Genomic DNA, 1,123,162 nt, shown 5'->3' on the forward strand with positions numbered 1-1,123,162 from the left:
AATGGATAAACATTGTATATATAGACAGTGGGATATTATCAACTATAAAACAGAAGGAAATTCTAATGTATGCTGTAACAAAGATGAACCTTGACATTATGCTAAGTGAAATAAGCCAGGCTCACACAAGGACAAATACTGTGTGATGCCATTTCTATGAGGTACTTAGAGCAGCCAAACTAAAGCAAGAATAGAATGATGGGTGCCAAGGATTGAAGAGAGTGAGAAATGGAGAGCTATCATCTAACAGAGTTTCAGTTCTGCAGGATGGAGAGAGTTCTGTGGCTGGATGGTGGCGACAGCAGCAAAACAGTGTAAATAGACTGAATACCACTGCACTGTATATGTAAAAATGGTTATGATGGTAAAATCTGTTATGTGTTTTACCACAATTTTTTAAGTTAAATGTGACCTTAATATATACTCGCCACATAAATGTATACTAATGAAGTTATTAACTTACCTCTGGTGAACATTCCAGAATTTTAACACCTCTACTCTGAGTTACTCTAAACCCTACATTTTAAACCCCATTGAACACAAGTAAAAAAAGCCAACAACCAACTCTCCCCAAGCAGCAAAGGTAGGTAAGATGCCAAAGACTGCTTTCCCTCACACAGCATCTTTACACAAAACAAAATGCTTCGACCTTCTTCTTTCCACTTACATTCACAAGTCTCTTTCTAAGGAGGCAGGTCAGTCAGTCAGTTTCCCCAGCTTTGTAGTGGGGGTAACAAACCTAAGAAAAAAATAAAATTGCAGCCCTTCCACCCTACCAAGTTTAAATTTTCTGGTACCAAATTTAAGATGGAGGGCATCCTCCTTAGAACCTTAAAGTTCATTAGTAGACTTTAAATGCAAAATTGACTTACAAATTAGTTTTGTGCTTCTGTTTCCATAAGAAAATGCCTTATAATATGTAGATTTTTTTTATGTTGAACAAAATTCACTTTGACTTGAAAACATTTTATTTAATTTATACAAATAACTACTAAATACAAAAAGTAGATTAAAACAAAATAGTTATTTTTTTCTGGCAGAGTTTAAATGCACATAATGGATAATTCCGAAGAAAATGCATTTTCCCCACAGCGTTCAGGACTAAAATTCTACTGAAATCTTTGCTTCTAAATCAGTAATATATTCGGTGGTGTCACGTGGGTAATGGCTAAATACGTTCTGCATATGAACTGAAAAAAAGTTACAGTCTACACACATATAAATGTGAAGCACTTAAAATGTGAATTTAACAGATAATAAAAGAAAATGTCCATTTCAGAGTATAGTGTTAAAAACATTTTGGTAATAAAATCATAAGACCACATAAAAATAAGCTTTAACATATGCATGCAGCAGTTTTGTAAAAACTGCTACCTGCACAAGTAATAAATAATTTGCAAAGTTGTGTATAAACAATTCCTAATGTTCAGCATCATTGTAAACATCAGCACGTGTAAAATGCAGCAAAGTCTGACATTACATTTTGTTTTGCCAAATTGAATTCCTATTATCCAAAGACAGACCAGTGGAGTACACAGCCAACATTTTGGCAAGTTGGGTCTTTAAAATTAAGAGTAACAGTGCAAGTAAGGAATGCAAAGAATTCCTAGTGCAATAAAGAAGAGAAGCACAGGCAATATTGCTGATTAAAAATTCACCACCTCCTTGAGTTTCCCGTGGGGAGTGTCTAGGAGACCTGTGAAGATATGCAAAGCCACTGTCTTAATGCCCAGATCTCTTTTAGGATTTCTCTGTGTTCCTCCAGTTCCCTACCTTTGCAACATTGTCTGTCCAACGTTAAGTCTCTGCAGTGTGAACAGTTTGTGAAATGCCCAGGTCACAGTCATTGAGCGAGGTTAGGGTGGTTTTGGTGTCTTCCCCAGCACACAGCCGAGTAAGATGTCTGCCTTGTCAAAGCAGCCATTCGGGGAGGGAGACAGATGGATTCTGTTCTGATAACCAGTCAGGCCAGCAATAGGTCCCAGCTGGACAACAATAATGTCAGATCTTCCTTCTTGACACCATGAAAATGTCAACAGTCAGTTTTCAATTTGTCTAGGGAATTATCAATTTTGGTCAAAGTCTTTTTGATACGCAGGGCTGTGAGTCTGGCAGATGGATTTTGATACCAGCATTCTTTCATCAGCTTGGCCAGGGAGGTTAATGTCTGAGGAGAGAAAGAACCAACACCACAGTGAATAAGAAACTGGACAGATGTTATGCCAACCATTTTGCAGGGCTCTGCAGGTCTTGTGATATTATTACTATCTTCCTTACACAATAATCAAAGCCTTGGCCACTGGTAAAGAAGCCACTCTTGAGTGTCTTAATGCTACCATCTGACTTTATCAAGTCAATTACATACACCAGTCTGGACCCCTTGATGGTTTTATGAGTATTAAAAGCCATAGTACTAACTAAGAGTTAATACTGAAATATGCAAATAGGGTCATTTCTCAATGTCTTAAGATTTGTTATTACTACTTAACAACAGCAATTAAGGATTGGCAGCATTAAACAGCCTATGTTTGGAATTTCAGATATGCAGAGACAGAAAAGAATTTAAAAGCATTAATTCAAGTCTCTTGGTGAGACTTTTACAGGTGAAACTGCAGCCCTAGGGCTAGTGGCATAGTAATGACTCTCCCAATTCCTGGAGCTGGTCAAGGGTAGAAAATCTTGTGAATATTGTCATTTGTTATCAAGATTTATCGATGTGGCTCTTTCAAGAATGAGACCACTTTGTGAACCTGTTCTACTAGGTCTAAAGCCCTTTTACATAAAATAGGGAGAGAAAGCAACAGAACAAATCACTCTACCAGCTGAAACTCTGGTATGTATAGAGTTGTATACAAGTGTACGGACAGTATAGCTCTGAAATGAAGCAAGCATAGTACTCTTACCGGGTCTGAGAACCATCTGTTGGGTATGTTAGGCCTCTGTTGATCCACACAGACTACCTTCCTCATATCTTCAAAACTTGGGTCATTGGGAACCACATCATAGAATGGTGGCTTGTAATCCTCCACAATACCTTCATACATGGACAAGAATTGTGTTGGTTAGCAAAAGAATAGAGGTTTCCAGGGTATTATTGATGGGCATCACAGGATACAATGCAGAAAAAAAAGAAAAAGTACTGATCACCTTTCTCAAACTTCAAGATGATCCTAAAAGCTACAGGTAGGTCTTAAAAAAATACGTGGAAAACAAAGCAAAGGAAGGAAGCCCTGCAGAGGACTTAAGGGCAAAAACTGTTTAGAAGAAAATGTGACTGCTACTCAAAGAGAATCTCTGATTAAATAGGGTCAAGATACCTAAAGAAGGTACATGACTCTAGTAACTTCAAACCATAACTGAAATGAAATGCAGTTCATGAACTAGAGCTAGAGGTAAATAATCCAAAACCATCAGCAAAATACCCCTTTCTGTTATTAGGGAAAAAGTCACTGCTGTGAAATAATCCATCCCCTTCGGAGGATGCAAATATGTAATATGAAATGCAATTTCCTCATTCATCCAGTATGTTCTAAGTACCCTCTGTCATTCACAGCTGTCTGTCTGATGGCTCTATTATTTCCTCTTAGATCAAAGGCACAAAATAAAATGCGGAGGACAGTCATTGGAAAGGAGAAGAATGGCTAAAAAGAATGAACTCTTCCTCACTCCCAGGCAATTATGAAAGTGGCTAATTTCTGCTCCGGCATGGTTTTCAATGCCTTGGAAATCTTTTTCCTTAGCAAAATTACATCAGTTCCTTACTCTTTGCAAAGAAAAGTAGTTCCACAAACAGAAAAATTTAAAGAAATGATTTGGAATGAGAAAATGGATTCTTTATAGAAATAAAACCCAGGAAATCCATTACTTTTCTTCCATCATCAAAGGCCTCAACAATGCGGCTAGTAGATTCCCTGGTTTACTGCCTCTCCCTCCATGTAACTTCTCTTCCTAAATACCTACGAGATCGGTTATTGGCACAGACGGGAAGATAACTGTTTTGCAATCTCCTTTTCATTTGTCAAAGAAATTAACACTGTGAAGCTGTTCTAAAAGATCCCATATAAATACAAACCATTTATGGAAAACATTAGTCATGATAAGGAACATCTGTTAAATACTACAGTTTTGTTAAACTTCATAGATTTATTTTAAAAATGGAATGTAGTCTAAATTAGATTTAAAAATTATAATTGATATTTTTAAATCTAACTTACCCACATTGCTTGACTGTGTTTGTAACGTGTACTAGTCAGTGGATTAACACCTTTCCTGGCAAATCATAAACAGTTCAGACTGGGCATAAATCCCTGCTTTCAAAAGACGACTTAAGATACTTCATCTCAGAGGCCTTACCTACTACTGCTCTAGTCAGGTCCCTAGGAAGCATTCAAAAAATATTTTAATTCTTTTCAATACACATATTACTAGGAGACATCACATAAAATAGAGCTGAACACAGACCTGCAAGATAATTTATACCTTTATAAGGGCCACATTAATTTATAAGAAACAGTAGGATTGTGCCTACTTTAGCATTCTTTAAAAATCTAGCATGATAGCCATTTGGGAGTAATTTGCCTAGCCAGCTTGGGAAGGGTTATACAACTATGAAGTTGAATTTTTATGTAAATGCAAAAGTACAGTTAACGATTTTTAAAACAGAATTTGGGAATACTCAACAGTAAATTTCACTATACAAAGATTAAGTTTTCTTTTGGGTTTATAGTTCTCCATATTTTAATTTTAACTGCCATTTTTAACAAAAGGAATCAAGTTTAAAGAGACTTTAATTCATTATGTCTGGGAGTTAGTCACATCTCTTGTCAACCATTGGACAAATGGTTGACTCTCTCCCTCTAATGTTGATCATGCTTCCGCAGAATAAAATCAGTCTGGGATTAAACTCCACCATCATCTGGAACTCCCTCTGGTCAAGGAAAGCAATTATTTCAAAGTATATTACATACCAACCATGTGTGGAACATCATACTAAACACCGAGGATGATAAAAGTATAAGACATGCTCTCAGTTTTCAAGGAACTCTAGTGGAAGATAAGACAAGCCCCTCTCGTTTTTTGCTTAGGTAATGGGAATCTTGTTTAAAAAAAAAATTGTATTTTACCCCTTTATATATCTTGAAAGGCAAGGATAGACGTTCTAAGTTTTACTTGCTAGTTTCCAAATTGGCTTAAAAACCACTTTAATCCCTTAAACTGTGTGATCCAGAGGCTGTCCTTTGCACTTCAGTTCAGTTGCTCAGTCGTGTCCAACTCTTTGCAACCCCATGAATCACAGCACGCCAGGCGTCCCTGTCCATCATCAACTCCCAGAGTTCACTCAAACTCATGTCCACCGAGTCGGTGATGCCATCCAGCCATCTCATCCTCTGTCGTCCCCTTCTCCTCCTGCCCCCAATCCCTCCCAGCATCAGAGTCTTCTCCAGTGAGTCAACTCTTCGCATCAGGTGGCCAAAGTACTGGAGTTTCAGCTTCAGCATCAGTCCTTCCAATGAACACCCAGGACTGATCTCCTTTAGGGTGGACTGGTTGGACTGACTAAGGATATACAAATAAAGATGTGATGTTGGTGATGAAAATAATAGAATACGGAAAAAAATATAAACTAGGAGTAGGGAGAAGAGGTGGGGGATGTGGTGCTCAGGGCATTTTAGAGAATTAAACCACGCCACCTGTGTGGTTTAAGCACCAGACATAAAGCTGGTGCCATGGAAGCATAAGAAACTTTCTGGGAGCCAGGACTTGAGGGAACCGAGAGATGAGTTGTCGAGAAAGACTACGGGACAAGAACACACCAAGGAGAGGGGGCACTCCAGGCGGGGGGAGCATAGGAGGGGATATGGGACAAAGACAAGGGGTTTACAATGATCCTTCCATGTTGGAGAGGGGCAGGGACGTTCTCTTGGCTGATATGGGTGCACATGTGGTGGGCAGGGTGAGAGGTCAAGGTTAGGCTGTGAAGTGACTCGTTGTCGAGGCAGGAAGTTACTTACAACTATTCCTCTTCTGCCAGAAAACAAGTGGATTTTCAGTCCTTTTACAGTAGCACCCAATAAGCAACTGCCAAATCGTGAGCCAGCGAAGAGAACAGCGTGCACTCAGCAAAAGGGACTAAAAATACAAAGTACTTCAAGTGCCAAAGGAGTGGTACAGCAACAAAGGATCCCGGAGCACAGCAGGAGAGGAGCTCTCCAAGAGTGGTCAAGGAGGGCAAAGCCTGCCAGGCCTTGCTTTTTCACATTGGGGGGTGAAACGTCAAGAGCCATGGGAAGAGTCAGAGAAATTATCCATAACCTCTTCCCCTACAACTTTGGACATGTGTATCTGATTTATACAATTAGTTTTATTCCTGGACATATATCTAAGTGACATTTTTCTCTGGAGCAGATATACCTTTACCAACAATATCCCTGGCATTAATTCACTGCATGGTTCTAAGTAAAAGCCTTAATTGCCAGGCCTTAGTTCTAACACCTGTGCAGGACACATCACGATCTCAGGAATGCCCTGGACAGGGCTTCAAACCACATGAAACACCAGAGGGGTCTTTCTGAAAATGCAAGCATCCAGAAACAAGGCCTGCCTTGTGATCCTCCATACCCGAACCATTTGGCTTTCAAAGTTTGGGGGATTTTTTTCAATTGCAGATAAGGGTTTGTAGAGTGAGCTATAATTTGAACAATCTGAAGGTGAGGCAAAGATACAAGCATGGAGCTGCTGCATAGCACAGGGAGCTCAGGTCGGTGTTCTGTGATGACCTAGAGAGGTGGGTGGAGAGTGGGACAGAGGGCATATATGTATGCACATGGCTGATTCACTTCATGGTATACCAGAAACTAACACTGCGCTGTATAATATTGGATTATACTCTAATATCCAATAATTAATTAAAAGAAAAAAATAATACATCCATGCGATGTTAGAGTCAGGCAGATCACAGCCTTCTTTTCCTTCAGAAGAAGAAACTGAGGCCCACTCAGGGAAAATGTACTTGTCTAAGCACACTGCTAATTAATGACAAACTAGAATCCATTTCCCTGTTAGTATTCTAGATCTCTTCCCAACAAGCCCCGGATGGGACAGTGCGTACATCTCATCACAACAGTGGGCTCACTCTCTCCACTGCCCCACAACTTGCGTGGACACGTCCAAGTGACAGGTGAGGGAAGCAGAATCCTCAGCACCGACATACAGACAGAGTGCTACCATTAACAGTTAATGCCTACAGGGATTATAAAACCCTTCAGAAACTAGAACATTACAACTAAAGCCATTTTACATTGAATCAGAGTGCTTTATGGTTGGCTTCTGAAAAATCTCTAAGTTAATATGGTGTTTCCTTCAGGGATGACCTGTGAGAAAACAGTTCACAGACAAAACTTTTTCATCTTAATTAAATAACTGTATATGTATTTTTAACATTATCTTCCATTTAATGTCATGGGATACTGGCTTTCCCACTTCTGGTAGTGACATTCATCTCCTTTTAAAAAGAAATGTTTGAAAAATTTCCAACGATTAAGAAAATAATGGTACAAGTGGCACTCGGATAGGAAAAAGATCATTAAGGCATTACATGTATGAAAGAATCTTGGGAAGCAGTGTTTTCAGAGACGCATTTTTTCATGGTAGGAACAAGATTCAAAAACATGTATCTATTGAGACTTGCCTGGTGATCCGGTGGCCAAGATGCTGTGCTCCCAATGCAAGGGGCTGGGTTCAATCCCTGGTCAGAAACTAGATCTCACATGCCACAGCTAAGATGCAGCACAGCCAAATAAATATATTTTTAAAAATATATGAAAAACGTTACTTGTCTTAAAAAAAAAAATCTACTTGTGTTACTTTGCTTAACACTCCTCACAGGAGGGTTTCAGACCCCCCGTTTTCACGCCATGGCCCACATAAAAAACGACTGACAGACAAATGGATGGCACTCTCACAGCTAAAGTGATGACAGCCAAGGGGTTCCAGTCCCAGTTCCCCTTGACCCTGCCTCACTGCCAGAGATTTCAGAGAGTCACACCTGTAAACCAACAGGGCGCACTTGCTGGGAAGCCCTTTTTCTCCCCAAGGGAGGTGCACCTTTCTGAAACAGGAACACAGTTGGAAGGACAGCTCTGTTCTCTGCTGAGCAAAGTACACGTGTGGCAGCGATGACCTCATCCCGCCACCCCCACTCCAGTTCATGGGCCTGTGGAACCACGTACATCAAAGTCAAGACTAAATGCATCCTCTGAAATCCGTTAAAAAGTCATGTCCACTACTGGGATTCCCAGCAAAGAAACAGTGCCACAGCAAATGATTCAGAGACTGCTGCCCCGTCATGCCCTACTAAAAATACTGATTGACGTTACAGTTGTCAGAGGAGACGTCAAAGGGCCTACGAGAGATGTGCAGCCATGTTCTGAGTTAAGCTATGACCAGACACCTTACATCTCACATACCTCAACCTAGAGGGAGATGCTCCACTAGAGATCCAAGCATTTGCTGGCTGTGGAGCCCTTACAAGAAGAAGAATGCATCATTCACTTTATGCCGGGGCTGTTAGAAGGTTGACATCACAGAGGCTTGCCTTGGTGGAGGGCTGCTCTGAAAGGTGTGTCAAGGAGAGAGACCAGTAAGCAGCAAACATCACCCAGTAAAGTTCTGCTGGCCTCTCGTTATTCTGTCGTGAGGTCAATTAACTGCCCTCCTCTGGTCTAGACCTTTAACTCAAGGCCATAAAATTCCAGGAATCATGAAAAAAATCCTTCCTTCCTACTCCACCTCCATATTCCTGCCCCAAACCCACACTTAAAGCCTCAGACAAACCTGAAAGAAATCACTTGAATACTTAAAAATTTCTCTAATATGTTTCTCCCCTTTGTTCAAACCTTAATAGACACTGAAGTAGTGAATAAATTCATGAAACACACTGGGAAGTTGCTGAAGAAACGCGAGCCGTGGTTTCTGTACACAAGCCCATTGTGCTTAGGAACGACAGGCACACATGGCTCCTTGGCAAGTCCAAGGACTCACAGAAGAGGTTTTCCAAAGCATGTGTGCCAAACATAAGCTTCTTCTAACAAGCATTTCCTAGTCCACACCCCATTAAGAGACGTAGCTTGGCCAGCAGGGTTTTTTCAGTAAGATACAAATGCTTTTTGACACACTGGATTCCATCACTAAATAAAGCCAGTCACAGGGCAACAAAAATGTGTCTGCAGAACCCTCCTGTGGGCAGGGAAGAGGAGACACGTGAGGGGTATAACAGAGGCTCATGCTGCTTGGATGATGCTACAATCAAAGGTGTGCCAAAGGAGGGACAATGAAGATCATTTCAGTTTTTAAAGCCAAAAGCAGATGACCACAGTATTAGAGCAACACAGCTCTGCTGTTTCTACATACAGGGTTCTAAACACTGAAAGCTGAGGCTTCAGAGAAGGGACTTCTGATCCCAAGAAGGAACGGCTGCAGGATGCTTGGCTGGGGCTACTAGAGGTATTTTGATCAGACCCAAAGCTAAGCGGCACAAGTGAAGAGCTGTGAGGCACCCACATACCTATGGTGTCCACATGTCAAGTTCTGTCTCCATGCCACACTGAATCCAGGTGACCAGAAAGTAGTGTGTCTGCAGAACTGGATATTAAAGGAAGAAAGGAAGAATGCTGCTGGAGAAGTAGCCAAACTCCAGAAAGAAAGGCCACGCCCTAGCTACAAGACTGAAAGGAGAAAGGGACCCTGCTTTGGCTTGGAAGAGAGCAAGTTTCGCGTATCAGAACACAAACCAAGAAATCCTGCGTACACAGGCTCTATCAGCATCCTAGGGACAGTCTTTATTTCCTGGCCTGATTGAGACTGATAGAATATGTTCCATTTTTACCTGAGATCTCCAGAGTACAGTCGCTGACTACAGCACAGCATCACCTGGGGCCCTGTTAGAAAACAAAATCCTGGGTCCAGCCCCAGACCTATTAATCGGAGACTTGGTGGGGGCGGTTCAGTAGTCTGTGTTTCTAGGTGATCCTACTGCACACTTTGCAGCTTAAGCACTAGTGATCCAAGCAAAACCCTGCCTTAGATCCACATAGAAAGTTCACCCGGAAAAGGTGAGAAAATGGTTTTCCTTCTGACCAATTCCAAATTCAGTATCAAACTAAACACAAACAGTAAATTCCAAAAGACACTACTGAGATAATTTCAGATGCGAAAATGGACTGAACTTTCATTTCCTGTACAGACACAGCATGAAGTTTATTATTAGTAGCAAAGAAATGTAAAGTTCCCATGAAAATATAAAATGCGACATATTTTTATACTCATGGTTCACTTGAGGATCACATTGCTCCAGGAGAACTATCTGGTCATCAATTTTTACAATGGACTCAGGAACTCAAAGGACACATAATTATAATGACCTTCCTAAGATAAGATATTCATATATTTAAATGAGGTACATTTAATATGCAATAATTTCAAAAATATATATCCTTTTAATGTCAGTTCTTAAAGCTAGTAAGAAAGTGAAATAGGTACATCACACCCTGGGGTGAATGGGATATTGTAAATTAGAACAACTCTTATGGAAAGCAATTTGGCAATATGCGTCAAGCCATAAAAACATCCACATTCTTTGACCTAATAGGTCTACTTTGTCTCAGATTAAGAATAATTCCCTAAATGAAAAAGTTATATGAAGAAAGACATCTACTATCGGCCCCATATGGAGGAGACAGGATATCTAACAATATGGAAACAGTTAAATTCATGAACTGACCATTAATATGACCGCCAAAAATGAAAACAGATTAACATTAAAAAACCACAAATGAAGAAGATACAAACTATATCTAAGAATTACAGAATTACAACTAAGTAAAATATATAATATATATGTGCTTGCATAAAGAAGAAGGCGAAAGAAGCGTGAACGTTGCAAGGCAAAGGCAAATCCTACTCATTTTTCTGTTTGGGGATAATAATAATACTAAATATTAATAGATCTATCTGCAAGCAGCCTTGAACACTCGCAAGTTTGAGTTTGGATAAACTAATTTCTGTCTTTGTGTATGTACATATTCATGGGAGAAGGGAAACTCGAGAAAGAGGGAAATACCAAATTAGTCATTGTCAAGGGACAGTGGCTGATTTAAAATGAGACTTAACCACCCCCTAAAAATCAAACCACAGAACAGTAGCTCAACCCACAAAAGTTTAGGCAACAGAGAACAATCTAAACCATGATGTAAGTAGGAGATCAGGAAATCAGAAAACATCCAAAATAGTCTCTCTCCCTCTACCCTTCACGATTTTCAGAAATAATGTTAGAAGATAGACTGAGAAAACTATGATTTGTTGAGCTACATTTTAAACCAATGACTCTAATTTCCAACTGACTCCTATTAATCACAGCTGATCTTCAAAAGCCATTTGGGTTTAAGCCTGTGACACAGGGAACGAATTTGCAACACGAGTTCTTACAAAGCCCAAGTCCCAAGTTTCTGCCAAGTTCAGCTTTCATCACACAGGCTGGCCTGGCACAGCTCCAGCACCCACAGCTGGATTGCTACCATCCTGGCCTTGGAACATTAACTTCCTCTTCATCTGGGGCAAGTTTCCCATCACATGGTTTATTATGACACCAATCCATTTCTAACCTGTTTAAGATAAACTAATTAGAATTTGATTTTCAGTTCTAAGCCTCTCAAGAATTATTAGGGAGGGACATGGGGGAAATGAAGTTGCTGTGCAATTTCAGGCAAAGTTCAGACAGAACTTTATAAATCAGCAAAACAATCACTCTGTTGCAAACAATTCTCAAGGCGCTTGAATGGCACAAAACGCAAGTCAGTAGCTCCCAACAATTGAGAAACAATTACCAAGAAAATGTTCATGACTCCATCCAAAAAAAAAAAAAAAAAAATCTTTAAAAGAACTGTCAGGTTACAATGTTTGCGTGCTTATGTTTAATCTGAAACAAGGACTTTGATACCCTTAGAGAGTTTGTTAAACTCTGCTTGGGGGTAGGGGGGGAGGCGGTGCAGAGGAGGGAACGCTACCCCAAAGGCTTGCCAATCTAAATTATTACACACTAAAACTATGTTACCCCAATTCCACTTCCCTCACAGAACCTCCTATTCTCTGGCTGTGTTATTCTCAAAAATTATGGTTGCTCCAAGAATTTCAATCATTACAAGAAAGCATCAGTGGAAGGTGAGATGGAGCCTGTGTTTGCGACTCCATGCATTCTCTAATACTTTAAATCTAGGATCCCAGTGGGTCCCAGGAAGGCAGAGCATCTCCTGAAAATGAGTATCAGTTTAAACATATAGCATTTTCATCTGCTTTCCGAGAATAATTTCCAGATGTGTCCTCTGTGAAGTAAGACTTCCAGTTGTGAAGGTGTGAAGAGGTCGATTTAGTGGATTTGAGAGATGCTGCTCCGATACCCACTTTGTGGGTAGATGAGACACATGTTGTACTTGAATGAGAATACGTATTGCCTCCAGAATGCAGTAAACTTAAAGTTCAACAGTGCATTTTTGGTATTTTTGGCTGATAAGAAAGACGGAGGTGAAAAGTTATGGTAGGGAATATAGGTTAAGAGTTATCGACAAATATGTGCTTCCCTAGTGGCTAAGGCAACACCACCATTTCATGAAACTTTGTTATACGAGGACCAGGATGAGCCTCCTATTCAGAGCTTCCTGGATGTAAACTTCACTTACTCAGCAAGTACAGCCTGCTTCTTACAAAGGAGTGAATTCCTAGTGTGCAACTTGAGTCTCTTCTCAATAATCCAAACTTGAGAAGTAAACTTATCTACAATAGCAAGATTCACCCTTAGATTTACTTGAGCATTCTCCTCATGATAAACACCAGTTGGGAAAAGAGCAGAGGAGGAGGAAGAATAGGAGAAAGACAGAATCATGAGGATGGAGGAAAGAAGAAAAATATGGACTGAAGGAAAAATACCAAGAATCAAGGAATATGTAGTCTCTTGCAGAAATACTTTTTCTATCACCATCTCCTTTTATGCAGTTGAAACAGACTGCCCTTAGGCACCTTCCACCGACCAGCCATAAATCAAATATAAATGCCGACAGCTTCACAAATATGATTCATGGAACAATGTGGACTTAAATATTCCCTTTGCCCTTTTAAAGGTAGCAGGATCAAGAGGACTCAGACAAGGACAACGTTATATGAGATCAGTTACCTACCATTGCTCACCATCCGCCTGGCCACCTCCCACAAGACAAGTCCAAAGGCCCAAATATCGACTCTCTTGTAAGAATCAAAACAATCCACCTGGATAGTTTCATCAAGAACTTCGGGGGCCATGTAGCGTTTGGTGCCCACACGGGGGTTGTTCCCCACATCGAGCTGATTGGTGCTCTGGGAATGCATGACTGCCAGGCCTAAAAGGAAGAAGACAACAGTGTCAACCCACTCCCTTTCTCACAGAGGGCTGCTGAAGGTTTTCAACCCAACCCAGTCAACTGCGCCCTCTTGTGGCACTCAAGGTGACTGCCATATTCCCCCCAACACCCCCGTCCCCCGCCCAGTCATCCCTGGAGTGCTGTTGTGATGACTTAGGTGAGAGCAGGAAACAGGGCTGATGCCAGAAACATCCTGGGTGTATTAAGTTAATATAGGAACCTCAGAGACAAAAAGATTTTGAGTGAATAATACACCAAATCAATATGAAGCTGGTGTTCAGAATCCACAAGGAAACAGACTCACTTGTTAAATGGGAGCCTCAAAAGAAGCTCTCAGCTCCAGTACAGCTCCCACTGGTCTCCAAACAAATTTCAAACCGTTTGAAGAAGGGACTTTGAGGTAATTTATCATGACACAAAGAGGCGACTGCTCCAGGCCCTGCTCTATCCCTGAAAAAGGACCACTCACCTGAACAGTTGTTATTGTTAAGTCGCTCATTCATGTCGACTCTTTATGACCCCCTGGACTGTAGCTCGCCAGGCTCCTCTGCCCATGGGATTCTCCAGGCAAGAATACTGGAGTGGGTTGCCGTTTCCTTCTCCAGGGGATCTTCCCAACCCAGGGATCGAACCCACGTCTCCTGAATTGACAGGTGGGTTCTTTACTACTGAGCCACCTGGAAAGCTCCATCTGAACAGTAACCTGGGCCAAACCCACAGGCTTTTTTCTCAACAGCCACATGTACAGAGAACAATAAGCTGACCCCAGATTCAAAGCACAGCTCTCATGTTAAATGGTTCTGAAGCACTTTCTTAAGCCATGACTCATTTCGGAATTCCTCAGCCAACTAAAGAGACCCACATTCCTCACAAACCAAGGGACAGATACACGCATGGTTTGTTTGAGAATGGAATTTTTGATGCATAGGCAGACCAACTGAAAATGATTTCTCTGACACTGAGAATAATGAAAATTGCCAGAGTGGAGTTAGCAGGCTGTGTAAACCTTTGTATCTCAGTGGGGATCCCTCAAGTCATCTGTGGAGGATGCTTCTCCTCCCAGTCCATGGCTCTGAATGGGTGGGATGACGACTCCATATACAGCCGGGAGATAGCATGCATGTCATCCCAGCCTTAATAATTACCAGAGACACTGGCAACTGCATCTGACTCAGACTGATTCCTCTTTCCCTTAATTTTATAATCAATCCTAAGATTCCATAGCTACTATGAACATTTCCCAAATCATATATGCCCCTCCACCATTTCCAGAACCAAAGAGTCAAGATAACAGAATACAAAACAAGTCCAATTTAAATAGGCATAGAGATGCTAGCTGTGGTGGTTTTAAAATATACCCATGAGTGTTTTGAAACTTCTCCCTTAAAGAGGGGAAACTCACTTCCCCATGCCTTGAGCATGGGCTGGACCATCAAAGACAACAAGGCAGAAAAGTGTGTGTTATTTTCAAGATTAGGACATAGAAGGCACATGTTTCCCTGTTTGCTCTCTGGGGTCATTCACAGTGTCGGAGGTAACTCCAGTAGCCCAGTGAACAGGACCATATGATAAGGAGCCGAGCATGGCATGTGAGTGAGCAGCCATGAGAGTGAGCCATCCTGGAGGTTCCTCCAGCCCCAAGCAAGCCTTCAGATGCCTGCAGCCCTGACTGACGGCATGACTGTTACCCTCTAAGATCCTGAGCCAGAACCATAGACTTGAGTTGAGCTTGACTGTTACCCTTCTAAGATCATGAGTCAGAACCATAGACCCAAGTTGTTCTGAGACTGCTGACTTGACTGTGTGAGATAATAAATTTGTGTTCTTATAAGCTGCTAAGTTTTAGAGGTAATTCGTTTCCCAATAATCAGTAATTACACTAACTAAAGAGACAAACCAACCAAATGAAATGTACCTCAATTCCTATTTCAAAAAAACTGGAAAAACTTGAAAATGGATAGTAAATGATACTAAAGAATAATCAGTAACTTTTAGGCGTGATAAAGTATGATTATGCAAGAGAAGTATTTCTAGGGGGTTCATTTTGGAGCATTTAGGAGTAAAGAATTGTGACGTCTACAATTTATTTTCTAATGAATTTGCAAATATATATACTCAAGTCACATATAGATAAAGGAAATTTGGCAAAATTTTAGTAACTGTTGAATCTAGGTGTTGTGGATATGAATGATCATCAAACTATTTTTTCAGTCTTCATGTTTGAGTTTTTTTATAATCAAAAGTTAGGAAAATACAATACTGGTATTTTTGCTAAAATACTGGTAGTTTTGCAATATTAATAACAACGTAATTGTGACTCTTAATTTCTAGGTATAAAGTAAAAAGCTAATATAAATTGTGGTCGCATAGGAACAATCTCCTGTACTACTGATCTACTTCCCTGAATACCCCTTAAAACATAAAGCTGTATTTGAAACCATGAATCCAATTGGAGGGCTGTAGGCCAAAATACATGTAATTAAATAATTAATCAGTTGGGTTTGCTGCAAATTTCTCCCAAGTCCCATAAACCAAAACCAACAGCTGCCTCAGTCTGCCCATCTTCCCTTGGCCTCTGAACTATAACAGTATCTACCATTTAAATGATTATTTGCAAAGCATTTATAAAATTTCTGAATCTTACACAAGAATCGTGTGAGGCATAATTGACTTTCAGTAACATGAATTAATACATGAACACACTATTATAAAAGTTTCAAACACCAGAGAAGTACAAGGCACAGTATCAAACACTGAAGTCCTCCTTGCTAAGCTCCCCGACTCCTGCACTGAGTATAAGCAGGTCAGCAATTCGGGCAGGTAAACAGATGGAAGGACCTGCACAAGAACACTGGGTCAGTAACTGGGAAACACACACCACCTTAGCTTCACGACTCCTGGCATAGTCTAACAGCCTTCTACACCACAACTTGCCACAACAAAAGTGTTAGTGTCATGCCTTCTCACACTTGGAAACACTGTAAAATAATTTCTCAATGTGAACACAAGGACTTGAAAGGGATTCAAAAGAAAGAAAGTTTTCTGATATGTCAAATATTGTGTTTAATAACAATTTTATCATTTATGTAATTAGAGCTCATACTGCCTAAACCTTTATTAGCGTACCTACAATGATATGAAAATAAGATAAACATTTTTTATCCAAGTAGAGTGGGCATCCCCAATATTTCACTGTAATGAAGACCCCATATTACAATTTAGTTCTCATTAGCCTATCATTCAGCCAATATTCTAGGGGTCTAGGGTAAGTAGGTTTTATATAGAATGCCACTGTAAATGAAAAGTCTTATTTATAATACAATTAAAGCTACATTAAGAATCACTCTACCACCTAAGAATGAGATATCTCAGCAGAGCAAATGGTAAATTGGTTTGGGGATTTTTCCCCTCCTCTTTGATTTAAATAACTTTGCGTTGGTTACAGAAGAACAACTTTAGATACCATTTTAAAGATAAACTCATTCCATAGGTTATCTAACTGTGTACCTACTTTCTGTAAAGGCTTGTGAAATCAGAAAGCACCAGGAGTGGTTGCCTCTCAGGGTGGGTTGGGGCAGGAACAAACTGAACCAGTCCAAAATGACTTTCTAGGGTAACAGGAAGGTTTCTGTCTTGACAGGGATTTGGACTTTACAGCATCTGTCAAAACTCTGAGAGTTAAGATCTGTGCAATTAATGTGACATGTAAATTTTACCTGAAAAGAAAAAAGTAAAAACTTGCAGTGAATGATACAGTGGTGTGTATGCTGAAGCCACTGGAAGGAAGGGCTCTTTTGTCTGTAGTTTACTTTGAAATGTACAAAGACTGAGGTGTACTGATAAATAGGAGGCTGGATATGTGATAACAGTAAAATGTTCATGGGAGAATCTAGGTGGTAAATACACAGGTGTTCACCACGAAGCCATTTCAATTTGCATTCCTGAAATTTTTCGTAACAGTGTTAGGAGAGAAAAAGATGCAACCCAGCTAAACGGGAACATGACAAAAGTTAAAAAAATAGTAAATTAAAAAATTTACCCAAATCTGCTATGCAACACTGTCCATTCTTCTTAACCAGGATGTTTTTGCTTTTTAGATCTCGGTGAGCAATGGCCGGTTTCCCTTGGGTCCCAAAGATCTCTATGTGCAAATGTGCGAGACCGCTCGCTATGGACAGCACTATTCTCAGGCAGCTCACTGTATCCAGAGTAGTAAGCTGAAGGTAGTCGTACAGCGATCCCATTTCATGATAATGTGTGATCAACCACAACTGTGTACTGGAGTGTCTTGATGTCATGTCTGAAGCAATGAAACCTGGAGAGCGCAATGACAAAAATTAACAGACAAGTGAGAATTCCACATTACAGCTCGAGTACACAGAAACAGTGACCCATATAGTAGAGATCACCCATGACAAAAATAATTAAACTCATCAACTACCATGAAAGAAGGTTTACAGAGGCATCAGCAGAGAAATAGAATGTACTTATTAATGCATTCAAAAGGCACTGCTAATGAACAGGAAATTTTCATATTCATTTCCATTAAAATATTTTACATTGCATTAAGATTCAGATAGGAATAATGTCTTTGTGCTTACCCACAATGATAGTGTCAAACCCTTCATCGTGCTGGCATTCCAAGCACAGATCATTCATCGTCCACCCAGAGAGAACATAAAACCTAGAACCTAGACACCTGTGTTCCAGTCTCGATCTGCCTGTGATCTGCTGTGTAATATTGGACAACTCGTTTGTGCTCTTTGGATTGTCTCTGTTGTAAAATCAAGGGGTGAGTTTATATTAAATAGCTGACTGATTCATTAAATGTAAAAAGGAATCTATCAAATATAACAAGCATCCTCTTCGTCAGTCACACAGGACAATCAAGATGATGGTATTTGTAGGCTAGACAACCCAGATTTGAAAAGGAAATATTACAGTATAATGTGAAAACAGCCTTATTGTATACTAATATGTGCAAAGGACAACAGGAGCCCAGAGCAGGGAATCATAACTCAGACTAGATGTTACAGCAGGCTTCCATCAAGAAGTGACTACTGAAGTGCTCTTGAAAAGAAGTGACATACTCGTCCTGTGATAAACCATAAAAGAAAAGAATATGAAAATTTATATATATATGTATAACTGAGTCACTGTGCTGTGAAGCAGAAATTAATGTGACACTTTATGTCAACTATATTTCAATAACATTTTTTTTTAAGTGAGATGTTGAAAGATGTAGATACAGAGGAAGGAAGAAACTTTTCTAGACATTCTGAGGGAACTTTTCAGCACATTGAAGGAACTTGAAGTCAGAGGCACTTCTTAACCTGTGAAATAGTGTACCAGTCTTTTCTGCTACAGAGATGCTTTCCTAGCACTATAGATCTATGCCTTATGAACACACTTGATGGAGAGTGAAATTTAGAACTTAGAAATAAATATAAGGGGATTTTTTTTAAAAAAAGAGAGATAAGACTTGAAGAATTAAATGACTTGTGAAAGTATGAAAGAAAAGGAAAACACTTAAAATGCTTTATATAAAGTACTTTATATAAAATTTGTAACACTTTCAGAAATTTTGATTTTTATAACATTTTCACAAATTGGGATTTTTCTCAATAGACCAGTAGGATAAATATCATTATACTCATTTTACAAATAATTGAGTTGCTGCTGGGAGGTGCCAAGGATCACACAGCTATTAAGTTGCTACTAACTCCAAGTTTGATGCTAGCTGCCCTGATGCACCATACCTTACATAAGAAAGTGCTGGGAACAGAGAGGAGTACCTAATTTGATCATCAGCAACAGAAGCCATTACTAATTAGTGAGAACTAGCAGTGTGCCAGACAGGTTTAAATACCCCATGTGCAATCCTCCAACAACCACATGAACAGGAAGGCTTACATCACTAACATTAAAGTCACTGACACTAAGGCCAGTAAGCTTACTGACATTAAGGCCAATAACGTTAAGGTCATTGACATCAACATCAGTAAGCCAGCCAGCAGTCTGGCTCTAGAACCCATTCTCTTCCCTACCAATTCATCCTGCCTTCAGACAAGCTGGCTTCTACTCAGAGAAAGACAATCCTGACATCTGTACCCATGGGACATCTGTAAAGTGAAATGAATAACACTTCGACACCTTGACGTGGTCCCTCAGCCAGCCTAAGTCTCTCACTGTTCTCCAGCCTGTCTTTGTGTCCCCATAGCTGATGCTCTTGAACCCTTAGCTGACCATAACATAATTCAAACTGTGCACTTAGATGTCAGTTATTCTTGCGAAAGAAAATATTTCTGCTACAACAAGGTACTATTCGATAGCTGTGCTGGTGCTTAGTCGCTCAGTTGTGTCTGAGTCTTTGTGACCCCATGGACTGTAGCCTACCAGGCTCCTCTGTCCATGGGATTCGCCAGGCAAGAATACTGGAGTGGGTTGCCATTTCCTCCTCCAGGGGATCTTCCTGACTCAGGGATCTAACCCACGTCTACTACTGTGTCTCTTGCATTGCTGGCAGATTCTTTACCCACTGAGCCATCAGGGAATACCCTATTGTATAGCACAGGGAACTATATTCAATATCCTGAGATTAAACCATAACAGAAAAGAACACATAAAAGAATGTGTGTGTGTGTGTGTGTGTGTATATATATATATGGATCACTTTGCTGTATAGCAGAAATTAATGCAACATTGTAAATCAACTGTACTTCAATTTTTAAACATTTCTGCTTAATCATTTTATACCACATAATATCCATCTTTAATGACTTTCTCAAAAATGGGTATCCCAAACTATAGAAGCACCACTCAAAAGAAATTAAATCACTGCAATAAATTTGTGTAGCCTTTATTGATTCCTCTGGCCAAGGGAGAGCAGCATCTGATTGATTGAGTGATTAATTAAATAAATAAGTAAATAAGATTCATTCTCTCACCTTCTCTAAGTCCCCAAGTTCTTAGAGAGGGATTTTTTCTGGCCCTTAATTATGATTTAGACCTTCAAGAAAAATGACTTTCAAATAAGTTAGTTAATTAGTTCAGTCGCTCAGTCGTGTCCAACTCTGTGCGACCCCATGAATTGCAGCACGCCAGGCCTCCCTGTCCATCACCAACTCCCGGAGTTCACTCAGACTCACGTCCATCGAGTCAGTGATGCCATCCAACCATCTCATCCTCTGTCGTCCCCTTCTCCTCCTGCCCCCAATCCCTCCCAGCATCAGAGTCTTTTCCATGAGTCAACTCTTGGATTTTTAAAAGCTGTTTACCACTCAAGTGTGAATTTGTAACTACATTTGCTGCAACACACTAGAGCATTTTTATGGGACGTTTGCAGTTTGAGTCAAAGCCGTCTACTGTTAGTGGAGACTGAACAGGTGCCCGTAAGCTGGAAGTCTGGCCCAACCACTGGATGTGTTCATAACACAGAGAGAAAGTGATTAGGGCAAAAGCCTCTTTCAGAACAGCCAAAGTCATCTTCCCAGGCTCCTCAAGAACTAAAATAAAACCCAAATCTTAAGTGAGGTAAGCAGTACCCTTGTGAGCCTCTTGAGTGGCAGCTCTTGTGGGAACCAGGCGCCAGGCAGCTCTGACCGTGGCGGAGTGAGATCAGCATGCCGTGGCATAGGGTTTGAGAGTGTTAGGCTCCAGAGCAGCACTACTAGGCATTCACATGGCTCACCATCCTGAGCTGGGTGAGCCCATCTCTGACACATAAAATCACCATCTTGGGGGCTGGGAGAGAGGCTCAACAGGGATGGGACATACGTATACTTATGGCTGATTGACACTGTTGTACAGCAGAGACCAATACAACATCGTAAAGCAATTATTCTCCAATTAAACATTTAAAAGAAAAATTTTTTAAAGATTATATAAAATATAAAGAAAATCACCGCCTTGGTTTCCTCGTTTCTAAGTTATGAATAGCACCGTCCTATACGTCAAAGCGGAGAAGGCAATGGCACCCCACTCCAGTACTCTTGCCTGGAAAATCCCATGGATGGAGGAGCCTGGAAGGCTGCAGTTCATGGGGTCACTGAGGGTCGGACATGACTGAGCGACTTCACTTTCACTTTTCACTTTCATGCATTGGAGAAGGAAATGGCAACCCACTCCAGTGTTCTTGCCTGGAGAATCCCAGAACGGGGGAGCCTGGTGAGCTGCTGCCTATGGAGTCACACAGAGTCGGACACGACTGAAGTGACTTAGCAATAGCAATACGTCAGAGGGTTCCTGTGAGAATAAAAGAATCAGTACAGGTAAAATGCTTTGTAAGATGCCTCCCACACAGTAGGTGTTCAAGTGCAGCTGTTTACTCATAGCTCAAAATAGCTCAGGGTTCCATTACAACCCCAAAATTTGTAATTTAGTATTTTTTAGGTAGTTTCCTTCCAGTTGGTCTAACAACATTCTGACATTAAATGGTGAATCAGTACCTTTTAAGAGTATGAGACACTTCTACAGATGGAGAGTATAATGGCTGCACAGTATGAATGTACTTAAATCTCACTTACATGATTAAAATGGTCAACTTAATGGATACTGTGCCATAATTTAAGTGCTATAATCTCTTTTAAAAATTTTCTTGAAGGATAGTTGATGTACAGTGTCGTGTTAATTTCTGCTGTACGGCACAGTGATTCAGTTATACATATATATACACTCTTTTTCATATTCTTCTCCATTACTGTTTATCACAGGATGTTGAATATAGTTCCCTATGCTATAGACTAGGACCTTGATGTTTACCCAGTCTATATTTAAGTTTGCATCTGCTAGTCCCAAACTCCCAATACTTCCCTCCACCATCCTCCACCCCCCGCTGCCACAAGTCTGTTCTCTACATCTGTGAGTCTGTTTGTGTTTTAGAGATAAATTCATGTCATATTTTAGATTTAACATGTAAGTGATGTCATGTGTACCATAATTTAAAAAAAAAAAAAAAGAGTGTAAGATGACAGGAATTCCCTGGTGATCCAGTGGTTTATTGGGACACAGTGTTTTCACTACCAGACAGGGGCAATCCCTGGACGGTGAACATCCCAAAAGCTGTGCAGCTTGGCCAAAAAAAAAAAGGTTTTTGGACTGAAAATCTCACATTAACTCAATCTCCCTGGCTTTAGTGATGAGGAAAAGGGTGCTCAGAAACATACAGCTCTGGCCCAGAGTCACACTGTGGGCCTCTAATTATGTGAGAGTAGAATCCAGCTTCCCAAGCTCCCAGACACTGTTCGAACACCATAATACATAATACAGCCTCCCATCATTCACTTACCTGCTGACTTCTACATGAGACAAAGCAGAAGAAAGAGTTAATTGTTTTAGGGAGATAAACAGTGAGGGCCCAGAACTCTGTGTGTGTGTGTGTGTGTGTGTGTGTGTGTGTGTGTACACAATTATGTATTTCTTGGGGGCTAGAGTTGGCAGTACTCAGGGGTTGGGGGAAATCATGATCTCATATTCAAAACAATATGCTCTTTTGATAGAAAAGAAAATGATCACAGAAAACCTCCAAGCCTCTACATTCAAAAAGCTGCTAAAGAAGAAGTTAAAACTGAAAAAGGTAATACATTTTCTCTGCACCTTCTCATCTAAAGGGACTGACTACACAGTAAAATTAATCCATATAGCTGTAATTATGATGAGGGTACCAGATCTCATGAATTCAGAATTTCTGAGGATCATTAGGTAAGAAGAAGTGGGCAATGTTTTGCCTTCTATGCTCACACTGAGGGAACCTAACTTCTCTCCCATGAATTGTACTGCAAAGGTGCCTTTCAAATTTCCAGAGTGATTAAATCCAATTTAATTAATATTTACTGAGCACCTACCATGTGCAGGGAACTGTCCCCGGGACGGGGTGTGAAAACAAAAACCTTATCAGTTACAACCAGGAAAACAGGAGTATCTACCCTTCTACAGTCATGGAAAAGATTAATGAGAAAACGGACATGACATGCAGCAGTGCTTACTGCATGGTAACTAAGCATGACTGCTGTTACACACACACAAACTACAGCATAAGGCAGTGTATGGTAAGAGTTATCTAGTGGAGGTACAAAGTACAGGCGGGCAGAAGAGTACAGGTAGACCCCTTGGGAGAGTCTGGAAGGGAACTGAGAAGTTTTGATGCAAGAAGGGGTGGCTTGAGCAGAGGTGTGGGGAGAGTGGGTGAGCAGGAGCCACACGACAAAGGCATGGACGATACCAAGGAATAAAAATATCGCAAGCGGCTGCGTGTGGGCATGTGTATAGAGGAAGCAGCAGACATTCCTTGAGACCTCAAAACAGAGCACCTGGGATGCCGGGCTCAGACGTCACAAATGTTGCGAGCGGTGTGAGAGTCAAAGACATTTTGAGCAGGAGCATCTCAGCTCCCCAGTGCAAGGCAACTTAGTACCACAAGATGGACTGGAAAGGCAAGACCAACAGCAGTGGCAAGTGAGAACTAGGTAAGGCCTGGGGCCCAGCGGGGAGGGGAAGGGAGAAAAGGACACCAGAAACAGACGGTTCTGAGACGAAACATACCATCAAGCTGTTAGAGTCGAGCATTGAACAACTTTCATACCATGATTTGCAGACAACTTGACTCAGGCTTCAGTAATACACTGGCAAATACTACACTGGCAGTACTGGAATAGAAATGAATTCTCGCAATGGCCTTCCTGTAAGCCACACCCAATCCAGTAGCCATGAAGTAGCCAACACTATCCTATAATAGTCAAATTCTATAGAAACTTTACATCCACTCTTAAAGAAGCACTCCAGGCAGCACTCCTCGCACAGGTATTAGTATAAACACATTTAGAGAAACTTTTCAGAGAAGTCAACGGACTAAAGAAATATTCTAACTCTTTATACTTCCATAGCAGTATTTCAATCAGCTCTTCACATATTTCACAAATGTTTCCAAGCTTTAGTTTCCAAATTAAAATGTATGCTAAATCCCTCTCTAAATCTGGGCTTTAAAAAGCAATGCCTTGTTTGAAGGAATGTGCATTTAATTATGATGTCCCTGGGAGCTATGAATCTCTAGGAAATCGTCCAAAGATCTTTCTTAGCTTGATTCAAGTAATAAATATTCAAAAAGGGTGGGGTAAGCAGAACTACGGAGGAAGCCTTGAAGTGAACAATATGGGGCAAATTTTTGTTATTTAAATAACAACCTGCAGAGGAAGACTTAGCAATAACAATTTCCTTTTCATCATCCAGAGAATCTTCAAACTTAGCTTCTCTGCAGATTTAAACAAGAGATTGGTGTGAAAAGAAAATTCAACAGTGTATATAAATGCTGACGGTCCCTATGTCACCATTCAGGAGAGACTTGCACATTCACACACACCCAATCAGAGAGGGCAAAGGCAGGCAGTTATTTCTTTCTAGAAAAAAACTGATGTGGGGATTGTGTACTTACCTAAGATATTTTCATGCCTCAGCATCACAGTGTTGTACAATTCTGTTTCCCTAAACCACGACTTCTCATCCCGGGAGGAAAAGATCTTCACAGCGACGTTCTCCCCTTGCCAGCTGCCCCTCCACACCTCGCCATATCTGCCCTTCCCTGTGGAAAGCAGCACAGAGGTGACACTGGGCAGGAGGACAGGACAGGTCACCAATTAACACTGTGCCCGCCACTTTCAACCCTCCCTTGGAAAAATGCCACTAGGGAATATACTAGGTTGGCCAGAAAGTCCATTTGGGCTTTTCTGTAAGATGTTACGACCAACCTGATAAATAGCACTACCTCTTGCTTGTAAAGACATCCAAAAGCAAGGTGGAAACTGCCCCTCCCAGCCTATTGTGATATCACATTAAACACTCTCAGAACCTGCATTCGTACAACGAGCTGCTAGCTACAGAGTTTACATTTATTTACATTCCCTCTCTGAAAACGTATGAAATGCATATGGTTTGTAAAAGCACATGAAAGTTAGTAAGACTCAGAAAATGGTATAGATTATTAGACTTCAGTGTTGATGAAAACCAAGAAACATGTATGTGGCTAAATTGAATAGCTTATGTGATTACTCCCCTTCATAATGGATCAACACAGACATTTTCTAAGAGTCCAAATTGGTGAATTTACATAGGCCTTTCTATTTTTCACAAAGGAGACTATGAAGTTTGAGATGTGTGCTCTGAAGGATTAACACACACGCACACACAAACAGAACAATACTGGTGTAGGAAATAGACGGGCAGCCACTGCCATCCGTAAAGGGTTTCTTGGCAGAGGATGTATTTCCAAAGAGGATCTGCAAAGTCTTACACATGTAATCCCAGAACAGTCCTGATTTCTGACAGTGGTTATGGGTGTTCCCTTGTGAGACAGTCCCTGTGAGGCCACAAGTGGGCAACCCCGAAAAGGCCACTTGGAGAAGACATTTTCAAAGCACGGTGACTAGCTGTGATCTGATCCATGGAGGACAGTCCTGGCGCAACTGGCGGCTTGTCAACAACATGCTCCTGCTTCCACTCTTCTCCTTAATTACAGGTAGATGATCAGGGAGGTTAAGTGGAGGCGGGAATTACCATGAGACGGTGGGGATCATCACGGGGTATAATCAAAGGTGAAGATGGACGCGGAACCTAGAGCACTACAGCAGGAGATCCAAACTGCAGAGCAGTGGGGCCTTCCGCCAAGGCAAGTGGCTGATGATAATCTCAGCTGGTAATGACTGTACACAGGAATATATGCATATACAGGAATACAGCTCTTTGCTGCAAAACTAAGCCACCACGAACCCAAACATGGAGAAGGAAAGCATGTCTGTCCAGAAGATTATGTCCTGAAGCATAATCAAACCTGCTCAATCTAGATTCCCTTATGATAAGCAGTGTCTCCCTACTAAATACCAATGACTAATGCAAAGGACTAATCCAAAGACCCTGAACCCAGTAAGGGTCTCTGTGGACCACTGTCAAGTCACAAAAATCGCATTGGGTGCAGGATTAACTTGAATAAAGTCATGGCAATTGTCCAGCATTTGCAGTTTAAGATGAAGACCAGTGCTAAGATCTATAGCATGGACTGCTACAAAATGGAACACTAATCTTCTCCTGCCCTTGGTTCCATTCTGTATCTTTATTAGCCCTTTGTTCTCATATTCCCATTAGGAAGGAAAGAAAAATACCCCAGAGCATTGTGGACATTACTATGTAGGTGCCTCAAATCCTTTTTATAAAGGAAACAGAGACAGATGTCAGCGTAAGTAGACAGAACTGAAACAGAAACCTACTTCAGTGCTTTTCAAAGGCTTTTAAGTTGTCAAATGCTTTTTGCAAATGCAACCTTATGCATAAGTTCCTGAAAACAGAAGCAGAGCTGCCTCAAAGTCCTGGCCATGGAGACCCAAAAAAGGATGCTTTAACACCTGAAATTTAGAGGTTCACTGATCACCACCTGTAACAACTGACCTAGTCCAATTCCCTATATTTTTTAACCAAAAATTGTAAGATACTATCCAAACAGTTCATGACGTATATTTTTATCCAAGGCTGTACTACATGAACACTAGCAGCTACTGAAATGCATGGCTCTTTAGCATTAAGGCAGTAAAATGATGAATCTGAACCATTTTAAAAAATGCTGAAGAATATCATTACAACCACAAACAGTATGCATTTTTAAAGATGCAGTATCATTTTGTCCTCTGGACTCTGGGGTCCACCTCTTAGGGCTGCTGTTGCGTGAATGGTGAGTACCATGGGACAGCAGCATTGGGATCACTGCCTTCTGATCCCAATCCAGTCACCCTTGTTCATAATCAAATAGGGTGTTAGCTGGTATAAGACAACCACCTTGGTTGTAAGCAGTGAGTATGTTGGGAGCTTTTCCACTTTTGTTAATATTTTCCCTACTCACAGTCCACCGTGGAGCAGAAGCATGAAGTGGGAGTTCAGAAACAATCACAGTAGCTAAAGCAGACCTAGAGAAAGGCCACAGGCTCCTGCCAGCAGCCTGAGTTCCTGCAGGTGGCGGTCGCTATTTGGACTACCTCTGCCACCTGCCTTCCACTGCTGTATTTGGGGATGTCCTGGCTCCCATGAAACCAGGAAAAGTTGGAGGGTAGCAGCCAAGGGTGAAGCCACCTAGGATGGGCCAGTCACCTCCCAAAAGCCAAAAATGAAATGGCAGGAGCTGCAAAGCCAGCTCACGCCTCTCAAACTGGGAGAACCAGGAGGAGTGTGTGGAGATGGTTCTAATCCATTACTGCTACTGTGGCCATCCCTGCACACCATCTAAAGGAGAAATTAATGAAAACTGTCATGTGAATGGCAAATATCCAAAAATCAGGACTTAAAAAAAAAAAAAAAAAGCATGCTGCACCATCTTCCAAGAGGACAATTCAGCAATATATAAGACAAGGCATAAAAAGTTAAAAATTTGACCCAGGAGCCCCAATTCCTGGAAGTTTATTCTGCTCACTCAAAAGAAGCAGTATGTGCCAATTTTTTTTTCAAGTATTGTTAAAGTTATTACACAACCACTCAGATACCTGTGATGTGTACAAATACATGAAAATGTGTATGAGCTTAAAACAAAAAACAGGGACACATTACATACACACTATGATTACATCTCTACACAAATATAGTCTGATACAGAAAACAAAAATATGAGAGGCCATAGAGAAATGTACATAGCTCCTTTAAATAAAGGACTTATAAGGGTAGCTTTGGCGAATTTATTTCATTTTTTTTTTAAAGGGGAAGAATGAGAAAGTAAAAAATTGCCACAATCAAGATTATTGTCCAAAAACCAACTTACCTCAGACTCACCAATGCCTATCTTTGGTCAGTAGCAGCCATATTAGTTCATTTTCAAGCAGTCCCAATATCATAAAGGGTTTACTTAAAACTGAAAGCCTTTGACTAGGTATTTTCTATACTAACTAGTGGCAGGCTCCTTTGAAAAGAACTTTACCAAGTTCAAATGCTCCAACATAAGTCCCAGAGCAGAAGCACAGCCACTCCACAGGGCTATCTCACACCTCCGTACATTTAACAAGCAGGAGACAAGCAGCAGCAGATCTTCCAAGGTCATATACTTCTAGAACCACAGCAAACACCACACAGAACCCACAAAGAAAGGGAAAAGAGAATTACCAACACACTCCAGCAGTGTGATCTGACGGGCCACTGTTCTCTGTACCAGAAAAGGAAGGCCAGAGCCGCTTCCCGATGTACATGAATGATCCAATAAATCCTGCAGTTCAAAACAAGGAGAAAGAGAAAGGATTGAGGAACCGCTTCCAGGTCAGAGCGTGCATCTGGGTGTAACTTGCACGGAGGCTGCAGTCCTGGAAATGTGGCCCGTCCGTGTGCATGGAAAGCCCCAATGAATGAAGGACCGGTCTTACTCCTTAGGAAAACCTGAAGCTAGCCCCTTCCCTAATATGGGATCGGTTTTCCTGAGGGATCTTCCTGAATAGTCCTTTCTTATACCCAGAGTTTTAGAATAAAATAGCTGAAGAAAGAAAATGAGTGGACCAAGTCAAAGATGTAAATTAAAAAGCCCAAAATACAGGGCTGAGCCCAAAGGAAAGCAGTAGACAGAAAGTGGAGCAAAAATAAAAGGTTTTCAAGTCCAAAGGCTGAGCACAGTTGGCCCTACTCTGCCCTGCTTATGATATCTATCAAGGGATGTACGGTAATTGACATGCCAGCTAAGGAACTCTAATAAGGAACAAACAAATTGGGAATGAGGAACAAACAGCTCTCATGCAGTGGCCGTGTGCATCCTCAAAGTGGTACACGCAAGCAGAGAGAGTGACCAGGATGCAGGTTACCTTTAAGGTAGGCAAGGGACAAGAGTCACGAAAGTAATACCTCTGTGTCATTTCCTTTTTTAAAAAAGTTGTCTACTCTTAAATTTTTTTTTAATTGATGAAAGATTCTTTAAATTCTATAGTGCTTTACAATTTTCAAAAGTTTCTCACACATGATTTCATATACTGTATGTCATTCTTGATGTCAATTGCCCACAAAGCAGAGAGACAAAGAAATATAACTTCCATTTAAAACATAAAACCATACCCCAAATCTGCTTCTGGGCTTCCCTTGTGGCTCATCTGGTAAAGAATCTGCCCGCAATATGGGAGGCCCTGGGTTCAATCCCTGGGTTGGGAAGATTCCCTGGAGAAGGGAAAGGCTACCCAGTCCAGTATTCTGGCCTGGAGAATTCCATGGGCTATATAGTCCATGGAGTCGCAAAGAGTCGGACACGACTGAGCGACTTTCACTTCACTTCACTTCAAATCTACTTTTAAAAATGAACACACTGCAAAAAAGATTCCCAATTAGTTCATTCATAAATTTTCCATTCTTACTGTCAGTGCAAGCCAAGAAGCAGACGCCTTTTTGAATCAGGAATGGATTTTCTATAATAAACAATACTGCGCCTATGGTGATTGTGGTAATGTTACAGCAATGTTGAGCTAACACTCCCCAAAGCTCCTCCTCTCCCAAACATTGTAGCTGGCCTGCTGAAGGAATACATTTCTTTGTTCAAATTTCGTCTTTTACTTAATCTGAGCACCACTCTGAAATACTGTTGATCAGCAAAATTACCAAAATCCGAACATCCAAAGAAAGAAATTTAGAATTCTTAAAAGCCACAAAATAGATAATCAGCAAGCAATTGAATGTAGATGAAGTAGTTTCACATCTCCCTAACTTTCTCTTTTGCTGTTCCCTTTTCTCTTTATTCGTCCCTTTTTTTCAGAGAATAATTTTGAAAATTAAACTGTGTGTTTTTTTAATAATGTGCAGTCCTGGTTCTAAACCTAGTTCATAGACTTCAGGAGATGGGGCAAAAAGAAATATCAACCGAAGACTAACAAACATTACTTCAACTCTTGGATGCCAAGGCTTCTTTTTCAGTGCAGGGGAGCTGTTTAGTAAGGTACACATTGCTGAGTCATGTAAATGAGACTATCACTTAAATAATCAAGTCTGTAAACCAATAATGATGACTTGTTTCAAACAGTGTTGTTTACTACGTCATATCGTGATATACTGTCCTTTAACATGGCTGAGTGGAGAAGACTATCTTAGCATATGCTACCATTCTGCGTTCAGAATTATAGAAGCCATTTAGATAGTAATTTAGACTAGAGGTTCCCAGCAGTGCCCAATGTGATTGTTACATTAGCAAATCTAAGAAACAAAATTCTGACTACTTGATCTCATGCTTTTGCTAAAGTTTTATCAGGATTCAACCTTGTATCTTCCTTGCTACTAACTCAAAGAAAACTCATTTAGTCTGCCTTAAAATGCAAAATAAACTTCTAAGTACACTTCTAAAGAAAAACTGGTTTTCTACTTTCTGAATGAAATGTCCTTATCCCCTCTCTTCCCAGTTTGATGTAGCAGAATTTAAACAGGTAGGGGAAAGAAAGCTAAACAAGGTTCCTTCCCCCCTTTTTTCATACAAAACTTGACTGTGGTCCAGCGATGGAGAAGGCAGTTGGATAGGCTAGTTCCCAGCCTGTATCAGCCGTCAGGACGGGCTAGTTCCCAGCCTGTATCAGCTACCATCAAATGTCTGCACAGCTGGCTAAGGGCAGTCATCCAGGTGTAGCACCTGAGCTCCCAAAACTAGTGAGAGCAAGTCTTCTCCAGCAAAAACACTTAACTGCAGAACCCCCAGTCACTTTTAGCTTTGTTATCTAGCAGAACAAGACTTAATTCAAGACAGTTTTAGGCAATGCACAGTCATGGCATTAAATAACACCGAATCACATTAAAAGCTGCCACCCTGACCATCTTTCAATTCATGAGTCAATGACAAGGAGAGCATCGATTTGGTATCAGCATGACTTTTAACATCTTTCTAGTATTCACAGATCTTTGCCTTTTTAAAAGGGACCATCTGACTCAGCACAGTAACCCTGTAGAATGTTATTACTTTTCCCTTCAGCACTTGACGTAACCTATTCACAGCATGTGGTTCTCTTTCTCACTTAAAGCTTAAAGGTGCTTTAAAATTAACACTTGACAAACAATTTCAAAAAGTGAAAAAAGACAGTCGCTTCTTAATGTGATTTCATCATTTTAAACTGTGCAAAAAGAGTAACTTTAAAACATACAATACAATGGTTTCTAACTCTGTGCAAGCCGCAGGCTAACAGTGAGCCAGAGAAATGCAGCTGATCTGAATGGTGTGTGCTGTACGTGTCAAATACACAACAGATTTTGAAAGTTTATTTTAAAAAAAAGGATGCAAAGTATCTCATTAATAATTCTTTATGATTATATACTGAAATGATTATTATGTTTACTAAGTCATGTTAAATATATTCTTAAAATTAATACCATCTGTGGGTTGTTTTTGTTTTTTTAACTTTTTTAAAGACAGCAAAGAGATCAAACCAGTCCATCCTAAAGGAAATCAACCCTGAATATTCATTGGAAGGACCGATGCTGAAGCTCCAATACTCTGGCCACCTGAGGTCAAGAGCCGATTCACTGGAAAAGACCCTCATGCTGGAAGAGACTGAGGGCAGGAGGAGAAGGGGGCAACAGAGGATGAGATGGTTGGATGGCATCACCAACTCAATGGACAGGAGTTTGAGCAAACTCTGGGAGATGGTGAAGGACAGGGCAGCCTGACATGCGACAGTCCATGGGGTTGCAACGAGTCAGACACAACTTAGTAACTGAACAGCAACAACAACTACAAAATTTTAAATTACACGTGCCCCACATATTTCCATTGGACAGCACTGGCGTAACCAAGTGAGTGCCCTCCACAAGGGGGCAGCACAGGAGCACAAAAAAGGTAATAGCTGCTTTTTTGGATGTCAGGTTTTAAAGTCTTAAATTACAGGGTGTTAAAATAATCTAGACAGGAAAGTGATTTTTAATATTAGGCAAAGGGTGCCTTTTTTTCTATAAGCCCTATTATGGCTAAAAATAGAGTAACTGAGTACCATAAACTCTAACCCTGCTCTCCCACCATCAAAATTATAGGTGACCATTGTCTGTCCCTGTCCCTTTACTCCCCAAAGAAAAATAACTACCAAGATTCAACTAAAATAAATCCACTCACTCATTTAATGTAAATGTCTGTCTAAAATAAATGTTCTCACATAGAGGAGACTAAACTCACGTAAGCGTGCCAGCATATACTTGCTTAGAACATAAGATTCCAGTAGTACGTGTACACATGGTCCAATCACCAGTAACTTGCTTAGCATTTCATACTTGACATAACAAAGCATCTTCAGCCATCTCTGTCACATTAGGGGTCCCCTGGAGCCCAAACTCACTGCTAAAGTGCTGTCTCCAACGTTGGTGGTGATGAGTCCTTCAATGGTGCCATATTCCACATCTCTGGGGTTGAGGCGTTCTTGATTGCGCCTTTTAAATTTTCGGAGAGCAACTCCCAATAGGCAGGCTAGAAGGCATACTGCGAACACTACAGACAAAATGATGAGGCCAACCTCCAAGTGGAAATTCTGTGTTCCAGGAAAAGATTTCCCTGGAGATGGGGGAGAGAAGAGTAATTGGCTATAGGATCATTGTTTTTAATGTTTAGCATAACCAATACCTAACAAGTAGCTCCCGATTCCGACCACATAGTTTTATAAGTCGCAAAGTGCTAAAACTAAAATACTTTATAACACCTGGCCAACAGCCCAGTCATTTAACCATTATTCATTTAGATACAATAGGATTTTGAAAAAATTCCACTGAGAACCAACTTAATGCATCTGTGTGAAAAGTGTTTGTAAAATATAAAGTATTATATAAGTCTGATACTATCCTTATTAAATTAAGATTTGATCTGTAAGGATGTTTTATCATCAAGCCCTTACAGACAGATATTATGCTGCAATATTTCTATGAGAAAGTGCTATCTGAGTTAAGACCAAATTATCCAATCTGTGGGCCTTCTCTTCAGTGTTACCTTGGATATCTATTGCTGTATTCTCATTGCTATTTTTACACCATGATTTATGCCTAGGAACCTATTCATTCAATTTTCTTTAACTCACTTATTCAACATTAATTCACTCACTTAAAACATTCACTCTTTGATTCACTCACTCACCTAATCACACACTGACTCTCTGGCTCAGACATTATCACATCACCCATTTAAACATTTATGCGTTCATTCACCTAAACACTCACGTGTCACAGAGGCTTTCATCTTGTCTAGTGAGTTAAGTCAAAGTTTCTTACTTGGATAGTGAAGGTCATAGTTAAAAGATCCCAAAGCAATTATCACCTCTGAATTTCAGACCCCCTCCTAAGACATTATACAACCAAGCCCTGTTCTTCCCCACGAAGGTCTTACTCTTTCAATGTTCCTGGCCTCTTCAGTCATCCAATCTCAAGCTGAATTTCCTTTACAAATTTCTCTAAACTTTCCAAATCCAAATTAATCAACAACTTGGCACATAATACTCCAAGGTACATGTCATTTGTAAGATAAAGTATAAAACTAATTATGTACAACATTAAATTATAAATATCATGCCTCCCTAATTAAATTAGAAATTCCTTAAGTAAATACATTTTGTACTACAACTCTAATCTGGCAGGGTCTTCTGCAGACGAGAAACTTTTCATACTGTAGACATGATTTTTATGTGAATGCAGACATTTTTCATGGTCCATCCACTCTATTAATCACAGTTTAACTCACAAAGTTTATTCCATCAAGTACCCTTTTTAGTTTTAACCATTTAATACAAAATCTCTATTATTCAATCCTATTTGCTTATCAGACTTTAACCTTTCTATAGACCTTAAGGTCCTCACCATAACTTTAAAAATTATGAATTATGCAACATGATCTTATATCAGTTTTTTGTTTGTTTGTTTTCATTTTTCTGTCTCTCTCTCTCTTGCTAGTTAGCATTTCTGGCCTTGGATGCTCCTCATAATCTCTCCTATAGTTTGTTTCTTTTTTGTGTGAGTGTAAGATTGATTAAGGACACCTATTAAAAATGTGCTATATATTAAGACAGTAAATTTGGCTTGAGCTGAATCTACAGACTAAGGTACATTAATATTTGTAGGGACTTTGAGATGCAGTTCAGGGCTCATTTTATGGGGAAACAGTTTCAGAAGAGGACTGAAGTCCATATTGACTATAATATGGAGAAGATTCCACATAACCTGTAAGGTTGAGATGAAATCTCACCCAGCTTCAATTTGCAGTGACAGATCACTGGGCATCTGATACAGGAGAATGGCTTTGTCTCCTTCCTCTTAAGAAGGAAGGCATTCTTCTCAGATACCAGAGCCTTATGTTCCATTTTCTTCCCTACATACTCAACATAGAGACAAGTACCTAATAAGCACAACTGTTTTAGAAATTATGACATCATAGCTCCTTTCAGAAAAAGGTATCAGGAGCTACTCACCTCCTCATGACACCAAGAGACATCTGGTCTGCCAAATCGTCCCCATAGTAGATATCACTCTGCTCACTTTCCCTAATACGCCCATCCTCGTTATAGATTCCAAAAGGCCATGCCTTTCTCTCCCTCACTGGACCTAACTTGCTTGTCACCCATTGTTCAAAGAGTAGGAGGAAAGCCTTGTGGCTACTCACATTTTTAACCCACAAAGAACCAGGATAAGACTGACTAAAACCCTTGACCTAGAAATAGGAAAGTCCGTGGGAACCTTTAGCAGGCAGCTGGGCCGTGATGTTCCTGTTACACCAGTCCCCTTGGCAGCACTCCACAGCCTGGCCAGGTGACGGCGGGGTCTTACAGGTCATCTTCCCCTGCTCGTAGACCTGGAAGCAGCCTTTCTGGTAGACGTGGAAGCCATCATTTATGCTCAGCGAGGAGAAGCACTGCTGGCCTTCACAGTGGGCCTCATCCCCACAGGAGAGGCCTTCACACACACACATGTAAAGCTTGGGGTTTACCTTGGGCTTCTCATCTGCAGAGTGGGGACAGAAAGGAAGACAAACAAACAAAAATCACTGTGTGGGTTGTAACCCCATTGGGGGAATCACGCAGTCTCTCCAAGACCAATACAAACACATTAGCCGAACAGAAGAAAGTCAGGTGAAGCATCACCACTGGTCATGATCTCTCATCTGACCAACCACCAAATAATAATCACCTCTCAAGATATGAATGTGTTTCTCTAAGCTGGGTGTGCTTTTAGATCCTACTAGGCTGAAGAACGGTTATCATCTGTTACAGGCTTCGGAAAATGGACTTCTCCCATTGTGGCTTTCACGGTATCTTTGGTCTGGTGGGCTCTCATACCCCAGTTCTTGAATCAGAATGTTTTTACCAGAACATAATGCTCTTACTTTTATTTTTTGTAGAAGAGGTTCCTAGATACATGGCATCTGCTAACACCAGCTCCCGCTAGCTGCATACGAAACCCCGTAACTACTCACACAAGGGCAGCTGATGTTCCTGCCATCACCTGTCTGCCTCAGAAACACAGCAGTACAGTAAGAGTTCACAAAGGTGCACGGTCTATAATTACATATCCATATTATCAATAGTTTCGCTTAGATGTCTAGATTACTTTTTCCGTAGGAGAACACTTAAGTTTTTACATTAATTACTATGGGAATTCATCACCGCTAAAACATTTTCAACTGGCAGAAAAAAAAAAATTGGCACTAATTATTGAGGATGGAAGCACAAAAGGACAAAGGGAACAGAACAGTGTTTGAACAGTAAAGTAACAAGTGGGACTAAAGGAAAAGCCTACACAGGTTGGACCAAGGCACAAGACAGATCATCAGTGAAGCACGCCTCACCAGACCTCCTAATTGCCTCTTTCTGAAAACACTCATTTTCAGTTTGATCTTTCAAATCACTCTTTTCTTTCCTGTGTTAGAATAATTAGTTCAGACTAGCTGGTACCAACAGTCTCCACTAGTGGAGAAGGAAAGTGAAGACAGCGTATAAACAGCCAATTCCTGGAGGCCCTGGTTACTCTGCTGAGGCCCCTTTGACCAAAGCACTGTTCATATAGAGGGGTGGCGCCTTTCAAAGCCCCCTGAAGGTCTGCAGCACACACAGACTGCCTTCCACTCCCTGAACCCTCTGTGGCAGCAGGTCAGCGAGAGAACGGCTTCCTTCTTAAAATAACAGGTCGGACGGCTGTGCTTTCAAGAGGAGACCTTAAGGTAAGGTCTTTGAAAATGTCAAGTTCATTTACACAGATTTGTGTGGGTATGTGTGGAGGTGTGGGTTATCTCAAAAAGAGAAAAGCGTTCTTCATCTTTCTTCTCCCCTCTTCAAAGCAGTGAAAAATAGTTCACTGCCCACTGTAATGTGGGTGCCTCGTCCCACAGAGTAAGCGCATACAGACACACAGACACAAGCTTTCTATTTATAATTGCCTTGCTAGGTCTTTTGAAAACCACAAGGGGCTCATCCAAGAGCAGAGACATGCCCGAAAGCAGAAAATCCAAAATAGCCGCTGACAGTGTATGTATGTCACCAGTCTCACCCCCAAGGAGCAAGAGCCCTCAGACATTTTTAATGAGCAATAACGCTAATGAGCCGAGGGGTAGTCTTTTATTTTTCCTTGCCTAGAGAAATCCAAGAGAAATTCCAGCACCAATCTATTTCTATGAGGATGAGAAACATATATATCTGTTGACATAATCCAGCAAAAAGTTTACTCTTGCCAAAAGCAAGTTGAAAGATAATATTTCTAGGGAGTCTAGACACGCTTGCCACTCTCGGATGGCACAAAGCTGTGCTAAGAGTTGCCAACTATGCTGCCCAGCAGGTGATGGCTCTCTGGAGGGAAATGGATAGGAGGGGTGAGGGGCAGAGTTAGTGGTGTCATACTGACTTGCGATCAGAGCTGAGAATTTAAAAGTATATGTTGAAAAGCTGTTGAGTAATGTAATTTATGTAAATGTGAAACACAAATGTGTATTTTAAGACCCTAAATAATTTTTAAAGGTCATGGATATCCAAAAATACATAACTGAACACACTAAAGAGGTTGTATCTGTTGATGCTTGGTTGGGGAAGAGGGCTTGAAGGGGTAAAACGAAAATAACACAGGAGAGAAGCTGGCCACAGACTGATAATGAATAGAGGAGGATGAATCATTTACTTGCTACACGTACGGTCTGCCAGGAACAACAACAACAACCCCAGGCCATAGAGGGCTCACTCATCACTGATTCTATGGAAACAGATGGTTCAGGGTACCAAAGAATTAATCGCACTTGGTGGTTCTAATAAAATAAAAAAAAAGTCAATTAAAAGAAATAACGTAATGACAATAATAATTTCTCTAATGTGCCTTCAGAGTGAACTCGGTTCTTAAAGTCAGAGCCCAAACTCTAGGAGCACAGGCACAAGATGTCTCCTGCCTTGCCAAGGTCTCTGGCTTTTGAAAGGACATGGGGATGGTCTGACAGATGTTTAAATTGTGACCTAGAGAATATTGCCAGAAGTGAGCAGCCTCAAGTACATACCATCTTTAGTAAGATTCAGCCCACTAGACCCACCCCTGCAGTGCATCCAGGCATAACTGGGTACAGATCTTAATCAGATTTTATCCTCTGGGGTCATACTCTAAGTTAAAAACCAAGGTTTTCAGATCTTCCCTGCCACAATCAGAAAAAAGGAAAAAAGAAGGAAGACAACTCTTAACTCTATGTAATAATTAACTCAGTCTCTGATATGGGACCATGAGTTCAGTTCAGCAGTTAGCAAATGGGAAAGTATAAAAACTCCACCAACTCTGCTTCCTATTTTGCTTTTCACCAACATTTACTTTTCTTAATTTGTGAATTCCCATATAACTGATTAGCAGAGCCCTTAGTGAATCAGTTTTTTTTTATACAGCCAAATATAAAGACCTTAAATTCACAAGAATGTAAGAATGACCCCATGCACCCACACACACATCTACACCAGACCCAAACATTAGTTAAACGCCACTTTGGCAATCTTATCCAACAGAGTAGATCAACCTAAGAGATCCCAAGAGGATTTTCTGAGCCAGGATCACTAATTCAACAAAGCAGGTTACAAGCAAGGTAGTAGCATTTTCAGACCTTAATATTCACAATTCTAAGATGCACAGCAGGCCCCCAAATGCCTGTGCCTCACTGTTTTCATCTTGTTAAAATTTAGGAATAACCGTAACATGTGTGGGCCTGGGATATCTTATTTGGGGTAGGCTGGTGGGGTGGGGAAGTGTGAGAATTATCACAAAGCCCTTTTTAGGGCCACAAACAAGGGTCTGTGGACCTCTAATCTCTCAGACTGAGATATAAATACACTACACATCAGGGAACACCGAGGAAGGATAATCACCTTCTGTGACTGATTTTCAACAGTCCAGCCAGGAAGCACCACATCTGATATGAAGCATTTTACACTTGCCTGTGCAAATAACTACGAAGTGCCCTGGCAGAAGGCAGTCAGTCTACTCTACCTAATTGACGCTCATTTAAATAATTCAGTAATTGAAACGTCAAGCCAGAGGTATTCCCTCTGTGCAGAGCTCACCCACACTGTTTGTTCTAAAGGCACCTCCCAGCATTACTCAGTGTTATGGCTGGCACCCTGTGCCCTCTGGAGCCCCAGAACCAGGCCTGTGTGAACACACTGGCAGCCCACGTCTGGCTGGGAGCAGCAGGGAGTCCTAGGCGCCACCTGGAAGGATCCGGGGCTGGCTCTGCAACCACAGGCTCAGGCTGGGGATCCCAGGGGTTCACCAAGGCCGAATCTTTTAAGATTCTCCTTGTTCTGGGCGATACCCAGCTCACCATCTGGACACACCTACTCTCACAGCCTAATCCTGGACTGGCAGAGGAAGAGGCAGAGCAAAGAGCATGGCGGATTTTCTAAGACTGTCCACAGTTTGGGATGATCTTGTGCCTCAGAGTAAGAGGACCCACATTCATGTCTTAAGTGGGACTTGTGCAACCTATGCACATGATGAAGGGATTTCCACATTCTCCTGCCCACCTGCCCAGTCATGCACTACAGAATGCTCTAAGGCATTTCAGTTGATGATCATTCTTAATGGTGCACAAAACCCCAGTTTCCCACTGAAGTCTTTGACACAGAAGACAAATGAGAAAATGCTCCAAGTCAACCAGCCTGTAGCTGTGATCCCAGAAATCAGCAAAAGGAACAGCTGAATTTCTCACAAGCTCACCTCAGAGTGGCACAAACAACACTGTAATGATTAGACTACTGTCTCTTAGACTATTGTCCAATATCTCAGAACTTTATAGGCTAAAAAAGGAACCCCAAACATCCGTGGACTTCTTCCAACAGTATAAACAGTTCATTCATTTGAAATGACAGCTTCTATTAGGCTCATAGATACGGGAGGCCTTCCATCAGCTCCTAATCCGAGAGTGCAGTATGGCACCTTTCCAGAATCTTCAGCATTTGAGATCTCTGGCATTAAACAAAGGCTTACGGAAGGATTTTGCAATGCCAGGTATCACTGCCAGCAAGCCTGCTCCTGAGACAGAAACACAAAGGTCTGTCCAGACTGCCTAGTGAAGGGCATTTGATGGTCTGGCAAGAAAGCAGGCTATATGCTTGGAAATAAAAGACACCCAGGTGCCTAAATGCTCTCATTATAAAACATCCACTTAGGGATCCCAAATCATTTTTTTTTTTAAACCTGAACAGAGAAATTGATATTTGGTAAAGTTTTACAAGCCAAAAAGAAAATAGGAATAGGGGCAATTGAATAGGATCAAATATAAATTAGAATAACGACAATAAAAAACAATAGTAGGGTTTCCACAATTTTAAACTCACGATGCCTCCACTCTGAATGCGCCCTTTCTCCAGGGTTTCCTCACGGAGCTAATGGTGCCCCCATTTCAGATCTACAAGCCTGACTCCATGACCCTCAAAATGGAGATACACAGGGAATCCCCAGCAGTTAGGACTCGGTGCTTCCACTGCTGGGGCCCAGGTTCAATCCTTGGTCAGGGAACTAACATCCCACAAGCTGCGACCCTGTCTCCCTCAAAAACGGGGGGAGACACAGTGGTCACCCTGCCCTGGCTGACCTGCTCTCCACCTTTCCAGCCTCACCTCTGATCCCCTTGGTTCTGGGAGGGGTTCCTCCTGCTTCGGGAGCCCAGGTCTGCTAGGTATGGAATTCCCCACCATGGGATGCTGGGCTTCCTTCCTGAGGACACCCCCCAACCCAGTCTGTGCCCGTCTTCCCTTCAGATCTCACCTCATTCTCCTCAGAGCCTTTGTTCACACCCCCAAGTGTAAAGCAGGAGCCCCTATCTACACTCACACACACATGTCTGCACGGCTGTTCCACATCCAAGTCTCCCCTCCAGACTGTGCACCCCATGAGGGGAGGAGCTGAGCCCACTCAGCTGGCCGTTAGGCTCCCCACAACTGCCTCAGCCCCTGGCGGGAGGACACGCCTGATGAACGTTTAGCTCCAGAATGAATTTTCTCTTCACAGACAGGATTTAGAGGTGGGAAGAGACATGATGCTGGTTTTCAGAGCAGACTGAGCCTATAAAGTCTTTAAATGTCAGCAGAGATCTTCAGGCAAGGCTTAGTCACCGAGCCAGCATGTCTGTGCAAACCCCTTCTCCCTGCAGGAGCTCGCCACAGCGTCACAGCTGCTCACCTACTCGGGCTTTCAAGTGTGGAAAATTGGTACTTTTTGTGGTATGGTAGGTTTTCTGTTTGCTTGTTTGTATGTGTTGGAAGAAAGAAGTAAAATGCAAGAGTTCTGAAAACAAGGAATTATTTAACATATCAATAGAAGAGCAGGGCTTTTATGGGAGGTCCTTCCAGCCTCTATGATGCTATGGTGATCAGAATGATCAAAACAGAGTGCCCTGGCTCCAGCCAGTTTAGAGAGGTCTTGCAGGACTTGCCTGCTCAGCAGGGAAAGGATGCGCCTGGTCTCTGCTCCCATTTTTCTCCTATCAGTGAAAATAATGGCATTTTCAGCAGGGAGTGAGGAAGAGTGAATTACATCATTTTCCCCTTCTTGCTCTGCTGAAGGTGATAAGGATTCCTAAGTCACCCTGCATTTGAACTGCTGAAGCTGGGGGGTGGGGGAGAGTTCCATCTGTTTATTTTGTGTCTGGGCTGACTCCTTGTCTCTGAAATAATCCCTGTAAATGAAGTCTACTGCAGCAGCCACACCTTTTATTTCAAAGCCAAAAACTCAGTCTGTGTTTAAATGACTAACAAGTTAAAGAGCATTGTGGGGTATTGACCTAAGACAATACTGGTCTGTCTCTTCCGTGATTTTTATGATTCTATGAACACAGCAAAGACTTAGCTTTAACACGTGTGCCATGTCTGTGAAGCAACTCCTTCATAGGGGAGAAATATGGGGGTCGTTATTTAATCTTTCTTCACTTTGTCTCCAAACTTCTTGAATTGGTGCTTCATATAAACAAATGATTACCAGGCCTAATGGAAAGTACCTACTGAGGAATTTTTTCCAAGACAATATACCCCTACTCCGCCCCATGTATTACTGACGATTCTTTCATCTAAGTGAAGCTCCAGTTGTTGGGAGAGTAACAGAGAGGACCACAGGCTGGAGGAGGGGGAAAGTGCACTGGGGAATTATAAACACTTCAGAGAAGTCATCTCTTGTTTAGATTCAGGAGATCCGGTGACGCGGTATCATCTATAGCACGTCTTAGGCTTGAAGCTCTGCTCACAACGTGGGAAGAGATGTTCCTGACTCATTTGGGTTGTCTCCACCACCCCTTAGGATATCTGGGGAGTGCATGGCTGCTCCAGCGAGGGTTTCCTACACAGGCTCTATACTGAAAATATACTGCATGGGACCAGACAGCAAAGAAGGGCCAACAGAGCTCCTGCTTCTGTTCCCCTCCAGAGCCCATGACCTTCTTCTCTGGGAATCAGGGACAGAGCCTCCAAGGTCGCCAATCTCTGCTTACCATCAGCCAGCCGCCACCGCATCCCCACTCCCTTTCCGGAAGCTTTCAAACCACAGAGATAAACCCTTCAAAAGATGGGCAGTGCTCCAGTTTGTTAACAACAGTCTTAGACTGCCAGCCTCTAGGTATCGTGACACCCAGAGCTCAAGGCAAAAACATCTAGAAGTAGTTAAATCCAGCTAAATTCCTCCTCTCAAGCTCCCTACCCTAACCCATCCCAGAGAAAAGCAGAGATGAGATATTTTCTAGACTCTCTCTTTCCAGCCCAAATGAAGCCAAAGAGATCAAAATACTCAAGGGGGAAAAAGCTGGGGCATAGCCCAAACCTCTGACATTGCTGCTTTCCTGTCCCCCAATTTTCCAATCACGTCCCAAGGTCCTGTAGGTTCACAACTCCATGGAAGGTCAAAGAAAGAAGGAATCCCATGACTACAAGCTTTGTGCATCTGTATTATAATGTGATCTTTGCTTTGCCTATCTTTATTATCCCGTCTAAAATTGAATACAGTCCACAAGAATTCATGAACTCCTAAATTCAACACACTTAGGACTGGCTTCCTCATCATAGACTGAAGATCCTACAAGTCACCATGAAAAAAGCTGAGTGTGGGTCATTTTCAGTTTACTGTTTCTTACTGCCAAGCCCACAGAAAGGCTCCTCCAGGTGCCTACACTCTAGGTGGAAACAGAAAGCCTTTCTTCAGAGTGCTGTGAACCAGAACTGGCTTTTCAAACACACATTCCACACCCCTCACCGCCCCTCTCCCCAGCTCTGTGGCACAGCACGCCATTCCCAACTTCCATGATAATCTTGGACCTTGGCAGGAGAAAGGCAGCTAAATCCGAGATGTGTCACGAGGCCACTGGCTGGGGAGCAAGAATATCTAAACACAAACCAAGAGCAACAGGCCAGGGTTTCTGAAGAGTCCCTTTGGCTCCCATGGCTGCAGAGCACCAACAGCCTAAAGATAACCCACGTCTCTAAGAAGGGGCACTTTTAAATAGTAGCTTTAGTACTACCAGTCACTTTAGAAGTTTTTCCTTTCAGAGCCTGCTTCCATCCACACCGGCGTGCCAAGCCTGCCCAACGATGGCAAGCCCGCAGCAGAGATGAAAGCCCAGAAGGAAATGGAAAGAGTCCCAAAGGGAAACAGACAGCTCCTAACATGCTGGGATGGTATTCTGTGCCCACACTTGGACTGCTGAGAAAGAATAATCTAGCAAAGAGACACCTTGTATAAGTGATCCATTGACAGTCACGGGGGATTAATGAGCAGGTAAAAAATAAAGCAAAATAGTTTAACTCAATGTCTCCCGCTTTCTCAAACTGTGGCAGAGCACACCATGATGGCTGCTGTCCAGGGTTTTTTTTAGGAAAGCCTTTCCCTCCAAGAGGAAACACAGACCTCTCCATTTGTCAGACCCCGTTTGGCTGAGCAAGCAGAAGTGTGTGGCGTCTTCAGCACATACCGTCCACACGCAGTCACGGTGGCCACTCACTAACCACAACAGTGCCCAGTGGAACCGCTCGGAAGAGCCTGCTCCTTTTTTGTTTCCTTTGAAGCCAGGGCCAAAGTTCCCAAGATCTTCCTAAGAACCACTGAGATCCACTCAGCCCTTCACCTTAGCCAGCAGCGGAGCCCACGCTGTCCTAAATGGCAGTCGGCCCTGGGCTGGTGTACGAGGGACAGGTGCGTAGTGGGCTATTTTCAGCTGCTATCAGCTCAATCACGAGCCGCACATGCTCAGTAGGCAGGCAAGTTTTGGTTGCCTTTCCAACCCTGGGCAGCCAAGACATACACCTTTCATAGCTGCCAGGGCAACCAGCAGCCTGGTCCTCCTCCCAAGACGGGAGCAATGAAAACAGTGTAACCTGGCCAGCCACCATGCCAGCCAGCCAGCCAGCAAGCAAGCTGCACCTCTCATGTCCCTGCCCGGGTTATTCTGAGCTGGGCTTACTGACACTCCATGGCAACACAGGAACAAAGGGCCAGCTAGAGAGGGATTTAAATATCTCACAAAAGTTACTAGAAAAGTCAGCAGCTCAGCCTTCTGTTTCCATAATAAAAGTAGCGGTGGAATTATTGTTAGATTATTGTCGTTTGCTGCTGCTGTTAGAATTTGTGCACTGCCTACCACAAAGGTCTTCTCTCGGAACTAAGGGTTTTGTTTTTGTTTTGTTTTTGTTTTGTTGGCCACTATCGAGTTGCTATAGTTGGGATGCCTTTGAAAAGGCAGCACATGGGCCCTGTCTGCCCAAACCCTGCAGGAGGACTAGTTGTTCCCTGTCCCTTCACCTCTCATCTTGCTGTATGTAGCCTGTGATCCACTTCTATCACACAACTCCTTCAAAACACACAAACTGTGCCTAATTAATCTTTCAGTGGGCTTCCCAGGTGGCTCAGTAGCAAAGAATACACCTGCCAATGCAGGAGACACAGGTTCAATCTCTGGGTCGGGGAGATCCCCTGGAGAAGGAAATGGCTGTCCACTCCAGTATTCTTGCCTGGAAAATCCCATGGACAGAGGAGCCTGCTGGGCTATATAGTTCAGTAGGGCTATATAGCTCAAAACAGTCAGACACGGCGTAGTAACTAAACAACAATCCTTCAATAGCTCTCTGTGTCCTCAAGATCCAAAACAAACACCTCATGCACAAGGCCCTGCCAGGCTACTTAGGCCCTCAACTCCCAACCCAAATGCCTTCTTCAAGCTGCTCTGCCCTGCTGGACCCCCTAGGCAGAGTCTCCCACCCACCCACTTCTCTGGACTTGGCCCTTCCCCTGTTTAAAAGTCCTCCTCAGTTCTTCCTTTGCTGGTCTAATGCCTGTCCATCCTTCCAAACCCAGCCTCCCTGGACCGCTGTCCCCAGTCCCAGCCCCATGTGCCATGTAGACTCTTCCTGCTGACACCCCAGTATGGTGCTGTAACCTGTGTCTCCTCCATCTAGACTTTGACTCTTTGACAGCAGGAACCCCTTTCCAGGTATGCTGACATCACCAGTACGGATCCTTGGCCTCATGCTGATCAATCAGCTAAAAGAAAGTTAAGACTGGTTCTCTTTTCCCAAACTTGGAATAAATTCTTTGAAAGGATATGCTTTCCTGTCCTGTCCCCAATCCAGATCAGTTTCTTGGTCGCTTATAATATTCTTTTTTATATTATGATAATTATGCATTTTGTCAAATACTCATTGAGCACCAACTATGTGCTGGGCACTGTCTCAGACACTAAAGAGAAAACAAAGACCACGCCAAGTCCCGACCTCTCTCACCCTAGGGCTCACTTTGCACGGATGGCGCCTCACCACCACCCTGTTACTGTCCCACATGGCACTGCAGATAATGGCTCTTAACAGGTAAGATAACCCACATTCAGAAACACAGTAAAAAGGAAGAAGATGGCTCATGACAGTGTTTGATGCTCTTCTGAGAAAGGCCTGATTCCTATGCAGGCCAAGAGTCTTCCTTTCAGAAGGCACTCTGACTAGGAATACCGTTTAATTACCAAAAATTACCCGGCTGCTGCTGCTAAGTCAGTTCAGTCGTGTCCTACTCTGTGCAACCCCATAGATGGCAGCCCACCAGGCTCCCCCGTCCCTGGGATTCTCCAGGCAAGAACACTGGAGTGGGTTGCCATTTCCTTCTCCAATGCAGGAAAGTAAAAAGTGAAAGTGAAGTCGCTCAGTCGTGTCCGACTCTTAGCGACCCCATGGACTGCAGCCTACCAGGGTCCTCCGTCCATGGGATTTTCCAGGCAAGAGTACTGGAGTGGGTTGCCATCACCTTCTCCGAAAATTACCCTAAACCTTAGCAAAACTGACTGTTTGAAGCTCATGAAATAAGAAATGATGTGAAAGATAAACAGAAGCCATGAGTGTTTAACTCTACATGGCATTCTGCAGCATTATATATTTCACAGGAGTCAAAGTTTGAACTGGACTATTTGTTTTGCTTTCTCTATTTTTTACAATTTTCCTAAATGGGTCTGATTTATTATTATTATTTGGAGGGGAGGATTTTGTATTGGCTTGGTGTAAATATCAGAATTCAGAAAATAAACAAATTCAGCAAATAATAATAAATAAAAGAGGCTACTCCCTGCTCCAAGTCACCATTTGAATAAAAAAATATAGGTAGGGGTTTTTGTTTTTGCTTTAAGGTGTACTTCACCACCCCCTTCCAAGAGGAACTTCTCATTCTCCCTCCTGTTCCTTCTTTCCTTCCCACATCCCGCAAAAATACATATCCTCAGAAAGTCCATGCTCCACTCTAACCCATAACAAAGAATTAGATGCAGCATTGTGGAGGATCTAGGAAACACCCAGCTCTGCAGAGCTCAGATTCAGCTGATTAGAATCAGGGAGCAGCTGTTCCAGTGTTACCACCACGGCTGAGAAGGCACAAATGCAAACTTCCCTCTTCCTGTCAAATCACTGGCTTGCAGAGAGCGAATGGCAGGCTACATACAGTTGTAAAATAATAATAATAACAAAAGGTCTGGAGCAACTCTGTTGGAGACTGTCTGGGTTAGCTGTCAGAGTTCTCACCTGAGGGCAGCAAGGACTTCCGAGCAATATGAGCTCTTGGGAGCAGAGGGGAGCTGTCTTTCTTAAACTGTGGGTTATGACCCATTCTGGGTAGGCAAATCGATTTAGGAGTTCAAGAGAACGTTTCTTTCTGTCTAAATGAAATAAAACTAAATAGAATAAAAAAGAGAAGAAACAGGAGTACATTAAAATAGAGTGATAGATCTTTCATGAAATTTTCTTTTCAGATGTGTGTGAGTCCTACTCCATGATGTTTCTAAATGCAGGTGCACTGGGTCCAACTCTAAGTGTTTCTTACTGTGAGTCAGAGAAGATCTTGAAGGTTGCCCCGCCCTGCGTCTTACACTATCTTGGAATGGACATGAGTGCTGAGTAATTACGACTATTGCGTATAACCATTATCAGGGGAAGCTGCCTGAGGTCATGCTAGATGGCAGAGGGAGGTTCTCAGCAGTATTTGGAGAGTTACAAATTAATTTTTTTTTTAATTTTTAATTTTTTACCGAAGTGTGGTTTCTGGTATCCAGCAAAGTGATTCAGTTATACATACATGTATATGCTTTCTCATATTCTTTTCCACTATGGGTTGTTACAGGACACTGAATATAATAATTCCCTGTGCTAGACAGTAGGACCTTGTTTATCTAGTTTTATATATAGTAGTTTGTATCTGCTAATCCCAAACTCCTAATTTATCTCTCTCCTATGCCCTTTCCCCTTACAAATTAATTTTTTAACGTGTTTTGTTTTCCTTGGTGTTTACTTTTCAAAAGCAAAAAATAGCACACATTCCTACCAATCTCCTGCTTCCCCAGTTTTTCCATAGGGAGGAGATGGCATCCATGTTCTTCCCCCTTGAGACCGATCTCTGTAAGAGAGAAGGGTGGAAACTGTTGCACTGCCCACTCACTGCTGACCACAGGAAACCATTTAATGAGCTAGGGCCTTGGATTTGCTTTCCCATCTGTTCAATATTTGACTCTGATTGAATTTTCAAGTCCGTTCCACACCCTACCACTAACTTCTTTCATATAAATGCATTGAATATGAGCATTTTATAATGTTCACTAGGAAAAAAAAAAATTGGATGTGGCTTTAGTTTAACTACATACAGCTGAAACAAACATTCCCCAGGAAGGAAAAGCTGAAAGGAAGCTTTGTCACAGCTCACCTTGCATCAATAATACACTCACTCTGGTAGGTGAGAAAATGTGACAGTAAAGAATCGGTACCTTGAGCGTGCACAGCTTCATCTGGTATTTACATTTTAGGTCCTCATGACTAACAGCTCAGTGCATCTCATCTCTTCCCAACAAATCACTCATACGATGGTGTGTTAAAAAAAAGAAAAAGATTTTATTCTGAACAAAAGGAATAAATTATAGTAATGAGAAATGAGAGCAACAAATTTAATACGGAGACATTTCTCTTACATTCATTCACCCCTTCACGAACTTCCTGCACTCTTAATAATGAGAAATTCAAAGAAAGGCTTATTCTATTCTTCACCCCCAGTGGCAAAGAGGGGCACCTTTGTCGACCCTAACAAAAAGTCTATTGAAATGATCTCCTTCCTTCCCTTATTGGGTAATTGGGCTGGAAAGTCTGAGTAGTGATGGCTTTGGAAATACTAAAATCAAGTCAATCCAGAAAATAATTTAGTACTTAGCAATCTTCTCCAGGACAGGCCAGAATCTCTCACGGCAACAAAAGTTGCTGTAATAAAATCTAACTACGGCTTGCAAATATAATAAAATGTGGGTCATCTTAGCTTTGAAATATTTTTGAAGAAGCAGTATGGTATTCCACTCTAAGTTATTTGTGTCACGCTCATCCCTGCAGAAGCTCATGGGGACAAAGGTAAAACCAAACAAGGAGTTTCTGGGGCAAAAAATGGACTTCTCCCGGGTGGCATGATAGCAGTATTAGAGCATGATTAGTCTTATTAATGGGAAGGAAAAGGAAGGATATACGGGTAATTAGGACTCAAGTGCTCTTCTCTGTGAGAGCAAATAAAACTCTTCCTGCAGCTGGAGTTGTATATATAATGAATGTGAAAAATGCATACTAGTGTGAGAGAGAAATAAAAAACACAGACCCAGGTAAAAGGAACTCATCATTCACTATTATGAGCTCTCAAGTCAGCCTGTCATATAGGCTGGATTGAGCTGGTTCCAGTATGTGCCAGATACAATGTCAGTGGATGTAGCTAATTTAGGGTACCAAAAAATGCAAAATTCTGAAGAAGACTGATAATGACAAACTCTTGAACACTATTCCTCAAAGTATGCGTGAGTGCTAAGCAGCTTTTGTTGTGTCCGGCTCTTTGTGACCCCATGGACTGTAGCCCACCAAGCCCCTCTGTCCATGGGATTCTCCAGGCAAGAATACTAGAGTGGGTTACCATGCCTTCCTCCAGAGGATTTTTCTGACCCAGGGATCGAACTTAGGTCTCCCCCGCATTGCCGCCACCAGGGAAGCCCTGTTCAAGCTGTATAATCTTAAGCAATAGTCTAGATTAATTCAAAAGCACATTCCCACTAACCTATTTCATTAGGGTAATGGTAAGGATTATGGGAAAATAATATATATAAAACAGCCTAACATCTGACACATACTAACCACTCAATAAATAGTACCTATAAATCATTTAAAAAGTGTGGTTATAGTACGTATTTTCCAGACTCATGAGGTCTTTTTGGCCCCAGAGTATTTAGGATTCCATAGAAATTGTAAATGTTCTAAAGCAGGGGTCCCCAACCTCCGGGATCTAATGTCTGAAGATCTGAAGTGGAGCTGATGAAATAACAACTGAAATAAAGCGCACAACAGATGTGACGTGCCTGAATCGTCCTGACACCGTCCTCACCCACCTCAGCACTGTCTGTGGGAAAACTGTCCTCCACGAAAGCGGTCCCTGGTGCCAAAAAGGCTGGGGACCAAGTCAAACTTGGCCAAAATCACTGTTTGGGACCTGTTATTTAAAATGTTATCACTGTATCTCATCAGTGTTTAACAGACATTTGGGAGTATTTTGGTAGACTAAAGGAAAGAACCTTTGTTTCTTCTATTTGTTTTTAATAGACTAAAAGGAGTACAATACCCAACAACATATATTAGAATTCTATTTTATGCACCAAGAATGCCACCTAGCTCCACTGAAGCCCAATTAATATGGTGCCACAGCTACTCTAATACAAACATCAAACATGGGTCCATTTCCTTGGTCATCTAAAACCCTGCAAGAGACAATCTATGAGGCTCATATAAAGCTTTTAGTTATCTTCCCTATTATTTACCTCTTTCAGTTAAGTATTTTGTACTTAACATTTACTTTATGACTAATGTTGAGTATATTAGAGTGTATTACAATTAAGGGTTCTCAGTGGTGTTTTAAAAACTTTTTCTAGTAAACATGCAAAAACAAAGAATCTTTTCATAGAATATGCTGTTGATAGTTAACAAGGAGTTGAGTCATAGAAGGAAGACAAGACTAATATGATTACAGCACTCTAGGTTACAGCTGGATATTGTTTTTTTTAAAAAAAGCTATTGTAACTAAAGGATGATGTGTTTTTTCCATACTTATAAACATGCTAGTGGTGGTGTTATATTCAATAGCAAAACCTTAGTGGCATCCATTTCCATTTCAGCCAGACTAACGCATTTCATTACAGATCTTCGCTGTGGCATTAAGAGGTCATTTGCTTGATTCTTTGGGCGGCTTAAGAGCTTAAAGCAGGAAAAAACAACCAATGGCTGAATTGCTAATACTTTTTCATAACAGCCCTTTTCACTTCCTCTTCCCCCATTCGTTCTCCACTTCTTCTCTGTTCATACTACATTTCTACCTCAATTTCTTTTCCACTCTCTTTTTTTTCTATTGTGCCTACATCATGAGTCCAACCAGGACAGCGCGTGAAACTTGAAGGACTGCCCTACCATACTGTTTATCTAAAGAAGCACATGGAATTTGGAGGGATTTCATTTCACAATGGTCTTTACATTTTTGTTTTATTATGATCATATTGTATAGCCACAAAAAAGGGAAAATCTGAGCAACTTGCCTTTTGTCTCTAGCCATTATCAAGTGTCCTCTGGGGGATAAAATAAACTCCTCAGCTGAGAACTATGGTTAACCCATCAAATGTTCCCAGTCCATTTCTTCTTATTCCTCATTCCTTCAACCTAAGACCATTCAACCTATCTTCTAGTTAATATACCTTCTACTCCTTTAAACTTCCATGCAGGATCCTTATTTCATATCTTTTTGGTGCTAATTTAAATGACTGCAATATTATTGGACTCTGTCAAACAACACTGCTTAGAGTGGGATACAGACTTTTGATACCTAAATTGGTTGACAATAGTGCTTTCCAACGGAGAAGGCAATGGCACCCCACTCCAGTACTCTTGCCTGGAAAATTCCATGGATGGAGGAGCCTGGTGGGCTGCAGTCCATGGGGTCACCGAGGGTCGGACATGACTGAGCGACTTCACTTTCCCTTTTCACTTTCATGCATTGGAGAAGGAAATGGCAACCCGCTCCAGTGTTCTTGCCTGGAGAATCCCAGGGACGGGGAAGCCTGGTGGGTTGCTGTCTATGGGGTCACACAGAGTCAGACACGACTGAAGCGACTTAGCAGCAGCAGCAGCAGTGCTTTCCAATAGAAACATAGTAGGAACTACTTTATGTAACTGTAAATTTTCATAGTTGTAAAAAGGAACAGATAAAATTCACATTTTTACTGTCTTCAAAACCCAGTGTGTCTTTATACTTATCAGCACATCTCAATTTGTATTAGCTGCAATGAGAGTGCTCAGTAGCTACATATGGCTAGCTCCCAGACAGGACAATGCAAATCTATAATATATGTCAATGAATATGGGAAGGAAGCAGGAACAGATCAAATATGATGCTTTTGAACTGTGGTGTTGGAGAAGACTCTTGAGAGTCCCTTGGACTGCAAGGAGATCCAACCAGTCCATTCTGAAGGAGATCAGCCCTGGGATTTCTTTGGAAGGAATGATGCTGAAGCTGAAACTCCAGTACTTTGGCCACCTCATACGAAGAGTTGACTCATTGGAAAAGACTCTGATGCTAGGAGGGATTGGGGGCAGGAGGAGAAGGGGACAACAGAGGATGAGATGGCTGGATGGCATCACTGACTCGATGGACATAAGTCTGAGTGAACTCTGGGAGTTGGTAATGGACAGGGAGGCCTGGTGTGTTGTGATTCATAGGGTCACAAAGAGTCGGACACGACTGAGCGACTGAACTGAACTGAATTGAACATATAACAAAATAGACTTCTAGTATATCAAGTACTGTTTTTCCAGTGTTGGCTATACTAACTTGTCATATTATATGCCTCCTTGGAAACTTATCCAATGTATAAAGCCGATCACTATACCCCCAAGAGCCTGTAACAGACACATAAGTCTTACTGGCCGATCTGATCACAAGGCTGAGATTCACACCATAAGCACCACTTTTCATGGAGCAACCTTTTTAAAATAAAGTTCAAACTGCTTAATGCACAATAAAATATAGTTCATTTATATATCTAGAAAGATTTATACCAACATGCTAAAAGCAATTACATGTAAGTGCAGGGAATTATAGGCAGCTTTTATTTTCTTTTTCTCTTGATTATCTCTTTTGTGGACTCTGCATGGGCAGTATCATCCTTAAGTAGCCTTTTACAAATGGGGAGAAGAGAAGATAGAATGAGTAAAGCCCACAGATGCCAAAGCATTTTGCCCATGTGATCTCACACAACTAAGTTACCTGTGCCCCTTTAGGGTCTCACTGTTCCACTAAGCATTTATTCACATGAAAACTCTTTGTATAATTAATTGAACTTAATACCTAACACTTTTATACATAAAAATAGAAAGTATGTCTTACACTGTCTTAATGTATATGAAATTTACTCAAAATATAGCCACTGTGTCAATCAAGGGACAAATAGTCCCTGTTTTGATTCTACCAAAATTTGTTCACCAATTCAGAAAATTCAATCACTGCAGGCAACATCACTTGTGCTAATTAAATCACCAATATAATAAATTCACTAGTACCAATAAGAATACAAACATTTATATACACACACATATATATTAATCTTTGATGTCTTAGAAAACAGAAAAGATACCAATACATTTTCTGTTTTCTAAGACATCAAAGATTAATATATATATGTGTACATAAATGTTTGTATTCTTATACAAACATCTGTTACTTCATTATATCTTATAGTGTACTCATGTCCAACTATACTATATTACATTTGCCTATAAATACCATTTTAATTATATGGCATAGTTAATTACATATTATTTTAAGAGAATTTTCTATTTCAGATAAGGAATTACACTGAATTTTTAAAACTTACATTTATAAGAAAGGTATGGTATGTATAAGAATTACATTTTAAGAAAATCAAGGGGCATTATCAAATATATATTATAAAAAGGGGGTGTTCATATGCCCCAAAAAATCTAGACACAGAACTTATACCCCCCTCATAAAAATTATTCAATTAATATTAATAGATCACAGACCTAACTGTAACATACAAACACTATAAACTCCTATTAATAATGCAGAAAATCTAGATGACCTCATTGAGTAAAGCAATAACGTTTTAGAAGTATGATCCATGAAAGAAACAATTAATAAGCTGGACTCCATTAAAATTAAAAACTTCTGCCCTGTGAAAGATAATGTCAAAAGAACAACAAGACAAACCACAGACTGGGAGAAAACATATACCAAAGACATATTTGATAAAGGACTGTTATCCAAAACATGCAAAGAACTCTAAAAATTAAATAATAAGAAAACAAACAACCCAATTAGAAAATGGGCCAAAAACCTTAAAAACACTTAAATAAAGATATACAGATGGCAAATAAGCACATGAAAAGATGTGCTTTTTTGCATACTTCATACATCATCAGGGAAACACAAATTAAAAGAATGAGACACTACCACATACCTGTAAGAACGGCCAAAATCTAGAACACAGTTACTACCACAGGCTGGTAAGAATGTGGAACAGTAGGAACTCTCAGACATTGCTAGCGGGAATGCAAAATGCAACAGCCACTTTGGAAAACAGCTTAGCAGTTTCTAACAAAACTAGACATATTCTAACATACAACCCAGCAATCACAATCCTTGTTGTTTGAGGAGTTGAAAACTTACACCCACACAAAATCCAGTACACAGATGTTTACAGAAGCTTTATTCATAACTGCCAAAACTTGGAAGCAATCAAGATGACCTTCAGTAGTTGAAGGGATTAATAAACTATGGTACATTCAGACAATGAAACAGAACTATTAAGCCATGAACAGACATGGAGGAAACACAGAAGTGTAATACTAGGTGAAAGAAGCCAATATGAAAAGGCTATACAGTGTATGAATCCAATTACATGACACTCTAGAAAAGACAAACTATGGAGGCAATAGAAGCATCAGCAGTGGGCAGATGTTGCAGAGGTGGAGCAGGACGAATAGGTGGAGCTTAGCGGATTTTTAGGGGAGTAAAATACTCTGATACTTTAACAACAGATATAAGTTATTTTACATTTGACCAAACCCATAAAATGTACACCACCAAGAGTGCACCCTAATATACACAAACTATAAACTGGGATGATTATGATGTGTCAATGTAGGTTCATCAATTATAACAAATGGATCACTTTGGTTGGGGAAATGTTGATAATGGAGAAGGCCATACATGTGTGCGGGAAGTAGATGACAAATCCCTTTGCCTTCCTTTCAACAGCTCTAAAAAATAGTCTTAAAAATGGGGGAAGAGGAGGATTAAGTCTGACAGGATTAAGAACAAGCTAGTTGACAGTAAAGTGAACATTACACAGTATGCTTATCCTACCCAACTGTGAGCCACTTACCTTCCATACTAGGGGAAGGGAAAGCAATCATCACGAGCACAGGAAGAATCATCACTCCATCCACCATTGTAAAACTGTGGAGGGAAAAAATAAGAGAGTTCAGTAAACCAAAAAAAAATGTAACTGCAGGAGGACAAATGAAGCATACCATCTTCGTACTTGTCATTCAAGGCCTTTCTTACAAATCCCTCTTACATATGTTGCCTTACTTCTTAGTAATTTAAATATGTACCCTTTACATGGATCTAAATAAATCATCTTAAAGGGTTAATCAGATTTCTCTCCTACTGGTGGCCAATCCAAGACAACATTCTCTGAGTCTACCCTCTTATAAAGAGCTCAAAAGGGAAATGAAAAATTCTCAGTTATAAGGCTAAGTATTCCTAAAGGACTTATAAGGATGGGTATTCGTAAAGGACTTAAGTTTGAATTTTATCTTATTCCACTGAACTCAGAATTGGCAACAAGAATTCTGAGACGCATGAATAGACTGTTCTAACATGATTCTCCAAGCCAGGCTTCAGCAATATGTGAACTGTGAACTTCCAGATGTTCAAGGTGGTTTTAGAAAAGGCAGAGGAACCAGAGATCAAATTGCCAACATCCACTGTATCATCAAAAAAGTAAGAGAGTTCCAGAAAAACATCTATTTCTGCTTTATTGACTATGCCAAAGCCTTTGACTGTGTGGATCACAATAAACTGTGGAAAATTCTGAAAGAGATGGGAATACCAGACCACCTGACCTGCCTCTTGAGAAACCTGTATGCAGGTCAGGAAGCAACAGTTGGAACTGGACATGGAACAACAGACTGGTTCCAAATAGGGAAAGGAGTACGTCAAGGCTGTATATTGTCACCCTGCTTATTTAATTTCTATGCAGAGTACATTATGAGAAACGCTGGGCTGGAAGAAGCACAAGCTGGAATCAAGATTGCCAGGAGAAATATCAATAACCTCAGATATGCAGATGACACCACCCTTATGGCAGAAAGTGAAGAGGAACTAAAAAGCCTCTTGATGAAAGTAAAAGAGGAGAGTGAAAAAGTTGGCTTAAAGCTCAACATTCAGAAAACAAAGATCATGGCATCTGGTCCCATCACTTCATGGGAAATAGATGGGGAAACAGTGGAAACAGTGTCAGACTTTATTTTGGGGGGCTCCAAAATCACTGCAGATGGTGACTGCAGCTATGAAATTAAAAGACACTTACTCCTTGGAAGGAAAGTTATGACCAACCTAGATAGCATATTCAAAAGCAGAGACATTACTTTGCCAACAAAGGTCTGTCTAGTCAAGGCTATGGTTTTTCCAGTGGTCATGTATGGATGTGAGAGTGGGACTGTGAAGAAAGCTGAGCGCTGAGGAATTGATGCTTTTGAACTGTGGTGTTGGAGAAGACTCTTGAGAGTCCCTTGGACTGCAAGGAGATCCAACCAGTCCATTCTGAAGGCCATCAGCCCTGGGATTTCTTTGGAAGGAATGATGCTAAAGCTGAAACTCCAGTACTTTGGCCACCTCATGTGAAGAGCTGACTCACTGGAAAAGACTCTGATGCTGGAAGGGATTGAGGGCAAGAGGAGAAGGGGACGACAGAGGATGAGATGGCTGGATGGCATCACTGACTCGATGGACATGAGTCTGAGTGAACTCTGGGTGTTGGTGATGGACAGGGAGGCCTGGCGTGCTGCGATTCATGGAATCGCAAAGAGTCAGACACGACTGAGCGACTGAACTGAACTGAACATGATGCTAAAGATTAAGTGACTGAATAATCCAAGCCAAATTACTATGTTTGAGCTTTACTTTTCCTCAAAAGGATTAGAGGGGAAGCAATTTACAATCATCATACAGCGCTAAAAAAGAAAAAAAAAAAAAACACACACACACAAAACTATAGCTTACACTTCATCTAGGACAAAGCAATGTATTCTTACATTACTTTAAATTTACCAAAGCATAGACACAATCAAGACAGGAAGAAATCAAATGAAACTTTAACCTATGAAACTATATTGGAGAGAAAATAAGATATATAAACTTTAAGTTGATACTGCCCTAAAACTACATGGGCAGAAGCTCAATGTTCTGAGTTAAAGGACAGCAACAGAGAACTTTTCCATTCGAGTAATTCCTGAAAAATTTTGGAAATTATGATGAGAGTTTGGTTATACTAATTCTTTATTACAAAAATAATTTTAAAAAATTAAACCCTGAACTAGTTGCAATCTTCTGGATGGCAAAAATAAAGAGAAAATGGGTAAAGTTCTTTAATGAAAAGGCTCATGTGCTATGTTACTCTTATAGCTTTAAAGCAAAGAATAAGAACCCATTGCTATCTAAGCTGTTTGGAATGGACACCTTCTGACTCATCATCTTAAAATCAAAATTTTTTGTTAGTGATTGTTCATGCCCCACACCTCTATTCTGTCTTACCACCCCAATTTGTCTACAATTGCATTTCAGACTCTCTCTTCTCTAACAGCAAGGTGAGAGAAAGGGTTAAAGGAGAGTTTAATGGACTTCCTTTTTTTACTTTTAAAAGCACATGAAACTTGAGAGACCCTTTTTTCTGTTTCCGTTGTTGTTATTATTATTTCCATGTTCACCACAGATCTTTTCTAGAGCAAGCCCTTATTTAATATACAAATGCCTCACCTCCCCCTGGGATCCTTACAAAGATCTGTGCCTTTGAACAGAAGCACTCTGTTGGTTCCCTCCACTCCAGGTGACCTGAGCCTCCCCTCTACCTCTCTCCTACCCAACTCCCTCCTCCTGCCATTCATGATCCAGTTCAAAAAGCAAATGCCTGGTGCAATAGCTCTCCATCAGCAGCGATTTCACCCCTCTCAGCACTGGTCTAACACGGCTCAGAATTAATCATTTGTCTATGTCAATCTCCAGCACTGGCCTACTTGCCCCCAAAGGGGTACATACTTCCACAGGCCATAGAAAATAATGCATTAAATTATGGAATGAATATACTAAAACTTGCATCCTATTTAAAAAATGATTTAATCTAATAGAGTGGTAACTTCATCTTTTATGACAGTCTACTACAAGAGGTATCTTGCCGAAGTGGGAGTTACCTAATGTGAAAGAGTGGACATGGTTTGCTTCTAGAATAGTCAGGCTTGAAGGTTTATTTAAGTAGAATCACAGGTTGTAAAGAATCCACGTGCAATGAGGGAGACTTTGGTTTGATCCCTGGGTTGGGAAGATCCCCTGGAGAAGGGAAAGGCTACCCACTCCAGTATTCTGGCCTGAAGAATTCCATGGACTGTATAGTCCATGGAGTCGCAAAAAGTCAGAAAAGACTGAGCGACTTTCACTTTAACAGGTTGTTATGGCTAGATACAATGAAATGAGCCCTCTCCAAATTGCAAGTATTCAAATCCATTAAGGAAACTACAGATTAAATATGTTATTAATGAGTACCAGAGAATAGTAAGAAAATGGTGGAGCTGATATAACTATTCCTAGTGGTTAGTCAGTTTACTAGAGAAAAGCAATTAACATTTAGTTCAATGTGACATGAAGCAGGCTCACCAACTTCAAAATTAAAAAATACATTAAAAACTGATTTCCATCCAGTATCACAAACAATAAACATTATCCTGAGTGACTTGAGATTTTCGTCAATAATACAATGTCATTACCATTAGCAATACCATAAATATTTCACCTTAAGTCTTTTTAAAAATTCTACTTTATGTATGTTTTATAGTAGTAGATTTATTTTATATAACACTTATAAGCAACATACACACTGAGGGTATACACTGAAAAAGCTTTTTAACTGATGAGATATAATCATCAAAAGCCTTTGAAAACCACTGAACTATTACAGTCTTATCTTTGAATTTCCAGCCCATCTTTTCTCCTTCCTTCCACAACTATTGGAAGCCTGCTATCAACAAAACAACTTGAAATTTTTCCGGAGGGTGGAGCAGCTTCCCTGGGGAGATTATATCTAAACAGGAACTAGAAAGATGAGTAGGAGGTACTACAAAAAGGGCGAGAGTATGTGAGTTCTCGTTTGTGTGTGTGCATGCGCATGTGTTTGTGTTGGAGCGGTGAACATTCTGGTGGAGACAGGCGGGCATTTAAGGAAAAAGGCAGTTTCTTGGCTTCAACACAGACCCTGTGGCCAGGGGAAGCATGGTGCATTCTGAGGACTTAAGACATATTTCACATGAAAAAAAAAAACACCAGGCTAGGATACAGAGAGCTTATAGAGAAGAGTGATAAGGAGAGAAAACCCAAGAAGGCCGGGGAAGTAGCCCCCAACCAGAACCTGGGTAAAACATGGTAAGCCCTAGTAAGTAATCCCCCTACTCACCTCCCTACATTCAAAGCCTTCTCCACTCCACTGTCCTTAGCACACCAACTGGCCAGCTTCCTGCCTGTCTCTGGACCTCTCTATATACGTTGCTGCTACTCCCAGTGATTGGGCCCATCTTTCAGGACCCAATCTGGCAAATTCCTACTCATCTTTCAAGTCTCTAATGTCACTACCTTCTAGAAGCTTTCCTATATCCTCATATTCCCTCATTATACTCTCACATACCATTTTGTTGATTTCATTCATAGCACTTATCATAATTAATAATTACATATTCATACTCATGTGTGTGCTTTGGAACATCTGCCTCCCTCACTAGACTATAAACATTATAGTAAAACTATAGTCTATTTTGTTCATCGCTACCAAGCCAAGTAGGTGCACATTTAATACTTGCTGAATTCAAATTTCCCCTGAACTAATCAGTTCGATTTAACTTTAAATTCCAAAGAATTAGCAATGCCCCCTCCACACTCCTAACACACAAGTACCTGCAAAGGAATAGCAAGATTAAGGCATTTATCAACTGTTAACTTTATTATCTAGAATTTAGTGCAGGTAGTAATAGTCAGCAGGTAACAAGTCCAAAGGTTTAAAATCAAGAATTCTTTCACAATTTAAAAAATAATTCTAAAGACAATCACCACTGGCAATTTTTCCTGTCACAAAACCAACAAAAGTTCATGCCCCTAAACACCTTTTAACTGATTATTATTGTGCAAGCAAAATTGAAACAATAATTTAGGCTCCTAAATGGAAAACAGGGGAGGGAAAAAAAGGAGTTAAAAATTCAGGCTTCCAAACAAAATCTGCTGTTTAGAGATAGATAGCTCAAAACCTGCCAAAAATCTTTGGGGAAAAAATGTCAGCATCACTTCTTGGTCACCACTTTTTCAGTGTCTGGACTGCCTTTGCTGACCAGTTAACTCAGCTATTAAAAAAGGGTACTTTCAAAAGTAAAAAGGTAAACAAAATGCAGAAAGGAGAATATTCTGGAATAAATTTTCTGATCATATTTTACTTATGAAAAACATCAATATGATAATGTTCCAACTTGAAGCCCCAGGGATCTATAAGTTTAAAATATGCTAAGAAGAAAACACTGTTTTTAAAAGTAATTTTAAAAGTACTCCTCTGTACTCAAGTATTTTTAGCTAAGGAGTTTCAAATGTGGGCTGGCCCCAAAGAGAAACCGATAATGGGAGAAGAGATTGGCGATAATCAATAGTTCAGGGATGTTTTAATTCAGTGATTTAAAAAATTTTTGATCTCAGAATCTCTTTATACTCTTGAAAATTATTGAGAACTCTAAGGAACTTGTCTATGTGGGCTATTTCTATCAACAGTTATTCTATTAGAAATTTTTAAATTTTTTAATGGAGAATGTTTTAATTACTATTTGTTTTTAAATAACAACATATTATCCCATTTTTTCTCAATTAAAAAAAAAAAAAAACTAAATGGAAACACAAATGTAGAGAAAAAATGTATGGATACCAAAGGGGGAAAGGTTTGGGCGGCGGGGGGTGGGGGGGGGCAGGAAAATGGGAGATTGGGATTGATGTACCTACACTATTGATACTACGTATAAAATAGGTAACTAGTGAGAACCTACCGCACAGCTCAGGGAACTCTACTCAGTGCTCTAATAGTGACCTAAATGGAAAGGAAATTCAAAAACACAGGGGATCTATGTATATGTATAGCTGATTTACTCTACTGTACAGCAAAAACGAATACAACATTGTAAAGCAACTATACTCCAATAAAAATTTTAAAATTTTTTTTAATTTTTAAGAAGTATATTCCCCCCCTCAAAAAAAATTGTAGTGAGAAAAATGGTATTATTATGCATTTTGACAAATCTCTATGTTTGGCTTAGTAGAAAGCAACTGGATTCTCATATATGACTCTGCATTCAATCTGTTATGACATGTGGCATCAGCTGAAACATAGAGAATCCAGCTTCACACATGAATATGTCTGTGTGACTGAAAGAAGAAGACACTGTGGAACACCCCTGAGATAGTCCTAGAAACTCCAGAGAATCCTGGACCATGCTTTGAGAATGGGTGCCTCACTCCTAAAAGATCGATTCTTCTACCATACCAGGTAATCAGATGGTACTAAATATTTTAAGCTGAGCATTTGCTCAATACCTGACAAAAATGTTACTGTTTCACAGGTTAAGAAATATCTTTAAACTCCCTCACATCAAAGAAGTACATAAGTCCAGTGGTCAAGGGAAGCCATTATACACATCTATTTCATGTTGGAATAGCATTTTATGGATGCAATAGTGTTTAAATGAGACATGAAACTGATCAGAAGGGATCCAGTATCCATCTGCAATCCAACTGAATCCTTTTGCAATATTCTAAGCCCTAAATCCATAACTGAAAACACCCATAGGCTACTGGGGGTTATAGAATATTACCTGAAGGAGTCAGAGTACAAAATTTTGCCTCCAGTACATACCAAATCCTTGCTGTTCTTGAATAGTGCTCTCTATCCCTGGTAACTGATCTTAATATTTCAGACACAAGGCAAAGAGAGCTACTCAGAAAAAGGATAGGGACCTCCTGTCTTAACTCACATCCCTTCTTTAAATCAGTATCATCTCTTACAATGTCTCAGGACTGCTCCCATGGGAGACAGGACAGTCCCACGATATTCTACTAAAAACAGACAAACCATCAGGGCAAAATAGGACTGCTTCCCAAATCCCATGGTACTTTTCAAACTCCATTTATAGATCAGACTGATATTCAGTTAAGGAGCTAGTCTTTAGCTCAATCTTTAACATGTGTGGGCTTGAGACCAGGTTTGGCACTTCTTTTTCTCATCACAGTTTTACAGCTGGATAAAGCCACTGATACACTGCAACACATTCCCTCAAAAATCACAAAGCATTTTGATGTCAGTCACAGAATAACCACAAGTATAGTACACTTCTATATTCAACCTTTAGGGCTCATATTAAGTAATCTAGTTGATTATTATTGATACTATAAAAGATAATTATTGATACAGTAAAAGATACTTCTAACACCTAGACTTATGAACAGCATACAATTTGTCATCCGTATGTAGAGGATGAAAGAGAAGCTGCAAGAGGAACCCTGAGATTCTTTCGCATCAGAAAATCCTACAAAATGTCCATTTGTCTGGCCTGGTGGCCTAGATTTATTAGCTTTGTCCATTTGTTCAGTGAATAATTCACTGGGCACCTACTCGTTCAATAGGGACTTGTTTGATATTCTTCTCAATTCAACTTCTAACAATCTCCAAGTTAGAATCTTGAAAGATAGGTTGTACATTCATCCATTCCTATTTTGAATGACTTTTCCACCATTCACGTAAAGATGCTCACTCACTGTTGGTGAGGACTATCATGACTGTCCTGTTATGTATCTTTTATATGGCCTATCCTATGCCTACCACAAGGGAAAAAAAAATTTCCCTTTAATATAATATAAATTAGAGTGATTCCGCTTTCCCTCAGTTATTTGTCAACACCACATCGTTAGTACAGTAACAGTAGTGATACTTAGGTAACCAAGCACTGTGCTTAGGGACCCTATGTATTATCTTGTTTAACCTCTCCCCAAAACACTCTATAACAGGGGTCCCCAACTTCAGGGTTTCAAGCCTGATGATCTGAGGTAGGGCTAATGTAATAATGATAGAAATATAGTGCATGATATATGTAATGTGCTGGATTCATCCTGAAACCGTCCCCCTCTCCCCCATGATGGAAACACTGTCTTCCACGAAACCAGTCCCTGGAGCCAAAAAGGCTGGGGACCACTGCTCTAAAATAAATATTCATATTAATTCCATTTTACCAACAAGAAAAATCAGTAGGTAGGTAGAAGTAACTCACTCAAGGACACAAAGTCAAACTCAAAGCCCACCTAACCAGAGTTCAGGTCCTAATCAACCAACATACTCAACCCTCACTAAACCAGCCATTGTTTAGCAATCTGTTTTTGTCATCCTTAACATTTTATCCAAGCTTCAACACACTGTGCACTTTATCTTGATTTTCCTCTTGGAAAACAATCTTTACTCATGGTTATTTGGGTCACCTTTCAAGCATGCCCTCTTTCCACTTCTCTAATCTCAGAATTAATTTCATATACTCTAATTATCTCCCCTACCCCGAAAAAAAAAAAAAAAGAACTTGATGTGAAAGGAAAAATAAGCCATGTTGCTGGTATACAAGTAGTTTCTACCTCCCACCTACCATCCTCATTCTTCAATTCTCTTGCAACTCACACGGTAAAATAAAAACTGGAATTAGTGTAAGTCAGGCACATTTGGGGGCAAAGTTAGACTCAGTAAGATAAATTCCAGACACAAAACTTTGAGGGAAGGTATACTTACAACCACCACCTCCAAGTGAGACAAAACTCAGCCATTATGTGACAATAGTGATGTCCCTTCTCTGCTCAGCAAGCAGAGAGAGAACCCAAGGGCAGCTTGCTCCACACTACCTGGGCCTTTGGAAAGGGTGGGGAGAGAGGGGCTGTCAGTTATAGATGCAAAGAAAGGCTAAACCAAAGCCATCATACCATATAAGTTAAGTCAGGGTCTTTTCTCCAGTTCACAAATGACCTGGTAAATATTTTTAACACCACACTCTGTCTGAACTGGCAATGCGCAAGTTGCCAGTACTTGGTTTTATATAGACTTCACTGCTGCGGGAGGGTTTCTGGTGGGGTGTTACTTTCAGAATATTAGCATGTAATTTGATCTTTCAAGATAGATGAATACAAATAGCTTCTTGGACAAGTACTACAGAACTGAAACCCAGCCCCTGGATCAGTTCATCTTGTGGTCAGAGGAAATAATTACAGATGATTTCAGGAAAGAAAGCACTTTGACTGAAAGAGTTACACTCCAAACATTCCAGCTGTGACAGATGGACCCAAGACATGGTTTGGAATGGACAGGAAAAGACTAATATTAAAAAAAAAAAAAAAGGGGGTGAGGGGTGGGGAAATGAGGCTTAATTGAATGAAAATAAATGAGCAGTTTAAGTTAAGCTACCATGTAGAACTGAAGAATCCCCAGTAGGTTTATTTTAATTGTATACAGGACGGAACTGACTTTGTTACACCCCTACCAGATACACAGATAATAACTAAGCTAAGCTTCCGATACCAATGTTTTGATCACCCACCACATACCTTCCTGGTATCTCAAGACCTGGTTTTATTTCAATGCGCCTGACTACATGGAAACTCTCCTTCATTTTCTACTTCATTCCCTCTGTATCAAATAGCCACGGCTCTCCTGCTTTGTTTCAACTGAAAGCACCCATCATCTCCCAGCTGTTTTGTTTTATTCTCTTAGGCAGCTCAGGGCTTCTCTCTCTCCAGTTTACAAACTGGGAGTTTTTTGGTTTTGTTTTTTTAACCTACTGGTAGACAGGAACCTGTTATTCGCCCCCTCCCACCCACACCCCTCCTCTTAGATGAGGCACTGTGACGTCCAGCTAACATCTTATCTCCTCCCCAAGCCCTCAGTTAGATGCCCTCTCAGCACCTGCCACATTTCTAACTGCCTGCAGTCTCCCCTTTAGCCTTAAAGTCAGATCTTCCTATCCCTCCAGGCATCTGACAAATGGTGGCTTGGGCACTGCCATCTGACACAATTGTCCCAGTTCTAAGGCCAATAGGACTAACCTGTAATAATTTGAAGGGTGGGGAGAAATTAAGATGTCAGCACCAGGGAGGTATATCTCTTTTTGTTTTTCAAATGGGAAGCACTAGAGCATACTTCTGTGGAGATCCAGCCTGACCAGAGCTCTTCTCATCCACACTCCCCTACACACTCCAGTCCATTCCTCCTTCACACCTCCCCACCCTCACCCCCTTTGGTGTGCTGCCAGCTTCTTCACGGCATTTAGCGCTGTGTGCAATTTGTCATTTATGTACTAGATTATTAGTTTTTATTATGACTCTCCCTCTCCCACTCCTTATTCCACACACCAAAATGCAAGCAGCGTGAGAGTAAGAACTCTATCTGGTGCATGGCTATACATCCCTGTGCCTGGCACATACCAGGCACGCAATATGAATTAAAGCACATTAATTTTAACTTCTTAGTCAATGCTACACTTTGGGTTGGTTGAGGAAAGTGAGGTTTACGGGGTTTTTTTTTTTTTTTTTTTTTTTACAGCCTGGCAAGGAAGTGACTGGGGGAGGAGGCTGCCCCTCATCCTCTTTGGAATATAGCTCCAACCAGGTATTGGAGATAAATTAAAAGATATCATTTGTAACCTGGATTTCAGTTTTCAAGGGTGTCATCCAAGAGCAGCAGCCAAAGAAAAAGATGGCTGGCAGACTCCGGGTATACCAGACGACTCCCTGGTGGACACTAGCCCATTTGGCCAGGACTGCCTGGCTCTCTGGTTGCAGACACCAGCTGATCTGCCCAGAGCCATCCCAAGTGACCTCGGAGACAGCTTCTGGAGCTTGAAAATACATCTCCTACAAGTCAGAAATTGACATATTTCACCCACCCCCACCTCCCCACCCCACCCCACCCCCGTCTTCTAACAGTTATTGACACTATTTGGAAAGCCATGCTTCCATGCCTATTAATAACCTTCAGAAAGAACCCTTAGGAAGTGTCAAGAGAAAAATAGATCTGGCTGATGGAAGCCAAAGACTCAATCAGAGGTTACAATTAGCAATTAATACATTTAAAGAAAAAGAAAGTTGTAACATCTTCTGTATCATATGTTATCTGTTCAGGAGGCTTGAAACAAAATACTGAGCCAATGAATTCAACAAATGCTGAGTCAAGAACACCAGTCTTTACAGAAAGAAACTCTTTTAAAGGCCCCTTATCTGTTTAAATAGAGCAGCTACTAACTTTATCCTCGCATCAACAATTCCAGAGAATTTAGCCTGACTGATATCATTAAACCTTTATAGTTATTTATATCTTTATAAAGTTTCTTCAGGTGACACTTTAAATAGTAACCAAATCAATCTATTCTAAAATAATGGAACAACTAATTAACATTAATCTTTAAAAAGACTTTCCTTAGTGGTCTATTCTCTTCTCCCCTCCCCCAGCGAGAATGTGATTAATGGAATTCTCTCACAACTTAGCTTGAAATATGCTTTTGCCAGTCGAGCAGCTAAAGCAGAATCAGATAATTGTGGTATGACTCAACAAATGCACAGCTGTTCATTTAAATATATCCATCAAAAGTATAAATATGATCATGAGAAAGAAAATGAGCCGTGTACACAGGGTCAGTGTACAAGATGAACAAGTTAGCAGCGAAGTAACCATAACAGAAAACAAGGAGGAGGAGAAACGAGACAGGGAGAGGCTCTGGGGCCACGTGGAAAGAGACTAGGAAACCAGCATAACCAAAAGCCACCCACACAACCCCAAACACTCAATGGACCTAAATCAGAAATTAATGGCAAGTAAAAATAAACGCACTCAACTAAGTGAGAAGAAATAAAATCCAGGAAATAGAGGATGCCCCCAAGTACACAGAGGTAGGAAGTTTATAGGGTAAAAATGATGAATCGAACCTATTATGAAAAACAAAGACCCTGAGGCAGAGAAAAGCAGGAAGAACAGGGTACTCACCTCAGTCCTCTCCCCACAACTTTCAAAGACACACATTAGGAAATCCAGAAAATGGAGGAATCCCTCCAACAGTCAGTCCCAAAGCAAACAACTGAAGACCACCACCCCGTGGCAGGCAACCCCTCTGGGATGTTCTACACATGAGTGTTACCTGAATACGAGGAAAAGGAAAACAAGAAAGAGAGAGCATGTGAAGAGGAGCGGGAGGAGCACTGATCAAGAGCAAAGGGCCAAAGACAGCCATAAAAGCCCCGCTCCTTCCTTCTTCCTCAGGGATGGACAGAAAGGCCCAGTGAGAACTTGAGAAGCAGAAAGACCTCTCAAGTACTCTTGGTTATCTCTCCTCTTTCAGTGTGTCATTCAAAATATTAACACATAGAACATCTAATCCATGATGACCATTTCCAAGCTCCCCGAACCATCAAAACTCTAGATCTTGCCAAAATGTAACCCCCCCTGGTGCTGGTGGGCCCTGACCGCATGCCTGGCCTCGCCGTTCAGTCACCCTCGTGCATGAAGAACCACTCACATCTCCACTGTGACAAGCAAACCTCCCTTACATTGTTATAAGCCAAACTATTTTAGCAACCACCACCTCCCTCAGTCCCAAGTCCTCTTACAAATCTACCCCCTTCTCCCCTTGTAGAAAACTTCCTACAAAGAGCACTCTACAGAGCTCCCAGCACCTCCTCGCTGTCTCCACTCAGTCCATTACCAAACGCCTCCGGGTAAGGTTCTAACTCTGTACACTTCACCTTATCCTTCAGATTAACAAGGCAGCTTCCCAGCTTCCTCGAAACTCAGACTTGGAAACCTCACTCCGCAAGATTTTTCTTTGATTGACCTGAGATGAGGCCAAGGAATCCCCCAGACCCACAGCAGTTCGGGTGATGCTGAGAATGCTGAGGGTGGCATCTCTGGTCCACCGGGCAGCATGGCAGGGCTGATGACCTCCTTCTCCCCCTGGGTTCTTCCCTAGTTGGGATTAGGAGGCTCCATCTCTCTGCTATCTTTACGTTTCTGGTTTGGACCTGCTCAGTTTCCTTGGATGTTAGCTTCTTCTTCTGCCTCTCTCCTCTTAGATGCCGGCTTCCCTTGAGGCATCACATCTCTTGGGCTTCCCTTCTCCTCATTCAAGATGCTACCCAGCTTCACCACCACTGAGCCAGCCCAAACCACCAGCTGAGGATGCTTTCTTTACTCATATTTCCCTTCCCTGACTATTCCTTCCTTATCACCTTCTTTTTCTATCATATGTCCTCGTCTTTTCACTGTATTTAAAATTAAAGAAAAAATTTTTTATAACAGGCATTTCAAGTTACATAAAGAAAAAGGATAATAAACCCTATTTTGACCTCCCAGTTCCAAAAACAAACAATCTCATTTTCCGTGTTCTGCCCATTTTATTCCTGATGTATTTTAACAAGAATCCCAGAAGTCACATCATTTCACCCACAAATTCTCTAACAGATAAGGACTTTCTCTAAACATGACTATAAAACCAACATTTCACCCAACAGGATTAAGTCTTTCTCCTCCAAACATCATCTAAAAGCTAATCAGTGTTTAAATTTGCCCAATTTTCAACAATTATAAACATCCCCTATTCCTCCCCCTGAAAACTGGGAAGAGAATGGGGATAGCACATCAAAAAGGAACTGTTTCTATCGCCTTTCAGTTCTCATCACTAGTGATACAGTGTTAGGATTGGGGCAGTGTTGACAATATGTGTGCATCCTGTGGAAGGCAGCAAATGTGTAACTATAGCCAATTCAAATGCTATTGTTCCAGGCTGTTCCGGACAACCTAAATTTTCTGGGTGGAACAAAGGAGTTAGAGATATAATACTGAAAAGGTTAAATAAGAACCATATAAACTGAATTTGAATTGGAAGCATCAGCATGAACTCATTGACTATTTTATTTATATAGATATATATATAATAAATATACACAGTATATAATAAATATACATGGTTATCCTCTGCCCATTAAACCAACCTACCCAGCATCAGTGAGCATTCTGGATGCCCAGACTGTGGACCTAAATTACCGTTTTCTACCAAAAGAAAAAGAACAAGTTGAATTCAACAAACACAATGCCATCACCCAGCCAGTGGGAAATTAGAGGTCAAATGGCTGGGTTCTCAACATATAAGCTATAAGGAAAGCAAAGGGCTGGAGGGGTAACCTAAGGTTTAGAAAGAAAGTGAAGTCACTCAGTTGTGTCCGACTCTTTGCGACCCCGTGGACAGTAGCCTGCACCAGGATCCTCGGTCCATGGGATTTTCTAGGCAAGAGTACTGGAGTGGGTTGCCATTTAGGAAACTTCAAAAACATAAAAAGAAATGCAAGGCTAAACTGCAGTAGCTAGATATGCACAGGCAGGTGATGAAACCACACAGAAAGGCAATGAAGCAATTACTATAGAAGTCAGGAAGCTGGTTGCCTCTGGAGAGAGAGAGTGACACGTGGGGGACACGCCAAGGAGCTCTAGGGGGCTGCTAATATTCTGTCTCTTGATCTGCATGGTGGTCACAAAACATATTCACCTTACAAAAATTAACTAAGCTATGTATACTTTGTGTGATATCTGTATCTGTGTTTTACTTCATATAATAAAAAGATAAATAGGAGAAACAAAAGAGGAATGTGTATTATTTAAACAAAGGTGCAGACTAACACACACCCACTCTCAGAGGCAGTAACAACACTGAGTATCAAATATATATATATGCAAAAATTTGCCCAGGTTTGTGTTACAAACAAGTTTATACAATAATCTTCTGAAATGTCAACTACTTTCTATCTTCAGTGGGAATATTGTTTTTTCACATTCCAAGTTTATTAATTTTTAATAGAGAAATAGGCTTCACTTACCAAGTCATAATTAGAAATCAAGTATTAAAATAAAAGTAACAACATCTTATAAGTTGGTCCTTCCTCTCTCCTACTTCAATTTTACATATGTTTCATGGGTCAAGGATATACAATGATTATAGAATCCAAATCAGTATTTTCCAAACACTGTGCAACATTAATCACCAAATAAGAAAAATTAACACCATAAAGCTATGGACCTTCTCTCACAAAACTTATTTAGCACAATCCCAATAATCATATTAACAGGTTTTCTTCTTAGGGTGGAGAGAGTGGTGACTAGATATGATTAAAGTCCTTATTTTTTCAAAACCACACACATAGATAAATAGAAAAATTCTATAAAATTAAAATTCTATAGAAGGAAATTTAAAATAAATATGAAAATTCAGTAAAATGGAACTACTTCTACAAAAGAGGGAAAAGAAACATATTAAGCTCCAAGAGTTTAAGAAAAACAGTATGATCCTGCTACATGCATAGGTAGAGAGATCAGTGAAACTAAACAGATATCCCAGAAATAAACCACAATGTATATGGGAATTTATAAGACAAAAGAAATCAAAAGAGAAAATTTGGGACTATTCAGTAAAATTGCAATGACCAGTCAATGTGACAGAGACTGCTTATTTTCCACTAAAATTCCTTCTTCGCTTCTTGGGCACATGCTGACCAGCACAGATTGCATTCCCCACCCTCCCTCACAACTAGATGTGATCACAGGACTAAGTTCTCACCAATGGAATTAGAAGTGACATGTGATCATTTGCCCCGGACTTTCTCCTTCGTCCTTCACTCGGAAGGAACCCAGCTATGGTAGCAACCCAGCTATGACCATACAGATAACTACAGAGCCACAAGACAGACAGAACCTGCCTCCCAGTGACCAGTGGATATGGGTGGTTCTGCAGACTTCCTTTGCTCACACTGGAACTGTTAAGTGAGGACAAAAATCAACTTCTCTGTTCTTTGACCCATGGCATAGTTCAGTTCCTTGGTTACAGCAACTCAGCCTTATCCTAATTAATAGAGCACCTAGAGAAAAACTGAGTTAGATTCATACCTAACATTCCAGGTGGATCAAAGATTTAAGTCTAAAAAAAAGAACATGATACTGCAAGGAACCATGAAATGTCTTTAGCTCTAAGAATGGAAACAGTCTTTTAATTGTGATACAAAATCCTGAAGCCAAAAAAAGGCTGATTATATATTTATCTCTATAAATATTGGGGGCGGGGTGGGGGTGGCTGTGCCACATGACTTGCGGGATCTTAGTTCCCTGACCAGGGATCAAAGCTGGCCCTGGCAGTGTCCAGTCCTAACCACTGGACCACTAATGAATCCCCTCTATAAATATTTTTAAACATCTTTTATTGACTATCTCTTCCACTATAATGTAAGCTCCGTGTAGCAAGAATTGGGATCTATTTTCTTTACTATTGTATAACCTAATGCCTGGAACAAGTGCTTAATGCATAAGAGGGATTCAATAAATACCTGCTAAATAAATTGATTAAGTATATAAAATCTGGTGGCTCAATGGTAAAGAATCCACCTGCCAATCAGGAGACACAGGTTCAATCCCTGGTTGGGAAAAATCCCCTGGAGAAAGAAATGACAACCCACTCCAGTATTCTTGTGTCTCCTGCATTGGCAGCTGGATTCTTTACCACTGCACCACCTGGGAAGCCCCACTCCAATATTCTTGTCTGGGAAATCCCACGGACAGAGGAGCCTGGCAGGCTAAAGTCCACGGGGTCACAAAAAGTCAGACATAGCGAATAAAAAACAACAACAACAACAACAACAAAACACAGCAAAATAATTATTTTTATACAAATGACCAAATATAAATATCACAAGGATGGGGTGCTAATTTGTTCATGTATAGGAGCTCCTGTGAACTGATAATAAAATAGGAGCTCCTGTGAATTGATAATAAAAAGATCAATAACCCAATAGAAAACAGACAAAGGAATTAACACAGAGGGAACAGAACAGGAAATACAAAGGGTCTTTAAACTTATGAAAATATGCTTGGTGTCAATCAAAATAAGAAAAAATGCAAATTAAAGCTCCATTAAAATGTCATTTTTCACCTATTGATTTGGTGAAGAAGAAAACCTATCAGTTTGACAATTGTACTGTGATTGGCATGGGTATGAGGAAGCAGGGTTCTCATCCACTGCTGGTGGAATCTAAAACTTTGCAAGCTCTATGAACTTGCAATTTGGCAATAAATTTCAACCCAAATTAAAATGCACATAATTCTTTGACCCAGCAATTCCACTGTTAGAAATGGATCCTACAGATACGTTCACAAACATGTTTAACATTATATATGTACAAGATTATTCCCTACAGCCTGGTTTATGATAATAAAATAGGAAATGATCTATATAGTCATCAATAAGGTACTGGTTAAGTAAATTACAGCCCACCTCTAAATGGGATGTTAGGCTTCCATTAGGAAAGAATGCAGCATTAATATTAAGAACTTCCAAGAGACGGTATTTCAATGAAAAAAGAATAAAACGGTGTATGTTGTTATCACTTGGGTTAAAAAAAAAGAAAGAAACTGCAATAATCTTTAAATTATATGTTGATATATATACCTGAAATCTCTGAAAGAATACATAAGAATTTGGTAACAACGCTTGTCTCTAGGAAGAATACTGAGACAGAGGGAAGTGAGGACTTATTTTTCACTCTTTTGTACCTTTTAAATCTTATAAACATTGATTATTATATTCCTAAAACTAAGTATTTTATAAAATAATCACAATACAATTATTCATTCCTGGCCCCTGATATCTAAAACCTTTTCTGGTGGTTCTCGCTGTCAACTACACTAGGAAGTTATTGAGCTGAGTAATTTTAACCCTGTCTCATGATTAAGAATCACAGGGCTAGCAATTAACTAACACCATCATTTCCTCCTCCTCCCTCAAATAAATATATATGCAAAATAAAGTCAAGTCTCTTAATTCCATCCCTATTCTTCATTACCTCCTCTTAAAACTCATTCAACCACATGCCACCTTAAATGGGCATGAAAACATCTCAAAATGCTCCAAGGACAGTAGCCAGAACTAACAACTATGCTAACATATTAACACAGCCTAGTGCCAAAGTTCCTTCCAGGCATCCAGGAGATGAAAACTTGACATAACTGACACCTCGGCAACAGCCCCAAGCTGCGCCTCATCTGCCTGGAAGATAAAAACTCACATCCTCAATGACTAAATGTCCAATGTCAACAGTCAAGGCTTTTGTTCCTGCCCTAATGTGAAAGATCCCCCTGCACGACCCACATCCCCCTTTAAATTTATAGGCTAACCCCTCACTTGACGACTGGTTGTTATTATGTTACAGCCATACACAGAACCCTAAGAAGTCATTACTTACATTGAGAGTCTTCCTAAAAGGGAAAATCCTGCTTAAAAGGAAAAATGTCTACAGCATATCAAGTAGAAGGAAAAAGCAAGCTGTAAAACCAAATTGTAGCCACTTCCATCCATTTTTAATTAATATACACAATCTGTGTGCCTATGAAAAGTTTGTATATGAAAAATTGTGTGTTCCAGATTATTAGCTATAGGTAAAAGAAAAAAGAGGGAGGAAATTTTATCTTTATATTGTTTTATACTTTTTGAAATTAAATAAAAATACACTTTCACGTAAAAAAAATACAGTTCCTGAAAATAATATATTAGAATGTTCCTCAAAAAAGAAAACACTTGACAGCTACTAGAGATCTTGCCCCAAAATTCCGAACCTAAGGAGGCTGCAGAAACCTCACGCTTCTGTCTCTGTGTACAAGATGTAAACCATATCCAGGCAAACACAACTTTTAGTTCAGAAGCACACCCACCAACATTGAGCACTTCAGGCCTCTGCTCACAGAAACATCTTACAGACCCTATGTAAGCTGTTTTTTGAGTTACCACCATAGCTTAACAGAGCCTTAACAGCACTTCATCTTGAGAGTGAGACTTCTTTACATGGATTTCAAAGTACTCCAAGAAAGCAAATTATGAAAATATAGCTCTGGGAAAAAGAGGAGTATGGAGACAATTAAAAAAATCAGTGGTGGCCAGGGAGTGGGTGGGTGGAGGGATTAATAAGCAGAGCACAGAGGATTTTTAGGGCAGTAAAACTTTTCTGTAGGAAAATTCTACTTAAAAGGAAAAATGTCTATAATAGGGGAATCTATATTATTATACATTTGTCCAAATCCATAGAATGTACAACAACAACTATGGGCTCTGGGTAATAATATGTGTCCACGCAGGATCCCCTACTGTAATGAACGGACCACTCTCTGGGGGAGACTGAGAGTCTGGGAGAGGTAGGGGTGTATGGAAACGGGAATGTCTATGAGAACTCAATTTTCCCATGAATCTAAAACTGCTCAAAGACATAGTCTACTTAGAAGGAAAGGGGGGGGAAAAGTAGTAGTCCTGTAAGGTGAAAAGAATGGCAGAAGCATTTTATATGTAGGGAAATGGTAGTATCTGAACAACTTGGCAAAGTTGAAAGATAACCAAGCAGCGCCACCAAAAAAAAGAAAAAATGCCTAGCTTCAAGGTAATGCAAGGATAAAGAGCCACTGGGTTTGGTCCTAACTTTCTTATGTTGGGTTCATACAAACTAACAACTGATCATTATGGCTAAGAATTTCCCGTGTCATAAAAGAGAGGAATTGTTAGAACAGCTCTACAGCCGGCCCTGATGAGGCCACTGAGAGCTCCTGGTAAAAGCTTGGCTACCTTAGAGCTGGCTCCCAGGCATCTCCTCCCACGGTCCTTCCAGCAGTGGGCTCTTCCCCAAGGCTCCGTTCACTCACTCCTAGCGGTGGGAGAGGCACTCCTGGAGTCTCCAGGAATAAAGAGAACTCTCCAGTAGCTCTTGCGCTGGCAGCGTGATGCTCACAAGCGGCCCAGTGCTGCAGAGGGAAAGAAAAATTAAGCTATTCAGAAGAGCAGTCTGCAGTTGTGAACGTGCAGGCTAAAGAAATGCACACTGGACAAGCGTTTCAAATGGGACCACCAGCCACAGCTGATTTACCATTGCAGCAAGGATGGAGAAGAGTCCGACACAGACACGTAGTAGGCTGAGGTCATGAGTCCACATGAATCTTAAATATTTTTCTAAATGACACAAAAGCCAGTAGGATCTGAGTTGGTAAACTTCAAAATCAAGTTCCTTTAAAGTCCATACACCACGAACTCTAGCCATTACAAAAACAAACCAACCAACAAAAACAATGGTTTTGCATATATTAATTATTTTATGTACCTGGGAAAAACAAGGTTCAAGCTGTCTACAAGTACAGAATGAAAGTCTCTCTCCAGACCCCTGGCTGCTGTGAGAGATGCCCCATGTACCAGAGTAATCAGTTTCTCTTGCTTCCACCCAGAATAACCTGATTTGGGTCCATTTTCAACCTCCATTTTCGGTGGTAGAGAGATCTAGTTCAAAGACTCCTAAAACAAAGGTGGGGTTGGAAGCACACAGAGGAAGGGAAAGGGGCTCCAGATAACTATCAAAAAAAAAACCAAAAAGCCACCCAAGCTCCCTTTTCCTTTAGGAAGACTTCAAAAACATCAATATTTGCCAAAGGAAGAGGAAATTTTTATTAGAAGCAAACTTTCCCATTCAAAGAACAGTGAAAAACTTATGCCTTTCAGAAAACAGCATTTTTTTTTTTTTTTAATCTCAAGGACCATTTTGCCAAGAACACTTTCAGGTAAATAAATTTAAGCAGAAAACAAATCCAAAATACAGCATTCCTCAATAATTATTTGAAAGTAAAATCACATCAACCTTGGAATTGAAGGGAAATGTTTTACAAATAACTTAAAAAACTTGCCTCACTTCAGTTTAAATTCACAATCCAATTGAAGAGAGAATTGAGAATATAAAAATAAGACGGACAAAAAAATAAGATACTAAAAATAAGACACAAAAAAATATCCCCCCATAGAAAGGTCAACCAGAAACTTGACATTTTCAGCAATCATTTAGTGACGTTAAAGAGTAAAAATCCATTTCTAGAGTGGACATCTTTAAAAACAAACTCCAGTTAAGCAGTATCCACAAACCTTGAGTTTCAGAACAAACTGTTGAAACCTTGGTATTTTCCAAGATCCCAGGCCAAGGAAATTTGGCAGATTCACACCAAGAAGTTACATTCACGTCTGCTGAAGACTAACTGCATTTTAGAAGGTGGCCAGTTCAAATGAGCCAGCTTGTCTCTAGGGCCGGCCATGTCTTCAAGTTATAGGTACTTTTGGGGGAGGAGCTTTAGATAAGCAAAAAAATGTAATAAATACTGGTGCATATTTTTCTGATTCTTTTTAAAACAGTGCTTTTTTAAAATTACAGATGTACTTCTAATTTCCCTGCCAACCTTGCCCTATCACCTTTCCTGAAGGGAATTCCTTCAAGACCCTGTTGAGGCTCTCCTGCCTTGCTTAAGCCTTCCCTAATGATTGACATATTTTCCAGATCTTTCCATTCTAATTCCTCTGTATTTATATTCTACAAGACTCACTCTATATGACCTGGCACTTAATCCTCTGCCTTGAACTGCGTTCATCTCAAAAAATAAATAAATAAATAAATAAAACTAGGCAAGGATCACATATTATTCATTTGAGCTTTCCTTTCCTCATGGTACCTAGCATACAGTTGGTGCTCAAGAGTTACTAGATAAAAATCAAGTCTTCAAATTAAGCATAGTTTAATATTTGCTTTAAAATTATTAGGCTCTCAAATAACCCATAGGTTGAAGTCAAAATTGTGGTGTACTATGTAGAAGAACAAGTCAGTAAAATGAGAGCAACGGTGGAAAGCAAATTCCAAATCCTTAACTCTTCAAATGTTCTCCTCAGGACCCATCTCTGCACCAATACCTTCCATGCCAATAGCAACCGTGACAGATCTTGACAGGTCTTGTTCAAAACCCCAAGAGCGTTTTAAAAAATAAACACAAACAAAAAAGAGGCGTGTGCGCCAATTACAATCAGTGCTATAAAATAAATAGCTATATAGATCTCTTTTGACTTCCGTGATGACATCCTAATAAACCCATTGTTGAAATGCCCTAAGCTGAAAATGCATGCAGCCACCAGACATGGTAGATGAGCCCGGCCTATCTCAAACCTGCTCAGAACCCTTACATCAGCTTACAGTCAGGCAAAGTCACTTCCCACAAAGCTATTTTAGAATGAAATGCTGAATCTCTCATGTACTTTATTGAATACCGTAGGGAAAGTGACAACCAGCATGCCTGTGTGTTGGCTGTTTACCCTGGTGATCACGTGGCTGACTGGAAGCTACCGCTGCCCAGCCTCAGGAGACAGCACTGCATGTCTCACGTCGTTCGTTAGGCCAGGAAAAGATCAAAATTCACAATTCAAAGTACACTTTCCACTGAATGCGTATTACTTTCGCACCATCTTAACACTGCAAAATCGTGAAGTCGAACCATCGTTAAGTCAGACACCATGTGCATATAGCAAAGTGCTACAACCTGTCACAAAACTTTCACTGAATTTTTTCCAAAACCTTGGCCAATTTACTTGTTTAGCTATGGACGTTTAATTATTGGCAACTAATCATGCCTTGTGAAAATCCAACCCACAAAGGTTAGAGGCACACTCCTGTGAAGTGGAGGGTGAGCGCGAGGAAGGGGAAAAGGAGAAATCCAAAAAAACGTTCTAACTCCAACTGCAGGCTTAACATAGTAGTACATTTTTCTTTAATCCAATTTACGAGAACATGCATAGTTTCTTAAAAGTTGTTGTAATATGATGGGACTGAGTAACAAGCAAGCATAAAAGGTACTTAAAATCAGACATGTTCTTGGCAGTCAATACAGCAGCTAAGCAACAGGAGAAAAAAATCAGGGCAAGTTTTCTCAACTTTTTAATTATAACTATATTCTTGGCTTCTAGAAGCTGTGACTTTCAAATACTACAGATCCTTGCCCTTTCAAGACATCATCTCTTGTATAGTGATAGATGTTACTTATTGTGGTGATCATTTTGCAATATACACAAATATTGAATCACTGTAATGTACACCTGAAACAAATATGTCAATTGTATTTCAATTTAAAAAAAGACAAAAGACATCATCCCATACTTTCCCTGTCTATCCACCCAGCCTCACAACCCAAATAAACCATGGTGTATCTTGCTACAGAATTACTGTTAACTGAAATGAAGCAGCATATGACAGCAAGAACATAGACTTAGGAAAGAGTCAAACCCAATTTTCCAACCTACTAAATGTGATCGTACATAAACCACTTAACCCCTGTTTGTTGCAATTTCCTTTGCCATGAAACAAGGTTAATATCTCCTATCTTTAAGAACTGGTGGCACTTCTCTGGTGATCCAGTGGCAATGCAGGGGGCTACGGCTCCATCTTTGCTCAGGGAACCAAGTTCCCATATGTTGTGGGCAATAAGCCCACACACTGCAACTAGAGAGCCCTCGCATCTTAATTACTGAGCCCAAATGCTCTAGAGCTCGTGTTCTGCAATAAGAGATGCCCCAGTGCTGCAACTACAGAAAAGCCCCCACATGCCGCAACTAGAGAAAAGCCTGCATGCTGAAATGAAGACCAAGCAGAGCCCTCAAAAAAAGCTTTAAAAACATTAGTAAAAATGCCAGCTATCATTTAGTTCTAGAGCTGTGCTAACTACACACTTTCATTATCTGATTTAATCCTAAGAACACAAAAATGGAGAGGACGGTCAAAATCTGTGTTAATTACCAGTAAGTTAAAACTGTATCCTGACTATTCCTAAGAATTGAAATGAGTTCTTGTAGTAGTCTTAGCTCCCTTCCCTGTTTACTACTTCTTAAAATAATAGAAGTTCTAAAGGAGCATGGTAGAAAAGCATAAAGTATACCAATCCAAAACAATACACAAATCATCCACGATACTACAAGTGTCCTCTTGTGTGGCTCTAAAATAACATCGCTATAACCAATCATATAATGTCAAGGATGCTTGAAGAATAATCTACTCCAGATACTTGAATATGTGGGCAAGGCATTGAAAAGCAGCAAGAGATGTCAACCAGTTCCCAAGATTCCCAGTCTCCAGTGGGACAAAAAGCAGGTCACACGTCCTACACGTCTGACGCGCTTGGGGACACCACAGAGCCCACGGAACCAGGACAATCACGGAAGCTGAGGAAAGATAAAGGCTGACTGAATCAAGACGTACAGAGGAGCACGAGGGCACAGCAAATCTCCTTCTCCAGGGACTTCCAAAGTCTCTATAGCCATTAAGCTTTGGGGTTCAGGAAGGAGAAACTGAAATTTTCAGAAAGTTCCCCAGAATTCCCCAAATTATGAGCTATTAGGAAAAAAAAAACCTTCCAAACACCCTTTTCCCATTATTATAGATACCTAAAAGAAACGTTAAAGAAATAAGAAACAAACTCAATAGTATTTACAAAGAACTATATAGCCTGTAACACATGTTCAAATGCTGGCAAATGTCAGTGAGCATTATTGGGGAGCATTCCAATAGCAAGCCAAATCCAGCCCACAGTCTGCTTTGGTAAACAAAAGTTTTATTGGAACACAGCCCCACTTGTTCATTTTACGTATAGTCTGCGGCTGCTTGCACACGGAACGGCAGAGTTGATAGTTGTGACACAGTCCATATGGCTTGCAAAGCCTAAAATATTTACTATCTGGCCCTTCAGAGGAAAGGTTTGTTGATCCCCGAAATAACCTGCATTTGGATCTATGAAGAAGGTTAACAGCACTACACAGAATCACGTGTTGAAACTGCCATCTTAAAGGCCTATTATGCTTTGGAAACATATTTCTTGGAATACCACTCACAGGATTCGTATACCACACGCAATGCATACAAATTTGTATTTAGTTTATTTGTAAGTGTGATTCACCAGTAGCAGCAGACAGGCCCAAGAGCACACATTTATAACACAGCAACAGCTACAAGCAATCATGACCAATTCTCTCCTCTGCACTCCTATCATGACCTGGCTCTGGAAAACGTCAATCTTATCCTTCACTTCCACAGGTTAGCTTGCAACTTGACGTCAGTGGATTCCTTTGATGTATTAATGTCTCTATGTTGATTGTTTTAATTGTCACAGGAGAACTGCAACACATTTCCCATTTACCTGTTTTAACTGATTTTTTTCTGGTAATTTGGAAAAATACAAATTTCTCAAGATATCCTGGGAAGGAATTCTACCCTGAAAGCACTATTCTCTTCAGGTATACATTTAGATTCAGAATAGGACTCCAACTCACTAGCAAAAGACTTGGGGAGAGGAGGCAGGCATGAGAATGAACCAAGTCTCCAGGATGTTTTAAGGAAACGATTGAAAAAGATTAATGTCTGTCTCTCGCAACGTTGGACACGACTTAACGACTGAACAACAACAAAGCCTAGGTAGAAGACCAGCCAAAGTGGGGACAGGAAGAAGTGAGATTTCCCTGGGATGGATTTAAGGTCCAAATATCAGAGCACTTTCTCTTCCAGAATTTTAATTATAATTTGGCTTAGAAGAGAGGCGTCTACTGTGAACCATGACAGGAGGGAGTACAGTTAAGTACCAGACTATATTTCTGAATATAACCTGCTGATAACTTATAAACTCAAATACCATCATCCAAAGTGGTTTGATGGCCCATCAAAATTCCATTTTTCTGTCCAATCAAAGGCTCATTTATTTGTGCCAGAAATATAAGCACAAGGATCATGATAAAACTCAAGGAAACAAACGCACTGGAATACAGTAGCAACGAGAGGGTTCCAGACTTGAACCAACGAGTTCTGGGTTGAGTCCTGCCCTGCCAGTCACTGTACAGGAAGCCAACTGTCTGAGCCACAGTCTCTCCCTTGTAAAGGGACAAAATGGACATCAGGACTCCCTTGCAGAGGTGCCACATGTGAAGTACAGGACATCCAGCAGGTGGTAACAGATGATAGCTATTATTAAAAATTTAAAATTTAAGGAGCAGGTGTAAGAAGAGGAAATATTGAGGAAGACTGAGAATCACAAGGGTTGAATTAATAGGTTGAATCATATGAAATTGCCAAAATTTGACCACTATGACTCATAAAACTAGTAATTTAAAAATAAATACTATTAAAAAAAAACCTGAAAGGAGAAAACATGGACAACTAATACCCCATACTCATTCCCCCACCAGTGGCAGCCTAGAAGAAATCCAGACACCAGATGGGAAGGCTACAGACTAAAATAGAAAACACCTTCGTCAACTCCTCAGCAGATAGGAGGTGCGACTTCAGGGAAAGGAAGATTCGACAGAGACAGAAAGAAAGACAGAGAAACACACACACCCCCTCACTCACATGCAGCCCATGTAACTCACTTGCTCGCTCTCTCTTCCTGCTCTCTCCTCTTCTTTCCTCATTTCTTTCCCCACGCAAGACCAAAAGGTGACTTGTTAACCATTTTGGGAAGAAAATGCAGCATTTCTGGTCAGCTGATGTTACCAGCTACATAACAAGCCTTTCTGCAGGCTTGTAGAGCAGCTGGCAGCTAGATAAAGAAATTCAACAGATCCATCACATTTACCCCCTTATTTTTCTATCTCCTTTTCATACCATAGGTATTAGTTTCTTCAAATCTTGTTAGTCTTCACCCAATTAATAGGTCTGCAGTTATTTCATGGTCATGTCAATTCCTGGATGAGATCTGAGTTTTGAGAAATCCAACGAGCCCAATCCAAGGTAGCTCTATCCCAGCTATATTTAAGTCTCTCAGAAGTTCTGAGGAAAGAATCAGAGCATCTTGAGTAGAGAAGAATTAACAACAGGCAAAGGTAAGAAAGAAGGAACTTGTCATTTCTTCCATTGCCTCAATGCACTACTCTCTAAACAGAACCAATTTCACCAGAGTCAGATCACCTCTCTGTTGGGTCCCAGTTTCACCTACGTAAATCCCACCCTTGAAGAACTTTCGAGCTCCCCATTTCCAGGAGGCATGCGTATTTTATCTGCTGTCTGGCAGGGATGTGGTAATCCTTGATGATTACCCTCACATGTAACACCATGCAGGCTTTCATCAGTGGATGATCTCAAAGCACTTTTTACAAGAGTTTGCAGGATTACCACCCACATGGGCCGGAACCAGATTTTCTAGTTTGCTAATGGGATGTTTGTTTCTCCAAAGCTTCACTCTGGGATTCCTGGGTCTATATACATTACTAGACAGGCATTAGCAAAGCTTCAACAGTGAGTTTCTTGAAAGTAGGCACTCTGTATATCCAACGTCCTGCTGTATCTCCAATGCCTAGTTCAGCATCCCACTAGCCTTATGTAAATATTTGTGGAATGAACGAAGCTTAAAGTTACAGAGAAACAATAAGTATTAAGCATTTCAAGCTCATAAACTTGATAAAGAAAACGTCTCAATCACTAAATGCTAAGTTTCTGTGCTGTGCTTAGTCACTCAGTCGTGTCCAACTCTTTGAGACCCTACGGACTGTGGCCCGCCAGGCTCCTCTGTCCATGGGGATTATCCAGGCAAGAATACTGGAGTGGGCTACCATGCCCTTCTCCAGGGGATCTTCCCAACCCAGGGATCGAACCCAGGTGTCCCACGTTGCAGGTGGACTCTTTACCATCTGAGCCATCAAGGAAGCTAGACTTAAATTCAAAGCAGCATAAAATGTACCACACTCTTATTTGGCGGGAACAGGTTAACACAAGAAACACATAAAGAATTCTAGAAAAATTACTATTTCGTAGAAGTAGTCTTCATTTTAGAATGGCAGTAAGTTTTCCTAGTACATTTATTCATAAGACAACTACTCCATGGTTAAGTTCTTCAGAACTGTATCTAAAGAAATTTGCAGAAACACTGAAGGGGGCTATTACAAAAGAGTAGTACAAAAATAAATGAACAGAGAATTAATGCTTTTAAAAATCATTCTTCCAGGACTTTCCTGGTGGACCAGTAGCTAAGACTATCTTCCCTATGATGAAGGGCCAGGTTTGATCCCTGATCAGGGAACTAGATCCCACAAGACACACCAAGAGCTCACATGCAGCAACTAAGGATCCTGCATGCTGCCAAGGAAGACTGAAGATCCTATGCACCACACTAAGACCCGGTGCAGCCAAATAAATAAAAGGTTTTTAAATAAAAACCATTCTTCCAATGCCCTCTTGCAACTATTTATGTTACCAACCCAAACAAAATTTCCACCAGATCATTCTTCCTAATTAAAGTTCAACAAGGATAAACTGAATAAAGGCAATCAACATTCTTTTTCTAATTGTTTGGTTTTAATTTTTATTTGCCTATAGGTACACAGGCATTTCCAAGGCTAGGTGGGAAACTGCTTGCCCCTGTGCAGACAAGGTAACAGACCAAAAAAGCCCAAGTAAAGTTTTAAAAAAGTAACAGTGAACAAGATTGTGTATGGCTGTGTTTTCTTGTTGTTGGGTGCTCTGTATGTGTACTACATGTCCATAATTAAGTCTGGTAAGCTAAGCATTTTATAAGTAGTTGCCAGACCCATTATAAGTTATCTGAATAACTAACAGGCAAGCTTCTTGAAGAGAAAAATAGCTTATTTATTGTTCAGCTTTACAATAACTGGGTACCATACCATCCCTTCCATACCAGATAGTCAACAAATACTTGCTGACTGATGAACAATGAGATTAATTTGAAATAAGTTTAAAATCAAGAATCCAGTGGACTTGGGGTCTACCACTGACGGAGCAGCCCTGAACATTAGACTTCTTCAAGCCCTGCTCTATTATCTCAACAGGATTATTTGCAGGGGGTCAGGGGGCAAATGGGAGGAAACACTGCATGTATGAGCTAGGTGCACCCCTGGACCAGAGCTGCACGCCACTGGGAAGTCACCTGTGCTCTCTGGCTTCCATTTTTCCTACCCAGAAGCTGAGATTGGTGATGTAAGTTGCAAAGTTCCCTCCCACCTCAAACATTCTCTGTTTAGGTATTTCATTTACAATTAGTATCAGGATTCCTCAAGAATTAACAGAAAAGACTACCTTTTTAATTAAAGTCGGTCTTCTACTCCTGTACTGAAATGCCAAACCAATCCACTCATTAAAAAATAATAACAATTTTCATTTAATTTAGCCATTTAGTTCTAAGCTCACAGAGGTTTGACTTTAATTTCTTTTGGGGTTTCCCTGATAGTTCAGTTGGTAAAGAATCCCCCTGCAATACAGGAGATCCCGGTTCTATCCCTGGGTCAGGCAGATCCGCTGGAGAACGGACAGGCTACCCACACCAGTATTCTTGGGCTTCCCTGGTGGCTCAGCTGGTAAAGAATCCGCCTGCACTGCAGGAGACCTAGGTTTGATCCCTAGGTTGGGAAGATCCTCTGGAGAAGGGAAAGGCTACCCACTCCTGTATTCTGGCCTGGAGAATTCCAGGGGGTGGCAAAGAGTCAGACACGACTGAACGACTTGCGCTTTCACCAATAATTTGTTTCCCCACTGAAGGACAAGGGGGTAAGAAAACTCACAAAAGGGAGTAGAAAATCAGTGGGGCGGGAGGGTCTATCAAGACCAGTCCCTCAAGGAGCATGAGAATACATCCAGTTTCCAGGTCAAGGAATCTGGATTAACAAAACTAAAGTCAGCGTGTCCATCTCACCCACCACTCCAAACCTGCTCATCTTTGTTCTGTCTCATGCAATGGAACCACCAATGAACACTGATGACCAAACTGAGGAGTTCTGCTTACCAACCCACTGCTGCCTTCGCCCTAGTCCTGACTATCTCCACCAGCAGCACTCTCGCTCTTCCCCCGCGATCTCCTCTATGTCCTCACCAACAGCGCCGACAATGGCTCCCTGAGCATGTGCAGATTCCTGGCCCAAGACCTCTCCAATATCTTTCAGGCATCACCCCACAGGTACTTAGACAGGACCTCACAGTTCCCCGAGGATATCTTAATCGTGTTCGCCTTCTGCCTTTGCACTTGTCTACCTGAAAGGTGTTTTTTTTTTTTTTTCATCTGTCAATTTCTATGCTTCAAGATCAGCTCAAGTATCACCTCCTGAAGGAAGTCTTCCCTGAAGCCCCCATGCCCACCCTGTCTAAGATATATGCACTCTCATCTGTTGTTTCCAAACTTAGTTATCACGGCACCTAAAAAACACACTTCAATTTTTTTTTTAATTTCACTGCATAGTGAGTCTGTGAATTCCTTGAAGATAAGTAGCATTTCTTCATTTCTGAAACATCAGGGATAGTCTTATAAACAAGGGGTCCTTAATAAATGTTGATAGATGAATGGGTGAACGCTAATAATGGATTCAAAGCAGAATAGGAACTCTCTAAGGGAAATATGAACAGTAAAAATTGAGAAATAACTATGCTAATAGAAAAAAGGAGGTAGGCTTACCAGAATACACGTTTTGTGTTGTCATGACCTTTCAGTCAAAGCATTAAAACTTCCCCAGAACCTAAGTTAAAGAGACTAAGAGAGAACTAAAAAAGACAATATGTAAACTAAACTTACACATGAAACCAGTTTCCTACTGACTTACATATGAAAACAAGGAAGTATTCCCTACTCCAACAGTTTAGACCATAATCTTTTTCTAAATCACACATATTCAGAAAAGTATCAATAGCTTGAGAATAACACTCAAATATGCTAACACTGTAATATTACTGGAAATTAAAATGTCAATAGAATTTAAGAGGGGAAATGATTCATCTTATAAGAATAATGTTAATTTTCTTTCGGAGAAAATTATTCCTGAGGTGGTACATGAAGCCAGGCCTCCACACAATTCCCTAGGTGAGGCTCTCACTTGGATTGCAAGATCAAACCAGTTAATCCTAAAGGAAATCAACTCTGAATATTCACTGGAAGGACTAAAGCTGAAGCTCCAATACTCTGGCCACCTGATGAAAAGAGTCGACTCATTGGAAAAGACCCCGATACTGTGAAAGATTAAGGGCAGGAGGAAAAGAGGGGCGGCAGAGGATGAGATGGTTGGATGGCATCACCAACTCAATGGACATGAATTTGAGCAAACTCTGGGAGTTAGTGAAGGACAGGGAAGCCTGGTGTGCTGCAGTTCATGGGGTCACAAAGAGTCAGACAAGACTTAGCAACAGAACACCAGGCTCTCACTCACTGGTCTCCTCCCAAATGTCTTCAGTCAAGGTGCTGGGGGCCAGATGGGAAAAGGATGAGTTCTTCTCACCATGACAATGCTACCTTCTTAATGGTTCTCCCCATCAGATCCATTTTTTCAACCTCAACCTTTTTACACCACATAGTGGGAAGAAAAGAATACATACCTAAATAACTATACAGTTTAACTGAACTTAATAAACACAAAGATCGTAAAAGAAAGGAGCCCACAGCCAAAGTTGCATGTTAAGAAAAAGAAAGGAAGATCCAAGGAATAAGCTTGCTGGCTATTAGCACTGACTGCCTGGTATCACTTTGCATTTATACACAAAGCTGCTTAATGCATGAGTCATTTTGAATCATGACTGTATTGATTCATTTAATATATTCAAAAAACCCTGCAAGAAGGCAACCTAGAAGTCTTGAGATACAGATGATTCTCCATCAAAATAAGGGAAATAGAAGACATATTTTGAAAACTCAAAACCATAGATAAATGCTCAGAAAATCTGTACATAAAAAAGAATGAAGTAATGCCATTTACACCAACAAGGATGCAACTAGAGATTATCATACTAAGTGATGTAAGTCAGAAAGACAAATACCATGTGATATCACTTATATGTGGAATCTAAAATATGGCAAAATAAACCTATATATAAAAGAGAAACAGACTTTACGGACACAGAATAGACTTGTGGTTGCCAAAGGGGAGGGGTGAACTGGGAGTCTGGGGTTGGTAGATGCAAACTATCACATTTAGAATGGATAAACAAGATCCTAGGGTACAGCACAGGGAACTACATTCAATATCCTGTGAAAAACCATAATGGAATAGAATATAAAAAAGAACACATGTATGTGTATAACTGAGTCACTCTGCTGTACACTGGAGATTGGCACAACACTGCAAAGCAACTGCACTTCAATTAAAAACTTGAATTAAAGAAGAAAATTTTTTAAAATGCTATTGCTTTCTCCTTATAAGTGGGCAGAAGAATGTGAGATTTCTTAGTCTATCAAAATTGAACCTAAGTTTAACAAATGAAAGATTCAGAATTTACTGTTCTAGAGGATTCTGTCAATGAAAACTGGTGTCCACTGAAGGAGTGGTCCAGGAATTTGGCTTCTGCTTTCACTTAGTTTAGAAGATAATATGGAGCCCAACTTCTACTTCAATGATCTTAGCTTCAAAATCAGTCTTGTATGCTAATGGTTTCTTTTGGGGATGATGAATATGTTCTAATATTAGAGAGTGGTGACAGTTGAACAACTCTGTGGATTTACTAAAAACCAGTGAATTGTATACTACAAAAGAGTGAATGTTCCGGTGTAAGAACAAGTCAATAAAAACTGTTATTTAAAAAATCAGGCTTAAGCTCTTATGCTTTTTTCTATATAACTTAGACCTTGAGCGTATGCTGTAATGTGCCTGCTGACTGTATGAGCATATTTTGTCTCCTGATTCACTTTGTGGAAAGAGCCAAAACTCTAGGATCACACAGTTTGGGAACTGAACCCAAGTCTGTCACTTCCCAGGCTCAGGGATCTTGAGCACATTACTGTCTGAGCCCCAGTCCCCAGCTATAAAACAGACAGACATTACTTATCAGATGAGAGACTGAGCATCTGCAAATCATCACCAAGCTCAGACTGAGAGTGTGTATGTGTGCTTAATCCGACTATTTGAGACCCCATGGACTATAGCCCGCAAGGCTCCTCTGTCCATTAGGGATTCACCAGGCAAGAATACTGCAGTGGGTTGCCATGCCCTCCTCCAGGGGACCGTCCCAACTCAGGAATTGAACCCAGGCCTCCCGCGTTGCAGGCATATTCTTTACTGTCTGAGCCACCAGGGAAGCCCTAGACTGATAGTAACTGGCAGAAAATTAAAATGGTCTGGGCTCTAAGAATGACATATTAGGAGTAAGGAGAAATAAAAGACTAGACGCAAACGCAGGAAGGACGTGGCAAATGCAGAGTCAGGACCAAAGCCAGACTGCCTAGAATCAGAGCATACTCCTCGGGAACCCCTTTTTGGTTCTAATGATGCTTTGGGGTGGTGGTGAGGTGAACTGGGATGATGGGGATCGGGCTAATCCCAGAGCAAGTGCTATTACCAAATTTTCTACGTACACTTCAATCTCTGGAGTCTTCAAGTAATTTGATAAGTAACCACAAAGCAGAGACATTTTCCATACTTCTATATCCTCTCGAGTGTCATTAAGCATTCAGTTCACTAATGGAATTACAGCCTCTTGACTTGGTTTGCTATTAATCAGAACACGTAGTTTGGCACCAGGATTCATGTTATATAGATTAATTCTATATAATAAAACATGCCTGAAGTTTCTTATATTAGCAGCCTTTGCATCACAAGCCTCAAGACTCCACACCTGTGATTAATTTATATCAGCACAAGTTGAAACTTCGGCTTTTCCATTATTTGCAATACTGCAACCCTTAAGAAACAATTTACCTGACAATTAATACACCTAATCTATATTTACCATCAATAAGCCAAAAGCCCAACTGGGCCAGAATTTCTACAGTGATTATAGTGGTTTTAATGACATCATTCCTCATGGAAAATGTGCACCATTTGCCAAGCAACAATTAAAAGAAAGAAAAACATTTTATATAAAGTGTGTATATATGCACACGTGTTATGTACACACATATACACATATATATATTTAAAAACCATGTTCACTTTATGCCACACATGTTTCTACCCTCAAAAAACAATTCCAGAAGAGTTAAAAAGATGAGTAAGTTGTCCTGTCCTCCCCCCAGGTAACAGTTACACCACAGCCAACTGAATTCTCTCACTCCAAGTTGCTTAGGAGACCAACAGGTTAACAAACTATAGTCTTCTGAGTCGGACACAACTGAGCGACTTCACTTTCACTTTTCACTTTCATGCTTTGGAGAAGGAAATGGCAACCCACTCCAGTGTTCTTGCCTGGAGAATCCCAGGGACGGGGGAGCCTGGTGGGCTGCCGTCTATGGGGTCGCACAGAGTCGGACACGACTGAAGGGAGTTAGCAGCAGCAGCAACAGTCTTCTGCAGCAGCACTTTAAAGTGATAGGAGATTAGTAGGAAAAAATAATAGCAATTGTTGCTATTCACCATCCACACTGTCAACAATTCTGAGAAACATTCCACTGAGCTTCAGGTCACTAAACCCTTGTCTATTTTATAAGTATTTGTCTCCTGATTTTGCTTTTATACTTTTTAAATCCCAGAGGGAAATGATAATGTTCTGTAAGTGTTAGAATGGCTTAGTTTTCTAAAATTGGCAGGAAGGAAAAGGCTAGCTTCTATTAGTTCTAATTTTGAAAGCATTAAGTATTGGGGGAGGGACCTCTGAGATAACCTTTTATTTATTTATTTTAGCTGCCTCAGGTGCATTTTTGCTGGTTCTATCAGCATTGCTGCGCAATCAGGTTTATTTTAAGACCACATTCAACTGAGTTTCTTAGACTTGTAGCCAAATTTAGACTGACTTAACCAGAAGGTGTCCTTCCATAGTTTTCATGTGGGATTTATGAAGAGTGGCTTAGAAACATGTCAAGAAGCTATTTTATTTTAAACATAACTTTGTATGGTAAACTTTCCTACACACACAGTCACATAAAACGCTTTAACTTCTACGTCAGAGTTGCAGTCAACTCCTAATGCCTTTGGTAAAGACAAGATCCAATATGTGAGGTAATTTAGGAGGGGAAAGGCAAATAAATATAAACATTACATGGAAATAGGGGACTGTTAGGTTGGGAAAAGCTTCCATAAAAACTTCCATATGTGAATATATTCTCTCTAAAGAGAGGTAAGTGATTCCCAACTCTGACGTTTATTGTACATCAAATATCAACAATGGTAAGGAAACTAAGTATCTCATACGGATTTACTGTCATTTCTCAAATAACTATGAATTCATGTATATGTATATATCTCCACATGTAATACATATTACATGAATATATGGGTTACATATTAAAAAAATGCAACTACAACCTTTAGTGAAGGCTCTAATTATTATTACCATCATTTCAGGAAATGACTGCACTCCAGGCCCTACCCAACCCCCAGGGGTCCCCCATCATTAACTCTCTTCTCCTGCAGTGTGGTTAAAACCCAGAGCACAGGCTGATCTGTCCTGCCTAAGTTAGAACTCAGGCCCTGCCATTTGCAACTTTTAGTGCCTTAGGCATATAAATTAATGTGCCTCATTTCCTTCATCTGCAAAATTAAGATAAAAAGAATTGGACCTGCTTCACAGAGTAGACTCATAAGGGCCGAATGAATGAATACATGCAAGGCACTCGGAGCAGAAGCTGATATATGAGCACCATGAAAGGGTAAGCCATTACTATTATTGATGTTGTTGTTATTATTAGAACCAGAATCTTGAGTTTTGTGATACTCACTTCCTTTCTTAATAGTTCTTACCTTTTAATGGACTAAAAAATAGTTACTTTTTGTCTTTGAATTCCTTTCTCCTCTCATTATGGAAGAGGTGATAGAGTGCATCAGAGAGGGTGGTGCTGAACAAGCTCTAATGGGCATCAGAACTTCTCGACCTAACTAATAAATAAGAAATGACTTGTAAAACTCACAAGGAACTGCAATCTAGTTCTGCCCAAAGGTAGGACTGAAAACCAAAGGCCAGTCCAAGGATCCCTCAACCAGTAGAGTCTATCCACAGACTAAAGGGAAACTTTCACATTGATGACAAGTACACAGATTCCAGGGCTTCCCAGGTGGCGCTAGTGGTGAAGAACCCGCCTGCCAAAGCAGGAGACATAAGAGACTCGGGTTCAATTCCTGGGTTGGGAAGATCCCCTGGAGGAGTGCGTGGCAACCCACTCCAGTATTCTTGCCTGGAGAATCCCGTGGACAGAGGAGCCTGGCGGGCTACAATCTATGGGATCGCACAGAGTTGGAAACAACTAAAGTGACTTAACACGTAAGCACATAGATTCCACACCCCCAGGGCTAGCTACCCACTGAGAGCAAGTCACCAATAATCAACTAGCCAACTAACATCTTGAATTGAATACACATACTGTTCTTTATCAGTAGGGATACATATGTGAACATCTATCAAGAACACTACAGAGTCATTTATACAGTAAAATCTAAAAATGAAAAGCAAAGTGTCCCATCTGGAACTCAATCAAGTCCTTCAAAATGTAAAATTAACACAGTGATGCCCTGACATTCAGAAAAAGATAAGCTGAAGAGTAGTGCAAGTGTGACGTGTTAAATAAAGGCCATTCAGTATCAATGAGGAATCACAGAATGGGTTCCTCAGAATGGGCTCTCTAGTTGCCAGTCAAATAAAAACTATACTAAGAAAGACCACATACTTTTTTTTTTTTAAATGCCTAACATGAAGGCTTCACCTGAAAGAGCATAGTCTGCTGTGGGTCTTACTCCACTATCTTTAGTCACAAGAGAAAAAAGCAACTTGAGATACTACGGCCACTGCCCCTTCGTGTGGCCTGGGAGGGAGAATCTGCCACCAGGAACCTCGAGATCGCTCACAATCCACATGGAGTTTCTGAAAGGGGAACACAGACGGCACCTACAATCACCACTTATTGCTCTCCCTTATACATTTTAGCCAGCATCTTCGTTCTGTGCTGAAAGCCTCCCATCGCAGGAGGGCAATGGGGCAAGTCTCACTCCCAGCCAAGCCACCATCGGGTATTTTTGTCAAGATTCCCTTCCCCCCAGGGTGCTTGGACACACATGTCCTGCCCTGGCTTTGCCCACCAGGAAATGACGGCCACCCTCTCTCTGCCAGCAGGACTTGGTTTTCCTCAGCTCTGAGTCCCCAAGCCTTGGCATGGTGCCTGAAACATGGCATGCACTCAAGGAAGTGTGCTAAAAAAATAACCGACTGTGTCTGTCTCTCCTCCTCCACGGAGCTCTCCTGGATTTAAAAGCAGTGTACACCCTGACCCTCGCTCATTCTGACAGGTCTAGATAAAGAACACCCCAGGTCCTCTTCTGGATGCCCACTGCAATGTACAATGAATCACTGGTTCTTTACAATTTGTTTCATTCAAACTGCACCCAAGAACAGCAGCAGCCTTAAGGAAGCTAATTCCTCAAGCTTTATATTTCTTTCACCTGTAAAATGAGGCTACAGATACCAACTTCCTAATATATGTAAAGTCTGTGGCATAAGACTTGGCACAAAAGTCAATATCCAAATTATCTGTTCCCTCGCCATCACATATCACACATTAAAAAGTCAAAGCAAGGACTTCCCTGGTGGCCCTGTGGCTAAGTCTCCGTGTTCCCAGTGCAGAGGGCCTGGATTCAATCCCTGGTTGGGGAACTAGATCTCACACGCTGCAACTAAGAGTTCACATGCCACAACTAAAAAAAAAAAATCCAAATGCTGCAAAATAAACTTTTTTTTTTAAAGTCAAAGCAACTTACATTTCAAACTCAAAGGAAACGGAGACAGGACTAGGGTACTGGAACCTCTTAGGAGCTGCTTTCTACAACACTCCAATAGCACTTCTTTCCGTCCCTCCTCTGGAGACCCCAGGGCTTACAGGTCTGTGGGACAGTAAGTGCCCAAAGTCAGGTCTCGGCTCACAGCCTGGCTGGCCCAGGATCCGAGCAGAGGGCTTGACTCAGAGAATGGGCTCAGAAAGCACAGAGAGAATGAACAGAACTGAACCAAGCCTTTGTCACTCTTCAGAATTGAGATTTTTTTTTTTTTTTTACTAAGTTTGAGCATGGAAATTCAAAGATACTTGGAGGGTGGCAGAGGAACTAGAGCAAGACATCTGTGTCCAGTGACTTCTCTTGGTTCTTCCGTAGAACTCTCACCCTTAAAGAATCCTAACACTTAGATACATTTTTATAGAAATTAACAAGTTCCTATTGTCACAAACCCAAATTAGCACAAATAGGCCTAGAAACTACCAGCCAATTTCATTCTGTGAGTAACCATTAGGTTTTAATCAGATGTGGTTCAATTTCTGGAACAGTGAGCATTAAGAAGGGTTCCTCAAGGAAAGTGGGCAAAAGGGGAGAAAGGAGGCGGAGGAGGGGGAGGAGGAACGGAACAAAAGAACCGCCCCCAAGCCAGCCCTGTAACACAGACTCTTGACTCTGCCCCTCTCTGCAGCTGTTGTCTCCGGCAGTTGGCACGGAGCGCTGCCAGTCTGGGCCCGGCTTCCAGTGAGGGCAGCATGGTTTTATTGGCTACTGAGGCAGTGCACACACCATTAATGGAGTTTTTATCTCTCCATTTTCCTGTCAGGACGGAACCAGCCAGTCTGACTCTGTTATTATCATTAAGAAAGCTTTTTTTTTTCCCTTCCCCACACACACTCTTTAATCCAAACAACATCTGGGAACTTCAGCCTCTATCATATAAAAGGGAAACAGATTTAGAAGGAAATGGGGGCAGGGGGGGAATACAGTTCCAGACACACTGAACAATAACCAAATTCTAACAGCCAAACTTATCTGGAGCCACTTAGTATCAGTGAAACACCGCTCACTTCAAAATGCAAGGTACTTTCCACCACCCTGCTTTAAACCTCCTCTAGACCTTGACTGTTGGAGAAGGAAATGGCAACCCACTCTAGTGTTCTTGCCTGGAGAATCCAAGGGACGGCAGAGCCTGGTGGGCTGCCGTCTATCGGGTTGCACAGAGTCAGACACGACTGAAGCGACTTGGCAGCAGCAGCAGACCTTGACTATATAGAAAAAAATCCCATTTTGACATGTAGCCTTTTTTAATTTTTTTTTTTTTCTTTTGGCCATACAGCTTGTGGGATCTTAGTTTCCCAGCCAGGAATGGAACCTAGGTCATGGCAGTGAAGGTGCCAAGTCCTAACCACTGGACTGTCAGGGAATTCCCAGCATGTAGCTTTAAAAAAAAAAAGAAGAAGAAAATTGCTGCTTTCCTAGAGAAGTTCACTTGAAAACTTCTAAAGAATAATATTTAGAAGATAATTTTTTAAAGAATGACTTTTTAAAAAATGGAATAAAAAATAAAAACCCTTTACAAGACATCTTGTAAGTTAGGACATCTTGTAGTTAGGACATCTCTAGTGTACAAACTAATAGGGAAAAACTGGCGCCATTAAACCCAGAAAACATGTCCTCCTGTAACAGACAGCTGTCTCCTCTGTCCTTTAAGTGTGCTTTTTGCTTAGATCATGCTCCGTGAGTCATGGAATCAATACAGGAAAATGCACAGAGCAAGCTACACTGCAGATTCACTCAGCAGAGCGGGTTCAAGCCCCACAGCTCCTCCATCCTCTTCCTGTCTCTGCACGTGCATCTGGGGTCCCCAGTGTCCTCGAATATGCCCCATGGGCTCCCCAATATCAGTCCTTGCAGCATCGATTCTACATGAGCAGAACCTAAAAGCTACAGACCTAAACATGCAGATGTACAGCAACCCATCACACACCTCCACCCCTGCTCTTAAGTTTTCTAGAATGTACCAAGAACAACTATACTTAGATTAGTAGGGATTAACTTCCCCAGAAGTGCTAATCACCAAGGGGAAGACACAATCGGAACTGAACATTTCAGGAAAGCCAAAATACAAGCGTCAGCAAAGGTTAATAGTTTATTTTTAATTTATCTTTTTGTCCCATTCAGCAGAAAGAGGAGGAAATCACTGTCTGTCTGAGCCACAGGCTCCCGCTCGCGGGAAGCTCTGCCTTAGAGCCCCTTGCAGTCTGCTGTTAATGACAGTCTCAGTAACCTGATCCTCACACAGTGGGAGACGCAAGTAAGCACTGGCCTCTCTCTGGTCTCGCCTTTCTATTGTCCCACCCTGCAGGGCCAGCTGTTTCTGACAGCCAAATTGCTGCGTGCTAAGCAGTGAATGCTGTCAGAGAAGGAATTTTCATTTCTATAATGCATAGGCCTCTGTGGACAAATTATCCAGCTTATGGTGCTGGCTGCAGGATGCTGCTCCAGGCTTGAAGCACTGCCAGAATGCGGCCTCTCCTCCTCCCTTCTGCCCAGCCCAGAGCTGACAAGACCGTCACCCAAAATGAATCTGAGCGGCCAGAGAGAAACAGGACATGTGCTTTCAGGGACAAACAAAACATATGTCAAGACTGGCTGTCCGGCTACAGTCTTTGATGTAATGGCACACAGTGAAAGCTAACTGTGCTAATGTCACACCACAGAGCTACCTAGTGTGGGATCCATTAAGACCTATTGTCATTTGATAACCTGCAGGGAGTATTTCTGGGGCATCAGCAAAATCATTGGCCCTGTGCTTCAAAGGGATGTCAGACTTACCCAGAAAACACACCCAGAACTTAGAAGGTGGCAACCACTAAGCAACAATCCACGAGGTGGAAAAACAATACTCTTCCATGATGACAAAGTCCCCAACAGGTGATTTATGGAATCATTTTGTAGGAACCGTCTGCCTCCCCAGTTTCTGTCCACACCACCTTGCGCCTTCCAGCCATAACCTCTGACTCTGGGCTGGGGCTATAGCTCCTCCTATTTTGAGAGGATGGCAGGGTAGGGGAAGTAGACCAATCAGCACACTGCATTCTCCAGAGGTGTGGGATGTGGCTTACTCTGGTCCAATCAGAGTGACCCTTGGGATTTTACAGGAACTGCTAGAAAACAAAGTTTGATTTTTCCATTATACTTGAACCTCAGAGAATATACCATGGTCATTTTGCTATCAGGAAGGGAGCACCTCACTGAGAATGGAGCTGACAAAGAAAGAAGAGTTAGAGGGGAGACAACAGGGTCCAGGGGTCACTGCTAGAGTCCTGGGTCAACCCAGATCTAAAACTTGCCCTACTCTAGACTCCTCAGTATGACCAACATTAGATTCTCATTTTACTAAGGCTAACCCACGTTGTGTTTTCTGCCACTTGCAAATGCAAACTAACAAAGGAACCATCATTCCACCCTAAAAACACCCAGGCTGCTGTTGCTGTTGCTCAGTCGTGTCCAGCTCTTTATGACCCCATGGACCCACCAGGCTCCTCTGTCCATGGGATTTCCCACGCAAGAATACTGGAGTGGGTTGCCATTTCCTCCTCCAGGGGATCTTTCTGACCCAGGGATCGAACAATGTCTCCTGTGTCTCCTGCATTGGCAGGAGAATTCTTTTACTGCTGAGCCACCAGGGAAGCCCTGGAATTCTCCAGGCAAGAATACTGGAGTGAGTAACCATTCCTTTCTCTAGGGGATCCTCCTGACCCAGAGATGAAACCCAGGTCTCCTGCATTGCAGGCACATTCTTTACCACCTGAGCCACCAGAGAGGGCCCCAAGAACACCCACTGATGAACACAAAACTCATGCTATAACCTCACCATGTAAACAAGAAAAACATTTTGCATTTGGGATACTTCCTATGAGAACTTTGACTTTTCCCTCTAGTACTCACACCCCAAAGCGAGTGAATACATGCAAAGTGTCACCAGACTGTGGCCTCTTCTGCAAGGCAAGTCTAAATATCTGACCTGAATTCAAGGAGATGAGGAAGCTAAAATCATGATCCGCATTTTCTTTTGGTGTCATAAATCTCCACAAGATGTGGTCCATGCAGCACAGAGAAAGGGGATCCCAGTTAGTGAGTGGTTGCATCAATGAAGCCAACTCAGAGAAAGGCTGAGAAACCATTGAGGCCCTCCCTGACCAGAAGTGGGAGAGGGATCCCTGCTCTGCCACTCGGGGTTCAGGTCAGCCACAGCAGCACCTGCAGGCTGAGAGCTACCCAGGCCATCATGAGCACCACATCGTGCAGCCATCTGTTTTATCATTAACCACTGTCTGGCCAACAAGGGCAGGGTTCAGTTCAAGAACACCAGGAACTCTAAGGCGGGAGGCATATCCAGAACCATGATGGGCCCACAGCCACTGGCTATGACTATAAATATCCTCCTGGCTGCCCGCCTGACAGCAACCACACTTCCTGCTCCCTTGTTGGTAACAGAACGGCAGGCCTTTCCCCCAAGAAGTTCAGCACCACCTACCAGGTACGGCAAAATGATGAAACGTGCGTGTGAACTTACAGACACCCTGGTGAACCCTGTTTCTCACCCTACTTATTCTTGTCCATACTTGGTTTGGATCCCCAAAGATCAAAAAAGAGGAGACTTTAAAGTTGAAAATCATGTAAGATCTCAGTGCTTAGAAAAACTGTAGAACACGCAGGCTCAAAATTGTGATAGAGGGAGGGAGGGAAGAAGGGAATTAGAAGACCAGCTCACTCTCAACCCCTTCTCATCGTGACAGTCACAAAGGAACTCCAAACCCTTATAATTCATTCTTTTACCTGAGGGGGCAGGAAGCAGGTGAGGGCTGAACTTAAATCCTCACCTGGGGTTGGGGCTGGAGAGAGCAGCAAAAAGAAGCAAAAGAAGGCTATTAAGAAAGAGAAATCATGTAAGTAAGTCAATGTCCACATGTATCCATCAGCTTCTCAGGGACAATAAAAGGGATCAAAATTCTCAGGACTGACTTAGGCTTAATGGTTAGAAGACTCCTCTAGTCCCTCGAACCTGGAGATCACCCCGGTACTTTAGGAGGAGTCATTCTAGGGAACTATCCTTTGTCACATCCGTTGAAAAACAGAAACTGTAATAAGCCATATGCTGAAGACGACCCTGGCTGAAGTCTCTGGTGGTATTTCCTCCCAGTTCCTGGCATGTCTGGCACATAGTTGATGTCCCAACACATAACGGCCCCCAGAATGGAGGGATCGCTCCTCTAAACAACTGCCTGACCCCTAGGAAAGGCTGATTCAGAAATGACAGCATGGAGTCCAGGGGGCATTCTGAACCCCACCAATTCACTTCCTTTCCTTCCCAAAGCCGTTTGTGGACTTGACTAACGCGTACTGAGCTGGGGCGGGGTTGGGGGGGGGGGCGGGCCGCAGGTCTTAGGCACTGGAGGTATGATAGCAAATATGACCAAGTTCTTACCCTCGGGCAGTGTACGTTCAGGTGGAAAACTCCACATGGAAGTTCTCTCATTCATCTAATTGTGAAAGAGCTGCTCTAAGGCCCTAAACCCAAGAAGACTCCCTCAACTGTATGAAAATTATATGAACATATGCTCCTACGTAAGGAATACTTTAACTCATGAGCCAATTAACTCTGGCCAAAGTCTTCAACATCCAGAACCTAGAGATTATTATACAGAATGAAATAAGTCAGAAAGAGAAAAATACTGTATACTAACACATATATATATGGAATCTAGAAAGAAGGGGCTGATGAACCCATCTGTAGGGCAGCAATGGAAACACAGACATAGAGAACAGACTTTGGGACTAGGGTGGGGAAGAAGAGCGGGAGAGGGAGATGAATGGAGATAGTAGCATGGAAGCATATACACTAACATATGTACAGTAGACAGCCAGTGGGAATTTGCTGTATGATGCAGGGAGCTCAAATCAAAATCTGGTGCTCGGTGACAACCTAGAGGGGTGGGATTGTGTGGGAGATGGGAAGGAGGTTGAAGAGGGAGGGGATACTTATATACCTATGGCTGATTCATGTTGAAATACAGCAGAAACCAACACAATATTGTAAAGCAAATATCCTCCTTAAAAATGAATAAATTAAAAAAAAAAAAGTCTTCAACCTCCAGTAACAAAACCAACATTCAAAGTCAGATACGGCCCAATGCACTCAATTTCTAGCACTCCGTGCCCAATCCTCCCTCTAGCCCGAAATTATCTGATACACTGAAGGGCTTGTTGACGTTCAGCTGCTGAGTCATGTACGACTCTTTGTGACCCCATGGACTGCAGCATGCCAGGCTTCCCTGTCCTTCACTATCTCCCTGAGTTTGGTCAAACTCAAGTCCATTGAGTCAGTGCTTAGAGAAAGGAATTTTAATCCAAAATATTGCCTCTGGGCAGGAAACCGTTCTGAGGCTCATTCTACTATGATCTCTTTTCTTCAGTCTGTAAACCAGCAAAGCAGCAGATGAATTCAAGGTTTCCTAGTACAAAGAACAATGTATTTAATCACATCTCTGTGATAAAAAAAAACAAGCAATACAGATTAAACCTCTCAGACCTTAACAGTCACAAAATTATGGCTAAAAACACAAATTTAATACTAACTAAGCCATACTCTAACCTCTATCCTCCCAGTTTGCAGGTAGGAACTTTGAAGTGTAGCTTTACAGAGCGAGCATAATAAAAAGCATCACATCAGCTCAGGAATACAGTCACTAAGTGTGTTTTTATTCCTATCATTTTTCAAATAAATACCATACAAGTAGCGAGGACTGACGTACTCTACACCAGACTACTCCACACACATTGGACTGTTTACTAAACCCTGTTAGAATCTGACTGTGGGGAACATGGAAACATTCAACACCACTAGTGTCCCAGTTTTCCTTGCAAAGTAAATAATAACAGGAGCCACAATTTTTTGAACACAGATCAGGCACCAGATACTGCTATGCTACAGACCTGCATGCATATTACCATATTTAATCCTCCCAGCATGCCTAACAACACAATAGGAATTATGTCCATTTTGCAGACCATTTGGGCTTCCCTGGTGGCTCAGACGGTAAAGCATCTGCCTGCAATGCGGGAGACCCAGGTTTGATCCCTGGGTTGGGAAGATCCCCTGGGGAAGGAAATGGCAACCCACTCCAGTATTCTGGAAAATCCCATGGATAGAGCCTGGTAGGCTACAGTCCATGGGGTCGCAAAGATTCGGATACGACTGAGCGACTTCACTTCACTTCAAGACAGAAGCTCAGAGAGGTTAATTAACTTCTCCAATGTTACATAGCTGGAAACGTGGCAGGATGAAATTGAAATCCATACTTGCCTGACACCATCAACCATCCTTACCCATTATGTTAAAAGTCTCTGCATTCATTTCCAGCCAGGATATCATGGGAGAAGATTAACATGCGCCTTACGGAGCAATCCTGCTATAGAAAGCTGTCACTGTAAGTAATGGTTACATTTCACAGACTCAAGCAGTTGTATTAGGATTCACGGTATAATAAACTACAAATGAAGGTACCACCAGCTTAAAAATCACCAAAAGGCTAAAAATCATCCCTTCAAATGTTTAAAAGGAAAAACATAGGAGTGCTACTTAGACTGTAATAGGGTTAGACTGCCAGCATCCATTCAAAGTAAGACTGAGACTAAAGAAAAAGAAAAAAGAAGATATTATCAGGTAACCTTGAAATTAAGCCAAATGAAGAAAATAGTTGGGAAAATAGCCTAAGACCTGTGCTCCCCACTAAGCTGAAAAGCAGCTGTGCTTACAGAGCAAGGCCAAGGAGAAATAAGCCTGCTGGGCAGATGATCCTATGAAGTCACGTCCTCGGGGAAAGAAAGGTTGGGGACTGCCCTTGTCATGATCCTCCACTGTGCTGAAGGAGATCAAATCCAGATGCCCACAAGAACTGTCTTCTACGTTTATAAAATCCACTGGAAAGGACTCCAGGGGAGATCCACACTTCCAGGAGACCAGGCAGACCCAACCAACAGAGACAGATCTGCCAATCAACCTCAAAGCTTTCCCTGGCCGATCTCCAAACCCACTGTCCCCAGTAGGTTTGCTCTTGCATTTCTCTGTTCTGTTTCAGCTCCGCAATTTCACTATCAGCTCTGCTCTCTCCTAGCTACTCACTTAAGATTCCTGAGAAATAAACCCCTACCCCCCCGACACACACATACAAAATAGAATACCAGAAATAAAGAAAAAACTTGCAGGGAGAAAGATCACTTTCAAAACAGCATCCTGATAATCATTATGGTAGGATTTTTACATGCCACTTATTTTCATTAAAAAAAAAAAATCTTTTATCAGTTTCTTAAGCACTCTGCCAGGAGTTAAGGGTTACAGAGCAAAAGAGCCTTCCTGTCCCCAAGTGCTTATAGTCTGGCCATGCAAAATAACAGGACAGGGATGAGGGGTTCCAAAGCACGCAGTTATGCCAGTGATGTCAAGAGGTTAAAGAAGCAAACCATGATTGCTGGCTGAGGTGTTGCAGTGGGTTAAAAGGGGCTCCCCCTCCCCACTCCCAAAAGATATATCCTGGAACCAGTAAATGTGACTTTATCTGGAAAAAGGGTCTTTGCAGGCATCATCAAATGAAAGATCTCAAGATAAGACTGTCCTAGATTAGCTGGGTGGCCTCTAAATACAATGAAAAGTGTCCTTATAAGAGACACACGAAGCAGTCAGAGAGAACAGGCAAAGACCATGTGAAGACGGAGTCAGAGATTGGAGTAATGCAGGTGCAACTCAAGTAATACCCTCACCCAGAAGAAGGTGGAAGAGGTCAGGAAGCCAGGGTCCCCACCATAGTCTGGCCAGGCTCAACATTTTGATTTCAGACTCTCATCCTCCCAGCCATGAAAGAATACATTTCCGTTGGTTTAAGCCACCAAGTCTGCGGTAATTTGTTATGGAAGCCCTACGAATCTAATACGGATGATGAGGAGAATGCTGCTCAGAGGGCCTTACAGCACGAGGGGCAAGGGACTACAGGCAGGTAGGCAGGGGGAGGAAACCACACAAGGAAACAGTCAAGCTGGAATGAACAATGAGGAAATGCACGCTGCCACATTAGAGATGAGAGAGAGAAAGAGGCAGGGAGGCAGGGAGGGGTGAGGTGAGTGGGGTGGGAGAGAGAGGGAGGGAGAGACAGAGAGAGGAGCCTGAAATGTATTTGGGTGAACAAGCAACTTGAATGTCTATCTAGGTCATATTAATTTTATTAGCTAAGAGGGGAGTCACCAAAGACATCTGAGCAAGGGAATAAATTGTACAATGTGGTGTTTTAGGAAAATTAATCTAATAGTAAAAAGGAGACTGAACTAGAAACAAATATCCAGCAGACTTTGCTTTTGTGAAGAAAGATTCCTGAAGAACAGAAACCAAGTATCCACATTCTAATCCCCAGAATCTATGAATATTACCTTATATGACAAAAGAACTTTCATAGATGTGATTAAATTAATGATCTTGAGATGAGGAGAGCACCCGTATTACCCAGGCAGGCTCTAAATGTTATCACAAAGGTCCTTTAAGGAGAAGGCAAAGGGAGGTTTAACAGCAAAGAGAAGACGTGACAAGGGAAACTTACTGAAGGGATGTGCTTGGAATTTGTGGAAGAAGGAGCTGCAAGCCAAAGGAAATGGACTGTCCTCTCAGAGCCTCCACAACTGTAAGAGGACAAATTTATGTTTTTCAAGATATTAAAAGTGTGTCATGACTTGTCACAGAATATCTCCTCCTCTGAAATTCAGATAAACCTTTCTTCCCCCGAACTCTTCCCAAAATTATTCACTCTTGCTTCTCCCCTTGGCTCACTCAAGCTGGTCCCCTTTTATTCTTCCAAAGTCCATACTCAGCATCCTCTGTTTTAACACTTCTAGAGTTGCTTTAGGCTTTCGTGTACTTCAAAACTCAACATTGTATATGCCCTATAATGGGGCTGGAGAGAATCTAGAAATTTACTCACCCACCCATCTTGTTCGAGAAAGAATTTAGGAATAAGTTCTTTCCTTCTGGGGTGATGAAAATGTTTTCTATCTTTATCAGTGTGATACTGATATGGATGAATACAGATGAAAAAATGCATTGAGTTGTATGTTTAGGATTTGTGTATTTTACTGTATGTGTGCTATACCTAAATAAAAATGTAAAAGAGAAAAAAGAAAAAGCTGATTCCACCTCTTCTCTTGAGAACAGGAAAGTAACCATAAAGTCTTCAAATAAGAGGGAAAGCAACATTTGTCACACAGAGCCACTGAAGTTTATCTTTAAAATAGGCTGGGTGGGTGAAGAAAAGGTTGAGCATAAAAGAATGTGTATATATGGTCCCCAGAAGGGATCTTCAGATCAGCTCTTAGAAAGGACATCAAAAGGAATAACTAAAAATATAGAAACAAGAGAAATGTGCTAGAAATACCAAACGTTTACGAAGAATTTACATAGGAGTATCTTCCAAAATTTTTTGACCCCCAACTGTAAAAAAAGATATGCTACATTTCAACTCATTGTATGCAAGCATACATAAAACTGAAAAAGAATTTCATGAAGTACTTATCTGTGCAACATATGAGTTTTTATTTATAACTTTTAGTTGTAATGTTGAGTCTGACTCATTAAATTGATCCAGTAATAGATGGCAACCCAGTTTGTAAAAGCAATAAGGCCCAGGTAGCAGGGGTTGAGCTGGACAGCAAGAAAATGATAATATCAAAAGGCAACTAATTTTATGGCTACAGGGAAGAAAAGTTTTAAAGTTTTACTTTACAAAACAGAGCAAATTAAAAATACACACACACACAAAGAAAAAGCTTTGAAACAATTTGTATTAAAAGGGGAAAAATAAAAAATAAAAAAATCTGGGAATTCCCATATGGGCCGTGGCTCAAGCCCTGGTAGGGCAATTGAGATCTTAACAAGCTGCAGGAGCAGCCAAAAATACATACATAAATAGGGTTGATTCAGGTAAAGAAACAGGTCTGTTTTTAAAAAAAGAAAGAATCTGTATTAAACAGAAAGTTTTCTTAATATTCTCATTAAAATTTTCTTCTTAATCACTGCCAAGTCCCAGCCCATCAGGATCCCAATTTTGAGACTCAATTCAATACTGAATCTTCAACTTAAGGAACCTATATGTTCTGAGATATGAAAAGGTAAACAAGATATAATCCTCACCTTCCAAGAGTTTATAATCTACCGATAAAGAAAAAAACTGAAAAATACAATAACAAACAGTAATGTGGGAACACAAAGGAAGGAGAAACTGCTTTTAGCCAGATGAGATATGACAAAGACCATATGGAGAAAGAAATGGTATTTGAACTGGGGACGGGTTCAAATTGTTTATGTACAGAGGCAGTTAGACGCAAAAGTATACACAGGAAGCTGGCAAATAAATAGTTGGCCGTGGCAGATTCAAAACATGGCTCCCAAATTCTTTGGCTCTCTTGCCATTAAGAGATGGGATGTACGCTAATCCTAAGAGAAATGCAAATCATAACTGCCTTGAGGTAACAACTCCCATTGGTGAGAATGGCCATCACCAAAAAGTCTATCAACAATAAATGCTAGAGGGGATGTAGAGAAAAGAAAGCCCTCCTACACGGTCAGCGGAACAGGAAATTGGTAGAGCCACGAGGGAGGACAGTATGGAGGTTCCTTAAAAAGTTAAAAATAGTTACCAAATGATCCAGCAATCCTACTCTTGGGCGTAAATTCAGAAAAGAAGTAAACTCTAATTTGAAAAGATAACTGCATCCTGATGTTCAAAGCAGCATTATTTACAATAGCCAAGACTAGAAGCAACCTATGTGTCCATTGACAGGTGAATGGATAAAGATGTAGCATATAAACATACACACTTGTGCACATGCGCGCACACACACACGTGTGCACTCACACATGCAACAGACTATTACTCAGCCCTAAAAAAGAAAGAAATAATGCCATTTGCAGCAACAAGCGTGGACCTAGAATTATCATACTAAGTGCAGTAAGTGAGTAAAAGACAAATACCATGATATCACTTATGTGTGATATCTAAAAAAATGAGGCAAATCAACAGAAACAGACTCACAGTCCTAGAAAACAGACTTACCGTTACCAAACGGGAAAGCGCGGGTAGGATAAATTGAAGTTTGGGGTTAACAGATACACACTACTATATATAAAATAAATAAACAACAAAGACCTACTGTATAGTGTGCGCGTGCTCAGTCACGTTCAACTCTTTGCAACCCTACGGACTGTAGCCCACCAAGCTCCTCTGTCCACAGGATTCTCCAGGCAAGAATACTGGAGTGGGTTACCATTTCCTTCTCCAGGGGATCTTCCCAACCCAGGTACTGAATCCAAGTCTCCTGCATCTCCTGCTTGGCAGGCAGATTCTTTACCACTGAGCTACCTGGGAAGCCCACTGTATAATACAGGGAACTATATTCAATATCTTGCAATAACCTATAATGGAAAAGAATCTGAATAGGAATATATATATATATATATATATATATATATATACTGAATCACTTTGCTATAGACCTGAAACTGACACAGTATAGTTGTAAATCAACTATACTTCAACAACAACAACAAAAAAAAGATGTGTGATCTGTCTCCCTCTTCCCCTGCCCTTGAATCTGGGCTCTGTGATGGCTTGACCAACAGACTACAGTAAAAGTTTCCAGGACCAAGTCTTAAGAAACTAGCAGCTTCCATTTTCTGTCTCCTGCAACACTTGCTCTTGGAACCCAGCCGCCATGCTCTAAGGAAGCTCAAAATAGCCCATATAGAGAGACCACATGTAGGTGTTCCAGCTGACAGCCAGCATTACAAGCCAGACATGTGATGGAATGAGCCTCCAGACGATTCCAGCCCCCAACCTTCAAGCATTCCCAGCTGAGTTCCCAGACACTGTGAAACAGAGATAAGGTATCCTTGCTGCGCACTTTCCAAATCCCTGCTTTGCTAAAATGTGAGTAGAGTAAAATGGCTTGTTTTATGCCACTACATTTGAGATGGTTTACCATGCAGCAACAGATTGACTGGAACAGTACAGTCAAGAGTATAAGAGGATGTGGTTGAAGATAACCATGGAAAAGAATCTTAAGATGCCACACATCTTAAAGTCAATCTAAACAGTTTAGAATTTCTTCTATATGCCATGGTAAGCAGCTGACAGGCTGAAGGTCAAGGGAATTACATGACTGGATTAGGAAGCTATATTAGCAGCAGCACACAGACAGGAGCTCTAGCAAGTTCAGAGAAACACTTGACATAGATACAACAATCTTAAGTGTAGATCTCGTAATTGTCCCCATTTTACAAATGAAATTCTTGAGAGACGAAGATCACCTAGAATAATCTGACATCTAATTCAGAAGCAAAATCCATTGGCTCTATCTTCAAAATATATCCCGATTCCAACCAACTTCTCATAACTCCAACCCTGGTTCAAACCTTCACTATTTCTCACCTAGACCAGTGATCATCCAACTAAATTTATCATCCATAATCAATGAATAATTCTACAAAACACCCTGTCCAGTGAGTTGGGTCCATAGATCACATGTTAAATTACAGCAATGTCAAAGTGCCCTAACAGTTTCCAAACACATAAGCTCAATTTCTGCACCTATCATATAATAAATACAAATACTTCTTGGGATAAGCACTATGGCCTATTGTTTCCAAATCCCCTACAGACATCAATCTTTGGGATGTAGGAATGAAAAAAACAATTACTGAGAATTCTTGAAATCACAAATCATTTAAAAAAATACTGCCAACATTCCGGGACTTCTGTGGCAGTCCAGTGCTTAAGACTTTACCTCCCAGTGCAAAGGGTGCAGGTTTAATCCCTCGTCGGGTGTTGAAGATCCCACAAGCCTCAGGGTCAAAAAATCAAAACACAAAACAGAAATCATACCGTTAACAAATTCAAGAAAAACTTTTAAAATGGTCTACATTAAAAAAAAAAAAATCTTTAAAAATTTTATTACCAACATTCTTCACATTTACTACTGACATCTTTTAAAACTTGTTTAATAATTAAGAATGTTTAGTAGTTATTCACAACAACTGAAGTGTATAGAAAACATTCAGACACTTGACTAATGGCAGGAAACATTACACTATCTGAATAACCTAGCAAGGTTAGCAGCACTATGCAGAATCACATGTCAAAACAGCCAATTTAAGGACTTATTTTGCTTCCAAAATTTATTATCTCTTGGCACACTACACACAGGGCTTTATTTTTAAAATACTCTACACATAAGTTTATTAATGTTTATTTGCAAAATGACTCATTGTACCAGTTGGGCCATGAACATACTATACACATATAACCTGGCAATAGCAACATACAAGTCCAACTGGTTATATGGTGATACTTCTTTCCAGCGTGCTCTTCTCAATTCCCAGAATAGTCAACCTTAACCTTCTATTCCATGTGTCAGCATTTCCTGCTCTGGCTTTCCACTTGAAGTCAGTAGTTTCCTTAGAGTCAATAAAATCTCTGCTTCAACTGTGGCTAGTGACTGCCTCCTGGACAATGCAAGGATCCATCACCTTAAAGGATGGAAACTGAAAAAAGAGAAACAAGCTATCTCAGAAAATTCCAAAACTGGGGGGGTGGGGGGTGGGGGATGGGGTGGAGGAAGTCAGCAAAAACCAAGTCAGAAAGGATTAAGTGATCAGCAGATGCTCTGGAAAAATTAAAATGAGGGGAAAATGTCAAAGTCAACATACACAGACCAAAGTTCCAGGCAAATTTGTCAGTGGATTTCAAACACTTAGCAAGAGATAATCCCTGGAGATCTCAATACTAAGAGCAAGTTATGCAAGATGAACCTAACTTCGTTTTTCAATATGACTCCAAAACAAGAAGCACAAGGAAACATATTTTAGAAGAACATCTGACAAAGTCTCATATGAAATATCTGTGGTCAAGATGAACAAAAAGAGGGCTTCCCTGGTAGTCTAGTGGTTAAAAATCTATCTGCCAATTCAGGGGACATGGGTTTCATCTCTGGTCCAGGACACACAAAAGAGCAACTAAGCCTGCGCTCCACAACTATTAAGCCTGTGCTGTAAAGCCTGAAAGCCACAACTACAGAGCCCATGTGCCACAATTACTGAAGCCCAGACGCCCTAGAGCCTGTGCTCCACAAGAGAAGCCACCACAGTGAGAAACCCGCGTACTACAAGTAAGAGCAGTCCCTGCTCGCTGCCACTCGAGAAAGCCCCCACACAGCAATCAAGCACAACCAAAACTAAATCTTTAAAATAATAATTTAAAAAAGACAATGGACAAAAAGATAAGCAGATATATCTGTGAGTTACTGCATTCAAAGAGTGCAGTAGAACTCATCTCTTCCCAAAGTGAGAGAAACGGAATCCCACAGATTCAACAGGTTAGTGCTATGGAATGAGACCTGACAAACGGGAAATTAATCAAGGTAAATTTAAGGTCCTACATGTAGCAAAGGAAATAAAAGGCAAAGACATAGGTAGACAAGAAGTGCAAGGAAAACAGGCCATGGCAGCAGAAATTGAGATTTCCATGGGTAGTCAACTCAGTAAGTACAACAATGTGGATCTCTGAAATACAGCAGTTTCCATATGTACAAGTGTGGCAGTCAGAAAAATGAAAGGAGAGAAAAATCCACTCAAGAATATTGCAATCAGTTCTAAATACCAATTTTCAAAGACTTTCAAACAGAAGCATGAGCAATAAGGTGGGTGGGATGGCAGTGACCACTGGGAAGCCCTGGAGAGATTCTTAAAAAATATCAGGATGAATGAGATAGGTCTGATCATGTAAATATGATATTGTACTCTATTCCTTATAGCTGAAAAAAGAACAGCTCTTACCAAGGACAAACAGACACTGCACATACTGTAGACCAAAAAAACCAACCTTCTGACAGTCAGGGCTGTCCAAAGGTAGAGAGAGCTCATGGTAGAAACTGTGTCCCACAATTTTGCAGAACTTCAGTGAAGCCTGGGGATTCACTCAGAGGGTACAATTCAGAGCATCGCTGACTCTGGATGGTCAGACTAAAGAACTCCTCATAAGCTTGTGATTCTACCACTAAAGAACAGGCCACTGAGGAAGTAATGAATACACATCACTTCAGAAATATGTGACCAATGGCAGCAACTTCCGAAGAACAGAGGCAAAGATAGCATTATGTTTCAGAGAAGATGACCAAAGGCTGAAGAAGGAGCGGCAGCAATGAAATGAGTAGAATGAGTAGACTCATTTTTTGAAATGCTTCCTCAGGAAATGGCTTATGAAAGTCATAGGGTTCAAAACATTTTGTTTAATGACAGGAAAGATGTAAGCCCATTTCTAAGCTCAGGGGAAAAAGCCAACAAAAGAGGATAAATTGGAGGAGTTTGAGGAGAAAGAGCAGAAAAAAAAATAAAGAGCAAGACCTTGGGAAAGGAAACTAAACTCAACCTGAAAATATCTGGCACAGGATTAAGTGCTGGATAACATTGTTAAGACTCATCTTCACGTGTACAAACAAAAGTATTTAAAATTATGCTCTTTTAAACAGTTATGCAAACATACCCAAGATAGGTACCAATTTTATAACAAATATTATAGTCTGCCATAGTTCCATGATCTAAACGATATTAAATCCCAATAAATTTATCACTTGCTAGTAATTCCTAAAACCATACAAACATCAAGATTCCTTTAAAAGAGTCTAAACATCATAGTATCAAAATCTGATGAAGCAGAGGAAGACTGTCCAACGTACTTAACCCTCAGGCAGTAAGTACTGATACCTGACTCAATGAACATGAATCTGAGCAAACTCTGGGAGACAGTGGAGGATAGAGGTGCCTGGGTGTTGCAGTCGATGGGGTCACAAGGTGTCAGACACAACTTTGTGACTGACCACCAACAACAAATTGGGGTGTACCGATATGCAAAACAAAAGACAAAATTTTAAAAATTAAAACAAAATTTAAAAATTCAAGGCATGAGTGGATTGCTATAATAAAAGGTAGTATGTTGAGATGTTTAAGAAAGTTCTCCCAGAAGACTTATCACAGAAGTGATGTTTTAAACAATAACGTCTCAAAACTAGATTTAAGTCAACATGAATAGTTTCCACACTGAAACATTTTTCAAAACAGACTAAGCCAAATGAATGCTACTTGAATTATCATATCCTTCCTGTTTCTAGTTTCACACTCAAATACATAAAATAGATTGTATTAGTCTGCTCAGAATATCAAAATAAAATAGCATATGTTGGGTGGTTTACACAACAGTAATTTATTTTCTCTCAATTCTGGAGGCTGGGAAGTCCAAGATCAAGGTGCCAGATCAAGGTGCTGGCCAATTCAGTTCCTGAGGAGGACTCTCTTTCTTGCTTATAGATAGCTTCCTTCTTGCTGTGTCCTCTTATGGCAAAGAGACAGCAAGTTCTCTGATGTGGCTTCTTACAAGGGCACTAATTCCATCAGGAAGGCCCCACCCTCATAATCGTATTTAACCCTAATTATCATCCAGCAGTCATGTATGGATTTGAGAATTGGATTATACAAAAGGTTATGCTGTGCTGTGCTCAGTCATGTCCAAATCTTTGCAAACCCATGGACTGCAGCCCAGTTCAGTTCAGTTCAGTTGCTCAGTCGTGTCTGACTCTTTGTGACCCCATGAATCATAGCACGCCAGGCCTCCCTGTCCATCACCAACTCTAGGAGTTCACTCAAACTCATGTCCATCGAGTCTGTGATGCCATCCAACCATCTCATCCTCTGTCATCCCCTTCTCCTCCTGCCCCCAATCCCTCCCAGCAACAGGATCTTTTCCAATGAGTCAACTCTTCGCATGAGGTGGCCAAAGTATTGGAGTTTCAGCTTCAGCATCAGTCCTTCCAATGAACACCCAGGACTGATCTCATTTAGGATGGACTGGTTGGATCTCCTTGCAGTCCAAGGGACTCTCAAGAGTCTTCTCCAACACCACAGTTCAAAAGCATCAATTCTTCAGTGCTCAGCCTTCTTCACAGTCCAACTCTCACATCCATACATGACCACTGGAAAAACCATAGCCTTGACTAAATGGACCTTTGTTGGCAGAGTGATGTCTCTGCTTTTGAAAACATGCTATCTAGGTTGGTCATATTTTTCCTTCCAAGGAGTAAGTGTCTTTTAATTTCATGGCTGCAGTCACCATCTGCAGTGATTTTGGAGCCCCAAAAAATAGTCTGACACTGTTTCCACTGTTTCCCCATCTATTTCACATGAAGTGATGGGACCGGATGCCATGATCTTCATTTTCTGAATGTTGAGCTTTAAGCCAACTTTTTCACTCTCCTCTTTCACTTTCATCAAGAGGCTTTTTAGTTCCTCTTCACTTTCTGTCATAAAGGTGGTGTCATCTGCATATCTGAGGTTACTGATATTTCTCCCAGTAATCTTGATTCCAGCTTGGGTTTCTTCCAGCCCAGCATTTCTCATGATGTACTCTTCATAGAAGTTAAATAAGCAGGGTGACAATATACAGCCTTGATGTACTCCTTTTCCTATTTGGAACCAGTCTGTTGTTCCATGTCCAGTTCTAACTGTTGCTTCCTGACCTGCATATAGGTTTCTCAAGAGGCAGGTCAGGTGGTCTGATATTTCCATCTCTTTCAGAATTTTCCACGGTTTATTGTGATCCACACAGTCAAAGGCTTTGGCATAGTCAATAAAGCAGAAATAGATGTTTTTCTGGAACTCTTTTGCTTTTCTGATGATCCAGTGGATGTGGGCAATTTGATCTCTGGTTCCTCTGCCTTTTCTAAAACCAGCTTGAACATCTGGAAGTTCACGGTTCACATATTGCTGAAGCCTGGCTTGGAGAACTTTGAGCATTACTTTACTAGCGTGTGAGATGAGTGCAATTGTGCAGTAGTTTGAGCATTCTTTGGCATTGCCTTTCTTTGGGATTGGAAAGAAAACTGACTTTTTACAGTCCTGTGGCCACTGCTGAGTTTTCCAAATTTGCTGGCATATTGAGTGCAGCACTTTCACAGCATCATCTTTCAGGATTTGGAATAGCTCAACTGGAATTCCATCACCTCCACTAGCTTTGTTCATAGTGATGCTTTCTAAGGCCCACTTGACTTCACATTCCAGGATGTCTGGCTCTAGGTGAGTGATCACACCATGGTGATTATCTGGGTCATGAAGCTCTTTTTTGTACAGTTCTTCTGTGTATTCTTGCCACCTCTTCTTAATATCTTCTGCTTCTGTTAGGTCCATACCATTTCTGTCCTTTATCGAGCCCATCTTTGCATGAAATGTTCCCGTGGTATCTCTAATTTTCTTGAGCAGATCCCTAGTCTTTCCCATTCTGTTGTTTTCCTCTATTTCTTTGCATTGATTGCTGAGGAAGGCTTTATCTCCCCTTGCTATTCTTTGGAACTCTGCATTCAGATGCTTATATCTTTCCTTTTCTCCTTTTTCCCTTCTCTTCTTTTCACAGCTATTTGTAAGGATCCTCAGACAGCCATTTTGCCTTTTTGCATTTCTTTTCCATGGGGATGGTCTTGATCCCTGTCTCCTGTACAAGGTCATGAACCTCTGTCCATCGTTCATCAGGCACTCTATCAGATCTAGTCTCTCAAATCTATTTCTCACTTCCACTGTATAATCATAAGGGATTTGATTTAGGTCATACCTGAATGGTCTAGTGGTTTTCCCCACTTTCTTCAATTTAAGTCTGAATTTGACAATAAGGAGTTCATGATCTGAGCCACAGTGCCAAAGAATTAATACTTTTGAATTGTGGTGCTGGAGAAGACTCTTGAGAGTCCCTTGGACAGCAAGGAGATCAAACCAATCAATCTTAAGGGAAATCAACCCTGAATACTCATTGGAAGGACTGATGCGGCAGCTGGAGCTCCAATAGTTAGGCCACCTGATGCGAAGAACTGACTCATTGGAAGAGACCCTGATGATGGAAAACACTGAAAGCAAAAGGAGAAGAGGGTAGCAGAGGATGAGATGGTTTGATGACATAACTGATTCAATGGATATGAACTTGGGCAAACTCCAGGAGATAGTAGGGAACAGGGAGGCCTGATGTGCAGTCCATGGGTCACAAAGAGTTGGAACACAACTTAGCGACTGAACAACATCATCCCCCAAAGACCCCATCTTCATATGCCATCACATATGAGAGTTAGAGCATCAACATATGAATCTGGGGGAAATACACACAATTGACTCCATAGCATAGACAGATAATATTTTTAAAAGTCATCCTCAGAACTGCTACCAGTGATTGTTCCAAAATCCAAATCTGATCAGATCCTTTCCTGTCTAAAATTCCCTAATAGCATAGTTTGGAAGGAGGATCTGAATTGTCCAGCAGAGAAGAAGGAATCCTTACAATGTAGGTTTCAACCACCTCTCCAACTTTATGTCATATCAACTCCCACATGTACCCTAAGCTACAGTTAAAAACTCAATTACCTGCCATGCCCGGCATGTACCACACTCTCCTTACGCCTTCTACCTTTAGACTACATGTTCCCTACGCTAGAATATTTCTGCCCCTACATAGTTAGGCTTAGTTCCACTTATTCTTTTCTTTTTTTTTTTAATGCTTTGGTAATTAGTCTTTTTTTAAAATTGTTTTCTCATTTATTGTGGCTGTGCTGGGTCTTCATTGCTATGCAGGCTTTTCTCTAGTTATGGTGGGCATGCTCTTACTGTGATGGCTTCTCTTATTCTGGAGCACAGGTTCTGGGGTACGTGGGCTTCAGTAGTTGTGGTTCCTGGGCTCTAGAGAAAAGGCTCCATAGTTGTGGCCCATGGGCTTAGTGGCTCCATGGCATGTGGGATCTTCCCGAATCAGGGACCAAAGCTGTGTCTCCTGCATTGGCGGGTGGATTCTTTACCACTGAGCCACCAAGGAAGCCCCTCTACTTAAAGTGTGTACTTAATAACCTCCTTTAAGTTGGAACCTTCTCTGCATTCCTCCTCCCAAAGCTGGTTAGGTGTTCCCCCTCTGGACTCGCTCCATCTTCTGCCCGCCCCTGTGACAGACAGCACCTGCCAGCCTGTACTAGAACCGCTAACTTATGTGTCTCCCTTACTAAGCTGGGGAATCCTCCTGAGGCCAGGAATAGCACCTTTGCTTCCTGTGTTACCAACACACATCAGTACAAGGCGTATCACACAGTTGGTATCCGCTCCCCCCCAAAAAATACACAGATAAAAGCATGAGTCAAATAGACGATAAAAGAGTTTAAGAAAAAGACAATGGAAGCATTTTTTACTTCCGACATTTCACATCCATTTCCCATGGACATATGTCTAGTTAATTAGACATTTGCACAAAGCTTTGGTGATTATCTCAGTCACCAGCAAAAGGAACACAACATAGAAATCACTCCAGGGTCAAGAGCGAAGAGAGAGGAAAAGAACGAATAGAATTGGCAAACACAGAACACACAGCAGAGTGTTTATCTGTGAAAGCAACTTCACACTGCCCAATGTCACGGGTTCATTTACTACCTTTTAATATTTTTCATAAATGCCAATGAACAACTGGTGGACCCCTCACCAAATAAAACATCTCATTCAGACTTGCAGATGGCAATTCAGGTTATCAACTGATTAAAGCATCCTCCCTAGAAAAACAACTCACTCGAGCCTCCCTCAGCAGAAATGCCAACTTTTAATACAGGAATCAGAGCAGAACTGTGGGTGGTCTTGGGGGAAAGGCTTTATAAACTGTAAAATCCACCGGTGGTCATTACTGTCTGAATTATCCTTGTGAGGTGATGGTCCTTCAGCAGGACAGTGGCTGAATTAAGTGAGAGAAATGACTTGGTGCTCCATGTGACTCATATTTTTTCTCCTCTCAAGAGAAACAAGCTCTAATGATACATTTTCTGATGACCAAACATTAACTCATCCACTGAAATCTCCTCAATGACTAAAAAGTTCCTTGCTTCATAATAAACCAGTAGCCTGAAATGTTAATGTAAATACACACAAGGGAGTCAAATTTTTATATTTTTTTCCTCAAGCCATGACACCCTAAAAAAAAGTCATCTTAAGAGCAGATTTTTTAGACATGACTCTAGAAAAGGGGTTATCCACTACTTGCCCTTCGTAGAGGCAGGGGAAAAAAAGTGCTCTAATATGCTTCTGTCCTGTGGCTGTAATTAAGGTTGAAAAAGGCCTTCAGTTTTCCCCTTGAAGACGTCATCAGATTCGAATGACTCCTGTCTCATCCTCATCTCCCCTCAATGTGCTCTTTTAAAACAGCTTCCATGTCTTTCCACTTCCCCTGGGCAACTAACTCCCTGCTTTCAACTTTTCACCGCTTATTCAAAACGTCTCCTCTCTTGTCTTAAAAATTGCTGATTCCATTTCTTTACTCTCTTTCATCATCATTCCCCTTCCCCAAATCCTAACACTAGATCTTTAATGACTCATGGGAAAGATAATTTAAAAAAAAATTGGCAGTGGTCCATTGTGATAAAATAGAGAATGCGTAACACAAAATAACATCTCCCTTGATTCAAAATAACAAGTATTTATTGAGTGCCCACTGTGTGACCTGTAGGAGCTACAAAACAAGATCAGCTTTCAGTGAAGCTGCAAGCTTTGTGCCGGGGGCTGATTCATCTCCACATCCCTCCACTCAGCTCATCCAAGTATCTCATACACAGAGGAGGGCCCCTCTGAAGTCCAGAGAGGTTTGGGCCTCTTCCACTGTGATGCCTTCTGGTATTATATAAAGAAATGCCAAAACTCAGTGACAAAAACTGTGTATGTTTTAAATATTTACAAAACATGCCAGGCAATATTATTGGGCTGGTCTCAAGATAATTACATGGTCCAGTAATGAGACAAAAGTTCAAAGTTGTATGATCCAGGACGCCTTCTTTCAATCCTGTTGGTGTACTTCTGGGCTCTGTCATTCAGAAGTAGTATTAAGACCAATGTGAAGGCCTTGAAAGTGGGCTGCTTGGGCCAAAGAGAACTTCTGTTCACCACCACCACCACCTCCCAAGGGCCCAAATAGCGGCGAGTGGAGGAGTCGTGGAAGAGTCGGGAAACAACTTCAACAGTGAACACAAGGTCTCTATCCTCAGGGAAGTTACAAACTAATTTTTTTTTTAAAAAGGACACACTTTCCACCCCCATCCCTCTCCAAATATAAGGGAAGAAATGTTGCACCAGAAGACCAGGACTCCATCCTGGATCCATCTTTAATCATGGACAAGTCTTCAACACATTTAAACTTCAGGATTTTTTCTTTCCCCTGTAAAACAGAATATATTAATTTTGGCCATGCCTTCTATACAAAGGTTATCTAAAGGCTCATGTAAGATGTGGTGGTATTTTAGTAAACTGCAAAGCACTCCACAAATGAAAGCTACATGGGCCCAATTAATCACATGCTGCCTTATCACTGCCATTAAAAAAAAAAAAGACAGTTATAAACACACAAATTCAGAATCCGGCATTGTTATGTCCGGCAAACAGTAAGAAAAGGGGAGAAAAGGTGTGTGGTTATGACTTGAAAGTAAAGCAGTCTTATGGGGCCCCAGAGAGCTCTGGCAATTTTTCTGTGAAAATCTGAATACTCCTTGTAATTGTTACTCCTTGTTGAAATAACTTCCATGAGTAACCACAGAGATGACTACTCCTCAAACAAACCCAGATTTACTCCCTAACACCCCATACTATGCCAGGCTTCTTCTGCAGTTAGAACTTCTAGAGTCATTTGTTCGAGCAAGTCTCCTCCCTCTCAACCCCTCTAATCTCATTTCCTGGCTCATGCTAAGCTTACATAAACAGGACTAGCCTAAATTACCAAAACAAACTGCCCTGGAGAACCCTTATCTGTTTGGGTCACAGGACTACCCTTCCCTTCCCTTCCCCCAAGTGGGTGAAAAAGACACTCCCCTGGGCATCCCACCCACTCCTCCGCTTTCCAGACTCAGGGTCCCTCTCTCGGCACACATCCCATGGACCTGTGGCGGATCACTCTCTCAGCCCTTCTCTCCAGGCAGGTTGCTTCCCCACCTTGAACTTCATGCCTGGACCTACACAGGCTCTCACTGGAATCCAGCTCAGCCTTTTCTCCTGAGCTATGAAGGCTCTTCTGACAGCTCCCCCTGGATGTCCCAGAGAAGCTCAGGCAGGACTAGCGGAGTTGAGCCTGGCCCCATCCAGCACTCCCCGCACCCCCCATTCTGCTCTGCTTTCACCGTCTATCCACTCCTGCCATGACCTGAGACTCTCCTCCTCCTACCTCACCGGGATCAGATCAGTGACTCGCCCACCTCAGCAGCCCTGAAATCACCACCATCCTCTCCAGCCACATCTGTCGCCAGTTCTTAACCAGACTGCTGTTCCCTCTGGCTCCACGTAAGTGTTCTGCAAAGTGAGACATGTTTGACTGGTGGTCCCCCCAACATAATGCTCCATGGGTCTTCATTTTGTCACTTTTCAATAGTTAATGTTTCTCCTATTACATAGCAAAACCTTAAGGTGCACATCGAGACTGCATTTCCACAAGTATAGTTGTTTTGAACAAACGATCATGCTCCTTAGAATAATGTGGGGAACCTTTAAAAATTCTGGGTACATCCCAGACCAATTAAATCACAACCTTGGCGGGGGGTGGGGGTGGGGGTTGGAGCATCAGGTTTGGAAATTCCAATGTGCAGATGAATTTGGGAACGACTCTTTTAGAATGAGCCTGAGAGACAAGTATTTCAGGGAAAAGGCTTGAGACCATTTTTAAAAAATGCGTTAGTCAAAGGTATGGTAAACAGATAGGAAGGGTGCTCAACTCTCCTGGTTTGTCCAGGGCTCTAGCACTGAAGATCCTGGCATAGCTCTTCATCACAGGCAAATCAGGACAGTGGGTGACCCTACTCATCAGATGAGGCAGTGTCTGAAATTTGGGAATGAGTGCTAGTCTTTCCCAAAATGTGTTCAGCAAAATACTATCCCCTCTCCCTGGGGTGTGAACAGCTGTGCAGCCATAAAGGGTTCCACTGTGGAATAAACTGGAAAGACTCCAGGGATATCCCAGGATAGATGATTAAGTTTATGGTTTTCCTCATTGCCAGCTTCCCAAAACTTCCAACATACTCTAGTCACTTACACTGTCTGACAGAAGGACATAGCCTGCATTTCTCAAGCTCATATGAGAGCCTTTGTTGGGGAGCACTGTATGAGGATTCAAGAAACTTTTTGTTAAATGTTGCCTCACTTGTACTTCCAGGAAATTCTGGGAAAAAGTAAATCTCATGATGTCACTTCTTTCATGATCAACCTCCTGTTTAGGGGGGAAAAAAAAAAAAGCCCAAGGGACTTCCTTGATGGTCCAGTGATCGAGGCTCTCCATTTACACTGTAGGAGGCACAGGTTCGATCCCTGGTTGGGAAACTAAGATCTCACATGCTGCAAGGTTCGGTCAAAACGTTAAAAAAAAAAAAGTCTGTCTCCTTTTCTAGCTCTCCCATCTTTTATCCCTTTCTGTGTTCTATTGTTTTACAAATTTTTAGAAGCATTCAAATCACCTGGAGATAGTGCTGCAAGGCTGATTCTGATTCAGTAGTACTGGGGTGGGCCTGAGACTGCAATTTTAGTGATGCTAACTCCCAAATGATGCCACTACTACTAATCTGACTCGTTGGATGGCATCACCAACTCGATGGATATGAGCTTGAGCAAGCTCCGGGAGTTGGTGATGGACAGGGAAGTCTGGCGTGCTGTAGTTCATGGGGTCACAAAGAGTCAGAAACGACTGAACTAAACTGAACTGCTAATCCAAGGACCACACTTAAGCAGTAGGGCTCTGGTCACTCTCAGCTCTAAAGGATGTTGTCTTTCCTACAAGCCTCTGTGCCTCAAAAGCCCTTTTCCCACCTGATGCCTTCCCACCCATCTTTTAAGATGCTTGAGAACATCACTGTCCTGAGAAGATGACTGTGCTGCCCTTTCAAACAGAACCACACATCCCAACTTTATGCTTATAGCTCCATTCTGGTGCTACACTGTTATGGCTTGACCATTTTTCTGTCTCTCCCAAGCTAAGCTCTCTAACAGCCTGTCTGTCTCTACATGCTCAGCGCCTGGCACAAAGTAGCTAGTCAACAAATCTATGTAGAAGGAAGGAGTGGCTATACAATAAAAGAGATGCATGATCTTGGTCCAGGGAAGACTTTTTAAAAATAAGGTTGTTAGCAGAATCAAATTTTAGGCTTCAAGTTTTGTGGTTGAGGATCTTCAGCAGGAGAAACAAGCAGAATTTATGCTATCATTGCAGAGTCAAATCACAATGGATTATCATCACCTATTTGTTATAGGAAACAAAACAATAAAATTCCCAATTTTCTTGAAACGAAATCCAGAAAATCTTCTGATTAACTTTTAACAGACTAAAATCACTAGGCATCATGGGAAATGAAACAGCACTGACTTCTACATGTGCATTCATCCACTTTATGGAGAATCCTTTCGACAATTCTAAGTTTAAACAAACCTTTGTAAAAAGATTACTCCAGCAGGTTTAATGCAGTCACAGCTGTCAAAATCATGGGCAATGTATCACACTTAAGAGAGCATTTGAAAATGTGTCAATAATTATAATTAGACACTTGTACCAGATCTAATATACTTTCAATACCTTTTTACTTTAACTGATATGAAATTAAAACCAGTTACTTAAAACTGCAACTCTCAGATCATAATTTAATTCTAAAGTAGATATAAAACCTGTCACACTACCGAGATGGAGTACATTTTACTCAAGAGGAGAAAAGGCCACAGTATTGTAATATATCATTTTAGGTAAGGTGACCACCTTTAACACGCAAAGGGTAAAATATATTATCGAGGTGCAAAATCTCCCATTATTTACTTTACCCGTCTGCATCTAAAAATTTCCTCTTCAAAATTATGCACGACCCACACAGCCCAGAGATAATAATTCTTAACATTCCGGTTTATTTCCTACTAGCCTTTTTTTTCCTATGTCCCTCTAGCATACAACTACAAACCTGAATTGTACTATGCTTTATGTTTATGGAATTGTACATAATTTGTGTGTATGGAATTACACTGTTTTATAGTGTCCTGCTTCTTCTACTCAATGTTGTTTTGTATAACCTCCATGGCCAATCTATTTATTCCAAAATTTTCTTCATGCCTACAATGCATAAGGCAATACACTGTACTAGGGACAGGATACATGAACACAGGGATTATCAGACAGACACAGTTCCTGCTCTTGGTATTTAACCACAGATATACTGATTATGTATACACGATATATATGCTGTGCATTACATATGCATACATACATATGTATATGTATACATACATATATTATATATATAGTAGTACATGCAAGATACAGAAAAGAGAGCACTAACTACATGGAATAGCCAAGAAAAGTCTCTGAGAGGGTAGCTTTTAAGGTGAGATCTGTCCCTGGAAATTCACCTAATATTTTGTGATTATACATAATTTCCATGTTATTCATAATGTGTGTGTATGCATACACACATATATAGTTTTTGTGCATATATACCTAACCTTTATAGGTTACTGTAGAACATTTAGATTCTTTTTTTTTTTTTTTTTTACTATTTTACAGAGACTTGAATAAATTTGTATACTCAAAGAGCTTTAGTAAGAGTTGTTTTTTTTTTGATGAGTAACCAGGGGCTCAAAATCTTTTCCAGAATAATTACATTTATATTAGCAGCCCAAAATTTCCAAGTCTTTCAAGTGAAATAATCCAAGCATGTTGCTTAATTTTAGGGAAGCCAATTCCAAAAAACTACTGAAGTACAGGGAATAAACATGAATTTTATATTACATTTTATTTATTTGGTTTTGAATTTTTAAGTACATCTAATTTGGTAACCACCAAGAAATCCAATCATCTTATTAAACTATACCAGCTAAATATCTCAAAATTTTAAACAATCCCCTCTTTTACTTTCTTCATACTATAAAATACTTTGAAAGAGTTAAAGCAGTCCGCTCTGGCCTGTTCCATAAAATTTTTCTGTTTCTTAAAGATTGTCTATCATAGACCCATTGCTTTTTTAAAAATGCTATTACAAAAATAAAACATTTTTCCCTAAGTCTAAAAATCCATTGGCTCTATTCTTGATCAATAATAAAAAGCTGACTATATGAGTTTCTTTGTCACTAAAGGCCTACTTATCACTCACCGTATTTGAGAGAGAAAGAGAGAGAGAGAACCAACCACGTAAGCTCTGCTTTTAACATAAAGCGCAAACCAGACACAGTGCTTTAAAACAATCAAAGTAAAGCTGTGGTTAGTAAGGCTCCCAAAGCCCAGGATTCTTTACAGACTCAAAATTATATAGGGGGAAAAAGTCATCAGGCTCCATTTACTGGAACAGCCAAAACAGAAGACAACTGGAAGAGAATCAGCAAATTATTAAACTCCAGAAATAGCTGAGTCTGTGCCCTTCCTGACAGATGAGGAGAGAAAAATGCCACAAAGAAAAAGGTTGATACAGTGACTTTTGGGAACCACATCACTGGTTTACACCAGAGAACAGACTAGTGCTCGAGTCTTATGGGTTACTTTCTCATTTCCACCATGCCATTGTGCTTCAACCTAAACTGTAAATTCAAATGTAAATATCCTTTAATTGAGCAACTCCAATTCTAGATACTGACCCCCAGATATACAGGAGATAGGGCTTCCCAGGGGGCTCTAGAGGTAAAGAACCCACCTGTCAAAGCAGGAGACATACACGACATGGGTTCGATCCCTGGGTGGGGAAGATCCCCTGGAGGAGGGCATGGCAATCCACTGCAGAATGCTTGCCTGGAGAATGCCACGGATAGAGGAGCCTGGTGGAGTACAGTCCATAGGGACACAAAGAATCGGACACGACTGACGCCACTTAGCACAACACACACAGAGCACATCCAAGAGATAGACAGATGGATCTGAGTTACATGGTTTCAGATCTACATATCCATCTATATATAAATCAATATGTAGATATAGTAGTAAATGTAAAGATAGTCACTGCAACATTGTAACACATAATGTTACCTAAAATAACAAGTGAAAGACTGGCTGAATGCATTATGATACAGCCACACAATGAAGTACCTTTCAAAAGAATGAGGAGACTGGATGGTACCGATAGCAGAACATTGCCAAGGTAAGTTAAAGGAAAAAAGTCAGGTATAGAATTGAAATGTGCACAATATGAAACACTTATGATATAGGAAAAACACATCAGTTTGTAAATGTAGAGACTATCACTGGAAGGATACACAGTTAGTTTTAATCATGGTTTTTCTCCAGAAAGGGAAAGCAGAAGGCTGAAGAACAAGGTACCTTCCACTGTATGTCCTTCCCATACTTCAAGTCTTGCCATGAGCACATGTACCATAACACAAAATTGGTTTCTAAAACATGAAATACTATAATGAATAAAAATGATTTGGGGGGTGGCCAGGACCCAGGATTGAACCTGTGTCCCTTGCAGTGGAAGCACAGAGTCTTAACCACTGGACTGGCAGGGAAGAAAAATTTATTTTTGAGGTTCTGGTGGGACACCAGAAAAAAAAACTGTAAGAACGCATATTAACATGTACATGTAATGAAATAAATCTATGTGTGTATTAGAAATAAAACTCCAATTTGAGAAAAAATAAATAAAGAGTAAGATGGCCCAAAATGGAGACTGAAATATCCAAGACAAAAATCTTTCTGAGAATAAAAGAAAGGCTCTCCTGGAAGATTTCCATGTTCAATACCCACACCTGAAAAAGATCACTCAACCTACGCTTAGAATGTCCTAGAACAATGGAACTTTTAAGGATTAAAAGGGAACCAGGGGAGAAGGAGAGTAGCTGAGGTGGATGTATCTGATTAAGTAACAATGAGTTGGAGGGAATCCTAAACAAACAAGCCAAGATAAGGTGAAAAAACTCCTCTGAATTTGAAAAGGACATTCCATTCTAAACTGGATAAAGGCAAGAATAAATCCCAAACTGAACCATTCTCTTTTGACTTTTTCCCCCAATCTCAGGTCATAGGTGATACAATTAAAAAAAATAAAAAAAATCATTGCTTGAATTCTTTTCAGCTAAATAAGGCTTAGTAAAATAGGCATAAACGTAAGTTAAAGGTGTCACTAATCAAAAAGTATATCTGCCTTTGATTCTATGAGCAGATGTTCATCAGTTCCCATGTCCAAAAGCTGAAGACTGTTATTGTAGTCCCTTGTTCAGATAAACATTTGGTTTATTTGCAAGACAGGGTGCACTTGACCCAAAAAAAAAGTCAATAAGAGACTTTGAACTGTTTGTAGCTTCTTCATTTATCATTCAGATCTTAGCCCATGTTTTCCCATTTCCAAAAGGCACTTCCATCGTTTCCCACAGCTTCAAGTCCTTATTTCCAAGGTTCCAGTATAGTATTTCCAACTCCTCACTAGACTCAAACAAGCCCTCTTCTGTATCCATGTCCCACCAGAACCTCAATGCCAATACCACACCCCATCTCAAATCAGGTCCTTACTAACCTTCTGCTTTAAGATCAACACCATTCTCCTAGTCACTGGTGTTCCAAAAGTTAGATATACTTGCCCACTACCCATCCCTCCCTCTCTTCACAAAAATGATTTAATTAATCTATGGCTTCTCCAGCCCAAAGTCAAAACCATAATTCTACTTTCATTTCTTCTTAGATTCTGGCCATCTACCCTCATCACTAGACTGATCACCAACAGAAGGCTATATGACAGGGGTCTCACACTCATGCCTACAGGGACAATGCAGTTAGCATATAGCAGTAAGGCTGGTTAGGAGTCTGAAGAAATAAACAATAAATAGCAACTGAGGCTGGGCCTCAGTACCTGGGGGAAAAACAGGATGAGCCAGGACTCTGGCGAACATAGCACATCCCCTCAGACAGACACGATCACAGGTTTCCTGCAGGAATAGAGGCCTGCTGCTGCCAGAGCTCGCAATTCCGCAGGAGTAGGTGGAAATTTGGACTTTTTTGTGCGAAATTTCCCCCTATTTAAATGTTGGCAACCATTTGAAAAAAATGTTTTGAATGCAATATCAAGCAGGACAAAACTGCAAGGTGGATTCAGCCCAGAAACCCTCAGTTTTCAAGCTATGCTCTACAGCATGACGACATGGGGATGCATAGCCTGGATTAAAGCTCAGACGTGGGAACTCAGACTTCTTCCGTCACCCCTCCAAGTCTCAGTTTCTCTTTCTGTAGAATGAGGATAATAAGATGAACTAACCGCATGGAGTTGTGTGATCCTTGAATGAGAGAATGCAAATAAAGAGCCTGATCAGGGCCTCCTTCACAGCTACTATTATGTTATTGATGCTCTCTAAAAATTAAGTCTAAAACCTTCAGCCTGGCATTCAAAGTAAACCATAATTTGACTCTCAGTCTAAATTTTCTTCTAAAGTGCTGACCTTCAGGTACTCCAGTCACATTGCAAACAGCTTTTTAACTTTATTAATTTCCATATTTGCTTAGCCAAAAAAAAAAAAAAAGTGGGAGAGGGGCAGGGTATGCAATATAATCATTTAAATAACACTGGCCATTCTACTCAGGACACTTTGGCCCTGAAATTAGTGCAAACTGGAAGAAAAGAGTCTGCTGTTCCTTTGCAATGTCTCAGGTCTTAATGCCTCTCCAAGAAGCTATACCTCAAGGCACTGAGTCTGATTCCAGTGATTAAAAATATGTACACTTCTGTGTTTTCCAACTAGGCTCTTAAACAAAAGCCAGCTACCTCATATTTACTTACCCCATTCCCTGCTTTGGGAATGTTGCCTGTTCCATAACCTACACGTATACATAAGAGATACCTCTCCAAATGACAGCATCAAAATGGTACCTCTTTCCAAGGCTACTTCCTCAAAGGAGTTGGTCTATCCTTATCCCTCTGTATCTTGTGACCAAAATACTTGGGAGTTCTGCCCTTTATAGTTACATGTGCAATTCTTCAAACCTTTACTCATGTGCCCCTTGAGATCAACTTGGCTTTTTACTGAACCTGATAAATGTTTAATAAATGAAGAACAAAGAAGGGGGAAAAGACGAAGTGGCAGCAGCAGCAAGGTAAGGAAATGTTAACGATAAGGACAATGACAACAACGATGGTTGCTACCATGGGATTTATGCTCTTACTTACATCTTTTAATGCAAAGAGCTGTCCCCTATTAATCCCGTGTTGCATTCTGAACAATAAATGTACAGGGTCACCTTCCCCACCTCTCTCTCATCCTTTTGGGGCATGTTACCTGCTGTCCCCTTATTACTGAAAAGTCACCTTTTCATTCAAATATAATCTAAATAAACAGGGAGCTAAATGGCTCCTGCCACCAGTTTAAATCAATTAGCCCCACCTTCGATGTTGGTTGGGATCAAGATAATGATGCACTCTTGAAGTTGGTCCAAAATCCATAGTAGTCACTTTAACCTGATCTGGAAAAACAATCAAAGACCCCTACACAGAGAAAAGAACAACAGGGTCGGGGTCGGGGGGGGAAGGTGGGGGAGCAAAGGGGTGTGGGTCATCTGTAGAATGACTAAGGCTCATACAAGAAGAAAAACAAAATTCTCACCCAGATTAGCAAATATTCAATAAACGAATTACGGCTGATTTTCACAATACCTAGAACAGGTTTTTTCAAGCTGCTGGTTAGAACCCATTAGCAAGTTGTGAAATCAGTTTACTAGATAGAGATCAGAATATTTTGTAACAAAAATTGAATTAGAAATTAGAAGGCACTGCAACATTGTTCTGTAAAATGTGTAATTCAGCATTATCTTTAATATGCACGTGTATGCGCGTGTATGTACTTGGTCAGGATGTAAAACGAAATACCAAGAGTCAAAAATGTTTTTCAAACATTGAAATAGAACGTGCGTGTTTATATAATCTCTGGGGACTAAGATTTTCCATTTTTTACTAGGCCATACTCATAAAATAAGAGAATGTCTGTTCTTGAAACCTGTTGTGCACAACAGTTCAGTTCTTCAGGTTCAAAAAAGCATATTAAAAATTATCATTTGGCATATTTTTCCCTTACAATTTCCTATTCCCAGAAAGGAAGGTAAAGGTCACTTTAGAAAACCACCTTCACTTTTTCTTCCCTCCATATATTTCTTTTTTGTTGTTGTTGTTAGGCTGGTTGTTTAATTTATTCAGTAGTCTGTATTTTTTAAGACTGATGCAAATTATCAACACATTTATTGAGCAACTATATGCATACAAAGCATTCTGTTAGGAAATGTGTGAGAAAGATGACATGACAGTATTTATTTTTTTATATTAATTTATTTTAATTGGAGGCTAATTACTTTACAATATTGTAGTGGTCCCTCCATATATTTCTATCTTGTTTAAGTTCCTGACATCAATTACAAGCTCAAAAGCTCTAGCTCTCTTAGTGATATTTGCCTATAAGCATTAAACTATCACTTAAAGAGAGTGAGCAAGCACAGTCAATTTTCACCCAGAGTGTAACATCACTCATCAGTCTTCAGTAGTGAAGATTCAGAATTTGGTTTAAGATACCTCCTCAGCCTAGCTCCTCTAGACCAGAAATAGTTTTGCTCAACTTCTTCTTACGTTTTCCTCAGTCCCTGCTCTCCAAACTCCAAGTATCACCCTACATCTAACATTTAGCTTTGTCCAAGATCACCCCTATCTTCCTTTATCCCCTCTGCACATTTCTCATCAAACTCAAGGTTACTTTTTAGTTCAGTCAATAACTCTTCCATAACTACCTAAAAAAAAAAAAAAGAAACAAAAACTACAGCAGTCTTATTTTCAATGGTCTCAATACTGCATGGTGACCACTAAGGCCTATCTGGCTTTCACAAATGAGCAAGGCACCCTGCCATCAAGCATTTAAGTGGAAAAGGTCTACATGGGATACCCACTCAAAGCAGCCCTTAAAAACCTACTGAAAGAGGAGTTTACTTTGGATTCCATCCATTTACCCAAGAGGTCATCCACCATCCACCTCTCACACGAGTACTGCCTGCCACACTATTTTCACTGTCCACTGTTTGAGTACAAATGCAACAGGAGAAAGTCAGTGTCAAGGAGTCAATTCACCAATGTTGAGCACCAGCCCCACGCCCCACTGCCCCACACATACACAGTACTTCAGGAGTCCTAGCTCTGCAGGGTAGGAAAAATAAGTTGAGATATTCTTCCCCTCAAAAGAAGTGTCATCCTGAAACTCAAAAACAATCCCAAAAGGAAACATATATTGAAAAGAATAGATGTCTTTTGAGATCACTAAGTACAAGTTATAATACCATACATAATAAAGGGATATAAACAATAGTTCCTTCTACTTAAGAGTGTCTTTTGTCCCCAGCTCCCAAACTCACATTTAAGGACCTGTGTCTGGCATCATCATCTCTTGAGACCACCTCCCTGATTGCCCAGAGTACTGGGTTATTTTGCCCTTCATAAATGAACCATCCATTCATTCTCTTAGCAATTAAAAAATGATTTACTGACTGTGTGGTCTGGGCCAGGTATTATATAAGGTGCAAGAGATACACAAAAGATGAATAAGACACATGGAGCCCATTAAGAGGATTTGAAAAGTTTTCAGTGACAGAAACTGAATTCTTTAGAATTTTAAAAATAGAGAAATGAATAACCTCAAGTCCTTGCTCCCAAAGAGATCAGTCAAATGCCAGCATGAGTACTGAAGATGGCCAAACACTAGAAGAATGTCAGAAGGTAAAATCCAGGAAGCACATGCTTGCAATGAAAGCACTCTGAGCCCTAAAGGATTTGGTTCTCCCCAAAAGTGTGAAAAGGACAAAACAGCCAAGACTTAGCCTTATGATCAGAGAGCTGAACTCCTACAAACCCATCAGGACATCTGTGCTAAATAGGTCCCTCTGACCTAGTCCATCCTCCAAAACACAAACTTCAACTGCTGCATGAACTTCCACAAAATCTGGAAAGGCTAAAATTTAAAGTCACTTTCCCAGTCACAGAAATAAAGGTCAAATACCCAGAGCAAACAGTGAAGCAACTCCAATCGGCAAATTGGAATGTTGGTCAGAGACTCAAACCCAAAAATCAAACAACTGAGTAGTGGTGGCTCTGGAAAACAAAGCTCTCATGATCACAGAAGAGTCTTTAGACACATAAACAAGCCCAGATTTCCAGAGACACACAGAAGAGCACAAGAACATTGATCAGTCGTGCAGCTGGTTTGAGTATTGGGGTAGAGGGAAATACATTCATTTCAACTTCAAAAAGGAAGCTGCTGGGCCTCTTAATAATTTTGTGAGCATAAGTTCAAGTAAAACTGCCTTCTATCTGAACCAAACGCTGTGATGTGCCAGTCACGCCCACGTGAGGAAGCTCTTCCATAAGTGGTCTTCCCAATAGACAAATCCCGGTTTAGAACTTCTGATTCTTCAACTAGCATGGCAAGCTAGGGCACTCTATGGCTAAGGACTAAAAGAGAAGAGGTCAATCTTCCATTTGGTTCTTCTAAGAGCTGGAGTTGGCTGCAGAAAGAAACAGCAAGTTTTCACTCCAAGAGATCAAAGAAGGCATTTTGTACCAGGAAACCCAATTCAATCCTCATTTCCAGGAATAAAGCCACAGTGCCCAATATTTGCTTGGGAAAATAAAACAGGAGACTATGTGGCCTCCAATTAAAATCTCTTGACAGCTTTATTTCCCAGCCTCACCAGTTTAAGGCTGTGAACATTTTAGCCAGGCACTGATTTAACTTAAATACCAACTCCCCAGTCTGAATGGTCACACTTACCACTGGGTTAAAAAAATGAAAGCGTTTTAACACTTCATGACAGTATTCTTTGCCCCGTCCTGAGCACGAGATGTATAAGACAAGGTGATACTGAGAAGTGCCAGCCTCAGCCCAGCCCATCTCTCCCATGACCGCAGTCAGGAGAAACCGCTCAGCAGCCTGTGCTCTTCTTTTAGTCACGATACTGGAAATGAGTGGAAGCAGGAGAAAATGGGCGGGGGGTGGGCAGAGGGGCTCACCTCCATCTTACTTGGGTATGACAACAATCTTATTTGGGTATACTTTAAAATTATCACTTGAGTTCTCGTCAATCAGCCAACAGTTCTTGTGTGCCTACTTCACAGGCACCAAGCTAAGTCTATATAGTGCAGGGAAATATTCCCCAAGTAATCATTATGTTAATAGTTATGTGTTTAATCTTCTTAATCTTTTTACAAAAAAGTATATATCCTGTATGTAGGTTATAAAGTCTAAAAATAAAATCAGCACCCATGAACCCATCACTCAATCAAAAACCAGAATATCAACCAACACTGTATCTCATCTACCTACCTCCTCCACCCCACCCATATCCCCAGGTGCCTGCAGCGCGCGCGCACGCGCGCGCGCACACACACACACACACACACACCCCCCACACGCGCGTGTGCACACACACCCCACACACCCAGGAATTCATTATCCAGAACATGAGTTTCAATCTAAGTGTCAATGCATCTTTAGGATTATCTCCTAATCATTATAAGTGAGTTGGCTTTCCAAATACAGCAGTGATATACTGTTTCTTCTTAAAAAGCGGTGTCTTTAAGGCTTTTTTTTTTTTTAGGTAAACTGCTGCTTTAAAGAGAAATACTAACAGACTAAGCGAGACAGACTTAATTATGGTAAACTCATGACGACAGTGTACAAATGAATTAAATTTGGCAAACACTGGCAAAAACAGCCGAGAACATGGGTTCCAGCATCCCACAAACTCCTGGTTCAAATCCTTACTCCACCCTTGATGAGCTCTACAGCTTAGGGCAACTCAGTTTTGCCAAGCCACAATTCTTTATTGTAACGGAATGGAATAATAATAATAAAACATATGGTTGTTGTGAAAATATAATGAAAAAGTGTGTGTAAAGATCTGAGCACACTGCCTGGCACACATCCAGTCCCCTCCTCCCCAAATCATCATATCTGTCATTAAATTCACTCAAAACATATCAAAGGATTTTGCCACCACCAATAGTTTATATTTCCCTAATTTCTAACATGTAAAAATAAATCAAGAGGCAGGGATCCAACAGCCGAACAGTCACAGAGGACAATTCCTAGCCCCAGCTCGTTTGCCTAAAATTATAGTATACCCTCATTGATTCCATCTCCACCTTGTGACCTTGAATAGCAGGATCATTTTTCAAATCCACTTCTGCCCCAGCCCTTCCTCCCAGAGAAGGCTGGACTACTCAATCCAATCTTACCTAGAAGCCTATTACAATCATCACAGGACTAGTTCTGTGTAATCTAGAGTAAACTAGGCATAGTCTCTCTTTACCGATTCAGTCACTGTTTTCCATTCCACGGACAGGTGCACAAATTTGGCAAATCACTACTTAGAAAAACAATCAGTACTATTAACAGAATTAAATTCCTCACATCTGAAGTTAATTCGTCATATTCTGGAACACGGCATACTCCTCCATCTTTACCCTCCATCATCCTTAGTATCCTTTTAAGTTACTCAGAGGTAACAAGAAACTTATTCGTATTCAAATGATCACTCTGTTCCAGGGTACAAAAGCTGTAAAACTACTACCTATATCAAGTTTTATCTAAAACTACTCTCTCCACTTCAAGTAAATCTCACCCATACTGAAGAGAATGAACCCATCCTGGCCTTTGTTTTTTCATCTGTCCAGAATTTATTTCAACATCATTAACCACCTTTGAGTATCTTCATAAGGGCTGATGGTAGAAATGTGATTATCCAACACACAATTCCATCAACCTAAGGACTACGCATCTCAGCCTCAAAAGACTTCTGTTTTTTAATTCCAGTATAGAAAAGAAAAACAACTGAATCACGAAAAAAAAGTGGTTTGGTCTCAGAAGCCAGGTGATCCAAATCCTATCTAGGCCTAAGATAACTCCCGAACGACCCCTGTGTCCCCATCAGTAAAATGGGGAAGATCCATGTTTCACACTCAAGCATACTGTAAAACTGGAGGGCGAGGCCAGTGTCTAAGGTCAGCACAAGTCTAGCGTCTGCTGGCTGCCAGAGCCCGGGCCCCCAGCCAGCCACCCACCTCCAGAGACAAGTGCCAGGACATACTATAGTGTTTCCATTTAAGGCCCGCCACTTGGATCAGCCCATCTCTTGAAATTTCTTACCACCACCTTTCCAGGAAGAATTTTTTGGGGGGAAAGGGGAGGTGGTGTCTATTTTTTGCCACCGACTTTCCTTGGGCTGTCAGAGCAGTCTGCATCTCTGGAACAGGATTCTTTAAAACCACTGGGCTAGTCTGTGTTTAAATGCCAGGCCTCTTTTCAAAAATATACAAAATGCGGATGAGATCAGTCCCTTCTCTCAGGATCTAACTTCCATCACACACACTTCAAAAAAGAAAGAAAGCCCAATGAAATTAACAAATCCATTGAATTACTTTCCTACCTCTCTGCCAAAGCCACAATAAGCTCAACTTTTTAACCAAGACTTTTCTTCTTCTACTAAGTGGAATGTTTTCTTCCCTAAGGAGCTTCTTCTACAGCTTCTCTCCCATGCAAGGAGCGTTCAAAACTCCAGAGGGAAAAAAGGCGGGGGGCGGGGGGGGGGGTCGGGGAAGATTGGGAAACCTATCTAGCACAAACTGGACAGAGCTGAAACAGTCTAGAACCCGACGGAAGTGAGTGCTTCCAGCACGGCAGAGGCCCACCTCTCTCCCCAGAGCACCCACGGCTCCGGCCTCACTGTTTTGGTTACAGTGTTGAAGGAAGGGCTTTAAACTTGGCAAAGTACCGTGCAACATCTGTAACCACATTTGCCTTCTGGGGATCGGAAGATGAATCCCACATTCCTGGCTTTGAAGCTTTTTGAAACTGCAGCTAGGAAGAACGGAGGGAGGGAGGGAGGGCGTTGAGCAGAGTTTATTGGCTGTCTCTCCAGCAGAAAATTCCTCTTGGAAGAGACGGATATTTTGAGGGTGGGGGTGATTTGCCCATCCCTTGACTCTCTACCAAGCTCAGCTGGGAAGGTGAGCCCCGTGGTCAGGCGGCCAGATCGATTTACAAGTCAGAGGCGCACACCCTGAAGGAGTTCACTACAGGCACACACACTGCAAACCCGAGACCACCCCACTCCATGCCTCTGCCCTCTCCCACATCCCACCAGCAGTTCAGGCCCACAGCAAGACAGTTTTGTTCCGCGGCTGCTTCCCCCACCGAGAGTGAATCGGCTTGGGGGGAGAAAGGAATGAAAGCGAGGGGGAGGCACCGCAGACGCCCACCCTCCCACCCCCAATTCCTGCCCCTTTTCCCGGTAGGTTCTCCCCTCCCTCGGTCCCCCGGGCTCCGGCTGGCGCGGCGGGCGACCTGCCCTCACCTCTTGTCCGGCGGCTGCGGGGGGCTGAGCCGGGGGGAGGCGGAGTGCTAGCCAGCCGGGCGCTGCAGGTCGGCGCGGGGCGGGGCGGGGCGGTGCAGCCGGCGAGGGAGCCCGGAACTCCGCGGGGCTGAGGGCCGGCGGCCGTCCCCGAGCGGCGGCGGCGGCAGCGGCGGGCGGGTGCCGGGGGGCCGGGTGCTTTCCAGCCCTGGGGCCGGTGCGGCTGGCCGAAGAGCAGCCTGGCAGCGGCGGCGGCGGCGGCGGCAGCGGCAGCCACCCCGGGGAAAGAGCCGGGGGAGGGAGGGGAGGCGGGGTGAAGAGGAGGCGGAGGAGAAGGAAAGGGAGGAGGGCGGGCGGAATAAACTTCCCGAGGCGCCGCGGCACGGGCTGGGAGGACGGCCGCGGGCGGGGCGGGCCGGATGGGGGCTGGCCCGGGGGGCAGTCGCGGGGGGACGGTCACTGAGAGTAGAAAAGTTCCCCCAGCGCCGAGGGGCAGGCTGCGGCGGCGGCGGCTGCAAAGAGCCGGAGCCGGAGCGGGAGGAGCGGGAGGAGGAGGAGAAGGAAGTGGCTGCGGAGCGCTCGGCCAATGAGTGTCTGGAGCTGTGATTAACCAGGCAGCAACACATCATTTCCTCCCGGCGCGGATCCAGGGAGCCGGGAGGGAGAGGGAAGACGGCGGGGCGGGGCCGTCCCCGCGCCCCCTGCAGGCGCCCGGCCGGGGGCGAGCCCGCCGAGCCCCGCCGAGCCTGGCCGAGCCGCCCTTGGCGCGCCCCTGGCTGTCTGGCCGGCCCGGAGGAGGCTGCGAGCGCGCCGCCTGCGGGGCTCTTCGGAGGCGGGGAGGCGGCGGGGCAGGCCCAAGACGGGCTCCTGCGGCCGGGGTGGGAGGCGGAGAGGCCGCGCGGCGGGGTGAGTGCCCAGGTAGGCGCGGGCGGAGCCGTCTGGACAGCTCCCGGGGGGAGAGCGGGGCGGGCGGGCCGACTGCCTCCCAGCCCGGGACTGCGGGCGGCGCGCGGCTGGACTCCGACTTAGGCTGGATGTACAGGGAAAAACCTTGGCATTCTCACCCAGGCCATTTCTGACCTGCCTTCAAATCCCCTTCCACTTTGCTCATTTTCTCGCAAGGTCTGGGGTTATGCAAGAGCTTGCCATTTTCGCAGACCGCCTCCTTAGGAATAAAAATATGCATTTGGGGCGGGGAGCGGGGGGAGGGCGTCGGGGGCGGGGGGCGCTGGTGTTCTGCGGTAATCTAGCCCTGTCCTAGGCGCCATGGGAGCTTACAGTGGAAAGGAAGGAACATTCCCCGACACAGAGAGGTTGACAACCCCGGTCCTTAGATACACAAAACACTCCAGTGTGCTAATATTATCCAGAGCATCAAAAAGGCATGTGAGGATCAAATTTTGCACGGTGCCTGATGAGTATAAGGAAAGCACTAAGCCATTTTCTCTGCCCTCCAGAAGTTTACAATGTAGTCCTATTACAAAGCCAAATAAAAGCAAGAAAGCAATAAATGGTAATACCATAAAGTATTTTTATCTCTACAGGTTCATTCATGCAGCAGGCATTACTGGGTGACTGCGGTACTGCAGAAGGTTGCAAAGAAAATGGATGATCTGGTCCCTGCGGGTCAGGGGTTTACAATCTAATTAGAAACACAAGGCAAATATACATGAAACCCCTAGAAAAGAATCCCCAGGTATAATATAAGCAAGAAGATGCAGAAGGAAAAGGGCTTTGTACCTGTATAATTGGTGGGAATTTGGAGAGGAAACTCCAGGTCAATCAAGCATGTGTGCCTGTATGTACCCACCTCCCTCTGTAGAACAGTGTGGCAGGGACCTCAGTGTCTTTGGCTGAAGCATCATCCCTGCCACTTAAGACCTTTGTGACCTTGGGCACATTTTTACCCTCTTTAAGAAGGGAGTACAACCTGTCTCAGGAGGTTTGTTGCACGATTCAAATGACATTACACACATGTGGGAGCTTCTGAAGCTTCTGTGTAAATATTTCTCAGTCGGGTCCGTTTAGGGAGTCCTCATGTTACTAACCTCTTCAGGTAACCTTCTTTATAGTATGCGGTAGGCTGTAAGGGGCTTCCCTGGTGGCTCGGTCCATAAGGGCAGGGACCAGGCTTGGTTGTGCCCACAGTGTATCATCATGCCTATCAGACTGGCATATGTGAGTACTCAATAAAGGTTTGCTGAATAAGTCAATAAATGAACTAATGAATCCTATTATGATCTTAACTCTTCCTTTTATCTCTTCCTTCATACTGGTGTTTTTGTATGGCTGGCTCAACGCAGAACCTTCTACCTTAACCCTCATGTAAACTAAGTTGTATTCCAGGAGACTCTCTGGGAGGATCCTGGGTAGTTATTTGTGGCCTTGTAACATAGATAGGTTGATTGAGAGTGTGTGTGTGTGTATAAGAAGAGGATACACAAGGATACAGCCCTTCAAACAAGCCCCACTAACACAAGGATACAGTCCAGATACAGTCGTTTGGCTTGGATATCTTAATCCAGGGTTTCTCAGTGTTGGTGCTGTAGACATCTTTGGCTTTGGCTGGATAATTATTGTGGGGTGCTGTCCTGTGCAGGGTAAGAGGTTTTACAGCACCGTTGACCTCTATCCATTAGAGGTAAATAGGACTCCCTCCACAGCCATGACAACCAAAAATGTCTATTGTGCTCTGTGTGGGCTCAGACACTCAGTCGTCTCTGACTCTTTAAGACCCCAGGTACTGTAGCCCGCAGGCTCCTTCTTCCATGGGATTTTCCAGGCAAGAATACTGGAATGGGTTGCCATTTCCTAATGTCCTGGGAGGGTACAGGGAGGTGAAATCACTGTCCATTGAGAACCATAGCTTACTCCAACATCTAATCCACTGATTTAACTGGTGGAAAATCACACCAGTAAAGTAACTTGGAGGAAATACATCTTCTGTTGGTCTAAGATTTCCAGATCTCCTCCATCATATGTTTCAAGGAGCACGACTCTTGTTAATTAATTGCCTGCTGCATTGTGAATTGGCAACTCTTCTGTTTTCTGCATATCCTCCTCCTTTACGCCCAGATCAACATGTTCATTTCTAAAAGTCAACAGCTTTCAAAAACTATTAGGAAACAGTCTTGAGCAACCTAAGAGTCGTGTACAATATTTTCCTTTAAAATTGGGGGAATTTATTACACAAAATTCTGCAGAGTGTAAGTAATATAGACTATAAATTGTAAATTTTTAGAAATGATTTCATTTAAAATAACTATGTAATTCCATTGAGTGATTTTTCTCTCATCTTGAAGCCATTACTTTTTGGCTCCAAGTGAGTTTTCCTTTCATAATGGTATGAAGGAACATGTCTTATTAAAACCTATAAAGCAAAAATCAGCTTAGTTATTTATATCAACTTTCAGAAGCAAATTCTTTAGAAGTATATTGGTGGGATGTTTGAGCTGGTGTTAATGAGAATCATGATGGATTGATGTGCTGAAGTTCAATTTCTAGAAGTTTCTGAAAGAAAAAGATTAATGGTTGAAGGAATGAATAAACAAATTCTAATAAGTCTGTTCATTTGGTTTGGACATGTAGAGCCTGCCCCCCCACACCCTAAAAAATCCCTGCTTCCAGCAGGCAATAGTACTGGGTTTACAATGTGAGTGGACATTTTTGTTCAGCAAGACAATATCATCTGTCTCATTAAATAAAGTTATTTCAAGCATTGGTTTTACAGTTTTGTTCATACTTAGTTTGGATTTTACAGCTGTGTAACAGTTACAAGCATATGGAGATTAGTTTACATCTAGTTTGGTGGTTGTTTACATTTAAGTTGAGCATTGAAAGCTAGGTAGGCATAATAGCTTAGAAAAAAGGCAACGTTTGAGGACTGGATGTGGTTTATGGCATAGCGATTCTCCAATTTTGTTTTGGTAAACTGGAACTGGGACACATATTCTTAGCGGATCTCCAAGTTGTCTATGAACTTTGTTCTTTTGCTTCAGTTATAATTTTTTTTTAATTGATGTCATATTAAAGTAATTAATATGCATATTCTGGATCTTATGTCTGTCATGCAACCATGATTCCACTACCATTTTTCGCTATGTACCTTTCATGTAGTTTATTTAAATGAAATTTTATAAAACTTATTTAAGATCTGTGAAGGTCTGTGGAACTGTTTTCCTCTTAAATGTGTCCATACATTACTCAAGTGTGAGAAATGCTGACCAAACTGCATCTTTACTATTCCTAGAGAATGATAAATTCAAAGACCCTGAGATCTGGAATTTAGTCCTAATCCTGAGGCCCATAAGAAACCAGTTAACCAGTATTATGTTCCAAAGATTGAAATGACTGGATCAGAATAGTAAGGGGTGGAAAGGAAATCTTAACCTGAAAGGGTCACTAAAAATCCTGTCATTACTGGCACCCTTTTCCTCAAATGGTAAACATTTAACCCATCAGGACAGATACTTGTTTATCTTCCAATTAAACTTTGACAGGTGTATGAATGACTCATTAACTGTACATTTCTTACAAGACTTTATTGACCATCCACCATATTCAAAGAGCTGTGGGAGCTATAGCCACTTCCCATTTAGGAAAGTTCATCCAGTCACTCCGGGCACAGCAGGATACAAGCAACCAGTGCTCAGCTATGAGCCAACCATATGATAAAAGAGGCACTACCAAACCGTTGCAGAAAGAAAGATTATTCATTAAACGGTGTCGAGGCACTTGGACAAAATCCTGTTATTGCGTCCTCTCACACTATTCCTGAAAATATTTCCAGAAGAAATAAAAAAGCTTACTTTTAAAATTATAAATTAACTCAGAGCAAATATAGATAGATACCTTTGGATGGAGATAGGACTGTTTTTTTTTGGCCGCAGCATAGGCCTTGCAGGATCCCGGCCCAGGGATCCAACCCAGGCCCATGGCAGTGAAAGCACCAAATCTTAACTGCTAGACCACTAGGAAATTCCCGGAAAGGACTTTCTAAATAAAAGCTATGGAAGAAATTTAAAAGATTGGTTGAAAAATAATAATAATAAATAAATAAAAATAAGAAAGATTGGTTGGCTTGACTATGTAAAATTTTTCCCCTAAAATGTTTTAGGGAATAACCAAACAAAATAAAACCATGGGGGAGCCAAGCAGTTAAGCTACCTACAACATACACTCAAAAGGATTAAAATGTGTTTTTTGGTGTGTTCTGGCTGCTCTGAGTCTTGGCTGTTGCTTGCAGGCTTTCCCTCGTTGTGGCGAGTGGGGCCTACTCTCTAGTTGCTGTACACGGGCTTCTCATTGTGGTGGCTTCTGTTGCAGAGCACAGGCCACAGTAGCTGTGGCCCACGAACTTAGTTGTCCTGGGGCACTGGCAGCTGAATTCTTAACCACTGGACCATCAAGGAAGTCTAAACTCTTTAATATATTAAAAAAATTTTAATAAATATATTTTAAAAATTAAATTTAAAATTTAAATTTAAAAATTAATATATTTAAAAATTAAAAATATCTAAATTCTTTAATATATTAAAAAAACTTGAAAATTAACAAAATGTACCTTTTAATAGAAAGTTGAGTAAATGTCATACTAGATAAGGAAAAATAAAATTTTACATATGAATATTAGGAAAAAAGTTCACTCTAAAAATTGAGATGGGAGAAGGCAATGGCACCCCACTCCAGTACTCTTGCCTGGAAAATCCCATGAACGGAGGAGCCTGGTGGGCTGCCATCCATGGGGTCACTAAGAGTCGGACACAACTGAGCGACTTCACTTTCACTTTTCACTTTCATGCATTGGAGAAGGAAATGGCAACCCACGCCAGTGTTCTTACCTGAAGAATCCCAGGGACAGGGGAGCCTGGTGGGCTGCCGTCTATGGGGTCGCACGGAGTCGGACATGACTGAAGCGACTTAGCAGCAGCAGCAATTCAAATAAAACTAAGATAAAATGTTTTATACAATTTGTTAGCAATTGAGCATATTCTCTAGTGGTAAGATTGACTTTATAAAGGACATTTAGTTGCTATGGAGAGTGTAAACTGGAAAACAGTTTCTTGAAGATAATTGATGTGTATCAAACACCTTAAAAATATTTATACCCAGATACTTTAATTCCGTTTCAGGAATTTATTCTATGAAAATAATCATCAATCACACAAAGATTTATATAAAAGAATGATCATCATCTATTAATTTTGGAAATGCAAAAAATAAAGCATAAGTTGAAAAAATAGGATACAAAGATAGTATTCCAATCCCATGATATTATAAACACATGAATCCCTCACACTCACGTATACACTAAGATGAAAGACCAGAAGACAATTTTTTCAGATGTGTAATAATAGCTTTGAATCATGGATAGGGTCAACTTATTATCTTTTTTACACATGTCTGTGTATTCTAACTTTTCTATATTTCATAAGCAGAAATAATCATTATAAAAATAGAAATGCCTATATTTTTAAAGGGTCTGACAGTCATGGGACAAACCTAACTGGTGAGGAGTATATGTGGACTTGTATGTGTGAAGTGGGAGTTAGGAATTAGAGAATAGAATTCAAATTAGGCATTTTTGTGCTCTGCTAGTAGGTCCATTTCTTTCCGAAGAGAATTTCTCAGAGATCTCAGAGCATTATCTCATTCTTTGCTTGCATCTCAGTCTCCTTGTGACTCATTTCCTTACAACCTTGAGGGCCATCAAGGGCTATCAGCCATCAGCCCTGTTCTTGGTCTTGCTCACATTCTGAAGCTGCTTGAGTTTCTAGTTCCCTTCAGCCAGTTCAGTCGCTCAGTCGTGTCCGACTCTTTGAGACCCCATGGACTGCAGCACGCCAGGCTTCCCTGTCCATCACCAACTCCCGGAGTTTGCTCAAACTCATGTCCATCAGGTCGGTGATGCCATCCAGCCATCTCATCCTCTGTCGTCCCCTTCTCCTCCTGCCTTCAGTCTTTCCTAGCATCAGGGTCTTTTCCAAGGAGTCAGTTCTTCTCATCACGTGGCCAAAGTATTGGAGCTTCAGCTTCAGCATCAGTCCTTCTGATGAACATTCAAGACTGATTTCCTTTAGGATATCTAATTCCCTTAACTACAGTTAATTTAGCTACATTGTGGAGATTTGGATTTTTAAAAACTACTTCCGTGGATAAATGCCCTCAGGACAACCAAATTAATTTCTTCCTCCAATTAAATGGTATATTTTGAACATAACTGTGTAGCTCTTGGTAGAATTCAGCATTACAGTGGCTTTTCATTTTTAAGGAACATCCCTTTGCCTGACTGGTCCCTCTGAACATTGGCATCATGAAGACATTGTCATGAATAAGAAATCAAATTAATTTTCCAAGTCCTAGTATAGCCCCACTCTACCAATATCTAAAATCCAAAGGCTTCCTTTTTATTAACCTACTTTTGTTTAATGAAACTCCAGAGATCAGCTGCTAAGGTTAATTACATATAGCGGAGGACTAGCTGTGTGACCTTAGGCAGGTAACTTCTAGATTTCAGAATCTAGCTTCTCCTCCAGAGTAAACGTGAGGGGTGAGTTGCATTTCAGAGGTTTCTCGGTTTCAAAATTCCACAACTCAAGTCAGAATTACTAAGAAGCTTAATATGTGAAGTTGCTGATGCTGTGTTTGACATTTTGAGAATGAAGCGCTTAAGATTCTCTAGGAACTGTCCAAAGGCCAGTGGGACTGGAATGAAAGGAGAATATCCTGAAGTGACCATAGAGGACTGGCCCATTCTTGCAGGTATCCCAAAATCAAGCCAGGGAAGTAATGAAGTGATTAAAGGGTTTTTGTTTTTTTTTTTTAAATATTTTTATTTATTTGACTGCACCAGGTCTATCTGCGGCATGTGGGGTCTACTTCCCTGACCAGGGATTGAACCTAGGTCCCCCTGCTTTGGGAGCACAGAGTCGTAGCCACTGGACCACCAGGGAAGTCCCTGATTAAAGGGGTTTAAGCAAAGGAGTGAGTGACAAGTTTGCTTAAGGTCATTAATCATTCCACCCAAGACATCTATGATCCTTTGTTGACAAGATTTTTCCCCTAATAATTATTTTGTTTTTTAAAAAAAAGATACAAAGTATGCAAGTACAAAAGGATATATTGTATAAGGAAATGCAAATTTCAGAATCACCAGTTTCCCAGTCACCCACCCTCTTAATACAGAAACTCTGTAAACATAGCAAAACTACACGTGCTCTCTTTTGCTTTAACACAGATCATAGCATGCTATACACTCTTCTGTCCTTTGTTTTATCACCAAACCAATAATACCAGTTCCCACTGATAAATAGTCTTTGCTATTACAAAGAAGTCGTTTCAACCAGTTTTAGTACTGTTTTTGTTCTCCTCTTCAAGTAAGCAAAGACTCACAGAAGTCTAAAATTGGAAGGGACCGAAAATCTCATCTAGTCTCAGCTCTGCCTTTTATAAGGAAAAAGTTTGTTACCAAAAAGTCATGTGATTCCTCAAGGTCTCAGCTCCTTAAAGTAAGGCTGGATTCAGAACTTGGTTGTCCTAATCATCTTTAGGTCCCTTTATACTTCTTGATTATAAAGTAATACTTGTTGCAGTTAAAAGTGCTTTTTAAGTGATACGCATGGTAAGATCTGATTTAATCTTTAAGCAGATATGTACGAGCACAGAAATGAGTTTGGAAGGCCATGCTTTAATAAGATGCTGTCAGTGGTAATCTTGGCAATGCAGGCAGCAAGTTTATGAGGTATAAATCACATACCATACAATTAACCCATTTAACCCATGTGAGTGTACAATTCAATGGTTTTTAGTATATTCGCAGATTTTTACACCTATCACTACAATCAATTTTAAAACATTTTCATTATCTCCAAAAGATACCCTGAGCACATTAGCTGTCCTTATTTACATTTTTTATTCTTATGTTGTATTTCCTAAAAATTTTGAAGTAACTGGTACTGTTATAATAAAAATACATCTATTTGAAACCAAAATAAAACAATGCAATATTCACTGTGAAAATATACAGAGGAAATAGAAAGAAAAAAAATTTTCAAATAAGAAATCACTTAATTGTACTATTTCTAATATAAAATAGATATAATATTTCGGATAATGTTCTCTTGGTCTTTTCTGTGCATATTTATCTATTACAAGGAAATAACATGGTTTACTCTTACTCAGTTATATCCGAGCATTTTCTCAGGTCAGTAGATACTCTCTGAGAGTGGTTTTTGAGTGATTTAAGACCATGAGTCCATCTTACCACACCTTTTGGTGTCTTTGTCACCATACCCTCTATTATCCTTGCCAATTTGGGAATTTAAAAACTTCTAGGTTTTAATTTGCATTCTTTTAATTGCTAATGAGGTTGTACCTTGCTCATAAATATATCAACTGTATTTTTTCAATTTTCTTTTTATTTAATGCCCTTTACCTATTTTTCCATTGGAATGTTAGTGTTATTTTTATTGATGAGAATATAAAGAGCTTTCTATTTTCCTTTCCTATTGAGCACTGACCAGGTAGAAATTCCAACCTATAAACAAGTTTTAAAGATTAACTTGGTTTCCACTTATTATTTCCCAGATTTTTTCAGTGGGACTGGCTGCTTTTCTTCAAAGGGACTCTTCCTTTCTATTTTACTAAAGAAATAACTAAGAATGAGGGGCAGTCTGTGAAGTTCCTTGCAGTTTGATGAAACAGTTCACCAATTTCATTCTAAAGCTCCACAAATAATACCTTATTTACTACTAGTAATATAAAAACTATTTTAATAAGCTAAGATTTTTCTAAGTAGCCAGGTAAGTTACGTTGAGTCAAGTTCACCCACCCTTATAAAAGGTAACATCAACACTTTGCCAAGTATACTAGGGTATGTGGAATGCACTTAAGGCTCACTCCATTTTTCTTTTTGACAACCATGAGTTTTTAAGCCAGCGAACAGTCTGAATTTTTTGTGTTTGATATTAACTTTTCCTATTGACTTATCGTTGATTCACAGTGTTGTGTTAATTAACAGTCTGAAGTTTTAACTATGACTCAATTCCCCCAAGTGCTTCACCACAGAGTACAAAAGGTTACCAAATCCTCCAGTTTCTAACCTAGAGATCCAATGTGGAATGAAAAAAGTAAACCTATCACTCTTCAGCAGCTAAAGACGTTATACTCATCAGTATAACTTGGAAAGGAAAAGAAACACATAAGCAGCAAGGAAAAGATATTGATGACAACGATTATTCCTGGATAGAAAATGGTCACATAACCCATTTGGTAAAGAGAGAGGAAAAAGGCAATTTATTGATCTGAATGAACACGCAGCAAAGGCTATTCCATACAACCTCTCAAAGAGCTGAGATGAGCTTTCAATTTAGAAAAGCTTACTCTATTGCTGGTAAAGGTTGGGTTCCCTGTTGGCAAATCAAACAAAGATTTGTTGACAAATCAAATGTTCATCAGAAGGTCTTCTACTGTGAACTGTCTGCTTCTACTTAATTTTCAGTTTTATGTATTAGGCACCAGTAAATTTAATACTCAGAACACAGCCCTAGTTATTAATAGGTACTATTTGTTTTTTAATATCAAAACAAAACCACTTTATTATTTTTACAGTGATCATTGATTAGCCTTTGAAACAGAATGATGGAGTCTTCTATTTTGAAAAGAGTTTAGAAAAATGTAGTACAGCCTCCACTTATCTTTTCTTGTTGTTTTTCAATTTTTTTTTTTTTTTTTTTAGGATTTCATGATGCTATAGTTTCTTTTTAAAGAAAACTTTCAAACATAAAAGAAAAAAATAGAATAACAAACCCCATAAACCTATTGCCTGGTTAAGCAACCATCAAGATGAGGCCAGACTTGATTCATTTATTTCCCATGCCCCCTTACACACCCTTTTTTTGGTGGGCAAGGGAAAGAAGTATTATTCAGAAGTAAACTTCAGCTGTCATATCATTCTATTCCTACTTTTTCAGCAAGTATCTCTAATACATAGGGACATTTTTTTACCCAACCATAAGGCAACTATCACACCTAACAAAATTAATGACTACTTGGTATATCTCCCTTTCAGATTCTGATTGCCTAGATTTTCTCAGAAAAGTCTTTCATCAAATCATGATCCAGACAATGCCTGCTTATATCATTTAGTTATTTGGCCTATTATTAAGTCTTTTAATTTTGAGATCATTTAATCCTCCCTCCATACCCCACTCTGATATATGGATGTGAGAGTTGGACTATAAAGAAAGCTGAGCACTGAAGAATCGATGCTTTTAAACTATGGTGTTGGAGAAGACTCTTGAAAGTCCCTTGGACTGTAAGGAGATACAATCAGTCCATCCTGAAGGAGATCAGTCCTGAGTGTTCATTGGAAGGACCGATGTTGAAGCTGAAACTCGAATACTTTGGCCGCCTGATTTGAAGACCTGACTCATTTGAAAAGACCCTGATGCTGGGAAAGATTGAGGGCAGGAGGAGAAGGGGACCACAGAGGATGAGATGGTTGGATGGCATCACCGACTCAATGGAAATGGGTTTGGGCGGACTCCGGGAGTTGGTAATGGACAGGGAGGCCTGGTGTGCTGCAGTACATGGGGTCCCAAAGAGTCAGACATGACTGAGTGACTGAATATGATATGCAGATGACACCACCCTTATGGCAGAAAGTGAAGAGGAACTAAAAAGCCTCTTGATGAAAATGGAAGTGGAGAGTGAAAAAGTTGGCTTAAAGCTCAACATTCAGAAAATGAAGATCATGGCATCCGATCCCATCACTTCATGGGAAATAAATGGGGAAACAGTGGAAACAGTGTCTGACTTTATTTTGGGGGGGCTCCAAAATCACTGCAGATGGTGACTGCAGCCATGAAATTAAAAGACACTTACTCCTTGGAAGGAAAGTTATGACCAACCTAGATAGCATATTCAAAAGCAGAGACATTACTTTGCCAACAAAGGTCCGTCTAGTCAAGGCTATGGTTTTTCCTGTGGTCATGTATGGATGTGAGAGTTGGACTGTGAAGAAGGCTGAGCACCGAAGAATTGATGCTTTTGAACTGTGTGTGTTGGGGAAGACTCTTGAGAGTCCCTTGGACTGCAAGGAGATCCAACCAGTCCATTCTGAAGGCGATCAGCCCTGGGATTTCTTTGGAACGAATGATTCCAAAGCTGAAACTCCAATACTTTGGCCACCTCATGCGAAGAGTTGACTCATTGCAAAAGACTCTGGTGCTGGGAGGGATTGGGGGCAGGAGGAGAAGGGGATGACAGAGGATGAGTTGGCTGGATGGCATCACCAACTCAATGGACGTGAGTTTGAGTGAACTCCGGGAGCTGGTGATGGACAGGGAGGCCTGGCGTGCTGCAATTCATGGGGTGGCAAAGAGTCGGACACGACTGAGCGACTGAACTGAACTGAACTGAGCGACTGAAGTGAACTGAACTGAACCATACCCCACCCTCACCCAGGTTTGTTATTGTTGGTCATGGTGGTAAGTGAAGTTGATGCCACTGATTTGTTGATGAAACCAGGTGACTAGGTTCCACTTCCATTTTACTTTTTAACTGGAGGAGAAATAGAGGCTTAAAGAATTTGAGTGAGTCTCCCGCAAAGAGGTAGTTAATCAATATAGAGCAGAATTCAGAGCTCCTAACCCCATCCTATCATGCCCTTTTCCCATACATAATGTTGTTATGCTGTTTTACAATATCTATGACTTTCATGTTCTAGTGATTCAGAACATACTAAGAACATTTTAAGCTTTATTTCTTTTGGGATTATTTACATTTAAAATTCCTACTATTTCCCAAAAGTTAGTCAGGATTTAGAATTTGCAGCTTGTGTTTCCCCAATGCCTGGTCCATTGTAGTTACTCTATAAATGTTACTTTCTGAAAATATACCAAAACTCACTGAAAGACTTAAGTTTTCAAAAATTCCAAATAAAATAGAAACTCATAGCAGACTAATAAAAAGTATAAGTGCTTTGAATCTGAAACAAAGTTATTCAAACAATAATAAAATGCACCAAAAATTAAGATCAGGCATTAAAACTTAGAAAATGTCAAAAACAAATTGATTTATGGAAACTTATTTTAGTTAAGCAGGACTTAGATTTTTCTACTGGTGATACAATCAGTACATGAAGTAAAACATGATCATTGGTAGTTTATATATTCTCAGGAAGCATGAAGGTAGAGAGGGCACAGGGAAATGAAGGCCAAAAACACATCTTCTTTCATCCCTTTCTTAGAGTCTCCAGAGAAGATGGAGAGAAGAAACAAAACTTAAATCCATTTTAATGGCTCCAGCTTTGTCCTTTTTAACAAGTCAACCAACAAATCATTTTTTTTAACCAGTTTTAGCTAATAAAGACTTTTATTTGCATATGCTGTTTGCAGTCTTCCTGCGTTCAAGAACTCTGATTAGGAATTGTTACTTTCAAACACCACAACTTCCTCACATAAAAATGAAGAATTCTTGGCCACATTTTCCCCTCCATCTTCATAAGGCTGTTAAACAGGGGTCATCTACCACTCTCTGGAGTTTATTTCAGTTCTTAAGTATATCTGAAGTGATTTAAAAATATTTGTTACAGTAGAATATTCATGGTTGCTGCTGAATATGTTTTTCTTTCTTTCTTTTTTTCTGAGAAGGAAGGAGAAAAACACATTGTTTGAAAAACATGTTTTTAAAATAATTTTATAGATTGCAGATTTTGTAAATGATCATGTTAATTGTTGGGAAGGGGTTCCCAACCTTGTTAATGTCCCCTTCGCATTAGGCTTTTGTTCCCCAGCTTTGAATATGTCATTTTCTCCCACAGACTGCATTTCTAGGGGTATAATTGCTGTCTCCATGTAAAAGACAACTCATGTGCATAAATTTCCACTCACTGAAACAAGACTGCCTCCCCTAATTTTAATGCAGATGTGATCCAGGGGGTAGGGTTACACTTACTCCCCCAAGCAAAATGAAACAGATTATACATTAAATATTGTCTTTGGAACCAGGTGCACAGAAACAGCCAATTACCTAGACAGCTCATCACGTCCTGATATGTTTACCACATTGTTTTTTGTTTTCTCTTTAAACATTTGGCGAATTATTCTCAGGCTTTCATTTCTTTATAATGAAGAGAATATGCTTATTAATAAAGGCCACTTTTGTGTGATTCACGAACAGTTGACTCACAAAAAGCCTTTAAAACCACGTTTGAAAGTTTCTGAACTGAACTTGAGTTCCTGTGAAGACAAAGCCTTATTACTATGAAGAGGAGCAGTTCTGGCTCTTCTGCTCCTGCTGCTTCTTCTTTTCTACATAACTAATATCTAAAAACAATTTAAAAGAAGAGAAAGGATGTGAATTTGTGAAGAAGAGAGATGGAGGGACGGTGCTTCTGTTTATCCTTGAGATATTTTATATGGCTCATACTTAAACGTTACAGTATCCATATTAATTTATCATGTTTTGGTCACTGCTCACTCTACCATCTTGAATTTTTATGCATATTATTACTTCTTTGGGGTTTTGAATTCATTGAAAATGCTGATGAATTCAAGAGCTCTTTCAAGGCTGGTTTCTATTATTCCAAGAGAATTTACCACTTCCTAAAAAGGGACTATATTAGATTTCCAGCCATTAACCTTCCAAAGAAATGTGAAGAAGAAATAGAGTGGCAGCAAAGATGGAATTGGTGCAAACCAAGAGAAAGGTTAAAGTCAGGGGGCTTTGCCATGGGCATGCCTGACAGTGGACTGAGGGGAGGGGTGGTTAAGGATAGGGAGGAAGAAGATGCTACTGGAAATTCTAGGGAAAGGCTTAGGGGCAAATGGCCTAGAGATCAACCATCTGCTGGTTGAGTGGTTCCACAGGTACTAATTTGCTGAGAGTCAGTCCTTAAACTGTATACTCTGAACTTCTTTCGGAAGTTAGTTCAATTCAGTCGCTCAGTTGTGCCCGACTCTTTGCGACCTCATGAATCGCAGCACGCCAGCCCTCCCTGTCCATCACCAACTCCTGGAGTTCACTCAGACTCACGTCCATCTAGTCAGTGATGCCATCCAGCCATCTCATCCTCTGTTGTCCCCTTCTCCTCCTGCCCCCAATCCCTCCCAGCATCAGAGTCTTTTCCAATGAGTCAACTCTTCGCATGAGGTGGCCAAAGTACTGGAGTTTCAGCTTTGGCATCATTCCTTCCAAAGAAATCCCAGGGCTGATCGCCTTCAGAATGGACTGGTTGGATCTCCTTGCAATCAGTCCAAGCGACTCTCAAGAGTCTTCTCCAACACCACAGTTCAAAAGCATCAATTCTTCGGTGCTCAGCCTTCTTCACAGTCCAACTCTCACATCCATACATGACCACAGGAAAAACCATAGCCTTGACTAGACAGACTTTTGTTGGCAAAGTAATGTCTCTGCTTTTGAATATGCTATCTAGGTTGGTCATAACTTTCCTTCCAAGGAGTAAGCGTCTTTTAATTTCATGGCTGCAGTCACCATCTGCAGGGGGAGCTCTAAGCAAAGTAGGTGAAAACAGGAGAAATTCTCTATATGTAAACAGTGAAATTGAGTGTAAGCCTTATGTTATTCTTTTTGCTAAACATTTTAGAGAAGATAAAATACATATGTGGGAGTAGAAAAAGAACTTGAAATCATCAAAAATAATAATAATAAGGAAATTCTTCATGTATTGCTATGAACTGAGCTCTTCAACATAGTGATAATTGGGAGGAAAAAAAGGCAATTGGATCATATGCTACCATTTGAGTTTAAAAAGAAGGAGAGATAATACATCTGTATTGGCTAGTATAATTGGACAAAAATTACTGGAGATAGCAGGATGGAGGAAAAAGGAAACAACAGAAAGACAGGGACAGGGTAATATGTTTCATTTCTTTGAAAAGGAAAAAGTTCAGCGTTTAGAGGACAAAAATTGCTAGGTCTGGTGTGAGGTGGTCCTGGTTCTGATTACTGGTTCTAGCACTTTCTGACTCTATAACCTCAGTTTCCTTATCTGCACAATGAGAAGATAATACTACCTGCCTCATGAGGGAGCTGAAGATATGAAGTCAAGGAACATATAGCCTGCAGTGGAGGAGGTACAGTGCCTGGGATACATTCATTCAGTGCAGGTGGTCACCATTATTCTTAGTGATACTACCACTGGCTTTCTCACAAATGACTGGGTATTTGGGGAAGAGGGTGGAAATGGGTTATGAGAATAATTTACTGAAACAGAGCATCTTCAGCTTTGAAGGAGTTTGCTGAAGGGTTCAATACCATCAAAAGCACTTATAGATTACCTCTCTGCACCTGGCACTCTTCTCTGCAGAATTAACAAATAAGGACCCTTTCCTGAGCTTCATATCATGCACCTCTCTTTTCAAGTTCTGATGGAAAATAGGACACTAATTGGTCTGACTTGGGACAAGCAACAGAAGTGTCAGCCACGGAACTTTTTTGCACTTTTTATTATTTTTAAAAAGTGGGGAGAGAGGGAAGAGAGAGGATAGTTTCCTTACTATCTACATGATTGTAGGCAGCAGGCTGGGTGGCTTTGCCCTGGGCAGGCAGTGAAGGAAATGGTGTTCCTTGCAGATATTTAGAAGGTGTAGCTTAAAGGCTCAACTGACCTGTGAATTTAAGGAAGCAGAGAATGAGTAAGTGGACACAACCTTGAATTTATGTTCCCCCAATCTGCAAGATTCCACAGATAGACCCTGAGTGGTTCTGAAAACCCAGAAATTATATGCAGAAGTATGTTTGTATATGGTAATATGCATTTTAAGGGGAAATACATAACTTTAATCAGATTCTCAAAGAAGGCTGATCTCAAAAGGATTAGAAGGCCCTGCTAGACTGATGATGATTTTGTGATTCATCCAACATTGGGAACGTGAGGCCTACACAATAAAGATTTTCCTAAGATAAAGAATTAAAAGACCACTGCTCTGCTATGGTTGCTTCCTAAGCTGCTAAACTTGCATGTTTTGCTGTATTCATTTTTATTATTACTTGCTGAATATTCTTCTTTAAATTTGTTCACTTTTTAAACTTAAACGCCTAGTTTAGACTCATCCTGTGCAAAAATATCTGTGAAATCATGGGTATATTGTGCCATTTGCAGTTCTTTTCCTAGTGTATGTTAGACGAAATTTATTACTTTTAAAATTTAAAGATGTTTGTATCATTGCCAAAATCATTTATTGCATGCTCAGAGGTGGGCTTAGGGCATTTTAGAAAACTGTCTCTAAGTATTCTAAAATTCACATCGAGCATTCCATTTTATAGGGGAGCATGAGGCAATTAACGCAACTTATTAGAGATTCTAAGCAAATGGGGGAAAACTTTAAGTCAGGTACCAGGCGATGCTGTATCTGCTAATGACTCGGCCATGCTGTCTATCTCATTGCTATGCAGACAGCTTAAAGAGATTTTCAAATGCTCCCATATTTCCCCACTACCACATAAAGAGAATCAACTAGAGGAAAACCTTGATCAATTTAATACTCTGGTAATGATCCCAGTAACTGAGGAGGGGGAGGGAGGAGCCAGTGAGTTTCTTTCTACTCAAATTCCATCTCATTTTTATTTTCTCTTAATGTTTTTTTGAATCCCAAGTTCCAAAACCTGTCCCCTATTATGCAGTGCAAACGAGAACAGATGGGGAAAAGTTATGTTGGAAAGGGCTTTGGAGGGCCACAGAGAAGAGAAATATGACTACTCAATGTGTCACACACCAACTTGCAGCTGCCACCAGCCCTTCCACACAACACGCTGCGTATGGAACCAGCCCATGGTGCTTGGAGGAGCAGGCTGACTGCAGGAAGGGAGTGCAATGAAAGAACAGTCGCTTTACTTGTGTTTCCTTGAAAATACGAATAAAGAGCAGAGCAGCAGCACAGCCAACAAAGGAGAAATAAATCCAGAGGCCAGGCGGGAAAACAGTGAGCTGTACCCCCAAGTTTCCAAATGTTAACTGAGAATCAGCTTTATCCTGCCTTTTTATATCAAGCGATGCCTCAGCATTTTTCAAAGTCACATTCAGGGCTTCACTCTGTCTAGGAATGCTTCCTCCAGAAAGACATGCTAGTTCACATGCATGGTGTGGCCTTCCAACAAGTATTTGTCAGCGCTTACATGGCGCTTATGCGTTCACTAAATATTTCAAGGGCAAGGCAGCTGATCTGGTTTCAAATGGCAGGTCTGTCAGGTACTAGCTGTGACACCTCAGGAAGTTACCTTCTCTGAGCCTGGGGTCCATCATCTATAAAACAGCTAACATGACTTACTGCTGAGGGTGTTTGTATTCAAGGTAATATATATAAATGTCTGGCACAGGACCCATGCTCAATAATGGCAACTATTATTACTGTGATTATCAAAAAGCATGGAACATGTTCTCTCTCTTTTCTTTGAATTCAGTATAAAGATAATAAGAATGTGTGTGTATGTGTGTGTGTGTATACACACACATATACATGACTAAGAATCCCTGAGAATCTACGTTGAAAATAATTATAAAGTTAACATGGTTCAAATGATTTGAATCAAATGGTGATTCAGGTAAAACAGACATTATCTACAAGCAAATCTTCATGTTGTAAATACCTGCGTTATTAAGTCCTGCAGGGACTTCCTCTGCCACTAGGCCCACCTTAGTAGAGTAAGTGTGTGAAGTCTTCATACCATAGAATACAGTTTTACTTCCCAGGGTAGTTCATAAATTACCTAGATCAAAAGCCCTATGAGCAGGGAGGGATATTAAAATGCAGTTTCCTGGGCCCACCTCAGACTATAGTTTCAACATCTCTAAGTTATTTTAAATAAAAATGCTGGTGATTCTTAAGCACACTGAAGTTCCAGAACTACTTCCTAAAAAACAGGGCCAACGATAATTCTAAATCTGAGTGATTAATTTCTAGCTACTTTCCCTCTCTCAGCACACAGAGCCAGGTGCACAAATGCAGCAATGGCTTCTGAGACAGCTTTAGGTTTGGCTGGTCCAGCGTCTCTTCCCCCCACCTCTGTTCTCTTGCTTTGCATGGTGTTTAGTTAAGGCCAGACCATCAATACTCTTTGTCCATAGGAGACACTCGCTTGGTTACAGGTTGTCATGAGAGGGTGGCCATACATCCCAGTTTACCTCTGGCAGCTCCAGGTTGCCCAGCATAGTTATTAAAGCACTTCTTTTCATTTTTAAAAGTGTCCCAGTTTGAATGATTAATTACATTATTACCTTAGGTCTAGAGGAACTCTGACTTCACATGTAGGACATGAAAAAGGACTGGCAAAATATCTACGATGTGTTATTCACCAGTATAACAGGTGATGTCTAAACACCATCAAAACATATAAAGATATGTCTAAACACCATCAGCAACAAGGAGGTGCTTTGGGCTGAAGTGACACAGGAGAGATCAAATAAAATTGTTTTATTTCAATTTATTCTATAAATTAGTATCAAGAAAAGAAAGGTACAGAAAAGCTAGGATTCTAGACTGGTTAATATCTCCCCTCTCACCAAAGCAGATGAACAAAAAACCACAGATCTTGGCACCGAATAGAGTTAGATATTATCTGTCTTTCTGCTTACTGGCTGTGACTCTGGGCAAGTTACTCAATGTCTCCAAACCCCACTTTAATCATGTGTATAAAGGTAATGAACTACTTCAGTTATGAGGATTTCATGATATGTGTATAAAGCAGCTGGTGCCATGATTAGCTAGCTGCTCAATGGTGGCAGTTCTGCCATTAATTCTGTCCATCATGGCCACTCTGCACTGTAGTTCCACCAAGAGATGTGACTTTTAAAGTAATGAGTTCTTGCGAGAGGAGTCATGAGGGCGCTGTGGAAATGGGACTAGATTCCTAGATTCCAGTATATGAAAACTTCTTCCTTCTTCTATCTTTCTTTCTTCCTTTTCTGATAAACTTAAAGCCACAAACCTTTTTTTTTTTCCTTTGGATAGAAAGAAACTAAAGGGATGAGTAGTAACAGAAGACTGATCAAGAAAGGTATATTTATAATCATGGGTGGGGTGAAAACAAAAGAAGAGAAAAGGAAGGAAAGAAAGAAAGGGAGGAAGAAAGGAAAGAAGGGAAGGTGAAAGAGAGGGAGGAGAGAAAGAAAGAGAAAAGGCGGTGATGAGATATAATCACTGGTCAGCGAAAACCTGACTAGAATTTGGGCTGAGAACTTCTGTAAGGGGTGCGGCTAGATTTGGGGGGTGGCATAGGCGGGGTGGGACATAGTCCATCCTATGGAAATGATGCTACTGTTCATCTAACTGTCGCCTCTCAGCCATCCAGGCTGCTGTTTGGGTGGGCGGGATGGAGAAATACTATTCCGTTAAAACGAAGAGCTTTGAAGTGGAGACCAACACAATCTGGTAGTATTACAGAGCATTATTCACCCTGATGACTCACTCTCTTTGGCTCCTACACAGCAGAGACAAGAAGTAAAATCAGTGACCTTGAAGATGTCAGCCAAGTATAGATCTAGCTCTAAGGCCTGATTTTTCAAATGAACACCTCTGTGTGTGTGTGTGTGTGTGTGTGTGTGTGTGTGTGTAGATGGAGAGAGAGGGAGTAAAAGTGAAAAGTGAAAGTTGCTCAGTCATGTCCAACTCTTTGAAACCCCATGGACTATATAGTCTGTGGGATTCTCCAGGCCAGAATACTGGAGTGGGTCGCCATTCCCTTCTCCAAGGGATCTTCCCAACCCAGGGATGGAACCCAGATCTCCCACATTGCATGTGGATTCTTTTACCAACTGAACCACCAGGGAAGCACAAGAATATTGGAGTGGGTTGCCTATCCCTTCTCCAGCAGATCTCCCCGACCTAGGAATCAAACCAGGGTCTCCTGCATTGCAGGTGGATTCTTTACCAGCTGAGCTACCAGGGGAGCCTAAAAGAAGGAGAAGGGGAATACATGCTAAAGAGTGTATCCATGAACAATTCTAAAAAGCCAATACAAAAAACTCTTAATATTTAAATAGCTAAGTCAACTAAATAACAAGTACTTACAAAGGAAATAACCATTGTGTAAGTAGTCTCAGCTCAAAGCATTTGAAATGGTAGTTCATTGTGGGAACACTTAAAATAATCTTTCTTAGCTAGGAGTTGAATATGGCATCCAGTCCCAGTCATGGATTCAAATCTCTCTCATCATTTCCATTCATCATGACTCCAAGAATCCAGCTTGCTGAAGACAATGTTTTCTGTTTTACATAGTGTTTGACACACTACTTGATGCTTGGAGCCCTACAGACAAAACTCAAACAGATGCAGTCCCCAGGCCTTTGACAACATGCAATGGAGAGCAGAAAATAATAAAAGGATGCATCAGAACATACAGATGTGCAGGCAGCTGCACAAATGGCAAACAGTCATGGCCTTAAACCAGATGGTCCCTGCGGTCTAGTGAAAAATTATCAACATGGAGCCCAGCAATAGTTTAAGGTTAATAGACATAGTTAATCTTGGAATGGTGCATTGAATCCTCAAAGAAAAATAAAAGGAAAACCATGAAGCTATTTGAAGCTAATCCAAAAAAAGGGGAGGGGGAACTACAGGAGTTAAGTACTGAACACCTAGAATAGAAAGGATTCCTACTTACAGAGTATGACACAAGGAATAACCAGGACATGGTAGGAGAGCACAGCATTGTAAATAAAGCTTGAAGAATCTCAGACTGGTCCCTATGTCTGTATGGACAAAGACAGAGAGTTGGTATGAGAGGGTCGTAAAAGATGGCTTAAAGGTGAACTTGAGACAACTAGCCTCTTATAGTTTGTGATTGGTGTAAGTTTCCCAAAGTTTACAGCAGTGTTTCAGGAGTATGTTTGTCCTTCGGTATTTCTACTTTGGGTTTCCCTGGTGGCTCAGTGGTAAAGAACCCACCTGCCAGTACAGGAAACATAGGTTTGATCCTTAGGTCAGGAAGATCCCCTGGAGAAGGAAATGGCAACCCACTCCAGCATTCTTGCCTGGGAATCCCACGGACATAGGAGTCTGGCAGGCTCCAGTTCATAGGGTCACAAAAGAGTTCGACACGACTTAGTGACTTAACAACAATAATTTATACTTTATATAAAATTTTTACTTTTCTTGGGTACATATAAGTTATAGGAAGTAAGGTGCTGTTTGCTCAGCATTCATAGCTATAATTAAACAAAACCCTCTTAGGGTCTCTTCTCTGCAATAAACAGAACCCAGCTCAAAACTCAAGGCTGTATATTGTCACTCTGCTTATTTAACTTATATGCAGAGTACATCATGTGAAATGCCAGGCTGGATGAAGCACAAGCTGGAATCAAGATTGCAAAGAAAAACATCAATAACCTCAGATATGCAGATGACACCACCCTTATGGCAGAAAGCAAAGAAGAACTAAATGGTCTCTTGATGAAAGTGAAAGAGGAGAGTGAAAAAGCTAGCTTAAAGCTCAGCATTCAGAAAACTAAGGTCATGGCATTCAGTCCCACCACTTCATGGCAAATAGATGGGGAAACAGTGGAAACAGTAACAACTTTATTTTCTTGGGCTCCAAAATCACTGCAGATGGTGACTGCAGCCACGAAATTAAAAGATGCTTGCTCCTTGGAAGAAAAGCTATGACCAACCTAGACAGAACATTAAAAAGCAGAGACATTACTTTACCCACAAAGGTCCATCTAGTCAAAGTCAAGGTTTTTTCAGTAGTCATATATGGTTGTGTGAGTTCGACCATAAAGAAAGCTGAGTACTCAAGAACTGATGCTTTTGAACTGTGGTGTTGGAGAAGACTTTTGAGAGCCTCTTGGATAGCAAGGAGATCCAACCAGTTGATCCTAAAGGAAATTAGTCCTGAATATTCATTCAAAGGACTGATGCTGAGGTGAAACTCCAATACTTCGGCCACCTGATGCAAAGAACTGACTCACTGGAAAAGACCCTGATGCTGGGAAAGATTGAAGGTGGGAGGAGAAGGGAACAACAGAGAATGAGATGGTTGGATGGCACCACCAATTCAATGGACATGAATTTTAGCAAGCTATGGGAGTTGGTGATAGACAGGGAAGCCTGGCTTGCTGCAGTCCCTGGAGTTGCAAAGAGTCAGACACAACTGAGCAACTGAACTGAACTCAAAACAGACCAAGGAAAAGGGAGATTTTATTGAGAAAATTCATATTTTCCCCAGATCCCAAGAACTGAGATACAGGTGGGTCTCAGAAACAATTGGAACCACACATACACCATGAGCATTCTCTATCTTCTGTCTTTGTTTCTCCATCAATCTGCTTCACGCCACCCTTTTGCTAACTGCTAATCTTTTGGTGGTGCTCACAAGTACACACAGGAAATACAATTGCCAACAATCTACGAGTTTGCCTTTCTTTCATTTCAAAAAGCAGCAAGAGTGAGTTAAATCTCTCTAGTTTAATTCTAGACTCCTTGGGAAGGACTATGCTGCTGCTGCTGCTGCTGTGTCACTTCAGTCATGTCCGACTCTGTGCAACCCCATAGACGGCAGCCCACCAGGCCTCCCGTCCCTGGGATTCTCCAGGCAAGAACACTGGAGTGGGTTGCCATTTCCTTCTCCAATGCATGAAAGTGAAAAGTGAAAGTGAAGTCGCTCAGTCATGTCCGACTCTAGCAACCCCATGGACTGCAGCCTACCAGGCTCCTCTGTCCATGGGATTTTCGAAGGCAAAAGTACTGGAGTGGGGTGCCATTGCCTTCTCCATGGGAAGGACTATGATTGGCCCGTTTTGGGTTAAGTACCCAACCCTGAATGAATCAACTGTGTGAAAGGAGTCACACTGTAATTAACTTAGCTCTCTTCATAACCATGTTCATTTAGATGGGAGGAACAGTCATAGAAAAGAATGATATTTTCTAGACCAGGGGTCCCCAATCTCTGGGATCTAATGCCTGATTATCTAAGGTGGAGCTGATATAATTATAAATAAATGTAATGCATTTGACTCATCATGAAACTATCCCCCATCCCCATCTGTGGAAAAATTGTCTTCCACTAAATGGTTCCCTAGTGCCAAAAAGGTTGGGGACCGCTGGTCTACACAAACCATATCAGTGTATCAAGATGCTTTCAATTAGAAGTAAGAGGTTATTCATTATCTCACATAATAAAACAACTTGTCAGAAATTTGGTGAGTCTGAGATTCAAGTCAATTCAATTCAACCAATATATATTGAGCATCTGCTATATGCCAGTATTGCTTTATGTGTTGGAGATGGTTGAGTGAATACAGCAGACAAAAATTCCTATGGTTGGTTAATTCGGGAACTCAACAACATCAACAAGTTACTAGGGTTTATGTTTTCTGTTTTTGTTATCTTTTTTTTTTTTGAACTCTGCCAAGGCCAGCAAGTCAGCTGTAATAATCTCTGACAAGAGGCCTAGAACTGAGAACACAAATTTTAGTGACTCACCTGCTGCTGCTGCTAAGTCACTTCAGTCGTGTCCGACTCTGTGTGACCCCATAGACAGCAGCCCACCAGGCTCCCCTGTCCCTGGGATTCTCTAGGCAAGAACACTGGAGTGGGTTGCCATTTCCTTCTCCAATTCATGAAAAGCGAAAAGTGAAAGTGAAGTCGCTCAGTCATGTCCAACTCTTAGCGACCCCATGGACTGCAGCCTACCAGGCCCCTCCGTCCATGGGATTTTCCAGGCAAGAGTACTGGAGTGGGGTGCCATTGCTAATAGAGGAATCGTGAGCCTCGATTCTTAGCTGCTGTGTAATGCTGTTTCTTCCCTTGGCCTGGAGGGTCCAGCCTCCCTGATGCTTATGGTTGCCTGATACCTGAACAGAATCGGGGATCTATGAGCTAGAAATAAGTGAGAAATGCTTCTAAAGAGGGAACTACTGTGACTTTTACAGCCTGTTGCATTGGGATTTCTTGGGGCAAATGTATCTCCAGGTCTTAAAATTGACCCCTTTATTTATTGGTTAGATGCTGTCCCAGAGGTCATGGTTAGGAGATCAGGAGAGAGCCTGGGTAGCACGCGCAGAATCGAGGCACCTGTAAGTCAATGTTTCTATTTGCAAAGGCACTGACCACTACAGAAGGGGTGGTGCTTATGGCCATGCCACCGGGCAGTTTTCCTAAATAGAGAAGATTGATATGGCAAAAGCATACAAAGGCTGGAATATAGAGACTCTGGGATAAGTCCCTGTGATGGAACAGTCACAAAGTTCTTCAGGTATGTTGGGGCAACATTTTGGCAGACGTTGAGGAAAATTATCTTAATTTGGTTCTAACCAAGAAAGGTGCTTTTGAATCTCAAGTTCCCAACCTTGATTTAGGTGACCCTCTTCAGTGATGGAACTTAGGAACTTCTAGGGGGAAAAGCATAAATTTAAACAGAATTTAGATAAACTTAAATAATATAGGAGGAAGAGGAGGAGGAATCATATAGATAATTATTTCTATGAAATGCAAAGTAGAGGCATAATTTCCTATAAAAAGAACAATAAAGCTTCATATTAAGAGACAAGGAAGTCATCACAACAGCTGATAAATACACAGAAAAACTGAAAGTCGCTTAGTCGTGTTCGACTCTTTGCAACTCTATGAACTATATAGCCTGCCAGGCTCCTTTGTCCATGGATTTCCCAGGCAAGAATACTGGAGCAGGAAGCCATTCCCTTTTCCAGGAGAACTTCCCAACCCAGGGATTGAACCTGGGTCTCCCACATTGCAGGCAGATTCTTTACCATTGGAGCCACAAGAGAAGCCCAAAATACACAGAGAAAACTGAATCATATTTGCAATGAGTAGTGGCTACATGAGTATATGTTATATTATTCCCTATGCCTTCTTTTAATTTTTTCTGAAATATTTCATTAACAAATTTGGTATCATTTTGCTTGTTTGGAATCTGTCATTTGTAATTTGATGAGTGGTCATTAGCAGAGAGGTAGAGAAGAGAATCTGAGTTCTGGTGTCTCCCTCCTGCCAGAAGGAAGGGTCAGATCTGGGGTCCCTGATCTTAGATCATCAGCGATGTTCCTCACATCTTTGCAGTCACAGTGCTGCCTTACTCTCCCCTGTCCCCTGCTCCTTTGCCATTTCTTTCCCTTTATATTTGGGAATTCAGTTGCACCCTACAATTTGCCACTGTCCCAGTTGCACCAAGGAGTGGGTGTAGCAGAAATTCAATATCCACTGGTATGTGTCATTGTTCCTGAGTCAACTTTGCTTTTCAAAAACACAATATGTTATTAAACAAAATCTTTCTTCAGTTCTGAACAACAGACTAGTGGTTGGGTTTTTTAATACAGATTTAAGAAAATAGTACACATGCCTAGTCCACTTAAAGGCTAATCACCTGCCAGGGTTTATTGAGAGTTGCTAGGGTGGGTTTCCTTTTTACCCCCCATACCAGTTTTTCAGTCACATAATGGCAACATTTTGCTATAAAAATGCTAACTTCTCTTCTGTTGTGCTTCTGCTGTTATTCAAAAACAGCCAAATGGATGTTATTGAAATCCGGTCCCAAAAAAGGTTGAAATTGCTCCCCAGCTGGGCCTGAGACCCTGTGTGCCAAATTTCAGCCTAAAGAGAATTCTTATATTTGAGTCACTGTGAGCAGCTGAAAATATGAGGTTTGGGGTGGAAATGCTAACAGACTCTTAACTATCATTTTGCAAACCATGTGATTATAACACAATGCAAACCTCCTCTGGAGCAACTCTCTGGCAAAAGCAACAGAAACAAGATGTCTGGGGCCCCAAGTTCTGCCTTTATAAGCTTCTGCCGGGCTAGCAGCAGGCAGGGAAGGCCTGACAGTGACAGGGACAACCTTTCTGTTTTTGCTGAGGTCAAAAGATGGGCCCCTCTGGTGAACTCCTGTTAAATAACAGAAGTGTGTACAGCTCATTCCTTTACAGGGCTCCTTGGAACACAGGTTTGTGGTCACCCTTGCTTGTTCTGAAGTGCTATCGCCAACATGGTGCTTGGTTCCAACCAGACACGAATTGTTTGCCACCTCTAGTCCCATTGGCTTAGTCACACTTGCTCCCATTCCAACTTGGCAAAAATGCCTGCACGGCTTGGCCACTTGCTTCTGTCATCTGGCATTTAAACGTGGGCTGAATCTTTCCTCAGTAACGTCCGGGGCCACAAAGATGCTTCAGTTCCAGGCTTTGAACACATGTTCCAGGAGGCAAATGCCCAACCATAGATGGAGTTTCCATAGGCTGATCCATTCATGGATGGAGAGGCGATCAAAGCTTCTCAAGATCAGCCCCCAGGAGTGCTCTTTCCAGAAGAGTCCCTTACCATACCTCCTATAACACTCAGCCCTCTCCAGGGGTTGTGATAGAAATCTTTCCTCCCAAAGCTCAGTTAGCTAATCTGTTTCTGCCACTTAAAAAGCCAGGTCTACTTTGGGCAAGACATTTAACCACACTGAGCCCCTGTTTCTTCATTTATAAAGTGGGGATGGTACCTGCCTTCTATCCGGTTGTAAGGATCAAAAAATGTGAGAGTGGTTCCTAAATTGCAATGCACTATATGCATTTTTGGTAATGTTATTATCTCCAGAATCTCATTAAAATGTCAAAGTTCTGAGTTAAAACTATGGTTGAAATCAATAGGAATAGAAAAGATCTCCCATTTGAAATAGCAGGCCACAGGTTCTAAGAATCAATATTTATCAGATGCCTCATATTAATATAAGCTCAGTTCTCTGCCAGGGGCTACAGAGGATACACAGAAAGCAGAGATATAATCGCTAACTTTGAATATAATTTAGCAGGAAACATAAGATATTTGACAATTGGTGATAGGTGCTCTAAATACAGTATCAGGTCAGAAGTGAAGAGTGAGGAAGGCTAGAGAAATAGAGTTGGCTATTTCTATAGCCACGGGAGATTCTATCATTTATCAAGATCCCTTCTTGAGTGGATATGATCTTCCAGCCTCCGAGTAGTGTTAGCAGGTTTGCCAGTCACAATATCACTGTGTGATTATAACATAATGCAAACCTCCCCTGGACCAACTCTCTGATTACAGATGAGGGCATAGGCCCCAGGCTTGTCTACCATGGCAGCCCATCCTTCTAGCTGGAATTACTGAACATGGGAATGGCAGGTGATCCAAATCAGGCCAATGAAAAATCTCTCCCACAATATTATAGTCTTTAGCAGAAGATGGTAACTAAGGGGAGGGCTTCAGCCATTTTGGTGTGTTACTCAGTTTTCCTGGGTCTCTCCCATGTATAATATGCTATTAAACTTTTGTGTGATTTCTATTTTAAAAAATCAAGTTACCAGAGGACCCAGAGCATGATAACAAATCAGTGAGATGCTGGAACTGGCTCACATACAGTACGCTCATCTCTCCCCAGATCCTCGTGTGCTCACATCATGTGGTAGCTTGAAATTGGCCATCATGGGAATGTTTACACCATAGAAATTGGCAGATGCCTTAAGTCAGGTCTTTTTTTTCTTCCTCCTTGGAGAACCTCCCTAGTAAATGCTATTAAATATTTACCAGGATACCACCGGGTAACATTTTTAGAAATATTTAAAACAGTATATCACAGTAACCTTATAAAGGCAAGTATTTGGTGTGATGAACACATTCAGGAAATGAATACTTCTTGAGAGGTAGGAAAGGAATGTGATTCGGGAGGGATACAAATGGCTTCAACTGATCTTGAAATGTTTATTTCTTAAGCTGAGAAACAGGTATGTGAGTGTTCATTATTTTATGCTCTATACTTTGTGTTTTTCTAAAATATTTAGTAAATGTTGAGATATAGAAGCCAGTGTTCTCATACAGTACAGTTATTTGGGTAAGTCAGGGGAGGCACCACACTTAGTCTCTATCCTTGAGCCATCCTACCAGCTTGGCAGTGATGGCGAGATCTGTGGTTCTCAGGTTTGGGGACTGAATAGACCAGATGAATCTGCAGGATCTCTGGGGCTGCACCCAGATTCCATATTTAATTCTGAGGTTTCAGAAGAAAAAAGGAGTAAACAGCACAGCAAAGAGGTGAGCTGATCTGAGGGGAATCTTCCAGGTGCTTGTCATGATCATTTATGGATGACCCTTTGTGCTGTGCTGTGCTTAGTCGCTCAGTCATGTCTGACTGTTTTTGACTCTGTGGACTGTAGCCTGTCAGGCTTCTCTGTCCATGGGGATTCTCAAGGCAAGAATACTGGAGTGGATTGCCATGCTCTCCTTCAGGGGACTTTCCCAACCCAGGGATCAAACCCAAGTCTCCCGCATTGCTGGCAGATTCTTTACCATCTGAGCCACAAGGGAAGCCCAAGAATATTGGAGTGGGTAGACTTATCCCTTCTCCAGGGGATCTTCCTGACTCAGGGATCGAACTGGGGTCTCCTGCATTGCAGGTGGATTCTTTACCAGCTGAGCTACTAGATGACCCTTTAGCTCTACCTAACTGACCACTGGGCTTCCCAGGTGGCTCAGTGGGCAAAGAATCCACCTGCAATGCAGGAGATGCAGGAGAGTTCGGTTCAATTCCTGGGTCAGGAAGATCCCTTGGAGTAGAGCACGGCAAGCCACTTGAATATTCTTGCCTGGAGAATCCCATGGACAGTGAAGCCTGGTGGGCTACTGTCCATAGGATTGCAAAGTCAGACACGACTGAAGTGACTGAGCACACAGGCACAACTGACCGGTGCAGGCCACCCAGCGGGCTGGGGGTATATTTTTTTACAGGCAGCAAACAGACCTTACATTGTTTAAGTGCTTGTTTCTAGTCAACCTGGGTCATAAGAAAGCTCAGGTTCTTCTAGCGAGGGGCATGTGTAGGAAATGTTAAGGGTAGATTTACAGCAAGCATAGGTCAGGGGATTCTAGAAGGGGAAGAATGTCACTGGGGGGAAATGCCTTAGCATTTCTATTTTGATTTTTGGCTTGTTATCATTCCTAGGTGAGGTGGACCGAAGTGCCTATTTTATTGCCATTCCCCCTTGCTCTTGAAAGCAAGTTAATAAAGCATTTATAGGCTGATCTGGATTTTGTACCTTACCTGACCTCCTTCCTCCTCTCCCCATTTAGTGACACTTACAGTTTGCTAAACACACCATGCTGTTTCTGCACATGCTGTTCTCTCTGCCTGGAATCTACTACCCCACCCACAGTCCTTCTCTTTCTTTAAGCTCCTCCTGTGTGAAAACTTTCCTCCCACCCCTCCACATGAGCAGAGTTTCTCTCTTTCTCCTCGGGCCCTGCTCTTCCTGGGACACACCATGGCAAGGTAGTGACTGCTCATTGGTCCAGCTCCCCTGCTGTGGTGCTGAGCTGCTTTGTGACAAGGATCCTGTGTTATTTAATTTTCTATCTCCAGGGCCTAACACCCTCTCTTTTACTCTATCTTTTCTCTTCAAAACTGTCTGCTAACACCCATGCAGAATTTAGCTGAAGGCAAGGAAGCAAGGCAAAGGGGGGTGGATATGCCAAAGACAAGGAAATGGACACTAGTTGGCACAAAATTCTAATCCCATTCATTTGTAGGACTTCACTTGACCTAGTGCAGTCTGTGGAAAATAAACCACCCAAGACACAAAGGCTGGAGGTATGCAGAAGGCAGGGGTGTGGGGATGATAGCAAAGCTCCTCATCTCTCTCTTTCCCTTTCCTCTGTGAACTTCTGCTTTTCTCTGTCTCCTGACCTGGTCTGAAATCTCCTGAATTGTTGTCAATAGCTAGCTCTTTCAAGTGTGTGGTGCCCTGAATTCTGTTCTGAATACAACACTAGTAGGTTCCACTAATTAATTAAATTGTACTTCATAGACTTGGAGTCAGGTCGCTTGAATACAAGATGCAAATTTATGCAACATATGCAAATCACTCATGTTCTCAAATTCCATGAACAAAATCTGGTAGCCTTGAGATAAAAAAGCCCCTGCCAAGCATCATCTCTTCTAATTATTGCTTAATTCCACCCCCCATCCCCCTTTAACATTGAACTAACACTTTCAGGCTTGGCAGGAACTGGTAGACATACAATGAGAATCAGTTATAAACAGGAAGTTCCTTAAGGGCAAAGACCCTGTAATCTATTTATTTTATGTCCTCCAGTGGCTCCTAATATATATATACTATCAAGTATACATAGTCTTGCATGGTGCACTCTACCATCAGTCCTGACTACTAAATTAGGGATGATGCAGATAAAAGTCAGGAGCTCTGTTAGCTCTGCAAAGCATGGCAGCAGAATCTAGGAACAAGGAGATGGTGACGTGCCCTGTTGAATGTGGCTATAGAAATTCAAGTTAGTTAAACTTAAAGTATTCAAGTTCAAGGCTTCTCCGGTGGTCCAGTGGTTAAGAATCTGCCTTGCAATGCAGGGACACTAGTTGGACCCCTGGTCTGGGAAGATCCCATATGTTATGGAGGAAGTAAGTCCACAGGCCACAACTACTGAAGCCCACAAGTCTAGAGTCTGCTATGCAACAAGAGAAGCCACTGCAATGAGAAACCAGCACACCGCAGCGAAGAGTAGCTCTTATTCGCTGCAACTAGAGAAAGCCCACACAGCAACGAAGACCCAGCGCTGCCAAAAACAAAGTAATTAAAAATGAATAAATATTTTTTTAAAAATATTCAAGTTCAGTTCTCAGAATAGCCACATTTTGAGGGTCTAGTAGTTATGGAGGGCTGGTGACTTTCTTATTGGGCAGTACAGATATAGGTCATCTCCATCATTACAGAAAGTTCTGTTAGATAAACCTGCTCAAGATCTTTGTCCCTCAGATGTGGTCCGCTGACCAGCAATATAGTATCACCTGGGTGCTTATTGGAAATGTAGGATCTCAGGCCCTACCTCAGTTCACAGCAACAGAATCTGCATTTTAACAAAGTCCCCAATTCATTCACGTGTGTATTCGAGTGCAAGGCATCAGTCTACATCTAGAATAGAAATCAGGGATTCTCACATTTTAGTCTGCAGCAGAATCATCTGGAGGGCTGATTAAACACAGATTGCTGGGCAGCAAGGTTAGAGTTTCTGATTTAGTTGGTGTATTAGTTTCCTAGGGCAGTTATAACAAATGACTACAAATCAAATGGTTTAAAACTAGAGAAATATATTCTTTTTCCCAATTCTAGAGGCTAGAAGCCTGAAATCAGTGTTGGCAAGGCTATGCTCCCTCTGAAACTTTCCTTGGGTAGGAAAGAATCCTTCCTTGCCTCTTCCTAGCTTCCAGAGGTTTGCTGGCCATCTTTGGTTGGCTTGAAGGTGCATAACTTCACTTCCCACCTCCATCATCACATGGCATTCTCCTCTTGTGTATCTATGCCTTGTGTCTGTCTCTTCTTCTAATGACACCAGTCATATTGCATTAAGTTCCCATCCTACTCCAGTATGACCTCGACTTAGCTAATTACATCTTCAGTGACCTTATTTTACATTATTATGTACTAGGGGGTTAAGACTTCAACATTTCTTTTTGGCGGAGGGATATAATTCAATCCGTAACAGGCATCTAGGGTGAAATCTGATAATATGTACTTTTAACAACCTCTGAGGTGATGCTATTGTTGCTCCAGGGACCACACTTTGAAAACCATAGGTTTAAAATATCTACAAAGCAGAAATACATAGAACTAAAAGTTGGATCATGTTATAGAAACAACTGTGTTCAACTTCCCAAATGTGCAGAATTCCATTTTAAAGCACACTTGAAAGATTGCCATCCAGCCTGTGCATGAATACTTCCAATGACAGGGTTCTCCTTACTAGCAGAACAGCCTTCTCCACAGCTATGCCTGTGAAAATTCACACCCTTTGAACTTCCTGAATATCTGATATATCTAGATATATCTAGATATTTGATGGCAACTGAATGTTTCAACATTGAACTCTACATTTCCTCTGTGTGACAGAGTTCCCAGAGTCCTCTAGATTCTGGCTTGCTCCAGACAGCAAGTTTTTAGGGGTGATAATCATGCCTCCCACTGGTTATGAATTAATTAGAAATAGACACAGGAATCCAACTGATGATGATCAAATAGCCAGGTTTATTTCCAGTACATATACAGTGGCAAGTAGAGCCTGGACCTTGACCATAATTAGCCTTCCTACGAAGCGCTACCTAATTGACTTCATATGACACAGTCAGATACAGAGAAGTAGGACGACTGAAGCAGGGCTTACCCTTAAAGCCCTACATTTCGTGCAGGGTAAGTGTTATAGCTATTACCACAAAAAGAAAGGTACCACCATCAGGAGAGGGCCAGTTTCCCTCAAAGAGAAAGGAAAGCTACCTAGCTTCTCTTCCCCCTAAACTCACCCACCCAGTAAGACCTTCTTTCCCCTCTGACTAGATTTAGCATCTATATGGCATTCATCTCTACTATTCTCCTCCTTTCAAAAAGAGCCCTGATGTTGTTCACAAAAGCCCCTCTCTTTCATGTTGCCTAAATGTCTCAGGAAACTGATTCTATTCTCTACTCAAGCCAGTCAGAGTAATTCTAATCCCCTTGCAAGTGATTGGTTCAGAATGTAAGCTTAAGCCAATCAGTTCATGGTATTATCCTAGAGCCTGCTGTTGGGATGGGTGCAGGATACATATTAGCTTAATTAGACTGAAGGTGAGAACTTTTATTCACTGGTTAGAAGAGAGATTTTCTAATGAGGAAGCATTTTGTCCCAGGACAGATGGTAGCCATCTTCTAACCACAAGAGAGGGTTTGAAGAAAAAGCTTCTACCTAGAGGCCGATGCTGCTGCTGCTGCTGCTAAGTCGCTTCAGCCGTGTCCGACTCTGTGCGACCACATAGACGGCAGCCCACCAGGCTAGAAGAGTTCAAAGTGAGCAAAGATATAGCTCCCTCACTCCAGTTATGACATGTTTGCACTGTCTTTGAATTTATTATCACTGTTATGAACGACACTAAATTTCCTCATTGTTTAAGCTAGTTACATCAGTGTTGTTGTCATTTCCAGGTAAAATATTTAACAATAAAATACTCAAATATTATTCCCATAGGTTAGAAGTTGCCTCATGGAAACCTAAAGAAACAGAATTAAGTCTCCACCTACCAATGCTCCACTTTAATTAATTAATTCTGCTCTTAAAGTACGTGCCTTTCACTGGACAGATTATTCCAGACACAGTACTACCATCAGCTCCCAGGATCCAGCATTGTACCTACCATGGAATACACTCTTAAGCAATCATTTATTGAACATATGCAGCTGGAGACTGCATTAACATTTTTATCAGACACATAATAGTTGTCATATTAAGTTCCCATGAAATAAAACCCCTGGAACATTTTTATAAAAATTTATGTCAAGGCTGTCTGTCTCAACCCTGTATCTGAGCAGTTGCATTGTGTATGGAGTTTCTTTTTTTTTTTTGAAAAAAATCTAACTTAAATAAAAGTCTTGATATTTATTGCTGTTCAAGTGTTTCTAGGAGAGTCCAGCCTGTGTTGCACTCAGTTGAGACAATTTTTAATTGGGTCCCATCGTTTGTCAAGTCAGCTATTCTTCCTATTTTGGAAACAACTTCAAAAGAGATACACATTCCTTCTACATCTTCATAGGAATCCAATAGCAAAATGTGGACTAAAACAGCAACAAGAAGAGAAGACCAACTCCAGGTTCATCCGTTTTTGCCGGAAGTAACCACTCTATTTCTCTCCTTGCGATCCTAACTTGGCTGGTAAAATAAGAATTTCTGCCCTTCCAGAAATGTCAGGATTATAATGTCTGCCACTTTTAGCCCACTCCATCTACTTCTAACCATGCTTGGTGAATTTGGGGGAAGGCACTGCAAATGCTGCCTGAATCCTTTCTGAGTTCTTTGAAGTTTCACTCAGTCTGTCTGCTCAGGACACATTAAATCTCTTCCACCAAGCCCTGAGCTGCCTCCTAGGGGGAAACCTGCAATGCTCCAGTTAAGCCCATGACTGGACAGAGTGTTGGAATATTAGGAATGATTAGGGGTTAGATTGTGGGCACATTACCAACCATAGTCTCCCATCAGTTTTGGCAAAAACAAAGCTGAGAGGTTTTTTCTCTTTTGGGTTGACATTTGCATTTACTTTTCTGTTGCTTCAGAATTTATACAGGTAAGAGCAACTTATTATTAATAGACAATTAGCAAAGCTCAAATCTTAGCACTCTACATTTAATTGTCTGATGACTTCAAATCCTTCAAGGTATATAGCTATTGAGGCCTTCAAACGAATCAAAATTAAACCAGGTCTATGGAGAAGGCAATGGCATCCCACTCCAGTACTCTTGCCTAGAAAATCCCATAGATGGAGGAGCCTGGTAGGCTACAGTCCATGAGGTCGCTAGAGTCAGACATGACTGAGCGACTTCACTTTCACTTTTCACTTTCATGCATTGGAGAAGGAAATGGCAACCCACTCCAGTGTTCTTGCCTGGAGAATCCCAGGGATGGGGGAGCCTGGTGGGCTGCCGTCTATGGGGTCGCATAGAGTTGGACACGACTGAAGCGACTTAGCAGCAGCAGCAGCATCATAGTCCCCTACTCTGACAATATAATACTCCAACTCAAAAGGGAAAATAAGTGAATTTGGTATGACTTATTTTGAGCAAACATCATAATTTGAAATGATTACTTTCTTAGTTTGGACTTGTTATAACAGACTACCATAGACAAGGTAGCTTAAACAACAGAAATTTATTCCTCACAGTTCTATTTCACCTTTCCTTATTTCATACAGACCCACTCTATTGCTCTGCCCCCACCCTCCCATCTTACCAGAGCTAAGTGACTAAATCTGGCTGATGGAATGTGAGCTTAAGTAACATACACCACTTTTAGGCCTGGCCCTTATGATCTCTCCATTGCCACCTCCAACGTCTTTCTGGTCTGGGTAGCAGAAAGCAAAGGACTGCAAAGTCTAGACAATGATTAGAAGAGCCGATGATGGAAGGAGCCCGGATCCCTGAGTTACCACCTAAGGAGAGCTGCCAAAAACAGCTCTCTGGCCAAAGAACACCTGGCCACCTTAGACTGGGTAAGAAGCAAACTTATCTTAAGACACTGTAATTTGACGTCTTTTGTCTAATGACTAGTTTTAATTACACTGCCTGATTCAGATGTCTCACCCTTCTTTCTCATGCAACACATATGCCTCCCAGATGCTTATAACTGAAGTAGGGGAGGAGATACAAATAATGGCTGAGATTGAATTTCTCACTGGCTCAATGGGATCCTGAAAATTGCATTTCATTTGACTTAAAGAAAATGCATTACTTGGAAACAAGATTTGACAACATAGACTAAGTTTTACCTCATTTCTCTACCCGAATTCCTTTTTCTTTCAGGAAAAGACATAATTGAGGAATCTGACCTCTCTGAGTGACAAGATTCCCCATCATACACCTAAAAGCAATTCTTTCCACCAAAGTAGGTGTCAGCTTCCTGAAGCCCCACACCCATCCTTTTATTTTCAGCCCCTCTCGGTCCTTCAAGGGTATGGACATGACCTTAGAAGTAGCTTATGGGTAGCGAAGAGTTAAACCTTTCTTTCAGGTCTTTAGCTTCTTCTGTCAACTAATTAGATTGAAATTTGAACTTCAGGCTGCTCAGCTGGTCTCTAGTAGTGCTGCCACTCGAAACACTGCCCACCACACATGTGCTTTTGACAGCAAGAGCCGCTCAAAAGCCTCTCCACGCCTTTATTTCAGGAATAATCCAAGGAAAGGGCTGATACCTGTGAAAACTGAGTGCTGAGGTCCTCTCTGTCCACCGCTTCAAACGAATAACTACCCTCAGCCTGCATTTATTTTGTGCTATAGCTCTTCTTTTTCAATGAAAAGTCCCTGTTCTCTATTCATTATAAGAATAAAGAGCTTTTCAAGTGTGAGTTGCTAAACCCAGAAGGGAACAGAGCTATTTTTAAGAGGGTTTCAACTCTGAGCTGCTGCACCAGGCCAGCCTGCCAGCCGCGGAGGTCTTCCAGGGAGGCTGAAGGCAATCACAGCCTCTCTTTAGGAGAGGACATTCAGGAAGGAAGTTCCTGGGGCAGAAGCATCCCAGCTCTCTGGCCCACAGACAGCCCTGGTGCCTTCATACCTGGCTCCTCCAGGCAAAACCACGCAAGGGGGTCGGGGGAGTAGTTTTTATTCTCACTCATCTGAGGTTTGCCTGCTGCCTTAGGTTTCTCACATGCACTTCCTCCAAATAGGAAACAATCTGCTTGATTCTCATCCGGGAGCACAGGGAGGAGGGGGGCGCCTTTATGTCCTCTCCTATCTTCGTCAAGCCATATGCAACTGGCAGCCACCACGCTTCTCTCTGTGGGAAGAGGATAATCAGAGCCGGATTCCGAATGAAAGGGGAAACATGCAGAGTCGCCTGCCTCCCATCCAACAGCAGTGGAATCCTTGTGGCCCAGGCCAGGCCAGAGCTCTTCTGAAGTCAGTGTACTTGAGGGGCAGAGTCGGGCTCACAGATTTAGAGCTAGAGGACCTGGGTTCAAGTCTCACGTCTGTTCCCTCAGGGTAAAAGGACAATGTTACCATTCTTTCAGAGGTGTTGCAATTGAGGATTATCCATCCTCTTCTTGGGTACAGAAGGGTTTGTAAACTCTGCCATTTCACATGTGTATTAATCATTGATCCAAAGGCTTAGATATGCACTCTAATTTATTTCAAGAACAGAAAACGGTGCTGCTGGCTGACAGAGGAGATATTGTCAGTTTGATAGAAACTATTAATGCTTAGGGCTTCCCAGGTGTGCTAGTGGTAAAGAACCTGCTTTTCAATGCAGGAAACATAAAAGACATGGGTTCAAAGGGCATGAACCCACTCTAATATTCTTGCTTGGAGAATCCCATGGACAGAGGAGCCTGGTGGGTTATGGTCCAGAGTTGCAGAGTCGGACACACCTGAAGCGACTTAGCACAGCAGATGTTAATGATTCAGTAGGACTGAGATTATGTTTTCTATCTCCCCATCACATTAAGTTTTCCACCATAGAAAAGGGGTAGGGAATTAAAACTATTTCATTATTCTGGTAGCTGCTGCTGCTGCTGGTGCTAAGTCGCTTCAGTCGTGTTTGACTCTGTGTGACCCCATAGACGGCAGCCCACCAGGCTCCCCTGTCCCTGGGATTCTCCAGGCAAGAACACTGGAGTGGGTTGCCATTTCCTTCTCCAATGCATGAAAGTGAAAAGTGAAAGTGAAGTCACTCAGTCATGCCCGACTCTTAGCGACCCCATGGACTGCAGCCTACCAGGCTCCTCCGTCCATGGGATTTTCCAGGCAAGAGTACTGGAGTGGGGTGCCATTGCCTTCTCTGATTCTGGTAGCTACTGGGAGTAAAAGATTGAATATATGCTAAAAGGTGATACGGAACAAAAATGCTTAACTAATTTCATGCAAAGAATGGCTAAAGAAAATAGAGAAACATATTTGATTATGATGCACCTAGAACCATAGAGATATAGAGCTTACAGAGATATAGAGCTTACAGAGATATGTTTCTGTAAAAGAAAAATTTTTAAGAAAAAAATAATAGGAAAAAATACAGGCAAAATACAATGATTAGACCTAAGGGCAGAGAGTGCATATACATGGAGGTGATAAAGTTATAAAGATGAGGCAACCAATAAGACTCTGAGCTTCCAGGAGGCCAAAGCAAAAAGGGAATATGATGTTACCAAATTTATATCCTACATGAGGAACCCCCTACTGCTACCAATGCCTTATCCTTTTTTATCATAAGACTTATAAGCATAGATATTTATCTTCAGGAAGAGAATACTTAGGGAGTTTCATTATGGTCTTCTTTGTGTATTTGATGGGCTGCCAAGTACAAAAAGGAAAGATTGCTTTGGGTAATTCCAGACCACAAAACTAGAATCAATGAGAGTAAGTTAAGGAGAACAGATTTTAGTTAAAAATAAAGAACTTTCTAACAATTAGAGTTGTCCATAAATGGAATGAACTGTCTGGCAAAGAAGTGAGCTCCCTGTTACTGGAAGTGATCAAACAGAGGCTGGCTAACCATCTGTTAAGGATAAAAAGGATTTGTGCATAACGAGAGAATTATGCAACAACATAATACAAGATTCTTCATGACAGTTTTATTTATAATCATAGGAAAGAAAATAGGATCAACCTACATGCCCAACAATAGGGGATTAGTTAGATTATTTAAGGTACTCTCACACCATTTGTTTTTTACAGATTTTACATAGCAATAAAATAATGATATTAAAAATGCTTATATCTATCACTAAGCTAAAAACAGTCTACACAAAATAACATATATATTGTGATTCCATTTTGTAAAGAAAATTTCTGTATAGAAAAATAACTCTAAAGAGTGCATACAAGAAAACATTAAAAGTAATTACTATGAGTGTTTGAATTATGGGTGATTTTCCTTTCCTGGGGTTCTCACAGTTTTCCAAGTTTTCTACTTCAAGCATTTACCACTTATGTTATTAGGGGGAAAAGTAAAACAAAAAGAACTCCCAAAGAGTCTCTTATTAACTAGTAGTTTGAAATATATAATGTCTATAATTTTTTAAATCTAATATCTTATAATTTTAATTTTAAACAGGTTAATTTTTTTCTCTTATAAAATAACTTATCTTTTAAAAAGATTTCTATCAAATATAAACACCTCCCTACGAAAAAAATTGACTTAAATTATCAGGTTTTGGCATAAAATCTAATGCATTTCTGATTGCTATGGTCATTTTCATCTGAAGTCTCTTTTGGAAATATGTGGGATATAAATTTAAAAGTTTGTACATTAAAGTAGAAACAGCTTAAGAATTGGAGTCAGACAACCCAGGGACTCAAATTTTGGCTCTGTTGCATACCAACTCAGTTTATTCAATTTTAATTTGGGATAATAATAACAGATAAGATTTGTAGAAGATTCCCTATGTGTCAGGCACTGTTTAAGTGCTTTATGTGCAATGGAATCTTCAAATCAATCCTCTGAGGTGAATTCTATTCTTCTTATTTTTCAGATGATAAAATTAAAGTGCAGAAAATTTCAATATCTTGCCCAGGCAGACAGCTAGAAAGTATGGAGTGCAATTTCAATGTCAGGCAGTTCAACCTCAGAATCCAGGGTGTTAACCATTATGCTACACTGCCTTACAGAATTGTGAAAGGACCGAGTAAATCAGTAGATGTAAAGTACCAAGCAGAAAATTGGGGCAATCATTATTAAGTTTCTCCCTAAACTTCTCCATAGCTCTTTGCTCCAGAAAGACTTTTAATTATCTTCCCCAAGACTGCATTCAATCAACACATTGAGGGAAGTGTGGCTCTGTGGTAGGTAGTCTTATGAGTGCGTTATCAACAACACTCATGTCAAACTTGGGGAGATCAGAAATCATATCCCACAGGACTCTATTCTGGGACTGATTCTTTAATACTTCATCAATGATTTACATGGATAGAACAGAAAATAAGCTCCTAGAGCTGACAGATGATACATGCTGTTAGCAGATGACACCCATCGTCAGTTAGGAAGGCGGGCATCCAGGACAGGATTAGAATTCCAAATGGCCTGGCAAGATGGAGAAGAGGTGGAGGCAGAGAGAATGAACTTCATTAGCAACTAGCACAGAGTAATATGCTTATTAAGAGGGAAAACATTATATACTCGCATAACAAGGGCATGACTTAACAACGAATGATTGTTGCTGGAAAGAGTTAACGGTTAAAGTTGCTCACAAGCTGCTGGAAATGAGACAGAAAGTTGAGTATGATTCTGGAAATGTATGAAAAAATAGGCCTAGGTGGGGGTAAATAATTTTTCCTATTACATGCCATATTTTAAAAACTCTTTTCAAGTGCTGTTGTTTTCCCCTTTTTCTTCGTCAGTGTTCTGGACATCTTGGAAAAGGTATACGGGAAGCAACAGAAATCCTTACAATTGCAAAATAAAACCTGAGGGGATAGGAACCGAGAACTTTTCAATGAAGAAGACAAGAATTGTTGACAATTCATGTAAGAATTCTTGATGAAGCAGCCTCCGTGTGTCAGTCTGTGCTGGGTGCTGAGAGACAAAGACAATCAGATCTGGTTTCTGGCCTTGAGAAACTCAGAGACAAGAGGGTAATCACTGTAAAGTTTATGAAGACTCTTATTTAGTACTCTGATATTTGTATGATTCCTGGCTAACTCCTACACCTTTCCTGTATCTCCCCTTTCTTCCCTTCTTTTCTCATTTCCTTTTCTCTATTCTTTCCCTTCGCTAGACTTTAGGTCTGTTATTGGAGCCCACCAGCATGCCAGGAGTAGCTGGGAGTATTCAGTGGAGCCCCATCTGAGACTGCCAGAACACAAAGCCTCTCTCTTCGTACATTTCAAGGTATTTCTATAAATTTATCTTTCACTCTACATGTACTCCAATAAAATTGCAAGCAATAAAGTAAGGCTGGGAGAGAGAAAAATAGGTTCCCAGATGGCAAATAGATCAGTTTGGCTAGAGAAAATGCTAGAGTAGACATATTATGAATTTTATAATATTAAGGAATTTGAACTTTCTCTTGTTGATGACAGAAAGTCAATCAAAGTTTGTGAGAAAGGGAGTGACAAGATCAATTTAGGGTTTTGGGAAGAGTAATCTTATTGTGGTAGACAGAATGGGTTGTTAGGAGACATTCTGGAGGCAAGCGTCTCATCAAAAGATGGTTATTATGCTATAAAAAATAAGGACCAGGCAGTTAGGCAATCGGAAGAGTTAGAAGAGGCAGAGACATATAGACATAAGAGACACTGTAAAGGAAAAATCAATATGATTTGGTGCCTAAATAAGTACAAGCATCAAAGGAGCAAGGAATTGAAAACAACTCATAGGTGGTAGACAAGGGGATCTGGGAAATGAAAATATCATTAACCAACATGGGGCAGTGGAAGCTGAAGGTGGCCTGTGGTAAGGGAATCAATGCTAGACAGCTTGTCTTTGTGCTGATGGAACATATAAACAAAAGTCATATATCCAGCAGGGAGCTAGGAATAGATTTCCTAGGTGATCCTCCTCACAGAGGTAATAGGGTGTTTTAGACACCTCCACCTGTATATCCCACTGACACATCACATTCTACATGCCTAAAACTGAGCTCGACTGTCATTAACAAGCACAAAGCTGAATTTACATTTCTCTTCAATGTTAGTCATGCTTTTAAACACCCAGGCTACTTAAACTCAGTCATTTCTGGTGCTTTAACCTCCCACCCTTTCTGCTCCCATGATCAACTAGTCACTCATTGCTTCTGAGAGATCAATATGCTGTGCATCAATTCCTATTGTCATAATCAAAGCTTGCGTGATTTATTCCCTTAACTATCACACAGTTTTATAATAGGTTTTCGTGCCACATAGGTCTGTATTTTTCCACTATTTACAGATTGAAATTCAGAGTCTTCCAGGAATGAACATACCTGTCCAACCTGATCCCTGAGAAGATCTATACATACCCAAGGTGAAAGCTCCACCTCCTTGCCTTTCTTTAATGATGCCAGGCATTTCTATGCCTGGGGTGCCTCTACTGATGCTGTTCCATTATTTTGGAATAACTTTTTCCACTCAAGGATAGTATCTTTCACAGTTCTGAGTCACATGCCAGTCCCATTGTGAGGGCTTCCTGACCACCCATTGCTTGTCTCTCTTCACTCTCGCTGCTTTTTGTGAACGCAAGAGCCTGAACCAGGAGGTGGGAGTAGACATGGGAAGAAGCAAAGGATGCTATAAAAATCCAAGCAAAACATTGTGGGGAAGCAGGCACAGAGAAGGGAGAAGTTCAAGATAAAATGACGGTCTTGGTCAGCCCTGGCTGACTGGGGAGAATTATAGAGAGGAAAAAAAAAAAGATTACTTGGGCTTTGAGTTTGTTCTAGAGTTGAGATACCAGCAATGAATCCAAATTGAGCTGATAATTTAGAAGTCTTACAGAAATAAAAAAGGGTGGTTGGGCTAGAGAAAAACATTTGGGGTTTATATGCAAAGAGATAGTACTAGATGCATGGGGAATCAAGGAATGGAAAAGATCTCCAGAGAAAAGTCTGTCAGATAGAAGGTTGAAGACAGAGCTACAAACATATTACCAATTTCTAAAATGAGAGGAAGATATTCAACTAGCAAGAGAGCCAAAGACTGGCTACTGAGGAAATATTACATATTTTACATTTCCTAAAAGGCAAGCTTTTTGTTTGTTTGTTTTTAACCTTTTATGGGAAACTTTTTGTTTGACCATGCTGCATGGCTTGTGGGGTCCTAGTTCCCCAGCCAGGGATTGAACCCAGGCCACAGCAGTGAAAGCACCAAATCCCATAGGAAACTTAATTTCTGAGATGTTGTGCTTCTGATTTATGGAAACTGCTGGTTCTCTGCTCAAATTGGATCCCTTTTAATTACAAATCTTGATACTCAGTGGTATGAAACTTAGTATTCCAATATTACATGAGGATATCCAAATAAAACCAACAACCACCAAATATTAGGCTGTAGAATTTAAAGCGAAGTGGGAGAGTAGGGGCTGCTTTTCACAGAATCTGATAGCATATTGGGGGTAAGGTGGAGGTCTAGAATAAGATGTGTTAAAATGGATTCGATTTGTCCAAATCACAGGTTTTGAAAGAACTTCTGTTTAGCACAGGGGATCTTTGTTGCTTTTGAGGAATTTCTCGAAATAAAAATATTATAAAAATACATGCTTGTTGTCAAAATAACTCAAGCAATCCATATAGAAGTAAATATGACAACACCCTAGTGAGATTCCCTGGGTATCTAGTGGTTAGGACTCTGTGCTTTCACTACTGAGGGCCCAGGTTCCATCCCTGGTTGGGGAACTAAAATCCCACAAGCTGCAAGGCATGGCCCAAAAAAGAGAAAAGCCCATCACAATAAACAGTGTGGCATATACCCTTTTAGGCTTTTCAGAATACACACACAATCATATATGCATGTACCTTTTCTATATGTAACATGTCCCATCCCCACCATCTAATTTCCCCTAAAAATAACATGCTATAGCAATGAACAGGTAGCGCTAGTGGTAAAAAAAAAAAACCTGCCTGCCAATGCAGGAAACCTAAGAGATGGGGGTTTCATCCCTGGGTTGGGACGATCTCCTGAAGGAGGGCATGGCAACCCACTCCAGTATTCTTGCCTGGAGAAGCCCATGGACAGAAGAGCCTGGCAGGCCACAGTCCATAGAGTCTCAAAGAGTTGGGCAGGACTGACGTGACTTAGCACACACGCATAGCAATGAACAATTACATTAATAAACATTTTATTTGTACAGCACATCCACACACATTATATTTCACATGCATTATCTCCTGGATCTTCACTCCGATGTTCGGAAGTCGGCAGGGTGGGGTTATTGGTGTCATTTTATAGACAATATCATTTATCTAAAGTCTCAAAGCTACTGTGCTGAAGAATTTACAGGTGGACTTGGGTCATCCATCCCAAACAACATGTTTATTTCCTATATCACGTGGTTTCCCACAGTGGGTTTTGCATATCCAGGTCTCCCCAGCCTCAGCCAAAGTGTTCTACAGAGTTTATCAGCTTACAGCTTGAATTAGGATACTTCTGAACATCACCACATGGCTGCCTAGTAGTTTTCTTGAGATGGGAAAATGTGGCCTTGTCAGCTTGATAGGCTAAGTATTTGGGTTACAGGTTGAAAGTGATGACAATGGAGGGTACAGTGAAAATTCTACAGAACCCTACACTGATGTCCCTATATGTAACACTGATATCGCTGTATGTAATCCAGCTAATAAATTATGCTGAAAATGGGCACATCTACTATTGAACAATGTGTTATTAAAAAAAAAAAAAAAAGACAACAGGCCCCAAACAGAGTCACTTAGGATAAGCCCCATATCACCATCAGTTCAGTTCAGTTCAGTTCGGTCGCTCAGTCATGTCCGACTCTTTGCGACCCCATGAATTGCAGCACGCCAGGGCTCCCTGTCCATCACCAACTCCCAGAATTCACTCAGACTCATGTCCATCGAGTCAGTGATGCCATCCAGCCATCTCATCCTCTGTCGTCCCCTTCTCCTCCTGCCCCCAATCCCTCCCAGCATCAGAGTCTTTTCCAATGAGTCAACTCTTCGCATGAGGTGGCCAAAGTACTGGAGTTTCAGCTTTAGCATCATTCCTTCCAAAGAAATCCCAGGGCTGATCTCCTTCAGAATGGACTGGTTGGATCTCCTTGCAGTCAGTCCAAGCGACTCTCAAGAGTCTTCTCCAACACCACAGTTCAAAAGCATCAATTCTTTGGCAATCAGCCTTCTTCACAGTCCAACTCTCACATCCATACACGACCACAGGAAAAACCATAGCCTTGACTAGACGGACCTTTGTTGGTAAAGTAATGTCTCTGCTTTTCAATATGCTATCTAGGTTGGTCATTACTTTTCTTCCAAGGAGTAAGTGTCTTTTAATTGAGAGTTAATTACTGTTTCTGCTCTCTCAGAAATGGAATCTTAAACCAGTCAGTCAGGAATCTCCTGATCATCACTAGTTAGGTAATCTGTTTGATAGATCCCCACCATGCCCTAAAGAAAATAACCTTGTAACAACCAACTCTCTCTTTTGCCTAACAAAAAAGGGCTGCTCCTTTCTGCATATAATAACAGTCTTTTTGGTATAGCTCCTTGGAGCTCCTTTCTATCTGCTCAATTGAATGTTGCCAGATCCAAACCCATTTTTTCTCAAATGAACTCCTAAAATTTTTAATACATTTCAGTTTATCTTTTAACAGCTCTAATGAGAAATTTGAGAGGAAAGATACAAGAAGTAGTGTAATGGAAAGAGCACTTCTATATTTCATTTCTGAGAAACATATTTTCCCCCACATTTTGATACCTGAAAATAGGCATTCATCTTACAAACCCACGGATCTTTGATTCGGTAAAGAGCAGTACATGGAGACTCGTTAAAACAACTAAATTCTGGTCTAGACTGCATTTCCCTATCTTGGGCAGTGTTGTGAACATGAGGTGATGTATGTCATGCACAATACAGACTATACAGGATGCTGCTAATGATAACCACCATTTATTGAGGGTTTACCCTATTCTAGTTACTCTTCTTTGCACACTGAGAGGATTTTCTCATTTAATCCTCACAGTGACCCTCTAAGAAAAGTTATAATATCTCAGTTTTATAGAAAAGCAAAGTGAGATTTTAAAAGTTCAGTTGAATATGGCTATAGGTTAAAAACTGGTAATAGCAAGGCTGGGGGTTGAACAAGGTATGAGGCCAGGGACTCCCAAGTACTATTGACCTACTTGTGACCTATGACTTCACTTAATCATCCTTTTATTTGCCTTCATCCTTTCCCATTCCTCTGCAGGTTTACTAGCTGATTTTGATTTGTGATAAACTCAGATGCCTTCAGGATTATAAACATAGACCTGGTGAGGGATGGCAGACATTAGGGATGATGAACAACATGATTCTCAGCCAGGACACCACACACACACACACACACACACACATGCATACCACACCACACACCACATACCAGACTGACTTTTGGATGACCTTTCCACAGCAGCAAAAAAATTAAACAACACATCAAATTTATCAAGTCCCCAAGGAAAACAATAGCAACAACAAATTGGACTGGCTCTTTAAAAAGTAAAACAAATTAAAGTTGTTAGAAATCCTTGAAATCTCAAAAAAAAAAATGTACTGACTTCAGCTACCTGGTTCAGGAACTTTTGCTAAGTTTCAAAGTGTTCATAATAATATATATTCCAAGTGGATTAGAATGAAACCTGAGAAAAACTTCAATAAAGCGAAAAGAGACACAAAAAGAAGAGAAGCTAGCTCATAATGAATCTATAACATCCCAGAGAGGAGGTCTTCAAAATGGCATTTTAATTAATGCCTCCTACCAAACACAAGGTATTTTCTTTTCTCTCTCGCATCTTTCTCACACATCAGTTTTGTAGATAGAGGGCCCCATTTTACAGATTACACAATTAAGGCTCTAGGGAGGGAAAAACTTGTCCAAGGGCTTCCAAGCCTCTGCTTTTCTAGTACACTTTACGGGGGCAGAGGCAAAGATACTGTAAGCAGACAGGGTAGAGGGTCCTCAGAGAAAAAGAACCAGGCAGTTTTCTTGATATTAGAGAAGCCAATTTTGGCCTAAGCCAGTCTGTGATGTAGCTAGAATATTAAAAAGCAGAGATATCACATTGACAACAAATGTCCATCTAGTCAAAACTATGATTTTTTTCAGTAGTCATGTACAGATGTGAGAGTTGACCATGAAGTAGGCTGAGTGCTGAAGAATTGATGCTTTCAAACTGTGGTGTTGGAAAAGACTCTTCAGAGTCCCTTGAAATGCAAGGAGATCCAACCAGTCAATCCTAAAAGAAATCAACCCTGAATATTCATTGGAAGGACTGATGCTGAAGCTGAAGCTTCAATACTTTGGCCACCTGATGCGAAAAGCCAACTCATTGAAAAAGACTCTGATGCTGGGAAAGGTTGAAGGCAGGAGGGAAAGGTTGAAGGCAGGAGGGAAAGGGGACGACAGAAGACAAGATGGTTGAATGGCATCAGTGACTGAATGGACATGAGTTTGAACAAGCTTTGGGAGAGAGTGAAGGACAGGAAAGCCTGGCGTGCTGCAGTCCATGGGGTTGCAAAGAGCTGGACAAGCCTGAGCAGCTGAACAACAACAACAAAAAGAGTCCCAATTCCTCCTTAAGAGATATACATCACAATCTGATACATAGTTTTGAGTTCTGCAGGAACTAAGGGTCCCACCCAAGTGGAGGACTATAACTACATGCAGAGACCACAGACTCATCAGAACCTACGATATGATGATGGTGACATTTTCTGACCCTTGAGACTTCAGTCAACTAATCCCTGTCAATCTTTTCCCCAATTCTATGCTGAATTCTCCTCTGCTCAAGCCCCTTTATCAGTATGCATACACTGCCCAAGCCCCCTTCATGGATATGCATGTACCTTTAGCCTAAAACTTCTCCAATTTTGCAATACAGGGAGACTGCAATTTTGCTGCTCTGGGAAAGGGCCCCAGTGATCGCCTTACTTCCTGCAAGTAATAAATCTTTCCTTCTCCTGATCTTTGGCTGGATACCCAGCAAGAGGCAAACTCTGTTTTTGGGTAACAGTATCATGAAGCCAATGATGACCCTCAGTTGTTCTTTTCAAAGTCTCAAATCTGACTGTATTCATGGTTTGTGTTCTCTTTCTTAAAGAGAGCCCTCCAAATTGTACAAACACTGGGCTCCCCCAGGCCCTGGGTCCACATCTGTATGGGAATCAAAAGTCTGTGATAACAGCCAACTTAGGTAAGTCAGCCTCTGACTCCAGCTCTCTCTGGAGAGAAGAGAATGCCTCGGATGCCAGGATCTGCAGCCAGATCCAGGACAGCGGGACTATAGACATCCTGCATTTCTCCTGGAGGCCTTCTCTGTCAATGTAGTGATTAACTCTCCTGTGCTGGCTCACCACACAGAGATGCTTGGAGGGCAAGGTTGACTATATTTTTACAGCTTTGGTTTCCCTATTAATTGCGAAGTTGGCCCTAGCCTACAGGAAATAAGATGCCAAAAGAAAGGGGAGTGGATCTCTTCCAGACCTCTACAAGACTCAGATTATACCAAACCAGGAGCAAAACCCCTTTTTAGCATTTGAAAGGGAAGGCAATTGTATTACTAAGCCTCACTCAACCGCCTCCAGACTTTTCTCAGCCAGAGAACAAAGGGAAAAAAGCAAACACCACTTCACACCCTTATTCACTGGAGGTTAAAAGAGACCTCCCACTAGACAAAAGTCCTTCTAAAGGTCAGCTTGGGAGTGTATTGAAGAGGAGGGCACTGGCCAGGGAACAAAATGTTTACCATCTCTCTGAGGCGGGCTGTTTCTGTTTTCCTTTCAGCACGTGCATGGGGTACATCTGTCAGAATTGGACATTTTCATCCTGATTTGCTTGCTGGTGGCCAAATTACACTTCCTTGGACCTCAGTCTTTTTCAGATTCTTGATTCCCATTGAACTAAGAAAGAAGGGGTACCCTGAGCCAGGACAGCACCCTGGGGATGATTATTCATTCATATTCATCAAGTCCACAGCTCTCATTGATGTGTACAATGTGTCAAACGCTGTGCGAGGTGCTGGAAGGATGTAACAATGCAAAAGCTGAAGCAGTGCCTGAACTCTTCAATCCAATGGGGACAGACTGCTGTTAAACAATGAAACACACACACTCCGTTGTCAAATACAACTAGTCATGTCCGACTCTTTGCGACCCCATGGACTGTAGCCCACCAGGCTCCTCTATCCATGGAGTTCTCCAGGCAAGAATACGGGAATGGGTTGCCATTACCTTCTCCAGGGGATCTTCCTGACTCAGGATTGAACCTGGGTCTCCTGCATTGCTGGCAGATTCTTTACCATCTGAGCCACAGGAACATGATAAAGGTTTGAAGGAGCACAGTGTGCAAAGTGAGCTTAGCATGAGAGTGGCTGACATCACATGGGTTGTAAGAGAGGGGAATTCTTTGAGGAAGTGAAGGAGTTCTCTATGCAGTAGGGAGGTGGACTTCCCATGCTGTTCTAACGGTAAAGAACCTACCTGCCAATGCAGGAGACATAAGAGAGGCAGGTTCGAGCCCTGGGTTGGAAAGATGCCCTGGAGTGGGGCATGGCAACCCACTCCGATGTTCTTGCTTGGAGAATCCATGGACAGAGAAGCCTTGCAGCCTATGGCCTATAGGATTGCAGACAGACACATCTGAACCGACTTAGCAGGCACTAAGTCACTTAGTCTCCTGCATTGCAGGCGGATTCTTTAGTAGCTGAGCCACAAAGGAAGCCCTAGCAGGCACACAGAAAAGCTGAAATCATGCTGTTACAGGGGAGCAGCAGGCAAAAACTCCCAGGAACTTCATTGCCTGGCACAGGAATTAGAAGAATACTAGTGGTTGGAGCCCAGTGGGCAAGCCAGATTGGGGCTGGAAACTAGGCAGGAGGGGGACTATGGTAAGGCTTTGAATTCTGTAGGCTTTTGCCTTCTATCTGCAAAGCGATGGGAAGCTAGTTAAGAATTTAATGACAGAACATGACTTACGTGGTGTGCAGTATAGAGAAAGAGCTTTAGGGGCCAAGAGATTGATATAGGAAGACTTGATATTCAGTTCAGTTCAGTTCAGACACTCAGTAGGGTCTGACTCTTTGCAACCCCATGGACTGCAGCACGCCAGTCTTCCCTGTCCATCGCCAACACCCAGAGGTTACTCATACTCATGTATAAAGTCCGTCATTGTTTCCACTGTTTTCCCATCTATTTGCCATGAAGTGATGGGACCGGATGCCATTATCTTCGTTTTCTGAATGTTGAGCTTTAAGCCAACTTTTTCACTCTCCACTTTCACTTTCATCAAGAGGCTTTTTAGTTCCTCTTCACTTTCTGCCATAAGGGTGGTGTCTTCTGCATATCCGAGGTAATTTATATTTCTCCCAGCAATCTTGATTCCAGCTTGTGCTTCACCCAGCCCAGCATTTTGCATGATGTACTCTGCATATAAGTTAAATAAGCAGGGTGACAATATACAGCCTTGACATATTCCTTTCTTGATTTGGAACCAGTCTATTGTTCCATGTCCAGTTCTAACTGTTGGTTCTTGACCTGCATACAGATTTCTCAGGAGGCAGGTCAGGTGGTCTGGTATTCCCATCTCTTGAAGAGTTTTCCACAGTTTGCTGTGATTCACATAGTCAAAGGCTTTGGCATAGTCAATAAAGCAGAAGTAGATGTTTTTTCTGCTATTCTCTTGCTTTTTCGATGATCCAACAGATGTTGGCAATTTGATCTCTGGTTCCTCTGTCTTTTCTAAATCCAGCTTGAACATCTGGAAGTTCATGGTTCACGTATGCTGAAGCCTGGCTTGGAGAATTTTGAGCATTACTTTACTAGCGTGTGAGATGAGTGCAATTGTGCGGTAGTTTGAGCATTCTTTGGCATTGCCTTTCTTTGGGATTGGAATGAAAATGGACCTTTTCCAGTCCTGTGGCCACTGCTGAGTTTTCCAAATTTGCTGGCATATTGAATGCAGCACATTCACAGCTATTATATTATAAAAGCTATTATAAAAAGCTATTCTATTTTATTATATTATAAAAAGCTATTATAAAAGATTTCAAATCTTTTAGGATTTGAAATAGCTCAACTGGAATTTCATCACCTCTAGATTTTAATCTTTGTCAAAAGCCAAGATGATAAGTTCTCAAATTTTAATGAATTCTCTGGAATTTTGACAAAAAGTAGATTCTGACTCAGGATGCTTAGGGTAGGGTTTGAGATCTGCATTTACAACACAGTTGCCGTGCTTCTGGTCCATACAATACTTAAGTGACAGAGTTTTAGATCAAGGTGTCTGCAATGGAAATGAAGAAAAGCAGACAAATTTGAGAGCTTTCCTTGTGAAAGTCTAGAAGGGCTCTGACTTGAACAACTTGGTGGAAGAGGTTGACATTCACTTAGATATGATGCACCAGAAGAAAGAGCAACTTTGGGTGAGAGATGAAAAGCTCAGTTTTGGATATACTGAGTTTGATATGTCTTAGGAATATCTAATTAGGCTACAGTACATATGGATATGAAACTCTGGAATGAGGTGGAAGCTGGAGGTACAAATTTAGGAGTTATCAATATGTAAGTAGGAATTGAAGCTACGAAAATGGATACTGTCAGCATAGGGAGACATTCACAAACTCATATTTGGCCTGCTGGCCACCTGTTGGTCTTGTAAGTATGTTGGGAAGAGAAAAGGTTTAAGACAAAGCAAATGTTTAACATCTGAGTGGTCAGGAGAAGCTGGCAAAAAAAAAAAATATCTGTGAAGAAGAGGCCAAAATGATGGAAGAAAAACCAAACTGCTATCTAACAGTCATTGCCTCTCCTTCTTGCTGACAGAACAAGTTTCAAACATGAAGATGGTTTGAAATCCACGAAAGTAAACCCTTCCTGTAAGCCACAGTGGCTGATTCATGGTTGATTTAAATTAGACACAATAATCTCATCTGTTTTGCCTGAAGATTTGGGCTCTGATCAATGAGACAAAAAAGGAAGTAGATTGGGGTGAATGGGGATTCAAGGAAGGCATTTTTCTTTCCCAGAAAAAGGGTAAGAATAAGAAAAGAGCTTCATAGTGCCATTGCTACCTCCCTTTTCCTGCTCTGAACTCAGCTGTGATGTCAGAGCAATGTCAGCTATCCTAGGGCTGAGAGGAGATAGCACAAGGGTGAAAGTTCAGCAGCTAAGGATGGTGAAATTGAAGGGTCTTCAGGTTGCTGATGATACAGCTGCTCTGGAACCACCTCCCTCTAATTTCTTTGTTAAGTGACATGATAAATGCCCCAAATTGCTTAAGCCGTTGTTATGGGGTTCTGCCACTTGCATTTTCAACTGCTATTTAAGGTATATTGTAGAGAGTAGTTCTGGGACTAGATAGACATATTTCAGGTAGATACAGTGCTTAACTCTGGACATTCTGTATATTTCTTCATCCGCAAAATGGAGATAATAATAGTATCTATTCAAAGAACTATCATATACTCTTGGTGGAAGTGTAAATTAGTAAAACTACTTTATAAAGTATAATAATTTAGCAGGGTTTAGTATAATAAAACTGAAAATACATGAAACTTAAGGTACAGCAATTCCACTTTTAGGTAAATCCTACAGAGATTCTTGCATAATGCATTGAGAGATGTCTGTAAGATTATTCAGTGAAGCACTTTGTATAATAGGAATTAGCAACAGCCTAGATACCCATCAGGGCTTCCTAGGTGGCTCGGTGGTAAAGAATCCACCTGCCAAGCAGGAGACACTGGAGGACACAAGTTCAATCCCGGGATCAGGAAGATCCCCTGGAGGAGGAAATGACAATCCATTCAAGCATTCTTGCCTGAAAAATCGCCTGGACAGAGGAGCCTGGCAGACCACAGTCCATGGGGTTGCAGAGTCCAACACAGCAGCGACTAGACACACATGCAGATATCCATCAGGAAAAATTTATACATAAGGTATAGTATATCATCATGATAGTATACGGTGGAGCAGTTTAAACAGATGAACTAGCTCTATGTATGTATACATCAACAGGCATGGAGCTCAGAAACTTAATGCTGTGTAAAAAAAGCAAATTTCAGAGTGAGATATGCAGTATGCTCCATTTATATACATTTTAAAAGCAGACACTACGCTACATATTTTTGTGAATCTGTAAGTCTATGGAAAATAGATTGGAAGCACACACATTAGATACACTCAGGGATGAGGGACAAAGGAGATAAGAAAAAAGAGGGGTCATGTCTAGACAGATGATTATATCATGCCAGTAACGGAAGAATGACTGATTGAATCAATTCAATTCTGGGCATCTGCAGCTCAACTTCAGAAACAAAATGAAACAAAACAAAATAGTATCAGTCTTCTAGGATTAAATAACCCAGTGTATAGCACACAGTAAGGATTTAACAAACAGTGGCCATCCTTATCCTATGATGCTCACCTGCTTTGCTCTGCCTTTTTTGCTTTCCATAGGTTCTTTCTAGTAATTTTAGAAAGATGGTGAGTTTGGTAGGGTATTTCTCTCTGTACCTACATTTCTGTTCTCACTTATTGGTGTAAGGGCTGTAAAAGCAAAAGGCTTGGTTTGGGCCAGGCCCTGAGTGCACACAGGCTATTCTAATGAGTTAAAAAAAGTGCTACCAGGCATACCCAGTGGTAGCCCTAACCTGCCAATCCCCCAAATAGCCACAAATAAGAACACTTTACTAGTATAAGTCTTTGCATCTTGAATAAGTAGTTTATATTAATCAGGACTAGATTGAGTATAAGGGAAAATTTTTTGGTGCTTATGAAAATTGGGAATTTCAAGAAGAAGAACTGGCTTCAACTTTCTCAACTAAATCGGGGAACTCTTACTGCCTTGCACCTACCTACTTCTGCTATTTCCACAGCTAAAAGTCTGTTCTTGCCGTGTCCACTTCCAGGTACCAATTTTGAGCCAGTTATGCAAGCAACTGAAAGAAGGTTTGACTCACCAAGTGGAAAATAGAATTTGCTGGAAGCAAATACTATAGTTCATAGAATTAAAGGAAACGCTCAGAGCCAGGGCTTGGGAAGAAAGAAAAGCAGGAAGCAACATGATCTTAGTAAGGAGTACATACTCTTTCTTTAGGTCATGCCAGGGGCTTCCCAGGTGGCTCAGTGGTAAAGAATCTTTCCTGACAAGCTGGAGTCACTCAGGAGACATGGGTTCGATCCCTGGGTTTGGAAGATCCCCTGGAGAAGGAAATGGCAACCAACTCCAGTAATCTTGCCAGTAAAATCCCATGGACTGTGGCCCCTGGTGGGCTATAGTCCATGGGGTCAGAAAATTGTTGGACATGACTTAGTGACTTAATGACCAAACAACAGCAACAAATGGGAACAATCCAACCCACCAGCCGAGATTCCCACTGTCATTCTCCCTGAGGAGTCTGACTGGCTTAGTTTGGGTCATGTGGGGTGGGCCCTGTGATTGACAGCCCTAGTAAGACTCCACAGAATTGAGAAGTTGTAGTTCCCTGATGGCACCCCACTCCAGTACTCTTGCCTGGAAAATCTCATGGACGGAGGAGCCTGGTAGGCTGCAGTCCATGGGGTCGCTAAGAGTCGGACACGACTGAGCGACTTCCTTTTCAACTTTCCACTTTCATGCATTGGAGAAGGAAATGGCAACCCACTCCAGTGTTCTTGCCTGGAGAATCCCAGGGACAGGGGAGCCTGGTGGGCTGCCGTCTATGGGGTCACACAGACTCGAACACGACTGAAGTGACTTAGCAACAGCAACAGTCCCCTGAAAGACAAGCAGCTTTCAAAACAAGGGTAGGGATGCTGGCCTAGCAAAAACGGTAGACATCTACTTCACAGCTAAAAGTGGTTTGCATCTTATTAGAGGATTCCAAAGGTCACAGACAGAAAGATGTGATATTATGTCACTATCAGCTCACGTTTGATGTTGGGAGCTTACTTCACAATTCTATCTTTTCCCTCTTCCATATCTGTAAAATGAAGTTTATGACGCATTCCTTTCTTGTATCACCAGATGTAAATCTCCATAAATTAATAATAACTCAGAGCTGGAAATGGTCTCAGATCTCTTAAGGGAGTGATTCTCAACCTTGCCTTGGCTGAACAGTTTTTTAAAAGCACACACCCAGAGATTCTGATTTAATCGGTCTGGGAGAGAGAGCTTGGGCATCAATATTTTTTTCTGAAACTTTCCCAGGAGATTCTAACACGCAGCCACGATTGAGAAGTCCTGGGAAAGGCTTTCAGGGGTAGTTTGCTCTCATGCACTCTCCTCCTGCTGAAAGTTCCTCTGTATCTCCAACAGGTGATTGTCAGCTTGTTTTAATGATTCTAGTGAGGAGAGCATTTTAGTTTGCTTCAGCTGAAATAATAAAATACCATAGGCTGAGTGGCTTAAACAACAGCAATTTATTTTCTCATAGCTGTGCAAGCTGGAAAGTCCAAGATCAAGGTTTCAGCAGGGATCAGCTCCTGGTGAGAGCTCTCTTTGCTGTGTCCTCACAGGGTGGAGCAGGAACCAGCTCTCTGGTATCTGTTCTTATAAGGACACTCATACTATGAGATGACGGTTCTACCCTTATTAGCGCATTTCACCTCAATTACCTCCATAAAGGCCATATTTGCAAATACAGGTGGGGTTATTTGGGGGTTGAGGTTTCAATACATGAATCTTTGGGGGATGTAAACATTCAGTCTATAGCAAGGAGATCAGAGCTCATTGGGCTGTAGTAGGATTCAAATTATTAGAAAACTCTTTTTCATTAAGCCCCAAACTGTCTCTTTCCAAAGCCCTTCTTAGTCTTAGCTCTTCAGAAAGGCTTAAGGGAATTTTTTGTAGTCTTGTTTAGTTGCGAAGTCATGTCTGACTCTTTTGAAACCACATGTATTTGTAGCCTGCCAGGCTCCTCTGTCCATGGGATTTCCCAGGCAAGAATGCTGGAGTGAGTTGCCATTTCCTTCTCCAGTGGATCTTCCCTGACCCAGGGATCGAAGCATCATCTCCTGCATTAGCAAGTGGATCCTTTACCACTGAGCCCCCCAACACATCAGGGAAGCCCTAGGGAAATAGGAGGCAGCTAATCCAATAAACAACCATTTTGCTAGGCATTTTACATACATTCTATCTCTCAAGCCTCAGGAGGATACAGTGAGGAAGATATTGTGCCTAATTCCCAGATCAAAAGACAGCTATCAGAGAGGATGGATGATCTACCTTAATTAATAAGGCCGATCAGTGGCAAAATGAGAATTCGCACCCAGGTCTTTCTATCTCCTAAGCCCATCTTCCTTCTATGCTTGTGCTGCAGAGTCATCACTTCTACAGAAAACCCTCAGATACATGAGGGTAAAGCTGCCCATAGGATTGAAAGGAAAGTTCTCCTGAGAACTTGCCTTATCCATCCAAATACTGCTTCTGCTACTTTGGATGTCTTAGCTTTTCTTTCTCTCCTTTTCTCCCCTTTATTTTATACTTTATTATTTATACTTCATCCTAGTTTTGATTTACTTCTCTCCCCCATGATCTTATTTTTCCTCAGTGTTCTTTCTGGACTTCCTTTCATTTCACGGACTCTAGTATAGACCAGATATTAGCATGAGTAAGAATCATAGAAATGTTCTGATTGACTTGGTGAGGGGGGGATGAAGAATCTACATTTCAAACAAGTTATCAGGTTGAATGTATTGGAATATATTCACTTTTCGGCCTTTCTAACTAGCTGATCTGTAGGAAGGGTTTCATATGCTTCTGTACTTTCTCCTCCACAGGTAAGATCAGCTTGTACTTCCAGTGCCATTATGACAGGCATAGACAGAAAAAAAGGGCTTCCCTGATGGCTCAGTGGTAAAGAATCTGCCTGGCAATGCAAGAGAGGCTGGTTCAACCCCTGGGTCAGGAAGATGACCCCCCTCCCCTGCCCCAGAAGAAGGAAATGGCAATCCACTCCAGTGTTCTTGCCTGGGGAATCCCATGGTCAGAGGAGCCTGGTGGGCTATATATAGTCCATTGGGTCACAAAAGAGTTGGATATGACTTAGCGACTAAACAACAACAAAAAGAAAGAAAAAGCTTTGAGAGGATAGAATCTCGAGGTCATGAGAGCAGCAAACCATCATTTGTACATAACATGATGTTCTTTTTCTGCCCGTCACCCATCCCCCTTTTTCCACAATGGCACTTCTCTTTTATTTGGGGGGAGAGCTTTTAGCCCACTCTGTGTGATCCTGGTGGTTCTGTCAATCATGTGGCCTCACATATTTCACTGTAGGAGTAAACACAGGAGTCAGAAGAGCAGGTCAGAATGTGTGCACCACTTCCCTGGTCACTGTGATTGGAATCTAAGTTGTTCAGCAAATGATCCACGAAGAGCCAGTCAGAATTTTTTTCAAAATGGCCATAAATGCTGGGAGAAAAGAGGTTTATTTCCTTGCTGTTGCTGGCTATTGGGATGACACAGGTCTGGTGATGCTGGTTGCTGTCTTTGCTCTCACATGGAGGGAGCCTATGGCGGAACAAAGCTAACACAGAGGGGACTAGAACCCAAAGATGGAGAGGGAGAAAGAAGCCCCAGTGGCGTTGCGTCTAGCTTGACTGTAGCCTGTTTCTCTTAGATTACCCATTCCCTTGAGTCAATAAGTACTGTTTGGATTAATCTTGTTTGAGTTGAGTTTTTGCTTTTTGCAGCCAGACTTAAGCTATAAAATGTGCCCACCTTGTTCAACAGTGCATCTCCAATGCTTAACAATCAATATGTGCTCACACAGTACTCACCAAATGAGTGAACAGAGAAAGATCTCACTGTACAAATACTTTTCTGGGTCTCAACATTCACTAAAATACCACTCTTCCAGGTAAGTTCACTTGGAACCTACTTCAGAATCTGCTTTGGTTCCTGGGCTGTAGCAGATTTGGGGATGAGAATAGTGATTAAGAAATCAAACTCTAGATTGGGCAGAACTGGGTTCAGATGACAACTTTATAACTTGTTACAAAGTTTAGTCTCTGAGACATGATTTTCTTTCCCATCCTAAAATAAAGGTAACATTATTTATGAAGCAATTATCACTTGGATCTGCTCCATTCCTCTCCTTCATTCCTTCTTCATAGCTGAACCTGCTCTTTTGGCCCAAGGTGGGCTTTGTCCCAAACAGGGGCCAATGATTGCACCTTTGTCCCAGCAAGATAAGATTAACTTGAGTTGGAATTTAAATTGCAAGTGAAAACCCACAGAAGTGGAAGGTGGTTTAGATAGTAATCTGAAGACAGCGCCATAGACTGAGGAAAGCACTAAGAGCTGCAACTGAGCTGAATTCCTCAGAGCTGTTGTTACTTCTCTTTCCTAACTCTACTTGTGCAGTTCTTCTGGTCCATGAGCCAGTCCAGAGGCCTTCCAATAAATCTGTTTTCTTAGTTTAAGTAGGATACAAACCAAGAGCCTAAGCAAAATCAATCTACCTCAAATATCGGCTTAGAGAATTAAATAAAATACATGTGAGGTAATTTGCTCAGCACTAGGAATATAATAAATGTTCAGTAAATGTTAGCTATAATACATTTTTTACTTCAACTTGACTTATTTGGATCCTACATGATAAACAAATTAATCTCTCCTAATTATCCAGAAGTCAGCTACATGGAGTTGCCTGTGTGAGAAACAGCTTGACTGTGAACAGGAGCCTATACACCAGTATCTACTCTTCTGCCTTTAGTGAGGGTGAGAATCAGATGGAGAGATTCTGATTCGATAGGTCAGGGTTAGGGAGGGGGTCTCCAGAACTCATGTTTGAAACCACTGATTATTTTCTCTATCTGTGATGTGCTAATCCCTTCTGATTGCACACTGCTTCTCAATTTGGGGCTCTAGAAGCAGACTGCTCTTCAAAAAGTCAGCTCCCCCAAAGTTGATTTCATATTCATTATGTATTTTAAATTGTCTGTAGCCGTTCCACAGATGTTAGGTCCTAATCTTTGGGACCTGTAAACATTAACGCATAAAGAAACAGGGGTTTTGCAGATGTGATTAAGTGAAGGATCTTGAGATGAGGAGATTATCCTGGGTAAGCCCCAATTATTATCATCTGGGTGGCCCCCAAATGCCACACATGTCTCAGAGAGAGATTATACCCACACACAGCAGAGAAGGCAATGCAAAGAAAGGAGGTCTTTGCAGCTACAAGCCAAGAAACATTGACAGCCACCCGAAACCAGAAGAGTCAAGGAAAGGATTTTCCCCCAGAGCCTCCAGAGGGAGCATGGCCCTGACAATGTCTTGATTTCTGCTGAGTGAACCTGACTTTCCGTGTTTGGCCTGCAGGACTGTGAGAGGATAAATTTCTGTTGTTTGAAGCCACCAATTCTGTGGTAATTTGTTACAGCAGCTGCAGGAAACGAATACACCACCCTACATACATTTGTCAAATGTATTGAAAATCTGTCTAACCAAAGCTGTAAGAAACAAACTTCATTCGATTTATATAGGTTTTTTGGGCCCTTTTCTATCCTGTTAACTTGCCCAAAAAGCTGGAAAGAGTTGTTCATGTACAGACTCAACTACTCCTGTGGTCTCTCTCACAGACCACCCCTTGCTGAATCACCCTTTGGTAACAGGCACCCAGGTTGATCTTCTTCTCACGCAATTTTGGGACCCTTGGATCTGAGTTGGCATCTGAAAACCCTTAGGCCCCTTGTGAAAAGGGAATGAAAGACTGTGGCTGCTAGCAGATAATAAGCCTTTCCCCCTCTTCTGCAGGAGCAGGCGACTGGTCCACTGCACGGTGGCCTTCACGCATCCCTTACCTCCCCTTCAGTTGGGGTCAAGTGAGATCAAACCTCAGGGCGAAATCAAGAATATTGTAAAAGTCTTCTTCCTTCTTTCAGTTCTCTCCCCTGAAGGCGAATTGGCAAACTTTTTGGCCAACCCAATACAACAAAAGTAAATAGTTCAAGTTCCTCTATCCACATCTTCCCACTTTACTCCCTTCTATATATTTAACCACCGTTAAAAGTCTGATATGTGCTTTCAGAAATTTCTTTAAAGGCTTGCAAACTCCATGGGCATTACATGCCTGTGTGTCCACTTGTACACACAAACATAGAGGTTTGGGGGGTTTTGTTTTAAATTGAAAACAATTATGGGAAATGTTTAAATGCTAAATCAAAGCAACTCTCTTATGCCAAGGTCAGAACCATGGTTAGGAAAAACAGAAACTTACCCTGGAGCTGGGGACGTGTGGGTAAATGTTATTTAAGATTTTGAGCCCCAGACTCTCTGAATCCTCCTGGCCTATAGAAGGGACCATCCCTCTCCATTAAGAACTAGCACTCTTTACTTGTTTGAAAACCATGCAGAGACTTTTCCCGCAAGGCAACACATACCTTCCTCGTGATCTGCCCTGCTTTCCCTTCCTGGCCCCTAGGCCTATAACTAGGTTAAGCTCCAAAATTACACAGCTGGGGACATGCTAGATCTGATAAGGAAGGAAAGGGACTCTACCCAAAGGAGTTGCAAAGCCCACCTAGAATGTATTTGTAGGAGCTGGAACTGGGTCCCAAGAGCGTTCTATTAAGCAGTCTGGAACAATATATTGGATAGAGAAGAGTTTATCAATTTGTGGACACTCTCTCAGAATATAAAGTTTAGCACCCTGTTAAGGATCTGAGGAGATGGTGTGAACTTGTCACTAAAATGGATCTTAGGAGCATGGAAAAAAATGATGGCTTATGCTAAACAAAGCTGAAATCCCATGGACAGAGGAGCCTGGGGGGCTATAGTTCATGGAGTCACAAGGAGTTGGACATGACTGAGCAGCTAACGCTTACTGTGGTAGACAGTGGAGAAAGGGCTTAAATGGTTCAGGGAAATGGGCATGCTGAAGTGGATATCTCTGCAAAGTTGGAAGAGACACCAGATGATATGTACCATGGGAAGGACTATCACACTCATCATTGCTAAGGCCATAGGGAATGTACTGGTGAAAGGAGTACCGGCGTCACTCAGAAGTTTATAAGACAGGGTTAACCATAGAAGAGGCCACTACAGAATTAGGCTCAATGATAATAATGGGGATGTTAGGACTCCAAAACAATAGAGAATATATAGTGGTATTTCTCAGGTGGTGCTAGTGATAAAGAGCCTGCCTGTCAATGCAGGAGACATAAGAGACATTGGTTCAATCCCTGGGTCAGTAAGATGCCCTGGAAGAGGGCACAACAACCCTCTCCAGTATTCTTGCCTGGAGAATCTCATGGAAGAGAGAAGCCTGATGAGTTACAGTCCACAGGATTGCAAAGAGTTGGGCACAACTGAAGCAACTTAGCATGCACACATGCAGTGGCACTTAACTGCCAGAAGCAACATGGATGTAATTTTCTTGATAAATCTAAGAATCACAGGGTAGACAATGGGGGCTAACTTGTAAAGAGAACTGGAGATGGTTAAGAGAACACAGTATCCCTAGGGACAAAATAGATGGGCATCCAACAAGGGTACAACTCAGCTTGTACTGTCAAAAGAAATCAAAGAAGGATGACTGCTAGATGGAGGACAATTACACGTTATGATTGCTTGCTCAGCTCCTGGACCTGAGTTACTTTTTAGGTATAAAACCCCTTAACTGAGTATTCACTTATAGTTAGGTATCCCAATCATTATGAAGACTGTTGGAAACAAAGGACTAAACTGATTTGATATTCAGAAATCTGTAAGAATGAAGGTCTCTCTGTAAGAATGAAGGTCTCTCTGTAAGAATGAAGGCTTACGGAGTGTTGACCAACATCCTGCTTACAAGCAAATCTACAGGATCTGTTGATCCACTCAGCAGTCATTTTCACGATCCCCAAATGTATATTTGGGATTGACCTATGTAGTACTTGATAGAGTTCCAACTTTGGGTTCTTGGCTTTTGGTTTTAAGGTTTCTTGTAGTGAGGAAGTCTAAGAAGAAGCCTCTGAAAATACTCCGTCATCCCTCAATCCCATCCAAGGTTCCAAACCAGTATCACAACCCCAGTGTAGGGAGACAGCAAAAATTAGTGCCATCTTTAAGGACATGAAAAAAAGGAAGGATGGTGGACTCTATCCTATCTCCATTTAATTTGCCAAGCTGGCTCCCAGAGGAAACCAGATGGATCTTGGAAAATGATAGTTTACTGTAAATTTAAACAAATTATCCCCCTAATTGCAGCCACAGTACTAAGTATGATTAATATCTTTATTAAAGTGGATTAACATGATTTCAGGTACACAATACATGACCATTGGCTTGGCAAATGCATTCTTTCACATTATGATAGAAAAGAGCATCAGAAATAGTTTACATTTATATAGAGTGGATAATGGTACATATTTACACTTTATTCCGGAGACGGCAATGGCACCCCACTCCAGTACTCTTGCCTGGAAAATCCCATGGATGGAGGAGCCTGGAAGGCTGCAGTCCATGGGGTCGCTGAGGGTCAGACACGACTGAGCGACTTCACTTTCACTTTTCACTTTCATGCATTGGAGAAGGAGATGGCAACCCACTCCAGTGTTCTTGCCTGGAGAATCCCAGTGATGGGGGAGCCTGGTGGGCTGCCGTCTATGGGGTCGCACAGAGTCAGACACGACTGAAATGGCTAATTCTCTGCTTTCTATAAGAATATAGATCAAAGAGATCTGGACCATCTGGACATACTATAGAACTTCACATTGATCCATTATATTAATGATAATATACTAAGTGGGGCTAACGAATAGGATGTGGCCAGCACAGTGGAGGACGTAGTAAGACATACATACTCCATGTGAGATAAACCCTATAAAGAATCGTATCCCTGACATATGAGTAAACATTTTTAGGCTTGTAGTCAGGGGTGTGCCAGGACATACCTTACAAAGTAAAAAACAAATCATTCTACCTTGCCACTCCCATATAAAGAAGGAAATCCTATGCTTGATAGGTGGATCTCAGTTCTAGGGAAAGCATTTTCCACACCAGAGAATAATTCTCCAGCCCACAAACCGGGTGACAAGAAACGTTGCCAGCTTTGAGTAGGTCTTAGTCAAAAAACAATTTGCAACCAATCCAAGCAGCAGTGCAAGCAGCCCTTCTGCTTGGGCCACAAACCTGAAGGACCTATCGTTTCAGAGACATCAGTGGCAGGAAAAGATGCAACATGGTGGCAGGGCTCATGGCTAGCCCCAATGGGAAACTGACAGCATAAACTCCTGAGACTCTGGTTCAAGAAGAATTAGATACTTTAAAAAAAAAAATCCAATTTATACATGCTATTGGGCATTGCTATAGATGGAATGCCTGATCATGAGACACCAAATGGCTATGCTTCCAGAACTGCCCATTAAGAGCTGGGTTGACGTTGAGCCCTGAGGTTGCAGCCAGGTTCACATGAATCTGTAACTCAAACCTGAGTGCCCTGTAGCAGTATGTTAGAAGATGAGGATGAGCCCCAAGCATGAGAAGGACTAAAGAGCAAAATCAAGCTACACAACCATGTATCCCAGGCTCCCACAGCCTTCACCATGTGCATCAGCACCTCTCCCCCAGCTCACTATGATCGTATCAGGAATCTCTTATCACCAGCTGACGGGAAAGCAAAAATGCCAAGCTTGGTTTGCAAATAGAACAGCTTAGTATGTGGGTGCTTAAAAATGGGAGCAGCTGCACTGCAGCCTCATTCTGGAGTGGTTTTGAAAGACGGTAGTGAGGGGAAATTCTCCTACTGGGCAGAGTTTAGGGTGATGCACCTGTTTACCCACTTCACATGAAAGAGGTGGCCTGAGGTTACAATATATCCAGACTCATGGGCAGGCACCCAAGAGAGGGTAAGATTGAAAGAATGGAACAAGGAGGTGGATGAACATATGGGAGTGGGAACAAAAGTGTGAAAATCTTTGTATTGTATGTTAAAGCCCACCAGAGAGCATCAACTATGGAGGAAGATCTAAATAGCTAAGTGACAAGATTATTCCACCAGTCCCTGTCATCAGCTACTTCATGGCTGGTTCAGAGGGTACACGAACATAGTGGCCATGGTAGGAGAGATGAATGCTGTACCTGGGTCTGATATCATGCATTCCAACTTAGCAAGGCTGGTTTAATTTCAGCTGCCATCAGATACCCAATGTGCCAGCGGCATACACCAACGCTGGGTCCCTGATATAATACTATTTCTCAAGAAGGCCTCTGGTGTCAAGTTAACTACATTGAGTCTCTTCTATGTTGGAAACACCAGAGGTGTGTTCTAATATTGGTTTGGTTTAGTCACTAAGTCGTGTCCGACTCTTGCGACCCCATGGACTGTAGCCCGCCAGGCTCCTCTGTCCATGAGATTCTCCAGGCAAGAATACTGGAGTGGGTTGCCATTTCCTTCTCCAGGAATATTAATAAACACTTATTCCTGGAATGGGTTTGTTTTTCCTGCCTACCAGTCTTCAGCCACTGTAACTACCCATGAACTTTAAGAATATTTTTTCTCTGGGGCAGAATCTTATATAACATTGTGTCAGAGAGGGGAGTCCACTTTTCTACAAAGGAGGTATGGGAGTGGGCCTGTAACTACCGGATCCACTGGGCATATCACATACCATAACCACTCAGAAGCTACCTGCCTAATGGAACATTGAAACAACCTGCTGAGGGCAGAGTTAAAATGCTAGCTTAAAGGTAACACTTCACAAGAAATGGCATCCACCTCCCAGAAGAGGAAATCAAAAAAATTTACATAACATTGTTTTCCCAAGTAAGATTAATACACAGGTTTAGGAATCAAGGGATGGAAACAGAAATTATCCAAATTATGATCTCTCCCAATGACCCCCTGGGGACTTCGTCCTTTCTGTCCCCACAATTCAAGACTCTACAGCGTTAGACTTTCTGGTTTCCAAAGGGGGCACACTTTTGCAGGGGAACCCAGTGAGTGTCCCATGGAAATACAGACTACAACCACCACCTAAGCACTTCAGGGTCCCTTGTGTCCAGGGACTGGCAGAAAAGGAGAGGAGTTACCAGCTTGGCAGGGACTCTGCCAGGATCCTGGACCCTGATTATCAGGAGGCAGTAGAAGTGCTTTTACAAGATGGGGGCAGCAATAAGAACGCGTGATATCCACATAGTAAATACACCTGAGTGCTTTTTTTTCTATTCCTATGGTCAATTGTGGTGATAAAGGGACATGTCAGCAACTTTGGTCTCAAGAAAACATGATGTCCAGAACCTCATACTTCTCAGGTATGAGGGCCTGGGTAACTCCATCAGATAAGTCACCACAATCAGCAGAAGTGGTGCTGAGATAGAAGTAATCCAGAATTTTTTTAGAGGAAGACAATAAGTATCAGTTATGGTCTTAAGACCAACTCTAGCGGAAGGGGCTATAATTTGTCCCACTGACTTTTTCCTTTTAAGTTTCTTTTGGGAAGAGAGGTACATCAAAATTCTGGAAGAATAGCTCTCCAAATCTATTTGTATATACTTGAAGAAATGTATCTGAGTGGCGCAAAGGATGTAATGGATATGGACATGAGCTACAATGATCCCTCTTCAAGGAAAGGCTTGCTGTCCTGTCAGCCCCTTCAGAGTTAATCCTAGCTGCAGACAATTGCCTTGCTCAAGAACACATCCTGTTCAGGATAGCCTACATCCGATGACTGGTCATGTGGAGGTATAAAGGCCTAGCCACTGGGGCACTATGATGTCTATATTCTAATATAGACAACTTTGTCTGTATTCCAGAGATCCCAGTGAGGTTGTTAAGATTTTACCAGAATTACATTGTAGTTCAACTTTCCCCTCTGTCAATCATATTTCCTTCCCTTTCTTTCCATGTCTGTTGATTTCTAATAGCTGATTCACATTAAACTCTATCTCAAGGTGTGTCTCTGGAGAACTCAACCTATAATATCTATAATACCACCCTTAACCCCCAACTCTGAAGATGTGAGGAGGGTATCCATGCAGTGTGGAATGGAGAATAAGAGCTAATCGGGGTGAAGAAACTATATATGTGGAAGAGAGAACAACAGCAGAGTTGTGAGATTTACTATACATGAAAATTAATAAACAAGTAAATATTTCAAAGATATTGGAAGTCAGTTTTTTCACTGTTGAAGAAGGTGTAAACACAGAGAAAGAGAAAATTAGAATAAACTCTTGACCTTAAGTTATTGGAGGCACTGGTGCAAACTATTGGTTTTTAATATATTTAGACAGAGATAGAAATTTAAAAAATTGATGCAACTCTGTGTACCCACTGAGGGGAACTGGGAACATTGACATGTTAATAAGTAAGGAGCACATTTAGCACTCAAATGTGGCTTTTAGAGACCATTTTCCAAAAATGAAACTAGGGCTCATTGAAGAAGTGACTGATTCTAGAATTGGGGCAAGAAAAGTACAGGATAATTATAAAATGTCTTGTTGTTTCAGAAAACATGTTTGTTTAGAATTGTGAAGGGTCAGAGAGTTGACCCTACTTGCAAACTAACAAGTTAGCCTACCGTGGTTTCAGCAATGCTCACAGAGGACATGAAACTCCTAGGTTGGGTATAAAGAACTGTTAGATATGGTGTAGCAAGCAGCAGGACCATACTCTGTCAGTGCCCCTGACCTCCCAACCCTTGTGGGGTCTGACACAGAGGTGGATGCTGCATAGGCAGTCTATGTTACAGCTGAGGAACCCTGAGCTTAGGGAACCTGAACTTTTATAATGGGCTGTAAGCAACCTGCCTGATCTTTGTCCTGAAGGGAGACATTATTTTGATAACACTAGAGGGTAAACAAGCTGGCCTTTGCTCTGGAGGAAGTTACTTTATCTACCTTCAGAGCTTTTTGCTATACAAACATTCTTGAAAAGATGATCCAGAACAAAAGCACAGTTGGACTTTCTGCTTACAAGATGTACAGAAACACCAGAGACCCATGAAAAATTATTTTCCAACTATGTTCAAAGAATGATAAAGATATGTCAAAATGAGGTTTTTCAATAAACTAAAAATGGAACTACCATATGGCCCAGCAGTTCCATTTGGGGGTATATATCTGAAAAAAACCCCACTAATTAGAAAAGATACATACACCTCGATGTTCCTAGTAGCATTATTTATAACTGCCAAGATATGGAAACAACCCAGGTGTCCATTACAGATGAGTGGATAAAGGAGATGAGTGGACAATATTAGATGTGTTACACACACACACACACACACACACACACACTCACACTCACACACTATGGAATACTACTCAGTCATAAAAAAGAATGAGCTTCAAAAAAACCTTTTACCATTTGTAGCGACATGCATGGGCTGGAGGGTATTATGCTAAATAAAATAAATCAGAGAGAGACAAATATTGTATAATATCCTTTACATGTGGAATCTAAAAAAATACAACAAAACTAGAAGCAGACTCACAGGTATGGAGAACAACCCAGTTGGGAGTGCAATACAGGGGTAGGGGAGTGGAGGCACAAACCGCTGGCTGTGAGATAGGCACAAGGATGTCCTGTACAACACAGGGAATGTAGCCAATATTTTGTAATAACTGTAAATGGAAAGCAACCTTTTAAAATTGTATAAAAAGATTTTTTTAAAATACCAAAAAAAAAGTAAAAGGACGCAGAAGCCAGTTTCAAAATGTGCTAACTGGTTAAATTAGGAAAAATCTGTGCATGAGAATAACTGAGTAAAAAGGACTCTAACCCATTGAATAAAATAGAAAACTATGACTCTACATATGTATTAATATATATAAATAGTCTCTCTTTCTCTCCTTCTATTTTTTCCTTTACTTGCCCTTCCCTCATTCCTGTTCTGTGGATTGAACTCCATAATTGTTTAGTAGCACACAAACCTTGGCTCAGAGTGTATTTTGGGGGAAACCCATGATATGATGATGTCCATTGTCCTATTTTCCCCTGAACTTGTTGTATTTTCATTTTGATTTGTAGTTGATATTTCTCTACTAGATATAGATATTAAATTCTTATGATCTTTAGATATTAATTTCTTATAATCTTTAAACTTCTTCCTTAGTCATCCATGTACTAACTTATCCAATGTATTCTTTGTTCAACAGGAAGCCTCAAATTAGATGTAATCAAATTCATTTCCTTTTTTTTTTCTTGCTTTATGATTTGTGCCTCTGAAGTTTTAAATAAGCAATCCATCCTCACACGTAGGCCACAAAGATGCTCTCTTACATTTTGCTCTATTAATTTATAGCTATATCTTTTGTACTGGTTCTTAAGTCACCTGGACTGCCATCTTTTTGTTGTGTTATATAAAGATACTGTTCATGGGGTTCTCAAGGCAAGAATGCTGAAGTGGTTTGCCTTCCCTTCTCCAGTGGACCATGGTTTATCAGAACTGTCCATCATGCCCGGGTGGCCGATCATGGCATGGCTTATAGTTTCACTGAGTTAGACCAGGCTGTGATCCATGTGATCAGTTTAGCTAGCTTTCTGTGATTGTGGTTTTCATTCTGCCTGCCCTCTGATGGATGAGGATAAGAGGCTTTGTGCAAGTTTCCTGATGGGAGGGACTGGCTATGGGAAAACAGTGTCTTGCTCTGGTGGGTGAGGCCATGCTCAGTAAATCTTTAATCCAATTGGTGGGGCTGTGTTCCCTCCCTGTAGTTTGGCCAAAGGCATGGTACTTATGCCAGCACTGCTGCGGTCAGTGCCCCTGACCCTGCAGCTGGTCACTCTCAACCGACACCTCCACTGGAGCCTCGGGGATACTCACAGGCAAGTCTGGCTCAGTCTCTTTTGGCGTCACTGCTCTTTTCTCCTGGTGTGTAAGGTTTTGTTGTGCCCTCCAAGAGTCTGTCTCCCCAGTCCTGTGGAAGTTCTGTAATCAGAACTTCCCACTGGCCTTCCAAGTCAAATTCCCTGGGGGTTCTCAGTCCCTTTGCCAGATCCCCAGCTTGGGAAAACTACCGTGGCTCCTAGGAATTTTTGCAGCAGAAGAACTTCTTTGATGTAATTGCTCTCCAGTTTGTGGGTCGTCTGCTCGGTGGCTCTACAGTGGGGCTAATGGCGACCTCCTCCGAGAGTACTTAGGCCACACGCTGCACCTCCCAGGTTTGCTGCAGCCAGAGCCCCTGGCGCTGCGTCAGGCCATTGCTGACCCATGCCTCTGCAGGAGACACTCAAAGTCAGGTCTGGCTCAGTCTCTTCTGTGGGTCACTGCTCCTTTCCCTGGGTCCTGGTGTACACAAGGGTTTTGTTTGTGCCCTCTGAGCATCTCTGGCAGGTATGAGGTTTGATTCTGAATGCGATTGCGCCCCTCCTGTCATCTTGTTGAGGCTTCTCCTTGCCCATGGGTGCAGGGTATCATTTTTTGGTGGGCTCCAACATTCTTCTGTCGGTGTTTGCTCAGCAGTTAGTTGAGATTTTGGTGTTCTCGCAGGAGAAGACGAGCACACAATTTCTACTCCACCGTTTTTTCTGTTTGATAAAGAAAATGTAAAGATACAATTTTGTGTGCCTACCACGAGTTACCCTTTAGTATCTACTAAGTTCCTGCATAAATATGTCCCTGGCACTTATTTCTTGTCTCTACATTACTATGGTGGTTTTGTACTCTGTCACATTCGCTACGCTGGAAGTACATTTCCTATAGTTCTCTTTTCTGCATAGTTCTGACTTAGTGCTGGCCACGAGAGACATTTTGTGTGATATTTCATAAGTAAAAATGAAAAAGCAGCTTTTCTTTTTCTTTCCTTTTAACGCTCTGAAGGTCAATGGTACAGTGATCCCTTGCACATACTGTCACTGATCTGCTAGCTCACCTTGCTAAATCAACCCAGATATTCAGCTCCTGCAGCACCTGTCACATCTCCAAGTTCTGCCCCAAGTGCATGGGCAACCTGGTGAAATGTGCTGCCATTTTTTCTGATCACTCATAGCATTGAGACAAGGTGTCAAGAGACAGATGTTGGTTTTCCTTTATCCTGTGGGTCTGTCTGTCTTCACTGGTTTCAGTTTGTCTGTTTCCCATCCACATCTTGCTTTCCTTTCAAATGCTAGTTGATCTGACCCATAGAGACTTCAGGCTCAACACCAGATGCAGATGCAACAGCTGCATAGTCTTCTACCAGCTCCCATAATTGCATGGACTCTAACACTATGATAGATCATTGTTTTATACCATTATCAGAGTTTCTGCATTTATTTTCCATTTCTCATTCATGTAAATATCATCCTGCTCTTTATTATTATTGTTTCAAATTATTATGTTTTAATATTATGAAGTTTTATTCTATTCTTAAAAGGCAATATAAATATCTGAGGACATTACTTTTCCATATAAGCTTTAGAGTATAAATCTTCTCACAAAATCCAACTGGAGATTTGAGGAACTACATTAAGTTGACTGATTAATTTGGGGAGGCATGGAATATTTGATTGGTTTGCCTTGGAAATGAACTGGGATCACTCTGTTATTTTTGAGATTGCACCCAAGTACTGCATTTTGGACTCTCTTGGAGACTATGAGGGCTACTCCATTTCTTCTAAGGAATTCTTGCAGTAGTAGATATAATGGTCATCTGAATTAAATTTCCCCTTTCCGGGCCATTTTAGTTCACTAGATTCCAAAATTTTAGATTCCTAAAATGTCAGTGTTCACTCTTGCCACCTCCTATTTGACCACTTCTAATTTACCTTGATTTATGGACCTAATATTCCAGGTTTATATGCAATATTGTTCTTTAGAGTATCAGATTTTACTTTCACCACCAGACACTTCCACAACTGGGAGTTATGTTCCCTCATAGTCAACAAAAGAGTTTGAAATGCAGTACTTGGGTGCAATCTCTAAAACAACAGAATGATTTCAGTTTGTTTCCAAAGTAAACAATTCAATATCACAGTAATCCAAGTCTATGCCTCAACCACTAATGCCAAAGAAGTTGAAGATGAATGGTGCCATGAAGACCTATAAGAATTTCTAGAATTAATACCAAAATAGATGTCCTTTTCATCATAGGGGACTGGAATGCAAAAGTAGGAAGTCAAGAGATACCTGGAGTAACAGGCAAGTTTTGTTTTGGGGTACAAAATGAAGCAGGGCAAAGGCTAACAGAATTTTGCCAAGAGAATGCACTGGTTATAGCAAACACCCTAATCCAAAAACACAAGAGACAACTCTACAGGTGAACATCACCAGATGGTCAATACCGAAATTAGATCGATTATATTCTTTGCAGCCAAAGATGGACACACTCTATACAGTCAGCAAAAAACAAGACCAGAGGCTGATTGTGGCTCAGATCACGAACTCCTTATTGCAAAATTCAGACTTAAATTGAAGAAGTGGAAAACCACTAGACCATTCAGGATCATACCCTTATGATTATACAGTGGAAGTGACAAATAGACTCAAGGGATTAGATCTGATAGAGTGCCTGAAGAACTATGGACAGAGGTTCATAGCATTGTACAGGAGGTGGTGATCAAAACCTTCCCCAAGAAAAAGAAATGCAAAAAGGCAAAATAATTGTCTGAGGAGGTCTTAAAATAGCTGAGAAAAGAGAAGCAAAAGGCAAAGGAGAAAAGGAAAGAGATAACTATCTGAATGCAGAATTCCAAAGAACAGCAAGGAGAGATAAGAAAGCCTTTCCAAGTGAACAATGCAAAGAAATAGAGGAAAACAATAGAATGGGAAAGACTAGAGATCTCTTCAAGAAAATTAGAGCTATCAAGGGAATATTTCACACAAAGATGGGCACAATAAAGGATGGAAATGGTATGGACCTAACAGAAGCATAAAATATTAAGAAGAGGTTGCAAGAATACACAGAAGAATTATACAAAAAAAGATCTTAATGACCCAGATGACCACAATGGTGTGATCACTCATCTAGAGCCAGACATCTGTAGTGTGAAATCAAATGGGCCTTAGGAAGCATCACTACAAACAAAGCTAGTGGAGGTGATGGAATCCCAGCTGAGCTGTTTCAGATCCTAAAAGATGATGCTGTTAAAGTGCTGCACAAAATGTGCCAGGAATTTTGGAAAATGGCAATGGCCATAGGACTGGAAAAGGTCACTTTTCATTCCAATCCCAAAGAAGGGCAATGCCAAAGAATATTCAAACTACGACACAATTGTACTCATTTCACATGATAGCAAAATAATTCTGAAAATTCTCCAAGCTAGGCTTCAACCCTACATGAACTGAGAATCCCAGATGTTCACACTGGATTTAGAAAAGTCAGAGAAACCAGATATCAAATTGCTAACATCCATTGGATCATAGAAAAAACAAGAGAATTCCAGAAAAAAAATCTACTCTGCTTTATTGACTACACTAAAGCCTTTGACTGTGCGGATCACAACAAACTGTGGAAATTTCTTAAAGAGATGAGTATACCAGACCACCTTACCTGCCTCCTGAGAAACCTCTATGCAGGTCAAGAAGCAACATTTAGAACTGGAAATGAAACAAGGGACTGGTTCCAAATTGGGAAAGGAGTACGTGAAGATTGTATATTGTCACTCTGCTTATTTAACTTATATGCAGAGTACATCATGAGAAATGCCAGGCTGGATGAAGCACAAACCAGAATCAAGATTGCTGGGAGAAATATCAATAACCTCAGATATGCAGATGACACCACCCTTATGGCAGAAAGCGAAGAACTAAAGAGCCTCTTGATGAAAGTGAAAGTGGAGAGTGAAAAAGTTGGCTTAAAGCTCAACATTCAGAAAACTAAGATCATGACGTCTGGTCCCATCAGTTCATGGCAAATAGATGGGGAAACAGTGGACACAGTGGCTGACTTTATTTTCCCGGGCTCCAAAATCACTGCAGATGGTGACTGCAGCCATATAATTAAAAGACTTGCTCCTTTGAAGGAAAGCTATGACAAACCTTTACAGCGTATTAAAAAGCAGAGACATTGCTTTGCTGGCAAAGGTCCATCTAGTCAATGCTATGTTTTTTTCAGTAGTCATGTATGGATGTGAGAGTTGGACCATAAACAAGGGTGAGTGCTGAAGAATTGATGCTTTTTAACTGTGGTGTTGAAGAAGACCCTTGAGAGACTCTTGGACAGCAAGGAGATCAAACCAGTCAATCCTAAAGGAAATAAACCCTGAATATTCATTGGAAGGACTTACGCTGAAGCTGAAGCTCCAATCCTTTGGCCACCTGATGCAAAGTACTGACTCATTGAAAAAGACCCTGATTCTGGGTAAGGTTGAAGGCAGGGGGAGAAAGGATGACACAGGATGGGATGGTTGGATTGCATCACCGACTCAGGGGACATGAGTTTGAGCAAACTCTGGAAGATGGTGAAGGACAGGGAAGCTTGGCATGCTGCAGTCCACGGGGTTGCAAAGAGTCGGACACAGCTGAACAATGAAATGATATCTTTAAATTATGAAGTTTGAGAGCTGAATTCGTTTCATGTATTAAGGTCATATCTATGCCCTTTATTAAGAGTTTAAAATTTCTTTCATGGATATGTTGTGCATTTTAAACAAAATGCCTTGATTTCTTTTTGTGCAAAAAAATGGATTTATTTTTTAAAATATTTTTATTTGGTTATTGAGAGTAAAGGGAATCAATTTTTATTACAGTCATATATTTGTCAACCTTGTTAAAGTTCCTTATTAGTTCTGATAGTTTGTTGATTCTGTGTTGTTGTGTGTGTGTTTTACGTAGATGATCACATCATCTACAAAAATGACGTATGTTTTTCTTCTTTGACATCTTAAATCTATTATCTTTTTGTTGTTCTTTATAGAGCTAGCTAGTACATATAATACAATATGAGTGAATAATGGTGACAGCCTGCCTTACATTATGTACCTTTGAGCACTGCTATTTATTTATTTATTTTTCGAGCACTGTTTTATAAGCAAGGTATTACTAGAGTTCCAGTGAAGCTAATATGACCAGTATTCAATCTACAAGGCAGGCTCTCACCATTAACTTAATCATGTGCTATGCTCGTTCAAGTCTCTCATCTTTGAACACACTGTTTTCTGTCTAGAATTTCTGTTCATTTCTCTTCATTTGACAAATATGGACCCTCCTTCAATACTAAGCTGAGATGTTATTTATTCCAGGAAGCTTGTTCTAAATCCCTTGTTTGAACTAAATGCCCATAATATCATGTACCTCTGTCTTAACACTTAGTTATTTAGGGATATGTCTTCTCTCTTAGCCTGTAAGCTATCTGATGTCAGGGGTGGTATACTAATAACCTTTGTACTCCTGTTAAGTCCAATACCTGGAACACAGTAGTTACTCATTTAACTTATTTTGAATATATTTGAATTGAACTGAACTGAATAAAAGAACCACAGTTGGTAGGAAACATGCATAAATTACCCAGAGTATCCTAGAATCATGATCAGGGGCCAGTGTTCATGAAGGGGAGGTTTAAAAAGGAAATGGCAATACAACTAAATGCCTACCAGTTGGGGAATGATTACATAAATAATGGCACATTCATACTATGAAACAGTCTGCAGTAGTTTTTTTTTTTTTTTTAAAGATGGCTCTATATGTAGTGAGACAGAAATAAAAATCTACAAAGTATAGTAAAATTTTTAAAAAGAACACTGAGATTGAAGCTAATGTATAAAATAAGTGTTACCTTTATTTGCAAGTCTGTGCATGTGCATATTTTATGTGTATATGTACGCATGGGGGTATTTATTTATGTGACAGGCTCTGATGTTTGCCTACCCACAGTCCCTTCTACCTTCTCCCTTGTAGTAATACGTCTAATTTCAGGACAAGAATTATAATTGGTTTATCTACAAATTTAATGTGATCTTTATCAAATTATCCATGACATTGTCACAAAACTAGAACAAGTAATCCTAAAATTTATAGGGGAAGACATAAAAGACCTAGAATTGCCAAAGCAACCCTGAGTAAAAAGGACAAAGGTTGAATCATAACCATTCCAGACTTCAGACAACATTATCAATACTGTGCTGTGCTGTGGTTAGTTGCTCCAGTAATGTTTGACTCTTTGTAACGCCTTGGACTGTAGCCTGCCAGGCTCTGTCCATGGGGATTCTCCAGGCAAGAATACTGGAGTGGGTTGCCATGCCCTCCTCCAGGGGATCTTCCCAACCCAGGGATCAAAACCCAGGTCTCCTGCAGTGCAGGTAGATTCTTTACCGTCTGAACCACCAGGGAAGCCCAAGAATACTGGAGTGGGTAGGCTATCCCTTCTTCAGGGAAACTTCCCCACTCAGGAATCAAACCAGGGTCTCCTGCATTGCAGGGGGATTCTTTACAGCTGAGCCACCCAGGAAGCCCATGGACTACAGTCTGCCAGTTTTCTCTGCTCATGTGATTTCCTAGGCAAGAATAATGGAGTGGGTTGCCATTTCCTTCTTCAGGGGATCTTTCCAACCCAGGGATTGAACTCGAGTCTCCTGCATCTTCTGCATTGCAGACAAATTCTATACCATTGAGCCATTGGGAAAGCCCAGTTATCAATACAAAGCTACAGTAATCAAAACATCATGGTATTGGCACAATTACGAACACATTACGGAGCCCAAAATAAACACCCATGCATCTTTGATCAATCTACAACAAAAGAGGCAAAATATGCAATGGAGAAAAGACAGTCCCTTCAACAAGTAGTGTTGGGAAAGCTTGACAACCGCATGTGGATCGATGAAGTCAGAACACTCCCTCATACCCTACACAAAAATAAACTCAACATGGCTTGAACAATTAAATATAAGACAGGATACCATAAAACTGGAAGAGAATATAGGTAAAACATTTTCTGACATAAATTGTATCAATATTTTCTTAGGTCAGTCCCCCAAGCAATAGAAATAAAAGCAAGACTTATTTTATTTCAAGCTTACTAGCTTTTGCACAGCAAAAGAGATCATAAATAAAATGAAAAGACAACTTATGGACTGAGATAAAATATTTGCAAACAAGGCAACTCATAAGCACTTAATTTCCAAAACATGCAGACAGCTCATACAACTCAATTAAAAAAAAAAAAACAACCCAATCAGCAAAGGAGATGCAGACATAAAGGATAGAATTTTGGACACAGTAGGGGAAGGAGAAGGTGGGATGATATGAGAAAGTAGCATGGAAACATATACATTACCATATGTAAAATAGATAGCCAGTGGGAATTTGTTGTATGATGCAGGGAACTCAAGGCTAGTGCTCTGTGACAACCTAGAGGGGTGGGATGGGGAGGGAGGTGGGAGGAAGGTTCAATAGGGAAGGGGCTTATGTATATACCTATGGCTGATTCATGTTGATGGATGGCAGAAACCATCACAATATTATAAAGTAATTATCTTCTAATTAAAAATAAAATTAAATTTAAAAAAAGACTTTAAACCACACACACAAAAAAATCATTAAAAAATGGGCAGAAGACATTTCTCCAAAGAAATCATATAAAAGATATGAAAAGGCATGTGAAAAGATGCTCAACTTTGCTAATTATTAGAGAAATGCAAGTCAAAACTTCAATAATGTATCACCACACACCAGACACAATGGCCATCATTAAAATGTTTACAAATACATTGTGGAAAGAGTATGACAAAAAAGTGGGATATAAATTGGTGCCACTATGAAAAACAGTGTGGAGGTTCCTCAAAAAACTAAAAAAGGAACTACCAACCATATGATCCAGCAATCCCACTCTTGGGTATATACCCAGAAAAGATGAAAACCATAATTCAAAAAGATACATGCACCCCCAATGTTCATAGCAGAGCAATTTACAATAGCCAAGACATAGAAACAACCTAAGTGTCCATTGACAGATGAATAGATAAAGACATGTTATACATGTGTATATATATATATATATAATGGAATACTAGGCAGCCATAAAAGGGAATGAAATAATGCCACTGGCCGCAATATAAATGGACCTAGAGATTATAACATTAAATGAAGTCAGAAAGAGAAAGACAAATACCATATGATATCACTTATATGTAGAATTTAAAAATATGACACGAACGAACTTACAAAACAGAAATGAACTCACAGACACAGAAAACAAACTTATAGTTACCAAAGGGGTAAGTTAGGGGGATAAATCTTGAGGTTGGGATTAGCAGATACAAACTGTGCTTAGCTGCTCAGTCATATCTGACTGTTTGTGACCCCATGGGCTGAAGTCCACCAAGCTCCTCTGTCCATCGGGATTCTCCAGTAAGAATACTGGAGTGGGTTGCCATGCCCTCCTCCAAGGGATCTTTCCAATCCAGGGATTGAACCCTGGTATCCCACAATGCAGGTGGATTCTTTACCATCTGAGCCACCAGGGAAGCCCAAGAATAGTGGAGTGGGGAGACTGTCCCTTCTGCAGGGGATCTTCCTGACCCAGGAACTAAGCCAGGGATTCCTGCATTGCAGGCAGATTTTTTTACCAGTTGAGCTTCCAGGGACGCTCACCGTACAGCACAGGGCTTCCCAAGTGGCGCTAGTGGTAAAGAAACCCCCTGCCTACACAGGAGATATAAGAGACATGGGTTTGATCTCTGGGTCAGGAAGATCCCCTGGAGGAGGGCACGGCAACCCACTCCAGTATTCTTACCTGGAAAATCCCTTGGACAGAGGAGCTGGGTGGGCTACACTCCATAGGGTCACAAAGAGTTGAACACAACTGCAGTGACTTAGCACAGCACAGCACTGTATAGCACAGAAAACCCGTATTCAATATCCCGCAGTAAACCATAATGGAAAGAATATGAAATAGAATATAAATATAAATAAATAAATATATATATATATGAGTCACTTTGCTATATACCAGAAGCTAACACGACATTATAAATCAACTATATTTCAATTAAAAAAAAAAGGATTATGATTGAATTAAACCATATGACAATCTCATTTCTCTTTGACTGTGTTTGGTCTAGGGGCATATTACCAAGTTCTGCTCTGTTGAGAACTTTAGGAAAAGACTATCCGCTCAGATAACAGGAAGGCATGAAAAGAAAAAGTCTCCTTTGCTCATTCCTACTTCCTCCCTGCTTAGGTAGTGATTGAAGCGGATGTGGGAGATTTTGTGCTTAGAGTGCCAGCAGTCACTGTATATAACCATAATGAGGGACTTGGAGGACACAGTGGAGATGGCCCAGAAGAAAGACTGGAAAAGCTGGGACCCTTGGCTACTCCATGAGCTTCCAGACCAACTGGGTATCATTTACCTCCAGAGTGCTGTCAATTGAGGAAGAATTGTCCTAATGGCTAAGTCACCATTGGTTGAGTTCTCTGTCATTTACAGCCAAAATTATCCAATTTGCTAAAGTGGCAGTACAGTTTCATAGTAATACCCCTTGAGCACTCCCTTTATAGTCTCAATTACAAAATGTATAATACATATATTCTTGGTTTTTTCCATTCTTTACCTTTCTGCCTTGTGTTTCATCCCTATACCCCCAACGAGTTTTAGCACCTTGAAAGTGAGAGTGAAGTCGAACTTCAGCTCTGGACTATTTCCACAGACAGCACAGGAAATAGCCTACAGTGTTAAAACCCTGTTGGGTTTCCAGTAGAACCAGATCCATCTTGCTTCCCTTTATCCTTCACCTAAAGTTACAGGTAGGGAATTCCCTGGTGGACCAGTGGTTAGGAACCTGCACTTTCACTGCCATGGCCAGGCTTCATTCTCTGGTTGGGGAATTAAGATCCCACAAGCTGGCTGGCACAACCAAAATATAAAAATTAAAAAAAACAATAAAAGGGACTTCTCTGGAGATCCAGTGGTTAAGAATCCATCTGCCAAAGCAGGAGGCATGTGTTAGATCCCTGGTTCTGGAACTAAGATCCCATATGCAGCAGGGCAATTAAACCTGTGTACCACAACTACTGAGCCTGTACACCTAGAACCCGTGCTTTGCAACAAGAAAAGCCACAGCAATAAGAAACTTGCACACAGCAAATAGACAGTAGCCCCTGCTTGCCACAACCAGAGGAAAGCCCACTACAGCAACAGAGAGCCTATGCACCCAGGACAACACATAAAAAACTGCAAGCAGCTTTAAGCTCTGTATTAATACCCGGGATATTAAAACCTTCTTGTGGGTATTCATAAAGCACAAATCATGACACGTATGAAGCTGTGATGAACCGGACTCTAGGGAGTCTCAGACACTCGCCCAAGACTTAAGCTATTCAAAGTGTGACTTTGTGTTTGAAATCTCTCGTTTGATTTTGATAACACTTTTAAACAAAATGTGTCTGGTAGGGCAAAATGGAAAGATCCTGGTGAAACACACACGAAAACTCCATGTACACAGTAAGAGAGATGAGGGTGAACTAGAGGTGGGTGGTAACGAAGGAAAAGGGGACTGAGTGTAACTGGCTAATGAGGACATTTTAAAGCTATAATAAGAGGTGAACATCAACTTGCTTTATTGTATTAAAAACGCCTGCCTAGAATGTCAGGGAGCTGACCTCCACCTTGTCAATTAATATTTCTGTGACCTTTGAGATTTTCCTTTTTTTCACTTTTCTCACTAAGAAAAAGAGAAGGGTCAACAGACGGTGTTCATATGGAAGTGAGAGCCACCTTTTTAAAGTTATTAAACTCGAAGAGGAGAGAGCTCTTCCTGACCACACACAGATATTCTTAACTCCTTCTCATCCCCAACATTTTTCCCAACATTTGAAACATATATTAGTGAACTAAAATTTATTTAGCCTAAGGAGTAACTCTGAGTTTGTATTCTAGCTTTCAACACTCACTAGCTTCTGCATGATCCTAGCCAAGTCACACTTCTGTCATTCTTTCTCTAAGTCAGTAGGTGCTCCTTGTGTTCTCCCTTCAAAGGAAAGATGACACACTTCAAGAGAAGTAAAGCCAAATTCTTGGAAAGGTCATTTCGCACCATCCCCAGCAGGCACCAGGAACAGGGGCAGTTGGTAGAGGGGCAGGAACATCTGTGATCTGCGTCAAACAGCCATGGGGTATAAACCCACATTCTTAAATTCTGGAAGCAGGAAATTCTTGCTGAGGGTCAAGTTTTCCAAACAAGCAGGAGTTTCCTTTTTCTTTAAACATTTTCTTGTCATCTTACTAAGAAATAGTAAATGTTATTTAACAATTCCTTAAAGATATGAAATTAGTACTAAAACCAGTAATTCTTAACTCTATTAAAGACCAGCTCTCCTTTTTATGATAGATTTTTTATAAGACCTGCTTACAATTATGAGATTAAATTACTTTGCTGCTGTTCAGCCGCTAAGTTGTGTCTGACTCTTTGCAACCCCATAGACTGCAGCACGCCAGCCTCATCTGTCCTCTATTATCTCCCAGAGTTTTCTCAAATTCAAGTCCATTGAGTTGGTGATGCTATCTAACCATCTCATCCTCTAGTTTAAATAATTAATATAACTCACATAGGAATATACTGTCACAAAAAAACCCCCACAATGCATGATTATAATATAAAGGAGTAAAGAATAAAAGCAAAGTTCTTTATAATAAAATATGTACTTCAATCTGAAAATGTCTAGGTGTGACTGGTAGATATAGTAACATCATCAGATGCCTGCATGTATATGTAGAGTCAGTATGAGAATGCTATAAAAGCAGACTGATACAAGTTTGTTATACTGGAGACTCAAAAACCATATGCAGAATTGCTACTCGTGATCTTGAATAACTTATGGTAAATTTCTAACAAAATATTCTTAGAAAGTTTGGATCTGTTAAGCATTGCAGAAAATATATGGTATTTGGTTGTAAAATGGAGTTAGATTCTGAGTTCAGATCATTAAAAACTCCATTGTTTACATAAATGTGTGTCTTGGAAGGTGTTGAAAAGTGTACAGGCTACTGGACAATTCTCACTTCATGAGACTGTCCATGCATTTGAAGAAGTATTATATTCCAAAAATCAATCCATTAAGTAGTACCAACCCCCAGTTATTGTAACACTATAAAAACCTTCCCACAAATGTGTAAAATGCTCTCAAATAATAATATAGTCTGTATTGATAAATTATGCTATAAACAGTGCCTGGCACTCAGTATGTGGTTAATATATCCCTATTGATTGAATAGATGAATGAATGTATAAGTATTGTATCTCTAAAGATGATTAACTTTTGATGGCAAGTAACAGAAAACCCAATTAACTCATTGTTAGACAAATAAGGGTTTATATCACTTTTTTTTTTCATATATAGCCTTTATTATGTTGAGGTAAGGAAACAATCCCATACACCACTGAAACAAAAAGAAGAAAATATCCAGGAATAAAGCTACCAGAGGAGATAAAATACCTGTGTGAAGAAATTTATAATGATAAGAGAAATCAAAGAAGATATAAACAGATGGAGACATATACCATGTTCCTGGATCGGAAGAATCAACATTATGAAAATGATTGTACTTACACAAAGTAATCGACAGACTCAATGCATTCCATAATCAATTAGCAATGCTGTTTTTCACAGAACTACCACAAAAAAAAAAAATTCACAATTTGTAGTCACAAAATAACAACAGTAATGGGAACAATAAGACCCTGAATAGCCATAGAAATCTTGAGAAAGAAAAATGAAGTTGGAGGAATCGAGCCCCTTGACTTCAGACTATACTAGAAAATTACAGTGACCAAGACACTATAGCTCTGGTGCAAAAACAGAAATATAAATCAGTGGAACAAGATAGAAAGCCTTGATAAAGGTAAAAGAGAAAAGTGAAAAAGCTGACTTAACCACTGCCCACAGTGGTGAAAGTACGCAGGTTTGATCCCTGGCCAGGGAGCTAAAATCCTGCAAGCTGCTCAATGTGACCAAAAGAAATTCAAAATTGTTTTAAATTAAAAATAAATAAGAGAATAGTATGAACAATTAAATGCCAACAAATTTAACAACCTAGAAGAAACTGACAACTTCCTAGAAACTCACAGCCCACCAGAACTGCACCAAGAAGAAATCTGTAAAGTGTCTAAGATGAGAAAAAGGAAAAGGAACACAGACACAAACAGAAAACAAAGGCATACACTATGTTCAGCAAACAGCCTCAGAAGAAAATCTACTTAGACGGTGAACAGGAGGAAAAACTGAAAGACAAGATTGTGTCAGGAAATGGAGGAACAGACAGCATCTCAAATGAAGAAGCTTACACGTGTCCACGGTCAGACTGCGGGGGGCAGTCTGTCAGCTTTTTAACTTAAGATGTTTAGAGTAATACGTCTACGGTTGGTGCCACAGCTCATGATGTTATTGTTTATGGTTCCTATTCTCCTTCCACTTTGCTGTTGTTGGTAAATCTGTTATTTTATCACTTCATGAATTAAAAACTACGGCAGCATCTCTGAGTCTTACATCTATATTCAAAGCAGAAGGAAGAAGAAAGGATCGCTGCCTGTAGACTTCATTTTCTATCATACTGGCCAGAACTGTATCACATGGCTAGTGCTCACCGCCAGGAAAATGGTGGTCCTCCTACTGAAAGCAATAATTCTGACATATAAAGTGTAAAAAGCAAAGAAACAAACAAACAAAAACGTTCAAATACAGTAATGAGCTGCCAAGAAAATAAAGATTCTAAAAAGACAAAAACTGGTGAAGTGAACATAGAACTCCGAGGAGGTGGGGAACACCAGGAATGGCTTTTGCCCGTAGGCATGTGTGCCAAATTCTGGTGATCGATTTCATTTTTAATGGTTTCACAGGAAGTGTGGATGGGGGACAGATGACAAAGCTTAAGGCCTGCTCAATATATGAAGTCTAATAGTAGCGCTTGAACCAAAGTTGGGAAATGAGGAAAATGTGGTCTAGTGGTTAGCAATCTACCTGCCAATGCAGGGGATGTGAGTTCAATCCCTACTCTGGAGGGATCCCAGCTGCCTCAGGGTGACTAAGCCCATGTGCCACAACTACTGAGCCTGTGCTCTCAAGCCAACATGCTACAGGAGCTACCTAGAGGCCATGCTCCACAGCAACAGAAGCCACGGCAACGAGAAGCTTGCGCACCACAACTAGAGTAACCCCTGCTTGTGGCAACTAGAGACAGCTCCCTCACAGCAATGAAGACCCAGTGCAGCCAAAAATTAGTATCAAAGTAATTAAAAATTTAAAAAAAGTTGGAAAATGAAAAGGCAAGCCACAGACTGGTAGAAATATTCATAAGGACTTATGTTCAGAATATATAAAAACTCCTACAAATCAGTATCAAAAAAGAAACAATTCAATTTTTTTCACTGTGCAGTAATGTAATAAGGTACATGTACATGAAAATTTACATACATTTTTGTTTTTCAATTTTTTTAAACAATTGATATTTATTTTAAAATTGAATCTTTTTCATTAGTCTTTAATTATAAAATTCAATTCCAACTTTAAAGAAATTTTTGTAAAAGAAAAAGGAGAGCCATGGAAAACTTAACTAAAGGGAAGGAGAAAAAGATACATGAGTGAGCTGGAGATCTTTGGTTAAAGTGAATACTTTCAAGTTTCCATGTGTTTAGAATCTTAATACAATTTTTAAAAGGACAAACATTTTGAAAAGATACTTTTAAAAAGAAGATATACTAATAGCCAATAAGGACTGAAAAGGCACTTAACATCATTAGTCATCAGTGAAATACAAATTAAAACCACAATGAGACATTATTACACATCCATTTAAAAAGTTAAAATTTAAAAGACTAACCAAACCAAAAGTTAGTAAGGATAAAGAACAATGAGAAATTTCATACCTTGCTTGTGGCAATATAAAATGTACAAACACTTTGAAAACTGTTTGGTAGTTTCTAAATACTGTTAAATATACACTTACTATATTCCAAGAAAAATTAAAAATTATGTATATACAAGACTTGTGTACATGAATGTTCACAGCAGTATTTTTCATAATAGCCAAGAAACAAACAACCCAAATGTCCATGAACTGATGAATGGATATAGAAAATCTGGTATATCCATGCAATGAAATATTATTCAACCATAAAAAAGGAATGTGCTGATACATGCTACAACGTGGACGAACCTTTAAAACATTATGCTACATGAAAGAGGTCAGATGCAAAAGTCATATAATGCGTGAAATTATTTACATGGTACATATCTAGAAGAGGCGAATTCATGCAAACAGAAAGTAGATGAGGGGTTGTCAGGGGATGGGGGAACCGGAAGTGAGAAGTGACTTCCAATGGATTTGAGGTTTCTTTTTGGAGTGAGGAAAATGTTCCGGAACTGGAGAGTGGTGATGATTTCATAAGTACCATTAAATTGTACACTTTACACAGGTGGAATGTTCAGTATGTGAGTTATATCTCAACAGTGTTGTTAAAATAACAGAAATGAATCAAACAAACAAAGCATATGTAAAGATCACCATCGTTGCCATCATCTAAGATTACCACTGCCAGCCTCTTGGTACGTAGACTTCCAAACTCATTTCTGTGCATCACATGCATTTATTTAAAGAATAAAAACTGAACTATACCATTTAAAAAGTATTTTTACTACAACACATATAACTTTGAAATTATAAAGTGATATCAGATTGGAGTGTGATTGCCTTGTAACTGATCTTAGGGGGGATACCTCTAATCTTTTGTCATTAAGTATTGTGTTAGCTGTGGGGGTTTTGTTGAGTGGTTTTGTTTTGTCTGTTTGTCATTAAAGGGTTTTGGATTTTGTCAAATATCCTTTTCTACATCTATTGACAAGATCATGTGGGTTTTTTCCCCTTTATCATATTAATTTGTATATTATATTGATTTTCATATATTGCACCAAGTATAAATCCCACTTGACAATGTTATAAAATTCTTTTATATGTTTTGCTGGATTCAGTTTTCTAGTATGTATGTGGTTGAAGAGTTTTATTTCTATATTTATAAGGATTTGGTCTGTAGTTTTCTCTTGTTATGTCTCTGTCTTGCTTTGCTATCAGGGACATTGGCCTCAAAAAAAGAATTAGGAAGTGTTCCATCTTCTTCTTTTATTTGTAAAAGTTTATGAAGAACAGGTATTAATTCTTCTTGAAATGTTTTATAGAATTCACCCATGAAGTTATATAGTCTTGTATTTTCTTTGCTGGAACTGTTTTGATTATTAACTTAAGTTGTTTACTTGTTATACATCTTTTCAGATTTTTCTATTTCTTCATTAATCAACTTTGGTAGCTTTTGTTTCTAGGAATTTATCCACATCATCAAAGTTGTCTTCTTTGTTGGCCTACACTGTAGGCTTTATATCTTAGTCATCTCAGGATGCCATAAACAATACCATAGACTGGGTAGCTTAAATAGTAGAAATATATTTTTCACAGTTCTGGAGGTTGGAAGATCCAGTACAAAGGTGCCAGCCAATCTGGTTCCTGGTGAAAAATCTCTTCCTGCCTTACAGACAACCACATTTTCACTGTGTCCTTATGTGGCCTTTCCTTGCCACATGTGAGGGGAGGGGTGGAGTAGAAGGAAGGGAAGGCAAGAGTGGGGTCGGAGAAAGAGGGAGAGAGAAAGATCTATCTCTTCTTCTAAAGTCACTAGTCTCATCATTCTCATCATGAGAGCTCCACCCTCTTTACTTAATCTTTCCCTATTACTTTTCAAAGATTCTATTTCTGAACACCTATCTCCTAACACATTGGGTGTTAGGACTTCAATATATGAATTTTGAAGGATACAAACATTCAGTCCATAACACCTTATAATCTTTTTTGTGTGTGATGTTGATAATAATATCCCCTCCTTTCTTTAGTAGGGCTTCCCTGGTGGCTCAGACTGTCAAGAATCTGCCTGCAATGTGGGAGACTTAGGTTTGATTCCTGGATTGGGAAGATCCCCTGGAGAAGGGAACGGCTACCCACTCCAGTATTCTTGCCTGGAGAATCCCATGGACAGATGAGCCTGACACGCTACAGTCCCTGGGGTCACAAAGAGTCAGACAAGACTGAGCGACTTTCATTTTTTCTTTAGTAATTTTAGTATTTTCTTTTTTGCTTGATTCAGTTAGCTAAAAGATTTGTCAATTTTGTTGATCATTTCAATGAACCAATATTCAGTTTTGTTGATTTTCTTTATTATTTTTCTATTCCCTATTTTATTTTCACTCCAACCTATATATTTCTGTCCTCCTGCTCTAGACTTAGTTTGCTTTTGTTTTTCCAGTTCCCGAAGGTGGAATATTAGATTATTGATTTGAGATCTTTCTTTTTAAATAGAGGCAAATATAGTACACTGTTTTCATTGCACCCCATAACATCTGGTATGCTGTGTTTTAATTTTCATTCATCTTAAAATATTTTCTAATTTCCTTTGTTATTTCCTTTTGACTCTCTGATTATGACTGGGTTTAATTTCCATGTATTTGTGAACTTGCCAAATTTCCTTGTTATTAATTCATAATTTCATTCCATTGTGGTTGGAGAACATATTTCATATGATTTCAATCTTTTAAAAATTATTTACACTTGTTTTATGGCCTAACATACATTTTATAGTGGTAAATGTTCCACGTGTATTTGAAAAGGATGTGTTTTTTGTAGTTGTTGAATGGAGGCTTCTCTACCTCTCTGTTAATACAATTATAATATCATTCAAGTCTTTTACTAGCTTGATGATTTTCTGTCTAGTTCTTCTACTCATTATTGAAAGTGAGGTGTGGAAATTTCCAACTGTTACTACTGAATTGATTATTTTCCCCTTCAATTCTGTTAGCTTTTGATTCACGAGTTTGGGATTGTCAGGTATATATATGCTTATGATTTTTATATCTTTTAAACGACTTTTAATTATACATTTGTTAGTTGCTCACTCAAGTCTGGTTGTTTGAGACCCCATGGACTGTAGACCGCCAGACTCCTCCGTCCATGGGATTTTCCAGGCAAGAATTCTGGAGTGGGTTGCCATTTTTCCTTCAGGGGATCTTCCTAGCCCAGGGATCAAACCTTCTTTTCCTGTGTCTCCTGCATTGCAGGCAGATTCTTTACCCACTGAGCCATCAGGGAAGCCCAGGGATTGTTATAAGGATTACAATTAATGTCTTAATTTATAAGAATCTAGTTCAGATTTATACCTAATTCATTACAATAGTATACAGAAACTTTGCTCCTGTATAACTTCATCTTCTCTTCCTGTGTGCTGTTACTGTCGTGCAAAATATACCTTTACAGATTGTGTGTCCATCAATAAAGAAAAAAAATAAATACTTTAGAAATTTGTAAGTCATTCTATCAAAGTGGTCATGCTAGTCTTCTCTTTATTGTTCCAACTTTAGTATATATGCTGCCAAACTGAGCACAGCATAAGGTTGTATTGTCATGAAAAGCTACTCTGGCTTCAGTATAGAAAATGAATTAAAGAGGAGGCCAATCTAGAATGAGAAAACTCAATAAAAGATGCTCCAATATGTCTGGTAAAAGATGATAGTGATATGAACTAGAGTTCAGGACTAGAGTACTAGAGAAGAGATGTAGGCAAATTAATTAATTTGAAAGATATTAAAGAGATAATAAACTAGCTTTGGTAAATGGATATAGAGTTGAACAAAATAAAGGAGTCAAAAATGATTAATTTTCCGTATTATGTAACTGAGGGAATTACGGTGCTATTCACAGAGAGAGAGATAACACTGAAATTGAAGCTTTGGGAGAAACTATGATGAGCTCAATTTTGGATATTCTGAATTTGTGATTCTTATAAGATACTTAGATGGAAATAGGAAATGTTCAATAAAGATGACGAAAGACTTGAGAGTGATTAATGTGTATATTGTAATGGAAGTCTTGAGAGTTTATTAGAATGTCCAATAAGATAAACAGAAAAATATAAAGTGATAATAGAAGAGGACCAAGGATGGAATACTAAGGAATAATACTATTTCGAGTTTAGAGAAGTGGATTCTTAACAAAAGGGTTAAGAAAGGTTAAGAGTGTGTTGTCTTAAGAAAACAAGGGGAGTGTGTTGTCATGGAAGTTGAAAGAATGAACTATTTCAAGAATTGAGATGCCACAGGAAATAGAAACCTTATTATTTTTACTGTAGTTAGCAATAAGGAAGACCATTAATAAAAGTGGTATATTAAAGTTGGTTGCAAATTCTTTCCTCTTCCTCCCATCAAGAAGTGAAATTTATTTCCTTCCCCTTGATTCTAGACTGCTTTGTGTTTGTGTTGACCAATAATATATGGCAGAAGTGAAACTGTTAACTTTGAGACTGCTGCTGCTGCTGCTAAGCTGCTTCAGTTGTGTCTGACTCTGTGCAATCCCATAGACGGCAGCCCACCAGGCTCCCCTGTCTCTGGGATTCTCCAAGCAAGAATACTGGAGTGGGTTGCCATTTCCTTCAACTTTGAGACTGGGCAGCTTCTATTTTCACAGACTTGAAACATTCCTCCTAAAAATCTAGCATTCATGCTGTGGGAACCCCACACATGACGGTACCATGAAGGGAAGGACTCAAGCTTCCAGCCAAGAGCCAACATCACCTCCCAGCCCTGTGAATGAACCATAGGGGATGTTCTAGTCCAGTCAAGCCTCCAGATGACCACAGCTCCAGACAACACAATGCAGGACAGAACTATCCACCTGTGCCTAGTCAATCCCCAGGATTATGAAAGACAATCAGTGGTGGCTGCTGTTCTAAATGACTAAGTTTTGGGTTTGTTTGTTACTCAGTTTTTACCCTATTTTATGACCATTCTGTAACATCTGTAAAAGACCATATCCTGTTGGAGTATAGCAGATGTAAATTGCCATAGGTTGAAGAGTGACTTGAAGGGTAGTAACTGGAGACAACTATTTTGATAAGTTGATAGTGAAAGAAAGAGGCTAGCTAGAGTGTCATATGTAAGACAGTTGATGTTTGACAAAGATGTTATGTTAGTTTTTTTTACTACTTTTAAAATGGTGTTTAAGAAGGTGCTAGTATAAGCAGAAGATATTGATGATACAGAGGAGAGATGAGTTAATTGATGGAGGGAGGTTCTGAAGAGATGGGAGAAAAATCTATTCAAGCTCTTCCAGAAAGGGTCTGATTGGTCTCATTAGATGTGATCCAGCCAAAAGGTCCTGATCAGTAGACTCTCAAATCCTGACTCAATGGCAGTTACCCTATGGATAGCTGCTTTTGGCTCAGATACTAACCATTTTTCTAATTATTTATGGCTAGAATCCTAGGTTGTATTTGTTAGGATTTGGGGAGGGAGCTACAGGTAACATAAGATTTATTTCTAAGAGACTGAAACATAAATCTGAAGTGTGAGGGTTGGTTAATTCAGCAGCTCCACAGCATCATCGAGGTCCCAGGTTCTTTCCATCATGCTACTCTGTTACCCACAGACTTTTGTCTTACTCTCTTAATTTCAGCTCAGGTCAGTTCTGTCACTCAGTTGTGTCTGACTCTTTGCGACTCCCTGGACTGCAGCACACCAGGCCTCCCTGTCCATCACCAACTCCCAGAGTTTACCCAAACTCAAGTCCATTGAGTTGATGATGCCATACAACCATCTCATCCTCTGTCGACCCCTTCTCCTCCTGCCTTTAATCTTTCTCAGCATCAGGGTCTTTTAAAATGAGTCAGTTCTTTGCATCAGGTGGCCAAAGTATTGGAGTTTCAGCTTCAGCATAAGTTCTTCCAATGAATATTCAGGACTGATTTTCTTTAGGATGGATTGGTTGGAACTTCTTGCAGTCCAAGAACTCTCAAGAGTCTTCTCCAACACCACAGTTCAAAAGCATCAATTCTTCGGCACTCAGCTTTCTTTATAGTCCAACTCTCACATCCATACGTGACTACTGGAAAAACCACAGCTTTGACTAGATGGACGTTTGTTGGCAAAATAATGTCTCTGCTTTTTAATATGCTGTCTAGGTTGGTCATAACTTTCCTTCCAAGGAGCAAGCGTCTTTTAATTTCATGGCTGCAGTGATTTTGGAGCCCAGAAAAATAAGTCTCTCAGCATTTCCACTGTTTACTCATCTATTTGCCATGAACTGATGGGACCAGATGCCATGATCTTAGTTTTCTGTATGTTGAGCTTTAAGCCAACTTTTTCACTCTCCTCTTTCACTTTCATCAAGAGGCACTGTAGTCCTTCTTCACTTTCTGCCATAAGGGTTGTGTCATCTGCATATCTGAGGTGATTGATACTTCTCCTGGCAATCTTGATTCCAGCTTTTGCTTCATCCAGCCCAGAATTTCTCATGATGTACTCTGCATATAAGTTAAATAAGCAGGGTGACAATATACAGCCTTGATGTACTTCTTTCCTGATTTGGAACCACTCTGTTGTTCCATGTCCAGTTCTAACTGTTGTATCCTGATGTGCATACAGATTTCTCAAGAGTCAGGTCAGGTGGTCTGGTATTCCCTTCTCTTTCAGAATTCCCCACAGTTTGTTGTAATCCACAGAGTCAAAGGCTTTGGCATAATCAATAAAGCAGAAGTAGAAGTTTTTTTGGAACTCTCTTGCTTTTTCGACGATTGAATGGATGTTGGCAATTTGATCTCTGGTTCCTCGGTCTTTTCTAAATCCAGCTTGAACATCTGGAAGTTAACAGTTCACTTACTGTTGAAGCCTGGCTTGGAGAATTTTGAGCATTACTTTACTAGTGTGCAAGATGAGTGCAATTGTGCAGTAGTTTGAGCATTCTTTGGCATTGCCTTTCTTTGGGATTGAAATGGAAACTTACCTTTTCCAGTCTTGTGGCCACTGCTGACTTTTTCAATTGCTGATACATTGAGTGAAGCATTTTCTCAGCGTCATCTTTTAGGACTTGAAATAGCTCAACTGGAATTCCATCACCTTTACTAGCTTTGTTCACGGTGATGGTTCCTAATTGATTTCGCATTCTGGGATGTTTGGCTCTAGGTGATTGGTCACACCATTGTGATTATCTGGGTCATGAAGGGTTTTTTTTGTATAGTTCTTCTATGTATTCTTGCCACCTCTACTTAATATCTTCTGCTTCTGTTAGGTCCATACCATTTCTGTCCTTTATTGTGCTCATCTTTGCGTGAAATATTCCCTTGGTATATTTAATTTTCTTGAAGAGATTTCTAGTCATTTTCTATTGTTTTCCTCTACTTCTTTACACTGATCACTGAGGAAGACTTTCTTATCCCTCCTTTCTAGTCTTTGGAACTCTGCATTCAAATGGGTATATCTTTCCTTTTCCCCTTTGCCTTTCATGTTTTCTTTTCTCAGCTATTTGGAAGGCCTCCTTGGACAACCATTTTGCCTTTTTGCCTTTCTTTATCTTGGAGATGGTCTTGATCACTGCCTCCTGTACAATGCGCCGAACCTCCGTCCGTAGTTCTTCAGTCGCTCTGTCTATCAGATCTAATCCCTTGAATCTATTTGTCACTTCCACTGTATAATCATAAGGGATTTGATTTAGGTCATACCTGAATGGTCTAGTGGTTTTCCATTTTCTTCAATTTAAGTCTGAATTTGACAATAAGGAATTCATGATCTGAGCCACAGTCTGTTCCCGATCTTGTTTTTGCTGACTGTATAGAGCTTCTCCATCTTTGGCTGCAAAGAGTATAATCAATCTGATTTTGGTGTTGACCATCTCGTGATGTCCACGTGCAGAGTCTTCTCTTGTGTTTTTGGAAGAGGGTATTTGCTTTGACCAGTGCATTCTCTTGGCACAACTCTGTTAACTTTGACCTGCTTTATTTTGTACTCCAAGGCCAAATTTGCCTGTTACTCCAGGTATCTCTTGACTTCCTACTTTTGCATTCCAGTCCCCTGTAATGAAAACGACATCTTTTTTGGCCTTGTCGGTTTTCATAGAACTTTTCAACTTCAGCTTCTTCAGCATTACTGGTTGGAGCATAGACTTGGATTACTGTGATATTGAATGATTTGCCTTGGAAACAAACAGAGATCATTCTGTCGTTTTTGAGATTGCATCCAGGTACTGCATTTCGGACTCTTTTGTTGACTATGAGGGCTACTCCATTTCTTCTAATAGATTCTTGCCCACAGTAGTAGATATAATGGTCATCTAAGTTAAATTCACCCATACCAGTCCATTTTATTTCTCTGATTCCTAAAATGTTGTCATTCGCTCTTGCCATCTCCTGTTTGAGCACTTCCAATTTACCTTAATACATGGACCTATCACTCTAGGTTCCTCTGCAATATTGCTCTTTATGCATTGGACTTACTTCCATCACCAGTCACATCCACTACTGGGTGTTGTTTTTGCTTTGGCTCTGTCTGTTCATTCTTTCTGGAATTATTTTTCCACTGATTTCCAGTAGCATATTGGACACCTACCGACCTGGGGAGTTCATCTTCAGTGTCCTATCTTTTTGCCTTTTCATACTGTTCGTGGGGTTCTCAAGGCAAGAATACTGAAGTGGTTTGCTATTCCCTTCTCCAGTGGACCCCGTTTTGTCAGAACTCTCTGCCATGACCCGTCTGTCTTGGGTGGCCCTACACTGCATGGCTCATAGTTTCATTGAGTTAGACAAGGCTGTGGTCCATGTGATCAGATTGGTTAGTTATCTGTGATTGTGATTTTCAGTTTGTCTGCCCTCTTAGGTTGACTCCTGTAATTATCTCAAGATAAATACTGCTGCCCATGGGTTCATAGTCAAAAAAGGTCATGTCAGGGGACAGAAACAGGAGGTTTCTCCTTGCATGTTTCTTCACCCAAAGTCCAACAGCAGACTTCTCTAACAGTTAGAATCTCATCATAAGCTCAGTCAACAATAAGGCTGATTTTAGGTAGGTGGTTTAAACTTTCTGAGCTTCATTTTCCTCAAATGTTAAATGGGTAGCAGAGTACCTACCTCAAGATTATAATAAGGAATATTCTATTAAGTGCATAGCATAGTGGTTGTCTCACAGAATCTCTTTTCATCCTCTCTATCCCTCATACTGTGTTTAGAGTTTATTTTCTAAGAGGCAAACTTGAGGTTCTTCTCCCATTCTTAAATGGGATACTGCAGCCAGCTTAAATAAATTTGGTTCATCTTCTGGTGCTGGGGTCTACTCTCCTGAAAGCACTCAGAAGAGAGAAAAAATATTTAGATATATATTATAAAGGACTACCAAGAAGAGTAGTACTAAAGAACATTCTAACCATTGGACAATTGAACTTATCTCTCATGCTAGTAAGGTCATGCTTAAAATCTTGCATGCTAGGCTTTAGCATTACACGAACCAAGAACTTTCAGATGTCCAAGCCAGATGATACCACTCTAATGGCAGAAAGCAAATAGGAACAAAGCGTCTCTTGATGAGAGTGAAGGAGGAGAGTGAAAGAGGCAGTTTAAAATTAAATATTAAAAAAATTAAGATCATGGCATCCAGCCCCGTTACTTCATAGCAAATAGAAGAGGAAAGGGTGGAAGTAGTGACAGATTTCCTCTTTTGGGGCTCTCAAATCACTGTGGATGGTGACTGCAGCCATGAAATAAGAAGATGATTGCTTCTCAGCAGGAATGTTATGAAAAACCTAGACAGTGTGTTGAAAAGCAGAGACATTACGCTGCTGACAAAAGTCCATATAGTCAAGGCTACAGTCTTTTCAGTGGTCACGTATGGTTGTGAGAGCTAGACCGTAAAGAAGGCAGAGCACCAAAGAATTGATGCTTTCGAACTGCGGTGCTGGAGAAGACTCCTGAAATTTCCTTGAACATAAAGAGATCAAACCAGTCAATCTTAAGGGAAATCAACCCTAAATTCTCATTGGAAGGACTGATGCAAGAGCTGAAGCTCCAATATTTTGGTCACCTGATGTAAACAGTTAATTCATTGGAAAAGTCCTTGATGCTGGGAGAGACTGAGGGCAGAAGAAAAGGGCATCAGAGGATAAGATGGCTGTATGCAGTCACTGATGCAATGGACATGAGTTTGACCAAACTCTAGGAGATGGTGAGGGACAGGGATGCCTGGCGAGCTGCAGTCCATGGGGTTGCAAAGAGTTGGACACCACTGGACAATTAAACAACAACGACAATAAAGGATAAAGTATGGATGGGCAAGTAACAGTATCTACAACATAGGAGCACCCACGTGTAAGAAACTGATCTGGTTGCCTTGATTCTAGGGCTGTGAGATTACTGTGTGCTGGGCAGGAACCAAGGCATCAGAGTGTTCTACCTTGGTAAGGGGGAATCCAGTGCCTAGGGTAGGAGTCCAGCCATAGATAGAGTAGAGATACTGATTTATGTGTTTGGGTGATAAAGTAGGTGAATGTTCAGAGTGATTTATTCTTATTCCAACTATATCTCTCATAGAATGGCCCTGGGCTCCACTACAGCCTTGAGTCTGAGCCAGAATAGTAAATCATAAAGTTCCTTGAGCTCCAAAGAGAGTGCTAACGTGAATACTAAATAGCATTTGTGTTATCACGTCACTCAATAAAAATATAAACCATGCATTATCGAATGCAGTATGCCTTCTCTAGAATCAATCAGATTTCCCATCTAGACTTTCCTGTTGCTGCTGTCAATAGACACACTGCCATCTACCGAAAATAAAGCACCCATAACCATGGTACCCCAAGGGATTCCCAAGAGAGCCCCCCTTTCTGTGCGCTCCCTGTCTCACTCAGTTCCCAGATGGACTGGAGGGAGTAGGCGGATCCACAGGCTGTTCTCCTGTCACAAACTGCAATACATCTGTTCCCTGGTGCTTTCTGAGAGCAGCAAGAGTAAGATGGTCCTAGAGGACCTAAGGAGCTTGGCCAGAAATTTTAAAATGTCTGTGAAAGCTCTTTTAGGCTATCCTTTTGCCTTCAACCGAATATGCACTTCAGTGGTCCTATTAATACATAGGCAAGGCACTCTTTTATAGTAAAACATGAAAGGATTATTGACATGTCTTTCTTTAAGTAATTATGATGTTTCCATGTGATAGTGTAGCAATGTATCAAATTTCTTTTATCTTTGTGAGATTTTTAGTAGGTAGAAGAGATAAGAGGTTTAATCACATAATCCTGGAACTTTAATGAAGACTGCCATGTCTTTGGGATTTGTGGATAACCTATGTTGCTAATTAAGAAGAGGAGGCAAGAATACTCAGAAGAACTGTACAAAAAAGATCCACATGACCCAGATAATCACCATGGTGTGATCATTCACCTAGAGCCAGACATCCTGGAATGTGAAGTCAAGTGGGCCTTAGGAAGCATCACTATGAACAAAGCTAGTGGAGGTGATGGAATTCCAGTTGAGCTATTCAAATCCTGAAAGATGATGCTGTGAAAGTGCTGCACTCAATATGCCAGCAAATTTGGAAAACTCAGCAGTGGCCACAGGACTGTAAAAGGTCAGTTTTCATTCAAATCCCAAAGAAAGGCAATGCCAAAGAATGCTCAAACTACTGCACAATTGCATTCATTTCACACTCTAGTAAAGTAATGCTCAAATTCTCCAAGCCAGGCTTTAGCAATACATGAACCATGAACTTCCAGACGTTCAAGCTGATTTTAGGAAAGGCAGAGGAACCAGAGATCAAATTGCCAACATCCAATGGATCATGGAAAAAGCAAGAGAGTTCCAGAAAAACATCTATTTCTGCTTTATTGACTATGCCAAAGCCTTTGACTGTGTGGATCACAATAAACCGTGGAAAATTCTTCAAGAGATGGGAATAGCAGATCACCTGACCTGCCTCTTGAGAAACCTATATGCAGGTCAGGAAGCAACAGTTAGAACTGGATATGGAACAACAGACTCGTTCCAAATAGGAAAAGGAGTAAGTCAAGGCTGTATATTGTCACCCTGCTTATTTAACTTATATGCAGAGTACATCATGAGCAATGCTGGGCTGGATGAAGCACAAGCTGGAATCAAGATTGCTGGGAGAAATATCAATAACCTCAGATATGCAGATGACACCACCCTTATGGCAGAAAGTGAGGAAGAATGAAAGAACCTCTTGATAAAAGTGAAAGAGGAGAGTGAAAAAGTTGGCTTAAAGCTCAACATACAGAAAACTAAGATCATGGCATCTGGTCCCATCACTTCATGGCAAATAGATGGGGAAACAGTGGACACAGTGGCTGACTTTATTTTTCTGGGCTTGAAAATCACTGAAGATGGTGATTGCAGCCATAAAATTAAAAGATATTTGCTCCTTGGAAGGAAAGTTATGACCAACCTAGACAGCATATTAAAAAGCAGAGACATTACTTTGCCAACAAAGGTCCGTCTAGTCAAGGCTATGGTTTTTCCAGTGGTCATGTATGGATGTGAGAGTTGGACTATAAAGAAGGCTGAGCACTGAAGAATTGATGCTTTTGAACTGTGGTGTTGGAGAAGACTCTTGAGAGTTCCTTGGACTGCAAGGAGATCCAACCAGTCCATCTTAAAGGAGATCAGTCCTGGGTGTTCATTGGAGGGACTGATGTTGAAGCTGAAACTCCAATACTTTGGCCACCTGATGGGAAGAACAGATTCATTGGAAAAGACCCTGATGCTGGGAAAGATTGAGGGCAGGAGGAGAAGGCAGCAACAGAGGATGAGAAGGTTGGATGGCATCACCGACTCGATGGACATGGGTTTGAGTGATCTCTGGGAGTTGGTGATGGACAGGGAGGCCTGGCGTGCTGCGGTTCATGGGGTTGCAAAGAGTCAGACATGACTAAGCGACTGAACTGAACTGAACTAGGTTGCTAAGGAAATTCACATATGCCAAACTGCACAGTCTAGTTAAATGTGTCTTCTTCAGGTCACAGTGTCTCTTGGTTGCATAAATGAAGAAACAAGAGAAAGATAGTTGCCAACATTTAGTCATCATGGTCAGGAATAAAATAGAAAACTGAAGCTCTTTAAAATACACAGCCTTCTACAGGGCATACTCAACTCCTGCCCTCTCCACGTCTTATTCTACCATGCCTCCTCCCAAGGAATCTTGGCTCTGACTGGTGGCTAGCCCTTTAGGGACCAATTATAATTTAAAGCTTTGGTTTGAATTGATTTTGATCTGGCTTTTGGTAGTCAGGCCTGGCTTCTCGTCCATTTGCCTCTCCAAATCTGGCCCCATTTTCTCTAGTCCACTTGCTGCTCATTCTTTTTGCTTTCTTTTTATTTGATTTTCCAAAGCAAAAATTCCCACAGTTAAGTTTGTGATCTGGTAATTTATCATGAATATTCGTGAAATTGCCTCATTAAAAGGGTCATTTGAAGCTGAAACCTAGGTATCTGTTACCACGGGAACCAACAACAACTATTTAGAGCTGCCTGCTTAAACTAGTTAAGGTAAGGGTTGCTGTTGGCAGGAGGTTGAAGGCAGGCCATCAAAGACTACTGGGTGGAGTAGACTCTGGTCTGGACTTCTCAAACTTATGTTGGATAGTCTTCTGGGTTGGTGCTATGCTCCTGAATTCTCTACATGATGCAGTTTAGAAACTGGAAGTTCCTTTCTCCATCAGATTACTGAGGAGAGTTTGAATTATAAGTTTACAACTTGAAACTTACTTGATCACACTTTATGTGTTCCTGAGCCAGTCATTTACCTATCTGTGCCTTGTTATCAATTTTAAAAATGTGCAAAATATTCCCTGTGTCACCAGGGTATATAAGCATCAGTGAGGCAATAAAAGTAAAACCTTTTTGAAAACAGGGTGCTACACTCATGCAGACTAAAATCCATGCTCGAGTCTACAGCTGTTCTCTAGAACCTGTTTTGGTTGCTATCACTCAACCTTCTTTCTCAAACAAAAGACAGTTTCTTCAATAGAGAGCAGTGTCAAACTAACCTTAGTGATTGCCTCTGCAAACCAGGATTCTCCAAGAGTTCCATTACCCACTGGGTCTGTAAAAGTGAACACTGGCAATTAGGCATGTCTTGAAATGTTGAAAAGGTGGTTATAAAGAAAAAAGTATATTTGATAAATAACCAAGGTTACAAGAAGTGCAAATTACATTCCTTCACCTTTTTTTCCTTTGCCTTTCAGTTGCAATTTTGGACAGAATATTAAAGAGATAATCAAGAGTGGCAGGCTTTGTATTAAAAAGAGAAAGAAATGTCAAGTCAGGCAATTCATATGGGAAATGCAGAAAGATCTATACACAAAAAAGTGTGTATTTACTTGGGAGTATTTTGTATGTGCCAAACTACATATCTTGTTAGTATTGTTTTCTTGGTAGGAATATAATGCATTTGAATAGGATTAGACAAAAATGACAGAAAAATACATCTTGGTGAATAAAGCAAGGAGCCAAATAGACAAAGAGGAAGATACTGCATAGTGTTGACATTCTTATGACCACAAGAGAGGGGGTGCACTGGGGTGAAGTCTTGGCAGGAATTCTTATGGAACACAATACCCAGTATCATATAGAGGAGGGGTTGAGTTATGGATATAAGTGGATACATCAAATCTGTCAGATTTCTTGGGCACGACACCCTTTTGTCACTTCTCTTATTAGCACAACTGCCATAAGCATAAATAACTGAAGCGTTAGTGCAGATCTGATGACTCATTCATGTCCTGCATGAAGGAACTGGAGTGGACAGTACTCTTTCTTCAAGTGGTCATAAACAGGTAGTCTGCTACCTCTAAAGTTCTAAATTCCTTTCTTCTCACCAACTGGGTAGGGAATCAAACCTTCTCAAAGATAGGTGGGTGTGGAGGAGTTCTCAGAATGTTGAAAATAGTCAGATGTTGGAATCAGAATGGGTTCACCATAGTCAGATGTTGGAATCAGAATGGGTTCACCATCAAAGAAATATCTTACATGTGTTTTGAGAAAGAATACACAACATAATTCCTCAAAAAATTGCTAGTTTTATGGTTGTTAATGAGAAATATTCAAAGGGAAAAAAATACCTTTTACTGTTTACATTTCAAACCTTGTAAATCATGAAATGCAGTTTCAGTTTTTGGTGTAGGACCTATAGAGTAACATGGTTATTGCTGTTAGCTGTAAATACAGTTATTATGGTTGCAGCTTGCTCTTCCTAAAATAAAATTCAGCATTTGCTGAATTTAAGTTTAGCTTGGCTTACTTTTCTGCCAAATAGAATATAAGGATACTGCATATAATACTGTGCTAGCTTTTTTTTTCAACCAGAAATTTGAATGTTCTTATCATTTATTATAAAATTTGCATGCAAAAGCAAAATGGGAAATTTTAAGAGCATAATCTTTGGCATTAGATAGACCTAGTTCAGATCTTAACTATGCCACTTTCGTGATTGGTAGGCTTCATTTATCTATAAAAACTGGCTGAGAAAAATGCTTATCTCATATGATAGTTATGAGGCTGAAAGGAGCTCATGGATGTAGATTGTATTGGGGTATTTGCATAGCTTTTGAAAAGAATATTCATTCTCTCCACCCAAGTCCTGAAACAATTAAGAAACTCAATAGCTTACTTTCAGAAGCACCTGGACAACTAATACTCATAATGGTAATTCTGCAGTCCTCATTTGAAAAAAAGTACTTGAACCAGGATGAGTTCACATGGGTGGTTTGAGGGAGATGAATGTTAAGAGTGGACATTGACTACTATACAACAAGACTCAGGACAAGGACCTGGGTCAGATGATGCTATGCTATGCTAAGTCACTCCAGTCGTGTCCAACTCTGTGCAACCCCATAGACGGCAGCCCACCAGGCTCCCCCGTCCCTGGGATTCTCCAGGCACGAACACTGGAGTGGGTTGCCATTTCCTTCTCCAATGCATGAAAGTGAAAAGTGAAAGTGAAGTCGCTCAGTCATGTCCGACCCTCAGCAACCCTATGGACTGCAGCCTACCAGGCTCCTCCATCCATGGGATTTTCCAGGCAAGTGGGTCAGATGAGGTGATGCCCAAATATAGCCTATATATATAAGCTAATATATATATATATATATATATACACACAGAAATGCCATATGAATATATACTTAGACATGGAAGGGGGCAATTGAATGTCCAGAAGATCTGATGTAACCTTAACTCACTCAGATAATATCTAAAATGGTCCATGGCCCAATAGCTTGCATTTACACGTCTCTCCTGCAGAACTGCTGAATCCTATGCTTTATCAGATGGCTGTACTATTTTCTAAGTTCTTTACATATGTACATCGGTTATGATTCACTCAGCTAATATCTGTGTTGAACATCTCCATTAATCTGAACTTCTAGGGCAGAGTTAGGCCAACTACAGCCTGTGGCCAAATCTTGCCTGCCTGTTTTCATACAGCCCGTGAGCGAGGAATGGTTTTTACATATTCCAATGGTTGTAGGGGGAAAAAAAACAAAAGGGAAAAGAAGAATATTTTCTCACACATAAAATTTATATGAAATTCAAATTTCAATGTGTAAATAGCTTTACTGGAAATGAAAAAAAAATAGCAAAAGAGTAAGGCAGACAGGAGACATGATCATCAATAACACTGACATTGGAGAGCATAGGCTTCCTGACCTGGAACACCAGAAATAGATTTACCACCTGGTCACAGTCCTAGACAATAGGTTTCCCACTGGGCAAAGGTCTTTTACAGCTTGCCTGAGATCAATTGGGAGCACATGCTCCCTGTGGGGAGATTTGCTACAGAGAGAGGCAGAGGCTGAATTATAAATAGCCAGTTTCTTCCGAGCTCACCAATGAGATGTATTACTCTCCTCCCAGGGAAGCTAAGTGAGGAGGTGGTTGAATCCAGGAGGGTTACAGCTCATGGAGTGCCCTCTCTGGGAGATAACAGTGGAAAACATAAAGACTATGAGTGTTCCTTCCAACAGAATGTTTAGCACACCACTTGGCACAAAGGAACATATATTATATATGATAGAAGATACATTGAAATATATTGAACATTTTAAGAGTTTATTTGAATAAAAATAAACTTGAATCAGGCATCATCCAATCTCACAGACTGAAAGGAGCTCTGAGCAGCTATACCAAATGAAAGACTTTCATAGGCAGAAGAGAAAGGGTCATTTTTTACTAAGCAAAAAAGTGGGCTGGTTATTGCAAGGGTATTTTCCTTTAGGGGATGACATGAGTCTTTCAGGCAGATTACCAAACTAGTGATGATCAGGAGATTCCTAACTGACTGGTTTGAGATTAACATTTCTGATAGAGCTGAAACTGCAATTACCCCTTCGTTTGGTGACCTGGTGCATAAATGACTCCATTTTGGGCTTGTTGTCTTGTTAACCTACGTCACCTATGTCTGTTATAGTTACTGACCCTTAATGACAAGTGGGCTTCTCTGATAGCTCAGTTGGTAAAGAATCCACAATGCAGGACACCCTGGTTCAATCCCTGGATTGGGATGAGTTGCTGGAGAAGGGACAGGCTACACACTTCAGTATTCTTGGGCTTCCCTCGTGGCTTAGCTAGTAAAGAATCGGCCTGCAATGCGGGAGACCTTGGTTCGATCCCTGGGTTGGGAAGATCCCCTGGAGAAGGGAAAGGCTACCCACTCCAGTATTCTGGCCTGGAGAATTCCACGGACTCTATAGTCCATGGGATCACAAAGACTGGACATGACTGAGCAACTTTCACTTTCAAGGAAAAGTGAAAATATAAATTTTATATTGGACCTTGATACATGTGTGAGAACGGTAGGTGGCAAGTCTACAAAAGTGGATGAAACCCAAACAAAAAAGGTCTTCATTGTCTATAATGTACATTTCCATTTTGTTTGGTAGAAAATGGGTAAGTAAAAATAATTTTAAGTTGAAGAGAGATCCTCAAGTTTACATGTCCTAACTCTAACTGTACTATGCAGGATTAAAAGAGTGTCCAGGAGCCAGGCACTGAGCTATGCACTTAAGATAATGTTCTCTCTTAATCACAACAATAATCTTGAGAATGATACATAATCATTATTCTGATTTTACAGATGAGAAAACTGAAGCTTTAGAAGTTTAAATAACTTAAGATACTCAGCTTGCAAATGAAAAACCTAGAATTTGATCTCTAGTTTACCTGACTCCAAGCCTCAGGACTGGCTTCATGGGCTTGTGACCTGTGCATTTACACTGGACTCTGTTCTTGGTATAATGCTTTGCTGTCACCATCTTAAAATTCTTAACAATTTTAGAACAAGAGGTCCTACATTTTTATTTTGCACTGTGTTTCAGTTCTGCCAAGACATCTTTTCTTTCCATTACCCCAGTCACCAGTTTTACAAGTCTGGAGGATTCTACACAAATAAAACTTTCCATTAATCAAAGAACTATGGAGAATTAATTATTCCACTCTAGGTGGAATAAATATGTAGACAATTATATATGAATGTTTTCACATTATACATACAAATATTCACAATTTAGAGCCAAATTTCCATCACCAGATGATCCTTCTTCAGATTCTCTTTGGTTGCTGGTACCTCCCCAGTGCTGTAAGTGGAATCAAGCCAAGAAGTGGTGAGAGCATGGTATGAGGTTTAGTGAGGGGTAAATATATTCATGTCTAAGCACATGTGTCTGGTTATATTCCAAGCCCAAGAACAAATTAATTTAGGATTATCTTTTTGATGCTTTCCATATTTCAGCTCCCATCAGTTGGCACAAATAATTAAGGGATGATGGAACACACATTGGCACAATTTTGCAAATTTTTTGAGGCTATAGGCTACTGAAAGGCAGGCAGCTATTATAGAAGATGGGGGAGGGTATTTTAGAAGACTATGCTACATAAGCAGCACTTCACTAGTTTCTAATCACTTTCTTTAACCATGAACTCACAATACTACTCTGAATCTTTTCTTAAAAAACAACAACTTTTTTTTTCATTAAAGAAAAACACACATAAACAAACACACATATGCACACACACTATTACAAAATGGAAAGTAATGGGCATACAGTTTTTAACCTTTTCTTTTTCTAATTAATATACTGCGCTGGTTCAGTCCCTGGGTCATATTAATATAGATTCCCTGGAGAAGGAAATGGCAACCTACTCCAGTCTTCTTGCCTAGGAACTTCCATGGACAGAGGAGCCTGGTAGCTATAGTCCATGGGATCACAAGAGTTGGACATGACTGAGAGAGTAACAACACAACAATTATTTTAAAGAACTTTTCCGAGTCCTAGATTTGCTTTGCTGAAAGCCATATTGATCGAGGCCCATATTAGTAAGAAGTTTAATAGGGAATTATAATGAAACCCTTTCTGGCCAGATACTGAGTAAGTAACTTTAAGGCAATATAACATGCTTTGAGTGATAAACTGTATTCTGAGAAGACTCATGAGAGTCCCTTGGACAGCAAGGAGATCAAACCAGTCAATTCTAAAGGAAATCAACACTGAATATTCATTAGAAGGACTGATGCTGAAGCTGAAGCTCCAATACTTTGGCTACCTGATGCTAAGAGCCAACTCACTGGAAAAATCCTGATGATGGGAAAGATTGAGGGCAGGAGAAGAAGGCAGCAATAGAGGATGAGAAGGTTGGATGGCACCACTGTTTTAATGGACATGAGTTTGAGCAAACTCAGGGAGATGGTGAAGGACAGCGAAGCCTGACGTGCTGCAGTCCATGGGGTTGCAAAGAGTTGGACAAGACTTAGTGACAACAACAAAAGAGACATTTATTCAGTCATATTAATAAAGTAACCATAATTCTTTTCATTAATTGATTCCATCTCGGCAAACATGTTTAGTCAACTAAAGAACCAAGAGAACAATAATATCAACTTGTCCTTTAACTTTTAATGTCAGCAGCATGTCCTCACACCACTGCAGGAGAGTACTGCAGGCTGAAGGAAAGGCTACAAGCAGACATCCTTCCCTGTTGTTTTCTCATAACATTGCTTTGGAATACTGCCCTAAATGCTAAGGGTAATTTGTCTGCCTATAGAATTGGACATGGAACAATAGACTGGTTCCAAATAGGAAAAGGAGTACGTCAAGGCTGTATATTGTCACCCTGCTTATTTAACTTATATGCAGAGTACATCATGAGCAATGCTGGGCTGGATGAAGCACAAGCTGGAATCAAGATTGCTGGGAGAAATATCAATAACCTCAGATATGCAGATGACACCACCCTTATGGCAGAAAGCGAAGAAGAACTAAAGAGCTTCTTGATGGAAGTGCAAGAGGAGAGTGAAAAAGTTGTCTTAAAACTCAGCATTCAAAAATGAAGATCATGGCATCTGGTCCCATCAGTTCATGGCAAATAGATGGGGAAACAGTGGAAACAGTGTCAGATTTTATTTTTCTGGGCTCCAAAATCACTGCAGATGGTGACTGTAGCCATGAAATTAAAAGAAGCTTACTCCTTGGAAGGAAAGTTATGACCAACCCAGACAGCATATTAAAAAGCAGAGACATTAGTTTGCCAACAAAGGTCCGTCTAGTCAAGGCTATGGTTTTTCCAGTGGTCATGTATGGATGTAAGAGTTGGACTATAAAGAAAGCTGAGTGCTGAAGAATTGATGCTTTTGAACTGTGGTGTTGGAGAAGACTTTTGAGAGTCCCTTGGACTGCGAGGAGATCCAATCAGTCCACCCTAAAGGAGATCAGTCCTGAGTGTTCATTGGAAGGACTGATGTTGAAGCTGAAACTCCAATACTTTGGCCATCTGATGCGAATAACTTAATCATTGGAAAAGACCCTGATGCTGGGAAAGATTGAAAGTGGGAGAAGAATGGGGATGACAGAGGATGAGATAGTTGGATGGCATCACTGACTCGATGGACATGAATTTGGGTAAACTCAGGGAGTTGGTGATGGACAGTGAGGCCTGGCTTGCTGCAGTCTATTGGGTCACAAGGAGTCAGACACGACTGAGCGACTGAACTGAACATCAGCAGGACTGCTTCACTGTTTGATTATTAGATCAAAGGGGATGATGAACTATGAAACTTATTTTGGAATCAATAAAACATGTTCTGGTGACTCAGCGATAAAGACTCTGCCTGCAATGCAGGAGATGCTGGTTTGATTCTTGAGTTTGGAAGATCTCCTGGAGAAGAGCATGGCACCCTACTCTAGTATTCTTGCCTGGAGAATCCCATGGACAGAAGAGCCTAGCTGGCTACAGTCCATAGGGTCGCAAAGACTTGGACACAACTGAAGCGACTTAGCATGCAAAGCATATTCAGGACACCACATAATATTTTGTTTCTGGCTCTCCTATCTTTTGTTTTGCTTCCAGGTATTCTACTGCTCATTTGGGGAATCTTTGCTCATTTATTTTATGACAAGGTAATCATTTTACAGTATATAACATTGAAGATGTATAAAGATCACCCACATTTTTAGGTAGTTAAAATTTGAGCTCAATACTTTTTAGAACACTGTTTCTTAGTAGTGTTGGAGTGAAGGCTATTAGCTATTTTCAAAGTATTAGCAAATTCTGATTTCTCTAGAGATACATTTTCAACTTCCCTTTTCAGGACAGATTATCCCTGATTGTTTACTTCTGCTCCTTAATTTTCAATTCTATGCATATTGTCTACGGGGGAGATGCCATCATGTCATGGTCTTTGAGTCAAAGTATATACAGAACTCAACCTTTTCAGGATGTTATCTCTCAATCACCACCATAACTGAGTCTTTTGTAAGTAAGCTATTCTAACTTTCAACAGCTTAACCTTTTCCAAGAAATGGTTCAGTGGTAGACCAGGTATTTCCATGAGCATTTAGTCCATTGTTATATTTCTTTTGCTGGGAAAACCCTGTGATAACTTTCTCTGGGAAAAATGCCTTGAAAGGGAATGTCCATTCTCTGTAAGACTTACCAAAAGCCTCCCGTTTTAGCACTAAACCTGTGGATTAGGTCAAATCCAGTATTTTCCAGGGAATGGATACCCATTATGATCTAAGAGAAAATAACTTACACCCCTCAAAGACTTCCAAGGCTTTGCTAATAATATTCATCAATGGAAACCTGGGGAATATCTGCAGTGGTGCATTTAAAATGCATTTGTTCAAACAACATATAACAGTAGATTGGGTTGAACTCATTGATATGGGTATAATTCCTAGAGATTTTAGATTTAATGAGTTACCTTGTGCGGCTGAAGGTGACTCTCTCTTCCTTGGTTGACTGACTAAAACTTGGACTTGGTGGTGGCCTACATTTAATGAGATGACAGGCCAGAGCTTCCTCAGCATGATATGGAGGAGGGAATCCACAGGCTTAGGGAGATAAGAATGTTAGACTAAATTTATCATGTGCAATTTACATATTGATCTCCACACCTCTGTTCCACAAGGTGGCCCAAAATTCATTCTTTTAATCCAGCCATTGAAAAATACATTAATGAACAGAATATTTGCATTTTTAAAACAATCTGTGGTTGCCCTCATTGGGAGGCTAGGTATGACCATCAGGGATGCTGCCACTGAGCTCCCTGATTTGATGATAAGATGCTGTGGTATGGGTTCTTCATGTTTCTTTCAATTAGGATTTAATGAGTCTTAGGTCTGGATGTTTACATTTTTCAACAAATTTGGACAAATTTCAGACATTATTTCTTCAAATATTTTTTTCTTCAAATAATTTTTTCCATATTCTCTCTCCTTTCCTTTGGGGACTACATTTGCATGCAGGAGGCTGCCTGGGCTGGTCCACAGCTTAGTGATGCTCTGCTGATTTCTTTTTTAGTCATTTTTCTTTCTGGGTTTCATTTTGAACAGTTTCTATTGACATGTCTTTGAATTCACTAGTGCTTTACTCTGCAGTGTCTGATCAGCACTTAATTCCATTCCATATATTTTTCATTTTAGTCATTGTACTTGTCAACTCTAGATGTTTGATTTGGGCCTTTTTCATACTATCATCTATTTTTTTCCCTAACACACTTATGGTTTCCTCTACTTTCTTGAACATGTGGTTATCATGCCCTTGACTACTTAGTTCTATTATCTGTGTAATTCTGGATCAATTTTAATTGATTTTTCTTCATATATGGGTTATATTTTTCTACTTCTTTGCATGCCTGGTAATGTTTGATTGGATGTCAGCAAGTGCAACCTTTACATTTTCAGATGCTGCATGTTCTTGTATTTCTATATGTATTCTTGAGCTTTGTTCTAGGATATAGTTAATTTACTTGGAAACAGTCTGATCTTTTAAAGGCTTACATTTTGGGTTTGTTATGCAGAGCTAACAAAGTTCAGGACTGATGTTTCCCCCACTGCTAATCATGTAATAGATTTCTGAGTATTCTGTGTGGTGTCCCATGCATCAGAAGTTTTTTCATTCTGGTTGTGGTACCACCAACTATTTCTGGATCTATGTGGGACCTGAGGATAGTCCCACCTGCTCCATTTGAGTGTCTTTCCCCAACCTTGGGGGCTTCCTTGCACACAAATCTTGATCGCTGCTCAGTTGAAGAATACCTAAGTAAGCTTCAATATATTTACAGAATATTTTTGATAATATATAACAGAAATACCACTTACATCAAGTAGAAAAGTAATTGTTGGCTCATAAGAAGAATCTAGAGATAGAAGCTACTTGAAGACAGAGAATGCAGGAGCAAATTAGGTCATCTCTCCTGGGCTTGCTCTTGGTCCATCTGTCTCTTCTCTCTGCATGATATGGTTCTCTTTTCATGATATGGTATGATTTCTTACTAGAGATAGCTTCCTCCAGGCAGAAGGAAAGGTGACCCTAAGCAGTGGCAGCTAACATCAATAAATTTCTAGCTCTTTTTCTAAGTTCATATATCAAAACTCAAGGAAAACTTAACTGGTCTGTTTGGGCTACATGTTCACTGAAGCAAATATTACACATGCGAGATGTATTGTTCTAAGGCCCGAGTTAGCCCTACCTAACATGTAGGATGTGTAACTTGTAAAAAAGTTTTCTTGCTAGAAGATGTGAACGGAGGGATGTTGCATAAACAAAATAGCAATGAGCAGTGCATCCAATTTCCTCATCTGTAAAGCTCATAAAAAAAAGTGTGACAGTGTATTGAGAGCTTAGCACAGTGCCTGGCCTATGATAAATCACAGTTCTTAAGTTGTCATCAATGAACTGAGGTTGGCACCTCCAGGTGTCAGTAGGTTTATTCACTTCTTTTCATCACTCATCTCTAGTAATGAAGTTTCTCCTTTGTCCCTCTGTGTCAAGAGTGACTTAAATTCCTACCTATAGGCCTTCATTTCCAGGTAACTGGGTTCCTGATCATCTCCCATTGCAATTTCCCAGAACACCTGCTTCTGCCTTGTCTAAGCAGACCTTGTATAAACATCAAATTAGTAGCAGGAAACAGATGGTCCACTAGAGCTGAGTAATTTGAAGAGAGTTTAATAAAGGGATTATTAACAAAGGTGTTGGCAGGTTATAAGGAAATCATGAGGGTAGTGAGGTACTCTGGGCTAGTAGAAAGGACAAACGACAGAATGGTGACTAGAAATGAAGAAAGGAGACATCTGACAGGAGCAGGGATAGTCAGCCAGTCTGTAGTGATCCCGTGGAGAGGGAGCCAGTGAATAAACACCCTGACCTCTACAGCTTCCTGATTTCCTGTGTTCCCCACTAGGTGAAACAAACAAGATGCCAAAGGGCACAGGAATCTGTCATTCCAGTCCAAGGCCAGCCTGCTGCCTGGGGCACAGGGAAAAGAGCAGCTTAGAGGAAAAATTGGTAAACATAACATGCCCAGGTCTTAGTTTGGATGGTTTTCTCTGAGTGTATGTAACCCACCCATTTTACTCTGCTGGTTGATTTTCCAGTCCCTTTGGACTCATGATTTTGTCTCTATTCTCAGAATAATCTATTCCTGGTCACGATCACAGAACTTACGTCTGTTTAGGATTTTCCTGGTCCTAAGGTAGGGACCTCTGAAAACCTATAATCTGGAATGGGATAAAAGACTGCCAGATATAGTCTGTATTTATGACGAGGAAAGCTCAGTTGCAAGTGCCTGGAAATTTGCAGTCTCATAACAGGAAGTTTTGTTCATTTGTTGTGAATCTTGTGTGCATCCTCAATCGAGCCATTTCTTCAATGGGGCAGCTTTACAGGTGGACTGGAAAGAATTTGCTGTCGAGAAAGGAGAGCTGTCACTTTATGTGGACTCAAGTGGAAGGAAAAGACTGGGTTAGCTTTAAAGATCTGCCTCTCAGCATCTTCCACAGACACAAAATTCACCTCATTCCCCAAAGTCCTTGGAGAGGAAGCCAGGGACATAGGCGTGGGTAGTAAAACACAGAAATACTAATGAAAGAGAGGGAGATGAGGTAAAAACAAGTTGTTGGAAAATACACAGATAAAAGTAAAGTCAAGGGAATGAGTGAAGTAATGACAAAATGGAAGTACCCTGGAAAGACAAACTTTCTACTCAGGAACCACAGGCAATCCCACAGTTACAGAGGAAGAGCAGGACCCAGCCCGGCTTCGGCTGTGGCCAATGAAACAGAGGCCAAGCAGCTGTCCATTAACACAGTTAGAGGAGAATGCAGGCCTGGCCCAGGTGTCTGTTCTTTATTTTGAATCCCGCATGTTGCTCTCTGCAACACCTCGGAAGCAACTCAGTCAAGGCAAGTAAGGAAAAGAGGAAGCCTGGCTGTCTGGCAGGCTTGCATCCACTAAGAGTTTTGCTGAGCCATTTGAGATTGGTGGGTGATCTCCGACTGGTACCTCAAGAGACAGTCCCTGGGGTGGTTTGAATATTTTGGATATATTACCTAATATTTAAAAAGGAATCTCATAACCTAAGTGCCCCATGGCTTAAGTGCATGTTTATTTTCTCAGCCTTTGTCTTTCAGAGATCAGCACTCTGTTGCGGTGCTGCTATTGTAAGGGTGGAATAAATAGAACCGTTTTAATGCGCTGTTTGCATTTCCCGACAGTTGAAAAGCAGCCCATTATTAGCTGCAACACTGTTGTGACATCAGTGGTGACTTTGCTGCTTGGGTTTCAGCTCATGAAATATTTTCCCTGATACAATTATCTTTCCTTTTTTTTTTTTCTTCTTTTTTCACCTTTCATATTTCATCCTCATGCAAATGACTGGCTAAATGGCCATCCATGTTTCTGGTCTTTTCAAGAATGGGCTACCAAGATGCTAACACATATTCTGCTTGACCCAGTTTCACAACTTTGGACCCCCAGGAGCCACTTTCTTACAGCGACCCCTGAATGGGCAAAGGAGCTGTTCTTGTTGTATTAAGGAGGTGTAGGGGCGTGGAGTGTTACATGGAGTAGGGAGAGCCTGGCACAAGAGAGGGAGCGTCTCTGAGCTTTGTGCTGGTAGGGGTTGCTGGAGCCTGGGTGAGAGGGAGAGATTGCTCTATGACAGGCAGGGAAAGGGGCACCTGAGGGGTCACTGTGAAGTGTGAGAGACTGGTGAAAGAGGAAGACATCTTCTTCGGGGAGGGAGACAGCAGAAGTGAGAGGAGGTGGGTTATATGCAAGGGATCAATTTAATAAGTATACTGAGGACAACTGAATTCAGGATTCGCATTATTAGAAAAGAGAAATAGGGGGTTCAGGATGGGGAACACGTGTACACCTGTGGCGGATTCATGTTGATGTATGGCAAAACCAATACAATATTGTAAAGTAAAAAAAAAAAAAAAAGAAAAGAGAAATAAACATATAAAAAGAGAGAAAACTAAAACTTGATATAAGAATTGAATTATAGATATTAGTATGACCTCATGGGTTTTTAAAACATGTAGATATAGAAGTATATACAAAATGTACCTACCTGTATGAGTTTGTGATACTTTGTATCTTGCAACCTTTTTCTAAGTTTGGGGTTATTTAAAAAAAAAAATGTTTATATGGGTATAATAGCACTATTTAAAGTAGAAGTATACTACCACCAATATGATGTTGTTAAATGAATTAAATAAGATAATTCATATGGAGGGTATAATATAGCCCCTGGCACACAGTGATCTTCCAGTAACTATTCTTATTATCTTCTGGGATAAAAACATACCATGAAAATTATTCTGTATCTTTTTTCTCACTAAAAATTATCTTGGAAAGCTTTTCATAACAATTCATACCTTGTTTTTTAAAATTAATAAATCTAGCTTGTATTCTTTATTATATTACTGTTATAATTAGAAAAACAAAAAAATAATTGTGGGAGGGGGGATAATCTGCCTCAGTATGTCATCTGCTGATGACTCATAATTTAATTAATTCTCGTTGCTAATGGAAACCTTTGGTTGAACAGGCATAGCTGTACTTTAATAGCAGCTCTTGAGTGGAGAGTATAAGAAAAAAATATCCAATACCACATCACTGGACACATAGATGTTCACACAAATTTTTCCTATATTTGTAAAGCTCAGAATGAAAAGCACTGGGTAATTAGAGAAGCTGTTAAAATTCATTCATTCAATCATTTCTTCAGTCCATTGACAAATCCCTATTTAAGGACTGCTGGGATCATTCACTGTTGAATGTGCTAGGAATGCAGCGCGAATTAAACAGGGTCCCTGCCCTCAAGGGGCTCTCTCCTTCTAGAGGAAGAAGAAAAACACCCAGTCAGTCTTACATGATACATTAGTTGGTGATAATTTAAACATGAGATCAATCCCTTCCCTTCATGAAGAAAGCTAATTTGGTAATTTTTTAAAGTTCATGCCTTACTAATCATCTATAATAACTCTTAGTAACCTTTTGATCCTGGGTTTCCAGATACCAAAAATGGAGATAATAATAAGGTTGCTGTAATCAAATACATTAAGTGCCCAGCATAAAGACAGCCCCTTAGCAGGTACTTGATAAACAGAAACCCTTATTTGCTTTTAGTTGTACAATTTTGGATTCTTATATTTGAGACTAAGAGAATAGGAGTGGCTTTGATTTACAGGGAAGCTGTTTCCTTCCCCAGGTTGGGTGTGTCACTGATGTGTCCCCAGAGCTCACTAACCTGCTCCATTAGGCACATTTTCTTTACTGAGCTGTCATACCTTCCACCCACAGGAAATGGGAAGTCCATTTTCTTTTACTGGGTTGCTTTCCAGAAGGAATCCCAAGAAGCACTAATCCCAGGAGCCTGTCATAGACTCTTGCCACCGACCTGGCAGCCCATACTTTGAACAGTCACTTGGCACTGCCCTGTAGTTGGGCCCCAGCTGACTTCTCAGAGGCCAAAGTTCACATTAACCTCTTGAAAGTGCATCCAAGTCCAAACATGGCCTTGCCAAATATGCTGAACCTTTGGGTCTTTATCCTGAAAACACCAAGGAAACAAAGTTTTTAAGGGAATGAGCCGGCTTCACTTATATTTTAAAAAATGTTCCCTGGGTTGCTCTATAAAGAATGGAGAGTAAAACTCAAGAGAAGCAGCAGGAGAGTGGGGTTGCTCCTCTGTGACCCAAAAGGGCACAGAAGAAAAGGAAACAGCACAAGTTTGAGATCTGGCCATTTTGGAGGCAGAACTGATAGTACTGTTGACGGATTTGTTGTAGGAGTGGGAAGGAGTAGGGAAGTTGCCAGCTTGAACATTTGGATGATTTTATATGGCTGTGCCACTTGTTAAAAATGGGAAAAACCAGGATGTCTAATAAAAACTCAACTAAGTGCTAAAGAAATCTCAAGTTGGGTGCTTGACATTGCAGGGACCAATAAGCAAACTTGGGGCTTACAACTGGCCCAGAACAAACCTCAGTGTCCCAGGTTAGCCCCTGGAGGCTTCTGCATGGCCAGAACCAGCTCAAATACACCAATAAATAGTCCAGGTCTCAGTGAAACTTAGACCCATGGCTAAGCCACAGTCCCCTTGGAGCAAAGCAGTCTCTCTCCTTTCCTATTCTGATGTATGTTCATTTCCATTTCAGGATGGGAAAAATCATCCTGTACATGGAGGATGGCCTCAGCTACACTGTCCAGCTAAAAGAATCAGCAAAAGACTTCAAAGTATATTTCACAAAATCTAGGCTCTCCAGTTTCAGACTACAGTAAATGGAGGATAGTCCAGGTTACAAACATTTTATGGCCAGAAAAAGTGCTCTGGAGCATAGTCTAGTTAAAAATGCCCATAATCCCCATTATAAAGCAGAACATTTTGCATCTTACAAACTGTGGTGTCTGTTTGCAGACGGAAACCTCACTGCCTTCTCCAAGAATAAGAGTGAGGTACTTGTTTCACATTTTTGCAATAGAAGGGGCCATTTACATAAAAAAAAAAAAAATAACAACTTTCAAAAAAATCAGTCGTTTGCATAAACAAAGCTAACAATCTCCAGTAGATGTCCTACCACATGTACTGGAGGATGGTGAGGAAGCCTTTCTATGGAACAAGCTTCTCATTCTCATTTAATATTTGCATTTGTCAAATAGTAAGGTCTTAATCGGGCTTCCCAGGGGAATTTCAAGATGGCAGAGTAGAAGGATGTGCTCTCATCTTCTCAAGCGAGAACTCCAAAATTATAACTCGCTGCTGAACAACCTTTGACAGGAGAATGTTGGATCCCACCAAGATAAGATACCCCACGTCCAAGGGCAAAGGAGAAGCCCCAGCAAGACAGTAGGAGGGGAGAAATCGTGTTTAGAATGAAACTCCATACCCGCCAGAGATGCTTGGAGGGCTCAAACGAAGCTTGTGCACACCAGGACCCAGAGACCCCACAGAGACTGAGCCAGACGGTGTTTGAGAGTCTCCTGCAGAGGTACAGGTCAGCAGTGGACTGCTGCAGGGGCAGGGGCTCTTGGTGCAATAGACCTGGGTATGGCATAAACCCTTTTGGAGGAAGTAGCCATTAACCCCACCATGGAGCTGCCAGAACTTACACAGGACTGGGGAAACAGACTCTGGGAGCACACAAACAAAACCTTGTGCACACCAGGACCCAGGAGAAAGGAGCAGTGACCCTACAAGAGACTGACCCAGACTCGCCCATGAGTGTTCAGGAGTCTCCAGCGGAGGCGTGGGTCAGTGGTGGCCTGCTGCAGGGTTGGGGGAACTGAGTGCAGCAGTGCCTGCATGGGACCTTTTGAAGGAGGTCAACATTATCTTCATTACCTCCACCATAGTTTGGCCTCAAGTCAAACAACAGGGAGTGAATGGAGCCCCACCCATCACAGAAAATTAGATTAAAGATTTACTGAGCATGGCCCCACCCATCAGAAAAAAACTCAGTTTCCCCCTCAGTCAGTCTCTGTCATCAGGAAGCTTCCAAAAGCCTCTTATGTTCTCCATCAGAGGACAGACAGAATGAAAACCACAATCACAGAAAACAACCAATCTGATCACATGGACCACAGCCTTGTCTAACTCAATGAAACTATGAGCCATACCATGTCGGGCCATCAAAGACAGACTGGTCATGGTGGAGAGTTCTGAAAAAATGGGGTCCACTGGAGAAGGGATGGCAGACTACTTCAGTATTCTTGCCTTGAGAACCCCATACACAGTATGAAAAGGCAAAATGATAGGACATTGAAAGATGAACTCCCCAGGTCAATAGGTGCCCTATATGCTACTGGAGATCAGTGGAGAAATAATTCCAGAAGACACAAAGCCAAAGCAAAAACACCACCCCGTGTGGATGTGACTGGTGACAGAAGTAAAGTCGGATGCATAAAGAGCAATATTACATAGGAACCTGGAATGTTAGGTCCATGAATCAAGGCAAATTAGAAATGGTCAAATAGGAGATGACAGGAGTGAACATAGACATTTTAGGAATCAGCAAACTGGACTGGATGAATTTAACTCAGATGATCATTACATCTATTACTGTGGGCAAGAATCCTGAGAAGAAATGGAGTAGCCCTCATGGTCAACAAAAGAGTCTTAAAGATCACTCACCTTGAGATTTGGGTGCATTCTCAAAAATGACAGAATGATTTCTGTTTGTTTCCAAGGCAAACCATTCAATATCACAGTAATCCAGTCTATGCCCCAACCAGTAAGGCTGAAGAAGCTGAACAGTTCTAAGAAGACCTACAAGACCTTCTAGAACTAACACCCCAAAAGGATGTCCTTTTCATTACAGAGGACTGGAATGCAAAAGTAGGAAGTCAAGAGATACCTGGAATAACAGGCAAATTTGGCCTTGGAGTACAAAACAAAGCAGGTCAAAGGTTAACAGATTTTTGCCAAGAAAATGCACTGGTCATAGGGAACACCCTCTTCCAACAACACAAGAGAAGACTCTACACATGGACATCACCAGATGGTCAATACCAAAATCAGATTGATTATATTCTTTGCAGCCAACAATGGAGAAGCTCTATACAGTCAGCAAAAACAAGACCAGGAGCTGACATTGGCTCAGATCATGAACTCCTTATTGCCAAATTCAGACTTAAATTGAAGAAAGTGGAAACCTCTAGACCACTCAGGTATGACCTAAATTAAATCCCTTATGATTATACAGTGGAAGTGACAAGTAGAATCAAGGGATTAGATCTGATAGACAGAGTGCCTGAAGAACTATGGATGGAGGTTCGTGACATTGTACAGGAGGCAGTGATCAAGATCATCTCCAAGAAAAAGAAATGCAAAAAGGCAAAATGGTTGTCCAAGGAGGCCTTCCAAATAGCTGAGAAAAGAAAACACGAAAGGCAAAGGAGAAAAGGAAAGATATACCCATTTGAATGCAGAGTTCCAAAGAATAGCAAGGAGGGATAAGAAAGTCTTCCTCAGTGATCAATGCAAAGAAATAGAGGAAAACAATAGAATGGCAATAACTAGGTCTCTTCAAGAAAATTAGAGACACCAAGGGAATATTTCATGCAAAGATGAGCACAACAAAGGACAGAAATGGTATGGACCTACAGAAGCAGAAGGTATTAAGTAGAGGTGGCAAGAATACAAAGAAGAACTATACAAAAAAAATCTTCATGACCCAGATAACCATGATGGTGTGATCACTCACCTAGAGCCAGAAATCCTGTAATACGAAGTCAAGTGGGCTTTAGGAAGCATCACTACCAACAAAGTTAGTGGAGGTGATGGAATTCCAGTTGAGCTATTTCAAGTCCTAAAAGATGATGCTGTGAAAGTGTTGCATTCAATATGCCAGCAAATTTGGAAAAGTCAACAGTGGCCACAGGACTGGAAAAGGTCAGTTTTCATTTCAATCCTAAAGAAAGGCAATGCCAAAGAATGTTCAAACTACCACACAATCGCACTCATCTCACATGCTAGTAAAGTAATGCTCAAAATTCTCCAAGCCAGGCTTCAGCAATGCGTGAACTGTGAACTTCCAGATGTTCAAGCTGGATTTTAAAAAGCCAGAGGAACCAGAGATCAAATTGCCAACATCTGTTGGATCATCAAAAAAGCAAAAGAGTTCCAGAAAAACATGTACTTCCGCATTATTGACTATGCCAAAGCCTTTGACTGTGTAGATCACAATAAACTGTGGAAAACTCTTCAAGAGATGGAAATACCAGACCACCTAAACTGCCTCCTGAGAAATCTGTATGCAGGTCAGGAAGCAACAATTAGAACTGGACATGGAACAACAGATTGGTTCCAAATAGGGAAAGGAGTTACGTCAAGACTGTATATTGTCATCCTGCTTATTTAACTCATATGCAGAGTACATCATAAGAAATGCTGGGCTGGGTGAGGCACAAGCTGGAATCAAGATTGCTGGGAGAAATATCAACAAACTCAGATATGCAGATGGCACCACCCTTATGGCAGAAAGTGAAGAAGAACTAAAGAGCCTCTTGATGAAAGTGAAAGAAGAGAGTGAAAAAGTTGGCTTCAAGCTCAACATTCAGAAAACTAAGATCATGGCATCTGGTCCCATCAGTTCATGGCAACTAGATGGGAAAACAGTGGAAACAATGACAGACTTCATTTTTTAGGGCTCCAAAATCACTGTAGATGGTGACTACAGCCATGAAATTAAGACACTTGCTCCTCGGAAGAAAAGTTATGACCAACCTAGATGGCATACTAAAAAGCAGAGACATTACTTTGCCAACAAAGGTCCGTCTAGTCAAAGCTATGGTTTTTCCAGTAGTCATGTATGGATGTGAGAATTGGACTATAATCAAAGCTGAGTGCCAAAGAATTGATGCTTTTGAACTGTGGTGTTGGAGAAGACTCTTGAGAGTCCCTTGGACTGCAAGGAGATCTAACCAGTCCATCCTAAAGGAAATCAGTCCTGAATATTCATTGGAAGGACTCATGCTGAAGCTGAAACTCCAATACTTTGGCCACCTGATGCGAAGAACTGACTCATTGGAAAAGACCTTGATGCTGGCACCACTGACCTGATGGATACGTTTGAATAAGCTCTGGAAGTTGGTGATGGACAGGGATGCCTGGCGTGCTGCAGTCCATGGGGTTGCAAAGAGTCGGACACGACTAAGCAACTGAATTGAACTGCACTGAACTGAGGTGGTGCTAATGGTAAAGAATCCGCCTTCAATGCAGGAGATGTTAAGAGACTCTAGTTGGATCCCTGGGTCAGGAAGATCCCCTGGAGGAAGGCATGTCAACCCACTGCAGTATTCTCATTTGGAGAATCCCTCGGACAGAGGAGCCTAGTGGGTTGCAAAGTGCTGGACACAACTGAAGCAGCTTAACACACACACACAGGGTGTTAATAAAAAATAACACTATAAAAATAACAACACATTATAATAACACATAATAAAAAATAACCAGAGACGATACTACCAATGAACAGCCTCAAAAGGTACCTTTAAGACCGGGTACTGGTAGGTAGACATTCTTAGAGGAAAGATTTAAATGTCCAAATAAGACATCAGCTCAACTCAGATATAGTACGAGGAGTCCTCACTCTTCTGGCCCCTTTTGCCCTGCTTTTGTCTCCTCCCTAACTTCGAGGTGCCCATTCATTTCTTTCTCTGAGGTTGGCACTCGGCTCAACATTGCCAGCTTCTCTGGCCTCAGCAGTCCTAAATAATATCACACATCTGTTAAACCTTTTCTGTACACTGGTAGGCAACGTGATAAGCACTTGACACACACACTCTGATCACCTTGTATCAATTCTGCGAAGCAGTGATACAGATCATTATATTCATTTATACACAGAAAACACCAACCATGATATGAAGCCCTTTGCCTGACGTGACAGAAGTCAGGTTTTTGTGACTTCAAAGCCCAAGCTCTTTCCTCTTTTCATTCAGCCCCTTCTTGTTCTTTTTCCTTGTTTCTCCTGGCAGGTGCTTCCAGTTAGCAGCCTCTCCATTCAGCTGATTTCCCCATAACAGATTGATCTTGCCCAGCTCTTCAATGTCCTGAGGGTTCCCTGGCAGCCACCAGGCCCTAAGGGTCTCAGCTAACTGTTCTTTGCAAGTGCTCTCTGCCGCCCCCGCCTGGCAAACCTTAACACAGATTAATCCCTTGGTCAACACATTTGCTAAGATTAAGTCCCAAGGACGGAGGAGCCTGGTGGGCTGCAGTCCATGGGGTCGCTAAGAGTCGAACACGAATGAGCGACTTCACTTTCTCTTTTCACTTTCATGAATTGGAGAAGGAAATGGCAACCCACTCCAGTGTTCTTGCCTGGAGAATCCCAGGGGCCGGGGAGCCTGGTGGACTGCCGTCTATGGGATCGCACAGAGTCGGACACGACTGAAGTGACTTAGAAGCAGCAGCAGCAGAACTTTTCCTTATATATCCCTTTCTGTGAATCAGACGCTCATGTATTACTGTTTAAATTAAGAAAAACAATGATAAATTGTCAAGACCAAGATCTAAGAATACATTTAAGGTCTCAAAAATTGGACTGAAGACAAAGTAAATTTAACCTGTATTGGATACATGGATCCTCAAGAAAAGTTAATGGGAAGTAAGAATATCGGCGTGCTGCAGTCCAAGGGGTCGCAGAGAGTCAGACGTGACTTAGCAACTGAACAACAACAAAAACAAAAGAATATTTCAAATTGAAAATCTTTGGAGACTTTTCCTAAAGATGAGAAATTATGATTTTATGATTTTTCCTAAAGATGAGAAACTTGGATTTTTAAAAAAAGACTTTATCTACCCCAATAAAAAACAAAGAAACAAAAGACTATATCTTTCACATGATTTCCTGCTTTTGCAGTAGTCCCCCTTATTTGCAGGGAAAGCGTTTCTCAGTGAATGCCTGGAAACGTTTATATCAATATACTATGTTTTTTTCCACATACATGCATATCTATGATAAAGTTCACTTTGTAAATTAGACACAGTGAGAGATTAACAACAACAATAATAAAATAGAACAATTATAACAAAAATACTGTAATAAAAGCTGAAATGAATAAAAACTGAATGTGGTCTCTCTCTCAAAATATCTTGTACAAACTTAATGCCTTTTCCAAATTAACTGAGCACTTACCAGGCACTGTGGTGATAAATTTTGCAGTTTGAGGTACAGAAAAACAAAACCAGCCGAAGTTTCTTTTTCCTTCTTCACAATTTCAAAGAGAGAGGATTCTGTCTTACCATAGGCCTCGGCATTGGATAGTTTCCCTTTCCTCAAGTTGAGTACTTTCACCTTTTCACTTCAAGGAAGGACTTTATAGCTTCCCTTTGGCATAACTTAATCGCCACAATCACTAGACATCCACTTTGGTGTCATTATTAAGCACAGTAAGGGTTACCTGAACCCAAGCTCTACAAACCACCACACCAACAGCTGATATGCAGGCAAAGGAAAGACTCAAGTCACGGGCAGGACATCGCGAGATTTCATCATGCTACTCAGAATGGCCTGCAACTTAGAACTTGCTAATTATTTATTTCTGGAATTTTCCTCATTATTTTCAGGCTGCAGTTGATAAGAGAGGATGATTGTACGTACATATGTCTGTTTATGAAACTTTGCCAAAGTGTTTCAGGAAAGCCAGTATTAAAGTGTAAATTTACTGTTTTGAGAAGATCATTACTTCTTCAGCTTAATAGAAATAAGCCAATGTGAGATTAGTAGTTATCTTTTGAAATGTTAAATTACTTGTTTGATTCTGTTGTGTGCCACGCATACAGTAGGTGTTCAGTCAATGTTTGATGAATTATAAATAGGACCTAAATAGCTTTTACAAATTCTGGAGAAGTGGATAGGAATGTTATTTGACTTGGGTTAACACTGGAATTTCAGCTAAACACACAGTTGTTTGAAAGTTCTACTCAATAAAATACTGTACTAGTACAATGATGTAGTGGGTATCTTCTTTCCCCAAAGTTAATGACTTTCTCAAGCATTTGGCTTTCTTACCACAGGATTAGTTCCATTATTTCTAGGCCAGTCAATAGGCACAATTCCAAGATTAAGAGCAATTTGGATCACTATTCTCCTTTCATCACATATTCATTATTCTCTGTTTGAATAAGACCTGTAATCAGTGTTATTTACCAATCTTTATGGTGAAACTTTAAACCACTGATTATTCCTGTCTTTGCAGGTATTAAACACCATTTCAAATATCCTTTCAATAAATTTGTAGTAGCTAATGAGGTCCATTTTTCCAGATTTTTCAGTCCACTGAAGGCACATTGAAACCCCGAGAGTCTTTAAAAAGTATGTGTTGTTTAATTGGTGGCAGCTGTTCCTTAGAATGTTACCTAAGTACATAAGTGTTTTTTACCCCCTGTTTAATAGCTTTTTAAAAAATCACAGTTTAAGTTATCCTTGATATATATATGGAACACATATAAAGGTCCCCTGAAGTTCTTTGATACTGAAAATTTCAAATATTATAAGTCTAATATATGCAAGAAATTATAGGACAGTACTCTTTTAAAAATGTATATTCTTTAGGTACTCAGGATAGATTTCTTCGAAAGAAGGTATTAATTTATTGTAGTTAATTCTAAAGCATATACATTCTGTATTATTTGAATGCAGCATTTTCCTGCTTTGTCCTTGAATTCTTTCCAAAAATCATTAAGTACTGGATATATACAATAATAGCAGAGATGCTTAAAAGTCACTATGAATCCAGTGTATACCCGCTAACATTTTATAGGAGAAATTTTGAAAAGAAACACACAGACATCTAATGTTCAAAATAACCAGAGCCAAATATAATGATTTTACAGTTGAAGGATTGCCAAGATGTACATTTTCTGAGTGTGGTTTTCCTGAGAGTCTGTATGCAGATGAAATATGGCTTTTAAGAACATAATCTTCATGGATCAGGTCTTTCTTGTCATAGCACTGGACTGACTTTCACATCAAGGTCAAAGTCCTTTCTGCAGATCTAATTTTAGGTTTTCCATTTCTCACCAGGACACTGCAGGTTTTGAGTTAGTGCGACACAGACTGCATTCATTGTGCTGTAGAAAGAGGAGGGAAGCCTCCTCTCTGCGGTTTTCCCTGCTTCTGTCCGGAGACTCCCTGCTATGATCCGGTTGGCCGCCCCCTGTGGTCACCTCGCCCCATTAAACGGGGTGGTCTCTGGGATGGCAAAGGCATACTCAGGGCTCTCCCTTCTTTTGTCTCTTTTGGATTTTCTGAGACAGTGGCGAACTTATGTTATCATTATTAATCAAAAATTGCCTAGATCTTCAAACTGTAAACCTGAAGGAAAAGTAGTGAAGTCAACGTGATTTCATTTAGATTGAGATAGAAGAGACCAGGAAACAAGGGCATGAAGATAGAAAATGTCAAATGTCATTCACTTTTAGTTTTATATACAGAGCACATAGAAGTCTGTAACAACAACAACAACAACAAATCAAAGAATTTCCATTTCATTTTATGGCCTTTCACTGAAAGAGACAGAGGAATGAAGATAGAAGGGCCAGGGGGAAAGCCAAGCAAGCAACCTTCGTGTTAGCAAAATCTTCAATAAGAAAATAGCTAATATAATAAGCATGTATTTTTTTCCTAAAAAGGAATCACTTGTTTTTTAAAAAGGAATATTTTCTATGTTTATTATAAGCAGTATTTTGATTTTATAAAAAGTTTAGAAGCATATACATCCATAAAATATTTTTGCCTTCGTTTTTAGTGAGGAAAGATTTAAATATCCACTTCTGGATGTTGGAAGATTTTTTGCATCCTCTCCAAGTGCCCCATAAAATGATATTTTCATTGCATAGCAGCCCCATCTGGTGGTTATTTGTAAACTTTCCACTAAAGATACGTTGCATTTTCTCAGTTACGGGCATAAGTGGGATCCTTGCTTTTAATTTTCTCTGTAGGTTGGATGAAGTTAAGCAGGGAAGAAGAAAGAGCATGCATCAATTCAGTTTAAAAGGCCACAGGCTGGAGAGGGGAATACATGGTAGGGATTCAGTAAATAAGTGCTGAATTAGTGTTGGGTGAAGGGCGAGCTGTGTTCAAAGCTGAGAGGGAGGGTAATATGATCCCTCAGAGAGAACACCATCATTTCCCTCCTTAACCTGCGAAGACATTTGACCCTGTACCTGTCTGCTTCGTTAGACTGGGGAGGCTTTCTTATGCATCTCTATCAGATCAGATCAGATCAGATCAGTCGCTCAGTCGTGTCCGACTCTTTGCGACCCCATGAACCACAGCATGCCAGGCCTCCCTGTCCATCACCAACTCCTGGAGTTCACCCAGACTCATGTCCATCGAGTCAGTGATGCCATCCAGCCATCTCATCCTCTGTCGTCCCCTTCTCCTCCTGCCCCCAATCCCTCCCAGCATCAGAGTCTTTTCCAATCAGTCAACTCTTCGCAAGAGGTGGCCAAAGTACTGGAGTTTCAGCTTTAGCATCATTCCCTCCAAAGAAATCCCAGGGCTGATCGCCTTCAGAATGGACTGGTTGGATCTCCTTGCAGTCCAAGGGACTCTCAAGAGTCTTCTCCAACACCACAGTTCAAAAGCATCAATTCTTCGACGCTCACCCTTCTTCACAGTCCAACTCTCACATCCATACATGACCACAGGAAAAACCATAGCCTGGACTAGATGAACCTTTGTTGGCAAAGTAATGTCACTGCTTTTGAATATGCTATCTAGGTTGGACATAACTTTCCTTCCAAGGAGTAAGCGTCTTTTAATTTCATGGCTGCAGTCACCATCTGCAGTGATTTTGGAGCCCAGAAAAATAAAGTCTGACACTGTTTCCACTGTTTCCCCATCTATTTCCCATGATCCTTGTTTTAACACAAGGCTTTGCAATGCTAGGTCCTACCCTGGCAAGGTCTCTGGTTTCACGGGGCTGAAACACAACTGAAACTAGCTTGCTAAGAACTGGAAGGTAACCAAACGGCCAGAGGGACAGAAGTGGTCAGCTCAGGGAGAGCTGAAGCAGGGATTCGAATATCAGCAGGACTCTCTCTTCCTCTGGTGTATCTGAGTATTGCCTCATTTTCTCCTCTGCTTCTTAACGGGCTCTTTGCTGCTTCTGGGTTCACAGCGCCACAGCTCTCAAACAGGTGGCAATAGGCAGTCAATAAGATTAGCTTTATTTCCTGAGAAGGGTGCTTGCCTATTAGTCTCCTAGGCACTTCTGTATCTGGACAAAAACAGCTCTTAGCAGCAGTAAAGGGAGCTGTGAAGGGCGAACAGCAAATGAGCTCACACATGGGAAGGAAAGTTTTTTGCCGCTTGTTTGTGCAGAAGCCAAGCCCAGGGGTTTTATTTTATGTTGCTTACATAGGTAAGTCACAGACAGGGGGTTCCCTAGAGACTGTCTTCTGTAGCCACTGTCTGCTCCAAATAGTTCCAGGAGCCACCTCTTACTCCCGCAGCCGGCGGGAGTGTGCTTCTGCAGGGTCCCTGATGGGGAAGAACTGAGCTATTTAGGAATGAATTGCCCACCTACTGTTAAGTAATGTTCTGTCTCTAACGCAGTCTCTCCATGGAGGAAAATGTGTTGTGCACTTGGCTGCAGTCTTTACTACGCATCTGCTTGTCAAGCCTGAACTGCAGCTCTGAGGGCCCAGCTTCCAAACAGCAAGCGATTTCTGAAGCCAATGCGGGCTTTAGGAGGCAGACCACAGCTGAGGAGGCGTCAGGGTAACAGCTAGTCTACTATGAAGGTCTGGTGGAATCAATTAGGAAAGTTAAGCAGGGGAGCCCATCAGTGGCTGATTGTGCCTCCTAGAACAACCCCATCTAGCAATCCTTCCCAGAGTTATTCCAACAGCAGCGGACCCTGGAGCGGTGGCTTAAGCTGGAAGGTAGTAAAGTTTAGTTATGGGCGTCCCACAATCCAAGCTAAAGCCACAGTTTCCTGAACAGTTTTCCAGCAGCACTCCGTCTCTTATTAAAAGTACAGTTGATCTGGACCTTTTCTCCCCCTTAATGTCAGAAAAGAAATGTGTTTCTGATAATAAATGCTTCCTTTGCTGCACAGCTATATTTCATCAGGGCTGTAGTTGGCAAATTGCTGCTGCATAGTATAAACTAAGTAATGAAACATAAGATATGTGCCTTGTATAATTTGCTACTGGTGGACACAGAAGGCAGCCCCCACCCCAAGCAGGATCAGATCAAATTCTATCACACCTTCCACCCCAACACAACAAAACAACCAAACCATTGAGTTTCCTAGGGAAATTTGGTTACCAGGAAACTGCTGGGTCACAGATTCTTTTGAAGATTATTCTTATATTCCAAAAGAATTATTGGGTTGTATGGTAATGGAGTGGGTTTCCCTAGAGGCTCAGCGGTAAAGAATCCACCTGCAGTGCAGGATCTGGAGGAGACACGGGTTCAGTCCCTGGGTCCAGAAGATCTCCTGGAGGAGGGCATGGCAACCCACTCCAGTATTCTTGCCTGGAGAATACCATGGACAGAGGAGACTGGAGGGCTACAGTCAATAGGGTCGCAAAGATTTGGACGTGACTGAAGTGACTTAGCATGCATGCATGCATGGTGATAGAGTATCTTGGAATGCTTAGCCAAGTTGATTTGCAGGAGGCAGGAAGCCCAGTCTAGCAACAGGATGGATAGTAAAATTACGCATATCCCTATCCTATAAGGACTCTTTGAGCATCATTTAATTTACCTTGATTATGGTCATTAGAAAAAAACTAACTTTTTTTTTTTTTTAAGAGATCCATTTTAAAAAATGAGAATTGAGAAAAGATTTTTTCAGGTCTTCCCATTAAGATCCTCTCTTAGTGTCCTTGGTATTTACTGAGTAACCTGTAGGTTTGTGTAGAAGTTGATAGGAGATCTATGTAAGCAAAATATATTCTTGTAAACCAGATAGTACTGTGGACTTCTACACTGTTGGTGTATTTCTGCTATTTCATTTTTCCAAATTGAGTTTGACAAACAAATGCTGTGGGTCTAGGTCTTGATTACCCAAGCCCTCTTCCTGTGGAATTTGAACTTGAGTTTAGCTCAGGCAGCTTTGCTGATTGCTGGCCTTCATCTCTAACCCTGGAGCGAGCCCAGAGATTTCTCAATAATTAAGTGAGATGGTCCCCTTCCCTCCTCACCTCACAAGCTCAGTCAGGTGGTTGATATTTCAGGCGTAAGTCCAATCCTCTTCAATTTTCCCCTCTGCACAAAAAGGAGAGCCAAGGAAGAGTGACCAGACTTTGTAACTGCTCATTATGGGGCCATTCATTATACTTTTTGTGTGCAGTATGTTAATAAGCCAAGAGACCATGGCAGAGAGTCCATAACTAATCTCCTGTTATAAATAAGAGTAATGGCAATGGTACCAGTATATTCTATGGACATAATGTGCTGCTGGCTAAGTGTGACATTTTGAATAAACTTTATTCTTGAGGTATTTAAAAAAACATAAAGGCAGTAATGAAATATGGAGCACAACATTAGTTGACACAGCAATTCCTGCCTCCCAAGACCCTGCTAAATAACCAGAGTTTAAATCTTCATCTTGAAATATACAGCTCTTCTAAGATTTTAAGTGAGTTGTAAAACTTTTATGTACTATGCCCTAACTTTATTTTTAAAATATTCTCCACTTTTATAGTAAAGGTGACCCAGAAGTACCTTATGAATAATAGAACAACATATTTAAGCTATTAAATTCACCTCTCTAGACAATACATAAGCTTTCCTGGTACTCACATCTTTCCTGGATGGAAGCAGGAATTGGAAAGTATCTTGAATTGTCCATTTACCCAAAACATACTGATTTTAACTCCAGAAATGACTGAATTGTACTTCAAATGGGAAAACTTAAAATTTCTGCCATCCAGTTGAAACAAGAATTCAAAACCTAATACCATTTATTATAGAAACTTAGAGAAAGTCAAATATTTGTATACCTGAGTGTTGAAATAGTGAAAAGTTCATACCCCCAACACCTGGTTTAGAGTTGTTGTTTTTGACATACAAAAGCTGACTTAGGCCTGGGGGATGAGTTTGTTCCCATATACAGAGAACTCATTTTAAGTCCAAAAACTAATTAAGGTACTCAAGTACTTTTTATTTATTGCCTGTCTCATCATTGAGTTATGGTTCTCTGATTATATCAAGCTCCCATACATCTTAGTGAAGGACAATTTATTTTCTACCGTTCTTTGTTTCTTCTTTTTAAGCTTACATTCTTTGACAATAGTTGTAGTCTAACACACACACACACACACACATCAAGTACATACACATACAATACGGCCTTCAGCTTAACCACAATATGTTCAACCTTGTTTGAATACGACAATAGTGTTTAAAAAATGAGAAACCAGTTCATCTATTTATTTCTTCTCGTTCGCACTGAAGTCACCGTTCGCACTGAAGTCACCTCTAATAAGTACACTGTATCCTAGTTGACAAAAGGCACTTAGTAAACAGTTTCTTTTATGCAGTGCCATATTAAGCATTATCCAAAGGACAGTAGTCTAAGTCACAGATTAACAGTTCTACTGTCTGTGACCTCTCAGAAAATATCTACTCCCACAGTTATTTAGTAAGAATGCAATTGTTTACTGAATTCAGAGGTCTTGTTACAACTAATAGTCTCTGTTTCAGTGTTTATGGAAGGCAGGGCACGTGGCGATGTGTCTTTTTTCCCCAGTAGAACTCTACCGTGTGAGCATCAGTTTCTTTTATATCTGTGTTCAGTCGCTCTTCCCTTGTCTTTTCTGTCTTAACTTCCAGCCTCAGTTCTCTTGTTAAGGGAAGAAGCCAAGTGGGGATCCAGCCAGCTGAGTTTAGTGGCCACAAGTACGGAAGATTTGGATTTGGTTGCTTCCTATGTGGCTTTGGGGGAAGCACACCGCTTAGTCTCTCAGGAGAGCAGGTGGGCACTGCAGACAAACGCCCTTTTATTTCAGGCAATGTTAAGTGAACAGGAAGTCTATAGAGGGTACAGTTTTAGCGGGAGGTAAAAAGGAAATCCTTTCTCTTTTGTCAATAGACTCTTAATTCCTGTATTACTCACTGGAGGACTGGGAGATAGAAAATCAGAGAAGAGTAGCAAAGACAAGGAAGAGGCAAGTAGGTGGGATGAGGGGGTGGAGAGAGGAGCTACTGGAGAGTTGCCAGGATCTGGTACAGGGAGGGAGCTGGGATCTGGCAGCCTCAAAGGTCCTGGCTGGTTGATGGGGACTCTGGGGGATGCTCTTGGGTCTCCTTCCTGGGGCCACTTTAGGCCTCACCCCTTGGTTCACAGGGTGGCTCTAATGTCTTCTGTCAAAATTTGAAAACAGTCAAAACATCATTTCCTTTAAAAAATTGTTGAAAACGCTCTTCAACAATGGCCTGTGCTGGATATTTTTCAACAATTTAAAATCCTCCCAAGTGGAAGGAAATCAAATCCTTTAAGACACAAACACACACACCTACATACAGAAATTCTTTCCTACAAATAAAATGCATACTTCATTTTACAAATATCCCTATCATGTAACTATTTTTAAAACTATTTCAAAGGGCAAGCATTAAGGAGCTTATTGGAGTGATGGATCTGTATTCTGAAGGTGGTTACCCAAATCTACACATATGTTAACATTCATAGAACTATATACTCAAAAAAGTCAATGTCACTGTATTATAATTTTTATTTTTTATCTGGCTATGCGATATGGCCTGTGGGATCTTAGTTTCCCAGCCAGGGACTGAACTGGGTCCCCAGCTGTGGAAGCTCAGACCTAGCCACTGGACCAACAGGGAATTCTCTATAGTTTTTAAAAGTGTAATAAAATACATTTTACTGACATAAGAAATAAAAAGCCCAGCTCCCTTATAAGTTATCTCCCCTCTGTGATTAGCATAAAGCTAAGATGGCTGTTTGGGAGAAAACAGATTCACTTGAAATGTCTAGACTCTCTGAAACATTAATGCATCCAGTTTAAACAAAACTTGTTAAACCTTTGCTGTGGAATTTCCAAAAGTCACTTTCTCCTCAAAATGTGTGTTTTGTTCTCCCCTCTGGGTATATATATAGATTCAGATTCAGGAAGTTTGTGCTCTCCTGACACTGCACCTCACTCTCTTTGAACCTCAGTGGTCCTCCTTTGCAAAGTAGGGGCTCATTCCTTTTCTCAGATGGGTTGGTATAAGGATCCCCTCAGATGAGGTCTAGGGAGAGAGCTGAGTAAAACACCTTGAGGATGACAATTGTGGGCATTATTAGGACCCGCTCTGTGTTCCCTCAAGTCCAGAGACTGGATGAGAGGCTTGAGGGGGCATCTCTGTTCCTTTGCTGAAAGGGAGAAACAGAAACTCTTCTCAGAGTTCCCTGGGAGACTGTAGTGTTGACACCCCCAAACAAGTTCTAAACAGCCTCGCACTCACACACCCTGATATCCCAGGAAGAAGGGAGGATGCAGCAGAGAGTTATGTCTGGAGATTTAGGGGAGTCCAATGGAGCAGAATGAGGACTCCAGGCGCAGGGCTGAAGTTTGGGTGGCACATGCCAGAATTGTCTGTTTGCAGGTGGCAACCTGGTGTTATACCGAGGTTCTGAGGTGTTGAATTTAACCCTTGTGGGCAGAGATCATTGAGGCAGCATAAATAAGTGGGACAGCCTAGTATAAGAATTCCATGATCGTCTTGGTTCATTTATATTTTTCCAACTTTTAAAAGAGATATGATTACAGGGAGATATTTCACCGTTCTTAGAAAAGCATCAGTACAGTGGAAAATGGAAACATATGAACAGTCTCAGAGCAAGGAAAGAATGATGAGGATGGTGACCACTTATGCAGGTAAAGGGGAGAGATGCTGCTTGGCTCGAGGCTTGGAGGTCTTAATGTTTATTGGGCCCCTTTGGCAGCCTGGTGAAGCCTCTGGATCCCATCTCAGGATGATATTTTTAATGAAGTGAAATACATGAGATTATAAAATTAATTACATGAAAATACAGGGATTCCATAGATTTAGGTTAAGAACAGTTGTTCCTGTGCGGCAATATGAGCCTTGCAGTGCTAAATATTTTTATTTTCTTAGAAAAGCCAAGTTCCAAATTTTTAAATGAAGCTTTCTGGTTTTTAAGTGTCTCTCTCTCTCTCTACATATATATACATATATATATATATATTTTTTTTTTTTTTAAACATGGAGTCAGTCTACCCAAGTGCATGTCTGCTGGTCACCACTTTGAAGTTTTCTTACTAGAGATTGTAGGAAACCCTTTGTAAACAAGGAAGGGTTAAGATCCTATATGATGTCAACAGATAAGACTGGGAACAGTGTCTTGACCCAGAGAAGGCAATGCCAACCCACTCCAGTACTCTTACCTGGAAAATCCCATGGGTGGAGGAGCCTGGTGGACCGCAGTCCACCAGGTCGGTAAGAGTCGGACAAGACTGAGCGACTTCACTTTCACTTTTCACTTTCATGCATTGGAGAAGGAAATGGCAACCCACTCCAGTGTTCTTGCCTGGAGAATCCCAGGGACGGGGAGCCTGGTGGGCTGCCGTCTATGGGGGAGCATAGAGTCAGACACGACTGAAGTGACTTAGCAGCAGCAGCAGCAACAGTGTCTTGACCAAACCAGTGAAAGCTTAAAATGGTCATACGTCTAATGGAAGAGGATAAAACACAGTGGAGAGGTTGTATGTGCCCTACATGCTTGGATTCAAGTTCACAGCAAGGTCAGTAGTTATTTTCCTTCTTTTGTGATTTTAATTTTAGCATCTCACCTTCCACTGTAATTTTCCACTGAGATATTTAGATAGTTTTTTTTTTTTTAAGTTTGGCTTTGGGATTTAAGTTTTTAGATTTTATTTTATCACTTCTTTCTACTAACTCTTAGTAGAAATAGATTTTTCTCCCTGATGGAAAAAAGGGGAGAGCTAGTGTCATGCTATTGGCATAGAAAGGTAATGCATAGGACTCCCCTGGTGGTCCAGTAGTTAAATGCAGGGGGCACTGGCTCGATACCTGCTAGGGGAAGATCTGAAATGCCGAGGAAAAAAAAAGGTAATGCATGAGTACACACCAAAAGAAAAACAGAGGGTAAGGTCTCTATTTCAGTAAAAATGTCTTACAATAATAATCTCTAGAAAGGATTTTTATCTGTTCTGAACATAATTGAAATAAGGTTAAATCAGATCATTATCATTTCTTATAATTAGAAAACATATTGATCTCCAAAGAGTCATGGGATCTGTATACATTTCCTTACAAAAGGGTCCTCACAATCCAATAAATGGAAGCCACATCATAAGATCACTAAGTTATTTTTTTCAAATGGAGTCAATGAAGTGTAAAAGGATGACCTTTCCTAAATCAGTGGCTTCTAAATCTTTTTTTTTTTTTAATGGTATTTATTCTTGTCTTTCTTTAAAAAAAAACAAAACTTTATAGTTCCTATTGGGGTATAACCAATTAACAATGTCATGATAGTTTCAAGTGGACAGCAAAGGGACTCAGCTACACATACATATGTATCCACTGTCCCCCAAATTCCCCTCCCATCCAGGCTACCACGTAACACTGAGCAAAGTTCCCTGTGCTATACAGTAGGGCCTTACTGGTTATCCATTTTAAATATAGCAGTGTCTACATGTCCATTCCAAACTCCCTAGCTATCCCTTTCTCCATTCTCCCCTGATATGGACATTTTTTAATTTTTTTTAATTTTATTTTATTTTTAAACTTTACAATATTGTATTAGTTTTGCCAAATATCGAAATGAATCTGCCACAGGTATACCCGCGTTCCCCATCCTGAACCCTCCTCCCTCCTGCCTCCCCTACCCTCCCCCTGGGTCGTCCCAGTGCACCAGCCCCAAGCATCCAGTACCGTGCATCGAACCTGGACTGGCGACTCGTTTCATACATGATATTATGAAGAGAAGTATATTTTGCATCTTTATATATATATATATTCATATTTTATATTCATATATATCATATGTATTATATATATTCATATTTATTATATGTATTATATATATATATATATTTTCATGAAGATAAAATGCAAATTCCAGAATCCATTCTGGTATGTTCTAATCCTTAGGTCTTACGGTAGGGAAACCCTAAACCTGGCTTCTAAATATCTTCCTCAAAGATGCTGATGAATGTATCCCGTTGGAGCACATTTGGAAGAACATAAGAGTAATAGCACATCGGGTTTGAGTAAAACAAAAATCTGGGCTCCCAGGAAGTTGTTTCCCCTCTTGACCAAAACACAGTTTAAGGAGTCACAAGGTTTCCTTCAACTAACCCACTGAAGCCACTTAGAACAGCTGTCTTTCCCCAAACTGTCAGGAAATCTCCTCAAGTAGACCTTCAGAAGAGAAGACTGGGATATGAACTGCATGGGAAACATAACTGCATGCATCTTATTAGAAGTCGTTTAATTTAATTAGCAGCAAGGCCCCAACCTTGGGAAAACCCAGCAGAAGTCTAAGTGGCAGATTTCACAGTGGCCACGAGGTGGCGATCTTCTGCATCTATTTGAAATGCTCTTCTGTCATCCGGTTTTAGCTTACTTTCAATATTAAACACATCATTAATTTTAAAAGTGTGTATTAATTTTAAAAGGATGCAAGTAGATATGATTTAACCGGTGAGACTTCAAACTTGCATTTCACTCAAATACTGACATGCTCTAAATGGGGAAATTTAGTGAGATTTCCACATCAGACCCCAGAAAAAAGATAAAAATCTGTTTGAGAAAAGGCTGTGGTCCTTGCAAGATGAAAAATGTCACTCAAAGAAAGTGTCTTAAAAGCCTTCTGGGAAGCTGGTTTTCTTGAGAAGTAGCAGATGCACTTTGGTCATCAGAAAAAAAAAATCATCATCTGGTAAAACTTCCTTTTCACTGGTCTGTAGTCAAGATCAGAAAATGAAAGACAGGGAGTGGGGCAAGAGAGAGAGGAAGAGAGAAAGGGAAGAAGGAAAGAAATGAAGGAAGGAAGAAAGAAGAAAAAAGCTCTGGGTGAATATACTAACATCAGAAAATAAGAGCCAAGCTGAATCAAAAAGAAGAGCCAAACTGTGGCATGGCTTGTGTGGACCTGAGCCTTGCTCCCAGCCATTCTAGTGAGTTCCCCAGGAGGAGCAGTAGCAGGTGAGGAAGCCAGTGGGCTGAAAGCAGAGGCCTTGGGATCACCACAGCTCAGCCTCAACTGTGCAGCACCGCCTTGGACCACTGGAAGGCCAAGTCACTGCCAAGGTCACTGTGAGCCTGGGATCCCAGGGACAGAGAGGCTAGCAATTGGGCTTACAGTGAGGTCAAGGCACAATTCCACAGGGACAGGCTGCAAAGACCCAAGAACCTCAGGCCAGCAGAGAGTGCAGGGGACAGTGTGGTCTTTGGGCTGTATTTGTACACATCTGTACACAATTGGCTTGATCTGTTCTAGTGAAAGTGTCAGTCTCAGTCGTGTCTGACTCTGCGACTCCATGGAAGGTAGCCCACCAGGCTCCTCTGTCCATGGAATCCTTAAGGCAAGAATACTGGAGTAGGTTGCCATTCCCTTCTCCAGGGGATCTTCCACATTTGGTGTGGGAGCAGCCGCAGGCCAGAGCCTCACACTGAGAACATACAATTCAGTGAACGAACAGTGCGTTGGAGGAGGTTAGTAGGAGGGGCTGTAGAGAGGTACAGGTCACATCCTCACTCTCTAAGGGCACAGGGGAAAGCTGGCTTCACATCCTGCCCCTGCTTCTCCCTGTTTCTTCCATTGTGCCCTTGGTCAGGATAGGAAATGGTAGGAGAAAGAAAACTCTTTCAAAGAGGAAGAGCTGAGAATGCCATTGTCTTAGAAGTTTGTAGAGTGCAGGAAAGAAAGAAAATCTTTTTCTCTTTTCTCTTTTCTCTTATTCCCCCAGGGTGGGGCCAGGGGAAAGCCGCAAGGTCCTGCTTGTTTTGAGGGACAGCCATCCTTTGGTTCAGGGGAAATCAGACAAGAGAGGATAGTGGTTGTCTGCAGAGAGGATAGCAGTTCTCTACACAGATCTAGTGTGTCTCCAGGACTGTAGCCCAGAAGAACCTTCCCTGTGCTGCTAGGCAGCTGGAGGAGATGCTCAAATGGCTGAGGAGAGGGGATATCTAAGAGACACCCCCTGCCTTGGCAAGACCCTCTTCGATCGCATTATTCATGGATCCAGGGAGATGAGCTACTCAACACTAGGCACACAGAAAGAACCTATTTGCAGAGCAGAAATAGAGATTCGGACATAAGACTTGTGGACACAGTTGGGGGGCGGAAAGGGAGGGATGAACTGAAAGAGTAACACTGGAACATATATGTTACCATATGTAAAATAGTCAGTGGGAATTTGCTGTATGATGCAGGGAGCTCAAATTAGGTACTCTGTGACAACCTAGAGGGATGGGGTGGGAAGTGGGAGGGAGGTTCAAGAAGAAGGGGGCATATGTATACCTATGTCTGATTCATGTTGTTGTATGGCAGAAACCAAACACAACATTGTAAAGCAATTATCCTCCAATTAAAAATTAAAATTGAAAAAAGTCTTTCCAACTCTTGTGAGACTTCTGGGCCATACTTAAAGTAAAATACAGTAGGTGATACAAAGGCAAGCAGTTCATTTAGTGACCTTTAAATGAAAACCTTATCCCACATGCAGTATGAGAAATGCCTTGTCTTTGGGGTACATGTCTCATTGACCTGGGTTGATTTCCTTACACTCAGGCAGTCAGCTCAGAGGCGAAATGGAGAAACATAGAGGATGTTAATTATAAGAAGCAATTTTTTGAGTCTTTGTTAGTTTTTACCTTGCATGGCAGACTTCATGTTTGAAGATGAAGTTTCTGATTTACAATATGGGGGTGGTGGTAGTGTTCAGAGTGATTTTCTGATGAGTGGGAGTGGATTTGCATGAACTTTTTCATGATGTCCTCTTTAGTCTCTGCATATCCATCAGTACTGTACAGGCAGTGTGTGTGTATGCTCAGTCATTCAGTCGTGTCTGCCTTTTTGAGGCCCCATAAACGAGAGCCCATCAGGCTCCTCTGTCTATGGAATTTCCCTGGCAAGAATACTGGAGTGGGTTGCCATTTCCTCCTCCAGGGGATCTTCCCTACCCAGGGATTGAACCCACGTCTTCTGCATCACCCCCCTGCACCACCTGGAAGCCTACAGGCAGTAGCCCAAGGAAGGCTGGCAGGCTGGCACAGGGGCCAGAATTCTGATGTGAGCCCTGTGAGCCCAGAACTTTCAGGAGCCACTCTGCCTGTTTCTACACCCCTCATCACACACTTCACACTCACATGCAAGACACTGAGGAAGACATGAACTTTCCTTAAACGAGCTGTCTTTGTAAGTATGAATGGTCAAACTGTAAAATAAGAAATAAAGACAATTTCCCTCCACCTATTTAGAAATGTTAAACTAAATATTTTGTTTAATAATAAATGAAATGCACTATTCTCAGATCAATTGAGCTATTCTCTAATTATTATTGGATTTTATTAAAAAAAAGAATTATTTCAAAGAAATGTTTCCTCTAGAAGCAGATGCTGTGTTGACTGTTGTCAGATTACCAGAATCTTAGACATTTTCATATCACTTTAGATTATTAGCTGCATTTCTTTCATTTCCAACTAGTGCGCCCTTGGTTCTGTCTGGTATCCATGCAGATGTTAGTCTCACAGGAAAGTTGCTGAATGGCCAATGTGTTGGATGTCTTGGCACAGTCACAGAATTACGGTATAGAGTAATATATACTCCTCTGGTAGCTCAGCGGTTAAAGCGTCTGCCTGCAATGCAGGAGACCTGGGTTCAATCCCTGGGTTGGGAAGATCTCCTGGAGAAGGAAATGGCAACCCACTCCAGTACTCTTGTCTGGAGAATCCCAAGGACGGAAGAGCCTGGTGGGCTACAGTCCACGGGGTCGCAAAGAGTCGGACACGACTGAGCGACTTCACTTTCACTTTCACTGTAAGTACAGTAACTATATAATTGTCCAAACTGGGACACTTTTGAGACTAAAGGAGGCACTATTAATAATTACTTCAGGAAAACAGATATAAACTTGGACCTCCTTACTTTTAGGCAAGGTATTTCACAGAAAGGAAGAAGATGCAGATATAGATATTATTCAAAGGCTCATGGAATTTTTCATATTTTAGGTTAAGTTCTGATTTACTTTAACAGTAAAATACAATTTAAAAAGTCCTGAGACAATTCAATCACTGCTAGTTTTGCATTTTTATAGAGGTCAGCTAATGGAAAGGATATCCTTTTAAAAGGAGGCATAGAATCTTGATGTACATTTAGAAATTATTCCCGAGGTAGTCACTCAAAATTTTAGTTGTTGAGTTTTGCAAGCACTTAAAAAAGAAGAAAGGTGAGTGGTTGGGCTGTCAACCCGTAGGATAAATGGAAGCTCCTATTGTTATGAAAGCTCATGGTTTGAAAGGCATTTTTCAGCGACATCATCAGACATGATTTTTCAAATTGCTGTCTTGTCAAACAATGAAGCATAAAGATGTGCTCTGGACAACTTAGTACAAGATAAAACAAAATTGGCCATTATGTTGAAGGAGATAATGAAGATGAAATATTTAGGTGGAGACTGAATATGAGCAGATGACTCATATTCAAATGACTGAATATGAAAAAATTCTAAATTAAGCATTATTTCATTTAATATATAAATACATGACTTTTAATATCAATATGTACAAATTAAATATTATGAGCAGTCACTTGAATATTTCATCTGTAGCCCTAAAAGTTGATATATTTAAATTGGCCAAAAAGTATCCTTTGACTCTTTTTATAAAAATTCATCTTGTATTTGGGGTCAGCTTATAGGGCTTCCCTTGTGGCTCAGATGGTAAAGAATCTGCTTGCAATTCAGGAGACCTGGATTTGATCCCTGGGTCAGGAAGATCCCCTGGAGAAGGGAATGCAACCCACTCCAGTATTCTTACCTGGAGAACTCCATGGACAGATGAGGCTGGCAGACAACCCCTTCTATGGGGTTGCCAAGAGTCAGACATGACGGAGTGACTGACTAACACTATTTCCAGGCATATGTTATAATCATATGGATTTCTGTTCTGTGTAGTTTTATAGCACCTGGGATTAAGGCTAGGAGAATGCAGGGTCCCCCAGCTACTTTTTGGGGCAGAAAACACATTGAAACTCCAGGTGATAGATCAAACCATTAGCCTGTGAGTTATGTCTGCTTTATCCTAAGCCCAGCTTGCAAAATACCACTATGCATGGAGTACGAGATGATGGAGATGAGCAGATCCTAAAGATGATTAGATGACTACCAGGGTTTCTGCAACCAAAACTCTCAGGTCTATACCGCATGGCCCAGGGGCACTGCCTTTCCATCAAGGGCTCTGAGCAGTCTCAGTCCTAGACCCAAGCCTTAACTCAGTTTGGGATTAAAAAGGTGGCCTGGGGTACCTTTATCAAAAGCCAGCCACTGGGTGCATCTGGAAAGAAGGATGTGTCAACCTGGTCTCTTCTGGCTTCTTGGGAGCTTAACATCTAGCTGGGGATGGATAAGGCATGCTACTATACTAACCAGCTCCTCAGCTTTAGGCAAATCCCTTAACCTTTCTGAGGGACTTAGATGTATTTCCTTCTAGAGTTGATTACTCCTTTTCTTTATGAAAATAAAAGTAAAAAGACAGAGAATGCTTTTAATAAACGGTTCAGAAAATAAACACCTCGGAAGTAAAAAGAAACAAAGATTAGTGTGACTGAAGTGATTAGGGAGATCATCTGATTTCTTTGGATTTCCCGAAAAAAGGAAATTAGGTTTCCCTCCTCCATTAGCTGTAGATTTTTAGCTTCATAGATTTTGGAGTAAACTCAAGGTTAAAGGAGGAGAATATATTTACTTAAGGCCATATAGATACACAAAAGGCCCTTAAGAACCAAAGCAGATCCATCTGGCCTCCCAAGCCCTAAAGTAAGATATGACTTAGTATGTTGAGCATCTTATGGAAATGGAAGTCATGTATTCCCAGTGACCTTACTTTTAAATGTGATGACCCTGTTCTCCTGACTTGGTACTTCAAAGGAACTGCAGAAACTGTGAGGTGCCAGGGGCAGGCTTAGGGATGGGTGTGGAGCGCAGGAATGGGGACCCAGGGGTGCTGGAGCACCTTCAGGACCACTGAAGCCAGTTAGGTGACACAGCTGTTTTCTAACAAGAATCTGAAGAGTCAGCCAGTGCCAGGTTGGGAGGCTTAGAGCTTTGACACCCTTCACCCTCCAACTTGCTCTACTTACATTTTGGTTTGGCACCTTTTATAGCTGGAGAACCAGTTACATGAACTTCTTTATAGAACTCACATGAACTGCAACTATGCCATCAGAAACCTATGAGATAAAATTGAGAAAATAGATTTCATATCTGCGGCAATCCAGGTGTTTCTAATTCCTACACTTTGGGTTTTATTTAAAACTGTAATGCCTTGGTTGGGTAAAATACTTACTTTTTCTTTTTTCGCTGCACTACACAGCATGCAGAACTTCCCTGACCAGGGATTGAATGTGCGTCCTCTGCAGGAGAAGCGCGGAGTCTTAACCACTGGAACATCAGGGAAATGCTGCCATCTTTCTTTTTAAATTAAATTTTATTTTTTAAAACTTTTAATTTATATCCGAGCCAATTAACAATATTGTGATAGTTTCAGGTGTACAGCAAAGGGACTCAGCCATACATTTATATACACGTAACCATTCTCCCCCAAATTCTCCTCCTAACCAGGCTGCCATATCCGGCTTTCTTTTTTAAAAAAGCATTTCCCTCTTGTTTCAAGCAAAGATCATTAGAATCTGATCATGATCATAATCATCACAGTTATCATCAAAACACCTCCCTCATGTGCCTCCCCCTCTGTGCTTTGTCCTCATCACCCAGCTTGCACATCATCCATAGCTGAATATTGCATTCAGTTCTGGGAAGCACACTGCATGGGTGATACTGGAAACCAAGAAGTTCCCAGAAAGAGAACTGCTGGGACGATGCAGGATCTGGAAACTACAATAAATGAAGAACAAGCAAAATTACTGCAGCTCTCTGGTATGGAGAAGAGAACCCATACTTAAAAATTGAGAGCTCGCAGCTGCTCATAATGCAGAATTGGGACCAGATATGGCTCAGTTTGGCTTTGTAAAAGGAAGAACTTAGTAGAACTTAGAGCTATTTGGTATTAGAAGTCACAAGCATCCTGACCCCAGACATGTTCACAAGGAGATGGAGATGAGCATCTTTCAGGGATGCTCTATTGGGGATTTCTCCCAGGGTAACTTGCAGTGAAAGATTCTGCATTTGAGCTGATGATACAGAGAGATTTACAACAAAGAATCTACTGCCTTCCACAAGGAAAGGCGCCTTCATAAATATGTAAGTAACAGCGTACTGATAGATGAAACAGACGAGGGAGTGGGTGGTGAAACTGAAAGTCTGACTCTCTGTGACACCCATGGACTGTGTAGTCCATGGGATTCTCCAGGCCTGAATGCAGGAGTGGATAGTCCTTCCCTTCTCCAGGGGATCTTCTCAACTCAGGGCTCAAACCCAGGTCTCCCGCATTGCAGGCAGAGTGGGTGGGGAGGAAGGCAATAGATGAGAAAGGCTTCATAAGCACGTGGGATGTGGGGTGGGAGCTGAAATGTGGCAGGGACTCAGTGGTGAAGGAGATTACAGGGGTGCATCTGGGGCTACAGGAACGACACCGCGAACAAACAATTGTACTAGAACAATGAGCCTGCCTAGGATAGAGAGGAGGATTTGTGAGATGAGGGGTCCTTGAGAAGATTAGAGACACCATAAAGACCAGATCCTGAGAATTCTTGAACCCAAGTCATTGAAATAAATCCTCTGCTGGTACTTGGATTGCTAAATAGCAATGCCTTTCATATTTGACAGACAGTGCTGGCCTCTTTGTGCTGCACCTCAGGGTGGCCAAATGCTAGGGTAGACAGTAATTTCATGGCATTTTTCTGACCTCTTTCATCACTGGAGGATCTAGCCCTAACAGGCTTTTAAGGGAAATAGTACATTCTTTTGGCATTTGCCAGTATGAGCCTATCCACCCCTAAACCCTCAAAGCCCGCTGTATAATTACCCCGAGGAGGCCAGAGGTCATTTAGAACAAGTGTAGGCAACACCCAGCTATTAGAACTCAAATTTCAGAGCTCTCCTTAAATTCTGACCTGAAGCGTTTTGGAAATGAGAGGAGGCCCCCAAGTTGGGGGGCCTTTGTGGTTGGTATTTCCTGTGTGTGGTTTGTGAGGTTGGCCTGGCAGGCTGTATGCCTGGTAGGAGGGGTGAAGCTCAAGGAGGCCCCCTTCTCAGCACTGGCTGCAGACCGGCTACAGGCCTCCCTGCCTCCTCAGAGGCACATACTCAGCTGTTCTGTCTTTCTGCATTGAACTGGGCATCTTGGGAGCGAAGCCCAGACAAGACTCTGGGCTTCTGTAACCCACTACCTCAGAGGGGAGAGGTGGTTCCAACAGGGAGTGCTGAAAGGCAGCTTTTCCCAAAGGGACCTTCCAGTGAGCCTGTGAGCAGTCAGCCAGCTAGCCAGGCAGTGTTCCTCCTATTTCCTGAGAGAAGGGGAAGAAGCTAGGGCAGGGGCAGCCCAATAGATGGTCTCCTTGTGGAGTGATCCCTTGGTCAAGATGGCAGCAATAACAGCCTTGCATGGTACCAGAGCTGCCTGCAGATGCCTGCTCTCCATGGTCTCATCTGAGGGGTCTCAGAAACCCCACATTAGCCTATGCTGAGATCTAAAATGATGCCGTCAGGATAGAGTCACTGGATTTTAGCATAAATCTCACCCTGAGGTTCTCTTTAAAAATGCAGTTTCACCAGGATGGAATAAATTAGTCTATTGGTTCATTTCTCCTTGACAGGAGGAGTGCGCTGCCCTGAAAGCATCAGAGGCTGGCAAAGGCAGCCAGTGACAATTAGATGCTCTGAATTGAAAGAGCAGAGTAACAAGGGCCACACTTACTTTCTTCATGATTTGCCCTGGCCGAACACAGACCCAGATGGTACTAGTGGTAAATAACCCGCTTGCCAGTACAGGAGACATAAGAAATGTGGGTTCAATCCCTGATTGAGAAGATCCCGTGGAGGAGGGTATGACAACTCACTCTAGTATTCTAGCCTGGAGAATCCTAATGGACAGAAGAGCCTGGCAGGCTATGGTCCATAGGGTTGCAAAGAGTCAGACACAACAGAAGCAACTTAACATGCACAAAACAGACCCAGTCAAGCATCTCCTAGCTCTGGAAACCCAGAGCCCATGATAAGAGTCTATATCCTGAAATTGATGCTTTGGAACCCAGCTTTATGTTCAGTCTCTCCAGGAGAAGGAAAAAAAAAAAAACACAGGAATGCAGAGTTTGATCATGATTACCAATTCCAGCCCTCTTAATGTGCCCTGTTCTGCCTGCTGATCTTGCATTCATTTTCACCATTCCGGCCTTTGTCTTTGAAGTTGGCTGGAGAGTCTGAAGTTTGTTCTCTGTGGGGAGAAACACAGAACTCTGCAGGGTGTGGCAAGCTCTCCATGCCTACCCCAGTCTAGAAACCAATATCTTGGGACCATCACACATAGAGCAAAGGTTTCTGCTCAGATCCTACTGACTGTCCAGCAGATGTCAGTAATTTCTAAGATGTGCTGGGAGCCTGACTTGACAATCAAGTGTCTTCTTTTCCAAACCAGCTTAGCATCCAAAGACCTCAGAGGGGATGTGACTGAGCAGAGGGCCTGTAGTAGCGGAGATCCTGAAAAGGAGAGCAAGGAGTGGAAATAGAGTCCATGTCCTTTCGGAGAAGAGCTGAGATCTGTCATGTGTCTGAGGCTTCAAGGGAGCCTGCACTATGGAGCCCAGTCTGAGAAATGTGATTGATGAGGCGGAGATTGTGAGGCTCCAGATAGGAGTTCATGCTGTCTGTTTCACTACCAAGGGGTACAATCTTGTTCTGGCATCAGCTAGGGGCAACGTGTTTAAACTAGCCCTAGATTTCTCATTCAGTTTGAATGAGGCCTTAACTGAGCTAACTGGGAAGAGCCCAGGCACATCAGTCCAGCCCACTGGACTCCATACTACATTAAAGTGACCCTTCATCCCCCCTCCAAGTGCCTGCAAATGTGCTAAGTCGCTTCAATCATGTCTGACTCATTGCGACCTTATGGACTATAACCCTCCAGGCTCTTCTGTCCATGGGATTCTCCAGGCAAAAATACTGGAGTAGGTTGCCATTCCCTTTTCCAGGGAATCTTCCTGACCCAGAGATTGAATTTGCACTTCTTAAGTCTCCTGCGTTGGCAGGTGTGTTCTTTATCACTAGTGCCATTTGGGAAGCCCAGTCCAAATGCACAAATACACAAGTGTCGAAACTCATTTCCTGCCGATTAGCAGCTATTATCCTTACAAGCTGTGTGGATAGAGGATGTCTAGGAAGTTGATTTTCACATTAAACCTAGATTAGTGAGCTCTGAAAGACAAGGATTGTGTCCACTAGTTGACTGACAGTTGAAGTTGCTGTTGCTAATGCTTGGAGTTGCTGTTGCTATGCTTGGACAGAAAAAGAAGGGTACGCTGTTGTTGGGGATGGGCTAGGGAAATGCCTGCTGAGCTTCTTAAGCCATTCTCCAAGATTCACAGTGTTACACCTTCTGTTATTAAAGTTATATTTTCTGTTTTGCACTTTTCTTTTTCATAGTTGAATCTAAAGTGTTTTCGCTTGAGCCTAAAGAGCAGGAGGAGCAAATACTCAGCCCATTCACCACTACTGATCCCTGTGCTAAGCACAGACATCACATGTTTCTCCTGGGTCCACGGGTGGTCTTACAATTGACCTCAACACTGAGCTCTGGGCCTTGGCATTCATTACTAACCCATTAGTGCTGGCCTACTGCATGCCATGTGAGATGAAAGCTCTTTTCAAGCATAAACTATAACCAGTGGTGCAGGTATATGTAAAGACCATGAGCAGGAATTTTGCTAGCTCTTATCTGTGCATATGCTGGTGTAAGGCTTAGAGAAATACACAACTTCAAAATCAATCACCTATAGATTGTGACACCGATGCTGTGAATATAGATGTTTATGGAACGGCAAATGAAGATAAGACCAGTTACTTCTAAGTACTCTATGCATCAGTTTCCTGTCCCTGCAGGCAGAAGATAAATATTCATTGAATGAATCAAAGAATAGTGATCCATTGAAAGGAGTGCAGTCAAAATTTCACATTTCCAAATGTGTTTTGCTTCTTACTGACAGCTCCCTGACAGTCAAGGAGACTCAAGGTCGTCTCTATGTTCTTAAAAAAAAAAAAGTGACGTATTGCCAGCAAAACAGTGGCTCAGTCCAACGCCTGCATTGGGCTGGAAAAGTTTTCTGTGTTCAAACTCTTTTATTTCCTGGAGTCTCAGACTCATTCTCATCTCAGAGGGCCAGTCCTTTGATGACTTGACATAGAAGATGGAAATAGAACAATCCCTATAAGGAGAATATATTTATTCCTTAGAGCTATTATAATAAAGTACCACAAATTAGTGGCTGAAAACATCAGAAATTTATTCTTTCACAGTTCTGAATGCTAGAAGTATTCTAGCATTACCCTGGTGGCTTAGGGGTAAGGAACCTGTCTGCCAACTCATTAGATGTGGGCTTGATCCTTGGGTCAGGAAGATTCCTTGGAGAAGGAAAAGAGGAGCCTGGTGGGCTACAATCCATGGGGTCACAAAGAGATGGACCCAGCAACTGAGCACATACATAATGTTGGATTAGGGGCTACCCTACTCCAGTACAACCTCATCTTAATTAGTTACATCTGCATTATCCTGTTTCCAAATAAGGTCACATTCTCAGGTACTAGGGGTTAGGTCTTTGATGTATTTTTTTTTTTTTTCCCCCTGAGGTTGAGGGTAGGGAACACAATCCAATCCATGATAGAGGATGAGAAATGATCAGACTTCATCAAATAATTAATGTTGCCAAATCATGTAAAGCAACATCTTAGGTTTAATTTGTGATTCACAGGGGCTTTAGAAATAAACTAAGACATCTAATAATGTACCCACAATGGATAGAAATGTTTCTGTTCTATTATTTTCCATCTCAACTCTGATTAGGATATTACCATCCACCTAAAAGATAAAGGGTCCATATTCCATCACCAACTTCCAGAACCATCTTATTTTTAGTTTCCCAAATTTGCAGATGTCAGGAACACAGAGTTCAGTATTTGTATCAATAGCACTAGCTTTCTCTGTCTTGTTAAGCTGACTTTTCTCCCCAGAGCATTCCACATATCAGATTTTCGATATGGCTTCAATGCACGTAGAAACAGAAAAAAAATATTCCACAGAGGTTAAAGTGATATGAGGCTGAGTTGTTAAAAGAGTTGTGTCTTTAGAATAAGTGGATACTAAAATAGTTGATTTCAAAGAACTAGATTGATCACCCCACTTGGGTTGCACCAATAATAAAGACAACCAGAGTGATGATACTTTTTGTTGTGTATTTGTTACCGTGTTTGTAATTTTTTTCACTGGGCAGATGCTGGAATGATATATTTTGTTTTATGCAGCAACTCTAGACAGACAGCTAATATTTTTTCCAGTTCAGTTATTCATAGCTCAGCATTGCTGTAGAAAGAAGTCATTTCATTCCTTTTACTGCGGAGAAAGGAAAAAATCTGTGCTACTCTTCACCATTGAGCTGGAACAGCCTGTGTCGAATGCCCATTTGCAAAACTACACTGGGGGAGAATTTTTACTCTCTCTGCTTTCTGACCTCCCCATAGACATCACTGTCGAGTGCTAGCATTAAAAACTCTATTCAGCCCTGGAGAAGGAAATGGCAACCCACTCCAATATTCTTGTCTGGAAAAGTCCATGGACAAAGAAGCCTGGTGGGCTGCAGTCCTTGGGGTTACATGACTGAGCATGCGTGCATGAGGGTGGAGGGAGATGGGTTGGTAGTAATAAACTGGTAGAACTAAAAAACCCAAAAAAACAAACAAACAAAAACCTCTATTGAGGCTTTCTACAAAGATGCTAGAGAAGAAAAGAGGGGTGTAGGTGCCCAACATTGGAGTAGACTGAACTTTATCCCTGTCGACCAGGTCACCAAGACTAACATTATGCAGAGTCTACACCATAGGCTCTACTAGGACAGTCATAATTTTCCCCAGGGAGGAAATGCCTTTCCTTAGAGCCTGGGGGCTTCTGCATACTGCACTGAGAAGATGTAATCCATTTTGGCTGGCTGCACTGGGATACTCTCTGTTCTCAATTAAATCAATTATCTGAGTAATCTTCATAATTAATGGCAGAAGACTTGAGCTGTCAGGACCGGCTGGAGCAAAAATATTTGGGCGTGTGGGTTAAGCCACAGTTGTTCTGTGGGTGTCTGAGGCTGGGGCAGGGAACGGGGCTGATTGCATGCTGCGGGCAACTTTTTCAATTAGCAATGGGCTCTAACTAGACGGCAGAGCATTTTTGCTTAGAAGTCAGGAAGATAGTGTTCCTGTTCAGTCTCTGGCACTAGTAAGCTGTGACATATTGAGCAAGACTCTTTACCTTGGAATGACTTATCTTTACTTCTGCAAAATGAGGAGTAAAGTCATATGGATTTTGTTAGCATTTACAAAGCAGATGCTGAATATCGGGCACTATAGTAAGCATTATATCATTTAATCCCCATAACCAAACTTTTATGAAAAACAAAGAACAGAGAGGATAAGTAACTTACCCAAGATCACACAGCTAGTAATTTTCAAAGATGAGTTCTAAGCTCCCTCCCTGCTGTGATTTTAATGGCCATTCCTAAGAGTCAAGTGGAAATCTCTGTGTCCCAATTAAGGCTTAAGTTAATTTAGATTCTTGCTACATAAAGTTCATAGATTAACAGCATGAGTATCACCTGTAATCCCACTGGAACTCTGCAATCTCAGATCCCACATCAAATTTATTAAACTGAACCGGCATTTTAAATTAGAAGCTTATGAAAGATCGAGAGGCACTGATCTAAGGCAGACCACAGGTCAGTCAAATTGGAACCACTGCGAGGAATTTCTGTTTTCTGTCTCCTCTGGTAAGGTCTGAAGGCCCTAGAATGAGGTGCCAGGCGAGGGATGCCCTTTTGCTTGAAGTTAGTCCTGAGCTGGAGAAGGCAATGGCACCCCACTCCAGTACTCTTGCCTGGAGAATCCCAGGGATGGGGGAGCCTGGTGGGCTGCCGTCTATGGGGTCGCACAGAGTCGGACACGACTGAAGCGACTTAGCAGCAGCAGCAGCAGTCCTGAGCCAGTTGCCCAGTGCAAGAATCTGTGTTTCATCTTCTCATTTCTTACCCAAGTTATGTGCTCCCGACTCTCTGCCCCACTTCCAAAAGGAAGCTTCCAGTAGCCAGAAGAGATCTTTGGGGGCTGACTGCAGAGGGGAGGCCATTATGAACAGATTAATGTATGTGCTAGATGAAATTCTCCAGTGTCCTTTTGCAGGCAGGAGAAATTGTTGTTCTAATGTTCCCACTGGTTCCCCTCCTTTTTATAACAATGACTCTACACAAAAGCTTTCTATGGAAAGATAATTGGATTTCTAACTCTATTTGTTCAAAACTCACTTAACATTATAATGACCCTAGTTACATTATTTGTATCAACTCATCAGTAGTAAAATACCAATTTCTGAATAAATATCTAGATTTTGTACCTACATCTAGCATTACCAAAGCAAGGAGGGGGAAAGAAGCTAGAAATAGAAATCCATTAATAAAGACAGATACCACATATGCCTTGCTGCACCAGGCTTAAATGTGTTGGGTAAATTTAGGTTTCAATCATTTCAGTGCTATTCTTTATCTTATCTATGTATGTATTTGCTTAGTGTTTAATCACTGTAGTACTTTTGGCAAATGGGTCACTGAAGAAGAAAAATATAGCCTGGTGTATTCACGACTGAAGTGCCAATGTAAAATGAATGAAACATATACTTTAACTTAACAGTGATTATCCCTCTCTAGCAATGGAGATTACAATGGATTCCTGTTTCCTGAATACTCTAGAGGTTCCCCTTTGACATTTTTAGAGCAAAATGAGGGGGAGAAAGAGAATTTCTAAGGCTATGTGTGTTTCCGTTATGTACAGCGGAGATTTATTTTTCACCTTTTCAGATATATCATATATCTATGGCTTTTTTCCACATTTTTCCTTCTCTGCTCTTTCCCCTGGACAAGAAAGAAACTAATATCTTCTTTTTATCCTGTTGTACGTTACATCCCTAGTACTTATTCATCTTACAACTAGAAGTTTGTACCTTTTGGCTTGTTGTTATTCTTTTGCTAAGTTGTGTCCGACTCTTTGCAACCCCATGGACTGCAGCACGCCAGGCTTCCCTGTCTTTCACTATCTCCCAGAGTTCACTCCAACTCATGTCCATTGAGTCAGTGATGCCATCCAACTATCTTATCCTCTGTCGCCCCCTTCTTCTCCTGCTCTCAATCTTTTCCAGGATCAAGGTCTTTTCCAATGAGTTGGCTCTTCACATCAGGTAGCCAAATATTGGAGCTTCAGTTTCAGCATCGGTCCTTCCAATGAATATTCAGGATTGATTTCCTTTAGAATTGACTGGTTTGATCTCCTTGCTGTTCAAGGGACTCTCAAAAGTTTTCTCTAGCACCACAATTCATAAGCATCAGTTGTTTGGTGCTCAGCCTTCTTTATGGTCCAGCTCTCGCATCCATACATGACTAATGGAAAAACCATGGCTTTGACTATATGGACATTTGTTGGCAAAGTGATATCTTTGCTTTTTAATACACTGTCTAGGTTTGTCACAGCTTTTGGCTACCTTCATCCGATTTCTCCCTCCCCTTACTCCTCACCTCTGGAAAACTACAAATCTGCTCTCTTTTTCTGTGAGTTTGTTTATTTTTGAAGCATAATTGGCCTATGACACTACGCTAGTTCCTGGGACACAACATAGTAATTCAATAGTTCTATGCATTGCACAATGACCCCTACAATAGATAGGGATCTAATTACCATCTGTCCATCATGGACAGTTATTACAATATTAGCAACTATATTCTCCATCCTGTAAATTTCATCCTGTAACTTATTTATTTTGTGACTGGAAACTTGCACCTCTTAATTTCCCTCACCCATTTCTTTCATTCCCTACTTCCTTCCCCTCTGGTTATCAACTATTTGTTCTCTGCATCTCTGACTCTGTTTCTGATTTGTTATATTTTTTCATTTTTTTTAGATTCCATACATAAGTGAAAATATATGATATTTGTCTTTCTCTGACTTATTTCACTTAGCCTAATACCTTCTAGGTCTATCCCTGTTGTTGCAAATGACAAGATTTCATTCCTTTTTATGGCTGAGTCGTAGTCCATTGCCTATATATGACACATCTTTATCCATTCATCTATTGATGGGCACTTAGATTGCTGCCATATATTGGTTATAATGCTGCAAGGGACATGCAGGTGCATATACCTTTTTGAATCAGTAGTTTTGTTTTGTTTTCCTAGGAAAAATTTCTCAGAAGTGGGATTGCTGGATAATAATTTTTTGAGGAATCTCCATACTATTTTCCACAGTGACTGCATTCATTTACATTCCCAGCAAAATGCATGAGGATTCCCTTTTCTCCATATTCTCACCAATACTTGCTATTTGTTTCTTTTTGATGACAGCCATTCTGACAGGTGTGAAGTGATATCATTGTTGTTTCAATTAGCATTTCACTAATGATTAGTGATGCTGAGCATCTTTTTATGTGCCTGTTTCCATCTGCATGTCTCCTTCAAAAAAATGTCTATTCAGGTTCTCTGCCCATTTTTTAATCAGGTTGTTTGGTCTTTTGATATTGAATTGTGTGAGTTCTTTGTCTATTTTGGATGTTAAACTCTTGATTGCATACATTGTTAGTAAATATTTTCTCCCTTTCAGTAGGCTGCCTTTTCATTTTAAGATAGTTTCCTTTGCTGTATAAAAGCTTCTTAGTTTGATGTAGTCCCATTTATTTAGTTTTGCTTTTGTTTCCTTTGCCTGAGGAGACAGAGACAAAAAAATATTGCCAAGACCAATGCACTTGAGCGTACTGCTTATGTTTTCTTATAGGAGATTCATGATTTCAGATCTTATATTTAAGTTGCTGATCCATTTTGAATTTACTTTTGTATTTGGTGTGAGAAAGTTGGACAAAATTTTAAGCGCCACTTTACCTCACATTTGACTTTTGCTGTACAGTTACTTAGGGCTTCCCAGGTGGCGCTAGTCATAAAGAACCTGTCTGCCAATGCATAAGACGTAACAGACACAAGTTTGATCCCTGGGTTGGGAAGATTCCCTAGAGGAGGGTATGGAAACCCACTCTAGTATTCTTGCCTGAAGGATCCCCTGGACAGAGGACCCTGGTGCGCTACAGTCCATGGGGCCACAGAGGGTCAGACACGACTGGAACGACTTAGTGTGCACACATGCACACAATTACTGAAAGAGTCAATTTTTTTTTTTTTTGCAAAATATTAAAGGACTTCACTTATTCTCCCAAGGGTCTCTTTTAATTCTCTGATATTTAAATCAGTCTCTTATAAAGCTTAAATTGTGTCCTCATCCAACTTGGATGAAAGCCTGCATCTTTTGCAGAATGGGCAATTTCACTTCGTTGCAATCAATTTGCATTTGATTTGCATTGTATTGTTGACCACATGGGAGTGTCCAACAAAGATCTTGATGCCTTGTATGAGGGTCAACACACCAGCATAATAGGAAGTTATTAAATGGGAACTAATTACAGAAGTGGTCAATTGATGGATGAATATTTTTCTGTCCTGAGAATTTTTGCTTCCCCACCTAATCTTAGGACTGCATCAGTGTAGTTAATGAGTTCCTATCCCCCCGTTAAAACTGTATATAATCCAATTCTCAAGAAGTTGATTTGGAATCAAATTTTTAAGAACCAGATTGTATTTCAAATGCCCTTGAATGGGAGACACTATATTAAGACACCCTTTGATGTTTCTCAAGTAAAACGGAAAACCTACCTAATCTCTGACTTAATCTTACTTTCATAAATCTGGATTTCCAGGAATCAGATTTTCTTAGAGCAGAGCACATCCACTTCTTTCTTACATGAGTTGGGGGCCCATGATGTCTTGCTTTTCTCTCTGAGCAGGCAAAGGACCAGGTGCAGGTGGGACAGGCATGGAAATAAGTTCTCTACTTGCAGGGAAAGAGCGAATTCTTACTAGGAGCACCTCTCCCTTTCTGAGCTGCCCTGACTAAAACAGGCCTGTGAAGTTCTCTCTTTTCCGTCCTCTGCAGGCACGACATGTTGATGCTTAAAGACATAAGCAGACCAGGAAAGAACAATGTCTCAGAGCACCTCCCAAAACCTGTAGCATCCCATGACTCATCTGGAAGGGGAAGTGTCTGATGTCTGTTGCGATCACAAAAGCAACCTTTCCCTCCACTTGAACCAGACTCCACTTTCCTATCCTGTGGGGTTGGCAGTGGATAGGGCTGAGATCAAACAGGATTTCACGGTGCTTTTGTTAGATTTCCTAAACAGGCAGCTGTGGGCAGAAATTTAAACAAACAACAGGCCTTGTAAGGGGATCCTGAAATAATCTCATCATTCTTGACCTTGTCGCTCTGTTTCCACAGTCTGACCTTAGTAAGACCAGAAGCTTGGGCTCTGAGGAATTGGGGCGCCCCTTTTGAATATGCTTTGTTCTCCTCTTCCTCCCAAGGAGGAAAGTGGGTGGGAAGGCGAAGGAGAGAGAGAGGAGGGGGAGGCTCTGAAGAGTCCACTGAGCTGGCTGGAGAGGAAGGGAGGGGCCATACTGTGGGGAGGAGGCCTTTTGAGGAAATGAGCGATTTCCACCCCGAGTCCTCTCACGACAAAATGGCCACTGCAGAACCTTCTCCGGCCAGCTCAGGTCTGCACAAGCTCCCACACCCGTCCACAAAGACCCAAACCAAAAGTTGACTATCTCAGAGCCTCACTTAGGAGAGGGAAGAGAAATCCTCTGGAGAAAATCTCTTTTGAAACGCTAAACTCTAATGTTTAAAATCTGTTAGCAAACCACACACTTCTCCACTCTCATGGGGGCAGCTGGTTTCTTTCCAAATAAATCCCAGGGCTGCTGAACATTTTAAGGAGAGACCTTTGGGGGTCTCCTTTAAACTCCGCTCGAAAAGCCTGGCCTCAAGGGAACTGACCAGAGACACCCCTCCTGCAGGCTAAGATCCTGTTTATAAAATCCTTTGGGACTGGTATGTCTGAAAGGTGGGTTTAGGAACACTGAACCACCTTGGCACTGCAGAAAGGTGTCAGGTGGTGGCCAGGGCTCTGGGTTGTCAGAAGTCACACCTGGCAGGTGGGCAGAGAGAGACAGAGGCTCCATGGGGGAATCAGATGCCGCCTATCTCGGGTGGTTGTCACCTCAGCGATGCAGTGGCTCACAGAGTGTTCATGGGAAGAAAGGGGAGAGACGCAGTGCATAACCTTACAGAGGCTGAGGAAACCTTGAAGGGAAAGGTTGTGTTGCTCTGTGTCTGAAAATGGTGATTCTATGGGAGAGGCCAGTCACGGGAAGATAAGTATAATTGAAGGGTCTATTACGTACTTGCTTAGGAGGACCCAGAGAGCACAGAAGTCGTGATCCTGCCCACACAGTTGCCTGTAATCTAGTTGGGGCCATTAGAGAAAGACACTTGAAGGTAGAAGGAGCAATTCTCTGGGGTAAAAGGCCATATGAACGGAAAGTTTAGCCTCTGACATTTGATTTCTTTGCACGAATTGTTTCTCCATCAACTACCCAATTCTATAAACTTGGGAAAGCCTCTGAATTGCCAGGAGGCCAAGGTTCCTCACCTTCAAATGTGCATATCATAGTACTCATCTCACATGGTTGGTGTGGAGAGTAAATGAGCTACGCCTGTGGAGCACTTAGTCCATAAAAGGTACTCAATAAATACTGTTGTTCTGTTGCCAAATCATGTTCGACTCTTTGTGACCCCATGGACTGCAGCACACCAGATTTCCCTGTCCTTCATTATCTCCCAGAGTTTGCTCAAACTCGTGTCCACTGAGTCAAGGATGCCAGCATTAGCTATTGATATCATGTGTTATCCAAAGATGGAATATAATTAAGCTCTAAAGTAGTGTGGCATAACCTAGTGTGCGTGCATGCATGCTTAGTGGCTCAGTCGTGCCTGACTCTTTGTGACCCCATGGACTGTAGCCCGCCAGGGTCCTCTGTCCATGAGATTCATCCAGACAAGAATACTGGAGTGGGTTGCCATTCCCTTCTCCTGGGAATCTTCCTGACCCAGGGATCAAACAACCTAGAGTAACTAACAATTCTGAAAACAGAAGATAAGTTGCATTTGAGATAGGCTTGGGAAAACAGTTGGATTTAAATTAACAGTTGAGAGAGGAAAAAATCATTTCAAAACATGCAAAAAAAGTGAGAAAGGCACAGACTGCAGTGTTTCTATTCCTGTGCCGGTTGGGACAATGGTCTGCCTAGAGTAGGGGAATGGTGATCATGGAGGGGATTTGGGGTTTGTTTATAAGAGCAGAGCCTGAAAACCGGGCTGAGGCAAATCCAAGTCACTGAGATAGGGAAGAGGGAGAGCCCATCCCTCAAGTCTCTGAACAGGTGGTAATGTGGTGAAGGTAGAGTTTCAGGAAGACTATGGGGGCAAGAATTTCAGGATTAAGGGAGCAGAGAAACTATAGTCTGGCAGCTAGCTAGGGTGACATATTGGTGATCTGGAAATGTGACAGCTGGGGTCTGGAATAAGGTGGAAGGGTAAACTAGAAAGACTTCCCTAGGAAACATGAAATAAGATTTAGTGACACTCATATGCACAGTGTACACACTGTGGGATATGAAAGCTTCAGTTCAGTTCAGTTCAATCGCTCAGTTGTGTCTGATTTTTTGCAATCCCGTGGACTGCAGCAAGCCAGGCCTCCCTGTCCATCACCAACTCTGGAGTTTACTCAAACTCATGTCCATTGAGTCAGTGATACCATCCAACCATCTCATCTTCTGTCATCCCCTTCTCCTCCTGCCTTCAATCTTTCCCAGTATCAGGGTCTTTTCAAATGAGTCAGTTCTTCGCATCAGGTGGCCAAAGTATTGGAGTTTTGGCTTCAACATCAGTTCTTCCAATAAATATTCAGGACTGATTTCCTTTAGCATGGACTGCTTGAATCTCCTTGCAGTCCAAAGGACTCTCAAAAGTCTTCTCCAACACCACAGTTCAAAAGCATCAGTTCTTTTCAGCACTCAGCTTTCTTTATAGTCCAACTCTCACATCCATACATGACTACTGCAAAAACCATAGCCTTGACTAGATGGACATTTGTTGGCAAAGTAATGTCTCTGCTTTTTAATATGCTGTCTAGGTTGGTCATAACTTTCCTTCCAAAGAGTAAGCGTCTTAATTTCATGGCTGCAATCACCATCTGCAGTGATTTTTGGGAGCCCCCCAAAACAGTCTGACACTGTTTCCACTGTTCCTCATCTATTTCCCATGAAGTGATGGGACAGGATGCCATGATCTTAGTTTTCTGAAAGTTGAATTTTAAGCCAACTTTTTCATTCTCCTCTTTCACTTTCATCAAGAGGCTCTTTAGTTTTTCTTTGCTTTCTGCCATAAGGGTGGTGTCATCTGCATATCTGAGGTTACTGATATTTCTCCCAGTAATCTTGATTCCAGTTTGTGCTTCCTCCAGCCCAGTATTTCTCATGATGTACTCTGCATATAAGTTAAATAAGCAGGGTGACAATATACAGCCTTGACATACTCTTTTTCCTATTTGGAACCAGTCTTGTTCCATGTCCAGTTCTAACTGTTGCTTCCTGACCTGCATACAGGTTTCTCAATATTTATGGAATATAATTAACCTCTCAAGAGGCAGGTCAGGTGGTCTGATATTCCCATCTCTTTCAGAATTTCCATAGTTTATTGTGATCCACACAGTCAAAGGCTTTGGCATAGTCAATAAAGCAGAAATAGATGTTTTTCTGGAACTCTCTTGCTTTTTTGATGATCCAGTGGATGTTGGCAATTTGACCTCTGGTTCCTCTGCCTTTTCTAAAACCAGCTTGAACACTTGGAAGTTCATGGTCCACGTATTGTTGAAGCCTGGCTTGGAGAATTTTGAGCATTACTTTACTAGCATGTGAGATGAGTGCAATTTTGTGGTAGTTTGAGCATTCTTTGGTATTGCCTTTCTTTAGGATTGGAATTAAAACTGACCTTTTCCAGTCCTGTGGCCACTGCTGACTTTTCCAAATTTGTTGGCAGATTGAGTGCAGCATTTTCAGAGCATTGTCTTTTAGGATTTGAACTAGCTCAACTGGAATTCCATCACCTCCACTAACTTTGTTTGTAGTGATACTTCCTCGGGCCCAATTGACTTCACATTCCAGGATGTCTGGCTCTAGGTGAGTGATCACACCACTGTGATTAATCTGGGTCATGAAGATCTTTTTGTACAGTTCTTCTGTGTATTCTTGCCAAATCTTCTTAGTATCTTCTGCTTCTGTTAAGTTTAACTGAAAGCTTTTATTCATTTAAATACACTCAAGTTAAACCAAGTAATTAAAGATTTGCACACAAGCATGGAGACTCAGGAAAGGCTCAACAAACGAACTAAAGGAGGTCTCAGGGAGACTAACTGGAGACAGTCTTCTATAACTGAAATGGCTCTATTAAGGCAATTGTGAGTTTCATTTTAGTGCTCTAGCACTAACAGACTTAATTTTGCTCTGCGTGTTACATCTCAGTTTCCTCATTTCTGACCAACTCCCCACCCTTTATAAATATGCTTTATATTCTCTATACTGCAATAGGGATACTATTTGCAAAATATTAAGCTAATATGTTTTACTTTCTTCCTGAAGTCATATTCTTTGGAACTTTCCACCTCTGAGGATCAACCATAGAATCCAGTGTCCTATGAGAAAGTAACAGATTTGAAAAGCAGACTTGAATGAAACAGATGATTTTCTAAATCCCTTTAGAATTTCACGAACTAACTTGACAGGTCATGTCATAGAAATCCTCCCAGGGAATGGAGATGACACCTTTTTTGAGCACATTCACATGCACACAAGTAATGGTGGGAGGATAATATGATGCAGGTGAAGTGATGAAAAACCCCACCTTTTATAACCTGAAGGACAGTGGGAGAACAGAGGAGGCAGAGGTAGAGGAAAGGAGACATCAGACACCTATTTTTTTCTTTCTCTTATCTCCTCCCATCATCTCAAGGTTAAACGTCAAGGGCAATGGGCAGCATTAGAAGCATCTAGGTAACTTGGGTTCTTAATGTGAGGAGTCTGCTGCACTCCACACCGGGGAGTCTGGAATGCAGTGAGTTCCCACGTGCCCTCTGCAGCTCTCCGTGACAGCCTCATCAAAGTAAACCTAGTGCGCTGTGTGGCAGGAAAGACAAGCTTTCTGATGCTTTAGTGTTTTTGGTCTGCCTTTGGTGCTCCGTGATGTGGATTCAACATAGAGAAAATTGAGAGTTTAGGGAGCTCTCTTTCTTAGCAAGAGGGTTTTGAAACTGTAGCAGATGAATGGGAGGGAGTCATAGCCCTTTAGCATCAATAAGAGCAGAGTGGGGCCACATGAGCCAGGGAGGGCCACCAACCACAGTCCACACTTCAAGAGACCAGATCACAAGTGACACCATCTGCCAATGGCTGTCGTGAGGGCTAGCAGGGCCAGTTCAAGGGTGATGACTGTGAAGACTAGAGAAGATAGGCTGCCAAATGGTTTTTAGGCCTGTTTCCATTCAGAGTCACAAGGTTACCTGAGCCCTAGTTGTCCCATAGACCCAAATACCATACTGAAATTGAGAAGGGAAAGCAATAAAATTCAAAAAAATTGAAATGCTAAAATTAATACCTCAAGCTAAGAACTAAAGTTTATTTTACTTTGTTCCTTTTGTTAGTGGATAGGGGTACATGAAGAAGATTAAAGGAGTCAGAAATCAAATAAGGAAGCTCTATTTTCTCTGCACAGTAGCTGCTGCTGCTGCTGTGTGGCTTCAGTTGTGTCCGACTCTGTGCGACCCCATAGATGGCAGCCCACCAGGCTCCTCTGTCTCTGGGATTCTCCAGGAAAGAACACTGGAGTGGGTTGCCATTTCCTTCTCCAATGCATGAAAGTGAAAAGTGAAAGTGGAGTCACTCAATCGTGTCCGACGGGTTGTAATTTAAATGAATTTATAACACCACCACAAGAGTGTCTGCCTGTTCATAGTTTCTGCTGCCTCCAAACCTCACTTGAAAATGGTCCATTGTGATTTCCCAGTCAACTCCTCAGTTGCTCTCTAAATCATTACCTACAATTTACCTTTCCACTGCTAGGAGTCTGCTTTGCACACAGTGTGTTAGTTTAGGAACTCTGCAGTTGAGAATCTTTTGGACCTAGATCACCTTTTTGAGCCAGGTTGCAAGTACTGGGACCTGACCTTTGGTTCAGGAGATAGAAGACAGAGCCCAGCACAGGGGAAGTCGCAGGAAAGTGTCTGAAGTAGATAAATTAATAGAATAGCCAATTCTTTACTCTTCCACTCATGCTGAAAGTCATGTGTGTTTAGTCGCTCAGTTGTGTCCAACTCTTTGTGACCCTATGAACTGTAGCCTGCCAGGTTCCTTTGTCCATGGGGATTCTTCAGGCAAGAATACTGGAGTGGGTTGCTGTGCCATCCTCCAGGGGACCTTCCCAACCCAGGGATCAAACCCAGGTCTCCCGCATTGCAGGCAGATTCTTTACTGTCTGAGCCACCATGCTTAAAGTCATGACCAAAGAAAAACTGGGAAAAGTGCCCTGTAAAGGTATAAAAATGTTGACTCTTGACAGCCCGTTCTTTCCTCTGCATCTTTTCAATAGACTTATGTAACTGTGACCGTTTCTCTACTATCATAAACAAACTTGATAAGTTCTGTAAATTTCCCTCCTTTTCCTCTACAGGGAATCAGGGATCCATCAATTCTTAATTATGCAGAATTTCATTTACATTTTCTAGTTACTCTGATATTATAATAGTTAATAAACTGTCAGCATTATGTTATAGTGGAATATGACTTTTTAAAAATTCAAATACATATACTGCAACAGATAAACTAAGACAACACTATACACTATCCCCATTTTAAGATTCAGAAGAGAGTTCAGTATTTTGCACTCTCTCTGGGTTGTAATTATGAAAATAAGTTATTTTCTTTATATGTGCATCTGAGAGAGTTATGATTAACAATCTAAGTCAGTTGATAATTCTCTTTCACTTTGCATTTATTCCAAGTTTCATTCCATTGAAAAGCAACTTCAAGGTGTCCTGTGGTGTATTTCCTACCTCATAAACATCTTTGTCAAGAGCTCCACATGTTCACCCAGTGGGGGTGTTGAGGTTCATTTAAGGGGAACCATGCCAGGTGATCCACACCGAAGCATGAATGCAGGGCTGCTGAGCCAATGGAAAAGTCACATGAGGACCTGGGGGCTGTTAGGAGATGGAGGTGGCTGCTGGTTTACTCACTCGCCTAACTTCAACATAAGTTTAAACTTGCCTTTCTTCCAAGTTTTAAGTCGGTGGCAAGATGAACATGCTGATATGAGCATTTGTTAGCTGACATCAGCTTTAAACTTGGGTGTTAGTGTCTATTCAGAGACATCACATAGGTTTGCCCAAGGCCAAGCCAAGAGACCAACAGAAATGGGAAAGCACAGAAAAATTTCTTTTTTCTAATTCAGTACCTCTCCTTAGGGTCCCTTGTGAAAATAACTCACTTCAATAGCAGCTGTAATTGTTGGAAAACAGAAGAGAGGTGCATATTGCAAATGAATGTATCTTCATTTTTCAGCTTTCTCTAGTGGCTCAGACAGTAAAGAATCTGCCTCCAATGCAGGAGACCTGGGATCAATCTCTGGGTTGGGAAGATCCCCTGGAGAAGAAAATGGCAACCCACTCCAGTATTCTTGCCTAGAGAATCCCATGGACAGAAGAGCCAGGTGAGCTACAATCCATGGGGTCACAAAGAGTTGGATGTGACTGAGTGACTAACACTTTTCAGTTATGTTTGCAGATAGGAGACAGCTCATCATCCTTATTCCATAACCCTGTGGCTTGTCTGTTAACACATTTGATCCCACTGGTGTTCAGCGAACTCCTACTATATGCCAGACTCTTTGAAACTGCCAGGGCACAAATCTGTTCAGCTAGCTTTTCTCCCACCTCAGCCCTGATGTATGAGGATATTTACTTGTTTTGTTGGATTTTTACTTTCAAACAGCTCAAAATCTGAAGAGAGAAGTATGTAGGGTAAAGAGTCTCAAGCAGCATTCAGTAGGGGGTGGGTGAAAGGGTGGGACCTCTGAGAATCCAGAGCATGCTGTTCAACCAGAGATGGATTAAAGTGTGGGGTTGCTGGGCCTCTCCCCTCAAGCACCTCATCAAGCACACTGGCCATTACTGAACATTAAATTAAAGACAGCACAGATTTTTGCAAGACCTCTTCTCATATTTTGTGCTTTATATCATTGAAAGGGATACTTGGACAACACAAGTGGGCAGGGGCCAGGGCAGTGTGACTGCTCACTCTGGAAGCTTTCATAGCAATGAATGTTAAGGCATATTTTTGTTTTGCTGCTCTTCCTCATGGTGGTAGCCAGGGCTGAACTGACCTGCTCAGGAAAGCAAATAAAATGGAAGGCTTGTCACATACCTTCCCTCTCAGTTCCCCTCCATGATGTAGCAAGACCTTTTCTCATATTTTGAGAGACCTCTAAGTCAAGTAAATATTTAAAGAATATTGGTTTAAAGAATTGCAAATTATTGGCTCTCCAAGACTCCTGCTTCCATGTTTAACCATACTCTTCTTGTTTCGCTTGGACCCACCATGAGTGGCTTGAAAAGGAGGAAATCAGAAAGCCACATGAGGACCTGATCAGTGTCTGGAAATAGAGGTGAAGACCTACCTGATTTCTTCCTGTGCCTCCCTTCGTGTTAAACAGAGCAGATTCTTAAAAGATGTGATGAGAATGATTGTGTCCTTGGCCATCTCTCATTCTCCACTGCAACATCTGCCTGCTTCCTGGGCTGAGCCCTGACAATTTAGGTCTCCCCAGTGTGACTCCAGATATTCTGTCTGTCCTGCCTCATCACAATTTAATTGTCAGGTGTCTGATGTCCCTAGGGTCCCACTAGATGACTTTTACTAAAGTAGCATATTCTAAAATAATGGTTAGCTGTGGAACCATGTTCTAACTCATGAAACTAAGCCATGCCCATGGGGCCACCCAAGACGGGTGGGTCATGGTGGAGAGGGCTGACAGAATGTGGTCCACTGGAGAAGGGAATGGCAAACCACTTCAGTATTCTTGCCTTGAGAACCCCATGAACAGTATGAAAAGGCAAAATGATAGGATACTGAAAAGGGAACTCCCCAGGTCAGTAGGTGTCCAATATGCTACTGGAGATCAGTGGAGAAATAACTCCAGAAAGAATGAAGGGATGGAGCCAAAGCAAAAACAATACCCAGTTTTGGATGTGACTGGTGATAGAAGCAAGGTCCGATGCTGTAAAGAGCAATATTGCATAGGAACCTGGAATGTCAGGTCACTGAATCAAGGCAAATTGGAAGTAGTCAAACAGGAGATGGCAAGAGTGAACGTCGACATTCTAGGAATCAGCGAAATAAAATGGACTAGCATGGGTGAATTTAACTCAGATGACCATTATATCTACTACTGTGGGCAGGAATCCCTTAGAAGAAATGACGTAGCCATTGTGGTCAACAAAAGAGTCCAAAATGCAGTACTTGGATGCAATCTCAAAAATGACAGAATGATCTCTATTTGTTTCCAAGGCAAACCATTCAATATCACAGTAATCCAAGTCTATGCCCCACCAGTAATGCTGAAGAAGCTGAAGTTGAACGGTTCTATGAAGACCTACAAGACCTTCTAGAACTAACACCCCAACAAGATGTCCTTAGGGGACTGGAATGCAAAAGTAGGATGTCAAGAAACACCTGGGGTAAGAGGCAAATTTGGCCTTGGAATATGGAATGAAGCAGGGCAAAGACTAATAGAGTTTTGCCAAGAGAATGCACTGGTCATAGCAAACACCCTCTTCCAACAACACAAGAAAAGACTCTACACATGGACGTCACCAGATGGTCAACGCCGAAATCAGATTGATTATATTCTTTGCAGCCAAAGATGGAGAAGCTCTAAATAGTCACAAAAACAAGACCGGGAGCTGACTGTGGCTCAGATCATGAACTCCTCATTGCAAAATTCAGACTGAAATTGAAGAAAGTAGGGAAAACCACTAGACCATTCAGGTATGACCTAAATCAAATTCCTTATGATTATAGAGTGGGACTGAGAAATAGATTTCAGGGCCTAGATCTGATAGATAGAGTGCCTGATGAACTATGGATGGAAGTTCGTGACATTGTACAGGAGACAGGGATCAAGACCATCCCCATGGAAAAGAAATGCAAAAAAGCAAAATGGCTGTCTGAGGAGGTCTTACAAATAGCTGTGAAAAGAAGAGAAGCAAAAAGCAAAGGAGAAAAGGAAAGATATAAGCATCTGAATGCAGAGTTCAAAAGAATAGCAAGGAGAGATAAGAAAGCTTTCCTCAGAGACCAATGCAAAGAAATAGAGGAAAACAACAAAATGGGAAAGACTAGAGATCCCTTCAAGAAAATGAGAGATACCAAGGGAACATTTCATGCAAACATGGGCTCGATAAAGGACAGAAATGGTATGGACCTAACAGAAGCAGAAGATATTAAGAAGTGGTGGCAAGAATACACAGAAGAACTGTACAAAAAAGATCTTCATGACCCAGATAATCACGATGGTGTGATCACTGACCTAGAGCCAGACATCCTGGAATGTGAAGTCAAGTGGGCCTTAGAAAGCATCACTATGAACAAAGCTAGTGGAGGTGATGGAATTCCAGTTGAGCTATTTCAAATCCTGAAAGATGATGCTGTGAAAGTGCTACACTAAATATGCCAGCAAATTTGGAAAACTCAGCAGTGGCCACAGGACTGGAAAAGGTCAGTTTTCATTCCGATCCCAAAGAAAGGCAATGCCAAAGAATGCTCAAACTACCACACAATTGCACTCATCTCACACGCTAGTAAACTAATGCTCAAAATTCTCCAAGCCAGGCTTCAGCAATACGTGAACTGTGAACTTCCAGATGTTCAAGCTGGTTTTAGAAAAGGCAGAGGAACCAGAGGTCAAATTGCCAGCATCCAGTGGATCCATCGAAAAGCAAGGGAGTTCCAGAAAAACATCTATTTCTGCTTTATTGACTATGCCAAAGCCTTTGACTGTGTGGATCACAATAAACTGTGGAAATTCTCAAAGAGATGGGAATACCAGACCACCTGACCTGCCTCTTGAGAAACCTATATGCAGGTCAGGAAGCAACAGTTAGAACTGGACATGGAACAACAGACTGGTTCCAAATAGGAAAATGAGTACGTCAAGGCTGTATATTGTTACCCTGCTTATTTAACTTATATGCAGAGTACATCATGAGAGATGCTGGGCTGGAGGAAGCACAAGCTAGAATCAAGATTGCCGGAAGAAATATCAATAACCTCAGAAATGCAGATGACACCACCCTTATGGCAGAAAGTGAAGAGGAACTAAAAAGCCTCTTGATGAAAGTGAAAGAGGAGAGTGGAAAAGTCGGCTGAAAGCTCAACATTCAGAAAACTAAGATCATGGCATCTGGTCCCATCACTTCACGGGAGATAGATGGGGAAACAGTGGAAACAGACTTTATTTTTTTGGGCTCCAAAATCACTGCAGATGGTGACTGCAGCCATGAAATTAAAAGACGCTTACTCCTTGGAAGGAAAGTTATGACCAACCTAGAGAGTATATTCAAAAGCAGAGACATTACTTTGCCAACAAAGGTCCATCTAATTAAGGTTATGGTTTTTCCTGTGGTCATGTATGGCTGTGAGAGTTGGACTGTGAAGAAAGCTGAGTGCTGAAGAACTGATGCTTTTGAACTGTGGTGTTGGAGAAGACTCTTGAGAGTCCTTTGGGCTGCAAGGAGATCCAACCAGTCCATTCTAAAGGAGATCAGTCCTGTGTGTTCTTTGGAAGGACTGATGCTGAAATTTAAACTCCAATACTTTGGCCACCTCATGCGAAGAGTTGACTTATTGGAAAAGACTCTGATGCTGGGAGGAATTGGGGTCCGGAGGAGAAGAGGACGACAGAGGATGAGATGGCTGGATGGCGTCACTGACTCGATGGACATGGGTTTGGGTGAACTCTGGGAGTTGGTGATGGACAGGGAGGCCTGGCGTGCTGCGATTCATGGGGTCGCAAAGAGTCGGACACGACTGAGTGACTGAACTGAACTGATGGAACCATGTCTAACTTTTCCCTATAGAAAGACAAAGATTAAAAGCAAAGCCTGAGAAATGGATAATTATTTCAAAGGCATGCAAATATTATGGTAGGCTTGGACTGAGGCTAAAGCTAAAATCCAATTGGCCACCTGATATGAAGAACTGACTCATTTGAAAAGATCCTGATGCTGGAAAAATTGAAGGCAGGAGGAGAAGGGGACGACAGAGGATGAGATGGTTGGATGGCATCACTTACTCAACGGACATGAGTTTGAGTAAACTCCGGGAGTTGGTGATGGACAGGGAGGCCTGGTGTGCTGCAGTTCATGGGGTCACGAAGAGTCAGACACGACTGAGCGGCTGATTCCCTTTCTCTGAGACAGATGGAGGGTGACTTGGGGACACCCTCAAAATCACAGCACCTGGGAGCAGCTAAAAAGCCTCCTCTTTTATGCCCCAATCTTTCTTTCTTCTTTTAGCCTCATTAGTTAAGTTCCAAATTGTTTTCAAGTGCAATGCAAACCAGAGGACATCAGGTCTGGTCATGTGTTCTTTCACACATTTTCCTTTAAAATTTCCTCATCTGTTTGTGGCCCAGCATTTCAAAGCAGAGAGTGGTTTTTCAGGCCCTTTCATTTGAGGCAGGTAATACATTAGTGAGTCTTTTTCCTACTGTGAACAACAGGTACATGGAAATCATAGTCAGGGAGAACAGGCTGCAGCCATCAGACTTCCACATACTCTGTGGGAAGTAGGAGCTCAGGCACATTAACTGCCTCTTGCATTTGGGATTTAAGACCATTTCAAAGTCTAAGTCTGCAGTAGAATAGTTGTCAGCTTACATCTGAAATTCTAAAGTGAACTGGGGAATATTACCTGCAGAGAAGAAGTTTGTAAATGTTTTCCATTAGTTTCTTATGATTTTACATTAGAATTTGAACATGTTTGTTTACACCCTGTCGATAGTTTTCACTTGGAAGAGACTTCAGCAAAATGGCTCTTAGGTGATATTATTTATTTGGACCAACAAACCCCATCACAAGTTGAAATAAAAAATCCCTTTGGTTCTGGGGTTCTTCCTTCACAGTAGTGATTTGTGTTTTCTTTCTAATAGTCAGTCTCCTTGATTTCCTCAGTTTTATTTTTCTTTTGTTTTTTCCTGAGTGGAGCAGTGGAAATAATATGAATAATAGGCAACAACAGAGAGTGGAGGGGATTATGCTGTGTTCCTAACGCAGAAATTTAGCAGAGAGGCTTAGCTAAAGAGATTCATGAGAAATAAATAAGAACCTTTACGGGCTAAGGCTTTCCATGAGTGTATTTCAGAATAGACCAGTTCCTGAGGACAGGTAACATATTATTTCCTTTATTTTGCATTTTTAAGAACCTGTGAGAGCCATTAGCTACTATCTGCTAAAGGCAAAAAAGTAGAGACTCTAAGTGAAGACTGAGAAGTAAAAGTTTGGCTCCAATTTGTTCACATGGATTAATTGCTTAATCGCTTAGTTTCTTTCTTTCTTTTTTTTTTTTTTCAGGTACTACTTTATCCTGTCCTTGTTCTCTGAACTGCATTAACCCCAACTGTAAAATTCCAATCTCTAAAGGAGACCTTAGAATAGGAAGGATCTGGCATTTATTAAGTGAACAAGGAGGACAAAAGTTCTCTAATGCAAGGAATTTTTAAAAATGAGTTTTTAGTTTCTGCAATCAAATGTGAATATGGAATTTGAAACAGGTTGACATTCAAAAGCAAATAATATAACTGGTTGTGAGCTAGTCACATTCACTCAGGGAGAAAATATTTATGGAATATCCTTCATTTTATAGCAACTGAATTTATTTTAATTTTTTCCTATGAAATTTATAAACCAGGGGTGGATTTTGTGTACTTCATGATTAAATCAACTTTAATGGATGTTTAAATTCCTCTGTCAGATGTTGAGGAAGGGAGTTCGGGGAACAAAAATCCTACAGCACTGCGCTGAGGGCATATGGAGGAATGTCTGTTTTACAGAATCCAGACTCTCAGAGGGAATAATTAAATAGAATGAACAAATTTTACTTGGATAGAAGACAACAGTTACTAGCTTTTTATCAAGCATGACACTACTCACATACAACATTTCACTCAGTCTTCACAAAACCAAGCTAGTAGGAAACTACTATTCTCATTTCATGGGGGGTGAAATATAGATATTTTGAAATGTAGGTAATTTTCCCAGCTGTCCTGGCACACACATCTTCTAACAGCAAATCATACACTCTTTTTCCTAACCCACAAGGCCTTCCAAGTAAATGCCCTGCCACTCCACAGTGGGTAATTCATCTTCCAGCTACAAAAACACAGAGATGGGGTTAAGGTTGCCAGAATTAGCAAATTAAAATGAAGGACCCTGTATAAGTCCCAAATATTGCACAGGGCATACTCATACTAAGAAATTATTCACTGCTTATCTGAAATTAAAATTCAACGGCTCTCCTGCATTTTATTGGGCAATCTTAGGTGGGGAACTAAGGGGCATTTGCTCAAAGGGAAGAACCTGAAGGAAGAAGGAGGTAAGATATTAGAACTCAACAGCGTGTCTCAGGTCTTCCCTGTTGGTCCAGTGGCTAAGTGAACATGGTCCAGTGGGTCCATGTTCCCAATGCAGGGGGCCCGGGTTTGATCCCTATCAGAGAACTAGACCCCCCATGCCACAACTAAGAGTTCACATGCTGCTACTAAAGAGCCCGTGTGCTGCAAAAAAAAGGCTATGGTCCAATAAACAGTGAGAGATATTTCTAAGGAAAAAAGATGCACTTTTACTTTCACATGAAGCTGCAGGAGAAAGCAGGGTGGTAGAGATTCTGGGATGCGCATAACCTGGGAAGAAGTACACTTACAGTAAATGTTCAGTAAACAGTGACAGCATTGAGTTACTATTATCTGGAAAGCACTTGTGTACTGTTAGATCCCTAATGACTAATGTCCTGGACACCGAGAGTAGCCACTCACTCTACAGGCCATGAGTGACTGAATTAAAAGCACACACTTTGGAGTGATATTAACTAGTAGGTATTAACTCTGTCACTTTGATCAGGTTACAAAATATCTTTGAGCTTCAATGCCTTTCTTTGTATAATAGAGTTGATATCACTCTCTTTAAGAACTATTTTACTCAATTAATGGCAGAAGTGGCTTATTTTCTTTTTTCCCCTTCTCCTCCTCCTTATAATCTAGAGTAGGAATTGGTGAATGTTCACTGTAAAGCCCCAGATAACAAATATTTTAGATTTGATGGGATATAATGGGGCTTCCCAGGTGGCTCAGACTGTAAAGAGTCTGCCTACAATGCTGGAGACCCGGGTTCAATCCCTGGATTGGGAAGATCCTCTGGAGTAGGAAATGGCAACCCATTCCAGTACTCTTGCCTGGAAAAACCCATGGACAGAGGAGCGTGGTAGGCTACAGTCCATGGGGTCGCAAAGAATTGGACACGACTGAGCGATGTGACTTTCAATGGGGCTTCCCAGGTGGCTCAGTGCTAAAGAATCTGTCAACCAATGTAGGAGATGAGGGTTTGATCCCTGGGACAGGAAGATCCCCTGGAGGAGGAAACGGCAACCCACTCAAGTATTCTGGCCTGGAGAATCCCATGGACAGAGGACCCTGGCGGGCTACAGTGCAAGGGGTTGCAAGTTGGACACAACTTAGCATCTGAGCACGCATGCAGGGGACGTGTCACAATTACTCTGTTCTGCCATTCTAGTGAGAATGCAGCCACAAACAACACAGAGAAATGGTTTTGTTCACTAAAACTTTATTAACAAAAAGGTATTGAATTGGATTTGCCCTGAGGGCTGTGGTATGCCAATCCCTAATTCAAAGCAGGGCTCCTGATCTCTTCCCAAATCTCATCATCACAGGGAAAGGATGAGGAAAGAAGGAAGAGGGTGCTTCTGGACCTGGTGATTTAGCAGGAGTTTATCTCACAGGGTACCACTTGTATGTGGTGAAAAGCAAACTGCTTCTTTTTTTAAACTGGCTTATTTTTAAGCAGTTTTAGACTCACAACAAAATTGAGAGGAAGGTACAGAGATCTCCTGTGTCCACACATGCACAGCTCCCTGCGTTACCACCATTCCACACCAGGGTGGTATATTCGTTACAACTAACGCATCTATATCGACACATCATAATCACCCAAAGCCCATGGTGTATGATTCATTCTTGTTGTACATTCTATGGGTTGGATAGGTGTATATGTCATGATACAATGACATGTACTCACCATTACAGTATCAGAGTCTTTTCACTGCCCTAAAAATCCTCTGTACTCTGCTTATTTATCCGGTTCCCCTCCAACCCTTGGCAACTACTGATCTTTTCATTGTCTCTGTAGTTTCCAGAATGTCCCAGAGTTGAAATCACATAGTTTTTTGCCTTTTCAGATTGCCTTATTCCTTTCACTTAATAATATGCATATAGGTTTCTCCATGTCTTTTTGTGGCTTGATAGATCATTTCTTATTAGCACTGAATAATATTTCATTGTCTGATTATACTAGATTACTTTTCTATTCACCTACTGACACATGGCCTCATTGCTTCTAAGTTTTGGCAATTGTGAATAAAGCTGCTATAAACATCTGTGTGCAGGGTTCTGAATGGACAAAATTTTTTAACTTTTTTGGGTAAATACCAAGGATCACAACTGCTGGACTATATGGTAAGAATATGTTTGCAAGAAACTGCCAAACTGTTTTACAAAGTGACTGTACCATTTTTCATTCCCACCAAAAGTGAATAAGAGTTCCTATTTTTCCACATCTTTGCCAGAATTTGGTGGTGTCAGTAGTCTGCATTTGGTCATTGTATTAGCATAAACTGATATCTTGATTTAATTTCCATTTCCCTGATGACATATGATGTGGAATATCTTTTTATGCTTATTTGCCATCTGCATATCTTCCTCACTGAGGTGTCTATTAAGGTCTTTGGTCTGTTTCTTAATTGTTTATTTAATTCTTGCTGTTGAGTTTTAAGGGTTCTTTGTATATCTAATATATTTGCAAAACATATATCTTTATCTTTTGCAAATATTTTCTCTGTGTACCTGCCTTTTGAGAAGCCCTCATTTAGAGGAATGAGTGAGAAAGACATAAACTATCAAAATTCCAAGTGAAAGAGTTGATTTTTATGCACTTTTATAATAATATCTAACATATACTGGGTGTTTATTGTGTGCTAACCATTGAGATAGCATTTTATACACATTATCTCATTCAGTGCAGTCCAGAATTTCAAAGAGTGGGTACTACTACTATCCCCACTTTGCAGATGGGGAAACTCAGGTTTGGGAAGACTCGCATGATCACCTAATGATCCAGAACTTAAATTCAAGCTGTCTGACTCCAGTGTCTGGATGCTTGACTCCTATGCCATATTGCCAGTGGCAGTACTGTTTAATACAACACAGCTCCCTCAAAGCAAGGGAAGAGAGAAGCCAGCTTTTCATGTGCCGAGTGCAGAATGTTGGAAGGCACCAAAGCATGAAATAACACGGTGCCTTTCAGGAGCGGTGAGAGGTTTGGCATAGCTGGTCTTACTCTAGGCTTCTCATTTCTGTGTCTCAATGAGTGACAACTCCATCCATCCAGTTGGGTCACGTCAGCAATCCATAAATCATCCTCAACTTTTTTCTTTTCCTTAGCTTCATGACCAAATTTTCTACTCCCTTTAATTTTACCTTCTTTACCCTTCGGGTCTACCTATTCCTCTCTATCTCTTCCACCTCCACCACCACCCTGGTCTATGCTCCTGTCACCTCCACCTGGACCATGGCAGTAGCTGTCTAACTAGGATGCCAGATCCACCCCATCCCTGCCAATCCATTCTCTTCACTGCAGCCAGAGTGATCTTTCAAAATTACAAATCTGATAACAACGTCGTGTCTTCTTCCCCACAAACTTTTAATATCTCTAATAGTTTACCATTGTCATCAGGAAACACAAAATCTTTGGTTTGACCTCAGGGTTCTGTGGGGTCTGGCCCTCGGTTTCTCTTTCCAGCATCTTCCCACATTAATACTCACTCTACCTCACTCTGCTCCTGGGCTGAATGGCTTAATCCCTCATATCTATATGCTCCCTCCCACCACAAGGGCTTTATGCTGACCATTCCCTCTACCTTGAGACTCATTTCCCTCATTCTTTGCCAAGTTAACACACATTTCTCAAGTCTCAGCTCAGGCTTTACACCCTTGAATTTGTCTTCCTTGACCTCCGTGACTAAGTGATACCTCTCTAAAAATGCTCTCATAATAAACCACGAACTTCCCTTTTATAGAACCTACAAAAGCTGTGATTTTAATTTAAAGTGGGTATTCAATGGTCATATATCTATTGAGTCAAAGGAGAGCAGTGAGTTCAGGCATAAGCAATTCCAGAGACTCTAATAATGGCCCAGGACCTCTCCTCTGCTGTCCCTTTGGATGGCTTCTTTCTCTGCTGAGCTCTCTTCCTATGACAAAGATTATGTTGTCCTTACAGCGAATGATCCAAGTTTAAAAGCTCACAGGGCAATCTGGCATTTATTTGTGTGATTATATTTGTAGTGTCTGTCTTCTTCCCTGGATGACAAGGGCACTGTATGTACCTGGCGCATGTCCTGGCACAGAATGAAAAGGTGGATGGATAACTAGATCTCATATGGGGACGAGGAGAGGAGAGGAAGCAGATAAGACTAAATTAGGAGCATGATGCCCTTAGGATGGCTTTCTGTGGGGCAGTCTCTGAGTCTTTAAAATTGGAATGCAGTTGATACAAACAACATAGAAGCAGATGATTCAAAACAAAAGCTTGGAGGAATTAAGAGGCCTTATTTCAATGATTGCAGTGATATGAACAAAACATTTTAAAGCTATACTTTATTTTTAGTTTTCAGTTAAGTTCAGTCACTCAGTCGTGTCTGACTCTTTGCGACTCCATGGACTGCAGCATGCCAGGCTTCCCTGTCCATCACCAACTCCCAGAACTTACTCAAACTCATGTCCATCAAGTTGCTGATGCCATCCAGCCATCTCATCCTCTGTTGTCTCCTTTTCCTCCTGCCTTCAATCTTTCCCAGCATCAGGGTCTTTTCCAATGAGTCAGGTCTTTACATTAGGCGGCCAAAGTGTTGGAGCTTCAGCTTCAGCTTCAGCTTCAGCATCAGTCCTTCCAAAGAATATTCAGGATTGATTTCCTTTAGGATTGACTAGTTTGATCTCCTTGCAGTCCAAGGGACTCTCAGGAGTCTTCTCCTGAGATGGTCAGCTTTCTTTATGGTCCAGCTCTCACGTCCATACATGACTACTGGAAAAACCATAGCTTTGACTAGATGGACCTTTGTCAGCAAAGTAATGTCTCTGCTTTTTAATATGCTGTCTAGGTTTGTCATAGCTTTACACTATTTTACAGTATGTTATTTAATATTTTTAGTTACTGAATAATTGTGAAGACAGTACAGAGAACCAGTTTTTCTCATTAGTAGCATCTTACATTAGTAGATGCTACTAATTGTAAGTAGCATCTTACAATTAATGAACCAATATCAATACATTGTCATTAGCTAATAATGAACAGTTTATTTAGACTTAGCTTTTACCTACTGTTTTTGTTTTCAGTTCCAATACTGTATTAATTCTTAAGGGTGACATTAAAAAATTCCTCCAACTAGGTGGTTTGAAACAGCAGAATTTTATTGTCTCACAGTTCTGGAGGTTAGAAGTCTGAAATCAAGGTGTCAGTAGGACCATGCTCCCTCTAAAACCTGTAGAAGAATTCTTCCTAGCTTCTAGTGGTTCTCTGGCAATCTTTGGTGTTCCTTGGCCTGCAGCTGCATAATTCCAATTCTTGCTTTGTTATCAAGTGGCCTTCTCCTGTGTTTCTCTCTTTACAAGGCCATCTTCTTATAAGGATGCCAGTAGTATAGGATTAGGGACCGACTCTACCCAGTATGTGCTCTTCTTAACTAATTATATTGCCATGACACTATTACCAAATATGGTCACATTCTAAAATACTGGGAATTAGGACTTCAACATATCTTTTTTTGGGGGGATACATTTAATCCATGACAGACCTGATCCAAAATACTACATTATGTTTAGTTGTTGTGTCTTTTTAGGCTCCTCTTGGCCAGGACAGTTTCTTCAGCTTTCCTTGGTTTCAATACCTTGAGAGTTTTGATGAATACTGGTCAGGTATTTTGTAAGATGCCTCACTGTTGATATGTGTCTGATCTTTTGTTCACAATAAGATCAGGATAATGTGTTACTAGTAGCAGAAAATCCACAGAGGAAAGAGCTATTGTCATCACCCAATATCCAGAGTGCATACTATCAACACGATTTTTCACTGTTGATGTTCACCTTGATCACCTGGCTGAAGTTGCATTTAGCAGGTTTCTCCACTGGAAAGTTGCTCTTTCCCTCCCTTTCCATATTGTACATTTTGCAAGGAAGTCACTAAGCATAGCCCCTAAAGAATGAGGAGTTATGCTCTTGCTCCTTGAGTGTGGAGAATATACACAAATTATTTGAAATTTATCTGTATGGGAAATCTGTCTCTTCTTGCCATTTATTACTTTATTCAATCATATGTTTCTATCAGTATGAACTCATGGATATTTATTTTCTGTTTTGGATCATAATTCAATACTACTTTATTTTGTTGCTCAAATTCTTTCAGATTTGCCACTGGGGACTCTTGTGGTTGACTCCTGTGTCCCTTTGACATAATCCAATCAAAAATTTTATGCATGTCTTTATTTTTTGACACTACAAGATAAGATGCTCCAGACTATTTTTGCATATTTTTGCTTCAGTATCAGTCAGTTCTCCATGGAGACTTGGTACCTTTTATCAAAGAATGGTATTAGAAACCAAAATCTGGGCAATGAAAAGGATTTTGTAAAAGGGGAATGAATGATTTAGGAAGCTGAGAGGGAGAAGAGAGTTTTAGGTACAAAACTCATGAAAAAGGGAGGAAGGGAATTGCCCAGGTTACACAATGATTTCCCGATTAAAGTTCAGACAGGTTAGGGAGGTGAGAGATAGTGGAGGGATGTAAATGAAGAGGATAGTATAGATGGTCCCAAAGTCAACCAAGTGGTATCAAAGCAAATGACCTTGGTATTACCTGAGCTGCTGATTGTAAGTCATTAAAAAGATCTTCCATAGCAATCTTTAATTCCTGTCCCACCTCCAAAACAACTATCTACTTGACTATAACTTCAAGGTCTTGTAAGATCATTAAACCCTTCAAAGAGCCAAGCAAGATGGGAAAGTGTAGGTAAAAAATCTCTGCACTTAGACTTTTTCCCTTCCTCTAGCCATTTAGTGAACCTGACCATCAGCAAACCAAGTTGGCTGGTACTCTCAGCCAGATTTATATTGGACATGAATACCTATCAGCCTTTGGCTTCTGCAGCTGTTTGAGTTGATGGCTAGGATAATTGGCTGTTCATCCATTCTGTCATTTAACTGGACCATTGAATTTCTTGAGTATCCTAGGTGTTGTCCCATATGAAGTCATACTTTAACATAAGCTATGTATTGCATCTTGATGGTAAAGCATAACCAACCTTGAACATCTAGCTGACATGAAGACAGGTTTTAGTGGCTGGTGTTGGCTATGCAGGGCAAAGGACAAAAGTAAATAAACCTGTCCTAGGAAGCCTATACACAGAGAACAGATTTTTTATTCAAATGTTGGCTATTTACTAGGTATGTAATTTTAGGTATGTTTTGAATATCCCTAGGAATCAGTAGCTACAATATAGGAGTAATAAAATCTACTTCCAAAGATTATTGTGGGGAGAAACGAGAAAATACATTTATAATGTCCTGAGAACAGCGTCTGTCATGCCGAACTCGGGAGAGGGCGTACTCCGTTTCTGTACTCCTCTCCTCAGCATGGCCTCTCTATTTTCTCCCTCCGTTTTCCTCTCTTCAAGTGCTTAAGCCTTTGTCTCATTCCCTAGTAGTTTGTGGTTCCTAAATTCAGCCTTCTTTCCAGGGCTCTCATCCCTCAATTGCTCCAATCCAAAATAGCTTCTTTCTCTTAACTGCTCATCAAAACTCTCATTTCCTGAAATTCTGATCTCAGCCAGGTGTTAAGAAAAAACGTTTTGCTGAATTGATTAAAATACATCACATTGCTTATAGGCATTAATATGTTACTTACATGTTAATTAATACATGTTTTTGATATATTAATACAACTCTAGGGTGTGTGTGTATAGACTCTCCTGATAGTCTGTGTCCAACCTGAGAATGTAGAGCATGGTAATTAGGTGGGCAGGCTCTGGAATTAGTCTTCTGGGTTTCATATGCAGATTTAGTCTCATGGTAACTGTGGGAACTTATGCAAATTACTACAGCTTTCCACATATTAGTGTCTTTATCTCTGCCGCTGCTAAGTCGCTTCAGTCGTGTCCGACTCTGTGTGACCCCAAAGATGGCAGCCCACCAGGCTCCCCCGTCCCTGGGATTCTCCAGGCAAGAACACTGGGGTGGGTTGCCATTTCCTTCTCCAATGCATGAAAGTGAAAAGTGAAAGTGAAGTCGCTCAGTTGTGTCTGACTCTAGCAACCCCATGGACTGCAGCCCACCAGGCTCCTCGGTCCATGGGATTTTCCAGGCAAGAGTACTGGAGTGGGGTGCCATTGCCTTCTCCGGTCTTTATGTGGGTCTAATAAGGTCCCTGATACTGGGAAAGGTTGAAGGCAAAAGGAGAAGGGGATGGTAGAAGATGAGATGGTTAGATAGCATCACTGACTCAATGGACATGAATTTAAGCAAACTCTGGGTGACAATGAAGGACAGGGAAACCTGGCATGCTTCAGTCCATGGGGCTACAGAGTTGGACATGACTTGGTGACTGAACAACAACAATAAGGTTGCTGTAGGATGAAATGAGATGGTTCATACAATACACTTTGAAGAGGGCCTCATGGAAATAAGCTGCTCAGTAAATGTTAGCCATCATGATCATTGATAACTGAGGCAGTCATCTTTCCCTCCCACCTCTGCTTTGAATCTCAAGAAAGGTGAGACTCAATCTGATACTTCTTTCTAAAAAATTTCCTACTGATGAGAAAAGCATCTCCTTTTGTCTTGTACGTAACCAGAGAGCAAAATTCCAAGAACTCAGCATCCAAGCATAAAGTAATTTCAAGGTTTGTGCTGCAGACTGAATTCAGTCTCCCTGCCAAGTCCATGTGTTGAAGTTGTAATCTCCAGTGTGATGGTGTTTGGACATGGAACCTTTGGGGGTAATTAGGTTTAGTTGAGGTTATAAGAGTGGGCTATCATCATGTGAGTGCCCTTATATGAGGAGACACCAGAGAGCTCCCTCTCTGTGTATTTCTCTCTGCCATGTGAGGACGCAGGTAGAAGGTAGCCATCTGCAACCAGAAAGAGGCTCCTCATCAGGAACTGGCCATACTGGTGCCCTGATCTCAGACTTCTAAACTCCAAAACCTGAGAAAATATATTTCTGTAGTTTAAGCCTCCTGGGGTATGGTATTTTGTTATGATAGCTCAAGCAGACTAATACAGTTTGAGTGATAAGATGACCCCCACAACCATCCAAGTATAAAATGTCAGAGCTTTTCAGTGAACTGGTAGAAGCTTACTAATAAAGCTAAGACTTTATTCATTAACGTGTGATCTGGTTCTCCATGTTAATTATAATCTCAGCTACAACCCCAGCCAGATGTCTTTCAGATGAAACAGAGATTGTTATCTAAGCTGGGTAAGAATGTAGTAGTCATTTGATTCACATTCCCGTGTTGCATATGAAGTCACTGAGGCCTAGAGTGTTAAGAGGTTTTGCAGAAGTCACACAGCTGGAGCCCAGGTTCTCTCCCTCTGAGGCTACGTCCTCTTCACGGAGCGCCTCGGTGCAGATCATCAGTCACAGGGAGGCCCTGGAGGGGCTGCAGAGATGAATTAGCTCAAACCAGAGCTCCTAGGAAAAGTGCTTTCCTAAGCTCCATGTGCATAGAAGAAAACATAGTGTAGCAGCATTAACCTTTTAGTTACTCTGACTCAGAGATGCAAAGAATGGCTTACCTGTTTTCTAGAATTGATCTAAAGTTCCTCTGGAGTTTCACCCTATCCCCTTGTGTAAACTGAGGTGGGGGGGTTGGGACAGTGGCTGATGACATCTATATTTGCCAACAAACAGCATCACTCTCTCTTCCAACTTAAACAGCCTCTTTTGGGTCATTGACTGATTTGAGGTTGGTCTTGCAGGTCTCTTCCCTCTGTGTTCCTTCTCAGGATGGCCTTGACTCTGTGTGTGCAAGTTTGTGTGCTGTTCTACAATGCTAGTCTGGTCCTTGTGCTAAATTTCACCTGGACCTGCACTGCTTTGGGTGCAAAATTGGTCCTATCCCAGGGCTCCACTAGTCCACCAATTCTTTCAGTGGTTTCTGTCCCTTCACTGAGGCACTCATGTGGGGATTTTCAGATCTTCTAGACCAGAGATGAACATACTGTGGCCCTTGGGTAAAAGTTTTTTTTTTTTGTAAATAAAGTTTTATTGGAACATAGACAAGCCTGCTTATTTACACATGGACTATGGCTGCCTTCATGCTACAAATACAGTACTGAGTAGTTATGAAGGGAACTGGTCCATAACTCCCAAAATATTAACTCCCAAAATATTAACTATCTAGCTTTTTAGAGAAAAAGTTTGTTGCTCACTGCACTAGACCACTGCTGTCTAAAAAAACTTTCTGCTATGGTGGAAATGTTTCCTATTTGCCTTTCAATACAGTAGCCACCAGTGACATATTGTTTTTGAGCACTAGAGCTGTGGCTCGTGTGACTAAGGAACCAAATTTAAAATTTCATTTAATGTGAATAACTTTAAAATTTACAACACATTTATAACAACAATATCATACTCAACAGTGAAAAACTGAAAGCATTCCCTCTAAGATCAGGAACAAGACAAGGATGCCTACTCTCACATTTTTATTCAAAATGATTCTGGCCAAAAAGCACAAGAAAAGAAGCTCAACATCACTAATTATTAGAGAAGTGCAAATCAAAACTACAATGAGGTACCACCTCACACTGGATCAGATGGCCATCATCAAATGTGATGGCTCAGAATGGCCATCATCAAAATGTCTGCAAATAATTAATGCTGGAGAGGGTGTGGAGAAAAAGGAAATCTCCTGCACTATTGGTGGCAATTTAACTGATGCAGCCACTATGAGAACAGTATGGAGATTCTTTAAAAAACCCAGCGTAGAGCTTCCATATGATCCAAAAGGGCTTCGTGGGTGGCTCAGCTGGTAAAGAATTTGCCTGTAATGTGGGACACCTGGGTTCAATCCCTGGATTGGGAAGATCCCCTGGAAAAGGGAATGGCTACCCACTCCAGTATTCTGGCCTTGAGAATTCCATGGACTGTACAGTCCATGGGGTCAGAAAGAGTCAGACATGACTGAGCGACTTTCACTTTTACATGATCCAGGAATCCACTCCTGGGTACATACCCAGAAACAATTAAAACTCTAATTTGAAAAGATACATGCATGCCAATGTTCATATCAGTACTAATGACAATAGCCAAGACATGGAAACAACCCAAATGCCTAACAACAGATGATTTGCTTAAGAAAATATGGTATGTACACACACACACACACACACAATAGAATTTTACTCAGCCATGAAAAAGAATAAAATAATGCCTTTGCAGCCATGATTTGTTTAAGAAAATATGATATGTATATATACATATATATATACACAAACACATATATGTACACAACGGAGTATTACTCAGCCATGAAAAAGAATAAAATAATGCCATTTGCAGCCACATAGATAGACCTAGAGATTATCCTACTAAATGAAGTAAGTCAGACAGAGAAAGACAAATATCATGTGATATCCCTTTTTGTGGAATCCAAAAAATGATACAAATGAACTTATTTATAAAACAGAAGTAGACTCACAGAGGTAGCAAGCAAATTTATGGTTACCAAGGGGAAAAGGGGTAAAAGGATAAATCAGGAATTTGGGATTAACAGATATACATTATTACATATAAAATAGATAAAAGCAAAGACCTACTATATAGCATATGAACTATATTCAGTATCTTGTAATAACCTATAAAGAAAAAGAATCTGAGAAAATATATGTATATAAAACTGAATCACTTTGCTGTATACCTGAAACATTGTAAATCAACTGTACTTCAATTTTTAAAAGGATAAATAAGTTAGGGAAAAAATACAATTTAACTACCTTATGTGTCTAGTAGCTATCATACTGGACAGTGCAGCCGTAGGCACCCTGAATAGGCCTCTGGGAGCCGTTCTGAATCCCTTGGGATCTTCTCTGGCCCCTTCCCTGGGCATCTACATTATCACTCTGGGAACACGTGTTCACATTCAAGGTTTTTAACTACAGGTATGCAACTTTCCTCAGGCAGGGAAGAGGAACATGCTGTTAGTCCCTGATGTTCCAGACTCTTCCATATCTATGAAATGTTCACTATCCAGCACCAACCACCAGTGTCCCAGGTTCTGACCCAGGGATGCGCTGCAAAGAGTTAACCCTGGAATATTCTTCTTCTGTAGTCTACTGGGCTAGGGATGGCACTGGTCCCTCCTTCCTCATGTGGCTGAGGCTTCTCTTACAAGATGCTGTATCCTCCTCCCTGAGATCACATCCATTCTTTCCCCTTTCCAAGACCATCAGATGGATGAGGTACAGAGAGAGAAAACAGCTTAACCACAAGGGAAGGCTATCATACCGGCATTCCAATACATGTCTTTCATAGGACTGCTGCATTAACTTGGTTTGTATAAGATAGAAGCTGGACTATGCTCAGATTCAATGCACATTTGTTGAGTACCTAAAGTTTTAAGCCCTCAACCCACTGCTAGAAAGGACCCACTCTGCTTCTCTCCCTCTTCTCTCCCTCTCCTCAAGCTGACAAATACAGTTCCTAATTACCCCTTTGAATCTGCTTCGGTAGCTTTAGAAGAAATACTTGCAACATAAGCATGGCTTTTTCTTGAATAACTTACATTTTTCTAAACTATTACCTTTATATAGCATTTATACCTGATATAGCACTTATCACCTGTCAAACTTGATTACCTAGTTAACTAATTTCCTGTTTCCACGTTCAGAATATAGGCTACATGAGAGCAGAAATTCACTGCTGTAGTGTACAGAATTGCACCTGAGAGAAGGTAGGTGCTCAAATATTTCTGAGTAAACAAAAACATGTGGGTTATACTTCATAGGATGCCTTTGATGTTTAAAAACAAAACACCTTCCACACCAGTGGTGAAGATGGAGATGGGGCAGGCTAAAGAAGTTGAAGGCTGTAAAGAAGCCCTCTTCACAGCCTTGGTGGAGATAGTGAGTGGCAGAAATTGTAAAACAACACAGAATCTCACCTGCATCACGGGTTAAAAATCCACAACTTTGAGAAGTTAAACGATGACCCATTGTTGGTGGAGAAGATATATAAATTCACATGCCCTGCTTTCCAAATTTCAAGGGTTCATCCATTATGTACTTGACTATAATTACTGTGCTGTGCTGTGCTGGGCTTAGTCACTCAGTCGTGTCCGACTCTTTGTGACTCCATGGACTGTAGCCCACCAGGCTTCTCTGTTCATGGGGACTCTCCAGGCAAGAATACTGGAGTGGGTTGCCATGCTCTTCTGCAGCAGATCTTCCCCATTTAGGGATCGAACCAAGGTCTTCTACATTGCCAGTGGATTCTTTACCACTTAAGCCACGAGGGAAGCCCAGAAATACTGGAGTGGGTAGCCTATCCCTTCGTCAGGGGAATCTTCCTGACCCAGGAATCAAACTGGAGTCTCCTACATTGCAGGCAGGTTCTTTACCAGCTGAGTTACCAGAGAAGCCCTGTAACTACTAAACCTGAGATTAATTTCTGAAACTCACTTATTTACCTAAAATTTCAAGTTATCAACTTCTGGAGGTGTCTTTATGCTTTTAGTAAAAAAAATTAGGTTGTGGAGATTACTTAAGTTTTTGTTTGAAATGAACTGGAATCTTTTCTTAATTATGTTTTGCCTTAGCATCTTTCAGCTGTAAAGTATCTTCAACTAGTCTTCTTAGTTAAAAAATAAAGGGCTACTTGAAAATAAACTTTCTGAAGATTTATTTCAAATGAAATAATGTATAGAAAAGTTATATCATAAACATGAAGTATTCTGCATTAGTAAGCCTTTGTGACGCTATTGTCTTTATCAGCAATCCTGAAAAAAAACTTTGCAATAAAGTTTTCTTTCTCACCTTACAAAGAGTGTAAAATTATGTAAGATTTTTGAAATCACCTAACATTTAGTTCCTTAATGAAAATAGCATAAATTTCCCATTCTGTTGAAGTGATAGGAATCTCTACAATCTCATCAGATAAAAAGTGATGGCTTTGAAAATGCAGGAGAAGGGTTAAAGTGGGAATCAATGAAATTGTTTTTGTAGTAGTAATTATAGATTGGGAAGTGCCGATTTGGTTTTAAGGGATTTTGAGTGGGAATTTACATGAGAGCAAACAATATCAGGGTCGTTAACCCAAGGAGAAACCAGTCTTTATAAGCTTGCTGCAGAGCATTATGAAGACATTTCTTCCAATAATCTCCTCATTTTATGTAAGTGAACAAAGTCTATGCAACACAAACAGCCCAAATCTCGTACAAGTGTTTGAGACAAATCCACATATACGTTTATTTCTTGTCCTTGACAAACATCTCCCCATTCCCTTTTCTCCCCAGTCCTTGGCAACCACCATCCTGCTTTCTGCTTCTATGAGCTTGACTATTTTAGATTCTGCCCATAAGTGAGATCATGTAGTATTTGTCTTCTGTGCTTGGCTTATTTTACTTAACATAATGTCTTTAAGGTTCATCCTGCTGCTGCTGCTGCTAAGTTGCTTCAGTCGTATCCGACTCTGTGCGACCCCATAGACAGCAGCTCACCAGGCTCCCCTGTCCCTGGGATTCCCCAGGTAAGAACACTGGAGTGGGTTCTCATTTCCTTCTCCAATGCATGAAAGTGAAAAGTGAAAGTGAAGTCGCTCAGACGTGTCCGACCCTCAGCGACCCCATGGACTGCAGCCTACCAGGCTCCTCCATCCATGGGATTTTCCAGGCAAGAGTACTGGAGTGGGGTGCCATTGTCTTCTCTGAAGTTTCATCCATGTTGACACAAATGGCAGGATTTTTTCTTTTTTAAGACAGAATAATATTCCGTTGCATGTGTATACTACATTTTCTTCATCTGTTATTGAGCATTTAGATTGTTTCCATATCTTGTTAATAATGTTACAATGAGCTTGAGAGTGCAGATAGATATCTCTTCCAGATCCTGGTTTTATTTCCTTTGTCTATATACCCAGAATTCCACCTATATTTTAAGAAAAAGAATTGAAGAAAAGTCTTTTCCCAAATTTTCATCATTATTTGCCACTTTTTCTGCTCTCCAATGATGAGTGTGCCTCTAGCAGAGAAAGACTGAACAAGTAGAAATGAGTCAGTCGTTGACAGAGGGGTGCACGACATGCCGCCTGGTCCATTGTTCCTTCACATCATCATCGTGGATAAATGGAAGGTTAGCTGCATCCAGAGAAATGTTTCACAGGGATCACTTTCTTGTCTGTCAGGCACAGAGATATCCAGAACAATCACCATCTGTGTCTGAAGTCTGATTCTCTGGGGCAGAGCCTTGATGAAGATACAATACAGTCATGTAAACATGCCCGGTGTTCTCCTGGAAGCCCTCCTTCTGAGACTGCTTATTTAACGAGGGGATTTGGGTTCCAAGAACCACACCTCATTTCACATTTCTTTATTTGCATGTTCTGTAATTTTTTAAAAAGAGTGTGTTAAGATAATAAATGGTATTAAGATAACAACTGCCATTCTTTATGATGTGTTAATGAACCAGGTATTTAATATATATTTTCTCATTTTATCTTTCAGAGACTCCTTTATGGTAATTACTATTATTTCACTTTCTAGGAAACAAACTACAGTTGGGAGAGATTACAAACCTGCCCAACAGTTCAGTCTACCGTATTGCCTCTGTAGTTGCAATTTTTTTAGCCTACCATTTTGAAACAAAACAGCATTCCTATACTGCAATAGAACTGTGCTTATTGTTTCCTTCTCCTTCCAGAGCCAAGAGTATGGCTTTTCTCTGAATGCAATGATGTCCATTTATCCACACACTGATTATACTCAAGGACAATACATCATTTGATATATTGTCGGTCTATTTTTATAAATTTTGATGTTTTCTTTTTTAAGCATATTAAAGCCTTAATTCTTTTTTTCTAGCTAGCTCAATTCAAGTAAAAACTTGCCAAATTGCAATGTTTTTCCCTCTAATTTGCAATAGAACTATGAAACTCTTACCAAGATCCAAGCCTTTGCATTTTGTTCACCAAACTATGATCTCATTTGTGTGGGAATGAAGGAGTAATTAAGGCAAAGAAATAGAGGATTAGAACCAGGAGGAACGTCTCTGGTACTTGTCCACTGCCCCTTCCTTCACCCCCGGAAAGGAGAAAGAGTAGGCTCTGTCTAAAGGAGAGCGGAGATGCCCAGTAACCTGGGTTATTTGTTAGAAAGCCATACATTGTAGCATTTTAAAAATATTCATTTAAAGGCATTTATTTTAAAATATTTTCAAATAAAACTTACTATTTAAAAATGTGGTATACCATGCCTGTGTCCTATTTTAAATGTTTATTTGCTCTATTGTTACATCCCAATTGAGTTATAGAATAAGAATCAAGTATTGCTAGCAAAATATATGCATAGACATATTCTCATAAAAGAAATTACAGAATATAACAGAATTTTGGGAAATGCTGATATTGGTATCAAGTTTGATAAGCTTAGAAATTACTTATGTCAATTCTTTAGTATTTAACTGAAATAGAGTCTACTTTTAGTGCTTAACGAAAAATCAAGGCTATCAGCCAGGACATGAAAGCAACCTAAATGTCCATCAACAGAGAAATGGATAAAGAAGATGTGATATATATATGTATATATATAATGGAATATTACTCAGTCATAAAAAGAAATAATGCAATTTGCAACAATATAGATGGATCTAGAGATTATATACTGAATGAAGTAAGTCAGACAGAGAAGGGAAAATATCATATGATATCACTTATATATGGAATCTAAACAAATGGTATGAATGAACTTATTTACAAAACAGAAATTGAGTTACAGACGTAGAAAACAATCTTATGGCTATCAGAAGGAAAGGCGGGGGGCTAAATTGGGAGATTGGGACTGACATATACGCACTGCTATATAGAAAATAGATTTGAGGACTGTATAGCACAGAGAACTCTACTCAGTCCTCTGTAATGACCCACACGGGAAAAGAATTTTTAAAAGAGTGGATATATGTATACATATAACTGATTCATTGTGCTGTATACCTGAAACTAACATGACATTGTCCATCAACTATATTCCAATAAAAATTAAACAGCAGCAAAACATAGGCTATTAAAAAACACCAAAAACTGTTGTCCTGATCCATATTCTTTGTAACGAACCATGTTTTTCTTTTGCCCGAGTGCTGGGTCAGTTAAAAAAAAAAATCTCTGTCTAATTTTTACGGCCAATTATTTGTATTTACTAAACAAAGCATGTGCATGTGCAAGCAACATGGAAAAACTGAGTGAACTAGATGTCTTTCCTAAAGTAAACAAGAAGAAGTATTGTGCAAAAGTCAATACTGGGTGAACTTTAAGGAGTGAAGCTAATCTCAAATTTCAGAAATGAAGAATGTCATAAATAATACCAATGTTTTCTTAGGTTAGTCTCTCAAGATAATATAAAACCATTGAAAATAAACAAATGGGACCTAATAAAACTTACAGACTTTTGCAAAGCAAAGGAAACCACAAACAAAATGAAAAGACAACCTATAGAATGGGAGAAAATATTTGCAAATGATGCAACCAACAAGGGCTTAAATTTCTAAAATATACAACCAGTGCATACAACTTGACAACAACAAAAAACACAACTCAAGTGGAAAAATGGGCAGAAGAACCAAAGAGGCATTTCTTCAAAGATGAAATACTGGTGGCCAATAGGCACATGAAAAGATGCTCAACATCACTAATTACTACAGAAATGCAAATCAAAACAACAGTGAGGATCCCCTCACACCAGTCAGAATGGCCATCATTAAAAAGTCTACAGATAAAAAGTGCTGGGGAGGGGATGGGTAGAAGGGAGCCCTCCTACACTGTTGGTGGGAATGTAAGTTGGTTCAGCCACTGTGGAAAACAGTATAGAGGTTCCTCAGAAAACTAAAAATATAATTACCATATGATCCAGCAATCCCATTCCGGGGCATATATCCAGAGAAAAGTTTAATTCAAAAAGATATATGCACCTCTACATTCATAGCAGCATTATTCACAATAGCCAAGACATGGAAACAACATAAATGTCCATTGACAGGTGAATGGATAAAGAAGATATGGTACATATATAAATGGAATATTACTGAGCAACAAAAACAACAAAATCCGGCCATTTACAGCAACAAGGATACAACTAGAGATTGTTATACTAAGTAAGTCATAAAGAGAAAGACAAGTACCATATGATATGGTACAGACATAGAATCGGGGACATAGAGAATATATTGGTATTTGCCAAGGGGAAAAGGGTGGGAGAAGGTTGGATTGGGAGTTTGGAATTAGCAGTTGCAAATTTGGTATTAATATATATAGAATGGAAAAACAACAAGCTCCTACTGTATAGCATAGGAACTATATTCATTATCCTCTGATAAACCATAATGGAAAAGAATACAAAAAAGAATATACATATATATATGTTTTATATATGTGTGTGTGTGTGTGTGTGTGTGTGTGTGTGTGTGTGTAACTGAGTCACTTTGTTGTACAATAGTAATTCACACAACATTGTAAATCAACAGTAGGTCAATAAAAATTTTTTTAAAGTTAAAAAAAAAAAGTGAAATGAAGAATGTCAGCTCACAAGCTGATGGCAATATAGCCCAGTGAGGATTAGCCTTGGAGTAGACCCTCATGCCAAGTTGCTGGGTTTACAGGACACACAGACATGGTCCTGGTCCTCAGGAGGTAGAACTTGGACCTGAAATTCCTACATTAAGATGGGACCTTGGAAATTCTGTACCTTCAGTGAAAGAGGATTAAATATTCAGATGACCAGTCTGAAAATGCAAAAGAAGCTTGTCTCTGACAGCAGATATGGTTAGAAAAAGTTTCTAGTGAGAAACTGAAACAAAACATGATATGTGGTCGTAGACACAACTTATGCTAGCCATGTGGTGCTGAAATCATTAAGACAGGGATTTAATGTAAATCTGGTCCTGAGGATACCCCTGGAGCTCCTGGCAGAAGCAAATACAAAACCACCACCTTGGGACATTTTCCTGAATCCATCTATACCATGAAAAGTGAAAATGTTAGTTGTTCAGTCATACCTAACTCTTTATGACCCCGTGGACTGTAGCCCACTAGGCTCCTCTGTCCATGGGATTTTCCAGGTGAGGTTACTGGAGTGGTTTGCCGTTTCCTTCTCCAGAAGATCTTCCCAATCCAGGGATCAAACCCAGGTCTCCTGCACTGCAGGCAGGTTCTTTACTGACTGAGCTACCAGGGAACTGTACACACATAGAAAAAACAATATGGAGTCAAAAATTAAAATTATAGATAAAATGAAGAAACAGTCCCTTAGGAGAGAAATCAGTGGACACAACAAACAGAAAGATGAGCACTGTAAGAACTTGACATAATTTAACATAATTTAAATGGTGCTATTTAAAGTGATTAAGTGGAAACACGATGGAGTAGAAATATAGAGACAATTTACAAAGAATAGGTAAGTTTGAAAAAGTAACAGTTAGAATATCCACAAATGAAAAAATATTCATCGGAAAAAAAGTCTCAGTGGATGGTATATCAGTTATCTATTGCCATAGTATACTGCCTTGGACTCGAGAGGTATGAAAGTCTGAAAGTATTAGTTGCTCAGTTGTGTTCAACTCTATGCGACCCCATGGAGCCCACCAGGCTCCTCTGTCCATGGATTTCTCCAGGCAAGATACTGGAGTGGGTAGCCATTCCCTTCTCCAGTGGATCTTCCCGACCCAGGGATTGAAACTGGGTCTCCTGCATTGCAGGCGGAGTCTTTACCTTCTGAGCCACCAAGGAAGCTGAGAAGTATACAACAAGCATTTATTCCTTATGTGCCTGGAGTCAGCCGGGGCTGCCTAGGTGGCATTGTTGCCCTTGGCTGGGATTGCTCACCTATGAGGGGTCAGCTGGCTTTTGGCTGCTATAAGCTGGCCTCAGTTGGGGTGACAAGGGTGAGTGGCTCCACTGTACATGTTTCTCTTCCTGCAGTAGACTACTGGGTATGTTCTTATGACAATGATAGAGCAGGGGCATAATAACTGACACCCTGTCCCTCCTGCTTCATTTTCTTGATCAAACCATGACTCGACCAAGCCCTGAATCAAGGTCAGGGCACGGCGTCTCATTCCTGACGAGAGAGCACTGCATTGCACAGTCATGTGGAATAGGATATTTCAGGGAGACGTGAAGAATCGAGGACATTGCTGCAATAGATTGCAGATGAAAGAGCTCGTTAAACACACCTGAATAGAGAATGAGTGAAAAGGAAAACCTGAAAAAAACTCTCAATTTACAGCAAGCAGAGAAGCAAAGAGATAGGATACATGAAAAAGTTAAGACATTAGAAGTACAGACTGAGATGGCCTGTCATATATCTAATAAGAGGGCCAGAGAAGACAGTACATTTAAGGAAGAAATACTGAGAATTTTCCTGAGTTTATAACAGACCTATTTTCTCATAATTTGAAAGCATGATGGGCTCTGAGAAGATCTTTATTTTTTTTTAAAGTCATACCTAAATGCACTTTAGTAAAACTTGAGAATGTGAAAATTTCAAAGCCACAAGGAAGAATAGACAGATTACTTACTAAAATACAACTAGTTGCTGCTGCTGCTACGTCGCTTCAGTCGTGTCCAACTCTGTGCGACCCCATAGACGGCAGCCCACCAGACTCCCCCTTCCCTGGGATTCTCCAGGCAAGAACACTGGAGTGGGTTGCCATTTCCTTCTCCAATGCATGAAAGTGAAAAGTGAAAGTGAAGTCACTCAGTCGTGTCCGACTTTTCATGACCCCGCAGACCGTAGCCTACCAGGCTCCTCCGTCCATGGGATTTTCCAGGCAAGAGTACTGGAGTGGGGTGCCAGTTCCTTCTTCAAAATACAACCAGTAAATGAAAGCAAACTTTTCATCAACAACAATAGATACCATAAGACAACAAACTATACCCTACAGGGATTGAGGGAAAATAGCCATCAATATGGAATTCTATACGATACAAAAAGTCACTACAAAATGAGGGCTAAATAAAAGGCTATGCTAAACAACTATTACATAATGTGCTTCAGAAAGAAAAAAAATAAATCCAGGAGGAAGGAATAAGATCAGAGAAGCAACAATGATCACAGACAGCGCAGATGTGGATAATTTAAATTTTTATTAACTGAAGATACCACAATAACCAAAATAATGACTATGGCTGAGGGAGGCTTGAAAACAGTAGATTAAGCTCCTTCACAAGGAAAATGTGAAGGAGTAACTAGACTTAAAGAATTCCAAGTTTCTTGTGTTACTCAGGAGAAGATTTGAGGTATTAATTAACTGTAAATTTTGTTAAGTCAAGCATGCTTGTTAAAATATAAGGGTAACTATTAGAAAGACAGAAATAGAGTATATAGCTTCAGAATCAACAGAGGAAAGTGGAGTCTACAGAGAACCTAATCATTCTATAGAAGGCAGGAAGTAAAAAGAAGCACTCTCTATCTTTCTCTCTACATATAATTAGAAACACAAAATAAGGTAGAAGAAATGTAATCACACTATTTGTAAGTGTATTAAACTCAAAAATGCTTGGCCTCACTAACAGTCAGGGAAACGTAAAATGAAGCAAAGAGATACAATTTTATGACCATCATATTGTGAAAAGAATTAAACCGCTAATAACACCAGATTTGTTGCCAAGGATATAGGAAAATAGGTCATGTTGTACACTGTTGGCACAAATGTAACTTGGTACTTTGTAAGGCAGTGTAACAATACCTAATAAAAGTGAAAACATACAAACATATGTCCAGATGTTAGAGAAACTCTCATGTGCATACAGAAGGAGATATACATAATGATGTTAACAGGGAAAAACTGGAAGCAACCAAAAACTGTAAGGTAGAGGCAACCTATAAAAAGCAAACAGTAAAGAATATATATAGTATTCTCCTGTCTCTCTGTGTCACATATGCGTGAGTGTATAACATACACATATATACCTTAAAGTATGTACTTATAAGTATGTTATAACTACATGAGCAGGTTATATGTATATACCTTAAACCTGCCAATGTCATTTGGGTAAATAAAAATATACTTATAAGTAGAAGCTATAAAATGTGCCCTAGAAGGACATCCACCAACCTCAGGGTGGTGGTTACCTCTGGGGAGAAAGCAAAAGTTATCTAAGGATAAAGAAGGTGAAGAGGGCTTTTAATAGACTTTAAAAAAAAAAAAAATCTGTATTAAGTATGGCAAAATGTTGGCAACTGTAAAATTTGTGTGGCAACTTCACAGTCATTTGTTACAGCTGTACATTTCCAAAAGTTTGAAAAATTTCATAATTAAAAATTTAAAGAATTCTGGCTAACACAAAATACTCAGAGAAACACCAGCAATCATCACAGCAGAGAATGAAATTCAAAGCCAAGGAGAAGTGTTCAAAGGAATCACATTTTTGGAAAGTCATGACATTCCTAAGGTGAGGTATTAACAGAAATGCAACTGTAATCATGATTATGTACTCAAGATTTCCTACTTCTTTAGCAAAAAATTAATGTTTAACCCAATGTATTGCACTTGGTAGTGTTAGGAGAGCACCATAAACACGCTGTTCTCTGTCCCTCAGCTAAATTCAAATTATAATCAGTCAGCTTTGACATTTCATGACTTTCTGGGCCTGGAATTCACCACCTCCACAAAGTATTAGCATTATTTTCCCATCTGAGCCCTTTTGGGCCACAGCAGTAATAACCTTGGTTTTTTTTGTGAGAGGTTATAACTGAACCTTCCTTGCGTTCCAAGGAAAATAGCCCCCATCTCATTTCAGTGTGAGGTTTGTCAAACTCAGAGCTTCCTTCCAACTGTGAGTTTGATTTCCCAATATTCTTCATGTTCCATTTGGGGCACTTTCATCTGGTGCTGAGAATGAACATAGGCTTTAATCTCCAAGGCCCAAAGTGATTAGAATGAGTAGGAGCCTCTCAGCGCTGTGCTTTTTAAATGCCCTTTTCAGGGACAGCTCAGGAGCAAACAGAACTTTCTGCAAGCAGGGTGTTGAACTGGATCTAGCTTTTGGGGTAAAATCATGGGAAGTAGTAAGCCTGAGATGAGTTAAACTGTAAAGTGTATTTGAGGCACATTTTAAAGGTCAATTTAAATTTTGTCAATGAGGTAATTTTTAAAATCAGCATTAGGACTGGGCTACCAATCTAATGGTAGCCACAGAGCACACACTTGCTATGGCTTGGCTATGCCCTCTGCTCCCATAAATGCAGGAAATCGACAACCCTTCCAACCAGGGTAAGATGTTGCAGAGAGATGCTCCTCACATCCCAATCTTGTGTCACCTTTAAAACACATGGCAAATTTCCTTCTCTTGTTGATATCATTCTCCGTGGATTATTGTCTTCTTTAAGGAACACTAACATTTAAAAGGGTTTCCCTGGAGGCTCAGAGGGTAAAGAATCTGCCTGCAATGTGGGAGACCATTTCTCACAACTTTGTAGTTGGACAAACCTAGGTGTGAATTCCAGTCTTGGATTACTCATTGTAGGATCTCAGGTACCTTATTTAACCTCTCTTCACTTTAATTTCCTCGTCTGAAAATTGGGAAAATAATAAGACTTTTTTTAGAGACTTCTTGTGAGGACTGAATGAGATAGTACAGTCTGCCCTGGCATAATGCTGAATTAATCACAATTGTTACCAACATTCTCCTTTCCACTAATTTTCCTTGTCCTTCAGATTTCCATGCTGAGTTGAGAGTGATTATTTTGAACTTAGAGAAAAGCATTTTCATTTTATTCTTGTCTGCTATTGATGAAAAATATCATGCTTTATTTCCAATGAAAGAGATTTTCTTGAATTATTGTTTGGTATTCTGTGTCTTACATTTCCTTTTCTCTAACATCATTAAGAACAGAAACATTTGAAAAATTGAAGTCAAGCATATTCAGCAGTCAAGTGGTTTCAGTCTTAAGGGCCACTGTTCATCAAGCCACTTGAGGTACTTCTGACCTTTGCTGACTTCTCAAAGTGGCTGTTAATTCACTGAGGCATTGGTGTTGGTGTTAAGATCAGCCATTGGGGAACAGGACATTTAAGCTTTATTACACTGTGGGAGTTGTATTTCCAGTAAGACAGGCCAAGAAAACAACCAGAGAAGTTGTAAGTTCAGTCCTTTCCATTTACAGGTTGCCAGGAGAATAAGTCTGAGAACAAGTACCATTCCTTTATGTCATAGTCGGTACTTGATAGTCACTTGCTGAGTAATATGTAATGCCTCCCATGGGGAGTCACCTCAAGACAGACTGTCATGGACTAATTGTGTCCCCCCAAATTCACACGTTGAAATCATAAACTCCAAGGTGATGCTATTAGGAGTAACTAGTTCACAAGGGTGGAGCCCTCACGAATAGGCTTAGTGTCCTTGTAAAAGTGACCTCTGAGGGCTCCTTGCTCCTTTTCTACTATGCAAGGATACAGCGAGATGATATAGTCTATACGAGGAAGTGGTCTCTTATCAGACGCTGGATCTGCAGGTGCCCTGATCTTGGACTTCCCAACCTCCAGAATTATGAGAAATAACTGTTTGTTTTTTAAACCAGCCAGTCCGTAGTGTTTTGCGGTAGCACTCTGAACAGACTAAGAAACAGACCCTATCAAGGATGGCTGACAATCATCAAGTCTTCCCCACCCCTCAAAAAAGTCCTGAAACTAAATGCCTATACAACTTGAACTGTGTTCTTTTGTTTATTATTTTCAGTCTTTGCCCAAAGAAAAATTCGTGGCTATATATACTTTATTTTTTTTTTCAATTTTAATTAAAAAAAATTATACATGTGTTCCCCATCCTGAACCCTCCTCCCTCCTCCCTATATATACTTTAAATATTAGAAAATATAATTCTGGAAGGAAAAGCAGATCGATGAAATTTTGTAAATCAAGAGAAATCATTTTCCTCAAGAGAAATTCAACTTTGTAAAGATTCCAGATGTCAGTGCTCTGTGAATCCTGGAAAATCTGTCATTGTTTTGTATTTGTAATCTCATACACAATTACTGAACTTCAAAAACCTGCCCACTGTAACTCCAGCATCTCCTGGGACTGAGAACAGGCAGCTGCAGTTCTGTGCTGTCATCCTCCCCACGGTCTCAGCATGGTTCAGCTTCCACTAGAGAGCCCTTCCAGTGGCCCTGCTCATGGCCAAGTCTTCTTCATCTGCTCCCCCTCTGTGTGACCCTGCCTAGAAGAGTCTCGTATAGCTCATATAGACTAAGTATAGCATTTTAACAGAATAATGGAGGGACAAGCACTCCAAAGAACAATACAAACCCTGTGCTGTTCCTGGCATTTGGGCTAAGAAGTCAATTCTTATTACTTATAATGCTAATGGAGACAGTACTTTTTTTTTTTTTTTTAACTTTACAATACTGTATTGGTTTTGCCATATATCAAAATGAATCTGCCACAGGTATACACGTGTTCCCCATCCTGAACCCTCCTTCCTCCTCCCTCCCCTGGAGACAGTACTTTTGAGACATATTACTAAACTCTTTTTTCCTTTCTGTGTACATGACCATTTTCATAGCCCATATTCCCACCCATCTGCTGTGGGGATGGGAATTAGAGTAGAGAATTCTGTATCTATTCTTTTTCAGATTATTTCCTATTATAGTTTATCACACGATATTGAATATAGTTCCTGTGCTATACAGTAGGATCTTGTTGTTTACCTATGGAGTAGGGAATTCTGATGATTTGAATAGAAATTTTGAGTCTCTAGTCAGGCAATGTGGCAAAAAATAAGGATCTGAAAAATGTTTATGTTTTGGGGGGAAAGGTGGGGGAAGGAAAAATTGGGAGATTGAGATGGACATAAACATTCTATTATATATAAAATAGATAACTAATAAAGACCTACTGTATAGCACAGGGAACTCTTCTCAATACTCTATAATGATCTATATGGGAAAAGAATTTAAAAAATTGTAGATGTATGTATGCTAGTGCTAAGTTGCTTTCAGTCGTGTCTGACTCTTTGCGGCCCCATGGACTGTAGCCTACCAGGCTCCTGTGTCCATGGGATTCTCCAGGCAAGAATACTGAAATGGGTTGCCATTTCCTTCTTCAGGGGATCTTCCCAACCCAGGGATCAAACCCGTATCTTTTATTTCTCCTGTATTGGCAAGTGGGTTTTTTTGCTGCTAGAGCAACCCGGAAAGCCCAAAGATGTATGTGTGTATGAAAATGAAAGTGAATGTCTCTCATTAGTGTCCGACTCTTGTGGCCCCATGGACTATACAGTCCATGGAATTCTCCAGGCCAGAATACTGGAGTGGGTAGCCTTTCCCTTCTCCAGGGAATCTTCCCAACCTAGTGATCAAACCCAGGTCTACCACATTGCAGGTGGATTCTTTTTCTTTCTTTTTTTATTTTATCTTTTAAATCTATTTTTTAACTGAAGGATAATTGCTTTACAGAATTTTGTTATTTTCTGTTAAACTTCAACATGAATGAGCCACAAGTATACATATATCCCCTCCCTTTTGAACCTCCCTCCCATCTCCCTCCCCATCCCACCCAGATTCTTTACCAGCTGAGCCAAAAGGGAAGCCCAAGAATACTGGACCTATCCCTTCTCCAGTGGATCTTCCTGACCCAGGAATCTAACTGTGGTCTCCTGCATCGCAGGTGGATTCTTTACCAACTGAGCTATCAGTGTGTGTGTGTGTGTGTATAAATGTGTGTGTGTGTGTGTGTGTGTGTATATATACTTATATATATATATATATATAAAACAAAAAATAAATTTAAAAATGTTTATATCTCTATTAGCATACTGACAGTAGATAAGGGCATTTCACATCAGACAGGGAGAAACATTATGAAGGGGACCTTATTTTCTAGTTATGAGAATGAGAAGGCAGGAGAAATGGAATAAGATCAGACAAGGGTCCTTGGTTCCCATCCACTGTTGTGGATAAAATTCAAGGAAGAGAGTACTATTAAATATCTCATTAGGCATAGGTCAGCCTGAGAACATTGGAGCAAGAGACCTGCATCTTTTGATGTCACCCAGGGGAAGATGTAGGGATGGCCCGACAGGAGGATGTAGGATGTCTCTAGAAGAAGTTCCATCTTCAACCTGGGCCATATCCAACATGGGGTGAGTGAATTAGCAGCCACGGTAGAGAGAGAAGAGTCAGGAGAAACAGCCAGAGACCACACTAGTGGCTCCCCAAGCCTAGGTCTGGCAGGTAGGGTCTTAAAACTTCCTGAGTGTTCTCTTGAAGAATGCAGAGGTTCTTGGGTGTTGGTGCGCTGTCAGAAGCCAGGAGACTGAACAGGAAGGACACAATGGAACAGGGCTTTGAGGCTGGAGTAGAGGCCACAGACTTCAGAGATGGGTGCATGATGTTCCAATAGTGCTAGATGGAATTAGCTGCGTCTCAGTGGCCTCATTCAGGGACTCATAGACCAACCCAAATAGTCACAGATTCCTCACAGGGACACAGTAGACAACGCCTGACCTGCAACCTGCCAAACGGCAAGGAACTGAGCACATGGCTCCAGAGGCCCTCCTTTTCCTTACTGCCAAGGAATCAAGTAAATTCTCCCCACCCACTCTATTCAGTAGGTGTCATTTCAGATAGAAGAAGCGGGCAGAGGCAGGAGATTAGAGAGACTGAGTATGCGTATCAATCAGAGCAGGTTATCTGAATGAGACCATTTAACCAAAGACATGAAACTGCTACTGATTGGCAAGTTTAAAGTCACCACCCTCTGCCCCAATTTCCAGGACCATGGGTACTGTGAGAAAGACTGGGTGGCTAATAGATAAAAAGGTACATTTTCTTCACACATATTTGTAAAAATATTAAGCTGCAGGACATTTATACAACAAAGGAAACAGTTGTGTATTTTTTAATATCTCCTTTCTTCTAAAAAAGATTTGAGGCAATTAAAACTGATATATTGTAAAATAAACACTTCAGGGAAGAGCCAAAAATTGAGTAAGTTTTAATTATTAGGCATGAAGAATAAAATGATGCAGACACACTTAACTTAGGTGCTACAATCTAGAGAGAGAGAGTATGAGATGGGTGATACCTTGCATCTTCTCTATTCTTGTAATGTCAATATGTTTGTGGAAGAAATCAGAAAAGCAAAAACTGTGCTAGTCACACCTGTATTGCCAGCACTTCCTAGACTTGTTGGAGCATAGTGTATGCTCAGTAAATATTTGCTGAATGAATAAAATAAAAAATATAGGAAGCATTAGCATCCAAATGGATAACAAGACATTTTTTGAAATCTCAAGTCATCAATAGTGGGCCAAATGATGGGGGGAGGGGTTCTGGTATGGCAGGAAGTAGGGATACCCTGCAAGACCTGCACAGAAGTGGGAAAAAAAAAGGGAGTGGGTGTGGGGACTTAGCTGTGCTTCTCACCTTATCTCCCCCAAGCTGTGAGTTTGGTGCTGTTGTCTGTGTGAGTGTGTGTGATTGTTTTCTTGGGCAGAGGTACCTGCTGTAATTTCAGGTGAACGGATATGACCTTCAGTGGTACCTTATGCAGCAGAGATTCAGGGCCAGGGCAGAGAGGATTGTCTGGGAGGAAGGAACAAGGCACTCAGCATGGCTTCTGGGAGGCAGGCCTAGACCAGTGGGCCCCAGAGAGGCCTTTGGTCTACAATTAGACTTTATATACATATACTCATAACTCACTGATTACCCAGAAAGAAAGAGAAGAACATACTGTAACTTTAAACCGTATTTCATTAAACTTACATTGTGTGATGAATTAAGAATTGTTTTAATAACCCTGCAGTATCTTGTTACTAGCACAATTTGACTCATTGGAAAAGACTCTGATGCTGGGTGGGATTGGGGGCAAGAGGAGAAGGGGACTACAGAGGATGAGATGGCTGGATGGCATCACTGACTCGATGGACGAGAGTCTGAGTGAACTCCGGGAGTTGGTGATGGACAGGGAGGCCTGGTGTGCTGGGATTCATGGGGTCGCAAAGAGTCGGATACGACTGAGCAACTGATCTGATCTGATCTGAGCACAATTTGACTATTGTTTATTAAAAGAGTTAAGATGCCAGTTCACTAAATGTCAACATTTAAAGTACACTGAAATTAGTGTAAGTTTGTTTTTGGCTTTTCTTTATTTTTTAAAATACCAGAATCTCAAAAAGAAAAAGCCGCTAAAGGCCCTGTCTGAGATATTCTGGTGCAAATAGTAAAACCACACAGCGCCTACTGACGGTTCTCTCAATGTGACGCTTTTTCTGTCACCTCTATGCATTTCACACACTGTTCCCTGGGCCAGGAGCACAGACTTTCCATATTTAGCCCACTTCCACCCCCAGCAATATTTTTCGGGATTACGTCTTTCTTCAAGACTCAACCCACGTATCACATCCTCCCAGAAGCTCCCACTCCTTCCATCTTGGGTTCAAGGCCGCTCTTTTCATAGCACTCATCATATTTACCACTCATCTCTCTTCTCCACTACAGTATAAATTCCTTTAGGAAAGACAGCATCCATTTCACCCTTTTTGTGTTCTTAGAATTTGGCACAGTGTCTGGCACTAGGTAGATGCCCAGCTCTTACAGTAAAGTTCTGGGAATTCCAAATTTCTAGTTATGTCCTTCCCCAGCATGATTGGAGCACAGTTTAAGAGGGTGGGTAGGTGGCACTAGTGGCAAAGAACCTGCCTGACAATGTAGGAGACAAGAGAGATGCGGGTTCCATCTCTGAGTCAGGAAGATCCCTGGAGGAGGGCATTGCAACCCACTCCAGTATTCTTTTTTTTTTTTTTTTAACTTTACAATATTGTATTGGTTTTGCCATATACAAACATGAATCCGCCACATGTGTACATGTATTCCCCATCCTGAACCCTCCTCCCTCTTCCCTCCCCGTACCATCCCTCTGGGTCGTCCCAGTGCACCAGCCCCAAGCATCCACTATCGTGCATCGAACCTGGACTGGTGACGCGTTTCATATATGATATTATACATGTTTCAATGCCATTCTCCCAAATCATTCCACCCTCTCCCTCTCCCACAGAGTCCAAAAGACTGTTCTATACATCAGTGTCTCTTTTCTGTCTTGTTTACAGGGTTATTGTTACTGTCTTTCTAAATTCCATATATATGCATTAGTATACTGTATTGGTGTTTTTCTTTCTGGCTTACTTCACTCTGTATGATAGGCTCCAGTTTCATCCACCTCACCAGAACTAATTCAAATGTACTCTTTTTAATGGCTGAGTAATACTCCATTGTGTATATGTACCACAGCTTTCTGATCCATTCATCTGCTGATGGACATCTAGGTTGCTTCCACGTCCTGGCTATTATAAACAGTACTGCGATGAACATTGGGGTACATGTGTCTCTTTTTTTTTAAATTTTATTTTATTTTTAAACTTTACATAATTGTATTAGTTTTGCCAAATATCACAATTTGTATGGAAATACAAAAAACCTTGAATAGCCAAAGCGATCTTGAGAAAGAAGAATGCAACTGGAGGAATCAACCTACCTGACTTCAGGCTCTACTACAAAGCCACAGTTATCAAGACAGTATGGTACTGGCACAAAGACAGAAATATAGACCAATGGAACAAAATAGAAAGCCCAGAGATAAATCCACGCACATATGGACACCTTATCTTTGACAAAGGAGGCAAGAATATACAATGGATTAAAGACAATCTCTTTAACAAGTGGTGCTGGGAAAACTGGTCAACCACTTGTAAAAGAATGAAACTAGAACACTTTCTAACACCATACACAAAAATAAACTCAAAATGGATTAAAGATCTAAACATAAGACCAGAAACTATAAAACTCCTAGAGGAGAACATAGGCAAAACACTCTCTGACATACATCACAGCAAGATCCTCTATGACCCACCTCCCAGAATATTGGAAATAAAAGCAAAAATAAACAAATGGGACCTAATTAACCTTAAAAGCTTCTGCACATCAAAGGAAACTATCAGCAAGGTGAAAAGACAGCCTTCAGAATGGGAGAAAATAATAGCAAATGAAGCAACTGACAAACAACTAATCTCAAAAATATACAAGCAACTCCTACAGCTCAACTCCAGAAAAATAAATGACCCAATCAAAAAATGGGCCAAAGAACTAAACAGACATTTCTCCAAAGAAGACATACAGATGGCTAACAAACACATGAAAAGATGCTCAACATCACTCATTATCAAAGAAATGCAAATCAAAACCACTATGAGGTACCATTTCACACCAGTCAGAATGGCTGCGATCCAAAAGTCTACAAGCAATAAATGCTGGAGAGGGTGTGGAGAAAAGGGAACCCTCTTACACTGTTGGTGGGAATGCAAACTAGTACAGCCACCATGGAGAACACTGTGGAGATTCCTTAAAAACCTGGAAATAGAACTGCCTTATGATCCAGCAATCCCACTGCTGGGCATACACACTAAGGAAACCAGAAGGGAAAGAGACACGTGTACCCCAATGTTCATCGCAGCACTGTTTATAATAGCCATGTGTCTCTTTTGATTCTGGTTTCCTCAGTGTGTACGCCCAGCAGTGGGATTGCTGGGTCATGAGGCAGTTCTATTTCCAGGTTTTTAAGGAATCTCCACACTGTTCTCCATAGTGGCTGTACTAGTTTGCATTCCTACCAACAGTGTAAGAGGGTTCCCTTTTCTCCACACCCTCTCCAGCATTTATTGCTTGTAGACTTTTGGATCGCAGCCATTCTGACTGGCGTGAAATGGTACCTCATAGTGGTTTTGATTTGCATTTCTTTGATAATGAGTGATGTTGAGCATCTTTTCATGTGTTTGTTAGCCATCTGTATGTCTTCTTTGGAGAAATGTCTATTTAGTTCTTTGGCCCATTTTTTGATTGGGTCATTTATTTTTCTGGAGTTGAGCTGTAGGAGTTGCTTGTATATTTTTGAGATTAGTTGTTTGTCAGTTGCTTCATTTGCTATTATTTTCTCCCATTCTGAAGGCTGTCTTTTCACCTTGCTAATAGTTTCCTTTGTTGTGCAGAAGCTTTTAAGTTTAATTAGGTCCCATTTGTTTATTTTTGCTTTTATTTCCAATATTCTGGGAGGTGGGTCATAGAGGATCCTGCTGTGATGTATGTTGGAGAGTGTTTTGCCTATTTTCCCCTCTAGGAGTTTTATAGTTTCTGGTCTTATGTTTAGATCTTTAATCCATTTTGAGTTTATTTTTGTGTATGGTGTTAGAAAGTGTTCTAGTTTCATTCTTTTACAAGTGGTTGACCAGTTTTCCCAGCACCACTTGTTAAAGAGATTGTCTTTAATCCATTGTATATTCTTGCCTCCTTTGTCAAAGAAAAGGTGTCCATATGTGCGTGGATTTATCTCTGGGCTTTCTATTTTGTTCCATTGATCTATATTTCTGTCTTTGTGTCAGTACCATACTGTCTTGATGACTGTGGCTTTGTAGTAGAGCCTGAAGTCAGGTAGGTTGATTCCTCCAGTTGCATTCTTCTTTCTCAAGATAGCTTTGGCTATTTGAGGTTTTTTGTATTTCCATACAAATTGTGAAATTATTTGTTCTAGCTCACCCTAATACCAAAACCTGACAAAGATCCCACAAAAAAAGAAAACTACAGGCCAATATCACTGATGAACATAGATGCAAAAATCCTTAACAAAATTCTACCAATCAGAATCCAACAACACATTAAAAAGATCATACACCATGACCAAGTGGGCTTTATCCCAAGGATGCAAGGATTCTTCAATATCCGCAAATCAATCAATGTAATACACCACATTAACAAATTGAAAAATAAAAACCATATGATTATCTCAATAGATGCAGAGAAAGCCTTTGACAAAATTCAACATCCATTTATGATAAAAGCTCTCCAGAAAGCAAGAATAGAAGGAACATACCTCAACATAATAAAAGCTATATATGACAAATCCACAGCAAACATTATCCTCAATGGTGAAAAGTTGAAAGCATTTCCTCTAAAGTCAGGAACAAGACAAGGGTGCCCACTTTCACCATTACTATTCAACATAGTTTTGGAAGTTTTGGCCACAGCAATCAGAGCAGAAAAAGAAATAAAAGGAATCCAAATTGGAAAAGAAGAAGTAAAACTCTCACGGTTTGCAAATGACATGATCCTCCACATAGAAAACCCTAAAGACTCCACCAGAAAATTACTAGAACTAATCAATGATTATAGTAAAGTTGCAGGATATAAAATCAACACACAGAAATCCCTTGCATTCCTATACACTAATAGTGAGAAAACAGAAAGAGAAATTAAGGAAACAATTCCATTCACCATTGCAACGGAAAGAATAAAATACTTAGGAATATATCTACCTAAAGAAACTAAAGACCTATATATAGAAAACTATAAAACACTGGTGAAAGAAATCAAAGAGGACACTAATAGGTGGAGAAATATACCATGTTCGTGGATTGGAAGAATCAATATAGTGAAAATGAGTATACTACCCAAAGCAATTTATAGATTCAATGCAATCCCTATCAAGCTACCAACGGTATTCTTCACAGAGCTAGAACAAATAATTTCACAGTTTGTATGCTTGTATATTTTTGAGATTAGTTGTTTGTCAGTTGCTTCATTTGCTATTATTTTCTCCCATTCTGAAGGCTGTCTTTTCACCTTGCTGATAGTTCCCTTTGTTGTGCAGAAGCTTTTAAGTTTAATTAGGTCCCATTTATTTATTTTTGCTTTTATTTCCAATATTCTGGGAGGTGGGTCATAGAGGATCCTGCTGTAATGTATGTCAGAGAGTGTTTTGCCTATGTTCTCCTCTAGGAGTTTTATAGTTTCTGGTCTTACGTTTAGATCTTTAATCCATTTTGAGTTTATTTTTGTGTATGGTGTTAGAAAGTGTTCTAGTTTCATTCTTTTACAAGCGGTTGACCAGTTTTCCCAGCACCACTTGTTAAAGAGATTGTCTTTAATCCATTGTATATTCTTGCCTCCTTTGTCAAAGATAAGGTGTCCATATGTGCGTGGATTTATCTCTGGGCTTTCTATTTTGTTCCATTGGTCTATATTTCTGTCTTTGTGCCAGTACCATACTGTCTTGATAACTGTGGCTTTGTAGTAGAGCCTAAAGTCAGTCAGTCCTTCAGTTCCATTCTTCTTTCTCAAATAGCTTTGGCTATTCAAGGTTTTTTGTATTTCCATACAAATTGTGAAATTATTTGTTCTAGCTCTGTGAAGAATACCATTGGTAGACTGATGGAGAAGGCAATGGCACTCCACTCCAGTACTCTTGCCTGGAAAATCCCATGGGCGGAGGAGCCTGGTGGGCTGCAATCCATGGGGTTACAAAGAGTCGGACACGACTGAGTGGCTTCACTTTCACTTTTCACTTTCATGCATTGGAGAAGGAAATGGCAACCCACTCCAGCGTTCTTGCCTGGAGAATCCCACGGACAGGGGAGCCTGGTGGGCTGCTGTCTATTGGGTCGCACAAAGTCGGACACGACTGAAGTGACTTAGCAGCAGCAGTAGCAGTAGCTTGATAGGGATTGCATTGAATCTATAAATTGCTTTGGGTAGTATACTCATTTTCACTATATTGATTCTTCCAATCCACGAACATGGTATATTTCTCCACCTATTAGTGTCCTCTTTGATTTCTTTCACCAGTGTTTTATAGTTTTCTATATATAGGTCTTTAGTTTCTTTAGGTAGATATATTCCTAAGTATTTTATTCTTTCCGTTGCAATGGTGAATGGAATTGTTTCCTTAATTTCTCTTTCTGTTTTCTCACTATTAGTGTATAGGAATGCAAGGGATTTCTGTGTGTTGATTTTATATCCTGCAACTTTACTATAATCATTGATTAGTTCTAGTAATTTTCTGGTGGAGTCTTTAGGGTTTTCTATGTGGAGGATCATGTCATTTGCAAACCGTGAGAGTTTTACTTCTTCTTTTCCAATTTGGATTCCTTTTATTTCTTTTTCTGCTCTGATTGCTGTGGCCAAAACTTCCAAAACTATGTTGAATAGTAATGGTGAAAGTGGGCACCCTTGTCTTGTTCCTGACTTTAGAGGAAATGCTTTCAACTTTTCACCATTGAGGATAATGTTTGCTGTGGATTTGTCATATATAGCTTTTATTATGTTGAGGTATGTTCCTTCTATTCTTGCTTTCTGGAGAGCTTTTATCATAAATGGATGTTGAATTTTGTCAAAGGCTTTCTCTGCATCTATTGAGATAATCATATGGTTTTTATTTTTCAATTTGTTAATGTGGTGTATTACATTGATTGATTTGCGGATATTGAAGAATCCTTGCATCCTTGGGATAAAGCCCACTTGGTCATGGTGTATGATCTTTTTAATGTGTTGTTGGATTCTGATTGGTAGAATTTTGTTAAGGATTTTTGCATCTATGTTCATCAGTGATATTGGCCTGTAGTTTTCTTTTTTTGTGGGATCTTTGTCAGGTTTTGGTATTAGGGTGATGGTGGCCTCATAGAATGAGTTTGGAAGTTTACCTTCCTCTGCAATTTTCTGGAAGAGTTTGAGTAGGATAGGTGTTAGCTCTTCTCTAAATTTTTGTAGAGTTCAGCTGTGAAGCCGTCTGGACCTGGGCTTTTATTTGCTGAAAGATTTCTGATTACAGTTTCAATTTCCATGCTTTTGATGGATCTGTTAAGATTTTCTATTTCTTCCTGGCCCAGTTTTGGAAAGTTGTACTTTTCTAAGAATTTGTCCATTTCTTCCACATTGTCCATTTTTTGGGCATTTAATTGCTGATAGTAGTCTCTTATGATCCTTTGTATTTCTGTGTTGTCTGTTGTGATCTCTCCATTTTCATTTCTACTTTTATTGATTTGATTTTTCTCCCTTTGTTTCTTGATGAGTCTGGCTAATGGTTTGTCAATTTTATTTATCCTCTCAAAGAACCAGCTTTTGGCTTTGTTGATTTTTGCTATGGTCTCTTTTGTTTCTTTTGCATTTATTTCTGCCCTAATTTTTAAGATTTCTTTCCTTCTACTAACCCTGGGGTTCTTCATTTCTTCCTTTTCTAGTTGCTTTAGGTGTAGAGTTAGGTTATTTATTTGACTTTTTTCTTGTTTCTTGAGGTATGCCTGTATTGCTATGAACTTTCCCCTTAGGACTGCTTTTACAGTGTCCCACAGGTTTTGGGTTGTTGTGTTTTCATTTTCACTTATTTCTATGCAAATTTTGATTTCTTTTTTGATTTCTTCTGTGATTTGTTGGTTATTCAGCAGCGTGTTGTTCAGCCTCCATATATTGGAATTTTTAATAGTTTTTCTCCTGTAATTGAAATTTAATCTTACTGCATTGTGGTCAGAAAAGATGCTTGGAATGATTTCAATTTTTTTGAATTTACCAAGGCTAGATTTATGGCCCAGGATGTGATTTATCCTGGAGAAGGTTCCGTGTGCGCTTGAGAAAAAGGTGAAATTCATTGTTTTGGGATGAAATGTCCTATAGATATCAATTAGGTCTAACTGGTCTATTGTATCATTTAAAGTTTGTGTTTCCTTGTTAATTTTCTGTTTAGTTGATCTATCCATAGGTGTGAGTGGGGTATTAAAGTCTGCCACTATTATTGTGATATTGTTAATTTCCCCTTTCATAGTGATTGGGCATCTGTTCTCTGATGAGCATGGTATTGCAGTATTCACAGATGACATTTGCCAAAGGACAGTTCTACTCATGAATCTCTTTATAGCATTATAAAGAGCTAGCATTTGTTAGCATTTGTCTTGCATATTGCGGCGCTCCTATGTTGGGTGCATATATATTTATAATTGTTATATCTTCTTCTTGGATTGATCCTTTGATCATTATGTAGTGACCTTCTTCGTCTCTTTTCACAGCCTTTGTTTTAAAGTCTATTTTATCTAATATGAGTATTGCTACTCCTGCTTTCTTTTGGTCTGTATTTGCATGGAAAATCTTTTTCCAGCCCTTCACTTTCAGTCTGTATGTGTCCCCTGTTTTGAGGTGGATCTCTTGTAGACAACATATATAGTGGTCTTGTTTTTGTATCCATTCAGCCAGTCTTTGTCTTTTGGTTGGGGCATTCAACCCATTTACGTTTAAGGTAATTACTGATAAGTATGATCCCATTGCCATTTACTTTACTGTTTTGGGTTTGAGTTTATACACCCTTTTTGTGTTTCCTGTCTAGAGAATATCCTTTAGTATTTGTTGGAGAGCTGGTTTGGTGGTGGTGAATTCTCTCAGCTTTTGCTTGTCTGTAAAGCTTTTGATTTCTCCTTCATATTTGAATGAGATCCTTGCTGGGTACAATAATCTGGGCTGTAGGTTATTTTCTTTCATCACTTTAAGTATGTCTTGCCATTCCCTCCTGGCCTGAAGAGTTTCTATTGAAAGATCAGCTGTTATCCTTATGGGAGTTCCCTTGTGTGATACTTGTTGTTTTTCCCTTGCTGCTTTTAATATTTGATCTTTGTGTTTGATCTTTGTTAATTTGACTAATATGTGTCTTGGGGTGTTTTGCCTTGGGTTTATCATGTTTGGGACTCTCTGGGTTTCTTGGACTTGGGTGATTATTTCCTTCCCCATTTTAGGGAAGTTTTCAACTATTATCTCCTCAAGTATTTTCTCATGGTCTTTCTTTTTGTTTTCTTCTTCTGGGACTCCTATGATTCGAATGTTGTAGCGTTTAATATTGTCCTGAAGGTCTCTGAGATTGTCTTCATTTCTTTTAATTCATTTTTCTTTTTTCCTCTCTGATTCATTTATTTCTACCATTCTATCTTCTAATTCACTAATCCTATCTTCTGCCTCTGTTATTCTACTATTTGTTGCCTCCAGAGTGTTTTTGGTCTCATTCATTGCATTATTCATTATATATTGATTCTTTTTATTTCTTCTAGGTCCTTGTTAAGCCTTTCTTGCATCTTCTCAGTCCTTGTCTCCAGGCTATTTATCTGTGATTCCATTTTGATTTCAAGATTTTGGATCATTTTCACTATCATTATTCTGAATTCATTATCAGGTAGAGTCCCTATCTCTTCCTCTTTTGTTTGGTTTGGTGGGCATTTATCCTGTTCCTTTACCTGCTGGGTATTCCTCTGTCTCTTCATTTTGTTTATATTGCTGAGTTTGGGGTGTCCTTTCTGTATTCTGGCAGTTTGTGGAGTTCTCTTTATTGTGGAGTTTCCTCGCTGTCCACTCCAGTATTCTTGCCTAGAGGATCCCATGGACAGAGGAGCCTGGCGGGCTACAGTCCATAGGGTTGCAAAGTGTTAGACATGACTGAAGTGACTTAGCAAGAATGCGTAGTCCTACGTCTATATGAGTAAATAGCACAGATTCAGCAGAAAGTATATCAACTGGGGAGAGACACAAATGCTACCCAGTTACACAGCAGGGCTCTGACTTCTTTTCTCCAAAACTAGAGGTTTGGGGGCAAGATTAAAGCAGAGAGAAAATTTTTGTTAGACTGAGGATAGGAGGTTGCTGTTACTGTGCAGGATGACAGTTGGAAGTGAAATGCTTTGTCCCAGGCCAGGAACTGTGGAGAACGAGCTGATGCAGCCCCTGCTAATCTCTAAGCTGTGCTGAGTCATGGGCTCTTCCTGGCACGTGGCCTCTGCTCACAAAACACCCACTGATGGTGTGAGTTTGCATTGTGTGTGCTTTCTAAAAACAAAAACTTTTCCTGTTCTTGTTTGGATGACTGGCCTTTTGCAATACAGGCAGTTTTAAAAAATTATCAAGGACCAATCTGTCATAAGAAAGGGCTTGAGTCTTAAGAATATTGAAAACTAGGGAAAATAAGACAACTCAGAAGACATGAATTAGTACTCCATGTTCATAGACTGAACAAGACTATTCTGCATTCCACCAAGATGATGACCACTTGTGTAATGTCCCGGAGAGTTGTTATATGGGGTCCATAAATCTTTGCTGGCATTAACCTGGCACAGGCAGTGAAGAAATCATTAGCTGACAGGCATAGAAAACATGCCATGTTGCCACAAAGGAAAGGATAAATTAAGGAAGGGATAAATTAGGAGTTTTGGATTAGCAGATACAAAGTACCATAATAAAACAGATAAACAACAAAGTCCTAATGTATAGCACAGAAAAATATTTTCAATATTTTAGAATAATCTATAAATCAAAAGATATGAGAAAGAATATATATATGTGTGTTTGTGTATAATAATCACTTTACTGTACACCAAGAACTAACACAACATTGTAAATCAACTATAATTTTGAAAAAAGATCATTGGCTGACAGAAATTGCACTGGAAATCAACATGTCAACTGGCCTAATTAATTCACTGGAATAATTAATTATATAGCATTTTTCCAATTAGTGAATGTTTTCACCTGTCAGAACCAGAGGTAAATGCCACACTGGAATTGGCGGCAGTGGGTGAGGGGTGCAGGGTTCCTCCTCATTATACTCAACAGTAAATTGAGAGGAGCACAGAATACTAAACATAAGTGGGAAGGTCCCAGCAGTGGGAAGTGGGCATGCTGAGTCTCAACACTGTCAGTGAGCATTGGGAAAGAGCAGCAAGTAGACCACTTTGAGGTAGGTCATGAGGTCAGAGACATACGTGTTATTATAAACTACAAACAGGAACTACTGTACCAAATTACAAGCAACATACATATGCAGGCTTATTTTGCTTCAAAGTTTTCATTACCTTCAGTTTCCCTGGGGATTTTTGGATACCCAAAGTGACAAATGTATGTTTAGTGGTGGCAATGACAGGCTGCTACATTGGTTCCCTATTTATGGCCTTTCCTTTTCAATCAGTAAACTTTGCTAGCTGACTAAGATGGACCAAAGGAAGCCAGTATGGAATCTGAGGAGTTTTCCACAATGACTGTCACCAGGAAGAGGAGTATCTTCTAACATGCAGACCCCAATTAAGACATGGGCATTTGGTACCTAACAAGGACATGTTGTATAGCACATGGAACTGTACTCAATACTCTGTAATGACTTGTATGGGAAAATAATCTAAATAAAAGTGGATATATGTATAACTGATTCACTCTGCTGTACACCTGAACTCAACACAACATTGTAAATCAACTATACTCCAAAAAAAATTTTTTTTTAAAGATATGGGCATTTGATTATCCGCTGTTATGCACATTCTTACAGAGAAATCCATGCACATTATGGAGTGCCTTGATCTGGTGCTGTTTGGGCATTTATGGACATTTGAAGCTCCAGTTTGCTTGAAAGTCATGAGATTAATATTCCTGATGCTCTCACCAGCATAGAACCTCAACTGATTGCCACTGGAGCTGAGCCAAAAGTGAAACAGGATGATGAAGTTCCTCTAACGTCTTTTAGATTTTCTGTCTGTAGAAGTATAAAGTGATAAACAACAGCAAACCTGGTGAATTCATGGATTTCTTGACAGAAATATCCTGTTTTCTGAAAATATTAGTCCGTATTTTGTTATTCTACCTGGGTTGATTTCTGACAGCTGCTTCATTGGATTTCACAGGCAGCCTTGGGTTTAGCTAAATAAAGAGTACCTGGAAACAGGTTTTGTTTAATTATCAGACCTTCTGTGTGAATTTGAACGGGCAAAGTTCAAATGAAGGGGTGTTTTGAGGTCCTGAGTTTTGTGTGTTTTTCTCACTTGTGATCACAAAGAATGAAAACAAGTTGATGAGAGGCAGGATGGGGTAAGAAAATGAAATGTTTGGGAACTGAAAGTTCTCACGTGTACCGGATACATTTTGAGACAACCTGGTGGATTTGTTATAGAAATCAGTGGAGGACTTGAAACCATATACAGTTGTCTTAAAGAAAATAAGTCTGTGTGCTACCCCAAACCCATATTGGACCAAGACCAAATGTAAGGATAAGGTGCACTGGTCAACAGTTAACAAATCAACCAACCTATCCTATGAGAGAGATAGATGCCACACCTTCAAAGGGGGCCTATCTTCTCGGGGAAATGTTGCCCTGAGAGCTGGGGTATAGTATAAAAGGCTATGTCAGGGGGAATATTTTTGAATTGATAAGGGAGTTTAGAAAGCTAAGGGGAAAGTTCCATTAGCAGTTTCAGAAGAAAACGAGTTTAAAGGGAGAGTGGCATTCTAACATCATTCTACCGTGATTTGATCTGTAACTGAATAGCAAATTACAATATTTTTATTTTCTGTTATCAACTTAAGAGTGACTATCTTCATATTACAAAGTATGGCTTCAGTTTTACCTGCTTCCAATACATCCATGAGATCTGACAGTAATACATATGTTGGGTGAGTAATTTTGACTTTTTTCTATTGACTTTGACAAGATGGAGGTTCTTTGGACTTTATATTAAATGTTCAGAAGATGGATCTCTACAGTTATGTAAGTTTCTTAAGTTTAGAGATCACATAGTTGGAAAGCAGTTCAGAATACAAAGCAAAAACAATGCCAATTTTCTTCTCAGTGGCATTTTCTTTCCTCAGTTCTTGGGAGAGTTTAGCTCATCTTTAAGAAAGTGGGGCAATATGTCAATTACATCTCAATTAAAGAAAAAAGAAAGTGGGGGCAAAACAATTCACCAAAAAACATGGAAAAGCTGAACCAACCTGCCTGAATGAACAAATTCACAGTTCAGCCTGAAATTCAGTGTGGAGTTCAGTCTTTAATTCCAAGACTATGTGCTGTATCTGAGATATAATTAAAGGGGCCTCCTGGTATCTAAGGCAGATTTAACTGTGTTGCAGCATATTGCAAAGTGATTTCATATGCTTTATGATAGACTTTACATAGAATTCACTTATAAAATACCATGTAGGTTATTCATCTCAGAGGTAGACATAAATCTGTTGAAGCTGTCTGCAAATTTAGCTCCAATTCTTGCCCCAGGTTCATAGAACATAATAGAGCATTAATCTTCATGAAGCTTAAGGAATTTTTGTAAGTTCCCTCTGATTTGCTGAGAGTTGTGTAAAATGTCTGCTTAAAGCTTCCATCAGGTCAGCATTTCAGAAAATGCTACACTTACACATCTCAAACAGAAGCAGCCTTCCACTGTGTTCATTTCTTCAGGGAAGCCAAGGAGAAAGAAAAGGAAAAATTACGAAGATGGAGGTAATAGTAAAATGGAAAGACAGCTCAGCCAGCACTTTACTTTGGTTAACAATATTTAATACTGACCATGCCATGTAGCTTGTCATAGTTTGCTAAGACTTTATTCCCAACCCATCTCTGGCTTATGTTTTAGCAAAAAAAAAAAAAAAAAAAAAAGGCAAAACAAGGTAGAGGAGAAGACAGTAAATGCAAGTCTATTTAATAAATATATATCTTGTAAAAACTGAAGCAATTGTCTGATTCATGCTGGATTGAATTTGGTATGATACCCCAAATTAATACTTTATTTGGTCATTGGTAAGCATGATCATCTTAGAAATGCTTCTCGATGAAGCCAGTGTAATAAAAATCTTCTACAGACATCTCTCTGCCCCCAATTTCTAGTCCAAGGGATCATAGACAATGGGACAGACATCAAGGAAAACTAAAGAATGAATTATGAGAGGTATTATTATTAACATGAAAGAATATAATTAATGGTTATGCCAGTTTGAGAATTTCTTCTTGAAGATAGGAGAGGTGGAATAGATCAGTGATTTTAAAAATACAAAATCCCAGATCTCCTTGACCAACTAAATCAGATTTTCAAGGAGCTAGGTCCAAGTATCACTAATTTTAAAGCACCATGGGTGATTCTGATATGTAGTTAGAGTTTGACTCACTGGAGTAGATGAACTCTTTTATAGAGTAATGATTCACTCATTCAATTGGGAATCCAAAGGAAAAATATCCAGATAGTGAAGCTGTTTTGGCAGAGTAAGACAGGAAGCATAATAGAAACTGGAAGAGAAAGTGGATAGTGGTGTTTCTCAAACTTTAATGTGCATGAGAATCACAAAACAGTTAGTTGAAATGTAGACTTCATTAGATCCAGGGTAGGGAGTAAGATTTTGCATCTCTAACAAGTTGCCCAGGTGAATGCTGCTGACCCTGCTGGTTCATTGACCACTTTGTCTAGCAAGGGACAGTGGGTAAATGTCCTCTTGCCCTTCATCAAGAGAAGAAAGGACACCTGTGGCGGATTCATGTTGATGTATGGCAAAACCAATACAATACTGTAAAAAAAAAAAATCTTAATAAAAAAAAGAGAAAAAAGGAGATATCCTTTTGCTTTGAAGCTTATTCTGAAAGTGCACTAATGCCATGGAATATTTTATTTTTGAAATCTACTCGGATTCACTAAGAATCTGTTATCCTAAATGTCTTGGAAATTAATAGTATTTTCTGTTCTACTTCCTGAACAGTTAAATTTAATTCAGCTAGTAGAATTTTTAAAGATTTAGGAATTAAAAAAAAAGATGTATATGTACAGCTGAGTCCCTACACAGTTTACCTGAAACTAAAACACCGTTAGTGGCTACTCACATGTCCTCATTGTGTCTGACTCTTTGAGAACCACCAGGCTCCTCTGTCCATGGAATTCTCCAGGCAAACATACTGGAGTGGGTTGCCATTAAGTAATTGGCTATACTCGAACAGAAAATAAAAAGCTTTAAAAAAAGATATATAAGAGAGCTTGTACGAGGGAATTCATATCTTTCTGGGGAGGCAAAAAAAATTAACATGTGAAATGCTAAAATAAATGCTTTAGGAGTACAGTGGGGAGGAATTCATACTGACCAGAGAGGAAAGATGCTTTGAAAAGCCTTCACAGAGGATATGGTATTTGAATTTGACCTTGAAGAATGGGTAGGAAGGTTTCCTTTTCTCCATACCCTCTTTTTTGTTTGTAGACTTATTGTTCGTAGACTTTTTAGATGGTGGCCATTCTAACTGGTGTGAGATGGTACCTCATTGTAGTTTTGATCTGCATTTCTCTAATACCTAGTGAGGGATTCCCTGATAGCTCAGTTGGTAAAGAATCCACCTGCATTGCAGGAGATCGAGGTTTGATTCCTGGGTCGGGAAGATCCGCTGAAGAAGGGATAGGCTACCCATTCCAGTATTCTTGGGCTTCTCTGGTGGTTCAGTTGGTCAAGAATCTGCCTGCAATGCAGGAGACCTGGGTTTGATCCCTGAGTTGGGAAGATCCCCTGGAGAAGGGAACAGCTACCCCTCCAGTATTCTGGCCTGGAGAATTCCATGGACTGTATAGTCCATGGGGTCACAAGAGTCGGACACGACTGAGCAACTTTCACTTTCAGCATCTTTTCATGTGCCTCTTGGTCATCTGTATGTTGTCTTTGGAGAAATGTCCATGTAGGTCTCTGCCTATTTTTGAATGAGTTTGTTGTTTTGATATTGAGCTGCATGAGATGTTTGTATATTTTGGAGATTAATCTTTTAATCAGTTGTTTCACTTGCAAATATTTCCTCTCATTCTGAGGGCTATCTTTTCATCTTGTTAATGTTTTCCTTTGCTGTGCTGAGGATTTTAAGTTCAATTAGGTCCCATTTGTTTATTTTAAAATTTTTCATTACTCAAGGCAATTTTACTCCAATAAAAAAATCTATATATATCTGAAACCATACTTAAAAAAAAAAAGCAAGTAGGATTCCAGTAATAAAAAACAGAAGGGTAGCAGAAGGCTGTTTCAGGAGCAAAGGCCTAGAACAAGGATCCTTAACTTTGGCTTCACATCAGATCATCCCAGAAGATCTGAAACATAATCAGAGTTTAAATTAATTTGGGCCTGAGCACCAGTGTTTCCTGCAAAGCCCCTTGGTGACTTTAATGTACGATCAGGTTGAGGATCATCAGAGATATAGAAAGATACAAGGTTTTTGTTAAGGGGTTTTGAGGTATTTGGAGGGAAATGGGAGGTCTATAGAACAGAGAAGTCCCAGATGGTTCTTGGTAAAGTTGGCTGGATCCACTGTGGTATAGGGTACATAATTTTTTATCACTACTAATTAAAGCAGTATATAATTATTATTGAAATAACCAAAATCTATATAGATGATGTGTTTCATAAATATGACTGTTTGAATTAAGGTGATTTCTATAACAGCAGTCAATTCACTGTCTTGACTTCCATGTCTTGTATTACTTTTCCAAGAGAGGGATGAAAAACTGGTGGTTCAGCTTGCACTGCTGTGATGGAGGTCTAAGCTGGGGCAGTGGCCACTGGCGTGGAGAGGAGGTGCTGTATTCAGCGTGGTTGATGGAGTCCTCAATGGCAGTGCTACTCTGAGTGTGATCCTTGGGCCAGCAACATCACACCAATGAGCAGCTTGTTTAAAAGGCAAAATCTGACACACACACACCCCCCCAAACTGCTGAATCAAAATTTCTAGAAGAGAAGCCATAAAGTGTCCAGTGATTCTTACGCTTGTTAAACTTTGAGAAACACTGGTCTATGGAGCTGAAAGACACTATTGGACTCACAGATTACATGTACACATACACTCAGATACAGACATACACAAAACCCCATGGAAAGCTGAGGAGACAAAGAAATATGCAGAGATGAAAAGACAGCAGAGCGTATGGAAGGATTGCCATGGGAGCAAAAGCCTGCCTGTGCAGAAATGACTGCTCTGCAATTTCTTGGTTATATGATCTTGCACAAGTTTCTCAACTTCTGTAAGCTTTGGTGTCTTACAAATTGAATTATTAGTATTTGTTACCTAACAGAATGATTATAGGATTAAATGAAGTAATATATTTATTATATGCAGTTTTTATGACATTGTGGAATTTTCATGCCTAATGCTATGCCTGGCACACAGTAAATGCACAGCAAATCTTTGCCATTTTTATTCATTATACCATATTTCTTCCTTACAAATCAATTAATCCTAAACAAAGGTTTGTGTCCAATATTTGGGCTTGTGGTTATCACAGATGTAGAATGATATTTCTCTTTTGTGTGGTATCTCTCCAGATTCCTTTACATGTTTGTACTATTATTATTATTATTATTTTTTTTTTCAGAAAAAGTTTTGTTCATGTTAAAAATCCTTACCTGGACTCTATGGATGAAGATGTTCTCTATCACTTGGATTTAGGAACAAAAACACACAACCTACCAGAAATGTTTGGGGATGTAAAGGTAAAATATTTCTAACTTTAGGGAAAACAATTTAATTTCTTCTGGTGATATTTCTCCTTATTTTCCTAACATAAACATTACTCTTTTGGCTAGAGAAATGTCAGAGGTCCAATAGGAACCAAAGTCATGCTCATTCTCTGAAACAATTTAGATTGTGTATGTCATAAACAATCATTTCCACCTCAACAAGACACAAAAGTTCCCAAACTAAATCTAATGCAAACATTGTTATTTGACTTCTCTGGCCCCTAGAGATAAATCTGACTTTATTGACAATCCTGCTGGGTGTTCAGAATTCATTATGATTCAGTTCACTGTTTAACATCTTTATTTATAGATGAACCTCACTAATCTTCATTTTATCAAACCATGAAATAACTCAACAGAACTAACAATAGGATCTACCACTTCCTGAAAACAAGCATTATTCAATATTTCATATTATTAAGATTTTTGTTATCTCATAAGACAATATTATGAGAAAAAATGTTTATGGAATTTTACTAGGAAAATTGTATGTCTGTATTATTTATTTTATCTTAAATGTATATGTTAATTATAAAAGTGGCTCATATTCACTATTTAAAATTGGAAAAATATAAAAAAGAATAATGACTTTAAAAAACACACCTAAGAAAAACTCCTACTCCTAGACATAGATGCCATCAACTTATTTTCTTTTCTTTTAAAAGGGAGGTGGGAGGGGGGTTCAGGATGGGGAACATGTGTATACCCATGGTGGATTTATGTTGATATATGGCAAAACCAATACAATATTGTAAAGTAATTAGCCTCCAATTAAAATAAATAAATTTAAATTAAAAAAATAAAACTTTTTTAATAAGTAGATTTTATAATTGTTGGAATTACATAACTTTACATCTTATGTTTTTCATTTAACTTGATGTCATTAATATTTCCCCATATTACAATATTCTCTTTGAAACAGTTTTTATGGATGCCAAGTGCCTGTGCCATACATTATATAGACTAAAACTGGCTTTCATGTTCAAGTATTTTCCATCATAAACAGCGCTCAAATGGATATTTTTGTACCTAAAATTTTTTCACATATAAGTCTATTTCTTTAAGATGATTTACAGAAGTGGTCAAAGGGAATAAACTTATTTTTAAATTAATTTTTATTGGAGTATAGTTGCTTTACAATGTTGTGTTAATTTTTGCTGTACAGCAAAGTGAATTATAAATCTACATGTATATATACATCCCCTCTTTTTTGGATTTTCTTCCCATTTAGGTCACCACAGAGCATTGTGTAGAGTTTCCTGTACTATATACTAGGCTCTCGTTCATTATCTATTCCATATACGAACTTAAAAAAAGATTTGTGTGCTCTAAAAGGCCTACACTGAATCACAGTCCCACTACTAGAGAACTGTGCAGTTTTCAGCTGACTTTTATTCACTCCTTTAGCAATTATAAGAACATAAATGAAAATTCACACATCCACTATCTCAAATCTTCACATTCCCTCTGTTAAGTGGGTATAGCAGATATTCATTTTCTCCATAAAATAAGGAAATTGAGTTTGAGTGGTCAAAGGTGGTTAACAAGTTATGCCATATAGTGGCAGTGCTAGGACTTGTCCAGTTTCCAGGATTCTTGCCTACTGCTCTAGGTAGGCTCTTTGAGTCATCGTAACTGAGAGTAGTCCATTAATTGGCAGGGGCACTGGAGAAAGGGGAGCAAGAGGAGGAGGATATTAGGTACATGAATAAGGAGGAGAAGGAACGAAAGCGGGAAGAGGGAGGTGAAGAAATCAATCTATGATGCTCATTAACAGTAGGTGTTAAATTGCTTCCTCCCCTCCTGTTGCTCCTATGGCACAGGTGTGAAGATACAGGCTGATCTGATGTAACCTGCCTGTTTCCTTACTCCCCTGCAATCAGTTACTCCTTGCCCTTTCATGGCATCCCTCAATCTTTTGCTTCATCTTTTCAATGTAACCTCTATTCCTACTGTTGTTTCTGATATTTATGCTCTAAGAGAAATTGATCAAGGCTGTCTGTGATACTCATTAACCAGACTTTATCTGAATTCAGATGTTAGGTTTGAGGTTCATGCCTCACAATTTTTCCAGGACCCTTATATAAAGATAACTCTGATTAATTAAATGATCCATCATAATTAATAAACTAAGGTGCACATCTAATTAAAAAGACATGTTTTTGAGACAGAACATGATCTATTATTTACATATCTAGGTATCTCTCTCTCTTCTACCTGACTAGGTTTTTATCAGCACTCATTCTTATACTTTGTCATAACCACTATCCAATCTTAAAAATTCACAACCCTCTTGGTTCTGGACCACTTCAGTGATTCTCTTTTGGATAAAAAAACATGCTCTGGTTTAAAACACATTTCTACCAGAGAACCACTCTATTGATTGGGCCATTTGGATGGCTAGGAGGCAAACGTGTGTGTGTGTGTGTGTTTGTGTAGATTGGGGAGCAAGTAATGTAGCTTCAAATAATCTGAACTGGCTGTTTAATGTATTCTTTAGAGGCAGCAGGTAAAGTATGATATATTTATTAATGCTCTTCTCAGAAACTTGCCTCCTTCCAGTTACATTCTTATCTTTGATTGAGAACATACTAGGTTCAATTGCTTGACTCACTTAAATTCCAGGATAGCCATCCTAGGTAAGGAGAGAGGACATAACCCATCAACACCTGAAAACTTAGCCTTATCTTCACAGAGATGATCATTATTAATACTACTACGTTCAAAGAAAAGAAGAACTTAGAGTGTGTAAAATTTTAAAACTTAAAAATTTTAATCATTGAAATGATCTCTATTTTCTTCATTTTCTTACTTACTGTACTTAAAGGGCTTTGTTAGCTGCTACTTCAAAATATCAGTAGCATAACACAATGTAAGTTTGTTTCTCACTCACAGTGAGTGCCCCTGGTCAGTGGGGGGTTTCCTCCAACTGGTGATTAAGGATCCAGACTTCTTTCATCTTGTTGCTCTGTCATCGTCAAGGGGTGCCTTGCAAGGAGTGCCTGGGTGTCAACACCCATTCAGCAGACACATGGAAGACAATCTATAGGATCATTACTGGGAGATTTCTATGGGTGAGAACTCGAAGTGACACTCATCACTTCTGTTCACATTCTAGCAGCTGGAACTCAGGTATATGGCCTCATCTAACTGAAGAGAAGGCCGGAAAGTTACATTTAGTAGTGTACCCAGAAAGAAGGGGAAATAGCTTTGGTGAGCAGCTAATGTCTTCTGTCGTACTGACTTGACTCAATCAATCATTTGAAAATATAGTGGGGGATCTTTAGAAGTTATCTACTCAAATTCAGCCTCCAAATGCATCTTTTATAAAATCACTAACTGGTACTCTCCATTCTCTCCCTAGAAATTTCAAGTAATATGGAAAAGCATTATACCACTATATATGTGTATTTTAAGTCTTTTTACTCCTTTATTAACATACGAAATACATATACTGAAATAGGACTAGATTAATACAACATGGCAAACCTAAATCTTTCAAAACAGTAGGCATATTTGAAAGTGAGCTCATGCTGGCAGTCATTAGGGCAAGTCCTTGACATAGTTTTGCAATGCTTTAGACTCCTTCCCAACACAATTTTATCTCCTTTGATAAAACCAGGACACATCATCATTGAGGGGAGCATAAATCACAGAAAGTGTCGCTTAAGGTTAATGTTGGTTGGTGGTCTTCAGTTGTATTTTACTTCTCATCAAAGCAACCAGACTGAAAATTGTGTCCAGAGGTGATATTTAGTAAGTCTGATTTAGAAATAACTCATTAAGAACAAAAATGCCTTTGTCTATACTTATCATCTTTATGTCTCCAGAAACATTCAGAAATTCCCATTGATTACAGCAATATCTACGTTCAAAGAAGAATTCAAACCGCAAGCTATTCCAACATCTGTTTTGCTTTTATGGTCAATCTGAATAGCTGTAATTTACATTTATGGTACCACACGAGGTTATTTTCAAACTACTGTATTTTGTAAAAAGGAAACAATGACAACAAAAATGACCTCCTTGTACTTAGATCTTGAGCCAAGTCTTAACTATCCATACCCACAAGGGGAAAATTTCATGAATAATCAATAATAATTCAAAAACTCACCTTAGACCATAGCCTTATCCTCTTTGCTACTCAGGCTTGAAAGCTACCTTTCATTACAGTTCATACCAACTTTAGGCCCCAACCGAGAGCCTTGTAAGAAGGCACAGAAAAGACAATAACGAGAGTAGAAGAGAAGCAGAGGACCTGGATAAAAGGGTAATTACATCCCATAATTGAGAATGAGGGTGGCATAGGAATTATTGCTAAATGGAAACAGAATGCATCATGTAATGGACCACCCATGATTCACAGTAAATCATTTGTGAATTGGGCACCTAACTCTACAACCTCAGTTAGGTATTTCCTTAGGCAAATACTCTTCATCCCTGTGAGAGACCTCATCGACAATCTTTCTGAAGCTCTGCCCAACACTGCCTGCATCAGTCAGGCAGCACCAGCTGCCTTTTCCTTGCTGGATTTGAACCAGCTTCATTTGCAAAAATTATGCAAATACAGAAACACATAACCAAGCTAAAAGCAGGGCTAGGAAATTGCTCTATGAAAGATGGAAGTTACCATTTGTTGACCACTCAGAAGGTGTCTGGCTTTGTCCTCTATCACACTCAACAAAATCCTCAAAAGGGACTGTATTTTTTTTTCCTGTTTTGGTGATGATGATCTGAGGCACATAGAGATTACATGTATAACACTGAATAAGCTTCTTAATCAGAAACAGAATTGGAATACAAAACCAGGCTTCTCTAACTTCAAAGGGCAGTCCTTTAACCACTATGTTTCCATATCTCTATGACCCAGGGCTTCTTCAGACTCTGTGCACTTTACCACTCAGCTCAGATTCCAGAATGACTTTGCAGCTGGTACCTTTCTGTGGACTATGCTTCATTGGGTCTCTGATACCTGCTGCCACTCATCATCCCACTGCTGAGCACTGGTCCCCACAAAGCTGGCTGCTCATCCACACTACACTTAGGTCATGCCCATCCTGTCTCTGGCATCCACCTCTCTCAGCCCTGGGGCTGATGTACCCCTACCAGGCTACTGCACAAGCAATTACCAGACAATTTTATTACTGTACTTTATTAGATTTGACACTCTTGACTGCAACACATATTGTAATTTCAAAGATGTTAAAATGTGAATGAATAAGACAAAAATAAAACCAAATCATTGGAAGTGATGAAATACCATACTGAGATTTTTAGTCTTCAATGATAAGGCTTGTTCCATGAGGATTTCTTCTGAATGAGAAGTTGGAAAGCCTTCTGCTTTCTTTTAAGTTTCATGTTAACATTGTGTATTTCACAATAAAAACATATGATTGGGAGGGTGGAATCAGAAAACATATCTAAACTCGTCATTCTCCTATGGTTGCTCTTATATTACTTGCATTCCATGTCCTCGGTATTGCCATGTTAAACCTGTAACCCACTAATGCCCAACAACAGGTGGCCTGTATAAACTTAAGATGCTGGTTGATATTCTCTGTGACAAAAACACCCACTTGAACAAAATCAACACTTATTTTTATTATGTGATTATCTTTTTTTTACAAATTAAGTACATCAAACTTTTTTTCTGGTTGCCTTATTTACTGGTTAATGATGCCAATTATTTAACTCATGAACATTAACCCAGAATGTCTACATATATCCTTAAGTATATAACTGGAAAACGAAATAACAACATTAAAGTTGAAAGATGACCCTTGCCTTTTATCTCAGGTACTTAGGTGGGTAATTGTTTATTTTTATTATCAGTTTGTCTGTGTTGGTGGAAGCCCCAACAGAATGAAAGCATTTGCACTGTTTATGCACAAGGAGCTTAGACTGACGGACAGTGAAGAGGACATCAAGGATATCTGTGCTGGGACAGACAGATATTGTATGTACAAAATTGGTCCCGTGCTCTCCATCAGTGTAAGTACTCTAATAGCTGCATGTCACGTAGTCATCACAAGCTAGCAAAAGAAAGTAGGACCTTCCAAATATAGGAGTTTCTTTTCCTCTCCTTCTTTGCATTTTCACACAGTTAAATGAAGTGTCCAGGTGTGACATTCATAGTTGGAACAAGTTCTAGGAGCAGAAAATAACATTCTGTGCCACTTTGGTATACTTTATTAGTTACCACTAAGCTATGCAAATTAGGGGAAAAAGCCTTCAAAGCACACTTCCTCTCTTTAGTTTGTAACTGATTAATAAGCCACCAGCAATTTTTTTCTCCTCTATGTCTTATCCAACTTTGGGAATGTTGGGCTTTTAGTACACAGGGTCTGATTTTCAGGGTTACCAAAGTGGTGCCATTTAACACTATACTAAGCTTGCTGAAAAGCTGCTAATGCTTTTCTGTGCAGACCTTGTAAACTGCTCTCCTGTATTAGAACATGCTAACAGCTCTGGACACACAGTGTCCTGGAACAATATGAAAGTGGAATGACTTGCACTCTTAGGGAACACAAGGCCTCTTTCCCTCTTGGGCCCAGGATAGCATACACTTAGCCAAGTGTAAATGTATGTGTACCCAGCTTGCCTTCCAAGTGGGTCTCTCTGCCACAGGGCTGTTTTCTGAAACAACAGTTCTGAGGCTGTACATATCTAGACACTGAAGCCCCCATAAGGAGACAGTTAACCACGTCAGATGACAAGGGAAGAATCTACAATGGCGTGTGACAATTCTAAGGAGCTGCATTATATAGGACTCCTGCACTAGGGGATAACTACTTTTCCTCAATCACTCTGGAGATGGAAAAATGGATGATCATGGCTACAAGCCTGGACTGCAGAAGGGAAAACTATACAACACTAGTGGAACAGCCAAGCTGATCTCTCCTCTGGGTCAAAACACATGAAACCTGCTTTGGACTTGAATGGGAGAAACCATTCATTCATGTATTTGTTTAGCCAACAATTATAGAATATCTACATTAGAAAAAACTGAATACCCCCTGATCATGGCATATTTTGTCTTACTTTTGTTTGACTTTTAGACTACAACTATTTGTCCTTTTTTGCACAATAAATGGGAAATGACAAAAAGGTAAAATTTATAAAAATGAGAAACTATCATAAACAAGTAGTAAAACTTCAGATATAAAAACAGCAGTGACTGATACTCTTGGCCTGTCAGAAAAAGAACTGAAATATGTATCATGCCCAAAGAGGTCAGCCAATTGGAAATGAGCCTCAGTAGGCAGAAAGAGGATTTCCAGTTGAGATCCCTTCTTTGAAAATTCTTCCTCTCCAAAAGCTGCTGAGGTCTGTGTGTGTGTGTGTGTGTGTATGTGAGAGAGAGAGAGACAGAGAGAGAGTTCAGTAGAAATACACAAGCCCATTTGTCATTTTATTACCATGCCATATATAAAGTGATAATCATAAACCTATCAAGTATCTGATTTAGGAGGAACCTAATAGACTTCCCTGGTGGCTCAGACGGTAAAGCGTCTGCCTACAATGTGGGAGACCTGGGTTCAATCCCTGGGTCGGGAAGATTCCCTGGAGAAGGAAATGGCAACCCACTCCAGTATTCTCGCCTGGAAAATCCCATGGACAGAAGAGCCTCTTAGGCTGCAATCCATGGGTTTGCAAAGAGTTGGACACAACTGAGCGACTTCACTTTTCACTAACAGATCAAATAATGGTTCATTCTCTTCAATTATAATCAAGGACATGAGACTTAGAGAGTTTACTCATTAGTGGCAGAGCCCAGACTTGTTAATCTTGGACATACAATTAACGTAGGTTTGATTCAGGCCTCTCGGAGACTTATGATGCATTTGGAAGTCAGAACATATTCCGTGGCAACCAAAAATAGGAAGTCCAAAGGTTCAAAGTTTCTGTAGTTTAATATTCATGATGAGAAAAAGGGAACTCAGGTGAAAGTATTGTGCCCGTGGCTGCAGTGGTTTTCCAGATTTGTTAATGAAGAATTAGTGGAAGCCATCATCTAACTGCCAAGATGCCCCTGGTGCTTTTGTGCATTCAAAGTCTTTGTGCCTGAGTAGAATACTGAAGACCACATTTGACTTTCTGGCATTATGTTAGAAATGAAATAGAAACTGATTTGAAACTTAGCTCCATCTACCACAAATTCCAGCATGGAGGATCTTTCTAGAACATTATTAGAACATATTGTAAATGCCAAGAATGGCCAAATCCTCTAACCTGTGTTGATCTTTATTCTATGACAATGATTCTACTTTCCCAAATGCTGAGGAAGACAGGGTTGCAGTCATGAGCTATAGCAACTTATTCAACAACTTAATCTCACCTACACATTTAGTATGGGCTTCCCAAGTGGCGTTAGTGGTAAAGAACCCACCTGCCGATGCAGGAGACATAAGAGAAGTGGGTATGATCCCTGGGTTAGGAAGATCCCCTGGAGAAGGGCATGGGAACCTACCCCAGTATTCTTTCATGGAGAATCCCAAAGACAGAGGAGCCTCGTGGGCTACAGTCCATAGGGTTGCAAAGAGTCAGACACAACTGAAGTGACTTAGCAGGCATGCACACATTTAGTATATGCTCCAATTTTTAGGTGTAGGTATAACCCATATCTCTAACTTTGTACCTTTCAAAGCTCACACAGAATTACCAGCAAATGAACATGGACACATGAGAGCAATGAAATGGATTTACTCTTTCATTTAGTATGGTGGAAAAGGACTAAATACATGGCAGCCAAATCTATATTTCCTCGAAATCAAGTCAATCTTGCAAAAAGCTCTTTTTCAAAGACTCACTGTGAAAAGCCCAGAAATGGCACTGCCCTGACACACCAGTACACCACGCTGTCCCCACCTTCTGCTCTTGACAATGAGGGTTGAACTCAGTTTAACTGGCAGGGAGATGCCTCTCTTTGATCATCACAGATGGACCCATCTATCAGCATGTCATGTGGGCGTCAGTTAGAGCTGACTTACGTTTTTCTCCGCTTTGGCAAAGTCATAATGATTATGTAAATTTATCTGCGGGCTGTTAACTTGTAATGAAGGAAGAAAATATGTCCTGTGCGTGTATCAGTCTGCGAGATGTATAATGACTTTCCCTTTTCTCTCCACAGCATGGCATGGGCATCCCCTCCATTTCTATTATGCTTCATGAACTCATTAAATTACTATACCATGCCCGATGCTCTGACGTTACCATTATCAGAATCGGCACATCAGGGGGAATAGGTGAGATGAACTGATTTCTAAACTATACTAATAAATTCAAGGAGTGGTTCTGTACAGGGTAACTAGCTGCCAAAGCATACCAACATACCCAGAGCCCCGCTGAAACCCAGATGGGCTGAAAAGTGTCAGGAGGCTGAGCTTGAGGCAATTTGGAAATTTAAACTTAGAGAAAACTAAAGGAATTTAAAGAAATGTGTGTGTGTATATATATATGTATATATATATATGTGTATGTACATATATATGTATGTATAATCTTTCTCTTTTTACCTGCATGGAAACCTGGAGTGAGATCTCACACTGCCTATTGCCCAAATAGGCTTAGGTGTTTTTAAGGGGAAGAGTGGAATAACTGCTAGGAAATTTGTTTTGAGGATAAGAGTAAGTTTCAAGGGTTAGCATACATTTTGAGGCTTAAAAATTTTATAAGTGACAGAAATAAGTGTTTTCAAGTGAAAAAAAATCACTAAGACTTGCTTTGTTTATCAGCTAAGTAAGATGTCAATAGTTCTCAGGAAAACATTGCTTTTAGCTCACATCAGTGACTACCCTTTACTTGGCTTGGTCTGGGTCTTTTCTACATGGACATACCAGAAGACATCAGGCCAGGCTGTTAGGGAAGAGTTGGGTGACGCTTCCAAAGTTTTTCTCAGCACCTCGCCTCCTCCCTTACTCCTCGGCCGGCCAGGCAACTGGTCAGGAGCCTTGTTAATATATCTACCCTGGGTTCAGGTAAAGTTCTGAGGAGACCTTCGTTTTCAACCGTTTCCTCAGGAGCAGATCTTGTGAGAGGATGATTCTACTATGTCAAGAAATGCAAACAGAGCAGGGCATTGTACCTGAAAAGCTTGGGTTGACAGAGTGACAGGACTGAATGGGAATTTTTTTTTTTTAAGCTGGGAATTATTAACAAAAATTTGGTCTTACAATTACACAGGTGGCTAAGTTGTGCTTCACTGGAAACCAACATGTTTAAAAAAAAATCATGTCCTTTCCACAGCTATTGTACAGGAATAAAGTCCATCCAAGACCCTCACAGGTGGATTAAAGGACATCTATGGATGTTCATTTGGAAAGAGAAGGAGAATGTTAGCAATCATTGTTAGATCAGGCATCCTTCTGGATGGTTATTTAGCCAATGTTATGCCAAATAGGCAATGGTAGGAAATGAGGCATTTGGGGATGAAATGGATAATGTTGTTATAAAAAGTGCTCAGAATTCTTGAGTTGTGGGATACAAGGATCTGTCTGTGCAGCACGTGCCCATGCAGTGTACCATCCTGAGCACTGAGGTTTCCCTGTGATATTGGCAAGTGTCCAGTGTGGGCCAGGTACCCTACTGACCATCCAGCTTATGGTCATGGACTCTAGGTGTCTTGCTTCATGATACATACATCCCTTGCAGCACAATGAAGGGCTATGGATTGTGGGAAATTAAAGCAATGTGCTCTTGTGGATATCTATCATTTTGAAGTTCTGGTGTCACTAAGAATTCTTAGCTTATTGGTAAGATGTGTTTGTTTGTTTTGTCTTATGAAACATTGATTTGGAGATGAAGAAGGTGTAACTTGTTTCTCCCCCAATTTATGTTTCCATTCTTTAAATGAGCCAACAAAACTTGATGATGATCAAGTACTTGAATAAATAGTAAATAGTACATTAGCCTTTAACTGGGACATAAATGTTCCAATGCATCTAAATATTAGGATGGCATGTGAATAATTTCATTATTGATGTCCACATTTTCAGTTTCCTTCTCAGTCACTTTCTTGTCTTTAGGACATTGTAAATAATTCAAGAAGCTACTTTTTTGATTTATTTAAAAAGTATTTGACCTACCAAGGTTCTATCATCATAGTCTACTTTGGGTCTCTACCTGGATTTTCTAAATTAACCACATGTTGACAATGTTTGAATTTATTAAGAACCCAGAAGGATATGGCTAGGCACTATGGTAAGGGTTTGTAATTTTTTTCTACACTAAGTCACATAATCAATATTTTAGGATTTGCAAGCCATACGGTTTCTGTTGCAACATCTGAACTCTGCCATTAGTGTGGAAACAATCATTAAAAATATGCAAATGAGTGAATGTGGCTGTGTTTCAATAAAACTCTATTTACAAAGATGGACTGGATCTGGCCCATGAGTTGTAGTTTGCAGATCTCTGTCTATGGCATCTCTATGGAAACGTTTCACTCATTCAATGAGTTTTTACTGAGTACTTATAATGTGTCATGGATCACAGCTTTGTTGTGGCAAAAGGGCTTGCATAACTCAATGAAACTATAAGCCATTCCATGCAAGGCCACCCAAGATGGACAGGTCATAGTGAAGAGTTCTGACAAAACGTGGTACACTAGAGGAAGAAATGGCAACCCACTCCAGTATTCTTGCCACGAGAACGCCATGAACAATATGAAAAAGCAAAAAGAAAAGCAAAAAGATATGACACCAGAAGATGAGCCCTCCAGTTCAGAAGGTGTCCAAAATGCTACTGGGGAAGAGCAGGGGGCAACTACTATTAGTTCCAGGAAGAATTAGGTGGCTGGGCCAAAGCGGAAATGACACCCAGTTGTGGATATATCTGGTGGTGAAAGTGAAGTTCCATGCTGTGAATAATAATATTGCATAGGAACCTGGAATGTTAGGTCTAAAAATCTAGGTAAACTGGAGGTGTTCAAGCAGGAGATGGCAAGATTGAACATCGACATCTTAGGAATCAGTGAACTATAATGGAACAGAAAGGTCGAATTTAATTCAGGTGACCGTTATATCTACTACTGAGTGCAAAAATCCCTTAGAAGAAAGAGAGTAGCCCTCATAGGCAATAAGAGTCCCAAAGGCAGTACCTGTGTGCAGCTTCAAAAACAAAAGAATGATTTTGATTCATTTCTAGGCAAACCATTCAATATCACAGTAATCCAAGTCTATGCCCCAACCACTGATGCCAAAGAAGCTGGAGTTGATTGATACTATGAAGACCTGCAAGACCTTTTAGAACTAACACCAAAAAAAGATGCCTTTTTCATCATAGGGGAATTGAATGAAAAGGTAGGAAATCAAGAGATACCCAGAATAACAGGCAAGTTTGGTCTTGGGGTACAAAATGAAGCAGGGTAAATGCTAACAGAGTTTTTTCACAAGAAGATGCTGGTCACAGCAAATATCCTTTTCCAATAACCCAAGAGACAGCTCTACACATGGACATCACAAGATGGTCAATACTGAAATCAGATTGATTATGTTCTTTGCAGCCAAAGACAGAGAAGCTCTATACAGTTAGCAAAAACATGACCTGGAGCTGACTGTGGCTCAGATCACCAGTTCCTTATTGCAAAATTCAGGCTTAAATTGAAAAAAGTAGGGAGATCAACTAGGATCTCTTCAAGAAAATTGGAGATATCAAGGGAACATTTCATGCAAGGATGAAAAGTGAAAGTGAAAGTCGCTCAGTTGTGTCTGACTCTTAGTGACCCCTTGGACTACAGTCTGCTAGGCTCCTCTGTCTATGGAACTCTCCAGGTAAAAATACTGGAGTGGGTTGTCATTCCCTTCTCCAGAGGATCTTCCTGACCCAGGGATCGAACCTGGGTCTCCTGCATTGCAGGCAGACTCTTTATCAACTGAACCACTATGATAAAAGACAGAAATGGTAAGGACCTAACAGAAGCAGAAGAGATTAAGAAGAAGTGGCAAAAATATACAGAAGAACTATACAAAAAGGTCTTACTGACCTAGATAATCATGATGGTGTGGTTATTCACCTAGAGCCGAACATCTAGGAATGTGAAGTCAAATGGGCCTTAGGAAGCATCACTATGAACAAAGCTAGTGAAGGTGACAGAATTCCTGCTGAGCTATTTAAAATCCTAAACGATGATGCTGTTAAAGTGCTGCACTCAACATGTCAGCAAATTTGGAAAACTTAGCAGTGGCCACAGGACTAGAAAATGTCAGTTTTCCTTCCAATTTGAAAGAAGAGCAATACTAAAGGAATGTTCAAATCACCATACAATTGAGTTCATTTCACATGCTAGCAAGGTTATACTCCAAATCCTTCAAGTTGGTTTCAGCAGTAGGTGAACTGAGAACTTCCAGGTTTACCAGCTGGGTTTTGAAGAGGCAGAGGAACCAAAGATCAACTTGCCAACATTCACTGGATCATGGAGAAAGCAAGATAGTTCCAGAAAAACATCTACCTCTGCTTTATTGACTCCACTAAAGCCTTTGACTGTGTGGATCACACCGAACTTGGAAAACTCTTAAAAAGATAGGAGTACCAGACCACTTTACCTGTCTCTTGAGAAATCTGTATGGGGGTCAAGAAACAACAGTTAGAACTGGACATAAAACAAAAGACTGGTTCCAAATTATGAAAGCAGTATGACAAGGCTATATATTGTCACCTTGCTTCTTTAACCGTTATGCAGAGTATATCATACAAAACAGTGGGTTGGATGGATCACCAGCTATAATCAAGATTGCCAGGAGAAATATCAATAACCTCAGATATGCAGATGATACCACTCTAAAGGCAGAAAATGAAGAGGAACTAAAGAGCCTCTTGATGAGAGTGAAAGAAGAGAGTGGAAAAGCTGGCTTGAAACTCAACATTCAGAAAATTAAGATCATGGCATCCGATCCCATCACTTCATGGCAAATAGAAGGGGGAAAACTGGAAACAGTGTCAGATTTTATTTTCTTGGGCTCCAAAATCACTGTATATAGTGACTGCAGCCATGAAATAAAAAGACACTTGCTCCCTGGAAAGAAAGCTGTGACAAACCTAGACAGTATATTAAAAAGCAGAGAGACATCACTTTGCCAACAAAGGTTCATATAGTCAAAGCTATGGTTTTTCCAGTAGTCGTGTATGGATGTGGGAGTTGGACCATAAAGAAGGTTGAGCGCCATAACTGAAGCTTTCAAATTGTGGTGCTGCCCTTTCGGCTGGAACTGCCACCTTCCAGTAAATCACAAAAATAACCAACACAAAGGCAAAGAGGAGGGGCACCCACTACATGTTCCCTAGGCCTTTCAGAAAACATGGAGTTGTTCCTTTGGCCACATACATACAAATCTACAAGAAGGATGATATCGTGGATATCAAGGGAATGGGTACTGTTGAAAAAGGAATGCCCCACAAATGTTACCATGGAAAAACTGGGAGAGTCTACAATTTTACCCAGCATTATGTTGGCATCATTGTAAACAAACAAGTTAAGGGAAAGATTCTTGCCAAGAGAATTAATGTGCATAAGGCAGTGGCAACCCACTCCAGTACTCTTGCCTGGAAAATCCCATGGACGGAGGAGCCTGGTGGGCTGCAGTCCATGGGGTCGCTAAGAGTCGGACACGACTGAGCGACTTCCCTTTCACTTTTCACTTTCATGCACTGGAGAAGGAAATGGCAACCCACTCCAGTATTCTTGCCTGGAGAATCCTAGGGATGGGGGAACCTGGTGGGCTGCCGTCTATGGGGTCGCACAGAGTCGGACACGACTGAAGCGACTTAGCAGCAGCAGCAGAGCATATTAAGCAACCGAAGAGCTGAGATAGCTTCCTGAAATGTGTGAAGGAAAATGATCAGAAAAAGAAGGAAGCCAAAGAGAAAGGAACTTGGGTTCAACTGAAGTGCCAGCCTGCCCTACCCAGAGAAGTACACTTCGTGAGGACCAATGGAAAGGAACCCGAACTACTGGAGCCCATTCTCTATGGATTCATGGCCTGATGGATGTAAAAATAAAGACCTGGGCTTAAAAAAAAAATTGTGGTGCTGGTGAAGACTCTTGAGAGTCACTTGAACTGCAAGGAGATCAAACCAGTCAATCCTAAAGGAAACCAATTCTGAATATTCATTGGAAGGACTGCTGCTGAAACAGAAGCTTCAGTACTTTGGCCACCTGATTTGAAGAGTTGACTCATTGGAAAAGTCCCTGATGCTCAGAAAGATTGAAGCCAAAAGGAGAAAGGGGTGGCAGAGGATGAGATGGTTAGATTGCATCATCAACTCAATGGACATGAATTTGAGCAAATTATGGATCTTAGTGAAGGACAGAGGAGCCTGGTGTACTGCAGTCCATAGGGTTACAAAGAGTTGGATTCTTAGTGACTGAATAACAACAAAACCTATAATGTGATAGGCATAATACTACCAAGGAGAAAACAGAGGACAAATACTGCTCTTGCCTCTTTATAGAGCCTATGTTTTATCAGGATAACAGACAAACAAATGAAGAATTATGAAAAGTGTAATGAATCTTAGGACAGAGAGAATCTAGTGAAGAAAGTGTGGTCACTCAGTCACGGCCAACTGTCTGTGACCCCGTGGACTATAGCCTGCTAGGCTCCTCTGTCCATGGGATTTCCCAGGCAAGAATACTGGAGTGGGTTTGCCATTTCCTTCTCCAGGGATTCTTCCCAACTCAAGGATTGAACCCAGGTCTCCTGCATTGTAGGTGGATTCTTTACCATCTGAGCCACCATGGAAAGCCATCCTGGGGAAATTGAATGTAATCTATCTGTGTGACCTTTTAGACCTCCCCATACCCCATTGTGGATTCAGATCTTTTGAAGGAAGTGATTTAAACTGACACTTGAAAAATGGGTTGGAGTTAGTCTGATGAAAGTGCATGGGGGAGGATGAGAGAGCGAATCAGGCCAGGGGAATAACAGTTGTCAGAAAATGGTTTCTCAAGTCCCAGAGACTTGAGTTCCTGAGTCCCAAGAGCAAACCAGACTTTGTAGCAATGGAAGGTCAGACAAGAGGCCTAATTTACATGGGGTAGGAGAGGGGAGGAGGGAATGGATGTGACGAAGATCAAATGGAAGAGAGGACAGTGATGCAAAGAAATTATAGTAATCAAAGAGTTGCAGAGAAGATTAAATATCAAGTAGTCACATCACTTTATGAAGGCTACTTGCTGGCAGTCTCACTTAGTTTATTCCTGACCTAATTTATTCAAATTTGAGCCCGAAGGCCAATACTAATTTGCATGCCCAAGAGTCATGTTTATCTTGAAATCTAAACCCCGTCACATTGTAAATGTGACTCTGGAAAGACAGCAAATGTAAATGCCTGTTTGGAATGTTACTATTAATTGCATTTGGAAAAGAAAATAATTTAAAACTTGAAAGTCCACAGAATCATTAGCAACTAGCATTAATTAATGCTGGAAGAAGAGATTATATTATATACTATGTGTCACAAGTCAACTCTAAGTGACATTCTTCTGTAACCACCTATTTATTCCCACACTGCAGGGATTGCACCGGGATCTGTTGTAATAACAGATGAAGCTGTAGACTCCTTCTTTAAGCCCCGGTTTGAACAGGTAATCTTGGACAACATTGTCACCAGAAGTACTGAACTTGACAAAGAACTGGCTGAGGAAATATTCAACTGTAGCAAAGAAATTTCCAACTTCCCAACCCTCATTGGACATACGATGTGTACTTATGATTTTTATGAAGGTGAGAAGAATTTATAAACTGTGAAAGCAGCAGAAAATTACCAGCAATATTTTGTTATTCAAACCTATAATTAATATTAAAAACTTCACCATAGAGAATTAATAGTTGGGGATTTAAAAAGGCACTGAAACAGCCTTTTCAACTTACTAAAGTAAAGAAATGTAAGGACATAATAAGCAGAAGAGACATACACACAATGAATTTATTTTGAGAGTGAGTTTAATCCTCCAAGAACAAATTGGATACTCTATGCAATTAGTGATGTTAGCAAAATCTTATCTCTGTTTATACCTTTAATTTAAACTGGAGAAAGGGGATAAACGTCTATGCTTCTGCCATTTTGAGGTACATTCACCTGTACCTTGAAAAGAAGCAGGTGCCTATTAAAGAGCGGGAACCAGGAAATCAGGAGAAATACTTGGAGGAGGAAATCTTGAAGGGATGGAATAGTCTCAGATCAGTTCTCTTCTCTCTCAGCCATGAGTAAAATGTCCTCAAATCAAGTTTAGGGACAAATTGAAGGTGACTTCTGAGTAGCAGTTCTTGCTACAGGGGTGGGGGGCCAGGAGAAAAAGCGTTCCGGGACAGACCCTGCTCATTCCACAAGAAAAATCTAACCAGGGCTGGTACCATTCCTTGGAGGGCATTCTAGAAATCTTGTAGTATAGCTGTGTCTGAGTATGTTCATTAAACCACATATTACTTCACTTTAAATTATTTTTCTTTTCCCTTTGGATCAAACTTAAAGTATTACATTGAATTATAAATAATTATGTATGAAGATACATTATATTATCTATACAGGTTACTTCAGGTTAGCAAACGTGTTGTCACAACATATGTGTTATAAAATAGGAGGTGCTTTGGGTCTGATAGGGTAAAGACTCCATCTCAGGCCACTGGTCCCTTCATTAGGAGGGTCACCAATGAGTTTAAGCCAGAGCTTGCAAAGAGCACAGGTAGGAGTCAATGTTTCTTTGGGCTGCACAGTATTTTTAAAGTGTGAATTGTTTTGCCAACATTTATACGTTCTGGATTTTTCATATGAAAAATATACAGATTTAGGGCTTCTTGAAATAACATAATAGCATAATATTAAAAATATAAAATAATTTATGCATGGCCGCCCTGGCAAGTCACATCTGGGGCTGCATTCATTGAAGGTGAGGTGAGGCTGCTCCCTCCCCACCAGGCACACCTCATTGACATTACCTGCTTGACTTGTGGGACGTCCGAGTTTAGATTGGTTCATTAGTGGTGTTAGCAGGCAGCTACAAGGAGTGCAGGAGAAGTAGGCAGAGTAGAAGTAGCATGAAAGATAAAGGAAAAGGGAAAAGGAGAGGAAAGGGAGACAAAAAAAGAGAATTGTGCAATATGGATAACAGTGTATACTGGCCTCCCTGCTTCAACAGGACACCCTTGGAGGTAGGACCCGGTGAAGTCTGTCCCCAGCGCATGCACAGTGGAGTCATAGCATCTGCCTTTTCTCTGGCCCCACTAATAGGTGCAGGTGGAAAAAGTGCTAAATAAACACTGAGAGCATCCTAAAAGGGAAAAACATGATCACAAAAGGCTGGCGTGCAGCCTGAGGTGTGTGGCAGGGAACAGGGTTGACAAATCAACTGTCTGTATGTACCTACCGTGGTCATGATGGTCAGATGGAACTGCAATATCCAAACCACCCTCCCAGTCCTCGAATAGCTTAGGATCATCACTGGGGCTTGGAGCATTATATTCTTCCGCAGCAACTGTTTCTGGGCCATCTGCCAGTCACAGGAGCAACTTGAGATTTTCCTCAAAGGGCAGATCATCCAGCAACCCTCAGATCCTGCTATCCCTGGGCACAGTGCTGGTTGCTGAGGCCACTCAGTGGTTACTTGCCCCAGAGTTGGGGAGCTCAGTGCCATGGAGACCCCACTCTATGTGAGATGCTTGAGCTAGGCACAATCTTGCCTCATGTCCTCTGGTAGGATGATTCAGATGGCTAGATTTATCTTATCTGAGTTAGCCACAGAGCACTTGGTCTGACAGCAAGCCTCTTAGTGATGCCACAGCGACCGTAGAGGACATCAAGTCGCTAAACATTCTCCATTCTCTTTCAGGCCAGGGTCGACTCGATGGAGCACTGTGCTCTTTTTCCAGAGAAAAGGGTTTAGATTACTTGAAGAGAGCATATAATGCCGGCATCAGAAATATCGAAATGGAATCTACAGTGTTTGCAGCCATGTGTAGACTTTGTGGTCTAAAAGGTAAGATATTCATGAACGCCTAGGGTCAAATTATCTTCTTTCATGAAGTTATTTTCACACTTCAGGAGAAGAAAAAGGAATTCAGCTATATATTACTTTGGGTTGAAAGCACGATTAGGTCTTAGTATCTTGTGAGTGGGCAGGACATTATTCCTATTTTGCAAATGAGGCAACGAAACCTTAAGGGTCAGAAGTGAGTTGCCCACCATCACTAGATAGTGGGTTATGTCGCCAAGACTTGACAGCTGGTTCAGTTTTCTTCATCCTAATAGTGACTGCTGTTTTCTACTACAATTGAATTTACTGAGACATAACACAAATAACATATCCCTAAAACAGTCCATCAAAGGACAAAACATCAGTGGAGCAGTGTGTTTTTAGAGTTAATTTACATGCATTTTTGCTTTTCCCACCCTTTTATTTTGAAAAGAAATCAAGAATACAGAAAAATTAAAAGAATAGTATAATACTTAGGTACCCTTTACTAAAATTCAAGTTTTTAGTATTTTCATGTTTGTGCATATATATCTAAATATATATGTACGTGTGTGTATGTATATATGTGTGTATGCATATATATATATATATAAACACACATCTATTTGGTTTTTTCTTCTGAATCATTATAAATAAATTACAAATATCATGCCACTTAACTTTTGTACCTCAGCATCATTTCCTAAGAATAAGGATGTTCTCCTAATGTCCATAATATAATTATCAAACAAGAAAAGCTAAGAAAAGTAAAAATCATTTCATAACATCATTTAACATCCATTCCATATTTAAATTTTATGATTGTCCTAAGAATATCTTTGAAGAGTACTTTAATCCAGTATTGAATTAACTTTATATGTTGTATTGCTTGGTTATTGTATCTCTATATTTTTACAACTAGAATAGTCTCTCTACTTTTCTTTTTTCCCTGGGATTGTGATTTTTTTGAAAAGTCCAGGCTGCTATCCTGTAGCACACCCATGATCATTTCAAGGTTTTGCTTGTGCATTTATACTGAATATTTCCTGTAAAGCAGAAGCAAAATCTAGGGGCTTGATTAGAGTCAGCTATGTGGCAAGAAGATTTCATAGTAATGTAAGCTATGTACATTAGTTTTTCTTGTTCCATATCAGAGAAAGGTAAGGTGAAGATATTCCACTATCAGTAATTTTGCATCACTTGGTTCAGGTGGTAACATCCATCTCTCTCCATTGAAAAATTAATGCTTTCTCTTTGTAAGTAACAAGTAACCTTGGGGATGATAATTTGGCATTTTGATAATTTTGATTTTCTAATTCCATCATTCCTCCTACATATATTAGCTGGTATTTTTTAAAAAGAGGCTTTCTTTCTCACACTCCTCTCTCTCTCTCTCTCTCTTTGGTGACAGGGAGTTATTGTTTTGCTGATTTTGGTCAAAGCAGTTTGTATATACGGCTTCTGTCATTATTCTTTTTGATACTCAAATTATCCCAAAATTGGCTAGGAAGAGTCTCTTCTAGCATCCTTTTTTGACATAATCCTCTTAGCGCTTAGGCATCACTTGCATCAGGTTTGAAATCATCCATTTCTCCAAGAAGCTCTGCTTCTTTGGGTGGAGAATGGCATTATGAAGCCAAATATGGATGTGGCATGCATTTTTATTTTGGGTGAAATTATTCCGATAGAACCACTAACCTTTAACCAATACCAAGAAAACCTATTGTAGTAAAACATAATTTTCACAAGAATTAATCAATATAACTATTCTTTTTGATTTTAAATTATTTTCATACTCATCTTCTAGATTAAAAAAATCAAGCTTAACTGATCGAAAAGGTAAAGCTGCAAAGTTAGTTAAATATTATATATTAACTTGGCTATGAAAGCCTCAGATCTAAAGCTAAATATCATCATCTAAAATAATATTTTTGAGTGGCAAGCAGTCCCCAAATATGAATAATGATGTTCAAGAAAACATTGGAGCAACTTTTTTTTTAAATGCCTAGTTTTGTTTTTCACATGGCAATTATCTTTTTTCATAAGAGTCCATAAAAAATGTCATCTATTCAAATGTGTTTTAGAGCATGCCTACTGAGTGCATGGCACAATACAAGAAGCCTGGTTTTTTAATCAGATTTTTGGCTGATAAGATTTGTCTCAATCATTGTCTTCCTAAAGAGAGAAGAACTTTCTCCTATGCATCAGCTAGTTTCCTGAGGACCCAGGCAGTGTGGACACAGCAGAGGATGACACAGACTCTCTGCCCTTGAGGAGTTCTAGAGAGGAGAGAAATAACAACAAAGAGTTATCTATAACAATATAGTAGTGTGTTAGATGCTGAGGAGCATGATGGTGAAAAAATAAGGCAGGGAAAGGGCACAGGGACAACCAAGGTAGGGAGGAAAACCATAAATTAAAATAGGGAAGGGTGCACGGAGAAGGTGCCATTTAGGAAAATGCCACATGGGTGTCTGGGCAAAGCAGTCTGGGAAATGCAAATCTAAGACTGCCAAGCAGGAGCATTCAGAGTGTGCTGGACACACAGGGAGACCAGTGTGTCTGGAGGGCAGTGACAGCAGTGGAGAGGGTAGGAGATGGAGTGAGTGAGGACTGTGTGGTCCCCGTGAGAACTGTGACTTTCACTCTGAGCAACATGAGAAGCCATTGGAGGCCTTTGAATGGAAAAGTGATGGGATCTGGCTTGCCTTTGAACAGCAGCACACTGGCTGCTGATCTGGGAAGAGCCTACTGGGGTCCATGGCAGAAGCAGGGAGAAAGGAGGGCTGATCCCATAGTCTAGGGAGATATGAACAACACATGTACACCTGTGGCGGATTCATTTTGATATTTGGCAAAACTAATACAATTATGTAAAGTTTAAAAATAAAATAAAATTAAGAAAAAAAAAAAAGAAAGTGGGAAGCAATCATGTTAGAAGCAAACGCAACAAGATTTGTTGACAATGTGATGTGAATTTGGAGAGAAACACAAGAGTGAAGATCAACTCCCGGGCTTTGGGCCTGAACAGCTGGAAGGATGGAGTTATCACAGTTGAGACAGAGAAAATTCGGTGGGGCTTTGGGGGTACTGTGAAAGTGAAAGTTGCTCAGTCATGTCCGACTCTTTGTGACCCCCTGGACTATACAGTCCATGGAATTCTCCAGGCCAGAATACTGGAATGGGTAGCCTTTCCCTTCTCCAGGGGATCTTCCCAACCCAGGGATCAAACCAAGGTCTCCCACATTGCAGGCAGATTCCTTACCAGCTGAGCCACAAGGGAAGCCCAGGAATACTGGAGTGAGTAGCCTATCCCTTCTCCAGTGGATCTTCCTGACCCAGGAATTGAACCAGGGTCTCCTGCATTGCAGGCAGATTCTTTACCAACTGAGCTATCGAGGAAGTCCTGGGGGTACTGTAGTAGATGTCAAATAGAGGTTAAATAAGCAGGTGGGTTTATCAATCTTGAGTTTAGGTGTGAAGTTTTGACTGGAAAAGTAAAGAAAGTTGTAAGTTGACAACATGTAGGTAGCATTTAAAGTCCTGCAATGAATGAGATGACAAAGCAAATCAATGTAGAAACAGATGAAAAAGTTAGGGCAGGTGAGGAGGTCTAGCAGAAACTAAGGAGGAGGGGTCAGTGCAATTGGCAGAGCACTTGGAGAGTCTAGTGTCCCAGAACCAAAGAAGAAATCTTCAAAGAAGCAAAGAATTATAGCCCGATAATGATTTCACAAGTAGAATTTTAATTCTAGTATTTATTCTTATTGTCACCTAATTTTAATACACAAAGCTACAAACAAAATGTATGTGGCAACATTTCTAAGCACATCTTAGAAAGAAGTTGTAGGTCACAAGAAGAGATTAATTGTAGAACCATTACTCTCATCACAGAGTGAATGCACACACAAATCCTTGAAACATACGAGTGAAGGATGCAATTGCATCCTTGTCCTCTTTAGAAGGCCATCATTAATACCCGCTTTCAGGGAAGCAATAACACCTGCTTTTCTGCCACGAGTCAGTGAAGGTGGGAGGCCTAGCCGGGAGCAACTCGCCCTTCCCTGAGCAGCAGCCCAACCAGCACATGAACTGCAGGAACACCTGGATTCAGATGATATCTGCTCCAGGAAATGTTTCCTCACATCTCTTTATTATGGAACTAGCAAGTGGTCACCTGAGTCATGACTCCCTCTAATATGCAAATGGAGGAAATTTTGATAACCAGTGTAGTCAAACACAACACGCCAGGTCACAAACTGCTGCCCTGATGTAAGTTTGGCGATCACCATCAGTTCTTTCTTAAGAGGCAGTCAGAGAGAGTTCTAGGCTTGTGAACACTGGACCCAAGTCTTTCTTTGAAATGTTGCCAAAACTTCAGAGAAGTTACTCTGTTATGAGAGAGTTTTTGCCCTTGCCACAGGTCCTTGTGACCTTGCTCTCTCTGCCACCTGCAGGTCCCCTCCTAGGCTCTTTCCTCTCTAGCTTGCTCTAGTTCCTGCCCTCTGCTGTGTTTTCCCTTTTCTGTTGCTATTGAAGCTGTTGGTAGATGACTTCAGCCTGCCAATAGCTGTCTTCCAGGCCAATGATGCAGCCTTTTCCTTGAGCAGATCCCTTCTGGGCTGCCAACATTCACACTAAAGGTTATATCTGTAAGTATGTAATTCTGTAGTTCTTGGGAGAATTTCTGTCCAAATTTCTTCTTGGTGACAGGGACTCTTTATCTCCCTCAGACACCACTGTTTCCAAAGATGAATTCTTGGTACAGGAAGATCAGCCCCTGGAAGGTCAACCACCAAGGACACAGACCAAAACCCCATGCATATGATTCTGCCACGTTCCCATCTTTCATCCCCACTTCATTATATTCTACTCCGAATGCGGTGAAGCTTGGGAAAGCTCTGTATGAGCTGGAAGAGCTTCATTTGGGGAAGGGTTGTGAGAGCCTTCACAAATGGCTGCTTTAACATACTTATCAGGGAGGTTATTTACCAATGGTAAGCAACACTGGAAAATATGTTTCATTTGGCACCAAAAGCTCAAGACTCCCAGGCCTATTCCCCCTCCCCCTCCATCTTGCTCCCACTGTCAGCAAAGACCCATTCCCCATGTGTCTCCAAATGGCCTTCTCTAATGGCATCACCGACTCAACGGACATGAGTCTGGGTGAACTCCTGGATTTGGTGATGGACAGAGGGGCCTGGCGTGCTGTGATTCATGGGGTCGCAAAGAGTCAGACACGACTGAGCGACTGAACTGAACTGAACTGAACTGAATGGCCTTTTATGTCCCTTTAGTAGTACCAGATGACTGGCTTCATACTAAGGCAATGATGCCTAATGGTTTCAGCTTATAAATAATATTTTATTTAAACAAGAGTCTTCTAGAGGATCATTGTTCTCAGAGGAGTCACTCATTGAGTATGGACTAGTTCAAAAACAGATCTTTCTGCATTCACCAGGACAAGGAGGTCCTGGGACCCCATGGACTAGCACTTCTTATCTTTACGATTCATGTAAGGTCTCACTTACATTAAGGGACATAATTCTCACTTCATCAGGGACATTTTGCATGACTGCCTAAACTACTCACTCCCATTCATTCTACTTACCCACTCATTCACTTTTTCTACCTCATTTCTCTGTATTGTATTTACTACTATACCAAGCTACATTTCTTATTTCTTTATATATTAACTTACATATAATTTTGCATGTATTAATACATGAAGATATATATTTAGCATCTCTCTCCATTACAACATAAGTACAAGAACAGGAATGCTGTTTGTAATTTTCTTGCTATATCTTTAGCACTTAGAATAATATCTGTATATGGTCCTTCAATAAATATTTGCTAAATGAATAAAAAGAATGACTACTCAACTTCTATAGACCATAGAAGATAGCTATAACAAACTCAACTGGTTTCTTGTTATTCAGCTACATTTATGGCTTGGGATTATCTAAAGGACTCTGGAATGCCTCATACTCGTCCCAGTAGGAAGTGGCAAAATGTTATAAAGTTAAGCATCCTTTTGCTATAAGGTTCATATAATACTTCTATATCTCCTAATATCTGATAGATGGACAAACTACTTGAAACGGAGCCATGGACACCTCTATGTCACTGTTGTTATCTTGATCTCATTATGCTGAAAAAGAATAGTGGGAGTCCATTGTTGCTTTAACAAAGATTTAAGTGAGGGAAATAGTGGTCTTCACCAAATTACTCTACCTTGAAAGGCTGAACCTTCAGAACCATGTAAACCCACTGTACAATGCTATATACATATATTCATCTATGGTTCTATAATATGCACACACCTTTCCATCTCTTAAAACAAAATCTACTTTAATTAAAACCCCTAACATTCTGGTTAAAGATGATATTCCTTTTGCACTGGGAACTTGTGATAAGTATGTTGAGTTTTTATCCATCTTTAAAAGACAGTGCTGGCTGCCTTTTGACACATGCTTGCTTGCATGACAATATATGAAACCTAGTATTTATCCAAGATTAGGTTCACTTAAATCTTCTTTGTCTTTAGTTTTTGGCAGTACTCACAGTGGTTTATCTTTAGGGTAAAGGAAGAATTCACTGTTATTTCTTTTGACATATACTGGGAACTTTGGGGATAAATTCAGTCTTCATAATATTACTTTACTAGAGTTTGATGAAAGCGAGCAGAATCCTGACTTTAATTCCATATTATATTCATCTGCTGATCCAAGAAATGAAGGCTACTGGGCTCTGGGAATTGCAGGATTATCATTGATAGAGTAAACAAGATATTACAACAAGGATTAAAGATTATATTCAGTCTGGAGCTGGAGTATTTCTTAACTCAAAAATGGGAAAACTGGGGTTTTAAATTATTATTATACAAAAGCAAAAGGTGACCCATTGCAGTTCTTCACCCTCACAGTATTTGCTGAGAGATACTGTAGCTCAGAGAGGCTAACAACTTTCCCAAGTTCTCACACTAAATAAGAAGTAGCTGAACTGGAACTGGAATTGACCTCTCTCTGACTTGAGGCCCCTTTGCACCATGCCCTGCTGTGTCTTCCCGGCAGCCTCCGATGGATACACAAGGTTCAGAGCCTCTATTCACAGGAAACAAAAAAATAAGTGCAGATTTTTCTATTTTATATGTTGTGAGCAGATAGTTGTGCTACTTCAGAAAGCAAAGCCCCTGAAGGCTAATCATATATCAAGATAGTGTTGAAATCAAGTAAAGCATCACATAGATACTTATTCAGTTGTAAGTATAGACATTATTTTACTGAGAAAATAAGTCAGTGTATTTGAGAAATCAGACATAAATATAAGTAATTCATGTATTATGCTTATAAAGGTAAAATTTTTTTAAATTGTTTCTTCTTATTTTGCTGGTTTTTACATATTTTTAATGAAAGTCAGTGTCTAGAATTTTGTTTGATTCATTTTAATTCTACTCTCCTGCCTCTATCCTACTTCTGCCTGCCTTGTACCAACACACTCACCCATTAGAGAATGATTTGGATCCATGGATTCAACTTTTTGTGTGATAGCATTACCTGTGACCTGCCTCTCTCCATCTATGACCCCAGTGAGGAATTCTCCCTGCTGGAGCCCCCAACCCCAGCACAGCAGCTTCCATCCTCTGCCCCTCCTGACACAGCTCTGCATGGAGGTCCAGCATCCAACAGAAGCACAAGTTCCCAAGGTTGAACCTGGATCTCCAGGAGATGACAGCATGGTCCTCACACCAAGATAATGTGAGACACAGATGCTGAGGGTGTGGGCTTGGGTGAGACCTTTGAGGTCCAACCTGCTCCTTTCTCAGAGAACAAGACTCAGAGAGTAAAAAGTGACCTGTCAAAGGAAGCACAGCTAGATCAAAACAATGATGGACTAGCCCTGATATTTCCTGCCTCTTTGCTCCCACTTTCTACACTACTCCATAAGGTATAAAAGAGTAACATATTTATCTATTGACAGATTACCTATACTTTCCCCATATTTTAAAAAGGCATGAGCAGCAGCTTTCAATAAAAGATGAATGTATAAATAATTTAAGCAAAAGTAAAGAGAATAAGAGGCATGTAGTTAAGGGAGTGAGTGAGATGTTCTCAATAGCAAAGAGCTACCTAAAAGGCCAATACTAAATATAAATAGTCTGAGTTTCCTAGAAGCCAAGTTGAAAATGTAGACTCTTTGAGTAATACAGCACTAATTATCTTGTAAAAGAAAGCATTTGAAGTTTGTCATAAAACTTTATTCAAATATGTTAAACATAAGTGATCAGCTGTATTACATTGATGGTGTCTTTAGTAACACTTTCATAAAAGATATGGGACAATTTTTGATAGAGTTAATACTAAATCTTAGTTCTAATCCAGAATTTCTTTGGGAATATAAAGTGCTAGGGTGCAGGTATGAACATTTGTTTTCATTTGATTTAATTAGGGATAAAGTTTAAAGTCTTTAAGGCAATAGTTGTCAAATATCAATGTGCAAATAATTTAACTGATAATTTTTTTTTTTTTATAAAATAAAGCTTAACTGTCCTTTTTCACTCCTCACTCCTAATTCTGTAAGTCTGCTGTTGCTGCTGCTAAGTCGCTTCAGTCGTGTCTGACTTTGTGCTACCCTAAATTAAAAGACGCTTACTCCTTGGAAGGAAAGTTATGTCCAACCTAGATAGCATATTGAAAAGCAGAGACATTACTTTACCAACAAAGGTCCGTCTAGTCAAGGCTATGGTTTTTCCTGTGGTCGTGTATGGATGTGAGAGTTGGACTGTGAAGAAGGCTGAGCGCTGAAGAATTGATGCTTTTGAACTGTGGTGTTGGAGAAGACTCTTGAGAGTCCCTTGGACTGCAAGGAGATCCAACCAGTCCATTCTGAAGGAGATCAGCCCTAGGATTTCTTTGGAAGGACTGATGCTAAAGCTGAAACTCCAGTACTTTGGCCACCTCATGCGAAGCATTGACTCATTGGAAAAGACTCTGATGCTGGGAGAGATTGGGGGCAGGAGGAGAAGGGGACAACAGAGGATGAGATGGCTGGATGGCATCACTGACTTGATGGACGTGAGTCTGAGTGAACTCCGGGAGTTGGTGATGGACAGGGAGGCCTGGCATGCTGAGATTCATGGGGTCGCAAAGAGTCGGACATGACTGAGCGACTGAACTGAACTGAACTGAACTGATAGATGGCAGCCCACCAGGCTCCCCTGTCCCTGGGATTCTCCCGGCAAGAATACTGGAGTGGGTTGCCATTTCCTTCTCCAATGCATGCATGCATGCTAAGTTGCTTCTGTCATGTCTAACTCTATGCTACCCCTTGGACAGCAGCCTACCAGGCTCCTCTGTCTACAGGATTCTCCAGGCAAGAATTCTGGAGTGGGTTGCCATTTCCTTCTCCAATATACAAATACTAGATTGGCCAAAATGTTTGTTCAGGTTTTCCCATAATATATGGGAAAATCCGAATGAACATTTTGACCAACCCAATATTTTATGTGTATATGCACATGTATATTTTTTTGAAGAGAGGTTCCAGTTACAGCTTTTATCAGGGGGAAAAAAATTAATGATCAAAGAGTTGAGAATCACTGGGAGTTCCTGGTGCAGCTCTGAGTGGATTGAGCTCCATGTTGACACTGGTGTGTTCCCATCCCATTGCAGCCTGAGGTCACTTAGCTGACAACCTCCTTGGTGACAGCTAGGTAACTAAATGTCCCTCCACAGGAGCCATCCTCCCTGCCCAATATGAGGATTATGGTAGCAAAACTGTCAGGCTTAATTCTGAAAAATTGTTTTGGGTAAGTTGGTCCCTTTTAATTGCTGGTGGAAATTGTAATTTTAGATGACAAGATTATTACAAGCTGCTTGTTAATCGGTCTGCCAGCATCAAGAAAACCCCACTGAGATCACAGTGACCTGTTCTTGTCCCTCTTTGGCACTACCCATGAAATCACCAGAGAAGACATTTAGTAAAGTCAGCTCTTGCTCCTTGATAAGCACGAGTTTCCTTTTATCCCTCTGCCAAGTGAAGGATTAGAGAAGGACTTTCATCTTTTCCCTGTTACCGCCAGCCCACGTCAGCCTTCACAGACTAGCTGATCATTAACTTGAAAAGCTGAGGAAGTTTCTAGCCCTTCAGTTTGCTTGTTTACGTGTTGAGCCAAGTTGCTTTACAACCGGATGATTTTTGAATAAATAGGGTCCTCGGTGATGAAATATTTGACTCGGCTCCAGTTGGATATTTTCATTGCTTTTCACAGGTCACTGAGCAGGAGAGTCAATTTGACTGGTAGGTCAGGACAGGTCTGCCTTATGGTTTGCCATGTGCCTGCTCAGTAGAGGAGGGATGGGAGGAAAAGGAGTCTTCTCAGCAGTTTACGAAGCGGGGAGTTGATTGGCTATTTACTAGCTGTGTCTTCCTGGGCCTTTTGACCTCCCTAATTTCTCATTTCATCATTTGTCAGAAGAGGCTAAGAATAATAGCTAGCTTATGGCACAGCAATGAGGTCTAAAAATGGTATCGTAAATACCCAGCATATAGCAAGAGCTAAACCAAACAAAAAAGATAGCGCTTATTATAGTTACAGTCCATTTTTCCTTCTCAAATCCAGAAGTTTGAGATAGCAGAGAAGTCAATAAATAAATATCACATTCATACCCAACTTTATCTTCATGACCTCAAAGCCTGTGAAGGTAGCTACATCTAATCCCAGATCCACTGAAATCCTTCTTTAAATGATGCAGATGAACATAGAGATTATGATACTGCTATCAATTCAAAGTGATTCTCACTGATTTCAGTGTATGATATTCCTTGAAATCAAAGATTTCATGTGAAACGGGCAATAAAAAATTTGTAGGGTACCCAGTGTTTCTCTCCAGTTCTTGATGGAACAAACCAAGATGTTGCCTTTATGGTGACTTATCAAAAATGAAACTTCCATTTTTTAGAAAAGAAAGATGCTTGTTCTTTCCCCTTAGTTTTGCAACTGTCCCAAGATTTTGTCATCATTCTTTAGAAACGAAATGCTAATAAGTGTGCTACTTCATGGAGCTGATTCTTATGTTGAAGCATATTGTTTCACTTTTTTTCTCAAATTTCAAAAGGGTCAGGACTTGCCTTTAAGGCTATTTCCCGAGGATAGTGTTCATATCTCTTCTCTGGTTACTTCCCTTCCCAGCAGGCACACTCAAACATTGGATCAAGGAGTAAAATGTCATCTCAGGAAAAATGGCTAGCTCTCTAGTTATCCTCAAGAAAGAAAAGTTTGCTCTAAGAACTGGAAATGGGACAGAAAGCTGGAGGTTTGTGTATCTTGAATGGCAAAGATCCTTTCTCGTTCTTGTCTTGAATATAAAGCTTTTCTGAGCCTTAATCTAACCAGTTGTAGGGGAAAGGAGAAGGGAGAGTACTGACAACTATTTCAATTAATTTATTTAGATGGAGTGTTTGATGGGAGTCCACAGAAACATGAATCATAATATAGGAGTCTAGAGGGTTCAGTGGGTTGCCTTCACACAACAGGGAAAGCGACATAAAGCCCACGTGCAAGGGACATGGGGACTGTCCGGTCAATGTTTCTATAAGAAAGATAAACCCATTTGCTCAGTAATGGTCTCATTTACGTTTCCAGCTGCCGTGGTCTGTGTGACACTTCTCAACAGACTTGAATGTGACCAGATCAACTCTCCCCACGATGTTCTTGTGGAGTACCAGAAACGGCCTCAGCTCCTAATCTCCAAATTCATTAAACAGCGGCTTGGATTATGTGACCAGACATCATAGTTGGGCAGCTCAATCCTTCTCTGCAAATTCACAGTTCCAGTCATAATGTTGAAGTCATATATTATTTGTGGCATTTTTATATAGTTCTCATCCACATGGTAAAATCATAATTGAATGATTTTATAAAACCCTTTCTCTTAAAAATAAATTTGTTGAAAAGAATTTAATAACTTACATTAAATTAAGTTCAGATTTCGTTTTAAAATGAGTTAGCTAAGTCAGTCTAATAATTAAAATTGTAAAACTGTATTGTGACATTTGGAGTTTCATATGCAGCATTAATTAAGTTCACATCAAAATAGATCAACCACTTGTAGATTCAGTTATCCGTCACTCTGCTTCTGAAACCAATCCAGAAATTCATGTTAGGATGTTGTCAGGCACTTCTAGGTGTTGGACAAGTGACAGAAATTGATCATGCACATTCAAAATATTTACAGAAAAAAAGCCTCAGTGTAATGTTGGTCTCTATGAAAAAGCTACTCATAGGGAAATAGGACCATACTTCTTTTTTTTTTTTCCCCTGCAGGATTTTACTGTACCACAGAATAGGATTAGAGGCTGAGGTTTGCCCATGTTTGTGATTCTACCACAAGCTGTAACAACTCTAGATCACACATTGATTTTCAGATGAAAACCTTTGGAAATGCAAAGAAAGATCTTCATTTTTCTTCCAAAATCACACATGATTAAACTATTTTCTAACAAATTTTTCTTTTAAGGAAGTGCATTTCAAATGGGCTGTATTTTTAAAATTTCATTTCATTATTAACCTCATAGGCTGAGGAATAATAACAACTGAATTTAGACTTGAGTTCAAGATGTTAAAGTCATCCTTTTGTGTGACTTTGAAGTGGTCTTGCCTGCACCCTGCCCCGCCTATTCAGTTTGACCCTCTGGCAGGCATGGTGTCACTTGGAGGGTACACCATGCTTTGTATGAGTTGATGCTGCCTGGAGGGGGCAGTTCTTCTAAAGATGATACACTTAGGAGCTGGGAGGCATGGATGGAGGATGCGTGGAGGATGGCTTACAATCTTGAATAGTATGTAATGTTGTATACATATATTTATATTGTTGTGGCTCAAATAAAGTTTAATCCCAACCGTGATAGAGATTTTTTTGCCTACTGTAATCAATGACAATGAACAATCCCCAGAGAGGAACATCAGTCTGGAAACATTTTTGGTAACAGTTATGCTTGGAGTGTTTTTAAAGCCGTCCCAATAATTGACCATCAAATACCATGATTAGAACTAAAAGTAAGGTAGAATGACATTATAGTTATTAGGTGGGGTTTTCACTATGTTTCTTTTTTTTTTTTTTCAGACAAAGTGGACAGTACTTCAGAGTGTTCTCCATAGCCTTCAATTTGAACTTTTATCTGTCTGTTTCTGGAAAATCTTATTTTCCTTTCTATTGAGAGAAGAGGAGGTTATGGGGGCAGAGAGAGAGAGCATTAAATACTCACAGTTAATCCTCCTCTCAGCTCCTGTGTAGAGTGTGTATATGTGTGCACACATGCCAGAAATCTAGGAAACCTTTTTGATGATTCTGCCTCCTCATCCAATCAATCACCATGCCTATTAATTGATTCTAAGACATTTTTCCAAACTGTGCTTCAGTGAAAAGCCTTCCATGTCCTCAAACCAGATTTCTCCCAGCCTCACCCATAGCTTCCCACAGCACCCTCTACAGCTTCTTTAAAGTATTCATGACAGCTTGCAGTTGTGTTGAGATTTGGGTCTTTAATGTGTTTAGACTATAAGATTCATGAGGACAAACACTGCTGCTAAGTCACTTCAGTCGTGTCCGACTCTGTGCGACCCCATAGATGGGCAGCCCACCAGGCTCCCCCGTCCCTGGGATTCTCCAGGCAAGAACACTGGAGTGGGTTGCCATTTCCTTCTCCAATGCATGAAAGTGAAAAGTGAAAGTGAAGTCGCTCAGTCATGTCCGACTCTTCGCCACCCCATGGACTGCAGCCTACCAGGCTCCTCCATCCATGGGATTTTCTAGGCAAAAGTACTGGAGTGGGGTGCCATTGCCTTCTCCGTATCTCATTCTAGGTGCTTCATTTAAGTGAAGGATATATTCTCTGCAAACATTTCCCTTATAGACTCTCACTAAAATGCCTCTAGTCTTTGCAAAACCCATCCTCTCCTTATTCAGTCCATTGTCAGCTCAGCTCTCCCTGGCTTCCTCCCATGACATTCTACTTTGTGAGGTGGAAAGTTCTCTGTATCATCAGTGTGGAGTTGGGGTGATGTCTAGAACTTCTTGTTTTATCCTATAGCACGTGACTTTCCCCTCTGTCAAAATCAAACCCCAAATTCACCCTTTTTAGGAAGGTCTCCAAGTTTAATTCCCCTTGATTCGTCATACCTAGTTCCTTAGAGAGATACCAATGTGTTCTCATTTATATGCTTTTTTGAGAAGACTTGTACTTTTATGTGAACCTGGGGAATGGATGCCCAGCTTCATTTGGGAGGCTCATGTTTCCTTTCTACCCTTTGACTGCCATGGAGTGTTATCCACTGCAGGCATTCAGCCACTACTCAGCTATGCCTGCCTTAAGTCTAGGAACCACCTCTTCACCTCACCCCTAACCTCACCTGCACACTCATTCAGTCTTGCCCTCCTAGAAGTCAGTTCAAGAAACAGTTAGACTTGCAAAAATTCCTCTGATTATTTCTATTTATGGGTGTTTCCTTGCATTTTTGGTATGTTTTTCCTTTGTTCACTCATTTGTTATAAATCTACATCTCTCCTTTTTCCCCAGAAGAATAAGAAACAATTTATAAGGAAAAATTAAAGTACATCAAGATAGTATAAAGTAGACATAAGTGGGGGGAAAAAAAGAAAAAGGGAAGGGAAGGGCCACCACTAACAAAGCCTGAAGCTAACACCACAATGCGTTGCATATAGCCCATGCAGTGGCAGACAGTAGGGCCTGAAATGGCTCTGGGTTGCCCAGCAGTTCCTTCATAAAGAAAAAAAATTTACAGCGCCTCTAAGATAAAATGTGAACTAATCATCAGAAGAACAACTAGTCATGCTTCTAAGAAGTTAGAGTGTAGTGTAGTGGTGAGTGAGGGAGGTGGGGAGGGGGAGAGGTGTGTACGTCAATGCCTTTACTCCAGGTGGCTCTCAACACTGGTGCACGTTGGGGTACCGGAAAAGCCTTCAAAAAACACTATTTGGGGCCCCACCTCAAACCAGCTAAAGGGGAATCTCTCAGAGTGGGATCGGGAAGCCCTATTATAATAATTTCCCCTGATGATATGCAGCCTGGGTCAAAAGACACTGATTTAAAAGAACGAATAGTCTGTGAATCTAGCAGGCACTCCTCCAGCTGAACTTCTAGAAGTCTTTTGATGATGACTTCATTGGAAGAGTTATATACAGATCAAGCTCTTTTACTTGATTCTTACTCCTCAACAGGAACAGGATCCTTTTGTTTTAGTATTTTCAAGTGTACAATATGATGATTTGATAATACATACATTCTGAAATGATTACCACAGTCAAGTTAATTAACATATCCATCATCTCACATAGTTATATACATTAGCGAAGCTATGGAAACAGCATGTGTGTCTGTTGACTGATGAATGGACAAAGAAAATGTGTTATATATATGTGTGTAATATATACATATATACACACAATGGAATATTATTTAGCCATAAAAGAGGGGGAATCCTGCCATTTGTAACAACATGAATGAAACTGGAGGGCATTATACAATAAAATAAACCAGACAGAGAAAGACATATACTGTATGGTATTGCTTATATGTAGAATTCCCCCAAAAAATCAGATTCATAGAAACAGAGAATAGAATGGTGGTTACCAAGAGCTGGAGCAGGAAAAGGGGAGATGTTGGTCTAAGTGGTCAAAGGGTACAAATTTCTAGTCCTAAAATGAATAAGTTTTGAGGATCTGACATGCAGTATGGTGACTCTAGTTTAACATTGTATTGTATACTTGAAATTTGCTAAAAGAGTAGTTTTTTAGCATTCTCACCAAAAAAAAGAAACAATGTATTAACCATTTTATATCCCCAGCAATGTGCACAGTGCCTAACACATAATAAAAGTGGATTAATTATACATATTTTATCTCTCTCTCTCTCTCTCTCTCTATATATATATATATATATTACTATCGATTGAATTTTTGTGTCCCCCTCACCTAATTCTTATGTTGCAGCTCTCACCCTATATTGTGGCTATGTTTGGAGATGGGGCCTATAAGTAATTAGGTCAGTGTGGTCACAGGATGGGGCCCTAATCTGATAGAATTATTGTCCTTATCAGAAGGGACACCAGAGAGTTCACTGTCTTTCTCTCTGTGTACATATAGACTGGGAAAGGTCCATGTGAGGATGCAGTGAGAAGATGGCCATCTGCAAGCCGGGAAGAGAGCTCTCAACTGATATGGAGTCAGCTGAAATCTTGATCTGGAACTCCTAGCTTCCAGAACTACGAGAAAATAAACTTCTGTTATATTTATTTAATCACTCAGTCCCTGGTATTTTGTTATGGCACCCACAGCTAAGATATATATCATATATATGAATTACATGTGTATACATATATATATATATGTATATATAACCCCGTAAACAAACAAAAAAAATGATCAATTGATCAGTTAATACAAATACATAGCTGACTGCCTGTCAACTTATTTTGCCTGAATATTATCCCCTGACCAACCTTTCAGAATAACATATGTATATTATTCAGCGTAATTTTCTGTGTGAGATCATTACCAGCCAGTTCACCTCCTCTGTTCCACGTTTCACTCCAAACACACTGGACAACTGACGCACAATGCAATCTTAGTAAAACTCAGTCTTTGGTCCAAAATATCCTCAGTAACTTTTCCTGTCTTATGTTTACACAGTTATGGAATAGTTACAGAATGTTAGTAAGTGCTCTGTACTATGTAGGTACTTAACAAGGACTAAAAGCTATCACCTTCAGAAATACAACAAAATGAGTTTAAATTTTATATCCTTCTTCTAAAAACATAGCTCTTAACATTTGGATTCATTTAGGAGACCGTTGATAGCAATCTATGGACCAACTCCACAGAAAAAGGCATGTTCACACATGTAACTCTGAGTTTGCACATAATTCGTGGGTTTGCACACCTTCCTCAGGCTGTCATGGCAGGATACCTGCATCCCCTGCCACAGGCCACAGTCCTTCTGGGTGACCCTAGTTACAGTGCTGTCCTTGATGTTCTGGTTATCACTCCCCTCCAGCCACCTCACTCCAGTGCTAACAGCTGTTCTGGCTACACCACCTTTGTCGTTCCCTAAATCCTGCTCACCCTTTTGTAAATAGTTCAGTAAATTCTCTCAGTTTCCTAGTTTAATTGTGCTATCTGGTTCCTGCTGGGGCCCATTAATACAGCCTCCAAGATACATCTGGGGACCCAGAACCATTTGAAAAAATGTAAGAAGCTAAAGTCATTCTATGTGCAGATCTTTCTATTATAATGTGTGGTTTTTTTTTTTTTTTTTTTTTTTACTGCAAAACAGAAGTTAGTATTTTTCTTCTTAACTGGTAGAGTACTTTAAAAAATATATAACCTTCTATTCAAGACTGTATATTTGTATTTAAAATTCTCCTGGAACGCTTTAGGACTTGTAGCTTGAAAAACAGAATGTTCAACTTACATTTTCTTAGCTGGCTGCTGGGCATCCCGTGTATGATAGAACTGAAAGCTTGAATAAAAGACAGATAAATGGCTTCTACTGCTTGCCTCCAAGCTACATGTTTCGTCATCCTGACATGGAAGGAAATTAAAATTGTCTGACATACTGAGCTTCATAAAGCCACACTGTTCCTCTCCAGGATCCTGTGTGCCTCTAGATGTCTATACCATGAGTAGATTTTTTGGGGGGATTTGATCTACAATCTTCATCTCAGGATTAAAACTTGAACAAACTCAATCCTTAGTTATTAGGGTCTCTCTCTAACCCTTTAAAAAATAAACTATACAACCATTTCATTCATCAGTCCACCTGGACTTTCTCTACCTCTTAATAATCCTAAAATTTTGGCCAGTGGGTCTACCATCCAATGTCTCCTAAGATGAATAACTGAAGATACTTATAATTTGCAAACTGCTTCATTATTTACTTCTTAAGGGTTTTCCTCATTTCTTATTTGCTTTTTTAATCCTTCCAAATAGTTGTTACTCAATATAGAATCAGCTTAACATTTATTTTTCTAAAAACTGAGCAATTTTCACTTGAGAACAAAAGCTCACCATTAAATCACTTTTCCCCCTGAAATTTTAAATGTTATTTAAACATTATTTTTATAAGTATAGTTTAAAAAATCATCAGGCAAACAACCTAAAAACGAGTATCATCTAGTTTGTATAGGATTAGTAAAAAATTACCCTCCAAAAGGCAGTAGTTTAAGATCATGTCCATTTATTTTCTAAATTTCCAAAGTGTTTTAGAAAATCTGTTACTCTCTACAGTAGCTTAGTCATTAACATTGTGAAGCACTGGGTGCATTCCAGAGTTACAGAAATCATTTGAATAATCTGATTTTGGCCCCTCCTCTGTTAGAAAAGGAAGTACAGATCTTTAAAAATCTGGTTTCTTCTTTTTACTTTCATATGAATTTACTTTTTCATCTGAGTTTATGGACATTTGCATTTGTATTTTCTCCTAACATTGTAACCAACAAAAACCAATGATGTGGCAAATAAATGTTACCCATGTCCCACTTACTCTGGGTAAATAATCAGCAGTGGACACCAATTCCACTAGCCAGATCTGTCTCCTACACTGCCTGGTCCTGTCCTCTCCTTTCTTCACCTTGGACTCCAGAGATCCCACCTGTTCTAGAGCTGGTTCCATGATTGATTTAAGGTTGTAATGCCATGGGCTAGCATGCAAGTAATAGAACAAATATAAAGGACCTACTATGCACAAACCACAGTTCTAGACATTGTGGGAAAGCAAGACACAGTCACCTCCTTTAGACAATGGACAGACATTCTACTAAGTTTGAGGCACTAAAACAAAGGTGTGGATAACTACAATTCAGAGATAATTGGATAGACTTGAAAAGAGAGGTGGAAATAAGAGTGTTCTAAGGAGGTATTGGACTTCCCAGGTGGTGCTAGTGGTGAAGAATCTACCTGCCATTGCAGGTAAACATAAGAGATGCGGGTTCATTCCCTGGGTCAGGAAGATTCCCTGGAGGAGGGCACAGCACCCCACTCCAGTGTTTCTGCCTGGAGAATTCCATGGACAGAGGAGCCTGGCAGGCTGCAGTGCATAGGGTCGCACAAAGTCCAACATGACTGAAGCAACTTAGCATGCACACAAGGAGTTATCAGGAAAATGATGGTATAGAGGTAGAAAAATTTGAAAGGGTTTCTTGAACAAGGTAGATATTTGAGATGAACTTTATTTAAGGGCCACAATTCTAAAAGGACTCTAAGGAGGGTGTTGTCATCAGAGGGAAAAAAAATGAAATAAAACAAAGGAGGCAAATACAGGACATATATAAGAATCGTGAAGAATCCTGTTTGGCTTGATCTGGAAAGCTAGCTTGGGGTTCTATTATGTGGGACCCCAGAAGTCGGGGTAAAGAGATTGGATCTTATTCCCAGGCAAAGGGAAGCGACTGAAGCACATAGAGCAGAACCGATCAGTAGTCTGTCAGGATAAGAAGAAGAAGTAAAGTTGAGATAATTAAAAATAACAAAAAACTTCACCAGGTGGAGGTGACCAAGATGTGACTAATTCCCTCCCACAACATTCCAACATTACAGAATGGGTGGAGATGGAGTAAAGATAAGCTCCCCTGTAAAGATGGTCCGCCAGGCTCCTCTGTCCATGGAATGCTCCAGGCAAGAATACTGGAGCAGGTTGCCATTTCCTACTCAGGGGATCTTCCCCATCCAGGGATTAAACCCACGTCTCTTGCATTTCCTGTATTGCAGGCAGATTCTTTACCCATTGAGGCCCCGGGAAGCCCTTAAAGATAAGTTAGGGCTGCCAAAAGACATTATTTTTTTTTGTTAGACTAGGCAGCTCCCCTACTTGTGAAGGTCAGTGCCTTCAAATTTTCACCTAATAAGTGAAATAGCATACATATTTTAGAATAAAAATTCCCTTCTCATGTGAAAATGATGTGTTTCCAAAATCTTTCTCTTGCTAAAAGGCTAAGGAAAGTTCAAACATGACAGAGCCAGAGCAGTAGCTGTGGGAGAGAATGGCATTTAAAGGGCTAATGAGTGAGAGATGTCAGCGGTGATCTCAGTATCCATTTAGATAAAACTTCTTATGGCTTTGTGGCTAATAAAAAATCTTCTTTCCCTCAAAGGATAAATGTAAAGTAAAGACTTGACTCACAGATAGAGAAAGCAAACTAGTGGCTACAGAAGGGGGGGGGGGTGTGTGCAACCTAAGGGTGGGGCAATGGGAGGTGTAAACTGCTGAGTGTAAGACAGGCTCAAGGATGTACTGTACAACGTGGGGAATATAGCCAGTATTTTGTAATAACTGTAAATGGAAAGAAACTTTTTAAAACTGTATAAAAATTTTTTAAAGATTTTAAGAGTAAACCAAATAAAAATGAATAAATAAAATTAGAAAATAAAAGGAGGTTCATCAGTCTGCATCTCTATTTCGGCCCTGTAAACAGGTGAATGTAGGAATGCAGACACAGACACAGAGAACAGACGAGAACACAGTGGGGAAGGAGAGGGTGGGAAGAACTGAGAGAGCAGCACTGACAGATATACACCACCATGTATAAAATCGATAGCTAGCAGGAAGCCAGTGCTCTGTAATGACCTAGAGTGCTGGGAAGGGGGTGATGGTGGGGGGAGGCTCTACAGGGAGGGAATACGTGTATACATATAGCTTATTTGTGCTGTTGTACAGCAGAAACTAGCACAGCATTGTAAAGCGATTCTCCTCAAATTAAAAAAAAATAATAATAAAGGCTCAGTGAAATCCTGTCACATGCTGCAACGTGAATGAACCTTGAGGACATGATGCTAAGTGAAATAAGGAGACATGAAGGGACAGGCATCATACCTAGAACAGTCAGACGGTTATGAGAGACTGAGGGAAAGCCTGTACTGGGTACAGAGTTTCAGTTTGGGGTGGTAAAAACAAGTTGTGGAGATGGATACAATAGTTGTGTTGTATTGTATTGACAGCTGTATTGTATTGACAGTTGCTCAACAATGTGGATGTACCTAATGCCTCTGATTTCTATGCTCAAAAAAGGTTAAAATGGTAAATGTTATAGTAGGTACATTTTACTATAATAAAAAAGTAAAAACTTGTTGAGGTCTGCATTGTGGTTTTGATAACAACAAATTCTAACTTACTAATTTTTGGAAAGAAAGTTCATACTATATTGTCTGCTGGTTGACAACCTATCAATATATATGGGCTTCTCTGTTCTACAGGAGGAGTCATGTGGCTCTGAGAAGCTTGCTTGCTGAGTGCGAAATCAGGGCTGGGACTAGGTATGGTGATGGTTACCAGTAGACAGACTATTTTGTTTAATGTTCTCATCTTCAATATAGGAATATATCTGCTAAGGAGGCCTGAATCTTCGGATCAGCCAGTTAGGGCATTCTTCCTCAAAACAGTGTAATCAACCAAGGTTATTTTTCAAAGCACAGTTTATCAGAGTCAGGAATGGAGTAGGAGAATACTAACACATCAATAACTGTCAGAAAGAATGATGAAATCTAAAATACTCAGAGGAGAGACGAGAAGAGTAACATCAGGAAATATTACTACCAGATGAAAGCCAGTGATTTTAAAACTGCCTGCATCAACCCAATATGCATTCCCTTTGGTTCAAATGCTTTGGTGTCTCGATGGTAGAAGACCATTTAATAAGGTTATTTGTCTTTTCAGGTTGTCATAACACATATGAGAGTCTCTAGGACTGAAATATGCTACTGGGGAAGGAAAGAAACGGATACGAAATGGGGGAAGATAATCAGATGAAAAATGAAATATTGAGAAGGAAGGGAGACTAGTAAGGAAGGAAGACAGTTGAGAAATAATGTTGTGAGAAGAAGCAAGTCTACTGGGGCTTCTAAGAGACAAAAGAGCTTGTATATCCTCAAGAACTGGAAATACCTACAAAAGCTACATGAAACATTTCTGGAAGAGAATTAAAACATGCTAATAAAAAGGAATAAACTTAAAGCCAGAGTAGGGACCTGAGCAGATACTTAATAACCTGGAGGCTTGGCCTTAAAGTTCATGTAGACACATTTTGAGTGAGGTGTTGGGACTAAGCCTCAAGAGTAAAAAATCTCCCAACCTGAACAGGAGATCCTAGTGAATACAGGCTATCTCTGTCTAGACAACCCGTAGGAAAAAGCATGTAATTCCCTGAGAGATCCAAAATTCATTCTTGATCCTTACTCAGGCTTGGAGTTTAAATTTATATTGCATTCAAGGAAACCCTATTTCAAAATAAAAACAGAAAATTAAGTTATGGAACAGAGATGTCCCTGGCATGAGTAAATGAAAATCAATGTGGGAGAATATAGACCCAGCTAGGTGGCAGGGGATTCTCACAAAATATTCAGCCTCATTGAGTATGAACTCAGGATAAAAATCACACAGTAAGTAACAATTTTTGTGTGAAGCAAAGTCAATGGTCATAAAATACAGGAAAATTATATTCAAGAATTTGAATTACTAGATGAGATATAGAAATTGACTGCCAAGGAGAATATCTTTAAAATTATTAAAGCTATACTAGACATAATTAAAACACAGAAATGAAAAAAGTCAAGACTGCTTCGAATGATGTTGTTGATGATAATAATAATAGCACAGCACTGACCACTTTTCTAAATGCTTGGCAAATATTAATTCATTTAATCCTCACGACAACACTGTTACATTGTATTATGAGGGATTACTATTTTATCATTTTATAGGTGAGAAAACTGGGGCACAGAGAGCTTAAGTGACTTGCTCCAGGTCACAGATATAATAAGAGACAAAGCTGAAGTTTGTACTAAAACATTCTTTATCCAAATGTCTTAGTCCTTTTGGCCTGCTATAACAAAAATACCATAAACTGGCTGACTTATAAGCAACAGAAGGGTATTTCTCTCAGTTTGGAGGCTGAAAAGATCCAAGTTTTGTGCCAGCATACTTATGTCTGGTGAAAAACCATTTTCTGGTTCATAGATGGCCATCTTCTCACTGAAACTTCACATGGCAAAAGGGACAAAGGAACTCTCTGGGGTCTCCTTTACAAGGGCACGAATACCATTCATTTGGGCTCTACCTCTGTCTCAAATGTGTCATAATCGTGTGATTAAGAATGCCACTTTCCTTGTCTGTGTCCTTTGCAGAGAGTCGGGTTTTCTCTCGGTCAAGTCTTTTACAGAGAGTAAAGTCATTTCAAGTGTCCCATTTGTGGGGAGTCTACATTTCACCTCCTTCTCTTTGTACAGACTAAAGGCCCAGGCTTCACTTTCATATGGTTCGTTCTATGTAGTCTCAGCCTGGGCCTCTGGAACAGGGGTCAGCAAACTTTCTTATAAAGGCCTAGATAGCAAGTGGGCTTCCCAGGTAGCATTAGTGGTAAAGAACCTGCATGCCATTGCAAGAGACTTTAAGAGATGCAGGTTCGATCTCTGGATTGAGAAGATCCCCAGGAGGAGAGCACGGCAACCCACTCCAGCATTCTTATCTGGAGAATTCCAAGGACAGAGGAGCCTGGCGGGCTGTGGTTCATAGGGTAGCATAGAGTTGGATGCGATTGAAGTGACTTAGCATTGCACACACACAGATAGTAAGTATTTTACCTTTGCCAGTCATATGATCTCTGTTGAAACTACTCAGTTTTGTTGTAGTACAAAAGGATCACATGGCAAAGGGGCAGAGCAACTCTCTGGGGTCCCTTTTACAAGGGCACGAATACCATTCATTTGGGCTCCACCTTCATGACCTAATCACCTCCTAATATCCCCATTTCCTAAAAGCACCACTTTAAAATGTCATATTAGGCTCATAAGAAATTAGAGAAGTCCTTAAGACAGAGAGAAAGCAAAGAGGAAGCCCACATCACAGAAGTAGATGAATACAAACACAAAATGTGGGGCCGCTCTGGGTCAGGGGTCAGCAAACTACAGTCTGGAAGCCAAAACTGCCTCTCCTGTTTTTGTCAAATTTTCTTGGAACCCAGCCAGGCCCATTGTTTACATGTCTCTGGATCCTTTTGTACTACAACAACAGACTGAGTAGTTTCAATAGAGATCGTATGACTGGCAAAGGCGAAATACTATCTGTGTGCATGCAACGCTAAGTCACTTTAGTCATGTCCAACTCTATACAACCCTATGAACCACAGCCCGCTAGGTTCCTCTGTCCTTGGAATTCTCCAGGACTAGGAGATTTTCAATTTCTCCACAAAGGTTTCCTGACGGTGATCTTCGTCATAGTCTCCACAGAAGTCCTCAGTATTGGCACCCCAATTTCATGTTTTAACTTATATGCCAAGCAGTAGGTCTACTATAAAACTCCCTTTCCTCCTTGACATAAACCTTAGGACCCACCCCAGCTGGTTTACCTTTTCCCTTCCTTTCATTTCTAAGTTCTTACTTATCTCTGGGTATAAAATGGAAAAGGAGGTTAGAGAAGGAATGGAGAAGACATGAGTTGTTCCAATGTCCCCAGAAGCTAAGGCGTTGGATTACAAACATTAGTGAAACTGGTGAGATGTGTCTTGCTCTGAGGTTCTCTCATGTCTACTGCTTTTACTGTATACGTTTTATCTCCTCAAATTCTGAGCATGTTTTAGGAACAGAAGAGATTTTAAACTTTGTCTCTCTACCATGTATATTTATCCTTATCCAGAAGAGATATAGATAAATATTTCTAGGTTGAGTATCCCATACAAAAACAAAGTCATATAGTTAGCCCATCCATCCATTTATTGAGAAAACAAACATTTACTGACTGACCCCTATTCACCCTGAAGCCTGACTAGATGCTGCCTGCCGCGGCAGATGGTTTGTGCAGGCTCTAGAACTCCTGGATTCCCCAGCATTTGATACATAGCCCCCTATAAAATATTCATTATTATAAAAGTAACACAGGCTCATGGTAAATATTAAGACAGTATAAAAGGGTATAAAGGAAAAAGTTTTACTTTCCCAGTCACCATTCTATCGAATTTTACTGTTTCAATTACTCAAAAGAAACAGTTGCTGATAGTTTCTTACATATCCTTCCAGAAATGTGCATTATTCTTTCTACATAAATGAAATCATTCTATATGTAATTTTTGTTGTTGCTCTCCACCCCTCACCTATACAATGCATTTTGGTTCTCTTTTCACATTAGCTCGTGTAATTTTCCTTGCTTTTCTTGTAATACTTTACAAGTATCTTTACAAGAGATATAATTCAAACACTATGTAATTCACTCACTTAAATTAGATAATTCAATGATTTCTAGAATATTCATAGAATTATGCAACCATCACCATAATTCTTGTTCTTTTTTTTAATGGTTACAGAGACTATTTTATCTTATGCATAATTTCAATAAATATTTGTTGAATTGAATTAAACCATAGATTTGGACTAAAAAAGTAGGTTAAAAAAGCAAATTGTCTAGAAACATAAAAATAAAGAAGTTCTGATTCTCCCACTAGTCTTTTAAGTCAATTTATAACTATGTTATATTGATGTGAAACACGGATGAAAATATATTCTCCACACATTATCTGGATCTTTTCTTTCCAGGTAATAGGGTCCTAATCCACATGGACAACTTAATGTTGCACTGTACTGGATTTTCTTTAGCGAGTCAATTATTTTTACTTCCAAGTAAAGTTTTACTTCATTTTAGTAAGTTTAAAAATAATATTACCTCTAATAATCTTCCCAAACTAAGCTTAAAACATTTCAATAGTAACAGGACTTTCCCTCCCCCTAGCATTTGTTTTCTGGAGAAGGCAATGGCACCCCACTCCAGTACTCTTGCCTGGAGAATCCCAGGGACGGGGGAGCCTGGTGGGCTGCCATCTATGGGGTTGCACAGAGTCGGACACAACTGAAGCGACTTGGCAGCAGCAGCAGCATTTGTTTTAAATCTATGTGAAGGTAAGCATTTCAGATTAATACAATATTTATAAAATGTCTAAAGAAATGCAAGCAAATTGTTTTTGCAATTGTTTATAAATATTAGGAATTTAAAGCATATGTGGTGCTAAGTAATATTGACATGTTGGGAAAATGTGCAAAGCAGAAGGAAAATAATGCAACTACTCCTTCCCTGCAATTACATTTCCATTTATAAAATAAATTCTCTGAGGGACAAAAAAAGATACTTGGTAATATTAGTAAGGCCTACAGTGACATTAGGAACATACATTTAAATAATTTCAATAAACAAGTCAAGTTAAGCAGTGTAAAATATAGACTCAAATACTCTGGGAGGTAGGAAAGAAAAAGAACACAATCACTTGTCAGAATAAAAGAGGAATTACTGTAGAAAGGGGAAATCATCTTTCTAGAGATTTAAAAAATATGAACAGGATGGATTTGATGCCACATTCCTCCCTAATGATTGAGACTTGATTCTATAAGCGGTCATGGAGATTGTGAATTCTATTATTATAATCCAGTCCCACACTGTGTCTCAAAGTGAAATACTCAGTGTTTCAAAATGTTCAATGTCTAAGTTCCTGAAAAGTTTTCCCCCAGGACCTCTCCAGTACTTGCCAATAATCTATTAAGTGTTCGTCCTCAAATGTATTAGCCAACATACAACCACTTTTCCAAAACAAATTAATCAGATGCCAGAAACAGGCATTTTTTTCTAGAATTTCAGAATTTTCAGATTTTTTTTTTTTCTCCTTAGATCAAACTTAATCATTTCTGGGATTTGACTGAGATCTTTAAAAGTCTGTATCTTAGATTTTTCCTCAAAACTTCTCTAGGCAGTTTTGGTCTTAAAAGACCTTCAATTATTCCAGATTTTCTCAAAAATGTCTTTTGTATTCAAAATGTTCATATTTTACCTCTGTGTCCTATGCTTAAAATCAAGCACAGCTAGAGATGGTGTAGCTGCTTTAATGGGGGCAAAATAAAACCCAAGAAAATGCAGTCTCCATAAAAAAATAAATATATGCCAGATGTAGGAAGCCTCACCCTCTTCATGCTTTTTAAAAATAAAAATACTACATAGGGCTTTGGATATGGGAAAATGGGCTGAACTCTTTAAGAAGAGAAAAAGTAATTTTCAGTAGGTCCTTTCATAGAGTCGAAAATACTGCTATGGAAAATAGCACCAATTAATGTGACATGCAAAAAAAAAAAATTAACGTAGAAATATTCTCTTCATTCTACTTCTTGGAGAAAAAGAAAGTGATAATTAAGAGGACAGATTATGGAGATGGAGGGATTATCTACTTATCTAAAGAGGGCATGAGACTGAAAAAAACCACTTTTGTGGTTGGTGCATTGAAAAAAGAACAATGTATCAGAGCATCCATAGTAGCAAACAACAAAACCCACTTAAGCTAGTTGGATAGGAAAGAAGTTTATTGGGTTGACCACAAAGTTCATTACTTTTGGATTTCTATAACTTCTTGTGGAACAACTCAAATGAATTTTTTGGCCAATCCAATATTAAGGGTGTTGGATAGTTCCTAGAATTTCTGGGAGGGCCAGAGAAGAGGCTCAACCCTCACTAGGAGACTGCTGCTCTGAAGACTTGCTGCAGCTCTACTAGTTCCCTGTACATATGTCTGCATCACCTGTCCTGACAGCTAGACACTATAAGTATGCTTGCTGCTGCTGCTAAGCCGCTTCAGTCATGTCCAACTCTGTGCGACCCCATAGATGGCAGCCCACCAGGCTCCCCCGTTCCTGAGATTCTCCAGGCAAGAACACTGGAGTGGGTTGCCATTTCCTTCTCCAATGCATGAAAGCGAAAAGTGAAAGTGAAGTTGCTCAGTTGTGTCCGACTCTTAGTGACCCCAAGGACTGCAGCCTACCAGGGTAATGGTGTTAATTAGACTTATTGTGGTGATCATTTCATAATATATACAACTATTAAAACATTATGTTGTACACCTGAAGTTAATTATATGTCAATTATGCTTCAATTTTTAAAAGAAAGAGGAGGAGATGTGGAGGGGAAAAGAAGGAAGATGAGGAGGAGATAACAATGATGACAATGACAAGCTGGCAGATTTAGCTGGAAAATAATAACCCACAGGCATACCTCAGAGATATTGTGGGCTTGGTTCCAGGGCACCACTATAAAGGAACTATTGCAGTAAAGCAAGTCACACAAAATTTTTGGCTTCCTAGTATATATGAAAATTATGTTTATATTATACTGTAGTAGTATTAAGTGTATAAAATCATCATGTTCAAAAATGTTTTACCTTAATTGGAAAATAATTCATTGCTAAAAAATCCTAATCATCCTCTGAGCCTTTGATGAGTCATAAACTTTTTGCAGTAGAGGCTCTTGCCTTGATGTTGATGGCTGATGACTGATCAGGGTGGTGGTTGCTAAAGTTTAGGGTTGTTGTAGCAATTTCTTAAAATGACAATGCAGTTTGCTGCATTACTGAACTCTTCCTTTCACAAAGGATTTCTCTGTATCATGCAATGCTGTTTGATACCATTTCATTCATAGAAGAACTTCTTTCAAAGTGGAAGCCAATCTGCTCAAACCCTGCTAGTGCTTCATTAACTAAGTTTATGTAATATTCTAAATCCTTTGTGCTCTTAAGTGAACAATGCAAAGAATTAGAGGAAAACAATAGAACGAGAAGGGAGAGAGATCTCTTCAAGAAAGTTAGAGATACCAGGGGAACATTTCATGCAAAGATGGGCACAATAAAGGACAGAAATGGTATGGATCTAACAGAAGCAGTAGATATTAAGAAGCAGCAGCAAGAATACACAGAACTATACAAAAAAGTCTTAATGACCCAGATAACCACAATGGTGTAGCCACTCACCTAGGGCCAGACATCCTGGAGTGTAAAATCAATGGGCCTTAGGAAGCATCACTACGAACAAAGCTAGTGGAGGTGATGGAATTCCAGCTGAGCTATTTCAAATCCTAAGAGATGATGCTGTGAAAGTGCTTCACTCAATATGCCAGCAAACTTGGAAAACTCAGCAGTGGCCACAGGACCGGAAAAAGTCAGTTTTCATTCCAATTCCAAAGAAGGGCAATGCCAAAGAATGTTCAAACTACTGCATAATTGCACTCATTTCACTTGCTAGCAAGTAATCTTCAAAATCCTTCAAGCTAGGCTTCAACAGTACCTGAACTGAGAAATTCCAGATGTATAAGCTGAATTTGGAAAAGTTAGAGGAAAGAGTTCAAATTGCCAACATCTGTTGGATCATAGAAAAAGTGAGAGAATTCCAGAAAACTATCTACTTCTGCTTCATTGACTACGCTAAAGCCTTTGACTGTGTGGATCACAACAAACTGTGGAAAATTCTGAAAGAGATGGGAATGTCATCTTACCTTACTTTTCTTACTTGCCTCCTGAGAAATCTTTATGCAGGTCAAGAGGTAACAGTTAGGACCAGACATGGAACAATGGCCTGTTCCAAATTGGGAAAGGACTATGTCAAGGCTATAGATTGTCACCCTGCTTATTTAACTTATATGCGGAGTACATCATGCAAAAGTCCAGGCTAGATGAATCACAAGGTGGAATCAAGATTACTGGGAAAAATATCAGTAACCTCAGATATGCAGATGACACCACTCTTATGGCAGAAAGTGAAGAGGAACTAAAGTCTTTTGATGAAAGTGAAAGAGGAGAATGAAAAAGCTGGCTTAAAACTCAACATTCAGAAAACAAAGATCATGGCATCTGGTCCCATCATTACATGGCAAATAGGTGGGGGAAACAATGGAAACAGTGACAGACTTAATTTTCCCAGGCTCCAAAATCACTGGGGATGGTGACTGCAGCCATTAAATTGACAGACGCTTGCTCCTTGGAAGAAACGCTATGACAAAACTACACAGCATATTAAAAAGCAGAGACATCACTTTGCTGACAAAGGTCTATGTAGTCAAAACTATGGTTTCTCCAGTAGTCATGCATGTATGTGAGAGTTGGACCATAAAAAAGGCTGAATAATTGATGCTTCTAACTATGGTGCTAGAGAGTCCAAGGGACTCTTGAGAGTCCCTTGGACTGCAAGGAGATCAAACCAGTCAATCCTGAAGGAAATCAACTCTGAATGTTCATTGGAAGACTGATGCTCTGGCTGAAGCTCCAATACCTTGGCCAGCTCGTGGGAACAGCCAGCTCATTGAAAAAGACCTGCATACTGGAAAGACTGAGGGCAGGAGGAGAAGCGGGCACAGAGGATGAGATGGTTGGATGGCATCATTGACTCAGTGGACATGAGTTTGAGCAAACTCCAGGAGATAGTGAAGACAGGGAAGTTTGGCATGCTGCAGTCCATGGAGTCCCAAAGAGTAGGATGTGACTGAGTAACTGAACATTTAACAATCTTCACAGCATCTTTACCAGTAGTAAAGTCCAGCTCAAGAAACCACTTTCTGTGCTTATTCATAAGAAGCAACTTACCATCTGTTAGTTTTGTCAGTGATTCAGATACATGTTCAGGCTCCATTCAAGTTTTCTTGCAATTTCCACCACATCTGCAGTTACTTCCTCCACCAATGCTTTAAACCCCTCAAAGTAATTGAAGAGGATTAAAATCAACTTCTTCCAAACTCCTGCTAATCTTGACCCCTTTCCATGAATCACAAATGTTCTTCATGGCATCTAGAATGGTGAATCCTTTCCAGATTTTCAATTTTCTTTGCCCAGATCCACCAGAGGAATCACTATCTATGGCAGCTATAGTCTTACAAAACCCATGAGTTGCAAAATGGATGCTGTGTTAGCAGGCATGAAAACATGAATCTCATTGTACATCTGCATCAGAGCTCTTAGGTGCCCAGGGACATTGTCTATGAGCAGTAATATTTTGAAAGGAATCTTTTTTTTTTCTGAGCAGCAAGGCTCACCAATTGGGCTTAAATAATCAGTAAACCATGTTGTAAACAGTTGTGCTATCATCCAGGCTTTGTCATTCTGTTTATACAGTACATAAAGAGTGGATTGAGCATAACTCAACGTTTCTAGGGGTTTCAAAATGGTAAATGAGCACTGGCTTAAACTTAAAGTTACCAGCTGCATTAGTCCCTAATAAGATAGTCAACCAGTCATTGACTTGTCCTCTCTAGTTATGAAAGTCCTAGAAAGCATATTCTTCTAATAGAAGGCTATTTCATCTACATCGAAAATCTCTTATTTAACGTAGACACTGATACTGTGCCCCATAGTGTTAACAGAAGCTGATAACTAACAGAAATTCCTGAACTTGCATTATGAAAGAACAGACAAAGGATCAGCTTGTTAAAACCTCTTTGCTTTTAATCTGTCTTCAATGATTAAGTTCACGTAAATATTTTTTTCTTCCTCTTTTCCTCTTTTAAACAGCATACCTTCCTAGCTTCATACACCTCAGTTGCTTTATAGGAATTTGGAGTCAGCTGCTGACCAGTGTAAGCTGGCTGGAGGCTAAATGGGACTGTGACCCTAAAACTGGGCCTGCTCAGATGCCCAGGAATGGTCTTTTGATGTCAAAGAGCCGGAAAACTCCACCCTCAGATCATACTAAGTGTCTCCATTTTGAATATGCAGAATCATATAACCCAGGTCCACCTGCACAGAACACTGATTCCCTCACCACTCTCCATACCTCCAATCTCCTTTCCCCATGCCTGAGAGTGCCCTGCTTATTCTATAAATACCCCAGGGTGGATCTGAGACTTGTTCTCCATCTCCTTGCTTGGCTGCCTTGCAAATCAATTCTTTCTTGGTTATGAACCTCAGTGTCTTGGCATTTGGTTTGCTGCACATCTAGCAAATGGATCCAGTTTGGTAACATCACGTTTATTAATTATCTTAGCCAGATCTCCTGGGAAATTTGTTTCAGCTTATACATCAGCACTTGCTTTACCTTGTGCTTTTATGTTACAGAGAGGGCTTTTTTCCTTAAACCTCATAAACCAATCTCTGCTAGCTTCCAACTGTTCTTCAGGAGCTTCCTCACCTCTCTCAGGCTTCACAGAATAAATGAATGGTCTGGATTAGGCTTTGATTTAAAGGAATGCTATGGCTGGTTTGGTCTTCCATCCAGACCACTCAAACCTTTTCCATTCCAGAAATAAACCATTTTGCTTTCTTATCATTCATGTGTTCACTGGAGTAGCACTTTTAATTTCCTTCAAGGACTTTTCCTTTGTGTTCACAACTTGGCTAACTTTGACCTGAGGAACCTAGTTTTCAGTCTAGGTCTTGACTTTTGACATGTCCTTCCTCACTAAGCTTAATCATTCCTAGTTTTTTATTTAAAGTAAGAGACATGTGACTCTTCCTCTCACTTGAACACTTAGAAGCTTAGGATTATTAACTGGCCTAATTTCACCAAGAAATTGTGTCACCAGGAATAGGGATTCCCAAGGACAGTGAGAGAGATGAGGAAACAGCAGGTTGGTGGAGCAGTCAGAATACACACATTTATCAATTAAGTTTCTGTATTATATGAGCATGGTGTTAAAATAATTACAATAGTAATGTCAAAGATCACTGAGCACAGAACACCACCACAAGTATAACAGTAATATTTGAAGTATTTTGAACACTACCAAAATGTGAAACAGAGACACGAACAAGCAAATATTGTAAAAACCCCACCAATAGACTTGCTCGATGAAGGGTTGCCACAAACTTTCAATTTTATAAAAAAAAAAAAAAATCAAAAACACAATATCTGTGAAGCACAATAAAGAACAATAACATGAAGTACGCCCGTAGTTAAAATGAATAAATAAAAGCTATGCAATTATTCTACCCCAAGCTGAGCACTTTCATTACTACCCTTGCCAGAAAGTAGATTCTTGCTTTCTCACACAGCTCTCTTAACAGTGAAGTATCAAATGGGTGCATTTCATAGCCACATAGTAGATCATGAGAGGCTGGGGAAATTGAGTCTCTAGCCTCTACTCTGGAAGATGAATGCACAATATGGGGTATTCCCCAATTGTGAGAATGGTGTGGCCAGGGAGCCCAAAATCATGGCAAGTATTCTCCCTCAGCAGTATGGTTCCATTGTTGGCACTAGGAAGACACTAGGTCTTGACAGACGCAGTACTGAAGTGAGAGCGCAGGGCCTAGCATCACGAGTGGCAACCAGATTTCAGGTTTGTGTAGGGTGGGGGACGGTGTTATCATTACTTTGATGGAGGTGGCTTGAGGGAGAAACATGTTTAGTGCAGGAAAGGCAGGTAGGATATCAAGAGCAGTTTGAAAGGATTCTGGGAAACAGAAGTGGCATATTTTTTGAATCTCTTCAAATTATTTTATAAAAAGAAACAAAAATAAATAGAACAAAGCCAAAAATCATGGTGATAATCTCTACCAGTAGGTGACAAGGTATTGCCATATACCGCAAAATAGGAATGGGCAGGGAGTAAACCACTGAGAGTTAAAAGACTTCAGTGTACCATCTTTGCAGGACAGAAGAAATCAAGTGTTATCAAATGGACTTGAGAACCCTAAAAGAGTCAAGAAGTACTTATTGGAAACTTGAGCTGAAACTGAAGAGTTTTACACTCTCTAATAATAAATGAATATAGGAGTTTGCAGTAAAGTCTAAAGGAGCCAGAGAAGTCTGGGTCCCACGAATTCCCAGACTAACAAGTCAAAACTTACTTCTAGGACAAAGTCTTACAATAATGAGAAAACTTCTGCAAAGAGAATCCAAAGTAAGTAGTACAGGAACAACAGTCAAAGAAAATAGCAGGTCCAAATAAAATAAGGGGAGGCAGGAAAATCTCTAGAAAATAAGCTGTAATTAAAAAAAAATGTTGCATAAACACAACAAAAAATTCTAAAACTATGAAGTTAGAGGAAATATCTTGAGTCACATCCACTTCTGTAAGTTAAGAAAAGCCTCATTTCAAGTATAAAAGGAAAAAGAAAAGGATTAGATCTTGACACTAACAGGAAAAAAACAGATTAAGAAGCAGAATAACATCCCTACAGATCAGGAATGAACACAGAAAGACATCAGCATAAGACATATTAGAATTATAATCTAAAAATTAACAAAATAATACAAGATAAAAAATAATAATCAGAATTGGAAAACTCAGAAATGAGGTGATATAGTCGCAGAAAAAATTCTAAAAGAAAGAAAAACATTTCAGAAACAAGGTTAACTAGAAGGAAAAAAAAACAATGGCCTAAGGATTTCAATGGACATTTCTTCAAAGAAGACATACAAATGGTCAATAAGCATATTAAAAAATGCTTAATGTCACTAATAAGTAAATGTGAATCTAAACTACAATGAGATAGCAATTCACATCTATTAGGATGGCTGGTGAAAGCAAGTCAAAAACAAAATAACAACTGCTAGAGAGCTGTAGAGGATGTGAAGACATTGGAAACGAAACCTTGTACAGTGCTGTCAAGAATAAAAAAGAAACAGCTGCTATGGACAACAGTTTGACCAATTTTCAAGAAATTAAACATAGAATTACGATATCATCCAGTGATTCTACTTCTGGGAATATACTCAAGAGAATTAAAAGCAAGGGGAGTGAACAGATATTTGTGTACCAATATTCATAAAAGCCATATTAATGATAGTCAAAAGGAGAAAACATACCAACTGTTCACTGAGACATGAACAAAATATGGTTTTAAAAAGTGGTATGTACTATTCAGCCTAGAAAAGGAATGAAATTCTATACATGCTACAACATGGATGAATTTTTAAAGCATGATGGTAAGTGAAATAAGCCATTCACAAAAGAATAAATACTTTATAATTTGAATTATATGAAATACCAATTTGGAAAACTCAGCAGTGGCCATAAGACTGGAAAAGGTCAGTTTTCATTTTGATCCCAAAGAAAGGCAATGTCAAAGAATGTTCAAACTACTGCACAATTGCACTCATCTCACACAATAGCAAAGTAATGCTCAAAATTCTCCAAGCCAGGCTTCAACAGGATGTGAACCAAGAACTAACTTCCAGATGTACAAGCTGGATTTAGAAAAGGCAGAGGAACCAGAGATCAAATTGCCAACATCCACTGGATCATTGAAAAAGCAAGAGAGTTCCAGAAAAACATCTATTTCTGCTTTATTGACTATGCCAAAGCCTTTGACTGTGTGGATCACAACAAACTGTGGAAAATTCTGGAAGAGATGGGAATACCAGACCACCTTACCTGCCTCCTGAGAAATCTGTATACAGGTCAAGAAGCAGCAGTTAGAACTGGACATGGAACAATGGACTGGTTCCAAATTGGGAAAGGAGTGTGTCAAGGCTGTATACTGTCACCCTGCTTATTTAACTTATGTGCAGAGTATACCATGAGAAATACCGGGCTGGATGAAGCACAAACTGGAATCAAAATTGTTGGGAGAAATATCAATAACCTCAGATAGGCAGATGACACCACCCTTATAGCAGAAAGTGAAGAGGAACTAAAGAGCCTCTTGATGAAAGTGAAAGAGGAGAGTGAAAAAGCTGGCTTAAAGCTCAACATTCAAAAAACTAACATCACGGCATCTGGTCCCATAACTTCATGGCAAATATATGGCGAAACAGTAGAAACAGTGAGAGACTTTATTTTCTTGGGCTGCAAAATCTCTGCAGATGGTGACTGCAAGTCATGAAATTAAAAGATGCTTGCTCCTTAGAAGAAAAGCTATGACAAATCCAGATGGCATATTAAGAAGCAGAGACATTACTTTGCCGACAAGGTCCACCTAGTCAAAGCTATGGTTTTTCTAGTAGTTGTGTATGGATGTGAGAATTGGACCATAAAGAAAGCTGAGTGCAAAAGAATCGATGCGTTTGAACTGTGTTGCTGGAGAAGACTTTTGAGAGTCCCTTGGACTGTAAGGAAATCCAACCAGTCCATCCTAAAGGAGATCAGTCCTGGGTGTTCATTGGAAGGACTGATGTTGAAGCTGAAACTCCAATACTTTGGCCACCTGATGTGAAGAGCTGACTCATTTGAAAAGACCCTGATGCTGGGAAAGATTGAGGGCAGAAGGAGAAGGGGACGACAGAGGATGAGATGGTTGGATGGCATCACTGACTCGATGGACATAGGTTTTGGTGGACTCTGGGAGTTAGTGATGGACAGGGAGGCCTGGCGCGCTGCGGTTCATGGGGTTGCAAAGAGTCGGACACGACTGAGTGACTGAACTGAACTGAACTGATCTACATGCTGAAGGAAAACTTGAACACATAGGCGAGAAAAAGCATAACCAAGCAAGACAAATTCTTGTGGAATTGAGAAGGGATGAAACTAAAATCACGCATGGATTTCAGGTTATGTCTTTTTGTGTGTCATTTAAAAACTACTTACTGATCAGGACTCACTAATATTGATTTAATGACCCACAGTTTGAAAAACAATAGAACTACGGCATAATATTTTACCTTCCTGAATCTATTTCTTTAACTATAAAATGGGAATGACAATCTTATAAGGTTGTTAGGATGGTCAAATAAGACATATGTAAAGTATATATGTGGTACTGAGCACACAGCTCATGCTCAATAAATGTAACTATTATTAAAACTATTTTTAAAAACAGAGAAAGTTAATAAGGTCTGAGTCTGGGCATTGCCAGAACATATCTAGGCTGCTGCCCAAACTTCAGCTAATATTTTCATCATAACCACAAGCATCAGATCTACGGTGTCACTGTCTCCTGCTGTGTAGCACCAGCTACTCCTATTTGTGTGGTTGTTTAGAAATAGCTAAAAATTATGCTCTAGTTTATTTGAAACACTTCCATCTATAAAATCATCCAGATATTTAATTGAGAACATGGACATTTTGATAGCATTCTAAATTTTAAAACATTCCTCCCAAACAACCATACGAATACATTTTCCCAAGTCAAACAGATATCCCTAGGCTTGAACTGCTATTTCTAATTTCTAATTCATTCTTACAGGCTAATTTATAAAATGAAATTGTTTGGATGATTGGTTTGCAGTAAACATGGTAAACCAAACTGGTTTCTAAATTTAGAGAAAGGTTGAGTCTCCTCTTATAATAATGGAGAAATAATAGAAGTATTAATGACAATGAAACTTTCATAATTAAAAAGTCAAATTCTGAAATAACAAGAAGAAATGAACATTAATAGGTAGCAACAGCATAAATTGTGATTCTTGCAAATGGTTATTTTGAGCTCCTTTCACGGGATACTGCAACCTCCAAAATACAACTTACTAAATGATAATATATGTTCCAGATGTGTCCTAATTAAGTTCCATAGTCTTTGGAGAATTTAGTACTATTAAACATAAAAAGAGATTGGAAAATAGTGCATAAAATTCTAAAAATCATAAAAGAAGGACAAAATTGTTTTAATAGATGCTATGACTTCTACATCTGATAATTTGTAAACTTTAAAAAGTAGTAATTATTATTATCCATATAAATGTATTCAAAGAAAAATCTTATTTATGTATAACAGAATTTGAGGATGAACTCTAGATTTTAAATACAGTAGACTCCATATCCTTTCTTGGAGGTTTTTGAGGACTGATTTTTGGTAATATCTCTTTGGCATAAAATGTTTTATGAAGTCCAGCTTCTCGGAGTGCTAACTCAAAACGAAGTCTAGGGTCAGAAATTATCTGTAGAAATAAAATGATATAAATATTATGTATATAAATAATATAAGTAATACAGATAGTATAAAATAATACAAATAAATTTACTGAAGTAAATTTTATCATTTAGTTCCATATTTCTCCAAGCTGCATAGCTTGTTTTTGCTAGATGGATGACTAGATAACAATAAATTTTGTGCATACAGTGACTATATTCTGCTTATTTTTACTGAAAGGTCAAAATTTTTTGACATTATCACTTTTCAGTACATCAGTGGTTTCCAACATAAGATGTATAGAATGTTGTATACTAGATTAGTCAAAATAAAACATAAAATTATTTTAAAATGAGATAAAAGAAGCTTACTTTCAGTACTATCATTGATTTGTTATTTATCGTTAGCTGGGATTATAAAATATAAGCAACCATTCATTAAAATAAACCTAAATCACAATCTTGTATATTTGTCTTTAAACAGACATTTTAATTTCTCCATCATTTGGCAGCATGTAAGTTAAGTTCAAATACATGGCTACTACTTGAAAAACACAATCAATAGAACCTTTCTTCCAAGGCCAGATTTCTATTTCAAGCAGAACTAGAAAATGGTTCTATCAATCTGATTCTAAGTGGGAATAGATATATGAGTAGTTCAATTTCTGTTTTCATTTATAGCTGATTAGGCTTTATTTCTTCTTCTTATGAATATTAACGTCAACAGACACTGTTTGCAATGATAAAAAAGTGGCCACATATAGATTTCAGCTAATGAAGCATTTTACATGAACATTATCCCCCTAGAGGATGGGATAATAAGCTGTTGAAAGCAGCCCCTCCTTCAAGGAGCTCTTAAACTAACAGAGGTAGTAAGAATGTACACAGATAATTATAGTCCGTGGCAACATGTGACAGATGCTCCAAGAGTACTAGAACACATTGGGACATCTCCTGGTACCAGTGGGACTAGGATGGTCTCAGGTAAGGACAATAACTTGAGTTAACTTTGAGGTCCAACTTATTCTTCTATAAAGTTGGGAGTGGGAGTGGAGGAGGAAGAGAGATCAAGCAAGAAAGGAAGGCTTATGCTAACTTAGAGATGAAATGGGTCAATTTAGGATCATGGTAATTTGGGTGGAGTACTTGGTACCACTGGGGAACATTGAAAAAGGACACTTCTAAGACTAGGACTTGAATTTTAAAGGCTTGAAGTCTGTGTCATGGAGTCTGGGGAGCTACTGAGGTTGTGTTTCTGTTTTCAGGATAAATTAAGGCAGCAGGCAAACAAGAGACAGAGGCACAAAGAGTGCTTAAGAGTCTACTACAGTTGTCTAGACATAAAGTAATAAATGCATAAAATTGGCTGGTAGCAAAGAAGAGATAACTGTCCAAAACATTATGAAGGGAAGAATCAGTAGAACTTGGCAACTGATCAGATACAGGGACGGGGGCAATGATGCATATAAATGGAGAATAACACAGAATTTGTGTCGGCAAAGCAAAATATTTAAGTCTTAGACTTAGGTTTCTTCTCTTTTGCCCCAAAAGAGTCTTCCTGGTCACTTTCATCCACTTCCACATATTCATGCTCCACCTGTGTGCTGTTGACATCCTAATTATCTCCAGGATTCACCATTTCTCCCCCAGCTCCAGATGTGTGATGTTCAAAACATTTTCATAATTATAGTTTTTTCAACATATATCAAGTGAAATGGATATCTGCCTCCCATACTGATGTCCCTTTCCCCAATTCTTCTCCCCAGAGAAAGCCCAGTAGTTTCTTGCGAGCATGTATTAGACATCTTCACCCTAACCTGACATGAACAAAGCAATTGCTCTCTCCCTAAGTCTGTTTCTTCCTTCTGTATTCTTACATGGTTAATGGCAGCACCACCTAACAATTGCAATTTATTGAATTACTACTAGGTGCCAGACAATATTCTAGGCAATTGACATGTATTATCCTAATCATCACAAAAAACTTAACGAATTATTGTTTTACAGATGAAGTAAACAAAACATAAAGATGTTAACAGCTTACACAAGTTCACACAGCCAGCAAACAGTGGATGTGGATTTTAATCCAAAGTGTAGGCTCTTCTCAATATCACTTGCTGCCTAGTTTAGAATCACCCTCACTTTCATTATCCTCTCCTCAGCCAGAGCCATACATGCCTCCACATCCCACCCTCCCCTGACTCCACTCCACTTCCATGAAGTCTCCACCATCTTAAAAGAACCCAACTCCACCTCCACCAATTTTCCATTCAGACACATTGCTATAACATGAAGCTTTTATATACTTCACTTGCTTCAAAGTCTCCCCTCTGCTCATAGGTCAAAAGTTCAAAAGTCTTTAGAAAGTAAGATCAACTATACTTTCCACAGTCTGACCTAAATTTATGTTTGCAGTCTTATCTCCCAGCACCCAAGATGTACAAGTAAGGACCTCTTTTCACCCTCTTCTGCTTGATCAAACCCTTATTTCCTCAGTCTAGGTACCTGAAAGCTTTCCAGCTTCTGACTTCAATTCTTTACAAGCCCAGATGCCTTCCTGCTTTGACTTCTAGAGATACTATTGCATCTTCTAATTAACCCCTCTTCCTATGCCCACCCCTCCCCAGTCAGTTTTGCCGTTCTTTTTAGTTAAATTATCTGGAATGAATTCTGTTACTGATGCCAAAATTCCTCAGTGAAGATGGAGCTTAGTTCCATCTTTTCTGCCTTCTCTGACTTCCCTTTCAGGGTTGTCTTCACTCCCTTCCTTTTGCTGCTGCAGCCCTGAGCCCTCTATCAGGGAGGTAGGTGATCTCACTCTAGTGGCATTATTCCCGTGCATTCTACTTTCTTTCCCAACCCAATTCCCCTGCTCACTTCCTTCACACAGAACAAGTTTATCTTGTTTGGGATGCAGCCCTGGCACCTGGCTCAGTGCAGATACAGTATATGTTCCATAAATATCTGCCCAATTAATATGTAAATTGTTCTTTTTATTAATATTCCCTAGCAAAGTGTGCAGCACATAATAGAGGCACATTAGATTTATTTGTCATTGGATAAATGTATAGTTTCCTACTTTTAAAATGATTAAACATTTAGCTTCTCTTAGATTTGTAAAGTTTACAGCTAACTCCTGTGGTATCCAATCATTCATATGTCCTGGCTCCCTCTCTTCCATCCACCTAAAAAAAAGCTTCTTAAAATCCCTTCTCCATTATAGAAACAGACTAAAATGATTCAGAAGCACCTAGAAATAGTTAAATAATCTCTTAATACCTTTTTCCACAGCAAGTGTTTTATCATTAGCTCCAGTACATTATTTTCTGTTCATTTTAATTTCAGAAAGCTTCCCTCTGCTTTGTCTTATCAGTATCATCAATTGTTTCATTAATAGGATTTATATTATGCATTTAAATAAATTCTGAATATGATAAATATTTAAACAAAAATACAATATTAACACAACTTTAAAGTAAAATTTTATAAAATTGTTTTAGATTAAAATAATTTCCAATGACAGATTCATAACATTTTCAAAGTGTTTTGTTCTATAGTCACCTATTAACATTTTATAATATTAAGAACTGTTCAGTAATTACATGTGATTTATGCTAATATGCATGGTATTTAAATAGAAATATAAATAATTTGTAACCCAAAATACACACTTCTACAATTCTTATCATCATCATGGCTTTTGCATCAATCTTGCCAATTTCCATAATTACCTGCTGTTCATTGTATGTATTCAATGTGAAGAGTGGCTTTTGAAGAATAAATTCTTCTTCAGTTCCAATACCCATCCTTGCTTTTGATGCCACTGTATCTGACATCATTCTAACAGGATCAAATTGAGCGACAATAGCAACCTAAAAAAAGTGAAAACATGGCTGCTTGGAGCAAGATACAAGCTAAATACTTCTGGGCAACATTATTAATGCTTAATGTCCATTAAAGTTAAGAAATTTTATTATTGCATAGTTACAGGTACGATTAAATTTAGATAAAAATTTCTTCCTGATCCAAAGTCAAGGGAAATCTTATATAGAAAACCTACATATTCAATCACTTTGAAAGTAACCCAAAGTAGAAAACATTAATTTTTAGCCACTAGAAATCCGTGGCCACAGTAATGACTCCATGAAGCTTTCTAGAAAGTTTAATCTGATTAAGCTGAGTCTAGAGTATATCATTTATGGGTAAAGTCATGTGTGTTAGCATTATTGAGCAAGATGGGTGAGTTTTCATTGTACTGAACAACAAGATTTCCAGGGACTGTTAAAAACCATTGTTTCCTCTTCCACTGAAAAACTCCAAGTCATTTTAACCCAAATGCCCTTGAGCTTTATGATAATTGAAATCAATCAAACCTGCATTCTGATGAAAAGAAGCCACTAATTTTGTAAATTATATGCCACCCTTAATAACACCTGCCTGCTAATTCCTAAAGTCAGGAAATAGCAATAGGAAAATGGCATTTTTAATTCTATTTAGAAATTATAATGACATAACTGGAGGTTGAACATACTTTAATTATTATAGGTTTTACTAGCCAAAATGTCTTTTACTATAGTTCTAAACACTGATTACAGATAACAGGCACAGACATTTCCTCTTTCAAAGGTCTCACAGATGGAAAAAGAATCTTAATCATATGGACTGTAGTTGTCAAAATGATATTTCGAACAAAATGTGTTTAGTAATAGTAACATTAAATTTTGTCCCTAGAAGGCCATGGTATATCATTATTGGCTAATGATTGAAACATTTAAATTTCATTGACTCTAAGATGACCAGATGTATATTCCTATGCTTGGAATTTGTTTCTATAATCTGTTTTATCAAAGATGGATACAATGTTTGTATGCATTTATACTTCCTTTATATGATTTCATTTAACTTAATTTCCTTGGTTTGAATTCATATTTACATTGAGTAGCTAGGTGACTTTGGGAAAACTCTGGGCTGCCTCAAGTTTCTCTTCTATAAAATAATAATTCTTACATCATAGGGTTGGGGTAGGAGTTAAATGAGGTAAGACCTAAGAGCATTTAGAAGAGGGCTTTACACTTAATATTCAAAACATGTGAACACACACTGCTACAAACCTATGAGGTAGGCTGTTGTTCTGTTGTTCAGTCACCAAGTTGCATCTGACTCCTTGCGATCCCAAGGATGAGATAGGTACGATTAGTATTATTCCATTTTTCAGAGGAGGAAATAAAGTTTAGGGAGGTTACGTGAAAGACCTAAGTTTCCTCTGCCAGTAAGCAGTGAGCCAGGTTGTACCAGCTTTGAAGGAAGCCAGAGGTGGAGTTCTTACCCAAGATTCGAGGCTAACTCCCAACGATATGGAAGGAGAACCAGTCAGTCATTTCCTGTCAGCTAGGAAATGGTATCAGAGAAGACTTTGGAGCTGATGAGCTGTGCTTATCACTGTTATGTTAACAATACTGAAAAATTACCAAGTAAAACTACTTTATAACGTTTCCTAAGGTCTGAAATTCTTGTTCTTGCTGTCTATAAATACTATTTTCAAAATTTTTGTCTACTTTTATGAGCCAAAGCAATAGAAGGCTTTTATTTTCCCACAAAAACAGTCATTTTAATAAGTGATTTTTAACCTTTTTGTTGACTGTAGGATATTTCCAAACAGAGGTCCCTTCCCTAGGGAGTATTATCTTGCTCAAGCTCCACCACATGTTTTTCGAGGAGAGTAAAATCCTTTAGCTACAGGCAGGGTTTCACTGCTATAGATGGATACTATTCAGCTTATAAACTAGAGGTAATATGGATGTATTTAAATCTTGGGAGAGCTTTCTTTAAAGGTTCTGATGAAGTTCTTTTCATATACTAAGAAACTGAAAATAATTCAACATAAATCTAATTGTTCCCAGGAATGAAGATCAGTGTCCCAATTTGGAAAAGTTACATTTTATATAGCAGATGTAATGAACTAAGTCCTAGTAATAATGTTATTAAGAGCACTTAGACACATTTTTTTAAACCACCCATGAAATTCTCCAAATTAAAAACACCTGTTTCCTTAGGGCTTCTAGTCGCTTTTCTCTCTCTTCTTCTTCAAGTGCTTCTTGAAGGGCCACTTCTTTTTTCTCCATCAAACGCTTTTCCAATAATTCTTGTCTATATTTAACCCTTTAAAAATAATGCACAGGGAAGTGAGGAGAACATCATGATAATGTTGGAGATTATGTGGACAGCAGCACATGGGCAGAAGTCATCCCAGAAGTGACATCAGTGTCATTTTGTTTTACTTGCTTTGGATGATTTCTCATATCACAACCATAAAGGATGTTTCTATAAAATATAATTTACAATAATTCTAATAACAATCATAGAATTGCAGGTCACACAGGCAGGAAAACATGGGGTAAAACCCAATCTCACTCCTTCTTCATTGAAATCATTGTATTAACCATCAGCTGCCACAACTGCAGCTAATCCAACTTGACAGATGACAGCCTCACTCTTGAGTTATTTCAGCAGTCTTCTAGTAAGTTTTAATACAATATGAGATTTAAAAGGCTATGTTACTGTTTGAATAGGCCTAATTTTAAAAAGACAAGTAAATAAAATACTATAATATGCCCAAAGTATCTCAATTACTAGAATGTAAACCAAACTTTATATTGTCACTCATTTTGTCAAGAATGCTCTATCTGGATGGATGTGTGTGTTTGTGTTAAGAAACTTTGAAAATTGTACATTGACTGTAGATGGCAGCAAAAACATGACTTTCCCTGAGCATTCTGTTTCCATCCTCCTTAACAGCAGCTATTAAAACTGAGCACATTTAAATACCTGTTTAATACTCCAGGTTTCACCTGGCCCTCCTCTGTTGCTCTTTTGGGGCAGCCTCCCTAACTATATTTTTGTCCAAGGTATTATTCTATTGAATTATAGGGATAAGATTTGCCTTTTCAAAAACAGTAGGCACCTGGCTTCTCAAGGTAGAAGGAGGTGTTAGCTCTGTCTTCTATCACTGATGGTTTAGATTCGACTTCCTCTATAGCATCAGGGCTTCCTCGGTGGCTCAATGGTAAAGAATCTGCCTGCCAATGCAGGAGATGCAGGTTCAATTCCTAGGTCGGGAAGATCCCCTGGAGAAGGAAATGGCAACCCACTTCAGTATTCTTGCCTGGGCGATCCCATGGGCAGAGGAGCCTGCCAGTCTGCAGTCCAAGTCTGACACCGCTTAGAGACTAAATAGCAATAGCTTCGGTCACAAATGTGCTTTCCCCCAGGCGTGCACACCTGTATTTTCCATGGATGTCCTTGCACTAGACCATTTTTATTCTGGATCCTGACATTTACTGAGGTGTTCACGACACATCAAGTCTTGTGCTAAGGGCTCTTTCAAACTTCACATGTTGGGGTACCATTATTTATCCCATTTTAAAGATAAAGAAATGGAGGCATAGAAAGGTGATGAAACTTGTCCCAAGCCTCAATGGCAGAACCTGAGGTCAAACCCAGGTGAACTGGCCCCAGAGCCCATGAACAGTTAACTACCATGTTCTTCTCTCTTCTCCCCTTGACAGCTCTACTCACCTCACTGACTGATGAATACCTAGTTTGTGCCAAACCCTGTGCTGGAAATTGAGAGCACTCTGAGAAAAAGACTGCTCTTAAAGAGCCTGTGGTTTAACAGAGACAAAAGACAAGCCCAAGAACTAAACAAGGTATACAGTATCTTCAGAGAGGTATAAATAAGGTCCACTGAGGATTCAGAGGAAAGTGAGATGCCTACTTGCTGAATTGTGAGAAAGACTGGGCGACTTCAGCAAGCACTTTATGGAGGAGGCAGCATCATCTGAGCTGGGTCTGGAGGACTAGGGTTTGGAGAGGCCAGGAGGCATGGCTGAGGTGGGGCAGAGCGAGAGCTGGGACGAGGGCGAGTCCAGGGAGGCTCAGGCTCTGCAAGTGCCCGGTTGGTCTCCCAGAGTGGCTGACTTCTTCAGTTTTGTCCTCTGGGCACCTTGCTTGCCCCACCTCGTCACAGCACTGGGCAGGGAAGGGTTCAAGGTGGCTAAACGGAGTGAGTGGGTGAGCAGTGACAGAGAAGCCCAGAAGAGCACTGAGGTAGTCACATGGTTCCCTCAATGATCTGCTCTTGGGGAGGAAAACTTTAAAACCAGGTTGCTCCTGAGGCTGGCATTGAAGAAGCAGCACTGGGAAAGGAGAGGAGGGGAGCAGGCAGTAGATACTGTAGGAGTACAAAACCCAGAATGGAATTTGGAAAGAAGGTCCTAAGCTCTCTTGATGGCTGTGGCTGTTCTGCCCCATCATCTCCCATTTCAAGAGTCACTACAACCGGATATATGGATTAAAGAATTCACAGACCACATTGCTCTCTTTCTCTGATGCCTCTCTGTCATAGAAAGCTCTGTTTCTCATTCCCTCCATTTTCACTAAGGCGTGACACAACTTTCCTAATGAGGTTCTACTCAATTTAAGCACTGAGTACAAGCTAAGGGAACTACTGTGAAAGTTCAATTAAAAGACACCCAGGGATTTGACAATTACCATATGTTAATTCTCAGAACTTCTGAAAAGTTTCTCTTCCTTTGGGATGTATAGGTTGCTTTGTCTGCTACAAACTTTTGGCTGCTTTGCGGAAAAGTAATAGCTGTTCTGGTTAGAGGAGCTTGACCAGTGAGGAAGAGATTAAAAAGGGGAGTGAAGCATTTGAAGCTATTTGGTAAAGAAAGCTGGCTTATGCTTTACTTTAAGTTCATTCATTCATTCAACAAAAATTTGAGCGCCTCTCTGCGTCAATTACTGTTGTTAGCACTGGACAAAGGATTTCAGTACAGAAGACATACTCCTGTCCTCACAGAAGTGACCATCTAATGTAGATACAAAGATCCAGGCAATTATGGCACAGGGTAGCTCTTGCCCTGGTGAGACAATGGGGCAGAGATCATGGGAGAATCATCTTTGCCAGACTTGGGGCATTCAGAGGAGCAGCCATCAGGAAGTGCTCTGAATTTCAGATCTAAAAAAGGAGCAGGAATTCGTCAGAGGGGGAGAGAACAGGAAGAATGTTCTAAGTAGAAAAAAAAATATCATATGAAGGCCCAGAAGGTGAGAGAGCACGGTATGCTTGAAGAACTCAAAAATATTTGGAATGACCAAAAATGAAAATTGTAAGGTGAGGAGTACCAAGAGTTGAGGCTAGGAAGGCAAGGGAGGACAGGTGGTGAGGACTTTGCAAGCATGAGGGCTTTGATCAAGGCAACACAATCAGGTAACTCTCTCCTGTAATGTGGAGGATGGATTGCTAGGAAGCAAGACCAGAGAGACTTATTTTGATGCAAAAAAGCTTTCCTGAATTAGGGCAGGGGAGGGGTGCTTGTAGGAGTTAGGGAGACGATATAGTCTTAAAATTTTATGTAGAAAATAGAATAAATAAGTATTGTTAGTGCTTTTTAAGGGAAAGAGAGAGGAAGCTAAAGTTTCCATGCTGTATGGTGAACAATGGCATTCCTCTCTAAAACTGGGGACTTAGAGAAACCAGGGAGAGAAGGAATTAGGTTGAGTTTAGACATAGATCTGCTGTCATAAGATCTGGGCTGGAGAAATGGATGGGGATCTTTATCAATGGCGTGGGACTGAGACTGAGAAACGGATAGCATCTATCCAGGAAGATACTATAGTGTAAGAGGAGGTGGCAGGCCTAGAACTGATTCCAAAGGAAACAACTTTTTCTTTTTCATTTTTTCTATGTATATTTTCAGTATTTATAATTTTATATCATTCACTCATTCATTGACTGGGTGCCCAGGCTGTGCCAAGTGCTATTCTAGGGTGGATGATCCACACTGATTAAAAGAAAAAAAACAAAAACAACAAAACCCTGTTCTCACACTTTCAATTATAGGCATATATTTTCATGTATTTAGAAGTTTAATTTCTTTTCAAAAAGGGGGTAAATTACCAATTTAATTTCCCCACTCTACTCAACCCAAGGAAGGGGGCAACTTTTAAGAAGGGGATAGAAAAGGAAGAAACTAGGAGAATGAGGAGAAATTGTGGCAAAGAAGAGAATGACAATGGAAATAGCAATGTCTCATGCTAAAAATCAGCTCTAATCTAAGATAATCATTGGATTAAATAACAGGGAGCCACTGGCAATCTTGGCAGTAGAGAGGTAGCTGAAGAATTAGCAGTAGATAAGGAAGTAAGAGGTAAGAGAGACAACACCTTCAGTAAGGCTGATGCCAGTGGAGAGGAAAGAAGCTGGGGCTGGAGGAAGCTGATCACAGTGGCATTGGTTCCAAAGTGATGACCAAGATGACACTGACTGTTGTGAAGACTGGCCATGGGAAATTTTAAGAAGACATACTCAAATTCTTCATTCTTAGAGATGCCAATGTTTAAATTCAAATAATAATTCACTGTAAAAGGGGAAACTCCTGATACACCCTCCTTTTCCCAGTCTGGATGGAAAAATGTCTTTGCCTAAAGAGAAGTGATGCAGAAAAATTCCTGGGAGAAAGCCAAATACTCACATATTCATGGGGAAAGAAAATAGCAACAGTAAAGTCAATCATTTGGAAAATTTTCCACATAAATACCTTTAGCCATTTGAAATAGCAGATTTTCTCCAAATTAAACTGTTGCTGTGAAAGTCAATGTCAGGAAGTGGCAAAACTCAATAGTCTTTAAGCTGTGCACTGAATTCCCAAACAAGAATCCTAGGTTCATCTCTCAGTCTGTTTCATACTCCCTGAGTTGACAAAGGTTGAGAATGCAGCAAAGGAGGCCTTTTCCATTCCTCTTGGGGGAGGAGAAGCATCATATTGTTCAAAAGCAACAGCTGTTGCAGAATCAGGCAGAGCATTAACAATAATCTGAAAAGGATTTTGTTTAAGCTTCCAGACCTGAGTGTAGTTGAAGGGACAAGAAGCTTTCATGTAGAAACGGAGAATTTATATATCATTTTGGAGATATTTTTATTTGTGTATTGCATTCGAAGAGAGGAGTTGCCATTGTTGTTTAGTCACTAAGTCATGTCTGACTCTTTTGAGACCCTGTGGACTGTACCCTGCCAGGCTCCTCTGTCCATGGGATTTCCCAGGCAAGAATACTGGAGTAGGTTGCCATTTACTTCTCCAGGGGATCTTCCTCACCCAGGGATTGAACCTGCGTCTGCTGCATTGCAGACTGATTCTTTACCACTGAGCCATCATGGAAGCTCCAGAGATGAGCATACAAATGCACATAGTTGGGAAACATCATGAACTTCAGTGACACCCTCCTTTGCTTCAGTGAAACTAGCAGTTAGAACTAGGCAAATTATTAACTTCAAAATTTGACCTCCCTCCTATCTGAAGGGAGACACAGATAACTTCAGTCTTAAAAGAAGCTACAGGAACTAAGAGGAGAAAAAAGACTTCAGAATAATTTTTTTGCTGACAGTGGCAGGTTCTACAGTTTGTTTTTTTTTAACTTAAGCAGTAAATAAAACAGCATTAACAATACATCTTAATTAGGTTACACTAACCAGTACAGGAAAATCCCATGGATGGAGGAGCCTGGTGGGCTGCAGTCCATGGGGTCGCTGAGGGTCGGACACGACTGAGCGACTTCACTTTCACTTTTCACTTTCATGCTTGGAGAAGGAAATGGCAACCCACTCCAGTGTTCTTGCCTTGAGAATCCCAGGGATGGGGGAGCCTGGTGGGCTGCCATCTATGGGTCGCACAGAGTTGGACACGGCTGGAGTGACTTAGCAGCAGCAGCAGCAGCAACCAGTACAGAACTCCCACGAAAAATGTTTCAGGGAAGTAATTTGCCCTACTGAATTAGAGCCAGTTTCCAAACAAATCTGCTACTTCATTTTTAGGTAATGTGGCTTACTCAACACTGAACAAGAAATCTTTAACAGGCACATGCTGGAGGTGCTATTGCCAGAGGAGTTTGAACAGCAGTGCAGCAGAGTGAACCTGTTTCTCTCTGCTGGGAAATCCAGTTTTGGCTTAAACCCCACTCAGAAAGTTGTTCTTCCCACCAAGCAAAGAGACACCCCCATGAGCTGTACAGGACTCCAACAGGGAAGAGTGTGCAGATCAAAACATAGGCAGGCCAAGTGGCAGCACCTGCATAAAGGAGGTGGTGGAGAAGCCTCGCACAGAAAAGAAGGAAGAAAACATGACAGGTGTTCACACTGGCCAGCGTCACCCCCCAGTGGTCAGGGCCACGAGATTCTATACTCAGTGAGGGTTCTGGCTAAGGGCAGAAACAGAGATCAGTTCCTGCAAATGTAATGTGAATCCTGATACAAGGCAGTGACATCCTGGTACAGATCAGCATGGGACAAGAACAAAGAGGATTCACAGAGAACCCACAGAACCAGAAGGAGATGAACCCAGGCCAGGCCCAGACAGAGACTATTCTTCTAGCTCAGAGTGCTTACTGGCTCCTTTGTGGGGTGTAAAGGCAAGTTCCTATTGGAACTTATCTTTAATTGATTAATCCAATTAGTCAACATAGAGTTATTGGCAAACCTACTGTGTGCCAGGCACTGCCCCACAGGCTCAGGATACAATAACAAAAAATAAAATCCAGACAAACAAGATCCCTGCTCTTAAATCTTACATTACTTATGGTTTGTTGTATATGAGCATGCCTAAATTAACGTCCTAGTAAAATACATAAAATTGTTTTAATAAATTATTTTAAATTTATCACAAAGTCCTAAATTAGAGATCTTTTTCTTTTATTGCTATAGCTCGATAGTTCTCAACTATGACTACATTAGAATCACTGGAACTTATAAAAACTTCTGATGCCAGGGCCTCACACCACACTAATTACATCAGAATCTGGTTTCAGGGCTCAAGATTGGTATTTTGTTAAAAGTTTCTCAGTGATTCCGATATGCAGCCTGGTCTGAGCACAGCACTGCCTGGCCAGTGGATCCCTAATTCACAGTAGTGTCAGGATCACCTGGAGGGCTTGTTTTTATTTTTTTATATTTGTCTGGGCTGGGTCTTCGTTGCTGCATGGGCTCTAGTCGCAGAGAGCTGTGGTGCACAGGCTTCTCATCAGGGTGGCTTCTTTCGTTGCAGAGCACAGGGCTCTAGGGCATGGGCTTCAGTAGCTACAGCTCCCAGGCTCAAGAACACAGGCTCAGTAGTTGTGGTACACAGGCTTAGTTGCTCCGTGGCATGCGGGATCTTCCCAGATTAGGGATGGAACCCTCGTGTCCTGTATTGGCAGGTGAATTCTTTACCACTGAGCCACCAAGGAGGCCTTGGAGGGCTTGTTGAAGGTCAGATTCAGGAGTAGTGAGGTGGGGTCTGAAAATCTGTATTTGTAAGAAATTTCCAGGTGATGCTGGTCTGGAGACCACACTTTGAGAACCACAGCACAGATAAATATTTAGATTAAAGGAAATCTAATTGCCTATTATTAGCAAGACAAAACTAGGTGCAAATCACTACCTAGATCAGCTTATTTCTGGTTGCATGTGCTAAACATCACAGTTATATGCCTCAGGATTGATCCGAACTAGAAGTTTCTGCTTTTGTGCTACTGACATTCATGAGCAGAAACTTTAATTTGTGTCATATTTTAGATTCCACATATAAGTGATGTCATTCATAGTCCATTGTGTGTATGTATATATATATATAGTGTGTGTATATATATGTATACATATAGTGTATATATATGTGTGTGTATATATATATATCTCCACATCTTCTTTACCTATAAAATAAAATGTCTGTTTACTCACAGACATAGAGTGGTTCCCAAGGTAAGGGGGAAGAGGGAGAGGGTTGGCTTGGGAGTTCGGGGTTACTAGATGCAAACTGTTATATAGAGAATGAATAAACAACTAGGCCCTACTGTATAGCAAAGGGAACTATATTTAGTATCCTGGGATAAACCATAATGGAAAAGAATATGAGAAAGAACATGCATATGCATAACTGAATCACTTTGCTGTATACCAGAAACTAACACAATGTTGTTAATTAACTATACTTCAGTTAGAAAAACAAGAAGCAGAATCTTTCAATCCCAACCTATCCCATGGCCTTAACACATTTGGATGACAGGTTTCCTAGTGACAGTGGTCAGGCTTGAGAGAGCAACAGTGGCTATCACTGAACCTTTCTTTGCAGTTGCAACAATGGCTACATCTGAACCTCTTTCTTTCCCTCAATGGACAAAACACTGGGATATCCAACAACAACTGGAAACCTCAGACTCCTGGTGATATTTAAAGGGTCTATTCAATAAAATCAAAGAAGGAAGAAACAACTTGAAAGCATTTGAGCAATGAGCCACTTCCCTTGGGACTAGTTCCTGAAACTCTGGGGTTGGGGGGAGGGGAGGGGGTAAATATTTTTCATACTGGAAGTGAAAACCCATAAATGAGAGTGATATACATCTTCCTGTTGGCTGTAATCAGTTCCAACCTAGCCATCTGAGTTCACTTGAGTTGGAAATACAGAGATACAAACAGCTGTGAAACAAGGACTTAAACCTGGGACTCCAGAGTTAAATATAGGATAAGCTGTGAGGAGAGGGTTAGTGAAAGAATGTTATAAATATAATTTTGGCCTTTGCTCCAAGTAAGTTCACAAAGGCATTTCTGCCACATTTACCTCCTCTTTTTGAACTATTTCTAAGTCTTTCCATCTAGTTTTCAGTAATCCTTTTATATCCTCACATAGTCTCAAATTTTCCTAGAATACTCCTTTCCCAATAGCATTTCAAGTAGGGTATAGGAAATAAAAGATGCATTGTCTATGGAGAATTAAAAGCAATAAATAAAAGCTAGTCTTTTTTTTTTTTTTTTTTTGTATTTTTAAACACTACACATCAGCAAGTCTCAACACAGTTAGTGATAAAAACTCCCTCTACTGGAGCATGCATTCCTATCTCACTTACTCAGTTGCCCCTTCCATTGCTTCCCAGGTGATACTACTTCCATTGCTACCCATTTACAATGGAGAGAGAAGAAAGATGATAGCATTTTCCTGGCTCTCTGACAATTCCAGAAAAGTTTTACCCATTGACTTGGGTTAGATCATCCTGTTTATAATACAGTTCTTGGGATCAACTACTGGCTTCCCAGCTCACTGCCCACATTTACTGAGGGTTATTCAAAACTCCACTTTTACAGTTCCTTGATCCTGAACAGCATTTGCTTTTCCCCTCCTTTAACAGCCCACTCCTTAGACCAAAATTGGAGCTTGGCGTCACCTAAAACCTTTGAAACTGTGGATAATTATCAAATCCACTTTACCTGCCTTCACTACTCAAGATCATTTCATGACGTGCATGTTCTCCCCAAGCTGCATGGAGCCTAAACAATAAGATGTTTGCCCGAGGTGCTCTCCAGGAACTGGGAGTCAGTTCTGTCTTATTTGAACTGAAGGACCACCAACCCTCCAAATGAGCATGCTCGAGTGTCCACTAGGTGATTTTTGACATCAGAGAGCTGAAATCTTTACCCTCAGATGGTGCTAAGCATCTCCATTTTTGGATGTACAGAGGCCTGTAACTTAGTTACACCTGAGGAGAATGATGATTACCTTTTCCCAACCAGCTTTCTCCATGCTCCCTATACTTCAGATCACCCTGCCCATTGCTTCATGGCAATGGGGAAAAAATGGAAACAAGGACAGACTTTATTTTCTTGGGCTCCAAAATCACTGTGGATGATGATTGTAGCCATGAAATTAAAAGACACTCACTCCTTGAAAGAAAGGCTATGACAAACCTAGACAGCGTATTAAAAAGCAGAGACATCACTTTGCCAACAAAGGTCCAACTAGTCAAAGCTGTGGTTTTTCCAGTGGTCATGTACAGATGTAAGAGTTGGACCATAAAGAAGGCAGAGCCCTGAAGAATTGATGCTTTTGAACTGTGGTGTTGGAGAAGACTTTTGAGAGTCCCTTGGACTGCAAGGAGATCCAACCAGTCAATCCTAAAGGAAATCAACCCAGAATATTCGTTGGAAGGACTGATGCTGAAGCTGAAGCTCCAATACTTTGGCCATTTGATGCAAAGAGTTGACTCACTGAAAAGACCCTGATGCTGGGAAAGATTGAGGGCAGGAGGAAAAAGGAGTGACAGAAGGTGAGATGGTTGGATGGCATCATCAACTCAATGGATATGAGTTTGAGCAAACTGAGATAGTGAAGGACAGGGAGGCCTGGCATGCTGCAATCCATGGGGCTGCAAAGAATCAGACATGACTGAGTCACTGTACAACAACAATGTATTTCAGTTCAGTTCAGTTGCTCAGCCGTGTCCAACTCTTTGTGACCCCATGGACTGCAGCATGCCAGGCTTCCCTGTCCATCACCAACTCCCAGAGTTTACCCAAACTGATGTCCATGGAGTTGGTGATGCCATCCAACCATCTCATCCTCTGTTGTCCCCTTCTCCTCCCACCTTCAATCTTTCCCAGCATCAGGGTCTTTTCAAATGAGTTAGCTCTTTGCATCAGGTGGCCAAATATTGGAGTTTCAGCTTCAACATCAGTCCTACCAATGAACACTCGGGACTGATCTCTTTTAGGATGGACTGGGTGGATCTCCTTGCAGTCCAAGGGACTCTCAAAAGTCTTCTCCAACACCACAGTTCAAAAGCATCAATTCTTCAGCACTCAGCTTTCTTTATAGTCCAATTCTCACATCCATACATGACTACAGGAAAAACCACAGCCTTGACTAGACGGAGCTTTGTTGGCAAAGTAACAATGTATTTATTGACAGGCAAAAATATTAATCAAATACATGAGAAATTTTTAAAGAATTTGCATTAAGATATATTGGCAACCTCAGATTGAATAGCAACGTATGCTTTATTCTTTATCCCACAGATACCCAGCACCCCACGCCTCTGGGAAGTGTGTGTGTGGGGAGGGGGGCGTGGGGCAGTCTGAGACTTGTTCTCCTGTCTCCTTAATTGGAGATGCTCTCCAATTAGAAGATGCGCCTAATAAATGCTCTCTTTGCTGCACGCTCTGGCTTCTCAGCGCTTTGCTTTGCTGCCTGTCAGGCAAAACGAACTTGGTTTGGGAACACCATTTCCCTGCCAAAAGTTTACACTGAGGTATTCTGTTCTGACTCCAATCTCCAGAGTCACTGACTAGACTGACAAAGGTTGCAGACTAAGTAACCAGGAATGGATTGCCTTCCAACCTCCTGTCCTTTATGTGTTGATTATTTAACCTTATTCAACCTGATATTACCTTAGTTTATCAGGCTCTCCACTTATCAACAACTTTTATAAACTATAAACTTTATGCCAGGCACTGGGCTAGGTCTTCCCTCATGAAGCTTACTGTCATTCTACTTCTTCCTTTTCTCCCAGGCTATGAGACACAATCAGATTTACTCAGTTCTCTCTCCAGCTTTGGACTGATGGATCTATCTCTTCAAAGGCATTACCACTAGTATTCTTTTGTTATCTTCTTTCCACAACTGCCTTGCCAATTTCCAGCTCTCATTGTTTACTGAATTTATTATGTGTTCATGAGGTTTGAGCCTAACTGAGACATTTAACACTCCTCCAGAATAATTTTTACTTACCCTAGCTACTCGATATTCTCCCTCTTAGCAGAGAAGCTCACCTCCTACTTCACTGAAAACAAAAGGCCATAAGTATTCACTTTCCCCACCATGCATTGCTCCTTTCCAGTCTTGTTAGGACGATCTTAATTCATCCTTTGCTCCTTAAACCTGGGCATTTAATCCCAGAAATCTGACTGTCTCTAGGATCTTGCTCCAGTGAATCTTTCTTTCCTATTTCTTCAGACACTCTCCCGTTCATGGTCTTTTTTCCTCTGCATATAAACTTCTTCAAATGGGGAAAATATGTAACTCTCAACTTTCCTTTCAGCTACCATCTTCTTTGTCCCTTCCTTATAAAATTTTTTAAACAAAGAAGCCCCAATTTGTCTCTAATTCTTTGCTTCTAACTTGGTGCAACAATCCCTGGAGTTGGCTTCTGATCCTTCCACTCAGAAGGATCCTTTTACTCAGTCGGCTTCTGATCCTTCTACTCCAAGTAAAAACTACTCCCCCCAATGTCTGTGTAAACTCAGGACCTTCTTGTAGAATAAATTTTAGTCTGACTTGACCTGAGCAATGCCTGGTACTGATGACCATCTCCTTTATGAAATGCACATCCAATTTTTGACTGCTATTCCTCACCTTTTACTGGCTCCTCCTCATCTGTGTACCCAAGTTTTCAACACAAATCCTCTTTTCACAATTTAAAAACATTGTCTGGGAACATGACTTCAGCTACAATCAAGGCATGAATAGCTACAGCCTCCACCCCTTCAAAGCCCCAAATCCTTTGATCTTTTATTTTTTTCCTCTATGTAATTTCAGGATTGGCTGCAGACAAATCCCTCAAATGTTACTATATTACAGTGATAGTTAAATGCAAAGCTTCTGCTTTAATGGGCATCAGAGCTTTTTGTAGTAACAAACCTAATGACACAAGGTTAAGTAGAAATCTGGAATTCCTGCCCACATCCTCTTAGAAAAAAGCCACTAGAGCACCATGGGTACCATGGACACGGCCAAGATTTTGCCTAGTCAGTTATTTTAGGTTCACTCTAATCCACAGACCAATACTTAAGCTCCCTTATAACATGGCTGCAATATTTATATACAGTTAGTCACTTCAGCTACCTAAAAATCAGAGAATGTATAACTTTGAGCAATACAACTTGGAACCAAGAAAATTTTTTTTATCCTTAACAGATTAGGGCCACAACTTTTGGGGATATTAGCTATAAACCATTTTATAAATTAGGAGATATCTTCCACAAATAATGGTTTTAATATTAGAAGACTTGATTTTTTAAAATCCCTGCTTTCTGATAGTAATTGTATAGGGCTACTGCCTATTATGGCTAAATCTAGATTTTAATAATTAGGCCATACCGTGGTAGATAGCTGTTGCTTTTTTTTTTTTGCCCTCTAGCTTCAACCTAGTAATATCAATTCCCTTTCCGATTGCCTTTCTTCATTCCATGTAGGTTTATTGAAGCCTTTAAACAAGAATCCCCCCACCTTTCCATGTGATCAGATATGGTTAATATTAAGTACATTACAAATATGACCACAGTGATTGGCCCTCGGTGCCCACATGATTTCAGCTGAGCTAATCAGAATCAGAATCTTTCCCTGGGGATTTATATATAGATATTGAAGTAGAATTCTCCCAGCGAGGTTTAAAATTCTCCAAACGAGGCTTCAACAGTACATGAACCAAGAACTTCCAGATGTTCAAGCTGGATTTAGAAAAGACAGAAACCAGAGATCAAATTGCCAACATCTGTTGGATCATCAAAAAAGCAAGAGTGTCCCAGAAAAACGTCTACTTCTGCTTTACTGACTATGCTAAAGCCTTTGACTGTGTGGATCACAACAAACTGTGGAAAATTCTTCAAGAGATGGGAATATCAGAGCACCTTACCTACCTCCTGAGAAATCTGTATGCCAGTCAAGAAGTAACAGTTAGAACTGGACATGGAACAATGGACTGGTTCTAAATTGGGAAAGGAGTATGTCAAGGCTGTATGTTGTCACCCTGCTTATTTAACTTATATGCAGAATACATCATGTTAAATGCCAGGTTGGATGAAGCACAAGCTGGAATCAAGCTTGCCAGGAGAAATATCAATAACCTCAGATATGCAGATGACACCACCCTTATGGTAGAAAGCAAAGAGGAACTAAAGAGCCTCTTGATGAACTGAACTGAACTGATTGAAGAATAAAAGCTTTCTCTTCTCTCTTTAGTTGCTAAGCTCAAATGATACAATTACCCCTGGAACTGCTAGTAGCCATGCCTCCTTTTCCTTCTGACTCCCCCAACCCAGACACATGAGGAAGTCCATTTCAGTGTACAAACATGGACAGATAAGTGGAGAGTGAGAGGAACCCGAAGACGCCATTTGAGTCCCTGAGGCAAGACCCACTTCTGGATTCTCATTCATGTGAATCAATCCATTCTCTTTTCAGCCTAACCTAGCTTGAGTTAGATTTCTCTCAGTTGTTTCTGAAGAATCCTGACTGATAAACATAATTTATAAGGGAATACTAATTTTTTTTACTCTTCATAACATACAGAGCTGTTTCAAGTGATAATCAGTTCATTTCTTAAATTGATGGCCCATGAAATGTTAACATCCCATAGGACATGTTAACATCCCACATGACATGTATGCCATGAAAAATGTGTTGGATGTCTAGTAAGTTTGAGGAAAACTAAGATAAAGTGAAAGAAGAGTCTTTACAGTAGGAGCTCTCAAAAGATTTATTATGATATAGTAGGGTGAATTATGAATCTCCAAAAGGAGGATTTAGTGTGCCAATTCCCCCAAATTATCTAAGAATAGAAAATTTTTAATAGAAGCCAGTTTGGGGAATGTTATTTGCCTTTCTATGAACAAGCAGGGATATTCAACTCTGAGCCACCAGGGAGGCCCAGTAAATGAATTAATGGGCATCAACACAAATATACTTATTGGTCTGTTTTATAGCTATAAATGTTTGTTTTCACACGTTCCTTCTGTTAGACTGCATTTCCCGAGTACAATCAGTTCAGTTCAGTAGCTCAGTTGTGTCCAACTCTTTGCAGCCTCATAGATTGCAGCACACCAGGCTTCTCTATCCATCACCAAGTCCCAGACCTTGCTCAAGCTCATGTCCATGGGGTTGGTGATGCCATCCAACCTTCTCATCTTCTGTCATACCCTTTTCCTCCTGCCTTCAATCTTTCCCAGCATCAGGGTCTTTTCCAATGAGTCAGTTCTTCGCATAAGGTGGCCAAAGTATTGGAGCTTTAGTATCAGCATCAGTCCTTCCAGTGAATATTCTGGACTGATTTCCTTTAGTTTTGACTGCTTTGATCTCCTTGCAGTCCAAGGAACTCTCAAGAGTCTTCTCAAACACCACAGTTTAAAAGCGTCAATTCTTTAGCACTCAGCTTTCTTTATGGTCCAACTCTCACATCCATACATGACTACTGGAAAAGCCGTAGCTTTGACTATATGGCCCTTTGTCGGCAAAGTAATGTCTCTGCTTTTTAATATGTTGTCTAGGTTTGTAAAAAAAAATGAACAGAGATTTATTTATTTATTTATGTATTTTGATGCTCAAGCTGGTTTTAGAAAAGGCAGAGGAACCAGAGATCAAATTGCCAACATCTGCTGGATCATCAAAAAAGCAAGAGAGTTCTAGAAAAACATCTATTTCTGCTTTATTGACTATGCCAAAGCCTTTGACTGTATGGATCACAATAAACTGGAAAATTCTTCAAGAGATGGGAATACCAGACCATTTGACCTCCCTCTTGAGAAACCTGTATGCAGGTCAGGAATCAACAGTTTAGAACTGGACATGGAACAACAGACTGGTTCCAAATAGGAAAAGGAGTACCGTCAAGGCTCTATATTATCATCCTGCTTATTTAACTCATATGTGGAGTACATCTTGAGAATTGCTGGGCTGGATGAAGCACAAGCTGGAATCAAGATTGCCGGGAGAAATATCAATAACCTCAGATATATAGATGACACCACCCTTATGGCAGAAAGTGAAGAAGAACTAAAGATCCTCATGATGAAAGTGAAAGGAGAGAGTGAAAAAGTTGGCTTAAAGCTCAACATTCAGAAAACTAAGATCATAGCATCCGGTCTCAGCACTTCATGGCAAATAGATGGGGAAACAGTGGAAACAGTGGCTGACTTTATTTTGGGGGGCTCCAAAATCACTGCAGATGGTGATTGCAGCCATGAAATTAAAAGATGCTTACTCCTTGGAAGGAAAGTTATGACCAACCTAGACAGCATATTAAAAAGCAGAGACATTACTTTGCCAACAAAGGTCCATCTAGTCAAGGCTATGGTTTTTCCAGTAATCATGTATGGATATGAGAGTTGGACTGTGAAGAAAGCTGAGTGCCAAAGAACTGATGCTTTTGAACTGTGGTGTTGAAGAAGAGTCTTGAGCATCCCTTGGACTGCAAGGAGATCCAACCAGTCCATCCTAAAGGAGATCAGTCCTGAGTGTTCATTGGAAGGACTGATACGAAAGCTAAAATTCCAATACTTTGGCCACCTTATGCGAAGAGCTGACTCATTTTGAAAAGACCCTGATGCTGGGAAAGATTGAAGGCAGGAGAAGAAAGAGAATGAGATGGTTGGATGGCATCACCAACTCAATGGACTTCAGTTTGGGTAAACTGCGGGAGTTGGCGATAGACAGGGAAGCCTGGCATGGTGTAGTCCATGGGGTCCAAAGAGTCGGACACGACTGAGTGGCTGAACTGAACTGAGGTTTGTCATGGCTTTTCTTCTGAGGAGCAAGTATCTTTTAATTTCATGCCTGCAGTCACCATCTGCAGTGATTTTGGGGCCCAAGAAAATAAAGTCTCTCACCGTTTCCATTGTTTCTCCATCTATTCGCCATGAAGTGATGGGACAAAATGCCATGATCTTAGTTTTCTGAATGTTTAGTATTAAGCCAGCATTTTCACTCTCCTCTTTCACTTTCATTAAGAGGTTCTTTAGTTCCTCTTTTCAATTTTGCAAGTCTGAATTTTGCAAGAAGGAGTTCATGATCTGAGCCACTGTCAGCTTCAGGTCTTGTTTTTGCTGACTGTATAGAGCTTCTCCCTCTTTGGCTACAAAAAATATAGTCAATCTGATTTTGATTTTGACCATCCAGTGATGACTATGTGTAGAGTCATCTCTTGTGTTGTGGAAGAGGGTGTTTGCTATGACCAGTGTCTTAGCAAAACTCCTTAAACCTTTGCCCTGCATCATTTGGACTCTAAGGCCAAACTTGCCTGTTACTCCAGGTATCTCTTGACTTCCTACTTTTGCATTCCAATTCCCTATGATGAAAAGGACATCTTTTTTGGTGTTAGTTCTAGAAGGTCTTGTAGGTCATCATAGAACTGTTCAACTTCAGCTTCTTTGGCATTGGTGGTTGGGGCATAGATTTGGATAATTGTGATGCTGAATGGCTTGCCTTGGAAACGAACACAGATCATTCTGTCATTTTTGAGATTTCACCCAAGAACCCTGAGTACACTCAGTTCAGTCAGTTCAGTTCAGTAACTCAGTCGTGTCCGACTCTTTGTGACCCCATGAATCGCAGCTCACCAGGCCTCCCTGTCCATCACCAACTCCCAGAGCTCACTCAGACTCACGTCCATCGAGTCAGTGATGCCATCCAGCCATCTCATCCTCTGTCGTCCCCTTCTCCTCCTGCCCCTAATCCCTCCCAGCATCAGTCTTTTCCAATGAGTCAACTCTTCGCATGAAGTGGCCAAACTACTGGAGTTTCAGGTTTAGCATCATTCCTTCCAAAGAAATCCCAGGGCTAAGTACACTGGCTATGTCTTAATTGTCTTTGTATCCCTGAGAGCTAGCATAAGGCCTAAAACAGAAGGCATGCACCAACACTTGAATGACAGAATGAATGATGAATGAATTTCTAAAGCTATAGAAAGTACCCAATTGAATTTTCTAAGTTGTAGGTAAATAACAGGATGCAGGAGTTGATAAAATAAGTTTAAAAATAAATTGAATATATACATCTCCATTAAACCTGTCAAATAAGTCAGTGGGCATTTTTTGGGTGAGATATTTAATTATTTGAGGAGTGAAAGAGAAGTTGAATTCAGTTCAGTTCAGTCGCTCAGTCGTGTCTGACTCTTTGCGACCCCATGAACCACAGCACGCCAGGCCTCCCTGTCCATCACCAATTCCCGGAGTCCACCCAAACCCATCTCCATCGAGTTGGTGATGCCATCCAACCATCTCATCCTCTGTCATCCCTTTCTCCTCCTGCCCTCAATCTTTCCCAGCATTAGGGTCTTTTCAAATGAGTCAGCTCTCTGCATCAGGTGGCCAAAGTATTGGAGTTTCAGCTTCAGCATCAGTCCTTGCAATGAACACCTAGGACTGATCTCCTTTAGGATAGACTGGTTGGATCTCCTTGCAGTCCAAGGGACTCTCAAGAGTTTTCTCCAACACCACAGTTCAGAAGCATCAATTCTTTGGTAGTCAGCTTTCTTTACAGTCCAACTCTCATATCCATACATGACTACTGGAAAAACCATAGCCTTCACTAGATGGACTTTTGTTGACAAAATAATGTCTCTGCTTTTTAATATGCTGTCTAGGTTGGTCATAACTATCCTTCCAAGGAGCAAGTGTCTTTTAATTTCATGGCTTCAATCACCATCCGCAGTGATTTCGGAGCCCAGAAAAATAAAGTCATCCACTGTTTCCACTGTTTCCCCATCTATTTGCCATGAAGTGATGGCACCCCACTCCAGTACTCTTGCCTGGAAAATCCCATGGATGGAGGAGCCTGGTAGGCTGTAGTCCATGGGGTCGCTAAGAGTCGGACATAACTGAGTGACTTCCCTTTCACTTTTCACTTTCATGCATTGGAGAAGGAAATGGCAACCCACTCCAGTATTCTTGCCTGGAGAATCCCAAGGACGGGGAGCCCAGTGTGCTTCCGTCTATGGGGTCACACAGAGTTGGACACGACTGAAGCAACTTAGCAGTAGCAGATGCGACCGGATGCTATGAACTTAGTTTTCTGAATGTTGAGCAGTAAGCCAACTTTTTCACTCTCTTCTTTCACTTTCATCAAGAGGCACTTTAGTTCTTCTTCACTTTCTGCCATAAGGGTGCTGTCATCTGCATATCTGAGGTTATTGATATTTCTCCCGGTAATCTTGATTCCAGCTTGTGCTTCCTCCAGCCCAGTGTTTCTCATGATATACTATGCATATAAGTTAAATAAGCAGGGTGACAATATACAGCCTTGACATACTCCTTTTCCTATTTGGAACCAGTGTGTTGTTCCACGTCCAGTTCTAACTGTTGCTTCCTGACCTGCATACAAATTTCTCAAGAGGCAGGTCAGGTGATCTGGTATTCCCATCTCTTTCAGAAAATCCCACAGTTTATTGTGATCCACACAGTCAAAGGCTTTGGCATAGTCAATAAGTAGAAATAGATGTTTTTCTGGAGCTCTCTTGCTTTTTCAATGATCCAGCATATGTTGGCAATTTGATCTCTGGTTCCTTTGCCTTTTCTAAAACCAGCTTGAACATCTGGAAGCTCACAGTTCACATACTGCTGAAGCCTGGCTTGGAGAATTTTGAGCATTACTTTACTAGCATGTGAGATGAGTGCAATTGTGCGGTAGTTTGAGCATTCTTTGGCATTGCCTTTCTTTGAGACTGGAATGAAAACACACCTTTTCCAGTCCTGTGGCCACTGCTGAGTTTTCCAAATTTGCTGCCATATTGAGTGCAGCACTTTCACAGCATCATCTTTTAGAATTTGAACTAGCTCAACTGGAATTCCATCACCACCACTAGCTTTGTTCGTAGTGATGCTTCCTAAGGCCCACCTGACTTCACATTCCAGGATGTCCGGCTCTAGGTGTTGGGAGTGATCACACCTTTATGATTATCTGGGTCGTGAAGATCTTTTTTTGTACAGTTCTTCTATGTATTCTTGCCAACTCTTCTTAATATCTTCTGCTTCTGCTAGGTCCATACCATTTCTGTCCTTTATTGAGCCCATCTTTGCATGAAATGTTCCCTTGGTATCTCTAATGTTCTTGAAGAGATTTCTATTCTTTCCCATTCTATTGTTTTCCTCTATTTCTTTGCACTGTTCACTGAGGAAGGCTTTCTTATCTGTCCTTGCTATTCTTCAGAACTCTGCATTCAGATGCTTATATCTTTCCTTTTCTCCTTTGCTTTTTTTTTTCTCTTTTTTTTTAAATTTTATTTTATTTTTAAACTTTACATAATTGTATTAGTTTTGCCAAATATCAAAATGAATCCGCCACAGGTATACATGTGTTCCCCATCCTGAACCCTCCTCCCTCCTCCCTCGCCATACCATCCCTCTGGGTCATCCCAGTGCACTAGCCCCAAGCATCCTTTTCACAGCTTTGTAAGGCTGTGAACTTCTCAGAAGTTGAATTACTGTAAAATAAATCAGGTGTCCAGTTTCTTTGGACAATCAGGAACCATTGATGCTAAAAGGCAAACTCAAATGACATCCATGAAACTGTACTTTTGGAGAGGTAGTACAGGAGAATGACATGTTGGCTTGCAGGAATTATTTATTATGAACTGAAATTTAAAAAGCTACCCAGGCAAATCAGCATTTATTTGCCTAATTTCCTCCTTACATTCATTTATTCATTGTATTCATATTATATGCCATATATACATGATTGTGTAAAACATCATATTCTGCAAAACATGGGAAAACCCAGAGCAATTGGAAACACCTGTCAAGTAGATAAGAGCAGAGCCTATATCTGGATTTATATCTCAAAAGTCTGGATTTTTGAGCCTATATCTGGAGCTTGCCACTTGGCATCATATGAGTTCACTAAGAAAAGACATCTGTCATTTGACAGTAATTGGGTAATTTGCACAGTGACTCTTGAACCCACAAATGGTTTACGTAGATAAAAAATGGTTTACGTAGTCTAGCATCACAATTAATATGCATTGCATTTTAAAAATCTTTAAGATGCACATAATCATCTTATCCATTGTATAAGAATGGAACTCATATGGAGGGTTTATCTCATAGCTGTCTTTAAATTCTTTCCACTAAGGTTTATGAACAAAAAGAAATGATTTAAGAGCTAATAAAATTATAAGCATGGGTGATTAGTTTTATCAGAGCTTTTTTTTTTTTTCCCCTCTGAAGGATTCCCTGATTGCTCAGACAGTAAAGAATCTCCCTGCAATGCAGGAGACCAGGGTTCGATCCCTGGGTTGTGAAGATACCCTCAGAAAGCAATGACAATCCACTCCAGTATTCTTGCACGAAGAATTCCATGGACAGAGGAGCCTAGTGAGCTGCAGTCCATGGAGCTGCAAAGATCAGACATGACTAACATACACAAGCACAGTTTCTGATAAACCTAATTTCAGTGAGTGTTTTCAGAATCACCAATATTGAAAAATGTATTGTGTTAGTGTGGAACTTTGAAAAGTCATGCTAAAGAAATATACCACTTTGTTATCAAATCATTTTGGTATGGTTTTATATCTTTTTTTTTTAAATTTAACTTTACAATATTGTATTGGTTTTATATCTTTTTAACTTCTGACTTTAACTGGTCTTTGTTTTCCAGGGACAGACACCTGTATCATGATGGAACTGGTTTTTCTTCTTCAGGAGTCCTGCCGGGATGGTATTGAGACAACAAAAGAAACCGCAGTCCTCTCCCTCAAACAAATGGCTTAAGTAAATAAGATTAATAAAACTTGCCTTCTCTAATCCTGTTTGAAAATCCCCCTTACATTCTCTTTCTTCTTTCCCAGGTCTCTCAGAACTTCTGTAGACAGCAAACATCAAAAAGACCAGATTTTTATAGTGATATAGCCGCCCACAGCAATGAAGTAAACCCTGATTTTCTTTCAGCCTAGGAAAAGATCAGGAAAGAGGCTTCACAAACAACCTCTTTAACATTTGAGGTTAAAAAAAAAAAATCAGTGTAGCCGAAAGGTTACTTTCATCCATACCTTTGAGGGGGTTGTTTCCTTTCTCTTTCCTTTTTTTAAAGTAACACTTAATCCGTACCCACCCCCCATACAAACATTATAAAATATTTTCTTCACCAAAATTTTTTCGTTACACATTTAAAGTATACTTTAAAAAAAAATGGCAAAATATATTTCTTGGGGGCATGGCATTTCTTGTGCCTTTTTTCCTTTGCTCATTCCCTCAAATGCGGATTTGCTCCTGCTGCAGCTGGAGTTTCCCTCTTCAAGTTTCAACTAGTTTCTCAGGTGATTTCCCACCAAGGCTCGTCTCTCTTAGCAGTCTCCTTTCTCTCAGAATTCAGCTTCCCTGAATAAGTTCTGGAATCCTTGTTCTTTACTCCTTTTGTTGTTGCTGTTTGGTGACTAAGTCGGGTCCGACTCTTTTGGACCCCATGGACTGCAGCGCACCAGGCCTCCCTGTCCTTCCTTTAGAGACAGACACGCCACATAGCAGCGCCCCCTACAGTCTCGCCGAGTGAACGCTGGTGTTCGGATCTGCGAGCAGAGTGCCGCAACGGAGAGCACTTCATGCACCAACGCTAGCTTTTTTCAGGTAAAAGTTCAAAGCTGATGTTCTGGAACGGCTACTGTTTGAGGCCAAGAGAGAGACGTGTGTCTTTATCCAGAGCCCAAACGAATAAAATTAAAAATAGTATCATTGACTAAACTGATAGGGAACCAGCTTTTTTTGGAAAACGTAGAACAATAAACTGGACAGAGATACAAATTAGTTTACAAATAATACCTTGGTCACAAACAACAACATCCTTTAAAGAATACCTATATTTTCTCAACAGCGTTATTTAAGTATGGGCAGAAATAAATCTCCAAAAGCCCTGTATTTTTCTTTCCTATAATAAATTAAAGATGTCCACACCCATATTCCATGGGACTTCTCTTTGGAAGCCTTTCAAAGGAAGAGAAATTCCTAGAGGAGGGTCATGGGCCAGAGAAGTTCAGTAAAGCAGGCTTACAAAAACGCACAATTGGTACAATTTAACAGTATACTAGAATTACAATTAAATCCCAAACTTAGGGAGCAGCTAGGGAAAGGGTGGAGAGACTAAAGAGAGAAGTAGCACAGATTCTTAAGTAAGTTGGTGGTGTAAATACAACAGATAATGAACTTTTATGAAACTGTATTTTAATAAACATTACAATGGTCAAATGTTGGCCCATCTAGACACAGCAGTGGTTGTGTTTCCTGTATTCAGATTTTGCAGAGAGCAAAGCAATAGCATAAGAGGCTCCTTAGGAAGAAGAGTTCTCTCCCAGCACAAGAACTTTACAGCAGTTGAGCTCAGAAAATAGGCTGACCTGGCCCTCCCAAGCGGCCTAATCATGACCCCCAAACAGTAAACCTGCAGGAAAATCCACATAGTCCTTGTTAAAATGACAAAAGGGTAGTGAATCTTGCTCCTCAAAGGCAGATTATTTACTCTAACCCAAGCTACTGAGCAATCCAATGGCTTGGATAGCAAAAAGAAGGATATTTTATTTCCTCTAAAAGCTATAAGCTGAGTGTCTACATAATGCTAATGTCTTAGAGATATAGCCAACCTTGTCACATATATGAAAGGCAACTCACATTTTTCTCTTCAAGTGACTCTAAATTTTAATCTTTATTGTCTTCTCCCAGATGTCACAACTCCTCTCTGCCAGATTCCCCATTATTTCAAGAGACAAGAATATTCCCTGAAGCCTCCTTTTGAATATACATTTTTCTGAGATCATGTCTCTGGTTTCCCTTGAGGACTGTCACATCAATAAATCTATCTACTGCCTGGATCCTTGGTTTTGAAAATAATTTTACCACCTTGGCCAGGCACAGCCAATATTTTTCTCTAATACATATTCTTTAGTTCAAGTAAAAAGTCTTGCTTGGGCTGTTTTATTTCTGTTCATAAAAATGTTCATATGCAGAATTTGGCATAACTGCAGATGGAGACAAGACTTTCTGCAAAGAAGCCAGTTCTTACATATGGGCCAAGGAAGACCCTACCTGAGCCTGGTCCAATATAAAGTTATATCCATCACATGGATTCCTCAGAGGGTATGGTTCACAGGGCAATACTCTGACAGAGCATACAGATTAACTTGAACCAAAAGCTCCCAGTATTTAAAAAAAAAAAAAACCACCACAACAACAAAAATCAAAAAGCTTTACTCTTTGAGAAACATTTAAAGCTTTCAAGCCCACACACACTCAGATAGTACTGATAATCCTCTCTCCATTTGTGGGATTTGGAAGAGCTACAAAGGACGAAAAGCCACAATATTTTGACAAAGTGATATAGTCTTCTCTTTAGGTGTATTTGATGGAAACTTTTGGACTTTTCCCCTTCACTTAACAAAATGTCATAAATGCAGCAACATTTGAGTATATGGAGACTTTATAGTAATATAATACATAAATATACATACTTCTCTGGTATATATAAAGTGTCAATATCTTTAAAAAATTACCTTTTGTATAAAACTTTACAATTTTCAAAGTACTCTCACATACATTATCAGTACAGATTCTATATTAAAAATAACTTATTACTCAACTAACATCTAAGGAGCATTACTCACTCCACTTCTCCTGATTATGTGAGAGAGGGCATCAGTTCAGTTCAGTCGCTCAGTTGTGTCCGACTCTTAGCGACCCCATGGACTGTAGCCCACCAGGCTCCTCCGTCCGTGGGATTTTCCAGGCAAGAATACTGGAGTGAGGTGCCATTGCCTTCTCCTCACTCTCTATTTGTATCATTTGGGATCAGTTTACTCCATTGTTCTTCAAGGGAACGTGGGAGACACTCTCTTCTCCAGCTTCTGGCCATCAATGCCCAGATAAGGCCTTCAGTTCAGTTCAGTTCAGTCATTCAGTCGTGTCCGACTCTTTACGACCCCATGAATCACAGCACACCAGGCCTCCCTGTCCATCACCAACTCCTGGAGTTCACTCAAACTCATGTCCATTGAGTCGGTGATGCCATCCAGCCATCTCATCCTCTGTCCCCTTCTCTTCCTGCCCGCAATCCCTCCCAGCATCAGAGTCTTTTCCAATGAGTCAACTCTTTGCATGAGGTGGCCAAAGTACTGGAGTTTCAGCTTTAGCATCATTCCTTCCAAAGAAATCTCAGGGCTGATCTCCTTTAGAATGGACTGGTTGGCTCTCCTTGCAGTCCAAGGGACTCTCAAGAGTCTTCTCCAACACCTTAGGTAGGAGAAATGATCTGATCTCTGCTCTTTAATGTTATTTTCAGTTCATGGGCTTTATTTGATTATTCTCTCTATTTGAGGTACATATATTATGCTTTTCCCACGCTCCAAACTCTCTTAGACACAGTCTGCTGCCCCTGTCATTTTCTGCTTTCCTCATTACAGTCACTGGCTTATACTATTGTCTTCTACATTTGATGTGACTCCTATATCTGACTTCCCCGGTGGCTCAGATGGTAAAGTGTCTGCCTACAGTGCAGGAGACCCAGGTTCAATCCTGGGGTTGGGAAGATCTCCTGGAGAAGGAAATGGTAACCCACTCCAGTATTCTTGCCTGGAAAATCCCATGGACGGAGGAGCCTGGTTCCATGGGGTCGCAAAGAGTCAGACACGACTGAGCGACTTCACTTTCCTTTCACTTTCCTATATCTGATGATTTCATATGAAGGCACACTCAACATTTTGACTTCAAAATTTATGGCCCTAATTTCTACACTATAACTATCAGTTCTCCGGGCATATATTTGGGAATCAATTCATTATCCTGTAACACTCACTTACCCCCAAGCTTTTTCTCTTGTTCTCTGTGAATTTTTGCCTTTTCTCTTCAAATTTAGGATTATACTCTGCACTGCTAGTAGAGTATAATCCTAAATTTGAAGAGAAAATTTTTACTAATGTAAAAGTTTTACAATATTTTTCAAAAATATTTTCTCCATCTTTGAGAACTATCCTTTGTCCCTAGTTCAGGCTTTTTCTGGCCATGGACTACTTAGGAAACTACTTTTAAAAGATAGTAGGCAGTGTAACCTGAGAATTTGTTATGTTTAACTTTGTTTCCAAAGTTGTCAATATTAACAGGAAGATCAGGTGGAAACACCATCTCCACAACCAGCTCCTCTGGTCTTCCTAAGACACCAGAGTTTCTGCACACCTTCCACTTTTCTCCAAACTTACCATCCAAACCAGAACAAGTGCAGAGTGTCTGTTGGGTGCATGAGGTTAGGACTTCCCTTCTAAATTTTAGGAGAATTTTACAGGGGAGGCAGCTAGCGGATAAGGCCCAGCAGATTGGCTCATGGGCAATTCCATAGTGATCAGTAGGAATTCACAATGATATCTTCATGTGACCTTTGTTATATGATTCCTCTGCTGGGGTGCCTAAGAACCCTAGTCCAGTGCTAGAGCTGCCTCACGTCAGCTGGAGAGAGCCAACTGCTAAATATTTAGGACCATCGCAAGCTAGTTGTTAAATATCAGATCAGATCAGATCAGATCAGTCACTCAGTCGTGTCCGACTCTTTGCGACCCCATGAATTGCAGCATGCCAGGCCTTAAATATAGCCACTAATAAACATTCAGTTAATGTGGCTCAGATGGTAAAGCGTCTGCCTGCAATCCAGGAGACCCGGGTTTGATCCCTGGGTTGGGAAGATCCCTGGAGAAGGAAATGGCAACCCATTCCAGTATCCTTGCTTCAAGAATCCCATGGGTGGAGGAGCCTGGTAGGCTACAGTCCACGGAGTCGCAAAGAGTCAGACACGACTGAGCAACTTCACTTTCATTTTCTTTCTATAAATTTAAAATGAAATAGACTATGTTTAAAAACAAAGGTAAAAATATTCAAAACTCATCATTTTTAATTTACAGTTACTGTTATCTAGGCTCTAAAAATAATATGTAATGATGTGCAATGGCATATTTCTCCATAACTCTGTTCAGTGACATCAAGTCGGTCATTTTAAATAAACCACAGGAGAGGATCTATACCTCAGAAATCACCAAACTACAAACTGGGACTCACCCCCATCCTCTCCTCCCACCTCCAGCCAGTTTTTAAATATTTGTCAGTACATTATCGCTGTGAATCCGTTTAGTATTAAGATGGAAAGCCACAAAAAAACAGTACAGTTATGTGAACTTTCTCAATTTGACAATTCCCTTCAGTCTGTTTTCCTTTCAACGTGGTCTCGCATCTCCCAAGTCAAAGCCTTTGGAAGCAGAACCTGTATCAAATAACTCACCTGAACAGTGTTCAGTCCGAGTTTTTACCTTATTTATTGGCTTTCCTCTGTAAGATGAAATCAGAAATTCCTTTATAGAAACTGTATATCTAAATGTTCCCTGCTCAATATCCCCGCTCTTTTACTGACACTGTATCTTAGGCCCTGCACTGCACATGTGTGTGTGCATCAGTATTTGTGTTGTGTTTGTGTTTATGCATATCTGTGTGTACTATAAAATAGCTGTACAGCTACTTCCAATAGGCTAATTTTAACTTAAAATAAATAAAAACAATTAAACCCAGCTCTGTATCTACTAAAACACTAGAAAGGGAGATCATTAAATGTCTTAGAATCAATATTTTAATTCTGAAGAGGAAATTCAGTAGGAGGTCAGCAAATGTTATTAAAGGATCAGGAAACTGACTCAGGAAAATCTAAAGAAAGTAAGACTCCTTATATGGCAATGATAAGGCTAATGGGAAACTGAAAGCGATCTTGGAGACTGACTGGAAATTTTATACAGAGGAATCATTGTTCTCTGTTTCCACTCAGAATAAGTCAAGAAGTATTCAACTTACAGCGCTTTATTGAGAGAACGTTACAAGAATTCAGTAAGAGAAAATTATCTTAAGGATTTTTTTCTCCTAAAGTTGTTTCTTAATCAGCCATTTTAATCAGTGATCCCACAGAAGCTTAAATTAAAGGTAGAGTGTCTTATTACGAAAAAGTCACCCATAAGTGCACTCAATGGAAGATGGATGTCTGGATTTTCCCCACAAGTAGATATGGACTTTAGCTTTCAAAATATTCTTCAAAGTTCTAAGCTCCATTGAAGGTCATATTTACTAAGGCTAACCCGAAGAGATAGGCATGTATAATTAAGGGATAAGGATATAAATACCTAAGACAGGTTATACCAAATCAGACCAAAGAAACATTATATCTGAAACTCAGTTTCTGATCATGTCAATGAGGTCCTTTTGTGGGAGGGCATGTGAGGGGCTCAGATAAACAACTTTCCCTAATAATCCACTAAGTCCATATGTGTGTCTAATTCCATTTTGAATCACTTATATATTTATATGTACAACCTCTTAGGGTAATTACTTCCCTAGTTTTTATGACCACTTCTTCTGGTATACCGAAATTTGTTGAATCTCTATGGATGCATTAAAATCCTTTTGGAAAAAGATAGAGTATAACCACTAAATGTATTCACTAATTGTTTAATGTGATTAACAATAATTAATCAAGTAATTAAAACAGAATTTAATCCCACAAGATTTAAGACTCCCAAGGGTTTCCATTATTTGGCCTCTGCTTATCCTGTTATCTTCTCTCACCATAAACTTTCCTCAACCCACTGCATATGTTATGCTTCAACTACTTTAAATTGTTTTCAGTTCCTTAAAATTGCCATAGAAATTTGGCAGTTGACATTTTAAAGATGTTTCCACCACAAAGACTTCCTGGCTTCCCCCTGCCACCCTCTACCTGGTTTAGGTGGTGGGCCCTCATGAAGAATATTTTAATTTCCCATTAGACTGTCAGGTCTTTGAAAATAAGGACTGTGTCTTGTTTGTTTACTACTCTACATCAAGACATAGGCATTCAATAATAATTATGTAAAAAATAAGTAGATCAATGGCTTTAAAACAATATCACCACTGTTCATATACTAGAGGCTCCATCCATTAACTCTGACCCTCACAAACATGGCCCAACTTCATGGCCATTATATTTAATGGCCATTATATTTATCATTTTTTGAATAATAAATAGAAATCATGCAGTCCCCCAAATGCAAATTTATAATGATCTTATACACATGCCAATTCGTGCTTTTGTATTCTTTGTTAGCAGTCAGATAGCATCACTGACTCAATGGACATGAGTTTGAGCACATTCAGGGAGCTACTGAAGGACAGGGAAGCCTGGCATGCCGCAGTCCATGAAGTCGCAAAGAGTCGGACATGACTTAAGGACTGCACAACTGCTAGTGGTACTTTGGATTTCATGGGGACTTTTTTGGCTGATATCTTCAAGCAAATACATATAGTGGCCTCGGATCTCTTTAATAGGTTGTAAAGAATCATTTAGAATTATCATCCTATAAACATAGTTTGCAGAATAGAAGAAGCGAAATGGTGAACTGAGTTTCAATTTATCTTGTTTGATTTTGTATGTTACTGGCAGCACAAACTTTTGGCCTTTGTTAAGGGGAGTTGAAGAGTCACTGTAAAGTTTAAGAACATCTCCTCCTTCAAGGAACAAAAGCAGGAGAAACTTTCATCATGATGAGGTAAATCAAACAAACCTTGGTTTTGAAACTGCTTTGTCCTCACGAAGGTGACTTCTTAACGGAGGAAACCAAAACTAGAGTGGGAAAATAGAGGCAGGGGCCATCAGACTAGTCAAGATTAGTCGAATATAAAGAAGTATGCTCTTTATAAGTTGTGCATAGACTTTACAAGAACAATAGAAGAGGGTCATGGTAGCAAAGTATGGATTTTTTAAAAAATATATCTTGGTCTATAGGAGATCTTACTTGACTTTATTAGTTTGCTCTAAAGTATATGATACTTTAAGCTTAGAAAATGACTTTCTTATAAATGACTTCAATAAACACATATGTTGATATTAAGACAGTTTTTGGTTTGTATGTTATTTTAAATTGTTCTTTTTAACAGATCTTAGGTGCTGATAGGTGACATTTTCTGAAATAAATGAAGATTTTAAACTCCAAGTTCCTTCTGTCTTACAGGAAAATCACAGGTGAATAGGATGATCTTTTATTACAATCATTAGTGAAAAATATTGTTATCTGCTTAAGTTATTCTTCAGAACAAACAAAATTTTTTATTTTGGAATAAAAGGGTCAAATCATATAAACCTCCAGCTTGTGACTGATGGCGAAGATTGGTGATTAAGGCACAGACATTTTTTTCTCTCTTTCCCTCTCTTTATAAGCTTTCTCTCTTAATGATTTTAATGAAAAGTTCAGAGAAAAATTGTATTGATTTTATGTCATGAGGCTAAGAGAGTTGAGACACTCTCAAACTAGTCATTCTGGTAATGATTACAAATCATTCTGATGGAGGGAAGAAGATATTTGAAAGATTCTGCATACTGTTCCAAAAACTCATCTGCAGAAGACAGGGATGAGAAGACAGGGTTTAGTGGCACCATGTTTTAAAAAGATGGGCTTTATCTAGGTTCACACATTGAGACTGATTTTTATATCTTAACTAGTTTATTTTAGTCTGAACAGTCCCATCACTTTTCCCCCTAGGACACTGACTTTTTTTAAGCATTTAAAGAAGTTGTTTTGTAGAATGTCCCTCATTTTGGATGTGTCTGGTTATTTCCTCTTGATATCTAGTAATTGCCTTTTATTCCTCTTTCCCCTGAATTTCCTGTAAGTTAGGTCTCAAACAGGGGTCAACAAACTACAACTTACAAGCTACATTGAATCCTTGCTTATTTTTGTAAATAAAGTTTTATTGGCACACAGCACATCCATTTGTTTATATACTGTTTGTGGCTGCTTTCTGCCATAAGGACAGGGTAGAGTAGTTGTGATGGAGACCATGTAGTCCACAAAGACTAAAAAAAATTACTACAATCTGTCTCTTTCTAAAAAGTATTTGTCAATTCTTAGACAAGAAAATTGGTGGATTGAGGTAAAATACCTTTGGCATAAAAGTGATATATTTCCTATTCAACATCTTAGAAGGCACAGTGTCATGCTATCCAACTATTAGTGATGTGACATTAGTACCCTTGATGAAGCTGGTGATAGCTAGATCTCCCCATTGAAAAGGTACATTTTTTTTTCCTGTTTCCATTCTGTAAGTAATTCATGGAGTGACATTTTGGCTCTGTATAAATATTCTATTACTCAAAAATGTTCCCTCCAAATGTTTTACTATCCATTGATGATCTTTGCCTGAAATAATTATTTCATTAGGGGTTGAAAAAGGTCATTTTCCAAATCTATCATTTCTTCAACAATTATCAGGTGATACAATAAAACAAAGTTCACCTTGGAAATTTAAATCAGCAATATTTTTTCCCAATTAGCTCTGGTTCCTTTGAGTGAAAAATTGTATATAGAAATCAATACTTAAACTGATTTAGATACTAGACTGTATGATTTAGTACTTAGAGTGTATGACCTGTGGGCCTGAAAGAGTTTTATTATCTGGCCTTTTACAGAAAAAGCTTACTGATTCCAGGTCTAGTGGGATGACAAAAGGGAGGGGCACCAAATATTTAAAGACAGAATGTGGTCCACTGGAGAAGGGAATGGCAAACCACTTCAGTATTCTTGACTTGAAAACCCCATGAACAGTATGAAAAGGCAAAATGATAGGATACTGAAAGAGAAACTCCCCGGGTCAGTAGGCGCCCAATATGCTACTGGAGATCAGTGGAGAAATAACTCCAGAAAGAAAAAAGGGATGGAGCCAAAGCAAAAACAATACCCAGTTGTGGATGTGACTGGTGATAGAAGCAAGGTCCGATGCTGTAAAGAGCAATATTGCATAGATACCTGGAATGTCAGGTCCATGAATCAAGGCGAAATGGAAGTGGTCAAACAGGAGATGGCAAGAGTGAACGTCGACGTTCTAGGAATCAGCGAACTAAAATGGACTGGAATGGGTGAATTTAACTCAGATGACCATTGTATCTACTACTGTGGGCAGGAATCCCTCAGAAGAAATGGAGTAGCCATCATGGTCAACAAAAGAGTCCAAAATGCATTATTTGGATGCAATCTCAAAAATGACAGAATGATCTCTGTCCATTTCCAAGGCAAACCATTCAATATCACGGTAATCCAAGCCTATGCCCCAACCAGTAACGCTGAAGAAGCTGAAGTTGAGTGGTTCTATAAAGACCTAGAAGACCTTTTAGAACTAACACCAAAAAAGATGTCCTTTTCGTTATAGGGGACTGGAATGCAAAAGTAGGAAGTCAAGAAACACCTAAAGTAACAGGAAAATTTGGCCTTGGAGTACGGAATGAAGCAGGGCAAAGGCTAATAGAGTTTTGCCAAGAGAACGCACTGGTCATAGCAAACACCCTCTTCCAACAACACAAGAGAAGACTCTACACATGGACATCACCAGATGGTCAAGGCCGAAATCAGATTGATTATATTCTTTGCAGCCAAAGATGGAGAAGCTCTATACAGTCAGCAAAAACAAGACCGGGAGCTGACTGTGACTCAGATCATGAACTCCTTATTGCCAAATTCAGACTTAAATTGAAGAAAGTATGGAAAACCACTATACCATTCAGGTATGACCTAAATCAAATCCCTTATGATTATACAGTGGAAGTGAGAAATAGATTTAAGGGACTAGATCTGATAGAGTGCTTGATGAACTATGGACGGAGGTTTGTGACATTGTACAGGAGACAGGGATCAAGACCATCCCCATGGATAAGAAATGCAAAAAAGAAAAATGGCTGTCTGAGGAGGTCTTACAAATAGCTGTGAAAAGAAGAGAAGCAAAAAGCAAAGGAGGAAAGGAAAGATATAAGCATCTGAATGCAGAGTTCCAAAGAATAGCAAGAAGAGATAAGAAAGCCTTCCTCAGTGATCAATGCAAAGAAATAGAGGAAAACAACAGAATGGGAAAGACTAGAGATCTCTTCAAGAAAATTAGAGATACCAAGGGAACATTTCATGTAAAATGGGCTCGATAAAGGACAGATGGTATGGACCTAACAGAAGCAGAAGATATTAAGAAAAGGTGGCAAGAATACACAGAACTGTACAAAAAAGAGCTTCATGACCAAGATAATCATGATGGTGTGATCACTCACCTAGAGCCAGACATCCTGGAATGTGAAGTCAAGTGGGACTTAGGAAGCATCACTACAAACAAATCTAGTGGAGGTGATGGAATTCCAGTTGAGCTATTCCAAATCCTGAAAGATGATGCTGTGAAAGTGCTGCACTCAATATGGCAGGAAATTTGGAAAACTCAGAAGCGGCCACAGGACCAGAAAAGGTTAGTTTTCATTCCAATCCCAAAGGAAGGCAATGCCAAAGAATGGTCAAACTACCGCACAATTGCACTCATCTCACATGCTAGTAAAGTGATGCTCAAAATTCTCCAAGCCAGGCTTCAGAAATACATGAACTGTGAGCTTCCAGATGTTCAAGCTGGTTTTAGAAAAGGCAGAGGAACCAGAGATCAAATTGCCAACATCCGCTAGATCATTGAAAAAGCAAGAGAGTTCCAGAAAAACATCTATTTCTGCTTCATTGACTATGCCAAAGCCTATGACTGTGTGGATCACAATAAACTGTGGGAAATTCTGAAAGAGATGGGAATACCATACCACCTGACCTGCCTCTGAGAAACCTATGTGCAGGTCAGGAAGCAACAGTCAGAACTGGACATGGAACAACAGACTGTTTCCAAATAGGAAAAGGAGCATGTCAAGGCTGTATATTGTCACCCTGCTTATTTAACTTCTATGCAGAGTACATCATGAGAAGAGCTGGGCTGGAAGAAGCACAAGCTGGAATCAAGATTGCCGGGAGAAATATCAATAACCTCAGATATGCAGATGACACCATCCTTATGGCAGAAAGTGAAGAGGAACTAAAAAGCCTCTTGATGAAAGTGAATGAGGAGAGTGAAACAGTTGGCTTAAAGCTCAACATTCAGAAAACTAAGATCATGGCATCTGGTCCCATCACTTCCTGGCAAATAGATGGGGAAACAGTGGAAACAGTGTCAGACTTTATTTTTCTGGGCTCCAAAATGAATGCAGGTGGTGATTGCAGCCATGAAACTAAAAGACGCTTACTCCTTGCAAGGAAAGTTATGACCAACCTAGATAGCATATTAAAAAGCAGAGATATTATTTTGCCAACAAAGGTCCGTCTAGTCAAGGCTATGGTTTTTCCAATGATCATGTATGGATGTGAGAGTTGGACTGTGAAGAAAGCTGAGAGCCGAAGAATTGATGCTTTTGAACCGTGGTGTTGGAGAAGACTCTTGAGAGTCCCTTGGACTGCAAGGAGATCCAACCAGTCCATTCTAAAGAAGATCAGTCCTGAGTGTTCACTGGGAGGACTGATGCTAAAGCTGAAAGTCCAATACTTTGGCCACCTCATGCGAAGAGTTGACTCATTGGAAAAGACCCTGATACTGGGAGGGATTGAGAGCAGGAGGAAAAGGGGACGACAGAGGATGAGATGGCTCGATGGCATCACCGACTTGATGGACATGAGTTTGAGTGAACTCCGGGAGTTGGTGATGGACAGGGAGGCCTGGTGTCCTGTGATTCATGGGGTCACAAAGAGTCGGACACGACTGAGCGACTGAACTGAACTGATCTGAACTGAGGTCTACTCAGTACTACTTAAGTGTCATTATTTCTGGGGATACATTCAGAGTGATCCTTTTCAGAAGGAGAAATGTTTATTTTAAAAAGAAAAAAAAACAAATTCTTACTGATATTTTCATTTTTTATTTAATATTATAGTCTTTCAAAAATGTTATTTAATATAGGTATCTTTTATCATGCACTAAGTACTAATCCTGTTAACATTAAAATAATCATTTGTATGTTTTACTCTACCAAATGTAAAATATTTCAGGCTCACAATACCAATGTTATCACTGAATGTCAAACCTACTGAATGAAGTTTAGGATTTCTTTCTAGCATTTTTTCACTTAGAATACACTCAAATAAGGATGTACAGAGCATTATTCTCAAAAATCACTTGAAATAATTTTTTTCTTCATGTGGTTTTATTATCTTAGCTGGGGAGGCTATAAAAATTCTTATGACAGGAAAATTTGAATACAGACTGGATACTAGATGATGTTATGGAATTATTGTTCATTTTCTTAGCTACTTCATGTCAAAGTATTTAACAGTGATGTGTCATGATATCTACACCTTTCTTTTAAATAGTATGGCAAAACGCGGTGTGTGTGTGTGTGTGTGTGTGTGTGTGTGTGTTGAGAGAGAGAAAGCAATATTACAAATAAAACAAATAGGGCACAATACTAAAAATCCATTAATCTAGGTAAAAAAAATTTTGTACCATTCCTGCAACTCTTCTTTAAACTTGAAATTTTATTAAAGTTAACAGTTAAAGACATAGGTGGAGAAAAACAGAGGATTATTAGTCCAATATGGATTTTAAAAAGTGATTTACATACGCATGCACAAATACTTTGCCACCTTGGGCAAAATTAATTAATGTGTTTATCTTGGGAGAGAAGCTTTTAATTCTGCTCTGCTTTGTCAGGAGAATCAGACCATATACTTAGAGCTCCAAATACTTTACCATGAAAGGGAACAGACAGAAACGAATGCAATGAAAGAAGCCAGTGGTGTGTTAGGTTGAAAAAACATCACGTTTTCTTTGTTTTCCTCATCCCAGTTAGGTTTATTTATACACTATCTGAGGCTCGAGCCCAAGTACATAAGAATATCTTGCTTTTTAATGCAACAGCATGAATTCCTCTCCCTTTCACCATCCCATTAGACCTGGGTTAGCAAATTTCTTCTGTAAAGGGCCGGATAAATGATTTAGGCCTGTGGGCCGTACAGTCATCAAATGTATCACACTGTCATTGTCACAGGGAGCCATAGAGTTTCCGTATGTGTTACACAGTAGGTGTCACTAAAATTTTGCTTATGGATACAGAAATTTAAATTTCATATAGTTTCCACAAAACACAATTTCTTCTCTTTTTTTAACTGCTTAAAGCTGTTAAAAAACACTCAGCTTGTAAGAAATGCAAAAAAATAGAGGGCTAGATATGGCTAAACCCAGAGAAAAAAGGGGGAAACTTACAATTGTACCTTTGTGTTGGCTGCCTTTTAGCTGCTCCATTTGGCTTTGATGAAGAAAACAGGCTCCTTTAGATGGTATGACAAGTCAAAGCAGCTTTCTCTCTCTCTTTTTTAATTTTTTTGGTCATGCCCTGCAGCTTGCAGACTTTCCTGTTGGCTTAGACAGTAAAGAATCTGTGTGCAGCAGGAGACCCAGGTTCGATCCCTGGGTTGGAAAGATGCCCTGGAGAAGGGAATGGCTCCAGTATTTTTGCCTGGAAAATTCCATGGACAGAGCAGCCTGGCGGGCTACAGTCCATGGGGTTGAAAAGAGTCGAACATGACTGAGTGAGTAACACTTTCACTTTTCTCTTTTCACTGCAGCTTGCAGGATCTTAATTCTCCAGCTAGGGATCAAACCAGGGCCCCATGCAGTAGAAGTGTGGAGTCCTAATCACTGGAGCGCCAGGAAATTCCCAGCTGTGTCACCAAGCAGACCATAGAAGACTCCTCCCAGAACTTCAAGATTAAAGAAGTCCATGAACTGCTCTAAATAAGAAGGCTCATTTCAAGCTCGTAATCAGTGTTTTGGGGAGAAGTCGTGATGTAGGTGATCATACATAGAACCTTGATCTGTCAGCCCAGGATCCAGCTGGAACTAGAGAGAAGTGTTTCCCTCAATCCCTCTGCAAGTGAAGCCACCCCACTGTCTTTGCACTGTAGGGCCACTGCCTTGACAGATCCATGTCATGTTAATACCTCTGTGCCATCAAATTACTTTGCTTCTAGGTACGATGGGTCTTATTTAAACAAATGAATATTAGACACAGATACAGGTAACTTCCTAAGTAATAACCTCTATTTACAATAATTTATATACTTTGATAGTACTTCATAGCAACCCTGAACAATGATATGTGGTTCACTGCTCATGTTGGGGTGCTCCTTTGGCCAGTGAGGATCTGCCTTGGAGTCTTCCTTGACTATAAATGACAAATGAGTTGAAAGCATACCCCTTCCAAAAACAATTTATAAAAAAGAGGACTTACAGGAATGAGGATGGATATGTAGGGAGAGACATGCATAGCTATCCTTAATGTTTAAAATGGTTGTCAAGGGAAAGAAGCTTCAGACTTGTTCCGTGTGGTTTCAAGCAATAGAAGAAGGATTAACATGTAGAAGATAGTGGGACAGATCTGGGCATACCAACAACAATAAAGGAATAAAAAGAGGAAAAGAAAAAAATCCAGTGTCTATCCAAAGGTGACATGGACTGCCCTGAAAGATAGCAAGTTTAGTATCAGGAGGTACATACATGCCTAGGATATATGATCACATAGTGGAGAGGGAGTAGAAGAAATCTAAAAGTTAAAGTCATTGAGCAATATTACTTTTAAGACATGACTTTTAATACTTAGGCTTGACAATTTTGAGATGGCATTCTTTTCTTTGTTAAAAAAAAAGACAAATATAAGGAAAAAAAGAGAGAAACAATTCCTCATTTCTCTAGTTTAAAGACAACAAAGATAAGTGCGGTTCATTCACCTACAGCAAATCAAGGCCCCACCATTTGTCTAGTAGTAGTTTACCTCAGCTATATTCAGTCTTACACTTAAAGAATATTTATTGTGACTGAGTTTCCCCCAATATGTAATATATGAGAGCATGGTGGTAAAGACAGACACAGATTTCACTCTCATAATATTAACAGCTCGCTGGAAAAAGTTAAAAATTTAACAAGTAATTACACTGGTGTTGATATTATAGATATAGGGCACAGTGATGCTCTGTAAACATGATCACAAATTCATTAATATTATTCCTTTTGAGAGTTTGGGTCTCTGCAATGAACATTGGGGTATATGTGTCTTTTTCAGTTTTGGTTTCCTCAGGGTATATGCATAGTAGTGAGACTGTTGGGTCATACAGTGGTTTCATTCCTGGTTTTTTAAAGGAATGTCCATACTGTCTTCCATAGTGGCTGTATCAATTTACATTCCCACCAACAGTACAAGACCATTCCCCTTTCTCCACACCCTTTCCAGTATTTATTGTTTGTAGACTTTTTGATGATTGCCATTCTTACTGGTGTGAGGTAATATCTCATTGTAATTTTGATTTGCATTTCTCTAATAATGAGTGGTGTAGAGCATCTTTTCATGAGTGTTAGCCATCTGTATATCTTCTTTGGAGAAATGTCTGGTTAGGTCTTTTTCCCACTTTTGGATTGGGTTGTTTGTTTTTCTGGTAATTAATTGTGTGAGCTGCTTGTATATTGTGGAAATTAATCCTTTGTCTGTTGTTTCATTTGCTATAGGGCTCAATATTGAAAATGTGAATTCATGAGATTTACTAAGCCCTTGGCTGGGGGAGCGGTCAGGGGGACAGTGAGAGAGGGGGGAGTCACCTGGGCTTCTGATTGGGCAGGGGGGTGAGCGGGGTGAGTCATTTATGAAAAGGAAACATTGGAAGAAGAACAGGTGGAAGGGGTGACTAGTAGCTCCATCGGGGCCATGGAGAATTGGAAGTGCCAGTGAGATATCCACGTGACAAAGACAGGAGACAGCTGGCTAAACATTACACATAAGGAGAAGAGTATGGAGAGGAACTAACATTACCAAGTGTGCATTTCAATATGAGTGTCATTTTATAGATGTCATTTCCTTTAATTCTGTGAAGAACCATGTGGGAGTGTTCAGAGAGGTAAGTTCACAGACACAGGAAGTGGTGAGGTAGTAATTTCAATATAGACCTTCTTACTCCTTGTTCAAAGTGAAAGGCACATCGTACTCTGTCCATTAAAAAAAAAAAAGAAAAGAAAAGAAATCACCATGCCCATTGATACTCTTTGGATTTTGAAGGCAGTAGAATCAGCATTTAGGAATGCCTCTCTAGTCAATTTAGAGAGTGACCTGAAAAGCTAGCAGTTTTGAACAGTGGCCAGAGCAAGAGGAAAGTGTCCACCTGGTCTAAGCCACAGTGCAGAGGGCAAGGCCACTTGGCCCTATGACACTGTGGATTCAGTGTTGCACTGGTATATTCTGGATGACCAGACTGTTCTACAGAGCCTGCCAAAAACCTTATAGGTTTTTGTATCATAGAAACCCTCAGGATTCAGTGACACACTCATGCTTTCTTTGCAAGTTATGCTTTTTCTTTTAAGAAATAGCTCTTGGCTTACTATTCAACTATCATCTGTCAAGCAGGTACAATGTAATAAGCACTATTATAAGGGCTTCTGTGTTTTTAGCTTATTTATTCCTCTCAACAACCAGGTATTATTTTTCTGTTCTATAGGTGTCAATTGGACTTTTGACTTTAAGACACCAGATGACAATGAGACTCTAGCTACTCATAATAAGCTGAGTGTTATCTAAGCCACCTGGCCATAAAGCTGGGAGTGGCTCACAGCACAGATTAATAAAAAGAAGTGCACTAGGCTTAAGCATGATCTGAAGACATAAGTAATTTGCCCAAAGAGATGGCTCACTCTCCTTTCAACTGACATGCCTCCCTCAATCCACAACTATGGCCCATGGGGCATTCTCAATGATGAGCTGATGAGGGAGAAAACAAGTGGATCTGACACAAGTAGACTGCTTTGGAGGATAGGTCTGTACTGAGGTGTCCTGAGAGGTGGTAAAGAAGACAAATTTTCACTGAGTATAATTTCAAGAGGAACATCTCATTGTTCACTTTACCTGAGCTAAAGGACTAGTGACTGCCACATATTTGAGACTCAATAAATATTTTTTGAGTCAGTGAATAAGTGAATTAATAACACTCTGTGGAAAGTAGTTCAGAGTTGGGCCAGCTGGTTAGGGACATGGAAGGAATATTATTAGAAGATTTGTGACAGGAAGATTCAGAGAGATTATATGGGTGAACTTGATGGAGTTAGTCCAAAGGATAGAAGTAACTTACGGAGGTGATTTAAAAGAATTAGGTGAAAAGAGATGATGTGCTGTGTGTGTGCCAGTCTTCTCCAGAAGCCTGATATTTGCTTAACGGGCTCAGGATAAAATGCCCCCATGATGAGAACAGGAGCTACATGTTACTCAACTGCACTGATTTGCCCTTATCAAGGCTGACCTGGCTATTGTCAGTCTGAACTCTTGACATATATATATGACATATATATATATCTCTCTCTTATATCTCGACACTTCAGTGCAGACCTATCTAAGACCTATATGAGTATATGTATACTCTTATAACTCATATATATATAAAACACACCAGGGGAACTAGTCAGTGTTAGCTGTTACAACATTATATCACACCAGTTCTTTCATGGGAAAGGCAGAAAAAGAATTTGGATTTTCTCTCCTTATATACCACATTTGTACCATCTGTGCAACTCAACATCCCACAGGATATTGCTTCATCCTAAGGAACTCCCTTCACTCTGTAAGATGTCAGGCAACAGGCTGCAGCCCATATGCTGCCATCCTTACAAGACAAATGGCCTGTTGAAGACTCAGATACATCGTGAGCTGGGAACTAATATTTTGTGAGGCTGGGTGCTATTTTACAGGAGGTGATTTTGCTGTGAAATAGTGACCAATATATGGTGCTATTTCTCAATACAGTCAGTATATGAACATAGGTGGACCACTGCTTTTTCATTACAAACCTTAAAGACCCATTTGCAAAATTTGTTTCCTATCCCTGAGATTTAAGACTCTGCTCATGTTAACCTCTAATACTTCTACCAGGATGACAAAAATAGTTACATTGAACTGGACCACAAAGAAGGCTGTGGTGTTGGAAAAGTTTTGAACTGTGGTGCTGGAGAAGACTCTTGAGAGTCACTTAGACAGCAAGGAGATACAACCAGTCAATCCTAAAGGAAATCAATCATGACTACTCATTAGAAGGATTGATGCTGAAGCTGAAGCTCTAATACTTTGGCCACCTGATGCGAAGAGCCAACTCATTGGAAAAGACTCTGATGCTGGGAAAGATTGAGGGCAGGAGAGGGGGGCAACAGAGGATGAGATGGTTGGATGGTATCACTGACTCAGTGGACATGAGTTTGAGCAAGCTCAGACTGATGGTGAAGGACAAGGAAGCCTGGTGTGCTGCAGTTCATGGGGTCACAAAGAGTCAGACACAACTTAGCAACTGAACCATAGCAACAAGGAGCTAATGTAAGTATTTGCCTTTGGGGGGTTATCTTAACACTAAGTAAATAGGTAGAAAAGGAGGTTACAGTGCTGGCTGGAACAACTGATCTATCAAAAGGAAATAGGACTGCTATTATTTAATAGCGACAGGGAGAAGTAGAGGGAATTCCCAGGACATCTTCTGGTATCACGTGGCCAGTGATAAAAGTCACCCTATACAACCCAGAATAGGTTGACCTACCAGGTAAAGAATCTCACACAACCAAGAAGCTGGCTAAGAAGCAAAGGCCACATGTAATGCATAATAGAGAAGAAAAATCACAAATTGGAGTTGTGATCTTAACCATTTACCTAAGGAAGGCACTCATCCTTGATTTACCATATACATGCAAATACATACATATCTGTCTATATAACATGTATAAATATATGTATGTGCTCACTTATTAAACTAATTTTCTGTCTGCTTCTTTCGTCTCTCTTTTTCTTACAATTTTACATGAGGGCGTTTATTGGTAGTAAACTTTAAAGTTTAGTTCATTGATCATAAAATATTCAGATGAATCATGACAGACTTGAGAATGATATGGCAAAAACATATCACCTATAAGATATTAAATTTAGGGATGGATGTTATAATAAATGAGAGTTTAAACTGATTCCCTTTAGGAAGGAGGTAGGCATGATTTGGGTTGTAAAAAGTAAAATTACACAGTGTTAGGCGTAAGGCAAGTTTGGTATAATTTAAGTGTAGAAAGAAGGGTACATGTTGATTTTCCCAATTAAAGTTGTGGATTGTAAGAGACAGTCTTTTTCTTTTTGTCTCAGCTTCTGTACCCTCTTCCTCTTTTGAAGAAATGCCCACTATCAGCTGATGCCAGATACTTGCTTTCCCAGCCTCCTTTGCAGTTAGAGCATGAGCCTCTGGCCTGAGTTCAGCCCATCACAAGCTTCACTTAGAAGTCAATGATGCTAAGAAGCAAGGCCTGTGAAGACTCTGTTAAGGCCATGGGCAGTGGCAGTCTGGCAGGAATTTGAATCATGTTGCCAACAGTGATGTCTGGAGTCCAGAGTCAACAGAAGAGGAAGTGCAGGCAGTGGCATCTAACAGTCAGTGGTTAGACTCACTGGGGTGATTCTGTACAGGGAGTTGTGTAACTGTCCTGACTCTGATCTTCACAGTCTCTGTTATTTCCAGCCATTTTCTGAGCTGATTCTGTAGGTGATTCCATAAGCTACCCAAATACCTCTCAACAAAATCATTTTACTTCAAAATTTGACTTTCTAGTTGAATTCTGCCTACCTAGCCCTGCAGCTTTATAAAGTCTTCCTTTATAAAAACTTTCCAAAAGTTTCTGCCTGGAAAGTATCGCATTACCTGAGAGTGATTTCTGTTGTTTACAAACTAGAACACTACTTAATACAAGGGAGCTGGACTAGATGCTTTCTGAGATTTCTAGGGGCTCTAAAATTATATGACTCTATAAAACTCATATTAAAATATATAAAGTAAGAAAACAACCCAGATTACAAATATGTTCCTTTCAATAAATAATTACTTTAATATCACCTGATAGCTCTGTATATATATTTTTTGCAGGAGTAGTTTCAAACAAAGATAAACATCAAGTTGTATCCACTACAGCGGTAGCATTTTATGAAAGTTGCCATTACCTTTCTCCTCATATCATGGCTTCATACTTCCATTATAGCTGCTAAATTTCTGCCTACCTAGCCCTGCAGCTTTATAAAATCTTCCTAAAGTTTATGCCTGAAAAGTATTTCATTACCTGAAAGTTCTTAGTAAAACTCCCTAGCTAAAGACATCAATACCATCCAGTGTGGTTGCTCCAGTTTACACAGGATTTACTCTGGAATACGGTGTAGGGTGCTGGACGACACTGCCTCTCTTTGCTGCAAAAAAGGAACAGCAAGTCATCTAACTCTAGGTATTAGTGTAAATGCTGAATGGGAGAAAGGCAATGCAGTTTCAAAACAACCCAGTGCCCAAAGAGAAACTTTTAAGTATCTGTGGAACAAGAAAGAAGTCTGTGTTCCTAGGGAACAGTATATGACATAACTTAATCTTGAAAATACCACTCAATCTATCTCTTCTATTTGGAATTATAGCATCTATGATCATTTCAGTGATACATACATATGCAAGAAAATAATGATGGGCACAAAGGGGAGGTAGTAATGCTCATTTTCTATTAAACTTGTATTATGAAGGGTGTCTGAATACTGCCAGCTCTCAAACAAACACATACATGCTGATATTTCATTTTAAGTCCTAAACAAGTAACTGCAACAGACAAATCAACTTGGTATTGTAGAAATCCAGTAGCTTTTTTTTAATGAGCAAAGATTTCTAAAGTCAAAAATCCAAGTTGTAAACAATAAGTAAAAGTAGCCCAAACTACTGTGCAAAAAGCATTCTCCAATTGCCTGCGATTTGGAAAGGACCACAGATCTGAAGTTGGACTTGTGCAACTCAGGAGATAAATCACCGTCCAAGACCTTTAGAAAGCTCCCAGCTGAGCCATCCCTGCCCAGCTGATGCTCGTCTGCTGAGGGCACAATTTTGCTTATCCAATTTCACATTAAAATGACTCTACATATTATGCTTTGTCCACAGATTTCTTAGCCTTCCTCTGTTGATCATGCTTGCTCAGCTAAGATCCATTTGAGGACTGCTATTGTTGTTGTTCAGTCACCCAGCAGTGCCCAACTCTGTAGTATCTAACCCATGGACTGCAGCACACCAGGTTTCCCTGTCTTTGATCATCTCCTGGAGCTTGCTCAAACCCATGTCCATCGAGTTGGTGACGCCATCCAAATATCTCATCCTCTGTCATCCCAATCTCCTCCTGCCTTCAATCTTTCCCAGTATCAGGGTCTTTTCCAATGAGTCAGTTCTTCACATCAGGTGGCCAAAGTATTGGAGCTTCAGCTTCAGTCCTTCCAATGAATATTCAGGATTGACTTCCTTTAGGATTCACTGGTTTGATCTCCTTGCAGTCCAAGGAACTCTAAAGAGTCTTCTTCAACACCACAGTTCAAAAGCATCAGATCTTTGGTGCTTCTCTATGGTTCAATGTTCACATCCATACGTGACTATTGGATAAACCATAGCCTTGACTAGACAGACCTTTGTTGGCAAAGTAATGTCTCTGCTTTTGAATATGCTATCTAGGTTTGTCATAGCTTTTCTTCCAAGGAGTAAGTGTCTTTTAATTTCATGGCTGCAGTCACCATCTGCAGTGATTTTGGAGCCCAAGAAAAAAAGTCTCTCACTGTTTCCATTGTTTCTCCATCTATTTGCCATGAAATGATGGGACTGAATGCCATAATCTTCATCTTTTGAATGTTGAGTTTTAAACCAACTTTTTTATTCTTCTCTTCCACTTTCATCAAAAGACTCTTTAGTTCCTCTTTGCTTTGTGCCATAAGGGTGGTGTCATCTGCTTATCTGAGGTTATTGATATGTCTCCTGGAAATCTTGATTCTAGCTTGTGCTTCATCCAGCCCAGCATTTCTCATGATGTACGCTGATATAAGTTAAATAAGCAGGGTGACAATATACAGTACTCCTTTGACATAGTCCTTTCCCAATTTGGAAACTGTCTGGTGTTCCATGTCCAGTTCTAACTGTTACTTCTTCACCTGCGTACAGGTTTCTCAGGAGGCAGGTAAGTGGTCTGCTATTCCCTCTTTAAGAATTTTTCACAGTTTGTTGTGATCCACACAGTCAAAGGCTTTAGCATAGTTAATGAAGCAGACGTTTTTCTGGAATTCTCTTGCTTTTTCTATGATCCAATGGATATTGGCAATTTGATCTCTGGTTCCTCTGCCTTTTCTAAATCCAGCTTGAACATCTGGAAGTTCTCAGTTCACACACTGTTGAAACCTAGCTTGGAGAGTTTTCAGTATTACTTTGCTAGCATGTGAGATGAGTGCAATTGTGCAGTAGTTTGAACGTTCTTTGGCATTGCTTTTCTTTGGGATTGGAATGAAAACTGACCTTTTTCAGTCCTGTGGCCACTGCTGAACTTTCCAATTTCCCTGGCATATTGAGTGCAGCACTTTCACAGTATCATCTTTTAGGATTTGAAATAGGTTAGCTGGAATTCCATCACCTCCACTAGTTTTATTCATAGTGATGCTTCCTAAGGCCCACTGGGCTTCGCACTCCAGGATGTCTTGTCTCTCAGTGAGTGATCACACCATCATGGTTATCTGGGTCATTTAGATCTTTTTTGTGTAGTTCTTCAATGTATTCTTGCAACCTCTTCTTAATATCTTCTGCTCCTGTTAAGTCCATACTGTTTCTGTCCTTTATTGAGCCCATCTTTGCATGAAATGTTCCCTTGGTATCTCTAATTTTCTTGAAGAGATCTCTAGTCTTTCCCATTCTATTGTTTTCCTCTGTTTCTTTGCCGTGTTCACTTAAGAAGGCTTTCTCATCTCTTCTTGCTATTCTTTGGAACTCTGCATTCAGATAGGTATATCTTTCCTTTTCTCCCATTATTTGGACTACTATGATTATGTCCAAATGATCTGTTATCAAATGATCATCCAGTATATAAAAAAATATGGACACACATATACACAAAAGCCATAGTCAGTTTTACAGTTTTACACTGATGAGCAGATTCTACAAGTTATTATTTTTATTCACCTCTACGGGTTGTAAGACTGCTTGTTGTCTGTCACTGGGGTCTCTTTCAGTCTTTTAAATGAATGGTAATTTGTGAAACTTTTATAATATCATTTAAAAAACAAAACAGGAAGCCTTGCTAAGAACTCTATTTGTTTAATGCCTCATGGTGATCCGTGGTTGACATAATTTGGCAAAAGTACTTGTAATGGGGATTTGGTTGACAGAGATTTAATGAACAAGAACTTTCCCACTAATTTGGGGAAATCTCATGCTGAGAAGCAAAAGCATAACAAACGTTTATTAAGTTTCTATTGAAGTCACTTTACTAAACATACTCTTTAAAATCTCAAAGATTAGACTGTGGACCCACTTTAAAAGTTTTCAATTTCTTCTAATACAACATGCTGAATTTTACATATTGTTAGGAAAAGACATGGAAAATAGAGAGAAACATCTGGCTATACTACTTAGAAAATGCAATAACTGTCAATTCCCTCCTGTTGGCATGCACCCCGAAATACACACTAGATTAAGAAAACCAATTTAGTGTTAGGAAGGCAGCTGACTCTAGTTCCTTACTTCGAAATAGCCACTGCCATCTTCAACTTCAAATGTTTGTTTTACAACATAGGAAAACTCTCCTCTTTTGGAGAAAATAAGAACTAGTGTTCGTTATTGCTAAACATCTTTGCAAACACACACACACACCTGCTTAATGAGAAACATGTAAGATTTCTGCTTACAGAAGATTCTTGTAATTGATAAACTCTTCCATGAATATAAAGTTTTGCCTACATGACTTTCCTGAACTATTTCAGTGAGGATGTAGCATTGAGGAAAGAGAAACTAGGAGCACTTCTAAAAAAGTGAAATGTTCTCAAGAATCCAATAGATAATTAGAGGCCCATACTTCAAAAAGTATGGAAAGAACTCTAGTAAACTGGTTCTCAAATGTTGCTGCATTGCAGAATCACTTGAGGATTTTCAAAAACTATTTAGGCAGAAATCCCATTGCCAGGGATTCCGATCTAACTGGTCTGGGGCCTGACCTGGACATCAGAACTTTCAAATGCTTTCCAGGTGAACCTATTGCAGCAAAGAATGGAAATTCTGAATGTTGAGCTTTAAGTCAACTTCTTCACTCTCCTCTTTCACTTTCATCAACAGGCTTTTTAGTTCCTCTTCACTTTGTGCCATAAGGGTGGTGTCATCTGCATATCTGAGGTTATTGATATTTCTCCCGGCAATCTTGATTCCAGCTTGTGCTTCTTCCAGCCCAGCTCTTCTCATGATGTACTCTGCATAGAAGTTAAATAAGCAGGGTGACAATATACAGCCTTGACGTACTCCTTTTCCTATTTGGAACCAGTCTGTTGTTCCATGTCAAGTTCTAACTGTTGCTTCCTGACCTGCATATAGGTTTCTCAGAGGCAGTTTAGGTGGTCTGGTATTCCCATCTCTTGAAGAATTTCCCACAGTTTATTGTGATCCACACAGTCAAAGGCTTTGGCATAGTCAATAAAGCAGAAATAGATGTTTTTCTGGAACTCACTTGCTTTTTTGATGATCCATCAGATGTTGGCAATTTGATCTCTGGTTCCTCTGCCTTTTCTAATACCAGCTTGAACATCTGGAAGTTCACGGTTCGTGTATTGCTGAAGCCTGGCTTGGAGAATTTTGAGCATTGCTTTACTAGTGTGTGAGATGAGTGCAATTGTGTAGTAGTTTGAGCATTCTTCAGCATTGCCTTTCTTTGGGATTGGAATGAAAACTGACCTTTTTCAGTTCTGCGGCCACTACTGAGTTTTCCAAATTTGCTGCCATATTGAGTGCAGCACTTTCACAGCATCATCTTTCAGGATTTGAGGTAAAATAGATAGCCAATGGGAATCTGCTGTATATCTCAGGGAACTCAAACAGGGGATCTGTGTCAACATAGAGGGGTGGGATTGGGAGGGAGATGGGAGGAAGGTTCAAGAGTTAGTAGACATATGTACATATGGCTGATTCATGTTGATGTTTGACAGAAAACTACAAAATTCTGTAAAGCAATTATCTTTCAATTAAAAATTAAATAAAATTTAGAAAAAGAAATGAAAGAACCTAACATGCTTTTAATTTAAAAGTTTCCATTTGTCTTACTACCCTACAAGAAGGGGGCTCATAAGGAAGTTGAGATCAGTTCAGTTCAGTTCAGTTCAGTCGCTCAGTCGTGTCCGACTCCTTGCGACCCCATGAGATCAGTTACTACTCTTCAAATATTTGGGATAATGTGAGTGAATATGTCACCCTGGTACAAATTAAAGTCTTATGTTATATTGATATCACACTTTACATACATTTTAAAACTTCCTCTTATACTATTTTGCATACATTAATATTAATATTTTACCAACAAGAAAGGAAACAGCATTGCCTTGAAAAACAGATTTAAAAAGTAATGCTGTCTTTTCATCTTGCTTATAGTTTCCTTTGTTGTACAGAAGCTTTTAATTTTAATTAGGTCTCATTTGTTTATTTTTGCTTTTATTTCCAATATTCTGGGAGGTGGGTCATAGAGGATCCTGCTGTGGTTTATGTTGGAGAGTGTTTTGCCTATGTTTTACTCTAGGAGTTTTATAGTTTCTGGTCTTACATTTAGATCTTTAATCCATTTCGAGTTTATTTTTTGTATGGTGTTAGAAAGTGATCTAGTTTCATTCTTTTACAAGTTGTTGACCAGTTTTCCCAGTATCACTTGTTAAAGAGATTGTCTTTTCACCATTGTATATTCTTGTCTCCTTTGTCAAAGATAAGGTGTCTATAGGTGTGTGGATTTATCTCTGGGCTTTCTATTTTGTTCCATTGATCTATATTTCTGTCTTTGTGCCAGTACCATACTTTCTTGATGACTGTGGCTTTGTAGTAGAGCCTGAAGTCAGGCAGGTTGATTCCTCCAGTTCCATTCTTCTTTCCCAAGATTGCTTTGGCTATTTGACGTTTTTTGTATTTCCATACAAATTGTGAAATTATTTGTTCTAGTTCTCTGAAAAATACTGTTGGTAGCTTGATAGGCATTGCATCGAATCTACAGATTACTTTGGGTAGTATCTTCATTTTCACTATATTGATTCTTCCAATCCATGAACATGGTATATTTCTCCATCTATTTGTTTGATTTCTTTCACCAATATTTTATAGTTTTCTATATATAGGTCTTTAGTTTTTTTAGGTAGATATATTCCTAAGTATTTTATTCTTTTTGTTGCAATGGTGAATGGAGTTAGCAAGGTGAAAACAGCCTTCAGAATGGGAGAAAATAATAGCAAATGAAGCAACGGACAAAGAATTAATCTCAAAAATATACAAGCAACTCCTGCAGCTCAATTCCAGAAAAATAAACGACCCAATCAAAAAGTGGGCCAAAGAACTAAACAGACATTTCTCCAAAGAAGACATACAGATGGCTAACAAACATATGAAAAGATGCTCAACATCACTCATTATCAGAGAAATGCAAATCAAAACCACAAAGAGGTACCATTTCACGTCAGTCAGAATGGCTGCTATCCAAAAGTCTACAAACAATAAATGCAGGAGAGGGTGTGGAGAAAAGGGAACCCTCTTACACTGTTGGTGGGAATGCAAACTAGTACAGCCACTATGGATAACAGTGTGGAGAGTCCTTAAAAAACTGGAAATAGAACTGCCTTATGACCCAGCAATCCCACTGCTGGGCATACACACCAAGGAAACCAGAATTGAAAGAGACATGTGTATCCCAATGTTCATCGCAGCACTGTTTATAATAGCCAGGATATGGAAGCAACCTAGATGTCCATCAGCAGATGAATGGATAAGAAAGCTGTGGTACATATACACAATGGAGTATTACTCAGCCATTAAAAAGAATACATTTGAATCAGTTCTAATGAGGTGGATGAAACTGGAGCCTATTCTACAGAGTGAAGTAAGCCAGAAAGAAAAACACCAATACAGTATACTAACGCATATATATGGAATTTAGAAAGATGGTAACGATAACCCTGTATACAAGACAGCAAAAAAGACACAGATGTATAAAACAGTCTTTTGGACTCTGTAGGAAAGGGTGAGGGTGGGATGATTTGCGAGAATGGCATTGAAACATGTAAATTATCACATGTGAAATGAATCGCCAGTCCAGGTTCAATGCATGATACAGGGTACTCGGGGCTGGTGCACTGGGATGACCCTGAGGGATGGGATGGGGAGGGAGGTGGGAGGAGGGTTGAGGATGGGGAACACGTGTACACCCATGGTGGATTCATGTTGATGTATGGCAAAACCAATACAATATTGTACAGTAAAAAAATTAATTAATTAATTTAAAAAAGTAATGCTGAAGTGGAATATTATTCAATACAAAAGGAAAAAAGCTAATAATACACACAACTATATGGATGAGCCTCAAGAACATTATGCTAAATAAAATAATTCAGTGTGTTACGTTTATATAATATGTCTAGAAAAGGCAAATCTTTGAGTCAGAAATAGATTAATGGTCATTTGAAGCTAGGAGGGGGATTGGGAATTAATGCAAATAAGCATGAAAATCTTTTAGGGGTGAGGAAAATGATTTAAGACTGGACTATAGGGATGGTTGTAGAATTACATATATTTATTCTATATAAGTATGTGTGCATGCGTGCTAGGTCGCTTCAGTTGTGTCCTTGAGACTCCATGGACTGAAACCTGCCAGGCTCCTCTGTCAGTAGGATTCTCCATGCAAGAATACTAGCATGGGTTGCCATGCCCTCCTCCAAGGGATCTTACCTGCCCAGGGATCAAACTGACATCTCTTGTATCTCCTGCATTGTCTGAGGGGTTTATTACAACTAGCGCCACCTGGGAAGCCCCTGGTGGTTGTTTAGTCACTAAGTCGTGTCTGAATTTTGAGACCCCATGGACTATACCAGCCAGGCTCCTCTATGTGATTCTTCAGGCAAGAATACTGGAGTAGATTGCCATTTCCTTCTCTTGAGGATCTTCCTGACCCAGGTTTTGAACCTAGGTCTCCTGCATTGCAGGCAGATTCTTTACCAACTGAGCTATGAGGGAAGCCCTTATATAAGTGTAAATCATTTAATTGTACACTTAAAAGAGGAATTTATGATAACATAAATTATTCTTCAATGAAGGTTTTATATGTTAAAAGTAGCAGCATTACTAGCTTCCCATAAATCATGCTGAATTTTTACTCATCTTTATGAAAGACAGAAAATAGAAAAGTTAAAGAAATTAAAAACTGTTAGCAACCTTGCCTTTGTCAGGCACCCTACCAATATATTGTTAGGACATCAAAAATGAAACCTAAACTATTTAAAAATTAAATAATAAAAACATATTTCAAACCATGTAGAAAGTGGTCAAAGATACATAGATAGTATATGCAAACGAATTTATCAGAAAGTAAAAGAGATTGAAAACAAAATAACTAAAAGCTTTAAACCCAAGAGGACAGAAAAAGCTCTATAATATTCAGGATCATACTGTTTCCTCTGTTTTACTTCAAACACCTTCCTCAGTGAAATTAATTTTACCTAATCTAGGTACTTCGTAAGAGTCTATCACCTCTGCATCCCCACTGCCACTTTCTAGTTCAGACACTTTTCACATAGTGACTAAAGAAAATTTATAATTGGCTTCTTGGTCACTCAGTTCTACTTATTCCAAAATAATTTTCAGGTCTTCACCAGAAAAACAAAAAAAATAACAGAGCAAAACAAAAACCATGAAATCTTCCAGAGAACCTAAGAAGAGATTTGAACTGGAGAGCTACTCTGGAACGATGGTCCTAGAATGGAGATTAAATTTGGCACATAAATCAGCTCTCAATAACAAAGTTTCAATGCAAAAAATTAACAGATTTTAAAATTGAAAGGATATAGTAACTAACATATTTTTGAAAAGAACAATGAATGAACACAAAATTATTAAAACAGAAAAACAATAATTAAAACAGCATGTTATTGATGTAGAAATAAAAATATAGATCAGTTTTTATTTAATCTAGTCAAGTGTCTATATGGATATAAAAGCATAATTAGAAATGTAATATATAATAAAAGAGTGGCATTAAAATCAGGGGGAAAGGATGAATCATTATATAACTGGTGTAGAGATGGTGGTCCATCAGTTTAGAAATATGAAAGGCTTCCCTGGTGGCTCAGCTGGTAAAGAATCAGCCTGCAATGAGGTAGACCTGGGTTCGATCCCTGGGTTGTGAAGATCCCCTGGAGAAGGGAATATCTAACCATTCCAGTATTCTGGCCTGGAGAATTCCATGGACTGTATAGTTCATGGGGTTGCAGAGCTGGACACGACACTGGGCAACTTTCATAAAAGTCAGAAACTGAGCTCACATCTTTCATGAAAGAAATACCAGATGGCTAAACTTTAGAAGCAACATGGATAATACATAATATTTTAAAAGAATTAGGTTGGTTTATTTGCAGGGATATCCATTTTGAAGATTGTGGTTTGCAAAAGTGATGCTTAGCCAGGAGTAAAAATGGGGTATGATGTCCAGTTTTGCCTCTGCTTGTCAAGCTGTGTGTCATGGTTCAGGAGGGGAGTCTTGTCTTTTCCTAATTTGTCTGCTTCCTGTAGGGAATCTATGTACTTTGCCACCAGAAAGGGGTTCAGTTCAGTTCAGTCGCTCAGTCGTGTCCAACTCTTTGAGACCCCACGAACCGCAGCACGCCAGGCCTCCCTGTTCATCACCAACTCCCGGACTTCACTCAAACTCATGTCCATCGAGTCGGTGATGCCATGCAGCCATCTCATCCTCTGTCGTCCCCTTCTCCTCCTGCCCGCAATCCCTCCCAGCATCAGAGTCTTTTCCAATGAGGCAACTCTTCGCATGAGGTGGCCAAAGTATTGGAGTTTCAGCTTTAGCATCATTCCTTCTAAAGAAATCCCAGGGCTGATCTCCTTCAGAATGGACTGGTTGGATCTCCTTGCAGTCCAAGGGACTCTCAAGCGTCTTCTCCAACACCATAGTTCAAAAGCATCAATTCTTCGGCACTCAGCTTTCTTCACAGTTCAACTCTCACATCCATACATGACCACTGGAAAAACCATAGCCTTGACTAGACGGACCTTTGTTGGAAAAGTAATGTCTCTGCTTTTGAATATGCTATCTAGGTTGGTCATAACTTTTCTTCCAAGGAGTAAGCATCTTTTAATTTCATGGCTGCATCACCATCTGCAGTGATTTTGGACTTAGGCATATATAATTTGTATGTATGTATTAAACAGCTGATATCAGAGAAGACTTCCAGTGGAGAGATTGCATGAGGGTCTCCCAAAATATACATACAGCTCATACAACTCAACAATGAACAAACAACTCACCCACCTGGAAAATAGGCAGAAGACCTCAATAGACATTTCTTCAAAGAAGACATACAGATAGTCAGTAGGTACGTGAGAAGATGCTCACTATCACTAATAATTAGAGATATGCAAATACAATGGGAGACAGTACCTCCTCAAATGGTCAGAATGGCCATCATTAAAAAGTCTACAAACAGCAAATGCTAGAGAGAATGTGGAGAAAAGGGAATCCTCCTATGCCATTGGTGGGAATGTAACTTGGTACAGCCACTGTGGAAAACAGTATGGAGGTTCCCCATGCAAGCATGCTCAGTCACTAAGTTGTGTCTGACTCTGTGTGACCCCATGGACTGTAGCCCACCAGGTTTCTCTGTCCATGAGATTTTCCAGGCAAGAATACTGGAGTACATTGCCATTTCCTTCTCCGGGGGTCTTCCCAACCCAGAGCTCCAACCTACATCTTCTGCATTGGTAGGAAGATTCTTTACCATTGAGCCACCCAGAGAGTCCTCAGAAAACTAGAAATAGAATTACCATATGATCTAACAAACCTGTTTCTGGGAATATACCCAGACAAAACTATAATTCAAAAAGATGCACACACCCCTATATTCATAGTGGCACTATTCACAATAGCCAAAATATGGAAACAACCTAAATGTTCATTGACAGATGAATGGATAAAGAAGATGTGGTACATATATACAATGGAGTACTACTCAGCCATAAAAAGTGTGAAATAATGCCATTTGCAGTAACATGGATGACACTAGAGATTATCATACTAAGTGAGGTAAGTCAGGAGAAAGATAAACACCATATGATATCACTTATATGTGGAATCTAAAATATGACACAAATGAAATGAAACAGAGTCAGACTCACAGACACAGAGATCAGACTTGTGGTTTCCAAGCTGGGGCAGGAGGGTGGAGGGCGATGGACTAGGAATTTGGGGCTGGTAGATGCAAGCTATTACATTTAAAATGGATAAACAGCAAGGTCTTAGTATATAGCACAGGGAACTATATACAATCTCCTGGGATAAACATAATGGAAAGGAATCTTTTAAAAAAAGAATGCATAAAAATTTAAAACTAAGTCACTTTGCTGTACAGCAGAGATTGCCACAACATTGTAAATCAACTATATTTCAGTTTTGAAAAGTGTCCCCATTATTACACCTTTTATTTAAAACATTTAAAATGCTTAAATATTTTGAGAACAAATTACGTTAGTATCACATGTTTTAAAACATCAATTGACAGTAATCTTTATATCTAATGGATGTTCACTGTGTGTGCATTCCATTTAATATCTCACTTATTTCTTGCAACAATCCCACCAAAAATATACTATTTATTTCTTCATTATATAGGTGAAGAAACTGAAGCACAGAAATGTGAAATAATTTACCCAAATGTCACACAGCTATAAAGGATAGAGATGGGATTCTTATGTTGACAACCTGATTCTAGAGCCTTCCCTCTCCACTTCTTTGACATTGTTGAGAAATAAAAATAGGGCATTAGGAGGTTAGTGGAAACTATGTCAAGAACAATGTCAATAAAGTGATGAGGGCACAAGACAGCTTATAACAGATTGAGACAGGAAATGTAATTAGTAAATAAATTGCTATATCTCTTTATTATGTTGAACTGCATAAAACTGCCAATACTTAACCATTGTTTGACCTATAAAAAGGGAATTTTCTTATGGTTTAACCTAATATATGTGTTAATTTATGAGTACTGTTTTCAAGAAATTTAATATTAGAGTTAGAAAATAGAAAAATGAAATATCAAAAGTTTTCAAACTCTCAAGGCTATGTGTATGTGTGTTTTTAACAGATCTGGAAACTGCTTCAAGCCTTCTTATTCTGACCTGAGAAAAATGTGCCTACAGTTAAAATATCAAATATGAGATTTGTGAATTGTATTTCAGTAGTGGAGAAAAACATTTTAACCAATCAACCACATTTCTCAGCATCAGGATGGCTGCAAAAGAACACAATTTCTCCTCTTGTCAGAAGCAAAAGTTATCAGCTGTTTTTACATGTTAGATTCTCTCTCTCTAAATCACAAAATGAGGACTGTGCTTTTATCTACAATATCATCCAAAAATTTCTGAGAATTATGTTCTGATACATTATCTGGATATTTTAATGGCCCTCCTCACTGATTTTCCATTGGCATACAAGGATTGGATTCATAATTATCTGAATCTATATTTCAGATGAGTAAAATATACAGATCATAAACTCTTAAAAATTGATAGCTCACTTAGCATTCAAAAGTTATCCAGTTCAGTTTTTTTTACAAAGAACAAAACAGAGCCTAATAGAGGTTAAATTAATGACTTTCCCTAGGTCGTACACCATTCAAATAATATACTAAAACCTTGGTCTTCTGGTTCCTATTCTTTAGTACTGTTTTCATTATGTTATAATATGACACTTATTTTTCTTTTATGTTATGTAAGACAGGCCCATCTAATTTTCCTTTTCTTCTTTTCAATTAAAGTTCTGAATCAGCTTATCTTGATAATTATTGGGACAAGAAGCACAAGGCTGAAATGGCTCTGTAATCAAAGAAACTCCTTGGCTAAGAGGGTAGATTCTACTAGAAGCATGCGGGGACTTCACCGCTGTTCCTTTTTCCCCACCCCCTTTAATTCCTGGGGCTCTCTTTTGTTCCTCTAGCTGAGTTTCAGACTATCCAACCAGCCTTTTGATCCCCACATTTGCCTTGCCTTTAATACTGAACTGCCTGTTTCTGCCTCTGACCTGTGGCCTGGCCTGCCCTCTGGTATCCTCTTATATCTTGGTTTGTGCTTAACTGATTTCTCACTGGTTGTTTCATCACTTAGCCTTGAGCCCTAGCTTTGCTATATTCTTGATTTTTTTCATAATAGATTAAACTCAATTACAAATCCTGAGATACATGGAAAATCAACTGAATTTTATTCAGAAGCTTGAGGGGAATTGCCTGGCATCCGTGTGGAACCCCAGATTCACTCTGCAACTTGGTGACTGGAATTTGAAATTATTTCCATGGGTCACAAAGGAAGCTTCCTAGATACAAGTGAACTTTGTTGTGTAAAATGGTTATGTCATCTTAAGCTACAATAAGTCTAAAATGTAATTTTTAGTACTTTAATAGACTTCATTTTTAGAGCAGTTTTAGGTTCACAATGAAATTGAGCAGAAAATATGAAGAGTTCCAGGCAATTTTTTTTTTACATTGACTAACTGTAAAGAAAACTTTATTATGATTTATGTTACAAAATGAAAGATCTATTTTTAATTTATCTTTTGTGAAAATCCACTCAGGAGCTGGCTAAACTGTATAACTATGCCAGTTACCAATTTATTGTCTCTCAGCTCCAAATCTACCCTTCATTATCTGCTCTATGAAAATAGAGATGGACCTTGTAACATTTCTGCTTTGTAGCTGGCACAGTTAGCCATGATGGAAAAGGGTGCTGGAGGGATTCTGAAGAAGGAAAAGGCTTTCCTTCCTAGTTTCTGTGTTTACTCCCCCTTCTTGCTCCTGCTTCATGGCTGCCAGCAGCACTTGTGGGGTACACTCAGGGGTGCTTGTGGAGCTCATTTGCACCCTGTGGGCAGTTTCCCATCAAATTTAAGAAGTACTCTCATCGTCAGATTCCCATCAAGTCTTGGAAGCGTAAGCATCACAATGCTTGACTTCCAGTTTGGGCATCCTGCACCCAGGTAGGGTGTTCCTGCTTGCCCAGTGACTGGGAACAACTTATGGATGAGCCCATTCAAGGACTTTCCCACCACGTGGCAGCCCACAGCCACAGTGAGATCTGAATCCCAACTGTGGAGAGGAGGGTTCGCACTCTCAAATTTGTTTCTTCCATGAGAACCCTCCTTCAGCCCTGGGACATTCTTTAAACTTCTCTATATCCTTTTACGTAACTGAGAATTATTTTTCTTAGAATTAATATTTTTTTATCTTAAACTTCCCCTATTCAAAATACTATGTTGTCTCTGCCCCTTCACTGACCTTGATTGATACATTAAACTAGGGAAAAGTAATTTTAACTTTCAGTGCAGTAAATCCTCATAGAATGAGGAAACTGTATCTCAGATGTCCTTTCCAGCTCTAAAATTACATTATTCTAGGGAATTCAAGGTTTTTCCTATATCAAATATCTCTTAAGTATAATAAAAGGAATACCACACAGCACAGTATGATTGTGTATTGTCTTTCTCAGCCTCAGTCATAGTAAATGGGTCTCTCTTTTCCTCTGAATAATGGTTTCTTTCTTCTAGGTCAAAATATTAAGTCACTGCAGCAGCCAGCATTATTTCACAAACACAGGGGGCAATCAAATACTATGAAATTCTCTGTGATGATTCTAACTAGGAAGCTATCTAAGGAACAAAATGGAAAATTAGAGATTTGTGTATGAATATGAAAGTTTAAAATATAAGTATCACTTTTCAATTTGTGAATATAAATATTGCAAGGACATATTAAGTACAGAAAAATGCTCCCTCTGATATTATTTATCCTAACACATTATGTAAGATTCCATTCACTTAACACATTACAAAAGACTTCTATTACCACACAATTTACTGTTTTGGTTTTTTTTTTTACCTTTCTCTGTCTTTTACTGACTGTTCAGCCATTAATTTCTTCAGTTCTTCCAGACGCCGAAGACCTCTCATTTCCATTTCCTGCCATTTCTGTTCTTTATCAGCCCGGTATTTTCTTATCTAATGTATAAGTATCACATGAAATTTAAATTAATGACAAATACAAAAACAAGGAACAAAGTTATAACAACATTATCCATTGGTTCATATAGCAAAGATTGAATTTAAATGGCCCTCCATGTTTTTGGTCTGCCTACAATACACTGACAACAGAAAAAATAAGTTAAAACATGAAAGTACATGTCCTGAGAAACCGCACGGTTTAACAGTTTCTAAAGTGGAAATGTAACATGTGCTCAAGACCTAAAGTTTTAATATATGGCTAAAATAATCGACTTTCAGGGAACCACAATAAAAGCATATTATTGTCTCTAAAGTATATGATCTACCTGTTACTCAAGAATATTTTTATCCTCTTATGGTAATGTAGTCTTTAACAAATATAGCATTAAATCTATTTTTACTTTAAAAGCATGAGTTTATTTATGCTAATGGACAGCAAGATATTGAAAGCTTTATGCTTCTGGGGATGTGGCAGGAGATAGGTGGGAGGAAGGAGGAAAAGAAAAAATTAGCAGGGTTGTGATAAATAGTAGTTCTGACTTATGTGGTAAAATGAAGGACAAATTTATCAAGCTCAAAAAAATGAAAGTACTGTCTCACTAGGCATGTTTTACCTCCCTTTTCTGGGAATGGAGTCAGCAAGAGAAAACCTGAAGCACACATAAGCTATTTTCAGGGGGCCGAAACCATTATTCCCCTAGTGACGGTGCAACTGAAGTTTATGTTTAATTGACAGAGGACCATTCAATGACTGGCCTGCCATGCTGTGTCTGGGTCAAGAGACTGAATCTTGCTGGTAAAAAACAGTACATTAATGGTGAATTGTAGTGAGTTACTACCAGCAGAGGGGCTTTTGTAAAGGTTGGGTTAGCCTCATCCCCAAGGTGGCATTTTTCTCTTTTGAGAAGTGAATATGAAAAGCTAAGTGGTTTTCAGACTTGCCCAGCAACGTGGTCTCTGGCCCCTGGAAGAACAAGAAGAGGCATCCCAAGTGCAATGGCCACAGCCTAGCAACTCTGCAGCAGGCCTGTGACACCAGCAGCCACAACAGCAACATCCATTCAGTGCTTAATGAGTAATTGCATGGCTCCAAGGTAAGGTGATTCTACACCAGACATGGTTGAAGTCTGAATTTGGGGGGAACAGAGAGGAAGCTAGAAAGGTAGCAGCACCAAAGATGGAAGGTGAAAGAGAGGGTAGGAAAGGGAGAAAAAGGAACACTGACACATGTCAGAGTCCTAACTGACAAATGCCTCAGCATTCTATTAGTGCCAGATATGGAAATGTTAACAACCATTATATTACCTCCCTCTGGGTTTATAACTGATCTTTATTTTATTCTTCATACTTTCTGTGTTAACTTATTTTGTGCAGTGAATATATATTTCTTTCATAATCAGAGAGAAAAGAGATACTTCAGAAAAAAAGATATTGGATTACAGGGCATTTTTCTCTGGGTTCTGACCATTGACAATATTGCTTACTCCCAGCATTGACCTTGAGGGGAAGTCAGTGGTCCTTCTGCCGACAATCCCTTGACAAGAATGGACCAATCCCAGGTTGCTGGTATCTTCAGATCACTGACACCATCTGGTTCAGTGGCCTGTGCAGGCTCTGGAAGTGTGTCACACCTGAGGCTTTTTGGCATCTCAGAACCAACAATTTCCATCCTTGACTCTGGTATCCTCAGCCTTTGCTATAGCTAACAAATCACTCTCTCTCTATCCCCCTCACTCCCTCCTTTCCTCTTGTCTTGGCTGAAATTCTCCTGAGTGAAGGATGCTTTTCTTATGATGCCTTGTTTGCCAGGAGGCTGGGGAATGGTTTGAGCATTTTCTGTCTTGTTAATGGCTACTTTGAGACCATGATGCTGTCCCTCACAGGTACAATGCTTTCTTCCTTTGATGTTTACACCATCTGGCTGTATTACACCATCTACCTAGCCTTATCACCAGTATGTGTGGACTTCCAGGTCTCTCTCAAATATTCATTGAGAATTCAGATATCTGAGCCACAGACACATGGGCCTTGTCTAGAAGAACTCCTTCTACCTTCCTAGTCAACTTCTGTCTGAAGCCCCTCTGACCTGCTAACTCACAGATGCATGACTTCCTCCATTCCAGTGAGCCACCTCCCCGTCCAGGATTCTACTCTCATGGAGAATGGCTCCAATTCCAAGAGCTTCAATTATAGCCAGTTATCTTACAACCAGACCTATGACCCTTTCCCATCATCCTCTGTGTTCTGCTTGTATAATTTTATTCCTCTGGTATAAGCCTCGCCACAAGGCTTTGTTAATTAGTATACTTATTCCTCTGTCCCGGTAGACTGCAGAAACTGTGATTTATTATCCTCTGCACTTCCAGCAACAACCAAAGTGTCTAGGAGATAGAATATACCTAATAAACATGTGATTGATGAAAGAATTACACGACTTTATAAACTGGTACCAAATTGATGGTTTCAGTTGAATCTTTATTGACAATCAGCATTCCTTTTATGAACTCCTGGCCAGTGCTTCTCAGCTTGCTCATGGTATCATTTGAATGCCTGTTCACTATGTTAAGTTCCATACCTGCCTCTATTTCTTTGCTTTTATCAGAAGAAATGGAGATCCTAAAGATCATTTCCTTGATGTCCTGCTCCTCAGAGGAAGTGAGGAGCACTTCCAAAACTTAACCCCCACCTGGGCTCCATATCCTATTCTCCAATTCCATCTCTATAATCTTCCTCCATCACCTACCCTTTATTCCCTTGTAACTTCAACCTCTTGGTCTTTGCTTCTTTCTCCTCACATGAAAATCTAAACAAATCTTATTCATTAACCAAAATTGTAAAGTACTTTCTTTACACACCCCAAGACTGTAGCACCATACCCTTCATTGTCCCCTTTCAGTCAAGAATACTCTCCTCCAATTTTGCATCTCCTATTTTAATCCTCACCCATGATGTACCTCTGCCTCCACTCCAATTGACTACTTCTGACACTGACTTCCCAATGATCAAACCATTCATTTTATGTATTATTTTTTTAAGTGTCTCTGTATTTGATTCTACCAGTGCTTATAGTCTTAAGAAACTAGTGACTTTGGCATTCATTTATTCAAAAAATACTTATTGAGCATCTACTTTAAGCCAGATACTTGGGATATGATGCTTAAAAAGAAATAAAGCCTTGGCTTCAAGGTTCTGAGAGTTTGTGGAAAGAGAGATAACAAGTAAATGAATGAAGAGAATATTATGCTAAATTCTGGGAAGGAAATAAATATGGCAACAATTTAGAAAAATCTGGGAAGAACTATTAGAAAGCATAGTTGTAAATGACATTTGGATTAAAATTTGGAAGATGAGGGTAAGGAAACAATGAAAAGAGATGAAGGAGACCACTGAAAGAAGTGTGAGTTTTGGGTGCAATAGCATTGAGTGAGAATGACTTTGCACTTGCTCAGAGTTGGGAAGAAACCAGAGCAGCTGGAACAGGTGGTTCGAATTTAGACTGGAGGTGAGTTTGGTAAGCTAGATGGTGGTTAGATGATTAGGCAAGGATTTAGTTCTAAAAAAAAGACATAGAAGAGTTTAAAGCAAAGAGTGATATGATGTGACAAATTTTTAAAAGATAGCTTGGGCTATTCAGTGAAGAATGGACAGTAGCGGAGCAAAGGAGAAATGAGAGACCAAATAGAATAAAGCAAAAATAATCACTGGGATTCAGGAAATTAAAAATTCCAATTAAAAGAGACACGTGTACCCCAATGTTCATCGCAGCACTGTTTATAATAGCCAGGACATGGAAGCAACCTAGATGTCCATCAGCAGATGAATGGATAAGAAAGCTGTGGTACATATACACAATGGAGTATTACTCAGCCATTAAAAAGAATACATTTGAATCAGTTCTAATGAGGTGGATGAAACTGGAGCCTATTCTACAGAGTGAAGTAAGCCAGAAAGAAAAACACCAATACAGTATACTAATGCATATATATGGAATTTAGAAAGATGGTAACAATAACCCTGTATGCAAGACAGCAAAAGAGACACAGATGTATAGAACAGTCTTTTGGACTCTGTGGGAGAGGGAGGGGGGGATGATTTGGGGGAGTGTCATGGAAAGATGTATAGTATCATATAAGAAATGAATCGCCAGTCCAGGTTCGATACAGGATCCTTGGGGCTGGTGCACCGGGACAACCCAGAGGGATGGTACAGGGAGGAGGTGGGAGGGGGCGTTCAGGATGGGGAACACATGTACGCCCGTGGCAGAGTCATGTTGATATGTGGCAGAACCGATGTAATATTGTAAAGTAATTAGCCTCCAATTAAAATAAATAAATTTAAATTAAAAAAAAATTCAAATCTAAAATGTGCTTTTGAATAGTGTCAGAGTGCTCATTGAAGGATTAGATACAGTAGTTGAAGTTAAAAGAATCAAGGTAAATTCCTAGGGTTTTGGTAGAGCAACTGGGTAGATGATGGTACCAATAACTGAGATGGGAAATTAGAAGAAGAACAGGTTCAGAAAAGAAAGTCAGGGGCTCACTATTAAACATTAAACAGTTGACATGACTGTATAACATTTAAGTAGAAATTCCACATAAACATCTGGAGGTACACAGATGGGTAGCTCAGGAGAATTCAGGACTGGAGATCTAAATTAAGGAGATATCCTCTTAAAATTGTATGATGCCAAGGGAATAGACAACATCTGTAGAGTGAGAACATAAATAGAAAAGAGAAGGCAGTCATGCACTTTCATGTTTATCTGCCTTTTGCAGTTTTATCAACCAGTATAACTTCATTTTCCTCCTCTACATGTCAGTTTTACTCTACCATTAAGACCAGAACAAATGCCATCTTCTTGAATCTCCCTCTGAACCCTCTAGGGAAAATGTTAGCTCAATCCTTGGCATACCACTGACCCTTAATTAGGATTTTTTTACCCTCACTTCTTTGTTCTGCCTTGTACTCTTTCATTTGCTTTCAGGAGGGACTGCCACTGCCATTGTTATTGATTTATCTGGGCATTTACTACATGCCTGGCATGCTCTGCCCTGCCTTATTGCCTGCTAAATCCTCCTGTCCATCATTTAAGACTCAACTATAGCATTGCTTTCCCAGCCTTCCTCCTTCCCCCTCTTCTCCAGACAAAGTCAGGCACTATTTTATGTATCTTTAGCATAGCCCTTTCCATATTGATCTGCATTATTCACCTTTGTATGCATAGGACATTGTATCATGTCTAACACACAATAGGGCTTAAGTGATCAGCGCTGAGGTGAGTGGAAGCATTTTCTGATCTCTGGTCTGAGAATAACAAAGTTATGGATGGGAACCAGGCCAGCAGTTTTATTTGCAGGGTAGTAAAGTCCGAACTAAACACTTCCCTAAAGACAGTTCCATTGACTATCCATCAGTTAATAAGAGCAGGAAGTATGTGTCATGAAATACTGGCTTTGCAAGCTTCAACTAAAGTTAAGAGTATTTAGCCCTTTAGAACATTTGTTGAGACATAGATTGTAAGCATACTATTTTTTAGACTTTTTGAGTGGTCCTAACAGCTTTCCAATGACAGGGGAACCAGAAAGCTAGTGCACAGGAGACAAGTTGAATTTAAACCTTGTTTCTTCTAGGCTTACAGACGAAATTTCTTGAAAAAATTTTCTTTTCTGAAAACCAAAATGGACCCTCATTACCCTTCATTTCCTCTTGTTATCTTTGATTCTATTGGATAGTCTTTCACAGTTCCACATTTTGTTCATTTTGGTAAAGTTAAGCCACTATAAGTATAAACAAACTTAAGAAACTATTCTCTATATAGATTTATGAGCCAAAATAATGTTGTGCTATCTTTTCAGAGAGTTTAAGATACTTATTATATCCCACCTTACTTTTGTAATCTTCTGAACAATTTGTTTCCTATTAAAAACTTGACTAGTAAACATGATGCTTATGGTATTAGAGTAAATCAGAGTTTAATTTTAAAAATCTTGTGCTAACATTACATAAACATTGTCATTTCTTCAGTCTGAGTTATAATTCAGTATAGAATAAAAATGTCTTATTTACACATAGAAGGGTTTCCCTTATGGTTCAGATGGTAAAGAATCTGTCTGTAATGCAGGAGACCTGGGTTGGGAAGATCCCCTGGAGAAAGGAATGGTAACCCACTCCAGTATTTCTGCCTGGAAAATCCCATGGACAGAGGAGTCTGGAGGCTACAGTCCATGGGGTGGCAAAGAATCGGACATGACCAAGCAACTAATACATGCATTTTTCAGACATTAGAAAGTTAGGGCTAAAGCATTATAGTGGAAGACAGTTTAGTCTCTGATTTCAAGCAATCTATGTGATATTGAATCTTTGAACAAATAAACTTCTGGACCTTGCTCCTAAGTCATTACAAAGGTTTCAATGACTTACTCAGGAGGAGGTCATAATTTTTAACCAGATAGACAAAATATATGAAATATGAAGTGAAAAATATCCAGTTCCATTGCTCATAAACCGCTGAGGTAAAACGATTTTAATTTAACTTTCTAAGATTTCATTTACTTAGCTAATTCCTTGCATCTTTTCTACTTTGGCCTAGAATATGCACTGCCACACACACACACACACACACACACAAATGTGTCATTGCTATATATGAAAACATGACAGGACCTCTTAATAAAAAAAGCATTTTTTTTACTTTAAATTTTCCCACTTGTTTCACATAGATGAGCCTATATCACATAAAATCACCACCAACAGAAGTTTGACTCATTTCTATGCAATCAGTTTGACAATCATCTATATTTTGCCACATAAATTTTCATACATTTGTGTGAACTTCTGAAAGGTTAGGGACATGCTTTACACTGCAGCATTTATTTGTAACCAGTAGTATCACATCTTGGAGATAAGATATATACAAGACACATATTTGCTAAATTACTCCAGTAGAAAATAATATGGAAAGGCAACATTGTACATAGCACTTTTCTTGTATCAATTCATATAAATCCAAACCTATTAATAAAGCATCCAGATAGATAATAATGACAGACCATAGACATGAGTGAACCAATTTGTTTAGTTGTGTGGTGTATAGAGGTATGTTTAATCCCAGCAGAGCATGGGAACATGACACTTCTCTAAGTCAAATTGTCTATGGAAGCCAAGTTCAAGGTTTTTCATGCTAAAGATGGACACTTGGTCACTTCCATCCTCAGAACCTTTCAGCTAACATCTCTTCATCCTTTATGGTATAGAGATCTCTGTGGGCTTTAATCCAGGATGTGCTGAAGCTTCTGAGCAAAAAATTAGCCTCAAAAGAATTATTTTGCAGAACATACTTTATGCAAAGATGGGACAACTCTCTACATGGGTAAAAAATCAAAGCTAGTTCTCTGGTTTTTAAAATAGAAAATCAGTTTTTACACCCTCCTGCCTGGTTATTTGAATATAATGGATCTCCTTTCAGTCTACAGTTCAGACTATTTGTATTTCAGCTACTTACTTTCAGTGTCTTGAAGATTTTTGACACCAGTCTCCAATCTGATAAACAAGAGCATCTACCATTAGTGAGAGGGTAAACTGTCATACTCTTTTAGAAGAATAAATAGGGAAATGACTAGCAAAAGTCTTAAAAATTAAAAAATGAAGTTTAAGAATTAATACCAGATACCTATACAAAGATTTATATATAGGTATATTCATTACAGCCTTAAAATAGGCTGAAAAATAGGCTGGAAATAATATAATACCTCCCAAATAAGAAATTGGTTAAATGCAATTATTCACATAATGAAACACTAAGCAAGCACTAAAAATTATGTGGTAGAAATACAGAGTAAAATACCCTGAATATATTGACAGATGGGAAAAATCAGATTAAAAATATATACGTAGTATGTATGCAGTTAAATTAAAATCCTGCCTGGTGGGCTATGGCCCATAGGGTTGCAAAGAGCTGGACATGACTAAAGCGACTTAGCAGAGTTGGTGAAGGATATGGAGGCCTGGCGTGCTGTGATTCGTGGGGTCACAAAGAGTCGGACACGACTGAGTGACTGAACTGAACTGATACATAAGGAAAAAAGAATATAAGAAATGTTCTAATATAAATATAAGAACATTTAATCTTTTGCTAATGGTTTACAATTTGGGGTGGATTTATGGTATTTTGTGTGCTTAATTGCATTTTCCAAACTATCCACAATGGACATAAAAGACTTCATAATTACAAAGGGATGTATTAAAAATATAGCCAAGAAAAATCAAAATTTAGAAGGAATATTTATGGGACATGACTGTTATTCATTCTGGAAGTTTCCAAATTCTATTCCCATATCAAATCAGATGACAAAAATACTGTATATCCTTGTATATAACATTTTCTATATTTGTCACCTTGCATGCACCACTTTCCATTTTTGTAAAAAAGTTTTATAGAATTATGATTTAATTTTATTTTGAAGGCCTTATAAAGGTTAACACAATATTATATGAGAGTTGGTTTAGACGCAGTAAAACTACTGAAAATGCTTTTCCTTGGGCAGTTTGCCTCCCTCCCCCTGCCAGCTCTGGTTGTGCTAGATGTTGTCTATTATTAGCAAATAAGAACTAAATGCTTCCTTTTAACTTTACCCATGTTCAATTACAGCACCCCTTTTTAGTCTTGGTGTGCTGACATAACTATATTCCCATCCTCTTGGTTTTTTGTCTCTTATTCTCTTACTAATTTTCTATTTTAACGATTCCTAATAGGAAACAGATGGCACACTCAAAATTAGGATAAATCCAGAAGAATGTAATACGGGGACGATGATAAAGAAGATTGGAATGCGGGGCAATCACAAGGGCGCATGTGGCAGCCAGGCTGCTCTACCCAGAGCCAGAGAAGAGCTTGTCAGGTGGCCTTCCCCATCTCCTGCACGGGGAGGGCCACCTGGCTAGGGCTGAGACCTTTGTGGGAGGACACAGCTAGTCAACACAACTCTGCAGGGTCAGGAGCTGCGAGAACAGCGGTCCCAACCTCACTTTCTTATCTTACCTTCATCCGTAGCATTCCACTTCGACTGAACCCAACCAAAGGCGCAAGAATAAGGGAGCCTCCTATAAGACAACTCTCAGGGACATAGAGTAGAATGGAGAGCAGACATGACCGAGTGGGTGCATATCTAGCACAGTAACATTAGTGCCTTTATTATAAATTGTTTGGAAGTATGTGGTTTCTATATGTGTAAGTAAATAACATGAATTTTTTTAGGTGATGTTCACTTTGGTCATTTATGTGAGCATTTTTCCCATAGCTGAGCTGCCAACTCAAATTGGCAATAGCTATTTTCTGCCACAATGTAGTCTTATGTCCCTAGAACATGATGAGCCAAGAAAGTATTCTGGGGTAAACACATTAGTTATCTCCCTCTTAATTGAAATGCCAGGTGGATTTAAAAATAACTGTGATATCTTCTTTAGGAGTAAAGTCTATTTTCAGTCTGGGCATTGAAATATTACATAATGATCATGTCATATGTTGATATGACTAAAATGAATTTGTAATCTTGTTTAATTTCTCTCTTTTCACTATTCATTAAAAAGGGAGTATATATACTGAGGATGTTGTATTTCAAAGCCTGAAGTGTCAGGGAGAGTGAAAAGTGAAAAGTAATCAAACCTAAGAGTCATTCAATCATGACTTCTTAGAGCTGAGGTGATTTCAGCAATGATTCAAACACTTCATTTTACAATTGAGTAAGCAAAATCCCACAGAGCCTACATATCTTGCCCAAGGTCACCCACCTTGCTAGGGTCTCCTAGTTTGACATATTTTCCTCTATATCTCAGTATCAAAGTACAGTTGTATTCTGTTCATTCACTAAATTCACTCATTCAAACAATATTTATTGAGTGCCTTGTGTCAGGCACTGGAGATAAAACAATAAGAAAATGGACAAATTCCTCCTTTTTATTGGGCTTACATTCTAGAAGAGACAGTCAATAAATAAATAAATAGATGTCAGACAAATGATAAATGCTAAGAAAAAAATTAAGTAGGGTGAATGGACACAGTGACAGGGAAGGAGGATGCTATTTTAAGTTTGGTAATCAAGGACAGATGCTCTCTTTGATAAGATGACATTTGAGTGGGACCCTGAATGGAGTGAGTGAGTTATGCAGACATCTGCGAGAAGACTCTTCCAGGCACAGGGGACAGCCGGTGCAAAAGGGTAAGGGGACCTGTACTAGGGTGTTTGAAGAGGAAGAAGCAGGTTGTGATGGGTGGAGCAGGAGAAGTGATGGGGAAGTGGCAAGATATGAGATCCAAGAGATATTGAGTGCAATGCAGGGAACGATGTAATCTGATGTGACTTTTAAAAACACTCTGACTGCTATGTGGGAAACGGATGAAGAGGGAGGGTGGGAATGGAAAAGGAGGAGGCAGAGAAATTAATTATAAGAGTAAGAAATTTATAATAGTTCTGATTTGAAACATGGAGCCTTATATTCATAACAATAGGTAAGGCATGACAATGTGAGTATAGGATGTAAGGGGAAGGGATGAGTCAAAATACCATGGCTTTGGAACTCAAACTAGGGCTCTGGGACAACCTAGATGGGTGGGATGGGGTGGGAGGTAGGAGGGAGGCTCAAGAGGGAGAGGACATATGTATACCTATGGCTGATCTATGTCGATGTATGGCAGAAACCAACACAATATTATAATCATCCTTCAATTAAAAATAAATAAGGAAGAAAAGGGGCAGAAAAAAAAAATATCAAGATGTTTAGCCCAAGCACTGGGAGAATAGGTTTCTATTTGTTGAGAAATGGAATGTGGAGGAAAGAGAAGGTTTAGAGGGAAAAGCAAGATTATATTTGGGACATATTAGATATGAAACAGTGAGATGTGAGACAGTGAGTTTGCAGTTCAAGAGAGAAACCTCTACCAGAGATATTAATTGGTAATTTGAGTCAGCATGTAAATGGCATATGAAGTATATTGGGTCCATTGAGATCCCCCAGAAAGTTCTCCAAGGGAACTCCAAGACTTAGGGGTGGAATGGTGAAGAAGATCCATCCAAATTTATTGAGGACAACCCAGGGAAATAAAACAAAGAGAATGGCTTCCTAGAAGCTAAATATCAAGTTTTCCAAAGAGGAGGCAATGATCACTTCCATCTTAATAGCTTATGTAAAGTGAGGACTGAGAATTGACCCCTGAAATTAGCAACATGGAGATCACTAATGCCTTTGACAAGCACAATTTTGCCGGAATCAAGGGAGAAAATGGCTCCAGAGACAATGGATGGGAAGAAGTGAGGACAGTGTGTATAGGCTACGGAGGTGATGTGATTTTCTTAAGGGAAGAGATGTGAAGTCAAGGGAGAGTAATTTTTTTTATTAATAAATACAAGTCAGAATGGTATATTTGTAGGTTAATAGGAAAGATCTAGAACAAAAGGAGGGGAATCATGGTGGTGGGAGAGAGATTTGATGGCCTTGAGCAGGAGAGGGGGAACAGGATCCTGAGCATAAATGAAGGGACTGGCCATAGACAGGAGCACAAATACATAATGCATTGTAAAAGAAAGAAAGGAAGCGAATGGGTACAGATTCTAATAGGTTGGTAAATGCAATACTGAAAGCCCGTGGAAATTCTCTTCTTGTGAAATATAGACAGGCTTAAAATAAAACTCACATCAAAATCATTAATATTTTCTTCAGTCAACTTAACAAAAGAACAACACCAAGGAGGCAAAGCTGGTTTCTTTTTTTTTTTTTTTTCAACCTGTTCACAAAACATGTCTTATACTTGACACTTCACCTGTGATCAAACTATAACGGTCTGGTTCCTTGTACTGTTAAGCTATACTGGTTCATTAACCTAAGGAGAGAAATCCTGAGAGAATATTAACAAGAATAAGACAGACTGTACCTGTAGAACATGAAAGAAATACTCCTAGGAAGCAGACTACTAAAGAGATTTTAAATTAACAATTACCTATCTAACAGTTCTGAGTAAACTAGGACACGATCAAAGCCATGAAAATGACCCGAAAGCAAATAGTTTGAAACCAAGTGTTCTTAAAATGGATTAATCACAAAATTAGCAGTAAACAGCAATCAGAGTGATGGGCAGCACAGCACAGTGTTTAATGTCATGAATGATGCAGTTGCACCTCCTGGGTTCAAATCTTAGCTGTACCTCTTAGGGGCTATGGGACTTTGGGGAAATTATGTTTCCTCTATGTATCTCTGTTTCTTCATCTATAAAATGAAGATCATATTAGTACCCACCCCTTAGGGTTATTAAGAAGATTAAATAAATGCAGAACAGTGCCTTGCACATAGCAAGCATTGCATAGGTGTCTGTTAATTAAATCAAATCACCATGAATAATCAAGACCCAGCCAGAAAATGTAGCCAAAAATTGACACCTGGAGATAATTTTTAAGACTTTACTTTTTAAATTTCCTACTGGGAAATCTTTTACAGAAAAACAAATACATCTGTTTCTTGATCATCCTGGATATTTTTCCCCCTCCATCTGACTTTTTCTTCAAATTGTATCCTGACAAAGATTAGGAAGAATCCATAATCAGCATTTCCATGCTCAAAAAAGAAATTCTAATGGAAATCTTCACTTTAAAAGACATGGAAACTAAAAAAGTGAGTCTCTTGTATTACCATCCTACCTTTCTGTCACTTACTGACTCAAATACCAAGAGCTGACTCTACATTTGGACTCATATTAGAAGATCATAATCAGTAAACAAGTTCTGTTAATGTTAATTTCTAAATTTTAATGACAAAATACAGAATATTATTATTTTAAAATTATATGATCCTTGATTTTTTTTTTTTTTTCTCCCATACAACATTCATTTCTTTACTCATATAGCATCATTCAGAGGACTGGTTAAATATTCAGGAGGTAAAATCTGAACCCCCAAGTTTATTTTGGAGTCATTTCTACATGAAATATACATTAACTATCTTTTCCTTTTGACCAATGTAATATCCTGATGGTTAATTTACCTGCTAGATTTTATAGCAACACCTGCTTAAACTTTGTGTGATCACATTTCTGGTAGTTAGTAATTGAGGAAACTACAAAACAGAGGTTGGGAAGTCATTCAATAGATGGTCCTCAGCCAGATGGTCCTCAGCTACTCCTTTAGCTGTAGTAGCAGGAGGTTCCTTTGCAAAAAAGTTTGCAGTGAGAGATTTGGGTAGATGGATTTTAGAGAAGAGGTCAAACTGGTGTTCAGAGAGATTCAAGAGACATTTTTAGGGTCTAAAGAGTCTATAAAAGTTTTTACATTCTATATTCTTCATTTTATAAAGATGTAAAAAAGTGTTATAAACCAATCTGAGATCATCTGAATGTCCCTTCCTGACTAAATGCCTCCATGGTGGTTTTTTGTGTTTGCAACTCAGTTGGTCCCCAGTGGTATATTCCATAAACTGGCAGTATAGCTTAAGTTATTTTACTCTAAGTGGGGTCCAGTTAGATCAGTTAATCTTTCTCTATCTCCCTCTCCCTCCCCTGTACCATCTTCATTCAAGGTTGAGAAAGAGCAGCTTGAGGGAAAAGGATGGAGAATCTGACCAGGAGATGCTAAAGGCTCTTTTTCCCACTGCCTAAATCCCCAAGATCTGTATCACCCTCCTCTGCAACAGCAGAGAATTCACTGGAAATGAAAAGCAATCAGTCACAGACATTTGAAGGAAATTGCAGAGGACAGTTCCGTATCCTGCAGTTCCTTTGGTGCACAAATGCATACAATAGCAATCAAAGGCCTAAACAGGAAAGAGAAGAATTAATAGAAAGAGAGTTGATGAACCCTTTTGGAATCAGTTAGGGCAAAAATTTTGTATTCTAAGGCCTGAACTTTGACCAATTGTGGCAAAACCAATAAGTTTCTTTGGCATAAGAGCGTTCTTACTAGGAAACAATCAGAGCAACATGGGCCAGTGTGAGGATGGATGAGATGGGATGAGGAAATAAGAGAAGGTCTAGGCATAAATAATGGCAAAGGCACTATCCTAACCACCCCAAGCTTAAACCCTCATCAATACCCACTGAAAGGAGCAGGAAAGTCACACCATAATTGTGCATGTCTATGTACACAAATATACACATTTGTATATGTCCATATATATTTAATTTACTATATATAGTTGGGCTTAATTTAACTAATTGAAAATTTCATGTATAGTTTAGTCCACTTTGTATTTTTAGTTTTTCTCTTTTAACCCTTTTATTTTACTTATAAACTTTGAAGCTAAAATAAATTCTTCTGTATTATTGGGAAGGGTCCTAAAATGGTGGAGGAATAGGACAGAAAGACCACTTTCTCCCCTACAAATTCATTGAAAGATCATTTGAACGCTGAGCAAATACCACAAAACAACTTCTGAACGCTGGTGGAGGACACCAGGCACCCAGAAAGGCAGCCCATTGTCTTCAAAAGGAGGTAGGACAAAACATAAAAGATAAAAAGAGAGACAAAAGAGTTAGGGATGGAGACCCATCCCCGGGAGGGAGTCGTAAAAGAGAAGTTTCCAAACACCAGGAAACCCTCTCACCAGCGGGTCTGTGGGGAGTTTTGGAATCTCAGAGGGCGACATAACTGGGAGGAAAAAATAGATAAATAAAACCCACAGATTATGCGCCTAACCACAACTCCCAGCAGAGAAGTAGCCCAGACGCTTGCATCTCCCACCAGCAAGTGGGGGCTGAACAGGGAGGCGCAGGCTGCATTGCTTAGGGTAAGGACCGGACCTGAATGCCCTGAGGACAATCTGAGGGAGCTAACCTGAGATAGCAACCCAAACTGTGGGATAGCCAGAGAGAAAAAAAAGAGAAAGAGAGAACTTTCCTGCTAAAAGCTCTAACCTAAGGCACTGCCAGGCCACTCACAGAACAAAGGACTGAGCAAATACCAGAGGAGAGGTAGCCGGCAGTGGACAGGCCCATTCCCTGCCGGAGGCAGCCAGGTGACAGCCAGAGCCAGAAGGCAAGGGGTAAACTCGGCCCCAGAGATGGCATCCTCTACCAAACTGCAAGCAGGCTCTCCAGTTGCTAACCAAGTCTTCTTGGGATCCTGGATGGTTGACATCCACCAGGAGGGATGCAGCCAGAGATCAGCTCCCCAGAGGAGACACAGGGCACACCTGAGACAGTGCTCCCACTGTGCACCCAGGAAATGGAGCGGCTGGGACATGGGAGGTGATAAGACCCACTGCCCCACCTGGGGAGTGTGCGCTCGCCAAGCACCTGGTCGCCTAAGCTGCTCAGACCTGGGAAGGGCACAAAACGCAGGCCCAACTGAGTCTGTGCCTTTGTGGAGTACCCGAGAACCTGAAACTGAGTGGGTTAGACCTGGGAAGTGCACGCAAACCAGGGCCCCCCGCTTAGACAGTTCCCCTGCAGAGCAACCTGGAGCCTGAGCAGTGTAGACCAGGAAAGCACACACGCCGTGAGTGGGGCAAACCCAGTGTGGCTCAGACACTGCGAGCACTCCGCACGCACACCAGTGATATTTGTTTGCAGTGTTTCTCCCTCCCCACAGCACAATTGAACAAGTGAGCCTAAATAAATGACCACGTTCGCCCCCTTGTGTCAGGGCGGAAGTTAGATACTAATGAGACTTGCAAACAGAGGAAGCCAAAATAAATGAAGAAGAGGGAATCGCTTTGGAAGTGACAGGTACAACAGATTAAAACCGTGTAGTTAGCACTGGCTACATTGGAAGGGACCTATAGACTTTGAGAAGAAGTATAAGCTGGAACAAGGAACTATCTGAAACTGAACTGACCCCACACTGCCTGCAACAGCTCCAGAGAAATTCCTAGATATATTTTTACTATTATCACTTTTTAAATTAAAATATATATATATTTTTAAGTCCTCTATTAATCCTTTAATTTTCATTTTTATAACCTACTATCACATTGCAAAAAAACACCCTATTTTTAAAGCAAACTTAATATATACTTTTTATAATTTTTGTAATTTGCTTTGTTTTTTTAATAGTGTATTTTTGAGAGTCTAACCTCTACTCTAGATTTTTAATCTTTGCTTTTTGGTATTTGTTATCAATTCTGTACCTTTAAGAATCTTATCTTCAGTGCCCATTTTTTTACTTAGTGTGTGATTACTAGCTTGATTGCTCTCTCCCCTTTTGACTCTCCTTTTTCTCTCCCAGGTCACCTCTATCTCCTCCCTCCCACTTCTCTTCTCTACTTTGTGAATCTCTTTGGGTGTTCTAGGCTGTGGAGAACACTTAGGGAATTGATCACAGGCTAGATTGACTCCCCCTCCTCCCTCCTCTCCTCCTGGTCACTTCTATCTCCTTCCTCCATCTTCTCTTCTCTATGGAAATCCATGAACCTCTCTGAGTGTTCCAGACTGTGGAGAGCAAATAGGGAACTGATTACTGGCTAGATTTCTCTCACCCCTTTTGATTCCCCCTCTTCTCCTCTTGGTCACCTCTATCTCCCTCCTCCCTCTTCTCTTCTCCATGTAACTCTGTGAACCTCTCTGGCTGTCCCCAACTGTGGAAAAACTTTTCACCATTAACCTAGATATTTTATCATCAGTGTTGCATGGATGGAGAAGTCTTGAGGCTACTGTAAGAATAAGACTGAAAACCAGAGGCAGGAGGCTTAAATCCAAAACTTGAGGACACCAGAAAACTCCTGACTCCATGGAACATTAATCGACTAGAGCTCACCCAAAAGCCTCCATACCTACACTGAAACCAAGCTCTACCCAAGAGCCAACAAGTTTCAGAGCAAGACATACCAAGATAATTCTCCAACAATGCAGGAACATAACCCTGAGCACAAAAATACAGGCAGCCAAAAGTCACACCAAACCCATAGACACCTCAAAACTCACTACTGGACACTTCATTGCACTTCAGAGAGAAGAGATCCAGCTCCACCCACCAGAACACTGACACAAGCTTCCCTAACCAGGAGACCTGGACAGTTCACTCGTCCAACTCCACTCACAAGGAGGAAACTCCACAATAAAGAGGAACCACAAACTTCCAGCAAACAGAAAGGCCACCCAAACACAGCAACCTAAACAAGATGAAAAGGCAGAGCAATATTCAGCAGATAAAGGAACATGATAAAAAGCCCACCAAACTAAACAAAAAAAGGAGGAGATAGGGGGTCTACCCAAAAAAGAATTCAGAAGAATGATAGTAAAAATGATCCAAAATCTTGAAAACAAAATGGAGTTACAGATAGTCTGGAGACAAAAATGAGGAGATGCAAGAAAAGTTTAACAAGGACCTAGAAGAAATAAAAAAGAGTCAATCAATAATGAATAATGCAATAACTGAGATCAAAAGCACTCTGGAGGGAACCAACAGTAGAATAACTGAGGCAGAAGATAGGATAAGTGAGGTGGAAGATTGAATGGTGGAAAGAAATGAAGCAGAGAGGGAAAAAGAAAAAAGAATTAAAAGAAATGAGGACAACATCAGGGACCTCTGGGACAATGTTAAATGCCCCAACATTCAAATCATAGGAGTCCCAGAAGAAGAAGAAGACAAAAAGAAAGGCCATGAGAAAATACTTGAGGAGATAATACTTGAAAACTTCCCTAAATTGGGGAAGGAAATACTCACCCAACTCCAAGAAACCCACAGAGTCCCAAACAGGATAAACCCAAGGTGAAACACCCCAAGACACACATTAAACAAATTAATGAAGATCAAACACAAAGAACAAAAATTAAGAGCAGCAAGGGAAAAACAACAAATAACTCACAAGGGGATCCCCATAAGGATAACAGTTGATCTTTCAATAGAAACTCCTCAAGCCAGAAGGGAATAGCAGGACACACTTAAAGTGATGAAAGAGGAAAACCTACAACCCAGATTACTGCACCCAGCAAGAATCTCATTCAAATATGAAGGAGAAATCAAAAGCTTTACAGACAAGCAAAAGCTCAGAGAATCCAGCACCACCAAACCAGCTCTTCAACAAATGCTAAAGGATCTTCTCTAGGCAGGAAACGCAGAAAGGGTGTATAACTCGAACCCAAAACAACAAAGTAAATGGCAATGGGATCATCAGTTCACTTCAGTTGTTCAGACGTGTCCAACTCTTTGCAACCCCATGAATCACAGCATGCCAGGCCTCCCTGTCCATCACCACTCCCAGAGTCCACCCAAACCAATGTCCATTGAGTCAGTGATGTCATTCAACCATCTCATCCTCTGTCATCCCCTTCTCCTCCTGCCCACAATCTTTCCCAGCATCGGGGTCTTTTCAAATGAGTCAGCTCTTCGCATCAGGTGGCCAAAGTATTGGAATTTCAGCTCAGCATCAGTCCTCCCAATGAACACCCAGGACTGATCTCTTTAAGGATGAATTGGTTGGATCACCTTGCAGTCCAAAGGACTCTGAAGAGGCTTCTCCAACATCACAGTTCAAAAGCATCAATTCTTCAGTGCTCAGCTTTCTTTATAGTACAACTTTTACATCCATACATGACCACTGGAAAAACCATAGCCTTGACTAAACAGACTTTTGTTGACAAATTAATTTCTCTGTTTTTTAATATGCTATCTAGGTTGGTCATAACTTTCCTTCCAAAGAGTAAGTGTCTTTTAATTTCATGGCTGCAATCACCATCTGCAGTGATTTTAGAGCTCCCAAAAATAAAGTCATCAACTGTTTCCATTGTTTCCCCATCTATTTGCCGTGAAGTGATGGGACCGGATGCCATGATCTTAGTTTTCCGAATGTTGAGCTTTAAGCCAACTTTTTCACTCTCCTCTTTCACTTTCATCAAGAGGCTCTTTAGTTTTTCTTCACTTCTTGCCATAAGGGTGGTGTCATCTGCATATCTGAGGTTATTGATATTTCTCCTGGCCACCTTGATTCCAGCTTGTGCTTCCTCCAGCCCAGCATTTCTCATGATGTACTCTGCATATAAGTTAAATAAGCAGGGTGACAATACACAGCCTTGACATACTCCTTTTCCTATTTTGAACCAGTCTGTTGTTCCATGTCCAGTTCTAACTGTTACTTCTTAAAGTGTATACAGGTTTGCAGGTCAGGTGGTCTGGTATTCCCATCTCTTTCAGAATTTTCCACAGTTTATTGTGATCCACACAGTCAAAGGCTTTGGCATAGTCAATAAAGAGAAATAGATGTTTTTCTGGAACTTTCTTGTTTTTTCAAAGATCTATCAGATGTGGGCAATTTGATCTCTGGTTCCTCTGCCTTTTCTAAAACCAGCTTGAACATTTAGAAGTTCACGGTTCACATATTGCTGAAACCTGGCTTGGAGAATTTTAAGCATTACTTTACTAGCGTGTGAGATGAGTACAATTGTGCGGTAGTTTGAGCATTCTTTGGCATTGCCTTTCTTTGGGATTGGAATGAAAACTGACCTTTTCCAGTCCTGTGGCCACTGCTGAGTTTTCCAAATTTGCTGGCATATTGAGTGCAGAACTTTCACAGCATCATCTTTCAGGATTTGAAATAGATCAACTGGAATTTCATCACTTTCACTAGATTTGTTTGTAGTGATGCTCCCTAAGGTCCACTTGACTTCACATTCAAGGATGTCTGGCTCTAGGTGATTGATCATACCATCGTGATTATCTGGGTTGTGAAGATCTTTTTTGTACAGTTCTTCTGCGTATTCTTGCCACGTCTTCTTAATATCTTCTGCTTCTGTTAGGTCCATATAATTTCTGTCCTTTATTAGCCCATCTTTGCATGAAATGTACCCTTGGTATCTCTAATTTTCTTGAAGAGATCTCTAGTCTTTCCCATTCTATTGTTTTCCTCTATTTCTTTGCATTGATCGCTGAGGAAGGCTTTATCTCTTCTTGTTATTCTTTGGAACTCTACATTCAAATGGGTATATCTTTCCTTTTCTCCTTTGCTTTTCACTTCTCTTCTTTTCACAGCTATTTGTAAGGCCTCTTCAGACAGCCATTTTGCTTTTTTGCATTTCTTTTTCTTGGGAATGGTCTTGATTCTTGTCTTCTGTACAATGTCACGAACCTCCATTCATAGTTCATCAGGCACTCTGTCTATCAGATCTAGTCCCTTAAATCTATTTCTCACTTCCACTTATAGTCATAAGGGATTTAAATAGGTCATACCTGAATGGTCTAGTGGTTTTCTGCACTTTCTACAATTTCAGTCTGAATTTGGTAATAAGGCGAAGTTCAGGATCTGAGCCACGGGTTGAATGCTCCAACCAAAAGACAAAGACTGGCTGCTGAATGGATACAAAAACAAGACCCCTATATATGCTGTCTACAAGAGACCCACCTCAAACCTAGGGACAAATACAGACTAAAAGTGAAGGGCTAGAAAAAGATATTTCACACAAATGGAGATCAAAAGAGTAGCAATATTCGTATCAGATAAAATAGACTTTGAAATAAAGGCCATGAAAAGAGACAAAGAATGACACTACATAATGATCAAAGGATCAATCCAAGAAGAAGATTTAACAATTATAAATATATATGCTCCCATATTGTCACCCTGTTTATTTAACTTATATGCAGAGTACATCATGAGAAACGCTGGACTGGAAGAAACACAAGCTGGAATCAAGATTGCCAGGAGAAATATCAATAACCTCAGATATGCAGATGACACCACCCTTATGGCAGAAAGTGAAGAGGAACTAAAAAGCCTCTTGATGAAGGTAAAAGTGGAGAGTGAAACAGTTGGCTTAAAGCTCAACATTCAGAAAACGAAGACCATGGCATCCGGTCCCATCACTTCATGGGAAATAGATGGGGAAACAGTGGAAACAGTGTCAGACTTTATTTTTTCTGGTCTCCAAAATCACTGCAGATGGTGATTGCAGCCATGAAATTAAAAGACACTTACTCCTTGGAAGGAAAGTTATGACCAACCTAGATAGCATATTCAAAAGCAGAGACATCACTTTGCCAACAAAGGTTCATCTAGTCAAGGCTATGGTTTTTCCTGTGGTCATGTATGGATGTGAGAGTTGGACTGTGAAGAAGGCTGAGTGCCGAAGAATTGATGCTTTTGAACCGTGGTGTTGGAGAAGACTCTTGAGAGTCCCTTGGACTACAAGGAGATCCAACCAGTCCATCCTAAAGGAGATCAGCCCTGGGATTTCTTTGCAAGGAATGATGCTAAAGCTGAAACTCCAGTACTTTGGCCACCTCATGCGAAGAGTTGACTCATTGGAAAGGACTCTGATGCTGGGAGGGATTGTGGGCAGGAGGAGAAGGGGACGACAGAAGATGAGATGGCTGGATGGCATCACTGACTCGATGGACGTGAGTCTGAGTGAACTCCGGGAGTTGATGATGGACAGGAAGGCCTGGCATGCTGCGATTCATGGGGTCGCAAAGAGTCGGACACGACTGAGCAAATGATCTGATCTGATCTGAACATAGGAGCACCACAATACGTAAGGCAAATGATAACAAGAATGAAAGGGGAAATTAACAGTAACACAATAATAGTGGGAGACTTTAATACCCCACTCACACCTATGAATAGATTAACTAAACAGAAAATTAGCAAGGAAACACAAACTTTAAGTGATACAATGGACCAATTAGACCTAATTGATATCTATAGGACATTTCACCCTAAAACAATGAATTTCACCTTCCTGGGCCATAAATATAGCTTGGTAAATTCAAAAAAATTGAAACCATCTCAAGCATCTTTTCTGATAACAATGCGGTAAGATTAGATGTCAACTACAGGAAAAGAAAACTATTAAAAATACAAACATATGGAGGCTAAACAACACACTTCTGAAAAAATCAACAAATCACAGAAGGAATCAAAAAAGAAATCAAAATATGAGAAGAAATGAATGAAAATGAAAACACAACAACCCAAAACCCATGGGATTCAGTAAACGCAGTGCTAAGGGGAAGGTTCATAGCAATACAAGCCTACCTCAAGAAACAGAGAAATCAAATAAATAGCCTAACTCTACACCTAAAGCAACTAGGAAAAGAAGAAATGAAGCACCCCAGGGTTAGTAGAAGGAAATAAATCATTAAAAATAGGGCAGAAATAAATGCAAAAGAAAGAAAGGAGACCATAGCCAAAATCAACAAAGCTAAAAGCTGGTTCTTTGAGAAGACAAATAAAATAGACAAATCATTAGCCAGACTAATCAAGAAAAAAAGGGAGAAGAATGAAATCAACAAAATTAGAAACGAAAATGGAGAAATCACAACAGACAACACAGAAATACAAAGGATCATAAGAGATTACTGTCACCAACTATATGCCAATAAAATGGACAACTTGGACGAAATGGATAAATTCTTAGAAAAGTATAACTTTCCAAAACTGAACCAAGAAGAAATAGAAAATCTTAACAGATGCATCAGAACCACAGAAGTCAAAACTGTAATCAGAAATCTTCCAACAAACAAAACTCCCAGGGCCAGGTGGCTTCACAGCTGAATTCTACCAAAAATTTAGAGACGAACTAACACCTATCCTACTCAAACTCTTCCAGAAAATTGCAAAGGTAAACTTCCAAGCTCATTCTATGAGGCCACCATCACCCTAATACCAAAACCAGACAAAGATGCCACAAAAAAAGAAAACTACAGGCCAATATCACTGATGAACACAGATGCAAAAATCCTTAACAAAATTCTAGCAAACAGAATCCAACAACATATTAAAAAGATCATACATCATGACCAAGTGGGCTTTATCCCTGGGATGCAAGGGTTCCTCAATATTTGCAAATCAAACAATGTGATACACCACATTAACAAAATGAAAAATAAAAACCATATGATTATCTCAATAGATGCAGAGAAAGCCTTTGACAAAAGTCAACATCCATTTATGATAAAATAGTAAAAAAACAACCTCCAGAAAGCAGCAATAGAAGGAACATACCTCAACATAATAAAAGCCATATATGATAAACCCACAGCAAATATTATCCTCAATGGTGAAAAATTGAAAGCATTTTCCGTAAAGTCAGGAGCAAGACAAGCATGCCCACTCTCACCACTACTATTCAACATAGTTTTAGAAGTTTTAGCCACAGCAATCAGAGAGAAAAAAGAAATAAAAGAAATCTAGATTGGAAAAGAAATTAAACTCTCACTATTTACAGATGACATGATCCTCTATATAGAAAACCCTAAAGACCCCACCAGAAAATCATTAGAGCTAATCAATGAATATAGTAAAGTTGCAGGATATAAAATTAACACACAAAAGTTTCTTGTATTTCTATACACTAACAATGAGAAAACAGAAAGAGAAATTAAGGAAACAATTCCATTCACTATAGCAACAAAACGAATAAAACACTTTGGAATAAATCTACCCAAAGAAACAAAAGACCTATATATAGAAAACTATAAAACACTGATGAAAGAAATCAAAGAGAACACAAATAGATGGAGAAATATACCATGTTCATGGATTGGAAGAATCAGTATAGTGAAAATGAGTATACTACCCAAAGCAATCTATAGATTCAATGTAATCCCTATCAAGCTACCAACAGTATTTTTCAGAGAACTAGAACAAATAATTTCACAATTTGTATGCAAATACAAAAAACCTCAAATAGCCAAAGCAATCTTGAGAAAGAAGAATGAAACTGGAGGAATCAACCTGCCTGACTTCAGGCTATAGTACAAAGCAACAGGCATCAGACAGTATAGTACTGGCACAAAGACAGAGACACAGATCAATGGAACAAAACAGAAAGCCAAGAGGTAAATCCATGCACTTACGGACACCTTATCTTTGTCAAACGAGCCTAGAATATACAATGGATTAAAGACAATCGCTTTAAGAAGTGGTGCTGGGAAAACTGGTCAACCACTTGTAAAAGACTGAAACTAGAATACTGTCTAACACCATACACAAAAATAAACTCAAAATGGAATAAAGACCTAAATGTAAGACCAGAAACTATAAAACTCCTAGAGGAAAACATAGGCAAAACACTTTCTGACCTAAATCATAGCAGGATCCTCTATGACCCACATCCCAGAGTAATGGAAATAAAAGCAAAAATAAACAAATGGGATCTAATTAAACTTAAAAGCTTTTGCATAACGAAGGAAACTATAAGTAAGGTGAAAAGACAGCCTTCAGAATGGGAGAAAATAATAGCGAATGAAGCAACTGACAAAGAATTAATCTCAAAAATATACAAGCAACTCCTGCAGCTCAATTCCAAAAAAATAAGCAACCCAATCAAAAACTGGGCCAAAGAACTAAACAGACATTTCTCCAAAGAAGACATACAGATGGCTAACAAACACATGAAAAGATGCCCAACATCACTCATTATCAGAGAAATGCAAATCAAAACCACAAATGAGGTACCATCTCACGCCAGTCAGAATGGCTGCTATCCAAAAGTCTACAAACAATAAATGCTGGAGAGGGTGTGGAGAAAAAAGAAACATCTTACACTGTTGGTGGGAATGCAATCTAGTACAGCCAGTATGGAGAACGGTGTGGAGATTACTTTAAAAACTGAAAATAGATCTGCCATATGACCCAGCAATCCCACTGCTGGGCATATACACGGAGGAAACCAGAATTGAAAGAGACACATGTACCCCACTGTTCATTACAGCACTGTTTACAATAGCCAGGACATGGAAGCAACCTAGATGTCCATCAGCAGACGAATGGATAAGAAAGCTGTGGTACATATACACAGTGGAATATTACTCAGCTACTAAAAAGAATACATTTGAATCAGTTCTAATGAGGTGGATGAAACTGGAGCCTATTATACAGAGTGAAGTGAGTCAGAAAGAAAAACACCAATACAGTATATTAACGCATATATATGGAATTTAGAAAGATGGTAACGATGACCCCAAATGTGAGACAACAAAAGAGACACAGATGAAAAGAACAGACTTTTGGACTCTGTGGGAGAAGGTGAGGGTGGGATGATTTGAGAGAATAGCATTGAAACATGTATATATTCATATGTAAAATAGATTGCCAGTCCAGGTTTGATGTATGAGACAGGGTGCTCAGGGCTGGTGCACTGGGATGACCCTGAGGGATGGGATGGGGAGGGAGGTGGGAGGGAGGGTCAGGATGGGGAACACATGTACACCCATGGTTGATTCATGTGAACATATGGCAAAACCCACCACAATATTGTAAAGTAATTAGCCTCCAATTAAAATAAATTAAATTAAAAAAGAGAAATTCTTCTGTATTATTAACAAGAACTTCTGTTGACCTAACCAAGAATTGCAAACAAACCCACAAAAAATCTTTATGGCACAGTGGGCAAACACCCTTTTAAAAAGACACCAGAGAAAGGCCAATTCGTGTTTGCATGAAGTGAACTCTTACAGTTGCATGAAGGACTGAGTGTAATATGTATCACATTAAAGGCACTTGGTACATACTTACTGAAGAAGCAAATAAGTGAATGAATGATCAGTCTATTTGGATCTTTAGTGACCCATTTTGGATTATATACAATCTTACTGTCAATATTGTCAAAAGCAGAGACACTACTTTGCTGACAAAGGTCCGTCTAGTCAAAGCTATGGTTTTCCCAGTAGTCATGTATGGATGTGAGAGTTGGATCATAAAAAAAGCTGAGCACCAGCGCTGAAGAATTGATGTTTTTGAACTGTGGTGTTGGAGAAGACTCTTGAGCATCTTTCAACTGCACAGAAATCAAACCAGTCAATCCTAAAGGATACCAGTACTGAATATTCATTGGAACGACTGATGCTGAAGCTGAACCTCCAATATTTTGGCCACCTGATGCAAAGAACTGACTCATTTGAAAAGCCCCTGATGCTGGGAAAGATTAAAGGCAGGAGGAGAAGGGGACGAGAGAGGATGAGCTGGTTGATGGCATCACCGACTCAATGGACATAAGTTTGACTAAGCTCTGGGAGTTTGAGATGGACTGGGAAGCCTGGCATGCTGCAGTCCATGGGGTCACAAACAGTTAGACTGTCAATATATCTTACTAAGAGCTGATACAATTATTCTATGTGCAAAGTGGTGGGGAGTTAACAGAGTTAACAGAGCTCTTCCTGAGCCTAGATGGGTGGTCTGATTCCATGGTAGCACTATTAGGAATGCCAGGTGGCTGAGCAGTTTTATCAGCCTGCTTCCTGCCAATGGAATTTGGGGGATCCATTAACCTCCTTTCAATTCATTCTCTCTCTGTCCCTTTCAGTCTAATCTTATAGCATTTTTGATAAAATTTTTTCAAGAACCCAGTGGGACTTTGTGGATTTTATGGGATTCCCTCCATTAGACAAATACCAATAAACACAAGTCTTTTTGAAATGAACCCTTCTCTCTTTTGGCCTCCTACTGATGTGGTTGAGAGAAATTGCCCTTAAACTTCTCTGAGGTTCTCTACTTAGAGAGTACCTATGAGAAACACCCCTTATCTCTTGGAAGGGTCATTTATATGAATGGATACACTGACCTTTTGATCTTTCCAAAGTTATTAACAAAACAACTGTACATTAACACTTCCAGCTTTTTCTCTGTGCTATTGGAAATAACCTCTTAAGTCTACAATCTTTTTCCATTTGGATAGGTGGAGTTTCCCAAAGCATCGAGTCCTCGTTCTTTTTAGTTTAACAGTTCCTCTCTCAATTTATCTCACTCTCTTTTACTATAAGAAGCAAAATAAAAAATACAGGTAGTATGTTCAACATCTTGGAAATTTTAGTTCATTTATATATGAAGTTCATTGTTTAGTAAGTTTTTCCATTTAACTACAGGACAAAACTCCCTAGGTTTTAGTGCCATAACATAACAGTGATTCTCCTTTCTCCAATTTCCAACAACATGTTCATCACTTCCTTTGAATCCTCTCCAGCCACATCTTAAACACCAATATTTCTATTAATACTAATAGTCTGTTCAAGGAATTCTAGTCTTTTTTCTATCATGCTCCTCAAAATTCTTCCAATTTCTCCCTGCTTCCCAATTCCAAAAAGATTTCTATATTTTTATGTATCTGTTACAGTAGCATTTCACTTCCAGATACTAAAATCCATATTAATTTTTCAAACTGCTGTTCAACAGGCTACCACAAATTTCACTACTTGAAACAATACTCACTTATTAGCTCAGAGTACTATAAGTCAGAGGTTCAGCAAGGCATGGCTGGGCTCTTTCGTCATGACATCACAAGGCTAAAATCAAAGTGTTGACAAAACTGAGCCCTCATCTGGAAGCTTTAAAGAAAAATTTGCTTCCAAGCTCTTTTTTTTTTTTCCTGGCAATATTCGGTCCGTTATAGTTATATGGCTAGACCAGCCAAAGAAAACTCTTTGCTTTTAAAGGGTTCATGTGAATACTTCAAGCCCGCCCAAGTTATCTCCCTTTCTCAAGGCTGTTTATGCCATATAATATAACCCAATTAGACATTTACAGATATCTGGTGTATGATACAGGGTATGTATCACAGAAGAGCAGGAAATCTCAGGGTCCATCTTAGAAGCCTGCCTATCATGGGGCTATTCAATAAATCTTTAAAGCCCCACAATCCCAAAGAAGCAGAGCTCAAAATCTAGGAATTCTTTTTTTATTATTCTTCTATGTCCACCTGTTTTTCTACTCATGGTTCTTTTGATCAGTATATTATTAGATTAAGAAACATTGCAGAAGAGATTTCATAATTTTATGATGAATTACTCTCATAAGGAGGACTTTCTATGTGGTGCTGGCAGTAAAGAACCCACCTGAAAATGCAGGAGACATTAGAGACGTGGGTTTTATGCCTGGGTTGGGAAGATCCCCTGGAGGAGGGTGTGGCAAACCACTCCAGTATTCTTGCCTGGAGAATCCCATGGACGGAGGAGCCTGACAAACTACAGTTGATAGGGTTGCAAAGAGTCAGACATGACAAAAGCAACTGAGCACATATTCTCATGAGAAACCATAAATTCTCACAAAGAGAGACTGGTTTTGATCTGAATGTGCTCTGGATTCCCTCCTAAGCCCGTGGTTCTTAATCTTCTGAGAAGCAACACTGTTCCAGATCTCTAGCATCCATTCTGATTAAGACAGCCTACCATTCTTGTTTTAGACTTTTTCCTCTCTTCTCAGTTATCTCTCAGATGAGTATAATTCTGAGTATTTTCCAGGTCACTTGAGGACAAGGGGAAGCACCCAAGTGCTGAGGTTCTACTGAAGACTGGGTCTACTGGTATTTACTGGTGCGATGTCCCTTGAGGTCCCCCAGAAATACCTCTGAGATAAGGCTAAAGGTCACATGGCCAGTAGAGTCATTCTGATTTTTCTGACTATGTCCCCCACCACTCAGTTGTGCGATATGAGTGGTTTCAAAGCTGGATTCAGAGTTGGTGAAAATAGGGAGAGAACTGTGACACAATAAATCAAAGAAAGAATGTGTTTCCTTTTTATGTGAGCCTTGCTTAAAAATCTCCATTTTGGGCACAAGGTTAAAACTATCCTTGCCTTGGATCCCATAGAATGCCAGGCATTATGCAGCAGTAAGATCTCCAAAGATGCTGTGATACAGAGCAATTTTTTTGTTATTCAAGCCATCCAAATAGTCACATGCAGTGAAAGGGTGGTTCTGGGACCAATACTACAGGTCAAGCATTTTGAGGTTTATCTAACATGATAAACTTGATTTTTACAATAGCTCCTAGGGCTGGTTTATTGAAAGACATCATCTCTTGATTTTGCCATGATAATTTCAAAGTGGAGACATGCTTCTGAAAAAAGCATCTTTATCACCTAACAGCTTCTGCATCAAAATTATCCTTGGGTCTTGAGATATAACTATGAGAACCATGAATATAATGTTAAACTAGATTTTTAAAGCACAGAAGGAAAAAAGTGATCTACTAATAGTAAATGTACATTTGCAAGGAGCTAGGCACCTACCAGGATAAATTTTAATACTGGATACAAATTATGTTATTCTAGCAAAAATACACTATTATTTCCTAACAGACAAATACTGGGAAGAAGAATTAGTATAAAGGTGATTGCTTGTTCAGGAATTCTAAGATAAGGTTTTACACATGGCATTGTATCTCTTTTTTTCATTTCAATCCCAAAGAAAGGCAATGACAAAGAATGTTCAAACTACTGCACGATTACACTCATCTCATATGCTAGCAAAGTAGCAGTCAAAATTCTTCAAGCTAGGCTTCAACAGTATGTGAACCAAGAAATCCTAGATATTCAACCTGGATTTAGAAAAGGCAGAAGAATCAGAGATCAAATTGCCAACCATCCACTGGATCATAGAAATAGCAAGAGAACTCCAGAAAAACATCTACTTCTACTTTATAGACTACACTACAGCCTTTGACTGTGTGGATCAAAACAAACTGGAAAATTCTTAAAGAGATGGGAATACCAGACTACCTGACCTGCCTCCTGAGAAATCTGTATGCAGGTTAAAAAGCAACAGTTGGAACTGAACAGAGGACAACAGACTGGTTCCAAATTAGGAAAGGAGTACATCAAGGCTGTATATTGTCACCCCACTTATTTAACTTGTATGCAGAGTACATCATGAGAAATGCCGGGCTAGATGAAGCACAAGCTGGAATCAAGATTTCCGGGAGAAATATCAATAACCTCAGATATGCAGATGACACCATCCTTATAGCAGAAAACAAAGAGGAACTAAAGAACTTCTTGATGAAAGTGAAAGAGAGTGAAAAAGCTGGCTTAAAACTCAACATTCAAAAAACGAAGATCATGGCATCTGGTCCCATCACTTCATGGCAAATAGATGGAGAAACAATAGAAACAGTGACAGACTTTATTTTCTTGGGCTCCAAAATCACGGCAGATGGTGACTGCAGCCATGAAATTAAAAGATGCTTACAACTTGGAAGAAAAGCTGTGACCAACCAAGACAGCATATTAAAAAGCAAAGACATTACTTTGCCGACAAAGGTCCAGCTAGTCAAAGCTATGGTTTTTCCAGTAGTCGTGTATGGATGTGAGCTGAGCACTGAAGAACTGACGCTTTTGAACTGTGGTGTCAGAGAAGACTCTTGAGAGACCCTTGGACAGCAAGGAGATCCAACCAGTCCATCCTAAAGGAAATCAATCCTGAATAGTCATTGGAAGGACTGATGCTGAAGCTGAAGCTCCAATACTTTGGCCACTTGCTGCAAAGAACTGACTCATTGGAAAAGACACTGATGCTGGGAAAGACTGAAGACAGGAGGAGAAGGGGACAAAAGAGGATGAGATGGTTGGATGGCGTCACCAACTAGATGGGCATGAGTTTGAGCAAGTTCCAGGAGTTGGTGATGGACAGGGAAGCCTGGCATGCTGCAGTCTATGTGGTTGCAAAGAGTCGGACATTACTGAGTGACTAAACTGAACTGAACTAGTATCTCTACTTCTGTTGCTGCTGTCTTTTAAGAAGATATGTCAGGAATTGAAACAGTAGATGAGGAGAGAAAGAACACCAGGTAACAAAGCAGCCAGTCTCAAGTCAAGGGGAGGTTGCCTATGGGGAGTTTTCTGCCAAGCTTCCAGGAGAAGGGAAAGGCTACCCACTTCAATATTCTAGCCTGGAGAATTCCATGGACTGTATAGTTCATGGGGTCGCAAAGAGTTGGACACTACTGAGCAACTTTCACTATTCTATTAAATACTGAAGAGCTAAAATTTGTCTCCAACGTTAAAAAAACAGTTAAAGAAAATCTATATTTGTGGTTCGAATATATAAAGATCGTCAGAAACTTGGTCAGTATGTCTGAGTTGACACAGAAATCTCCTTTACCACTTTAAACACAGAAATTTTAAACAAACTATACCCACTCCAGTGTTCTTGCCTGGAGAATCCCAAGGACGGAGGTGCCTAGTGGGCTGCCATCAATGGGGTCGCACAGAGTCGGACACAACTGAAGCGACTTAGCAGCAGCAGCAGCAGCATACCACAACCACACACACACAGTCAGTACCTCAGTGCTGAAAATAAAGATGGAACTCAAAGTCAGAGCAGTAAGAAGGAGCCAAAGCCAAGTGACTCTTGGGGAGAGCTGGACCTGAGATACATCTGAGAAGCTAATGGCTCAGTTTTTAATAATAGGTGTGGGACCTGTGCACATGAGTTAGGAACCAGCTACCTACGAAGAGCCAAGAAGTCATGTAGGACTTGTCCATACATACAGTGCAAACTAGCTAAGTCATAAACTCTCCCCAGGAGAGACAGGGAGCTAATTTTCTGCCTGGGACCAGAGGAGGAAAAGGGTCAAGTGCAGAGCCCACGGTGCTGTACAGGAGTGCCAAATCAACACCCACTCCCAGCTCACACCATGGGTCCCAAGTCTCAAAGTTAATACTGTACACAAACCGGTGTGGGGCCAGTAAAATACACAGGGCCCTGCCCTTAGCAGAGGCAAACAGCAAAGCTCTCCACAGAGATGTTCTGACTACCAGGTCATAGTTTATACACAAAAGCATGATTCTCAAAGGAAAAGTTTAAGAACTTGGATTATTTGATCATTTTAACTTTCCATGAAACTAAAGACATGGAGGCAAATTTATAGGCCAATGACCAACAAAAGAAAATATTTGCAACTCATGTAACTGATAGAAAGAAATAGTACCTGGGACGGCCCAGAGGGATGGTATGGGGAGGGAGGAGGGAGGAGGGTTCGGGATGGGGAACACATGTATACCTGTGGCGGATTCATTTTGATATTTGGCAAAACTAATACAATTATGTAAAGTTTAAAAATAAAATAAAATTAGAGAAAAAAAAAAAAAAGAAATAGTACCAAGAATTTATAAAGATCACCAACAGATTAAATAAAGGAAAAATAGACAAATGGACAAGAAGCATGAATAAGCAATTCACAGAGGAAGAAAACAGCTCAATAAAAACATGAGATTTGCCATCTCACAGGTGACCAGGGGAATCCAATTTAAAACACTGACATACTGTTCCCTTTTGTCCGATTCTTCTGCTGTTGTTCAGTGCGACTCTTTGCAACCCCATAGACTGCAGCACGCCAGGCTTCCCTGTCCTTCACAGTAGGAATACCCCTTGATGTACTCCTTTCCCAGTTTTGAACCAGTCAGCTCTTTCATGTCCAGTTCTGTTTCTTCTTAACCCGCATACAGGTTTCTCAGGAGATAGGTAAGGTGGTCTGGTATTCCCATCTCTTTAAAAACTGTCCACAGTTTGTTGTGCTCCACACAGTCAAAGGCTTTGGCACAGTCAATGAAGCAGAAGTAGATGTGATTTTCTGGAGCTCACTTGCTTTTTCCATAATTTACAAATGTTGGCAATTTGATTTCCGGTTCCTCTGCCTTTTCTAAACATAGCTAGTACCACTGCTGCTGCTGCTAAGTCGCTTCAGTTGTGTCCGACTCTGTGCGACCCCATAGATGGTAGCCCACCAGGGTTCCCCGTCCCTGGGATTCTCCAGGCAAGAACACTGGAGTGGGTTGCCATTTTCTTCTCCAATGCATGAAAGTGAAAAAATAAAGTGAAGTCTCTCTGTCGTGTCCAACTCTAGCGACCCCATGGACTGCAGCCTACCAGGCTCCTCTGTCCATGGGATTTTCTAGGCAAAAGTACTGGAGTGGGGTGCCATTGCCTTCTCCGTAGCTTGTACTGGAAGTTCTCAATTCATGTACTGCTAAAGCCTAGCTTGAAAGATTTTAAGCATAACCTTACTAGCATGTGAAATGAGCACAACTGTATGGTAGTTTGAACATTCTTTGGCATTGAACTTCTTTCAGATTGAAATGAAAACTGACTTTTTCCAATCTTCTGTGGCCACTGCTGAGTTTTCCAAATTTGTTGACATGTTGAGTGCAGCACTTTAACAGCATCGTCTCTTAGAATTTTAAATAGCTCAGCTGGAATTCTATCACCTCTACTAGCTCTCTTTGTAGTAATGCTTCCTAAGATCCACTTGACCTCACTCTGGGATGTCCAGCTCTAGTTGAGTGACCACACCATTGTGGTTATCCAAGTCATTAAGATCTTTTTTGTATAGCTCTTCTGTGTACTCTTGCCACCTCCTCTTAATCTCTTCTGCTTCTGTTAGGTCCTTACATTTTCTGTTCTTTATTGTGCCTATCCTTGCATGAAACGTTCCCTTGATATCTCCAGTTTTCTTGAAGAGATCTCTAGTCCTCCCCAATCTATTGTTTTCCTCAAGTTCTTTGCATTGTTCATTTAAGAAGGCCTTCTAATCTCTCCTCGCTATTCTGGAACTCTGCATTCAGTCGGGAATAATCTTTCCTTTTCTCCCTCATCTTTTGCTCTCTTCTTTCCTCAGCTATCTGTAAAGCCTCCTCAGACAATCACTTTGCCTTCTTGCATTTCTTTTTTCTTGAAATGGTTTTGGTCACCACCGCCTGTACAATGTTCTAACTTTCTTTCATAGTTTTTCAGACATTCTGTCTACCAAATCTAATTCCTTGAATCTATTCATCACCTCCACTGTATAATCATAAGGGATTTGATATAGATCATATCTGAATGGCCTAATGTTTTTCCCTAATTTCTTCCATTTAAGCCTGAATTTTGCAATAAGGAACTTATGATCTGAGTGACAGTCTGCTTCAGGTCTTATTTTTACTGACTGTATAGAGTTTCTCCATCTTTAGCTGCAAAGAACATAGTCTGATTTCGGTTTTGACTATCTGATGATGTTCATTTGTAGAGTCATCTCTCAGGTTGTTGGAAAAGCGTGTTTGCTAAGACCCTTGTGTTCTCTTGACAAACTCTGTTAGCCTAAGCTCTGCTTTATTTTGTATTCTAAGGTCAAGCTTGCCTGTTACTCCAAACAGGTATCTCTTGATCTCCTGCTTCTGCATTCCAATACCCTATGATCAAAGATATATCTTTTTTTTGGTGTTATTTGTAGGTCTTGTAGGTCTTCACAAAACCAGTCAGCATCAGTATCTTCAGCATCAGTGGTCGGGACATAGACTTGGATTACTGTGATATTGAACAGTTTGCCTTGGAAACTAATTGAGATCATTCTGTTATTTTTGCAGTTGCACCCAAGTAGTGCATTTCAGACTCTTTTGTTGACTATGAGGGCCACTCCATTTCTTTTAAGGGATTCTTGCCCACATTAGTAGATATAATGGTCACCTCAATTAAATCTGCCTGTTCCAGTCCACTTTTGTTCACTGATTCCTCAGATGTCAATGTTCAAACTTGCCAACTCCTGCTTGATCATGTCCAATTTATCTTGCTTCATGGACCTAGCATTCCAGGTTCCTATGCAATATTGTTCTATATGGCATCGGACTTTACTTTCACCAGACACATCCACAACTAAGCATTGTTTCTGCTTTGGCCCAGCCACCTCATTTTTCTGGAGCTATTAGTAGTTGCCATCTGTTCTTCCCCAGTAGCATATTGGACAGATTCTGACCTGCAGGGCTTATCTTCTGGTGTCATATCTTTTTGCCTTTTTCATACTGTTCATGGGGCTCTCATGGCAAGAATACTGGAGTGGATTGCCATTTCCTCCTTCAATGGACCACATTTTGTCAGAATTCTTCAGTTACCCATCTTAGATGGCCCTGCCGATGTGTTTCATAGCTTCACTGAGTTATGTAAGCCTCTTTGCCACGACAAGGCTGTGGTCCATGAAAGGGATTTATCAGATTGGCAAATATCAAAAAGAATAGTTTAAATATTTTATGAAGTAAAAAAAAGTCTTATAAAGTTGAAAACATGCAAATCCTGCAACACAGTGATTCCCACCCCAGGTATACCCTAGAGAAAGCTGTGCATACATGCCCCTGTCATTATATACAGGTGGCTGCTGCAGTACAGTTTCAAGAACAAAACTTAAGAAACTTACATCCTACTGCTCAAAGAATGGATAAATGGTAACCTAGTTCTACAGTGAAACATAATATAGCCATTAAAAGAGTAAACTAGCTGCCTCTACTAACATGGCTATATCTCAAAATTCATGGTTAAATGAAAAAGCACATGCTGCAGAATGATACAGTGTGAAAATATTTATGAAAAAAGTAAAAGAATTAAAATGTATTAAAAGCAATAGATGGTCTGAAAGATAGAAATAACATTCATGATCAAGACTCTACTGGGGTGGTAAGAAGAAAAATGGTACTGAGTAAAGTCCTCAAAAGAAGACTTCAACTTTATCTATAAAATTAAATATGAAACAATGAAAAATTTTAACAATTTCAATGTTAGGTGATGAGTACTGTTTTAATTTCATCAAGCTCTGTACTTCAATTTTTTTCTAAATGTTAAGAAGTAATTTTTTTTTTTTTTTTTATGGAATTTATTTTTTTGTTTTTTTTTATTCTTCCAATTTTATTTTATTTTTAAACTTTACATAATTGTATTAGTTTTGCCAAATATCAAAATGAATCCGCCACAGGTATACATGTGTTCCCCATCCCGAACCCTCCTCCCTCCTCCCTCCCCATACCATCCCTCTGGGCCGTCCCAGTGCACCAGCCCCAAGCATCCAGCATCATGCATCGAACCTGGACTGGCAACTCGTTTCCTACATGAAGTAATTTTTAAAAGAAAAAAAATAAAATAGATACCTTGGTCGCATACATTTGCAAGAGATTGACCATGAATTTGACTTAGAGCTCGATTATTCATTCCATTACTATTTTCTTTGTTGTGGTTGCTGCTGTTTTGGTGTTAGGCCAAGTTCAGTCCAGATCAGTTCAGTCACTCAGTCATGTCTGACTCTTTGAGACCCAATGGACTGCAGCATGTCAGGCTTCCCTGTCCATCACCATCTCCTGGAGCTTGGTCAAACTCATGCCCATCTCATCTTATCCTCTGTCGTCCCTTCTCATCCTGCCTTTAATCTTTCCCAGCATCAGGATCTATTCTAGTGATTCAGCTCTTCGTATCAGGTGGCCAAAGTATCAGAGCTTCAGCTTCAGCATCAATACTTCTAAAGAGTGTTCAGGGTTGATTTCCTTTAGTATTGACTGATTTGATCTCCTTGCTGTCCAAGGGACACTCAACAGTCTTCTCCAGTACCACAGTTCAAAAGCATCAATTTTTCAGTGCTCAGCCTTCTTTATGGTCCAACTCTCACATCCATGCATGACTACTGGAAAAACCAAAGCTTTGACTAGATAGACTTTTGTTGGCAAAGTGATGTCTCTGCTTTTTAATATGCTGTCTAGGTTTGTCATAGCTTTTCTTCCAAGGACCAAGAGTTTTTTTAATTTCATGGCTGCAGTAACTGTCTACAGTGATTTTGGAGTCCAGGAGAATAAAATCTGTTACTGTTCCCGTTTTTTCCACATCTACTTTCCATGAAAAGATGGGACTAGATGCCATGATATTCATTTTTTGAATATTGAGTTTTAAGCCAGTTTTTTTCTGTCATTTTTTACCCTCATCAAGAGGCTCTTTAGTTTCTCTTGGCTTTCTGCCATTAGAGTGGTATCATCTGCATATATGTGTTGATATTCCCACAGAAATCTCGATTCCAGCTTGTGATTCATCCAGCCTGGCATTTCAGCTGTGTCTGTGTATGGCACTTAAAATAACACTACATGCAAGCTAATGTTTAAAAATACATCCTTTCATGGTCATACTAATTTATAGAAAGGAAGTTTTATGAAGGTAGATGACAAATCTCTAGGAATATACTTTTCCAATACTATAGTTTTATAACAGCAAATGCTGGAATTGATAAGTTTTATCCAGAAATGTGTATAGGTCACATCTGTTTGTTTTTGTTTTTAGTCGCTCAGTCATGTCTGACTCTCTGCGACCCCATGGACTGTAGCTCACCAGGCTCCTCTGTCCATGGAATTCTCCAGGGATGAATAGTGGAGTGTGTTGCCATTTCCTACTCCAGGACGTCTTCCCAACCCATGAATCGAACCCAGGTCTTCTGCATTCAGGCAAGTTCTTTTATCATCTGAAACACCAGGGAAGCCCTACATTATCTGAAACACAGTTGATATTTATGAGTATCTCTTTTGATGGGGACTTGATGAAACCACTTAATGTACTCTCTTAGAAATCAAACTGTAAATTACATCTTCTTCGCAGCTCATTTTCTCAAAAATTATATAATTCCTATACACGTTGTTTTTCACACATACTGACTCTACAACAATTTGCTGACATAAGAGCACAAACCAAGCAAGAATAATGATAACTGAACTATAAAAATGTAGAAAATCTGACTTTTAGCTAAAAAACCACAGTGTTATTTTTTTCTTCAGGTTGAATTTTAAAGGAAAAACTTTTGGACAAGAGTTTCATATGATTTCAATGGACCATATAGCTTAAAGTATAGCAACTGTGTTCATAAAGCAAAATTTATTCATCAAGGACTATGAATTAGTCATTCTTGGCACTTTAAGCAACTCTAAAAGAAAACATTTCACATATTGTCCGGATCAAGTCAATACAGATTAACGGAAATTCCTTTTTTTATCTTGTAGAATTGATCATAAATTGCCTTTTGTGAATTATTTCCACAGAAGTCATAAAACCTTAAAGAAAAGTATTCTTTACTATAAATTCTATCACTTTTATGATATGGGCAAATAAAATATCTAAATATATACCCTATATTTTTTTTAAATCCCCTCTGAAATATGTTTTATCTTCCACAGGCTGTCAAAATAATTATTTTAAAGCTATTAATAAGTATTTTGGGGAATTCTCTGGAGGTCCAGTGGTTAGGATTCCACACTTCCTCTCCATAGGACATGGATTTGATCCCTGGTCAGAGAACTAAGATCCAACAAGCTACATGGTACAGCCAAAAATAATAAAAATTAAAAATACCTTTTAAAAAATAAGTATTTTAATCAATATTTTGAGGATTGGGAAACCAATGTTCATTCAAAAATAGGATGATGAATTTGTGTCAGTATGAAAAACCAAACAATCTAACACATAATAAAACAAGAAGTAAATTCTTTAAAGGGACTTTTGGTATTCTATGAATTGTACTGACCCCAATATACTGTATTTGCCAATAAATACATCTTTTCACAGTCTTCTGCTGTACTGTAGTCAACCAAAATGCTATTCCAGTACCTCTGGCTTTGCCATGTCCCTACTTAGAACATACTTTAACAACAACCACAAACCTTGTCTTTTCTTTATCTATAGTATCTCTTCTAATCACAAGTACTTGTGCTTATGAAGCCAATAAAGTGGGTTTTCCTCCATGTACATAAATCTCTGAAGCGCAAATACATTCAAACAAGACTCCCCTAGAACCTTATGAATCTTTCTAAGAACTGCCTATGAGGATTCTATGCCAAAGACCAAGGTCAATCAAATCTCAATCAAGCAATTAAATATTCATTCACACATTTGCAGCAACAGTATAAATACCTCTTTTTTCTTCTCTTCTCTTTGTAACAATTCCTTCTTCTTCCACAGTTTCTCTTTCTCCTCTTCCTTTTCTCTTCTTCTGGCAGAGATTTCCATTTCCAGTCTTGTTATCTCTTCCTGGCGGGCTCGCCACTGAAGAACCTGAAATAAATAGAAATTCATCCAATAAATAAATACACTCAAGTGATTTCACAGATCACAAGGAGACTAGGGTTTGTATCAAGACGATATTAAAGATTTTCCAAGGACACATTAAAATTCTGCATGCACATGAGTGTGTGATGTGTATGTAAGGTGTAGAAAGCAACTGTAAAAATCACCTGATTCAGAGATTGTTCACTTGGATTCATGGAATGAAATTCTAAAGAGTCTGTGATTTGACTTCAAAAGATCTGTGAATTCTCATAAATATTATGTCAAAGTTTTGTGTTTTTGCAGATGTGTTTTCCTGGAACAATATTTCTACTTTCTAGTCAACAGTTTTCAAATGGTCTTAATATCCTAAAACTTTTAAGAATCACTGATATGTTTCATCCTGATTTTTATAAGTGAAGAAAATGAGCCTGAATGAAGATGAAAAATATTAAGACATTTAAAAGAACTTCCTGGGTACTAATAGGTGTTATTGGTAGAAATATAATTGGTACAGCACTTCTAGAGAACACTGGGTAATATGTAAATATATATCGCAATATGAAATATACATAGCCTTTCACCCATAACCCCACTTTGAAGAAGTTATTCCAAGAAGACAATCAACAGGACATGTGCACAAATTACCAATAGGAATGTTCATTGCAGTGCTGCTTAAACAGAACAAATGGAGAATCTAAGTGTCTGGCAACAAGACATGGCTTAAATTAATTATGGCATCATCATGTAATGACTGCCATTGAAAAAGTTTCTATATTTCCATATTCATCAACACAGAAAATATCTACAACCTATTACTAGATGTAAAAAAGCAGGTGCAAAACCACACTCATGGTATGATCTCATTAAAATAAAATATCATCTATCTACGCATAGAAAGAGATTTGGAAGGAGGTTTACCAAAATAATAATATTGTTTATCTCTGAATAGAAGCATTTCATGGAATTAAAAAAATTTTTTTATAATAAACATATCTTATCTTTGTGAGCAGTAAACCAATAAAACTAACAAAATAAAAGCAAACACACATTCCATGTACACATATAGCTAACAAAGCAGAGAGGAAGGAGATGGAGACAGATGCAGAAAATCTTTTTTTTTTTTTGAAACGGAAGAAACTAGCATTCTCAGTTTAATATATCATTGTCATATATTTGATATAAGCATGATTCACTGTGGTAATATATGAAATGAAAATTGAGTAAATAAAATATCATAAAATATAGTGAACGAAAATAACTAGTTAAGCTCTTTTTGCACTTTCATTATTCAAAGTTTGCTTTCTAAAAATATATTTTGCTCTATTTATCAAAATAGAAGGAATATCAAGGAAATTCAGACTTTTGGTCTTCAAACACTTAGGTTTCCCCAACTGCTGATAATCTTGGCCATATTTACCTTCTTCTTTTGAACCCTATTCCTAGAATAAGATCATCTATGCCCTCTGTCCTAACCTATTACTTCCAAATCATTCCTTCCTTTATCTACCCTCTGTCTGTAATATGCTATATCAAAATCAAGTGTCCTGTCAAATATTGCCAGGGGTCTCCCTCCTGAATTGGTCCCCCTTTCTTTAACTTTACAGTGGTATTTAACTCTGTCAACCACCTCTTCATGTTTAAAACTCTTTCATTCCTTGGCTATAACGCTGTTCTCCCCTGCTTCTCCACCAGTTGATACTGCTCACTTCTCTTCTTCCTGCTTCCTGTGTCTACCTTATACTCCTAACTCTATTGCTGTCCTTTCTCAACCTCACCCTCTCTGTTTGTTATCTAATGTGCTTGTCTTCACCTCCAACTAATGCCCCACTTTAACCTTGTTAATGTGGAGTCTCTAGGTAGGTTTTTTCCCATTCCTTTCTTTATACCACCATCTTTGTTCTTTGCCTCATGGTGTGACCCAAACTATTCCCCTACCTGAAATGCCCTCAGTTTCCCCCTATTTCATAAAATGCTTCTTGGCCCAGCACATGTCCCATAGCTGCCATTAAACATTCTCCAACCCACACTCATAACTGTTCTCTAATTATTTTGAGCATAATATTTCTATTTCCATTTCGAGCAGAGGCCATGATATATAGGTATTTTGTTTTCTCCTTATACTATCTAGCAGAGTGCTAGCACATGATAGATGCTCAAGTAATACCTATTTAAATTACCCAAATAACATTTTTAAATGGAACCAAATAAATAAAAAAGAAATGATAGCATTAGAATATACCCTATTGCAATGAGTAACGAAATAATGGGTTCTCATTCATGATAATCATTTGCTACTGAAATTGATCTGAGCTGATAGGAAATGTTATAGTAATGGATGGATCAGGCTGACAGTAGCTGAAAACAGTGAGTAATCTTAACATCAAAGAGGAAACAAACAGCCATTTTAGTTTCTGATTTGAATACACCTAATATAAAAAAAAAAACAGATATATTTCAATATTGATTAGTAAGTAGATGCTATTATGGAAACACTGTTCAAGTTTTTAGGTGTGATCATAGTATGGTTATGCTTTTATAAAGGCTTTATAAATGGTTTATTCTTTTTAATTTTAGAGATAAATACTAAAATATAGATGAAATGATATGATATATGGGTATTTGCATAGGCATGAGAGACTAGATAAGGGTATAGATGAAAAAAATTTGACTAGTAAGTTGATAATTGCTGAAGTTGAATAATGACAGACTTTTAGATATATGTGTATATTTTTCTGTATTAAAATTTTTATTTAAAAAAACACAAAATATAATGTATGTCCAAAGAGATTTGTATAATAAAACACTGTAGTCTCAAGGTTCTCAGACAATGAGACCTGAGAAGCAGTGAACTAATGTAAAGAAAATTAGTACACATTCAGCCTTTCTGAATCCTGGGACTATTCCTATAAATTTCAATAGAAAAAAGTTTGTGTTTTGAAACTATTTTACTCACTTTTGACTTAAGACTAATTTATGGGAATTATCATTGAATGACTTTGCACATGTACTGTTGTATGATTTATGAAGCCAAATATAAGCAAATACCTACAACTGGACAAGATTTCTGTTTCCAAAGGTAAGTATAGCAAGAGAATAACCAGACCAATAAAATTCAGGTACCCCAGTTAATCTCCCAGTTTACCCTTCTTGTCATTTGCAAGTCTAAACAATGTTTTTCCTGTTCTCCAGAAGATTGCAGTAGTTTTTAAAATGGGGCATACACTGTAAATCATAAAACAAATGCAAGTTGAGCAATCAAAAGCCAATGGGTTGTAGATGTTAAACTGTGTACACATATATGAATTGCTGGAACAAAAACTCTGGAGCAAGTCAGCATCAGCCTTTTGAAACTAAATAGCTTCTACTTCATATTAGAATCATGAGAGTGGACAGGGACTGTTAGAAGTTTACCTGCAATCAATAACTCACAATATCATCTGTAATTATACCTATATCCCCTCTCCCCCACACACACAAAAAAAAGGTGAAAATTGAAGAAGAGAACATTGTTGAAGCTAGCATTATATCCTCCTAAGTAGCTGGAGTTGTGAGATCGTGACAATGAGAAACAGGCTCTTCAACAGTTAGTATCCAGGAGGTAAGGTAATGGGGCTTTTTGGAACACACAACAGATAGAGTGAAGACTCCGCTGGGAAAAGGGTGCCATTGAAAAAATCTGTACCCAGTGGATCCCCACAGAGGCAGCCAAAGGATTTTCCATGAGGAGAGAATGACAACCGATTATGGTATTTTCAAGTCCAAGAACAAGAAAGCTGACAGGTGGGCAGAGGAATCAATATAAGCACAATAAGCTGAAGTACCGAAGAGCAAACCATGAGCAAAAGGAAGAATACCCCAGAAAACATTTTAGTGGTTTTTATTTTAAAAGGTTTGGTAATTATATAGCTTTAAATGGAGCATGCGAACATAACTGTGTAGCAATAACAACCAGGAAAGAACATTACCACAGTGGTAGTCAGGAGCACATTATAAGTAAAGTATTATTTAGATTATTAACTACAGAAGTTTTTCCAGTTCTTTACTTAATTCTTTGTTTAATATTCCTGCCAAAGGTACAGTCTTTGAATGAAACCTTAACCTAACAGAGAACAAATGAAGTTTAAAATATATTAATCTTTTGCCAATAATAAATTAAGGATTTAAAATGAAAATGGTTAGTAGTATTACATATGTCCTTTGCTCTTGACGTAAAAGTTAAATAGTTCAAGGGAAATTAATTAACATGCATATTTTCAGAATGAATCAAGTACTAGGAAAACACAAAATGAAGCCCATGTAAACTTCAAAGGCAATAATGGAAATTAATATCAAGGTAACAATATTAACACAATTTTACATCAAAGCTGAGAGCATTGAAAATAACTCTGAAGTTGGCAAAGCCATATAAAGGAAATGAGGATTAAAGTGCTAGTCAGAATACCAGCCTTTTTGTCTTCTTGCTGCCACTAACTGACAACATTGTTACTTTGAGCAAAGGGCTAGCCTAGTTTTCTCCCATGTTAAAGGGGACGACTGGATCAGGTGACTTCTATAGTTTCTTTAAGTCCTAATATTCCGATTCTATTTTCTATTTTCCTTATACAGAGAGACCACAATATGCTCTGTAGTTTTCAGAATGAAAACTGAATGCAATTCAAAATGAATTGCAATGAGGAACAAACATCAGCATTTTATGAGCCTGTTAAATAATAATAGACAATTAAACATTAATTGTGAATTCTATCAGCCATTATTTGCAGAAACATTGTATCATGTGTATTGTTTTATATGTGGGAAAAGTACTATTGAGCGGTGTCTATTACTTACGATAAAATATTAAAAACTGCCATATATGAGGGCTTACTGTGTGCTGGGCCTATGCTTTGTAAACACATTAATCACAGTGTCAAGTAATCCTTGAAACAAGAAAGCTCTCTCTTCTTCATGCTTCATCTGGCTAACTTTTCTTTATCCTACTCAAGCCTAAACTTAGACATCATTTGCTCCAAGAAGTCTTCCTTAACTTACCATGTCGAGATCAGGTGTCTCTTCCCAACATCCCTAGCATCTTGTCCCTCTCTTGTATTACAGCACACATCAGCATTGAACCACTTGGACTTGCCCATATCTCAGACTTGGCTACAAACTTCTTAAGGGCAGGGACCAGATTTGTCTTGCATGGTATCTAGCACTTTAAAGGTTTAAGAAATATTTATTGGTAAATGCACAGATAAGACTCTGGGGCTATGCCTGGCAGTTAGATGGACAATATTTCCCTTTCTCCCCCAGTGGATAGGTCTTTGGAAAGAAAGGTACCCTCTCCAGACACGTTAATTTTCTGACTCTTCCACCCTGTGATGCTCAATCCCTGCTTTCCCCAACATAAGTGTTTCCAGGATTCCCAAGCGCCACTTCTGCTTGTCAAACAAGGAAAATATCCAGAAAACCTTGTCAGGATTTTCAATAATGAATTATATTTCTAGCAATGTTAGAGGATATGTGCAAAAAGTGTCAAGCAAATCTTTTTCTATCTTCTCCTTAAATGCTCCTATAAGCTTCTACAGCTGAGTAAACTTCAAATTTTCATTTTATTGAATCTTCAACAGTCTGATAGTTTCATTAAATTCTTTCCAAATGTCCCACCATTTTTCAATATTACCTAAGCTTTTTTTTTATCTTATATGTTCCATTTATGTTTAAACTCCTCTCATGAACATGGAGAAGGAAATGGCAACACTCCAGTATTCTTGTCTGGAGAATCTCATGGACGGAGGAGCCTGGTGGGCTACAGTCCACGGGGTCGCAAAGAGTCGGACACGACTGAGTGACTTCACTTTCACCTTCATGAAATACAGTACCTGTGCTTTTGCATACATTATTAAAACTTCCTGTTATCTCCGTGGCATTTTTGCTTAGTGGAAAGATTTGGTTTTTCCTCTTGGTTTCACAATTGTCCCTTGGTTTCTTGGATGACTTTATAAGTGCATTTTTTGATCACCTCTCTTTGATAACTGCTTTCCATTTTCTGTGAATTTTTACTCGTCTTTTTGAGAATCTCAATGATTATGCACTATTATCTGACTGTTTCGTGTCCTTTTCTTTTCAAATAAAATCTTGCAAAGTTTCATTTAAACGGGTCCTAGAGGGTCTTAACCTTAGTGTAAAATAAGACTTGCAGAGAAAGAAACAAACGAAATGCTAATAAGTGAAAAACTGTCAACAGATATTTTTTCCTAAGGGACAAAACTTACAAACCCATCATTGTACCATATTTACAAAGCTGACAAAGCCAAATTGCATAATAGACTCAGAAAATGGGGTTATCAGTCAGGAAATCTCTTGCCTGCTGACTATGAGATCTAGGGAAACCATTTCCCATTTCTGGGCCTCAAATCCTCTTCAAAAAATGAAGAGCACTAAATCAGTTTTTCAGACAAAGGGTTACAACTCATTAGTGGATAATGAAATAAATTTTATGGATGGGAACTAGCATATTTTTATGGAAGAAAATATAAGAGTGCATTTCATGTCATTACAGTAATGCTGTTTCAGGAAATTATTATTTCCATTCTCTGTGTGTGTGTGTATATATATATATATTCATTTGTGATGTAAAATACATTTCTCATGTAGGTCACAGTGAAAGAAGCTTGAAAAACACAGCAGTAAATTCTCTATAATCTCTTCCAATGCTGAGATTCTATGACTATGTGCTATAAAGACCAAAGCTACTGTGCTGCCATCATTAAGCCACAGTCCTCATCCTTTCTGCGGTCAACCGAGAAGCATAATGAGAGAACCCAGGTTTTGAAATCAGAAACCAGAGATTTAGTTCTATCCCTGTGACTTATTAATGGCACTCCCTGGGCACATTGTTTAACCACCTCTAACTTCAGAATAATGTAAAATGGGATAAAAACGGCACATACCTTACAGGATTGCTGTGCAAATATCATCAGTTTGCACAAGCCAGATTCTCAAGAATCATCCTGACACTGCCTGTCCCTGACACTCCACATATAATCCATTACCAAGTCCTGCAGACTGCATCTGACTATCATTTGGACCTACATTCGATTCTATCTTCAGGCCTTCCATCCTAGCGCTATTGGAATACATTCTGCATCCACGCTGGTTTCATTTTCTGCCCACATCCCCATCTCACTTCCTACACTTTTAAAGATTTCCATCACTCTTAGGGTGAAGTCTAAGCTCCCAACAATGGACTACAAAGCCTCCAGAGTTTGGCCCTGCCTATATCTGCAGCCCCAACTCCTAAACCCATTACAGTAACTGACTCACCCTCTCTGCTCCAGGAGCCCTGGTCATCATCCAGATCCCTAAACAAGCCACATTTCCTCCATCTACGTGGATGCTGAACATGCCATTTCTTTCACTTGTATCCTCCCCTTCTCTTTGCATCCTCCACATCTTCTCCTATTCAATACTTAGCCCCAAAGTTCAGCATCAGTGTCTGTCAGGGGAGTTTTACCCACCCATCCTAGTTGCATGCTCCCATAACTTGCTTATTTTTCAACATACTTGTCATAGTTTAAAATCAGACATTCAGCTTTGATTACATGACCATGGTCCGCTTCCCCACTAGACTATGATCTCCATGAAGAAAGGAACCACATCTGATTGGCTCATCACTGTATTTCCAGTGCCTTACACACCACCTGACACCTAATAGATGCTCAATAAATACGTGCGAAGGGGTGAATAAATGAGATAAGAAAGCATAACTTCTATACAAATGTCCAGTATATTCCTCAATTGCTACTATTGTTTTCTAGCTGACTTTCCTGACTTCAGTACCATTTTCATTCAACCAATTCAGTAGATATTTGTATTTTGGGTTAATTTTCACATATTTTTGCTCCCCTTCACATGATTCTAATAATGGTGGCTTTGCATTTGCCACCATTTCAAGCAGTTTCTATGGCAATTTGGACATTACCTTGTTCAAAGAAAGACTCAATCTTTTAAGGCATATGTGGACTTGACCCCATGTATATCACCTTATTTCCTATTACTCCCCAAAGCAAAGAGCCCAGGCCTTCCTCTTCCTCTGCCTCTTCCTCTCTGCCCCACTGCTACACATCCATGTTTATCTCTGTCCCAGCTCTTTGCCTGGGAAACCCTCACTCCTGCTCATCTGCTCTTCAAGGTCCTTCAGGGTTGTCCTTCCTAACATCCTCTCTACCATTTGTCAACCCCAGCTCTTGTGTGCATCTATGAATGTGTCTCAAAATAGATACCATCCAGACACTCTTTAACCATCTTGCTTTACTTTCATTCCACTTACACTATAAAAAATTATCTTGTTACCCTAAGAGTTCTCAACAAAAGGAGGATTTTGTTTTTCTCATATCTATGTGAGATGATGTCAACTAAACCTACTGTGGTAATCACTTCCAATAAATATAAATCAAACCATCATGCTGTACATCTTAAACTTATAAGTGAGGTACGTCAATTGTTTCTCAATAAAACTGGAAAACATTTTATTATTGGTCAGTTGATTTATTTTCTTAACAGTGTTTCTCCCTAGACTTTAAACTCCATGAGAACAGATATTTGGCCTTATTTACTTTCTAACCCACTGCTGGGACAGTGCCTCCTCCAAAGTAGATGCTCAATGAATATTTCTTTGGTAAATGAACAAGAATGGCTTTCATCAAAAAGATAAGAAATAATGAGTGTTGGTGAGGATGTGAAGAAAAGGAAACCCTTTTGCACTGTTGGTGGGACTGTAAATTGGTGCAGCCATGGTGGAAAACAGTATGGAGGATCCTCAAAAAATTAAACACAGAACTATCATATAATCCAGCAATTCCACTTCTGTGTATTTATCCAATGGGAATGAAATCAATATCTTGAAAGATATCTGCACTCGCAACTTCACTGCAGCATTATTTATAATAGCCGAGACATGGAAACAACCCAAGTGTCCACTGACAGATGAATGGAGAAAGAAAATGTGGTACACATATACACGGGAATATTATTCAGTGGTAAAAAGAAGAAATCCTACAACTTCCAACAACATGTATAGATCTTAAGGGTATTATGCCAAGGGAAATAAGTCAAAGACAAATACTATATGATCTCACATGTGGAATCAAACAAAAAACAAACCCCCAAAAATGAACTTTTAGATACAGAGAACAGATTGGTGGTTGCCAAAGACAGAGGGAGGTAGTCAAAACGGGTAAAGCAGGTCAAGGCACAAACTTTCAGTTATAAGTCCTAGGGGTACAATACACTGCATAGTGACTGTGCATTATACCCCTAGGACTGGGCAATAGTTTACAATTCTGTTTTGCATGTTTGAAAGTTTCTGAGAGGGTAAATCTTAAGAGTTCTCATCATAAGAGAAAAATATAATAATTATGTGTGGTGGTGAATGTTAACCTAAACTTACTGAGGTAATCATTTCCCACAATACATTAATATTTCAAATTATACTATTTGCCTAAAATTAATACAAAGTTATATGTCAGTTATATTTCAATTGTTAAAAAGGTGGAAAAAAGGTTTTATTTATTAGCCATTTCACAGGCACATACTACTTTTCCCAACTAGATTATATGCTCCTTATATTCTGAGGTCAAGGTTTACACAATTTTTATAATCTATAAAATCTTCTGCAACACTAAAAGTTATTATTAAAGATATCTGTGATCTAACAACATCTTGCAAGAAAGTTGAGATAACTTTATGCTGAGCCCTAAATTTAACTTCAGTATCAGGGATTTTCCATAAAGCCATCAACCCAAGAAATGACTACACTTCTGATTCTGCAATTCAGATTTTTTTTTATCTTGGTCTATGGTTAAAAATAAAATACAAATAAAGTATGTAGTACATTTGCCTAACAAGGCATTTGCCTAATTAATGCAAGTGAAATAGATTACAGAAGAGAGAAAAAGTTACCTAGAACCCCTTCCTGTAATTAGGATGGTTTGCTGTCTAGAGGGAGAAAGTGGGAGATATATATTATATAATGTAAATAAGTATTAGTAAGTTATTCTTAAATTCACAAGTTTATACTAGCATAATCATACACCTCAAGCTCTGATATTTTTCTCTTAGAGTTATTATTTTAATGAACAGAGCCTCAAGAGAAATACTTATGGATTAGTAATCACTGAAATAGTCTTTTTTTATGAGAATAAGATGATTTTGGAGCTATGAAATGAAGACCAGTGCTGAGAATAAAAATTAGGGAAAGTTATTATGGAGTGTGATAAAAGTGATTACAGTTTATGGATTCCTAACTCATAGGACCCAAATAGGAAGCCTTCAGTGAGAGTGTTTTTCTTTCCATCAACACAGTTCTTTCTAGATATAGCACAGAATCAACAACAGAATAATTCAACAGAAATAATTCAAAGAACTTGGCAGTACTTTTAATCCGTTCACTCAAACTTATTACATCTTACCTATAAAAAGGGGCCATGAATAGAAGTCAAGCAGAGATCACAAGAAGATTAACTGGGAAAAATCATAAAAGAAAGTGACTTCCATTATCATCAGCAGAACCCCATTCACTTAGGATGTTATTCAGCAATAAATATTTCAAACTAGATATAGTGCATGTTGATATATGTGTATTGCCTGAATGCCTTTCTTCAGAAAGAACAGTCAAAACATATCAGAAAAAATAAGCAATATCTTCTTGGTGGACAGAGGGAAGCAATAGGAGAAAAGAGAGGAGGGAAAGATAAAAGACAAGATGAAAAATTAAGGGGACCATTCTCTTCAGTTCAGTTTAGTTCAGTCACTCAGTCATGTCCAACTCTTTGCAACCCCATGAATCGCAGCATGCCAGGCCTCCCTGTCCATCACCAACTCCCGGAGTTCACTCAAACTCACGTCCACCGAGTCGGTGATGCCATCCACCCATCTCATCCTCTGTTGTCCCCTTTTCCTCCTGCCCCCAATCCCTCCCAGCATCAGAGTCTTTTCCAATGAGTCAACTCTTCGCATGAGGTGGCCAAAGTACTGGAGTTTCAGCTTTAGCATCATTCCTTCCAAAGAAATCCCAGGGCTGATGGCCTTCAGAATGGACTGGTTGGATCTCCTTGCAGTCCAAGGGACTCTCAAGAGTCTTCTCCAACACCACAGTTCAAAAGCATCAATTCTTCAGTGCTCAGCTTTCTTCACAGTCCAACTCTCACATCCATACATGACTACTGGAAAAACCATAGCCTTGACTAGACGGACCTTTGTTGGCAAAGTAATGTCTCTGCTTTTGAATACTATATGAATGCAAAGGGGCCTCACCCAGATTATCCCTAAAAATGCTAATGGAAGTTACACACATCAATTTTCTGAGCAGTCACAAGATAATAAATCCCATTATCTTGAACTTTTTCCAAATAGATACTAAGAAAGAGGCAGATTGCTGTACTGATACTACAGCATGAGGTGTTTGTGAAGATGGGAAACCTTGTTCTTCTCCATAAAGTCTTGGTAAATCTCTGAAATGAATGGTCTGAACAGATAAACACTAAAACAGTGTACATTCTTTTTAATTCATTTATCTTATATTTGGTTATATTTAACCAGTTTTGCTTCTAAATGACAACTCCTTTGCAGTTCCAATTTCTCCAATCTTCAAATTACTTACTCTGTATATGTTTCTTGAAGGAATAGCTCTGACCCCCTATATAAAATTCTATACTATTCAACCAAGGAAACAACTCTGTCCTAATTCATAAAAACATATTCAGCAGAAGATATGAAGCATGATGGTATGAATCTAATTGCCACTTATGCTAGGAGATTTAGAAATTTGAATTTGGTCTTTTATGTCTATGTTCTATTGCAAGTTTCCTGCCTCCAGATAATTACTCCCAGCTAGAAAAAAAAAAGATCCTATCTGTCATTACAGAGCTAATGTAACTGACCAACAATTCTAAACACCATTATGTGCAAATGTCTTGGGGATTTTTTACATTTAAAGCTATTTTGTCTTTCCACAGGAGTCCAGTGAATTATGGCATTCCAGGTTTCTCATGTGTAATTCCTGTCATGTACCTTCTCTGCCTCACATAGACAGAGATTCTAATCCTTGAATAATATTGCCATTAGCACTTAAATTGAGACATACTCTGTGAAATTAATAAGAAAATATCTCTAATTTGTAATTGAATAAAAGCATGTTTAAGAGTTAGTATCATGTCAGAATTAATAATACTGATTATACATCTTCATCAGCTAGCTGGATCCACCTCTGATGTTCCCAGGGTTTCCGTTTTGGTTTTTTTGCTTCTCACTCAGCCCATTGGGCCTGCAGTACCATGAATGGGCTCATAACTCCCAAATCCATGGCTCTAGATCCATTTTGCCAAATGCCTGTTGGGTAATCTACAGCCCTCTAAAAGCAATACATTAAAGACAGAATCACTATCCTTCCCTCAGAACCTTACTCCTTAGCTAAGTTGGTGGCATCATAGACATACCCAGTTGCCCAAGCCAAGAGCCACTCTAGACCCCTTTCTCTCCAATATCCTTCACACTCTGTCACTAAATCCTTCTTAATAAATCTAGACTCCCTTATCTCACCTCCAGTCCCAGAGCTACAAAGTTCAGTTAAACTTTGATCATCTCATTCCTCAACTTTGAGAATTAGTCCTAACTGGACTCCCCACATTCAGATTTATCCCATATCAATCAATTTCCCACATCTTTACTGAATAATCTTTATAATGAGAAATCTGATGTTACTCCACTTTTGTGGTTGTTGTTTTTCAGTCGCACAGTTGTGTCCAATTCTTTGTGACCCCTTGGACTTCAGCATGCCAGGCTTCCTGTCCTTCGCTATCTCCCAGAACTTGTTCAAACTCATGTCCATTAAGTCAGTGATGCCATCCAGCCATCTCATCCTCTTTGTCCCCTTCTCCTGCCTTCAATTTTTCCCAGAATCAGGGTCTTTTCCAATGAGTTGGCTCTTTTCACCAGGTGGCCAAAGTATTCGAGCTTCAGCTTCAACATCAGTCCTTCCAGTGAATATTCAGGACTGATTTCCTTTAGGATTGACTGGGTTGATCTTGCTGTCCAAAGGACTCTCAAGAGTCTTCTCCAGAACCACAGTTCAAAAGCATCAGTTTTCAGTGCTCAGCTTTCTTCATGGTCCAACTCTTACTTCCATACAGGACTACTGGAAAAACTATAACTTTGACTATATAGACCTTTGTCGGCAAAGTAATGAAATGTCTCTGCTTTTTAATACACTATCTAGGTTTGTCACAGCTTTTCTTCCAAGGAGCAAGTGTCCTTTAATTTGAAGGCTGCAGTCACCATCTGCTGTGATTCTGGAGCCCAAGAAAAGAAAGTCTGTCACTGTTTTCATTGTTTTCTCATCTATTTGCCATGAAGTAATGGGACCAGATGCCGTGATCTCAATTTTTTGAATGTTGAGTTTTAAGCCAGCATTTTCACTCTCCTCTTTCACCTAGCTTTTCAAAGGTTCCCCATTGTCTCCAGCAGAGACTTAAGTTCAAATATCTGTTGGAGCCAGGTAAGTAGCAAAAGTGAGAAAAGGAGGGTGGGTGTAAAATACCCAAGTGGTGGTTGGGAAGCGACCCATATTGACAGGCATATGCTCCACTTAAAGTCACATAAGGGAGGCAGTGGCTTTTGACTTTAGACAGTTGTTGCCACAAAGAAAGGAACTCCTAAGTAATTCAGTTCAGTTCAGTTGCTCAGTTGGATACCTGCAGACCCCCTGGACTGCAGCACGACAGGCTTCCACGTCCATCGCCAACTCCTGGAGCTTGCTCAAATTCATATCCATCGAGTCGATGATGCCGTCCAACCATCTCATCCTCTATTTCCCCTTCTCTTGCCTTCAATCTTCCCCAGCATCAGGGTCTTTTCCAATGAGTCAGTTCTTTGCATCAGGTGGCAAAAGTATTGGAACTTCAGCTTCAGCATGAGTCCTTCCAATGAATATTCAGGACTGATTTCCTTTAGGATTGACTGGTTTGATCTCCTTGCTGTCCAAGGGACTCTCAAGAGTCTTCTCCAAACCACAGTTCATGCTTGTGATACTTTTGAACTGTGGTGTTGGACAAGACTCTTGAGAGTCCCTTGGACAGCAAGGAAATTATTCCAATTTTTCAAAAGAAGTTCAAAGTCTGGATTTGTATGCATATATTCCAATATTTTAGCATTGAAAATATATTCATATTCTTAAAAACAAATATTGCTCACTCAGTTGCTTCAGTCATGTGTGACTCTTTGCAACCCTATGGACCATAGCCTACCAGGCTCCTCTGTCCATGGGATTCTCCAGGCAATAATACTGGAGTCGGTTGCCATTTCCTTCTCCAGAGGATCTTCTCAACCCAGGGATCGAACCCATGTCGTCTGTGTCTCCTGCAGGCAGATTCTTTACCACTGAACCACCAATTAAGCCCAAAAAGCAAATACATGAAGCCCTAATTTAATATTTAGGCTATCTTTTTTCAGCTTCTCATCTACCAGATAGAATTCCAAGTCTTCACATGATTTACCAGGTCCTCCATTATCTGTCAAAGAATATTCTTTCTTCATCCTTCCTGCACCCAAACCACATCCCCTGCACCTATAACAAAATATATGCAGTTCTTCAAACATGCCATGCTGTTTTAGGTCCCCATGCCTTTGAATAGTCTCTCCTACATCTGAAATACCCTGCTTCCCTAGTGGCAAATGGTTATTCACTTTTCCAGTCTTAGCTAAAGAATCTCCTCCTCTAATAAAGCCTTCCTGGATCCAGCCACAGTAAGATAATTATCCTTGGTGTCACTTCCACCTCTAGGCCATAACCATATGACTCACCAGTCCCACTGGGCATGTATCCAAGTGAATTAATTGAATTATTATATAAATAAGCTCACTAAATTGAAATTATTTATTTTAAAGTTGCTTCTTCTGTATCAGGACCACTTTTAGGGCAAAGACTTATTTCACCTTTTTTATGTCTATTCTCAGCCCATAGCCTAATTAGTAGACATAATAGTATTAGAACTAAATAGGAGATATGAGACTTGTGTCATTTTTACAAGTTGATAATTAAGTATTAATGATAGGAAAACAGAGATCTTCATTGATATCTGCGAGAATTTAACTTAACTTTCATAGAAGTAGAACACTTTAGCTTTAACTGAAAAAGACTTCTAATCTGCCTCTTCTCCTAGTCTGGTCAGTCCTTCACTAGTTATGTAGTGGTTTCAGCCCTGTTTACTGTCTCTTGACCCTGTAAGTTTTGCCTTTTCCACAGTTTTATATAAAACTACATGTAGTTTTGGACTTGGCTTCTTTCACTTAGCATAACACATCTGATGTTCAACCATGTTGTTACATGTATAGAAGCTGATTCCCTTGGTTGTTGAGAAGTATTCTGTTGTGTAGATGCACCACAGATTGTTTATCCACCCACTAGTTGTAGGACATTTGGGTTGCTTCCAGTTTTGGGCAATTACAATTAAGCTGTTTATAAACACTTGCTGCAGGTTTTGTATAAACGTAAGTTTTAATTTCACCTGGATACATACTCAGTAGGATTGGTGAGTCATACAGTTAAGTGTAAGTTTAACTTTACAAGAAATTGTCAAACTGCTTTTTCCAAAGTGGCTGTACCATTCTGCACTTCCATCAGCAATGTATGAGAGTTCCAGTTGCTTCACATTCTCACCAGAACTTGCTACTGTCTGATTTCTGGATAGTTAGTTTTTTTTAGTGTAGCAGGAGTGGTTGACTGCAGGAAGGCATGACAACCCACTTGAGTGTTCTTGCCTGGAGAACACCCATGGACAGAGGAGCCTGGCAGGCTACAGTCCATGGGGTTGCAAAGAATCGCACACAACTAAGCTACTAAGCACAGCAAAGCACAGGAGTGGTTGAAGCCATTCAAACAGAAGTGTAGCAGAATGTAATTGTGGTTTCAGTTTGCCTGACATCTTCTAAATAATGTTTTCTTCCCTGTTCTTTATTAGCTGATATTTCCGACATCTCTGTGTCCTACCTTGTATCCTCTTGGTCAACCTCTTGACTGCAGCTGTTGCTCTGTCAGCCAGTTGCTCACAGATAGGGCCTGAAAGCAGCTCAACCTCATCTCACTGGCACTGTGTATCTTGCACTTTCTGCCCCCTGGCTTCTCTGTCCCCACCTCACATTTGAAATATTTGTAAAAGTCTTCTCATTCTGATGCAGTGTAAAGCTAGAAATGCAAGAAACCTTTTACCCCAGTGGGCAATTCTTGACCCATGGTGGACTGAAGCCAATGCATACATACTCCTGCCCTTGGAAGGATAGTTCTAAGACATTTTCTCTATGGTGCCTCGCAGAATCCGCAGTGGGAATGAACACCATCTGAACATTATTTTTGCCCATAATGGTGATCTGCAAAATAATATATCCCAGGGATGGTTTTCCCTTCTTTCTTGTTTGACTCTTTCAAAGCTCCTACTTTTCTTCCCTGAGGTTACCTTCTGAAATAAATTACCTGTGCACAAGCCTTTGTTTTGGTTCCTGCTTTAGGTGGTATCCAGAGTAAGTCAGCTCTGGGAAGTATCTCAGTTCAAAGGAGAAGTAAGTAACAGAACAAAACTGAACCTAGGCTGATACTCTGTAAAGGACACAACATTTTTTTTTTTCTTCTTTAGTGAGTAGTATATTTAGTCACATCTTCAACCATGAGATTTAAGACTGAAAAGTTATGTGACTAAACTGTTGGATTTTTAATACTTAAATATGTCTCTTTAATTAGAACCTTAAGGAGATATATGAAGATAGTATTTTAGATTTATTGAAAATAATAAAATAGCAACGTCAACTTGCTAAACATTAATATTTAACTTTTATTCTTCACTAAAGGGATTTGCAAATTTGCATTGCCTTGGTTTACTTGCACATTTTGTGACAGAGCCTCATGGAAGTAATATGGAAAACTACAGAGGTGGCTTGCTGAGGTGTAGTCTCCTATGGAAGGGGCGTTTTATTCTGTACAAGGGCTCTTACCAGGTTTGGAGAGAGGATGTGGGTGACAATGACTCTTATGTCACTTAGAACAGAAGCAAATAACAAAGGGAAGAATTATTTTATGTGAGGAACAGAGTCCTTGATACCGATAACTCTGGCTACTAAAGTTACACTCAAGTGTAGCTCTGTCTTAGCTTACATCTAAGAAATGTCCATAGAGAGAACAATTTATAGGTAAACAAGGGATTTTGTAAAGGTTTGTATTATTATTATCATGCTTGACACTGAATACCACTTTTCTGATTATCTACACAGAAAGAGCTTTTGTTAGCAAGCAGGAAAAAGCTAATCTATTCAGAAGGATAGAGGTCTCAATTTTCTTGATGACAATACACAAGTATAACTCAACTCTGGCACAAATCATTCTGGCATGTATACATTATATATATGGGTTGATTGTATCTATAGACACTCTTTGCGTGGGTTTTCTTTTCCTATTGTGGAAGCATCCTTAGTATTTTCATAAAAGGAAAAAGCTGACATGTTGGTAGACAGAAGCCACATGTGTGTTCTCTTAGAGGATAATCTTGATTATAGGCTTCATATGTGAATGGTAGAAAAAAAATCTCTTGGGGAAAATGAGCAATTCAGGTTGAATGTGATTTCAGATAAAAATGTTTAACTACTTGGTATTTACAATAAGCAAGCCCTGTAAACATTTTCAACACCTTGCCTTTGTGAAACAGATCTATTCTGTTTCAGCATAACCGTCATCACCTTTACTTTAACCAACTAACAGAATTAATGACGCAGATTTTTAAAGTTAATAAACTATTCTGAGGGCTTTATGTGTACTCTTCTAAATCTCTCAGATAATAATTTACCAGTATATGAGTAGTTTCCAGTACATCTATTTTATTATACTGAAACCAGATAAAATGTTGTCTGCTGACTATTTTTATTTAGGTCTGTAACTATCATTTAAACAACATGCCTTAAAACCAAACAGTGATTTTGTCACAAAAGTAAATTGCTCTTCTCGTTTCTCTATTCCCCTAAACACTCCAGGTTGGAAAGCTCAGGCATCTTACATCCTCTTTGCCTCCTTATAGTAAATTAAACTCCATTAATTTATCCTTTGTTTTATTTGATTCTTCTTCTCCATTTCCTCTCCTCCTACCCAAGTTGAAAAGGCTAGGCTGATGCTCAGTGGATTAATAGCAGGGTCAGTTATCAGTAAGCTTTGAGAAAACATGAACATTACCTGACAAACTTAAATGCAGCATTCCAAAAGGTTTTCATAAGATTTATAGAGGGAACTTCTGGGGAAAGTACAAAGAGCTATAGCTCCACTTGAGACTTAGGAATGACCTCAGAACAATCACAGAGACAAGCAGAGCATATACTAGAGAAAGAAACAAATATATAGGTCCTAAATGCAAGTTGGTCTCCTTGATGAATGAGAAGATTTTGGTAATTTCTTTCTACCTCTCTGGTTTACAGAAGATGAATTATAGTTTTCAGATGAATAGAATAAAGTATACTTAAATGAAAGTCAAAAACAAAAAGAGCACAACTATTGCCCATGGTTTGGCAATTCTTATCTTTGACATAGATAAGAAAAAAGAGAAACTCTTTAATGCCTTAACTATACATCAGGCATGAAACTCTCCCCAGGCAGAGTGGATTCACACCTTCTGATAAAGCTGCAAAGGCCCCACCCCAGAGGGTGTTAGTGCCAGGTTGGATGTGCAGTACTTTCTGCAGAGGATGAGGCAGCTAAATGCAAGTCTGATATGGGAAATTATCCTGCACTATTCAAAGTTCAAGGAGAGCTTGCCTAGAAACAAGTATATCAACCCTCCCCACCGCTACATTTCTTCTCTTACACTAAGAAAGAATGAAACAATACAATTCAGAATGTATCTCTTAGACCTTAGAAAGTTATCTCAAAAATTGAAGCCTTAGAGACAAAAAAGGTAGATTAACTTTTTCTTCTAATTAAAGGTCATGGCTTTGGAAGAGGCTGGAAAATGAGAGAAGTAAATAACTGGCTCTGAAAAAAGTATTAAGAAGATTTGGTTTCTGCACTGTAAATTATTATTCCAGATTGATAAACTCCTAGAAGAACATTTTATAAAGATTAGGAAGAAAATTTTGGCAGAAGTCATACAGCTCTGACATGGAAGATGTCAACCTTAAAAGCAGCTGAGGATTGGTAAAGAAGTATATATTATGGTGACAACAGGTACAGTATGTAGAGAACAACAGTGAAGGAAGTATTTTATAATTATCAGTAATAAATAATATATTCCCATTGTCCCCAATTGAATGCAGAGTTCCAAAGAATAGCAAGGAGAGATAAGAAAGACTTCCTCAGTGATCAATGCAAAGAAATAGAGGAAAACAATAGAATGGGAAAGACTAGAGATCTCTTCAAGAAAATTAGAGATACCAAGGGAACATTTCATGCAAAGATGGGCTCCATAAAGGACAGAAATGGTATGGACCTAACAGAAGCAGAAAATATTAAGAAGAGGTGGCAAGAATACACAGAAGAACTGTACAAAAAAGATCTTCACGACCCAGATAATCATGATGGTGTGATCACTCACCTAGAGCCAGACATCCTGGAATGCGAAGTCAAGTGGGCCTTAGGAAGCATCACTAAGAACAAAGCTAGTAGCAGTGATGGAATTCCAGCTGAGCTATTTCAAATCCTGAAAAATGATGCTGTGAAAGTGCTGCACTCAATATGCCAGCAAATTTGGAAAACTCAGTAGTGGCCACAGGACTGGAAAAGGTCAGTTTTCATTCCAATCCCAAAGAAAGGCAATGCCAAAGAATGCTCAAACTACTGCACGATTGCACTCATCTCAAAGTAAAGATCCTTAAAAATCCTTAAAATTCTCCAAGCCAGGCTTCAGCAATACATGAACTGTGAACTTCCTGATGTTCAAGCTGGTTTTAGAAAAGGCAGAGGAACCAGAGATCAAATTGCCCACATCCGCTGGATCATCAAAAAAGCAAGAGAGTTCTAGAAAAACATCTATTTCTGCTTTATTGACTATGCCAAAGCCTTTGACTGTGTGGATCACAATAAACTGTGGAAAATTCTGAAAGAGGTGGGAATACCAGACCACCTGACCTGCCTCTTGAGAAACTTGTATGCAGGTCAGGAAGCAACAGTTAGAACTGGACATGGAACAACAGACTGGTTCCAAACAGGAAAAGGAGTACGTCAGGAAGACAATTTGTGAATTTTAAGCAGAGGAGTAACATGGTCAAATGTTTTGTTTTAAGTAGATTATTCTGGTGGCTGTTTTGCAAACAGATTTAAGGTCTCATGGCTGGTATTAGAGGAATCAACATGGGACACTGTGCCTGCAGTCCAGATGAGTGTCAGAAGTGACCATAGACTAGAAGAAAAACTGGGCAGAAAGGATTCTCAGAAGCAAGGATGAGAGGATTTCAAGAAGAAAGGGGCAAGTCAACAGAGTCAAACGGACTTACAGGAGTTATGTAAATTAGTAGTTAGGTGGCCATAAAAATGCATGCACAGCTGGAAACAAACAAAGCAAATTCACTTTGCCTTGGCATAAGTGTTTGAGGGAAATGAACATGGAAAAGAAGAAAGAGCAAGAAATGTTTTATTGCTTTTATTCTGAGCAGCATTTTCCCTTTTACTCCTATGTCACTGCAAATGATCTTGTAGTATTTGGGAAATGGATTTGCTAAGAAACTGCAGAATGAATTCTAGTCCTAAATCAAATGCCAAATATGTCACTTCTGGCAGGCCAATTTTTTGTGACTCAATGTTCTTATCCATGGCTTAGGGATAATAATATGTCCTCTCTCATAAGATAACTTTGGTGACAGGAAAATAAATGTCAAAATACTTTGAAAATTAAGGAAGATAACTAAATTGTGATTGTTGCACTGTTTAGATTTAGACAATATAATAGGTTTTTATTCAGAGCATCTGTATGCACAAGTGGGAGCCATGCCATTCACTTCTAGGTAGGAATTAGGTTTTCCCTTTCTCAAAAAAGAAAGAAAGGACTTTCTGATATTAACACTTTTCTATGGCTTCATACTAGGGAATTTATGTGAACAAAGGGGCCTAATAATTCTTTGACTTTTGAAGTCTCTTTTTTAACTCAAATCCCTGTCAATCTAGTTTTATAATCAAAGTATATTCTTTGGAGACCTTTGGTGACAGCTGGAAGTCAGAGTTATAGTTGGCTGTATTTATTCAAAGTATTTTGTAAAAGATTCTTGATGGGGGAATTTAAAATTGGAAAAAGATCTCTGGAGAAATGATTACTTTAGAAAAATGTAAGTAGTCATGACGATTCTGAAAAGAAGCATTGTATGGTGAGCATTTTGCTGTCAGTGGAAGTTCCTCACAGAATCACCCACCTATACCATCAGCACTACTTGTTAGTACCCAGAAAAGTTCATTGCCTGAGCATTTAGTCACTTCATAATCAAAGAATTATACATACAGATTTCCTGACAGGCTGTCTGTTGTTTTGTTTTGTTTTTTTAAGAAATAAATGTCCAATTTCTCTTTTAAAAAAAAAGTAAATTGGTTTTGCTAAATAAAAGGATTAACATGTAAAATAATGATATTTAGCTATAAGTTCAGAGAAGGCAATGGCACCCCACTCCAGTACTCTTGCCTGGGAAATCCCATGGATGGAGGAGCCTGGTAGGCTGCAGTCCATGGGGTCACGAAGAGTTGGACGTGACTGAGTGACTTCACTTTCCCTTTTTACTTTCATGCATTGGAGAAGGAAATGGCAACCCACTCCAGTGTTTTTGCCTGGAGAATCCCAGGAACGGCGGAACCTGGTGGGCTGCCATCTATGGGGTCGCACAGAGTCGGACACGACTGAAGTGACTTAGCCGCAGCAGCAGCTATAAATTATTCATCTGACTCGCAGCTCTCCAAGAGTCTTATCAGGCCAGGACAAAACACTAGAAGTTTACTGAGTTTATGTTCAAAACTGCCTCACTTCGTCATTGAGCCAACTTTAAGGTTGAACATAAAGTGAGCTGACACTCCATTCAGATACATTTCCATTATCATTCAGGAGGACTTCTCTCAGCTGTGTGAAATACTGTGAATATGTGTAGGCATCCAATATGGTCATTTATACACAGATAATCATGGTGCTGGAACAGACTTTGAAAAGGCCTCTTAGGTCAGACTAAGCCTTATTATTTTAAATGTCACACATTTTTCCTAGAGTAAGTATGCTTTGTTAATATGACAAATGGAAAAAGTATGATGCTTCATGCTAATTATCAGCCTATAACTACAAATTCCAAGCTGTCCAACTAACACTAGAAATTCATTAAATATGCAAATTCACTACAAAGATACTAGAATTGTATTTTGCATGTGAATATTAGAATTTTAGAACTGAAGACAATTTAGTCCAACTCTTGTTTTTGACATACAGAGAAATTGAGGCCTGGGGATAGTAAGCCATTTGTTCAAGTCACACAGATAGTAACAGGGCAGAAACTAGAATTCAAGAAATTCTCTTTAAAAAATTGGAATAATTAAAACAGATTATGGTTTGACAGTTAGTATTGCAAATGTGTTAAGAATACACATCACTATTGAAAAACACTCCCAGGGCTACGGCATGTAGTTGTGCAGAGTGAATACAGAACACGGCTCAAGGGGTGGTGCCATTTTAGAGATGAAAGTTGGGTAGTACACAACCTAACCAACTATTCACATCAGGGTTGACTGTTTATTTCATTCAAAAGTTCTTTTGAGAATTTGGGGAGCTACTCTAAGGCAGTCTACATCTCTCTGAGGTAATGATGAAACTTCTTGATACTTAAGAGTTCGTATCTACCAAGAAATGTTCCAAATTAGGCTAATGAGTTGTCATAATCAAGGAGACTAATGATTGACCTAAATATATCATTACCATTCTTCTCCCTGACAAATAAGGAAATTATAGCTAACATTTACGAAATGTTATTAAATGCCAGGGCCTACGCCATGTGATTTACACATGTGGCCTCATTTAATACTCACTACAACATAGCGAGTTAGGGCTTTTATTGTCTCTAATTTATAAATGAAGAAGCAGATGTTGGAGGGATTAAGCAACTTGTTCAAGGCTAACAGGCTCATAAGCAATCTAGATAAGACATAAACCATGACAATCTGAGTCATGGCTCTGGTCCCATCCACTACACCAGTGTTTGCAAACTTCAGTCACTAAAGTATCCCTTCATAATCAGATCTTCAGATAATCTGTGGATATTAGTATTTTTCTTTAAATGGACTCACTTTTAAAAAACATTAAATTTATAATAATAAATATTAAAATTTGAAAATAAACATAATGGATTAGGTATGTCAGACTAAACTATCAAACAACTAGAAAAATATTAATAACCAGCCAAATTTTTTAACATAATGATAATAACTTCTTAAAGAGCTAAGAAAAACTTCTCAAAAATTGAAAGAAATTAGTGGATCAAATGAAGATGTCCTTTGAGGAATTTGGAAAGCTACTCAAATCAATTCTTTTTTGAAAAACAGGGAGTTAAGCATTTTAGGGGCACTCACTAAATGGGGTAGGGGAAGAGCAATACTTTGAAAAGGTAATGGACAAAACATGAATTTTGAAAGGCTGTACCAGTGAAACCTGCCTTTGCTTGGGAGCACTTACCTGGAAGCAGCTATAGATTCTTAGGAGTGGAGGAACAGCGAATGGAGGCCAGCATTCACCAAGAGTAGAGATCTGAGTGAAACAGCCTCTGATAAGGGCTGGGGTCCTGAAATTTGATGAGTCAAAAATCTTCAAACCTTAGTCCTGGGCTTTTAATGCTTTCAGGTATATGACAAAAGAGTAGAGGATGTTTTCTAAAAGCAAATGATATCACATAGGCATCAAATTATTTCTATCAGCATTTTAAATTCAATACCTAGTAAGCATCCATCTAAGGGAGAAAGAGCTAAGCTTTGGAAAGATTATAGAGAAAATATGGGTTTTGAAAGGCTGTACCATGGGAACTTGTTTGAGCAAGGACTGGCTAAATCTATGAAATTCTGCAAAATCTGAAATTCTGCAAAAATCATCAGAAGTAGACTGTAACTTACTATGTTTATAGCATAAAAACTGAGCTTGAAATTTTAAGCTCTATGAATTTAATGGTGAACATCTATGAATTATGAACACTGACATTTAACATTAGTAAAAGGCAAATAGAAATTCTAGAACTGAAAATCAGAAAAAGCAAGCAAGAAATCAGTTCTGGATTTAATTGCAGGTTAATAATAGCTGAAAGTGAGGCTGAGAGGAGCTACCCCACGTCCGAGGTAAGGAGCAGCAGGTGCACTTTGCTGCAGCAGCTGTGAAGAGATACCCCATGTCCAGGTAAGAGAAACCCAAATAAGACAGTAGGCACTGAGAGAGGGCATCAGAGGGCAGACAGACTGAAACCACAATCACAGACAACTAGCCAATCTGATCACACAGACCACAGCCTTGTCTAACTCAATGAAACTAAGCCATGCCATGTGGGGCCACCCAAGACAGACAGGTCATTTGGAGAGGTCTGACAGAATGTGGACCAGAAAGGAATGGCAAACCACTTCAGTATTCTTGCCTTGAGAACCCCATGAACAGTATGAAAAGGCAAAAAGATAGGGCACTGAAAGATGAACTCCCCAGGTCGGTAAGTGCCCAATATACTACTGGAGATCAGTGGAGAAGTAACTCCAGAAAGAATGAAGGGATGGAGCCAAAGCAAAAACAATACCCAGTTGTGGATGGGACTGGTGATAGAAGCAAGGTCCAATGCTGTAAAGAGCAATATTGCATAGGAACCTGGAATGTCAGGTCCATGAATCAAGGCAAATTAGAAGTGGTCAAATAGGAGATGGCAAGAGTGAACATCAACATTCTAGGAATCAGCAAACTAAGATGGACTGGAATGGGTGAATTTAACTCAGATAATCATTATATCCTACTACTGTGGGCAGGAATCCCTTAGAATAAATGGAGTAGCCATCGTGGTCAACAAAAGAGTCCAAAATGCAGTATCTGGATGCAAACTCAAAAATGACAGAATGATCTCTGTTCATTTCCAAGGCAAACCATTCAATATCACGGTAATCTAAGTCTATGCCCCGACCTGTAATGCTGAAGAAGCTGAAGTTGAACGGTTCTATGGAGACCTACAAGACGTTCTAGAACTAACACCCCCAAAAGATGTCCTTTTCATTACAGGGGACTGGAATGCAAAAGTAGGCAGTCAAGAAACACCTAGAGTAACAGGCAAATTTGGCCTTGGAGTACAGAATGAAGCAGGGCAAAGGCTAATAGAGTTCTGCCAAGAGAATGCACTGGTCATAGCAAACACCCTCTTCCAACAACACAAGAGAAGACTCCACATATGGACATCTACAGATGGTCAACACCAAAAACAGATTGATTATATTCTTTGCAGCCAAAGATGGAGAAGCTTTATACAGTCAGCAAAAAAAAAAAAAACACCAGGAGCTGACTGTGGCTCAGATCATGAACTCCTTACTGCCAAATTCAGACTGAAATTGAAAAGTGGAGAAAACCACTAGACCATTCAGGTATGACCTAAATCAAATCCCTTATGACTATACCGTGGAAGTGACAAATAGATTTAAGGGACTAGATCTAATAAAGTACCTGATGAACTATGGATGGAGATTAATGACATTGTACAGGAGACAGGAATCAAGACCATCCCCTAGAAAAAGAAATGTAAAAAAGCAAAATGGCTGTCTGAGGAGGCCTTACAAATAGCAATGAAAAGAAGGAAAGCGAAAAGCAAAAGAGAAAAGGAAAGATATACCCATTTGAATGCAGAGTTCCAAAGAATAGCAAGGAGAGATAAGAAAACTTTCTTCAACGATCAATGCAAAGAAATAGTTGAAAACAATAGAATGGGAAAGAATAGAGATCTCTTCAAGAAAGTTAGAGATACCAAGGGAACATTTCATACAAAGATGGGCTCAATAAAGGACAGAAATGGTATGGACCCGACAGAAGCAGAAGATATTAAGAAGAGGTGGCAAGAATACACAGAAGAACTATACAAAAAAGATCTTCACAACCCAGATAATCACGATGGTGTGATCACTCACCTAGAGCCAGACATCCTTAAATGTGAAGTCAAGGGGGCCTTAGGAAGGATCACTACAAACAAAGCTAATGGAGGTGATGGAATTCCAGTTGAGTGATTTCAAATTGTGAAAGATGATGCTGTGAAAGTGCTGCACTCAATATGCCAGCAAATTTGGAAAACTCAGCAGTGGCCACAGGACTAGAAAAGGTCAGTTTTCATTCCAATCCCAAAGAAAGGCAATGCCAAAGAATGCTCAAACTACTGCACAATTGCACTCATCTCACACTCTAGTAAAGTAACGCTTAAAATTCTCCAAGCCAGGCTTCAGCAATACATGAATTGTGAACTTGCAGATGTTCAAGCTGGTTTTAGAAAAGGCAGAAGAACAAGAGATCAAATTGCCAACATCTGATGGATCTTTGAAAAAGCAAAAGAGTTCCAGAAAAACATCTATTTCTGCTTTATTGACTATGCCAAAGCCTTTGACTGTGTGGATCACAACAAACTGTGGAAAATTCTGAAAGAGATGGGAATACCAGACCACCTGACCTGCCTCTTGAGAAACTTGTATGCAGGTCAGGAAGCAACAGGTAGACCAGACATGGAACAACAGATTGGTTCCAAATAGGAAAAGGAGTATCTCAAGGTATATTGTCACCCTGCTTATTTAACTTATATGTAGAGTACATCATGAGAAATGCTGGGCTGGAGGAAGCACAAGCTGGAATCAAAATTGCCGGGAGAAATATCAATAACCTCAGGTATGCAGATGACACCACCCTTATGGCAGAAAGTGAATAAGAACTAAAGAGCCTCTTGATGAAAGTGAAAGAAGAGAGTGCAAAAGTCAGCTTAAAGCTCAATATCAGAAAATGAAGATCGTGGCATCTGGTCCCATCACTTCATGGAAAATAGATGGGGAAACAGTGGAAACAGTGGATGACTTTATTTTGGGGGGCTCCAAAATCACTGCAGATGGTGAATGCAGCCATGAAATTAAAAGACGTTTACTCCTTGGAAGGAAAATTATGACCAATCTAAACAGCATATTAAAAAGCAGAGACATTACTTTGCCAACAAAGGTCCATCTAGTCAAGGCTATGGTTTTTCCGGTGGTCATGTATAGATGTGAGAGTTGGACTATAAAGAAAGCTGAGCACAGAAGAATTGATGCTTTTGAACTGTGGTGTTGGAAAAGACTCTTGAGAGTCCCTTGGACTGCAAGGAAATCCAACCAGTGCATCCTAAAGGAGATCAGTCCTGGGTGTTCACTGGTAGGACTGACGTTGAAGCTGAAACTCCAATACTTTGGCCACCTGATGCAAAGGGCTGATTCATTTGAAAAGACCCTGATGCTGGGAAAGATTGAGGGCAAGAGGAGAAGGGGACGACAGAGGATGAGATGGTTGGATGGCATCACCGACTCAATGGACATGGGTTTGGATGGACTCCGGGAGTTGGACACAGAGAGGCTTGGCGTGCTGCGGTTCATGGTGTCGCAAAGAGTTGGACATGACCGAGTGACTGAACTGATCTGAACTGAGTAGCTGAAAAAAGAATTGATAACCCAGAAGATAGTCAGAAAAAAGCATCTAGAACAAAATATACAAGACAAAATAGAGGGTATAGACAGGCAAAAACATAAGCATAGAAATATAAAAGGTATTTAATTATAATATATATACATGTACAATTTACAAGAAGCAAAATAGTTATTCATAAATAGTACCATCATAGACAATCTAACATAGAGATATATTATTAGAATTAATACTACTTAATATATGAATATTAGAATATCAGTTATTTAGAGTTAAATAAATTATATTGTTATGTTCTAACAATAAATATTAGTTATATTTTTAAAGATATCATTTTCAATAGCATCAAAGATGCAAATATCTAAAAATAAATACAGCAAAAGATGTATAAGATCTCTGCAAAGAAACTATAAAACTTTATAAAAGAAATCAAAATTAAAGAAGACTTGAGTAATTTAAAGGGCTTACATAAATCAATGAAACTATGAGCCATGTTGTGCAGGGCCACTGAAGCTAGATGGGTCATAGTGAAGAGTTCTAACAAAACATGGTCCACTGGAGGAGGAAATGGCAACCAATTCCAGTAACCTTACCTGGAAAACCACATCAGTTCAGTTCAATTCAGTTCAGTCACTCAGTCGTGTCTGACTCTTTGCGACCCCATGAATTGCAGCACGCCAGGCCTCCCTGTCCATCACCAACTCCTGGAGTTTACTCAGACTCACGTCCATCCAGTCAGTGATGCCATCCAGCCATCTCATCCTCTGTCATCCCCTTCTCCTCCTGCCTTCAATCCCTCCCAGCATCAGAGTCTTTTCCAGTGAATCAACTCTTTGCATGAGGTGGCCAAAGTACTGGAGTTTCAGCTTTAGCATCATTTCTTCTAAAGAAAACCCAGGACTGATCTCCTTTATAAAGGACTGGTTGGATCTCCTTGCAGTCCAAGGGACTCTCAAGAGTCTTCTCCAATACCACAGTTCAAAAGCATCAATTCTTCGGCGCTCAGCTTTCTTCACAGTCCAACTCTCATATCCATACATGACTACTGGAAAAACCTTTCCATAGCCTTGACTAGACAGACCTTTGTTGGCAAAGCAATGTCTCTGCTTTTGAATATGCTATCTAGGTTGGTCATAACTTTCCTTCCAAGGAATAAGTGTCTTTTAGTTTCATGGTTGCAATCACCATCTGCAGTGATTTAGAGCCCCCAAAAATAAAGTCTGACACTGTTTCCACTGTTTCCCCATCTATTTCCCATGAAGTGATGGGACCGGATGCCATGATCTTCATTTTCTGAATGTTGAGCTTTAAGCCAACTTTTTCACTCTCCTTCTTCACTTTCATCAAGAGGCTTTTGAGTTCCTCTTCACTTTCTGCCATAAGGGTGGTGTCATCTGCATATCTGAGGTTATTGATATTTCTCCAGGCAATGTTGATTCCAGCTTGTGCTTCTTCCAGCCCAGCGTTTCTCATGATGTACTCTGCATAGAAGTTAAATAAGCAGGGTGACAATATACAGCCTTGACGTACTCCTTTTCCTATTTCTAACCAGTCTGTTGTTCCATGTCCAGTTCTAACTGCTGCTTCCTGACCTGCATACAGGTCTTGCTGGAGCTATTAATAATTGGCCTCCACTCTTCTCCAGTAGCATATTGGACACCTTCTGACCTGTGGCGGGGGTTGGGGTGGTGGTTGTGGTGCTTAAGGCAAAACGATGGGACACTGGAAGACAAGCACCACCACCACCCCCGCACGCCCCACCGCAGGTCAGAAGGTGTCCAATATGCTACTGGAGAAGAGTGGAGGCCAATTGTAATAATTCCAGCAAGAATGACGTGGCTGGGCCAAAGCAGGAATTTCTTTGACATTCAGCTGTGGATGTGTCTGGTGGTGAAAGCAAAGTCTGACTCTGTAAACAACAACGTTGCACAGGAACCTGGCATGTTAGGTCCATGATTCAAGGTAAATTGGACGTGGCCAAGCAGGAGACAACAATAATGAACATCAACATCTTAGGAATCAGTGAACTAAAACGGACAGGAATGAGAGAATTTAATTCAGACGACCATTATATCTACTACTGTAGGCAAGAATCCCTTAGAAGAAATGGAGTAGCCCTCATAGTCATCAAAAGAGTCTGAAATACAGTACTTGGGTGCAGACTCAAAAATAACAGAATGAAATTAAAAAAAAAAAAAAAACCAGAATGATCTCAATTTGTTTCCAAGGCAAATCATTCAATATTACAGTAAGACAATTCTATGCCCCAACCACTGATGCAGAAGAAGCTGAGGTTGACTAACTCTACAAAGACCTACACGACCTTCTAGAATGAACACCCAAAGAAAAAAAAAAAGATGTACTTTTCTTTTTTTTTTTTTTTCTAATTTTATTTTATTTTTAAACTTTACATAATTGTATTAGTTTTCCCAAATATCAAAATGAATCCGCCACAGGTATACATGTGTTCCCCATCCCGAACCCTCCTCCCTCCTCCCTCCCCATACCATCCCTCTGGGCCGTCCCAGTGCACCAGCCCCAAGCATCCAGCATCGTGCATCGAACCTGGACTGGCAACTCGTTTCCTACATGATATTTTACATGTTTCATTGCCATTCTCCCAAATCTTCCCACCCTCTCCCTCTCCCACAGAGTCCATAAGACTGTTCTATACATCAGTGTCTCTTTTGCTGTCTCGTACACCGGGTTATTGTTACCATCTTTCTAAATTCCATATATATGCGTTAGTATACTGTATTTATGTTTTTCCTTCTGGCTTACTTCACTCTGTATAATAGGCTCCAGTTTCATCCACCTCATTAGAACTGATTCAAATGTATTCTTTTTAATGGCTGAGTAATACTCCATTGTGTATATGTACCACAGCTTTCTTATCCATTCATCTGCTGATGGACATCTAGGTTGCTTCCATGTCTTGGCTATTATAAACAGTGCTGCGATGAACATTGGGGTACACGTGTCTCTTTCCCTTCTGGTTTCCTCAGTGTGTATGCCCAGCAGTGGGGTTGCTGGATCATAAGGCAGTTCTATTTCCAGTTTTTTAAGGAATCTCCACACTGTTCTCCATAGTGGCTGTACTAGTTTGCATTCCCACCGACAGTGTAAGAGGGTTCCCTTTTCTCCACACCCTCTCCAGCATTTATTGCTTGTAGACTTTTGGATCGCAGCCATTCTGACTGGTGTGAAATGGTACCTCATAGTGGTTTTGATTTGCATTTCTCTGATAATGAGTGATACTTTTCATCAAAGGGAATTGGAATGCAAAAGTAGGAAGTCAAGAGATACCTGGAATAACAGGAAAGTTTGGCCTTAGAGTACAAAATGAAGCAGGACAAAGGCTAACAGAGTTCTGTCAAGAGAAACATGCTGGTTGTAGCAAACACCCTTTTTCAACAACCCGAAAGACAACTCTTTGTGGACATCAACATATGATCACTACCAAGATCAGACTAATTATGTTCTTTGCAGCAGAAGATGGAGAAGCTCTATACAATCAGCAAAAACAAGACCTGGGGTGGATAGTGGCTCAGTCATGAGCTCCTTATTGCAAAATTCAGGCTTAAATTGAAGAAAGTAGGGAAAACTACGAGGCCATTCCAGGAGATAGTGAAGGACAAGGAAGCCTGGTGTGCTGTGCTCCATGGGGTCACAAAGAGTTGGACTGAACAGTGACAACAACGAGGCCATTCAGGTATGCTCTAAATCAAATCTCTTATGATTATACAACGGAGGTGATCAACAGATTCGAGGGGTTAGATCTTGTAGACAGAGTGCCTGAAGAACAATGGAAGGAGGTTTATAACATTGTACAGGAGGCAGAGAAAAAGAAATGCAAGAAGGTCTTCACCTTGTCTGAGGTTGTCTGAGGAGGCTTTACAATAGCTGAGGAAAGAAGAGAAGTGAAAGGCAAGGGTTAAACGGAAAGATATACCTAACTAAATGCAGAGTTCCAGAGAATAGCAAGGAGAGATAAGAAGGTATTCTTAAATGAACAATGCAAAGAAACAGAAGAAAACAATAGATTGGGAAAGACTAGGGACCTCTTCAAAGAAAAAAAAAAATGGAGATATCAAAGGAGCATTCTATATAAAGATGGGCACGATAAAGAACAGAAATGGTAAGGACCTAACAGAAGCAGTAGAGATTAAGAAGAGGTGGCAAGAATACACAGAAGAATTGTGTATTTAAACAAGGTGTTAAAAACCTAAAAAACATGGTGGTATGGTCAGTCACCTAGAGCCAGACATCCTGGAATGTGAAGTCAAGCGGGCCTTAGGAAGCATCACTACGAACAAAACTAGTGGAGGTGATGGAATTCCAGCTGAGCTATTTCTGATGCTGTTAACGTGCTTCACTCAGTATGTCAGCAAATTTGGAAAACTAAACAGGGGCCACAGGACTGGAAAAGGTCAGTTTTCATTCCAATCCCAAAGAAGGGCAATGCCAAAGAATGTTCAAACTACCATAAAATTGTGCTCATTTCACAAGCTAACAAGGTTATGCTCAAATCCTTCAAGCTAGGCTTCAGCAGTAGGTAAACTGAGAACTTTCAGATGTACAAGCTGGGTTTTGAAGAAGGAAAGGAACCAGAGATCAAATTGCAAACATTTGTTGAATCATGGAGAAAGCAAGGGAGTTCAGGCAAACATCAACTTCTGCTTCATTGACTATACTAAAGCCTGACTGTGTGTATCACAACAAACTGCGGACAATTCTTAAAGAGATGAGAATACCAGACCATCTTACCTGCCTCCTGAGAAACCTGCATACGGGTCAAGAAGCAAAAATTAGAACCAGACTTAACAATGGATTAGTTCAAAATTCGGAAAGGAATACAACAAGGCAGTACAGTGTCCTCCTCCTCATTTAACTTGCAAAGTGCATCATGTAAAATGCTGGGTTGGATGAATCACAAGCTGGAATCAAGACTGCCAGAAGAAATATTGACAACCTCAGATATGCAGATGATACCACTCTAATGGTAGAAAATGAGGAGGGACTAAGAGCCTCTTGATGAGGGTAAAAGAGGAGAGTGAAAAAGCTGGGCTTGAAATTCAACATTTAGAAAACTAAGATCATGGCATCTATTTCCATCACTTCATTGGAAAAGACTCTGATGCTGGGAGGGATTGGGGGCAGGAGGAGAAGGGGACGACAGAGGATGAGATGGCTGGATGGCATCACTGACTCGATGGACATGAGTCTGAGTGAACTCTGGGAGTTGGTGGTGGACAGGGAGGTCTGGCGTGCTGCAATTCATGGGGTCGCAGAGAGTCGGACATGACTGAGCAACTGAACTGAACTGAACTGAACTAAATGGAAAATATAAGGGGAAAAACTGAAAGCAGTGACAAATTTTATTTTCTTAGGCTCCAAAATCAATGCAGATGGTGACTGCAACCATGCAATTAACAGATGCTTGCTCCTTGGGAGCAAAGCTATGACAAACTTAGACCACATATCAAAAAGCAGAGAGATCACTTTGCCAACATAGGTCCATATAGTCATAGCTATGGTTTTCCCAATAGTCCTGTATGGCTGTGAGAGCTGGACCATAAAGAAGGCTAAGTGCTGAAGAACTGATGCTTTTGAATTGTGGTGCTAGAGAAGACTCTTGAGAATTCCTTGGACCAACCACAAGGAGAACAAACCAGTCAATCCTAAAGGAAATCAACACTGAATATTCAGGCTTGAAAAGGCTGTTGGAAAAGCTGAAGGTCCAATACTTTGGCCACCTGATGGAAAGAACCGGTTCAATGGAAAAGACCCTGATGCTGGGAAGATTGAAGGCAAAAGGAGAAGGGGGTGGCAGAGAATGAGATCGCTAGATAGCATCATCAAGTAAATGGTCAGGAATTTGAGCAAACTCCAGGAGATAGCAGAGGTCAGAGAAGCCTGGTATGCTATAGTCCATGGGCTCACAAAGAATCTGAGGTGACTTGGCAACTGAACAACAACAACAAATAATTTAAAACATATATGATGTTCTTTATCTTGTAAAAATCTTCTTTAATGCCAAATTTATCTATATATTTATTATAATCTTAACCCTCAAAAGGGCTGTTTTTAGACTATGGTAAACTGTTTTTAAATGTATATGACAGTTCTTGTTTTTCAGTTGCTCGGTCATGTCTGACTCTTTGTAACCCCATGGACTGCAGCACGCTGGGCTTCCCTGTCCTTCACTATCTCCTGGAATTTGCTCAAACTCATGGCAGTGCTAAGGTCTAAGAATTACTAAGACATTTATAAAAAAGAAAAACAAGGTAGGAGGAATACTTTATCATGAGTCAACACTTACTTACAAAGCAATAGTAACTGAGGCAGCATATTATCGGCCCATGCATTTCATACGGAAGATGAAACAGAATACAGGGTAGAGAAATAGATTCATACATTTAGACCATTGGCTTATGACATAGATGGAATTGAAAAGGAGTGGGAAAGGATAGACCTTATAATAAAAGGTGCCAGAATAACTGAGTATCCTTATGATAAAACTAAAATTGGTCCTTTACCTCATGTTATTAAAAAAAAAAATCCAGGTAGATCATAGACATAAGTACCAGAGGCAAAATAATAAAGGTTTTAGAAGGTTAAAAGGAAAATATATTTATGACTTTGATGGGAGGCAAAGATTTCTTACACAAAATACAAACATACTAACTGTAAAACAGAAAAAGTGATATAGTCATTATTTAAAAACTTAAAACTTTCATTAATGGAATACCAGACCACCTTACCAGCCTCCTGATAAATTGATACGCAGGTCAGGAAGCACCAGTTAGAACCAGACATGGAACAACAGACTGGTTCCAAATTGGGAAAGGAGTATGCCAAGGCTGTATATTGCCACCCTGCTTATTTAACTTATATGCAGAATACATCATGAGAAAACCTGGGCTGGATGAAGAACAAGCTGGAATCAAGATGGCCAAGAGAAATAACCTTGGCCTCAGATACAACAATAACCTCAGATATGCAGATGACACCACCCTTATGGCAGAAAGAGAAGAACTAAAGAGCCTCTTGATGAAAGTGAAAGAGGAGAATGAAAAAGCTGCGTAAAACTCAACATTTAAAAAACTAAGATCATTGCATCCAGTCCTATCAATTCATCATGGCAAATAGATGGGGAAACAATGGAAGTGGTGAGAGACTTTATTTTCTTGGGCTCCAAAATCACTGCAGATTGTGACTACAGCCATGAAATTAAAAGATGCTTGTTCCTTGAAAGAAAAGCTGTGACCAACCTAGTGAGTGAGTGAAGTCGCTCAGTAGTGTCTGACTCTTTGCAACCCCATGGACTATAGCCTACCAGGCTCCTTCCATAGGATTCTCCAGGCAAGAGTACTGGAGTGGGTTGCCATTTCCTTCTCCAGGGGATCTTCCCGACCCAGGGATCGAACCCGGGTCTCCTGCATTCCAGGCAGACGCTTTAACCAGAGGGCATATTAAAAAGCAGAGACATTACTTTGCAGACAAAGGTCCATCTAGTCAAAACTATGGTTCTTCCAGTAGTCACATATGGAAGTGAGAGTTGGCCCATAAAGAAAGCTGAGTGCCTAAGAGTCAATGCTTTTGAACTGTGGTGTTGCAGAAGACTCTTGAGAGTCCCTGGGACTGCAAGGAGGCCAAACTAGTTAATCGTAAAGGAATCAGTCCTGAATATTCATTGGAAGGACTTATACTGAATCTGAAGCTCCAATACTTTGGCCACCTGATGCAAACTGACTCATTGGAAAAGACCTGATGTGGGGAAAGATTGAAGGCACAAAGAGAAGGGGACAACAGAGGATGAGACGGTTGGATGGTATCACCGACTGGATGGACGTGAGTTTGGGCTCTGGGAGTTGGTGATGGACAGAGAAACCTAGTGTTCTTCAGTCCACGGGGTCACAAAGAGTCAGACATGACTGAGTGAGTGAACTGAACCGAACTACTAAGAAGGGTACTACTCTTGGATAGCAAGGAGATCAAACCAGTCAATCTTAAGGGAAATCAACCCTGAATACTAGTTAGAAGGACTGATGCTGAAGTTGAAACTACAGTATTTTGCTCATTTGATGTGAACAGCTAACTCATTGGAAAAGTCCCTGATGCTGGGAAAGATTGAATGCAGGAAGAGAAGAGGGTGTCAGAGGGTGAGATGACTGGATGGCATCACCAATGCACTAGACATGAAGTTGGGCAAACTTCAGGAGATGGTGAGGGACAGAGAGGCCTGGCACACTGCAGTCCATGGGGTCGCAAAGAGTCAGACATGACTGGGCACTGAACAACAACAACTGCTAAGAAATTAAAAATTATACACACAGAGTGGGTAATTATACCTGAAACTCACATAACCCACAGTAAGTTTATATCCCAAATATTTAATGAACAAGAACAAATTGATAAGAAAAAGCAAGACAATACAATAGAACAAAAAGGATAAATAATCTGAACAGGCTATTTCACAAAGAAGTCCAATAGCCATTAATAATGTTAAGACTCTTCAGTTCAGTTCAGTTCAGTCACTCAGTCGTGTCTGGCTCCTCATTAGAAATCACAGTACTGCAAATGAAAACTACCACAAAAACTTCCCATCCACCAGATTGACTAAAATGAAACCATTTGAGTATACAAGCATCAGCAAAGATGTGGATCAATTGGAAATGGTATATATAGTTGGTGTAACTCATAATTGGTACAACCCCTTTGGGAAAAAGTGTAGTTGTACCTTGCAAAGGTGTAAATACACATACTCCATGACCCAGTAATCCCCTCTTGGTTGTAGATCCTATAGAAATGTGGCACTGGGGAATATTTGCAAGAATGTTCATAACCATATTGTTCCTAAAAACTCCTAATATGTGGATAACTCAAATGTCCATCAATAGCAAAATATAGTAATCACGATACAGTCACGCACAATACAATAATGTACTATTTGATTCCATTCACAAAAGTTCAAACACAAGCAAAACTATCCATTTAAGGATGCAGGGCTTCCCTTGTGGCTCAGCTGGTAAAGAATCTGCCTGCAATACAGGAGACCCAGGTTTGATCCCTGGGTTGGGAAGATCCTCTGGAGAAGGGAAATGCTACCCACTCTAGTATTCTGGCCTGGAGAATTCCATGGACTGTTCATCCATGGGGTCGCAAAGAGTCAGACATGACTGAGCGACTTTGATTTTCTTCACCTTCTTCTTTCATCCAATAGTAAAACGATGGAAATGATTATGGCAAAAATCTGGCTTTATTATTCTGAAGAGAGTTTTATAGAGTTGGAGGGGAAAACTGTGGGAAGAAGTTGAAAGAAAAGAGCTGAGGGAAGCACATGGGTAGGGGCTGGGCTGAGGTTACAGTCTAGAGGAGGAGGGGGCAAAGAAGGATTACTGGAGAGGGGGTGGCGGGAGGGGGTCGGGGTAGGGGACCTGAGGGGATGTGTGAGATGCAGGTGTGGAGGTCAAGGTGAGTCACTGGAGAGAGGGAGCTGAGGTCTGGCAGCAGCTGAGGAGGGGATGAGCTGACAGTACCCAAACAAGATGGGGAAGAAAGGAGCCTTGGGCACAGGGCACGCTCTGCCAGGCAGTGCAGGTTGTCATTAAATATTAGCGGTTGGTTCATTGTCTCTAGCCTGGCTAACTGCAAACGACTCCAAATGGGTCTGCCAGCTTCTTCCCTTGGCATTTTAGCCTATTCTCAAACCAAGAGTCAGAGAGATTCTGCTAAATTGTTTTAAGTCAGATCATGTCATTCCTTGTTCACTCCAATCACACTACTCCCATTTCTGTTCTCAAAGTAGAATAGACAGGGCCTTTACACTTGCTCTTCCTTTGCCTAGATTTATCTGTTACCTTTCACCTAGATACACAACTTGCTTTCTCATCTTGAAATAGGGTTGTCATTGTTTAGTCAGTAAGTAATGTCTGACTCTTTTGCGACCTCATGGACTGTAGCCCACCTGGCTCCTCTGTCCATGGGATTTCCCAGGCAAGAATACTGGAGTGGGTTTCCATTTCCTTCTCCAGGGGATCTTCCCCTCCCAGGGACCAAACCAGAGTCTCCTGCATTGGAAAGCGGATTCTTTACCACTGAGACAGCAGGGAAGCCCCGAAATAGGGTAGAACCTTTGTATTCTATTACAAGTTAATCACTAAAGGGATGTTGCCTAACAGGCTTAAAGTGTATATAAAGGACCATCTCTGGGAACCCTGCCTCCCAGCTAAGGAGCATCAAGTTAAAATACCTTTGTTTAGCTCACAGGAAACACCCTGTCCAGGCCTACCTGTAAATGACTCCACGAAGGAAAAAATTAATACATCCCCTCTGGACGCTGACCAGAACAAAGAAATGTTTGACTTTATTCCCCTCCCCCTATACTTTTTTATATAAAAGAAGTCTGAATTCTAATTCAGGCAAGATGCTTCTTTGGAACACCATCTCCTGTGTCTAGTGGCTTTCCAAATACAGGCACTGTTCCTTGTCCCAACAACTTGTCTCTCGATTTATTGGCCTGTTATGTGGCAAGCAGTAAACTTAGTAAAAATCTCTTTCCAGTTTTCACTCAACTGTCAGCTTCTCCCAAAGACCTTCCAGAGACAGTCCATCTAAAATTTTAACTACATTCCCCCCACCACCACCTTTTTCTTTTTCTTTCCTTAATATTTTTTTTGCCATTATTACCTATCACTCTCTTGCACTATACATTTCACTTATTTTGTTAGCCATCCTAACTTCCACCAAAATATAAGCACCATAACAGAGTGAGATTTAGGGGCATTTTTCATGTTTGACTCCCTATTACTTAGAAGAATGTTTAGCATATGCTCGTGCGTACATGAGTGCTAAGTCACTTCAGTGGCGTACAATTCTTTGCGACGTTATGGACTGTAGCCTGCCAGGCTCCTGTGTCCATGGGATTCTCCAGGCAGGAATACTGGAGTGGGTTTGCCATGTCCTCCTCCAGGGGATTTTCCTAACCCAGGGGTTGAACCTGCACCTCTTATAGCTCCTGCATTGGCAAGTGAGTTATTTACCACTAGCACCTCCTGGGAAGCCCCAGGATATACTCAGCACTAACTAAATATTTGTTGAGTAAATGAATGTAAGAATGAATGAATGAACCCATCCATCCAAAAATGAAAGTTAGAAACATGGGTACCTTTGGCTGTTTCTCCTTCACCCAGTTCTGCCTATTTAATTTTCTAAATACCCCTCTACCCCTTCCTCTACATCTCTATTAATCATCATTCCAGTTCAGACCACCATCATCTTTCACTCAGATCACAGTAATATATGTCTGACTTCTCTCCCCTCCACTATCCCTGTCCCAGAAAACCCATCTTTCCCCCAGCTATCAGACTGATCTTCTTAGAACATGTCAGTTTCCTACTAAAACTCTTCGATGGTTCCTCATCACAGATGCTGACTAAAACCCAAGCCCCTTGCCATGGCACACAAGACCCTGCAAGATCTGGCTCACACCTTCCTCTCTCACCACTTCTCGTTACTCCTTGATACACAAAGTATGAAGAGGAGACACCAAACTGCTTTTGTGCCCTGACATGCTGTTGGTGATCTGTGGGAGCGTGGCTCATCCATCCAATGTCCGGAATGTTTTCCCACTTCTCATTTGACTGAGCCGACAAATACCATCCTTTAGGATTTAATTCAAATGGCCGCCTCTCCCAGTGCTCATTACTTCTGCCTTCTCCTGTAGGCTATGTACCCTTCTCCGTGCTCCCATAAATTTCACATGTCTCTCCTTATCACACTCCATAATAACTATATGTCTGTTCTACTGGAATCTGAGATCCTTGAGGGCATCTTATTCATATCTGTATGTTTAGTGCCTATTACAGTGCCTGTCACAAGGCAAACACTCAAAAACATTTGGTGACTGAGTAAATGAATGTGTTATACTATATGAGCTATACTACATACAAAGAAAAATAATTTTTATAATAATCGCTAAACAAATTAGTAACATGCAACTTGTGTCACTTTCAAATACTCAGGCATTCAACATATGTTTTTACAAATTCCATCTTCTGTGAAAGTAAAAAAATAGGCACAAAGCCCAGAAGAATCACTTTTAACATGTCTCTTATGGTCCTTTCATGCCCAGAAATTTGATTCTCTTTATTATAAATGCCTCAGGCACCATCAGATCATTTTTCTCATTTTTTGTTCAGTTTTATCCCTTCACTAGTCTGCCTCTCTCACCCACAAGAAAGAACTTTCAGCAAGCCACCATAACCAAATGTAACATTCATTATAATGAGACAATATAGGAGAAATTCAATACACCTTATTTTAGACATTTATAAAATGGGGATTTTCTCAAGTACTCTGCAGTGAAAATACTCTAATGGGAATTCACTATGTTAGAATCGACCTAGTAACAAGTGCTAAGCAGTCATTGTATTCAGACCACTAATGTTCACTAGGTAGAAATGTACTTAAATACCATAGATATCAGTAATTAATATATTTAGTTGCTCTATTATCATCCAGAGAGTTCTGTGAAAATACACAACACATCAAAAAGATGACCTCATCTGTCCATTTGTAAACTATCAACCCTAAACTTGAAAGTCTTTTGATAAAAGATTTCCTGGGTTATCTGGAGCTAAGGGCGAGGAATCAGGACTAGAGTTTTTCTACCCAATTATCTTCACATTCACTGCCTAGGGTTTCCCCAGTCAAACAAAACCAAGGTGAAAGGGAGAACTACAAAAAGCAGATCTGCCCTCTGAGTTTCCAGTTGGAGAAAAGTATATATAGAAACCAGAATGAGCTCTGGTATGATAAAAAAAAAAAAAAAAACTATGGGGATAGCTTCAAACAGAGTTAGATCTACGTTAACACCATGAATTGATTTTAAAATACAAACTTTTCTAAACCATGAGGAACATCAAAGCCAGATGTGAACAATTTGAAACACAAATAGATTATCAGAGAGCATACATGAGTACACAAGACTCTTCCCATAGCACTCTTTAAAAAATAATACAAATTTCATACAAATACAACTTATTCAATGGTATATGATACTAATACCAGTGCTTATTGAGTATGTATTATGGATTATAACTGGTATTAGGCATTATGACACAAAGATGAATAAAATGGACCCTTTTTTTCATATGCTTAGAGTTTGGCGATAGACATATAAACATTTACTTAGATGTAATAAACATAATATGGGAGGTAGGCACAGGGAAAACAATATCGGAAGGAGGGAAAGAGCACATTTACCTTTTGCATCACGTGTAACAATCAGATTTCTAAAGAAGGTTGCACTGTATATATAATGTAAAAGGTGGCAATACACCTTATACTTTCTGTAGAGTAGGTTGTGCCATATGAAAGTTCTGCCACTTTAGCCATTTCTGACACACAGAAACAGTAATTTGACATGTCCTAACAAGTGAGTTTAAAGGAAACTTTGTTTATTCCACATATATTTGTTCATCATGTAGCAAGTACAGGTAGAAGAGGAACAGAGAGGAGGAAGAGTAGCAGCACCAACATGAACTAAGGGAACCTACGTGAGTGTGGACGAAGTTGTTTCAGTCCTGTCCAACTCTTTGCAACCCTATGGACTATAGCCAGCCAGGCTCCTCTGTTCATAGGATTCTCCAGGCAAGAATACTGGAGTGGGATGTCATGCTCCCCCTCCAGGGAAGGGAACCTAAGGATTACATTCAGCACTTAACCAAGTCGTTTTGTGCCTGAATTTCCCCTGAAGAGTGCCACAAACTCAGCCCACCAAAAATTCTGCACAGCTCAAAGAGGCTTGTGTTTGTTGTTATAGAAAACAGGCCATAGAGACCCTTTTCGAGAATGCCTGAAGCAGAGGTAGAGTCTTAGGGAGGCAGGGACCCCCACACCCCATGCTGGTAACTCATAGATGTGGTCAGCTAACTGTCTCTCTTATTTATTCTCTTCTTTCATAGTGTGCTTCAGTCACGTCCAAGTCTTTGTGACCCCATGGACCATCGACTGATTCTTTACAACCATAAACTGACCCCATGGACCATAGACTGATTCTTTGCAACCCCATGGACAGAGTAGCGTGTCAGGCTCCTCTGTCCATGGGATTCTCCAGGCAAGAATACTGGAGTGGGTTGCCATGCCCTCCTCCAGGTGACCTTCCTGACCCAGGGACTGAACCCATGTCTTTTTATGTCACCTACATTGGCAATTGGGTTCTTTACCACTAGTGAAACCTGGGTAGCCCTTCTTTCATAGTAATGATCTCTTAATTTTGGCTGGATGTCAACCACCTAAAATAGACTACACTGTTCAGCTTGCTGCCAGGTATGGCAGGTATGAGTAAGTGCTTATTCATGGGGGGCCAAGTGGACCAGATTGTGCAACCTGGAAAATAAACTTGACATGTGGTCATGAAGCCTTATTCCCTTCCTCCTGCTGACTGGGGAAGTCCTTCCTTCCTCAGTTCCCATAGTTTTGTCTTTGCAAGAAGATCCTACAAATGAAATCATATAGTGTGTAGCCTTTTGTGTTTGGCATTTTTCACTTGGGATGATACCTCTGATATTCGTCCATGTTGTTGCACATAGCAGTAGTTTGTTCCTTTTTTTGGCTAAGTAATAATCCATTGAATGGAAGTATCATAGTTTGTTCATCCCTTCCCCAGTTGAGGGCATTTGGGTTGCTTCCAGTTTTAGGAGCTACAAATAAAGCTGCTATACATGTTCAATTACAGGTTTTTGTGTGAACAGAAATTTTCATTTTAAATGAGTAAATATCTAGAAGTAGAAGTGCTGTGTCATGTGGTAAAATTACATTTATTAATATAAGAAGCTGCAATAATGTTATACAACGTGATGATCATTTTGCAGTCCCACAGCAATGTTTGAGAATTCAAGTTGTTTCACATCTTTTGTCAATATTTGGTATGATCAAATTTTTTTATTTCGACTTTCTAAATAGGTTATGCTGCTGCTGCTGCTAAGTCGCTTCAGTCGTGTCCGACTCTGTTAGTCATATTCTATTATGGTTTGGGGCTTACCAGTTGGCACCAGTGGAAAAAAACCTGCCTGCCAATTCAGGAGACATAAAGAGACGTGGATTCGATCCCTGGGTCAGGAAGATCCCCTGGAGGAGGACATGGCAATCCACACTAGTATTCTTGCCTGGGAGATCCCATGGACAGAGGAGCCTGGTGGGCTACAGTCCATGGGGTCGCAAAGAGCTTGACATGACTAAAGCAGCTTAGCACAGACATAGCATTATGGTTTTAATTTGCATTTCTCTAATGACTAATAATATTGAGCATCTTTTTATGTCTTATTTGCCATATGACTTGTTTTAAGAGTGTTTAAATATTTTACTACTTTTTAATTAGGTTGTTTACTTATTACTAAGTAAATAGATACTTTATAAATCCTGAAAATTCTTTATAAATTTGAGTACAAATCTTTTATCAGATATGTGATTTGCAAATATTTTCTCCTAGTGGGAGGCCTGCCTTTTTATTCTTTTAGGCATAATACTTTTGGTGTCATGTTTAAGAAATCTGTGCTAAACCCAAGGTTATAAAGATTGTCTCATATGTTGTCTTTCCTTGTGATTTTTAGTTTTCAGTTTTACCCTTAGGTTAATGATCCATTTCGAGTTAATTTGTATATAAGTCACAAGGTATGTATCAAGGTTCATTTATTTTTTTCACTTAAGTATTCAATGGTGCCCACATTATTTGTTCATAAAACTACCCTTTCTCCACTAAATGGACTTTGTATCTTTGTTGAAAATCAATTGACCATAGATGTGTGGGCCTATCGCTAGACTCTCTATTCTGTTCATTGAGACCCATGATTTTTAGTAGATATGTGCTTATTTTTAATAAGAATTTTAAAAAATACTGACTTTCCAATCCAAGTTGTGGTTTCCTCTCTTAAATTACCTAATCATTGAATTATGATTTCCTAGTTGTACTGTACAGTCACTGTAAAATACAAACATTCCATACAATATATGTCACACCAAGAATCCTTACTTGTAAAACATCTTGTGAGATGTTGTTAGGACTTGCCATTGAAATGCAAGGCTCTCATTGTAAAGAACATTAAAAAGTACAGCCTCTTTAAGACTTTATAAATAGATCTTAAGGCTGACAAATGTAATTTTTTTTAACTAAGACATTTTAAGAGTGGGGCTACTTTGAATATATTACTTGGAACTAATACATTTGAATCTGTTCTAATGAGGTGGATGAAACCAGTAGAGCCTATTATACAGAGTGAAGTAAGTCAGAAAGAGAAATTTAAATATCATATACTGACATACATATATGGAATCTAAAGAGATGGCACTGATGAATTTATTTTCAGGGCAGCAATGGAGAAACAGACATAGAGAATAGACCTATGGACATGGTGGGAGGAGAGGAGGGAGAAGGGGAGATGTATGGAGAGGGTAACATAGAAATTTACAATACCATATGTAAAATAGATAGCCAATGGGAATTTGCTGTATGACTCAGGGAACTCAAATAGGGGTTGAAGGGTGGGATGGGGCTGAAGGGTGGGATGGGGAGAGAGATGGGAGGGAGGTCCAGGAGGGAGGGGACATGTGTGTATCTATGGCTGATTCTTGTTGATGTATGACAGAAAACCACAAAATTCTATAAAGCAATTATCCTTCAATTAAAAAACTTTTAAAAATGCATGCTAAATATTAAACAGTAAAAAAAAAAAAAAAGAGTGGGGCTACTTTGAATACATTATTTGGAACTAAAACACAGATTCATCAAGTCCCCAGGCCCTGTGCAATTTCAATTAGCTATCTGCCAGGAGCAACAGACAGCATAATATAGCTGTACCAAGAAAATGCTATCTGCCTCTGTGACCAAAAATCACTCTAGTATCGATATGTATGATTCCTCAAAGCTCTCTTGATTCTGCTGATATTATAGCCAAGGTTAATCACACTTCTCTGAATGTCTTCAACTGCAGAGGCTATAGCACCCATGCAGCACTGTACAAGATTCCCCAAAACCACTGTGCTGATGGTGCCTGGCACAGTTAACCACACCAAGATATTCATGAACAAATGTCCTAGATTGGCAGAAACTACTGAATCCTTGCCAGTTCTTGTGGTAAACTAAGCATCCAGGTTTTCCAATTATACATTTTTTTTCTTTATTGATTAAGGAAGTATATAACATGAGGATCATTATTTCCCAAGAAGAAATTTGCAGCATCTCTCACTACCAAAAAATAAAAATACCCCTGAGATGATGTCAGAAGGATAAACAGAAGTAAATACTAATAACACTGTGGGCTTCCCAGTTGGCTCAATGATAAAGAATTTGCCTACCAGGGAAGGAGCCACAGGAGACATAGGTTTGATCCCTGGGTTGGGAAGATCCTCTGGAGGAGGAAATGGCAACCCACTCCAGTATTCTTGCCTGGGAAATCCCATGGACAGAAGAACTTGGTGAGCTACAGTTCATGGGGTTGCAAAGACCTGGACATGGCTGAGTCACTGAGCACACACAAGTAACATTATGGACGTTCAAAGATTGACATATGAGATTATGATATGAGATTATGAGATATGATATGAGGTGGTAAAAGCATCCTTGCCCCTGCATTTAGTCCCTTAGGCCATGTGACTAAACAGTAAGCTTTTTGTGATCACCTCTTCCTTTGAGATGATCCTATATACTGTCCCATGCACCTTTAGCATCAATTCCAGCTTGACCAGGTAAGTGATGGGTCATCACTGGTTCTGACTCCTGCTTATCTTAACCTGCAATCACCACACAAGCAAGTTAGAACAGCATAGCAGGACCCAGACATCATCTGTGCCAGAGTTATTAGTAGTGCACAAGAAAATCCAGCCTAGTTAAAGAAGGGAAGTATTAATTACAGGGCTTTAGAAAGTTCACAGTCTTTGGAAGGGTCTGAGAAGCAAGCTCTAGACTAAGCTTCCAGGAACAACATCCAGAATCGTATATCACAAAGCTGGTCTGGTAAAGGACATGCTGCTTCTGGCTGTCATCACCACTGACCCCAGAACACGCTGTGTTTGCTTGGGATTGCACCAGCAAGATGGATGTCCATTCTATATCTGTCTCTTCACTTAACTGTATTACTCTTTACCTTTCATTTCAGTAATTGGAATATTACGTGCCTCAGAATAATTTCCTTTGTATTTATCCATCTTAGGAGTTTGCTGAGTTTCTTGAAAATACAGATTGAGATCATTCATCAAATTTGGTAAGCTCATATGTCACTTCTTCAATATTGCCTGTATCTCATTCTCCGTCTCCTATTTCTAGGGCTTTAACTACATGTACATTAAATCTTTTTACTATCTTTCATATTTCTCTTATGCTTTCTTCTCTATTCTGCTTTTTATTATTTTTATCTTCATATATTTTAGTTTGAAGATCTATTGCTCTATCTCCAGGTTCATTAATTCTGTCTTCTGATATGTCTAGTCTGCTCTTAAGGCTCATTCAATGAGTTCTTAACTTAAGATATTATATTTTGCATTTCTAAAATGCTCATTTGATTCATTTTTATATATTTTAATTCTATACTGAAGTATTCCATATTTTTATCCATTTTCATCTTTTCTTATATTTTCTTTAACACATTAATCATAATTGTTATAGTTCTTACCTTTTAACTACAATATCTAGATCATTTCTGAGAGTGTTTTATTCCTTTATTATCTGTCCGTCACTTTTTCCTGTTTCTTTGAATGTTTGGTAATTTTTATTTTGGGCTGAATGTTGTGAAGGATCTGTTGTAGAGGCTCTAAGTTATATTATTTTTCTCTAAAGAGTGTTGAGTCTTTAGTCTGAAAGGTAGTTAACTTGTCACAAAAATCTCCTGGATTGTGTTGATGCTTTATTTTTACCTTTTTAAGGGTAAGTTTGTTTCAGTTTTGTCCACAATCCTTAAGTGTAATTCATACCCTTAAGGCATGACCTTTCTGGAGTTTCACCTGAATGCCTAGAGTGCTCACCAAGATTTTTTCACATGAGCTCAGCTAGGATTCCAATATCTACACCTCCCCAAAACTGTGTGACCTCTGAAATCTCTGTTCTCAGCCTTCTAATAGTTGTTCTCTTTTGGCCTCTTGGCATCTCATTCTCTGCATTCAGAGCTCACAAGTTGGCAAAGAACTCATGAGATTTTTTTTGTAGGCATTTTGGAGGCTTTTATCTGCCGTTCCTTTATCTCTGGTACTCTGTCCCCCAAATCTCAGGTGCCTTTGCAACCCAAACTCCAATATCTGCTTTCTTCACCTATTGAGATTATAATTTACTGCATAGTTTATTTTTCTTTCTTCCTTGTATTAAAACATGATGTCAGAGGAATTTCATTGCAGTCCAGTGGTTAGGACTCCACACTTTCACTGCCAAGGGCCCAGGTTCAACCCCTGGTGGGGGAAACAAGATCCTACAAGCCACAAGGTACAGCCAAAAAAAGAAAACAAAACAAACCGAAAAACCATGACGAACCCATGAAGTCAGGAAGAAACCTAAGGTGAACACAGGGCTCATCTTTAAAGTTTTTCTTATTTTAGGGATCTTATTCAGGCACTGGCTGTCCAATGCCTATAAACACTTCTAAAATAATACCTTGTTCATTTTTTATTGTAGTTTATCATGGTATCTGTTATTCATTATCAATGTTCAATTCAAAAACTATATTATAGTACCATACACCATGCAATTTGTAAAACCTAAGTCTGTTCTCCAACAGCAAAGGAGGCTAAAATCTGTGGAGAAGGGAGATTATGGGAGGAGCCGATGCCATGACAAATATGGAAAAGGTATTTCAGATATTATTTATTCAAAAAAGTATCTTCTATCTCATTATTATCTGATTTCCCTTACTACTATAGTTTCTTGGTTTGAACTAAGTACCTGGTAACATGGTCCATGCCTGAAATACACCTCAGTTTTATAGACTATCAGATTTTCTTTGTAAAACCATATGTGACTTCACAGCATATTCAGTGTTGACAATTAAGTCTTGTATTTCACTTCTTAATGACCTTGAACATCCACGTACTTGTTTCTACAGAAGATTCCCTCATAAATAAATAAGGTAGAAAGAACGTAGTTAAAACAGTACTATATCAAGAGGTATAGTGGTGCTAGTGGTAAAGAACCTGCCTGCCAGTGCAGGAGACATAAGAGACGTGGGTTCAGTCCCTGGGTTGGAAAGACCCCCTGGAGGAGGGCACGACAACCCATTCCAGTATTCTTGCCTGGAGAATCCAGAGGACAGAGGACCCTGGTGGACTACAGTTGATAGGGTTGCAAAGAGTCAGACATGACTGAAGTAACTTAGCACACACACGTTAAGAAGAGAAAAATGCCTAAGGCTTATTATATACTTCAACAAGAGTCACTCAGCACCAAGCACGTTCTGATCACTGAGAAATTTGTTGCGAGGGTGGTATTAGAGGAGTAGAGGAGTTATAGGAGGTATATGCTATACCAAGATAAATAAGATGGGGCTCCTGCCTGCAGTTGTACAGGGGACATAGATTTTTCCAGTGTGGCAGAATCACTGGCAAGTTATGATTATCTAATAAGGGGCTAGGGATAACCAAGAATGGACTGAACCTAGCCAGTGACCCAAGAAAGTCTTCCTGTAGCAGACATTTGAACTAAATCTTGAAGATGAGTGAGACTTAACCAGACAAAGGAAGGTGAGAGCAGCATTCCTGACAAGCCAACAGTGGTGGGAGCAAGGACACAAGGTCAGGGAACAAAATGCTGTACAATGCTGTGTCAACTAGAGATGGAGAAAGGACTACAGGGGTTTGGCATGTTTAAACTGTTAAATATGAGGTGGAGTATCAAGAAAGGAGACTAAGAAGGGAGCCGGGGTCCATGTTACTGAGGACTTAGAAAGCCATGCTACGAAGTTTAGCCATATTGCAAGTAAAGGGGTGCTACTGAGGAGCTGTCATCAAGGGATGGACTAATGCAAATAACCAGAACGCTTTTTAGATACAGCACCCTACCTGTAGATTAAGGGAAAACTTACAGAAATGTTTTTGTGGGATGTGAAGCATAGCCATTAGAAGGCTGCTGTAATAGTTCAGGAACAGTGGCCAAGGCCCCCTGATAGAAAGGAAAGGCTATATAGTTAATACAGAAAATTTTCCAAATTTGGTAAGTCGCTATGAGGGTGAGGAAAAAGAGGAAGCTAAAATAAGTTTCAAGAAAGAAGTGCAAATTTATTATGGGAAAACAAAGATTTCTATTTTGGACACTGAGTTCAAGGTATCCGTAGACTTCTAAGTTGGTATAACTAGTATGTAGCTGGATAAATGAGGTTCAAAAGAGAGCTGTTCAGAGATGAGAAAAAACGATTTGAAAGTAATTAGCATATAAAGTAGGGAAAATAACAAGAGGGATTGAGAGCCAATGAAGTAGAGAGAGAAGAACAAAGAGCAAGGACAGAATCCTGGAAGAAACCAAGGTTACAGGAGGGGCAGAGTGACAAATACACAGGCTGGCTGAGAATCACTTTAAGACATGACGAAACTAATGATATTTTGGAAGCTGACAGAGTGAAAAATGTCCAGAGTGAGTAGTCAAGAGTGAGAAAAGAGGCAGAGGGGTCGACTAGGATGAGGATGGAAGAGTGTTAATTTTATTAAGTAATACAGAGGTCACTCATCATCTTGGAGAGAGGATAGGAATTTGATGGCGTGGAGACATCACAAGTCTTGAAGAAAAAAATAATCTAGATTATTCTTTCAAAAGTTTGATTTCAAATGAAAGGGTAGAGAATAGGGACTGCCCAGGACCTAGAGGATGACAGAGAGGAATACCCCACAGAGTAAAAATAAAGGAAAGGGGGTAAACAGTAGAACCAAGTGGTTATATGGGTCAGAATCCCAACCATCAGAGGAAAGGACTGGACATGAACGTGTAGAAGATCTCACACTGTGCATCAGAGGGGAGAGCAGGGGACTAGCAGACACAGGGCAGGGGAGATAGGAACTGAGGATTAATCTTACACCTCCATGACTTCATTTTATTGATAAAGCAGGAAGTGGTTTGTCTTCTGGGAGTGTGATGGGGAGGGTGTATGGTGTTAGTCACTCAGTTATGTCCGACTCTTTGTGATCTCACGGACTATAGCCCACCAGCTCCTCTGTTCACAGAATTCTCCAGGCAAGAATACTGGAGTGGGTAGCCATTCCCTTCTCCAGGGGATCTTTCTGACCCAGGGATTGAATCCCCGCTTCCTGCATTGCAGGCAGATTCTTTACCATCTGATCTACCAGTGAAGCCCAAGAGTCTTTAAAGGACCTGTCTGTGGCTTACTTAATGTTGGCACTAGTGGTAAAGAACCCACTGCCAATGGAGGAGACAGAAGAGACACAGGTTTGGTCCCTGGATAGGAAGACCCCCAGGAGGAGGGCATGGCAACCCACTCCAGTACTCTTGCCTGGAGAATCCCCATGGACAGAAGAGCCTGGCAGGTTACAATCCATCGCGTCAAAAGAGATGGACATGACTGAAGTGACTTAGCACACACACACAATGCTTTGAAACAGGGATGAGAGGACTAGGAAGAGCTGGTGAACCAAGGATAAGACTGAGCATTCTCATGTGGACATTTCATTCAGAGTCTGGATCAAATGACTTTTTTCTTAGCAGTACTTGGCCACCCAGCATGGAGACAGAGAAAGTCAACTGCGAGACAGATCTGGGAAAGAGGCCCCCCAGCCATTCCACAGACAGTCGAAGATGTTAAGGAATCAAATACGCAGCTAACAGAGTGGTCCAGGCTAGTGCTGGGAGGGTCTGGGGCTAGCAGTCTGAGAAAATTTAGGGGACCAAACAGAAGGTTTTGTGGGAGCAAGAGAATGAGAACTCTGTTTTCCCGCTTTCCTCTCACCCATCTTGTGAGAGGCCTGAAAGTCCCCTACTTGCTACAGCAGCTGCTGCTGATAGAAAACCAAAGCAGAGAGAGAACACATTATTTCAAAATTCCTTTAGCTCTTTCCTTAAAGACACAAATCATCTAAATCACTCCCCAAAAGCCCTTTTAAATTCCAAGACTAAGAACAAAATTACGGTTAAATATTTAACCAGTGTTTATTATAGCTAGCATGTTGGTTTTAGAAAGATCAAATTTATGATACGACAAAGTAATATTTTTCACATTCTGTAAGTCTATTTTATAGCACATTGGGGCCCACAGTATAATAAATATCTTCTATTATTTTATAAGATACTTATATGCAAAGCTGTGTAGGGCAGAGATAATATTGAATTTCAAGTCAAATGAGCTGGCATGAACCTTAAGTCAGGTCACTTTGTCTTTCAGGACGTCAGCTTTTGGACTTGTAAAATGAAGACTGAGAATAAATCTCCAAGTTTCTTTCCAGGTTTTAAAAAAACTATGAGATGAAAGAGGAGAGTGAAAAAGCTGGCTTAAAACTCAGCATTCAAAAAACTAAGATCATGGCTTCTGGTCCCATCACTTCATGGCAAATAGACGGGGAAACAATGAAAACAGTGAGAGACTTTCTTTTCTTGGGCTCCAAAATCACTGCAGATGGTGACTGCAGCCATGAAATTAAAAGACCCTTGCTCCTTGGAAGAAAAGCTATGACAAACCTAAACAGCATATGAAAAAGCAGAGACATTCCTTTGCTGACAAAGGTCTGTCTAGTCTAGGCTATGGTTTTTCCAGTAGTCATGTATGGTTGTAAGAGCTGGACCATAAAGAAGGCAGAGCACCAAAGAATCGATGCTTTTGAACTTGGTGTTGGAGAAGACCCTTGAGAGTCCCTTGGACTGCAAGGAGATCAAACCAGTCAATCCTAAAGGAAATCAGTCCTCACTATTCATTGGAAGGACTGATGCTGAAGTTGAAGCTCCAATACGTTGGCCACCTGATGCAAAGAACTGACTCACTGGGAAAAACCCTGATGCTGGCAAAGATTGAAGGCAGGAGAAGAAGGCGACAACAGAGGATGAAACGGTTGGATGGCATCACCAACTTGACGGACATGAGTTTGAACAAGCTCCGGGAGTTGGCGATGGATAGGGAAGCCTGGCATGCCGCAGTTCATGGAGTTACAAAGAGTCAGAAATGACTGAGTGACTGAACTGATGAGATTAATTTAATATTTTTAATTACTACAGAATTAATAGAGTTACCACTTTTCTTTTATGATATATTTTTGTTATGAACTATAATTTGCTGAGCCTCAGTTCTTGATCAGGAACACAGACTCCAACAATAACACTGTCTGTATGAAAAATAGAATCCATTTTACCAGTTTACTTTATGCTCCAATTTTTCCATTCTCTGCCCACATTTACTCTTTGGAGGCTGCATCTCCAAAAGTTCGGAGATATTTGTTCACCATATTGTGACCATGTGTTACTGAAGAGACCCATATTATATTGCCTTCGCAGAACCCAGCCCATGATTTCATGGCTGAGTGCTCTACAGCACTCATATGCAAAGCTGTGTAGGGCAGTTGTACACCTTAACTTGGATTTCTCATTGAGGGTAATATCAGAAAGTGCCTATATAGCATCTATTCAAATGTCTGAGATGTTGAGGGCACTCCACAGAGTACGCTTGATACACTGAGCAGCGTGATGTGTGGGAAATAATCAAAACACAGCATTATTTCTGTCCCCTATTCAGATATTTCTCCTACCACTAGACGAAACCTAGGCAGAAACCATAGCCCACTCTTGGATTACAGAGGGTCCCACGATCACTTTAAGTCACAAAATATAGTCTTGATTCAAAATTAAATTATCTAGTTCTAAGAGATTAAGCAACTCTTCCCTCTTTATTCAGAAGATAACATTTCCTTTTACTCCCTACATGCTTAGACCATCAGAGCCCAGGAGCAGGAAACAAAAGGAGAGGAGAGATAAAGGGGAAAGGCAGTTTTCTCATGGACTGGTTATGGACTGAGGCTGTCTGGTAAACTCAGTAGGTACTTAATGCTGCTGACTCTTCCCTTCCTATCAGTTTTGTTGCCTGGGCTGTTCCTGGAAAATTTCCCCATACACAATTTCCTTTAGTTACTTCTTTTCCACCTTCAGGTTCCCATTTACTGCTCTTCCAATTCACTGTTTTGGGTGGAGCCTAAACCTCTGGCAGGAGCCTTGTTGGGCAGAAAGAATCTCAGACTTTTGAAAATGACCCCAATGCCACTAGCCAATGATTTCTTAAATACAGCATGTAAAAGACTGATAAACTGCATTGCATTAGGACCTTCCAGAAATCAGAAAAGAATGGCACTCCGACTTTAACCACAAGAAAAGGCTGGATAGCCTACAACATAAAAATTTTTCTTGAATCTAACAGAAAGAAGACATCATAGGACAATAAACTAGCCTGATATTTAAAGAAAGGTAGAGGCCTCCAACAAGATAGGCAATTCTAGAGCTACTTACCTAAGGCAGAGCCCCTGGGAAAGACAAGGCCATTTTAGAAGGGATAAAAAGATGGCAGGTAAAATTTTGTGATGATTCCATAGTTTCATTTTAACAATTTGCTGCCGTGGCAGAGTCTGAGCTTCTGCCATATGGAAGCTACAGATGCAAGGGGAATTTACACCCCCCACAAGCTTTTCTTTACACATCTACTAGAATGTTCCTAAGAAAGATCCCGGTCAGGGAAAGCAGCAGAGGAAGACTCCTGTGGTCATACAAACCAGCCAGAGAGGAACAAAGCCCTAATGAACAAAAGGCACTGAGGGTGGCGAGGGAGGCGGAGCTGCAAACCCTCAGGGCGCAAGTGTAGACCCTTTGAGGCCAGGGAAAGGGGACAAAGAAATCCTTCTCTCCTGAGGAAGAAACAGGAAGCTTTCTCCCTCACAAGAACCAGCAAGACCTGAGGTGAACTTGAAGTTCATCTGCCCTGGGGAGGAGGGCAGAGTCACTGAATAGGTTCTGGCCACAATATCCAGGAACGTAGGTCCTGCCGGATACTGAGGCTGAACCAAGAAAGCGGAAAACCTCTTCCCCAAGCAGGCTAGCAAATGACAGTAAGAATCTGCAACTTGGGAAGATGCGAGAGTGGCAAGACACTCTCTTGGGCTCAGACTCACAAGGAAAGCCTGAAGCCTACTTCCACCATAAGCAAAGTGACACTAATTGCCAAAAACTGAAGACAACTGGTGAGTGGACAAACTGTAATAAACCCATATCAAGGAATATTACAGCAATAAAAAGGACCGAACTGTTGGCATTTATACTATCATGGCTAGATCTCAAAGGCATTATGCTCAGTGAATAAAGACAGACTCAAAAGAGTACATGTCATACTATCTGGTTATAGTTATATGACATTCTAGAATAGGCAGAACAATAGAGACAGAGATCAACAGTTGCCAAAGGCTGAAGGTGGGTGCGGTGTCGACTTCAAAGAGGCATGAAGGACTGTTGAAAGTGATAAAACAGTTCTATATCCTGACTGTGGGGGTGGTTACATGTCCAGCATTTGTCGAAACTCACAGAGCTATACACTAAAAAGGGTGATTTTGTGTAATAGTCATTCAGTTGTATCCAACTCTGCAACCCTATAGACTGTAGTGTGCCAGGCTCCTCTGTTCATGGGAATTCTCCAGGCAAGAATACTAGAATGGGTTGCCATTTCCTTCTTGACATAGGGATCAAATCCAGGTCTCCCACATTGTGGGCAGATTCTTTACTGTCTGAGGCCCCAGGGAAGTCCCCCAAAAGGATGATTTTAACCACATATAACTTACATCTCAAAGATATTTAAAATTAAAAGAAAAAATTTCATTGCAATTAAATTGTTCATCAAAAAACAACATTAACAGTGTGAAGAGACAAGTTACAGATTGGGAGGAAAAAATGGAATTTGCCTACAGAACATATAAAGAACATACAAATGAGTAAGAAAAAGAGCAGACAATGGAATAGAAAAATGGGCAAAGGACCTAAGTGGCTGTTTCACAAAAGAGGATATTCAAATTGCCAATATGCATAAGAAAAGCTGCTCGACATCTTTATTCTAAATGCAAATGAAAATCATAATGATGTACCACTACACATTCATCAGATTAGCTGAAGTTAAAGATTTGGCAATACCAATGTTGGCAAGAAAGTGGATTAACTGAAACTGGTTGTAAATTTGTATAACCACTTTGGAAAACTATTTGGAAGTATTTAACATGAGCCTTATGATTCAGCAATTCCACTCTGAGGTAATTATTCAAGAGTTACAAGGGCCTATGACCACCATAAGTCAAGATCAAGGATGTTCATAGCACCATTATCATAACATGAAAAGCTGGAAGCAAATCAAATGTCCACCAACAGGAGAAAATATAAATAAACTGTGGTATATGTATGTGCACAAAATATTACCCAGATGATTATTACATGCAGCAAGGATGGAACTCACAGATATGATACATGAAAGAAGTATCAAAGAGTAACTGTATGATTTGACTCATATGAAATTCACCAATAAGCAAAACAATCTTGAATGATTAGATGAATTCGGAATAGTAGTCATGGATGAGGCTAGTATATATTGGGGGGACTTCTCTGTAGCTCAGATGGAAAAGAATCTGCCTTCAATGCAAGAGAAACTGGTTTGATTCCTGGGTCAGGAAGATCCCTGGAGAAGGGATAGGCTACCCACTCCAGTATTCTTAGGCTTCCTTTGTGGCTCAGATTGAAGAATCGGCCTGCAATGTGGGAGACCTGGGTTCAATCCATGGGGTTCAGAAGATCCCCTGGAGAAGGGCACGGTAATCCACTCCAGTGTTCTTGCCTGGAGAAACCCCATGGACGGAGGAGTCTGGAGGGCTACAGTCTACAGGGTCACAAAGAGCCGGACACGACTGAGTGACTAAGCACAGTCTATATTGAGAAGAGGGGTGAGGGAGCATTCTGAGCCCTTCTGTATCTTGATCTCAGTGGTATTTCTATGGGCAGCATACATTTGTAGAACTTTATTCAATAGTACACTTATATTCTGTGGACTCCACTCCATGTATTTTTACCTCTATGTGATACAAAACCAGAAAATATCCCCTTCAGCACATCCTGAATGTGTGCAAAATGAGTATAAACAGACTAGGCGTATATAAGGATTTGGCAAGACCCCTGACCATCCTTCCTCTCTTGTTTTTTTTATAGTCACTGAGTATTTCTTATCAGCCACAGATGGAGATGAAACGTGCATTAGCTCTGTAGGACATGGTAGATTGGGCTTTGTGTGTGTGTGCGTTTGTCAGTCATGTCCAACTTTTTGTGACTCCATGAGCTATAGCCCACAAGGTTCCTCTGTCCATGGGGTTTCCCAGGCAAGAATACTGGAGTGGGTAGCTATTCTATTCTCCAGGGCATCTTCCGGACCCAGGGATCAAACCTGGGTCTTCCAAATTGCAGGCAGATTCTTTACCATCTGAGCCACCTTGGAAGCTTCATGTAAATTCTATTGCTTTTAGGTCCTAAGTTTATGCAATGTCAAAATAAATATCTTTTTGTTTAAAAAACTGCAGAGGAGAAATTTTTCCTCTAATAGAGACATTTATTTATTTGGTTTTTAATTTATTTATTTATGGCTGTGCTGGGTCTTTGTTGCTGTGCGGGCTCTTCTCTGGTTGTGGGAGCAAGGACTACTCTCTCGTTGCCACGCATGGGCTTCTCACTGTGGGGGCTTCTCTTATGATGAAGCATGGCTCCAGGTGAAGGGCTTCAGTAGTTGCAGCACACAGACCCATTAGTTGTGCCGCCAGGGCCCTAGAAAGTGCAGACGCCCCTAGCTGTACAGGGTCAGTGGCTGTGGTACATGAGCTTAGTCGCTCTGAGGCATGTGGAATCTTCCTGCACCAGGGACTGAATTCATGTCCCCTGAATTGGCAGGCAGATTCTCAGCCACTGGATCACCAGGGAAGTCCAAGACATTTGTTTTTATATGCTATTAATTGCTATAATGTAACATCTACCAGCTTATTTTTTCTTTCAAGAGAATAAAAGTTTACAACATCCTCCTACTATGTCATTTATCAATAAGTTAAGATCTGTGCACTTTACTGTGTGTATGCTGTACCTCAATACAATTGTGTGTGTGTGTGTTTGTGTGTCGCATGTATCTTTATTTCTCAAGTACAAACAAGCAGTTGGCATTATACTGCAGTTACAGAAGTAAGTTTCAGAGAACTGCCTAAGGTCACTAACTCCTGGTTCAACAGTTTCATGGTTAATAGTATTTTCAGCAATTCTGTGAGGTCCGAACAGTCCCCTGCCTAGGGACTTCAACAGCGAAGGATTAGTCAACTCCTCCTCCTGTCTCAGCTCCTCCAGTCTGATTGGGTCAGGCCATTCTACTCTTTAAGTATAAGGGGAATGGGCACATCACAGCTCCCAGGCATCCTGCAAAGTAGGCAGGTCACCTTAGGGACAGCTTTACCCACACAAAAATTCATCTCACATTAGCTGTGAGGATTCAGTGTCACCCCCAATCATAATTTTCCTTACTTAGAAGTTTAAAACATGATACAATTTATGTTTGACGGCCCTTCCAACACTCCTAGGGAGGCCAAATCCACCTGGGGCCTCTGGGACTCATGCACCCGTGATCCATTTGAGGAGTGCGATTACTCCCAACATAGCAGCCACTCTTGTTTGCAGTTCTGCCATTAAGGCAGTTTCTCTGTACTTCCAGATTCTGTGCTGTCTGTACTTCCCTGCGAAGGCAATGGCACCCCACTCCAGTACTTTTGCCTGGAAAATCCCGTGGACGGAGGAGCCTGGTGGGCTGCAGTCCATGGGGTCGCTAGAGTCGGACACGACTGAGCGACTTCACTTTCACTTTTCACTTTCATGCATTGGAGAAGGAAATGGCAGCCCACTCCAGTGTTCTTGCCTGGAGAATCCCAGGGACAGGGAAGCCTGGTGGGCTGCCGTCTCTGGGGTCACACAGAGTCAGACACAACTGAAGCGACTTAGCAGCAGCAGCAGCAGCAGTACTTCCCTGCGAGCCTCAGACACCAGTCCCCAAGACTCCACTACAAGGGTTACCCACTCAACTCTCCAAGCCATCCTGGAGGTTCCTCGCTGGGTCTGGGCAGGAGGAAAACCCAATCTGCTCCCCATCTCACTTTGTTGAGAGCTCACACAGCCCGTCAAGCTCTCCCCAACGTATCTGTTCACAAATCCTCCCTCCTCTTCATAACTGGATCCTTTTTTTAAAAAAACTCTTTAAAGAGAATGAGAGGTTCCTGAGTCTGAACAAGTATCAGACATTTACTCTATAATTACACTGCATTTTCATCCCGTACCCCATGCTGATGTATAGCATTCGTAGTTGGTATTGGATATTCACAATCAAAACTTCAATACTTACCTCCTGTTCGACTTCAGGTTGAACTGTATGAAACTGTTGATTGTTTATAATGTTTTGACTTAAAGGAATTGCAATTTCATATAGTTCAAGCTAACAATTTTATTCAAAATAGGCTTTTTAGAGAAATTTTAGGTTGGAATTGAACAAACAGGAAAAGTGAATTCTGAAATGAATACTCAGGCAAATACTGAAGCATCATCTGCAAAGCGTCTCACCTTGGCTTTCAGATCCGCACACACTTCCTGTTGCTTTTTCCTGTCCTTAGCCAACATGCTTTCCATTTCATGAGTTGCACAGGCTTCAGCCAGTGTCAGCACAGCCTTCTGTATAAAGTCTCGCCGATTCTTATTCCAACTCAATATCAGGATTCTTCGCTGCTCCTTAGCAAAGCGATATTGATTACAATATTTCTCATGTTCGACCTGAAAAGAAAACAGATGATAAATGCTTATTATGAAACTGAGCTTATGTGTTATGTCATTGCTAGAAAAGTGAATAAAATGAATTAAAATCAATGATTTTGAAAAGTGAAGACCAAATATCTTAATAGTAAATACAACAATCAGGATCAGGTACCAGTCCCAGATTTCTGGGTCCATGGCTAATTGGTGACTGAGGACCAGTCATTTATTCTTTTTAAGTTCTCATACAGGATGGAGTCAGGCCAGGTGGTCCTAGAACAACTTCTACTTCTATATGGTAATGAATCTATGAGCAGAAAACATGATTTCCCCTGCATATAATTTTAAAAATACTCTATCTAAATCAGTTTTGTTATATTAATAACAACTTCAGGTGCTTTGGTTAGACATGTGCTAATAAACATTAAAAATTGCGATAATAATTCTAAAAACTCAGTTTGCCATTGATTAGGGAAACAATCAGATATTAGAACATCTAAACTTAAAATAATTATAGCACTGACAGTAGCTCTTCCCATCCTATGCTCTTGAAGGGCATGACATTCTTACACGGATATCAATAGTTCCTACTGCCAGTGAATACCAACCCTGGGAGGTCTGAGTCTTAAGAGAAAGAAGAGGAAGAGAGATAGCCTTAAGAGTTTGAAAAACCTCTGTAGGTGATTCTGAAATACTCCTTATAAAAAGGTGTGTGTGTGTCTATGAGAGCTCAGTTGCTCAGTCATGTCCAACTCTTTGTGACCCCATGGGCTGTAGCCTGCCAGGCTCCCCCATCCATGGGACTTACAGCAAGAATACTGGAGTGGCTAGCTATTCCCTTATCCAGGGGTTCTTCCTGAACGAGGGATTGAACCCATGTGTCTTGCATATCCTGCACTGGCAGGCAGATTCTTTACCACTAGTGCCACCTGGGAGGCCCCTATATAAAGGTATGTCACCTGAAATTAAGAGTTGACGACCTAAATAATTCTTCATTTTACTAGTATAGACCACATCTCTGAATTTAATATATTATAACCTCTAAGTGATGTGAGAAAAGAACCTAGCAAAAAAGATAAGGTGGCACCTACTTAAAAAAATTATAATTTAGGTATGGTTAATTAAAAGTTGGCTTAAAGCTCAACATTCAGAAGACGAAGATCATGGCATCTGGTCCCATCACTTCATGGGAAATAGATGGGGAAACAGTGGAAACAGTGTCAGACTTTATTTTTCTGGGCTCCAAAATCACTGCAGATGGTGACTGCAGCCATGAAATTAAAAGACACTTACTCCTTGGAAGGAAAGTTATGACCAACCTAGATAGCATATTCAAAAGCAGAGACATTACTTTGCCAACAAAGGTCCATCTAGTCAAGGCTATGGTTTTTCCTGTGGTCATGTATGGATGTGAGAGTTGGACTGTGAAGAAGGCTGAGCACCGAAGAATTGATGCTTTTGAACTGTGGTGTTGGAGAAGACTCTTGAGAGTCCCTTGGACTGCAAGGAGATCCAACCAGTCCATTCTGAAGGAGATCAGCCCTGGGATTTCTTTAGAAGGAATGATGCTAAAGCTGAAACTCCAGTATTTTGGCCACCTCATGAGAAGAGTTGACTCATTGGAAAAGACTCTGATGCTGGGAGGGATTGGGGGCAAGAGGAGAAGGGGACGACAGAGGATGAGATGGCTGGATGGCATCACTGACTCAATGGACGTGAGTCTGGGTGAACTCCAGGAGTTGGTGATGGACAGGGAGGCCTGGTGTGCTGTGATTCATGGGGTTGCAAAGAGTCGGACATGACTGAGCGACTGATCTGATCTGATCTGATCTGATGGTTAATTAAGTAAACAGTGGTATGATCACTCACCTAGAGCCAGATATCCTGGAATGTGAAGTCAAGTGGGCCTTAGGAAGCATCACTACAAACAAAGCTAGTAGAGGTGATGGAATTCCAGTTGAGCTATTTCAAATCTTAAAAGATGATGCTGTGAAAGCGCTGCATTCAATATGCCGCAAATTTGGAAAACTCAGCAGTGGCCACAGGACTGGAAAAGGTCAGTATTCATTCCAATCCCAAAGAAAGGCAATGCCAAAGAATGCTCAAACTACCACACAACTGCACTCAACTTGCACGCTAGTAAAGTAATGCTCAAAACTCTCCAAGCCAGGCTTCAACAGTATATGTGAACCATGAACTTCCAGATGTTCAAGCTGGATGTACAAAGGGCAGAGGAACCAGCGATCAAATTGCCAACAACCACTGGATCATTGAAAAAACAAGAGAGTTCCAGAAAAACATCTAGTTCTGCTTTATTGACTACACCAAAGCCTTTGACTGCGTGGATCACAATAAACTGTGGAAAATTCTTCAAGAGATGGGAGTATCAGACCACCTGAACTGCCTCTTAAGAAATCTGTATGCAGGTCAGGAAGCAACAGTTAGAACCGGACATGGAACAACAGACTGGTTCAAAATAGGGAAATGAGTACATGAAGGCTGTATATTGTCACCCTGCTTATTTAACTTATATGCAGAGTACATCATGAGAAACACTGGGCTGGAAGAAGCACAAGCTGGAATCAAGACTGCCAGGAGAAATATCTATAACCTCATATATGCAGATGACACCACCCTTATGGCAGAAAGTGAAGAAGAACTAAAGAGCCTCTTGATGAAAGTGAAAGAGGAGAGTGAAAAAGCTGGCTTAAAGCTCAACATGCAGAAAACTAAGATCATTGCATCTGGTCCCAACACTTCATGGCAAATAGATGGGGAAACAGTGGAAACAGTGAGAAACTTTACTTTTGGGGGCTCAGAACTACTGCAGATAGTGACTGCAGCCATGAAATTGAAAGACGCTTGCTCCTAGGAAGAAAAGCTATGACCAACCTAGACAGCATATTAAAAAGCAGAGACATTACTTTGACAACAAAGGTCCATCTAGTCAAAGCTATGGTTTTTCCAGTAGTCATGGATGGATGTGAGAGTTGGACTATAAAGAAAGCGGAGCACCAATGAATCGATGCCTTTGAACTGTGGTATTGGAGAAGACTCTTGAGAGTCCCTTGGACTGCAAGAAGATCCAACTAGTCCATCCTAAAGTAGATCAGTCCTGGGTGTTCATTGGAAGGACTGATGCTGAAGCTGAAACTCCAATACTTTGGCCACCTGATGCGAAGAGCTGACTCATTGGAAAAGACCCTGATGCTGGGAAAGACTGAAGGCAGGAGGAGAAGGGGACGACAGAGGATGAGATGGTTGGATGGCATCACCGACTCAATGGACATGAGTTTGAGTTGGTGATGGACAGGGAGGCCTGTCCTGCTGCAGTCCATGGGGTCACAAAGAGTTGGACATGACTGAGCGACTGAACTGAACTAAGTACATAATGAAATAGGCTATGGCTTCACTTAAATCAAATATCAGCTACTAAAATCCATTCTATAAATTCTTAGCTTTAGTCCTCAAAGCCAAGACTATGCTTAAAACTTGTCAAACACTAAGAAAGGATGTACACATCATACAGAAATGCATACTAATTATCCCAATGTAAGAAGTAAATGCAAAAATCTTTATCGTATTAACAGTAGGCAAAGACAAAAATCTACACACAGTTCAAAATGACAGCTGGTCACAGATACAAATGGAATCAATAAGGAATAAAATGAAAGCTCCAACTTAATAAATTAGGACTTGTATAAAATCTAGAATGAATTATTAATATTATATAACATATTTTTTGCATAACAAGAATTTGCAATAAAATAAAGGTCAGAAGGAAAACAAATAACTGAATGGGGATTAATGGGATAGGAGAGGTTGGTCATAACTAGTTGTGTGGCCTTTGCTTCAGTTTCTTCACCTGAAAAGTAAGGATGATTACAGTACTTCTCTCATCCACTATTATGTGCACTACATGACTGACATAAAATAAATTCTATACACGTTAGTATTGTTTTTTTAATTTATTTATTGTTTTATTGAAGAATAATTACTTCACAGAATTTTTGTTTTCTGTCAAAGCACAACGTGAATCAGCCATAGGTATACATATATTCTCTCCCTGTTGAAACTCCCTCCCATCCTCCTCCCTCAAGTATTGTTACTTGATTTAAAACAATTACAAAAGTACAGAGTATGTAATACTATTTTATGGCATGGCCTATAATATTTAAAAGGTAGGAGTCCATACATGTTTGTTTACATATATGTTTTAAAGTGAATTACTGTGAAATTCATTGGTGACATGGTAACTTCTGTTTCCTTGTCTCTGTGGTCTTGTCCAGTAAAGAATTTAACCGTAACTTCCCAGGCCTGTCTCAGGGAAACTTCAGACAAGACTCTGATTTATGAATTTGGGGCATTTATGTTCAGACCCATCTAGGGGATCAAGTGGAGTTGTGGTGGGGATGGTGTAGGTAGACACAAGCTCCTAAGGCAAGTTTTGGCTTCCCCATGACTAGAAGGATTGAGATGTGGCAGGCTGTGTGAATGGAAGGGCAAAAACCCATTTTCTGGCAAGACTCAAGGAATGGCAGAATCTCTGAGATGGGCAGATGAATTTGCAGACACCTGGAAGTCAAACACAAGCAGAGCAACCCAGAGGACCATGGTGAAGCTCTCTGGGGTAAGCCACAGAATAAATGTTGCCAGAGGGGTCTCCCATCTTTTTATGCAACATGTTGTTGTTCAGTTGCTAAGTCATATCCGACTCTGTGACCCCATGAACTGCATGCAGCACACCAGGCTTCCCTGTCCTTCACCATCTCCCTGAGCTTGCTCAAACTCATGTCCATTGAGTCAGCGATGCCATCCAACCATCTCATCCTCTGTTGTCCCTTTTCCTACTGCCCTCAATCTTTCCCAGCATCAGGGTCTTCCAATGAGTTGGCTCTTTGCATCAGGTGGCCAAACCATTGGAGCTTCAGTTGCAGCATCAGTCCTTCCAATGAATACTCATAGTTGATTTCCTATGGATTGATCCTTTCCTATGGTTTGATCCTTTACTATCCAAGGAACTCTCAAGAATCTTCTCCATAACCACAATTCAAAAGCATCAATTTCTTTGGCACTCAGCCTACTATATGGTCCAAACCTCACATCCATACATGACTACTGGAAAAACAATAGCTTTAACTAGATGGGATTTTGTCAGCAAAGTGATGTTTCTGCTTTTTAATACATTGTCTAGGTTTGTCATAGCTTTCCTTTGAAGGAGCAAGCGTCTTTTAATTCTGTGGCTGCAGTCATCATCCACAGTGATTTTAGAGACCAAGAAAATAAAATATGTCACTGTTTCCATTTTTTCCCATCTATTTGCCATGAAGTGATGGCACTGGATGCCATGATCTTAGTTTTTTTTGAATGTTGAGTTTTAAGTCGGCTTTTTTACTTTCCTGTTTCACTCTCATCAAGAGGCTCTTTAGTTCCTCTTCAATTTCTGCCATTAAGATAGTATCATCTGCATATTTGAGGTTGTTGCTATTTCTTCTAGCAATCTTGATTCAATCCAGTCCAGCATTTCACATGATATACTCTGCATAGAAGTTAGATAAGCAGAGTGACAATATACAGCCTTGAGGTACTCCTTTCCCAATTCTGAACTAGTCTGTTGTTTCATGTCCAGTTCTAACTGTTGCTTTTTGACCAGCATACAAGTTTCTCAGGAGGGAGGTAAGGTGGTCTGGTATTTCCATTTCTTTGAGAATTTTCCACAGTTTGTTGTGATCCACAGTCAAAGGCTTTAGCATAGTTATGCACCATGCTGTCTTGTAAAACAACAGACTTCATACCTATAACCCTATTATTATATAACCCTATATATAACCCTTCATATAACCCTTCATATAACCCTATTATTTTCTAGAGTTTAGGAAAAAATAATTTTAGAGCACCACTTAAAGTGTATATATAGATACACACACACATATATACATATATATACCTGCTGCTCTGTGACAACCTAGAGGAGTGGTTTGGGGTGGGAGGTGAGTAGGAAGATCAAGAGGGAGGGAACATATGTGTATACCCATAGCTGATTCATGTTGATGTATTGCAAAAACCAATATAACATTGTAAAGCAATTATCCTTCAATTAAAAATAACTTTTTAAAATACGTATGTGTGTGTGTGTGTGTGTGTGTGTGTGTGTGTGTGTCTATGGTGGTGGTTTAGTTGTTAAGTCATCTCCAATTAATGCGACCCTATGGACTGTAGCCTGCCAGGCTCCTCTGTCCATGGGATTTCCCAGGCAAGAATACTGGAGTGGTTTGCCATTTCCTTCTGTAGGGGATCTTCCTGACCCAGGAATCAAACTCAGATTTCCCACATGGCAGACTGGTCTCCTGCATTGCAGGGGATTCTGTTATTGCTGAGCCACCAGGGAAGATGTGTGTGTGTGTGTGTGTGTGTGTGTGTGTGTGTGTGTGAGAGAGAGAGAGAGAGTGTGTGTGCGTGTGTGTGTGTGTGTGCATGCGTATAGTTCAGTAATTATTGACCACCAAAACAATTTAGCTTGGCAGTATATAAGGACTGAAGCTAAGTCACTTCAGTCGTGTCCGACTCTGTGCGACACCATAGACAGCAGCCCAACAGGCTCCCCGGTCCCTGGGATTCTCCAGGCAAGAACACTGGAGTGGGTTGCCATTTCCTTCTCTAATATAAGGTCGAGCACTCACCAAATCATGCCTCGATTTGTGTGGAAGACATCTTTGTAACATGTCCAGATACAAAGTCCTTCTGCCACAGAGATCCCCAGGATACTGATCCAAAACAGCCTGGTAAATCCAGTGGTCTTCATCACTTAATTGGAAGTTTCTGGAAGCAACAAAAATATCACATGATATTATGATTATTGAGCAGTCAAAGGAGATTGAGGGACCTCAAACTGTTTAAGCTGTTAGAAAACAACGATTACATAAAATGAAGTCTGGAAAAAAATACATTAGCCAAATAAAATGTCTGCTCTATAAAAGGCTCTAAATTCTAACACATTGGGTTCTTTCATTATTTCATGTTGCCATGAGTTCCAGGCTTAATCTGAACAAGTTTGACAATGAGACATCATATTTTTAAGATATTCTATCTTTCTTATAACAATATTTTAAAAAGCATGACAATGAATGAAATAAACAAACATTGGAAAATAAATTATTAAGCATATAGATTAAAAAGGAATTTTGCTAATTCAACAAAATTTCTATTTCTAGACTGGAGGAAAATACAAATGTAGACAAATGAACAATTACATAAAGGAAACTAAGGCCTGAGGAAGGGACATATTATGGTTTGATATTAAAAGTAAGTTTAAAATTCTCTTTTACTTTATCCCCTCAACTTCCTGCATTGTGGCGCTAAGACTAAATGTTGGTAGTAAAAAGATACCCAATGGCATTAGATTTCAAAGTGATAAAGAAATCATTTTCATAGGATCCCTACAAGTCACCTTCCCAATAACAAGGCCACTATGCTCCAAAATACTTTTAATTCAGAATTTTCCTAGGCTTTGTGTTCTACAGGAAGTATTAGCAAAGCCCTATGCAGAGTGAAAAGGCTACAGGATCAGCTTGAGCTGTAGACTGAATTAATGTCTGTTTATTATTTAGTTTATTTGCATGTCATTATTCTTATTTAATACTTTGGAATAATCAAATACAGATGCAATCAGAGTGAATATTATTAGCAACAAATATTTCTTTGATCTAAAATGAAGACTTACTATTGTTTATTTCTACCATGTCAATGTCTTCTACTTTAAAGCAATTTAAAGCATTTTTATAATATGTCCTCTATGCCCTTGTAAACTATTTGGAGATTTAAAACAATAAAAACTCTTTAAATCATTGATATTAATTGACATTTTACCATCCTCATTCAAGTTACTCAGTTTCTTAAGGTATTTTGTTATTGGGATAAGTAGTAAGAAAGAAACAAAATTATTTTTCAAAGAAGATACCTTCTCTAACAGCTCTGTAATAGGAAGAAAAAGTGGGTTGGAAATATTCCATTAGGAAGAAACAAAGTCTGCTGTTCTTCTGTATGACATAACAATCTATAGCAGATAAAGAATTCAAGATTTCACTCATTAAACAAATTAAGTGTTGGGTTCTCTCTGAATCGGTTATGCATATATAGACAACAATAAGGCATCCATAAATAAAGAATCTCAAATAGGAGTATTAAGCCTGGTAAAAAGCTTGCCTGGGTGTTTTTGGCATTTAAAACACCCTTGAGCTTCCATGATAGCTCAGTTGGTAAATAATCAGACTGCAGTGCAGGAGACCTCGGTTCTATTTCTGGGTAGGGAAGATCTGCTGGAGAAGGGATGGGCTACCCACTCCAATATTCTTGGGCTTCCCTTGCGGCTCAGCTGGTAAAGAATCCACGTGCAATGCAGGAGACCTGGGTTTGATCCCTGGGTTGGGAAGATCCCCTGGAGAAGGGAAATGTTACCCACTCCAGTATTCTGGCCTAGAGAATTCCATGGACTATATAGTCCATGGGGTCACAAAGAGTTGGACATGACTGGGCTGACTTTTACTTTCAAGTCTTCATGGACAGTATCTCAGGTCCTCTCTCAAGGAACTCATTTCGTTCATGATCCACGTAAATGCATTTAACAGCAGATGTAGCCACAGAAAGGGATTCCCACGTGGCACAATGGTAGGGAATCCACTTGCCAGTGCAGGAGACACAAGAGATGTAGCTTTGATCCATGGGTTATGAAGCTCCCCTGGAGTAGCAAATGTCAACCCACTACAGTACTCTTGCCTGGAAAATTCCACAGACAGAGGAGCCTGGCAGGCTACAGTCCATGGGGTCGCAAAGAGTTGGACACAACTGAGCACACACACATGTAGCCACAGAAATTCTCTATTTCTATTTGGCAAGCAACCAGAAAAGGGAATAGATCCACAGTCCATTCTTCATTTATGCTTTTAAATTGTTTTTGTAATCAAAAGAACTTGAATACAGTTTGAATTTCCATCTATATTTGATTACAAATGTGGATGTGCAGGGATGTATGTGCTGGGGAGGAGGAAGAAACAGAACCTAGGTCTAGTAAGTTCTGTTTTTGTTTTGTTTTGTTTTATTTACTTATTTGTGCCAGGTCTTACTTGTGGCACACGGGATCTCCAGTCCTTGTTGCAGCATGTTGGATCTTTAATTGTGTGTGGTATCTAGTTCCTTGACCAGAGATAGAACCTGGGCCCCCTGCATTGGGAACCTGGAGTCTTAGCCACTGGAGCACCAGGGAAGTCCCAGTTCTCTTTTAAATTGTTATTTATCTACATAAAGACTGCTGATGAAGCTAGGCGCAGTCACCTTGATGAACTAGAATTCCCATCATCAAGATGCTGATAATTCACAGGTGTAAATTTCACCTCTGGAGAACTGTCCTGGGCCAAATGGGAATAATCTCACCCAGGAGGCTACCCTCCCACCCACCTTTGAGAGCCAACCCCAAGCAATGATTGGCTGACATGCGGCACAGAAGACCAGTCCACTTGCTTCAAGATGAGACCAACTCTGTGATGCTATTTGTGCTCTGGAGTTTCACTATATGCGCAAACGGTAACCTGTTTCCACTGAGATATTCCGCACAGACATCTTCCCCTCCTTCATCCTGCTTCCCTTACCATCCTTTCCTGAGAGCTTTGCCCAAAAAACCACTCGTTCTTACAATCCCTGTCTCAGAACTGCTTCTACAGAACCTGACCTAAGATAATGTACGAGCAATCTTACCCATAATTGTCAAAAATAATTTAAATCCTTTGGTAAATGGAGAAGTACTTCTAAGCTAATTGCTTTGATGATTTCTCATACTGAATTGTGGTGTAAGATTGTGGCTGTCCTCAAAGAGAAAGTGCAAATAGCAAACATTTACAAAAATGATTTTTAAATAAAAGCATGCATTAAGCAGTGTACTTTGCTATAAAAAATATAGCAGCAGAAGAATTTGTGGCACTCAGTGCATTTTTATACACTGCATAAATGTATTAATTAGGTGCCATTTTAGCAACATTAAAATCACATAAACATATGAAATGATAACATTAAAATGAGATATTTCAAACCAAGTATGCTATGAACAATGATCACATCCATTTGCTATTGATTTTAGAAACCTCACATCTCAACAGCTTTTTCCAATTACCACAGTTACACAAATTGTAAGTCATTATTTTGGTATATGTAAGATAAAAATGAAAAACATGCTTATAAGAAATGATATATTTCAGTTCAGTTCAGTCACTCAGTCGTGTCTGACTCTTTGTGACCCCATGAACCACAACAAACCAGGCCTCCCTGTCCATCACCAACTCCCGGAGTCAACCCAAACTCATGTCCATTCAGTTGGTGATGCCATCCAACCATCTCATCCTCTGTCATCCCCTTCTCCTCCTGCCCTCAATCTTTCCCAGCATCAGGATCTTTTCAAATGAGTCAGCTCTTCGCATCAGGTGGCCAAAGTATTGGAGTTTCAGCTTCAGCATCGGTCCTTCCAATAAACACCAAGAACTGTTCTCCTTTAGGAAGGACTGGTTGGATCTCCTTGCAGTCCAAGGGACTCTCAAGAGTCTTCTCCAACACCACAGTTCAAAAGCATCAATTCTTCGGCCCTCAGCTTTCTTTATAGTCCAACTCTCACATCCGTACATGACCACTGGAAAAACCACAGCCTTGACTAGATGGACCTTTGTTAACAAAGTAATGTCTCTGCTTTTTAATATGCTGTCTAGGCTGGTCATAACTTTCCTTCCAAGGAGTAAGCGTCTTTTAATTTCATGTCTGCAATCACCATTTGCAGTGACTTTGGAGCCCAGAAAAATAAAGTCAGCCACTATTTCCACTGTTTCCCCATCTATTTGCAATCTATCTATAGTCCCCATGAAGTGATGAGACTAGATGCCATGATCTTAGTCTTCTGAATGTTGAGCTTTAAGCCAACTTTTTCACTCTCCACTTTCACTTTCATCAAGAGGCTCTTTAGTTCTTCTTCACTTTCTGCCATTAGGGTGGTGTCATCTGCATATCTGAGGTTATTGATATTTCTCCTGGCAATCTTCATTCCAGCTGTGCTTCTTCCATCCCAGCGTTTCTCATGATGTACTCTGCATATAAGTTAAATAAGCAGGGTGACAATATACAGCCTTGACGTACTCCTTTTCCTATTTGGAACCAGTCTGTTGTTCCATGTCCAGTCCTAACTGCTGCTTCCTGACCTGCATACAGGTTTCTCAAGAGGGAGGTCGGGTGGTCTGGTATTCCCGTCTCTTTCAGAATTTTCCATATTTTATTGTGATCCACACAGTCAAAGGCTTTGGCATAGTCAATAAAGCAGAAATAGATGTTTTTCTGGAACTCTCTTGCTTTTTCGATCATCCAGTGGAAATGATATATAAATACTCACAATATTATTATTTTAGAGTATTTATAGCAGTTTCCAGAGCTGCTGGCTTAAATTTCAAAGCAAATATTCACATCAGCGATACTAATGACACCATCATACATATCCATTAGGATGCTGTTTGTGAAGGAGAAAACTCCCACCACAATATATATACTGAGTCTCCTTGATAATAAAAATTTAACAGGTATGTTCAAACATGATAACTTCTTCATAACAATTAACTAGCTATTTCCTACTTAGCATTTAAAATAAAATCAAACTTAATGTATCTGAATCTCTAAATTCAAATTTTCACATTTATCTTTTCTAGTCAAACCTTCATCTTTTCATTGTAGAAAAAAATCTGTATAAAATAGTTTAATTATATGAAATAACTAAGGTTAGTTTTTACCTTCCAAAGTTATTACTTACTTTACCTGTTTTACAGGTGATTATGATGACAGAACTAGCTAAATTACACAGATACTAAAAAATATTCCAATCACTTTTTTACCTTTGAATTTGAAAAATGACTATAATTTAAAGAAAAATTTAAAGAAGACTTTAAAATTATCCTAAAATTTAGTACTTTTGAAAATACCTTTAGACAAAAGGTCTTTGGTAAGTTTCTGCAATTTCTTTCTTTTTTTTTTTTGTCCATCCAAATTTTCTAATTTAAAATGTTTCAGGAAATTTTACCCTGCATGAATGTGAGATATTTACTACTCAGTCCTTACCTTCCATCCCCTGCTTCCCAATATTGCTGCTACTGCTGCTTCTGTTAAGTCGCTTCAGTTGTGTCCGACTCTGTGCGACCCCATAGATGGCAGCCCACCAGCCCCCGCTGTCCCTGGGATTCTCCAGGCAAGAACACTGGAGTGAGTTGCCATTTCCTTCTCCAGTGCATGACAGTGAAAAGTGAAAGTGAAGTTGCTCAGTCGAGTCTGGTTAGGATTTTTTATAATGACTCAAACAGGTAGAATTAGGGGGACAGTTGGCTTTGGTCTGGTTGAATGCTCACAGCCCTGTTGTCCTCTGTTCTGAATTACCTGTTTTCTCATGTTTACATAAAAAATCCTAACCAGACTCACAATTATTAACTACCAGTTTTCTTCATAGTCATGTTTCAATCACTTCCCAGGGTTGTGGTTCCATCATGTCTAAAGACATTTAGAAGTGTGGGGACAGCCAAGATGGCAAGCAAGGACGTAAGACAACAGGAGAAACAAGTCTCTGAAACTAAAGATTGTGTCTTCAAACTGCCTGAAAGCTGTCTTAAATTTTCTCAGGGTAAAGGAGGCTTTCCAGAAAACTGGTAATTAGTGCCTCCTGAAGCTAACTGGTGCGGTTACCAGCATCTGATGACTGCCTTGACTGGCAAGTGATCACAGTGAGTCTAGCCTAAAGAAAAACTCTTATCTCTTCAAGTGTAATGTTGTCAGGAGAGTGAGCCACTGGTGGAAGAATGTGGATAAAAGATGGCTCAGACACAATCTGCTTGTTTGGCTGCATTGAGTCTGACTCTCTAGAAAATACAACTTGACAACACTTTTCAAAGTTGTCTTTCCAAAACCATTCCAATACTGAAACTAATCAGCCTAGCTCCTGAAACTGTCTCCCTAGCTACTCACAACTCCATCCCAGGCCTATTGTCCAAATACCAATCTATCTTTGATTTTCTGCCTGGTTTACAAAGGGCTCTCTGACCTCAGACTCATTTCTGACCAACAGAATCTGCTCCTTGGATTTTGTTTGGGTGTGTACATTGTCTTCCAGGAGATCTATTGCCACTTAGCAGTCCTCTCCCTCCAGGCTCCCCAAGCTCTGCTCAGTTTACCTTCTCAGACAGTCAGAATAAAGTAGGCTCTTGGGAATATGATCAAAATCCAGTGAACTGAAAAATCAACAAGCAAAAAAGTGACCTATAAGGTAAAGCCAGAACTTGCACCAGCATCCAAACCACTTTCTTCTGAGGGGTGATAGGAAAGAAATATGACAGGGTTCAAAAAGTGATGGCTCCAGAATTTCTTACAGGAGGGTTTAGGAATGGAAATCTGGTCAAGAGGCTAAGAGATTTATTTGGAAGCTGCAAGTGCTATTTTCATAACAAGCACTCTGCTTTTACTTAGATACTTTTTAAAAGTAGTTTGCATCGAAAACTGAACTTTTTAACCTAGAATGTGTATATTTTTTGGAGGTGGAGTAGCTGGAATAGTGGCAATACACCTAAATCATCTTTGTCCTTACGTCTATTCACCACTAGTTTTAAGAGGAAGTAGGATTCCCAGTGGAAATTTGGAAATAATACGATCAAGACAAAGCAGCTTGTTAAAAGTAAAACATAATGGCTCAACCATCCCATATGCAAAGTTTTAAAGAATTATAGTCATCACAAGACCAGTAAGAAAAAGAAAATTGTAGCAGACCTTGCCTCTATCTTTGCTTCTGCTCACCAGAATCCTGATTTTATTCAAGATTTATCTTCTTCCATAATCCCTACCCACACACCCACTTCAGGAAAAGTGAGCCCCATTCCAGACTCGGGAGTGAATCTTGATTGATCTTAAGCCATTCACAATCAACCATTCTCAGGCTTTCTGTTCTTGACAGTGCTTGATATAATCATGGACAAATGTCCCAATTCTGGCCACTGAAATGGGAGGAGAAGTCTTCTGGGGCAAAGGTTTCCTGGCTCTTCAGACAAGACACAAGGAAGAGGTCTCTTTCTGCTTGAGTGTGGCAGTGTGGAACTGCTCTAGTTATCTGACAGAAGGTCATCTATCCCGCCAGAGGGCAAGGCAAGACAATGCAGAAAACTAGGCCTCACTGTGCTTAGACTGCTCTACCTCTGGGCTTCAAGTGAAATAAGAAATAGCCTTATTGTTTATGTTACTTTCACTTGGGTTGAATATTCTCTGCTTTTAGCCAATGATATCCTATTTGATAGTTCATATAATGGAAGAAAAATGACCTTTTTAAATGTAACATCCTAATATTGCTTTGGAAGGCAAGTATCAATACTATTAAGGATACAGTGATTCAAGGGGTGCAGAACAAGTGTGCCCAGTAACCAGCACCAACAGGGACACTGCTTAGCTGACTGAGAATAGACCAGTTCAGTTCAGTTCAGTTTAGTCACTCAGTCGTGTACACCTCTTTGTGACCCCATGAACTGCAGCACACCAGGCTTCCTTGTCCATCACCAACTCCCAGAGTCCATCCAAAGCCATGTCCATTGAGTTGGTGATGCCATCCAGCCATCTCATCCTCTGTCGTCCCTTTCTCCTCCTGCCCACAATCCCTCCCAGCATCAGGGTCTTTTCCAATGAGTCAGCTCATCGCATCAGGTGGCCAAAGTATTGGAGTTTCAGCTTCAAAATCAGTCCTACCAATGAACACCCAGGACTGATCTCCTTTAGGAAGGACTGGTTGGATCTCCTTGCAGTCCAAGGGACTCTCAAGAGTCTTCTCCAACACCACAGTTCAAAAGCATCAATTCTTTGGCCCTCAGCTTTCTTTATAGTCCAACTCTCACATCCATACATGACCACTGGAAAAACCATAGCCTTGACTAGACAGACCTTTGTTAACAAAGTAATGTCTCTGCTTTTTAATATGCTGTCTAGGTTGGTCATAACTTTCCTTCCAAGGAGTAAGCATCTTTTAATTTCATGGCTGCAATCACCATCTGCAGTGATTTTGGAGCCCAGAAAAATAAAGTCATCCACTGTTTCCCCATCTATTTGCCATGAAGTGATGGGGTCGCACAGAGTCGGACACAACTGAAGTGACTTAGCAGCAGCAGCAGCAGCAGCAGATGAGACCGGATGCCATGATCTTAGTTTTCCAAATGTTGAGCTTTAAGCCAACTTTTTCACTCTCCACTTTCACTTTCATCAAGAGGCTATTTAGTTTTTCTTCACTTTCTGCCATAAGGGTGGTGTCATCTGCATATCTGACCAGTGTTCAACACCAAAGGCCATTTTTAAGACAAAAAAAACAAAACAAGCTCAAACTCAAGTGAACAGAATTGGTAAAGACAAGGTCACCCACAAACGTATTATTTAATTTTTTAAAAAAAGTCTTATTGAGCCAAAATCTGCTTTCATGTTACCGTTTTATTCTTCACTTTTGAGAGACAATGATATTTTTAGATGCAATAAAGTTGAAGTGAATAAAATTATTTTATATTGATATTATTACTCAATTTTCCAGGTTCAAAAGCAAGAATAATAGAATTGGACTACTTCTTTGGGATGGGATGAGGAAAAATTTAATTAATGATTATGAGGCCTTCTGAAATTTTATTTGTCACATAAAACTTTTATAATATCACCTCAAACCAACTACCAGTAGTCATTAAGAATTATAAGACTGGAATAGAAGAATGATGGTTCTTTTTCTCAATTTATTACTTTTTAGACATTAGCAATGCTCATAGTTTCTTACATTACTGGTTCTCCATAGTCTCAGTTCTAATGATATGGTTCCCTCAAAGGATTATATTTATCCACAGGCGGACTTCAAGGAAGTAGGAAAAACTTGTTATTAACAGTTGGTTTGATATATTAATTAGACATTATAATTCCTCTCATATCAAAATTTGGCAACCCTGTCCATTGAAATTTTAATCCTGTCTTTGCCTATAACTGCACAGGTTTTATTATTTTAATAACGAATTCTATCTGTATCATCCAGGTTAAAAAATAGCATAGACCAATTGTCTTGGACACAAATCTGTCAAGCTGATATGTTTCCATTTTCTTCAATCTGATTTACTCAAGATTAATTTGATTTCATATAGTGAAGAACAAAAACCTCTCATAAATGACTCTCACTCCATCCTGTAAAAGCCTGATTTTTCAGTTTTCTGAAGTATCAAAAATGTAGCCTCATGCACCATTATACTGTGTAGCTTCTATGTGAAGCAATTATATCAAGAAGGCAGTTGTGGGCTACCATGATACTAACAATAAAGACTTCTGAACTAGAAATTTATTACCACTAGTCTTGTACTTTCCAAAAAGACATTTAAATGAACATAACATATACGTCAATACACAGACTAAGTTATTAATTAAGCAAAAGCAAAAATCTAAGACTAGTTTTGGGGATGTCCTTGAGAAATTGGACCTATTTTTCCCCTTGATAAAATGTATTCCACTGAAGTCAAGAGAATTTAAACTTCATTTTATTCCTACAGCAAACCCAGAATAGGTTGCGCAATCACCAAATGTGACTCTTAGTTTAAGAACACAAAGTAAATCTTTTCAACAATGTATTTATTTTAGGAGAAAGCTATGAAATACATATGACAAAAAATAAAAATCTCAGTTTGCAATTATTACCTCTCCAGGAGAAACATAAATTCCCAGGTAAGGCTGGACCATCCATGTTGGAATACGCCAAGAGAAAATGGGAGTTGCAGTGACTGTGGATATTGCTTGAGGGGGTCACGTAACCAGTGTGACTAAGTGAATACGTTAGTGTTCAAATAATAATACTCTTGTTTCTGAGCACTCCTCTCCTCATTAACCACCCTTAAAATACAGCCAGAAATGTAGAACCTGAGACTGGACATGCCCAGGCACTGAAACTTTCCAAAAGTTCTGAGACTACATTCTCAGAGAAAAATGCCACCTGCTAATTAAAGCTCTGGTTTTCCAAGTGGCTCCACGGGTAAAGAATCCACCTGCCAGTGCAGGAGATGCAGGTTTAATACCTGGGTCAGAAGATCCCCTGGAGAAGAAAATGACAACCCATTCCGGTATTCTCGGATAATCTTATGAACAGAGGAGTCTGGTGGGCAATAATCCATGAGGTCACAAAAAAGTCAGACATGACTCGGTGACTAAACAACAATTAAGGCTCCAGCATTTGAACTTCTTGTAACATCATCAAGTAAGCGAATTACAGTTGTTTGTTATGCTCCTTTCTCTTTCTTCTATCTTGTATTCATCAAAATATAGTCACATGTGTAAGAATATGTTCATTCAAATTTTTTTTTAGCGCTTCCCTGGTGGCTCAACAACCTCAGATATGCAGATGATACCACCCTAATGTCAGAAAGCAAAGAGGAACTAAAGAGCCTCTTGATGAAGGTGAAAGAGGAGAGTGAAAAATCTGGCTTAAAACTCAGCATTCAAAAAACTAAGATCATGGCATCTGGTCCCAGCACTTCATGGCATATAGAAGAGGAAAAAGTGGAAACAGGGACAGATACTACTAACTAGCTATTTTGAAAGTCATTAATAGTTAGGGTAAATTGAAAATTTTTAGTTGAAAAAATATAAAACTAGTGGGTCTTCACAATGTACACCCAGAGGGCCAAAATTGTTAAAATCATTGTGGGTTTTTAAATAGCACTCAAGGTTCAGATCTCATAAAAGAATGATAATTATGAATCAATATTTTAAAATGTAATATATTTTTCAAACAATAAAGTAGAAATTACTTGTTATCACTGTATAGTTTTTGCCACGTATTGGCTTCAAATCTGACATAGCTAAGTGGAGCATCAAACAATTTTGTCTCATCTATATGATTAATTCACCAAATGTTAGGAAATTAAAGCCACAATCTCATCTAAGTCTAAAACAAGTAATTAAACTTGTCATGTTACTAATGAAATACAGTCCAAACAGAATTTAAATAGCTTCACAAACATACTGAATAAATAAATAGGTTCAACTGAAGCCAATTTTTAAAAAAAATTGTTTTAGTAAAACATTTAAGCCATATTGTCCAAGATAGTAACTACTAGCCACCTGTGGCTATTCAGCACTTGAAATGTGGCCAGTCCCAATTCAGGTATGCTGTGGTGTGAAGCGTAAACCAGATATCAAAAGATTTTGTGTAAAAAAAGAATGTAATATGCCTCATTAATAATTTTAAATTATTGATTAAATATTAAAAATATACTATTTTGCACTAAGTTAAATTTAGTTAAAAATATAATATTAAAATAAATTTTATCTTTTAAAATGTTTTATTATGACTAGTTAAAAATTTTAAATTATGTATGTGGCTCACATCACACTTGTATGACACAGCACTGTTCTGGTCATCAACATAATTTACCAATACCCTGGTACATATACATGCTTGAAGTGGTGTGGTGTGGGGCAGAAGCTTTCTATTCAGATGCATCAGAAGAAACTCATTCCTGTTCAGCTATCTACTTTTTAGAAACTTAGGGGAAAGTGCTCATCTATAGCTACAACTGTAAAATAAATCAGTAAAATAGAGCTTTTTAAATGAGGTGTATTGAAGATTAAAATTACAGGTATTTGTCATGTCATGTAATAGGTACTCAATAAGTATCAATGGTCCCCTCTTCCCTCTTTAACTTAGATTTTTAAAAGTCTCTATTTTTGCTTTATAAAATAGAAATAGTATGTATGCCAAAATTATTTATAATATTACTACCTGGGGATAGCTATTATTATAATTTATGCAGGTAGATAATCTCAGTCTTTTTTTTTTTTCGTGTGGCTAAGAGGGAAAGGGAAAAAAGAGAATCCTTGTTATGTAAACTATTTTGTGGCCTGATTTTTTAATTGCATAGCTACTTATTGCAACTACCTGTGTCATTAAAAATTCTTTAATATAATTATTAATGACAGTGTGGTATTCCATGGTGTGGATATATCATAATTGATGAAGCTAAATCCCCTGTGTTGGCTATTTAGTCATTTTGAAGATTTCGCTATCACTAAAGAAAGAAAAATAATATTGAACACTCTCAAAGCCAACTATTTATTTCACTTTTATGATTATTTCCCTTAGGATTATTTCTAAAGAGATAAAGATAATTTACACATATAAAGATATGTGATGACATATTCCCAGACTGCCTCACAAAAGAGTTTATATACTAATCATGTATAAAAATACTCATTTCCCCCATACTTTTAATCTTGGATAAATTCCTTTTGTGTTTTACCATTTTATAGGTAAAAATATGAGTATTTTTAAGTTTTTCCATGAGTAGAGGGGTTTTCATAAATCCCTCTGTCATGTGTATTATGCAGAATTCCATGGACTGCTACCACAATATCAATTCATCTCCCAGAATCTGACCATATACTCTACATTGAACCACTTGTGTACTAAATCCTCTTAGGGGTTATTCTCATTAGTATCAAACGTACTGTTATCTGTCCCATTTTAAGCAAAACAAAACAACAACATAAAAGTCTGGTCCTACTTTGTTGCTCTCCTTTGAAAAAGAACTTCTCAAAAGTATTATCAATGCTCTTTGCCTTCGACTGTTTCCTCCCATTCACTTGAATCCAACCCAGTCAGGCATTTGTTGCCACTTCTTCAATGAAAACGGTTACCAATGACCTCCATATGGAGTCAGCAGTCAACCACCAGTCCTATTTTATTTGACTTAGTGTTATCACCCCTCCTTAGCTTACAGTGCTGCCCACTCCCTCTTACCTTGCCTTCTGGAACAGCACACTTTTCAGGTTTCCTTTGTATTTAACAGACCTAGTATCTCCTTTCTTGATGACTCCTCTTCATGCTGACACTGTAATGCCAGCAGACCCAAGGAATCAGTCTTTATCTTCTCCTTTGTCCCTTCACTCACTGTTTTGGTGATCACATCCAATTTCATACTGGTGACTCACAAACACGTATCTCCAGCTCTGATCTCTGTCCAGAACTCCAGACTTATAAAACTGACTGCCTTCCTTCCCAAAGGCTGTACTTGGACACCTGATGGCATCAAACTCAAAGTTCCAAACCTGAATGCCTGATTTTCCCCTCTGCTTTGCTTACAATCTTCCCCAACGCAGTTAATGGTAACTTCTTCCTTCCAGTTCCTCAACCACAAAATTCTGGACTATGCTTTTATTGCTCTCTTTTTCTCACTGGCGTGACCTTTTAAATGTGTCCAAAAGCTGATGATTTCACACTACCTCCACTTCCTAATGCAGGCCATCATTATCTCTCACCTGGGCTTTTAAAATAACTTTCTAAAGGTTCAGTCTTCTCTTGCCCCTCCTTTCCTCCATCATAAACACAACAACTGCCAGAGTGATACTGCTAAAACATAACTTAGGTCTTGTTACTCTGCACATTTCCTCATACTTCTGCTTCCAATAGCTTCCCATAGTACTCAGAGTAGAATTGGAAGTTTTAGAAATGGCTATTGGGCTCTAAATGTCCCACCCTCACTCTTACCACTTAGATTATACTTTCTACCCTTCTCCCATCTATAACTCTGTTCCTGCCACACAAGCCTCCTGCCAGAAACATACCCACCTTAGTAAACATGGCTAGAACACTCATACTCCATATTTCTGCATGACCAGCCCTCTTGCCCCCTTCATGACTTCCCTTCAATGTCACTTTTTCAGCTGGGACTATTGCCAAAAATCTATTCAAAATTACAATCTGCCTCCTCCCCAACAACTCCAGCAACTTCTCTTTTACTCTAATGTCTATTTTTTTCAGAGGACTTTTCACCTTCTAATGCACTGCTGTGAATAATTTAACTAGGTATCACGTTTAACTGTGTGTCTCCAACTTGCTTCATGAGTACAGGGGGGTTTGTCTATTTTATGCCAGTAATTTCTCAACAAATATTTGTTAAAAATATGAAATATAAATAACTTCTTCATCTCTTTTGTCCCTTTTCACTTCTGGCTGTTCATTCAATCAATTAATTAGCAAACTGTCTTCATATGTTTTAATGATTTTAATTTTTTGTGCCTGATATTTGCCAATATTTCCTATTTATTATTTAATTTTTACCCTTATTATTTTTTCCTTAAAAAATTCCTTGTCTTTAGAATAGATATTATATTCACAGGTTTCAAAATTCAAAAGGTTTAATAAATTGGGGGGGGGTACAATAAAAATTTTCTCTCACACTCAGATGCCCAGTCTTCTAGCTCCTGTCCCCAAGGAAACAAAAGGTATCAATTTTTTTGTATTTTTCAGACATATAAGCAAATATATATCCGAATATACGTATATGTAATGAGAGAGAGAGTACACGTTTACTTTTTACTAATTTACAAAATGTGTACTGTACACTGTTACAAGGTTTGCTTAACCTTATATCACACCCTAATCAGCTTGACCCTGGAGAGTGTTTCATATCAGTGAATGCTAAGTATTTACCTTTTTTTTTTTTTTTGGCTGTGCCATGCAGCTTGCAGGATGTTAGCTCCCAGACCAGGGGAGCTAAGGGTCTCCAGAAGTGAAAGCACAGAGCTCTAATCACTGGACCACCAGGGAATTCCCTACATTATTTTTTAATCCAGAAAATAATACATTGTACAGAAACTTATAAAATTAACCCCTATTGGTATTAAGATTATTTCCTTAATCTTTAGCTACTACAATGAATAACCAAAAATAAATCACTATATATTCAAGTATCCCCTGGAGTAAGAAATGGCAACCCTCTCCATATTCTTGCCTGAAAAAATTTCATGGACAGAGAAGCCTGGTGGGCTACTGTCCAAGGGGTCAAAAAAAGAGTCAGAAATAAATCACCATATATTCAAGTATACAATTGACACTTTAACAATATGGAAGGAGGGTGGGATCTTCCCAACCCAGGGACTGAACAAGAGTCTCCTGAGTCTCCTGCATTGGAAGGCTGATTCTTTTCCACTGAGCAGCCTTTGTTAAGAAGAACAGAATCCTCTGGGGTTACTCAAAATGTGTTTTTCCCCTTCCCCTACCAGAGGCTTGAGGGGAGTTTTCACAAATATTCACTGTGGATATCTAGTGGAACTCCTTGAAGTAAAACTCAAAAAAGTGTGGGGAGCGCCCATGACTAAGGTCCCTAGGATTTTTAATTCTGAGTTGTCCACACTCAGCATCCAGTAATTCATCAATTATAGTGCAGCTTTTTCTACCCCAACACTGGTTCCTATGAAAGTTTCTGCTAATGGGTTTCTTCTCAGATAATTTGTGATTCTCTGTATCACCTGTGTCTCCAGTTTTGGGTGCAGTGATTTGCCCTTGGCCTTATTCCTCTGACATACAGAAGAAGAGGATTTTCCAGTTTGCTCAACTTTCTACTCCTCATCAGAGCAGAGTAGCAAATGATAAGCCCCTTACTTGCTGGACAGAAAATTAGAAGTCCATATTGATTCTTTAAAGATTTTATACTTGCCTGAGGAAACATCCTGTTAGATTTTATTAAATGTTTATGTCATTGTATATATTTAAATTTTTTCTTCATGATTTCGCTGCAGGTAACATGCAGTTCATGGGGTCGCAAAGAGTCGGATACGACTAAACGACTTCACTTTCACTTTTCACTTTCATGCATTGGAGAAGGAAATGGCAACCCACTCCAGTGTTCTTGCCTGGAGAATCCCAGGGACGGGGAAGCCTGATGGGCTGCTGTCTATGGGGTCGCACAGAGTTGGACACGACTGAAGCGACTTAGCAGCAGTAGCAGCAACATGTTTTAAAAGGACTTCTCTACTCCAAGATTACTTAATATTTGTTTTTATTTTTATCTAATTATTTTACGATTTTTTTCTTATTCATATTTTAATGCATCTGGAGTTCATTGAGTCACATGGAATAAGAGATTTAACCTCATTTTCTAATTCCCTGCTATTTAGTATTATCATATAAATAATCCAATCTTTCCCTCACAGTATAAAAATTTTACCTTTACATCAAATTAAATTATTATAGATACTCTCTGTATTTCTATTTTCTTCCACTGAGCTGCTACAGACATATAAAACCTTCTAATTTGCTTTAATATTAAATATATATTTATATTCGGTATGCAAGTTTTACCACTCTCCTAGCCACAATGAAGTCAATTTCACTTCTGTCCTTTATTGTGCCCATCTTTGCATGAAATGTTTCCTTGGTATCCCTACTTCTCTTAAAGAGAACTCTAGTCTTTCCCATTCTACCTAGGGACAACCACAGTGGTGTGGTCACTCACCTAGAGCCAGACATCCTGAAGTGTGAAGTCAAGTGGATCCCAGAAAGCATTACCACAATCAAATCTAATGGAGGTGATGGAATTCCAGCTGAGCTATTTCAAATCCTAACATATGATGCTATTAAAGTGCTGCATTCAATATGCTAGCAAATTTGGAAGTCAGCAGTGGCCACAGGACTGGAAAAGGTCAGTTTTCATTCCAGTCTCAAAGAAGGGTAATGTCAAAGACTATTCAAACTACCACAAATTGTACTCATTTCACAGCTAGCAAGGTAATGCTCAAAATTCTTCAAGCTAGCCTCCAGCAGTACATGAACTGAGAACTTCCAGAAGTATAAGCTGCATTTAGAAAAGGCAGAGAAACCAGAGATCAAATTGCTAACATCTGCTATATCTTACAGAAATTTTTCTTATAGAAAAAGCAAAGAAATTCCAGAAAAACCTCTACTTCTACTTCACTGACTACACTAAAGCCTTTGACTATGTGAATCACAACAAACTGAAAAATTCTTAAAGAGACGGAAATACCAGACTGCCTTACCTGCCTCCTGAGAAACCTGTATGCACATCAAGAAACAACAGTTAGAACCAAACATAGAACAGTGGACTAGTTCAAAATTGGGAAAGGAGTATGTCAAGGATGTATATTGTCATCCTGTTTATTTAACTTCTGTGCAGAAGACATCATGTGAAATGCCGGGCTGGATGAATCATAAGCTGGAATCAAGATTTCTGGGAGAAATATCAACAACCTCAGATAAACAGATGATACTATCCTAATGTCAGAAAGCAAAGAGGAACAAAAGAGCCCCTTGAGAGTGAAAGAGGAGGTTGAAAAGGCTGGCTTAAAATTCAGCATTCAAAAAACTGAGATCATGGCATCTAGTCCCATCACTTCATGGCAAATAAATGGGGAAACAATGGAAGCAGTGACAGACTTTATTTTCTTGGGCTTCAAAATCACTGCAGATGGTAACTACAGCCATGAAATTAAAAGACATTTGCTCCTTGGAAGAAAAGCTATGACCAACCTAGACAGCATATTAAAAAGCAGAGACATTACTTTGCCAACAAAGGTCCATCTACTCAAAGCTATGGTTTTTCCAGTAGTCATGTATGGATGTGAGAGTTGGACCAAAAAGAAAGCTGAGCACCAAAGAATTGATGCTTTTGAACTGTGGTATTGGAGAAGACTATCAGCGTCTCTTGGACAGCAAGGAGACCAACTTGCTAAAGTAAATCCTAAAGGAAATCGACTCTGAATATTCATTGGAAGGACTGACGCTACAGCTGAAGCTCTAATAAGTTGGCTACCTGATGGGAAGAGCCGACTAATTGGAAAAGATCCTGATGCTGGGAAAGATTGAGGGCAGGAGGAGAAGGGGGTGACAGAGGATGAGATTGGCTGGATGGCATCAACACAATGGGCGTGAGTTTGAGCAAACTCCAGGAGATGGTGAAGGACGGGGAAGCCTGGCGTGCTGCAGTCCATGGGGTTGCAAAGAGTTGTACATGACGGAGCATCTGAACAACCACCCCCAGTTATTCTTCATTCTGAAACTTTGGGCAATTTCACAACCTTAATCTTCCTAATATATTTTGGAATAATGTTCAAGAATTCTTCAATTCCAATTGTATTAAATTAACAGATTAATTTCATGAGTCATGGGTAATGGCACCCCACTCCAGTACTCTTGCCTGGAAAATCCCATGGATGGAGGAGCCTGGTAGGCTGCAGTCCATGGGGTCGTGAAGAGTCGGACATGACTGAGTGACGTCACTTGCACTTTTCACTTTCATGCATTGGAGAAGGAAATGGCAACCCACTCCAGTGTTCTTGCCTGGAGAATCCCAGGGACAGCGGAGCCTGGTGGGCTGTCGTCTATGGGGTCGCACAGAGTCGGACACGACTGAAGCGACTTAGCAGTAGCAGCAGCAGGGTATTTTGAAATCAGATCAACTATTGAATAAAATTAGGAATTTTATAGTCAAACTGATTTAAGACATTAATTGGACTAATTGCTTTTGGAAATGCAACAATGAGGTTGGTTTCCCATGCTGTTCAAACAAGGTACCAACCCAGTCTCCCATGGTATCTGTACCCTCTCCTCTGCTTGTTTGCTGCTCTCCTTCACTCACAACATGGCTGCCAGCAGCAACCACAGTTGTGTACTTTCCTGGTAGAACCACAGTGAAAAGAATGCACTACTTCTCACCTGTATCTAACAAAAGTTCTGAGCTTTGCTCTGATTTGGACCACCTTTTGCTGTGGCCTGAGGAAATGAAGCTACTGACTGGTACACATTCCCAGCTAGGGTGTACCTTTGGATCTGGGGATGGAATCATTCCAATCCAAACTGGCAAGCTGCTACTAAATAGGAGCAGTTAAATGTTGGGATTAACCATGATCGCAATGAAAATTTCTTATAATTTAAAAATGTCCCCCAGACCTTTCAGCCTTCTTAGTCCTAGCAGTAGGCATCTATTTAAAATATATACACACTCACTTGTGCAGGTGTACGCATACATATACACAAGCTATGCGAATTCTTACAAGGCCTAAAAACTAGAACCAAAAGGTGAAATGGTCTTATCCAAATCATGGCAGATATTGGCAAATGAGAGTTAAACATATAATTCATTGTGCTAGATAGAACAGTATATTTACATGACTGACTCACCAATAGCCAGAGATTTCTGATGCACACCACCTCTGTAGTTATTCAGAATAGCCTATTTATTCTCTTTCTCCTCAGTAAGACTACTTCTGAAATCTCATTCAATTTTATTGGTGTTTCATCATTCACTGCCAGCATATTTGTCATGGTCTCTGCAGTTGGCATTTGTCTATAATTTGGTCAGGGTAAATGTGCATATGTCCATTCCCCTCAATATTCCAAGCCTTCTTAAAGGGAAGGACACATTCTAGTCTAGTCTACCTGTTGAACCCCTTACCAAGGAGCTTAGCAGCGACCACTGTATATTAAGGATTACTGAATAAATATCATCAAGTAGAACATATCATTAGCTATATGAAATTTATTCTGGATAATTATATGTGACAAACAGACTATTAAACTAGAATTTATGAACCCATATTCTTCCAAAGTACTTTTCTACTGCTCTCATAACAGGACTTGCCACTCTCACCTCATTGTTTTCACCTTTCATTCATCTCAATTGAGCAATCATTTATTTAGAAGCTGCTATGTACCAGGATATGCTTGGTGCTAACGATACAAATACTGCTAATTACTTTATCTTCTAGGGTGTACAGCCTCAGCATTGAATATACCTTCTGGGAAGGTTCTTACCAGCGCCCTTCTGTCTTATTTTAACCCTATGCATTCCTCAGATTCCATAGTGAATCATACTTCTTCCATCAAGTCTTTCTGAGCTATTTTTCCTTCAGTGCTGCTTCTTTGTGCAGAAATCTTAGCATATTCATCTCATTCTCTAATCTCAGTAATGGCAATGGAGCTGTGAATCTCAGTCTTTACTGAGTGGTGCAGGGTTACCCAAAAGAAGAGCACAAAGAGTTTAGATTCAAACAGAGGTAAGAAAGTGTGTTGTAAAAAATAGATCCTAGTGGAAGGGAGCTGATATAGGCTGCTAAGGCAAAGCTTCCATGTTTAGGAGCCATTAACCTAGAAATACCACAGTCTCAGCCAGCTTTCCTGAGGGACAAGATGCCATCTGGGAAGAAAGGTCATGGGGCAGCCAACCCACTTTAAAACGACAGTCAGGTTTACCTCCCTTCATGGCACAATCAGTCTAATTACTAAAAACACCAACAGCAAACACAAAAAACCCCCTCATCCTTGCTGGATGAGTTCTAAAATCTCTTTAACAAGGTTGGGGTTGGGAAGGGAGAGAGAATGTTTATTTTACAATTAGAGATAAACTAAGTACATGGTTAATATTTCACTGTGATTGAGTTTCAATTAAAGTATAATTAATCAATAAATAAACTATTAATTATATATTATTAATATTTTCTCAGCTTTATTACAAGATGGGAAGAAAGGAAGACAGAAAGGCAGGGGGCTTTCAGGAGACCACAAACATGTTTGCCTATGAGGAACATGTGACCGTTGCCACAGAGAAGTAAGAAACCAGCTTAGGTCTTGAAAGCCACAGACTTCACCTAGGATTGCCTTTCCGAGAGCTGAGACACACAGAAGCTCTCACAGAGGAGTCTGGATCAAGAAGCTAAGAAAGCAAAGAGCTCGGGTTGGTAGGATTTAAGATTGTCTTTGTTATTAATTTAACACTAGTAATTTTACATAGAAGAGCTTCATTCACAAGCAATTCATTAAGAAATATAATAAATACTAATATTTGCTGGGTGTTCATTGGAAGGACTGATGTTAAAGCTGAAACTCCAATACTTTGGCCACCTCATGTGAAAATTTGACTAATTGGAAAAGACCCTGATGCTGGGAGGGATTGGGGGCAGGAGGAAAAGGGGACGACAGAAGATGAGATGGCTGGATAGCATCACCGACTCGATGGACATGAGTTTGAGTGAACTCCGGGAGTTGGTGATGGACAGGGAGGCCTGGCGTGCTGCAGTTCATGGGGTCGCAAAGAGTCGGACACGACTGAGCGACTGAACTGAACTGAATATTTGCACATTTATCATCTTTCATTTCAAGGGAAGTGTCTTTTACTTCTAATTTACTATAAATATGTCCCTTCAATAGTGTTTCTTTCTTTTTAAATGTACATTCTTTGGGGAAATTTTTGAATTCAACATAATAGAGTAAAAAGCATATTTTCCTACAAAATGTTCCCCAGAAACTTTATATACTTAACACTATATGAAGTAGGTTATTGATTTGACCCAGGGTGGCATTTCTCAGTTTGTTCATTAAATGAATTTTAATATAGAATTTACACTAGAGAAGATGGCCTTGCCAACAAGAATTTTAAGTCACTTAGCATTATAGTTGTCATTCAGAAGAGGATTGTCATTCTCATGATACAATCAAAAGTCATTTTCTTATTGCCATTTACAGCAAAATGGATGGACTTAGAGATTATCTTACTAAGTGAAGTCAGAGAAAGACAAGTATTACATGTTATCATTTATGTGTGGAATCTAAAAAATAATACATGAATCTACGCACAAAAAAGAAACAGACTCACAAATATAGAAAACAAACATATGCTTACCAAAGCAGAAATGAGTGGAGAGATAAATTTGGAATATGGGACTAACAAACTACTACACATAAAGTAACAGAAAGGCCAGCACTGTTAGGACAAAGTCTAGTTTAAAGCAACAGGATTTACTCTATAGCACAGGGAACTATATTCAATATCTTATAATAACATATAATGGAAAATAATCTGAAAAATATATATATATAGCTGAGTCACTTTGCTATACACCTGAAACTAACACAAAATTGTAAATTAACTAAACTTGAATTTTAACGGTGCATTTTCTAAAAAAGTTTATAAAATATGTTTTGTATTCAGTATAGGGCAAAATCATGGTAGATTACAGATAACATAATTACATGGGTATATTTTCCTCTGTAATCAATTTTTAGTACTGATTTTAAAATTTCCACTGAAGAGAAGCTTCATATCTTGAAATGAAAATTCAGTTATAAAAAATTCAAGTTTTAAAAAAATTCATGTTTAAAAACTATTTCTTACCAATAGTAAAGTGATAAATAAGAAAGATACTTTAACCATATACAAATCTTTAAAACCGTTACTTCAGGGAAATTACTTTGCAGAAAAAATAAGAAAACCTCTCCTTTCAAGAGTCAATTTAAACATTTACTGGTAGACTATATTCCAAGCACAAGGTGTCTCTAAAAATGGTAAATTAGAAGTATAGTGACCCCTAAAAAAAATAAAAAATTTTATGACAAAAATCTACATAATTGAAGAAGTTTTAGCTCATCACCTGTATATGTCTTCTAACTGCAGATCAAAATCTTGAAGTTTCTTTTGATATTTCTCTGTAAAGTTATAGAATTCATTAAGGATTGAAGATTTCAAGTCAGGGTATGGACATTCCAAAGTTTCTAATTCCATGGGCAGTTGACTAAGCAGGTTACTTCTTTCTTCTGAAGAATGATCTAATATCTGAAAAAAAAAATTATATGATTGTTCTATTTAATATAAATGACAAATTGATAGATTACTATCTGTATTGCACTTACTTTCATGCTCCAGTCTGAAAGATAATTTTCTATTTCCTCTTGCTCTAGCCTAAGTTGTTCATAGACAGCTTTCAATTGTTTCTTCACGAAGTCAACCTATAGGACATTTAAAGCAAGTGGTATGCAAATTATTGATTTATTCAATATTTAAATTTAAAGTCACAGAAATTTTTCTCAAAAGTCAGTAAGTGATGACAAATTAAATAAGTGAAAGTCCCTTTCAGAATCCATGGAAGAGGGTTCAAGAGATGTCACATCTAGGCAGTGTCCATCAGGCAAAGGAGCTTTAAAGGGGCTTCTGGACAGATAACCCCAAAATGAGTTCAATTATAGCCACTCTGCACTCACAGTGAGTTTTGTTTGTGATAAGGCAGAAAGCTTACCAGACTGCCTCTGTTTCAATCACCCCCTCCTTTCCTCACATCCTTGCTACTAATCCCCAGATGGGCACTGATTTTTAATGTTCATTTTTAATTATTTATGAAAGCAATATGACAATACTACAAAAGCAACTAAAAAAATAAAGTAAGAAAAAAATCACCTGAAAGCCTACATACAGTGGCAACCATGATAAAGGAGTTTATGCTCTAGTCAGTGGCTGCTAAGTTGCTTCAGTCGTGTCCAACTCTGTGTGACCCCACAGACGGCAGCCCACCAGGCTCTGCCATCCCTGGGATTTTCCAGGCAAGAACACTGGAGTGGGTTGCCATTTCCTTCTTCAATGCATGAAAGTGAAAAGTGAAAGTGAAGTCGCTCAGTCGTGTCCCACTCTCTGCGACTGCATGGACTCCAGCCTACCAGGTTCCTCCATCCATAGGATTTTCCAGGCAAGAGTACTGGAGTGGGTTGCCATTGTAGTAAGTAAACTCATAAAAAAGTAGGTAAGAAAGTATTAGGAGGAGGTAAGTGAGGTATAAACTGGGTGAGGGGATAGGGAGTGACTGGGGCTTCTCTCGTATGAGTGGTCAGTACAGGCATCTCAGAGGAAAGGACATTAATGCTAAGACTAAAAGACAAAAAGAGCCATCAGTGGAACAGAAGAAACAGCCCGTGCAAAGGCCTTGAAACAGGAAGGAGTCTGGCTTATGTGAGGAATAGGAAGAAGGCCAGCACTGTTAGGACAAAGTCTAGTAGGTAAAGCAGGGTATCAGATAGATAGTAAGACTAAAGAGGTGGAAGGTGGGGTCAGATGCATGGGGAGTTTTGGTACCAGGTACCCAACACACAGTGAGGCCAAGAGATATCAAAATGTCAGAGTTTGGAGCAGAGAAAGGCTTGCTACAGGGCCCTGCAAAGAGACAGGTGGCTCATGCCTTAAAAAACCCCAAACTCCCCAAAAGCTTTTAGCAAATCCCTTTTTATATGAAAGGTAAGGGAGGGGCCATAGTTGTTGCAAAATTCTAGTGTCAGATCCTTTGTTCTCCAAGTTAAGTCATGGTCAGGTCACAAAGATCATGCAAACCTCCACTGAAACAAATGATAGTCTCTGTTCTAACAAGAAAGAGCAAAGTCCCAAGGTTTAACTTCTCCCCTCCCGCCAAGATCCAGACTCTGGCTAGGAGGAGGGAGTCCCTGTGCCAGCCGGTTACCTTGCCTGGGAGCGTTAGTCCAGCAAGCAGTCTGGGTCCTCCCACCAGTGCCCAGGCCTGGCTGAGGAGACAGATCTCAGCCGGTGGCACTTTCAGGGTCCACTCCCCAGGCCTTGCCCAGCCATTATCACTGAGGGAGCAAGAAGCCCAGGACCCAGCCATCACATGGCCCAAAGCTGGGGAAACCTGGTCCTACAGACTGTGGCCCATGGAGACTGCCACACCATTAGGTCTAAAAGATGGGGATTGGGGAGAGTTTTGCTGTTGCTTCAGGGCCTGGGCCTGGCCAGTGGGTGGCCATGGTGAAGGTTCTGGAGCCTTGAAGGACACAGCCCTCACCCTTTCCCCAGGTCCACCAGCTCACCTGCCAGCTAGAGGTCAGAGGGCCTGGAGCACCCCAGAGAGGGTGGTGATCCACTTCTCACCACACTTCGTGCTGTGAGGACCACCTCATGGCTGACTGCTGGTGAAGTGGGACTTGTAACCACAGCGCTAACAGTCACCCCTTAATGGTTACATGCTAACGGTCTCTAAGGATCTCACTCTAACAGTCTCTCTTTAAAGGTCTCACGCTAAGGATCTTGAGCTAAAGGTCAGGGGCTCAGGCTGCACACTTGCCCCAACCCTATTACAGGAGGAACCCTGGCCAGTAGGAGCCCTGAGGGGGTTTACCAGGAGGATGACTTAATCCCTGTCCCTAGAATAGGATCTCAGAATACACTGGAAGGAGGAGAAAGGAGGAAAGCAGGGTTATGAAATTATTGTAACATTTCTAGGTGAGAAATGAGCATGTTGGACAGATTAAGGGACAGAATTTGCTATACATTCTATTTAAGCACATAAAACATACACGTTTATCTCAGACTCTTCCAAATATTACAGTATTAAAAGTAAAGGAGATATACTGACCTCTTCCAATACTTTCATAGAGTTAGATTCACTGTGTGAGTGTGAATACTGTGAAATGTGATGCTGTCTGTATTTTAGATCTTCTCTCAATTGCTGAATAGGATTTATTACATTTTTAAGATATGTGCACCATTGTTCTGATAACTCCTGTTCTATGGTGAAACAAAATTAAAGCAACACATTATTAAGTTTCTTCAAGAACAGGTCATTAAGATGCAGATTTTTTGGATTCCTTTAGAAAAAAACAAACAGCAGTTAATATTTAAAAGACTGAAATGTGTGGCCCACTTTCATCTTTAAAACAAAACTCCCCTTTAAATGTGGGACCAAAGAAAAAACAAAACCTACCAAAATTCATAAGGTCAGAAAGACATTCATTTCCAATGTTCTCTTCACTGAATAAGGATTTTATTTCAGATTCCATTTTGTATCTGAAATAGACAATATCTTAATCAATTATATTATAATCATAAACATATATACAAGTTAAAAAATAACTAGCAGTAGAAATACTCAATCTAATGTGGTTTCATTCACCTGTTCATTAATTCAGACAGCATACTACATTCCTAACATCGATTAGATAATCTCCAAGACACTGAGAGAGACAGAAGTATGGCTGCATACCTCAGAAGTAACAGCATTAGCAAGGCAAGGACAGGATACATCCCTGCACTATTTCAGGTGGAAAGAGCAGTGGGAAGTGGGGAGCCACTGAAGGATATTAAGCTGACCACACCAATTCAGATCTGTGTTTCAGAAAGATTTCCAAGGCAACAAGATGGACGATGGGCTGGAAGGAGGGTGGTCAATAAAAATGGAAGATGAAGAGGGGATCAGGCAAACCTGGACCAACAAGGAGGTTATTTTAAAAGTTCAGAGAAGGTCCTGACTTAGGGAAATGGGAGTAAAAGTATATATTTTACATACCAAAAATATAATAAATCTTAATAAACTTTTACTATATTATTTAAATATAGTCATTTTAGAGTAAAACTATAACCAGCACTAAATGGACATAAATATACTGTACTCAATCCCTTATTTATGGCAGGTTTGATAAAAATCATAAAAAGAGTTTTGATTTGTTATGATTGTTAAGATACATTATTTAAATGGTATAAAATAAGAAAATAGCAACAATATAATACTTTAATATGATTATTTTTATTTTTGTATGTAAGTTTCTAGTCCTTGTCTATATGCATGAATATTTTAAATAGTTGTAATTATAGCCTATCTACCATTTTACATTAAGACTTTTTGAAAACTAACTTTAATAATAATAAATAATTATTTATTTATTCCAAGTAATTTTTGTAATTATTGTTTACCTTAGTGGCTGCATGGTATCCTATTTTATATATGTGCCATCATCTTTTAAGCCAATTTACAAATATGAGACAAGGGTTTTGTTTACATGTATAAAGGAGGGGGTGCTACTGTAGATGACACTATTTCTTTAGCATATGGTCTTAGTCAAAAGCTTTTTTAAGATTACATATGAAATTGATGGGACTGGATGCCATGATCATAAACATGGCATTCAGTCCCATCACTTCGTGGCAAAAAGATGGGGAAACAATGGAAACAGTGACAGATTTTATTTTGGGGGCTCCAAAATCACTGCAGATGGTGACTGCAGCCATGAAATTAAAAGATGCTTACTCCTTGCTTCCAAGGAGTAAGCTTGGAAGCAAGCTTACTTGCTTGGAAGCTATGACCAACCTAGACAGCACATTAAAAATCAGAGACGTTACTTTGCCAACAAAGGTCCATCTAGTCAAAGCTTTGGTTTTTCCAGTAGTCATGTATGGATGTGAGAGTTGGACTATAAAGAAAGCTGAGCACTGAAGAAATGATGCTTTTGAACTGTCATGTTGGAGAAGACTCTTGAGAGTCCCCTGGACTGCAAGGAGATCAAACCAGTCAATCAAACGTGTATATTATCATATGTAAAATGATCAAACCAGTAAAGGAAATCAGTCCTGACTATTCATTGGAAGGACTGATGCTGAAGCTGAATCTCCAATACTTTAGCCACCTGATGCGAAGAACTGACTCATTGGAAAAGACCCTGATGCTGGGAAAGATTGAAAGCAGGAGGACAAGGGGATGACAGAGGATGAGATAGTTGGATGGCATCACCAACTCAATGTACATGAGTTTGAGCAAGCTTCAAATATTGGTAATAGACAAGGGAGCCTGGTGTGCTGCAGTCAGTGGGGTCGCAAAGAGTGGGACACACCTGAGTGACTGAACTGATGAAACTGATATACTGAGAATGGGTGCATGACAGTGGAGTATACCCAGAAGTTATTTCATAACATATATATTTTTTTTAATTTATTTGGCTGTATCAGGTCTTTGTTGCGTCATTTGGGATTTTTTCTTACAGTTTCAGTATAAAGGCTTAATTGCCCTGTGGCATCTAGGATCCCATTCCCAACTAGGGATCGAACTTGCACTCTCTCCATTGCAAGGCCATTCTTTTCTTTTCTTTTTTTTTTTTAATTGGAGGCTAATTACTTTACAATATTGTGCCATACAATTTGCCATACATTCACATGAATCAGCCATGGGTGTACATGTGTTCCCCATCCTGAACCCCGCTCCCACCTCCCGCCCCATCCCATCCCTCAGGGTCATCCCAGTGCACCAGCCCTGAGCACCCGGTCTCATGCATAGAACCTGGACTGGCGATCTATTTCACATATGATAATATACATGTTTCAATGCTATTCTCTCAAATTATCCCACCCTCGCCTTCTCCCACAGAGTCCAGAAGTCTGTTCTTTACATCTGTGTCTCTTTTGCTGTCTCACATATAGGGTCATCATTACCATCATTCTGAATTCCATATATATGCATTAATATACTGTATTGGTATTTTTCTTTCTGACTTACTTCACTCTGTAGAATAGGCTCCAGTTTCATCCACCTCATTAGAACTGATTCAAATACATTCTTTTTAATAGCTGAGTAATATTCCATTGTGTATATGGACCACAGCTCTGCCGATGGACATCTAGGTTGCTTCCATGTCCTGGCTATTGTAAACAGTGCTGCGATGAACATTGGGGTACACGTGTCTCTTTCAATTCTGGTTTCCTCGGTGTGTATGCCCAGCAGTGGGATTGCTGGGTCATATGGCAGTTCTATTTTCAGTTTTTTAAGGAATCTCCACACTATTCTCCATAGTGGCTGTACTAGTTTGCATTCCCACCAACAGTGTAAGAGGGTTCCTTTTTCTCCACACCCTCTCCAGCATTTATTGCTTGTAGACTTTGTGATAGTAGCCATTTTGACTAGCGTAAAATGGTACCTCATAGTGGTTTTGATTTGCATTTCTCTGATAATGAGTGATGTTGAGCATCTTTTCATGTGTTTGTTAGCCATCTGTATGTCTTCTTTGGAAAAATGTCTGTTTAGTTCTTTGGTTCATTTTTTGATTAGGTCACTTATTTTTCTGGAATTGAGCTGCAGGAGTTGCTTGTATATTTTTGAGATTAATTCTTTGTCAGATGCTTCATTTGCTATTATTTTCTCCCATTCTGAAGGCTGTCTTTCCACCTTGCTTATAGTTTCCTTCATTGTGCAAAAGCTTTTAAATTTAACTAGGTCCCATTTGTTTATTTTCGCTTTTATTTCCATTACTCTGGGATGTGGGTCATAGAGGATTCTGCTATGGTTTACATCAGAGAGTGTTTTGCCTATGTTTTCCTCTAGGAGTTTTATAGTTTCTGGTCTTACATTTAGATCTTTAATCCATTTTGAGTTTATTTTTGTGTATGGTTTTAGAAAGTGTTCTAGTTTCAGTCTTTTCAAGTGGTTGACCAGTTTTCCCAGCACCACTTGTTAAAGAGATTGTCTTTTCTCCATTGTATATTCTTGCCTCCTTTGTCAAAGATAAGGTGTCCATAGGTGTGCAGATTTATCTCTGGGCTTTCTATTTTGTTCCATTGATCTGTGTTTCTGTCTTGATGCCTGTGGCTTTGTAGTAGAGCCTGAAGTCAGGCAGGTTGATTCCTCCAGTTCCATTCATCTTTCTCAAGATTGCTTTGGCTATTCAAGGTTTTTTGTATTTCCATACAACTTGTGAAATTATTTGTTCTAGTTCTCTGAAAAATACCCGTGGTAGCTTAATAGGGATTGCATTGAATCTATAGATTGCTTTGGGTAGTATACTCATTTTCACTATGTTGATTCTTCCAATCCACGAACATGGTATATTTCTCCATCTATTTGTGTCATCTTTGATTTCTTTCATCAGTGTTTTATAGTTGCAAGGCACATTCTTAACCACTGAACCACCAGGGAAGTTTTACTTAGATTTTTTAAACAAAAATATAGCACTTATAAATTATTTAGCTCAGTCCTCTTATATTTTCATCATCCAGAAAGCCATAGTAGAACATAAAAACCAACAGAACTGGCTTTGTTCATAGAGGAGATCAATCTGCTACTGTGCATGTAATAATTCTAGTAAGCTCCATCCTGGCTTTCTAGATCAACAACCCTGACCCAACAGGCAAGACTAATCTATTTCTCTAACTGTCCTAATTGGCTAACAAAATCCAGAACCAAGTACTACATGACAAGCTTGTGAATATACATTGTTTCCCAAATCATGTCCCATAAAACAGAAACATCAATAAGATGGTAGGGAAAACTTGGAAACGGTGAACTAAACAAATCAGATAAGTTTACATAGTGCTGGATTATTCAGAAACTTGATTATGCTAAAGTGCATTGAGGTTCTCCAAAAAGGGATGAAATATGTAATATTTTCCTAATTATGGGACATGGAAATTCATTATTCTCCATGGAGTATCTTGAAGAATATATCTGTTTTGTAGAATTTGATTGAGGAAATACAGATAAAAATTGCAATGGGCTCAAAGGCATTAAAATTGGTAACTCTTGGGAAGAGAACCCTGCCTGTTCACCACTGACATGTAGACTTAGTACCAAGTGTTCACCAAGTCAGAACTCTGCAGCACATACAACTGCCTCCGTATCTGAAGATGGAACAAATTGAAGGCAACTTTCCTTGTCCAAATCTGCCAATTTAAGTACTTCCTACTGCTACTTGACCTGTCCTCTGGTACCACTGAATAAGATGATACTACAAAAATTCTCCTGAGTTTTTGTGTGACTGTTTGTCTAGAGGATATATTAATCTACTTCCTAGATAAACCCAGTTGCAATGCAATCTCTTGCAAGATAAATCAGCCTGATAAGGACACATTTGAGCTCTCGGGAGTCTACTCTCACACTCCTTGCCCTTCCAAGATGCTGCTAAAGTTCCAGGTGTAGTAGAATCAGTCTCTTTAGGAGATCGAAAGTTACCCAGAGCCTCCTGGGATTTCTGAGGCAAAATTACCAATTTAGGCAGAACAAGTGAAACATGGGGCACTGGAGAGTGGTGGAGTCATAAGCCATTTATGCAAACAACAGCACAGTGGCAAGGACTGTGAAAGATGGAGTAAGAGAGGATGTTAAAGTTCCTTCATTGGAACTAACAGACAGAGGATCAGCAGAAAATGAGGGCACCAGACAGGCTGAAGGCCAGAGCTCTACCCCTCCAACAAGGAAGGAATTCAGCAGTGCAGACAGTTGGGGACCTCAGACTATCTGTTTGATTGGCTTTTCTCTCTTGTAAGAGGCTGTCCCAATTTCTGTGTACCAGAAAACGCAGGGAAGGAAATCTCACAATAATTGGCTAAGGGATGAACTCAGTAAATTCTCAGATGGCCTGAGTCACACAGTATGGGTACTGGTCTCATTTTCATACTTAAAGACACTTTTCCAGATAATATTTAATTATTGGTAAAACCTCATGATATTTTCTGGATAAAGGTGCTATTTTTAAAATAATGCTTTAAAACTAAAATTATGAGTAAATGACATATATTTCTAAAAGAAACTATAGTAAAAGTAGTAAGGCTTACAAATAAACCTCTCAAACTTTATTACTCAAAAGTTCTATTAAAATAATAATTGTAATTCCTTACCACATGGCCAATATAAATAACCTCCTCCTAATCTCTAAACCACTCATTCTGAAACAAGGAAGAAAGTGCTCCTGCCAAATTGTATCAAGGTCTTCAAGGGGGTATAGTTTGGAAACCATAGTAATAGTAAATATAATTTTATAAATTTAATATAAAATATAATTTTCTACTTTGAAATTTTAATCATCTAATCTTCTTATGATAGATTTCAAAGAACTAAGTTTAGGGAAATGCTTTACTTTTTTTTTCCCTAGCTAGGCTAGACCAATTAGATCTCAGGTGATGTGAATGGACTCCACCAGAAAAAGAGAAAAACCTGCTCAGATCCATGTTCAATAAGCCTAGGAGTCAAAGGCAAATGATTCAATACCACCTCCACATAAGCTAGCTGATTTACCTTCTGCAAATAACTTTAATCCTCTGAACCTCAAGGTTCCCATCTGTAAAATTAGGATAACAATGATACCTACTCTGCAGGGTCATTGTAAAGATTAAATGAAACAAAGCGTGTAAAGTACTGAACATACTACCTGAAAGTGAGTGAAAGTGTTAGCCACTCAGCCACGTCTGATTCTTTGCAACCCGCCATAGCTTGTAGCCCGCCAGATTCTTCAGTCCATGGAATTCTCCAGGCAAGAATACTGGAGTGAGTAGCCATTCTCTTCTCCAGGGGATCTTCTCGACCCAGGGATCAAACCCAGGTCTCCCACACTGCAGGCGGATTATTTACTGTCTCAGCCACCAGGAATGCCCCAACATACTACTTGGTATATACTAAATTACCCAGCAAAAGCTAGATGCCATTGGAAGCCCTTACCTTCTGGGGATCTGAGATTTTTAAATGAAGTCTCTTATGGTGATACATAAAAATATTTTACTTTCAATCTTATATTAAAAAGGAAGGTAGGTTTTAAAGATTGAGAGACACAGAGTTTAAACTCCTGATTTTCTGGTGGTCCTTAAATTCCTGAACTTTTAGCCATTTCTTGAACTTTCTTTCCATCACTAGTAGTTTTTAATTTCACTGACTACACGTTGAAATTAGCCTACATTCAAGAAAACAGAGAAAGTTATCTTGGAATTCTTCTTGTTTATCCAATTTCAGTTCTTACAAGTTTCAAGACATAATGTTGTTACGTGAATATTCCTAATTTTCATCATCTTTGTGTCATTCCAGTTCAGCCCGAAAGAATTAGTTTCCATAATAATATGTATATACCTCTTTTATCTACCTCAAGAACAACACATACACACAGGAAGAAGGGTATGGAATAGCCAAGATAACTTTCTCCAGTGTCTTTATATTTGAGCCTGCATCAGTGAACACCATAATTAAAATTTTCTATTGGCTTTCATTTTTCAATTATGCAAATCTAAAAAGAAAATTTTCCAATGGGCTCAAACATTATCTCCATAAAAGTTGGTATTTTGAGGGATAAGATGGATGTGATTTGTTTTTATTTTGGAAATATGAATGAGAAAATATATATAATTTTTTCTTTAAGTTATATAATAATGTAAAACTATTTCCATTCATGAGCCTTTTACGTCACATGTAGGAATCACTTGCCAGAATAGGAAACTCCTATAATCTGAAAAGCATGCATGTCAAAAATAAAGTTAATGGTATTAATACTTGGAAGTTTAGCTTAGAATGAGACCACAAAATTATCTGTTTTTTATAAAATATATGCTTACAAGTATATATTTTAAAAAGCATACTTTATAAATACCACCATCATTAAAACTAATATATATGCCCCAAAAGGAGGGGAAACACATCTGCCTCCTCTTCCTGCCTTGACCTTTGAAAAGGAATTTCTCTCTCAAAGATTATATTTAAGACCAAGTATAAAATGTGGCTCAGTTGGTAAAGAATCTGTCTGCAATGCCTGGAGACCTGGGTTCCATTCCTGGGTCAGGAAGATCCTCTGGAGAAAGAAATGGCAACCCACTCTAGTATTCTTGCCTGGAGAATCCCATGGACAGAGGAACCTGGTAGGCTATAGTCCATCACAAGAGTCGGACACGACTTGCAACCAAACCACCACCACATAAAATCATTATTTTGTTTTAATTTATCTTGAAGTGACTGCTGAAAATAACAGCAAAAGTCAAAAATCCAAATTGAATTAGTTATGATGCAGCTACATTTAGAAATCACTCAATTTGAATCCCTTAGTTCATTTACTGGAAACATTTATCTCTTTCTATGTATCTGAGGTAAAGATGAATATGATGGGATGTTTGTCCCCAAGAAGTTTACCACTTCGTAAGAAGACAAATATGTAAGCCTAATATTATAATCCAATGTGCTAAAGTATAATATAAATACAAGTATGAATGGGAGTGCAGAAAAGTAAGTGATTAGCAGATATAGAAGATTATCTCTTTTTTTCTGAAGGAAAGGAAATGTATTAATAAATTAATATATTTAACAGATTCCAAATTAAACTGAAGAAATGAAAGGGCTCTTTTTTTATTTTTTGAAAAAAAACTGTATTGGAGTGTAACTGCTTTAGAGTGAGAAAGGAAAGGATTTTAATTTGATTTACTGTCCAATTCAACTGTAATGTTACATTTTGATTATAATGGTTTAATTAAAATAGAAAGTTACAGAACATCTACCTAGATAAGTGCAACTCAGTAATTCCTGCATATTCATATTGAGATTGCTCTCAGTTCTTACCTGACTTCATTTAGCCTTTGGTGTTCTTGCCACCACACTTGCTTGTGTTGCTTTATTAGTGTTTGTTCTTTAGATAACTTTGAAGTCTGCACTGTTTTTCTGATCTAGATTCAGAGGAACAAAAGAGAAGCAATTCTGATGTTTTTTAAGTGTTTCCAAAATAAAAATGTTTAATTTGTATTTTCTAAGTTAAATATTTTCTCTTTGTCAATCCTATTCCTGCATTTTCTAACACTAGCATCTTTCTAAAGAAAGTTATTTTTCTTTCTTTAGAAAGGAAAAAAATCTATTTTCCACACATACAATAAATAACATCTTATTCATCCAACTCAAGAAAAATTTGCATGAATATTCTATATATTTTCTTGCCTTTTTACACATCTTCCCTGCCAAGCATCATAATATCATTATTCTCATTTTACAGATGAGGACACTGAAGTTCAGATAGATTAAAAAACTTGGTCAAGACCATCAAGGTTGTAAATATCAGAATCACATAGAACCTTGGTATTCAGATTGGTTTTATGTAATCCTTCAGCACAGGATGGGAAAAAAAAAATCATTGGATAAGTTATTAGGAGGACTGGCCTTAGTTTCAGCATCTACTAGAAATATGACCTTGAATTATATGTACAATTTTAATCTTTTGACTCCATGACTTTGTAAATAGTTTTTTAAAACTTCAGGCAAATCTTTATTTGAAGGTATTAAACAAGGAAATAGTGAAAAAGAGCACTGAAACCCAAATTTTCAAATCAATTTAATTTTTCCCAAATTTTATGACTTTTCAAAAACAATGTGCATAATTCATGCTTTGGGGTTTCTGCTAATAAGCTATGTCAAGCTTGGGTCTGTTTGCCTTAAGATCCATTCTTGGCCAGCTCCCTCATCTGCTTCCCATCAGAGAGCAGCCTGTGTTTCTCAGACACCCCTGAAACTGCCTTCCAGCTGGGTTCAGCCAAAGGGAGACACTGGTGGTGGGTGATTGGAGGGAGGGAGGAAAGGCAAGCCAAAGGATTATTCACTCCTCTCTGCTCTCAGAGGGGTCTCCACAAGCATCTGCATCTTCTCCATTGCACCAACATTTCCTGACAGTTCTACCCTGGTTCCAGCTATCTCTGGGTAACCTCAGCCTATGGGGTGTGCTACAACCTTGCTTTTGCTAAATGTCCCTCCAACCCAGGCAAGATAATGACTTTCTTCTGTTGTAATCCCTATGTTGGTTCACAGCCCTCTGGCTTCTCAGCTCCATCACCTGTGTAACTATTTCCTGCATTAACAACCCCTCTATTCTAAATCCTTGAGTATTTGTCTGTTTCTTGGTTAGACTCTGACTGACACTGAACTTGTGTATTTATATATGCTGAACTTGTATATTTCATATCAGTACTTTAAAACATCTATAAAAGTGCTAATCTCAAATCAGAAACTCAATGAAATATGCATATTTTATATTTTCACTGCTACTAGAATACTCAGTATTCTGAAAGTTTTAAGAGATCAATACTGAAGATATAAAAACTTCAGAAGAGAAACTCTAAAAAGACTGTATAATGCATGCTATTTCTAGCTGTCATTCACTGATTACTGTAACCTTGAGTTTATCTTTCTGCTGTTCTGGTTACTGATTCAAAATTAGGAGTATAAGAAAATAAAATAACCCAAGCATCACTTAAAAAAACACAAAGTCAAATCTTAAGAGTGTTACAATTATGAAATTTTGGAGAAAAGTATATTTAAATCAGAACAGGTCATTGCAGAAAAACATATAGCCATCTCTATTTCACTGAAAAAATAAAAGTGCATATGTAGTGTTTCTGAATTCAGACACTCTTGTGTTTGCTTGAAGAATGCCTAAAACTCATTCCAACTTTTGCCGTCTATAGTCTCTGGAGTTTGTTGCATCAGGCAAAACTTTTAAAATTAGATTTCTTTGACATATTTGGTCCATATTGTTAAAAAAAATTAAAACACATTGGTGAAAGATGAAGACAGATTTTTATAGCTTAAAAAAAAATCAATGCTGCTGCCTGTGGAAACCAGGGAAAGACCAATTAGGTAGACTATAAAAGTCAAAACAAAGCTACTATTTTTCACTAGACACTTCCAATATTTTGCAGAACATCCTGATTTCTTTGTAAATTCACTCACTGACTCTCCTTCTATCCTCAGGCCAAAACCTTTTTTTAAAAAAAGAAAAGTTTTTTTAAAAATAAAAAGATTTAATGTTGTATCTTTTTATCAGTAATTTCTAGATGATTCCAATTCAGTTTGCTGAGCAACAAGCCATCTGAAGTCAATTTTTAAGGTAGATGATTATTTAGGCAGAATGCTGATGAATTAAAAATTATAAAAGTCATACATTCATTAAAAACATCAGAAAGTAGATGTTTTATTTGTAGTTTACTATGATGAGCCAAGATAATAAAACCCTAAATGCTGCTGCTAAATCACTTCAGTCGTGTCCAACCCTGTGTGACCCCATAGATGGCAGCCCACCAGGCTCCTCTGCCCCTGGGATTCTCCAGGCAAGAGTACTGGAGTGGGTTGCCATTTTCTTCTCCAATGCATGCATGCATGCTAAGTCACTTCAGTCATGTCTGACCCTGCGACCCCATGGACAGCAGCCCACCAGGCTCCTCTGTCCACAGGATTCTCCAGGCAGGAGTACTGGAGGGGGTTGCCATTTCCATCTCCCAAAACCCTAAATAAGCACCCTAAAAGTCCTATGGGCCACATAACCCATCTTTAGATAGAAGCAGCAGTAATTTGTAGACAATTTAAGTGCTGGTTGCATATGCCTGTGCCAAAATTCACTGACATGTACACTTTAGATTTGTGTACTTCACTATATGTGAGTTATAACTCAATGAAAACTGTCAAAATTAAAAATTACACTAAGATGTCATTCCTCATCTAACATCAAATTGGCAAAAATTCAAATGTTCAACAAAACACTATGATGTGAGGCTATGGGAAAACATGCTCTCTCTTACATTGCAAATGGGAATGCAAACTGGTGCAAACTCCCATGGAAGGGAATTTGGAGTTTCATATGGATTTATCCTTTGACCTAGTGCCTGGAAAATCCCACGGCGGAGGAGCCTGGTAGGCTGCAGTCCATGGGGTCTCTAGGAGTCGGACACGACTGAGGGACTTCACTTTCACTTTTCACTTGCATACATTGGAGAAGGAAATGGCAACCCACTCCAGTATTCTTGCCTGGAGAATCCCAGGGACGGGGGAGCCTAGTGGGCAGCCGTCTATGGGGTCCCACGGAGTCGGACACGACTGAAGCGATTTAGCAGCAGCAGCAGCAGCAGCAATCATACCTATACTAATCTACCTGAAAACTATATTGGCCAAAGTGTAAAAAGATAAATAAACTAATCTATCCACTGCAGCACTGTTTGTAATGAAAAAAGACAAGCACAGAGATTCTGTCAATGTGTTCTTACCAAAATAAATTGAATTTGAATCTGATCGAGTCTCTGCAAATAACTACCAATTACTGGAAATACAAGAGATAGGAAAACATATTTAATGACACCACCAGGATATAATCAGCAAAATCCAGGCTATAAGAAACTATAAAGAACAAATACTATAATTTTTTCAAAAAATAAATTATAAGAATATAAGAGGATGGAGGAGGAAACCTTAAAAAAGTAAATATCAAATATAATATATGGATATTATTTAGATGCTAACTTGAAAAAATTTGAAAAAATTGGAGACAATCAGGGAGATTTAACATCGATTATTTGAAATTATTAAGAAATCATTAACATTTTAATAGTAATGGTATTATAGGGTTTGGGGTTTTATAGCCCTAATCTTTTAAAGATACATAGTGAAATAATTATGGTGAATATTATAATATCTGAGATTTGATTAGAAATAATCTGTTATAGAGGGAAATTGTAGGTGAGAGTAGAGAGGAAACAATGGTCAAGAGTTGTTAATAGTTGAAGGTGGATAATATCATGTGGAGATTAATAACTCCATTCACTCTAATGTTGCAATTGTCCATATTGTAATGTATTTTACAATTGTAATTGTATTCTTGCAGTTGTCCATATTGTAATGTTTTTAAAAACAAGAAATAGTAGGTGGATTACTTGAGCTAGACAAGAAGAAATATTAATTCTTGCTAAGCAAAGAAATTCAAATAAAAATAATTGGAAATATCTCTTTTGTACTTAAATTGGGAATGAAGAGTTAACATTTAATTTACCAAAAATTGGTCTTGATTTTCTGCCCACCTTTACTCTTTGGCTTCAGGTCCAATCTCAGCCTTTGAAAGACTAGATCACTCAATGTGAGCATTAGCATCTTATCTAGCATACCATAACTTGTGCATGATCAATAACATAGCAATTATATAGGTCACTATCACATCAAATCAGTATAATAATATCAGCAAAACAAATCAGGGAAGTCTCCTGAATTTATTGTTAGTTAAAAATACTTATTGTTAACCGCTTTTAAAATATAGGTAAGCATTCTAGACATAAGTTGAAGTAAAAATCTTATGTGCTTTAAATGTTAACATTCTATCATTCAGGTTAAGTATGTCTACATTCAATATTGCCACAGTAAAGTGCTGTAGTAACTAACAATGATTGTTGAAGCTGTTAATTTCATGTGCAAAGAATGAGCACATTTAATTAGTAAAATAAATTGAGAATTGACTGATAATTAATATAAATATTAAGACAGAATGTGTTAACTATTTAACACTAAGAATAAAATATAATTTCTTAGCCAACATATTTTACAAAAAGTTAAACCACAATATAAGAAAGGATAACAGAGACAGTATTATCATAATTCTAGTTGGTGTAGGCTGTTTGATATATTAGCATTCATAACATTAAACAAAATAAATCTTAATAATTGTATCTAATTTTCCATTATCTAACTCCATCTAAGCCATGAGTCTTTCAAGAAAAAGTCCTATTTGGGAATTCTTCACATCTTAGAAGAATAAATTAAAAGCAAAATGTCAGCTTGGTATCTCTAAATTAAATGAGAAGGGAAGGATCCAAAAATCATGAAAACAACATTCCCAATACATCTTCCTTATAAAATAAAATAAAAAGTGAAATTTGTAGAAAGGAAAGAAGACTGTTAGAAAATGCTGAGCTATGTAGGACACATTTTGTTCTCACTGACCAAAATTCAAAACAATAGATTTTACAAAAATGCTTTAAATGGATAATTCTTTATTATTATGAATCTATGGATACCAAAAATGAAAGCAAAAAGCTTGCCAAAATGATTGCTACAGATATTTTCAGTACTGAACCATATTTGGTAGTTTAAAGCAAGAGATTTCTTTGATATCTGCCAAGTTATGAATCCTGGATAACAAGTTTTTTCTAGAAAATATGTAACTAAAAAGCGTCTTCGTAAATTATATTCTGTGAACAAAAAGGTACTTGATATTATTTAAAATATTGTTTGTATATGGTTATTTGTTTAATCTCACAAATGAATAACACAATAACCAGAGAAGCAGCCTAGTTAGTTGACAGTGTTAGGAAATTATTATCCCTGCACTTAATGCCAAACTTTAAAAATCACCTTAATAATTTAAAATTTGATAGCAATTCTATCCTCAAAGAGAAATTCACTTTGACCAAATATTGATTTTTAACATTCAGTGATTCCCCATTCAAAGATGGGAAATCATCCAAAATATGTATCTGGTTTTACACAGACATTCTTCAAGCAGATGGTCAGCACCCCTAACCCTTGCAATGCTCCAGAGTCAACTGTACATTTCCCAATACTGAAAAAGGCATAGATAAAATGTTTGTGGTGACATATTTGTTACAACAGTACTTTGGGAGAGAACTAAAACAATTCATACTTTTTTGGCCCAGACATCCCAGTCATGGGAATTTACCCACATAAGGTGTCTATTCATAAAGATATTTATGGAAATATGATTTTCAATATCAAAAATGGGATACAAGCTAAATATCTAATAATTGGGATGTGATAAAGTAAGCATCTTTTTCTACTTGAAGTAGTTATCATTACTGTTTTTTTGGCTAATTCTTATTGTCCTTGAGATCCCAATTCAATGTCACTTTCTTAGAAAAGCCTTCCTTTCCACCCAATTAGTATCAAGTTCTGTTATTGTACATTAGACTTTTTTTTTTTGGTGGGGGGTGGATTTAGTTTATACTTAGTGTGGGCTTCTAGGTGACACTAGCGGTAAAGAACCCGCCTGCCAGTGCAGGAGACTTAAGAGACCCAGGTTTGATCCCCTGGTCAGGAAGGTCCTCTGGAGGAGGGCATGGCAACCCACTCCAGTATTCTAGCCGGGAGAATCCCATGGACAGAGGGATCTGGCAGGCTACAGTTCATAGGGTCATAAAGTGTCAGACATGACTGAAGCAACTTAGCATATATGCACGCACATTCTTAGTACTACTAATTTCATTTCAGGGCTTATTTCATAAACACTAGCTTCTATTCTTCCTCTCTCCTGAAAATATTACACCCCATGAAGGTAGGTGTTGTATTTTGCTCACCACTGTACATTCAAGGCACATAATAAATATTTATTATATGTATGAATGTGTACAATGGTATATATACAATGGATTAGCACAGAAGTCAGACATATGAAAATGGCTTATTAGGATGATAGTCATATAAGAGATCTTCCCATAAATTTTCTTTGAATGTCCTGATAATATTAAATTATTTTAAAGTTGTATCTGAAACAGATAATGCCCAACATTTTAAGTGGTCTCCATAGTTTGAGGGGACATAAATATGGTAATTTCTCCAGAATAGGGTAACAAATGTGCCTTGAAATCATGACAGTTGCCTTTTTAAAAAGATATTAACAATAAAAAGCAATGCAAAGCTAATATAGCACAAAATATTAAATACACATAAAAGTTTGTAAATTGCTTAGTTTGTTGCTTTGCCAAACCAGATTTTTGGATGCAACTAAGCAATGGAAATGCTATTTATAAAGTATTCTATTATTTGAATAAGAAGAAAATATATTGCATGAGCAATCCTAAACTCATCCATGATTCTAAAATATTGTGCACAATCACTTGGAACATTAACCTCTTTCAAATCTAGTTGAGGTTCACTTTTCTTAGATCAAGGCAAAAAGAGAATTGTAGAAAAGAGACACCTAGGGGCATAATTTGTGCTGCAGAAGGAGCTGTAAATTAGATGATAAGCCACGGCTAGCACTTTTTGCATTTTTAATTTTTTTAGACTGTGTTAGAAATTGTTGAAAACTAATGAAATAGCTCTTTCTGAAAATAAAGTTGAATTCAGGCTTCATGGGATTGTTACGAACAGTAAATGAGTCATGCATGTAAAGTACAGAGCACAATGTCTGAGAGTATCCAATAAATGTTCCCATTCACTATAACCAATAGTTGGAAGATTCTAAAAACTACTTAGAATGTTATTTATTTTCACATTTCATTGTAAATATCATTTTACTTCCTAGCAATTCAATTTTCCAAAACTATTAATAGAAAACACACATACACGAATCTAACCTTTAGCTCTGTAGAGGCAGAAGCTAACTTTTTTGCTTCAGTTAATGCATGCAATTGTTGGTAGTCTACTGGTTTATACTTGGTGCTTCTGATTTCATTTTTCATATGAAATATCAGATTATCTGTTTTTCATCAAAAACAGAAAATGACAAAGAAACAATGCTATATTATTGGAAGTCAAGATAGAGTTTTGGCAACATGTTGACTATTGGTCTTATTTTTAAACATTTTAAAGCAAATATAAGAAGTAACATGTTACAATATTCATAGTATATTTAAATTCTATTTCTGGAAATTTAAAAAATATTACCACTATATTCCTCAAATAAAATTACTTCTAAAAGAAGATAAAAGGAATACTTTCATTTTTTAATATATTGAGAATTTTAGAAAATTATACTGTCAAGATACAATGTGTGATCATTCTTTTTATTTAAAATGTGTTAGTTATTAACTGTGAATATTTAAGTATCACATTCATATGAATCAAATTAAGTAAATAGAACTTTTAAAGTCATAGTTGCATTTTTAACCTAGAAAAATTGACTCAGTTAAATACAAAAGAGGTTGAAACTGATAGCTAAGAAATTTAATAGGCCAGATAAGACAAAAAATGATATAAAATGTGTGGGCAGGCATTCTCCATCCAACTATATAAAATGTCCTAGTTTAGCTTGATATTAACTATTTTGATAAAATAAAATATAGGTAGAGGATAGTCAAGGCTATGGTTTTTCCAGTGGTCATGTATGGATGTGAGAGTTGGACTATAAAGCTGAGGGCCGAAGAATTGATGCTTTTGAACTGTGGTGTTGCAGAAGACTCTTGAGAGTCCCTTGGACTGCAAGGAGATCCAACCAGTCCATCCTAAAGGAGATCAGTTCTGGGTGTTCATTGGAAGGACTGATGTTGAAGCTGAAACTCCAATACTTTGGCCAGCTGATGCAAAGAGCTGACTCATTGGAAAAGACCCTGATGCTGGGAAAGATTGAGGGCAGGAGAAAGGGACGACAGAAGATGAGCTGGTTGGATGGCATCACCGACTCAACGGACATGAGTTTGGGTAAACTCTGGGAGTTGGTGATGGACAGGGAGGCCTGGCATGCTGCAGTTCATGGGGTCACAAAGAGTTGGACACGACTGAGCAACTGAACTGAATGAACTGAACTCCAAGGCAAAGAAACATGAAGTACAAAAATTTGAGTAATTCAAGCATCATTACCTCAATGATGTGAAAAATTCACCTGTGCAATGTAAGGCAACTAAAATTTATTAAGTATATCATGGGTCACATGATGGGAAGAAGGCTCCAAATGACTTAAGGACAAGCACAGTGAAGGAAAGAATGATTAGTCTGATTATTGTGAGGAAACCAAAGAAATTTTCACTATGACCAAAAAAATGAACCTTCCATTATTAAAATTTTGCGAATCAACGTTCTAGTTTTATATCACCCATAATCTACCATAAACCATAAAATAAGCTTAGAAGTAGGAAAAATACCTGAGCTATCATTTTTCTGAATTGTCATGAATAGTTGGTCTCTTTTATTCATGTTTTCCATACCTGTCAAGGAAACAAAAGAGAGCTAAAATTTTACAATGTTATTTTAAAACCTGTTTTAAAGAAATGTTCACTGTAGTGATTGTTGAAATCAAGTTCCAGGACTGGGTGCCATAACTCTTTGTATTTTATTAAAATTTGTTTCTCTTTGCTCCTAGAAGCCTCCTTCCACTAGTTTTTTCTCTTTGTGCTTTTCCTGGTCTTGGTTTTTCTTCTTCCAATCTCTTACCTCTGTCAGATTGTCCCAGAGACTGGTAAATATTTCACGATTTAAAAATTGTGTGTTTTATCTTGAGTTCTCAGAAGGAAAGAAAGTACATAAATTACAAAATAAAGCAGCTAGACAAATTACTTACTACTTCTCTTTAGCAACACAGCTCCTTTGGAGGACATGGGGATGTGTCATCCACTTCTAGAGAGCACTTGATGCTTAGCTGTCACCTCCTCCAGGGTTGGACTCAGCTGCAGACAAAGGCCTGGCCAAGAAACACATCATTCCTGGAGCAACCCATGCCAAAGACAGAGTGAGGCAAGGAGGTAAGGCAAGCCCAACAGTTTGGGCTTAATGAAGGTCACTCTGATGGGTAATATTAGCTCCAGGGTCCTCTTTGGGGTTGACCCAGACTTTGCTGAACCTGCATTAGAACTTTTTCTTTTGCCCAAGCTTGCTTCCTCCTTTCTTTCACAGGTATGCATCCCTGATAAATATCTAGCACTCCAAATTCTGTTTCTCCTTCCTAAGAACCCAACCTGCGATAGCACTGAACTGAAACAACATCTTTTTACGGCACATCCAGGGCAAAAGACTAGTCAAGTTGTTCCTCAAAAGACAGTACACATTTTTCATACATTTTTGTTCACTATCTACTAGGTTGAATTACCCATGTCTAGTTGTCTTTGCAGTAATGTAAATCTTCTTAAATGGAAGAAAAATTAGCAAAAATCCATAGTTTTAGAAACTCTGCCAAGTTACCAAGAATCATGATGATTGCTTAACAGTTTTAGGGGTAAGCCTCAATGTGTAATTTCTTTAGGGTCTCTGTTAAAGAATTTTTCTTAAGTCTCTCACAAATTGACAACCCTCCCTACTGACTGGTTTTTACTCACACCCATATCCTATCAATTAAGAGTCTTCCTCGTTCTGAAAGATTTTGCACATCCAATCTGTCCACCTGTACTATCTCAGGCACCCATCACCTAGATGACAGCAGCATCGCACTTTATACCCTTACAGTGCATCCTCCACACAGCAGCCCCAGTAACCTTTTAAACACTCTAATCTTACCTTGCTTGAACCTCTTCAATGGTACCTATACCCTTTGAAATAGTATCCCAACTTCTTTAAATGATCTATAAGGTCCTGCATAATCTTACCCTTGGTCACCTCTCTACCCACATTTCAATCACACCAGTCATTCTGTGTCTCAGACCTACCAAGTTCATTCTGCTTCAAGGTCATCCCACTTGTGGTTCTCTCTTTCTTAAAGACATTTCCTTCTTCTTTTTGCCTGGTTGGTTCCTTCCCAACCTTCAGCTTGACCAGCATGTCACCTCTTCAGAGAGATCCTACCAGATTTTTCCATCTAAATAAGGGAGGACCCTTGTTTCTCTCTCATTCGATTCTCTTCGTTTCCATGATAATTTGTATTAGTCTTCACATTTTCATGGTTACTGATCTGATATCTGTCTCCCTCCATGCTTGTCATATTTCTGATTGCATCCCCAGTCGCTGGCACAGAGTAGTAAGTGCTCAATAAATATTATTTGTGGAAATGAATAAAAGGTAGTTGGTGGTAGCTAGATATTTTCTATCTCCTCAAAAGAACTGAAACAACAATTCCTAAATTCACACTGTAGCCTCACTCTCCTAACAATAACCTTGCAATTTTTAAAAAGCTGCTTTGATGTATAGCCAACAGAGAAGAATGACAAGCTTAAATACCCTCAGGGCCATCCAGTAAGTTAAATGAGAGAAGTGGCAAAATATACAACCATAAGGAGTGCAGAAAACATGGAAAATTGAAAAGTATTCCATGCCCAAAGATAATCAAATATACATTTTTTTCTTTTCCTAAAAACAAGTATTAGACAAACAAAGCAAACTCGGAAACAAATTTGTTCTTTTATTCAGCAGCCAGTTTCTGAGCTCTGGTCTACTCCTTTTCACATCTAGTTTTCATTTCATTCTCCCATGTATAACTGAACAATCTAAGTTTGCATCTCCATCCAAGAAAGACCTCACCAGTTCTCTGACTGGTTTTAGTTTTTCCTCCTTGGAGAGTTGAGCACTCCCCAAGGATTTAGGATTGATTTCCCTGGGCTTAAGATGATAAGACTGAGGCTCTAAAATAAGATGGGGTTTTGCAGCTTTTGTTTCAGTTACCTTGCATGCATGCTCAGTCGCTTTAGTCATGTCTGACTCTTTGCAACCCTATGGACCGTAGCCCACCAGGCTCTTCTGTCCATGGGATTCTCCAGGCAAGGATACTGGAGTAGGTCATGCCCTTCTCCAGTTCAGCTATGTTGGTCTACCCCTATTTAATTTGTTCCTCCTGGTTTTCAGAGAAACATCATGAAAGCCACACCATGTTTCTCACCATTTCTACATAAGGAAGCAGAATTTGCCACCCCAAAATATGTCTCCTTAGAATAGTATTTTAAACTGGTCGTTTTCTAGGAAACAGCAGACATGGAAAACACTCTAGGGGCCCACATTAAAGTTTTTTAATGATATGACCATTTGGCTGCTATATTTGTTCTTTCACTTGGAACAGAAGGTATCATTAATCATATAGAGGCATTAACAAAATTTATGTAGCAGCTTCAAATAATAACAATCAGGCCAATAGCTTGCTCAGGTTGAAGTCTCTGTGATTAAATTGGGGTCCTACAGAATTCAATGCATGGCCCTCAGGAGTCTAACTGCTTCCCAGTGAGAAACCTGAACTATAATACACACTGAGTTAATGAGTTTTGGCTTTTTATATGAAGTGTCTTCTGATGTAATTCGTCTTAACACACATACGTGAAGAATCAAATTTCTGCTCTGAATGATCCTCTTCCTAGTTTAGGAAAAATACTAGGAAAATAGTTTGGTTTAGGAAAATCTTGGCTTAAATCTTTACTAATGGCATTGTTACTCCAACAATTTTTATTACAATTTGTGTGAGTATGCCATTTTCACTTTATGCTTACTAGTGAATTTGTGAAAAATTCAAAGCGGCAACTTCAGCCCATAGTTTAAATGCTTTGGGTTGACTAATGGCTACTTGAACAGAATTTTCCATGTTAAATAATTTAGGAACACTTAGTTTTAGATATTATTCCATGTTCACATTATGTGACATTTTAGAAATTGCTTATAGTGTTGTCAAAATAAGTCTCTTAGATCTACCTGATTACTGAAAATATTTTAAAATAATATATTTTTATGAGAAATTTACTATTCTGTAGGAAGAACATGGAGAAGGCAATGGCACCCCACTCCAGTACTCTCGCCTGGAAAATCCCACGGATGGAGGAGCCTGGTAGGCTGCAGTCCATGGGGCTGCTGAGGGTCGGACATGACTGAGCGACTTCACTTTCACTTTTCACTTTCATGCATTGGAGAAGGAAATGGCAGCCCACTCCAGTGTTCCTGCCTGGAGAATCCCAGGGACGGGGGAGCCTGCTGGGCTGCCATCTATGGGGTTGCACAGAGTCGGACACGACTAAAGTGACTTAGCAGTAGGAAGAACATTTTGATATATAATATAATGATAGCCTTGTAGTAGCTAGAGGGCTGAAAAAACATTTTAATATAATGTTAATTTTATCAGATATGATACAGAATCTAAATCTAAAAAAAAAATTCACAACTTCAACTAGTCTCTACAGGGTAAGTGAACAATCTGGACTTCTCTAGAGATGAGAACCAAATAGCAAAGAGACCATTTGTACAATAAGGCAATCTTTCTACAGTGTTAAAATTTGTATTCTGTGACCAGGGATTGAACCTGGGCTCCCTGCATCGAGTGCCGTCTTAGCCACTGGACCACCAGGAAGGCCCCATATTCTCTTTTAAATTCTAAGCAGAATGGCACATATTACTTCTATAATGAAACATTATGTTTTGTAGTTGGTATAAGATAAAATTATTGTCCTAGAAAAACTAATGGAAACAAAGGGTAAATTATGAGAGCTAATAAAAATGATTATATAAAGTACTCAGTTACATTATAAATGTCTCAAAATTAGACATAATGGGAAAAGATCTCATTGAAAACAGCAACCACGGGAAGGAATTCCCTGGTGGTTCAGTGGTTCAGACTTCACCTTTCAATGCAGGGGTAAGAGTTAGTTAGATCCCTGATCAAGGAGCTAAGATCCCACATGCCTTGCCGCCAAAGACCAAAACATAAAACGGAAACAATATTGTAACAAATTCAATAAAGACTATTTCACTGTTCCATGTCCAAAAACAAAACAAAACAAAACAAAAAAATGGAAACAAAACAAACAACAAAAGAAGAGCAACCAAACAAAACAAAATATCCAGGTATAATCTGTACAAAAGTTTATAGAACTCATAAATTTGTAGAACTCATAAAAAACCACAACAAAATGTAGTACAGGAAATAAAGCTTGGATAGAGAGAAACAATGCTAATAATGTGTACCAAACATTTAATAGTGGCAATTTTGGGGTAGTAGGATTATATTTGATTTTGATTTTTTCTTTTTGCTTGAGCAGTTTCTAAATTTTTCTCTTTTTAACAGAAGAAAAACACATTTTAAAAAACACTAAGCAGGAACAAATATTTATTTCACTGTATTGGGGGAAATGCTACTGCATTTTCCACATTTCACCAATTTAAAAAGAAACAATTTCATGACACCAAGGAACCTTTAAAATGTGAACTTGACTATGGCAATGTAGTTTTCCACTCTAATACTGAATTGAATTATTTCTTACTAATCTTTTTTTATTAAAAGACATGATATATTAAGTACATTTGTAGAATTTCACAGAGCTTGAAAACATTAGCATTAAAATATTTACAAGGTCGTATTTTAATTCTCTATAAAGTGTTAGCCGCTCAGTCATGTCTGACTCTTTGCGACCTGATGGACTATATAGCCTGCAAGGCTCCTCTGTCCATGGGATTCTTCAGGTAAGAATACTAGAGTGGGTAGCCATTCCCTTCTCCAGGGGATCTTCCCACCCCAGGAATCGAACCCAGGTCTCCTGCATTGCAGGCAGATTCTTTACCGTCTAAGCCACTAGGGAAGCCTTAATTCTCTACAGGAAATAAATACATATATATTTTTTTAAATTATAAAAGTATTGGTTATATAGCATCAAACTGTATAGAAAACTATAGGGTGAATAGTTTCCAGCACTTATATTTAGCCCTAATAGTCATTTTTAATGTTTTCTTTTCTATTCTTTGAAAGACTTTATGTATATAGAAGTACACATCCAGTTTTACACAAATGCAAGCATGACATATATACAATTCAAAAGTTGCTTTTGTTTTTTCCTTCTTTTTTTTTTTAACTACACCACATAGCTTGTGGGATCTTAGCTTCCTGACCAGGAATTGAACTCGGGCCCTTGACAGTGAGAGCACAGATTTCTAACCACTGGATTGACAGGGAATTCCTACAAGTTGCTTTTCATTTTATAACCTGATTATATTTCTATATCATGTTATTTATGTGTCCATGTTTATATATATACTTATCTTTAATGGCTATTAAATGACATACTAGTATGTCATATATATGTTACTATCATCATTATTTATATTATATATATATATACATACAATCAACTAGTACAAGAATCCATGAAAGAAAATTTCAAAAAAATTCTGCCCTTTTACTGTAAAACCAGATCCATAATCAACGAAAATCTATAAAAATGTCTGCCCTTTTACAATTCTTATAAATTTGCTTATAAAGCAAATTCTATATGTAGTCAACCTTTAAGAATTTTGCTATTTTTAAGTCTCTAATAACTCAAAAAGGAGAGCTTAAATCAACCTCATTAATGAAAAGGATTCAAATGCAAACCTAATTATCTCAAATGCTTTTCCAGTAAAAGTCTGGGGAGCAGAGTCAAGCAGAAAAAAGTATTAACTACGGCAAGAAATCTAGAAATTTCTGAGGGACTTCAGATATCCACAGAGAGTGGAGGTAACTTAGTGGAGCCACTCATGCCCTTACTTCTGCTACATCCTTAGAGTATTTCAATCATTTTAAAAGCCAGGAGAAAAATGTATAAGCACCCAGTTTAAAGCAGCACATAGTTGGAAAAAAGAGGGGGCAAATTTGTGGGGGGGATGGATTTCCAGACACTGAGGTGGGGGGGGGGGCGTTAAATGAATTCATACAGCTTATGTCGATAGTCTCAGAAATCCGACCAGAAGTCGTGGCTGGTGTTTTCAAGTTTAGGCCAAATAACTGGGGAAATTAAGTAATTATTTATGAAGAAATACTATTTTGTCCCTGTTTTCTCCCATAGAAGATAACATTGATCTTCTGTTATGAAAAAACTCACCACCTGTCCTGCTTACTTGACTTGCCACTTTGGACCTGAAGACTTTGTTACCTTTCTTGGACACAATTTGGAAATCCACTTTCTTTTCCTGCATACCTGGGCTTGAAGTGAGAGGCTCATCTACTTCTTCCTGGCCCTCTTTACTCCTAACCTCTTCATCAGTAGAGGGGTTTCGTATAATTCACTCCCTGAAAATCATTTGTATAGATTTTTACAATATTCTTTATCTGTTCTCCTAGCCCCGGCTACTATCATACAAGTGCCTGAATGAGTGATGTCTCAAAAACCCGAGTATTTCTGTTTTCCCATTGCTTTCCAGACAAAGTTTCCAACTCTGCAGAGTTGACAAGAACCTCTTCCTTGACAAGAATACAGCTCTTGCCTACTTAGCCCCCTTTTTAGCCATCACCCCTTACACAATCTATACTCCAGCTTTCCCAAACCATTTGCAGATCCTTGAACACACAGACACACAGAGATCCCTGAACACACACACAATGCCTCCCAGAGATTTTCACATTCTAATCCACAAAAACCTGTGAATATGTTATGTTATACAGCACAGGAGAATTAAGTGCAGCTAATCAGCTGATTTTACCTATGGAGTGTACCTGGAATTACACAAGTGAGCCCAATATAATCACTAGGCTTCCTAGTAAGAGGAAGGCAGGAGAGTCACAGGGAAGGAGATGTGATGACAGAAGCTGAGGTCAAAGAGAAGATTTGAAGATGCTACCTGCTTGCTTTGAAGATGGAGAAATGGGACCATGAGCCAAGGAATGTAGGGCTATCACCTGAAGCTAGGATAGGCAAGGAAATACATTCAAATCTCCATAGAGCCTCCCAGAAGGCACATAAACCTACTGAAACCTGATTTCAACCCAGTGAGACTTTTTATGGACATCTGACAGACTTGTAAGACAAATTTGTATTAAGCTACTAATTTGTTATTTGTAATTTGTTATTTAGCAGTAGTAAACTGACAATTCTGCTGTTTCACACCTGCTGGCCTATGAAGGAAGGCCTTTCCTTTGTTGGCCAATACCTTATTTTTAAGTCTCATTTTAAGCATCCCACTGGATCTTTTCCTGATCCAGATTATGACTGTTTTTCTTTCTTGTGCTACTATTACTGTACTTTGTATACCTCCCTACTGATGCATTTATTCATTTCTTCAATGTTTCTTGAACATCTATCATATACTAAGGGGCTTCCCAGGTGGCTCAGTGGTAAAGAATCCACCTGTCCATGCCGGAGATGTGGGTTCGATCCCTGGGTCAGGAAGATCCCTTGGAGGAGGAAACGGTAACCCACTTCAGTATTCTTGCCTGGGAAATCCCATGGACAGAGGAGACTGGTGGGATACAGTCCACGGATCCCAAAGAGTTGGACACATCTTAGCAACTAATCAACAACAATGATCATATACTAATTAAGGGATATAGATTTATTCAGGCTCTGCAAAGACCTTCCCTGGCCATTCACTGTTTATGCCCTCAATCTAATTCTTTTCCTTCATTGTACTTCTCACTATATGGCATTATACTATGTATTTATCAATTTACTTATTTATTAATACTTATTGCTCACTTCTGCAACTAGGATGTATGCTCCATGAAAGCTAGGCCTTCGGCTGATCATCGCAGTCTCTCTAGTGTCTAAAATAGTGCCCGACATAACAGACACTCAGTATACATTTGCTGAAAAAGCATTGACTGATTATATTAGAGATCACAGTTCTGTTCCTAAAGCCTGGGAGTACTAGAGGCAAACATGTACTTTTCACCTCCTCTCTTCCAGTTTCTAAAAATCTAAGTATGAGGTGAAAATTATTATAAAGGACAAACTCCAGATGAAAATGGGCAGTGGAGGGAAGTGCATGTCGAGAAGTAAGGAAAGATAAACACTCCTGCATCATCCTGGTGAGCACGGACTGTAAATCCTTGTTAACTACAGTTGAAGGTGCCTCTTGACCAGATGTTCAGCTGCCAGTCACAGCACACAACCCCCCAGTGGACAGAAACCAGGAAAAGGTATCTGTTTATTAGTAATTTAAAGATGTCTATGCTATTTTACTTGTCCAAGACCTTGAGGGTAAGGACATACTTTGCATAGCATACTGGTCTTTCTTATCTCCAACATATACTGAGTGAAAAAAGCAAGTTGCACTATGATACATATTATATGATACCATTAAATAAACATGCACAGACACAAAGAATTGTATGTATCTCTCTATTTCTCCAAACAGGAAAAAAAAAAAAAAAGCCTACAGGTTATACAAATAGATCAAGCTGAAGAGGATACTGCAACTGGAGTTTTAGTTTCAAAGGGAACTTTAGCTTTATCTATAATAAAATTTTGGCTAAAATATTAAGGGCTTCCCTGATAGCTCACTTGGTAAAAAATCCGCCTGCAATGCAGGAGACCCCAGTTTGATTACTGGGTCAGGAAAATCTGCTGGAGGAAGGACAGGCTACCCACTCCAGTTTTCTTGGGCTTCCCTTGTGGTTCAGCTGGTAGAGAATCTGCCTGCAATGTGGGAGACCTGGGTTCGATCCTTGGGTTGGGAAGATCCCCTGGAGGAGAGAAAGGTTATCCACTCTAGTATTCTGGCCTGGAGAATTCCATGGACTGTATAGTCCATGGAGTCACAAAGAGTTGGACACAACTGAGTGACTTTCACTTTTCACAGGCTAAAATATAGACCTTTATTTTTCTTTTTAATAATGAGAATATATATATGTATATTTGTATAATTAAAAGTAATAAACACTACAAGATGTCTTTTTCCTAAATAATTATATTACCTATTATAGAATTAATACAATTATATTCAAGTTTATAAATGATTATCCAGTGGGTTCTGGTACTGAATGCCCCGTATACCAAACATACCCATCTTCGAGCCTGCCAAACTGGAACTAGTTCTGAGCACCTTGACCCTACCAGGTTGCAACAACCCTGTGAAATCCCTGAAATATCCAGTTAGCTTGATCTTTAATTTTGAATATAATTAAATAATTTTTGTACAAACTTGTTGTGCCTTGTACAAGAAATTTCTTCTGACATTTTTAACTAAATGAAACACAATACTTTTACTCTTGACTAATGGTCACAAATGCATTGCTCCTTTGCTGATTATAAGCTTGCTCATTAAAAGAGAAGTGCTAATGTCAAGGTTACAAGGAAGTTTACAGAGTTCAACAATTAAATGGAATTTTGATATGCTTTTCACTATTACTGCTGAGGAAATGTTATCATCTGGTATACAAAACTGTGGCAGACAGCCAGTTGACAGTATCCATTCTTCCCATTTTCCATCCTAAAAGAATCCAATTTTGTTCAGAGTTAAAACATTGCCCTTCCTTGATACCCCTGAGGATCCAAGTGACCATGTGACACAGTTCCAGTCAATGAACTGTAAGCTGGGAATCTGGGGACAAGACTTGCCTTTTCATATGGGCACTGCCCCTTCTTCACATCCTTCCTCTTTCATTCTTTCCTGGAATGTGGATGTGAAACTAGGTGTAGGGAGACCATCAAGATACACACTAACTATTGTAGAGAATAAAGCCAAAGGGACCCTGGGATCCTAATGACATCAAGTACTGCTGCGACAGCTGAGGACTACTTTTCTCTGGACTTGTTGTTATGAGAAGAATAAATTCCCAAGCTTCTGCCACCAGGTTCAATAACTTTCAGCCAAACACAATTCTGAGCTGATATAGGCTGGGATGATATGAAGCATCCAGGTGAGTTTGATGCTTCACCATATAAAGCAGTGCAAAAAATGCTTCTAGAAAAGTATCCATCAATATAGGCATAGGTTAAAAAATAGTTCAGTCATTGCTCTTCAATAGTAGCATGAGAAAATTATAGCTACCAAATTTCCTATTTTAAAACTCCAGTAGAGTTTTATTTGTAATTTCAACACAGCTCAGTGAGACTATAGGTAAAAAGATGTGTAGGTGGTTCTGGAAGGGGAAAGATAAAAATCCTTGGAAACTTAATTCCACTATCAAAAAGTAAAACAGAAGAATGTATCTGTGGGGTTTCAATACTTCTGAATAAATCACTTTTGCACAAATAATCGATTATGTGAGGAATTTTCCTTTTAAATGCTACACAAAAGTGTTGGATGTTTTTTTAGTTTTTAAAGAAAAATAGCAACCTACCACTTTTTAACAATACTCTAAAATGCTGTTAAACGACAGTATCTGAAACGTGATCACACTAATACATTTTGAATGAATGAAATAATAATAAGTAAGAAGTATTAACTCATTTTCCTGTTATTGCTAGTTAAAGAAAAGATATCCAGGCTAAGATGTGAAGAAACAAAGAGAAAGATTAAAGACATTACAGTAAAGTTTAGAGAGAGTAAAAAAAAAAGGAAAATCTGAGGGAAGAAAATTATGTTTACTTCCTATTTCCCCTTTCCAGTTCTCTCAAATTTGGGTCAACAAACAAAACAAAAAACATCTTCCCTCCCTAGAAAAGCAAACTCATATTTTAGTTCAGCTGCACTGAAGTGGTTACAAGTTTGACCACAGAGGAAGCAGGGCGCTGATTTTGAACCATCAAAGGTGGGCCCTAAGGTAGGTCTGGTTGGGATTTTCAGTGATAGGAGACCACCTAACTCAGGCTGAGCAGCTTACACTGAAGAAAATGGAGGGAACTGCTGATGTGGGAAGAGGGGCTGAAAGGGGAGAGTGTAGTGAAAGATGTCAAATAGCCTTTTCCGGTTTCAATTTATGTTTCAACTTAGTCCTTCACACAGAAAAGGAATGGAAAATTCTCTACTATTCTTTATTTCATGTTCTCTTTCCATGGGGACCCATATTATCTGCACAATGATTAGAAAGTCCTTATATGAAAAATCTCAAAAATATCCTATGAAAGCTAGAGAGGTAAAAAAAATAAATCAAAATAAAAAACATTTTTTTCCCTCAGAGAAAGAGGGAAGGAAGAGTTCTCTTTTTGCCTGTGGGGTCAGAGGTGGGAGGGGCTGAGAGAAACAAATAATCCTGTGATACAAGGACAAATAGTAAGAATTTGGTTGTACAGGATTTTCCCCTTGACTTTAAAAGTACTACCAAAATCAGTTCAGTTCAGTCGCTCAGTCATGTCCGACTCTTTGTGACCCCATGAATCACAGCACGCCAGGCCTCCCTGTCCATCACCAACTCCCAGAGTTCACCCAGACTCCCGTCCATCAAGTCAGTGATGCCATCCAGCCATCTCATCCTCTGTCGTCCCCTTCTCCTCCTGCCCACAATCCCTCCCAGCATCAGAGTCTTTTCCAATGAGTCAACTCTTCTCATGAGGTGGCCAAAGTACTGGAGTTTCAGCTTTAGCATCATTCCTTCCAAAGAAATCCCAGGGCTGATCTCCTTCAGAATGGACTGGTTGGATCTCCTTGCAGTCCAAGGGACTCTCAAGAGTCTTCTCTAACACCACAGTTCAAAAGCATCAATCCTTCGGTGCTTAGCCTTCTTCACAGTCCAACTCTCACATCCATACATGACCACAGAAAAAACCATAGCCTTGACTAGACGAACCTTTGTTGGCAAAGTAATGTCTCTGCTTTTGAATATGCTATCTAGGTTGGTCATAACTTTCCTTCCAAGGAGTAAGCGTCTTTTAATTTCATGGCTGCAGTCACCATCTGCAGTGATTTTGGAGCCCCCAAAAATAAAGTCTGACACTGTTTCCACTGTTTCCCCATCTATTTCCCATGAAGTGATGGGACCAGATGCCATGATCTTCGTTTTCTGACTGTTGAGCTTTAAGCCAACTTTTTCACTCTCCACTTTCACTTTCATCAAGAGGCTTTTGAGTTCCTCTTCACTTTCTGCCATAAGGGTGGTGTCATCTGCATATCTGAGGTTATTGATATTTCTCCCGGCAATCTTGATTCCAGCTTGTGTTTCTTCCAGTCCAGCGTTTCTCATGATGTACTCTGCATAGAAGTTAAATAAGCAGGGTGACAATACACAGCCTTGATGTACCCCTTTTCCTATTGGGAACCAAAATATGTTGGTTCAAAATATAACGATCAATAATATATGAAACAGTAACTAACATATGGCTACTATCTATCAGTGGCAATCAAAAATATAAGACATCTAAGATATTCATGCAATAGATTTTAAAAAGAGAATCCTAAAGAAAACACCATATTAGGCCAACAAAATAGGTTTGTTTAAAATATAATTGAAGTCAATCTCCATGTCTTCAAAACTAAGGCATACCTTAATTCCAGAGTAGTGTTGAGCTTTGGAGTAAGGCTAACAAAGATTAAATTCCACCTCCACTACTACAATATTGTGGGACTCTCAGCAAATTATTTAAACAGTAGAAAAGATGTAATATTGTAAGGATGTCAGCTCCTTCAAACTGATTTATACAATCCCAACTGAAATCCTAGATTTTTTGTGTGTATATGAGTTTGGCAAGCTGATTTAATAATATGTATAGAACTTCAAATACAAATAGCCAAGGGAATCTTAGAGAACAAAGCTGGACAAAGCTGGGGGATTTACAGCACCATATAATAATATTCATTATGAAGTTGCAGTAATTAAGACAGTGTATTATTGGAAAAAGGATGGATAAATAGAACAATGAACAGTAAGTATAGAGTCAAGAAACAGATCCACACATAGTCACCTGATTTATGGAAGAGGTGAGTCACACTGCTGTGAAATATGCAAAAAAGAGTCTTTAATAAATATTCCTGTGTCAATTGGTTGTCCATATGGAAAAAATGAATCTTGACCCCATACCTCCCAACATTCACAAAAATCAATTCCAGATGTATTAAAGATCTACATGTAATAGATAATAAATGAGGCTTTTAGAAGAACACATAGGCGAACATATTCATGACCTTGGAGTTGGCAAAGATTTTTTAAACAGTTCACCAAAAATGCTAATCATAAATGGAAAATGTATTAAGTTGGGAAATACTCAAATAAAGAACTTCTGTTCATCCAAATACACCACTCAGGGAGTTAAAAGACAACCCAAAGAGTAGGAAAATGTATTTGCAATACATATATTTAACAAAGATTGGAATCCAGAATACATATGTATTTTTAAAACACATAGAAGTAAATAAGGAAAAGGCAGACTACACAATAGAAACTGGGGCAGAAGGCCTGAATAGCCACTCCACAAAAACAAAATAAAACACGGAAGCTGATAACCAACAGGCCAATAAATATTTTAAAGAGCTGAACTTAATTCATTAGGAAAATCCAACTTAAAATCAAATTGCAGTACCTCTATAAACACAGTAGGGTGGCTGAAATGAAAAAGGCAGACAATACCAAATGCTGGTAAGAAGCTAGAACAACCAGAAAATTCATACACTGTAATAAGTGTGCAAATTGGTTCAATTGCTTTAGAGAACAGTGCAGTTATACAACCCAGCCAATCTCCTCCCACAGAAATGTGCACATACCGTCACAGGAAACATGTACAAGAATGTTCATAGCAGCACTGTTTCTCATAGCCCCAAATTAGAAACTACCTAAATGTCTATTAGTGGTTGAGTAAATGAATTGTGGGCTTTCTGTCTGGAACTGTCTTTCCTTGGTTTTCACTATCTTGACACTTTAGAAGATTACAGGCCAGTTATTTTGTCAAATGCCCTTCAATTTGGGTCTGATTATTTTCAAAATTAGACCCAGGCTATGCGTGTTTGGCAGGAATATCACAGAAATTATTTGTGTTCTTCTCATTGCATTCTATCATCTGATTTCCATGTGTCCATTACTGATGATGTTCACTTTGAACGCTTAATTAAGGTAGTATCTGTCAAGTTTCTCCTCTATAGAATTAATTTTTTTTGCAATTTGCAATTAGTATTTTGTGGAGAGTTACTTTGAAATGCTGTAAATACCATACTTCTCTTTAAACATTGATGTATATGTTAATTTGTCTATAGTATCTAATCGGCTTCCCTAGTGGCTCAGACAGTAAAGAATCTGCCTGCAATGTGGGAGACCTGGGTTTGATTACTGGGTTGGGAAGATCCCCTAAAGGAGGGCATGGCAATCCTCTTCAGTATTCTTACCTGGAGAATTCCATGGACAGAGGAGCCTGGCAGGCTATATAGTCCATGGAGTAACAAAGAGTCGGACATGACTGAGCAATTAACACTTTCATAGTATCTATCTAGATTCATTTTATTCAGTGGGTTACAATCTGTTATTATATTTATTTTGATACTCAAATTATCTCCACTTTGGCCAGTAGGAACCTCTTCAAGATGGCTTTTATGCCCTACTTAAAAACAAACAAACAGTTTATTAGTTACAGTTCTGTAGGTCAGAAGTCTGGATGTCATGGCTGGGTTCTTTGCTCAGTGTATGACAAGGTTGACATCACCACATCAACCAGGCCGAATTTTTCTAAAGAAGCTTTAGAATAGGAAATTTTAAAAGTGAATTCTAAAGAAAACATTATATTAGACAAAAAAAATAGGTTTAAAATGTAATTGAAATCAATCTGCATGTCTTCAAAAGTAAGATACATCTTAACTCCAGAGTGCATGCTCAGTCAATGAGTCATGTCCAACACTTTGTGACCCCATGGACTGTAGCCTTCCAAGCTCCTCTGTTCATGGAATTCTTCAGGCAACAATACTGGAGTGGGGTGCCATTTTCTTCTCCAGGGGATATTCCCAACCCAGGGGTCAAATACGTGTCTCCTGCATTGGCAGACAGATTCTTTGCCACGGAGCCACCTGGGAAGCCTTAACTCCAGAGTAGGGTTGGGCTTATTACTCCAGCTATAGGACTGGCCCCCATTTCTTGTTGTCAGTCAGGGGCCACTCTCAGGAACTAAACATTAGTTGCATTCCTTGCCATGGATTCCCACCATTTTTAAGACCACTAAGGATAATCACTCTCATGTTAAGTCCCTCTCATGTCTCTGACCTGTAAACTCAGATTTCAGGTGCTCATGTGGTAAGATCAGGAGCACTAGATAATCTATGTATAGTAAAGTCAACTAATCTAGGGTGTTAATTACCTCTGCAAAATTCCTCTTGCCATATAAAATAATATAATCATAGGAATATTATCTCCTGATAGTCACACTCTCAGGTATTAAACAAGTTGCTTAAGCTAGGGGACAGGGAGCCTTATGGGTCATTTTAAAATTCTTCCTACACATATACAAAGTGATGGGAAAGTGCTTGGTACGCGATAAACACTATACTGTATGTGCATTAGCAATTATTGTTATTGATTATCTAAACCATTTGCAGAAATTTTAAAAATAGTAATTACACAGTAATTACTTCAAAGAAATAAAGAAATATTTCTTTCTTCAAAGAAATAAAATTTTCTAAAAGCTTCTGGAGATCAATTTGGCAATGTGTGTTGAAAACCTAGTATTTCTACTTCTAGCAATTCATCCTAAGGACACATCAGTGGTATACACAAAGATATATGAAAGAAGATATTAATACAGTATATTAGTAATAATAATAAATAGTTAAAAGGAAACCAAAATCTCCTTTTAGGGGTTTGGTGAAGTAATAAGGCACAGCTATTCAATGGAATACTATGAAAACCCCAAAGCAGAAACAATAAACAAACAAACATACACGGTATAAAAAGCACTGATGAGAAGGGAACATAGTCCTGTTACAGTGAAACAATTACAGAGTACAAAATTGCCTAAGTAATTGTATCCAGTTTTCACACAAATACGAAATGGATTCCTGCTTTTCTTTCTCTCTCTTGAGCTGTGTTACAGAGAGCTTCTATGGCATGGCAAGATAGATCTTAGCCTCCTTATATCACCGGCCATTAAAAACGTTTCTGGTTACTCCTTAGGGACACGCAGCATCCTTCCAAAAGGATGAGGCAGACTTTTGGCAAGAGAGGGTCATGTGAAAAGGGAGAAAGCATTCTCTGACACCATCTGTCTATCTGTGCCATTTGCCAACACAAGGGCCTCCTGAAAAAGGAGGCTCTGCATCATCTCCCCTGGTATCCTGTGCTGCTGTCTTACCCAAGACCTTCCTTAAAGTGCAAAAAAAAAAAAAAAAAAGTGACCTGGCCTTTGATTCCTAATGCACAGCCCGGCCTTTATACTAAACTGGTTAAATTGCACTCTACCTAAGACTTTAGACTATGATTTTTGTTTGGTTTTAGCTATGATGAGAGCATTCCAGGATAGAAAAAATATGTATTAAATTGAAAAGGAAGGTGACAGGTGTTAACAATTACTGAGAGAACACCTATAGTGTCCTTTATAACACAACAAAACAGCTATTCTTAGTCCCACTTTACAGGTGAGAAAATAATATTCAAAGAAGGGAAATAACTTATTCAAGGATGCACATTTGGGAAGTGGTAAAAATAGACTTTGAAGCAACTGGTTCCCTTTTCACCACACCAGTGATTCCTGATGATTTCTGACACTATTTTAAATGCCCCTGGAAATCTTAATGACTAACCTAAGACCTACTGTGATGCATGTGACTGCTTCCCTATAAATGAAGGCAAATTATCTATAAGCTATTAATTTTTTAATAGAGCAGATTAATTTTTTTCCTCCTAAGCTTTTTTTCAGTTCTAGCACCTCAGACTTTAACATTCAAATCAATAGATGTGCTTTTAACTGGAACAACCAGATATCATCACAAGTTCAGGTTGAAACAATTTTTCTCATTGCTCTCCACCCCAAAGAGAGACAGTCTAGACTCCATAGTCTTTGGAATTAGCAACTTTCAATTCAGTTCAGTCGCTCAGTCGTGTCCGACTCTTTGCTACCCCATGAATTGCAGCATGCCAGGCTTCCCTGTCCATCACCAACTCCCGGAGCTTGCTCAAACTCATGTCCATTGAGTCGGTGATGCCATCCAACCAGCTCATCCTCTGTTGTCCCCTTCTCCTCCTGCCTTCAATTGTTCCAAGCATCAGAGTCTTTTCCAATGAGTCAACTCTTCACATGAGGTGGCCAAAGTACTGGAGTTTCAGCTTTAGCATCATTCCTTCCAAAGAAATCCCAGGGCTGATCTCCTTCAGAATGGACTGGTTGGATCTCCTTGCAGTCCAAGGGACTCTCAAGAGTCTTCTCCAACACCACAGTTCAATATCATCAATTCCTCGGCACTCAGCTTTCTTCACAGTCCAACTCTCACATCCATGCATGACTACTGGAAAAACCATAGCTTTGACTAGATGGACCTTTGTTGGCAAAGTAATGTCTCTGTTTTTTAATATGCTGTCTAGGTTGGTCATAACTTTCCTTCCAAGGAGCAAGTGTCTTTTAATTTCATGGCTGCAGTCACCATTTGCAGTGATTTTGGAGCCCCAAAAAATAAAGTCTGTCACTGATTCCATTGTTTGCCCATCTATTTCCCATGAAGTGATGGGACTGGATGCCATGATCTTAGTTTTCTGAATGTTGAGTTTAAGCCAACTTCTCTTTCACTTTCACTTTCACCAAGAGGCTCTTTAGTTCTTCTTCTCTTTCTGCCATAAGGGTGGTGTCATTTGGTATCTAAGGTTATTGATATTTCTCCTGGAAATCTTGATTCCAGCTTGTGCTTCATCCAGCCTGGCATTTCATATGATGTACTCTGCATAGAAGTTAAATAAGCAGGGTGACAATGAATAGCCTTGATACAGTTCCCGATTTGGAACCAGTCTGTCGTTCCATGTCTGGTTCTAACTGTTGCTTCTTGACCTGCATACAGATTTCTCAGGAGGCAGGTAAGGTGGTCTGGTATTCCCATTTCTTGAAGAATTTTCCACAGTTTATTGTGACTCCCACAGTCAAAGGCTTTGGCATAGTCAATAAAACAGAAATAGATGTTTTCCTGGGACTCTGCTGCTTTTTCGATGATCCAGCGGATGTTGGCAATTTCATCTCTGGTTCCTCTGCCTTTTCTAAATCCAGCTTGAACATCTGAAAGTTCACAGTTCACATACTGTTAAAGCCTGGCTTGGAGAATTTTGAGCATTACTTTGCTAGCATATGAGATGAGTGCAATTGTGCAGTAGTTTGAGCATTCTTTGGCATTGCCTTTCTTTGGGATTGGAATGAAAACTGACCTTTTCCAGTTTTTTTATGTAAAGCAACTTTACATAGATCCAAAATCCAGGATAGTTTCTTGTATCTTTTTTTATTCTCTGACATGATTCTTAATAAAAGTCTGTGCCTAGACCCCAGATGTTACTAATTGCTCATTTCTTCTTCAAGGACTTCCCCAATATCCTTCCTACATATTCTATTTTCCCTCATGTTCTCAGGAGTCTTCAATCTACATTTATCTTCATCACCTTTAATTTCCATCCATCTCAACCTTCAACAATCCGTCCCCTCCCATTTTAGTTTTGGCCAATCTATCTCTGGCCAGTCACCTCAAATCCATTGTTCTATCAGGATATAAGAAGTGCCCTTACAGAGAACAAATGGTTGAGGAGTTCTGTTTCCTTTTGAAATTACTCTTTGAGCATTTCCTTCTCTTCTGGAATAACCTATTTTACCAGTCTCATCTTGTGCTTTGCTTCTCATAGTCCTGGAATTAGTTATTTTTCCAAGGATTTCTGATTCCTTGGAGGATGGTATTTAGAAGTCAAGATATAGACACTAAATGTATTCATGTCTATCGAGACGTCAATGCTTTTTGAACCCTATGTATGGGCAGAACTAGAAAGTACACACATACACATTTGTTTGCAGCTCTATTTCTCTTTTTAAAATAAGTATATGAAGAGAAAACACCATGCACAATATCTCCAACTGCTGCTGCTGCTAAGTCACTTCAGTCATGTCCAACTCTGTGTGACCCCATAGATGGCAGCCCACCAGGCTCCCCCATCCCTGGAATTCTCCAGGCAAGAACACTGGAGTGGGATGCCTTTTCCTTCTCCAACGCATGAAAGTGAAAAGTGAAAGTGAAGTCACTCAGTCATGTCCGACCCTCAGCGACCCCATGGACTGCAGCCCACCAGGCTCCCCCATCCCTGGAATTCTCCAGGCAAGAACACTGGAGTGGGTTGCCATTTCCTTCTCCAGTGCAGGAAAGTGAAAAGTGAAAGTGAAGTCGCTCAGTCGTGTCCAACTGCAGTACAGTATCAAGTTCACTCTCATTTTTTTCCCTATCTGTATCTGTAACACTTTATTCAAACTGTGATAAATGCAGCCCCCATTATCATGTATACCTTTTATTTGATCAACTCCCCATATCTAATCAATCTGCCATCTCCTATGCCACCCATCCTCTACCCAAATGCCTTTTTCAGCCCACTTGGGTTCCAACAACCCACAGAAGGTGCCCCCTACCACCATATAAGTTCTAGTGTTCCATGACAGACTATACCCTTCCAAGCAGACTCTTTCTTCTCTCTGACTCCCCATGCTGCATTTGGTCTCATGGCATGGACATGTCTCCCTCTCCAGTTGAGTTTGTAAATCTCATGTCAGTCTGTCCCTCATTCTTGGGCTCTGGCACTCTGTGCTGGGTTACCTCCAGTGGGTGCTCCCTCCCTGACTTCATTTGAGTTCTGACACCCACATCTGGCTGCCCCTCCACATGAAGGCAGTTCTTATCCTGGTTGGTCTCTGACATAAATGCAGGTCAGGTCTCCCAAATGAATCCCTTCTTTTTTGGACTCCAGTACCATATTTCCTTCTCCCTTCCTGTGGAGACAGCAGCTTTGTTCCTAATGGCTTTAAGAATAATCCTTCAAGAAAGGAAAAAAAGAAGAGAAAACTGGACAGAGGCTACATTGTCTTCTTCCTAAATAGATAGTGTGCCTCAAGCAACTTTGTTGCTATTATGGTTGAACAGTTTTCAGTTGACAACTTTCAAAATATTTGATAAGTAAATTTCTTCTATAAGTAATCATATTCTTAAAATGGGTACCAGCCAACATTTCCTGAAGTCTTTATTCTAAGAAATTAAAATCTATGTCTATTAAATTAATGAAAGTAATTTTTTTTAATTTTTAAAATTATTTTTAATGATCATAAATATGGGTAACCAATGATAAAAGAAGGGAACATATTCATTACCTTTATGAGGGAAGAAAAATATCAAACCACTCAAAAGTGTGAGCTCAGGAGTTAGAATATTAGGTTCAAAACCTAGCTCTGGGGCCTGTGGTAAGTTCCTTAATGTATTTATGCTTCCATTCTCTCATCTGTAAAACGAGGATAATCATGGTACTTCTTAGAGTCATGAGACTTAATTAGTAATTATTTTCTCAAGGATTAACATGTATTTCCAGGATAAGTTTCTCACATTTTCTAAATTCAGCACAAAAGTTTAAGTAGAATAAGGAAGATGAAATATCCTGCTCTAAAAATGGGCCAGTATCTCTTTCAGTCATAGTGAAATAATGTCATTGTCAAATCTGACTCAGGTGAAGGATATGCTGTGGCTGATGGAAAAGGAGCCTTAACTGACTGTCCAGAAACAGAAAGGAAAGGCTGCATTGATCATTTCTTGCTTCCACATATATTTACCTTTTTACTAATCAAGGTCATTTCTTAGCACTTCTTTCAGTGAAGTGCTGAAAATTCTAGTTGTCTGATGATTTAAGGTGTCCCACTTTATTTTTTTTTTTAAGTTATTTTAAGAACTTCTACCCTATTTACACCCTGCTTGGGACTACAGTAGATATAAAATAACTGCCTTTTGTCCTTAATGAAAACCTTCTAAAAGCACCAGGAAGATTTAATACAGCTATGGTTTATGTCATTTTGAAACTTACACATTACATGCCTCAATTCCTCCCAGACAGAATTTGGAATGGGACTCCTTGGATAAGGAGTCTTCACTCAAGACAAGAAGATAAAAAGACTAAAAGGCATATCAATCACAAGGAACAGGAAATCTAAGGGCCAAATATGCCTGGAGGAAAGTTAAGACTGGGAAAGACTGGGCAAGGAGACCCAGGCTCAGAATTAGAGGAATGATGCTGAAGAAAAGCAGATGAGACTAAAGTGAGGGGTTTAAGAAAAGGGGGGATAGGAACACTAATTAATTACTTAGAGCAAAAAATGTTCAAATCTTTTTCAATAGCCAAATTCTTTTATAAACAAAATTCTTCTTCCAAGATTTTAAACTTTAAAGCCAAAGAAAGCTTTTAGTTGGTCTTTATCCAGTGACTAAAATTCCAAGATACAAAGCTTAACGGTTGTCATAAACCATGTGTCCCACTAAAAGAAACTGGTCTGCTGTGAACATTCATGAAGCTAACCTGCTGAGAGATGGAGATGTTGAACTTTTTTGAAGCCCAGTCTGAGTCCTGCTCTTTACTCATTTGTTCCACCTTTGTTGGTATTCCTGAACCAATCATTCTTTATTTGACTGAAGCTAGATTGTATTGTAGCTAAGAATCCTGACAAATACACTCAGGCAATGTAAAGGTTTGGCAGAAAGTCATTACTGTTTGCAGAACCCCTCAGCATCTCCAAAAGCATCATGGTTCCCCAGATCAGAAAGTAAAGGCTACTGTCCTAAGTTAACAACTGTTATTTTAGGCTTGCATTCATAAGCAGAGAGAGATATAATGTGTGGCTGGGGGCAGAAATAAACTCATACGTAATTCATTCATTTACTTCACACATTTTTATTAGACTCCTATTATGTGCTAGGCACCATACTAGACGTAGGTGCTAAAACAGTGGATGAAAAGATATGCTTCCTGTGTTCGTGTTGTTTCCAATGGCCTGGTATGCTCACGGGCAGTGAATTACAAAAGGCTGTCTTTCCCTGTTATTGATGGTTGCTACTCTTTCACAACAATGCAATGAAAAACATTAGTGCTTAAAATGAATACTCTATATTTATCATGAACATTTAGTTGTACATCAATATCATTTGTGAAATGCTTACCTCGCTAGTACTAAGACATACTAGGTCAGTTTATATCTGCCATAAAATCTGAGAAAGCATTTAATCAAGATGACAGAGATAAATTAAACATTTGCTACCAAAGTATTTTTTTAATAGTACTAGTTATTGAGGTTTCCCTGGTGGGTCAGGTGGTAAATAATCTGCCTGCAATGGAGGAGACACAGGGGACCGAGGTTTAGTCCTTGGGTTGGGAATACCCGTGGAGAAGGGAATGGCTACACACTCCAGTATTCTTGCCTGGAAAATTCCAAGGACAGAGGAGTCTGGTGGGCTATAGTTCATGAGGTCGCAAAGAGTCAGACATGACTGAGCAAGACATTGTTTCACTCCTTTAAAATACTGGGGAAATTATATATTTCTTTACTTCTGAAAACACAAGTAAATTGCTAGCCCATATTGCTTTTTCACTGATTCAGTGGACATGAATCTGAGCAAATTCTGGGAAACAGTAGAGGATAGAGGAGCCTGATGTGCTACAGTCCATGAGGTTGCAAAGAGTTGGACATGACTTAGCAACTGAAAAAAGCAATTGCTTTCCTTAGCACTTAATATTGCTATGGAAAGCAAGGACTTAATATTGGGGCTTCCCTCATAGCTCAGTTGATAAAAGATCTGCCTGCAATGCAGAAGACTTGGGTTCAGTTCCTGGGTTGGGAAGATCTCCTGGAAGGAAATGGCAACCCACTCCAGTACTCTTGCCTGGAGAATCCCATGTACAGAGGAGCCTGGCAGGCTACCATCCATGGGATTGCAAGAAGTAGACACGACTTAGTGACTAAAGAGAGAGAGGGCACTTAATATTATTATTTATGAATATAAATGATTAAAGCATTCCTCTATGAGGGATCCAGAACTTCTGAGTATAACTAATCCTTAAATAGTAAAACAACTGAGTCCTAGTATGATTTGTTGCTGCAGTATCATGATATGAATCTGAAAGACTTTTGTCTCTACGTTGAAGGACAAAGCCTGGGCTTGCAGAGTTAGGTAAGTTGTAATCATTTATGAGAAAATACCTGTGGGGCTGACCACACTAGAGGTCAGAAATTCAAGTGAACATTTCAGGTTCCACAGTTTCCACAGTTAACAGTGGCACAAGTGGAAGATGTGAAAGGACAAGACCTGGATGAGGATCTGAGCAAGGGAGCGCAGTTTTAGGGTGAAATTTTAAGAGTGATCCCCAATTATTCCCTTGAACTGAGTCTCTCTTTGTCCATCAGACAGGAAGTGATGACCTTACCAGACGTATTCACATTGCAGGATCATAATTTTGCCACATGTATTAAGACATAAATCCACTTCAGGCATCTGAGTCAAGATGATTCTTTCATCTTGGTTCCTCCCCGCTAGTTTGAGGTTGCACTGAGTAACAGCTCAGACTAGGAAAAAAAATGACTTGGGTTTCTCTAAACAGCATTCACTTTCTGTACTGGATCGTCCATTGATTTATCCACTCACTATTTACTGGGCACATAGTATATTCCAATCACTGTGCTTGGTGCTGGAGATACTGGAGCTACAAAGATGAAGATGACACTGTCTCCCTCCTCCAACAGCGCTAAGCATTCAGTGCCATGGCACTGGTCTCTAAACTTTTGTATTACATGCTCCTGATAAATGTTTTAGTATTTTCTGACAATCAGGGATATTTACCATTTGTAACTTATTATAATCATCATAGATTTCCATTATTGTATTCCTTTTGTTACCTAAATGCAAGTCCATGAGTCCAACACACAGTGAGGCTGAACAGTACCAAAACTTCGGAGTTTGGAACAGCTCTGCAAGGAGACAGGTGGTTTATGCCTTAAAAAAATCTCAAACTCTGTAAAAGTCTTTAAAGAAAAGAAAGTGAAGTCGCTCAGTCATGCCCGACTCCTTGTGACCCCATGGATAGTAGCCTGCACCAAGCTCCTCCGTCCATGGGATTTTCAAGGCAAGAGTACTGGAGTGGGTTGCCATTTCCTTCTCCAGGGAATCTTCCCAACCCAGGGATCGAAACCAGGTCTCTCACATTGTAGACAGATGCTTTACCATCTGAGCCACCAGGGAAAGCCTTTAACAAAGTCCTTTTATAGGAAAGGTGAGGGTTAGTTGTTGCAGACTTCTTGGTGTCAGATCCTTTGTTCCTGAGGTCAGGTCATGGTCACGTAACCATGTTCCTGTAAACCTTCACCAAACAAACATTCTCTTTTCTGTCAAGAAAGGGCAAGGTACCAAGGCTCAATTCCACTCTCTGAGGTTCAGGTCCTGCTAAGAGGAGGAAGATCTCAGTTGGCAGCTTCCTCAGGGCCAGGCCCCAGACCCACCCTAGGTCTTAACTGACCTTCCATCTTCTCCACCTGTTGGGTCCCACAGACTACAACCTATGCAGATGGCCACCACCATTAGGTTGCAGATGCAGGGATGGGGGAAAGGTTCACTGTCACCTCAAGGCCTGGGACTGGCCAGTGAGTGGCCTTCACAAGGACCCTGGAGCCCTACAGGACACAGCGCCCAGCCTATTCCCTGGGTCCTCCAGCCCACCCGCCGGCCTGAGGCTGGGTGACCTGGAGGGCCCCGGGGGGAAAGCCAGGATCTGCCTCTTTCTTCACTATCTACCTGACGACCACAACTCCACTGCTGGCTGAATCCCTTCACTAACTGCTGCTTTTTGACAGTTGGTTGCTAGTGGGCAGGGCCCATTGTGGCACCAACCAATGACTGAGCAGGACCACTAACGGTCACTCACTAACAGTTGGTTGCTTGGGGGAGGGGCCCGCTGCTGTGCCTGATCAGTGGCTAAGCAGGACAACTAATGGTTGCTCATTGACAGTTGGTCACTTAGGTAAGGGGCCCATTATGACGCTAAGCAATAGCTGAGCACTGACATTGTTACCCTGTGGTAAAGGGGTTGGGATAGGGGAGTGGGGGACGGGTAATGGCGCACACCAATGGCTGCCTGCTAAAGGCTGTGCTCCGCTATGCTCTATTACACTTTGATCTAATATCTCAGGGCAAAACAACCCCTTAGGATAATGTTCCTAGGTAGCAACAGTTGAGGTAAGTCTACATTTTACATGATCTTAATAATTTTAATTTTAAGGGCTTCCCTGGTGGTTCAGAGATAAACAATCCACCTGCCAATGCAGGAGACATGGGTTTAAGCCTTAGGTCGGGAAGATATCATGGAGAAGGAAATGGCAACCCACTCCAGTATTCTTGCCTGGGAAATCTCATGGACAGAGGAGCCTGGTGGGTACAGTCCATGGGGTGGCAAAGAGTCAGACATGACTTAGCAACTAAATAACAACAATAATTTTAAATCTTTTTGTAAGATGCTATCAGTTTGTTATTGTTATTATTGTTTTTTGTTTGTTTTGTTTTTTTTACCTACAATGGGTCTGATGGCAGGGCCACCACATATTATTGCACAAAACCATGTGCCATCTGTTGCTGAGGAAGCCCTCATAGAGGTACAGAGGGGTTGGCTCTGGTTTTTTCTTGTTGTTTGCTGTGCCTACATTACAAGGGTCGTTTAGAATCCAGGGAACCTTGTAGAAACACATTTAAAGCACTTGTTCATTTCATGCAGGTTAGGGGGAAAAGTTAACTAATCTATAAATCCTCTTCAGGGCTTCCCACTGGCACTAGTGGTAAAAAAAAAAAAAAAAAATGGCCTGCCAATTCAGGAGACGTAAGAGACGTGGTTTTGATCCCTGTGTCAGAAGAGTCCCTGGAGGAGGGCATGGCAGCCCACTCCAGTATTTTTGCCTAGAGAATGCTCTGGACAGAGGAGACTGGTGGGCTGCAGTCCACAGGGTCACAAAGTGTTGGACACAACTAAAGCGACTTATCACGCATGCCGGCAAATCCTCTTAAAACCAGAAAAAAGTGATTATATTATATTCACTATATAATATCAATTATATTATATTATAATAATTATATATTATATTATTCATAATGTGCTGAATATGAGCAAACGAATGAGAGCAAACTTGGTGCAATGGGGGACTGAATGAAGGTACCAGGATAGTTCCATGTATTAGAGATTAGAAAGGCCTATTCTATTTCCTTAGATTTGAAATAAATGTAAGTAGAATATCTAATACTGCCTTCCTGTACCTTCCTGTATAGGATCAACCTGTGTTCCATTTGGAAGAACACTAGTCTGCAGAGTGAGACAGAGATACTGCCATCCAAGGTATTGGAACACAAAGGGCAGACAGCCTTGTTTTGCTTGAGGTGGAGGAAGATGGAGGTGGAAGATGGCAGGATAGGTGATGTGCCTGGTGAGCCTCATACTAGGGTGGTTTCATTATGTATAGGGAGAGAGAAGGCCTCGGAAGACAGCTATCTAAGTCAGTGGGGCACAAAAGCTGAACATGTTTGGAGGAGCACAAGCAAGCAGTTTGGGATAGTTACAGGTTAGGGGGCCAAGTGGGCAGCCTTAGATACAGAGACATAGTAGATGAAAGGAGGGTTGACAGAAATCTGCTGGTGCCAAGAACACTGATGGCTTCAATTTAGAAAAGCATAGCCAAAATTAAATAAGATGAGCTGACAAGAGAACAGATCACAGAGGTGTATAGATTTTTTAAGAAAAACCATTGAGGAACATGTCATATTAAGACACCGCTGAAGAGCAGCTTTCCTGAGATACTGGGAACTAAATAAGTGATTCGTAATGCAAAGAATATCACAGAGAGTGTAGCAATTACCCATAAAAGCCTTTCCTAGTACCAGATATCTGTGGGTTAGACAAAATGAATAATTACATAACAAATTTTATTTTAAAGGATATGATGGCCATTTTGCCTTTAATGACCAAAAATCTCTCTTAAGTCCTGGCCTCTGATATTCCTCTTTGTAGCTTTCTTGCTCTTTAATACATCTAAGAAACTCTAGAGACTGACCAGTGAGAGAAGAGTAAGTTCAAATAGCTGAGTCCATCTCATTGAACCTTATCTCACAATCACTATCCACTAGTTTTGAATTTATTTGCAAAATATTAAGCTTAGGGAATTCCCTGGCAGTGCAGTGGTTAGGACTCCATGCTTTTACTGCCAAGGCTAGGTTCAATCCATAGGCAGGGATCTAAGATCCTGCAAGCTGTACAGGGCAGCCAAAAAAAAAGTTAAGCATGGCTCTTCTACACTAATATATGCATACATTCAAACACTACTCTTCTTATATCAAATCATCATGCTGTACACCTCAAATATCTTACAATTTTATTTTTAATTATGCCTCAATAAAGCTGAGAAGACCTACTAGTCTTCTATTCCTGGGAAAATGCAAACTTTTGCAGAAAGACAATATACTCTGGTTAAGGCAAAGCAGCTATTACCATTGACAAATCAGGAGGGAATTGAGTTAAGGATCCCAAGTTGCATAGGAACCACCATGAAAGAATCAACATTTTTCAAAACTGGTTTTCAGAATGAAAGCAAAGGGGAGGAGAGTGAAACTATTCTGGGATTGCCAAAAAATTGTGAGAAGAAGGATTCATGTTGCAAGGAAGCCTGGGCAAATTCTAGGAGGGTTTGGCACACTAAATATTAAGTGGATGTTTTGGGCAAAGTTGTCTAATAAATAACAGCAAGTACTAAGACTTAGCAGATGTCAGGGAACTCTTAGCATGGAATCTCCCTGAGTTCTTCCAACTATTCTCACTCTTGCTTGCAGAAGGGAAAAAACGAGTTCTGGGAGAACGCCACACTCTTGGGGCTAAAGGAGTGGGGATAGGAAGAGAAAGCCCAAAGATGACTTTGAGAATCACCCCTTCAGCTGCTCCTTTTCCTGCACCCTATAGCTCCCCTGGTGGCTCAGATGGTAAAGAATCTGCTTGCACAACTGACAAAGAATTAATCTCAAAAATATACAAGCAACTCCTGTAGCTCAATTCCAGAAAAATAAATGACCCAATCAAAAAATGGGCCAAAGAACTAAACAGACATTTCTCCAAAGAAGACATACAGATGGCTAACAAACACATGAAAAGATGCTCGATATCATTATCAGAGAAATGCAAATCAAAACCACAATGAGGTACCATCTCACGCCGGTCAGAATGGCTGCTATCCAAAAGTCTATAAACAATAAATGCTGGAGAGGGTGTGGAGAAAAGGGAACCCTCTTACACTGTTGGTGGGAATGCAAACTATGGAGAACAGTGTGGAGATTCCTTAAAAAACTGGAAATAGAACTGCCATATAACTCAGTGCCATATGACCCATATGCCAATCCCACTGCTGGGCATATACACCGAGGAAACCAGAATTGAAAGAGACATGTGTACCCCAATGTTCATCAAAGCACTATTTACAATAGCCAGGATATGGAAGCAACCTAGATGTCCATCAGCAGACGAATGGATAAGAAAGCTGTGGTACACAATGGAATATTACTCAGCCATTAAAAAGAATACATTTGAATCAGTTCTAATGAGGTGGATGAAACTGGAGCCTATTATACAGAGTGCAGTAAGTCAGAATGAAAAACACCAATACACTATACTAACACATATATATGGAATTTAGAAAGATGGTAACGATGACCCTATATGTGAGACAACAAAAGAGACACAGATGTACAGAACAGTCTTTTGGACTCTGTGGGAGAGGGTGAGGGTGGGATGATTTGAGAGAATAGCATTGAAATATGTATATTATCATATGTGAAACAGATCACCAGTCCAGGTTCAATGCATGAGACAAGGTGCTCAGGGCTGGTGCACTGGGATGACCCTGAGGGATAGGATGGGGAGGGAGGTAGGAGGGGCTTTCAGGATGGGGGAACACATGTACACCCATGGCTGATTCATGTCAATGTATGGCAAAAGCCACTACAATACTGTAATTAGCCCCCAATTAAAATAAATAAATTAAAAAAAAAAAAAAGAATCTACTTACAACACAGAAGACCTAGGTTTGATCCCTATGTTGTGGAGATCCCCTGGAGAAGGGAATGGCTACAAACTCTAGTATCCTTGCCTGAAGAATTCCATGGACAGAGGAGCCTGGCAGGTTACAGTCCATGGGGTTGCAAAGAATCAGACATGACTGAGCAACTAACACTTCCACTCCTCATGCTCTCAGTAGAGCCTCTCTTCTTCTTCTTCTTTTTTTTTTTTAAAGCCTTCATTGAATTTGTTATAATATTGTTTTTGTTTTTGATTCTGGTTTTTTGGCCATGAATCATGTGGGATCTTAGCTCCCCAGCCAGGGATCAAACCTGCACCCCCTGTACTGGAAGGCAAAGTCTTAACCATTAGACCACCAGGAAAGTCCTAGGCCTCTCTTCTTGAGGTAATTCCAGATTTTACCTCACAAAAGCAGTAAAACTTGCCCACCTTGTTCTTACCATACATTGAGAGCTAATAATTTTTTTTCATTCTTGTTCCAGTAACAAAAGTCTGCTATTTGTTCTCCTTCTAAAATGAGCTTTCTTATTATAAAAAATTCAAACAATACATAAAAAGTCCATCATAATCCTATCCCTTGTAAATAGTCTTTTTGTGATTACTCCTTCAGCTTTGTTTTCTCTTTCATTATTCATTGGGTCTGCTCCTTAATCTGAACCAAAAAAAAACAAACCAAAAAAAAAAAGTTTTTTAAAAGATTATGTTTTTATTTTAGAAGTACAAAAGATTTTCAAAATCTATTCAAAGCAAAATGCTGCCTTCTTGTAGTATAAATGTAATAGAATAAAAAGCACCAAGTAATAATGCAGCCTGGTCTATCTGAAGAGATAGCTCTCAGTAAAAAGTAAAGTAGCTCAAAAAATTGTGTGTCCACTGCCATGCTTCTGAAGTGGCCAGAAGCCTGCCTATTACCTAAGGGGCAAATTGGGGGCCAGGTCTAGAGTCTAGTCACTCTGTCTGAATGGTGGCCCATACTTCCAAATGACCCTTTCTTCCCTGCTGTCCTCGGGAAATTCCCATGATCTCAGCTAGTTATTGGAAGGATGTAATCAGATTCACTGCAGGTTAATAGGTAAATAAATGAAGAAAAGATTGCTTAACCAGGAACTTTCCCAGGAGTATGTCTATTAACACAGAAACAACCCCAAAGGCTAGAGTTTCAGGCTGCATGATAAAGTGAAATGGAAGAATTTCCAGTTGTGTGCAGAGATCATTTTGATTCAAGGAACTGTTCCCCACTAAAACCAAAACTCACAACAACATGGAAAGCCTGTCCTTGACTATGTGAATTCTAGCCTGATGCAAATCTCATTGCAACACTACACGGTAAAGGCAGGAGAGCCAGGAGGAAGATCAAGGGCTTTGGAATTATGCACCTATGGATTTAAACCCACCCTGCCCCTCACTAGAGGAAGGCCATTGGCCAGATGTTGTGTTGTTGTCATTCAACCGCTTAGAGAACTTTCCTCACCTGTTAAGCAGGGTTGCTATAGGAATTTAAATAAATAAAATAGCCTATATAAAGTGTAGCACATATAGGCATATATAGCATATATAGCTTATATAGCATATGTAAGTGACACATAGTAAATACAGAAGTTATTGCTTATTTCTTTCAGGCTTTATACAACATTTCATACAGTGCGATTTTCCCAGTCTTTTGTTAAGCAACATTGATGGAGTGGAAGAATGGTCCTACTACTAGTCATTGGGGACCATATGGCTACTTTTCTGGAGAAGGAAATGGCAACCCACTCCAGTACTCTTGCCTGGAGAATCCCATGGATGGAGGAGCCTGGTAGGCTACAGTCCATGGGGTCACTAAGAGTCGGACATGACTTCACTTTCACTTTTCACTTTCATGCATTGGAGAAGGAAATGGCAACCCACTCCAGTGTTCTTGCCTGGAGAATCCCAGGGACGGGGGAGCCTGGTGGGCTGCCGTCTATGGGGTCGCACAGAGTCAGACACGACCGAAACGACTTAGCAGCAGCAGCAGCAGCAGCATGGCTCCTTTTCATATTGCATCATTACTCACTGAAATGGTTAGACTGTTGTACATTTTTCCCAAAAGAGGTTATAAACCAGGTAAAATTTGGTCTCCAGACATAACTACCTTAACCTTCACGGTGTTTAGCTTATTTTTTTGAGTTAGTTGTTGACATTCAATATCAGAAATACAACGTAAAATCCCTATTTCCATCATCTTTTAAAGAAGTTATGTTTCAACCTAAGTGTTCATCACAGATAAAGAAGATGGAATATTATTTAGCTATAAACAAGAATGAAATAATGCCATTTGCAGCAACAGGGATGAACCTAGAGATTATCCTACTAAATGAATAAAGAGAAAATAAAATACTTTATGATATCATCTATAAGTGGAATCTAAAAAGAAGTACAAATGAACTTATTTATAAAATAGAAACAAAGCCACAGACAAAACAAATTTATGGTTTGCAAAGGTGTGGGGAGGGTTAAATTGGTAGTTTGGGATTCACAGATGCATACTACTATATATAAAATAGATAATCAACAAGGATTTACTGTATAGCACAGGAAACTATATTCAATATATTGTAATAAACTATAATGAAAAATAATTGAAAAAAGAATATAGATATATATATATTAACCAAATCATTTTGCTATATACCTGAAACTAACACAACCTTGTAAATCAACTGTAATTCAACTGCTAGAGTAAGGAAGTCACAACTGGCTTTTTTAGGTAGAACACAGTTTCTCCAGGAAGCCACAGTCATCACCATGCCTTAGAATTCCCCCAGCCTGCGGAAGAACATCAGTTACCATTTATCATCCAGTCTGTACTCTTGTCTTGCTAACTCTGGGTTCTCTCTGCTACTTCTCATTTCTAGCCTGGCTCCTATGGGCATTTGAGTTAGTGACCTCTGCCACAAGAGCAAATTAATGTATTTCACAATAGAGCAGTATATTCAGGTTGTGAAATAACATAACTTGGGTTTGAACACTGATTCTCCAGATTACTAGTTTTGTGACCTCAGACAAGTTACTTCACCTCTCAGAGTCTGTTTCTTAAACCCTACAAGAAAAATAGTAACTGATTCATTTCCCAAGTTGGTTGTGAGGTTTAAACAATGTAATATGTATATAAAGACCCTCTCATCATTCCTGGCTAGGGGCAATAAAGGTTAACTACTACACAGAAGGAGATGATGGTAATGATTGGTGCTGCTGCTGCTATTATCACTATATATACTTAGACGACTCTAAGTAGTATCACAACAGTTACTTACTAGTGCTAAGTAGTTGAGAAGAATAAAGTTGTTACAGGCTTTCTCTGTTCTCATTCTGCTTTTTCAAGCTGGAAATTGAAATTCGTTTGGAAAGCCCTAAGGAACATGGAGCCTTTCAAAAGTGGTAAAGACCAGTTTCTATCAGCGCTGCCCAGAAGCACAATGAGATCAGCCGCTGAGTGAAGCAAAAGAGCTTCCAATCTCAAGGGCAGTGAGACCACTGTAAGCCAGACCCACACTCCAGTCCAGGGGAAGAACTCAAGACTCTGTCCCAAAATCCCAATAAGAAATAGGTTTCAGGCAAGCCAACCCATCTGACAGAACTAGAATGGGGAGAAGATAGGATCTCTAAAGATTTGAAGGGGGCAGTCCTAAGATGCCAGAGGAATAGGACGGGGAGACCACTTTCTCCCCCACAAATTCATTGAAAGAACATTTGAACCCTGAGCAAATTCCACAAAACAACTTCTGAACACTGGCAGAGGACATCAGGCACCCAGAAAGACAGCCCATTGTCTTCGAAAGGAGGTAGGACTAAATATAAAAGAGAAAAGAGAGACAAAGGAGTTAGGGATGGAGACCCATCCCCGGAAGGGAGTCTTAAAAGAGAAGTTTCCAAATACCAGGAAGCCCTCTCACCGGCGGGTCTGTGGCGAGTTTTGGAATCTCATAGGGTGACATAACTGGGAGGAAAAAATAAAGAAAGAAAACCCACAGATTACATGCCTAATGGCAACTCCCAGCAGAGAAGTACCCCAGACACTCACGTCCACCACCAGCAAGCAGAGACTGGACAGGGAGGCGTGGGCTGCGTTGCTTAGGGTAAGGACCAGGCCTGAATGCCCGGAGGGCAATCTGAGGGAGCTAACATGAGATAGCAACCCAAACTGTGGGACAGCCAGAGAGAGAGAGGAAAAAAAAAAAGAGAGAGAGAGAACTATCCCGCGAAAAGGCCTAACCTAGGGCACTGCTGGCCTGCTCTCAGAACAAAGGACTGAGCGAATACCAGAGGAGAGCTAGCTGGCTGCAGCCTGGCCCATCATCCCCTGCCAGAGGCAGGAAGGCAGGCGGGCAACAGCCAGAGCCAGAAGGCAAGGGGCAAAGTCGGCCCCAGAGACGGCATCCCCTACCAAACTGCGAGCAGGCTCCCAGCTGCTAACCAAGTCTTCCTTGGATCCTGGATGGTTGACATCCCCTGGGAGGGTTGCAGCCAGAGATCAGATCCCCAGAAGATCTGATCTCACAGCACACCTGAGAAGGTGCTCCCACTGCCACCCAGGAAACCGATCGGCTGGGACGGGGGAGGCAATAAGACGCATCCCCCACCTGGGGGAGACTGTGCTCGCTAAGCACATGGTCGCCTGAGCTGCTCTGACCTGGGAAGGGCACAAAACGCAGGCCCAATCGAGTCTGTGCCTTTGTGGAATACCCGAGAACCTGAACCTGAGTGGCTTAGACCTGGGAAGTGCACAAAACCCAGGGCCCGCCTCAGAAGGTTCCCTTGCAGAGCAACCTGGAAACTGAGCAATGTGGAAGGGGAAAGCACACCCGCCATGAGTGGGGGCAAACCCAGTGTGGCCAAGACACTGTAAGCACTCCTCACACATGCCAGTGATATTTGTTTGCAGTGTTCCTCCCTCCCCAAGGCAGAATGAATAGGTGAGCCTAAATGAGTGACCACCTTCACCCCCTTGTGTCAGGGCAGAAATTAGACACTAAAGAGACCTGCAAAGAGAAGAAGCCAAAATAAACAGAGGGAACTGCCTTGGAAGTGAAAGGTGCAACAGATTAAAACCCCATAGTTAGCACCGAATACACTGGAAGGGGCCTATAGACCTTGAAAAGTATAAGATGGAACAAGGAACTATCTGAAACTGAACTGACCCCACACTGCCCACAACTCCAGAGAAATTCCTAGATATATTTTTACTATTATCATTTTTTAATTAAAAATTGTTTTAATTTTTAAATCCTCTATTACTCCTCTAATTTTCATTTTTATAACCTACTATTACCTCGGAAAAAAAAAAAACACCCTATTTTTAAAGCAAACTTCATATATGTATTTTATAATTTTTGTGATTTTGCTTTGTTTGTTTGTTTTTTTTTTTTTTTTGCTTTGTTTTTTTAATAGTGTATTTTTGTGAGTCTAACCTCTACTCTGGATTTTTAATCTTTGCTTTTTGGTATTTGTTATCAATTTTGTACCTTTAAGAATCCAATCTTCAGTACCCATGTTTACTTAGGAGGGTGATTACTGGCTTGATTACTCTCTCCCCTTTTTGACTCTCCTTTTTCTCCCCCAGGTCACCTCTATCTTCTCCCTCCCCCTTCTCTTCTCTACCCAACTCTGTGAATCTCTTTGTGTGTTCCGGGTTGTGGAGAACACTTAGGGAACTGACTACTGGCTAGATCTGTCTCTCTCCTTTTGATTCCCCTGTTCTCCTCCTGTTCACCTCTATCTCCTTCCTCCATCTTCTCTTCTCTATGCAAATTCGTGAACCTCTCTGAGGCTTCCAGACTGTGGAGAGCACATAGGGATTTGATTACTGGCTAGATTGCTCTCCCACCTTTTAATCCCGCCCCCCCCCCACTTCTCCTTCTGGTCAACTCTATCTCCCTCCTCCCTCTTCTCTTCTCCAGGTAACTCTGTGACCCTCTCTGGGTGTCCTTCAATGTGGAGAATCTTTTCATCATTAACCTAGATGCTTTATCATTGGTGCTGTATGGATGGAGAAGGCAATGGCACCCCACTCCAGGACTCTTGCCTGGAAAATCCCATGGACGGAGGAGCCTGGTAGGCTGCAGTCCATGGGGTCGCTGAGGGTCGGACACGACTGAGCGACTTCACTTTCACTTTTCACTTTCATGCATTAGGGAAGGAAATGGCAGCCCACTCCAGTGTTCTTGCCTGGAGAATCCCAGGGATGGGGAAGCCTGGTGGGCTGCCGTCTATGGGGTCACACAGAGTCGGACACGACTGAAGTGACTTAGCAGCAGCAGCAACAGCTGTATGGATGGAGAAGTCTTGAGGCTGCTGTAAGAATAAGACTGAAAACCAGAGGCAGGAGGCTTAAGTCCAAAACCTGAGAACACCAGAGAACTCCTGACTCCAGGGAATTTTAATTGATAAGAGCTCATCCAAAAGCCTCCATACCTACACTAAAACCAAGCACCACTCAAAAGCCAACAAGTTCCAGAGCAATACCACACAAATTGTCCAGCAATGCAGGAACATAGCCCTGAGCTTCAATATACAGGCTGCCCAAAGTCACACCAAACCCACAGATATCTCAAAACTCACTACTGGATACTTCCTTGCACTCCAGAGAGAAGAAATCCAGCTCCACCCACCAGAACACCAATGCAAGCTTCCCTAACCAGGAAACCTTGACAAGCTACTCGTCCAACCCCACCCACAGGGAGGAACCTCCACAATAAAGAGGAACCACAAACTGCCAGAATACAGAAAGGCCACGGCAAACACAGTAATCTAAACAAGACGAAGAGGTAGAGAAATACTCAGCGGTAAATGAACATGATAGATCAGATCAGATCAGATCAGTCGCTCAGTCGTGTCTGACTCTTTGCAACCCCATGAATCGCAGCATGCCAGGCCTCCCTGTCCATCACCAACTCCCGGAGTTCACTGAGACTCACGTCCATCGAGTCAGTGATACCATCCAGCCATCTCATCCTCTGTCGTCCCCTTCTCCTCCTGCCCACAATCCCTCCCAGCATCAGAGTCTTTTCTGATGAGTCAACTCTTCGCATGAGGTGGCCAAAGTACTGGAGTTTCAGCTTTAGCATCATACCTTCCAAAGAAATCCCAGGACTGATCTCCTTCAGAATGCACTGGTTGGATCTCCTTGCAGTCCAAGGGACTCTCAAGAGTCTTCTCCAACACCACATTTCAAAAGCATCAATTCTTCGGCACTCAGCCTTCTTCACAGTCCAACTCTCACATCCATACATGACCACAGGAAAAACCATAGCCTTGACTAGACGAACCTTTGTTGGCAAAGTAATGTCTCTGCTTTTGAATATGCTATCTAGGTTGGTCATAACTTTCCTTCCAAGGAGTAAGCGTCTTTTAATTTCATGGCTGCAGTCACCATATGTAGTGATTTTGGAGCCCAGAAAAATAAAGTCTGACACTGTTTCCACTGTTTCCCCATGTATTTCCCATGAAGTAGAGGGACCAGATGCCATGATATTAGTTTTCTGAATGTTGAGCTTTAAGCCAACTTTTTCACTCTCCACTTTCACTTTCATCAAGAGACTTTTTAGTTCCTCTTCGCTTTCTGCCATAAAGGTGGTGTCATCTGCATATCTGAAGTTATTGATATTTCTCCTGGCAATCTTGATTCCAGCTTGTGTTTCTTCCAGTCCAGCATTTCTCATGATGTACTCTGCATATAAGTTAAATAAACAGGGTGACAATATACAGCCTTGACGAACTCCTTTTCCTATTTGGAACCAGTCTATTGTTCCATGTCCAGTTCTAACTGTTGCTTCCTGACCTGCATACAAATTTCTCAAGAGGCAGGTCAGGTGGTCTGGTATTCCCATCTCTTTCAGAATTTCCCACAGTTGATTGTGATCCACACAGTCAAAGGCTTTGGCATAGTCAATAAAGCAGAAATAAATGTTTTTCTGGAACTCTCTTGCTTTTTCGATGATCCAGCAGATGTTGGCAATTTGATCTCTGGTTCCTCTGCCTTTTCTAAAACCAGCTTGAACATCTGGAAGTTCACGGTTCACATATTGCTGAAGCTTGGCTTGGAGAATTTTGAGCATTACTTTACTAGCGTGTGAGATGAGTGCAATTGTGCAGTAGTTTGAGCATTCTTTGGCATTGTCTTTCTTTGGGATTGGAATGAAAACTGACCCTTTCCAGTCCTGTGGCCACTGCGGAGTTTTCCAAATTTGCTGGCATATTGAGTGCAGCACTTTCACAGCATCATCTTTCAGGATTTGGAATAGCTCAACTGGAATTCCATCACCTCCACTAGCTTTGTTCGTAGTGATGCTTTCTAAGGCCCACTTGACTTCACATTCCAGGATGTCTGGCTCTAGGTCAGTGATCACACCATCGTGATTATCTGGGTGGTGAAGATCTTTTTTGTACAGTTCTTCTGTGTATTCTTTCCACCTCTTCTTAATATCTTCTGCTTCTGTTAGGTCCATACCATTTCTGGTCCTTTATTGAGCTCATCTTTGCATGAAATGTTCCTTTGGTATCTCTGATTTTCTTGAAGAGATCCCTATTCTTTCCCATTCTGTTGTTTTCCTCTATTTCTTTGCATTGATTGCTGAAGAAGGCTTTCTTATCTCTTCTTGCTATTCTTTGGAACTCTGCATTCACATGTTTATATCTTTCCTTTTCTCCTTTGCTTTTTGCTTCTCTTCTTTTCACAGCTATTTGTAAGGCCTCCCCAGACAGCCATTTTGCATTTCTTTTCTATGGGAATGGTCTTGATCCCTGTCTCCTGTACAATGTCACGAACCTCATTCCACAGTTCATCAGGCACTCTATCAGATCTAGGCCCTTAAATCTATTTCTCACTTCCACTGTATAATCATAAGGGATTTGATTTAGGTCATACCTGAATGGTATAGTGGTTTTCCATACTTTCTTCAATTTCAGTCTGAATTTGGCAATAAGGAGTTCATGGTCTGAGCCACAGTCAGCTCCTGGTCTTGTTTTTGCTGACTGTATAGAGCTTCTCCATCTTTGGCTGTAAAGAATAATCAATCTGATTTCGGTGTTGACCATCTGGTGATGTCCATGTATAGAGTCTTCTCTTGTGTTGTTGGAAGAGGGTGTTTGTTATGACCAGTGCATCTTCTTGGCAAAACTCTATTAGTCTTTGCCCTGCTTCATTCCATATTCCAAGGCCAAATTTGCCTGTTACTCCAGGTGTTTCTTGACTTCCTACTTTGCATTCCTTTGCATTCCAGTCCCCTATAATGAAAAGGACATCTTTTTTGGGTGTTAATTCTAAAAGGTCTTGTAGGTCTTCATAGAACCATTCAACTTCAGCTTCTTCAGCATTACTGGTTGGGGCATAGACTTGGATTACTGTGATATTGAATGGTTTGCCTTGGAAATGAACAGAGATCATTCTGTCGTTATTGAGATTGCATCCAAGTGCTACATATCGGACTCCATTTCGTCTGAGGGATTCCTGCCCACAGTAGTAGATATAATGGTCATCTGAGTTAAATTCACCCATTCCAGTCCATTTCAGTTTGCTGATTCCTAGAATGTCAACATTCACTCTTGCCATCTCTTGTTTGACCACTTCCATTTTGCTTTGATTCATGGACCTGACATTCCAGGTTCCTATGCAATATTGCTCTTTACAGCATCGGACCTTATTTCTATCACCAGTCACATCCACAGCTGGTTATTCTTTTTGCTTTGGCTCCATCCTTTCATTCTTTCTGGAGTTATTTCTCCACTGATCTCCAGTAGCATATTGGGCACCTACTGACCTGGGGAGTTTCTCTTTCAGTATCCTATCATTTTGCCTTTTCATATTGAACATGATAAATGCCCACCAAACCAAACAAAAGAGGAGGAGATAAAGGAGTCTACCTGAAAAAGAATTTAGAATGATGATAGTAAAAATGACCCAAAATCTTGAGAACAAAGTGGAGTTACAAATAAGTAGCCTAGAGACAAGGACTGAGAAGATGCAAGAAATGTTTAACAAGGACCTAGAAGAAATCCCATGGATGGAGGAGCCTGGAAGGCTGCAGTCCATGGGGTTGCTGAGGGTTGGACATGACTGAGTGACTTCACTTTCACTTTTCACTTTCATGCCTTGCAGAAGGAAATGGCATCCCACTCCAGTGTTCTCGCCTGGGGAATCCCAGGGACGGGGGAGCCTGGTGGGCTGTCGTCCTTTGGGTCGCACAGAGTTGGACATGACTGAAGTGAGTTAGCAGCAGAAGAAATAAAAAGGAGTCAATCAATAATGAATAATGCAACGTGAAGTCACTCAGTCGTGTCTGACTCTTTGCGACCCCATGGACTGTAGCCTACCAGGCTCCTCTGTCCATGGGATTTTCCAGGCAATAGTACTGGAGTGGATTGCCAGCAACAAATGAGATCAAAAACATTCTGGAGGGAACCAACAGTAGAGTAGCTGAGGCAGAAGATAGGATAAGTGAGGTAGAAGATAGAATGGTAGAAATAAATAAAGCAGAGAGGAAAAAAGAAAAAAGAATTAAAAGAAATGAGGACAACCTCAGGGACAATGTTAAATGCCCCAACATTCAAATCATAAGAGTCCCAGAAGAAGAAGACCAAAAGAAAGGCCATGAGTAAATACTTGAGGAGATAATAGTTGAAAACTTCCCTAAAATGGGGAAGGAAATAGTCACCCAAGTCCAAGAAACCCAGAGAGTCCCAAACAGGGTAAACTCAAGGTGAAACACCACAAGACACATATTAATCAAATTAACAAAGATCAAACACAAAGAATAAATATTAAAAGCAGCAAGGGAAAAACAACAAATAACACACAAGGGGATTCCCATAAGGATAACAGCTGATCTTTCAATAGAAACTCTTCAGGCCAGAAGGGAATGGCAGAACATACTTAAAGTGATGAAAGAGGAAAACCTACAACCCAGATTACTGTACCCAGCAAGGATCTCATTCAAATATGAAGGAGAAATCAAAAGCTTTACAGACAAGCAAAAGCTCAGAGAATTCAGCACCACCAAAGCAATTCTTCAACAAATGCTAAAGGATCTTCTCTAGGCAGGAAACACAGAAAGGGTGTATAAACTTGAACCCAAAACGACAAAGTAAATGGCAATGGGATCATACTTATCAATAATTACCTTAAATGTAAATGGGTTGAATGCCCCAACCAAAAGACAAAAACTGGCTGAATGGATACAAAAACAAGACCCCCTGCTGTCTACAAGAGACCCACCTCAAAACAAGGGACACATACTGACTGAAAGTGAAGGGCTGGAAAAACATATTTCATGCAAATGGAGACCAAAAGAAAGCAGGAGTAGCAATACTCATATCAGATAAAATAGACTTTGAAACAAAGGCCGTGAAAAGAGACAAAGAAGGACACTACATAATGACCAAAGGATCAATCCAAGAAGAAGATATAACAATTATAAATATATATGCACCCAACATAGGAACTCTGCAATATGTAAGGCAAATGCTAACAACTATGAAAGGGGAAATTAACAATAATAATAGTGGGAGACTTTAATACCCCACTCACACCTATGGATAGATCAACTAAACAGAAAATTAACAAGGAAACACAAATGTTAAATGATATAATGGACCAGTTAGACCTAACTGATATCTATAGGATATTTCACCCCAAAACAATGAATTTCACCTTTTTCTCAAGTGCACATGGAAACTTCTGGAGAATAGATCACATCCTGGGCCATAAATCTAGCCTTGGTAAATTCAAAAAAATTGAAATCATTCCAAGCATCTTTTCTGACCACAATGCAGTAAGATTAGATCTCGATTACAGGGGGAAAAAAACTATTAAAAATTCTAACATATGGAAGCTAAACAACACACTTCTGAATAACCAACAAATCACAGAAGAAATAAAAAAAGAAATCAAAATATGTTTAGAACCAAAAAAAATGAAAACACAACAAAACCTATGGGACACTGTAAAAGCAGTGCTAAGGGGAAAGTTCATAGCAATACAGGATTACCTCAAGAAACAAGAAAAAAGTCAAATAAATAACCTAACTCTACACCTAAAGCAACTAGAAAAGGAAGAAATGAAAAACCCCAGGGTTAGTAGAAGGAAAGAAATCTTAAAAATTAGGGCAGAAATAAATGCAAGAGAAACAAAAGAGACCATAGCAAAAACCAGCAAAGCTAAAAGCTGGTTCTCTGAGATGATAAATAAAATTGACAATCCATTAGCCAAACTCATCCAGAAACAAAGGGAGAAGAATCAAATCAACAAAATTAGAAATGAAAATGGAGAGATCACAACAGACAACACAGAAATACAAAGGATCATAAGAGACTACTATCAGCAACTATGCCCATAAATGGACAACTTGGAAGAAATGGACATTCTTAGAAAAGTATAACTTTCCAAAACTGAACCAGGAAGAAATAGAAAATCTTAACAGACCCATGACAAGCACGGAAATTGAAACTGTAATCAGAAATCTTCCAGGAAACAAAAGCCCAGGACCAGACAGCTTCATAGCTGAATTCTACCAAAAATTTAAAGAAGAGCTAACACCTATCCTACTCAAACTCTTCCAGAAAATTGCAGTAGAAGGTAAACTTCCAAAAACTTCCAAACTCATTCTATGAAGCCACCATCACCCTAATACCAAAACCAGACAAAGATGCCACAAAAAAAGAAAACTACAGGCCAATATCACTGATGAACATAGACACAAAAGTCCTTAACAAAATTCTAGCAAACAGAATTCAACAACATATTAAAAAGATCATACATTATGACCAAGTGGGCTTTATCCCAGACATGCAAGGATTCTTTAATATCTGCAAATAAATCAATGTAATACACCACATTAACAAATTGAAAGATAAAAACCATATGATTATCTCAATAGATGCAGAGAAAGCCTTTGCCGAAATTCAACATCCATTTATGATAAAAACCCTCCAGAAAGCAGGCATAGAAGGAACATATCTCAACATAATAAAAGCTATATATGACAAACCCACAGCAAATGTTATCCTCAATGGTGAAAAATTGAAAGCATTTCTCCTAAAGTCAGGAATAAGACAAGGGTTCCCACTCTCACCACTACTATTCAACATAGTTTTGGAAGTTTTGGGCACAGCAATCAGAGCATAAATAAATAAAAAGAATCCAGATTGGAAAAGAAGAAGTAAAACTCTCACTGTTTGCAGATGACATGATCCTCTACATAGAAAACCCTAAAGACTCCATCAGAAAATTACTAGAGCTAACCAATGAATATAGTAAAGTTGCAGGATATAAAATCAACACACAGAAATCCCTTGTATTCCTATACACTAACAATGAGAAAACAGAAAGAGAAATTAAGGAAACAATTCCATTCACCATTGCAACAAAAAGAATAAAATACTTAGGAATATATCTACCTAAAGAAACATAAGACATATATATAGAAAACTATAAAACACTGATGACATAAATCAAAGAGGGCACAAAAAGATGGGAAAATATACCATGTTCATGCATTGGAAGAATCAATATAGTGAAAATGAGTATAGTACCCAGGGCAATCTATAGATTCAATGCAATCCCTATCAAGCTACCAACAGTATTTTTCAGAGAACTAGAACAATTCACAATTTGTATGGAAATACAAAAAACCTCAAATAGCCAAAGCAATCTTGAGAAAGAAGAATGGAACTGGAGGAATCAATCTGCCTGACTTCAGGGTATATATACTACAAAGCTACATCATCAAGACAGTATGGTACTGGCACAAAGACAGAAATATAGATCAATGGAACAAAATAGAAAGCCCAGAGATAAATCCATGCACCTATGGACACCTTATCTTTGACAAAGGAGGCAAGAATATACAATGGAGAAAAGACCATCTCTTTAACAAGTGGTGCTGGGAAAACTGGCAACCACTTGTAAAAGAATGAAACTAGAACACTTTCTAACACCATACATAAAAATAAAATGGGTTAAAGATCTAAATGTAAGACCAGAAACTATTAAACTCCTAGAGGAAAACATAGGCAAACACTCTCCAACATAAATCACAGCAGGATTCTCTATGACCCACCTCCCAGAGTAATGGAAATAAAAGCAAGAATAAACAAATGGGACCTAATTAAACTTAAAAGCTTTTGCACAATGAAGGCAACTATAAGAAAGGTGAAAAGACAGCCTTCAGATGGGAGAAAATAATAGCAAATGAAGCAACTGACAAAGAATTAATCTCAAAAATATACAAGCAACACCTGCAGCTCAATTCCAGAAAAATAAACGACCCAATCAAAAAATGGAGAAGGAAATGGCAACTCCTCCAGTATTCTTGCCTGGAGAATCCTGTGGATAGAGGAGCCTGGTGGGCTGCTGTCCATGGGGTCGCACAGAGTCGGACATGACTGAAGCAACTTAGCATGCATGCATGCATTGGAGAAGGAAACGGCAACCCACTCCAGTATTCTTGCCTGGAGAATCCCAGGAACAGAGGAGCCTGGCAGGCTGCCGTCTATGGGGTCGCACAGAGTCAGACACGACTGAAGCGACTTCGTACACACATACGTGAAGTCGCTCAGTCGTGTCCGACTCTTTGCGACCCCATGGACTGTAGCCTACCAGGCTCCTCTGTCCATGGGATTTTCCAGGCAATAGTACTGGAGTGGATTGCCATTTCCTTCTCCAAAAGAATTTCCCAACCCAGGGATTGAACCCGGGTCTCCTGCATCGTAGACAGACGCTTTACTGTCTGAGCCACCAGGGGAGTGACTTTAGTTCAGTTCAGTTCAGTCACTCAGTCATGTCCGACTGTTTGAGACCCCATGAATCACAGCACACCAGACCTCCTTGTCCATCACCAGCTCCTGGAGTTCACTCAAACTCATGTCCATTGAGTTGGTGATGCCATCCAGCCATCTTATCCTCTATCATCCCCTTCTCTTCCTGCCCCCAATCCCTCCCAGCATCACAGTCTTTTCCAATGAATCAGCTCTTCAAATCAGGTGGCCGAAGTATTGGAGTTTCAGCTTTAGCATCAGTCCTTCCAATGAACACCCAGGACTGAACTCCTTTAGGATGGACTGGTTGGATCTCCTTGCAGTCCAAGGGACTCTCAAGAGTCTTCTCCAACACCACAGTTCAAAAGCATCAATTCTTTGGCGCTCAGCTTTCTTCACAGTCCAACTCTCACATCCGCACATGACCACTGGAAAAACCATAGCCTTGACTAGACGGACCTTTGTTGGCAAAGTAATGTCTCATCTGCTTTTTAGTATCTAGGTTGGTCATAACTTTCCTTCCAAGGAGTAAGCGTCTTCTAGTTTCATGGCTACAGTCACCATCTGCAGTGAGTTTGGAGCCCCAAAATATAAAGTCTGACACTCTTTCCACTGTTTCCCCATCTATTTCCCATGAAGTGATGGGACCAGATGCCATGATCTTAAGTTTTCTGAATGTTGAGCTGTAAGCCAACTTTTTCACTCTCCTCTTTCACTTTCATCAAGAAGCTTTTTAGTTCCTCTTCACTTTCTGCATAAGGGTGGTGTCATTAGCAGCAATCAAAAAAATGGGCCAAAGAACTAAACATACATTTCTCCAAAGAAGACATACAGATGGCTAACAAACACATGAAAAGATGCTCAACATCATTCATTATCAGAGAAATGCAAATCAAAACCACAATGAGGTGCCATCTTACGCCGGTCAGAATGGCTGCTATCCAGAAATCTACAAACAATAAATGCTGGAGAGGGTGTGGAGAAAAGGGAACCCTCTTACACTGTTGGTGGGAATGCAAACTAGTACAGCCACTATGGAGAACAGTGTGGAGATTCCTTAAAAAGCTGGAAATAGAACTGCCATATGACCCAGGAATCCCACTGCTGGGCATACACACCAAGGATACCAGAATTTAAAGAGACACATGTACCCCAATGTTCATCGCAGCACTATTTACAACAGCCAGGACATGGAAGCAAGCTAGATGTCCATCAGCAGATAAATGGATGAGAAAGCTGTGGTACATATACACAATGGAATATTACTCGGCCATTAAAAAGAATACATTTGAATCAGTTCTAATGAGGTGTATGAAACTGGAGCCTATTATAGAGTGAAGTAAGTCAAAAAGAAAAACACCAATACAGTATGCTGCTGCTGCTAAGTCGCTTCAGTCGTGTCCGACTCTCTGCGACCCCATAGACAGAGGCCCACCAGGCTCCCCCATCCCTGGGATTCTCCAGGCAAGAACACTGGAGTGGGTTGCCATTTCCTTCTCCAATGCATGAAAGTGAAAAGTGAAAGGGAAGTCACTCAGTTGTCCCGACTCTTTGTGACCCCATGGACTGCAGCCTTCCAGGCTCCGTCCATGGGATTTTCCAGACAAGAGTACTAGAGTGGGTTGCCATTGCCTTCTCCGGTCCAATACAGTATACTAACACATATATATGGAATTTAGAAAGATGGTAATGATGACCCTATATGCAAGACAGCAAAAGAGACACAGATGTATAGAACAGTCTTTTGCACTCTGTGGGAGAAGGTGAGGGTGGGATGATTTGAGAGAATAGCATTGAATCATGTATATTATCATATGTGAAATAGATCGCCAGTCCAGGTTTGATGCATGAGACAGGATGCTCAGGGCTGGTGCACTGGGATGATCCAGAGGGATGGGATGGGGAGGCAGGTGGATGGGAGTGGGTTTCAGGATGGGGAACACATGTACACCCATGGCTGATTCATGTCAATACATGGCAAAAACCACTACAATATAGTAAAGTAATTAGCCTTCAATTAAAATAAATAAACTTTTAAAAAATAAAATCATACAACCAGAAAAAAAAAAAAGATTTTAAGCCAGAAAACTTCCCAGGGGCAAGGGAGGTATCCACAAATTAGAACTGCCCCAGGGAAGACAAAGGAATGAGGTACTGGCAGAGCAAGAGGGAGAGGTTGGGAAAGCAGGCCGTCAAGTGGTAATGGAGTACAAGCTGTGGCCAGAGCAGACAAGCCCCAACCTCCACTAGAGAACCCAAGACAAGACCAGAAGGGAAGGGAGATCACGTGATGGCACACAATCTGAAATTACTTTTCCTAGGGGTTTCCATACAGTGGAGAAAAACAACTGGGTTGTGCACTGAATATACTCAACACCCCCAAGGCAAGAGGTTCATCATCAACCCAAAAGCCAATATCCATCTTCTACAAAGTACTTTCCTGTTTATCATTTGATCTCAGACTAGCTGCAGGAAGTGAAATTCTCCTATTTTACAGATGAATAGAGATGAAGAGATTACACCAGTGCTTAAAGGCACAAATCTAGTAAATGGTGCAGCTTGTTAGAACTTAATTCTTCTGAAACCCATTACTTTGCACTGCTCACTGCACTGTCTTCAGAAACTGCCTTTTGTTCACTGTGTGGTTTCCAAGGTTTGTTTTTTTTTTCCTTTAAAATTTTCTTGCTTTAAGGAAGTTTTTTTGTTTATTTATTCTTTGTTTCTTCTTTTTAGTGCAGATATGGGTTGGTTGAATACAGAAGAAAAAGGTCACGGAAAACATATGTCAAAGCCTAGAAGAGCATAGCTAAAAAATTAATTTCCCTGGAGTGTTAGGCATGGGGTCACCAAGAGTCCCACCTATAGAACAGAGTAACCCAATTTCCTCACCACCACCCCAACCGCCAGAGTTGGGGATTATGAGGTGTTAACATTTCCATAGGGTATTTGTAGTAACTTCGTTCAATATATCTTCATCCTCCCAATGGATAGATTAATCTTGTATTATTCTAGTGAGGATGAAGGACTACAGTCAAGAAGAGACCTTTGAAAGTTGTAGAAAAAATGTAACTCAAAGGAATATTCTCTGCCAGCATTTAGAACATGCCTATATAGCTAGCATAACTTTGCCAAGAACGTTCCAGTTAATACTATGATTTCAACAGCTGATTAGAAAGTAAAATGTACTATCTCAAGCTACAGTAATATTGTTTTTCAGGTCATGTGATTCTGCTTTAAGAGATTTTTCCAGAGCTGAGAATAGAACATGTCTCTAAGGCTCCCAGTCCAGTGAACTCAACAATGTGGCTTCTTCATTTTTAAATGGCCTGTTTCGAAATGCACAAATCTTAACACTTCATCAAGCTAAGAAAAGAAATAAAAGGAAAGAAATAGTCTCTTTGCCCAGGAAAAAGCTGAGATAGGTTTAAAGATGCTGAAGCTGAAGTTACCTGTAAGGTTGCCAAACTAAACAATCAATTGATTCAATTTTTTAAATCAAACAAAACCCACCACAAATCTTTCTTCTGTTTTTCTGACTGAGAGTCTGTGTTTCGAAGTTACACAGACAAAAATGCCTATCAAACCCAATGATTTGTAAGAGATTCATTCACAAGGGATGTTGATATTTCTTAAGAAAGATTTGAAAAATCTAGTGTATAAGTTTCTGAGACTGGGCTTTCAAACAAGACATGCACACACTCACACACATACACACACACACACACACGTACATCTTCTCTCCAGAAGGTACTAAAGTACTCATTTCAATCAATGGGAGAAAGCACCTGCAACACATATAAAATATCTATTATATCACCCACTAAAGTCTGTATTTTTAGAGCTACTGACCTTTATGTGAATGAAACAATAAAGCTGTTCACAAACCTGACAGAGAGCAGCTTTTCCAAAGTGAAACAGTGAACCACTGTCCCTAATGCACCCATCAAACTGAACAATTAAAATGGTAGCTAGCACAAAATTTAAAACGCCATTGTAACATAACACTGTCAAGATTATCAGTCCTGGCTCAATAAAAAAAATTCTTTGTTTGCTTTGTCATTTATTAAAAAGAATTAAGTTATTTATCAGATGAATGGGCTGAATAAATTTAAGGCCATCAAAAGACACTCAGTGGTCCACAGCTCCTTATGCTGCTGCCAAACTAACTTGGGCGCTGGTAGCCACAAACTGGTCCTAATATCACAGTTTCAGTAACAAACAGTCATTGTGTGGATTAAACAGGCCCAAATTCAAGTCCATTTCTTCCGTTACTAGTTGTATGACATGAGTAAATTACTTAACCTCTTAGCTTCCATTGTCTCTTGTAATATAACACTAGTCGCTGAATGGAAATGAGGCTATATTCAGTTATAAATGAAGTTGTAAATGGGCTTCCCTTGTGGCTCAGCTGGTAAAGAATCCACTTGCAATGCAGAAGACCTGGGTTCGATTCCTGTTTTGCGAAGATCCCCTGGAGATGGGAAAGGCTACCCACTCCAATATATTAGCCTGGAGAATTCCATGGACTGTTTGGTCCATAGGGTCGCAAAGAGTTGGACACGATGGAATGACTTTCACTTTCAGTTATAAATGAAATCATATATGCAAAGAGTTTAGCATAGTGCCTGGTGGAGAGCAAATGTCCCCAAAAGTTAGCCATTATTATCACTGAGAAATCTTAGAGGGACCACATGATTTCTTATCTAATCTAAGATACTTTGAGGTTGAAAGGGCGCTCTATTAGCAATATGACGGTAGTGATGGAAGGTCAATCTAATCATTGTCTATGGAGCACAGTCTAGTTGCATAGAATACTGGGGACTAGGAGTGAGGTTTTAGTGATAAGCAACAATGGCACCCCACTCCAGTACTCTTGCCTGGAAAATCCCATGGAGGAAGGAGCCTGGTGGGCTGCAATCCATGGGGTCGCTAAGAGTCAGACACAACTGAGCAACTTCACTTTCACGTTTCACTTTCATGCATTGGAGAAGGAAATGGCAACCCACTCCAGTATTCTTGCTGGAGAATCCCAGAGATGCGGGAGCCTGGTGGGCTGCTGTCTATGGGGTCACACAGAGTTGGACATGACTGAAGCAACTTAGCAGCAGCAGCAACATGAAGTACAAACTGTATAAGCAAATGAGGATGCCAAGCTACCCCTCAACAGCAATATTAGCAATGAGGAAGAACTCAAGCTGACTGAAAATATCAGTTGGTTGAAGATTGGATCACACCAAAAACAACTGTTAATACCCAAACTGTTTCAGCATTCTAAATTTAAACAGATCACACTCCTTTGCAACATCAATTTACATAAGACTTTGAAATTGAGTTTTTAAACTTTGCATTTATCATGAAATATCCTTAACCATTTCCTAGATCTATATACACTTTTCCATGTGGTGTTTTCAGCACAGCTTTTGTGCTAGAAATTAAACCAGTTTAAAATTTTTAAAAGAAATAGCGCAGCAATTATCTAAATCATCAAACCAGGAAGGCAGTAACCTGGACAGTACTCCAGAATATTCCAGTCACTAGAGTGGCTCAGCCTTCCTATCCGAAATCCTTAACACAAGCATTGTGCTTCCAGAAAATTAGCCAATTCCACCCTGACATTTGTAAGAGGGAAACCAATGAATGTTTATTTTAAATCATCTTGTAACATATATATATATATTCTTTTTCAGATTATTTCCCGTTATAACTATTACAAAATATTGAGCAGAGTTTCCTGTGCTATGCAGTAGATACTTGGTTATCCATTTTATATATATTAATAGTAGTGTATACATTTTGCTAATTTTGATAACATTATGGAGCCCTTGTGAATATGTATGTAGATTAGTTCATTGAAACTTTTTGCAAAGAAGAGGTAAGTTACCAACTGACAAATGAGTCAGTAGAAAGACACAACGGGGCACAAGGGGGAGAATTTAAATGTTTTTCCTGTTTTTTAAGGAAAACGAGAAAAACAAAAATGCATACTTGTGTTTTCTTTATTTTCATTAAGAAACAGGAAAAAAACAGAAAAGATTAACAAGAAATTACAAAAAAGGCAGTAACAATATGAACATGGTAACTTCTGAAACTATTTCTGTAGTTATTTGTGAAAATATGAAAATTATAACTAGTTTGTGGATGTGAGAACAATCTGAAACATCTGCATCTTGACTAACTGCCAGGGTGGTTCTCTGTGATGTAGATGGACCAGTGTCTTCTTCCTCCTTGACTTCAAGGTACATCTCCCCTAAACCTGACTGTTCTATGACCTTACTGCCCAGATTCATACTTACTTGGATAATTTGAATCCTAAAAAAAAATTTACAATATTTACAGTAGAAGCTCTGACTTGTAAGAGACCTACACTGTCTTTATACAGATCCAAGGGCTCTCATTTGTTCTACTGCTTAAGCCTAAGCAGAAATTCAATTTTTTGTAACAGGGCGAACTCAAAGCTTTGGGCAGGGAGTTTCCTGAACAAACAGGTCTGGCAGTGGAGAGAAACGGGGCTGAAATCTCAACCGTGCTGCTGAGTAAGCCACACATCCTGGTGTGGGACTGTGTCTGCCTGTTTCTCATTCACACATGCGTTCTAAGGGCTAGCGTGAGCCCTGCATCCAGTTTGGCATACAGGTAAGAGACTGGCCCTCTTGCATTTTCCGATACTCTTCCCCTCACAGTGAGGCATGGAACACTACAAATATACACTTTCAGGAAATCATTTCGAAGTACATGCTGTTGACATTACAGCCAGGTAGGCAGATGACATTTCCAGCATAATCAATGAGCCCAGTTTTGTCTACATTAATACAAGTGTGGTTTCTTTGCCGAACTTCTCTCTTTCTGTCTCTAATCTGTCTCATTTCTCTCTCCTTACCTCTTCCCTCTCTGCCCCACTCAACATTTCTCTTTGTCTCTCCCACTGACCTCATTCCTAAAACCTTGAAGAAAACAAGATTCTTTCTGCCTGAGTTTTCGATACATGGCTCAAATTTGGGTTGAAACAGTTCTTTCTGAAGCCATCTGCCACCCAAGCTGTTTGCATCCTTCATTGAATTCCCATTTCTAAAACCAGGGAGGAATCAAGGGCTTTCGTTGCCAGCTTCCTCTGAATTCACCCCTTGGACTCTGGTCTGCCCTCTGTTTTTCATTGCTGGCTTCTGGTACTTCAGCTCCTTCCCCAGGCACCTTCTTCCTTCCCTCACACTCTACCTGGGGTCACCCAGTCTCAATGCAACTGTCCCTCTATTAGTCTACTGACAAATTGTCAACTTCCTGCTCTTTCCATAAATGGCATCCCCCAAATCCATAGCTGTATCAAAATATGTGAAATTTTTACTTTTTAAAGGACATATTAAGCAAAAGAAGTACAATGATGATATATGTCCTATTTAACTGGAAAGAGAGATACATACAGTCAGGATACTGACACAATTATTAAATTTATAGCACCTGATGGGAAAAACAAACAAACAAACAAAGGGTAAACACATTTACATATAGAGCAAAATTAAAAACAAAGGGGCTCCAACTGAAGAATATTTCTTAAACTGGTCCATAGTCATAGTCCATTATTATATGTCAGGATAAGTAGAAACCTTGTGATTATATGCAAAAATATTTTGTGCTAACTTTCCTGGGGAGAGATTACACAGATTTTATCAACTTCTCAGGGGAAATCTCTGACCCAAATATGCTTAAAATATTGAAGGAGGGTCAGTGACTGAAATATCAAAAGAAACTCACTATAAGTAATTGATAAATTTTTTTAATATTTAGTATTTTAAAGTACAAATATTAAATTCTATGTATAAATATTGAAATGGCCTCATCATTGGTGGGAGTATATTAATAGGATCAGGTAAGTTTTTCGAGCTTACTCAAATTGCTTCATGTATGATTTTTTTAAATGTGGAGGCATTCTTTTTTTTAAACTTTTCTTTTTATATTGGAGTATAGCCAATTAACAATGTTGTGATAGTTTCAGGTGGAGAGCAATGGGATTCAACCATAAATATCCATGTGTCCCTTCTCCCCCAGACTTCCCTCCCATCCAGGCTAGTTCATAAATAATATTGAGTAAAGTTCCCAGTGCTGTATAGTAGGTCCTTGCTGATTATCCATTTTCAATATAGCAGTGTATACATGTAGATCTCAAACTCCCTAACTATCCCCTCCCCCCATCTTTCCCCTCGAGCAACCCTAAGCTTGTTTTCTAAGTCTGTGAATTTGTTTCTATTTTATAAATAAGTTCATTTGTATCATTTCTTTTTAGATTCCACATATAAGAGATGTCATATGATGTTTCTCCTTCTCTGACTTACTTCACTCAATATGACATTCTCACATCAATGGTAGGAGTATATCAATAGGACCATGTAAGTTTTTCAAGCTTAGTAAATCACTTCATATATGATTTTTTAAATGTGAAGGTATTCTTTATAGTAGCATTTCCTAAAACTTCTCTGATGATGTGAATCACTTGGAGTATTTATATTTAAAAGTGATATATCATTGTGGACTGGACCCCATCCCACAAATACTGAATGGAAATTTAGGAGGTTTAGGAATTTTATTCATTTTTGTTTAAGATTTTACTTTTTCAGAGCAGCATTAGGTTCATAGCAAGCTTTGGAGAAAAGCACAAAGATTTCCCATATATTCCCTGTGCCACACATGTATAGCTGTTATCAACATTCCCCACCAGAATGGTACATTCATTATGACTGATGAAGCTACGTTTGACATACCATTATTACCCAAAGTCCATAGTTACATTAAGGTTGACTCTTGGTGTTGAACATTCTATGGATCTGGACAAATGTATAATGACATGTATCCACCATAGTATCAAACAGAATAGTTTCACTGCCCCTACAATCCTCTGTGTTCTAGCTATTCAACTTTCCCCTTGGAACTTTTTTGAAACAAGTATCACAGGTGATTCTTATCAATAAGAGGCATTTTGTGAAAAAATTTCCAAACTTAATATTTGTTCCAACACAGAAAAATGAATGGACTCAAAGAAGGAAAGCCAGAAGTCCATACACTAATTTTTTAAAAGTATCATTTCTAAAATTAGATTCCTTTCTTTGCAAAATTTTGAATACAAATGATGAATAATTACAATAGTTTAGAGCACTTTGATCTTTATAGAAATGCAACAAATATTAAAATTAATTTTGTAATACATCTGTAACCGGATAGGTACAAAGGTTTTTCTACTCAATTTTTCCAAACCAGATACTACAATACACTTACTGAAAATACGTGGAGAACTTCATGTTCATGAGTCTTGGAATTTGATGATCATGCCTAAAGTATTAAGAAATTACTCAAGGAATCTTAGCATAAAAGGCAAAACATTAAAAGAAGCAGCAGGGGGTCAAGTATTCTTTCTCAAACATATGATTCCATTAAACTAATAGTTTTTTTCACAAAAGGAATGTTTTTTCTAATGTATTACAAATCACCCAGGGAGATTATTTATAATGGTCATTCTAATGGGCTAGTTCTGCTAGTTTACTCTACAGTGCCAACCTTAATAACAACATAACAGGAGGAAACTTCTTTTTAATTTTAAGTATTTAATTTTTAAAATTAATGTAATCAATTCAATTCCACAGATACTTGTTTAATATCTTCTATAAGCCCGGCTCTAGGCTAGGAACTAAGGATAAAATGATGAGTGAAGGCACAATTCCTACCTTAAAGAAGACATCCTGTTTCAGATTTTTTAAAAAATTTCCTCCTGATTTTTAAAATCTGGGGTTAACTAAATCCAGGGTTGACAAGCTCTCCTGTAAGAAATCAGATAATAAATACTTTATGCCTTGCAGACTGTAGAACCTGTTTATAACTATCCAATGCTATTGCAGCATTGAAGTTGCCATTGTTTGCTGTTGTTTTAGTTACTCAGTCCAGTCTGACTCTTTTGTGACCCCATGGATCGTAACCTGCCAGGTTCCTCTGTGCATGGGATTTCCCAGGCAAGAATACTGGAGTGGGTTGCCATTTCCTTCTCCAGGGGATCTTCCCGATCCAGGGATCAAACCCATGTCTCCTGCATTGGCAGGCGGATTCTTGACCACTGAGTGATCAGAGAAGCCCTAAAGCTGCCATAGACAATATTTAATCTAAAAAACATGGTTACAATAAAGCTTTATTTATATGAATAGTCTGCCAGCCAGATTTGGTCCTTGCACTAGTTTGCCAGTGACTAAATAATTTGTGAATGTTTATTTAAATTTTTAAATGCTCATTTGACCCTTTATCATATCTGCTTTACTGAAAATGTTTAGACCAGAAATAATGAAAATCACCTTTAGAGTTCTAATTTGTTTTAAAAAAACAGATGTGTTCAGTTACTGTTAGTAGCTAAGTCATGTCCTACTTTTTACGACCCCGTGGACTACAGCCCACCAGGCTCCTCTGTCCATGGGATTCACCAGGCAAGAATACTGGAATGGGTAGCCATTCCCTTCTCCATAACATCTTCCTGATCCAGGGATCAAACCTTGGTTTCCTGCATTGCAAGCAGATTCTTTACCATCTGAACCACCAGGGAAGCCCTGGATGTGTTCAACTATACTTCAGTAATAACATTTTTAAAAAGTAGATGTGTCAAAGAATTGGAGATAAAATTGAACTGTAATGCAAAATCATTTTTTTCAATTAAAAAAACAAACAAGCACAAAGGAAAACATCAATATCTCCTCAAATACTACCAACCCAGAGACACTTCTTTTTCACTGAATAATTTTCAAATGTGTTAGAACAGTTGACTCTTCAAAGGGTCCTTCCCATCGTTCACGCCCAACGTTCACATTTTCAATGGCTACAGTGCTCAGCCAGCAAAAGCCTGTCACCACAGGGATATTATGTGTCAGGCACTGTGTGAGGAACTTTCTGGAGGTCATCTCACTGAATTCTCCCCACAGTCCAAGGATTCAGGCACTATTATTATTCTATCCATGTTAGAAATGAGAAATCTAAGGCACAGAGAGGTAAAACAATTTACCTATGTTCAAGCAGCTAATCAGTGGCAGAATAACTGTATGAACCCAGGAAATCTGTCTCCACCATCCATGCTCTGAATTTTTGGTGCTTTCTGAGGAAAAATAATGGCTTCTCCAATGGCTCAGCGAGTAAAGAATCCGGTTGCAATGCAGGAGACACAGGAGATGTGGGTTCAATCCCTGGGTTGGGAAGATCCCCTGGAGTAGGAAATGGCAACCCACTCTAGTATTCTTGCCTGGAGAATCCCATGGACAGAGGAACCTGGCAGGCTATGGTCTATAGGGTTGCAGAGTCTGACGTGACTGAAGTGACTTAGCACATAGCACAAGGAAAAATAAGTGCATACACACCTACCATATATCCCTGTCATCAGCATTCTGACACTGCTTGTTTTCACTGTGATACATATGAGAAATATGCATGTCTCTGCTACTTATGAAGAAATAATGGAAACAGTGGCACAATTTTCAATAGTTTGGTGAATGACTCTTTATTTATTGGCCTCTGGCAGGAAAATTGGTATTAATACTTTGGTTTCTGAGGCCTACAACATAACCACTTCTGTGTCAGACCTGTCAATGGTCCTGAACATTTTGGGGGACCCAAACATGTTGCAAATAAGACAAAAGTCACAGCTACTTTTCCCAGAGGAATGCACATAAGTATAGCGTGATAGCCCTGTAAGTGCACTGCTCATATATCCTTCTCTATCCTATATAGAGAACTCCTGCCAGAAGAGTTTTTGGACAGCCCCATCTACTGCACCCCTGGATCTATGACAGTAGTCACAACAAAACCTCACTTCCCCTGAGGTGGCGTGGAACCAATAACTGAGGATGGCAGTCAAACTAGTGCCAGTGCCTTTCTGCCTGACCTGGGATGCTTCCAACAAGCAACTTGTCCTTAGGGACTTCTCATCAGCCTGGCTGAGCCTTTCTTGAAGCTGTACTACAGTTCGAGACTTTCTACCCAATCCTTCCTTCTTGTTCTCCCTTCACAGGTGTCAGACCTGCACTGTGGGCTCATTGCTACCTATTCCTGCTCCCTTCTCCTTTATCTTCCATAGGAGTTTCCTCATAGTTGAGCTTGTCTGATACTGTCTTGATGTCTATTTCCTGAAGGACCCAAAATGATATTCACAAGCATGTAAAGTGTTGTGCACCTTTCAGAGGGTTAGCTGAAAGAAACTCAAAGCCTATTTGTAGACCCCTTGGAGTGTAAGACAGAGAAGGCAATGGCACCCCACTCCAGTACTCTTGCCTGGAAAATCCCATGGATGGAGGAGTATAAGAACACCAGGTTAAGAACCTGTTCAGATGGTACAATGAAAGTAAAATGAAAAGACACTAAGTTAACATCTATATTATTCTGCTTTTATAGATAAAAGAATTTGACCAATGATTAATATATATATATATATATATATATATATATATACACACACACACACACACACACACAATCCGAATTTAAATCAATTACTTGTACCTAAATACTGGTAGTAATAAATTATGGTAACTTATCTTTAAAAGCTTTAATAGAAAACAGGAGAGCCACACAAATGCCATAATTTTTTTTTAAAGTTAATGTTTTGTTAAAAACTGTTTTCTGGAAAGAACATTGGGCTCTACAATACTGAAGCTTGAACTAAAATCCTAGCCTGACCAGTCTTGCTGAGTTACTTACTATAAGCCACTTTATTTTTCTGGGCTAAAAATGCATTATCTCTGAGATGAAGGAGTTAGATTAGGTATCTTTTAAGGAACCTTTAAATTCTTAAAATTTTGTGATAATATACATTCCTCTCTGTGGCATAAGTAATAAATAGTGCCAGGATGATACAGTTAATTCTAAGGCAATTGTAATAATATCAATAATGTTATTTCAGAAAAAACTGATGATAACTTTATTTGAAATCCTCAAGATCTGACCCCTGCCTCTTTTTCCAGATTTACTCACTATGTTCCAGCAATATTTGTCTAGTCCTGGTACCTCCCATTCCTTCCTCTATGTCTGGTCCATCTGTTTGGAAAGTAGTTCTTGTAGATCTCAAATGACCCACTCCTTACAGTTGAGGTCTTGATTCAAATGTCACCTCCACCAAAAGACCTTATGTGATCATTCTGCTCAAATTAAAGCCCCTGCCCCCACCATCTCCAACCCTCTTTATCAGAACACCCTGTACATTTATTTGCCCACCAGTAATTATCATCATTTCATTGTTTGATTGTCCTAACTAAAATAGAAAAATCTTTGGGACAAGCATTTCGTCTGTCTTGTGTATAATTGGAATGATGCCCGGCATGGCGGAAGCACTCAATAACTGCTTTCTACATGAACAAATGAGTTAGTAAATGAATAGATGCACTATAAGAGAAAACATTTTAACTTTTAGAAGGGTTACATAGAAGCAGAACATAAACTTGATACTGTATGTTGCTTTTTACAATTTGAGAAGATAATAACCCAAACTAAGCCAGAGGAAGCATTAGTTTTCGCTTTGGGCTGTGTTTTTCTATGGAAGGTCAATAGAGTTATATGCTAATCAATACCAAGATCATGTTTTAACTGACTAAGTGAAAAGGCTTAAATTACTTAGCTTTTAATATTTGGAAACAAGCAAGTATCAAAATAATTCTATTGATTTCCAAAGAATTAAAAATCACAAGGCCTAATAATAAAGTCATGAAATAGCTCAATGAAAATTTAATTACTGTAGAAAGGTTACATTAAGAATGAGTCATAGAAGTTTAAAGAAACATTTTTTTAAAAAAAACAACACAATTCTTTAACAGAATTTGATGCCATAAAGTCCAAGATGCAGACAATTTTGAAGTTAACTCTCAATTTCCCACAGTAGACTTCGGAGTTGTAGCAGAGAGGATACAACTTTTGAACTTCATAAATCCTGTATCTGGCACTAGTAACTAAGGTTTTGAGCAATTCTTTTAATTTCTCTGGGCATCAATTTTTAATTTGTAAGACAGGATGGTAATACATGTTTTTCATTATTACTAATACTTATTTTGAAAATTCTTGATACTCTAAAGCACTAAACATGGGATTCAGCACACATGTGATAATAACCAACAGCTCAGCTGGACAATGAAAATGTACTGTTAGACTATGGAGAACGGTGTGGAGATTGCTTAAAAAACTGGAAATAGAACTCCCATACAACCCAGCAATCCCACTGCTTGGTATACACATTGAAGAATCCAGAATTGAAAGAGACACATGTTCCCCAGTGTTCATCGCAGCACTGTTTACAATAGCCAGGACATGGAAGCAACCTAGATGTCCATTGGCAGACGAATGGATAAGAATGCTGTGGTACATATACACAATGGAGTATTACTCAGCTATTAAAAAGAATGCATTTGAATCAGTTCTAACGAGGTGGATGAAACTGGAGCCTATTATACAGACTGAAGTAAGTCAGAAAGAAAAACACCAATACAGTATATTAACACATATACATGGAATTTAGAAAGATGGTAATAATGACCTCATATGCGAGACAGCAAAAGAGACACAGATGTAAAGAACAGACTTTTGGACTCTGTGGGAGAATGTGAGGGTGGGATGATTTGAGAGAATAGCATTGAATCATGTATATTATCATACGTGAAATAGATCGCCAGTCCAGGTTCAATGGATGAGACAGGATGCTCAGGGCTGGTGCACTGGGATGACCCTGAGGAATGGGATGGGGAGGGAGGTGGGAGAGGGTTCAGGATGGAGAACACATGTACACCCATGGCTGATTCATGTGAACGTATGGCAAAAACCACCACAATACTGTAAAGTAATTAGCCTCCAATTAAAATAAGTAAATTAAAAAAAGAAAGAAAATGCACTGGCAGAGTAAGGCTACGGTGCTCAGGAGTACTGTGTGAGAGGGGAAAGAGGGCAGAATTACCTCCACAAGCCCATTTCTTTCTTGAGAAACTTGATATGATCACTTTCTTTGTAAAACATGAAATGTGTATGGTTGAAAACTGACTGAAATATTTTGAAAGTAGGCTTTTCCCCTAGAAAGAAAAAGGCAAACAGCTCTAGGAGGTAAATCTTCTCATAATATTTTTTAAAAAGAATCTGCATTCATAATGAAAGTTAACACAAAATTATATCTTCTATGCTACGTTTCGGCCCTGCCACGCAGTTTGCAGGATCTCAGCTTCCCAACCAGGGATCAAACCAGAAGACATAGCAGTGAAAGCCTGGAATTCTAACCACTGTGCCACCAGGGAACTCCCTTTGCCATTATTTTCAGTGTCATATGAACTAATTTTTACTTTTTTTTTTTTTTTTTAATTTAAATTTATTTATTTTAATTAGAGGCTAATTTCTTTACAATATTGTATTGGTTTTGCCATACACAACATGAATCCGCCACAGGTGTACACGTGTTCTCAATCCTGAACCCCCCTCCCACCTCCCTCCCCATACCATCCCTCTGGGCCATCCCAGAGCACCAGCCCCAAGCATCCTGTATCCCACATCAAACCTGGACTGGTGATTTGTTTCTTATATGATATTATACAAAGTTACTTAATTATTTGTTTAGCTGTGCTGGGTTATAGTCACAGCACATAGGATCTTCATTGCTGTGGGTGGGATCTGTTAGTTGTGTCACATGGGATCTCTAGTAGCGGCATGCGAACTCTTAATTGTGGCATGTGGAATATCTAGTTCCTTGATTAGGGGTCAAACCCGGGCCCCCTGCATTGGGAGTGTAGAGTCTTAGCCACTGCACTACCAGGGAAGTCCCCGAACTTATTTTTAAAAGGCTATAAATAAACTATCACGCAGAATACAAGAAATGATGCACATTAGGCATTCATAAGATGGTCAATAAATATTTATTTAGGATCTATCTTGCTCATGAGTCTATAAAAATAAAAAGGCAATCCAATCACTGGCCCATTCATTCATTCACTCAACAAATATTTATGTAGTACTTAATGCTGAAGACATGAAGCTTATTTCCCCTGGGGATTAAGTGGCTGTGGCATTATTAGTTTTATACCAATATACACAAAGTTCATGTTTAAAGGAAGAGAAAGGCTGTCTTGAAGAAGTGACATGAGCTGAAATCTATAAATAAGGATTAAACTTGAGAAGGGTATGAGTCAAAAGTAGGAAAAGACACCCCAAACAGAGGTAATTGCAAATGCTGAGATCTTATGGCAATAAGGAAGGTGACATCTCCCAAGGACTGAAAGAAAGCCAATGTGGCTGGAGACCATAGGGTACTGTGGTGACAGAAAAAGAGTGGTAGTCAAGGGCCAAAACTTGTAGAGCCTTTTAGACTTTGTTTAGGATTAAAGCCTTTGCCTTAAAATCAATGAGAATTCACTGAGGAGATTCGAGAAATCAGTGGCATGCTTTGATCTGCATTTGGGGAGATTATTTTAACCTGAGGTGTTGAGAACAGATTGGGGTAGATCATTAGACAGGAATACATAGATGACAGGTAAGGGACTGTTTTAGTAGGTTGGATGAGAGGTGATATTTAGCTTGGGCTAATTCAGTGGCAATAGTGATGGATGGAGGGAGTCCAAAAATTTTATGAGGTGAAACCTACAGGGCTTGTTGATGGAGAAAATACACAGAGAGGCATAGTTAGGGATGGCAGAGAAATAAGGGACAGGAAACTGTCCAAGTCTCTCTCGGGTTTTTGACCAACACAAGTGGATGTTATTGTTGTTTAGACATTAAGCTGTATCTGTCTCTTTTGCAACCCTATGGACTGTAGCCCACCAGGCTCCTCTGTTCATGGGATTTCCCAGGCAGGAATACTGGAGTGGGTTGCCATTCCGTCCTCCAGGAGATCTTCCTGACCCAGGGATTGAACCTGTATCTCCTGTATTGGCAGGTGGGTTCTTTACCACAGCCACTAAGGAAGCCTACACAAGTGGATAGGGTGAAGCTATAATTCACCAGAAGAAACTTTCCTTGGAAGAAAAGCTATAACAAACCTAGACAGCATATTAAAAAAGCAGAGACATTACTTTGCCAACAAAGGTCCATCTAGTCAAAGCTATGGTTTTTCCAGTAGCCACGTATGGATGTGAGAGTTGGACCATAAAGAAGGCTGAACGCTGAAGAATTGATGTTTTTGAACTGTGGTGTTGAAGAAGACTCTTGAGAATCCCTTGGACTGCAAGGAGATCAAAACAGTCAATCCTAAAGGAAATCAAGCCTGAATATTCATTGGAAGGACTGATGCTGAAGCTGAAGTTCCAATAATCAGCACATGATGCAAAGAGCTACCTCATAAGAAAAGACCTGATGCTGGGAAAGATTGAAGGCAGGAGGAGAAGGGGACGACAGAGAACGAGATGGTTGGATGGTATCACTGACTCAATGGACATGAGGTTGAGCTAGCTCCAGTAGATGGTGAAGGACACAGAAGCCTGGCATGCTGCAGTCCATGGGGCGCCAAGAGTCAGACATGACTGAGTGATTGAACAACAAATAATTCACTGAAGTACGAGATACAGGAAGAGGGTCAGGTCTTGAGGCTGGCATCCAGGCAGGTGAGAAGATCACAATTTTATTAACTTGACTTCGAGTTGCCTTAAGAGATATCCAAGAAGGTAGGAGGGTCTAGAGTATGTAAGAGAGATGTAGGCTGGAAATAGAGGGTTGAAGGTCATTGGTGACCTTTACTATTATAGGTGAGATTTTCCAGAAAGACAAAATAAAAAGGAAAAGGGATCTAAACTAAGGCTTAAAAAAATTCTAAATTTAGAATACCCGAGTATAAGATGAAGAACCTGAAAATGAGTATTAAAAGAAATGGCAATAGAAGAAGGAAGAAAGTCAGACCAGGATCTATTAAAGAAATCAGTGGAAGAGAATCTTTTAATAAAGAAGGAGTCAAGGATATCCAATGCATAACCACATACATATACAAAAATACAAACTGTTGAAAGGTTTTTCTGAGGGATTAAGGTAGTAATAATGGCAACCCACTCCAGTACTCTTGCCTGGAAAATCCCATGGACGGAGGAGCTTGGTAGGCTGCAATCCATGGGGTCGCTAAGAGTTGGACACGACTGAGCGACTTCACTTTCATTTTTCACTTTCATGCATTGGAGAAGGAAATGGCAATCTACTCCAGTATTCTTGCCTGGAGAATCCCAGGGACAGAGAAGCCTAGTGGGCTCCCGTCTATGGGGTCGCACAGAGTCAGATACAACTGAAGCGACTTAGCAGCAGCAGCAGCAAAATTAAGAATAACAAATTAGGCTTCTGCTTCTGATCATGATGGAGTATCAGAGACCAAGCTTACCCTTCCACTGAAACAACTAGAAAACTGCACAAAATTTATGAAACCCATGTGAAAACATAGAAACACATTCGAGAACAGTGTCCATGATCGCTGAGAAAAGAGAAACAAGCTGAATGAGTGTCATGATTTCCCTGGCTTTCAGCCTGGAGGTATATTCTAGACCATGTAATAGGAGGAATGGTTCTCAAGCATTAGTAAATTTGAAAGTCAGACACCAGCCATCAGAGAAGCTAAGGTATCCAGAAGCTTGAGGAATAGAGTTCCATAAAAGAAGGGAGCTATGCAGAAAGTCAGCTCCATAAATCTGAATATGGTTCTTCTTGAGTCTTTGCTGAATTCTAAGAGGTGTGTATAGGGGAGAAAACAGTCAAAATCTAAGCAAACATTGAATGGGAAAATGTAAGATGAGCAGTTACTACAGTTCACAGAGGGATGGGAGATGTTCAACTTCTTACCGCTTGAGTAAAAAGTCCTTGTTAATCACCCTGGGCATTCAGTAGTGACCCCAGGCGGTTATACCACAGTAACAAGGCTAATTTTTGTTTACAGTGAAGGCTACTCAGCACTCATCCTACCAAAGCTTAAGACAAGCCTTGGTCTGATCCACAGTCTTAACTGCCTACCAAACAAGACCCAGCACTAATTTTAAGACAGAGAAATCAAGATGTTCAACAATGTAACATTTAAATGTTCATTATCTGCTGAAAAAGCTCTAGACATACCAAGAAGCAGAAATACACTGACTGATAAACAGGATAAAAATCAATAAATAGAAACAGATACAGAAATGATAGAGATGATAGGATTAGTACAAAAAAAACTTGAAAAAAAACCTCTAATAAATGCTATAAATAGGCTCAAGGGTTTAAAAGAAAATACAAACATAAGAGGAGAGACACAAATAAAAATGATCACAGACTATTTGTCAGAAACTACAAGTCACGAGAAAATGACACAAGATCTGTACAGTGCTAAATGGAAAACAAAAGTTGTTGGGACTTCCCTAGTGGCTCAATGGTAAAGTGTCTGCTTGCCAATGCAAGAGACATGAGTTCAGTCCCTGATCTGGGAGGATCCCACACGCTGAGGAGCAACCAAGCCCATGCGCCACAACTATTAAGTCTGTGCTCCAGAGTCTGGGAGCCGCAACTCCTGAGCCCATGTATCGTGACTACTGAAGCCTGAGTGCCATAGGGCCCATACTCCACAAGAGAAGCCACCGCAACGAGAAGCCTACACACCCCAACTAGAGAGCAGCCCTCACGCAGCACGACTAGGGAAAAGCCTGCACAGCAATGAAAACCCAGCACGTCTCACCTCATGCTTGTGCTCAAATAGATAAAATTATTTAAAAGAAAGTTTTAAAGGCTGTCAGTGTAGAATTCTACAAACTCAGTGAAAATAGCTTTCAACAACAAAGGCAAAACAAAGAATTTTTCAGACAAATAAAAATGAAAAAATGTTGTTGCCAGGAGAACCTGCACCACATGAAATGGTAAATAAAGTTCTCCAGGCGGAAAAAAATGATATCAGATGAAAAATATATGTAGTGGTATTTACATCATAAATGGATAAAAAAGAAATTATAACCATGAAAAACGATAGGAGGTGGGAAATGAAAATATTGTGTGATAATGGTTATACATAACGGGTAAACTACTAAAATATTCTTAAAGTTAGACTGCTGCTGCTGCTGCTGCTAAGTCGCTTCAGTCGTGTCTGACTCTGTGCGACCCCACAGAGGGCAGCCCACCAGGCTTCCCCGTCCCTGGGATTCTCCAGGCAAGAATACTGGAGTGGGTTGCCATTTCCTTCTCCAGTGCATGAAAGTGAAAAGTGAAAGGAAGTCATTCAGTCGTGTCCAACTCTTCACGACCCCATGGACTGCAGCCTACCAGGCTCCTCTACCCATGGGGTTTTCCAGGCAAGAGTACTGGAGTGGGTTGCCATTGCCTTCTCCAAAGTTAGACTAGGATGAGTTAAATATAAATCCTAGAGGTACTACTAAAAAATCAAACCGATAATCTCTTGGTAGAGATGAAAATAGAATACTAAAAGCTACTCAATCCAAAGGAAAAGAAAAAAAGTAGAGAAAATAAACAAAAAATGGATGTTATAACAAAAGAAAAATGGCAAGATGGTAGGCTTAAATCCAATCATATTAATAAGTATATTAAAATAAATGACCTAGGGGACTTCTCTGGTGGTACAATGGTTAAGACTCTGCACTTCCACTGCAGAGAGCACAGATTTGATCCCCAGTTGGGGAACTAAGATCTCACATGCTGTGTAGCACAGCCAAAAAATAAAAATAAAAGTAAATGATCTAAACACTGCCATTAAAAGATAGAGATTATCAAACTGGTAGAGATTATTTTAAAAAGACCAACTATCAGATCAGATCAGTCACTCAGTCGTGTCTGACTCTTTGCAACCCCATGAATCACAGCACGCCAGGCCTCCCTGTCCATCACCAACTCCTGGAGTTCACCCAGACTCACGTCCATCGAGTCAGTGATGCCATCCAGCCATCTCGTCCTCTGTCATCCCCTTCTCCTCCTGTCCCCAATCTCCCCCAGCATCAGAGTCTTTTCCAATGAGTCAACTCTTCGCATGAGGTGGCCAAAGTATTGGAGTTTCAGTTTTAGCATCATTCCTTCCAAAGAAATCCCAGGGCTGATCTCCTTCAGAATGGACTGGTTGGATCTCCTTGCAGTCCAAGGGACTCTCAAGAGTCTTCTCCAACACCACAGTTCAAAAGCAACAATTCTTCAGCGCTCAGCCTTCTTCACAGTCCAACTCTCACATCCATACATGACCACAGGAAAAACCATAGCCTTAACTAGACGAATCTTTGTTGGCAAAGTAATGTCTCTGCTTTTGATTATGCTATCTAGGTTGATCATAACTTTCCTTCCAAGGAGTAAGCATCTTTTAATTTCATGGCTGCAGTCAACTATATGCTATCCCCAAAATATACTTTAAAAATATAGACAACCATAGGATAAAAGTATAAGGATGGGACAATATATATCCATGCAAAAGTAAATATAAGAAATCTGGAGTGATATAATAATAATCAGAGAAGGAAGATATTGGAATAAGATATATTACCAGAGATTAGGGGGACTTTTCATAATGATAAAGGGTTTGATTCATCAAGAAGAGATATTAAGTCTAAAATGTTTACATCCAGTAAATGAATGGCATAGTACATGAAACAAAAGAAGGAATTTTTAACTGAAAGAATAAATAGATAAACTCTCAGTTATAGCTGGATAATTCAAGACTCTTTTCCAAATAATTAATAGAAAGTAGATAGAAAATCAGTAAGAATATAAAATATGTATATAACACTATCAAACAACTTGACCTAATTAACATCTGGAGAACATTCTGACAACAGCAACATGTATATTCACTACAAGTGCAAATGAAATATTAACCAAGGTAGACCATATTCTGGGTCTCAAAACAAGTCTAAAAACTTAATAGAGTTTAAGATTTTATAGAGTGTGTTCTCCGAACAGAATCAAATTTTGAATAGAATTAAATTAGAGATCAGTATCAGATAAAAGCTGAAAAATCCCTCAATATTTGGAAATTAACATACTTTAAAAAACAAGTTTAACAAATTATTTGAACAGATGCTTTACAAAAGACATAGACATGTCCAATAAACACATGAAAAAAAAGTTAAATATCTTTAGTTATCAGGGAAATGCAAATTTAAACCATAATAAAATACTACAACACACACATTAGAATGGCTAAACTTCAAAATACAGTTGACTCTTGAACAACCCAAGGGTTAGGGGCACCAACTATCTGTTGAAATCTGCATGTAAAACTCTGAAATCAGCAGTTGAAAATCTGCATGTAACTTAGAGTTGACCCTGGAAGATCCTGCGTCTGTGGATTCAAGCAACTGCAGGTAGCACAGTACTGTGATACATAAGTTGAAAAACATTTGCTTATAAATGGATCCTTGCAGTTCAAACACTTGCTGTTCAGTGGTCAACTGTATTCATATACCAGGTGTTGGCAAGATTGTAGAGCAACTAGAACTTCATGCATTGCTTTCAGGGCTATAAAACAGAATAGCTACTTTGAAAAACTGGCAGTTTCTTAGATAGCTAAACATAAAACTACCATAGGGCCCAGCAAGTCCAAGAGAAACAAAACACATAAAGATTTGTACACAAATGTTCATTGCAGCTTACTCATAATAACCAAAAACTGAAACAACTCAAATGTCCATCAACAGGTAAGTGGACTAAAAATTGTAGCATATACATATAACAAAAAATTCTACTCAATAAAAAGGAATGAATAATGATACACACAGTATGGCTGTCTCAAATCACTCTGCTGAGGCAAGAAGTCAGAAAGACTACATGCAGTATGATTCCATTTATGTGAAATTAATCTAAAATGACAAAAAGCAGATCAATAGTTGCCTGGGAAGGGGTGGTGAGGGAAATTGTTGAAGTGATGAAAATTATTGTGTTGATGCTTAGATAGGTGACTGATATGTCAAAACTTGTCACACTATACTTGAAATAGGTACTTTTTAATGTAAATATGTCAATAAAGTTTATTTTAAAATAACACTCCACATTTCCATCCTAATGTTCAATATTAAGAGAAAATATGAAACAGGAAAAAAGATAAAGATTCGTCAGAAAACTAGATAATTTGGAAGTTAGAAACTCAATTCTAAATCTTTCATGAATATATTGCTTTTAAGTGTAGACTCTGGATGCAGGATACCAAGGTTAAAATCCCAGCTCTGACGCTTGGTAGCTGAGCAATTCTGGACAAGTTAAGTGACTATCTGTGCCATAATTTACTATAAACTGGATGATAATTGACCTTCCCAGGAAGCACTAGTGTTAAAGAACCCACTTGCCAACGCAGGAGATGAGTGTTTGATCCATGGGTCATGAAGATCCCCTGGAGAAGGGCATGGCAACCCACTCTAGTATTCTTGCCTGGAGAGTCCCATGAACAGAGGAGCCTGGTGGGCTACAGTCCATGGGCTTGCAAAGAGTCAAACATGACTGAAGCAACTTAGCACGCATGTAGGATGAAGCGCATACCTACCTCATATCATTCTTAAAGAGACTAAATGAAATAATATATATGAAGTGCTTGCAACTGTGTCAGGCACACAGTAAATGATATGTGTTAGCTATTATTGTGCAAATTAAAACAACTATAGACTTATTCCAGGATGCTCATATGAGTTGTTTCTATCCGATGGCTGTTTAATAGTCTATTAAAAAATAAATCCAACACACTCACTTTACAATGAAAATCACCCCCTATATGCTATAAAGGCAGACAGACCAAGATTTCATGGAAAGAGAGCCTGAAAGAGAATCTGAAGTATCATTATAATCTAGATGTGAGTCCCAAGTCTGGACAAACTAGGGCAATTTTCAACATCTCTTTTATGGGTCTTTGTAAAAATGAGATTTTCATTTCTAGAGCTGTCAATTCACCAAATTGAACTATGAAAGTTTAAATAAATGCACAGTACACAAGCAAAATTAAGAGATTCTCAGAACTAATTAGATTAACTATAACATTTCTAAACTATTACACCAAAAAATATAAAATAAATTAGAAGCATCTAATTAAAATGTTGCAAAATAAGCTCAAATTTAGTTGCCTTATATATCCTGAGAGATCTGTTGAATAGCAAAATTTCCTTCTTTTTTATGGATGAATAATATTTCTTATTGTATACATATACCTTAGCTTCTTTACTCATTCATTGAAGGATAGACACTTAGGCTGTCCCTATGTCTTGTCTATTGTAAATAATGCTGCAATGAAATTGGAGAGCAGATATTTTTTCAAGATAGTGATTTCATTTTCTTCAGATATATACCTAGAAGTGGAATTGCTCGATCATATGGTAGTTCTGTTTTTAATTTCTTGAGGAACCGCCATACTGCTTTTCACAATTTACATCCCCACCAACAGTGTACAAGAGTCCTATTTTCCCCCGCAGCCCGCCAGCACTTGTTCGCTGTTGTCTTTTTGATGATGGCCATTCTAACAGTTGTAAGGTGATAGCTCATTCTACTTTTGATGTGCATTTTTCTCATGATTAGTGATGTTGATCATCTTTTCCTGTACCTGTTGGCCATGTGAATGTCTTTCTTTGAAAAATGTCTATTCAGTTCCTCTGCCTATTTTTTAATCAGATGATTTGGGTTTTTTTGTTATTGAATAATATATCAATTTCTTACATAATTATGCAATATCTGACTTTTTCTTGTATGTTAGTATTTAAAATGAAAATATTCTGAAGATGTCTTATTAAAAGGCAAATTCTTTGCTATGTGACATTCTATGGCTTGGGAATTTTAATCCCTTCTTTTGTTGATATAGTTCTTTTTCAGCTTCAAACACAATACCTATGATCTGAAAAAATATATGTCCTAAGTATAACTTTTTGTCAATACTGTTTACTATCATGTTTTCTTTCCATCCTAGAAGAGTATGAGAAAGAGTAAAATATTTGTTGATTTATTCAGGTTTAATCGCCCCCATGTTCACCAATCATGTGCAATATAATTTTCTAAATAGTATAGAATTTGGGGTTCTTTCTAGTCAAAATCTTTTCTTATGGTTTTATTTTTACATGACATTTGTTACATTTGAGTTACAGAATATTAGACATGTGACTTCTTAATCAAAATGAATAAGCACCACCTTAAAAAAACTCATAGGGTTAACTATTGAGGTGGAAAGTATACTTTGCACCAAATTAAAATCTCGCTGTTAGATCTGACTGCTTTTTTCTTATTAAAAGAGCTGTTACACATTAAAAACTTGCTTTGATGGAGAATAGGAAAAAATACCCCATTATCAAAAACAAAGACTTGTTAAAGGTAGTATTGAAAATAAATAATTGGCTTTTGTTCATGAATGGCTAAATGTGTTTTGTGGTTTGAAAGAGCTAAGAGCAGATTGCTTCTCTTAAATTGTTAGCAAAGAAATGTTTTCATCAATTAACATTCTTTGCTAAGAACAGTTTTTTTTTTTTTTTTCCAGTGCTTTTTCTCAAATAGAGTATTATATAAATAGGCCTGCCCAAAGGACAATTCCTGGGCTTTTTTCTTTGATGTCTTAGAGTATAATAATTATGGCATGCCAGTTCTGAATTATGGCAGAAAACAAAAAAATCACATTTCAAACAGATAATTTACTTGAAGAAAATGTTGCCACAGGTAGCCATTCCTGCTAATTAAATGAAAGGTACGTCACCCACAAATCATGGCAGTCTTCCTCTTCATCACGCTTTTGCCTAACATTTCCATCCTGGAAGGATGGAAGTAGGGAACAAAGAGTTGTAAAAGAACTATTAGGACACACCATTCTACTCACCCTGCCTCAGTATTACCCATCCCTCTTCCACCCTGTGCTGAAGTGATTATCGCTTTATGAGGGTTGGGTGCAATAATTGGCAACATTTAAGGAGCAATTTCTCCTAACCAGGCTCTATCCTAGGTGCTTCATCTATTTTGATTCATTTAATCCTCACAATGTGTGTGTTAGTCACTCAGTTGTGTCCGACTGTTTGCAACCCCGTGGAGTAGCCCTCCAGGCTCCTCTGTCCATGGAATTCTCAAAGCAAGAATACTGGAGTGGGTAGTCATTTCCTTCTCCAAGGGATCTTCCCAACCCAGGGATCGAACCTGGTCTCCCACATTGCAGGCATATTCTTTACTGTCTGAACCACCAGGGATATCCAGTCATCACAATAATGTTTGGTAACACGGTTGTTCCTATGTTGCAGAGTAGGCACCTAAGGTCAAAGATCATATAGCTGCTGCATGGCAGAGACTAGATGCACCCCCAGGCAGTCTGGCTCTAGAGCCCATGGACCTAACTGCTCAATTCTATTCCCCCTCAGGGAATAGAACTCCTCAATACAGAGCAGGGGACCTTTGTCATGTTTTATTTTGTTTTGTCTTTTTTAGTAAACAGCTGCTCCCTTGATAAGATAAGAGTAAGGTCCTAGAGGGAAAGAAAGGAAGGCAAGATAGAAGTGGGAGCCAAGGGAAGAGATGGATCTCGAATAGGGGAAAAGAAAGGAGTCTATTTAAAACAGTTTATGGAAAAATGAAAACAAACAGGGTTGTGGAAATAAATTTAAGGGCTACAGCAAAGTGAGAAAAATTTTTGGTAAATTTCTTTCAAAGAAAACAAGGCCACAATTTAGAATGAGATCATGCAGTATGTCTTTTTATACATGAATTAACATAAGCCTGGAAAAGATTTTAGTCTGACTGATAGATTTTACAGATCGGTAAACACAGAGCCAGGGAGATTAAATGCTTTATCCAAGACGTAAAGAAGCAGGGAGCATATGAAAGCTAGACCCCCAACCAGATCTCCTGACTTTGAGCTCAGCACCCTTCCACCAACTGTATCAAACACAATCCGTCAACTTTCAAAACACAGAAATGGTGGTCAAGAGGTTTTTACTCAATTTCAAGAATATAAAAAATAATTACAGCATATACATATTGTAGATTAAATGCAAAAGTCCCTAAAGTTATCTTCTCAATAGTCAAATAATATTGCAGGAGAGTAGCACAGATAATTTATAAATGCAAGAAAGAAAATTCTTCATATAAATGCAAAATTTTCCCCTAATATTCTTTCCCTATAAACATTTTAAATCGATATTTTTACCTAATATTAAAAAATAACAGGAAGGATGCAAAAAGAAAAATTGATTAAAAAGTAAAAAGGAAGAGGCCTTTTCTGAGATAAACCCTCAAATGTCAAAGAACCTTGTATTTAAGATCAACTATAGATACAGTAGCACATTCATACTAAAAGTTCAGAAGTTTACATATTTTACTTTTTTTAATTTTGAAAGTTAATAATTAACATTTGTGAGAATGCAAAAGTATATTAAACCTCATTTTCTAGTTGTGAGGCAGAGGCAGTAGAAAAATATTTGACATTTCCAAGGTCAAACAGTAGATCATTGAAAGCCTGGGATACTGAAATCAGATTTTCTATTGATCATAAAAATGTATTAATTCTGCGAGGGTGGAATTTTTTTTCATATTTCAAATTCTGTAAAGCAATTTCCTTTACTTTCTTTCTATGTTTCACTTTCACACCATTTGCATGTGTCAAAAGAATAATACTAGTCCTAATATCACTCAAGACTTCACTAACCTCTCTTGATTTGGATCACAATAATGATCAACATCTCTGATGACGTTATAGACTTAAATGTGATTAATTGCAGACAAATGATCCAAGTGATCTTCAAGACAAAACATCGAAAATTTAGATTTGACTGTCATCTTCCAGCAACTTATTTCTACTACCTGGGGTAGACAGGAAAGGAAAACTAAAAAACCAAACCAAAACAAACCAAAACAGGAAACTAAGGTTTCTAAACATTCTCTGACACATACCTCTATTAATAAGCATTTTTTAGCACATACTTAAAAACTACTGTTATGAATAAGTATAATGTTGTAGTAACATTACATAAATTGTAAAACATAAATACAGAGAATCCATAAATACAAAAAAAATTTAAATGTATATAGTGCTGATAATTTTACTAAATTTTAGTGAGAGTTATGTGATAGAAAATGCTGTATTACCTTGAAAATCTTGGCTTAATACCTGATCATAGAGGGTTCAAAGTCTAAGGTCAGTTTATTTCCATACTTAGATATAAGGACTATTGTACTTAAATTAGATGGCACAAAGAGATATGGAAGAAGTGCAAAATTAGTTTCATGTACTCAATTATGATACTCAAATTTCAGTTCATCCATTAATTATACAAAGGTTGTAGCTTAGTATTTTTCTAGTCTAGTAATTTTCTGACTTTGCTGATATCAATCAGTTTTCCTAGCAAAGTTTTTTTTTTTTTTTTAAATTTAATGTTTAACATATTGGGTCTAAATCCACTGAAATGCATTTGGAAGATTTTCAATCATGTTAAAAATTGTCTGCAAATTTACTAAGTGTTCATAAATGAGAGTTTTAAGACAATGTGCTCATGCTATTTTTTAAAGTTTTTATTTGTAATAACAGCTTTATTAGTATCTAATTGATACTCCATAAAGATACATCCATTATAAGTGTACAGTGCAATTATTTTTAGTAAATATACAGCAGTTCTACCATCGCCACCATTTAGTTGTAGAACATTTCAATCACCTGAAAAGTTCTGTCATAATCACTTGCATTCAATGTTCCCATTCCAGCCCAAGATAATCATTGATCTGCTGCTTTCTGTCTCTATTTTCCTTTTTTAGAAGTTTCAAATAGATGGTATCACAATGTATATGATCTTTTGTGGCTGGCTATTTTCCTCCTAGCATAATAAATTGGAGATTTATCTGTATTATAACATGAATCAGTAGTTCATTATTTTTATTGTTAAGTAGTATTACATTGTGCAGTACTTTTAAAAATATTTATGTTTGGCTGTGCTAGGTGTTGGCTGCTGTGCATGGGCTTTTCTAGTTGTGGAGAGTGGGGGCTACTCTTGGTTGCGCTGTGTGGGCTTCTCATTGCAGTGGCTTCTCCTGTTGCAGGGCACAGGCTCTGCAGTGCAGGCTTAGTTGCCCTGAAGCATGTGGAATATTCCAGGACCAGGGATCGAACCTATGTCCCCTGCATTGGCAGGCAGAATCTTAACCACTGGGCCACCATGGAAGTTCCATTGCATAGCATTTTATCTAGTCATTATTTGACGGACATTTGAATTATTTCAGATTTTTCCTATTACGAACACTACTATAATAATTCATGTAAAAAGTCCATTGTTTAGACGTATTTTTTTTTTTTTCTCTTGAGATTTCTAAAGGTAGAATTGCTGGATCATATGGTAAGCTTGTATTTATATTTTAAAGAAACTGCCAAACAGTTCTCAAAAGTGGGTACATAATCGCGTGTGCATGCTAAGTCGCTTCCGGAGAAGGCAATGGCACCCCACTCCAGTACTCTTGCCTGGAAAATCCCATGGATGGAGGAGTCTGGTAGGCTGCAGTCCACGGGGTCGCTAAGAGTCGGACACGACTGAGCGACTTCACTTTCACTTTTCACTTTCATGCATTGGAGAAGGAAATGGCAACCCACTCCAGTATTCTTGCCTGGAGAATCCCAGGGACGGGGGAGCCTGGTGGGCTGCCAACTATGGGGTCGCACAGAGTCGGACACGACTGAAACGACTTAGCAACAGCAGCAGCTAAGTCGCTTCAGTCATGGCCAACTCTAAGTGACCTGGTGGACTGTAGCCCACGAGGCTCCTCTGTCCATGGGATACTCCATGCAAGAATACTGGAGTGGGTTGCAGTGCCCTCCTCCAGGGGATCTTCCCGATGCAGGGATCAAAACCAGGTCTCCTGTGGCTCCCACATTATAGGTGGTTTCTTTACCATTGAGCCACCAGGGAAGCCCAAATTGGGTATAGCAACCAGCAACTTATAAGAACCAGTTTTTCCACATCCTTGTCATCACTTAGTATTGTCGATCTTTTGCCTTATATTTATTCTAGTAGTTTCATAGGGCATTGTATTGAAGTTTTAATGTGCATTTCCCTAATGATTAATGATGTTGAGCACTTTTTATTTGATTATTAACCATTTGTATAACTTTTTGGTGAAATATTTAGTAAAATATTTTGTCCATTTATAAAACTGATTTTGCCTTATTTTGATATTTAAAAGTTTCTTTATATATCCTGGTGTAAGTCCTTTGTAAGATTATGCTTTACAAATATTTTTTCCCAGTCTGTCACTTTTTTCATTTTCTTTGTTCTCTTGAAGAACAAAACTATCTTTTATAAAGTCCAGTTTATCAATTTTTTATTTCTCGATCATGATACAGTGTCATAGCTAAGAAATCCTTGCTTAAAGCAGGGTCACAGATTTTGTACTATGTCTTCTTGTAGAAGTCATAATTTTAGTGTTTACAGAACTAACAATTCTTTTACAAGTCTCATAATTTTTAGTTAGCTCAATAATGCATTTTTTCCTCTAAAATATGAATTGAGTGTAAGTTCATTATTTTGCACATAAATGTCCAATTATCCTAGTAGCATTCTTTGAAAGGACACCCTTTCCCCCACTGAATTATGTTGGCATCTTTGTCAAACATTAATTCACCACCAGTGTAAGGACTTATTTCTATACCCTCTACTCTACTTCATTGATCTAATTAGATGTTATAATTTCTTCTACTTTGTTGTTGTTTGATATTCTTGTTCCTATGTTTGTCCATTTTAAGACTGGCTCATGATTTCTACAAAAAGTTTGCTGGGATTTTAATAGGGATCACCAATGTGATCAAGAAGGAAATGGCAACCTACTCCAATGTTCTTGCCTGGAGAATCCCATGGATGGAGGAGCCTGGCAGGCTAGAGTCCATGGGGTTGCAAGAGTCGGACACGACTTAGCAACTAAACCAATGTGATCAATAGAGGTCTAATTCTTCTTTTCTAATATTTCTTTTTTAAAATTGATTAATTTGGGGGTTACACTGGGTCTTTGTTGCTGCACATGGGTTTTCTCTAGTTGAGGTGGGCAAGGGCTGCTCTCTAGTCATGATGCACAGGCTTTTCACTGCGGTTGCTCCTCTTGTTGAAGAGCATGGGTTCCAGGGTGTGTGGGCTTCAGTAGTTGTAGCACACAGGCTTATTTTCCCTGTGGTATGCGGAATCTTCCTGGACCAGGGATTGAACTGTGCTCCCTGAACTGACAGGCAAATTTCTAACCACTGGGCCACCAGGGAAGCCCTACAATTTATTTCTGAATATTATATATTTTTTTCATGTTATCATAAATGGAATCATTTTCTTAAGCTCATTTTCAAATTGCTAGTTCTTAGGGCTTCCCTGGGGGCTCAGATGGTAAAGATCTGCCTTCAGTGTAGGAAACCTGGTTTTGATCCCTGGGTTGGGAAGATCCCCTGGAGAATGGAATGGCTACCTACTCCAGTATGCTTGCCTGGAGAATTCCATGGACAGAGAAGCCTAGCGGACCTCAATCCATGGTGTCACAGAGTCAGGCACAACTGAACAACTAACACTTTCACATCGCTTTTCACTTTTTCAGCACATAAAAATTCAATTGATATTTGTATACTTGTCTTATATCTTGTGACCTTGCTAATTTACTTATTACTTCTAGTATAGTTTTTTTTTTTTGGTATATTTGTTAGGATTTTCATGCATAAAATCATGTCATCTGTGAACAAAGTCAGCTTTAATTTTTCCTTTCCAATTCATATGCTTTTATTTTTCTTTCCTTTCTACAATGAATGAAACCTCCAATGAAGTGTTGAACGGAAGACATAAGAGTGGACACCATTTTATTCTCAGTCTTAGGGGCAAATCATTTACCATTACCATAAATGTGATGCTACCTGTAGACTTTTCATAGATGCACTTTATCATATTGAAGAAGTTTCCTTCTTCATGAATGGGTTTTATTTTTTTAGCATTTTCATCATGAATGGGTATTGAATCTTGTCAATTGCTCTTTCTCCATCTACTTTCATCTTTTTTTTGCATATTTTAAAAATCTATTAAACTCTAAAAAAATATGCCAGTTCTTGACTTCCAGATTGTATCAATACTAGCAGGTCCTGTTGACTTACTCCCTCAGAGTTCAACCTCAGAGATGCCCAACCATGAAGACACTGAACTGATGTACCATATAAAGGAAACAGTGACCCAGAGATGGAAAGGGCTGGCTGCCATGGTCAGAGAACAGGATAGGGGGACAGTTCTTGCTCTTATTTTCTCTTCCTCTAGTGTTCTGGTCAGCTTACTGCCACCTCTATGAACCAGATAGAGAACTCTGAAGTTAAAAATAATGAGGTCATATTTGCCTGAAATTTATTTTAGGAGAACTTCAAATCTAATATTTTAAACAGAATTTTAATGTGGTGATCATTTGATGTTCCAGAGTTAGCACAGAATCAAGAACTGTTTTTCAAATGGAGATTATTGACTTGCCAGGTGTCCTGCATCTGACAGCCTTCTTTAGCTTTGGACCTCACTTATAAGTGGTAGCCATACAGATTTTGTCAGTATTAGCATATTTCTAATATAGGTTTATTTATGAGGACTGCCACCTTCATTTTTGATGGTTTTGCTAAAGAAAACTTGATTGACAGGATTTTTTCTTTTCAGTACTTTAAATCTGTCTTTCTACCTCCCTCTGGTTTCCTTTATTTCTCATAAGTTAGCTGTTAATTTTATTATGGTTTCCTTGTACATGATGAGTTGTTACTCTATTTTTGCTTCAAAACTTTCTCATCTTTGTCTTCCAGCAGTCTATGATGTAGCTAGTGTGGTCTCCTTATGCTTACTCTACTCAGGATTTACTGTGTTCCTTGGATCTGTAGATTAAAATTTTTATGAAATTAGGGAAGTTAGGTCATTGGTTCTTTTTTTTTTAGACAATTGCTTCTTTAAATTTTTTATATACCCTTCTAGCCTTCCTTTCCTTCTGTTACTCACAGCTGTCCTACCAATTTGAGGCTCAGTTAATTTTTTCTCAATATTTTAAAATTTGTTTTTCAGATTGGATAGTTTGTCAAGAATCTCCATTTAGTTCCTTTTTTATAATCTTTATTTCTCTATTCAGAGTCCCCATTTTAAGTCATTTTTCCTGTAAGTCTTTAAACATATTTATAGTAGACACTTGGATTAGCTGTCTGCTAAATTCAACAATATGCTCACTCAGCCTGTCTATTGGCTACTTATTTTCCTGAATTTGGATACTTTTCTGGTTTTTTTTAGCTGTCTCATAATTTTTTGTTGAAAACTAGGTATTTTATGGATGTTCCCAGTGGTCCAGTGGTTAAGAGTCTGCACTTCCATTGTAGAGGGCACAGGTTTGATCCCTGGTGAGGGAACTAAGATCCCACATGCTGCAGGGCACTGTCAAAAAAAAAAAAAAAAAAAGGAAAGAAAGAAACTCTGTGCGGTAAACAGTATGCTAGTTTATATAGCGTATTATATAGGTATTTTGGAGAAGGCAATGGCACCCCACTCCAGTATTCTTGCCTGGAAAATCCCATGGACGCAGGAGCCTGGTAGGCTGCAGTCCATGGGGTTGCTAAGAGTCAGACACTACTGAGCGACTTCACTTTCACTTTTTACTTTCATGCATTGGAGAAGGAAATGGCAACCCACTCCAGTGTTCTTGCCTGGAGAATCCCAGGGACGGGGGAACCTGGTGGGCTGCTGTCTTTGGGATCGCACAGAGTTGGACACGACCGAAGCGACCTAGCAGCAGCAGCAGCAGCAGCATATAGGTATTTTATGTAAAACACTGTAACAGTTTTGGATGGAGTCTGGTTTTCCTTCTATTTTATTACAACAATAATTACTGAATCTTAAACTTCAAAATCTGTTTCCATTGAGTTGTAGGGCTACTAGTATATTTGATAAATTCTTCTGCTTTTATTTTTTTAGTCTAGTTCCTAAAACATTAGCATAAATGTCTCTAAAAATAGTATAGCTGTATTTTCTTCCTACACCAATGGGATGGTAAAATGACTCTACCCTGAAACAGGTATCATATTGCTTATCTTCTCAAAGTTCTTCTCTTACTCCCAACTTCAAAAGAGGAAAATTGAGAGTTGAGGAATATAAGGCTTTGTGGGGAGTAGGGAGGAATAGATGCCACACCAAGGAAAGCTCTTTTACCCAAATTTGGTTGGTAATGTTTGGATCTAGACAGATCCTTTGTTTTCTATTCTTTGCTCTTCAGAAATTTTTAGACTGCTCTCTTCAAGTCCAATATGATGGTCATAATATATGTTTTGTTTTGTTGTAAATATTTGCATAATATTTTCGTGAAACCTAAAGTCAGGAACAAGACAAGTGTGCCCACTTTCACCACTACTATTCAACATAGTTTTGGTCACAGCAATCAGAGCAGAAAAAGAAATAAAAGGAGTCCAAATTGGAAAAGAAGAAGTAAAACTCTCACTGTTTGCAGATGACATGATCCTCTACATAGAAAAGCCTAAAGACTCCACCAGAAAATTACTAGACCTAATGAATGAATATAGTAAATTTGCAGGATATAAAATCAACACACAGAAATCCCTTGCATTCCTATACACTAACAATGAGAAAATAGAAAGAGAAATAAAGGAAACAATTCCACTCACCATTGCAATGAAAAGAATAAAATACTTAGGAATATATCTACCTAAAGAACCTAAAGACCTATATATAGAAAACTATAAAACACTGGTGAAAGAAATCAAAGAGGACACTAATAGATGGAGAAATATACCATGTTCATGGATCGGAAGAATCAATATAGTGAAAATGAGTATACTTCCCAAAGCAATCTATAGATTCAATGCAATCCCTATAAAGCTACCAATGGTATTTTTCACAGAGCTAGAAAAAATAATTTCACAATTTGTATGGAAATACAAAAAACCTCGAATAGCCAAAGCAATCTTGAGAAAGAAGAATGGAACTGGAGGAATCAACCTGCCTGACTTCAGGCTCTACTACAAAGCCACAGTCATCAAGACAGTATGGTACTGGCACAAAGACAGAAATATAGATCAATGGGACAAAATAGAAAGCCCAGAGATAAATCCACGCACCTATGGACACCTTATCTTTGACAAAGGAGGCAAGAATATACAATGGAGAAAAGACAATCTCTTTTACAAGTGGTGCTGGGAAAACTGGTCAACCACTTGTAAAAGAATCAAACTAGAACACTGTCTAACACCATACACAAAAATAAACTCAAAATGGATTAAAGATCTAAATGTAAGACCAGAAACTATAAAACTCCTAGAGGAGAACATAGGCAAAACAGTCTCTGACATACATCACAGCAGGATCCTCTATGACCCACCTCCCAGAATACCAGAAATAAAAGCAAAAATAAACAAATGGGATCTAATTAAAATTAAAAGCTTCTGCACAACAAAGGAAACTATAAGCAAGGTGAAAAGACAGCCTTCAGAATGGGAGAAAATAATACCAAATGAAGCAACTGACAAACAACTAATCTCAAAAATATACAAGCAACTCCTGCAGCTCAATTCCAGAAAAATTAATGACCCAATCAAAAAATGGGCCAAAGAACTAAACAGACATTTCTCCAAAGAAGACATACAGATGGCTAACAAACACATGAAAAGATGCTCAATATCACTCATTATCAGAGAAATGCAAATCAAAACCACAATGAGATACCATTTCACGCCAGTCAGAATGGCTGCGATCCAAAAGTCTACAAGCAATAAATGCTGGAGAGGGTGTGGAGAAAAGGGAACCCTCTTACACTGTTGGTGGGAATGCAAACTAGTACAGCCACTATGGAGAACAGTGTGGAGATTCCTTTAAAAACTGGAAATAGAACGGCCTTATGACCCAGCAATCCCACTGCTGGGCACACACACCAAGGAAACCAGAACTGAAAGAGACACGTGTACCCTAATGTTCATCGCAGCACTGTTTATAATAGCCAGGACATGGAAGCAACCTAGATGTCCATCAGCAGACGAATGGATAAGAAAACTGTGGTACATATACACAATGGAGTATTACTCAGCCATTAAAAAGAATACATTTGAATCAGTTATAATGAGGTGGATGAAACTGGAGCCTATTATACAGAGTGAAGGAAGCCAAAAAGAAAAACACCAATACAGTATACTAACGCATATACATGGAATTTAGAAAGATGGTAATGATAACCCTGTATGCGAGCCAGCAAAAGAGACACAGATGTATAAAACAATCTTTTGGACTCTGTGGGAGAGGGAGAGGGTGGGATGATTTGGGAGAATGGCATTTAAACATGTATAATATAAGAAACGAATCGCCAGTCCAGGTTTGATGCAGGATACAGGATGCTTGGGGCTGGATGACCCAGAGGGATGGTATGGGGAGGGACGTGGGAGGGGGGTTCAGGATGGAGAACACATGTACAACCATGGTGGATTCATGTTGATGTATGGCAAAACCAATACAATATTGTAATTAGCCTCCAATTAAAATAAATAAATTTAAATTAAAAAAATAAATCAAGCTGTTGATCAAGTAAAAAAAGAAAAGAAACAAAGACTCATTAAAGGCAAAATAAGAAAAGGATGGGTTGGGGTGATTTTAAGTAACAAATCTCTTAAAGTGATATCTGCACTCCCATGTTTACTGCAGCGTTATTCTCAATAGCCTAGATATGGAAACATCTTAAATGTTCATCATGCAGATGAATGGATTAAAAAAAGATGTATATAAACACAATGGAGTAATATTATCCAACTATGAGAAAGGAGGATAGCCTGCCACTTGCAAAAACATGGATGGACCTTGAGCACATTACACTATGTAAGGTAAGTTGGAGAAAGATAAGTACTATATATTACTTGGAACAACAGACTGGTTCCAAATAGGAAAAGGAGTTCGTCAAGGCTGTATATTGTCACCCTGTTTATTTAACTTATATGCAGAGTACATCATGAGAAACACTGGACTGGAAGAAACACAAGCTGGAATCAAGATTGCTGGGAGAAATATCAATAACCTCAGATATGCAGATGACACCCCCTTATGGTAGAAAGTGAAGAGGAACTCAAAAGCCTCTTGATGAAAGTGAAAGTGGAGAGTGAAAAAGTTGGCTTAAAGCTCAACAGTCAGAAAACGAAGATCATGGCATCCGGTCCCACCACTTCATGGGAAATAGATGGGGAAACAGTGGAAACAGTGTCAGACTTTATTTTTCTGGGCTCCAAAACCACTGCAGATGGTGACTGCAGCTGTGAAATTAAAAGACGCTTACTCCTTGGAAGGAAAGTTATGACCAACCTAGATAGCATATTCAAAAGCAGAGACATTACTTTGCCAACAAAGGTTCATCTAGTCAAGGCTATGGTTTTTCCTGTGGTCATGTATGGATGGGAGAGTTGGACTGTGAAGAAGGCTGAGTGCCGAAGAATTGATGCTTTTGAACTGTGGTATTGGAGAAGACTCTTGAGAGTCCTTTGGACTGCAAGGAGATCCAACCAGTCCATTCTGAAGGAGATCAGCCCTGGGATTTCTTTGGAAGGACTGATGCTAGAGCTGAAACTCCAGTACTTTGGCCACTTCATGTGTAGAGTTGACTCATTGGAAAAGACTCTGATGCTGGGAGGGATTGGGGGCAAGAGGAGAAGGGGACGACAGAAGATGAGATGGCTGGATGGCATCACTGACTCGATGGACCTGAGTCTCAGTGAACTCTGGGAGTTGGTGATGGACAGGGAAGCCTGGCATGCTGCGATTCATGGGGTCGCAAAGAGTTGGACACGAGTGAGCGACTGATCTGATCTGATCTGATATATTACTTAATTTGGGATCTTAAAAAGTCAAATTTCTAAAAATCAGAGTAAAATGATTTACCAGGGGATAGGGAGTGGAGCAATATGATGTTTAAGGCTACAAACTTGCAATAATTGGCAAATTAGCAATGGAGATCTAATATACTATATAATTAATATAGACAATAATAGTTTATTGTATAATTATGTAATGTGATAAATATTGCTACATTAGCAATCATATTACAATATATGTGTATAAAAGTAATACATTATATACCTTAAATTAACACAGTGTTATATGTCAAATATATTTAATTAAAAAAAACTCATTGATCAATAAAAAATGAAGTATATATTCTGCCTTCATGGGGAGAATAAGAACCCAGAAAACATCAGGATGAAGGCAGCTATTCTCTCTGGCTCACTTGTTTTCTGAATCCCAAATTTCTTGGGAAAAAGTATGATTGGTATTATTATAGTTTATGGGTCAATAGTCAGCTGATGGATTGGTTACATCTGTGTCAGGCCCCCAGCAGGGCTGGTTCCATGGTTAGATGCAAGGTCATGAGACACACAGGACTGCTTACTTCAAGGGCTATGCATATATAGGTACTTGAAATCATGTCAATTACACTTTCCAGATGTTTAATGACTTTCTGATTTTATGAAGTTGTTAAATTTGCATGATTCTATGGTGTTTCAAAAGACAGAGCAACCTGGATGCTTCAGATGGAAAAAATGTAGACAACCCTTATTTACTGTTTGACAAACTTGCGTTTCAACTGCTTTCTCCAACATACAGATTTTATAGTCTTAGCTCTGGATATGATAAGTTCATGCCAAAAGACATGCAGCCAGTTCTGTTCACATTGGTCCCCTCCCTCACAGAGGAGTAGAGATAGGTCATGGTAGAGATGAGATCTGAGGTCTTTCTCTATTAGGAGGATACATGGCAGAAACCTCTACTCCGCTCTGCCATACATTACCTCACTTTTCCACACTGAACCTCTAGTCCCATCTTTTTCTAATTACCGCCCAACATTACCGATTCCAATTTTTCATTGTTGGAAGCCAAATTCTTCCAAAGGCTAAAAGAAGGATTCAAGACTGTTGGCATTTTTCTAGTGTGGGAGACACTTTAGTAGCACTGCAGAGGCTATCATCTTGACCACGACATAAGGCTCACACACTATAAATCTGCACCTTGGAGTCGAAAGTGTTGGTGCCTCAATAAAACACTAAAGCAGAAATAATCCTCTTTGGAGATAGGTACTATCAGGACACTTACAGAAAAGGCTCTACAGGTAACAATTTGGCTGGGTTGCTAAAGGCAGAGGGATGATTTGCACATTCAGAGAATGTGCTATAGGTGGGATATAGCCAATTCTGCAATCCTGAGAGGAATTGTTATTAAGCTCTAGCATCCTCTCCCAGGACAAGTTTATTCCACTGCACCCTTTCCCTCCTTTGCCACCTGCCTCTTTTTAACATTCCTTTTGAAACAAACACCACCCTCATCCCCTAACCAGCACGCTTTATGGAATTTTTATCTTCACTTTTCCCACCTCCTCCCTTGGCATCTAAGAATGAGGAGTGTTCCTGCTTCTCTCTTTCCCTTGCTGCCTTTGCTATTCTTTGTCAGGAATTCAGTACTAAACATTATAGGCTAATATTAAAATAACTTTAGAAAGTTACAATATTTTCATAATTATGAAAGGTTCAGGCTGACTTCTTTCTGAGATGGTAATTTAAAAGTTTCTTTGGATTTCTGCTGTTTACTTTTGTAATTGAGCATGCCCCACTGTCAGGCGAAGTAGAGGCCCGGTTTCCTACCTCAATTTCCCAGCAGTTAGAGCCACCAAGGTGGTGGGGCTAGCAGGTGAAATGCTTCCTTTTCTCAAGTAAATAATTTGCATTTCTATGTATCCAAAAGGGTGGGAGACAATGGTTTCTAGCCTGCACTGGAAATCTGGATTGAGGCACTGCAATTTGCAAGTAAAAGGCACATTTATAAAGGAAAACTTTGTTGGCAAAAAGAGTTAGGGTTTTGAGGGCAAAGAGCACAATCTTCAGAATCATTTCAGTAGTATTCAAGGGCAGAAAATTGAAAGTGGAAAAAATAGAAGCCACAAGAAATTCCCTTCAAATCGTTTCTTAGTGATTTGGCCAATAGAAGGATAGAAGGGAGGTGGTGTTACTGAAGGTCACATATTTGTAAGATACAGGATAAAATTTTTGGAGGAGAGGATGTAACACATGATCTAAGAGAGTGATTATAATCAATGGAGGAAAATTCTGGGATGGGAGGATGGCCAATGTTTAAGAGCACAAGTGAAGTGTGAGCTCAGAACAGAAGGCTGGCACCCTTCTCAGCCAGGACTGAAAGAAGTGATGAAGTGTGAAAACTGAGACTGAGGTTTAGGAAAGTTAAGTTGAGAAACCTCATGGTGGATGCCTCAGTCAAGTAGGAGACAAGATCATTTGCAGAACTGGAAGAAGACCAAGTACAGTGGAGGCTGAGTAGAGCAGAAATAGGACAGTTTCGGGAGAAGTGCCTTGAATAATGTCTTTGCATCAGTATCCTAGATAATCACCCTCCTGATGAGGAAAGGAATTTAGAGAATCAGTGAAGATCCAGCCAAGACTGGATAGCATAAACTTTTAGTGGAACAAAGTAATTTCTTTATCCAACAATGCTTGGTTGTGCAGGAGCAAGTTTAAAGTTTTCACTGGAGCATAAAAATGACTAATAATAATTTGAATGGCAACATTTTAAGGGACATTATTCATGGTGGATTTTAGTAACATATTAATCATTACAAACATGAAATACACAGTATCAAAATACTCATCAAACATGTGATCTGAGAAATATGCAAAAAAGAAAAGACTATAAGAGTAAAAAATAAATTAGTTCTTGTTTCTTTACTTTTATATTAGCCTAAGGGAAGGAAAAAGGAAATATCAATGTTTTCTTTCCATTTGACATATCTTCTATTGATTATTATAAAATTTTAAAATAGTCATTGGTATTTTGCTAGTACATTAAAACTGAGTTTTTATTTATAAAAATTTGCACTTTACTTTTTCTATTCTCTTATAAACAAACACCAAAAAGAAAACAAAAGGCAGAAATTGAAAGCATGATGAGCTAATTTCCATGATGGCAAGGCATGAGACAGCACTCCAAAGTCCCTGCTGATTTCTTCCCAAGTCTATAAATATTTAGGGGGAGCACTCGTATGTTTAGCTGTTTTGTTTCACAGTCCAATCCTGCATAGGATTATGGACAAAGTTCAAATTTTACTACAAATTGCAAAAGACACTTTCTAATTAAGGTACCATTGAACAATTCTTGTTTATTTTTGTCATTTTTAATTATGGCAAGATAACAAACAATAGCATATTATCCAACTTAAAATTCAGGACAGTAGAAAGACATATGTGGCTTGCACACACATTAATCTGTTGCTCTTAACAAAATATTTGTAATTTCCAAAATTCTATCAGTTTTTTCATACAATGTGGTCCCTTCAAATTGAAGGGCAGTAGCCTAAACATAGTCTTCTTACTAAAAAAAATTAATGTAAAAATGGCAAAATCAACAAAAAGAAGGAACATAAGAATATCAGTGACTATATCACAAAGCAATATAACGCTTAAAAGCCCAATATGTTCACAAAGTTCTATTTTAATAGCTAGTATCTATATATGAAAATTATTTACAAAAAAACAATTGGTATTTACGAACTAGCAAAGTGACTTTAAATGAAAGCAAAGCACTTGTAATTAAAGCTCAAGATTTTCTATGTGCCTCCATGTCTCAGTTTATTTATCAAATTTACAGGTAAACTTGAAAATACGCAGAAAACAAAATCTAGCAAGTTGTAATCTCTTTCCTTTACTCTCTTGTGAAATCATCAGAAGACATGAAGGATCAATTGCCTGTGTCTTGCCCCACCTTGTAAACTCTTAGGGGAAAGAGCATGCACCTGTCAAGCTTATAGTGCAGAATGCACACACAGATGGGCATTTAATAAATATCCTTCAATGGAGAGATTAGAGGTTTTCTTTGGGAAGCAGGGAACACACCTCATGCACTGACTAGATGACATCCATCATACAATACGTCAGCCTGTTTCCTCATCAAAATATCATCCAAAGGAAGTCTTTGAATGATGTTTAGTCTCCTTTTAAGTCTTTAGACCCAAAATTTTGATGCAAGATCCACCCCAGGGAAGGGGGAGTGGTTGGGAAGAACAAGTAGATTTGATGTGGATCAGTGACGTCAGGAAGAAGCAATGATTTAAGGGATGGGGTGCAAACTCACCTGGAGAAGCAGAAGGTGCACACGTGTCAAAGGCCAAAGGGCAGAGGCCGAGGGACTCCCTAATCGCAGAAAAAGTGAAATGCCCACTCCCAGGTTCTCAAGGATTCCTTTAGGGGCTCAGCTGTCCCTGCCTTTGACGCGACGGACTAACCCTTTCATGCACAACTGGGTTTGACAGGGAGACAAAGCGAAAGCTGTCCCAATTTCAGTCAGCACTCACGAATCCCTCGATAGCTCTTTCCTCTACCCCCTCCCGCACCCAAAGCCAGAGACACCTTCATCCTCACTCCCCACCTTTTCCAGGCCCTCTAGCTCTTAACAGCATCGGTCTCTATGGCGACCTGAAACCTCAGTTCCCATTGGTCAGTTCAATATGAGGGCCGGTCCAATGGGAAGGGCCAGCCTTCTCCTTCCGACCAATGGGGTAGGCAGGGAGCAGGTCCGGAGACGGCGGCGTGCTGACGTTCCCGGGAGCCTGGTGCTGGCTGGGCAGGCGGGCTGAGTGCTGGGCGGGCGGCGGCGGCCTCTGGGCAGTAGAGGGGGCTCCGGGGCTGAGTCCTCGTCGACGCCGGCCGCGGAGGCGGCACCATGGGCAAGGGGTAGCGGGGCAAGTTGGCCACCGCCGCCGCCAGGGGTGGTGGGAGAGCCGCTTCGGGGTAGGGGGCGGGTGGGGGAGGGAGGGGCGGGCAGCCGCTCGGCCGCGGCACTTTTTTAATTTTTTCGAGTGCCGCAGCGGCGACCCCACCGCGCCGATGTTCCTGATCCCTGGAGCGACGGCGGCTGCTGCCTAACCTAGAAAGTAAGTGTGCGGGCTCGCGGGAAGGCGCGGAGACTCCTGCCCACAAGACCCCCGGCCCTCGCCCCCTCGGGCCGGAGACAAGACCTGCCTGCGAGGGGCGCGGGGAGGGACGGGGACGGGCGCCTCCCTCCCGTTACTCCGTCCCCACCGCCTCGCGGCCGCCTCGGCTTTCCTGCCCCGCCTCGTGTTCCTGCCCGCACTCGCCTGCCTGCTCCCCTCCCCCCGGTAGGCGCACAAGTTTCACCCTCCATTTGCTTTTCCCGGCGATTACTCTTCCCCCGGTCTCCCCTACATGCAGTGCACGACCCCACCCCGCATTGGCCTTTTTGGATCTAGGGCCCGCAGCCCCAAACTTGAGCGCCACGCCGAGCCCTCCTGGACGTCTGCCGGGAGGCTTCCCCTCTCCTGCCCGCTTGGTACGCCGCCTCGCGCCCCCAACACCCCTGGGCGCCCGCCTTCCCGAACCCTCGGGGCGGTCCGTCCTTCCCTCCAGCCCCAACTCCTGCACCTTGCCCCGCCCCCCCTTCCTCCCACGTCCCTTCTGCCGGTGCTGTCTTGCGTTTGCCCCGAGTCCCGCGCTTCTAGCTGGTCTTACCCACCCACCCTGTCCAGTGCGCCCCTCTCTCCTCGCCGTGTATCCTCACGCTCCACCCCTCCCGGTTCTCCAGCCGCAAGCTTCCCCGGCTGCCCTCTTGCGCGGCCGCTTCCTTCTCTCCCTGCCAGGAGTTGAAGAGGAGCTGCGGCACCCCCGGGCGGATAGTGTCCCTGCCCGCCGCTGGCGCTGCCCACCCCTCTCTCTTTCCCCCTCTACCCGGGAAGCGAGGGGCTGAGCGGTAGGGCCGAAATTTGGCTGCGTGTTGGCTGAGTGCGACAAACAGCGAGAGCGGGCAGTAGAGGCGCCGCGGCGGCCGTGGCCGCGCGGGGCGCAGCAGTAAGCAGGTGTTGTGTGTCCGGGGGGGACGCGCACCGCGGGCTCTTCGGCTGGCGACAGATTGTGCAGGAATGCGAGGAATGCACCGGGAGCATAGTCCACGCGGCCCGCCGCGGCAGAACTAGAGTCTTCCCCAGCCCAGCTCTCGCTGAGCAGTCAGAGGTCACCGGAGCATCTTCGGAGCTGGTGAGCCTCTCTCCACTCCTCTCCTCCCCTGGCTTTTCTCCATGCGGCAGAGGGCGGCGGAGGGGAAGCGCGGCAGTTCTGTTGGGCTTCAGCTAGTCTTTCGTCTGGGATTTTGCTGCATTGGTCTCCAGGACCGTGAATTTCGTGCCGATGGCGGTATAGCCAAGGTTATTGATAATTGCACAAGATTCTTGGCAACTTTGGGTTACAAGGTTTAAATAGTGCCTGGATTTTACGAGGTTTTTTTTTTTTTTTTTTTTTTTTTGATCTGCAGGAAAGGGTGCCTAAGGTTCTTTGAGTAATGAGCTTGCAGCCAACGTATTTTGGCTCTATCAAAAAAATGTTGTTAATGCTCATGGACGGGGATGTTCTTCAGGAGATAACTTGAATGCATCACTTTACTGTCATAAAAATTGTAATTTTTTTCTCTCATACTGGGCTGTGTTTAGACCTCTTACAATCCACAATGAATAGAAACAGAGAAGCAGTGTTTGGTCAGCGATGGGACAGATAGGACTGTCTGGTACAGTTAAATTCGGGGCGTGTCAGTTACCATTGGAAGTAACGGGGTACTACAGATGATGTATATTTCAAGATGTAATTTATTAGTTGAGGTCGCAGTTCTTTCTTTTTTTGGCACCGAGTTTGAACATAAAATAAAAATACGGGTCTACGACTTTTAAAGAATGGTGGTTATTTATGTGTAAAATCCAAAATGATTAGTATATAGTTTTGGTCAAATTTTATTTTCCTTAATGCAGAAAAGCAAATTTTTGACAGAAGTTGCCTTGCTAGAACAGGACTTAGATTGTCTTATTTTAAAAGGTAAAGTAGAAGACCACTTCTCTTTTTTTTTGAATGTAGTGTATTGCTGTAGAAAGTATTTAATTTCCTTTCTGGTACTAGTGAAACAGTTACGGAAAATGGTATCTCATCAACATGAGAACAGTTGATGTCCAAAATAAGTATTTCTGGATTTGGAAAAGTATACTATGTATGCTTTTTGTTTGACACAGTTTGCTTTGGAGGTTGAATTTACTATAAGCCTCTCCATGCTTGGCTATTTTGTATCAGATTCAGGAAAATAGTTGATTGTCCAGCTGTCTACTAACACCTTCTGTGTAGGGATCAAGGGCATTGAAAAGTATAAAATGAGAGCCTTTTATTTGGTTAAGGACCCAGCGGGAAAGGAAAAAGAGAAAAGAAAAAAACTTTGTGATGGATAAAGTTATGTCTTTTGGCTGCTACATTGTTTTTCAGATATGTTCATAGTAAGTGGGCCTTCTAATTTAGAGGGTTAGCTCTAAATTAGAATTAATAACACTGTGTTGGATATCGAGAAGTGTTTGGAGATGTGAACAGGAAACTTATTATGTAACACACTCCTCACAGCAGAGTTTCACACGTGCATATTTGATGTGATATGAATATTAGAAAGTAAAAGCACATTTAGTTTATCTGCTACATTAGAAATTGAAATAGCCCATTCAGGCATATAGAAAATGTGTATATACATTGGTATATATGATTGGCTGTACAAATAGTTTTACATGCTTCAAGGTAGGCTTTCAGTTAGAATTATCGTCTATTTGTTATTGACATTTGAAGAGAAGAAGTTTTAAAATTGGTTATCGTTCACGATAAAATAACAAACTATTTCAGTCATTCCCTCCCCAACTCCCACTATTATATAAGAGAAAGTGCTGTATTTCATGTCTTATATGTTATATAGAAGATTCTAAATTGGGGGACAAATGTTCAGTTATCTTAATTCTTACCCATGTTGTTTTTGGAAGGAAATAGAGGACCAAGGTAGTGATGGAAAGCACGAGTAAGAGAAGGTAAGCAGAAAGTAGGAGCAGCTGGCATTCATTCAGGAGCGGGGGAAAAGGCTGCTGCTGCATTTACAAGCTGAATAAACCAAATCTAATTCTATCAGTGGTTGGTTCTGACATCATTTGAATTTCAGGAAATTACTACCAAACTCAATTCAACAGGAACTTTAGCAATTTTATAACCTTGAGTATTTGGATTGTCTATATTAAGTCAGAGTTACAATTTTCTTTCCTTTCTATACAAATTGGGCAAGGGATTTTAGTTTAAAGCTCTTAAATTTGCTTAATTTTTAAAAATCCAATTATTGTCAGTTTTCAAACTGAGTTATTTCCTTGTTTTTGACCAGGGGTTGATTTAAATAGAGAATTTCCATACCCTGGATGATGCCAATCATTTACGTCCAGGGCTTCACCTTACAGCTTTGAAATATTAAGGTATTTTGAGATTGCTCCATAAGCTTTTTTTTTTTTTTTCCAGTCAAGAAGGATGTCCCTAATTTGCTTCATTCTAAAGTGGATATTATTGCTTCTTTTTTCAGTGAAAGATGAAGTAGAGGTTATTCAAGGGTTCTTCTAGGGATTAAGCATTCATGGAATTGTATGTCACTTTGGGAAGTTACCTTCACACCTTCAGTGTACTGGGAGATAATTACTTCCTCAATGTGTTAAATGGTTTTGTAGTGCCTTTCCTGCAATGAAGAGGGGAAACAAATCTAATTCATAACACTAATGAACTGGATATGTTGGCGGTATCCAGTAACTATTTCATGCCCAAACTTTAACTACAAATAGCTGCAAACAGAGAGATAAGACAGACAAAGTAAAACTTTAAGTATACCTGGGTATAAGACTTGGGATCCTGCCAATAAGTGATTATAACAGTTAGCAAATTAGTTTGATGCCCAGCAGTGGAAAATAACGTTTCTTTTAGGGAAAGGGGATCAGGCCCTGAGTCACAAACAGCAGTGATTCATGTGCTTGCTGGTTGCAGTTGAGAAGTTGTATGTATGTCATTCAAAAGTTGGTCCCTCTGTCACTTCAATAATTCAGTGGAATTATGTTCATCTTTTGGAGGCTATGTTGCCAAAACTAAATTGGGGACATTACATGATGGTGCTCTGTGTTTAAATTTAGAATGCTACAGACATTCCATTTGTCATTGGTCTGAGGGTTTTTTTTTTTATATATAATTTAGATTTACTTTTATTTGATATACCAGTAAGTGTTGGCTACACTGCTGATCATTTCATTATTCATAGTCTTAATAATATTATAGTTTATTATGACTCATATATGGTGATATAGTGATTCATTGCAAGTGATAAAATATCATTAGAAATTATACTAAATCTTTAATACTATAAAATATATAAATTAAAATATGGAAGTATTTGAATTATTTTAAGTCATGTCATGGTGAAGCATTTTTCACGAAGTGAATAATGCCTGAGGATTGGTTAGATGCCAGTCTCTGAAGGACAGTATATCATATAGCCCTCACAGAGTCCAGAACTCACAAATTAAGTGTGGAGAGGGAAAGGATCAGAGGAATCAGTAACGCTTTTTTCATCAACAAGAAAGGCATGTTTAACTTCTATAATTGTTGCTTTATTCAGTATGAGTTTAGTGGGTTGCAAATATGCAAGGATGTTTTTTCTGCTCTTCCCTAATCTGCATGCCTGTCCTTTCTCCCCACAACACACATACCACCACCACCACCACCACCAATGCATGTGCCTGCTTGGAGAGCCAGAAAAAGCCCCCTTTCAAGAGCCACTTATATAGAATATGGAAATTGGCGCCTAGTGTTGTAGGTTGAATTTAGAGCAGATGTGCATTTTTGTCATAAAAATGATATTATATATGAATACAAAAGGTAAAATGTGAGGTTGAAGGTGGGCTATCAGCATACTGTGCAGGCTTTGGGGGCTGGCCTAGAACTTTGAATACAGTGTTTTATGGGCACGCACTGCTGCTGCTGCTGCTAAGTCGCTTCAGTCGTGTCCGACTCTGTGCGACCCCATAGACGGCAGCCCACCAGGCTTCCCCGTCCCTGGGATTCTCCAGGCAAGAACACTGGAGTGGGTTGCCATTTCCTTCTCCAATGCATGAAAGTGAAAAGTGAAAGTGAAGTCGCTCAATCGTGTCCGACTCTTAGCGACCCCATGGACTGCAGCCCACCAGGCTCTACAGCCCATTACAAATAGACTTTTAAAACACTGGATAGGTGGTATCTGAAATTCTGGTCCACTGTAAGCTCTCTCTTTAATTGCAAACATGAAAAGGAGGTGAAAAGCACCCTAAGCTAGGAATTAGAAGATCTGCCATTAAACCGTATAACCTTGACAAACCATTTAATATTTGGGTTACAGCTTCCTACTTTTAAAGATACAGGGTTTGGATTGCATTGATCTAAGATATATTTCAACTCAAGGTTCCCAGAGTTCTCAGGGTTTTTTGGTTTGTTTGTTTTTTAAGAAAACAAAATGGTTTCAAAAGCATTCCTGTATATAATCAGTCCTGTTTTCCCTTCTATCCCAAATCATACCAACAGGAGATTTGGGTTCTCTTTTGAGACTCTTGATTCTCCTTTGTGTTCATCTTAAATAACTTTGTTTTCTTTAACAGTTTAATTTTGGAAAGTGAAGGGAAGGGAATAGACCATATAATGTGTTGAAGGTACCTGTTTACCCCAACTCTAGTTCAAGGTGAACCAATGTAGTTTAGGCCAGGGAAAGCCTTTGGGATTTCACCCACACACTGAGTAAAAGCCCTTGAAAAGTATCATTATAAGGCAGTGAGGTATCGTAATTAGCAGCCAGAGTGTCATAGTTCAATTCTGGCTCTTCTGTTTGCAAGGTGTCTAACTTGGTAAATTGTCTAACCTCTCTGGATCTTGTTCTGCTCGTCTGTAAAACAGAATGACAAAACTATCCACCTCATATGGTTGTTTGAGGACTAAATGGGCTAATATACGTAGAGCACTTAAAACAAGGCCTGGCTTAGGGCTGGCTTTAATACATCAAGTCATTTTTATTCTTATGTTGTGATACTTAATGATGCTTTCTGTAGCATCTGCTATATCCCAGGCAAATTATTGGCTTGTTTTCTGTGTTCTTAGTCAATATGATTATGGATCTGAATAGGATATTTCAGGAAAGAAAACTACCAAACAAAAAATACTATGAACTGGATGGTTTGCAAGAGATTGCCTTTAAAGAAGAGAATTGATAAAAATAAGTCAACTAAGGGTATTTTTAAAATAGGGAAGTTGGACCTTCCTTAGGCATGCAGTACTTGAGGCATGTAAACACCACTAACCATCATGTGTAGGAGGTTTGGGTAAACAGCTTAATAAACTGTTATGTTTAAAAGGTAAAAACTGATAGTATTATGCACTTGAAAATGTAAAGCATACCTTTTAAATGTGTATACTACTATGGTATTTGTAATTCTAACTGTGGTCATTATGTACAGCGTCTTTGCTAGTCAATGTATGACGAAAATGCTAGTGTAATCATTTATGAGCTAAAATGCACCTTGTAAATAAACTCTTTTCTGCCTTTTCTGTCTGAAATTCACACTTGAAATTGGCAGGAAACTATGAAAGCAAGAAAGACTAGAAGAAAAGTTTGGAAGATACTTGATGTAAACCAACAGACAGTAATTTAATAAAGAGTCTCTAGTCCTAGACCTGGCCGTGTTACTAGGCTGGTATGTGTCCCATGAGCAAGTCATTTAACTCCTCTGGGCTCTGGTTTTCTCATCTTATAAAATGAAGATGTTGGACCAGATGCTCTCTAGAGCCCTTCTGGTACTTATATTTCACTTTAGCACAGCAAGCATTCTCATTCTGTTGCATTTTTTTCCTTGGCAAGAATGTACTGTCTACTCAAGAATTTATTACAATTTACCCTCTGGGGTAAGGGAAGAAGATTGAAGTTATACATCTGAAATGCTCAACTCCTAAAAATATAAATGTTGCAGCCAGACAAACATTTGTCCCCATAATGGCTGAGTTAGTGGCTACCTTCTTGGACTCATTTGTTAACAAACAGCCAGTCTACTGTACATATTTGAGGCTTAACCACTTGTTGAGACTAAATTTTCTGGAAGTTGGATTGAAACAGTAGAGAATTTAAATGGTGGTTAGATGGAACTGGTCTAGTTAAAATGATAAAGACTCACTTATCATTTGTTTTGGTCTTATTTATCCTCAGAGGTTTGATTTGTCTTCAAAGAAATTAAACAACTGAGAGTTGTTCCTCTGGAGAAACTGTTGCTTTTCCATGAACGGAGCTCATTTATCCACCTCTCATCATAGAATATAGGTACTTTCATTTAACTGTAATTTTTTAGCACATAAACAACCAACCAGTGTTTAGAAGTTGTAGTGTAGTTCAACAGGATGATATTTTACTTAAATCTGTGCTCTGGGATCTGTGTTGTTTTTGTGAAAAGCAATTAAAAAATCCAAGAGAAGAGATTTTGACATGAATCCTGCTCTCTCCCACAAAGGGGGGAGATCTCTATAGAACTTACATACAAATACATTCATATACAGTTGTTTAAAAATTTATTGAGATTGGCTGTTTCCCTTTGCTAATACAATAAGTACATTATTTTCAAAAAGAATCAATTATATTGCTAACAGTGCAATATTGATTGAATTCTCATTGTGATCAAAGTACACACTTGAACCCACTCTTAAGTTTCTGTACCTTCAAGAGAATTATAAACATTCAATGTGAAAACCAGTAATAACCACTTTGCAGTGAAGTTCATCATTCTGTCTGATACTTTGCTCTTCGATTGAATGGGAAACGGGCTAATCTATTTAGAAGTTACTTCTTGTCCTAAGTACCACCAGAGGTCCATGTGAGGGGACTGAATACAAGTAGCACTTCAGGTATTTGCTGAAGGTCTACTGTGTGTGAAGAGCTGTGTTCTGTGTTATATACCTCTTATTTAAAAAAGATACATGATTCATTTTGGTTCCATTCAGTTAACATTTATCTGTCCCCTGCTCTGTATTGGACTCAGTGCTAGACCTCACGGCGAAAAAATGATTTTTCCTGGGGAGTTTTGTCATCTATGTTGGATTCAGTATTCAGAGTCTGCATCTTTGAGGAAACAGTGATTAATTTCACAATCTAGTTGGGAAAGATAAGACATAATGAACTGGAAAAAATTGTCCTAGAAAACTTTGGTATATAAATAAACATGCAAAATTGTTCTGTAAGTGTTAAGGATGAGCTGTAAGATGACTTTGTATTAACTAGGTTTTAGCTAAACCTACTTTTTAGGTGTGTGTTATGTGATACATTACCAGAGTCTAGATAGACAGCTGCGTTAAGCACCATCAGTGGCTTTGTTTGGAAAAAAAACTTGCATTTGAAAAAGTGCTCCCTACCAATAATAAAATAGTAATTTCAGAAAAGATTTTAATCAATGAAAATTCATTATATATGAAGAAACATAATTTATGCGTTAAGAACAACCATTTTAGGTAAGTTCTTATCTTCATATTGATTTACTTTGGTTTATTGTGGTTTTTTTTTATTCTTTAGGCAATTTTTGTGCCTTTGTAAGTCCACACTTATTATCTGTTATTGAAAATAGTCCCTTTTGTTATGAATAACTAGCAGAATGTTTTGAAAATCTCTTGTGACATCTGCTAGAATAAATGGTCTCATTGAATCATACCTTGAATCTCAGACTGATGCAGGGATGGGAATTTCCTGCTTATTGTCAATTTGTCAATGACTGAATAAGCAGAAAAGTCAGTTTTTAAAAAAGCACCACAAAAGGAATCAGAAAGCGCAATTGGACTTTCCACAAGAACTATTATTTTGAGACCTGCAGTAAGCAACTCAATTGTTAAGTGTCTAACTCAGATTATCCATACAGGAAAAATACGTCAGTTTGATATCTCTGCATAGTGTATTGGTAGGTATCAATCTTCCAAAATATTCACTATGAGTTACTTCATCAGAACTCTGAATACACTTTTACATAGAAGCAACACTGAAGAATATCAGTTCCAAGTTCCTTTGGTTCTTCTACTTCCCTGAGCTACTTGAGGCCAGAGACTCTGTGTTTTTGCATGACTTAATCTTGACTTCCAGTCTTTCTAGATATCTCTATAGGATTAATGGGTTTTTAATTCCAGCCTTGGCATACCCTCACCTACGACTCTTGGATAAATCTGTCTATTAGCAGCCCTCTTTACTTTGGCCACCTGATGTGAAGAGCTGACTCATTTGAAAAGACCCTGATGCTGGGAAAGATTGAGGGCAGGAGGAGAAGGGGACAACAGAGGATGAGATGGTTGGATGGCATCTCCGACTCGATGGACGTGGGTTTGGGTGGACTCCAGGAGTTGGTGATGGACAGGGAGGCCTGGCATGCTGGGGTTCATGGGGTCGCAAAGAGTTGGACATGACTGAGCGACTGAACTGAACTTACTTTTGTTTACTACTTTTATAAAATTGTTTTGGTCTTAGATGCTCAGAACTATTTATTGTTCATGTTTCAGTGGAAAAATGCATTCTGCCTTATCTAAACAATTACCATTATAATGCAACTTGTTAGATAAATAATTCTTTATATCAAATTACTTGCTAAAAACATTAGAAATTTTTAAACAGACTGGTTCATATTCATTATTGCATGGTTTATAACTATGGTGAGATGAGTTTACATACTACTCTCCTCCTCAGGCCATTAATATGTAGCTACAGAGCACCAGCTCCAGCTTGGTCAGGCTTTGGCTGTATGACGTTGAGCAAACTTTCTATGTCCTTGCCTTTTGTGAATTAGTAATATCTTTTGTATATTCAGTTGATGAAGTAAAAAAGAAAAGTAGATGCATTTCTAAGTACATGGAGTCTTTCAAAGGAAAAAGTTACTAAAATAATACAAGTATAATTAAAACTGTAAAATTAAATACACATTAATAATCAGAAAAAAAAAAAAAACAGGGAATTTCACAGCTTGTTTGTGACCTAGTGGGTATAGCAAATCTTTATTTGGTTTTGACAGTGTAATTAGAAATACTCTTAAACATTTTGGTGGTTCCTTCCCCAACCTCAAGTAATCACTGTGATAAAATTTGAAAAAGTTATAATTTAAAACTTAAATGTTTAATCATGATATGATTATGAACTCACAGACACTTATTAGGAACAATACACACATCCTATGTACCCACTGCCCATTTCCCCTAATGGTAACATCTTGCAGAACTACAGTACAGTATTACATCCTGTATCTTGACATCAATGCAGTCAAGATACAGAACAGTTCCATCACTCCCAGGGACCCTTATGTGGCCCTTTTGAAATCACACTTCCACTTCTCTTCTACCTCATCCCCTCCTTAATTCCTGGGAACCACTAATTGTCCTCTTTCTATGTATTATAGGAATATATTAGTTGTGTAATTTCTATAATTTCATCATTTTAAGAATATTACATAAATGAAATCATACAGTATGCAACTTGAGAGTTTTTTGTTTCTACTCAGCATAATATTTTAGAAATTCAAGCAGGTTGTTAACATGTATCAGTGTTCTCTCCTGTTCTGTTGCTGAGTAGTGTTCTATAATAAGAATGTACTAGAATTTAACCACTCTGAAGGACATCTGAATTTATTTTTTAATTTACAGAGCTGCTATAACTATCTGTACAGGTTTTCATAAGTTTATATTTCTCTGGGATAGATGTCTAGGAATGCAATTACTGGGTTAAATTATAATTTTTAAAGCTTCCTTTCTATAATTATACACTGAATTACATGTGACCTCAGTAATTTAAAAGTTAGATTTATAGCTTTGGTAAATTACAAAAACTTGTCTGTAAAGTCAAGTGTTTCATCTTTTTTTTTCCCCCACAAATACTGCCTTCTATGAGTTTACCTTGTTTTTAGCAAAGCCCCATCATTGATTTTATTTTATTATTTTATTGAAGTATAGTTGATGGACAAGTTTATGTAAGTTACAGATGTACTATGTATTTGTTGTTTAGCTGCCCAGTTGTGTCCAACTCTTTGCGACCTTAAGGACTGCAGCATGCCAGGCCTCCCTGTCCCTCACCATCTCCCGGAGTTTGCCCAAGTTCATGTCCATTTCATCAGTGATGCCATCCAGCTGTCTCATTCTCTGACGCCCTCTTCTCCTTCTGCCCTCAATATTTCCCAGCATCATAGACTTTTCCAGTGAGTTGGCTGTTCGTATCAGGTGACCAAAATTAGGAGACCAAATTAGGTGACCAAAATTCAGCTTCAGCATCAGTCCTTCCAAGAATATTCAGGATTGATTTCTTTTAAGATTGACTGGTTTGATCTCCTTGCTGTCCAAGGGACTCTCAGGAGTCTTCTCGGTGCCACAGTTCCAAGGCATCAGTTCTTTGGTGCTCTGCCTTCTTTACAGTCCAGCTCTCATAACCGTATGTGACCACTGGGAAGACCATAGCCTTGACTATATGGACCTTTGTTGACAGAGTAATGTTTCTGCTTTTCAGCACACTGTCTAGGTTTGTCATAGTTTCCCTGCCAAGATGCAGTCATCTTCTGATTTCATGGCAGCAGTCACCATCTGCAGTGATTTTAGAACCCAAGAAGAGGAAATCTGTCACTGCTCCCACCTTTCCCCCCTCTATTTGCCATGAAGTAAAGGGGCCAGATGCCATGATCTTAGTTTTTTTAATATTGATTTTTGAGCCAGCTTTTTCACTCTCTTCCTTCACTCGCATCAAGAGGTGCTTTAGTTCCTCTTCACTTTCTGCCATTAGAGTGGTATCATCTGCATATCTGAGGCTGTTGATGTTTCTCCCACCTATCTTAATTCCAGCTTATAACTCATCTAGCCTAGCATTTCTCATGATGTGCTCAGTATATAAGTTAAATAAACAGGGTGACAACAGACAGCCCTGTCATACTCAATCCTGAACCAATCAGTTGTTCCATACAGGGTTCTAACTGTTGCTTCTTGACCTGCATATAGATATTATGTGGTACAGTATACAGTGATTCATAATTTTTAAAGGTTATACTCCATTTTCACTTACTGTAAAATATTGGCTACATTCCCCGAGTTGTATGGTATATCTTTGTAACTTATTTTATACCTGATAGTTTGTACCTGAAAATCCCCTACCTTTATATATTTCCTCCCCTCTTCCCTTTCCCTATTGGATATAGATAATGAGAACTAATTTGTTCTCTATATCTGTGAGTCTGCTTCTTTTCATATCCACTAGTTTGTTGTATTTTTTAGATTCCATGTGTATGTGATATCATACAGTATTTGTCTTTTTCTGGCTTGTTTCACTTAGCATAATGCCCTCTAAGTCCATCCATGTTTCCGCAAATGGCAGTATTTCATTTGTCATAGCTGGGTAGTAGTCCATTGGATATATATACCACATTTTCATTATCTATTCATCTATTGATGGACACTTAGACTGCTTCCATGTCTTGGCAGTTGTAAATAATGCTATGAACATTAGCCTCATCCTTGATTTAAAATGCAATTCATAAAGTTACTCTGTAGCTTAACCTCAGGGTTTGTTTTTTTGTTACATTTTGTTTTTAGATGCAAGTATATTTAATTTACAATAACAATACTGTATTTCAAAATGTATTTGTTAATATAAGTTCTTTCAAAATTTCACCTATATTTGATGTAAACAATTTAGGTAACATTCTTGCAAAACAAATGTTTATTGTGTACCATCCTAACAGGCCAACTAGGAATTTAAAATGAAGACAGTATATTTGTGTGTGACTGGAATCCATTCAGTTGTCAGGTGGAAGCCAGCAAGCATAACTGAAACTTGTAAAGGCAAGGAGTCTGCTTTTTTCCCTAGAAGAGAAGATGTTTTCTAAAGCATAACTTTTTCATTTTCCATCTCTTCCCAATTTCTAACCCCCACACCCCCAGCTTTTTGCATACAATTTCTGCCAGAGAAAAACATTGAAATTGTGTCTGGTCTAAATAAAATTATCACAGTTGATAATTTGATTTGTTTTTATCCGTGTCCTTTTGTACCTTGAATGTCAAATATGTTTCTTTTCATAGTTAAAATACCATCTGATCATATATCTTGTTCTGTATTGTTTATATTTATTCTAAGATTTTTATCAATGCTTTTACATTTACAGTCTTCTGAAATCGAAGCTGAGAAGTGATGACTACGCTTAGTCCTAAAACATAGCTTATCCAGTTACCTTCTTCTTCAACACTGTGCTTTTAAGGATTTGATCATTTCTCTATATTTAATTAATATGACCTCAGCACCCTTTAATTTCACAGAAATATGGTCTTTCCAACAAATTGTATATTTCCTGAAGGCTTTTCAGTAAGTAACTAGTATGTGCTTCTCCGGTGAGCCTGCGGTTTCTTTTCCTTAGTTTAACTTAATATCCTCTCCTTGGTGAAGCCTCCTAGCTCTTCTCTCCAACTGAAACCTTCCCACCTGTGCTTAGCACTTTGCATGTAATTCTGCTACAAATATGTGTCATATGGTGTTCAAGTTTTTCCTGCGTCTGTGTTCCTGGCTGTTTTGAGTGCTATCCAGGTTAGCACTGTGTCACAGCTCTCATTGTAACCCTCATCTATCAATGTGCCTGACATAATATTTTTTAAGCACCAGATGCCTGCTTTGGATGAATGAATAATGAAATACTTTGTTTATAACCTTAGTAGTCCTTCTTCCCTCTAACCTTAAGTGATTCCCCACTCTGTAGGATCACTTCAGACTCCAACTTGCCTACCAGTGGAGGCCCTTCACAAGCAAACCTTGATTATTCTCCTTCCTGAACCTTCTGCATCAGCAGAACTGGCTTCTACTCACTGTTCCTTGCCTCTCTGAGCTCTGTGTTTTAATCTTCATGGTCCTTCAAGACCTTGTTCAGCTATTGGCTGGTGGTCATCTTTCCTTCTCCAAATGCCTCTCTTCTCTGGGTTTTAATGCTAAACTCCACCTGTTGGTTTTTTGTTGTTTTGTTGGGACTGTTAACATCTGCTGATTAACTCGTCTCTCATCTCTTTCCTCCAAGTTGACTGTAGCTTTTGAGGAAAAGCCCTTGTCTTGTACATTTGCTGTCTACCTGGAGAAGGAAATGGCAACCCACTCCAGTACTCTTGACTGGAAAATTCCGTGGACTGGGGAGCCTGGTAGGCTACAGTCCATGTCGTCACAAAGAGTCAGACACAACTGAGCAACTTCACTTTTCAAGTGATATATTTCAAGTAGAGCTCTCTCAGAAAGTAGAGGTAGTTAGTGCCTTGATGATGTGGGTGGACAGGGTCAACCTCTAACTTCGGATTACTGAGATGTATATTAACAGTCTCTCATATCCTTCTTTCATTAATAGTTATTTGCAAAGCACCTAGCGCATGCCAGTCTTTAGTGTATGCCATTTAGATGGTTTGGCGAGCTCAGCTGTCAAATAAGCTACATCAAAATGAAGTTTTGATGGTTTGTTTTTAAAGATCCCTTTGCCAAATACACTATATTAAGTGGGGGTTTTGCTTCTGTAAGGTGTTGTCTCTAATTTTTATATAGTACTGTCCCGTGTTGAAAAGAGTGAGTACTGTAGCTGAGAAAACAAAATTTTATCTCTTGCACTTTTTTCTTTTTTTTACAATGAAAAGATTATGTTTCTGAAGCTACCGTGATGTCCAGTCTAATAACCACTGACCATATAGACTATTTAAATTAAAAATTCAGTGTCTTATCCTCACTAGCCACATTTTAAGTGTTGAACAGCCACATAGGGCAAGTGCTATACTAATAGGCAGATACAGAACATTTTTGTCATTGCAAAAAATTCTGTTGGAGCTGGTATAGAGTGTAGCTGGGACCAATTGTAAATAAAATATTAAATGCTTTTCAATTAACAAAGCAGTATGACATAACTTTACAGTTTCCAAAGCATTTCTATTAATACCTATCTAATGAAATAGATGGGGAAACAGTGGAAACAGTGTCAGACGTTATTTTTTTGGGCTCCAAAATCACTGCAGATGGTGACTGCAGCCATGAAATTAAAAAACGCTTACTCCTTGGAAGGAAAGTTAGACCAACCTAGATAGCATATTCAAAAACAGAGACATTACTTTGCCAACAAAGGTTCGTCTAGTCAAGGCTATGGTTTTTCGTGTGGTCATGTATGGATGTGAGAGTTGGATTGTGAAGACGGCTGAGCGCTGAAGAATTGATGCTTTTGAACTGTGGTGTTGGAGAAGACTCTTTGAGAGTCCCTTGGACTGCAAGAAGATCCATTCTGAAGGAGATCGGCCCTGGGATTTCTTTGGAGGGAATGATGCTGAAGCTGAAACTCCAGTACTTTGGCCACCTGTTGCAAAGAGCTGACTCATTGGAAAAGACTCTGATGCTGGGAGGGATTGCAGGCAGGAGGAGAAGGGGACGACAGAGGATGAGATGGCTGGATGGCATCACTGACTCGATGGACATGAGTCTGGGTGAACTCCGGGAGTTGGTGATGGACAGGGAGGCCTGGCGTGCTGCGATGCATGGGGTCGCAAAGAGTCGGACACGACTGAGTGACTGAACTGAACTGAACTGAATGCTTCTAATGGAGAAGGCAATGGCACCCCACTCCAGTACTCTTACCTGGAAAATCACATGGATGGAGGAACCTGGTAGGCTGCAGTCTATGGGGTCACTAAGAGTCAGACACAACTGAGCGACTTCACTTTCACTTTTTACTTTCATGCATTGGAGAAGGAAATGGCAACCCACTCCAGTGTTCTTGCCTGGAGAATCCCAGGGATGGGGAAGCCTGGTGGGCTGCCATCTATGGGGTCGCACAGAGTCGGACATGACTGAAGCGACTTAGCAGCAGCAGCAGCAGCAATCCTTCTAATAACTCTGTAAAAATCGGTGATATTCTACTTTCATTTCATCAGCAAGGAAATTATTAGTGAGTCATGGGAATAGAAAGAGTATCAAAGTAAACTATAAGTTTAGTTTGTGGTTCAGTTCTTCATACTAAAACAAGATAGTTGTTATTTAGTGTTAAGATTTGATTACTGAATTATAGAAAGCATTTGATGTACAAGAATGTGTGATCTTATTTTTTTCTTCACTAAAATTTCATGAGGTTAAAAAAATTCTATTGGGCTTATCTTTTGAAATTTTCAGTAGAATTCATGGAGTTTTAGTCAATAGCCATTTAATACAGAGGCCCAGTGCTTGGTATGGGAAGGGGGCCTTGGGAAACGGTACAGAAATGATGCACAAAAGGCCTTGTCCCTTTGTTTATGTCCTACATTCAGGGCATTCGCTCTTAGAAGTGATATTAAAGTAGCAGGTGAGCCTCAGCAATGCCAGAAACATTGTTACTGACTGCAGAGAGGCTCAACTGTCTTCATCAGTGTGGAACTGCAGGTCTGCCGGAGCCTTTCCCTCTCCTGCATTATGTCTGCAGGCTGAGACCTGTCAGGGCAGCAAAGGTATAAAACAGAGTGCCTGTCTTCAAGGAGCTTGTCCACAATTCTGGGGATAATAGAAAGAAAGAGTTGTTCTAAACAGCTTTGATTTGTAGTTTTGCTTGGAAAATTAAATACTGCCTGAAACACACTGAAGTGTGGGTATGCAAAGTAAGTTAAAAAGCCTGCTGAATAGAATTAATTTAGTGTGTAAAGTCGGAGAAGGCAATGGCACCCCACTCCAGTACTCTTGCCTGGAAAATCCCATGGACGGAGGAGCCTGGTAGGCTGCAGTCCATGGGGTTGCTAGGAGTCGGACACGACTGAGCGACTTCACTTTCACTTTTTATTTTCATGCATTGGAGAAGGAAATGGCAACCCACTCCAGTGTTCTTGCCTGGAGAATCCCAGGGACGGGGGAGCCTGGTGGGCTGCTGTCTATGGGGTCGCACAGAGTCGGACACAATTGAAGTGACTTAGCAGCAGTAGCAGCAGCAGTGTGTAGAGTATCCGGAGAAGGCAGTGGCACCCCACTCCAGTACTCTTGCCTGGAAAATCCCATGGACGGAGGAGCCTGCAAGGCTGCAGTCCACAGGGTCGCTAAGAGTCGGACATGACTGAAGCAACTTAGCAGCAGCAGTGTAGAGTATAACCTTGCTTCACAATCACAGGAAAGCCAAGCAGAGCCCTCCCACTTCCTTATTTTTTCTTTTTGTGCTGATCTAAGACAAATTTCAGCTGATTATTAAATTTCGATGAACTAGCTTCAGAGCAAAAAAAAAAAAAATCCTGATGTACAATTTGAGTTACTTATATGTATCTTGACATTTCATGTTTTAATATTTGTTATTGTCATTGTTCAGTCACTAACTCATGTCTGTCTCTTTGCGACCCCATGGACTGTAATCCATGGGGTCTATACTCTATCCTATAGAGTATAGATTACTCTGTAATCTATACTCTATCCTATATTCTCATTTTTCACTGCTTTTAAGAAGCTAGGTGATTGAGCCTCATAGGGAGAGAATGGGCTGTAACTAGCATGTAGCTCCCTTCTGTGTGTCTGACTCAGTTTGCTTGTAAAGACATTAGAACTGATGGAGTCAGTCTGAAGATAAGTTTTCATTTTGGGATTTATTTTAATTTTCAGTTTTGTGCTGAGCTTCTTAAAGCTTTTTGGAAGAGGGAAGAGCTGGAGAACACATTTTCACTCTATATCTTTAAGAATCCATATGATAAGATTTATTTAAGTTTGGACTAACTGTAGAATGAGACTGAATAGCTTAACCGTGTTTAATCTTTCAGTAGTCAGAAATGTTTAAATGCCTTTGTTAAGTTTAATATGGATTCTGAAATGGAATTATTTTTCATTGAGTAGTTCTTCGTTTCTTTGAAATAATGCTTAGTTTGATAAATGGCAGTTAATAGAAGAAGGAAATACCTTGATTTTGTAACTATGAATAAGATTGGAGAAATATTAAAACAGGCATTCATTGATATTTAGGTTGGAAGCTACTGCTTATGTCAGATCAACTAGAAGAAAAGATGAATCTTATTTCCAGTGTGTCTTCTCTCATACGTATGATGAGCTTCTGTTACTTCAGTGATGTGCACAGTTGGAAATAAAGCACAATTTTTTGCGTCAGCACTTGAAGGCTTTTTTTTGACAATGAGCAGAACATTAGACATTTCAGTGTGAATAGCTCTTGTGATCCAGAAAATTCGAGCAGACAATTTAATTGTTCTTGACTGTAAAAATTAAATCTGATACTAAATTTAATCCAGAATCTTTTCATGTAGGATTTTCTCCCTTAGATCAAACAAAAATTAAAGTTGCATGTCTAAGCAACTAAATGGATGTAACATTCAGAAGAAACTTCATGCTAAGTGATTTATAACCCATCCTCCTTACTCCCTGATCGTTATTAATCCTGTTCTTTGACTTTTCTGGCCCCATCCATTCAGTTGAGTTCAGTCGCTCAGTCGTGTCAGACTCTTTGTGACACCACGCCAGGCCTCCCTGTCCATCACCAACTCCCAGAGTCCACCCAAACCCATGTCCATCGAGTCGGTGATGCCATCCAACCATCTCATCCTCTGTCATCCCTTTCTCCTCCTGCCCTCAATCTTGCCTCAAAGCATCAGGGTCTTTTCATATGAGTCAGCTCTTTGCATCAGGTGGCCAAAGGATTAGAGTTTCAGCTTCAACATCAGTCCTTGCAATGAACACCCAGGACTGATCTCATTTAGGATGGACTGGTTGGATTTCCTTGCAGTCCAAGGGACTCTCAAGAGTCTTCTCCAATACCATGGTTCAAAAGCATCAATTCTTAAGCACTTAGCTTTCTTTATAGTCCAACTCTCACATCCATACATGACCACTGGAAAAACCATAGCCTTGACTAGATGGACCTTTATTGGCAAAGTAATGTCTCTGCTTTTTAATATGCCATCTAGGTTGGTCATAACTTTCCTTCCAAGGAGTAAGCCCCATCCATAACCAGGCTCATGTCTTCATCTTTACAGCTTTTCTTCTGTCAAAGCCCCCTGTCGGGCCATCACATTCTCTTCTTCACCTCCAAGGCCCTGAGAAAGAGATTCCTCTGCCCTGGGTGGCTTCCCAGTGTTTGCTGAGAAGGGGCATAGGTTGGCAGGCTGGCTGAAGGTGGGACCAGGGTCCTGAAGCTGCTTTTGAGTTAGACTGTTCATAGAACAGGATGACCACACTATATTGATGAATTCCCAGCTACAGTGGGCTTTCACCAGTGTTCCAAGGAGGACAGGGTTTTTGCCCTTTCCTCAGCAGTTCAGTACCAGAGATAGAAGAGAAAGATCCAGGTAGGATTTCATGCCTCTCCCAAGGCAGCTGCTGTTCTCTTCCCCAGGCTGGCACCTAGTGGGAGGTGAGCTCTGGACTCTGGCCAGAGTCATACGTTGGTACCTGCAGAGGTCCACGTAAAAGAACCTGTTTGTGGGTTCACCTCCTGTCTGTGACCCTCCTATCTGTGACCCTGCAGAGTTCTGTATTCTCTTGCTTGCCCTCATTCAGCCTTTATCAGTTTGCTGAAAACTCTAGCTCATTTCTCCTTGCCAACGTCCAGCAGCATCACCCCAGGTAGGCAGGTCCATTTCCTTGGAGGTGCCTCTCTTTCCTTAATTTCAGGTTAGTGGGTTATACTGAGGTTTCTCCCGTCACCCCTCCGATGAGCTGACGAAAATTATGAGTTGGCAGACTGTGGTGGCGTTGCCGCCATCATGAGGGTAAGATCTGTGCTCTTTTTTCTTTTCTCCTGGGTTATATGCCTTTTCAGCCACTTTGATGAAGCTCAGTGTATCCACTCCCAGTGTCAAGAACCCCTGCCCCCACTTTTAAAATCTTTTTCTTAGAGCTTTTTAATTTTTCAGCAACCTATCTATGTGCTGTCTTGCCACTAGACAGTAGACTGCTGCTGCTGCTGCTAAGTCGCTTCAGTCATGTCCGACTCTGTGTGACCCCATAGACGGCAGCCCAACAGGCTCCCCTGTGCCTGGGATTCTCCAGGCAAGAACACTGGAGTGGGTTGCCATTTCCTTCTCCAATGCATGAAAGTGAAAAGTGAAAGTGAAGTCGCTCAGTCGTGTCCGACTCTTAGCGACCCCGTGGACTGCAGCCTACAGGCTCCTCCATCCATGGGATTTTCCAGGCAAGAGTACTGGAGTGGGGTGCCATTGCCTTCGTAGACTAGAAATCATAAAACTATGCCTGACACAGAAAGGGCACTCAGTAAGTATAGACATTGTGGTTTGCATTTTAATCTAAATAAAGGCACTTTTATTATACTTAATGGTTACAGCATGTTCTGTCTGTGCCTTGCCCACTTGCCATGGCTCTCACAACCAGTTCATTATCTTTTAGCTTTCTGCTACAGGCCCCTGGGACTTTTAGCCTGAAGGCTCTGCCACCAGTGTTAGGTCAAGTCAGAAATGCAGGAGGTAGCCCCCAACCATCAATCAACAGGAGATGAACTAGTAGCCTAACTTCTTAGCCTCTTAGTTGAGACATCCCTGGGTCCTGCCCTCTGCAGGCTCCCTGAGGTCCCAGCAGACAGGAGATCCATTTATTCATAACATTGACTCACTAATGTACCCCTTAGTACATCCTTCCCTACCTTACTTGTCCACCTCCTGTCAGTTGCTTGATTTCCAGCCCTTGTCTTGGGTTTGATTTGGGGGAATTCCAATTCAGTACAGTTATAATGCACATAGATACTCAGATGTTTGAAGTTCTGTATATTGGGAGCAATCAACAAAATCAAGATTTAATGCAGTCTTTTTTTTTTTTTTGAGATGAATTACAACTTTCAACAGATTTTCAAATGTTTCTTTGCTTCTCCACTCCAAAGATAGAATAATTGCAATTAAGGAAAAGAAAAAAAAATTTTTTTTCCCTTTAGCTTAAGACTTTAGAGCAGTTCTTTCGTTTTCAGAGGGCTGGAACACTGAATCTTTTTAGATATGATCAGGAAATTACTGAGCATCAGGTGCACATGTGGACACATCTCAACAGGAATTTAAAGGTATGATTTCAGGTTTAACTTTATGTTATTGGTTATCATCCACATGCGTAGCACAATGTACTATGATGTCACATTTTAACATCCTTTTCCTCACTTTAAATTGGGAGCTCATCCTCTGAAGGCTTAAATGAATTAAAATATCATCACTTTTGGATCAGAGAACTGCTATTTTAAATACAGGAAAATTCACTTTAAAAATAGATTTTTTGCTAATTATAAACGTGATCCCTACTTTTATAGAAAAATCTTTAAATTTAGAAAACCATGAAAGAGGAAAGTAAAACCCACCTTTATTTCCCTGCATCCAGAAGTGATCACTGTAAGCATTTTGTAATAAATAGTCAAATTCCTTTTAAAATGTATGACTGTGTTAAAATTAAGCCATAGATATAATCACACTTGTTTGACAGTAACACTGCTGACAAGGTTAGGGTTTATGGAATCACAATGTGCAGTCCCTTCCTTTTACAGGTGGAAAACCTGAGGTCTGGAGAGGTCGTCACTCAAGTTCAAGTACATGCCTGGATCAGGAGGTGGAGGCACTTCCTCAGGGGTTGTATCTGTGTGTGTCTACAGTCTGGTCATCCTTGTGGAAATAGCCTTTGCTGTCTGAGCCTCTCCAAATCTCATTGAGTCCTTCCCTTGATGGATGCCAGATTGTTTTCTGTAGGCCACATCTCTGCTTTATTTCTTAAGGTGTTATCGAATTTGCTGCTCCAGTGGTTTCCTCTACTTGGGTTCCTCTGGTAGAGTTACTTGGACGACTTGCCTTCAGTTGAGTGGCAGGAAACAATGGCATGTGTGCTGCATCTTTGGAATTTGTGTCACTGGCATCATTTTGGTCATCCAGTCTCTAAGGCAGGTTTAAGTCTTGAAGAAGAAAACAGATCTAAGTCATGACCTGAAGCCTAAGCCAAATACCATGTTAATATCCCCAAATTATTAGCCTGGCCATAAAAGATATGTTGATCTTTTTGAGAGCTCTTACTGGTCATTTCATGGATTAATTTTGTGTTTGTATTTAGATTTTAGGTTGTATGAGTTCTTTTTTATCTTTGTATAGTAATTGCTGCTTTATGCTTTAAAATTTTAGAAAGTGCTTAAAAAAAAAACCACACATACAAGTGTTAAGGAATCCAGATATAGCCCCAGACTTGACATTCAAATGTCTTGAAAAAAAAAAAAAAAATGAAATCAAAGTGTTCCGCTTATTCAAAATGTACCTTTTTCTAAAAAGTAAATACAAGATACACACTTTTCTTGAATGACTCAGATGTTCAGTGAGACAAATCAAGTTGTTGGTCCCTGAATCATTCATTCTCATGTGTCACCAAGACATTCAGTTGGCCCCCTCATATCTACTCTTGGATTTATTATCTTGATGAAATGGTCTAACCCAGGAAAATCTTTCTGCTTCACGTTAAATACCTGTCTTAGTACTTGAAGCTTTGGTCTAGTGGTACATTGTGACGTTGACAAGTAAATATGAGAAGCTAAACTAAAGATGGTGGACTTCCCTGGTGGCTCAGACGGTAAAGCGTCTGCCTACAATGCGGGAGATCTGGGTTCAATCCCTGCGTCAGGGAGATCTCCTGGAGAAGGAAATGGCAACCACTCCACTATTCTTGCCTGGAAAATTCCATGGACGGAGGATCCTGGTAGGCTACATACAGTCCATGGGGTCACAGAGAGTCGGACACGACTGAGCGACTTCACTTCACTTCACTTCACATCACTTCAAACTAAAGATAATATTGAACAAAATCTTAGGCCCTGAAAGAAATCAGTGAGGTGACTGTGGATGATAGGCGAAAGAAATCTGCATCAGGATTTGTCTTTTGTTGGTATAGTTCATATTTGCTTGTTGCTTCAAGTATCATGTATTGAGGTCATTTTACTCAAATCTAAGAAACTCAGAGTGGGTGGGGAAGGCCTATCCATGCTACCTAGCTAGTTGGTTTACAGTCTCTGAAGGACCGCAGTCAAACCCTGCCGTGGTAGTGTTAGTGGGGTACAAAAAATTCAGTCCTAGAAACATGGAGGTGAATCATGGCAAGGTTGATGAAGTCACCAAAGTAGGTGTGCACACAAATAGCCAGCCACAAAATCCAGGAGTTTGGCTGTCAGTACATTTGGTTATATATACATTTTTTTATATGTGAATTCACATTATCCAAATATATGTAGTTGTGAAGCACTTGCCCAGTACATAAAGCCTTTCCTTTGTAGGTACCAGACTTTTTTCGGTCCTGAATTTGTTGGAGACCAGAAACAAATTCAGGATAGGAACCAGTTGGTATCCATTAGTCATTATCTCAAAGTAAAGCAGTAAAACTATCATCAGTAATTATAGACATCTTAAGGGCTGGTTATGTTATCTCTGACTTGGCAGCACTGGAAATGGCCAGATCTGTAGGTCTGGAGTCTGAAGCTGACCTCATGGTTTGGCCAGAACTGCTTCAGATCCTTAGATGTCTACATGCACAGTGCTAGACCTGATAGGGAAGTCACACACGGGAACTCAGTGCATTCCATAGGCCTTTAATATACAGTCTGCCTCCAAGGAGAGGAAGCAGTGTGCCCCAAGGAGACGAAGAAAACTTGACAGCAGTTGATGGTGGCCTAGCTGCCTCACAGCCGCAGGGAGCCTTCTCAAAACTGCAAGGCCAGTAGGGTCGAATCTCGGCATCCTGGGCAAGGTACCATGTTTCCCATTAGCTAATTTAGATGAGAATTCAGAACTCTAATCCCCTCTCTCCCTCCCCCACAGAAAATTTTTTAAAAAACAGGAAATGATCTAGGCCAACTAACCTGGAGGTGTGCCTTCAGCAAATAAGGAATTGGAGGAAAAGCTTGCCAAAGTGAATGAACTACCTCACTGCAGCATAAGTATCAGCTCTTGTGTCATTGAAATATTAATTATGGCCTGATTTCTCTAGAAGCCAAGCAGCAAGGGACAGACTCTGTGAAGAGAAGTGAAATATCAGTCTTACAGCAGGGTTCCTTGGAATTCTGTAATATTGATCAACTGGGATTAGGCCAAGGTTCAATTTCCTGATAACAATTTCCTGATTAAAAAAAATGACTAAAGCCCCATGCCAGCTAAGCTGTAGGAACCAGCTTCTGAGGTATGCAAATAACGCTGTGATAACTATTAGAATGCCTCATGTATGTAACTGATAAGCCAGGAACAAAGTTTATAGTCTCAGCTCCTAGAGAGAAACTTCTGATTCAGGCAGAAAAACGTTTTCAGTGTTTTCTAAAATATACTGGCAAAGTTTAGAGATCTTAAATGTGCAGTTTTGCTTTTGAAAGGGTGTGGTTTGAAGCTTAGCCTCTTGTTAGGTATAAGATGTGAGATTGAATAGGAGGAATGTTAGCTTTATCCCAGATTATAAAGACATAATCATTGCTTAGATTATTATGTTTTTAATTAGGGAAGCATTCACTGTATTTACTTCTGTGCCTTAAAAGTGATCACATTATGTTGTGTGCTTTGTTTCTGCCATGCAGTGAGTTAGAATATTTTAAGATGAGATGCTCGTAGGCAGATGACTTGCTATGATTTTGATTTTCAAAGTTTAATAAACACTTTGGACTATGTTGACAATGTGGTCTTTAAATTCTTTGTACGGAAAGGTACCCATTTAACAAGTGTACTAGATCCTAATCAAGATAAATGGAATCATTAGCAAGCATGTGTCATCAGTCTTCTGTCCACCTCTTCTCAATTTTTCTATTAAATAGCTTTATATATTTTTTAACTGAATCACCTAAGGTATTAGTAATGGTTTAAACCTGAATCAACAGGGCGAAGTACAGACGACATGTTAATGAACTACATAATATTTCAGTAGTTGTTCAGAAACATAATTTGAAGTGTGATGAGTGAAGGGGGTCAAAAGGTACAAATTTCTAGTTATAAAGGAAATAACCCAAGAGGATGTAATGTAAAGCGTGATGACTATAGTTAATAATACCACATTGCATATATGAAAGTTGCTAAAAGAGTAGAGCTGAGAAATTCTCATCACAAGAAAAAATGTTTTGTAACTGTGTGGTGATGGATGTTAACTAGACTTACTGTGGTGATCATTTCGCAATATGTACAAATACTGAATCATCATGTTGTAAACCTGAAACTAATACAGTATTGTAAGTCAGTTATACCTTAATAAAAAGAAAAACATAATTTGAACTTTTGGGATAACTAGAAACTGATGATCATGTGATAACGAGACTTTGTTTAGAGTTTTTATGCAATATTTCAAATGCAGAAAAATACAAAGAGTAATGTAATAAATACCCATGAAGTGTTGTTTAGTTGCTCAGTCGTGTCTGATTCTTGACTCCATGGACTGTATCCTCTGCCCATGAGATTCTCCAGGCAAGAATATCGGAGTGAGTTGCCATTCCCTTTTCCAGGGGGTCTTCTTGACACAGGGATCAAAACCAGGTCCCCGGCAGAATTGCAGGCAGATTCTTTAGCATCTGAGCCACCAGGAAAGCTCATTGGAGCCCATTTTCATGTACTTATTGGCTGTTTGTTTGTCTTTAGAAAAGTATCTATTCACTTACTTGCCTACTTTTTGATTGGCTTATTTCACATACATTTATTACAAGTATTGAGATTACCTTTGGGGGAAGAAAATTTTATAGGAATGAATTATAATGTATGGGTAAAATGCATGAGGAATTGACTATCACATAACACACAAAAACAGTGAAACTGGTTGTACTAATTAACATTACTCATCTATATGTGTTACTGAAATGTACCAAATTAGTTTATAGCTTTAGTGTCAGATTTTAAAACGTTGTGACTGTTAGTTATATTTCATTGTATTCTCCTTAGAGAGTAATAATTGGTAAAGTGTGCATATTTGTAAACTGGGATCATACCTTCTTTAACTGTCCTGTCTGATACATATCCACAAACCACGTTTAGCTGTGTAAGTTTAAATTTAAACTTAATTAAAATTAAAAACTCAGTTCCTCAGCCACACTTGCCACATTTCAAGTGCTTGATTGCCTTTAATGGCTAGTGGCTGACACACAGAACAACAACACAAATACACGTTTGCATTGATTGGGTGATTCTGGTCTGGAATTATTTTATTCAGTTGCCCTCAAGTGACAGATTTTTAAAAAGAAAAAACTGAAGTGTCATTTGATTAGGTTGTTTCCACACTTACATGTCTTCCCATTGTTCTGAGATAAAAACGGAAAACTTGAACATGATCCACAGAGCCTCGCCTGACCACCTTTCTCTCTCAGCAGAAGTTCTCAACTGGCAGCTTGGCCTGTATACAAGTCCAAATTTCCAGCTTTTCTAAAACAGTAGTCATTGTTTATTGACTTATAATCAATTGCTTGTAATCAGTATATGGAAGGAACTATTCTAAGTATTTTTTTGTGAATTAATTTGTCTAACTCTCACAACAACCCTCTGAACCAGGTGTTATTAGCTCTATCTTATAGAAAACAACATAGAAAAACAAAATAGTGAAGTATGTCATCGAGAGACAGATAGCTTGGAAGTGACAAGACTGGAATTTCATAATAACTTGTGATTTAAAACTTTTTAACAGCATTCATGTTTTGTTATCAAAAGAAAATACATATTCTGATTTGGGCCACTTGAATTTTTTATTTCTAATTAAATCTATGTAATCATTAAGAGTGGAGTTCAAACTAAAAGCAGTACAAAAAACGGAATTTGATAAGGAGAATTGTTTTTTTGGCATTTAATTAATAATCGTGGTAAACTTATTTTGAAGATGCTTGGCAGCTCAGTTTCCAAACTTTTACTTTTGTGATAGGTTATAATTAAACTAGTTTCTTGCTATTTGAATGTATGTTTGATACAATAGAAAAAGAAAATTTTATTAAGTTGTATGAAGTATGGAGACAATATTAATTGTTAATTGTGTCATGAAAAAGCAGAATGTTTTTTCCTTTGATAATATTAAAGTAATAAATCATGGTGAAGTCAAGAAATTTAAACAAAATACGGCTGAACACTTCCGTTACTTCCAGTGGATGTTTTTGAGAGCTACTTGTTTAGTGGCAATGTAGAACTTAGTTTTAGGTGAAACTAAAAACTTACAGCACAGAGTTTTGAATGACTATGAGATCCCTGAGGCCTACAGATCTCATCCAGTTTTTGTGCATTGTTGCAGCTTACGAAGAGCTGTGGGTGGTCCTCTAAGGTTGGGATCTAGAACAAGGTGGCCTGCATTCCAAATCCAGCTCTTCTCAACTAAACCACAGGGCAGAGTATCAATTAAAGTGTAATAAGTTAGTACCTGTTACATGGCAAACTGATTTGGGGAAGCAGTCTAGAAATACACTTGAAAGATGTACGTTTCATGTCACCAGCAACATGTCATTGTCATGAAGTATGTAGAATAACAATTATTGAAGGTCATTCTGTTTGCTTGGGATGGTCCCTCTTCAATGTGTAAAGCTTGAGGATGGATCATATACAGTGTGTTAATCCAGGGACAGTGCTTAAAGGTTGAGTACAGCTATTTGGGCACTGGTCATTTCAGTTATAGCTGTGTATGCAGAGAATACTTAATGTCAAAATTAAGGTAACATTTTAAACACAAAAGTATCTTCCACGTAACTTGTATATAACTTTATAGTCATGTATCTGTTTCCAGCCCTCTGATACATGCCTTAAGAAATGTTGTATCAACAGCCTTATATATGGTATAACTGTAAACAAAGAGAATACAGAGAAGTGGCCAGAACATGGAGTTTATCACACAATGGTTCAACCTTTAGTTAGTGATGAGTACACGAACATGTCAGCTTTGTGTAAACAGTTAAAAGCAATTGCAGGTGACATAGTGGAGCCTTAAAGGCCATAAACAGGACATTTTAAATTAGCACGAGGCCTTTATAAAAGTGCATTTTGTGAACTATATAATGCTTCTGTATATTTTATCATTTACCAGTTGTCTTCACCATCATCTTTGTAAGTATACAGTGTTATCATTGTATGTGTTCTATATACCAGGAAGCAGGCTGAAAGAAATCTATGACTTGCCTAGAATCTTGCAGCTAGTACATAGTAGAATGGGAATTCAAACCTTAGTTTTCTGATGTAAAAAGAAAAGGCCTCTATTTGACCATGCAGCTGTTGTGAGTTAATGTGGGTGATATCCTATGTAGAAGGCTCCCATGGGTTTAGAGTTTTGTTTTGTTCAGGTGTGGTGTTTATGTAATCATTCAAGTTAAATTTTGGTAGATTTGTGCTAACAGAACTTGGGTGTTGGGATAGCTTCTGCAGATACTGTTCTATACTTTTTTTTTTTCATATATTTTTGTTTACTGAGTAAAGACATTGCACTGTCCTACTGCCAGGCACAGTCCTAGATCAGGGAGACCCAATGATGTCAAAGGAATGAATGAAGATTTGGCCAATGTTTGTGTCTTGTAAATAGTGATAAAATATACTATGTCTGATAAATTAAGTAGAAAACTCCAGAGATGTGCCTAAGTCATAAATGAAAAGGATGACTTGTTTTCTTCAGTTTGGGAATTATTCACTTATGAATTCATTCCACAGGATTAGATCATCTTCTAGGTAGACCCTCCACATTTTTCAATTTCTTCCCTTTATACCCACAAATTTATCACTACAGCTCACTAAATCATTCCTAATCACTGTCTGCATACAATAGATTTCTGCACACATACACTACTATCAGATTTCATCTTCTCATGAAACTGGATTGTAAAATAATTTTGAGGGAGAGCTGTAAGATACAGACAGGATATGAACTTTAAAAATGTATAAAAGTTTAACAAATATTTGTTGACCCTATGATGTGCTTGGGGCATCTTCTTTAGCACTCAAGAGCACACATTATCCTTACTCAAATTCCTTCACCTTCTCCTCAGCACTTGCTGCATCTTCTTCAGAGATGACTCTTCTTTTTTTCTTCCTCTGACAACTGAGGCTTCTGCAGAGCTGGTACCTTGCTGAACTCATTCACATATCATGTGCACTTTCCCTATTTGTTTTCCCCTTCTTTACCACTTACATTGTCCCACCAATGTGAGGAAGCATCCACAGGGAAGAAGGGATCACCCCTGACTGTCTTAACCTTGCTTGCTGCTTCCTGTCTCACTGATACCCAGATATCCAATATATGGTAGGATATGGTAGACAGCTTGTAAGATAGCCTTCTATGATCCCTACTTTCTGGAATTCCTACCTTTCTCTTGAGCAGGGTCTAATATTCATTTCTAATAAATAGAAGATTCCTATGGAGTGATAGAATGTCACTTCCAGCAATAGCAATGTTACCAGTATCATGATCCTTGACAGCTTTGTGCTGGAAGAACTTAGAATTGGCCTCTGAGTGAGGAAAAGGACAAGGCCTCTGACTGTTTAAAAAGAGCTGTCCAAAAAGGTGTTGATATCTGGAAACAGACAGGAACAGGAGATCCAGGTACTGTACCTTCCTAGAAGATTTGTCTCCACTTCTGTTGGCTACCTCTGGTCTTGGAGGAGGTAGTGCATCTCTCTGAGCCATTATTTTCTCATTTCTACAATGGCTGGAGTTCAAATTTAGGATTGTACTGAATGTCTTCAGTCCACATTCTCTACATCCAGATATTTAATATTTTGCTTTTTGATAAGGATGTTAACAACAACAACAAAATCTCATCTGGGCAAGTGAATTACTTCCTTTAGAAACCTTATGTTGTAGATTTGAAATTTATATACCATCTTAAATATTCTGATATTATTTCTCTGGATATTAGCATATCTGGGTGCCTCTTTTATTGAGTTACTGTTTACAGTAACTTCCCAGAGATATACTTTTTATAGTTGTAAAGGCAATTTGAATGTGGTCACACTATCTTAGTCTTTTTGAGTTTGTTCCTGGCAAGTCAAAAAGGTTTCTGAAGCTAAAAATGACTCGCTCGGGGAAAATGATACGTGTCCCTTTCTGTACACTGCATGTATTTTGTTCTTCCTGTGGAGCTGGCATGATGTGCCTGAAAGCATCTTCTGAGCTCTAAAATGTTGCTGGTATCTAGTAATGGCACGTGAAATACTGATGAGGTTCCCTTGACCCTCTGGCCACCTGCTATAACTGGACACAGGCAAATGGCTTTCTTTTTTTTTTTTGCCATGATCTCTCTTTACTGAGCCTCTTGCCACTCAGCTCTCCGTGGTTTATTAACAGTTTCTTTTCAATGTCAGTGTTTCAGAAACTGAATTCTACTAATTTCCTTTAAGCCCATGTATGTGTGTTAGTCAGTCATGTCCGACTTTGCAACCCCACGGACTGTAGTCCACAGGGCTCCTCTGTCCATGAAATTCTCCAGGCAAGAATACTGGAGTGGGTAGCCATTCCCTTCCACAGGATATATTCCCAACCCAGGGATAGAACCCCAGTCTCTCACATTGCAGGCAGATTCTTTACCATCTGAGCCACCAGGGAAGCCCATTTAAGCCCATGTGACTTACAAAATTTTCCTGTCTTTGGGAATCAGTGAAAATACTTTTAAAGCTATATTTATCAATAAGACAAAAGTAGGTATGGTAAAAATAAAATTATGTTTAGGAAAATATCAACCACATATACGAGGAGGATGTAAAGTGAGGGGAATCTGGATTCCTCAGGTTTGGCTCCTGTGCTGAGTTCTATATCCCTTGCCACCGTTTTCTCCTAACCCCTAGCCCCGTCTTCTTTGAGAAAACACCTAACAATATGAATCATTTTTCTTCAGCTCTTGGTCATTATGAAAGATCAACATTTAGGAGACATGTCAAATTGCATTTTTAAATAGATGCATTAAAAATATTAGATCAAACAGTTAGATTTACTTAAAATATTTTCAGTCAATTTAAGGGTGTGCAGATCGTTAGTACAAGATGGCATCTACCTAAAATTTTTGAAGGGTGAAATTGGGATCCTTGTAGCCGGCGTGTGTGAATTTAGCTTATGAACAGTTACTGTGCCAGCAGATTGGTTGGTGCCACTGTGCACATTGCGATGCAACGGGATTTAGGGCATTAGTGGTCCACCCTTCTTTCCTGCCAGGCTTCTGGTACCTCTCTGATAATGGACCTGGTTACCAAATCAAATATGGGCGGCGGGAGGGGCGGGTGAGAAAACGCTTTGAAAGGAAAGCAAATATGGTATCTGCAGACAAATATATTTACTAAAATGTTTTGAGAGGCTAAAGCATACATAAGTAAAGTATATATATTTTTTTATACTTTCAAAAACACCTGTAACAGATTTCCACTTTTAATGGCTGCTTTTAAAAATTGCTGTTGGGCTTGAAATGGTTGATAATAGCTGATTTGTCCATAGAGACTTGAAGTTTGGAAGTGGAAAATAGCAAGTTGGAATAAGGTATTTTTCTAGAGGAAGAAGTACAAATTGCAGTGCTCCTTCAGAGTCAGTGCAGGGGATGGTTTTAAACATCCATTTAATCGGTCTTGAAAAGGGCATGAGTGCCTAGATTTTCAGTAGTGAACACTCTAAAAGACTGACAAAACAGCCTTTGTTGTTCGCTTCACATTGCTAATTTTTATTTTATAGAAAGTTTCTAGTTGGACTTCAGTGATGGTTGAGTTTTTCATGCATCTAGGTTGGTGGCCCATTGACACCATTGGTCTGGGCCAAGCCTGTGTTTTATTGATCAATTCCTTGTTATTACCATCCACTACATATACCCCCAACCCCCATTACCATGCACACTAGTCTAGTGGGGTTAGTGTGTGGGGTTTTTTTGTTTGTTTGTATGTACTCTGTATAATCTGTATTTTATATTATATAAACTGTTACATAAATGGTATTATTCTCCTCCAGTTAATATTTTCACTCCATGGTTTAATGTAAAGTTCTGTCCCTGGTCCTGTGTGAATATTAGCTTATTGATTCTGACTGCCATTGGATATTTTGTGATGTACATTCACCCAGTTTTGTTCCTCTACTCCTGTGACCGGAATCCAGATTGCTTCCACATCCCCATCATCACAGAGTGGGCTGCATGTCTCTTGGGACCTGTTTGATAGTTTCTCTGGGAACTATGTCTAGAACTATGATTGCTGGGTCATAGACTGATGTGTGCCTGCTAAGGCACCTCATTCATGTCCAACTCTGCCCCCCAGGCTTCTCTGTCCACAGGATTCTCCAGGCAACAATACTGGAGTTGGTTGTCCAGTGACTGCATTTAATTTGCATAATTTATACCTGATGGTCTCTGGAATGACTGCATCCATCTATATATCCTCATACCCAACCAACACTCAACATGGTACAGCTTTCAAATACTTTTGCCAGGGTATCAGGTATAAAACATCTCATTCTTAGTTTATATTTCTTTGTGTGTGAACTTCATCAACTTTTCATTAGCTTGCCATTTTGGGGAGGGGAGTATCCTTTTCTACTAATTTTTTGTGGATAGCTTTTGGCCATTTTTCTGTTGGGATTCCCATCTTATGTTGATTTGAGGGCAAAACAAAAATCTTCTGATTTTTCATCTATCTGTAAACTTTATCCATGAAAAAGATACTCTTGAATGTGTTTTCAAAAAACTTTTTTCTTACTTATGGCTTGTAGATTTAAGTCCTTCCCTACTAGGGTTCAAAGATGCTCTACAACATTTTTTTTTAACTTTGCAGTTTTACCTTTCCCAGTTCGGCTTTCTTCCATCTGGAGTTCCCATCGTATCTCACTGCCCTGATCTAAAGCCTTCAAGCATGACCTTCTCTGGTGGTCCAGTGGTTAAGAGTCTGTGCTTTCACCGCAAGGAGCACAGGTTCGATCCCTGTTCAGGGAAGTAAGATCCCGAATGCCAAGCAGTGCCGCCAAAAAAATAAAAAACTTCAGGTAGCCTAAGTTACCTATAGAGTGAAGTCTGAGCACCCAGAGGGTATATGAAGCCTCTCAACATCTGTCTCACTTTTCCTTCTGTGAATGTGTTCCTTCCAGTCAGATGTATTTGCACTACAGACTTTACTCATCTTTGGACCTCAGGCATAGAGAATATCACGTTGTCTGAAAACATCCCCTAATGGTAAAGTGAGCATTGTTACATAATTGAAAATGTATTTTTCCTGCTTAAATCATTTTCAAGTCTAGAAAAAGACTTTCCTTTTCTTGATTTTTTAGATTGAAATACTTTTATGTAAATTGTAAAGGTAGTACCTTCTCATTACTTCAGAAGTAAAGTAATACAAAAGTGTGCAAAGTAGGGAATGATAAATTTTAAATCCCAGCCCTTTCAAAATACTATTTCTTCCTCTTTATTATATATAGAATTATTTGAGTAGAAGTCTGGGGAGGGATGTCAAAAATCCCAGTGCCAGGCCATGTTCCAGACCAAATAGACCAGAATCGCTGGGAGTGGGACCCAAGCATTGGATTTTTGATAGCTCTCTAGGTGTTTCTAATATGCAGCCAATGTTGTAAATGCTTTTACAATACTTTAAAACATAAAAAGTGGGTCATGTAGCATTCAGCATCTTGCTTTTTTCCCAGATACTTGTTTTGCAGGATTTAGAAACACTTTGCTCTATAGCAGAAATTAGCACAACATTCTGAATCAACTACAATAAAAAAAAAAAAAACCCTCCCTTTGGTTTAAAGTTTATCTGTAGTTAAAAACTCCATTTATTTTGAAAATGTTCTCAAGTCTGCCAGCCTTGTTAAGCATTTGATTAGCATTATAGAATAGTTATTTTAGATGGATTAACTATTCCTGGTAATAATGGTAACTTTTGATTTGTTAGTAGTAGTATCAAATTCTTCCCTCTTTAAATTAAGATTCAGAGTTTGTCAAAATTCCTACTGAATGGCCAGTGTCCTTGTGGGAACTTTGTTTCTATGGTGCCAAACGGCAGAATATAGTCAAGTACTCAGTAGGACCTAAGTTTTGTAAAAAACTTAGAAACCAAAAGAATCAATTTACTCAAAGTTAAATTGTGCCCCCCCCCCATTTTTTTTTTAACTGAGAAATCACCTTATCTCTTATTTTCAGTCGCTTCCTCTCCTCTGGCTTATTTTCCTTAAACATCGCTCTCCCCAGATGTTAACAGCTAGAAACCTCTTCACCACCTGTGAGCTGTCCTGCGCTACCTGCTGCCTTCGAGTCTGGTGCCTGATGCTGGGATGCACTCTCATCTTCCTCAGTCCCCAGTCCTGTCCTCCCCCAGCCCTGCTAGGGAAGATGCTCATGCTGTCCTAGTAGAGGTCTTCCCAGCAGCAAGTAGTCCATCGATGGCACTCCTTAGTGAAATTTCTTTTCTTCTTTGCCTATAGGATCCTCTTTTTTTGCAGTTTCCTTTTATCTTTGACTTTTGTTTCTTTAGTCTCAATTCCAGCTGACCACTGTCTTTCTTTTATAAGTTACCTTTTTTCCCCTTCTTGTAAAAGTGTTATGCTTGTTTCCAGTAGAAAGTATGGAATAGTTAAAAAAAAGTATTCAAAATCTCACTAGAAATAGCATTTCAGATTTTTTTGATTCTTTGTGAAAAATGGGATCATGCTGCCTATGCAGTCTTTAGATATCCATAGCCTTTATTTCTTCTCTGCCTAATCATTGTGTTTGTTAGGGGAAGCACACTGACTGAAAGTTCCACCCTGGCCAGGCACCATGGTAACCATTTACATGAGCTGTTTTACGACAGGAGGTCCTGGTAAGGAACACAGAACTAATAAGCCACCACCAACCAAAAGAGTTCAGGAAAGGTCAAAAGGAGACACCACATGTCCGACCACCTCCCAGAATCCTTCTCTCTGGCATCCATCTTGGCTGAACAAGGCGTGCACCACCAGGAAGGACTCTGAGTCAGAATGATTGGCTAAAGACAACCCGGAAACTAACCCCATCACCATAAAACCTGAGACTGTGAGCCACGTGGCAGAGCTGTTCTTCTGGGTTCCCTTACCTTACTGCTCTCCGCCTCAGTGCCCTTTCCCAATAAAATGTCTTGCTTTGTCAGCACATATGTCTCCTCGGACAATTCATTTCCGGCTGTTAGACAAGAGCCCAATTTTGGGCCCTGGAAGGGGTCCCTCTTCCTGCAACATGTTTACTGAACTGTTTGAGTTTTGGTTACTGTTTCAGTTTTAAAAATTCTTTTAAATTAATGTGCATATAGTTAGAGTCAAGTAATACCAAAAGGCATATAATAAATTACAGTAGTCACCTTGCCTCATTCTTTTTCCCAGAGGCATGGACTTTTAATTATGGTAGCTTCTTTTCTGATATTTTTCTCTCAACTTCTAAACAGCATGGTTGTAATGTTTCTTGAATCATCAACATTAGACAGTATCTATCTACTTCTTATTTTGTAAGTGAAAATTTCTGCCTTGCTTCTCTTCGCTCGGGCTTCCCTGATAGCTCAGTTGGTAAAGAATCCACCTGCAGTGCAGGAGACCCTGGTTCGATTCCTGGGTTGTGAAGATCTGCTGGAGAAGGGATAGGCTACCCATTCCAGTATTCTGCCCTAGAGAATTCCATGGACGGAATGTCCATGGGGTGGCAAAGAGTTGGACATGACTTTCACTTTCACTTTTCTCTTTCCTCTTCACTTTCTTAATACTTTCAGTCTTTTAAAATTGAATCACTGTTTCTTTTCTTTTTTTAGTTGAAGTATAGTTGATGTATAATGTTGTGTTAGTTTCTGCTGTACAGCAGAGTGATTCAGTTATGTACATACACACACACGCACACAATTTTATATTCTTTTTCACTATGGTTTATCACAGGATGTTGAATATAGTTCCCAGTGCTACAAGTACAACCTTCCTGTTTATCTGTCCTGTGCATTCTAGTTTGCATCGCTAATCCCAAACTCCTACTCCATCCCTCCACCATCCTCCCCACTTGGCAACCACAGATCAGTTCTCCTTGTCTGTGAGACTGTCCCTGTTTTGTAGATAAGTTCATTTGTGGCATGTTTTAAATTCCACATATCAGTGATACAGTATGTATTTGTCTTTCTCTTTATGACTTACTTCATCTATTATGATAATCTCTAGGTCCATCCATGTATATCTTTTCTGATTACAGTTTTCTCCAAGTATATGGCCAGGAGCAGGATTGCTGGATCTATGACAACTCCAGTTTTTTGTGGAACCTCCGTACTCGTGTCCATAGTGTCTTGTAGTTGTCCACCAGTTTACATTCCCACCAGCAGTGTGTGAGGGTTCCTTTTTCTCCACACACTCTTCAGCATTTGTTATTGTAGACCTTTTAATGATGGCCATTTTGCCCAGTGTGAGGTGGTACCTCATTGTAGTTTTTATTTGCATTTCAGGCATCTTTTTATATGTATATGGACCATCAGTATGGTTTCTTTAGAGAAATGTCTGTTTAGATCTTCTGCCCATTTTTCCAACTGGGTTGTTTTTTTTTTTTGTTGCTGAGTTTTATGAGCTATTTGTATATTTTGGAAATTAAGCCCTTGTCAGTCACATGTTTGAAAATATCTTCTCCCATTCTGTAAGGTTCTTTTTTCATGGTGTGTATGATTTTCCTTTGCTGTGCAAAAGCTTGTAAGTTTGATTTGGCCCCGTTTATTTATTTTTGCTTTTGTTTCTGTTCCCCTAAGAGTGGTGAGTCACTTCAGTCGTGTCCAACTCGAAAGACCCTATGGACTGTAGCCCACCAGTCTCCTCTCTCCATGGGATTCTCCAGGCAAAAATACTGGAGTGGGTTGCCATTTCCCACTTCACAGATCTTCCCAACCTAGGAGTTGAACCCCAGTCTCTTACATCTCCTGCATTGGCAGGTGGGTTCTTTACCACTGGCACCACCTGCGAGGCCCTCTATTCCCTTGAGAGACTGTCCTAAGAAAACATTGGTACAGTTTAATCATAGTAATTGTTTGTATTATTTTGACTCACCATTATTTTGATTCACAGATGAATCAAGTAGTCTTTCTTTTTGTATTTATCCTCCAGTGGAAATACTTGCCTCATTTTTCCTTTTCCTTAATTCTGTTTTGCTCTATGGCTGAATCTTCCCATGCTCTCCTTCTGCCTCTCAGTACCACTTTCCATGTGGTGGTTACTCTAGCAGATAATAATTGTGTTTCAGTGTTTTCTTTTGACTCACCCTATTGGGGCCAGCCCTTCTATCTTCCTGCTCCAGACTCTGCTAGTTGCTTTGCAGGGCTGCTTCACAGCGTCCATTGCACCAGGATAACCTTCATCAAGGGACTGAAGGAATCTTCGACAATAAGGCATGTTGAGAGATAAATTCACTGATACAATGATGTTAGCAAATTTGGGCATTTGAGAAGGTCTCAGAAAGCCTCTAGTCTCTCTAGGTGTCAAGTACTTGCTGCTGACAGCGAGCATGGCTCAGCCCAGCCTTCAGACGTGTGTGTGCCTGCTCATTTGCCAACACACTTTTTACCTCTCAGGAATGCTAGTCTTGGTCTGACCGCTGGTTTCCTTTTTCCCACTTCCCCTCTCCCTGCCCTCTGGAGATCCCTTCTCTCAATCTCCTTAATTCTCCTGTGTGATAATTGATTGTACTGCTAACTTTTTTTTTGCCGGCAGGTGGGCGGGGGTGGTGGCCAGGAAGAAAGAAGTGGAATCCAGGGGCAAGATTTATTTAAAATGAGGTTGACATTTTCAGACTTCAGGAATTAGACTCTTACTATTATAAAAAATTGGGTTATTTTCTTTTTAAAATTTAGGACCTTTAAATGATTCACTGATGAAGAGGGAAGAAGAGTTGTTTGCACTTAGCGTATTTCTCATTATACAACTCAAGATCCTCATCCCTTACACTACTTTAGGCATTTTGCTCTGTTTTCAGCAGTCTAGGACAAGAGATTATGTTTTCATTATGTGCATTGTAAAAATCATTTCACTGCAGCAATAAATTTTTAAAAAAATTATGGAGTGGGAAATGAGTTCTATTTAAAACAGAAAAGACTTTTTAGTAGCAAAAAAAGTGACCTTTATACAGTCTTACCTGAAGTCCATTTGAAATAGCAACTGTGCCAAAAACATTCTGTGAACTAGGAAGTGATTTGCAAGTGTGAGTAAGTGACTTAAAATATGCCTTAGTTATTTGAAGGTAGATGAGCAAATTATGAAACTGCTGTCTGAAGTGATGATTAATAACATTAAGGATGATTTATTTTGGAATAAAATATTTGAACGAGGCAATCACAGATAGTAAAAACACTTTAAATATGGTGGCAGATTGCTTTCATTATTCAGTTTATTTAGATTTTTTAATATGAAAATTTGTAGATGAATTGCAAAGACTTTTTTGAGATATAAAGTACTTTCATTGTAGATAAAATACATTTAATATTTATTTCTTTTAATTTGTGTGAGTAAACAGTTATGAGCTTTTAAAACTGACTAAAAGGTTTAGTTTGGCTATTTGCTAGTCCTTAAATTTGAGCAAATATTTTAACTGCTTTGAGTCTATTTCCTTATCAATGAAGATAAGGAATTATCAAGATAATTCATGCCTGTAGGGTTTTTTAAAATTCAATGAGATGAACTAAATGGCCATTCTGTTTTTTTAGTTCTCCCCTTTTTAATAATAAATGAAACTATTAAAACAATATGGTACCATTTTTGAGACTGATAAAAGACTGGAAGGAACAATAGAACCTTGTGTCAACAAGGGTCAGTGACACTGGCTCACACTGCTACAAGTCTTCTGTAGAAGAAGTTGGCACTAGGCGTCAACAGCCCTCAGAAATCCAGAAAGAACATCTTGTCCACAACTTCTAATGTACTGTGAGGCAGTAATCAATCAGGTAGATAAAGACTGCTGAGTTGTTTAGAGTATTAAAAGCTATACATGTAAATATTAAGCTAAGGGAGAGAGGAGCTGGGGGTTGAATGGAGTGGGAATTCGGGATTAGCAAATGCAAACTATGATATATAGGATGGATGAACAAAAGGATTCTACTGTATAGCACAGGGAACTGTATTCAATATCCTGTGATAAACCATAATTGAAAAGAATGTAAAGAGATGTGTGCGTGTGTATGTGTGTGTATATATATTATAACAATCACTTTGCTATATAGCAGAAATTAATACATTATAAACCAACTATACTTCAATTAAAAAAACAGGAATAAAAATATTAAGCAAATACATCATACAAGAGACTTCTGTATAGCCAATAAAGTATTAGTCACTCAGTCAGTTTAAACTCTTTGCGACCCCATGGACTGTAGCCTGCCAGTCTCCTGTGTCCATGGGGATTCTCCAGGCAAGAATACTGGAATGGGTTGCCATGCCCTCCTCCAGGGGATTTCCAGATCCAGGGATTGAACCCGTGTCTCTTGCATCTCCTGCACTACAGGCAGATTCTTTACCTGCCAGGTCATGGGGGAAGCCCATAGCTACTAAAGACTTCTGTAAAGCCAATACCTATGTGTTTCAAAAATAAAGGAGAGGTGTATGTATGTATTTTTAACTTTTATTTAAGTAAATGTATATCAATTTAAATGTAGCTTTTTTAAATGACTACAGTGATACGCTGACTCTAGTCCATGTTGGGCTGCATTTGTGTTTATGCGTTTTTGAGTGCCTTCCTTCTTGTTTGGTTCTGCCTAGGTTATAGCTCTATGATCCTTTCCCTTTTGCCTCCTTTTCCTACTCCTCCTTAGTTCCTTTGCTTTTGCTTGCCCAGTGCTAGGTATAAATCACATGAAGAAAATTAATACTGATTGAGGAGAAGTTATCTTAAAAAATTATTTTCCAATTCTTTAGAGTGTTTCTGTATAAAATGGTCTGCTGGTTTTTTTTCTGGAAACATAGAGTGTTGAGAGTTTAGGAGTCGATTAGACCCTGGCTTGAATCCAGACTGTGTCACCTGCTTAGTGTGTGACCTTATGCAAGTTATTTAACTTCTTTGGCTTCTGTATTCTCAACAGCGAAACAGGGATAATATGTAACTCAGTTTTACCTTGAAGATTAATGATATAATATTTGTAAAGTGCTCAGCTGACTCATAAAAAGTATTCAACAAATGATCGCATTAACTTTCCCGAGATGAAATGGATGCCAGACATCTTATTTCAAGTACTGTGTCAGTGTTAAAAATCCCAGTAAATGTTGCATACTCACTGTAGATTCAAAACCCAAACCAAACCAACCGATAAGACAGAAATGTGGAGTACAACTGTTTTACAACTGTTGTTTCAGAAGTATTATGAACTTTGATATGAAGCACGGCAGATAGAGAATGAGGAAAGGACTGTGGGGAAAGGGGGAATAAACAAGTCTTGGTGATGGTGGTTTGGTTGTTAAGTCATGTCCGACTCTTGCGATCCCATGAACTGTAGCCCACCAGGTTCCTCTGTCCATGGGATTCTCCAAGTAAATAAAAAGATAAATGATGACTGGTTAACTTCCTTGAGGCAATGTGAGCATGGGCAAAAAATGGGAGGGGAGAGCTTTTCATACACTTTAAAATGAATATGAATATAAATAATTTGAAATGGACAAAAAACCATATCCAGATATAATAAAAGCATTTTTACAGTCTTCACTACATTCTCATGATAAACCCTGTATCTTTGGTGCTTTGTCTCAGAACTTTGCCATATTATGAGTTTTACCTAGTGTTCCCAAATGTTAATTGTGTTGTGAAAAGTAAATTTTGAGCTTCATTTTTCTTTACAACATTTCTTCAGTGGTACAGATCATTGGAAATCTAGCTTATTATGTTGATATTGACCATATAGCCATCTTCCCCAAGATCCTTCTTTATAATATCTGGAGATTCTGCAGTGTTGAACCTTGGGAGGCAAGTTGGTAGGGCAGAAGTCTGAGGCCCTTCCAGAACTTGTTCCTCTCTGCCTTGCTCCTCTGTACACTTCTGATCCTTTAGTTCAGACACTTGCTGTTGCCCCGTACCTCCAGCAGGAAGGTTGTAAATGCTTTTTTCTACAAAGATGGGAGATTTGGGGAAAGCCAGGTGTCCTGCCTCTCCTGACCATGAGTGGCTTTCTCTGCCACAGTGGGTGACAGTCACATCACAGCCTGTGGCCACAGAAGGGAGCAGATCTCCCCGCCTCCCCCAGAGATTGAGCCCTTAGGGCTAGTGCATCAGTTCAGCTCCTGAATCCAAAATAAGTGTGGAAGCTTGTACAGTAAGAGCAGTAAAACACTCCACATGAAAGAAGCTGCCATGGGGTTGCCTTCAGGGGTCCAAAATAGCAATCACTTTAGATTCCCTGCATGTTTGAGCTGTTCCTGATGGTGGCTAATGAGGACAGCTTGTGAAACTTAATTTTAAATGCATGAGGCTAAATGACCAATTGGGCTCTTGTTTAATTAAAAAATGGACCCCTTTGACATCAGCACTGTAGATATGAACATTGCCTAAGGTGCACAGTCGCCAACCTCAGAGGGTAATTTTCCAGTGGGGCCCCCACTCTGAACCCGACCAGGTTCCACAGCCCTCTTGCTGAGCACCTTGCCCCAGCTGGACCCCTCGGACTGCAAAGCATCCCAGTACCCACCTTGCTCAGTTTCCTGGCCTGTTGTTCTGTGGCCTTGTTGTGTGTCTAGCCCTAGAGAAACTGTACAATCACTGAGTTTTGGCCAAATAATATTTAGCATGTATCTGCATTTTAAGTTAGAATAGCAGAGGTCAGTGTTCTGATAATCCTAAAGGATGATTGGCCATGTGTCCACTGGCCTGGAGAGAAATTTGTATTTGGGTGGGTAGCCAAAGAGAGCACCACTGATCCTTACTACATTTTGAAAGCTAGGTGGCCTGACTTCATGACAGGGTGTTATCAATCATGCCATCGTCCTAGTACCTACTCATCCACTTAGCTAAAAATGAGGTCAGTTATTTCTGGGAAAAAAATGGATAACACTTGCACAAGGCTGGGGGGAAAAAAAGCCCTTGCCTGTAGACTTGTCTCAGGCTTCTGGAATAAAATGGAGTTATTGCAGTATAGAGAGTCTGGGTTTAGAGGGTAGGATGCATGAATTGATCAAAGCCTCACCTCCCCAAACTTTAATTTGCAGTATCTGATTCTATTATTATGCACAGTAACATGTGTCAGAAAGTTAGATGGTATTCTCCCAGACATGTTAGGAAGTTCTAATTATTGTCTGTTGCTAAAGAAAGCAGTCAAGAAAGTCATCTTCAGTAGCAATTTGTCGGCACTTTTATGTACAGTATATGAGGTAATTTTGTGTGGTTTACATCCACAGATAATCAGAGCAGACTAATCTTGCATGTTCGTTTCCTAATTGCTCTATTTTTAGCACTCCCATCATGTCTCTTCCTACTGAAACCCCCAAATGCAGTGGCATGCGCGTATTCATGGTGCAGTGGCGAAGGTGAAGGCCCTAGTCAGCTCCCTTGCTTCTGTAGAGAAAGCAATCGTCCCGAGAACTGCCAGTGACAGCCTTGTTGCTTATACCAGCCAAGGTCTATTATTAAGCACGCAGAAATTTTTGGTTTTGCCTTTCAAATATATTTTTGTTCTTTGATAAACATGCATAATAGCAAAAAGTAAAGATAACTCATCCTTACTGAGATCTGAGTTCTATCAAGACAAGGTGCAACGGCATTTATAGATGTTTTGTTTCCCTGGGCAACAGAAAATGCAGTCCTTGTTTAACTTAGTAGCAGTGCTTTAGGAAAATAGGAGCCTGCAGATGGTAATGGCCTCCATTTTTTCCACAGAGATACCCCCAGGTCTAGGCTTAACTTCAGCCTGGGGTCCATAACAGCACGTGTGCAATCGAGCCAGCTCTCATGCGCCGTGGCCTAGGGCCCTCTGGTCTGTTGAGCTCTGCTTGTAGAGTTGCCCACTTTGAGACTTGAGCCTGGACTGAGCAAAGCCAGCTGGTAGCTGATGAAGTTGCAGTTCCAGCCTAGGTCCTTGCTGTTTTTCTGTGGCCTTCTCCATAGCAGTGACCCAGCAGGTCTGTGAATCCCATATGTCCAAACTGAGCACCTGTCCTGGACTCTCCTCTCATTTTCCCTAGTTTCATTCATGGTACCAGACCTCAGACCCTAGCTCATCTTTGATTCCTCTCTTTCTTCTGCCCCCATGTCCAGTCAGTTATCAAGTCTTATTGACTTAATTGTTTGAATTATTTCTGTAGTATTTCTCTAACCTATGGTCTCAGCTCAGTGCCTCCTTCCAAGTTTCCTCCTGCCTGAACTGTTGGGATAGCTCCCAGCAAAGCCTCCTTTCTGCTCTTCTTTCCAGTCAGCACACAGCTTCCTGAAGCACACAGGTGATGGCATCACTCTCCTGCTCACATATTTCCATTGGAGCCCTAATGCCCACCATGCAGATGAGACCTCATCTGTAATACCAGCCATCCTTCGTTTCCTAGGATTCACTACTGTCTCCTTCAAGCACAGTGCCATTCAGCTCTACACACAGGCTAAAGTATGTTGCCCCCATTCTTCTTCCCATTTGTCACTCACTGTCCAAGGACTTTACATCTGCAAGGCCCTTCTCAAGGATTTCTTCCACAAAGATGTTCCTGACCCTGCCACCCTCCTTCCCCCTACACGTATACATACACACATGCGCGTGCGTGCCATTTACCTCTTCCCTTGTGCCTGTTTTATTCTAATTACCTCAGATACTTTTAAACAATGTGTTTATAGCTGTGTGTCCCATTATTTACTTCTGAACTTAATTTCTTTGTGGTCAGTTAGTTTCTGATTCACCATCCTATTCTCCATGGTACCAGGCCTGGTGTCCCATACATAAATCAATAAATGGATCCAGATTTTGATTGTTAAGATTCCCACTTGTCTGTGTTTCATTCTCTACAAAATCCCTTTGTAAACTGTGCAGAAATTAATGTCAAAAAAAAACAGTCCTTCGCCAGTTTTAATAAAAGTTAATTCCTTCATCTCTGTGTTAGCCAGTTTATGAGGATTTTATGGTAACATTGATGCTTTTGAACTGTGGTGTTGGAGAAGACTCTTGAGAGTCCCTTGGACTGCAAGGAGATCCAACCAGTCCATTCTGAAGGAGATCAGCCCTGGGATTTCTTTGGAAGGAATCATGCTAAAGCTGAAACTCCAATACTTTGGCCACCTCATGGGAAGAGTTGACTCATTGGAAAAGACTCTGATGCTGGGAGGGATTGGGGGCAGGAGGAGAAGGGGACGACAGAGGATGAGATGGCTGGATGGCATCACTGACTGGATGGATGTGAGTCTGAGTGAACTCCAGGAGATGGTGATGGACAGGGAGGCCTGGCGTGCTGCGATTCATGGGGTCGCAAAGAGTCAGACATGACTGAGCAACTGAACTGAACTGAACTGATGGTAATGTTTAATTATGTTCTATCTTTAAGCAAGGAAAGATAGCATTATAGAAACAGAATGGAGACACACCTACCTTTTTGTGCTTTGTGGTCTAAATACATAAATCAATATGAAAAGATACATTAAATGCATTTTTTAGTTTTCTAACAGGCCATGGGAGTTTGTGTGTTGAAGAAATCATAAGGGTTGACTACCATAAGAAATGATATCCATTCTTCTATTAATTAGAAAAGGTTTTCTCTACGAGAACATTTTAGACTCTAATACTAGAGAAAAAAAATGCAGAGAGATGTAGGTATCTGGGAGAGGGCATGGACTAATGAAAGTGTGTGTGTGTGTGTGTGTGTGTGTGTGTATAATGTATATTCTAAGCGACTGTGACAGGTGTGCCTTTAGGGCCAATCTAGTCATTATGGCCTGCAGGTCTGTTTTGGGCAGAATGGGTACCAGAGAAGTGTGACAGACCCCTAATCTGAATGCCCAGCCTCCCTGCTTGTACTCTGCTGGTTGAGGCTGCCCTTCGCTACTAGCCATCTTGTAGAGCTATTGCTTTGTCTTAGAACTCAGAAATCTAGGAGAATTTAGCTGCTACACCTGGGTACAGAGAGGTTTTAGATTGAACTTCAAATGGAGAAGGGTCCTGGCTCAACAGTGCTCCGCAAACACTGTGCTCCCTGGGGCAGGCTTTCCTGCTTTGCTGCCTCCTGGGCTACGACCTTGAGTAGGCTGTTTGACTTCTGAGGTGTATTACCAAAAAGGCTATCATTACCAATGATAACCTCTCACTTCATAGGACAACAGCCAGTGCAACCAGAATCCCATTTGTTATTGCCTTGAAACTCTGCCTTTTGGACCTTTCTGAGTATCCATTGATGTTGCCTAAAGGAATCATTTTACTTCTAATTGCTACACACCAGGTTGTTTTATGTGCTTCTGTTTCTCAGCGTTCCACGGATGCCACATTACTGAAAGCTGTGCTTTAGAGTGTCTTCACAGATTTCTCCCTCCCTGCCCTGCACAGCCTGCCTGCTTGAGGTTCTCGCATAGCAGCTGCTCACACACCCTGCTGACATCCATCCACAGCACATGTCCAGCCAACAGAGCTAAATTGGAGTGAGCAGGGCTTCAGTACTGGTGAACTGGCTACGCTCCAGGACTTTGCCACTCCAGTCTTACTCTCTGATGTTTAGTGTCTTGTTGAAAAAGCAGATTTAAACATTTCAAAAAGTGTAGAACCAAGTTCAATAGCTTTGTGAAAGGTGCATAGCTATCTTCAGTCTCTCTAAAGTGTGTTGGTTTTGGTTCACGTTCATATTTTCTTCTCAAGCACATGTGCAGTATCACCATGCATTGTTTACTAGGTGAGGTTTTTTCCTTGCCTAAAGCAGGTTGTGACCTTGATCTTCCCTGGTACTGTGGAATCTGTAGTATCTTTAAGACACCTGTAGTGTCTTTAAGATCACCCTGGGGCTTCTCCAGATATGTTACTTCAGGAGCATGGTTGTTGGCAGTGGGCAGCTTCAGGGCAATATTTATAAAGCACAGTAGTTCATACTTACATTCTCACTCAGGTTTTCTGAAAGCTGAAAGCACTTGGTAAAGTAAAATGGAGGCTATTAATGAGTTTGCTTTGCTACATTCATGACCCTCCATATGAATTCAGAAGACTGATCATGAAACCTCAAGTTCTTAGTATGTCAGAGCAGTTATATTTTAGGAACTGGGATAATCTGGGTTGGCTGGTGATGTAAACTTTGCAGTATCTTGATAGTTCCTGGAAATAAGATACTAGACACATTGGTGACCTCCAGGTCCATTAGAACCCAGATTCCTGCCTTTGTAGCTTAGGGTCCATACAAACTCTGGTTCTGATCTCTTCTGAGGTATATCTTCCTATTCCTCTTGTGGGGCTCCCTGCAAAGCTTTCATAGACGCTAGATCTCTCATTCCCAACTAGTGCCCTGGGCCGAAAACCTTAATTTCTACCATCTCTCAAGTCCATTTGAGCTTTAAGATTCCATGACATGCTGCTTCTCCTTCAGTTCCTGCCACTGCTCTCTCCCTGGCATCTAACCTGTCTCCATGTCTCATCGGGTCTGCAGCTGAAGTGTCTTCCAGTCACCGCTCACCTTCCATGTGGATCACTGCTGACACTTCAGTTGAAACCCTGCTGCCACTGGCCTTCCGCGGCCCCTCAGCCCAGCTAGTCCCATGTCGAATATAAAATGTTTCCAAGGCACTGCTCCCGTTTAGAGAATACCCAGATGCCCTTAGTGCAGTGAGAGAGAAAGGTGGTTCACAAAGTTAACTCATACATGCTAACAGGTGCTGATGGTGACTCAGTGTTTACTTGTGGTACAGCCTCTACAATGTGTTAGAGATGGGTTCTGTAAGATTAAAAGTTAGACATTCATAAAAGCAAAGAATAGTAAGCTCTCCCTGTTTTAAAATAAACTTTTGGCACAATTTCTCCAGACTTTCTGCTCTCTGGCCTTCTATTTATACCTTTAAGAATGCTATGAGAATTCTCAGTAAGAAGGCTTCAGGCCTACTTACACTTCTTAGCTTTGCTATCCACATCTGTTTTGCATAAATTCAGCTAGACCCTCCCCTCGTAGGAATTCTTCAGCCTAATTAAAACTTTGAGCCATAACACATGTGAAGGAATTGGAAGAGCTCCTGGAAGCGACATTTGTCAGATGATATAAGCAGTATTCAAGTTGTTAGCTGTAGTTGCTATGTTTCTCGTATTTCTTAGATGTACGTCTACTCATGTAGAGGATATGTCACCAGGAGTTTCAGTGATGCTTTATTTGTAATTTGTTTCATAGTTTAATCAGTAGCTGTTTAACACTTTAGTATAGATCCTCTTGATTCTCCTTTTACCTCTAATTCCTCCTTCTCCAAAGATTCAAAAATATTGTGGTAACTTATAAACAGTTCAATAGCAGACTAAGGGAAATTGCTATTAAAATGAAGTCCCATTAAGTAATTTTATAAAGGAAAGAATATTTTTGTAAAGTGAGACTGTATGCTTATATAAAAATTAATATTTTATCAAATTATTTTCTTAGTGGGGATATAATTGCAATTTTAAAAATTATGCCTTAAATTTAAGATCTTAGATAGCTCATTGAAATTTTATGTTGAAAATTTGAACATTCCAAATATTTTAAACACCTCCATTTTTTTAATAGGAAATTTTAGCAGCTGGGCATAGTTCATAACCATTCATTTACTCAGAACTGTTTTTAATTCCAAGTCTAGTAAATGAAATATTTTGAGTTAATTATTAACATTCTAAAAGTACATTATTCCTATAGTTAAAAAATTATCTTTAACATTTTTATTATAAGCTTTTCTATAAGTATTACCCAAACTATGTCTTCATCTTTGTGTACACAGTTATGAATGTACTCTCTGATTTGTTGTTTTGGGTTTTCTCAGCCTTCAGTGTGTATCAGGACCACCCAGAGGGCTTGTTAAAAACAAATAGCCATGCTTACTCCCGGAGTCTGATTCGGCAGGTTGGGGTGCTGTTGGCCCTGCGAGACTGCACTTTCAGCACTACTGGTTGAGGAATCAAGTAAGCAGTGATCTATTGTGATTTTCAAATATAGTGAGTTGAGGTACAGGAGAACAAAGGAAAGGTAAGAATGGTTTACTGGAGTTTGTATGGTTCCCAAACTTACATTTAACTTGCTTTTTTAGCCATATTCCCTTGTTTTGCTATTCTGAGAATATTGCATTTTACTTATTTTGATTAAATGTGTATAGTGCTGACAGTGTGGTATTTCTTGGGAAATGACCACATGTACCTTGGCTAGTTTTCATTAATAATTTGAGAAATGGTGAATGGAGCTTTGCAGTGACTTCTATACTATTAACTTTGCATCAGTACTAGGAACTCAATATAAATAGGTTTCTATAAAGTACATGCCCGGTGCCAGGTTTCATAAAGGGAACATTCAGTAAATTTTGAACAAGTGATTTATGTAGCAGTTCATCTTGCCGTAGCATCATGGAGTTATTCCTTGAAAACAACTGATCCAACTGTGAATATCTGAGAGTTATCTGGTTTATTGACTTTGTAGTTTTTATAACCGTTGCTTCTCATACTTGTGTTCCTGAGGGATGGTTATCTCACTGATAATTTAGTGCATCTACTGTCAAAAGTGGGAAGCAAGTTAAACATAAAATTAAGCTTTTACTCTTCTCTTACTTGTTAGTAATAATTACTGGAATAGGTGTATTAACTTTTTTAAAAAGTTCTTTTGGGGATGATTTGGGTTCATTACTCAAGCTGGTCTTACAATCTTCTTATTATATGTTTTCAAAAAACTTTATTAGCTAATCTGGAATGTAAGTGTATAGCAAGTTAGATATTATTTTTATATGCATCTTCCAAATTCACTGGAGTTGCCAATTCTTTTTTAAAAAGTTTATTTTTTTTACTTATTTAGGGCTGTGCTGCGGAGAAGGCAATGGCACCCCACTCCAGTACTTTTGCCTGGAAAATCCCATGGACGGAGGAGCCTGGAAGGCTGCGGTCCATGGGGTCGCTAGAGTCGGACACGACTGAACGACTTCACTTTCACTTTTCAATTTCATGCATTGGAGAAGGAAATGGCAACCCACTCCGGTGTTCTTGCCTGGAGAATCCCAGGGATGGGGAAGCCTGGTGGGCTGCCGTCTATGGGGTCGCACAGAGTCGGACATGACTGAAGCGACTTAGCAGCAGCAGCAGCAGCAGGGCTGTGCTGAATCTTCATGACAGTGTGAGGGCTTTCTCTAGTTGCAGCGTGTGGGCTGCTCTTCATTGTTGTGAATGGGCTCTAGAGCACAGACTCAGTAGTTGTGTTGCATGGGCTTTGTTGCTCCATGGCGTGTGGAATCTTCCCGAACCAAGATTGGAACCTACATCCCCTGCATTGGCAGGTGGATTCTTAACCATTGGACCACCAGGGAAGTCACTCCAATTCTTTATCATTATTACTTTCTAATCACGTTTAGGGCTTCTCTCATAGCTCAGTTGGTAAAGAATCCATCTGCAATGCGGGAGACCTGGGTTCAGTCCCTTAGTTGGCAAGATACCCTGGAGAAGGGAATGGCTACCCACTTCAGTATTCTGGCCTGGAGAGTTCCATTGTCTGTGAATTCTCTGGAGTCGCAGATAGTCAGACAGGACTAGTGACTTTCACTATCTACTAACCATGTTTACTATGATAACTCCCAAAGTGTTGAGAACATTGAGTATCGTAATGTTACATTTTCCAGTTACTTCAGTGCAATTTCAATGATGCTTAGCTTTGTTTTTGATGACTCTCCTGTTGATTATGACAGATGGAGTCACTGTAGATTGCTAAACAGCCTGCTCATACCAGTTTGGCCAAGATGCTTTTCCATATGAGAAAATGGACAAAAGAGCTTAATGGTGTTTTCAAGTGGAAAGTAAGAGAAGTGTTCATTCCTGTCCTGATTCTGATGCCATTGTTTCATGGACTCTAGCTTATAAAACATTTCTGTACTGTTCCTGCTTAGTTCATGAGGAAATCATAAGAGTGAATTAGATAATTATTACAATCCTGATAAGAAAGGTGCTCCATAAACTTTGAGTTTAGGAAGATGATGAGCTCAGCTATGGGCATGCAGAGTTTTTGAGTGTCTGGAAGAATACCCTGTTGATGGTCAGGAAACATGAAAATTGAAATTGAGCTTAGAGCTCCAGATCATATTTTTAGTGGTTATCCTAAAAGTGATCACTAAGGTTTTATCTCCCCCCAGCCCCCTTTCCCTTCAAATAGATCTTTTTTGGAAAACCAAACACCTTGGGAACTCCTGGGGCTTAGAGGAATCAGGACTCAAAATACTGAGTCCTAGTCATAAGGGGATTGACATGCTGAAGAGTTGGGCATGACTGAGTGACTAAGCACAGCACAGTCATACAAGGAGGGCTTCGCTGAGACCTAAGTTCTTCCTCCTGCACCCTGCTGCTATTTGTGATAAACTAGTGAACACAGTCTCTACTATATTTATGCTGCCTATATTCAAAGCAAGAGACAATGAGATCAGGTAGTGATGAGTGTTAATATGAAAAACAGCAGGGTGGATGAGAGGAAAGAAAAGAAAGCCATGGAATGACCAGAGGGTGTTGGTGAGGTCAGACTTAAGGTAAGGATTGACTCAGCTTAAGTGCCTCAGCAGTATGAGGTAAGGGATGTCGAGCTGGAATGGGAGCATGCCAGGGCCTGGCCCAGCAGGTGCAGGGGCAGTTAGAGAAAGGAGCAGAGTGCCGAGTTCCTGAAGTGCAGGTGTGGGTCAAGGAGCCTGGACCGGGCTGAGGCTCACCTCTGTCAACCTCCACTCTGGTGCAGAAGAGCTCTGCACTTCTCAGCATGCATGCCTTCAACTGTGAGTTCGTGCTGTTCTCTGTCTGAAACACGAAAACATTTGGAAGATAGTACATCTGAACTTTTTTCCTCAAAGCTATATGTGAAATTTGAATTTTAAAAAGGTTGTGTAGTAAGAAGGAAGTACTTTTGAGTTGGATGTGACAGACTTGCGTCTCTTCTAGGACTGTACTGCTTTGATTGCTCACTGCCTTGAGAACCAGCAGACCCCTTAGCAAAACTAGGCTAATGAGCTTCCAGGAATCTCTGAAGTGCAAGCCTTGAGGTGAAATGACCTTCCTCAGGGAGCCTCCTGACCGGCTGTGGTTGAGGAGAGAAGACACTAGGTCAAGAATAGCTCCTGCTTTTCTTTTTCTTTCTTTCTTCTTGGTATTATCTTGAGTTTATTTAGAAGAAGGGTTGAGAATAAGGAATTTGAAAAAGCACTCAACTAGATGGTCGTCAAGGGTCCTTTATGTTTCCAGAGTTCTGTGAAGTTGCTGTTTTTATTTGTCTTCAAGTATATATTGCTACCACATAATTGAGCCCCAAAAACATTTAGATTTGTGTTGGTGACCTCAGAAGTTTCTGAAAGAAGTGTGACTAATTGTGTTGTTGACACAAGGGCATCCTTAGCAATAAGAGTTGCTACTGTGTTTAATACTACTTGTTTTGTGATTACTTCTGAAATCTGATCAAAAATTGATATAATTATCTCTTCAAAATTTATTCTTTTGTCTATTTGCTTTTAAGCTTTTAGTAAAACTTTATAAATTAAAATATTCTAAAACTCTGAAGAGAATAGGGAAGGGTTAGAGTGGAACTTTTCCCTATTCCCTCTGACTAACATGCTCACATGAAATGTTGCCAAGAAGTTCCTATAAATGTAATTTCACCTTGTGTGCTTTTGGAAGGAATGGAACAGCTGGTTAAAATATTTTATTTTTGACTAGAGAAGATAAATCAGACATGATTAGGTTAATAAGAGAACTGCTAAATGTTTTCTAAAAGTGCCATATTTAGTTTATGGTCATTGTTCATGACTGCGCGTAGAGGACATAGTCTTAAGAGGTACTGCCACTACTCTATCTCTTATGAATAACTGTGAGGAATTATAGAAAGTCAGGAGTGGGAAATAGTGAAGTGATTCTTTTGGCCAACCTAAAGCCTGTTCCATCCAGCCACAGTCTGTTCTGTTCTCTCTTTCCCTTTGAAGGCCAAGGTGGCATGCCCACTACTTGGGTGTTTTCATATTCTGTACATTTATCATGATATGTTTATTTGGCAGTGGTACAGATGTACTGATCCAGAAATGATTGATATCACATACTGAATGGTTGTATACAAGTTAGGAGAGAGACCTGTGTGACTAAACCACTATGATGTGTGAGGATGAGTTTATGCTGTTAATGGAATGGCTTTGTTGTAATGTAATTTCAGGAGCTGCTCATGGCAGCTGTGAGTCGAAAGTAAATTGAAAGCCAGCTGGTTTAGGTATCTTGGTGGTGAAGATCAACAGAGTACTGTGAAACTGGGACTCACTTATGGCAACATGAGACTGTCCCAACTAAGTCTCAGATGTGTTTCATCTGACACTTTCCTAGCTCCGTCCCTTGCTGTACTGGCTCCATTTGAAAACTTGACTTGCTCAGGAGAATGAACTACAGGTCTTGACAGGGAAGCAGACTTTTGACTTCTTGGTTACTTTAATATTTTTTAGTTCATTTGGATCATCAGATTATTGAGGTTAACATTGATGTCTTGTTCAAACTTCTTTTGTCTCTCTCACAGTAGCAGAAGAGTAGAGAAAATGCATTGTATTAAGCAAGGGATATGAAAGTGATGTTTGGGGTCTTTGGGTTCGTAGAATTGCTGGAATGTAGACTGCTCGGAGAAGGCAATGGCACCCTACTCCAGTACTCTTGCCTGGAAAATCCCACGGATGGAGGAGCCTGGTAGGCTGCAGTCCATGGGGTCGCGAAGAAGAGTCGGGCACGACTGAGTGACTTCACTTTCACTTTTCACTTTCATGCACTGGAGAAGGAAATGACAACCCACTCCAGTGTTCTTGCCTGGAGAATCCCAGGGACGGGGGAGCCTGGTGGGCTGCTGTCTGTGGGGTTGCACAGAGTCGGATACGACTGAAGCGACTTAGCAGCAGCAGACTGCTACCTGAAAAGCCCTCTAAACTTTTGTTGCCAATTGAATGCGGGGTAATGTGAACCCAGGCCCTTTGTGGTGGGCTTGTGTTCACAATTGAAATATTCCTGGGTCTGCCCCCAGGGGTAGACTTCCTCCATCCTCCATCTCTGCTCATTGTGGTTCTACCACAGAGTGACTGCTGCCTTTTTCCTTCAATAGGTATGTCCAATTTTCCCCGCCCAGGGAACATTTTATCCTTTAGACATTCTGTATAAGACATTGAAAAGAGAAAGGAAGATGCCAGTGAGGGAAAATTAGGAACCACTTTGTATCCTAGGCAATTCCTCATTCTTATTGACAGTTTATAATTGATATATAGGTAGGAAATTGATACTAAGAGATCCATCTGCTCTAAGAGTAAGAGCGTAGTGACTCAGAAAGAGGAGAGACTTGTTGAGCTATAAAATGAGCAGATTGCCATTTCGGTGTCTTTTTCTATCCTATCAAAATACCAGTTTGCTCCATCTTCACCAAACATTTTAAATTAGTCATAGTTATGGTGCCTCTGATGTTCAAAATTACGTATGTTGCTGTAATTCTTATAGGGTGTAAGGGCACATACTTTCATGTAGACAGATGGTACTTCTGTCATAGCCTTTTTAATCCTGGTATGCTGATTGGGCATCAAAATTTTGTATTTACACTATTACCTTAACTGTAAAGAGATTGTGGGGCGGCTGTGGAAAGTCATCTGACATGTGTTCTCTTTCTTTGTACTGCCAGGGTTCTAAATATTTATCAACATTACTTATTCATACTCTGTAATGCCATACTTTATTGGTGAATGTTCTACCTTTCAGAGGGCGTTAGATAGGTTTTCTGCAGTATTCAAGAGACATGAGCATAGCCCTATCAACCTATCAGTGAACATTGAATCAGTTTATGGTCTTCAGATTAATAAAGGCAAGCCTCCCCCTCTGCCCCCCAAATTAAAATGATACAAAAACGCATCTAGGGCACAATAGTTTAAACCCAAAAGTCACACTTATCTTTTGAGATCTAGTCGTGTCGTGCCAATTTATATTCTGATAGATTATGAATTTGTGATGAATTCATTTTGATAGACTAAAGTTATCTTTGCACTCTGAATAATGAAGTTTTAAGCAAAAAAAAAGTTTCAGGGGTATATATAAAACATAGTTAATCTTTGAGGTATTTTAACACAATTTTAGAATCACTAAATGCTGTTTTTGACCTATTCATTAAATCACAGCACATAAATCTATGTTTTTATTAGCAGCAATAAAAAACATGTCTTTAAAGTATGGAATAATTCAATTCAGTCCCTTTATTTTTCTGCCCATTTAATTGGAACTGGTGATGTTTTGATATATTGAAACATAATCAAGATTTTGATAACAGCTTTCTGGCTTATTGTGGGAATCATAACTGTGATGTATAGGGTTTCATTAAAAGTACACTTTAATTATACACTAGATCTGCAGCTGAGAATTTAGAAATACTAGTGTGACCACATTGTGACAAAGGTTATGTTATCTCCTGCTAATGGAATGTAGCTTCCTTGACTTGTGGCTATTTTCCTAAGTTCTTCCTTTAATAAAGACAAAACCCTCACCCTAAAAGAAACAGGTTACCCAAGTAGGAAGATTGAAAATGAAATCAGACTCTTTCTGACATTTTTAGTGCCAGCTACTGAACAAAAGACTTCTTTAGGGAAGCACTTTATTCAGTGGCTCTTTGACTATGAGCCATCTAATATATTAAACATTTTTCAGTGAGCGCAGCAGTAGAATGCCACTTTCTGTTTTCAACTCCTCACATAGTAAAACCTGTTCTGTCAGCAAGCAGTGTATTAAATGCCCTAGCACATGTGTTAGACACCAAAGGAAAGACATGTCTAAGACAAGAATCCTAGTTTCAATCAACTTAAGTCTACATAAATGAGAGAACATTTATAGGACAGATACAAGTAGGTGAAAATGAATATTGGGTGCTGGTTAAGACTCTAGATTAGTTGGACCAGAGGAATGAGTCATCAAAAAAGAAAAAAAAGCATTTCCAGAGCACGTTGAGAAATGCCTTCCTAAGAAGGAGGCACGTACAAACTCTGTCAAAGGAAGAAACAGTTTGGTGAGGCAGAAGGCAGTGAGCTTGGTTTTATGCTTGCTTGTGGAATTTGACATGACAGGAGGTGGAGTAGCTACTCTCAGGAAGCAGCAAGACAGTCCAGAGCTAGAGCTCTGTGAGGGGGAGGGAGAGGCTGTGATTCCACTCAGCCAACCTCACAGCAGATCTCAGGCCTGGGATTAGCACCAAAGAGAGAGGCTTTGTGTTGAGGGAGCTACTGCGTGCAAGGACGCCCACGGTTTGGGGACAGGCAGATGCAGTGGGGTCCCTTCCAGATTTCTACCTGACTTTTGCCTCTGATTTCTGTGGTGATCTATACTGCTGTATAAATTTCCACCATCCACCATTCTTCATCCTTCAAAGGGCTGCTCAATTCCTCTTGTTCTGGAAGACCACAGTGGTCAGGGAAGCCTTCTGTGAGCCCATGTGGGTTGAGGGAGGAGAGGAATGCAGGGGAGAGGAAACAGGCAAAGGTCTAAAAGCCCATGTTAGAGGCTTCTACTGTGAGACCAATCTTCACAGAACATTTTCTCAAATCCTTGAAGTCAGTGGTTTCAGTTTTCCATATATATTGTATACATTGATCAAAATTGTGCTTTTTAGTTATTTTGAGATAAATTTTATTTGAATGCTGAAACTTAGTAGTACTTCAAAACAAACAAATATTCTGCCCTTTGGAGGGGGAGAGTTTGCTGTAATTTCAAAATATTTAATGTATTATTTATCTGATGAATAATATTTGCTTGGTTAACTGTATTACCTGACTGAACTTCCTTCTGGAAAGTTATTAGAGAGAGACACAGGCAGACAGACACACTAAGACCAGTTAGGAAGACATTTTCAGAGTGAAACATTTCTGTTGTCCAATTTTATTTGCATTCAAGCTTTCATCCAGAAAACATTTATTTACCTTTCCTTTGACTGTGGCATGCCATTTAAAATGTTATGTATGAAATAGCATATGTAAACACAAACTATTCATAATAGATACCCTCTCTGAATCAGTCCCCTAGAATGCTTAATAAAAAAAAATCTCAACTAAAATATATTTAGTCATAAAAATGGATAGTAGTAAAGCAAGTAGAAATGGTATGTTATGAATTGTATCTCATTTTTTTTTATATGTTATGATAACACCTTGTTGGAGAGAAGTTTTTCTGGTTGCTTACTGCAAAGTTAAAGACAGTTCTGTATCGTTGCATAGGCTTTTGTATGCATTTGTGCTCCCAGGGAGACCAGATGAGAAGTAGACAAATACTGTGAACTTTAATGACTGCAGGCTTTATTTTTAAGATGTATAAAATAGGGGAACCCTCCTAGGTGCTTTCTGGATGTCACATGTGGAATACAGAACCATGCTATCCTGGTTCTTGGTATTGAAATTGTTTGCACTTTAGATGAGTAAATACATTGGTTTTTGAAAGCAAAATTTAAAAACAGATTTTAGATATAAATGATAACCTAGAATTAAGGCATGGTTCTGCAGAAGTTGACTTAAACTAGTGAATGTTGAAAGAATCACGTTTCATTGCCATGCATATGGTAGTCACGCAGCATACAAGCACAGCAGATAAACGGAAGTGGTAGACTGTGGATAGGGCCCCATGTACAACTTTCATGGGCAGCTCGGTAAGTATGTAGCTGTTTGTTTTTATCATACTCCTGAGTGACTAATGGACATCAGTTACTCGTGTTGACTAACCTGTTCATTTGTTTTGTGTTTACTCTTTCTTACATTTCTGAATTGGGGTGAACCACTCCTCAGCTAGATTTGTTTTGGGGGGGAAATAACTAGTGGCAGAGGCCAGGCCTCCCTCAAACCCATCCTGAGTTCTGAGGTTAGCACAGTGCTGAGCCTGTCCTCAGTTCTGCACTTCTAGGAACCAGAACTAATCTGTAAACCAGAGCACTCATTTGTTAAATTATGAATTCTTAATTGCCAGAGTGTTCATGGTTGTTGAGTAGGCTTCTCCCTTCTGGCACCCGGGTAACTGCTGCAGTAATGAACCTAGAATCCTGTTAAAGATGAGGAGAGTTTCAAGAGAGGTCTCGTTTCAGGACCATCTCTTGCCTTAAAGAGCTTACAGAGAAGATCTTTCTAGTAGCCTCATACATTTGACTTCCCCAGACAGGGCCAAAATCTAGATTTTCCTCTCCTGTTCTTCACACTCACAATGTCCCCTCCTCCAATTCTGATGTTAATTACATGTGATGGGGCATAAATCACATCTGTGTTTTCTATAATCTTTTCCTGATTATAGATTTTATAAAGTTCTTGAGGGGAATGCATTTACTGATTCTTAGTTTATTTCCCAGGGCTTCCCGGGTGGCGCTAGTAGTAAAACATCCCCCTGCCAGTGCAGGATATGCAAGAGACTTGTGTTTGATCTGTAGGTCCGGGAGGTCTCCTGGAGAAGGGAATGGCAACCCACTCCAGTGTTCTTGCCTGTAAAATTCCATGGACAGAGGAGCCTGGCAGACTACAGTTCATGGGGTCGCAGAGACTCAGACATAACTGAGCAGCTAAAAACAACAACAACAGTTCCTTCATCTTTTCATATCCAGAGTTTTCTCTGTCCTTTTCTTCTCCTCCTCTCCACCCTAATTTTAATCTGTTGGCATTCTCTGAACACAGCACATTGTGATGTTTTATGTCTCTTTGTCTTTGTAGAAACTCTCATGTTCCTGGATGTCCCTCCTGTTGTGGCATATTTTATTATCTTTTCTGTTGCATTTATCACACTATTTTTATTCCTTTCTCTCCTGTTAGAATGTGAGCTTCTTCAGCATCTTGATGATTCTGAAGCTTAACACTGCTTGGCACATAAATATTTCTTTGATAAAAGTGAAAATACATTGTCGTTCTTCCCCTCAGTCTTCATCTCATTGTTTCCTTCTTTCACTCAACAAACTCTATTGAGCACCTACTATGTTTCAGGCATTTTATTGGTGCTGAGAATACCGTGGTGATTTAGATGAAAAGAGTCCCTGGTCTCACTGAATCTAGAGTGTATGATTGGGAGATGCAGAACAGTGAATAGGAAATTCAGTCTAGTTCACTGCATGCTCCATCTGTGATAAAATGCTAGAAGATTTGTAATTTTTTTCTTGTCCTTTCTTCAAAAAGCTGTTTGGAGATGTTAAGTATGGAAATGTGTGTGTCTTCTGGAAAATATAGTATTAAGTGCACAAAATCTAAACTAATTAAAGACAGAAAGTGAAGTCTCTCAGTCGTGTCCAACTCTTTGTGACCCCATGGACTGTAGCCTACCAGGGTCCTCTGTCTATGGGATTTTCCAGGCAAGAATACTGGAGTGGGCAGCCATTTCCTTCTCCAGGGGATCTTCTCAACCCAGGGTTCGAACCCGGGTCTTCCACATTGTGGGCAGATGGTTTACCATCTGAGCCACCAGGGAACCCCTAATTAAACTAATTAAAGGAGGCTGAAATACAAGTATCATTTCTCTGACTTCAGCTTGTTGAAGACAGGGACAAAAAGGACTGTTATTACAGTTGTTAATCTACCATACTTCCAGTTATGATGCCTTTTTAGATGTAGGATTTTCCAGAGCTACTTGAAAAATTGAAATCATTACGTACATTATTACTTAAACCAGTATTATTAAAAGTGACTTCAAGCATTTATAAGATCAGTGTTTTTTGATAATACTCCAAATCAAAACTGTCAGCTTTCCTTCTTCACCTGTGCTTTTAGGAAAGCACCTTCTAGATTAGTACCTATATTGAACTGGACTTGTTTTAGGCAAATTGTTGTATGTCTCGGATGGGGAGTTGATCTTCCCAGCCATGGTACCAATGTGTACCATATACCATGTATATTTCCACATAAATGTTTATGAGACAAGCATGAAAAATATAATTAAAGTTCACACCTGGCCTGGAGCAGGTTGAGTTCTTTTTCTGGAAAACTATTTTATTCCTTCATTCAGAAATGATGTTTTCCGAGAAATTGTTACCCAACTTAGCAGCCAAAACACAACTCCATGCTTAATTTTGTTGGAAGGAGCCTTTATTGAAGAGAACTTTAATTTTTCTGTACTATTTTCTTTAAAGTACTTAATGTTTTTCTTTTAATACGCTGACATTATTGGAAAAGCTGAGAGAGCCCTATTTTAATTGTGAAGGATGGAGCAGTACCTCTTTCTAGCTTTATTTGCTCATTAATAGTAATTATTATCTTGTGGGATTTCCCAAAGCATATTCCTCAGAATGTTAATAGGTGGCCCTAAAAACAATTGCGGGTCAGATAAGTGTGAGATACTGAAATAGATGAGATTAAACAGGTTCATTTACTTTGAGATTTCTCAGTCTTTAAATGCTCTATGCCACTGCTTCTGAATCTTGAACATGTGTACAAAACACTAGTGATGTTATTCACATGAAGATGATTCAGTAGGTCTGGCTTGAGGCCTGAAATTGTGCGTTTCTTCTAAGCTCTAAAGGGCTGCCGGTATAGCTGGCCCACAGGTCTCACTTTAAATAACAGTGTTTTTAGGAATCTTCAAGAGGAAGCATTTCCCACATTTATACTTTGCAACGTTGGAAACATTGTTTCTGATGTACTAGAAGTAGTCCATGGAGCATATTTTGAAATTTTTAATTTTAAATTGAATCTTTCAAATTACAAATAAATTTATAATTTAAAAAGAAGTCTGATATAACACTTCTGAGATATCTAATACAGAACTTGTAGGTTATTATCAGCTAGAAAGCCTGGTGTAGATCACAAGACACTCAGAAGTCATTTAAAGAGTCCATGTTTAAAAAAAAAAAATCACTGTCATAAACTAAAAAGACAAATACTGCATAAGATAACTGGTTGTTAGTAGACTGTATACTTCTTTTAAAAATAGATCTTATAAATGTTATTAAATACCCAAGTCCTTAATTAAACAATTTTACTGTTTTTATTGCCTCTGGTTATTCACTTATAAATTACCGTATTTCTGAATCCCCATATGTGCTGTGCTAGTGGTTTTATTAGTCTTTAATCTTTAATACTAGCATTTGATATGAAAAACTAATGATAAAAACAAATTTTTGTTTAAACAGCTTTAGATTGGATATGGCTTGCCATACCCTTAATTGCATATATTATAAAACAAGAGTCTAGGGACGATTTTGAGAAATCTATTAAACCTGAAGCAAATTTTTACATATAAAAGCTTAATAAAATGAATGCATTATAGCTAGGCTTCTCCCTACCTGTGTCCTTGTGTTGCACCTAGTATTCAGTTCAGTCGCTCAGTTGTGTCTGACTCTTTGCGACCCCATTTGACCATAGCACACAGGCCTCCCTGTTCATCACCAACTCCCGGAGTTCACCCAAACTCCTGTCCATCGAGTCAGTGATGCCATCCAACCATCTCATCCTCTGTCGTCCCCTTCTCCTGCCTTCAGTCTTTCCCAGCATCAGGGTCTTTTAAAATGAGTCAGCTCTTCACATCACATGGCCAAAGTATTAGAGTTTCAGCTTCAACATCAGTCCTTCCAATGAACATTCAGGACTGATCTCCTTTAGAATGGACTGGTTGGATCTCCTTGCAGTCCAAGGGACTCTCAAGAGTCTTCTCCAACACCACAGTTCAAAAGCATCAATTCTTCGGTGCTCAGCTTTCTTCACAGTCCAACTCTCACATCCATACATGACCACTGGGAAAACCATAGCCTTGACTAGATGGACCTTTATCGGCAAAGCAGTGTCTCTGCTTTTTAATACTGTCTAGGTTGGTCATAACTTTCTTTTCAGGGAGTAAGAGTCTTTTAAATTTCATGGCTGCAATCACCATCTGCTGTGATTTTCAGTTCAGTTCAGTCACTCAGTCGTGTCTGACTCTTTGCGACCCCATGAATCACAGCACGCCAGGCCTCCCTGTCCATCACCAACTCCTGGAGTTCACTCAGACTCACGTCCATCAAGTCAGTGATGCCATCCAGCCATCTCATCCTCTGTTGTCCCCTTCTCCTCCTGCCCCCAATCCCTCCCAGCATCAGTCTTTTCCAGTGAGTCAACTCTTCGCATGAGGTGGCCAAAGTACTGGAGTTTCAGCTTCAGCATCATTCCCTCCAAAGAAATTCCAGGGCTGATCTCCTTCAGAATGGACTGGTTGGATCTTCTTGCAGTCCAAGGGACTCTCAAGAGTCTTCTCCAACACCACAGTTCAAAAGCATCAATTTTTCGGTGCTCAGCCTTCTTCACAGTCTAACTCTCCCATCCATACGTGACCACAGGAAAAACCATAGCCTTGACTAGACGGAACTTTGTTGGCAAAGTAATGTCTCTGCTTTTGAATATGCTATCTAGGTTGGTTACAACTTTCCTTCCAAGGAGTAAGAGTCTTTTAATTTCATGGCTGCAGTCACCATCTGCAGTGATTTTGGAGCCCCAAAAAATAAAGTCTGACACTGTTTCCTCATCTATTTCCCATGAAGTGATGAGACCAGATGACATGATCTTTGTTTTCTGAATGCTGAGCTTTAAGCCAACTTTTTCACTCTCCTCTTTCACTTTCATCAAGAGGCTTTTGAGTTCCTCTTCACTTTCTGCCATAAGGGGGTGTCATCTGCATATCTGAGGTTATTGATATTTCTCCTAGCAATCTTGATTCCAGCTTCTGTTTCTTCCAGCCCAGTGTTTCTCATGATGTACTCTGCATATAAGTTAAATGAGCAGGGTGATAATATACAGCCTTGACATACTCTTTTTCCTATTTGGAACCAGTCTGTTGTTCCATGTCCAGTTCAAACTGTTGCTTCCTGCTGTGATTTTGGAGCCCCCCAAATAAAGTCAGCCACTGTTTCTACTGTTTCCCCATCTATTTGCCATGAAGTGATGGGACTGGATACCATGATCTTAGTTTTCTGAATGTTGAGCTTTAAGCCAACTTTTTCACTCTCCTCTTCACTTTTCACTTTTTCACTGCGCTTTCACTGTACCTAGTATAGTGTCCTTATTTATGCATGCTATTGAAGCCCTTCTTTGAGCTTCCTGTATTTGAGCTCTTAGTACCCCATTTATCTTGAGATGTATTTTATTGTGGATGTTTATTTACCGTGTCTTTCCATTTAGGCTATAAATTGAATAGGAGGTCTTATTCATCTTTATATTTTCAGTTACACCTAATTTATAGTATCTTATTTAGTAAGTCAAAGAGCAATAGTGTATTAAATAAACTATCTTTAGAAGATAATCCAGCATGTAAAATTTAATTTTTTAATCTTATAATACTTTAAAAATAACACTGATAACTTAAAATTTCCCCCTGTATCCTCATTTCTTGTCTTGATGGTTGTATCGGTTAGTATCACTTACCATGTAACAAGTCATCTGAAATCTCAGTGGCTCAAACAACAGTTTTTAAATTTCTCGTAATTCTAGATTGTTAAGGAGGTTCTGCTAGTCTTACCTGAGTTCACTCAGGTGGCTGCAGTCAGCTGCTAACTTGGTCAGGGTAGAACAATTTACTTTCTTCAGTTCCTCACACGTCTCCTGTTGGTAGCATGTGGAGTTTCTTTAGACTTAACTTTCAATTTCCTGAGTTATTTGCTTAGCACTGTTTCTTGTGTACTAACCCTTCTTTGGTCATATTTGTTATTTGGTTGCAGAACTTCCTTTGAAGAGTATTGAAGCCACATTTTCTTGGGTCCTGGTATGTCCTAAAATGCCTTTATTTTTCTTCATATTTGAATAATGATTTTTGGTTAGTACTTTGAAATTATTACTATATATATATAGTAATATATACTATATATAGAAGTACTTAGAAATTATATATGTATTAGATTATATATAAATTATATATATTAGAAATATATATTAATATATATTAGAAATATATATATATACTGTATATATATACTATATATATATTAGTACTTGGAAATTGTTACTATAACCATCAGGCTTCTGTGAAACTGATTCTCATTCCTTTGTATGCAATTTATTTTTCCTGCATGGTAACATCTACAATCTTTTCTTTATCCTTGGAACCTAGAAATTTCAGTGGATTGGGTTTAGATATAATCTGTTTCATTCATTTTATTTACTTACTGGCCAATTTTAAATATTAGTTTTCAGCTCATAAATTTCCATTTCTTACTTGTTTGAGTAGTCTCCTTTTTTCCTCTCTTCTTCATACTTGTAAATAAACGTAACTCCTGGATCTAGTCTCAAGTCTCCAAACTACTCTTATCTTTTTTTTCTCTCTCTCTTCAGGCAGGGAGTGGGGTGCAGTGCTCAGATTGAATCCTTTACATCACTCTTAGGAAATATTCTTTTTATAAAAATTAATTCTGCTATTCATTGCATTGATAGAGATTTTTGGTTTTATCCTATAACTTATTTTCAAGGTCTTTGGCTGTGTTTCTCTTTCACAGACACAGTTTTCAATTTAAACGTTAAAGATGTTAGTTTACCACTTCACTCTTTATGTTCAGAGAATTCTGCCCTTCTGGGCATCAATACTGCCTGAGGCCCTGTTGTGTCCGGTTCTCTCCATCTTTGCCTGTGACTGCCGCTTGAGCATGTGCAGGGCAGGGGCCAACCAACCACCTAGTGGCATTGTCTCCCTCTTGATCATCTGATCATGGCCCAGGTCTAAGAATTCCAAGATCCTCTGACTCTGAGCTCCCTCACCTACTGCTCCAGCCACTCATCAGGCTTGTGTGTGTGTGGTTTGGTTGCTTCTGGTTATTTTGCCATAGGTCTGCAACCATTATTTTTCTAATATTTTGGCATACTGATGGCGTTTTTTGAATTTTTAGACTGGCTAATTTTCTTATCCTGAAAAAGAGAAAATGCCTTTTCCATTATTTCATGGTGTTGTGAGTTGGAAAATAGCAGAAATGTATGCTTATCTCACCTCTCAATCCAGTCATCCCCCCTCAGAGTTACATTCTTACCCTGTTGGTTATCCCCATCCTATCTTTTTTATACCCTTTAACATGTCAGACAGCTATGTGCTTTAAGGGATCCCAAATCCTAAAACAAACAAACAGTAACAAAAAAAACTGAATCTATCAGTTCAGTTCAGTTCAGTTGCTCAGTCATGTCTGACTCTTTGCGACCCCATGAATCGCAGCACTCCAGGCCTCCCTGTCCATCACCAACTCCTGGAGTTCACTCAGACTCACGTCCATCAAGTCAGCGATGCCATCCAGCCATCTCATTCTCTGTTGTCCCCTTCTCCTCCTGCCCCCAATCCCTCCCAGCATCAGAGTCTTTTCCAATGAGTCAACTCTTCGCGTGAGGTGGCCAAAGTACTGCAGTTTCAGCTTTAGCATCATTCCTTCCAAAGAACACCCAGGAATGATCTCCTTCAGAATGGACTGGTTGGATCTTCTTGCAGTCCAAGGGACTCTCAAGAGTCCTCTCCAACACCACAGTTCAAAAGCATCAATTCTTCGGCACTCAGCTTTCTTCACAGTCCAACTCTCACATCCATACATGACCACTGGAAAAACCGTAGCTTTGACTAGATGGACCTTTGTTGGCAAAGTAATGTCTCTGCTTTTGAATATGCTATCTAGGTTGGTCATAACTTTCCTTCCAAGGAGTAAGCGTCTTTTAATTTCATGGCTGCAGTCACCATCTGCAGTGATTTTGGAGCCCAAAAAAATAAAGTCTGACACTGTTTCCACTTTTTCCCTATCTATTTGCCATGAAGTGATGGGACCGGATGCCATGATCTTCATTTTCTGAATGTTGAGCTTTAAGCCAACTTTTTCACTCTCCTCTTTCACTTTCATCAAGAGGCTTTTTAGTTCCTCTTTACTTTCTGCCATAAGGGTGGTGTCATCTGCATATCTGAGGTTATTGATATTTCTTCCAGTAATCTTGATTCCAGCTTGTGCTTCTTCCAGCCCAGCATTTCTCATGATGTACTCTGCATAGAAGTTAAATAAGCAGGGTGACAATATACAGCCTTGACGTACTCCTTTTCCTATTTGGAACCAGTCTGTTGTTCCATGTCCAGTTCTAACTGTTGCTTCCTGACCTGCATACAGGTTTCTCAAGACACTGGTCAGGTGGTCTGGTATTCCCATCTCTTTCAGAATTTTCCACAGTTTCTTGTGATCCACACAGTCAAAGGCTTTGGCATAGTCAATAAAGCAGAAATAGATGTTTTTCTGGAACTGTCTTGGTTTTTCAATGATCCAGCGGATGTTGGCAATCTGATCTCTGGTTCCTCTGCCTTTTCTAAAACCAGCTTGTATTTTCCAAAGAAGATTTCCGTTTTTGTTTTTTTTTTTTTGCTCTGTGTAAGAAACGTTTGTTTAGAAGGATTGAAAATACCAAAGTGCAGTCTATGTTTATCCAATATAGAATCTTTAGTTTTTATCAACAGTTTTACAGGATTTACCTGTCATGACACGAACCGTGTCAGTACTCCACCTGACTCTGGGAGCACCATTTACATAGCACACAGTGTAAGTGGCCATCTCAAGGTGTGAGTCGTGCTATTAATACTTAAGTTTACTTATGCAAAAAAATGGAGAAAAAATACAGAATCCAGTGAATTTCACTGGATAAGACAAAATAAAGTGTATTATTATACTTTGACAAAAATTATCAGTAAGGCGAGTAGAAATGGGTAAATAGAGGAAAATCCACTATCTAGTTGATCTTCTATCTCATTAAGTTAGTGGAGATGATTTTGTGGGTTAGTTTCATCTGTGATAAAGGGGGTTGTAGTTGAGTCTTAAGTTATTCCTGTATATTACATCCACAGCCTGCAAAGAAAACCTTTTATAATCACACTAGAATGTACTTGACCTGTAACCTGAACAGAAAATTTCTTGTTAATTTGTGAGTTCACTATGAGAAACACACACTATGTTATACCAACAGTTTTATGTAAAAATTTGTCTTCAATAGAGGTATTAGTGAAAACACATAACAGTTCATAGCTTTCCAAAAAGTATTTCACAAGGCTCAAAAGAATGCTGTCCAACAGAATTATAAAAAGTAGTGAAATAAAATGAAGTAATAAGAAAGTAACAAAAGGCTGGAATAAAATGAGAACACAGTTGTAAGAGTTGATTACAAACTCCTCTGAACTTCTTGTGTACCTAAACAGAAACAGTCAGCAGTAAGACTTCCAGTCACCATCATTCTCTCAGGAAAAACACAGTGTCCTGGCCTTCAGGTGCTTTTTTACAGAGAGGTGTGTTGTGGTAGACAACACTCTGAAAACCCCTGAAGAGCATTCACATCAGTTCAGAACATAGATGTTCTCATATCTTTGTCTCCGCCTCCAAATTCAGAGAACTTTGTCTCCTGTTTCTGACACACACCCGGTGCAGGATTCCTTCTGTACCTTCCCTGCTACTTGATCTTCTGAACTGTGGTTAAAGACCTCCAGCGATGGGGAATATACCACCTCTGGGGGTTTAGTTCTTGAAATTTTGGATATCTGGCTCTTTACTCCGAAAGGAAAGACCTTCCTGAGCTTGCCCTCATAGCGCCAACCTTTAATTTTACAATATAAATATAATGAAACATAACTGTTAGCCAGATTTGATTCAGAGTATAAAGACAGTAGTAATTTAGGTTAATACAAGTTTGGTACAAAACCATTAGTTTTTGGTCTAGCTCTTGAGACCAAAAATTCTGACCTTGTTTGTGCTTGGCAGACCTGAAGATATTCATAGACCTTTGCTTGTCTGCGTGGTCCTTTTCTTGTTCAGGTCAGATTTTTCTTGTTCTTGTGATTTCTTGTTCAGGTCAGATTTTTCTCTTCCTGTTCTGTCAAGTGTTCTTCCTGTGTTCTCAGCTAAGCTTCAAGCTCATCATTAATTTTGTCCTTGTGCCTGGAAATAAATGGTGGAATCCTTTTACCATCCTACTCATCCTCTCGAATGAATACATTTGTGTCCATTCCTGTTAATGTGCCACCCATCACTGAAAGTGGACATGGACCTGAAGAAGAGGTGTACATTCCCTTGTCCCTTTCTTTCTATCACCTTAAATGCCGATATCGATACAACATAGCATCACCTTGGCTTTGTGGAAGCCTCTTTTCATTCTTGATTCACTCATTGTGCTCTTGAACCTAAGGTGATTATGGTGACGATCTCTCAGTCATGTCCAACTCTTTGCGACCCCATGGACTGTAGCCTACCAGGGTCCTCTGTCCATAGGATTTTCCAAGCAATAGTACTGGAGTGGATTGCCATTTCCTTCTCCAGGGAACTTCCTGACCCAGGGATTGAACCTGGGTCTCCCACATTGTAGACAGATGCTTAACCATCTGAGCCACCAGGGAAGTCCAAGTGCCTACTAAATCTTTCCCCTGCGTGCTGCTGAGCTAACCCTAAGTACAAGATCCTTGTTTATGCTTGGTGTTTTTGTTTTTTTTTACATCTCATTAGAAGCAACTCGTTATTGCAGTGTATCAGCAATTTTTATATTTGAATTTCATCACCTGGTAAATTCAGTATTCTTACTCATTGAAGAGTTTGAGCATGCCCTGTATATTATTATTACATTGTGGTTAAAGTTTTTGGTTAGGGCTGGGCCAGGATCAGAGTTCTCTAGCATTACATTAGAAACCTCTGTAGTTTGATGTATTTTGTTCAGCTATTTACAGAATGTCAGAGGCAGCAGTTGCCCTTGTGCCAGCCCTATTTCTCTGCTGATTATAATACCATGGGGGACTTCTAACATCATCATGACTCAATGAGTCTAGACACACTGCACTTCCGTGGTTACAGTGCCAAAGAGAAATTAGATGAGCTTAACATGACTTTTCTTTGGCATGCCCCTTTTTGGTTCTCACAGTCATCTCTTGGATAAAATCCTTGTAAGAATCTCACCCAACATCTATGTCTAGCTCTCTAGTTTGTAACGTGAAGAGAGTCTACTTTCTTCTTTCCAAAAACAGCAATGGCATTTTCCTGTTTCCAGTTTTCTGGCACCTTTTCCATTCTCTGTGATTTTTCAAAGAGCCAGAATGGTCCAGCAACTTATTTGTAAGTGTACCCAGGTCCCTAAAATGTAATTGCCCAGATCGGGCCAGTTGAGATAATTGAGGGAAGCACAAAGCTTAATTTCTCACAGTCTTTTTGCCATATAAGAAGTCGTTGCTTTTTTGCTTTGCTAATGGGGAGAAGTAATAATATTCTGTAACTTTAGTCTTAGCTTGATTCCTTCCAGCTCCTAAAATTGTTAGGAGAGCTATGTAAATGAACAGATTACTTTACTAGGTGTATAGCTTGTCAGTAGTATGGCATCCCTTCTTTGCCCCATCTTGGTGATGGTGTTTAGGGACCGTTCAGAGATGAGGTGTAGAGAAGTGTCTCACACTCATTTAAGCCTGGGTACCCTGGTCATCATCGTCTATCCCGTGAGTGTTGGTGATTGCCTGCAGTGTCTCCTAGTTTTGAGGAATCTGAGAGTAGAAATCATGCCTACCTATGCAAGTCTCCTCTCTTGCTGAATAAGAGTTTCTTTTTCATCACCTCTTTCTGTTGATTTCAGTGTAGTTACTCCATCACTTGCCTCTTGCCTCTGTCTTGGTCTGACTCATATTTTGCTGCCTCAGCTAGATGATGAGCCATTAATGATCAGTGACCTTTCTTTATGCCCGTACCCCGGTATCACCCTGCATGTTGTTACATGGGCAAAGTGGTATTCAGAAGATGTTCATCTGATACCATAGATCTGGACAGTCATCAGAAAATAAATATCATGAAATTAAATATGGTGCACTCACAGTGACGTAATGCAGTTACAACGGTATTTTTCAGTATCTTTCTTTAAATAGCAACGATCCTCCTATTTTTAGTCAAGAGTAATTACTTCCCCAATGATGTTTCTTTCTTTCCCAAATTCTCTTTGTTCACTGAAAATTTGCTTCTCTTTTTCTTATACATTGGTTATTTCAGGGTATTATACTCTTGACATTTAAAATTTTTGTTTCTTGGCATTATTTGTTTCACTGTTGCATAGTAACATTTTTGTTCTTTGCAACCATCTGCTTATTTTAAGGTGTGTAGTTTTTTGATGGCATAGAATATTTTCATATCTTTACCAGCCTTAAGTGCAAGTCTAGGATTGTTATGTTTGGCTTTTTTATTTTCATAGACCTTAAATCTTATCTATAATGAGCACTGGCTAAATACAGAAATGCATCATTTTATCCAGTTAATAATACTTTCCCCTGGAGAAGGGAATGGCAACCCACTTCAGTACTCTTGCCTGGAGAATCTCATGGACTGAGGAGCCTGGTAGGCTACAGTCCGTGGGGTAGCAAAGAATCGGACACGACTGAGCAACTAACAACAACAATGATATTTGAGAGCACTATTTTATATATCAATATTAACATACATACTAAAAAATAAAGATTGTCATAAAAATCATCCGATGGTGTTGTGGGAAGAATTAGTAAGCTCTTTTTGTAAGTGAGGAAGTGGTAGCTCATGTTCAAGGCACTTAGGTTATGATCCTGGACCCGCATACTTTAAGCCTGGAGGTCCTCCTCAAACTTGAACTGGAGGTCCTCCTTTTTGCAGTTGAGGCTGCACTTGGCCTGGGGCTCCACAGAAACTGCCAACAAAGAATTTACCTCTAGAGCAACCATGAGAACTCCTCATGGAGAGCCCCATTAGGGGAAAATACACATACTCATCAGACCCGTTTTCCATTTCTGCCCATTAATGTGGCAGCAGTAAAGCAACATTGACAGCACCCTGGAACCTAACCCCAGCTTCCCCAGTATGCAAGTCAGGAGAGTGAGGAAGGAGGTGGAGGCTCGGATGATATGTTCATCTTCCTTTGTCTTACAGATTGAGTTTGGAAATAAACAGCAAGTTGATATTGATATTTGAGGGAATGGGGACCTTCTCCCCCGTCCCCCCACCCCAGATCATCCTACAGAAATGAACATTGTTGAAGTTGAAAAGAAATCAAAATATGAGAGTAGAGTCATTTTTAGGAGAAAACTATGAAGAATGTCAAAAATAGCACTTGCGGTCTCAAATACAAGTACAGAGTAATGTATTAAGCAAATAAGATCTCAGGAGCACCATAGCACTTGTGGTCAGATTTGCCTAATGACTGTTATGAGACATGGAAGAGACAGTCAGTCCTCATTCATGTATTCATTTATTTGGTGAAGATTAGTTGGATATTATATATGCCAGGCTCTAGGCTGGTCTTATGGTATGATAAACTCTATTCTGGAGGAGACAGACAGAGAGACTGACAGGTAAACAAGTTATTAGAATATTTACAACATTTTATATGGGTACCTTTTCCCAATCTTTTTCAAATTTATATAAAAATCCATATCAAATCAGTAAGTTTCCCGGCAAACACACCACTCTCAGTCTGTGTTATGTAGGAGAGGCACCTATTCACTTGGCAAGAACCCATTTTTCTGTCACAGTCTATGATCCTGAAAAATAAATTCTCTTTCAACACCATCACCATAGTCATTGTCATCTTTGCATCAACAGATTCCTCTAAGGAAACCAAGCTAGCTATAATACTCCACCAGCAGTCTTGATTTTTTTTAAATACCACAGAATTTCGCCTATTTTTTCAAGCCTTTTGTAAGTTTTACTTTCCCTTTTCTTCTCATGCATAAGCCTCTTCTGCAACTGTAAAGCATTTACAGTTGTAGATGTCTTCTTACTCAAGTACTTCTTTGAAAACTGACCCTTATAGCAGTCTAGCGTATTTGTTACTATTTTGTTCATAATAAGGTAATCATATTTACTTAATGGTGACCTGTTTAGAAAATTCAGCAATTTTATAGCATCTAACAGCTTTATTGTCCTTGGTGTATTTTTGCATCCTCTTCCTTAACACTTTCCACATCATTTTTAGACTATGATTTTGTTTAAATATTTTCTCAGTGTTTTTTATTGTCATTATTATTCTATTGTTATTTTTTAGTGTTTGGTAGTACTAGTTCTACTTTGACCCTGGGTGTTGCCTTTTAGACATCATATAGCCGTATGGCGTTGTGATCATGGTGTGTAGAAGTCTGTAGTAGTTCCTGGGAACCCTGTGTAAGCACGCAGCCCCTGCCTGTTCCGGCACGGGAGCAGATGAAAGTGTTAACTCTTTGCCTGCTTGGTTGCAGGAGGAATGCCAGCTCCTGAACAGGCCTCATTGGTGGAGGAGGGGCAACCACAGACCCGCCAGGAAGCTGCCTCCACTGGCCCCGGCATGGAACCCGAGACCACAGCCACCACTATTCTAGCTTCCGTGAAGGAGCAGGTACATCCTCTGATTTTAGACTTTGCAATTAATTATTTCTTCATTGCCTTTAAAAATTAATCTTTGGATGTGTTTTCAATTTGTCTAACGTCCTTGACGCCTTCACGTTTTCTAATTATAAGGTGTTTACATCCCTGAGTACATTGGGATGACTGGCAGGTAGAGCCGCTCCAGGTGCCAGTCAGAATCGGAACATGCAGGATACTTGTGCGTCTGCAAGTAAGGACAATATCAGTGGTGATCGGTGTCTCTGTCTCGCTCACCTTGCAGAGTGTGTGCATGCACGCCCAGCTTTGTAAAGCGTGTTTCACATCGCTGACTTTTCTGTCAGAACTCTGGCAACTTGAGGCCTGTGATAGCCTTAGATCTGTTGAACGTTTTAACATAGGTATTACATAGGGTTGTCTCCGTGATTTTTTGGATTAAAGGTTCTATTTGTTGTGTTTGTCTTAATCAGAGTATACTCATCTTGTGAGCTACTGTTCTAAAACTTGTCACACTGTGCCATTTTGCTTAAATGTCATGTTTATGTTGATTTTTTAAAGGCACTTAATACTGTTATCCTTCAGATCCAGGTAGCCTTCTAAATTAGATTTTGATTTGGTGGGCTTAGAGAAATTTTAACTGCATAAGATTTAGAAGCTTAATAAAGGTGAATGTCAGTGTAAACCTCCGGGGAGACTTTTCTTTTCTGCCCTCCTCCCTCAAAAAACACACAAGCAACCAAAAAGTATATGCCCTCTGTGAGGGTTATTTTGTTGGAGATAATCTAATAGTGAAATTGTCTTTTTAAATCTTATGATTTAAAATACTAGTCTTTTTTTCCTCAAGAGATACAAGCTTAAATGTTGTATGTAGGCCGGAATTCTTTGAAAAATCAGTGTCAACAACTCCCATGACTAATGATGACAAAGAGTGAAAGGGTATTTAAAACTTCCTTATTTTATTTTTTGCTGTAACTTAAAGATGGGTGTGTATATAAAAGATTGCTCTAAAACTAGAAGATATGTCTTGCCATTAGAGCTGTATTTTCAAGAAAAAATGATTTCACAACTTTTCCTAGTAGCAAGATGTCAAAATATTTTTCATTCATTACAGAAATTTGAAGTTTTTAAACATTTCACAAACTAAGAATTTGGGAGGACACAAGAAAATTAGAGTCAGTACTGTTTTCATTTTCTCCCAAACTATAGATTATCTATCACCTTTAGGGAGGAAAAAAAGGACTCTTTCTTCTTAGTTGCTGAGATCTGACCCAAGGAGCTGTAAAATGAGAAGGCTCTGATTTATTTGTGACTCTTAGTGTATACTGCATTTTGGTGAAATATGACAGTAAATTTATCAAAGTACCCAGAACTAACTTAAAACCAGAAACTGTGCTCAGTAAGCATAACAGTAGGAACCTTCATGTCTGTATCTTTAAACTAGATAACGCTGCATATAGAAGAGATTGGAAACCTATCAGAATTTTTGCCCTATAATTCTTTGATGGCCTCAAATGACTTCAAAATTTTATCTTTTGGCAATGAATAGTATTTTGAATGCATATTTTGTGAGAGAAAACAAAAAGAGTTCTGGTTTCTTGGGTTAGGCAAAAAATATACAGATATTTGTTATTTATTAGAATTATCATATGTCTCCCACTTTAGTTGGAAGATACACTTCTATTCTTGTTCTTAAGAATTTGAGTCCATTATTATACATTTACAGTTTTCATTCTTAATTTCTTTTAAGATTGTCAGTGCTCATTACTCAGTGCATCCATCATTCAACCCAAGACACCATATCTATCTCTTGTTCCAAGATACTTGCCTGATTTTAAATAGCTAACTCTAGTTCCCATAGGATTTGTGTGGTACAAAGCAAGATACTCAAATTTCTCTGTAATTAGAGTAAAAATTTCTTAGACTTTCCTGAAATATGTCACTTGCCTTTGTCTGCCAAATGAGACAGAGCACAGAAAAGTTAGCTAAGAATAAGAAAACTAATTACTGTTTACCTTATATATTTGATTCTAAAATACTAGTCAGAATGTCACATTTGTAGTTGTGTTAGACTCAAATGAAATAATTAATTTTAGATTATGTCCTTGGTCATGTATTGTATCAAAGAGCAGTATTACTGGATAGGATATACAATTATAGGGGGGAAAAAGGTGCCTTATTTTCATAGGCTTGGAGTGATGGGATCAGATCCGCTGATCTCAGAGAACAGACCTTGTTTGATGGTGGATGTGTCTCAGAATGAATGTTTCGTTGGGATACAGAGACTCCTTCAGTGCGAGGGGGAGATGGCTGGATTCCCATCATGGCTCCACTACTTACTGTGTCATCTTGGCAAGATTGTTAACCTCTCTCTGCCTCAGTTTCTCATTTGTAGAATGAAGATAGTAATAGTTATTGAAACATTAAATTAATCTATGTAAAGTTTTTACACTCCCTTACACTTAGTAAATTCTCATAGTAAAGGCTAATATTACTATTATCATCATCATCTCTACTTAAGAAGAAAATGCCCTCCCTAAGAGAAGCTGGCGGTTCTACTTTTAAATATGTGTCTGTCGGGACTGAGAAACTTCTTCCAGGCCACTGATATGAAGACAAAAAAACTTTTTTGAATACGAGCCATGTTTATGCTGTGACAGTATATACTTCGACATGGCATTAAACTTCCAAAACTTCACCATGTTGATCTCACCAATTAAAACAGCTTTATGTGTTTATTATAAGAAGTAGAATAATGAAAATAAATTTTATTAACATGCTGACATAGTACAAACTCAAACATCATGTCAAAGCACTTGGTTAAAGAATTGGAGAGTAATATCTTTTAACATGCACCTGAATTTTGAGAGGAAGAATCTGGGTTCTTATAAATTATATCCAAGCACTACATTACCTCATGTGAATTCCCCCTGGACATTTCATGATAAGTAGTAGGGAAGAAAATGACAGGCAACCAGTAGCCATCTTGTTAACAAATCACTAGTCTGTTAATACCTGAAATTGGATTTAGGGAGTCATGGGAACACTGAAATCTTGCTCTACTGGGCCTCTCTTTCCTTCAGATCCTCCCATGCCAGAAGCTGTTCCTTTTTCTTGACAAAATACAGAGATTCATATTCTCTCTCTTTTATGAAGCTATGACCTTTCATGTTGATGTCAGTCCCATAGATGCATACATGTACCTTTATAGAAAAAGTCCTTGCTTTTTTGCAGATAGAAAGAAGGAACTCACTTCTGTTCAAGTGCTACCTCTTTCATGAAGCCAACCACGAAGTTCACCCCAGCCTGAAGTCAACTCTCTGCTGATCTTTCTTAGCACTTTATACCACTGCTCTGACTCATCACATGCTCCTTTGGATGATATAAGTAAAAGCTACCTGAGGATGAAAATGAAAGTTACTTAGTCATGTCCAACTCTTTGCATCCCCATGAACTGTACAGTCCATGGAATTCTCCAGGCCAGAATACTAGAGTGGGTAGCCTTTCCCTTCTCCAGGGGATCTTCCCAACCCAGGGATCGAACCAGGTCTCCTGCACTGCAGGCAGACTCTTTACCATCTGAGCCACCAGGGAAGCCCAAAGGGCTTGAATATACTAGAGCTGCATGAATGATTGTTGAAAGAGGAAGTAAATAAATAATGCTATCAGATCACTTTGTCACCAACTGGCTATTCTGTAAGGATAGTGGAATCTGTTGCCACATTCATAGAAGCATTACTAAGCAAGAGAATCTCAAGACAGCACCTAGAAAACTAGTTACTCAGCTGTACATTCTTATCTTTAAGACAATTTGAGTTGCACGGTATCCATATTGATCTAGAAATTAAATCTGATCTCTGCATGGAACAAACTTATATTTTATTTCACATGGATGGTCAAATAATGGCGTAAGTCTTTTAAAAATATGAAAGAAATTTATATTTCATCTTCCATCTGTCCAACTTAGCTGCAAAGGAAGTGTAGGGAATGAAAGGATGCGGTTTATCTTGGTGATGTCACAAAATATCCACCATCATCATGTAAACCAAGTAATCACAAAAGAAATGTCTTCCAGTTAAGGATCATCTTTCAAGAGAAGGAAAAAGTCAGCCCATGGGATTAGCAAAGCAATGTTATCCTTGGACTCCAGTCTAAAATTATAGAAAGTGTCAGTTGAACTTAAGCCACCAGTTGGCTGTTGGGTTTATACAATCAGGATCATCATTTGGCAGTTTCTACTGTTCAGTTCAACTCCTGCTGAGAATACAGTATTCCCAAAGTGAATGTAGATGTTGGAAACAAACTATTTTGTATCCTGATAGTTTTCAGGCTTACCCAAGAATGATCTAGTGCCTAGCTTATATGTGGTCAGGTAAAGAAATATGGCCAAATGCAGTGCCCTCAGAGAACCTTGCCACTTCTGTAAAAATCATAGACTAAACTGATTCATCCTTGAAATGGACAGCATGCCTTTGAATGGAAAGGAATTGGAATCTGGTAAGACACTGACTCATTCAGAAATTCAGTGCCATCCCTGCAACTTAGAAGTGTCAGCATGCTAACGTCACAGGCTCAGGGAAGCAGTGAGCCAGGAGCCAGGAGCAGACTCTTATTATCAATGGGGGAGTATATTGAACTTTTATAATTGGTAGAATCTCATACTAGATGTAGAAATACCCTTTAAAAAATCATATGGCCAGTCCTGAATAGCGTTAAATATTTTTCATAGCTCTTTTTAAGGTGCAAGTAGATTTACATTCTGTAAAATCACGCATGTAATATTTATTACACTCTTTCATCCTCTGTCATAAAGTTTCTTGAATAATTGAGGTCTCTATTTGAACTTGGCCTGACTCCCTAGGTGCTCTAACTTCCATTGTTCTCCCACAAACCACACCCTCTTATTTTGGGTTTATGATTTAAGAAGTTTGGAATCCAGGTTTAAGATCGAGTTCAATCCAGATAGCATGAAATGGTAAGCAAAGAATAGATTTGGTAAAACGTGCTAATATTACGTGTACTTCTCTTACTCTGGTGAAGTCCTAAGTGAGGTATTGGGTATACTTTTGTTATCTTGTTATCTTTGATGAATGAAAATTGAAATGTTCTTCATTTGTGAGGCTTTCAAAGAGAATAATATCACCTTTAAAGATAATATTTTCTGACTTTGTGAAAATTACAGTTCTGCCTTCATGTATTCATATTAACTTAAGTGATATTTAAATATCAAAGAGTGAAATGAGAGTCATTATAGAGATCCTTAATTTTTCGAAGATAAAAAAGGAAATTTAGATCCCAACTGTGTTCTATTGATATTACTTCATTTTTACATGGATGTGTTAGCTTCAGTAATTACACACCCTTTCCTGTATGGCAGAATGCCCAGAACTGAACAAATTCCAGTACAATTATTTACTTTATTTCTCTGAAACTGAAACAACTCAACTGCTGTACACCTGCTTTTGCAACTTCCTTTTATTTGGCCCCTAGATTTATTTACAATGAAATAGTTCTCCCTGACACACCTCAGCCCCATGCAGAAGACAGAATTTTTACTTCAGCTGTAAACAAGCATAGTTTGTAGCCTAGCTAAAAGCATTGTACTGTAGGTTCAACACTGAAAACTTCACACTTTCCCTTTTAGTAACTTAGTAATTTTTTCTCTTGGTAACTGAATTATCTTGGCAATTGTAATTATGTAATATAGGAACGTCTTCTGTGCCTGAACTGCAATCATCAGACACAAGGTAAGATTGGATCTTTTCTTAGTGACTTCTGTGGGATCATCAAATTTTACAGCTTTTACTCTTTAATATTATGGAATTAAGGTTCAAAGTGGGATCAAGTGGTAGATGTCTTGCGACACTCTTTGGCCTGGATTCAAGAATTCTGAATGCTAATAATTGGTTCTTAGGAGATCAGTCCTCTTAAACTGCATATGACACAGTGAAAATTTAACATTTCTCTTCCATGTGTTAATGATGTAGCGTAACCCCAGTTTGAGTGTCTCTGTGGTTAAATAATACAAGAGTATAGTTAACAGGTTTATTTATTCATATATTTGAGTGTACAAAAAAAAAAAAACTGTCCTTAGATTGCCAAGTTAGCTAACAACAACAGGTAAATTTTTACATCTGCCCATGTTTTCCAGTAGTCTGATAAATGATCAGCTGGACCTGTGAGCACAGTTCCCAAGTCTTTCTGTCTGAGGCGTACATTTTGAGTAACTGATTTTTTGTTCTGTTTGATTCCCTTGGAGACATCTTTTTAGATGTATTGACACAATAGGTGGTTGTTTTGTTTTACTTTGTTTTGTTTGACGAGCTCTTAACTTCCAGGAGTTTGAACAGCTTCTGTCTGGCTCTTTATCCACAGCTGAATTACACTTGCAGACATGGAATACATAGTAAAAGAGCCCCCAAATATTTATTGGGTAAATGAACTAAGAATGTAAAAATGCTCACCATCCCACTGTAGTTCATTTACACTTGCTTTTAACTAGGTAAATATATATATATATAATTTATAAATATATATATAAATATATATAATTTATAAATATATATATATATAAAAAAATATATATATATATAGGACGCCTACTGTGAGCAAAGACTGTCCAGGAAAGAGATGGGAGGGATGGTCAGGAGACCTATAAAGGTGGTCTGTTTAATACAATTTCTGCCCTCAGAAGAAGACAGAGTTACAAACCATATTGTATATTTTTATTTGTGGTAATTGGCACATAATGAATATTCATTCATTGGAACCACAAAATCCAAGAATTTGTCCCCTTTTTTAAGTTAATCAGGCTATAGATATATATTGTATTATGCCAGGTTTATGTAAATTTGTTAACTTAGGCATTATTATTATTATTAACTATTAGGCAAAATTGTTTAATTTTTACCATTGAATTAGCTGTACCTTGGGTTTACATTTGAAAGTAATAGAATATTTTTCCTTTATTAACGGTTAAAGTCAACCTTGCCTTTGCATATTTAAAATGATAATTTCCTTTTCAGTTGAATAACTCAGTTCACAATTCCTGTTCAGAGTTAAATTATGAATATATGGAATAATTTTTCCCCTGTACATGCAAACTTTATGATATTAAATGTGAAATGAGTGACTGCTGAGTTGGTGAGATTAAATGGATGACAGGATCATTCAGCATTAAATTCTTTGTGCCGCTTGATTGTTTTTCTTTGCAGAATCACTTCGGGAGAGAAAATTATTTCAGAAACAGAGTTTTTTCCTGCAGGTATAACCTTGAAGTCATTCCACAGCTATCGCAGAACAGTCTGTCTTCATGTTTGTGTTCTTACCTAAATTGTAGTTTTGTCACTTTTGCAGAGAGGGGTCCATTAGGCGTTACTGTGTCTGTTTTTATTTTATGTGTGTATTCTTTCCAAAGTGATCAGATCTGCTTGTACCTCAGCAAAGTAATGTAGGCTTTGAGTATTTTGTTCTAGGCACTCCTAAGAAAAATCATTTAAAACATAAAGTTGATTTCAAGTAGTGCAAAGACAAATTGGTGTCTTAGCTTATAGAATCTTGATAGTTTTTATGCACTGAAACCTTCATAATATGGAGATTTAAAATAACAGAAAAATTCTGTAAGCAAATTGAAAGAACACATTATTGAAACATAAAGATAAATCATGTTATAAAATTAAATTCCATATAAATCATATTTCAGGTATGAAAATGGCTATCATAAATTGGAAGACAGTTTCTTTAATTTATTTTTTAATTGAAGGGTAGTTGCTTTACAGAATTTTGTTGTTTTTCGTCAAACATCACCATGAATCAATCATAAGTATACATATGTGCCCTCCCTCCTGAATCTCCCTCCCATCTCTCCCCCCATCCCACTGCTCTAGGTTGATACAGAGCCCCTGTTTCAGATCCCTGCAAATGAGCCAATTCTCATTGGCTCTGTATTTTATATGTAGTAATGTAAGTTTCCATGTTGCTCTCTCCATACATCTCACCCTCTGCTTCCCTCGCCACCCACCCCCCTGCCTAAACCCAAGTCCATAAGTCTATTCTCTATGTCTGTTTCTCCATTGCCCTGAAAATAAATTCTTTGGTACCATCTTTCTGGATTCCATATATATGTGTTAGTATACAATATTTATCTTTCTCTTTCTTACCTCACTCTGTGTAATAGGCTCTAGGTTCATCCACCTCATTAGCACTGACTCAAATGTGTTCCTTTTTATGGCTGAGTAATATTCCGTTGTAGATATGTACCACACTTTCTTTATCCATTCATCTGTTGATGGGCATCTAGGTTGCTTCCGTGTTCTAGCTGCAGTGAATAGTGCTGCAGTGAACATTGGGGTGCATGTTTCTTTCTCAATTTTGGTTTCCTCAGGGTATATGCCTAGGAGTAGGATTTCTGGTCATATGGTGTTTTTATTCCTAGTTTTTTAATGAATCTCCATACCGTCTTCCATGGTGGCTATGTCAATTTACATTCCCACCAACAGTGCAAGATGGTTGCACTGTTCTTCACACCCTTTTCTTCATACCCTCTCCAGCATTTATTGTTTGTAGACTTTTTGATGATGGCCATTCTGACTGGTGTGAGGTGATATCTCATTGTAGTTTTGATATCAATTTCTCTAATAATGAACGATGTTGGGCATCTTTTCATGTGTTTGTTAGTCATCTGTATGTCTTCTTTGGAGAAAGGTCTGTTTAGGTCTTTTTCCTGCTTTTTAATTGGGCTGTTTGTTTTTCTAGAATTGACTTGTATGTGCTGCTTGTATATTTTGGAAATCCTTTGTCAGTTGTTTCATTTGTTAGTATTGTCTCCCATTCTGGGGTTGTCTTTTCACCTGTTTATAGTGTCCTTTGTTGTGCAGGAGCTTTGCAAGTTTAATTAGATCCCACTTGTTTGTTTATTTATTTGTTTTCCAGTACTCTAGGAGGTGGGTCATAGAGGATCTTGCTTTGATTTATGTCATCGAGTGTTCTGCTTATGTTTTTCCTCTGAGAGTTTTATAGTTTCTGGTCTTACATCTAGGTCTTCAATCCATTTTGCATTTATCTTTGTGTGTGGTGTTAGGAAGTATTCAAATTTCATTCTTTTACATGTAGTTGTCCAGTTTTCCCAGTACCACTTATTGAAGAGGCTGTTTTGCCCCATTGTATATTCTTGCCTCCTTTGTCAGAAATAAGGTACCCATAGGTGTGTGGGTTTATTTCTGGGCTCTCTAACTTGTCCCATTGGTCTGTATTTCTGTTTTTTTTTTTTTTTTTTGCCATACTGTCTTTATAACTGTAGCTTTGTAATATAATCTAAAGTAAAGAAGGTTGATTCCTCCAGCCCCATTCTTCTTTCTCAAGACTGTTTTGGCTATTCGAGGTATTTTGTGTTTCCATATGAGTTTTGAAATTTTTTTGTTCTACCTCTGTGAAAAATGCCAGGTAGTTTGATAGGGATTGCATTGAATCTGCAGATTGCATTTGCTAGTATAGTCATTTTCATAATATTGATTCTTCCAACCCAGGAACATGGACTATCTCTCCAGCTGTTTATGTTGTCTTTGACTTCTTTCATCAGTATCATAGTTTTTCTGTATACAGTTCTTTTGTCTCCTTAGGTAGGTTTCTTCCTAGATATTTCTATTCTTTTTGTTGCAGTGGTGAATGGGATTGATTCCTTAATTTCTCTTTCTGATTTTTCATTATTAGTATATAGGAATGCAAGTGATTTCTTTGTGTTGATTTTGTATCCTGCAACTTTGCTAAATTCACTGATTAGCTCTAGTAATTTTCTGATAGTATTTTTAGGGTTTTCTGTGCATAATATCATGTCATCTGCAAACAATGAGAACTTTACTACTAGTTTTCTGATCTGATTTCTTTTATTTTTCTTCTTCTCTGATTGCCTTAGCTAGGATTTCCAAAACTATGTTGAATAATAGTGGTTGAAAGTGGACACTCTTGTCTTGTTCCTGATCTTAGAGGAAATGCTTTCATGTTTTCACCATTGAGAGATGGTTTTCTTAGAATTTAAATCTTTTGGCTTTTGAAGGAAAATTTAATTTTCCTTTCAAAATTGGAGTTCTAAGCATTTCAAATTTGAATTTCAGTTTGTATGCATTTACATGTGAAAATTCCTATAAACCAGCATGATATCAGAATAATATTAATTATGTGGTATTATCTACTCTAATATTCATATATCCAATTAATACATTTTCCTAAAATCATTGCTAAAGCCTAAATCAAGATAAAGGCCCTCAGCCACTACATATATGGCCTTCTAATCTGTTCTGGTGGAATCAGTCCTTACACTTTCCTCAGCATTCTGTTTTCCTTTAGAAATTCCTTTCCATTAAAAGTTGATATAAACCATCATTTTTCCCCTTTGCAAAATATTTTCATAAATTGTTGTATTAATAAAAGAGTAAATGTGTCTTGCCCAAGTGTAGAATAAATTGGCACCTTCTTTTTTCACTCATGACCTTATCTACCTTCTATGTTTCTGGCTTAAAAGAGACAGTTGTTGGAAGAGGGCAAGCTTACTGGATTCCCCATTGTCCCAATTTTCTCAGTTGTTTCTTAGAAAGATGAATACTGGTTTTTTTCTTATAATATAAGCAGTTAACAGCAGGATCTTGATTTTTTTTTTTTTTAGTTAGCAAAGTATAATGAAAATGTGAATTGTTACTAAATTATTTTGTGGAAAAATACATCTTAGTAATTGCTGCTGTTGGCATATTCCCAGCTAAGTAGAAGATTTGATGGTCTGTAGGTAAGAATATGAAACTTATATAGGTATGGATACTGAACAGAATGCTGTTTCACTTAATTTATTTGATCTGCACTATAGAATAGGGAAAACATTTTTATTCATGCAGAACTTTTATTTAATTTGATTTTTTTTAATATCATACCCTTTAAAAACGTCTCTTGATTTCCCATTGAAAACTATGAAGACACCCACCCTATTGTCAGAGTTGGAGAGGAGTTCTACTATAAGGACAATAGAACAAAATTGAGAAGAATGGTTAGCAGATCATTTATGTTAGATCTGCCCTTGTAAGTATGGAGACCCTTTTCAGTACAGTCAAATTACTGTCTCTTCTCTTTCTGCCACCATCATCACCACTACTACCACAGGAAACAAGCCAAAAGTTTTAGAAACGATCTTATCACTGTTAGTGAGATATAAAAGGCAATAAACTCTGTGGAATAGAAATCCATTAGGAAACTAATATCTAACAATTATTATTACTTAAACTGTGTGCCAGGCATTGTGCTAAGTGCTTTACGTGAAGGATTTCCTCTGTTATTTATCAAATCTATATGAGTTGTGGAAATCTGTCAGGCTTTTTTGGCCACTGAACATGTCCAAATTTCTCTTTCTTTGCATTTTTCCACCTGAATAGACAGAAAATATATAGCCTTGAGCTGTACAAGTAAGTTGTTCCAGTAAATTGTTTTTAATCTTTAAATTAGCCAGGATGTTTTCAGTTGCTTGTAACTAAAAACCTAGAATCATACAGATAGTTATTATTATTACTGCTGTTTACAGATGGGAAAATGGAAACTCTGGTAAAGTTGAGTAATGTGTCCAAGCTTACACAGTTAATCAGTAGGAAATCCAGTATTCATATCCAGGCAGTTATACTCTAGAGATGCATAGTAAATAATTAACATCTATAGTGGAGGTAATAAAGGAAAAATAGATACAGAAGAAAATTGAATCACTGTGGTTGATAAATATTATTTGAGAAGTTATCTTGGAATATGGAAGAAAAGAACAAAAAAGATATAGATGTCCCTAGACGTGGAGGGACATAAAGAGAATATGTGGAACAAAGAGAATAAATCTAATGTAAGTATTGTGGATGTTCTTGAAAAAGACATTAGAATAAGTAGAGCAGAAATAATACTTAAATATAATTTTGGAAGTTTTTCTAAGCAGACAATATAGCTGTGAGTATACAGATTTGAAGTGGTCAGCACATTCCAGGTATTACATATGGAAAAGGGACCTGTCCAGGAATAATTTTGACAAAGTTTTATATTATACAAAGATAAAGAGGAAAGGGGTTCTAGAAGAATCCATATAAATAGTTTAACTACAGAAAATAAGATCAGACTGACATATAACTTGGTGTGGAGCAGTGTGTTTACAGTATTGAGGGGGGGAAAAGTGCTTATAGTCTAGGAGTTTGATACCCAGCTAGAATGTCTTCAGTGTATGAAGAATGAAAAATATAGTTTCAGACATGTAAGAAATCATGAAATGGCTTCACTCTTGTGCCCTGGTACCCTTTAATAGTTGAAGATGTGCTCCCTTCAGAGAATAACCAAGTATAAGACTCAAGAATGAGAAATTTATGGTATGAAATAGCTAGTACATCATCTCTTACTTGATTAAGATTCCAAACCAGGAATCTAGGGTTATTATATGCTATCAGTTAGATTTTGCAGCTTTTCTCCAGTGTTTTCCTGATTCTTATGGTTCACATAAGAGTTCACATAGTTCAGATGGATATATTACTCTCTCTGGTGATTGTCCCTGTTAGCCATCGGTACTATTCTGATTCACTCTTGATAATAGTAGGTAAACTGTATATGTATGTGAGATACTCCACAGGAAGAACGCCTAGTCAGTGTAGGTATCATTTAAACATTTGGTGGCATTTTTCATTATCACAGCGCTTAAGATGTTTTGCAGCCTATAAGCTTATATTGAATGCTCTGAGTCATGGTTTGTTGGCTTATTGAATTTGCAAAGACATAAAAGAAAAAAAAATCTTCGGTTTGAGCTGGGAACAAATTTCTGTACATGTTTTTATCTTCCTTGGATCTATGCGTACTTTAACTGTATGTAAAACATCAGTGTCAATCGTATCATCTTAGGTATGTTAAGATATGTATTTACTTGGAAGAAGTCTTATAAGGAAATTCCCAAAGGTATTCAAGACTATGAGGAATAGATAGAACTGTGTCCTTAGCACAGGACAGATAGGTTAAAGGAGTTCAGCAGTTACCTATCAGATGAGTGAATAAAATGAATGCAATCTGTACTGAGTAATTACAAATGAAAAAGAAAAATACAGTAACTACCTAATGAAAGAGAGGTATTTGACATTAACAGACAATTAACAAAAGAAGGGATATAAATAACTAACATGAATGTGAAATAATATTTTTACCACACTGGTAATTATAGAAATACATATTAAAATAATGAAAATATATCTGCCTTTCATATTGGCAACAGTTAAAGAGTAAAAGACAGTGTGAGTACAGTGATGTTAGCAATTTAATGCAGTGTCGCTAAGAGTGAATTGGCAGCCACTTTGGAGAGCACTTTAATGATATGTAATAAAAGTCTTAAGAATGGTTATATCTTTGGTCCAATAATTGCAATTCCATGTGTCTAGTCTAAGGAAATACTAAGCATTAACACAAAAATATTAATCATAGTAATGTTTATGATATCTAAAAATTGGCAACAGCTTGATTGTCTAATAAAGTGAAATGAATACATAATAGTACATGAGTATGAAAGGCTTTCAGATCAGATCAGATCATATCAGCTGCTCAGTCGTGTCCGACTCTTTGCGACCCCATGAATCGCAGCACGCTAGGCCTCCCTGTCCATCACCAACTCCCGGAGTTCACCCAGACTCACGTCCATCGAGTCAGTGATGCCATCCAGCCATCTCATCCTCTGTCGTCCCCTTCTCCTCCTGCCCCCAATCCCTCCCAGCATCAGAGTCTTTTCCAATGAGTCAACTCTTCTCATGAGGTGGCCAAAGTACTGGAGTTTCAGCTTTAGCATGATTCCTTCCAAAGAAATCCCAGGGCTGATCTCCTTCAGAATGGACTGGTTGGATCTCCTTGCAGTCCAAGGGACTCTCAAGAGTGTTCTCCAACACCACAGTTCAAAAGCATCAATTCTTCAGCGCTCAGCCTTCTTCACAGTCCAACTCTCACATCCATACATGACCACAGGAAAAACCATAGCCTTGACTAGACGGACCTTTGTTGGCAAAAATCACATTTCTAAAGAATTTTTAATAACAGGAAAAACTCATAATACAAATGAAAATATGAGGCATCTAACCATATAGGTAAAAATTTGCTATAGAAATGCACATGAATGTATACATGCGTGTATATATGTGTGTATACACACACATGTGCAATCATTAATAAAACAAGAGTCACTTCTAAATACTGAGTAAGTATCTTCAGGCTTTTTCCTTTGTATTTTCCAAATTTCCTTACAAAAATCGTATAATGCTTAATAAAAATTCTGAAGCTATAAAATAATATGACTGAAGTTTTCAAAAAGATAGTAAAAGATTCAGTTCAGTTCAGTCACTCAGTTGTATCCTACTCTTTGTGACCCCATGGACTGCAGCATGCCAGGCTTCCCTGTCCATCACCAACTCTTGGAGCTTGCTCAAACTCATGTCCATCGAGTCAGTGATGCCATCCAACCATCTTGTCCTCTTTCGTCCCCTTCTCCTCCTGCCTTCAATTTTACCAAGCATCAGGGTCTTTCTAATGAGTCAGCTCTTCGCATCAGGTGCCAAAGTATTGGAGCTTCAGCATCAGTCCTTCCAGTGAATATTCAGGATTGATTTCCTTTAGGATTGACAGTAAAAGGTTACCATAGATTAAGTTGACAGAGACGGAAAGAAAAGAAGTAAGTGTACATAGATTGCAAGCTGTGGAAAATATGTGAGATAAATCATGGTTGAAATGGAAAATTTAGCATCACTGTGATGGCAGGCTTCAGATCCAGAGGGTATCATAGCACAGTGATTAGGAGCAGCAGCTCCCACTTCTGCCTCTGGCTATGCTGTGTGACTTTGAGCAGGTACTTTAGATAGAGGCTCCTGTGTCTTCATTTGTAGTAAAATGAGGATAATGGTTCCAATCTTTCTGAAACAGTGAGTATTCAGCAAACATTCACTGGCATTCAAGGATACAGTTGTTACCTTTGACATGGTATGAAGAAAGGTTGTGGAAGCAGCAAGTTCTAGCCCAGGGCCATTTAGGAAGCACCTGCATCCAAACTGAAGAGTATTCAAAGGCATGGGGCCAGGCAGAGGTTGCATGCCCTGGGGCCCCTGTGGCATCATGCTGATGAAGCTGATGGGAGGAGTCAGCATCTTTCTGCACCCATGGAGATAGGGGTTGTATCATCTTCAAGCAATTCTGCATATCCAATTATTTGTAGATAACTTTACACAGTATATTCAGAAATCTCATTATGAGATTCCTCAGCTATATCTTCACCAGTTGCCTTGGAGGGCTTTTCTACAAAGAATCATTAAGTCAGAAAAGGAAGATGTAGAGAAGTGTACCAAATACCCATATTTTTGGAGTACTCGACTCAAGGATATAACTCTAAGGATGCTTTCCACTGTATTTCAGAGCTTAGAGTAGTGTCTGATGCTAATCAACTTTCCATACTTGTTGAATATATATTTATTGAAAATGTCTGTGTGTTCATGGAATATAGGTAGGGAACAAAACACAAACATAGTAGCAAACATCAGAGTCACTTCATGAAGTAGTCATTCCCTAGGAATAGTGAGGGTGGAAGTAAGAAGCTCCTTCCCCCAAAAGCATAGTAGGAGGGAGGTTATATATCCAAAAAAAGAAAATAAAAGTTTCCTCGTGACGTGTGTCCGAAAATTTATACCTGATATTTTTTTCCCTTCCATTATAAAAATCAAGTCTACCTAAAAATGATAGTTATGAGAGATTTGTTCAAAAATGAATGTTCATTTCTAAAGTGGAATGGTGGTCCTCGCATCTTGGTCAGAACCACACTACCCTTGGGCTTCCTCTGCTTTTGCAAACATCTGCCTCTCCAGCCCCACTGCCTGGTGACAGCAGACTGAGTACTTTTCAAAATGATGTCACTCATTGGGGGTAGGGAGTGAGGCATCTGTTCTGACATGATTGTATTTTCCAGCTTTTAAGTGCTTCCAGCAATATTTCATTGAAAATGTAGCCTTAGTGAGTCATGTCTAAGCCTGAAGAAACACTGGTGCTTTTACAGAGAAGTTGAGAGTTTGTCACTGCTGGAATGGCTCATACCTCTAATCTATTCTTGCCTTCCATAACCTGGATACGATCCAAACCCAATTGTATCCACTCTGACTGATTTATTTGAACTGGCAGAACTCACATGGGTAGACTCTAAATGTTCCCTTATGATATATTCCTACACAGAGGAAAGTAAATGTAGTAATTAGGACTGTCTTATTTTATGACTAGAACTATGCAAAAAAAAAAAGAAGAAGCCTTTTCCAATACAATTCTTATATTTGGAAAATAACATCCCAGCTTCAAAATCCTTTAGCCCAGGCAGACTAGAAATACAGAACGAAATAGAGTAGATTGGCCACAGACTATTACAAAGCACAAGGTCCAGTTTGTATTCTGTGGCTGTTTTAGGTAGCATTTTTAATGCCCGAAATAGGTTTTTAAACATCTTGAGAAAACCATGTTCCCCAATTCAGATTTTGATTCCCACAGCAGAGTAGTACTGGCAGGTTTGAAGGTCATGCACCTTGACAGCTAAGAAAAATGTCAGATGGCCACCTGAGAGCCAGGTTTTGAGGCGGGGAGGTTACCAAACAGGAGAACTGAGCCAAAAAAGAATAGCTCTCTCCCACAGTCTTCAGTAGGACACTTTGGAGGCTGCTGCTGGCTACTGGGCAAGCTAGTCAGTCCTGGGACCCTGTAGAAGAGGCACATGGACCCCTGAGCTGAGGCAGGAGGCGGGAGGGGGCATGTCAGTTTGTCCTGAGGACATCACTGTACCATAGGGAATATTTTTAAATGTTAGCCTTCTTCTTATTTATACTAATAATCTGATCATCCTGACCCATCAATGAACTCTTATAGAGTTTCACTGTACCCTTATAAAGAATTCAGTCATTTCTTAGTAGAATGGGAGGCATGCAGACGTTGATGTCAGGATTCAAATCCAGACTCCCACAAGTAGCTTTATGCTATTGGGCAAGCCCCTTAACATTTCGTAGCCTGTTTCCTCTGTGAAATTACAACCATGCCCAGTTTGTAGGTTATAGGGTGTATATTTAAAATGCGAGTAAAGTGCTTGGTACTTAATAGGTGGTCAAGCCCCTGTCTAGAAGCAGAACTGTCAGGTATTTCATGAATATTGAAGTTTTCTGTCTTTGGGGGTTAGTAATAAAACTAGCATTCAGATCTAATTGCTTCTGAAATTGCTTTTGCAAAATGAAGCCACCCACAAGTGTGGAGTATTGTTTACCCTGTTGCTCTTTGTTTCCTGCAGAGCATTTAGTTTTCATTTTCATCTACTGGAAATCTTTATTTCCCAATCCTTCAGTTTTGTTTGGTAAGTTGAAAAAAATCCCACTCCAACCCCTTGTTTCTTGTTAAAACCTGCCTTAGGACTCTTCGTTGCCTAAAATGGATTTAAACATTCTGCAGTCCAAAATAATGTCATAGGATTATTCGGAAAGAGCTCTCTGCTGGATCCAAGAAGCCATTAATTGTTTTGAGACTATGAACCGTAGCTGGTGGAAGTGGCAGATTCTGACTCGGTGCAGGAGACGTGCTGAAGCAATCTGGTATGCTTCAGGTCCTGCAGCTGCCACAGGGAGGTGGGCAGTGCTGTGGTTTGGGCCCCAAGCCCTTGAAGGCTGTTTCCAAATGATCATATGGCAAAGAATCAACCCGTTTCCTTAAATCAGTTTAGAAAAAGGGATTATTTCTTGAATAATTTTTTTTTAATATTTTCAATTTTAAATATTAGGCCCCACATGCTCTGTGATATATTGCATTTAGTAAGCCCTTATTTATCTGTAGGACATGTCTAGAATTCCTATCAAACTGCCAGCACAGATGAGACTCTAATAGGAAATAGTAACCTCCGACTTCCTTTTCTTACTGGATGCTAAGAAACAGTGCTCCGATGTTGTGACAGTTAGTGTGTATCTGTACACCAAGCACAAATTATTGACATTTCTTAGTTACTGTTGACATTTATTGAGTACCAATGTGCATGACACTGACTCACATAAGCACTTTGTATTGCCTCATGTCATCCTCACAGAGTCCTAAAATCAGTCGCTATTATTAGTCCCGTTTTACAGCTGAAGTAGCTGAGGCTTAATGAGTTTATAAAATTTAAATCTATCAGAATGTAGACGCTGTGATCCATAGTAGAAACCCTTGTTCCTAGAATGAGGCCTGCCGCAAAATAGACGCTCAACTGATGTTTGTTGGATGACTGAACTTCCTAAAGTTCACACGTCTGATTAGAATTCAGGAATTGACAAAGAATTCAATTCCAGGGGACTCTCAGACACTAAAGCCTGTAGCTTAAACTTACGTGTTTTTCTGCCCCTCCTTTCCCTTAATCAGCCCTCTGTTAGACAGTTTCAAGAAACAGAGGACATGATCCCTGCCCTCTAGGTGCATAATCCAATGAAAGATGCTTAAAACCCAGTAAAGATGTTCAGAATATACTTGCTAAGCTTCAGAATATGAGTTGAGGCAATTAGGCATTAAAATAGTCAACTCTGCCATAAATATGTGTTAATTGGGCTTCAGGTTTAGCTGCTCTGAAAAATGAGACCTCAAAATATTATGGCTTAAATAAACAAGATAGAAATATGCCTCTGTCGCAGAACATTCCAGAGAGAAGTGGTCCAGAGCTGCCAAGGCAGCTTTGCCACATGGTTGCTGTCAGCGTCTGAGACAGCTCCCAGTTCTCATCAGGTTCTGTCAGGAGGTAAGGGTGAAGAATCAGGGGAACAGACGTGTTCCTTTCGGAGGGCATGGTCTAGAGAGGCTTGTTCCTCTTAGGCATTGAACTGGGTGAACTGGATCATGTGGCCACAGCAAGCAGTCTCAAAAGCTGGGCCTGCAGGCTCCAGCTGAATTCAGATACAATGATGATCAACAACTAACAGTTTTTCCCACAGTCCACTTGGCAAAAGTGTGGGTACCTTGGTCTTTGGGCCTTGTTCCTCTTCTGCCCTCTTTTCTATCTGGCTTACTCTACCTTCTTGATTAGTGCTGGGCGGGGCTGAGCTGTACTGGGTGCTCACTGTGGCTCAGCAAAGGTCAGAGTCATCACACTGATTTTTATATTCTCTGTTTAACATTTATAAGTGAGATGCTGTGGAGGATAGACTAAAATTTGATTGCCTTGTGCTTAGTTTTTAAAATTTATTTTATTAGAGTGTAGTTGGTTTACAACATTGTATTAATTTCTGCTGTACAGCAAGGTGAATCAGTTATACATATATATATATAATTTTCCTATTTTTTCCATTATGGTTTATCCCAGAATATTGAACATATTGATAGTTTCTTGTGCTGTATATACTAGTTTACATCTGCTAATCCCAAACTCCCAATCCATCCCTCCCCCTCAACCCTCACCTCTTGCCAACCACAAATCTCTTATGTCTGTGAGTCTGTTTCTGTTTTGTAAATAAGTTCTTTTTTTTTTTACTATTTTTTTGGATTCTACGTATAAGTGGTTATCATATGATATTTGTCTTTCTCTTTCTGACTTACTTCACTTAGTATGATGATCTCTAGGAAAATCCATGTTGCTATAAATGGCATTATTTCACTCTTTTTTATGGCTGAGTAGTATTCCATTGTGTGTATTTACCACATCTTTATCTATTCATCTGTCAGTGGACATTTAGATTGTTTCTGTATCTTGGCTGTTGTGAATAGTGCTGCTATTTACAGAGGTTCTAGTATCTTTTTGAATTACAGTTTTCTCTGGATATATGCCCAGGAGTGGGATTGATGAATCACATGACAACTCTAGTCTTTTAAGGAACCTCCATACTGTTTTCCAGGCTTCCCTTGTGGCTCAGCTGGTAAAGAATCTGCCTGCAATGCGGGAGACCTGGGTTTGATCCCTGCATTGGGAAGATCCCCGGGAAAAGGGAAGGCTACCCACTCCAGTATTCTGGCCTGGAGAATTCTGTATTATGGAGAATTCTAGAGAATTCATGGCTTGTATATAGTCATGCGGTCACAAAGAGTTGGACATGACTAAGTGACTTTCATTTCACTTCATACTGTTTTCCATACTGTCTGCACCATTTCCGTTCCCATCAGCAGATATATGAGGGTTCTCTTCATACCCTCTCCAGCATTTATTTGTAGATTTTTAAAATGATGGCCTTATGGTGATACTTCATTGTGATTTTGATTTGCGTTTCTCTAATAATTCGCAATTTGAGCTTCTTTTCATGTGCCTGTTGGCCATCTGTATGTATTCTTTGAAGAAATGTCTATTTAGATTTTTGCCCATTTTTCGATTGGATTGTTTTGTTGTTGTTGAGTTTAATTTCCTTGGTTCTCAATAAGTTTCTATTTTTAAACGTTCTTTTGTTTCCCCTTTAAGCCTAAATATGCCGATTTTTGAAGTCATGTTAATATTGCTTAAATTTTTTTTTTTGATTTTACTTTTATTTTATTTTATTTTTTTTTTCAATTTTAATTTAAAAAAAATTATACATGTGTTCCCCATCCTGAACCCTCCTCCCTCCCCATACCATCCCCCTGGGTCGTCCCAGTGCACCAGCCCCAAGCATCCAGCATCGTGCATTGAACCTGGACTGGCATCTCGTTTCATACATGACATTTCACATGTTTCAATGCCATTCTCCCAAATCTTCCCACCCTCTCCCTCTCCCACAGAGTCCATAAGCCTGTTCTATAAATCAGTGTCTCTTTTGCTGTCTCGTATACAGGGTTATCGTTACCAAACCCTCATCAAATTTTTCATGCTCTTGCCATCTTGTAACATAGTAATGGAAATTACTAAATATGCTATGATATCTTAATGTTTCATTTCTATTTCTTTACTTCTCTGTTCCTGCATTTGGAAAAATTGTACTACCCTAGGGTCTTAACTTTAAATATATTTTCATAATGTTATCAGGTCTCTCTCCAGAGTTACATCTGTTAGTTTTTTTCCTGTGTAATACTGAAAATTTTTCCTCTACAGTTTTTAACTAGAAATGAGTAAATTTCACAATATAATCTCAACAAAACATTACTCTTTTAAGAAAACAAAAGACGTTTTCTGATTCAAACTTTTTAATCCCCAAGAGTAGGAAAGTTATCTGTTCTTTTTCAACTTTTTATTCCCAGTACCTAGAACAATGCTCAGCATATGACTGTAGTACTCCAATATTTGTTGACTAAATCATATTTAACTTTTTAAGGTAAAAAAAAAATTCTCCATTTTAGTCTGTAGGCTTAGTTTAAAATATTGCAAAATAATACACTTAAAGTGTTTTGCCTACAGTAACTATCTCCTGTGTGTGTGTGTGTATGTGTGTGTCACTCACTCATTCGTGTCCCACTATTTGTGGTCTCATGGACTATAGCCCGGCAGGCTTCTTTGTCCATGAAATTCTCCAGGCAAGAATACTGGAGTGGGGTGCCATTTCCTTCTCCAGAGGATTTTCCCGACCCAGGGATCAAACCTGGGTCTCCTGCTTTACAGGCAGACTCTTTGCCATCTGAGCCACCAGGAACTATCCCCTAAATAGCCAGTGTATTTACATACAGCACGTGCTCACACACAGGTGTATGCACTCCCATATGCGTGTACACATATGCATTTTTTTGGAAGCCAGGCCACTGTCAGCTTCACCCCTTTGAAACATTCTAACAATTGCCGTGAAAATGTCCTTATAAGGCCCTCACTCTTAACCTTATTCCATCTAGCCTGCAGCATATAATTTGATTATCTTTGTATTTCAGTAGATTATGTTTTGGGTGTGCAAATTTAGCCAAGGAGTTGAGAAGGGGGGAGGTGAGGAGAGGGAATAGAGGGAAGGAAAAAGAAAGCAAGATGGACATCAGAATTAGAAGAGGGACTGTGACAGCACCAAGAGACATTCCCGTATCACAGAAGGATACAGAACAACTCAAAGGCAGGTCCCAGGCATTATGATGCCACCGTATGTTTGTGGTTGGGCATGTTTCGTTAATAAGATTGTGATTAATTATTAAGAAAAGTGTGTGTGTTCCATATATTCTATTTAGAAGAAAGTGTAACATCTTAGGGGTGTTTGAAATCAGAAAATAAATTGCCTTTTGGAAGATGAGCTTTGAATATCCAGAAATTTTAATCCTGTGAAGCAACTCTTTACTCAAAGATAACAGAGAAATGAAAAATTATTAAGTAGTATAAAGAATCCATGTAGCCAGTTTTAGAAAGGAATGCATGAAAAGGTTGTAACTAGGAAGAAGAGCACTGAGGGACTAGACCAGTTCTAGCCATCCTAGTTATCCTTGTCAGAGAGGTAAGTAGAAGTGTGTAAACACTGTGCACTTGGGCCAGGCACCGTGCATGTGATGACAGTGTGTATACTAAGTAAGTTCCCCCAGTAGCTCTGTGATCTAGGAACTGTGCAGAGTATCTTAAATATTTTAAATGCATGGGAAATGAGGTGTAAATGGGTTAAGTTGCTGTTTGTGAGCAATAGTAGTGAAGAATTTGTTTTGTTTGATGACATTGAGTATTGAATGTGGTCTAAATGGAACATGCCACCAGAAGCCAGAAGGTCCTCTATTCTCATTCAGTCATCCATCCAACTCTGTCTACTCATAACTGTTGCCATATATAACTAGCTGTTGAATAAGTTCACATGCTTCATCTGTCCAGACTTTAGGAGAGCACAGAACTATGTCATGAGAGACCCCTCTTTACGTGCAGGTGCAAATGGGGAATAGTAGCCATGGAGTGACATTTAAGGAAGCTGGAGCTTAATGAATGAACCACCACTCTCCCACCCTCCATCCCTCCCTACACACACACACACACACACACACACACACAGACACACACACACTCACTTCCTCCTCTCACACACACACACACACACACACTCACTTCCTCCTCCTTTTACTCTCAAAGGCCTCTCAGTCACAGGACCAGGATCTGATTCCATTCTCTCCACGTGCCCATGTCATTGGGCACCCAGAGACCCAGAACATGTAGTCTTGAGTCCTGAGCATGGCAGAGAGCAAGCCTAAATTCCATATTTAGTTGGGAGTTACTGGGCATTGGAAAGTTGAGCTTTCATTCTGATTAGCTTGGTTATCTCAGGAGGAAGTCTTTCTCTGCTTCCCTTTTTGGGGGCCCAGCTTCCTCACCAGACGCCTGGGCCTCCTCCATTTCTCTGTATACTCTCACTTTACCAGCTGTTTCCTCTTCCTGCAGCCTCAGTTTTGTCCTTTTTTGCTCCTCCTATAACCCCACCAGAAGTACTGTCTCTTGTTATTTGTTCAAAGAAAGGGAAGTGGAAAAAGAGGCTTAAAATTTTGAGATATGGGTAAGTCTGTTCTTCTAAGTTGTAAACTGGTGGAGGGCAAGTGCCCTTGTTACACATTGTAAAGCATTAATAAAATCTCATGAACAATGCTTTTTATAGTAACAAAGCACAACTATAATGGAATTTAAGCAGATGTAGAAGTTAGGATTTTTCTAATAATACCTACATTCAATTCGTAATCTTCACATGTATTTAAACTTGCTTCTAGTAGTTATTCATCATATCCATGAAAAATTATAGCTGTTCATTTATATATATATAAATATATATAATTATATATAAATATATGTAATATATATAAATATGTGTGTGTGTAATATATCTGCATATTTACCACCTAGTGACATGCTTGTTTCTAACCTGGTACCATAGTTTTTCCTATTTATAAACTTGTGAGAAAATTTCATAAGTGCATTGTATAATATGATCTAATTAGTTTAATGTTTATAAAAAGTCTTTGAACGTAAGTTCTGTACACTTGGCAATCAGTTGTGCCAAAAATTATGATTGCTTTCTTCATGTAATTCCCAGAACCCAGTTTCTCCTACATATAGTTTCTCTCATGATCAATCAAAAAAGGTTTATATGCAATGCCTTTGAAAACACTTCAAAATTAGAAGCATATTTATGGTTGAGGGAGATACTGGATTATAGTATACTTGCTGGGTTTAATCTTGAAAATAAATGAATTGTAAGCTTAGATTAAATTGGTATTTCTTCAGTCATTTATACCTTGACATTTGGATTCTACCCATTAAACTCTGCATTAGGCTGTCAGATTATTTTTTAAATGTTTCCTGAATTTGTAACACTATTCTGGGATTTATTTAAATTGAATTTTTTGTAGGTAGAGAATTTTATGTGATATACTTAAAATAACATTAAATATAATGAATAAGTAAAAGATTTCAAATGCCTAGCTTTTTAGATTCCTTTAACCAAAGAATTTAGTAAAGTTCTTCCCCCAATATACTTTTTCATATAGTTTGGGGTTTTTGTTGTTGTTGTTCAAACATAATTTTTCTTTAGCTTTTTGCTTCACTTTCCTTGAAACATTATGAAAACCATCTCTATTACTGCATTATTGTTGCACTCTAAACCTAGATAGCATTTGAAAAGCAGAGACATTACTTTGCCAACAAAGGTCCGTCTAGTCAAGGCTATGGTTTATCCAGTGGTCATGTATGGATGTGAGAGTTGGACTGTGAAGAAAGCTGAGCACCGAAGAATTGATGCTTTTGAACTGTGGTGTTGGAGAAGACTCTTGAGAGTTCCTTGGACTGCAAGGAGATCCAACCAGTCCATCCTAAAAGAGATCATTCCTGGGTGTTCATTGGAAGGACTGGTGCTGAAGCTGAAACTCTGAAACTCCAATAATTTGGCCACCTCATGCGAAGAGTTGACTCATTGGAAAAGACCCTGATGCTGGGAGGGATTGGGGGCAGGAGGATAAGGGGACAACAGAAGATGAGATGGCTGGATGGCATCACCGACTCAATGGACGTGAGTCTGAGTGAACTCCGGGAGTTGGTGATGGACAGGGAGGCCTGGCGCGCTGTGATTCATGGGGTCACAAAGAGTCGGACACAACTGAGTGACTGAATTGAACTGAACTGAAACCTGCAAACAGAAAATGCTTAGGTAAAGATGGTTAGGTGGTATAAACAAAAGGCATTGTATATTTAAAACCTGATCCTTTTTTGGAATGTTGCTTTTCTAAGTAGTCACAAGATACTTGGGAGTCAGTTGACCTCGGTAAACAAGAAACAAAAGTATATTTTTGTTGGGATAGTAACAGCATAGGGCATGAGCCAAAAATTGTAAGCAGTAATTAGCCCAGTTAGGTGTCAAATTCAACCTAATTTCACTTTTGAGAAAAATACTCCTTCTCAAGCAGCTCAGCTTGGTGAATAGAAGATTAAAACAACCTCCACAAAGAATCAACAAGGGGAAGCATTGAGGCCCAGATTATGAATAAAAAGCAGTGGGGTATGATTTATGGACTGAGAGAAAAGTAAGCTGGGCCTGTATACATGAATGGCTGAAGTACCAAAGTTCAGGTGGTAAAAGGTAAGAGATGAGTTGTAATCACACAGCACAAGGCTAGAGTAAGTCAGACTTTTTTTTTTTTTTTTTTAAATGTTTGTTCTGTCGCTGAACACTGAGTGATTTTAGAAAAGACTTGACTTCACAGCATTTCAGCTTCCCTACTGATTAGGTGGCCAGGGATAGTATGGCAGCTGTTCAGAGAATGGGATTTGGAGTCTGACCAGTCTGGTTTGAACTTTGAACTCAGTTTTAATGTAAGTGTTAAATCAGACTGGTAACTTATCTATGGCAAGTATGTTTCAGGAATTTTATCAAGTTTCAAGAATTAATTTTGCATTGTGAAATGCAAATTTGTATTCTTCTACACATTTTTAAGAGGAAAGGTAGACAAACAGAGGAAAGAAGAAGCTGTAGTAATCTCGGTGTTTGATAGTATATATAACATTACATTTATACCAAAACCAGCAGCGACATTACATGATTAAAAAAAAAACTATAAACTATTATCCCTCATGAATATAAATATAAAAATCTTTTATAAAATATTACAGAGACCATCTCAACAATATGTAAAAATTTAGATCATCATGACCAAGTATGTTTTATCCCAGGAATGCAGGGTTGGCTTAGCATTTGAAAATTTTGCAGTGTAATTCACCAGATTAATAGAAAAAAAGAGAGAAAACCCACATCATTATCTCAGTGGAAAACAAAAAGCATTTGATAAAATTTCAGTGCCCATTCATGATGAAGCCTCTAATCAGGCCCAGATAAAGGGCATTTATGAAAAACTTAAAGCTAGTGTTATATTTCATGATTAGAGACTAAATATATTCCAAGATTTTAACCAGTACAGTAAGGCAAGAATAAGCACAAAAATTGGAAAGGAAAATTAGAGCAAGAAGAAGCACAAAAATTGAAAAGGAAAATTAAAATTATGTTTTTACAGAGAAGACATGATTTTACACATAGAAAAGTTGAGAGTTGGAGTCAGCAAACTACAGCCAAATGTGGGCTATCTCCTACTTTCATATGACCTGTGACTGCGACTTAAGATGTTTTTTACATTTCTTTGCCTATTTGACTGTAAGATAGATAAAACCACGTTAGAAAACATTTTGGCAATTCTAAAATTAATCATACACTTACCTCATGATCCAACACTCTTGAGTACAACCTAAGAATAAATGAAATAAAAACGTCCACAAAAAAACTTATATATGAATGTTTATAGCAGCATTTGTGGATGTCTACAGTACCCTCCAATTAGAAACAGCTTACTTGTCTGCATGCAGGTGAATAAACAAATTCTATTTTATTCATACTACTAAATAAGAAAAAAGAAACCACTGATACACACAACAATATGGATAAATCTAAAAAACATGCTAATTTAAGAAATCAAACACAGAAGAGTTCATACTACATTATTTCATTTATGTAAAATTTTAGAACAGGCAAAATTCACCTACAACAGCAGAAAGCAACCCATGGTTGCCAAGGAGTAGGGGGAAGGGCATATGAAAAGGAGTTAAGGCAGTTTACGGAGAGCAAGATACCCTAAATCTCATTGGAGTTATAGTTCATTGTTGTGTATGTTCAGTGAAACCCATCAAACTCTGCATCTTTGAAATGGGTTTTATTATATGAAAGTTATACCCCAAAGGTGACTTTAAAATAAAAAATACTATGTTTTAAAAAACCCAAATGTGACTTGTCTTAAACTGGATTGTGAGCTTCAGCAGAGCACATGCTCTTTGGTAACAATGTTTTTTTTTTAATTTCCTTCATTTAGCTCAGTACTCCGTGCAAATATTTTTGAGCAAATACCTTGAGTAAAATATAGAAACAAGGTGACCTAATAGGCTGGGAGTAGAAGAATGAAGTTCCCTGGAGTTCGGCCAGCGAGGCTCAAAGGCCAGAATTCAGATCTGTGCTGAGGCTGGGTGAAGCTGCTGTTTGTAAAATTTTTGTTTTAGATTTGTTCATCCTAACATTTATTTTTCTGTTGGAGAAGAATGTGTGCAATGTAATCTGCCATGACTGGAATTACAGATAAAGCCTTTGGGATGGCAGACAGGGATTCAGACGATTAACTGTCTGTGGAGTACTTTATAGGAAACAATTTTATTGAAATAACATAAGGAGCCTGTGTTGGTAGTTTTAATAAAATCAAGCCTGACTCATCTATTTGAGGACCAGGATTATGGGAATAACATCTTATACTTCTGGAGTATTTTAAGATTGAAACAGTTATATTCATGTTTGCTTATGAAGAAACAGAATTGGATGGATAAGTAAAACTTTAACCCTGTGGAAAAAAATTTAATATTTGTATCTGGCTTCTCTATGTTAACACTGAAGAAATTGCTTTAGGTTATACAGCTCCGTAATGTTACGTTTCCAGCATTACCAGAGCGTATTTTTATAGAGGAGTATCATGTTTTATTTCATGTCTGAAAAATAAACTTGAGTCACTGTGTTCTGCTTCAGTCCCTTAAAATTTTATTGCAGTATGTTTCAGAGTTTGGGAGAAAGTTCTTAGTGGCCTTGAGGGAGGCTTTATCCCTATAAGGGATGAGTGATTGGGTTGAATCTGCACCCCTCCCCTAACCCCACCCCTGATTTTGACTTCTTCCCCCATTCTTTGCTTATTCCGCACTCTGGGAATAGCTGGGCCTACAAGTAGTTAGGTGCAGTCAGCCCTCTGAAGTTCATCCATATTTCATCCCTGCTCCCTTCTTTAAAAAAAAAAAAATTATGTTAATTGGAAGATAATTACTCCAATTTATGTTAATTGGAGGATAAGACTTTATGGTATCGTGATGGTTTTTTCATACATCAGTATGAATCAGCCATATGTATACATGTGTCCCCTCCATCCTGAACCCCACTCCCCATCCCTGTTTCTCTTAAGCCTATTAACTCATTGGCTCATCTTTGCCTTATCAGGAAGCATTTGATCTTGTGGGCTTGTTTGGATCAAGACAAGCTATTAATCCAGGGGATGCATCATTGTATTACTTACATTGTATTCTTATAACTGGACATAGATGTGTCTTGAAGAGAGAAGAAAATTGACCCCCACCTCTGAAATGTTTGCAATTAGTTGGTACTTAATCGATACACACCAGCCATGGTATTCTGGCAGATGGGACTGCTGCTTCCTGGTTAGAGGGTCTTATGGGGTTGGGTCAGCCTTTTAAGTATTAATAGTTGAGGAAAAAAGATCAGGAATTCTTGGGGGTGTAATGAGTAGATAGCCTTTCTTAGAATCGTCCATTATTTTTCATGAGCATCCATTACGCTTGTGCAAAATTAATCCTGAAATAGAATTAGGAGAGGAAAAAACCCACCTTTGGCAACCACCATAGATGGTTGGATGGCATCACTGACTCGATGGACATGAGTTTGAGCAAGCTCTGGGAGTTGGTGAAGGACAAGGAAGTCTGGCATGCTGTAGTCCACAGAGTTGTAAAGAGTCAGGCAGGACTGAGTGACTGAACTGAACTGATAGTAATAATTGTTTGGAGCATGAATCACCAATGGCTGCTAAAACTAGTATGTAAGGATGATGAGAAACATGATATTTATATAATCTATTTATATAGTCTCAAAGTATCTCCCTATAGGATGTTATTAGTTACAAAAGGAAAACAAGTGACTTTACAGTGGAAAAACATGATACACACCACCTAAATAAAGTGCTCTAAGTTAAAATTAACAACAATGGGACAAATCATTGTTATGTGCCTTTTCCCACTTTCTCCTCCCCCCTCTTTTTAATGTGCATAGATGAATTTGAGTAAGCTAAATTTTAGGTATAATTTCCTTCCCTGTAGAGGTCCCTCCTGTGCATAAAATATCCTAACCAGTATCTCTGGACCGTGATTTTCAAGATGGAGCAAAAGCTTTGGTTGCCTTTCAGACTATGCTATATACCATAATATATCAGTACTCTGTGACTGGCGTATTTCTGCACCTTGACAACATATAGATAGATACCTTTGATCTTACTTAGCAAGGTCATTTGCCTAGCCATTTGCCTCTGTACAAATATCTGTTTTGAAGTTTTGAACAGTATGACTTTTTTGGTTCCTAGATGGGGTTCTTAGAACACAGACCCTCCAAAGATATTCATATAGACCTACATAGGATTTCTTAGGGCTAATTGGCCTCTACCTGTGTATTGCTATATGACCTAAATGTTTCCTGAGGTATATTGGTTCCCACTTGATCCATTTCCTTGATAAACTTAATATCAGAGCTTTCAGTGATCTGGTCTCAGTGTGATTCTGCAGTCACCGTTTGTACGCTCACCGTTCTACAAGAGTGAAGACTCCCTTCCTTGGATTGTCCTGTGTGTAAGATGTTACAAATCGCAAGAGACTAGCTCAGACACCTTTTATGTCTTATCCTCCTATTAAAGTTCATTTTAAATAGACAAATTTGGAATTAAAAGTGGGTAACTTTTTTCTCATTTACAATTTATTAATAAACAGAGGAAGAAGGCAGAGATCGGTTTAACTTCAGAACCCAGAATTTTAATCTTTCATGTTGATGTGTTTAGAAAAGGATTATTAATATTCTGGTGCCTGTATTTTGCATCTGTTAACAAAATTTTAAGTTAAAACAAGTTTTTTTTAATATTACAGAACTTTTATTGAAGATACAGTAGCTTACTTTGATAAATATTATTTTCTTTCAGTGATTACTTTAAAAACTGTATGGACTGATAGGAAATAAAAACATCTAAGTTGTGTAAAATATTTATAGTTATGCCTAATACATATGGTTGTGGTTTTAAAAAGGGTTCTAAAATGATTTAACCTGATGTAAATAGCATTCTCCCTCAGAGCAATGTGGCTAATGCTAATGGTGTTATCCCAGCATCTTAGACGAGAAAACACCAGAAGGGTCAGGCACACACTCTTCCGAGGCTTTCTGTGGCTCCGCTCCAAACAAAGTTACATTTATAGATCTCTCAGGGAAAAAAAAATTTATTCTGTTGACATTGAAAAGTTAAATTGTATAGTCTTTTAATGTGGAAAGTGTTGCCTGAAACATAGAAATCTATTTGTATGAAACATAGAAATCTATTTGTATGGCACATCAAGGTGGATTAGTGAGTGAACCTTATAGCGTTATTGCCAGAATTATAAGAAAGGCACTTGTGGGTGAAAATATAACCTAATAAAAAGAAACTATGACGATGTGTGTTAATTTTCTGAAGGCAAGTTTATTAAGGCATATTTATATACAATAAATATACCCTTTTAGTGAGTAGTCCTCAGTTTTGACACATGAATACAGTCAAGGTTTCAACACAGTTCCATCATCCTGGAAAATGTTCTCTAACAGGTTTTTCAAAAGGTGGCTGTGAGTCTCTGGACAAACAGCATGGGACACAGCAAGCTCTTTGCCCTCAAGGCCGAGACTCTGTGGTGGGTGATCTCCAGTGCTGTGCTGTGTGCAAGGGTGGTCCCTTAGTACCTCTTCAATAGAAGACCTTTCCAGTGGAATCTTCCTGCTTCTCACTTTCAATGGATAATCCCTGACATTCTGCATTCTGGTGAAAAACTGTTCACAGCTATTCTCGTTGCTAAAATTCTATAGCTGTGAATTTTTAAGTTTTTGAGGGAGTGATCATTATGTTTTACATATTCAACATTTATTGCTACTTTGTTAATTTAGGCTTGCAAAATAAGTACTTTAAGAGAAAACTTAGAAAAACTTCTGGAAAATGAATGGGATGCCCTACAGGGAATTCACAGTCTAGGCAGCCAGGTCTTTTAAATATGTGAATAACAGAGAAAATGGATTAGGTTGCTTTGCTGCTTATTTATGCCTTTTTTAAATAAAAAATACAACTATATATGCAAAGTGACTTGCATGAACCCTTTTTTAAATATTGTTTTTAATTGGAGAATAATTGCTTTATAATACTGTGTTGGTTTCTGCCATGCATCAGCATGAATCAGCCATAGGTACACATATGTTCCTTCCCTCATGAACCTTTTTTTTTTTAGATAACATTTTTATTTATCCTTACTTTTTTTTAGAATAACATTTTGCAAATACAGTTACTTAGGTCTCATTATTCTTTTCACTATTAAGTATTAATGACCATTCTCTAATGTAACTCTGGTTTCCCTGCTAGGCTTAAATGGAAAAGAACAATTTCCTTTCTTAGTGTTAAAATTCCCACCAGGCCTGTGGTCTTTGGGTTAACTTTACCAAAGCAATTAAAGCTATTAACAAGGACACAGTTTTTATTTGGCCACTACAGCTCCAGAGAACTCCAAGCTGCTTGCCTCTAGGTTAGAGGAAATGCGTTAATTGTTCAGCAGTACTCCTGCTTCTCTACTTTCCTTTACTGTAGCAGAAACGCAAGTGGACGAGCTAGTTTCTTGGCTGTAAAGCCCCTTCCAGGATAATTGATCAAATTGGCAAGGACTTAGCTTGCCTGCTGCTTTCTCAAAACCATCTCAGCCAGGATTCTTCCATCTGGTATTTGATCACCCTTGGCCCTTCTTTATCCCAAAGAGTACAAGTATAAACTGGATATAACTTTAGTTTTAAAAGAGAGATGTCAGCCACTTATTTACCCTAACTCCTAAGGGAAAAAAGTATTTTCCTAAAGAGTAGTTTCCTAAAATATAGGCATTTCTCTTCCTAAAATCTTTTGAATTTCCATGAAAATTTTTTTTAGTCTTTGCAACTATTTATATTTGCTAATTTACGAGTACTTACGCTACTTAGCTGTACTATCAACCTCATTTTAAAGTTATGTTTGCAAAGTTAATTACACTTATCTGTAAATGGAAAAATCAGAATAAGCATTTCATATTAGCATAATAGCTTTAGAAAAGTAATTTTGTGGTCTTTTATTGCAATATTAAGTAACAAATGGTCACTTTGAAAGAGCCAAATTCAGTTTCAGTGCTTTTTTTCCCTTAATAGATGTAACAGACTGTAGTAAATTAATATGCTGTTCTTTTATATTGTGATTGTAGTGGGCAGAATAATGCTCTTCTCACCAAAGATATGAGGTCCTAATAACTGGAATTTGTAAATGTTACTTTAATTGAAAGAGATCTTTATGGATGTAGTGAAATTCAGGGCCTCAAGTGTGGGAGATTACCCAGACCAGCTCTGAACGCCTTCACAAGTGTCCAAGGAAGAAAGAGGCAGTTGGAGATTTGACACATGTTCAGAAGAGAAAGCAGGGTGGAGTTGGAGACAGAAACAGCAGTGATGTGGCCACGAGCCTACGTATGCTAGCAACCTTTGGAGCTGTGAGAGGCCAGGACCAGATCCTTCCCTTCAGCCTCTGGGAGGAATGTATCCCAGCTTACAACCTTGACTTTAGTCAAGTGAAACTAACCTCAAACTTCTAACTCTATAGCTATGAGGGTATGCCTTTCTATTATAGCAGGCATACGACACTAATACAAGTTTTGATACCAGGAGGTAAGGTGCTGAGGTAACAAATACCTAAAATGTGGAAGTGGCTTTGGAACTGGGTGACAGGTAAAGGCTGAAAGAATTTTGAGGCAGTGATAAAAAAGAAGCCTAGATTGCCTTAAGCTAAATGTTGGTAGAAATACGGACATTAAAGGTGCTACTGGTGAGAGCTCAGAGAATGAAGAATATATAACTGGAAACTAGAGGAAAATTGATCCTTGTTACATAGCAGGAGAACACTTGGCTGAATTGTCTCCTTCAATTGTGTGGAGCACATGTAAGCAGTGAACTTGGTATTTAGCTGATAGATTTCTAAGCAAAGTGTTCAAGGTACAGCCTGGTTTCCTCTTGTTGCTTATAGTAAAATGCAAGAGGAAAGAACTTGAGGGAAGAACTCTGAAGTGAAAACAAACCACAGCTTGACAATTTGGAAAATTCACAGCCTATCCAGATCACCAAAGACATTAAGATTAGAAGATTCATTGTTGGGTAAGTGTGCTCTGGAGGGAATACCAAGGGTGTAACTGGACAGTCTTCAGTACTTTGAGTGCTTTACAAAGTAATTAAGGTTCGAGTATGTTCAGTCCTTTCTCCTCTGGGGTATTTGTAATTGTGAGCCATCTGTCCTCCTGGCCAGCAAGCTTCTGGGACACCACCTTTCCCTTATAGCAAGTAGATATTAGGGCCTGTAAACTGATTTAAATAGTAGAGCACAATGTAATTAGAAAGGCAGATCTGCTACAGAAACATCGTACCATGCATTACAAAGCCAAATGTAAATAATTTGGATTAGAGCCACACCACTGGGTGTTTCTAGTAGCGTAAATAACAGAATTGGTAGTATAAAAATAACTCTTCATAAACATTCCTCTGTCCTTTGTTTTGAATATTTGTGAAATGTTTTACTCTGTCTCCAGGACCTTTTATAGGCAAATGTGGAAAGAGTTAGTTAAATGTATTTGAACATGAAAATGGATGGTAATAATGTGGATTTGCTTTGAGTTGACTTTCTGATGGTTGTGCTGGATTTTGCTCATGCCATCTGTGTTCTTACCTGGCCATGGTAATCTGTAAGACGGCTGCCATTTTGTGATAATCCACAGACATAAACTACTTTTTTTTTTCTCAGTAACCTTTTTTTGGTTATTAATATGCTGTCCCAACTGAGCAATAGACCAAGTCTAAGTATAAATGGCTTCCCAGGTGGGTCTAGTGATAAAGAACCCACCCGCTAGTGCAGGGCCATAAGAGAACACGGGTTCCATCCCTAGGTCAGGAAAATCCCCTGGAGGAAGGCATGGCAACACACTCCAGGATTCTTGCCTGGAGAATCCCACGGACAGAGGAGGCTGGCATGCTACAGTCCACAGGGTTGCAAAGAATCGAACATGACTGAAGTGACCTAGCATGCTCTCAAGTGTAGTCTACTATGAGCCTGAGGTAGTTTTAACCTCGGGTTTTTTTTCCCCCTATAGTTACTGTGGTTATTGTTTATTTAACTCAAGGTACAGTACTTTAATACTCCTGATGAAATTCTAAGGGCAGTCCATTTATATTCTGTCACAATCACAATGGAGAATTAAGCAAATATTTATGAACCAGAATAAGGATTCAATATTTACCTGTGATAAAAGGTAGTAATGCCCAATTTATCACATTACTACACTGTAACATTGGCAAGTTCTGAACTAGTTTAAAAATGTCTCTCTTGTTTTCTAAATAAAAGGGAATGGGCTACATGCAATTAAACACATCTCAATGTGAACGTAGTGTGAAAAATATCTTCACATAGGGTGGCTTATTTTTTAAAGTTCTTCAGTACACTAATGGCATACAGCTTAGTTTAACAGCTCGGTGTGCTGTAATCAAGAGTGTGAATAGGCAATCAAATACTTGTGTGAAATTCTGCTCTCCAGAGCATTCATGGCAGGCCTGTTGCTATGGTGCAGTCTCACCTGGGACTTGTTTAGCTTCTTTCTCAATCAGATATATTGACAATAATGAGCTAAAAACAGAAGTCCATGTAGGAAATTCAGAGTGGAGAAATCCAGACAGATAAATGAAGCAATATGGCACTTATTTTCCTACTTGCACTTTCAAGTTCTTATCTGTGATCCCAAGAGTCTAAGATCCACTAAAGGCATTGCTCTCTCTCTGTAAAGTGAGCTGGCCATCACAGAAGGCCCTGTTTATCAGATGGGAAACAGTGGAGAAGATCATTTCTAAAAGCTGCAAACTAGATTCTCTTCATCCACAGCTGCTTCCCTGGAACTTGAGACCATCATGGTGCTACTTAACAGTGCCATCTTACTTAGATAATGCCCAAGAAGGACTGATGAGTCACAGTTACTAAGTTGAAGGAGATGGCCACATCAGAGTAAACTAATAAGGCAGGCAGAGAGACCTTTGATGGATTCCTTAGGCTTGTATTGTTTTTAAGAGGTATTATCTCCCTTGCTTCACCTGGAAATCAGTTTCATTGCTACACTCTGTAGGTCACTGTGTGAGGCTGAAAGACAACGACAAAACCGACTCTGGAGTCACAGCACTTAGCTCCATCTCCCTGCTCTGCCATCCACCAGGTGTGTGACCTTAGACATCTCAACAATGAGAGTAACAATATGTTAAATCATGAAGCGGCCGTAAAAACCAGAGATGCCTAGCGTGTAGAAGTCATTCACTAGTTGTTGGTTGTACTCCCCAGGTATGATGTGCATAGAAAGCTTTAGTACATAATCTGGCACATGCTGCTGCTTAGTCGCTTCAGTCATGTCCAGCTCTGTGTGACCCTGTGAACTGTAGCCCACCAGGCTGCTCTGTCCATGGGATTCTATAGGCAAGAGTACTGGAGTGGGTTGCCATGCCCTCCTCCAGGGGATCTTCTTGACCCAGGGAACAAACCCAGGTCTCCTGCATTGCAGGCAGATTCTTTACTGCTGAGCTACCAGGGGAACCCATATGGCTCATAGTAAGCACCTAATAAATAATAGCTAGTAATACTAGTATCATAATCCCTTAAGTGAATCTTTGCTAGATGCTTATTAAAAATGAAGGAGGATGGATAAGAAGATGGTTAAAGTTTGATGTATTCAACCATAAAAAATTATATTCCTATGAATGAAATGGGGTAGAGAGCCAGAAACCATCCAAGCCATTCATTCTAAGGCAGCCAGGTTAGAGTCATCGGCCCAGCAGCCTTTACAGTGAACATGTCATTGTTAAATCCAGCTAAGTATGTGCTCTTCTAAAACTCTGTGCTGTTTAAACCAACTTACTGTGTTCTATGAGAAAATGCTAGGCTTTGCCAAATTGTGTCTTCTTACCTGCCATTTGATAGTCTTGACTTTCATTACACAGTACTGTTAAAATGCTTTAAGTACAAATACATTAGTTTATTTTAAAAGGTTAGTGTCACAGGTGTGTATTTAAAGTGATCATTTAGGTTTAGTTTCGAGGAGAGTGGGAGAGAGCCATAGCCTGCCACTTGGTGGTCTTTTTACACCCTTTCATTCACTCTGCTGACAGAATCAGAAGGTCTCCTGTGGCAAACTGTGCTATCCTTCCTTCCCAGAGGGACCAGTGTTCTCATTCTTGATCATACACTCAAGCAGGCAGGCATGGTCCTAGGTACTGAGGCGGGTGTACCTCTGAAGTGGGCGTAAACCAGTGGACTAGCCTCTGCTTACCTGAGCCTCGGCCCTGGACAGGTGCACAGGCTGAGTGGGATGCTCTGCTTCCTATCTGCTCCATGCATTTGGCTCAGAGGTAGCATGCTTTCCATAGCAACTTAATGCTTTTAGAAGAGAAGAGTTACAGAATTCAGCTCCATCTTTTTCACGTCTGTTAAATGGAGATTTGAGTTGTTGGTGTGAAAATACTGAACAGAATATCTTCGAAAAACAAGAGGAAAAAGCTATTTTTCAGTATTTTCACAGAATAGACACAAGGAATTTTTTTATTTTTTTGGCCATGCCATGTGGCTTGTGGGATCCCATTTCCCAGACCAGGGCCCAAACCAGGGGCCACGTCAGTGAAACTGCTGAGTCCTGACCACTGGACCTCCAAGGAGTTCCCAGGAAGGAATTTTTTTTTAATTGAGATGCAGTTGATACATTTGTTGTTGTTCAGTTGCTAAGTCATGTCTGATTCTTTGTGACCCCATGGACTGTAGCACGCAAGGCTTCTCTGTCCTCCAGGAGATTGCTCAAATCATGTCTAAATTGATGTATAACGCTGCATTAGTTTCAGATGTACAACATAGTGATTCATTATTTGTATATATTGTGAAATGATCACAATAGGTCTAGTTAAGGAACAGAATAAGATGGTGGGAAATATTGAATAAAGGTTTGGGGATGTGTTAAATCAGTATCTGAGTGTTAAAGAGCAGCTTAACTTACTCGTCCACCATCTTCATATTGTTCATTGACATTCGTATTTTGATATTGTCACACTGACTATAGAAATCATACATTTTAATTTTTTGAGTGTCCTTAAATTTTCTGAAGTTACCTGCTCTGAAGTTTAATAAATAGAAAATAGAGCATATGATATTAACAAGAAGCAACCACTCTTTTTTTAGTCATTTGTCATGAGTGCTGCTTCAGCTACTGCTTCTTATGATTTGATATATAAAATTGGATCCGCCTTATATGAGGATTGAGAAAACAAAAAATGATGAAGCAGAACTATTGAGGTCAGAATATGATCAGAAGGTGAAGGAAGTAAATTTTTAACTGAATAGTATATTAGCATTGTATAATACTAAGAGCTTATTAAAAATGGAATTCAAGCATCTCTCTTTAGTCAAATTACTTCATTTTTTCCTCCACTTATGAATTGAAAATAGATCCCCTGATTTTTGGCAAGTGAACTCCTTAAGGAAAAACATGGTGCTTTTTAAATTGTATATTTGTTACTTTATAGTGCTCAGTTCCCTAAAAACAACTGTATGGTTTATACAGCATCCAGGATCTCATTCACATACTCACACCAGTTCTTCTGTAATGTGAGTGTTATTCCTGTTTTATAAAGTTAAACTGGGGTTTAGAGATGTTCAAATGACTTGTTCAGTATTATTTAGCTAGTAAGTGGCAGAGCCTAGAATCAGATCCACGTTGGAGTGCAAGTCTTACAGTCCTTCCATATTTGTTGTAATCTGCTTCAAACTACAGACTGTTAGCGAGTCTTTTAGGTTTTTAAACTCTAGTACATGGGTGAGCAAAGACTGGCCCACAGTCCAAATCTGGCCCCCACCTGTTTTTTGTAGCCTGTAAGCCAAACTTTTTTTTTTTTTTTTAACTTTTCTAATGGTTTAATCAGAAGATTTCATGACAGTAGAAAATTAGATGAAGTTCAAATTTCAGTATTTATAAACAAAATCTTATGTTTGCTTAAATTTGATACAAAATTTTTACTTTTTAAAAAAATGTATAGAAGCAACCCAAGTACTTTCTAATAGATGAATATATAGACAAAATGTAGTATATGTGAACAATGGAATATTGTTCAGCCTTGGAAGGAAATTTGGACACAAGCTACAGCGTTGATGAGGCCTGAAGACATGATAAGTGAGAAAGCCAGCCAGCCAAAGCCAGCCACCAATGAGAAATACTGTATGATTCCACTTATATGATGTCCCTAGAATAGTTAAATTCATAGAGGCAGAAAATAAAACGATAGTCACCACAGGCTGGGTGGAGGGAGAAATTATAAAGTTCAAAGGTAGATGGTGGTATGGTTACATCACAGTATGAATGTCCTTAATGCCAATGAGTTGTACACTTAAACATTGTTAAAGTGCTTAATTTCATGTTATGTATATTTTATTCTAACATGATTTAAAATTTAAAGTAAATGTGTTATTAAAATTAAAATTTTAAACGTGTGTGTGGGGTTCTCTTCTATAACTTATTTCTGGAAGGTATGTTGATATATAGAATCTGTAAAAAAGAGTACATGGATATTATTTTTATGGTTATACTGAGCATAAGTTGTTCCCTATTTTTGGCAAATTGTTGGAAAATTCATTAAAACTATAGAACTAGCTGAGAAGTACTTTCCTTAAAGATACCAATTCTTTATTAAAGAGTCCTGCAGACTTTGAAGAGAAATATATACAGGAGAATTCATTATCAATACATTATACAGCATTTATTTTCAAGGAAGTCATTTATTACTGGTGTCATGTGTTTCATGCCCTTTATGAAAACTAATTCTTAAAATGTGCTCTTTCAATAGGTCAGAATTAGAGCCTTTAACTAATAGTAAAAATTAGGTACTTAGTGTGGTTTTAAATGAAACAGCAGTTCTTTTCTATTGTATTTATAGAAATTAGTAACAGATGAATATACAAGTTAAAAGAAATTATTCACCTTCAGTTCAGTTCAGTCGCTCAGTCCTGTCCGACTCTTTGTGACCCCATGAATCGCAGCACGCCAGGCCTCCCTGTCCATCACCAACTCCCGGAGTTCACTCAGACTCACGTCCATCGAGTCAGTGATACCATCTAGCCATCTCATCCTCTGTCGTCCCCTTCTCCTCCTGCCCCCAATCCCTCCTAGCATCAGAGTCTTTTCCAATGAGTCAACTCTTTGCATAAGGTGGCCAAAGTACTAGAGTTTCAGCTTTAGCATGATTCCTTCCAAAGAAATCCCAGGGCTGATCTCCTTCAGAATGGACTGGTTGGATCTCCTTGTAGTCCAAGGGACTCTCAAGAGTCTTCTCCAACACCACAGTTCAAAAGCATCAATTCGTCGGCGCTCAGCTTTCTTCACAGTCCCAACTCTCACATCCATACGTGACCACTGGAAAAACCATAGCCTTGACTAGACGGACCTTTGTTGGCAAAGTAATATCTCTGCTTTTCAATATGCTGTCTAGGTTGGTCATAACTTTCCTTGCAAGGAGTAAGCGTCTTTTAATTTCATGGCTGCAGTCACCATCTGCAGTGATTTTGGAGCCCAAAAAAATAAAGTCTGACACTGTTCCCACTGTTTCCCCATCTATTTCCCATGAAGTGATGGGACCGGATGCCATGATCTTCGTTTTCTGAATGTTGAGTTTTAAGCCAACTTTTTCACTCTCCTTAAAAGTATAAAATAACTAGTAACCTACCCTACAAACATCTAGTTCATTTTTCCAATGGTTAAACCTTACCTGGTTAAGTTTCCTGAGTATATCAAGGAAAAAAATTCTGCTCATTTCAGGATTTGTCTTTTTAAAAAACAATTACATAGCTTTATTTTCCTGGGTAGTCTCTCTTATTATTCCACACATGTTTGGAATAATGGTATAGATCATACCAGCACATGTGGATTTCCTTCAACCCTTTCTAGCAATTGCATGGAGTTCCATCATAGAGATATATATATAATATATTTACTATATTATACTGTAAATATTTTTAAGAGTCTATTGAACTGCATGGAAATCAAACCAATCAATCCTAAAGGAAATCAACCCTAAATATTCATTGGAAGGACTGCTGTCGAAACTGAAGCTCCATTACTTTGGCCACCTGATGTGAGGAGCCAACTCACTGAAAAGGACCCCAATGCTGGGAAAGATTGAAGGCAAAAGGAGAAGGGACAGCAGAGGATGAGATGATTAGATGGAATCACTGACTTAATGGACATGGACATGAATGCGAGCAAACTTAAAGAGATTTTGGAGGACAGAGGAGCCTTGCATGCTGCTGTCCATAGGGTCACAGAGAGTTGGGCAAGATTTACCAACTGAACAACAGCAGTAGCAAATATATTTCACCAGTCCTTCGCTGACTGATGTTGTTGTTTCCTAACATTTGATTGGTTGCTTTTGTTTACCTTTCCAAGTATATCCAAAGTATTGGCATTAGAATTGATGGGTCAACAGGTTGGTACACTTTTATTTCTTAGGCATTATTAAATTGCCCTTCCAAGAGTTTGCACCAAATTGCATTCCAGGTCAGTTCAGTAACTCAGTCATGTCCACCTCTTTGCGACCCCATGGATTGCAGCAAGCCAGGCTTCCCTGTACATCACCAACTACCAATGCTTGCTCCAACTCATGCGCATCGAGTCAGTGATGCCATCCAACCATCTCATCCTTCATCATCCCTTTCTCCTCCTGCCTTGAATATTTCCCAGCATCAGGGTCTTTTCTGAGTCAGTTCTTTGCATCAGGTGGCCAAAGTATTGGAGCTTCAGCTTCAGCATCAGTCTTTCCAATGAATATTCAGTACTGATTTCCTTCAGGATTGACTGGTTGGATCTCCTTGCAGTCCAAGGGACTCTCAAGAGCCTTCTCCAACACCACAGTTCAAAAGCATCAATCCTTCAACACTCAGCTTTCTTTGTGGTCCAGTTCTCACATCCATACATGACTACTGGAAGTCAAGAGATATCTGGAGTAACAGGCACTTTAAGTTAGGCCTTGGAGTACAGAATGAAGCAGGGCAAAGGAATAGCCCTCATAGTCAACAAACGAGTCCAAAATGCAGTATTTGGATGCAGTCTCAAAAATGACAGAATATTTCTGTTCGTTTCCAAGGCAAACCTTCAGTATCACAGTAATCAATGTTTATGCCCCCACCACTAATGCTGAAGAAGCTGAACTTGAATGGTTCTATGAAGACCTACAAGACCTTCTAGAACTAACACCCAAAAAAAGATGTCCTTTTCATCATAAGGAACTGGATTGCAAAAGTAGGAAGTCAAAAGATAGCAGGAGTAACAGGCAAGTCTGGCCTTGGAGTACAAAATGAAGCAAGGCAAGGACTAAGAGAGTCTTGCCAAGAGAACATACTGGTCATAGCAGGCACACACCCTCTTCCAGCAACACAAGAAACAACTCACATCACCATGTGTTGATGTGGACATCATCAACATGGACAACATGGACATCACCAAATGGTCAATACCGAAGTCAGATTGATTATATTCTTTGCAGCCGAAGATGGAGAAGCTCTAATCCGTCAGCAAAAACAAGACCAGGAGCTGACTGTGGCTCCAGTCATGAACTCCTTATTGCAAAATTCTGACTTAAATTGAAAAAAGTAGGGAAAACCACTAGACCATTCAGGTATTACCTAAATCAAATCCCTTACGATTATACAGTGGAAGTGACCAGTAGATTCAAGTGATTAGATTTGATAGAGTGCCTGAAGAGCTATGGTTGGAGGTTTGCAACATTGTACAGGAGGCAGTGATCAAGACCATCCCCCCAAAAAAGAAATGCAAAGAGGTAAAATGGTTGTCTGAGGAGATGTTACAAATAGCTGAGAAAAGAAGAGAAGTGAAAGGCAAAGGAGAAAAGGAAAGATATACTCATCTGAATGCAGAGTTCCAAAGAATAGCAAGGAGAGATGAGAAAGCCTTCCTAAGAGATCAATGCAAAAAATAGAGGAAAACAATAGGATGGGAGAGACTAGAGATCTCTTCAAGAACATGAGAGCTACCAAGGGAACATTTCATGCAAAGATGGGCTCAATAAAGGACAGAAACAGTATGGAACTAACAGAAGAAGATACTGAACCCCTTTAGAGTGCTAAAATAGTTTCCAAAGGGTGAAAAACCTGTTCTCTCAATGAGAATGCTGTTTTCCAGAAATTGGATTGTTTCCTAAGTAGGATCTGTCCTTGTAGTATTTAAACAGTAATTTTTTAGCCCTTGTTTTCTTTTCTTTCTTCATAGTTTTTTGGGTTAGGGCTTCCCTTGTGGCTCAGCCGGTAAAGAATCTTCCTGCAATGCAGGAAACCTGGGTTCAATCCCTGGATTGGGAAGATCCCCTGGAGAGAGGAGTATCTACCCACTCCATTATTCTGGTCTGGAGAAATTCCATGGACGTTATAGTCCATGGGGTCGCAGAGAGTCAGACATGGCTGAGCAACTTTCATTTTAATTAAGGAAGTCGTATGCTTGTTGCGACAAGTAAAGCAGTATAAAGAAGAAAGATTAAATAAATAAAATAAGCATAAATAGTATCTTGTTCCTTTTTTCATTCCCGCTGTCTGCTACTGCTAAGTCACTTCAGTCGTGTCCAACCCTATGTGACCCCATAGACAGCAGCCCACCAGGCTCCCCCATCCCTGGGATTCTCCAGGCAAGAACACTGGAGTGGGTTGCCGTTTCCTTCTCCAATGCATGAAGGTGAAAAGTGAAAGTGAAGTCTCTAAGTTGTGTCTGACCCTCAGCAACCCCATGGGCTGTAGCCTTCCAGGCTCCTCCATCCATGGGATTTTCCAGGCAAGAGTACTGGAGTGGGTTGCCATTGCCTTCTCTGGATTGCCTTCTCTAGAGGTAACCAGTCTTATGCTCTGCTGTATTCCTTATCACACTTTTTTCCATGATCAAACTAACCTACAGTGAGGTTTTTTTATTTTATTGTTTTGTTGTGTTTTGCTAAGGTCTTCAGCTGGCTTTTTCACTTAATTGCATGTAATGGTCCTTCTGAAGCAACAGATAAAGGTCTATTTAGCTCATTCTTGTAATAACCATGTAATAGTAGTTATTATGTATAGTGTGGAGATTCAATAGTTTCTTAAAATATTGCCATGTAGACAGATTTTCAAGTTTTTTTCTAACTGCTGCAATTGATTTTATGTATATGACTGCTTTTTTTTGTGCACAGTAGCTATCCAGAAGTGGAATTGCAAAGTCATGGCGAATATACATACACACGTGCACATTTTAAAAATTGATTTATTTTTATTTTTTGGCTGCCCTGGGTCTTCATTGGTGTGCATGGGCTTTCTCTAGTTGGCTGAGCGGGGGCTACTCTCTAGCTGTGGTGCACAGATGTGTCATTGCAGTGGCTTCTCTTGTTGCAGAACATGGGCTCTGGAGCAAACAGGCTTCCGTGGTTGCAGCAAATGGGCTCTACAGAGCACAGGCTCAGTGGTTCTGGTGTACAAACTTAGTGTCCCCACAGGATGTGGAATCTTCCCCAGACCAATGATCAAATTTGTAGCCCCTGCATTGGCAGACAGAGTCTTAACCATTGGATTGCCAGGGAAGTCCAGAATATATATTTTTCATTATAATAGAAGTTATCAGCTTATAAGGAAACCACACTAACAAGAACGATATATGTCTGTGCCCTTTTCCCCAAATGTCCCTTTCTATCCCTGAATGAGACACTTTGAAAATACCTGCCAATATGATGAAAATTGGCATTTTGTCATTTGGTTTTCTTTCTCCTTATGCATGAAATTTAACATTTTTTTTCTGATATTTTAATTAGCATTACATTTCAGCGTAGATAGATTGCTTGTTGGTACCCTTTGCCTATTTTTATTATGTGTGAATTTGTTTTATGTGTTTTTAAATGTCTGTTACGTGTTAGAGGTTACAGATATTTCTTGCTCTCTCTCTCTCTTTTTTTTTTTTTTGTTGGCATTTGACTTTGCCTGATATTTAAGAGTATGAAGTTTCATTTTTATGTATTTGAATATCTTATTTTTACCTCTTATGTTTTTGGGGTTTCTTTAAGGATGTCTCTGTCATCCCAAGTATAAAATTATTCTCCTATATTTTCTACATTGTTGGAGGGAATGTAAGTTGGTGCAGCCACTGTGGAAAACTCTATATTGCTTCCTCAGAAAACTAAAAATAGAATCGAGCAATCCACTCCTGGGCATATATCCAAACAAAACTCTAATTCAAGAAGATATATCCATAGCAGCACTACTCACAACATCCGTCAACAAACAAATGAATAAAGAAGATATGGTACAATATACCATGAAGTACTACTCAGTCATAAAAAAGGATGAAATAGTGCTGTTTGCAGTGAAATGGATGCACCTAGAGAGTATCATACTAAATGAAGGAAGTCAGACATAGACAAATCATATAATAGCACTTATATGCAGAGTCCAGATTGTGACATGAATGAACCTGTCTGTGAGATGGAAACGGACTCAGGAAAGCAGAGGGCACACCCGTGGCTGCCCAGGGAGGCAGTCGGGGGTGAGAGGGAGTGGGGAGTTGAAGTTAGCACATGTACGCTTTTATTACAAGACGAATAAACAGCAAGGTCCTACCCTATAGCACAGAGAACTATTTATTCAATATCCTATGATGAACCACCGGAGAAGGCAATGGCACCCCACTCCAGTCCTCTTGCCTGGAAAATCCCATGGATGGAGGAGCCTGGTGGGCTACAGTCCACGGGGTCGCTAAGAGTCGGACACGACTGAGCGACTTCACTTTCACTTTTCACTTTCATGCGTTGGAGAAGGAAACGGCAACCCACTCCAGTGTTCTTGCCTGGAGAATCCCAGGGATGGGGAGCCTGGTGGGCTGCCATCTATGGGGTCGCACAGAGTCGGACATGACTGAAGCGACTTAGCAGCAGCAGCGGCATGATGAACCACGGTGAATATTTTTAAAAAGAATATATATGTATAACTGAATCATTTTGATGTGGAACAGAAATTAACACAAGATTCTAAATCAACTATCCTTCAACTTTTTTTGATGTATTAAAAAAGAATATTCTCCAAGGTCAGGGGTCCCCAGTCTCCAGGCTCTAATTCCTGCTGATCTGGGATGGAGCTGATGTAGTAATAACAGAAATTAAGTGCACAGTAGATGTCATGTGCTTGAATCGTGCTGAAGCCAACCCCTCCCCCATCCCCAGTCTGTGGAGAAATCGTCGTTCACAAAACTGACCCCTGCTGCCGGAAGGTTAGGAACCAGTATCCCGGGTCATATTTTTATATAGTAGGTTTTTTTCCTTATATTTATTATACAACTTGTGTGGGTGGGTGGGTGGCTTGAGGTGGTAGTCTAGCTTTGTTTTCTCTAATTATACCCGCAGTTCTTTTCCTATTGAAGGAAATTCTACCTTTGTCATAATTAGTAAGTTCCTATATATACTAGCATCTGGGTCTTTAATTTTTATTACATTCTAGGGCTTTATTCGATTTTGGAAAAAAGTTTTGAAGCAATAAAGTCAATTATAGTTCTAAATATAACCTTCAAGAATAGAAAATGAGACAACCTTAGTTTTTTTCAGAATATAACCTTCAGGAATAGAAAATGAGACAACTGTAGTTTTTTCAGCTTCCTATAATGGAAAAAGCAAGATTTTAGGATTCCATTCCCAGCTCTTCACTTACTAATTTTGTGACCCTGTGCAAGTCATTTATTTTGTCTCTCTCACTCTGTGGTTCCTCAACTCAACAGTGGCCTGCACTTTTGTAAGGATTAGAGAAAAAAATATGTAAAGTGCCTGACACACAGTTGGCTTTCATTCAGTGAGACTTAGTATTACCACTAGTTTTAGGACTTAACAAAAAAAAAGTAAGATATTTAATATAAAATTATATCTTTTAAACATAAATGTGTTATTTCACGAGTATATATTGTGTGGAAGAGAAAAGAATTCTAAATATAGTAACTTAAAAATTCAGGCAAGTAAATTAGTCTGAATAGGAAAAATAACATCATGAAATCTGACCTTTTTTCTAAAAACTTGTTTCTTTATTTTCTATTACAGCCATATAGACCTAATGCAAACAAAAAAGTAACATTATTTAACTTGTCTGCTTTTTTTAGCTAAGCAAGGAAAATACACTTTTTGGTAGCAAAGTATTAATTTTCATTGCTTTTCTATATAGCTAACCTATAGAAGGAACAGACAGTTTTGGAGGGAAAGCAGGAGAGTCAGAGCAAACCAGAGGGATACTGTGGACCTGAAAATAGGGATGGGCCTGAGATAATGCAGATGCATTGACATGTCCCAGTTCTGTCCTAAGGCTTTTATGTTTCCTGTATGTTAGAGATGTCCTGTGGTTATCAATAATACATTGATTTTTCTTACCCTTTTTTCTCAAGAACCTCAGGACAATTTGTGGAGGTTTAAAAACAAATGGTAATGTTAGATTAATGTAAAATTAGAGTAATGTTAGATAAAATGTAAAATTAAAAAGGTAAAAAGGAAAAACAATTGAATACCTCTTATACTTCTTGATCTAGGTAACAAGATTTCTCAGGGAACCATTGAACTGACTAGGGCACAATTAATAAATGTATATTCTTAGTCCAGCTACCTCCCCCTTCCCCACACTTTGGTCTTAAAATATCTGCAAAGCAGAAAGAACCACTGTAGAAGGAAGCCTAGAAATTTAAAAAGTAGAATCATAAGACAGGAGCTACCTGCCCTAGACGGTATTTGTTTTCTTTCTCCATTACATTTCATTAAGTTATTAACCAAACCTTAAATTAATCATTTTGAAAATTAGCCTCTTATTCCCTGGTGCTATTTATTAGACTTACTAAAGAAAGGAAGATTAAATTTCCCCTTGTTTTTGTTTCTGTTGTCATTTTCATATTCTTTGCTGTGTTTGCAGCAACTAATCCACACACAGGAAGTTGGAGGTTGGTCATTTATTCCTCTCACTTTTCCATTTCCGCAGTAATGATTTATATGCATTATTATCATCTGCACAGTCAGTTAGCTCTCAAATAAGCATCTGACATTAGGTGATTTGCATCACTGGTCTTACTAATTTTGAAATATTTATGTACTGAAAACCAAACAAATTGTTAATGTTAAGTCATTATTATTTTTTATATTTTCTTAATGAATGTTAAAGTAACATCTAATCAGATATTCAAGACATTACCTTTTAAAGAAAATCTCCTTTGTGTTTTTGACACTAATTCTACCAAATGCCTACTATGTTGGAAAATGACAGCAAGAGTTGTCACTGACAACTGCAACTGACACTGACTACAGGCATCAATTTTTCATGCTGTTGCTCTTTTATTATTTGATTACATTAAACATAAATTAGTAAAACCTCAACCAATAGAAAATTTAACCAGCATTTATGTTTATACACACATATATTCATACACAGATGCTTACATTTCTACTATTAGGAGACAAGATAAATGGAAATAAAAGAAGGCATTTCTAGTTTAATAACTTAAAGTGTCATTGGACTGTTAGGTTTTCAGAAATGGCATGCCAGGGCTGGGAAACTCCTGATTTTTTGAAAGGTGGTATATATATGATGCCTGAGAGCTCAAGGAATTTGGCAGATGGAAACGTGTGTAAATAAATGAGGGAAGGAGAAGAAGTGGCACGGGGAAAGTCAGTAATGGCATGAAGCTACTACACCATGGAAATCGTGCGTATTATTTTTTTAAAAGAACCTATTTGCCCATGCCACCATGAATAATATGAAATCCCTGATCAATTCAGTTCAGTTCGGTCGCTCAGTCGTGTCCAACTCTTTGCGACCCCATGAATCGCAGCACGCCAGGCCTCCCTGTCTATCACCAACTCCCGGAGTTCACTCAGACTCACGTCCATCAAGTCAGTGATGCCATCCAGCCATCTCATCCTCTGTCGTCCCCTTCTCCTCCTGCCCCCAATCCCTCCCAGCATCAGGGTCTTTTCCAATGAGTCAACTCTTCACATGAGGTGGCCAAAGTACTAGAGTTTCAGCTTTAGCATCATTCCTTCCAAAGAAATCCCAGGACTGATCTCCTTTAGAATGGATACAATCTCAAAAACGACAGAATGATTTGTGTTCATTTCCAAGGCAAACCATTCAATATCACAGTAATCCAAGTCTGTGCCCCAACCAGTAACTCTGAAGAAGCTGAAGTTGAACGATTCTCTCAAGACCTACAAGACCTTTTAGAACTAACACCCAAAAAAGATGTCCTTTTCAGTATAGGGGACTGTAATGCAAAAGTAGAAAGTCAAGAAACACCTGGAGTAACAGGCACATTTGGCCTTGGAATATGGAATGAAGCAGAGCAAAGGCTAATATAGTTTTGCCAAGAAAATGCACTGGTCATAACAAACACCCTCTTCGAACAACACAAGAGAAGACTCTACACATGGACATCACCAGATGGTCAACACCGAAATCAGATTGATTATATTCTTTGCAGCCAAAGATGGAGAAGCTCTATACAGTCAGCAAAAACAAGACCAGGAGCTGACTGTGGCTCAGATCATGAACTCCTTATTGCTAAATTCAGACTTAAATTGAAGAAATCCCTGATAGAGTTGATTAATTGAAAAAGCAGTCAACAAAATTTAGGGAAACCAAGTTTCTTGTTGCAGCTCTGCCTTCTTATCTCTTTGTGACTTTAAAGAAAAATAGAAAATCCTGTTGTATCATTCAATTTAAAAATTCATGTGATCGATTATAACATACTAAATAAAGTGTAAAAATTCACCATGAATAAATTAGCAGGGATTTCTTATCTTGGTTTTCCATGAAGCTAGATGAATCAAATATAGATTTCACTCTTCTTTAAGGGGAATTCAGCTTAGTAAATCCAGCACATGTAATGGCCAAGTGCTTTACCCAAGGGCTGGATAAAGGAGTCTAGGCACATAGGAAGGTGATTTTTCAGGTGGATGGAGTCACATGAGAAAAAGCTCTGAGTGATATGTATGGAAAAAAATGAATAGTTCTGTTCAGGTACAAGAAGGCAAATGACAGGATCCTCCGGGGGGGCGGTGGGTGGGGGGTGGGGAAGGTTTAGGGCAGACTGCAGAGGGTCTTAAAATAAGGCTGAGTCGACTGTTTGTAAGTCGTATTACAGGTTGGCTGCAAGGGGCATGATGCATGGTGGTTAACACCATGGAGTTAGGAGTCAGACTGATGTGATTCAAACCCTGGATTTGGATGACTTCAGACAAGTCAGCTCTCTGTGAACAAGGGTAACCACTCCTTTGCAGGCTGACTAGGAAGTTAGCAAGGTAATGCATGTTAAAGCTTAGCAGAGAGCCTGGAGCACAGGAAACACTCGGGAAAGGATTATTGATCAATATATTGTACCTTCAACAGATTTATCTGGAAAAGATGTGAAAAGCGAGGCCAGGCTCCTCAGCACCATTGGGTGGGGAGGAGACTTAGTGCAGGGTCATTATAATAATCTAAGGTGAATGTGACTCTGAATTAGGATAGTAGTGGCAGGTATGGCAAGGAAGTGAATGGATTCAGCAGTGGTAGAGAGGTTGGGTGACAGGGTTTGGGAAACCATTTAATATGTGAGGAATGAGGAATAAGAGAAAGGGAAAAATGATGAAAAGATGAAAACACTTACATTTTTGAGCCTGAGTAAAGAGTTGACTCATTGGAAAAGACCCTGATGCTGGGAGGGATTGGGGGCAGGAGGAGAAGGGGACGACAGAGGATGAGATGGCTGGATGGCATCACCGACTCGATGGACGTGAGTCTGAGTGGACTCCGGGAGTTGGTGAGGGACAGGGAGGCCTGGTGTGCTGCAATTCATGGGGTCACAAAGAGTCAGTTATGACTGAGCGACTGAACTGAACTGAAAGAGGAATATGTGACTTCCCTGGTGGCTCAGACGGTAAAGCGTCTGCCAACAATGCGGCAGATCCAGGTTCAGTCCCTGGGTCGGGAAGATCTCCTGCAGAAGGAAATGGCAATCCACTCCAGTATTCGTGCCTAGAAAATCCCATGGATAGAGAAGCTTGGTGGGCTACAGTCCATGGGGTCGCAAAGAGTCAGACACGACTGAGTGACTTCACTTTCACTTTCAAAGAGGAATGGTGGTTCCAGTAGGTCAGTGTGCATGAGAATCTCCCAGAAGACCTGTTCAAGCTGGCCCTGACCCCTCTGATTCAAGTAGGTTTCCGAGTGATGCTGATACTGCTGGTTCAGAGCCCCTACTTTGAGGACCTCTGCAGTGGAAACATAGGAAACACAGAAGGCAAGGTGGTATGGCTGGTTGTGGAGCATGGCTCATCTGTTGAGTAGAGCTGCTTAGCTCACTACCATTGAAAACATCGGTTTGAATCTGATTAGACGTAGTAGATTTGGGCATCACTGGTGTACACAGACCCATGCAGTGGTCAGAGGGCACCAGGAAAGAGATTAAGAGCCAGTGGCAATGAGCTTTTTGTAGTGGCAGACAGATTTTTATAAAGCCATCGGTGGTGCTGTAGGAAAAGCTCGAGCTTTTGCCTATTTGGCCGACCTTCTCATCCACATGTGGCTCTAAGCAAAGCTTTCATTAGTGTGTTTCAGTGTGAACCTCTCTTCCTTTAGTTTGATTTCCTAATAAAGGAGCTTTGGTGACAGTTACAGATAAGAGCCTGAGCTTTAGAATATAAATTTAGAGCATCTGGTAAGCTTTGCTATTTCCTCTCTGCTTCATTAAAACTGAAGGATAGATATCAAAGCTAAAATCTGATATAATCCTATGTGATTTGCTACTAGGATAAAACAATAAAGATCTGAATGTTGATCATCTCCTATAGAATGTTAACTAGTATAATAGGAAATCAGATTGGTGGTCATATCTCATATTTTTCTGTTATCTTAAAAAAGATCTAAATGTAAGAAGCATTGGGCATAGGTTAGGGCAACTGATCCATCAGAAATATTCTAATAATGTGTTCCCTTCCTGTCTTTGGACTGATGTGAGGTCAAGAGTTTCCATCTGAAGATTCACCATTTGTGGTGACCTCCCTGTTGTAAATATTCAGCCTGGACCAAAGTAATGAAAAATTGGGTTTTCCAGTAGATGAGGTGGTGGTGGTGGTGGTGGTGGTGGTTTCTTTCTTTTTTTTTTTTTTTTAGTGTAGAACACAAGGCAATGTCCCTTAATTCAGTCATCTCAAAATACAATAAACATGAGATGAATTTTTAGTGTTGACTAAGTTGTGTTCTGCAAGGCAGTATTGTTCCTTGCAATGTTAATAGTTATTCTTTGGAAAATCGAGGTTAGTTTCAATAAACGGAAAAATCTCCAGGTAGTACAAAGGCAAAGCAATTTCTTACTGGTAGACACCTGAGAACTTTTTATATTCTAGTGTCATGTGAACCTCCAACATTTGGGATCCTCTGGGCAGCATTTTTCAAACTTCCTCGAAGGCTTAAACCCCTTCCAATAAGGGCAAACCTGTGGGACTCTGTTGTCTGAGAACACAGTTTGGTTGAGAAAGGCAGTGTTTCTTTTTAACAAAAGGCTCTGGTCAGTACAAAGTATATGATATAAATATCATATACTTAGTTAACATTTTTATAATTATGTATGATTTTTAGGGACTACCAAATACACTTAATAATGACTTGTCAGTTATTAAGTAATTGTGATAGAAAGAGCATTTGATCATGTCTGTGCTAATGAATGGTTATTTCAAGGTTGAGAAATTTAGGGATGCTTTGAAAATATGACTGCTTTGGTTTTAGTGTCAACCTAGATTAGGGAACAGTTATCTGGGATGTTTTGAATATTTTAGCTCTTGAATATTCTTTTTTTTTTTTTGAATATTCATTTTTAAAGTAGTTCCCCAGGCCTGACTCAAGATCCTCAAAGATATCATCATGACCATAATTTGTTCATCTTTTTAATGTGGAAAAGAGAAAAAATGCTATAATATCAGTATGTCCTGAGATAGGATGTGTGTGCGTGCTAAGTCACTCCAGTTGTGTCTGATTCTTTGCAACTCAATGAACTGTAGCCCTCCAGGCTCCTCTGTCCGTGGAATTCTCCAGGCAAGAATATGGGAGTGGGTCTCCATGCCCTCCTCCAGAGAATCTTCCCCACCCAGGGGTCAAACCCATATCTGCGTCTCCTGCATTGCAGGCAGATTCTTTACTACTAGTGCTGCCTGGGAACCCTGAGATTAGGACATATCTTGTGAAATCCTGTGGACCTTAAAAATCCAACATATTATTATGCAGTGATAATTGATATTTAAGTGATATAAAACTCTTTCATCATGCTAAATTAGAAAAAAATTATTACTGGAAGATTTTTAGGCAACAGTAATTAAAATATAGATATTCTCACTTAGGCACTGATTACATCAAATAATGATCATGTCAGTTTACTTCTTTGAGTCTAAGCAGTACTCAGACTTTCCTGCTGAGTTGTGTAGGTATGGAAAGGTGTGTCATCCCCTGGTGTGGTGTACCTGTATTGCTAATGTGAATGGGTTTTTAATGCACAGATATACATCTTTTAAAATTATGTATTTTAATTTATATTAAGATGATTATATAAATGGAGAAGGCAATGGCAACCCACTCCAGTGCTCTTGCCTGGAAAATCCATAAAAGCATTAGAAATCAGGATTTCAATTATTTTAATACTGAGATAATACTGTTTTTAAAAGGAGTCAATTTAAAGAGAAATATTTAATTAAAGGAAGTACAGGTCAAGGAGAAGGAAACAGATTGAGGAGTCCTGAGGTTAAGATATTTTCCAATGAGAAAGATTTAAGCATTAACCTGAGAGGAAACACCGACAATTCAGGAAAGAGAAGCAAGATTCTAGAAGAGGCAAGAGGGCGTGGAGAGGCCGGCCTTCGACAAGAAGGGGACACTGCCCCCACCAAGCCTGGAAGAGAAAGAATTAGCGGAAATTTGGGGGCAGGATCACTAATGACCTGATAGGAATACCTGCTGCTATTTCTTAATTGTCACCATCACAGTGTTAGTAACTATTATAGCCACTCTTGAATTAGTGAGTCAGTTAGAACAGCCTGAAGTAAATAGATCTAGTGATGCAAGTGGGCAACTGTAATCGGATGGCATGACCCCCAAACAGTGAGCTTTTGCACATGTTTGGAGGAATAATCGTCTCCAACAATTAAGGGGAAAGAGAGCATGGCTTAATACAAGAGTGTAAGAGGGAGTATGATTACAGATTCAGCTGACAGGGGGTCTATGAGGAATCCTATGTACAACTTCATGCTAGTAAGTAGAGGTAATGAGCCAGTGATGGCCAGCTTCCTGCTCTGGGCACCTCAGCTGTGATGTTTGAAGAATGCATAGTCTTCACCAGAGAGAGGTCAGAAGAAGCATATTTTCAGGAAAGAACTACATTTCAGTTAAAGCGTATAGTGGGAGAGTCTTCTTAGTAACCTTGAGATGGAGAATATTCTGAGTAAAAAAAATGACAAGTTTATAAACAATTTGCAAACTGGAGTGAGGCTTCCATAGGGCACAGGTGGAAAGAGCCATGAAATATGTGACTGCTGGCCATCAGTGAGAAATTAATGAAGCTGCGAGAGGCCCTGAGGCCACAAGAGGGTGAAGAATACCTTGTTTTCAATGCCAGCGCCAGGGTCCTTGACACTGTGGTCTGGGTTGGAGCTCTTCCTGCTAATTGAAGGAAATGAAAGCAGAAGAACCTAATGCTTGTTGGGCTTCTTGAAGCCAGTGGCAGGAGACATGACTAGGTATGCAGTATTATTTCTGTCTGAAAGAAACACTGAATCACAATCTAAAGTCTCTTAGGACTGAGGTACGTGGAGTTTAGGTAAAGGTAAACCTAAATAGAAAGGGAGATGATAGAGCTTTCACTCCAAGTGAGCAGCAGGAACAGATTTCACTTGAAATGAGCAGCAGGAACAGGTGGGTAAGAAAAAGACCCAACTAGAAGTCTCAGAAATGGAAAATATTGCCATTGGAAAAAAGTATAACAGATGACATGAACCCTTAACAAGGCAAACAGGGAAATAGTGAATTGAAAGAAATACTAAGAAGTTCCCCCTGAATAAAGCTTAGAAAAATTCAGAGAAAATATGAAAAAGCTGTGGAGACTCCCATTTCTGGTATATTCAGTACCCTAACTAGTCTTCCCCTAAAAGAAACTAAATATGTATACTGAATAAAGTGCTTAAATTGTCTTTTCAAAAGCAAGGCTAAGCTGCCAAGAAAGTAAAGAACTCATAGAAACGAAAACCAAAATGAAAGTGAGACTCCTAAGCCAAGTAAACAGTAAACCTGGCTTCCACCCTGAAGGTGTGTGTCAAGCCTAGGTGATCTTGAGCACACTGTGTGCCCTCTGAGGACAGCCTACTGTGGGGAGTCTAATGGGCTATCCCTCGCCCAAACCTAAAGCATTAGTGCAAGGGTGTTGAGAAACCTGGCCCCCTGACAGTGTATGATAGCTGTGCGAGAAGAGGGTACCTAAGTGGCCAATAAGCATATGAAAACATGTTGTTTAGCAGGGAAACACAAAATAAAATAAATGCAAGATACTACTCCATGCCTATCATTCCATGCCTTTACAAAAAGAAAAAAATGAAAAGAAATTTAAGCCCCCACATGCAGATTGGCATCAGTGAGAATGTACATGAACTGGAACTCTCATACAATGCTGACTGGAATGTAAATTGGTACAACCACTTTGGAAGGTAGCGTAATAATCATTATCAAGTAAATTTGAAGATGTACACAGCCTTCAACTCAACAATTCCATATCTAAGACTCTAATGGAACTGTCTGGCACACGTGTATAGATGATTTATACAAAGATGCTTGTTTTGCAGCATGTTGATAATTGCACAAAATTGGAAACAACCCAAGGGTTCATTATGATGAGAACATACACATATACTGTGCCGTAGTCATACAATAGAATATTGTTGAGCAATGGAAATAAATGAACTGGGTCTAGGTGTACTGATATTGATAAATCTCAAAATCATATTGTAATAAAAGCAATCTGCAGAACACTGGGTGTTTTGTATACCATTGATATAAATTGTATGAATATGCAAAGTGATGCTATGTATTATTTATGGTACTGTATGTATGGAGTGTTAAAGGCTTTATATATGGAGTAGTAATAACATAAAATATTCATGTGAATATTAAACACCAAATTCAAGATAATGGTTTCTTCTGGAGAGAAAAGGAGAGAGAGAGAAATAAGATCCAGGAAAGAGAAACCAGGGGATTTCATTGTATCTGTAATACTTTATTTCTCAAAAAACTTGAAGCAAATGTAGCCAAAGAGTAAGATTTGCTAGACCTAGGTCAGATTTGCCAAAGCTCATTGTGTTATTGTCTGTACTTTTTCAGTACATTTAAAGAATCTCACAATTTTAAAAACTAGGAGTGAGAGAAAACTTCCTGTCATTCTGTAAAAGAATCCGAAAACAATACCATCTCAGGTTGGGTTCTCACTGAAGTGGGGTTTTCATGCAGAGTGTGTATTACAGATCAGCTCTTATGGAGGAGAGGGGAAGAAAAAGCAGGCTTGGGCACTGGGGTCAGGGGCGTCCACATACTATGCCAGGAAGTTAAGCTGATGGCAAAGTCTAAAGCATGTCTGAACCTGGCTTTTCTCTTCTCATCTCAGTCAGTGCTGCACGCAGCCTGCCCAGAAGGATATAACTTCCTGGGTCACGAAGGCTCTCTTCAGCTGAGGGACCCCTGAAGGCATGACCTCTGAGGCAGCGAGTCTTTCCTTGGGCCTCCTCAGCCACACATTTCTGTCTACCATACAAGATCATGAAAGTGAATCTTTATGTTTTCTTCTGTCCGCTTGACTCTCAGAGAATGATTTTTGATATACTTACCTGAGAGAGATGAAGTAAATATAAACAAAAGCTTCCAAACACATGTGAACTGACTCCATTTTTATAGCATGTCAGTAGCCTTGACTTTCTTTCTAACCTTGATTATGGTCTTGTTTAACAGAATTTAAGGGGAAGTTGTGATGTACTAAATCACTGGCAGAAGATTTTAACATTATTGCCTTGCTCTTCTCTAAGGATCCTCCCATAATTTAGATGCCCAGTTTTGGAGACAGTGGTAAGGGTCAGATTTCACACATTATGTTGAGAGGATTAAAAAAAAATTAAAATTTAGGGATGGTATCACAGCATAATCCTCTTGATGAGTATTATTTTGGAAATCATTAGAGGTGTTTTTATATGACTATGTAATACTGTCTTCCTTGTCAATCAATCTTAAGAATCCAGTGGAGACAAAATTGTCAAATGTTTATATCATACTCATTCATCTTGATGGCAGTCACATGTGGGAGTTCAACTTATATTCTTTGGAATTAGTGTAATATTAATAATTTTACAACAAAGTGTACATATATTTTGCTTGTAAATGTTCACAAGTATTAGGTAACCTGAATAGATTCAATGCTTTACAGCTTCCTGAGAGTCTGCTGTGGAGGCTTTAACTATGTTCTACTTGTGAGAAGGGTGGGCAAATAATGGGTGAAATGGGTTTAATAAAAGTAGCCAGTGATGTTCAATATTATAGACTCTGCAGCTAGGAGGGATACAAGGTGGACTTTACTCAGTCCAAATGAGTGTTAAAGGAATTGCCCAACTTCTAAAAAAAATCAGCTGCATCATGGGTACTGAGGCTCTTCTCATAACTTGACAACTGTAAATGATTTCTAGAGGTCTTTCAGTCAGAGTTTCTAGTTGCAATAAAAAGAGACTAACATGGCTAATTATGCAGGGGGAAAATACTTATTAGTGGTTATTCGTGAATTCCCATGTTTGTTGCCAGGACTGGAGAACAAACTTTGAGACTGAGCTCTCAGAAATAGTGTCCAAATCAAGGAAACACTGGCACTGCCATCAAGTATAAACACAGTTTGTGTGGAGGTTATTTCCATGTTAGAAACTTGGCCTCGATTTCTACCACAGGAAGTGCAGCAAGAAGGTGAAAGGAAGAGAGGAAACGAGCTTCGTGTTTTCTGATGTCAACATCTTGGTTTCAGCATCCTGGTCACAGTCTGGCACCTTCTCGGCAGAGCTGAAGTTGCCTGTATCTGCTTCAGAGGGAAGGAATTATGGGACATTAAGTTCCATTGTCTGCCTTCAAGCAGGAAATTTCCCAAATATTTCCTTGAAAGGATGCTCAAAAGACCATAGGCAGCTATAGACATAATTAAACAAAAAAAAAACTACTAAAATAGATTTTTTTTTCTACGAATGGAAATTTTTCTACTGTTCTAGTATAAAACATACCTTAATCCTATCCTGGTAACTTTTGGCCATCCCAAAATGAAACCCTCCAGTCCTCAATCCTTAGTAGCCACTGAACTAAGAACTCAAAAGTTATATAATGTGTTGGCGGATATTTTGAGATGCACGGATGGTCCTTGCGTGGCCCAGCTTGGTATAAGCAGCATCTTCCAGGAAAAGAGGTGTATAGTAAACAATCTGCAATGGTATACAATCCAACTGCCAGTGCATGAGAGTCATATTTGATTCCTGGATCAGGAAAATCCCCTGGAGAAGAAAATGGCAACCCACTCCAGTATTCTTGCCTGGAAAATACCATGGACAGAGGAACCTGTCAGGCTATAGTCCATGGAGTCACACAGAGTTAGGTCCTATAGTCCTTGGGGTCACAGGGAGTCAGACATGGCTGAGCAACTGAGCATACACACACACAAAATAATTGAAAGAATGGAAGTGTATCACAAAAGCTATGATGCTGTTTAAGGACAAAGACTGTGAAGTAAACGTAATAGTATTTGTCCTTAAAATCAGTGATCTTAGCCTGGAACTGAATATTATGCAATTATTATCGATCTGGTGTTTTATGGCTGAACATTGATCAGAAGCCTGTGATCCAGGAATTGTTAAGTAGAGGTAGGCAGTGTCCCCCTTACCCATTATGATCCCATTTTACAGCATTGTTGGGCCAACAGTTCAGTTCAGTCACTCAATCATGTCTGACTCTTTGCAACCCCATGGACTGCAGCACGCCAGGCCTCCCTGTCCATCACCAACTCCTGGAGTTTAACCAAACTCATGTCCATTGAGTTGGTGATGCCATCCAACCTTCTCATCCTCTGTCGTCCCCTTCTCCTCCTGCCCTCAATCATCCCCAGCATCAGGGTCTTTTCCAATGAGTCAACTCTTCTCATGAGATGGCCAAAGTATTAGAGTTTCAGCTTCAACATCAGTCCTTCCAATGAACACCCAGGACTGATCTCCTGTAGGATGGACTGGTTGGATCTCCTTGCAGTCCAAGGGACTCTCAAGAGTCTTTTCCAACACCACAGTTCAAAAGCATCAATTCTTCGGCGCTCAGCTTTCTTTACAGTCCAACTCTCACATCCATACATGACCACTGGAAAAGCCATAGCCTTGATTAGACGGACCTTTGTTGGCAAAGAAACATCTCTGCTTTTTAATATGCTGTCTGAGGTGGTCATAACTTTCCTTCCAAGGAGTAAGCGTCTTTTAATTTCATGGCTGCAATCACCATCTGCAGTGATTTTGGAGCCCCAAAAAACAAAGTTTCTCACTGTTTCCATTGTTTCCTCATCTATTTGCCATGAAGTGATGGGACCGGGTGCCATGATCTTCGTTTTCTGAATGTTGAGCCTTAAGCCAACTTTTTCACTCTCCTCTTTCACTTTCATCAAGAGGCTCTTTAGTTCTTCTTCACTGTCTGCCATAAGGGTGGTGTTATCTACGTATCTGAAGTTATTGATATTTCTCCTGGCAATCTTGATTCCAGCTTGTGCTTCATCCAGCCCAGCATTTCTCATGATGTACTCTGCATATAAGTTAAATAAGCAGGGTGACAATATACAGCCTTGACGTACTTCTTTTCTTATTTGGAACCAGTTTGTTGCTCCATGTCCAGTTCTAACTGTTAACTTCCTGACCTGCATACAGGTTATTCAAGAGGCAGGTCAGGTGGTCTGGTATTCCCATCTCTTTCAAAATATTCCACAATTTGTTGTAATCCACTCAGTCAAAGGTTTTGATAAGTCAGTAAAGCAGAAATAGATGTTTTTCTAGAACTCTCTTGCTTTTTTGATGATCCAGCGGATGTTGGCAATTTGATCTCTGGTTCCTCTGCCTTTGCTAAAACCAGCTTGAACATCTGAAAGTTCATGGTTCACTTATTGCTGAAGCCTGGCTTGAAGAATTTTGAGCATTACTTTACTAGCGTGTGAGATGAGTGCAATTGTGCAATAGTTTGAGCATTCTTTGGCATTGCCTTTCTTTGGGATTGGAATGAAAACAGACCTTTTCCAGTCCTGTGGCCACTGCTGAGTTTTCCAGATTTGCTGGCATATTGATTGAAGCACTTTCACAGCATCATCTTTTAGGATTTGAAATAGCTTAACTGGCATTCCATCACCTCCACTAGCTTTGTTCGTAGTGATGCTTCCTAAGGCCCACTTGACTTCACATTCCAGGATGTCTGGCTGTAGCTGAGGGATCACACCATCGTGATTATCTGGGTCATGAAGATCTTTTTTGTATAGTTCTGTGTATAGTTCTTCAGTGTAACAACTGTTACTACTGCTGTATATTCTCCCACACCAACTGGGCTCCTTAGGAAAGAAATGTCGATATCAGAAAGCAATAAGAGTTCACGGACTGTTTTCTTAAGAATGATTCTAAGAATAGTTTGTAGAATTTGTTCAGCCAGTGCTGCCAAGTAGTTTTACCTTTGCCTAATCTCACAGGGAGTTAATTCACTTTCCAATCGAATTGTATTTTACTGTCATAGATAGTATGTTGTCAATAATATTATTATTAACAGAACTAAGGTAGTTCTATGTCTGATTAGTTCCTTTGCTTAAGGTGCATCTCCCTGGTGTTTTGAACCAGTAGCGAGCGTCCAATTAAACCACTTACAGTTCAGCATTTGCTTTGAGTAGACTTGTAAGGAGTTAATATGGCACAGGGGAGCTTGAGGTGTTATTGGAGATGTTATTTGTGGCCTAAAGCCTTTAGAGCGTACATGATTTATAGATAGTTTATAGCATGGCCTGCTTTCTATATATTAAAATCCTGTTAAGATAACAATGAGATAAGTACAAATAATGTTAAAAGATTTCTCTTAGAATAGAATACTTGCCTTCGTGATGCATCATAGTATGAAAAATATAATTTCTGTAGACAATCTTCCATCTTTTTAATACAATTTTAAGTTCTATATTATGACTCAGACTTGTTCATTATTTTTTCTCTTGTCCCTTCATACAGTGACACATGAATGCATTTGTGACAGTAGGAAAAATGTGTTTGTATTATAGATAAATATAACAGACTTTTTTGTGGTATTGTAATGTTTTTTTTTTTCTTAACAATTGAATGGTTTTGTATCTAATACTGTCAAGCGAGTCTCATCACAGGAATTTACTTTTTTTAATGCTGAGCTAACATACAGTATGAGAGATGAAAATATTAGCTGTTGAGGATGAGGAGATTATTTATATTGGTTGGTGTGCCTCTAATGTAAGGACTCTGCAACCCTTACATTACATCCCTGTGGCATAAGTACTATTTGAAGACCTCAATTAGAACCAAAGGAAAAAAAGGCCAAATAAGGATTTACGTAATTTCAGTTCAAACAGATTGAAATTCTAGTGCCTTTAAGTTTGTTTGTAAGAGTTCAAATCAGTAGGTTGTTTAGGCCCACAATTCCATCCAAAACCCTGCTCTCGTAAGACCGCACTATAGTGTTATGTTTGGGCATGTTCCTGTGTTTCTTGTGACATACATGAGTTCATGTATCTGCCTGAGCAACCCGGTGCTTTATGTTCCTTTTATTTCCTTGAATCACAGGAGCTTCAGTTTCAGCGACTCACCCGAGAACTGGAGGTGGAAAGGCAGATTGTTGCCAGTCAGCTAGAAAGATGTAGGCTGGGAGCAGAATCACCAAGCATCGCCAGCACCAGGTACAGGGCCAATGGCTCTATCTTTTTTTTTTTTTTTTTTAGTTTGCAAGCTTATTTTTTTTAATAGAAATTTATTTATTTTAATTGGAGGCTAATTACCTTACAATATTGTATTGGTTTTGTCATACATCAACATGAATCTTCCGTGGGTGTACACGTACTCAGGGCTGGTGCACTGGGATGACCCAGAGGGATGGTATGGGGAGGGAGGTGGGAGGGGTGTTCAGAATGGGGAACACGTGTACACCCATGGCTCTTTTTAAATGCCTTTATCTTCTTAACCGCCTTCAAGTCACGGGCCACATTAATTGTCCTAGATGCAGCAGATGATGCTTTTAGTGTTGTCACTGTTAACTTGTCTTCCTAAAATTGATACCACCAATGTCAATTTATTCTAATTTTAAGAAACCTCTTGCAATATTGATTATCCTTCGGTTTTGTACTTGAAGTGTTTTATACGGCACTGGTACGATTCTCTAACAAAAGCCACTAAGCTGCCTTTAGAAATTTGATTTATTATATGTAGACAAAGTTAATGAATGGTTTTAACAATTAATTGCTAATTATTTGGTAAAGCTAATTGATTTTGGAAACCTGATATTGGTTTTTTGTTTTTTTTCTTTTTTAACTAAGAAGTATTTCCAAGTAATAGCATTTAGCTAGCTTTGAAAAATGCCTTCAATTTACCTTGAGTTTTCTAGAACTCTGTAAAAATACTATATGAAATGATTACGATTTGAAATAATTGTATATTCAAATCAGCACAAAACGAGTTTATTACTGGACCAAAAAAACCTTTAATCACAAGTATTGTTTTATATTTAAATAACTTGTTACGCTATTTTAAAACATCATTAGAACATGAATTACTGCCACAACTCCAACTGGTGAGTCACTGTTGACCCAACCTGTGGGTTTCTTCCTTAGTATTTACATATTCCAGGAAAGCCGACTATGCAATACTTCTGTTGCTTGCATTTTTAAGCTTAGTTTGTTTATTTCTAAGTAGGTGTGTGCCCGTAGTAACTTGTCTCTCAGTTGTTTCTAACATCATATTTGTTGTACTTCTCAGTATCTCCTATTATTCATAGCCAAAAAATCCTACTTGGTGAGTAGAATGCTGTTTGTAGCTGATTGCTATCCATTTAAAATTACTAGACAGATAAATTGTATTCTCATGAATTTTTTCATCTTTGATCCTTAACAGTTATGCACATACGTATGTTTAGTACATCATGAAGCATGCAAATAAAGAAAACTTTAAACAAAGATATCAAATAATGTGAACATTTTAAAAACATCAGTTTTTTTAAGATGAGAAATTATAAGCAAGGTATAAAATTATAAGTCAAAAATTTCTAACATATAACTCAATTAGATAATTTATTAAGAAAGTTAAAATTGTCAAAACAAAAATTTGTTTTAATTTTACCCAGTTTTTTTTTAAGGTTATCTGTATCTTCAGCACAAAAAAGAGCAGTTCACAAGCTCAATAATGTAGTGTTGAACATTTCCGAAAAGTATGAACCAACAGATTTTTTTCAAATATAATTTATACTATTAGAAAAATTAAATCAATATTTAAAGAATTCAGTTAAGATGTTTATTCTGACAATTTAGACAACGAAAATGAACATAAAAGTTTCTCAGTAAGCTCCTAGAAATACTTGATATTCAATAATATAGGTCAATACCTAGAAGAAATAGTAAAGGAGCAAAGAAAATCCTCAGGTTCTAGAAATACAGAACCAGAAGCCAGGGTCACGAGTATTTGAGCTGCCAGTGCAGGAGGCCTGGGCATAGTCAAGCCCCCAGCAAAGCACTAGAGTCTTAGGTTTAATACTCCTTTAGGGACCAAAGAGTGAGGCCTTGTGTGCTCGTGGTGGTACACTTGAACTTAGAAACATAAGCCATGGGCCTCAAATGCACTCTTGGACAACCCCAGGCCTGTACCCCATGTGAATTTAGAGTCCAAATGTAACCATATGCATTGTTTAAGAATCTCCAGCTGAGAAACTAACATCACCAAAGATGAGCTCACAATCAGATAATTAAAAACTCAAGTAAAAAAAAAAACTCAACCATGAGAAGAATCAGCAGGCCAGAGAGTAGGACTTAAAACTAAGAACTTAATATCATAGGAGAAAGTCTGACAGGTATGTACAGGAAGACAAATACAAATGCTTACTATATCATTTGGAAAAGTAAAAACTTAGAATCAGGATAGATATGGGAAATAAACTGTGAATCAGTTCAGTTCAGTTCAGTCGCTCAGTTGTCTCCGACTCTTTGCGACCCCATGAATCGCAGCACATCAGGCCTCCCTATCCATCACCAACTCCTGGAGTTCACCCAAACTCATGTGCATTGAGTTGGTGATGCCATCCAGCAATCTCATCCTCTGGCGTCCCCTTCTCCTCCTGCCCCCAGTCCCTCCCAGCATCAGGGTCTTTTCCAATGAATCAACTCTTCACGTGAGGTGGCCAAAGTATTGGAGTTTCAGCATCAGCATCAGTCCTTCCAATGAACACCCAGGACTGGTCTCCTTTAGGATGGACTGGTTGGATCTCCTTGCAGTCCAAGGAACTCTCAAGAGTCTTCCCCAACACTACAGTTCAGAAGCATCAGTTCTTCGGTGCTCAGCTTTCTTCACAGTCCAACTCTCACATCCATACATGACCACTGGAAAAACCATAGCCTTGATTAGACGGACCTTTGTTGGCAAAGTAATATCTCTGCTTTTTAATATGCTGTCTGGGTTGGTCATAACTTTCCTTCCAAGGAATAAGCATTTTTTAATTTCATGGCTGCAGTCATCATCTGCAGTGATTTTGGAGCCCCCAAAAATAAAGTCTGACACTGTTTCCACTGTTTCCCCATCTATTTGCTATGAAGTGATGGGACCAGATGCCATGATGTTAGTTTTCTGAATGTTGAGCTTTAAGCCAACTTTTTCACTCTCCTCTTTCACTTTCATCAAGAGGCTTTTTAGTTCCTCTTCACTTTCTTCCATAAGGCTGGTGTCATCTGCATATCTGAGGTTATTGGTATTTCTCCCGGCAATCTTGATTCCAGCTTGTGCTTCTTCCAGCCCAGTGTTTCTCATGATGTACTCTGCATATAAGTTAAATAAGCAGGGTGACAATATACAGCCTTGACGTACTCCTTTTCCTATTTGGAACCAGTCTGTTGTTCATACAGGTTTCTCAAGAGGCAGGTCAAGTGGTCTGGTATTCCCATCTCTTTCAGAATTTCCCACAGTTTATTGTGATCCACACAGTCAAAGGCTTTGGCATAGTCAATAAAGCAGAAATAGATGTTTTTCTGGAACTCTCTTGCTTTTTCGATGATCCAGCGGATGTGGGCAATTTGATCTCTGGTTCCTCTGCCTTTTCTAAAATCAGCTTGAGCTGTGGAAATTCACTGTGAGTAAGTAAACTCAAGAGCCATTAAAATGAAATAACTACATGTGTCAACATGGACATATTTGCAAAACAGACTTTTGAGTGAAAACTACAAGTTACAAAAGAATAGATATGAGGTTATCCTTATGAACATTTAAAAATATATGTGATACTGAATTTAAATAGTGTTTAGTATTGTTTATACATCAGTGCATCTCTAGTAGAATTATAAAAAATATTTCTGGATGATACCAATTTAAGATAGTGGTACCTCTAGGGAAGAAAGGGAAGGAGGGAACTATTAGGAATTCAGCTTTAGCCAAATCTGTAACATTTTATTCAAGATTGCCATCTGAAATAAACATAACAAAAATATTAATATTGATTATACAAGGGGATTATTGGTACATGCCTGGTGATTAGATACTTTTCTGTACTAAAAGTTTTAAAAGATGAACTAAATTTAGGGTTATATAGTTTGAATTAGGTTATTCCACAAGTTTGTTAGAAATTGGTTAGTAAAATCATGTGGGTGGTTTGTGGCTTTGTGTCTGATTCTCAGTGCCCAGCTTGGTGCCTGGCATGGCACTGGAGCTCAGCCGGAGAATGTGGGTGAATGAGTGGGTCCTGCAGAAATGGGAGCCTGGCTGACCCAAGAAAGAGGGAAAGTATGCACAGATGTGTGTGCCACACTGCAGTATTGGAGGCCCCCAAGGCACGGTAGTGCTAGGATGTGTCCTAAAAGCACCTTGTGGCTTTTGAGATTGGAAGAGTAAAGCTGGCCTTTGATTCTGGAGCACTGGGAACCCGTGAAGATGAGTGTCACCTTCCATTAGGTCTGTAAAGTAGACATGTTGAAACACGTTGTAGTTGGAGGCAGTTGTTCTGATAGTGTAGGGTGAGGTCAGAATGAAGAGAGGCCAGGCAGCAGGACAGGAATCTGTTATGGAACCTTAGGGGTTGAGAAGAAAGTGGGTTTCTTTATTCTGTGAATTCTTCTTGGAATGATAACTGACTCACTTTGATTGTCCTGGTCCCATCTCAGTTGGATTCTTATGTATTCTTGATATCCCCAACTAAGTGCTAATCAACTCTTACAGCCTTTCCCATATTTCTCCAGGGAAGTCACCTCTTCATCTAAACTCATAACTGTTCCTCTGTGCATGTATTAGCCTCCTATGAGGTGGTAAGGCCCACCCCAGCCCCCACCCCCACAGCCCTGGCCCCTGCTAAGTGTTCATTGAATGAATAATGTTATTTAATGAAGCTCAGTTTGGTTTAAGTTCCTCAGGTAAGCATGCTTTACTGTTGGTCACTTACTTGATATTCTCGCCTTCTCATATCTGCGTTTTCACACCTTTCAGTGTGCTTTTTGGTGGACCTTTAGGAAGACTATTGATGCAGTTACTTTGCCCAGGTTTAACACTGGCAAGAGCCATTGAGAAAATAGTGTCAGTGAAGGGAGATAGGCTTTTACTGTATCACTTGAGAGATCCCCCTTTTGTCTGCCAATCCCCACCAACAGTCTCAGAAGCAGAATCTAAAGATAAAGAAAATAGCTCTCAGACCCAAACCCCCTTTCCTTTCAGCCATTTCTGATTTGCTCGAAGGACCTTAAAAGTGCCATCACTGCTTCCAGCCAGGAAGCTTCCTTTCAGGATTCAGGTCCTTCTTACTTGGAAGTGAGGAGGATGGAGTCTTTCAACAGGGTAGAGGATTTGAAAACCAGTTCTCTTCCACATTGTTTGATTTAGATCCTGTGTCAGAGTTTGTAAGGTGATCTGTAAGATTTTATTTTTCCAAGTCCAGATATGATCTAACAGGGTAACAAAAAGCATACTTCGATTTACTTTTTCAGTTGTCTGAAGTTCTTGCCATATTGGCCTCACCAGGTGAACAAGGAGGAGGCAGTGGCAGGAGGGCCTATCGAACGAGTGAGTGAGTATAAGTTGCTCAGTCGTGTCTGACTCTTTGCGACCCTATGGACTATAGTCCATGCAGTTCTCCAGGCCAGGACACTGGAGTGGGTAGCCTTTCCTTTCTCCAGGGTATCTTCCGAACCCAGGGATCGAACCCAGGTCTCCTGCATTGCAGGTGGATTCTTTACCAGCTGAGCCACAAGGGAAGTCCAAGAATACTGGAGTGGGTAGCCTATCCCTTCTCCAGTGGATCTTCCCGACCCAGGAATCGAACCGGGGTCTCCTGTATTACAGGTGGATTGTTTACCAACTGAGCTATGAGGGAAGCCCCACCTATTGAATAAATGACTCTAATATTGTGCTCAATAATATACTGTGGAGCCCTCTCCCACATGGCTGTAAAGACAAGCAATTTGGTTTCCTCACATATGTAGTACCAAAGATGAATTTTGAACCCTGCCATGAGGTGTCTCCATTTTATAGTAGGGAAACTGGACCTTTGCATGCATGTGGTTATTTAGGAAGTGTCCTAAAAAGTGAGATAGCTGCCTTTGGCAGGTCTCTTGCAATATGCCTTGCTGAGAACGTTTGAAAACTCTTAATTATTATCGATGACTAGGTTTTCTATTAATGACTGTTTGGAAGTAGTAGTCTTCTAAACTAGGTAGTAATAAAAATTCCCGTTTGCAATACGACTTTTCATTTGTTTTATTTACTACAAAAAAACATTAGTAACACTAGTAGTAACATCAGCAATATCAATATACAATCATCCTTAATCTGGAATTAATGGTGCTTATATCCGAAGATGATATATCAGACCAAAAATAATCACTGCAAATTGAGAAATCTTGAAGGGGAGATACAGGGTTAGTTAATAGAAAAGTTAGAGACTTTCTGCCTTTGCACGAAGTATGCTATAGTTACCTGTGTATGTAACAGTTATCTATTTTAATATTCGGCTACAGAATTGTAAGCAAATTATACCTTTTCTGCATTTATAGTGAGTATAATATAGTTATTTATATATTTAATTTTTTTCCTCACTTAAAGTGGGCCTTGGAATCAGTTAATAAAGAAGATAGCAATTTTCCACATTTGTTTTGCATATACTACAGTTATCTATGTATCCAGCATTTCACCTTATAGAAAGTAGGCTGTGGAATCTGTTTATTTCTGCATTTGTAGTGAGTACGATATAGTTATCTATGTACTACTCAATATTTTACCTCTCTATGTATTTGACACGTTTGAAAAATTCAAAAACCAACAGTGGATGAGGGAATTAGGGCAAAGATAAAAATTAGGAAAATAAGATGAAGGAAAGGTTAAAATAGTATACAAAATGTTTCTTATTAGTATACCATGCACTGGCTCAAAGTAAAGAGCCACTTTGACTCTGTCCTGGTTGCCAGGCTAAAGAAAGAAACGTCAATGAATTACGTGATTTAGAGTGTCTGGAAGATAAGCACAAACCCGGTTGCTCAGGAGGATTTACTGTCCCTGGGGCTGAGACTTGAGAGGATTCTCTTGTGTGCCACTATTAGACCTCTGCACGATGAGGCAGGCAGCATGCCTGGTATTTCCTCTCTGAATTACAATACAGTATCAGGCTCATAGGGTTCTCCCTTTGGTTGCTAAAGAGTTTATGAATGGATAGAGAAGCAACTTAGCTAAAGTAATTCTCCAAGAGATCGATTCTGTCACTCCAGTTTGGTTGGGGAATGATATTAAGCCTATGTAGATGGAGGGGTCAATTTCAGGTCTCCACGCAGGCAGCCTGCCATGGTGATGTTCTGTCTGCAGAGCCTCTTGGAGTCGTGGGTGGCCTTGGGTTCCAAGGTGTGAGAGGTCCGTGTTGCAGATCACTGTGCAGGTGCGTGGTGCTCGTGCCTTAGCAACAGAAGTGGTCCTCAGGGAAGGCTGAGGTATGTACAGCTCATCTCAGGAGAATCTCAGAGCACAGGCACCTCAGAGGAAAATAATGCCCTTTAAAAGTTCTGCTTCCCATGGGCTGAGCAACCACCTTCAAATCCAAATTTCCATGAATGTAGGATTTATTCTTTTTCTCTTTGCAGTATCATCAGTAGGGTGTTTTTCTCACCTCAGCTGATTTAGCGAGGGAACTTAGACTTACTCTGCCTACGTACACTTCCAAGGGCATAGAAGGGGACAAGGGTGTCCAAAGCTACATTCTTTTTAACTGACTGTGGAGTTACTTAGTTTGTAAAGTTCAAGAAAATATAAAGAGAAAAATCCTTAATTTTATCATTCATAGATAACCACTTTTTTAGATCAAGTTTACTGAAGTATAATTTACTTACAGTAAAATTTACCCTTGGTAGCATATGGTTCTATGGTTTTGGGCAATTTGTCGTTTAGTTGCATAACCACCATCATGATCAATATATAAAATGTTAACCGTTCAAAAGAGGCATCCACTTCTAAAAATTCGCTGCATTTCATTCTCTTCAAGAAAAGTTTGAGATAGTTCCCTCCAGCTAACTTTTGTCTTATTCCCAGAGCCCCACTTTAATATGCCACTTCTAAGTTTCAGTGGCTCCCACCAGCCTGAGGAGTTGTCAGGGAGACAAGTACTTGGAGCTGTACCCAAAGGATGCTAATTTAGCAGTGGTTAGAGATGACTACAGCCTTGCCATGGCAAGCTGCACTCGGGGTAGAGGACTTGGAACTACTGCAAGGTACATGCAGCCTTCCAGTATTCAGGTTATGGTCTGTATTGCATGTTTTATCCAAGCAGAGAAATTACACTAGTGGTCAGCTTACTGGGTAACAAAATTGTGAAAGGAGAAGAAAATATAGTTCAAAATGAAAAGTCAGTAAATATAAATATGATCTCACAATTCAAGAAATTATCTCTGAGATTTTATAGTACACAATTCCAAAACTATTTCTAATAGTAGGCTTAGAATCTTAGCAATGCCCAGAAATAGAAATTTCACTTCTCATTTACTTCTTGATAAAGGAGAAAGTTTATTTCTTTGGGACACATTGGTTCCACACATTTTACCTTCTAAGTAAATCGTAGCTTGCCTACTCCTTAAGATGAAGCACTAAATTTTCATTTATATTGAAGTCAAAAAGACATAGTTAAAAAGTGCATATTTTATTAATTGTGGAAAATACTAATGACAACTTTTGAAATTAAAGCTTAGTTTAAAATTGTTGCTTTGATTTTATTTTTTTTGCACATTGTTTTAAAATTTGTTTATGCCAGTTGGATACAGTTGGCTTCTTTGCGTTCTCTGTCCTTTAACTGGCTGTCGTTGGTATTGGGAAGTTACTCTAAACCCTGAAAAAACTCCTGTCCATATCTATCAACTGAATGAGGGGGGAAATGGGTGGCATTATTGAAATTAAAAAACTTCCCTCTCATCCTAAGATTATCTCTCCCTTTTGAGTTAGGTAAAGCTTTGCTAGAATAGAATTCTTTATGGTTTCAAAAAGGTCATACAATCTTGACACATAGTCTTCTTACCACCATTTAGGAAAAGGACTCTGTTATTTTTTAATGAAAAGATTTGATTCCCCACTGCCATTCAAACTTTTTTGTAATACTTTATAGGATAGTGCCCATCAGGCTTCTATTGATACTATTAAAAATTCTAAAAATGCCTTAGGGCTGACAGTCGCAGAAAAGGCTCTTTCATGGGTCAGGTCTTTTCTTCAGCAAGTATTTTTAGTCATTGTGAAATATACTTGCTCAATTGGAGAGTCTTTGAAAAGACTGAATGCTTATGCATTGACAGCTTATTACTTATTTAATGTACCACTTGAGGAAGATGCTTGATAAAGTTTTGTCCCTTTGACCTTGAGTACTCTTACCAGCCAAAACCTGGATTTTTTATAATAGTAATTTTATTGAGATATATTTCATATATCATAAACTTGATTCTTTTAATTGTATGAATGCCTTCACTAATTTTTAGTATATTCACAGAGCTGTGCAGTCATCACCACTGTCTAATTTAAGAACATTTTCACCATTCCGAAAAGAAACCCGCTACCCATTAGCACACTTCCCTGGTGGCTCGATGGTAAAGAATATGCCTGCAGTGTGGGGCACACAGGTTCGATCCCTGGGTTGAGAAGATCCCCTGGAGAAGGGAATGGCAACCTACTCTGGTATTCTTGCCTGACGAATCCTATGGACCGAAGCCTGGCAGGCTACAGTCCATGGGATCCCAAAGAATCAGACACGACTGAGTGACTTACACACGCACACTTATTAACACTCCTTCCCTATTCTTCCTTCCCCCTACCCCTAGGAACCAATAATCTATTTTCTGTCTCTATGGATTTGCCTATTCTGGACGTTTCCTATATAGCCTTTTGTAACTGGCTTCTTTCACTTACCATGGTAATTTCAAGGTTCATCCATGTTTTAAATATCAGTTCTTTATCCCTTTTTATCTCCAAATAATATTTTACTATATGGATATATCATATGTACATATTTGGGTTACAAGCTGGATTTAGAAAAGGCAGAGGAACCAGAGATCAACTTGCCAACATCTGGTGGGTCATAGAAAAAGCAAGGAAATTCCAAAAAGAAACATTGATTTCTGCTGTATTGACTATACTAAAGCCTTTGAGTATGTGGATCACAACAAACTGGAAAATGCTTAAAGAAATGGGAATACCGAACCACATTACCTGTCTTCCTGAGAAACCTGTATACAGGTCAAGAAGCAGCGGTTAGAATGTGACATAGGACAACAGACTGGTTCAAAATTGGGAAAAGAGTACGTTAAAGCTGTATATTGTCACCTTGCTTTTTTAACTTCTATACAGAGTATATCATGCAAAATCCTGAGCTGGATGACTCACAAGCTAGAATCAAGATTGCCAAGAAAAATATCAAAAGCCTCAGATATACAAATAACAGATGAATACTCCTTAATGGCAGAAAGTGAAGAGGAACTAAAGACCCTCTTGATGAAGGTGAAAGAGGAGAGTGAAAAGGCGGACGTAAAACTCAACATTCAAAAACCAAGATCATGGCATCAGGTCCCATCAGTTCAGTTCAGGTTAGTTCAGTCATGCCCGACTCTTTGTGACCCCATAGACTGCAGCATACCAGGCTTCCCTGTCTATCGCCAACTCCCAGAGCCTACTCAGACTCATGTGCATCATGTCGGTGATGCCATCCAACCATCTCATCCTCTGTCATCCCCTTCTCCTCCCATCTTCAATCTTTCCCAGCATCAGGGTCTTTTCCAATGAGTTGGTTCTTCGCATCAGGTGGCCCAAGTATTGGAGTTTCATCTTCAGCATCAGTCCGTCCAATGAATATTCAGTTCCCATCACTTCATGGCAAACAGATGGAAAAAAAATGGAAACAGTGACAGATTTTATTTTCTTGGGTTCCAAAATCACTGTAGATGATGACTACAGCCACAAAATTAAAAGATGCTTGCCCCTTGATAGAAAAGCTATGACAAACCTGGACAGCATATTAAAAAGCAGAGACATCCCTTTGCCAGCAAAGGTCCATATAGTCAAAGCTATGATTTTTCCAGTAGTTGAGGCTGGATGTGAGAGTTGGACTGTAAAGAACGCTAAGCACTGAAGAATTGATGGTTTTGAACTGTGGTGCTGGAGATAACTCTTGAGAGTCCCTTGGACAGTAAGAGAGCAAGCCAGTGAATCCTAAAGAAAATCAGTCCTGATTATTCATTGGAAGGACTGATGCTGAAGCTGAAGTTCCAATACTTTGGCCACTTGAACTCTTTGGAAAAGACTCTGATGCTGGGAAAGAGGAGAAGGGGATGACAGAGGGATTGATATGGTTGGATGGCATCATCAACTCAATGGACACGAGTTTGAACAAACTCAGGGAGATAGTGAAGGACAGGGAAGTCTGGCATGCTTGTCCATGAGGTTGCAAAGAGTCAGACACGACTTAGTGACTGAACAACAACATGGATATACTACATTTTGTTTATTCTTTTATCACCTAATGGGTTTTTTTGATTGTTTCCAGGCTTTTTAGCAACTGAGAATAATGCTATGTCTCAGATTTTAGGAGGAGAACATCCCAAGGGTTCTGCTCCCGGCATTCTTTCTTTGGCATCAGGAAGAGACACAGAGTAGTCAAGATTCCCCTCTGAGCCTCTCTATCTAAGCCTCTATCTGAGCCTCTCCTAATCCCTCCAAAGGACTTGCCTGCTTTTCTCTCTCCTTTGCTCTGTTATGGTAAACCATTGTATGTTGCTGAGTTAACTGAGTTAGTTTTAAGTGTGTAGTATGTAAGCTGTTTGAGAGTTCTCTGACACTCATCAATCAGCATGTAGTTCACCATATTTTCTTTCTTCACCTTGTGTTTGGTCACTGGTGACCCTTAATGGTCAAACAAACAAAAGCTCTCTATGTTGACTTAAAATTCAGACTAAATGAAGAATAAACTATTTGATATTTGAATGTAATTATCAGAAACCCTCTTCGGGATCACTATAGTGAATATTTAATAAATGGATGCTCTTGTGAACAAATTTAGTAACGGGATATGTTTATGATTCAACTCTCCTGTGTTAACATAGTAAAAGATACAAATGAGTTTGTGGCTGACTACAGCTCTATATAAGCCCTTTTCTGGAGCAAATTACTCAAGCACAGTTCTTTCAAAAGGCCTTTTAATTGATACTTCACAATGCCATTGAGATCACAAGCCAGTTTCATCTGGAATATACAGATCCAAGTGGCAACTATCTCTGTACATTTGAATTAAACTCCATAAACTAAGTCTTATGTAGGGTATATGGAGAAGGAAATGGCAACCCCCTCCAGTATTCTTGCCTAGAGAATCCCATGGACAGAGGAGCCTGGTAGACTGCTGTCCATAGGGTCGCACAGAGTCGGACACGACTCAGGTGACTTAGCATAGCATGTAGGGCATGAGTTCAAGGTACTTCAACCACTGTTCCATTAAGATGACCTATTTTAATCTAAGAAACGTGACCATATAGAATTTGGATTTTAAGCCAAGTAATAGTATCATAAATATTAGAATCTTTTATGGACCTGAAACATTAAACAACAAAATGCTGTAATCATAGTGAATAAATATTTGAAAATGAATTAGTTATTGCTTAAACTGAGCATTTTAAAATGTTAAGATGGTGATATGGTTAGAAGGAGCCACAAAAAGAGATCAAGTTTATAGCTGGCATCAAAGTTTCAGATTAAGACTATTTTAATACATTTGGTTAAATACAGAAGCAGCCCAGGTGTATCAACTTTCCTAATTAATGAAGAGGAAAATACTTTTCAAAATTCGGAAGTCCATGTGTCTAAAATATAGGTACCATTCCATTATTTAATTATCTATTAAAGAACTAATTTAATTAAAATAACATCATTTCATTTTCTGTAATTTTTCATAGTTCATTTCTATAATTACAATTCCTAAAATAGGTAACAGTGATGAATTATTGAATCAATATAAGAATTATATTACTAGCCCCCACTCTTAGTCATTAGGTTTTTTGAAACCATGTGTATATATTGATTAGTTATAAAGTAATTTAAATAGCTGTATAGTGTATGCTGCTGCTGCTGCTAAGTTGCTTCAGTTGTATCCAACTCTGTGCGACTCCATAGACGGTAGCCCACCAGGCTCTCCCATCCCTAGGTTTCTCCAGGCAATAACACTGGAGTGGGTTGCCATTTCCTTCTCCAATGCATGAAAGTGAAAAGTGAAAGTGAAGTCACTCAGTCGTATCCAACCCTCATCGACCCCATGGACTGCAGCCTTCCAGGCTCCTCCATCCATGGGATTTTCCATGCACGAGTACTGGAGTGGGGTGCCATTGCCAGGATGCTTTTTGGAAAGATTTACTGCCTTATAGGAATTAATATAATAATTACTTTAATTCTGTATTTTCTTATTAGTTTGCATTTTTTAATCTTTATCTTGAGAGATATGAAAAATACTAAAAATTACAGAGAATGATATGACAAAAATTCAGGTACATTCCAGAATTGAAAAGCATTGATAATTCATCATTTTAGCTTTTTATATAAAAAATATCCTGAACATCAAATTCAAGACCTCCTTGTCCCATTCTCCCTTCCCAATAGGTATTAACTAAGACACAGTCTTCCTCTGTGAACTTTTATATAATATATGTTCATCATATACACCCATGGCCTGTTTTGTGTGCTTTTTTGTTGACATACACATATGATATACTCTGTGTGTGATTCATCTTGATTACTCCGTGTTTGAGATCTATCTATTCATATTGATATGTGTAGATCCAGTTTATTTAACTGCTATTATTTATTTATGTCACAGGATATTAAACTCTCCTTTCCCCTATTGAAGAACATTTATGTTACACTTTAAAGTGTTTTAAGTAATGCAGTAGTGAACATTTGGAGACATATCTCCTGTTTTACATATATGAGGTTCTAAAAAAGGTATCATTAGAAGTAGAATACTTGGGACATAATGAATGCATGTTTTCCATTTTTCTAGATCTTGCTGAATTGCTTTCTCAGGTTACCACAACAAATGCACCCTCTCAAGCAGTATGTGAAAAAGTTCCAGGTTCCCCCTCCTTCTCTCTCTTTTTTTTATCTTTTTTAGCCAACATTTGATATTAGGCATGCTCAATCTAATATTTTCTCATTTTACTTTGCATTTTCTTGATGGGTGGTAGGGTTAAGTATCTTTTCACATCCTTTTGATAATATTTGCATTTCCTCTTCTATTCATATCCTTTGTCTATTTTTCTAATGAGGAATTTGGTTTATTCTTTTCATTTCTATCATTAGTCTTACTGAGCTGGAGTAACTCTGGGATATACATCTAAAATAGTATAGGCCTTGGTACACTACAACATAAAGAATACCATATTAATCTGTTTTTAGAATATAAATCCTTAGTGTTATGACTAGTATGGAGGAGAAACCACCCTCTATATGTGATACATAAAAATGGATCCCAAATTCTCCAAATCTGCCCAAACAGATGATACTAACATTCCTTTCTCTTTCTATATTTCCTTTAGTGATTGCATTTGTTTTCTTCTGCAAATGCTTATGATGTCCTCTCTAAATTCATTCAATAAATAGTATGCCTTTGCTTTATCACAGAGATACAAAATACAGAAGCCTGAAATTTCAACTCTAATAGGAGGGACCATTGTGTGTAATTAATTAGCCATATGACAGAGCAACTTAGAAGCATGAAATATATGTCTATATTATATTATTTTTAATTTTTGAAGAGTGCTATGTTGATCAAATTACATTGCCCTGTCTCTTTGCAGGGAGGCCTTACTTTGGTGTTTTGATTCTCATATCTTTAAGTAAAATTACTTTTTGGAATTATATTAGAGGGAAGAGAGCCATAGCCATTGAGCACCTATGATATATGATATATCATGTATGATATAGTAAACATTTTTGCTAGTTAATGTTTTATACTCATTATCTGCTTATTGTTCAAGGGTTTCTGTTTTGGTTTGTTTTTGTTTGCTTTGGTTTTTATTATTATTGTAATAACATACAATTACAATAATGTTAACCTGATTTTAACATTAAGATATTTTCTCTTAAAGATAATGTTATTCTATTGGTTTTCCACCGTGCTGTCAAGAATTAGTTACTACCACTGTTTTGTCTCTCCTTCACAGAAACTTTGAATTGGCTGCTATTTCTATTCTTGGTTGGTCATAGGCATGTTACAAGAAGTCATGTAGATATTATTTCAAAGATTCTGTAAACAATCTTGAGAAAAGTTGCCACTAATGTACTCTCTGCGGTTCATTTGGTGGGGAGGGGGGCAGTTTACCATGCTTTCATCTAATCCTTTTACTCTCCATGATGAGCTAAAGGAAGGTTGGTATTAAGTTCACATTCTCATTATCATTGGCAGGTTAAGGACACAGCAGAGAAAGACTGATGTGTGTGATGTGATGTTTCCTTAGTCCTTCAGAGATGAACTACTGTATACATTGTAGCCAATGATGTATAGAAAAGGAAATTGGAAATGTGATTATCCACCTAAAAGTGAGAGCCATTCATTAGTGCATTTTCGGCAATTAATCAGCTTGCCATAAAAATGAACATGGCATGTCTGCCAAGGGCAGGGAGAAACAACTGACAAGTTTGCCAGACTTTGTAGTGACTAAATTGTTATTATAGCTATCTTCCCTGAGGCTTCACAATCTATTTAATAACAAATCAATCTAATCTGTTTCTTGCATAGATTTTTCTGCTCTGCTGTTGTGTTACTCTCCAATTAAATAGGGAGAAAAGCACTCTAAAACTGAAGAGAAAGCCTGTGGGCTACAGATTTTCATAGCTAAAAAAATCTTACACTAAACAATTATGCATTTTAACCACTGTCACATAGTTTAGACACAGCATTGGTTTGCGTTATTGGATTGCTTAGAGGCCAGGGAAGAATGTCTTTAGGGTGTGCGTGTGTATTTATTTCTTCTAGCCTTTTATTTTTTTTTTTCAAAGAAAAATAGCAGCCAGTTATTCTAGGATCTTATGATCTGTTGTTTCTGCTTCAGAACACATCAGTTAAAGGTTGATCTATACCCAGCTTTAGTTACATTATCAATAAAGAGGCTATTTGAGCCACAGAGAAAAGTCAAGCAAAATTATCAACCGTCATCTAAGAACTGGTGTTTTGGAAGTACAAAATACAGATTTGTATCTATTTCCTGAGCAGCATTAGCAAAATACTTTTCAGTAAAGACTTATTTAGAAGTAGTAAGTAAAGCACTTTTGTATTCCTTATGAATGTAAATACAAAGGTAGAAACTACTATTGACTCGAGTAGTACATTAAAGTCTAAAAGTTAAAATCTTGGCTGAGGTTTTTTTGCAGCCACTAACAAAACAGTGTATCTTCATCAATGATCATCAGTGACTGGCTAAAATCATTAACTGAAAATTGATGAGAAACTTTACAATAAATGGATCAGGCTGACAGCGCCTGAACTCATTGATCTTATGTTCTACAAAGCAGAACACAGACGGAACTTTTGGCCTTCTGATGAGAGGCAATGAGAAGTACATACCATTACCTGTGACATATTCTTGCCCTCAGATTTCTCAGTTATCTGGATTTAAGTACCAATTCATAGGAAATTGGAGACAGATTAACAGTAAATGACACTGTGCTGATGTGTTAGTTAGATCCAGTCGGGAATTTTGCATAGCAAATGAAATCAGTTGAAACAGAAGAAAAAGTAAGAGAGAGGGCGAAATTTTGCATGAAAGGAAATTTTTAGAGACATAGCAACCAAATACAATGTGTGGACCTTGATTCGGTGTTGGTTCAGTCAACGGTTTTTTAAAAAATTCAAACAGGGACTTTGAATACACTGACTAGATACTTGTTGATGTGAAGAATTTTACTGGTAAAGTCTCTGTGTTTAAGGACTTCTCTGGTGGTCCAGTGCTTAAGATTTCACCTTCCAATCAGGGGGTGTGAGTTTGATCCCTGATCATGGCACTAAGGTCCCACATGTCTCGTGGCCAAAAAACCGAAACATAAGACAGAAGCAATATTGTTTGAATAAAGACTTTCTGAAAAATGGTTCACATCAAAGAGAAATCTTATAAAAAGTCTATATTTAAAGATACATCTAAAGTAATAAGATATCTGAGGCTTGGTTCAAAGTAATCTAGTAATGCAGAGAAAATAGTGAGTAAGGGAATAGGTGAAAAGCGTTGAGCACATGTTCCCTTTTATTTGTTGAAGCTGGGTAATGAAATCTATAGAGGCTTCATTATACTGTTTTCCTTTATATATACATATATATATGTGTGTTTTAAATGTTGTATAACAAAAAGCTTAAATGTTTAGTGATCCAACTCTTAATTTTCTTTTCTTTTTTAAAAATATTTCTTTGCACTGGGTCTCTGTTGTGGCACACTGACTAAAATTATGGTTAAAACTTTCTTTCATTTTTATAAAGCTAGAAAGGTCATATTTCTCAAAATCTGAGTGATGGATGCTTTCTTTAATAGTTTAAATGCAGAGTATTTATTAAAATTAAATTAGATTATGCATCAGCACAGTATGTTCCACCATACTCTGTAATGCATTTTGCATCAATCACATTGGCTCATTGTGGCATGAATGGGAAAGGGAGCAAAGAGGAGAAAGAAAGTTAAAACAGACCAACTGCTTCCTCTTTCACTTTCCTCTTTTCATTTATATTTCTTAAAAGAAGAATGCTGGATATTAAAACTACGAATTTAACAGTCATGTCCAGCCACTTGACCATTTGCCATGGAGGGTGCCTGAGCAGTGTTTTTGGCTCACCCATTATATATCAAGAATTCTGGTTGAATGGACTTTACTTTCCATTTTCATTATAGTCATTCCTTTTCATTCCTTCTAACAGGCCTTTTTTTTTTTCCTATTTCATTCCTCCATTCAGTAGTTTGGAAACCCTGCACACTTATGTTGGGGGATAATAGAGAAGAGAAGGAAACAGGGTAATTATGTAAGGGAATGTGGGACAAATTAGGGATCCATGAGAGCTTTCAGGGGAGTTTTAAAGCATTCTATTACAACTTTGCTAGACTCCTAAGTCTCACTACCTAGAAACCTAGCATGAATGAAAGTCACTCAGTCATGTCCAACTCTTTGCGACCCCGTGGACTATACAGTCCATGAAATTCTCCAGGCTAGCATACCGGAGTGCGTAGCCTTTCCCTTCTCCAGGGAATCTTCCCAACCCAGGGATAAAACCCAGGTCTCCTGCATTGTGGGCAGATATTCTTTACCAGCTGAGCAACAAGGGAAGCCCAAGAATACTGGAGTGGCTAGTCTATTTCTTATCTAGCAGATCTTCCCAACCTAGGAATCGAACCAGGGTCTCCTGCATTGCAGGCGGATTCTTTACCAACTGAGCTATCAGGGATATGCTCTGCCAAATGTTGACTGGGCAGTTATTGATGATGCAGGGCCTGTACTCTACCCCACAGGAGGACTCAAAACAGCTATTTATGGTGCTTGTCCATGAATTGAGGGCTGAAAATGCTGTTATATTATGTATTTTTAAAATCTTAATGAAAATAAAGTTTCCTCAGACATTCAAGAAACTTGACTGGTTAAAAAAAAATTAATTAAAATCTTCTGGGTAGTAAGTGGCTAGAAAGTGAATATCATTCTTTAGATATGGCAGAAAGTGAAGAGGAACTATAAAAAGCTTCTTGATGAAAGTGAAAGTGGAGAGGGGAAAAGTTGGCTTAAAGCTCAACATTCAGAAAACGAAGATCATGGCATCCGGTCCCATCACTTCATGGGAAATAAATGGGGAAACAGTGGAAACAGTGTCAGACTTTATTTTTTTGGGCTCCAAAATCACTGCAGATGGTGACTGCAGCCATGAAATTAAAAGACGCTTACTCCTTGGAAAAAAGTTATGACCAACCTAGATAGCATATTGAAAAGCAGAGACGTTACTTTGCCAACAAAGGTCCGTCTAGTCAAGGCTATGGTTTTTCCTGTGGTCATGTGTGGATGTGAGAGTTGGATCGTGAAGAAGGCTGAGCGCCAGAGAATTGATGCTTTTGAACTGTGGTGTTGGAGGAGACTCTTGAGAGTCCCTTGGACTGCAAGGAGATCCAACCAGTCCATTCTGAAGGAGATCAGCCCTGGGATTTCTTTGGAAGGACTGATGCTAAAGCTGAAACTGCAGTACTTTGGCCACCTCATGTGAAGAGTTGACTCATTGGAAAAGACTCTGATGCTGGGAGGGATTGGGGGCAGGAGGAGAAGGGGACGGCAGAGGATGAGATGGCTGGATGGCATCACTGACTTGATGGACATGAGTTTGAGTGAACTCCAGGAGTTGATGATGGACAGGGAGGCTTGGCGTGCTGTGATTCGTGGGGTCGCAATGAGTCGGACACGACTGAGCGACTGAACTGAACTAAACTGAACTGAGACACATACTAAATTTGATGATGTCTGTACATGAGATCAAAGAATTTATGTGAATATATCATTTGCTTTTGAATGCCAGAACAGGATAAATAGGTCAGTACATGTTTAATAAGACATTTAGGTTATGATATCTTAAAGTTACTTTTAAGTGAATTTTTATATAGGGTTTTCAAAGTATTTTATATCCTAAATAATATTCAAAATGAAATTATAGGCTTTATAATGAGGAATTTTAAGGGTTCAGGATGCCGGCCAGTAGCTCTCTTACTGCAGGTCTCTACACCTTAGTCCACATTAACTATGTGCTCCACCTCCTGTAGAGCAAGGGGTAAAAACAGGACCCTTGCTGTGTTCCATACCAGTGCTAGCTTTATTTTGAAATGTAAGATTTCAATTGTCTTACATTTTTCTAAAAGAGTTTATTTGTGTGTGTGTGTGTTTTAATCTTAAATTTTAAAAAAGTCTTTTCCCTTTCTGTTTGTTTGCCTTTGGAAGAATGTAAAAGAACACAAAGGAGGGAGACAGTAACATTTTGTAGACCTCAACACAAATAATTCACAGCAGCTCATCTATTCTGAGGCTTGACCCTTTGCCTAAATATGAATAGCATCCTACATTATGGCAGAATACTTAGGAAAGAGAGTTTGGTTTTGTGTTTAGTCATTTTACTATTTTCATCTCAGTTTCTTTCATTCTTTCAAATGTCAGCTGAAATGTTAGAAAACCTTTCTATTCTGATTTCTGCTTTTATGATTGAAACACTAGTTGTGGGATGGGCTTAACCAGAAGTCATGCTTCCTGTATAATTTATGGAGATACCAGAGGGAACCGTTTGTCTCATTTCTGTCTAGTACTACATTCTTTTTGATCTTCCCCTTCCCCTGAGGTCCTCTGGATCTTTTATTCATAGATTCAAAGTACTAACACAAAATGCTTTTGTCAAATAATATTTATCTTCTAAAATGTGTGTTCACCTTCAGTCCCCATGAAAGTTACTTGAATTGTTTAAATGGCTAATCTGATATTTCCTGTTCCTTTAATGTGTTTTTGCTGTGCACCAACTACATAGTTTTCTCTTTCAGAGACTCACTGTAATATTATTTATTTTTTGTATTACCCTTTCCTGGAATGTATTTCAGACAGGTGTTATAAGGGTCCAAAATATGGTGAAGTGGCATGAGAGAAGAGTGGAAGAAAGAACTGAGTAAACAAGGGTGAGAACTACCTAGAGCCAGTATGAGATCAAGAATGTTCACCCCCGTGTTCAGTTGTGTGTTTTACTCAAAATGAGCAGACTGTGGAAAACAGGACTGCACTTTTATCCCAGCCCTTGCTGTTCCTCATGATCTTTTGAAGACTGACGTTTTAAAAGCACGTTCTGAGACCGAGGCCAGTTTTTTCAGGCGAGGTGTCACCGAGCAGGAGGGAGAATATGGGTCAGACTGTAAGCCTTCGACCCTTCCCATCCTCCATAAAGCAGCGTGCCTGCCTTCCTGCGGCCATCTTGCCCGTGCCTGCAGTTGGCCACCCAGGTGACTGTGACGTGTGAGTGTGGGTTGCTGGGTAGAAATCCATCGCCAGGCAGGGAGGGGAACGCGGGGCTTGTGTCATGTTGCCCATGGGTCAGGAACAGCTGTATCCTATGTGAAGGATATCATTTTAAATTCCAGGGCCTTTTCTTTTTAATCCTCAGTGTTACCCTCAGACATACAGATAATTATGAAAAGAAATCCTTTGCCCTGTCTCATTTTTTTATTCCTTGCTTAGTTCAAATTATAGGCATATACCATTTTCAGGGGCAATTTAGAACCGTAACACATAAAAATAATAATAAACTACAAGTAAGAGCATGTTGTCATGGTTTCACTTTTCTTTTTTTAATATAATTTTATTTATTTATTTTTGGCTGTGCTGGGTCTTGGTTGCTGTGTGGGCTTTTCTCTAGTTGTAGCGAGTGGAGGCTACTTTTGGTTGTGGTGTGCGGGCTTCTCATTGTGATGGCTTCTCTTGCTGCAGACCAGGGACACTGCGAGTGCAGGCTTTGCAGCACATAGGCTCAGTAGTTGTAGCTCCCATGCCCTAGAGCATAGGCTTAATAGTTGTGGTGAATGGGCTCAGTTGCTCCATAGATAGCATATGGGATCCCCCTGGACCAGGGATTGAACCTGTGTCTGCTGCATTGGCAGATGGATTCTTTACCATTGAGCCACCAGGGAAGGCCTCGTTTCAGGTTTTTTGACTGCTGGTATCAAGTGGTCCTTTGGTAGGAAGAAGTAAATCAGTCTCCATCCAATAGGAAATTTTCTAGGGTCTGATAACACAATAAAGAAATCATGAATTTGAAGGAAGAACTTTTGGTTTTGGTTTGTTGAGATTGATTGTGAATAGGCAATAAGTAAATTTGGAAGAGGCTCCCAAAATTGTAGTATCACTGCTAAGATATCTTTATTATCTAAAGGCTAATGATTTGTTATTCTAGGATCCTTAGAACCCCTTCAGTTCAGTCTCTCAGTCGTGTCCGACTCTTTGTGACCCATGAATCGCAGCACGCCAGGCCTCCCTGTCCATCACCAACTCCCAGAGTTCACTCAGACTCACATCCATTGAGTCGGTGATGCCATCCAGCCATCTCATCCTCTGTTGACCCCTTATCCTCCTCCCCCCAATCCCTCCCAGCATCAGCGTCTTTTCCAATGAGTCAACTCTTTGCATGAGGTGGCCAAAGTACTGCAGTTTCAGCTTTAGCATCAGTCCTTCCAAAGAAATCCCAGGGCTGATCTCCTTTAGGATGGACTGGTTGGATCTCCTTGCAGTCCAAGGGACTCTCAAGAGTCTTCTCCAACACCACAGTTCAAAAGCATCAATTCTTTGGCGCTCAGCCTTCTTCACGATCCAACTCTCACATCCACACATGACCACAGGAAAAACCATAGCCTTGACTAGACAGACCTTTGTTGGCAAAGTAATGTCTCTGCTTTTCAATATGCTATCTAGGTTGGTCATAACTTTCCTTCCAAGGAGTAAGCGTCTTTTAATTTCATGGCTGCAGTCACCATCTGCAGTGATTTTGGAGCCCAGAAAAATAAAGTCTGACATTAACGGTGAGTTGCGATAGCTGTCTGCCTCCCAGCTCCCCTCCTCTGCTTCAGCAGGCAAAGCAGTTCACCTTCATTGTTTACGTACTGGTCTTCCTGTCTTCAATTTATTGAAATAGCCTAGTGGAAAAATAGCCATGCACACCTGTCTTGGGAAGAATAGTCATGATGTGTTATTTAATTTTGTCTTACTGCTCTAGTTCAGGCATGAAAACAAAAGGTAGATCTCTGTTTAATGTAAGGTATTTATTTCCTAGTTAATTCTTATCTAACTAAAAGCAAGAGATGAGGTATATTTCGCAAACTTAAACAATACTAGTTAAAACCTATCAGTTACCTGCTGGTAGGTGGTATGAGTTCTTGGAACATCAGAAGATGCTTCATGATATTAGAGAGCCCTTTGATTCCATCAGGAGAAGGCAATGGCACCCCACTCCACTACTCTTGCCTGGAAAATCCCATGGACGGAGGAGCCTGGTAGGGTGCAGTGCATGGGGTCGCTGAGGGTCGGATATGACTGAAGGACTTCACTTTCACTTTTCACTTTCATGCATTGGAGGAGGAAATGGCAACCCACTCCAGTGTTCTTGCCTGGAAAATCCCAGGGACAGGGGAGCCTGGTGGGCTGCCGTCTCTGGGGTTGCACAGAGTCGGACATGACTGAAGCGACTTAGCAGCAGCAGTAGCAGTTGATTCCATCTTTGGCTTCTAGACCTCACTTCTCACCTTGCTAATGATGAGTATAAAATGAACTCAAAGATGTTCTTGTTGAGGTCATGTTGAGGAAAAATTTGACCTGCTTACATGATGAATGCTTTAAGACCTGGTACTTCCACAGGCATTATCTTCAAAAAGTGGTTTTCTCAACCATAAATTCAAGAGCACTCAACAAAGCTGAAGCACACAGTGAGCTTTACTCAGCTAAGAACTCACAAAAAAAAGCTAATGGAATGTTTTACCAATGCATTCAAAGGAACTGAACAGAGTTTTAAATGTACTAATTAAAAGGGAATCAAAGCAATACTAGATAGAAATTTTAGAAGACTCAGAATATGGTATGATGTTATTGCCATATTGTTGAAAATTTACCTATAATTAGTGAAGATAGAGAAATTTAAGTGTTGGATAGACTGGGTTACTCAGTTAAGGGAATTTATTAAGTTTAATCTGGTAACATTCCAAACAGAGACTGAAAGTTGAGAATCATTAGTAGTTATTTCCGAGAAGGCAATGGCACCCCACTCCAGTACTCTTTTGCCTGGAAAATCCCATGGATGGAGGAGCCTGGTAGGCTGCAGTCCATGGGGTCACTAAGAGTCCGGCACAACTGAGCGACTTCACTCTCACTTTTCACTTTCTTGCATTGGAGAAAGAAATGGCAATGCATTCCGGTGTTCTTGCCTCGAGAATCCCAGGGACAGGGGTGCCTGGTGGGCTGCCATCTATGGGGTCGCACAGAGTCGGACACGACTGAAGAGACTTAGCAGCAGCAGCAGCAGTAGTTATTTTGCCAGATTCTGGCAGAGAAAATCCTAGGTGCATAATAGGAAATCTGGAGTTACCTGGGAACTCTGGAGTCCCACTTTCATATTTAAGAAGATTTTGAAGCAGTTTATTAAAAAGCAATTTGTAATGCCTAGAGGATAGCAAGGTATTTGTTGTTATTGTTCAGTTTCTTAGTCATGTACAACTCTTTGCAACCCCATGGACTGCAGCACACCAGGCTTCCCTGTCCTTCACTATCTCTGAGAGTTTGCTCAAACTCATGCCCATTGAGTCGATGATGCCATCCAACCATCTCATTTTCTGTTGTCCCTTTCTCCTCCTGCCCTCAGTCTTTCCCAGCATCTGGGTCTTTTCCAAAGAGTCGGCTCTTTGCATCACATGGCCAAAGATTTGGAGCTTCAGCTTCAGCATCAGTCCTTCCAATGAATATTCAGGGTTAATGTCTTTTAAGATTGACTGTTTTGATCTCTTTACTGTCCCAGGGACTTAGAAGAGGCTTCTGCAGCACTACCATTTGAAAGCATCAGTTCTTCAGTGCGCAGCCTTTTTTATGGTCCAACTCTCACATCTCTACATGACTACTGTAATTTCAGTGTAAATTGCCTAAGATAAAGAGGCAAACCGACCTTTCATCTTTTAACTGAGAGAAATAAACCTTGGAATCAAGTAAAAAGTAGACTTGTAAATATTAGAGCAATGAATTACAAAGGTAATTACAACAAACCAATAATAAGTTGCCAAAATTTTTCTCAAAATGGATTTAGTATCCAGAACACCTACACATTTGCTAATGGAATAACTTCAGTTAGTAATGAAATGGTAGAGAATGAGAAAAATGCATTTTGGAATTTATTCCAGCTACTGAGATTTCATCTCAGTGAACATGAAGTGGTTCTTGAATTCAGGAGTTAACATGTACAGAAAATACAGAACTTTTTTATAATTGAACTTTAGTTGTGTACCTGTGCACAGAATTATACAAAAAAAAATCTTCATGACCTAGATAACCACAATGGTGTGATCACTCACCAAGAGCCAGACCTCCTGAGATGCAAAGTCAGGTAGGCCTTAGGAAGCATCACTATGAACAAAGCTAGTGGAGGTAATGGAATTCCAGATGAGCTATTTCATATCCTAAAAGATGATGCTGTGAAAGTGCTGCACTCAATATACAGCAAATTTGGAAACCTCAGCAGCCACAAGGCTGGAAAAAGTCAGTTTTCATTCCAGTCCCAAAGAAAAGCAATAATAATGTTCAAACTACCACACAATTGCACTCATCTCACACACTAGCAAAGTAATGCTCAAAATTCTCCAAGCCAGGCTTCAACAGTACATGAACTGTGGACTTAACAGATGGAAATTCAAGCTGGATTTAGAAAAGACAGAGGAGCCAGAGATCAAATTGCCAACATCTGCTGGATCATAGAAAAAGCATGAGAATTCCAGAAAAACATCTACTTCTGCTTTATTGATTATGCCAAGCCTTTGACTGTGTGGATCACAACAAATTGTGAAAAATTCTTCAGGAGATGGGAATACCAGACCACCTGACTTGCTTTCTGAGAAATCTGTATGCAGGTCAAGAAGCAACAGAACTGGACATGGAACAACAGACTGGTTCCAAATTGGGAAAAGATTACGTCAAGGCTGTATATTGTCACCCTGCTTATTTAACTTATATGCAGGATACATCATGCAAAATGCGGGGCTGGAAGAAGCACAAGCTGGAATCAAGATTGCCAGGGGAAATATCAATAACCTCAGATACGCAGATGATATCAACCTTATGGCAGAAAACAAAGAAGAGCTAAAGAGCCTCTTGATGAAAGTGAAAGGAGAGAGAAAAAATTGGCTTAAAAACCAACATTCAGAAAACGAAGATCATGGCATCCAGTCCCATCACTTCAGGGCAAATAGATGGGGAAACAGAGAGAGATTTTATTTGAGGGGCTCCAAAATCACTGCAGATGGTGACTGCAGCCATGAAATTAAAAGACACTTGCTCCTTGGAAGGAAAGCTATGTCCAACCTAGGGGGCATAATAAAAAGCAGAGACATTACTTTGCCAGCAAAGGTCTGTCTAGTCAAAGCTATGGTTTTTCCAGTAGTCATGTATGGATATGAGAGTTGGACTATAAAGAAAGCTGAGCACCAAAGATTGATGCTTTTGAACTGTGGTGTTGGAGAAGACTCTTGAGAGTCCCTTGGACTGCAAGGAGATCCAACCAGTCCATCCTACAGGAGATCAGTCCTGGGTGTTCATTGGAAGGACTGATGTTGAAGCTGAAACTCCAATACTTTGGCCACCTGATGCGAAAAACTGACTCTTTTGAAAACACCCTGATGCTGGGAAAGATTGAAGGTGAGAGGAGAAGGGGATGACAGAGGATGAGATGGCTGGATGGCACCACGGGCTCAATGGACATGAGTTTGAGTAAGCTCCAGGAATTGGTGATGGACAAGGAAGCCTGGCATGCTGCAGTCCATGGGGTCGCAGAGAGTCAGAAAAGACTGAGTGACTGAACTGAACTGAATCATTATAGTAATTTACAATGTTTAAAGGTTATAGTCCATTTATAGTCATTATAACATACTACCTATATTCCCTGTGTTGCACAATATACCCTCTTAGCCTATTTATTTTCTACACAGTCTGTGCCTCTTACCCCTCCCCCTGTTTTGGTATTCCCCTCACCCCTCTCCCTACTGGTACCCACTAGTTCGTTGTGTATATCTGTGAATCCGTTTCCATTTTGTTATATTTACTAGTCTGTGTTATTTTTTAGATTTCACATATTAGTAATATCATAGTCTTTACTTTCTCTGACACATTTCACTTAGGATTGTACCCTCCAAGTCTATCCGTGTTGCTGAAAATGGCAAAATTTCCTTTTTATGGCTGATTAATATTCTGGGGTGTGTGTATGTGTGTGTACACACACAGCATCTTCTGTCTACTCATCTGTCAGTGGACGCTCAGGTTGCTTCCATATCTTGGCAATTATAAAGAATGCTGCTATGAACATTGGGGATAAATATATCTTTTAGAATTAGTGATTTTTGTTATTTGGATATATACCCAGGAGTAAATTGCTGGGTCATATGGTGGTTCTATTTTTTTTCGTTTTTCTTGAAAAACTTCGACAGTGTTTTGCACAGTGGGTGTACTAATTTACATTCACACCAACAATGAACAGAGTTCCTTTTTTTCCACATCTACACCAACGTTTGGTATTTATATCCTTTACTTTGTCAACAAAGATCCGTCTAGTCAAGGCTATGGTTTTTCCAGTAGTCATGTGTGGATGTGAGAGTTGGACTATAAAGAAAGCTGAGTGCAGAAGAATTGATGCTTTTGAACTGTGGTGTTGGAGAAGACTCTTAGAGGCCCTTGAACTACAAAGAGATCCAACCAGTCCATCCTAAAGGAAATCAGTCCTGGGTGTTCATTGGAAGGACTGGTGTTGAAGCTGAAACTCTAGTACTTTTCCACCTGATGCAAAGAACTGACTCATTTGAAAAGACTCTGATGCTGGGAAATATTGAGGGCAGGAGGAGAAGGGGACGACAGAGGATGAGATGCTTGGATGGCATCACCGACTCAGTGGACATGAGTTTGGGTAGATTCCGGGAGTTGGTGGTGAACAGGGAGACCTGGCGTGTTGAGGTTCATAGCATCACAAAGAATCAGACACAACTGAGCGACTGAACTGAACTGGTGATAGCCAATCTGACAAGTATGAAGTGACATCTTATTGTGGTTTTAATTTTCATTTCCCTGATTAACAGTGTTGATCATTGTTTGCTTCTTTTCACCATTATATCCCAGCCTCTAACAATGTCTGGCACTCAGTAGATGATCAACAAATACTTGTTGAATGGGTTCATGTAATATTTACAGTAGACATCTTTTCTGTAAGATGTAGAAAAAGCCAAAAATTCCTTTGTAGAATGATTGAAACAATTCTAAAATAACATAGGATTAGCCCTAATAATGAGCAACTCAAAAAATTAATATCAGCTATCATTTATTTAGCATTCTACTCAATTGTGGTTGGATGCAAATAGAATTAAGCTACAATCTTTATCCTCAAGAGAGCCATAATCTGGTAGTGGATACAGATAAGCAAGTATTGCAGTTACAATCATATGAAAAACAAGAATCAAGGTAGATTAATTGTTAATATAAAGAAGAAGTGATCAACTTTCATCATGCTGATTTTTGAAGAATGATTCGTACTTACCAGACAGAATGTCGTGGAGGGTATGCAGTCTAGACAATGGTACATGCCCGTACTCTATTCATAAGTAAAACAGTTTCTGGTGTATTCCTTCCAGTAATTCCTGTCCACTAATACCAAATGAAGCTTAAGTTTTGACTGTGCTTAACTTTTTGAGCTATTAATAAGGGCTGTACATATACTTAAACACATACATGTCTCTGTGTGTAGTATAAAATTTCTTAACTGTTTTTCTAAACAAAGTGGAATAACTTGGATTGTATCCCAATTCAGTGGGTTTTGGACGAGAAAGTGACGGTGGCCTGCACCTCACTAGTGATGATAGAGCCCCAGCTAGACCAGGGAGAAGGTGAGAAGTGCCGTGATGCAGTCACTGTGCAGCCTCATCAGGCTTTCTCCACTCCACCCTCTGCTGCTGTTTTGCTACTACTGTCCACTGAAGCTCACGTCAGACACAGTAGAATCCAGGAGGAAATCGAGTGCTGACTTATTAACGTTGACCGTTTTACAAAGACATTCCTGTTATTATTAAGTGATTAAAAAGTAAAAGTAAACTAGAGTGTTCAATCCATGGGTGTGTATGACATATATATTGTTACGTTGTAACACGTATACCATTCTGAAATTTGGGTAATTCTGAGTTTCCAGACTGTGTTCTACACATTCTACCCCCAAAATAGCACTAGAAGCCTGAAGCAGCCTGATATATGAGGAAACTGCAAGTAATTAGAAATGCCTAGAATGTAGGTTTGTGTGGGAAAGGGCAGACTCGAAGGAACCAGGTGGTGGAGGGCCTTCTGCACCATCTGAAGATGTTTGAATCTCTGCCATACTAACCAAGATGCTTGAAATGTATCCTGTATGAATCTGTTGTGCATTAGCATCAGGAGAATTTCAGATTTGAGTGTTTGAAATATCACCGTAGCAACAGCCTGGAAGAGAGCCTGAAAGGATGAGAAATCAAAGCCAAGCAGACCAGCTAGGAGAGAGCCTGAAAGAATGATCCACCCAAGAGACCATGAGGATGAAAGCCTGAACTGTACTTGGTGGTAGCGATGGATTCAGAAGGTGTGTGTTTTGAGTGACAGGCGTGTGCCACAAGCTGCTGTAGGTTCTGTAAGTGTATCTGTGAACGAGGCAGACTTCCCTGCCCTTGTGGAGCTGTACATGAGCGGGGTTCGGGGACAGTAGGTAGTCAGTAAAACAGCTCCGTGTTCTTCAGTGAGTGACTAGGTGGTGATGATTAGATGGGAATTTATTTGGGGCGGGGGGAAGGGTTTCAGTATGTCAACTACGAAATGTATTATATCCAGTACGCAGCTGGAAATACAGGTCAAGAGTTAAGGAGTGAGGTTTTATCTTTTTTTCAGAGGGCCATTTATATTTGGTCTCAGTCATAAACATCAGTCAGAACCTTCAGCTACAAACAGTAGAATCCTCTCTGGCCTGTGTAAGCTAGAAAAGAACTTGTCAGAAGCTGTGAGGTGTTAATCTTCAGAATCTCCGGGAAGGCCAGAGAGCCAGCTTCTGAGTTGGGGATTATGGGAACAGTGCCCACTGCCTCTACTGGGCCCCCCACTGCTGGTCCCTGCTGCACCACTGCCACACTAACCAGCCTTCTTCTAGACCCTGTCACTGATTGGCCCTCTGGCTGCAAGGGACTGTGAGTGGCTGGTTTTCTGACTCATAACATAGGAAAACATCACTATAAGGGGATTTCAAAGACAGCTATGGGCTTCTCTGGTGGCTTACATGGTAAAGAATCCACCTGCAATGGAGGAGACCTGGGTTCGATCCCTGGGTTGTGAAGATCCTGTGGAAGAGGACATGGCAACCCACTTCAGCATTCTTGCCTGGAGAGTCTCATGGACAGAGGAGCCTGGTGGGCTACCTGCCTCCTGAAAAATCTTTATTCAGGTCAAGAAGCAACAGTTAGAACCGGACATGGAACAATGGCCTGGTTCCAAATTGGAAAAGGACTACGTCAAGGCTGTAGATCATCACCCTGCTTATTTAACTTCTATGCAAAGTACATCATGGGAAATGCCAGGCTGGATGAAGCACAAGCTGGAATCAAGATTGCTGGGAGAAATATCAATAATCCCAGATATGAGATGACGCCACCCTGATGGCAGAAAGCAAAGAGAAACTAAAGAGGATCTTGATGAAGGCAAAGAGGAGAGTTAAAAAGCTTACTTAAAACTCAACATTCTGAAAACTAAGATCATGGCATCTGGTCCCATCACTTCATGGCAAATAGATGGGGAAACTATGCAAACAGTGAGACTTTATTGTCTTGGGCTCCAAAATCACAACAGATGGTGACTTCAGCCATGAAATTAAAAGACGCTTGGTCCTTGGAAGGAAAGCTATGACCAACCTAGACAGCATATTAAAGAGCAGAGGCATTACCTTACCGACAAAGGTCCATCTAGTCAAAGTTACGGTTTTTCCAGTCGTTATGTATGGATGTGAGAACTGGACCATAAAGAAGGCTGAGCACCAAAGAATTGATGCTCTTCAATTGTGGTGTTGGAGAAGACTCTTGAGAGTCCCTTGGACTACAGGGAGATCCAACCAGTCCAACCTAAAGGAGATCAGTCCTGAATATTCATTGGAAAGACTTATGCTGAAGCTCTAGTACTTTGGCCACCTGATGCGAAGAACTGACTCTTTTGAAAAGACCCTAATACTGGGAATGATTGAAGGCAGGAAGAGAAGGGTACAACAAAGAATGAGATGGTTGGATGACATCACCAACTTGATGGACATGAGTTTGAGCAGCTTTGGGAGTGGGTGATGGACAGGGAGGCCTAGTGCACTACAGTCCATGGGTTCGCGAAGAATTGGATACAACTGAGTGACTGAACTGAACTGAACGACTGCAGTAAATATTAACAAAGGTGTTTTGGGCTCCATTTATGTCTGTGAATGAAAAAAAATACATAATTTCTTAAGTGCACGGAATTTTATAGTGATTTATTGCATTTTCTCATCAATACTGATAAAGGCATGGTGTCTTTCTTAAAACTAAGATTTTTTTTTCTCATTAAAATGAATTGCCTTGATTTATTAATTTGCTGCTGATTTTGCTTTTAACTGTAGTTTGCTGTCCAACCAAACAGTCCCAAACTTATGAATGGATTTCATTCTAGAAGGTTGTTGATAATTAAGTTGTTAGAAATTGTGAATGCATCTTCCCACTGAAACAAAGTTGTCATGGATGATCCCATTCTTGTATTTTAAAATATTTTCACACTGCAGAGGAGGTTCTTGGCATATTCAGATGAGAAGTGAAAGGGAATGGAATGGAGTCATCCGTGGCCACAATACTGTGAGACATGTTGTAGACATTCCTTCCAAGGAGCAAGCGTCTTTTAAGTTGGGGAAATCTTTTTTGGAATAGATGGCTAGAGGGAGAGAGGGAGGAAGGAATACACCTATGTGTCATATGGAGCTGCCTCTAGTTTTATTGTTCCAATAAAAGTGACTTGAAACAGCATTTCAGAACTTCACGTATTTACTGCGTGATCTCTGAATCCTAGAGTGGTGGTTCCGAAAGAAATAGACTATTATGAATAATATATAATGACCAGGATTGTGGAATTAGTGTGAAAGTAATTGGGCTAAATATATAGTCTTCAAAATATACCATGGAATTTTTTATCTTTAATCTTCAATATTAACTTATTTTCCCCGTGATTTTTTTTATTGTTTGTCTAGAATATGATAGGAGAAAAAGTAATTTTTTTTCGTGTTCATAATGTTTTTTTTTTTATAATTTAAATTTTATTTTATTTTTAAACTTTACATAATTGTATTAGTTTTGCCAAATATCAAACTGAATCCGCCTTCCCCATGCCTTCACCTCAGTTCAGTTCATGTTGCTCAGTCATGTCTGACTCTTTGCGATCCCATGGACTACAGCAAGCCAGACCTCCCTGTCCATCACCCACTCCCAGAGCTTGCTCAAACTCATGTCCATCGAGTCAATGATGCTGTCCAACCATCTTATCCTCTGTTATCCCCTTCTCCTGCCTTCAATCTTTCCCAGCATCAGGGTCTTTTCAGATGAGTCAGTTCTTTGCATCAGGTAGCCAAAGTATTGGAGTTTTAGCTTCAGCATCAGTCCTTCCAATGAATATTTAGGACTGGAATGCCTTACTGTGTTTTGATGACCAAAGGTCTTTTCAGCACCAGAAATGCTGCTTGCCTGCTTGTTATAGGAACTTGGAACTTCCTACATAGAGTAGGGGAGAATAATTAGACCTGTTTGAACAAAGTGTTGTTGTTCAGTTGCTAAGTCATGTCTGACTCTTTGCAACCCCATGGACTGCAGCACACCTTTCTGTCCTTCTGAGTCTTTTCCAGCACCACAATTCGAAAACATCAATTCTTTGGTGCTCAGTCTTCCTTATGGTCCAGCTCTCACTTCCGTACATAACTAGTGGAAAAACCATAGCTTTTTGCACCTTTGTGAGCAAAGTGATGTCTCTACTTTTTAATACGCCATCTGGATTTGTCATAGCTTTCCTTCTAAGAGGCAAGCATCTTTTAATTTCTTGGCTATAGTCACTGTCCACAGTGATTTTGGAGCCCAGGAAAATAAAACTATCACTGCTTCCACTTTTCCCCTTTCTATTTGCCATGATGTGATGGGACTGGATACCATGATTTTAGTTTTTTCTAATGTTGAGTTTCAAGCCAGCTTATGAACAAAATAGTAATAATTTACATATACCTGATCCCTCAGAACAATGAAGAACTCAGTATTATTAATACTTTTTTCACAATTTGTGTTACAACCGTATATATTAGGGGCTTCCCAGATGGTACAGTGGTAAGGAATCCACCTGCCAGAGCAGGAAACACAAGACACAAGGGTTTGATCCCTGGGTCGGGAAGATCCCCTGGAGTAGGAAATGGCAACCCACTCCAGTATTCTTGCCTGGAAAATTCCATGGATGGAGGAGTCTGTCAGGCTACAGTAGAGGGGCTTGCAAAGATTTGGACACGACTGAGCACACACACACACATTAAACATCTGTGTGCCAGGCAATACGCAGTGCACTTGACCTAAAGAAATGCACAAAACAGCCACAACCCTTGCCCAATTTGAGCAGTTAAGATGACATATAATCTATGATCTAAAATTTCAAAAATAAAAAAACTTGTAAAGGTATTTCATTAAGGTTTATGTAAATTTCAACCAGAAGATAATAGACTTCACCACTCCCAAGACACCTGAGGTATATTAAACATTTCTGGTTGGTAGTTTGATTTTAATATTGACAAAAAATGTGAATATGTTGATAGAAATACAGTTGGGTAATAGCAACTTTGGTGCTTAGAAAGCTAGTTTAGATGATAGGTTTGCTGCTGCTGCTGCTAAGTCACTTCAGTCGTGTCCGACTCTGTGCAACCCCATAGACAACAGCCCACCAGGCTCCTCCATCCATGGGATTTTCCAGGCAAGAGTATTGGAGTGGAGTGCCATTGCCTTCTCCAAGATGATAGGATTAAATTATAATATTCAAGAGAATTGGAATTCAGTTTTGGAAACCACTTTTGAGAATGTGGTAATATCTTCAGGAGCAAGACAAATATGCCATTTATTGATATTTGACCAAATTTTCATCTGTTTTTTCTTCCCATCAGTCCCTTTTGAAATTAGTTAGGAGTACATCAGGTGGAGGATCATGATTGGAGTGCTGAAGATGAGCGTTAACTGATTGACTCTGTTCATTGGGAGCATGTCCCCCTGGGCACAGCTAGTTCAAAGTCCCGGAATGTGAGCTGCTCGCAGATCACAGGCAAAATTGAACTTTGGGGAGTTCTTACTGAATCTAGAGTTTTTAACCAGCAGGAGTTTCATCAGCCACTTAATGACTTGGGGAAAATACCAAGGGACTAACATGGATTTAAAATCTTACAACTACAAAAAAAATAAAAAAATAAAATCTTACAACTACAGCTCTGAAAGTATTGTTCTTTTCTTTATTTTAGAGTTTCCTTAAGTGCAAAGTCTTGTACCTTTTCCTTAAAATTAGTAAACACTTCCAAAATACTTCAGTATGTATTTGTTTCTGATTTCTAAATAAAATACAAATGTTTAAAAAGAAAGAAATCCTTTTAGTTATAACCCACAGAAAAAACCACTAGCACTTTGATTTTTATTTTTCTACACTTCTTAGGCATATTGTGTGTGTCTATGTGTGCATGTGTGTGTGTTTAACACAAAAATGGAATCACAAGCTGTTCTGTGTAGCACAATGGTCAGAAGCCCTGACTTTGAAATCAAACCATCCTTGGTTTAAATCCCACTTCTTCCATCTACTAATGGAATAAGACTTTGTCCAGTTTTTTAATCTGTGAAATAAAGATAATAAGGCACCTCTTCATTAGGTTGTTGTGAATAATATACAGGAGATAATATATGTGAGGTACTTTAACATTTAATGAATGCCGAATAATTCAGCCTCTCTTATTGCTTTGTTCTGCTACACTGTCCCCTGAGAACCATGCTTTCCTGTATTAATTTAAGGGAGTGGGTGGACAGGGAGGCTCAGATATGTTTTTATGCACTAATTTTTAAAATTGGTACTCTATAAACTGGGCTTCCCAGGTGCCTCAGTGGTAAAGAATCCACCTGCCAATGCAGGAGACACAGGAAATGCAGGTTCTATCCCTAGGTGGGAAAGATCCTCTGGAGGAGGACATAGCAACCCACTCCAGTATTCTTGCTGGAGAATCCCATTGACCGAGGAGCCTGGCGGACTATAGTCATAGGGCTGCAGAGACTTGGACGCGACTGAGCATAGCACTCTATAAACTAAGAAAAATATATAGTTAAAATTTACCCCTAATTTGTAAAACTTTGTGTTTTGATATAAAGATTTATGATATTTAAATTTTATAAGACAACATTCAGTAAACTGACCCCATTAACTTATATGTCTATTACAGCATCTAAGCCTTTTTTGAAAATAAGTAAAATTAATAAACTTAATAGCAACCTTTTTGGTTCTTTTTAATGTATATGTCGTACAGTGTATGATATATATGTTGTTTTATATGTAGTTTTCATATAAATTATTCCACATAAAGTAGCATGCTGCTGATGCTGCTAAGTTGCTTCAGTCGTGTCCGACACTGTGCGACCCGTGGACTGCAGCCTGCCAGGCTCCTCCATCCATGGGATTTTCCAGGCAAGAGTGCTGGAGTGGGTTGCCATCACCTTCTCCGATAAAGCAGCATATGCCCTCATATAAGTACTATGAAGGTCACAGTTAGCTGTGGTATTATATTTGTCTTATTCAAGGAGAATCATATGTCTTTTAATAATTTGCCTTAAGTTCTAAGAAATACAAATTTGTCCCAGATTGGCATAGGGGGTTAAATACTCTCTAAAAATTAATTTAGAACAGTCACTTTAAATTTTGTTTGAGGTTTTAATATACTTTTATATAATTAAATGTGAAAATTAAATGTTTATGTTCAAAACAGATCCACAGTTAAAGTTTACAACAAAGGAAGTAAATGTTCCATTTTTTTTCCTTCTTTTTCTCTAGCTCAACTGAGAAGTCATTTCCTTGGAGATCAACAGGTATGAGTTTTTAATCATATAAAAAAATCTTTCTTACGTTTTGCCCAAGCAAAGTGTGCTCTCTGAATTTACTGTCTCTTGATGAGATCAGTCAAGCCAAAACTTTAATAGTGACAATATTGAGCTACTTTGCTTAAAGGTAGTACTTCTTAATATGCTTAATTTTTTAACATGTTTGAATAGATTTATATATGTCATTTGTAAAGAAATTAAAGGATTGAGCATCAATATTTTTAATGTCAATTCAATATTTGAATTTTTTATCATAAAGAAATACAGCGATGCCCTCACACACAGGTTTTTCTATAATCTTGGGAAGTTGGCTAATCACTTATGTAAGTCAAAGTCTTTCCTTTCACAGTTTTGTTTTGTTTTTTTTTTTCATATTAAAAGAGAAGAGTTGCCTGAAATGTTCATTTTTTTGTACTTAAATGTGGACTACCTGAAAGCTTCTAAAGTAGCCTGGAAGATTCTAATGTAGTCTATATGTTCTTTTTACCTTAAGTTCACCTCATATAAAGGATGAATTACATTAAGGAGAGTGTCTCCCACTTTCACAGATGTTTGATGTCTTCACTCATTAAATGTTTACTGAGCAGCCACATCATGAACCATATACTATACACATTGCTGGTTAGATAGTGATGGACTCCACACACACATGCCCCTTGCCTCTCATCAAGCTTATAATGTGAGGGACAATGCCAGCAATTTATAAATGCTAGATTAGGCCTTGATATCCAAATACTTTGACAGTTTTTAAACAAAGTTTGAATTCAGTAAAACTCAAATCACTAAATGACTGGTATCTGAGTTTATCTGAACCTGATACCAGGATTCTGGTGTTATTTATAGTGTATACAAGGCTCTTTGCTATTTTCTAAAGAAGCTATTCCCAAGAAATGTAGTGTTTTATTCAAAGCATAGATGACGTGTAGTATGGAGGCTTCACAGGTGGGACAGTTGTAAAGAATCCACCTTCAGTGCAGGAGACTCAGAAGATACAGGTTTGATCCCTGGGTTGGCAAGATCCCCTGGAGTAGGAAGGGCAACTCACTCCAGTATTCTTGCCTGAGAAATCCCATGGGCAGAAGGAGCCTGGCAGGCTGCAATCCATGGGGTCTCAAAGAGTTGGACATGACCAAGCTACTGAGCACAAAGATGAAGAGACGTGAAAATCTACTTAACAATAAGACTTAAAAACCGCAGTTTAATAGTAGGAAAGACATGGCATGAAATAATATGTGGTTAACTGCCAAGTAAGTATTATGCAGGAAACATTGTCATCAAATGGACAATCCATTTGTTAGATAACTTTGCAGGGGTGAGCCTGGAGCCTGGGGCTTGACTGGCAGACCAGCTGTGGAGAGAGTATTGTCATTGTCACAGCAGCAGAGACGACAGAAATGTCTCATGGGAACATTTAAAACTGGTTTGGGAGATGATAAGATGTGCAAAGACCACACTGGGCCAAATTATAGAGATCTGTAAATACCAGGGACTTTGAACTTGCTGCAGGTCATGGGCAGCTACTGGAAATCCTTTGAGCAAAAAGTCATTCGGTTTAAACATTCCTCAGGAGACATGGCAGTGCTGTGAACTGTTAAAAAGAGATTTGAAGATTTCAGTTTAAAGAAAAATACAGAGTGCATTTGCTACTTAGCTATGGCAGAACTCTACCATTTAATATAAAATTCTCCTATAAGTTCATGTTTAATACTGCATCATTAATTTATTCCAAAAATATTTCTTGAGAGCCTAGTTGGCTCGCACATAGCTTTCACTGTTTAAAACAGATATCCTTGCCCTCTTAAGTGTTTCAGGTCTAGTGGAGATATATAGCTCTATACACTTAAAACTGGGGAGGGGGATTCTTTAAAGAAAAACTACAAGTATATATCATATTTACCTATAGCTCTGTTTTTGGACATTCAGGTGTTTTTCATGGATATAAATAACATTATGGTAAACATCCTTGTATATAAAATTATACCTGCAGCTTTGATACACCTTTTAGGCTAGGTTTTCCCAAGGAAGAAAACTATTCAAAGTATATGAACATTTTCAAGGCTTTTTAGATGTATAACCAAGTTGTTTTCTTAGAAGAGTTGTATTTATTCTCCCTCCCTTTTGGTATATGAGGTTAGTCTTCTCACTCCCTCATTAGTGTCACCATTTATATTTCTAGCTACAAAATATTTCGATATCCTGTCATTGCCCCATTCTCTTGGAATGCTAGCATTTGATAGGCGGAAGTTCTTCACAGCCCAAGGAAAATAGTTGTATCATTTGGGGCCCAATCACCCATAGGAGTAACTGTTCCTGGAAGCTGCTGCCATGTCTAGGCCTGCAGGGACCAAGCGCTGCCTGGGTTGCCACCAAATTGTAGAAGTGGTGGGAGGTAGAGCAAGGCAGTCTTCCGGCATTAGCTGGAACCACAAGGGAGATACGGCCTTCCCAGCAGTGCTGCCTAAAGTAGACCCGGAGAAACATCCTGGCTGAAGTAAGCTGGAGGGAGCAGTTGTAGATTTCTAACTACCAAAGCCAGGCAGGCCACAGTATGTAATTGTATTGATGTACTAGTAAAGAGAATGAGCTTAGATTATGAAGACACCCAATAGGGAATGACCATCCCTTAGCATCCTTTCTACCTCTCCTCCCAACCAGTGTGTTCACTCAGTTTCAGTCACTTGACCACCTTCTTCCTGGTGGCTCAGAGGGTAAAGCATCTGTCTGCAATGCCAGAGACCCGGGTTTGATTCCTGGGTTGGGAAGATCCCTGGGAGAAGGAAATGGCAACGCACTCTGGTATTCTTGCCTGGAGAATCCCATGGACGGAGGAACCTGGTAGGCTACAGTCCACAAGGTCACAAAGAGTCGGACACGACTGAGCGACTTCACTTTCTTTCTTTCTTCATGATTTACTAATGAATAAAATAGAGATAGGTAAAATATTATAGATAATTTGTAAAACATTACATTTATGTTTCATTTAATATATAAATATTGTATAATCTTTTATTTTTATACATATGCCAAATAGCTCACCAAATACTTTAGTGTTTAGGGAAATACAGCTTCAGTAATTCATCTGTCTTCACCACATGCACATTCATAATTCACACCTGATAACTATACTTCATCCCTTACTTAAATCAGAGTATACTCCTACACAAGTTCATATTCCAACATGGAGGTATTACGTTTACTTACCCTCTTTCCTTCTTCAGGGAAACATAACCTTCAAACACAGCAAACACAAATGCTATTTACTTCACTCTGTTATTTTAACTACATTAATGTTACTTGTGTGTTTCTTAAGACATTTCAGTTGTAACCATGGCAATAAGCTATAATGATAAGAGTAGTAATTTGAAATTTGATTATATGAATAAAAGAAATATCTGGTTTGTTTCATAATCCTTTTTCTAAGCAGTTATAGATGCCCTTAAGTTTGATTGTGAGTAAATGGGATGAAATGACAGTTTTGCTGCTACTTTTCCTGTAAAGTTTGTTATCTTCTCTTTACCAGTATGCATGCAGAAATACTGAATGTAATATGAAAATAATCTTGTTTTAAAATTTGGTAGTCCCACCCAGAATGAGGTAGAGATGGCTTAAATATAAAATATATTTAAAAAGTCTTTGGTCTATTTTGTCTTTGGCTAGGTCTTGGCAAAAGAAACATCTTTATCCAATTATCTTGGTTTCCTAAATAAAAAGGATCACATGAAAGGATTTAGGATTGGAGGTCTGTTATTGTTCCTCATTTTTCTTTAGTATTTTGAACATTTACTTGAAGACAATTTCTCTACCCTTTATTTTTCTCTTTTTGATATTACAAATTTGACTTGAAAAGATAGTCAGCAACAAAGTGAATTGATAGCAAGGCAATGATTTGATCACTACCAGAAATTGAGACCAACTGCTGAATTTGTTTTTAAATAGCTAACGTACTGTAGAGTCATTTTATAGGGAAAAACTCAAGAGGCCCTAGGCAGAAAAGATTTCCATTTGTGATTCAGTTCAGGATAATCAGCTTGCTTGTTTTTTTCTTGGTTGGTTGGTTGGTTTGGTTGATTTTTAACTCGTACCAGGGATTGTAGGCTCTTGGAAAGCAAAAAGCCAAAACTTTGAATACTCAGATAACTTCCCAAAGCATATGGAATAATCACCCATTCTACAACACGTTTCTATTTTCGTAGATTGATTGGGAAGCAGTCTTAAGGAGAAGCTCCCCTGGATGTTACAAAGTTGTTTTAAGCATATATGCTTTGTTGTTATCTTGCATTTCTGTTGTCTTCTGTCTTCATTATTCTGTATTTTCTATCTTATTAGCATTATATGTCTGCTCTCTAAAAATGTAAATGCACCTCCTCTTCTCTTTTATGCAGAGGAGAGTTTATCATTTTCTGTCTGGCTTTGTCTTTTCCATAGCCTTGCATTCCTTATGACCATGAATTCTGTGAATGTGTTTATGTATATTCTGCTGAAAAGGAGTGAAGGGGGAATGTTGTCTTAGTGTTCCTGTTTCCCCTTTTGTTAATGTGCCATTTTTCCACTCTTCACACCTTCATACCAAAGTATGTATTTCTACAGTCTCTTATGTTCCACCAAAATTTGAGGTGGCTTTTAAGAACCCATATAATACAATAGAAAAAAAAATCCATATTCATAGAAAAAGTATATTAGAATAATAGATAAAGACCTGAAGAAAGTGAGAATGCAAATTTATGCACAAGTAATTATATTTCTTCATAATGGAAAATATTATATTATGGAAGGTATCTTCTAAAGGATAAACCTTGGCCTTTCCCTTCTTTTAAGAAGTAGCACACCAATTCAGTCATAAAAATAACCAAACATTGTGTACTCTTTGCATCAGAAAGAAGGGCTGTTGAGAAAACAAGGAGGTACTATTATATAGCACAGGGAACTGTATTCAGTATCCTGTGATAAACCAGAATGGGAAAAAATATGAAAAGGAATATACATATGTATAACGGGGTCATGTTGCTGTACTGAAGATATTAACATTGTAAATCGACATTATAATTCAAGGAAATTTTTTTTAATTTGCTGAAGTATGAAGTGAAAAAAAAAAAAAAGACATAGAAACATAAAAGTAGGGTAAATTTCTAGTTGGCCAAAAGGCATTAAGGGATTAATAAACTTGGATGGGTCTTTCACTATAAGAAGGAGAGAAACTATGGATGATTCCATTCCATTCATATATTTGATGTTTGACAATACATGTGAAAGAGAAGGAGAAAGATGGTGGTAAAATAGAAATTTTAAGCTGATCAGATTATTTAACTTAGTGCTACATTTATTTGTTGTGGAGTATGTACTGAAGTGCCATTATTTTAACATGCCATCCATTTAAACCGTTATTGTATAGTATATACAGATATATATTTTTTTTTACCATTTTCTTTATACATTTAAATTTTGCTTCTAAAACGGATACAAGTTTTCTTCCACTGGGATGGGTTAAAAAAAAAAAACATAAATACTGAAGATAAAAGATAATTGAGAGACTAGCCCTAGTCAATTTATTTTTCTTTTTTCCTCCGTCTGGAGCAAGTAATTTACAACACAAAAAATCATCAGCACATCATGAGACAGGACCAAACTTAAACGAGAACACTTTATGCCTCAGTAGAAATGTACTGAATTTGTAAAGGAGATATAGTAGGAAGTTATATTATACATATTCATAAGCAGAATATTAGATTTGCAATCATGTATAAAGGACTATTATTGAGCTTGAATTTTATGATTTATTATGACTATAAATTGTATAAATGACAAAATTTTGTTTCTACTTCTCTTCCGAATACCAAGAGGAATATGAATTTCTCTTCATATCAGGCTTGAAGTCCTAAGCTTTTCCATGCTTATTTTTTCAGGCCTTTTTTAGTAACATAGTCATTATAGTCTTCTTACCACAATTGCAGTGTTGTAGCTTCCTAAACACTACTATGAAGGTTCACTTAGCTTTTTCATGTTTTGTTACAAAAGGCATGGTTTTTTTTTTTTCTCTTTGAGGAATGTTTCTTACTTAAAATAAATAGAAGAATTTGGAATAAAAGCTAAAAATTTCCCTCATTCCCACATCTACCCGTACCATGACCATTGCGCCAAACACCTACACACACACACACCCTATACACACACACACACACACACCTGTACACACACACCTATACACACACACACCTATACACACACACACATCTACATACACACAGAGTAAATCTGAAAACCAAACTGGTGAGTGTGTGTGTGTAAATATGTACACATCTGCATATGTTTTCTTTGTACTACAGTGAAGATAATATATTATACATTGTTCTGTGACTTACTTTTTTCCTTAACAACATAGTAAAACCATGCATGTGTTTCTAAAACACTATATATAAAGGTCTGCCTCCTGTTTAGTGGGTGTCTATTGTTTAGAAAATTATATAACCAGTCCCTTTTTAGTGAACATTTTGTTTTTCCCAGTTTTGCCCTTTGACAAGCAATGGTAAAAACTATCACTGCATATCTGAGTGTCTCTCTTGATCACATTTTTAAGGGTAACTGCCTGGACAAGGGTGTATACATTTCTATTTTGGCAAATAGTGTCAATTTGCCCATGAAAATGCTTAGCGAGATGTGGGAGAGGGAGACTTTTCCTCTATGCTCTTGGGTTAAGTAATTGGGGGCCGGTGAATTTAACTGACAGTAGACAGATTAGTAAGAATAATAAAAACCCTAAGTATTCATATGCATATAAAGCTCACAAAAGTAGTAGTTCCCTAAATGAGTAGGGTTAGGGGTTGTATGTCTAACTTACTGTAAAGGATGCAGGCAGGAAAGGCTTCTGTAGGGAGAACAAATGGATTTCCAGGAGAACCAGCAGGAGATAAGACAGTTTGTGACGATGTTTGTTCATGCAGGTACAAGGTGCAAGTGGTGTCTCCGGTTTTTTTTTAATGCCATAAAATTCCTCCAGAAGGAATCCATGGCAGCCTCCCTCCCAGAAGTTTTCTGCTCTTAGTGAAATAAGGGAAGCTCCAAAAAGCCTTCTTTCTGGTACCTGTTGAATCTCAAATATTTTAGTTTAGAATAACCTTCATGCAAACTCTCCAGGTCCAAGTTCATCCCCACAAACATATATTCCTACCTTTACCAACTGTTACACCTATCTATGCTTCCGATGTTACCAGTGGTGAGTAACATTTGAAATGTAAATCATCATGATTATTTAAATTTTTAATAATTTATTAGTCTTTTAAGAAAATTGTTTCCAATTTCTCTTTAAGCCTCTGCAGATTAAAGAGGGTAAATTATTTAAAGAAATAATTATTATTCATTGAATCACATTGCCTGGAGACTTCAGCATACCACTGACCACTCTATTATTTGATTAATTCTTATGAAAATTGGAGTTATGCCTGATCTTAAACTTAATAATTTTGTTACATTACCTGTCAGCTTTGCTTTCTTCTCTTTTCATATATCTGATACAGTTTTCTGTCAACAAAAATGCAACAACCACTATCAAAACAAGTAAAAAAAAAACTTTTTATCACCACTGGAGGTAATTTGAGTAACAAATAACCTCACTCCAGATCAGATCAGATCCTCAGTCGTGTCCGACTCTTTGCGACCCCATGAATCACAGCACGCCAGGCCTCCCTGTCCATCACCAACTCCTGGAGTTCACCCAGACTCACATCCATCGAGTCAGTGATGCAATCCAGCCATCTCATCCTCTGTCGTCCCCTTCTCCTCTTGCCCCTAATCCCTCCCAGCATCAGAGTCTTTTCCAATGAGTCAACTCTTCGCATGAGGTGGCCAAAGTACTGGAGTTTCAGCTTAAGCATCATTCCTTCCAAAGAAATCCCAGGGCTGATCTCCTTCAGAATGGACTGGTTGGATCTCCTTGCAGTCCAAAGGACTCTCAAGAGTCTTCTCCAACACCACAGTTCAAAAGCATCAATTCTTCGGCGCTCAGCCTTCTTCACAGTCCAACTCTCACATCCATACATGACCACAGGAAAAACCATAGCCTTGGCTAGACGAACCTTTGTTGGCAAGGTAATGTCTCTGCTTTTGAATATGCTATCTAGGTTGGTCATAACTTTCCTTCCAAGGAGTAAGCGTCTTTTAATTTCATGGCTGCAGTCACCAACTGTAGTGATTTTGGAGCCCCCAAAAAATAAAGTCTGACACTGTTTCCACTGGTTCCCCATCTATTTCCCATGAAGTGATGGGACCGGATGCCATGATCTTCGTTTTCTGAATGTTGAGCTTTAAGCAACTTTTTCACTCTCCACTTTCACTTTCATCAAAAGGCTTTTTAGTTCCTCTTCACTTTCTGCCATAAGGGTGGTATCATCTGCATATCTGAGGTTATTGATATTTCTCCCAGCAATCTTGAATCCAGCTTGTGCTTCCTCCAGTCCAGCGTTTCTCATGATGTACTCTGCATATAAGTTAAATAAACAGGGTGACAATATACAGCCTTGATGTACTCCTTTTCCTATTTGGAACCAGTCTGTTGTTCCATGTCCAGTTCTAACTGTTGCTTCCTGACCTGCATACAAATTTCTCAGGAGGCAGATCAGGTGGTCTGGTATTCCCATCTCTTTCAGAATTTTTCACAACCTCACTCCAGAGGTTCCCAAACTTTGGTGCATATTAAAATTGCCTGTGGAGTTGTTAAAATATTATTCCCAGGCCTTCCTACACATGACCAAGTCCTAAAGCGTGGGGCGCAAACCAGACATCAATGATCTTTTAAGATCCACCTTTAAACACCATGTGATTCCACTCTGCTGTTTGAGACCCACTGCCTTACTCATAATTAAGTTAATTTACTTACTAGTAATTAAAGAGAAGATTTAAAATTTTATCCTTCCTGTCCTGTATGTATTTTTCCCCAGGATCACCCAATAACCCTAGACAGTGTAATAAATACAGAAAAAAAATCAATAAAATTAGAAAGTCAGCAATTTATAACCCTTAATGAAATCATTGATTCAAGCAAAGATTATTAATGTATGCAAAAACCTCTATGTTCTTAATCCTAGCTGCACATTAGAATTACCTTGTGAATTTTTTAAAAGTCCTACTATTCAGACCACAACTTAGGCTGAGTGACTTGGCATCTCTGAGTGTAGGACTCAGTCAGCAGTAGTTTCTAAGTTCCGCGCCCTATACTTCCACCCCAGGCAACCAAGTTGTGTGGTGTGCAACCAAGGCCGAGGATCCTTGCATTAGTAGAAAGGAATGTGGTAAACTTGAAAATACAAACGAGGCTGCCACCACTTGAATTGGCTGATTGATCTGAGCAAATATAAAAGTTATGATATGACAGGATGTAAAGTACATGGCACCTTTCGTAAAGTACTCTAACCCACAGAAGCTTGACCGGAAAGCTTTTTATCTCTAAATTTCTGCTTACAAGAAAAATTGTAGTTGAAAGTTGTGTAAATGATACCATGAGAAATCCATCAAACAAATTCAGCATGTGGCACATCCTGTGAGTTTATTGCTATGGTTCCAGCAGTGAACCAAGAAAATGAAAATGAAGGAATGGGAAATCCTTTTTAGATTTAAAGGACTTAAAGAACAATCACAAATGCAATCACAAGCAATTCACAAACGTGAACCTTGTTTTAGCCTGCCTAGTGCATGCCACTGAAGAAAGACATTTGTGAGACATCAGAAAGATTTTGAATGTGAACTCATTATACGGCATTATGGAATAATGGTAGTTTTCTGAAGTCCTTGTTTTATAGAGCTACAAGTGGAAGTATTGAGAGTTCTGATGATCTCATGTGAGAGGTCTGTTTTAAAATTCTCTAACAGAAGAAAGGGAAAAGATAAATGGAGCATGAGAAGTGTGGCATAATGTAATTATTAAATCTGGGAGGTGATTAATTATAGTTTTCTCTATTTTTATATGTGTTTAAAAGTTTATTTCTAAAAAAATTAAATATAGATTCTGTAAACAAAGGGGTTTAAACTGTACATCAGAGTGACATATGTTAAAGCCTGCCAAGTGTTGCCATACTCTGAAGGCAGCTTCTAATAGAAACAAAACCAACTATGAGACAGTGACATGCGCTCTTAGGCAGTGGGTGGTACTTTAAGTTTCCACGTAGATGAGATTTTGCTAACATTAAGCAAAATTACCTCTAGCATGCTGGGCATCAGCTTAGAACTCCACATTTGTCACTCTGTGCATGGGTGTTTGTGCCACCAAATAAGAATATTAGCATTTTGCTTTAGTCAGTGTATATCTGAATGTTCCCGAGCCAGTTATTCATGATGTATGAACATGTCCCTGAGAAGCTTAAATATTTTGAGTTAGTACTTCATGTAAAAATCAAATATCCAGTTTTAGCCTTTAACATTTTATGTTTAATTCAAACATGTCAAATAAATATTTAAATTCTCTCATGCTTTTAGTGATAATGTGAAGAAATATTCTATTAGGTAGCTAAAATAAAATAGAAATTGTCAAGTCAGAAAGCTCCTCTTTTTCCATTACCACTTCCTCAACACACTGAGCAGCAATTCCTCAGTTTACAATTGTTACTTTGGTGTGTGTGCGCATGTTAAGTCACTTCAGTCATGTCTGACTCATTGTGACCCCATGGACTGTAGTCCACCCACCACCTCTGTCCATGGGATTCTCCAGGCAAGAATGCTGGATTGGGTTGCCATGCCCTCCTCCAGGGTGTCTTCCCAACTCAGGGATCGAGCCCACGTCTCCTGCGGCTCCTATATTGCAGGCGAATTCTTTACCACTGAACCACTGGGGAAGCTTAGTTGTTACTTTGGAAAACATTAAAAAGGCTACCATCTATAACTCCACATTTCATTTTCATACCAAAGTTAGCCTGCCTTTAGCTTTATCTTGATAATCTTTGTCCAAATAGATAATCCAATAGAAAAGTACAAAAAAAAGTTTCACAAACTCCATTCATTGCTTTTGGTGGTGAATATATATGGATTATTTTTTAAGATTCTTTTTGGTTTTTTAATAGAAGTCTATCTCATATCTCCCATTAGCAAATATTTTTATTGATGTATTTGATAACCTTTCTTCCCATAAAAGAATGAAATTTGTCTTTGAAAAATTATTTTAGTGATTTTTGAGCACTTATTTTCCATAGACTTCACTTTACAGCTTCCCAGGTGGCTAATGGTAGAATCTGCCAGCCAAACAGGGTTCGATCCCTGGGTGGGGAAGATCCCCTAGAGAAGGAAATGGCAACCCATTCCAGTATTCTTTTTTTTTTTTTTTTAAATGATCTTCTTTAACTTGCCTTTATTGCTCAGATTATTTTTGTTGTTTATCCATGCTGATCACTTGTAGTTCACTCATTTTCACCATTGAATTGCATGAATATGCCACAGTTAATTTGTTCCTTTTCTTGTTGATGGGCAATTGGGTTGTTACCAGTGTTGTTTTTTATTTAAATTAATTTATTTTTTATTAAGGATAATTGCTTTACAGAATTTTGCTGTTTTCTGTCAAACCTCAACATGAATCAGCCATAGGTATAGATACATCCCCTTCCTTTTGAACCTCCCTCCCATCTCCCTCCCCATCCCACCCCACTAGGTTGATAGACACTCCAGTATTCTTGCCTGGAAAATCCAATGAACAGAGGAGCCTGGTGGGCCACGGTCCATGGGTCGCAAAGAGTCAATCACTTAGCAACTAAACTACCACCACCACACTTTTTACATGACAGCAAATCCCTTATTCTTTTCTCAGCTTTTCTCATTAGGAAGTGAGCCCCCTGGCCTTTCATGAACAATCACCTGTTAAACTTGGACACTTCATAGTGGGGTCTGCTTCTTTTCATCTTTATATTTCTAAACTTACTGTTTCTGTAATTTTTCTTTTGTAGATAAAAGAGTATAAATTTTTATGATAGGTGTAACACCTGTATTCTTATTAGTACCCAGACTGAAACCACTTAATAAACACTCATCTTAATTTCCATTACTTGTAGAAATTCCTCTCTTTTTTTCCTAAAAATTAGTTTTAATCATTTTGAATCCCTGGACAGAATTCAGGAATTTTAAAGTGTTTTTGAACAAGAGCTCTCTCTGATGACATACAAAGCAGAATTATTTTTCAGATTTGTCATTGTAGAAATCAGAGTACTTCATACCAATCTATACAGATACGAAGTTTGCTTAAACTATGAGACTGAATTCAGGTAGATGAGCTTTTACAATGGATTTTAAGGCAGACTAGTTGATGTTTAGAGCAAGGTTTAAAGTGAACTAGAAGGTACTTTGTTAATATGGTTTCTGTTTTCCAAGGCTTTTAACACAGTGTTTTCTGGATGAGTAAAAACTTTAGGGCCATTGTCTTACTAATATTTAAAAGAAAGTATGAGCATGCATAAGACTCAAGAATTTAGATATACTCAAGAGAACCAGACTAGAAATAGCTTCATAAAACATGGTCTTCTATTCATTCTTCTAAGTTTTTACTTCCATGAAAACCCAACTTTTAAAGGATATCATATGTGTATAATAGTTTATAGTTGTCAACAAACTCCAAATATGTATAATATTCTTAAAATATCAGTCAATATCCATCTATGTCTCATGTGGATTAAAGAACATTCTTATGCTTCATGCTTCCGTCACCCTATTTACATATTCAGTCTGAATCAGGATTTGCCAGTGTTCTCATTGTCTCCAGTAATAAGGCTTCCTTCTATAGAAATTAATCTTGTACATCAGGGAAGCTACTGAAGAGGTCAAGTCTTTGAGGGACCATTTTCCAGGTGCACTTCCAGAATTTGGCTGAGAGTTTTACTTCTTAGCTGTTGAAGGCACTGGAATACTATTTCTGCAACAGCTCTCTGGAAAGTAGACTCCCTCCTGAGCCTCTGATCCTATGAAAAGTGAGAGTCCCAATGCCAAATAGCAAGTTGAGTCCCCATAAGACTAAATACTCTGCTCATTTTTCACAGTGTTGCCCCTGTGTGTAATAGCCTTAACTGGCTTCTAGGCCAGAGTTGGAAAAAATGTCACATGCCCAGTTCCCTTAACAAAGAAAGTATCATCTGCCTTAACATTGCGTGCTGTTACCATCCTAAGAGCCCTGCCAGAACTCACACTACACTACTTTTTATGAAAGGGCACACCCGTAAATGCTATAGCAACTCAGGACAAGGAGAATGTGGCATAAAGTTACAGCATGCTGGTTTGTGAAAGACTAGTTACAGGGTTGTACGTGCTGAGTCTCCTTACTACTGATCTCTAGGTTTCTGTTTCCATGGTGATTTTACACACAGTATAGACCTCTGTCATTTCATATAACATAAACAGACACATAGATTAACAAAGCAGAGGCATTTTCAGAATTTCAAGTTCTTTAAAGAAGTCTTAGACTTTTTACTGAGCATATTTTCATGCGTATTCAATATGTATCGGGGAGATACATCACAGAAAAGATAAAATAATCCACTTTGTATTTCATCTTTTACTATGAGCTTAATGGGGTGGATAATATAACATTTTCAATAGGCCCACAACATTATTGTCCCTTAACACATATATTTTTCTTAGCCGCAACCTTGTACTTTTTCTAATTAATTGCCCTTTTTTGAGTAATACTCAGGCATTCAGATGAAATGTAGCAGACAAGAAGGACCATGCTTCCACAAATCCCCTACTCCTAATCACAGATGGAGATTACTTCATTCTACTTTGAAGCTTTTTCAAATTCTATATTTATAGACATTCATTTTCTTGGAAGATGCTAATTTATGCTTGAAAATGTCCTGAAGTATATTTCTGGTGTCCCAGAAAACATGTTTATGATTTTTTTTTTTAAGGAAAGGTAACACATGTTTACACAGATGTAAACACATATTTACACAGATTAAAGAAGTAGCATTCATACTTTGCCATTTTTACTCATAAAAATGTCTTAATTTCATGTTCTGATTGTACTAAATCACAACATGCCAACTTTTAAATTATAGTTTAGAGGGTTAATCATGAAATGATTAACCCCATCATGTAAGTCTCTGTGGGTTTCTCTGATAAATTTGACTAGTATCTGCTTCCATTCCACATAGCAGATGTTTTTAAAAGACATTCTTTTGAAAGATTGTGTAAATAATGCATAATTAGTCATTGTGACATGCCATACTACAGTAAGGAATGTTTTAGTAATTCAGAAATGACCCTTTTGTTTACCTGAGGTATAGTGGCTGTGTGTACATACATTTATATGTCTGTATGTAATTGGTGGATTATAAATTTTCAAAGAAGCAGTAAATAATAGCAAAACTATTTTGAAAAACAGTTTTAATTTTCTTTTAATGATTCGGAAGAGATTTCAGTGTCTTTTTCTCTTCACAGATATACATTGTAATTGAACTCTACTATCAGTTCAGTTCAGTTCAGTCGCTCAGTCGTGTCCGACTCTTTGCGACCCCATGAATCGCAGCACGCCAGGCCTCCCTGTCCATCACCAACTCCCGGAGTTTACTCAGACTCACGTCCATCGAGCCAGTAATGCCATCCAGCCATCTCATCCTCTGTCGTCCCCTTCTCCTCTTGCCCCCAATCCCTCCCAGCATCAGAGTCTTTTCCAATGAGTCAACTCTTTGCATGAGGTGGCCAAAAGTACTGGAGTTTCAGCTTTAGCATCATTCCTTCCAAAGAAATCCCAGGGCTGATCTTCAGAATGGACTGGTTGGATCTCCTTGCAGTCCAAGGGACTCTCAAGAGTCTTCTCCAACACCACAAGAAAAATGATTGAAGACCTTATTCATAGTATAGAATTTGGTTATTTTACAATTCATATTAAATGAACATTTTACCAATTTTGTAGAATTTTGTATTATATTTACTGAAATGTAAAGCACAGAGTATGTACGCTGTGCTCTAAACCCAGTTATTTAGGTCTTCAAATTAGATTTTTGGCATATATGAATTTAATATTTTAATGTTCCAGTACTTTGACCATTTGATGCAAAGAGCTGACTTATTAGGAAAGACCCTGATGCTGGGAAAGATTGAAGGCAAAAGGAGAAGGGGGTGGCAGAGGATGAGATGGTTAGATAGCATCACTGACTCAATGGACATAAATTTGAGCAAACTCTGAGAGACGGTAGAGACAGAGGAACCTGGGCACGCTGCAGTCCATGGAGTTGCAAAGAGTTGGACACGACTTACTGACTGAAAAACAACGTCTGTGTCCTTTTCCATATTCTATTTTCTGAAGCATTTCACTTAAAAAAAACAGGCTTTCCTGGCAGTCCAGTGATTAAGACTCCATGCTTCCACTTCAGGGGGCATGGGTTTGATCCCTGGTTGGGAAACTAAGATCCTGCATGGCTGAAAGTAAATAAATAATAAAAATATAAGATAGATACTAACATTTAGAGGGTAGATGATTATATTACTTGGGGATAGTTTTAAGTCTAGTAACCGTCTGTCACTGTAGAGTTACCAGAATGTTGTTGATTATATTCTCTATGTTGTACATTACATCCTCATGACTTATTTATTTTATAACTGAAAGTTTGTACCTCTTAAGCCCTTTCACCAGTTTGCCAACTACCCCCTAAGCCCTCACCCCTTGACAGTTAGTTTTTTCTCTGTATCTATAAGTCCATTTTTGTTTTGTATTTTAGATTCCAGAAATAAATAAAATCATATGGTATTTGTCATTCTTTAACTTATTTCACTTAGCATGATACTGTATCCATGTTGTGGCAAATGACAAAATTGCATTTTTAATGGATGGGCAGTACACAATGGGATACCACATCGTTAGTCAATTCATCCGCTGGTGGACACTTAAGCTGTTTGTATATCTTGGCTATTATAAATAATGGTGCAGTGAAAATACAAGTGTATGTATCTTTTCAAATTAATGATTTCACTGTCTTCAGGTAAATATCCAGAAGTGGAATTGCTGGATCATATGGTAGTTCTGTTTTTACTATTTTGAGAAGCCTCCATCATGGCTGTACCAATTTACAATCCCACTAACACTACATGAAGATTCCCTTTTTTCCACATCATTGTTAACACCTGATTTTTGTCTTTTTGATAATAACTTCTGAGGGTATGAGATGATATCTCATTGTAGTTTTGATTTATATTTCCATATGATTAGTGAAGTTGAGCATCTTTTCTTGTGTCTATTGATCATCTGTATGTCTTCCTTATAAAAATGTTTATTCAGATCCTCTGCCCATTTTTAAATTGAACTATGGGGGATTTTTGGTGTCCATTTGTATGAGTTCTTTGTATATTTTGAATATTGACCCCCTAACAGATATATCACTTGGAGATATTTTTTCCCATTCAGTAGGCTGCTTTTTTATTTTGTTGATGTATAAAAGCTTTTTAGTTTGATATAGTCTTATTTACTTTTGCTTTTTTTGTCTTTGCCTGGGGAGGTTGATCCAAAAAAATATTAATAAGACTGTTTGTTGTCAAAGAGCATACTGCCTATGTCATCTTCTAGGGCTTAATGGTTTCAGGTCTTAACATTTAAGTCTGTAATCCATTTTGACTTTATTTTTTTGTATGTGCTATTAAAAAAAAAAAGTGACCCAGTTTTGGTCTTTTGCATGTAATTGTTCAGTTTTTCTCGGAGAAGGCAATGGCATCCTACTCCAGTACTTTTGCCTGGAAAATCCCATGGATGGAGGAGCCTGGTGGGCTACAGTCCATGGGGTCGCTAGAGTCGGACACGACTGAGCGACTTCACTTTCACTTTTCACTTTCGTACATTGGAGAAGGAAATGGCAACCCACTCCAGTGTTCTTGCCTGGAGAATCCCAGGAACGGGGAAGCCTGGTGGGCTGCCGTCTCTGGGGTTGCACAGAGTCGGACACGACTGAAGCGACTTAGCAGCAGCAGCAGCAGCAGCAGCAGTTCAGTTTTTCTAACAGCATTTATTGAAGTGACTGCCTTTCCCCTGCTGCATAATGTTGGCTTCTTTGTAGTAAATTAGTTGACCATATAACCACAAAGGTTTTGGAGTAGTTTAAGAAGAATAAGTCTTAACTTTTCTTTAAGTATTTGATAGAATTCACCTGTGAAGCCAGTCTGGGCCTGGGTTTTTGTTTGTTGGGAGTTTTTGATTACTGATTTAATTTCATTACTAGTGATTAATCTGCTCATATTTTTTTTCTTCCTGATTCAGTCCTGGAAGATTTAGTGTTTCTGGGAGTTTATCCACATCTTCTAGCTTGTCTGATTTATGGACTGTAGCCTGCCAGTCATCTCTGACTCTTTGCAACCCCATGGACTGTAACCTGCCAGGCTCTTCTGTCCATGGAATTTCCCAGGCAAGAATACTGGAGTGGGTTGCCATTTCCTTCTCCAGGGGAACTTCCCAACCCAGGAATCAAACCTGAGTCTCCCGCACTGCAGGCAGACTCTCTACCATCTGAGCCACGAGGGAAGCCCAAAGGGTCAGAAATAGTTGCCAAAAACTAGGACTGAACCAGGGACCTTCAGATCTTCAGGCTAGCATTCTCCCAACTGAGCTATTGTGGCCACCGGTTTATCTGATTTGTTAGCATGTAACTGTTTGTAGTAATCTCTTAAAATCCTCTGAATTTCTATGATGTCAGTTGTAACTTGTATTTCATTTCTAATTTTATTTGAGTCCTCTCTCTGTTTTTCTTGATGAGTATAGCCAAAAGTTTATCAATTTCGTTTGTCTTTTCAAAGAACCGGGTCTTAGTTTCATTGATCTCTTCTATTGCTTTTACTATTTATTTCTGCTCCAGTCTTTATTATTTCCTTCCTTCTGCTGACTTCTAGGCTTTGTTCTTTTTCCAGTTCCTTTAGGTGTAAGGTTAGATTATTTATTTGAGAATGTTATTATTTCCTGAGGTAGTCCTGTATCACTATTAACTTCCCTCTTAGAACGGATTTTGCCTAGTCCTGTAGAGTTTGGAGTATTTTGTTTCCACTTTGTTTTGTCTCAGAAGTATTTTTTAATTTCTAATTTGATTTCTTCTTTGACCCATTGGTTTTTTAGTTGCATGTTGTTTGGCCTTTAGATGTTTGTGTTTTTGCTAGATTTCTAGTTTCATGTGATCAGAAAAGATGCTTGATATGATTTCGGTCTTCTTAAATTTATTGAGACTTTTTTTGCAGCCTATGATCCATCCTGGAGAATGTTCTGTGTGCCTTAGAAAAGAATGTGTACTCTGCCATTTTAGGGTGCTGGAATGTTCTGTATATATATTTATTAGGTCTGTCTGATCTAATGTATTATTTAAAGTCATGTTCCCTTACTGATTTTCTGTCTGGTTCATCTGTCCATTGAAGTAAGTGTGGTGTTAAAGTCACTTATTACTATATTGCTGTCAATATCTCCCTTTATGTATTAGGTCCCCCTGTGTTGAGTGCACAGATGTTTACAAGTGTTATATCCTCTTGTTGGATTGACCCCTTTATCATTATGTAATGCCCTTCTTTCTCTCGTTACAGTTTGTATTTTAAAGTTTATTTTTCTACCCCGGCTTCCTTTTCATTTCTGTTTGCATGGAGTATCTTTTTCATCCCTTCACTTGTGTGTCGTTGGATCTGAAGCATGTCTCTTATAGGCAGCATATATATGGATCTTGTTTTTTCATCCATTCTGCCACCCTGTGTCTTTTGTTCTTGTCTGTTTCCATTAAGGGTGATTATTGATAGGCATATACTTATATCCATTGTTCATTGTTTTCTGGTTGTTTTTTATAGTTCTCTGTTCCTTCTTCTCAATCTCACTTGTGATTTGATGGCTTCCTTTAGTGTAATGTTTATGTTTCTTTTTCTTTCTTTTTTGTGTATGTGTTGTGGGTTTTTGGTTTGTGGTTACCATGAGTTTCATATACAACAACCTGTGAATATAGCATTCTATTACAAGTTGATGGTCACTTCAGTTTGTGCATATTCTAAAAGGCACTACATTTTTTACTCCCCTCCCTGAATAGTTTGTTTCTGAGGTCATATTTTTATTTTGTGTTTTACTTAACTCATTATTTTAGATATAGATGATTTTACTACTTTTGTCCTTTAACCTTCATACTGACTTTTTAGTTGATTGATCTACTACTTTTACTATATGTTTTCCTTTACGAATGCAATTTTTCCTTCATTATTTTTTTGTTTCTAGTTATAGCATTTTCTTTTCAATTTAAAAAAGTCCTTTCAACATTATTTAAAAAAAAACAGTTTAGTAATCATGAAGTTCTTTATCTTTGGCTTATTTGGGAAACCCTTTATCTCTCAATTCTGAATGATAATCTTGCCAGGTAGTATATTCTTGTTTGTGAGTTTTTCCTTTTAGTATTTTATATCATGCCACTCCTTTCTGGCCTGTGAACTTTCTGCTGAAAAATCAGCTAATAGCCTTATGGCATATTAACCTTTGTATGTGATTTTTTTGTTTTTCTTTCTTTATCTTAGCCATGTAATCATATGTCTTAGTATGGATCTCTTTGTGTTCATCTTATTTGGGACTTAGTGCTCCCTGCACCTGGATGTTTGTTTCCTTCTGCAGGTTAGGGAGCTTTCAGTCATTATTTCTTCAGATGGCTTTTCTTGTCTTTTCTGTCTCTCTTCTTCTGCAGGTCCTGTGTAATGTGAATGTTAGTATACTTAATGTTGTTGCATAGGTTCCTTAAACTTTCTTCATTTTTAAATTCTTTCTTTTCTTTTTACTCTCTTTTTGAGTGATTTTCACCATCCTATCTTCCAGATCATTGATAATGTTTTTCTTCATCTTCTAATCTGCTGATTTTCTCTAGTGTATTTTTAACATCAGTCATTTTATTCTTCACTTCTGATGGTTCTTTTTTTATATTTTCTCTCTCTTTTTTGAACTTTTCCCTGAATTTATCCATTCTTCATCCTAGTTTGGTGAGCATGTTTATGACCATTATTTGGAACTCTTTATCTACTAAGTTGTTTATCTCCATCTTGTTTTACCTTTTTTCTGAGATTTTGTCTTTTTTTTTTTTTCATTTAGAAGCTATTCCTTTGTCTCCTTGTTTTATCTAACTCTCTTGTATTTGTTACTATGCATTAGGTATATCAACTATTTCTCCTAGTCCTAAAAGAGTGGTCTCGTAAAGAAAGTCTCCTCTGAGGTCCAATGGCTCAATCCCTTCTAGTCACAAGAGCCAGGATCTCCAGGAATACCCTCTATGTGGGCTGCCTTTACTTCATGTGGTTGGACCATGATTGCTATGGGCACTCTGGTAGATTGGTGACTCCTTGGTTCAGCTAGCGGAGAGGTTTCTCCCCAGTTGCTGCAGGCACACTGATGTGTGGGTGGGGCTGGTCCACCCACAACTGGCTGTAGGTCCCAGCTGGAGCCGTTGCAGACACACTGGTATGCTGGGCTAGTTCCCTGGAGTGGAAGCCGCATTGGAGGTGTGCTGGTGCTGGCTCGGGTCACCCACTGTGGGGGCAGAGTGAGAAACGCTTTAAAGGGGCCAGTGGGGCCAGGTGGATTGATCAGGGCTGGTCCTCAGGAACACCTGGGCAAGGCTCACAGTGTTTGTTAGGTAGAAAAACAGTAACAGAAACGACACCTGCTGGCAACAGGGCACCCAGGGGAAGCAAAGAAAAATTAAAAAATGACATCTGTCAGTGTTTTCATTCCCGGAGACAGTTCCACTAGACCCCTGCCCTCTGGCAAATGTCCCCAGGTTAGTCGGTGAGTCTCCTTCTCTTATATCTTCAATGTTTTTCAAGCTGTTGCTTCTGCCCTGGGACTCGGAGAAAATGAGTTTGTGTGTGAGCTCTCTATGGGCAGATTCTTGGTTTCCCACAGCTCTCTGGCTCTCCCAGACTTAAGTTTCACTGGTTTTTAAAGCCAGGCATTATGGGGGCTCATCTTCCTGGTGCAGGTCCCCTGGGATGGAAACCTGACATGGGTCCTCGCTCCTCAGGGGTCCTCCACAATTGCACTATCTCTCCCACTGTGGGTGGCTGCACTGAGGCTTTGTGTTCTGACTAGACCACATCTCTGCCCCTCCTGCCCATCTCAGTGTGGTCTTTTCTTTGTATCCTCAGTTATAAAAAATCTGTTTTGCTAGTCTTCAGATCATCCTCAGACATGGTTGTTCTAAATGTAGGTGCCGTTTTGTATATGTATATCCATAGGAGGAACTAAGCTCAGAATCTTCCTACTCCTCCATCTCCATCCCTCTAATATTATTTATTTTAAATATCTTCTTTTACAAAAGAAGCACAATTGCTTGTCTCCTGGGTTGCAATAAAATGTTCCATAGGATAAAGAGACCAAATTGCTGAAGTACAGATTTTTAGGGTGTCTCCTACTCTTTTCTTATTTAAATAATATCCCCTAATGGTTAAAAAGAGAGAGACATACACAGAACTCTAATGGTTTTGGTTTCCATGGTGATAATTTTTTCACATTCTGACACTGCATGCCACCTAGTGTTTCCAAGCCAAAAACTTTGATGTTTTGGTATCGCAGGTTTTATCTTATACTAAAGCCGAAGCTAGAAAATATCTAAACACCTTTTTCTTTTTTAAAATGGCACATTTCCCAATGTATGTGAAGTCTTGAAGCTACCCCAGTGATTCCTCCATATCTATAGTTTGTTGCCATTTCATGTGTGGTTTTCCAGTGTTCCTTTCCTGGATGAAATAAAGGTGGATTGCTGCATAGCTCTCTGATTTCAGGTTCATCTCTTGTTTAGCTTCTCTCAGTTATTCTATTCCCTGTAAAACTCTGGTAACCCAGCAAACTATGTATTTTACTTGTTCCTCATAACACTCCTTCACAAATTGCGGTGTAAGAATGTTTAGAACTGTGGAAAAACAGAAGACTTGCAAATTGAAGCAGATAACTCTCCAGTATTATTAGCCTGATAGAGAGATAGAGCATGTTTCAGTATGTACTGGGGGAACCACATGCAATCTGAAATCTATATTGAAATTTCAAACTTAAGAATTCAGAACTGTCACAGAGCTCTGCTACCTAAAAGTGTACTGTCAAATAATAAATTTGGAGACACATTCATCAAAAACCTATTATTAAGAATGTCAGCAAATCTTCCTGGGGGCTAGGAAACAAAACCTTGGATTGAATCTGACATCAAGTTAAAGGATTAGAATGTAGGATTCCCAGTTTGCCTATAAACCCTGTTTTCACTTTTCAAACTAGCTTGATCAGCAATACCTAAAAGTTATACTTTGCTTTACAGGAGTGAGTGAAAGGTGCTCAGTCATGTCTGACTCTCTGTGACCCCATGGACTGTAGCTTGCCAGGCTTCTCTGTCCATGGAATTCTCCAGGCCAGAATGCCTGAATTCTCCAGGCCAGAATGCCGTTCTCTTCACTAGGGAATATTCCCAACCCTAACCCTAATCAAACCCAGGTCTCCCACATTGCAGGCAGATTCTTTACCATCTGAGCCACTAGGGAAGCCCTTGCTTTACATAGACAAACCTTGTTGAACACAAGTTACAGCACAATGCCAGGTGTGAATCAATACTCAGTAAAGAGAAGCCGCTATTCTTTCTGGGAATTTGTTTGCTCAGTAAGCACTTACTGAGTACCTGCTGAGTGCTATGCACCTGTCCTAGGCACTGAGGTACAACAGTAAGCAACTCAGACAAAAGTCCTTGTCCACTGTGAGCTTCTATTCTAGTGGGGAGAGATGGTGATAAGTGCTATAAATAAAGGGCAAGCTGACCTCCTGTGGTAAGTGGATACTACTTAGATACTACATCCTCTAGGAAACTTCTCCTAAGGTCCTTAACCCTAGACAGTAACACAAACACATGTTCATGTACACACATACATACACTGTCTTTTCTCAGCCACATTCTTCAGTTCAGTTCACTTTCGTTGTGTCCAACTCTTTGCAACCCCATGGACTGCAGCACGCCAGGCTTCCTTGTCCATCACCAACTCCCAGAGCTTGCTAAAACTCGTGTCCACTGATTGAGTGATGCCATTCAACTATCTTATCCTCTGTCGTCCTTTTCTCCTCCTGCCTTCAATCTTTACCAGCACTAGGGTCTTTTCCAATGAGGCACCCCTTCACATCAGGTGGTTAGAGTATTGGAGCTTTAGCATCAGTCCTTCCAATGAATATTCAGGATTGATTTCCTTTAAGATGGATTGGTTTGATCTCCTTGTAGCCCAATAGACTCTCAGGACTCTCCTTCAGCACCACAGTTCAAAAGCATATCAGTTCTTCGTCATTCAGCTTTCTTTATAGTCTAATTCTCACATCCATACATGACTACTGGAGAAACCATAGCTTTGACTGTGTGGATCCTTGTCAGCAAAGTAATGTCTCTGCTTTTTAATATGCTGTCTACATTTGTTAAAGCTTTTCTTCCAAGGACAAATTTCAGTCCTCCTTAGGACTGTGTGTTATACTCAGAATATGATACAGATTCAATTTATAAAGTGAGAGTGAAGCAGCATTCTGAAAAAAAATGTTTGTTAGCAACATGAGGGTTAAATCTGAGGAAAGAAAGACTTGTCATCAGAATTTGGGCAAATATATTTTGAAGATAATAGAGAAACAAGAACATATTCGAATGGAGTTGAATAAAATGCAGTTTACACCACCTAAATTTATAACATAAAAAGGAAGTTGGAATTGGGAAGAAGAAGAAGATAAATAGTTTTGTTTTTTAAGTTCAAGATGGCAAAATGATATAGTTGAAAATAAAACAAGATAATAGGCAAAAGAGATTTGACTAGAGAAAACAGTAATGAGGTTAAATTTGTCTGTATTCATTTGGAAAAAGACTAAAAGCATAAAAGAAGCAAATCGATAAGAAATTAAACTTTCCATTGTTGACAGTTCTGAAAACTGTGCAAAGTTTTTTTTATTTTAGTCCATATGAAATTTGACATAAAAAGCTAGCCCTGGCTTCCAGAGTTTCATCACCAAGCTCAATAATGTGGACATCATGCAAGTTTTCATTTCAAAAGTTTGACATATGGAAGATCTTTTGTTTAAATAGCATCATTCTCACTCAGTTTGTTGATCCTCTTGGAGGAAGTCACCCAGGAGGTGAGTTTTCCAAGGGAGAACAAGGTCAGTTTTCAGATTTTAATTAAATGCAGCATGTGAGTTAATTTGTAGCTGGTAATCAGGATGACAAATACTCATGAAATTTAGCAAAACATAGTAACAAACTGAGTATATGCAATACTTTTCTATAGAAAAGAGTCAAAATGACTGTGGCTTAAGGTGAAAATAGTCTTATATTAACTTGTATGAAGTCTTGAGTTGATAGTCTTGTATTAAGATTATCTGACGTTGCTAACAAATACCTGAACCTTTTTTTTTTTTTAGCAAATTTTTATATAATGTCATTCATTTTAGCTGATTAAACTTATCTTCTTACAGATGTGCCAAATACTGGTGTAAACAAACCTAGAGTTTCTGACACTGTCCACCCCAACAACTATTTCATCAGGACAGAGCCAGAACCAGGGACCCTCTACTCACCAGAACAGACGTCTCTCCATGAAAGTGAGGGTCTGTTGTATTATCTTTTAAGTATCAGATTTACTTTTAATGCTTCCATTTTGAAAATGAGCATCAGAAATGTAAAATAAAGGCATTTCCTGCTGGTTTCATTCCTGCAGGATCTTTGGGTAACTCAAGAAGTTCAACACAAATGAATTCTTATTCCGACAGTGGATACCAGGAAGCAGGGAGTTTCCACAACAGCCAGAACTTGAGTAAAGCAGATAACAGACCACAGCATTCATTCGTAGGATCAACTAATAACCACCTGGTGAGGAATTCAAGAGCTGAAGGGCAAACACTGGTTCAGGTAAGCCAAACACATCAAGATCTTTGTAAAGAAATGCCCTCCTAATTGATTATGTGTTATTAATTTAAATATTCTTTATTGAAAGTAAACCCAATGTGTACAATTTTGAAGTTCTAGAATGGATGACACAGCAAAATCATTTTATACCATGAGGCTAATGAAATTTTAAACTTGAAAACTAAAAATGTATTAGTTCCTACTAATTAAATCTGATAAATTCTAGATACAGGAGAGTAGTTTTCTGAAAGCAACAAGTTTGGCATCAGGAGAGTAGTCCAGGGAGAGTGTGAGAGAACTGGGTGGTATATTCTAGTGTAGTTGTGGGTTCCTCAGAATACTAGAGCTAAAATGTGCTGTAAAGAGTCCTAGAGGGGCAGAGCACAGTTCCCACACTTGTATAAAATGGGACTGGTCCATTCTAACCAAAGGTTTTGCCTTCATCATTGGAATTTTTCTCTGAAAACACGTATCTTTACTAGAATATAGATATTCCTGCCTATAGAAAGCTAGTGTATAGAAGGATAACCATTCTGTTAAGTTATGATTTTCTTACTTGATGTTAATAATAATAATGCATATATGTTTATGAAAACTCCTTAGCTCCTCACTCATTGCCACTTTATTCACTCAGTCTTCCAGCATATGCCAAAATTAGTAGAAGTTATAGGAGTCCCAAGTGGCAGTAACCAGTAAGGATGACTTTCTGGCCAAGTGCCCCAGTGATTTCTCTGGAGCTGAAAAATGGCACGATGATCAAAGAAGTTAGTGTAACACTAATCTCTTCATGTAATACAGGAAGCCCTGAAGGTACACACAGCAGTAGGCCAATGTTCCCAGTGCCAAAGGAGAAATACAATATGACTTTGGCTCAACAATTTAAGGGAAACTTTTAGGTATTAAGAAACATTTCTGTATTAAAACAAACACAAATATGGAGCATGAATTTTTAAGCTAGGACAGGCAGTCTTGTGCCCATAGCAAACTGCTTCCAGCTGCAGCACCCCCCCCCCCACCTCCACCCCACCCCTTCCTCAGATGATACATTTACTCCTCTGCTGTTCAGGATTCACTGAGGGAATGGTTTGACAAGCTTTACACTAAATGTTCATCTGTTTAGGTCAATCTCTATGTCGGCATGTCTAAAGTCACACTTCTGAATAATAATTACAAAGATTTTCTATTTTGCCCCTAAGGGTGGTCATGTTGACTTTTTGTTTAATTTTTTTTTTAAACTTAGGTAAGTTGATCTTGTTCCTGGAAGTTGCAAGGGGGTCTTTATATTTGCATGTATTTCAGGAAACACAGATTGAAGCCATCTGAGCCAAGTGTCATCCTTTTTTGATAGTAAACAACTTATATGTGGGACTTTTAAAATTACCTTTAGTACTATTAATAAACCCCAAGCACAGATTTTAATTTTCCAACTGCCTACTAATTTTTAAACCACCTCTTTCTTGCCTTATTATGTATTTACAGTCCCCTTCCCTCCCCAGACCTTCTCTTTTCCATGGCTATTGCCTTCACAGAATTCTTGAGTTTGAGCACCTGAGTGGTCTCAGACCCGTGTTTCAGGCAACCAGTTGCTTGTGACACATGGAGACAGAGCATATTTCCTCTTATAGCATCTAAGAATATACAAAGTCCTTGAGTCATCCTTGTTTCTTCCTTTATTGCCCCAATTAAAAGTAACAGGAGGTGGATGACGAGTGAACTCTAGTCATCACTAGGGAAATACAGAAAGCTCAGTTCTGAGCTTGTAACCCAACACCCCAGTCCAGCCACTGTTCCTTTTTATTGTCGTCCTGCATGAAGACAGAGATCTGAGATGCAATTTTGCAAGAGTCTGTGGACTCATAGAACTGGCCATGGCAGAGATGTTCCTTCTTTCCCAGCTGGCCAGAACCCAATGGAGATTTTGAGCATTCCTCCTGCTGCAGCAGATTTGAGGGCTGATTATTCATATGTCTTTCAATCCACCAGCTTAAGACAAGAGCCTATAAATCAAAGGAGATAGAAAGAAATGGCTGAAATCACTAGCAGCCACAATGAAGCTAAAAGAAAAGACAGATTTGGCTAGAGCACTTGTACAGTGCTCACAGAGGAGACCTTTGGACCTCAGACCCTATCCAAATGTTCAGTTATTCCACTTTGAGAGAATACCTTCCTTTTGTAAATGGGGTCAACCCATAAAGACAGATATAAAGACAGGTATAGATACTGCTCTAACTTAACAGATTGAAAACGTTTTGTTTTACACAAATGGGTTACCTTAGCCAAACTTAGATTTACAGGGTACAAAGTAAGTACACTATTCCAGTGGCCCTTCACGCTTGAGATACATCATACTATGTGTTGTGAAAAGTGCATGGGCAGAGGGTAACATCAAATAAAGACAAAGGTAAAAGGAATATTAAATGTCTTTGTATCTCTCCTTACGGGTTGGTTTTAGTATTCTGAAAGGGAAAGGTGGAGGTTAACAATCACCAAAAACAAAAAAAAGTAGCACAAGAAAAACAGAATAAGGAAAAATTAAGATTCAGCTCTGTAGCTCAAAAAGGAAAGGAAATGCCTGAAATAAATAGTGAGTTCACATTCTGTAGTTAGCTATGTGCATGCTTTTCTGTAATGACCATGGATACACAACCCTGGATAAACCATTCTCTTTTCTCCCCCTTCCATCAGCCATCAGTGGCCAATCGGGCCATGAGAAGAGTTAGTTCAGTTCCATCTAGAGCACAGTCTCCTTCCTATGTTATCAGCACAGGCGTGTCTCCTTCAAGGGGGTCACTGAGAACTTCTCTGGGTAGTGGATTTGGCTCTCCCTCTGTAACCGACTCCCGACCACTGAACCCCAGTGCATACTCCTCCACCACATTACCTGCTCAGCGGGCAGCTTCTCCATACTCTGCACAGAGACCCGCCTCCCCATCAGCTGTACGTCGGATTGGGTCGGTCACCTCCCGGCAGACCTCCAATCCCAACGGACCAACCCCTCAGTACCAAACCACCACCAGAGTGGGGTCCCCACTGACGCTGACGGACGCGCAGACTCGAGTAGCTTCCCCATCCCAAGGCCAGGTCGGGTCATCGTCCCCCAAACGCTCAGGGATGACTGCCGTACCACAGCATCTGGGACCTTCACTGCAAAGGACTGTTCACGACATGGAACAATTCGGACAGCAGCAGTATGAAATCTACGAGAGGATGGTTCCACCTCGGCCAGACAGCCTGACAGGTGAGTACAAAGTGACACCCCTACACAAGCCCAGTGGGAAAGTGTTCCATGCAACCGTTGCTAAAACAGAGCATATAATGTGGAAAAACATTATATTTTTATCTCAAAATTTGTGCCACAATGTACCGCAGACCTCAGGCTGACTTTTCTTTCAGGCTTTATACTTTTTAATGCATCAAATTATATACATTTATATCACCAGACCTCTTTTGCAATTAAAACATTTCCCCCATCCCTCAGAAAACTAGGATATAAAAGGTAGGTACTTTTTGCATATTAGAAGAATTGGCTAGAATTCTAAACTGTTGGTTGCGGTTTTTCATAGTGAAATATTTTTCACTAGCTAGGCCTACCCATTGGAGAAGGAAATGGCAACCCGCTCCAGTGTTCTTGCCTGGAGAATCCCAGGGACGGGGAAGCCTGGTGGGCTGCCATCCATGGGGTCGCACAGAGCCGCACACGACTGAAGCGACTCAGCAGCAGCAGGCCTACCCATACTCAAAACCCTAAATTATGTTAAAAGGTGGTATCAGAATGTCTATTCAAATATAATTTTTTTAAAGAAATGCCTTACTAGTGTAGACTAGAATGTGGATTTCCTTACCTACTGCCTTGATTTTTAGCACCCCAATGGGAAATGCACAAAGTTCTTATGAATTGCCTTCAAATGCCACTTAGATTAAGTCAGAAAGACACCAACCAGATCACTGATAGTACAGCTGTTTCTTTCGGAGTTTTCTCATCGTGGGTTTTCTACAGGATGTACAGACTTTTGATTAAAATGATATTCATCTTTAGCTAGTAAAAAAAAAGTTAAAACTATGCAGGAAAATAAAAATTGTGAAGTGAAAGTCTCAGCCCCCTCTTACCCTCACCCAATCCCACTCCCCAGTTTATGTGTCTTCCAGACTGTTTGATTATATATAAGTATATACATTATATATAGATGTGCACACACTGTATTTTTTATGCTGTTGGAGCTCTATTATGTATATCTCCTATACCTTCTTTTTTTTTTTTTTTTTAATGTATCTGAGGGTTCTACCTCATTCTCTCAAGGAATGCCTAGGACCTTATTTTATAGACATATTATAATTTGTTTAATCACTTCTGTATTAACAGACATTTAGATATCCTCATTTTTAGCTGTTAGAGACAATCATACAATATATATTACTCTTCCTGCATATCTGCACATAGCTTACTAAGATAACTGTGAGATCCATTTCTTGAAGTAGGACTGCTGGATCAAAATATGTGTTTGTGTTTTCTTAATGAAATACTGTCAAACTGCCCCCACTAAACTTTTATAGATTTTTCTTTCTACTAGTAGCTTGAGTGCCTGTTCCCTACACCTTCACTAGCACTGCATATTGTCCAGGTGTTTCATCTCTGCCAGTCTGTGCCTCATTGTTTTAAGAGACCTGTGTTGAGTAATGACTGAGGTTGATGATTTGATGTTTATCAGCCATTTTATTGCTTTACTGCAAACTGCAAGTTCAGGTCCTTTGTCTGTTTTTTTAAAATTTGTAAATGCTTTTTATACTTGAAATAAATTGACCCCTTGTAATATGCTTCTCAATTATTTTTCATTTCATAATTTGTCTTTTGACTGTTTTTTTGTTATTTCTTACACAGAAGTTTTTAATATTTATTTTGTATGATAAAATTAATATCCTTTCCTTATGGCTTCTGGGAAAAATAAAGCCCTTTTGAGATTTTCTAATTGCATGATCTTGCACAAAGAATAAATATTGAACTTGATTTTGAGCTCAAGGAAATTCCTATTGGAGAAACTAGCTCTTTTTCATTCAGCCATCAGAAGGGTACACTGGCTTAGATATTTTCTGGCACGGCTCTGGAAAGCATGCAACAGAGTGAGGTAGGGATCATCGATGACACGCCTCCTCCAAAGGAAGCCTGAAGAGAGAAATAGTTCTGAGGATTCCTGTTCCCCCTACCCACACCCCTCCCTATTTATGAACAGTGGCTGAAATCCATGTTTGCAGGAGAGCACAGAGAAAACCAGGAAAGAAAGTGGGCACAGAAAGGACCGTCTCCATGTTTAACCCTGAGGAGCTGGACTTTTGTGGTTTAAGAAACCTGCTTCTCTTCACATTGCAGGTGAAGTTAAACTTTATGTTTCAGGGGAAAAAAATTATAGCCTACTATGGATTTTTTTGTTCCCCTGAATACCACAATGTTCAAAAGAAGCAAAGCATTTCTTAAAAATGCTGTATGGAAGCTTTGGTTCCCATCATCTGTCCACCTGCCCAGTTATTCTGAATGTAGATCCTAACTTGTAAATTCCTTTCTTTTTTTAATTTCAGAAAGTGATGTGCTTGTCATATTTACTATGGTTCTTGAGTTCAAAGACTTAACAACCTGCTAATTGAAAAGCCTAAAGCAATATTTTGTAATAGATTCAGACACTTGAATATTTGGTGATCACAATTTAAGTGATGTGTATAAATTATGTCCTACAACAGAAAAATATGTCTGCCCCAACACATTCATTAAAATATAACCATAGCATATTAAGGCAAGTTTTGAGAATAAAAAGAATTCACATTTGAAAGATAAATGTATGTTTGTTTTCACTGACTTAAATATAGAGGTGTTAAATCAAAAGGAATATATCATTGAGGTAGGTAAACTTGATATGTATTTGTGGAATTGCAGCAAATTGTCTTCCACTTCAAAAGATACTAAATTATAGTAGCCTTTCTACAAAATCACCTTACTTAATCTGTTCAGTTCAGTTCAGTTCAGTTCAGTCACTCAGTCATGTCTGACTCTTTGTGAACCCATGGACTGCAGTACACCAGACTTCCCTGTCCATCACCAACTCCCAGAGTTTACTCAAACTGATGTCCATTGAACTCGATGATGCCACCCAACCATCTCATCCTCTGTCGTCCCCTTCTTCTCCTGCTTTCAGTCTTCCCCAGCATCGGGGTCTTTTCAAATGAATCAGCTCTTCGCATCAGGTGGCCAAAGTATTGGAGTTTCAGCTTCAGCATTAGTTCTTCCAATGAATATTCAGTACTGATTTCCTTTAGGATGGACTGGTTGGATCTCCTTGCAGTCCAAGGGACTCTCAAGAGAGTCTTCCAAAAGCATCAGTTCTTCAGTGCTCAGCTTTCTTTATGGATCAACTCTCACATCCATACATGAATGACTACTGGAAAAACCATAGCTTTGACTCTGTGGACATTTGGTGGCAAAGTAATGTCTTTGCTTTTTAATATGCTGTCTAGGTTGGTCATAACTTTTCTTCCAAGAAGCTAGCATCTTTTAATTCCATGGCTGCAGTCACCATTTGCAGTGATTTTGGAGTCCAAAAAAATAGTCTCTCACTGTTTGCATTGTTTCCCCATCTATTTGCCATGAAGTAATGGGACCAGATGCCATGATCTTAGTTTGCTGAATGTTGAGTTTTAAGCCAACTTTTTCACTCTCCTCTTTCCCTTTCATCAAGAGGCTCTTTAGTTCTTCTTCACTTTCTGCCATAAGAGCAGTGTCATCTGCATATCTGCTGCTGCTGCTAAGTCACTTTAGTCACGTCCAACTCTGCGACCATACAGACCACAGCCCACCAGGCTCCTCTGTCCCTGGTATTCTCCGGCAAGAACACTGGAGTGGGTTGCCATTTCCTTCTCCAGTACATGAAAGTGAAAAGTGAAAGTGAAGTCACTCAGTCGTGTCCAACTCTTCACGACCCCATGGACTGCAGCCTACCAGGATCCTCCATCCATGGGATTTTCCAGGCAAGAGTACTGGAGTGGGTTGCCATTGCCTTCTCCGTCTGCATATCTGAAGTTATTGATATTTCTCCCGGCAATCTTGATTCCACCTTGTGCTTCATCCCCCCCAGCGTTTCTCATGATGTACTCTGCATAGAAGTTAAATAAGCAGAGTAACAATATACAGCCTTGATGTACTCCTTTCCCCAGTTGGAACCAGTCTGTTTTTCCATGTCTAATACTAACTGTTGCTTCTTGACCTGCTTAAAATTTCTCAGGAGTCAGGTAAGGTGGTCTGGTATTCCCATCTCTTAAAGAATTTTCCACAGTTTATCGTGATCCACATAGTCAAAGGCTTTGGCATAATCAATAAAGCAGAAGTAAATGTTTTTCTGGAACTCTCTTGCTTTTTCAGTGATCCAGCAGCTGTTGGCAGTTTCATATTTTAAATTTTCATATTTCATCTTCCTTTTTAAACCCAGCTTAAACATCTGGAAGTTCACGGTTCATGTACTATTGAAGCCTGGCTTGGAGAATTTTGAGCATTATTTTGCTAGTGTGCGAGATGAGTACAATTGTGCAGTAGTTTGAGCATTCTTTGGTATTGCCTTTCTTTGGGACTGAAATGAAAACTGACCTTTTCCAGTCCTGTGGCCACTGCTGAGTTTTCCAAATTTGCTGGTATATTGAGTGCAGCACTTTCATAGCATCATCTTTTAGGATTTGAAATAGCTCAGCTGGAATTCATCACCTCCACTAACTTTGTTCGTGATGATGCTTCCTAAGGCACAGTTGACTTCTCATTCCAGGATGTCTGGCTCTAGGTGAGTGATCACACCATCATGGGTATCTGGGTCATGAAGATCTTTTTTTTTGTATAGTTCTTCTGTGTATTCTTGCCACCTCTTAATATCTTCTGCTTCTATTAGGTACATACCATTTCTGTCCTTTATTGTGCCCATCTTTGCATGAAATATTCCTGTGGCATCTCTAATTTTCTTGAAGAGATCTCTAGTCTTTCACATTCTATTGTTTTCCTCTATTTCTTTGCATTGGTCACTGAGGAACATTTTCTTATATATCCTTGCTCTTCTTTGGAACTCTGCATTCAAATGGGTGTATCTTTTATTTTCTCCTTTGCCTTTAGCTTCTCTTCTTTTCTTAGCTATTTGTAAGGCCTCCTCAGATAACCATTTTGCCTTTTTGCATTTCTTTTTCTCTGGGATGGTCTTGATCACTGCCTCCTGTACAATGTTACGAACCTCCATCCTTAGTTCTTCAGGCACTCTTGTCTATCAGATCTAATCCCTTGAATCTATTTGTCACTTCTACTGTTTAATCATAAGGGATTTGATCTAGATCATACCTGAATGGTCTAATGGTTTTCCCTATTTTCTTCAATTTAAGTCAGAATTTTGCAATAAGCAGTTCATGATTGGAGCCACAGTCAGCTCCTGGTCTTCTTTTTTCGGACTGTATAGAGCTTCTCCATCTTTGGCTCCAAAGAATATAATCAGTCTGATTTCCATATTGACCATCTGGTGATGGCCGTGTATAGAGTCTTCTCTTGTGTTGTTGGAAGAGGGTGTTTGCTATGACCAGTGCATTTTCTTGGCAAAATTCTCTTAGCTTTTGCCCTGCTTCATTTTGTACTCCAAGGCCAAATTTTCCTGTTACTCCAAGTATCCCTTGACTTCCTACTTTTGCATTCCAGTCTCCTGTAATGAAAAGGACATCTTTTTTGCATGTTAGTTCTAGAAGGTCTCGTAGGTCTTCATAGAACTTGAATGTTACTGGTTGGGGTGTAGACCTGGATTGAATGTGATACTGAATTTACCTTGGAAATGAACAGAGATCATTTTGTTGTTTTTGAGATTACACCCTAGAACTGCATTTTGGACTCCTTTGTTGACTATGAGGGCTACTCCATTTCTTCTAAGCGATTCCTGCCCGTAGTAGTAGATATAATGGTCATCTGAGTTAAATTCGCCCGTTCCAGTCCATTTAAATTCACTGATTCCTAAAATATCGATGTTTACTCTTGCCATCTCTTGTTTGACCACTTCCAATTTACCTTGATTCATGGACCTAACATTCCAGGTTCATATGCAATATTGCTCTTTACAGCATCAGACTTTACTTCCCTTACCAGTCACATCCACAACTGGGCGTTGTTTTCACTTTGGCTGCATCTCTTCATTCTTTCTGAAGTTATTTCTCCACTCTTGTGCAGTAGCATATTGGGCATCTACCAACCGGGGGAGTTCATTTTTCAGTGTCTTATCTTTTTGCCTTTTCATACTGTTCATGGGGTTCTCAAGGCAGGAAAACTGAAGTGGTTTGCCATTCCTTTCTCCAGTGAACCACATTTTGTCAGAACTCTCCACCACGTCCATCTTGGCTGGCCCAGCACGGCATGGCTCATGGTTTCATTGAGTTAGACAAGGCTGTGGTCCATGTGATAGGTTTGAACTTAATCTATTGGGGCTATATAATTTTGTAATTTTTTAATTGTTAATCTTTAAGACTGTGTATTTTTGTTTTAATGCATGAGTAGGTAAATAAAAATATTAACCATAATATTACAAGGATTTCTAATATCAAAAAATTGCTGTGTCTCACTGTAATTCTTAAGTTCTTTATTTCCTGTTGTAATCTGTCACATACAGTAATTTCATCTCAGTAGGAATCCTGTATCAGGGAATGTTCACTGGATACTTTCTATGGTTGTAAGTGTTAACAAGCTCATTTGGGTCCTTATGAAATCATAGTAAATGGCCACAAAAGTTTGCATATTACATGAATGCCATTGAAGACTCCAGCCAGATACTTGCACAATGAGCCTGTCACATTTTGAATGGAACAGAATGCTGTGGTCTCGTTTCACACCACAGTGGGAGTGGGCCAACGGGACTTGGCAGGCTTTAGGAGCATCCAGGGCTCAACTTGCCTTGGCCCAAGTGTTTGTGATCTTCAGTCTCACAGTAAATCAGGTATTCTACTGAATATGAAAATAGCACCTCATACTGATAAGATTTCCAAGGACTAGGTACATTTTGCTGCCCAGTTTTCATCACAGTTAACAAACAATGCTGGCACTTTTGTTCAGGATTCTCATGGGCTTTATAAAGAAATGGAGTTTATACTCTCTAAGAATGAGAAATCTGCCAGTAAATACAAAGCTGAAATCCTCAAATAAGAACTTTACAATAACAATCATAATATCATCCTTAGAGTTACATGGGCTTCCATGAGCCCCTGGTGAACTGACCTCCCTCTTTAACCTTGTTTGTGGAGGGCTCTGTCCAGTCAGGATTTCTCACACTGTATGTCATTGATCCTTGAGAAGTAGTTTTGTCCAGTGTTGAGTGTGCAGTGACGGAGAGGGTACAGAGAGAGCTTCCACTCAGCCCTCCTCAAAAGCTCTCTGAAGAGGATGAACTGCATTTCCTTTTCGGCTCTGTTTCCTCAATTTTGGAATGGGAAGATTTGACTGAATAATTCCCCAATGACAAGATTATATAAACCTGTGATCTTTATTTCAGCAAGTGGGTAGCCAGTAGCCAAAACCCACATTTGTTCATTTAATTTCTTCCCATGTCACATTGCTCTCTGGGATAGGTAATAATCATTCATTTTAGAAGCTTTATGTATTAACTCTCTTGCCACTCCTCACTAAGCAACATATAATTATCACTCACATTCAGCCCCATTTGTTTTTAGTTATGCTATGATTATGTGAGCTAACAGGATGTGAATGATTGTATCTTTTTGTAATGAGTTACTGTGTTGACTGTTTGCAATCTTTTTAAAAGCAAATATATGCTGACTGACTTCAGATATGTTTGTGCTTTTCCTTCCTCATATTTGGAATATAACCTGAGTTGATACTCTTACAAAGTGACAGATTTTGCTTACTAATGATGACAAATCATACATTTCTGAGCATCATAGTACAGAAAATACTACGTCACTTTTTTAAAGAAATTAAAATATTTGGGTTTGGAATCTGCATTATAAACAGTTTGAATGAAAGAGTGGTTGAAGTAACAATACTAATACACTAACTTTGTACTTTTCCTTTATACCAGAAAGAAGGTAAACAAGAATCTGGTATGTGGGTTCCTGGAAAAATCCCTGTTTTGGTTTTGTCTTGTTTTTTTTTTTTTAATTGCAATAACAAATAATAAAATAATGCTTTATACATCTTATTAGTTTGCTGATGGTTTTTTAAACTCTATAACATAAAATTTCATTTTTCTGTAAAAAATTTGCATGAGTAAATTGAGACAAAGGTCCGAACAGTTCTTGAATATCAGCCTATTTGTAAGTACTGTGATGTAGGTGTTATCTTAAGCATTGGGATTTAAAGAGGTGTGGGACATGGTGGCGTGCTCTTTTTGGTTGCCATCATAAAATAACTTACAGTTGGGGGATGAATTTCAGAATATCAAGCCATTTAATAATTTTGTGTGTATATATGTATATTTTAGAAAATTTGCATTTATCCTGCTGCCAGGAGAAAGTCTTACTTTTAGAGTGTATATGGTATCCTGTAAAACTCACTGGGTTTGGTGTTTAGACTCAGCATTTGGTCATATTGATTAGGAGTTATACTTTTCACCTCACCACAGTGTTCCAAGTTTCTTAATGATGTAATTTTCCTGCCTGTAGGCTTACGGAGTTCCTATGCTAGTCAGCACAGCCAACTTGGACAAGACCTTCGTTCAGCTGTGTCTCCCGACTTGCACATCACTCCTATATATGAGGGGAGGACCTATTATAGCCCAGTGTACCGCAGCCCAAACCACGGAACCGTGGAGCTCCAGGGATCACAGACAGCGCTGTACCGCACAGGCTCAGGTGGGCGTCTGCTCTCTTCAGTTCCTTTCTTACTTTCACAGGTCCAAGAGTAGAGGATTTTATTGAGATGGGTTTCCTGGTAGAATGAACTCACATTGTCCATTTGGATGTTAGATAAACAGTTACAAAAGTAGATCAATAAACAGGAAAATAGAAGTTCAATTAGTACCTATTTATTTGTTGGCTTCCCTGGTGGCTAAGATGGTAAAGAATCTGCCTGCAATGCAGGAGATCTAGGTTTAATCCCTGGGTCAGAAAGATCTCCTGGAGAAGGGAATGGCTACCGACTCCAATATTCTTACCTGGAGAAATCCATGGACAGAGGAATGTAGTACCTGGTGGGCTACAGTTCATAGGAGTTGGACATGACTGAACAACTCTCACATCATAGATAATATATTTTTATCATAGTTCAGTCTAAACAGTTATACTTTAGTTCACAAATAAGTTTGTATAGCTATAAATCTGACTCCCTGAGTTCAAAGCATATCAGAAAGAAAAGTTTTGGGGAATATTTCTTTGTAATTTTTGTTGCCTAGAATACATCTTTAGAGAAAATCCTATGTGAGCTATTGGCTTGTCTTTGATTTGGCACATATGTGGCCCAGGTATATTTGGTATTACTCTTTTTTGATACTGAATTTTTTCTGAATGTTTAAGTGGTAGGATGTGAAATAAATATTCCTTATGATGGACTCAATCTAGGGCAGAATGCAGTGCTGACAGTTATAAAAATAGGGAGCTAGTGGAGGAAGGATTGAGAGTTTGGGATTAGCACATGCAAACTAGCATATGTAGGATTGACGAACAACAAAGACTTACTGTGTAGCACAGGGAACTATATTCAGTATCCTGTGATTAACCAGAATGGAAAAGAATAGGAAAAAGAATTTATATATATGTGTATATATATATGAAATGGAGTCACTTTGCTATAAGGCAGAAATCAATTCAACATTGTAAATCAACTATACTTCAATAAAAAATTTTTAAGTCAAAAAAGGAAAAACAGGGAGCTAGTGAATCACATTCTTGCACCCCTGGCCTCGTGTGTGCCACTCCATAGTCACTGATAGAGCAGAAACTAGAGCCTGTGACCCCGGGAGCTGCCAAGTTGTGCTACCAGTCTAGTTTATAGATTCTCAAGAGGACCCTTTTAAAAACAAATAATAATAAATTAGTATAGATTTATTAACATACCCATAAATGAATTCTAGATAGCAATGATAACACCCTAAAGGCACAACTCTAAGAGCCATATCTCACAGACCACCACGAGGGAAAAGACTGTTATTGCAAAAACTGACAGTTGGGTCCACTGTGGGATATTTCTTCTAAGAGAATGTTAAAATTTTTAATAGATGTTAGTGGAGAAATATTTCACTCTTTTGGTCTACACATTGAAGAATTTTTTGTGAGGTTTAAGAAATAAATAATGTTACTAAAATATGTTAATTGCAGGAAGATTATAAACACAATCGTTGGAGAGCTACCTATTGCAATAATTTGGAAAAAAATATTAAACACACTGTGCAATACTTTATACATAACATCAGGCAACAATTTTAGGGAGTAGCTTTAAAAGAATTTGATTGATTTATCAGTCTTCTTTCCTATAAAGTTTTTTTTCAATGTTATCAAAATCACACGTCTATAAATAAAATGTACATCAAAATAAGTAACCAGTATTCACTACATGTCCAAAGATTGGTTTCAATAATCTATAAGTTTGAAAAAATATCTTGCTTGTTTTTTATTGCTAAAATTAAGTTATAAAATTTTCCTATTTATTTCTAAGATCATTTTTCTTTCTTTCACTTGCAGTTTTGTTACTGAATCTTAAATATATTAAGACTCACTATGGGAATAGATTTATAGTTTCATTTTTGCTCTTTCCTGCTAATAAAATTGATATTAATATTTGTGTTATATTAAAAATTTCAGTTCCTTTTCCCACTAATGAACTAGATTGGTAATATCTAAAAGTAAGCAATTTATATAATTGTTAAAAACCCTTCTTAAAAGTAAAACCATTTTTACTTTGAAAATTATTTCTTTGTGGAGAACATACTAATCCTTTTTAAAATGTTGACTTTCTAGTAGGTGTTGGAAATCTGCAAAGGACGTCCAGCCAACGAAGTACCCTTACATACCAAAGAAATAATTATGCTCTGAACACAACAGCTACCTATGCGGAGCCCTATAGGCCAATACAGTACCGAGTGCAAGAGTGCAATTATAACAGGCTTCAGCACGTAGCACCGGCTGATGATGGCACAACGAGATCCCCGTCAATAGACAGCATTCAGAAAGACCCCAGGCAAGTACTAGTCAAGAGTCTCCAGAATGCCACCGTATCTCAGGAGTCAACCCTTTCCTTCATTCTTTTTTTTTTCCCAAGTTGCCCTATCTATTATAGCGTCAGTAAATTCTCATCTTTAATATTTTGCAGCACTGTATGTCACTGAGGTTAATTTTTAAAGATAGTTTCCTTCTTTTGGTGCATTAATAATAAAGTTAGAGAATGCACAGGTCAAAATATTTTACCAAGGCAACTACTTGAGAGCCTTAGTCTGAATTACACAAAAGATTTTAAAGGATCATTTTATACCCTTTCTTTTATCTTGACTGATTTTTTAGATGATGGCTTCAGAAAATGCATGAGGTTTTATATTGGGAAGTCCCAGTGTCACGTATATTTTGAATCATGTTGGTCAGTGCTGTATTGTGCTTTTATCAACTAGGTCCTTTGAAAAGCTTTTTGCCATTTAGGGGGAAATAGTTTACAAGAAATTGTCATATTGCATAAACAAAAAATATTTATTTCCTTGTTTTAATTTTATTTGGTCTTGTAGAAAAAGTGTTTTATTAAGATATACACGAGTCATTTAGTACTTGATTGATTTTGAAAAACTAGCTTCATGTCATTAATGAAAGTCATTTAAAATATTCAGGAAATAAAGATTTTTAGAAACTAAAAGAGAGTTTTAACTTCTGAAAGAGTGATATTATTTCTAAATTTTAAGCAGCTTGAGTGTTATTTTAAGGCATATATTAGCAAGATTTCATTCTCTCTTCACCCACAAATAGTTATTTCACTGAAAGATTGTTATAATTATCAATTCATTTTTAGCAGCCTACCAGCTCATTCTAATGAATGTGAATTTAAAGCATGAGTGAGCTTTGGTTATTAAAACAAAATAACTTTAGATACTTTGAACTGAGTGGGAAGCCCACTCCCCCACTAAAACTACTCCACCTATTCACTCTTTTGCCTAAATTTTTTTTACAGTGTATGTGTACATTTGATTCAGCTATTCCTGTTTGCCACCATTCTGTCATTTTAAGGATTTTTTAAAATAATTTGTCTAATAGCACCTCCAGTATAATTAAATTAAAATTTTTTACATGATTTTGTTTTTTTGAAGTCCTCACAGGAACAACAGAGTAGGGCACTCTGATAATACAGAAATTCTCTAAAGGGTTTTGAATTGTAGATAATTTAGAGCATACCTTGGCTGAACCTGCTGAGACGAGAATAGCTATCCAGAAAATCAGTGAAGTGATTAGAGCTTTGAGTTTAGTATGCATTCCTGAGGACTTAAGTTTTGACCTCTGTTTTGAACTGATTCATTATAAACAAGGATTTCATGTCTGATAATACACTTCAGTTATTCATAGTATGATAATTTCATAGTCTGATGCATAAAACTATTGTGGCTAGCTTTGATTATGTGCAGCTTCACTGATAATGTATTTTGTAAGATGAATAAATGATTATCTTATAATAATAGGTGCGTTTATTCTAGTCAAAACTGGAATCTAAGTGAGTTTAAAGTTTGAATATTCAAACCAAAGTAAAAGCTCATGACAATTTTAGTTTTAAAAATAACAACTTTAATATTTGTATTCACTTCTATACCTACTTTGTCATTAATGCCACATCATAGCCTGACACTTTCCCTGTAAGACTAAAGAAATTATTGATGTTTTCTATATATAAGGGATGAATTTTTTTAATAATGATCTAGTTTACAGCCAAAATGTATTAATGGTACAAATAATTCATCTGAAAGAAGGAACAAAGTACTTACTATGGAAAGTGGCAGTGAGACAGAATTCATGTTATTCTTTTTGAGGAGGGCTTCAGCTCTGACACTCAGCATAATTCCATTTACTGTCTCTTTCATCTTTATGCTATTGTCAAATATTTTACTTCTACACACATTGTAAAGCCCATAATATGGTACTGTTATTTTTACTGTAAATAGTTGTCTTTTAAAAAAATTATATGAAGTCAGAAACACGATCTTTTTATTCTCCTACATAATTATTTATAGTTTCCTGCACATCTTCCTATAAATTCTAGTTTCCATCTCAACTCATTTCCCTTCATCCCAAAGAACTTTCTCTAGCTTTTCTTATGTTTCATGTCTGCTGCCAACACATTCTCTCGACTTTAACTTATCTGAAAGTGTTTTTATTTACTAATTTTTAAAGGATATTTTTGCTAGATATATGATTCAGGATTAATAAGCTTTCATTTTCAGTGCTTTAAAAAGGACATTGTTCATTATCTTCAGAGTTCCATAGTTTCTGATGCAAAATCAGCCAACATTTGCATTATTTTTCTCATTAAAATAATGTATCTTTTCTCTGACCGACTTTCATATTTTTTCTCTTTTTTGTTGACCTTTAGCAGTTTTACTCTAACAAGCCTTAATTATGTTTTTCTTATATATAACCTGGTTGGGGTTCACTGAAATTCTTTACGTGTTGGTGATTTTACCAAAGTTGGGACATAGTAAACTATTATTTCTGTAAATATATTTTTCTGGCCCAAAATTCACTCTCCTCTCCTGGAATAACTTGACACCATCTCACAGGTTATTGTAGTTCTGCTCACTTTTAAAAAGTCTTTTTTCTCTGTGTTCTTCATTTAAGACTTTATTAATCTGTCTTCAGATTTGCTGTTTTTTTTCTCCCATGGGCTCCAATCTGTTGTTAAGCCCATCCAGTGAGTTTTTTTTCAAACAATTTGGCTTTTTTTTTTTTTAATAGTTTTCATGTCTCTGATGACATTCCCCATCTATTCCCTCCTTAAATATATCTTTTGCATTATGTCGTTGAGTGTATTTATAAAAAGCATTTTAAAATCCTCTGATCTTTCCAGCATCTATGTTTTCTGTAAGTCTGTTTCTGTTATTTTCATCTTTGAGAGTCACAGTTTTCTGTTTCTTCTTACAGCCCTGTAGTTTTAAATTATAGGCTGGTTGTGTGGATGGTACATTGTTAGCACTCTGTGTTGTCTCCTCTTAGGGTTCTAAGCTTTATTGTGGCAAATAACTAAATTACTGACAGGTGCTGTTTGATCCTTCACAATTGATTCTGTTCCTTACTAGGACAGATCTATTTTAGATTTGTTTTACTCCCTAGCACATGGCCCTTACTCTGTGGCATTGTTGTTACTCCTAAGCATGGCCTTTGTGGAGACTAAATGCTGAGATGATCAGTAAGGTCTGCACTGTAACTGGGCTGGAGGTCCAACATCACCTGGTACGTATTCAGTTCTCATTCTGCTCTCCACCAAACCTGCATATATGCAGTGCTCATATATACATATACAGCCCAGTGCTCAACTAACGACTCGTGAGTAGACCATACACAGACTTGCAGCGTCTCCTCTGCATAGCCCTCTCCTCCCCAGTATCCTGCCCTGCAAATTTTAACCTCTTTAGCATCTCCAAATTCCAGTCTTTCCCCCTCAGGTAACTAAGACCATCATGCCCAAATGAACTTGCCATCCATCCAGCCCATGAATTGATAGCAGTCTTTCCAGGATAAATTTCTGCTGAAAATCAAGTTTGGAGTTGATGCCAGCTAAGCCTAACTCCCCATCTCCAACTGGCGCCCAACCTTTGTGTTGTCTGGCTTTAGTGACACCCAGGGCCACTAGGAAATCTTGACCATTTAAAGAGGACAGAATATATATTCGTAATGATTGAGTCTTCAAGGAAAAATTAAATCACACTCCTTGCACTCTGCTAATTACCTTGTAGATTTATATAGTAGGCTGTAGACAGATTTTCATCAAAAATAGTTAACAGTTTCAATGCATAAATGAAAATCTGCCTTTATAGAGACTGCCCCTACTTAGTATATGGTTCATTTTTCAGGGCTGATGAATGTTAGTAAAATATATATATCCTAATTCTAAGTATGTAAAATACTTTAATATATCACCACAATTTAGTCATCACAATCAGTCTAAGAAGAAGTTAGAAATAATAGTTTTATTGTTCCTATTTTACAGATGGTAAAACTGGAATTCTAAATAAATGGTTTTCAAAATCACATCATAATTGAAAGACCTTGGACCTAAACATAGGCAGTCTAGCTCCAAATTCTGTGCTTTTTCTGCTCTGTTATCCTCTCTCTCTTGGTATTTGTGGTTTTCTTAGTGCCTGTCTATCCCCCAAACTGGAAATTTCCATGTCATCCTTGACTTCAGTTTTCAGTAAGTAGATTATCTGGCTGCTGTCCAAAGAATAGGTGGGGGAGGGGTGATATTTGAAGGACAGTGAGCCCAGGTGGCATGTTATTGGTTCAGCCAAGATGGAAAGAGTAGATGCGTTGGATTTATATTAAATATTTTGGAGATGGTTAACAGAGTTGCAGGTGGATTGGATGAGAAAGATAAAGGGAAGAGAAAAATCAAGGATGGTCATATTTTATTTTGGGCAAATGTGGGGATGGTGGATAGTCTCCTTGCCACCAGTTTTTCCTGATTCTAGTATATTCTTTACTTGGCCACGAGAGTTATCTTCCTTATAAATGTGACCATATTGCATTCTCTCACTCTTCTGCTTTAAAACCTCCACCAGGTAACGTTTCCTGTGTGGGAGAATAACACATGAACCACTGAACTCCACCTCTTAATACTAATGCCAGGTTCCTTGTCTATCTGTATCTAATGTTGTTTGATAGTGCCTACCGCATGCGGCAACAGTCAAGCTAAGTGAGATAATGTCTGTAAAGCTCTTGACATAATATCTGACACAGATAAACTCAGTAACAGTTCATGTTAGAGTATTAAGACTAAGCTTTTTTAGCTTGGAATACATGGCCCTGTACATGAGATCATGTCTTAATCAATGTTTGTGTCTCCAGCACCTGCTGTGGCGCTTGTAGCAGGAATTCACTGATGGGCGGTATGAATGTGTGTGTGCAGGTATGAAATGACCTGCCCCTTTGAAGTGGGTGAACCAGTTTATAACAGTTTCCTCCATCCTGTTATCAAAGTCTGCAAATGTGTTGCTTTGTGAACCATTTGTAAGAAACTTATCTTTATGCAACATAAGCATTAAATCACATTTAACAAGGATACCAAACAGTGAGCCATTTAAATGGCATCAGAAAATTCTGACAGTGTGGTATTATCTTATTTTAAAATGGTATGAAAATGTGTATGTATATTTAATATGATTGTGTACTCGTTGTACAAGGAGGGGGATAGTACAGGGGTAAGGGCGCAGACTCTGAAAGCTGATCGCTTGCTTGCTGTGTCGTGTCTGACTCTTTGCAACCCCGTAAACTGCCATGGGATTCTCCAGGCAAGAATACTGGAATGGGTTGCCATTTGCTTCTCCAGGGGATCTTCCCAATCCAGGGATTGAACTTGCATCTCCTGCATTGTGGGCAGATTCTTTACCACTGAGCCATCAGGAAAGCCCACCTGAAAGCTGATGCCTGGATTCAAATGTTGCTCAGCTGTTGACTAGCCAGGTGTCTTTAGGCAAGTCGCTTAGCACTTCTGCTTCAGCCTCCAAATCTGAAAGACTGCTTTAAGTATAAATGCATTAACATACATAAAATGCCTGGAATAGTGCCTGGCACAGAATAGGTGCTCAGGAAATATTACATTCTGCTGCTGCTGCTGCTGCTAAGTCGCTTCAGTCGTGTCCGACTCTGTGCGACCCCAGAGATGGCAGCCCACCAGGCTTCCCCGTCCCTGGGATTCTCCAGGCAAGAACACTGGAGCGGGTTGCCATTTCCTTCTCCAATGCATGAAAGTGAAAGGTGAAAGTGAAGTCACTCAGTCGTGTCCGACTCTTAGCAACCCCATGGACTGCAGCCTAGCAGGCTCCTCTGTCCATGGATTTTCCAGGCAAGAGTACTGGAGTGGGGTGCCATTGCCTTCTCCGATATTACATTCTACTTAATAATAATACAGTTTTTAACAATTGTGTATACACACATGTGCACACTTGATATGTTGAAAAAAGACCAACAGGAAACATAAACAGTGGTTTTCTCTGGATATAGGATTACTGGAAAAAAAATTGTTATCATGTTTTATATTTATTATAATCAAGAGCAACCATATATATTAAATTTCTTATAAACCATCAGGCATGCGGTATTTCCACTAGCCTTCTTCCTCCCTCCCCAGACGTGACATCTTCTCAGCTAGCTGAAGTGCACTTGCACTCGCACCTGCAAATTTCTTGCAGAGGCAGAAAGGCATAAAATTAGAATCAGGAGAAGGAAAACAAAAATGGAAAAGTAACTCATATTAAGAACCTCCTTTGTGCCCCGGATTCTTTCTGTGCATCATGATTCTTTAAGATCATAAGTATCTGTGATATGTTCATCAGTGGGAAAATATTATTTATGTATATTTTTAAATTTTATTTATTTTTTAGGATATTTGTAACGTCCTATTGTGGTCTCCACTCTTTTCTTTTGACAGATGTTTTGTTCAGTTTATGGTAGACCCTGGGCCTCGCTTTCTGAAGCCGTGTTTTTCTCTTGCAGGGAGTTTGCCTGGCGTGATCCTGAGTTGCCTGAAGTCATCCACATGCTGCAGCACCAGTTCCCGTCAGTTCAGGCAAACGCAGCGGCCTACCTGCAGCACTTGTGCTTCGGTGACAACAAAGTGAAGATGGAGGTACAGGACCAGTGCCTGGGGTGCCCAAGACAGCCGCGGGGAGCGGGGAGGGTGGAGCAGTGCCTTTCTCTTTAGCAGCTGTGTGCCTGCGTGCTTGAGAAATGGCCCAGTGCGTCTAGAGGCCCTTTAAAAGAGATGTTTCGATACCAGTTACTCTTTTACTTCTCAACTGCGCATTTCAATATTTCTTGGGAAAAGCTGCAATGAGGATATTTCTGGAAGTACATTTAGCTTTTTCAAATCATGTGTCCACTCATTACCTTATTTATAAAACATGAAGCAAAATCAATTTAACCTGCAGTTTTAAAAGTATTTTCTGTAAATCTGTTAGATACAAATTATAATATGTACTTATGAGCTCACGTATTTTATGAGATTCTGGTCAAGATTGGTGCCAACACGTAATTAAGTAAAGAATTTATAGCCATTACTAATTCTGAATATATATGAATATTTTATTTCAGATTTTAAGCATTTGGGGCTTTTATTGAAAATAGTCACTGGTTTTGGCTGGATTTCACATTTTAAGCCATTTTTCCCCCTGCAGTGTCATGCAGCATTTGTTTTTTTCATCCCTTAAAATTTAGAACAACACACAGTTACAGACCTAAAGGTGGATGCTGCAGATAAAGCCCCAAAATATTCATATAATGTACTAATGAAGTGACAAATGGAAGAAAATTTAGGAGAGGAGAGTCACCCGGAGACACGATTCTAGAAAGCCAATGACTTCAGTCAAAACTCCCCTCCCTTGTTTTCTTCAACCCCGCATAACTTTGTGTGCTTGTGTATTTGTGCATTTCACTCAGAAACAGCAGTGCGATCCCTGTGTATGTTCAGGGGTTGGTGTGTGACTGTGCTACCTGTGTGTGGCCCCTAGTCCACCTAGGGTCTCCCTTCCCTTCTTTAAGCCATGAACCTGTGAAAAGAGCTTCATCTTAGAGAGCGTCCTTAAAATTTATAAAGCACGTTTTCTTAGGATAAAAAGTGCCCTTTTGAAATGATCTGAAGTTATCTGTTTTCCATGATCTTTCCATAATAGTCTTTTGTTTGACCTCTGATTGACCACATGTCACTTAGGCCTGGTGCTTAATGTTTTTCATTCTAGGTGTGTAGGTTAGGGGGAATCAAGCATCTGGTTGACCTTTTGGACCACAGAGTTTTGGAAGTTCAGAAGAATGCTTGTGGTGCCCTCCGAAACCTTGTTTTCGGCAAGTCTACAGATGAAAATAAAATAGCAATGAAGAATGTTGGCGGGATACCTGCCTTGTTGCGACTGTTGAGAAAATCTATTGATGCAGAAGTAAGGGAGCTGGTCACAGGTGGGTACAAAATGTGATCTTGTCTTGAAGGAGGTGTTGAAAACCATCTAAACTCTGCCCGTGTATGGTGGCATTGTGAAGGACTTTAAAAGGTCTAGGAGGAGATGATGATACAGTGCTCACAGCTGTGACAGTGGCTCATACAAGTTACTCTAATGATTCAGAAGGCCCTTGCAGTGCTAGAGTCGTCTCTCCTAGTCTCATTCATTGTATTCGTTAGTGAGCAAGGATCAGCTAACAGATCTCTTGTTCACAAAGGGTTGAATACATTATTTTTCATTACATACTCCATAGTAATTACTCATTTTAAATAGATTTGGTTTCCTTCACTATGAAAATAAACTGTACTTAATGGATTGGCTACCTGCCACTTCAGTTCAGCCAGTGTCTGAATGCCTGTTAGTATCTCAGACACTTCTCCAGGTAACTGGAGATGTAAAATGGATAAAAGTCCCTGCCCTCATGTAGCACTTCGATTCCAGTGGAGCACAAGTGATTTTCTGTGAATGTCAGTGAAAAGTGCAAGTGCCGAACTCAGTAGAGGTTGCCCTGGGAGCACAGCTGATGGGTAGGGAAGTTCTCTGAAACCAAAGGTGGCCTAAAGGTTCAGGAGGCATTGGCTGGGTACAGAGGGGATATATTTCCAGTCGCAGGCAGAGGCTTGGAGACAGCATGGGATCTAGGAGCAGAGCTATCAGCAGAAGGGGGATTCTGTAAGAAGATAAGACCAGAGAGAAACACAGGCCTGGTTTGGGGAACTTGTGTTCCCGATGCAGTGGGAGGGATCATGGGACATGGCATGACTAGTTTGGGCTTTTAAATGCGTTCTTCCAGCAGGCAACTGGGTGGGGGATTAATTTAAAGTAGAGGAGCCTGGCACCTGAGAGGGCTGTGAGGAGGGTAGGAGTCTAGAGATAATGGCTTGTACTATTCACTGGTAGTGGGCAGTGAAGAAGAGGGAGCCATGAGAGAAATATTTCATGGCCAGGGCTTGATTGTCAAATTTGGGGAGCGAGCAACCCAGAGAAACAGTGATGCTTTGTCTTGATGTCAAGCTGAAAAAACCATTCTGCAGGAGGGTGAACAAATGACAGCACTATTTATAATAGACTATTAGGGGGAAATACTGAGTATTCATTGGTAGGGAAATGGTTAAATAAATGGCAGTACATCCACACAGCGAAACTACATAGAAGGGTTAAAATAAGCGCATTAGCACTATCTGTAGCGACAGAGAAATCTCTACAACTGCTTGCAGAATGATAAACCCAGTATGATACTATAGCATAAGTGTTAAAGTATGCAGGTTGAGGCTATAATTTATTTTTTGATAGAGACACACTCAAGAAAGGTAAAATTTTTTATTAAAATGATAAAAGACAGATTCAGGATAGTTGGTTATGTCTACAGGGTACAGGTGGAGAAAAAGGGATTGGGGAGTAAAATCCAGCTCCATTTCTTTAAAAAGAAAGAGAAATCTAAAACAAATAAGACAAAATGTTAATGCAGCTGATCCTTGGATAACCTGGGGTTTGGAGGCACTGATCCCCCGTGCAATCAACACTCTGTGTATAGCTTACAGTCAGCCCTCCACATGTGTGGTTCCTCCATGTCTACAGTTCTACATCCATGGATTTGACCAACCACCGGTTGTACAGCACTGTAGTTTTTACTATTGAAAAAAAAAGCCACATTATTAGTGGACCCATTTCAAACCCATATTGTTCACAATTCAATTTCATTTAACAAAACTAGGGGTAGTAGACATCTGGGTGTTTGTTTTATACTTGCTTTGCTATTTTTCATGCTTGAAATAGTTAACTTAAAAATTTTTAACATTTTTTTCAAAATTAAACCCATTCCCCAGTGGCTTCCACTGTCAAATCAGAGCTTTAGGTTCTGTCAGCTCTTACTCAGTCACACTTGCTGCTGCTAAGTCACTTCAGTCGTGTCCGACTCTGTGCGACCCCAGAGACGGCAGCCCACGAGGCTCCACCGTCCCTGGGATTCTCCAAGCAAGAACACTGGAGTGGGTTGCCATTTCCTTCTCCAATGCAGGAAAGTGAAAAGTGAGAGTGAGGTCGCTCAGTCGTGTCTGACTCTTAGTGACCCCATGGACTGCAGCCCACCAGGCTCCTTCATCCATGGGATTTTCCAGGCAAGAGTACTGGAGTGAGTTGCCATTGCCAGTCACACTTAGTAATATATTAATAACAAACCATCTCGAATCTAATATTTAGTTAAGGGGAATCAGCTTTCTTGTAAGATATTAATGTTCAAAGTAAATGCCCTGTATTCAAATAAAGTATGAAAATTATGTACTAAAAGTAGAATCCACGTTATGTATAAACTCCAAAATGGATTGCTTGCCCTAATGTAGTTTGAATATTAATGCTTTAACACATCTAAATTACATATTGATTTAGGTGTATGTACTTCCTCTTTATAATATGTTCTTAAAACATCAAACCCTCTCACACACACAAAAATAATTTCTTTGTATTTACATATTGTGTATTGTGTGTGTGTATGAAATGAAAATTAGAACAAGAAATAGAATTAAGAAGAAAAGATTATAGACATAGCTGTTTAAGAAGCTAGGACTGTCACTGTGATTACACCCAAAAATTTATCCTAAGCTCCCTGTTAGGCATAGAGAAGATGGTGTTATTTGCAGTATATGAGTTTTTTCTTTCCTCATATGATATTTCTTTCCCATCACTTTGAACATATATATGAATGTTCAATATTTTCTCCCAGTAACCTACCTGTGCAGCCAGCAAGGCTACCGAATGATGTGTGCGGGCTCCCTGAGGGACCAGGGGGCAATCCAGGGTCAACCTGACCTTGGAAACACAGCGTCTACTAGATCTGGTTCTCTTTTGATTAACTAGGCTGATTTTTCATGGCTTGGTCCTTAACATCCATAATGTGCAGCTTTTTTCTGTTCTGTCATAATTTCTCACAGGAAGAGGGAGTCTTGGCAGCTTTTTTGTTTCTGAGGTTTTATCCTTGGGAGGAATTGTTACAGTGTCTTTCCTGAACTGAGCTCAAGAAATTTGTTATGATTTAGTGATAAACAAGAAGTAAAGTGCATGAAAGTTTGGTGATTTCTTTTTCATTTTAGAATAAATCAAATTTATTTGAAGTAGAGCCAGACTGTACTACTAAGGGCTTTTATGTACTAATTTACCTGGTGCATACTCTGGATGGGAGTACTAATTTAGCTGCTTTACTACATATTTCATCATTTCTATTTGGGAACAGTACTAAGTTGCTGAGAACACAAGATATTTTAAGACTTGGACCTTGACCTTGAAAGGAGGATATGAGTTTTCCCAATTCAAAAAACTATTTCCCTAATAGATTGTATCAGTTCCAATATAAAACTAGCAACAACCTCTGATATTTCTGTCTTAGAAACAGCTGCCAGTAGCTTTTAGCCTATTATAGAAGTATTTTTTAGCCATAGTTATAGGGTACGGAATATTAACAACTGTTTTATAGCTCTGTATTTGTACCTGTAACAATTTATGTTGGTGTGTGGATGGATTGCTTATGAAATATTTTTTGCAAAAGTAGGCTTTGCTTTGGAATGGGAGTAGCCAGTGTGTAAACAGGTCACTGAGATGACAATATAGAAAGGAGTTGGACCAGAGAACTTACAGAATTGAGTTTCCAGTTTCAAAATGCTATATGTCAGCCCAAGTTTGATTTGTATATAAACATTATCTACCTAATATGAAACTACCAAGTCATAATATAAATTGAGCATGGTTACTTGGCAGTGTATGTGTATTATATTTATACATTTATTTGTAGCTTAAGATTTATGGAGACAAGAAAAATCTATTCACATTTCTCAATTCCAGAATTTAGTAGTACCAACTTTAATGATCAGTGGTGGTTTACTGTTATTTTTAAATTTATTTATTTATTCATATTTTTAGCTGTGCTGGGTCCTCGTGGTGGTGCATGGGCTTTCTCCAGTTGCAGTGAGTGGGGTCTACCCTAGTTGTGGTGCAAAAGGCTTCTCGGTGCAGTGGGTTTTCTTGTTGCAGAGCACAGGTTCTGCAGGTTCTGGACTTTGTTGCCCCGTGGCATATGGAATCTTTCTGGACCAGGAATTGAACCCATGTCCCCTGCATTGACAGGTAGATTCTTAACCCCTGGAACCACCAGGGAAGTCCTCAGTAGTGTTCTAAGAGCAACTAATCCCTGATATGTTTTAGAGAATGACAACATCTAGAGATCCTTCTGCCCTTTCATTAACTATTCCTCAAGTCAAACACTCATAAACTCTCTAAATCATAGAATCACAAGATTGGAAGGGACCTCAGAATTCATTTTGCCCATCAGCCATCTAACGCATGGAGCCCCTGGGTGGCTTCCCTGGTGTGCAGGCCGCCCACCATTTGCTTGAACCCACAGGGACAGGGAAGTCATTACTTTGTTATTACTCAGTCATTAAGACTGAGCAGCAGGGTTGTCCAGAAAGCACCAAGAAAACATTAAGTATGACTGGAGAAGCAAGGAAGAGAAGCCGTCGGGAGCTCATTTTGCCTAGGAATAGCCACTCCAGTATTCTTGCTTGGAAAATTCCATGGACAAAAGGAGCCTGGTGGCTACAGTCCATGAGGTTGCACAGTCGGACATGACTAAGCATGCACACAGATAGCCCCAAATCCAGCCTTCCAGATTGCTCCTAACTGGGAAAGCATGCCCCAGTCTGAACCATTTTCATTAAAACACATCTGCTCCAGACTTGGTTTGAAGGGTGTGCTATGTGACTGCATCACGCAGCATTCCCTATCACCTGTCCATCTCCTGGAAGCTATCCTTCCAAATACTAATGTTCTGCCAGTGTCTCCACAAAGTACTCTGACCGTGGCCAATCTTGCATGATGCTTGGTCTTTGTAGGTATAGCCTAAGAGTTCTTCAGTTAAGTTATAGTCAACTTTGGATCATGAAATGTTAAAGCACAATGCAACTGTCTTGTTCAAAATATTGTATCACTTGAAAATTGGTATCCCCTTGTTCTGTTGTTCTTAACATTAAGTAATTCAACCTAGTTATTAATCCAAAGCCCTTTTTTCTAGTTCCTTTTGTTTCAGTTTGGCATTCTTAACACACTTCAGTGAAGAAGTTTTAACTGTTGTTTTAAAAAGATGCCTCGCCTTTGCTTTAAATATAATAACTGTCCAGGGCCTGCATTTTGGGCCACATCTTTATTTTCAGGGGAAAAAAGGAAAAAATACTTGTAGCCAAGTATATTTTCCCAGGAGAGTGTGGCTGCCATTGTTAATTAAAATAGTTCTCTAATATGTAACATGATTCTGTGTTTTCTTCATTGTGTTGAACATTTTCCAGGTTGAAACCTAATGAGCTTTTCTTCCAGTAAGTGCTGATATGTGTAGGTGAGGTTTGTATTACAAAGATACTTTTTGCCTTTATTGTGCTTAAACCTGAAAGCTGGATGAAGTATGGTTTTCCCCCGGTTGGGTTGTAACATGAACGTCTACTAGGTCACAGGCTGTGGATAAAAAGTGGGATCATCTTGTCACTAGAAAAAATGTGTTGAATTTACTTGTTCAGGATAATTAGTATTTCTAAGCTAGGATATGTCAGCTTCAAGTTATTGAGCATCCTGAAAGAATCACTTTTGAAAACTATAGAAATTGAAGATATTGCATAGAATCTGGAGGCCTGCCTTTTAATGCACCAGATGTCCCAAAATTATCACACTTCTCTTACCCCCATTAACACTGGTGTTAAATACCCAAAAGTAGCCTTTGGATAATAATGGACTTTGTTTAAATGACTGCCATATTCACATTCCTTCCAATTTAGCAAGTGATTATTCATCCATATGGCTAAATAAAATATTTCCACACTGTTTATTTTAAAATTTTTGGATGCCAGCAGTGGATTCCAGACACTATGAAGAACGTGAAATTATGCATATTCCTTTCCTAATCATTAGCTCCATATTTCTAATTAGTAAATTAATAAGAAAATGATTGCTGTGGAAGAGGAAGAGTAGATGGGCCAGGCTAAAGTTTAGCAAACAGCAGGACATCCTATAAAGAGCCACAGCTTAATGGACATGCATTCAGCCTTTTGGATGGTTGCTTGCCATTACAGGATGAAATAATTGCTAAACATGTCCCCTTGGCCTAATTAATGTGCCTTCAAAACAGTCATTTATTCTCTGATCCAGAGAGGAGTTGGCCTACTACTGTCTGCTGTGCTTTTTGTGGGCCCCTAGAGCTCTTCGGAGCCGCATGGGTAGTTTTCAGAAATCAAGCAGCATCGCCCCCCAGTTCTCAGCGTAAGTCGATAGAATCCTTACCACTTGGTCTACTTTATAAAATAGCATTTTATTATTAAATGCATTCTCTTCTTTACTGAACATTTCAAACCATAAAAATCAATAATGAGAAATAAAATGACAAAAGTTTCATTGGTAGCAAGACAATAATAGCTTGATAGATGCAACAACTGCTAATTCAAAGTCACAGAACTTTGAGCTGGAAAGGGCCGTAAAGAAATCTATTCTGCCCCTGGTATTTCAGCGTAAGAAACTAGGGTGCAGAGAGGTTGGCTTCCCTGGCTTGCAGGTTGGAACTGTTTCCTCCCTGCCTCTGCCTGCCCCAGCCCATCCCCCAAGTCTGGGGGAGGGTGCAAAAGCCCATTTTCACATCTCATGTTCCTTAATCTTTCAAATTACCACCAAAAAGAATTTTTTAAAAAGTCCCATATCTCCTTTACTGTCTGAATTTCACCCAGATGTATGGAGAAATATTTTTGAACTTAGTCACTGGCATGACCACATCAAACTAATGATCAGGTAGTTTGCTTCAAATATGTGAAATGTGATCTTAGCCTTGTATTTCAAGATTTGCATCCTGAGTATGAAAAGATTTGCCCTTGGAAGTGGAATGTGACATTCTGTTTAGTGCGTAGGGTTCTGAACACCAAGCAGGATGAGGCAGTCAAGTGGGGAGACTCAGAGACTCCTGGAGAATTCAAGTGGTCAGCCACTGGTCTTGGGTGGGGTATCTCAGCACGAGCCAGGCCCCGTTAACGACACTCTTTCAGTAAACCAGCCAGCATGTTACTGTGAGAAGGATGAGAGCACATGACAAAATACCCAAAAAAGATGCCCAGAAGACCCCACCCATGTTTCTTGGGTCTTTTGCAGTTTCGGAGTCTTTCTGATCTCTTAAGACTTAGGACTGGAGGCCCTTCTGTCTCTAAGCTGCTCTGCTTGGATCAGATGACTCAGTAGAAGCTTGGTGCCATTACAAATGCATAAGTACATTCCTGGAACACATAGAAGTCAGATGTGGAACCTACAATGGCAGGAACTTTTTCTTAGGGCAATCTCTGTGTAAATGGCCTAACTCTGTCAGCACCTGAAGTGACCTGAAGATCAACCAGGGTGGCCACGTCACTACCCCCACTGCCACCTCTGCATCAGAGCACTTCTCTTAGAAGGATTTCCCTTCATGTGACCCATTCACTTTTATAAACTGCCCCCCAGCAGAGGCAGTCATCCTTTATGTGCCTTACGGGCCATTCTTAGTCAGCAATTCTAAATTGTAAGCTGATTTATTTTCAGAGGAAATGCCTTTCCAGGGTACATAAGACCGTATCCCTCCGTGATGTCATTAATCCTCTCAACCTGCCTCTAAAGTTGGGAAGTTACCTAGGTAAGAAAGAATATGATGAAATGCAAATGTGGGTCTGTAAGTGGAGCTTTAGAAATTGATAGATCTTTTTAAAGATGCTGTGATCCACCTTTGTATCGGAAAAATCACAGAAACAAAGGCTAACCCTTACGTTCTTTAAAACTCTATACAGATAAAGATCAATCATTTGAGTCCTTTGGCTGGGAAGAGTTTAAACAGCCAGAGTAGTCCCCTTCCAATTGAACATGCAGGCTGGGACCACACTGTGTGCAGCATCTGAGCCATTACTCACGGTGACAGGAACCGGAGGTCCTGACCATTGTGACCACAGCAGGGTCCGAGTTAGCCTTCCCATGCCTGGCATGGAGTACGTGTTAGCTGAGCAGGAAATCTCAGGGAGCAACCAGGGTCGCAAAGCAAGCCCCGCAGGCTGGCTGGGCCAGGCCTCCCTGTGGGACCCAGCTCTCGAGGCAGCTGCACTGCCCCCCACCTAGGATGGCACTGTGCCAACCAGCAATGAGTGTAGCAAAGCCTAGGCTGGCAGCAAGGGCACAGGAAAAAGAAAGCCAGGAGCTAGGAGTGTAAGCCAGGCCCAGGACTGCACATTCAGCTAGTCTGGGGGTCACCACACATGTTTTAGGAATCTCTGCTGCGATGGTCTCATCTTGGGAACCCTGGAGATGATTACCCCACCATGACTTGTTTTCCTGGGAATTTCTCCAGAGAAAGCCATTACTGTAATTAAAGACACTCTCATAATAATTGCTTTCCTATTATTTCATTTCTGTCTCAATGTCATAATTTATTCACAGCATTCCTGTCCTAGTGGAAAGTTTGAGATATTTACCTGAAGCCACAAATAGCAAATACTTCTCACACTATTTTTTCCCACTCCCCCTTGATTTCCTTGTTTCTGTCAGCTGAACCATAGTCTCACACATGAGCTAAACTGTTGACTCATCTTTGACATCACCCTCAGCTTACATCAGGCTCCAAATTCTCACCACAAGCATCTTCCCTCCCTCTTCCCGTCCCCTCCGCGCTCCTTCAGGTCCTCATCACATGCTCCCTGAAGTACTGTCCTTAGACACAGGCTCTGCCCCTCCTGGTCCCTCAGGGTCACTGTCCCCTCCTGGGATGACCCCTGGCCTTACAGTCCACACTTCCCCACCTGCCAGCCAAATCTACAGCCCCTGTGCTCACCTTCCCTTCTGGGCCAACCCCAGCCTCAAGGTTCCCCCATTCCTACCCCTCTCAATGGAAGAGCACCCCAAGCCCACTTCCCCCTGGCCTCTACCTTTCACACTCCAGCTTGAATGCCATGGTCTCCAGTTCCACACCAAGGTGGAGCTTCGCCTACTCAGTGAACATCCAGAGCGAGGCAACCTGGTATTGGGAGCAAGTGTGGGCTCCAGAGTCTGATTGACTCATTTCCTTCTTGATCTCTGACCCCTGGCAAGTCCTCCTCACCAGTGCCAGCTCCCCCCAAAGATAAACACAGCACCTGCCACTTGGGGTTGCTGTGGAGTGCCTGACACAAACCACATGCAAGCTGGCCTTGTTGCTCTTCTGCTGGTGACTCCTTGGTCACTGCTGCCTGGAGCTGTAACTGTTTGTGTCAAGGCCTCCTGGGAGCCAAGGGCCCGCCTACTTGTATCCTTTAGTGTCTGATGTAAAAGCACCCCTACCAGCACTTTTCCAGTAGAAGTGTAAATGCAGGGCACGTGTTGTTATGAACTTCCTAGTAGCCACATTACAAAGGAAAAGAAACATCTGTTTATTTTAATAGTGTAATTTGTTTGACCCAGTAGTTCCAGAATATCACTTCAACTTGTAAGCAGTACAGAAACTATTAGTAAGGTGTCCTACATTCACTTGTTTCATACCAGGTCTTCATAATCAAGTGCATATTCTACACTCAGCACATCTCAGTTTGGACTCGCTGTACTTCACATGCTCAATAGTCTAATATTTCTACCCCCCTTTTTCAAAGATGCTTGCAGGGTGGGGATACACAACTGCAGCCTGTTCCTCAGAGCCCATGGATGCAGAATGGCTGGGAAGGGATGAACATGTATATACCACACAGTGTTCTGACCCCCAGAGAACTGAAACATGACCTGACTTGTCATGATGCATGCTCTGTGCAGGGAACCATGGGGCCAAGACCTTACTATCCCTTCTCTGAGTTAACACTCTTCACACCCCTATGGCTTGGATGCCTGGTGGACATCTCGTGAAAGAGCATAACTAAAACAAGAACAAACACTGAGCATGAGGGCAACTTATGAAGGAAAATGCAGGGGCTGGTCAGGTCAGTTCAGTTCAGTCACTCAGTCATGTCCAACTCTTTGTGACCCCATGATTTGCAGCACGCCAGGCCTCCCTGTCCATCACCAACTCCCGGAGTTCACTCAGACTCAGGTCCATTGAGTCGGTGATGCCATCCAGCCATCTCATCCTCTGTCGTCCCCTTTTCCTCCTACCCCCAATCCCTCCCAGCATCAGGGTCTTTCCCAATGAGTCAACTCTTCGCATAAGGTGGCCAAAGTACTGGAGTTTCAGCTTTAGCATCATTCCTTCCAAAGAAATCCCAGGGCTGATCTCCTTCAGAATGGACTGGTTGGATCTCCTTGCAGTCCAAGGGACTCTCAAGAGTCTTCTCCAACACCACAGTTCAAAATCAGTAGTGATACCTGAAGTGCACTAGTACTTTTTTGGCTGTTTTATTTTTCTTTTTTTTTGCAGTGCCCATGAACTCTTGTGTTGTTCGGTGTTGGGTGTTTTGTTTTGTTTTTGATAACTAGGAAGCAACATGAGTACTATATAAAAATTAATGGGTTTAGATTTATTTCATATCAGAAAAAAATTGCATAGGCTGTTATATATGCTACTCGAAAAATAGCATTTTCCAAATGTTGTTTGGTTTTCTAATATCCTTTAAGAAATATATTTTTCAAATGGTGCTATTATTTTAATTAGGTAAAATCAGTTTCTAATTTAACTATAGAATTATCACTTGGCTCTTTGAATAGCTATAAAACTAGTTTTAAATGTGAGCTCTTTCAAAATTCTGCAGCCAAGGATTTATGTGAAATGGTATTCTAATTACTTTATTCATTCTTTGTGAGAAAAATGAGCTTTCATCTCTTACGGCAGTATTTCATTGTGGTTACTGGTTACTCTTAATTACGTGTACTTTTTCCTGTGGTAGAGAATAAGCAGCATTTTCTTCAATAGGAGGCATGAAATTCCCTAACATATTCTAAATTTGTTTATGCATGTTCATAGTTCTCACAACAAAAAAAACTAATTGTTTTGAATAAAAACCTCAAGTTTCCTAAGCTGAATTATAGTTCATTTTTAACTTTTTCTTGTTGTGGGCCCTGCATAAGTGTAACCAGACATATAAAAGAATGAAAGAGTATTTCTTACCTACTATGCTTGCCTAATGAAATTTTTTTTTTTTTTTGCCTAATGAAATTTAAATTAATATTAAATTTAGAAAAAATGCTCATCATACTGTGAAAAGTCAACATGCTGAATATCCCTGAAGCACATTCTGCATTAGGATGTTAGAGCTAAAGGTTTATCGTGTTGATGGAGAATGCTAATCCTGAAGTTCTCTATTTCTTATCAGTCTCGCTGCATGTGGGAGTTGGTGTATATTCTATTCATTACTTACTGCTCTAGGAACATTCTCCCTGACCCATTAAATGAAGCCCTGGACAGACTAAGTGGAAAGAACATTATTTTATTACTACTTTAGTGATGTGGGTGACACAGGTATTATTAGTCGGTCTTAAGACTGGTGCTTTTTACTTCGAGTAGAAAAGTCAATTCCATAGCTAAGGCTTTTAAGTTTAATTGAACCTTCTTCATCTAATATTGGTTGATCAGAACTGGTTACTTTAGCTTTCTATAACCTTTATTTTTTAAATAGAAAGTGGAGAAGAAAAACCAGTGTCTTGGAACTTGCTCTGATGTTCAAAATGGCAAGTTAAATCCATACCAAATGTAGTTTTGAGTGTTATGTGGGAAAGCGCATGATTGGAGGTATAATGTAACCCTTAGTGTGGGATCAGAAAGCTGCCTTTGTGTGGATGCCACAAGCATATCAAAAATAGAATCCTTCCTTTTTTCTGATCAAGAATAAGTTGCAGAAGAGGAAGCCTGAATTTCTATGGCAGACTGGTCTTATGAGTCATCCGAGTTGACCAAAAGATAGCCTACTTTGCCTACTTTGCTCTATATGTCTACAGAAGGATTCAGTTCAGTGCAGTCGCTCAGTTGTGTCCAACTCTTTGCAACCCCATGAATCGCAGCACGCCAGGCCTCCCTGTCCATCACCAACTCCCAGAGTTCACTGAGACTCACGTCCATCGAGTCAGTGATGCCATCCAGCCATCTCATCCTCTGTCGTCCTCTTTTCCTCCTGCCCCCAATCCCTCCCAGCATCAGAGTCTTTTCCAATGAGTCAACTCTTCGCATGAGGTAGCCAAAGTACTGGAGTCTCAGCTTTAGCATCATTCCTTCCAAAGAAATCCCAGGGCTGATCTCCTTCAGAATGGACTGGTTGGATCTCCTTGCAGTCCAAGGGACTCTCAAGAGTCTTCTCCAACACCACAGTTCAAAAACATCAATTCTTCGGCACTCAGCCTTCTTCACAGTCCAACTCTCACATCCATACATGACCACTGGAAAAACCATAGCCTTGACTAGATGAACCTTAGTTGGCAAAGTAATATCTCTGCTTTTCAATATGCTCTCTAGGTTGGTCATAACTTTTTTTCCAAGGAGTAAGTGTCTTTTAATTTCATGGTTTCAGTCACCATCTGCAGTGATTTTGGAGCCCCCAAAAATAAAGTCTGACACTGTTTCCACTGTTTCCCCATCTATTTCCCATGAAGTGATGGGACTGGATGCCATGATCTTCGTTTTCTGAATGTTGAGCTTTAAGCCAACTTTTTCACTCTCCTCTTTCACTTTCATTAAGAGGCTTTTTAGTTCCTCCTGACTTTCTGCCATAAGGGTGGTGTCATCTGCATATCTGAGGTTATTGATATTTCTCCCAGCAATCTTGATTCCAGCTTGTGCTTCTTCCAGCCCAGCGTTTCTCATAAGGTACTCTGCGTATAAGTTAAATAAGCAGGGTGACAAATACAACCTTGACATACTCCTTTTCCTATTTGGAACCAGTCTGTTGTTCCATGCATACCTCTAAATAATTTCGCATTTTATATTTGGGAAACACTGACCCTGCAGTTTTGCAGTTTGAGGGATGGGGATCCAGGCATTTTGGTGTAACTTCTGGTGCTGGGAGATGGATCAGCAATGTGCTTCCCCTAGCCCATAACTAGGGTGCTGGTTTCAGCAACTGTCTGTTTAGGTCTTCAGGTGAAAAACAAGCAAAACTATGCTGGCGAATTCCCTTGAAGATTCACACCACTGTTCTGACCCTCTCCCTATAGTTACAGACATGAAAGGATACTCTCAGGACCCTCAGAAAAGAAGTGAAAAGGATGGAATACTTAGGAACTAAATCTGACAGGCAAGCAGTAAAACAGAAATCTAAAAACAAATACAGGCTATTTAAGTGGATCCATTGACATATATTCCTGAGCTCCTGTTGTATTCCCTGCATAAGTGTAACCAGACATATAAACGAATGAAAGAGTATTTCTTACCTACTATGCTTGCCTAATGAAATTTAAATTAATATTAAATTTAGAAAAAATAAATGCTCATCATACTGTAAAAAGTCAACATGTGGAATTTCAAGCCCACCAAATCATTAAATGGAAAGTTTATTTTGTGTGTCTTGACTCTTTAACGTATTATGTGTAAAGCACATTGTGCCTGGCAAAGAGTAAGACCACAGTAAAATGGCCAAGTTACTGTTATTGATGTTGATCTGTGAACGTTCTGCTGTCCAATCCCAAGTAGATGTAATGGCTGGTAGTAGACTGTGAAATGACATATAACTCCACTGATCATTCTAAATGCTGGACAAGGAACAGAAAGAGCCAGACAAAATTCTTATTCCGGGACAGAAAATCAGGCCAATCTACAAATCTGGTAACTATCCTTTGCCAGAGTAGATCTTAGAAGGGGCCAGGAGTGGAGGCAGGAACCATGAGAAACAAGCTTTTCTGCCAGCGATCAGAGAACCTCTAAGCGTCAGCTTCAAGAGAAGTGTGCCAAGAACCAGCCCTCTTCTTAGTCATGGTCTCACCTGAAGTTTGTGACTCAACACTGTTTAATTTTCTGTATAGATATATCTCATTTTATACCTATAGCCTACAATATGATAGACTTTACTTTCCATAAACCTTGCCTTAAGTGGATTTTACTGGAATGCATTTATTCTGTGAAGTAGAAGGTAGCTTATTGGAAAATGCAGCTCTCCCCCATGTGTAGAATTCTGTAGAGTGAGGACAGTGAAATGATTTCACAGAAAAAAAAAATCGCTCTATGGCCTTAGGAATCACATGATATAAAATTGTCAGCAGGGGAGGTTGGGAAATGACCCTTGCCACCACAGCCTCAGGGCCACACGCTGCCACGTATGCAGGCCTCTTCAGCGCCCTGGGCAGTGAGGCCGGCCTGGTTGGCAGGAAGCATTAGAGCCCTGTTTGTGGCAGCTGCTGCCACCCACCCTTCCACACCTCAACCTTTTGGCTTCTCTCAGCTCACCTATCATCTAGGTCAGAGCCAACCTTCAGAGGCTCGTTTTTCACTCTTAGCTCCCAAGGTCTGTTCTGTGGTCATCTGTCCTCAGATATTTTTCCCCTACTACAGCCCTTTTTAAATGCCTTTTAGACCCAAAACCCAGTTTTTCAAACAGCAACACACAAGTGAAGCCCAGTATTGAGAAAAGAGGCTGGAGCCACTCTGGGTGAACTGGGGTAGGATCTAGAGCCCTGCCCCCAATTCTCCACCCACCCCTCCCCTGGCTCCCCCTGGAAGCCCAGCAGAACCCTCAGAATTATCCGTAGAGAAGTGGGGCCACCTGTGGAGTTGCAGTTCATTTTGTGAGCACCTGCCATGTGCATCTGCCACAAAATAATTATGGAAGCAAAGGTCTGTCGTGGTGGACAGGACAAGCTTTAAGAGATAAAGTAGGGTCTTTCCTTTCCCTGATTCTGGACTGTCCAAATCTCCCTCGAGTCAGCCTAACAAGGTGGGTCACCGCTAAGGCTGAGGTTTTGAAAAGCTGTGCTTTTTTTTAAATATAAATTTATTTATTTTAATTGGAGGTTATTTACTTTACAATATTGTATTGGTTTTGCCATACATCAACATGAATCCGGCACAGGTATACACGTGTTCCCCATCCTGAGCACCCCTCCCACCTCCCTCCCCGTACCATCCCTCTGGGTCATCCCAGTGCACCAGCCCCAAGCATCGTGTATCATGCATCAAACCTGGACTGGCGATTCGTTTCCTATATAATATTATACATGTTTCAATGCCATTCTCCCAAATCTTCCCACCCTCTCCCTCTCCCACAGAGTCCAAAACACTGTTCTATACATCTGTGTTTCTTTTGCTGTCTCACATACAGGGTTATCGTTACCATCTTTCTAAATTCCATATATATGCGTTAGTATACTGTATTGGTGTTTTTCTTTGTGGCTTACTTCACTCTGTATAATAGGCTCCAGTTTCATCCACCTCATTAGAGCTGATTCAAATGTATTCTTTTTAATGGCTGAGTAATACTCCATTGTGTATATGTACCACAGCTTTCTTATCCATTCATCTGCTGATGGACATCTAGGTTGCTTCCATGTCCTGGCTATTATAAACAGTGCTGTGATGAACATTGGGGTACATGTGTTTCTTTCAATTCTGGTTTCCTTGGTGTGTATGCCCAGTAGTGGGTTTGCTGGGTCATAAGGCAGTTCTATTTGCAGTTTTTTAAGGAGTCTCCACACTGTTCTCCATAGTGGCTATACTAGTTTGCATTCCCACCAACAGTGTAAGAGGGTTCCCTTTTCTCCACACCCTCTCCAGCATTTATTGCTTGTAGACTTTTGGATAGCAGCCATTCTGACTGGCATGAAATGGTACCTCATTGTGGTTTTGATTTGCATTTCTCTGATAATGAGTGATGTTGAGCATCTTTTCATGTGTTTGTTAGCCATCTGTATGTGTTCTTTAGAGAAATGTCTGTTTAGTTCTTTGGCCCATTTTTTGTTTGGGTCATTTATTTTTCTGGAATTGAGCTGCAGGAGTTGCTTGTATATTTTTGAGATTAGTCCTTTGTCAGTTGCTTCATTTGCTATTATTTTCTCCCGTTTTGAAGGCTGTCTTTTCACCTTGTTTATAGTTTCATTTGTTGTGCAGAAGCTTTTAATTAGGTCCCATTTGTTTATTTTTGCTTTTATTTCCAATATTCTGGGAGATGGGTCATAGAGGATCCTGCTGTGATTTATGTCAGTGTTTTGCCTATGTTCTCCTCTAGGAGTTTTATAGTTTCTGGTCTTACATTTAGATCTTTAATCCATTTTGAGTTTATTTTTGTGTATGGTGTTAGAAAGTGTTCTAGTTTCATTCTTTTACAAGTGGTTGACCAGTTTTCCCAGCACCACTTGTTAAAGAGATTGTCTTTTCTCCATTGTATATTCTTGCCTCCTTTGTCAAAGATAAGGTGTCCATAGGTGCGTGGATTTATCTCTGGGCTTTCTATTTTATTCCATTGGTCTATATTTCTGTCTTTGTGCCAGTACCATACTGTCTTGATGACTGTGGCTTTGTGGTAGAGCCTGAAGTCAGGCAGGTTGATTCCTCCAGTTCCATTCTTCTTTCTCAAGATTGCTTTGGCTATTCAAGATTTTTTGTATTTCCATACAAATTGTGAGATTATTTGTTCTGGCTCTGTGAAGAATACCGTTGGTAGCTTGATAGGGATTGCATTTAATCTATAGATTGTTTTGGATAGTATACTCATTTTCACTATATTGAGTCTTCCAATCCATGAACATGGTATATTTCTCCATCTATTAGTGTCCTCTTTGATTTCTTTCACCAGTGTTTTATAGTTTTCTATATATAGGTCTTTAGGTTCTTTAGGTAGATATATTCCTAAGTATTTTATTCTTTTCGTTGCAATGGTGAATGGAATTGTTTCCTTAATTTCTCTTTCTATTTTCTCATTATTAGTGTATAGGAATGCAAGGGATTTCTGTGTGTTGATTTTATATCCTGCAACTTTACTATATTCATTCATTAGTTCTAGTAATTTTCTGATGGAGTCTTTAGGCTTTTCTATGTAGAGGATCATGTCATCTGCAAACAGTGAGTGTTTTATTTCTTCTTTTCCAATTTGGATTCCTTGTATTTCTTTTTCTGCTCTGACTGCTGTGGCCAAAACTTCCAAAACTATGTTGAATAGTAGTGCTGAGAGTGGGCACCCTTGTCTTGTTCCTGACTTTAGGGGAAATGAAAAAGCTATGCTTATGGTGGGCTGTCCCACCCCAAAGGGTAGGAGCAGAGGAAGGGTGAAAGAATGTCTTGGGGGAAGAAAGGAAACCCAGTCAGCAAGGCCCAGAAGTCAAAGCCAAGTGAGAGTGGAGAGCAGCCAGGACCCAAGACGGAGCCCTGCATCTGCCTCCATCATTGACCATTGACAACCGTGTGGGTTGGTCAGGGCAGACATGGGGAATGATGGTCCTCTCAGTTTATAGAGTATTCTCTTTGGTTCTGGCTTTGGCTTATACCCCTCCTCCAACCTTCAGAAAGAAAGAAAGAAAGAAAGTTCCTGTCAGTTCTCTCCTGCCTCCCTCCTTTATAAAGGGCCCTGTGATTTTGTCAGGCCCAGAGGAGGCTGTGCAGTTTCTAGGCTGGCTTCTTGGTCACCAGACCCAGAGCAGCAGTTTTCAGTCTTGTCTCTGGCCTGACACTCTTCAGTCATGTTCACAAGCCTGATGTGCTTCCATGGACACGGGCAGATTTTGCCAACTCTGTTCCCTCCACAGGGCCTCGAACATTTTGTGTGCTGATAATTCTAAAAGCACTGTACTGATGAAAGCAACTTGCCAAGGATACATCAGGAGTGTAGGGTTCTGAGGGACTTCAGTGCAGAGGAACCAGCTGTACCATTTCTCCTCCATCCCCTTCCCCCTTACTTAGGAAAATGCATTGATGTAAAAATTAGAGTAGGTATAATCTTGAAATTTCTCTAATTTCTAAAAGAGTAATTATTAGAAAATATGCATGCTACAACAATAATTTAACCCTCTTATGATTGACACAGAAATGAAGACCTTCAAGTATGTTTGTAATTCAAGTAACACTCTAATAAGCTACATTTAAGGTCTCTTGTCCTTGGAATCTTGATACGAATTACAGTATCAGTAGCTTTTAATTTATTGTTAGTGTTTTGCCTGTATCCAAAAAGGAATGGTAGTAATTTGCACATACTAAAAACACTCTTAATGTGGAAACAGAAGTGTTTAAACCTTTTCTAAATAAGAGAGACGAAACAAATGTGTGACCATTCTTTGTGCCAGCAAGTCATTGCACACATAATATTTATGCTTGAGCTTCCCACTAGCGAAAGTAAGAAAAGGAAGTGTGATGAAGAGAAAGTTTAAGTCTTTTGAGAAAGAGAAGTTCTTTTCAAGAACTAAATTGTAAAAATGGCTTGTCACAGAGAACACTAAATGTAAGAGACGATACAGGAACCTCATTTTTACAACCGTCACAGATGCGTCATATTTGTGATCCTTGATTACATTGTGCCCGTCCTCCTCATGGAGTAACTCTGCTTTGCTTTGCAAAACCACAGTCATCTTGCCTAAGGATGACTTGATGATGTACCAGAGACTCATATATGTTCACTCAACATTTATTAGAGGTCCAGCCCCAGCCTGGGTGTAAATTCAGGCCATTAGGTTTGGAACAGACTGAGTTCCCAACTAATGCTAACATGTTCATTTCATTTCTAAAACTGCAGGATTTCTAATTGATGATTTGACTTTAAAATCTGCCTTCTTTAGGAGTTCTGTGGAATTTATCCTCATGTGATGCTGTAAAGATGACAATCATCCGAGATGCTCTCTCGACTCTGACAAACACTGTGATCGTTCCACATTCTGGATGGAATAACTCTTCTTTTGATGATGATCATAAAATTAAATTTCAGACTTCACTCGTTCTGCGTAATACAACAGGTTGCCTGAGGTAGATATTTTATTTCTTCTTTCCGATTGTCTGATTAAATAACATGTGTCATAGCTAAGTTGATTTTAGGATGATTTACTTAACTTTCATTAATATCTGTGTAAGTTTCCAAGTTTGTTTAAGTGTAAGCCACTAGACTTTGTTAATCTGTGAGGAAAACATTATGAGCACAGACTAGTGGCTTGATAGACATTATCTTGTAAATGACTCTTCTATAGACTAGTCAAAAAAAACCTTTCAGTCTGAAAAATTACTGCCAAAATTCCAGTGTTTTACGCTTTAACAGCATTTTTCTGGTTATTACATTCTGATTGCTAATGTGTTTGCAGCCTGGTTTTTGTTTAAATTCAAGATATGGAGGTATAAACTTTGAGTTGTAAAATAAGTAAGTCATGAAGGTACAATGTACACCTTGGTAGCTACATGCTGTGTGTGTTGTACTTAGTCGCTCAGTCGTGTCCAGCTCTTTGCAACCCCACAGACTGTAGCTCCCCAGGCTCCACTGTCCATGGGGATTCTCCAGGCAAGAATACTGGAGTGAGTTGCCATTTCTTGGAACAGGGGATCCCCCCAACCCAGGGATCAAACATTGCAGGCATATTGCAGGTGGATTCTTTAGCATCTGAGCCATCAGGGAAGCCCTGGTGACTATAATCAACCATATTGTGTTGTAAAGTTGAAAGAGACTTAAGAGTTAATCTTAAAAGTTCTCATCACAAGAAATAAAATATGTTTTGACTTTGTGTGGTGACAGGCTCACTGTGGTGATCATTTCACAGTGTATGCTATGCTATGCTATGCTATGCTGTGCTGTGCTATGCTATGCTATGCTAAGTCACTTCAGTCGTGTCCGACTCTGTGTGACCCCATAGACGGCAGCCACCAGGCTCCCCCGTCCCTGGGATTCTCCAGGCAAGAACACTGGAGTGGATTGCCAGTTCCTTCTCCAATGCATGAAAGTGAAAAGTGAAAGCGAAGTCGCTCAGTCATGTCCGACTCTTAGCGACCCCGTGGACTGCAGCCTACCAGGCTCCTCCATCCATGGGATTTTCCAGGCAAAAGTACTGGAGTGGGGTGCCATTGCCTTCTCCATTCACAGTGTATACAGATGTCAAATCACTGTGTTATACACCTGAAACTAATACAATGTCTGTTAATTAGACGTCGGTCTTTTTAAATCTGGGCTTCCCTGATAGCTCAGTTGGTAAGGAATCTGCCTGCAATGCAGGAGACCCCTAGTTCGATTCCTGGGTTGGGAAGATCCACTGGAGAAGGTATAGGCTACCCAGTTTTCTTGGGCTTCTCTTGTGGCTCAGCTGGTAAAGAATCCACCTGCAATGCAGGAGACCTGGGTTCGATCCCTGGGTTGGGAAGATCCCCTGGAGAAGGGAAAGGCTACCCATTCCAGTATTCTGGCCTAGAGAATTCCATGGACTGTATAGTCCATGAAATCGCAAAGAGTTGGACATGTCTGAGTGACTTTAACTTTTTTAATGTAACAGTTGAAACCTTTCTGCTTTTAAAAGGGTGCAGAAAGGTATAGTTTAAATAGTCATTGGATTTGAGTTTTATAAATAAATGAAAATGAACCCAAATACTATTTTCAGTCATTATCTTTAGCATTTGAAATCCAGAAGGCCTCTTTTAAGTGTTACAGTATTGCTCCCTATTTGCTGGTCATTCTCATCAGCTGTTGCCAAGGCTTTTCGGGAATTTGAAACAAACCTTAGGGCTCTGCCTCAGACAGACGGGCTTTCTGTTCCATTCTGAGCCTTGGTTTCCTCATCTTTAGAACAGGGGTAATAATACCGTCTCAGAGTTGTGAAGACTCAGCTTGTATAGAATGCTTCATGTAGTGATAACACAGTGAACGCTATTCACATTTAAGCTAAGGTGTCTAAGCATCTCTACAACAGAGCTTGTGGGAGCAGGGGAAGGAGCCTGGGCTTCTCCTCTGAAGCCTTCCCCTATTGGAATGGTTAACTGTGGGCTCCTTTGCCTAGAACTGGCAGGGGCGGTGGGTGGGGGCTGGGGTGGTGGTGGTGACAAGAGTTAGGCTCTTAGAGGACAGACCAACTCCCTGACTCAGATTCCTGCATCACCAAGCAGGTCACATGGCCTCTACTGCTGATTCGTGGGTCAGCATCTCATCCTCTCCCCATGCCTGAAAGGGGAGACTGTGATCACTCAGCCAGTCTGCCGGGCTTCAGGGAAAGCCCAGGAGCAGGACACACAGGCTCCCCCAGTGGCTCAGAGCTATTAACATTTGGCGAATGCCTTCTGTGTACATTTAGTGATGACCAAAACAGACTGGATCCCTGTTCTGATAGAACAGAATTCTATTGATGAAGATAGGTAAATAAACAAGAAAATAACAGATGTCATTTTAAAAAAATAGGGTGACCTAAGAGTTACTAGCCGGGTACTTTGAAGGTCAGGTGGTCTCTCATAGGAGGTAAAGTTTAAGTATCTGAGATACTACAGGAGCTGCTCACATGAGGGCTGGTGAGGGAGGTGAGGAGAACACATTCTAGGCAGAGGCAACAAGGCGTGTAAAGACTCTGGGGCAGGGACAGGCTCGAGGCTGGAGCTTAATGTGCAAGGTGCAGAGTGGTGCCAGGTTATGTCAGATTTTTTAAATCATAGGAAAGAGTCTGTACCACCTGCCAAGTGCCATGGGAAACAGGGTTTTAATCATGGGAGTGGCTATGGTTTCTGACTGTGATGTAGGGGACAGTGGAGGCAAGAAGGTGAGGCTGTGCATCAATCTAGGCAAACAATGAGAGTGGCTGAGACCAGGCTCTGGAGAGAGGTAGGCAGAGTTGGGTATGTTATAGAGGGAAAGGCTGACAAGATTTGCTCATTGACTGACTATGATGGACAACGAAAAGAGAGGAAGTAAGGACACCGCCTTTATCTTTGGCCAGATCAGCTGGGAGCATGGAAGTGCTGTTGATGAGGTCAGGCAGAGGGCAGGGGGGAGTAACTGAGGGTTTTGGCTGGTCTACTTTGAGATGTCTAATTAGCTATCCATACGGTAATACCAGGATTAAATGAGTTTGGCGTTCTTGAGAGGGGTTGCCCTAAAGATAGACATTTAGGGGTCATGGGTCCACAGGTTGTGTTCCTTGTGTCAAATCCAAGGAACAGAAGGACACCACCCAGGAAGAATGCAAAGATAGAGGCAGGGATCAGTACAGCCCTGGGCACCCCCAGCAGGACCCACGGGCAGAAGAGGCTGAGAAGCAAGACAGCAGATGAGAGGAAAACCAGAGAGAGACGAGGAACAGAAGAGGCCAGCTGTTGAGTGCAGCATAAAGGTTACCGCAGAGGGATTATGCTGCTGCTAAGTCGCTTCAGTCGTGTCCGACTCTGTGCGACCCCATAGACGGCAGCCCACCAGGCTCCCCCGTCCCTGAGATTCTCCAGGCAAGAACACTGGAGTGGGTTGCCATTTCCTCCTCCAACGCATGAAAGTGAGAAGTGAAAGTGAAGTTGCTCAGTCGTGTCCGACTCTTAGCGACTCCATGGACTGCAGCCCACCAGGCTCCTCCGTCCATGGGATTTTCCAGGCAAGAGTACTGGAGTGGGCTGCCATAGGTGATAGTATCTCTGTGGCCTCAGAGAAACAAAGGTAAAAAGAGAACTCATTCTCAATCCCCCTTACAAAGGCTAATTTTTGCAAAATTGCAGAGTTAGACTACTTTGTTAATGGCACATAAAATAGAGCCTTATAATTTGGAATCAATTCACAATGTTGAATGGACAGTAAAATTTCAGTATGGATGAGACCTAAAAACAACTCAGAGTTTTTAATAATTTAAAAGATCAGGCAAATTGTAGCATGACCAAGTGTTCTCATTTAACTTGAAGTTTTTGTGTAAGAAATGATGTTTCCTCTGTTCATTCAAGAAGCATTTATGACCACCTACTACATGCAAAACATGTTTTAATAGGTGCAGGGACTTCCAAGACCTTATGGCCTTACAAGGAAAGTACAACTGCCTGAATATAGCAACCGTGCATGGCTAACAAACATCCTTTCACATGGTGGGCACTTTTGTAATTGCTTTATCTGTAGCAATTCATCTTTTCCTCACAGCAATCCTATGAGATAGTTACTATTATTCCTCCTTTTTTACATAGAAGGAAACTCAGGATAAGCCCCAAAAATAATTCTATTAGAAGGTTAGAAAGTGACCTGTCATGAGAGAGATACGAAGTTCAAGTGTCCCTGCTGTCTTCTATTCATGGCTAATGAGGGGCTGGCTATTATTATGAGCTCTTGAGATATTAAAATGCAGGCTCCATACGCCTCCTCAGACCAGATTTACACGCTGCTCTGTCGTCCATTCTCGGATCATTAAGGTAAGGCTCCACGGCTAATGAGCTCCCCCGTGTCTCTGCCTGTATAGGAATCTCAGCTCTGCTGGGGAGGAAGCGAGGAAGCAGATGCGGTCCTGCGAGGGGCTGGTGGACTCGCTGTTGTATGTGATCCACACGTGTGTGAACACTTCGGATTACGACAGCAAGGTCAGTGAATGCTGGTTGGCAGAGGACAACAGCTGCTGACCACCACTATCTGCATGCCCTTGACTCTGGCTGGAATTCCTGACCCTCTCCTCTTTGTTAGGTTACGCTCCAGGTTAAAGGGAGAATGTCTCTATAAAAATTACAAGTTAACAGAGACAAGAGAACTTAACGAAAATAGCCTTAGAACCGTGAAAACTGAATGATTCCATGCAGTAAGAACCTTAGCAGGGTCCAGACCTTCTCTGTGACTCTCCTGGGCTCAGTGTCAAGGTGATTGCCCCACTGCTGTTCCCTCTAATTCCGTATCCCCTGCTGCTACAATCAGATCTGTCTGCATCTGAGTATTTACTGAATAAAAGTTCCTGACTGAGGCACTGGAACCCCCCACCTCTCTGCCCAGCCTGCCTGGATACCAAAGGGTGCCCCTTCTGCATCCCAGGTTGCTGCATTCATCTGCTCCCTCTGTTCCCACATGAACCCCTCATCCTCCCCTCCTATTTCCTCCATCCCGGCCCTTGTACAAAGCATGCTGCTCATATCCAGGGTCTACACTGGCGTCAGAAGCTGGGGAAGGTGGGAAGAAACAGGAAAGAGGGACTAAATGTATCTAGAATCCCAAAGCAGGCCAGTCATGTATTGTTCAGATTGGGCTAGACAAAGAGAGGCCACAAGTAGGCCTGTGTTTGAAAATAACGGTCTGTGAGAGAAAAGAATGATGAGTGGTAGGCTTGGGAGGAGGTAGAGGAGAATTCAGAGTGACAGCCAGGTTTTCATTTGAGCTTCATTGAACCAAAAGATCTGCAGATGAAACTCAGAGGAATAAACAGATTGGAAGGGGAGCACTTGCAGGGCAAAACTGAACTGGTTTGGACACTCTTTGTTGATTAGACAGCTGGCTTCCCAATTAGAGGTGTGATGGAGACTTTGGAGGGGCAAAAGACCATGTGCAGAAGGCAAAATGCAGAACGAAAGAGATCGTGGGACTTTCCACAGATGGAGGGGAGAGGTGGGAGATGGAAGAAGAGGACAAAGATGGCACTTGGGGGAGGGGCTGTGCTGGAGGGCCGTGGCCACACCTGCTGTCATGATGAGAGTTCCCAGCTGGGAGAAGGGGTGGGGTTCTGGTAATTTGGGGGCTCTGCCACTGCAGCAGCCCTGAAGCAGAAACCTTGGGCATTCTCCCCTCCAGAGCCCCACACATTTCACTCAGTGTGAAATCAGATCCTCAGCTCTACTTTGGGAGGCTCTGCACACTCTGTGAGCTTGGGGTCCCACCAACTTGAGTCTGGAATCAGAGTTCTAACTTTCAGGTTGCAGGTTCCCATCAGTGAAAAACAGTTCTTTCATATTCTACATTTATTTAGTGCCACTGGTGCTTGGTACAGAAGCATTTTGCACTAACACTTTACGATGGTTTTAACCCTGCACTGTGTTGGGTTTCAGACCGTGGAGAACTGCGTGTGCACCCTGAGGAACCTGTCGTATCGGCTGGAGCTGGAGGTGCCTCAGGCCCGGCTGCTGGGGCTGAACGAATTAGATGACTTACTCGGAAAAGAGTCTCCCAGCAAAGATTCGGAGCCAAGCTGCTGGGGGAAGAAGAAGAAGAAGAAAAAGAGGACACCACAAGAGGATCAAGTTAGCATTTTATTTGACGTGAAACTCTTAAAGTTTTGTTTCTCTGGGAGTAAGAAATCACATATTTGGCAAGAAAAAATTTTTTCTCATGATTCAGCTTTTCTGCATAGCTCTAGCTGAGTCCAGCAGAAAGGAATGTTTTCAAATGTTGAATACTGTGTTCGCTTTGCCTCCACCAGTACATGTTCTTTGTCTTTCAGTGGGATGGAGTTGGTCCTATCCCAGGACTGTCAAAGTCCCCCAAAGGCGTTGAGATGCTGTGGCACCCATCAGTGGTAAAACCGTATCTGACCCTCCTAGCAGAAAGTTCCAACCCAGCCACCTTGGAAGGCTCTGCCGGATCACTCCAGAACCTCTCTGCTGGAAACTGGAAGGTAGGATGTCCTCCGCTCGTCCACACCTCCATGCAGTCAGACCTGCCATGGTCAATGGAAAGGGACGAACAGAGGTGTTTAGAGCTTGATAAAGGGTAGGAGGAAAAAAGTGAGGAGACTGCAGTTGGCTCTGGGGATCCAAGGATGGATATGACATAGCCCTTCCCCATGAGAAAGTGAAGGCGAAAGAGAAAAACAGATGTATTGAGTAAGTGTTGCATAGACTCCATGGTCTTGGAAGAGGACCTCTAACCCAGCCTGGTGAGGGAAAGGCAAGGAAGGAGGGACTCCAGGAGGTAGGGAAGAGTTCCTGGGGGGATGGTGCTGCCCAAGTGGAACCTTTAAGAATGAGCAGATGAAGCCACACAGTGTGAGGTTGGGTGCAGAGGGAGCTTTCCAGATAAAGGGACAAGAGGGCACAAGAGCCCTCACAGTGAGGACGTCATGGGCGCAGGCTATGGGCTGGTGGCTGAGATGTGCAGGGGGACAAAGAGTGCCCGTGGTGGAACTAGCCCTCGTACCCAGGCCTGACGGCCAAGCTTCAGGAGCTAAAACCTGACCTTCAGACCAGAGGGGCCACTGAAAGGGTTTAAGCAGACAGGCGACATAGACAGACTGATGTGGACACTGTTGGATCCCATCTGCAGCTGCACTGAGAGTGAATTTGAAGTCAAGAGCCATGGAGGCTGGGATTCTGTTGGAGAGCCTGGTGAGAGATGCCGAGGGCCTGAATTGGAGCTGAGATTGGGCCTTTGTTCCTTTCTAATACTTGCAGAACCTACGTGTGGCAGAGTTTCTGCCTCCACTGGTAAATCTGTGACTTCATTAGGAAAATTGAAGGTGATTTCCTACTGTTACCACCATAAGCAAGTTCTCAAAACTTTTTAAATATCATCTGACAACATCTCAGACAATTCTTGTTTGAAACATTTCAACCTCTAGAAGTTTGCCAACAAGTATGTTTTAGTAGAATTATTATAATGCTTGTTTTTGATTATTTCCTCCATCACCACCTCCCAAAACGAAAATTGTCTGGGCATTGTTTCTTTCCATGAGAGTGAAAAGTATTGCATTGCTAGCATGCAGCCAGCTGTTCTAATGCTTATATATAAATAATTAGGCCTAGTGCTAAGCCACTGTGGTTTTTTTGTTATGTTCTTGATACGTGTATGTCACTTTGCTGTACAGCAAAGATTGGCACAACATTGTAAATCAACTATTAATTAATTAAAAACATTAAAAGTACTAATAGCATCTAAGTACTGACTCTGGAGCCAAATCCCTGGCTTTGAATCCTGCCCTACCTCCCTTACTAGCTGGAGGCCTCAGATCTTTCTGTCCTCAGGTTCATCATCTGTAAAATGGAAATAATACTCACCTCATTATGTGGTTTTAAGGATTAAATGAGGTAATAAATGTGGAGGACCGAGGACAGTGCCCAGCACATAAGTATTCATAAATATTTATGTTGGTTATGTGGTGTTCACCTCCAGCTCCTTATGACCTGAGAATCATATGGTGATTTTAAAAGCAATAACTAAAATAGATATGATTTGAGTTGTAGAATTTTGTTTTCTGGGACCTTTAGTGAATAGAAGTTAAATGGCAGGGTCATTTAAAATGTAAATATTATATGGAAGTGATTTCAAAGGTATCGAAAATAGTAAATCAAAATATTGGACTCTCATTAAGAAAACAAGATAGTCATGGTGAGAGATGTAAGCAAGTGAGAAGCTGTTTTGGGAGTGGCAACAGTGGTAATGTTCTGAAAGGGAGGCCCTCAAGGTAAACTGAGCCAGTTGTCTCCAAGAGAGACAGGCATTGGTTCTATGCTTGCAGGTTTCAGAGGGAGAAGTTGCCAAAGCTGCCCAAGTCCTTTACCCGATGGCAAGTTGTGTATTATGTCTCCCCCGCAGATTTCATTTGATTTAGAAAACAGGAGTATTCACTTTACCTGAAAAAAGCTAATAGGATCTTTGAAATGTATCTTTTCCTTTTATTTATGTTTTTTAAAAAATCCATTCTGTTGATATTAAAGAAGCATCAGTCACATATTTTCATGTTCAAAATAATACAAAGGGCTGGCAGATCTTTGTCCTTGTGTCTTGACCACAGCAGGAAAGTATTAAGATATTTTATGAGCAACATTTTTCAATTATCCTAAATTGTGAAAGATAGTTTGTATTGGTAAAAATGCCAGTGAAAGCTCAAAACAAGATTAAAGACCCATTTTCAAATGTTACTTTTTCTGTTTGTTTGTTTCCTTGATGACTTCGTGTTCATTTCCAATTCATGTGGTGCCCAGACTGACTCACTGTACAGACTTGCCTCTTAATCACGAAAGAAGTTTTTGACTGTGGATTTTAAAAAAGCAGCAGCAGCAGCTAACTAATCTTGAATGATAAAGCATTTTGCGCACAGATATACTTACTTTTTCACCAATGTATATGAATTATGATGCTCAGTGTTCCTGGAGAGTTCCTTTTCTTCCAAGGCAAGGGATTTTTTTCCCAAGAAATTTCTTTGAAGGGTTACTAAACTGTAAATATTGTTGCAGAGAATACAGGGAAAAGACGACTGGATAGAGACAGGTTCTCCTTTAATGTGCACTGATCAGTTACCAGCTCTGCCATGCTATTTATAGCCTCTGGACCTGGCATGGGGCCAACTGCAGAGAAGACACGCCATCCGTCCTTAATCATGTTTATGTAGCTGAAGTAGAAAGTAATCACTGCCTTCTCTTTTCTGCACAAAAATATCTGCCAGATGGTGGTTTGAGGTTTTCAGGCTTTGGGATTTCTTTTTAAATCAGTCATCCTAGCTTATCTTTTTCCCAAACTGGTTTTCTCTTGACTGGCATCACAGATTTAATCTCCAGTTGAAAAGAAAACATTTAATCTATTAGTTCATCTTTTGAAAACATTTTTCTTAGGTGACAGTAATACCTGAGAGCTGCACTCTGTTTTATAATTGCTTATTATCTTGTTTTGTTTCCTAGTTCGCAGCATATATCCGAGCAGCCGTCCGCAAAGAAAAAGGGCTCCCCATCCTAGTAGAGCTTCTGAGAATGGATAACGATAGAGTTGTTTCTTCTGTGGCGACTGCCTTGAGGAATATGGCCCTAGATGTTCGCAACAAGGAGCTCATAGGTATGTTCTGGTGACTTGATGAACTCTAAAGAGAAATGACAGCATTTATAAAGCTCTTCTTTTGATTTATAAAAATATGACATTTAAAATGATTAGCAACTGAGTCCTAGTCCCTGGTTTCTTGGTGTATTTGGTACCTTTGTGTCTGTCCTTCCTGACCACTCCATTTCAGCGAGAGGTAGGCTTATTAATTAAACATTGATCTGGAAGGTACGTGTTCAGAAAAGCTAGCAGTTTCAGTCATACATTACAGAGCTACTTGGTAGATTTGGCGTGACTGTTTCCCAAGAGAGATTCATTTCTTAAACCACAAAAAAAAAGGTTTGATTCTCACTTTTCTGATTTTTGAGACTTATATCTGCTAATTCACCAATACTACCATGTTCTAAATTTTACAAAGAAATCACATGAATGTTTTATAGCTTTTCCTTCTCAGATCTGTGTAAGTGCTCACACCAAAACAGAGCCAGTGCCCCTAGGCCTGACCCCAGGGCAGGGTCAGGATGAGGGAAAGGCAAATGAGGCATATAAGGTACAAAACTATAGGAGGCATTCACCCTTAAATGTGGCTAGCACTTACATGAACTTGAGAATGAGCTCCTCTTCAAAGTTCTGCACTCTTGGCAGCTTACCTTGTTTGCCTCCTTGGGATGGCCACCATCCCAAGTAGAGTGTGGCATACAGAAAAGATCAGCGGGCCTCAGGTTAAACCCTGGATCCACTGCTCACTGGCTATGTAACCTGGGGTGTCCTGTATTGAGCCCACCAGGCTCCATTCCTTCATCTCAATTGAAAACCCTTCCTTGGTTTCCATCTCTGAAAGGAAGCTGCCCATGCCAGCTCTCCTCACAATGGATTTGCTGTGAAAATGCAAGTTCCACGCCAGACCCATAGCTGGTGACGGGTCAGGGGAGGAGGAGGAGAAATTAGACAAGACCTTATGTGGATTAGTGAATGTATGTTGAACTCATTAAAATGCCCATGAGAGATAGGGAGAGAGGAAAGGAATAGGGGCCAGAAGGTTTACCTTACAGAGTGACAGAATTCTCTATGGCCCCTCACACAGTGCCTGACAGCAATGCTGTTTTAAGTCATTGCCTGGATTATCCTGTTCTTAAAACACCATTCCTCCATGGAGCCAAACTGTACCTCACAGAGAGGAAAGGAGCTTCTTCCACAGCCTGTTCATACTCCAACTCATGCCTGATTCCAGTAGATGTGTTTATAGCTCTTGAAGTTTCCACATTTCCTTGAGAGAAATCCTCTAGGTCCCTAAAGAGAGATTTTTTAAGTTATTTCTGTTACATCTATATTATTTGAATTTATAGTTTGGGAGTTCTTACTGCTAAAAATTAAAGGGTTGGCCACAGATGCCTTGCAGCCTATCATTCCACACATGGAGGAGAGAGTGGGAGAGCAGAGGGTGCTGGCCAATTCCATGAGAGCCAAGACCTGTGGGGAGAACCAGTGTGCATTCCGGGGCCTCGCCTTCTCTCAGTGCCTCCCTGTGTTTTTGAGAGTTCCTCACCCGCTTTTAAACTTCAGTGAGCATATTCTCCCTCCACTGATGAGCTTTATTTTACCCGCGTTATTTACTCAGGAGTCGCTTTTTCTTGTTTCCCCATGAAGATCCCTTCCTTCCTAGGCAGTCTGAGCGCCTCCCGGATCTGACTCTGATTTACCCAGCATTTCTGTTCCTAAGAACCACTCCCTTCACTCTCCTCACGTCCAGCACTAGCAGTGGACTCTGTCTCCAGAGATGTTTCTTCACAAGGAAACACAGTTTTGTGAGTTCACAAAAGTTCCTGCATATTCACCTGAGTCTGACCAAGCTAGCTGTCTGGGCCGCAAGCTCTGAGAGAACTGCTAGGGTCGCTCACAGATGGAGTGAGCGGCCTTCTCCCAGACGTCCAGAGTGCAGTTTAAAACTATGCCTTAGCAAAATGACAGATTACATGTTGCGGACCTGCTGGTCGTTCACAAGTATTCACAATCACAAGTGCTAACTTATCATCTTTTCCTAAAACCCATATTTATCTTCTGGCTTAAGATGTCATCACTGTTTTTCCACTCTTGGTAACAGTATTCTCTATGAGTAAAGCTCAAGTCTTCCCTTGACGTGCTGTAAATCATGGAGCTTGTATTCAGGCACTATCTTCTCCTGCTTACCACTGTATATAAATAGGTCTTCAATAAAAACCCCATTTAGCATCCACTCAATTATTTAGCATGGGGGAAAAAACTAAGAAAATATTTACTTGTGCTTTAGTTAATTTCCAGTTTGTCAGTCAGTAATTGAGATGGGAAAAGCTCGAGATAATTGCATTTTGGAAAAGAGTAAGGGAAATTGAGGGCCTGTAGGGAAATGCTTCAGGAGCGAGGGGGCTCCCCTGCCTTGTCCTGTTGGGAACTTTATTATTACATCACTCCTGAGACATACAGCATACTCATTCATACCAGAATTGTATTTGTGTCTTCTTTAAAAGAAACAAACACGTTGTTACTGACGTCAGATGCCAGACCGATAGAAACCCTCAACTTGATGAAAATATGTAACTACCCATTTCACATGTTGAGATCTAGAAAGATGTCATGAAAAGTATTTTTGGCAGCCTTATTTGACCAACTTAAAACTTATTCAAAAAAAAGTTTTTAAAAGCTTTAAGAGGAAGTTGTAATTGTGATACATAGGAATTGAATGGAGAACAATATTTACTATCATAATTCCTTTATTCTCACTGTTCATGAAAGTAGTGGAAACTAAAGCAGTGTGATTAGTACACCAGTTTTATACCCTGATTTACATTTTCTTTTAGCAATTTTCAGTAAAGTTTTATAAATCAAATCATTTCCCCAAGTGGCCTGGCTGTGATGTTAACCTGCCCCTTACAGTTAAAATGTTTGTCATTTCCTTTTTCACTGTGGATTTTTTTCTTTCCTGTTATTGTCTCTTTTGAGGTTTTATCTTAAAGAGACCATGCAATCACAATTTTTCAATAACAATAATAACAAAAACCAGGTCCCTTCCAGAATCGGAATGAGCTCTTTTGTCCTGGGCAGGGAAATACGCCATGCGAGACCTGGTCAACCGGCTCCCAGGTGGCGCCAGCCCCAGCGTGCTGTCGGATGAGACCGTGGCGGCCATCTGCTGCGCCCTGCACGAGGTCACCAGCAAGAATATGGAGAACGCCAAGGCCCTGGCTGATTCGGGAGGCATAGAGAAGCTGGTGAACATCACCAAGGGCAGAGGAGACAGGCAAGTCTGCTGCAAGGGGATGCCAGCCCCAGGCCCTCATTCTTGGGTTGGCCCTGTGACAAGTGCTTTGGTCAAGGATACATTTCCTGTTGGATTACATGCCAGTAAGCTAAGCAGTTAAAACCTAGTTTGCTAGGAGAAGTATTTGTGGTCATGTGGCCCCTTTTCTGCTCTTTATTTTCTTGGAGCATCCCTTAGCCCTACTATTGTCCTGTCCCTAAAGCTGCATGTGGTCATTCTGCCTCCTGGAAGAATCAGACGTGTCATGGGGAGGAAAACCTAAAGACCCATCTCCCTCGGGCATTTGGCTCTGCTCCAGGCTCTATTCTGCAAGAACTTCTTCCTAAATCCTCAGTTCTGGGTTCATTTGCTCCCACAAAGTACTAAAATCACCACGTGCAGCAGAGCCTACATGTGGCCTCAGGATGAGCCCTGGGCTTGGATCATATGTCGCTTCTGGGTGACACCCAAGTGATGAAGCAGCAGAAGGATTGGTGGCAAAAATAGGTTTCTTGTCACAGAGCCATAGTGGTGACTATGAATTTGCCTTAATACCAGATCAGAGAATCCTTCAAGGAAGTGGGACGTGTAGGACACGCAGGATAGCACCTCCACTTCAGTTGTAAAATGCCCTGCCCCCCAGATCACCTCCCGTAGGGCAGTGACTTCCCTGGTTTATCCACGGCCCCTCTGGCATCTACCGCACCAGTAGCAGGCGCTTTGTGTTTTTATTCACTGCTGCATCCTCAGTGTCTAGAACAAAGCCTGGCCCCCAATTAGTGAACATTTATTAGTTGGCTGAGCATCAGTGCTAGAAGTCACATTGTATATACTTTTGAAATAATTTCTGTTGATAAAATATAAGAATAATGTAGCAAAGCATAGTCTCACTCCACAGAAACCACAGCTATCAACATTATCCGTATTTCCTTTTAGTCCTTTTTTTCTTATGTATGTATCTTTTTTATCTCATTAGTAATAAGTGCACACACACTCCTTTTTATTTCAAAGGAAATGAAACATTACAGAAAAAGCTAAGGTCCTGTTCCACTAACTCCCCTTCTCTCCCCTCTTCCATAAGAGTAACCAAAATCACATTTCGTGCTCTTAAAATTTTGTGAGATAGCCTTTATTTGTGAAAGGCATAAGAGCAGACTACAGAAATGCTGAAAGAGTGCCAAAATCTTTGTATATTGAAAAAAAGAAAGTCTAATTTTTTTTTTTCAAAACAAGAGATTCAGAAAGTCCTAGATCAAATCAAGTTTTCTTCTGAACATAAACTTACTTTCCTTTCAATTCACTCACCAAGCATCTGTCTCCTGCCTGCCTGCCATGTGCTACAGCAGTGTGCAGGTCACACCTACCCACAGGCAGCTTATGTTCCCTGGGCAGAGCAGATGAGGTTCCAGTGGAGTGAGCAGCGCACTTAGCCTGTGGATGGTACTGAGTGTGTGGCAAGTAATAAATAGGGATATATATTTATATATATATAAATATATAAATATATAAATTATAAAATATAAAATATATAAATATATTTATATATATATAAATATAACAGGGATAGTTATAGGGCTCGCCAGGGTGAGGAGGCGGTGTTACAATTTTAGACAGTCGGGAAGACCTCGAGGAGATGGTGCTTCTTGAGCACAGACCTGGAGGAGGGAGGGAAGAGCATCTGGGGGCAAAGGGAACAAGTGGAAGTGCCCAGAGACGGAAGAGCACCCGTGTGTGTGATGAAGGGCGGGAAGCCAGAGGGGCTACAGCGGGGCAAGTCAGCAGGGAAGAGGGCGAGGGACAGTAACCAGAAGTACAGGAGCCTGTGGGTCAGTGTCAGAGGACTCTCGACTTTACTCGGAGCAAAACTGGGAGCTATTGGAGAGTGTACAGCAGAGGAGAGACATGATCCGATGTCCCTGAAAGTAATCAGAGTAACTCCACAAACTCTTCTCCCCTGACTCCTAATGAGACTAACGGTGACAGGACTTGAGGTGGAGAAGAAGTGGTTGATCCTGACATGTTGGAAAGTAGAATCAGTGAAGGATTTACTGAAGGATTAGATGAGCAGCAGGAAAGAAGGAAAGTGTCAAGGATGACTCTGAGGTCTTTGACCGAAGAGACCATGGGATGGAATTGCCACTTACCGACATGGGGTGGCTGGCAGGAGCAGCAGGTCTTCAGGGAGGACCAGAGTTTGGGATGTGATACACTTGAGATGGCTATTAGATGTCCACGTGAAGGTCTGGTCAGGAGTGGAATGTACTCGAGTCAAGTTCAAGATGGAGTCCAGGCCGCGGATCAATTTGAGAGTCATAGGATGTGGATGGCGTATTTAAAGAAGAGAAATGGGATGAGATCAACAAGAGATGTAGATAGAAAAGAGAAGAGGCCTGAGGGCTCTGGTGTCCCTCATGGTTTGAGGTCAAGGAGATAAGAGGAGCCGACAGTGAGCCCGAGAAAGGGCAGCCAGACCATTCAGAAGAGACCCAGCCACACCTGGTGCCTTGCAAGCCACATGCAGAAAGCGTTTTGAAGGTGAGCGCATATCACATGTGCTGCTCAGCCAGGTAGGACTAGGATTGAGATGTGCCCAGTTGAACAATATTGAGGAGAAGATGGGATGAGAGAAATTAGAGATGAGACTACGTAATTGCATCCGGAATGGTGCTGCAAAGGGAGGGCAGAGAAACTTCTTGCTTTCTCAGGAGTCAGGTTTCTGCTCAGAGAACCTGTCTAAAAATTTGTGGTCTAGCTGTTGGTGTCCCGGTGTGCACCTAGCACGCCCCTGCTGTCAGGTTTGTGGAGTATTCCTTGGAGCCAGGTCTGAGGTCTGCCTTTCCTGACCTGATCCCAGCTGCCCAGCATTCAAAGATGGAAAACAATAGCAGCAGCAACAGCAGTGTGAGACCCTGGCTGAGAGTGGGTGGCTGTGAGCTGTGGACACCTTGCAGGACCATCCCAGGCGTCTGAAATTTCCTGTGCATTCTCTTCTTTAGGGTATTCCTTGCTCTGTTGTCTGTTTTGGAAATTTTAAATTTAAAAAGTCTTAGAGTGGTTGGGTCTGACCCAGATTTTCCCTTGACTCACCTCTGGGAACTGAGATTGTGAGGCTCCTCCACTTGCCTACGTGCCACCCCCCTGCTGAAGCCTCAGAATCATCACCGCCCAGATTCTGCTGTGATGGACTGGGTGGAGGAGGTGCCACCAGCCTGCTCTCCTCTCTTCTTCCCCCATGTCCTGAGGGTTTATTTGGGAAGATAAGGAATGGAAGAGGACAGCAGATCAAGTCTTCAATGTCAAAATGAAGTCTGAGGACAGAGGTGTTCAGTTCTCTTCAGGGCCCCTGAACCACCCTCATGAGGTGCTCTGAAGGCCTTCGCTGAGGCAGGAGGCCACATTCCCACTTCTCTTCATGGTGAGGCCGCTGACTGAGAGGACCAGCTCCTGAGCTGAACTGCCTGGACTTGAGGTCAGCGGCGCTCGAATACAGCACCAACATTCAACAGTCTTCAGAGAGGGGAGGCAGTAACTGACCTTATTTTCCAAAGCAAATATGAGAGCACACAGACACACGTGTTTACAAAGAGGTATACACGATAGGAAATACAAGGTATACATGGAGAAGGAAATGGCAACCCACTCCAGCGTTCTTGCCTGGAGAATCCCAGGGGCAGGGAAGTCTGATGGACTGCCATCTCTGGGGTCGCACAGAGTCGGACACGACTGAAGCGACTTAGCAGCATACACGATAGGAAAGTTATAAGAAGGCCCCATAATGGTTCAGCGGGTATTTCAGCCAACTTGGCAGGGCCCTCAGACCCTTGGGATGTGTGGTCACAGTCAGCAGTCACGGGCTCATTCCAACCACAGCTTCTGACCACACAGCCGAATGCCTGGGAGCCTGTATTTGGTCCCTGCCACATCTGGCCAGCCCTGAGCTTGACAGACTCCCAGGGGCTCCTCACACCTTGGTGGTTGCTAGCAGCAGCCTCCTCCCCGCCCTGGTCCTTGGAGAGGTGGCCTCATGGCCACCGCTTTGCTGCCAAAGTCTCTCAAGTGGAGCCTGGGGCGATGCTGCCCACGTTCATTAACACACCCGCTCTTTCCCTAGATCATCTCTGAAAGTGGTGAAGGCAGCAGCCCAGGTCTTGAATACATTATGGCAATATCGGGACCTCCGGAGCATTTATAAAAAGGTAACTTACGAGAATAGCTCTAATATAATTAGCATTCATCAGAGCGCACAGTCGTAATCATTTATTATCATGAAATGTCATTTTTCATTTTGAGAGGTTTCCTTTTCTCTTTTAACTCCACAGGATGGGTGGAATCAGAACCATTTTATTACACCTGTGTCAACGTTAGAGCGAGACCGGTTCAAATCGCATCCTTCCTTGTCTACCACCAACCAACAGATGTCACCCGTCATTCAGTCAGGTCAGTGGGTAAACGCCCCTCCTAGGTGAGAGCGTGTGACAGAATGTCGTTTCCCGTCCAGAGGAGACTGAGCATGCACACTAATTGATTAAGCCTGTCACTTCCAAACACTGAGGGAAGGAGAGTTTGCTCTTCAAACTGAAAGCCTTCTTCAGGAATTACATGTTATTGTAAACAGCAGGCCCACTCTCCTCCTTCCATTTGAAAGGTTTATGCAAGTTTACACCAACTAGGGTACAAAAGTGGCCCAGCCTCCTCCATAGCATCTGTTACCCCAAGCTTCTGCTTCACTAGGTTTGCCAAGGGGCCTGGGAACCTGCACTTCATAAGCCGACCTGGTGACCGGATATAGGAGAGTGGAGGAACACACTTTGAGAACCACTAGCTTGTGCCTGAAAATGGTTGCCCTTGTCTGCCTGCTGGCCATAAGTCTGAAATCTCTTCCAAAGTGATTTTTTTAGTTTGCTTGATGAAAACTATTAGAGTCCTTTAGACCGTGGGAGAGCCATGATCTCCCCCTGCATCTTACTTCTCACCAGTTAAACCTCTGTTTGCTGGCTGCACCCAGACCCCAGCATTCAGAGCTCATGGGCAGGCCTTGTAGGTGGCTTTACAGGGATTCCCTATGATTTGTAAGTTGGGAGTCTTGGCAACCATGCTACCTACTTATTAGTGGTGTTTAATTTGGTAGAAAGAATGTTTTGAGACTCAACATAATTTTTTTTTTAACATGTAAGAACAGAATATTACCACCAAGTTGATTCAGCCCTGTAAATTTAATTCTTAGCTAAATGAAACAGGAAAAGTAATAAACATCTTTTATTTGGCTTTAAATCTCTCCTTCTGACATATAAATATTATCTGTTGTATTCAATTGTGTTTCTGCTGGCAGTCTTATTTCTCTTGTGGACAAATGTGGCCAAAAAGACTAATATACAACTGGGGGTTCTTGTCGCGTAATTAGATGTCTTCACTTATACCAGGAATTTTTAAAAATTATCTCCACCTACTGCGTGATATATATTTATATCTTAGTTTTTAAATTATGAGTTGTTTTCCTTCAAAAAGACCTCTGCTTGGGTTTTGACACATTCTTGCCGGGCTCCCAGGTATAGCCTGAGGCCATCCTGCTTTATGGAAATGCTCAGGATTCTTTAGGGAACTTGGAAAGAGTGGTGCCAGGGCAAGTGGGAGAGCGGGCTGCTTAACGAAAGGCATGTGTACAGGCAAAAGAGTAATTTCAGACAAATTAGAACATAGTAAGCAATGAACTCGTTTTGAGGACTCAGATACCCACACTGGACAGTGCTGACGAGCCCCATCCAAGTTCCGAGGTCCCTCTCTGGGTTCCATTTGAAGGTAGGATATAATTCACACTTGTTTCTCGAGTTATTCTGAGGGCTGATCATCCATCCCTCGGGATTAGTGTGATATCTGTTTATGGGCACATCTCATATCTTGCTGACATTGATAATAGTGGGAGGCAGGCGAGGATGTCTACCTACCTTCTAGAAAGTAGGATGAGAAGCACATAGACATGGCCCATGCTCAAAATATTTTCTAGGGAAGATACTTTGCCATCAGTCTTCTTCTGAAAGCATCAATGCGTGCAAAACTACCAGTGGCGGGTCTGGGGGCTGCTGCTCTCTTGTGGATCCAGTGAATAAGTGACCATTCTTAATTGTAAGACACTTCAGTACAAGCAAGATGATTCCTTAATGAGAAAAAGAAGATGTGAAGTGTTTTCCTTCAGTGCAAAAATGTCCCACAGGATACCCAAGGGTAGATATGTTGTTATGAAACGTTTGGCTCCAGCTGGATAAAAAAGCTGGACCTTTGTGAAGCTGGGCTTCTCAGCATCCTGAGCTTCTTGATGAGCAGGGCTTACTGAGCTTAAAATTTTCCTGACAGCTGATCACCATGAAAGGAATTATAAATTTCATGGGCTGGGCACTCTTATTCAAACACATTTAGAGATGCAGATATTTTTGGAAATCATCAGAAATCAAAACATGCCATAAAACATCTATTTACTGAAGAGCTATACATTAAGGATAATAGATGGGTGTGTCACAAGCGACTGAACTGAGATCATAAAACAGCAAACGCAACTTTTGCATTAGTCTCAAAGGCCTAAGCAGGTCATTGAGACCCACCATCTCAATGGGGAAACTGCACAACCCCTGTACCACGCTGGGCTCCCAGCGATCTCTGGGGTTGACAGCACTGATCATCACAGTGGCCAGTCTGCAGGCCACCATCCAGGGACCTGGAGTTGGCTGCCCTCCAGTTCTCAGCACCTCTAAGAGCTGACTTTAGTGCTGGCCGCGTCTAATTATTGACCTTTGTTCTTCCAGAAAGGACTTCCTAGAGACACTGACAGTCTGATCTCTCTTTCTTCTCCTCTCTCCCTCCTCCTCTCACCTGTCCCTTCAGTCGGCAGCACCTCGTCCTCACCAGCACTGTTAGGAGTCAGAGACCCTCGCTCTGAATACGATAGGACCCAGCCACCTATGCAGTATTACAGTAGCCAAGGGGATGCCACACACAGAGGCCTGTACCCTGGTAAGATGCCAGTCGGGTGTGTGATAGAGTATCTCGAAAAGCCGCGTGTCCCCAGGCGCTTGAACGGCAGCCTGGGAGGTAACCTCTGCCTGCCTTGAGATGGTCCCCCAGCAGCAAACCATGCTCCACTGTCTCCATCTCCTTCCTGCTTCGGGGGCTGTTGCCTTTCCCACTTGTTTTAAGTAAAACAAGCAGAGGCAGTGGTCTGCTGACCGCAAATAAAAAGAGCACTGTATCCGAGTGAGAACGCATTTCCGGCTCCCGTGCAGCGCAGGCCCTGTGTCCTGCCCCCTCCCCACTCCCCTGTGTGTTCCAGAAACCTGTGCTCTGTGACAGTCGGCAGGGCCGATCTCCTGGACCGACTCATACATTCAAACCTGCGGATGGGGGTCAATTCCATTTGCATTTTCGTGGAAAAGTTTGAATGAATAACAAAATATATAATGTGATTCTCCTCAGAGTGATTATTTATTTTTTAAGAATAACAAAAGTGATGTTGCACAGTATTATTTTTATGTCCTATTCAGAAAGCCGTGCATATAATTTATTTAAAGAATGCCAACCTGAAGGGTTACCATGACTTCATATTATCTCCATTCTCAGCTATCTTGCAAATTGAAACTCCTCTGGAGGTTTCAAAAAGGAGGGGGACGCTCCTTTCTCAAAAAAAACTATTTATTAAAAAGAAATAAAAGCTGGTGGCAATTTAACAACTGCTGGGGGAGCAGTCTCAGTTGTGCTGTTGTCTTTAAAATTGTGATTCCACAGGACTATTTACTAATCGACTGTTGTTACTATGGCAATTAATAGCTCAGAAAATTGCAGATGCTACATTTCAAACACCACGCTCTTTGCAGAGGAAATGCACATACCAACTGAAGTGCATTGTTGCTTCAGGTTTGCAGCAGCCTGCTTTATTTTAAAGATCGCCTCCTTAGCATGCGCGCCCTTCTGTATCTTCTTTGCTTGCTTCAATAAACTAATTTGCCTCAAATATGTTTCATTTTCCTCATTAAAATAAAAATCTTTGCTAGCCTTAACAATACTAGAAGGGTAACCAGTGACATCATCAGAGTCTGCTGTGGCCTCTTGAAGACAGCTATCTGGTTACCAGGTTCTTTTTAAGACATACTCAAATATGGCAGACACAAGACTGTGCCTTCAGGTGGCCGGCCTTTTAGAACACAGGCTGTGCCTGCTCCTTGCAGGACCTGGGATTTTGAGTCAAGGCTGTTCTGAGAGCATGGAGCTTGTTCCGCTTTGTTTCCCCTCCCCCATCTGAGGGTGGGGGCAAAGCTCAAGAGCCCTGGAAAAGCCATGTTCCCGGGCCCCGGGAGCATGTCTGCTGTTCAGAAAGCCAGCCAGCGGACATCTACACAGGTGGGAAGAGCTCCCCATAGTGACCAGAGTTTGAGAAGGAATCCTTTTTGGATCTGTGCATTGGCATTGCTCTTTGGTGAGACACGCAGGCTTGATCCAGGGCACCCAGGCTGCTAACCGTCTGGGGCTATGCCATGCTGGGAAGGCAGGGCCTGTCGGGCACACCACCAGCCCTAGCCCTGGGAGTCCATATGACCTAATGGACCGGATAATGAGCACTAGTTTTAATTTCATAAAATATTTTCTTACAGGCTCCAGCAAACCTTCACCAATTTACATCAGTTCCTATTCCTCACCAGCAAGAGAACAAAATAGACGGCTACAGGTGAATTTGCAATACCATTTTTACAGAAGGCCGATTAGCAGGGATCAACACAGTAAGGGGTCCGCGCCGGTTGACTTACCTGAGCTGGGCCCACACGGCGGGGCCGGGGAGCTGTCCCAGGGGATCTCTGTTCCTTGGAAGCTCATCCGTGGTTTAAGCAAATCACTTCTCCAGTAGCCTCTTGTCCTTGCATATCTGAATTGGTAACCCCATGCCACTGATGGCAACCAGCTGAGAAGTCTTTAACTCCTGTTCTTTACCCAACAGTTTCCTCTTCCCACTTTTTTTTTTTTTTTTTTAGGTCTCTAAAATCTCTTCTGTTCTCTGGGTGGGGAAAGATCAGTAAGCACACTCCATCCTCTCACCTCATTGTTCTCTTTTTTGTACCTCCGTCTCTTTCTCCATCTTCATGGCTCCCTCCGATTCAGGCCTCCATGGTTTGAAGACACTTGAGTCTTAGGCTCAGAGGTCACAATGGACTCAGCCCTACAGGGGTAGACCCCAGTCCCCAGCAGAAAGGGGACTAGTGACTGTAACATTTAATCTCTGCTTTCATGGGGGCCTAAAATTCATTTTGGTCCTGTCTGATGCCATGTCCACATGGGTCATCTGATCTCTCCTCTTACTTTCCATTAACACAGCAGTTGGGGGGTTCCCAAACAAGCCTGTAACCTGCCCTGCAGATAAGGATGCTCTCAGACCTCCTTCCATATCTTTTCCCTGTAGATGGAAGAAGAACCTCTCAAGTTACTCATAATCTCTGCTATAGTTTTTTCGTCAGGAGAAATATCCTCAGAGTCATCACTCTAAGTTAAAAAGCAAATTTAGCTCTGAAATCCTTATAATATTAGAATGCCTTTAGTTCCAGAATATGGTGTTGATCCGTATGTGGTAAATTTGTAACATCTTGCTACAGGCAGGGCAGGGGTAGAATTTGGGCATAATCAGAAGGAAAGACAGACATTAGGACCATTACAGTTTTTCTCCAAACATGTGAAGAAATCAATGTGAAGTCAGAGATAGACAGCACAAAAGGAAATGAGGTCAGGCTGTGGGTGCCCACCTGTGTTTCACTTTGCTTCCTTAGAGATGAAGTTAGTATCAGCCCTGGCTTGGGGGAAGTCTGTTCCTTTTGAATTGTATTTGCTCACATATCTCTTCTAATTTTACTACTCTCCTGCCTGGAGATTGCTTATTCGTTTAAAAGCACAGCAGGGTTTCCAAGGTGTGATTTGTTCACCGGACTACATATTTCTTTTAAAACTGAGGGATGGACTCAATCTTCATCTCTGAGATAAATGTTTTCAAAGATGGTTCTGCAATTATACAGCAATCTGGAGCCCCAAAATCCAACCTTTAACTGGGTTCTTGATGTGCTAATTGTACCCCCATGTCAAAGCAAAAATAAAGGCCATCTTTCAACAGGCATGCCCAAATCACAGGCTCTTCCAGAGCAGAGCACAGAACTTGGCCTCTAGGGAGGAGGGAGGTAGCAGGGGCTCTGTGGGGTTCTCCCAAGTCGCTGACTTCTAGAAGTCATAGGACAGGACTTGAGCCAACTGCCAGCTCACCTGTAAACAGTTTAAAATCCTTCCAGTCCACTAGTGAACATACAGTGTGCACCAGAAAAACGTTCAACGATAAATTCACAAACACTGAATATTGCTTTAAAAATATAAAGCAGGAAGCCCACATTAATTTTCCCTAAACATGTACTTCCAAAAATTGCCTTGATTTATTTGCTTTCTCATTTTGCCAACAGCATCAACAGCTGTATTATAGTCAAGATGACTCCAACAGAAAGAACTTTGATGCATACAGATTGTATTTGCAGTCTCCTCATAGCTATGAAGATCCTTATTTTGATGACCGAGTTCACTTTCCAGCTTCTACTGATTATTCGACACAGTATGGACTGAAATCAACCACGAATTACGTGGACTTTTATTCCACTAAACGACCTTCTTACAGAGCAGAACAGTACCCAGGGTCCCCAGACTCATGGGTGTAGCATCCTGATGCTCGGGAGAGGAACTCTTTCTTTCTAACTCTGTTTGGATTGAGATGAGAAGTCCGTCTTGCTGATTTGCTGATGAAATGTGAAAGTGACATGGAAGGAATGAGTGAAGAGCATATTCTTTTTTTCTTTTTTGAGGAATTTTCAGGGAAGTGAGGCAACCTTCGGGAGAAAGGACTTTCTAAGCTATATTTAGGTGTTAGATCTAATTACTTGTAGATTCTATAGTCTGGTGAAGGTGTGGGCGATGTGATGAGAGGTTTAAGAAATGGGTGAAATGAGATGGGGGATGTGTAGGTCAAATCAAATTAAAAATGATTTTTTTAATGTGAATAAGTTATGTTCTGATAGTTTGTACAGAAAAAAAAATAAATAAAATGGATGCCCTTCGTGTTTTATTGCTATTACTAACTGTCAAGATTGTATGCTATTATGTCTTGTAAATTTCTTTTGTTGATGTAAATATGGAAATGCCACATTGGTTAAGTGCCATCACTTGTAACGCAGTGTGTCATCTGAAAAGAGATTTGAAGAAACTGACAGCTTAAAAAACAAATGGGAAACCCAAGGAATTGTTAGGAGTTAAAAACAAACTACAACATCCTTTGTTTCCAAAATGAATAGTGTACCTGTGAAGCACAAAGTCCAGTCTGGCATAGCAGCACCATGCCCATCCCCTGCCTCTTTCATAGGACCCTTCACTGCCATTTTCTATGCACATGAAAGAAAATAAATGTGGAAATTTCATCCTTGAAAATTTGTTCCCTGTTCTTTTTCTTTGTTTTTTTTTTTTTCTGTGTATGACACAGAAAAGTAAATTAATAAATGTGAATCTCATTGCATATAGGAAACAGCTTAAATATATCCATCTATTTTGGACTTTTCCTAGTTCCATACAGTTAATATACTTTGCGGAATGGACTGTTCCACAGAATGACGCTGTGAACTTTCCTCCTCTTTATCTATCTTAGTGTTTTTATTTCTTGTGATCTGTTTTTAATCTAATGCCCATTACCATTTTATCATGTTTGTTTCCCGGCCTGCTGTATATTTAACACCATTTTTCACCGAAGAGAAATTACATCTGGCAGCCTGGCCCTAACTAAATTGGCAGACTCCTTTTGGCATCATTTTAAGAACTCCATAACTGCGTAAGAACAGTGGTTGGGCACTTATTGGTTGGCAGCAATGTAATAAGCTGAAACAAATTCTAAATAATTATTTTGCTGAGTAATCCCTTGAGACAAAATAATTCCTGGCTTAGAAATAGGGTAGGGAAGCCCCACCATGCATGGCAGGCAGGGGTCCTCATAATACCAAGCTGCATCCCTTCCTAGCCTTTCTCCATCCCTGAAGACCCAAAGTCTGAGAACTTCCCAAGTCTTGTGGTTTCCACCCTGGGTCTTACATGGAAAACAACCCATACAGCAAGTCAAACCCAGTGGAGTTCACTCAGCTCAGTATATCCTGCAAATGTGATTATAAAAGAAAAAAACCTAGTCTGGCCTGTGTGTTTAAATTTGTGAGTATAAGTAGAGAGTTCCAAGAGGAAAGTGCTTTCTCTCTCTTGCTGAAGGGACTACAGCTCAAGAATTAGGCTCCAAAGTGAAATGAAAATACAGAAATAAGCAAAAAGCTTCCTCACGTCCAGCTCCCCAGGTGGCGGCAGTGGTAAAGAACCCAACCTGCCAATGCAGGAGACGTAAAAGACATGGGTGTGATCCCTGGGTCAGGAAGTTCCCCTGGAGAAGGAAATGGGACCCGTCTCCAGTGTTCTTGCCTGGAAAAATCCATGGACAGAGGAAGCTGGTGGGCTAGTCCATGGGGTTGCAAAGAGTCGGACACTACTGAGCACAAGCATCTCATCTTCTTCACGTCCACCAATGGCGAACCTTTCCGAAGTGCAGGCTTTCTGAAATGACACCTGAGCCAGTTCCCACAGTCAGACTGCCCAGCTGCTCCCAGCCTCACGTGCCCTGGAAACCACCCTCTTTCGATGGCAGAGGCTGCCAGATTTCCCCCAGGGAGCTGGCCTCAGGACTTTGGAGATGTGTCTGTGTGAGTTTTGAATCACTGTCTTCGCTGAACCTGCTTTCCATGCATCTGGCTTAAAGGCCCTCCCCCATGGAGTCAGGAGTAAAGGACTCTGCAGCTGGCCTGAGCTCACTTGACAGTGACTGCTGCTTCTAGTAACCTCATCATCCTTTGGGATAGCTTGGTGAACCAGGACCCCCATCTGACAGGCAGCATTTCAAAAACTGATCCAAATTTAGGTTGCAAAGAATTCACTTGGGTCTCAGCCAGATCTTGTAATGGCGCCAGAAAGAAGCCTGTGGGTGAGAACTGGGCAGAAGATCAGGTGCCCTCTCTGGCTCCTCCCTGATAACAGAGGGAAAAAGAATCTGCACATGGAGCCTGAAAGACAAAACCACATCGTGGTTCAAAGAGCTGAGCCCTACCTCCACCCCGCTCTTCAAGGTATGGAAATAGAAAAGCTCTGCTGAAACTAACTTGACTTTCAGTTACTGCCTCCAAAATGTTAGGCAGAACTCAGACGTCCTGAAGAGAGCTGTGCTTCCACTCAGCCATGGTCAGCATACGGCCCTGCTCCCAAGTCCTGGAGAATTGGAGCTGAACTGAGCCAGTGTTGGTGAGCTAGACCCATGCATCTCCACCCTGACCACACATCAGAGGGCCCCCCCCAACACTGACCAGTGGCAACCCCAGGAGGTGGGGTTCAGGCATCTCTTCTTGAGAAGCTCCCTGGCTGATGGCAGTGTGTGGTCAAGCCACTTGACCTGCACACCATTCCCCTCGCCAGTTTCCTGCCCTGGAACCTGAAAATGTAGCAGTTGGAGTTAGGGTTGGGGAGAGCTTGCCTGGAAGATAGTGGTAAAGATTTGGAGTGTTAAAATTGAATTTTTTCTTTTTTTTAATTATGAAATTATGGTAACACATTTACAGGAGACTTGGGAAATATAGAACAAAGTTACGTATATTTCCACTATGAAAGTGAAAGTGCTAGTCCCTCAGACGTGTCCGACTCTTTGCAACCTCATGGACTGTAGCCCTCCAGGCTCCTCTGTCCATGGAATTCTCCAGGCAAGAATACTGGAGTGCCATTTCCTTCTCCAGGGGATCTTCCCAACCCAGGGATCGAACCTGGGTGTCCCATATTGCAGGCAGATTCTTTATCACCTGAGCCACAGAGAAGCCATATTATAATTATTTTTTAAGCAGCTAAGATTTTTAGTTGGAGTTTCAATATCAAATTCTCAAATATTAATAGAATGAATATACAGAAAAGTAGAAGGATATAGTAAACCTGAAAACCACTGTGAACCAATTCAACATAATTAAGGTTTATATAATTTTCACACAAGAGTAGGATACAAATACCATTCAAGTTCCCATAGACTATAAACTAAGAGACACTGGAAGATATCCAGGGACATAAAGATGCAAAAATTTCATGGATAAGGTTAAAATTGACATCTTAAATTTAAAATGTCAGAAATGAGGTTTTTCTTCTTGCCAGTGTACATATCTTTTGCCTATGAGTACTTTTTTAATAGTTATGAAAGCCCTTGGGTGTTCATGAGTATCAAAAATGAGGACCTCAGTAACTCCTCCAGTCATCAATTCCTGGCCGGTGTTTGGTTATCCACAGGATTGCTGATTCTTACAGTGAAACCGCAAATTCACTTTACCCAGCACTCAAGATGCGCTCCTAGTTTCACAGACATCATTCAGCCCTCAGAGCAAATGGGTGAAACCTGTACTAATAGCTCGTTTTACAGATGCAGAAGCAAACCGGGTGAGTGGCCAAGATGACACAATGAGGGGCCAAGACCAGGTAAGTTAGCACCACAGTCTACCTTAACTACAGTGCTAGTGTTTTTTAAATTGAGTAATTTGAGCTTCAACTGAACAATTTTCCTGAGAATTTTTCTTTGGTCTTAAATTTGCCGAAGGGAACTTAATCACACAGGATAAAGGAAAATCTGTCATCACTTACCATAAATAAAAGACAAGCATAAAAAATGAACATTTAACTATTAAACACAATAATCCACGTACCACCAAAATTCACTGTCTTCCACCACTGGTGTTACATGAACCAGTCATTTTTGGAAACATGAGTCCTAATCATTCATTCTGATGTTTGTGATAATTTCGATTGGGCTGAGAATTCCCCTTAAAAGAACTTTGTAAACCATGTCTTTGAACACAGGCCCATTAAAACAACTCTCTTATTTTGGAGCCTCAGCAGTGCCTTTGGAGGAGACACTGGATGGTTTTACTTCCATGATCACACCAGATTATAAAGAAAAAAAACCTGCAAATTTGGCCATTACTTCTCACTTACATTTTTTAAAATCGTTTATAACTGCATTATTCATAATAGCCCAAAACTATAAACAACCCAAATCTCCAACAGGAGAGTAGATGAACAAACTGGAATACCCTTGTGTAATGGAATACTAGTCAGTAATAAGAATGAGCCACAGATACTGATAATAGCATGGGTGGATCTCAAAATCAGGCTCCAAAGAAACCACACACAAAAATGTATACATACAGAATAATTCTGTTTTTAGAAGAGGCAAAGATCATCTATGTTGATAGAAATCGGAACCAGTGTTGCCTGTTGGGGCACCAATATCTAAGGGGTATTGACTAGAGAACTCTAGGAGATGATGGGAATGATGTGTATCTTGCTCGGCGGCTCTTACACAGGTGTATGCAGTTCGCAAAACTTATCAAAATGTAGACGTAAGATCTTACATCTCATCATATGTAAAATGTATCCCAATAAGAAAATTAACACTTAAAAAGTCACAGAAGAAATGAGTGATAGCATTTTCTGAGACTTAGTTTTATAACCTAGAATCAAAGTTAATTATTATTACCAGTCTCCTGAGTTGAGAAAAATCCAATTTATAAATTTCAAATCTTACAAAACATCCACTTATAGTAGTTTCTCAGACTAAAGATTTTAGCACAAAATTCTTTGTAGTTATATACACAGTCTATTTAAAAGCTGACAGCTTACTAAAAGTTAAACAGAACTCTAGAAAATTTATATTTGAAAAGCACTACATAGGAGAGTCCTTTTGAATGAGCTGTGATAGGGCTGATTTATGTGTGTGTTGACAAGAAAGTAAGTGGAGAAGGAAAACTTGGGCTCATGTTTAAACATGTTCCCAGGAGAGAGAAGTGTGTCATCCCTTTTATCTAATGATCCAAAGAGATGTGTAAATAAACGCCTCACCCACCTCAGTGCTGCCCAAGTTGAAGGGAAGGAGTGTGGGAAAGGAGCCCTTTCAGCAAAGTACCAGAGAGGTGTGAGCAGACAAGCAAACAGGTCACTGAAATCAGACATAGAGCAGCTAATGGAATTTTTTTTTTTTAACTCTACAAATGTAGGGCAGACAATTCAAAGAGGATCTTTGCTGTAGGTTAAGGAAATCCTTACTGGAGAGGAAGAAAACAGTCTTAATTAGTGTGCAACTGGCAAGGGGGTTGAAGGAGAACAAAGGATGCAAGGCATGTTGAGGGATTCTATAGGAAGCTTCCACCCTCCCAGAGAGCTGCACTCTGCTGACCTATCCAGGCGCTGGCCTGGGCCTCAGAGAACAGGAGATGCCACCCATACAAAAGCATTTCTGAGCTGTGTGTGTGAATCCTGCCCCACTTTAGGACATCCTGGCTTTTGTCATCAGCTTCACTCACTTTAAGTCAACAAACGAGTCCAAAAGGCAGTACTAGGATGCAATCTTAAAAATGACAGAATGATCTCAGTTAGTTTCCAAGGCAAACCATTCAGTGTCACAGTAATCCAAGCCTATGCCCCGACCAGTAATGCTGAGGAAGCTGAAGTTGAATGGTTCTATGAACACCTACAAGACCTTCTAGAACTAACACCCTTTTCATTATAGAGGACTGGAATGGAAAAGTAGGAAGTCAAGAAATACCTGGAGTAACAGGCAAATTTGGCCTTGGAGTACAGAATGAAGCAGGGCAAAGGCTAATAGAGATTTGACAAGAGAACACACTGGTCATAGCAAACACCTCTCCAACAACACAGAAGAAGACTCTACACATGGACATCACCAGATGGTCAACACCAAAATCAGATTGATTATATTCTTTGCAGCCAAAGATGGAGAAGCTCTATACAGTCAGCAAAAACAAGACCAGGAACAGACTGTGGCTCAGATTATGAACTCCTTATTGCCAAATTCAGACTTAAATTGAAGAAAGTATGGAAAACCACTAGACCATTCTGGTATGACCTAAATCAAATCCCTTATGATTATAAAGTGGAAATTACAAATAGATTCAAGAGATTAGATTTGATAGAGTGCCTGAAGAACTATGGACTGAGGTTCGTAACATTGTACAGGAGGCAGTGATCAAGACCATCCCCAAGAAAAAGAAATGCAAAAACACAAAAAGGTTGTCTGAGGAGGCCTTACAAATAGCTATGAAAAGAAGAGAAGTGAAAGGCAAAGGAGAAAAAAAGAAAAAATATACCCATTTGAATGCAGAGTTCCAAAGAAGAGCAAGGAGAGGTGAGAAAGCCTTCCTTAGTGATCAATGCAAAGAAATAGAGGAAAACAATAGAATGGGAAAGACTAGAGATCTCGTCAAGAAAATTAGAGATACCAAGGGAACATTCATGCAAAGATGGGCACAATAAAGGACAGAAATGGTATGGACCTAACAGAAACAGAAGATATTAATAAGAGGTGGCAAGAATACACAGAAGAACTGTACAAAAAAGATCTTCACGACCCAGATAATCACGATGATGTGATAACTCACCTAGAGCCAGACATCCTGGAATGCGAAGTCAAATGGGCCTTAGGAAGCATCACTACAAACAAAGCTAGTGGAGGTGATGGAATTCCAGTTGAGCTATTTCAAATCCTGGAAGATGATGCTATGAAAGTGCTGCACTCAATATGCCAGCAAATTTGGAAAACTCAGCAGTGGCCACAGGACTGGAAAAGGTCAGTTTTCATTCCAATCCCAAAGAAAGGCAATGCCAACGAAGGTTCAAACTATCACACAATTGTACTCATCTCACATGCTAGCAAAGAAATGCTCAAAATTCCCCAAGCCAGGCTTCAACAGTACGTGAACAGTGAAATTCCACATGTTAAAGCTGGGTTTAGAAAAGGCAGAGGAACCAGAGATCAAATGGCCAACATCCATTGGATCATCAAAAAAGCAAGAGAGTTCCAGAAAAACATCTGCTTTATTGATTACGCCAAAGCCTTTGATTGTATGGATCACAACAAACTGTGGAAAATTCTTTAAGAGATGGGAATACCAGACCACCTGACCTGCCTCCTGAGAAATCTGTCAAGAAGCAACAGTTAGAACTGGACATGGAACAACAGACTGGTTCCAAATTGGGAAAGCAGGACATCAAGGCTGTATATTGTCACCCTGCTTATTTAGCTTATATGCAGAGTATATCATGAGAAATGCTGGACTGGATGAAGCACAAGCTGGAAGCAAGATTGCCGGGAGAAGTATCAATAACCTCAGATATGCAGATGACACCACCATTGTGGCAGAAAGTGAAGAAGAACTAAAGAACATCTTGATGCAAGTGAAAGAGAAGAGATAAAAAGTTAGCTTAAAACTCAGCATTCAGAAAACTAAGATCATGGCATCTGGTCCCTTTGCTGCTGCTGCTGCTAAGTCACTTCAGTCATGTCCAACTCTGTGCGACCCCATAAATGGCAGCCCACCAGGCTCCCCCATCCCTGGGATTCTCCAGGTAAGAACACTGGATTGCCATTTCCTTCTCCAATGCATGGAAAGTGAAGTCTCTCAGTCATTCATGGCAAATAGACAGGGAAACAGTGGAAACAGTGAGAGACTTTATTTTGGGGGGCTCCAAAATCACTGCAGATAGTGACTACAGCCATGAAATTAAAGACACTTGCTCCTTGGAAGAGAAGTTACGACCAACCTAGACAGCATATCAAAATGCAGAGACATTACTTTGCCAGCAAAGGTCCATCTAGTCAAAGGTATGGTTTTTCCAGTAGTCTTGTATGGATGTGAGAGTTGGACTGTGAAGAAAGCTGAGCACTAGAGAATTGATGCTTTTGAACTGTGGTGTTGGAGAAGACTCTTGGGAGTCCCTTGGACTGCAAGGAGATCCAACCAGTCCATCCTAAAGGAAATCGGTCCTGAATATTCTTTGGAAGGACTGATGCTGAAGCTGTAACTCCAATACTTTGGCTACCCGATGTGAAGAATTGACTCATTTGAAAAGACCCTGATGCTGGGAAAGATTGAAGGTGGGAGGAGAAGGGGACGACAGAGGATGAGATGGTTGGATGGCATCACCGACTCAATGGACATGAGTTTGAGTAAACTCTGAGAGTTGGTGATGGACAGGGAGGCCTGATGTGCTACAGTCCTTGGGGTCGCAAAGATTTGGACACAACTGAGCGACTGAACTGAACTGAACTAAACTCACCTTATGATAGTAGTTGGCTGTTACTCATCTGTGTGATGGCTTGACCTGGCTCACTGTCTTTATGTATGCACTTATTCAGGACAGTTTTTCAAGGCTGCAGACACAAAAAGGAAATTATTAGCAACCAAATTATGACTTGAATTGTATCTGTTTTAGTGCTTTTTCCCTGCTTTTATGTCAGCAGCTTCACTGGAAGCAGCTGGCATGTCCCCTAAGTGGCTATTTGTGCCCATTGCCATTGCCTAATTCTGACTTGAAATCACTAAAAAGCATTTTGTGCTGTCATAATTGTTTGCATGAGCTATAACAAGCTTTTTCATTATTAAAGCCCCATCCAATGGATGGGGGGATTTTGACACAGACTTAATGATACAATGGGCTATTTCACCCTCCATTCATGCCCCAGTGAGCCCAGAGCTAACCAGTGCATTATCTTGTAAAATAAATTAAACAACTTATGCTGGATCAAAAGTGTCATTCTGAGATCAGTGGGAAAATATTCAGTTCTTCTTTCAGAAAGCTCCTATTCCTGTTCATTCACTTCCCAAAAGGCAATATCCCTGAAATTTGCCTTTATTTGCTGGTGATGAAATCTAATGTGTTTGACTCCAGTGCCTTGATGAGCTGCCATCCACTGAGTACTAATCTAATAAAATAACTTCGGGGAGGAAAATGCCCTTCCAGCGTCTCTCTTTCAGGGTTCTACATAGTCAGTGGTCATCCCATCCCAATCCTAAGGAACTCTCTTTGCCTTTTCAGGTGTGAGAATGAGTACAGTGAGGTGTGCCCAGCTTCCTGGGGGACTAGGGTGAAGGATTCTGTCCAGATGGGCTCCAGGTTGGAAATAAGCACGATAGGAGGAGATCTGCCCATTATGTTATAAAAATGGTTGTGCAGTTGTGCAGTGAGGACTGCATCTCAAGCCTTTACAAACTATTTTGTGAAGATAAACCAGGAAGCACATTCTACAGCTGAATGATTAAGATATTTACAGATCCACCAATATCACTGCAATCATGGTTGGCCTCAGTGACCAGAAGTCTCCTTTTTGTCTCTAAACTGTGATCTAGAGATAATGGTGTGTTTATTTCACAGCAATCAGTTTGCAAATAATTAGGTGCCCCCTTATTTCACTTTTATTGCTTGTAGCCTACTTTTAAATTGCTTCTTTGGTAATTAACACTTCTATGGAGAAAAGCTATCAAAGGAAAGGTGAGGTGATACTGGAAATTATCAAGTCTGTCACTATATAACATCTTAATTAGAGAAAATTTTGCCCAACACCACCTGGAACTACTAATGCTGTCCTCTGAGGCCACATCACTGAGTTGTGGTAGTGGCATAATCGGCTGATAATAACAAAATCTCCCAAAGTTGTGACTTCAACAAGATGAGTTATAGAAGGTCTTAGATTTTTTCCCCTCACATACTGAAATTAATAAAGAAAGGTAGACCAATGCTAGTATGGTGGTTCTTCAATGTCCTCAGGGACCCAGGCTCCATCCTAATCTCCAGGTATGGCCCTCATCTTCATGGTTTCCCAGCTGGCTGCTGGAGCTCCAGCCATCACATTCTCATTCTTCAACAAAAATAGGCCCTCATTCCTCAACTCAATTTGCAGGGAATGTGGAACCTGTCATTTGAATCCACCTCTTAAAAGAACTTTTCTAGAATCCATCCCATATATCTCATGGGAAGAGTAGTTTAACCTGGACTCATTGTTGCTGCTGCTCACTGTTGGGGTTCTGTAGGAAGGGTATGGATAAGGCGAAGCTTCTATAAGGCTCTGCCCAAGACCCAGATGGTGCTGAGATGATCTCTACTTGTCCATTACTGGGGTTCCTAGGAGTATAGGCTCCAGACCAGAGATCCATGTTGTATTAATTCTGTGTGTGGGCAGAAGCCACAATCCCTAGACATGGAAGACAGATCTAGATAACATTTCTCAAGCTTAGGTTGTCCTAGAAGCAAGGTTCCCTAGCAGGTTGGTTTTAATTTACTGCTCCATCTTGTAGCTTAGATGTTAACCGTGGAAAGCCAGTTACCATGTAACCTATGGTCAGAAACCCCACCCTCTAATGGCTTCCAGTTTCTGAGGACAGAGCCATAGAAGTCCTCAGAAGAGCCTCAGGAGTCCAGAGGAGGGGATCTGGGCCCCTCTCTCCACTGCATCAAAAGCAGCCCAGAGTAAGCAGTTTTCTATCACATGGCCACGTAAGTTTCTTTAGCAAACTTTCGACCCCCAAAAACAAAAGTAATGATAGCCAGTGACTGACCTTGTGAGCAGCTCCCTGGAGACCTGTGTGTGCTCCTGACTGGCAAGCCTGGTGGAGTCACAGCAGTGAGTAACTTCCCTGAGCCACCCACTCACTCCAACCTTCATGCAGCTATGGAGCATCCCCCTGCTACGTCCTGGGCACAGTGGGAAACCTGATGAGTTTGCCATCACCCCGAGAGCTTGCAGTGCCCCCTGAGCCCATCGGAACACACAGCAGCCATCAAGTCAGCTGTCAAGGTAAACCTCATAGAGCAAGAGGAACTCAATGTCGGGGTAATTAACTTCAGGTTAATCCCAAGCAAAGGCAGCAGGAAATACATGAGAATGGCACGGGGCTAAGGAGAAAGCCAGCTGCACCCAAGGACGGGGAGAAGGTCAAGTGGAAAAGGCAGAAAGAAGCAACAGAGAATTTCTCTCACTGGTTTGGGTGAGAATAAACCTCTATATAATAACCCTCTGCTGAGTGTTTACTAAGATACAGGGTGTCAAGGGCTGTGCTAAGCGCTTTTTGCACATTAGCCCATTTAATCTTCACAACAGTCTGAAAACAATGTGCAAGAGAAGACTGTGCTCAAAAATGGAACATGAACAGCTAAAAAATCTGCCTGCAATGCAGGAGACACGGGTTTGGGAGGATCCCCTAGAGAAGGAAATGGCAACACACTCCAGTATTCTTGCTTGGGAAATCCCATGGACAGAGGAGCCTGGTGAGCTACAGTCCAGGGGTCGCAAAAGTTGGACACGGCTGAGCAATAAACCACCACCACATCAATAAGAGATCCATTGGCTTCTAGAGCCCCCGTCTGTCCTTCTGGGTCTCCCAGAGGAAGCAAAAGAGCAGTCGCTTCCAGCCTTCACATAATCTAGGTTGATGTTAACGTGAGTCCATGAGACAACCCTGTCCCAGCCAGGGATCCCCCTCCAGCTTCCCACCAACTTCTCTACCAAATTAGGTGCATCAAGAAATGCAAACTAGTTTTAGTTAGCCTTAGTAAAGATAGTTAGGAAAATACTTTATTGACTTGAATCAAAGTGGATGTGTTTAAAACGATAGAAAACTATATATATATGTAAAGTGCCCTGTTCATGAATTACGCTCTGAGTTTCAGCAGATCTGCAGCAGAAGAACTCAAGGAATACAACAAAATCAAGAGAGCACCTTCCCGGGTCGACCAGCCCAATGCCCAAGCAGGAGCAACTCAGCTGGGAACACTTCGTGGCCTGGGCAGGGGAGGAGCAGAGGGCCCCCGGCAGCGCAGCCTGGGAAGGGGCTGGCAGCCTCCAAGACAGAGAAGGCCTACCCTCTGCTCTAGCTTTTGTGGGGAAATGTGTGTTAGTTGTTCAGTCATGTCCGACTCTAAGACCCCATTGGCTGTAGCCCACCAGCCTGCTCTGTTCATGGAATTCTCCAGGCAAGAACACTGGAGTGGGTTGCCATTACCTTCTCCAGGGGATCTTCGTGATCCAGGGATCAAATCCAGGTCTCCGTCTTTCAGGCAGATTGTTTACCCAAATGAACACTGATTCACAACGCTGCAAGTCTAAGATGGGAACTGTGGACATTCTGCTGCTGCTGTGTCCGACTCTGTGCAACCCCATAGACAGCGGCCCACCAGGCTTCCCCGTCCCTGGGATTCTCCAGGCAAGAACACTGGAGTGCGTTGCCATTCTGGAAGATGCTAAAAGAAAACATTCCTCTCTCTCTCTTCATTCTTCACTCCCTCTTTACTCTTCACTACTCTTCAAGGGCAGAGGAGGGACCACCTGACGTGCCTAGGAAAATTCAAGGTAAGCTCAGGGCGCTCGGCTGCCCAGGTAAACACCAGAGTATCCAGCCTCCCTGCCAGGTTGGGGGATCGCCAGGCAGCTGTGTGCTCAGGGACCCCCATTCCCACACCCATGAAGTCCTGGTTGTGTGAGTTCCATTCCCCCGGGTGGCTATGGAAGCCTGCTTTTCGCTCTGGTTCAGGCTGTAGGCCCTAGATCCACTTCCCAAACAAGAATCGCTGACTGGTGTTTGAATACACACAACACCTGTGTTGCTACCTGGTTCTGACTGTAGAGAGGAGTGCGTCCTTATCACACAGAGACCAAATGGAATCTCAAGATGTGAACCAGGCCCCCTTCCTGGGAAAAGATAAGAAGGAGATTTGTCTTGGGTGCCAGGAAACAGGCACACCCTGAGAGCAGGAGCCCACCTTGCTAACCTGGGAAGCACCCGAGTCCCCGGGAACACAGCTGCCCTTTAGGAGAACATGCCAAAAGCTGAGGTTGAAGCTGGAATTCTCACCTCTCCCCCAAGAGCATGGTGTAGGTAGGTCTGAGGTGACCTACTTGCCCCAGTCAGAGGCCAAAGGAAGGCTAGAGAGGCAGGAGTGGGGTGCAGACAAGGCAAGGATGTCCGCTGAGTCTCGTTGCCCACCTCACCCCCTCCCGGGGCTCTGTATTCACTCTGTGTCTCAGGCACTGAGCTCAGCCCTTCACCTGGATTGTCTGATGGGGAGATTGTGAGGAAAGGGTCACTTTGACTGCATTTTACAGACAAGGAAGCCCTGTCTAGGGAGGTTAAGAAACACCCCAAATGACCATGGCACAGTGACCGCCTCCAGAGCCACCTCCAGAAAGGAACGTCAGGCTCTGCGCCATCAGATGAGTGACTAGTGACTGCCCCTCTGCTGGGAGAACAGGGAGGAGGGGACCGGAATTCTCCCAGCAGCTGTGGACCTCTCATCCATGGTGAACCCTTCCTGACTAGGTGGGTGAGGCGAGCAAGACCTGCCTTCTCTTCCCATCTCTCACTTTGTGTCACTGTACCCCCTGCCCTGGGAGGGAGAGCAGGCTTTGCTCTCTCGTCCCCAGTATCCCATGTCCCCACTAGCTCTAGAAAGCCCCCCTTTTGGTTTCACCCCAGAGCCTGCCCTGGGCTTCCAATCACCTCTGTATCCACCTTAGTGGGGTGAATGCTTTCCAGCCCAACCACCCCCAACCAGACCCACACCTGCATATCTGGAGTGAGCACGCAGCCAGCTCTGACCTCCCTTACTGGAGCAAGCAAGTGGGTTTCGGGATACTAAGCAGCTCTCAGCACTTGGGAGACCACTTCATCACTTCGTCCTTTTGCTGAGTAAACAAGTTCCCTATGTTCCTTCGAAGATTAGTTCCACAAGTTGCCCTGAAGGAGAGTTTTATGCTCTGGAAAGTGGAGCACAGCATCTCTCTCACGGAGATTCACAGTACTCATTTTGAGATCTCTGAGTAAACTTGGAATAAATATTGGATTCAGAAGTCCAGTATTTTTCAGGTTTATTTGACCCAAGAACATTTTTTTTTTTGGAGAGTGGCACCTTTTTTAGAAACAGTGTTCAGTGGAACGCCCACCCTCATGCAATATGAGACTACAGTAAGTCCCCCACATATGAGCAAGTCCCATTCCAAGGACAAATTTGTAAGTCCAACAAAGTTGAACCCCAGGCCACTGCAGTGCAAGTGGTAAGTCCTAACTACTGGACCACCAGGGAATTCCCGCAAATCTCTTTAATATCTGGCTTTTTCTTAAATTAATTTTTATTGGAGGATAGTTGATTTACGACGTTGTGTTTCTACTGTACAGCAAAATGAGTCAGTTACACATACACACATATCACTCTTTTTTAGATTCTTTTCCTGTATAGGTCATTACAGAGTATTGAGTAGAGTTCCCTCTGCAATACAGTAGGTTCTTCAGTTCAGTTCAGTTCAGTCGCTCAGTCGTGTCCAACTCTTTGTGACCCCATGAATCGCAGCACGCCAGGCCTCCCCTGTCCATCACCAACTCCCGGAGTTCACTCAGACTCATGTCCATCGAGTCAGTGATGCCATCCAGCCATCTCATCCTCTGTCATCCCCTTCTCCTCCTGCCCCCAATCCCTCCCAGCATCAGAGTCTTTTCCAATGAATCCACTCTTCGCATGAGGTGGCCAAAGTACTGGAGTTTCAGCTTTAGCATCATCCTTCCAAAGAAATCCCAGGGCTGATCTCCTTCAGAATGGACTGGTTGGATCTCCTTGCAGTCCAAGGGACTCTCAAGGGTCTTCTCCAACACCACAGTTCAAAAGCATCAACTCTTTGGTGCTCAGCTTTCTTCACAGTCCAACTCTCACATCCATACATGACCACTGGAAAAACCATAGCCTTGACTAGATGGACCTTTGTTGGCAAAGTAATGTCTCTGCTTTTCAATATGCTATCTAGGTTGGTCATAACTTTTCTTCCAAGGAGTAAGCGTCCTTTAATTTCATGGCTGCAGTCACCATCTGCAGTGATTTTGGAACCCAAAAAAATAAAGTCTGACACCATTTCCACTGTTTCCCCATCTATTTCCCATGAATCGATGGGACCAGATGCCATGATCTTCATTTTCTGAATGTTGAGCTTTAAGCCAACTTTTTCACTCTCCCCTTTCACTTTCATCAAGAGGCTTTTTAGTTCCTCTTCACTTTCTGCCATAAGGGTGGCGTCCTCTTCATATCTGAGGTTATTGATATTTCTCCCAGCAATCTTGATTCCAGCTTGTGCTTCTTCCAGCCCAGTGTTTCTCATGATGTATTCTACATAGAAGTTAAATAAGCAGGGTGACAATATACAGCCTTGACGTACTCCTTTTCCTATTTGGAACCAGTCTGTTGTTCCATGTCCAGTTCTATCTGTTGCTTCCTGACCTGCATATAGGTTTCTCAAGAGACAGGACAGGTGGTCTGGTATTCCCATCTCTTTCAGAATTTTCCACAATTTATTGTGATCCACACAGTCAAAGTGTGTGTATATGTCAATCCTGATCTTCCAATTTATCCCTCTCCCTTTTCCCCTTGGTAACCACAAGTTTGTTTTCTACATGTGTGACTCTCTTTGTTTTGCAAATAAATTCATTTGCACCATTTTTTTAGATTCCACATATAGCCAATATCATATGATACTTGTCTTTTTCTGTCTGACTTACTTCACTCAGTATGACAATCTCTAAGTTCATTCATGTTGCTGCAAATGGCATTATTGAATTCTCTTTCATAGCTGAGTAATACAGCCTTGTATGTTTGTATCACTTCTTCTTTATCCATTCATCCATTGATGGCCATTTAGGTTGTTTGCATGTCCTGACTATTGTAAATAGTGCTGCAGTGAACATTGGGATACACGTAACTTTAATGTCTGCTTTAATTGAAGACAGCTATATTTTACCAGCTTTACATTCAGTCTGTTCTGACATCACACATCATGTGGTCTCCATAACATGCCACTGAACGCTCATGAGAAAATAAGGATGAAAAGAGAAAATGACATATTAGTACTATGCAAGTAATAATTTTGATCTTGGGGACCCCCTGAAAGGCTCTCTAGGACCCCAAGATCCCTGGGCCACTCTTGGAGAACTGCTGCTTCACATGATCAGTCCCATTCCTTCTTACTCTGCATCTGCACATACCTAGGCGGGGTGGGAGGATGGATGCAGCTCTCTGCTTCTGAGAGGAGCACATCCATCACCGAGGCACCCACCTCTCAGGGGCCCTGGTGCTCTGGGCTGGCTGATGCTCCTTCCTGTCCCCTGCCCACAATTTTTCACTGGGAGCCCAGTAGAGGAAGAGTCATTTTGCATATTTGTGATGCAAAGGTTTTTAAAAGAGTTTTGATGTATAGAATTTTATTAAAACCATAAAGTCCCCAAGGTAGCTGTTGTGCAAACACAGATATTGCCTTCATTTGTAAGCCATCCTATTCCTGCAAGAATGGAGTTAAGCTTTATCTATAATCCATGCCCTATTCTCCTGCAGGGTTTGAGTTGGTCCATGATATAAGTGAGCTGAGAAGAGCTATCTTTTATTCTTCCTCACGTGGCAGGAGGATGAAACAATGTTTTATCTTGGCCCTGGGAGATTTGAAGCCCAGACACAAAAGAGAACAGAGGGAAAGAAAGACACCAGCTTTGGCAGATCTGAAGGTAAAAACCACAAGCTGCGCCCACACGGAGCCCCTCCCTTGGGGCAGCCCCTTAAAACTGAGCGAGAGATGGATCCAGATGAATAGCACCCGCGTGCATTGTTGAGTCAACATTGTTCTTTTGAGTCCCCAGGTGAACAATCAGACACAGCTAATAACTTTTCAGCCTTGGGCCAAAAGGAGAGGAAATGAAACCCTGAGAATCTTGCCTGGAACCATGGCAGTAGCTCGACTCCTGTTCCCTCTGCATGAAGTTATGTTTAGGAAGCTCAGGATAGAAGTTCTGATTTTCAAGATTGGTGGATAGAACATAGTCCCAGCTTACCCACTCACTGACTGGGTGACCGCTAGCAAAGCACAAGTCTCAATTTTTACCATCTGTAAAATGAGTTATTGTAGGATTTGCTGAGATAGTGCATATAAGCACTTAGTACAGTATCTGGCCTACAAAAAGTGCTCAATAAATGCTAGCCATTATTCTGTACTCTTGGAGAAGGCAATGGCACCCCACTCCAGTACTCTTGCCTGGAAAATCCCATGGACAGAGGAGCCTGGTAGACTGCAGTCAGTGGGGTTGCCAAGAGTTGGACACGACTGAGCGACTTCCCTTTCACTTTTCACTTTCATGCATTGGAGAAGGAAATGGCAACCCACTCCAGTGTTCTTGCCTGGATAATCCCAGGGACGGGGAAGCCTGGTGGGCTGCCGTCTCTGGGGTCGCACAGAGTTGGACATGACTGAAGCGACTTAGCAGCATTCTATACTGTACCTCACCTCCTAACATGATTCAGTCCAGTTCAGTTCAGTTGCTCAGTCGTGTCTGACTCTTTGCAACCCCATGGACTGCAACACACCAGGCCTCCCTGTCCATCACCAACTCCCAGAGTTTACTAAAATTCATGTCCGTTGAGTCAGTAATGCCATCCAACCATCTCATCCTCTATTGTTCCCTTCTCCTCCCACCTTTGATCTTTCCCAGCATCAGGATCTTTTCTAATGAAGTCAGTTCTTTGCATCAGGTGGCCAAAGTATTGTAGTTTCAGCTTCAGCATCAGTCCTTCCAATGAATATTCAGGACTGATTTCCTTTAGGATGCACTGGTTGGATCTCCTTGCTATCCAAGGGATTCTCAAGAGTCTTCTCCAACACCACAGTTCAAAAGCATCAGTTCTTCGGCCCTCAGCTTTCTTTAGAAGGACAAAAATGCAGGCCCACCCTTAACATTTGCAGAACACAGGGAAACATTTGCCATATAGATATATAAATATATACAGAGAGAGATTTAAAAGATATAAATCTGTTAATACTGTTATATAAAATGTTTCATATATTTTCCTCAAGTATCCTTTCATAAGCATGCCTAAAGGTATGGTTTTCATATGACTAAAAGTTTGCAAGATATCAAATATGACTGAATTATTATTGCAATTATCTGGAGGCCAGTATTATTTGGATGAATAATAAATACTAATATAATTCATTCTTATAAGTATTTTGCACACAACATTTTCTTCCCTTCACCTTTGGCAAAGGTCTTTCCTCAGTGGGTTTTCCTCATTTACCATATGTATTAAATTCCTAGGGCTGCCATTAACAGAATAACCACAAACTGGGTAGTTTAAAACAACAGAGATGATTCTCTCTGTTAGAGAGGCTAGAAGTCCAAAATCAAGGTGTTGACAGGCCCATGTACCCTCCAAAGGCTCTAGGGGATGGTCTTTTCATGTCTCTTCCAGCTTCTCATGATCCCGGGTGTTTCTTGTCTTGTGGCAGCAAAACTTGATCTCTCTTTGCATCTCCATATCGCTTTCTTCCTGGCATGTCTCTTTATGGCTTATCCTCTTGTAGAACTCCAGTCACTGGATGTAGGCAAACCCTAAATCCAGGGTGATTTTATCTCCAGATCTTAATTAATTATATCTGCTAAAACTCTGTTTACAAAGAAAATCACATTCTGAGATAATAATTTGAGATGGGGAGCAGAATACTATTCAAATCAGTATATTTTAGAAAGGAATGACTTTTTAGCTGAAAGTAGTGGCAGTTGATGTTTTATTCCACCCCCGCCCCCCGCAAATTTCAAATTTGAGGCTTTATTTTAGTCACCTCTTCTTCTGTTTCCCTCCCTTTAGAAGTTTTTTAAAATTAATTTTTATTGAAGTCCAGTTGACTTACAGTGTTGTGTTAGTTCCTGCTGTATAGCAAAGTGAATCAGTTATACACATATCCACTGATTTTATTATTTATTCATTTAGCTGTGCCAGGTCTTAATTGTGACATGTGGGATTTTTCGTTGTGGCACGTGTGGTCTTTAGTTGCAGCCTCCAATCTCCTATGCATGGCATGTAAGATCTAGTTCCTTGACCAGGGATCAAACCTAGGCCCCCTGCTTTGGGAGTGGAGTCTTAGTCTCTGGACCACCAGATAAGTCCCTATCCAGTGTTTTTTAGATTCTGTTTCCATGTAGGTCATTACAAAATATTGAGTAAAATTCCTTGTGCTAAAAAATAGGTTATTATTTATTTATTTTGTATATAGCACTGTGTGTAGGCAGTTGATGTTTTAGAAAACAAAAAGCCGTGGGTACCCATCCCTACCTCCTAAATATTCAAGCTGCAGAGAAGTGAAAATAAAGTAGGATAATCTGGCAACACCCAGCCATTTACTGTCAATTTTAAAAAGGTAGGTCCATCCTCTCTGTGTGTTCCCCCTGCTCCAAGCTTTGCTTTTTTCCCTTACAGAAAAATGAACAGAAAATAGCACAGAAAATTGAACTCCACAGGAAGTGTATGGAGTCTGTGACTTTGGTGGCAATTTTAAAGCATGGCCACAAATTCTTTGGCATTCCTCCCATTGAAAGATCCCTGTCTTAGTCTATTCAGGCTACTATAAACAAAAGAAATCTATTTCTGACAGTTCTAGTAGAGAAGTACAGGATCAAGGCACCAGCAGATTCAGTGACTGATGAACACCCACCTGCTGGTTCATGGATGGCCATCTTTCTGCTGAGTCCTCACATGGCAGAAGAGGCAGGGGAGTTCTCTGGGGTCTCTCTTACAAGGGCACTAATGAGCTCTGCCCTCATAATGTAATCACCTCCCAAAGACCCCATCTCCACATGTTGTAGCCACACGTTCCAGGAAACAAACTCACTCAGAAGGACAGTGCAGATACTGGAGTGCAGTTTATTACACCAGCAGACCCAAGGAAGAGTCTCCTTTAGCCAAGGACCCCAACCAGTTTTTTTGTGAAAACCTTATATACCCTAAGCGTATGTGCCCAAACCCACCTCCCCAAATTCCCTGAAACTAGTCTGAACAAAGGAAAAAAAAAAGATACAATCAAAGTTAACCCGGGATCATTTGCCTTAAGCCTAGGTAGTTAACAGTGGACAATTATCAATAGGCTTGTGGTCATACCCCAATAAGCATAATAGAATGTATGATTCTATTCAGTTACACAGATAATTAGGGTATTCTTTTAGGCAGTGGGAGAGCCCTGGGGCTCTTCCTTCAGGGGCCTGGTTTTCCAGTTGGTATGTTGTTTCCATAATACTGGGCCTATAGCTCAAAGTCCGCAAGCCAGCCCAAGATGGAGTCCTGCTTTCCAGACAAAGCCTGTTCTGTTTCCTCCTTCACACATACCAATATATTGGGGATTAGGTTTCAGCATATGAATCCAGGGTGACACAAACATTCAGTCTGTAGTAGTCCCCTTGCCTTGAATCTGGGCGAGCTTGTGTCAGCTTTGTCCAACAGTAGGGTGAAAAGTTAAACAGCACAGCTAGTTGAGCCAGTCCAGTCAGGATCTGCATCTCTTGCTCCCAGACTCTACGCTATCTTCCTTGGAGCACAGCTTATCTGGAAGGGTTACCTACACCTTCTTCCGGCAAATTAAATTTTCCGGAAGTTTGTGTTCTTGAGAAAACTAAATTAAAGCCCTGTTGAAAAGGGTAACAGCATGTCAGGAAGGATTAATTGAATCAAAACCTCCCTGGGGGTGTTTTGCCCCAAGAAGGCCCAACCAGAGTTCATTTGACTCCTTTGTGTGGATTTTTTTCTTTTAAGCTCACAGCAAATATTCTTGACAATGAGAGACCTTGCACGGGGTGGTCTTCTGTTTTCCAAGTATAAGCCCTGGAATTTTCTGCTCATATCCTCTTAGAACAGTTTGTCCAAAATGAAAATAAAGGTACCTTATTTAGCATGTTACTTGTAGAGACCTGAAGAAACAACTTTATGTTAATTTATTTTAAACAACACTTAGACTTTCAGGTTTTGGTCAAACATGTAAGGAGTTTTAAAGTCATCACTCCATCATAACAAGTCAAATGCTGAAAATCAACAGCTCTCAGATGCACCAGAGAACTGAGGTCACAGAGAAAAGCCACTGCCCCAAGAGGCGGAGAAACAAAGAGGCAGACACAGAGAATCACAGTTTCCCAGAGCAGAAACCTCTGTGGGAACAAGTGCTGGGGTAGGGAAACCTAAACTGTAATTAACAAATTGGTGGAAGTTCAATCATTCATCAGTCTCAACTCTGAGAGTTGAAAACTCCATGGGGCCCTCAGTCTTGGGTGGGAGGAGGGCAAAACTCCAGAGCCCTACTAGGCTCTCACAGAGAAGATGAGAGAGAAATCCCCTCCTACTTCCAGGACCAGGAGGAGGAAGATAATCATTCTAAAATAACAATAGAGCATTCTGTTCTTAACAAGACCTGCCCTCCAGAGAAACTATCTTACCAGAATCTGACCTATTGAGGTTTTAAAAGAGCCTAACAGAGCCTAATCAAATCCTTTATGATTATACAGTGGAAGTGAGAAATAGATTTAAAGGACTAGATCTTATAGACAGAGTGCCTGATGAACTATGGACGGAGGTTTGTGACATTGTACAGGAAACAGGGATCAAGACCATCGCCAAGAAAAAGAAATGCAAAAAAGCAAAATGGCTGTCTGAGGAGGTCTTACAAATAGCTGTGAAAGGAAAAGAAGTGAAAAGCAAAGGAGAAAAGGAAAAATATAAGCATCTGAATGCAGAGTTCCAAAGAATAGCAAGGAGAGATAAGAAAGCCTTCCTCAGCAATCAATGCAAAGAAATAGAGGAAACAACAAAGCCTAGGGATCTCTTCAAGAAAATCAGAGATACCAAGGGAACATTTCATGCAAAGATGGGCTCGATAAAGGACAGAAATGATATGGACCTAACAGAAGCAGAAGATATTAAGAAGAGGTGGCAAAAATACACAGAAGAACTGTACAAAAAAGAGCTTCATGACCAAGATAATCACGATGGTGTGATCACTCACCTAGAGCCAGACATCCTGGAATGCAAAGTCAAGTGGGCCTTAGAAAGCATCACTATGAACAAAGCTAGTGGAGGTGATGGAATTCAAATCCTGAACGATGATGCTGTGAAAGTGCTGCACTCAGTATGCCAGCAAATTTGGAAAACTCAGCAGTGGCCACAGGACTGGAAAAGGTCAGTTTTCATTCCAATCCCAAAGAAAGGCAATGACAAAGAATGCTCAAACTACCGCACAATTGCACTCATCTCACATGCTAGTAAATTAATGCTCAAAATTCTCCAAGCCAGGCTTCAGCAATACATGAACCATGAACTTCCAGATGTTCAAGCTGGTTTTAGAAAAGGCAGAGGAACCTGAGATCAAATTGCCAACATCCACTGGATCATTGAAATGACAAGAGAGTTCCAGAAAAACATCTATTTCTGCTTTGTCGACTATGCCAAACCCTTTGACTGTGTTCAGTTCAGTTCAGTCGCTCAGTTGTGTCAACTGTTTGCGACCCCATGAATTGCAGCACGCTAGGCCTCCCTGTCCATCACCAACTCCCAGAGTTCACTCAAACTCACATCCATCGAGTCAGTGATGCCATCCAGCCATCTCATCCTCAGTTGTCCCCTTCTCCTCTTGTCCCCAATCCCTCCCAGCATCAGAGTCTTTTCCAATGAGTCAGCTCTTCGCATGAGGTGGCCAAAGTACTGGAGTTTCAGCTTCAGCATCATTCCTTCCAAAGAACACAATAAACTGTGGAAAATTCTGAAAAAGATGGAAATACCAGACCACCTGACCTGCCTCTTGAGAAACCTATATGCAACAGACTGGTTCCAAATAGGAAAAGGAGTACGTCAAGGCTGTATATTGTCACCCTGCTTATTTAACTTATATGCAGAGTACATCATGAGAAACACTGGGCTGGAAGAAGCACAAGCTGGAATCAAGATTTCTGGGAGAAATATCAATAACCTCAGATATGCAGATGACACCACCCTTATGGCAGAAAGTGAAGAGGAACTCAAAAGCCTCTTGATGAAAGTGAAAGAGGAGAGTGAAAAAGTTGGCTTAAAGCTCAACATTCAGAAAACAAAGATCATGGCATCTGGTCCCATCACTTCATGGGAAATAGATGGAGAAACAGTGGAAACAGTGTCAGACTTTATTTTTTGGGTTCCAAAATCACTGCAGATGGTGACTGCAGCCATGAAATTAAAAGATGCTTACTCCTTGGAAGGAAAGTTATGACCAACCTAGATAGCATATTCAAAAGCAAAGACATTACTTTGCCAACAAAGGTCCGTCTAGTCAAGGCTATAATCTTTCCTGTGGTCATGTATGGATGTGAGAGTTGGACTGTGAAGAAAGCTGAGCGCTGAAGAATTGATGCTTTTGAACTATGGTGTTGGAGAAGACTCTTGAGAGTCCCTTGGACTGCAAGGAGATCCAACCAGTCCATTCTAAAGGAGATCAATCCTGGGTGTTCATTGGAAGGACTGATGCTAAAGCTATAACTCCAATCCTTTGGCCACCTCATGCAAAGAGTTGACTCATTGGAAAAGACTCTGATGCTGGGAGGGATTGGGGTCAGGAGGAGAAGGGGACAACAGAGAATGAGATGGCTGGATGGCATCACCAACTCAATGGACATGAGTTTGAGGAAACCCTGGAAGCTGGTGATGGACGGGGAGGCCTGGCATGCTGCAATTCATGGGGTCGCAAAGAGTTGGACAAGACTGAGCAACTGAACTGAACTGAGCCTGGGGGCAGGGCAGTACTCATCTCCGCCCTCCTCAACTTCCTGCCCCACCTAAGGGCAGGAGCAAGGAGCACAAGCTCAGAAGTCTGAGATCTAGTCATAGGGTTATAGAATACCTCCTCTCCCTGTATAGTTTACCACTACAACACTAAAGGCCATGAACCTCAGTTCTTTTTACCGAGAACATCTGGCTTTCAACAAAAATTCACAGGATATACTGCAAGGCAAGTTTAAAGAGACAGCAAGTATTGAAACCAGAGTCAGATATGGAAGGAATGTTGTTTATCTCAAGTGTAGAGAGAGGGGAGTTAAGGTCTCCAACTATAATCCTGGGTTTGTCTGTTTGTCCTTCCTATTCTATTTCATTTTACTTCATGGATTTTGCAACTCTCCTTTGGTGGATACACCTTGAGTATTGCTAAATTGTTTTCTTGGTGAATTGACTCTTTTTATCATTATAGAATGTCTCTTTCTGCCTTTGATATTTTCCTTCACTCTGACATCTACTTTATCTAATACTAACATAGGCACTCCTGCTTTCCTTTGATTAATGTTTGCATGATATATCCTTTCCTATCCTTTTACTTTTTCTAAAACTGTTTTTTTTCAACTGTTTTTAAACGTATACTTCAGTGGCGTTAAGACCATTTGCATCATTGTACAACCATTACCACTACCCATATCCAGACCTTTTTCATATTCTAAAATTGAAACTCCATACCCATTAAACCATAGCTGCCCGTTTTTCTCTCCCCATCAGCCCCTGGAAACCACCATTCTACTTTCTGCCTCTATGAATTTGACTATTATAAGTACCTCATCTAAGTGGATTCATACTGTACACTCTTTTTTTATGACTGGCTTGTTTCATTTAACATAATGTCTTCACAGTTTACCCGTATCTTGACAAGTGACAGAATTTCCTTATTTTTAAGGTTAAATAATATTATATTGTCTGTGTACACCATGTTTTGTTTACCCGTTCATCCACTGATGAACACTTGGGTTGTCTCTGCCTTTTCACTATTGTGAATAACGCTGCTATAAACATGGATGTACAAATATCTGTTCAAATCTCCACCTCTGTTTCCTTTAGGTAAATACCCAGAAGTGGATCATATAGTCATTCTATGTTAGGTTTTTTGAGGACCCACCATACTTTTTTCCATGTCGCTGCACTATTTTACATTCCTATCAGCAATGCACAAGAGTTCTGCTTTTTCTGTATCCTTACCAAGGCTTATTATTTTCTGCTTTATTTTTTAAAATAATAGCTTTGCTAATGAATGGAAAATGAAATGGCAACCCACTCCAATATTCTTGCCTGGAAAATCCCACGGACAGAGGAGCCAGGTGGGCTACAGTTCATGGGGTCATAAAGAGTCAGACATGACTGAGCTCACACACGATATACCATACTAATGTATGTGAAGTGGTTTTATCCTTTTACTTTTGACTTGCCTATATCATTATACTTGAAGTGAGTTTCTTATAGACAGTATATAGGTTGGTCATGTTTTTTTATTCACTTTGCCAGTCTCTTCTATTTGGCATCTTTAGGTCATTTGCAGAAAGAGTAATTATACTAATGTTAAGGGCTTCCCTCCTAGCTAAGTTAGTGAAGAATTTGCCTGCAATGCAGGAGACCTGGGTTCGATCCCTGGGTTGGGAAGATCCCCTGGAAGGAAATGGCAACCCACTCCCGTATTCTTGCCTGGAGAATCCCATGGACAGAGGTGCCTGGTGGGCTACAGTCCATGGGGTCACAAAGAGTCGGACACAACCGAGCAACTAAGCACACACACACAGTGATGTTAAGGCTTAAGCTTGCCGTTTAATTTTTGTTTTATAGTTGTTCTCTCTGTCTTTAATTTCTTTTTCCTGCCTCCCATTGGGTTACTTGAATTCCATTATAATTCTTTAGTGTATCTCTTTGTATCACTTTTTGGCAATTGCTCTAGGCATTATACTACGTATACATAATTTAGTGCCATTTACTGGTACCATTTTGCCAGTTTGAGTGAAATACAGGAAACTTACCTCCCTTTATATCTCTTCACCCTCCTCTGTTTATAACTGCCTTAAATATTTTCCTACATGCGTTTAGAACCACATTAGTCAGTGCTGTAATTTGTGCTCCAACCATCAAACACAATTTAGAAAATTTAAGAGGAGAAGTAATCTGTAATTACCCATGTTTTTACTTACCATGTTCTTTCTTCCTTTCTGATAGTCTAAGGTTCCTTCTTTCTTCATTTCCTTTAGCTATTTTTTGCTTACTTATAACAAATTCTGTTAGTTTTTGTTCATCTCAGAATATTATGACTTTTCTTAATTTCTGAAGAATATCACTGCCTTTAGGAAACTGACCATTCTTTTCTTTTCAGTTCTGTTCAGTCGCTTAGTCGTGTCCAACTCTTTATGACCCCATGAATTGCAGCACACCAGGCCTCCCTGTCCATCACCAACTCCCAGAGTTCACCCAAACCCATGTCCATTGAGTCGGTGATGTCATCCAACCATCTCATCCTCTGTCATCCCCTTCTCATCCTGCCCTCAATCTTTCCCAGCATCAGGGTCTTTTCATATAAGTCAGCTCTTCTCATCAGGTGGCCAAAGTGTTGGAGTTTCAGCTTCAACATCAGTCCTTCCAATGAACACCCAGGACTGATCTCCTTCTTTTCTTTTAGCACTTTAAAATTAATATGGTGATTCCTTCTGTCTCCATGGTTTCTGCTGAGGATATCTACTGTAATTCAAATTAGTTTTCCCTGTAAGTATGGTGGTGTTTTTTTCTGGTTGCTTTGAAGATTTGTTTCATGTCTTTAGTTTTTAGAAATTTAATTATTATGCATCTTGATGTAGATTTGAGTTTATTCTATCTGGATCTTACTCAGCTTTTAGAATCTGTAGAGTTATATCTCTTTCTAAATATTGGAAGTTATCAATAATTATTTCTTCAAATACTTTTTCATTCCTTCCCTCTTTCTCTTTCTTTCTGGACCTCCAAAGATACAAATGTTAAATCTTTTGTTATAGTCCCACAGGTACCTGTAGCTCTCTGTTTCAGTCTATTTCCTCTCTGTTACTCAGATTGGCTAATCTCTATTGTTAAATTCTTCTAACTCACTGATCATTTCTTTTGTCCTCTCTGTTCTGCTATTGACCCCATCCACTGAGGTGTTTTATTTTGGTTATTATGTTTTCCATTTCTCAAATTCCATTCAGTTCTTCTTTATATGGTCTATAGTGTTGCTGCTGTTTTCCTGTTTCTTTGCTGAGGATTTCTATTTTTTCATTTGTTTCAAGTATGTTCATAATGGCTCATTGAATTTTTACCATGACTACAGTAAAATCACATTAATTACATTTCTGTCATTTCAGTGTTGGCATCTACCAACTGTCTTTGCATTCTATTTGAGATGTTCTTGGTTTTTGCTGTTAGGAGTGACTTCCAATTGAAATATGGACATGTTCACTTTATTTTCTGTTTTAGCTGCCTTTCTTTGACATAGCTCAAGCACGGGAAGGGAAGTTGTACCGTCTCATTATTGCCACGTGGAGGTAGAATTCGAAGTTCCTTGCTCAGCTTCCTCTGACACACAGGGGTGAGAGAGCTCCTTGTTACTGCTGGATGGGAATTCTGGGTCCCACTGGGGTCTCTACTGACACCACTGTGGAGATGTCCTTGTTACCGCTGGGCAATGCTGAACATCCTGACTCCGTTAGGTCTCCTGGGATACCACACAGGCAGGCATCTGGGAGGAGACAGTAAGCCATTGTTCTTGGGTCAGGGTGAAAGTTCAGGCCCCCTGTGTGGTGTCCACTAACACTGTAAGGCAGGGAGCACATCGTTACCAGCCAGCAGGGACACAAGTGCAGGCTCCCTGTTGGCCTGTGCTAGTAAAGGGGACGCAGGGGCCTCAGTATTTCCTGCAGTGTCTGGCTCAATGAAGTTGTTATTCCCTAAAAGTTTTCCCTCTGGTTAGAAGGCCTCTTTCCTGGTCTTTTGATGAGAGAGAACAGGGTTGTGTGGGAAATTTATTTTGTCTGTGCTTATTGCCATTTCCAGCTTCTTTTTTAAAAATTATTTTTTAATTGAAACATAGTTGATATATAATATTATGTAAGTGTGTAATATAGTGATTCACAATTTTTAAAGCTTGTACTTCATTTGCAGTCATTATACAATGTTGGCTAGATTCCTCACATTGTGCAGTATATCCTTATAGCTTATTTTATATGTAGTAGTAGTGCCTCTAAATCCCCTACCCGTGTCCTCCCTTCCCTCTCCCCACAGGCTAACCACTGGTTTGTCCTCTATATCTGTGAATCTGTTTCTTTTTTGTCATATTCACTAGTTTATTGTATTTTTTAGATTCCACATATAACTGATATGATACAGTATTTGTCTTTCTCTGACTCATTTCATTTAGCATAATACTTACTCTCCAAGTCCATCCATGTTATTGCAAATGGCAAAATTTTATTCTTTTTTGGGTCTAAATAGTATTACATTGTATGTTTATACCACATCTTCTTTATCCATTCATCTATTGATGGACACTTAAATTGCTTCCATATCTTGGCAATTGTAAATAATGAACATTGGGGATGAATGTATCTTTTCAGACTAGTGCTTCTGTTTTATTTTAGAGTAGAATTGCTGATCATATGGTAGTTCAATTTTTAGTTTTTTGAGAAACCTCCATACTGTTTTCTGTAGTGGCTGTACCAATTTACCTTCCCACCAACAGTGTACAAGGGTTCCCTTTTCTCCATTTCCAGCTTCTTTAGCTTCACATCATGATAGATGAGGCAAAAAAAAAAAAAATCACTCTGTCATTCCTGGGGTCAACTTTCCTGGTCAGGCTGCTGCCTTCTCTTCTCCACCTTTCAAAATCTATGTTGTTTCATATGTAATGTCCATTGGTGGTTTCCAGTGTGATTAGCAGGAAGACTTGGGAAAATTATGTCTACTCCACCTACCCAGAAACAAAAGTATGAAAGAATGGTGTTTAGCAGAAGATTTCTTTCTTTTGTGTGTGTGAATCTGGTATCTAGAACAGCATAATCTTATTTAGTCTAAAAATTGATAAAACTATAGATATTTTGTATAGCCAAAGGCATAAGAATGAACATTGGCATTTACCACTCTGTTTGAGAGTTGTGCCATGAGAAAGGTATTTCTCTGAAATCAGAAATATCTGGGAAAGTCTGCATGTTATGTCCCTCCCTTTGAGATTCTTAATGCAATTAGCATTTTAAAGGCTCTGAGAATATCTCTAGTAAAGAAGTGCTTAATTTTTTGATCCAGTGTTCACTAAATAAATGTGAACATGAAATATGTTTTCCCAGAATATCTGATCATATCCTGTAATAGTGTCCGCTTTGGAAATATTGAGCCACTCACATAAGCCAGGGAGTTATCTCAGGAACCAGGCTCTACAAGGGAAAGCACTGGCATCTCCCCATGTGAGCTGTCCTCCCAGGCCTCCAGAAGGTGGACACTCTATCTTGATGGAACATGCAAAGTGCAGGGCTGGAGGGAACATAGTAATCTTTTGCATTTTCTAACTCTCGTAACCTGTGCTTTTACTCTCTTTTAGTTTACTGATTTGTTATCTGTACATTACCTCTACAAGGTACGAGGGGAAAGTATTACTATTTTCCTTTTGAAAATGATGAACAAAGGCTCCAAAAAAATGTGTGTTCCTAGATGATCCAGAAGTGGATCTGTAGCCTTTGAGCTGCAGAGGCTGCTAGTAATTGCTGAGTCCCTGCAATTCCCGACTGGGGCCCTGTCCTGCCAAATGTGGGTACAGTGTGGCCTCCTGGGCCTGTCCACCAGAATCCTGTGTCCTGAATCCTAGCTGCATCTCCTCGGGCCTCCTCAGCAGAAGCACCCCCACGGGATTCTAAAACATCCCTCCCTGCTCCACTCAGGGCTCTGCCAGGATGGCCTTCCTGCTTTCCAGAAACCTTTGTTCTATGGAAAACAAGAGCTATTTTCCAGAACCAAACCTCTGGGGAGGTGAGGGGAAGCTAGAATCCTAAATACAGTATGAGGATCAAAATTGCTCCCTGACCTTCACTTCCTCTTCAGCCACCAAAGCCCACTGTGCAGCTCAAGAGAGGAAGTGGCCGGGACTTTAGAAAGCAGATTTACTGAGAAGAGATGTTACCAATAAACATAACATCCAAGTGGCATGCCTCCTGCTCCCAGAACCACACAATAGTGACTTGTCTGCCACGTTGCCTTCAGGGACTCAGGAGGAGGAAATGGCCACTCTCTTATTTTAAGGAGGTTCTGCATGAGGGCAAAACACTGGAATATAATGAGACACTGGATGATGCTCTAAAAACTAAACATTTGGCCCAGCAAAGAGCCCCTGTCTGAAGACCTTGATGTTTATCTTCCTTTCTGATGATGTCATAGCCCCCTTTCCTCAAAATGGTCAGAGAGGAGGGCACTTCTTTAGTGGGGAAGAGATGAGAGAGAACAAGGGATTTTTGTAGTTGACGTCGCTTGTCTGACTGGCCTCACCAGAAAGTGGAATTTAGTGGTGCCTACAGTTAGTTCTTCCTTCCTACTTAGCAGTTCTTCTTGCTACTAAGAATGTTAACTGAGGCATTAAATTCTTAAAGACTTTCCCCACTGGCCAAGCCGAGCTGCTGCAATGGTTACAGGAGGCTTGTAAGTCACTAATGACTGATGTTAAAGTCTAGCTATAATCTGTAAGGGGAAAATAGTCTCAGACATTCACTTGTTAGCCTGAATTAGTTTCTCCAGTTCGATCAGGTAGGTTCAAGGAATCAGACATGGACATAAGACAGATTTGATTGGGAGGGAGGTCAGAAAAACGTGGAGTGGGTTTCCTTGGAGGCTTCATGGTAAAAAGAAAGGAAAGAAAAGAATCCACTTCCTAGTGCAGCAGACACAGGTTTGATCCTTGATCCAAGAAGATCCCACATGTCTCAGAACAACTAGGCCCATGCGCCACAACTGCTGAGCCTGTGCTCTAGAGCCTGTGTGCCACACCTACTGAAACCCGTGTACCCTAGAGCCTGGGCCCTGCAATAAGAGAAGCCCCAGCAATGAGAAGCCCATGCACCACAGCTATAGTGTAACCCCTGCTCCCCGAAGCTAGAGAAAAGCCCTCTCGGCAATGAAGACCCAGCATAGCCAAAATTAATTAATTAAGAAAGAAAACATGGAGCACATCCAAATGGTGGGCCCAGGAGGGACCCCAGAAAAGGACTGTAATCAGCCTGGTACCAGCATAAGAGCCCTCTGCACTTGAGGCAGACCTAGTGATAGTGAGAGGAAAGGAGATATATACTTTGTCTCAGTTCAGTTCAGTTCAGTTGCTCAGTCGTGTCCTACTCTTTGCGACTCCATGAATCGCAGCACGCCAGGCCTCCCTGTCCATCACCAACTCCCGGAGTTCCCTCAGACTCACGTCCATCGAGTCAGTGATGCCATCCAGCCATCTCATCCTCTGTCGTCCCCTTCTCCTCCTGCCCCTAATCCCTCCCAGCATCAGAGTCTTTTCCAATGAGTCAACTCTTCTCATGAGGTGGCCAAAGTCTGGAGTTTCAGCTTTAGCATCATTCCTTCCAAAGAAATCCCAGGGCTGATCTCCTTCAGAATGGACTAGTTGGATCTCCTTGCAGTCCAAGCGACTCTCAAGGGTCTTCTCCAACATCACAGTTCAAAAGCATCAATTCTTCAGCGCTCAGCTTTCTTCACAGTCCAACTCTCACATCCATACATGACCACAGGAAAAACCATAGCCTTGACTAGACGGACCTTTGTTGGCAAAGTAATGTCTCTGCTTTTGAATATGCTATCTAGGTTGGTCATAACTTTCCTTCCAAAGAGTAAGCATCTTTTAATTTCATGGCTGCAGTCACCATCTGCAGTGATTTTGGAGCCGCCAAAAATAAAGCCTGACACTGTTTCCACTGTTTCTCCCTCTATTTCCCATGAAGTGATGGGACCGGATACCATGATCTTCGTTTTCTGAATGTTGAGCTTTAAGCCAAATTTTTCACTCTCCACTTTCACTTTCATCAAGACGCTTTTTAGGTCCTCTTCACTTTCTGCCATAAGGGTGGTGTCATCTGCATATCTGAGGTTATTGATATTTCTCCCAGCAATCTTGATTCTGGCTTGTGCTTCTTCCAGTCCAGAGTTTCTCATGATGTACTCTGCATAGAAGTTATATAAGCAGGGTGACATTATACAGCCTTGACGTACTCCTTTTCCTATTTGGAACCAGTCTGTTGTTCCATGTCCAGTTCTAACTGTTGCTTCCTGACCTGCATACAAATTTCTCAAGAGGCAGATCAGGTGGTCTGGTATTCCCATCTCTTTCAGAATTTTCCACAGTTTATTGTGATCCACACAGTCAAAGGCTTTGGTGTAGTCAATAAAACAGAAATAGATGTTTTTCTGGAACTCTCTTGCTTTTTCCATGATTCAGCGGATGTTGGCAATTTGATCTCTGGTTCCTCTGCCTTTTCTAAAACCAGGTTGAACATCAGGAAGTTCACGGTTCACGTATTGCTGAAGCCTGGCTTGGAGAATTTTGAGCATTACTTTACTAGCATGTGAGATGAGTGCAATTGTGCGGTAGTTTGAGCATTCTCTGGCATTGCCAAAGAATACTTTGTTTAGTTATCTTTTATTGAAACAGATTTGACATGTAGCATTGTGTGCATGTATGGTGTACAGCATGTTGATTTGATACGTTTATACGTTGTGATATGGTTGGTTGCCATGGTAGCTATCACATCACATAATTATCATTTCTTTATTATGTTGGGAATAATTAAAATCTAGAGCAAGTTTGATTTATAATACAATATTTTTTGTTGTCTACATTCACTATGCTATACATTATATCTCTAGGACTTAACCTACTAGTTGCAAGTTTGTACACTTAAACAACATCTCTATTTCCCTACCTGCCACCCTTGGGAACCACCATTTTACTTTCTGTTTTTATGAGTTTGGCCTTTTAGATTCCACATGTAAGTAATATCATAGAGTATTTGTCTTTCCCTGCCTGATGTACACCTGTTAGAATGGCTATCATCAGAAAGATGAGGTAGCAATTGTTGTCAAAGATGTAGAGAAAAGGGAACATTTGCGCACTGTTGATGGTCATGTAAACTGGTGCCACCACTACGGAAAACAGTATGGAGATTCCTCCAAAAGTTAAAAATAGAACTACCAGGTGATCCAGCAATGCCACTTTTGATTATAATCTGAAGGAAATGAAAACAGGATATCAAAGAGGTCACTGCCGTCCCATGTTTTTTGCAGCATTATTCACAATAGCCAAGATAGGAAACAACCTGAAGATTTATCAGTGAATAAATGGATAAAGAAGATATGGGATATGCATTCACTGGAATATTATTCAGTCACGAGAAAAAAGGAAATCCTGTCACTGACCACACTTGAATGGACCTTAAGGATGTTGCAGTAAGTGAAGAATGTATAAAGTCAGGTGAAGGAGCAGGAACTCAACCTCAGACCTCGCCTCCACCCTCAGGTGGAGCACAAATACTGTCCTGTGGGAGGAGCTGAGAGGAAGTGACAAGGACAGTCAGGATGGAGGGTTCTTCTCCAGATTCTGTCCTCACCACCTCGCTGAGCGGCCTGGGACGATTGCTTAACCTTCAGGACAGTTTCCTCCTTGGGCTAGATCATCTCTAAGGTCACTTTAAGCACTAACATTTCATGATTTAAAAAAAAAAAAAAAAAACAGGGCCCTTTTTCTTTTCTTTCCCTAGATTTGCATTTTTATTACATATTCACCTCAACCAAACTTTATAATGGAAAAAGTGAAGGAGCCCACCCACCTCCCCAGCCCCACTTCCCCCAGGTTGTTGCCCCTGCAGTTTCATTTCTATACATTGAAAGCAGAATTTGAAACTGTGGGTTTCAGAACCACGTGCTGCTGCTGCTGCTGCTGCTAAGTCACTTCAGTCGTGTCCAACTCTTCACGACCCAATGGACTGTAGCCTACCAGGCTCCTCCATCCATGGGATTTTCCAGGCAAGAGTACTGGAGTGGGTTGCCATTTCCTTCTCCATCAGAACCACATGGCTTTGCTCAAATCCATTCCCTGCTTCTTGCCAGCTCTGGGAACTCAAACATAGTTTTCCTCTCTTGTTCTTGTCCTAATCTGTAAAATTCGGAAATGGGAGTGTGTATGTTACTCTGAATTGACACATATAAACACAACAATGCTTGATACCTAGTGTTCCATACCTGTTAGCTGTTTTCCCCACAGCAGACTTCTGCCTATAATAAGGGAACAATAGATAGAGTGGACCTGGGTGCTACCTGCAAGGAGCTCACAGTCTAAAGTCAGCCCAGGCAGCTGTCAGGACCTACTCTGTGTCTGTGGACATTTTAGAAACAAGGAAATTCTAGATAGAGCAGTAAGTAAGTAAGGAGCTGCCAGGACAGGCACATCCCATACCGCAACGTTACAGTACCAATCCCTTCAGGCAAACGAGTCCTCAAAAGAAAGCTGGACAATCTATTTAAAAATCTGAAAATGGCATTGCCAAGAAAGCAGCAGAAGAAAAACTGAATTTCCTATTAATAGTGGTATTTTTTCAGAACTCCATTCCAGGCAGAAATTCCCAATTGGGCATCATCTGGCATTGAATACTCTGCCCCGGAGAAAAGCAGAAATGCTTCTCGACACAGAGAACAACACCTGCCCTGTCCCTATTTACCCCTTCTTCCTCTGGGTCATGTCCTGCCTTCTTCAGCCTCCACCCAAAATTGAGTTGAAGATGTTTATTACCTGCTCCCCAGCAGGTCCCCAGCCCGCATGCACATTATCCAGCTCCTCTGGTTCATTCTCACCACAACTCACCCCTGGACTGATTCAGTGGCCTGTGACTTCAGGTTCCCAGTGTGTGCCATCAGCCGGGATCCACTGAGGCTTTCCCCCCAACGCCTGAGGGTCAGCTGTCCCTTCCTCTGAATCTTTCAGATATATACAGGTCATAGGGGGACATCAGGAGCTGGCAGGAAAAGCATGGGCTTTGGAGTCAGGACTTAATTTCCATAGGCCTCAGTATTCTATTCTCTAAAATGGGCTAATAATAGTGTCAGCCTCATAGGCTTGCAGTAAAGACTAAGTGAGATGAGAATGTCAATAAAATGCTTCGTATTTTGCCTGGCATATAGATGATGTTCAATAAAATTAATCTACTTGTCACTCCTGGTTACAATTACATAATATGTTTGTCAGCCTGTCTGCCTCACTAGACTGTGAGCTCCTCAGGGTAACAGTAATGTCTTAGCTATGCCATCTCTGTAACTCTCACTCTCTGTGGCTCCAGACTCTAGAACAGTGGTAGTATATAATAGGAACCCAGGGTATTTGTTATCTATTTCCATAATAATGCTACATAGTGAACCAAAATTAAAACAGTCATTATTTAGCTCATGATTCAGCAGTTAGTCTGTTTAAGCCAGGCTTAGCTGTGTGGTTCTTCTGCTTTGGGCTGGGCTCAGCTGCAGGTCATGTAGGCTTTGATCTGAGGATGGGGGAGGGTTGGGCAGAGTAGGGGAGGGTGGTGGCCATGTCCCTCATCAAGTAGTAGCTGAGTCTGGGCCTCTGCACATGGCATCTGGCAGGGTCCTTGAGTGAAAGAGTGAAAAGACTCTTGGGGATCTGACTGAAAACTTCCATTGTCACTTCCACCGCATTCTGTTGGCCAAAGCAAGTCACAAGGTCAGCTCAGGTTCAAAGGATAGCAAAATAGATTCCATTATTCCATCCCTTAATGAGAAGAGTGGCAAAGTCACATTTTAAAGGGCATGGGTTCAGAGAAGAGTGGAGACTTACCACTGTTTTTGCAATTTGCCACACCCAGTTTTTCAAATGAATGAGGTTAGTTAGGGAGAGAAGAATGAACCAAAAAGGCAATAAGAAGGAAGGTCCAATTTAAGTCATGGGCAAGGACATTTAAATTCTAGGTTGCTCAATACAAGCAAGATGAAAATTGACCTCTCAAACCATTAAGTAGTTGGGCGCTCTCTAAGGTACAGTAAAGAGAATATGTGCCAATTGGGGGATAAATCAAGATACTCCTCTCCCAGTGTCTTGGAAAGGCAGATGAACCTGGATTTATTGAGGACACTCAGTCTCCTGACAGCAGTATAATTACAGGCTCCAGCATCATTAATCAGCAACCGCTGACCATCGAGGGAGTCTATAAACCTCTAGCTCTCTCTGTTCCAAAATTGATTTGACTTAAAAACAATTATTTAAATTCAAAATACTTACACACTTCGCTTAGAAGAAAGAAGGAAATATTGAAAAGAGAAATTTGTGTTTTTTTTAAATTAATCTCCATCTCTAGAACATCCTTTATTAGCCTTTCAATTATTTAATAAACCTTCTGTTACTCACACATACACAAATTCTATCAGAGAGACTCTCACCAACACCAAGTAAAATGGATTAGGATGTCCCCATTGCACCTACTGCAGGAAGTCTGTCATCTCCCAATATATGTGTGAATTTCCAAGGGCAGGGGCTCCCATTCATCTTGTCATTCCTTGCTACCACTGTCACCAAAATTCATGCAGTGCCCACCTCTCTCCTTTCTTAAGATGTCCTGGAATGGTGCTAAAGACTTGTCTTCATCTCCTGCAAATTTTTTGTACACAGGCTCATGTAAGAGATTTTACTTAAGGTTTTGTGGCTAAAGGGTGGTAATTACAGCACAGAGTAGAAAATAAATTCACTGTCAAGCAAACATCAGTGTTCCTAATTTTGATAGCCTCTACTTATCAGCAGGCTTTTCCTCCTGCTCCGTCTTCCATGCGCTCCAGCCTTGTGCCATATCACTGTGCTTTGGGCTCTCTCAGAGCTCTTTCTAGACCCTGTGCCATTTCCCTCTGGCTGTCCTTCTAGCCTCTCATCTCCTCCTCCTAGATGCTAACAAAATTTTAACAGTTCTTGATTCCAAAAGCTGTTTAGCCTTATTTTGTTTCACCCTGACCCATCCTGCTCAAAATTCTCCAAGCTAGGTTTCAGTGATACATGAACCGAGAACTTCCAGATGCTGAAGCTGGATTTAGAAAAGACAGAGGAACCAGAGATCAAATTGCCAACATCCATTGGATCATAGAGAAAGCTATGAAATTCCAGAAAAACATGTACTTTTGCTTCATTAACTATGCTAAAGTCTTTGTGTGGATAACAACAAACTGTGAAAAATTCTTAAAGAGATGGGAATACCAGAACCACCTTACCTCCCTCCTGAGAAACCTGTATGCTTGTCAAGAAGCAACAATTAGTACTGTTCATGAAACAATGGACTGGTTCAAAATTGAGAAAGGAGTACATCAAGGCTGTATATTGTCACTCTGCTTTTTTAGCTTCTATGCAAAGTACATCATGCAAAATGCCAGGCTGGACAAAGCATAAGCTGGAATCAGGACTGCCGGGAGAAATATCAATAACCTCAGCTATGCAGATGACAATACCATTATGGCAGAAAGCAAAGAACTAAAGAGCCTTTTGATGAAGGTGAAAGAGAGAGTGAAAAAGTTGGCTTAAAACTCAACATTCAAAAAACTAAGATCATAGCATCCAGTCCCATCACTTCATAGCAAATAGATAGGGAAAAAATGGAAATGTTGGCAGATTTTGTTTTCTTGGGCTCCAAAATCATTGTGGATGATGACTGCAGCCATAAAATTAAAAGACACTTGTTCCTTGGAAGAAAAGCTATGACAAACCTAGATAATGTATTAAAAAGCAGAGACATTATTTTGCCAACAAAGGTCTATCTAGTCAAAGCTATGGTTTTTCCATATGGCCTCCCCTAGTGGCTCAGACGGTAAAGAATCCACCTGCAATGTGGGAGACCTGGGTTTGATCCCTGGGTTGGACAGATCTCCTGGAGAAAGGCATAGCAACCCACTCCACTATTCTTACCTGGAGAATCCCCATGGACAGGGGAGCCTGGCGGGCTATGGTCCATGGTGTCCAAGAGTCAGACACTACTGAGCAATTAAGCACAGCACATGGTTTTTTCAGGAGTCATGTATGGATGTGGGAGTTGGACCATAAAGAAGACTGAGCACTGAAGAACTGATGCTTTTGAACTGTGATGCTGGAGAAGACTCTTGAGAGTCCCTTGGAAAGCAAGGCGATCAAGCCAGTCAATCCTAAAGGAAATCAGCCCTGAATATTCATTGGAAGGACTGATGCTGAAACTGAAGCTCCAACACTTTGGCCTTCTGATGCAAAGAGGGAGAGCTCACACAGAGAAAGTAGAAAAGAAGGTAATATGAAGATGGAGGCAGAGACTGCAGTGATGTGGCCACAAGCCAAGACTGCTGGCAACCCTCAGTACCTGGAAGAACTGATGGACAGATCTCCACAGGGCCTCCAGACAGAGTGTGGCCCTGTGATAGTGATTTTCAACTTCTGGCCTTCAGATCTGTGAAAGAATAAATATCTGGGCTTCGGTTTTTCAGCAGTCTTAGAGTTCTTCTAAGAACTCTCGTGATTACATGTGGGACCAGATAATCTCCCCATCTCCAGGTCCTTAATCACATCTTTAAAGTCCTTTTTTACCACACAAAATAATATTCACAGGTTCTAGATCAGGATGTAGATATCCTTGAGGGGCTTTTTCAGCCTGCCGCACAGTCTGTCAGGATTCCCAGGAATGGGGCCAGGATAGGAGGAGGAGGTGGGATTCTGACCTCAGGGAGAGCAGGTCCAGGGGAAGAAAAGGCATCTTGGTTAGACTAGGGTAGGACTCTGTAGTTTCCTGGTGTTGGGGACACTGTCCCAACCTAGCAGGAGGGACCAGCTCAAGATGGATCCACTTGTCAGGGAAGGAGTGGTCAGGATGCAACCAGAGGCCAATCACTGCCCAGCCTCATGGATCTTCCATGGTTGGTGGATACCTACATGCTCCCAGAGTCACATGCTTTGAGTTAAAAGGGAAGCAAAAAGTGACGACCACATCCTCATGCCCACCTTGGACCCCAGTGAGAGTATCCGAGATCTCAAGGAAGGACAAACAGCCAAGTTTAGCTCCTACTGTGTGTCAGGAATAGAGCCAGGCTCTCATACCTAATCTCATCTAAGCCCTAGGAGAAGCTGTATTAAGTTCCCTTTACACCTGTAGCTCAGAGAGGTCAAGCAGTTTGCTTACAGTTGCACAGCAGATGTGAGTTCCGTGGAGGTGAAGAGCTTGAATACAAGCTGTACAGAGCTGGATTCACATCCTGGCCCTGTACTTTCTGGGCCTTGAACACAATCCATTGGCACCTGCTTCTTCCTCTCAAACCCCAGGGACACTGCTGCAGGAAGCGTCTACCTCATGGGGTCAATTGTGGTGAACGTAATTCGAGTGCTGAGCTTAGTGTGTGGCACAAACATGCCCAGATAATCAATATTAATATTCCCAGCCCAGCCCAGGTGCACGGACTCCTCCCTCCCCTGCCCAGTGGGAGGGTCTGCCCATGAGAGGGCCTGAGGCAGGCCTGCAGCCCCTGAACAGGCCTGGGTTGGAGGGCAGTTTCTGTACAAGGAGCACTTGGATTTGCAACAGCTGGACTCTGCTAGTCCCTGCCCATCTGCTTCCCCAACAAAGGACAGGGCAGGGAAGCTTCAAGATAATCTCCTGTTTGTTCTCCACCCCCGTCACTGACACGGGTTTCAGTGCGGACATGAACAGCCCCAGCCTTGCCCCCAGTGGCAGCTGCAACCACAGAGCTGGCAGCCAGACTGGGAAAAGCAGGGGTGACCCCGTCCCCTACCCTGGGCCTTCTTGGGGTTTTGCCTGCACAAGAACCCCTTTCAGGACAGGCCTGTAATTGTACGAGTTGTTTTAAAGTTTTGGCAAACATAACTGGCCCAACAATAGCCAGACTAACATTGACTCTGGAGGTCAGCAAGCCTGGGGCAGCCACAGGGAGAATACAGAGGCCTGTCCTGAGCCACCTCAAGTGCCCAAGGCCTGGTGGGAGTGAGCAATGATTCCCATGGGCCATGCTCTGGACACACTTCATACTCCCTCGAAAGGAGGGAATCTGCCCTTAATTGAGCACCACTGTATGCAGCCAGCTATCTTCCCCATCAAAGGAGAGGGGCTGGTGCTCTGTGAAAAAGCCCAGGCTCTTTTCAAGGCCGCTGTGAATTTTTCCCAAATGAACCTCCTGCCCTCAGTTCCAGACCTACCTGGGGTCTCTAGTTCCTACCCCGAATCCCCATAACTGGTTTCTGTGCCCACTCACGGACTCAGAGAGGGTGATGTGTTAAGTACTGCCCCCCCGCGCTTATTGAGCTCACTCTGTGCCCTGCTGGTTCCCTGTCAAACACAGTCCTGTTTGCTGTGGCCTTTGCCCAAGTGTGAGCAGCTGGTAACACTGGCTCCAAGGCTTGCACCTGGCCTCATGCAGCACCTTTCTCTTTGCATCGAAATTTAATATCTCAGAGTTCATCTTTTAATTTTTTTTAAAAATTTACTTATTTTTGGCTGCGCTGGGACTTCATCGCTTCCTGAAGGTTCTCTCTAATTGGGGCAAGCAGAGGCTACTCTCAAACTGTGATGCTTGGGCTTCTCATTGCGACGCTTTCTCCCGCTGTGGAGCGCGAGCTCTAGGCTCACAGGCTTCAGTAGTTGTGACACATGGGCTCAGTAGTAGTGGCTCAGGAGCTCCAGAGCACAGGCTCAGTGGTTGTGATGCACGGGCTTAACTACTTTAAGTTGCTCCACAGCATGTGGAATCTTTCTGGACCAAAGCCCTCAGAGTTCCTCTTTCAACATAAGAAGAGCTGCAGGCAAAGCAACATGACCCATATGAGGCCTTCCCTGGTGGTCCCGCAGTTAAGACTCTGCCTTCCAGTGCAGGGGTTGGGGGTCAGTCCCTGGTCATGGAACTAGGATCCTGCATGCTACATAGTGTGGCCAAAAAAAAAAATTTTTTTAAGGGCCCATATGGACTGTTTGTGCTTATCTACATATACTTTGGGGAGGGGAGTGGACATGCCATGTGGCATACAGGATCTTAGTTTTCAGACCAAGGATCAAACCTGTGCCCCCTGAAGTGCAAGTGCAGAGTCCTAACCACTGGACAGCCAGGGAATTCCTGGGTGAGCTTGTCTCTGACATCAGTGACAACAGCAAACAAAGCACTCTGACACAGGAGCCAATTTGCTTTGCTTTCATTACAACTTTATTTAGCATCTGCAGACTGTGGTGCTGCAAAGGGTGTGAAGTCTAATCCTTCATTTTATAAATGAGGAACCTGGTGCAAGGACGTCCTCCAAGGCTGCACTGGAGGCATAAACCGTGTGACCCCCAATACATTCCCGCTTGCAGAATGACAGCCTGGAAGACGAGGCTGGAAACTGAAGTCTTTCCAGGACTCTCTTGAAAAGAGCATCTGAGCCTCCAACCCGGATAAGTGGGAGCTTGCAGGACTGACTTGGGTACCCAGATGGGTTAGTGTGATCCACAGCAAGGGTCAGGAGGCAAAACCAAGTCATAAACAGGCCCAGGCTGATTAAGTAAAAAAAGTGAGGCAGACAAAGGGAATCCAGGTATGAGGCCTTGGGATGGCTCCTAGGCCAGGAGGTGGAAGTGCAGAAGATTGACCTTCTGCCCTGCAAGCCTGTAGGAGTCAGTTAAGTGGTGCAGCAGCTTATAAACTGGATAGCTGTCTAAACTGTTGGCTCCACCAAATTCACAAGCAGCTTCAAACAGCATAAGGAGGTCAATTTTTGTAGGTGCTTAATAGTACAAACAAGAACTCAGAGAACTTCCCCTCCCTACTCCCAGCCCAGGGCTCTTCCTGCCAGATCAAGAAGCTTGCTGCTCAAGCAGAGCCTGAACTTGTTGAAAACACATTAATTTCTTATGTATCTATGTTTGTACCCTTCTGGCTTGACCTGTATGAATGAGCTAGGGAATTGAGGCTTTCTTCAGCTAACTTTTGAAGTCCGTCTAGCCCCATAACAAGCAGTAGGTCCTAGAATGGGGACAGGTAGGTCAGCCATCAGTCCTCAAGCCAGCTCACAGGTGGACCTGTCACCTGGGCCTCAGTTTCTCTAGTTATGAAAGCTAAGAAGATGAAGATGAAGAATAGATTTACCTGATGAAGGTTGATTTTCAGGAGGCCCCAACTTGCACAAGCAATTTTCAAGGCTTATCAATGTATATGTAATTTGCATTTCTTTTCTTTAAAAAAGGCTCTCAATTACATACAAGGAAATGGCAACCCACTCCAGTGTTCTTGCCTGGAGAATACCAGGGATGGGGGAGCCTGGTGGGCTGCCGTCTATGGGGTCGCACAGAGTCGGACACGACTGAAGCGACTTAGCAGCAGCAGCAGCAAGACTCTATAAAAACCTCATCTAAGCCCAGATGGCGTCATGGAGCTAATTTCACAGGCCCTGAATATTCACATTTTGAAGAAAGATGCCAAAACTCCTTGAGATAAAGACTGGAAACTATATAATCTCTGGTTTTCACCAACTCCTTCCCCTCCCCCCACCACTGAAATGATGATGCTGGTATCAACAGCAAGTGAACATCAGACATTCATAAACATGATTCTATTTGAAAACCCACAGAACTTTGGGTTACAGTGGTGTCTTATTAATGAGGAGATGGGGAGCTTCCACTGTGAAAAACAAAACTACTGCTGCTGCTGCTGCTAAGTCACTTCAGTCGTGTCCGACTCTGTGCGACCCCATAGACGGCAGCCCACCAGGCTCCCTGGTCCCTGGGATTCTCCAGGCAAGAACACTGGAGTGGGCTGCCATTTCCTTCTCCAATGCATGAAAGTGAAAAGTGAAAGTGAAGTCTCTCAGTCGTGTCCGACTCTTAGCGACCCCATGGACTGCAGCCCACCAGGCTCCTCCATCCATGGGATTTTCCAGGCAAGTGTACTGGAGTGGGATGCCATTGCCTTCTCCAAAACAAAACTAAGTTCACACAAAATTCAACTAGGCTAATTCAAGTTTGTGAAGATGGAGAAAGCAGGAAGGGAGGGAAAATTAGGTAGGAAAAACTATGAAGCAGAGAAAGATTGGGGGACAGGTCTAAAGACAGGAAAAAGCCACTCCCTTACCCAGGGTCCCCTTACAGCTTGGAGAGAAATATCACCCTGGCCTTGCTAATATTCTAAGTAACAAGAGAGATCACATCCAGCAAAAACCCGCTTCTGTGCTGGAAGATTGATTCATGATGTATTCACATACAAGAAATTCAGTCGTTCATTTTTCATTCAACCAATGGCTTAAGTATGTGTTGCTAGATGCTGGGGACATAATGACAAGCAAAAGAGACGTGGCCCTCACTCTAGTCTGGAGGAGAATACAGACAAAGCAGTGGACTAGAGAGAAGCAAACAATAAGGAGACCAGTTTGGCCATGGCAAAGATAGCGGCCTCAATGGAAGGAAGCTGCCACTTTGGGATAGAGAGATTCGTACAGATTCAAAAAACATTAAGAAGCACAATATATTTGCTTTGATAATTGTTTAGAAATGACTATACTATACATGGAAAGGACAACCAGTGGGGACCTGCTGTATGAGGTGGGAATCTCATCACCTCTATATGAGGTGAGGACCTTTGTGCATGAAGAATCTAAAAAAGAATCAATATATGTGGCCACTTTGTCGTGCGCTTGGAGTTAACACAGCATTGTAAATCAATTATATGCAAATAAAATTAAAAAAAAAAAAAGGAAATGAAGTGTGAAATGTCCAACTGTCCAAGGATGACCTCAGGTACGTCTGGCTTGAGCAGTTGGGCAGCCAGGTGGTAGAGCCATTTGGAAAGGCAGCAGCTCCAAAAGGAACATGTTTAGTGCTTTTGAACTGAATCACCCATTAGGATAGAAGGAGGCTTCAGAATTCACAGCAGAAGGCCAGGTTGAAAGACCCAGGAAAGACTGAATCGTGAAAGTTATGATGGCCAGGACAGAGAAGAAAAAGGCAAGAGTGAAAAGAAGTCCAAGTGAAAAGATGTTCAGATTAGAAAAGAAGGCTACAAAGCCACATGTACAATAAAATGCACATATGCAAAACACAAAGAAAAGATACTGATGGTGTCTTCATGGACAGGTGAGCAGTAGTGAGACTATTGCTGATTTATGTCTGCTTCTCTTTGCTCGGTTGTGCTGACTTAGAAAAATACACAAAGTGAGAGTTGCAAGTGAAGTTTCACTGGGAGCAAAATGAGGACTATAGCCCAGAGATAGCTCTGAGAAACTGTTCCAAAGGGTTCGGGGGAGAGGTTTGTACAAATGTGATTTTTTGTGAAGGGGGAGTATATGCAATCAGGCACACATGTTTTGCAGGTTTCTGCTAGTCTCATGAAGGTCATGAGCTGCTAGTCATGAGGACCAGTCCTCCTAGATGTGAGGAGATACAAGAGTTGGGCTCATAAAGTTGTCTGCTGAAAATATCTATCTGAAGACCTGTTTTGCCAGTCTCCCCCAACCCCCACCCTGAGCACAGAGTGCCTCATTTCTGCTCTCCACTTTCAGGGGTTGTTGAAAATTAGCAGCTGCAGCAGCACATGATTAATCCTTGTAGATGGCAAATGCCAATGGCAAGTGCCAATTTATAGTTGACAGCTGTATTTGCAAAGCTAAAGACTGTAAAACAAATGTATTTTTTTGCAATAAAAAGTTATTTTTGAAAAGTGGCTTAAAAAGGAACAATTATTAAAGGACTTTTAACTTAAAGAGCTTAATTGGAAAGGGTAGCAACAACTGAGTTAGTGGACAGCTGAAGGAGGTAAGTAGCATGATTCACTGCCTCACATTCATGGTTGCTATTGGGATCACCTGCAAAATGAAACAAGATACTGATCCTGGATCCCACCTCCAGAGATTCTGGTTTAATTGGCTGGCAGCGTGGCTTGAGCCCTGTAGATGTTAATGCTCCCAGCTGATTCTAATGTCAGTGAGGCTGGTGGACCACTCACGTAATTAGTGAGAAGTAAGAGGGTTCACTTCAGAGTAGCATTTTGATTTATTAGGAAAGAATAAGAATCTCCAGGATAAGGACCATGAGGCAGGCTCAAAGGTGAGCAGTGAGATGGCATGGCTGTGCTGGGCCTGGGCCAGTCACATAGGATGCTTTTAAATGATAGAAGTGAAGTGAGCTTAAAGCAATCTAATTTTAAAGAATGTGGTGGTGGCGAGGGGAACTCAGAAACTGCGAGAATTGGGGGCATCTACATGGACAGAAATTCCGTAGTTTTGGATACTTCAGTGCAGTCAAGAATAGGCAGGGAGGCTGGTCCCACGTTAAAGGCAAAGGGCTCGGGCAGCCTAAGGGGTTGTTCAGTGCAGCAACTCAGCTGAAGGCCTGCAAGTCCAGGGAGGACAGCGTATGGATTTTTCACCAGCCGGAGCAGTTGCAGCGTTGCAAAGCGCGCGGCGGAGCTGCACGTGGAGACGCCAACTCGGCAGGGCTGCAGGGACACCTTTTTTGAATTCTGGTCCCACCACTGAAGATCCCCACTTCTGTTTGGGTGAGTTATTTTATTTCTCTGGCTTCACTCTCTTCACTTGTGAAAAGAGGATAATAATACCTGTTTGACAGGTTTCTATGTATTAAAGACAATAATTGTGAAAGCAGCTAACAGGTTTTTTAAATGTTTTATGTTGGTGAGTGTTTAAAGTAGGAAAAGGAGATACGATAGTTGTTAGAGGCAGTCTGGACCCATGTCTTTCTACCTCATTTCCCTCTCTCACCTGATATTCTCTCCATTCTTATTTAACTTTCTAAATTCTAAAGTATGATGGCTAGAGCTGATGACCTGTTTTTCTTAGTAGGAGATTAAAACCATGGAGTTGGAGGACCTAAAAAGTGTAAAACTTAAAAAGCAGAATTAACAAACTCAAAACTTTGTTTTCTGTGCAAAAAAGTATCAATGTTAGGAAGCATCAGAGTGAAGCAATGATTGCTGAAATTTAAACTCTGAGAGAAAGCAATTTGGTAAAGTGTGTGGGACTTTCAGTTATATTTCATGAAATCTGAGATGCCTTTGTTTGTAGGATACATCATGTTATGTATTATGAAGGAAAAGTGTTCCTTATTAAACTGTGACAAAATGCTTTCTTTGCTCATATAATTTTTTTTCTTTTTTGAAAGAGCCCCTTAAGGTTAAACATGTATTGTTACCATGTGTTACTCTTAGGCTTGTCTAAGGAGAACAGTGGAAAAGTTTGTTAACATGTTTTGCAAATCTTGTTCATGTTCACCTAACTCTTCTAAATCACATTTTAGTCACTGATGTGTGTATTTTCCCAAACATCTATGTCCTCTGGGCTTTCAAGTGAACTGATGATATGGTCTCTCATAACATCCCATATCTTCTTCTAAGTCACTGACATCTCTTTGCAAGCTTTCTTGCCTAGCATGTGATAGGTAATCTTTCTGTGCGTATCTCAGTAACTAAACATAACTCAGCTTTATCTACCTATAGATATTTTCCTTAAGTCCTATAATGCTCTGCTTCTCAAACTTTCATATTCATACAAGTCACCTGGGAATCTTGTCAAAAGCCAGTGTGAAGTAGGTCTGAGATAGGCCTGAGGTTCTGCAGTTTTCTCGTGGTCCAAGTTGAGGCCAACACAATTGGTACCAGTTGATTTGAGAAGTGAAGCTATAAAGCAGTTGTTTCAATGGGTTGCTTCTTTCCAAGAAAATGAGGAAGTGTGATTGTTCCTCCAGTAAAAACTTGTTTTGCTAATGTCAAATGCATGCCCTGCTGCTCTGTTTTCATGGCCTTCTGTGTATACAACAATTTCTCATTTCAACACCAAATGATAGTCTAATCTCCTTGAAATTATTTAAACAGCAGTGAAACTCAACATGTGTAGTGTGGTGTAGTGCCAGCAATGCACATAATTCCTTGGCATGATGGTGGAGTGAAGAGTGAGGACCAAGTTAGTGTGTGGACAGGCAGCGCTGGACACCAAAGAGGACTGTAAGCTGTACTCTGACGTCAAAGGTGCAAAAATGTCCTGCTTCAGCTCACGGAAATATAGAGAATCTGTTGTAAATCTCTGTGCTATTTGAACCTCTACTCTTCGCAGTTATTTTCACTTAAGAAAATGCTGAAGTCAGCCTTAAGAAGTATGAGAGATAACAGTAATAACCCTAGTGCATTTCTCAGCATCTTTGTTTTTTAACCTTTCCAGTTCCAGTTCAGTCGCTCAGTCATGTCCAACTCTTTGCAAGCCCATGAATCGCAGCACGCCAGGCCTCCCTGTCCATCACCAACTCCAGTTCACCCAAACTCATGTGCATCAAGTAGGTGATGCCATCCAGCCATCTCATCCTCTGTCATCCCCTTCTCCTCCTGCCCCTATTCCTTCTCAGCATCAGAGTCTTTTCCAATGAGTCAACTCTTCACATGAGGTGGCCAAAGTATTGGAGTTTCAGCTTTAGCATCAGTCCTTCCAATGAACACCCAGAACTGATCACCTTCAGAATGGACTGATTAGATCTCCTTGCAGTCCAAGGGACTCTCAAGAGTCTCCTCCAACACCACAGTTCAAAAGCATCAGTTCTTCGGCGCTCAGCTTTCTTCACGGTCCAACTCTCACTTTAGGTTTCCCCTAAGTGAATGGTACACAAGGATGAAAGTTGTTGAGTGTGTGAGCATTGGTGATTTGTGTGTTTTATTTTAGTATTTATGTATTATTTGGCTGCATGAGGTCTGAGTTACGGCATGTGGGATCTTCAATATTTGTTGCAGCATGTGAGATCTTTCGTTGTGTCATGTGGGATCCCTGGTCAGGGATTGAACCTAGGCCCCTGCATTGGAAGTAGGGAGTCTTAGCCACTGGACCACTGGGGAAGTCCCTGATTTGGGTGTTTTATAATTGACTTTTCAGTGGTTGAAATCCCCTGAGCACTTGTAACAAACACCTGACTCCAAGTTCCCCCAGCCTACTGAAGCATCATCTTTGGGAACAGACCCTGGGAAACCAGGTCCCACAGGAAAGCCTAACTCAGCTCAAGTTTGAAACCATGGGTTTAGTGTCTTCACACCTTCTGCAGGGTTTAGTCAGTCCATCTCTAGGTAGGGGAGCCTGCCAGGTACCAAACACTGCCAGGTGTTAAAGGGAATACCACGCCCATCAGAAATCTATCACAGCATTTCTCCCTGTCCTCACAGAGCTTATACCCCATGTATGCTGAGAGAGAGAAGACTGTGTCATGGGCATTCAGAAGCGGGGTGGAAGAAAGAAGGAAGGACATTGCTTCTGATGGATATGATTGGAAAAGGAAAGGTGGGAAATTGGCTAGGTCTTGAAAGGGGGCTGAAATGTGGATAGGACACAAGAGGAAAAGGGCATTTCAGGCAGGTGGCACAGCAGAAACAAAGGCAAGGAGGCAGAGAGCACTGATTGTGATCCGTAGACAGAGAGCAGACCAGGTGTTCTAAGGAGATGGTTCATGTCACGGGATCATAAAGAGTGTGCTGGGAAAGCTTGATGGGAGGAAGGCGATGCCCCAGGAGGCTCTGCTCTCTTGTATATGGTCTCTCCATTTAGAGTTTTTAAATTCGTTTCCTTTTCTTCTTTTTCCTTCTTCTCTTCCTCCATTCTGATGTCTTTTCAAGTTGAGAGAGGAGACCCAGAGCCTTTGATTTTTCATCAGTACCTGGGCCTTACTCTTCTTTCCTGGGCACTGGCTTCCCCTGCCACTCACCTTGCTTCTGCACAGACTCCCATGTCTCACCACCTCTGCTGTCAGCTGGCGTGTGAGGAGAAATGCAAGCACAATGCAATATTAATCTGAGCAAAACACAACTAGAGAGGAAATTTTGCTGCTCTGTTGCAAATAACATATGGCACTTCCCCAAAGCCAAAAGAAATGATTTTTTAATCATCTGCTGTTCGGGATTATCCACGCTCCCTTTCCTTGGTGTGGATAATTGAGGGTTGACTGTATTTGGATTTCAAAGCAATTTGGAATTTACTGAAATCCAAGGTTCCCAGTTTGCACCGTATCCCCTGTAGCCATCGGTGCCTATAATTAAAGTGATCTGCAAAGGGAAGGCCACAGAGGTACCTCTGATGTGAGTGGTTACCAGAAAAGGACAGCCAGCATTTTTTATGTTGTGTGTATGAGGCTAAAATGATAGTAGCTGCCCTCCTTCAGGAGAAAGGGCCTTTGTGCTCCAGGTCTGGGGTACTGTTAGCTCTAGACATTTCAGTTTGCACTCCAAAAAGCCTTCAGTGAACTTAACACCTATTTAGGGTGAGACTTCACTAGGGTGCCCGTGGGGTTTCAGAAGGAAACATGAAACATGATGCAAGTAGAGATATTAGAGACGATTTGTTTTGAGGTGGGCAAATTTGGGCCAAAACATACACACATATTCTGGGAGCTGAAGTTTTGAGGGAAGGAGAATACTGAATACAGAATGGTTAGAAAAATATGTCTGCTCCCTGTGTGTGTGCAGAGAGGAAAAGGGGCAGCTTCTTCTAGAGCACATGGGGCTGGGGAGCCAGAGCTGTACTGCTTCACAGAACTTACCCTGGTGCAGGAGAAAGGAGGCGGCGGCTTGTGGAGGAGATGTAAGCCAACTCTTCACCTGTACATGTTTGCCACCGAGAGAAGAAGAGAGGAAAATTGTAAATTAAAACATAGGGACATACACAAGAAGTGCTGGAGGATGTCCTTGGTCTCCACATGGTGCTGGGGTGAGAGCTGAGATGCCTGGAGAAGCGCAGGAGCCGGGTCAACACTGGCTGGGCTGTTGGGGCAGAATGACAGGGAAGGAAGGTTCGAGCAGGACTGCACCCCTTTCTGGCACCACCTGCGGAGGAAGCATTGGCTAAAGCTTGAGCACTCAATGTCCCTCCTTGTTGGTGAGAGTGCTCTCAGCATTATCCTGAAGCCTACTGACTGTGCCACCCTGCAGGGGGACCCCCGTTTAAGGTCAGAAGCAGAAAATGGCTGTGTGTGTTGGGGACCCCCATCCCTTCTTTGCTAAAGTCAGAATAGGGAATCAGGACCCCAGTTACCCCTCACTTGCTCCATCTCCCTGAAATTGCACCACAGCAGCCTCTTCTCACCCTTCCCCTTGCCACATCCTCACCGTGAGCTCCCCTGCTCCACTGCAATACTCATTTGGTTTTGCTGGCTGGCACCAGCTGGCCCGTGAGAAAGGATGGCCTTGATCAGTCCAGGAAGGCAGTAGGGTCCTGTGGCCGGGCACTCCCTCCCTCCCACTCCTCTGCCTCTGCCAGAGACACTGCTCTTCTCGCCTGTATCATCTGGGGAGAGGTTCAGTCAAAACTCCCTGCTCTCCTAGGGAGCTCACTGCTGCTGCTAAGTCACGTCAGTCGTGTCCAACTCTGTGCGAACCCATGGACTGCAGCCCACCAGGCTCCTCCGTCCATGGGATTTTCCAGGCAAGAATACTGGAGTGGGTTGCCATTGCCCTCTCTGCAGGGAGCTCACAGATGAGTATTTATGCCCCTTGTCCATCCCCTCAGACAGCCATGCTCTCCCAGGGAGCTCACGGACGAGTATTTATGCCCCTTGTCCATCCCCTCAGACAGCCAGCTGGCTCCCCACTGAAATGAGGGTGGGCACTGGGTGAGGATGGAAAGCCATCCAAGGAGCCACTTCCCTGCCCTCCTCAGAGAAGACAGCTGGGCCATTCTCATGATTAAACACAGGAACCGCTCCCATTGGCTCTGTGACAGCTTCTCCCGACCATCCTGGTTACTGATTAAAGAGAAGCTGGATTATTTTTCTTAGAAGAAAATTAAAACCACAGACTGAGGTGAGGTGAGGGGAGGGGGGCTGGGGGGAACTCCACTGCACTGCTTTGGTGAGAGCCACAGATTGCTCAACCCACCTCCACCCTCGTGACATGCAGCACTCTCTGGTCACTCAGGATACAGCCCAGATGGGATGCAGCCACTCTGGCCCTGCCTTCTACAAGCCTATATCAGTCTTCCCCTGGGTGTCAGGCAGCGTGCTGGGTCGTAAGTGCAAAGCAGTTTGGCCCCTGGCTCCCTCTCCCGCAGAGAGACCAGCCAGCACACTGAGCATCCGGGAGAGAATTTCACAGCCCTCCCACTCGAGCTGTTTTGTCCTGCAGAGCAGCCCGTGCCTCTTGCTTTATAGACTGCAGAACTGCAGCTCTGCTCAGAGGCTAATGTGTGTCCCTCGGCTCTGAAGCAATGACCTGTCCACTGGCAGCTTTCCCAGCAGGACTATCAAGCCTGTACTTCAAATATAGTTTCCTCTAAAAAAGAACATAAGGCACTACCCTGGTGTTTCCCATCTGTGTGCCTGCCTTTTATGGTCTGGACTCTTGACTCTCATTCGAGTTGCTGATGAGGAGCTGGTGACCGAGGATAGGAGTGGCTCCAGGATTCCTGTATGGGATCCTTGGGGGTAGCTTTGTGGTCAGTGATAGGGTCCTTGTTTATTGAGCTTGCTGGTTATTTGGGGGATGCTAATGGAGACTGTTGGAAGGTTAAACCCTCTCCCATCACTCCACAAGTCTTTGGCAACATCCCAAATTGAGCCTTTGCTCTATGAATAAAGCCAGCATTGGAAATCAGAGCTGTGGCCCAGTTCCAGCCCTGACTGGCTTGGTGGGGCTTTGTACAATCCCAGAATTTTTCAAAGACTTGGGACTCTCATCTGTGAACAGACTGGGGTTGGACCATATCATTTCTAAAATCCCTTGCAGTGATTCTAGGTCTTAGAGGTAGGAAATGAGATTGGAGATACAGTCCCCAACCCAGAAAAAGCTGATGGTGGTGAAAATATATCTCTAGAGGAAAAATTGCATGAAACTGCAAATGGTGGAAGTAATGGAAAGTTATTGATCTTTGTCCACCAGCATCTATCACCACCTCTTCTGACAACCCCTAATCTCCATTTGGGAAGGTTGTGAGGCTCTTCCAGGGATGGACCCCTAACTTAAGATGTATCCTGAGTCCAGCCACTTCTCCCCAGTTCTGCCTCCTGTGCCAGCTGCTGTTGCCTGAGACTGCTTCCCCTCACCCTGCCCTTTCCACACGAGAGCAATGGAATCTGTGGTTGTCGCTGTCACCTGTCGTGTATGTCTTTCATTTTTTTTTCTTAATTTTATTTTATTTTTAAACTTTACATAATTGTATTAGTTTTGCCAAATATCAAAATGAATCCACCACAGGTATACATGTAAACTCAGATATAATGGACATATGACACTGTATATCTTTAAGGCTTCCATGTTTGCTTGATACATTGGAATACTGTACTTTGATTACTACCGTAACCTTACTAACACTTTGTCCTGTTGCATATTTATCATTTCTTTTTTGTGTTCAGAATCATTAAGATTTAGTCTATAAGTCACTTTGAAGTTTATAATACAGTATTGTTGACCATAATCACCAGGTTGTATATTCAATCTCCATAACTTATTTATCTACTAGTTATAAGTGTCTACCCTTAGAAAACGGCTCTTCAGTTTCTCAACCCCCAGCACCTGGTAACCACCATTCTACTGGTTTTATGAGTTCAGCTTTCTTAGATTCAAAATATAAGTGAGATCATTCAGGTCTTGTCTTTTTCTGACTTAGTTCACTTAGCATAAAACACTCAAAGTCTATATATATTGTCACAAATGTCAGGATTTCCTTCTTTTTCTTGGTTGAATAATATTTCCTTGTATATATGCACCACATTTTCTTTATTGACTCATCGTTGATGGACTCAGGTCATTTCCAAATATCAGCTATTGGAAATAATGCTGCAATAAACAAGGGGGGGCATATATCCCTTCTAGACACTGATTTCAATGCCTTTGGATATATACCCAGGAATGAAATTGCTGGATCATGTCAGTTAAGTTTTTAAAGTTTTTGAGGAACTATTTTCTGTAATGACTGCACCAATTTACATTCTACCAATAACATAGAAGGGTTTGCTTTTCTCCACATCCTCACCAATATTTGTTATCTCTTACCTTTGACAAAAGCCATCCTAACAGGGGTGAGGTGATAGCTCCTTGTGGATTTGATATGCATTTCACTAATGGTTAGTGATCTTGAGCAACTTCTCATGTGTGTGTTGACCATTTGTACATGGAAATCTTGATCAAACATAACTCCTGTCTCTTTCCTTTTGAAAAGCCTCCCATCTCACCACCATGATCAGAATAAAATTCCATCTCCTTCCCTCGGCCTGCAGGGCCAGCATCTTGTGGCCACTTCTCCACCTTCTCTCCTCGTCTGCTCGGCCCACACTGCTCAGACCACATTAGCCTCCATGGCTCTTCCTTAAGAAGCCTGGCTTGTTCTGCCTCACAGCCTCTGCACTTGTACCTTCTGCCCAGGTCTTCACACGCCCTCTGTTCTCCTTTCATTCAGGCCACTTCTCAAATGCTACCTCCTTCCCCGAGCATCTCATCTAAAATCACACTCCACTGTCACCCGATATCACTCTTTACGTTCTCAGTCTGCTTTGGTTGGTGGGTTTTTTCCATTAACTCTTGTCATTTCTGAATTTTGATTCATCTTACACAATGTATTTGTTTTCTTTCCTACTGTAAGTTAGCCCCAACAAGGCAGGGATGTGATCTGTCTTGTCCCCACTGTGCCCCCAGTATTGTATATGCCCCACATACGCAGTGGTGCCTGGCGTGTAGTTGGTGATCAATAAACACTAGATGGGGCTTCCTTGGTGGCTCAGACTGTAAAAAAAAAAAAAAAAAAATCTGTCTACAATGCAGGACACCTGGTTTCAAGCCCTGGGTGGGGAAGATCCCCTGGAGAAGGGAATGACTACATACTCCAGTATTCTTGCCTGGAGAATTCCATGGACAGAGGAGCCTGCAGAGCTACAGTCCATGGGGTCGCGAAGAGTCAGACATGACTGAGCTACTAATACTCACTTTTTTTTTTTTCCAAACACTCGGTGAGCGAGTGATGTCAATCTGTGCGTTCAGCGTCCTGGCCACACTGCTTGGTTCAGGGTGGGCACATGACTTAACCAGATTAAGGCGGAGGGAATCCCTGGACTTTGCCAGGATGGAAAGCTGTGGGTGCACACTGTCCTTTGCTGCCCCATGTGTTGTCATGGTGTGAGGCTGAGGCCAGAGCTGCCACATGGATCCAGAACCAGGGCCAATACAGGGGAATCAAGACCAGGGGGCAAAACCTAGTAACATTTGTAGGGCCCTCCATGAAGCCATGCCTGAAGTTGGACCTTTCTGTGGGTTTTTTCCACCAACATGAGTCAATACATTTTTTAAGCAAAGTAGTTCTGCTTCCCTACATCTCACAGAGAATAGAATAAGGCTCAGGGGAAGAAACTAAGTGACTTGGCCAAGGTCACAGGGCCCGACTGGGGCTCCATTTCAGGTCTTCTGACCACAGTGCTGGGCTTCGTATTCTCCTCTGCATGACCTCGAAGGGTGCTGCCCTGGGAAAGGCAGAGCCGTGCTGACACAGCAGAGCCTGACAGGCAGGATCGTCTTAGCCTCAGGGCAGAGTACCCTGCCGCCTGTGTTTTCTGTTTACAGGAGGCTGCTCTTCAAAGCGGCCCACCTGCTTTTGCAAATAACTATTACAAATCTTCTCTGTGGCATGTCTAAAGGAGACAGGTCAAATGAGGGCAACAGATGTTCTCCAACCTTAGAAACCAATGAGTGTCCAGCTCACAGGCTAACCACGCAGGCCTCTGTGATTTGACTGGTGGAGTAACATGGCACCTCACAGGTGTTTTTTTGTTTGTTTTTACTTTAATTCTGTGTAAAGTGACATCATATAAACCACAGAGGATTTAGATACAGTGTTGACCAGTTTTAAAACAGTAACAGCAAATAATCATTTACTCGGACTCCTCATCTCTAATTTTACATCTCGTTATACACAGGTACTATTAACACAGGTACTATTAATCCTCCTTGTCCACTGGCCCCAGCAACAGAGCATGAGGTGTGCAATTCCTTATGGTTTAAAGGGCAGCCCTCAGCCCTCACCGGTTCCTCTCCCATGAGAGCTGCCAAGGATAGCTTTGCTGGGCGGTCCTATGGGTCTGGCCTGCCTGCCCCAGGGTGAGCTTCATTTCTGGAAGCTGGGCTTACACTGAGTGAATCCTGAGCCCTCCTCTGAAGACTGGGGTCCCCCAGCAGCTTCCTGCTGACAGTCCAGAGGCTGTTCACGGAAGCCAGCCTGCAGAGAAACATCTCAGCCACACAGTCTCACTTTCTCAGGTATGCCCCACACTGCCAAACGGCGTCCCATGAGCTGTGCGCTGGAGGCAGTGCTTGGACTCCTCTGCCAAGCCCCTGGTTTCTTAGAGTGAGGGATGGGACCCCACTCATCCTTGGGAGTTGTCCTCTCTGCCCCCCAGGCCAGGCTAGTGGGTTCCTTCCCAGTGCCAGGCTGATCTGCCACTTGGACCTTACCACCTGGTGTCCATCAGGGGCTACCCATGACCAGGCTGTGGGAGACAGTCTACATACACCCAGCAATTGGTGCTTGGTTCCCCATCTCCAGCCAGGACCTCAGTGGGAGGCTGGGTAAGGGACAGCCAACCCAGGCCAGAGGGGTTCTGTCCTCCAAAAGGAATGTCACTCTCAGTCTCAAGAGGGCCAGGGCCAGGGTGGATGTCTCTGGGGAAAGACACAGTTCTTTGGGGAACTGCCCACAGTTCAGCAGGAAGCAAGTCCTGTGTTTGTTCGTGGCAAGGATCACATTTCACTGTCAATTAGCTGGCTCCCAGCGAGCAGCAGGAATCCCGGCCTAGAAGGTCGCGCGTGGTGGGCTTTCTCTGCAGCTGGGCTGGGACGTGTGTGGCCATGATGCCACTTCCATGGTCAACAGTAACAGCTGGCACGTTCTAAGTCCCATTTGCAACACGTCGTGTTATTCACTTACTAATCCCCATTACAACGTTGTTACTACCCCAGCATTAAATATATCCCACTTGGTAGACAACTGGGGCACAGAGAGGTGGTAAGCTGTCTGAGAGCACACGGCAAGTACAGGGAGGAGCTGGCAATAGAGCACAGGCGTTCTGCCTCCAGAGTTCTCCATAGGTCGGGTATGAGGACAGGGCACCGGGTGAGTCTCCTGTGTAGCCAGGTCAATGTTCAGGGACGCATCAGATCCGAGCGAAATGGTGGTGCAGGCACTGTCAGCCTCACAGGATGGTTAGAGTTGTAGTCTGGACACTCAGGGTCAAGGTTTTTGTGATAAATGTCATGTACATTGGACTGTGTGACATGTAAGCATCATCAGAGTGCTCTAGCCCAGCGTGACTGGTGAGGCAGAGAGGCAGCGCCAGATACCAGCCATGGACACCTGAAGGGCTGGGCCAATTTGAGCTCCTGCTTTCCTCAGTCTGCAGTTCCAATCTCAGGAAAGAGACGCCAGAACACAGCTCCAAAGCCAGCTTCAGGTCCCGTCCAAGGCAACTGTCGTGATCCGAGATGCCCATGGCTCCCTCCATCCTCTGCCTTCAGCCAGGCGCCCACCTGCAGGGGGCCCTTCTCTGTGCCAGGCTTGGGAGGCACTGCACAGGACTGAACAGCACCTGCCTCATATGGCTGTAGCTGGCACTGTCCCGTGTAATTCATCAGCATGCTCTGAGGTGAAGGAAAGGCACCTGCCCTCTCTTCCCCTGTGTCTGCCCACGAGGTCCTTCCCCTGAAGACCTTAGGGAGGGGGATCTACTGATACCTTGTGAAGAGTCAGGGCTCCTGAGCAGTGAGTGGGTGAATGGGAGACGCTGAATGGTTCTGCCAGAAACAAAGAGCAAAGGCTTGTGGGTGGAGCAGAGGAAGCCAGAGGCAGAGCTGAGGGGGTCCACAGATCCGGGCAGCCACTCCCTTGTGTGGCTGTGGGGCGGGTGGTAAGAAAACTGCCTGACCAGTGGGTGCTGCAGAGTAGGCGTAGGAGAATAAGAACATCTTGGAAATCAGGACAAGAGGGACCTGGGATGGAAACAGGTGGACTTGGCCAAGTGAACAAGGAATCTAGAGCTCGGGAACGGAACTCCCAGGAAGAGCTATGTCCTGGCCTGAAGAGCCACAGTTCCTAATCGCTTGTGGCCGAGACTGCTAGTCTGCATAAGGCCTGGTCCTCTGAGGCAGGCAGACACCTGAACTGGCATTTAACAAGGAGCAAAAGGAGTGGAAAGGAAAATGGAAAGTAGCAATTCTGAGGCCCAGTCCCAGATAAAAGCTCAAAGAAGAAGCCCCCAGTCTCAATACAGCTTATACAGTGAGAGAGTAACCTGCAGCCAGCTGAGCATTTCCTCTTCTTTCTCACACCTCACCACAAACACACTTGCCCCACCACAAACACACTCACCCTACCACACACTCAGCCCACCACAAACACATTCACCCTACCACAAACACACATGCCCCACCACAAGCACCTTCTTCACACCCACCTCCCCCCCCCCGCCACACTCAACCACATGTACACACACATACACACACACCACAGAGTATTAAGCTATGAGCCCAGGTTGGAGCTCCAACCTTGGGTCCATGTTCTGGAACAGTGCCACAGTCTTATCTCAGAAAATTTAGAACTGCGGGGACTGAGCCCCTAGGATGAAGTCCAATGAGGCCTTATCCTAAATTCTGGTCTCCAGTGAATGCTGGCAAAATGAGTTTCCAGCTGACAAGCAGAACCACAAAGCCAGACAGTATCTCAAAAGATCACTCAGTGCTGAGGGAACAGATGGGACTCCACCCAAATCCCCCCCAGTAATCACAGTTGCCTTTTAGTAATCCTTTCCGGAAGGCTGATATGGCTACATCCCAGAATCACTGAGTTTTTCTTAGGTTGAAATGGTGCATGGTTATCATGGTTTGGAACCAGACTCAAAATCTGCTCCTCATTATTTATTCACTTTATTATTATTATTATTTTTTTACCATTACTTAAGACCTCATTTTTGTTGGAGTCTCTTCATTGTAGAGTCAGTGCAATCCCTCTTTCAGATTCTTGCCCCCGCTCACATCAGAGTTGCTTTAGAGTGGGAGACTCTGAGGTGCTGGGAGTGCACTTGCAGGGTGGGATCTCTTACTGGGGGCTGGGGTGAGCACGTAGGGCATTTGTGGAGCAAAAATGAAAACCACAACAATCCAATGTACTGGTCGCTCACAGGAAGATGCACAAGGCTGGAGGTCTCTGTGGCCAGCAGACGCCATCTTGTACCCTGCTCGCCTCTTATGTGTGGTGGTTGGGGTGGAGGAACCAATCCTTGGCGTGGTCCTTGTCCTCCCAAACATCCCGGAGTTGGTGTTGCCCAAAGCTTAGAGGCCCATGGGTTTGTCAGTTTCTCCCTTCAGGTCCTCTGTTCAATCTTCAGAGTCCTGAGGTGAGGAAGAAGAAGGTTGTAGCAGCTTCAGAGGGCAGACCAACCTCCCTAGAGTGCATGGTCTGAGAAGTCCCCATTGAGACTGCTGGTGAAGGATATCATAATGCCTGGAGCCAAGTTTCCCCAGAGCCTCAGATTCTCGGCAGTTAATGCAAACTCCCCCTGCCCCCCTCACCCCGGAAAGGTCTGACCGTGCAAACTCCACCCAAAATTGTTCAAAGAAGTAAGCTTTATGGCAGACAAGGGTAAATATGGACACTAGGGTTCTTCTCTGGAGAAGGCAATGGCACCCCACTCCAGTACTCTTGCCTGGAAAATCCCATGGATGGAGGAGCCTGGTGGGCTGCAGTCCATGGGGTTGCTGAGGGTCGGACATGACTGAGCGACTTCACTTTCACTTTTCACTTTCATGCCTTGGAGAAGGAAATGGCAACCCACTCCAGTGTTCTTGCCTGGAGAATCTCAGGGACGGGGGAGCCTGGTGGGCTGCCGTCTATGGGGTCGCACAGAGTCAGACACGACTGAAGCGACTTAGCAGCAGCAGCAGCAGGGTTCTTCTCAAGCTAGGAAGGTATTTAAAGTTATAGGTCTTTCTGCATCTTCCAAATTTTACATTCTATATTTATTTGTTTAATAGAAAAATATGTTAATTATTTACAGGCTAAATTATAACTTTCCCCCCTAAGTCTTCAAATTAAATGGACTTTCTAGGAAACTGCCTGCTCTTTTTTTGTATTCCTGGCAATAGGACTTAATGCATTAAGAGTGAGCCTATTCTGTCTGTTACTACTGTAATTGGTATAAGAATATAACTTTAACTACCATTAATGACAGTGGGATTCTGAACAGAATGCTGTGCTGTTTTCTATGTTTTACTTTTTTCCCATTAAAAAAAATTGAGATATAATCCACATACCATAAATTTAAACATTTTAAAGTATATAATTCAGCGAGTTTTAGCATATTTATACAGTTGTATAGCCATCACCACAATCTAACTTCAGAATATTTTCATCCCCCCAAAAAGAACTGCTGTGTGCATCACCCCATGACCTTTAGCACTCACCCCCCATTCCCCTTCTCAGCCCCTGGCAACCCCCTAATCTGCTTTGTCTCTATGGATACTTGCATTCTTTCAAATCATCCTAAACAATTACTTTGTAAAGGATGAGAAAACTAAACCTCTGAGAAGTTCAGTAACTCGATCAAACCCCACATGTAGTGAGTGGATGAGGCAGATTTAAACCCAGGCCTGTCTGACTCCAGTGCCTGTGCTCGCACACTCCCCTCACTTCTCTGCCCTGTCTACCACTGCTCTCACTCCATCCAAGCACCCCAGTTCAACCTGAACACATTCAAGGGACCTTGCTCGTGCCCCATCTCTGTGGGGCCAGGCGCCCTGCTGCTGCGCGGCAGGCGCTGGCTACCTCACACCTGCTGGGGATCAAGCCAGCCCCTCTTTGTAGACCTTTGGGATGAAGTTGGCCCATCTGGCCATGTGCTGGGTTCCACCTGCAGGGCAAGGCTGATGTTGAAAGTAGGGACCTGGCTGAGAATAAGAATGGGACCAGATGCATGAAGCTAGAGAGCAAGGAAGTGCCAAGAGGGGAAGCAGGAAGACCAAGAATACCTCACATCTTTGGGAACAATTCATCCTGTTCAGAACCACCCAGTGACTTGTTATGCACTTAGGACGTAGTTAGTAGCCCCTCATCTTTTATTTGGAGAAAAGTCTAGCCCACGTGGTTCTTTCATAATCAGGAAGTGTTTCTGGGATGGAAAACTCAAGGAGAGTAGGGAAAACTTGCAACTTTAGATGTCTAATAACTTGGTCACTAGGCCCAATCATCAAAAGAAGCAATTTTTTCAGGTCGCTGGCTTTTGATGTGAACTGCCCCTTTTGCCAAAGGACAGACAAAAATTCTCCATGGCAGCACGGTTTAGGTTAGAGCCCCTGTTTAGTGCAACAGCAGGCATGCCTCAACTGCTAATCCCACATGTTACAAGGCATCTTTATGATACCTTCTGCCTCCACCAAGGCCCCTCCTCCAGTGCTATTGCCAAGGGGAGCAGAGAAAATGATGCCTTTAGCTGTGACCTTTCTGCTCGGAAATCTCTCAGTTGATCAGTTCCCAATATGTTTAATGTGATATTTGCAGGGAGGATGACCTTCATTAAATGGTAAGGTCAAGTGCAACATTGGAGGAGAGAGCCAAGAGACGCATGAGAGTGGCAAGGAGACAGAGAAGGAAATTATTGCTCCCTCTCCCCAGAGTGTTGAATGAATCCAGAAATATTGAAACCAGTCTCTAGGTCTGTGACTATAGCTTTCCAAAATCGAAGGGTGCCAAGTCAAGCTCCAAGGGCTCACCAGCAAGCTCCCTGTATGTACTCGCTTAGTAAATAAAAAGCAAAGGGTAAAGTGAGGCCTGGCTGCCACAGAGCTCAGTTTGCTGTGTCTTTGGGAGGAGCCAAAGTATTTATTTAATTCAGTGGCTGTGAAAGGCATAAACTTCAGCAGTTCTCTTTAGAAGCCTCCCACCCATTCTAGGAAAAAAAAAACAAACCAAGATCACAAAGTGTTTTCTAAGGGCACTCAGAAAGATAAATCTATAGAAAAGACCACAAAGTGTAGCTGCCAGTGAGTTTTTAAAGTCCACATTTGGTTTGCATGTGCCTACAAAACCCAGGCAATCAGAACAAGCTCAGGTAAATCCAAGGTAAAATACTTTTCTTATGTCCCTAAAGGTGTCATTTCTTGGTTATCTTGTCAGTTTCTCCCCAAGATCCTTTGAAATACAGATACAGTTCATGAAGGGAAAAAGCGGTATGACAGAAACAAGAGAGCATGTGTTTTGGCATCAAGAACATCTATGTTTCTGTCCTGTTTCCCCCTTTTACTAGCTAGCAGACTGGGCAAGTTATTGAAGTTTTTTTGCCTGAGTTTCCTTATCTGCAGAATGGGATTATCAATTGAGGTTCTTGGGCTACAAGTCACAGAAAGTCTAACTCAGTGTTCAAACAATGGAGAGGCTCAGTGGCTGACATTGCAGAGGACCAGAGGACCAGCAGCAGCTCAGTCTGGACCTTCTCTCTCTGTATCTGGGCTCCCTGCCCTAGCACATGTCAGCGGTAGAGAAAAGGCTGCAGCAGTTCCAGGCGTATTATGCATACACAAGTTCAGGAGAAAGAGACTCTCTCTTCCAGTCACTCTCCCTTAGGAGAAAGCAAATTTCTTTCCCAGAAGCACTGAACTAACTTCCTATTGTTTCCTATTGGCTCAAAGAAGTCACATGCCATTTCTTAACTAATTGCTATGACAAGAATGCCATACCCTGATTGGCTAAGAGCTGAGATAATCACGATGGTGTGATCACTCACTTAGAGCCAAACATCCTGGAATGTGATTCAAGTGGGCCTTAGGAAGCATCACTACGAAGAAAGCTAGTGGAGGTGATGGAATTCCAGTTGAGCTATTTCAAATCCTAAAAGATGATGCTGTTCTAGTGCTGCACTCAATATGCCAGCAAATTTGGAAAACTCAGCAGTGGCCACAGGACTGGAAAAGGTCAGTTTTCATTCCAATCCCAAAGAAAGGCAATGACAAAGAATGCTCAAACTACTGCACAATTGCACTCATCTCACACACTAGTAAAGTAATGCTCAAAATTCTCCAAGCCAGGCTTCAGCAATACGTGAACCGTGAACTTCCAGATGTTCAAGCTGGTTTTAGAAAAGGCAGAGGAACCAAAGATCAAATTGCCAACATCTGCTGGATCATCAAAGAAGCAAGAGAGTTTCAGAAAAACATCTATTTCTGCTTTATTGACTACACCAAAGCCTTTGACTGTGTGGATCACAATAAACTGTGGAAAATTCTGAAAGAGATGGGAATACCAGACCACCTGACCTGCTCTTGAGAAACCTGTATGCAGGTCAGGAAGCAACAGTTAGAACTGGACATGGAACAACAGATTGGTTCCAAATAGGAAAAGGAGTACATCAAGGCTGTATATTGTCACCCTACTTATTTAACTTCTATGCAGAGTACATCATGAGAAATGCTGGGCTGGAAGAAGCACAAGCCAGAATCAAGATTGCTGGGAGAAATATCAATAACCTCAGATATGCAGATGATACCACCCTTATGGCAGAAAGTGAAGAGGAACTGAAGAGCCTCTTGATGAAAGTCAAAGTGGAGAGTGAGAACTTTGGCTTAAAGCTCAACATTCAGAAAACTAAGGTCATGGCATCTGGTCCCATCACTTCATGGGAAATAGATGGGGAAACAGTGGCTGACTTTATTTTTGTGGGCTCCAAAATCACTGCAGATATTAAATTAAAAGACGCTTACTCCTTGGAAGGAAAGTTATGACCAACCTAGACAGCATATTAAAAAGCAGAGACATTACTTTGTCAACAAAGGTCCATCTAGTCAAGGCTATGGTTTTTCCAGTATTCATGTATGGATGTGAGAGTTGGACTATGAAGAAAGCTGAGCACTGAAGAATTGATGCTTTTGAACTGTAGTGTTGGAGAAGACTCTTGAGAGTCCCTTGGACTGCAAGGAGATCCAACCAGTCCATCCTAAAGGAGATCAGTCCTGGGTGTTCATTGGAAGGACTGATGTTGAAGCTGAAACTCCAATCCTTTGGCCACCTGATGTGAAGAGCTGACTCATTTGAAAAGACCCTGATACTGGGAAAGATTGAAGGCAGGAGAAGGGGACGACAGAGGATGAGATGGTTGGATGGCATCAATGACTCAATGGACATGAGTTTGGGTAAACTCTGGGAGTTGGTGATGGACAGGGAGGCCTGGCATGCTGCTGTTCGTGTGTTCGCAAAGAGTTGGGCATGACTGAGCGACTGAACTGAACTGAACTGAGTTCCTCAGCTTATCAATGACAAATGATTTCTCTTGGATCAAATAGGCCCACTTCTGGAGCTAGAGCTAGAGCTGGGAATGGGATCTCTTTCCTGGGAAGGCCAAGGGATGGATGGATGATGCTTAGGTAGGTACCACTAACCCAATTCACAGAAAATTGTGAGAATTATATGAAATATGTGACAGTATTCAGCCCAGTCCGTGGCACAGAGTGAATCTCAGTGAGAGTTTTTTAAGGTGGAAGCTGGGGAAGAATATCTTGGATGAGTGAAACCAGAAATGAATCACCTATCTGGAGGCTACAGGTTAAGAGAACATGCTTCTAAATTACTTAAAATTCTATTCCAATAACTTACCCAGCACCCACCACCTCCCAAACACAAACAGTGTGTTAGAGTTAAGACAATCCTCAGGATGCCTCTAAGCACTGGAGTAGGAATCAGAAGACCATTTCCTGGCTGAAAGACACAACTTGTCTGAGCCTTCATTTCCTCCCATTAATTTGCTCTTGGTTAATTGCCATCTCTGAAAGTGGTCTCTCATTGTTCACATGTGCTCACTTGCTTCAGTCGTGTCCAACTCTTTGTGACCCTATGGATAACAGCCCGCCAGGCTGTCCATGGGATTCTCCAGGCAGGAGTACTGGAGTGGGTTGCCATTTCCTCCTCCAGGGGATCTTCCCAACCCAGGGATCAAACCCCCATCTCTTATGTCTCCTGCGTTGGCAAGCAGGTTCTTTACCACTAGCGCCACAGTACTCTTTAACAGGACTTTCTGCAATGATGGAAATGGTTTTGGTGCTGTCCAGTACAGTAGCCACTAGCTGTATGTATGGCTTAGGAGCTGAATTTTCAATTTTCTTTACTCTTCATTTTAATATAAATAGCCACATGTGGCTAGTGGCTACTGTAATGGATAATACAACCCTAGACTATAGTTTCCTAGACACTGAGGCAGAAGTTTCTCCTTCCTCCATATCTCACCCCAGCCTTGAGTCAAGCCCTTGGAGGGCCCTTCATCGGTGCCTCTGACTGCCTGACTGAATGATGCCACTTTTGCACTGAATCAGAACAGACTTGCCCCCACACAGCTGTGTGACAGAGGAGAGACAAGTGAAACTGACTTGGGCTCAAGAGTGATATGCTGCTTGCTCCGTTGTCTGCAGTACTGGATTGCTTTATTATCTAGGTCATTATCAGGTCTGTTCCTGGCTGGGTTTGCATGTGTGCCTGTTAATTGTTTGTGTAAATAAGAATGACCCTGGATGGTAAGAGAAGCTGCCCCCTCTTCGTCTTCCTGGCACAGGGCTCTGCGTTCCAGGTTGATGGCCTTTGTCCTGGTCTCCTGCTCACTCCAGCACTTGCTGAGAACATACAGGCTTGAAAAGGGGAGGGAAAAAACCCACTCCAGGAGCTGAGCAGACTGAATATGTTCTTCAGCTTCTACCACTGTGTTCTGGAAGTGCCACGGCTAACCCTCTCTTGGGAGAAACAATGGCCCCTGTGAACAGGGCCCTTTCTTGGGGAGCTCACGTTACCTCTCTCTCCTAGGGCTCACATTACCTCTGTCTCCTCCAGGAAAAGGCCGTGGCCGATCCTCAGGTAGATACGATGCCCTCCTCCCTGTTGTCATCAAGACGATCGAAGCCCTCACATCGTTAGGTTGACTCTAGAAGGGTTGAGATGTGGGGGTTGTTTTTCGGCTTCAGTGAGGAGTAGCTTATTTGTAAACTCTACCCTGCTTCTGAACTGAACCTTGAAACTCAATTTGCTGAGGAAACTGCCTCTTTTCAGAGTATTTATTACGGTGTGTGCGCCACCTAGTGGCTGCTGTCTGAAAATCAGACAGTCCGGCCACCAATCTTTCGTCTCATTTTTCCGTGTCAAACAAAAGACCTTAGGAAACCTGTCTTTGCTGAGTAAACTCCGTTTTCCTTCTACCCCCTCGCAGATGACTCTCTGTGATCCCAAACTCTCCTCTCGTGGAGCTCTCGTCCTAAGAGAAGCCTGGACGTCTTCCCGGGACTTTCCAGTGTCTGTCAAAAGAATTTTACAGGCTGCCTTGAGACTTCAGAAAGCTTCTCAAGAAAGAATAGATGAGCCTTCCTGCTTATGTCCCAGAGCTTCACAAGCTCCCTCGGTGCCAGCGGCACCCTGAGTGGCGCTCTGGCTGGGTCCTGCACGTGGGATTCAGTCACCCAGGACTGAAGGGTGACTAGGGGGCCTCTTACCCTTCTTCCTGGGACCACACCAGCCACACAGCATGGAGTATGAGCTGTCCCTGGGGATGGACATTATGTTCAGGGAACCATAGCGAATATTTTATTGAAGTCATTGCTGTGTATTTTGTTTTATTGTGGCAAAATATACATATCATAAAATTTACATTTTTGACCACATCCAAGTGTACAGTTCAGGGGCATTAAATATAAGCACATTGTCGTGCAGCTCTCATCAACTGTCCATCTCCAGAGCTTTTTTGTCATTCCCTACCAAAAACTTTCACACTCTCCACACAATCGCTCCCCGTTCCTCCCTGCTGCCTGCCCCTGCTTAGGCTGATCCTGCTTTCTGTGAATTTGCCTCATCGAATTAGATACCTTATATACATGGAATTATACAATTTTTGCTGTTCTGTGTCTGGCTTAGTCAAATATTTTTAGTTGTGGCTGTTTTACTTGGGCTGTAGAGACCTTTCTTTTCTGTTTTCTCTGGAGGAGAAACGGGAAAGAAGTCAGCAAAATGAACTTAAACCTTGCCCTTGAGCCCACGCCAGCCCTGGATGTGCTCTGCGGCTGGGTGTGCCTCTGAAAACTGCTGTGGTGTCAAGCAAAGGAGGAGCCACCACTGAAATCTCTCAAAACAAACAAGGAAGGGTCCATTGTTCAGTGGCTTAGGCGAATCAGGTCTCGCCTGGCATTTCCTGGCCCAGGTTTACAGGGACCCTAAGGAGGCAGTTACTGTGAAGTCTGACGCCAGGGGCTGTCACTGCAGAGCCTGTGGGGACCTGGAGGGTCTGACCCTGAGGGTTTGTGGCCAGGCAGGCAAGAGGCAGCTCTGAGTGTCTGGACTTGGTGGTGCAGTGGCTTTGGGGTTTGTGTGACTGGAGGTAACCTGAGGATTCAAGGGGGTTTGTGTCTATACTTCTTTCTTCCTCCATTCTGTAGGAACAGATTGTTTACCTATTGTTTACCTATTGAACAGAAAGGACCCTTTGGTAGAAATGGCTGTTATAATGTGTGTAGATTTCAACTCTGTTATGGAACTATAATTCTGAAAATGACACTTTCCAGGGAAAAAGGGTTTGGAGCGCCAGAGTGAGTCATTGTACTGGTAACAACTAACATTTACACAGCATTTAAATGGCTTATAAAGCACTTTTCACTCACATGATCTCATTTTTCATCCCAAAGAACAGAAAGAGGCAAGAAGCATCTATAAATGGCACCAGGAAATGGTGTTTCATTTATTGGTGTCAATTAATTGGTGGTTATCGCAGATCTGCCCATGGGCTTCAACTCTTTTCCTTGGCTGAAAAGAGGGATTCACTAGGAAGTTCTCCCAGGAACAAGGACTCTTGGCCTCTAGGCCAAGGTCTTTTAGTTGATAAGCGGGACATGTTGAGTTCAATAGTAACTTATTTCTTTGCGGAACTTCTCAGAGCGTTTAACATGTTAGTGTGCATTGGGACTTCCCCAAGGTGGGGTAGAGTATATGTTTCTCACACATATTTTATAATGGAGAAGTGTTTGAGGCTAACGTTCCTTGGGACACAGTTTGGGAAGTACTGACTCAAGAGGGTGGGTCCCTTGGACCAGGGCTACCAAAAAACTGGAACCAAAGAGCTTTGCAGAGAGGTAAGAAAGCTGCAGATCTAAGCAGAATGGTCAGAACCCTATAGAAGAAGAGCACGTGGTGAGGGGCTCGCTCTTGGAGTAAGGGTAGAATAAGTCTGAAGGCAGGATGTCCAGCCACAGAACTTCCCATGGCTATCCAACTCGTTTGAGCAAGATCGGTGCAGCATCTGCCCTTCCAGTCTCTACCAGGTGGACAGCAGTGGGATATGGAAGAACCTGCATCCACTCAGGTTCAAGGGGAGTCCCTCAAAATGGTCAGGCCCTCTCACAGAGGAAATGAAGGATACCTGCGTCATTTAGTCCTGTGGGGATCGCACTTAACAGGAGCCATCAGCACAGGTTTGGAGACCCCTCAGTCATGCCTTTTGAATGACACATTTATTTCAATGGGGTTTGATTTTTATCATGGACAAGCGTAGAAGTTGTAGAAATATTGCTTTCCCAGCCTCTTAAATCATAGGTACGGCAATAGCTGCCCTTTGGAGGGCTTTCACTGTAACACACACTGTCCTGAGCATTCTACATCGACATTTTTACCTGACTCACAACAAACCTCTGCAAGAGGTTTTATTACTTTCTTCATTTTATAGATGAGGAAATTGTATCTTAGAAATATTTGGTGTCTTGTTGTTGATCACTCATCTATAGCTCAGACATTAACCCAAATAACGTTGTAGTCTCTATGTTTAACCAATGATACTTGACTGCCTCATCACATGTAGAAAAGATTGGTGGTTGCCCTACCTGCCTAGTCATTCTCCCCATCTAACTTTCCAGAAGGGTCAAATTTATTCCAAAAACTCAAGACTATTTCCCAGCTTCCTTTTCAGCCTGTCCACTGAGATGTGAGCAGAAGTTGTTGGGTGTTGTTTCTGGGAAGGCTACTTAAAGGGCTAATATACACCCTGTTGACCTTTTCCTGATTTTTGTGCATGCTAAGTCGCTTCAGTCGTGTTTGACTCTTTGCGACCCCATGGACTTGTAGCACCCCAGCTCCTCTGTCCATGGGATTCTCCAGGCAAGAATACTGGAGCCGGTTGCCATGCCCTTCTCCAGGGGATCTTCCTGACCTAGGGATCGAATCCTGTCTCTTAAGTCCCCTGCATTGGCAGGCAGGTTCTTTACCGCTAGCGCCGCCTTTCCCTGATTCCACCTGCCTAAATCTTGGAGGTGGTGGCAAGAGTTCCAGCAGCCATCTTGGACCACGAGGTGCCCTTGAGGGTGGACATCCCCATTCTAATGATGACAAAGCAGGAAGGTAGATGTCTCTGCCAACCATGGAATCAACACACCCACTATTGAATCCATACCATCAGAGATAAATTAGCCTTTATTGTTTTTAAACCACTGTTAGATTTTCTTTCAGTTCTGTTAAATGAAACAAATCCTGACAGATACACCAAGCCATATTTCAAATTGTGCTTCCTGGTGTGAATTTCTGCCTGCCCATCAATGAATAATTTCCTCCATTAAGCCGTTTCCCTTCCACGCCCCAGGGAAGCATGTTCCCTCCCTGTCTGATTCAAGTCCTAAGTCCCAGTGACCTTTTCCACACCCACCCAGCCTCTTCCTTTCTAAATCCAGCAATTAATACCATTCCCACACATCTGGCCCTGCATTTTTCTCAGCACCATTCAAAATAATATTAGGAATGTTTTATACCAACAACTGTTTGGGGAGAAGCACGGTTTAGTGTAAAAAGCACTGACGTGGTAGAAAAATAAGGGGGTGACTTGCCCCTTTGCAAACAGCAAGGTTGTAAAGGGAGAGCTGGTAGGTGATCGCTTCCTCCACATGAGCCTGAGACCCCCTGACTCGGCCAGTAATGACTTTTCCATTTTATGGGAAGCAGATGGGATTTTAATGGACTGTGACTATTGTCTATTTTCTTTAAGCAACGTACACCGAGATCTCTGTGCCCCTTCCAGGCACGAGGAAGCATAGTCACAAAAAAGGAGGTAATGTTTGCAAGTTCCTACTTAAACTCTTTCCTTTAGAAATCATGCTGCTTTTTTTTTTTTATTTCCTATAAATAAGAGGAGACCCCAGCCCTCTGTTTCCTAGATGAAGCAAAAGAGTTGTGATTAGGTAGTACCCCAGTGCCACTTTTTTTAACCCTGAAGAAAACAAACAAAAAAAATGGGTCATTTCTTGATACAATAAATATGAGGATATTCTTAGCAGGGGCTTCCGGGGGGACGCAAGTGGTAAAGAATCTGCCTGCCATGCAGCAACCATAGGGGAAAGACTGGGTAGAATTTGGGGAGAGCAGTGGAGAGGGGTCCTGGGAAGGCTGGCAAAATTCTGCCTTCTAACAAAAGAACTGATTATGAGGGTTTTCACTCCATAGTAACTTATGAAGCTTACATTTGTTTTATGGCACTCTCTGTGTTTGGTAGCTTAGCTGGTAAAGAATCCACCTGCAGTGTAGGAGACCTGGTTCAATTCCTGGTTCTGGAAGATACCCTGGAGAAGGGATGGGCTACCCACTCCAGCATTCTTGGGCTTCCCTGTGGCTCAGCTGGTAAAGAATCTACCTGCAATGCGGGAGCCCTGGGTTCGGAAGATCCCCTGTAGAAGGGAACAGCTACCCACTCCAGTATTCTGGCCTGGAGAATTCCACAGACTATATAGTCCCTGGAGTCACAAAGAGTCGGACACGACAGAGCAACTGTCACTTTTTTTTCTGTGTTTGTTATATTTAACATAAAAGGTTTTAAAAAGGGGAGAAGAAGAGATCACATCCTCCCATTAGAACTGTCTCTTAGTCATGTTCATATGCAAGTATCAGGGTTCTTTAACCCCCTCATTGCCAAGGAAGCAGTGCAGGCTCCAGAAAATAGAAGAATCCCATTTCTGTAGAGAAGGTGTGACAATAATAATTGTCCAGCTGGTTGCAGCTAAAAGAGTATTATATAATTTTTTCTCTTCTGATCTTTAGTGTGACCCCATAAGACATGCTTTAACAGTTTTTTATTTTATATTGGAGTATAGTTGATTTACAATGTTGTGTTTCAGATATACAGCAAATGAATCAGTTACACATACACATTCTTTTTAAGATTCTTTTCTCATGTAGGTAATTACAGAATATTGAGTAGAATTCCCTGTGCTATGCAAAAGGTCCTTGCTGATTATTTTATATATACTAGTATGTCTGTGTTATCCCAAACTCCTAATTATCCCCACCTCCCCCCAGTTGGTTTCCCCTTTAGTAACCATAGTTCTTTTTCAAAGTCTATAAGTCTGTTTCCAAATAGGAAAAGGAGTTCGTCAAGGCTGTATATTGTCACCCTGCTTATTTAACTTATATGCAGAGTACATCATGAGAAACGCTGGACTGGAAGAAACACAAGCTGGAATCAAGATTGCCGGGAGAAATATCAATAACCTCAGATATGCAGATGACACCACCCTTATGGCAGAAAGTGAAGAGGAACTGAAGAGCCTCTTGATGAAAGTGAAAGTGGAGAGTGAAAAATTTGGCTTAAAGCTCAACATTCAGAAAACGAAGATCATGGCATCCAGTCCCACCACTTCATGGGGAAATAGATGGGGAAACAGTGGAAAGAGTGTCAGACTTTATTTTTGGGGGCTCCAAAATCACTACAGATGGTGACTGCAGACATGAAATTAAAAGACGCTTACTCCTTGGAAGGAAAGTTATGACCAACCTAGATAGCAAATTCAAAAGCAGAGACATTACTTTGCCAACAAAGGTTCATCTAGTCAAGGCTATGGTTTTTCCTGTGGTCATGTATGAATGTGAGAGTTGGACTGTGAAGAAGGCTGAGTGCAGAAGAATTGATGCTTTTGAACTGTGGTGTTGGAGAAGACTCTTGAGAGTCCCTTGGAGTGCAAGAAGATCCAACCAGTCCATTCTGAAGGAGATCAGCCCAGGGATTTCTTTGGAAGGAATGATGCTAAAGCTGAAACTCCAGTACTTTGGCCACCTCATGCGAAGAGTTGACTCATTGGAAAAGACTCTGATGCTGGGAGGGATTGGGGGCAGGAGGAAAAGGGGACGACAGAGGATGAGATGGCTGGATGGCATCACTGACTTGATGGACGTGAGTCTCAGTGAACTCTGGGAATTGGTGATGGACAGGGAGGCCTGGCGTGCTGCGATTCATGGGGTCGCAAGGAGTCGGACACGACTGAGCGACTGATCTGTTCTGATAAGTGTTTTGTAGATAAGTTCATTTGTATCATTTTTTCTAGATTCCATGTATAAAGGCTTTGTCTCTGTCTGATTTACTGCACTTAGTATGATAATCTCTAGGTCCAACCATGTTGCTGCAAATGATATTATTTCATTCCTTTTGTGGCTGAGTAATATTTCATTGTATATACGTTCCATGTCTTTTTTATCCCTTCCTCTGTTGATGGACATTGAGTTGCTTCCGTGTCTTGGCTATTGTAAATAGTGCTGTACTGAATATTGGGGCACATGTATCTTTTTGAATTATGGCTTTCTCTGGATATAGGCACAAGAGTGGGATTGCTGCATCATACGGTAGTTCTATTTTTAGTTGTTTTTTTTTTTTCAACAAGTCTCCTGCTAGTGGTAAAGAATCCGCCTGCCAATGCAGGAGACATAAGAGACATAGGTTCAATCCCTGGGTCAGGAGGATCCGCTGGAGAAGGGCATGGCAACCCAGTATTCTGGCCTGGAGAACCCCATGGACAGAGGAGCCTTGCAGGCTACAGTCAATGTGGTTGCAAAGAGTCGGACACAGCTGAGCAACTTAGCATGCATGCACATGCACACCATTTTCCATAGTGGCTGCGCCAACTTACATTCCCACCAACAGTCTGGGAGGGTTCCCTTTCCTCCACACTCTCTTCAGCAGTTTTTGTTTGTAGACTTTTTGATGATGGCCATTTTGAGCTGTGTGAGGTGATTCTTCATTGTAGGTTTTTTTTCACAAGTCAAAAGACATACTTTTTTTTTCTTAACAGTTGTCTTACAAAGGAAGAAGCTGGGGCACCAAGGGGTTGAGTTAACTTGTAGTTAGGAAGTGCCCAGGTGGGAACTCAAATGCAGGCAGTCTGGGTTTTCCTCACCACCTCTTTGGGGGATGGGAAGTGGGGTAGAACCTTTTCTCTCTGGGTGTCTTACATTTCTTCCATCTCATTTAAATGAAAATAAAACAGGATCTTACCAGAGAGAGATGCTTCTAATTTTGGCATGGCTAGCATTAGCCAGTTTGGTTGTGCCAACAAGCAGGCCCAAGCTCCCGTTCCCTTCTCAGTGTTGCAAGTCATCCCAACGTACCCAGGTCTGAGAGGTGTCCTCACACACAGGACTCTTGGTGCTAAAAGAAGGAAAATCCCAGGCACCCTGGGAGAGTTGCCCTCCCTGAATGGGCCCCTGCCTCAGAGGGACGCAGGGACAGTCTCCCCAGAACAAAGCTCAGGTGACAGAGGGATGCTATGAGGCATCCATGAGCCACAGACCCCACTGGCAAACACAGCAAGCAGGGAGATGTGGCGCTGCAGACTGAGTCAGCTTCCTAACGTGGAAGGCTGAGTTAAGCCTGACACCTAGAGAAGGAAAAAAAAATCGATGATAGCATAGGAATGGTTTGAATGAGAGCAAAATTTGCATTTCTTTGTATTGGGCCATAAATCCCTTTTGGACTTCCCGTGAGTCTAGACCTTGTTTAATTCTGTCAGTCACTCTAGCCGGGCACTGTGGTCTTCAGATGAGGATTTGTGCATGCTGCTATAATCCCTTGCCACAGAACAGGGCTCAGGGCATCCACAAATGTCACGGTCGCCTCTGCAGCTCTTAAGTGATGGACTCGTTGTCAGAGGGGATGTGATTCAGCAGAGGCCACACAGCTTGCCAGCAGCATCCTTTTCCTTGGGTCATGTCATGGACAGGAGAGGCAGACATGGAATTGTAGAGTCACCGCAGTGGAAGGGACATGGGAGGAGATGTGTAGCTGAGGCCTGGGGGGAGGGGTGGTACTGCCATAGGTGGTCGGGGCTGGTGAGGGAGCAAGGACATTAAACATGATCACCCTGTGACTTCCTTTCATGCATATTCCTCACTATATTGCTTTTAATATTAATTCAACAATATTTGTTAAGCATCCAGTGAGTGTTTATTCTAGGCTTTGGGGATCAGCACCAAGTGTCATGGGTGAAGTCTGTGTCCTCGTGGCATTATGTTCTGGTAGGGGAACTGACCTTCTGGAAGAGCTTATACTCCTAGGCCTGGGTCTCACAGTCTTGCTGCCTTTGCTGCCTGTCCACTGTAGATCTTACACATGGAGTGCCAACGTGTTACCTTTAAGGATCTGTTGCGAAGGTACCCATTTTGAAAAACACGCTCGAGAAGGGTTGGTACAGCTGCTCCCCACGTCCCCAGTGAACATCTCTAATCCAATCCTAGGAACCCCGTGGACAGTCATACAGGTTGCGCTCTGCACAATGTCATAGGGCACCATACACTTAGATCCGCCTTGACCAGCACCAGCTTAGGTGATACCCCTGCCCCACCATCAACCTCAGGCAGAAACCTTATCATCTCATCCTGCCACAGGAGGAGGCCTTTGAATTTATCCCTACAAATGAGTTTACCCTACTTGACTTCCAGTTCTAAAATCTTGACCTGTCTTTGTTTCTTCTAAAATGAAAATTGATCTTATTACTCTATTCAAATCCTTCTTAATTCAGTGGCTTTCAAACTTCAGTGAACTGCATCTTACATTATGACCCAGTGTATATTTACGTGCATGCATTACTGCTACTGCTAAGTCACTTCAGTTGTGTCCGACTCTGTGCGACCCCATACACGGCAGCCCACCAGGTTCCCCTGTCCCTGGGATTCTCCAGGCAAGAACACTGGAGTGGGTTGCCATTTCCTTCTCCAATGCATGAAAGTGAAAAGTGAAAGTGAAGCCACTCGGTTATGTCCAACCCTTAGCGACCCCATGGACTGCAGCCTACCAGGCTCCTCCATCCATGGGATTTTCCAGGCAAGAGTACTGGAGTGGGGTGCCATTGCCTTCTCCGACGTGCATGCATACCTATACACAAACAGATAGACAGACAACTAAAACCTTCCCCTCAGCTACTTACATTGTGTTCTCTTTCCTACTGAGAAAAGTACAGTGATTCAGAGTGGCCAGGATCTGGTTTTCCATCTCAGTTCCTCAGTTATTAGCCGTGTTAACAAAGCAGCACAACCTGAGTGGTTTTAAACGGAAAATATTTATTCTATGACAGCTCTGGAGGCTATAAAATGTCAAATCCAGGTGTCAGCAGGGTAGACTCCTCCTGAGAGCTTGTGAGGGAGGATCTGTTCATGCCTCCCTCCTGGCTTCGGTGCCAGCCAGCCATCCTGGCCGTCCTTGGTTTGTAGACCTATCACTCTCCTCTCCTCCTCCATCTTTACATGGTGCTCTCCCTGTGTCCCTGACTTCACATAGTCTTCTTCTGATATCAACACCAGCCATGTTGGATTAGGGGCCACTCTGCTCCAGTATGACCTCATCTTAACTCATGACATCTATAACACCTTATTTCCAAATAAAGACCCATTCTGAGATGGTGGGGATTCCCCCTGGTGGCTCAGTTCAGTGCAATTCAGTTGCTCAGTCATATCCAACTCTTTGCAACCCTATGAACTGCAGTATGCCAGGCCACCTTGTCCCTCACCAACTCCCGGAGCTTGTTCAAATTCATGTCCATTGAGTCGGTGATGCCATCTAACCATCTCATCCTCTGCCATCCCCTTCTCCTCGTGCCTTCAATCTTCCCCAGCATCAGGGTCTTTTCCAATGAGTCAGTTCTTTGCATCAGATGGCCAAAGTATTGGAGCTTCAGCATCAGTCCTTCCAATGAATATTCAGGACCAATTTCCTTTAGGATGGACTGGTTGGATCTCCTTGCAGTCCAAGGGACTCTCAAGAGTCTTCTCCAACACCACAGTTCAAAAGCATCAACTTTTCAGTGCTCAGCCTTCTTTATTGTCCAACTCTCACATTCACACATGAACTACTGGAAAAACCATACCTTTGACTAGATGGACTTTTGTCAGCAAATGTCTCTGCTTTTTAACATGCTGTCTAGGTTTGTCATGGTTTTTCTTCCTAGGAGCAAGCTTCTTTTAATTTCATGGCTGCAATCACCATCTGCAGTGATTTTGGAGCCCAAGAAAATAAAGTCTCTCACTGCCATAAAGTGATGGTACTGGATGCCATGATCTTCATTTTTTGAATGTTGAGTTTTAAGTCAGCTTTTTTACTCTCCTCTTTCACTTTTATCAAGGGGCTCTTTAGTTCCTCTTTGCTTTCTGCCATAAGGGTGGTGCCATCTTGATATTCCTCCTGGCAATCTTGATTCCAGCTTGTGCTTCATCCAGCCCAGCATTTCACATGATGTACTCTGCATACAAGTTAAACAAGCAGGGTGACAATATACAGCCTTGATGTACTCCTTTTCCTATTTGGAACCAGTTTGTTGTCCCATGTCCAGTTCTAACTGTTGCTTTTTGACCTGCATATAGATTTTTCAGGAGGCAGGTAAGGTGGTCTTGTATTCCCATCTCTTTCAGAATTTTCCACAGTTTGTTGTGATCCACACAGTCAAAGGTTTTGGCATAGTCAATAAAGCAGAAATAGATGTTTTTTCTGGAACTCTCTTGCTTTTTCGATGACCCAGCGGATGTTGGCAATTTGATCTCTGGTTCCTCTGCCTTTTTTAAATCCAGCTTGAACATCTGGAAGTTCTCAATTCATGTACTGTTGAAGCCTTGCTTGGAAAATTTTGAGCATTAATTTGCCAGCATGTGAGATGAGTTCAATTGTGCGGTAGTTTGAACATTCTTTGGCATTGCCTTTCTTTGGGATTGGAATGAAAACTGGTGGCTCAGTCAGTAAAGAATCCATCTGCAAAGTGTGAGACCTGGGTTCAGTCCCTGGGTCGGGAAGATCCCCTGGAGAAGGGAATGGCAATCTACTCCAATATTCCTGCCTGGGAAATCCCATGGACAGAGGAGCCTGGAAAGATACAGTGCATGGGGTCACAAGAGTTGGACACAGCTTAGTGACTAAACCACCGCCTGAGATGGTGGGAGTTAGCCCTGTAGCATGTTTGTTTTGAGGGGGACACAATTCAAGACGTAACAGACCTTAGACAAGTACTTCAGCTTCCTCATCTGCAAAATGGAGATAAAAATGGAACCAACATCTGAGGATCAGAGTTAACAGTGATACATGAAACTCTCAGAGACGTGCTGTGATAGACTATAGTAATTACTACTTAACTCACCATTATTTTTATATGTGGGTTATGAACTACTGTGTTGATTTCATACCCACATTTTGAAGATCATTGCTCTCAATGTACTTGACCCATTGCTGTCAGAATAGAATCTCAACTCCCCCACATGGTTTCCATGGGCTTTGTGATTGGCCCCTATTACCCACCCAGCCAACTCTATCTCAGTCTCCCCTCCCAAGGTGAACTTCTCTCCACTTCCTGAATATACTATAATCACTCTTGCTCCCAGGGCTCTCATGCAAGCTCTCATTCTACTACTACCGCTAATCATCTGGAAAATGCCTATTTTATCTCAAAGAGCAACTCCTCCAGAAGTCTTCCCTTGCCGCCAATCATGGGTCACTGCCATACAGTTCTTTCTGCATAGCACCTACACACGATACTGTTAATGCCAGTTTACTTGTCTGTGACCTCTCATACAAGCTCCCCAGGAATGGTGTCTGTCTTAACTACTGTTGTGTCCCTGCGTGCTCAGTCGCTTGTGCTAAGTTGCTTCAGTCGTGTCCAACTGTTTGGGACCCCATAGACTGTAGCCTGACAGGCTCCTCTGTCCATGGGGTTCTGCAGGCAAGAATACTGGAGTGGGTTGCCATGCCCTCCTCTAGGCTTAACTACTGTATGCTCAACACCAACTACAGTGCCTAGAAAATACCCTTGGTTGCCTGCCAAAAGCGATTTCTTCCCTTCTGTCTTTACCTAATTGATTTTTTTCTGACATCAACAATTCTGGAAAACTAAGGGACATCTCACAGTCGCTCCCGTGCCACGCAGCCACTGCTTCCGCATCAGTTCCAAATCAGGAAAGGAGTATGTCAAGGCTGTATATTGTCACCCTGCTTATTTAACTTATATGCAGAGTACATCATGAGAAACACTGGGCTGGATGAAGCACAAGCTGGAATCAAGATTGCCAGGAGAAGTGTCAATAACCTCAGATATGCAGATGACACCACCCTTATGGCAGAAAGCGAAGAAGAACTAAAGAGCCTCTTGATGAAAGTGAAAGAGGAGAGTGAAAAAGTTGGCTTAAAACTCAACATTCAGAAAACAAAGATCATGGAATCTGATCCCTTTACTTCATGGCAAATAGATGGGAAACAGTGGAAACAGTGACAGACTTTATTTTCGGGGGCTCAAAATCACTGCAGATGGTGACTGCAGCCATGAAATTAAAAGACACTTGCTCCTTGGAAGAAAAGCTATGACCAACCTAGATAGCATATTAAAAAGCAGAGACATTACTTTGCCAACAAAGGTCTATCTAGTCAAGGCTATGGTGTTTCCAGTGGTCATGTATGGATGTGAGAGTTGGACTATAAAAAAAACCTGAGCACCGAAGAATTGATGCTTTTGAACTGTGGTGTTGGAGAAGACTCTTGGGAGTCCCTTGGACTGCAAGGAGATCCAACCAGTCCATCCTAAAGGAAATCAGTCCTGAGTGTTCTTTGGAAGAACTGATGCTGAAGCTGAAACGCCAGTACTTTGGCCACCTGATGTGAAGAACTGACTGACTCATTGGAAAATACCCTGATGCTGGGAAAGACTGAAGGTGGGAGGAGAAGAGGACAACAGAGGATGAGATGGTTGGATGGCATCACTGACTCAATGGACACAAGTTTGAGTAAACTCCGGGAGTTGGTGATGGACAGGAAGGCCTGGCATGCTGCAGTCCATAGGGTCGCAGAGGCAGACATGACTGAGCTGAATTGAACTGAAGGGACATCTCAGGGTGGATGACAACTGGTCCATTCCAATCACAGAAGCTCATTCATCTCACCAGGAACTGATTCAGGGAGGAGCAAAGTAACCCACTTTTGGTCCATGAGACATGAGATAAGGTCTGTTGGGGCAACTTCTGGAAAACAGTTCTAGGAGAATTCTGAAGAGTTGCGTGAGAGGAAAGAGCCCAGGCCCACTTCCAGGAGAGTGAGGAGCTGCTGTTCTGCAGCCTTGGAGAGAGAGGCACCGGGACAGACGTAAATTGAGGACGACGGAGCTAAAGTAGCAAAGGAGTCAAGTCCTTGGTAATTGTGCTGAGACTCCACAGTAACCCACCCTAGAACTGCCCTGCCCAGACCAGGGATTGAACCCAGATCTCTTGCATTCCAGGCAGGTTCTTCCCTGAGCCACCAGGGAAGCCCAACGAGATAATACCTTTTCCTTATTGTTTACTGCCATTTAGGTGAGGTTTTCTGTCACTTGCAATTGAAAGCAACCTAACTGATACAGGTACTCAGGAAATATTCTTGAATGAGTAAGTGTTAATAAGCTAGACTTGCTAAAGAGGGAGAAGAGAGGAGAGAACTAGAATATTCACTGTCTACAAAGAGCCACGTAGGAGAGCACTCTCACGCACCTTATGCTATTTACTCTTCATAGCCAGCTGGTAGCCATGATAGTTTTCCCCATATTAGAGATGAGGAAACAGTTTCAGAGAAACTGTGTATCCAGCCCAAGGTCACAGAGTTGGTAGGTGCTGGAGCTGGGCAACATTTCCAGACTGTCTTATGAGGACTTAGTTCAACATCTGAGCTGAGAGTTCTCATTGATAGTACAGGTTTTTTTGTTTCTAATTCCTTTTTTTTCTTCCTTCATTTTCACTTATAGTTGAATTTTTGTCTGCTACTTTAGAAGTTAAGCAATCTAATTTTGATCTCTAAAAGGCCACTTCTGACTTTTGACCTACACTCATGCTTACTCACCCCACTTAACTTTCCCATCCCATCACTATCTCCATGTTCCCCTCCAGAATAGTGTCTCATCACCCCTTCATCTGAAATCAGGGCCCGAGGGCCCCAATCCAAGGGACAATCCTAACACCTCTCGACCTCGCATCAGGTTACTGTTGGAGTTTCTCCAGGGTTGCCAGCAGCCCTCTTGACAGGAAGCTTGGGAAAGGGAAATGAATCCCATATAGACCTAATTCCACACTTTATTTATACTATACCATGAAGCCTGCTAGACACATGTAGCCCACCAGCATATTCTACTAGTAATCTCAGGAACAACAAAAATCATTTGTCCAACTTTCTGCAGCCCTTTTCTTCTCCCTGGGCTGGGACTACGCGAGAGAAACAGAGAATGCAGTCTTTCCTTTGCCCGCCAGAATGTCTGCTTCTCGCAGCCAACATTTCACAGATGAATGCCGTAGAAAATGCCTTAGCTGCATCCTGGGAATTTCAACTGCTTTCCTCCTGTTTCTGAGGGAAAACAAACAAACAAACAGAAACTGTCCTTTCTATAGCAAAGCCCCAGGAATTGGCTGTTGGCTGTGCAGAGGGCCTTATGAGCTGGCAATCATGTGCCCTCTTGTGGTCATCTGGAGGAAGTCCCACCAGATGGCCCTGTCTGCAGAAAATCTGCAGGGAGTGTGGGATTCAAAAACAGAATGCCTCAGAACACTTTAATGATAAACTTTATGGTGGAAAGTCAATTGCTTTAGAGTTTTATGTTAAGTACCAAGTACAGGTCATGGGTGTTAAAAGGGACATCCAAGCCGTCAAATCCTGGCAGGTTTCCCTGACGTTGCCCTGGGACTGGCCTCCCAGCCTGAGCCCCTAAGGATTGGATGGGTTCCCAAAGCAAGAACTCCCCCGGGGAAGAAAAGGCTGTTTCTGATAGGAAAATATTTGATAAGAAGCTGAGGCCTGAGTGGACACAATGGTTCTGGCTACACCCTGGGGGAGGACCTCTTTTATTTTTAAAATTGCAGCCTAAGAAAGGGAAGATGAAAAGAACAAATGGAAAAATAAGAAAGCCGGGTGAGAGAAGGCTGGCCACACCTTCATGTGTAAGCGTCCCTGGACTTGCCGCCCCACAATCCCATCAAGATTTCAGATTAGTCTGTAAGGCCCACTAGTGAGTCAGGGGTCCTTTGGGGGCATCTCAAAAGGGGACTAAACTCTTCATCAGAGTCAGTGCAAAAGTGAAACCAGCAGGTGGGCACAGAAGTGGGGAGGCCTGGAGAAGCACAAGAAAGGAAGCCTGATGAGCCCACAGGTATCAGGGGAAGGGATTGGGGCATAATTATCCAGATCTAACAAGATTTCTGTGGGGCACTCTGGAAGGTAAAGCCGCACAACTTAAACTTGGTTAAAGCAGATGTTCAGGCTTTGGTGTTCAGAGACAACTACCCATCTTAACAGCAACTCTAGCCTGAAGGCCGAAATTCACATCATACTAACAACAGCAGGATAGCTTTTACAACAGTCCATCTGAACTCAGAAATGAAGACTGTGACATTAGGGTTCAAGAACAAAGCCTTTGATCTCAGAATGGTGTAATAAGCTATTGAAATGCCTCCAGATTTACTTATTCAAATTCCTCAAGATAGGGATGTGACAGGAAAGATAGACCCCAGTGAGCACCCCAGGTCCAGAGACTTGTCCATTGGAATATGACAAATGAGTAGCAAACCTGGGACTCAAACCCAGGACTTTAATTGCAAATCTCACCTTCTTATCCTAAGTTGCCTCTCCCATACATAAAGGCCTTTTTTATTATTTTTTTTAATGGTGAAATAACTTCAACTGAGAAAATCTCAATAGTCAGATCCTTCTCCCTGACCTAATCTACTGCCTTTCTATTGGTGCTAGAAAAATAAGTATTATAATAGCCCTAAAACTGCCAACACATCTGAAAAATATTTAGCTCTTTGTCAAAGGATGGGACCCACCCGACAAAATAAAACCAAAATAAAGCACCTCTAACTGCTCTTCCCCACATCTGTCATGTGTGCCTATAAACAAATGTTATATTCCCTTCCATGGAGATTTCTTTCCTCCGAAGTAATCCAGGTGTGTGGCTTCTTAACGTGCTTCATCTTACACAGGGATACACTGGGAACAGGATGTGACCTGATTTATGTTTGCTTTCCTAGGGCCTAGCACGTTCTGATGCCTTTTGATAAATGGAAAGTGGACAAATGCTCTGAAGTGGGTGGCAGGAGCAGGAATGTAAAGCTCTTCCAATTTTACAGTGACAAACAAGGGAGAAGAAAGGGCTAAGTCACGCAGGGGCACACGTTCACCTCGTCACTAGGCAAGAGCGTTTCGTGCCAGAGTCAGTTTCCCCAGAAGGCTTACATTTATTGCATGATGATTCATATATGCACCTCTAAGAGCTCTTTTCGTCCTCCAAACTTACTTGTTCAGGCAAGATAAAGCAAAGACAGTTTGGAGTCATTTACTTTGTTTCTCCAATAAAAGATGTGGATTTACACAGGCTCTCTTCTCCAAAGAGCTCAGCATGCTTGCCCATCTGGTGTCTCATTTGTCTTCATTGGAAGGCTTTTTGTATGTCAGGGCAGACCAGGACAGGTGAGACTGCGTGAGTGCTCAGTGACTCAGTGTTTGTGACCCTTTAGACTGTGGCCCTCCAGGCTCCTCTGTCCATGGGATTTTTCAGGCAAGGATGCTGGTTTGTAGGTTTATTTCTGCTCGCCACAGGAGGGAGCCCATGAGCCCTTCAGTCACACATTTAGGCTTCAGACACCTATTGCCCACCCGAGGGGCCAGCACTTCTCTGCAGGTACCAAGGGATCTCTGCCCACAAGCAACCTCAGCCTGGCAAGTCTAACGATGGGAAGAGATGTGCAAGCACAGAATAACAGTATAGAATTACAATATAGTGTGATTAAGGGCAGTGCTGCAGGAATGGATCAGGTACGGGTATGGAGAGTCTGGAGGGGGCGTAAAAGGGAAGAAATTATTGAAGGGTTTAAAAAGTAAAGCTGCAGGGGCTTCATTGGTGGCTCAGTGGCAAAGAATCCACCTGCCGATGCAGGAGACAGGAATTCAATCCCTAAACCAGGAAGATCCCACATTCCACAGAGCAACTAAGCCAGTGCACCACAGCTATTGACCCTGTGTTCTAGAGCCTGGGGACCACAGCCACTGAGCCCCGTGCACCGTACAGCCCATGCTCCACAACAAGACAAGCTCCCACAATGGGAAGCCCAAGCACCGCAGTGAGAGTAACCCCCCGCTCTCCACAACTACAGAAAAGCCCATGCAGCAAAAAAGACCCAGCACAGCCAAAAAGAAGCAAAATTAGTTTTAAAAGGCCCACATCAACATAGTAAAGCTTCAGCATAAGTCATAGTAAATGAAATAACTGGAAAGGTGGTTTTCAATTCTAATTAAATTAATTAGCCTGTCCATTCTCCAAAATGATTGCCTTCTATGTTTTCTATGCTTGATTGGAAAATTTGGCTTAAAGAACTAAATGATGCTTCACATAATAATCACAAAGTAAATAGAAAAACTATTCCCCTGCTTTTTAAAAAAGTAAAGCTTCAAATAGCAAGTGTTAATGAGGATGTGGAGAAGTTGGAACCCTTGTGCATTGCTGGTTTGAATGCAAAATAGTTCAGCTGTTGTGGAAACACTTTGGCAGTTCCTCAAGAAGTTAAACATAGAATTACCATATGACCAAGTAAATCCACTCTTAGATATATATACAAAAGAACTGAACACTCAAACAAATCTCTGTACTCGCATGTTTATAGCAACACTATTCACGTAGCAGCACCATCCACAATAGCAGGAACAACCCAAACGTCCATCAGTGGATGAAATGATAGACGAATTCTGGTGCATCCATGCAGTGAAATAGTACTCAGCTATAAAAATGACTTAAGTGAATTAGCACTGTGTACTTTGTACTACAACTTCAGTGAGCCTGGAAAACATTATGCTGAATGAGAGAAGCCAGACCCAAAAGGCCACATCTTGTGTGATTCCATTCATATGAAATATCCAAGACATGCAAATCCATAGAGACAGAATGTGGACTGGTTGCCAGGGGCTGGGAGAGTGTTGAAAGAGGAGCAACTGTTGAATGAGTATTAAGTTTTATTTTGGAATGCTGGGAATGTTTTGGAACTAGACAGAGATGTTGGTTGCATAACATTGTGAATGTACTGGATGCCATGAAACTGCTCGCTCTAGAATGATTCATTTTGTGTTATATGAATTTCAACCTTAATAATTTTTTAATTAAATTTTTAAAAATTAATTAATTTTTTAAATTTAAATTACTTTAAGTTTTTTAAAAGTAAAGCTTGAGCCAAGAGGTGAAGGGGAACAGGAGGATAGCAGGATTTTGACAGATGGCTGGGAGGAGGGCGTTTGAGTCAAAGCATCACGTGTAAGAGAGAAGCAGCGTGAAACAGAGGATGTGGGTGGCGTGTCTGGATGGGGGAAGCAGTGTTGTGTGCTAGGTGGAGATCCCCGTGGGGAGGAAGGCTTGAAGAAGGCTGTACCCAGGAATCGAGAATGAGACGGCACTTCGTTCACAGGTATATTGCCATCAGTCACTGTGTCTTGTCGCAGGCATTTCCAGTTCGTAGACAAATGACTGAGTAGTGTAGGAGTTGGCCCAGCCTGCAGCAGGGGCCTGGGGTGGTGGTACCCCAGCACTACACAGAGCACTCCAGGTCTCACCTGAGGCCAGGACAAGAGTTTCCTCAGAAACTATCAGCTCTCGGTCTGTCTTGAACCACTACAGGAACGAATGAAGGATCGAGGCCCCGGGCTCGGAATCCACAGGGCAGGGCTGCAGCTGTTTTCACTAGGGAGCCTTCTCAGACCTGTAAGTTACAGCCCGGGGCAGAGGTTCCTAAGCTTTACTATGCCACGGAACTCTGGGTGCTCCTTAGCTAACAGAAACTGTGCAATAACATAATGCAGAGGCAGTTCTAATAATTATGCTGCTGCTGTTGTTCAGTTGCTAAGTTGTGACTGACTCTTCGTGACCCCATGGACTGCCACACACCAGGCTTCCCTGTCCTTCACTATCTCACTGAGTTTGCTCAAACTCATGTCCATTGAGTCAGTGATGCCATCCAACCATCTCATCCTCTGTTGCCCCCTTCTCCTCCTGCCCTCAATCTTTCCCAGCATCCGGGTCTTTTCCAGTGAGTTGGCCCTTTGCATCAGGTGGCCAAAGTATTGGAGCTTCAGCTTCAGCATCGGTCCTTCCAATGAATATTCAGGACTGATTTCCTTTGAGACTGACTGGTTTGATCTCTTTGCAGTCCAAGGGACTCTCAAGAGTCTTCTCCAGCACCATACTTTGAAAGTGTCAGTTCTTCGGCACTCAGCCTTCTTTATGGTCCAACTCTCACATCCGTACGTGACTACTGGAAAAACCAAAGCTTCAACTATAGATATGTCAAAACTTTGTCAACAGCATGGTGTCTCTGTTTTTAGTGATAACTATAAATGAAATTCTGAGGGTCCACAACATCTAAAATGTGATAGAAAAATACCCATGATTTCTCCTGCTGAAAAGACACGGGAGTTAATGACTGAGGTGGTGGTTGTCTCTATTCATGACTGAAGGAGATACTGAATGTCAATGAGAGGCTGATGAAAACAAAGATGTGTTTCACAGATTCCAGCTAAGATCCTTGGCATTACAAACCAGAAGGGAGATTGTGAAGCAGAGGCTAAAAGCTCCCCTCCTCAAACTGTTGGGTTGTCACTGGTGTCTAACAAAAAGAATTGAGGTATTATATACAACCTGGTTGGCTTGAATCTGTTCTCATCAAGGTTAGCGTTAGGGGAGAGGTGATGAGCTGAAGGAGCGAGGGGTGGGTAGGAAAATGCCGGGGAGGGAGAGATTTCCAAGGGCAGGGTCAGTGGGAGGGAGACATCAAGGCAGCCTGAGGCTTCCTGCCTGCACAGGTGGTGGCGTCTGTCTGCACTTCCCTCTCTGTAGAACTGGTTGAGTGAGTTGTGCTCAGTGAGGTATGTGTACTTCCAACTGAGCAGGGCTTAGTAATGACACCTTTGCTCAAGCAGCTGTGTGTGTGTGTTTAAGGGTGAGACATATGTAGAAAAAGTTCCCCAGAAATTGCCTTTTTTTGGCAAATGGTAGAAGAGGGAGGGAGAACTCAGTGCAGTGTGCCTTTCATTCTACTCTAATGACCAAAATGTAAGCCAGCCCCCTGTTTTAAAGTCCCTCATTCCCTTGTGGGGCACCTGGAAGACAAGGCTATTACACGTGTGTCCTTCCCTCCATCCTGATTGCAGCTTCTGCCTCAGAGCACCCCCAGCTCTGTTCTGCCCCCAGAACCTCTGTGCTCCCTGCCTATATGTCATCACCATTCAACTTGGCCTCCAAAGCCCAACGTGAACTGGGACCAGTGACCTCCTCCCCTCAGCCTCCTTAATCATTCTCTCCACCCTCACTGGAGCACCCAGCAGGACCGGGCCGCCAGGCTCTCTCATTTCCAGACCCTTCTCTCCTGCTCTGGCCCCTCCCAGGTCTGTCTCCACCACCCAGTGATGAAAGGGACTGTGTCTCCTTTACAAGACTTGGGCTTCAGTGTCAGGAGATAGTCAGTGCCTATTTGTTGAGTGAATGAACATTTGAGTGACAAATTAATACTCACTAAATACAACAGAATGTAGCTGTTTGGGTCTCATATTAGTCTGCTCAGGCTGCCATGAGAAAATATGACTGTTTTAGTGGCTTCAACACAGAGAAGCCACAGTTATTTTCTCACAGTTCTGGAGGCCGGAAGTCCAAGATCACACCGTGGGCAGGTTTGGTTTCTCCTAAGGCCTCTCCCCTAGGCTTGCAGATGGCCGCCTTCTCACCGTGCCCTCTCCTGCTTTTCTTTGTGTGTGCACGTCCCTGAGACCTCCCCTCTCTTCTCATAAAGACAGTAGTTCTGTCAGATCAGGGCTCACACTATCAGATTAGGGCTTGCCTCATTTCCACTTAATTATCTCTTTAGATATAATTAGGAAATACTGTATTTGGAAATGCAGTATTTCCAAATAGTCACCTTCTGATGTACCGAGGGTTGGGGTTTCAAAAGATGAATTTAGAGGTGGGGGCATAATCCATAACAAGTCTGGAGCAATTTATTGAGCAGGGTAGATTGCCCTGAGGCAATATAATGGATTTGCACCCTTCAGAAGAGGTGTGCAATATAATGCAATATAATGTGTGCAATATAATGGATTTGCATTCCTCTATTTCCTATGCTACCATCTAAATATCTTAATAAACATAAAGCCCACTAACTGAGACTGAGCTCCAGCCTTTGTCTTCCAGGACAGTAGCCTCCTTAGCAGACTTCTCCCTCGAGGAGCTGGAGCTATGGTGGGTGGGGGTGAGGGGGTGGTAGGGAGAAACTCTCACAATCACACTTTCTTAAATGCAAAGAAAGGCTCTTACAAAACTTTCAAAACAAGTTTAAAATAACTAAACAGGTACTAATCTCCAAATCAGAGGTACATTTTGTCTTCATATTTACTGGAGACCTACTCAAAACGCAAGATCCAGAGGACCTTTGGAGAATCACTGGTAGCCTTTGGTCCCTCCAAAGGCAGATTCTTTACTACTGAGCCCAGGAAGCCCCTTAGACAGCAAGGAGCTAATGTGGGTTTTTGAGCAGAGATAGATTATGAGCAGATTTGTGATTCAGTAAGATCCCTCTGCAAGTTAAATGGAATCATTAAACCATGAATCCCTGAATGGCAAAAGTGTCTCCAGTACATAATAGTAGTTAGTAAATATTTATTGAATCAGGAGATAATGACAGACTCAATAGAGGCAGTAGCAGTGGGACAAGAGAAAAGGGAGACATTTTGAAAGACATTTTGGAGCTAGAATCAACAGGACTTAACAACAATTAGTGAGGAAAAAAATTAAGAATGATTTAAGTGGTTTCTCTCTAGAATGACTAGATGGGTAGAAACAAGAAACAGGACAGGTTTCCAGGTGAAGATATTAGCCTCACTTTGAACAAATTAGACGTGGGCCTGAATTGCAGGGTGAACTTTTTGGAAGGAAGTTGGTTTAACAGACTAGGAGCTCAAGAAAGTGGTCAGGGCAAAAGATGGGAGGGCCTGGAAGTCATCATCCCAAAGAGGCAGCTCAGAAGAGGGAGTCTTAGTTGAGAGAAAATTGCTTCTGAAATGCTAGAAATTAGTCAAATTATGATCGTCCAAAAGAATTAAGAATAGCAAGACTCGCCTAGTCCCCAAACCCCCAAACAATGGTGGCAAGTGCCCCTGCACTACAGCAGGGATAAAACAAGGAAGACTCCAGAAATTTGACTACTTGGCACGTCTGGGCCACAAACCAACCGACCGTAGATTTCTGGAGATTCTGGCTGGCAGCTGATGTTGGCCCATTCATGAGAAAAAGCACCAGCCTCCGCTGACCCAGACAACATTCAAAGTCCTGCCAACACTTGGATGATCACAGAGCCTGGAGGCCATTGGATTTTCCTGCCAAACTGGCTACATGCTCACTCTCCCTCGCCAGGAGTCCTTGCCTGAGCCTCCACAGGCACTTGATAAGATGCCATGGTCCTTGCGGTGGACACACAAGGAGCATGGGGGCAAGCAGCAGCGGGAGCCAACAGCCCAGGGCCAGTTGTACCAGTGACACTCAGCTAAACACTCTGGTTGAGCTGAGGTTCAGAACCTGATTTAAATATGAATCTATAATACTGTCAGAAAGTAGATTACTTATTGTGATTGTATCCAGATGAGTTGACATCAAAGGGTATCTATTCTATAAAGTGGATTGTATGGCCATATAATAATATGACCTGAAAGTATTAATTTCTCAGTCATGTCCAACTCTTTGTGGCCCTATGGACTATAGCCTGCCAGGCTCCTCTGTCCATGGGATTCTCTCCAGGCCAGAATACTGGAGTGCGTAGCCATTCCCTTCTCCAGGGGATCTTCCCTGACCCTGGGAGCAGACCCAGTTCTCCTGCATTGTAGGCAGATTCTTTACCATCTAAGCCACCAGGGAAGCCCAATATGGCCTGGGTTTTATATATTTGTGCTTCCCTGGTAGCTCAGACGGTAAAGTGTCTGCCTGCAATGTGGGAGACCTGGGTTCGATCCCTGGGTCGGGAAGGTCCCCTGGAGAAGGAAATGGCAACCCACTCCAGTACTCTTGCCTGGAAAATTCCATGGATGGAGGAGCCTGGTAGGCTACAGTCCATGGGATTGCGAAGAGTCAGACATGACTGAGCAATACAACTTCACTGTGTATACATATATGTGTGTGTGTGTGTGTGTGTGTGTGTGTGAAGAATATGCCTGAAAGAATATATCCTCAGCACTGGAAGCTAGGATGAGGGAATGCAGAACTTTTTATTGTTTCATATAGTTTGCCTTTTTTTTAAAAAAAAAAAAAGTTAATTTTCAAATAAAGCTTTTTTCAAAAAGCATCAAACATTTAAATCAATCATAGAAGGACAGCCCGATGTTGAATAGATTTCCAAGGTCTGCGTGCGAGCATGCATCACTGAACATCGTGGTTTCCTAGCGATGCTCTTAGCCGAGTCAGGACAAGTCTCAGATGACTGACTGAAGGAGCAGGTGGCCTCCTGTCCCTGGAATCCTCCCTGTTGGTCTCCCTCCATCTCGCCCAGGTCAGGTAAGAACTTGTCTGAAGAACACATGTAGGAGAAGGGAGTTACCATGATGGTACCTGTGGGAGTCACTAGCTGCAAGGACTCCCATGAAACAAGACCAGGCGCTGGATGACTTACTGCAAGTTCATGGGGAATTTAACACTCTTGGTCCAAACCAACCCAGGCTTATCATCCCCAATCTAAGCTAACATGAAATTCATAATCAGTCAATGATCACACCTAAAGCTAGTTTGTTCCTGGCTTCAAGGCAGGTGGATACTTGTTCTGGGCTGACTTCTTTCCCTTGGCAAGACCTCAATTCCTGACTGATTAAGGTACCTTCCTTGCCAGCCTGGGGAAAAGCCATTTGGAGCATAAATCCTGAGATCCTTTTCAGAAAAATCAGAATAAACCATGAGGAATCAGGATGAACTATCTCAGAAACACTTCATAAGGGCAGATATTTTTTTAAAAATTCTCATTTGGGGAATCTAAAAAATTAAGTAAAATTAAAGAAACATAAAAATCAACTTGGAAAATAATATACAGGCATACCTCAGAGGTATGTTTGGTTCCAGATCACTGCAATAAAGACAAGTCACACAAATGTTTTGGTTTCCCCGTGTGTGTGAAAGTTATATTCATTCTATACTGTAGTCTATTAAGTGTGCAATAGTGTTGTCAAAATAACAATGTCTATACCTTAAATTAAATATACCAAACAAAAAACAGTTACAATAGTAACATCAAAGACCATGATAAATGTAATAATGATTTTAAAAGTTGGAAATATTGCAAGAATTATGAAGTGTGACACAGATCACTAAGTGAGCAATCACTGTTAAAAAATGACACCAATAGACTTGTTCAAGGTGGGATTGTCACAAAGCTTCCACTTGTAAAAACACAATTATTTGTGAACCACAATAAATTGAGGTATGCCTATACTCTCTATTCATTTTTGATGCTCTTCAAATATTAGGAAATTGAAAATTTGACCATCAATGACAAAAAAAATTTGACACCCCAAATAGGGAAGAGGGTTTCTTTGCATCTTGCAACATCGCCAATGACTCCATTGCAAGAGCCCCACCTGACCAAGGGCTCCCCTGGTGGGTGGCTTATTTGGTAAAGAATCCTCCTGCCATGTAGGAGAGCTGAGTTTGATCCCTGGGTCATGAAGATCCCCTGGAGAAGGAAATGGTAACCCACTCCAGTATTCTTGCCTGGAAAATTCCATAGACAGAGGATCCTGGCAGGCTACAGTCCACAGAGTTGCAAGAGTCAGACATGTCTGAAAGACTAAGCCACCACTACCTGCCCAAGGCAGGGGGAGACTGCTAGGAAGACAGCTTGAGAAGCTTCCTCTCTGCTCACTCAGCTCCCCATTCCCTGCACCCTCTACAGCCCCCATCAAAGGGTTTGCTTGACTATTCCTACCACTGCCACAGAATGTCCTCATCCTCCACTCACTCTCTCTCTCCTATTTTATGTTTGTCCATATATTTCTTTAAAATAATCCATTTCTATGCCAGGCTCAGGTAACAGAAGGGCTTTCTGAGTAGTTTACATTGTCTAGACCCAAAGTCCGCTCCTCAGTCTGGAATGAAGTGAAAATGACAACTTTCTAAAGAGAAGTTAGAAATTCTAAGCCAGTAAGTTAAGCTACTTCTTTCTCTGGGAGCAGGGATGAGTTATGTGTCTGGCCACAAAGCCACCATTCAAAGGTATAACCAAGAAAAGAGGGAGCAGATCACAAAAAAAACAGATCAGCCATGGGATATACCATGTTACAGTACAGCGACCATAATTCAAATTACCTGCACTCAAAGGTGACCTACAAAATCTTTGTAAGGTACACGCACCATCCAAAGTGAGGTCACTGCCGTTAGTAACGTGGTAGTTTTCTAACCTATGTCGCACTTAAGAGACATCAAAAAAGGCTTTTATAGATGCAGAGAAATTAGAACCCTTATGCATTGCTGGTAGGAATATAAAATGGTGTATCCACTGTGGAAAACAGTAGGTAATTCCTCAAAAAATTAAACAGAATTAACATATAGCCCAACAATTCCACCTCTGTGTTTACAACCAAAATAAGTCAAAATAGGACTCAAAACAGGTATTTGTACACCTCTGTTTATAGCCGCATTATTCACAATAACCAAAAGGCAGAAACAACCTAAGCTGTCGATTGGGTAAACAAAAGGTATTAGGTACACACAATGGAGTATTAATCAACTTAAGAAGGAATTCTGACAAAGGCTACAACATGAACGAACCTTGAGGACATTATAGGAAGTGAAATAAACCAGTCATAAAAGAATAAATATTGTGTGATTCTGCTTATGTGAGGTGGCTAAAGTAATCAAATTAATACCAGCAGAAAGGAGAAGGGGAGTTGCCAGAGCCTGGGAGAGGGATGGAATGGGGAGTTGGTGTTAAATGGATACTGAATTTGAGTCTGAGAAGGTGAAAAAGTTCTGGGGGGTGAATGATGGTGACAGTTGCCCAACAGTGCAAATGTACTTAATGCAGATGAACGGTATACTAAGAAATGGCTAAAATGGTGAACTTTTAATCTTTAATAATTGTAATAAAATAATAACTGTAATTATTATTTACAATAATTGTAAAAAGACTGTTCTTAGGCCACAGAGAATAGCATTAAGTTCAAGGCTTGTTAACCCATGTTCAGGTAGATCCATTTCCACTTCAGGAACTTGGCTTATGTTTCTGGTTATGATATCAGAAGTCATCAGGTTTTCCCTGATGGTATCACCTGGTTCATAATTTTCCATCTTGAGCCGTATGCTCCCCTTTTCTCCGCAGCTGGCCACTCCCCTGGTCCTTCTGCCACGCCCGGCGCCCTCTGATCCAGGCACAGCCATCTTTGGCTGTCCTCATTCTTCCGCATTTTAACCCCACAGGCCTGCCCTGACTTCTAGTTTTACCAGCACTCACTATTAGCATCATCTAAAACTCCCGAAGCCTGCCAACCGGCTCTATACAGAGCAGATAAAAGGCCTACTTCTCATCCTGGAGATAGCATTCTAAAGATGACAATGAGTTGAAGAGGTCAGGAATTCTTTCTTAGGTTGTGTTTTTGAAATTCTTAGTGGAAGGAGTCTGGCCCATGTGAATTTAGAAATATAGCCTAGAGGTGATAATTTCTCATGATTTTATCTCATCTCTTGCCTCTTCACTCTATTTTCTCCCTCCCTGTGCAAAAACAAACAAACAAACACAACTCTACTCATCTCAGATAGAGTATGAGTGTTCACTTCCTTCTTTGAAATACTAGAATCTCACCTTCATTCCTAAGCAGACTTATCAGAAAGTTCTTTTAAAATAAGGACTTTAAATATATTTTGGTAAATAAAAAGTAAAAATTTCCACCTACTTATAAATATCTCATACACATCTTACAATTAATTATATACTGTTTTGGAGCTGGCCACCTACTTTAACAAGCATGATCTGATTGATCTTGCCAAGAACCCTGGGAGGAAGGCAGGATTATCAAGCTTCCATGTTGCAAATGAGGAAACTGAGGCCCAGAGAGGTTGTGTGTAGCCTAAAGTTAGAGGTGACCAATCAAGAAAACCAAGATTCATTCCAAGTCTGCTTCTTATTCAACGACTATGTGTGGCCAAAGCAATTAGCCTAACACCGCCAGCAGCCACCACATGGCTTCCTTCTGCGTACGGGATTTGGAGCTGACCCTAGCGTACCAAAATTTAGTCCCTACCATCAATGGATAGATCAGTGAGAAAAGAAGAATTTAGTCAATAAAATGTGGCATGTGCCAAACACCAAATATGCCCTGGAGGCAGTAAATGCAACAAGCAAAGTGTCCTACACCTTCTAACACATGAATGGGCCAGACCTACATGGAATAGTACTGACACCCTGGCAGGACCTGTGAAGGCAGTCTGAGAAATCTAAGACCCTCTAGAAAAGGGGTACCAGTGTATGGTTCAAACCCCTTTCCAGGCACTGACTGAGTTGGTCTAAGCCAATTGTTTTGTCTGGCATGGTTATACCTGGGCCTTTCCTACCCTTTCCTGTGGGAGACCCCAAAAATGACTCACCTCCTTTTCCAATCTTGCTACATGCTCAGGTGGGCTGACGAACCTGGCCTAGAGCCTCAGATACCCTTGCTCTCATTTCTGCCTCCAGGCCGTATACCCAAACATAATTGCTGCTCCTCCTCTGGAACCACTGCTGGAATATTTTTGTTTATTTGTTTCAATTTACTTTTTTTTTTTTTTTCAAGTGATTTTTTTTAAAATTTTATTTTATTTTTAAACTTTACGTAATTGTATTAGTTTTGTCAAATATCAAAATGAATCTGCCACAGGTATACATGTGTTCCCCATCCTGAACCCTCCTCCCTCCTCCCTCCCCATACCTCAATTTACTTTTTAATTTTTAAAAATTTCTGTTTTATGTTGGAGTAGAGTTGATTAACAATGTTGTGTTAGCTTCAGGTGTAAAGCACAGTGATTCAGTTATACATATACATGTATCTACTTTGTTTCAAATTCCTTTTCCATTTAGTTTATAACAGAATATTGGGCAAAGTTCCCCATGCTATACCACAGATTCTTGTTGGTTATCTATTTTAAATATAGTAACGTGTATATGTCAATTGCAAACTCCCAATTTATCCCTCCCTGCCAATGGCACCCCACTCCAGTACTCTTGCCTGGAAAATCCCATGGATGGAGGAGCCTGGAGGGCTGCAGTCCATGGGGTTGCTGAGGGTCGGACACGACTGAGCGACTTCACTTCCACTTTTCACTTTCATGCATTGGAGAAGGAAATGGCAACCCACTCCAGTGTTCTTGCCTGGAGAATCCCAGGGACAGGGGAGCCTGGTGGGCTGCCGTCTATGGGGTCGCACAGTGTCGGACACGACTGAAGTGACTTAGCATAGCATAGCATAGCCACCTTTCCCCATTTAGTAACCATTAATTTGTTTTCTAAGTCAGTGAGTCTGTTTCTGCTTTGTAAATAAGTTCATTCATATAATTTTTTTTAGATTGTACATACAAGCAATATGTATTTGTCTTTGTCTGACTTCATTTAGTATGATAATCTCCATGTCCATCTATGTTGCTGCAAATGGCACTATTTCACACTTTTTAATGGCTGGGTAATATTCCACTGTTTATATGTATCACATCTTCTTTAGCCATTTATCTGTAAGTTAATGTTTAGGTGCTTCTATGTCTTGGCTATTGTAAACAGTGCTTTCTACAATGAACACTGAGGTGCATGCATCCTTTCAAACTATGTTTTTCTCTGGATATATGCCCAGAAGTGGGGTTGCTGGTTCATATGGTAGTTATTTTCTTAGATTTTTATGGAACTTCCATACTGTTCACCATGGTGACTGTACCAATTTACATTCCTACCAATAGTTCAGAGAGTTCTTTTTTCTGCACACCCTTTCTAGCACCTCTTGCTTGTAGATTTTTTGATGATGGCCATTCTGACTCCATTCTGCAAGGAGATCCAACCAGTCCATGCTAAAGGAAATCAGTCCTAAATATTCATTGGAAGGACTAATGCTGAAGCTGAAACTCCAATACTTTGGCCACCTGATGTGAAGAGCTGACTCATTGGAAAAGACCCTGATGCTGGAAAAGATGGAAGGGGACAACAGAGGATGAGATGGTTGGATGGCATCACCAACTCAAGGGGCATGAGTTTGAGTAAACTCTGGGAGTTGGTGATGGACAGGGAGGCCTGGTGTGCTGCAGTCCATGGGGTTGCAAAGAGTCGGACATGACTGAGTAACTGTACTGAACTGAACTGATTCTGACTTATGTGAAGTGATATCTCATTGTATTCATAGTTTTGATTTGCATTTCTCAACTAACTAATGATATTGAGCATCTTTTCATGTGCCTAATAGCCATCTGTATATATTCTTTGAAGAAATGTCTATTTAGGTCTTTTGTCCATTTTTTGATTGGGTTGTTTGGTTTTTGGATATTGAACTTTATGAGCTGTTTATAAATTTGGGCGATTAATCTGTTGGGTGTATTGTAAATATTTTCTCCCATTCTATGGGTTGTTTTTTTCATTTTGATTATGGTTTCCTTTGCAGTACAAAACTTTTGGGTTTAATTAGGTCCCATTTGTTTATTTTGTTTTTATTTCTATTACTGTAGAAGATGGATGGAAAAAGATATTGCTATCATTTATGTCACAGAATGTTTTGCTTAAGTTTTCCTGTAAGAGTTTTATAGTATCTGGTCTTACATTTAGGTCTTCAATCCATTTTGAGTTTATTTTTGTGTATGGTATTAAAGAATGTTCAAATTTCTTTTTTTTTAATATGTAGTTGTCCAGTTTTCCCAGCACCATTTATTGAAGAGACTGTCTTTTCTCCTGCAATATTAGTACCCTTCCTGTCCCTGTAATTTAAGAGAGCAAAATACTTGGGTAAAGTCTAGAAAAGACTACTTTAGCCAACAAGCATCTATTTAGCAAAACATTTATGCAAAACATTTATGACTTTAAGCAATCAGCAGCCATCAGTTACATTAATAATTAACCAAACATTTATGTCTATAATTTACCCTGCATGTAGGTGGAATAGGTGGCCAGTGGAAACTGCCAAAAGCTTGTCCAATTTATCTTCCAGTGAGACTGCCTATTGGAATTTGCAGGGAAATCTGCGAAACCCGACACACCTAATTGCTACCGCTCAATAGACTCTTGTTGATTCTTTCTGGATCCATTAGCCGTCTTGTGATATTAGCTGAAAGATGGTCTCAGAGGGACACTAGAATACGACAGTTTATAGGGGCAGAGAAAATGGAAACTCTGAAGCATAAAACATTGGCCAATCAAGGCTGGACTAAGGGATAAACAACAGTGAGTGGCCTTGGACAACCAAGGTTTAATGAGGACACAGAGCATCAGGGGAAGGATATCTATAAGACAAAAGAGAGAGGAAGGAGAACACTGGAGAGGGAGCAGCCTCCCCCAGGGGGGCCCTGGGCCAGCCCTGAGCACAGCTAAAGGAAGCCTGTGGAAAAAGAGACACCGCCTCTCCTGCCTCCAGCCTCACCTCTGCCTGGGAGAGAGCAGACAGAGAATGCCGAGGCTGGAATTGAGTGTGCTCTCCCATACTCCGCAGTCTCCCAAAACCAAAGAGGCCTCTTCTTCAGAAGCTCTCAAGCTAATGTTTCTCTGAGGCAGCTACTCTGTCAAGAAGACAAGGCTGCATGTAGGACTTCAAGATGCACAGCTCCTTGGAATCTTCTTGGTAGAATGGAATCTTGCTCTTAAATTTTCCAATCCATCCAATTCTGTGGCCAAATGATTTTGTACAAAACATTAAGTCTGCGACTGTCCTCCCTTTGGTGGGCTGCCATATTGTTAATGTGCTAGAAAACAGCTGAAATTAAAGCTGAATGGAGCCGAGGGAGATAGGCTGTAATGAGCATTAATAAGCACCAAGTGTGAAACTATTAGTGGGATTGTTACTGGGATAAATCACCTTTTTAAATGGCATGGATTACTTTGTAGTCCATGGATTCCAGCCGTATGTTCCTGATACTTTATCAGACTCAGGAAAGCATTCAGTGTTCAACCAATTCTCCTGGACATTCTTCCACTAGCTATGAGAAACTGAAACTGTATCTATGATGGGAATTTTAAGAACAAAATTTTATAGTGGTTTCAGTTTTAAATAAGTCTGAATATAGTGATATTTTGTAACTATTTACTTTTCCATGACTTTCTCTTTTTTGTACTTGTAAATATAAGAACCAGTCTACTAGGGAGTCATTAACATTATAATTTAATTTAATATTAGAATTTTAATAATTTTCTTAAACTGTACAAACTATGATTTCTCCCTTTTGGGTATTTTAGTGGGGATATGTACAGTGTGAACCGTGTTTCCCAGAATCTCCTTATCGTTCCAGATAGAGTTGGCCAAAAGAGAAATTTAAGGTTTAGAAAGCAGGAGGAATACATGTTCATTGTTCTTCACAGGTGACAGACAGAGGTGTGGGCAACTTCCATGCTTCCTCATTTTCTCCTGCTCTGGATCTAGCTCTTCCAAATTGCCGGCACTACTGACAGAAAGCCCCGAAGACCCCCCACCTGAAGCTCAGCTGCAGGCTTTGAGAAGCAATAGTTATGAAGAAATCACATCTTTCATCAGGTCTCCATGATCCTACGCTGGCAGTTAAATGTGTCTGGTTTCCCAGGTAGATTCTCCTGCAAGTTCCATACTGCCCGCCATACCAGCAGATCAATGGCTTTTCTCTGATCCTCCAGCTCCTACTTTCAGGCCCGCACCTCCCCAGCATCTCCCACAGCTGTGTAATGAATCCCTTCCTCCCTGATACACCCAGTAGTTCTTCTTCCCTGATTAAGTCCTGACTGAGTCCTCTGCCTCACCATGTTGGAAGCAGTCAATCAGCCAAAAAGGTTTCACAGGGTTAAAGAGTTGCTTCCAACACTCATTCATACAGAAAGGTGTCCAAAGCTAAGCTCAATATCCATTAATGATTCTCAGCAGAAATTGACATGAAGCATGTAAAGCTGTAATATTCTATGTAAATCCTCCTTCTTGTGATCTAAAATGAAGATCCAGCCTTTAAGGGAACTAAGAAGTTAGTTTTAAAATTGTCCTTTGTGGATTTCAAAGATAGTGCTAAGATGAGTGTCAGCTTTCTGACTCATCTTAAGGCCCCAATTTTACCTTCTCGTTCACAACAATGTACAAAGGAAAAGGGAATTGGAATCTGTGGTTTTTATCCTGTTTAAACTGTAAGGCTCCCATCTTTAGTCATGAGCTGGGTACAGCAACAATGCAGTAATCATAAATATTTTTCCACCTTCTGAAAGTATATTACACAGGAGATCTCCCAAGCACTAAGACTCCTTTATTATTCAGATATTTCACCCTCTTACTTACCCCCAAGGGTCTCATCTCAGTCTCTGCCAAATGCAGCTTCTCTTGATTATCTTATGAATTCCTCCATGAGCCATAAGCAACTCTTGTCTGTCTCCTTGCTTTCTCTGCACTTCCTTAGGTGCCCAAGAGACCATCCAAGCCCCCAATCCTTTATCTGCTGGGACTTAAGAATATTCTGCCATGTGGTGTTAAGTGTCATGAGAGGACCCACACACAGTATCACATACATTATCAGAATGTCACACACACACATAGGGAAATAACAATTTAGGAAAACCTGATAAGTCACCAGAGAGGCATCTGCCCATGGTAGAGAGATGTATGCAGTTCAGTGGGCAAGATAAGGAGCTGGAATAAAAATAATACTAAACAGCAAGTAACAGGAAACTTGGGAGAACTGGCTTCTATCCGGTTCTGACTCTATACTAACATGTGTGTAACTGTTAATCACACGTATCTGTTGGTTCAGAAAGTACTAGTTTTGCTGCAATAGAATGTCCATAGTTTATCTGAGCACGTGGCAGCCAGAAACAGAGACTCAATTTTCTAGCCTTGTTTGGAGTTAGGTGTAGCCATGTGACGAAGTTCTGGTCAATGGGCTGTAAAAGGAACAATTACATGGAAGTTTCCAGAAATTTCCTTAAGAGAAAACTGAGACTTGTGCTCTTGGCTTTATCACCCCTTCTTCTTCTTCAGATGTGGCAATATTGAAAGAATTCTATCTTGGAACACTATGACATGAGACATACTCTAGTGACTCTGAAGTCAAAAGGGAGAAATAGCTTGAGTTGCCAATGACTGGTGAATCCCTACACCAGACTTTCATGTGATAGAAAAATTAATTTCTGTGTTGTTTAAGCCAGTTTTTCAGATTTCTGTTACAGTGAGAGCTAATCCCAACAAATGTGTATGTCATTATTTTTTCAATTGTATTTAGATGTTGTTAAAATTAATAAGATAAATAACCAATTGAAACATTACTGCATTATATACATATTTAAATTTCTTTGGCTGTACTGGGTCTTAGCTGTGGTAAGCAGGATCTTCCATCTTCATTGCAGCAGGCAGGATTTTTTGCTGTGGCCTGTGGACTCCTAGCTGTGGCATGTGGGGTCTAGTTCTCCAGCCAGGGACTGAACCCAGACCCCCTGCACTGGAAGTGCAGAGTCTTGGCCACTGGATCACCGGAAATTCCCTAGATATTCTTGATACTATGTGTTTTTAATCAGTAGAAGCATCTGCTATTGCAGTTTTTCTGGAGACCTTTGATATTAAAAAATCTTTATTCTCACGAATCTGGGACACTCTGCTCTGGACGTTGGGAAGAAGTTGGAAGTGAAGAGAGGAAGGAGCAGGAGTAGAAGACAAGTCATGCAAGCTGCCTTTTTCCACTTAGCAAATTTACACGGTTGACCTACTGGGCATAACTGGAGAAAGAAAAGTAACAGCGGATGGAGGAAAATAGCGCATGGCTTCTCCAAAGCTCAGTAGGGTAATCGACAGTATAGCTGGGGTTTGTCCCCAGGTGTCCCAACTGGGGGCCCTAGCTGGGCCCTTAGCTGGGCCTCTTTGCCATGTTGCTCAGGGCTTGTGGTGTGAGCTGCACAAGTCTTCAGTGATGGGGGAATGTCTGTTTCACTTGTCCCTTTCCTTGCTATCCTCCGCCACTCCATGTCTGCACTTGAGCTAGCATCGTGATGGAGCTTCCTGCCCAAATTCTATCTAGAATTCTAGCTCTTTCTCTCTTCCCTTCTTGTTCCTCACGTCATCAGTTTCACTCTCCCAGAGCTGTAGTCTCCTTTCCCCTCACCTCTCCTGCCTCTCTGCTAGGATGTGCAATATGTACATTTTTACTAGAAAAGAACCTCCACTGGTCAGCCATCCCTCATCCAGATGTTTTAACTACACCTTGATCCTTGTCAACTTGGAAGCAGAATGCAGACCCTTCACTGATTATCACAGGAACCTCATTATTGCAAGTGCTTTTTCTTTATTTTCTGGTCTTTACCGAATCTCTGTGGATATTAAAGGGAGATCAAGTCAAGCAGCACATTAGATATTTCCCATTTCCAGGAGCGTTGTCACCAGAGTAGTTTTCTCTCCAAGGTTTCCCATCCTCCCACGCCTCCCACCCTTCTGGCTTCTCCCGCCTTAATTTCTCCCTCCATACTCCCTATTCCTTTTTCTGTAAAGAGCATTTGAGTCCATTTTTCATTGCCTGTCTCTGCAGATTCAGACTCTCCAAGGTGCTTAAACAAATACCTGTGAATTGACAGAAACCCTCTTAGGAAGAAAATTTACCCATTTCCTCTTGTTACCTGACTTTGCCCCTGGGGCCTCACCTTTCTCTCAAGCTTATCACAAGTATTTCTTCCAAACAAATATAATGCCCTTCTCAAGGGAAAATCTACCAGCAGATGAGAGAATAAAATGTCTCTATTTGTTTCTGCCTTATGGATTTCCATGGAACCAATAATCTAACCTTGGTATATCCTCAATTAACACTTCACAGTTTGTTAATTTCATGAGTTCATTGAAAACTATGTAGCTCTTTCCCTTTTGCTTTATTTTTTCCTTAAAATTACTTTTCACTGTGAGCATGAGCTACAGCAGTTCTGCATATGCACTTAAAGTCAACCATGCATTATCCTTCTAGAAGCGTAGTTCCTCTTAGGTTTTAATATTTGCTAAAGAATATTTCTAAAGAAACTACATGTACATATAGCAGAAGGGACAACACTAACTTTATCCTGAGAAATTCAAAACAGAATTTAGTGAGTTGACCCTTAGTTCTGGGCCTGGGATGGGTGTGTGTTCAGTTGCTAAGTCCTGTCTGACTCTTTGAGACCCCATGGACTGTAGCCCCCAGGCTCCTCTGTTCATGGGATTTTCCAGGCAAGAATAGTGGAGTGGGCTGCCATTTCCTTTCCCAGGGGATCTTCCTGACCCAGGGATTGCACCTGCATCTCCTGCATTGGCAGGTGGATTCTTTACTACTGAGCCACCAGGGAAGCCCAGCTCTGGGCCTTACACCATGTGTATAATTTCCAGAAGATGGATTCACTTCTATAGCATAAGGAAAAAGCATAATTCATTAGTAGGGCATATGACCATTTCATTTGCTGAGGACAGTCCTGGCATGAGTATAAATATTAGCCCTTTTCATTCTCAAAAATGTCCTATTTTGGACAATAATCCATATGGGCACACACAGAGTCTGGAGCCCAGCACAGTGACTATCTTCAGTAGAAGTGGTGCCTGTGGAGCTTAAGGGTATGGGTTCTGGGGTCCAACTGCCTGGGTCAAGTTCTGGCTTCTCCACCAGAGTGCCCGAATCAGTTAGGGCTCTTAACTATGAGTGCAGAAACTAACTGCCTGGTTTAGGCAGAAAATGAATTGATTAGGATTGGGAGTGGCTCATCCAACATTGCCAGGAAGGCTGGAGAACCATGCTTGAAGCTAGGTACCTGGGTAAGATCCGAAATCACAGTGCAGAAGAGGTGTGACGGTGGAAGCTACCACTGGACCCTTGAGCAGCGGCTGACGACAGTGCAAGGCCAGCACTATCCTGAGAGGGCTTTCCACGCCCCTACTTTAGGAGGCAAGACAGTCACACAGTGGAGTCCCGGGTCACCCCTGCTTTAGGTCATTTGCATACACTTCTTGAGTATTCAATTTTACTTTGCTCTTGTGGACTCTCATCTGCCTTGGAGCTCTTGGGTCTCTGATTTTAACACATGGGATTATTCTATCCCAATATTTGTAAGAACATGTAAGTTAATAAACACGAAACAGGCTCTAAGCCATCACTATAGATAAAGAAGAAACAGGTAATATAAAAATCTTCTGTTTAACCTAGAAATATTAGAGGGATATATTCAGACTTTATTTTGAAAAACAGTACATACTGACAAAAAATTTATCTATCACTAAATCTATCCCCACAGTAGACTCTGATACACCTTGGCTTTTTTATGGCTCACCTTGAGCAATTTTTTTAGACTCTGTCCAGCTCCTCAGGACAATGCACAAGCTGGGATTTATGCGTTAGCTACTGGCCTTGCTAAATCAGCAGGTGGTTATCTCTGAGTCCTGTGCCTTTGAGCTCTCTGGAGAGGTCATGGATACGAAACACTCTCCAGTCCCATTCAGATTTATCCTAATGGTTTGGCAAAGATGTCCAGGCAGATGAATCTATGGGAAGACAGAGCACAGAGTCAGCATTAAATGCAGAGGCAGACGTTGTTTATGCTGGTCTCCCCAAAGCTGGCATTCCCATCCCCAGTGAGCAACCAAAATACTGTCCCTGCTTGCCAAACTCTAGAATTTGAGAGCTGAGCCTGGGCTACTGTTGTCCCATGAATTTAATGGACAATGACGAGATTTTAAGGTGATTCAAATGTGTTCAGCACTCAGTCATGCTCTTGGGAAAGGACGTGCCTATTGTGGTAGATGGAATTTTCTGTTTTAATTACAAACTACTAGTGAATTATGTTTGAAATTTCTCAAGTAATAAGCAAGTCCAGGTCTCAATCTTCGTCTCACAGTTGGATGCTGTGAGAAAATAGGGCAATCATTGTTCCTTCTAGATTTTCATATGCTGAGCCTCTGAGGCGCTTGTGAAACCAGTAAGAAAGGGAAGGCAGGAAGCCTGGCTAAGTCACCTATCTGGATCCTAATTCATCTGAGACATAGCATAAACTTGCTATGCATCCTTCCTCTGAACCTTGCAATTTTACAGAAAATAAACTATGACAGTGACGCTGTTTCTGCTAAAAGAAAGATTAAGTCCTTTTTAAAAACATAAATAAATAAAAGAGATAATGTAGTGTATGCATGGATATAAGCACAGAACAGAATTGGGGGGAAAAATCTATGTTCAGTACAGCAAATGTCTGTGAATAAATAACAAGTTGACTTCATGGTACTTCAGCTAGCTTGTAGAGCAACTTGTACAAGTTAGAAAAAGGCAGCCCCTTTTGGGAGGCTGAAAGGGAAACAGGTCTGTGCATTAAGACAAAAGAAGGCATACCCCAGGGTGCTTGGCATGGTGAGCATCCTGGTTGGACTTGGTGAGGGTCATCCAGAGACCTGAGCCTCAGGTCAGTTTCTTGATGGGCTCTTCTTGTCCTGCACTAAAAGCAGAGCGTAGAGGTATAAAGGCTGGGGCTGTAATAGGTTGAATTATGTCTCCACCAAAATATGTAGACAGTCCAGCCCAAAGTACCTGTGAATATGGTCTTCTTTGAAAACAGGGTCTCTACCAAAAATCAAGTTAACACGAGGTCATTAGGGTGGGCTGTTATCCAATGTGTGTGTGTGCTCAGTCATGTCCAACTCTTTGTGACCCCATGGACTGTGGCCCACCAGGCTCCTCAGTCCATGGAATTTTCCAGACAGGAATACTGGAGTGGGCTCCCATTAACTTCTGCAGGGATCTTTTCCAATGCAGAGATCAAACCCACGTCTTTTGGGTCTCCTGCATTGGCAGGCAGATTCTTTACCACTGAGCCACCTCCTTATTAAAAGGAGAAATTTGGACGCAGAGAGAGACACACAGATGGAACCGAATGTAAAGACACAGGGAAAAGAAGGTCACCGACAAGCCAAGAGCGTCCTAGGCCACCAGCAGCCAGGAGAGCGACCTGGAGCCAGTCACTCCCTCTTATCATCAGGGAGACAGAGCCTAGTCCTACTGACAGCTTGACGTTGGACTTCTGACCACAAGAATTGTGAGCTGATTAATCTCTGTTGTTTAAGCCACCAAGTTCGTGGCACTTTCCTACAGCAGCCCTCGGAACTCAGGCAGGGACCGACAGTAGGGTGCAACGGAAAGAAGAAGTCTCCAAGGGAGTCCTGTGATTCAACAACCCCAAGTTGTCTCCAGGGCTATGGAAACCATGTAGCTGAGACCAAAAGTGAGCTTTGGGAAGGGCTGTAGAACTGCTAGCCTACATGGGAGAATGGAGCCGAGCTCTGCAGGAACATGTAGGGTGGACAAAATCCTGGTCTGAGTTGTGCAGCTGCCACTATAGGACTGTGGGGAGAACGTCAGCAGACACCTCCCCTATAAGACAGGAGTAAGAAGATGGTGTGATCACTGACCTAGAGCCAGACATCCTGGAATGTGAAGTCAAGTGGGCCTTAGAAAGCGTCACTACGAACAAAGCTAGTGGAGGTAATGGAATTCCAGTTGAGCTATTTCAAATCCTGAAAGATGATGCTGTGAAAGTGCTGCACTCAATATGCCAGCAAATTTGGAAAACTCAGCAGTGGCCACAGGACTGGAAAAGGTCAGTTTTCATTCCAATCCCAAAGAAAGGCAATGCCAAAGAATGCTCAGACTACCATACAATTGCACTCATCTCACACGCTAGTAAAGTAATGCTCAAAATTCTCCAAGCCAGGCTTCAGCAATACGTGAACCACGAAATTCCTGATGTTCAAGCTGGTTTTAGAAAAGGCAGGGGAACCAGAGATCAAATTGCCAACATCCGCTGGATCATGGAAAAAGCAAGAGAGTTCCAGAAAAACATCTATTTCTGCTTTATTGACTATGCCAAAGCCTTTGACTGTGTGGATCACAATAAACTGTGGAAAATTCTGAAAGAGATGGGAATACCAGACCACCTGACCTGCCTCTTGAGAAACCTGTATGCAGGTCAGGAAGCAACAGTTAGAACTGGACATAGAACAACAGACTGGTTCCAAATAGGAAAAGGAGTACGTCAAGGCTGTATATTGTCACCCTGCTTTTTTAACTTACATGCAGAGTACATCATGAGAAACGCTGGGCTGAATGAAGCACAAGCTGAAATCAAGATTGCTGGGAGAAATCTCAATAACCTCAGATATGCAGATGACACCACCCTTATGGCAGAAAGTGAAGAGGAACTAAAAAGCCTCTTGATGAAAGTGAAAGAGGAGAGTGAAAAAGTTGGCTTAAAGCTCAACGAAAACGAAGATCATGGCATCCAGTCCCATCACTTCATGGGAAATAGATGGGGAAACAGTGGAAACAGTGGCTGACTTTATTTTTCTGGGCTCCAAAATCACTACAGATGGTGACTGCAGCCATGAAATTAAAAGACGCTTACTCCTTGGATGGAAAGTTATGACCAACCTAGATAGCATATTCAAAAGCAGAGACATTACTTTGCCAACAAAGATCCGTCTAGTCAAGGCTGTGGTTTTTTCTGTGGTCACGTATGGATGGGAGAGTTAGACTGTGAAGAAGGCTGAGCGCCAAAGAATTGATGCTTTTGAACTGTGGTGTTGGAGAAGACTCTTGAGCGTCCCTTGGACTGCAAGGAGATCCAACCAGTCCATTCTGAAGGAGATCAGCCCTGGGGTTTCTTTGGAAGGAATGATGCTAAAGCTGAAACTCCAGTACTTTGGCCACCTCATGCGAAGAGCTGACTCATTGGAAAAGACTCTGAAGCTGGGAGGAATTGGGGGCAGGAAGAGAAGGGGACGGCAGAGGATGAGATGGCTGGATGGCATCACTGACTCGATGGACATGCATTTGAGTGAACTCCAGGAGTTGGTGATGGACAGGGAAGCCTGGTGTGCTGCAATTCATGGGGTTGAAAAGAGTCGGACACAACTGAGAGACTGAACTGAAGATGAAAGTGCCAGACCTCAGGCCTACAGAATAAAGAGGACAAGGCCTCAGGCAGAGCTTGGGGGTTCAGAAAAGCATATTTGGAGCCAGGAAACTTGAGCCATTTGGAAATGAAAAGAGAGGTTCCTGACCACAGTCAAAGCAATTGGGCTGGAAAAAAAAAAACACAACAGGAAAAAAGAGTGCTTCAAAAATAACAATGCCTTTATAATATGTTGCTTTTACTTCCATGAAAATAAACAAGATATAAAATTAAAATGTGTATTAGTCATTACTGGCAGGTATGTTTTCCTTACTGTCTACAGAAACCAAGGGAATACTTGTCACTGGAGGAATTTTGGCTCCGGCCAGAGAGGGATACCCCAGGTCTGCATGATTGCACCACATTGAGACTGTAATTGGCTCCTTTAGGCTGCATTGCTGAATGTTTTCTGTTGACATTTCCTGCAGACAAACATCAAGTCATAAATCACATGTTTGATCCAACAGAAATACCGAAGCAGTTGCCAGTTCAGAAATAATAACCTTTGATGGCCTAGGAGGGAATTAACTGAGTCTCGTGTTACATTTGTGAAACATCCAGAACTGAATTGAGTCTGCAAGTGAAAGGCAAGTCAGCATTTCAGAACAAAAATAGAATAATGCATGAACTCTACCCACTCTTGATCACATCTGAGTACAGGCAGAAGCGCTGGGTTTTCCTTTCTGTTCGTCATTCTTGTCTTACCCACACATAAATGAACTAGCTAAGTGAGGTATAATCATAGTGTCCCAAATGGCTCCATTTTCCTAGACAGTTTCAAATCATCTCATAACCACATTCAGTTCAATATGCTCTCCCTTAACCCATAAAAGGGATGTTACCTTCCTCTGCCACACAAAATATGAACATTATTCACGTCTCCAAACAAGCAGGAGACTGCCCAGATGTGTGTTATTCTGAATCCTTCAATTCGAAGAAAAACTGGGAATCTTTTTTCTTCTGAAGAAAACTGTCTCCATCTCTTAGAAGAAAGGACTATAAATATATCACATATTCACAGCAAAACTATCTATAAAATCTTTGGAAATACAAATAATGATGGCAATGCTGTTTTTCAGCTCTGTTTGCTGTAGCAGCTGAGATCAATGCCTGTGGATGTGGCATTTACTTTACATTATATGACAGCAGTGAAATGCTGCCATATGACACCAAGCAAATAATCTCGGAAGAGCGTTCCCTGGAACTTAATTTTATTATCTCCTGGAGCTCTTTAAGGGAGGAGGTCAAAGGTCATTTGTTAAATATCATTTGATATTGTTTCACCAGGTTAAAAATAGCTTTGCAGGGAGTTCCCTGGTGGCCTAGTGGTTAGGACTCCAGGCTTTCACTGCCAAGGTCCAGGTTCAATCCCTGATTGAGGAACTGAGATTCCATAAGCCAAACTGTGAAGCCAAAAAAAAAAAGAGCTTTACAAAAAATGCAATAACTATGTAAGGTCACAGAATCATCCAGTTGGGGAACATTTTAATCAGTAATTAGACTCAACTACTAATCAGTCTAATCTTGGTGATAAAAATGATCAGAAATACTTAACTGACCATTTTTTAATCTGCTGTGTTCATTGTGTGAAGACACTGAGAGGAAGATATACACACACAAACCATGCACACGAAACCCGACCAGTGCGATGATTGCACTAGAATCTTTCTATCTAATGGGAATTACAATAATAAAGTGGCAACTGCCACACTCCCTTGAGGACCTATTATGTCCTGGATGGTGTGCTTATTAGGCTTTACCTGCAGCATTTCTGTCATTCTTTCAAGGCTTGGAGGCAGATATTAGTAACTTCATTTTACAGAAAAGGAAACTGAGGTGTAATGAAGTACTTACCAAGCATCTTACTGTCACTAGGAAGGGTTTGAGATTTTATTCTACTTGCCAGCTAGTAACTTAGCCTGCACCATTTTCATGCATGATGGTAGAAGACACAAAACTCCTGGGTCAAAGACTTCAGAAAACTGTATTTTCCTGGCATAGCAGACAGCAGGAGTTTCTTGTACACATCAGTTTCCTACTTAATTGGAGTGACCAACCATCCCACAGTTTACACAGGACTGTTTTAGTTTTAGCATTGAAAGCCTGGGGCAAACCAGGACGTTGGTCACTGTAATGCCCCCTGGCCCCCAAGTCTGATGAAGGGACTGAGAAGCAGCCCAGATGTAATGACTCAGAGCTGAGGAACCCCAAGGTTAGGATATTCCCACTCTTAGAAAGAAGCTGTTAGTAAGCTTGCCCACCATTTTGCCCCCAAAGTGACATTATTTTTATTATTTTGGATAGCAAACAAATCTGACTCCTGCCCCAGAGGGAGACACTGTATATTCTAAGACTATTCACTATACAAACATCCTTGGAAAGATTATCTGATACAAAAGCTGTAACCAGTGCAGAAATGTGAGAGACTCATAGAGAACTATCTCCCAACTCCCAGGCAGTCTTCAAATTCAGCTTCTTCAGCTGTTAAAGCCCATGTGCTATCCTGCATCTCAAATTATTATGCTCAGATTTAGAGAGTTAAGGTCAAAAGAGCGGGAGTTTTTCTTTCAGTGGAAGGTTTGAACTCTTAGTTTTGATGATGAAAATTCAGCCTCTGTACATTGGTGCTGAATTGAATCTTGGAAACAGGTTTGGGTGAAGTTAGAAGAGCTTTATTGCTTTGCCAGGCAAAAGGGGACACAACAAGCCTGTGCCCTAAAAAACTGTGTCCCAACCTGGGGCAGGATTGGGGAAATTTAGTGAAGAGTTTTATACCGGTGATTCAAGGGTGGAGTTGCTGATAAGGATCAGGATGTGTGTGCAGGGCCTGCACTGCTTTAATCTGGCCTCAAGTGGTCTCCTGGTGAGCTTTTTGGTTCTCAACATTGTCAAATTGTGATCATCTCTGGAATGAAGAATGATTAATCAAGGAGTTAACATCTTCCATTTTTGGGGGGGTTTAGTCCTGTTGTCATCGTTCAGTTGCTCAGTCATGTCTGACTCTTTGCGACCCCATGGACTGCAGCATGCCAGGCTTTCCTGTCTTTCACCATCTCCCGAAGCTTGTTCAAACTCATGTCCATTGAGTCGGTGATGCCATCCAACCATCTCATCTTCTGACATCCCCTTCTCCTCCTGCCTTCAATCTTTCCCAGCATAAGGGTCTTTTCTAATGATTTGGCTCTTCAAATCAGGTGGCCAAAGTATTGGAGCTTCAGCTTCAGCATCAATCCTTCCAGTGAAAATTCAAGGTTGATTTCCTTTAAGAATGACTGGTTTGATCTCCTTTAGTTCTGTTGTTGTTCAGTTGCTCAGTGGTGTCTAACTCTTTGTGATGGACTGCAGCTGCCAGGCTTCTCTATCCTTCACCAACTACCAGAGCTTGCTCAAACTCATGTCCATAGAGTCGGTGATGCCATCCAACCATCTCATCCTCTGTCATCCCCTTCTCCTCCTGCCTTCAATCTTTCCCAGAATCAGCTTTAGGATTGACTGGTTTGATCTTGCAGTCCAAGGGATTCTCAAGAGTCTTCTTCAACACCACAGTTCAAAAGCATCAATTCTTCAGTACTCAGCCTTCCTTATGGTCCAACTCTAAACATCCATACATGACCACTAAAAAAAACATAGCCTCGACTATATGGACCTTTGTTGGCAAAGTGATGCCTCTGCTTTTTAATATGCTGTCTAGGTTTGTCATGACTTTTCTTCCAAGGAGAAAGTGTCTTTTAATTTCATGGCTGCAGTCATCATCTGCAGTGATTTTGGAGCCCAAGAAAATAAAGTCTCTCACTGTTTCCCCATCTATTTGCCATGAAGTGATGGGACCAGATGCCATGATCTTTAGTTTTTGAATGTTGAGTTTTAAGCCAGCTTGTTCACTCTCCTCTTTGCCTTCATCAAGAGGCTCTTTAGTTCCTCTTTGCTTTCTGCCATAAGGGTGGTGTCATCTGCATATCTGAGGTTATTGATATTTCTCCCAGCAATCTTGATTCCAGCTTATGCTTCATCCAGCCAGGCATTTTGCATGACATACTCTGCATATAAGTTAAATAAGCAGGGTGACAATATACGGTCTTGACATTCTCCTTTCCCAATTTGGAACCAGTCTATTGTTCCATGTCCAGTTCTAACTGTTGCTTCTTGACCCGCACACAGGTTTTGTAGGAGGCTGGTAAGTTGGTCTGGTATTCCAATCTTTTTAAGAATTTTCTGGGGTTTGTTGTGATCACATGGTCAAAGGCTTTAACGTAGTCAATGAAGCAGTAGTAGTTGTTTTTCTGGAATTCTCTTGCTTTTTCTATGATCCAACACACGTTGGCAATTTGATCTCTGCTTCCTCTGCCTTTTCAATTCTGTAGAAGACATCAAAGATACTGTTCTGTGTATCTCTTAAGTCTGAACCAGCGTCCCAGGGCTGCACTATTGTTTCTTGACTCCTTCTCACTAGTCTCTGCATCCCCTCCCTTCCCTGATTAGCTACTGTTCGAATCTGCCCTTTGGAACTCAGGGAAGGTCATGGAGACTGGAGTCTATTTCCTATAAGAAACAGGGAACACATAAAGGCTTCTGTGCCCAGGAGCCCCATAGGCACTGCTCGGTTTCAGTTATATTTAAAAAAAAAAAATGGCATGTTCAATCTTGAGTGAATGGTATGTTCAATCTTGAGTGAATTTACAGACTATAAGTTTGGCAATATTCTAGAAGTGACACAGTAATCCAAAATAAAGTTAAACGAGTTGGTTAAGCTACTTGACTCCTGCCCTGAGAGTCTATTATTTCCCTCCCACTTTATTACTACTTGCTATTTTCTTTCCTCTTGTTGTGATGAATGCCTTACATAAAATTATATTCTTCTGCCTCATTTTGAATCCAGGCAAAATTTCAGCAACAGAACTAGTGTATGTTCTGTTACCAGAGTAAAAAACAAGTTCGATTATAAAAAGAAAAACAAATAAGATTATAACATAGGAGCTCACTTTTTCAAAAACAGATTTTCATTAATCGTACAGTGGTAACCACAGCATCAAACAGATGTGAATTTTTTTAGGCAGAGAGAGTTTAAAGTATATTTTTTCTCTAATATTCAGATCAAATTTCCTTTCTCTTTTTTTTAACCTGAGGTGCTAGTAGGGGAGGATATTACTGTATGTTTTAAAAGGTGATTTTGATTTCCTTTCTGGATAGAGCTAGTTCTTCTGTCTATTGCCGTCTAAAGATCAAAGAAAGATGAAAAGAAACAAGTGAGCGGAGAACAAAAGACCTGTGATCAGTTTCTATATTGCCTGAGTCATAGTTTGCACAAAAGTTAAGCAAAGTATGAAAAAGTTGATAGGAACAACTCCTCCTTCTAAGAGGTAGCTGGTGATTAAGGTGCCCTCAAGCATGGTCACATCATACAGAAACCACATGGATTAGCCTGCAGGAACAATATGGTTCCCGTTCTGGGATCTCAAGCCTGCTGGGGGACTATGTAGATTAGCAGTCAGGATCCAGGGGTCCTTTCAGTGAAGGGAAATCACTTACTCCCCCAGCAGGGATCCTCAAGAGCCAGACCATCCATCCAAATGCATGAAGCAGAAGCAACACCTTAGGGAATGGTGTAGCTTTTGGCAGACTAGAGAGCACTTGTCCCCCCTGAAAATGTTCAAATTCAACTTTAACAAAATGGCCCAAATAGAGGAGCTTCCCAGTTGGCACTGATGGTAAAGAACCTGCCTGCCAACACGGAGACATAAGAGATGCAGGTTCTGTCTCTGATTCGGAAGATCCTCTGGGGGAGAACATGGCAACCCACACCAGTATTCTTGCCTGGAGAATCCCCATGGACAGAGGATCCTGGCAGGCTACGGTCCATGGGGTTGCAAAGAGTTGGACATGACTGAAGTGACTTAGCAACAGCAGCAGCCCATATAGAGAATTCCCTGACAGTCCAGTGATTATGACTCTGTATTTCACTGCTGGGGGCCCAGTTTCAATTCCTGGTCAGGGAAAAAAGATCCTGCAAGCTGTGAAATGGCCAAATAATAATTAAATAATGAGATGGCATGGCCAAAGAATAATTAAATAAGTAAAAAACTTTTTTTTGTTTTTTGCAGTACCACGTTTTTGTTGCATGCAGGATCTTTAGTGAACTCTTAGTTGTGGCATGTGGGATCTAGCTCCCTGACCAGGGATCAAACCTGGGTGCCTTGCTTTGGGAGCTCAGCATCCTAACCACTGGACCAGCAGGGAAGTCCCATAAGTAAATTTTTTTTTTTAAAAACTCTGCCTATATAGACTCTGAGTTATTTTGCACCATCAGAGGACCAAACTGCAACTCTGCCTCCCAGCTAACTCAGACACAATTTGCCGGAATTTTAGTAGCAGTGAGAAAATGCCCATAAAAAGCTTTGGTCCACACATCTGATGAAGTTAAAATATGACTTGCTTATAAAATGCAGTCTGGCTGATAAATCTTTCAGAACACAGAGTCCATGAGATAGAAAAGAATGAAAGGGATGCTTAGAATGGGATTGGTTTTCTCTCCAAATGAAGCAGAATCTGGCATGCAAAGAAAAAAACCAGAATGCGTTTGGATTGTGGAAGAAAATTTAATAAAATTTGTTTTCAGGAGGCTTATTTTGAGAATAAATACTCCTTTGAGACCTAAGGCCTCTGTTTTCTACTCCCCAACACAAAGCATGAAGACACTGCAGTTTGGGAAGTACAGGCACACAGCCTTATTGATATTGCCACTGCTCACCTGAATGGGGGCAACAGAGGATATTGTGCTTTTCCAGGCATTTCCTGCTGGCTTAAGAGCACAGAATTCTGGCATTTAAGTAGGGTCCAGGTACCTCCATAGATTCGCTCTTGAAATCAGCTCCCCTCCCCTGACTGATACCAACACATCACCACACAATTGCCATTTTATACAAAATACTCTTTACATCTTCTTTTTACTTGCTTCCCTCTCTTGTGCCCGATTTTTGACATTTCCATTCTTTGCCTGCTACCTTGGCTCTTTTCTGACCATTCCCACAGTTCACAGGCTTAAGATTCTTTTTTTGTCATTTCTATTTTCATGGAATACATATTGGTCACAGAGGAGAACCCTTAACATGACCATTTATTACACCTGTTTGTCATATTGTCTTCCAAATGCTTCAGTAAGATTGTTTGGTGATCTGGTATAGCAGTCCCCCCTTATCCATGGGGGATATGTTTTAAGATTCCCAGTGGATGCCTGAAACTGAGGATAATACTGATGCTGAAAACTTGGCCTCTGTGCATTGGTGTTGAATCAAGTCTTAAGAACAGAGTTTTGGGTGCAGTATGTAAGAATAGCTTTATTGCTTAACCAGGCAAAGGGGGACACAACAGGCTCATGCCCTCAAAAACTGTGCATTCCAATCCAGGAGGATTTGGTAAGGACTTTTATAGCAACAGGGCTTCCCTGGTGGCTCAGAGGTTAAAGCATCTGCCTGCAATGCAGGAGGCCCAGGTTCGATCCCTGGGTCTGGAAGATCCCCTGGAGAAGAAAATGGCAACCCACTCCAGTGTTGCTGATAAGTATCAGGGTGTGTACAGGGCCTGAATTCCTTTAATCTGGCCTCTGGTGATCTCCTGATGAGTTCCTCTGGTTCTCAAGGTTGTCAAACTGTGACCTTCTCTGGAGTGAAGACTGTTTCATCAAGTAGTTAACATCGTCTATTTGTTGGGATTTTAGTTCTGTAGTTGGGATTTTAGTTCTGTAGTTGGCATCACCAACTCAATGGACATGAGTCTGAGCAAGTTCCAAGAGTTGGTGATGGACAGGGAAGCCTGGCATGCTGCAGTCCATGCAGTCACAAAGAATCAGACACGAATGAGTGCGTGAACTGAACTAGTTCTGCAGAAGAGCTCAAAGATATTGTTATGTGTGTCCCTTGAGGCGGAACCAGGATCCTATCCCAAGGTTTCTTGGCTTTTCCTCCCATGTCTCTGCATCTCCTCCCTTTCCTACTAGCAACTGTTTGAAAGGCTTCTGTGCCCAGGAGCTCCATGGGGCCCTGCTCGGCTTCAGTACTGAATCCTCTACATACTGTGCTTTTTACCTATGCACACAGACCTAAGATAAAGTTTAATTTATAATTGGGCACAATAAGAGATTAACAACAATAAAATAGAGCAATTGTAACAATATATTGTAATATAAGTTTTGTGACTGTAGTCTCTATCTCATATCTTATTGTACTGTGCTCATCCTTCTTATGACGATCTGAGATGATAAAGTGCGTATGTGATGACGAAGTGAGGTAAATGATAAAGGCATTGTGGCGTGGCATTAGGCTACTAATGACCTTCTAAGCACACATCAGAAAGAGGGTCATCTACTTCTGGTGATCCTGGATCATCAGGCTGCAACACTGTCAATGGCTGGAAATCCTGGACAAGACAGACTGGGACAGCACGAGATTTCATCACCCTACTCTAGGAATTGCTTATTTCTGGAATTTTCCATTTAATATTTTCAGACTATGGTTGACCACAGCTAACTGAAACCACAGAAAATGAAACTGTAGATCAGGAGGGATGACTGTATACTCAGCATCAGTAACATGTTTATTTTGCCATGAGTTGCCACATGCCATGAGATCTAAATAACAGATTCCACTCTCCTAAGTCCCATCCCCACCACTTCCAAGCATATGCAAAGATAAAAATGTTGAGGTTGTTGGAGAAGGAAATGGCAACCCACTGCAGTATTCTTGCCTGAGAAACCCCATGGACAGAGAAGCCAAAAAAAAAGAAAAGAAAAAAAAATGTTGAGGTTGTAAATGTGTATCAGCAGATGAATGGGTAAAGAAGATGTGGTATATATACAATGGAATATTACTCAGCCATTAAAAAGAATGAGATAATACCATCTGCGGCAACATGGTTAGACCTGGAGGTTATTCTTCTAAGGGAGGTAAATTAGAGAAGGACCAATATCATATGGTATTGCTTACATGCTGAGTCTAAAAGAAAAATGACACAGATGAACCTGTTTGCGAAACAGAAACAGGCTCACAGACTTGGAGATTAACTTACAACTGAAGGCAGCGGGGAGGGACGGAAGGAAGGGTAGATTGGGAGTTTGGGATTTACACGTACACACTGCTATATTTAAAATAAATTCCCTTCCATGAAAAAAAAAATGCTGAGGTTGCAAGTCAGCTCCTGTTAAAATCCATGCATGGGCTGAAGAGGCCCAGAATCCTGAGTTGATTTTTGTCCTAACTGTTCTGCATCATGAAATCCATGGCTTTGTATGTACCACACCTACACAGAGACATAGGATTTCGAATAGTATACAACCCAAGCGAAGAAAAGAAAACGAAGGGACTGTTTTTTAAAATCTCTTTTGTTGTCATCATGTAAGATAAAAAGGAATTATGTTATCATTACCTACCTTGAAAAGGTATTATATTCAGAAACCAGAGTATTGGGTGATATAATTCACTAAATTTATTGATATACTATGAGAATTTTAGTATAATATATACATGTGTGTCTTATTTTTTTTAATCTCCAGCCAAAGCTATAAAAGAGCAGATGATTTTTGGAAAGTAGATATTCTCTCACAACTTCTCTTTAGGAACAGTTGAAATCAGAATTCTGTCAGTCTCTTCAGATTTTCATGAACTTTTCCATTTCTGAAGCACATCAATCACCATATACATCCACAGCACAATATCCAAGGGAGAGCAAAGAACATGTGCCTCCTTCTCAAGCCTGCCCACACCCCAGCCCGCACAAACATACATCTTTTGCTACAGGCAGGTTATTGTAGTTTCTTTCATACATGCAAGAAAGAGAAGGCCCAAAGCATGGGCATCTGTAGAAATCTTTCAAAGAAGACATTTTGCTTCTAATTTCATCAGTTTATCATGTTTCATATCACAGCATAGCCGTAAGATATATTTAGAAAAGTCATTTTTAATGGTTTAAATGGAATTAGCTAATAGGATTGAGAGAATTATAAAAAAACCATTCAGAAAATAGGATTATTCACTGTTGTGTTTCTATTATCTTATTAAAAAAAATATTTTTACACGGGAGCATAGTTGATTAACAGTGTTAGTTCCAGGTGTACAGAAACTGATTCTATTATACATATACACGTCTATCCATTTTCAAATTCTTTTCCCATTGAGGTTATTGCAGAATATTGAGCAGCATTCTCTGAGCTACATAGTAGCTCCTTGTTGGTTATCTATTTTAAATATACCATTGTGTATCTATTCATCCAAAATTCTCAATTTATGGCTTTTCCTACCTTTCCCGCTTGGTAACCATAAATTTGTTTTCTGTGTCTATGAGTCTACTTTTGTTTTGTCAATAAGTTCACTTGTATCATTTTTTACAGTCCATATATAAGCAATATCATATGATTTTTCTTTTTCTGACTTACTTCACTAAGTATGATAATCTCTAGGTCTGTCAATGTTGCTGCAAGTGGCATTATTTCAATATTTTTAATGACTGAGTAATATTCCATTGTGCATATGTACCACATCTTCTTTATCCATTGATCTGTAGATGGGGATTTAGGTTGCTTCCATGTCCTAGCTATTGTAAACAGTGCTGCAATAAACACTGAGGTGTATGTGTCCCTTCGAACTATGTTTTTATCTGAATATATGCCCAAGAGTGGGGTTACTGGGTCACATGGTAGCTCTGTTTTTAGCTTTTAAGGAACCTTCATACTGTTCTCCATAGTGACTGTGCCCATTTACATTCCTGCCAATAGTGTAGGAGGGTTCCCTTGTTTGCACACCCTCTCCAGCATTTATTGTTTGTAGAGTTTTTGATGATGGTCACTCTGCCTTGTGTGAAGCGATAACATCTTTGTAGATTTGATTTGCATTTCTCTAATAATTAATGATGTTGAGCACCTTTTCATGTGCCTGCTGGCCATCTGTATGTCTTGTTTGGAGAAATGTCTAGGTCTTCTTCTGCCCATTTTTTGATTATGTTGTTTGTTTTTCGAATATTAAACCGCAGGAGCTGTTTGTAAACTCGAGAGTATTTCGATGTCAGTCTCATCATTTATAAATATTTTTCCTGTTCTTTGGGTTGTCTTTTCATTTTGTTTATGGTTTCTTTTTCTTTGCAAATGGTTTTGACTTTATTTTAGGTCACATTTATTTTATTTTTATTTCCATTACTCTAGGAGATGCGTTGGAAAATGTATTGCTGTAATTTATGCCAAAGAGTGTTCTGCCTATGTTTTCCTCTAAGAGTTTTATAGTATCTGGCCTTACATTTAGGTTTTTAATGAATTTTGAATTTATTTTTGAGTTAAAGATTGTTCTAATTTTATTTTTTTACACATAGCTGTCCAGTTTTCCCAGTACCATTTTTGAAGAGACTATCTTTCCTTCATTGTATAGTCTTGCCTCCTTTGTCATAGATTAATTGACCACAGGTGCATGGGGTTATTTCTGGGCTTTTTATCCTGTTCCATTGGTCTATATTTCTGTTTTTGTTTCAGTGAAAGTTAGTTGCTCAGTCATGTTTGACTCTTTGCAACCCTGTGGACTACAGCCTGCCAGGCTCCTCTGTCCATGGAATTCTCCAAGCAAGAGTACTACAGTGGGTTGCCATTTCCTTCTCCAGGGGAGCTTCCCAACCCAGGGTTTGAACCCAGGTCTCCCACACTGCAGGTGGACTTTTTACTGTCTGAGCCATGAGGGAAGCCTTTTGTTTCAGTACCATACTGTTTTGATGACTAATTTTGTAGTATAGTCCAAAGTCAGGGAGCCTGATTCCCCCAGCTCCATTTTTCTTTCTCATGATTGCTTTGACTACTCGAGATCTTTTGTGTCTCCATACTCTATTATGTTATTTGAATAATAGAGAAATATCTTTTACCCAAGATGATCATGAAGTTGATATTCACTTCACCTAAACATGTAAGCACTTAGAAACAGATATTGTAGAGTGGCATTGGAAAAAGTGATTTTCCATTGAGATACCACAGAGGCTAATTGTCCTAGAGAAAATGCAATTTTTAAAGTAGCATAAAACAAAGACACTCAATTGCCTTCAAACAAGTACTTCTTGAGGACCTTCACGTTGGTCATCTCTAGGATACAATGAAATTCTCTTTCCTCAAACCCATAGAGCATTATGGATGTGGGAGTGGGATGATTGTAGGAACATCGAACAGACTGATGGAATCAGGGAAGGCTGTGGGTCAACCAGAGTAGGGAGCTGTAGAGAGAAAGGAAAGTGAAAGCTCAGAAGCGAGGAAGACAGGGTGAGCAATAGACATTCAGACACTTTTTAGGAAACTGAAAGCCATTGTGATCACAGCTCAGACCTCAGACATCAAGTCTTTTGGGGAAGACATTTTCCAAGCCCCCTAACCTTTTATTAACATTTTAGAGGCAGAAGCATTTTAAAAAGTGAGATATAAAAAGCAAGATAAGGACATTTTTATTCCAAGTTAAATGAAAAGAAACAGAAAAATGCCTGAAATACTTCGTTCGACACAATGAGCCTTCAAATACCTGAATGTTGAACTAAAAGAATGGTTTTCTTCTGAGGCTTTCACTATATTAAACATGAGAGCTCTTGACATCACGTGTTCTTTCCTCCCAAAATGAAGGGGTGCATTTCTCCTTTGGCACTTCATTTTCTATAGAGAGATAAGTTTTGTTTTCACTCTCTAATAGCATTTTTAAAAAGCAGAATGTCAGTAAAACTGACAGACAACCTCAACATCACACAGAGAGAGACAGCCAGACTTTGTGGGCCTCTTGACATGATTCAGGAGGACGTGCACGATAGCCCCCATCAAGTATACTTATCCCCACCCCCCCACCAAATAATAATAAACCTGAATCTGATCAAGTCTCTAGATCTAAACACCAGTTTGCAGGAAATACAGTCAGCAGGAAAACATGGTAAACACAATATGACAAATCCAGCAAAATGTAGAATGTGGCAAGTTCTACTGGACTATAGACCCAACTTCTTCAACATATAAAAACAAGAAAGAAACCAAGGGAAGGGAACCTGTAGATTTAAGAAAAGTTAACAGACATATGTCCACCAAATGCAATATGTGTACTGGTTTGAGCAAACCATCTATAAACAAAAATTTAGGAGAGAATCAGGCAAATTTGAATACTGACCAAAGATCTGATGAAATTAAAGAATGCCTACTGATTTTGTTTAGGAGTCTAATAGTACTATTTTAAAATAATAGAAGCCATTGTGATGAAATTGTTTACCACCAGGGATTTTGCATCTAAACAGCTCAAGGTGCAAGGGAATTTTTGTGTGTGAGGGGGAGGTTGTGGGTGTGAGGGAAGGTTACATTTGAAATAAGATTGGCCATGTGTTGATGATTGCTGAAGCTGGATAACAGGTACATGGTTGTTTGTCGCATTGTTCTCTGTTCTTCTGTATATGATTGAAAATATCAGTAATAAAAGGGTTTTATTTAATGACTAAAAAATAATTCCTTTAGAGAAGACTTCTGACATACACATCAATAATCTATATGTACTTTCTAATTTACACAAGAAAATTATCAGTGTTGTTTGCTATACTCATAAAAGTGTACAAAAGCTTCTAAAAAGTAATAAGAAAAATGACCAAAATACCAACAAACCAATAGAAGAATCAAAGTAATTTATGAATAAATGATTCATAACACATCAATGGAAAATACCACTGTTAAACATTAAAAGATATTCAACTTTACTCATACTAAGAGAAGTGCAGATAAAAATAAAATACTGTATTTCACCTCTCAGCTGACAAATATCGAAAGTTGGCAATTGGCAATACCATAGGAGGAAAGAAGAAAGAGAAGTTGCTCAGTCATGTCTGACTCTTTGCAACCCTATTGACTGTAGCTTAGCAGGCTCCTCCATCCATAGGATTTTCCAGGAAAGAGTACTGGAGTGGGTTGCCATTTCCTTCTCCAGGGGATCTTCCCAACCCAGGGATCAAACCCAGGTCTCCCGCATTGCAGGCAGATGCCGTACTGTCTCAGCCACCAGGGAAGCCAAAGGAAAGGCACTCATATGTTTCTGGTGAGAATTGCCCTCCAAATTTTATGGAGGACAATTTGGCAATATCAGTATTATAAACACATGTGCCTTTTGATACAGCCGTCTACTTCTAGGAATTTATCTTACAGATAAACTGGCACACACAGGCAGTACTGCATTTGTACAAGATTATTCACTGTAACATTATTTGGAATAATAAATGGCTAGAAACAACTTAAATCTTCATCAGAAAGGTACTAGTAAAGTAAATTGTGATATATCCAAACAACAGAGGGTTATAAAGTCACTAAACAACAGCAAAAATTTTATGTCTAATTAGAAAACTATGTTCAAGATATACTGTAAGTGAAAAATGTTAGGTATATAATATATACACATATGACCATATGTGTTATAAAAAGAAATACACACACACACAAACACACCCCTATAATTTCTTAGGAAAACTGATAACCTTGGTTGCTCCCAGAGACCTGGAAGATGGAGAAAGGTGGGCAAGGATTGGGGAACAAGTGCATATAGATTCACTATATATGCTTTTGTATCTTTTGAGTTTTGAATTATAGGAATATGTTATTTATTCAATAAGTAAAAATGTAAAACTCTTTGGAGATGTTAAGTTAGATGACTAATTTGTAGGAGACCTAAGACAGGTCTTTGTCAGTACAGAGATATATAATAAATACTTGCAAGGACTCAGAAATCACGTGAAGTAATCCCCAGGCTCAGAAATTCATTCCCTACTCCATGTGGCACCGAGAGAAGGCTGCCATAGACAAGTATGTCTTAGCCTTTAAGCCAAAGGACCAAGTGAACACTTTCTCCATAGAATCACCCCCACATGCCAACATCTTGCCTACAGTACATTTCATGGGGAAACAACAGAGAAAATATTGAATGAAAATAAAAGAGAAAACAAAGATCCAGGCTAAAGATGAAAATTACAGCAAAGTCTATGAATTTCCAGCTCTGGTTTTCCCTCTAACAGGAAAGGCACGAGCACCTTGGGCAGGAGAAGAAAGCCACGGGCAGAGCAGATAGTCAAACACTGGCCCACAAAAATCTGGTGCCCGGCAACCCTGCAAGGCATCTCTTTCCCATGGCTAGTCTGGCCATGGTTAGAACTTTGTTCAGAATCTTTGGTACCTGGGACTTTCTAACACATCAACATATAACCTGGTATTAGCGTCTGCCGCTCGGAGAATAATGCTGCTCTTAGACTGTTTTCTTATCAGTGTGCAATACAGATTCCCAGTAGAACTTTTCAGGTGTTTGATAGTTGTCAAGCACCTGGACAATAATACAGATTAGGCCAACAATGGCTCAGTAGCAGCTTCCAATCATTTCTCTGCCATTTTATAATATTTAACAACTAGTTTGCCTCTCTTTAGGTCATACCTGAATGGTCTAGTGGTTTTCCCTACTTTCTTCAATTTAAGTCTGAATTTGGCAATAAGGAGTTCATGATCTGAGGCACAGTCAGCTCCTGGTCTTGTTTTTGTGGACTGTATAGAGCTTCTCCATCTTCTAAATCAAATCCCTTATGATTATACAGTGGAGTGAGAAATAGATTTAAGGGACTAGATCTGATAGATAGAGTGCCTGATGAACTATGGACTGAGGTTCCTGACATTGTACAGGAGACACGGATCAAGACCATCCCCATGGAAAAGAAATGCAAAAAAGCAAAATGGCTATCTGGGGAGGGCTTACAAATAGCTGTGAAAAGAAGAGAAGCAAAAAACAAAGGAGAAAAGGAAAGATATAAGCATCTGAATGCAGAGTTCCAAAGAATAGCAAGAAGAGATAAGAAAGCCTTCCTCAGTGATCAATGCAAAGAAATAGAGGAAAACAACAGAATGGGAAAGACTAGAGATCTCTTCAAGAAAATTAGAGATACCAAGGGAACATTTCATGCAAAGATGGGCTCCATAAAGGACAGAAATGGTATGGACCTAACAGAAGCAGAAAATATTAAGAAGAGGTGGCAAGAATACACAGACAACTGTAGAAAAAAGATCTTCACGACCCAGATAATCATGATGATGTGATCACTCACCTACAGCCAGACATCCTGGAATGTGAAGTCAAGTGGGCCTTAGAAAGCATCACTACGAACAAAGCTAGTGGAGGTGATGGAATTCCAGTTGAGCTATTTCAAATCCTGAAAGATGATGCTGTGAAAGTGCTGCACTCAATATGCCAACAAATTTGGAAAACTCAGCAGTGGCCACAGGACTGGAAAAGGTCAGTTTTCATTCCAATCCCAAAGAAAGGCAATGCCAAAGAATGCTCAAACTACCACACAATTGCACTCATCTCACACGCTAGTAAAGTAATGCTCAAAATTCTCCAAGCCAGGCTTCAGCAATACATGAACTGTGAACTTCCAGATGTTCATGCTGGTTTTAGAACCAAATTGCCAACATCCTCTGGATCATTGAAAAAGCAAGAGCATTTCAGAAAAACATCTATTCCTGCTTTATTGACTATGCCAAAGCCTTTGACTGTGTGGATCACAATCAACTGTGGAACATTCTTCAAGAGATGGGAATACCAGACCACCTGACCTGCCTCTTGAGAAACCTGTATGAAGGTCAGGAAGCAACAGTTAGAACTGGATATGGAACAACAGACTGGTTCCAAATAGGAAAAGGAGTACGTCAAGGCTGTATATTGTCACCCTGCTTATTTAACTTACATGCAGAGTACATCATGAGAAACACAGGGCTGGAAGAAGCACAAGCTGGAATCAAGATTGCCAAGAGAAATATCAATAACCTCAGATATGCAGATGACACCACCCTTATGGCAGAAAGTGAAGAGGAACTAAAAACCCTCTTGATGAAAGTGAAAGAGGAGAGTGAAAAAGTTGGCTTAAAACTCAACATTCAGAAAACGAAGATCATGGCATCTGGTCCCATCACTTCATGGGAAATAGATGGGGAAACAGTGGAAACAGTGGCTGACTTTATTTTTTGGGGCTCCAAAATCACTGCAGATGGTGACTGCAGCCATGAAATTAAAAGACGCTTACTCCTTGGAAGGAAAGTTATGACCAACCTAGATAGCATATTCAAAAGCAGAGACATTACTTTGCCAACGAAGGTCCATCTAGTTAAGGCTATGGTTTTTCCTGTGGTCATGTATGGATGTGAGAGTTGGACTGTGAAGAAGGCTGAGTGCCGAAGAATTGATGCTTTTGAACTGTGGTGTTGGAGAAGACTCTTGAGAGTCCCTTGGACTGCAAGGAGATCCAACCAGTCCATTCTGAAGGAGATCAGCCCTGGGATTTCTTTGGAAGGACTGATGCTAAAGCTGAAACTCCAGTACTTTGGCCACTTCATGTGTAGAGTTGACTCATTGGAAAAGACTCTGATACTGGGAGGGATTGGGGTCAGGAGGAGAAGGGGATGGCAGAGGATGAGATGGCTGGATGGCATCACTGACTTGATGGACATGAGTCTGAGTGAACTCCGGGAGTTGGTGATGGACAGGAAGGCCTGGTGTGCTGCGATTCATGGGGTCGCAAAGAGTCGGACACGACTGAGCGACTGAACTGAACTGAACTTACCTCTCTTATCTCTTTATGGCCGTTTTCCATCCATAAAATGGGCTGACTACATTTTACCTTTTCAGCATTGGGGACGTTTGGGTGTTGCAGAAATTGGTGTCTTCACTTATCTTCTCAAGTGTGCTTCTGTAAATAAGTGGCGATTATTGTCTCGTAATGAAGACTATCCACCCCTTTGTCCTAACACCCAAGGCCCAAGGCCAGAGTATGCTCTTCACTGTTTACCTTATTAGGGCTTTCCAGGTGGTGTTTGTGGCAAAGAACACACCTGCCAGTACAGGAGACAAAAGAGACACAGGTTCAGTCCCTGGTCAGGAAGAGCCCCTTGAGAAAGACATGGCCACCCATTCTAGTATCCTTACCTGGAGAATCCCGTGGATGGAGGAGCCTGGCAGGCTACAGTCCATAGGGCCGCAAGTCGACTTGCTTCAGGACTATGCCTGTATGCCATCCTGCACACAGAACAAGCCTTGTTTTGTTGCTGGGGAAATCCCCCATTTGCACAGGCATATGTATGTGTGACAATTCAGAAACAACATCCCTACATACATCTCTGAATTATTCACAGATTCTTTGTTTGGGGACCAGCAAGTGGACAGAGAAAATAGCACAAGTTTACTGCTAAAGAACACTAGAAATTAAAAATGTGCCTGGAGGAGAGGAAACATCCAGCGTTTTGGAGAGACGGCAGCAGTTAGAGAGTGGGGGAAAGAGGGGCGGGGGCGAAGGAGTGCTACTTCTGCAAAACAGACAAAGGAAGCTGGTGAACCCAGGGGGCAGGCAGGCGCTGGAAGCTCAGAGACATCTTTCAAAACAAGGCACAGGGCCCCTTGCAGGGGGCCTTCCCACTAAGCCACCTTCTCATGTGAAAGTCACCACCTTCCTGGTTAGCTTTCTTGAAGATCGTTCCTGACATAGATTTCTCATACTTTCAGAACTGGGGATTAGATGCAGTGTATAACTAATATAATGCAAAGAAGTAGATGAAAACAATAGAATGAGAAAGACTAGAGATTTCTTCAAGAAAACTGGAGATATTAAGGGAACATTTCATGCAAGGATGGGCACAATAAAGGACAGAAACAGTAAGGACCTAACAGAAGCAGAAGAGATTAAAAAGAGGTGACAAGAAACACAGAAGAACTATATAAAAAAGGTCTCAATGACTGAGATAACCACAATAGTATGGTCACTCACCTAGAGCCAGACATCCTGGAGTGTGAAGTCAAGTGGGCCTTAGGAAGCATCACTACGAACAAGGCTGGTGGAGGTGATAGAATTCCAGCTGAGCTGTTAAAATCCTAAAAGATGGTGGTATTAAAGTGCTGCACTCAGTAAGTCAGTAAATTTAGAAAACTCAGCAGGGGCCATAGGATTGGAACAGATCAGTTTTCATTCCAATCCCAAAGAAGGGCAGTGCCAAAGAATGTTCAAACTACCAGACAATTGTATTCTTTTCACATGCTAGTAAGGCTGTGCTCAAAATCCTTCAAGCTAGGCTTCAGCAGTAGGTGAACTGAGAACTTCCAGGTGTACAAGCTGGTTTTAGAAAAGGCGACGAACCAGAGGTCAAATTGCCAACATTCATTGAATCATAACAAAAGCAAGAGAATTCCAGAAAAACATCTGCTTCATTGACTGTACTAAAGCCTTTGACTGTGTGGATCACAGCAAACTATGAAAAATTCTTCAAGAGATGGGAGTACCAGATTATTTTACCTGTCTCCTGAGAAACCTGTATGTGGGTTAAGAAGCAACAGTTATAACCTTACATGGAACAACTGACTGGTTCAAAATTGGGAAAGGAGTACAACAAGGCTGTATATTGTCACTTTGTTTATTTAAGTTAAATGCAGAGTACATCATGCAAAATGCCAGGCTGGATGAAGCCCAAGCTGGAATCAAGATTGCCAGGAGAAATATCAACAACCTCAGATATGCATATGATATCACTCTAATGGCAGAAAGTGAAGAGGAACTAAAGAGCTTCTTGATGATGGTGAGAGGAAAGTGAAAAATCTGACTTGAAGCTCAACATTCAAACAACTAAGATCATGGCATCTGGTCCCATCACTTCATGGCAAACAGATAGGGAAAAAGTGAAATCAGGGGCAGATTTTATTTTGGGGGGCTCCAAAATCACTCCAAAACTACAGCCATGAAATCAAAAGACTCTTGTTCCCGGGAAGGAAACCTATAACAAACCTAGACAGTGTATTAAAAAGCAAAGACAAATGTCCTTATAGTCAAACCTATGGTTTTTCCTCACACGTACAGATGTGAGGGTTGGACCATAAGAAGGCTGAGTGCCGAAGGCTGATGCTTTTGAACTGTGGTGTTGGAGAAGACTCTTGAGAGTCCCTTGGACTGCAAGGAGATCCAACTAGTCCATCCTGAAGAATATCAACCCTGAATATTCATTGCAAGGACTGATGCTGAAGCTGAAGCTCCAATACTTTGGCCACCTGATGAGAAGAGCCGACTCATTGGAAAAAACCCTGATGCTGGGAAGATTGAAGGCAAAAAGAGAAGAGGGTGACAGAGGATACGATGGTTAGATAACATCACCAACTCAATGGACATGGATTTGAGCAAACTCCAGGAATTAGTGAAGGACAGGGAAGACTGGCGTGGTGCAGTCCCTGGGGTCACGGAGAGTCAGACATGACTTAGTGACTGAGCAACAACAAGTAACTTATATTAAAAGGAAAAAGTAAAATACAAGCATGAGAGGCAGACTACAAAGCTGCACGTGCATGAGGAGGTAAAATCACGGCTCCCCACACACAGATTAAAAGAAGAAAGTACTACGATGAAAGTGTTGTATAAATTTAAAATATTATTCATGCCTTTAATATTATATTGTCCTTTCATTTAAAAAGACAAAAAGCTCCCTGGCAACCTCAGTGTCCAGAGAAGCCATTTTACTAGGCTTTTAGCATTACAAAGCATGATCCCAAATACTTTGGTCCTAGCATGAACTGCTCTCTCCCTGCAGTTAACTAGACTAATGCCTCTCTTAAAATGAGGTTTACAAGCCTATTTAAAGGGTAATAACATACTGCTTTTCTGGGATGAGACGTTCATGCTGATGAAGGCTCTAGTATGTCTCCAAAGTAAATGATCAGGCTCGGCTCACCTCACTGGATGCAAAACGAGTCTGGGCTTTTAGTCACTAATATAAGACAGGGCGGGGGAGCCCCTACCCGCTGAGGGGCTGCCCCGTGTGGTGCACATGCACCAGAAGTGTCAGAATTGTGTGGAAGCAGATGGTAGCAGAGTGGGGAGGAATGCGCTAGAAGCGGCCACAAAGGAGGAAAACTGTGGCGGCCTCATCTTTCCTTCTCCCCTTCCTCTACTGGCATTTCTGCAGTAAGACAGGTTGTTTGTCTCATAAGAAATCATGCTGCTATCTCATATATTCTCATTTATAGTCCTGGTATTAACTTACAGATATTTTCCATGTTAGAAACAACAAAATAAGTTGAGCCTATTATCTATTATTCTATGATGTTTATGCTCAGTGTGTAGGGTTGGGGGGAGGATAAAGGATACTCTGTGGATTCTAACCAATTCTTCCTATTTCCTTGGTTATTTGTTTGTCACAATCACCTCCTGAACACCATCACTCCCGTCACCTCGGATTAGAGTTTTCCTACTTGAGTTTCAAGGGCAGTAAGAGTTTTCATCCAGGGCCATTAGAACAAAGAAACCTGAAAAGAACTCTGAGTTGCCTACTAACTCTCCCTATGGAGGTTCACGACATACATCCACCATGGAAAGCTCTGCATGTAAATGAGGTGAAAAGGAGAGTTATTTAATATGACTTCATGGTTACATAAAGCAACACGTGCTCAGAAGATGTCTTCCCCTCTTGAGCATGCATTATGTTTTAGTCCTTATTAATAGTTGGTCTGTCCTTTGCACAGACTCCTAAGGGGATGGTTGCCCTTTGATGTTCTCCTTATCTTCTGCAACCTGTAGATGCAGAGAGTAATCCATGAGATCTGGGCGAGAATCACATGTCTAACTTTTATGCTACCACCCTGTGCCATTCAGAACAGTAGCCACAAGCCACTTGTAGCTATTTACATTGGACTGGACAAAAAGTTCGTTTGTTGGCACAGAAAAAAAGATGGTGCAGAAAAACCCAAATAAACTTTTCTGGCCAACCAAATATTTAAATTATTTAATTGTTATTAAAATTAAAAATTCGGTTCCTCAGGGGCACCAGCTGCATTTCAAGTGCCCGCATCACATATGGTTGTGGCTACCATTTCGGTCACAGCAGAAGCAGAAATTTCTGTCTGACCTTGCTGCTGCTGTCACTCATATAAGGAATCCTTTTAACCTTTTTCTCATATCATCTTCCACATCCCCCAAGAGCCTGTTAATTTCTCTGAAAGCATGGATGGGGTTGTGTGACCTCTGATACCCAGCCTCTAGTCCAGGGCACTTTAGGGAAGGTCACTCACAAAATATTTGCCAATAATATGGATGATCTCTTCTCTTTGCTCCTACAGCATGTGACTACTTGGGTCAATGCTATAGCACACTCCCCTCCCCCAAACCCCACCAATTTTTATAATTGGTTTTCATTAATTTTAAGACCAACACACACACACACACAAAACTGAGAAAAGATAATAAAACTCAACAGGCAATACTCTCACCTGTAGACAACCACTCAAAATTCTGTAACATTTTCATCCATTTAACAAATAGATATTTTTATGTACACATGTAGTGTAATTCACCATTTTCATCTAACATGTGTATGATGTATGTAATCACCACTATAATCAAGATATAGAACATTTCTATCAGCCTCCAAAAGTCCCATCTCCTGCTTCTTCATGATCAAACTTCTCTTCTCGCCTCCTCCTCTGGCAGTCACTGGTCTGATCTCTGTTCGGTAATTTTGACTTTTCAGGAAGATCATATAACTAGCCTTGTCTAAGTGGCTTTTTCTGTCTCACTTCTTCCACTTAGCACAATGCTTTTTAGATTCACCCATGTTGTTGCAAATATCTTTTCCTTTCTTTTATTGCTGATTAATATTTTATTCTATGGCTATGCCACTGTTTATCCCTTCTACACTTGGTGGACTTTGTGGTTGTTTCTGACTTTGGGCAATTATAGAATAGAGCTGTTATAAAAATTTACACACATGTTTTTATGGGTACATATGTTTTCATTTCTCTTAGGAAAATTTCAAGGAATTTGATTGTTAGTCATGTAATAAGTATATGTTTAATTTTATAAGAAACACCAGACCTGGCCTTGCCAGTTTGTATTCCCACCAGCCAGGTATGAGATCTTCACTATGATACTATATTTTCCATTTTTCTTGGATGAATCATTCTAATACATATGTGATGTAGCTCATTGTGGTTTTAATTTGCATTTCCTTAATAATTAATGATGTGGAGCATCTTTATATTTTGTCAATATCTCTATTTGCAGAGTTTCTGTTTGAATCTTTTCCCCATTTTTAAATGGGTTTTTTTGTACTCCTTTTATCGAGGCGTGCTGCAATTCATGGGGTCGCAAAGAGTCGGACACGACTGAGCAACCAAACTGAACTGAAGAGTTCTTTATATAGTCTAGATGCCAATATTGACAGAAATGTATTCTACCAATATTTTCTCACAGTTTGGGGCTGGTCTTCACTTCCTTAACAATATCTTATAAAGAGAGGACATTTTTAATTGTGTGGAAGAACAAAGAGACATTTCTAACTATCGGCAATATGCTGAGCTTTGATCAGCACTGGAAATATAATAACGCCTCAGCTTACATTTGTACTTTTTCTTTTTAGCAAAATAGGCATCTGTTGGTTTACAGCCTCCTTTTTCACTGTCATATCATGACTATTTTCCACATCATTAAATATTATTCAAAAACAGGATAATGTATACATAGTACTCTCATGGATATTTCTTAATTTATTTAACTATCCCTCTCTATTTTGGGGGTACTTGGGCTTCCCTGGTAGCTCAGTTGGTAAATAATCCACCTGCAATGCAGGCGACCCCAGTTCTATTCCTTGGTTGGGACAATCTGCTGGAGAAGGGATAGGCTACCCACTCCAGGATTCTGGCCTGGAGAATTCCATGGACAGGAGCCTGGCAGACTACAGTCCATGAGGCTGCAAAGAGTCGGACACGACTCTGTGACTTTCACTTTCAAAAAATAAGAGAGAGAAATATATGATTACCACCCTTTGCAGAAATCTCTGTGAATATCCTCAATTATTTTCTTAGTATGAATGCTTACAGTTGCAAAGACTGAGACAAAGACACAACACTTTGTTTCCTAATTGCCTCTGAAGAAAGACAGCTGATGTCTTGAAGATCTCATCTTGCCCTCTTTGTCATGCCAGTACACAACAGAGAGCCTGTCACATTGTAAGTGCATCGCACATACTTGGTGGATAAATAAATAGTTGGAGAGAAAAAGAATTCCCCTGAGCTTGATCCTTTCCCCTTCCTCCTGTGAAAGAAAGTAAGAGTACCCTTCACCTCTCAGATGAAGGGAATAAGAAGAAAGCATTCTTCTAAGAGAGAACTGGTCAAAGAGATGTAGGTTCCCAGAAAAGCTAGGTGCTAAGCCCTGTTGCTGCTCAGCAAAGCCCTTAAGGGGCCCCACCCCCAGCCCATATAAAGCCAGGGTGCAGTGGGGCGGCTGCAGCAGCTGGCACTCAGCCTCCAGAGCACCGGCACTGCCACTGGCCTTGGCACACACTATGGCAAATGAAGTGCAAGTCCAGCTCTCCCCACTGAAAGGGGGGCATCCTCCTGCAGGTAGGCTGCCCACCCACCCTCTGCCCTGCAGATAGCAAGGCCCCACTGCTGCTGCCCCTGCCCCGCTTCCATCAGTGCCTTCAACAGAGGTACCCCAAGAGAGCCAAGGCTCTGTCTCCCGTGTTAGTTTAACTTCCTGCAAACTGATTTCCTCTTCTGTCTTTGACCCTTTTAGGCTTATGTATAAAAACCACCTGGGGACTTAACAGGCCCCGGTTTGGTTGAATTAAAGCCTAATGTTCTATGAGAGCACAAGGGATTGGGCACTGGTGGAAAGGAACAGGTGGAGAGCTTGGATCTTCCCTCTCTGGCTGTAGGTTTGTAACGACCAGTCCACACTCAAGAGGTGATTTCCTACTCATGGAAACCTTCCTCCCTAGAGGTTCCAGCTTCTAGACTCAGTCTCCCCAAGACGCCTACACATTATCTGACTTGGTGCCCAGGCAAACCAGCTTCTGCACAGAAGACAGAAATGCAGTTTCTCTCGCCCTCCTCAGGTGTGGGGTTGGCAGTGTTATCAGTAATCTCTTTTGTCTGTCACCAAGCTGAGGAGCACTTTTTTTTAAAATTTAATTTTATTTTTTAACTTTACAATATTGTATTGGTTTTGCCATATGTCGAAATGTACGAGGAGCACTTTTAAAAAAGGATACAGGCCTGGTAGAGGCTGACTAGAAAAGGTAGCTATTGAAGTATTTTACAAAGGATCCACAGTTCTATTTTTTTTTTAAGTATGCTATTTATATCAATTCTCTGGAATATGGAAATTATTTTTATTGTACTTAACCATATGTTCATATAGATTGGCTGAGGCACTCAGGCCTATTTTTAGCCAGTTTGATGTTCTTTCTACTGTCTTTCTCTTTTTTTCCTTGAGAATGATCTCACGAGCTCAACTGCTTTGTTCTTGCCTTTCTCCAAATAACCAAATTTATTTGTTGGTATCATTCTTTGGCTCTTCTAAGCCAAGGTTGTTTCAGTCATCTTTGCTGCAGAGGACAATGGCAGGTATAACCTTCACAAAGCATCAAAAGCTGACACAAGGCTCAGTGGCTTTCTGGTGGGCAGCCCAGCCAAAAAAGAGTCAGAATTTTTACACTAATTCTGAGTTTACACGTCTTGGCACCCTGTCATGGTCTCTTGTGGCAGACTCCTGACTTTTTATATTTGTCATTGGATTTAAGAATAATTAACATTATCTACGTGTAAAGTTAATGATGCTAACTAATGATCAAGAACTATTGATGTCAATTATTAGAAGCTTGTGAAAGTGAAAGTGAAATCGCTCAGTTGTGTGTGACTCTTTGCATCTATAGCCTACCAGGCTCCTCTGTCCATGGGATTTTCCAGGCAAGAATACTGGAGTGGGTTGCCATTTCCTTCTCCAGGAGATCTTCCTGGCCCAGGGATTGAACCCGGGTCTCCCTCATTGTAGACAGACGCTTTACAGTCTGAGCCACCAGGAAGTCCTACCTGGAAGGACTAATTTAGAAGTTTCTACCTAAGGACAAAAGAAGACATCATTCTCTTCCTGCAGCTTCCATCCCAATCCTTCATAAAACAGTTCAGCTAATGCCTGATTTGCTAAATGACATTTATACACAAAGAACACAGAGATAAACTCAAGCAAATAAAAATGTGAATGAAACCACCAGGAACTTTTTGTCCCCACTGCTAATGATTGCTAATTACTCTGTGTACATAGCACACCATGACGCCATCAAGCATGTCACAATGCCTCTGGCATGACAATTAATTATTATGAACTGTGACACTTCAGATAAGAGGTTTGGGATAATTAGAATGGAGATGAAGGCAGACTTTTGCCTCCCCGCTGAGAACAAGGGAACAAGAAAGCCTCATCCTTCAGCTTGTCTATTACATAGTTTAACTCTGAACCAGATTGCTAACCACACAAAATTTTATTTATAGAACAAAAATAATTCATTGCCAGAATTCCATTCAATTTCACCTGAGTTTTATAAGCAATAGATAGGCCCCAGAAAGTAGGATGCAGACATGATAAGGTGGAAAGGTCTGACATGGCCTTTGGAACCAGTCAGTCCTAGAATAAAACCCTGCCTCCCTTCCACATCGCTGAGCCTCAGTTTTCTTATCTCTAAAACAGGAGGGGGTGTGCATGCATGCTCAGTCATGTCTGACTCTTTGTGGCCCCATGGACTGTAGCCCACCAGATTCCTCTGTCCATGGAAGCGGTAATAAATAACATTGATATTGTAAGGTTGTTATGACTGTTAAAAGAGATAACCTGTGTAAGGTACCCAGACATGAATGTTAATCCCTGTAAAGTACAGGCCTGGGAAAACACATAGCTGTCACAAAAAATGATTTTCTTCCATGGCAAGACCTCCTGATGTTTGAGGGAGGCATTAGAAACTACTGCAATCATCAGAACAGAAGGAAATTGCAATGGGAAAGAACCATGTGCCTGCCCCATCACAGTTAAAAGTGAAACCACTCAAAAGTCAGCCAGCTGTAACCCTTTCCCACCTACACGGCAAGTGTGTAGTGGTTTTTTCTTTCATGTATGTTGTATAATATATGGCACCTCTGTGAGCCCTGCTTATTTATGTTGTGAAACAAGACTACATTAAACATGAGGTGGCCTGGGCTCTAGGAAGCTTAGCTTTTGGTTTTCTGCTGTTTTGATTTGCTTCACTCTCAGTTTTATAAGACCTCCATTACATGAACAGCCGAAATTGTGCGAGTAGGAAGTAATCTAAGGAAGCTAAGGGCATACATATTGAATGAGAAAGAGCAGCATTCATGAGTTTTCTGTATCCCTCACACTTTTTTATTTGGCGTAAGACAAACGAATCAGAGCCATCAAAGGGGCCACTGCTGAACCCCCAGAGAAAATCGTTTACTGACTCATTCAAGAGAGAGGGAAGTCTAGGGAATGTATCCCCCGCATGAGTGAGTGTTTAGTCACTAAGTCATGTCTGACTCTTATAACTCCATGGACTGTAGCCCACCAGGCTCCTCTATCCATGGGATTCTCCAGGCACCTCTGTACAGGGGATTTCCCAGGCAAGAATATTGGAATAGTTTGCCATTTCCTCCTCCAGGAAATCTTCCCAACCCAGGGATTGAACCCCAGTCTCCTGCATTGCAGACAGATTCTTTACCATCTGAGCTACCAGGGAAGCTCCGTGTATCCCCTAGGGTTAAATTAATGCAGAAAAGGGGGAAGAAATCATAGTTGCAGAAGGGCCAGTATGATTTTTTTTTAAAGCAAACACTAGAGGTTTAATTCTATCGACTCTATTCTGTTCATGTCAACTTCTGGGAGTTGATTTGTGAGGTTTGACAGAGAGGTTTGTGAGACCACTACCCCACACGCACAGCACGGGGTTTGATGACAATAACAGCTGCTTTTCACTTAACCCTGTGTGCTGGCACTCCACGGAGCCTTCTAGACACGAAATCAACCCTGCAGACCAATGATGCTCCCACATCCCTGTTTCACAGAGGAGCACGCTGAAAGTTAGCAAGGTCGAGGGATATGCTCAGCACCACACAGCTGGAGAGCAGGGGTGCAGAGATGGACAGTCAGGTGGACCCATGCCAAGCCCTCTCTCCTTGCTTCACAAGCTATTCCTCATGCGGCTCTTTTGATGGATAGTTTAGAATTTACCAAAAACTCAACTGTGAAAGCAAAGAAAGTGTTTTGCAAACATCTGACTTTTCAAGTAAAATGTTCAAATGAAAGTTCTAAGTCACAAGGCAGAGTTTGCCCAAACCTTCATGGTGGTCATCTTGTTCACACATGTTCTCCACTGATTATTGAAGGAAAGAAGCTCAATTTTTCTTGGAGGTTTGTCTTTCTTTATCTTAACCACCCTCTACCAAACAAGATGCAAAATGCTTGAAAAATCTTAATTGGAAAATTATTGTATAGCATTCTAAACTCGAGGGTCCACTTTTGAAAACTACAAAAATCCATAAACTACAAAAGTGACCACAAAAGTATGGCACCTAGTCATAGATGGGAAATCAAAGTTTTGTTTTCTCCACATCATTGTAGGTTTTCTAATGAAACTATTAAAAAACATCAGCTCTCTCACATTCTTTAAAAATCTCTAGTTCATTTTGCTTATTAAAAGGACCTGCAGTCTTGTATTTGAATATATTTGTATTCAAATCCTGTTAAAATATTAAATCAGTTCATTTTGTACTTTGCCCAATTCTAGTTGGTTGTTCTACAAAGGTTCAAAAGGCAATATAGTCCCAAACATGGAATTACATGAATAATTACAAATTTAATTGACCTAATTTAGTTATAGTGAGACTTTGAGGTCCCATGAGTTAGACCAACTAGTTTAAACAAAACTGGCAAGAATCTGGTTGCAAATGTTGGTTGCAAATGTTTTTTTTTAATGGCTTGTTTAGGGAATTCCTTGGTGGTCCAGTGGTTAGAACTCTGAGCTTTCACTGCTGAGGTTGTGGGTTCAATTCCTGGTTGGGGAACTAAGTTCCAGCAAGCCACACTGCTGCTGCTGCTAAGTTGCTTCAGTCGTGTCTGACTCTGTGCGACCCCATAGATGGCAGCCCATCAGGCTCCCCCATCCCTGGGATTCTCCAGGCAAGAACACTGGAGTGGGTTGCCATTTCCTTCTCCAATGCATGAAAGTAAAAAGTGAAAGTGAAGTCACTCCGTCGTGTCCGACTCTTGGCAACACCATGGACTGCAGCCTACCAAGCTCCTCCGTCCATGGGATTTTCCAGGCAAGAGTACTGGATTGGGTTGCTATTGCCTTCTCCAGGAAGCCGCACAGCTCAACCAAAAAGAAAATGAACAAAAATAAAAGGCAATAACATAAAAAAAAAAAAAAAAAAAAAAAAGGCTTGTCTAGATCCAGGGATATCCAGGAGATACATGTCAACAGTATTCCCGGCAAAATTTTGAAGATGACCCTCCCACAAGGTTCCATCTGGTTCAATCACCCCTGTGTAGTGAGAGCCTTATTCTATATCTCAGTGTATCCATCTATAGTGTGGAGGGATCCTCCTCTGCTCCTTTCTACTGTATTTTGCTGACCAAGTGAGATTACTTATCAGAACAAGTTTGGTACAAGAACTATACTCTGAAAATTCAAGGTGTGGTTGACTTGTGCTTCCTAAATCACTCAGAGCCCACAGCCCTGGATAGATTCAAAGACTCCTGGATGAAAGTAAGAATCTTGTGAGAAGAATTTTTTCAAAATTGGGTATAGCTGCTTTGCAAATTGTGTTAGTTGCTGCTGTACAGCGAAGTGAATCAGCCGTATGTATACATATGTCCCCTCCCTCTTGGATCTGCCTCCCTGCCCCACCCCACTGTACCCCACCCAAGCCCACCCTCACCCCTCCAGGTCATCACAGAGCACCAAGCTGCGCCCCCTGCACTATACCGCAGGTCCCCACTATCTGTTTTACACACGACAGTGCACCTATATCAACATCCGTTTCCCAATTCATCCCCTTTCCGCCCACCATGTCCAAACATCTGTTCTTTACGTTTGCATCTCTATTCTTGCTCTACAGAGAGGTTCCTCTATACCATTTTTCTAGATTCCTTATATATTCATTAATATACAATATTTGATTTTCTCTTTCTGACTTACTTCACTCTGTGTGACAAACTCTAGGGTCTGTCATGAGAGGATTTTTAATTTCCCCTCAAATGTCTCTGTTTTATTGTTCTGAAGAATGAAGAACTCCCAGGTGTGCATTCTCTTTACTTTTTTTTTTCTTTTTCTTTTTTTTGGCATTTACTTTTCTAAGTGCACTGTACTCTTTCGAAAGGGAGGGAATATGATAGATTTTCTTTTGTAGGTAGATGGGAATAGTTAGACTCACATTAAAGACGTTACAATAAAAACCATCTAGTTAACTTCTACTGAGTTCCCCAAAACGCTTCTAAAATATTCATGACAGATACACTTCTTTTCAGCACACTGTGGGGCCAGAGAATATACTATTGTACTATGCAGTCTACTTCACTTTGAATAACAGTTATATGCAGCCAGGCTCTGCCTTTCAGGAACTTTTGCTCTTTGGTTTTCATTCTCTCCTCTGGAAAAACAAATGTAAATAATAATAACTACTAATTATTAAGTGCCTCTCGTGTATCCAGGTGCTTCTGTTACCTCTATTTTCTAGGACAACTCACACAATCAGTATTATTCCCTTTGAAGGATGCAAAAACTGTGCCACAGAGGAGTTTAAGTATTTTGCCCAAGGTCACAGAGCTCGGGCAGGGCAGAGCTCTCTGACCCTAATAACATCTCCTTACCTGGAAACCAGGCCTCCTCCATAAGACAGCCTCTAAAATCCTTGAAAATGACACCAGAAGCTTCCCTTGTGCCTCTGCTTCCTCAGAAGTGGTCTTTCCAGTGTGGCACGGCTTCTTCTCCTCTCTGGTCACTCTCCTCTGGACATTGTCTAGACTGTCCACGTCCTTTCAAACGAGCAGCACAGACCTCAACATTCCAAAATTCTTCTCACTTTAAACTGGTGCTCATTTTAACTATAACAAGTGTGCTTCTATAGTTGGCAATAATAATCAGTGGAAGAAAACATGTGAAAACCATAACAGAGAAAACAAAAGGAATACTAATAGGAAAGTAATTACAACACTCCATGTTTGAAAAGCATTTGTCATAAGAAGAATGAAAGATACTACTGAAGGGTACTGAAGACCCAGGCTCTAGCTCTGGAGCTATTGTGATCTGATTCTTCTTGGCAGAAGAGAGAGCGGTGCTGTGAGCAACACCCTTCATACAGAGGCATACTCTCCTCAAGCGGTCTCCAGAAAAGGGCGCCCCTCGGTTATTTTCATCTCTATTTCCCATGGCTATTCAAAAGATGTTTCCACATCATTTCCATTTCTGTTGCTGATTATTTTGTATGCTGTGTGTGTATATGTGTGTGAATTTAAAGCAGAGCCTAGTGGCTCAGATGGTACAGAATCCACCTCAATGCAGGATACCCAGATTCAATCCTGGCTTGGGAAGATTTCCCCTGGAGGAGGGAACGACAACCCACTCCAGTGTTCTTGCTATGGATAGAGGAGCCTGGTGGGCTACACAGTCCATCGGGTTGCAAAGAGTAGGACACAAGTGAGTGACTAACACACACACATGTGTGTGTGTAAACACAGGACTTTTCCCCCCCCTGGACTATATCTAGTATTATAAAAGTATAGTGATATGCTTTTATTATCAATAGAAAAACTTGGTTATTCAAAATGACCAAGAAGAGTTTATTCCATGAACACAAGAATGGTTTGATAGTAGAATATTCATTAATATATACTTACAAAACTTTTATCTATTAACATAATTAACCACATTAAGGAGGAAAACCATATGATCATATACATTAATTATAAAAGAGCATCTAGTCAAATTCAACATGTGTTTGTAATTTTTTAAGCCAATGAAACAGTAATAGAAGGATATTTCCTTAATACAGTAAAAGAAATGCATTTGAATAGATATATATATTACAGATATGTGTTTGTGTGTATATCCAACTAAGTACACATTATACTTAATGGGAAAACACTAAAAGCAATCCCTTAAAAAATTAAGATGACAAAGATGTCCTTCATGACCACTATTTAATATTATTCTAGAGGAAGTAATATTCTACTGTTTGCAGATTATATAATTTTTAACCTGGAAAATAAAAGGGAATCAACAAAAATACTATAAACAATAAGAGATTTCAATAAGATCTGGATATAAAATCAATGATATTAATATAAGAACAACAATCCGTGAGAGCTATGATGGAAGAATAGACCCTCTTTACAACTGCAACAACAACAACAAAGAGAAAATGCTTAGGGAATAAACCTAATAATAAATGTGTGAGATTCATGTGAACAAGTTACTAAAGGACCCAAAAGAGGATGTAAAAAAGGAAAAGCATACCATGGTCTTGAAAAGAGAGCAACCAGGATATGAAGATATGAATTTTCCCTTTAAAAATAATCTAAGGGCTTCCCAATGGTTCAGTGGTAAAGAAGCCGCCTGTCGATGCAGGAGACACGAGTTTGATCCCTGATCCAGGAAGCTCCCACAGGCCATGGAGCTGACTAAGCCCACGCACCACAGCTATTGAGCCTCTGCTCTAGAGCAAGTGCCCCTCAACAGTGAGAAGCCTGCGCACCACAATCAAAGCGTAGCCCCCTCTTGCCACACTAGAGAAAAGCCCACACTGCAAGGAAGACCCAGCACAACCAAAAATAAATAAATAAGATTTTTAAAAAATCTATAAATCTAAAGCAAGACCATTAAAAGACTACCAGCAGGATATTTTTGGTGGGAATTGACAAAATGATTCAAAAGTTCATATGGAAAAATAAATAAGAATAGCTAATAAAATTCTGCTAAGTAAATATAGCAGAGAAAGACTATCAATTAAAATATAAAGCTACAATCATTAAAATTAAGTTGTAACAGCATATAAAAAGATAAAATTTAAACAGTCTTTAAAAAGAAAAGACAACTGCCTTCTGAAACAGAAATAAGCTCAACTTTTAATAAAATAGAAGAAATGCAAATTACCTTTCTTTTTCTTATTGGTTAATGAAACCAAATATTTTCTAGTTCACATTGTTGCTTGAGGTGTAGGGAAACAATCACTGTCATTGTAGCTAGTGAGATTGTAAACTAATGCAACTTCTGTGAAGGATAATTTGACAAGATTGAACAAAATTACAAATGCACATACTCTTAAGAATTAACAAGATCACTTCTAGGAATTTATCCCATGGATATACTTGCACTTGGGCAAAATTATGTACATGAAAAGGATATTCATTACAGCATTGTAGAATGCTGTAATGTCCATATTATAGAATGTCCATATAATGAAATTTTAAAGCAGATGTCAAAAAAAAGACATTCTCTTTTTACATATATTCTTTTTTTTACATATATATTTTTACATATATATGTGATACATATATACATATGTATCTCTTTTTACACACAGATAGGGAACTTACTCCAAAGTGCATGACTGAATGAAAAACATTAAACAAGATGTAGAACAATGTCTGCTGCCATTAAAAAATATATAGGTATGTGTATAGAATGTCTATGGATGAATACATAGGAAACTTGTTAACGTTAGCAGTATTTAGGGAGGTGAACTGGAGACCTAAAAATAATTGTAAAAGAGACCTTTCCATGTTTTTTGAATTGTGTGCTTTATGAATGTATATTACATAGTCAAAAAATTAATAGTTTTAAAAGAAAAATGAAGTCAATTCACGAGGGCATTGAGAAAGAGAAGAGGTTTTCTTATTTTTCGCTTTATTGAAGGCAGTTTTAGAAAATTGCCAATCTAACATTTCCATAAAGAGAATTAACAGGCTCAAACAAATCAATGTCCATTTAGCTTTTAATCATTTGAGCTTGTCAGATTTCAAATGTGCAAATTTCCTGGGAACAGAAAAAAGTATTTGCTTTGACTTGCAATATGAAATGGGTTGTTCCTTTTCAAGTTGATTTCATCTGACATTGTTAAACACTTGAATTGCTGTTAGGTCATCTGTAGCCTAATTAACACTAATTGATCTCTTGAACGGCAGGATTATTAATGCATTTTAATTACTCATTAGAACATCTGAGCTTCTCCAACATCGGAGGTTTGAGGTCTGGGATGGAAGGTAGGTATCTGGTGGGATCAGAAGCATCTCTCTTGAATTAAGTGCCTGTTATCACCACTGCCCTGACTTTTGGCTCATTCTCCAATCTAGCTTTTGAAAGCTTCGGTTGGATTAAAAAATTTGCAAGCCTTGCACTTTAATCTTGTGGGAAAACAGGAGGGTCACACTGTAATTGTCAGTTGCTATCATGAAGAATGTAATTGGTTTGATAATAAGAAAAAATGTTTTTCAGTGAAATGCCTAAGGGAGTGCATTGTTATCTCCTCCCAAATCAAAGGTATAAACACCACTGCCTTTTTTAGCCTTAGTTCCCCCTCTCTGAACACAAACAGGCAAAAACCTCAGCCCTTCTCTCCTTCCCACTTTGATTGAATTTTTTTTTCTTCTGTAACATTAGCTCAAGGTACTTTTTTTATTATGTTGTTTTAGAAAAAAGTTCAGCTCTTCAAAAAGTTCTGAAATTCTTCAAATGTCAATTCATACCTTGAATAATAAAACTAACTTTCTCTTGCTGCCCTAACCATGTCTCCTGTGCTGATTCTTCTTTGTTTATAGTAAAAGCTGGAGGAAAGCGAATTTCCAAAAAACAGGAAATTGGCATCTTGGAGAGACACACCAAGAAAACAGGGTTAGAGAAAACAAGGTAGGAGACTGCTTCATTTCTTTTCCTTCGTCATCTCGAGTTTTAGATAACTCTGCTGCCAGAAGTCAGAGGCGTTGCTGTATCTTAGGGCAAACCAAGGCTTCCCAGACACTGGCTAACCAGAGTTAGAGGCAGCAGGTGGGGTGGGGTGGGGTGGGATGGGGTAGGTGATGGGGGTCAAGATAGGAGGGGAAAGCAGTGGGGGGAGGTAACTACCCTCTGGAGACTCTCTCTGCCCAACCTCCTCCTCTCTGCAGATAGCCTAACTGCCTGCTATTAAAAAACACAGTCCTAAATGCATCAAAACTGGACTCAACATTTCTTTTTCACCTTAGCCTTTAAAGTACTATGGTCTTGTTTTTGTAATATGCTTTCTGCTGAAGCAAATCTCCTGAATTAAAAATAAATGCTTTCTTGTTTGTTTATTTCAAATTCCTCACTCAATTATTTAGAAAATAATGGCCACTATATTTGGCACAGCCAAAAGGCATTTGGATACTGAGGTTGTTTTCTCCCTGAATTCCTTCCCGGGTAACCTTGACACAGTGTGCTTTTCTCAGAGCTAAGCAAAGAGCCATGGGCTGGATCTCTTGTACAAATGGCCCAGCCCTCTATGCCTGGGGTAAGGAAAATGGTGCCTTCAAAAAGAAGCATATAAAGTTAGCTCCTCCAAATAGGGGCATTTCAGAGACTAATTTCAGGGTAATTTCCATAGGTGAGTACACGAGTAATTCAAAAGGAGTAAATTAGAAGATGCTCAGATATGTCCTTAACACTTAAAATGGTAACAGTTTCAGAAAGAACATGTGAAAGGAAATAGGCTACAGAATTTCTCAGATTTTTTTTTCCACATAAAATTACTTTTTAGATCACTTTAAAAGTTTTCTTTCTTCTGGAAAGAATTTTTGTTGAGGGTTTTTCTACTTTAAAATGAAATACTCTATCTCATACATAGAGAATTCATACAATTCAGTAGCCAAAAAGCAAACACACCAGTTTTAAAACGGACAGATTTGAGCAGACATTTTCCCAAAGAAGAATCAGATAACCAACAGGTACATGAAAAGATGCTCAACATTATTAATTATCAGGGAGAAGATGCAAATCAAAACTACAATGAAATATCACCTTACATCTGTCAGAATGGCTATTACCATGAAGTCAAAAAATAACAAACTGTGGCAAGGATGTGGAGAAAAGGGAACATTTGTGCATTCTTAGTTTCTAATATAACCACTATGGAAAGTAGAATGGCGTTTCCTCCAAAATTAAAACTAGAACTGCCATATGACCCAGCTATTCTACTTCTGAATATTTACCTGAGGAAAATGGAAACGCTAACTTGAAAAGATACACACATTCCCACATTTAGTGCAGCATTATTATAGTAGCCAAGATATGGAAGAAACCCAAGTGTCCATTAATGGGTGAACGGATTTTTTAAAATGTGATACCTACATACATACACATATGTGCACACGCACACCCACACACTCACACAGAGGAACATTTTTCAGCCATATAAAAGAAGGAAATCCTACCACTTGTAACAATATGGATGGACCTGGAAGGCATTATACTAAATGACGTAAGTCAAACAGAAAAAGACAATTAACATGTGATCTATCTTGTATGAGAAATCTAAGAAGAAAAAACCCCAGGACAACAGCAGCAAAAATCTCAAGCTCTTAGATACAGAAAGCAGATTAGTAGTTGCAAAAGCTGGCGGGGGTTGGGGGGGGCGGGGGTGGGGAGGGGGGTTGGTGACGGGTAGAAAATGGGTGAAGGGGATCATCAGGTACAAACTTCCAGTTATAAAGTAAATAAGCCATGCGGATGCAGTGTACAGCATACTGACTATGGTTAATGATTTTGCTGTTGTTCAGTCGCTCAGTCGTGTCCGACTCTGTGTGACCCCATGGACTGCAGCACACCAGACTTCCCTGTCCTTCACCTTCTCCCACCATGACCCCTCCATCTTGGGTGGCCCTATGTGGCATGGCTCAATATTTCATTGAATTAGACAAGGATTGTTAGTGATACTGTATTGTATATTTGTAAGTTGCTAAGAGAATAAACCTTAAAACTTCTCATTATAAGAAAAAATATTTAACTATATATGGTGAGAAATATTAACTAGACTTATTGTGATCATTTTGCAGTATTCACAATATCAAATAATTATGTTGTACACCTGAAACTAATGGAATCTTTATGTCAGTGATAGCTCAATTTTTAAAAAATTTGCCCATTTGGCATTGAGTGTTTGTTTCTTCTGAATCACAAAATAATCACCACATAGTGAAAGCAAAGCTCTAAGCCCTCAAGAGTGAGAGTCACATATTATTTATCTCCTGACCCAGCATCTAGGACAGTTCCTAGAATAGAGAAAGTACTCTGTAAATGACATCAGACTGTCATTGAATTGTCAGCTGGTTAACTTTGAAAGCCTATCCTGATGTTAAAATCTGACTCAAGCATAAGCTCTGTTTATTGTGACACTCATTATCATGCCTAGGCCAGGGACTCAGGAACTAAAGAGTCATAACTTGAAAATGGCCTTCTATGTTGGCAGCCTTCTATGAAAATGGCCCTGGTGCACTGGGACGACCCAGAGGGATGGTATGGGGAGGGAGGAGGGAGGAGGGTTCAGGATGAATTTTCTTTTAAAAATTTAAAGAGAATTAAAAATAAAAAAAAAAAAAAGAAAATGGCCTTTTAGTTGGCAGCCAGTGGACAAGTCATTTTTCTCTATACCTCAGCAAGTGGGACTTACTGTTAATCCGAACATCAAGTGAACATTATAAGGAGTTGCCTAGAGAGTTATAAAGTGGTGAGTGGAACCCTCTTTAAAAATGCAATTATTTGCTGCTGCTGCTGCTGCTAAGTCGCTTCAGTCGTGTCCGGCTCTGTGCGACCCCATAGACGGCAGCCCACCAGGCTCCCCTGTCCCTGGGATTATCCAGGCAAGAACACTGGAGTGGGTTGCCATTTCCTTCTCCAATGCATGAAAGTGAAAAGTGAAAGTGAAGTCGTTCAGTCACGTCAGACTCTTAGCGACCCCGTGGACTACAGCCCACCTGGCTCCTCTGTCCATGGGATTCTCCAGGCAAGAGTACTGGAGTGGGGTGCCATTGCCTTCTCCGAATTGTTTTCTAATAGTCATTAAAAGATGAGAATTGGACAACTGCAGAACCTAAACAGCTAGAAGTAGCTTTCTTGCGATATTTACTGGGGATAGATATAGGTATGTGGGACTCGAAGCTTACAGAATTGGGAGGCTGTTTTAAGGAAAGACAGTATAAAATTATAAATATGAGATGGTTAGGGCCCCCTTGGAAGGAGACTGCACAATGAGAGGCCCTGGAGCTTCCCCAGCTTCCCCATGAAGTCACCTCTGTTCTTCATATCCGCTTCATGTTTGCACGGATATGATTGCTTCCTTTTCATGGACAAATATCTCTCCTTATATATTCTAGGAAAACAGCTTCTGAAAAATATATCATAGAAAATAAATTCCTAAGCATCATCAAATTTATTTTCCTTTCCTAATAACTTCTACTAACCAACCCACACATACACAAAATAGGCCAAGAGCAGAGTTCCTTCAAGAAATTACACTGGAAGCTCGTCCCTCGTTGAAACTCTGCTACAAAATAACTTGGCCTGAGAAAAGAAGTCAGACACAGAAGAGTACCTGCTATGTGGTGCATTTTACTATGTACAAACAAAGTCAAAACTAATATATGGGGCAGTAAGGCAGGGTAGTGATTATCCTTAGGGGCAGCCAGTTTGACTAGTGCTACAGGTCTGTCTGTAAATATTCACCAACCTATATGTTGATAATATGTGCACTTTTCTGCATGTATACTCTACTTTGAAGAAAAAAATTTTAAATATTAATAAATATTATTATAATTAAAATTATAATAACTTGGCCTGCAAAGCTTGTAGTTCATGGTCACACAGAGCAGGGTTTTGTGGGTTTTTTTAATCTTCCAGAAGTAGCCAAGCAGCATGAAAGCTTAAAGACCAAGTAGAAAACCATCTATACAGATCATTTAGCGTCTTTAGTGGGAAAGTTGCTGTTTCTATATGAGGTTTCTTTTCATCTTCACAGTGCCACTGCAAATGTTGCCAAAATACAGACGATGGATGCCCTGAATGACACGCTGGAGAAGGTGAGCCATGGGTGAGGCAGATCACATGATACTCCTAGCCAGTTTTCACCTAGCTGATCATGCTACATGGGTGAATGAGCTGATGACCGGAATTTTTTTCCATCTCAGAGGTTTGATGTCCCTGTGAAAGAATCTGCTTTCAGTTCAAGGAACACAGAGCCGTTTTGATGGGAAGAGCTGATGCTCCCGAATTCCTAGCATCTATTTAAGAAATCATTTCAAAAATAAGATAGGAAATTAATCAGAAATCATGATGCCAAATTGGCAGAACTTTACGTTGCCATCCATTTATTTCCTGGAGACCTTGGCATGTTGCTCAAATAAGGCAAACTGTGTGCTAGGAATTCAGCCCTTTTTGACCTTCCTCCCCACCACTGCTTTCCCATATGGAAATGTTTGATCTGAGGCCAGGATGGGTGGAGGGTTGCCCAATTTAAGACTGGAGGAAGGCTGGGCACTGGCTGGCTTTATCTAATAGAGTCTATTTATAAAGGTGGTCGACCATTACTATTTTTATTTCTGTGTCTTGAATTCTTTCTTAGTAGCTCAGGAAACTCAGAAAGTTCTTCCTGAATAGACAGTGGTTTAATTTTGGGTTCAATAGTTTGTTTTTAAATGTTGTAAGTGATCCGAGTGAGGATCTTTATTCTACTCCTAGGGAGGGGGCAGATACACTGAATTCAGGCATTGAAGAACCACCATTTCTGTTACCCCAACATATATTGAAGGTACAGGACTGGGTGTCCTTTGTAGAAGGAAGACTTGCTGTTATTGCCAACATCAGGGGTCTGAAATATTAATAGATTAGAATGGAAATTGTGCAGCTAAACTTCTGGGACCTCTCTTTGGTACTGGCTTCTCCTCTTACTGTCTTTAAAGCCTTGAGCAAGTTATTAATCTTGCACCTCTGATTTGCCATTTGTAAGATGAGGATAAGGAAGAAATGGTTGTTGTGTGGAATCAATGAGATTCACACACAGGAATCTCTTAGAACAGTGCCTGACACATGGAAACCTGTCTGCACTCTCTGCTCTGATTAGTAGCATCCATTTTATGACAGTGCAATGGAAAGTTATGTCTGAAGCCCCTGAGGCAGGCAGTAGTACCAGATGAGATCTTGACAATAGACCATAGCTACAGAGCCTTCTCACATGGTGGGGTGTGGTTCTCCCATCAGGTAGATCAGCGGGCAGGTCATAAATGACTGTTTGCCTTCCTGACTTTAGAAGAAGGGAAGGGGTGGATGGTGATCTGCCTCTTGCATTCTCTGGCTCCTGCTGTCCAAACACCTCATCCTCAGGGGCAAGAGATATCCACAGTAAGTGGAACTGAGTGGAATAGATACATTCCTCTAAAATATGTTAACCCAAAATAAAGTGTTTAAAAAGAGTGGTCAGTAAAGGTCAATTATGCTGTACTTTAGGTATGATGCTGGAGTCTTCACTGTTTTTTAATAGACAGGTGTATATGTCTATGGCATAAAGGACTCTTTCCCTGCCAGTTAAAAATAGCACCTCTGTATTTCAAAGATAAAATAATCAAATAGCAACAACAATAAGTTATATTTTGAAATCATAAGAAAACACAGATGGTGTGCTATTACAAATATTTTTAACAGTAACTATTCTATATTTTAAAAACCCTTTAACACTTAGCTCAATGTGTACTGTGTGGGACTGTGTATATTACTAATTATGACAGTTTCTGGCATCAGATGTCAGGTACCTGGGTCCTGTGCCGGCTCTGTCACTTGGTAGCTGTGTGTCTTTAGTCAGGTTGCTTCACTTTTCTGTGCTTCTATTTCCTTACCTGTAAATAGGAATGTGATTCACAGAATCCACTTCACAGAGATGTGAAAATAAAATGAGGTTATATAACATGTGCAAAGGACTCAGCACAGTGCCAGACACACTTAGCCCTCGGGACGGGTTAGCTTCTATTCCCCGGGGGAGATGTCCTACAGAGCATCACTTGGAATCCAGGCAAAGAATAAGAGACCAATCATAGAGTCCCAAGATTACCCTAAGTCACTGTATTGAATATGGAGGTTTGTGGGATCCACGTGTTCCCTTACAGCTGAGTAAAATTTTCCATAAATCCATAATTCAACCTGAAGTGTAACAGGATTTCATAATAAAGGTCAACCTGAGGTGGAAAGAACAATGCCTTTTAAAAAATAGATCTGCTGAGATCAGTGGTTGCCAGAGAGTAGGAGGAGGAGTTGACCACAAAGTGGCAGGAGGGAATTTTGAAGAGTGATAGAAAGGTTCTATGTCTTGATTGTGGTGTTGGTCACAGACTGTATGCACTTAAGAAAATCCGTAGAACTGAACACTGAGGAGGGCATATATTTTACTGTGGATAAATTATTCTGTAATTTTAAATGTAAAAATTGTATGATTATTAATAAACAGTCTAATACAAAAAAAGATGTAAAATACAGAGATGTAGATTTTTGCTAATAAATTTCCATCTGCATTATGATGACTTCCCCAACAATACATATTGTCATGAAGATCTAAGCATATATAATTGGCCTGAAGAAATATTGTAGCAGTAATGAGGGTCATAGACTCTGCATTTATTAGCATTCATTCATGCTCTCGGCTAGAATTATATCTAGTTAGTAGAACCCATGTTAATTCTCATGCCAGTTTAAGAACTTAAGAGTCCAAAACAGTGAGAGTTACAGCCCTACTCATAGGATCTCATTAACAGTTCAACCATGGCAGGAAATTTCTATCCATATACTATTCATGTCTGTGTACCCTTTTAAAACCAACCTAGATTTAAGATTTGGGAGAATGAAAAACAATTCCCCAAAGGTTGGAATTGTACAAATCTAAGTGGAAAGGAGGGCTTCCCTGATGGCTCAGTGGTAAGAACCCACCTGCCAATGCAGGAGACGTGGGTTCAATCCCTGAGTCAGGAAGATCCCCTGGAGAAGGAAGTGGCAACCCACTCCAGTATTCTTGCCTATAAAATCCCATGGTCAGAAGACCCTGGAAGGCAACAGTCCATGGGGTCTCAAGAGTCAGATACACCTTAGTGACTAAACAATAACAGAATGGAAAGCAACCTAAAATTTCCTGTCCCATTATTTCACCCACTCATCCCCACACAGACCTCATGACCAACTACCTTCCTCCTACTCTCCCTTCCTCTCTTGCCAGTCCTTCCTACCTGTTTCAGCCATAAATAATGAAAGAATTCATGTTGCCCAGTGATGGGCCATGCAACGTGTTTATTCTTGCAGAAGATGGGTTATATAAGCTCTCCAAGCTAAAAATTTGGGAGATCTGGTCTTAGACCAAGTTCCACCTACTCCCTAAAGGTTTTTGACCTTTTAGAAGCCACATAGCTCTTCTGAGATTTATGATTGCTCATTTACTTGATTATTTTAAGGCAAAGAATAAGAGAGAATGGTACTGCCAAATATGTTAATTCTCTGGATAGTCACAGAAGTATGTTTGGCAATAGTTGTGAAGCTTCTCCCAACAGAAAAGTATCCAGTTAAGCCATTAGTAATGGGGTTGGGTTATAGTGTGGATGTGGGTGGAATGTTGAAGCCTGGTTAAATTGGGGCCACTTTTCAAGCTGCCAGCTGTGTCACCAGGCTCACAGTGAGACGTATGTGAAATGGGATCCTGGGGAAGAGGAAGCCATCAAAGGCATCTGCAAATCTAAAAAGGTTTCTCTTGTTCTGTGGATTAACATCACCATAGGAGAATCCTTGAATTTCATCGACTGAATGTTTTGTTTTAAGCACTTTGCGTAATGGGGTGTAGAAATTTAAGCGCCAACATTCAAGTTGGAAGTTAACACCCTGGAAAGATGAATGAAAGAGCTGCCAGTCTGCTAATACCACCTGACTTCAGGCTCTAAAACAAAACCTGCCACTGAGGTTCTTTCACAGCTCTAATCATAAAGACTTTTTAATATACTTCTTTGACTTTTTCTCTGAAATGAAAAATACCGGTTCTGAGGTCACAACTACCCGAGAGGAAGGTACATTCTCAATGTGGAAGTTTCTATTAATCTGCTTTTCAAGTCCAATGTTTTGCCCCTTATGGGACAGAGTTGCAGCCAGGCAGAATCCTTACACACATACTGGCCTTGAATTCTTTCTCTTATGGAGTTACCATGGTTTATTTTATCTTTTTTTTTTTTTTTTAATTAATTTTATTTTATTTTTAAACTTTACATAATTGTCTTAGTTTTGCCAAATATCAAAATGAATCCACCACAGGTATACATGTGTTCCCCATCCTGAACCCTCCTCCCTCCTCCCTCCCCATACCATCCCTCTGGGTCGTCCCAGTGCACCAGCCCCAAGCATCCAGTATCGTGCATTGAACCTGGACTGGCATCTCGTTTCATACATGATATTTTACATGTTTCAATGCCATTCTCCCAAATCTTCCCACCCTCTCCCTCTCCCACAGAGTCCATAAGACTGTTCTATACATCAGCGTCTCTTTTGCTGTCTCGTATACAGGGTTATCGTTACCATCTTTCTAAATTCCATATATATGTGTTAGTATACTGTATTGGTGTTTTTCCTTCTGGCTTACTTCACTCTGTATAATAGGCTCCAGTTTCATCCACCTCATTAGAACTGATTCAAATGTATTCTTTTTAATGGCTGAGTAATACTCCATTGTGCATATATACCACAGCTTTCTTATCCATTCATCTGCTGAGGGACATCTAGGTTGCTTCCATGTCCTGGCTATTATAAACAGTGCTGCGATGAACATTGGGGTACACATGTCTCTTTTCCTTCTGGTTTCCTCAGTGTGTATGCCCAGCAGTGGGATTGCTGGATCAAAAGGCAGTTCTATTTCCAGTTTTTAAGGAATCTCCACACTGTTCTCCATAGTGGCTGTACTAGTTTGCATTCCCACCAACAGTGTAAGAGGGTTCCCTTTTCTCCACACCCTCTCCAGCATTTATTATTTGTAGACTTTTGGATTGCAGCCATTCTGACTGGTGTGAAATGGTACCTCATAGTGGTTTTGATTTGCATTTCCCTGATAATGAGTGATGTTGAGCATCTTTTCATGTGTTTGTTAGCCATCTGTATGTCTTCTTTGGAGAAATGTCTATTTAGATCTTTGGCCCATTTTTTGATTGGGTCATTTATTTTTCTGGAGTTGAGCTGTAGGAGTTGCTTGTATATTTTTGAGATTAGTTGTTTGTCGGTTGCTTCATTTGCTATTATTTTCTCCCATTCTGAAGGCTGTCTTTTCACCTTGCTAATAGTTTCCTTTGATGTGCAGAAGCTTTTAAGGTTAATTAGGTCCCATTTGTTTATTTTTGCTTTTATTTCCAATATTCTGGGAGGTGGGTCATAGAGGATCCTGCTGTGATGTATGTCAGAGAGTGTTTTGCCTATGTTCTCCTCTAGGAGTTTTATAGTTTCTGGTCTTACGTTTAGATCTTTAATCCATTTTGAGTTTATTTTTGTATATGATGTTAGAAAGTGTTCTAGTTTCATTCTTTTACAAGTGGTTGACCAGATTTCCCAGCACCACTTGTTAAAGAGATTGTCTTTAATCCATTGTATATTCTTGCCTCCTTTGTCAAAGGTAAGGTGTCCATATGTGCGTGGATTTATCTCTGGGCTTTCTATTTTGTTCCATTGATCTATATTTCTGTCTTTGTGCCAGTACCATACTGTCTTGATAACTGTGGCTTTGTAGTAGAGCCTGAAGTCAGGTAGGTTGATTCCTCCAGTTCCATTTTTCTTTCTCAAGATCGCTTTGGCTATTCGAGGTTTTTTGTATTTCCATGCAAATTGTGAAATTATTTGTTCTAGCTCTGTGAAGAATACTGTTGGTAGCTTGATAGGGATTGCATTGAATCTATAAATTGCTTTGGGTAGTATACTCATTTTCACTGTATTGATTTTTCCAATCCATGAACATGGTATATTTCTCCATCTATTAGTGTCCTCTTTGATTTCTTTCACCAGTGTTTTATAGTTTTCTATATATAGGTCTTTAGTTTCTTTAGGTAGATATATTCCTAAGTATTTTATTCTTTCCGTTGCAATGGTGAATGGAATTGTTTCCTTAATTTCTCTTTCTGTTTTCTCATTATTAGTGTATAGGAATGCAAGGGATTTCTGTGTGTTGATTTTATATCCTGAAACTTTACTATAATCATTGATTAGTTCTAGTAATTTTCTGGTGGAGTCTTTAGGGTTTTCTATGTAGAGGATCATGTCATCTGCAAATAGTGAGAGTTTTACTTCTTCTTTTCCAATTTGGATTCCTTTTATTTCTTTTTCTGCTCTGACTGCTGTGGCCAAAACTATGTTGAATAGTAATGGTGAAAGTGGGCACCCTTGTCTTGTTCCTGACTTTAGAGGAAATGCTTTCAATTTTTCACCATTGAGGATAATGTTTGCTGTGGGTTTGTCATATATAGCTTTTATTATGTTGAGGTATGTTCCTTCTATTCCTGCTTTCTGGAGAGTTTTTATCATAAATGGGTGTTGAATTTTGTCAAAGGCTTTCTCTGCATCTATTGAGATAATCATATGGTTTTTATTTTTCAATTTGTTAATGTGGTGTATTACATTGATTGATTTGCGGATATTGAAGAATCCTTGCATCCCTGGGATAAAGCCCACTTGGTCATGGTGTATGATCTTTTTAATGTGTTGTTGGATTCTGATTGCTAGAATTTTGTTTAGGATTTTTGCATCTATGTTCATCAGTGATATTGGCCTGTAGTTTTCTTTTTTTGTGGCATCTTTGTCAGGTTTTGGTATTAGGGTGATCGTGGCCTCATAGAATGAGTTTGGAAGTTTACCTTCCTCTGCAATTTTCTGGAAGAGTTTGAGCAGGATAGGTGTTAGCTCTTCTCTAAATTTTTGGTAGAATTCAGCTGTGAAGCCGTCTGGACCTGGGCTTTTGTTTGCTGGAAGATTTTTGATTACAGTTTCAATTTCCGTGCTTGTGATGGGTCTGTTAAGGTTTTGTATTTCTTCCTGGTCCAGTTTTGGAAAGTTGTACTTTTCTAAGAATTTGTCCATTTCTTCCTCGTTGTCCATTTTATTGGCATATAATTGCTGATAGTAGTCTCTTATGATCCTTTGTATTTCTGTGTTGTCTGTTGTGATCTCTTCATTTTCGTTTCTAATTTTATTGATTTGATTTTTCTCCCTTTGTTTCTTGATGAGTCTGGCTAATGGTTTGTCAATTTTATTTATCCTTTCAAAGAACCAGCTTTTGGCTTTGTTGATTTTTGCTATGGTCTCTTTTGTTTCTTTTGCATTTATTTCTGCTCTAATTTTTAAGATTTCTTTCCTTCTACTAGCCCTGGGGTTCTTCATTTCTTCCTTTTCTAGTTGCTTTAGGTGTAGAGTTAGGTTATTTATTTGACTTTTTTCTTGTTTCTTGAGGTGTGCCTGTATTGCTATGAACTTTCCCCTTAGGACTGCTTTTACTGTGTCCCACAGGTTTTGGGTTGTTGTGTTTTCATTTTCATTCGTTTCTATGCAAATTTTGATTTCTTTTTTGATTTCTTCTGTGATTTGTTGGTTATTCAGCAGCGTGTTGTTCAGCCTCCATATGTTGGAATTTTTAATAGTTTTTCTCCTGTAATTGAGATCTAATCTTACTGCATTGTGGTCAGAAAAGATGCTTGGAATGATTTCTATTTTTTTGAATTTACCAAGGCTAGATTTATGGCCCAGGATGTGATCTATCCTGGAGAAGGTTCCATGTGCGCTTGAGAAAAAGGTGAAATTCATTGTTTTGGGATGAGTCAGACAAACACCTTTCATTCTACATATTCTATCATTTTACAAAGACTAATAATGAAAAATCCAAAACAACCCCAAAGTTAAGATGCCAGACTAAAGCTCAGCTGTTTGTAGGTTGGAAAGCTATTCCTACTTATTTTTGATTAAGACTTGAATACAAAAATGTTCCTATCTCCATTGATATAAAATTTACAACAAATTAGGGCATTTAAGGGTTGATTACTTACCATTTCATCAGTTCTGAAGGTAGACCCTTTATAGGCTCTCTACTAACAACCTGCAAGTCTTTCTACTTTATTTTATTTATTTATTATTTTTTTAAGTTTTTCTACTTTAGAGTGCCCCTGATCGAGGGGGTGAAGTATTTGAGAAAAAGAACTCAGCTCTCTTGTATTTTCATGCATTGCTATAAAGCCCTGACCCTCCCAAACTTGTACAGTTGTAATTTAATAATCATGAGTGGTTCCTCTAAGGTTATTATCCTTGGCAGAATTATTTCCACTATATTCTCAGTCCTGTTGATTTTTTTCCCCTCTAAAATTTACCAGGTCAGTTCACAGATGGCTAACAGCCCCCAGGGGCAGTCTCCCTTTCATTCTGACCTCTGTCATTCCTCTGTGGAGAAGCCATTCAGCAGAGCTCTTAGAACCTCAGTTAAATGCCTTAGTTAAAAGGTAACCCCTAACCAGTGGGAATAAAAAATGGTAGAGCCACTATGGAAAACAATAGGATAGTATCTCAAAAAATTAAATATAGAATTACCATGTGATCTAAGAATTTCACTTCTCAATATATACCCGAAAGAACTGGAAGTAGAGATTTGAAGAGAAATTTGTGCAACAGTATTCATAGCAACATTATTCACAATAGCCAAAAGGTGGAAGGCACCCAAGTGTCCATCAACCTATAAATGTATAAACAAAATGTGGTCTATAGACATACAATGGAATATTATTCAACCTTTAAAAGGAAAGAAATTCTGACACATACTACAACATGGATAAACCTTGAAGGCATTACGCTAAATGAAATAAACCAGACACAAAAGAACAAGTATTGCATGCTAAGTCACTTCAGTCGTATCCGGCTCTTTGAGACCCCATGGACTGTAGCCCACCAGGCTCCTCTGTCTGTGGGATTCTCCAGGCAAGAATACTGGAGTGAGTTGCCATGCCTTCTTCCAGGGGATCTTCCCATCTCAGGGATATTGCATGGTTCCACATACATGAGATACTTGGGGTGGTCAAATTCACGGAGATAGAAGGTAGAATGATGGTGGCCAGAGGCTGGAGGAGGAAATAATGAGGAATTATTCTTTAATGGGTACGAAATTTCAGTTTGGTATGATGGATAAGTTCTGGAAATGGATGGTAGTGATGTCCATGTTAGCACAAGTTCGTGTACCTGACACACAGTGAATCCAAACACACCAAAACATCAGAGTTTAGAGCAGAGATTATTGCAGGATCATGCAAGGACACAAGTGACTCACGCCCTAAAAAAGCCCTGAGCTCCCCAAAGGTTTTGGCAAAGCATTTTTAAAAGCCAGGTTTGGGGGTGGAATCTCAAGGTATTGATCAGCTCTGCACAGTTCTCTGGTCAGCTGATGGTGAGGTAGCAAGGTGACGTCACAGGGTTAACATTATCTGTCCTTAAACTCCAGGAAGCCTGGGGTTATGTACTTGTGGTCATCAAGTAGTTAACATCAAGTCTTCCATTTGGTGGAGGCGTTTTCACATCTGTAAAATACCTCAGGAAATGTGCATCAAATACTATTATCTAGGTACTTCAGAGAGTAGGTAAAGCAGAGGATATGGGGGAAAGCCTATCCTGGGAAAGTCCCATAGGGTCATGCTCAGTTTTAGTTACGTAACAATGTAAGTGTACTTAATGCTGTACTTAAAATGGATGAAATGGTAAATTTTATGTTATATGTATTTTATCACAATTTTTTAAATTACAAAAGAAATGTAGCCCCTGAACTATGGAGATAACCCTGGAAATGATCAAATAATGAGTTAGTGCCAAATTAAGCAATAGGCGTGTCATTACCACTGTTCTCCTCTCCCCTTTCCTTTTGCACCTCCACCCATCATCCGTCTTGACACCGTAAGAACAACAGTCACACTGTGGCTGTCTCTCTTCTGTCTCAACTTGTCATCTTGCTCCATCTCACCTTGGCTAATTGCCCAGACTTCTGTTCTATCAGAGCTACTCGTTCATTTCCTTTCTCACCCTCCTTTACATTATGTTTGACTTTAAGTACTACATCTTCCTACCTATAATCTCTTGAATGTGATTTAGAGCTAACCTGAAATAATCCATCTGTTTTAGTTGACACTAAAGACACCTAATCTGAAAGAAAACTACTGAAGTCAGTGACTTCTTAAGTTTCCTTTTGGTTTTAACCTTAAAAACAAAACAAGACATTCTGCTGTTACCACACTATAACATGTATGTCATGAGGCCCAATGTTAATTAATCTGACCCTCCAAAATTACCAGCTCTTTTTTAAGTTCTAAAGCAATATTTATAACCAATACCTCAATTATGTTTCTTCCTTTCTACTAGAATGTCAGCATAGACCATCCTTGGGTTTAATTATTAAATAACTTGTAGCTTCTCATTGTAAAAAAAAACACTTTGAGCAAAACAAAGGCAAAGTAAAGAAAAAGACTAGGAATTGCCCATAATTGTATCCCTCAGAGATAAACAGTGTTAACACTTCAGTGTATATTCTTCCAGTGTGTTTAATTTTTTAAGACCAAGAAGAAAGAGCTTTCCGGAGTATGAAAGGGAGTGCTGTGTGCCCAGGGATATTTAAGAAGACATGTGAGGCACTTATGTTTCCCTGGCTTAGAAGAGCCCAAACAAGCCATAAACAGTGTGATGTTTGGGGTCATGAACAGTTTATCTCCCCTTTTATTTGACTTGAGTGTCAAGGCAAGGGCATCTAAGTTCAATAGAAATAAATTAAATTCCTAGTCAGCTGAGACATCCCTTCCTTGCTGGCTGAGGAAGGTGTCCTTAGGTTCCTTTATATTGAGTCAGTGGGCTGGAAAACCAACAAGTGGAATGGGCCCAACAGGCCACTGAGTCTAAATTCTCCTCCTAGGAAAAGTGTGTTTGAAATTGTCCCGGCATTGGGCATCCTTTATGATCTCATGCTGCCCTTGATGTAAACTCCATAAGGTCTCTTTGTCCCATAGGAACTTCCTCTTATTGTCGAAGTCTCAGTCTGTGTTAGTTTAGGCTCATTTCCTCACAAATGTCTTCTGGAGGGATGACTCAGTTCAGTTCAGTTCAGTCGCTCAGTCGTGTCCGACTCTTTGCGACCCCATGAATCGCAGCACGCCAGGCCTCCCTGTCCATCACCAACTCCTGGAGTTCACTCAGACTCACGTCCATCGAATCAGTGATGCCATCCAGCCATCTCATCCTCTGTTGTTCCCTTCTCCTCCTGCCCCCAATCCCTCCCAGCATCAGAGTCTTTTCCAATGAGTCAACTCTTCGCATGAGGTGACTAGTGAGCTAATAAGTCACTCCTCAGCCTTCTCTTTACAATGATGGTAGGTTGGACCATACAAAACAGCCAGTATTTGGCCATTTTTTTACCTACAAAAATAGAAATTTCACATGCTTCAATCTAAAAAATAATAACCCTAAGTTTTCCTAACTTCCTTCAGAGGCTCTTTATTTCTGATCTTTTGACATCTGAGGGGTTCCTTCTCCCCACCCCAGGCCCTCTCCAATGTGCCCGTAGCCTTCTTAGCATATTGTATTTCATATGGTGCATAGTGGTGCCAGAATAATGATCAATATTGGAGAACTGATGAAGAAGATACGGTTAACCATTTCTATCTTTAAAAATATCACTTCAAAACATAGATAGATGCACATATATATATTATTTATATATTACAGATAAAATATTTTATAGTTAAAAAAATTAAAAACATACTAGTGAGGGAAAACCCAGGTTAACACATATACTCATGGGTACAGAGCTAGAGGTGGTATGGAAAAGAGGTTATATCAAAGAGCTAAACAGAACTGTGAAATTCCTCTGCCCAGCTGTTTTGCTTTCTACTACGTTAACACTTTACGACCCAAAAGATCCAATATGCTTATTTTTTTTTCTTTCCTTCTCACCTCTAGCTCAGCCATAAATTTCCAGCAGTAGCGCACATGGCACATCAAAAACCCAGACCTGCTCTGGAGAAGGTCACTCCACTGAAAAGGATCTACATTATTCAGCAGCCTCGAAAATGTTAAGCTGGGACATAAAACAGCCGTCTAGCCAACTGCCTCGAATGTCTGAGAGCTTAGCAAAAAGGACCACACTTTGCATAGGCCTAGTGTACTTGCTTGGTAAATAAAACAGCTTTTATATCTTCTTTTTTGACTTCAGATAATAAAACATTCAAATTTGCAAATCCAATGCATCCTTGGACCTAGTTAGCATCCTACTGATGTTTACTGCATGCGTAATTTTGTTTAATAAATGGAGAAGATAGAAGGACTATTCCACTCCACCCCTGTGGATAAGCTCTTTTCTTCTTGATGCTGACCCTGAGTGGTTCCACCCACAGCAAGTTCTCCTTGAGGGCAAAGGTTAGAGAGCAGTCCACTGACCTTTGCAAGGAGAACATTCTGTGCAAACCTGAGCAGTGATTCTTTTTGATACATTTGTCTTAAGATGCTCAAGTTTTCACTTAAGGTGAAACGTCTTTTCTAATTTCCCACATAAATGTGTAGTTCGTCTTGACGTTTTGTTGAGAGAAAACGAAAATATTAGATTTATTTCAGACATGTTCTCTTCTACAAAGCAATGAGGTTTAGAAGGTATTAATAGAATTCTACTTTTAGTGGCACATTTGCTCAGGGCCTCTGCAAAGTTCATGCTCTGGAACTGGGGGCTCCTGATGCTCAGGGCATTGTGGTTGGGGTACAGAAGTTGGTTTTCACTGGAGGCGAAGCTGAGAGGGAAAGTGTTGCTGTAGTTAAAACTACTCTAGCTCTCTTGCCTTCCAACACACACTTTATATACTCACAAATGAATAGCCAAAGACATCCCTAGGTGACAGTAGGGGACAACCACATTTTCCCCCACAGAGGTTGGCTGCCACGCATAGTTCACCATTCTGTACCTCTAATTAATGATGCTATCCAGCATTCAGTATTTCTCTTTACCCAGGGAAGGGGTCAGTACTTTACTCCATCACTTTATAGGTTGACAACACTTGGAGTATGACTTGATGCCAAGACTGTCTCTGATTTCTGGAAATCCAAAGGCACCTGGCGAAGGCCCAGAAGTCATGACGACACACCCCACGGCTCCCCTTCATTGTTTGGTTCTTCTTCAGAATTAGGAGATCTGTTTGAGGCAATATCAAGCTTCTGGTCAGCGCCAGCATGAATCAACACAACAGTAATAACCACCCCACATTGGCTTAGCTCAGTACCTGGTCCTCTGGGAGTATGGTCAGAAAGATGAGTGTTGCAATTCAAATAGATGCTCAGATGTTCAAAGTCAGCACCACTTCCCCAGGGACAGTAGCAAGGTATAAACCAGATGGTGAGTGCTTGGTGTGGTGGTGGACTTCAATTAGGAGACTGGGGTTCTACTTCTGACCCTTACTAGGTCGTAAGCCTCAAGCAAGCCACTCAACTTTTCTGATCCTGATCATATGAGCATAAGAACATCTGACTCCTCAGTTTAAGCCCTGCAGTGGCATCCTGGGAAGAAGAAAAAATGGATACTTGGATTTATAATAAGCCATTTAAAGATTATTGAGAGCGATGTGGTACCAGGATGATTGTTCAAGAAGCTCCCAGAACTATAGTAATTGGAGAGAACTATGAGAGCTGGTATAAACTGAACCTTGGATAGGAAATTCAAGAAAAAGCTGAAGATTTGGGCTAGATGACAGCAGGGAGGAACCTGGGGAGATTGATAAGATACGTGGGAAGCAAGGAAGGCAGCACTGCACATTTGGCTTTCCTGAGTGCGATCTGAAGGCCAACCACCCAAAGGAAGTGCAAAGGGAAGACGGTGCCATTCTCTCTGTCCCTATACAGAAGGTGGATTGCAGGGGAAGAGAGGCTGCTCAAAGGGACACTAGGCAGTGAGGACCCCACATTAACCGAGGCCCACCATGGCCATCACAGAATCACAGGAAGTAAGAAGTTTGATGTGAACTCCAGATCTGAAAAGAAACCAGAATGATCTTAGAGAATGTCTTGGAATGGCTGAAAATGTCTTGAAGAGGAACTAGGCTGGTAAGAGAAAGTTGTGATGGAAAGCCGCAGGGGCTGTTCCCTCTCCCTCCTGAGGAACAAAGCCTGCACCAATGGGCTGTGGCCCCCTGTGGTTAGAGGCCCCTAAGATACAGTCTAAGGCCCAGTAAAAGCCACCACAGCAGGGGAGGGGCCATCAGCCAGTGCAGACCCAGGGTTTACTGATGGATAATTTAGCTCATTTCATCCCAGTTCAACAGGATCTATGCTGGGCACAATCAAGGGGATTAAGACACTAGCCCTTGCCCACTAGAAGCTCTTAGGCCAAAGGGAAATTGGCGAGCCAACTAACCAATGTGGAAAGTCTAGAAATGGCTCAGTGAGTGATGAGGGATGTACTGGTGATAAAGTCATGTATAGTAAAAAAAAAAAACAAAAGGAGAAGAAATACGTTAACTGTGGAGATTAGTGACTCCCATGCAGATCTTTAATATTTTGAGCTTTTTATTATGGAAATTCTCAAGTATATAAAAAAGTTGAGTGAATAATATATTGAACCCTCAGGTACCAATTGCAGAGCTTCAACCATGCAGCCAATTTTGTTTGATTTATAATAGCGAGCAACCCCCTCTACCCCCACTACCACTTCTTCCTCTCCCTTCTTTTTTTCTGGATTATTTTAGAGCAAATTCCAAACCTTAAATAATCTTATCTAGAAATACTTCAGTATGTTATCTCCAAGAGATAAGTGCTCCTGTGTGTCCACATACTCTCCCCCACTCTCAACTGAATTTTACAAATATTGTGGAGCAAAAGGAGTATTTATGCAAACCATCCAAGAATGCTTCACCATAAAAGGGAGACTGGGATTGTTAGACTAGCCACAAAAGCCAGAAACCAAAACAAAACCACACACACACACACACACACACACGAAGAACAGAGGCAGTAACAGCCACAGAAATGACTACTGTGGAATCTGGGAAAACAGAAGTGGACTTCTGGAGAGGAAGTAGAAAATGAAGATGACTTTCAAGTGGAAAGAAAGAAAAAGGTAAACATGCCCTTGTCAGGGCAAACAAGAGGTGTGGTAAATACCTCCTGTTGAGGAAAAGGATAAAGAGAACACTTAAAATAATTCTGAGGTCACTCAGAGGGAAAAAAAAAAAGTCGGTTGAGGTAGGAATAAAGAAGGGCAAATTAATGGTAGTAGAACATGAAAATGATTTATTCAACAATTATTAAGTTCCTCCTGTACAATAGGCTTTCTTTAGATGGAACTCAAGTCCAAGGAGAGTATAGCGTCTTGACTCCATGTCCTTAGGGAGTCACCTTACCCCAACATAGTCTCCCTGCCTCCAGCAAGGCTGGTGCCAATTCTTCAGGATCTCAACATTTTCATCCAAATAGGATAGAATGCATGAATGATCAATCAATAGTTAATTAGAGAAAGCAGTGACAGAGAACCTGAGCCAAGAAAAATGAAGAGCCAAAGGAAATAGAGGAAAAATTTCAGAGGAAATATCAGAAGACTAAAAGAAAATACACACACACACATGTTAAGATAAGCAAAACTTCATCTAAATGATTTGCATACAGTATTTCATGACATCTTCACAACAATCGTGAGAGATGATAGCTGTCATTCCATTTTACAGATGAGAGAATTAAACCTCACAGAAGTTAAGAGATTCTCCCAAGGCTTTATAGCTTGTTAATTGGTGAAGTTTCTCTGGGAATCTTTTAATATCAAATATAGAGCTGTCTCCATTATCCCATAAGAACGCAGACTGGAGATGAAGCTTAGAAATCTCCAGAAAGATACCGAGGATATGAACGTAACTTGGGCTTAAGAAATAGAGCTGAATTTGAAGAGAGAAATCTATGTATGAAAGGACTGCTTTGGGACTAATCAAATTCCTCAATGGGAAAAGAGCCACCCAAGTTCAGATTTCCAGATTTTTGTTTAAAAGTTTGGAAAGATCATGGAAGCGAACAGGTTGAGAGGAAAGATGCAATTTTTATATCTGAACCCTCAAAAGGAAGAGTGCACGCAGAAAAAGGAAAATGTGCACAGGATGCCTCTCCTGTGTCCAGCAAAAGGCATGAGTCTGGGGGAGAAGTCAAGTGCATCTTAGGAAAGGAGCTGTGGCCAGGGATAAACAAACGCTGACCCCTTCAGTGAAGTATTTGTTATCAGCCTGGAAGATGTAGATACAAAAATGTGAATGTTTTCTATTAGAGCTTTCCAAATCAATCTGAATAATTGCAAAAGCCTATCTGGATGACCTGTATGCACAGTTTATCAGCAGGTATGGAACAAAACCTCAGGCTCAAGTTTGTGCTAGTCTTTTCAACCCTGGTCTCATTGGGGTCAACCATACCGCTACTATAATTATCCAAAAGCTGTGAAAAAAGAAGAAAGGAGGGCTGACCACATAAATGTTCTTTGTGAACAGAAGTTTCAGAGTAGTTTGAAAAGAATGTGAGAGAACTGAGTCTGCTAAGGCTTTCTAGAGTCAGGAAACTGCCCATATTAGCCAGAACCACATCTGTATTAAAACAGCAATTTATCATAAATAAAATAATTTTGGTCAATACTGTGTGTCCAGATTTTTTTTCCTTTTTTTTTTTAAAAAAAAAGTCTATCAATTATTCAAGTTTAAAATTCGCTAGATTGGAGAGAGGGATATTTATTTAGCTGTCTGTGCTAGCTAGCCATTTGAATGCAGTACTTTGAGAGTCTCACAAGCAAAAGTGCTACAGGTCATAACATTTAAAGCGAAACGTTTTATCATTTCTATTCATGCATTGGTAGAGATTGAAATTAATTTCTTAAAACATAGGGAATTGGGTAGAGAAGCGAAGAACCAAAGTCATGCTCCCCCTTAAAGATTTCAGAAAAATGAAACATTTTTTTTTTAATGACATAAAAAGAGTTCTCTCCACAGAAATATAGCCAAAGGCTTTTAAGAATAAAATAGGTATTGTCACAAAAGGGAGAGCACAGACAGATAAAACCAAGGTGAAGACACTGGGGAAGAAATAGTGAAATCAAAGAACAGATGAAACAGAATGGAGATGATGAGAGCACAAAAGGGTCACAGAAGAGCAGAAACACTCCCTCCAAAAGCTAAAGAAGAGAGAACTGCTGCAAGATTAAAATGGGCAGAAAAAGGCACCAAAAGAGGGAGCCTAGAGATAATGGAAGGGTTTAACCAAAGACATCAAGTGCAAGGAAAGATTGAGTGATGAGCTCGACTGTGGACTGATGAAGAAATAAGCCATCTGACAGTGGACATCATGGGTCAAGTGATTCTAAGGGAGCCGAATTTCAAAGCAAGTATGCACTCCTGGGTCTGGTGGACATGCTGCTTAGTTCTTCCAGGCTTTTAAAAATCCAGTCAACTGCACTTTTCCATGGCAGACACTTATGAGGAAGGTGAAGTGACCTATAGAGTGAAACGAGGAGCTAGTGATCATTTAAAAATGAAAGAGGGCAGATGTTGGGAACTAGACACCACTATCTTTTTAAGGACAGATTAGGGGACTTTTGTAGGAAATTTTCTATTGCATACAACATTTGTTCAATGCTCAACAAAGTAAAAAAAAATTTTCAGCCATTATTTCTACAAATAAAATTTATGCCCCTTTCTTTCTTCTTCAGGGTGTCTTATAATGCAAGTGTTAGCTCAGTTGATATTGTCTCATATGTTCTCTAAGCTATCTTCAATTTTTAAATTCTTTTTTCTTTTTGCTACTCTGATTAGATGAGTCCCATCTCTTGTCTTCAAGTTCACTGATTCTTTATTCTTCACTTTATCTGCTTTTGAACCCCTCTAGTGTAGGAAAGTTATGACCAACCTAGACAGCATATCAAAAGCAAAGATATTACTTTGCCAACAAAGGTCCATCTAGTCAAGGCTATGGTTTTTCCAGTAGTCATGTGTGGATGTGAGAGTTGGAGCATAAAGAAAGCTGAGCGCTGAAGAATTGATGCTTTTGATCTGTGGTGTTGGAGAAGACTCTTGAGAGTCCCTTGGACTGACTGCAAGGAGATCCAACCAGTCCATCCTAAAGAAGATCAGTCCTGAGTGTTCATGGGAAGGACTGGTGTTGAAGCTGAAACTCCAATACTTTGGCCACCTGATGCGAAGAGCTGACTTGTTTGAAAAGACCCTGATGCTGGGAAAGATTGAAGGTGGGAGAAGAAGGGGACGACAGAGGATGAGATAGTTGGATGGCATCACCGACTCAATGGACATGGGTTTGGGTAAACTCTGGGAGTTGATGATGGACAAGGAGGCCTGGCGTGCTGTGGTCAATGGGGTCGCAAAGAGTCAGACATGACTGACTGACTGAACTGAACTGAGTGTATTTTTCAGTTCTATTATTGTCTTCTCTGTGACTTCTACTGGTACTTTCTTATACTTTCAATGTCTTTGTTCTATCACTGTGTTCATTTATTCTTCTCCCCAGTTCAGTGACTAATTTAATGACTGCTACCTTGAACCCTATCAGGGTAAATGAAATCTGATTCATTGAGGTTTTTTCTGAAGTCATATCTTGTTCTTTCATTTGGAAGATAGTCTTCTGTTTCTTCATTTCGCTTGACTCTCTGTTGCTTTCTATGCAGTAGATAAAAAACAAAAACAAAACACCACTTGCAGTCTTGAAGGAGTGGCCTCCTGTAGGAGATGAACTTTGTCATTCAGTCCTGCCCTACTTTATCATAGTTGTCTCTTAGACTTTTGTGACTATTAAAGCAGCTATATTCAATAACTCCCAGTAATTGAGGATGTACCAAGACTTCAGTGTTAAAGGTAGGGAGGCTCTTTGTACCTACATTTGGACTGATTGAAAGCCAGACCTTCAGCGAGCAGCTTTTAAAATTATGCAAAAATATATACTCCTGTAAGACCACAAGCATAAGCCCTTCAGGCCACCACAACCAGGCAATCTGGAGATATCCTCTGGGCAGCAGCTACAAATTTAAGGGTTCCAGACAAGCATATAAATTCTTCTTTGGGAGATACTAGCAAGCTGGAAAAAGGCCAAGATAACATCTACAGTCCACATACTTTGAGAGCAGCTCTGTAGGCTACTAGATGCATGCCCAATACAAAGCCGGCTCCTCAGCCCAGAGCTCCAGGACAAGCAAAAGACCTCGTTCACAGAAGGATGGTGGTGGGTGCCCCAGTCTGCTATCTGTGCAGTATTCTGGGGGTGGTAGCCTGCCAAGAGTCATCACTCCAATTGCCCGCAGGACCCAGGAATGCAAGCCCCCTTCTCCCCCTGTCACCAGAGCTAGATATCAAAGCAGCATTCCCTGGGAAACATGCACAAAACTGGGGGCACCAGACATAAAAATCAGAGTGCCAGATGCATGCAAAGCTCTCTTGAGGGGACACTGGCACTCTGGAGCATGCCAGAGGGAGAATGCAAAGATAGCACCTGCCTCTATGTCCTCTCTGGAAAAGGAAATGGCAACCCACTCCAGTATTCTTTCCTGGAAAATCCCATGGATGGAGAAGCCTGGTAGGGTACAGTCCATGGGGTCTCAAAGAGTCCGACACGACTGAGCAACTTCACTTTCCCTTTCCCTATGGCCTCTGGAAAGGATTATAGTCAGCCCCTAGATGCATGTTAATTAGAAGCCTGACCCTCCGGCCACAGCTATTATAGTTAGCTAACAGGCAGCCTTCGCAGAAAGACCAAGCTGCTGGATTGTGACCATGAAGACACATGAGTACCTAGTACAGGTGGGGAAATGGCAAACAGCTCAGTGTCACTAGAGTTCAAGGCAGGGAATAACAGAAAATGTGGCTGGAAATTGGGAGATTCTTATATCGTCTGTCAAGGAGCCGAGACTTGACTCTGGGCGATTGTTAAAAGAAGGAGCTCTGGCACGTTCGCCTTGTAGAAGGTTCATCTTCCTCTTGGCTTTGGTGTGGAGGGTGGTTTGGAGGAGGGGATCAATCCACAGGCAGAGAGATATAGGGATAGAGAAGAGGAGGCGTACTTGAAAAAGATTTGGACAGCAAATTATGCAGGGTCTTATGGTTATTGGTTGTGGGTGGGAGGAGGCCAGAAAGACCCATGGGTTCTGATCTGTGTGATTCAAGGAATGGTGGTTCCATTAAATGAATCAGGGAAACACAGAAGGTGGAGGGAGGTAGTGATGAATTCTGTTTGGGTCATGCTAAATTGAAGATAGGAGGCGGATGGCTATGACTGGTGGTCAGAGGAGAGTTCTGATAGTAGACATATAGATTTGAGCATTGTATTATCACAAAACTTGGGGAGCCTGGTGGGCTGCAGTCCATGGGGTCGCTAAGAGTCGGACACAACTGAGCAACTTCACTTTCACTTTTCACTTTCCTGCATTGGAGAAGGAAATGGCAACCCACTCCAGTGTTCTTGCCTGGAGAATCCCAGGGACAGGGGAGCCTGGTGGGCTGCCATCTATGGGGTCACACAGAGTCAGACACGACTGAAGCGACTTAGCAGCAGCAGCAGCAGTGACTTAATAAAAATATAGTCTCTTCTAGTTTTAGCAGTTAGAGGTCTAATATCAGTCTCACTGAGCTAAAGCCAAGATGTCAGCAGGGAGGTCCCTCCTGGAGGCTCTAGGGGAGAATCTTTTCCTTGCCTTTACCTGCCGGGGCCACTGACATTTCTTGGCTGGTGGCCCTTCCTTCATCTTCAAAGCCACCACTGTAGCATCTTGTTTCTGTGATCACATTGCTTTCTTCTCTCTCCCCCTGCTTCCTTTTATAAGGACATTGGGCCCACACAGATGACCCAGGATAATCTTTGCATCATAAGATCCCTTTTGCCAAAAAAGGTAGCAGTCACAGGTTCTAAAAGTTAGAACCTGGATATTTTGGAGGCCATTATTTAGCCTACTATAGGTGTTGTTGGCATGAAGTTCACGAGAGTACGTACAGTCAGCAGGATGGATGTGTGTGGAGAGAAGAGCATTAGATCAAAGTCAAAAACGTTAAGGGAGTGAGCACTGGAAGAAGGAACCCAAAGAAGATGGAGAAGAGAGTCTGGCCAGGAAGGGGAGAACAGGAAAGAGCTGGTGTCAGGAGATAGGGAGTGGGTAAGAGCTGCAGGTGAAACTGGGTAAACCCTCTGGAGGTTCCTGGGGATCTTCTCCATCCATGGAGTACAGGGATAGAAAACCCACGGCAGAGGATAGCAGTAATGGGCAATGAGGAAGAGTGGACTCCCTTTTGACAAGTTGTCCAGAAAGAAAAGAAAAAACTAGTAGCGACTAGAAAGCAATGCAGACTCAATGGAAGCTATTTTATTTTGCTTTGTTTCTTAAAAGATGTGAGTCTAGAGCATGCTTCTGGGCCGAACAGAAAGAGCCCAAGGATGGGAGAGGCTAAATGTTTGTGCAGGAGAGGGAATCCCTGATAGAATGAAGTCTCAAAATAGGGTAATGAATATGAACTCCAGGAGCACAGATAAACAAAATTGGAAATAGGCCTATGGTGGCTCAGAGGATAAAGCATCTGCCTGCAATGCAGGAGACCCGGGTTCGATCCCTGGGTTGGGAAGATCCCCTGAAGAAGGAACTGGCAACCCACTCCAGTATTCTTGCCTGGAGAATCCCATGGACAGACGAGCCTGGCAGGCTACAGTCCACGGGGTCGCAAAGAGTCGGACATGACTGAGCGACTTCATTTCACTTTATCCTTTGATCCAGCTTCTAGGGATTTATCTTACAAAAAAAAATCTTGTGAAAATACTCACATAAGAGGGGAAAATGTACAAGACTCTTAAAAGGCAGAAGGTGTACAAGAGTGTTCAGGGCAACATTGCTTCTAACAGGAAAAACTGGAAGCAGCTGTCTTGTCTATCAGCAAAGGATTAGTTAACCTCTGAAGTTGAGAATAGCTTTAAAATCCGAGTATAAAGGTTTCCCTGTGTATGATATGATTTATAAACATCATAAAGGAAGGTATTACAGAATTGATAATAAAACATACAGTTCCTATAGACCCCATAAACACATAAAGACTTGAAAGAAAACATTTCTAGTCTACCTAGTATTTAAAGAATTCTTTCAACTGCATTTTAAAATGACAACCTAACAGGAAAATGACCAGAAGCTGTAAACTAGCATTTCAGAGAAGAAAAAAATCAAATAGCTTATAAATATATATTTTTAGTAATCAATGTCATTAGAGATGAGAGATATACAATGAGATACCAACATTTTGTTTATAAGATCAACAAAAATTAGAAATATTGATATCTGTTATTGGTAAGTTTATGAAGAAAAAGACATTCTCAAACAGGGTGAATGGAATTTAAATATATACAAGTTTTATAGTTTTTATAGAGAAGTTTGGTAGTATTTATTAAAATGCTTCATATACCTGACTCTTAACAATTTCACTTCTAAAAATCTATCTTATAGAAATACTCTACATATGCACATGAAATTTTGAACAAGTATGTGTTTTATTGGTTCATACTTTGTTATTTGCCAAAATTGTGAAAATCTGGACATGACCTGAATGTCTAATACATGAAGAGCAGTTAAATACACTCCATAAGGAATACTGGGCAGCGATTCAGAAGAAAGAATTAGATCTAGATGTAATAAATGATACAGAAGTAGGTTTATAATAAGTAAACAAGCAAAAAAGATAGCTAAATTCCAGGTATAGCATGATCTCACTTTTGGAAACAAAAACATTTCCATGTACTTGACAAAATAAGGACTTGATAATACATCAATACAGATGAATTGCAGATGCATTATGCTAAATGAATGAAGCCACATTCGAAAGACTGCACACTGTCTATTCTATTTATATGACCCTCTGGAAAAAGCAAAACCATAGGAACAGAAAATAGGTCAATGGTTGCCATGGTGGGTGTTGAGAAGGTCATTATAGAGGGGCATGAGGGGTTTTTTGTGTGTGTGAGTAATAATGAAAATATGCCATATCTCAACTACAGTGATGGTTCCACAACCATATGCATTTGTATACTACAAAAGGTGAATTTTACTGTATGTGAATTATGCTCCAGTAAACCTAACTTTTAAAAATTCATAAAGGTTCCCAGCAAGTTGTTACTAATAGTTAGCTCTTGGAGAATGGGACAGGGGAAGTAGAGAAAGGGAAGAATCTTTCATTTTTTACACTTCAGTATAATTTGGATTATTTTTAGTAGGCATACACTACTTTTGGAATTTTGGGAAAAGTTTGAATAAACATGGCATACTCAAATAGCAGAATGCTATACAGCCATTAGAAGCAGATTTACACGCACTGACACATAAATGCATTCATAAGCATTGTTAAGTAGAAAAATGCAAATGACACAAAAATAAACAATCATAGTTTTGGAAAAATATAATAAAATTTTGTGTATATGTATATGTTTAGGTATATATGAGGATGTGTATGTCTGTCTGTGTGTATGTGTGCAAATCAGGATTTCTTCCAAATATTTAACAGTAATTTAACAGTACTTACTTTTGAGGAGTAGTATCATTGTGGGTTTGTGGAGGGGATTACTGTTATTTTCAACTCTGCCTGAATGGTTATGAGAGTATATCATTTCTATAATTATAAAAAAAATTATGTTTTTGAAATAGCATAACTGAAGAGGTCGGAGAAGGCAATGGCACCCCACTCCAGTACTCTTGCCTGGAAAATCCCATGGACGGAGGAGCCTGGAAGGCTGCAGTCCATGGGGTCACTGAGAGTCGGACACAACTGAGCGACTTCACTTTCACTTTTCACTTTCCTGCATTGGAGAAGGAAATGGCAACCCACTCCAGTGTTCTTGCCTGGAGAATCCCAGGGACGGTGGAGCCTGGTGGGCTGCCGTCTATGGGGTCACACAGAGTCGGACACGACTGAAGTGACTTAGCAGCAGCAGCAGCAGCAACTGAAGAGGTTGCTTTGTCTAAAAGGAGGACTGTTCATTCTCTGAGAGTGGAAGCAAGATCTGGACAGTTATAGGAAATTTTGTAGACTGGACAATAGAAGAGTCAATAATTTTGGTCTCAGTTTTGTCAGTAAAATGGGTCATCTAGGGAATGAATCCCCACTCCAGTACTCTTGTCTGGAAAATCCCATGGACGGAGAAGCCTGGTGGGCTGCAGTCCATAGGGTCGCTAAGAGTTGGACACGACTGAGCGACTTCACTTTCACTTTTCACTTTCCTGCATTGGAGAAGGAAATGGCAACCCACTCCAATGTTCTTGCCTGGAGAATCCCAGGGACGGTGGGGCCTGGTGGGCTGCGGTCTGTGGGGTCGCACAGAGTTGGACACGACTGAAGAGATTTAGCATCAGCAGCAGCAGCAGGGAATGAATGTTGGGGAGGGGAAGGAGTTAAAGGAAGTGCTAAGATCTGGAATAACTTTTAAGGGGCTTGCTGAGGAAGGACACTGAGAGTAAATGAAAAGTATTGTTGAGGATGGTGGTTATAAATGTCCTTAGCGGCTGGGTCATGGGGTAAATGTGGGAGGCGCACCAGGAAAGGGCTTCAACAAACCGAGGTGGGCAGGATCATCCAAAATGGGTCCTGGTGACTGTCACAGCCCAGGTCCACCAAGACCCCAAGAGAAGGCAGAAATACAACTTTTTAGGTGAACTCATCCAATTGAAAACACTGGCAACTAGTTACATGTTACTTCAAATGCTGTCCAGACCAAATGAAACCTGACAGCCCTTGGCAGGGGGTGTTCATGTGTGTTATGTATTTTTTGTTTCTATATTTTTTATAGCTCAGCATCTTTTAACTCAGCTTGTTTCAGGGAGAGGTGAGATGCAATTCAGAACAATATAAAAAAAATCATTGCTCAGTTGTGATGCTCAAAACAGACCTTTTTAAAAAAATATAACAAACAGTAGATTCAAGCTTTTATTGCCAAGAGCCCCGTTCCTGAGAATGAGAAAAGGCTTTCAATCTTCTAAAAACTTCCTCTTAAAAATTGAGAACAAGAGCCTGGGTCTCTCAGGATCCATAGAAGAAGGAATTCTAGAAGATGTAGGAGCAGTTTTCCTTCAAGGAAAGATCTTGACTTCTGGGTTGGCAGGAGCAATAGGAGACAAGAGGAGGATTATTAGACAGGAGATGACTAATAAATCCCCAGAGAGTTCTGGCCTTGGTAGGGGGGCAATTATGACCCATTTCCCTCCTGAACCCCTGAAAAGAGGTGGCCTCTTCCAAGCCCTTTGCCCACACTGGGCAGCTGTATTTGAGTAGCAACCTCAGTAGGATGGATCTAGGCAGTAAGATGGACTGCGTTAGCCTGTCTGACCCTCAGGAGGCCTAATGGTACAAGAATTTCCCAGAGGCCTCAGAG

General features: G+C 40.2%; 5 protein-coding genes, 4 long non-coding RNA genes, 2 other non-coding genes and 1 pseudogene across 88 annotated transcripts; 5 read left to right on the forward strand and 7 right to left on the reverse strand.

Annotated features, from left to right (window-relative positions):
• Positions 1 to 950: 950 nt before the first annotated feature.
• ACVR1 (activin A receptor type 1) lies at positions 951 to 132,320 on the reverse strand. 3 transcript variants are annotated; one of them, XM_086353950.1, is made up of 12 exons: positions 131,827 to 132,264; positions 101,983 to 102,061; positions 74,459 to 74,634; positions 54,838 to 54,911; positions 35,103 to 35,366; positions 32,729 to 32,940; positions 28,563 to 28,662; positions 24,868 to 25,014; positions 17,482 to 17,757; positions 13,224 to 13,421; positions 2,904 to 3,034; positions 951 to 2,167 (listed from the first exon to the last, which is right to left on the reverse strand). In XM_086353950.1, the coding sequence occupies exons 4-12, from the start codon at positions 54,902 to 54,904 to the stop codon at positions 2,033 to 2,035; spliced, it is 1,530 nt and encodes a 509-aa protein (XP_086210076.1). In that variant the 5' UTR covers positions 54,905 to 54,911; positions 74,459 to 74,634; positions 101,983 to 102,061; positions 131,827 to 132,264; the 3' UTR covers positions 951 to 2,032. The 3 variants fall into 3 exon arrangements, with proteins under 3 accessions (XP_086210076.1, XP_086210068.1, XP_086210085.1); XM_086353942.1 differs by lacking the exon at positions 101,983 to 102,061 and having other exon boundaries at positions 131,827 to 132,280; XM_086353959.1 differs by lacking the exons at positions 74,459 to 74,634; positions 101,983 to 102,061 and having other exon boundaries at positions 131,827 to 132,320.
• Positions 132,321 to 132,458: 138 nt separating this feature from the next.
• On the forward strand, positions 132,459 to 179,903 carry LOC147378389 (uncharacterized). Of its 2 annotated transcripts, none has more exons than XR_015146347.1 (4): positions 132,459 to 132,741; positions 172,655 to 172,888; positions 173,032 to 173,144; positions 179,046 to 179,903. It is a non-coding gene; the product is annotated as an uncharacterized LOC147378389 (long non-coding RNA). The 2 variants fall into 2 exon arrangements; XR_015146348.1 differs by lacking the exon at positions 179,046 to 179,903 and adding an exon at positions 174,183 to 176,593.
• A 39,159-nt stretch (positions 179,904 to 219,062) lies between these two features.
• On the reverse strand, positions 219,063 to 219,169 carry LOC147378390 (U6 spliceosomal RNA). Its single transcript, XR_015153577.1, has one exon. It is a non-coding gene; the product is annotated as a U6 spliceosomal RNA (small nuclear RNA).
• Positions 219,170 to 242,999: 23,830 nt separating this feature from the next.
• Positions 243,000 to 250,153, reverse strand: LOC147378391 (uncharacterized). Its single transcript, XR_015146349.1, has 3 exons — positions 249,751 to 250,153; positions 243,641 to 243,943; positions 243,000 to 243,227 (listed from the first exon to the last, which is right to left on the reverse strand). It is a non-coding gene; the product is annotated as an uncharacterized LOC147378391 (long non-coding RNA).
• Positions 250,154 to 250,222: 69 nt separating this feature from the next.
• LOC147378392 (uncharacterized) lies at positions 250,223 to 251,837 on the reverse strand. Its single transcript, XR_015146346.1, has 3 exons — positions 251,031 to 251,837; positions 250,459 to 250,559; positions 250,223 to 250,359 (listed from the first exon to the last, which is right to left on the reverse strand). It is a non-coding gene; the product is annotated as an uncharacterized LOC147378392 (long non-coding RNA).
• An 84,622-nt stretch (positions 251,838 to 336,459) lies between these two features.
• Positions 336,460 to 374,439, forward strand: UPP2 (uridine phosphorylase 2). Of its 7 annotated transcripts, none has more exons than XM_086354000.1 (8): positions 336,460 to 336,603; positions 337,099 to 337,185; positions 341,886 to 342,003; positions 347,863 to 348,021; positions 351,161 to 351,275; positions 358,542 to 358,751; positions 360,854 to 361,000; positions 372,624 to 374,439. In XM_086354000.1, the coding sequence occupies exons 1-8, from the start codon at positions 336,587 to 336,589 to the stop codon at positions 372,773 to 372,775; spliced, it is 1,005 nt and encodes a 334-aa protein (XP_086210126.1). In that variant the 5' UTR covers positions 336,460 to 336,586; the 3' UTR covers positions 372,776 to 374,439. The 7 variants fall into 7 exon arrangements, with proteins under 7 accessions (XP_086210126.1, XP_086210135.1, XP_086210153.1 ...); XM_086354009.1 differs by lacking the exon at positions 372,624 to 374,439 and adding an exon at positions 368,489 to 368,626; XM_086354037.1 differs by lacking the exon at positions 336,460 to 336,603 and adding an exon at positions 336,663 to 336,776.
• On the forward strand, positions 356,261 to 357,866 carry LOC147378394 (large ribosomal subunit protein eL21 pseudogene; annotated as a pseudogene).
• Positions 374,440 to 398,291: 23,852 nt separating the features above from the next.
• CCDC148 (coiled-coil domain containing 148) lies at positions 398,292 to 695,407 on the reverse strand. 18 transcript variants are annotated; one of them, XM_086354460.1, is made up of 17 exons: positions 695,050 to 695,341; positions 662,743 to 662,835; positions 609,269 to 609,388; positions 608,853 to 608,915; positions 607,350 to 607,471; positions 599,800 to 599,903; positions 591,442 to 591,524; positions 591,094 to 591,245; positions 588,596 to 588,691; positions 588,337 to 588,518; positions 565,755 to 565,893; positions 558,889 to 559,095; positions 500,479 to 500,619; positions 462,004 to 462,122; positions 404,596 to 404,713; positions 402,286 to 402,426; positions 398,292 to 398,583 (listed from the first exon to the last, which is right to left on the reverse strand). In XM_086354460.1, exons 3-17 carry the CDS (start codon positions 609,303 to 609,305, stop codon positions 398,437 to 398,439), a joined length of 1,851 nt encoding a protein of 616 aa, XP_086210586.1. In that variant the 5' UTR covers positions 609,306 to 609,388; positions 662,743 to 662,835; positions 695,050 to 695,341; the 3' UTR covers positions 398,292 to 398,436. The 18 variants fall into 18 exon arrangements, with proteins under 18 accessions (XP_086210586.1, XP_086210657.1, XP_086210576.1 ...); XM_086354531.1 differs by lacking the exon at positions 662,743 to 662,835 and having other exon boundaries at positions 591,094 to 591,325; positions 695,050 to 695,369; XM_086354450.1 differs by lacking the exon at positions 662,743 to 662,835 and having other exon boundaries at positions 695,050 to 695,359.
• Positions 557,675 to 557,822, reverse strand: LOC147378396 (U12 minor spliceosomal RNA). Its single transcript, XR_015154007.1, has one exon. It is a non-coding gene; the product is annotated as a U12 minor spliceosomal RNA (small nuclear RNA).
• A 133-nt stretch (positions 695,408 to 695,540) lies between the features above and the next one.
• On the forward strand, positions 695,541 to 954,359 carry PKP4 (plakophilin 4). 50 transcript variants are annotated; one of them, XM_086354216.1, is made up of 25 exons: positions 695,541 to 695,848; positions 696,185 to 696,264; positions 696,840 to 696,965; positions 766,914 to 767,050; positions 767,173 to 767,269; positions 828,240 to 828,352; positions 864,042 to 864,076; positions 888,498 to 888,629; positions 888,740 to 888,930; positions 891,613 to 892,165; positions 900,586 to 900,774; positions 902,875 to 903,098; positions 909,596 to 909,724; positions 910,833 to 911,046; positions 929,748 to 929,931; positions 934,347 to 934,464; positions 935,908 to 936,099; positions 936,300 to 936,473; positions 939,472 to 939,622; positions 942,683 to 942,878; positions 946,990 to 947,074; positions 947,198 to 947,315; positions 949,752 to 949,880; positions 951,512 to 951,585; positions 953,348 to 954,359. In XM_086354216.1, the coding sequence occupies exons 9-25, from the start codon at positions 888,772 to 888,774 to the stop codon at positions 953,594 to 953,596; spliced, it is 3,138 nt and encodes a 1,045-aa protein (XP_086210342.1). In that variant the 5' UTR covers positions 695,541 to 695,848; positions 696,185 to 696,264; positions 696,840 to 696,965; positions 766,914 to 767,050; positions 767,173 to 767,269; positions 828,240 to 828,352; positions 864,042 to 864,076; positions 888,498 to 888,629; positions 888,740 to 888,771; the 3' UTR covers positions 953,597 to 954,359. The 50 variants fall into 50 exon arrangements, with proteins under 50 accessions (XP_086210342.1, XP_086210193.1, XP_086210201.1 ...); XM_086354067.1 differs by lacking the exon at positions 767,173 to 767,269; XM_086354359.1 differs by lacking the exons at positions 695,541 to 695,848; positions 696,185 to 696,264; positions 696,840 to 696,965; positions 767,173 to 767,269 and adding exons at positions 743,567 to 743,705; positions 800,293 to 800,420; positions 833,615 to 833,690 and having other exon boundaries at positions 888,498 to 888,623.
• A 44,054-nt stretch (positions 954,360 to 998,413) lies between these two features.
• DAPL1 (death associated protein like 1) lies at positions 998,414 to 1,110,009 on the forward strand. 3 transcript variants are annotated; one of them, XM_086354616.1, is made up of 5 exons: positions 1,083,168 to 1,083,284; positions 1,092,925 to 1,092,972; positions 1,093,528 to 1,093,615; positions 1,097,736 to 1,097,796; positions 1,109,732 to 1,110,009. In XM_086354616.1, exons 1-5 carry the CDS (start codon positions 1,083,227 to 1,083,229, stop codon positions 1,109,846 to 1,109,848), a joined length of 372 nt encoding a protein of 123 aa, XP_086210742.1. In that variant the 5' UTR covers positions 1,083,168 to 1,083,226; the 3' UTR covers positions 1,109,849 to 1,110,009. The 3 variants fall into 3 exon arrangements, with proteins under 3 accessions (XP_086210733.1, XP_086210742.1, XP_086210749.1); XM_086354607.1 differs by lacking the exons at positions 1,083,168 to 1,083,284; positions 1,092,925 to 1,092,972 and adding an exon at positions 998,414 to 998,981; XM_086354623.1 differs by lacking the exon at positions 1,092,925 to 1,092,972.
• Positions 1,011,336 to 1,018,476, reverse strand: LOC147378399 (uncharacterized). Its single transcript, XR_015146549.1, has 2 exons — positions 1,018,279 to 1,018,476; positions 1,011,336 to 1,011,824 (listed from the first exon to the last, which is right to left on the reverse strand). It is a non-coding gene; the product is annotated as an uncharacterized LOC147378399 (long non-coding RNA).
• Positions 1,110,010 to 1,123,162: the final 13,153 nt, after the last annotated feature.

This window comes from Bos grunniens, chromosome 2, assembly GCF_055505025.1.
Source record: "Bos grunniens cultivar Pamir isolate PY7600 chromosome 2, Bosgru_T2T1.0, whole genome shotgun sequence".
Taxonomy (NCBI): domain Eukaryota; kingdom Metazoa; phylum Chordata; class Mammalia; order Artiodactyla; family Bovidae; genus Bos; species Bos grunniens.

Bases quoted from the DNA above. Each gene is read 5' to 3' on its own strand.
- DAPL1 (XM_086354607.1), top strand. From the start codon at position 998,840: ATGGATTTTTCACCAGCCGGAGCAGTTGCAGCGTTGCAAAGCGCGCGG. The intron at 998,982-1,093,527 runs GTGAGTTATTTT...CTTTGTTTATAG, and splicing joins AGATCCCCACTTCTGTTTGG to TAAAAGCTGGAGGAAAGCGA. The intron at 1,093,616-1,097,735 runs GTAGGAGACTGC...TCATCTTCACAG, and splicing joins ACAGGGTTAGAGAAAACAAG to TGCCACTGCAAATGTTGCCA.
- ACVR1 (XM_086353959.1), bottom strand. From the start codon at position 54,904: ATGGTGGATGGAGTGATGATTCTTCCTGTGCTCGTGATGATTGCTTTC. The intron at 35,367-54,837 runs GTAAGTGGCTCA...CCCACTCTGCAG, and splicing joins CCCTTCCCCTAGTATGGAAG to ATGAGAAGCCCAAGGTAAAC. The intron at 32,941-35,102 runs GTTCCCACGGAC...CCCCATCTCCAG, and splicing joins GGCCCAGCTGCCTGCTAAAG to GGAAATCTTTTCCTGGAACA.
- PKP4 (XM_086354067.1), top strand. From the start codon at position 766,919: ATGCCAGCTCCTGAACAGGCCTCATTGGTGGAGGAGGGGCAACCACAG. The intron at 767,051-828,239 runs GTACATCCTCTG...CTTGAATCACAG, and splicing joins TAGCTTCCGTGAAGGAGCAG to GAGCTTCAGTTTCAGCGACT. The intron at 909,725-910,832 runs GTACAGGACCAG...TTTTCATTCTAG, and splicing joins ACAACAAAGTGAAGATGGAG to GTGTGTAGGTTAGGGGGAAT.
- CCDC148 (XM_086354450.1), bottom strand. From the start codon at position 609,305: ATGTCCTCCAAAGGAGCTGTGTTGCTAAAGAGAAGTA. The intron at 500,620-558,888 runs GTGAGACGCTTT...TATTTATTTCAG, and splicing joins GTGCGGATCTGAAAGCCAAG to GTTCTTCAGTGGCGAGCCCG. The intron at 462,123-500,478 runs GTATTTATACTG...CTTATACATTAG, and splicing joins GAGAAGAGAAGAAAAAAGAG to ATAAGAAAATACCGGGCTGA.
- UPP2 (XM_086354000.1), top strand. The intron at 348,022-351,160 runs GTAAGTACTCTA...TTCTCTCCACAG, and splicing joins GTCCCGTGCTCTCCATCAGT to CATGGCATGGGCATCCCCTC. The intron at 351,276-358,541 runs GTGAGATGAACT...CCCACACTGCAG, and splicing joins CGGCACATCAGGGGGAATAG to GGATTGCACCGGGATCTGTT.